The sequence below is a fragment of the Schistocerca gregaria genome, chromosome 2, assembly GCF_023897955.1.
Source record: "Schistocerca gregaria isolate iqSchGreg1 chromosome 2, iqSchGreg1.2, whole genome shotgun sequence".
NCBI classification, from domain to species: Eukaryota; Metazoa; Arthropoda; class Insecta; order Orthoptera; family Acrididae; genus Schistocerca; species Schistocerca gregaria.
Genome location: NC_064921.1, coordinates 528,326,848 through 529,480,280, shown reverse-complemented (window position 1 = coordinate 529,480,280; position 1,153,433 = coordinate 528,326,848). Strand labels below are relative to the sequence as shown.

Here is a 1,153,433-nt window from a genome sequence, read left to right as displayed (position 1 = left end):
GAGATTCCATGCGACGGAGTGTGGATGCATTTATCCTCGCTAACGGAGGACATTTTGAACATTTCCTGTAACAAAGTGTTTGAAGTCACGCTGGTACGTTCTTTGCTGTGTGTTTCCATTCCTTGATTAATGTGATTTGAAGAGAAGTAATAAAATGAGCTATAACATGGAAAGTAAGCGTTTCTGGACACATGTCCACATAACATATCTTCTTTCTTTGTGTGTGAGGAATGTTTCCTGAAAGTTTGGCCGTACCTTTTTGTAACACCCTGTATAAATTATACAGATGCTTAGCTTTACGAACAAATATTTACTTCCTCAGAGCAAAAAATAAACGTGAGCCACGGTACTCCAAATTAATCAAGGATCTACTGAATAGGTCATGTAGAACAGCTTGATACCATCTAATATACGTTATGTCCAACATTCGCCATCGACAAGTAGGTTGCTGGATATGTTAGTGGTGCAATTAAAAAGACGCTACAGTTTACGAGTGTATCACTTTACCCTACTTGACACTCAGTTTACTCAGTGCTTACAACTATATATGACTACCACTGAGCTATTCAGGAAGTTCCTATTTTCAATGTCGCTGTGTTCTGCACTTTCTTGGACAATTACGAGAATACTTCTGGAAAAGAAAATTACTTGGAGTAAAAGAATGTACGTAAATACTGTACTAAAGGACTCGTTAACGCCTAGCTGCATGAAGATTAATCTTTTCCGCAATGAAACTATTCAACAAACTAGCGTCCGACTAAAGGCATTTAACCGCCAAAATTTATGAGGCAATTGTACCGCCCTTCTTCAGGAATTTACGGACGCAATACGGCAGCATTAAGAGGACTTAATTGCTAATTTGCAGCGTCGAGTAAAGTTTTAACATAGTCCTGAGAGTGTTACGAGGAAGTTTGCCTATCTGTAAAGGCAGCACCGCAGGAGTGGGCAAGTCCTCCTCCTGCAGTGGATTTGCGACCGCAGAACACAAATCACGTGTAATCACTTGGTGTCTTGGGCACTTGATGTCGTGTTAGGAGGAGTGGATATCCTTACCACTATCTCCACAAATGGAAAGGAGGAAATAGATTATTCATGCAGAATAGCGAGTAATTAAACTTAGAAGGCGTATTCTGCTGTTTACGATAAGCATATACTTCTATATGAAGGTATTAACGTCTTTAAATGTGCAGTGCGAAAGCGGTGGTCGACAAAAACCGAGCGGCTTTATCCATACGACTGTAAAATTTATCAAAATGCATCTCTTCTGAATAGTGCGTCTATAGTCGCGTGACAGTAGCTGCTCAGCAGTTCAGTCATAAAAGCTGCGCATGATCCAAAGCTGTGTCATAATAGTCACGTTATTCTCTGGCAGGTGTTCAAATCTAAATGGATCATTCACACTGATCGAATTAATAGGAGAAAATCTCAGTTTGAGAAAAGCTGAACAGTATCATTAACATGTTATTAGTAACAGGGATAACTGCTGAGACGTAAAAAGAATACATTATTTATAATGATAATTTCATTACAATAGAATATAACATGCCAACATCAAGAACAATCATATCTTATTCGCTTTCTTGTTGATCTTGATTACGATTTTTTTTAATTTACCGTGATACTGAGCCAGCGCAAAACCTCCTCTTACAGCAAAGACTTCATTGTTTCCAGAGCATCGAGCGAGGTGGCGCAGTGGTTGGCACACTAGACTCGCATTCTGGAGGACGACTGTTCAAACCCGCGTCCGCCCTTTCTGATTTAGGTTTACCGTGATTATCCTAAATGGATTCAGCCAAACGCCGGGATGGTTCCTATGAAAGGAAGTCCTTGCCATCCTTCCCTAATCTGAGCTTGCGCTCTGTCTCTGATCACCTTATTGTCCTCAGTTTCCAGAACCAAGCCTAGTTGCTAAGGACGTCGGAATATGTTTTGGTATTTGTTCTGAGTCCGAAATAGAGAAATAGTGTTTTCATCGTCGATGTATGTGACTCTGACCACTATATGATGGTAGCTGGCAGTCAATATTAAACAAATCTCCACCTTAAGATTCACAGCTATTAGTGTATAAAGTAGTCCAAAAGCTTGACTTAGTAGGAAGGCCTTTCCTAAGACCCTCTTGGATCACGAAAGTAAATAATTCAAAACATTGTTATTTGTGAAAATATAGTACTTTTCAATGTGGTTTCATCATGTGAGTTAAGAGTATGAACGATTCATCTACTATGACATATATTAACAGTAGGTCGTCTTCCACGGGCATTAGAGAGGGTGAAATTGCTCACTTATATTTATCTTTCCTACAGACATAAAAAAAAGTTTTGCTCACCTCGATTCCTAGCACTCCTGAGGACAGACGTTGACTGTGGATGTAGTATCACAGACACAGTCCCTTTGACTGTTCAGAGATGTCACTAAACCAGCCCAAACATATAAACAACCATGTATGACCAGCGCCTTTCAGACGGAGGGGGGTCCGACAGCCGAACACTTCCAGTTATTCCACCAGGAAGGAGGTACACAGTTCATGTTTTCTGTAGTTCAACCATGCCTAGACGGTCAGTACCGCGGTTCAATCGTGTCCGCATTGTTCTTTGTGGCAGGAAGGGCTCTTAAGAAAGGTGTCCAGGCGTCTCAGAGTGAACCAAAGAGGTGTTGTTCGGAAATAAGGGAGATACAGAGAGACAGGAACTGTCGATGACATGCGTCGCTCAGGCCGCCCAAGGGCTACTACTGCAGTGGATGACCGCTACCTACAGACTATGGCTCGGAAGAACTCTGACAGCAGCATCACCATGTTGAATAATGCTTTTTGTGCAGCCACAGGACGTCGTGTTACGACTCAAACTGTGCGCATTTGGCTGCATGATGCGCAATTTCACTCCCGATGTCCATGCCGAGGTACATATTTGCAACGACGACACCATGCAGCGCGATACAGATGGGTCCAACAACATGCCGAATGGACTGCTCAGGATTGGCATCACATTCTCTTCACCGATGAGTGTCGCATATGATTTCAACCAGACAATGTTAGGTGTTTGGAGGCAACCTGGTCAGGCTGAACGCCTTAGACACACTGTCCAGCTAGTGTAGCAAGGTGGAGGTTCTCTGATGCTTTGGGGTGGCACTATGTAGGGCCGACGTAGGCCGCTGGTGGTCGTGTAAGGCGCCGTAACGGCTGTATGATGCGTGAATGCCATCATCCGACCGAAAGTGCAACCATATAGGCAGCATATTGTTCTGGCATTCGCCTTCATGAATGACAATTCGCGCCACCATCGTGCTCATCATGTGAATGACTCCCTTCAAGATAACGACATCGCTGGACTAGAGTGGCCAGCATGGCCTCCAGACGTGAACCCCATCGAACATGCCTGGGATAGATTGAAAAGGGCTGGTTATGAACGACGTAACCCACCAACCATTCTGAGGGATCTACGCCGAATCGCCGTTGAGGAGTGGGGCAGTCTGTACCAACAGCACCTTGATCAACTTGTAGATAGTGTGCCATGACGAATGCAGGCATTCATCAATGCAAGAGAACGTGCTACTGGGTATTACAGGTACCGGTGTGTACAACAATCTTGACCACCATCTCCGAAGGTCTCGCTGTATGGTGGTACAATATCCAATGTGTGATTTTCATGAGCAATAAAAAAAGCAGAAATGATGTTCATGTTGATCTCTGTTCCAGTTTTCAGTACAGGTTGCGCAACTTTCGGAACCAAGGTGCTGCAAAACTGTTAAAATACATCTAAACATGTAAGTTTGTATTGTATATAGTTTTTTTCTCATGTAGTACAAAAATTTTAACTGGTGATAGTGTTTTGTTTGGTGACGGTGGTTATCATGACATAATAACGTAACGCTCTGGAAGAACAAATATGAGCAAAGTAAATTTATCAGTCATGAATAGTGAAAGGGAACTGGAAAATGTACTGGAGATAGAAGTCCGGAATTTGTTTCGCTGAAATATCTATTTATCTCATGAAAAGTAACAGGTTTAGACAATAAATGTGGCTGAGATAGTAAAAGTGGCCCCATTTTTCAGAAAGAAGAAAAGCAATATTGCATAATAAGCATGTATAACGGGCAATCAATGGAAAATGAGACAAATGGAAAGAAGAAATAAAACTGTTTGTCTTTTCAAAAGTAATCCCTAAAATTGTTAATACATTTAACTCCCTGTGAGTCGAGACAGTACATTCATGGAAACATGTTTTCCGCTGCCCACAGAACCATGGTTGTACTCAGGAGTGCACATCTTCACCCAGAGCAATTTCACAGCCACATATGTCTTTCTTAAAGGCTTCACAAATACGGAAATCGCTTGGGGGAGATCGAGGCTGTACGCAGGATGTGTAAGGGCTTACCCGCGGGTTGTCTGCAGCGTAGAAGAAATGCAAAGGCCTTGCCGCAGTGGATACACCAGTTCCCGTGAGACCACCGTAGTTAAGTTGGGGGTGGCCGGCGCTTGGATGGGTGACTATCCGGCCACCATGCGCTGTTGCCATTTTTCGGGGTGCACTCTGCCTTGTGATGCCAATTGAGGAGCTACTCGACCGAATAGTAGCGGATTCAGTCATGAATACCATTTTACGACCGGGAGAACGGTGTGCTGGCCCCACGCCCCCTTATCCGCATCTTTCCCTGAGGATGACACGACGGTCGGATGGACCCGGTAGGCCTCTCGTGGCCTGAAGACGGAGTGTAGAAGAAATGACCATGGCTATATGTGGCCAGGAATTACCCTGCAACAGAATGATGCCGTCTGTCAACATTTCTGGGCATATGAAACTGATGAAACACATCAATTTTTGTGAAGTGTCCACCTACAGCAGTGCGTTAATTGTGGCTCCGTGTTCCAGAAAGTGATTTCGGGTTGACAGACGGCATCTTTCTGTTGCAGCACAATGCCTGCCCACGTGTTACGAAGATTGCTTTGACTACGCTGCAGGCGTTTTGCAGGGAAACGGTTACACATCCTCAATACCGTCTCGATCTCTGCCCATAAGATTTGCATATTTCTGTAGCCGTCGATTTGCTTCGGACGAAGAGGTGTATGCCAGGTTACAATAATGGTGCCGTAGGCAACTGCAAATGATTTTCCATCGAGGCACTGACCTTTTTCTCTCATGATGGTACAAATGAGTCGACAGTTATGGTGATTACTTTTGAAACAATAAACAATTATTTACTTTTTCCATTTGTCTCGTTTCCATTTTGCTGCCACTTATGTGATGGAAAACATAAAAAGAAAAGTATACCTGAAATGGGAGAACTGAGTGAGAGATTTGATGTTGCCTGTAACTAATCATTTACTTCTTCATCTAGGTCCATACTTTGTCGGAGAGAACTGTACACTGAATAAACGTCATAAAGACTGCACGCTGCTTTATAAGCTATACATTAGACTTATGAACCCTTCAGCTAGTGCAAACCAGCCAATGACGTTGAAAGACAATATCTACATCTAAATACATACCCTCGCCTGTACCATTCGAAAATGGTGCGCATAAAAACTACTACGCACTTCCTTACGAGACATGAGTGTTTTTACCTTGTTTCCGTGGTCTTTACACGAGATTTTTCGGGGTGCACTCAGCCTTGTGATGCCAATTGAGGAGCTACTCGACCGAGTAAAGTGGAGCAAGATTCCTCACTTAAGATATAATTAGCAATTCACTGGAGGAAACTTCACATGTTACAGTTATATTTTCTCTGACATTTCGTCAGACTTTTGCTTTTAATGTGCAGTTAGTCAGCGAAAATGCGCCGTCTTACCCGACACTACGCAAGGAGTCAGTTTGTAGTGGGAATAATTTATCCGTTGTCATTTCAATGCGACAAATTTCGAGCTCATTTAATTTTTCTTCTTCATTTAATTTATACATGTACCTGATTTGTCAGCATCTAATAGATTTGATTCCATAAACAATTCTGGAACTTGTGGGGAAAAACCTGCTAAAGTATTACAGTCAGTGTATGCTATGCATCGGAAACCCAGCGATTTGTCGTCTTGTATATGTTCATCTCATCTTGTGCTCTTTTGCCATTTCTGATGGAACGAACTTCCGAGTTCGAAGGTTTTTTCAATATGAGAAAATTCTATTTCGTCACGTGAACTGTCTGCTGTAGTAAAATTTCCCGCAAGGTCATAAATAATTACAACTTCCATTTAGCGAATATTTTCAGAACTGTTTAAGTCTCGTCTTGGCCATTGGATCACATATGTCGGTTTCAGTTTCTTGTTAATACTTGACCAGCAACATTTTTTTTCATATTTCATGAAGCGTTTATTAACAAATCTGCCACACACGCAGTGCATATGTTTGGGGACTAGTTTCGAACCAATCGCTTCATTCTCAAGCAGCCTCAACAGGTCAGGCTCGAAAACGATGCAGTTAGTTAGAAAATAGTCGCCAAACATATTGCGAAGGTTCATTTCGGTCAGCAGTAAGCTCGGACTTGCGTTCATGTTTCAACAAGTCCAGCGTGGAGCGCCCGTCGCTGTAGTAATGCACACGGCGGCCGCAACTGCTGGAAGGGCTCTTCGCGGACTAGACGAACAGCACTGACCACCCGGCACCGGGAGAACTTTTCCTGTGGGCCGACCAGCTTCACCGTATCGCTGAAACGAGGCCACACCTCACTATGCGTCAGGTTCCGACGACGAGTGGTGCCGTGCATTGAAAGAACAGGGAATTTGCTGTTGAGAACAATCGAGACAAAGTTGTTCTTGCATTGCTTGGTAGCAGTTTCACTGTAACCTTTTGACTTACGGATATTGTGTCGAATCAGAAGGTGACTTTATTACTTTCTTATGTTTTGTGATTTGTGAGCAAGTGAAGTTTTTTATCGATCCTTTGTGGTCCACTTCGGAGAGAAAGGTACATGATCGCAATCCACCGCCATCATCATGAAATGAAGTTGCTACAATTTTGCATGAAGAATGGTATAACATTCCGCTGAAAACCATATAGGAGGTGCATTTATCCATTGCGAGATGACGGGAAGCTGGCTTGAATGCCAGCTGTTTTCCTACAACGAACTAGGTATGGTAATGGGCTGCATTTGTGGTGTTTCCATATTTTTGTCCATCCCCTGTATGTTGACTGCAAAGAACACTCCCTCTCCCAGGATGTCTAACTTGTCTTTTCTATATACAATCCATGCCATGTTACATATTTCGGAGCTTTCTGCTTCGTTGCAGACTTTCATTAAAAAGCACACAACGTCAACTTTTCTCTAATCTTATAAAACTGATTGCTGTGACTGTATCCACCACGTGTGGAAAAGTGCTAACAAGAAGCCACACTAACGCCATATTGCACCAGTCTGTCTACAATGATAGACCTTCACTTGCTTCCAAGGCATTGCTCGGTTTCTTTTCTTATTTTGAACTGTATGAAAAGTCTTTTTCCTGGTCTGTCGCAGGGTTCGAGTATGACCCCCACATCAGAAAGGATTAGCTATCGCTATAACTGTATATTAGTTCTATGTTCACAGAAGCACAGACGTCGGGTTTAGTCTGCGAACGCTGCAAGGGAGAGGCGGGGGATTTTTCTCCATACCTTTTCTCATCCCTCCCCCCCCCCCCCTCCCACGGCAGTCTCACTACGCCTTTGTTTGCGAACGCTGCCAACTGCAACATTAATTGTCCACAGTCTACATACAATTAGATCTGTTAAACTTTCATTCTATACCTCTCTCCATTGTTTTCCCTTCTTTCTTCTGTAGCGACTGCAGTAGCACGTAATTTGGTGTTTGTATAGACAATTATAAAATTGTAAAGGACCTCATTTCTTAAAGGCGCTGGAATAGTACAGAAATGGTTCAAATGGCTCTGAACACTATGGCACTTAACATTTGCGTCTATGGGAGTTAACATCTGAGGTCATCAGTCCCCTAGACCTAGAACTACTTAAACCTAACTAACATAAGGACATCACACACATCCATGCCCGAGGCAGGATTCGAACCTGCGACCGTTGCAGCAGCGCGGTTCCGGATTGAAGGGCCTAGAACCACTCGGCCACAGCGGCCGGCGCTGGAATAGTTGCCAGGTTCAACTAAAAAGCAGTAATAACATAAATCAGCCCTGTTCGAGAACGACCATCACTTTCGTTCATACATATTGTTTGTTTACTTTTGTATTTTATTGTTGCATAACATTATATTACGAACGATGCTTAATAACCAATAACGTAAACGTTTTGCTAAAAAACATTCGCAAAGTGCTAAGAACCATTGTGTTTGAAAATGTAATATGTATTTTATTTTTCAGATATTATTATTAATGTAATCATAAGAAAATAACTATATGTTATAAAAGATATGTCTTACAGTTACATTATAATAATTTTTCTTTATTAGAACTGCGCAATTACAGATTTCTCTCTCTCTTCTGACTGCGATGTTAATTGTCGAACTGCATTTGTTACAGTAACCAGGTGTGTTTGTTTGTGTGTGAGTGTGTAAATCTGCTAAATATTGCAATATATGATTACAGACATTTTTTAGTATTATTTAAGTACTGTAAATACCATTCCATGTCAAATTCATTAAGATTTTTTAGCATTTAGCGTTCTTATCTGTTCCAGCTTATTCGCTGATGACCTGCAGCCGCCGTCATTAAGCGGCAAATATGAATTTGAATTAACCGTGCAAAAGGCGCAAGGTCTGCAACGATTTAAATTGTTTACTTTTCAGAACAGTAGAGAAGCCGAGTAGTACAATTTCTAAATGTTTTCTTACTGAATTTTGAATTAAAGCTGATCTTGAGACTTGGTCTGGACTGAAGTGAAATTGTGTGTGGCCAGGGACTCTCATAGGTGATAATAATAATTTTGTAAACAGTAACGTTTTGCTGCATAAAGCCCAAGAAAGCATTAACAAACATAACAGTAAACTATTTCTCTCGCAGTCAATATTACTACAGGTGCCAAGTAAGTTCTATGCAGGCCAACGTGGGACTGTGTATTTGGCTAAGATCATTATTACTCCAAGGTTAATGTAAAATTTTTCCTATCTAAATCAAGTAGCGGCCAAGGAAATGATGCAATACCATGACAGCTAACATTACAAAAGAAAATATAGAAAAATTTGGAAAGGAAATTGAGACAAGTAAATTAGGTGATCGGTGTGAGCTCCAGATGTAAATGACTCAAGCAGCAGACAAAATTTGAGGATTGGTGAAAAAGAAGGCACGGTGGAATGAGGAGTGTGAAGAAGCAGTAATAGAATGAGCTCAAAAATGGAGATGTTTGAAAAAAGAAGAAGACTTTGAACAAATCAGACAACAAAGAAAAGAAACATTGAAAATAATCCGGAAAATTAAAAGAAACTTAGAAAATTCTCACCTTATTGAAATAGAAGAAAATTTCACCAAAAATAATTTAGAAATTTTTACCAAACATTTAAACACATACTTCAAGGATATCAGGTACCAAGTATTTGTTACAAAAATGAAATAAAAAAGAAAATTGTGAAATTTTAGAAAACTATCCACTTCCAACAGATAAATTAGAATTACCGGGGACACCTCAAAATCTAGAGGAAGATCTCCCTCCAACAGAGTTAGAAATTCTCAAAGCCATCTAAACACTCAAAAACATTAAAGCAATGGCAAAGACTCCACTGCAGCAGAATTATTGAAGTGATCAGAACCAAATATCATAAAGTATATACCGCAGCTTTTTGAGAACATTTGGAAAACAGAAAAGATTTCAGTTGAATGGGAAACTGCATTAATCCAACTGCTACATAAAATGGGAGACAAAAAAATGTCAATAATTACAGAGAAGCGTCACTTCTGTTCTGTGGGATACAAAATATTATCAAAAAATTCTCCTGAACAGAGTGATAGATTCTTTAGACAAACAACTGAGAGAATATCAGAGGGGTTTTCGAGAGGGAAGATCCTGTGCAAAACAAATTTTCACTTAAAGTCAATAATTCACATAGAAGGTTAACCAGCAAACCAATAATAGTGTCGTTTATTGATTTCAAGAAAGCCTTTGATTGTATAGACAGAGAAAAAATAGATGATGTCATTAGAGAATGTCGTGTTAAATAAAAATTAGGAAATATAATTCGTGTATCACTAACAGGTACAACATCTAAAGCCAAATTTGTGGGAAACGTATCTCAGCCATTTGAAATAGAAACTGGTGTTAGACAAGGTGATGGTTTATCACCTTTACTGTTTAATTGTGTTCTAGGGAAAAAATGGAAGGATTTGGAATTCAGAGCTAAGAAAATCACAGAATTGAACCAATAACTCAGGGAAGGAAAACAAATGTAATTAAGGTAAACTGGTTGGATTTTACGGATGATTTTGCAATACTTTTAAAAAACCTGACAGAAGCAATTATTCAGATAAGCCCTCTGGAAAAAATAGCATACAGATCTGGTCTCAAAATTTCAGTTAAAAAAATTCATGACAAATATAAAAAATGCACCAAAATTCATAGAAAAACAAATAGGTAAAATAGAGCGAGAAAATAAATTTAAATATCTTGGAGACACTGTACAACAGAATGAACTAGAAAAATCTGCAATAGGTGTAAGCATTAACAAAATGAAAATAACATATGGTTTGACTAAAAATATTTACAACAGGAGAAGTGTATCTAGAAAAACATAACTAAAACACTATACCACAGTGGTACGACCAGAATGTTTATATGAATCTGAATGTCTAACGATGAACTATCAGACAAGCAGAGTAGAGGTACTGGAAAGAAGGATTATTAGAAACATAATGGGAGCAGTAAGAACAGCAGATGGTTGGAAGTAATGAGGACATCTACAAAAATATAGAGAAAATATCTGCAGTAAAGGCCAAACGACGATTAACCTTTTCTGGACAACTCTACCGACTGGATGGGAATAGATTAACAAAACAAATACTCCTATATTTCTGGAAGAAGAAATTGACAACCGCATAGATTACAGAAGTAAGGAAAGATCTAGAAAGAAACAACATCAAAGAATCAGAAATAGCAGAAAGAAACAGTTTTAAAAATAAAATACTAAATTTGGAAGTCTATCAAAGCAGAACAAATAAAAAATCGTGAACAACATGGACAGAAGAAAGGAAGAGACTTCGTGAGGAGAAAATGAGGGAATACTGGAAAAATAAGAAACGACAACAAAGGAAGAAGAGGAACTGAAGTTGTTAACGTGATCCTAGTTGGTCAATACGAATGTAATAAAAAAAACTGAACGATTGTGGTTAAATAAAACTAGAGGGATCTTATTTACTACGATTTTTAAACTCAGTGTGTGACGGCAATTGACAGTTGTCAAATCTTAATATACAAAGTAAAATATAAACGGAGAAATAGTTGCTTAATCCAAGACATACAGTTGGCTGACTATCGATGGTCCAACGGGGCCAAATGAACTCGAAGTGTCGAATTAATAACAAAAGCATGTAGCAAATTGTCAACAGCATATCACTGTCAACAGTGCATCGTACTTCAGTGCCGTTATAGCTGACAGCGTACGTTGTATCGACAGCAGCGATGTTGTGTGGTTATAGGAAAGACTTGTGCTAGCTTTCCCACCTGAGAATATTATTATTCGAACAGGATGAGACACTGACTACCACATTGGCGATTAAAGTCGCTTAGGCGCGTCAGAAACAGATACAGGTTCCAGATACTCAGTGTGATATTTTTGAGCTAAACCCCGTGGCGAGCAGTGTATTGAGCTTCATTCAGAATCTGTGTTCGGTGCTGCATGGTAAAGGAACAAACAAACTAACGTTCGTGACACAACATGCTAATCTTACTTTACATACCTTCCGTACGGAAGTCTTTATGGAAGAGTCACTTATTCGACATGAAGCAGTACGAAGTCATATTGAGGAGCTTATACATTAATAAGGAAAGTCCTATACTGAAGTCACAAGTAGAGTAGTTCAGTGTGGTACGCAGTTGTAGCCTTTCACAAAGGTTCCAATTAGTATAAAATGTAGTGAAATTGTGTATTACAAATCTGGCAGATGTATTCTTAAGCAATAAGCGTTGCTTTTGCAGCTAATTGTCGTATGTAAGTCGCTTATTCCCTTTAATACCTTGCATTAAGAATAATTGGAAATAGTGTATGACACGCAAATATTTTCTTAAGACTGATGGAAGCTTGTAATCAACGAATGTAGCTTATTGTTATCCTATTCAAATTCATTTTAGTGTCACTACGCGTGCATAAGAGCACCATGTTAGCTTTGATGATTTTTTTCGAACCCTACAAATCTGCATTTATCTTTGCGATTAACATTCCACTTTATTCACTGAAAGCATCAGCAGTGACAGTTTTATTCCGTTCCGCTTCGCCGGTAGTTCTCATTTAACAGATCGCTTGAGGCAGATCGTTTGCATACACTCTAAGCCGTATTTGCAGAGTCAATATTTTAGCACGCATGTGTGCGCACTTAGCACGTGTTATTTCGGTACACTGCAAACTGTAGCCCCGTTGCATTCAACATCGTATTTCCGACCGTTGTTCACTGTTTACTGTTTCAGTTCAAATGTTTTCAGTGATTGTGGAAATTTACCTGAGAATGTTCTGTCTACATTCTATCTAACTGACACGGAAGAAAAGGCTGCGAGCTACGTTTTAACTACTAAATGGTACACTGTGTTAACGAAGCAGAGTCTCCACAGCGTTACTTCTACCAGAAATGACCGTGTTAGTATAAGAAATTTAATAATTAGAAATGATAAATCTTTCAAATTGAAGGGAACTTACAGGCAAAAGAAAATATTAAAAGTGCAGGAAACCTAATACTTCTCTAATGAAATGAATACAGGGCATCATGCAGGTAATAATTGAGTAACTAAAACCATACAGTTATAACTGTTGCCAAAAATCACTGAATATTACACTCATTGTGACTGAAACAAAGGTATTCAACAAACAAGCAAGCGGAGTCCCGCAATCGTCCTGTAATACTACACGATGACGAAATCTGTTATCTAAACAATCGCCAAACAATATGCCTCTGTTAGCTATAAAGTTTTCACGTGGTCTAAATGCTTCATTAATAAAAATAGACGTATTCCGTCGTGATTTGATTAATGGCGGACATAATATGATGCACATATTTCTAGCAATAAGGATGAATATACAAGATAACGGAGTAGCAGCCACAAACACTACAAATACATACTCCTCTGTGCTAAATGATGATGAAGACCCACACTCCTTCACAGAGCGTAGGGGAACGTTGTGTGACACGCACCGCCGTACTAGGCAAGGTCCTAGTGGAGGTGGTTTGCGTTTGCCTTCCTCAGACCGTAATGGGGTTGAATGATGATGATGACGACACAACAACGCCCAGTCATCTCGAAGCAGGTGAAAATCTCTGACCCCGCCGGGAATCGAAGCCGGGTCCCGTGTTCGGGTAGCCAGAACGCTACCGCGAGACCACAAGCTGCGGAGAAGCATGGAGAAAAAAATTGGTAAAAATAATCACAATGGAATTTTAAACTACGTTCTTGCGCTGCAGGAAATTAATAATGAATTAACGATGGCTGTCCCTTTTCGCAGATAAACACGTTTCACAACAATTGTGGCATCTGAAGTTGGTTAGTTCCTTTTAGTGTTACTGAATTTATTGTTACCGACATAACTACGTAAAAATTTGTTCTAGGTCAGCAATATTTTGCATTCGATTTTGTTGTTTGTTACTTTACATATATATTTTAGCTTATCTTTATTATTTAATTGGTCTGCCCCATTTGGATGTCAACAAATATCAGCTACATGTCTAAATTAATACACCATGTCATCTGCTATAAAGGGATGTTATTTATTTGCTCGCCAAAGGACATTTTCCTTTTGTTCTTACATTTACGATGACCTATGGACATGGGTAAAAATTTTTGTGGGGCTTTGATATGGGGAACTATTTGGTGTGGTTCGTTATTTATAGATTATAGTGCGTTACATTCACAGCGTTTACTTATGTTTTCTTTTGCTCACTGGTGAATTCTGGACCTCGCTGTTTAAAAACCAGTTTCACTGCACAGTTTGCGTTTCTGCATGAACGTCTGTGCATGTGCGTGCGTGTGTGTGAGAGAGAACTATCAAGGAATATTAACAATATGGTAAACACTTTCAGTTGATCACAGTCATCTTCTGATCGATTATAAAACGTGTGTAGTGTCTGTACTAAAAAGAGACTAAACCACAACGTCTGTATCAAAATGAACGCTCATGTAAGAGACGAACTGCAATACAATAACAGCATATACCTCTGAGGTAAAATATTAGGTTCTCAAGGCCCATTTAACAGTCTGCATTAATATATAATAATTCTTATACCTTATAGTTACACCGCTAACGTATCTACTATACCATATTATGTACAGGAATGCGAACTCTTAAAGTGGATCGCACTGTATCGAGGAATTTCATTGGCTAATGAGTGACCCCACTTAATGATTCCAAAGGGACATGTAAAATTATTAAGAACATCAGATCCACCCTCTCATCAAGCCAAGTAAAAAGATCATCCAAGAATAGCCCCAGAGAACCCAGGATCAGTATTTTACAAAAATTCCCGAACCTGGTATGCTGATCAGTTCTGTGGTAAATTTCAAAACAAGACCAGCATTTTATTTACCTAGATACATGCACTTGTCTCTTGGAAAACACTGCATACATCAACATTGCAGAAGTTTGAGAAAAAGCCAGTGAGCTAAAAGGCAAATTAAATTACATAAATACACCTAAGAAACTTACACTACTCTCAGTTGACATCATATCAGTGTACACCAATATACCAACTGAAGAAACAATTAAGGCAGATGAAAGAAAATTAAGGCAGACAAACTTATACCACATACACAGACACAAGCAGCCTCCTCAAGTTATCACATTGCAAAATACTCCATATTTGAAAATGAATTCTACTTGCAACAGGTACGACCACTATGGTTTCAGACGTAAGTGCCCCACTGCTCAAGGACTTCGTTAGTCAGCCTGAAAATTAAATGTTCGAAAAAATAATTAAACCTACGCAGCAAAAAGGAATAAACTGATATCTCTATGGTGATGACATAACACGCTTGGCACGCAAAACACATAATTGGATACTAGACACCTATACTAACCACCCATAACTCCACTTTCCCTTGAAACTTAAACAGACAAAGAAACACACCTCCAGATATCACAAAGAAAAACAAGTGTATTAGCATCAGATCTCTAAATACAGAAAAACTACATCACTCAATACAGTGAAACACAACAGATCAAACCGTCCCACAGCACAACAGGTGAGCCTCACGTACCTCCTACTCTGAATTATCAGAATTCCATTCGTTAGAGATAGCTAAGGACTTTAACTAAACATTATCAGACAGTCTGTGACAGAAAGTATATTTAATAGGTAGACTGGACTAAAAAAAGGTCAAAGGAACCGGCATCAAACAAATACAACTGCATTACAGCACAACACAGCAATAATGTTCGCACAACAGAGAGTACGAAATGTATTTGAGATTATGAAACCACAAACAACAGGAAAAATGGATAAATGGCACACACTGACATTTGAAAGAAATTACACACTGGATAGGAGACATTATGTGAAGTGAAGGAATACATGTGACATACAGAACACTAGAGGAAAGATTAAAAACACTCTACACTATAGCTAAATACATAGAAGTACGTACATACGAGTGATTCTATATATGGTGGACTGATATGTAGAAGGTACAGAATAAGAAACTCAGAACATTTAAGGGCGTTGAAAACCGGCAGCACACTCTCCGCATTTGCTCACCACATCCTAGAAAGCAACCACCAGGCTAGTGACACAGGTACAGCAATCACTTGTACCATTTATTAACAACAGAAGAAAATTACCAGATACCTTAAAGCTGTGATACAGGGCAACATCGTCATCAATAATCAACACTTTAAGTGAACTGTGAAACAATTCACACCAAATAATGAAAAAAACACCCCCCCCCCCCCACACACACACACATTCGCATACGCTCATGCCAAAATACACAGGCAACTTAATGAAAACACATAAGAGCAAATTTAAAATTTGTCGGCTGCCAATGGAAACCAAACGACTGTCAACCACATAGTGCTCCATACCAAAATCTCAAAAAGAAAAAAGTTAACGATGCCGGTAGGTCACTTTAGATTGAATAACAATGGAAAACAGATTCAACAAGGAAATAAAGCCAAGAATAGCTCAGGACACGCTAAATATAGGAAGGGTAAGCGTAAAAAAATAGAAGTATGTCACAGTAATCCCGAAATGCATAGTTTCAAGGTTATATTCTAAATCAAGTTTTAATTCATACTTTGCCTTAAAACCCCTCTGTTGAGTGTTACACAGTGTATTAATTTAGACCTGTTGGCTGCCACAGCAGACACACAGAGTAAAAATAAAAGAAGCAAAATATATATGTGCTTTAAATAACAACAAAATCTGATCTATGATATTCCTAACCTACTGAAATGTGTGTGTCCACATTTTTAAAAAAAGGAAGGGAAAAACATACTGAGGTTTGCCACAAATGTGATGAAACATGTTTGGGTAAAAAAATCGTATCGTAGAAAATGTTATCTTTACCAGAAAGCAGACTAAGTCAAAAGAGAGACTACAGAGAAAACATTTGCAAAAAGAGCATTTAATGTATTAAATTATTTTCAGTTTAACGTTTTAAATCATTGCGAGTATGATTTGAATCGCCAGGTACTTAAGATATGTGAGATAACTAAGTACAATGAGAAGTCTTACAAGTAACTTAGGGAAAAAGTAGTACGCCTATTACGTAAATCTTTATGGCACAGGTCTACATGGAAAGAGGTCCCTGTCCGATGAAGATACAGAAATGACGTGTATAGAGACATAATTAGCGTAATCTTTACTAGGAATTAACCCTGTATTTATCCTCTTGAAAATGAGAAAACGCATATATTTAGATGTAGTAGAAAGTGTGTTAGGCAGAGGTTTCTCGTTGACTGAAGTAACTGTAGTCGATAATGTAGATCACAAGTGGTTCAAACCGAAAAACCTAATACTGACTGACGTCACTCAGCCTGTCGAACTTTTCCCTTCACTGCCTGAATGTTAGAGTTATTATGTTATTTTCTCAAACATTTGTTTATGGCGAGAAGCATTATAGTGTACTGACATTTCACATTTCGTACTGCACATAGAAAGCCGGTTTCTCTTGATAAACTTGTTACTGCAATGTGCAAATCCGTAACTTCAGATTATTGTTTTGTGAATCATTAGTCCATGACAGGAAACATCGTTATAATTAAACTTCACAGTCAGCGTTGCGCAATGAAACCAGTGAACTCGATAAAACCTCGCTTTACACTAAGCCGAAATTGTATCTTCCACAGTATTACGCATTCATACAATACTTTATAACGAAAATAACTTTATCCATACACGTATTAGTCTCATAGTCCACGCTACACCCCGAAACCTGCCCACTCAGCAAATCGTAATTCAAAATTCCACTTTGTGAGATGATACCACAGCACAAGAATCGCTTTAATATTTTTATCTTTTAATTTCACGGTGCGTAATGTGCATCAAAAGCAGTTCTACAGATGAAAGGTACAGAATCTGCACACCTACAATTTTGTTTGATGTGAAACGAAAAGAAAAATAAGACAAGTGGGACAGCATCTTCACAAATTCTGCAAATCTTACCGTGAGTATGCTGTGGAGCTACTTTATTCGTTAGCTGGCTTTTATCGTCGACTCTCATGATGCATACAATTCCAAGCTACAGAAAATATGTCCAAATGTAAAAATGGGCGAATAGAATACCACAGGGAGAAACCAACAGATAGCAAGTAGTCAAACGAAAGACGAGCAGCAACCACAATGGAACCATGAAATGGTTTCATTCAATGGTAATCACCACATGCATTAAGACATTTATCGCACTAGGAGACACGATCATCATCTCCTGTTTCGGAGAATGCGGTCAGTCTCTGACGGATCGAAAACCACGCTCACTCTTGTAACTCCTTCTCCAACTGAAACCGACGCCCGTGAGCGTCTTTCTTGAGGTTGGCTAAGATGTTAAAATCACACAGTGAAAGATCTGGGGCGTGTGGGTGTTGCTGTCTTTCCCATCCAAATCAGAGTAGCTTTCCTCCGACTGTCAGTGTGGAGGTTAGCGTTATCGTGCAACAGGATGATTTCTGGGCATTTTGACTTTCTGTAAGGTATTTTCATAGTGCTGTGCGTTGATTGTGGTTTTACGATCGAGGAACTTGATGATCAAAGGATCCCTGCATTCAGAAAGCCCATCATAATCTTACTGAAAATTGTGGATTTCTTTGGTGGAGGAGATGTAGGATATTTCCATTATTGGCTTTACCATTTACTCTCAGACTGTAGGAATGCTATTGGACGCAATCATCCTTCTGCATGATAACGTCCTGCCTCACACTGTCAGTTGGACGAAGCCTACGCTTCAGTAAATCGGTTATGAAACACTACAATATCCTCCATGCAATTTCGATCTTTCACATCTTTGGCGACCTGAAGGAAGACATTCGTTCACGACAGCTTCAGTTGGACGAGGAAGTGCAGAAGTTCGTGTGCTTCTGGATCCGTCAGCGGCCACCCACATTCTACGATACAGGAATAGATCGTCTTGTCTCTCGATGGCATAATGCGTATAGTTATTAACTTTTAATGGGACCATTCAATGGTTCCATCGTGTTCGGTGTTCCGTTTCCTTGTGATTGCCCTTCATACAACACACCTACTTGTTCCAGCATCATCGGGAAATGAACACAGAGTTAGGAAGCATTACTCATATGCGTGGCTGCAAATAAGATACATAAAAGTACTACGTCTTCAGGCCACAAGTGGCCCATCGGGACCGTCCGAACGCTGTCTCATCCTCTGCTGAGTATGTGAATAGGAGGGACGTGTGGTCAGCACACCGCTCTCCCGGTCGTTATAATGGTTTTCTTTGACCGGAGCCGCTACTGTACGGTCGAGTAGCTCCTCAGTTGGCTGAGTGCGAACCGAAAAATGGAAACAGCACTTGGTGGCCCAGACGGGCACCTATCCAAGTGCCGGCCGCGCCCAGCAGCTCTTAACTTCTTCAATAAGATACATAAGCTGTAGTTAAATTCCTTCCCTATGGATTAGTGAAAATGGTGACTGTGATGTGGAACCGTTTTCGGGATAAATTGAGTCGAAACTGAAATTGACCAACCTGATTTACGACTTTCGTAAACGAACTTAAACATTTCATGTATGTCTGACATGTACGCCATTCTCAACAGAATCCTTACTGCCATTTCGTGGAACAAAGCTATTAGACAGTCCCCTGTTTCATCCTCATGTGCAACAGAAACTCCATGTTACACGCTCCAGGCACTCGTTACAGTCACCTAAAGCAGACACGTTTGAGCTAGAACACACGCTCTGCAGTAGGAAGACTCGCATTGAGGCGAATGTAGAACACATTCTCCGATTTCCGCAGATGAGTCGCTTAGTCCCATACCGCCGAATGATTCCATGCTCTTTACTTTCTACTCAGCGGAGCAGTGCCGAAGCAGTTTGCCTCGTATCTTTCCATCCTGCGATACGTTAAGATGCAGGTTAGCTACATTTCTGATATAAAAACTTGCGCCGGTCTGATATGAAAATTACTTAAATTTCAGTTAAGTGCAATAGATATCGTGGAGACTGCAGAAAAGCGCGCTGATTTCCTATTATATTGCAATAACTGTGATTACTTTGATGATTTATTCCTCTCCTTTCGTCTCTGCACTTGAAGATGTAGCTTGCAAGTGAACAGGACGAGATTAAAGAAGTTTCCAGAGAGCTGTGCCAGCCTCAAAGCAGACAGGACATTCCAGCAGTAGAATCGTTGTGACCCGCCGCTGGCTTATGTGGTAGGCAAATCAGCGGGCCTCAGTTGTCTCCAGGAGTCAGGTACAGAAGGCTGGACCGCCAGCCACCTGTTGCGTCGCCTGCTTCCACTGGACTTGCGCTATGTTTTGAAAGGCCACAGGTGGCTGAGTCACAGGCCCGAAAGTAATTACACTACTGGCCATTACACCGCGAAGATGACGTGCTACAGACGCGAAATTTAGCGGACACGTAGAAGATGCTGTGATATGCAAATGATTAGCGTTTCAGAGCATTCACACAAAGGTGGCGCCGGTGGCGAAACCTACAACGTGCTGACACGAGGAAAGTTTCCAACTGATTTCTCATACACAAACAGCAGTTGACCGGCGTTGCCTGATGCCTCGTGTAAGAAGGAGAAAGTCGTACCATCACGTTTCCGACTTTGATAAAGGTCGGACTGTAGCCTATCGCAATTACGGTTTATCGTATCGCAACATTGCTGCTCGCGTTGGTCGAGGTCCAATGAGTGTTAGCAGAATATGGAATCGGTGGGTTAAGGAGGGTAATACGGAACGCCGTGCTGGATCCCAACGGCCTCGTATCACTAGCAGTCGAGATGACTGGCATCTTATCCGCATGGCTGTAACGGATCGTGCAGCCATGTCTCAACAGATGAGTCAACAGATGGGGACGTTTGCAAGACCACACCCATCTGCACGAAAAGTTCGACGACGTTTGCAGCAGCATGGACTATCAGCTCGGAGACTATGGCTGCGATTACCCGTGACGCTGCATCACAGACAGGAGCTCCTGCGATGGTGTACTCAACGACCAACCTGGGTGCTCGAATGGCAAAACGTCACGTTTTCGGATGAATCCAGGTTCTGTTCACAGCATCATGATGGTCGCATTCGTGTTTGGCGACACCGCGGCGAACGCACATTGGAAGCGTGTATTCGTCATCGCCATACCGGCGGATCACCCGGCGTGATGGTATGGGGTGCCATTGGGTACACGTCTCGGTCACCTCTTGTTCACATTGACGGCACTTTGAACAGTGGACGTTACATTTCAGATGTGTTACGACCCGTGGCTCTGTCCTTTATTCGATCCCTGCGAAACTGTACATTTCAGCAGGATAATGCACGACCGCATGTTGCAGGTCCTGTACATGCCTTTCTGGATACAGAAAATGTTCGACTGTTGCCCTTGTCACCACATTCTCCACATCTCTCACCAACTGAAAACGTCTGATCAATGATGGCCGAGCAATTGGCTCGTCACAACACGCCAGTCACTACTCTTGATGAACAGTGGTATCGTGTTGAAGCTGCATGGGCAGCTGTATCTGTGCACGCCATCGAAGCTCTGTTTGATTTAATGCCCAGGCGTATCAAGGCCGTTATTACGACCAGAGGTGATTGTTCTGGGGACTGATTTCTCAGGATCTATGCACCCAAATTGCGTTAACATGTAATCACATGTCAGTTCTAGTATAATATATTTTGCCAAAGAATACCCGTTTATCATCTGCATTTCTTCTTGGTGTAGCAATATTAATGGCCAGTAGTGTACTTTAACTAGTAATACTTAATTTGATCACATCTCCTTTGCGTCTGCTAAATCCATTTTTACCTATAATGCATGCTCACTAGAAGGAAGGCAGGTTTGCTCCAAAATAGTGAGAATATTCGAATCTCGTCTCGAATGGATCATGTCAGACTGGTAGGACTGATGACGAGAAAGTTGCGGAGAATTCTCAGTCGTATATAGTATCTGAACTTACGGGTTTGTTGAACTCTTTTTTTCTTATTATGACGAGGTACTTCAGTCAGATAACGAGCGAGAAGGTGAAACCGCACCAGAGCGCCTTGTAGAATCCGCAGGCATGGCAAGAAGAATCGTTAGCAACTGCGGCATGTCAGACTCATGAACAAAACATAGTTGAATGATGGAACCGCGTTCGTCTAGTCCTGGAGGAACTGGCGGAGATCTCAGTTTGAGACCCTCATGCTATTTACGCAGGAAGCGGAGAAGAAGGGACAGGAAACGGAGAAGAAAGGAGGTAGCCACGAAGGAGATGAAATAATTAATCACTAAGGAGACGAACGAGGTGCGAATGGCAGCTGAACACCTTGCTGAAGGTATAGAGCAGGTTAAGAAGGGAGTCGTGGTTGTGAGGGAATATGTAGAAAGCGTCAAGGAAACATTGAGAGATACGCAAACGCCACAAGCGAGGTAAAAGACGATGGCAGGGTAGCAAGGTTAGCAGCCCAAGATTCACGCAACGACCTTTTGTTACCGAAAGAATAAGTGAAACAGGCCAAAACCAAAATGTGCAAAACAAAAAAAGGTTCTCGCAACGCTCCAAATACGTGTAAGAAGGGTCATTCAGGAAACGATAGAAACAATTACAGAGAACTCGATGGGTGTCGAGGAGATTGAGTACGTCAAGGCACAAATATCAGAGGTTAAATAGGAGCGGACTTAGATCACCGCACAACAAAACGAGTTAGCAAAAGACGTCCATCAACCACGTCAGTGGGTTGCGCCATTATAATGACGGTCTCGCACGGTAGCAATCCCACACGATCAGGGAACAAGAGAAGTGCATGCATTACGACATTTTGATGGGCAACGTGCGACTACTTCACTGGCAAGAAGGCGAATGCCTCAGGAGAATACACCAACAGCCATGGGCACACGACAGATCACGCGCAGTCAGAAACACACAGTGTGGCGAAAACCGACCCAGAACACAATTGTGTGCGTCATCGGCGAACAGAAACTTTACTCCATGAATCTGACGACACAATAAGTGGCATTAATAGTGGGAAGTGATCGTTTGGACACCCATTTATAAATACATGTGCTAAAGAAATGAGGAAAAGTTCGTTCGCTGGTAATTTTGAACTATTCGACCACAAACATTTTTTATTAATTCAAAATATCTATTTGTACAAGGAGAATAACAATACATTACATTTAAAAAGTTGGATTGCCCACTACGATAAAGTGCAACTGCAATTGTGGTCACTGGAATACAAAATGAAATTTATCTGTGGATTTAAAGAAGGATCGATCGTGAAGCCTATGCGCAGTGTTGATCAAAGTTATCGCTCGTATAAAGTTCAGGGATGCGTTATTTGACATATATATTGGTCGCAAGAAACGCAGGAAAGAATGGAGCAGGAGATTTCTTTGTTTCACTTCTGCCTTATTCCCGCAGTTTGCGTAGGGCCGGCATTGTTAATCGGATGTGGCATGGTTAATTTGAAGGGGTGGCTGAATGCCCTTCCTGCCAGCCCACGGTACCCCCTGGGATGGAATCAGTGTACCCGAGTTCTCTGCGTCTAGTGCGAATCATGAAATAGTGCGAATGTGTTTCAGAGTCTAGCGAGCTGTGTAACTGAGGCGGAACGTGGGGAACAGCCCAGTATTCGCCTGGTGGGATGTGTGAAACCACCTTAAAACAATATCCAGGATGGCCGACTCACCGACCCTCGTCGTTAATCCGCCGGGTGGATTCGATCCGGGGCCGGCATACCTACCCGAGTTCAAGAAGCAGCATATTATCGCTCTCGGCTAATCTGGTGGGTCAAGAATTAAGGAAGAGATAATGCAGGGCAAGGATCTACAAGCATCAGAAACTGAGAGAAAAGCACATGTAGGAGTGGATACAAACCTGGCTGATGTTCAACTACCAATGGTACAGTGTGGAAGTGAGCTTCCTGGTCGACCCTTCGCCACCAATCGATGTAATATTCAGCATAATTTTCATGAACCAACATCAGCCCGTAATGGACGTGGGACGAGGAGAGCTTAAATTTTAAAAAAGATACTGTTAGGAAAATTACATTTTCTATCACGCAATACGGGCGCAAATTTCTGCCGAATACATCAACCTTAATTACACCAAAAACGGGAAGAAGATATTAATCAATTGTGGAGTAATGAGAGTTGTCGCACTGCGCAAGAAGATGAACAGACTAGTAGTGAGGTGCGCAATGCGACTGATAACGTGTTAGTGAACCTCAAAAAGACTCCAGTGAATGACAAGGAAGATCTGGAAGAAAACTTACTTGGAAACGCGGATAGTTTTCCACCAAAACAAGGACCTATTTGCGATTCTAAATACACATTCTTTGTACCACACTGCCAGATACCCCTGGCCTACTGTCACCAAGCTGTCTTACAGATAGGGAGAATGCTAGAAGATGACATCGTTGAATCAGCAACTTCCACATGCGACAACCCCATCACCATAGTAGGAATGTCCGATAGCTCCGTTTGGTGCTGAATTCATGACAAATTAATATCATTATAGAACCAGAAACTTATCGTACCGAGGCTGGAGGAACTCTTGCACAGTGTCTTGCAAAATGTAGTGTGATACAGAACAGAAGAAATCATTAAATAGTAATGAGATCTGACAGTGATGACATAATTGATTGGGGCGACTTTGCCAACCAAATCCACACATAAAAACGGATGCAAGTTGTGTAGGTGAACACCACTGAGTATAGTATGATTCATGTGAACCCTGGCTTCACATGGAAAATTATTAAGCGGTTAAAGGTTATGCAGAAGGATTTTTTTTGTTCGCACATACAACATCTGAGACCAGAGACAACTAATGTCCCTAATCATATTACAATTCCGCAGATTTTGCATCATTCTCTGCCTCAGTAGTTTACCCCTGTTCAGTCATCGACAAGGTTTAAGCCGTATCTGATATATAAACAAAGAATAATAAATCATTTAAGAAACCCACTCATTTTCAAAATCTAAAATTAAATAAGTGACATCTTTCAGCTACTGTGCTTATTTCCTAGGGCAGTGTATTCTTGTTTCATGTTGTTTCTTCTACCTGCAAGACCTTTGAAAATTACTTCTCTTAAAATTACTTAACAACCATCTGACACAGCATATAAACTAGATCATCTGTAAAAATTAGTTTGACAATAATGTGTATTGGATCATAAGTCTGTCTGAAATGTGAACATTCTATCGCTCCCTTTCAAAGGATCTCTGGGGAGTTATGTTACACTTAACAAAGACACCCAGAAAGAATATGGCACTAAACACATTCAAATGGTTCCTGGACTGCCTGAACCATTAAGGTGCAGCGAGGTCGCGCCAGAGTGTGGGTCGCCATGCACTCAGCAGCTTTTGGCTCAGGTCCCCCAACTGGTACATGGAAACATCAGTGAGGCAGCTGTATGGGAGAAACAGTATGTCTAATGTTTAAATGCCCTGCAAATTCAGTTAAATCTGACTGAGAGAAAGAAAATGGAACTCCACATATTTACAGCACAGCATAGCGCAGCCTTTGTACAACAGTCTTCACAGTATGTGTACGAATGTTTTGTGGTCGGTGCTGTGTGTCCTATCGTGAGGGAGGTATAGATTCAGCACATTGATAGCCGTAAGGGGAATTAAAGATTTTTTTACGTGGAAAATTATATGTGTTATAGATCATGAGATTCGTTCCAGAACCACGGTCAGAAACAGGAGACATATCCAGTATATTGCTCGGTGTTAGACTATGTCAGAAATTCTAATATTTAATTGTAGCTACACTGATAAATATGTGTCTGGTTCCCAATATCCTTGTGAGTCTGGAGATAGCCGTAGACAGCGTGGCAGCAAGCAAGCATATCGAGACCAGAAGCAGTAACGCCTTTGTTCTGAGATGGGGCTGGCCCATCCTTTGTACATCAGTGCAGACAGTTCTAGAAAACTTAAGGCTTATGACGATTCGGCTATCAGCTCCACCTGGGCAAGTCAACAGCGAACTAATACCCAGTTTTCCGAGTTGCCTTCGGGGCTGCATACATTGCATGTGTACTCTGCGGGAATTTGAGAAGATTCAATATGACAAGTGTTTGCGTTGAGAGTATTGATAGCGTTCTCCTTGGAGTGGAATCGTCCACGGCTGGCTGGCCTCTCTCTCTGGTTGACACGCTCTTCCACGGCTGCGGTCACGGACCAGGTTTACGGTGGTAGTTTCCTCTGTCAGTATTGCACAGTGGCACGGTGAATGCGTGGGATGTATTTGATGATCTGTAGATCACATTTGCAGGGTTTAACTGTCAGTGCAATATGGCGATCTGTACAATATAGTTTTTCTCTGCTGATCGTATCGTTGGCAGAAAAGAAAGGCGGAGAGTGCTTCCACACCACGAGCATCTGTAATTTGGTGGGTAAATTCAGTAAGAGCCAATCATAATGCCCCATTCATTGACAAGACATCCTTTGTGCTGGAGCATAGGAGTCTCTAGATAGCGGAGAGAACATTTGTGTTTTGGAAATGTTTGTTTAAACCAGGACTTAACGATTTACACGAAGGGTAACATGTGATGGACGGGGTGCCTCGTTGGGACAATCCGGAAGAACGCAATCTGTGTTATTCTGGGCTATTTTCGTGAACAGGTCTTGCTAGGACATGAATTTCTATTCAGACAAGCTGAGACGTTATGAAAGCTCTTAAAAAAGCGATTGTTAACTATTTCTGCAGCACTTTACAATTTCCGAGAGGTCGACGCGGCTCTTATTTACACAGGCATGTGACGTCTGTATAACATTGAGAACCTTTTTAGATGATTAAGTGACCACATGAATATTTCGGAGCAATCCGTCAGCCACACTTGGTAGGTGAATGCGTTCACGGCTAGGAGCAACTCGTATGTTCCATTAGGATAGCTAGGAACAAAGCACCCTGTGCTATTCTGGGAAGCATTGGATCAGATTTCTATAGCACGACTTATGACATCAGTATCCATAGGGAGAGAGGTTTCGCTCCAGCAATGGTAAACATGTGCATGCAGCCCAGAGAGTGACTTGGCTCACATTAACATAGACATGTGACATCAGTGTAACACTCTAAGAACTCTAACTTGAAACCTCCCCTTACAAAAATTATTGGATTACTGTGCTGATAAACATCTTATGTTATTTGATTTTCAAAGAGCTGAGCAAAACTGAACGTACTCAGACATTTCGTTCTTTACCTATTCTGATCAACACTAAACTGATACACAATATTTTTAAGCGCAACGCCATCTGACTTTCAATAATCCCTACTAAAGAATGGCCCTGACTAACATTAACTTACACCTTTCACAAATCACTTACCTCAAAATAACCTTCGTTACTCAAGCTACTGCAATACAGCGAGCGCCACTACTGCCAGCTAAATAAAAGATTCAAACTACTGAAGGCACTAACTACTGATTGGCATAGTTAGAAAATGAAAGATTTTGATAGAGAACAAACAATGTATTTACCTTAATAGTGTTCTAAAGTCATAATATATATAGCAGTTCATGACATCCATTCTTATAAATGTACTGTTTCTTATGGACACAGGTCCAGATGATCTGCTCTCAAAAATCCGCCATCTCAATTCCCCACATCCACCACTGCTGGCGGCTCACCTCGAACTGCGCAACGCTACGCGCTGTTAACAGCCAACAGCTCAACTTTACAATAGCGAATATTACAATAAAGCCACCCAGCCACAGACTGCACACAGCACAGCCAGTGATTTTCATACACAGCGCTACGTGGCCTTACCAATAAAAAAACCTAAACGTGTAAGGTGTCAGGCAAATCCAACACCTTCCATGAAAACCCTGACATAATACGCAAATCTAGTAGTATGTCACATAGCTCCGAATAAATTGTGACATTAAATTAACCAAAGTAATACGAATAACGATGTCGTACCTTCCCACCGTGAGGCAGACGTAGTTCCGAGAGGAGAAACGAGGACAGAAGCCGAGAGCAGAACCGTGTTAAGCTAGAATGCCCTACGATAAGGGGCGGTCTGGACACCAACGCCACCAGCCTACCTGTACGACTACCACCCGCACGTTTTAGCGTGAGACTTTTTCGCGTCTCAGGTACGCCAAGGACCACCCCCCAGCCCATGTTAAAAGATAGAGCCCTCCAGAAGAACAGTATAGATCTTACGATAACGCTAAAAGGACCACACCAGCTGCAGGTTTTAGCGTGAGACTTTTTAGCGTCTCTGTTACGTTGCCCCATCACGAAAAGTATAACGTTTCTCATTGGATAAACAGAATTTTTGTAGGCGGAGCTTAAGGTTAACATTGACACCCTGATTAGTCAGATGAAAACATAGCCAGATAGTTTTTTTGTAAACTAACTTCGGTAAATTGTAGTAAGGAGAAGTTAGAGGAGAGTTGCTTCCGAGATGGCGATGTGAGCGGAGCTGTGCTGCCCGCCGCTGCCCTGATGCTGCCTAAACACCGAGAAGGTAATGAACGCACGAGATGCCGCATTTTTGAGCGCATAAGGCTTCACTCAGAACTGCAGAAGTCTCATCTGTTACACCCCCTTTTTGCGTAATACTATTGTCGATCGTTAATTAAAACTCATGGTGTTCACATTTGCCACTTGAAGTAAAAATCTGAAACGCGATAATTTTTCTGTTATATAGTTATTGAGAAGCCACATCAGCCACTGTAATTTACGATAAGTTAGATAAGTAATTAAAGATAATTGAGGGTCACTGTAGACCATTTTGATAGTTTGCTCTTTTGTGAAACTTAATTTAAACCTAGATTATAGATGTGATATGGCATAGGTCATCCTTCGATCGATTGTAGAACTTGGAAACCCATTCAGGGAATATTCGTTCAAATTTTTCTTGAACGCAGTTGGTTTTTACCATCCTGTATTAAAACATTTGCTTTTATCAATAGTGCAATTTATAAACGATGTTTTGTGAGTAGAATAAAACTTCCAATGGTAAACTGCTTTTTCGACGTTATTTTACCAGATAACTAAAAATAGGAAAGCCTTGAACCCTTTCCACTAAATTTAGTTAGTATTAAGATTCTTTTACAGGGAATGCACTGGAGTTGACGCTGAGATCATTTAGTATTTGGTTATATCATCGCTAGTCTCACTGAACTCTTCTGAATTCTACATGTCATGTGTGGTCTGCGTCTCCTTACCAGCAACAGGTCCCAGGTTCAAACTAGTCAATTCCCTAAAAAACACGCTCAGAGCGTCACTGCGCGAAAGTGGTAGGGAGACACGATATAGAACAAACAGACACCACCATGAATGTTTAGAAACAGCCTACTTACATAGTCCCCATGCTCCCCACAAAAAATTTACAAATTGTCTTGGGCAATGGCCAATACATATTTGTAAAATTTTATTTAATTACAATAACAAAGAAATCAAATGCACACAATTATTGATACAATGTTGGTCAAGAGATAAAATTCTCTCAGAGTTCTTAAATACAATACTGATCATTCATCACAGTAAAATTGCACTGTTTTTTTTTTCAAAGTCAGAGCAGTAAAAGGAAATGCACACGGAAGTAATTGATTTCCATGCTGTCTTGAAAAAGTAGTGTTGTCTTTCCAACGGAAAGACAGTGCTGACTCTTGACATGCAGACATGTAGTAGGCCACAACAAAGCAAACCCACAGCAGAGTCAGTCGAACTCGAAGAATATTGGTAGGTAGGTCATCACAGAGCAGACCACTGTAGTCTTGTTAGAGATTACGGTATTGGTGGGCCACCAGAGGTGCAGACCCACTGCAGTCCTTGTAGGAATAATGGTATTGGTGGGCCATCAAAGATGCAGACCCACTGTAGTCCTTGTAGAAATAATGGTATTGGTGGGCCATCAAAGATGCAGACCAACTGTAGTCCTTGTAGAGACGGCCAGCAGCCATCTGTTGCGACTGTGCAGGTGCACAATCACCATCTAAGAGTCGTGCAGAGAATATAGCAAGTCCATAAACCACCACTTGTTCTCTCACAAAGTTCTTAGAATTGTCCTGAGAACCCTTGCTGATTTTTCAACACACGCGCAAACACAAACAGTCCCAACTTCTCACATACTGTGCATATATTATGACCAACAGAAACGTGTGCAGTGAAATGATACTTAATTTGAAGAACTGGTGTCTATACAATCATAAATTTACAACATAAGAATACAATTACAAAGGTACAAAATACATCATTAAAGAACATAACACTACAGGTAACATATGCAGTAACACAGGCCTTACAAAAGAAGAGAGATAAACATATACACCAGTGTTACAGGAATTATGACGTAAGTAACTATATAAAATAATGAGAATAGTTTCGAAACATTAATTTCACACATTAGCGTTAAAACAAAACAGAATAAATAATGTCTAAATATCTTTACGAAGTAAATAACATATTATAAATGCAAGTTATATTTGAGGATATCGGTATTCCTCATCATAATGAATGTAGCTGAGTATTAGAAAAATTCTACACCATAAGTCTTATCAGATTAACACATAAAGACAGGAAGAACACAAATACACATGGGTACACAAACACATAGTGAAATAATACAAAAGGAAAGGACAGGGTTTGTTTTACTGCAGTATTTTGCATGGAGATCGCCCTTCGTTCATCATTATTCCCAAAAAGTCCTATCTAAGCCAGCAGTCTATATTCTATTCATCCTCGCTCAAAATCCTTTTTTGGCCAAACCATTTTCTTATAGCTTCTCAATGCATTTCTTCCAATTCATCACAACTCGTTCTCTCGTATAGCCTACCCCATCTTAAGCTAACTTAAATCTACTGAGCTCAGATGCTATACTAAGGGACGAGGCAATGCAACAGTACAAAACAATTAACACAATCAGCAATGACAAAAAATGCAAATTGGCAAAGCAAGCAGCAGTATATCTAAATTAGCAGAGCAAATGCAACATTACAACGAATATGAGCCAATTTGCAGGAAAAAGAAAAATAAATCAGCAGTAAAACTGGCTAAACAGAGTAATACAAAGTGAAATTCAGTAACACTATGCCTGGCACACAGCAGCAGCACATGCAATAACTTATACCTAAACATGACAAAGCTCAAAATTACACTAAAGACAACAATGCAGATAAGGGAAATGTATAATCACATCTTAATGTCTATGTAATTAAAGTGGTGCACCACAACTTATTCTGCAGAAGAAACTACCAAGTACTGTAAAAGAAAATTATTTATGCAATTCCTGTGAAGGGAAATGTCTTTTTGTGCTCCTTCTTTTTTTGAAGTAGATCATATAGTTATTATTTACTGCATCTGTAGGCATAAAATATTTATATTAGTACATATATAAAATTTTATTTTAACCAATGCTGCAGTGCAGCTAGATACTGGATATTAAACAAAATGGGCAAAGCAAGGCGTGAAACGTCATTCACTAGCCATATGGCACTTCATAATGTAGTAAACAATCTTTCAACTAGGAAGACAATAGACGTGAAATATTTCTCATCATTTCATTTCAGTAAATATCATAAATTAAAAACTCTACAGTGTAATCATGTTTTCAAGTTTGAGCGTGTCGTATTTGCGATGATTTCTACAAAGAACTGTCAATAACGAGGTTAATGGCCTGTTTTTTCTCCACCTAATGGCTTTTTCTCCAGGCGACGCACAGGTGGCCGTCAACGACGTATTACGTCGTGGTCACTTAGCCTTCTTACCGAAATTTACAACAGAGGTTTCCGCTACAGTGACTGTTTAATACAAATAAAATTTCACAAGTCGAGGAGTTACAGTAGAAATGTGTAGAATCAAAATCCTATAAATATAACAGGGTCCAAGAAAATTTTCGCCGGCATTGTGATACATTCACGCATTTACACACATATCATTACTCTTAAAGTACTATTCTTGGTTTCCAACATCCTTTTTCCCAAATCAGAGTGCCTAACCACTACTCATTATTGGTTACCTTACTACCTGTATACACATTCGTCGACACTTCAATATTTCATCATAATAAATACACAGCATAATCAAATTCCTCATGTAGCATCAGCTTATTGATCATAAACTTACTTCAACAGTATAATACATATCGTCATCGTAATAATAACACCATAACAGATCAATCACATCACAAAATCGTCGCAGCTTCTTTCAGTAATTTCAAGACATTCAATAAAGTCATCTACCTCAAACGAACTTTAAAAATCATGATGCCATACCAAATACATCATTCAAAGCTCTCATAGTATCACAATGGTTCCGAAAAATATATGAACAGTTCACAAAGTACAGACGAAATACAATTTCATAAGTGTGAAGTTATCCAATGGTGTAATTACGTAAACGTTTGTCACTGACATAGTAAAAAAAATGTTTCTTTCTCTGTTAAATAATCAGATAGCTGTGTAATTCTGTGTTAGAGGAATAAGGTACCGATGTGCAAAGTTGTATAAGCAAATCCATATTAGCTAGGGCTCCTTGTGCTTGCCAAACACATGGTACACATGTGAAATGTGGTGCAATCGTTTACCCTTTCTAGTGCACAGAGTGTCAAGTTCAAAGTAAGTATCATGTTGTACACGTCGGTAGGGAATGCTAAAATGTTCCTCAAGGTTAGCGTCTATGTTATTTTTCGCTGAGCCAGCCGGCGCACGTGGCTGCCTGCAGTGCGAGTCATTGTCTGTCACTTTGTTGGCACGTGTCGTATTGGGATTAGGAGACCTAACTTCTAAAATACACTTTGTCGAGAAGGCCCTGCCCTGTTTGAATGTCGCCAGTTCTGATGAAATTCAGGTCTGTCTTTAGGATAATATCGTCTGTCGTCAGGACGGTAGATTCCACAGTTTCTTTCTTGTCGGTCACGTGGTCGGGAATTTCTTCCTGAATCGTAACTGCGTGCTGAACTGTTGCGTCTGAAAATATTCTGTCTCCGTTAATAATAACTGTTTTGTTTCCCAAATTGTCTTCCGTGGTTATCTCTGTCACTTTCATTATAACGGAAATGCGATCTTTCTCTGTAACTGTTACTCTGCCAGTGGTTGTCATATGGGTGGTGTCTGTTTTGGTCACGGTTTGCGTTGTGAGAATAGCCTTGTCGTGTCCAGTTATTGTTTCGGTCGTCACGGAATTGTGACGGATGTGACCTGTAATTACTGTTTTCCTGTTCTCGCGTCCCGTGATTGTCAGTGTCAGTTTCCAATTCTTGTAACAGTTCCTGGAAAGCTTCAATGTCGTCTTTGCAACTTCCTGCCACAATAAATTGTCGTAAATGTTCAGGCAATTTGATTAAGCAAATGCGGATGAGTTCTGAGGGGCTGTATGGGTTTGAAAGATACTGATTCTTATGTAACATGTCTTCGAAAAATATTTGACAAGACTAGAAAATTCCGATTGTTGGAAATGTTTCATCATTATGATGCTATGTTTTACTCAGTATTGTGTGTCTTGAGACCAATATGCTGAGAGGAGGGCATGGTAAAATTCTCCTTCACTGTGCCAATCGTGAATGACCGATCGCATTCTTACAGCTGGTTCATTCTCTAAGTAGCCACACATAAATTCTAATCTGTGCTCTAATGACCAGTTGGGAGGAAAACAGTTAGAGAATTGATGAAGCCACGCTTGTGGATGAATGTCGTTGGCGGAATTCTTAAATGTTTTGAATTTACAAGTTGTAATAAACAGCTTATAGTCAAAATCATGTCGGCGAGTCGCATGTCGGTCATTGTTACGGCGTTTCGGTGGTTCCATCTCAAAATTCGGTGTACCTCGCCAATTTCTATCATAATTTCCGAAGTTCGCCATTGGAGCCTCTGATTGTTGCAGTTCGCGATAGCTCGAAATAATTTCTTACGTGCAATGAATGTTTGTGCAGTGCATTATTTTTGGCTGTTTAAGCATTGTGAGCATGTGTGCGGTGCCTTTTATATGCATTGTTTTTTGAGAATGTACGAGTTGTTAACAATGTGAGCACATGAGTGTACTGCTTTAATTGAGTGATTTACGAGTAGTTTGGAGGTCTGTTGATGTTCACTGCATTTAGTTGTTTGCGTGTTTGTACATCAGTGCACTACATAATTTCGACAGTTTATGTGTAGTTGGCTGGTCTGTAAACTGTGTAATGTGACCACAAACACGTAAGAGCAAGTGTTTTGATTCAGTGTAATAAATGAACTATGTGAAATTTGTCCCTAAATAAATTGTTCCTTTCTCTCTCCAGCAGCCCAGCGCAGGCTGAGTCATTTTCCCACCATATTCCTACAGACCGTCATCTTGAATTACATCACAGGAGGAACGACATGGCCTCTGGTGGCTGTTCTGTGTACTAGGTCAGTTGGACTCTGGACGTCGTGGTGAACACGTTGGATGAAGGTACTGCCTCAAATTGTTTAAATAAAGACTGCCTGAAAAATAAAGACTTACGCCCATCCTATCCAGCACAGACTTAGCCTTTTCCAAGCCAATTCCTAGGAAGAGGTGGCGGTCGGGAACTTTAGGTTAGTGGAGATAGCACAAGTGACCTATTTTCCGGCCATTTTCTTAGGTTAGTGGAGGTATGGCTAGTGTGTTACATTGTCCAGCTGGAATTTTAACTTCCCACCAGTGTCCCAGGGAGGGGGGAGGGCAGGGTGTTGGGTTAGTGGAAGTACCCCAATTGACCTATCTTCCCACAAAAATTTGAACTTCCCGCGATAACGTCACTGTGACGTTGCCATATCTATCGTCGCCACCTTGGATCCGCTATCTTGAATGAATTTGGGAACAATGGAGTGTGGGGTGGCGCTGCCCTTGTTTCACTGCTCCTTACCTCGATTTCTGACAGGCCTTACACGTCACCAAAAGCTTCGAAATTCGTCTCTGTATTTTTAAAATGGCACAAGGCACGTAATTTCAGGCAGCATTTCGGAGCCTCCAAAATGTACATGTGTCAGATAACCTTTTTAACAAGTTCATCTCGAATACAAACATGTCAGGGCGTTCCTTCTCCTTCAGTGGGAAAAAAGAAAAGATTCTCGTCTGCAGTAGGAGAAATGCTTGAGCTTAGTTTCCATAATGTTCTTTAACCTTTTCTTCAGAGTAAGCAGTGCTAATTCTATGTCTTGTTCCCCTCTGATGTTCTTAAGTCTGGTGGTGACTTACTTCTTTTTAATACACACATAAAAAAGTTTTGCATCACCTCGGTTCCAAGAACTCCTGAAGACAGACGTTAACTGTGGATATTGTATCACAGACACAGTCCCTTCGACTGTGCTGAGGTGTCACTAAACCCGCTCAAAGTTGTAAACAACCATGCGTTAACAGCTCCTACTATACAGAGGGGGTCCAAAAGCTGGTCAGTTCCACTCATTCCACCAGGAAGGAGGTACACGGCTCGTTTTGTCTGTAGTTCAGCCACGCCTAGACTCTCAATACCGCGGTTCTATCACGTCCTCATTTTTACTTTGTCCCAGGACGGGCTCTCAATAAGGGAAGTGCGCAAGTGCCTCGGAGTGAACCAAAGCGATATTGTTCGGACGTGGAGGAGATACAGAGAGACGGGAACTGTCGATGACTTGCCTCACTCAGGTCGCCTAAGGGCTACTATTGCAGTGGATGACCGCTGCCTACGGATTATGGCTCGAAGGAACCTTGACAGCAACGCCACCATGTTGAATAATGTTTTCGTGCAGCCACAGGACGTCGTGTTACGACTCAAACTGTGCGCAATAGGCTGCATGATGCGCAACTTCACTCCCGACGTCCATGGCGAGGTCCCTCTTTGAAACAACGACACCTTACAGTGCATTGCAGATGGGCCCAACAACATGCCGAATGGACCGCTCAGGACTGGCATCACATTCTCTTCACCGATGAGTGTCACATATGCCTTCAACCAGACAATCATCGGAAACGTGTTTGTAGACAACCTGGGCTGGCTGAAAGCCTTAGACACAGTGTCCAGCTAGTGCAGAAACGTGAAGGTTCCCTGCTGCTTTTAGGCGGCATTATGTGGGGCCAACGTACGCCGCTGATGGTCATGGAAGGCACTATAACGGCTGTACGATACGTGAATGCCATCCTACGGCCGATAGTGCAACCATGTGGGCAGCGTATTCGCGAGACATTCGTCTTCATGGACGGCAATTCGCGGCCTCATCGTGCCCATCTTGTGAATGACTTCCTTCAGGATAACGACACCGCTCGACTAGAGTGGCCAGCATGTTCTCCAGACACGAACCCAATCGAACATGCCTGAGATAGATTGAAAGAGAATGTTTATGTACAACGTGACCCACCAACCACTCTACACTGAATCACCGTTGTAGAGTGGGACAATCTGAGCTAACAGTGCCTCGATGAGCTTGTGGATAGTATGCGACGATTAAAACAGGCACGGATCAGTGCAAGTGGACGTGCTATTGAATATTACAGGTACTGGTGTGTACAGTAATCTGGACCACCACCTCTGAAGGTCTCGCTGTATGGTGGTACAACATGCAATGTGTGGTTTTCATGAGCAATAAAAAGTGCGGAAATGATGTTTCCTTGATCTCTATTCCTATTTTCTGTACAGGTCCTGAACTCTCGGAATCGATGTGATGGAAAACGTTCTTTTATCTGTGCATAACTCCAGTGTACTACTATTCTGAACATGACAAGCCGTCACTGTTGTCAAGTCGCGGATGTTGGTCGGTTAATTTTTAATATGTTGGAAAGCTAAATTTACTATCATGTACTTTCCTATCCTAAAATATGCCAATCACAGTTCATTCCAATTTAGTTTTCTTCATGTTATTGTTAGTGCTTGTCACATGAGACGGAAGCTTTTACTGAATTATCTGAAATTTTTTGAAGAAAACAGTTATGGTAAAGAAGCTCAGGGATTTATTTAACCTTTAATTTTCGTTTCTCAGTTGGCCATCCCATTGGATAAATAATGGCAGTTTATCATTATTCCAATCCATTGACCCAATGCTGAGCCGAAAATTGGCGTTTATTAAATCTGTTTTGGTCAATTTGATCATCTCGATTCTTTGGGCAAATATTTAAGTAGATAGCTACAAGGTAGCATCATTAATCATGCTCCAACAGACTGTGGGTTTCAATGTAAGTGCCATGGTTATTCGTTTAAAAAGGACTGTACAATGTCTGGACACTGTCAAGAGTGTCACACTTGCTGTAATCACGTTGGTTGCAACAAATAAATGACATAGCATTTCACCATCGTGACCGTCCACGATATGTTTGTATGGATGTCAGCCTGTGGTGATAACTAAAACCAGGACATTTATGGTGGACTGGGACACAGGGAATACATGACACCGGTTACATTTACATACTAACACACAAACACTTATCAGCTACTTGCCATCCAGACAGCAAGAGGCATCAAACGGAGGACTACTGGGGAGTGGGCTACGGCTGCATGGCCCAGAGAATCATCGTCACCCTATCACCATCTGCTGGTGCAACCATCACCATCCGTCATCCTACGGGATCACACTTGTGTGGATCAGCGTTGGCTCCGGTGGGCCCAAGGTCAAATTTGGAGCCATGTAGCCACTGATCCGCTTGACGTCTACCGTAGCAAGTGGAGCCATGAGCCGTCGCGCCGACCTTAACTCCCTCGATGACATAGCGCTCACCACAAACCACTGTTCAGCACACAGCCGCCGTTAGGTCGGGAACGGCGCGCATACAAAGAAAGCACTTTACCTCCGCAGTGGAAGCCAGCGTGAGTCGGACTGAAGCAAAGACAAAAATATCCCATGTCATGTAATAGGGCAGAACACAGAAGTAGCAGGGTGGCGGCGCTGACAGCAGTGAACACATGGCTGCCTGCTAGCCGGAGCGAATCAGTCATTGTTGTCCTGCTTAAGCACTGCTGGTGGGCGACTTGCTACGTTGTTAGAACGGTGGCGCTGTCATGTTGGCTAATTTGCAGCCTTTCTCCACCGAATTTACGGACACCATTCGGGGGAAACTTCGACTCTCTGATTACTTTCAGTTTCACGTATTTGCTTCGTGATCAACTGCCTATGTCACTGTTAATGGTCATAGTTATTGTGACATGTAAGGATTGCACATCACACCTTACGAAATTCCAAAAGTGGGTAATGATAAATATAAGTCGCTATGAACTAAGAATTGTTGCATATTAGACAGTACGTTGCTGTGTATGAAATGTAGATAAGATACTGAATTTTTCTTTAAACTTTGAAGGCATTCACTATCTAAAACCAGTCCCATAGGAATGGATTCCGTGTAGTATAGTCAGTTCAATCCACACGTGACAGACGTATTCATAAACAACCACTATGTTATTGTTTCATAATGTGAAGTTTGTGAAACAGGTTTTTGGCAAATGGTAGCAGATCTAAAGAAAAGTATTGTGGCACATGGTTAATGTGGAAAACTTTCATATATAGCACAGCATAAGAAATTATAGATTTTTCAATTCAGTAATTTTTTAATGATAATCAGTAGCTGTGGAAAGGAGACATTGAGTTTATATTTATACTGACAGTGAGTTATTTCATAAGTTATTGACCTGCCTTGTGTTCATTTATTTAATTACTAACAGCTTGTGAGCAATATTATGTTGCAAGTACGTCTGTATCAGCGTGTTACTAAAATTAAGTTGTGCAAATACCGCTATGTTTTGGAAAACGAAACAAAATTTATCTTGACAAGAGACAGGTAGTCATTCCTATTGCAAGTGTGGAATAACCCTCTAAACCACGCCGTTTTTACCAGTCAACAGATGGAAATGAAATCTACTAAAAGATTTTCTTTCCACGCCCCAACGATCTGTTTATTTTACGTTCAGAGAACAGTCTTTAGTGGCGAGTTCTGACCTGCATTTCTTTTACTGACAAGTAAAATTTGGTTCCTTTTACCACAACAAAGTAAAAATTGTAGACCTTAACTTTCTTGCTAAGCCAGTTGTAATTGGGAGGATGCTTAAACATAGTCTTTTAGCAAGCAAGTAACTGAGGACAAGGTCGGCCAGTAGGTACTGAAATAGCTCACTGTCAGTAATAAATAAACGTGCAATTCCTTCACTCATGTTGTGGCACATCCACATAATTTCTCCTTTCATTTGTTATTGATAGTCCTTAAAAACACGTTTTCCATTCAAATACCTATATTTACTTCTGTTGTGATGTACCCATATGTGAAAAGTCTGCATGTTATTCACATACCAAAATATTCCTCTTATGTGCCACCATTTAGATAAAAACTTGTTTCACTATCGTGAACCTATTGTGAAGTATGAGGGATATTAAGAGTACTTCACAGTGGACATACCACCATATTTTGAGACTGGACATAGATATGAAGCTCCTCTTCCGGGTCTAACGAAAAAATCTGTGAGTCAGCTAAATTTCGTTAACAGCAATATATGGTCTAGCATTCACCAAAGTCAACCTCATAGTGATCTCTCGTATCACTGTAAACTGTTGGAATTTCATCTTGTGGGTACTTAATTTGGATGTATCAAATTAATTATGATAATTAACGAGAAGACGAGCAGTTCACCAGAAAACTGACACGTGAGGCAAAAAGAAACGCAATAATCAAATCATTCTTGCAAATAATTTCTGTAAAACTGTTTGCGAATGAATACAGAGCACACAGCATGTGTGTGACGCTCTGCTGGTGCTATGGTACTGTTGGACTGACTGGTGGGTTAACCAGCGTTCTCTATGTGATCCTGTAGATTCATATAATTGCGCTGGACAGTGTGGCTAGTCAGTACACAGACCACTGGCTTTCTTTTTGTTCTCACAATAAGGCTGACACCATAGACTGGGGCCAACATTTGCGCCAGTAGTGTTGATCTACTGTGGGGATCGATGAAATATCATTGCAACGAACATTGGTGCCTAATGTTTGTATTACCCCATTGCTTATCAATACTTCGACCAAATGTGAAAGGACGTTGGAGCCACTGTCAATAAATTGACCACACGCTGAAACCAACATCGTTTGTTTTGGTTGTTGTCTCGAAACTCGAGTTTGTTCCTTTTTTTATCACTTGAACTCCTAGGATGTTTTGAAATCACAAAGTCTCAGAACCAGTGAAGTAAAATGTAAGTTCATTAGTATATGGAACTTTACAAGCAAAAATACATTTGTGGAATCCTGCTACGAGGTACTACAAAAATCTTAATGCCGTTGAAGGTAGATGGCAACACTCACACACCCAGAAAAAAATCAGTATGGAATGGACCGTAGCCCAGTAAAAAAGAAAAGTTGTCGTTTATGACTTTACCAAAAGATTTACTCAGTAACTTCGGGGGCATCAACTCAAGAAATATGTCGAAGTATATGGTTTGTCTACGCTCTTATGCATAGTTTCCTTGTAAAGTTGTACAGAAAGAAGGGTTTACACACGGTAAATACCAATGTAACTGAAGAGAATGAAAACTGTATTTATGTTAGACAGCTTTTCATTGTCATGAGCTAATAATCTGTAGTACATATTTTCAAATTTAATATAGTTCTGTCTAAATGTAAGCTGCAAATTTTTCATGTACTTTTTTCGCAGTTTATGTTGTCTGCCTATGATATTAGTTAGAGGTAGTTCTGATTTTTTCTCTTTAAGATAATTTGTACCTCTAACATGTGAATACTATGTGAAGCTTGGAATGTCCCTGTTCGGTCAGTTTACTTTATTGTAATTAGGATGTAATAATTGATTTCTTAATAGTGTGTGGCAATCTCACTAGTAAATTACGGGATGCAGTCACGTGCAGTAGACGCTCAGTTACGTGATTGCTGATCACTCTCTTTTTCTGTGAGGGTTCGCTGTCTACCACAGGAATTAGTGTAAAAGATAGTAAACAGATGTTAAGAGTAAATGATCGTAGAGGAAACAGTAATTTTAATGTTAACTGCCTTTGAGGTGACGATCGTACAGGATGTTAGTTCAACATGACGCACTTAAATTCGCAGGGATGTCTAACATAAATGTGCCTGTACTCACTTATTTGTAATTACTTTAAATAGCACAGCACTTTTCATTAAAGTGAATGAAAGAACTTTTAATGAATAACCTGATAAGTGTAGATAATACTTGTCTACTCTGATGGTAAGATATTTAAAACTGAAATTATAAAAATATTTCGGGCTAGGTATGAAAAAGTTTGCCACCTAGCAATATGTAATCAGAAATTACGCAATGTGTCTCAATTACTATCTATACCTGATTTTAATTAACATAATCTCAGATTTCGTCAGACACCACTGGTTTCGATTTGAAAAGTACACAAGCCACCACAGTTTTCCGAAGAGAAAGAATTACAAGTTTCACTTTACCTTGTGGTGCCTTCTTCTCAACATTAACAGCGACACACAGCACCCATTACGAAATATGGCTGGTTTATAACTTGCGTATGAGATCTCAGTGTTAAGTGGACGAACGATTTTGTATTCAAAGAAATACCAGCTTTTATCACCGGAAGAATCCTCGGTTTGAAACACTGAAAGCAAAAGGATGTTGATTTTTTTAAATACATGAAAAGGCACGAGATAAGCATCTGCTTTATAAATAACCAGTATATTATTACTCTATTAACATGGTTTTCCTACTCGAAGTCCACATTACGAAGTAGCACAGACTGTAACAAGTTGTAGCACTGTCCAAATAAAACTCATGCATGTCAGATGACGAGCTTACGAAATGAGGAACTTTATTCAAACCTGTTTAACAAATGCTGATGAACGCGAAGTGGTAGCTTACTGTTTGTGGCCCGGAATGCTGCAAGATCTTCAGTTGGACGTATAGCCAACTATATGTCTCTAGCAGCTTGCAGAGTTCCCTGATCCACAATACAGCTGGTCTTATATTCCACAATATGTCAGAGCAAACCTGTTCTTCCGTAAGACACAGTTTAGCTGCACTTCTTATAAAATAGTAGCATCGTTCAGCAGTCATCCGAGGCTAATTTGACGAGAAAAACACAATGTTTTGGTGCTATGTCATAGATATTGGCCAGTGTTGGCACCAGTGTGTGGACCAACGATAAGGCTGATGGTGTGACCAGCACTGACTCCTGGTCAGCTGTGTAGTGGCTGCCTAGCAAGCATACCCCACTCCAAGCCATGCTGCACTGTTTACAAAGTGTGGCCAGAATCCAGTTAAGTCACTGATGCGTGTCCAACAATCCCCCTCCCCTTCGCCGTGACGTACGTGGGCGGTGCATCTCCATCGTTTGTTTGACCTACGAAATTAAGCAACCATTTCCAACCCGAGTGTGAGTGGTTTTGCACCTGCTCCCACTAGAGAACCCTGGGGTGAAGGCTTCACCAGCCATCCTGACAAGTCTTCCTCTTCTACTCCCCATCGCCCCATCCCCATTGACCTGAGCTTCAATGTGAGTATACTTGCTGACATGTATTATGTTGTTAAACGTAATAAGCTATGCCTGCCAGTAATTCCGAAACGCCATTTTTTTTATTTATTGCATATTATGCGTTCAGTCAATTTGAAATAATGAAACTAAAATTAGAGGTGTGCTAATTTCCGCTGATGAAGTAAAGTGAAACTACAAATAAATAGTGCATTGAGACATTTAAAACGTACCTGCTGAGGACTAACGCATTGCAACTCAATCATAATAGTGAGTCGTGCGCGTGACTAATACTGATTGTTTCTACACCAGGTATGCCTGTGGCCTGTTGTTAAGAGACGAGAGGAGCTGTGGCTAACTTGGAGGAGTGGCAATTGGAGGACCGGGGTGACTGAGAAGACAGGTGAATGTTTTGCACTGTCAGAACATTTCGGAACTTGACTGTCATCTATCCGACCGCTGAATGAATATAGCCTGGATGGAGAACTTTTGTCTGCCCATTTTGTGGACAGTGGTGAAAGCTTTAGGTAATATGCATTAACTTTATTCTCTGTGGTGGCACCCTGGTTCTCCCTGAACTTGCTTGATACTGCTGTTATTACCCAGTTCTGGTGTTGTGAGCTGTAGGAGCTACTGGTTTTTTGTCTCATGTTGCTAATGTCTTAACGCTAATGGAATTTTGTTAGGCACGTACTTATGATTTACTTGTCTCACATATTATCTAGTGTATTGCATTTTATGAAAACGGTGTCTATTAAATTTCATTTGCCAGTGCTTCCAGTGCTTGTTAAACTTAATTTACGCATTGGTTTTAAAACTGAATAGTGTTCAATACTGTCTCTACGTATACTTGACGCTTTATTGTCAGCAACCTCGCTATACAATAGCCAAATACATTTCTTAATACGTCCGTCAAAAGAGAACTATTCTGATAGTACAGCTGGCCAGATGAGTATATTAAATCAAAATTACTTCCCATCTGCTGGTTTTCAGAACTATTCCTCTGTCTATATTTTTGTCAGTTATATATTTTGTCATGCTGCCTGCTGGACCTCGCCCACTGTTTTACTTGAGCGTCTACTGCTGTTATCTACTACCACCAAAGTTCAGCATTGGTCTTACCAAGAATTTTTCAGTTATTCAATTCATGTATGGTATGTTATAAAAGACGTCCTTAAGCCTTTATGTAAATCTAAGCAAAACAGCCTAAATGCGTCCTTTAGTAAAAGTTCAGGCTGCTATTTTGCTTGGGCACTGTGGCGCAGAAACATGTTATAACTAGGGTTGCTTAAGGACTTCTCATATTTTCACCGAATTGCTGTGGAAATCCTAAAGCATTCTTGCCGATTGTAAGGTTTGTTTATGTAGGTGCAGCAGCCAGACAGCTCAACCATGAGTCTCTTAATGAGTAGCTAGAATGAATGGCTTGACGGAAATCAACCATCCATCTATTGATTGATTAAGCATTGTCTCGTAAATCTCACTATAGCTTTTAATAGATGCTTTGCATTTTGGGGAATTATAGACAAATCTTAAAGTGCCTTTACGAATGTAAACCTACTTGTGTAGCTGCCAGCCATTAGCTAATTCAGATACATGTATTTCGTTTAATGTACTGTTATAGCTCATTGTAAGAGAAATTTTAAAGATTTGGTTCTGTCATTAATTTTAGTTTTAGAATTTATGTTCATAGAAAAAATCTGTAACTGTTCCGCTTATTGTCGCTGAAACCATTTGCATCACTGTGATAAGCTGTTGTCAAGAAAAATTTAGAATTTGCTTACACTGTTTCCTTGTTACCTGTACTGAACTGTACTTAATTACACGTACTTGTAAATTAAAGTTTTTTTGGTTTACTGATAAAATCTGTCTTTATTTGGGCCTTAAGTAAATATAGCAGTTGTTAAGTTAGTCAAATCATTTAGCAGCCACTGTTGAGTAACTGGGGTTTAATTGGACTTGATTTGTAACTCTTTCGTATTGTGGCTGTGGAAATATTTTTTATTTGCCTTTAAACCATGTTCATTTATTTATTTCCTTTGACTACTCTTTCATTACTTAACTGCTAGTTTTCTTCGACTTATTATTTTTTCGTTTCCTGTAATTTCATTATAGATTTTAAGATTTTGTTCTTTTTAAACATGCTTTGGTTAAAATATACTTTATTTTGTAGTCCCAGTACTTTTATTCTCCCCAACCCACTCCTAGCTGCTTCAGTGGTAGCAGAGTGTGGTCACATTTAAGGGACAGGGTGCTGAACCTTTGCAGTGGTAGGGTAGAATAATTTGGCTTTGTACCATTTGTTTGGTTTTGCTATTTTAGAATATACACTCCTGGAAATTGAAATAAGAACACCGTGAATTCATTGTCCCAGGAAGGGGAAACTTTATTGACACATTCCTAGGCTCAGATACATCACATGATCACACTGACAGAACCACAGGCACATAGACACAGGCAACAGAGCATGCACAATGTCGGCACTAGTACAGTGTATATCCACCTTTCGCAGCAATGCAGGCTGCTATTCTCCCATGGAGACGATCGTAGAGATGCTGGATGTAGTCCTGTGGAACGGCTTGCCATGCCATTTCCACCTGGCGCCTCAGTTGGACCATCGCTCGTGCCGGGCGTGCAGACCGCGTGAGACGACGCTTCATCCAGTCCCAAACATGCTCAATGGGGGACAGATCCGGAGATCTTGCTGGCCAGGGTAGTTGACTTACACCTTCTAGAGCACGTTGGCTGGCACGGGATACATGCGGACGTGCATTGTCCTGTTGGAACAGCAAGTTCCCTTGCCGGTCTAGGAATGGTAGAACGATGTGTTCGATGACAGTATGGATGTACCGTGCACTATTCAGTGTCCCCTCGACGATCACCAGAGGTGTACGGCGAGTGTAGGAGATCGCTCCCCACACCATGATGCCGGGTGTTGGCCCTGTGTGCCTCGGTCATATGCAGTCCTGATTGTGGCGCTCACCTGCACGGCACCAAACACGCATACGACCATCATAGGCACCAAGGCAGAAGCGACACTCATCGCTGAAGACGTCTCCATTCGTCCCTCCATTCACGCCTGTCGTGACACCACTGGAGGCGGGCTGCACGATGTTGGGGCGTGAGCGGAAGACGGCCTAACGGTGTGCGGGACCGTAGCCCAGCTTCATGGAGACTGTTGCAAATGGTCGTCGCCGATACCCCAGGGGCAACAGTGTCCCTAATTTGCTGGGAAGTGGCGGTGCGGTCCCCTACGGCACTGCTTAGGATCCTACGGTCTTGGCGTGCATCCGTGCGTCGCTGCGGTCCGGTCCCAGGTCGACAGGCACGTGCACCTTCCGCCGACCACTGGCGACAACATCGATGTACTGTGGAGACGTCACGCCCCACGTGTTGAGCAATTCGGCGGTACGTCCACCCGGCCTCCCGCATGCCCAATATACGCCCTCGCTCAAAGTCCGTCAACTGCACATACGGTTCACGTCCACGCTGTCGCGGCATGCTACCAGTGTTAAAGACTGCGATGGAGCTCCGTATGCCACGGCAAACTGGCTGACACTGACGGCGGCGGTGCACAAATGCTGCGCAGCTAGCGCCATTCGACGGTCAACACCGCGGTTCCTGGTGTGTCCGCTGTGCCGTGCGTGTGATCATTGCTTGTACAGCCCTCTCGCAGTGTCCGGAGCAAGTATGGTGGGTCTGACACACCGGTGTCAATGTGTTCTTTTTTCCATTTCCAGGAGTGTAGTTAGAGGTGATGGAGAGGAGTGAGTGGAATTTTGTACCACGTCAAAAGGAAATTTCAACATTAACTATCTATTCAGGAGAGGGAACAGATTACAGCATTGTGAAGCTTGGTCAACATCTACACTGTGCACTGACCATAGTCTTGTAATTACACCTAACACTGCGGGTGAGGTAAGTGATTCCAGCTTAGTTTCGGGGGGAAAGGGGAGGGGGCAAGCGGTCTCTCTGCTGGTCTGCAAGCCTAAGAGGTAAGTTGTTGCAGGGGACTGTTAATTTATATTTTAGCCTCTCTGGTGCAAGATCTTCCATTAATTGACGCTGACACTAAAGAGACGCCAGCAATTGACGAATTGCATGTTAAGGTCACCCATTTGGAATTCGAAGGTAGCGTACTAGATTTTCTGGATAGCATGGGTCGGGATGTTGGTCCTGTTCCTTAGTAAGTTGATCATCAACTGATACTGGAGTCCACGGGACAGTATCAAGAAGAAGATTGGAAATTATTTAGAAAATTACCCAACCTCCTCTTTATCGTGAAGTGGACTGCCAGTTTCTCCACTGAAAAAGTAGCAGACATACAATGTTTGATTGTCAACATGCAAGTTCAGGCTGCCATCTTGCGCAATGCTATTCAAAAATGTTTCAGGTCACTTACCATTTGACTCATAGGAAGCTGAGTGGATCTGTTTCAGAAGCCCTTGGCGTGAGTGAAACATTAAGTTGATACTGATCGCGGTTGTTAAAACAGAATTTGTCTAGTCAGTATCAATTACCTAGCAAGTAGATACTTTTATCAGATGCAAGAACGTGACTACATTTTTGTGAGGATATTGAATATTTCCAGGTCGCAATGAGATCTTAACTTCTTCATGTTTCTGAATCTTTGTTATCAACATTTTGGAAGAGATGCATCCTGGGGTCAATCTGCGGATTTTATTTCCCAGTGAGCCCCAAAATTGCTCTGAGTTGGTTAGGTTAACGTCCAGCATCGATAGTGTCCACTACGGTGATGAGAAATGCGTTGAGGCACAATCTATTTCCTGAATGACAGAGCAAAAGTCAGTTACCCGATATGATGAACCCAGTGTTAAATATAATAACCGGAACGCTTGTTTTTGTGCTACCAAGTAAGGCCATTGATGCGGCACTGAACAATACCACGAGAAAAGTATGGGCAGAGTCGACGCCATGTAGGAGCTAACTTTTGTGTGATTCTCTGGGGACTGAACAAACATCGCAGTAACTGAAGACTGTTGCACAGGCTCACTTACCTTTCAAGTACACTAGCAACAATCATGAATTGGTTTGTGCGCTGTTAAAATCTGGTATTAATGTGTTGCTGGTGAAATGACAATGATACAGCAAGGTTTCCTGTGTAACATTTTAGTATGTTTTGCCATAGTGAGAGTGGGATTCCGCTGCCAGTGTGGGCAAGGTGTGACTACGTCTTGGAATTCAAGGGTCTCTTCCCCTTTTGAATTAACTGAAGGTTTGAGAACTGAGTTGCTCCTGGGGTACGATTTTCTTGAGTGTTTAGGTACGTATTAAATTACGTGGAAAAATCGTTATGGTCAGATTTGCGTAAGGGAAGAAGTGTTTTTAGTGCAGGCAATAGTACAAGTGTGTAGTTAGTTCTGTAGAGCCAGAGAGATCGCCATTTGGTGTATCCTACCTGACCAAGAGCAGCGACTTGCTTCGTTGTACGTCTTGGTGTGGTTCTCAGAAGTACTCACTGACAGGATGGTGCTCACTTACAAAATCTAGTACAAGATCTTACTGATGGATCACGTGCCAGTTCAGTAGTCACCCTAGCATAAATGATGGATTTAAGGAAAAGTTTTGATCATCATTTGGCGGATGGTGTATGTAATTCAGCCGTCAATCTCGCCATATGCATCATCAATTATTTTGATTCCCAAGCCTATTGGTGAAGCGTACCGTCCAGTTGTGGATTACACGACGCTGAATCAAAACGTGAGCCAGAAATCCGTACTACTGTCAAAACCTCATGATTGTTTTACTTTTTTTCTATGTGCTCAATATTTCACTGTGCTGGACCTTTGTCAGATGTACTACCAGATTCCACTTGCAGAACAATCCAAGCCTCTTACTGCTTTATGCACGAATTAGAACATCTTTGAATATAGTAGAGCTCTCTTTGGCTTGGCTACCGGAATGGCGGTACTACAACATCTGTTAGATGCTGTGTTGGGTGACTTAAAATTGAGGTGTGTGTACGATTATCTGGACGATGTGGTTACCGACAACAAAACCCTTAGTGAGCATTTTAATCATATAGGCCAAATCCTTTACTGCCTCTGATTTTCCGCGCCCTCTGTAAAATCTGCTGTGGTCAATCTAACCAAGAAAGAAATCTGGTTCCTCAGTAATCTTGCGTTGCATAAAGCCCGAGGTGTGGACCTAGATATTACCAAAGCTATTCATCTGTTCTCTAGGCCGAAGGATAAATAGGGTAGAGCTGGGTTTGTAAGCAAGGTGAATTTTTTCCTCAAATTAATTCCCAATTTTGCCCAGCTGGTGGCCCCCCTTAATGTGTGGATGTGCGAAGTGACAAGAAGTAGGCAATATCCATATATTTATCACGATATGTGGCAGGTTATCTATAGCACCGTTACCAGGCCAGAGCAGTTGGTAATGGCCATTACACAGTTGGAGAGGCCACAGCGAGTGAGGCAACGAGAGAACAGGTAGATGTCTAGTTGACCAGTGGGCAGATATTGCTTAGATCTTCCCATGGGAGAGAGAGATGAAACAGAGTCACTGTGTGGCTATGGACGCAAGCAACATAGTGAGTTTCTGACTATGTCTCAAACTAATACTAGATAACTACCCAACCTAATCGATTCCAAAAGACCTTCAGAAAATTTAACACAGTTTCAAATCGAATAAAGAGACAATTCTTAAAAGATATCACCGTGTTCGTACCCTAACAAAGTTATTAAGAATTTTCAGTGAGCACTAGAAATCAGCCACAAAATTAGCATACTTCACTTATAGACTAACGCTTGCTCAGTCCCAAAACAAAGAGTTCTCCACAGTAATTCGAAAGGGTTAGCCATGGCACGAATTGTTTAGACATCTTTTCTAACGTTTATGTTCGTTTAACAAGAAATATGTGGCTTAACGTATATGAGGAAGTTACAGTACGAAATAGTACGAAACCTGCAAGAGATAATGAAATAGGACAGTTGGTTATCAATCACTTTCCGATCCGTGTAGAATATGAAACAGAACTTTATGTTAGTAATTTAACAATGTGTAACCAAAAATAGTTGCTATTCGGTTGTTGGTGCTCAGACACGTATATTGTACATACTCGGAATGTCTAAAAACTAATACAGAATTACATTTAGAATGGTGGTCAGGCATGCAGTACTCTTTTGGCTAAATGGCAGTCAGATTAGGGAGTTTAACAGGGAGCAGAGGGCTTATATTAGGAACTGTTATTGGTCGGGTAAATTGGTAGGACCTTGAGCGGCATACGAGCTGCCTGCTTGTTAAAATGCTAGAGAGGAGGAGCTAGACTGGACATAGTCATTTTCAGTGCAACATTTTGCAGCTTGAAAATGTGTACTGATTGTGAGGTGATAAGACTGTTGATACTGAACTTTTTCGTAGGTGAATTGACATTCAGATAGACTGGAGTTCAGTTTCAAATGTGGGGAATTTGTTCTGTAGTAAGGATGGCTTATGGTAACAAAATTGTAACGTAGAATTAATCGTCAAATGAAGTTACTACAAACCAAGAACAGGATAGCAACCATACGTATAGACTGCTTTAGTGGACTACCTGTCACGGAGAACAGCATTTCTAATCAGTTACACACCGGCCGAATATGTGTAAGTTTACAAGGTTACAATGATATCGGAACATGACATCCAAGTGATGTACTTTTTCGTAGAGCCATGTTTCACTGGAGCTTTTAAGAACCACTATCGATATAACAAATAAAGAAAAAGGAAGGTAATTTAAATGTTATAATATTTGTAACATACGTACGAAACGGCTTTGCCTCAGATGTTAAAGGTTTTATTTTTGTTGTTAAAACAATATTATTAATTCGTTATCAGTGTTTTTGACTAGAATTCTTGCAAATCTGTGTGAGAGTGATGAAATATATTTTTGTGTTCATAACTGAAGATAATCGAAAAGGGAAATTACGTAGAGTCTGCTAGAAGTGTGATTAACGTTAATTTCCAAAGAAGAACGAAGACGGAAGCGCTGGTATTTCTCATCGCTATTTCTTGGATGCAGTGGCAAGAACTTGAGTGAATTCTGTAACGATACCTCAAGGACTTTTCACAGCGTTCAAAGACAAAGGACGACATATTCTTTATGAATAAAAGGTCTCCTGACGTCTGTATTTTCGTTACTTATTTACCTGGACGATTTAGAAGCGGATGTCCCATTACCAGGCCTTGTAATCATTGCAGGCTACTGAGAAGTGTGAATCCTGATGATGGATCGGACGCTCTAAAATTTGTATTTGTAAGGTAAAGCAGAAATAAGAACAGCAAGAAATTTAACACCAGGATTGATGGTCAAGAAGAATTTGAAGTTAACGAATTGTGCTACGTAGGCAGAAAGATAGCCAACGACGGCTGGAGCAAGGAGGACATCAAAAGCAGACTAGCACTGGCAAAAAGGGGATTCGTGGCCAAGAGAAGTCTACTGGTATCAAACACAGGCATTAATTTAGGAAGACATTTCGGAGAATGTACGTTTGCAGCACAGCATTGTATGGTAGTGAAACATGGACTGTTGGAAAACCGGAACAGAAGAGAATCGAGGCATTTCAGATAAACGAATGCGAAAGTTACGTGGTTACGTGGACTGATAAGTTAAGGAATGAGGAGGTTCTGCATGGAATCAGGGAGGAATGGAATATGTAGAAAACACTAGCAAGAAGAAGCGGCAGTATGATTGGACATCTGTTATGATATGAGGGAATGACTTCGATGGTAGCAGAATGAGCTGTAGAAGGCAAAAACTGTATAGGAAGACGGAGATTAGAATACATCCAGCAAATAGTTGGGGACGCAGGTTGCAAGTGCTACTCTAAGATGAAGAGGTTGGCGCAGGAGATGAATTCATGGTAGGCAGTATCAGACTAGTCAGAAGACTGATCAACAGGTAAAGCTGCCTTCAACCTGAATCTCGGTCTGGACCACAGTGCCGCACAAGGCACGGTCCTGTTCTATGTACTACCTGTATGTCCTCTCTTCCTCTTGCCTTAGGACTGCCTTACGCAACCAATTATGGGGGAACCTAAAATTTAACGGCGGGATCCGAACTAGGTGGCATCTTCAATTTGTTAGCAAATACAAATACTGTGGATGTCGGAGATGAAGAAAGCTATGAATGACCGAATAATTTCTTTGACTGGTTTGGCATTGAACCAAAATACTCGTACGAATAGGTAAACAAGAAACCGATATACATACCGTTTATGGCTTTTTCATCTTAAAGAAAGATAACGTGTATTGATTAAACAATTTGAAGTAGCTTGAATCAACAAGGTTCCTGTAGGGATTCGAAATGAGCTCGATTTGCTGCACGAGTCACATAAATTTGATGTAAACTTAAAATCCGTTTTTTCTTTATTCGCACAACTATACAGCCCATACTGTCACAGTGAAATTCCTTGAAAATGATATGATTATATACTTTTTCATCAATGCACATCAATCGTCGTCTGCGAAATTCATCATCGTAAAATCAGTTATTTAATTTTTCAAGTGTAAAAAAGAACTATATTACAGTAGAACGATACTCATTTTCTGAGTGGTTTAGTATAAAAGAAAACACTAATACACTAGGTTGCTCTATACGCCTACGAATTTACCACTGATACAAACAATCCTTACATAACTTTTTTTTCCTGACTCCAAACATTACTGGGCTTAAAGGAGTGAATTTTTTTTATTATCTCACTACAATCACAAAGAGAACAAACTGTATCGATGTTTTCCATCATACGCTAACAACGATTAATATGTACTACGAACTTTATAATGTGGATTACAGCCGTAATACAGAACATCTGAGTACAGATATTACATTAATCCCTTTGCCTTTTGGATTCAGCATTAGCACATCAGCTTCACATCATATTCACGGTATTGTTCATTCCTCAAGTAAGTTATAGGTTACGTTAATAATATTGTTATTTTCAAAATTGCAAACCTCCGCATTGTAACTCTCACTATTAAAGCTCATCATAGCATAAGACTTCTGCTCCTTTGTGACCAAATTGTCATTGCCTTTATTTTACTGCATGTTGGTTCACCCTTCGAACCAAGTGGATCCACTGTTAATCTTTTGATTCTGTGAATAATTTGGTCATATACCAGACAAATTCATTTGCTAGTAGTTCGATACTGTGCCTCTTTAGAACTGACTGGTGTAAAATAACATGAGCTGTAAAGATGTATGACGCTTTCCTAGGAACTACCAAGAATTACAGAGGACAATTTTAATAAAAATGATCAATACAATTGAAAGGCAGGTGGCTTTTACACCAATCTGCTTCTCACACAGTCACAGACTGCCAGTTCTTGACGTCATGGACTGGATTGATCTTTAAGAATAAACGGTCTGCAGCTGCACATTTTCCGTTAGTATTAATCTCTCAGCACTGGGTGAAGTTATTTCAGCAACTAGTATTCAGCAGTGATCTTCACTCGGAATACTGGTTTGATGCATCACTCCAGGCTAGTCTATCTTGTTTAAGCCCCTACACTTTTGCTTAACTGCTGCAACCTACATTCGTTGGAATTTAACTACTATAGTCAAATATTGGTCTCCCTCAGCAGTTTCTTTTGTTTCTACCCTCCCCCTCTCAGCTCCCCCTTCCCTATACACACACCCTTCCAATTCCAAATTAACGATTCCTTGTAGCCTCTGGATGTGTCCTGTAAAGTGGCGGAGTGGCCGAACGGTTTGAGGTGCCGTGTCACGTATAGCCCTTCCAGTCAGACGTTCAAGTCCTCCCTCAAGCATGGGTGTGTGTGTGTTGTTCTTAGCATAAGTTAGTTTAAGTAGTGTGTAAGTCTAGGGACCGATGACCTTGGGAGTTGGGTCCCTTAGGAATTCACGCATTTTTTGACTCCTCCCGGTTCTTAATTTGAACCATAAAATTTCTCCCCGATTACACTGAGTAACTCTTCATTAGTTTCCCAGTTCACCAATTTACTTCTTGGTATCCTTGTGCAGGACTACATTTCAAAACACATAATTCTTGGTATAAAAGTTTGAGTTATAGATTAAAATATTCTTTTTTTCTTTAGGAATTAACCGTTTTATTGCTAACTTTAATTTCAAATACTCTCTCCCGGCAATCTTGAAATATAGTCAGTGTCCTTACAAGGCAATACCCAAAATTCTCAACTCATATTCTTAATGCTTTGTCGTCAGTGACAGAAGTACCATGTCATCGGCATACCTCAATATTTTTACTTACTCTCCTTCAATTTTAATTCCCTTTCGAAATTTCTTCAGGGTTTCCTTTATTGCTTTCCCAATGTACAGAATGAATAACAGTGTCACTCTCTTCTGAACTACCGTTTCCCTTTCACGTCTTTCCAGTCTTACAACTGCGGTCTCGGCTCTGCACGACTTGAAGATGACCTTTTGTTCCCTACATTTTACCCTCTTACCTTCAAATTTTCAAAGAGAGTAGGTGTTCTAGTCAACATTGTCAGACGTTTCCACTAAATCTAGGAATAGAATGAATGTAAGTTTGCCTTTCTTCATATTATAAACAGGGGTTCCTCTGGCAGTACCATTCCTCATATCTCATCTTCACCTTCTTCCTCTCTCCTTTCCACAATATTACCTTCAGGTTCATTTTCTTAGTACAACCAATTTGTATTTTCGTTCCACATTTTAACCTTCCCTTCTTTCCTTAGTTGCTTAGTATGGGCTTGCCATCGGAGATGTTGACATTCTATCGTTTAAAACGTAGTAGATGCTTTCTCATAGAGTACAATGTGCCAGAGAAGCATCCTTTGCATAGTATCTCAACGAATACTGTTATTGGAATTTACCTCAATTAATAGCACAACATCAACAGCGGTTGTTCATAACGAAGGAAACAAGAACTGAAGACTGATCGGCTTCTTTTGTAAAAACAACGCTCGACCGCTTTGTTCAATGTAAGCCTGCATGGTGGTGTAGGAATGGTCCAGCTGTTTCATCTCGCTCTGTCGGATAAAGATGGCATTGCAGCGCTAGGTTTCTCCGCGAGCAAATTTCGAACATTCCCACACAAAGTATTTGAACACTTTTTTGTGTAAAAGAGATGCCAAAATAGGACTGAAAATGAGATTACAGTTTAATTATCGTCGAAGCCTAATTTATTCCAGACGTTGCACCAGCACAGATAGTGCTGCGTCTGATGAGATAAGCATTACGTCATATGCAGGAATTTCAAAATGCATGGTGTAGCACAACAGCTTTATGCCACTTTATGAAACTACTGTGAAGAGACAAAGAAACTGGTACACCTGCCTAATGTCGTGTAGGATCCTCGCGAGAACGCAGAAGTGCCGCAATGCGACGTGGCATGAACTCGACTAATGTCTAAAGTAGTTCTGGAGTGAACTGACGCCATGAATCATCATGTCTGAGGAGTTTGGTCGGCAGAGGAATTGTTTAAACTAAGAAGGGTGTTTAAACACAGGAGGGGAACTCAGAACTCTGCAGCAATTCAGGACTTTGTGGGTGTCGCATTGTCCTTCTGGAAATTTTCAAGTCCGTAGGAATGCACGACTACATGAATGGATGCAGGTGATCAGACAGGATTCTTAAGAATGTGTCACCTGTCAGACTCGTATGTAGACGTATCAGGGATACGTCTATATATCACTCCAACTGTCCACGCTCGACGCTATTACAGAACCACCATCATCTAGAACAGTCCCCCGCTGACATGCAGGGACCATGGATTGATGAGGTTGTCTCTGTACCGATACACCTCCATCCTCTCGACACAATTTGAAACGAGACTCGTCCGACCAGGCAACAGGTTTTCAGTCATCAACAGTCCAATGTCGGTCTTGACGGGCCCAGGCGAGGCGTAAAGTTTTTCCTCGTGCAGTCATCAAGGCTACACGAGTGGACCTTCAGCTCCTAAAGCCCACATCGATGATGTTTCGTTGAATGGTTCGCACGCTGACACATGTTGTTGGCCCAGAATTGAGCACCGAGCGAGGTGGCCCAACGGTTAGACACTGGACTCTCACTCGGGACGACGACGGTTCAATCCCGTGTCCGGCCCTCCTGATTTAGGTTTTCCGTGATTTCCCTAAATCGCTCCAGGCAAATTCCGGGATGGTTCCTTTCAAAGGGCACGGCCGACTTCATTCCCCGTCCTTCCCTAATCCGATGAGACCGGTGACCTCGCTGTCTGGTCTCCTCCCCCCAAAAAAACAACCAACAACAACCCAGAATTGAAATCTGCAGCAGTTTCCGGAATGGTTGCACTTCTGTCACGTTGAACGATTCTCGTCAGTCGTCCTTGGTCCCGTCGTTGCAGGAACTTTTTCCGGCCACGGCGATGTTGGAGTTTTGAAGCTCTAGTACATTCCTTATATTCATGGTACAGTCGTGAAATGGTCGTACGGCAAAGTCCGCAGTTCATCGCTACGTTGGAGATGCTGTGTCCCATCGCGCATGCGCTGATTATAACACCACGTTCAAATTCACTTCAGTCTTCATAACTTGCCATTGCAGAAGCAGTAACCGATCTAACAACGGCGCCAGACACTTGTTGCCTTATATAGGCGTTGCCGACCGCAGAGCCGTATTCTGTACTTGAATACGCATACCTATATCAGTTTCTTTGGCGCTTCAGTGTAGAAAATAGCGCAGTACCCAGTTAATACATGAGGTGATATGTTAACAGTGGGAGGCACACGGCCGGACTGCTGTCACTTCACTTTAAATGAAACTGCGTGTGGCTGATAAATAACTGAGCAGGTACGTTAAGGAGCTGTGGTATCTAAAATTCCAACGGATCTCTTAATTGAGAGACTACCTAGTCGGCGTGATTCTGTCATTCAGTCACTTGTCTTATACACTAGGTATTATAGGTATTACGTTTGTTATGTGCTCATACTTGACGTTCATGCGAGTGACCTTGAGTTAACCACTGACACGGAACGGTGGTGTAACAGCCGTTGTCTCGGGACCTGCAGATACCTGCGGTGACCGTGCCGTCGAGAAAGAGCCTGGTCGATGGACAGCTCTTAGTGCGCTGTTGTCTTCTGTTTTGAAGCAGCAAAGTCTCTTGAGTGCTCTGCGCCATTTTCCAGCAAGTGCTGCCTTCTACTGTCACTCGGAATATCTCCTCTTACGATAACGGCCTATATCTACTCTTCTCCCCTCACGTATGAAGATGTTTTGTAACACTCATAACGGCATTACCATTTACGAACGAAATACCTTCACTAGTTAATTCCCATAGCTTCTGGAGCCATAAGGTGACAACTATGATATGTTTCCCATTTTTTATGTCTTGAAGGCCCGTTGTAGCTCTTTGTTCACCTCAGCTGTAGTAAACAATGAAATGAGACGGAATAAAATTAGAGTAATATTTACCGTTTATATACATATGAGATGATAGAAGTGTACGCACAGAGCAACGAAAGTGAGAGGCATGACACCAGGTAGTGTCCGCCACAACTACGTCAAACTATGACCTCATACGTCTCTACGAAGCAGCAATGACACTTACCAACAAAGGTGAATTGTAGATTCGAATGTAAAAAAAAGTATTATATAGCTGCGAAGGGAACATTACACAGTTCATTTTCGTCTATAATTAAAGTAGGATCCGCACTTTATCAGAATGGAAAAGAATCTTTTACTGGCATTAGGGTAAGCTATAGGAAGTGAAAGCGCTTTCCCTTGCTTAAGTTGAGTACCTACCGTTTGAATTGAGCAGCTCTGAAATGAGGTAAAGCTAACAGGTGAAAGGGATCACTCTTAATTTTATTAGTTAGGAAGAGAACGAGGCAGCGATTTTTTTTTCAGAGAATCGTAAAGGCAAATGTTTTATGTAAGTTGATATTGATCTTTACATCGACTTGGGAGCGAAGAACACTGTGCTGTAATTGTAAGCAATATTCAATAATAAACGTTTTGTTTAGTTTGAAAGAAAATTTTGTGACGCCAGTGTAATGTGATTCCCAGGTAGTCAACACAATTAAGGCTATTTTTGGAATTTGGATTTTAATTGTAAGGCTCCTGCATGAAGTAACTAGGGAGCAAAGTAATAAACAACGTGTACCGTAACGTTGTTCACAAATAGTTGGGAAAGAAAGAACAACATGTAGAAACAAAAGCCTAGGACTTTAAAAATTGATTATACTATAGAAAATGGTGCCGGTGGTAACTTGAGTTAGTTGTAACTGTGATAAATCCCCCAAATTAAAGCTTTTTAGTCGTAAAAGCATATTCAGTGATCAACACAGTTTCACTTATTTTGTATTTGGATGTACTATTTTCAGAGCATGGGGAACGGGATACTCAAATGATTTTAGGTGATAGAGAAAGTGAAGTTTAGGATCACTGGTTTAACATTGCAGGGAGTGTGGGCCATAAGCTCGCTGCACGCACGCTAGTAAATATTCCGTTTGTAATAAATTTATACTGCAGTACCTACGACGAACATTAAGTACACCTACCTAGGACGGTTACTAAGTTAACTAGAACGCAAACAGAAGTAATAGGCGGCGTCAAGATGCCTTGAATATCACTATTAGGCGTGAAGGTAAAAATTCGTATTCCAGCGGTGTTTTGATATAAGTTTACATTTGTTTGCCAACGACCTTTCCGCAGTGGTAACACTGGTTCCCGTCAGATTATTGAAGTTTAGTGCTGTCGGCTGTGGCTAGCACACCGATGGGTGACGGTCCCGGTCTCCCGACAGCTGTTCGCAAGTGGGATGCAGTCAGTTTTTGTGTGAGACCAGTTGGGGAGCTACTTCATTCAGAAGTAGCGCCTCCAGTCACGAAAACTGACAACGGCTAGGAGAACGGTGTGCTGACCACACGGTCCTCCACATCCGCATCCAGTGATGCCTATCGGTTGTGGATGACACAGCGGTCGGTAGGTGCGTTCGGCATTCCGAGACCTGTTTGGACGCAGAGTTTTACATCTGTTTTCATAGTAAACCTACAATGACGTCCTGAGTTTTCTGTGCGCAAATGTAGCCCCACCACATTACTTACTCAGCTACAGAGTTGTTTACTGTAATGAGGACATATTATATGTCAAAAATCTCCAAAAGTCACAGCCAATAAGACTTCAAAGGTAGTGACGTGTTAAGGACAAGAAATTTGGTAGACAAGACAAACTTCTTTTAACAACATGGAATGGAAGAGACACAGGTACTAGAGAGACAGTTCTTTGACAGAAACTTAAAAACAGAGGAGTACAGAATGTTCTATTAGCAGACACTACGAAGAAACTGGCAGGTTGAAAAGAAATACAAGGACACACAAAGATTTACAGGGGAGCACAAAGTGAAAGAAACGCCTACTGTGCTTTAAGTACAGTCCTGGATAGGGAGTTTACCTCATTTTATTCCTTCAAGAAAACGAAGCTGAAGTAAATACGGAAGTCATAGAACTACATGTACCCTATATATGCCCTGTTATGAAACGAGAATGATAAGAGTACTATTGATAACTGAAAACTTTTTCTTTTAGGCTGGTTCAAATGGCTCTGAGCACCATGGGACTTAACTTCTGAGGTCAATAGTCCCCTAGAACGTAGAACTACTTAAACCTAACTAACCTAAGGACATCACACACACATTCCCGAGGCAGGATTCGAACCTGCTACCGTAGGGGTCGCGCAGTTCCAGACTGTAGCGCCTAGAACTGCTCGGCCATTTTATTGTGGCAGCATGGTTTTAAAAAGGGTAGATCACACATAAGCAATTTGCTCATTATGAGAAACTGGCTTAGAAGAGAACACAGTATTGAATTGAAACCCCCTTACGATCTATGGATTACATGAAAGCGTTTGACTGAATGACCAGAAAACTTCTCTGCTGCAAAGCAGGATATTCAACGCGTATCACAACCTTATAAAACTTCAACAATATGGATGAAAGGGCCTCAAACATTTTTGACAAAATCGTAGTAAATAAGAGGCTAGAGTAGGGGGGTAGTTAATCAGCTGAAGATCGGAGTGAAAAGGTTTCGCTCACGCTGGTTCAAAAATTTCTTGCGAAACACAACTATACTTGTATTCATTCGCTGGTGACCTGCAACCTACATATGATAACGAAGAATAACCGCAATCTGCGGCACAGAAACTGACCTCACTGTGCCAAGCATATAATTTATTGATCTATACTGATAAGAGAAAATTAATGGCAAGCAGAGTTCAAACATACTGGAACAAGCAAACAGTTTTAACCATCCTGGACAGCAAAAAAATTATATAAAACATCAAGGTGTTTATAAAATTATTTGTAAAATATAAATATATTTGTGTCACTGTAAACAGATATTTAAAAAGTAAAGCGAAGGAGGAAACTGAAATTAAATTTTGTACAACTATGACAGTGATATCAGCACCCTTAAAAGGCGTGACAGAAGTAAAATTCAGACTCACGAAATGTCAGCCCTAAGAGCTGATAAAAGCTGTAAGAATTGGATAAGAAAAAATGGAAGCTCTTGGATCAGAATTGAATTTTGAACTAACAAACAAAACAAATTGTGTGTGAAATCTTATGGAACTTAACTGCTAAGGTCATCAGTCCCTAAGCTTACACACTACTTAACCTAAATTTTTCTTTGGATAAACACACACACCCATGCCCGAGGGAGGACTCTAACCTCCGCCGAGACCAGCCGCACAGTCCATGACTGCAGCGCCTTAGACCGCTTGGCTGACTAATAAACCATACAGTGAATACATATAGAGAAAATAGGCCATTAGAATGTAACAGAAACGATTACAATTACAAGCTATGAAATACGAACTTCCCGGGAAAAGTCTTGGAAGGAACATGATAAATAAGTCTGACTCACGAAGACAGAGCGGTCCTAATCCCTGAATATTGATATGAGGTGATTCCGGTTTCATCGTCTGAGTTTATGGTGGTACTGGACTTAGTGGTCAATATTATGTACATTCAGTACAGATCTTGCGTATCTAAACTTGTCTCTCTATAAATCTTTACCATTAATTGAGGATCATATGCTCGTGCCAAAAGAGTACCGTAGTGATTGTTTAAGCATCAAAAATTGTTATTGACGATAACAGACATCAAATGTAAACAAGTTCTTACACTACAGTAATATTTAAATGACGTATAAAGGGCATCTCAAAGTGTACCTCCATTTAGAATGTTTGGTTCTGACATACTTCTGAAACTTTTTTGTAATAAATATATATCTAACATTATTACAAAAACTATTAATTTATTTGCGGCTTCTACTTTCTACCTAATTTCAACGATTCGTTGTTCTACGTTTCAATGTTCAGTGTTGTAACTAGTAGGTATTTGACACAGAAAGCGGTATTCATCGTCTGATACCATTTCTCATTCCATTCAGTTCTTTATCCATTCAAATGTAATTGCGAATGTGGACTGCCTGAAAATCTAGCTGTTCTGAACATTGTCGACGTTTGTGGTAGGGAGACGAATACCGAAATCATGTGTGGAGTTACTGCATCTACATCAAAAAAGAATATAATAAAATAGTAATCTCATTTATTTCAGAAGAATACCAAGTTAATTTTAACATAACATTTTTCTTTTAACTTCCACACACACTCATATAACGTCGTTTACAAACACAGAAAGAATATACTAACAGTTTATAGAAGGTTTCTGAATCTGAGGATGATAGTGCTTATCATTATTTTATTACACCTGATACTTCAGTACCACGTAAGGCATTCTTGATACCACATCATTTCGCTGTCACATTCACATTTAAAGCTTTTCTCAAACTTCATCTTTTCTGGCAGCATCCTGTGTTTCCATTCTACAGGCTCCCTTTATTCTCCCCACAGTTCATATATAACATTCTAGGTGCCGATGTAACGAAAATTAGTACTTGTCTATCTTTTAAAGAGCATCAGTTATTGATGACTAAGTCCCACCTAGAAGTTACTCCACTTACAAAATGAATAAGATCCATATTAATATAACGCAGTCTTAGTAGGCACAGTTAAATTTCTAAGTCACCGATACCTAAATACTGGAACGAGAATTACATTTGTTACTTGAAATAATTTAGTTTCCGCCAATGGTTTACTTTCCTTTCACTTAAACAAGAATAAATCTTCTTAATTACGTTCAGATCTTCTATATGTTGAAGATGATCAATATTACTCCAAATTCAAAATACTCCGTTCACAGTACTTATAAAAAATTCATCGCCATGCTGACGCTCAAGAAAGAGATGCCAAAAACGAAAATGAATCTACTGACGGTGATGGTCAAGTTGTCAGCCCGGCAGACATCAGACTTCTCCCACACATCGCGAAACCACCTGGACATAGTCAAATAGGTCAAACATCGCGTTATCGCTCTGCTGCGTTACTAACTTGAACTCCGTAAGTGAAGCCATTGCAAGAATCTAAACAGAAGAAATCAGAGGCTGAGGCTAAGAAAACAACCAGAAAGTGATATGGGGAGAAGAGTGGAAAACCTTCAAATCGTAGACCTAAAGCAGAAGAATCGTCTACTGACTCGGCATCCGATGTCAATCTTGATGGCAATGGGGACTCAGACAGCAGTGATGACGATGACGCAGAGTGTCTGTTCTGTACTGGGCGCTTTTCTGAAGACGAAAACGGGGAGAAATGAGCACAGTGCACAAAATGTTATCGCTGGGCTCATGAAGATTGTGGTGTCACAGAAGACAATTTTGTTTGCCCCGGATGTCGTAAATATAAATGGCTCTGAGCAGTATGGGACTTAACATCTGAGGTCATCAGTCCCCTAGAGCTTAGAATTACTTAAACCTAACTAACCTAAGGACATCATACACATCCATGCCCGAGGCAGGATTTGAACCTGCGACCGTAGCGGTCGAGCGGTTCCAGACTGTAGGGCCTAGAACCGCTCGGGTACCCCGGCCGGCTGTGGTAAATATAAACCTAAGTATTGTGCAATTAGTGAAGGATAACAGAAATAAATGAACATGTAAAAATTGTTTATTCATTTGTCATTATTCTGTAATAAAATAAGTAAAGCAGAATATTATTACTGTCTCATATTAAGAAACCTTGATCTCTACGAAATGCATTGTTTGTGAAGATTTAATAACTACTCTGAAACATTGTTTATTATTTCAAATACGATAATTGTATGATGAAATTAAATAATGCAAGATATTATTACCATCACAAAAAATACAACTGCGCTTACTTTTAGGTCTTTCACAAGGATTTACAAAAATGTGTCTTATATTAGGCACCTTTCCTCTACATAAAAATAATGAAATCTGTGGCCTCACTATGACTGTGATGTAAGAGAAATATATGTGTGTATAAACTATACTGCTGAATAATATAGTAAGTTAACTAAAATCATAGTCCTACTGTCGCCGTGATACAACTGAAACATCCACTGACAATACGTGGAAATAATACAAAAGTATGTAAGTGAATAGTGTAGTAAGTTAACTAAATAATGTGGCCTCACTGCAGCTGTGATGCAAGCCAATAAGCTCGGAATAGAGGACGGCTCCAGTAACTACCTGACAAGTATGTCAGTTTACACACACAGCTTCAGTTATATTACACAAAGTTTCCGAATATTGTCTCCTTAGTACTTGTAAATTAAAAGGAACATGTGAACATACTAAGAATCAGTAAATTATTTCTGAAGCTTCATCAGACTTCAGTCGAAAATTTAGTAAACATTTAAAGTTACTAAGTTGCTGGAGAGCATCTAGATACAAAAGAATCAATAGATCATAGTACTCGTGACATGACTAAAGTTTAATCACCATAAAATGACCATGTAAAATTAGCAAAGTTCAGGTATTTCTGGCCATGAGGGACTGAACAAAAGCGTTACAGAACTGAATAGTAAACCTCTGACATCAATGAATTTACTACAAAGTATTAGAAAATGGCTTTAAATTTCGTTGAATAATACAAATGTTTACCTCAGTTGGTACGTTCAGATTCTTAACAATTGATATATAGGATACGGAGCGTTTTTCTCTCTCTCTTTCTCTCTGTCTCTCTTTTATTTGAAGGTTGAAATGTCTTAGATAAAAGTATCTTCAGTAAGCCACTGCAAGGAGAGGATATGTGAAGTATCTGCGCAAGCAGAATAGAAATGCGGAAAACACAAGTTCTAAAATAATGTGTTGGACTCACCAAAACGAAAGAAAAATACAGTCTCCAAAAGAACAACAGACTCTATCCCGGCTGCGGATCGTCACCAATACACATAACAAATGATAATAAAAAACTTCCTGGCAGATTAAAACTATGTGCCCGACCGAGACTCGAAATCGGGACCTTTGCCTTTCGCGGGCAAGTGCTCTACCATCTGGGCTACCGAAGCACGACTCACGCCCGGCACTCACAGCTTTACTTCTGCCAGTATCCGTCTCCTACCTTCCAAACTTTACAGAAGCTCTCCTGCGAACCTGCAGAACTAGCACTCCTGAAAGAAAGGATATTGCGGAGACATGGCTTAGCCACAGCCTGGGGGATGTTTCCAGAATGAGATATTGACTCTGCAGCGGAGTGTGAACTGATATGAAACTTCCTGGCAGATTAAAACTGTGTGCCCGACCGAGACTCGAACTCGGGAGTGCCGGGCGAGTGCCGGGCGTGAGTCGTGCTTCGGTAGCTCAGATGGTAGAGCACTTGCCCGCGAAAGGCAAAGGTCCCGAGTTCGAGTCTCGGTCCGGCTCACAGTTTTAATCTGCCAGGAACTTTCATATCAGCGTACACTCCGCTGCAGAGTGAAAATCTCATTCTGGAATAATAAAAAAGATCCGACTCTTTCGGGGAGAGTTCACAATCAAGCAATTCTACAATGTGAAGATGAGTGTCTGTTATCCCAAATCCATCTACAGAAGATCGGCCAGCAAGAAAATGTGTATGGCCATGGCTGCCGGGATGGCACCTGTGTAGACTTCAAAGCAGTGCGTCGAAATGCCCTTTGCCGATAGTGCGCCGCCCTATAAAGCCCGTTTGGAGGATGTATCGGCCGGAAATATTAGCGATTACGTGCATGGCGTAGCAAAGTACACTACTTGCCATTAAAATTGCTACACCAAGAAGAAATGCAGATCATAAACGGGTATTCATTGGACAAGTATTTTATACTGGAACTGACATGTGATTACATTTTCACGCAGTTCGGGTGTATTGATCCTGAGAAATCAGTACCCAAAATAACCACCTCTGGCCGTAATAACGGCCTTGATAAACCTTTGCTTTGAGTCAAACAGAGCTTGGATGGCGTGTAGAGATACAGTTGCCCATGCAGCTTCAACACGATACCACAGTTCATGAAAGAGTTGTGACTGGCGTATTGTGAAGAGCTAATTGCTCGGCCGCCATTGACCAGACGTTTTCAATTGGTGAGAGATGTGGAGAATGTGCTGGCCAGTGCAGCAGTCGAACAATTTCTGTATCCAGAAAGGCCCGTACAGGACCTGTAACATGCGGTCGTCCATTATCCTGCTGAAATGTATGGTTTCGCAGGGATCGAATGAAGGGTAGAGCCACAGGTCGTAACACATCTGAAATGTATGTTCCACTGTTCAAAGTGCCGTCAATGCTAGCAAGAGGTGACCGCGACGTGTGTCCAATGAAACCCCATTCCATCAGCAGGGTGATACGCCAATATGGCGACGACGAATACACGCGTCCAATGTGAGTTCCACACGATGTTGATAACACGGATGCGACCATCATGACACTGTAAACAGAACCTGGATTCATCCGAAAAAATGACGTTTTGCCATTTGTGCACCCAGGTTCGTCGTTGAGTACACCATCGCAGGCGCTCCTGTCTGTGATGCAGAATCAAGGGTAACCGCAGCCGTGGTCTCCGAGCTGATAGTCCATGCTGCTGCAAACGTCGTCGAACTGTTCCTGCAGATGGTTGTTGTCTTGCAAACGTCCCCATCTGTTGACTCAGGGATCGAGACGTGGCGGGAAGATCCGTTACAGCCATGCGGATAAGATGCCTGTCATCTCGACTGCTAGTGATACGAGGCCGTTGGGATCCAGCAAGGCGTTCGGTATTACCCTGCTGAACCCATCGATACCATATTCTGCTAACAGTCATTGTATCTCGACCAACGCGAGCAGCAATACACGACAGGATAAATCGCAATCGCAATAGGCTACCACCCGACTTTCATCAAAGTCGGAAACGGGATGGTACGCATTCCTCCTCCTTACTCGAGGCATGACAACAACGTTTCACCAGGCAACGCCGGTCAACTTCCGTTTGTGTATGAGAAATAGGTTGGAAACTTTCGTCATGTCGGCACGTTGTAGGTGTCGCCACAGGCGCCAACCTTGTGTAAATGCTCTGAAAAGCTAATCATTTGCATATCACAGCATCTTCTTCCTGTCGGCTATATTTCGCGTCTGTAGCACGTCATCTTCGTGGTGTAGCAATTTTAATGGCCAGTAGTGTAGTTCCTGGGGTAGATGGGACCTCTGGCTTTATCTAAGCTGGTCAGCAGGCTCCGTGAACAGGTAGCGGTCGGTGGCGGGCGTTGTTGGAAACCTGGTATTGTGTTGTGTTGTGGCTGCCAATAAATATTTGTGTTGGCAACAGAGACGACGTAGGTTTTCCTGGTAAATATACGCCCTGTGATGCAGGCATCCTGTGTTGGTTGGACGTGAAGTGGGATATCCATGCAGTAGGCGCTACGACGTCTGCAATGGGTGACCACAGCAATATGGATCTGAAAAACCAGCTTTTTTTTTTTTTGGAAACGTGGCTCTACGACGAGGAAAAGAAGCCCAAATAATGATGAACCTGATCTAAATGTTTAGATAAAGGTATAAAAGTCGATAAAATTACGGATATTTATTCATCAGCATATAATTCTTGTTCAGTCGAACTATCTCATGGGGCTGGAGATACCAGGCCAATGAAGCGAGTGACGACGTCATACTCGGTGGTAAATGACCGATGAACATAACAACATTCATACGTAAGAAATACACGTAAAAACTGAAGGAAGTGATCGGTATATTGACCTCAGGGTTGTTCCGTTTAGTAATGGTAAACAAACTAGGAAAGAACATATAATGTGTCCTGTTGTTATGACACTGATTAGTTCGCCCTCCATCTATTCTTCACGGCCTCTGAAAAAATGCTGCAGTTCATAAAAAATTATTTTGGTCACGTGGCACTCAAACAGGTCAAATAATTTCAAAAAACAGCGTTATACTCAGATATTACGTTATGTTCCATTTTAGCACAGTGTCAGCACAACGAAACTTACATGCTTATGGCACAGAGATAGGTCGAGAAAGGCGCAAAAGCATGGAAAGAAAAAATTGAAGTACAAACCTTCCTCTGTGGCTGTAACAACAAAACGCTACTCAGTGTTATTCTCGCTTCAAGAAGTTCTGCTTGGTAGCAAGAGCCTTTGGGCATAAAAATTTACTTTACTCGGTGTTATTCTCGCTTCTAGAAGTTCTGTTTGATTGGAAGAGCCTTTGGGCATAAAAATTTGCTTTAATTTCACAACATGAATTATTTTATAGATATAGTGGAAAACAATTTACGTGGCATTACTACACACTGATGAGCGAAAACATTATGGCCACCTGTTTATTAGCTTTTTTGTCTGTTTTGGGAACGAAATACGTCACCGATTTTGCGTATGAGGGATACAACAGTTTGTTGGTAGGTTTGAGGGGATATGTGGCATTGTATGTCTACGAAGAGATCATGTAATTTGCATAAATGACGAGCCGTTAGTTTGCGTATGTTGTAAAGCCGTACGATAGCGACCCAGATGATTCCATCGGATTTACTTCTGGCAGATTTGGTTGCCGAGACATCTACGGGAGTTCACTATAATGCTCCTCAAACCACTTTGCCACGGTTATGTCTCAGAGACGCGGACAGATGCATATTGCTGAAATATGACATCGCCGTCGTGGAAGATGTCAGGCATGAAGGGATGCAGGTGTTTCGCAGCTGTCAGTATGTCTCCGGTTACAACTGGAAGTCCCATGCAAATGCAGAAGAATTTCTCCCAATACATAATACTACTCCCTCCAGACTGTGTCCGTGGCGCTCTGAATATTTCGAGTCGCCACTAACGTCGGTGATGGCGTTTGTGGAGACGACGATCGATCTTTAGTCCCGTGCCCACTGCAATCGTAACTGGCGATGTCGTTGGGTCAACAAGTGAAGACGTAACGGTAGTCTGCCACCGAACTTCAACAACGGTGTGCTCCGAAACGCTTGTACGTGCACCAACATATCCCCTCTACCCTCATTTACAGAGCAGACAAGCCTCTGAATCCAAAGTTGTCTGAAGAGTCGTGAGCGTCTAACCATGTAGCGTCTAGTGATAGTTTCATTGTCGCTCTACCTCTTTCGTTAGATGGTCACGGCAATAGCACGTGAACATTCGACCAGCATCGCTGTTTTGGAGATTCTCGTTCACAGGCTCTGCGTAATGACAATCTGCGTTTCGTCAAAGTTGTTTATCTCAAATGATTTCCTCATTTGCAGCCCATATCTTCTCTGGGATGATCCTCGATCCGTGTCCACTCCGCTTACATACTTTTGTTACCGTGTCACGTGACCGCAACGCCACCAGATGGCATCCAACCTCGCATTTGGCACTGGTGATAATCTTTTGGTTCATCAGTGTAATTAGACAGTTACATAGCCATGCATCGATTTTTCTCTTTATATTTTTTTATAATTTCGTATGTGATGCTTGAGTACTTTTCATGGACAACATCAGGACATGCTGTTATAAGTCACTCACCACGTTACAGTTCACCAGAGTTCCGTGAGAGCCGGCCGGTGTGGCCGAGCGGTTCTAGGCGCTACAGTCTGGAACTGCGCGAACGCTATGGTCGCAGGTTCGAATCCTGCCTCGGGCATGGATGTGTGTGATGTCCTTAGGTTAGTTAGGTTTAAGTAGTTCTAAGTTCTAGAGGACTGATGACCTCAGATGTTAAGTCCCATAGTGCTCAGAACGATTTGAACCAGTTCCGTAAGACATGCTAGTAAACACAGTAGTAGCACTCACTGCATCACAGTTCATCTCGATAGATTGGGCTATTGTCAAATAGAGTCCTTGGGTATTCGTCTGGAACCTTTTTTTAATTTTTTTTTTTTTTTTTTTTTTGCAACCTTCATGAAACTTCTCCACTTTCCAGGGCTTGGCTTAGTCAACACAACATATTCGTTGGTTGGTGGCCACCTCCCTCCTTATTGATAAACGTTTTCTTACGTGCAAAATAAATTAGTAACTATGAAGATAACATTAATTATCATAGCTTAGTTATTATGTTGCGTAATTTCATGATGAGTGCTATGTACAACCCTTATACAATCAAAACGATTATAAATAGGTTCTTATTAATTACACATATTGAAATAGCTCTGAGCACTTATGGGACTTAACAGCTGAGGTCATCAGTCCCCTAGAACTTAGAACTACTTAAACCTAAGTAACCTAAGGACATCACACACATCCATGCCCGAAGCAGGATTCGAACCTGCGACCGCAGTGGTCGCGCGGCTCCAGACTGGAGCGCCTAGAACCGCTCGGCCACTTCGGCCGTTTTTAATCACACATGTTTGACAAACATTATGGATTTTTGTGATTTCTTTCTTCCTAATCTGGCCAGAGTAGTTATTCTCAATGGCACCAAGTTATACCCGAATACTGTACCTGCGATAAACTACACTGTCTACACCACTTCCAAATATCAAATACATGTAACTGTGCTATACCCATCAACAGTGAACTCAGCATATATGTTTGAAATGATGTATACGGACATTGTAAATTTACTGAGAAAATTTCATCGCCCAGCGACCTTTATTTCATATCCATCTGGTTACATGTTTTAACTGAGCTATATAGAATCTTTAACAATAAGGACATCTCATTTTCCATGTCTCATGAACATTTGCACTATGTGATAGAGCACGTTCAATGATGTTATAACAATGATATTGGAAATTTAGCTTTACGTTCTCTGGATAATGAAAGGGGGTTCTTCCTTGGAGTGCAATGGTATATGAAAGACATTATGTAGGGGACTTCTTTTTGAGCTTTGGAACGAGACATACTAATGTGAATGTATTAACGAGTTTGATATGAGTACGGCATTGTATTTTTGGCCGCCATTGCACAAGAAATTGTAACATAGTGAAGTATGCCCAGTGCTGGTGCATCTACGACAACGGTTGCGAAGGTAGTTATTAGAGACTGTGAACTGTTAAATAATAGGATTAATATTCAATATCGGCGTAACGAGTTTTTCGTATACTTACTTGACCCACACTTATGCATAACACATTTTGTCAGCGTAAATTACAGGAATATGTGAAATATGACGGCTTAGTCGAATTCTGCTCCACGGTCGTTGCAATTTTGAGTCATTTTGTAACTAACGTAATTGCATGGTCTGCTGTTGGCAACCTAATACAAGGTTGACAATTATTGAACTACACGAAAGAAAACGTAAATTAGTCAGAAACTGCGGCCTGCACACACTTTATTCAATATGTAAACGTAGGTACAGATAGTCGGGTTTTGGTTATAACGTGTTCGATGTGCCTGTCATTCTTGGCGATGATGTGGCACCGGCGATCAGCAAAATTCTGCAAGAGCCGCTGAACTGTCGGAACATCATTGCTGTCAATGACCTCCAGAATCTCTGAAAGATGAGAGTTCGAACCACTGTCTTAACATTCTCATGTGGTCTAGGTTGTATTTCGAGTAAAGGATTCTAATACATGAGAGTCTGGCCAAAGTATTTCTGTTGCTAAATTGCCAAACGGTTGTTTGTATGGAACCATAGATACAGAATCGTACTGACTGAGTCAAGAAAGTAAATGAGATTGTGAAACGAATTTTATTTCACGTACTGCACGCCATTCTTCAGTGTTCTCTGAATGACTTTGTACAACGAAGGGATCCACAAATTGGATTTAATTATATAGGAGATTCTTTGTTAGACCATATCACATACCGATAATCCACAAGGAAAATTTTGAAATGGAAATAGAGGATATACTCCATCAAAGGGTGATTGAAAATGCTGTTAGCTCCTACAACAATCGTAGGCTATGTTCAATTCCATGAATGTGAATACTTATAGTTGTACCACAAATGGTTATAACTTTGACAATAGAGGTGTTACTGGAATAATACCAAGGCATTACATTCCTATCCTAAGTAAAGTAAGCTACTGGCAGATGGGATGCAGCATTTAGGCCAGAAGTTCATGGAGTACTTATGTAATGGCATTTGCTATGAAACGGCTCTGAGCACTATGGGACTTAACATCTGTGGTCATCAGTCCCCTAGAACTTAGAACTACGTAAACCTAACTAACCTAAGGACATCACACACACACCCATGCCCGAGGCAAGATTCGAACCTACGACCGTAGCAGTCGCGCGGTTCCGGACTGAGCGCCTGAACCGCTAGACCACCGCAGCCGGCATTTGCTATGACTTTTGCTTGTTATACTTGTGAGTTTGGCTGCATTTATCAGAAGTTAGAATAGCGTTGTTTCCCGTAGTTAAAAAAAAAGTTGAACACGTGTGTTGATAAAGCATTAATTGCAGAAGGGATATGGAAGAAATATGATAAGGTTTTCGATGAGCAGCGTAATGTCTTTTCTAGGGTTGATTAATTTTATTTTATAAAAGGTTCATGAATTTTTCTTTTATGACTATACGACATTTGGTAAGAAGACTACTTGGTACTGGGATTCCAGATCCCAAACAGGTTTGGGGAGTATAAAACACATTCTTTTGAAGAGTTGATTTTTATGTAAGCAGAGATAGTTCCAAGAGAGGTCTTGGTGCTGAAGTATTTCTTGGATTTGAAGTACATGGAGTGGGGAAGTTTCATTCTATTTGTCGCCCGCCGCGATAGCTAAATAGGCAGCGTGACGGAGTGCCGTCCTAAGCGGCCCGGATTGTATTCCCGGCTGGGTCGTGGATTTTCTCCGTTCAGGGACTTTGTGTTGTGTTGTCTTCATGATTATTTCATCCCCATCTGGCTCGCAGGTCGCCCAGTGTGGCGTCGAATGTAATAAGACCTGTACCAAGGCGGCCGGACCTGCCCCGTAGGGGGTCTCCCTGCCAACGACGCCAAACGCTCATTTCCATTTCCATACTTTCTAAATGGTAGAACCGTTTTAACCACTGTAGGTTGTCATTTTTATCCCTTTAAGGCACTAAGCATATAAATTACATGTAGTGTAATGAAATGTTATTTATATGTATGATGCATTAAAATGTGGTACAGCCAGAAAAGTCAAATTCATGAACCTTTTATAAAAATTAATCAGCCCTAGAAAAGCCATTACATACGTTTTCAAGTTTTTTTAACTAAGTGGTTCAAATGGTTCAAATGGCTCTGAGCACTATGGGACTTAACTGATGAGGTCATCAGTCCCCTAGAACTTAGAATTACTTAAACCTAACTAAACTAAGGACATCACACACATCCATGCCCGAGGCAGGATTCGAACCTGCGACCTCAGCTAACTAAGTGGAAGAACGTTATTTGTAACTTCTGATAAATGCAGCCAAACTCACATTCCACCAAAAGGATGACACGTAAAAGTCATAGCAAAAGGCATTACATAAGTACATAAGTACCCCATGAACTTCTGCCACAAATGCTGCAGCCCATTCTGGCAGTTGCTTGTTTATTTTGGATAGGAATGCAACACGTTGTTATTTTTGCAGTAACACCTCTAATGTCAATGTTCTGTTCATTTCTGGTACAATTATCGTTTTAAGATGCCTGGAATTGAACACAACCTATGATTGTTTTAGGAGCTACCAGCAGGTTCAATCACCCCTTGCTGGAGCATATCTTCTATTCCCATTTCAAAATTTTTCTTGTGGTTTATGGGTGTGTAATATGATCTGACAAAGAATCTCTTATATTCCTTTATTTCAAACTAATTTGTGGATTTCCTCATTGTACCAGGGCATTCACAGAACACTGAAGAATGGCAATGCAGTACGTCAAATAAAATTCCTTTTACACTCTCATTCACTTACTTGACACTGTCAGTAGAATTCTGTATTTATGGTTCCATAAAAACAACCGTTTGGCAACTTAGCAATAGAAATTCTTTGGCCAGAGTCTCGTTTACTAGAATCCTTGACTCGAAAGACAACCTAGAACTATGGAGAAAGTTAACACAGTGGTTCGAAGTCTCATTTTTAATCGCACTTCCATCAGAAAACAACTTCGAAATAGACACTACTTCACCGCAACTCAAGCCCATCACTGCTTCACACGCAGAAAAAAAAAGCTTCTCTTATTACATGAATCGTTAATCTAGGCAAAGTCACAAAATATGCAAAAAACTTCCTACCCTACCACAAAAGTTCAACACGCACCTGTCTCTTTACTTCAGCACTCTTACACGCTTGCCCCCTTCACCTTAGTATGTTTCAAAAGAAGAATAAGCCAGACACTACACCTTCACACCTCTTAAATGCCATCTCACTCAACACAGACACCTGATTACGCGTATCAAAAGCGCAAGAAAACACAATTCCATTACCTCTATCTAAAGTTATCACCACAGCATTCCGATTTTCCTATCTCTAGTAAAGTGAATTTTTCTTCACATCCGTAATCTAACATGTTTATCTGTTCATTGCAACTGTCCATCATATCCGTAGCAGCCGTATGTTGTCAGTCATGTGGGGAGAGACTCCGTGGACACACATTAACCTGTGGATCTGCTGAGTGATCCCTCCACAGTATGTGGACATGAACCTCAATCATTCCAATGACTGTCCTTATCATTACTTCTACTGCCTCAATAATTACCAAAATGCCTACCATTCCAGTTCTTCTTTCCTCTCCTGTCAATTGGTCGCCATATTCGCCAGATCTGAACACAGGACACTCATTTTTGTAGGGGTATATTAAACACAAGGTGTACGGCAATAATCGCAAAACCATTGTTGAACTGAAAACAGAGTTTCAGGAAGTCATTGACTGCATCGATGTTCCAACAGTTGAGCGGCTCATGCAGAATTTCGCAGTTCGTCTGCGCCGCATCATCACCAAGGATGTCACGCACATCCAACATATCTTAACCTACATCCGAATATCTGTACTGAGCTTTACATGTTGAATATAGCGCGCATCTCGTGGTCGTGTGGTTGCGTTGTCGCTTCCCACGCCCGGGTTCCCGGGTTCGATTCCCGGCGGGGTCAGGCATTTTCTCTGCCTCGTGATGGCTGGGTGTTGTGTGATGTCCTCAGGTTAGTTAGGTTTAAGTAGTTCTAAGTTCTAGGGGACTGATGACCATCGATGTTAAGTCCCATAGTGCTCAGAGCCATTTGAACCATTTTTTGTTGAATATGGCGATTGCATTTTGAAGTTTGTGACTAATTTACGTTTTTTTCATATAGTTCAATAATTATCACCTTGTATTAGGCTGCCAACAGCAGGCTATGTGATCGGCGACCACGTGGACCGGCTGTTGCCCACCTCGGCCTTACCTCAGGTTACTAGGTCACGTGGCGGACCGCTTGGGCAGAGGCCGGCAAATGCTGGAGGCGGTGACGCAAAGGTAGAGCCGTTTGACGGTGGACACGCCCCATTCTGTAAATTCCCGGGATAGGAAATCCTCCGCAATGTCGGCCGCGTGTTTAGCGCTCTTCCGCGTTTACCGCCCGGTGTAGGAATGTTCAACGTTTGCACGCGCCTCACGGGGTGCAGTCTTCAGAGTGCCTTTCCGTTACGCCTGCGCTTTCACTCGACTGTACCACACGGACCTGTATGGGGGAGTCGGCGCTACTGCAGCCTTTCAAAATACCGATTTTTGTACTATGGAATCTGGAGTTTAATCGGGTATGGAGTTGAGACGGGCAGCCCTCATATTTCTTATTACTAGTTGGTGACTTTGGTTTTAGGCCGTTAGACCATGAAGACAGCCGGAACTTCAGTATCTACTTCAGCCTTGGAAGTGTTAGACTCGTTGCTATTGAGGAAAGTAATTGGTTACATTTTTTTGTTTGCGTTATGTGATATTTTGAGTTCAATAAGGAACTAACATCTTCGTATTACATGTTGAAACTATTATTTTTAAAAGGTTTTATGAATATGTGCCATGATAAATGATCCTTAAGGTCCTTACATATGCAGAAGGAACTTTGCAGGTAAGATGCAGCTGGGGTAAAACCGGATAGGAGCAATGAGATAAAGCCGGATCTACCTCATTTACCCCTGACTTCGTTACAAATAACTTGTGTATGTTATATAAGTGGTACATGCTTTTAGTGGTATGATATTTGCGTGTACACGTATTAATAACCGCAATTTAATGGCTACATTATGTGTGTGTACTGCGTATTGAACCGGGGACCTGGATACGACGGAAGGGCTTCGTCCACTGTAGCCCTCAGTGGTTCACAACCGTACAACAAGCCACAGTAGTCCATCCACCCCATAGCCGCCCCGCACCGAACCCAGGGTTATTTTGCGCTATGGCTCCCAGTGGACCCCCGCTCCCTTCCTCCCTCCCTCCCTCCCCCCCCCCCCCCCCCTCCCCTACAGCGAACGTCTCACAGAAGACAAGTGTACCCCAAATGTTTGCGTGGTAGAATAATTATGGTCTACACATACGTGCAGACAGTGTTTGTGCACCATTCCGACTGAGACGGAATAATGGGAACCAGTACGCATTCGCCGATGGAGATGGAAAACCGCTTTAAAAATCGTCTGGCACACTGGACGTCGTCACCAAACCGCCGGGCGGATTCGTGCCGGGGACCGCCACGCCTTCCCGGGAACTCGGGAAGCAGCGCGTTAGACCGCGCTGCTAGCCAGGGGGGGTTTAATAGTTACATACAACCCTAACACTTATTTTCCTCCAATTTTGGGGCTATTTTTCTCACTAATAATATGAAAACAGGCTCTTTTTCACGAATTATATTTTCATTCGAGACGGTGCACTTCGGCGCTTTATACGGTCAGGAAATCAAGACATGGTTTGACAACCAACTGGGAAGAGTGGCAACCACAAAAACAAACAGCTCAGTTATTCGGACTTGCATGTTCTGGAACTGCAACAATTCGAAATGACCTATCTGTGTCTAAAAAGAATAGTATTTTCCCGTTTAATGTCAATAACTCTTGCATGGGGAATCTGCAGAATCAAATACAACACAAAGGATAATTTCAGATTCCCAGAACACAACACATGAGTTACTGATCCTTCTGCGCATCCTCATCAGTCGACCGATGTACAAAAACACTAATAATCGTTCACTGCATCACTGGAGAGTGTAGAGCCAGCTTCTCATTACGAGAGACCATCATCAAATAGTAGAACAGAAAAATGCGCCGTGATCACGGAGTCTCAGTATAACAATGAACTCAATGCAACAAAACAATCTTCCTGGGTGGTTAAAAAAGTTGTTGAAGTACTCCGGATTTAGACCATAAAAAAGAGCCAGAAGAGTATGAAGGCGTGCGAGGCAAACAGCTTTTCTAGAGATGAGAAAGAAACGCCTTATCTCCTGTGCAAAGAGACCTATTTGTCAACAAGAAAATCGTATGTCTAGGTCAGATATTTTAAATGTGAAAAGTGGCTCCAGGAGAATTGTACAGAGCTGACTCAACACGACTTGCGTGACTGGCGCTGTGTCCCATACCACAGACGTAAAATATAGCTTGTCCGTTTGTGCTCCACAGAGTATCTGCTTTTACCCCAAGGTATGGGGTGTAGCCACACATTGCACAGTGCTGAGTTACATTAAACAAAGTTTATACCACCAAAAATAAGTCCCCATATGTCATGTATATTGTTCATACCTTGTTTATCTTCCACTGAAATAAATTTGAAATCCCAAGAATGAAAATTGCCCTTGTTATCTAGCTTTCTCCTTAGCTGCCCCACTGGATCCCAACATGCCCGACAGAAAATGTATCGAATTTAAAGATGACACAACAATAGTGGGGAAAAAAACTCTTAAGTTCAATTATGGTGGAAATTGAGCATGCTCTATGCAATACGAAGTAGAAACGTTCATAGCAGAAGTAATAAAAACTAAATGCTGACGATGAAATTAGGAGCCATTGGTCGACTGGAAATAGTAACGTGAATATAAAAAAGGAGAATTCAGAATGTTGTGACAAAATCATGTGGGGAACACTTAATTTTAAACACCATGATGAAATCGGAGAATAGGCTGAGGTCACTCACGAACGTCTTGGGATTACAGTCTTCAAGGTATTTGAACTAACACATTAAATTTGTACAGGGCAAATCAATTCAGCTATAAAAGCGTATGGGAAAGACTGAAGAAACACTGCAGAATAATGGACAACTTTCCACATATGGTGGCAAACAAATAAAAATATATCTACAAAAGTATATACCGTCTTACGTAAATAAAAAGCCTTCGGAACGGACAGAGACAGTCTGAAACGGTTGTAAGGGTATTGCAGGATAGATTGTGCTGCAAAAGAGTTGTTGAGAAAAAAAAATTATACGTTGCGCCAATCCCGAAATAATTAGTATTGAAGTTAGCCAATCAGGCCGTCGCGCGCTCAAATTAAAGCGCCCCATTTTTTATATCGCTCTCCTCTTCGGTTCTAGAAAACCAAGCGAAAATTACGTTTGGCGGCCTGGTTCGCTTACTTCAATTCTAATTAAACTCAGGAACGGTGCAAAATATCGAATCCTTTACTTAACAATTATTTGTCAACACAGCCTACCCTACGACATCCTTACAAACTTTTCAGACTGTTTCTGACCGCCCTGTGTTTGCGGATGTAGGGCTATAGTAATGTATGATTGAAAACGGTGTGCGTGTTCAGGTTGTGAATTGACACTACATGTATGCTCAGAGAGTATGCAGTAAGGGTGACGCGACTTCTAGAGGAGGCAGCAGTCGTTCCCACGTAGACATCGCCTAGCGGGATTAGCCGAGCTGTCTTGGGTGCTGCAGTCTTGGACTGTGCGGCTGCTGCCGGCGAAGGTTCGAGTCAAAAATGGCTCTGACCACTATGGGACTTATAATCTCAGGTCATCAGTCCCCTAGAACTTAGAACTACTTAAACCTAACTCACCTAAGGACATCACACACATCCATGCCCGAGGCAGGATTCGAACCTGCGATCGTAGGGGTTCTAGGCGCTACAGTCTGGAACCGCGGGACAGCTACGGTCGCTGATTCGAATCCTGCCTCGGGCATGGATGTGTGTGATGTCCTTAGGTGAGTTAGGTTTAAGTAGTTCTAAGTTGTAGGGGACTGATGGCCTGAGAAGTTAAGTCCTATAGTGCTCAGAGCCATTTGAACCATTTTGAACTGATGACCTTCGCAGTTAAGTCCCATAAGATTACACACAGATTGGAACCACATCAAACGCTGCCAGCGACATAAGCAGCGGTAACTCGCACAAACACCGTCACTAAATGAAGTGTTGCGATGAACACAGACGATGAGATAAATGAGAGTGATTATGGGATACTAAATGAAGTCAACAACATAGAAAAAACCAGTCCATCTATCCCCTACAGATCAGAGGAAACAGCGACTCAGAACCTGAGGAACGTAGTTTAGCAGACGTGATGACGCAGACGCTATTCTACAAGACCCAAAAACAACTTCAAAAATCAGGAACTTAAAAAAAGGTGGGCAGTTTTTCTTTAGCTCCTTCGAATGCCTTACGACACTCTGCCTTGTTAGTAGTACGACGGTATCTCTTGGCATGTAGGATGTCATTATGTTTCGTTTGCAGACTAGGGCGCTCGGTCATTCCACAAGCAGTTCGGCTTCCAGGAGCTGCCAGAGCAGTACTTGGACGAATTTTTAGTGTCCGCCAGGGATATCATGCGGCTTAACAATGCTGACGTTAGCTTCCATTCCCTTACACATCACCTGATATCTGTTCATAGTACTCTGGCTGCCAATAAGCTGAGGCTGTTTCGGGGTCCTTTGGTCAGCTAATACATGTTTGTTAGGAGTGACCCGAAGTTGTTCAAATTCGGGTATTTGCCATAGAAAGATAGAGACGAGAAGCATTGCCAAAGGAAGAAAGAAACACCAATTTGTTTTTCAAAAGTTTGCTTAACCTTCAACATCTTCACATGATCACATCACATACCAGGCAACAAAACTTATTTTAAAATCACGTCACTACAACATACTTACATTTAGGTTTGCAGTATGGAGATTTCTAAGAAACTGTTGATTGGGTAAATTCTTAGATGACACTTGCGTTGAATTCACATTGCAGATGCTTCAAGGAATAATCCATATTCCTGATAATAACTGTTAATTAGTTGTAGTTTGTGGTGTTGCGTACACATATACAACCAGAAATTTTCTCCACTCTTGTCCTTCCTTGAGGATATGTAAAATATTGTACTTTCCCTTAACCAGCTGACTAAGCTTTTCCTTAATTTTCGGATAAGGTTCTTCATCTGGATGTAGAAGGCTCGTCGGTGTCATCATGTTGTTGGACGGTGTCCCTTGGATACTTTCTAGCTTTTTTCTGATGGATGACCAGATGTTGTTTGCGTTATCACAAATAAATTATTTTCTTCAGCTTTAATTAGATCGCAGGTGGCATACTGTTGCGAATCTGCAACACGAATGGAGTGTAGTCTTGAGTCGGTCGGGAATTTTCTCTTGGCAACGTAGTACAACTTTGCCCTTAAACTAGTGGGTAACATCCGGTCGTGGTTATTCTCTCAGATTTTGTGCCAGTTGAACGCTTTATACTTTTGTTCTACGACATTCGTAGTTTTATTTTGCGTCAAGTTCTTGTACACTTCTCTCATTTTGGTCATATGTTCTTGAGGAATTCTCATTTTAGATGGTTGTGAGGACTATGGGACTTAACGTCTCGGGTCATCGGTCCCCTAGAACTTAAAACTACTTAAACCTAACTAACCTAAGGACATCACACACATCCATGCCCGAGGCATGGTTCGAACCTGCGTCCGTAGCGGGTGCGCGGCTCCAGACTGTAGCGCCTAGAACCGCTCGGCCACTTCTCATTTTAGTCCAACTGTATTGCATGAGGAGTTGTTTCAGAGAGCGTAATTCATTCGAGTGTGGTGAACATCTACTAAAGGGGGGAGGGGATTTAGGATGGTGGGCACTGTTTGATCTAATAGCGATGCCGCTTTGTTACTAATTGATCTCTTCCACTGTTTGTATTTTTTACACATATATACAGAGCTTGCGCTTAATTGTACACATCTGTAACGTTTAAACAGCCGTTGTCTGTGGTCAGTGTCACCGACTACTTTATTTTAATTATATGTCGGCGGGTGACGAAACGGTGAGAGTGGTTTAAATTGTTTTGGCCTCATCTTTCAGCTGTGGCAGGACCTGAGCCACATAATTTATTTTGGACGTTATGTAGATGTTCATCAAATCCAGCTTTTGTATTTCGTCAGGAATCTTAAGGTTGTTTTGACGTATACTGGTACGTAAATTGGTGAGTACTTTTCTGTAATTTATGTTACTCGTGAATTCTATACCAAGCCTTTTCATACTGGTTATCTGTTTGATTTGTCTTTGGGCGAGATCTTCTAATCCATGACCAATATTCGTTATTCCTGATTTATCTGTTGAGTATCTCTCCTGATGCTTGGTAGCATTTCTTTATTGTTTTTAATGCTTTTATATGTTACAGGCGTCCGTCCTGAATCCAAACGTCACCGTCATAGGCCTTGCGTATGATCCCCTGAGCACCTATTGCTAACCCTTGGTGGTTATTACTTAGGCTAAAGAGGAGAGACTTGGCTGCAGTGACAGAGAGTGCCTTGGATATCGGGCATCGTTGCCTTACTGCGTTACTGATTTCGGTTAGTCTGCTGAGTTGACCATTTACAATAACTCTGGATTAGCTTTCTTGAGGAATTTCTTTTTGATGTCGATAATATGTGAAAATTTCAATGGTCGCATAGTGCGGAAGAGGTACGAGTGGGTTATTGAATCGAAAGCTTTTTCTAAATCCAGTGATAACATATTACAAACCTCAGCAGTCGATATGATATCCGTGTAGTCGGATAGTGTTTCATGGATACTTCTATCTTTGCTAATTCACGATTGATATGGTCCTGTTACAATTCTAATTACCGATTTTCGTCTTTCATTTATACTACGTGCTAATGTTTTATAGTCATAGTTTAGGTGTGTTAGAGGTCTCAAACATGCTGCTGAATTGCCTGATTCGTAATTTAAATTATTATTCATTCCCTTGCTGGGATACCGTCAGTTGCTGGCCACTTATTTTTCTAGCATCTTTCCGTAGCATCCTTTACTTTATCTTCCGCTATCTCCATTAAGAGGTTATTGGATTCTTATGGGTCTGTCAGTTATGTTACAAGGTATTTTGCTCCGTTATGACAGTTACTTTATTAGCAAGTAAATCTTTAGGGTGGTTATGCATTTTTTGCTTGATATCATGCTCCTTTAACAGTAACCTCATGTCAGTTGCGTAGTTTTTAAAGTTCTTCTTTATGGTTAACGTGTCGATTCTCTAGACCTGCAGCGAAGTCGTGATCAGTTGTGAATATCCACTGTTGCAGTTGTATTTGTACGTTCATTGTTGCACTGTGATCACGATGTTGACTCATATTCTTCATTTATTAGAGTTGAACGACGTTTCCTCTTCCATGTTCTCTTCCCGCGGAGCCGATGACATGTCTTTGTCAGATTTGTAGCATGCGTCATCTCTTCGTCTATTGGGGATTCCTCAATGTCATCCACCTAATTTTTTTGCAGGAGTGCGTGTGGACATCTCTTTTTCATTCATACGTTAGCGTTTCGTCCTTTCTGCGTTGTATTTCCTAGTGTGTTTTACTTTCATATTCTCTCCTGGTCAATCACTTCCACGTCGGATCCGGTCATTCCTTGTTATCAGGTGCTTTCTCGCTTATTTGGCCTCATATCAGTTTTGACCTTTCACGCAACGATCAATATTCATGTGCCGAATCAGTAGAAGAGAGCCTCTGAAAGGTGAAGTTGCCAAAGACTGCAGTCAATAGGGGAGCTGACAACGAGGAAAAACCAGGACGCATGATGTCACAGCCGTCACCACCCCAGCAGAGCGCACGGTAACGACAACGTAAACACTCCAGCCGTCTTAACAAATGTCTAACTGCTGGCTGCCCACTGCCCAGTGCTTAGTCTAATCCCCTGTGTCCGTTGCAGCTATCCAATGAGATGGGAGGCTATGGAGACCGGCCTCTGGCACGCCTGGTTGTCTTCGATCGTCTGCAGAAGGATGAGTCCGGCCGGTAGGAGGCTGCTGCTGTCAGCTGCACCACTAGCTTCTGAGGCAACGACGATGGAGCGCGGAGACCGCCGTCACCCTTGAACTCTGCCGTAGCTGTAACTGTGTGACTTGGACGCTGTCCTTCATCTGCATTCAAGAGCGTGGGCGACTGCTGGTGCTCATCCCGTTGCGGTGGCAGACGCCGATGTTGCCGCCTCCTCTCTCCTACATGGGGACTTGACAGCTCTAACAACACCACCACTTTCAAAGTAGGTTAGAAATCAGATTAATAATGTTGCTAACACAGCATATGTTCGCTTTATCGGGCAACAACAAAGTTATTGACTGAATGGAAATAATGAAGTCACTGGAAAAAAGTCATTAATTTTGGCACTTATGGATTCCCATGTAGATTTCGTCTAAGTTGCCATGGCTCATCTTGTTGATTCTAGGGTGATTCCACTTTGACTGCTAGAAGGTCCAGATCTGTATTTTAACAATATTTGAAGACCTAACAAATGCGTTGTTCAGGAAATTCTTCATGATCAAACAATCCCTGATCAGAACAATGGCATGGTACAAATAATTTGGGACTTGCTGTTCACGATCCACATTTTTCTTAATCTTCTTGTAAATCCGCATATACTTCTTCTTAATTGTCACATCATTAAGAAAACAGTCCTGTATCAATCTTCATATACTAAATTTCCACTTTAACCAAACACTAGACTTGACTGTTGTAACGTTCCCTCTTTCTGTTTATTTAGGTTTGATTTGTTTGATTGTTATTCTTTATTTATATTATTCGGAATCTTTTTTTTTATTAAATTGTGCCTGTAACTTACGTAATAAATACTTCGCGTGAAGTACGATTTGCAGCATAAACAAAAATTAATTTCGGAAATGTAATCCACTGAATATTAAAAGTAAAGCTTTTGAACAACGCGCGTGACTGACTAGATACATTCAGAGGGTACGTACATTCGCGTGCGAGTGGTTGTGGTCTGATGAGAAATTTTCATTGTGAAATAATTTCGTCGTAACACACTCGGAGATTGCGAACGTACATTCAGAGTAGAGGCACGTACGTTCTATCATTCCCCGTGGCCTGGGTAAAAGAATGGCAATTATTTAAATCTAAGAGTATTTCTTTTGCATCGGACTAGTATTTTTATAAGAAAAAGAAGATTGCAGGTTCTGAATGTCTCGGCAAAACGAATCGGAAGTAATTTTAGCGGCCATGAAAGGAAAGTAGAGAGCACAATCACGTACCTCTAGTGTTGAGCAGCGCCGTTTTGAAGATCTTCGGTTCCATCTAAAACTCGCCTTCTCTGCTTAACATAAATACTCCATAGGCATGGGAATAAGGCTTGTTGTGCGATGAAAATAATATAAAACACATCTTGCGTCTTTTAACTCATTCATTTACCACACACACACACACACACTAGTAATTAGACAGTACGACATCCCACCAGCCCATCAGAACAAAAAGTAGTCGTTCATACAAGAAATAAAAAACGAAGGGCGAAATTGTTCCTATGTCTCTCAAAGATAAAAAGTTTACCAGATATTTCTCTGGTGTGTCACTGGAACAATTTTTCAGCACCTCTGCGATTAAATCACAATATTTTCAGTTCCTTTACACTGTTCTTTTACGAAGCAAAATAACAACTTATCTTCTGCAAAGTGAAACAAAGACTGCTCTGTGCGCATTCGGGCCAAAACGGTCACAAGTAAGTCAAAGATTATGACAGTTTCACAGAAATAAATACACACAAGAACCATATCACTGTAATATATCGATACATCAGAGTACCTATACATTAATAAAACCAAATGTGAATATTGTCACAAAAATATGTCTGTTACTTCGCAGAAAAGTAGTATGTTTTTACTGGTATCGAGAACTGGGGTTGGAGTGCCGTAATGGTCACGTAAATAAAGACCCATGCGACCCACCGAGTACTTCAGGTGAACTTTGGGGCGTGACTCTTCAGTGCAAATCTTCTGTGAGAGTCCTTTTTCAGATCGATATGTAGAGGCGGTGGCCGCTGGCGTCGACGGTTGACGGGTGTTCCTTGACGGAGGAACCGCTATCCTGCGCTTCACTGCGCTTACAGAAGCGCAATTAGAGCCGTGCCGGTCCTCTTTTGATGATGAGCAGCCGCTCTGCTCGCCCGCTGTGCGACAGAGCTTTGGAACACAATCCCGTATTACTGCCTAATAGTTGTTTCGTTGTCAATAATGCTTTCTTCGCATCCTCGAGTACAGCTAGGTCCTGACCATCTCATTCCACCCAGCTCTCTCCTGACGACTGTAGGAGCCTGGCACTGAGCTCCTATGGTACAGTGGATACACTGGGGGGTGCAGTTTCCAACTGTCACTAGTAATATTCAGCAACTCAACTGTGTCCTTTCGTTGTTCGTAGTACTTGCAGCAGATTATTTATTTAAAATGATGGTGGCTATTTCATGGGGACTGCTTCATCTCTGCTTGGATGTTTTCTCCCAGTTACTCTTATGATATGTGACAAACGGTTGCTAAAATGGATTGTTGACTACATTTGTGAAGGAAAAGGGGATGAATCTGACGGAGCGTGTGTGTGTGGAAGCTTACAATATGACTTGCAATGAAACAGCACTTCTCATTTGAAAGCCCATTAAAAATTAATAACAAGAACATTCGAAAACCAAAACTCAATAGAGTGGCCACCTGCACCCAGTTATTATTTTGCGTCCTTTTTAACGCAATGAATTTTGTAAATGTGCTTAAATATAAGAAAATTAGCATGAATAGGAGTGGAAATCTGGTAGCTTTTGAGATCTGGATGAATTTTCCAGTATAGGTAGCAGTTACTTCCTTTACACGAGTCATGTTTCAAAGCGATATAAAATTAAATCCGAGGAAAGATATTGAGTGGCATAGTCTTATTCAGATGTTTTGGGTGAAATACAGTGCGCCTACAAGCGAGACAAAGTATAAGAGTTGTATATGCGTTATAGTTCACTTCTGATTGCGATTCTCATATGATCGAATTTAAAGAGGGGATAGAGAAATTCGAAAGTTTTCTTCTACATTTGTAATATCCGAGTTCACTCAGTGTGAACTTAGTACGAAAAACAACAGAACTATCTTACATGAGACCCATCATTATCATCTTCTAAAGATTATTACTTATCACTGTAACATTCTATCCTGTTCGTGGTATCTTCTTAACTTCTTGATAATTTTGGCGTTTCCGCTAGACCTTCAACTATTTTGTTACTTGGTCTTCGCTTTGTGTACTTTCCAAAAAATTGTCCTTCGAATATCTTATTTAAAACTGAAATTATCTCGATAAACGTCCATTTCTTTTTCCTGTTGCGATTTTTCTGTCCATTGAACTCTCTCAGAACAGCATCAAGAGTTTATGAATCTATACAGCTTCTTAGCCATATTCGAACCATATTTCCATCACTTCTAAGCTCTTTTTGTGTTTTGCAATAGTATCCTGCTTTCACAAACGTACAGTAGAACAATCTAGATGAACTTCATGACAAGTTACATTGTTTTCTATTCTATGCTAAACCATTTGTTCGCTAGCAGTTATTTTCGTCCATTGAAAGCATGTTAATTTCTGACAATTATTTTTCTGGTTTCCATTTTGCATCTGTCGTCTCCTGCAACTAACGTGCTTAAATAACAATATTTATCAAGTTTTCAGTTTTATTTCTTTCACTTGTATCTGTCAGGTTCTATGCTTATTTATGGTTTACTGGCTCTCATGATTCTAGTTCTCTGAAAGTTGATTTTAAATAATAACTTTTTTATAATTGCTAAAAATGTAGAAAATAAATTTTGTATATGTTTTTCATTAGCAGCTGAAAAAATAACACATCAGAAAATATGCATAAATGGAAATTCCATTCACTTCAAACTCCAGATGTTTGTCCTTTGAAGATCGCAAATCTTTTCGATGGAAAGGTAAACTACTATGGACGTATCGAGCATCCATTGGAAGGAAAATTAATAAAAGCTTTGGGTAATTTCAGAGGATCGCTCTTACTACTGCATCTATCGTTTATCTCATGTAAGCATCGTAAGAACAAGATAATGAACTTTAGATCATTTACAAAGAGAGTTATTTCCGAACTGCCTTTGCCAAATGGAACAAGAAACAGTGAGAACATTTTTTATAGTGCGTCGCACTGCGACGTCGGCATGATTCATGAAGATGTATCCACCAGAAGCCGGTGAATGAAGAGTAAGGTACAAACAAGGAGAAGTAAGACAGTATCGTCGGACGAGAAGTGAAGTTGTTAGATGGAAAGCGAAGTTATGAAATTCTGTTCTTTCTCTTATCTAAAAGCGAAGGGATGTGTCGTAAAAGTTTATGATCGCCTCACACCACGTGCCCTTAGTTAGGAATGGCCTCGTAAAACACAGTTAAATTGCTTATGTTGTCACGTTCTCAAAGTCCCTTGAGGTGATGTAAAAATTTAATGTAGTGCCAGCAATAAAAAAGAAATCTTTACAACTTCCAAGTTGTAGTAAACGATAAAAATGAAAAGATTCTAGCCATGTGAAATATTATTTTTTAAACTTGTTGTTAAATTTTCTTGATATAAATTACTACTCGTAAGGTAGGAATCAAAGTTAGCAATTCCATAATAAAGCGATAAGGCCAATTGTAAATTTATAAATATTCTTTTGTACCTACATCGATTTATTGCGAATTAACTTTTATTAGTATGAATTCCGGCTCGAGATTAGCTAAGGCGTTGATAAATATGTTATGCATCCACTTGTAAAATTCAGAGACATGTTAGAACTGAATTTTGCTGAGTCTTGTAAGTTAATCATCCCAAAGTATATGAGGTAATGTACTACTAACTTTGGTTTATAATACACGTATGTGACTCGTCATTTTGCCAAAGTAGGTGCCGCAGTTCTTCATTAAATATTCGCATCGTCATTCGAGAGTTCTTTTAGTATCCGAGAATTGCCGTCTTCCCATACTGCACCGTCGTCAAACAACAACATTGATGCCGTGTGCTCACTAAGTTTTAAAGTGTCTCTTCACCTGTTCTTCGTATTTGAGCGCCTCTGATTCTGAAAACGAATTGAAAAACGTGTCATTACATCGTGTTATTTCTTCTAGTCCTCAGCGGTTCTGGCGTTGTGACACTTAAATAATTGACGTCACTAATAAAGGGTCTAGGCCCAAGAAATGACATGCCGCTGAGCGTACGTCAGAGCACGTGACATGGCAGTCGTCGCGAGTGCCAGCAGTCGTGTCTGGCAGGGACCAAGTGACTATTCATGACGAGTTTAATAATTCGTAACTGAGAGTTTAAATGTATGCAAGCTTTGGATAGCATACGAGAAAGTTAAGACCTTTAGTTGGTTCTTTTTCATTGACTTACTGATTGGAGTGGAGCGTTTGCGGAGTGTGGTCTGCAGGACAACTTGTGTGACGTTACAAGTTTGTTGCGGAGCCCGTTTTTCTTGTGGGCCCCGTAAAAGGTTTATAGTACTCCAGCACTATAAGAGAGGAGTTCCGAATCTGTTAAGACATCACTGCAGTGCGTTTATGTACATATATTACCCAAGATGATATCCACCAATCCGCTTTCCGTTCAAGCTTTATCATGAGATTTTTCAATTTTAGTTCTCGTACCTGATGATGTTTAACATTGGTTGGTGCAGGACATCTTACATATTAGGATCCCTAGTACATAGAACAAGGTAGCGTTCTACGATGTGGATGCTCCACTTAAAACAGCTCCAGCCACATTCTCCATACACTGTAGACCAGCCTGCCAGACACAAGAGAGTACGGCAGCGTTATAGGGTGCGAATATGTTCACGTACTAATCCTTGGCCTGTTTACTTACGACTGCGTATTAGGTAAATATGTTCGTCTCATCATCATTCTCCTTTTGTTCTAAGATCGTGCTGGACACATGTTCTTCTTCACATTAACAGAATCTCTTCTCACCTCCCTCGTAACAGAGGTTGTCTTTCGGAATGCAACGTTAGCTCCTCCTGCAGCCGTTTGTTTCCACATTTCACTTTTTTGTTAGCCCTGAGTCGTTATACAACCAACGCAGATGTAGCTCATGTCTTATGCTGACGAACAGTCACGCGTGCTACTGCACCTCGGCAAACCTCCTAAGTCACCCGACCGTAAAAGCTCAGAAAATGTCTGAGACTATTTGCAAGAACAGGAGAAACGTAGCAATCAACGTCCTTCCAATTTGGCAGCTCTACGATATATAACCAGCAATGAACAGCTTCATTTAAATGCAGCACATCTGAAGAAATGTGTGGATTATCTTCCCGGCTCATTATCAATACTACACGCGGTGTCACATCGTACAAGCGTGACGTCTCCTGAGAGTGACAGTTTTTTTGTCCTTTGTGCGCACTGCCCCTTGTAATAAGGCTGGCTTTGGAACAATGCACAGAAACTTTGGTTGGTTATGGAACACTGACTTTCAAGACCATACGCCACCGTAGTGTGTTCCTGAAATCGGCTGTGTATAGTCATCGAGGCTGTAATTAAAATGGTAGAACTACACAATCATTCCTTAATTGACTTTCATGCAGCATGTGGGAAATTAATCTTCGATGACACAATGCATTTCTACAAATAATACCTTACAATGATAGTAACTCACAAGTTCCAAGTTAATTTTAAATCTGATCAAACTAAATTCAATGCTTGAAATATATTTCCAGTTTGAACCAACTGAACAGTGCTGTAAACTCTAAGTGCACTAACGGTAACTTGTGCCTAATTACATCTATTCTCAATATTACAAACACAAATTTTCTACATTTATAAGTTACATATTGTGAAAATTCCACTCAGAGCCAGCAGTTATGTGACGTCCAGCGGTGAGATAAGAGACAGGTCTCCCTCATAACGCTGAGGACACCGAAATGTTTATGACTGCCTTCACGCAACCCTCACAAGGCGCCACATCCACCGTAAGTTTGGGTACTCAAACTTCTCATTATACCAAAAACCAGCTTCTTTTAGAAAATTTCACCTATACAAGTTACTTCAAGTTTAAGTGCCCCAAAAAGAGCTCGCACATGGGCAGATCAAATTGTACCACCAGTAAAATTATAAACGTATCAGCAGTAGTAGTTAATTGTTAATTATCAGCTCTCAATTTGTATTCATTAACAGTTATTAGTTTGTGCAACTGGTTTAAAATTAACAATTAAAGACCATAGAACACGTGATTATGGGTATAGCTCTGATTTCTTAAGGTGTACATCATTTGCCTGTAATTAGTGGCATAATGTTTAGCGATGCAGAAATTTATCAGAAACGTGTAAACCTAAAGCTGCAGTTATGTTAAACTTTGGTTGTATCATGCTTTTTCTTCACTGCGTGAGAATTAGTGGCAAAATTCCACTACTTGTTCACGCACGTCTGGCGGGTAATTACGATAGAGTGTTGCAGATAATGTATATCATACGATAGCGCTTGAGCACAGCCGTCCGTTGACACCTTGGAAATAGCTATATGAATTTATCGCTTACGCTAGGAATTCCCTTCCTGATATTTCTATTCCAGAATTGTACTTGGTTTTATCATAGTGGTAGTGGTTATTTCCACGAATTCTATAATTTTTCGATTTTCCTCTCATTTTAGTGCTTAGTATGAGACCCATTACTAAGTTTCCTCCTAGCACTGGGGCCACAAATTTGGTCTTCAAAATCTGTTCATTCCGACTCTCTCAGTGTTACTCAGTGGCTACTCTGCCGCGATCGACTAGAAGCATTCTGTCACGACGGGATGATACACGTTACTAGGTTGATGTTTCCAATTAAATTTCTTAAATATCTTTGCAAGGTATGTAATTACTAGTTACTTTGCAAAAGTCTGACAAGTGTGCCGCATTCAGTGTCGGCCACAGCATATCATTTCAACGCCTTAAGCAATCTAATAGAATTCACGATTATGTCTTATTAGTGCATGGTATTTCAAAGGATCAGTACTCTATTTCTGGATAATCCGAATGTATTCACTCTGAAACCTTTTTTTTTCTACACTTACAATCCACGCATAAAAAAACATCACCGATGAAAGAGGTGATAATGAAATGATATTAAAAAAATTGCTCTGAGCACTATGGGACTTAACTTCTGAGGTCATCAGTCCCCTAAGTAACCTAAGGACGTCAACACATCCATGCACGAGGCAGGATTCGAACCTGTGACCGTAGCGATCGCGCGGTTCCAGACTGAAGCGCCTAGAACAGCTAGGTCACTACGACCTGCGGAATGATATTGCTAGAAGAAGTACAAGAATGAGGAATGACTCTTAATATTAGGTTAAAGCTATGTCCCGAGCCAGGATTGGAACTTGGAAGCTGTATGGACGGTTCGTAAGTCAGTGAGAGCGTTGCCAGTGGAAACCAAGGTTCCATGCTCGAGCCTGGATTCCACACACAGTTTTAGTCTGCCAAAAAAATTCGCAGTAACACATACTCGGCTACAGAGTGAAATATTCATTCTGAGAGATTACGGAATATTGGTCGAAGGTCACAAATTAATGTTCAGGTTTTATAAATGCAGGAAAAACAAAGTAAGTCGAGAAATCGTGGAAGATAAGAATAAGCAGAATTATTGATTACCGTCAGCAAAATCTGATAGTAAACTGCAAGCTGATGTTATTGTCTTTATTTGCTCTATAATCAAGCACGTAATACGAATTAAAAACTGTGTGTGAGATTGCGACAAGTCAGACCGGCGAAATGTCAACCAGTGAAACATTGCACAGTAGGATTGTTAGTAAGCAGAAAAAAGACATTTAACACAATGTCAGAGTGCTTATGGGTCGTCACGGCTAACAATTTCCGGTCACCTGTTGTCTTACATTGTTTACGAGGAAAAACCGGAGCTGAGACAACATCCGCCAATTAACGGTGCCAGTCAATATCCTGCCAGCGTTCTCAACCTTCACTTCAGTAGGAACTGAGCCTTGTCCGTTATATTACTGAGGTTCGTTTTCCCAATTGCTGGCAACATCACCGTACTCAAAAAGTTACCATGTTGTGTAGCGTATATACGAGGGAGTGCTGAAACGTAATGCCTCCGAATCTTCTATCAGAAAACTCTTATAGCTTGTAAAACAACAAGCGTTATTAACATTCTACTTCTTCATCTTCATGTCTACATATCTCCAGCCGTCTGCCGCTAGAGGGCTCCTTAAACTACAAATATAATTCGAATTGTGAGATTCACATTACTTTTTCGGCCAATACGTTTACAATATATGTGTTATTTTTATATAATTAAAGTTTAAAAATCATTAAATTTCAATATCTTTTCACGCGATGGTAAACGCAGGAGTCACAGTGTAGGCGTAAGACGAATCTATACGTCTGTTATAGGAGTGTCAATCTGGGTTACTACTGCTTTTCCGGACATTTTTTGGAAACATTTTAGTTGTTTAGTGACTGGAAATATATTTGCAACTTTGAATTTTGTGAAGACTGATAGAGCAATCCATGCTAAGTTGTCGTATTTATGGTCTCTTCGTTCTTCGAAAACAGTCGAGTTACTTGTCTTACTGAAATAAGAAACGCGAAGATTGTGCTGCGACAAAGTACTGTGACACAACAGTAAGTCGCAGAATTGTCTTAAAATTGTGAGGAAATCTGGATTTGAATTACAAAACCTCGGGCCACGCTGTTGTTGCCAGAACTTCTACCCCTTTTCTCAATTTTCAAATTTTCAGAAAGCGTAGTAGTACTCGTGGAGAATTGCAGACTATTATCGTGTTTGTCTGCAACAGCTTTACAAAATGCTGTTTTTCTGTTCCTCCAGGTCATTAATATAAATTAACGGAAAATTAGATCTATAAAATATGCAGTTGGCGCAGCAGACCTTTAAAGTATCTGTTATTCTAGGCATACTTAACTGTTGCTGAAACACTATGATTTAAATGTAGTCAAGGAGGGCCCTTTTTCATTTTATGGTAATGCCATGGTCTACTTCCTCATAGGTTCTAGGCAATGTTCAGTTTTTCTCTGTGTCAAAATTATACAACTTTACAACAGACTCAATGGAAACACTTAGAAGTGTCAAATTACAGACTTCAAAGACCAATTTAGGAAAACTAATGTCGTCGGAAGTTGTTAGATAGTTTCTCAGATTCCTCAAAATAAGAGCCAGCTTCTTAACACTTCTCACACTGATCAGGTATAAAATGAAGCCAGTGAATAAAAATGCATATGAAAATGTAATACGATATAGAAGTATTACGAATAAAGTAAACTGGAGAATAAGTTCAACTCGAATGCTCACACAGGTAATGTTCTGTGAAAAGCAAATCAAAGATCGCGATTTATTGACAGAAGTCTTAGAAAATGCAATATAGTTACTAAAGAGACTGCTTACATTATGCTCGTCCACTCTTTTCTGCTATGTGGTGTTGGATCCGAACCAGTTGACATTCACGGAGAACATTGAAAAATTCCAAAAGGAGCATTTCGGTTTGTACAATCGCGATATGGTGGATAGAATGCCACGGATATGATATGCGGAATGGATTACAACAATGGCGCTTCTTGTTGCGGGAGGATCTACTCATGATATTTAAATCACCACAAATCCTCAGATGGTGAAAATATTCGTTGGCGCCCACTTACATAGAGAGAAATGACTATCATAATAAAATAAGCTGCTTCAGACTTCGCACAAAAAACATTGAAGTGTTCTATTTTTCCGCGCTGCGATGTAGAAGAAGAGAGAAGTATTCAGCGGGAAGAAGTACAAAAAGAAATTTGCTCCAAATGAGCATCGACCTTGCACACTTTCTATTAGAATTTTAGTATGCTACGTGTTATCCTACAAGTGACAACATGTTCGTGTGGCCTGTTTACTTACATCAAAATGATCCTCACAGATATAAACATACGTAGTAGCCACTATCTCATTGGGATCTTTATGAGCGAGTTACTACCACATTTTACGAATCTTTTCATTCTTTGCAACACTCAAACAAAAATTTTCAGGACGTTTTATTGCTGTATTTGTACAGTGAGATGCCAAACACCATTTGTAACACATTTTTGAAAAGTGCATTACAAAATAAGATGTCGATGTGAATGAGCTTTACCACAGTAGGAGTAGTTGGGTAGCAAGTGACATCAAAAGCTTTACATGAGTCATGTGGGGCGTTTACCCGTTTTTAGTAATCTTCATTTGTGTGGCCATATTGTCAGTAGTTGTCTTAGGCTTTCTGAGGTTATTTTCGTCCTGTCGTTATAACTACAAGAGGATTCGTGGTCTCCTCACCACACGCATTTCTCTTCATTAAAGTAAAGCATCTTCAGTGGTGTGTAGTTAAACGTAATTACATGTTGATGTTTATTCTACATCGAAAAATCAATCACTAACAAATTGTAGGTTTTTGCTTAGGGTCATTATTGCTTGGGTTTTCGACCACATCAGGAAATGCCGTTTGCCAGCACTTGTCTTGTTTCTTTCTTCGTTAGAAGCTGATAATTGTGGTCTAATTTTGCGCTGCTTTGCTGAAATATGCCTTTCTTCACGTTTAACACAGCCCATTCTCGTGCGCAACTGCTTGGCTCTTTATTTGTATACTTATAAATTAGTATCGTGTTTTGTAATGTTTCCGACACTGACGCTAGTTTTCGTTCATCTGTAGTTTCACTTTCTCTGTAGTCCATTATATGTGTGTTATTCTGTTTAATTATATTACTGTTTATTAACATACTATTTAAGAGAACTGAAGGAGTAGTGATAGAGTTTGAATTTTCCGTGGTGAGTGTGTGGAGAAGCAAAGATGAGTGTACGGTAGGTGCATAGTAGTGTGACAGAGAGTTACTTGCTGGTAGAAGATGAGGGGCAAGAAGAGAAAAGAAATCGAGTTTGAGGGGCTGAAAAGGATCTCTTTTAAGTGATTTCTTCGGTTACTTTATACAGTATGTGTTTTCTAATATTCATTTGGTGATTGAGCAACTGTTTTTATTTCTTTTTTTATATAAGTGATTTATGAACATAGCAATTTGCCTTCAGAGGGATGAGGTGTCTTTTTTTACTGATTCTTAAGATGTTCCTATATTTTTTAATAGTGTTTGCCTGTGGTATTCCTGTCTAAGGTGATCTGCAAATGTTAAATGGTTTGTAATGTATTTCAGTGCTCTGATTTCTTCTCTATGTCTTGTGTCAAATGACCTGCTGATCATCCGAATGTATATATTTAAACATTATTCGCAACTGAGTTGATATATATCAGGTTGTTGGTGTCTCTGTGAATCTGATTTCAGTTTTGGGATGTGTTTCTGTACATGGATGACACGGCATGTGTGGTAGATGATCCTAAAATCAAAATTTAACAACTTCACAAAGACATAAATACAATATACAAGAACGTAAAGTATACAATAGACGACGAAGAAGAAAACACTCAACTCTCTAGACATAACCGTAAGAAAAGACAATCACAAACCCACATGTGATACATACAAAAACCCACGACAAATGACTAAATCTTAAATGCCACTTTCAACCATCTGCTGAATCAGAAACAGCCCGCAATAGGTACATATTAAACAGTCTGAACAGTATCCCCCTAAAAACCTCTGATTATCAAAAAAAAAAAAAGCTGGCGAATATCATCAAAAGTTGACAGAAAGAATAACTGGTAGAAAAACTAAACAGGAAAATAAACACTAAAGAAAGAAAAAGCTAACCAAACCACATTAACACATACAACCTGCATGATCACAAAAAATTGCCTACAGTGAACCAAAATAACAAATTCACACATAAAATCGGTAATACAAAACAACGAAGCATAAATATTGCTTACAAAATTAACAGCTCAGTACAAAAGCACTATTTAAAACTATAATCAAACCTAGGCCGATTCCAGTAATCTACTCGGTTCTCTTAGATCCAAACCAAAAATCTGCTATGTTGCTTTCAGAGTAAGCTGATGCAATAGCTCCATTCTTAACAATCATATACAACCGATCGCTCGATGATTGATTCGTACCCAAACACTGGAAAGTTGCTCAGGTCAAACAAATATTCAAGACAGGTATTAGGGGTAATCCACTAAATTGTTGGCCCATATCATTAACGTCGACTAACCGCAGGAGTTTGGAACATATATTGTGTTCGAACATCATCAAATCCCTCGAAGAGAACGGTCTTTTACATGCGGTCAACACGGAATTTAAAAAACATCGTTCCTGCGAAACACTACTAGCTCTTTACTCACAAGAAGTGTTTTTCCAAGGAATTTCTAATTGATTCCGTATTTCTAGATTTCCAGAAGACTTTTACACTGTACCACACAAACGGCCTCTGGTGAAATAGCCTGCTTATGGGGTATCATTTCAGTTATGTGACTGAATTCGTGGTTTCAGAAAGGTCACAGTTCATAGTCACTGACGGAAGTCATCAGTAGAAGAGAAGTGACTTGTGGCTTTCCCCAAGGTAGTGTTATAGGCCATCTGATGTTGCTCATCTATATAAACAATGTAGCAGACGATCTGAGCAACCGTCTTAGATTTTTCGCGGATGATACTGTCGTTCATCATCTACTAAATTCATCAGAAGATCAAAACAAATTCCAAAACGATTTAGAAAACATACCTGTATGGCGCCAAAATTGGAAATTGACCCTAAATAATAAGAAGTGTGAGGTAATCCTCATGTGTGTTAAGAGGAAATCGTTAAACTTCGGTTGCACGATAAAGCAGTCAAATCTTAAGGCCGAACTGTCAACCGAACATCTAAGAACTGCATTTGCGAATAACTGTAATTGGAAATAACACATAGAAAATATTGTGGGGAAGGCAAACCAAATACTGAGCTTTATTGGCAGAACAGATCTACTAAAGAGACTGCCTACACTACGCTTCATCGTCCTCTTTTGGAGTACTGCAGCGCGGTCTGAGATCGTTACCAGGTAGGGTTAAGGGAATGAATCTAGAAAGTTTAAAGGAGAGGAACGGTTTTTGTACTATGGCGAAATAGAGGAGAGAGTGCCACTGACATGATGCAGGATCTTTGGTGGACATCATTAAAACAAACACAATTTCCGATGCTCTTCAATCTTCTCACGAAATTTCAATCACTAATTTTCTTCTCCAAATGATAAAATATTTTTTGACGGCAACCTACAAATGGAGAAACGATTATCATAATACAATAGGGGAAATCAGAGTTCGCACGGAGAGATGTAGGTGTTCCTTTCTTCCACCCGCTGTTCGAGATTGGAGTGATAGAGAATTATTGTGAAGGTGGTTCAATGAACCTTCTGACAAGCACTTAAACGTAATTTGCCGAGTATTCATGTAGAATTTAGATGTATCAGCTCAGTTGCAGACCTTATGGAAAAACACACATTGTGGAAAAAAAGTCGTAACACCAATAAACAATTAATGTAGAGTATCGCAAATACATTTTTCTGGGTAGAATGTGTCAGTGATTAGCATCGCAAAATGACAGGTGAATTTAAGCGTGACATAAGCCATTGCAAATTGAAATGCTGCTGCATTAATAATCGGTGTAACGGGCAGAATGTTGCATGAAACTGTGCAAACCTGAATGCATTGTGTGTTACAGAGGGCGAACGTCAGTTTGTGGGACGACGTTCCGTGCTTGTTTCACTTGGTCCGTCAATACAGGGACCGTTAATGTTGGTTATGGATGAGCCTGGAGCTATCGTCTTATGATGTCCCATATGTACTCGATGGAGACAGTTCTGGCAATCGAGCAGGTCAACGCAACATTTCGACACTCTTTAGAGCCTATTTAGTTACAACAGAGGGATGTTGGCTAATGTTGTCCTATTGGAAAACGCGCCCTGGAATACCATTCACGAATGGCGGCACAACGCGTCGAATTACCAGATTCCTGTATATATTTGTAGCCAGGGGGCGTAGGATAACTAGGAGAGTGCTCCTGATTTCATACAAAATCTCTCCACAGACGTTAACTCCAGGTGTGGGTCTAACACGTCTAGCGTGCAGACAGGTCTTTGCAGGCCCTCAGTTAACCACTTTATAACCAACACATGGTCATACTGACACCGTGGTAGAACCAGCTTTCATTGGAAAACACAACAGTCTTCCACTGTGTCCTCCAATGAGGTGTCGCTTGACATAACTGATGTCGCAAATGGTGGTGGTCTGGGGTCAGTGGAATGAACGGTACAGGTCGTTGTCCTCAGAACTGTCTTTGACGTAGCTAATTTGTAATAGCTCTTAGAGTCATTGTGGTGACAACTGCTGCTCAAATTATTGCAGCAGATGCAGTAAGATGCGTCAGTGCCATACGCCGAAGACGATGGTCTTCCCTCTCGGTAGTGTCATGTGGCCGTCCGGCGCCCGGTCTTCTTCCGATCGTTCAATTTCGTGACAACAGCTGCCAACACTCGTATACAATGGGTACATTCCTGCCAAATCTTTCTGCGATATCGCGAAAGAAAGACCCAGCTCCTCGTAGAGCTATTACACGACCACGTTCAAACACAGTCACGTGTTGACAATGGCGTCATTGTAGCCTTAAAGGCATTTTTGACTGCCGTCAGCTCACCACGTCCAACCTGAAAGATAACTAACACTGACGACCGTTCGAGCGTATATTTAAAACAAACCTGATTTGCGTCACATTGTGGAGCTGCGAGTGTCACTCTTAACCAAGTGGCGCGAAACTGCAGTAGACATCATCTTTCAGAAGTGGAAACAGCCTACCAAGTTCGCTTATGACGCACATTTCGTTCTTGGTGTTGCGATTTTTTTCCGTCAGTGTACATACGGATGACTGGCAGAAGATTTAACACAAAATATAATGAACACGTCACATCATGGGAATACGGATCAAACCACTCAACAGTTGCAGACCATCTTAAACGGGAACACCCAGGTGAAGCTCCATTGAAAAAGATATGAACGTCATACGAATCAGTAAAGACAGACATCTCCATTCTTTCCAAGAAAACTTCCATTTACAAACAGCATTTACACATGACAAACAGTTGCTCAATGACCAAATAGATATTGGAAACGGGACACTATTAAAGTAATTGAAGAAATCACATGAAAGTGGGCCTTTTATATTTTTCAGCCTCTCTCACTCAGTTTCATTTCACTTCTTGCTCCTTACTTTTACGTCCAACTCACTCTCCATCACCCTACTGTTCTCTTACAGTCCACTCACCTCTGCTTCTCCCACATCCCCCACCTACTCACCACACAAAATTTAAACTCCATCACTGCTTCTTCATATCTCTTAAACAGTATATAAACACAATACAACAATTAAGCAGAATAACACACATTGTTACCTCCCCACAAAAATAAATTATATGAATAATACTCTCATTTAGCGTAACTACCCAACAGTGAAAAATATAATACAATGTGACAAACCTATAACCTTTCAATAATTGACAGTCAATTTAACCTGGTAGATTTTGGACGTCGCAATGCTGCGTCATGGCCCTGATACATCATTCTGAATAAACTGAAAAATCTTACCTTAATTAGATCGCCGGATAACGCGTATATAGCTCCTCCTATAAGAAATTTCCTGGAGCAGCTAAGTGCAATGCTGGCCGATAGATTTGCTTATATAAAAGGAAAGAACTGACTTTTCTTTTCAATAATCGGGATTGCCAAGGATTAAGAGAAATTAGTGAATTCATTAAATTGAGATAAATGTCAAAAGTTACTTTTTATGAGAAGGATTATTATTAACAGATTTTTTTAAAACATTTACATGGGACTTGATGTAACAATACTACATATGCGCAAGGCTGCTTTTACCTTATCCTAAAACGCTCAGGCTCTGCCATCGCTGCACACGACCGGCCCAGCCAACACGATACACCAGACCAGACTGCTCGCAAGCAACAACATACTGCTACTGCTACACAGTTCTTACTGCAGTCAATACTGCCCTTTGGTCTCAGATTCTCTTCTAGCTTACATATCGCAGGCAGCGCGTGAGCAATACATCGAAATTACATCAGCTCGATTGCGCTAGCAACAAATTCCTTAATTATGGACCTCTTACATAACCCTCCACAGGGGTGGAGGGGGGGGGGCAAAAATTTAACAGTGATGGTGAGTCAATTGGACTTGCCATGAGCAACAAATTTTTCTATAATCTATGTAGTTTACTAAGACTACAATCACAGAGTATATACATCATTGAAGTGCAGAACATATTAAGAAATTAAACAAAGTGCACATGCACTGAGTCTACAGTCACAGAGTACATACATCATTGATAAGTGCAGAACATATTAAGAAATTAAATAGAGTGCACAGGCACTGTGTACAAAACAAATTCAGAAATGACAAACTACACTCCTGGAAATGGAAAAAAGAACACATTGACACCGGTGTGTCAGACCCACAATACTTGCTCCGGACACTGCGAGAGGGCTGTACAAGCAATGATCACACGCACGGCACAGCGGACGCACCAGGAACCGCGGTGTTGGCCGTCGAATGGCGCTAGCTGCGCAGCATTTGTGCACCGCCGCCGTCAGTGTCAGCCAGTTTGCCGTGGCATACGGAGCTCCATCGCAGTCTTTAACACTGGTAGCATGCCGCGACAGCGTGAACGTGAACCGTATGTGCAGTTGACGGACTTTGAGCGAGGGCGTATAGTGGGCATGCCTGAGGCCGGGTGGACATACCGCCGAATTTCTCAACACGTGGGGCTTGAGGTCTCCACAGTACATCGATGTTGTCGCCAGTGGTCGGCAGAAGGTGCACGTGCCCGTCGACCTGGGACCGGACCGCAGCGACGCACGGATGCACGCCAAGACCGTAGGATCCTACGCAGTGCCGTAGGGGACCGCACCGCCACTTCCCAGCAAATTAGGGACACTGTTGCTCCTGGGGTATCGGCGAGGACCATTCGCAACCGTCTCCATGAAGCTGGGCTACGGTCCCACGCACCGTTAGGCCGTCTTCCGCTCACGCCCCAACATCGTGCAGCCCGCCTCCAGTGGTGTCGCGACAGGCGTGAATGGAGGGACGAATGGAGACGTGTCGTCTTCAGCGATGAGAGTCGCTTCTGCCTTGGTGCCAATGATGGTCGTATGCGTGTTTGGCGCCGTGCAGGTGAGCGCCACAATCAGGACTGCATACGACCGAGGCACACAGGGCCAACACCCGGCATCATGGTGTGGGGAGCGATCTCCTACACTGGCCGTACACCTCTGGTGATCGTCGAGGGGACACTGAATAGTGCACGGTACATCCAAACCGTCATCGAACCCATCGTTCTACCATTCCTAGACCGGCAAGGGAACTTGCTGTTCCAACAGGACAATGCACGTCCGCATGTATCCCGTGCCACACAACGTGCTCTAGAAAGTGTAAGTCAACTACCCTGGCCAGCAAGATCTCCGGATCTGTCCCCCATTGAGCATGTTTGGGACTGGATGAAGCGTCGTCTCACGCGGTCTGCACGTCCAGCACGAACGCTGGTCCAACTGAGGCGCCAGGTGGAAATGGCATCGCAAGCCGTTCCACAGGACTACATCCATCATCTCTACTATCGTCTCCATAGGAGAATAGCAGCCTGCATTGCTGCGAAAGGTGGATATACACTGTACTAGTGCCGACATTGTGCGTGCTCTGTTGCCTGTGTCTATGTGCCTGTGGTTCTGTCAGTGTAATCATGTGATGTATCTGACCCCAGGAATGTGTCAATAAAGTTTCCCCTTCCTGGGACAATGAATTCACGGTGTTCTTATTTCAATTTCCAGGAGTGTATACACGCAATGAGTACAAATTACACTCCTGGAAACGTAAAAAAGAACACATTGACACCGGTGTGTCAGACCCACCATACTTGCTCCGGACACTGCGAGAGGGCTGTACAAGCAATGATCACACACACGGCACAGCGGACACACCAGGAACCGCGGTGTTGGCCGTCGAATGGCGCTAGCTGCGCAGCATTTGTGCACTGCCGCCGTCAGTGTCAGCCAGTTTGCCGTGGCATACGGAGCTCCATCGCAGTCTTTAACACTGGTAGCATGCCGCGACAGCGTGGACGTGAACCGTATGTGCAGTTGACGGACTTTGAGCGAGGGCGTATAGTGGGCATGCGGGAGGCCGGGTGGACGTACAGCCGAATTGCTCAACACGTGGGGCGTGAGGTCTCCACAGTACATCGATGTTGTCGCCAGTGGTCGGCGGAAGGTGCACGTGCCCGTCGACCTGGGACCGTACCGCAGCGACGCACGGATGCACGCCAAGACCGTAGGATCCTACGCAGTGCCGTAGGGGACCGCACCGCCACTTCCCAGCAAATTAGGGACACTGTTGCTCCTGGGGTATCGGCGAGGACCATTCGCAACCGTCTCCATGAAGCTGGGCTACGGTCCCACGCACCGTTAGGCCGTCTTCCGCTCACGCCCCAACATCGTGCAGCCCGCCTCCAGTGGTGTCGCGACAGGCGTGAATGGAGGGACGAATGGAGACGTGTCGTCTTCAGCGATGAGAGTCGCTTCTGCCTTGGTGCCAATGATGGTCGTATGCGAGTTTGGCGCCGTGCAGGTGAGCGCCACAATCAGGACTGCATACGACCGAGGCACACAGGGCCAACACCCGGCATCATGGTGTGGGGAGCGATCTCCTACACTGGCCGTACACCTCTGGTGATCGTAGAGGGGACATTGAATAGTGCAAGGTACATCCAAACCGTCATCGAACCCATCGTTCTACCATTCCTAGACCGGCAAGGGAACTTGCTCTTCCAACAGGACAATGCACGTCCGCATGTATCCTGTGCCACCCAATTTGCTCTAGAAGGTGTAAGTCAACTACCCTGGCCAGCAAGATCTCCGGATCTGTCCCCCATTGAGCATGTTTGGGACTGGATGAAGCGTCGTCTCACGCGGTCTGCACGTCCAGCACGAACGCTGGTCCAACTGAGGCGCCAGGTGGAAATGGCATGGCAAGCCGTTCCACAGGACTACATCCAGCATCTCTACGATCGTCTCCATGGGAGAATAGCAGCCTGCATTGCTGCGAAAGATGGATATACACTGTACTAGTGCCGACATTGTGCATGCTCTGTTGCCTGTGTCTATGTGCCTGTGGTTCTGTCAGTGTGATCATGTGATGTACCTGACCCCAGGAATGTGTCAAAAGGTTTCCCCTTCCTGGGACAATGAATTCATGGTGTTTTTATTTCAATTTCCAGGAATTTATATTAACAAAATAGAGTGCACACGCACTGAGTACAAAACATATTCAGAAATGACAAAGTATATAATCAATGAGTACAAAATATATTAACAAAATAGAGTGCACACGCACGATAAAAGTTTTTATCATTTTACAAGAATTTAAATGCACTGTATAAGACTTTACTATTTTATAGGAACTAGGAAAGTAATGGGAAAGATTGCATCATGGTTGTAGCACAGTAGGTTGCAAGTAGCTGCACTGAAAGTCCATATCTTTCTACAGAAGCACAACACCAAGTGAGCCAATTTGAAGTTCTCTTCCCTGAAGTACTTATCAGTGTAGCCAAGACACTGAAATGTTGTATTTTATTCAATGTTATCATTTTGGTAGTACATTAGGTACACCAAACAGTGGGACCATAATAACATCTCCATCTTTCAAGGTGGTGGACAGCTTGATATGTCAACACCATATTCTTGTAGAATCCATACTCTTACAGCAACGTAGAATTAGTGCAAAAACGAATATAGTGCTCCATGATCATGAGGATGGACAGGATAAACGGATATTGCAGTAATTAGGTCAGAAGGTGAAGGTCACATTAAATCTTATGCTAGTCATCATAGAATTACACTAATGTGTCAACCGATCTGAATAATTATTGGCATTCATTGGCTAGTTACAAAGTATTCATATAGTGTTATAAAACATTATTCAGTGTTATTCACAAGTCATCATTTAAAACAGGAGCTATTGCATTATTGACATTCATTGGCTAGTTACAAAGTATTCATATAGTGTATAGGCACTTATTGGCCACTTACAAAGTATTCATATAGTGTTATAAAACATTATTCAGTGTTATTCACAAGTCATCATTTAAAACAGGAGCTATTGAGTGTAGCATCAAGCTACTGGTGTTCATATATGATATCATGTAAGACATTGGAACTATTACTCAAGGTCGGTAGTCCAATAATACATAGATATAATGGAATCAATACACAGAAAATTTGCATTATCTTTAGGACAAAAAATATGTCTCAAACTGATAGCATTATTTAGTTGTATACTGGTAATAGTTGTGACTCGTAATTTTTTTTTAGCAGTGCATTGCACAGGGATCGATAATTAATTGCTGGGACATGGAAATATTTGCTTTTGACTTATCGCTGGAAATAAGGATTATTAACGTCATTCGTCATGAGTCAGCTGTAGCAGCGTTATGAAACAAGTACAGTATATGTGATCACATTCATAAATGATAGACACAACTGGGTAAAAAAAATGCAAGTACTAGAACAGGTTTAATAACTAACTACTTATAGCATATTATGTCACGAAAAGCTTCTCCTGGAAAAAATACAAAAAGGATTATTGAGCTGAAAGAAGAAATGCATATTATGCTGTAAAACAGTTAACTTCGAATTAACAGATAATGAAATATGTACTTAATATGTATGTACTCTAGCTGTCTTTTCCAAAACATTCAGTCATTATACTATGCGACTTAAGACATACTGTCAAAAGGAACTGCAACAAATACTTAAATAACTACACAGCATTTCTTAACTAACAGTAAATATATAAACTTCATCATTATCATCATCTGCAAAGAAAAACTTCATTATTCATATTAGCATATTCTTCATATAACTATTCATCATCATTTATTATCATCTGCAAAAAATAGACACTTCATTATGCATATTCATATTACCATTTACTTCATACAACTATTCATTATCATTCATTACTTCATATAGTATAGAGTTTCTTACTTCTAGCATATTTCATCACTAAAATTAACATCTGTAGTTCTGTCTGACAGTCTGCATCAATCGCCTTGTATTCTGAAAGAAAAATAATTAGTCAAGACTGCTATCATATGATGTTTATAGTATATTCTGGTTAATGCTTGTTAATTCTGATCCATTTACTCTTCATGACAATATATTGCATTTTCTTTCCTTCATTCTGATGGTAAAATTTCTATTTCATAGTAAACCACTATGGTTGTTTTATTTATTTCCTTTACATGGTATTGTTTTCTGAAAAATGATGAATAAGGATTAATATCTTGTATTTAATTCATATACTCATTAAATAAAAACTTGTTTCTACTAAAATAATTAAGCATACAGCATAGCATGACAGAAAACATATTAGGTCAAAAACATAGACAATTTTCAAGTGCAAAAAATTTATACACAGTATCATAATGTAGTGCCAAAAAAAATCTAGAATAGGCAAAATATAATGACAGAAAACGTATTAGGTTAAAAACGTAGACAGTTTTCAAGTGCAAAAAATGTACACGCAGTATCATAATGTAGTAGCAAAAAATGTAAAATAGTCAAGATGTTGAGATATCATAAGGAAAAATGTCAAAGTCAACTGTTGTTTGTTACATCTTAAAGATTTCATAGTGCAGACAGACAAAAATTCTTCTTTCGATAGGAAAACAATCATAAATACACAAAAAATCGAAAATGTGCACGGTCTGATATATAACGACAAGAAAAGCCACCTACTAACCTTACCTTGCCGGCCACTTGCCAGGAAAAAATATGATAATCATCAGTAAGTGTTCATATCAATAACCGGAAAAGGCATTAAAATGTGATAAATCATAAAGTATGTTAATTCAATAAAGGGTTTAATATTGGAGACATGGTGATTGCCTTTGCTTTTTCAGGTTCTCAAAGTTTCAACATGTACCACATTGGGATGAGGAATGCTGCGAATTCTTTATGGACCTGCGTATAGAAGTTCAAATTTAATGCGTCTACTCTTTCCTCTGTTGGATAAACAGTGTGTGCGTACTAATATCTTCTGTCCAATGCGAAAGTCACGGCGTGTACAAACCTGTTTTTGCTGTCTTCTCCGGCGCTCTGCGGCACGTTTGATGTTGTTGAGCGCAATCTCAATTATTTCATGGTGGCGTAGTCGACGAGATATAGGAAAGGATACTAATTCTTTAATTTTGTTAGGTGGTTCAACATTTTTCAATATAACAGGCGGAGATAGCACAGTAGATTCATTTGGTATGGAGTTAATTACATCCTGGAATGAGAGTATGTGTGTATCCCAATCAATATGTCTTTTATGGCAGTACATTCTACACAGTTAACCAATTTCTTTCATCAGTCGTACACAAGGGTTCGAAGAAGCGTGATACTTGATATATAGATCGGAGAAATGTTTCTAGCTCGTAACATACGTGTCCATATCGCAGATCGAAATTGTGGTCCATTGTCGGAAATTACTTTCAACACATGCCCTACATGAAATAAAAAATGTTTTACAAATGCATTAGAAGTAGATTTAGCAGTAGCTTTGCGCAATGGAGTGAAAGTAACAAATTTCGAAGTGAGTTCAACAGCGACAAAGATGTAGCAAAAACCTCTATTAGTTCTGGGAATCGGTCCAAAAATATCTACCGCGGCCATGTGTCTCAATTTAACAGGTAGAATGGGATGTAACGGAGGAATATGTGATGTCGTGCTTTCTGGCAGATTTTACATGACGCTAAAACTCGTCGAATACGTTTCTCCATGTTGGTAAAATAACAGTTCTGCCTCAGTATAAGAAAACATTTTCTGGCTCCATAATGTGCGTAACACAAATGAGTATACAAAATTAATTTGTTAACAAGTTCGTCAGGAATGCATAATAACCAGTTGTTGCCGTCAGGGTGAGAGCGGCGGAACAGAATGTTATTGCGTATCGTGTAATGGTTTCTAATGGTAATGTTATTCTTATCTTGCCAAAGGTGTTTAATTTCTTTACATACGTTGTCTTTACTCTGCTCTTGTGCTATGTCTCGTAATGACGATGAAATGAAATTTTCAAATGCGACTTGTTGAATAACCATGAGGCTAGAATTTGCTTGGCGGAAGCTGGTTGCGATGTCTTGCTGATTGTTGCAGAGAGAACGGGATAGTGCGTCTGCTACAATATTTTGTGTACCGGGAATGTGAACAATTGTAAAATTAAATACCTGTAAATACAGTTTCCACCTGCTTAATTTGTCATGTGTAAATTTAGCGGAAAGTAAAAACTGGATAGCTCTATGGTCTGTGTAAACGGTAGTATCTCTTCCATAAAGAAAATGCCTAAATCGGGTAAATGCCCATACAACACATAATGTTTCAAGTTCTGTAACAGAACAATTGCGTTCAGCAGATGACAGAATGCGACTTGCAAAGGCGATGTTTTTAATTACTGTATTACCATCTTCTTCAATTTACTGAAAAATGTGTACGCCTAAAGCTGTGTTAGAACTGTCGGTGGCAATGGAAAAATTTCTAGTGAGATCTGGGTGTGATAAAAGCGGTGCATACAACAAAGCTTGTTTCAGATTGACAAATTCAGACTGCGCTTGGCTATCCCAGGACCAAATAGTGTTTTTACCCGTCGGTTGGCACAATCTAGGGGTGTCTAAAGCAGAGTAATGAATAAATTTACTGAAAAAGTTAATTAAACCCAGAAAGCTGCGTAGTTGTTTCTTCGTCGTTGGAAAAGTAATGTCACGTAAAGCTTGAAGTTTTTCCGGGTCAGGTACAATGCCTTCTGCTGAAATTACATGTCCACGAAATTTTATGGAAGTTCTGCCAAAGTGCGATTTGTTAAGATTAACTGTCAGTCCTCGTGCACGAAAAGTTTGCAACAGTTGTTCCAGAATCAAATTGTGTTCAGACTAGTTAGCTTCTGCAATAAGAATGTCGTCTACATACGTTGTGATTCTGTCTTTAAGTTCTGTCGGAAGTATAGCATTCAAACCGCGAATAAATGCTGCTGAAGAAATTGTTAAACCGAACGGTAATTTGCAAAACTGATAACAGTCACCAAAACAGAGAAATGCTGTGTACTTTCTGCAGTTCGGATGGAGCTGAATTTGCCAAAATCCCGATTTTAAATATAATGTGGAATAAACAGCAGTACCATGAAATTTCTGTAGAAGTTCTTCTAGTGTTTGTGGGCGATCTGTTTCATTAATAATAATGTCGTTGATGTGACGTGAATCAAGTACGAGGCGAAGTGAGCCATCCTTTTTCTTCACAATATGGAGCGGGTTTATGTACGGACTAACTGCTGGTTCAATAATACCTTGGTCAAGCATAGTTTGCAATTCTTTCTTAACTTGTTCTCTGTGAATATACGGAATGGGATAATGTTTGGCTTTAAACGTGTCGTGCTGTTTAACTTGAAATTCATACATGAAACCGGACATAGTACCAGGGATGTTGTCAAAAACTGGAGCTTGCTGTAAAAGAATACTGCGAAGTTGCGTACGTTCGTCGTATGTATTTGCGCTGCTTTGTTTAACTTCATCAGAAATTATTTGTATAACGTCATAGTCGGCTTCGTCTGGTATATTATAGTTGTGGAATGACAGTTTACGTTACGTATGCAGAAATGACCTCTGTCCGATTAATTGTTTTTTCTTCTGCAGATAAAGAGTGCTGAAAATCTAATGCCAGTTGTACATTTTCATCCTTTAACATTAAATAGGGAACGTATAACCTGCAATACAAAATGATAAGTGTGTCTGTAATTTTACATCTACTCCTTTACCAGATACTGCTCCTTTTACTTTAGTTTTGCCTAATGGTAACGTAGGATAAGTATTCTCTTCGTTACATTCGTTGAAAGTTTCCTCATTTATAACTGACATAGGTGATCTAGAGTCAATTAATGCTGAAAATGTGGATGATCCGATCTTTACTTCAATGACAGGGTGGTAAATGGTTTTTTGAATAACTGGTTTTTCCTGCAAAAGAGTGTCTCGGATGTCGTCAAAAGTAATAACATTCTCGTGAATAACATTCTGCGTGTCAAAAGCAGTGCTTACGTCGCTGGAAGGTTGAATCTGTCCTGTATCTAGTCAAATCTGACGTGCTGTTATGTGCGGGAGGATGCTGTGGCATTTCCACTATTTGTACTGTTCTGTTATTTCTCCCTGACGTATTACGTTCGGAACGATACCGACTGTCTGGTTCATTCATGATAATCTGTTGTTGCCGATGATTCTGCTGCTGGTAAGACCGACTGTTACGCTGAAAACTGTGCTCATTACTTTTACGTCTGTCATAATAATCGTTGCTATACGGCGCATTGCGATATGAGTTGAAATGGTGTGTTTTCTGTACGTAGTGATTTCCTTGTTGCTGTGCGTTACTATTTGGTGGAGCCGACGCTATACGTGTAGGCGGCGAAACATTAAAGCTTGGTTGACCTTGCAGACTGCATTGTTGGTTAGGTATGCTAACCGGCTGCTTTTGATGCTGTTGCGGAGAAAACCCTCAATTGTTCCCAAAATGTGTTTGCGATTGCTGATAATTTTACACATACTGATGATTAAGATATTATTTGTCATTAAAATTATACTGATATTACTTGTCATTTCGGGAGTGTCTAATGAAAACTGTCACTTTCGGTAAAACTTGTCACATCAGGTTTTCTTTACTCATACCTAATCCTAGATAGATCGATAGTTGAAGAGCTGTTTTGATAGATATAAAGGATAGTAGATGAGAAGGCAGCAGTGCAGAAAACTAAAGATGAAATAGCACTACTACGGCTCAGGGCCCTGTGCACGCTACGGCACATATTCATCGATGTGTAATGAATCCCCTGAGGTCTCTTAACGCGCTGCAAATAAATTTTAGTTTCTGCGTTACAGACAATGCCGGTGAAAATTCGAAAACAAATTGTCGTATCCAGGCCAATTCTAGTTTCTGCATTACAGGACAAGCTGATGAAAATACAAAAGCAAATTGTCGTATCCAGTCCAAAGCGTGAATCTGTGTTCTGTAATTATTAAACACCTCAGATTTTTTCACGGATAAAAATTGCTTATAATCAACGTTATCGTCTCTGAATATGTGAACTGGTTCAGGATTGTACGATAATCCGTTTGTCTGTGTCTGCCCGGAATCCAAGTCACGTACTCTCTGTAAACTACCTAAATTTTACTGGCTGTGTGAGTGTGGCAAATGTTCGGAATGTGGCGCATGCTGTGTCGTGTTAGAGGCTGAAACTTTTTCCATTTCTGTCACTTTAAAACGTTCGTCAATTTGGCTGTTCTGTTTTTCAAATTTCTCATCGACTTTCGCATCCGGAGTTCGTGAAATTTCTGCTGACATAAATTTAAACTCGTCGCGTAAATGTGTTGCGTTTTCTGAACATTGTTTGCTAACCACACTAATTTCATCTCTAAGTGATTCTGTTGTGGCTGCTTGGGTATTACCTAATTCTTGTGCAACAGATCTAATTTCTTCACTACTGTTCCTAGCACAACCCTTAATTTCCTCAAAAATCTGTTCACTAAGTTGTTTGGTCTGTTCATTAAGGTTGTCGTGTTTTTCATTCGACTGTTTGAAACCTTCATTAAATTGTTTGCACGATTCAGTAAGTTGTTTATAATTGTTGTCTAGTTTTTCGTTCCACTGTTTGAAACTTTCATTGTTTGTTCGATTGATTAAGTTGTTTGAAATTGTCGTCTTGTTCTTTCTTCGACTGTTTGAGATTTTCATTAATTTGTATGTTCGATTCCTTAATTTGCTGTTTGAGATTTTCATTACGTTGTAGCAATAATGCCATAACTCGATCCATGCCAAAATTAGCTGCTGTATTCTCTGTGCTGTGTGATGGTGTATCTGCATGTGTCACGTTTTGTATAACCATTTGGTCATTGTCTGATTCACAAAAAGGATTGCTAATCGGATGTGCTCTGTTGGTCACTACAGCGGAATCAAATAAATGTGACGTGCTTTGTGTATATTGGTCACCTTCGTTAGAAACAATTATCTGTTCGCTACGTAAATTTTGCAAATCAGGCGTGTCAAACTGGACAGCGTTCATTGTAACGGAAAGTGCCGCGTCATCAATTGTCGTTAAATTTACAGTGGACACAATTGAATTTGTTTGCTCATCATTTACATTATAATCATTACTGGTGGTCGGTACGCACTGATTGTCTCTAATTAGAGGATTATCATCAAGACACTGAGTGTCGCTAGCATTATCAGTCAAATTATTAAAGTCGGCTTTTTCACTCATTACGACTCGCGATGTACTGTTAGCAGTTTTTCGCGGCATTTTCACAACTCAAAGTTAAGCACTAAATCAAACAAAGACAAAGCAAAAATGGAACAAATACAGTTACAACAAAGAGCAATAAACTGCCGATGATCTGTGAAAGAAAAAGTGACAAATTAGTAAATGCGTTGCGCCAGATGCAAACTACTTTTAATATTAAGTAAATAAGAGCAGATATATAGCTGACCACTTCACAGAAATTCACAAAAATACGATCCTGGCCGGTTGTCGCCAAGTGTAACCTCCCCACAAAAATAAAATAATATGAATAATACTCTCATTTAGCGTAACTACCCAACAGTGAAAAATATAATACAATGTGACAAACCTATAACCTTTCAATAATTGACAGTCAATTTAACCTGGTAAATTTTCGACGTCAGCAATGCTGCGTCATGGCCCTGATACATCATTCTGAATTAACTGAAAAATCTTACCTTAATTAGATCGCCGGATAACGCGTATATATCTGCTCCTAAAAGAAATTTCCTGGCGCAGCTAAGTGCAATGCTGGCCGATAGATTTTCTTATATAAAAGGAAAGAACTGACTTTTCTTTTCAATAATCGGGATTGCCAAGGATTGGAGAAATTAGTGAATTCTTTAAATTGAGATAAATGTCAAAAGTTACTTTTTATGAGATGGATTATTATTAACAGATTTTTTTAAAACATTTACATGGGACTTGATGTAACAATACTACATATGCGCGAGGCTGCTTTTACCTTATCCTACAACGCTCAGGCTCTGCCATCGCTGCACACGACCGGCCCAGCCAACACGATACACCAGACCAGACTGCTCGCAAGCAACAACATACTGCTACTGCTACGCAGTTCTTACTGCAGTCAATACTGCTCTTTGGTCTCAGATTCTCTTCTAGCTTACATATCGTAGGCAGCGCGTGAGCAATACATCGAAATTACATCAGCTCGATTGCGCTAGCAAGAAATTCTTTAATTATGGACCTCTTACAACATATAATGAACTACAGAGAAAGAAAAACTATAGACCAACAAAAAACTAGCGGCAATGTCGGAAGCACCACAAAACACGATACATACTTAGAAGTACACAAATAAACAGTAAGCAGTGGTGTATGAAATTGAGCTGTATTAAACGTCGAAAATGCATACTTCAACGAAGCAGAGTAAAATTGGATTACAATTATGAGTGGCTTACAAAGAAAGGAAGCAAAACCGTGCCAGCAGATAGCGTTTCGTGATGTCCAAATGTCCAGCAGAAATGACTGTAAGTAAAAAAAAAAAAAAAAAATTGTTAACGGTTGATTTTTGAACTAGAAAAGAAATCAAATAGTAAAAACTTTTATTCATAGGGCACTGATGACGCGTTATTTCAATAAAGTGAAATACTTTTAGTGAGAAAAACACGCATTTTCTTGTAGCTGTAACGATTGAACAAAAGTGTCTCCCGTCTTTCAAGTTATTTTAATTTAATTTTTTTAAGAATACTAATATTCAGTAGGAGAAAAGTTTACGATGAATGTAAACTGACGTAATTACCCACTCAGCACTCAGCACATTTTATTGTGTGTAACATGGCGGTGTGTGAGAAAGTGACGAACAGCTTTCTGTAACAGAGTTTCAAATTCGAAGAGTTCTTGCACACATGCATTATCCTCTCAATCAACAACACAACGTCGTAGCACACACGAGCGCTGCGTGCAACAATCCGATTCCTCGGGTTCCCTGCCATCGATCATCTTCCACACAATTCCGACATGATCCAGTCCAATTTTAATCTGTTTCCAAAATTTAAAAAAAGACAAGCATTTTTTAAAGTAATGAAGCCGTGCAACCAGAGGTCAGCAAAGTCGAACATCCTGCAGTGACGATTTTAACAAGCTGGACTCCCCTTGAAAGACATGTGTTCGTTGCCAGGGACAATACGTTGAGAAATAAATAAAAAAGATGTAAAGTCTTCATTACCTTTTTATTTTAGAAGCTTTAAGTACTTTGGCATAACAAATTCGGCGGTGCTGTTTTTCAGCATGCATTCGTAAGACAGCCCATAGGCCTAGTCTTTTACAAGAATGTCATGAATCTTGCCCGACGAAAGATGGTAAAATATATGTATATAATATAATTATGTGTATTCGTTTATTTTTATAATGTGTTTATAATCTGACAACGGCCTTGTCACAGTGGTAACACCGGTTACCGTCAGATCACGGAAGTTAAGCGCTGTTAGGCTTGGCTAGCTCTAAGATGGGTGATGGTGTGAGTCTGTCGAGCGTTGTTGGGGTCGGGATGCACTCAGCCATTGTGGGAGCAATTGAGGAACTACCTGACTGAGAAGCAGCGGCTTCGGTCACGAAAACTCAGACCTCCAGGGAGAGCGGTGTGCTGACCACATGACCTTCCATACCGTGTATAGCGACGCCTATTGGCTGAGGACGACATGGTGGTAGCCTGACGCCGTTGGGCCTTCAGAGGTCTGCTGGGACGGATAGTTTAGCTAGATGAGCAGCACAATAACTTACCAAAGCTGAAGAAGAGAGAACGTAAAATACAGACTGTCAGTGGCAAGGAAAACATTTCTGCTGTAGAAAAATTTGTTAACTTCCGATTTAAAATTAAAAGTTTTCTGAAGTTATTTGTAGCGTGTATAGCTGGATAAAAGTTAAACGTGGACGAAAGGCAGGTGAGAGAAGAAAAGAACAGAGGCTTTTGAAATTTGTTACTGCGGAAAAATGTTGAACATTCAAAGGGTAGATCAAATGACCAATGACGAGGTTCTGAATCTAACTGGAGAAAAAATAAATTTGTGGCCTAACTTCACTAAAAGAAGGACTCGGTTGACAGGACACGTCCAGAGGCATTAAAGAATCGTCACTTTGGTCATGGATGCAAGTGTGGAGTTAAAAGTTATAGAGGGAGACAAGCGCTTGAATACGATCAGCAGTTTCAAACGGATGTAGTTGCAGTGTGTTATGCAGACATGAAGAGACTGGCATGTTAGACTTGAGTGGAGACGAGCATCACAACAGTCACCGGGCTGGGGACCGTAACAGTAATGACGTATCTCCACTACTCTGCAGACGTAGCTACCTCAAGGACAAAGTTGTTTGAAGCAGTACACGTTAGGTTCCTGAAGATACTAGCAATTGTTGGCAGCACTAGTTCGTTTTTAACTGATTTAATCGTATGCTTACAAAATCGTTGTTGGACCGATAACTGAGTACTGTACATCATACTGGGATCCTACGCTTACCAGATAATTATGATAGAGGAAATAGAAAACATCCGAGAATAATAACGCGTTTCGTCACAGGTTCGTTTCGTACAGTAAGTAGAGAACCGCGACTGAGCTGCTCAAACAACTAAGGTGACAGACGCTGCAAGAGGGGCTGTGGGCGTCCCGGTACGATGTACTGGTTCAAATGGTTCTAAGCACTATGGGACTCAAGAACTGAGGTCATCAGTCCCCTAGACTTAGAAACAACATGTACCTAGCTAACCTAAGGACATCACACATATCCATGCCGGAGGCAAGATTCGAACCTGCAACCGTTGCAGCAGCGCGGTTCCAGACTGAAGCGCCTAGAGGCGGCCAGTGTGGGCGAGCGGTTCTAAGCGCTACAGTCTGGAAGCATGCGACCGCTACGGTAGCAGGTTCGAATCCTGGCTCGGGCATGGTTGTGTGTGATGCCCTTAGGTTAGTTAGGTTTAAACAGTTCTCCGTTCGAGGGGACCGATGACCTCAGAAGTTAAGCCCCATAGTGTTCAGAGCCATTTGAACCTTTTTTTTTTTTTTTTTTTTTTTTTTTTTTTTGAAGCGCCTAGAACCACTCTTCCACAACGGCCGGCTACGATGTACTGCTAAATGCCCAATATATTACTGCCTCTTACATACATGGTGTAAAGGGTATAAACTCCCAAAATTGCACAGACGGTACATCTCCGTACGCTCAAGAGAAGATCTATTGATATATCGTTGAGTCGTGTTCTTTATTTTTGCATTCCTAAAAGACAGATATATGTATTGATTAATAGTAGACGAATTTTTGTTTGCATAGCACACTGATTGTTCACGATCTTACTTGCGTATTACCGTCATCGACACGGCGGTCAGAGAAGGCAAACGGACAAAGCAGAGAAACGTAAACATTAGACGTGTACGATGACCCTGTGCGGCGGTCAGGTGCTATCGAACCAAGCAATGTAAGCAGTCAGTGGGCTGTCAAGAACATGTGATTCGTTTTAAGTTAACAATGAAATACATTGGAGCACAAGTTTCCCTTTTACAACATTACCACAACAAAAGTCGTGTTAATTAGAAAAATCTAAAGTCGAATGTAATTTGTTTACAAGTACCACGTAATTCGTTGTACATTAATTGCAAACAACTGTTACCTCTTTTTACAACAATACCATAAAGAAAATTACATTCAGACTATTTTCCTTTCGTACAACAATACCGTAACGAGAATGGAAACCACAGTACTTTGTTTACTCTTTGAACAATACTACAATAAGTGTTCAAAATGCCCACCAGTCGATTCGACACATGCTTCATTAAGGCGAACCCAATTTCGTCGCACTCGTTCATACACATTCACATTTGCCATTGTGGCCAGGCAGCATTCACAATCCTCTGTGTAAGTTGGTCCACATTATTCATTTGCTAAGCACAAATACGTCCCATCATGTGATCCAAAAATTAAAATCCAGTGTATTTAAGCCAGTAATGGCCATGGACGTCGATAAAAACGTCCTATCCGTCGACCTGGAAATAGTGTATTCAAAAATCTTTGTGACCAATGTGGGATGGAGCACCATGGTAGAGGAACCACCCTCCGCCACACACCGTTGGGTGGCTTGCGGAGTATAAATGTAGATAAAATGTAGAGTTATGACGCACGGCTAATATCTTCCAGTAAAGTTGGTAACAATGCTTCCTTAAGGAAGGTTCTGTAATTGTTACCAGCCAATCGTGCAGGTAAAACGTAAGACCCAGTAATGTAATAATCGATTATCCTTTCCTGTCCCAATACATTTACGAAACATGTGTTGCTACTATTTGGCGCGTATTGCATACACTCCATGTGAGCATGATACGGGTATCAGTTATTCCGTCGTGAGTGAAACACACTTCATCAGCGACGAGCATTTTGTTTACAAAATCATGCTGCGCGCTTTCTAATAAAAACCACTCTGCGAGTTCTCGTCGCGAAGGATGTCTTACTCTTCCAACGCTTGTAGGCGTCACATGTGCCATGGTCGCAAGCGCTCTTTCAAAATGCGATGAACGACAGTGTGCAATACACCCACTTGGCGGGCGATCCTGTTAGTACTATGAGTAAGATCTTCGTAGATGCGATCCAGAATTTGCTTCTCAACTTACAACGTACATTCTTCGTGTTGTGAGCCTCATTTGCTAACTGTGCCTATCAGTAGTTAGTGACTTCCGTAGTTTGAATCTTTTATTTAGCTGGCAGTAGTGGCACTCGCTGTATGGCAATAGTTCGAGTAACCAAGATTTTTGGTGAGGTAAGTGATTTGTGAAAGGTATAGGTTAATGTTAGTCAGGGCCATTCTTTTGTAGGGATTATTGAAAGTCAGATTGCGTTGCGCTAAAAATATTTTGTGTCAGTTTAAGCACAGTTATGTATAATTTTTCTAAGGGGACGTTTCATATGTCGATCCTTAGCCTAGGATACCCCACTGAAATCTTCTGATTTTTTTCTTGTAGCTTGTGTAATTAGTGAGGATTTTGTTTATTGCCAGCGCGCAATTGTAGAGAGAATCCCCTTTGTAGTTGTAGTCTTTCATTGTTGTACAGTAAAACAGTTGTGGCATGCATGTAGATTTGCACCAAATATTTCGCAGCTGCGCTTGCTATTAACTAGATATTATTTGCTATGTTAATGTGTTCTCTTATTTTTGCTCTTCAAATTGTGCTTTTCTGTGTTATCGTGTGAAATATTGTGACAATAATGGCGTGTGAAAAACGTAATACTAGGCTCCAAAGTAAACTGAGAAATGACAGTGAAGACAAAAGCAGTGTGTTAGCGCCACCATGTAATGAATTAACTAATGTTCAAAGTAGTAATTTGGTAATTGTGCACAGGGGAATGGAGCAGGTTGCAAATAATGGTGTAGGGAGTGAAACAATTAGTGAACAGGGAAGCATTATCGATCGATCGGTCAGCAACAGCTTGCCTCAGGATTCCGAAATGACAGGACAGTCTTGCAAATACTGTAGATTCAGGTTTTGCGTCCTCACCGTTTTCCCAAATAAGTCAAGACACATTTTCTGTTTTCAAACTGCGAATATTTCCGGTTCAAATGCATTGCCGAAGAGCACTAAGGAACATGTTTCAGACACCAGTGCATTGTTATTACAATGAATGCAACAAATGGGACAAAAGCTTCAAAAGTTAGACACAATGGAACAAAATCAGAGACAATCACAGCAAAAGCTTCAAAAGTTAGACACAATGGAACAAAATCTTCAAACGTTAGACACAATGGAACAAAAGCTTCAAAAGTTAGACACCACGCTTGAACAAACACGTGAAGATTTAACTAATGAGTTACATAACATTGAATCGAAATGTCAAAAAGTCTGTAATGACGTAAAAACGCAAATTTGTGAGCATTTTCAACCTATTTTTTCGCGGCATGAAAATGCATTACAAAATAACGAAGCAGACATAAAAGTATTGCAAACTACTGTTCATGAAAATCATGAGATCTTGGAAGCTAAAATTGACTCAGCTGCATCTACCGATTCGGTTACGCAACTTGCAAAAACTCAGGAAAACTTAAAGGACACAGTACATACGATTTCAACACAAATGGACACTATGAAACTTGGTTCAGAAAAACAAACAGAGGAAATAATTTCACTATCGGATAAAGTAGCCGAACTTTCAGATCAGTTCACTAACTTATCTACAAAGGTAGATGATGATCTGAATGACACAAGACCAGTAGCCTTCACTGACACTGAAGAGTATGAACAAATTAGAAAATTCAAACAGAATCAAAATCAAATCAACACACAGTACAAAAGAGAGATGCGGGAAGTACAAGATCAGTTGGCTCAAGTAATACAAGAATTACATATTTCAGAGGACACTCGCGCTCCATTACGGGAAGAGGAACATAGAAATACAGAACAACCACAAAATAATAACACAGGACACTTCGGAAATTATGAAAGAAATTGGCAAGGTACGCCGAAACAACGTAACAATGACCGACATGCGACTCGCCGACATGATGATTTTGACTATAAGCTGTTCATTACTACACGTAAATTCAAAACATTTAAGAATTCTGGCAACGACATTCATCCACAAGCGTGGCTTCATCAGTTCTCTCATTGTTTTCCTCCCAAATGGTCATTAGAACACAGATTAGAATTTATGTGTGGCTACTTGGAGAGTGAACCAGCTGTAAGAATGCGATCGGTCATCCACGATTGCTACAATAAAGGAGAATTTTATCATGCCTTCCTCTCAGCGTATTGGTCTCAAGCTACACAAGGCCGAGTAAAACATGGCATCATAATGATGAAACATTTCGAACAATCTGAATTTTCCAGTCTTGTGAAATATTTTGAAGACATGTTGCACAAGAATCAGTACCTGTCAAACCCATACAGCCCCTCAGAACTCATCCGCATTTGTTTAATCAAATTACCGGAACATTTACGGCATATTATTTTGGCAGGAGGTTGCAAAGACGGCATTGAAGCTTTCCAGGGAATTAGAAATTGACACTGACAATGGCGGAACGCGAAAACAGGAATACAACAATTACAGGTCACATCCGTCGCAATTCCGCGATGAAAGAAATAATAACTGGACACGACAAGGCTATTCTCACAACACAAATCGTGACCAAAACAGACACCACCCGTATGGCAACCGTTGGCAGAGTAGTAATAATTACAGGGAAAGATCACCTCTCCGCGGTAGTGACTATCACAGAGACATTCAGAGAAACAGACAATATGGGAACCAAAATAATTACTATCAAAGGAGACAGAATAACTTTAGACGCAACGGTCCAGGGCGCAGTTACGATTCAGAGAGAAATTCTCCACCACGTGACCGACAAGAAAGAAACTATGGAATCTACCGACATGACGACAGACGATGTGATCGTAACGACAGACGTGAATTGCAGCAGACCTGGCGGGATTCAGACAGAGCAGGGCCCACTCGACAAGGTGAATTTGTAGAAATTAGGTCTCCAAATCCCAATAACGACGCGCGTCAACAAAGACACAATAGGCAATGACTCATACCGCTGGCAGCCACAAAACGTACTTCTGAAACTGACGACGCAGCTGCCGTAGCTAGTAATTACGTAAAAATTGAAGACATTAGGGACATCTTACTCCAGGAACATGACGTAAAACAAAACAACATTGCATATCCTGTGATTCACATTACAGAAAATGACGTAAAATTTACGGCAGTACTTGACTCTGGCAGTCCCATTTCAGTCATTAGTGAAACAGCCTTTAGCAAATGCAACAAATCGAACGATTGCCCCACACTTCCGTTACGTAATATTAATTTACTAGGTGCAATCTTTGGGAAAAGTGTAGATGTACGCCAACAAACCAACTTAGAATTCTGTTGTCAAAGCCACAGCTTCTCTATGCACTTTCTTATTGTTCCATTGTTGTCGACGGAAATTATATTGGGAGTAGACTTTTTCAATGAATACAAAGCAATCTTAAACTTTCACGATGCTGAAATAAGTTTAGAGAAAGAAGGTAAGTCAATAGCTTTGCAATTTGAAGATTGGCTCTCAAACCATGACGACGAAATTAATCGGCCTTATCTTCAGTTAGACAACAGTTCGGAATTTTCTACATAACTAGACACTAACAATCACTCTGCAAGTACTGACAGGGATGATATCGACGGCATATTTGAAACTAATGAGATCAATGGAAGACAACACTTTTACACCATTAAAATTTTGAATAAGTTCTTCCAACGTTTGCGGCCTGTCTGTTTCAGGAATAATGATAGTATTCATTGGTCTCGAATCTAAGACAAGCCTGATCGATCCATTTTTCTTCTCAACAACATGTAATGGATTGTTGTATGAGCTTACTGCAGGCTCAATAATGCCCTCGTCAAGCATAGATTGTATTTCTGCTCTAACACGGTCTCTATATGTGCTGGAATTACGTATGGTCTAACACAAAATTTAGTATGCTCACGAACACGAAATTGGTACTGAAATCCCTTGATTGTTCCTGTTTTGTGAGTAAAAACTGTGGAATGTGCTTGTAAAATCTCAAAAAGGTCCTGCCTATCAGTGTCATTACAATTCTCAATTGTTTAGGTTCTTATATTGGTAACGCCGCCGCCACGCAGCGCTCTGTATGAAAGTCACTGGCTGTGCCTTGTGCAGTCTGTGGCTGGGTTGCATTGTTGTCTGCCATTGTAGTGATAGGCAGCGGCAGCTGGATGTGAACAGCGCAGTTGGAGGTGAGCCGCCAGCAGTGATGGACTTGGGGAGAGAGATGGCGGAGTTTTGAAATTTCTAAGAATTGATGTCATGAACATATAAATATATGTATATACACTTCTGGAAATTGAAATAAGAACACCGTGAATTCATTGTCCCAGGAAGGGGAAACTTTATTGACACATTCCTGGGGTCAGATACATCACATGATCACACTGACAGAACCACAGGCACATAGACACAGGCAACAGAGCATGCACAATGTCGGCACTAGTACAGTGTATATCCACCTTTCGCAGCAATGCAGGCTGCTGTTCTCCCATGGAGACGATCGTAGAGATGCTGGATGTAGTCCTGTGGAACGGCTTGCCATGCCATTTCCACCTGGCGCCTCAGTTGGACCAGCGTTCGTGCTGGACGTGCAGACCGCGTGAGATGACGCTTCATCCAGTCCCAAACATGCTCAATGGGGGACAGATCCGTAGATCTTGCTGGCCAGGGTAGTTGACTTACACCTTCTAGAGCACATTGGGTGGCACGGGATGCATGCGGACGTGCATTGTCCTGTTGGAACAGCAAGTTCCCTTGCCGGTCTAGGAATGGTAGAACGATGGGTTCGATGACGGTTTGGATGTACCGTGCACTATTCAATGTCCCCTCGACGATCACCAGAGGTGTACGGCCAGTGTAGGAGATCGCTCCCCACACCATGATGCCGGGTGTTGGCCCTGTGTGCCTCGGTCGTATGCAGTCCTGATTGTGGCGCTCACCTGCACGGCGCCAAACACGCATACGACCATCATTGGCACCAAGGCAGAAGCGACTCTCATCGCTGAAGACCACACGTCTCCATTCGTCCCTCCATTCACTCCTGTCGCGACACCACCGGAGGCGGGCTGCACGATGTTGGGGCGTGAGCGGAAGACGGCCTAACGATGTGCGGGACCGTAGCCCAGCTTCATGGAGACGGTTGCGAATGGTCCTCGCCGATACCCCAAGAGCAACAGTGTCCCTAATTTGCTGGGAAGTGGCGGTGCGGTCCCCTACGGCACTGCGTAGGATCCTACGGTCTTGGCGTGCATCCGTGCGTCGCTGCGGTCCGGTCCCAGGTCGACGGGCACGTGCACCTTCCGCCGACCACTGGCGACAACATCGATGTACTGTGGAGACCTCACGCCCCACGTGTTGAGCAATTCGGCGGTACGTCCACCCAGCCTCCCGCATGCCCCCTATACGCCGTCGCTCAAAGTCCGTCAACTGCACATACGGTTCACGTCCACGCTGTCGCGGCATGCTACCAGTGTTAAAGACTGCGATGGAGCTCCGTATGCCACGGCAAACTGGCTGACACTGACGGCGGCGGTGCATAAATGCTGCGCAGCTAGCGCTATTCGACGGCCAACACCGCGGTTCCTGGTGTGTCTGCTGTGCCGTGCGTGTGATCATTGCTTGTACAGCCCTCTCGCAGTGTCCGGAGCAAGTATGGTGGGCCTGACATACCGGTGTCAATGTGTTCTTTTTTCCGTTTCCAGGAGTGTACATTATGACTATTAAGGTAATACATTGTTTGTTCTCTATTAAAATCTTTCATTCGCTAACTGTGCCTATCAGTAGTTAGTGACTTCCGTAATTTTAATCTATTATTTAGCTGGCAGTGGTGGCGCTCGCTGTATTGCAATAGTTCGAGTAACCAAGATTTGTGGTGAGTTAAGTGATTTGTGAAAGGTATAGGTTAATGTTAGTCAGGGCCATTCTTTTGTAGGGATTATTGGAAGTCAGACTGCGTTGCGCTAAAAATATTGTGTGTCAGTTTAAGCACAGTCGTGTATAATTTTTCTAAGGGGACGTTTCAACACGATACTGCGTGAAGAGTTTGACAGAGCACTGAAAGACCAGAGTTGAAACAAGGCCCTGGGAGTAGACATTAGAACTACTGACAGCCTTGGGAGAGCCAGTCATGACAAAACTCTACCAGCTGGTGAGCAAGATGTATGAGACAGGCGAAATACCCTCAGACTTCAAGAAGAATATAATAATTCCAATCCCAAAGAAAGCAAGTGTTGACAGATGTGAAAATTACCGAACTATCAGTTTAATAAGTCACAGCTGCAAAATACTAACACGAATTCTTTACAGACGAATGGAAAAACTGCTTGAAGCCAACCTCGGGGAAGATCAGTTTGGATTCTGTAGAACTGTTGGAACACGTTAGTCAATACTGACCTTACGACTTATCTTAGAAGAAAGATTAAGGTAAGGCAAAACTACGTTTCTAGCATTTGTAGACTTAGAGAACGGTTTTGACAATGTTGACTGGAATACTCTCTTTCACATTCTAAGGTGGCGGGGATAAAATGCAGGGAGAGAAAGGCTACTTACAATTTGTACAGAAACCAGATGGCAGTTATAAGAGTCGAGGGGCATGAAAGGGAAGCAGTGGTTGGGAAGGGAGTGAGAAAGGGTTGTAGCCTGTCCCCGACGTTATTCAATCTGTATATTGAGCAACCAGTAAAGGAAACAAAAGAAAAATTCGGCGTAGGTATTAAAATCCACGGAGAACAAATAAAAACTTTGAGGTTCGCTGATGACATTGTAATTCTGTCACAGGTCTTGGAAGAGCAATTGAATGGAATGGACAGTGTCTTGAAAGGAGGATATAAGATGAACATCAACAAAAGAAAAACAAGGACAATGAAATGAAGTCGAATTAAGTCCGATGATGCTGAGGGAATTAGATTAGGAAATGAGACACTTGAAGTAGTAAAGGAGTTTTGCTATTTGGGGAGCAAAATAACTGATGATGGTCGAAGTAGAGAGGATATAAAATGTAGACTGGCAATGGCAAGGAAAGCGTTTCTGAAGAAGAGAAATTTGTTAACATCGTTTATAGATTTAAGTGTGGGGAAGTTGTTTCTGAAAGTATTTGAATAGAGTGTAGCCATGTATGGAAGTGAAACATCGACAGTAAATAGTTTGGACAAGAAGAGAATAGAAGTTTTCGAAATGTGGTGCTACAGAAGAATATTGAAGATTAGCTGGGTAGATCACGTAGCTAATGAGGAGGTATTGAATAGGAGAGAAGTTTGTGGCACTGCTTGTCTAAAAAAAAGGGATCGGTTGGTAGGGCATGTCCTGAGGCATTAAGGGATCACAAATTTAGCATTGAAGGGCAGCGTGGAGGGTAAAAATCGTAGAGGGAGACCAAGAGATGAGTACACCAAGCAGATTCAGAAGGATGTAGGTTGCAGTAGGTACTGGGAGATGAAGGAGCTTGCACAGGATAAATTAGCATGGAGAGCTGAATCAAACCAGTCTCAGAACTGAAGACCACAATAACAACAATTGTGTAATGACTGAATAATTAAATGTAAGCACATTAGAACAGACAATACGCATTGTACTGTTTGTCCTGGGTGACCTTGGTTTAAAAAAAATGTAAACTAAATATTACGATAAATTTAAAAAAATTCTACATGTACGCCAAACAAGATGAGACAGAACTACAATGGATATGTTATTCCATGGACTCTTGCGCTTATATGCATGAACTATCTTTCCTTTGTCTTTCACTTTTCTTATCTGCTTGGATTCGGACCTAAGAGGACGTTCTTGTGTAAAGCTCATCTTGCTGTACCCTCTGATAGGGTAAGTTGTGGTCAATCAATTGGTAGTCTGATACCTGGATTGTTTTAAGTAGATATTGGCCTTAAGAAAGAATTTTCATTGCTAGGCGCCATATTAGAAAAATCTTTAACATTTTTCTTTTAGCTCATGTGCGAGACGTGCCGTCGGTTAGGACAATTAACCTTATTTCAGATCCTGCGAGACTGGGGGCAGCTACTAATAATTTAACAATTTTACTAACAGATTTTCTTTATATAACGAGATAACATCCGAGGCAGGAAAGGTGTGGTTACAGGATTCCAGCTCCCTTATAGGATTTCATTTGTAGATGCTACTCTTGTTATCTTATATTGGGGAATCGAGACCAAACCACGATCTTACGTTACGTATTGGAGAAGTGTACATCGAAGAGACTTGCCCAATATTCTCTGGTGCAATAAGCACACGACTTCTCACGAGCCTGGAATAATATCTGTAGTGTTGGGTAAATAAGAAAAGGACGATTAATTATCGACGATTAGGTAACTAGCCTCAGAACTGAGCTAGTTTTCTGAGTGCTTACACACGTCGGGCAAAATTAACCAACATATTACACTGTTAACAATATTCCTACATTAGTTATTTCTCTTTTATGCTGATCCATTACATTAAAGTGTGTTTCTCTTTTATATAAGTCACGGCTCATATTCATTATATTACATTATACTGATAGCAAAGACAAAGAGTCAGAAATAATTTTTATTTTATTTCATTACAACATTGTACACAGAATTAAATGCAAAAAGGTTAAGATAACTACCATACTTCGTTACGAATAATCGAGTAGAAGAAGAGAACTATGATAATAAAAATGGTTCAAATGGCTCTGAGCACTATGGAACTTAACATCTGAGGTCATCAGTCCCCTAGGACTTGAAACTACTTAAACCTAACTAACCTAAAGACATCACACACATCGATGCCCGAGGCAGGATTCGAACCTGCGACCGTAGCAGTCGCGCGGTTCCTGACTGACGCGCCTAAAACCGCACGGTCACACAGGCCGCCCAACTATGATAATACAAACATTTTGTGAACAGCAACAAATTTTGATTGTAAAAGAGCTCTTTGTTATTGGAAGCGTTTTCGATAAATTCATACAGGTGCCTTCGTACCATATTTTGCCTCGCAATAAATGAAATGAATATTGCGTAGTCCAAAGATAGTAAATCTCCCTTCCATCCTATCGCTTAACAGAGATGCAATAACGTCTTCACAGGTAACTCGACAACTGTGTGCGATCGACAAATTACGATATCTCAACCACGCAGACCGAAGTAGTGTCTGCGACTCACGCTTGTGAAGACAATATGCGCAGCGATAAATAACACGAACCAGTTGTGACTTCGTAGGCTTTCCCGGCGTAATAAGTCTTGAAAATCTCTTCGGGTTTGCTGCCGGATCCTAAAATCAACTTGACTTGAGTCAAGTTGATTTTAGGATCCGGCAGCAAACCCGAAGAGATTTTCAACACGTACCAGTTGCTTACATAAGTGCATTTGTGTTGACGGAGGGGGCGGAGTGTTTTGATACTGTTCAGTGAATTCTTCTAGTCTACTGCGCATAAAGTATACCCAATTGACGTCTAATCCGGATGCACTGTCCAGTGTCTACTTATCTAAAAACGTTGTTGCGAAATGAGACAACCGTAAGAAATGGACAAACACGTTGTTAGACGTTATAATTACTCGTATTCTACTAAGAGTTTTTTTTTTTTTTTGCATCTTATATCGTTTACACCTTGTATATTTCACGGAACGGCAAAATTACAGACATCCGATCTCTGACACTGGGCCCTACTAATAATAACTCTTTCTCTGTACGATCCACAATTGGCACAGAAAAAAATGTGAACTGATGGAACTTAGCCATCACCCCATCACCATACGCTGTAAGACGGGTTGCCGAGTAAAGGTGCATAAGCAGATGAAAAGTATAGCGTTCTCAGTGCTATATTACGAAAAGACTTAAAAAACAGTATTTATAAAGAAGAGACATTTAAAATATTAATAATAAATGGACACTAGCCGCTCAGGCGAACATACATTTTTCACTATATTATAATAATTTCTCTGTGTAAGTTTTGAGGGCAAAGAAATATAACAAAATGATATAAAGAGACGACAAGATACGCTCTTTTGTTAATGTTTTAGTCGTCTTCACTTCTTCTCTTGTCTTGGTTGCGTGTAGACGGACATCTTGCGAGTGCTGGCAAATGTAAGCCCATTTGTATGAACTCAACAGATAATATATTGATTTAATATTATTGTGCACTTTTAATTTGTAAGATGTGATCCAGATTTAATGTCCGCCTTCCTTGAATTAATCTGCATTCAAGTAATTTACAGTTCAACAATCGCAGCGGCCGATGCAGCCAACGACGCAAGTATGTGGCGATATTAACTTATAAAAATTTAGCGGAAGCGAAAAACTCAACCGCTATTAACATAATATTCATTCTTCTCCACAGCCGCCCGACGTTGCCGAAAATAATTAGCTTTGAGGTTCTTACTTTCAGTACCACAGCCGAGAGCAAGAGCCAGGACTCTGACTATAATACAATGGTTAACGGAGGTAAGAAGAAATACTCTCGCGCGTGTGTGGGCCGCAATTGTAATTAATAACTAAAGTTTTTTTGCTTTAAAATGAACTGACTAGCCGAGGAAATTAATATGAAAATTTTTTACATTGTTCAGCTTATATGCTCATGTTTTAAGATTCATTGAGTCTAACGTTCATTAACGTAATAAATAATTTATTCTGATGATTAATATTGTTAGAAAATAGAACTTCACAAAAGCATTCAATCGTAAATCAAAATTCAATGAAATTTCATTTTTATTAAGGCCCAACACGTAAGTCGGCAACAATCAAAATAATGATAATAATATATTAAATTACGACGGCCGACGGACGCGAGATTGGTGCCGCAACTTTGGGGCCCCATCAAAGAAAATACGAAATTTACTAAATCTGACTCTATTGTAATGAATGCAATTATGTATGTGTCTAATTGTTGTAAAATATTAATGCCTATATGAATTCTTTTACATGTACAAAAACAAAACTACACCCTGAGGAGAGCTGGAGAAGAGAAAGTATAGAAAAGACAAAGGATTACGAGAAAAAAAATAAAGGTAAGACCTATTTTGCAACCATCCTGTGTAGCTCTGTGCGGAATATCGAACCTATATGCACATGAGATACCTTCGGTGAAAAAACAGTAAGTAAAGTGCAAATTAATCTTAGTGTATTTATATGTTTATTTTTTTTTGGGGGGGGGATAAATATTCGTGTGTGTATCAGTGTTACAGATTTGTCAGTGGCTTAAAATGAATTTAGTATGGGTAAGATACGACAACCTAAAGCATCCGTACTAGAAGAACAAAATTCTGTTAATATGGGAAGTGAGGATCATTTGCAAAACGTAAACGAATACGAAGCCACCGCCTCGGGTAACATAATTTCTGGAGCGGGGGGCGAGGATCTGTGGACGGTGATTGACGCTGCACAGCAGAATGGGAATAGAGTAACAACTCCACTGCCGGAGCATGGAGGCCAATCGTGTGCTAGATTAAGCGGGGCACCAGAACGCTCACCGATTGCAGACCCTTTTGCTGAATTTCTGTGTAGGCTCGAAGAAAGAGATAGGGAAAGAGTCGAAAAACTGGCTCAGATGCTACATGAGCAGGAGAAGATATTAACGCAAATGCTACATTACCAAGGTAAAGAATTTACGCAAAAGCTCAGTGAGCAAGAGCAGCGCAGTGAAGCCAAACTAGATCGTATCCAAAGCGAACTTTCCGAGATGCGGCACGCTTGCAAAGAAATACCCGATCTTGTGCAAAGCTTAGCCCGCGAGATCCAAAAACTACAGATATCGCAACTGCGTGGATAATGTGGTGATAGGCGCACGGAAAAGTATTGATACATATTTGGAAGTGCAAGCTCAAAAAGTCGACAAAGAATTTAATGAATGGCTAGAAGTACAGGATTGTGAGATATCTGCTAAGATTGAAAGCGGCGTAAAAACAGCTGCAGAACAAGCGACTGGGGCCGCGAGTGTAAATACTGACGCTTAGCGCTGCCGCACTACACGCCGAATTAACACAGATCAAATCCCGTGTGACAGCGGAGTTTCCAAATTGGCAACAGGAGGCCGCGCGGAGACTGCGTTGGAAAGCAATGTAAGCAGTGGCGGACAGATGAATCCGACTCTTCGTACTGACTGCTGTAATAACGCTGACGGTATGCAGGGTGCGAGTGCGCAACCGCAACTTAATGTGAATTACGGGCACGAACAACATGCGATACCGTGCAGCGCACATCACGAAGTAATGAATGTCACAGAATGTAGCAATCAGATGTGCAAAAAAGAGGACAATGGAATAAAACACAGGACATTCCAACCCTTCAATAGCGAAAAACGAAATGTCCACCCTGTGGTATTCATTAAGAGCTCCAGGAATGTGTTTCCCAGGACATGGACGGAAGCACAAAGAATACAGTTCGTGGTCTCCTTTATTCAAGGTGATGCGGCGCTGTGGGACACCGACGTGTCCGAAAAATGTCTAACGATGCAACAGTTTGAAGGTGCATTCTTGCAAAACCTCTGGTCCGATAGCGTCCAAGAAAGACTACGCAAGGAGTTGTACAGTCCAGAAATGTACAATCCTAAGATGGGAACGTTACGCAAATATTTTGAAAAGTATATAAACAAAACCAAGTACTGGGACGAGCCAATGTCCGATCTTGACAATCAGATTAATAAAAATGAAGTTGCCCAGTGAAATTAAAAGATATTTAATCAATGTGCCGGAATACGATATAGAACAATTCATGCGAATAGTGGATTCTGTTGACTTATTGATTGAAGATACGAAAAGCGAAAACAATTGGAACCATGCAGGCTGTAATCAACACAAAAGCCGATTACAATGGCAGCCACAGTAACGGTAGTAACTTAGTACCAAACGGTAACGGGATATAGCAAGACCACCGGCAACAGAATCGAGGCACAAACAATGGCAATGGTTATAACGGCAACGGTTATAATCGTCAAAATCGAAAGAGACGTCATGATGGAAGTATCACTAATGGATATAATGGTAACGGCAATCCGCAATGGCGGAACAAGCGAAACCAGTGGCTTGGTAGTAATGAACCGACACCACAGTGACAACAAAACACAGCGCCACAATGGAACGCCAACCCAGGTCCATCACAGAACATGTCAGGAAGTTACAACCGACCGCCGCAAAACCAGAGCCATACACAGTATCAAAATACGCCATCGGGGAGGCAGGGCGGCCAACCCAACAGAAACAACAACAACAACCAGAACGACAATGTGAGGTTAGTGGAAGTCACAGACAACTGTCAACCCACTAATGCTCATCCGTTAAACTACAGACAGCCACAATATGCTCTCCGTCGTTGGCTGCAGGATAGTGTAGTGAGGGCACATTCACGGATGAGAGCCATAAACTTTGTATGTTGAGATACAATGAGGGAATAAAAATAGAAAAGGAACTTGTAGACATACCGCAGAAATGTAACCTAACCGACAAAAGTGTTGTGCAGGCTATACTGCAAGCAGATATGTACAGAGCACCAATAAAGGTAATAGTCGATACCGGTGCGTCAACCAACGTCATGAGTGCAAATTTTTATAAGTACTTGAGTCAAAATAATAGAATACCAGTATTGCCAGTGAACAATTGTCGTGTAACAGGTGCAATAGGTGCACAATCCCATATCATAAAGCACCAGGTGCAAGTCGAGTTTACGGTAGGAAGTGAAGCAATGAAAATCTCGTTCCTAGTAGTTAAGGGATTAGGTGTTGCTTGCATCCTGGAGATGGAATTTTTACGCCAGAGGGACGCAAAAATCGATCTCTTCTGCGGGGAAGTAAGCCTTATGAATGAGGGTAGACGTGTAGTTTTGCCATTGTTGAGGACACGGGAAGTGCTCGGTAAATACTGCCGGAACTTTCAGTCTACATTCGAAGGAATGCGCGTAATGAATTTATATTCTGACCTAAGTACAAGACAAGCATATTATAAAGAATTTATTACTGAAGACAAAGAGGAAAAAGGGAAACTGATAGCCATGAAAGTCAGGGAGTCAGACTATTTGACTGAAGCACAACAAAACGAATTGACTCAGCTACTTACAGATTATGAGAATGTGTTTTCGGAAAAACCCTACAACATCGAAGTGGTGCCTCACGATACTTTCTGTCACACAAACTACACCATCCCGTGGTCAAAGAAGGAGGCAGTTACGAAGGAAATAAGAAAAATGTTTGATTTGGGGGGGGGGGGGGGGTAACTGAACCATCTCTAACTCCGTACAACAGTCCGCTCGTGGCAGTAGCGAAAGCGGACGGCAGTATACGTCTCGTGCTTGATGCGCGCGATACTAACAAAATAATTGTGCCTGTCAGAACGCGAGCAGAAAACCTGGCTGAACAGAGACAGAAGTTGTATGGAGTTAAATATCTGACCTCTGTCGATATGCGTTCGTCGTATTGGCAAATCCCACTAACTGAAACATCAACAAAGTACACTGCCTTTGTGTTTGCCGGCAGCAGTTACCAATTTAAAGTTTTACCATTTGGATTAAATGTTAGTGCAGGTGTCTTCATTGCAGCGCTCGATACAGTATTAGGACCAGATTTGTTGGACGGAGTAACGTTGTACGTCGATGACTTATTAATAGCTACTCCCGATTGCGAAAGCCACGCTGAGATGCGTACTAAATGATTTTCTGAGGTAGGCGTAACAGCAAACCTCGCAAAATTGAAATTTGGCTGGAGAGAATAAAATTTCTTCGTCATGTAATATCACCTAGAGGTATTGTGCCCGATCGAAGAAAATGGCAGCAACTGAGAACTTCCCTCCTCCTAGAACCAAGAAACAGTTAAAGGCATTTCTGGATCTAGTGTCATTTTTCAGACGATTCATACCTTACCAGCTTTTAAATGATAATACCCTGTTAAACTTGTTGAGAAAAAATACACCCTGGATATGGAATGAACTGTGCCAGCAGTCATTTGAGCAAATACGACAAGTCCTTCTAAATGCTAATCTACTGTCACATCCTGACATATCAAAGGAATTTTGCCTTGATACAGACGCTTCCACTGTCGGACTAGGCGCTTGTTTGTTCCAAATCGATGAGGAAGGTGGAAACAGGAACGTAAGAACAATCGGTTTCGCAAGCCGAGTGTTGTCAAGTTGTGAACGATCATATACAGTCACCGGACTCGAAACACTAGCAGTAGTATCGGCCATGAAGTTCAGATATTATGTGTACGGAAAAAACGTAAAAACTTTCTGTGATCATCAGGCCTTACGTTTTTCGCTGAGACGCAAGTTAATGCACGACAGGTTGACTAGGTGGGTGCTTGCTCTGCGGCAATATCAATTTCAAATAATGGATATAAAAGGTTGTACCTGATGCTTTGTCACGGTTGCCGCAAGGTCTGCCTGAGCTAACAACAATACTAGAGCAGGCAACAGAATACAAAATTTTAGTTATGAAAGGCCCTACATGTCGGAAAAAGTTCCTGCAGGCGTGCAAGCAACTGCCTGGTTTACAGGACGAAGATCCCGCCTTGGGAAAACTCAAATAAGAACTCCTAGCTTCGGGTCGAAATCAGATAGGTAGCCATTATTCAGTGCAAGAAAGGGTATTATATTACCGGAAGGATGTTAACAAGGACTTGTGGTGTATCTGTGAACCAGAAGTATGTATCAGTGATTTAATCTGGCACGTGCACCTTTCGTGGGGACACATGGGCATTGAAAAATGTAGAGCACTTCTCGCAAGAAAATGTAATTTTAAGAATATGAAAAGAATAATTCAGAATGTTGTAAGGACATGTGTAGTTTGTCAAAGGACGAAACCTAAAAATTTGCCCACTGTAAGTGAATTGCACCCGGTTGTTCCTAACAAACCATTACGACTGGTTTCTGTTGACATTCTAGTGCCACTACCCACTGGCAGAGGTGGTGTGAAATATATATTTGCTGTATATGATGCCTTTTCCACATCTCTAAAATTGTATCCTGTAAAAGCTTCAACGGCCACAACCCTCATTCAGAAATTACCAACAGATTATTTTGTTAATGTTGGCAAACCGCAGATCATATTATCCGATAATGCCACCTATTTTACTGGTCTCAAATGGAAAACGTTTCTACAAGGGCAAGGTATTAAACACATTTCTGTAACTCGATTTCACCCGGAGAGCAGTCTTGTAGAACGTACCTTTCAAGAGTTGAACAGGTTCATTAGAACTTACATTCCGAATCGTCACACCAAGTGGGCAGAATACGCTTCGACGTTTGAGGAACTCCACAATGGATTGCCACATTCAGCCACCGGTTATACTCCACTAGAAGTCATGTTTGGAAAGAATGAAACCGACAGCGGGCTGTCACCATTACTAACTGTACCACGATAAGTTGTACCTCAAGAACAAATTATAGCCGAGACTTTAAATAACTTAACGAGATGCGCGGAGCGCCGAAAGGAGAAGCATAACATGAAAATAAAGAAGGCAACAGTGTATCAACCAGGTGACTTGGTGCTAATAAGGACTCATCCCAAGTCATCTCTGTTAGCGAAAAAGCATAAGAAATGGCAACTGTTGTATGCCGGGCCCTACAAAATCATAGACATACCACATGGATGTAGATATTTGTTGGGTGATGTAGAATCGGAAGAGATCAAAGGACTCTATCCATACAAAGACTTAAAGAAGCAAAGTTTACATATATGAGTAGTAGGTTAAGTTTATAGTGTATTTTTGGCTGTAAGTAAATGTTCAGATTTTAGTGTAACATTTAAAGACAGTGAGGAACACAAGATTAGTGTGATTCAATTTTGTAGATGTTAAGGAATAACAGTATTTTTAAACAATTGCATTTTGAGAGAAAAAATGAACTTAGAGTTAAGAATAATTTACAAATTTCATTTTTAAAAATGCTTCAAAAATATTTTTTTAAAAAAGAAATTCAACCACATGTAATGATGAAGGAAATTTTCATTAGTGTGTCATGAATATTTTTGAACTGTAGTAGTAATGAAACTTATGAAATTCAATATTATAATGTATATGTTGTTGCATGTATTTATGTCTATACCGATCTTGAAATATGCTCAATCATAATTTACTAAACAACATGAGTGCAGGGTGTACATCACCCAAGGTACCTCATGTGTTGTGGACAAGATACAAAGCAAATCAGTATACGCGACTACCGCTAAGCACAGAATACGCTAAGCACAGTTGCCATCTGCTAAGGCAGAGATTTGCACGAATTTATCGTGTAAACAAAAGTCCCAAATCTAACACTAATCTAGGAACTTGCATGATAGGCCTAGATTATAAGATGTGTACAATAATGCGAGAGGCAAAGTTTTGTAAGGTCGAGCCTGGCTCTGGAGGGCTAGTACGCAATGAGTGGGCAGACACGTCATGGGGACTTACCTCAGATGAGACGGAAATACAACTGTATAGTCAAAAAATCTGAAGGCAAGTACGACTCTAAGTGGAAAATGATAAGAGATAATTAGTGCGAGAGACTGGTAAAATCGAGCACGAGCCAAAGTCCAGTTCAAACTGAATGAAATACATTAGTGTTTTTGAACTAATCGAAACAGTTACTTTAAGCAGTGTGAAAAACTGTGAAGGTGAAACTGTGATACGGACAGTGAAGTGCTAGTATTGAACGTTCAACTGCGGTAAGGACGTCAAACGCCAATATTACGCACGAAAAACTTTGAATTTGCTTATAAATGTGAACTGTTAACGTGAAGTGAACCCACAGTCAATATTTTTGCGACGGACTGTAATTTCAGTGAGTACAATAATGCGAGATTGGAATGCGATGCATGGACTGTTGCAAAACAGCGACCGCAGAAACGGCGAATGTTTGTGCAAAGCTCGTACTGGGACACTCACCAGTGCCTGCGAGTGCGGAGAAAACTTAAATAATTCTATCAAGACAAAAACTGACGTGTAATATAAACAGTGGCGCATCAAAACTTCATTCACGGGAGAAGAACCAAGTCATGTATTCTGCAAGACAGTGCTAGCTTGACACTCAGAAACCGGCGAAAACTTAACAACTGCCGCACTAATAAATGCTTCTTTCCCACTAGCGTAACCATCTGCAGCGGCAAACAAATATTACGTTGGCTGTGTGTATGTTTCGTGTACTACGTCGGAGATGCGTAGCAGAGCTGACTCCTGCCAACAAACGCTGGGGGCGAATGTCATCCTACTCCGCCACGCCCGGGAGAGACAGAAGCGCATCGCCAACCGTGCAGCAGATCAGCTGATTCTGACGTTCAACGACGGGGGGTGACACGCTGGCGTCGAGCGGGCATTGACCTCTCCGCAGCCGCCGCGAACGCCGAGCAACGAGCACACCACCCGGCGCCGTCGCGAGCTAAGCGTCGAGGCGTTGACCATCAACGACACCTTATTCAATTACGGCAATATATTGTTATAATTACCTCATTTTTGCATAGTGAAACAAAAATAATTTTTAATGTATGCACATCCTGTTCTCCAATGACATCCCAGAAACAATTAAGTGAAAGTAACCAACGCAGTTAGTCTGTCGCTCCGCCGAGGTTTTCCCCCAGGGTTTCCCTACGGCCGAACCCAAATGGGGAGCGAACAGTTGACACCCCTGGGACTTTTAAGTATTACGGACTAACTCGTGATTGTATACATTTGAACACTGCAAAAGTTGCAACCCTAAAAAGAAGCAGCCAAAATGAGACTAATTCTTTTCTACGTCCTTTTCATTTGTACATGACTATATTCGTAACCAATTGTATATTACATTGTTATGTAAATAACTTCATCTGTATTACACTTTGTGTGCAACAAACATTAAGTACAACGACTAAAACATACGATGTGACAGATGTAAACTGTGAAAGAAAAGTCTGCGTGTGGACACTATGGACATCAAGTAGGAAATATTTATGTCAAAAAACACGAACTTTTTTTTATGACATAAACATTTCGGTGGGCAATATAGCGTCCCCAGTGCTATATTACGATAAGACTTAAAACCAGTATTTATAAAGACGAGACATTTAAAATTTTAATAATAAGTGGACACTAGCCGCTCAGGCGAACATACATCTCTCTCTATATTATAATAATTTCTCTGTGTAAGTGGAAGTGGAAGGCTTAAACCAGAGGCTCAGACGATTCTGCGGAGAGCTGGGGTGCAAATTTCTCGATCTCCGCTATCGGGTGGAGAAATGTAGGGTCCCCCTGAATAGGTCAGGCGTGCACTACACGCCGGAAGCGGCTACGAGGGTAGCGAAGTACGTGTGGAGTGCACATGGGTTTTTTTTAGGTTAGAGAATTCCCTCCCTAGGCCCGACAAGACGCCTCCTGAGACGCGGCAAGGCAGGAGTAGGCAAAATGCAACAGGGAATAACAATATTAATGCGGTAATAGTAAGCTGCAGGAGCGTCTATAGAAAGATCCCAGAACTGCTCTCATTAATAAACGGTCACAGCGCCCATATAGTACTAGGAACAGAAAGTTGGCTGAAACCACATGTAAACAGTAATGAAATCCTAAACTCAGATTGAAATGTATACCGCAGAGACAGGCTGGACAGTGAAGGGGGAGGCGTGTTTATAGCGATAAGAAGTGCAATAGTATCGAAGGAAATTGACGGATATTCGAATTGTGAAATGATTTGGGTGAAGGTCACGGTTAAAGCAGGCTGAGACATGGTAATTGGGTGTCTCTATAGGCCCCCGGGCTCAGCAGCTGTTGTGGGTCAGCACCTGAAGAATAATTTGGAAAATATTTCGAGTAGATTTCCCCACCATGTTATAGTTCTGGGAGGAGATTTTAATTTGCCAGATATAGACTGGGAGACTCAAACGTTCATAACGGGTGGCAGGGACAAAGAATCCAGTGAAATATTTTTAAGTGCTTTATCTGAAAACTACCTTGAGCAGTTTAACAGAGAACTGACTCGTGGCGATAACATATTAGACCTTCTGGTGACAAACAGACCCTATCTATTTGAATCAGTTAATGCAGAACAGGGAATCAGCGATCATAAAGCGGTTACTGCATCGATGATTTCAGCCGTAAATAGAAATATTAAAAAAGGTAGGAAGATTTTTCTGTTTAGCAAAAGTGACCAAAAGCAGATTTCAGAGTACCTGACGGCTCAACACAAAAGTTTTGTTTCAAGTACAGATAGTGTTGAGGATCAGTGGACCAAGTTCAAAACCATCGTACAATATGCATTAGATGAGTATGTGCCAAGCAAGATCGTAAGAGATTGAAAAGGGCCACCGTGGTACAACAACCGAGTTAGAAAACTGCTGCGGAAGCAAAGGGAACTTCACAGCAAACATAAACATAGCCAAAGCCTTGCAGACAAACAAAAATTACGCGAAGCGAAATGTAGTGTGAGCAGGACTATGCGAGAGGCTTTCAATGAATTCGAAAGTAAAGTTCTATGAACTGACTTGGCAGAAAATCCTAAGAAATTTTGGTCCTATGTCAAAGCGGCAGGTGGATCAAAACAAAATGTCCAGACACTCTGTGACCAAAATGGTACTGAAACAGAGGATGACAGACTAAAGGCCGAAATACTAAATGTCTTCTTCCAAAGCTGTTTCACAGAGGAAGACTGCACTGTGCTTCCTTCTCTAGATTGTCGCACAGTTGACAAAATGGTAGGTATCGAAATAGACGACAGAGGGATATAGAAACACTTAAAATCGCTCAAAAGAGGAAAGGCCGCTGGACCTGATGGGATAACAGTTCGATTTTACACAGAGTACGCGAAGGAACTTGCCCCCCTTCTTGCAGCGGTGTACCGCAGGTCTCTAGAAGAGCGTAGTGTTCCAAAAGATTGGAAAAGGGCACAGGTCATACCCGTTTTCAAGAAGGGACGTCGAACAGATGTGCGGAACTATAGACCTATATCTCTAATGTCGATCAGTTGTAGAATTTTGGAACACGTATTATGTTCGAGTATAATGTCTTTTCTGGAGACTAGAAATCTACTCTGTAGGTATCAGCATGGGTTTCGAAAAAGAAGGTCGTGTGAAACCCAGCTCGCGCTATTCGTCCACGAGACTCAGAGGGCCTTAGACACGGGTTCACAGGTAGATGCCGCGTTTCTTGACTTCCGCAAGGTGTTTGACACAGTTCCCCACAGTCGTTTAATGAAGAAAGTAAGAGTATACGGACTATCAGATCAATTGTGTGATTGGATTGAGGAGTTCCTAGATAACAGAACGCAGCATGTTATTCTCAATGGAGAGAAGTCTTCCGAAGTAAGAATGATTTCAGGTGTGCCGCAGGGGAGTGTCATAGGACCCTAATCCGATGCGACAGATGATCTCGCTGTTTGCTCCCCTCCCCGAATCAACCAACGCACTTGATAAGTTGCCTGGTTCTAACTTCTTCCCACTTCATTTCCATGTACTGAAGATCTCTCCATAGAAGTTCGTTTCAAGATCCATTGGATTCCTCAACAGTGCTGTTTGGGGAGTCTTCCGCCTTTCAGCCGTAGAACATATGCTGCAAACTAAAGTCTTTTTTTGGCAACGATTTTACGCTGCCTGCGTATACCGATTCTTCCGAATACTTCATCATGTGAAATGTGTAGTGATAACTTCTCTTCAAAGTTCGTTTCAAACATCGCTGGCGAAAAAATTTGCGCCTGTGTACTGATTTTGGTAAGACTTTCCAGGTCTCACATGCGTACGTCGGTGGAATGATAGAGGAGTCTACATACTTATAGTGTCTACTAGTAGTAGCGCTAAAAAAATACTTGTAGTGGGACTACAAAAGTGTCTGTAAAAAAATAACTACCTGTGCATATTTTCAGTGGAAACGTGATGGCACGGTTTAATAAAATGTATAGTAAGTCTCTATATCCAGTGCAGTTTAACAGTAGAGGCGAGTTGGCACAGTCGGTAGAGCACTGGCAAGAGCAACTCCCCATCGCGCCCCTCTTAGACCGAATGCTAAGATATCTCAGTGGAGAGCCCGCTAATAACTGAACGCATATCAACCCTGAAGACAGGGAGAACTTGCACTGAACTGTAAAGAAATAAGCGAAATCGAAACAGTGAATGGTCCAAGCTCAAGATGCGCAACATCGAGCGAACTGCAATATAACAACTACACAACGGCGTGTTAGTTATGCGGTCATGGACCACAGATTTTCCTCCCCCCCCTCCCCCCCCCCCCCCCCACACACACACTCTTATTTTTCACAAAATTGTGAACTATACTAGCGATCATTGACGTCTATGTTCACTGTATTCAACTTTGTGTCTGTGTCGTGGTGTAACGTCCGTTCGCCAAAACGAGTAGTAAGGAAGGGACCTCCAGACGTACGTACCTCCTATTTTTTCTACACGAGTACCCCAAGTTATGACTCTTGCGTTCCGTTTTGGAAGATATGGCTTTTGAATTCCTTTGTTGTAATACAGTTAACACCACTTTTTTTTTCGTTTCTGGCTGATGTCTACGCTGCATGTTGCCTGCTTACATTAATCATCACATTTAGTTGGGACGGAAATATATTCTTGCCACATGACTCATATGCTATAACCACTGTATATTATGACAGTTACCAAGACTACAGAAGAACAGACACACCACAGACCGGACACGCTAAAAAGGCCAAGACGACATGATTTTTTCCATAAGCTTGATGTTATATATCTTGAGCGTGGACCGTCCACCGTTTCCATTTTGCTTTTTTTCTGCAGTTCTGTACACCTTCTTCCTGCTTTCATCTTTGATCTGTGTTAATTTTTCGACGAGCTATCGACTGGGTCATTTTACCACTAAATGTGAAGGGGTGGCGATGGGGAGTTTCCCTTGTGAGTTATAGACCTCGAAGTGAATGACCTGATTGCGGAACGACGTGTATTTGTTATTATCTATTAATTTTAGTCTCCGCGGTATAGTGTCTGTTGTCTTTGTCGGCACACAGCTATTACTGAATGTCTTGTAAAGTTGCTTGAAATTACTGGATACTATCACGGAACGAGATGTAAGTAGGCTGTTTAGGTTTTTTTATTGGTAACGCCGCCGCCACGTAGGGCTCTGTATGAAAATCACTGGCTGTGCCTTGTGCAGTCTGTGGCTGGTTTGCATTGTTGTCTGCCATTGTAGTGTTGCGCAGCGGCAGCTGGATGCTAACAGCGCGTAGCGTTGCGCAGTTGGAGGTGAGCCGTCAGCAGTGGTGGACGTGGGGAGAGAGATGGCGGAGTTTTGAAATTTGTAAGAATTGGTGTCATGAATTGATATATATATATATATATATATATATATATATATATATATATATATATATATTATGACTATTAACGTAAATACATTGTTTGTTCTCTATTACAATCTTTCATTTGCTAACTATGCCTATCAGTAGTTAGTGGCTTCTGTAGTTTGAATCTTTTATTTAGCTGGCAGTAGTGGCGCTCGCTGTATTGCAGTAGTTCGAGTAACCATGATTTTTTTGAGGTAAGTGATTTGTGAAACGTATAGGTTAATGTTAGTCAGAGCCATTCTTTTGTAGGGCTTATTGAAAGTCAGATTGCGTTTCGCTAAAAATATTGTGTGTCTGTTTAAGCACAGTCATGTATAATTTTTCTAAGGGGACGTTTCATATGTCGACCCTTAGCCGAGGATACCTCACTGGAATCTTCTGATTTTTCTTGTAGTTTGTGTAATTACTGTAGATTTTGTTTATTGCTTGTGCGTAATTGTAGAGAGAATCTACTTTGTAGTTGCAGTCTTTCATTGTTGTACAGTAAAACAGTTGTGGTATGCATGTAGATTTGCACCAAGTATTTCGCAGCTGCGCTTGCAATTAACTAGATATTATTTGCTATGTCAGTCTGTTCTCTTATTTTTGCTCTTCAAATTGTGTTTTTCTGTGTTGTTGTGTGAAATATTGTGACAATTATGGCGTGTGAAAAAAGTAATAGTAGGCTACAAAGTAAACTGAGAAATGACAGTGAAGACGAAAGCGCCACCATGTAATGAATTAACTACTGTCCAAAGTAGTAATTTGGTAACTGTGCATAGGGAAATGGAGCGGGCTGCAAATAATGGTGTGGGCAGTGAAACAATTAGTGAACAGGGAAGCATTATCGATCGATCGGTCGGCCACAGCTCACGTCAAGAACCCGAAATGACAGGACACAATCTTGCAAGTACTGTACATTCAGGTTTTGCGTCCTCACCGTTTTCCCAAATAAGTCAAGACACAATTTCCGCTTGTCAAAACGTGAATGTTGCCGGTGCAAATGCTCTGCCGAAGAGCATAGAGGAACAGATTCCAGACACTAATACATTATTATTGCAGTTAATGCAACAAATGAAACAAAATCAGAGACAAACACAGCAACAGTTAGACACAATGGAACAAAATTAGAGACAAACACAGCAGAAGTTTCAAAAGTTAGACACAATGGAACAAAATCAGAGACAAACACAGCAGAAGCTTCAAAAGTTAGACACAATGGAACAAAAGCTTCAAAAGTTAGACTCAGTGGAACATACGCTTGAACAAACACGTGAAGATTTAACTACTGAGTTGCATATAGTCGATTCGAAATGTCAAAATGTCTGTAATGACGTAAAAAGACAAATTTGTGAGCATTTCCAACCTATTTTTTCGCGGCATGAAAATACATTACAGAATCACGTATCTGCCATAAAAGAACAGCAAACTATTGTTCATGAAAAAACGAGACGTTGCAAGCTAAAATTTACTCAGTTGCATCTACCGATTCGGTTACGCAACTTGCAAAAACTCAGCAAAACTTAAAGGACACAGTAGATACGATTTCAACACAAATGGACACTCTGAAATTTGGTTCAGAAAAACATACTGAGGAAATAAGTACACTATCAGAGAAAGTAGCCGAACTTTCAGATCAGTTCATTAACTCATCTGCAAATGTAGATGATGATCTGAATGACACAGAAATGTGCGAACAAATTAGGAAATTCAAACAAAATCGGAATCAAATTAATACGCAGCACCAAAGAGATATCCGGGAAGTACAAGATCATCTGACACAGTCAATACAAGAATTGCGTATTTCAGAGGACACTCGCGCTCAAACACGAGAAGAGGGACTTAGAAATACGGAAAAGCCACAAAATAATAACACAAGACATTTCGGAAATCATGAAAGAAATTGGCAAGGTGCACCGAATTTTGAGATGGAACCGCCGACACGACGTAACAAAGACCGATATGCTACCCGCCGACACAATGATTTTGACTATAAGCTGTTCATTACTGCACGTAAATTCAAAACATTTAAGAATTCTGACAACGACATTCATCCACAAGCGTGGCTCCATCAATTCTCTCATTGTTTTCCTCCCAACTGGTCATTAGAGCACAGATTAGAATTTATGTGTGGCTACTTGGAGAATGAACCAGCTGTAAGAATGCGATCGGTCATTCACGATTGTCACAGTGAAGGAGAATTTTATCATGCCTTCCTCTCGGCATATTGATCTCAAGCTACACAAGACCGAGTAAAACATGGCATCATAATGATGAAACATTTCGAACAATCTGAATTTTCCAGTCTTGTCAAATATTTTGAAGACATGTTGCATAAGAATCAATATGTTTCAAACCTATACAGCCCTTCAGAACTTATCCGCATTTTCTTAATGAAATTGCCAGAACATTTAAGGAATATTATTTTGGCAGGGTGTTGCAAAGCCGACGTTGAAGCTTTTCAGGGACTCTTACAAGAGTTAGAAATTGACTCAGACAAACGCGGGTTGCGAAAACAGAAAAACAATAACTACAGGTCACATCCGTTGCAATTCCGCGATGAAGGAAACAGTAACTGGACACGACAAGGCTATTCTCACAACACAAATCGTGACCAAAACAGATACCACCCATATGACAACCACTGGCAGAGTAATAGTTACAGAGAAAGATCGCATTTTTGTAGTAATGAATATTACACAGACAGTCATAGAAACAGACAATATGGCAACCAGGACTATTATTATCAGGGGAGACAGAATAATTTCAGACGCAAGGGTCCACCGCGCAGTGATAATTCAGGGAGAAATTCTCCACCACTTAACCGATAAGAAAGAAACTACAGGAACTACCAACATGACGACAGACGATATAGTCATAACGACAGACCGGAATTTCATCAGAACTGGCGGGATTCAAACAGAGCTGGGCCCTCTCGGCAAAGTGAATTTGTAGAAGTTAGGTCTTCTAATCCCAATAACGTCTCACGTCAACAAAGGTATAGCAGACAATGACTCGCACCGCAGGCAGCCACGTGCGCCGGCTGGCACAAAGAAAAATAACATAGGCGCTAACCTTGAGAAAAACTCCAGTATTCTTTACCGACGTTTACCACATGATAATTGCGTTGTAGTTGAAACTCTGCGTACTAGGAAGAGTAAAGGTTTACACCATATTTCACATGTAAAACCGTTTATTGAAAGATAATCTGCCTTTTAACTTAGTCTTTGCCATAAAATTTTTCACTTCACGTTACTAGTATGCTTTGTCAGACTTGTAATCTGTTAACGTGCAACAATGTTTGAAGTTAACTATCCAGTCAAGAACCAAGAGTACTTCTTTAAACAGTAATTACGAATGCATTGTTATAGTGAAAAGACGACACAGTGTTCTTGTGTGTGTGTACATTCTTGCTTGTTAGTGGCACGATTATGTAACAACCGTAAGGTTCACATACTTAGACCATTTACCAGTACTGCTAAAGAGATTTTAATGCAACATTTTGGTTTACTTGAACATACATTCTGGATTTAAAGTACTTTCTGTGAGATACCAGATTACACAGTGGTTAGTTTATGTGACAGCTACACGATTTTATCACGACGCTACTAATGAGTGACTATGTTGCTTTTGCCGTGTTTCTGGTTTATATCTGCACAATTTTTCTGAATTCTTCTGGAAAGTATAACATGTTTTAGTAGTAAGTTTTGTGGTATAGCTACAATGAGACAGCCTTTTCCGTAGCACAACATTACGTTACTTTATAGTACTTTCTTGATCACGATAAGGTACGTAATAACTATGATATCTATAGGCAGAGCATTTCCCTTTTGTTTATCATGAGGTAAGTACGTTGACTTCTGCAGAACATAGCTTTCGAAGGACGATAACTACGACACTTCCACAGAGATTATCTTGCAACACGACGCACAGTTTAGCGCTACAGTACACGTATTTGAGTGACTAATTTTGTACTTAAAACATTTATTTTTAAAGATATTTGAAGTACAATGATACAAAGGTTTTCCTTGATACATTTCATTCCATTGCTGTAATCTGCAACACCTGAGGATATAATTACAATAATCCTCAGGGGGTACACGCTTACTTTGTGTACCATGTGTTTGGCAAGCACAAGGAGCCCTAGCTAATATGGTATTTGCTTATACAACTTTACACATCGGTACCATATTTCTCCAACACAGAATTACAGAGCTATTTGATTATTTTAACAGAGATGCAAACATATTTTTACTACATCAGTGATACATGTTTACGCAGTTACAAGGTTGGATAACTTCACACTTATGAAATTGCATTGTCTGTACCTTGTGAACTGTTCATAATTTTTCGGAACCATTGCGATACTATGAGAGCTTTGAATGATGTATTTGGTAGGGGATCATGATTTTTAAAGTACTTTTGAGGTAGATGACACTTTTGACATGAGCAGAGAATTTTTTTTTTTAGGTTTTGAAATTATTGGAGGAAGCTACGACGATTTTGAGAGTTGACTGAGGTGTTATGATGTTATTATTACGATGACTATGTGTATTATGCTGTTGCGGTATGTTTATGATCAATAAGCTGATGATATATGAGTTATTTGAGTATGCCACGTATCTGTTATGATGAAATATTGAAGAATTGTCGACGAATAAGGTAAGGAATAATAACTAGTGGTTAGGGACTCTGGTTTGTGAAAAAGGATGTTGGAAACCAAGAATCGTACTTCAAGAGTTATGAAATGTGTGTAAATGCGTAATGTATCACAACGCCGAAAATTTTTTGGACTCTGTTATATTTATAGGATCTTGTTTCTACACATTTGTAACGCAAATTCTCAACCTGTGAAATTTTTCATATGAGACTGTGACTGTAGCGGAAACTGCTGTCGTAAATATTGCAGTAAGAAAGGTAAGTGACCTTGACGTAATGCGTTTTGGGCGCCCAGCTGAGAGGTAGTCGTCTGACAAAAGAAAGCCATTAGTTAAAAAAAAGAGGCCATTATCCTCGCTATTGACATTCATTCCTTTGTAGAAAGCATCGCAAATACGACACGCTCAAACCTGAAGACATATCATTATACTTTGGAGCTCATAATTGATGATATTTTTTAAAATGCTTAATGAAACGACGAGAAACATTTCACGTCTATTGTCTTGCTAGTTGAAATATTGTTTACTGCATTATGAAACGCCATATGGATAGTGAATGACGTTTCACACCTTGCTTTGCCTATTTTGTTTAATACCTAGTTTCTAGCTGCACTGCAGCATTGGTTACTATAAAATTTAATGAATGTACTAATATAAATATTTTATGCCTACAGATCCAGTAAATAATAAATTTATGATGTACTTAAAAAAAACGAAGGAGCTCAAAAAGACATTTCCCTTCACAGGAATTGCATACAGAATTTTCTTTTCAAGTACATGGTAATATTTTTTTTTACAATAAGTTTTCGTGGTGCACCACTTTAATTATATAGACATTAAGATGTGAATATACATTTCCCTTATCTGCATTGTTGTCTTTAGTGTAATATTTTTTCTGCTTGAGCTTTGTCATGTTTAGATATAAGTTATTGTATTTGCTGCTGCTGTTTGCCAGGCATATTGCTACTAAATTTCACTTTGTATTACTCTGTTAAGCTAGTTTTACTACTGATTCATTTTTCTTGTTGCTGCACTTTGGCTCATATTAGTTGTAATGTTGCATTCCTTGATAATTTAGATTTACTGTGTCTTGCTTTGACAATTTCCATTTTTTTCATTGCTGTTGGTGTTAATTGTTTTGTACTGCTGCATTGCGTCGTCCCTTAGTTTAGCATCTGAGCTCAGTAGGTTTAAGTTAGCGTAAGAGGGGGTAGACTATATAAGAAACTAACTATGAATTGGAAGAAAAGCATTGAGAAGCTATAAGAAAATGGTTTGCTCAAAAAAGTAGTGTACAGTGGAGAAAAAATATTTTTGAAAGAGAATGGGAACAAAATACAGAAAGCATGCTTGGATAGGATTTTTTGTTTTTTGGCTAGAGCAAATGTTGAAATAAGAGGGATGATCTGTGGAATGAAGTTTTGGGTTGAACTGCAGTACCAAATGTTACACTGAAAACAAACCCTGTCCTTTCCTTTTCTGTTATCCCACTATGTGTTTGTGTACCCTTGTGTATTTGTTTTCTTCCTGTCTGTGTGTACTGTTTCATAGAATTTTTTCTCTTCTAATACTAAGCTACATTCACTATGATGAGGAATACTGTTATCCCCAAATATAATTTGCATTAAGAACATGTTATTTACTTTGTAAATATGTTTACACATTATTTATTCTGTTTTGTTCTAATGCTCATGTGTGAAGTTGATGTTTCAAAAGTTATTCTGATCTTTTATGTATGTACTTATGTCATCATTCCTGTAACACTGATGTATGTGTTATTTTGATTCTTTTGTAAAGCCTGTATTACTGCAAATGTTATCTGTACTAATATGTTCTTTAATGATATATTTTGTTGCTTTGTTACTGTATTCTCATGTTATAATATTGTAATTGACACCAGTTCATCAAATTAAGTAAGTTGTAAATTACATTTAACTGCACACGTTTCTGTTGGTCATAGTATATGGACAATATGTGAGAAGTAGGGACTGATAGTGTTTGCACATGTGTTAATAATTCAGCATGGGACTAGATAACAGCATTTCTGGTTCTAAGGACATTCTTCTTTGTGTTTGTGAGTGGACAAGTGGTGGTTTATGGACTTATTCTATTCTCCGCAAGACTCTTCGATGGTGATTGTGCATCTGCACAGTCGCAACAGATGGCTGCTGGCCATCTCTACAAGGACTGCAGTGGGTCTGCACCTCTGGTGGCCCACCAATAACATAATCTCTACCAGGACTAAAGTGGGTCTGGTCTGTGATGACCAACCTACCAATATTCTTCAAAACGTCGACTGACTCTGCTGTGGGTTTGCTCTGTTGTGGCCCATTACCTGTCAGCATGTCAAGAGTCAGCACTGTCTTTCCGTTTGAAGGACAACACTACTTCTTCGAGACTGCATGTAAATCCACTACTTCCGTGTGCATTTTCTTTTATTGCTCAGACATTGAGCAAAAACACTGCTATTTTACTGTGATGAACAATCAGGAGTGTCTTCATGGACTGTGAGAATATTTTAGCTTTTGACCAACATTGTATCAATAAGTGCGTGCATTTGATTTCTTTGTTATTGTAATCATAATTATGAAAAAAAATTTCAAATCTGTATTGGCCACTGCCCAAAACAATTTGTAAATTTTTTTGGGGGAGCATGGGGGCTATGTAAGTAGGCTGTTTATGTTTTTTTATTGGTAACGCTGCCGCCACGTAGCGCTCTGTATGAAAATCACTGGCTGTGCCTTGTGCAGTCTGTGGCTGGTTTGCATTGTTGTCTGCCATTGTAGTGTTGCGCAGCGGCAGCTGGATGCTAACAGCGCGTAGCGTTGCGCAGTTGGAGGTGAGCCGCCAGCAGTGGTGGATGTGGGGAGAGAGATGGCGGAGTTTTGAAATTTGTAAGAATTGGTGTTATGAATATATATATATATATATATATATATATATATATATATATATATATATATATATATATATATATATATATTATGACTATTAAGGTAAATACATTGTTTGTTCTATATTAAAATCTTTCATTTGCTAACTATGCCTATCAGTATTTAGTGGCTTCCGTAGTTTGAATCTTTTATTTAGCTGGCAGTAGTGGCGCTCGCTGTATTGCAATAGTTCGAGTAAGCAAGATTTTTGTGAGGTAAGTGATTTGTGAAACGTGTAGGTTAATGTTAGTCAGGGCCATTCTTTTGTAGGGATTTTTGAAAGTCAGATTGCGTTGCGCTAAAAATATTGTGTGTCTGTTTAAGCACAGTCATGTATAATTTTTCTAAGGGGTCGTTTCAGAGAGTACAGTGGTTTTCAGTAGTCCACTTTTAAAGATGTATTTTGTCTTCAAGCATTCTGTTCCCTTACCATACACTACCCTTCTTCTTTTCTGGCCTACCCTTGCGCCCCTTATGCTCTACTAATCAATTCACATATGTCCTGAATAGGACGATTTCACCATAAGCATCATATAGACACATAACTTAAATCACTTGTTTTCCACCATTTCGTGAGAATTCGAACTAACATGGAACCCACTGAATGGGAGGTAGCAAGTTCAATCTTTAGTAAGGCTTATTTAAAAGTTTAAAAATTATGACAGGAAAAACATTAGTTGCTAATTAGCTCTCCATCTGCATGAGGAGGACGACAGAAAATGATCGTCCGAGATGCGCAGAGATTAATCTTCTACAGAATGTATGTATTACACTTCACAGAAAAAAACATCTCGATATTCAGGGAATGCTCAGAACAAACCAGTAACCGGCACCATGAGCATCAAAGGAAAAGTAGCTCGTTACAGTGATCACAAACATTCGTTCACCAAGATCTTAGGCTAATTCCTTGAAAGCTACAAACTGTGTAATACGTTCAGCTAGGAATCCACTCTTAAAGAATGTATATCGAATTCTGTTAGTGTAACGGAGTGATGAGAACTGATGGAATGTGATGGCATGCAACCGAATGCGAAACAGTCTGTCGTGGAGCTTATTGTGAAACTTTCTATCCTTTAAGTCATGCTTGCAGGTAGTGCGATAACACGTTTTGTAGGCAAGGAGAAACAAGCATTCACAGAATGAATTTGTCCAATGGTTGCAGACGGTATGAATTACAATGTCACACACTTTTCAGGAGGGATAGTTTGCTCTAAATGAGTATGATTTTTATACGTTGACCAGGAATCAAGTAAAAACAAGTTATTTTGACCAGATAAGGGCAAAAAGCTGTGCTCATACCGCGTTTGTAGTTCTCTTACGCCGGCCAGGGTGGCCGAGCGGTTCTAGGCGCTACAGTCTAGAAACGTACGACCGCAACGGTTGCAGGTTCGAATCCTGCTTCGGACATGGATGTGTGTGATGTCCTTAGGTTGGTTAGGTTTAAGTAGTTCTACGTTCTAGGGGACTAATGACCTCAGAAATTACGTTCCATAGTGCTCAAAGCCATTTTTAGTTCTCTGACGCCATTTTCCCACTGTTGCTTGCTGTGACGTAAATATTCTCTGCAGCCCTTGCAAGACCGCGCACATGACAGGGAATTGTAGAGGATAAAACAACTCCAACTTCTAGAACCACTATCAATAGCTTTCCAGCCCATTTACCATCCAGATTAACAGTCGGCATACTTGTTCACGAATGCGTTAAGGTATTGATGGTAGATGATCTTGATACAAATCTCTTCGTATTTTTAATTTCCAGGATTCCTTTCATAGGAAATTCCTCTGCAAATCCCGGTTGGTCGTAGTTGAAAACAAATTCCTTACTGAACAATTTGATAATTTGTTTATTGTATATAAAAAATTTTGGGCTGATTCTGCAGTTTGTTGTGCATCGTCAAGTTGACGCTTTGTTTGAAATTTCGTTATCTTCCGTCTTCCAACTGTAGCATTGTTTGAAGTTAGGCAACTATCCACTGATTCCCTTCAAATCACTGTAATCTATGTTGCACGAAATTTGATGCAGATAACGAAGTATCTCACTATCACGCACATCATGCAAACGTTATCGAGGATCCTTGAAAAGCTCAATCAATAGTTTTTGTAACAAGTGCGCCTTGTCTTTCCTTGAATATCCGTGGTTTTTCTTACGCACCACACGATCGCATTGCTGCGGGTTTCTTCTAAATCCTTTCATAACCGTGGATGATCTCCGATGTACGAAATTATTTTTAGCACACGGCTCCTTGGTCAAAGTTTATGCTTTACTGCGTTTCACTGGAGACGGAATTTGCGACTCCCCGTCCGACAAGGATGATGAGCAAGCAACATGGCTCGCCACCTGCCTCAGTATCACTTTCACTTGTTAAGCACGTATCGTCATCATTGTACTCCCCATGTACATTGTCCGCACAGTCGAGAGTATACGACACCACACATTCTTCTAACTCGTCTTGCAGAAACGCTAATGTTTCATCTGCCACTTCTGTCCCACTCTGAAAAATACCTTGGATTCATTTCTGACGAAATGTTAAGATCGGCAACTGTTGTAGATGTTGTGTAATGCTTGCTTTGTTTGTAGTTGCCATTTCTCTGCTTTGCATCAGCAACTGTAGCACGGTTATAAGTTACTCATCAGTTAAGCAGTTCAACTACACTTCGTAGCTCACCGTTGAACAAATACAGTACCGCCTTCTGTTCCCATCGTCAGCCAAATTGTGTTTGCATGGTAGACAATATGTGGGGCGTCAAATGCCGTAAACATCATTGGTCTTTTGTGACCTCGCACACAAGGGCTTTCTGGGTTGCTTGCCAGATTGAACTGAAGTGTGTGACTGTAGATATCATACATGAGATAATAGTGCTACCATATTGTCATTCTTTTACGTAAACTTCCTGCCTAAAATATGGCCAAAACGAGATGTTGTTACAGACATTATTTATAGGTAGTATGGAAGCAATCACGCTGTAAAGTCAGAATGCAGGAGTTTTTGATGTGTGCTTCCATCAACAAATAAGCTTTGTATTTAGAATGAGATTTGCACTCTACATTGGAGTGTGCGCTGATATGAAACTTCCTATCAGATTAAAATTATGTGCCTGACCGAGACTCGAACTCGGGACCTTTTCCTTTCGAGGGCAAGGTTCGCAGGAGAGCTTCTGTAAAATTTGGAAGGTAGGAGACGAGGTAATGGCGGAATTAAGGCTATGAGGACGCGGCTTGAGTCGTGCTTGGTAAGCTCAGTTGCTAGAGCACTTGCCCACTTAAGGCAAAGGTCCCGAGTTCGGTTCTCGGGCCGCTTATAGTTTTAATATTCCAGGAAGTTTCAGGTTTGTATATCTTTTTCACACCATTAAGACACGCATATTTGATATCCTCTCCATTCTGTATCTTAGATTCTACAGTCTTTAGAAAGTGATTTATCTAAATAATTACACAATTTATCGGGGGATGAAAAGATAGTATTATTGTTATTACCATTATTAATATTACTGTCGGATAAAACGAACATTTGCGGTTATTTTACTGGATCTTCGACTTAATTTGATCAGTAACCTACAATAGATTTGAAAAGAATTACGTGTACTGCCACCTTGGTGATCATCTTTTTCTCTATCACTTAGTCTGTAGATCTCAGACAGGGAGCTGGTGGCCCTCTTGCAGGATCCGGCTTGCTATTGGTTTCAGTCAGGCCCGTGGATGAAATTCATGGAACAGTAAGTGAGGCGCTCCCGTCATACTGCTTCCGGGATGTATTAGAAAAATGTAAATGTCCAAACTGAAGGTAATTTATAATGAATTGACTGCAAACAGTTGCTTTTATAGGCGTTTATTTTTTGGTGATAATATTTCAAGATGCCTGGCACCCCATCTTCAGATGTTTTCATTTATTTACGCGTAGTGAAAATTGTTTCTTTACTAACGGCGTTTAGTATTTGGCAAATGACATTTTTAAGACAGCAATTGTAATACATCTTAAATAGAGAAACAATGTTCACGACGCGAAAACAAATGTAAATATCTGAAGATGGGATGGGCATAAAATGAATGTACTCTAAGAAAAGCGTATCTTGAGGTAAAGTTTGTGGGCGTGGGGTATCGGGAAATTGCTGCCACTCATATTTTTTGCGTTGGCTGAGGAATACGAGTGTTCTTAGGTATGTAATTATTCACAGCTTAGTTCGGTGTTTAGTGATGAAGCAACTTACCTTTATAATATTCTAATTTCATAGTATGAGTTAAGTTGGGCGCGCATATGATTAATCACATCTGATGAATATCTTCTCCATTGTGAGGGTAGATTTCTTAAATAAGGCTTTTGAAATTAATTTGGGGTTATAGGAAGCTTTTAAGCTACATTTTAAGGACACAATCTAATTTCTCGAGCGCTAACATTCTACGATTTTTGTACGTCTTTGTCTATGTCTGCCCATATGTATCCTATTAAAAAAAAAAGAACTATTGAATAATGTTTTTATGAAATTGTGTTTCCTTCATGTTGATTTATTTCTCAATAGTTACGAATTACTTCTGTATAAACCTTCCAAACGTGGTGTTCATTGTAGTCCCTCTTGAATGTGACAACATGGTTGGAGTACAAACATTACGAATGGCTTTTGTCTAACCTTTCCAAATGTGCAGTTCTATTGTAGTCCGTCTTGAGTGCTCCGCTATGGTTGAAATTCACAGCTATATGCTCCATTAGTGTCACATTTGTTGTGCAATGCAGAGAGTAACGATATTAAATGCTACCTACACCTTACGAGTAATTGCATAAGGACAAACTAATCATTTTCCCCCGTTCTTGCCAATGATAACCCATTGCTTTGATTATATTTATCCATTTCATGAATGGCACCATACAGCAAAGGCGTTTAAAGCATTATGTACGTGTGCAATCTTTCAGAGAGAGAACGTCTTGTGCTTGCGCAGTGTAAGCAGTCTAGAGCCATCTAAAGCTTCCTTGTTATAATATTAATGTATTTAGGTAATTTAAAGAGTAGAAACAGACACTACGTCAATATGCAAGTTATCTTATAAGATTGTAGGCGTAATGTATAGGCAACTCAAGCCTATGCAATTGGGCGTGCAGTCGAAATTCAGTTGGTAGATGCTACGTGTGGTGTAATATACAAATCGTGGTGGGAACTTGAAACTGAACACTCAGTTGGTGTTATATTTTCTTTTTTATTCAATTGTGTTAGTAGTCATGCACGAGGCACAAACATAAAGATCGCACAACATACTCCTGGAAGGAACAACATTATTCTACTACATGTTCTATATTAATTCACTCTATAGACTTACTCACACACTTTATGGCACTTCATGTGGTCCACAAGGATAAAAACCAATATGTTCAATATGTTTGGGGCCACTCCTCCAAGTTCACAAGAAAGCTCGTGTCAAGGCTGAGTCCTTCTCACGTGGAGCAGTTCCTTTTTTCAGAACCTGTTCACAAAATCTTTATTGACAGTAATCTCTCAACTTTTCTCTTCCTGTCGAAGAAACTCAGCGAGATTGAGCCGACATGTAATCAGGCTCCACGAAGATTGATCTCTCATGGACCGAGCTGGGTACCATAGTGTCTGGAGCACAGATTGAACTGTCTTGATGAATGATTGTGTACGCCTGGAGAAGCGGAGACGAAGAGAAAGAAATATCTTGCCCTACATTACATTATAATTATTAAAGAATGCGGATCTCTTCACATATGTATCGAAAAGTTATTGGGAAGCATTTACGCTAGTCTCTCTTCGTTATGAAACTTCTCATTTTATATTTCTTTCTGTTATTGCTTATTCTGTCAAAGTTAGGAAAAACTGTGTTATCAAACCATCACGAATACTCTGCGCCAAAGCGGCAAACGTTGTAGTCTCTTAACTTCGATAAAGCATTTTTCCTAAGAATCAAACAGACACAAAAGTTTTGTGAGAGACACCACTAGGAAAAGAATACGAATACAGACACCATTACCAAATGTAGTATCATACCTTTCAGAGTTAAACTGACTACCAAAAGCAGCGAAGTACCCAGAAGAAACGATCGGATGCCAGTATAATTTCGTATACGTCCACACCATTCGCCTGTATGTACATGACTAGAGATGTAAGTATCTGTGGCAGGTGGAACGCCATCCACAAGTCATTATCGTTGTTCATTTTTATGGTTATTATCAGCCCTGGTATGGTATATAAGTGACACGAACAGTCAGATGTTGTGTGATCAGTGTGAAGGAAGAATGTATGGTGAGTACAGGTGTGAGACAGCCCTATCAGTACCTGACAGAGTCTGAAAGCGGCCTCGTTGTGGGCTCTATTAAGCCGGCTGGTCGAATCTTTCAATAGCCTTAGTTGTGTGGCTGTCGGATTTGACACTGGCCCAATGTTCGACCGCATGAGAACGTGATGACAAGCATACGAGTTTCCTAGTTTCCTGTCGACCGTGCCTGACCTCCACAAAGACGTATCGGCGTATTGTGCACGACAAACGTCGTAATCCTTTCACATATGCCCCTCCCATCCGAAAACATTCCGTGTCAACTCGCAGTATTATTCGGAGATTAGGATCAGCTGGACTAGAAATCACTGACTGTCCCATTCATGGGCTACCGTTATCACCGCAACACAAAGGTGTGGTAGTGCCGTGATCGATAAGTATTGATAGCTGATGAATGGTGTCGCACTGTTGTCATCGATGAATCGCAATCTGCCCTATCCTCATTAACCATCATCAGTTAGTATGTGAACGTCGTATACTTCCAAGTATTTCGAGAGACACGAAATTTGGATTTTTGATTTTTCTTTCGGTAAGCATAAAGTACTCTATCCCCACCCAACAATCTGCCAACATTCTTTCACACTGTGCTTCCGGTATATGACCTATCGGACACTAGATCGATAGCAAACCTAACTGTTGCAGGTTTGCTGACGCTGAACGAGGGCTCTGCACCAGCACCCAGCGCCAGCCGCCGAGCAGTACAAACGCACAACGTCAAGGTATCGACTTCCATGATACCCACTACTAACAAAGCCTATCCTTGCGCAACCTATCGCAGGGAGCAAGACAATCGCTATTGCTCTTACCACCCGACTTAACTATCGCAGAGGTTTTTTTCCCTTGGCTCTTGCCTTGGCACTTTTTTTCCTCTGCCCTTCAAACCGCTACCCTTCGTTCGATGTCGACCAATCTATCTCCAGATGAGCGCATATCAATGGTTAAACCTAAGCAGACGTACGCAAACATCGTAGTACCCACATCCTGCGACACCTCACTTTAGTGAATACTAACCCTTATGCAGAGATGGCAGTAGACCTTTTGTGTTGGCCTTCATGCCGGTGTGGGCATGGAGGGGCTCCACCTCTTGTAAAAAATCCCTGTTGATACTACACTGAAAGTGTTCAGAGTGTGCTAAAATATACTTTATGATTCTGGACCCCTTGGGCCATGTTGTGGGAAGATGTCGGTTATGACTTCAGGTCACGACTGATTGTGATTGTGTGAACTCTCACGGCACAACTGTACGTACCGGCCATCCTGCTTCCCCACGTGCCACTTTGCATGCTGCAGTAGATCAGTGTCACTTCCCTACAGGAGAATACTAGTACACACGTGGCACATGTTTCTATGAACTGTTTGTTTGATTATGAGGGACTCCCACGGCAGCAAGATGAATGGGTCTGTCCGCAACATAACATGTGGTTGCCCAACTAGGAAGTCCATGCCAGTGACAGCATCCAGGATATCAAGGAGCAGCTACAGTAGTTGTTGGCAAGTTTGAATCAGGAGAGGAGAGAACGGCTTTATGACGCACTTTCCAACCTAATCAGTGATTGACTCCAGGACAGAGGGGGTGCAACTTAATAATGAGAAGTTGGCATGTACCGCGAAGGTCTTTGCAAATAACATCACGTACCCTTGCAACCCCAGAACTTTCATTTAATTTCCCCCTCCCCTTACAGAAGCTTCACCTCCTTTGTCAGGCAATGTGTTACACGACACATCGACTGTGAAATGAAATCCGGGCATCTTAGAATGAGAGAGAATTGTAGGTAGAACTAGAATACCGTACAGCAATGCAATGATCAGGCAGTGCCATAAATAGATGTATACGTATCAAAGACGTAGTTTTCTCTATGGATCTCCAGAAAGCGTTCATCTCTTTCGGAAAGCTGCCGTCGAGAAAGTAAAGATCTATAAACAAATGAGCTATGCATTCACGTATGGTGAAATAAATTAAATATCTTTAGCACAGAAAGAAATGATGCCAGGCAAAGTAAATATGCATAATTAGTGTAGCAGGCAATCATCAAATTAATGAAATGTGTTGAAGTAATTCTTTACAGTTCATCTACAAAAACTGACCCTTGATTCTGTAGACATGTGTGTGTCACGAGATAATGAGGTGATGTAATCGATCTCATAGCTGACCTAAGTACTACAATATACATAAACTTATATTTATAAAGTACAACTCCACACAATAATCAATTCTTGTGAAACTATCATAGCACCATTATTGCACGTGAGCTACTCTCGAGACGATGTAAATAATTTTCTCTACATTATCTCAAATATTTCAAACGTTATATCATTTCCATGAGAGTGTACTGAATTCAGGATGAAAAGTAAAGGCAGTTTGGATATTTCCAGGCAGTCCCCATCTAAAATGGGTTCTACTCGTTGCTTTTTTACTAATTCACTGCGTACTTGATGCAAAAATTTCGGTTTATGTGAAAAATGTGGAAGATAGCCAGATAGATAGATACAAAGACAGAGAGAGAGGAGAGAGAGACTTTTCACTTATACCAACAACATATTTTATTAAACACATTCAGATCTACTTCATGCTCACCGAAATTAAAAGTAAAAACGCAAATTTAGTTAATTGTTGTTCATTTTTACTCACAACATAATATTGAAAGAGATATTGATGTGTGACTGAGGTCCTGATCTGTAAATACTTAATACGACATTCATTGGGGAAATAACATCTATTCATAGACTTTAATTATTCTATTTCTGTATCAGCTTTGACTGAAATATTAATAAAAAGCTGTGGAATCCGGTAGGAGCGTTCATTGAAAATAATAAATAATTTCTGATAATTTTAACATATAGAGTAAATATAGTAATTGACTAGATTACAATACTTTCAAATAGTGAGCATTAGATTCCCCCTCCTCCCCTTGGTATTGCAATGGTTAACTGTCTACGCTAAAATGTTCGTTTATTGTGTGCGAGAATTAGCGAGACGCTTTTGATGCTTAACTGACAACATAATGTAAAAGATTCATGGTTAAAAAAAAATAAAAAAAATAAGAAAACGCTACTCTCTATCGAAATATTTTAAGTCACTGTATTTTAGTTCAAGTTTTATTTGTTGTAATTACTGCTATTAGCGAACAGGTTACAGTTAGTTCTCCTAGAAAAAACAGAGAGCATTACTGTTTAGCTGAAGCGCTTAATAACATCTTTATCCAGTGTTTGTGGATTAGTGCTGCACATGTACTAGTTTGTTGTGTGCATATGTCGTACATTTCAAACGAATAAATAGCTGTTGGCTATTAATTGTAAACATGAGATGTATAGATTTTTGTCAAATCCATCAGCTACCAGAGCGCCTGAATTTGGTTCGTTAAATTAATTCGTACAGTTTCTCATCAGCATGTAAATCATAAATGTATAATGGTAAAACTGAAATTTGCCTCTTTTTGCCTAATATAAATTCGGGAGCCGCAAAAAGTGGTAGATCTCATCTCTATTAAAATAATTATAACCTATTTAAAGAGAATAATATAAATGGAATAACAATGATAAAACTTTCAAGTATTGATCCAGTAACGTGCAACTGTCTTTCAGGTAATACAAAAAAGGTGTCTCTTCTTGAATGAAGTAAGTCGTACTAAATGTAAAATCTTTTAGAATCTTTACGTTCTAAAGATTCTATTCCTCTTCATGTGGATAAAATCACGTTCAGTGGAGCTGAGCAAGAAAGCTTGATAGCTTGAATTTAACATTCAATTCAGATATAAGTTTGTAAACTGATATTAACTTCTGAAACTACTTTTCATTGTGATATTACTATTTATTTTAATTTTGTTGTGTTTTAACAAGTACAGACGTTTTGAGTACGATTTACACTTGTGTTTGTATAGCATTTAGCAGTGCATTAGACTGCGTGAATAATATTTTGGAAAAGTGTAACACCAGAAAATGGGCTTTGAACCCTTGTTTAATAAATTCAATCTTCCACTACAAGCTAACAGAGAGGCCAATACAAGTTGATATTTTGTAGCACTATTCCCCTTGAATATTAGAACAACATTACTCTCAGTATGATATAACACATTACGTTCTGCGTAGACTAAACACAGAGCATTGCATGTGTTACATATGTGACCTCTGAGCTCTGAGTTGTAACATACTATTTACACCTTTCAGAACTATCATATCGCTACTCGAAGAGAAGAAATCCTATCCAAAACCTATGTCGATATACAGGGTGCTTATAATTAAAGTTAAACTTTCAAACCGCTGTAGAAATAACACCACTGGTCAGAATGAAGTCAAATCGCAACGGAAGATCATCGGAGAAGGAGGAAATCGTATGTCAGAAGAAAAATAAATAGGTAAAAAATGTAGCAATAGATGGCGTTTTAAGTATCATAATTTAATAGTGGCCGACTACAAATAACGAATGAATCATACAACAACGCCCAACGTGTTCGTTTGATGTTAAACAAACTGTACTACTCAGTGTGCATGGGTGTACAGGTGTGATACTGTTAGTTACGTACGCCAATCCACCACGACAAGGTAATATCAAATCGGATAGGAAAAATCGGTTTTTAATTTTGCTGATGCTAAAAACCGCATAGAAAGCATCCTTCACATCGATTATTAATTGCCCTGAGGCCAAAAAACGCATAAAATCCATGAATCAAAATCGAATTGGATTATTAATTTCCGTGTGACTGGCCCAAAACGTGTTCAATATACTGTCCACCGTTTTCTGCAACAGGTTGAAATCGAGAAACAGCATATTCTACAACTGATCGAAGTGTTTCCGGGGTCACGTTCAGAATGTGTTGCGAAATGCTTAGCTTCAATGCCGCTAAGTTCGCAGACGGAACACTGAACACAATATCTTTCAGATAGCCCCACAGCCAGAAGTCACATGGATTAAGACCAGGTGATCGGGACGGCCAGGCAGTAGGGGAATGGCAGCTGATAATTCCATCATGTCCGAAATGGAGCTTCAGCATCTGATTAACTATATGTACACTGTGCGGATGTGTGCCATCTTGCATAAAAACAATCGCATCCACACATCCACGCTGTTGGAGAGCTGGAATGACGTGGTTGAACAAAAGACACTCATAGCTCCTACCAGTGGTGGTGCAGGTAACAGAGTCGGAAGCACCTGTCTCTTCAAAATAATATGGACCTATGATAAATGATGCCCTAAACCCGCATCATCCGCTGACTTTTTCTGGATGAAGTGGTTCTGGTTGGTTTGCGTGTGGATTTTCCGTGGCCCATATTCGAGAAATCTGTGTATTGACATATCCTGTCAGATGGAAGTGGACTTCGTCTGTCCATAAAATCTTCCACTGCCAACCACTGACCAGTTCCACGCGAGCAAGAAATTGTAAAGCAAAGGTCAACAGGAAGCAACTCGTGCACGTGGGTAATTTTGAATGGATAGCATAGAAGGATGTTTCATAGGACTTTCCGCACGGTGCCACTGATTCCACTGACTTCGAATCAATTCGTTTCCCCCCTCTACCAGATTGCACACCAACAGAATCCGTCTTTTCGAATTTCCAAATCAATTTCTCCAGAACCACGGCAATCATCGGACCAAGGCCTTTTTTTCAAACCCTTCAATGTTTGGGACTTCTACAGAGCGACGTGTGCCCAGTCAATATTCTTGTAATACAGCTTTACAAGCAGAGCGCGATCTTGCATTGAGATAGTCATGACGAACGTCGCAGACGCGAAAGGAGGAAAAGCCGCGTACCCGGTTTGTTTATATCAACTTCAATGGGTCGTGCCCATGACAGGTGTTTTCATTTACATATTCTGACACATTCAGACCCATCTATTGATCAATTTTCACACTATATTTTTTCTTCTGCCATACATTTTACCCACTTCTCCGATAATATTCCGCTTAAAATTTGACGTCATTCTGACCGGTGGTGTCATTCCTACAGAGTTTAACTTTAATTATAACCACCCTGTACATCCTGTCGTGCTGGTCGCTACACGAACTTGGTGGTCGAGTTGGCCACTGTTCTGCAGCTGTACAAAGCATATTCAGACTGCTTGTTTCTTAACTTAGCATAGTATTTTAGCCAACATGTACTTTGCGTAGATAAAGCTTGATCAGAGTCGTTTTGGTACATAGCCCCATTTAGGTCTAAAACATAATGTCAGCTGCTTGCTTTTAATCTTATTTTTAGCCACTTATGGTTTGTAACAATTTAGACATGGAAATACCAAATGGCCATCAATTTGAGAGTCCATAGTCATAATGTAGGCCTTACCCTAAGTGCTTACGTATTTTGACATTGGAATGAGTGTAAGTTAACTATAATGAGATTTTTGTTCGTGTTAATGATTATGCAGTACAGTGGTTATGTAATAACCTTTAAACAGAGAGAAAGAGAAAAACAGAGAGGACGCGGAGAGAAATTTACTGATGAGGCAGAATTTTAGATGTTTACATATTTCTGAAGATGAGGCAGAATTGTAGATTCTTGCATAATTTCGATAAATTATGCAGGTGTGGAAATACAGTAAGTTACACCCATTACGAAGGTTTCTGTTGCTGTGTCCGTGCACATACGAAATGATACGTCGTTATTTGACATAATCAGTTTAGTGGTGCATAAAACAGAGATGCAGATTTTGAAGTGATTACGTATTTTGGACATGAGAAATATCGTGAAATACACTAATGGAATACTGTTGAACATGGTGCAGAAATTAAGATCGTTGAGATGGTGGGTTCATACGCACATGCTGTTACATTTTAATGGATGGTAAAGCCCTGTGATGCGATTGATAGTTTCGTTTTAATGGATTCTAAGTTATTGCGGTGCAGTTAAAACAGCAAAATAAGTGTCTATGTGTTTGTGTGTGTAGGTGGGTGTGTTGCTGACAGGGTAGAATTTTTGCTGATGAGGTAGATATTTCGCAGGTGATGCAAAGTTTTTTCTGACGTAACTGAGAGTTAGATCACTCCTGAGTCAGCTTCTCTGCCGTCATCTAGGAAATCCGCACATTTGACGTAGCTACCTAGCACATGACAAGGTCTTTTAAGTGCAAAGTGGACCTGGAGGTGTCTTGTTATGTTTGTCTTGGAAGAATATTTTGACTTGACATTAACTTGTTCATAGTGATTATAGACTATTTGTGAAACTCTGTAGTAATTTTCCTTGTAAATATTTTCAAGTTCAGGAAATGAGAGGAAGATGGTCACTAGGAATTATTATGAAGGCACATGGAGGAGGGAGAGGGGCAGATGGATCCAGGCTGAAAGATGGGCACCAACTAAGTTGAACCACATCCCTTGACGAGTTGGAAATGAAGCTACGAATAGACCACGCTGAACAACATGGAGAATCTTTTTGTTATACAACACACTCCAACAGAATAGTACCTACGCAGGGCTAATACTAAGACACATTACAGGCAGGATTAGGTATTAGCTGATGGAAGTTCAACTGTACTGTCACTGAAATGTGACTTGCCCAGGTCGCATAGAATTGTCATGGATCGAGAAGATGTCATGTAAGGCTGTATTAGCCGCCACAAGTCTGTCTGATCTCCTCAATCAAAAGTTCTACTCATCACTCAAAACAAACTTTTCTTCGCCCTCCACAAAGTCATTTGTGATCCTTCTGTAAGCAGAGTTGGTAGTATTTTTCGTGACTATAAACGCCCTCCTAAGCCCATCAGAGATTGAGTGTCTTTGTTAATCTGAAAATCAACCATTTGAAGAACAGAACAAGAATTTCCTATCTTTCCCTTAGTAAACTGATGGAAATATTCTGTATAAAGAAATTCCTTTATTAAATGTTACATTCAGGGAGATAGCTACACAAATTCTGCTTCCTAGAATATATTCCTTGTGTGGTTGTAATTTGTGTTCTCTTTCCGGAAAGAATTTAATTCATTTTATTCACATACTCACTGTACGTCTGAGTGTAAGACTAATGTGTCTTTTCCATGACTGCAGCTGTATTAATACTTTGCCTAAAACTTATTTTATGGTAATTATGATAGTTTTTGGGATGTGGACAATTTGAGTCATTTAATATTTCTAGGAGTACAACCCTCATTACGCTGGTGTATTTAAAACTGATTAATCAACAACATTCCTATACCATTTCTATTATGTTTCGAAAATATTGTGTGGTTTAAAAACATCCAGTTACCTTACATAATTATGTAAATTCTTTCGTATTCATACTTGTCTCAGTGACTATCAGTCCAAAACATATTGTCAAATATAGTAGTTCGCAGGTAAATATTATTCTTATGTTGTAAATATACGATGAAGTAGGAAATAATTTCCATACTCTTTCTCCTAATTAATTTGCAAAACTGCAACCTAAATGATCATCTAAAATGAGTGGAGCGATAAGAAAACTATGCATCAAGACATGCCTTTCAAATTATTAATGTTTACGAGAGTTGTGAGTCACTAATGAATTACAAAGATCTTCTGTACCCGGACTCTCCACTGCTAAGCGTAGTACAGTCTTTGGCTGGTAAAATAAATATATATCTATAGTCAGTATTTTTGAAGTATAATTAGCTGACTAATCACGAGCCCGCATGGCAGAGTTGTGCGAAGACAAGCCCCATTGAATTCTAGATAATGGAATTCTATTTCCTGTTTGTGGTCACGCAGAATCTTCACGCTCTTTGAGGGTAGCTTGAGGAAGCTATGCGCACAGACTTGATGCTGTGTTCCAATGGTCATTTCCATTCTGTAGCCTGGAAAATGTATGGCGGGAACATGGTTTTTCTTCCGGAGCTTGGCGTAATATTGTGTGTTGCAGAGCTTTCAGGGCTGTAGATGTACCTTTAACATTGCTAAAACTTAAGATCCGTTGTTCAGAGCAAGAGATCTTGTTCCATTCACACGCACTCAGAAATACCGGTATTTCAAACGCCCATCCATGATATTAGTGTGTGGTATTTAATACGTTCCCAGGATTTTAATATTGCTCCGAGTATTCTGTGATGTACAGACTGTGGTTTTGTTCAGATTGTCGTCTTTTGTGGAATTGCACTCTACATAATTCCTCGCAGGATAAACGATTTTTTGTTGTTGATATTGCTTGTTGAGGTACTTATTTGAAGTCAGTAGTTTCAGTAAGGTATTTTCGATTTATTCACGTCTCACAGTCATTCATATGGTTTGAAAAAATTTTCAACTGTTCACATGCGCTTTTATATTTTGAAGAGAGACAGTAGTGGATCTGAGAAGTTATCATTCGCATTGAGCTATTAGTAGAATTATTATTCAAAAAAAGAGTTGCCACTACCAGAATTACTTTAAATTTTGTATGCATATTACAGCTATTAGGGTAACTTATGGTTGAGGAGACATCGAGACTTTATGTTGTTATATTCCATGTTCTTTTCCCGAATAGCCATTAGGATTATAAGACGAGGTTTCACAGCCTCATTGCACGTGATCTGCCTATGAGAGAAGGTACACTCACACTTCTAAAACGCAGATCACGTTAGGTAGCTTAAGGGTGTAAGCGTAATCTGGCATTCACCTAAGTATTTGTGTAAGCTCTCCTTTTTCTTTTTTCCTTTGCATAATGAAAGCATTTCTTTCTTCTGAATTTTCCAGTTAAATGGAGGTCAGCGGTAATGATTGTTTTTGGGTCAAAATCTTGTGATAAAGAGGATCATTTTCAGCGAATTTTGCTGAAGCTACATCTTTTACGTACTCGATTTATGTCCAAAATTTTAGTACAAGGCACTCCCCTTAGAAAAATTTGAAAGATTGTCCATATAATTACTGATTAAGTACTTTTTACACTATTACAATAGGTAGTTTAAGGACAGCTGTTGAATATTTGTAACTATTAAAGTGATGAGAAAATACTCTTGTTATTCAGTCTTTCTCAAAGATAGTGGCAGGTTTCAATTGCGTATCAGATGGATACTCAAAGCCGGAATCTGACATTTTGTAATCGTTGCAACCCTCTCTCAGGAATTCTGGTAACAACATTTCTCTAGATTTCAGTCTTATTTTCCATCTACCTAGAGGTGTCAGTCGGATATGATATTTACAAATGCTTTGGAATTCTTGTCTGAAATACTTTTGGTACTCTTATTGAATACTAAAGAAATAAAACCGCAAACATTGTTTTCGATAATATCCATCTTGTTTGTCAAGAATCACTGGCTCTCATCAGGTTGTCAGATTTATTTATATGTCTGCAATGTGAGAAGCAACTGATTTGTTAGGTGAGCTGTTTAATGAAATACGTGGTACTCGATCCATATAGCAGTACTCATTTCTAATGAATGAAACGATACACTGCATCTTCTTTATATTGACCTACACTTCTGTACATGGATCTTACTGTCCCACAGATTAATTGTTGTTTAATATCATCTAAGGTAAATTAATGAGCTTCAAATGATAATGTTTACCACCTCATACCCTATACAAAATTCGAAACTTTGTATACATGTACTTCACTTCAGTCGGTATTGTACTTTCAAATCCAGGAAGACCAAAATTAATTTCAGCAGCATTAAACAATAAAAATACACTACAGAAAAACCAAGAATATTTGGTAGAATTTCTCTGTTTTTCATCAGAAAAAATCTCGAAACTTCATAACATTTAGCACTCATTAGTTTAAGGATATTGTGATGAATGAATTTAAAATGTTTCAATGATGGGTAGTTTGTACATGGAGGCAACTCAAAATTAGATTATGTATATGTTGCATTAATAATAAGTTGCTGAATGGGCACAAAAATGTTTTATATGCAATGAATCAATATAATGAAAAATTAATTCCGTCAAATGTTTTGTTTGCCTGCATGGAACATCTTTACATATTATTTTGTAACATTTTGATGTTTAATAGCTGAATAGCCAATTTCACCTTTTTTGGATTTATTCCGATCTTATACTAGTCCGTCTCCTCCATCCCCCTCTTCCTGTCTATTTTCTCCTTCAGCCCCTTTCTGTCCATCTCCTTCAACTACTCTCCCTGTACAATCCTCCACCATCCCCATTCTCGGTCCATCTTCCACAGACACTCTCTCTGCCCATCTACTCCGCCGCCTCTGTTGATCTCCTCCTCCCCCTAAATCCATCTCCTCCGCTCCACTCTATATCCTCCCTCTTCCCTGTCCATTTCCTCCAACCTCTGTCTCCCCAGTGTCCATCTGCCCCTTCCACCTCGCTGTCTATTCATCTCATCCTCCCCTCTTCTCCTTCCACATTATCATGCCCGCCCCACTAGGAGTTTGGAGGCGCCTTCCAACACATTTTTTCCACACCGTAACTACTCGTAATATAGGTAACAAATGTATTTTCAATCGTTGCAGGAACTTAGGATGGCCTTTTTACACAGGTGGCAGCGTACGCACATGTCGGATATGTTTCACATATATTTAAACATATTTCGCACGTATTTGTAAAAATAATTCACCTGAATCTCTATCGAATTTCGCCTGCATGTTCATTTTCACGCACCTAAATATTTATGGCGTCATATTTCCTGAACTATGTGATGCACAGTGATATAATTTTGCACGTACATCCGGACGTATATGTGGCTACTGCATGGGAATTGCATTGTGAATATAATTAGTAGTAACACAGTAATAAATTAAAACGTTTGTTTGATGCGGTAGGTTTCACTCATCTCAGTGTATATGATGTCATATTTGCTGAACTATGTGTCGTACAATGATATATTTTCCTTGATAGAATCAGCGGCATATGTCGATACAGTCTGCGAGACGTGTTGCGACTACAGATGGTAACAGTCAGGTGGTGTATTTAAATGCCTTCCATGATGCGGCAGATTTTCACACATCTATGTGCTTATGTCGCCATGATCTTTGTGTCGTACGGTGACATAATTTGGATGGGACTTTCAGTGGTATGTTCAAATACTGTCTGAAAAATTTATCGCGAGTAAGTATTGGCAGCAAAAATGGAATAAATCAATACTTGTTATATGCGGCAAATTTTCTGCGTGAACATCGAAAGTGTAGAACCTGATAAACTATTTTTTTTCATAATTTTGTGGGGGATTGTCAGCGAGAAGAAAGTTTCCTAATGTCACTAAGTGCTCTCATTCTCAAATACTGAATCAATAAGTTATGGGTATTCGAGTTTTGGTGGTGGTGGTGGATATGGTGTTATGGGCGCTCAGCAGTGTAGTCTCTAGCGCCCGAACTGAAACAACAACGGACGAGTGTCACTAAAATGCAGCAAGTGCATAAATAGGACTAAAATTAAAGGTGAAAGGCTACATAGGCAGTTTGCACGTCAACAGTTGCAAAGTGGAATGCAGCACATAAAGAGGATAACTGCAAGAGAACGTAGGGGAAAGGGTTAAAATGAAACACATAGCACATGTTTGGAACTGGCCTATTACAAGTATAAAAAGGAGTGGTAAGCCACTCGGCAACACCCTAAACATTCCAACCTAAAATTTTAGGCTGAAGCCCAGAAACATCACAGTACCTTAAAACTTCCCTGACACTAGCCTCGTGATCGGCTAAAATCGAGGGCAGATCCCCACTAATTTTAACTTCCTCCCTGACAGAGCGATATAAATCACACTCAACTATAATGTGGCGTACAGTGATTCGTACGCCACAGGCATCCCACAGCGGGGGTTCCTCTCGCTGTATTAAGGAGGCATGCGTAAGAGGACAGTGCCCTATGCGAAGACGTGTAGGGTCACTTCGTCACGCCTAGGTGACCGGAGGAGGAACACCACGGTTTCTACACAGGCAAATGATTCTTGCACCCAGAGCGATTCTTACCACACAGTAAGTGATATGTGTGACACGCAAGGTTGAAATCGGCCCTACGGTTTAGCAGCAGATGTGGAACGCACATATACAGGGTGGTCCATTGATAGTGACCGGGCCTAATAGCTCGCGAAATAAGCGTCAAACGAAAAAACTACAAAGAACGAAACCAGATGGCGCTATGGTTGGCCTGCTAGACGGCGCTGCCATAGGTCAAACGGATATCATTTGTGTTACTACATATTCGTGCAGTACGTAAAGAAATATGAATGTTTTAGTTTGACCACTTGTTTCTCTTTGTGATAGATGGCGCTGAAATAGTCACAAACGTATAAGTACGTGGTATAACGCCACATTCCACCAGTGCAGACTGTATTTGCTTCGTGATACATGACCCTTGTTAAAATGGACCGTTTAGCAATTGCGGAAAAGGTCGATATCGGGTTGACGTATGGCTATTGTGATCAAAATGCCCAACGGGCGTGTGCTACGTATGCTGATCGGTATCCTGGACGACATCATCCAAGTGTCCGAACCGTTCACCGGATAGTTACATTATTTAAGGAGAAGGAAGGGTTCAACCAAATGTGAAACGTCAACCACGATCGCAAGAAATGACGATGCCCAATTAGGTGTTTTAGTTGCTGTTGCGGCTAATCTGCACATCAGTAGCAGACAAACTGCCCTAGAATCGGGAATCTTAAAAACGTCGGTGTTGAGAATGCTACATCAACATAGATTGCACCCTTACCATATTTCTATACACCAGGAATTGCATGGCGACGACTTTGAACGTCGTGTACAGTTCTGACACTGGGCGCAAGAGAAATTACGGGCCGATGACTAATTTTTTGCACGCGCTCTATTTATCTACGAAGCGTCATTCACCAACAGCGGTAACGTAAACCGGCATAATATGCACTATTGGGCAACGGAAAATCCACTATGGCTGCGACAAGTGAAACATCAGCGACCTTGGTGGTTTAATGTATGGTGCGGCATTATGAGAGAAAGGATAAGTGACCCCCATTTTATTCATGGTTATCAAAATGGCGCAATGTATGCTGATTTCATACGTAATGATCTACCGATGATACTACAAGATGTTTCACTGCATGACAGAATGGCGATGTACTTCCAACATGATGGATGACTTGGTACAGTAGTAGAAACAGAGTACGAGGGAAAACATGCGAAACCGTATGTTTTCACAACAGCACAGCACAGCTTTTTCTTTTAAAACATCAAGTTCAACAGAAATCCCTTACGTCGGCGTCTAAAAACTTATACAGTCTATGTTCATCAGAATGTTTACTAGTGGACGAGTAAAAATTTGAAGTCAGCTTCTTAATAACTGTTCGATATTTTTTTTGTAACATTTCCCTTTCGTGTATTACATATGTTTTATGTATTATAAACATACATCAAAAGAATTTCTGCATCACCCTGGTTTCTCAGAAATCCTGAAGACAGACTTTGACCGTGGATAATGTATAACAGTCACAGTCCCTTTGAACGTTCAGAGATGGCACTAACCCGACCAAACATGCAAACATGCAAACAACCTCCTTTTAGACGGAGGGTGCGCGACAGCCGATCAGTTCCACTCATTCCACCAGGAAGGAGGAACACGCCTCGTGTTGTCTGTAGTTCAACCATACCTAAACGGCCAATACCGCGGTTCGATCGCGTGCACATTGTTACTTTGTGCCAGGATGGGCTCTCAACAAGAAAAGTGGCCAGGCGTCTCGGAGTGAACGAAAGCGATGTTGTTCGGACGTGGAGGAGATACAGAGAGACAGGAACTATCGATGACATGCCTCGCTCTGGCCTCCCAAGGGCTACTACTGCAGTGGATGACCGCTACCTACGGATTATGGTCAGATGAACCCCGACAGCGATGCCACCATGTTGAATAATGCTTTTCGTGCAACCACAGAACATGGTGTATTCATTTCAAACTGTGCGCAATAGGCTGCAAGATGCACAACTTCCCTCCCGACGCCCATGGCGAGGTCCATCTTTACAAACTCGACACCGTGCAGCGCGGGACAGATGGGCCCAACAAAATGCAAATAGACCGCTCAGATTCGCATCACATTCTCCTCACCGATGAGTATCGCATATCCCTTCAACCAGGTAATCGTCGGAGACCTGTTTGGAGGCTACCTGGTCTGGCTGAACGCCTTAGACCCACTGTCCAGCGAGTGCAGCAAGGTGGAGGTTCCCCGCTGTTTTGGCGCGGCATTATGTGGGGCAGACGTACGCCACTGGTGGTCATGGAATGCGTCGCAACGACTATGCAATACGTGAATTCCGTCCTCCGACCGATAGCGCAGCTATATCGGCAACATATTGGAGAGGCATTCGTTATTATGGACGACAATTCGCGCCTCCATCACGTGAATGGCTTACATCAGGATAAAGATATCGCTCGACTAGAGTGGCCAGCATGTTCCGCAGGCATGAACCCTGTCGAACATGCCTGGGATAGATAGAAAAGGGCTGTTTATGTACGACGTGGCCCACCAACCAGGTGCTTCAAATCGATATCTACGCCGAATCGTTGTCGAAGAGTGGGACGGTCTGGACCAACAGTGCCTTGATGAACTTGTGGACAGTATGCCACGACGAATACAGGCATGCATCAATGCAAGAGGACATGCTACTGGATATTAGAGGTACCGGTGGGTACAGCAATCTAGTCCACCACCTCTGAATGTCTCGCTGTACGGTGGTCAACGTGCAATGTGTGGTTTTCTTTAGCAATAAAAAGCGTGGAAATATGTTTTTGTTGAATTACATTACAATTTTCTTTACTGGTGCTGGAACTCTCGGAACCGAGGTTATGGAAAACTTTTTTTTATGTGTGTATGTATTAAAAATGCATATGTCTGTATAAATGTTCATTAGAGTATCACGTAACAATTAAAAGTTAATCACTCAAGAACTTTTCCCGATTTTTGGTAATAACGTTAAATAACGACTTGGCTTTCGAATGTAGTATAGATATATATTAGAAACAATGTATTTCAAGAGCATTCCAAAAACGTTGAGTACTAAACAGGAAAAAAAATGGTGCTTGTCGGTTTTGAAGTGGCAGCCCGTACATGCCAACCACCAATGCTCTGACGTAACATTCTGCAATATTACGTATAAGTATTGATTGGGTAGAGGGTGAGGGGAGGGAGATGGGACAGAGGTAGTAGTAGCGAGCGCTGGAACTTAAGAACATGGCGAATTTAAATGAGCTTCTCAGCGTCTATAGCAGTTTCCACGCACCACTGAGACTAGGGTGCTTGTCCATATTAAAGTTACTGTTCCACATTCTCGTCTCTACCATTTCTTTGATGACATAGTTCTATTACCATTATGCATGGGTCAAGATAGTGGTTTCGTCAAACACTAAAATTAAATGTTTTCTCCTTGAGCTGTGCTCCGCACATCACAGTACAAAGTGACAGCTTCATTTCTGACGTTGCAAATTTACATAAAGGGAAAACAAGTCTAGAATTAATAGCAACAGGTGCTTCAGATCGGGAAATTTTGTGGCTGAAGTAATGTGGTGTACAAAACGGAAAGACCAAAGATAAACAGATGCAAGATTAGGCCATCTCTTTTGTAGAAGACCGTGAGATTTACATTATACGATTTCATTACTTCGAAGACAGTTTCCCCAAATTGTGACTCGAAGATGATTGTGATATTTCTAATAATTTAATGACTCTCCATTCAACGAAATATGCAGAAGATTCCACGAGGCTCACAGCGATCTCAGTGGCTGTATCGATAGCATAAAGTATTGGGATATCTCTGTGCCTGCACTAAAGAGACATTATAACGATAGTACATTTTAAAAACTCTAAAATTAATACCTATAAATATTACATCAGAAATGTATAAAAGGCGACTTAAATTTACATTCATTACGTCGAAAGTACTGAAAAAGTGCACGAACGTTGTAAATTAGTTTTCACAACTAAATATTGTAATGAATACTTTATTCGTTTGTCGAAGTGAAGAAATTACTTCTTTGATGAGCGTTTATTGAAAAAACCTTCCAAGTATTTCGTCACACATTGAGTCTGCGTCATTAAAAGGAAGTTTCACGTAGCATGTGTGAACAGAGAGCTTGCGTTTAGACGTTGGATTTTTATTTTTGAAGCAAATGTCCTGAGCCAAGCCGTTAACTTCTTGTCTGTGTGTGTGTGTGTGTGTGTTGCTTCCAGTGATTGATTCAGCATCTGGTTATGTATGTATCATCTCCAAGGAAACATAAAAAAATCTTGAAGAAGTTTTATTATATGACCTCATAGCAACAAATGATCCTGAGTTAATAATGAGCACCAAATCGGATAAAGGGATTTTTTTAAAATTGTGGTAGGCTTCTATGGGACCAAACTGCTGAGGAAAAAGGTCCCTAGACTTGCACAGTACCTAATCTAACTTAAACAAACTTACGTTACGGTCAAAACACACACCCATGCCCGAGGGAGGACTCGAACCTCCGAAGCGGCTACCCGCGCGATACCTGGCAAGACGCTTAGACCGTGCGTCTACCCGGCACGGCAATACTGGGATTGGTGAACACAGGATTGTCGCAGCGAGACTGAATATTGTATTCCCCAAATCCTCCAAAAATAAACGAAAAATATACCCATTCAGAAAATCATATAAAAATTCACTTCCTGAGAGACAATCTCCACTCCTTCCAAATTAATAATTTAAGTGTAGCCCAGGTTTGGCTTCAATTCAAACAAATAGTATAGGCAGCAATTGAGAGGTTTGTACCAAATAAATTAACAAACGACGAAGCTGATCCTCCTTGGTACACAAAACGGATCAGAACACTGTTGCAGAAACAACAACAACAACAAAATCCATGCCATATTTAAACAGACCCAAAATACCCAAGATTGGCGATCTTTTACAGAAGCTCAAACTTCAACACGGACGCCAATGCGAGATGGTTATAATGGTTTTCACAACGAAACTTTGTCTCGAAACCTGGCAGAAAATCCAAAGAGATTCTGGTCGCATGTGAAGTACGCTAGCGGCAAGAGACAATCATTGCCTTCTTTGCGTGGTAGTAATGGAGATACTATCGAAGACAGCGCTGCCAAAGCAGAGTTACTAACCACAGCCTTCCTAAATGGCTTGACAAAAGAAGACGAAGTAAATATTCCAGATTTCGAATCAAGCACAGCTGCCAACATGAGTAACGCAGAAGTAAATACCCTCGGAGTAGTGTAGCAACTTAAATCACTTAATAAGAGAAAGTCTTCTGGTCCTGACTGTATACCATTTACGTTCCTCACAGATTATACTGATGCAATAACTCCATACTTAATAATTATATAGAACCGTTCGCTCGACGAAAGATCCGTACCCAAAGATCGGAAATTTCCACAGGTCACATATCATTAATGTCCATATGCAGCAGGAATTTGGAACATGTATTCTGATCGAACATTAAGAATTATCTCGAGGTAAACGGTCTATTGACACACACTCGGCCGCTGTGCCAAAGCGGTTCTAGGCGCTTCAGTCCGGAACCATGCTGCTACGGTCGCAGATTCGAAATCTGCCTCGGACATGGATGTGTGTGATGCCCATAGGTTGGTTAGGTTTAAGTCTAGGGGACTGATGACCTGAGATGTTTAGTCCGATAGTGCTTAGAGCCATTTTTTGAAACACAGTCAACAGGGATTTAGAAAATATCGTTCTTGTGAAACACAACTAGCTCTTTACTAGCATGAAGTCTTGTCTGCTACTGACAAGAGATTTCAGATTGATTTCGTATTTCTGGATCTCCCGAAGGATTTTGACACTGTACCACACAAGCGGGTTGTAGTGAAATTGCGTGCTTATGGAATATCGTCTCAGTTATGTGACTGGATTCATGATTTCCTGTCACAAATGTCACAGTTCGTAGTAATGGACGGAAAATGATCGAGTAAAACAAAAGTGATTTCGAGCGTTCCCCAAGGTAATGTCATAGGCCATTTGCTGTTCCCTATCTATATAAACGATCTGGGAGACGATCTGAGCAGCCGTCTTAGGCTGTTTGCAGATGACACTGTCATCAGAAGATCAAAACAAATTGCTAAACGATTTAGAAAAGATATCTATACGGTGCGAAAATTGGCAGGTGAAAGTAAATAACAAAAAGTGTGAGGTCATCCTCACAAGTGCTAAAAGGAAATAAGTCAAATCTAAAGGCTGTAAGTTCAACTAAGTACCCAGCAATTACTGTTACGAACAACTTAAACTGGTAGGGACACAAAGAAATGTTGTGGGGAAGGCTAACCAAAGACTGTGTTTTATTGGCAGGACACTGAGAAAATGTAACAGATCCACTAACGAGACTGCCTACACTACGCTTGTCCGTCCTCTTTTAGAACACTACTGCTCAGTATGGGATCGTTACCAGATAGGATTGACGGAGTACATCGAACAAGTTCAAAGAAGGACAGCACATTCTGTATTGTCGTGAAATAGAGGAGAGAGTGACACAGAATTTGGAGTGGACATCATTCGAAGAGATGCATTTTTCTTTGCGGCGGAATCTTCTCACGAAATTCGCATCACCAAGTTTCTCCTCCGAATGCGAAAATATTTTGTTGACACCGCCCTACATAGACAGAAACGATAAAATGGTTCAAATGGCTCTGAGCACTGTAGGACTTAAGATCTGAGGTCATCAGTCTCCTAGTACTTAGAACTACTTAAACCTAACTAACCCAAAGACATCACACACATCCATGCCCGAGGCAGGATTCGAACCTGCGACCGTAGCGGTCGTACGGTTCCAGACTGAAGCACCTAGAGCCGCTCGGTCACACCGGTCCATGATAAAATAAGGGAAATCAGAGCTCGTACGGAGAGATATAAGTGTTTACTCCTTCCGTGCACTATACGAGATTGGGATAATAGAGAATAATTGTGAAGGTGGTTCGATGAACCCCCTGCTGGGCACTTAAACGTGGCTTGCAGAGTGTCCACGTAGATGTGTTGGAGATGCCATTAATTCAAGAAGCAATATTCCGTTGTTCGAGAACTGTCGCGGTGCGATAGAGCCTCTCACCGCGTAATCCAGAGAGGTTACATCCTACCTCTGGAAATATCGGCTGAGAAGGCAGTCTACTGCAGTCAGCGACATTATTAAAATTCTTAAAAGGAATTCTGGCGATGAATATTTGTTCCAATTAATGGTTCCAAATAGTTTTAGCACGGGTAGATAGACAGTACCACTTCAGCGGAACAAGTGTTTGGTTCGAGAGTTGTAAGGAGATAGCTTTGATAAAGATCATAATGGGAGCAAGCTACTGGGTGCAATAAGCCATGTCGACGGTATTTATTGCATCGCATATAACCACAAGATAAATTTAAGGAAGAATGGGTTTCAGTTTTTGTAGTTAACGAAGTTAGTCTTCAGATAACAATTCATATGGTAAAGAGAGATCTTCTGTAACGAATTATTGTTTAACGGGCCTCAGTAATTATATTTGAGGCAGCGAGGAACAAGTGTTAGTGATTGCAATTTTGTCGTGTTTGACTGTGATCCTGGACTGGTATCCGTATTCTTCTATGGAGTTTTGTTAGAGGTGCTCGTATCACACACTAAGGTAATTGAGTTATTATTGCTGTTTTGTGGTTGTGTATAAGTGTGACTTTGGCCTTGAGCGAGTTAAAGTCTCAAGTGCCCTTATTTAAAGTGACAGACTCATACATTGGTAGCGGGAACTTATATTGTCCTTAACGGTGAAAAATCGCCAATGAGTTTGAGAAGATCTCCCATGAAACAGCGAAAGAGAGACCACACTTTTTAAGGATCCATTATTACATGCATTTGTACAAAAGTAATGTTACTTCTGATATACTACTATCAACTGACTTTTTCAATTGGTGACATATAGAGGTCGCTTATCGCCAACACACGAAGAACAATGAATTTTGTTTAAATTATTTAATTGTGCTGAGCGAAGTGTTGGCGGCACTTAGGATTCTTTTTTATAATTTTTGTGTTACAGTCTGATAATGGGTACAAAGATGATTTTCTGGCACTCATACATTTGCGATGTATTAGCTGTACCTGTCATTAAAAATGGAAGGAAAAGAAAAAAGCTTCAGTATTTAAACTAGTATTGGCTTCTCGGCTTAGAACTGAAGTAAGTGGCCCTTCAATGATTTATTTAAATCCAAGAATTAAGATAAAAGAGTAATATAAAATGGGAAGGTTTTTTAAATAAAAGCAAAGATTCTGAATACGGTTTAGGTAGTCGTAATTGTTATATAGAACGCTAGGAGTTCTTCTCTTTGAGGCGGTAACAAATTACACCGATCAAATGAAAGTAGTTAGCACGTGATGGAAATATTATTAATGAACGTTTACGTAAGTAGCTTTTTCTACTGCTGCTGATTTAATGTTATTGACGGAATGCGTTACTGATAATATTTGTTTTTTGATTTTGACAGGTGCAGTTGGAACAGAGTTTTCGATAATAAGATATAACTAGTCTGCGTCATATAGTTCGCTTTCGGTGCTAGGTTTCAAAGCATTTAAGTCACATTTCACAACAGAAAAAAACTACGTAAACTTGTTAAGGAATTTATAGAGCAATAACTCTATTTACGTAAAAACGAGATTTAAATGTGCTTATTACCGAATACTACCATAGGTTTGCAAGCATGTGTTAATATGTATAAGCTATCAGTTAAGAACCAAGTAATCTCTGTGAAATTTTTCAATAAGTCGGATTCGTTGAAACTATAATTGCCTGTACGTATACTAATGATTTTGTACTGGAAAACCTACAGTCTGGTGCGATCGCAACAGGGATCAATTTCATTGTAAGCTGTGCTAACAGGACCGTAAAGTGTCGACCACATATTGAAAATCAGACGAACCGTTCTTGCTTATTTGGAGGCATAGTGCAAAGGACTGGATCGTCTCGTTTGGACCCTATTGTTAGCCGGATTCACATGCTACTACTTCATTTGATAGTACTTTCAAAAGATGTGTTGCAAAGGACTTACATTTTGAATGTTGTCCTTCACAAAGGAAACAAAAATAGTGTGCGAGGTAGTTTTCATTTCGGTCGTCCTGTCAGAATTCCCATCAGAAGTAACATGAATTCAAAGTGGCCATGGCAAGAATATTCGGTGATTCAAAAGCAAGATAAACAGAAGAGAAAGAAAAGGCCAATGCGTTTTGGTCTTTCTTCCTTCAATAAAACCATTTGGTCTCACTGTAGAGACTAAAACTTGATTTCCAGCATCCTATCGACAACCTGCCACGAAGCACGCTCCAGCCCACTCAAAAATTACAGAGATATTAACTTTACAAAAATGACAAGAGCAGGCCTGGCTGAAAAATAAGCGGAGACAGGACATACATCCAGTGACGGCCTTTTCATACGAAGACTGACAAATACTGGTTGTACAACTTTTTTTCATTTACAGTTCTAGTAAATATGGAGTATGTACCCTTTATCTGTCCTTTCTTCTGGTAACACCTTTCTACACAGCTATATTCTTGATTATTAATTTCACTGCATGATTTACCAGTGAGTATAAAGTTTCACATATTTTCTTAGCTCTGCAGTCGTGAGGTTGTAATGTCGATTCACTCTTTGCCCACATTTAATGTCGATATTTTACGATAAATGCACCTTCACTTCTTTGCAACGCCAAAAAAGCGATTAGTAGCGGACAGCTAATAACGAAGAGAAAGTTACGCAGTATCGACTTTAGATACTGATGGTAACATTTTCTCAGGGTGCCCTCTCTAGTAAACCTAACAAATAAATGCACATACTTGATTGTTTCTTACCATTTAATCAATTTTTATTTTATTACAGTAGAATGTTTATTATCTTAAAGTATAGTTTTTGCGTTTTCTGTTTATTTGAAATACATACAAAAGTAAGAATTCAGCTATAGGCAGATATTTTATCCTGTCTTCTTCGATGTCGTTCGTGTTTTTACTTCAGAACACAGTTACGAAAGAAATAACCCGTCTCCCTTGACTGCGCCCTCATGGATACAATGTAAAATGAATAATGACATTCCACTGTAATCTCATGCCAAAATAATGAAATGTTATGTCATATTCATTAACGTTGTTTCCACGATTTGTGTAGGGATATACCTCTATTCTTCTGAAACAATGAGACTAGTGTCCAATTTCTATTAAGTAGCAAGGATGTTTTGCTTACGTTTGCAGTTAAGACCATACTTCCATTGTCGCAGTTAATGGACGTGTTATAGACAGTTTTTCTTGTGTGTGGAAGAATAACTACTGTCACCAGTGCCTCCTATTATTACTATTCTGTCAGCAAAATTTTTAAAAATATAATTTCTTGTATTGTTATCGATGGAAAACATGAAAATCACTTACCCTTAAATCTCATTATTCTAGTTTCTTAGCTTATATTCTTTTTGATAAAACATAGTCGGTTGCCTCACATAGAGTTTTCATTTCTGTTGCACGCATTGTGCATGGTCGCTTTGGAGAAACCATATTCTTTAAGTCAGTTTGCGTCTAGCTGTATCTCTCAGTAACATATACGTATTAGCTTCTCTCCCATTCGTTCTGTGCCATAAACTTTCTAAAACATGCGCAGAACATACAGATTTATGGCAGTAATATACGCTTGCAAAACGCTAACAAGCATTTCAATAATCAGGTTCTCGTGTATTCATTGACCATAACTGCTTTAACGTGTAATTGAATTCCGTTCGTTTCGTTCTGTCCAAGCATAGAAATAATATTCACTGCTAAAATCAAGTAAACAATAGCAATGAAGAGCTAGAAACAAAATGCGTTGTTTCTGGGAATTCATGGTGTGTACCACTCCACAGTTTTAAAAAGGCGGACGTTGTTGCGTAAGCTGGTATGAACTTCTACACTACTGGCCAGTAAAATTGCAACACCACAAAGATGACGTGCTACAGGTGCCAAATTTAACCGACACGAAGAAGGTGCTGTGATATGCATATGATTAGTTTTTCAGAGCATTCACACCAGATTAGCGCCGGTGGCGACACCTACAACGTGCTGACATGAGGAAAGTTTCCAACCGATTTCGCATACACAAACAGCAGTTGACCGGCGTTGCCTGGTGAAACGTTGTTGTCATGCCACGTATATGGAGGAGAAATGCGTACCATCACGTTTCCGACTTTGATAAAGGTCGGATTGTAGCCTATCGCGATTGCGGTTTATCGCATCGCAAGATTGCCTTTCGCTTTGGTCGAGATCCAATGACTGTTAGCAGAATATAGAATCGGTGGGTTCAGGAGGGTAATACAGAACGCCGTACTGGATCTCAACGGCCTGGAATCACTATCAGTCGAGATGACAGGCATCTTATCCGCATGGCTGTAACGGATCGTGCAGCCACGTCTCGATCCCTGACTCAACAGATGGGGACGTTTGCAAGACGACAACCATCTGCACGAACAGTTCGACGACGTTCGTAGAAGCATGGACTATCGGCTCGGAGACCATGGCTGCGGTTACCCTTGACGCTGCATCACAGACAGGAGTGCCTGCGATGGGGTACTCAACGACGAACTTGGGTGCACGAATGGCAAAACGTAATTTTTTCGGATGAATCCAGGTTCTGTTTACAGCATGATGATGGTCGCATCCCTGTTTGGCGACATCGTGGTGAACGCACATTGGAAGCGTGTATTTGTCATCGCCATACTGGCGTATCACCCTGTTTGATAATATGGGGTGCCATCGGTTACACGTAACGGTCACCTCTTATTCGCATTGATGGCACTTTGAACAGTGGACGTTACATTTCAGATGTGCTACGACCCATGGCTCTACCCTTATTCAATCCCTACGAAACTATACATTTCAGCAGGATAATACACGACCGCATGTTGCAAGTCCTATACGGGCCTTTCTAGATACAGAAAATATTCGACTGTTGCCCTGGCCAGCGCATTCTCCAGACCTCTCATCAATTGAAAACGTTTGGTCAATGGTGACCGAGCATCTGGCTCGTCACAATACGCCAGTCACTACTCTTGAGGAACTGTGGTATCGTGTTGAAGCTGCATGGGCAGCTGTACCTGTACACACCATCCAAGGTCTGTTTGACTCAATGCCCAGGCGTATCAAGGCCGGTATTACGGCCAGAGGTGGTTGTTCTGGGTTCTGATTTCTCAGGATGTATGCACCCAAATCGCGTTAAAATTTAATCACATGTCAGTTCTACTGTAATGTATTTGTCCAATGAATACCCGTTTATTATCTGCATTCCTTCTTGGTGTAGCAATTATAATGGCCAATAGTGTACTTACCGGAAGTGTTGATAAGCACACTCGCATCTGATTTAATATTTTATTTAAAGGCTGATGTTCGTCCAAGACCATTGTGGTAGCCGTTAGGCTTCCACAAGTCCCATTCAAATACAACATCGGCCAAATTGAAACTGGTCCGGATAATACAGAATGTAGAGCGAAGGAGTCCTTGATTTAAAAATTAAATATCTCGAAAACTAAGATAGTCGAGTAAAAGAACGGCTATGTTTACCGTGAAAGCTGTAAAAGTTTTACACGGAAATTTTTAAATCGTTGGAAAAGCTGCTAACAGGTGCCGCTGTGCAGCTAGTACTGTATCAGAGAGCGTAATTAAACTCGTCTTCTTCAGGTAGTCTTTGAAATCACACCACAGTCTATTCGGAATGCTCACCACTTGGAGTATGGAGACGACGCTAACGAACAATGCTATTTGTCATCACATCCTGTAGTGTGTCAATGAATTCAGAAGCCATACAGATATACAGATCGCCGATTCAAGATGGTCCAGGGTTATGCAATGGTTCCGGAAGACAGTGTTCAACGTAGCTCTGAGCACTATGGGACTTAACATCTGAGGTCATCAGTCCCCTAGAACTTAGAACTACTTAAACCTAACTAACCTAAGGACATCACACACATCCATGCCCGAGGCAGGATTCGAACCTGCGACCGTAGCTGTCACGCAGTTCCAGACTGTAGCGCCTAGAACCGCACGGCCACTCCGGCCGGCGAAGACACTGTCTTTGTATGTCTTCCACAAAAAGTAGTAACAAGAAGTCAGACCTGGCGAATATAGGCCAATCCATCCATACGCCAATAAACTGGCAATAACCCAACGTAGAGACTCTATTCCGAAAGTATTCAGAAAGCGAAATACCTGTTCTGTGTGATGTGGACTTACCTCATCTTACGTGAACCGCTTGGTGTCTGGTAGGTCCTCCAAAGCTATCGGTGTGGCGACAAATTGCTCCAAAATTGCAAGGTAACGTTCACAAGGCATCATTTGTCACAGGAAAAAAACGGACGCTAATGGCTGCGCTGCATACCGCAGCCCAAAAAGTAACTGGGAAAGTACACTGATTTCGCTTCACACGAATGGGGACTTTCGGAACCCCACATCACTAGTTCTGTATACTTACAACTCCATTCAGTTTCACGTGTGCTTCATCTGTGAACCAAATGCAGCCTACACGAAATCCTTCATCATCAACCAATGTCAGGGTCTGTTCCGAAAGGCAGCCCTCTGTGGCACAGCTCGTTCAAGTAAGGTCTTGTGGCTTTGGATTTTAAATGGAAACTTGTGTAGGCTCCGTTTCCGTATTTTCTGAGTGCTGGAACGCTTGAAACTAGTCACTGAGTTCTGCTGAAGATTTCCTTGGATTTTCTTGAATAAGTTCAGAAACTGTGGTGACATTTACAGGGGTAACTACATATTGATTGGGACCAACATCTCCCGCTAGATCATGAGCCATGCTACCTGGCTGCTGCAATTTGTCGCGGAACTTGCGATTGATTTTCGCATGGGATACTTTTGGAATATTTAGTAGTGTTAGAAAACTGCGTCTTATTGCTGTAGGAGTGTGTTCTAATCTGTGTTATTCCATTACCAGAAAAACACGTTTTTCAATGGAATAAATGACTTCAACGTCATTCGTCGGTAACCTTCTTTCATGTTTGCTCTGAACTGATTGCTCTGAGCTGCGGCACACTGTTTATAGGCACTACGTATTGCGATTAAAGCGCCATCCATTAACAGCTTTCGAGCGATTTCGAATTTTCTGTGTAAGGAAGGGAATCTTATTTGGTGATACAGCTAAGCTTAGGAGTGATTCAAATAATTCGAGATACCGATTATAGATGGTGCAGAATGTGTTGTTAGTGCTGATCACGCAGAGCCACACTTTTTACTCTGACGAGAAAAAAACATTATAACCACCTGGTTTATAACTTGTTGGTGCGTCTCGGGTACGCAATACATCACCCATTCTGCATGCATGGATTCGACTGTTTGTTGATAGGTTTCTGGAGGTATGACCCACCAGATATCCACTCACGAGTAATGTAATTTCCTCAAACAGCGGTCCGTTGGCTTGTGTTCTCGATGATTAGGCCTATAGCTGTCCAAATAGGTCCCACTCGTTCACATGAAGAGAATTTTGTGGTCAAGACATCAACCTGAGTACACTATCGTGCTTCTCAAACCACTGTAGCACGGTTCGGGCTTTGAGACACGGACGACATTGGCGGGGAAGACAACTAGCATGAAGCAGCGCATGTGGTCCACAAGTGTCAACGTGTCTTCGGTTACCACCACAAGTCCGATGCGAGCGCAGCAGAATGCCTCCTATAGCATTATTCTCCTCTCAACAGCATGCGTCTTTGCCGTGGTCCACATTTCGAACCGCCTTACACGTGGATGATGGCGTTTGTGGAGACGAACAACGTCCTGGTGTAGCAAAAACGTGATTCATCCGACGAGGCGACAATTTTCCACTGATCCACGGCGTAATCTCGGCGATCCCGTGGCCACCGCAACCGTAACTGACAATGTCGTTGGGCCGGCATGGGAACACATAAAAATCCTCTGCTGCGCAGCCTCACGTTTATCAATGTAAGATGAACGGCGTGCTTCGAAACACTAATGCGTGCACCAGCTCCGAGCTTTTTCTACAGAGATGCCACATATCGCCACCTGTCTTGCTTTACCGATCGGACAAACCTCCAAATGCCGCTTTCTGTGAAGAACCGTGGACGTCCAACCAATTGCCGCCCAGTGGTAGTTTCACTATCGTTCTAGGACTTTCCATAAATGCTCATTACAATACCACGTGAGTATTAGAACGGATACGACGTTTCCGAGATACTCGCTCAAAGGCTCTGGGTAGCAGTAATATCACCTTTGTCAAAGACGCTCATATCAGCAGATTTCACCATTGCGGTCCGTGTCGTCGCTGGAATGATTCGTCATCCGCCTTTGATCCACTTATATAGTTTCCTTATGGTGTTACGTTTCCCCAACGCCGCCAGGCGACATCCAGCATCGCTGTGAGCAGTGGTGATAATTTTTTGTCTTATCAGTGTGTATTGTTAGTGTAGTGAAGCAGATGTTAAAGAACAGAATATAGAGCTACAGCATGGTGTTGCAGCAATAATTTTGTTTGTATTGAAATTCAAACTTACTTTATTTCTTAGGTACACATTGATGTAAAATGAATAAGTCAAGTGTATTCCACTCAAAAAACCTTACAGAGACTTAAGCGAATTATATTTTGCTGATTACTTCATGATTAATTCACCGCTGACCATTACAATTGCTACACCAAGAAGAAATGCAGATGATAAACGGGTATTCATTGGACAAATATATTATACTACAACTGACATGTGATTACATTTTCACGCAATTTGGGTTCATAGATCCTGAGAAATCAGTACCCAGAACAACCACCTCTGGCCGTAATACCGGCCTTGATACGCCTGGGCATTGCGTCAAACAGAGCTTGGATGGCGTGTACAGGTGCAGCTGTCCGTGCAGCTTGAACACGATACCACAGTTCATCAAGAGTAGTGACTGGCGTATTGTGACAGGCCAGTTGCTCGGCCACCATTGACCAGACGTTTTCAAATGGTGAGAGATCTGGAGAATGTGCTGGCCAGGGCAGCATTCGAACATTTTCTGTATCCAGAAAGGCCCGTAGAGGACCTGCAATATGCGGTCGTGCATTATTCTGCTGAAATGTAGGGTTTCGCAGGGATGGAATGAAGGGTAGAGCGACGGGTCGTAACACATCCGAAACGTAAAGTCCACTGTTCAAAGTTCCCTCAATGCAAACAAGAGATGACCGAGACGTGTAACCAATAGCACCCCATACCATCACGCTGGTGACACGCCAGTATGGCGATGACGAATACACGCTTCCAATGTACGTTCACCGCAATGCCGCCAAATACGGATGCGATCATCATGATGCTGTAAAGAGAACCTGGAATCATCGGAAAAAATGCCTTTTTGCCATTCTTGCACCCAGGTTCGTCGCTGAGTACACCATCACAGGCGCTCCTGTCTGTGATGCAGCCTCAAGGGTAACTGCAGCCATGGTCTCCGAGCTGATAGTCCATGCTGCTGCAAACGTCGTCGAACTATTCGTGCTTATGGTTGTTGTCTAGCAAACGTCCCCATCTGTTGACTCTGTTATCGAGACGTGGCTGCACGATCCGTTGCAGCCATGCGGGTAAGATGCCTGTCATCTCGACTGCTAGTGATACGAGGTCTTTGGGATCCAGCACGGCGTTCCGTATTACCCTTTGGACCCACCGATTCCATATTCTGCTAACAGTCAGTGGATATCGACAAACGCGAGCAGCAATGTCGCTATACGATAAACCGTAATCGCGATAGGCTACAATCCGACCTTTATCAACGTTGGAAACGTTATGGTACGGATTTCTCCTCGTTACACGAGGCATCACAGCAACGTTTCACCAGGCAACGCCGGTCAACTGCTGTTTGTGCGAAATCGGTTGGAAACTTCCCTCATGTCAGCACGTTGTAGGTGTCGCCAGCGGCGCCAACCTTGCGTGAATTCTCTGAAAAACTAATGATACGCATATCACAGAATCTTATTCCTGTCTGTAAAATTTCTCGTCTGTAGCACGTCATCTTAGTGGTTTAATAATTTTAATGGCCGGTACTGTATTTTTATCGTCTTAGGAAGTCTGTGAGAAAGTAAGGTTCGTTACGCATATTTATGAAGTGATGTGCAGGTATACATTCAAAAAATCTTAATTAACGTTTCAATTGTTATCTACTCTTAGTACATGCATAGAACTAAGTGTTTTTAGTAAACATATTTTCAAACAACCTATCACCAAATTGGGTGTTACCACCAACTTAGGTATGACTGATTTACTTTATCTTCAACGTGGAAACATTGGACAGTAAATGTAAAAATGCGGTATCACCGAAAGGATATAGGAACTATTGTATCTACAGCTCTAATGCAGTTCTAGAGTAGGCAAAAATGTTTCAGCACAGTCATGTTAGCGTTTACAAGGCTACAAAAAGAGAACAACGTGCCTTGTAGCCTTTTATAAAGGTTGCTGACAGGAGATCAAGACGCTGCTGGGGCTGAAGAAATTAGGTCGCTCATTCATCTTAGAATCAGAAATACAACAATAACAAATTGAATACATGATTGCAAGCCAAGAGATGGCGTTACTGTCAAACAAATGGTGGTGATTTCATATTGCGAAGTGCAGCTCATTGTGAGAATTTTGTATTCATGGTGTGGGTTACTGTTGTCATGTCCTGGTTAATGGACCACGGGCAACGTATGAGTGGCCAAGTAAGTGGTCCTGACAGTCGGGATAGCAGTTACTTAGGAATAAGGCTGGGCATCTCGGACATATTCTGAGTCGTGGTCACCTTTGTGCTCAGAAGGCAAAGGCTACCAAACCCACCAGTTAGTCCCTCAACCGTTAGGGGTAAAACTCAGTGGGACCCGGGACAAGTAAGGCTAGCAACCTGCTTCCCTGGTACTTTAATATGATGTTGGCAACAATCAGAGAAAAATGGGTAAGGGGTGAGAAAGAAGAGGAAGTGGGAGAATACGAGGTGTACCTGTCAGGACTCAAAGCAGGAATAGCACAATGAGGTGTAGGGCCTTACACCAGGAAAGAAATGGAACCCAGCGTAGTTACAATAAGGTATGTAAACGAACGACTGATGTGGATAGATTTGACAGTGTCTAGCAAGAAAATTAGGATTGTGTCAGTATATTCGCATTGTGAAGGGACAGCTCAAGATAAGATGGATAGTTTTTATGACGCACTCGGTGATGTAGCTGTTAGAGTAAAGGACAAGAACAGTGTTCTGCTCATGGGTGATTTTAATGCCATGATTGGAAATCGAACAGAAAGATATGAAAAGATTATGGGTAAATTTGGAGAGGATATGGAGGCCAACAGTAACGGTAAACAACTCTTGGATCTATGTGCCAGTGTGGGCTTAGTAATCACAAGCTCCTTTTTAAACATAAGAACATTCACCGGTATACTTGGGAAGACAGGGGAACCAGATCTGTCATGGACTATATAATAACAGATCAGGAATTCAGGAAGGCTGTGAGGGACACACGTGTATTCAGGGGATTCTTTGATGACACTGATCACTATTTAATCTCCAGTGAAATTGGCATTGCGAGGCTGAAAGTGCAGGAGGTCAGGTCCATATGTAGGAGGATAAGAGTTGAGAAACTTCAGGATCAGGAAATCAGGCACAAGTACATAACAGTGATCTCAGAAAGGAACCAGTTAGTTGAATGCAGTCAATTACAGTCATTGGAAAATCAATGGACAAGGCACAGGGACACAGTACTAGAAGTGGCTAAAGAATGTCTTGGAACAGTAGTGTGTAAAGGTAGATTGAAGCAAACAGCCTGGTGGGACGACACAGTCAAGGCAGCCTGTAAAAGGAAAAAGAAGGCGTATGAAAAATTGCTACATACTAGAACTCAGGTAGACAGAGGAAGTTATGTCGAAGAATGAAACAAACCCAAACAGATAATAGCTGCATCCAAGAAGAAATCATGGGAAGACTTTGGAAACAGGTTGGAGACTTTGGGTCAAGCTGCTGGAAAACCATTCTGGGGTGCAAGTAGCAGTCTTAGAAAGGGAGGTAAGAAGGAAATGACAAGTATTTTGGACAGGTCAGGAAAACTGCTGGTATATCCTGTTGATGCCTTGGGCAGATGGAGGGAATATTTTGAAGAGTTTCTCAATGTAGGTGAAAATACGATCCTTAATGTTTCAGATTTCGATGTACAATGGGACAGGATTGTTGATGGAAATAGGATCACATTTGAGGAAGTGGAGAAAATGGTCAATAGATTGCAGTGCAATAAACCAGCTTGGGTGGATGAAATTAAGTCGGAGCTCATCAAACACAGTGGAATGTCAGGTCTTAAATAGCTACACAGGATAACAGAAATGGCCTGGGAGTCGGGACAGGTTCCATCAGACTGGATGAAAGCAGTAATCACACCAATCTTTAAACATGGAAACAGAACAGATTGTAACAACTATAGAGGTATTTCTTTAATCAGCTTTGTGGGTAAAATCTTCTCAGCTATTGTTGAAAGGAAAGTGAGAGTATTAGTTGAGGGCAAATTGGATGAAAATCAGTGTGGGTTTAGGCCACTTACAGGTTGTTAGGACCAGATCTTTAGCTTACAGCAAATAATGGAGAAGTGTTACCAGTGGGGCAGGGAATTGTATCTATGCTTTATAGATCTAGAAAAGGCATATGACCGGGTTCCTAGGAGTATGTTATTGTCTGTTCTACGAGATTATGGAATAGGAGGCTAACTTTTGCAAGCAATTAAACGTCTTTACATAGATATTCAGGCAGCAGTTAGAGTTGACGGTAATTTGAGTTCATTGTTCAGAGTAGTTTCAGGGGTAAGACAAGGCTGCAACCTGTCTTCACTGTTGTTCGTATTATTTATGGATCATATGTTGAAAACAATAGACTGGCTGGGTGAGATTAAGATATGTGAACACTAAATAAGCAGTCTCGCATATGCGGATGACTTAGTTGTGATGGTAGATTCGATTGAAAGTTTGCAAAGTAATATTTAAGGGCTAGATCAGAAATGTAAGGACTATGGCATGAAGATTAGCATCTCCAAAAAGAAACTAATGTTAGTGGGAAAGAAATATAAACGGACTGAGTGCCAAATAGGAGGAGCGAAGTTAGAAGAGGTATTTAGGATGCATATTCTCACAGGATGGCAACATAGTGAAAGAACTGGAAGCAAGGTGTAGCAAAGCCAATGCAGTGAGCGCTCAGCTACGATCTACTCTCTTCTGCAAGAAGGAAGTCAGTACCAAGACTAAGTTATCTGTGCACCGTTCACTCTTTCGACCAACTTTGTTGTATGGGAGCGAAATCTGGGTGGATTCAGGTTACCTTATCAATAAAGTTGAGGTTATGGATATGAAAGTAGCTAGGATGATTGCAGGTACTAGTGGATGGGAACAATGGCAGGAGGGTGTCCACAATGAGGAAATCAAAGAAAAGCTGGGAATGAACTCTATAGATGTAGCAGTCAGGACGAACAGGCTTAGATGGTGGGGTCATGTTACACGCATGGGAGAAGCAAGGTTACCCAAGAGACTCATGGCTTCAGCAGTAGAGGGTAGGAGGAGTCGGGGTGGACCAAGGAAAAGGTGCTTGGATTCGGTTAAGAATGATTTTCAAGTTAGGCTTAACATCAGAAGAGACACCAATGTTAGCACTGAATAGGGGATCATGGGGGAATTTTATAAAGGGGGACTATGCTCCAAACTGAACGCTGAAACGCTTAATCAGTCTTAATGATGATAATGACGAAAAGGAAATTGTAAGCGAGAAATTGTAGTTTAGCTTTAAACGTCGATATTGGCTGACTTTTTGAGTGCAGGAAGATTTCTCTGAATACCAGGATTGCGTGGCCTATTCTGTTATGGTCGACGATTGTTGTGACAAACTTTCACATGACATAAAGAAACTTTGGTTGTCTCCTCTAAAGGACTTAGATGATCATTTGTGGATAAAATCGGCTTCATGTTTGCCATCAAATCCAATAAGGTTGTAACTGAGATGGGAAAGAAGTTAATATACACAGGGTGTTACAAAAAAGTACGGACAAACTTTCAAGAAACATTCCTCACTCACAAATAAAGAAAAGATGTTTGTGGACATGTGTCCGCAAACGTTTAATTTCCATGTTAGAGCTCATTTTAGTTTCGTCAGTATGTTCTTCCACCTACGCTCAATGGAGCACGTTATCATGATTTCATACGGGATACTCTACCTGTGCTGCTAGAACATGTACCTTTACAAGTACGACACAACATGTGGTTCATGCACGATTGAGCTCCTGCACAATTCAGTCGAAGTGTACGTACACTTCTCAACAACAGAATCGCTGACCGATGGATTGGTAGAGGCGGACCAATTCCATGGCCTTCACGCTCTCCTGACCTCAACCTCCTCGACTGTCATTTATGGGGGCACTTGAAAGATCTTGTCTACGCAACCCCGGTACCAAATGTAGAGACTCTTAGTGCTCGTATTGTGGACGGCTGTGATACAATACGCCACTCTCCAGGGCTGCATCAGCGCATCAGGGATTCCATGCGACGGAGGGTGGATGCATGTATCCTCCCTAACGGAGGGTATTTTGAACATTTCCTGTAACAAAGTGTTTGAAGTCAAGCTGGTACGTTCTGTTGCCGCGTGTTTCCATTCCATGATTAATCTGACTTGAAGAGAAGTAATAAAATGAGATCTAACATGGAAAGTAAGCGTTTCTGGACACATGTCCACACAACATATTTTCTTTCTTTGTGTGTGAGGAATGTTTCCTGAAAGTTTTGCCGTACCTTTCTATAACACCCTGTATACGTATCTACGCAGAAGCGGGAGAAACTAAGATTTTAGTATATAAAGATTGTAATTTCATCGTGGAGATTTACTCTTCCTAGGGAATGGGCGTTGTGTTGTCTTCATCATTTTAAGTCGGCCCCCGTTAACTGAGTAGTCAGCGCGGCGGTATTCCATACCAAGGGGCCCGGTTTCGATTCCCAGGTGGAGTAGGAGATTTTCTCTGCTCATGGATCGGGTGTTGTGTTGTCCCCCTCATCATTTCATGCCCATCTCCGACACGCAAGTCGCCCAATGTGGTGTCGAATGCAATAAGTACGTGCTCTCGGCGGCCGAACTTCCCCGAATTGGGGACTCTGGGTCTACAATGCGATACGCTCCTTTCCATTTTAAAAGAAAGGTCTTCTGCTTGAATTTTATAGCACCTTTTCTGACCTGATGGGGGAAGTTTGTCGGCAGATATGCTGCGAACTCCTGGATCCGGACTTCCACTTCCTCCTCCCCCCCCCCCCCCCCCCCCTCCGAATTTTTGGAAGGCGTGATCATCCATGTGCCAAAACCAAAAGGGCGTGCAGACGGGAAGACTTCTGGCTGTTGATGTTATTGAATTCGGATTACTAGCTGTTCGCCCGCTATCGTCAAAGATGCCATTCACGCCGACCAAACAAGTCTAGGAGGTGGCAGTAACATACAAATTGTGTTAAGCTGTTATAGAGATGTGGTGGCTATCATGTCGGCATGCCTTTTAGAAGGCGACCTCGTGGCGGTTGACCTAGACCACGCATTTGACCGAGGGGAACACCATTTCTTGTATGGTGTCTTAGAGAAGATGAGACTGTCCCCAATATCGGCAGGTGAGGTTCTCCGTCTCATCCAAGGAGACCCTTCCACAGTTCTGGTCAATAGCTACTCCTCGCCATTGTTAACTATCGAGCACTCACTGCGACAAGGGTGTCTCCTCTCAGTTTTTCTCTTCGCCGTCGCCCTCTAACCTGCACTTCATGGTCTACGGTAGCGTTTGGAGGGCATTCTCCTCCTCGATGTGTATTTTAAATGTTGTGCCTATGCGAACGGTGTAGTATTCTTGGTGAGGTCGGCAGAAGATATACGTACAGCGATCGCGTGGCTTCAGCAATACGGAGAGGTGTCCGGGAGCTGTATCAACCTGCGAAAGTTGCACTAGATGGATGTGGACAGAAGAATGTATTTGAGTACACCAGTGCCCATTAACAAAGTCCCGACGATGAAGTGTTTAGGAGTGACCTTCCATGGGAACGTGCAGCGTACAGCAGCATACACGTATCGCAGACTACTTAATGTGATTCGCACGCAAGTTCGTTTCCATAACTTTCAAAAACATCACTTGATCATCCGGGTACATTTTGGCAACGTCTACCTTGCTCCGAAACTTGGTGGTGGTGGTGGTTAGTGTTAGTGTTTAACGTCCCGTAGACAACGAGGTCATTAGAGACGGAGCGCAAGCTCGGGTTAGGGAAGGATTGGGAAGGAAATCGGCCGTGCCCTTTCAAAGGAACCATCCTGGCATTTGCCTGAAACGATTTAGGGAAATCACGGAAAACTTAAATCAGGATGGCCGGAGACGGGATTGAACCGTTGTCCTCCCGAATGCGAGTCCAGTGTGCTAACCAATGCGCCACCTAACTCATTCCGAAACTTAGTCATTATACACACGTTATCCCAATGGCCGTTACGGTAGCTGCCAAGTTCCAGGCGGCCTTCGGTCATTTCGTCAGCGAGGGTAAAGTGTTCAAGAACCGTTACGTGACGCTAACGTTGCCCGCACATTCAGGTGGCATTACACTGATGAACGTGCACAACAGGTCGCGAGCTTTCTTCCTGCGGACGATGCATCGCCTACGTACTTCGGACAATGACACCCTCCCTGCCGGCCGAAGTGGCCGAGCGGTTCTAGGCGCTACTGTCACGAACCGCGCGACCGCTACGGTCGCAGGTTCGTATCCTGCCTCGGGCATGGATGTGTATGATGTCCTTAGGTTAGTTAGGTTTAAGTAGTTCTAAGTTCTAGGGGACTGATGACAACAGCATTTAAGTCCCATAGTGCTCAGAGCCATTTGAACCATTTGAACACCCTCCCTGGTGCACTGATTCAGGAGCTGGTGCCTCAGTCCCTCCGTCCGCCGATTCCTGTTGAACATATCAATCCAGCACTGCGTCACATTCGCACCAAACTGATCGACATGAGTTATCTGTTGGATGTCTTGCCGAACACGCGGGATCCTAGCACCAAGAACTTCTACCGCTACTTTCGACGGTCGCTACGCTTCTTTACAGTTCTGACGGGAATTTTCTGATACATAGTGGAACATGTTCTGTGAGTGTACATGCCCTAACGCGCTGAATGAGGCGCCTTAGTAGAAATAAAAAGCTGAGGGGCTGAATGCGCTGATTTCACTTCGTCCAGAAATTGAGGGAAGAAGTCAACACGCGACAGTTCGTCTGGACTCCTTAACTTATGAAAAACAGTAAATATGTACATATACAGACGTAGATCCTTTTTGACAGTGTTTTGACACTACTATCTCTGAATTCCCACTTTCATACAACAACAGTGTTGAAGATTTCGTCGCATTTTGTTCTAGGATTTCCTTGATTCCACAGCGTTTCCGGTGTTCCAGTTCTTTTGGGATGGTTACGGTTTTCATTTGCTACAGTGACGATTTTGTGCCATTATACTGCTAGGTTTTATATTTCAGACATTGCTGGAGATTTTACTAAATCACTTCCAGTCTTCAACTCTTGGGCAAACAGTATCACACACGTTTTTCACGAATCGTGCTTCGTATAACACTCGACAATAAAAAAGAGCTCAATTGCTCACAAAGCACGTCTACTCTTTTCAATCATTCAAACGTAATTAATACAGTGGAGTACAGGGGACAGAGCATGCGGGAGTTGTGCATGCGCTAAAATATGACAGCAACTGATTCTTGCATCGAAATCACCATTTCCACAGTTTTCTATAATGGACACTCCTCCTATTCCTTAACAAGTGTTAAGTCTGCATCAGTTTATATAAAGTTTCCTCAGCCCTTCAATTTAGGAACAAAGATAAATGAAAAACACTCCGGAATTTTCGTCGCGATATTGGGAGATAAATGTCATCACCAAGAATTTTAAATTACAGTGTTAATTACAATTGCCAATATGGATAGCACCGACCACAGTACATAACAAACACCATGTACTAAAGAATACAAGTCATATGAATACAATGCAAAACATTTTGAGGGAAAGCAAAACTCGGCCGTTGTGGCGGAGTCCGGAACCGCGCTGCTGCTACGGTCACAGGTTCGAATCCAGCCTTGGGCATGAATGTGTGTGATGTCCTTAGGTTAGTTAGGTTTACGTAGCTCCAAGTCTAGGTCCCATAGTGCTCAGAGCCATTTGAACCCATTTGAAAACAAAGTGAGGTATAAGGCAATTACTGTCTTACAAGTTTGTGGATATGAATTTGATTATTGGGACCGAAGTCTGGGAGCATGTGGTTCGTTGACAGGATCATGTGAAGCTTAACGGTGACGATGTCTCAGCTGTCACTCATCGTTTGGAGCTAAATTCTTAATTACCTAAACTTCTCCTAATACAGAAGATTTCTTTCCTTTTATTGCTTACATGTGTACTTTGTATCTACGACATTCCTTTATGACATGTTCAGCAGAAGTGGAGTCTGGCTTATGTAATCTTCAGCTATGTTCATATCCAGTAAGTCTAGCTGTTATGGCGCTGCCAGTTTCACCAACAAACAAATTGCCACAGTCGATACAAGTGATTTTGGAAATATCTGTATTACTTAATGATCTATTTTACCCTTGCTGTTGAGTGAGATACGAGATGTTGTCTCTTAAATATAAAATTGAGCTACCATTAAAGAAGTGAAGTACTCACAGATATCATATGCATTCATTAATATTTATGTTTCATTTTTCTCGTCAACGTCTCCCTCTGTATGTAGATGTCCTTTCTCTATGGACATCCGGGTAAATTAATTAGCAAGAGTTACTCAGCCTCAATAAACTTTTGTAATAGAGTGAATTTATGTATCGCAAACCAGCTCTTCACTGACGTAAGTAAAACTGCTAGGAGCAAACAAATTTATTCCCGTACTCAGTCATATAAATAACGTATTATATATTTCCTTACTTTGGCTAATCACTTCACTAAATATTAGTCCAACTTCATTTCAATGTTTTTCTTTTATTTTAAAGTTTTGTTCAGAAAGCGTGACTCACTGACCCCTCGCTCTTCTAGAGTATTATGTCCTCGAAATGTCTTGAATGTAGTACTCGAATCTAAGGAAGCATTTATGACAGCTAATTGTCACACCAACGTAACCTACTATGCACAAAATAGTTAGGGCTAGACGTGGTTAGCTTTCGACATTTAATTTAAGATGCTGGCAACAGCTATTCGTGAAATATTTCAATGTGCACTGAAATCACAAAGTTTTCCTTAATTACCCTGATCACTCTAAGGTAATTAAATATTTTTTACATAAATAGACCTTACGCTAGTCAGTATGATATCCTTCTTGCCCATTTGCCACTCTTCGTTTGGCTGATAAAACTCTGATAACTATTTCCATACAAACTTCTAATTACTTTTCTTAAATGCCCTGATTACTTTATAGCACACACACAAATATTTACACACACACACACACACACACACACACACACACACACACACACACACACACATACTCATCAATTTGATGCCTCAATTCCCAGCTTTTTTTTGGCTATGAATATTCGGACGAAAAACAATTCTATATTTAACAGAGAGTCTGGTTTTCACTCGGCTCAGACATTTGACCTGTTGCAACCACTAAATCCACAACTTACATCTATGAAAATTTACAAATTATGGAACATGTACGCAGTAAGTTATGACTTAAGGCCACTTAAAGCAGACTCTAACAAACAACAGGTGGAATTAGATTACTACATGGTTTACATCGTTTACATTTGAATGCATAACGGTTTAGGTATACATATTCATAAAACTGGCAAGTCCTGCTCAACGCTTCTGAAAAAAGAGATTTCGACACATATTACCGAAATGCTGATATAAACCTTTGTTTTACTACATCTGTACCAGATTATGACGAAAGAGTCAAAACGAATTGCTGCAAGCAATGATTCTTAGATGCTCGTTTGTGATGTGCTTGAAAACGTTGCTAGGCGGTAATTTATTCCTGCATTATTTCTAACGCTGTCTACGCTGCTCCCATTAGATCACCATTTCAGTCTTACCTGTTGAGACTGAGCAAAAGCTTCCTCTTATCTCTGTTACCCATTCGCCTGCATGTCCGTTGCGCCAACCTGGATTTAATTTTCGTGCTAAATTCAGATCTGTTCCCTGTTTCATTTGTCTGTTTTCCTGCATCTCTCATTATTCATTTCTAGAGTTACCCTCAGTTTTTAAATTGTTCACGCGTTAAAGCTCTAAAGTTCGCTGCCCTAAGTGGACACAGGTGACTTAGATTGTAGCCTTTCCGCTTCACACGTAATGGAAGCATTGTTTCAGGAAATCTACTAAAAAGTAACGAAGGTGTCTACTGTCTTCGGTCTTTTTCTAGTTCTGTTGTTGTCCTCAAGTAATAAAGTGCCAAATGTCATCTGCTGGTTCAATGTAAAGGATGTTAGGATTAAGAAAACCTTACAGAGTTGGTCCCAAAGTTAAGTTCAGACGTTGACGCCGTGAAATTATTAGTTCCCATGGGCTGACAATTCTGAGGGATCGCTTTAATTTGCTTGAATGTCTTATGTGCTATTCGTCTCTGAGCATTACAGTCTGCGAGCTGAGTCGAGGTGGGCGGCCCTTTGGACAAGGACTGGCTTCCCTCAATGTGAAAATAAATGTTTCTGAATTTGTAAACTTTTTGCCCCTACGAAGATGTGATTTGTTTATTAACTGAAACCAGACCCGCCTCTCATGTCCATGGACACACCGTAATTCACTTAGCATAGAAGTTTCGTGTTTCTTGTTTTATCACTGAAATCTTCCGTCTGTTCTTGGTGGAACAATTGCATATTCAGATATTAAAAGCAAATAAACTGAGTTTCGTTCCCCTAATATTTGTTTATTTCTGATGGACGACGTAACAGTTAATGATAGTATTGTAAAAGTATTAATAATGAACAAATGTCAATTAAACAAAACGCTGTTTATCTGTTCTCACACTTAAAACATCTCATTTACTATTATTTTTCGGGAATAATTAGACTAACACGTAATAATGTACTTCATCACATTTATTTTCCTAAATATAGTTGTTTCGAGAGTGCCGAAAAATGTTTGTTTCACTGCTTAGTTCTTTTTGTGGTGCTAAATAAAACGAGGGCTCCGAAACTGCTGCATATGTGACGAGTACGAAACTCTTTCCTGAAATACAGTTCCAATACGAGAGCATCAGCAGATGTTTAACCTACTTTCCTCCAGGAAAAGAGATTGAGAAACACTTTTCCTACAACTGGCAGAGGGTTCATAAAGCGTTCTGTGAGGCAGGCGCAAGAAAGCAATAACCGCTTCAGGAGCGGCCTTGCAGACTAGAGTAAATACAATAAAGCCCGAGAGGCGGAAGACAGCCAAGAAATGGTTACCCACACTTAAACTGGTCCAGATGGGAGTACCCTGGTGTAAAATATTGTGAGACTAAATGAAATAAAGAAATATCTGTGAAGACACAATGATCACGAAAAACAAAACTTATTGTGGAAAGTTCGCGGGACATTTTTACTAAATTCAACTACATATACCCACAAATTAAATCTCCATCAACCTCTCTACGTAGTCTGAAGGATACTGCAACGGCACCTATCGGTTACTGCTAGTGTGGTTGCTCTTCTGAACAGTATTCAATATGAGCAAACCAGTTGCCTCTTTACCTGTGGTTACTTAGGTATTTTGGCTACGCGGGGCCCTGTTTGAAAAAGAATGACTCGATGTAATCATAGGATGGAGCCGCGCACATCTGCTTTAATACTTCGCCGCTAATATGCTGCAAATAATAACCTGTAGCTGTGGTCCTGCAGTCAAATAGTCTATGCATTGGTTACAACTGTGAGTTAATAAACTACACAGAAATATAAAATAAAAATTAAATGTAGAATTTAATAACAAAGGTTACGTTTTAACGTCTGTAATTGATGTAAGTGACAGAGAATTATGTTCAACATTTACAATATCTCAAATAAACGGAAATTCTTCATACGGTATTCAGTTAAAATACAGGTAGAAAAAACCCTGAGCAGAAGCCGGACAGTTACGTTAAGAGCATTACGAGAATAGTAGCAAAATCCCAAACTAAATAGTCATCAAAAATATGCGAAAACGAAGTCTATTTTGTAATAACAATATACGAAATATTCACCAACTCAAAACAGTTTCGGGTTGAACGTGATGATTCACAAATTAAAACACACTAAATGATAAGTAGAAACCCACACTCTGTCTGCTCTCAGTTCCATAATACAAGCGGAAAATTAGAGAACATACAAATCTGTCTAATAATAAAGTTCTTTGAGAAATTAAAGTTCTGTAGAGGCCATTCACTGCCCAGAATCTATCAGCCACACAACCGAATCAGGGACTATATCACAGACAGGTCTGTCTTCTTAAATCACAAACACAAAACGGTTCCCTGCAAGGTCTAACCAGAAAGTGTTCTCAAAAATAGTGCTCTCATAACGGCAGTCCAACGCCCAGAATTTGTCGCCAGTAATCTGAATCACGCATTTTACAGCAGGAAGGTCTGTCGTCTTGTAGCACAAACATGCAAATGTTTAAATCACAAACGCAAAACGGTTCCCTGCAAGGTCTAACTAGAATCGCTTCCTTGAGCTCTTCACTGACGCAATTTGTTTGCTCTTAGTAGTTTTACTTACGTCACTGAAGAGCTGGTTTTCATTAGCTTGTAGGCCTAGTTTGCAGAATCCATTTAGATTCTTCCAGAGGATATCTTAGCTCTCATTCACCATTTTACACCAGCATAAAACATGTGTCATAATTGCGTAACAACAGGACTTCATCGTTATGTCTTATAGCTATGCTTATCTGCCCGACGACCAGTTTCAGAAACGGTAATGACATGCGGCTCTTTCCAGTTGTCTGGAATTCTTCGCTGTTACAGTATCATGCGATAAACTGTTGCTAGATGAGGAGAAACTGCTTCCGCACCATTTATGTAGAGTCGTGCAGTTGTCATTCTACAAGTTTCAGTAGTCTATTATCCACTGAACGATGTCAATTGATTTACTACTACACAGAGTGTAGAGTGACATCAGCAATTGCGACATTCGCTTGACAATTATTAGTTAGCAATTTAGCACATTGTTCCTTACTGAAAAATTACTAATGGCCTAATTCAGTGTGAGGGGTCTATGTGTGTCATTTCCCGTATCGTTGCCTGTAGGATCATTCATGGAATGAACAGGACCTGAAAGTTGACCGTCACAATTGCAACTTTCACTGCTGATTTATTTCTCGTATTCTAAATCTCATGTACTCGGCAAAAATATGTACTATACCAATCCATGGAATGTGAAGCCATTTTATTACAGTGCGGTATACAAGTCATTCCAAGAATCTCTTCAAAGCCCCATTCGCGTTTCAATGGCTGCATCTAACAGTTAACCACGTAGGTTGACAAAATTAGTTAATCTCCTATCACCTAACAGAGATTGGTAAATGACAACGACGCTCTTAGAAATCAGTAATCTAAAACATTCTACTCTGATTAAGTCAGGTTCAACAAAAAGGAATCAGTGCGACAGCTCTCAGGAGCAGGGACTTCGTTTGATGCTGTAATTGTACACGCATCTTCTCTTCGATTTCTATGTTATTGGCACACTGTGTCTATCAATATCATGATCTTGATGATTTTTTCTTAAATTTAGTATTCGGTGTACATATACGTCGGTTTACTATTTTACTGCTAAGTCAGTTTTGTGGCCTATTTATTTATTAATATTGTGTTTTGGCGTTAGAACAGTGTGTTCATTTCCCCAGTAGATTGTACGTCCATGATTGATTTATCTTTGTTTGTATAATGTTATGCGGTCTATTTTGAGGCTTCTCTGCTGATCTTCCTGCAAAAGACATTTCAAATCTACTCTTACTTGAAGGGAAATCCGATCAAAGTCGTCTGCCGCAAATATAAATTTCAGTTGTGATTTTCTTTCACTTATTATAAAGCACACACGCGCTGCTAATATAAATTCTGTACCGAGCAATCGATTTCTGAAAGCATGACTGTCTCTGACACACGCGTTAGGAGTCTATTAAGAATCACGTTGTCGAAGCAGTTGCAGCAGTCAATAAGAAGCGACAATACGACATTGCATTTCTTGTGTTATTCTGATTACGATGCAAAGCTCCTTTAGACATACATGCATGTCCAAAGGAACAGGCGCTGCGGCGACTGCAGACGTTATGAAACACAGTTCATGTATTTGCAGTTGCGAATATGGACAACCATCAGCTGTAGAATGTAATGACAGTGAATATCTGTGACGGACCGGGACTCGAATCCGAATTTCCTGCTTATCCGCCGAAACCTTGCAAGCGACTTTGATGTAAAATGTCATATCTGTACGGGAAAATGCATGATGGATGTACGAGTACAAATCGTGGACTTGTGGTTGATGACGTCTTGATGTTTGTATCTGGTCTTGAGTCGTGCACCTATACCCAACTGGTAAGGCGACCGCTCGTGATAAGTGGGAAATCAAGGTTCGAGTCCCGGTTCCGGCAGAAGTTTTCCTTGTTGCCATTCAGTTCTAATGCTGACGGTTGTCCATTTTCGCAACTGCGAATACATTTAATGTAGCTTAAATACACACAGAAACGGCTAGGTATGGTCTGGTGTGGCAAGACGCTGTTATGGTTGAGTAAGATTAAAGTGGAACTGAATTCAGAGCCAGATGTTCATTCTCAGATCTCGTGCTATAAATGTGTACCTATGTTCAGATTCATGTCTCTAGATTTGGCATTGTGGTATTTACAAGATTTTCTAAACTTAGCTAAAACGTTGTTTCGTTAGACGGGTAAGTACAGAATCAGGTTGCGATTAGCGCATACTAGTACTAGGTCATTTGAATTCATCACATTCCTGCTTTATGAACTTTTTTCAGTATCTTGTGACCCATATAGAATTATTCGCGTTTAAATATTTCACCTGTGATTCATATCTTTACTGCTGAGTTTCACTTGGCAATCGGCCTCGAGCTTTTTCACGTAACGATGTGGATTTCCTGTCCTCAGCATAGATACCGGTTCTCTGAACTGGTATTACAGTCAACATTAACATTTCAATACCGTAGTGACCCATGAGGGGATAAAATTCTATTACTACCATTTCTCGTAATATAGTCTAAGTACAGCCATTCTAAGATTTTCATTACCTTTGGAGGACTTAAATCTTTCACACTGAACGTATGTTTTAATTTCTTTGCATTACACATTGTATTGTATTGTATGTTAACCGGGGACCTAGAAACGACGGACAGGCTCCGACCCCGCCGCAGCCGCAGTGGTCCACAACCCCGCGACGACTACCGCAGTCCACTTCACCCCTCCGCCGCCCCACACCGAACCCATGGTTATTGCATTAGACATTACTACTTCATTTAACACATAAATGATCTATGCCGAAAGGATAATGTAATTTATATGTGATACTTCGCGAAGTGGAGTTGGAGCTTCCAACAACACCATACTATGTTAGTCAAATAACTGACTACCTGTAATGGCTTGGAAGTTTTTTAATTCTCAATATATAACATATGCAGCCAAAAAGTTGGCTGAAACTTCATATATTGATAGCTTATCCACGGTTGGTGCTGTCACCCATGTGTAAATTGTATTTTTTTAATACGTTTAATACAGCATGAGAACAAGACGATGTATCGACACAATACTTACAAGGTACAGGATAGCATATTTTTTGTGATAGTATCGAATTTCACTTTGAAAATCAATTTTCATAGTTTGGGCAAATGAAACAGTCTGAATAGCTTTTTTTTTACTTCAGTATCGTAAGTGTTGTGCTGAATGCAAATCCTCGTATCACAATGCTTTTCACAAACAAAACAATATCAGCTCACACATGAATTCTGTAGACCGGCAATAGTGCTAGGCTGATAGAGATTTTTGTTACTCTTTTTGTGGAAGAAAAAATAAGTGGTTAGCGTTGAAGCCCCGTAATTGCTGGATCGATGTATCGAGTCCCGTTCGTCGGTTTCTTTTATTTCTAACACAGTCATTTTCTTTACTATTTACATTACAATTGATATAATGGGAAAAATATGTGTAATAGGATGAACTTTTATTAAACTTACAATGTTATTTGGAAGTCTACAAATTTTTATTATCACAAATAATATAATATTCATAACTATAGACCAAACGCATAAAGTGATACTGAAAATGTATGCTTGTCTGTGATTTGAGAAATCCCTTATACTTGGAAGGAGCCCGAAACGTCTTGTTACCTCCAAGTTTTGACCGGCACAGACGGCTTTCGAAAGATGTACAATTAATCTTCTCTTTCGACATTAAGCGTACAAGTTGCAGGAGGGTATTTTTCGTAAAATACATGGAAAACATAAATTTAAACGGCATCAGCTGCATTGAATAAGTGCTATGTTTCCGCATACGCAAGGTCTTTTGAGGTTTTCCGTGGAAAAACCAACGTCGTTAACATTTCCAAGAACCTCTCTTTCAGCCGATAATTTGTAAGCAAGCCATGCGCAACGCAGAATTTGCTTACATATCTACGCTGATAATTGATCATGCAGTATCGACTGTATTTTAATATCGTCTTCACGAGAAGCATTTTCTCGTTCTCTTTCGATTAAATATGAACAATTTTGAAGACAGGGGCAAGCATACATTATCAGTATTACTTTATGTGTTTGGTCGTTTACTAGTCGATAGTTATGAATATTATATTATTTGTGACAGTAAAAATTTTCAGTCTGCCAAATACGATTGTAAATTTTGAAAGTTCATCCGATTACACGTATTTTTCCCATTATATCAATTGCAATATAAATAGTAAAGAAAATTATTGTGTTGAAAATAAAAAAGAAACTGACGAACTGAACTCGAGGTAGGGATTACGGAGCTTGAACGTTGACCACTCGGGTGTCGCCGCTTCCTTGTAAAAATGGCCACTCACAGGTATATCTTCGACCACCGAAATTATCTTGCGATTTTCTCAATAACGTTTGAGAAGTGCGCGCTACTGCTTACAAATTTTGTTGTCCTCATGGAATACTACGAATGTACGAAGTTTGCAGTAAATCCGCGTCCCAAAGGTAGTGGCCTCCACTTGTTAGGGAACGTTGGGAAGCATATGAAGCAGAAGAAACAGAAGAATACGGACTCTCCACACACGCTTTCGGCAACTGATGTTTCTGTACAACAGGTGTGGTTAACGGAGATTTATTCTGAGATATGTTTGACGAGGTCTCGGATAAAGTTGAGGGAGTGAATACAGCTTCCAGAATAATATCCGGACTATATGGATATATCCCTCTTGCTTTAAACTCAGGTGTCAAGTTCATCACAGCCACGGATCTACTTCAATCGGTAAGAACTATATTCCCAAATGTAGCTACATTTAGTTTACGTTCTGGATGAGACAACCAGTACCGGTACTTCTGTACTGCGTCATGCAATACGTCTCAAAGGATTTAAAGAATGATTTATATAGCTTTTGCGATTGATGGGTGATGTTACCCAGGAGACAGCACAGAGTAATGTTTTGTCTCTCCGCTGCAGAAAAATACCAATATTAAGACATGAAGAAGCTCCATCCACGTAAGTAAAGTTTTAGTTACATTTGTTTTGTACTGTGAAAAATGGTTCATCTACTGCTTAAAAATTTGGGGGATCGCGCTCCCCTTCGGCGTCATCACAACTTTTCTGCCGAAGAAAAATCCTCTTCACACACTGGTCGCAATATTTGTCCCTTGAACAAAATTTTGGGAGGAGTATAATGTCCCAAAGCGTTTCCGATTTGATTCATTACTTGTATCAGTTTGACAAAGTAATTAATCAAAACGAACTTTATAATTTCGAATCCGTTCTCGGCTTTAGGTTCAGCGTTTTGTGCTGTTTCTGGGTGGCTTTTGGAAGCACTTCCATCCAACGGCGTCCTATTTGATTTGTATTTCCATTGAGTTGGTCTGACTATTAGGGTCTGGGATTTTGTTCTCTACACAGAAGGTGTGCAAAGAACGTTTAGGAATATTGTTTGTGATAGAAGTTCCTATATCTCTCATACGAAACTTCTACGACGTAATTTCTTTCTAACTCTGTATTTAAGAGTACAATATTGGCCTAATTTTATTTAAGCTATTTCGCAAATAATGTGGTTGCGAAGTGTCGGTCAAGGAATATGAACCTTTCTTGATGCTTTCATCACTGACGTGCCACCTGATCCTTTGTCCGGTGTTATATTATATTCCATCAATTAAGGTCAATTTTCTTACTTAATGAAGATTACAATTTGTCAAGAAAAGCAGTGTTCAGGCTGCCTGGATTCAAACTAGAGACAATTTACCCGGGAGCCAAGAATGGAGGCTCGCTAAGTAATACACAACTCTCGAGTCACATTAAAGCGATCACCTGTCAAAAGCCGAATTAACGACCTATTGCAACACAGACCGCTACAGGAAGCGTATGAACAGAGTCAGTGAGGTTCTGGTAGGTACTGATAGGGATGTGGAGCCTTTCCGACTCCAGTGCAATGAACAGCTAAGCTAGGTTTCTCGACTGACGGCCCCTGGCGTGAACAGCCCTATCGACGTGGTCCCACAGACTGGAGTAGGTTTATATTCGAATAATTTCATGGTCAGGAGAGAACGGTTAACTCATTCTGGTCTCTTCAAACCAAGCACGTACGCTGCGCGCTCTGTGACACATTGCATTGTCCTCGTAGATGTCATCGTGCCGAGGAAAAAAAAAACAACTTCATGTGAGCGTTGACCTGCTCCCCAAGGATAGATGCATAATTGTGTTGATCCACTGTGCCTTCCAGAATGGCGAGATTCCTCAGGGAATGCCACAATAACAGTCCACAGACCATAAGGCTCCCTACTCATGCCTATACCTTTTCTAAGATTGTTGCAGGATGTTTTCTTTCTGTTTCCTGAAACTTAAGAAGCCATTCATCTGAAAAGACTACCTTTGGCCATTCGCTGAACGTCTAGTTGCGGTATTGGTGTGCAGATTTCAGCCTTTGTTACCAATGAACAGCATTCAGCATTGCTGCATGGACCAGGCCGCTGTCTCTGGGGCCCATAGGTAGCAACGTTCGCTGAACGGTCCTTACGTAGACACTGCTGATAGCCCCTTGGTTCATCTGGGCGGCCAGTAGCTCAACAGTTGCAGGTCTATTCACCCGTTCATATTTCGGATGCCGTCGTTCATACTTATCATCTACGGACTATGGTGCACCGCAGTTAAATTAGCACCGGTTTTGGATGGCGCCATTTGGCCATACGTGGTATACTTTAACCACGGCGGCACGCAGACAGTTTACAGTTTACCATCTTAACCCGAAAGCCGATCATCAAACCCTCTCGAATGTCAGATGAATCAGTCTGTTTCCACATTACGACAACGACTGCAGTGTTTTCCGCATACCCCAACACGCTCTATATGCCCTCCACTTCCAGTGCTTCTACCCGCCGTCTGTGTGCGGTTATTGTACGTTGGCGTCGAACATAGACGGCCTATTCATAAGATAACAGCTTAACAACTTTGAAATTGCACACACATGAAAAAAGTTTTGCATCACCTCGGTTCTGACTGTTCCGGAACCTATATAGAACATTGGAATAGACGCCAACATATAACACCATGTCCACCCTTTTTATTGCTCATGAAAACCACACATTGCATGTTGTACCACCAAACAACGAGACCTTCAGAGGTGGTGGTCCAGATTGCTGTACACACCAGTACCTTTGATACCCAACACTACGTCGTACTGCATTGATGCATACATGTATTCGTCGTGGCATGCTATCCACGAGTTCATCAAAGCAATGTTGGTCCAGATTGTCCCACTCCTCAACGGCGATTCGGTGTAGTTCCCTCAGAGTGGTTCGTGGGTCACGTCGTCCATAAACAACCTTTTTGAATCTGTACCAGGCAAGTACCATGGGGTTCATTTCTGGATAACGTGCTGGCCACTCCAGTGGAGCGATGTCATTATCCAGAAGGAAGTCATTCACCAGACGGGGGTGTGAATTGTCGTCCATGAAGACGAATGCCTGACCAATATGCTGCCGAAATGGTTGCACTATCGGTCGGGGGATGGCATTCATGCATAATACAGCCATTAGGGCGCCTTCCATGACCACAGTGGCGTACGTCACCCCCACATAACGCCATCCCAAAACAGCAGCGAACCTCCACCTTTCTGCACGCACTGGATGGTGTGTCTAAGGCTTTCGGCCTGACCGAGTTGCCTCCAACAAGTCTCCAACTACCATCTAGTTGAAGGCATATACGACACTCATCGGCGAAGAGAACGTGATGTCAATCCTGAGCAGTCCATTTGGCATGTTTTTAGCTCCGTCTGTACCGCGTTGCATGGTGTCGTGCTTGCAAAGATGGATCTCGCCATGGTCATTGTGAGTGAAGTTGCGCATCATGCAACTTGTTACGCACAGTTTGAGTGGTCACACAACGTCCTGTGGCAGCACGAAAAACATTATTCAACATTCCAGAATGAGATTTTCACTCTGCAGCGGAGTGTGCGCTGATATGAAACTTCCTGGCAGATTAAAACTGTGTGCCCGACCGAGACTCGAACTCGGGACCTTTGCCTTTCGCGGGCAAGTGCTCTACCAACTGAGCTACCGAAGCACGACTCACGTCCAGTATTCACAGCTTTACTTCTGCCAGTATCCGTCTCCTACCTTCCAAACTTTACAGAAGCTCTTCTGCGAACCTTGCAGAACTAGCACTCCTGAAAGAAAGGATACTGCGGAGACATGGCTTATCCACAGCCTGGGGGATGTTTCCAGAATGAGATTTTCACTCTGCAGCGGAGTGTGCGCTGATATGAAACTTCCTGGCAGATTAAAACTGTGTGCCCGACTGAGACTCGAACTCGGGACCTTTGCCTTTCGCGGGCAAGTGCTCTACCAAGTGCTCTACCAGTTTTAATCTGCCAGGAAGTTTCATTATTCAACATGGTGGCGTTGCTGTCAGGGTTCCTCCGATTCCTAATCCGTAGATAGCGATCATTCACTGCAGTAGTAGCGCTTGGGCGGCCTGAGCGAAGCATATCATCGACAGTTCCTGTCTCTCTGTATCTCCTCCATGTCTGAACAACATCGCTTTCGTTCAGTCCCAGACGTCTGGATAATTCCCCTCTTAAGTGCTCTTCCTGGCACAAAATAACAATGCGGACGCTATCGAACTTCGGTATTGACCGTCTAGGAATGGCTCAACAGCTGTGTACCTTCTTCCTGGTGGAGTGACGGGAACTGGTCGACTGTCAGACCCCCTCCATCTAGTAGGCGCTGCTCATGCATGGTTGTTTACTTCTTTGGGCGGGTTTAGTGACATCAAAGGGACTGTGTCTGTGATACAATATCCATTTAACGTCTATCTTTAGGAGTTCTGGGAACCTGCGTGATTCAAAACATTTTTTGATGTGTGTACAATTCCCACACATACATCGTCAATTAACTTGCGAAGAAGCTGAAATTGACATAAAAATAATGTTTTAGACTACGTATCTAAATGCGTGAATAATAATGCATTACACTAAATACTAAACTAGCATAAAATAAGCTTTGAAATAATACATAAAAATGTAAGGTAGACAACTATTACATGTGCTTGATTCAAAAAACATTGCCATGCAAATTATAACGAACTGCATACCAAACTGGCGAGTCAGCCTGTGGCTGGTAGAAGGAACAAGCTCGTACCAGGTGAACAGGGTTAATTCATAATCAAGTAGGTGATAAGATCTACTAGTTCTCTAGAGTATTTCTTCCACAGATGACCATTGGCCTTATTACGAGTGCGTGTTGAAAAGCAATATCCTCTTTTTTTATGTGAAAATTCTTGAAACTTTCTAAACAAAACAAACTTTATTGACATTCGACTTATTTATTGTTCATGCCCACATATCTGCAGGCAGCTGCCGCTAAAGGGTCTGAATCGTAGCGCTCAATGTGACGGTGTGTAACGTGACAATGTCGACGCGTGAGAATCAGCGTGGTTTGATCCAGTTTCGAATCTGAAGATTTCTTCCATTGATGGGAGCACCCTTTCCTTCTGCATGACCATGTGAAACCATACACGACCGCTGCCACATCTGTAATAATCCGGGTTCACTGCTATCGCTCATACTCCATACATTATCGACTTGAATCCATCCGATTTTCATCTGTTTCCAAAACTTAATGGACAGCTTTGAGGACTTTGCTTTAATAGGGATAAAGCGGTGAAGCTGTGGTAAGTTTCTATCTCTGTCAACAAAGACAAACATTCGACTGTGACAGTATCAACAAACAGGTCTCTCGTTGGAAGAAATGTGTTCGTCACCAGGGTAACTATGTTGAGAAATAAATATACAGACACGGAAGAATAAAGGAGTAGAATGTTAATAAGTATTGTTTCCTTTACTAATCTTGAAGAGATTTCATATAAAAATTTCGGAGGCATTACTTTTTAGCATTCTCTCGTATGTACATGGCTTTATGTGGCCCACCTACCTTACACCACTTTCACTGAATTTGAAAGTGTGTGGCGTTGCAAGCACTAATTTTGACAGGGAGTGTGCTGGCGTAATCTGTCGCCAGCACACTGGTCGGCAAAGGTGTAGCTTAAAGGCTGATAATAGGTGATCGATAAAGGACGGCTATGACGAGAGAGGCCAGAGTCAGACTCGCAAGCAACACACCGCAAACGCCCTGTCGACCGTAAGTATTTAGGCCGCCGCAATCGCTGCTGACCGGAGGCTCTCAGCTATTCAGTCACTGACCCATTAACTCGCACTCCAGTTTCGCGTTTATATGTCATTGCAAGAGCGAGCTTAAGCTAAGACAGTATATGATGGGACCAGATTAGAGTAATAGCAGGATTACCAATATTGTCTGCAAGACGATGATGATTGAAGAGCTTGCACCATAACAAATGGACTCTATTCTAGTCAAGTAAAAAGTTTTACTTAAAGTAAACAAAGAACGTGTTAATCCACATGTGCGTTTGGGTTGTAGAAACGGGATACCGGCCACGTCTACAACATCCTCTCCCTTGATCGTTTTGTACAACACTCTACATGAAGGACATAAAACTAACTTATCTCAAACGATTTACAATTATCCCCATAGTTTTTGAGGTCGATTAATTTGGTACCTAAATGATATACATATATTATGATTGAAGCTACATGATGAATACATCAAGGTTTTCTAATGATGTATGAAATATAGGTAGAAATTATCCACATAATTTTTTGTACATTCCTGTGGTGTTAACACTGAAAATATAAAACCGGGAGTAGAAAAATTTGGAAAGCGTGAGAAAATCATTTTGGATGTCAGAAATGTAACCAACAAATAGTCGAAACTGATGTTCCATTTGAAAAAAAGGGAATAATACTTAAAAGACACTTATTCAACTTTGATGTCGTTTATAACAATTTGTTTGGTTAAGAAACGTCGCATCTGACCACCTTAATGGATTTATTACATTAAATATTGGCCTCCTAAGTTTGGTGTTGACTAGCAGTAGTTAAGTCGAATGTAATGTGTTTTGAAACTTACATTTCTTCATTGGTTGGTACAAGTGTAGCTCAGAAGCCGTATTCGACTGGATGAATTTGGGAAATCTTCCAAAACCACTCTCAAATTGGCTAGTAGAAGTTATTTTTAACAGCTCCTCAATTTGTCACACTATTGTACATTGAGATTGGCTGATAATTGTTGGCAGAAATCTGCGAGAATTACGTACCCAGCTTGCAAAAGGGGCAAGTGCATAGACCTGATTAACCTTGCTATAAGTTCAGGCTAGGGACATATCACTGCTGACTGCGTACTGTAGGAAACAGTAATAGCCATATAGTCAGCAGTTGCTAACGCTGTTTCTGTGTGGGTAGACAACAGGGAAAATGCTGGTATTAAGCCATTCTGACTGCAACGTCCATCACGTGTCCAATGAACGAACCACAACATCTACCTTACTTAAATGTGCGCAGAATAATGAAATTAGCTCCAGTACATGTTGAAGTCAATCAGTAGTATCCAATGAACATGACAGAAATAGGAGTGAAAGTCAGCAGAGAGACTCGCCAGAAACCGAGGTATTGAACGAGGTGAATGAGTTTTGCGGTAAAAGTACAACAGAAATCGTAGCGCTATCCTTAATTCAAAATTCGAAATAGGCAGCCATTATATATCGAAGAGAACAACTCATTCACAACAACCAGAGGTGGTCAACAAGACTAAGAAAACCTGTTTTGTCATCAGATTTGTCCATTAGAGTCAGACTCTTTGTGTTCCTTTGGCATTAATACCTGTAACATTGGACAAGGCGATGCTGTAACATCTAATAGTCGTTGAAAAAGGTAGCTTGGTTTATGGTTCTCAGAAAACTCCATTTACTCGTGTCGTCAGTTACTGCGCTGTATTACAATAGGGCAAGAATATTATGAACTACAGCTGACAGACATGGTACACGGAGATATCCAGTCACTACGTCACGAGAGAAAACGTCTTTTTCGCCTTATTACAATCGTTATCGTTACAGGGCTTTGCAGGATGATGTAAGGATATTCTGCCACCGTGCAAAAGATGCTAGACTCCTGGGATGAGCTCTGCAAAGCGGTGAAATGTCGTCAGCAAATATCCGCAGCTGTTTTAAATTACACTGTAAAATAATGCTGCTGATTTCCTATGCGACAGGTCTGTGATTTACCGTGACAGGAAACCTGGAAATTGATAAGCGACGACCGTTAATAAGCGTAGTGGAGCACAGCCATTGGGAAACAACAACCAGGCGGGGTCCATGTATCAACAACAAGGGAGAGTTTATTGTTCACTGACTGCCTGTGCTGACGAGCTATCCTGGTCAGCCGATCTGTTTCTTATCGCTGTTCATAAAGAGGCCCAGACAAAAGCAACGGCAGTCGTATCTCAGCGCAGTGTGACAGCGACGCTGCTATTTGCGACATACACTGAGGAGACAAGAGTCATGGGTTAGCGATATGCACATATACAGATGGCGGTAATATCGCGCACACGACGTGTTACAGAGTACTGCATTGGCGGAGTTGTCATTTCTGCTCACGTGATTCACGTGAATAGGTTTCCAGTGTAATTGTGTCCGCACGATGCGAATTAGCAGACTTTGAACGTGGAAGGATAGTTGGAGATAGACGCGTTAAGTATTCCGGGATCCACAGTTTCAAGAATTTGCCGAGAATGCCAGATTTCAGACATCACTCACCACGGACAACTCATTAGACGACGGTATTCTCTTAATTACCGGGAAGAGACAAGTAGCATAGAATGAAATAACAGCAGAAATCGTGGTGGGACGTACGACGAACATATCCGTTAGTATAAGTGCGGTGAAATGTGGCGACCACGCGGGATTAGCCGAGCGGTCTCGGGCACTGCTGTCCTGGACTGTGCGGCTGTTCCTGGTGGAGGTTCGAGTCCTCCCTAAGGCATGGGTGTGTGTGTTTGTCCTTAGGATAATGTAGGTTAAATAGTGTGTAAGGTTAGGGACTGATGACCTTAACAGTTAAGTCCCATAAGATTTCACACACATTTTTGAAATGTGGAATTAATGACATATGGCAGCAGACGACCAGCACGAGTGTCTTTGCTAACTGCATGACATAACCTTGATCATAGACAAGTGGAAAACCATGCCCAGTCAGATGGGTCCTGACTTCAGTTTGTAAGAGCTGGTGGTAGGGTTTAAGTGCGGCGCAGACACACAGCGCTATGGACCGAAGTTATCACCAAGGCACTGTGCAGACTGGTGGTAGCTTCATGATGATATGGCCTGTGTTTACATGAATCACCTACTCGAAATTGTTATGTTCAGCTTCTTGGAGACCATTTCCAGGCAATCATGAACTTCATGCTTACAAGCAACGATGGAATTTTTCAGATGAAAGTGCGCCATAATCGGGCCTCTATAGTTCACGCTTGGTTTGACGAAGACAATTCAAGCGAGTGGCCTCGCCGTCCTAATTGCTCGACATTCATCTCTTCGAAAAATTTTGAGATATAATCTAGAGATCAGTTAGTGCATAACATCCTGCACCGGCAACACTTTCGCAGTTATGGACGGCTACAGAGGCAGCATGTCTTAAAGTTTCTTCATGGGACTTCGAACCACTTTTTGAGCCTATGTCAAGTCAAGTAGTACACTACGCCGGGAAAAATGACGCCTGAAATGATACTAGAAGGTAGCCCATGTCACCTCAATGTATAATCTTGGTTCTCACAAATATTTGACAATGTTTTCCCTGAGGATGTCACGATTTCCAAGGTTGAGGTAAAATTGTGATTTCATGGTTTGTTGCTATTCGTGTTCTTGTAGTTAACGTGTGCACTGATATTTTTTTTTAGGATTTTCGTTTTGGGCATCATATCTGCACTATTGTAAATAATGAAAAACCTTGTTATCTACAGCCGACGGCCTTGCAGCAGTGGTAACACCGGTTCCCGTCAGATCACCGAAGTTAAACGCTGTCGGGCTGGGCTAGCATTTGGATTGGTGACCATCCGGTCTACAGAGCGCTGATGGCAAGCGGGGTGCACTCAGCTCTTGTGAGGCAAACTGAGGAGCTGCTTGATTGAGAAGTAGCGGCACCGGTCTCGGAAACTGGCTTACGGCCGGGTGAGCGGTGTGCTGACCACACGACGCTCCATATCCGCATCCCGTGACGCCTGTGGGCTGAGGCTGACACGGCGGTCGGTCGGTACTATTGGGCCTTCATGGCCTGTTCGAGAGGAGTTTTTAATCGGCAAGTAGATTTGAATTTTTGCAGTGCGGGACTGCAGTGCTTTCTCTCAGCATTTCCACCTGTTTTGTGTTGCTGCCTGAACTATTGGGAACAATAACGAAGCAAGCATCAGTAAGCACACTGATCTGCGTATGTCAATTTCAGTTGTCGATTCTGAGGTTTGGGGGTTTATCAATTTTCTGCCGTAGTACAGAGAGCAATATCATATGCGGAAATTTGCAAGGAATGCGCAGCATGTACCTACTGCAACAACTGTAGTACATGAGGCAACACCAAAAATAGAAATCGTATAACAAACAATAGTACACAATTCCGGAGAGACACAGCTAAAATAGAAATGCTACAGCAGACAACTGCACAGAGCTACTGAAAAAACGGTAAAAATAGTTAACTTTGGAAGCAACTACTGGAACTCATCTATATAGGTCATTCTCTTTACCAGTTCCAAGATTTGCTATTTTTCGATTCTTTTGTAGTAGAACTGCATCGTTCATTCTTTCAGAAATTTCGCATGTAGTATGGTTCCAATTGTCGATTCCATGTCCGTTGTTAGGTAAGTTTATGTAGGTGTCGTTCGCTAAATCGTTAAGGATTTGACTGTATTGTATCGCTCACCGTACTGCTGCAAGAACCCGATAACTAACGAACCTTGAAATCGACAAATGGTTACCTATTCCAAATTTGTTATTTATCGCAACACTATTGAAAGCAGCACCATAAATATAAACACATAGATTCGAATAACTGAAGACAGTATCTTAAAAAACGCTGAAAAAATGAAGCACGGAATCGGTAACTGGAATTAATCCATAAAGCTAAATTCTAGTTATTACCTTCAAGATGTGTTATTTATTCTGAATTTTAATTACCTGTGTGGTGACTATTCTGTTAGGATTTCTGTGAAGTTTCTCCTAACTTCCTGTTTGTCCCTTTTAAGTTTTCCGTATGTTACTCTTCATTTGTTCCAAATGGTTCAAATGGCTCTGAGCACTATGGGACTTAACTTCTGAGATCATCAGTCCCCTAGAACTTACAACTACTTAAACCCAACTAACCTAAGGACATCACAGACATCCATGCCCTAAGCAGGATTCGAACCTGTGACCGTAGCGGTCGCGCGGTTCCATATTGAAGCGCCTAGAACCGCTCGGCCACTCCGGCCGGCTTTACTCTTCATTTCATTATGTGGTTGTTGTGTTATATTTTAGTTCGTCCCCGCCCGAAACCCCCACTTCCCGTTTTCTTCAAATATCCCTACTACGTAGAGTTGTTGGTCAAAATCGACATTTAGAATCGGATACTAGAATTTATCCAAGGATCGAGTATGGCCTCCCTTGACAAAACATGAGATGACCTTTAACATTCAACATGACAGTTTTATTCAACGCCTACAGGGCTAAAAATTTCAACCATCGATTTGCCGGATGCTCATCACTGATTAGATCGATTTCTACGTGGCAGCCGCAAGCTTAATCGCCGCAGTAATACATCTACTGTCCTCTCCAAGGCAAAACAGTAACTGCGCAACGTGTTGTGAACATTCCTATGTGATGGATGTGACAGACGGGATTCAAGATTCATGTCGACATGTTCCACTATTGCCAATGAAAGTTACAACCATCGAGGATTCAAGCTACGAGATCCTGATACTTGTCCTGGCTGCGACAAGTGTCGCTCAAGAATGCTTCAGCTACCGTGGGACGACCCACAATGGAACTGGTCAGTGGAAGGATGTCCTAATCATCGCGTTAGCTAGGATTAATGCGAAGACCGTATCCGTTGTGTTTTTGAATGCCTCATTTGCTGGTAAAATATGTCATTGGCAACTTTCTAGCATATAAACTGTGTTATCTTACCGTTTTTATTTACTGCCTTTGAAGTGAATCAACATCTAGCAAGAAATTACTCAAAATGACGCAGTTGTGGGTTAGCTTTTCTTTCTGCCAATGCTTTCAGTAGTAAGACGTGATTATGAACACCGCTTCGGTCACAAAAATTGGTTCAAGCTCCACAAAATTAGGGTTCTAAAACACTGACTTATGTAGATAATTTTTTCAATAACCATTATTTTGGAATTTAAAAGTGATGAAGCATGACATAACTTGGTGATGGAAACAATGTTCTTAAACAGTACTTCTCTAGGAATGAGAATAGAGGTAGGCAGTATAGTTCTTGATCACCGTATAGCGTTCCAAAGCGCCGAGTCACTTTTCACTATTTTACATACGAAAGACATGAGATACTTACTGATCTGTTGTTCTAACGAATCATTAAGATAGGCAGCTCGTTTGATGGCACCGCAGAGGTTGTGTGCCGGCGAGAATTGAGTGTGACTGTTTAAGGTCACACGACGCCGCGTAGCAGTATTTCCACACACCAGGCACAAGATAGGCCCTGCCAAACTCAACTGTGTGGGCCGTGTCGTAACATCGTGTCAGCCTACAGCGAGATGATGGTGAAGATGGTCCGACGAGCTGTTACTCAGGAACATGTCACACTCGACACAAATGCACGCCGTGCGTTGCATGGCAACGTGACGCCGTCGTATCCGAGACAGCTTACCGTCGGTGTTTGTTGACTAAGGCGTGTCGCCTAGCAATGTGACGTCAACATGGCCGCTATAAGTTTGCATCTCCACAGACTACGTCTTAAAATTGGCCGTGATAATGTAGTATATGGCGCCACATGCCAGTCTATTATTTCCCATCTGGTCAAGCGTCCTATCCGATTCCGCCATTCTGCTTGGATCCATGACGTCTGTGTGACGTCATGCGTTTACGTTACGAAGGATGTAAGTGCTCTATTATTAAATATTATCAGCGTTTGTTTTGTTATTAGTGTAACGTTTGATGTTTGTGTACCATGGGAAAATGTTGTTTATCCCAAATGTATAGGGGCGTAGGACGGAGTGATTTGGGTAGAATCTGAGAGCACAGCTTAAATTGTCGGTAAAAAAGCTAATAGCGATTACATTTTTGTTTTTCATTGTCACAAGTATTTGGTTGTTTCTTTCTATGCGGTTAGGCAGGAATTTAGTAAAGTAAGTAAAGTTGTCGGGAGTGAAACGATTAGTGAATATACTTATCACGTTGTTTCGTACAATTATTCGGTTGTTTTTGTAATGTGCAGATTTGTTGAGGATGAGGTTGGTCAGGAGCCTGAGTGCACATCTCAAATGATCGCGTGTGTAACGAACAGTAACGTTATTTTTAATTTTCCGTTTTAGAGATGTCTAGCTGTTTCTTCAAATGTGAGGTCGTTGAGGCACTGCGTATACATGAAATCGGTCTTCCTTATGTGGGTCGAGTAGCTACCGGTGGCACAGACTCTTGTCGGATGTTTCTTTTAGTGTTGTACTTTGTACTAATGGCTTACTGAACGGTATTTGTTGCTTATTTATTCGCTTTCGATTTCCATCTGTTAAATTTCGTTTGTAGTGCGATTCTAATATTTAAATATACTTTTTTTTCTTTTGGTTTATTGTGGAGGAATTTTTTTGTGTTATTTTTCAATTAAGTCGTTGTTTTATGGGGATGTGTCTGATATCTCTATCTTTGTTTGAGCTACACATATAAAGCGTATGCTTGCAATCCGATGTGTGTTGTTTTGCATTTTTTGTTTGGCTTATGTTAAAGGAAACGGTGTGTGCTATTTCTCGATTGTGTGGTTGTTTTTTCGAGGGGTTTCTTGTGTCTCAGACTTCTTTTGAGCTACACAGGTCCAACGTACTGAGATGCCAGTTGAGATTTTTATAGTTTATTACCGTTTATTCTGGAAGCATTTTTGTGTGTTATTTTTCGATCTTGTCGTTGTTTTGTGCGGGAGTGTCTTGTTTAGCTGTTTTCATTTGAGCTATACAGGTCGAGTGAATTATTAGAGTCCAATTTTGTGTATTATGTTTATTTTCGTTCCGTTTATGCAATAAGAATTAGCGTGAGTAGTTTCTCGGTTCTTTGGTTGCTTTGGAATTATTTCAAATTTATTAAAAATTTTTAGTTTGTTTCTACCCAGAACTCCCTCAGTCCGATGGTTGTCCCGTTTATTTAATTTTATTACCTTATTAAAATACTTCTCATATTTCTGTGTTTCTCATATTTCTGTGTTTGTTTTTGACCGTATTGGTCTATCTTGTAGTCACCATCATGAAGAATGTAAACGGCACTTTACTAAGCTTTGTCTGTGTTTGTCTTAATCACTTGTGTAAACTATACTCTTTACTGGAAGTATGACGTCATTGGCCAAAACTGATGGTTTGAATCGGACCTTGCTCTATTCCCTCTTTACCTTACACAGATACTACATTTAAACCTGAATTTTAACTTCTATGTTTACAAATATTTTCGAACAGGTATGTATGATCTTCATAAGTATTTTCTTAATAGTGGTACATGTTTAAGAAAGTTATGGAGAGCATTAAAGCGCCCTTACTCACCTATGTGAAACATAGCATGTAGATGAGCTGATGTGAACCATATAGAACGTGACGTTGTCTAACACTGGAAAAGAGGCTCCTACTTGAGCCGATACACATCAGTCGGTGCAGTCCTACAGTTTTACAGAATGCGACTACATGGCAGTTGGCGATTATCTTTGCTGCCGGATCTCCTTTCAAAACCCGTAATGGACAATCTATTTTTACTGTTTCTTATGTAAGTGATGAATAAGTATTCGTTTGGGTTTTATTATTAGCACCTTACGTTTCATAGTGCAGTAAAATGATGACTGTTTAGAATCACAAAACGGTCGTAGCCGCGCATATGTTGTGTGAGAGTTTCACTGTAACAAACGAAACATTAGTGTAAGTACCTTGCTGTTGCTGGTAGACAACTATGTCTAACGCTATCATGACCATAAATATAGAAGAACGTGAAGCGGAAATGGTGTTCCGTCAGGCTGATAAGCAATTACTTAGCTTTGTGTTGTACTTCCTGTGATCTTGTCAACAGGTATAAACGAAGAAACACACACAAATAATACCATCGAAAAGTGCAGTACTCTATCTATTTACCTTTTAGGGTTTCGTGCATTAAACAGTAACTTTTATTTCGTTTTAAACAGTTGGTATAGCTTTTCACTTCTTAAATATTCAATTCACTGTACTTGCGGATGTCAAAGTTGATAAAGAGACTGTCACTGACAAACGAATGCCATTAACTAATTATACTGAAATTGTTAAACATATTGTAAAACAAAGTCGTAAGTGGATGGTGCTTTGTGTGTTAAACTGTCGGAAGGAAATCACTTCAACGTGAAATAAGCTCGCTATGGCCTTCGAAGGGGAATAGTGAAAGTTGAGATGGATCCGTCAGATACATCTCATATAATCTACTGCTGTGTTCACTCCCTACCTGTAGGCGAAGGCAATAAGCCTTTAGGAAAGAAGTGAATGGTTTTACTCTCAGCTTATGCATTGATATTTGTGTACTTGAGTTCTTCCTGCATCCTTTCCCTATAATTTAATACAGTATGCGTAACAGATGTGAGGGAATGTGAGTTTCATAAGGCTGACCGGAACTGTAGCCTGCATGGTTAACAAATGTCACACAGATAGTGTCTCTGTGTTCCTGGTAATCAGTGTAAACATTAAAGCACCATTAACCATAATTGCAATCAATGTCAACATTTTCCTTGAATATCGGAACGGTGATTAGTATTAGCTACAGAAATTTCAGACTTTTAAAGTGGATGAAACTCGACGACAGGCAGAAATTACATATTTCAATAACAAATGTTACTCATAGAATTTTGCTTGTAATCCGCTTCATTGTCAAAGAGTACCTATATCTATTACTGTGTTTTCTAAGTTGTTGTTAGAAGTGACCTTCTATTTCAGCGCGAATTTTTATATTTAATGTTTACAAGTTTGTGTATGAGGCGTATCAGGCAGGAAGAGTCCATAACATAAATCGCAGACGCTCATATTAATGTTATGGTTTATAGTTATGAGTTTTCTTTGTGTATTCTGTGTATCAATATCAATTTTATGATAGTATCTGATTTCTCCTCTGAATGATTTTGTCAATCAGTCTGTCTTATCCAACTAAAAATCACTGAGAAACCACAGGGAAAGTGCAGTGAGTACCATGATAAGAAAGATGCTAGTGAGTGAGCTCTGTTGGTACTTAAATGAAAATGGCTAGCAGAGCCTGTGCAAATCAGTATAACTGTCGCACTGAGATCTGCCGATAACAAGTTACCATATGTTTTACCGGGAGGCTGTTGTGGTGCAGTCTGTTAAGTCGTGCTATTTCGAAAAGGTGAAATAAAAATGTGATACCTGCAACATACTGCAAGAAAGAAAAAAACTCAATCTTAGTATAAACCACATTTTATTTAAGAAACATTCAATATTTCAGTATCACAAAAGTCAGAGATTCCACGAAAATATCACGTAAATCGATTTTTTGTAAATGTAAATCACAGGTACTTTACTTCATTAAAATTAACTAAATCAAAAGGAATGTGTATTAAGAGAGAATGGTTCATATCTCATAACAATAAAATTGGTATGTGCAAGACGGAATTCGGATGATCTTAATATCTAACGATTGAGCACCCAGACTCCCATTCAGATAGATTTCGCGCGTCTGCTCCGATTATACCACGCACTCTGATTGTTGTCATGAAAGAGTGTTCGCTTTACCACACATGTTAAAAAATGTTCTTGGTCTAACAGAGGTTTACGCGTCTTTGAAAGTCAGCGTCAGATTATATTTACTCCAAGAGACAGCATATTGTGGTATATGGATTAAATAAATTCACTTAAATGGATTAGACATTAGCCAGCTCGCATGGCACTGCATGACGCAACATTAACACGTATTTTACGTCAATTTGAACTTGGAAAGCAACTGATACTGTGTGGGATAGTATCATTCCCATACACTGATTTGTAATTAGGAGCACATCGTATACGCTCGGGAGATATTTACTCCATTTAATTTACACAATTTCTCTTTTTTTGCTGTAAAATTCATGACTCCTTTTACAATTTTCAGCACAAGGTACTCACATCTCAAGAAAATAAATTTCTTCAAGGATGTGTCAAACTATGTGCTGTCTGTATTTCAGTTCTAGCAAATAGTGGAGCTATGTTGTACTTTATGCATTCGGTGGTATGTGTAAACAGCTTTTCGATGGTGACACCGAAGTTATTCCATCACCACTGGTGGGCACGTATAAGAGTGGCGATAAGAACTTCTGCGTGGGTAAACAACGTGCTGCAATTTGCCGTCCTTGTTGAATGCCACCACGTAATGGTCGAGAATGTTTTTCAATCGGTGATAGACTGACCTCTCACTTAGGCAGTTGTTGCAGAAACCCCATTTGCCCTTGACTGAAATCGACATAGACTGCTAGCTAGGTCTGTGATGCTGAAGTCGGATAGACAAGAAAAAAGTTTCATTTCTCCTTCATCACTGGTTATGTGAGTGATGCTTACGTGTTTTTGCAGGAGTCAGAACCAGCTTACGTCGTGCCTCCAACTATGCTCTACCGTCGACTACTTTCCGCTCTGCCCTCTCATACGTTGGCGAATCTAGAGCGTTTTACGCTCTGTCAGCAATGCCACCAACCATCCAGAATTGCAGTAAATGTACTCGTCACCCTAGTTTCGATGAATTGCGACTTCATGATTCTCATTCCTGACAGCTATTACCCCCCGTAGTCTTTTTACGTTAGCACACACACGCCTCAGCACATTTTTCATTGAGAACTCAGTCTCTGTACAGCCAGAAGAAACACTTGCTAAGAATTCCAATAACCACTCCACCCTTATTTGTGCGTTGGTATTCCTGAGTCTTCTACCGATATCAACGTTAGCTTTTTGCTATTTATTGTCTCTGATAGTTGTATTTTGGTCTTTTGTGAACCTAAACGCCGAACTGAAACCTGTTTCATTCAATTATCGTTACATATTCGCTATGTCCACTTTCTCCGTAACACTAGACTACACGTAGGCTTTATTTGAACTTGTATAGAAACCGAAAAAAGTCGTCCTCTCCGAAATTATGACCTTCAGCTTCCCGGACGTAGAGAAAGGAATAGACACGAGTCTGCAGCCCTTATTGCAGAGTGAGCCTATCGCTGCCCGGGAGCTTCCCCCGAACATCGCCTCCAGCATCGCTAGACGGACGGTGCTCTAGAGGCGCGCCTCAGTCGTACAGCTCGCGGAGGCGGCGGCGGCGGGAGTCAGCCGCGGGGGCGGGCCCGGCCACCTGCCGCAGGGGGATGACCTCGCCGCGAGCAGAGACAGCTGTGTCGACCGACGCCAGCGACGGCTGCAGGTGTAGCTGCTGACGGTGGCGCCCCCGCCATCGGCCGGAACGCAAGTCGCCGCTAGCGCGCTGCTGGGATGACCGAGAGCACCAGCGGTGATCGTGTGCCGCCTGCGGCTGGCTGCAAACCACACTGTGCATCTTATCAACGGCTTCTCCAAACACATCAACATGCATGTACACCACTGGCTATTAAATTTTCTACACCACTAAGATGACGTGTTACAGATGCGAAATTTAACCGACAGAAAGAAGGTGCTGTGATATGCAAATGATTAGCTTTTCAGAGCATTCACACAAGATTGGCGCCGGTGGCGACACCTACAATGTGCTACAGCAGGTGACCGGCGTTGCCTGGTGAAACGTTGTTGTGATGCCTCGTGTAAGGAGGGTAAATGCGTACCATCACGTTTCCGACTTTGACAAAGGTCGGATTGTAGCCTATCGCGATTGCGGTTTATCGTATCGCGACATTGCTGCTCGCCTTGGTCGAGATCCAATAACTGTTATCAGAATATGGAGTCAGTGGGTTCGAGATGGTAATACAGAATGACGTGCTGGATCCCAACGGCCCCGTATCACTAGCAGTCCAAAGGACAGGCATCTATCGGCATGTCTGTAACGGAGCGTGCAGCCACGTCTCGATAACAGAGTCAACACATGGGGACGTTTCCAAGACAAAAACCATCTGCACGAACAGTTAGACGACGTTTGCAGCAGCATGGACTATCAGCTCGGAGACCATGGCTGCGGTTACCCTTGACGCTGCGTCACAGGCAGGAGCGCCAGTGATGGTGTACTCAACGACGAACCTGGGTGCACGAATGGCAAAACGGCTTTTTTTCGGTTGAATCTAGGTTCTGCTTATAGCATCATGACGATCGCACCCACGTCTGGCGACATCGCGGTTAACGCACATTGGAAGCGTGTATTCGTCATCGCCATTCTGGCGTCTCTGCCGGCGTGATGGTATGTGATGCCATTGGCTACATGTCTCAGTCACCTCTTGTTCGCATTGACGGCACTTTGAACAGTGAACGTTACATTTCAGACCTGTTACGACCCGTGGCGCTACCCTTCATTCGATCCCTGCGAGACCCTACATTTCAGCAGGATATTGCACGATAGCATGTTGCAGTTCCTGTACGGGAATTTCTGGATATAGAAAATTTTCGTCTGCTGCCCTGGCCAGCATATTCTCCAGATCTCTCACCAATTGAGAACGTCTGTTCAATTGTGGCCGAGCTACTGGCTCGTGACAATACGCCAGTCACTACTCTTGATGAACTGCGATATCGTGTTGAAGCTGCATGAGTAGCTGTACATGTACACGCCAACCAATCTCTGTTTGACTCAATGCCCAGGCGTATCAACACCGTTATTGCGGCCAGAGGTGGTTGTTCTGGGTACTGATTTCTCAGGATCTATGCACCCAAACTGAGTGAAAATGTAATTCCATGTCAGTTCTAGTATAATATATTTATCCAATGAATACCCGTTTATCATCTGCATTTCTTCGTGGTGTAGCAATTTTAATGGTCAGCAGTGTAACAAGAAGAGTAACACCGTCACACTACATAACGAGTCCCTCGTTGACTTTTTACTATGGTGTGCAGAATATAAAAGTGGGAACTAACTTTTCATGTTGTTTTACTAGCAAGGAACATTGCTCTACGAAGCTTGGACTACACGTAGGACGAAGTGTTATACACTCCTGGAAATTGAAATAAGAACACCGTGAATTCATTGTCCCAGGAAAGGGAAACTTTATTGACACATTCCTGGGGTCAGATACATCACATGATCACACTGACAGAACCGCAGGCACATAGACACAGGCAACAGAGCATGCACAATGTCAGCACTAGTACAGTGTATATCCACCTTTCGCAGCAATGCAGGCTGCTATTCTCCCATGGAAACGATCGTAGAGATGCTGGATGTAGTCCTGTGGAACGGCTTGCCATGCCATTTCCACCTGGCGCCTCAATTGCACCAGCGTTTGTGCTGGACGTGCAGACCGCGTGAGACGACGCTTCATCCAGTCCCAAACATGCTCAATGGGGGACAGATCCGGAGATCTTGCTGGCCAGGGTAGTTGACTTACACCTTCTAGAGCACGTTGGGTAACACGGGATACATGCGGACGTGCATTGTCCTGTTGGAACAGCAAGTTCCCTTGCCGGTCTAGGAATGGTAGAACGATGGGTTCGATGACGGTTTGGATGTACCGTGCACTATTCAGTGTCCCCTCGACGATCACCAGAGGTGTACGGCCAGTGTAGGAGATCGCTCCCCACACCATGATGCCGGGTGTTGGCCCTGTGTGCCTCGGTCGTATGCAGTCCTGATTGTGGCGCTCACCTGCACGGAGCCAAACACGCATACGACCATCATTGGCACCAAGGCAGAAGCGACTCTCATCGCTGAAGACGACACGTCTCCATTCGTCCCTCCATTCACGCCTGTCGCGACACCACTGGAGGCGGGCTGCACGATGTTGGGGCGTGAGCGGAAGACGGCCCTACGGTGTGCGGGACCGTAGCCCAGCTTCATGGAGACGGTTGCGAATGGTCCTCGCCGATACCCCAGGAGCAACAGTGTCCCTAACTTGCTGGGAAGTGGCGGTGCGGTCCCCTACGGCACTGCGTAGGATCCTACGGTCTTGGCGTGCATCCGTGCGTCGCTGCGGTCCGGTCCCAGGTCGACGGGCACGTGCACCTTCCGCCGACCACTGGCGACAACATCGATGTACTGTGAAGACCTCACGCCCCACGTGTTGAGCAATGTGGCGGTACGTCCACCCGGCCTCCCGCATGCCCACTATACACCCTCGCTCAAAGTCCGTCAACTGCACATACGGTTCACGTCCACGCTGTCGCGGCATGCTACCAGTGTTAAAGACTGCGATGGAGCTCCGTATGCCACGGCAAACTGGCCGACACTGACGGCGGCGGTGCACAAATGCTGCGCAGCTAGCGACATTCGACGGCCAACACCGCGGTTCCTGGTGTGTCCGCTGTGCCGTGTGTGTGATCATTGCTTGTACAGCCCTCTCGCAGTGTCCGGAGCAAGTATGGTGAGTCTGACACACCGGTGTCAATGTGTTCTTTTTTCCATTTCCAGGAGAGTAGTATAGTACAGAAGAGAGCTGAAAGAAATTCGCAATGAGACGAACAGAAGCGACACTTTCATTCAAAGACAATAATTACACTAAGGTTACCGCGAATTATGATGATGCTGGACACTGAAACGTATCTTGTAAAAGAGTTTTTTGTTTTTGCTTTTTACTTTATGATGTAATAAACCCTCTGCATGAAAACCATGTTGTGGAAAATGAATATTATGGCGTACCTAACAGAGTTAATATTGGTTGGTACTCACAGACTGTGTTCACGAGAAATGTCCAGGGTAATTTTTAAATCGCTTTCAAATTTTTTTCTTAAACAAAAGTTCGGAAGTTCCTCTTCTTGTATGCGCTTCAGTTCTCTTTTGCAAAGTGATATAAAATATGTGTATCACGGTGTACGTGCTTGCGTTAAATGGTTAAATATGGGAGAGATGTAACTGAATTTTAAAAGCGCACGTGTAAAGTCTCATCGTGCATATCAGTAATTTTTTTGTACAGCTGAACACATCAGCTGTCTATGCTATAGAACTAGTTTTTTTATATATCACACTTTTTTATATATCTAACTGGTTGACGGGTTTAGAAAATTGGTTTACTTGTCGATTAAGTTAAAAATATTTTATTTACAGAATTAGAGTACTTATTATGTCAGTATACGGTGGATAAATTTTAAGTTATTGGAAAAACTGAATAATACTGTGCATTAATATTCATGAGGCTGTGTAAACATTCTGAAAATGCATGATAAAACATTTGAACTAAAATACAAACAAAACAGGAATGTTTTCACTTATTTAAAGCTGTTATTTGATTTGTGTGGCAAGTATACCAAACGATAAAATACGCAGCATATGTACAGGATTTTATTGCGGCATGCATCTCCATCAGTAGGAGACAAACGCTACAACTTATAAATTCATGATCTTGATAGCCTAGACGGCCGCACCAGAATCGAAACACGCCTACAGAACTCATAGTGATGCTGAAAAAGGTTTTGAAGGTACATTTCCAGACTTACCTCAGTTTTTCTCCCAGAGCTTATACAAAACTTATTGCATCCACACGTAAACACATTTATTATGGTCTGGCGTCCACGGAGCAACTGCAGAACCGATATTTGCATAAGGTGTCAGTGTTTGCCGAAACTAAGTGGAGTGCGCAGTATACGACAGATGACGCCTCTCCCGTCTTTAAGCTCTTATTTATGGAATAACAACTATTACTTTCGTGCTAAATATGTCTGTAATCCTTGGTACAATTTCTTTGGCGAGAATACATTAATCTTGTTGTACGAGTGTTCGTTTCTGAAAGATATATCAGGATTGTGCACTCATTGTTTCAGAGCAGAATGACCTTTTGCTTATCACGTCGTGTCGTTTGAATAACACGTGCATATAAAATCGAATCTCTGCAGTTTTTCTGCTAAGTTCGATTCAGTACTCATTACCACTTTGCATGTTGAAGTCGTAATAGCATTTTCATGGCTAAGGTGTTTCCCGACAATGGTGATGTGCTATAGTCACCAGGACCTGAGACATCAAGAAGCAAAGGTAAAGAGCGTTCGCACACGACGGATGATGCAGCTGATGAAATACAACGTGATAATAATTCACATTTGATGTTTGTTTAAGCAGTGACAGACTCGTGCCGTCGCATTTGTGATGCGTCCACCTCGACGCAAAGCTTCCTGTATGCATTACATATTCTTACCATACTTAAATATGTCTTTCATTTTTTATTCGGCCAGTAGGAAGGATAGGTTACTTTACAACATTACTAAAGACGATACATGGGTCTAAGCAGGGTGTATGATCACTATTGCCTACAATACATGCTCTGCGACGTGTTTCCACGTTGACCACAAAGTTGATAAGGGGTTCTTATGGTAGGGTGCTCCAGTCATTCACCACCGGTCGTTGGAGAATGTGGATGTGCTGCAATACATCTCTCCAACACATTCCCCACGTTCGCAATGGGATTTCAGTCACAGAGACAGACAGGACAGTCTATTCGTGGAATATTCTCCTGTTCGAGGACCTCCTCCACCTGCTCTGTTCGATTGCGGTCGCATATTTTCCTCCATGTAAATGACCTCAGGGTCGAATGCACTCCTAAAGAGCTGCACATAGGAAAGCCGTACAGTCAATAACGTTGACTGTTGAATGAACTGTGTTCAAACTCTTCGAGGTCAGTACGTCCGTGCAACACGACGCCTCCTCACATCGTAAGTCCCGGACCACCAAAACCAACAAATCAGGCAGAGTTCTTCGGTACATTACGTGTTCCCTCCTCTCACCATGTAAGGATATGTCCATAATAACTACTCTATCGGAATATGATCTCACCTGCGAAGAGAAGATGACCACCACCGCTCGCTGGTCCAGTCCCTATGCTCTTGGCACCATCGCAAACAGTACCGCCAATGTGCAGGTATCAACGCAACATAAATTAACCTGTCGCGCCCAAACATAACTAGGTAGCTTTCATTCTCGCCGTAAGCAGTGGTCATAATGCTTCGGCCATCATTGTTTATGTAAGAACAAATATATGTGCTACGATTTAACTTACACTGAAGAGACAAAGGTCACGGAATAGCGGTATGCACGTAGGCCGATGGCGATAGTATCACATAAACAGGATTGAAAAGAGCAATGCTTTGGTGGAGCTGTCCTTTGTACTCCGGTGATTCACGCAGAAAGGTTGCCGACGTAATTATGGCCGCAAGATGGGAATATACAGACTTTCAACGCGAAATGGTAGTTGTAGCTAGAAGCATGAGACATTCTACTTCGGAAATAGAGAATTCAATATTACGAGATCCTAAGTGTCAAGAGTATGTTGAGAATGTCATATCTAAGGTATTATCTCTCACCATAGCCACTCCTGTGACGAACGTATCCGTTAGCACATTGCAGGGGAATTTGGCGTTAAAAGGCTATGGCAGCAGACGACCGAAGCGAGTGCCTTTGCTAACAGCCGACATCGGCTGCAGAGCCTTTCCTTCGCTCGTAACAATGGCGTTAGGACCCTACACGATGGGAAAACCGTAGCCCGGTCAGATGGGTCACGATTTCTGTTGATAACAGCTTATGGTAGGATTAGAGAGTGGTACAGAGTCTACAAAGCCACCGACCCACGTTGTAAACAAACCACAGTGCAAGTTTTTCGTGGCTATATAGTAGTCTGTTGTGTGCTTACATGGAATGGACTGAGTCCTCCGGTCTAACTGAACCGATCTATGACTAGTAATGGTTACATTTGGCTGCTTGCAGACCATTTTTAGCCAATTATAGACTTTATGTCCTCAAACAAGGATGAATTTTTTATGGATGACAATGCACCAAGTCACCGGGCCACAGTTGTTTCTGACTGATTTGAAGAACATTGTGGACAGTTTGAACTAATGGTTTGGCCACCCAGATCTCCCGACATGAATTCCAGCCTACATTTATGAGACGTAATGGAGAGGTCAGTTCATACGCAACATCCTGTACCGCCAAGTTTCGGAGCTGAACATGTCAGCAGGAGACCTCCAACGACTTTGAGTCCTTGTCACGTCGAATTACTGCACTGCGCCGAGAAAATGGGGGACCGACACTTTATTGCAATGTATCCCACGACCTTTGTCGCCTCAGCGAACTGATTCTCAAATACTTTCAAGACGCTGCCTAGCGAAATCATTCTAGGCAACCTTTCATTTCTACTGTGCATCAGGAATATGAGAAACATGTTCTCGCCAAAAGGTTGAACTGCTTCCTGCACAGAATACTGGTGCATGTTATGCACTCAACAGGAATCTGAAATTTATAGCTCAATTAGTAAACTAACATATAGTAATTTTCATAGTTTGCTTGAATCTAGTTAGGAGATGACAAGTGTTTCATTAGGAGGACCAAAGCTGATAATTACTGGAACGATATTTGAAATTTTCCCTAATATTATAAAAAAAACATAAAAGGGCAAAATTTCGCCAGACCTTACACAAGACCACTGACTCATCAAATACAGTTTACACATGTTTCTTATATCACAATGCTCTCCAACTTGAGCTGTCTTGGGGCGATAAGTTGACGACATACACGCCACATTCCATTGGAAGTGTACATTATTTGATTAAAGTAGCTGAACACCGCTACGTGAAGCTGAACTGACCACCAGACGTCGCGGAAGGCAGACCCACCAGTAGGAAAGGGGACGGAGTGTATTGTATTGCCAATATAGAAGCAATAACAACAGATTGGATAGGCCAGGAGAGTTCAGTCTTTAGCGATTTGATGTCACCTGAGTAAACGATGCATAAGAATCATTTAAACTCGTCAAAAGTTATCCAAGTCGACTGATAGTAACGTGACTGTGAAGTGGAAACGCGAACGAACAACTATAACTAAACTGAGACGACTGATGCCTCATATAATGACGAACAGGGATTGCAGGGCACTGAAGAGTGATAGTAATCGCTTGAAACCAGCTGAAGAAATCACTCATGACTGCTAATGTGTTACTAGTATTTCAGCTAACACGGTGATTGTACGTAAGGAGTTAAAAGGCATGGGGTACCATCGACGAGCATCTCCTCATAAATCTTAAATTTTTGTAGCCAGTGATAAGAGAAGCTCTCAATAGTGTGTAAAGACTCACGCGACTGGCCACCTGGATGACTGGAAAAGAGTGATTTGGAGTGATGAATCACGCTATACCATGTTGCAATACAATGGAACGGAATGTGTGATTCTTTAGTTTCTCCTGGCGTATTTGTTGATCGAACAGTCCACGAGTGTACTGCCAGTTCATAATGTCCAACGGCACGTTGGCCACTATGAACCGACAGTATACGCTTGAACTGTTCTAGCAGAAAGGACTGTGTTTGACGAATGCCTAGGGCATGTCACCTGCTATTATGTGTAGTGAAACGGAGAAAGTATTGTGGTATTTTCCTTTATTAGAGTAGCGCCCACTTAATGCGCTTAAAAACGCTAAATGTGGAAGAATATGAACACATTATAACATTATGTACTGCATATAGTATAAGAAAAGTTCGTAGACGATGATTATTTATATCAACATGACAATTCTCTCTGTTACAACGTCGCATTTATGAGGGGATGGTTTGTGGGCGATAAATTACCAAATTGGACTGGCCTGCCCGGATTCCCTATCTGAACACAACTGCACATCTTTGGGATCAGTTGGAACACCCAGAGCACCGTACAGCATCACTGCCTTTCCTAGTTTTGTCTCTTGGGGAAGAATGGTCTGCCATTCCCCCACGGACATTCACACGCCTAATTAAAAGTGCCCCCAGGAGAGCTGAAGCCGTTACATAGAAGAGTGAACATACCACATACTAAAGTCCACTAACAGGTATCCAGATTCTGTTGATCAGATGGTGTATGAATAAACCACTGCACCTTCGTCGGTTTCGGATTGTAAATTTATTTCAAGGTCGAGTTCTTTTACGAGATACCAGGAAGGTAAAACAACGTCTTTATGGAATGTTTGAGCTATATGTGTGTCTGATGTACGCTCCACATAAAATCTTAGCTGTTGCATTTGATCGGATTCATACGGCCTTCTTCTTGTTACTATGTACCAGATCGGTAGTTTCGTAGTTCACTACTCAGTGTAATGGGAGATAGCTTAGGCTATAACAATTTATGCACTGGTATCAGTTAATTTTTTTAATCATCGAACTGACACTGATCCCAAACATCACAAGTATTACAGATGGCTTCTGGCAAATAAGGCCATCAGCTTCATTTTATTACCAAACGTAGAGATCGTGAGCTACTTGTAAGTGTTATGAGAGTACTGCATGTGGACTACGGAAACGTCTCTGGGCTGTAACAGCCGTACCCCTGTTTCTCTGTATTTCAAGATATGATTTAGCAGATTGGAGTAAAGATAAATTGGTAATGGAGTGACATCAATTAATACGTCATAACGGGCAATATTGTTCGGGGCTCGTGGTCTTGCGGTAGCGTTCTCCCGCACGGGGTCCCGGGTTCGATTCCCGGGAGATTATGGATTTTCTCTAACTCTAGATGACTGGGTGTTGCGTGTCTTTCATCATTCACTCGCAAGTCGCCGTAGTGGCGTTAAAGAACTTGTGGAGCGGCGGCCGAACCGCCCCGAGAGGAGTCTTCCGGGCCACCAACGCCATACGCTCGTTATTATTATTCATTACGGGCAATATTCTGCTGCAATTCGATCTGGATCATATACCCTTTTCGTTCATAAATTTTAAGGTGAGAAGCGTGATCACAGCAATGGAATACGCAAGAACTACGAAATATTGCCTATATATGTAAAACAGCTGTAATTGATTGTACTCTCTATGACTGTCATAAGAACGAGACAGGAGATGGAGCTCAGATCTTTTACCCAACGAAACTATTTCAAAAAGCGCCAAGCTTTGTTATTACTAAAACTACAGATAAACTACAGACAAATTCGCCTCTTTGTACCAGAGCTCTAATTCTACTTTCTAAATGAAGTACGGTGACCCGCAGAGCTAGCGTCGCACTATGTTCAGGAGGCCAGGCACGGAGTTTGGGTGACTGGTCCAGTTTACTTATGCTGAGTTTACATAGTTATAAAGTGTCTTCATGGCGACGGGCGGCAGCGAGACAGGATTTCGCCCCGCAGTTCCGTGACCCACGGTAGTGGCAGCATGGAAACCAATAGGCGTCGCCCGCCCATACGTTCTGCGCCCGTCGCACGCTCAGGTGAGCACAGCTGACTGTGGTCCAGGTCGTTGGGTGTCTTGAAGTTTATGCACTGGTCATCCACTATGGATCAACGAAGACCGCAACAGATCTTTAAGAGTTGGCAGGGGGCTGCGCGAACACACCAGGCATGGTCGCTGTGGAGGTAACAGATTTCAGATTACCTGCGGTGACCTGTAGTGGAGGAAGGGTGGCTACTTGCCAGTCTACTTCTTATCCACGATGTCCCACTTGACAGAAACAACAGACCACGATTGTGATAGTACCGGTTTGGCTGTGTCTCGGTGTCGAAGTAAGCAAGCAGGTAGCAGACAGATCATCATCGATCAGTTTGACGCGGTTTCACTGAAATTCGGTAGACTGTCATTGTCTTTGGTTTTAGCGACACAGATAGAACGGAAGCTCTACTGACTGTATCTTTGAGCTCCGAAACACTTATTATTTAAAGTGCGGAATCTGTGCCTATAACGTGTTAGCTCTGGATTCATGAATGCATTAGCCTTCGTTTATCAGTCAGATCAGCACTACTTTCCCTGCTCTGGCATATCAGTAACTAATATCGGTCACCGAGTTCGTGTCTTTTGCCTACGTGTGACTCTGCGTTGACTCTCTGACGCTGATGTTGCGAGGTATTACTTCACACTACTGTGTTTTGTACCGGTACTGCGTTTATGTCTCCTCTCTCCTGGCTCGGAGGTTGTGTTGTAGTGCTCGCTTCATGCCCTAACGTCCATTTCCTCGGTAGTACATCTTGTTGATACCCGATTTGGCCTATAGGCTGGCCCCATCTTTTTTGAGATCAGCTGGTAGAACTTAAAAAAATTATATCGAGTACATATCGTGCTGCACAACACTCCTCCTTTGTTCCAAAAGATTCGTCCCAAATATTTCCTTTGGTTATCCTCTGCAACAGTCTCTTTCTCTTATATACAGAATTGTAAACTGTGCCCATTGCACTAACTTTTGAGCTCGCGAAAGATGACTAAAGTAATTTTTTTTTGTTTCCTAATACGGTCCTTAATGTCTCGGTTTGCTGAACTCTTTTCGAGTAATGCTACGTTATTCTTAATAAGTTTACTGTTTTCCTTGTCTACGTTTCCTGGATTACGCCATTAACGGTTCGACAGGTATCTAATGAGTTCGTAGGTCTGAAGAACTGAGACAAACCAAAGTATGCAAATTTAGCGTCGGTTCTCTTGATATCACTGAATAAGTTGCAACATTTGTCCAACAGAAAGTTTGCCTCGCTGAGACGCTATTAGTGTGTCTAAACAGCGTATGAGTTCTGATTTACGATTTTATTACGTTAGTTAAATTTAGCGGGTGCATAACTTCCACAGGTCTCTGGCCAAACCAAACCAGAATGGGTTAGTTGGATTACAGGTGTACCCATGAGTGTAGCTGGGAGGCGAAAGTTCATCCCAGCTATCTTACAAGTATTGCCATTTATCAAAACACTACTGCTGCGTAACTCTAGCTTTACTATTCCCTTTGGTTTCCCAGTCTCGTGGGATTCATTATCGCGGTTTCTGGTGCAATATTTGAGTAGATCCAATGTACTCCTCCCTCCTAAAAATGAGGTTGTGGTGGAATTATTTGTTTCTCGCATTCCATTGCCTCTTCGTTCCGAAGAAATAGTTACACTTTGCATGGCTCTTCGTCATTCTGCGCTTTCCGACTGAACAAATGGTGATACTTTCCTTTTACTTGCAGACATTTTCCCGTATTTTGCAAATTGCTGGATAAGACTGAACTCTATAAGATCAATACTGCTTGTTCATTCCTACCACTTTGTACAACTTTACTCTGTTGGCATTCACTTCCATGGTTGCTATATGTTGAACATAGCTACATTATATTCAGATGCCTCTGTCACGTTTCATACCTTGGCAGGAACTTTATGTGCATGGTAGTGGTAGTAATGTTGAACTCAATAGTCTGTTTACCATATGATATACTGTTTTCAGTAGTGATCCCACCCCTGTTCTTGCATTATTGAATCTATCTACTAATGACTGGCTACTGCTAGTATGCTGCCCTCTAAGTTCAGATTATTTGTATTTCCGCCAAATCACTATTCGCTGTTTTTACTGTTTTTCAGGTATAGTGTGGTAGCTCTACAGTTAACACGTGTACCACTTGGGTGTTATTCATAACGGTCTGCTCTGAATTCTGCTATGGTTTTGATGGTCTCTGACATCGTTTGCACTTGCCTAATCATGTTATTCAGCTGCTGTCTAATTGTTCATACTGTATTTACTTCCAGTGGCTGCCTATTACATGGCCCTAAGATATCAAGTCCAGTCATGTGAAAGAGTTTAAATGTCTTTGGCAGTCTTTTCAATAAGATTCTTTCATGACTAAAATCATCCATTTTTGCACAAGTTACACAGTCCTTCACATATTGCTCAACACAACGTTTCATTGCTCTCCACCAGAACCTCTGCGCTGTTCATCTGCCCATTGTTTGGTGTCCTTCATAACCTGGCAACACATGCTCACCCACTCGTCTAAAACTTCATCCTTTAATGCCACCACAACCACTAAGCATCCTCTGCATTTCGTTGTTCTGCAGAGCAAGTCCTCATGTGTTAGGAACTGTGGCTGTGATTTAAATGCCTGACAGTCTTTGTCTACTGCCTGTACTCTCTGCCTACTATTAGACTTTTCCCTAGTGCATTCAACACTGCAACCTTCCTGCTCAGAGTATCTGCATTTGTCTGCTTCCTCCCTGGTTTCTGTATCACCTCATAATCAAACTCATTGAGTTTGAATACTCATCTTGCTACCCTATTCAATGAGCCTTTCAGCCCCAACAGCTATTTTAATGATATGTGGTCATCCATGACTTCTAGATACGGTAGTGTTTACTTCAATGATAATTGTATTTCTTTTTCTGTCCTAGTACGTCAGGTTTTATATACACTCCCGGAAATGGAAAAAAGAACACATTGACACCGGTGTGTCAGACCCACCATACTTGCTCCGGACACTGCGAGAGGGCTGTACAAGCAATGATCACACGCACGGCACAGCGGACACACCAGGAACCGCGGTGTTGGCCGTCGAATGGCGCTAGCTGCGCAGCATTTGTGCACCGCCGCCGTCAGTGTCAGCCAGATTGCCGTGGCATACGGAGCTCCATCGCAGTCTTTAACACTGGTAGCATGCCGCGACAGCGTGGACGTGAACCTTATGTGCAGTTGACGGACTTTGAGCGAGGGCGTATAGTGGGCATGCGGGAGGCCGGGTGGACGTACCGCCGAATTGCTCAACACGTGGGGCGTGAGGTCTCCACAGTACATCGATGTTGTCGCCAGTGGTCGGCGGAAGGTGCACGTGCCCGTCGACCTGGGACCGGACCGCAGCGACGCACGGATGCACGCCAAGACCGTAGGATCCTACGCAGTGCCGTAGGGGACCGCACCGCCACTTCCCAGCAAATTAGGGACACTGTTGCTCCTGGAGTATCGACGAGGACCATTCGCAACCGTCTCCATGAAGCTGGGCTACGGTCTCGCACACCGTAGGGCCGTCTTCCGCTCACGCCCCAACATCGTGCAGCCCGCCTCCAGTGGTGTCGCGACAGGCGTGATTGGAGGGACGAATGGAGACGTGTCGTCTTCAGCGATGAGAGTCGCTTCTGCCTTGGTGCCAATGATGGTCGTATGCGTGTTTGGAGCCGTGCAGGTGAGCGCCACAATCAGGACTGCATACGACCGAGGCACACAGGGCCAACACCCGGCATCATGGTGTGGGGAGCGATCTCCTACACTGGCCGTACACCTCTGGTGATCGTCGAGGGGACACTGAATAGTGCACGGTACATCCAAACCGTCATCGAACCCATCGTTCTACCATTCCTAGACCGGAAAGGGAACTTGCTGTTCCAACAGGACAATGCACGTCCGCATGTATCCCGTGTTACCCAACGTGCTCTAGAAGGTGTAAGTCAACTACCCTGGCCAGCAAGATCTCCGGATCTGTCCCCCATTGAGCATGTTTGGGACTGGATGAAGCGTCGTCTCACGCGGTCTGCACGTCCAGCAAGAACACTGGTCCAACTGAGGCGCCAGGTGGAAATGGCATGGCAAGCCGTTCCACAGGACTACATCCAGCATCTCTAAGATCGTCTCCATGGGAGAATAGCAGCCTGCATTGCTGCGAAAGGTGGATATACACTGTACTAGTGCCGACATTGTGCATGCTCTGTTGCCTGTGTCTATGTGCCTGTGGTTCTGTCAGTGTGATCATGTGATGTATCTGACCCCAGGAATGTGTCAATAAAGTTTCCCATTCCTGGGACAATGAATTCACGGTGTTCTTATTTCAATTTCCAGGAGTGTATGTATACATTAAAAGAGTAAGACAAAACAGTTATCTCTTTTTACATATCAGCACTGTATTTCGCATCTGTGTTCAGAATAACTTTTGCTTAGTGTACAGTATGTAGCTTATTATCACATTCCTTGATTGACTTCTTCACATTACTGCCAATGATTATACAATATCGTTGTGTGTATTGAAGTTGGGAGGAGTTGCTTAGGCCGACAAAGTATTGCTTCAAGTTAATCACTGAACACCAGTTATCTCATCAGTCAGTGGGGGCGAAGATACAACAATTATGTTCTGTTTGTATGAGTGAATAAGTTGAATTTTAGAAGTAAGATGTCTGAAGAAAGAATTGCTTCAACACTTACTTGTATTTAATATCAACTGCTAAATAAGCTTCTTAAGTGATTTTCTGCTGTTTAACATCAACATTCATAAAAACCTTAAGAGGAAATGTCCTAACTATGGCAGAACAGTATTTGTTGAAAGAAATGACAATTAGGAACATACGTTGATATATGTTCTTTTATAAATTGCAACATAGTAGCATGCCAGACTTCTATGATAGTTCATGTAGACTACAGAAATTACATATCTTAGAACATTCTATCACCAGCTTCTAACACATTCATCACATTTTGATGATATTGAAACTGTGTCAAAGATCAGTGTTTAGTCTATACCACTTGATTGTCAACATCATAATTAGGCAAATTAGCAACCGAGATACTTCTGTAGTCTGAGAAATAAAGCAGTATGAGTTCCAATCAACAAACTAACTCATAAATGCTGTCATGAAAAATACATTCAAAGTCACTGGATATCTGAATGGGAATAGTGGAGCAGTGATTTGAACATTATTTCTTCCCAGTAGGAGTAAAATGACGTTCGGTATGTACCAAGAGGACTGACAAATTTCGCCTCTACAATCTATTTTAAAAACAATTTATGGTTTACAGAGGAACACAGACCGTGCAGCAGTTTCTTTTTGTGTGCAATTCATTCTAGAATCCCTTACATGCATGTTTTAAAACTCCATCAGTGTTTTGATTGGTCTGAAATCTTTTTTCTACATAACGACAATACTGGCCATAGTCCATAATTTTGTTTTGGCTTTGTAGTCCTCGACACCTAAATTTGTGTTATACGTTATGGACATGAATTGCCGAGGTACCATTTTAGCCATTTTAAAGGTTCGGTTGTTAACATGTGTGATATGCATTGTTATTATGCAATTAATTTACTTATTTCATGTAATTAATTTGGCTTTAAATATCGTAAAAGACGTAAAAACTTCTTCGCTTTACCTACTTTCTTATTATAGAGCAAAGCTAGGCTGTAAAACTGCCATTTCCTATGACCCAGCTTAAAATAAAAGGCATACTCTCCATCTTCTTACAACAAATTACTATGAAGTACTTTGTTATCCCTTTATTAATCAGTACAGGTTGTTATTCCAACTCCAAAATTCATTCTAGTCAGAAGCTTCTGATGATAGGCTACTAAGGCACCACTTAAATTTCTTCTTACTTTACTAAAATCTCGACAAATCTTTGTTACTAACGCAAAACCCAGTTCCAGAAGTGAACAGATATATTAATTAGTACTATCAATAATTGTGCCTTCTATCATTCGGCACTTAGTTCGTCAGTTTATTCCATAATTTCTGAAAACTTTTGAAACTAGACAGATATTATATGATACGAGCATTTGTGAAGAAGAGAAATGTGTAATCATCGAATGTATCTTGAAGTATTCGGAAATCATTCGTGAAGCAATTTGTCTGAAGAGTAACCTTCCAAGCATGAAACGTCGATGATAAAATCTTCAGGGAAGAATAGAATATACGCTTTAGAAATGTGGTGCTACAGAATGACGTTGAAGATTAGATCGTTGAATGTGATGATTAATGAAGAGGTACTGAATGGAATTATGGAGACATTTATGCCACAATAGTACTAAATAAATGGATAGGTAAACAGGACACATCTCGAGACATCAAGGAGTCGCCCATTTCTTAATGATTGGAACTAGGTGAGGTTAAAATTGTAGATCAGATCAAGGAGATATGTTCCGAACAGATTTAGGCTGCGTTAACTTAGCAGTGATGTATAGGCTTGCACTCGATTGTTTTGCATGGAGACCCACATCACACTCTTCTCTGGACTAAAGATCTCAGGAACGATACTGATGCTAACGATTTTCATTACACAGTAAGTGAATGTCCCACAAATTTTTGGGTCATTCTTTTCGCGCTAATATGCAGTGTCTTCTGGTTCCATAAGTAGCTGTGGCCACATTAGCTACTTCCCCGTCCTTAGCAAGCAGTACCCGGTTGCTGCCAGGGTAACTGCACATTTCAGCACGACAGACAAGTATCGGCAGAGGTAGAACATGCATTGGGAAGTTACCGTCTGGTGAGCGAGAAGAGGGCGAAGTGCTGCGAGTCGTTACTGTCGCCCCCGCCAGCGAGATCGCTACGCTCCGGAGCGGTGGCAACGCCCCCGCCGTTCTCCATGAAGATGTTGACGTCAAGCGGGCAGTTTACGTCGCACAGGTTGCAGTTGTGGACGTGGGTCGAACCTGGGAATGAGGAACGTCGCCAAATATCAGCTGATCCCTCATAGAAATAGCCTCACCTAGGGATAGTTGCAAACATACTAAAATTCAGGAAGCTGCACGAGTAATTCCATAATTGTTTTAAAGGTTAGTAAATGTAAGAATTTTCCTCGATTCTCTCAAGATTTTTCAGTACGTGATTCAACTAACTCAACACAATAAAAGATAGCAGAAGAAAGAGTGAAATCCCTTCTGGCAATGCAATGTAGTTCAAACAGGTGCTTGTTCATTATTGGTCATCATTTCTATTGTGTGGGTGAGGTATTATTCACGAGAATGAAAATAAGATCTGTTTTTCATCTTGAGTCCTGACTTCTTTTAATTTGCAGAAAAATACTACATAAAATTAGTAAATATACCAGAAAATAGGCAAGAAGGAATCGCTTGACTAAAGCTGATCCGAGACAAACAAGATATGTTAATTTTGTGTCGGAGAAGTAACTACAACCGGTAGTAAATCTTATCGACGGTATGCTTGCAGTGAAACTATGCAGGCGGAAAAAGCTGATGACGCTACATTCATGTCGTAAGCTAAGTGGTGTGCAAAAATGAATATCAAATGACAAGATAGATAATTTTTTTTATGCAGCACCAGTTGTTACATATGAACAAAAGGCAGAGAAGTTTCGATTTTTTTCTTTTTTTTGGAATACGAAACCACGATTCTCATAATATATACAGGGAATCACAGGTAAGCTACGAAATTATCCTGTCTCATACGAATACTGATGTCTCAAAACCTGAAGATTTTGAGGTCAGTTTTCTTGCCATTATAATTTATTTCCATGATATTATTGAACATGGTGAAGAAGCCTTTGAACTATTATTTTCTGGTAGTATTACTAAATTTTGCCCTGTTGTACATTACCTTGTCTCCTTTGCTGCATTAATAAATACTGCGGATAGTTTTAGTTCTTCAGGTGCCTGTTTTGCTTCAAACTGAGCACGCATTCCTCGATTTTCTAAGACGGTTGACAGCAACTGCCTATGAAAGATACGAAACTGTACCTTAGCAGTTAACAGATACTCAGTTACTTCTCAGCTTTATACTCGTACTGAAATGAACTAGTGTTGACATATGCAACTACTCAATAAATGGCATTTTTATGGCATTTCGTCAGTACAATGCATAACATTCATTCTTCTCGTGTGCCCATCGCATTAATTACTGTCTTTAACTCTCCAGTACTATATTTCCCACTCTTCTCCGAATTTAGCCTCTAATTTCAAAACTGATAGAAATAAAGGAATAGATGTTTTTAACAAATCCCTAGCAACTTTGCACTTATTTCCTTTGGTAATAAACCTTTAGATACAAATTTTGTGAGTGCACAGTAATTCAGTTTACCCATATTTCTCCGCCGAAATGAAATACACAAGAAATCAATTACTTATGATGGTGGTAGGGGCGGATAGATAGAAATATAATTATACTATGGTAGTGCAACACGCACGATCATCAAACAATGTAATTAATGCCAACGCCACCTCTCTAACGTTTTGAGGTATTTTATCGCGGCATCATACATATGGTACTGTGATGTGTAGCATACATGCTGATTGGAGTGGCTTTAACTGTTTTCTCAATGAAAGAAGGTAAAATGTAGTGCTGAGGGAGTTATTGCACCCCAGGATGATAATTGGAGAGGATGTGAATTTTTTTAATAAAAAATTTTCCTGGCCTTCACAGCGTCTGAGCTGAAGCTAAGGCAGGCTCGTACTCAACGTATTGATTGGAATGCCAGCGAGAAAGAACTCCCTTATTGTATTCAGCATGGCCACAACGCCAATTAATTTCCACACACTGCCCGAGCTGAAGGCCAAAGGTGCCGTCATTCTGTTGACTAATCACAGTGATGGGACAAGGCATAAGTAGTATGCGTAAGTGACTTTACAGCGAACTGGCACTGAAGAAACAACAAAACTGAAATCCTGAAGAGAAGAGTTGTGACACCCCGCCGTAGTGGAGAGAGCTGACAGGTTCAGAAAACCAGGACACACTCGGCAATTCTTCCCACATGATAACGCCATTGGGATACATCGAATGGAAGAAATACTCTGACTTCTAAGGCCCAGCTCTCAGCTTGCAGCTGGTCAGCGCCGAGGTAGCATCTGTGACGCTCCATCGACAGTCCGTCTAGATGAGTTCGATGTAACAACCAGACCGGGCTGAAGGATTTGGCTGCCATGGGGTGCTCTCGCTTCGTCTTTAGAGTTTCTTTAATTTGGTGCGTCCTGCGATCAGGTCCAGGAGACCTAACTGAATATATCTGGTGAAATATCAAACTACAATAACTGGAAACTGCAATAGCTGCCGCCTCTCGACCTACATGTACAAGGAACACTAGTGTCGTTAGCCGCTCTCTCTCTGAGAGATCTGACGCAGCTCTCCACGACTACAGCGACATTGTGCACAGATGTTGGCTGCCTGTCCCGAGGAGTAGTCTACGACATCAGCGAGAGCGCCCTAACAATCTGGTCACCGGAACCATGCTGGCCCCGTTCAAAGCGCGTTCCGTCAGCATCCTCCTGTGAGTAGCTGCCCAAAGCACAGTCGCCGCAAGAGCCGACATTGCGAGGCTCTCAGGCGTCAGTGCATACCGACCTTGCGTGAGCTTCACTTGCTTGCCTGACTGTCAGTAACCTCCGTGTCCATGTGCATTAAATGTATATTCCGTTAGTAAGGAGTTTTACAGACGCCTTCGGGCATCCGACAAATCCTCGACTCTGCACTCCACATCACCATCACGCTATCCTGACAACCGTAGAGGCCACGGTTCCGTCCTCTGTAGAATAGCCTTTCTCATTTTTATTTTTTTATTTTCTATTTTTATTTTATTTATTATTATTATTATTTTTAGATTTCAATGTACTGGCTGGGTTGATGCAACCTGTGAGGTACTCTTTTCCAGTCCCAATCTCCTCTTCTCAAAGCAGCACTTGCAACCTACGTGTTAAATTACTTGCGGTACGTATTTCAATCTACGTCCTTTTTCTTGTCAGAATTTTCCATACATACCTTTCCTCGCCGATTCGATGGAGAATTCCTCAGTCCTAAGCTTATCACTCCACCTAATTTCAACATTATTTTGTAACACCACATCTCAGATGCTTCGTTTGACTACCACTAACGCTGTGCTCCAAACATATTTTCTCAGGAGTTTCTTCCTCAAAGTAAGGCCTATTTTGATACTAGACTCCTCGCCAGGAATACCCTTTCTGCCAGTGCTAGCCTGCTTTTGATGTCCTTCTTCCTCCGTCCGTCATTGGTTATTTTGCTGCCTGGGTAGCAGAATTCCTTAAAATCATCTGCTTTCTGATCATTGGCGCGTCGCAAAAGCCGTCAAGCGCTGACGCCACACGGCAACGCACCGCCGTCGGGCTGGTTGCCAGCTCAGCCCCTGCGAGTACACCAAGTTGTGACTCGGTCATTTGCTGCGTGACCTGCAAAGGGCCTTCACGTACACTGGATGACAGTACAGAGGGCATGAAATCAGCAGAAGAGATCGCTCATATAACGAACCTTCTGCTGCGTCCGCTACTGTTGCGGGATAGCCCTTCAGAAATAATTTATTCCCGCCGTGGGGATATTTCGGACAGCGTCCGCGACTATCATGGTAGTTACGACGTAACCAGCCGAGAGAGGGAGCCTTCTCCGGATCCAACATGGCCGACCGCATGCGCCGTCACCGCCAAGGCAACTCGAATCCGGCTGGCAGGCCTGTTGGTTTTCTGTCAGACTCACTTGGCAAGACTATACAAACCGTGAATTTATACAGACTGTAACTTAAATGTTAATTTGTTCCAGTGTGCTCCGCTCAAGGAGAGCGATAACTTAAAAATTTGATAGTCAAATCAATTGTTACAAGTACTTGCATTTAGTTGTGAATTTTTTCCTGTTAGGAAACATTAATAAAGTTGGTTGCTTGTTTGTTTTTAATGTAAAGGAAGACCATTTATGTTGAATTCGTTGTGTTCATAAATATAGAGGACGAACAACATGCTCGTGTTTCTTGTAGAAGCGTTCAAAGTTCAGGATACTTCAATCACCAATCCTTATATTAAGATTCGTCGCTATTCTCATTTTGCTACTTCTCATTTCCTTCGTCTTCGTTTTACTCTCAGTCTATGTTCTATGCTTATTACACTGTTCATTCCATTCATCAGACCCTGCAACTGCTTTTCACTTTCACTGAGGATAGCGATACCTTCAGCGAATCTTACCATTGCTGTCGTTTCACATTGCACTTTAATTCCACTCTTTGACCTTTCTTTTATCTCCGTTAACTGCTTCTTCGATGTATAGACTGATCATGCGGGCGTGTCGCCCAAATTCTGGAATGCGCTCCGCATCACATAATCGTCGAAGACACATGAATTTAACACTGAACTGAAAGCCCCGACCATTTAGTCGTTCTGGGTGTGGGAACCTGCGCTCTCGTCTATCGTAGCCCGTGAATGATGTAACGTCAGACAGTTTCTCTGCCAAAGTGGCCCCCTGACTGGTCATAATGTTGAGCTGCCTTTGATATCGTGCAATATTAGTGGCCACCTGTGGAAAAGATTGAAAGCTGTGGCAATATACAGAGTGGTTCTTATTAACTTTCAAAAACACCCGAAGCGACGTAGATGACTCTGAGACAAGAAATTTAATACAAGAGTCGTGGGGTCGTAAATACCCTGAGAGTGGGTGACAAAAACTACCTCGTCACACGTGCAGCGGTTGGGTTTGTCACTACTACGCTGACCGGTATGGGGCAGTGCTACACATCGCTCCGCTAGCCTATTCTGTCTTCTTTCTTGCATTATCCGACGGGTCACGACAGACCTCGCGGTACTGGCAATACAGGACTCAAAAGGTTTACATTTAAGGATCTTTTAGACATGCATCTCTCTTATGGTGCTGCTAATTCCTAAGTTCTTGCAGCAAGACGTATTTACGCCAAACGTTTCCCACGGCGTGTTTCACCTTCTAACACATCATTTGCGACTGTGGATCGTCGAATGCGTGAATGAGGGAACCTGTGAGAAAGTCTACATTGAAGGAAAAAAAGGCAATAAGGGAAAGAGACACAGTAGTTTGGAAAGCTGTGTTTTGAAACCAAACGTCATTTACCAAAGAAAACAAAGGTCATTTACTGGCAGCGACGTGTTTCCGTACGTTATACTCATTTAGTTGTGATGCAATATGTTACTGTACATTAGTATGAACCAGCAGAGTTCGCGAGACCGGTAAATAAAATAATAAAACTTACCTCAATGTAAACGCGTAAGGGTTCAACGAAATGCAAAGTAAAATAAAACAAAAATATAAAAAACTATGCCTGTCAGCTGCAAGAATCGTACCCTGAGCTCCACGCGCTCCAGTCGCAGCCTTGCGCCCACAGCCGCACCGGCACGACTCTCGTTGCGATGATGAGGTGTGACAGACCGGCAGGCCGAACAGTTACACCTGCGGAGAGGTATTTCCGACATGTGCGACCACATGTGTCCTATATTAAATCGCTTGTCTCAGAGTCATCTGTGTCGATACGGGGGTATTTAGACGTCAATAAAAATTACACTGTATTACGCAGTATGTTGGCAAATGTGCGGAAATTATATTTTTATTGCGCCTATTGGCTGTAATCAAAACTCTATGATTAACGGCTTATGTCTTCGTCAGGTGAGCCCGCATGTCCAACAGTTTATTTTACCCGATTTTCCTGTATCGTGGAAACAGAACCGGGGAAATGTCATTTAAATTTTCGGAGTGCACATCATTTTAGAAGTTTTCGAAGCCTATAGCGCTTTCCCATCTTTATGGTTTGCGCCGGCCGGAGTGGGCGAGCGGTTCTAGGCGCTACAGTCTGGAACCGCGCGACCCCTACGGTCGCCGGTTCGAATCCAGCCTCGGGCATGGATGTGTGTGATGTCTTTAGCTTAGTTAGATTTAAGTAGTTCTAAGTTCTAGGTGAATTACGACCTCAGAAGTTAGGTCCCATAGTGCTCTGAGCCATTTGAACCATTTTTTTACTGTGTGTAAAATGAAATGAGTAATGTAAGCACCAGAAGAAAACCGAGCAACACTATTGTTGAGGAAATAGAGGAAAATGTCCTACGAAACAGATAACCTACTATTAGTAAAGAAATCAAGTTTATTGCTGACTGATTCTGGTAAGGGCAACGGAAATTGGAGCTGTAGCTAACGAACCACTGGAGCCAGTACTGTAGTATATTCGATTCCATGAACTTTTCGCAACGAAAATAAATATAACCAAATTCTTATATATAAATTCTTCTTCTCTTAAATAATGGTTGAATCATTGTTAATAGCTATGTACGTTTCCACACAATCAGGCTTATTGATATTTGTGATATTGCATTACTGAATGTTAGGTCTTCAAACGAATTTCCTGTATGTAAATAATGTAAGGCAATAGACAGGTGCTGTGCTGCATTAACAGAACGTTGCAAATGACTGTCCTTTTCTTTAACTGTAGATGTAACCAAGTTGCAAATGTACATTAAGTGAGCGACCAGCCATCCTGAGGAAGTTCCACTAATCATGGGGCTCACTTATCCTCAAATGACGCGGTAAATTTTTATTTGTCAGTCCGGCTCTCCTCTTATACCACTCCTTCATCTATCTATGCTTCCTGTTTCCTTTAGTTCAGGTGGCTCTGAGCACTATGGGACTTAACTTCTGAGGTCATCAGTCCTCTAGAATTTAGAACTATTTAAACCTAATTAACCAAAGGACATAATACATATCCATGCCCGAGGCAGGATTCGAACCAGCGACCGTGGCGATCGCATGGTTCCAGACTGTAGAGTCTAGAACCGCTCGTCCACCCCGGCGGGCCGATCTTTTCTTTCCGCGAGCGTAAAGTGAGCTCAATAGCCAAATAACTGCTGGCGACAGTATCCACCATGGTTACACCTCCAAGATTTGACATGAACTTTACGCAACATCATTTCATTGTTTGGATCCAAACATTATTGTCAGTCAAGTGGTCGCGAATAGCAGGAATATACACACATTTCTCTGCGCAAGACATATGGTATGTGACTAAAAGACTACGTACACAGCACTAAAAGCCCTCTCTACAATTTGATGAAATAGAAGTACTGACGTCAGCCGCAAGAGGACATTGAAACAGTTCAATGGCGACAAGTGAAGATTTGTGTCCGACAGAGTCTCGAACCGGATTTCCCACTTCATGCCTTACAGCTTCGGTGTTCTGAGCAGGCTTCCCACCAAACTCAAATTCGTAACGTGTCATACATTACTTGTGTAGCGCCCCCTGACCATTTTCACCATCACTCATAGCATCTCGCAAGATATCCACAAAAGGTCGGACCTAGGGTACATCCACACCGAATTTATCATGAAATGTCGTCAGAGCGTAGATATTACCATTATATGTGTGTGTCCGAAAGAACAGTCACTAATGATTTCCTGTAAAGACAGGCAACACATTAGAACTAAAAAACAGAAGCCACCATGTGTCGCCACTTTTCCATTATTGGAAGATCAAAAGTTTAGTTATTCTTTCATAGAGATTTCATATGTGTAACATATGCCCTGTCTACCGTTATTGATATTATTCTGAGATGGAAACGTTAGGGAAACAATAAATCTAAAGATTAGTTCATTTTGTATAAAGGCGTAGCGCTGTTTTTCCTTCGTTCTCTCGGATCATCAAGGAAAATAGCAATGAATAAACATTATTACATGACTTTTGTGGAACGAATAACAAGTGGTGTTAGAATATATTATAACAAAGAAAATTTATACTTAACTACGATCTCTATCAATTGTACAAATGTCATTAAGAGATAGTGTACCCGCATGTAATTACCAAAAGGGCAGAGAGTCACGAAAGCGCTTTGCTGATTACCTTGTAACACATCTGAGGCTTGTTGCGGAACGGGTGCGGAACTTATAAATTGTTTTCGGAGAAATTTTATTCTACTCTCCGTAAAATACCACACATATTTCAGCTATCGATATCAGCGAAGGAATTCTACCCAAGTTACTAACACTCACCGCTGAGCTTCAAAACTATGCAAGTGGGCCGACTGAGGCATGAGCTTGAATTGCTGTCTTTTAGTTAGTTAGTTTCGTGTTATATGGATAATCTGCACGAAATCGGGAGTAAGCACCAAATATTATTCTTACACCACGTTTTGCCTCATTGAAGACTTTCTTTCTGAAAGATGATTTATCCCTGCACATTATTTCATATGACATTATTTCATGAAAATACACAAAACATGTCAACTTCCTAATTGGTCTCTCGCCAAGATTTGCTGTGATTCTAAGTACAAATGTGGCTGAACTAAGTTACTTTAGGAGATACAAAATTTGATTTTTCCAATTTAAATTCTCGTCAGTATGGTCACCTAAAATGTATTCCACTTATCATTGGTGTAGTACCCCTAGATATGCATAACGGAAGAATTTTGTCTCCTTTCAAAATTGAGATGAGACCATTAGCAGAAAACCATTCAATGAACATTGTTTACTATTTGTTCTGTTCCTATATGTATGCTTGGATTGATTACAATGCTAGTGTCACCTGCCAAAAGAACTAATTCTGCTTGTTGTATATCAGACAGAAGAACGTAAACGTATATGATGAACATTAGTGGACCTAAGACCGAGTATTGGGGACACTTCTATTACATTTCTCTCCAGGAAGAATAATGTCCCCGTGCTATAATGTCCCCGTGCTACACTGGTTAAGCTACTAGGTACAACTTTCTGCACTCTTTTGTTAAGATATGACATTATTCATTGTTTGTCTGTACCATCAATCTCATAAGCATTTTTTTGTAAAACATCAATTTCTCAAGGATAATACTGTGATTTACATTGTAAAATGTCTTAGACAGGTCGCAGGAAATACCAACCGGCGCTATTATTTAATGCATGCCAGATTTGGGGGTTGAACATGTGAAGGGCATTCTCTGTAAAGCAACTCTTCTAAAATGCAAACTGTGATTTGCTGAGGATATTACTGTTGTCCAGGTGAGATACTGTTTTAGAGTACATCACCTTCTAAAAAATTTTGGAAAACAATTTCGACAATGAAATTGGTCGGTTGTTTTTGATATTTATTCTATCACCTTCTTGGAAGACGATGTTTATGGTAGAGAATGTGACTTCTGAAATTTTCCCGGCGTATTTGTTCTTCTAATAATTTCCGGGTATGCAGCCGGATCCCGTCGACATTCTGCCACGATATTTCGGCCCAGAGACGTCCGGCCATCATCAGGTGAGTACACAACTACTGAAGAGCCCAGGTGCAGTCGCGGTATTTATACCGATTCTCGCGCACGTGTTGACATGCGCGGCATAGCCGAGTTGTACGTGCTGCCCTCGGTGGTGAAAGTAAAAGATCATCTAGTCATTGAGTATCGAATGACGCTGTCTATTCCGCTGTGAATGTATAATTTTAATAACAGGATTCCAAGTTTTATCCAGTTGAAAGCCGTTGTCACGATTTATAAGATTATCGGCAAGACGTATTTCCACTGATTCCTTGATTACGGAATCCCAAAATCCGGAAACTGGAGCTAAAATTTTTGTTCCATTGTATTCCATTGAATGTCCCAATGAAATACAGTGCTCTGCTACTGCCGATTTTGACGCTTGCCGCAGACGGGTGTATCTTTCATGTTCTGTACATCGTTCATGGACAGTTCTTGTCGTCTGGCCAATATATGCAGAGCCACATTCACAGGGAATTTTGTAGACGCCTGGTTTCTTCAGTTGTAAATCGTCTTTAACGGATCCAACCAGGGCCCGGTTCTTTGCTGGTGGACGGAAGATAACCTTGATTTTATTCTTCTTCAGTAGTCGGCCTATTTTCGACGACACATTCCCGGCGTATGGAAGAAACGCAGTTGATTTAAAGTCGTCATCAGCGTCCTCAGTGCGCTGCTTCTTGTTATGACAGTTGCGCATGGCCTTTCTTATTTGGCGTGAAGTGTAGCCATTCTCTTTAAAAACCTTCTCCAAGTGTTCTAATTCTGCGTGGAGGTTTTCATCGTCCGATATTACATGCGCTCGATGTATTAAGGTACTGAGAACACCGGCTGTTTGTGCTGGGTGGTGGCAGCTTGACGCCTGGAGATACAGATCTGTGTGAGTCGGTTTCCTGTACACAGAATGTCCTAATGACCCATCATTTTTACGGCATACTAGCACGTCTAGAAATGGTAAAGTGCCATCTTTTTCAATCTCCATCGTGAATTTGATGTTCTCATGTAAAGAGTTTAAATGATGAAGGAATTTCTCCAGTTCCTGTCTGCCATGAGGCCATACAACAAAAGTATCATCTACGTACCGCCAGAAGACCGTAGGCTTTAAGACAGCAGACTCAAGTGCTTTCTCCTCAAAGTCCTCCATAAACAGATTAGCTACCACAGGGGACAAAGGGCTCCCCATGGCGACGCCGTCTGTTTGTTCAAAGAATTCGTCATTGAATAGAAAGTACGTTGAGGAGAGTATATGTTCAAACATCTACATCTACATCTACATGACTACTCTGCAATTCACATTTAAGTGCTTGGCAGAGGGTTCATCGAACCACAATCATACTATCTCTCTACTATTCCACTCCCGAACAGGCCGTCATTTCTGCACTGAATAAGTTACCAATAAGATGTAACGATTCCATTAAAGGCACTTTGGTAAACAGTGAGACCACATCAAAGCTGACTAATAAATCCGAGCTGCTAAGCTTAACTTCCTTCAAGCGACTGACAAAATCCTCGGAATTACGTATATGGTGGCAACACTTACCCACATACGGCTTTAGTAGTGAGGCCAGATATTTTGCTGTAGAATAGGTGGCAGCACCAATATTACTCACTATTAATCGTAGTGGGGCACCATCCTTGTGTATCTTGGGAAGACCGTAGAGTCTTGGTGGTACTGCATTGTGTGGTCTCAATCTCTTGATAATTTGTTCAGGTAGAGAACAGTCCTTCAAAAGGGTAGCAGTTTTCCTTGAAATTCGGCTTGTTGGGTCCTTTTCAATTCTGCGGTACGTGGAATCATTTAGCTGACAATATATCTTCTCGTTGTAGGCTTCCCTTGTCAGAAGAACTGTGGCGTTACCCTTATCCTCAGGTAGTACGACTGTGCTAGTATCTTCTCTGAGGCTGCGGAGAGCAGCTCTTTCAGCTGGCGAGATGTTACTCCGTTGTGGCGCACATTTCAGCAACGTTCGGCAAGATTCACGTCGAATTTCGTCTGCATTATCCGCAGGGAGACGTCTAATGGCTTCCTCAATGGAACTGATGAAATCCGTTAAAGGCAGTGAAACAGGAGTAGGGGCGAAGTTTAAACCTTTCGCAAGCACTGACATCGTCGCATCGTCAAATGATTTCTCCGTAAGGTTCACCACGGATCGTCCAGAGATAGCTTCTTGCGGCTTTCTTGTTACGAGTTGGCTAAACTTCGCACTTTGCCTGTTCGTACTGTTCCTGTGAGCCCAGTCTGCCTTGGCCCAGGATACACCGTAAATCCAGTCCCAGCTAAGGGAAGAACATCTTGCTGCAATCTTCAGATGTAAATAATATAAATTCCTGGCAACAGTGTCTAACTCACGACGCGTATAACGGATTCGTTCTCTTAATAAAGCCAGACTCGCCTTGCGTTTTATATTGTTGGCGGCCACACTATTAATAAAATGAACAACTCTGGCGAAAGTTGGAATCAAGTTATTGTTTCTACATTTCAGTAAAAAATTTAGTGAACACAGCAACCTGGCTCTTTTCTCACGTAATTTATCCAGTACGTGGATATCCTGAACCATCTCCTCCCCGTAAAGGTATTTGATGTGACTTCTGAAATTTTCCCGGCGTATTTGTTCTTCTAATAATTTCCGGGTATGCAGCCGGATCCCGTCGACATTCTGCCACGATATTTCGGCCCAGAGACGTCCGGCCATCATCAGGTGAGTACACAACTACTGAAGAGCCCAGGTGCAGTCGCGGTATTTATACCGATTCTCGCGCACGTGTTGACATGCGCGGCATAGCCGAGTTGTACGTGCTGCCCTCGGTGGTGAAAGTAAAAGATCCATGAACGATGTACAGAACATGAAAGATACACCCGTCTGCGGCAACCGTCAAAATCGGCAGTAGCAGAGCACTGTATTTCATTGGGACATTCAATGGAATACAATGGAACAAAAATTTTAGCTCCGGTTTCCAGATTTTGGGATTCCGTAATCAAGGAATCAGTGGAAATACGTCTTGCCGATAATCTTATAAATCGTGACAACGGCTTTCAACTGGATAAAACTTGGAATCCTGTTATTAAAATTATACATTCACAGCGGAATAGACAGCGTCATTCGATACTCAATGACTAGATGATCTTTTACTTTCACCACCGAGGGCAGCACGTACAACTCGGCTATGCCGCGCATGTCAACACGTGCGCGAGAATCGGTATAAATACCGCGACTGCACCTGGGCTCTTCAGTAGTTGTGTACTCACCTGATGATGGCCGGACGTCTCTGGGCCGAAATATCGTGGCAGAATGTCGACGGGATCCGGCTGCATACCCGGAATTTATTAGAAGAATGGTAGAGAATGTTAGTTAGATGTTTATCGCCTAACACGTTCACACAATTGTTAGCCAAACTATTTCCTCCAGGAATAACAACTACTATAATGAAAAAATGGTTATCTGTGGTCCCTGCCGGTGGCAAGATGAAGCTTCGAGTCGTTGTCTTATGAGTGCTTAATGATTAAACGGTAGCGCTCTACTCATGGAAAAAAAGTATGCACTTACGGGGGCAGTTATAGTTTCTCACATTCGTCCAGCACAGCGCACAATCCACAGAAGGTAGAAGTTTGCTATCTCACGAATACTGTAGATGACAACGACGCGCAAAGCTCATTAGGTCGATTGAGTGCTTAGTGGAAGAAACAAGTAACAACTACAGCACAAATGCCAGAACGTGGTTTTCAGATAAACAGGCAATCAAAAACTGGCGTAATTTTTATTGATCTGTATTGGATGAATGGTAAGAGAATGGACTCACATATCTCCTTTCAGTGATGCAAGTTTAGGTTTCCCGTAGTTTTCCTAAATCGCTAAAGGCAGCTACTGAAATGATTCCTTTGAGAAGGGGACAGTCAATTTCCTTCAAAACACTCCCCAAATCCGACCTTGTCTTCCAACCACAAATACCGCTTTTTGGACGGGTCGTTATACCCTAATCCTTCTTCCTTGTAGATAGTTATTGGCACAACGAAGTAACTGTACTATTTCCCACGGGAATCTCGAGTTTGGTCCATGAAAATATGAAAAAAATACTTTTTCTGGTAATTCTCGCTTCCCTTTACTCCATGCTTTTGCATCCTGTTACATCACTGTATTATCTACCATATTACGACCCATACAAAGGAAAACCAATCTGAAGATTTAATACCTGTCAGCGTTCTTTTGTGTCAAGTGCGGACCACCTGGGTACAACACGAAATTGTCCTTCCTATTAGTCTCAAACGTGTAAGAGACGTTTCAGTAAGATGACGATCAAATTAATTGAGATCTAGGCTGCCACATTTTGAGTGTGAACCTTAACTAAAACATCTACGTGTGTTATCGAGACAGCCGGAAGTTCACGTTTACCACTACTTAATCAATAGCACATATAGTTTATGTGGCGGATTGTGTTGTGCCATCTAGCTTTGACCCCTCATCAAGATTATGCAGAATTTGTTGTTTCGTGCATTAATCGTAATGGTTTTCTGACGATTGTATCCATTTCTCACGTAGCGGGTATTCTATTCATTTCAGAATAATAGGAGCATTGCATACCACAGACCGTCTGCCTTAAATACCCGTATGGAGGCTTCTTCCAATAATAATTTCCTTGCACCGTCCCTTCCACTATAGTTTTTTGCTACTATCACTAGGTATACAGTACCGAAAACAATCTTGTAATGCTACATACAACGAATAAGGGCTACTTTATGGACATTGATGAAAAGATACTAATTTACACTCACCTGAAAAAGCCAAGGGAACTAAGCTTAACGAGCAATGCATATTAAGGAGCATCGCGTTCTTAGCTATCTGCCGCCCAGCTACTGACAACTTTCCTTGAAGATATCCCACTTGGTCGCAGCTGTTACTAGTTGTTCGTGAACAAACTTTCTTAAGCAATCGACGATGATCCAAAGCTATCCTAGAGACTTCAGCAGGTATTGGTGGTTCAAATTTTACTCGTTAGACGTCGTAACTTTACGCTCAGCCTGGACATCTTGTTCATAGCAAGTATTTTACACTTTTATGAATTCCACATAATTACTTTCATCATTTTATTTGAAAAACATGCAGTTGTAACTCTGAAACACGGCAGAATATAACCCTTTTAAACTAAAGCCTATTAGAAATTTTAATGTCTCTGTGCAATTTTTATAATAATAACACACCCATCTTTCTCGTGACGTCACTGGAATCGAAACTTCTTAAATCTACTTAACTTTGGCTATTTTTTATCGTTTACTATTAACAGTTTACCTGAAAAATATGAAAGGTAATTTCTAAACACATTACGTAAATAATTTTTTGCTGAAGAAGTTTTAAGATATATTGAACAAATTTTATAATTAGGATACGCAAATATTTTTAATGATGTCATTGGGTGCGCAAGTTCTTTTAAATCCACTTGACTTTTACTTTTTTTATCGTTTTATGTCGCTTCCATAGAGCATAATGTGAGTTGTATATTCATTCTGCGCTTGTACTGTGCATATATAAGGATTTTCTCTCATCTCCTATTATCAAAAAGAATACCATCGTGTTATATTTGGCAGTGTCAAATATATTTGATAATGGTCTAATATACAGTTGAAACAGAAACCGGCCGTGTGTGCATTTAACGTAGTTCCATTTTTACGCAGCTGGAGTGGCTTTTTATTAACTGAATAACACTTACGAAAAAAGCATCATCCAAACATGAAGAAACCACTAATAAATTTTTCCTTAATATGTGCTCTACGATTCAATAACTTCGATTCATTACGTTCCCTAGACGGAATGTCTTCCCTTTAACTAATTGTGAGAATTTTTCATCCCTAATTCTATCAGTTCATCGGTTCTTTAAGAGTTCCAAGTAACACCAAATTCCAAAGGATCATCGCCATTCCACTGCTGTCTTGACCATTATTCCTGTTTCCCACCCACAAAAATATTTCCTCTTACCACAAGGTTTCTTCAGTGTTTCTCTAGCATGGAGATTTATACATTTGGATGTCAGTGGCTGTTCCGTTTTATAGAATCTTCTAACGCTACTATGCCTTTCTTGTCTTTTCCTTCATATAACCTGCTTCCAACATAGCAAGATACATCACCTCTGGAAGAGTTAAAATTGAGCCATCTCATATGTCCACCTTCAGTGCAACCTGTTTATCAGAATATCAGATTTTACATTCAGAAAGCATGCCTTACAGCTTCAATAATGTAGCAATCTCCGTATGTTGTATACTCTATTCTGCTTGCTTCGAATTATGACAGATTATTCTTTTATCCCCGAACTCGAAACAATACTAGCAAATAATGGAACTCATTTTTTACCAACCAACGTTGTTAAACTCCTTATTCACATCTGTGAATGCAATTTGAAGTTCCTTTATGTACCCAAATCTACCCTCCATTACTTACTACTGTGTAAAATTGATTCTCCAGTGCCCCTGCTTCTTCGATAAACAACACTTCTGAGTATTTTTATGTATGAGATGGCAGACACTGAGCGGTAATTTTCACATCGATCGAATGTTTCTTTTCCAGAAATGTAAAAACTAGTTACGTAATCATAAACTTGCGTAGTTCTTGCTCCCCCCATCGCTCTGATGCATGCACCCCGGAAATGTTCGCTGGTAATTTATCATTACCTGGGCATTCGTTCCATCTGAGTTCCTGCAAAGCATTCTGTTGAGCGACAAATTATGAAGGAAGTGGGAGAATAAGGATTTCTAAAATCCGACATTACTCAATCACATGGAAGTACGAGCAGTTGCCAGCTGGAAAGCGTAAATATTTCGACATCGATACCCGCTCAGGAAGACAGCAACCTCGGCTCTCTTGGGTGCAAGAGTATTATACTGCTGGAATTGCCCAAATTGGCCGGAATACGCAGTGGACATAAATGGATGCAGGTGATCGGATGGGATGTTTACGTACGTGTCGTATCCAGACATATCAGGGGTCCCATATCACTCCCACTGCACACGCGCCACACCATCCAGAGCCCCAACCAGCTTGTACAGTCCCCTGCTGACATGTAGGGCCAATGGATTCATGAGATTGTCTCCCTACCCGTACACGTCCATCCGCTCGATACAATTTTAAAAGACATGCGTCCGACCAGGCAACATGTTTCCAGTAATTAGACGTCCAATGTTGGTGTTGAAGGGCCCGCGCGTGGAGTAAAGCTTGGTGTAGTGCAGTCATCCAAGGGTATGCAAGTGGTCCTTCGGCTCCGAAAGCCCATATCGATGATTTTCGTTGACTGGCTCGCATGCAGACACTTGTTGATGGCGCAGCATTGAAATCTGCAGCAGTTTGCGGAAGGGTTTGACTTCTGTCGCGCTGAACGATTCTCTTCAGTCGTCGTTGGTCCCGTTCTTGCAGGATCTTTTCCCGGCCACGTCCACTGCGTATTCCGGCCGATTTGGGCAATTCCAGCAGTATAATGCGACACCACACACGTCTATAATTGCTACAAAGTGGCTCAAGAAACACTGTTCTCAATTTAAACACTTTCGATATTGTGGATATCTGGGAGGGTCTGCAGCATTCTTTTCAGAAGAGATCTCCACCCCTCTTACTCTTACGGATTGATGGACAGCCCTGCAGGATTCACGGTATCAGTTCCCTAAAGCACTACTTCATACATTAGTCGAGTCCCTGCCACGTCGTGTTGTGGTACTTCCACATGCTCACGAGGACTCTACACGATATTAGGCAGTTGTAACAGTTTGTTTGACACTTCAGTTTGTGTAAGAGGCTCTAGGTAGCAAGCAATATCGCCTAGCAGGAGGATTTAATAAGCAGTAAAGTCACTGTTGTAAATCCTTCAAGCAAATGTAATGTAACTGAAAACCGTTGCCAACTAGAGAAGAGCAGAACTAATAGGTCGTTAAGAATGACGCCGTAGAGCAAAGCCTCTCCTCGACATAAACGCTCGACTCCTGGTAGCTTAGAGTACTCGATCAGGAAAACTGATGGTGTTCACGGCGTTTGCACTCGTTCCCTGGTTATGGTGTGACCCATTCGCTTCTCCTTGTATTAGACTGTTCTAGCGTTGGCCTCACACTTGCAGCCTCATAGGAAGCTCAGGGATCCGTAGCCTTGATAATGATGTCCAGCAACCAGCAATGAAGTTGGGCTGTTGATAAATCGAAACATTTCCAAAAGATATCGATATATACCGGCGATGCTATTGCACGGTATATCGATACTTAAATAGGAATATCGAGTGCTGAAAGTTTTATTTAGCCTTTTTTTTTAGCAATCATCGGTAAATATTCGAAGTTGTTCTTTTGAAATTGTAGTAGAACATAATGTTACTTTCACTATGTGAAGGAGTCGTACTACTGTTTGAGCTGTCATCCCTGGGGGCTGACAGCATGAATGAAACGACAATTTGTCGCAAACGTGAATGTGCATCGTTTTCGTTTCAGATCTTGCTCTGCGAGGACTAGGCAGCCTGCTAGCTTTTTGATGTACAGAATGGCTAACAACAAATCAGTACTTAAATATACACCTCTAATACCGGTAGTATATTTTTCATGTGCCTCCGATAATTTTATAGGCCAGTACGTCGATAATTTTTCCGTCTATATATCGATACGTTTTATCAATATATCCGACGCTCGATGTTTTTAAAAATAGCAACAGTCCTATACTGAAGTCAGCCTACCAACTGGCACTGCTGGGTGGTCCTAAGGCCCTACCATCATGGCTCTGATCCAGGGCAGAAGCTGCCCTAAAACTCCAGCGACACACAGGTGTGATTGCCTCTCATACCGGATGGCCATGTTCAGCATTTAGTGTGACATCGCGGCACCAGACATCGCAGTCCACCTGATGCGCAACACGGACTGTGATCTGAGAGGAACTGGGTACTCCCCGAAACGACGTTTGAATAAAAGAATACGTCATGATCACCACCATCTCCTAGCTGGGCTACCGGCGGAGAGTGCCTACATCGTCAGCGGGGAGCAAACCGCAGCAACAGGGTGTCATCATCGACTTCCGCTCCAAAATGATTCAACGTCCTCGTCAGCTGTAAGTTCACTGGTGAGTTCAGCGGATTCCTCTACGGATTATTTAGTCACCAGCCATCGCAGAAGACACAACAACGACATACATTTGCAGAAATAAATGGAATAATTGCGAATACTGTTTTGTGTCGTCTAACGATATGACCCAGGTCCTCGTTCTGCACCCAGACAAAAAAGTAGGGGTTTCCATCCTAGCAGTGGGCAAGTCCTACAAATGTTTGGTCAGAAATGTTCCAGCTCAGCACCAGTAATAGTTGGGGGCAACGATACGGCAGCAGGCACAGAGAGTGAGTGAAAGAAGAAATATTGTAATTTGATTTCAGGAAAAAATTGTATTCTTTGCTATGTTCGGTTTAGGACTGAAAGACTTTGATGTTATCTTGTTTACACCCAGAAACCCAACAGGTTTATCGCTGTTCAGGGTTAATAGTCAGTAAGAGTATCTTGTTCAGACACTTTGTAATTTAACGGGACATAGTGTATCACGTGAATTTTATGAGGATGCACTTCATGTAGAAAATACACTGAAGAGCCAAAGAAACTGGTACACCCGCCTAATATCGTGTAGGACCCCCGCGAGCACACAGAAGTGCCGCAACATGAAATGGCATGGACTCGCCTAATATATGAAGTAATGCTGGAGGGAATTAACACCTTGAATCTTGCAGGGCTATCCATAAAACAGTAAGAGTAAGAGAGGGTGGAGATCTCTTTTGAACAATACGTTGCAAGCCATCCCAGATATGCTCAATAATGTTCATGTCTGGGGAGTTCGGTGGCCAGCGGTAGCGTATAAAGTCAGAAGAGCGGTCCTGGAGCCACTCTGCAGGAATTCTGGACGTGTGGGGTGTTGCATTGTCCTGCTGGAACTGTCCAAGTCTGTTGAAAGCACAATGGACGTGAATGGACGCAGGTGATCAGACAGGACGCTTACGTACGTGTCACGTATCGGAGTCGTATCTTGACGTTTCAGGGGTCACGCATCACACCATTCCAGAGCGTCCACCAGCTTGAACAATCCCCTTCTGACATGCGCGTCCATGGATTCATGAGATTGTCTCCATACACGTACCGTCATTCGCTCGATACAATTTGAAACGAGACTCGTCCGACCAAGCAACATATTTCCAGTCATTAGCCGTCATTTGTTGGTGTTCACGGGCCCAGGCGAGGCGTAAAGCTTTGTGTCGTGCAGGGAATCAAGAGTACACGACTGAGCCTTCGGCTCCGAGAGCTCATATCGATGATGTTTCGTTGAATGGTTCGCATGCTAACACTTGTTGATGGTCCAGCATTGAAATCTGCACCAATTTGCGGAAACGTTGCACTTCTGTCACGTTGAACGACTCTCTTAAGTCGTCGTTGGCCCTGTTCTTGCAGGATCATTTTCCGGCCGCAGCGTTGTCGGAGATTAATGTTTTACCGGATTCCTGAAATTCACGGTACACTCATGAGTTGGTAGTTTAGGGGAGGAGACCAGACAGCGAGGTCATCGGTCTCATCGTATTAGGAAAGAACGGGAAAGAAAGTCGACCGTACCCTGCAGCGACTGTGGGAAATCGCGGAAAACCTAAATCAGGATGGACAGGTGCGGAATTGAACCGTCGTCCTCCCGAATGCGAGTCCAGTGTGTTAGCCACTGCGCCACCTCTCTCGGTGCAGTTGTGATATGCTCGTACGGGAAAACCCTCACTTCTTCGCTACCTCGGAGGTGCTGTGTCGCATCGCTCGTTCACGGACTATAATACGATTTTCAAACTCACTTAAATCTTGATAATCTGCCATTGTAACAGCAGTAACCGATCTAATAACTGCGCCAGACACTTTTTGTCTTATATAGGCGCTGCCGATCGCTGCCCCGCATTCTGCCTGTTTAGATGTGTCTGCGTCTGAATACGTATACCTACACCAGTTTTTCTGGCGCTTCAGCGTATGATCACAAGGCAGATGATTGCGCGGAATGTTTTTGGTAACCGATTAGGCACAATAATTAGATATAGTTGTTCTATTTCTACAACTGTGGCTATTAACTTATAGTCGGTTGTAGTAATAGTTTGATTCGTGTTTAAGAGAGTTAGGTAAATTGCACGAAAATGGCAGAGTCAGCCGTTCTAACGAGGCGATAGACGCTCTTACAGAGTAAGTTTCCAAATACCTAAAGAATAATGATGAACAACAGAAAACACGTAATGGACAGCTAAGACATCAGTTTCAAGTTTTGTTGGCTGAACAAGAACGAAAACCAGGTTTTAATGAGGTTAAAAGTCCTTCAACCGCGAACCTCGTAACTCCCTTTTCAAGGAAAGCAACATGGGTATTACTGTATTTATAGATAATGTATTTCGCACAGCCGCGTTAAGCAATTGGTCAGATGAAACAAGCTTGCGGATGGCCAAGTTAAGTATAACATGCAAGGCGAAAACCTTTATCACATACCATGACGTAATTAATAAAGTATCCCCATTCAGTGAGTTAGCGGTGTGTTTGCGTCGTAGAAAACAGAACAGTGCACAGTTACTTAGGGAGAAACTCAGTAATTTGACACAGAAGACGAATGAGATAATGAAGCTGTTTTCTTATAGAATACACAAAATTAATGTACAGACTTAATGAGGTGACGTACAAGCCAGATGCGGATAGAGTCTTGCTCAAAGAATTGGAAAATAAAGCGCCGGACGTGTTTTTCAGAGGGAACCTCCCACATTTTTCATGACGGATGAATGGAAATCCCTGAGTATTTAGCTGCAGAACTTTGTGTTGCTACGGATTTACAAGCAGTAGTTACTGCAACTGGAATGCGTAGTAAATGGATGATATTCAGCTCTGGTAAAGAGCCGAGCCGTTGAGGTCAGGAGGGGCACTTGAAAGCGCTGTAACTGCCAGTAGTTCGGACATAGGGCTCCGGGTTTGTGAATCTAGCAAGTGGTACAAGTACAACGCGAATAAAAGTAGTTAAACGTCGACAGTGATGTTACTCCCTTCGGGAAGTGCTCCCAGTATATGGCAAAACGGTTAAAACGTACGCAAAGATGGATGGTTCCTTTATAGTCTCGATATATAAGAAGAAGCATAAGTTTTCAGAAGATACTGGAGCACACATAATGGTTGTGGGTCTGGACATCGCGGACAAGAGGAGATTGAAAACGCCCAGATACAGATTGCCCACAATAGGAAATAACAAAACAGATTCAATGAGGACAACACAGCCCAAGTTCCGCATAGAAATCCATTAGATGCATTCCCAGTTGTGAATACACACAACCATCATATGTACAGTGGAATGATGCCACTGATAATATGTACCGGACAAGAACTCGAACCTGGACTTCCTACTTATCGTGACCGGTCGCGTTACCATTAGGTAATCCGAGCACGACTCACAGTCAAACACAGAATTCCATGTGTCAACAATTTGCCTACAACTTGAACTCCAACTTCATTACGTGTATTCCCGTACAGGGGATACATTTTAACTGAAAGTCGCTTGCACGCTGACGGCGGATAAATACTACACTGCAGCTCGTGCGTTTTTCAGAAGAGCGATGCAGAGTTCGTTTAGACATGCATGCATGTTCGAATGAACATTGTGTCGTACTTCTGAAAAACACTGGCACTGCAATGTCGTTCAAATTACATTTCTTTTGAAGCAAAAGAAAATGTTGCCATCTCTGGGGCAAGGATTTTCTGTAATGCTCAGATATGACTTTCTGGTTGGGCATCATGCTAATATCGACCTTCGGCAACAGTTGAACCCAATGGAGATTCGTTTTAGATTGATACAACAGATACAAATTTTTCTGTATAACACATTACGCCCATTGATAAAGTAGTACCAACTAAACTATGTACAGTAACATTAAAAGCTGTTTCCTATGACCGAGAACCAGCAGCTGCAGAAAGTTAATTTGGTTTATGATAGACGTAGATGATCCACAACAAGCTTTATGTTTAATAGAACCTCCCTTGAGTAGTGACATTTTGCTGATTAGTGTTATTTTAACGAAGAAGTATAACACATGCTGTGGCAGTAAACAGCTAGGTTACGGTGCCAGTAGCCCTGGAAGATTTCGGAATGAAAGTCCTCTGCACTGGTTGGTAGAAGCTACGCTACAGGTACTCAGTGAAACAGATGTGGATGGGTCAGAGGTGGAGCATATTTCAAGCAAACTGTCCGCACGTGTGCGTTACATAACAGTGTCAATCACATCCATAACACAGCATGCTATTCCAGTGGGTAGTCATGCACCAGCGCACTGTAAGAATTATAGGCAACAAAAGCATCTCCAACCATGAATGGAACAGTTCTTAGATCAACAACCTAAGAAGGGAAAACAGAACTCAGAGACAGTCCTTGGTAAGCTAGTATAGCAATAATGCCAAAAAAGTAACCTGACATAACAATAACATACACTCCTGGAAATGGAAAAAAGAACACATTGACACCGGTGTGTCAGACCCACCACACTTGCTCCGGACACTGCGAGAGGGCTGTACAAGCAATGATCACACGCACGGCACAGCGGACACACCAGGAACCGCGGTGTTGGCCGTCGAATGGCGCTAGCTGCGCAGCATTTGTGCACCGCCGCCGTCAGTGTCAGCCAGTTTGCCGTGGCATACGGAGCTCCATCGCAGTCTGTAACACTGGTAGCATGCCGCGACAGCGTGGACGTGAACCGTATGTGCAGTTGACTTTGAGCGAGGGCGTATAGTGGGCATGCGGGAGGCCGGGTGGACGTACCGCCGAATTGCTCAACACGTGGGGCGTGAGGTCTCCACAGTACATCGATGTTGTCGCCAGTAGTCGGCGGAAGGTGCACGTGCCTGTCGACCTGGGACCGGACCGCAGCGACGCACGGATGCACGCCAAGACCGTAGGATCCTATGCAGTGCCGTAGGGGACCGCACCGCCACTTCCCAGCAAATTAGGGACACTGTTGCTCCTGGGGTATCGGCGAGGACCATTCGCAACCGTCTCCATGAAGCTGGGCTACGGTCCCGTACACCGTTAGGCCGTCTTCCGCTCACGCCCCAACATCGTGCAGCCCGCCTCCAGTGGTGTCGCGACAGGCGTGAATGGAGGGACGAATGGAGACGTGTCGTCTTCAGCGATGAGAGTCGCTTCTGCCTTGGTGCCAATGATGGTCGTATGCGTGTTTGGCTCCGTGCAGGTGAGCGCCACAATCAGGACTGCATACGACCGAGGCACACAGGGCCAACACCCGGCATCATGGTGTTGGGAGCGATCTCCTACACTGGCTGTACACCTCTGGTGATCGTCGAGGGGACACTGAATAGTGCACGGTACATCCAAACCGTCATCGAACCCATCGTTCTACCATTCCTAGACCGACAAGGGAACTTGCTGTTCCAACAGGACAATGCACGTCCGCATGTATCCCGTGCCACCCAACGTGCTCTAGAAGGTGTAAGTCAACTACCCTGGCCAGCAAGGTCTCCGGATCTGTCCCCCATTGAGCATGTTTGGGACTTAATCAAGCGTCGTCTCACGCGGTCTGCACGTCCAGCACGAACGCTGGTCCAACTGAGGCGCCAGGTGGAAATGGCATGGCAAGCCGTTCCACAGGACTACATCCAGCATCTCTACGATTGTCTCCATGGGATAATAGCAGCTTGCATTGCGGCGAAAGGTGGATATACACTCTACTAGTGCCGACATTGTGCATGCTCTGTTGCCTGTGTCTATGTGCCTGTGGTTCTGTCAGTGTGATCATGTGATGTATCTGACCCGAGGAATGTGTCAATAAAGTTTCCCCTTCCTGGGACAATGAATTCACGGTGTTCTTATTTCAATTTCCAGGAGTGTATAAATTCTTTTGTGATTATAGGCTTTTAAAAACTGCAGTAATCAACGTACGTCCGATTCTAAATACAGCTGAGACTTTGGTTAACCTGGGACAGTATGAACTATTTTCTACGATAGATTTAACGAGCGGGAGTCACAAGATTGAAGTGTGTGCGGAATATAGTCCGAAAACAGCTTTTGCAACATCATTCCGTCACTGTCACTATCGTACAATGCTTTTCGGGTTAATAAAAGCGACTGCAATATGTCAACACTAGTTAAATGGAGTCCTTTGAGGGTTAAAATCGAAAAAATACATGGTCTTTTTTTCAAAAGATCTGGATGAACACGCAGAGTGCTTAAGCCAAATATTTGATTAATCGAAAACAGATATCATATTAAGCACTGACACTTGCAATTTTATCCAGACTCTATTTCTTTTTTGGGTCATCAATTTTCTGACTCGTTTGATGCAGCCTGCCACGTATTCGTCTCCTGTGGCAAATATTTTCATTTTGGAATAGCACTTGAAACCTACAACCTCAGTTATTTGCTGGATGTATTCCTAGCTCTGCCCTCCTCTACAAATCATGCCCTATACAGCTCCCTCTAGTGCCATATCTTAATAGGTGTCCTGCCATCCGGTCCCTTCTTCTTGTCAGTGTTTCCCATAGATTACTTTCCTCGCCGATTGTGTGGAGAATCTCCTCTTTGTGTACCTATCAAACCACCAAACTTTCAACAATCGTCTGTACCAACACACCTCAAATGATTAGATTCTCTTTGTTCACGTTTCACTACTGTACAATGCTGTGCTCCAGACGTACATTCTTAGAAATTTCTTCTTCGAGTTAAGACCTATTTTTGATATTATTAGATTTCTCTAGGCCAGGACTGTACTTATTTCCAGTATTAGTCAGCTTTATGTGTCCTCCTTAATCCATCTACATCCCATAGAGCTCACTTCTGTTGCTACATTTCACCCGCTGATCGACGTAAATCAAGTCAAGTAAGTAAAGAGCTATACTTTGGGAACAATATCGGGTGATTTAGAAGACAAATCGAAGGTCAATCGGTTGGCTGAGTATTTGCCAAAATAGGTACGTTCACGATCAGCAATCTGAATGCGGCTGTAGTCATGCTGGAAGGCAGATATGCCCACAGCATTGTCATCTTGAAGAAGTAGAGGAAAGGCAATTCTTGGTAACCGAGATTGTTGAAATGAAAGAGTGGATTCGAGTCGAGGTACGAATAACACCACCAAAACGTCACAGAATCATCCCCGGCCTCAAGTACACCTTACACGCACTTTTCTATGCAGCACTGGGAGGACGAACACTCGACGTCTATCGTCATTTCAAGAAGAGAGAAAACTGCGACTCCTCTCACCACGCTACACGCCTCGAGTCAGCAACTGTGCATTACCTACTTTATCTGGCCCACTTACGACAGACCACTGTGTGCTGTTGTTAGTAATGCCCTAAGCGAGGTATCCTGTTCTACTGCATGCACCTTCCTTCGCAATGTTTCATCGGAAATCTGAGATGAACGTTCACCCCCTGGCAACAGCAATTCCTGTTTGGCGCGATATCGACAGTCTTTAACATGGTGTGACACTCATCTCACTGTAGGTTAAGGTCTTTTTATAGCTCCCGTTCTGACGCCTCGTTACCTACATGTTTATGAGTGGCACACCTTTCCTTCGAGGCAAGTTGTATAGCCTTTGCTGATACAGAAACTGGTCAGAATGTACCATACTTACCCGAATCTAATACGTACTTTTTTATCATATGCAACATTCAAGATAGGGGTGTGCATAAGCTTCGGCGATGCATTACATTCGAGTACAAACTTGAATCCGTCTTTAATGAGCAACATTAGTGAAATGTGAGTATTGTTCTGTACGTCACTTTTCTGTAATTCTCAACCTCGTTACATTATTGTTGCCCTATTACTGCGTAGTGTGTTAGAATTAGGTAATGAAGAAATGAAAGGCAAGTGGAGAAGATCATCCAATGATGCTACTTTCAAGCCTAAAGTAATTCTTATTGCTCAAAAATATGGTAACAAGACTGCGGTGCGAGTGTTCAGTGTAGCTGAAACTAACGTTCGCCTACGGTTCAAACAGAAATTTGCGTTATTTCGAACTAACCCTTGTAGAAAGACAAAAAAATCCTGATGTTGAAGTAAAAGTTTTGGACTTCGTCTGTGAAAGGAGGAAGAATGAGTAACCTCTGACAACTGACACCATAAGAAACAAAATAAAAGAGGTGTCTGCAGTTCTTAGTATACCGAGGCACGAACTTAAGGCTAGCTGTAGATTAGTTATTCGGTTTACGAAACGGGCGGGCTTATCTTTACGTCACCGTACAAATCTGTGTCAAAAACGTCCATACGATTTTGAGAAAAAACTTCAAGAGCATCAACGATGTATCAACACACTTCGTAAACAGAAATTGTTCGATGGGCCAAGTAGGCAAAGCTGATGAGATGCAAATTTCAATTGATCACGTAATTGCACGACTGGTGAGAAGGTGACGAAAGAAGTTACCAATAAAACACCAGTGTATAAAAGACTGCGGGTAACTGGAAATCACAGCAGACGGGCACAAACTTCCCCCTTTCTGAATCGTAAATCGGAGAACAAGCCAAAAAACCCCTAAAAATTAAAAAAAAAACTGTTCCCTGAGGACTAGTCCGAAATCAGGAGAAGACATGGATGATAAATTTTAAGGTTTGACTGGCTCCGACTCGTATAGGAAATCCTTCCTGGTGGGCTTTCCAAACTACCATTAATGCTTTGTCTTGCTTCGTTTCATGATCATCTCTCTGACGACGAAGAAAGAAGATACGCAGCCTAGCCAGTGACCTTGTTATTATTTCTGGAGGAATGACTTCTGTTTTACACCTTCGGGTCGTTAGTATAAATAAACCTTTCATAGGGTACGTTCAGGAACAGTAGGAAAAATTATTTTGCGAACCAAACCGTGAACTGATTCCGACAGGAAAAATTAAGCATGCTGCATCCCAAATTATTGCACACTGGGTTTAGGATGACTGGAAAAGCATCGAAACAATAATTATTGTAAAATCATTCATATATACGTCCAATGGTATGTAAAATAAATTTGACCTATCAGTATTCTTGGCCGAGTTGTGGATTTTCTCCGCCAGGGGACTCGGTGTTTGTGTTGTCCTCCTCAACTCATCATCATTCAGTAAAATGGTGAGACTGGGCAGTGCAGATATTGGGAATTTTTACGGTCGCTAGTAACCACACCGCTGAGTGCCCCCGAGAAACCAAAATCATCATCAACCTACCGGTGGTACACTGACAAACATTTTTATGCTTTTCATTTTTAAAACTGGTCTGCCCTTTACCTTTGTTGGTACATTAGATTCAAGTAAATTCGGTAAGGAGGCGTGAACAGTGTTGTATCTTGAGTAATCACTGTGTTGCAGCGTACTCTTGTGTGACAGAGCTATCAGCACCTGATAGAGCTTGAAAGAGGCCTCATTATGGGTACCTGTTTGGCCAGCTGAGGGAATCGTGCATAAAAGGATTTGTGGTGCATGCCACTGTAACAGTGGCCCGATGTTGGACTCAGCGAAACCTGAAGCCAGACATATTCGTCGTCTAACTTTCGGTAGACCAGGCCTGAGGAGCAGAACCGAGGACCACCATATTGTGCACCCAGCTCATGTTAACTCATTCAGATCTGCACCTGCCATCCAGGAACACGAAATGGATTGTGTGAAACATTCTGTGTTATCCCGCACAATTGGTCTCAGACAAGCAGCAGCTGGATTAGGGGATTACAGCCCTGCTCAGGTGGCGGCACTGTTTTCAGCCATGAACCCTAATTCTGAACTAACACAAGTGACCATCCATCATCGGCGAGTATGGCAGCGACCTGGGGAGAGGTCTCATTTTTCGGATGTTTCGGAGGCAGAGAGGTGTCACTCCCGGGATCATGGCATGGGGAGTTATTGAGTATGATTTCAAGCCACGACTGGTAGCGATTAGGGAACTCTTGCGCACACCACAGGCGTGCTGCAGGCTCGTGAGTTTGTTACCTTGTATTCAACAATACGACAGCGCTCTGAACAGGTGCACGCGTGTCTATGAACTTTCCACGTGATGTTGAGGTACTCCCGTGGCCAACAGGAACACATGACGTCAGCTGCTTTCCAGTGCCAGTATGCGGAATGTGAAGGACAGTTTACAAGACTTGTGGACCATTTTGCCTTGGAAAGGGATGCAAGCACTTTATGGTACTCTTCTCAACCGTATCACTGCATGCATTCACGCAGGGACAGTGAAACCTCTTTATAAGTGGGCTCGAACTACAAAGTTCAACGTAAATCTGACTCAAGTTTCTGATCACTGAAATAAAATCACACAGCCTCTCAAGCTGCGAAGTTTCATTTCGTTGCCTTCTCTCCTCATGGTCACTTCACCTTTTATTCAGTAAGCTTACAATTTACCTTTTACTTTAGTTCTCTTTATTGGAAATGTTGCTTGTCATCGACTTGCTGCGTTTTTCATAGCGTTGCAGTCTGTTAGTGAAAAGACAATGAGCAACAGTTCGGTGACTCACCCAGCGAAGAAGAGAAGGTCCTCCTCTGGTCTGCGGTGAGCGACAGCTTCCAGGAGCGCTTGAAGGCTCGCAGGCCGCGCCGGGCCGGCGTCAGGAAGGGCGCCGTCGAGATGGTGTACAGCACCGGGTTGACCGCCGCGTTCAGCGGCAGCACGAAAACCGCCACCCACGCGAACACCTGCCGCCGCCACCAAACACCTCACTCAACCACGACCCAGCACTGCAAAACCTTAACATCTTGATACACACTCCTCATCCCTAGAGCTTATCCCCTTATCGTACACACGACCCGGTACAAAAGCAAGGAAAACTAAGAGGGATCCTATTAACCATTCAAAGGACACATACGGATGTGAACATCAGGTAAAATCATGATTGCGTGCGAGAAAGTAGTACCATTCATGTCAAAAATCCAGAAAATTTATCGAGTAGCATGCGAGATGCCGGGCGGGTGAGGCATGAAAAGGTTCTCTTAGTCAACCAGTATCACACCGGGTGAACAGAACCTACCTGAAAAGGAAACCATGAATGCAACATTAAATAATCACTCTTTCCAAGCTAATGAACTGTGAATGACTAGACATGCCGTATGGACTTAAGAAATTAAAATTAAGCCATAAAAGCCCTAGAATGCCAATTTGTTAAGCTCAAAAGTACATTGAAGCGCCAAAGAAACTGGTACAGGCATAAATATTCAAATACAGAGATATGTAAACAGGCAGAATACGGCGTTGAGGTCGGCAACGTCTGCATAAAACAAAAAGTGTCTGGCGTAGTTGTTAGATCGGTTACTGCTGCTACAATGGAGGTTTGGTTGAAATGGCTCTCAGCACTATGGGACTTGACTGCTGAGATCATCAGTCCCCCCAGAACTTAGAACTACTTAAACCTAACCAACCTAAAGACATAATACATAACCATGCCCGAGACAAAATTCGAACTTGCGACCGTAGCGGTCGCGCGGTTCCAGACTGTAGCGCCTAGAACCGCTCGGCCACTCGTGCTGGCAATGGAGGTTTATCAAGATTTAACTGAGTTCAAGATTTAACGAGCGATGGGACACAGCGTCTCGGAGGTAGCGATCAAGTGATGATTTTACCGTACGACCATATCACGAGCGTATGGTGAATATCCGAAACCCGGTAAAACATCAAATATCTGACATCATTGCGGCCAGAAAAAGAGCCTGCAAGAACAGGGCCAACGACTACTGAAGAGAATCGTTCAGCGTGACAGAAGTGGAACCCTTCCACAGATTGCTGCAGATTTGAATGCTGGGTCATCAACAAGTGTCAGCGTGCGAACCATTCAACAAAACATCATCGATATGTGCTCTCGGAGCCAAAGGCCAGTCGTATATCCCTGACGACTGCACGACGCAAAGCTCTACGCATCGCCTCGGCCCGTCAAAACCGACATCAGACTGTTGATGACTGGAAACATGTTGCCTATTCGGACGAGTCTCGTTTCAAATTGTATCGAACGGATGGACGTATACGGGTATGAAGACAACCTCATAGACCTTGCATGTCGCAGGGGACTGTTCAACCTGGTGCCAAGATTCTGTAATAGTGTGGAATGTGTATGACTGGAGTGATATGCGTCCAGATACGACTCCGACAGGTGAGAGGTATGTATGCATCCTGTCTGATCACATGCATACGTCCATGTACAATGTGCATTCAGACGGCCTTGGTCAATTCCAGCGGAACAACGCGACCCCGAATAGATCTGCAATTGCTACAGAATGGCTCCAGGAACACTGTTCTGAGTTTAAACAATTCCGCTGCCCACCAAACTCCCCAGACATGAATATTATTGAGCATATCTGGGATGCCTTGCAATGTGCCCTTCAAAAGAGATAATCTTACGATTTTATGGACAGCCCTGCAGGTCCTATTAGGTAGTTGTAACAGTTTCTTTGGCTGTTCAGTGTAGCTTCGCTTGTAAGTGCCCGCCGAGCCGCATGTCGTTGAGGTCCAGCAAGACTGGTCAACAAAATGCAGCAGGAAGCGCAGTGAGACGCCTTGTTCACATATACGTCGAAGAGTGGGCGACACTGGCACTAAAACCGAGGGCGGGAGGATCCACAGAAGAAATGTTAGCTAACAACACAGCCGCAATCCGACGTTTACTCCCAGACGCCACCCACTGCTGATAGTGCTAAAACCACCTTACTTAAGCATGGCATCAGATAATACAGGCTTAGTACAGCGCAAACAAAAAAAGCAAGACATGCGACGTATAACGAAGAAATCAAGAAATAAAAATAATAAAAAGGCTTAAATATATCGTCGAGAAATAAAATTATTGAAACTATATCATAAAATATAAAATCAACAAAACTACATTAAAAGATAAAAAGGGCCCAAACCGACATACCACAAATTACACATAATAGTGCAAGAAATGGCAATATCCAGAGTACGTCAATTAAGACTGCAAGGTTAAGAAGTCATAATACTGGAAAACAAGGCGAAGGGTAACAATCACAATGAGGTCGAATAAAATATCCAATAACGGAGAAGACAGCGTGATTAGTAAACTCCAAAAGATACTAAATGTTCAATAGCTGCAGAGATACACATTAGGTTCCGAGATGAGGAACTGTTTATTACCTAAAAAACATTTAAAGAACACTTGATGCTACTTTTGAAAAAATGTTTACTGTTTGTTTTGGTGATAATCTTTCATCTGTAATATCACCAACCTTCAGGGACAAACGGAGGCCGTTTGGGGAAGGGGTAAAGTGAAGAGTGGGGGCAGGTGGGCACATTGAGGAATTAACGCAATATGTCTAGTTTCTTAATAGTAATATCTTTGTACTTCATTTTACTGCTTCAGTGTATAAGGTAACTCTGCTGAGTTTTATTTCTGTAGCCGACTCACAATTCCAATAACAACCCTATTCTCGCACTTCTACCTTTTAAGTGCGTTAAAGGTTTCTAATTTTATGATTTGATGAAACATATGTTAATAGGGTTTGTATGTTACGGTTCCCGTGGTACTTTATATACTTACTGATTTATTTTACATAACTGATGTTAAACAATAAGTAGAGAGGAAAAAGTTAGGAGAAATTCGTTGCGTTCGTAAGAAGATCAATGCGTAAAACATACAGCTCCCACCATCACATCTTAACGAAAGATCTTGTCGAGAACCAGAGAAAATTCTGGTCATACGAAAAATCACCAACCGGTTCGAAGGCTTCAAACCAGTCACTCGTTGCCCAGTCTGCTGAGCTAATTGAAAACAGCAAAAGGAAAAAAAAGTTCTCATTTCCCGTTTAAGATATCATTCATACAAGAGGACCGTAAAAGCATGCCGTCGTTTGCCTGTCGCACAGACCTCGCGCGGAGGACATAAGAAATAGGAACTTCTGGCGTAGAGAAGCATCAAAAAGGGTTGAAAACATATAAGCCGCAAGGTCCTAATGGAATCCCAAATTCGTTTTACAGAGAGCGCAATATGGCCACTGGTCCATTACTTAGGTTGCATTTATCGTGAGCCTGTCGCCCAAGGCAAAGTCTTAAGCAACTAGAAAAGAGCGCCGGTAGCTCCTGTATATAAGAAAAGTAAAAGAACAGACGCGCATAACTACAGACCAGTATGCCTAATATCGGGTTGCTGCAGACTTCTTCAATACATTCTGAGTTCAAACACAATACATTCCCTTGAGCTCTGTCCACAAATGAGCACGGAATCAGAAAACAGTGCTCATGCAGAACTCAGCTTTTCCTTTTGCCACATGATGTCCTACAAACCATGGTTGGAGGGCAAAAGATAGATTTCAAGTTCCTATGTTTCCGGAAGCGTTTTACACGGTGTCTCACAGCAAACTGTTGACCAAAGTCCGAGCATGCAGAGCAGTTTCCCAGATACATGATTGTCTAGAAGTACTAGAACCCAGCACTTTGTCTTCGACACCGAATGTTCACCAGAGACAAGGGTACCAGCAGGAGTGCCCCAGGAAAGTGTGATAGGATCGCTCTTATTCGCTGTATACAAAAATGATGTGGCGGACAGAGTGAACACCAATTTACGGTTGTTTTCTGACGAAGCTGTCGTGTACGGAAAGGTGTCGTACTTGAGTGGCTGTAGAGGAATACAACATGACTTAAACGGAACTTCTAGTTGCGATGAATGGCACCCTGTTCTGAAGGTAGAAAAATATCAGTTAATGCGAATGAGTAGGAATAGGTATATTGTAATGTTCGAACAAAGTATTAATAATGTGCTGCTTGAAACAGTCTCGCCGATTAAATATCTGGGCGTGACGTTGCAAAGCGATGTCAAATAGAGTGAGCATGTCAAGCTGATAGACTGGAAGGCGAATGCTCGACTTCGTTTTGTGGGGAAGAGAAAGTGTGGCTCATCTGTAAAGGAGACGGCGTATGCAACGCTGGGGCGACTCATTATTGAATGCTGCTCGACTGTTTGGGATTCCACACCAAGTCAGGCTAAAGAAGAAAACAGAAGCAATTCAGCGGCATGCTGCTAGATTTGTTTCCGGAAGGGTCGATCAGCACGCAAGTAGTACGGAGACGCTTCGTGAATTCATATGGGAATCTCTGGAGGTAAGACAGCACTCTTTTCGTGAGGAGCTGTTGCGGAAGTTTGCAGAACCATCAGTTGAGGCAGACTGCAGGTCTTCTGCGGCCAACTTTCATTTCGCGTAGGGTCCGCAGAAGTAAGATCAGAGAAGTTAGGGCTCGTATGGAGGCTTACAGACAGTTGTTATTGCAGCGCTCTGTTTGCGTTTGGAAGAGAAAGTGAAGTGTCTAGTAGCGGTACGGGGTATCCCCGGCGTTCACCACATGGTGGATTGGGCAGTATGTATGTAGGTGTAGATGTACTTGTAGTAACTGTTGACATGTCACATATGTATCTACTGCCACAAGCGTTTTGATACTGTGAGCAACGCCGCATAGTGCCAAGATTGTTTACCTTACTACATGTAATACTGCCTGTGACAGTTTTGCTAATGAAGCTGAAATGGAATGACTGTAAATGACAAGATACTATGTATCGATGTTACAGGAATGTTAGTCAGCTTCTCTGCTTCATTCTTGCGCACGCATTCTACATCGTCTTATAATGTATCATTATGCCACAGGTCTGATGATGCGATAACACGAAAGGCGTCATAAAGAGTTAAACTAAAGAAACAAAATTTTTTGTGCCTAAGACAAATGTAGAATCACTGATTACATTTATAATAGGAACTGTTTAAGTATCAAAGAAAACCGTTGATTTTACTACAGTGAAAAACGTAAAAGGTCTTCTTCGTAGCGGTAAAGACGGTCTAGGTGTCCAAAATCCCATGCGACAGTTTCATGTCTTATGAGGTGCTGACAAGTAGAATAATCGAGGAAAAGGGCGAGGAATGTCAGTGACACATTCGACTAAAACGACGAAGCATTTCAGCAGCCGCCCAGAATTGGCTCAGGTATACTCACGAAATTGAATGCGATCAAAGAAGTACTGAAGTCCAAAACGCCAAATTTGGAGGACGGCAGATGTATGCAGTACATGGAAGTAAATACTGAATGTCGGAAAACCTAGTGAGATAGAATGGAAGTCTCACTTTAACCAAGTTGCATTTCATGAGGAACCGTTGTGTTGAGCTACTGTTAAACGTTTATAATCATGGATGAACAAAGCAATCAGTCGCATATAAATCTGTATTTTATTGCAGGTCAAGCTAGATTTCAGCTGCAGTATAGCCGTCATCAGTGCATTACGTAGATAGTCATACAGAACCAGAAAGTTTGCATAAGAACCTGTCGTTAAAACGGCCTTAAACTGTCCATAGCTCAATTCAAGTCGTAGATAGTTAAAGGCTGTTTTAACAAAATTTCCTGATACGTACTTTCTCGGTCTCTCTGACTCACTCCTAAAAGCACTGATGAGGGCTGTACTGTATAGCTGCAATAAAATACGGAATGATACGCCACTGACTGCTGTGCTCATCCCCCATTACACACGTCACAGTGACATTAAGGTGACCACTGCCAATTTTCGACGCCAACGGACAATAACCACTCAGAGACTGCCGATGGTAGCACTTGCAGTGTAGGGTATATAATGCATGTCGGTGGGATGCCGAAAGCAGTGCGGTCGTTGTCGTAACGCAGAAACAGAGCAATTTATCTGACGTGAAAAAGAGTATGATCGTCGTCATTCGCTAAACGGTTAGGTATTTAAACTGTTAGTGTGCCAAAGTCGTTAAAATAAACTGTGTGTGGCAAAACAGCGCTATCCAAAATGGCGCCGAGGCAATTGTTGTGCACCACGGGCCACAAGGACAGAGGTGAACGACGGTTGCGATGATGTGTACGGGCGAAGAGGTGTGCGGCTGTTGAGCAACTGACCAACCAGGAAAAACATGGGGCTATGAACAGTGTCTCCTCAACGACCGTTCAGCGAACGTTTCTGTCTATGAGTCTCCACACCAGGTGTCTTGTTCATGCATTCATGCTACCGCTGTTCATCGCCAACAAAGGCTGGAATTGGCATTTCAGTACCGTAATTGGAAGTCCAGTGAGGGGTGACAGGTCGCCTTTTCAAATCAACTACTGTTTATGCTTCAATGGACTGATGGCGGTTGGCGTGTACCGACCTGCAACAATCTTTGGAAGGGTCTAGGCCAGATGAAGAAGCCTTAGGTTCTGTGGGATGTATTTGTGGTATTTCATGCGTGAATTCGTCACTGTAGAAAGCACAATGGACCAATGAACGTGTGCATGTGTTCACAGGGACCATGCGACCCGCTACATGCAGCTTGAATTTACTCGGGACGATGGTATCTGGCAACAGGTCAGTGCAACGTACCACACAGCTCGGCCGGCCACTGGTGGCCGAGCGGTTCTAGGCACTTCAGTCTGGAACCGCGAGACCGCTACGGACGCAGGTTCGAATCCTGCCTTTGGCATAGATGTGTGTGATGTCATTAGGTTGGTTAGAATTAAGTAGTTCTAAGTTCTAGGGAACTGATGATCTGAGATGTTAAGTCCCCTAGTGCTCAGAGCCATTTCAACCATTTTAACCACACAGTTCGCAGTGTACGCGCGTTGTTCAGAGGACACCAGGCCGACTTTACCGTACTCCCTCGTTCACCAGACTCCCCTGTTTTAACCCAATCGAGAATATGTGGGACCACCTCGATCGAGCTGTTCGTCCCATGGATCCTCTGCCGCTAAAGCTAGCGCAGTCGGCAACGGCACATAGAGTGGGCATGGCTCTGCATCCTCTTCGCTACGTGGCAGAACCTCACTGACTGTCTTTCCGCACGTCCACACTGTAAACTATGGTTATTCAGGATTCTGACAGGTGATCACATTAATGTGACTGGACCGTGTGGTTTCATTTTAATCAAAAGCTGTGAACCTACACACAGTTCACTAAATTCTCACGGGGTATATCGTTCACCAGAGCTGGAGACGTTAGGAAAAAGTTCGTTTCACGCAATAACGAAGCGAGCTCCGCATAAAAAAGAGAGTCATCAGAGCATGAAAGGGCGTAGCGAACGCAGAGATGTAACTCAGCAGTGAAAAGCGGCGCGATTCCACTGATACTTCAAGTGAGTTTGTATTGCAGACAGTGAGCAGCTTCTGAAAAAGACTGTTGTGTCGGGCGTCAAAATACTGTGCCGAAAAATGGAATCAACAATTCTGGTGAGTACAATTACTCCACAATTCCGAGAAAACCTGAGAAAACATAGTTCTGATTTTCAGTTACATTTTGGATCTCTAAGACGTCCAACCCCCCCATGAACCATGGACCTTGCCGTTGGTGGGGAGGCTTGCGTGCCTCAGCGATACAGATAGCCGTACCAGAGGTACAACCACAACGGAGGGGTATCTGTTGAGAGGCCAGACAAACGTGTGGTTCCTGAAGAGGGGCAGCAGCCTTTTCAGTAGTTGCAAGGGCAACAGTCTGGATGATTAACTGACCTGGCCTTGTAACAATAGTCAAAAGGGCCTTGCTGTGCTGGTACTGCGAACTGCTGAAAGCAATGGGAAACTACGGCCGTAATTTTTCCCGAGAGCGTGCAGCTTTACTGTATGATTAAGTGATGATGGCGTCCTCTTGGGTAAAATATTCAGGAGGTAAAATAGTCCCCCATTCGGATCTCCGGGCGGGGACTACTCAGGAGGATGTCGTTATCAGGAGAAAGAAAACTGGCATTCTACGGATCGGAGCGTGGAATGTCAGATCCCTTAATGGGGCAGGTAGGTTAGAAAATTTGAAAAGGGAAATTGATAGGTTAAAGTTAGATATAGTGGGAATTAATGAAGTTCGGTGGCAGGAGGAACAAGACTTCTGATCAGGTGACTATAGGGTTATAAACACAAAATCAAATAGGGTTAATCCAGGAGTAGGTTTAATAATGAATAGGAAAACAGGAATGCGGGTAAGCTACAACAAACAGCATAGTGAACGCATTATTGTGGCCAAGATAGATACGAAGCCCACACCTACTACACTAGTACAAGTTTATATGCCAACTAGCTCTGCAGATGACGAAGAAATTGAAGAAATGTATGCTGAAATAAAAGAAACTATTCAGATAGTGAAGGGAGACGAAAATGTAATAGTCATGGGTGACTGGAATTCGAGTGTAGGAAAAGGGAGAGAAGGAAACGTTGTAGGTGAATATGGATTGGGGCTAAGAAATGAAAGAGGAAGCCGCCTGGTAGAATTTTGCACAGAGCATAACTAAATCATAGGTAACACTTAGTTTAAGAATCATGAAAGACGGTTGTATACATGGAAGAACCCTGGAGATACTAAAAGGTATCAGATAGATTATATAATGGTAAGACAGAGATTTAAGAACCAGGTTTTAAATTGTAAGAAATTTCCAGGGGCAGATGTGGACTCTGACCACAATCTATTGGTTAGGAACTGTAGATTAAAACTGAAGAAACTGCAAAAAGGAAGGAATTTAGCGAGATGGGACCTGGATAAACTGACTAAACCAGAGGTAGTACAGAGTTTCAGGGAGAGCATAAGGGAACAAATGACAGGAATGGGGGAAAGAAATACAGTAGAAGAAGAATGGGTTGCCCTGAGGGATGAAGTAGTGAAGGCAGCAGAGGATAAAGTAGGTAAAAAGACGTGGGCTAGTAGAAATCATTGGGTAACAGAAGAAATATTGAATTTAATTGATGAGAGGAGAAAATATAAAAATCCATTAAATGAAGCAGGCAAAAAGGAATCCAGACGTCTCAAAAATGAGATTCGCAGGAAGTGCAACATAGCTAAGCAGGGATAACTAGAGGACAAATGTAAGGATGTAGAGGCTTATCTCACTAGGGGTAAGATAGAGACTGCCTACAGGAAAATTAAAGAGACCTTGTATGAAAATCGAGACCTCAGATGGAAACCCGGTTCTAAGCAAAGAGGGAAAAGCAGAAAGGTGGAAGGAGTATATAGAGGTTCAATCCAAGGGCAGCGTACTTGCGGTCAATATTCTGGAAATGGAAGAGAATGTAGATGAAGATGAAATGGGAGATACGATACTGCGTGAAGAGTTTCACAGAGCAGTGAAAGACCTGAGTCGAAACAAGGCCCCCGGAGTAGACAACATTCCATTGGAACTATTTACGGCCTTGGGAGAGCCAGTCCTGACAAAACTCTACCATCTGGTGAGCAAGATGTATGAGAGAGGCGAAATACTCTCAGACTTCAAGTAGAATATAATAATTCCAATGCCAAAGAAAGCAGGTGTTGACAGATGTGAAAATTACCGAACTATCTGTTTAATAAGCCACAGCTGCAAAATACTAACACGAATTCTTTACAGACGAATGGAAAAACTAGTGGAAGCCGACCTCGGGGAAGATCAGTTTGGTTCCGTAGAAATAATGGAACACGTGAGGCAATACTGACCTTACGACTTTTCTTAGAATAAAGATTAAGGAAAGGCAAACCTACGTTTCTAGGATTTGTAGACTTAGAGAAAGCTTTTGACAATGTTGCCTGGAGTACTCTCTTTCAAAATCTAAAGATGGCAGGGGTAAAATACAGGGAGCGAAAGGCTATTTACAATTTTTACAGAAACCAGATGGGAGTTATTAGACTCGAGGGACATGAAAGGGAAACAGTGGTTGGGAAGGCAGTAAAGGAAACAAAAGAAAAATTCGGAGTAGGTATTAAAATCCATGGAGAAGAAATAAAAACTTTGAGGTTCGCCGATGACATTGTAATTCTGTCAGAGACAGCAAAGGACCTGGAAGAGCAGTTGAATGAAATGGACAGTGTCTTTAAAGGCGGATATAAGGTGAACATCAACAAAAGCAAAACGAGGATAATGGAATGTAGTCAAATTAAGTCGGGTGATGCTGAGGGAATTAGATTAGGAAATGAGACCCTTAAAGTAGTAAAGGAGTTTTGCTATTTGGGGAGCAAAATAACTGATGATGGTCGAAGTAGAGAGGATATAAAATGTAGACTGGCAATGGCAAGGGCGTTTCTGAAGAAGAGAAATTTGTTAACATCGAGTATAGATTTAAGTGTCAGGAAGTCATTTCTGAAAGTATTTGTATGGAGTGTAGCCATGTATGGAAGTGAAACATGGACAATAAATAGTTTGGACAAGAAGAGAATAGAAGCTTTCGAAATGTGGGGCTACAGAAGAATGCTGAAGATTAGATGGGTAGATCACATAACTAATGAGGAAGTATTGAATATGATTGGGGAGAAGAGAAGTTTATGGTTCAACTTGACCAGAAGAAGGGATCGGTTGGCAGGACATGTTCTGAGGCATCAAGGGATCACCAATTTAGTATTGGAGGACAGCGTGGAGGGTAAAAATCGAAGAGGGAGACCAAGAGATGAATACACTAAGCAGATTCAGAAGGATGTAGGTTGCAGTAGGTACTGGGAGATGAAGAAGCTTGCACAGGATAGAGTAGCATGGAGAGCTGCATCAAACCAGTCTCAGGACTGAAGACCACAACAACAACAACAAGACTTCCAAAGAGGAGAAACTGTGGTACGTATGTCCTGAATGAATTAAAATTTTTAACTTCGAGAAAAAGAGCTTACACCTCTTTTTCAAACATGGTTTCAACCTTTCATGGGGTAATGAAATTCGGACACGATCAGTGATAAGCACTGAGTAAAACTTTCACCTTCTTCGCAAATATAACACATAAAAGATATTCAAAATAGAAATGTGTCGCACATTTTTACAGGAGGTAGTATTGGTCAAAACCAGGAAAAAGCCTTATAAAAATACGCTGATGAGCTAAGAACTTACGATTGCTTCCTTAATAACGTGTTGGTCCGCCTTTGGAACCCAATACATCAGCGATCCTGATTTATGTATCTTAGGCGTACTTCTTACTTAAATGAGAATCATTAATGGTTTATTTTTCGAATTATTAATGACTGTGTAATGATACATCAGTCTTCGTTTTAATACAGTTGCGCAAGTAAACTGAAGTTTTAAGCATTTTTACGTAGGGAATCATTGATGCACGCTGTGTTACCAATGCAATTGATGTCCGATGAAATGTCGAAAGCACTACTTACGAATAGTGAAAAGAATTTTACACTGTACTGATCGGCTGTGAGGATAATTTCTCAACGAGATTGTTCACACTTCTCCGTTTTCGACTTACAAAGCAAAGATGGACTGAATATAAAATTTTTTATTACATGGATCTGTTATACTAAGAATACGGCTTTCTTGTTGATGGGTTTGCATTAGTACATCTATGATGCTGAACTGCAGAAATATGATTTTCATCTGATATACTGCTGTGTTCGCAACTTGCAGCCAAACAAACCTTGAACGATAAACAGTTTAGATAAGAAAAGAACAGAAGCTTTTGAAATGTGGTGCCACAGAAGAATGCTGAAGATTGGGTGATTAGATCAGATAACTATGAGCAGGTAGAGAACATAGCTGTGGAGAAAAGAAATTTGTGGCACAATATGCTACAAGAAGGGATCGGTTAGTGGAAATATTCTGAGACATCGGACATCACAGATTTAGTACTGGAGGGAAGTGTGGGGAGAAAAAATTGTAGAGGGAGACCAAGAGATGAATACAAAGAGGACATTTAGAAGCATGTAAGTAGCAGTAGTTATTCGGATATGAAGACATATGGACAGTTACATCAAACTAGTCTTCGGAGTGAAGACCATTACTATTGTAACAACTAGACAAGCCTTAAGTACAAACGTCAGGTGCTCTAATTACGACTGTGTTGACTTGTTTCCTCTCGTCAGCTACGACAACCGCCACGTTCCGTTATCACTGATTTCTTAGCTGTGATGTTCAGGCTCACAAGGCTGCAGCAAGGACTGTTACGACAGTATCACGTTTCAGTAGAAACGCGATACCGTGTCCACTGCAGTCTTAATTGACGAGGTTGTTGGGTCAGTCGCCGGGCGGAATGGCCTCGCGGTTTGAGGCGCCATGTCACGAATTGCGCGGCCCCTCCCGCCGGAGGTTCGAGTCCTCCCTCGGGCGTGGGTGTGTGTGTGTGTGTTTAGTTCCTAGCATAAGTTAGTGTAAGTAGTGTGTAAGTCTAGGGACCGATGACCTCAGCAGTTTGGGTCCCTAGAAATTCACACATTTTTTGTTGGGTCAGCACTGAAACACGTGAGGGTCGTTTGCTGCGGGACTGCATGTTCAACAACGCGCTCTGAACAGTGTGGTAGGAAACATGTGTGCGGCACCAGCACAGTACTCTAACGTCTGATCTGCCACAAATCACCGCCTATCAATATTTTCAATTCTGTTGCCGTTATTGTAGCCTTGTCGTCTTAACTTATTGGTGTGGTACTGGAAATTTACAATGATGTGCGTTAAATATTAGTTGTTATTTACTGTAATGTTACTTATATGTATGTGTTCAATACGTGGTCAAACATACGGCAGAAAAAATTCTTGTACTGACGCTTGGAGAGTAATTACATCGGTAGCGCACGGCAGGAGTTGTTAGAGCGCCAAAGATGCTACGATAGTCGCAGCCGGACGACAGAAGAATACTCAACAGCCATCTGAAACAATGACTTAATTGTTAAAAATAGTGTTATCACTTTATGTTTTTTGTGTGATTGGTACCAAAATAATTTGACATGGATGCTATAGTCAGTTCAGACAGGGGATTACCGTGGAGAAGTCATGTTGAAAAGTCAACTTCACACTGGAACATCCGCTGACCCGAGTTCCGCCAGTGAAATATTAACTAGCGGGTCCCATGGGTGAATCATTGAATTATTATTGACACAGATAATGTTTATGTTATACTAAAGACAGATATTGAATATTTTGTTGGCTTGGATTCTTTTGGGGGAAGAGACCAAACAGCGAGGTCGTCGATCTCATAGGACTAGGGAAGAACGGGGAAGGAAGTCGGCCGTGCGCTTTCAAAGGAACCATCGCGGCATTTGCCGGGAGCGACTTAGGGAAATCACGGAAAACCTAAATCAGGATGGCCGGACGCGGGATTGAACCGTCGTCCTCCCGAATGCGAGTCCCATGTGCTAACCACTGCGCCACCTCGCTCTGTCGAAGATTTTATTGGCGGGAGTAATATTCTATTGTGGAGGGTGTCCGGTAATCAAGTATTTATTATGGAGTCAGTAATTGAATTTGAGATCGCACGGCGACCTAGGTTATTGTGCAGATTCTAACTAGTGCTCCAGTGCTGCAAAGCCAGAAATGAGTGCTGCAGTGATTGATTTGGTTTATGTGGTTAGTACACTGATATAGAATTGAGCACTCGTTGTGCTAATTTGTGGGATTTCCACGCATTGGGATGATATTGCAATGCATTGTTGGTATAAAGCAGTGGAATGTTATTTCGCTTTGAGCCATAGTGACACAGTTTACGATATTTAATACTGAAGGGTCAATGGAGAGTTTCGGAATGTGACTATTTATTGGTCGTACAGTGGCGATTGACAGTAAACTGTCTAGATCTTTCCCGTAACTATAAATAGTAATCAAATAGCTCTGAGCACTATGGGATTTATCTTCTGAGGCCATCAGTCCCCTAGAACTTAGAACTATTTAAACCTAACTAACCTAAGGACATCACACACTTCCATGCCCGAGACAGGATTCGAACCTTCGACCGTAGCGGTCACGCGGTTCCAAACTGAAGCGCTTAGAAACGCACGGCCACACCGGCCGGCAAATAGTAATCCCTCAGAGCCTTAACATTGGAATATTACTGCACTGTAATGACTTTCGTTTGCTTAAGTGGTAAGTAACCATTCACTTCGGTACAGATAGTGGCTCGTGATGTGCCAACAGCTGGAGAGGTTTAAATTTTGCTTTGATTGTATAACTTCAGGTCTTAAAGTGGAGGTGGCACATAGGTATTTGTAATTTTTGTGAATGTTAAATTGCTTCACCGTGGGATACATTTCTGCTGGCACTCGACCATTACCGTCAACTTATTATGTATGAGAAATCTTAAATGAAGCTACGGTGCGCACAAAGATAATAAAGACGTTCCGACTTTTACTTAAAGAAAAAGAAAGTTTGTTCCCAAACGATACTATTTTAAAGACTAAGGAATGAAAAAGAGATTTATATGAAATTAAATGAAAGTATATTAAACTCTTAAAATAGTTCGCGAGGAGAAAGATATTAAGACAAAGTTATTATTGGTCTGCAAGTAGTTAAGCGAACAGTGCCACAGTAAGATTGAATACGACTAGCTTGTGGTTTTATCTGAGCAGAATTTCAAATGAAAAGGATAAACAAGATTTATGCTAAAATATTTTTGGAAAGAAAAATGAAATACAATCGAAAATAAAATTCTTATTCTACACCGAAATAAAACAGAGCGAAACGTTGTCGAGAAAAATTGCATAGCTGCCTAAGGGTTTTATTATGTTTTAGGTGTGAAATGCCTGGAGTTTGTTAATAATCTGAGGGGACCCTGCTCCATTACGTAATACAATTTACCGTTCAGTGGAAGAAACTGACTAGCGGTAGCTCTGCTTTAATCAATTAACTTTGAGTGGTAAGTGATACCCTCATTTATTAAATATTTGGTTGGGTACACTGGTAGATAATACGCAGTAACTAATCAGTGGGTAGTTCAGATACTATCAGGCGCTGTTGCTAGGCTGAAGTAATTTAAAATAAATATTAATAGATATTCGCTGGAACAAAGTAACATCAAATGCATACAAGGGCATGTATACGTAGTTGCATTTCTTCACATTCATAGGGACGACGCAAGAGTTGTTTACTTATTTAGTACAAGACGTGTGGACCACTGATAGCATCCCCTTATCGCAAGATACTGCAAGTAGTGATAATCCTGAGCTGAGAGTGTGTTCACAGAAGCGACTATTTGTTTACATAACACGAATGTATCTTCTGTGCAAAAAAGTGATTAGCCTGCCAAGTTATTGCTCCTTGTGGGTGAAAGAAGGGCGACCCTGGGTTTCCAGAAAGTGTTAAGCATTTCGTGAAGCTTGAATTATGAATTTGTAATAGAGGATATTTGGTGCAGTTCATAACCCAGTAACGACATAACTTCTCTCCAGCACAATTTCAAGACTTTTGTGTAAAATAAATACCATGCAATGGACTACTGGAACATTGCTCGATTCTCAACAGAAGTACAGTGACCACTAAAGCAACAAGTATTTTTATCTGCACATGTATGTACACACTCCTTTTACTTTTGACAACTATGAATTCCTGTAATAGCACGGGAAACGATTTATTCAGGAAATTGCATGTATCGTGGCGCTGCGATTCGTCATTGGACTACCTTCCCAGCGTTGTCACTAAATATGATGAATCGAAGCCGTATCGAGTGCGGCATATTCGACAGCCGTCTGTCGGGAGAGCATGTCCCTCCCGGGAATTAATGCAATACAGGATGTCTTTTGTAGCAACAAATTTTTTGTACTAGAACAAAAAGCTGTTAATTTTCCCGTCGGAGTGCGTACAGGCACGGTATTATTTTGAAACACTGAAATAGATTTCGCTGTTACGTTTACTAACAGCAAATATAAGATTTACGAATAAAGTGCAACTGCTTGCAGAGGTGGTGTATGTACTGCAGTTATCGTTGGAAGCAAAACATGGAAGATATTGTAATGCGTTAACGCAGAATCGGTTTACCATACAATTATTTTATGACAGCCAAACATGACAGATATTCTAATACGTTAACGCAGAACCGGTTTAGGCTGGAAAAAATTAGTTCCAGTTTTGGCCACCAGGTATAAATCAGGCGTTGTGAAAGTGAGAAAGACGTGTAGAAATGTTTCCATGTGTAATGGATGAAGAACGGGCCGTTAGGAACGGGTCGTGGCCATAAAAGGTCAAACAATTGAGAAAAGCATGATGTTGTGGCTCGGTAAACTTTCCCGGCGCCGTAGTTGATGATACTCATACCGGGTCTCCAGTCGGAACGTAACGTCATCTTGACGAAATATTTCGGCGGTCCATCTGGCCGTAAGCCGTCCCATTAACTCCCCGGATTTGTAATCAAACCGGAACGGCGGCTTTTTGTACACCACCTGTAGGTGCACCGCGCGTGCGCAAACGTAAACTGCCCTCTAGCGCAAAGCACGACAGAGCTCCGGCAGTGAAAACTCGCGGAAACCAAAAGTCGATGTCAAACGCTGTTGACACCTTTTGATGACCGTAACAAAGACCATTGTTTTTTAATGACAAACAAGACAGGGTTCGAAGTTGAACTTAAAGTATTACTCTTTTTCCCCGTCTATAACATAGTCAGAGTCTGATCTAGGAAACAATTCAGAGCATCTCTCCCATGTGGGCACACCATAAACTTATCGTTTCAGTTGTCTGCATCCCAATATCAAGTTCACGATGGAAAACTTTCGTTTTTAAATGTTTTGGTCTACAGGAAGGATGATGGGACGTTAGGGCATAATGTGTATCGTAAACCCACGCACACGGAACGATGTCTACATGCATAAAGTTGTGATCCATCGTTGTCAACGCAAAGGGGTCCTACATAGATTCGTAAGAAGAGCTCATGCTGTCTCCGATGTAGATAGTTTGACACAAGAACAGTATCATCTAAAAGCAGTGTTCAAGCAGAATGCTTGTCGCGCTAATGAGATCCGCCGTGCTCTGCAGACGGGACCTTCGCGGGAAAAAATAGAGGATACAATCTAATCGGTAGCGCTCCTACCTTTCGCTGTAAGTAAATCTTCAAAAATAGGAAGAATTTTAAAGATACACTCCTGGAAATGGAAAAAAGAACACATTGACACCGGTGTGTCAGACCCACCATACTTGCTCCGGACACTGCGAGAGGGCTGTACAAGTGTCAGTGTCAGCCAGTTTGCCGTGGCATACGGAGCTCCATCGCAGTCTTTAACACTGGCAGCATGCCGCTACAGCGTGGACGTGAACCGTATGTGCAGCCCGTCTCCAGTGGTGTCGCGACAGGCGTGAATGGAGGGACGAATGGAGACGTGTCTTCAGCGATGAGAGTCGCTTCTGCCTTGGTACCAATGATGGTCGTATGCGTGTTTGGCGCCGTGCAGGTGAGCGCCACAATCAGGACTGCATATGACCGAGGCACACAGGGCCAACACCCGGCATCATGGTGTGGGGAGCGATCTCCTACACTGGCCGTACACCTCTGGTGATCGTCGAGGGGACACTGAATAGTGCACGGTACATCCAAACTGTCATCGAACCCATCGTTCTACCATTCCTAGACCGGAAAGGGAACTTGCTGTTCCAACAGGACAATGCACGTCCGCATGTATCCTGTGCCACCCAACGCGCTCTAGAAGGTGTAAGTCAACTACCCTGGCCAGCAAGATCTCCGGATCTGTCCCCCATTGAGCATGTTTGGGACTGGATGAAGCGTCGTCTCACGCGGTCTGCACGTCCAGCACGAATGCTGGTCCAACTGAGGCGCCAGGTGGAAATGGCATGGCAAGCCGTTCCACAGGACTACATCCAGCATCTCTACGTTCGTCTCCATGGGAGAATAGCAGCCTGCATTGCTGCGAAAGGTGGATATACACTGTACTAGTGCTGACATTGTGCATGCTCTGTGGCGTGTGTCTATGTGCCTGTGGTTCTGTCAGTGTGATCATGTGAAATATCTGACCCCAGGAATGTGTCAATAAAGTTTCCCCTTCCTGGGACAATGAATTCACGGTGTTCGTATTTCAATTTCCAGGAGTGTATTTGATATTAAAAGTGTATTCCGTCCGTCAGCTGAGACTGGATTGCTGCTTGGTTCGGTGAAGAATGATTTCGATTTGAGGAAGCCCGATGCCTACAAAATTCCCTGCCATTGCGGGAGAGCCTATAGTGAACAGACGATTCGTACGGTCCAATAACGGTGAGTCGGGCACCATGGGCATACGCGTTTATTTCAGCCAGGAAAATCCGCATTTGCGGATCATTGTCTTACTGAAGGCCATAAAATGTTGTATCATGAGACACAAGTGGTTGCCCTGTGTCGCATTGGGTCTGTGTAGTGAAAGAAGCCATTGAAACCCGGCTATCTGAAAATATATAAACGTAGATAAGGGATATCCTTTAAGTAAAAGTAATAATACTCTTTTGTTTGACATTAAAAAACGACGGGCTTTGTTTCGGTCATCAAAAGGGGTCAACAATGTTTGATATCGATTTATCGTTTTTGCGAGTTTTCACCACCGGTGCGCTGCCGTGCTTTGCGCTAGAGTGCAGTTTTCGTTCGTATGCGAACCCTGGACCTGCAGGAGGTGAATTAAAGGGGCCGCCGCCACGGTTTTATTTCCATTCCGACTAGTTAGTGTGACGGCTTACGCACCTGAAGATGGCGGCCAGGTGGACAGCCGAAATATTGTGTCAAGATGATGTTATGTTCCGGCTGAAGACCTGGTATGAATATCACGACATAATGTTGGTTTTATTATTAACCGCAGTTTACACAATTGTTTCAGTAGGAACACCGGAGACGTGGAGGAGATGCTGCATCCATACAATGACGTGATCAACAGTTGCTCACAGTAGTTCCTGTGGCATTTGAGCGACGTGTTCGTAGACATCTGATCACGTAGAGGCTGAACGTCACTTTGGTTAACGCGTTCTTTTAGATATTTGCAGAGCCAAATGTAACATGGATACAGATTGGGCAACCTTACAGGCCATGAATCTGCTAAAACCTCTCGAGATAACATGTTCGTGTATGACTGCATTAAGCAGATCTTCAACTGGGCGAGCGACATGAGGTTTTGCCCTGTCTTGAGTGAAAACAGTCGTTTACATACAGTTTCTTTCATTCACGGCAGCAATTACATTCTATACAGGAAAGTCTCTATAAAGTGCAGACGGCATGGTACACAAGGCAGGCCCTATGGGTGTATTCTCTTGTAAATGAACGGACCAAGAATAGAGATGCTATTTAATGGAAAACACAATCACATACAGTGCGTGCAATCACTCTGTAATGAAAATGAGCCTCGTCACTCTATAGAATATTACACCGCCACGAATTATCAATTTTGACCCATGCCAGAAACAAAACAGAAATTTCAGAATGTTGCTGCGGATGAAGAGGTATCATTTACAGCACCTTCTACATCTTGTACGGTTACCATTGGAATACAGACCGGCAAAATTTTTCGTACTATTGACCATTAAATCGATAGTTCTCTTGGCACTCCGCGAGCACTTGTACTAGTTATAGCAACGTCGTTAAACAATTTCCAACGAGGTAGGGCGCCTTCGTCTTCCAGGGGCCACACCAACTTCATCTGTGTTTTAGAATTTCATTATTATCTTCCTTAATGACAACAGGCCTTCCCTCAGACCTTCCAGTCAGCGATACTCTCTCAGTGCAGCACCATAACTGCTGCCGTTCACATAAAACAGTTTCACTAACAGCGCGCGGCCTCTCTTCTCGATATCCATACTGTTCACTCACGTTATGGCTTGTCCAATGAAAGTGTGAATGCCATACCGTCATACACACACTGTACTGCGCCAGATTTGCGCCAGATGCCCAAAACTGGAATTAATTTGTTTCCAGCGTAAATCGGTTCCGCCTTAACGTATCATCACATCTACCAACTTTCACTGCCATACAATAATTACAACACGCACTGCACCTTAGTGAGTAGCTAGCACCCGGCAATATGAGCATCAGTGAGCAAGAACAAAGCTGTCTCTGACTATTTCAAATAAGCATGAATTGTTAAAAGATGCCAAAGCTCTGATGTGATATTACACGGAATTTTACGAAGGACAGAAAGAGAAAAACGTTTTGCTGATTACACTGCCAGAAAAACATTAGTACACCGATTTAGTGGTTTCCAGTTCACTCACGATTTATTGTTGCAACTGTCCACATGGAGTACATTTCATAATTACACTCACAGATCAATAACACAAGCTGTTCTGAGGTACCAGGTAGCCTACCAAACCATTCTGAAACACCCATATTAGTACGTGATGTAGCCTCGATGCGCAGCAATGCAGGAGCTGACTCGAATCCAGTCGACTGTACAATTGGTGAATACTGTCCTGGGATACGTAATACCACACCTGTTCGACCTGTCCACGTACTTCTGTGAGGGCTGTTGGTTGACGAGTCACACAATCACTTTCCGTCCTATCATATCCCACACATGCTCAACTGAAGGCAAGTCTGGCGATCATCCTGGCCAGAGAACTTGCTGCACGTCTTGCAGAGCACGTTGACTTTCACAGGCAGTATGTGGATGAGCATTATCCTGTTGGAACAACACATCACTGTTGCAAGAAGGGCAAAAGAATGGGTGTAACTACATTCTGCATGTACCGAGCACTGGTTAGCGACCCTTCCAGAAACACTAAAGGTGAACGAGAGTTATAGCTCATAGCACTCCAGACCATAAGGCCTGGGAAGGAGCCAGTGTATCGACGACAAATGAACACTACGATACAGCGCTCACCAGCCCTACGTCGTACGTGAAAGCCAGCATCACTCACGTGCAGGCAGAATCTGCTTTCATTTCTGAAGAACAAGGCGAGTCATTCAATCTTCCAACTGATCCGGGCACGTTGATACTGTGGCGTGAGTGGAAGTCGGGCTACAGGTGTGCGTACCTGCAGTCACACTGCTGAAAACCGGTTCGCAACAGTTCGAGTTGACACATGTGGGCTCACGAGATCTCTTATCCGTGTAGTGGTAGCTGTATGATCTGCCAGTACTGCCCTTACAATACGACGACCCGGGTGGGCGCTATCCATAGACTCGCCAACGGGTATGAGGGTGTTCACTTGAGCACTGATACCAGCACTGCTCCACAACAGACGCAGCACGTCGAATTTGTGTGGAAATTCTTCGAAAGGATCATCCCGCCCACAGTAAGGCCACAATTTCGCCCCTTTCAAACTTGCTCTGTTAGCTGTAGGAAGCGCGAGTGCATCTCCATGGTATGGTCGCCTGCTTACTTCCGACGTTTGTATCACACTGAGCTTCCCCCATTAAAAGGTAGATACAGCTGGCGCTCTGGTAGCTTTGTAACTACGCTATCTGTTTGCGGACGACGTTGAAACCATTATCAGCACATCCACCATCCTCCATATGGCGTGTGCCGTTCAAAAATGGCTGTAAGCACTGCGGGACTTAACATCTGAGGTGATTAGCCCCTAGACGTAGAACTACTTAAACCTAACTAACGTAAGGACATCACACGCATCCATGCCCGAGGCTGGATTCGAACCTGCGACCGCAGCGGTCGCGTGTTTCCGGTCTGAAGCGCCTCGCTCGGTCACAGCGGCCGGCTGCATGTGCCGTCATCTGATAAAAATCGACGTCGTATTTCCTATTACATTAACATTTTTTTCCCGGAAGTGTAGAATTTCGGTTTTCAGGAAACCTGAAGTGGACTGAATAACCAAACTACAACATTCAAGTAAAGGTAACTCCCCTAATAGGTGAGAAAAAGGTATATTAAACCGAACTGTAAACTCATGTGAGACCGGACAAGTTGAAGAGAGAGTGCAGTGCAGTGCGTGGCAGACAGACAAGAGGAGGGCAGAGACTCGCCTGCGGTGGGACGGTGATGCCCGCGAGCGAGAGCAGGCCGAGCAGGATGATGGGCATCCAGCAGGCGGCGTCGGTGGCCACGATGAGCGTCATGCGGCGCGCCATGGTGGCCGAGTCCGGCCGCTTGTGCTGCTGCTGGACGGCGCGCTGCGTGGTGCGCGCCACCGCGTACATCCACACGTAGCCCAGCGCGATCACCGAGAACGACGCCAGGTTCAGGACTGCAACAGCGCCCACACGTCACGCCCTCCTCCAGCACTGCGCCCTCCACTGTGCGTCTGATACCTGCACACACACTGATCAGCCAGAACATGACGACCATCGACCTATTAACGATCCACACCCGCACAAACGATAGCTGCCTCGCCTGGCTGATACATGGTGAAACAACGCTCTGGTCAGCGGTTTGCGGGGTTAAATCTCCTCGCGGTATGACCATGCGGTGCATTTGATCCGCGGTCGTCGCACAGTGGCGCTGGCAGCAGTCCACATACGCAGAGGCGTGTTGGTCCATGTAAGAGTACGGTGCAGCGAGTAAGTGTGCAGACGTTTTCAGACGTGCTAATGGTGACTGTGTCTTCAAAATGGCTCAAAGAAAACAAATTGATAACGTTATGAGGGGTGGAATACTAGGGCGACTGGAGGCTGGTCAAAAACAGTAGGTCGTAGCACGAGCCCTCCGTGTGCCATAAAGTGTGATGTCACGATCATGGTAACGATTTCAGCAGACAGGAAACGTGCCCAGGTGCTACAGTACCTCACGCCCACTGTGTACGTCACCACAAGAAGACCGATATCTCATCATCAGTGCGCACAGACGGCCACAGAGTACTGCAGGTAGTCTTCCTCGGGACCTTACCGCAGCAACTGGAACAGTTGTCTCCAAACACACAGTCGACAGACGACTAAACAAACATGGTTTATTCGCCCAGAGACCTGCAACGTGCGTTCCACTGACCCCTGGTCACAGGAGAGCCCGTAAAGCCTGGTGTCAAGATCATAGTACATAGTAATTGGAACAGCGGTCCCAGGTTATGTTCACGGACGAACCCATGTATAGTCTGAACAGTGATTGTCGCCGGGTTTTCATCTGGGGTTTTCATCTGGCGTGAACCAGGAACCAGATACCGACACTTTAATGTCCTTGAAAGGGACGTGTATGGAGGTCGTGGTTTAATGGTATGGGGTCGAATTATGATTGGTGCACATACACCCCTGCATGTCTTTGGCAGAGTAACCATAACAGGTGAAATGTATCGGGACGTCATTTTGCATCAGTATGTCCGCTTTTCAGGGGTGCAGTGGGTCTCACCTTCCTTCTGATGGATGATAACGCACGGCCACACCGACCTGCCATCATGTGGGAGTACATTGAAACAGAAGATATCAGGCGAATGGAGTGGCCTGCCTGTTCTCCGGACCTAAACCCCATCGAGCACGTCTGGGATGCTCTCTGTCGACGTATCGCTGCATATCTTCCAACCCCTAGGACACTTCAGTAGGTCTGACAGGCACTGGTGCAAGAATGGGAAGCTATACCTCTGCAGCTGCTCGACCACCTGATCCAGAGTACGCCAACCCGTTGTGCGGCCTGTTTAGGTGATCATATCCCAAATTGATGTCGAGGTACATGCGCAGGAAACAGTGGCGTTCTGTAGCACGCGGGACGGTTTCCTCAACTTATCTCCAATACCGTAACATATCTGTGTCGAGTGTGTTCACTATGTGCCTATCCTATTAGCGTCAGTTTTGGGTAGTACCACGTTGTGTGGTACCACATTCTGCACTTATCCTTAATTTATGAGCATGAATGTAGTATCAGTGAGAGTGCTGTCCTTGTGCAGAACGGGGAAGGCGCGAGATGTATCTGAGTCTGACGGAGAGTAGGTTGTGATGGCCTGGAGACTCGAAACAAGCATTTCGGAAACTGCACGACTGGTCGGGTGTTTGAGGAGTGCTGTGGCTTCTGTCAACAACAAGCGGTGAAACCTAGGTGAAACCACGGCAGACGTCATGGTTTTGGGCGCCCATCCCTCATTACAGGTGTCGGACGTCGTAGGCTGAGCAGTCTCGTAAAACAGAGCAGACAGCGGACTGTGGCGGAGCAGACATCAGACTTTAACGCTGGTAGAGTTCAAATGTGTCTGCACACACAGTGCACCGAATACTACTAATGATAGGTACCGACGGCCGACGACCCATGCATTGGCCAATGTTAACACCACATCGGCAACTACGAGTGAAATGGGCCGTGACCATCGGCACTGGACGTTGGCGCAGTGGCAGAGCATTGCATGGTCTGATGATCTCGATATCTTATTCATCATGCCAATGGGAGAGCGGGAATCCGTCGTCTTCCAGGGGAACAGCTCCTTATCACAAGTACTGCGGGACGTAGACAAGCTTATAGCAGCACCATTATGCTCTGGAGACCATTCACGTGGCCATACACAAGTCCAGTAGACCTTGTGCAATGAACCATGACGGCAAAGAAGTTGCAGACCGAGCTACAGGCCTTCATTTCGATCATGTTTCCCGACGGCAGTGGCACTTTTCTCCAAGATAATGAGCCATGTCACAGGGCCAGGAATGTGATGGAATGGTTCGAGGAACACAATGGCTAGATCCAGTTGTCGTTCTGCCACCCCTCCCCCCCGAACTCACCAGATCTGGACCCGATGGAACACACCTGGGATGTGACTGAACGAGCATCAAGCCGCCTCCTTGGAATTTATGGGAATTAGCTGAATTTTGTGCACAGATGTGGTGCCAACTTCCTGCAGCAACCTATCAAGGCCTCATTTCTTCCATGCCAAGACGCATCCCACTGTTGTCTCTCTCTACATTGGACATATCGGCTATTAGGAAGTTGGTCATAATGGTCTGGCTGATCATTGTGCATTACCTCATCAAGACTATTAAGACACTCCTACGTAATGTGGTATTTACTACTACACCTCACACATGGCGGACCCGCCAATATAAAAGGAGATGACGAGTGTTGTGTTTGTGTCGTCAGTGGAGATAAAACAACAGGAAAGTGTGTCACTGACGAAAGATAAGTTACATTAAACATGGCGTAGTCATTTGATGTCACCTGAGTAACAGATCCCTCAGGCTCAATTCCTTCGGTCCAAAGTTGCTGAAGTTGACTGTTGTTGATGTGATTGTGAAGTAGAAACTCGAACGAGCAACTACATCCACATCAAAGGGCATTGCGGACGGTGGTTGTAAAAAAATCGTTTGAAACAATAATTCATCAGTTCCAAATTGTCACCAACATTCCTGCTAGCACAGTCACTATACGTGGAGAGTTAAAAATAATGGGGTACTAAGGTCGACTAGCTCTTCATGAGTCATGCGTTTTAGAAGCTTATGCTAAGTGATACTTGAGCTGATCTAAAGAGTGACGCTACTGAACAGTGGAATAACGGAAACAAGTGCTTTGGGGCGATGAAACACGCTATACCCTGTGGCTATCCGATAGAAGGGTTTTTTGGCATTGCCCACAGAACGTAACCTCCCTTCGTATGTAACACCAACAGTGAGCTACAGAAAAGATGGTGATTCAGTATACGGCTGTTTTTCATGACTAGGAGGTGGGTCCTTATTCCACTCAAGAAAATGTGAAGTGATGATACTTGTGTACTTGTACAGATTTTCTACATTGTGTATGCTAGAGTAACACTTCAGAGTCGATCACTGAATCCTTCAGCATGAGAATGCATCCTGTAATATAGTTGCATCTGTGATGCAATGCTTTGCAGACAATGACATTTCTGAAATAGACTGACCTGCGCATATTCCTGACCTGAACCCATGGAACGCTTTTGGGGTGAGTCAGTGCATCAAGTTCATTTCAGGCCCCAGCATCCAACATTACTACCTCCTCTCATTTCGGTTCTTAAGGTCGAATGCTCTGCCATTCCTCCACAGACGTTCAGGGACCTCATAGAAAGAGGCCTCAGCAGCTTTCATTCCGTCATAAAGACGGGGAGTGGAAACGTTCCATATTAATGTCTACTAAATAGTGTCGGGATACTTTTGATCAGATATCGCGACTACTTTTACATGTATCTCAATTGGCTGTCCACGGCACCATCAAACATTGCCACTTTGCCTTTTAATCAAAACATTTATGCTCTCCAACTTGTGTCCTGTAGATGAGCACCACATACACTGAAACGCCCAATGAAGTGCCAACCACTTCAGACAAACAATCCCTCCATCCATCCTTATCTCTGATTTTGATTGGAGTCATGAGGCCCACCATGAACTCCTCATCTGTGCTAACCTTTTCATCTCAGACTAGCACTGGCATCCTACGTCCTCGATTATTGGCTGGATGTATTCTAATCTCCGTATTACTCAATAGTTTCTTCTTTTGCAGGTCTCTCAACAAGTACCATGAAAGTTATTCGGTGATGTCTTAACAGATGTCCTATCATCCTGTCCCTTTTCTTGTCAGAGATTTCTATACAATCCTTTCCTCGCCGACTCTGCGGAAAACATCCACATTCCTTTCTTTATCAGTCCACGAAATTTTCAACGTTCTTCTACAGCACCGCATCTCAAATGCTTCCTTTCTCTTGTGTTCCGTTTTTCCCGCAGTCCATGTTTCAGTACCCTACAATGCTGTGCTCCAAATGTACGTTCTCAGAAATTTTCTTGCTCAAAATAAGGCTTATGTTAGGTATTCATAAACTTCTCTTGGAAAAGAATACCCTCTTTGCTAGTGCTAGTTTGCTTTTCATCTCCTCCTTGCTCTGTCCATCACGAGTTATTTTGCTGCCTAGGTAGCAGAATTCCTTAATATCGTCTACTTCGTGACAGTCAAATCCGCTATTAAGTTTCTCGCATTTCTCATTTCTACTAATTCTCATTACTTCTTCTTCGATTTACTGTCAATCCATGTTCTGTACTCATTATATCGTTTCTTCCAATCAGCAGATTGTGTAGTTCTTCTTCACTTTCAATGATGATAGCAATGTCATCAACGAATCTCATCATTTATACCCTTTCACTCTGAATTTTTGTCCCACTCTTAAAGCTGTTCTTTATTTTAGTTACTGCTTCTTCAGTTTGTACACTAAATAGCAGTGGCAAAAGACTATGTCCCTACCTTACACACTTTCTAATCTAAGCACTTCGTTCTTGGTCTTCAAGTCTAATTATTCCATCTTGTTTGTTGTACTTACTGTACATTAACCGTCTCTCGCTATAACTTATATTTTTTCTTTCAGAATTTAGAAGATTTTACACCATTTTACATTGTCCACCGTTTTTCCAGGTCGACAGATGCTGTGAACGTATCTTCATTTTTACTTAGTCTTGCTTTCATTATCAACCGCAGCGTCACAACTGTCTCTCTGGTGCCTTTATCTTTTCTAAAGGTACATTGATCATCATCTAACAAATGCTCACTTACCTTTTTCATTCTTTTGTACATTATTCTTGGGTGCATAGGCTGTTAAGCTGATTGTGCGGAAGTTGTCACACTTGTCGACACTTGATATCTTCGTGAATGGGTGGATGATGTTTCTCCGAAAGTCAGATGGTATGTCGCCAGTCTCACACATTCTACATACCGACGTGAACACTCGTTTTTTTTGTCACTTCCCTCAATGATGTTAGAAATTCCGATGGAATGTTATTTATCCCTTCTGCTCTTCTATCACATCATGAGACAAGTACTCCCCCTTACAGACGCTTTCAATATATGCTTTCCACATATCCGCCTTCTCCTCTGCATTTAACAGTTCAATTTCTATTAAACTCTTAACGTTATTACCCTTGCTTTTAGTTTCACGGAAGTTGTTTTGATTTTTACTATATACTGAGTCAGTCTTTCCGACAGTCATTCTTTATGTCTATTTCTTCACATATTTCCTGCAGCTATTTCGACTTAGCTTCCGTGCACTTCCTGTTTATTTCGTTACTAAGAGACTTTTACTTCTGCATTCCTGAATTTCCCTGCACATTTTTGAACTTCATTCTGTTGCCGGTCAGCTGAAGTACTTCTTTCGTTACCCCTAGTATCTTCGCAGTTACCTTCCTTGTATCTATGTTCTTCTTTCCAGTTACAGTGACTGCCTTTTTTAGAGACGTCCATTCGCCTTCAACTGAAGTTCCAACTGAAACTGTTGCGTCGGCTATTGTGGCAGCCGGCACTGACACAAACAGAGGAAAAGAGCTGCGATGTCCAGTGGCGGGAATCCAAAATCATCCTTATAAAACACTTTCTGATAAGAAAATAAACATAACTTATCTTTATGAAGTGGATGCCTGTGCCTCCTATTTGCAGTTATTTATCCTCTATTACCACTCGCAGATCGCAGGCTAAGTATCATCTTCCTGTTACTCAGTACTGATGCTCTCGAAGTAAGTCTGCTACAGAACTGTGCCGACCAGCGATGGGTAGCTAGTTAAATCGTCGTTGACAGGGGGCACTGAATTCTATCTTCCTGGATGTGTATCGCCGACCGCTCTTTCCATTGGCGCGAGGGTCATCTCCTTCTTGATGCCGTTTCGTGGAGCTGCGCTGATCTGAGTGCAGTCGAGCATTAGGACTGCACAGAGGTATTTCTTATCGCAGTATCTACAGCCTTAAAGAACTTCAGGTATGTCTCTTCGCTCCTTAGTAGTTCCGTAACTCAATTCTTGACGCATAGATTGTTATTGGCTTTTCTCTTAACTTGAGCCTACTCTTCATGATTAGTAAATTGTGATCTGCGTCTTTATTCGCCCATGGGTACGTCTTGCAATCCAATATCTCGTTTCGGGATCCCAGCCTGGCCATGATGTAATCTAATTAGAATATTGGTATATTTTCCTGCTTTTTTCGAGTGTATCTCCTCCTCTGATGATTCTTGAACAGAGTGTTCTCTATTAATAACTGATATTTATTGTAGAGCTCAATCAGTCTTAATCTCATCAAGTTCCTACTACCAACCACTCTTCTCCCATAACTCTTTCTTATAATCCCTGCCCAATAATCTCATTCCAATCCCCTACGATCATTAGATTATTACGTACCGAATTACCTTTTGATTACCCTTTACCTCTTCATCCCTTGCTTGCAGCGTTGGCATGTATATCTGAACTATTGTTGTCAGTGCTGATTTTCTATCGATGCTGATGAAAACAACCCCATTACTGAACCGTAAACCGTAACTCATGCTCTACCCTACATTGCTCTTCATAAGGAATCCTACTCCTCTTATAGCATAATCTGCCTTGTTGATATATCCTATACTCGTCTGCAAGAAATCCTTGTCTTCATCCCATTTCATTTCACTGACCCCACTATATCTACACAGGGCCTAAGCATTTCAAATGGTTCAAATGGCTCTGAGCACAATGGGACTTAACATCAATGGTCATCAGTCCCCTAGAACTGAGAAGTACGTAAACCTAATTAGCCTAAGGACACCACACAACACCCAGCCATCACGAGGGAGAGAAAATTCCTTACCCCGCCGGGAATCGAACCCGGGAACCCGAGCGTGGGAAGTGACCTAAGCATTTCCTTTTTCATATTTTCTAGCTTCCATATCTTGTTCAAACTTCTGACGTTCTACGACCCTGTTCGTAGAATGTCACTCTTTTGCTGGTTCTTTAATCTTTTCTCATGGTCCATGCCTAAAGGTTGCCAAATTTTTTCAAACTACCAAGTCCCAAATCGTTACCTGCAGTAACTTCAACCGATTCTTACCTCCTGATCATGAAGTGCACCATCAGCCTCACGTTTCCCACCATCCTTCCCAAATCAGTGGTGTTTTGTCAATCTCCATCAAGTCCAATTTATTCACTGGTTCTGAGTTTCTTGACATTCATAAATAACATAATCATATCCAAATTTCACACATGCATGGTGCATTGCTACCCTGTACACTGCATCTCCACGAAACTATTCAATTTTCCGTCTGTGAAGTTTGGAAGGTAGGGGATGATGTTACGGCGGAAGTAGATTTGTGCAGAGGTGTCGTGAGTCTTACGTTGGTGGCTCAACTGTCAGAGTACTTGTCCGCCAAAGGCAGAGGTACAGACCTCGAGTCTCGATACGGCAGAATGTTTTAAATTTTTTATAACCAAGACATTTTGAGACAATATCTGGTTTCCCAAATTTCAATGATAATTCGAGATATTAAAACACTCTCAGTCCTGTTAAACATCGTTCTTGTGGCTATAGTTTTGCAAAAACTGTCTGTTCTACTAACGAGCTAAAAAAACGCGATTTAAAGTGGCAAGTGCCCTATGAAAACCTACACATTGACGGAGTGTCGCCAGTAATGTCACTGTACGCATGATTCACAAAACGCCGCGTGGAGTGGACGCGCGGTTAGAGGCGACCTGTCACGAATTGCACGGCTCCTTCCGCTGGAGAGTCCTCCCTCGGGCATGGGTGTGTGTTTGTCTTTTCCGTATGTTAGTTTAAGTAATCTAGGGTTCAATGACACATTTGAAATATTTTTTATTCGTTAACGGTTATTTATGTACATGTATCAACTTTGAATGAGACACGGAACTTTATTATTCTGGATCTTGATTTGGATTGAGATCCAGCATCTACAGTCTTAGTCTTTGTTAACTAACTGAAGCTTTCTTGCGTGACAGAAACTCGATAACGACAACGTCCTCGTTGGTGACACGGCACTAAGAGACGTGAAGTATCGAAGTTTCCACCAGCATCAGTAAGCAAATGTAAACTTGAAAATAAATGACGAAACTTTTTATACTGAAAGTCTATCATGACCACTATCCCGTTTGAAGTAGCCACTGAACACGTTTAATACTCGCATGCGGTACTTTAACTCACATGTAACCATGTCTGCATTTGTTTAATCTTGAAATGCCATAATGTAAAGTTTTTTTGACAAGGACTGGTAAAAAAACAAGTAATCGAACTGTTATCTAAGTCTAATCACATGTTACCTATCGATTTTTTTCAGCAGCAGCGAGATGCATGAATCAGAAACGAGGATATATTTTGTTTTTATCCGACCGGGAACCGGACCCAGCACCTATTCTGTCCACGAATAGACATTAGGTATCGATTGTTTGCTCACCAGTGGTGACGTGTATGCATGTTTGACTCGAAATAATGGCACCTACCGTTATTGTTGATATTTTTATGCTGGACCAACATTCTAACCCAGACACTTACCTTTCGTGGAGACAGAGGCATTTTCTATTGCGGGGAGAAGAAATAAATGATCGAACTACATCGTTCCGAAGGGGTCAAATACTGCGACAGAGGAGACTTCATTTCGAAATGCAGTTCCGCAGCAAAATTTTCAGCGTCCCAACATCAAATAGATTAAAATCTCTGTGACCTTAAATAGGCACTGGTTTAGTTAATAAAATGAATTTTTTAGTGAAAGAAAGTCTGCTGTTGATATTATATAATTGGTGTGACGTCCCCTTTTTTATGGTCCAACCTAAACAGAATACCATGGTAGTGAAGGGATATGATGTTTAATACGGGTTACGAATTTTCATTCGAATATCCTCTCGACTTGCTGTCATTCAAGTTAAGTAAGGAAAATTAACAAATACCAGGTGTGCATCTCTTTACAAACTCTGCCAGAAGTGTGTTGTAGCGAAAGATGATTACTTTGAAAGCCAGTAAATGCATTTTGTTAGCATCTCTTGTTTCACCGAACTGTTCAGACGCATCTTCTAATTCACTGCGCTCCGCAAGCCAGCGCTATGCTCTGATGCACGACTAGCAACACCTACGCTGCTACAACGCTTCACGTTTCGCTGAAGAACAAGCAGAGAATGGAACCAAAAACTGCTAACGTTTGACTGCAAACACTTCCGAATCTCCTCTACGTAATATACGAGGCACCTATCTCGTTAGTACCAAGAAGGCACATAGATCATTTTGTGGTTTGTGTAGGTAACACTTAAAAAATATTAACGTCTTCTACGCAACAAGAGTGACAGCCACTACAAACGAACCTTTATGTAGCAATTAGTTAAGTAATCAGCTTGCAGCAGTCTTGTTTCCACTCTTCTGAAATGTACTTAGTATTCGTCAATTGAATATACAGGCGCTACATTCTGATTCTGATTCACATGTATTTGATACGAGTTAACTCCAACACAAAACAAAGACTAAAGGAAGGATGCCATTAAAGTCGCGCCTCGCAGATAGCAAGACAAATGTTCGCGAATTGCACGTATTGTCTCGTAAAACAATAATACACACAATTTCACCTGCAAAAAGTTTGGCAACTCCGATCACAGTCGACGGACGTCCGGGACTGGAGATTAATGATCCTGCGAAATTCACTAGGTATTAATGTGTAAGTTTGATGAAATATTCTGAACAATTCATGCGTAATAGGTGACTCAGATGGAAAATGTAAGTTTTAAGGAAAGTTTCGCGAGTAAATTACAATGTCTTTCATCATTTACTTTGAAGAGACCTGTTTCTATCGGCCTTAGCATCTGCTACAGCAATGAGAGTACGTTCACGATCTCAATGTCTCAACGGTTGCAATTGTAGTCATCGATTCAAATCCCGTCAGAACAGTATATTTAAAGTGAGATGTCTTACTTTATTATCTCCATCCCTATTTTAACTGTAAATGACCGTAACGAAAGTATGTAACGGAATGCTACGAAACCACTGAGTTCGTATAGCAATGCTATTTAGGTTACATTAAAAACAAAGCACGAAAAGTGTAGCAACGCTGTGATCTTCCACTTACTTCCGGGTGTATGCTGAACAGTCCGTCTACGTTAACTTGATACTTTGCCATCATCTCGATGAAATATTCTAAATACATTGCATTTAAGATATGTGACTGATTAAGCAAAAGACGTTATTTGAACTCAGGATTTAAGTTTGGCACCTCTCTTGTTGCACGTTCTCAGAAAACTACCTGAGGCGACAAGGAAGTAGTGTGAGAAGGTACTCTGCAGCAGTGTGTTGGTGGCTTAGTGGTAATGCTCTCCGCTTCCAGTACGCAAGTTGATTTGCATATCGGTCTGGATCTCGACGGAAATACGCTGCGTTTTGTAAGTCTTTTTCTAGTTTCCTTGATTCGATCTGCTAAAGGCCAGAACGAAGTCCGGTAAAGAAATCTTAAGGAAAGCTCCGCATCTCGAGCCATATCACAGACTTGATTCAATACAGTGAAGTAACCAGAAGTATGTGATTTGGAAATACTTAAAAAGTCAGGCTCTGGAAAGACTTTAAGTGACCATTAATGACAGTAATTTTGCGAGTTCTTCATCATTTAGGGAGATACCATCCAAAACAAAAGTTATGGTAGCAATGAACACACTCAGGTAAACCTGGAGATGAGAAACGTATGGAGTAGCAGAGTTACATGCTTGTTCACACTTTTATTTTAGTTTTTGCGTCAGAAGTGTTAAATTTTCCTTATGGGTATATATTTTGATTAGTGTCTAATACACTTGAATTATTTCACAACCGTGACTGACAAAAATAGTTTACAACAACAAACTTTCCTAGTAATACAGATGTGTTAAAGGTATAATTCAGCTGCATTTTGTGATACTGTTGGCACAAAGACTTTCAGGTCGTACGCTGCACGAGAAATTTCCACACGAGTAACTTTGTGATACCTATGTCGAAATTCTGTAACATTTGCGGTAACAGGTGTTAAGTTCCCACGCTCTCCCACACTCGGCATCTCCAAGCAGTTCTGATGAATTCTAGCAGAATACCAACTGTGTCACTTTCAATCACATTATGTTCCTCATAGCTCCAATCACAGAATTCAAAGTCAGATGGCCCGTTCGTGTTTTCATCAAAGACATCGGTTTCACTTTGACTCGGTATATCATATTCTTTTTTCAACTATCAAAAGTGTTGTACTGACCAAAAGGAGGGTATCAGCATTGCCACAGCTCGCAGTCAGTCACCGCGACATGCAGGGGACACGTGGGTGCCTAGGCAGCTGTTGCTCTATTGGGAACGTAGTCCGAAGCACGAAAGCGTTCAGAAATTTGGTACCTCTCTGTCACGACAACATTTTGCAATACACTACCATCAAAAACGAGCCGAAAATGGGGAACTATGTTCTGCTTCCGTTAGACTTATAATTTCAGTATACATCCAAAATGCAATATAATGAATTGACATCAACGCGCTTCTTAGCGCCGTTTACCACGAGACCTCTAGTAGACGTGGCATTGGATGGCTATAGCAGATGAAAAAATTTACTCTTCTAACTTCCCCATCCAGCAATGTGGTCAGTCTTGCAGATTTATAGAATTCGGAGGGTGCCGCCTAACGAATAAGTTCTATCTTAGCCACTGAGGAGATTGCAGACAGCCTTTTGTTTTTGTAAATGACTGAGCTATTCGAAAGCTTCAGATGTGGCATACTTCAAAGGTGAAATTTAGAATAAGATAATCATTCTTATCATGTTGTTTCGCTGTCGTATGTTTTCAGTCAAATATTGCACCAAACAAATATTTCCAAATTTTATTCTTTTGGGAGTCCAGAGCATCATTGTATTTTGAGGATGAAAATATAGATGATCTACGTAGGCTGTGGACATATGAATGGTCTACGTAGGCTGTTATCTGTTTATTACTTGAGCAGTTATCCAATTTAAACCGCGGGTCATTTTCAAGAACATATTTTAAGCTTTACGCTTCATCTCACATTTTACTACATCACAGCTACATGAGGACAGTTATACATAGTATTTCTGTGCGTATGTGGCACAAAAAGAATACAGTAGTGTACATGATTACTTCTATTAGTGGACACATACAGAAAGCTGCCATATGGTAGAACACGCACAGCTGTTACGTTATAACTTTAGTTTAGGAGGTAAACGTTAGTAATAGCGTTTTATAAATACACATCACTTTGAAGATAAACTTAGCCTTCGGTTGATAGTTTCGTATTTTTAGCTTCCGTAGGCATCGATATTTAACTCGTTTCAACTAAAAATTTTCACAGCTGGACGCACACAACTTGTGATACCTCTAAGACAAAACACTTACGCAGAGCTGTTAGGCGAAAACATCGACATGGCCCTCGCTTTGTGGACTTTGTTTTAAAATCGCTTCCTACCTGGACAATGAGCATTTCTTATTCAAGACGTTTTAAGAGGAAACAAAATTCCTCCAACGACGACAAAGTTAAAGCAAATTTTCTTAATCGTAGTAAACAGTTGTTCGTGGAACGATTGCTAACTGTATTTTGTCGTATTTCGCTGGTTGGAAGTGTGGCCTTGTCCTCAGAACGAGGTATCATCCAGAAATTAGTACCTCAAGGAAGCACCAGAAGTAAAGACAGTCGGTGCAACGAATCGCAGATCTAGCCACAGAAACGCCATCTAGTGTTCCGTACGCCGCCGTGGAGGAAAAGTTATTTACATCCGAGAACAGTGCTGCTTACCTCATTCTGTGTTAATCAGCGGTGGAAGGTTATCTTCGCTTTCGACATCAGTATTGTGTAGATCCACCTGCGTGCCACTATAACAGTTATACTGAAAGTTGAGTAATGTTGAAAACAAACTCTGATGTTTAAGTACCATTCCATAACGAAGTACTCAATGTTACAAGTGTCTGCGATTGCATTAGAATCATGTCACATGTGTGAACACTACCTGTTTCGAAAGTTAAGTATTTACCATGTTCAAGTGTTAATGAAATACTGGTCTACTACACAGTACACCACAGGAGGGGAAAAACTGATTGACATGTTGAGAGGTCACGTGACTCTGTATTACAATATCAAGTTAAACTAACAATGAAGTTGGCTTTGCAAGCACAGTACTGGCGTCAGTGTTATTCTTCACTGCCTGGGGCCTGAATTTACACAGCGCCAGCGTAGGTGTGGAATACGTATAACTGGAAACCACGGCACTACTAATTTCTGCAAAACGTATGCAGTGCTTGCACATGAAATTATTGATACTGTAGTTATGGAGCCCAATGACTCAACTGTGTATTTTTATGAGAGAAAGAATACTGGCAAACAGTCTCCGCAACAACAGATGACTGAAACTGGTGTTCCACGGAGGCGAATAAATGGAGGGCAGCGAGACGTATGTGAGTTTTGCAGCTCTGTAATTTTTTCGTACATTTTTGAAGTGGATACTAAATTCACACTATCACCATGAACATTTTATCTTCGAACACGCAGAATGCCACAATTTGAGTTTATTGCATTGAAAATAGTTGATCATCTGCAACATTTCACTTTCTATTTTATTTGAAATTGCCAGCTTCAGAATTTTACATGCGTCGTTGATAGGCGCAAGTAAATGAAGAATGTAAGGCGATTTTTACTGTCAAGTAACGTCTTCATCTATTAACTTAGTTTTAATTTAATACAGAAATAATTGGAGACATCGAACATAAGCCTGAAGAGTGTCCCCAGTGAAGGAAACAAATAAATAATTACTACGTAGTTGGCAACTGCTTCTAAAACTCTCTAGAAACCATGAAAAGCTTCTTTTAAACACATGTGTAGCAGCTGTGAAAATAATGACACTAATAATCGATTTATTTGGTAACTACATAGTCTGCAGCAGTATTTCTAGAACTAAGAAATTTCTTGAAATGGTGAATATTTCAAATGGCTTAGAATCGGGGTTACGATGACTAGAAGCATATTTACATCTGACTGGCTTGAGCTAGCTTAATTTCAATGTCAGAAGCTTCCTGGTAATTTAGCAGTTAATAGACAGTCAGATTTTCCTCGTTGTCGCTAATTTTTAGGCGAAGTGCATCTTCCGTCACAGCGCAGTCCAACTGCGGGATGCAGTGGTTTAGCACATTGATCTTACTTTGCTGGCTAAAACGTATAGATTCGATTCCCACTTCAGGCGGACATTTGCAACACACACGAACAGACCGACTTCACATCTGGTAAAGACAAGTAAAGAATATCGGGTTGCACGGTAGTTTAAAATCCACAATGTAAACATCATATCCATTCGCCATCAATCGAGGAAGAGTTGGTTTAGATTGGCCCATAACAAAGGCGGAATTTGCAAAAAGCAGATACTGTCTCCAGTAACCTTTCTTGCACGAGAAATTTTATTTGAACTTGAGATACTGAAACTTTTGGTGGTTCTGGAATGTGTTTACAATTCGAATCTCCCATACCGCAGTATTTTACCCTCTCTGAATTATATAGTTTGATCTTTTCTTTGTGTTCTCCTTGGTTGCGAAATCCTCTCTGTCTCTGGTCCGAATCCTGGTTCAGCACAAAGGTGTTCACTATTTTATTTCAAGTCCTGGTATGTGCACTACGAACTACTAACGAGAAAGAATTTTCGTTTTCAATGTCTGTTCATGTGTTGTCGACAATAACGATGCTGGTGTTATTTCCACTCAGACATCCAAATATATCGCTACTCGTGAGCAAACAATTGATACTTGACGTCTGTTCGTTGGTAAAAAACAACAACATTGGTTGCTGGGTTCGACTCAAGATCAGGTAAAAAAGAATCGTATCCTCATTTCAGATTCAAAGATTTCGACGACTTGAAGAAATTCTATATCTAACATCTGATGTTTCTTAGTTAACCACCCGAATACATACTGGGTATGAACCAATGAAACATAATTTTCCATCACGGAATTTCAATTTTAGCCACGAGCAGACTAGTTACTCATCAATGGAAGTGCCGGCTATTAAGAGTTCCGTGCTTAGATATCAATGAGATAAAGGTGTTGACAGAATTACTGATTCAGGAAGAAACGTAGCGTCATTTAGTTTCCTTTCAGGTATTCTAATTATTACTGGTGAATACTTCCATATTTCACGTCTGTTTACGCCTAGTTAGCAATGACGATCCTTGCCGTGATCGAGTTCCGGTCAGGCACAAAAAATTACGTTGGTTAGCAACAGCTATAGCTACTTGGTTTCAATCCAGATCCAGAACAAAAGGTTCCGTTTGTCACTTAAATTTGAAACATATGCACAAATAATTCTACATGATTCATGAGTACAGTGACTTTACTGATGATACTCTGTCAATGTTGAAGATTCCATACAGTCATTTCTGCTGTTACGCGCGTTATTTTAACTCGTTAGTTGACAACCAGTTTATTAAAAATCAGTGGCAACAGGAACGATATGTAGTAGAAGAGGAAAAACCTTATACAGGGCTAAAATAGTCCAATTGACATAGAACGTTAGGAGTCCAGATGTTGTCTCAAATCTCTTGTTCATAAAAATATTTAATTTTGCCTTCGGATTACTAACTGATTTATGTGACGGGGTTGTCTCCGATTGTAATGAATGAGGTAATACTTTTGAAACGTCAGATATTGTTCTAAAGCTGAGCTGCTCTTTAATACGAATAACTTTCAAATGTCTCAAGCACATTTCTTATTATTTCCAAAATCACCTTACGTGTTTCGATATTCCGTCATCTTCAAATGCTACAAAATACAACACAAAACTCATATTGCAATGTGTGGAAGTATGTTTCATTTCTCCTTCAATTGGAGACATAGCATAATGAGTTGAATTTGGTTTTATAGCTTACCAATGTTATGTCAATCATTATAAAATAGTTAAATAGATACACTGTATCTCGGCAACATGCTCGTTCACGAGAGAAGTGCGAACTGATACCAAAGAATAAATTTATATTATTGACATAAAACTGTTAAACTCGAAAACCATATTCTACTCAAAAACTATGTCTCTAATTAATTAAGAAATGTAACATATATTCCTATCTTTTGATTCCAGTTTTGTTTTGTATTTTGTAGCCTTTGAAAATCATGGAATGTCGAAACGAGTAAGACGATTTTCAACTGTGCCCCAGACAGCTCGAAGTTATTAAAGTAATAGAGTTGAGTTTACAAGCGTTAAGGATTGTCTCATCTCTAATTATGTTTCCTAGTATTTTCATGGTGTGGTTTTATTTTACATTTAGACTCATTACCATAAATAACAGTGTTTTCTAGTGGTCTCTAGAGGTACCCATTTCTACAGTCAAACGACTCTGCCGCAGAAGGTTTAGAGGATTTGCAGGGAGACTGTGTTATGTGGGCTGTATGCAAATCAGGCGGAACGCAATTCAGGTCGCTCGGACACTTTTGAGCGCGATAGTAGATCCTTGCATGAGCGACATGAAAGTTCATTTAATGTTTTGCGTTAAATTATTGTGTGCAGCTCTTTTAACTGTAAGATCAATACAGAAGTTAATCTACAAATAAAAATGTTTTAGCAATCACGCGTACACAATTACAGACTACTGAGATAATTCTTAAAACAAGACATATGCTTTAGTTAAAATTCAAGTATCCATTACAAAGAAAAAAATATGTTAATGTAACTACATTACGACGTTCTCTCAGCTACAATTTCTTGTTCTATGCTACTTCAGCGTATCACTTTTTATCATCTGACATTAAAAAATGAAGTAGTCTACAAGTTAAACAATGTTGATGACAATTATTAGAGCCCACTACTAATATTATCATAAAATTATGTATAGTTCTGTGAATACTATATACTGGGAAATTTAATTACTTATACAAATCTAGACACTAAATTTGTAGCAGAATGGGATGTATGTTTAAACTGGACCTCTCAGAAGAACTACACGACTACAAAATTGTAGGGTTTTTTGAGTGACTGAGGAACAGGCGTATGTAAACAGAGAGGCGCTCTGCACCGCGGTGTAGCTTGCTCGCCAGGTTTCGAGAGGGTGCGTTTCTGGATGAGGTTTCGAATATACTGCTTCCCCCTACTTATACCTCCCGTGGAGATCACGAATGTAAAATTAGAGAGATTCGAGCGCGCACGGAGGCTTTCAGACAGTCGTTCTTCCCGCGAACCATGCGCGACTGGAACAGGAAAGGGAGGTAATGACAGTGGCACGTAAAGTGCCCTCCGCCACACACCGTTGGGTGGCTTTCGGAATATGAATGTAGATGTAGATGTAGATGAAATGAGACAGAGATTTCAGTCATGACGCATCATTATCTATAACACACAACAGAGACTTGCATGTTGTAGAGACAAAGTCAACTGGAACATCGAGGGGGATCCGAGGTGTTCAGAGACGCGTCTCATTTATGTTTGTGGCGATCAGATCGACGTTAATGTGTCCATAAAAGACCAGTTGAAGGTTCACAGTAAGCAGAGCCTCGAGATCCAAATCTCTCCAGCGCCTTGAATTATAGTGTAGGGAGCTGCTGGTTGTGTCATCAAGACTGAATTGGTAAGTCTTGAATGGATGTTGGATGATTATCAGCAGTTGGTGAGAATAGCAAATGCTCTTGTGATGCGTTTCACGCTGTTTATGCTGCTACTGTGTAAGTGCTAAAGGAGACCAAACAGCGGAGACCATCAGTCTCCTATTCGACTCTTCTCCCCCTCCCTCGGGACGGAATAAGTGTATCCAGTCTGTCTACATATAGAGTAAATTCTGTGTGAAAATGTGAGAAAATATTCTAAACGTGTGCGTACAGTGTATCTCAGGTATTCACATGGAGATATTCGGGAAACCGCCTAAAAGCCACATTCAGATTGGCCAGCACAAGAACCGCTCGTCGTTAACTCGGCGGTCTGATTCGATCCGGGGCGGCTATTACCTCATCCCGTAACCTGTCGCTTTAACGCTCGCGGCTACGTGGGCATGTCTGCCTTTCATGAGTAGGGTTCCAAATAACGTGGACCAGTAGAATGTGAAAGATCTTCACAATGCGATTCGCACCAGGGATGGTTTTAAAAATGTGTGGATCGCTGACTGCCCTGCTCGGCTCCATGGAGCATATCTGAAAAGTGGGAATATTTACTCGCACAGTAACACACAAGCCTCCAACCAGCAAGCTACTGGGTCGGAAACAGCATGTATTTCAGACGTGGCAAGATATTCCTCAACTTGACGCTAAGAGGCTATTCATTTACATGTCACAACAAAATCAACAGTAAATTCGTGGCTATTCGGATAACAACTCGTACTAATTTTTATGATGGGCATCAGTTCCGAATGAAGTGAAGCCGTGATTATGTGACGAAGATCTTGACATAGCTTCATGTATCCTTTCCATTTCACTCATAATATCAGCTATGGTATCTTCAACGTCGAAAACAGAAAAAAAACAACCTTGTAAGGAAGTGAGAAACGAAAGTGTAGCATATAAAGTGAAATGATTATTTATGGCGATCTGTCCAAGACTCCTATATTTTTTATATTCCTACAAATAACTCCTATTTTTCGAGGCAGACTTTTTACAGTACTGGGATCATACTTTTGTGTCTCGAGGACGCTGCTGATTCTCAGTCACAGACAACATTACCAAAATTTGAGAAATTTTGCTTAACAGCAATGATCACCATTTGATTTCCTGCAAGTAAAAGCAGTATTTTATTACAGTATTATTTATAGTCGTAAAATATATGGTTGAAGAAACGTTTACTGTTTTCATGTTGTACAATTAGTTAATTATACATACATAAATTTTTTAATTGTGTACTTACATAGGAATACAAACACGGAGTACTCCCATCCGCTCGGCTTGTCTGGAGTTATGTGCAGGGCTAGGCAAACACCGGATCTCCCGTAGAAATTTCTTGGATAAAGGAGAACAGAATCATTGTTAATATGATAGCAAAGTAAGTCACAGACATTTTAGTGATTTAAACTATCATGAAATGGAAAGAAGTGAACACTGGAAAAATGACTCGTTTAAAAATTAGTCGTACTGAGAGCAACGAGGATGCAGTCTTTACCAGTTGCGTGGCTCTGACAAGGCAGTGCGGTTTTGACGATATCTGTCGCGGACAGCTTGTCTCTGTTAAAACCGGGCTGCCAACCTATCTGACGGGATAATTTCGAGATTGCAACCGTCTGTTTCTATTTTCCGCACTGAAAATGAAGTGTAGCAAGTAAAAATATGTCACTACAAGCTCCGAATTTCATATATCATGTTAGAAGAATATATCTTTAAATGTTTCCCTACAGATTTCTAGTTGAAATTCAGAGTGACGATTTTTTTTTTTAGTTATCATAGTTCTTGACATGAGTAATTTGCTTTAAAAAAAATAGTTATTTCTCACCGCTGCTCAAATATTATTTGTGTCTCCATAAATCTTTGCAGATTTGAAATATGTTTTCGCATGTATCAATTTACAATGAAAAATTAAATAAGTTCCACAGATGAAAATCAATTGATTTTATTACACGCTAAAGTAGTATACTGTAATTGGCGGACAGGTAATGATAAATCGACGGTTTGTTGGACACGGGGTAGCCACTGGAACTTAAAGCAGAAGCCTCAGAGAGACAAAAATCTATCGTGTCCTCCATACATCCATAAAACGCAAGAATTATGGATTACAGGTTACGAGACATAATAAATAAATAACGAAAGTTTAAAATAAAGTATAGCCATGGGATTAGTAACATCGTGGTACATCCAGCGCTATCCTTGAGATGAGCATGTAATTAAAGCCATTTCGCTACATATTATGTATTCTTAGGTCGAATGGAATTAGCTCACAAAATCTTAAGTTAGAATTTAAGTGCACTTATATTTCCTTTCTATGCTAAACATTCTAGTGACAAAACAAAGAAATTAAGTTGCATTGTACCTCTGAAGATATTTTGACAATGAAACACTTTTTCACTGATAGCATAAATTCTTGGTACAAACAACAAAGTAAAGAAATGAATTCTCCCTCTTACTGAAAGGTAAAGATTAACATATTATCTTGGAAGGAACTGCGTCTATCATACTAAAGCCTAGAAACCTTATTGCTGGACAATAATAGAATAAGTTCGTGGTGGCTTTCGCCTAATTTTCCCAGCTGCAACTACATAACGATAACTGAAAATCTTCAGACATTAAGAACCAATGTAAACTGTGCCCTGTTAGCCACTGCTTCTGCAATTTAGCAAAATATTTCAAATTGAGGATTTAGATTCCAGTTAACAATAACTGAACAGTAAACTGACACCTTGTAGTGTAGAAAGAAAAAGTGACGCCAGATCAAGCCTAGAGAGCAATGTGTAGTCGACCGACGCCCGTGCCATCCTCCAACCGATGTCTTTATTTGGGTACGGTACTGAGGGCTACGGGGTCAGCTCACTGCTCTCCGAACAGTGTCAGCTTTCTGAAGTTTAGGCCCGGCACTTCTCATTAAAGTTGCTCCTCAGTTGGCGTAATGAGGAGGAGAGTGCTCCCACCAAGGAAAAGCCCTGGCAGGACCAGCCGGCTGACAGCCCAGTACCTTGTAATTGAGCTAGTGTTGCACACGGTGTTAAGTAAATGGTTTCAAGTGTTGAATAAAAGCATCAAGTAAGTAGTGCCTTTTTTCAGATTGGGGGCCTATATGAGAGATAGTGTGAGTAAATTGACATCAGTGGGTATTGCCTGTGCATATTATCTACGTAAACAGCTTGCAGCGATTTCTCTTACCTGTTGTCATACACTTTCAGTCGTTCCACGTCTCTAAATACTCTCCTGTTCTACGGAATTTATTGAACGCGACTTACGATCGAATGAATGGCTGTATGGCACGTTTACTCGTCATCAGTTCCAGTTGTCCCACTTTTTTATCATTAAGTTATTTTAGTTTGAATTTCATCCTTGTTTTCTAACTGTCATAGAATTCATTAATTATGGTGTAAAGTACGTATTTTAATTCTGCGGTTGGGTACACTTCGTGTTGCTGTAATCGTCATTTACCTCTATGGAGGTAGAGAATACATTCCACCTGTCAGTACGTAAAGCACTCCGTCTTCAGGCCACAAGTGGCCCATCGGGACCATCCGACCTCCGTGTCATCCTCAGTTGAGGATGCGGATAGGAGGGGCGTGTGCGGTCACCACACCACTCCCCCGGTAGTTACGTAAACAGTTTGTCTGTTTCTGCTTTACAGGTTAATACGTATTATTTTTGAGACCTAAACAAAGAATTAGCCCTACGTAAGCATAGACAGCTGTGACAAACTACTTGAAGCATGTACTCACACTGGCATCTTTCGGTATCGGGGCATTAATTTGGTGAGAATATTCTTTTCACTTTATGGTAACCTCCCTATCTCGTGAATTATGGCCTTACACGCTAACCTGTGAATACAGGTAGCTTGTCTCTCTCCTTAATTTTATCTTTCACGAGTGAATCTTCTTTCAACTTTTCTTCGTTATGATGGTGTCCTGCATAAGATCAATAACGTTTTAATAGAGTCCTCTCAGTATGAATTTAACTTCATCTGATGTTATAAATCACTTAAGTTTCTTCCATTCTGCTCACAAACAAGTATTGTAAACCCGCATGTTATTACTTTATTCGTAGACTGTTATTCGTAGTGTGATGGGCATACACGGGTATGACAACTATTAACAGTGGTTTCATTTAAACATGTTGGTTGAATATTTCCTTCGCAATTAACATTTCCTTTTTGTGAGCCGGCAATGTGACCTTTCGGAATTAGCAAAAACTTGTATTTCAACATACTGTATCATGAGGGATACGAGTATGTCTCACTTTTTAACTTGATGTTGTTTGGTATGTAACTCATGAAACTATAAGAACATTCCATTCTATTATTCGATTCATGCTACGGTAAAATTTTGTCTTTTGCTGTCGAGCATCGTTGCTGCATTATTGACTATTTCTTCCGTTCGCATAATAACCTTTCATAGAAATTTTTCGAGTTGCCAAAGAGTTAACTGCTCTCCGTCCCAAATAATTAATTTTCGATGTCATGTATTCTAAGTAACATTTGAACATTGCTTAATATATTAAGTCGGCTTTGTCTCTTTCAATTTATGCATTCATCACTCTACGTTGATAAAAATAGGGAATTATATAAATTAACTATAATAAACATGTTTATGATACGGTTACAACATAAACAACCCCGAGGGAATTAATTACAAAATTACAAGCCTTCAACTCTATAGCGTACTACCCATACCCACTGTTACTTTCGCAGTGTGGTACCTCGTGAGCTGTTACCAAAATTCAATAATCGTGTATGAAGGACGCGCTTTCCCATTTTTAATTCTTGGGCAGCTGAGAGAAACTGATAAGGATTAGAGCCACAAAACGTTGCGGAAGGAGGAAAGTCCTAGGTATTCCGAGAACTAGAAACCGTTCTGGTCTTTAAAAGCGAGGTATCTGTACTTCCCGTCTCTAACCAGTAGAACTTTGGTACTGGATTGTTGATAATGCCATCCCGTCATTGACGAAAAATGATCTCAGATATCACCTTAAATATGAAATAGTGCGAAAGGACGAATAATTAAACACGAGTGTACCAGAATTCGAGCCCGACACCAGGCCTAGCAAGATGCCCATCTTCCAATAAACAGTTACGATGTATTTCGTTGTAATATCGTTTCGACGATGATCGAGTTTTAACAAAACCACCGTATCAGAGTAAATGAAAAGTCAGAAATGCATCGTCTTTGCTAAAGACTGAAAATATTTTAATCGTAACAACGCCATTAGGCTTGCGGTGCCTCGGCGGGCCGCTCTCCTTTGGATCTTCTCTATCTCCTCTGTTAACCCGACCTGGTACGGATCGCACACTGATGAGCAATACTCAAGTATAGGTCGAACGAGTGTTTTCTAAGCCACCTCCTTTGTTGATGGACTACATTTTCTAAGGACTCTCCCAATGAATCTCAACCTGGCACCCGCATTACCAAAAATTAATTTTATATGATCATTGCACTTCAAATCGTTCCGTACGCATACTCGCATATATTTTACACAAGTAACTGCTACCAGTGTTTGTTTCGATATCATGTAACATACAAAAAAGGATGCTTCTTTCTATGTATTCGCAATACATTACATTTGTCTATGCTGTCACTTGCCACTACCTGCTCCAAGTGCCTATCCGATGCAGATCTTCCTGCATTTCTCTTCAATTTTCCAATGCTGCAACTTCTCTGTATACTACAGCATCATCCGCGAAAAGCCGGATGGAACTTCCGACACTATATACTAGGTTATTTACATATCTGGTGAAAAGCAATGGTCCCATAACAGTCCCCTATGGCACGCCAGAGGTTACTTTAACGTCTGTAGCCGTCTCTACATTGAGAACAACATGCTGTGCTCTGTTTGCTAAAAACTGTTCAATCCAGCCACACAGCTGGCTGTTACTTTGTTCGTCAGGCGACAGTGCGGAATTGTATCGAAAGCCTTCCCGAAGTCAAGGAAAATGGCATCTAACTGATAGCCTGTATCTAATATTGTTTGGGTCTCGTGAGTTACACGATCGCTGTTTCGGGAAACCATGTTGGCGATACGTGTGGTAAATACTGTCCTTCAATCCCCTCCCTCTTCTCACCCACTTCCGGCAATACGCTGACGACTCTAAATACGCACCTACTCACCACATCCTCCTACTCTTCCACGGTTCCCTCCAACGTCACATGAATCTTCCGGTCGATGGATGGCACGTATGAGAAATTGTAGCAAATCCACTGAAAAGCCCATTCACCATATGCGGTTGCACCACTTGGCGTTTCCGTTGTCCGGATTTGCACCTCTCCATCTACAATCAACCCATATGTCTGCCTTAGGCTGTTAAGTATTTAGGACTGACACTCGACCTCCTTACCATTCAACACACAGCCCAGGGGCTGCATTGATGGCCTAGCCCTGTCCAGGCACCAAATACTTCGGCGTCTGAAGACATGTTCAAGTATCCAGCTAAGCCACTCTATCAATATCCCACCTACCATGCACCTTTACTCGTTGTCCATCCTCTCCTGCCGCATTTCAACCAACTTCCAGGCCCCAGTGATGAAATCCGTCCTGACACACCCCATTCTCTCCAGCTCTAGATATGACGCTCCATCTCATACCATTATTCCAATTTCCTTTCTCTCCCTCTCACCATTTAACTGACATCACTACCTGCGGCTCCGCGAGGCCCCATAGTCATACTTAGCTTTTTACCTCCATTATGAAATTGTTATCATCATTATCATTAAACCACAGCATCTTTCTCATTGTAATCAGTGGTTATAATGTAACTATAATATAAAATCGTTCAAAACGTTTCAAGGCTGTAAATATTGTCACAGAAGTACTTTTAAGAAAATCATGCATTATATTTTTACGTCTTCCATATAACTGTAACTTTTGGCTGAAGATCGGTTCTATCTGCCACCAGTCCACCACATAGATTGAAAGAGAAATAACAATTATTTTTCAAAAAGAGTGCACCTGTGTGTGAGGCCAGTTCTGAGAAGAAAAACGAAACCACTCGAACGAAGCAGTAGTGGTGTCCAAGAGCTTTTCCACATCGCAGTGGCACTACGCCTACCCCCACACGATGCGCCGCCAGCGCCGTGGACTCACCTGAAGTAGTCTATCCTGAAGAGCGGCAAGCCGGACAGGAACGCTGCAACCGCCCAGCCCGCCGCCATCAGCATGCGGGTCTTGGACATTTCCAGCCTCCGGATCCGGAACGGAAATATTATCACCAGAAAACGGTCCAGCGTGATCACTGTTCCATACAAATTTACATTTTGTTACTGCTTGTCATTCCCCATAACTACAAGTACAGGGGAAAATGTACAAGGTTATTGAAGAACTTCTATTACGTGCATTGTTATTTGGAGATAAGTAATCTATATACAGACGGAGGTAGGAAGTTTTATAATATGAATTTAGATTGTATATTTTCACTGTGGCCTCCTTATTCCGCACGTATAATATCTGAGGCCTAACCGATAGCCGAATACGTCCTACTCATGAAGAGTTCGCTTTTGTGTTACCGACGTTGTCACAACTGTGATATGCTTTCGCAGTCAGCCAGAGCTGTTGGTAGAGGTGCAAAATCAGCTCTCTCTCTCTTACAAAGACCCACAATGAAATGTCACAGGGCTGGAAACAAGGAAATCTGGTTAACCAAGACTTCACTGTGGTCCTCTTGGTATAAAATCTACCCATCGTCGAGGAAATGATTAATTCAAATATGATTTGGCATAAAAATAGAAAAATTCCCCAGGTGTGTATAGGACTCGAGCACTGAAGCTTCTGTACACACTTCATTATGTACAAAGACAGTTTATCCATTCGAGGAAACGGGGATATTTATGTTATTTGCCTTTTGTCGAGCGTGATACTGGCGAGATATTGCTCTCAGGCTGTGCAGAAGTTTCTAGAATATTTTAATTTCAAGTTCGAAGTCGGATAACAAACGACAACAAAATATTTTTTTCGTGTGATATAATTACAAAGTAGCAATTTCGGAGTTTTTCCTTCAGTTTTACTGTGGAAGCTTGCTTCTTGCCAACTTTCATGGTTGTAGGTTAACGGGAATTACCCAAATGACCGTGTTTCTGACTCAATTGACTAATAAGCTTAAAAATTTTACACCGAAAGTATATTTACCTTAGTATGTGGCACAAATTGCAACTGATGTGCCAAACTGTTCCGTGGTAAGAGGGTGTTCACAGACGGACAGATAGACAGGCCGAGAAAAATGACAAAAACATAGTTCTTCGTGTTATATAATCAGAAATTAAAAGTTAACGGATTTTTACCTTTTCTTGTAGTATGAAGCCTTGCTTCTTGCCAAATTTCAACGGGAAGTATACTATACATTTTGATGAGTGAGTTTGCGAATGTCAGGAATGGCAGTGTCTTTTCATTGCATTGACTTAGAAGCTTAAAGTTTTTCCATTAACTTAATATGTGACATAGATTGCAACTTGATATGTTTACTAGTTGATATGTGTACTCGTTACTGAGATATAGGGTGATTAATACTCGGGCAGACAGACAGACAACAAAGCGATCCTATAGTGGTTCCGTTTTTACCGACTGTGGAATGGAACTCTAAAAATTATGTCCACTAAGTTGAGGAAAAAGTCATTGCTCCTGCTCCTGCATGAGGAGGTACGTTACTCCAAGAAATGTTCCCTCCATACAAAAGATGTGGATAAACCTTGTTTGGCGATAAGGCCCAAAACACGTTTAACTGCTCTCAGTCCCTCTCATGTTACACTTGCCCAAATAACAGTGTGTTTTAAAGCACCACTAAGTGCATGCCGGGCAGTGTTACACGGTTCGCGAACATTTAGAAAAGTTCCGCTCACGTTCACATCGATAACACCACACACACAGTTTGGTTACGTATTCCATTCCGGAGGATATGAGGGGGCGGGGGGGGGGGGGGGAGGGGCATCTGACAATCCCTTAAACTAACCACATCACATCAAAACCGTTCATAACCACTCCGATTTAGCGGTACGGAACAAAGGACCAAGCAAAATAAGAAGACTCTTTCATGCTACACGATTTCACAGGGTTTTGGCGGACCTCAATCGAAACTTCGTCTTACTTCCAGAGGTGTTAGGTTATTAATAACACCATTACTGCACATTTCATATCATAAGAGTTAATTAAATTGGATGCACATTTTTGACTAATGTTGCACATAAATATTCACTTCTTACCTGGATAGCTGTGATTATACTCTGTTTCCAGCCTAACGTTTTAGCTACTAGGTCAGTAACAGGAACATTTAGTAAGGGAAAAAAGATATTTAAGTGTATTGTCGTGACAATTTATGGACATATACTTTATACTTTTTCGAAAAATAAATAATTTAAAACTTCAAGCAATGGTTCCAAAGAATGTTTTATCCACGTGATGTACACTGATCAGGCAGAACATTATGACCGACCACCTTATAGCCTGTACGTCCACCAATGGCATCAATAACAGCTGCTACGTGTCGTGTTGTGGAAGCAATGAGACCTTGGTAGGTCAATGGAGGAAGTTGGCACCTCATCTGAACGAACAAGTCACCTAATTCCCGAAAATTCCTGGAAGGAGGCTGATGAGGTCTGACACCAAGTTCAATCACGTGTCAGATGTGTTCGATAGGGTTCAGAAATGGGGATCTGAGGCCCAGCACATTAATTGGAACTCGCCCCAGTGTTCCTCGAACCACTCCTTCACACTCCTGGCCTTGTGACAAGGTGCCGTCAGAACACACAGTCGCCATAAAGTGGTGTACACGGGCTGCAACTAGTTTACGATACTGCTTGTCCGCCATGCTGCCTTGCGCGAGCTCCACTGGATCAGCGGATGGCCATGTGACTGGGAGTGGAGCCACCACCCGCTTGTCTCTGTCCCAAAGTAAAGGTGTCAGGGAGCTGTTCCTCTGGAAGACGATGGATTCCCGCACTGCCCTCCGCATGATGAGGAAGGTGTCGCGATTAATTAGACCATGCAACGCTCTGCCACTACACCAGCGTCCAGTGACGATGGTCAAGTGTCCATTTCGGTCGTAGTTGCTCAGGTCGTGGTGATAGCATAGGCATATGCATCGGTCGTCGGTTGCGGCAGCCCATAGTTAGGAGTGTCCGGCGCACTGTGTCTTCAGACACACTTGTACTCTGTCCAGGAATAAAGTCTTATGTTAATTCCACCACAGTTCGCTGCCTGTCCTGTTTTAACCGTCTTCTCAGACTACGATGTCCGACATCTGTAATGAGGGGTGGCCGCCCAACGCCACGACGGTTGGACACGGTTTCACGTTGGTTTCGCCACGTGTTGAAGACACACTCCACAGTACCTCTCGATCACCCGACAAGTCGTGAAGTTTCCGAAATGCTCGTGCCGAGACTCCACGCCATCACCGTCTACCCTCGGTCAAACTCAGGCAGATCGCGCGCCTTCCCCATTCTACACACGCACAGCACGCTTGCTGATATTGCATGCGTGTGTCTGACTAGCAGCCATTCCTCACCAGGTGATACCTTTATCACCTGGAAGGGTTCATATCAATAGCAGGGCGATGACCATTATATTCTGGCTGATCAGCGTGTGGCCAGCAAAGCGATGGAGAGATGATTTCATACTAATCTAACACTTCCTATCATCCTCTTCACAGGTGTAAGAACTTCAAGGTCTAATTGCCTGCTTCAAAGCGTATGAAACAAGTGACAACCTCTAGTATTAACAAAAATGCCGAAAAATCAAAAATCATTGGTTTTTGCCTATAGTGTGATGGATCTCTTTCTGACTCTTAGCTACAAAAAAACTTTAAAAAATAAAGTTACAAGTAATTCACTAAACGAAATTTTTTCTTATTTCATTCTGTGTACAAAGGTTAAAGAACAAACAGATATGACCTCAAAAGTTTTCATGGAACATTTTCAGTCCATATTTATCGTGGAAACGTAAAGGTCTTTCAAGACAAAAAATGAAGTACTGTGTTACGGTGACTGAATACCGCAGAAGACTCTGCTCTTGAATTTGTCTATCTTGCGGAAACTTCCTGCAAGATAGTCGCTAAGAAAATAATGAAATTAATTTTCGTAACCTCTTATGCAGGAGTATTCTGTAATTCCCCATTGATTCCATGTGCAGTCGTGCTGAGTTGTACTCAGGTAATAATAGAACTATAGGATTTAAGCTCAGAGTTTCATCCTACTTCCATCTGGTGGAATTCCTTAAGGAAAGTTAGGCATTAGTGAAGTCCGAAAGAACATATCTTTCCATCATGTCCCATACATAATAAACGGAAGGGTTGTCTGCTGATTGTGCTAACCATAGCAGCTTACGACCATCTTGCAGAGTTCGTCGGGTAATGCAAGGAATAAATTCATGGGCGTTGGCTTGAATCATCTTGAGGTAATAGGAAGTGGCTCAGAATAGAGTGGATGATATTCTGAATGTATCCTGCACTATTCACTGTTCCCTGAACGAATTCCAGACCACTAGCAATAGCAGATTAGGCTAGTTGCAATATGATACCTACAGATGGTCGTCCGTGCGCAACTGGTACACTCCGAAAGTTGGTGCTGGACTCCGAAATGTCGATCACTGACTGCTAGGCAGAATCTGCTCTGTTCATTAAATACATCACTGTGCCATTGATCCCTACAGCAGCGAACTGCTTGAGACAATCCAAGGCGGGTTGAACACTAACGTGTGGGTATACGTGGCTAGTTACTACCTTCGTAGAATCCCACTCCTCGACGGTCCCCCCTCTGATGACTAAATTCGTTTTAATTTGTGCTGAACTCGCACTGCTACCAGCGAAGACTCCTATGCCACTCCAGTGCAATGGTCCAGACATCAGTCTTCAATTTTCTGGCGTCCTGAACCAGGAAGACTGTCATTAACTTCTTCCTTGGAACACCACAATGGCATAAGAGTGACACCACGGATATCATCTGCGGTCCAACGCACTGGAAAATTCTTCAGCGATAGTTTCTAGGGTTAATGTAGGTTAATTCTTACAAAGATGAAAACAGCAACCAGCCACTATTAATACTGCTATTTATTTAGGTAAGTAGCGCCGTTACCGGTTTCGAACTGGCAAGTTCATCATCAGACGGCTGTTCACATGATTTTCAAGATACACTTTACATTATCGTCCGTTTTCGATTTTTATTATTCCACTGTGGCGAAGTATTTTTGGTGTGTTGTTGCTCTACGGTAGAAAAACAGTGTTAGAAGCACCCTATGTGAAAATAACTAACCTGCAAACGATGAAATACAGCGTAAATAAATATGTGAGGTCAAGTGGTTATGACACTGACGTCGAAAATTCCGCGCTGTTTTGCTGCGAATTTGCAGGACTGTATTTAGGAATATTCGAAAAATACAATCCCGCAATGAGACAGAAACATGAGTGGACTAATAAATGACAAACTGCTTCGAGTATCGAAGTATTTATTGTCTTCAGGACTCCAAGATTTGAACATGCTGCCATTGGCGTGCAAATATGTGGGACGTTAGATCCAATTTTAATACAACGGTACGCAAAAATTATATTAAATTACCTACGTGTAATTTTTTACAGTGGAGTCCACTGTACGCTATCAGCGCATAGAGTACAAAACAGTTCACTCAAGTCCGTGTTCTAATGGTGAATGATCTTTTGGAAAAACGACTATCGTTGGGAACATCTATATAACGTTAAATTTGACAATTTTGATGTCGAATGCATCAGGGAGATGTCTTCTGAAAAATATAATACATTGACACATTTTGGAACACGAGCTGTAGGGGATAAGCTAGGAAAGTACTAACTGTTCACGAATGCGTGTATGGTGCTCTCCTTTCTTGTATGTGACATACCAGTGTCGCTTATTATTTACGATATGTCGACACACTAGAAAAGGTTTGTTTTGAATACATTATTGGTAAAGTAATGAGAACGAAGTTACATTTAACATATAGAACCAATAAATGCAAGTATCTCTAAAATTACTACTAGTACACAAGTTTAGTTGTAATCTTCAAAACGCATTAAGGCTCATTCACAATATTGTGTTATTTGATTTTGTTGTCTTGGAAAAGAAGTAATTGTAGAAATGTACACTACGAGTGTTGTTCGTTAACGAATGATCATAATTTATTGTTAACAGCATTCCCTTACTGATTCTTATAATTATGATGGCCATTCTCTAAACAGTCTCCTTCGGATGCGATGCACTCAGCCTAGCGTCTTCGTCACTCTGCAAAGACATGGCGAAATACATTTAATGAAACGTCCTACAGAATCGCCTCTACAGTCTTCACTACTCCTTCTGTTGATGGAAAATGTCTGCCACGGAAATATTTATCATGTAATGGAATAGAAAAATGTCTCATGGGGTCAAATCCTAACTATAGGGAGAGTGGGGAGTGCACTACAAGTTAATTTTTAGAACATAGTCGGTTAAAACATTTGCAATATGCGGCCGTGTATTATCGTGGGGAAGCATCCAACCTGTTCTATGAATATATGATCTTCTGCGCGAGATATGGAATTGCAAATTTTACAGAGCATCCGTGTTCTATCGTCAGTTACTAGTGCGTATGTATGTAGATAATGCTGATAAAGCATTCGATGAATATACAAACTGAAATAGCCGTAAGTTTCCCGAAAAGCCAGCAGTTATAGATTTTAGGGCAAGGGGCTTTGGTGTTTGCCATAAGGATAAAACCAAAGTAGCCAAGTTTCATCACAAGTAATTGCTCTTTGAAACAATCTCTGCATCTTCCCCTAATATCAACTGCCTGTGGACTTCCACGTGAATGTCTTTTACTCTTCATGAGGGTATTTTTGATGCGTCTTTGAAACTACAAAATTTTTTGATATTTTCACCAGACGCGTTTCGCTTTATTCAGGTAAAGCATCATCAGAGGTCTGCAATTAAGTTTATTTAGATTTTCATTTTCACTTACGGTGATTTTTCGGCTGCTTTCTCGCTTACATCCGGAAATACCGTCTGCTAGCACATCGTTATTTGTGTGTTTTAGAAGCTGATAATTTTCGTCTACTTTTTATATGTTCTACAGCACTATGCATTTCTCACAACACAGTTTTATGCACACCACTGTATTCTCTTTGTTTTAGTACTTCAAGTATATGTCGATGTTTGTGTTTTGTAGTGTTGCCAAAATAATCTTCCCACTACTTTGTCTTTGACCTATAAATATAATTTTTTAAATTAGATTATTGCATGTGTATCATTCTACTTAAGTATGTTTGTGCATATTTAGATACTATATGAGAGTAGAGGAGGAATGATGGTAGAGATTTATTTTTATTTATTTATTTTGGGAGAAGAAACCAAGATGTGTGGACATAAGTACATAACAGTGTGCTGGAGTGTGGGTTAGAGGAGAAGGTGAGGAGCGAGAGGTGAAATGAAATGCGAGGGAGGAGGGAGTTTTGAGAGGGTTGTGAAGGAAGGAAAAGGCTGTTTTCTTTTTCATGTGATTTCATCAATTATTCTATATATTTTCCAATATTTATCTGGTCATTGAGTAACTGTTTATTTTGAGTTAATGCATTTTGTCTGTGGAAATTTTCTTGGAAAGGAGGGAGGTGTCTGTTTTTAGTGATTTTTATGATATTCATATTGTTTTCAATTTTCTTGGAAAGGAGGGAGGTGTCTGTTTTTAGTGATTTTTATGATATTCATATTGTTTTCAATATTGCTTTATCTATGGTGTTCTTCTTTTAGATGACCCACAAATGTTGAATGACTTGTGCATATTTGAATGGTTTGATGTGTTCTTTATATCTGGTGTCAAATGTCCTGCCAGTCATTCCAATGTATATCTTCTCACAATCTCCGCAACTGATCTGATAGATTCCACATTGTTGGTATCTGTCTACTTTTGATGTTAGTTTTGGGATGTGCTTTTGTGTGGAATTGTTTGTTTTGTAAGCAGTGCTTATCCCTTGATTTTTTTAATATGTTTCGTATTTTATGGGTGCGTTTGTTGTGATAGGTCACTGTATGCCAATTTTTTTGTTGTAGTACAAGTTGTACTAATTAGTGTGGTCTGGCTAGTTTTCTCCCATATTTGACCTTTTATGTTTTTGTTTGGTATGTCTACCATTATTTCTTTGTGTCCATTTTTAACGCTATTTGTTTTATAACGGCTAACTCCTTCTGGTAATTAGATGTGTTTAGGGGATCCTGTGCAGCCTGTTTTAAATGTATTTTATTGGTGCTTGCTTGTGGCTCTGTGGGTGGTTTCAAGTTTCATTTAAGATAATGTCACTTTTGAGTTTATTGTATATGTCGAATGTGTGTTTGTTATTGTCTTTTCTTATGGTTCTGTCTAAAAAGTTGAGAGTGTTTTCTTGTTCTTCTTCTACTGTGAACTTTATGTTTTCGTGTACAATATTGATGTCTATGTGTAGTTGATGTATTCTATTTTTATGTTCATCTACCATGTATATTATGTCATCCAAGTATCTGTAACAGTAGATGATGATGTGACTTTTCTTTGTTATTATGTCTTCAAACATTGATAGGTAAACCCACTCTTTGTTATTATCTCCTCAAATTTTAGTTTTCCTGTGTGATTCATGAAAAACGTTGCCTAATGTTCCTGAGACAAGTGAACCAACGGGTAAACCTTCTTCTTGTATGTAGTATTCTTGATTGATGCTATTTCTTTAACTCCCTACTTAAACAGTAGCTTAACTTCATCATATTTCAACCATTTAGCAGATATTCCAGTGATAAACGACTGGTTACACAGATAGCTTAATATGTTACTTAACTCAAAATCACATTCATTAATTAACTTTGTTGATATATCATCATACCCACTAGATGTTTCTGATTTTAAAGATTTTATGATGGTCATTACTTCTGCTGGTATAGTGAAGGTCAAACTCATATTATGGATGTTACTACAAATGTTTGGTCTGAGGTATTCCATAGCAGCATCTACAGAACCTGACAACCCCATCTTTTCAGGAAGAGTTATAAAATGTTTGTTAAAAACTTCTGCAACACTATACACATCTGTCACCAATGTATCATTTACTCTTAATGTTATTTGTCCCTCTTCATGTCTGGTTCTACCAGTCTCCTCCTTTGCTATGTCCCATGTCTCTATTTTGTTATCTCATATGACTATATTTTCCTTGCAATATATTTGCTTTGATGTCTTTCTTGTCTAAAATATTTTTCAGTATTTCCTGTAATGTGCTATACAATCAACATCAGAATTATTTCAGAATGGCAGATACAGTTTTCTTTTTGTTTTACAAGATACCTCTATTCCTTCAGTAATCCATGGCTTCTTTGTAGACTTTGCTCAAACCTTGGTTAGCTTGGGGCGAAAACAGTGTTCTAATAAGGTAAGCTCTTTATATTTTTCATTCATGCCATGAGTACTGTAAACATCATGCCAGTGAATGTCTCTGAAGAGTGTCCTAAGACAATCAATTTTTTGCTTATTGATTATTGATTACCCTCTTGAGCTTAGATTTACCACATTTTATATGCTGTTCTGTGTTAACATTTAACAGAAGGTACTGCATGTCATGGTCTGAGAGGCCATAGACTATGTGTTTTGGAATATAATATTGTTTGTTGGACTTTTCAATAAAGATATTATCAATGGCTGTTTGTAAGCAATTGGCTACCCTAGTGGGGAACTTTATAGTGGGAATTAAGTTGAATGATAGTGTTACTAACTCAAATAAGTTCTTATTGGGAGAGTCTTTAAGGAAACCTACATTGAAGTCACCAGCAACCACTGTTTCTTTGTTTTTGGTTGTTAAATGGACCAGTACAGCTTCAAGGTGATTTATGAACAGATTTAAGTTACCTGCAGAAGCTCCATATGCACTTAATATTATGAAGGATTATTGTGAAATTCTACTTCTGTTGCAAATGCTTCCATAGGCTGTTCTAGGCAAAATTTATGAATGTCTACGTTCTTAAGTTTATGACAGTTCCTGATGAATGTGGCAACTCCTCCTTTCTCCATTTCTGCTCTACAAAAGTGAGATGCTAAACTAAACCCTGTAACGCTTAAAAGTCCTATACCAGTGGTCACATGATGTTCAGAGAGGCAGATTATGTCAGCTGCGTCTGAGGACTCTAATCGTCTATGCAGATAATTAATTCATTAATTTTATTTGCCAGTCCTCGAATACTTTAATGTTATAATGATAGCTGAGATTTCGCTTTGAATGAGTTAAAACTGGGTAGATTTGAAATTTCTGCTGATGGTTGAAAATTGTTAGGCAAAAGCTGTTTATGCTGATGTAATAAGTTACAATTATGTTTTTTTGTTTCTTTCTCAAAAAATGGTTCAAATGGCACTGAGCACTATGGGACTTAACATCTAAGTAACCTAAGGACATCACACAACACCCAGTCATCACGAGGCAGAGGAAATCCCTTTCTTTCTCAAACTGAAGGTTTGTCTCAATCCTAATCTATCTTAAAACTACTAAAATAGACTCTTTTCTGAGCCCTAATACCACTAGTATCTTATCACTCTTGACAGTGCCTCCCCCCTTTACCTTTCCTGCTATTTTGTCTGCCAGTTGACCCTGTTACTCCTGTTGCCTGTTGCCATTTCCCACCTCTCTTTACCCTTCTCACTCCTTCACCTGTCAAGATCTCCCCTGGCCTCGTCTAACTCAGCCTGAAGGCCGCAACCTTCCCCCGCCCCCCCGGTTCTAGTATCTTCCTATTTCTACTACATATCCTACAAAACCGCTGACGAGTCTCATTTACTTCCCCTATTCCTAAGCCACTAGAGTCACCCACATGGAAAAAACTACAGCACCCTTCACACCAAAGACCCAAACTACCAATTCTACGGCAAGTCAAGCACTTTTCCCTCATGATGAACGTAATAGTTTATTAAGGATAAGTCAGTTACATTACAGCTAAAAACGAAAATGGGATTCCAAAAATTTGGCCTATACGCAACTATGAAAACAAAAACAACAGTGGAATGTTTCTGAAACAACGACTTAAACTTTACACTACTTTCTGGAAATGTGAGATAATGAGGAGGTACGCTACAGTTAAATTGCTGGATAGAGCAAAGAACAATTAAATGAAGTTCTATAGATTTGCTGCGGCAAAACGTAAGCAGAAAATACGACAGTAACCCGATTGTACGACCTTTTCGCGTTTTCTGCTATATTACGCAAAGAAAAATGAAACCTTTAACGGGTCGCTTATAAAACATACTAATACACGTAATCAGTACTAAACTAAATGTTTTTGTAATCTAAAATGACTTATGTTGACAAGAACTCGTGCTAGTCGCCTGGTTGCAGGGCTGCAGGGGAATGGATGGACGCACCGAGCTGAAATTTAGGCTACGCTGTTTACGGACCCTTAGCAGTGTAAAAAAGCGTAAAAAATTGAAGCTTCTAAGTCAAAGTAATGAAAAGATGCGGCAATTTGCGTCACTTATTTTTATACTCGCAAATTCACTCAATAAAATTTATAGGGACTTTCCGTTGATCTAGAACGTTGATCTAGAACCATAAAATTCGGTACGAAGCTAGGTTTCACTGTAGAAGTAAAGGAAAAACACGAAGATACTGAATTTGTAGTTATATCACACGAAATTGTTTGTTATCTGACTTAGGTCTGTTCCTCCGTCCGTTGATACCCTTTCTTTACCATAAACGGTTACATATATCATTTTAAAATTCATGCCACATGCTGAAGTGTGGAGTAAAGTGGTGGTGTACAGTGGTTAAGCTTCTACGTCAATGAAATGAAAAGATAACGGTCATTTATTTCACATCTTTGACACTCACACCCGCACTCATTAAAACCCGTATGATAGTTTCAGTTGTCGTACAATCGTGAAATTTTGCACGAAGTGAGCTTTCCCAAGTAAAAACAATATCAGAAAATATCAGAAAATTATATAGATAGTCATTTTTTATCCGGTTACAAACTTGAAACGAAAATATTCTCGAATGTCTTGTAGAGCCTGGGACCGATATCTTACGAGTATCATTGTCGATAAGAGGCAACAAAGTCTTGGAGATTCTCTATTCCTGAAAAAAATGGATGCTCTGTCTACATACATAGTCTAATTTGTACGGAACCTTCAAAGCGGGTGTCCTACTTGTACCTGGCCAGCTATTAAATCCAAATACATTCTAACTACGATATGACATTTCTTGCCATCGTCTGGGATCTCAGTGATTGCCCATCAAGTGTAAATATAGTGCTCCAGATGTAGCTGCTGTTCTAAATGTAAACCGGCGAACATCGGGGTTGGCTTGTTTACTGAATTAGTAATGTTGTGGACATGTTTTAAGTAGCCCAAAGACCAAATACAAAGGGATGGAGCATAACAGAAAGCGCCTGCTTGGATTAGTGCTTCAGGAGCAGTAATTGATAGTCTGGTAACTGTGCAAAGGGAGCGTGGCTGACCTGTGAGCGTGTAGACGGAAAACTCGCTGGAGAAGGTGGAGATGAAGCCGGCGAGGCTGCAGAGGGCGCTGGAGCGCCAGTCGCGGTCGTGCACCGAGTACACGCCCCGGTAGTGTGCGTCGGCCGCCGCGATGATCAGCAGGTACGACCCCATGAACAGGTCGCCGATCGCCAGGTTCGTGATCAGGAACGAGTGCACCTGCCGCACACGCACATGTGGGGGACGCTGTGCTCATCAACCTTTCGTGTGTGCAACAGATGGTGAGTGAGAAAACATGGGGTGATAAGAAGTAAGGATGTGGCGAACAGGGGAATATTAAGCCTCGAAAAACCAAGCCAGAGGGAGGGGGGAATAACGAGGAGATATAGAAGGGCTTAAGTGCGAAAGCACTGCAGAGACATTGTAGACAGTGTCCCATGAGGAATGGTCAATGTGGAGTTATATGACACAAACGATCATCCGTAGCAAATGGCTTAGAAAACAAGTGATCTAAAACGCATACCTTAAGAGCCATGAGCACATCATCACCTTCGATAATGTGAAACAAGTCCCTTTTGCTGAAAGCTTGGTCGGTACTACCTCCCCACTAAATATGGAAAGTAAGAAGCGTATAGCAGAATTGTTTTTCTAAGGGTATAGAAGATGAAGAAGTGCTAATAACATTTGAGGTATGCGTTTTAGAGCCCATGTTTACTGCACATTTTTGCTTCGGATGATCGTTCCCGTCGTACTCCTGAATATTGACCTTTTCTCCTGGGATACCTTGTGTCAGCTAGTTCACAGTAGAACGAGAGCTAAGGCATTCTGGAATGGTTTACAAACGAAGGAAGTCTCCTACTCGTAAGAAAGGTAAATTATAATTTATTTTTAATTTTTTTGGCCATCGTTTATTTCTTTGCTTTATTTATTTACTGCCTATGTAGCCTGGCCGGATTAGGACCATAAGGTCTTCTCTTACATCTGACTAGTAACAACACACACCAGTTACAAGAATAATAACAATAAAATAGTGGAAGTATTAAGAAAGATATTGATTAGTTTGCCGCTTTTGAAGCCTCATTTGGTATTATAAGAAGTGGAAGGTATAATGAAAGACCAGAGTTTGACGCGAAAGTGACAGTGGCTGCTAGAAAAGAAGATAATTTCAATAGAAAACTCTGTAGACAAGTGGAGGAAATAGTGGTGGGGGATGGAGTGTTGATGAGAATGAGCTTCTGAGGTAATGGGCGAGTCGTGGCACCCTGAAAATATTCTAAGTTCTGAGGAAGTAGTGGCTGCACGGGCCGTTGGGCGGGCGAGGACCGTTCGGCAGGCGCACCACGCGGTGCCCGACGTTAGCCGGACTAAAACAGTAGCCCCAGAGCATGGCCCAGCCACGTGTCTGCCAATTCCGCTGTGACGAGGACGGTGCTTTGTATCGATGAAGGAGATGTCTATGCCGGGAGTGCCAAAGATGGCGCCCTTTGTGAAACCTTAATGGTAGATCTAATAGAAATTAATAGTAGCCAGATTAATCATGAAACTTAAAAAAGAAACATGTACATTACTATTATTTGCACGACGATTCTGATGGTGTAATCAGATTTTCAATACCTTTATTAGTTTAAAGTTTAGTATCCGACGGTAAATTATACAAGTAACGCCCACCAACGATATTCCAAAATATAACCGCTTCATCCGATATTGTCGATCGCCATGTCTTTAGAAAGCTATTAGTGTAAACCTAAATTGGTATGAATTACAGGCATGTAACTTAAATAGTACGTGCGTTATTGGAGGCCAAAGTGTCAGATTACTATCTATCGCGTCAGGCCATAAGTACTCCACAGTTACACGAAAAAACGGTAGCAGCATGCTTGTAAATATATTTATTCATCTATGTCTTTGTTTATATCCGATGTAAACTAATCGTGAAGAAATTGGTTAAATATTTACTATGTTTTAGAAAGCACAGAGACATTAGGCTCCTGCCCTTCCTTTTGCTTCTCTTTCGATGTATGTTTATTTAATTGTTTATATATTTAATAATGTGTGTTAGAGCGTGTTTATGGTCCAGCCGTAGGAATATTTATTTAATTTCAAGTATTTAAATGTAGATTCAGTATTTCGTATGTGCTTAAATATGTTTGTGGGTGCGTTAGCTTGACGACATGGCGCGAGCGCTCTAGCCAACCACAGCGCTCGTGAATGGGGAGACTGAATAGAAGCGGGAGAAGAGCATTCTTTCAAGAGAGGACAAGGGAGTTCGGGAGAGTACGGCGCGAGGGACAGTCGCACATGACACCAGAAGTGCTGGGCGCTACGGCGCGACGGACGCACAGTCGCGAGAGGGACTTGGAGAGTGTGGAGCGGTTTACGTGTGATCACGGAAGATAGAAATATTTCGTAGTGCTGACTTGTGCGTTTGTGAGATTTCCGTGGGTTCTACAGTGAAGACGTAGTGTGCGTTTAGAAGTGTATATTTCGCGAGCTATGTTGTTGTTCATGACTGATCATGTGCTGTAGGAATCTATTGTTTCCCTGTTATTCAACTTACATTTTATTTAATTGCTGGACCATATAAATCAATAAGTGTTTTGCTGAAATATGCCACACTCTCAAAAGCACTTCTACTATCGTACTCATAATTCAAAGTCGTTAAGATAGTAACTGCAGATTTTATTTAATTGCAATCTGTCGTTTATAGATTTTTACACTCCTGGAAATTGAAATAAGAACACCGTGAATTCATTGTCCCAGGAAGGGGAAACTTTATTGACACATTCCTGGGGTCAGATACATCACATGATCACACTGACAGAACCACAGGCACATAGACACAGGCAACAGAGCATGCACAATGTCGGCACTAGTACAGTGTATATCCACCATTCGCAGCAATGCAGGCTGCTATTCTCCCATGGAGACGATCGTAGAGATGCTGGATGTAGTCCTGTGGAACGGCTTGCCATACCATTTCCACCTGGCGCCTCAGTTGGATCAGCGTTCGTGCTGGACGTGCAGACCGCGTGAGACGACGCTTCATCCAGTCCCAAACTTGCTCAATGGGGGACAGATCCGGAGATCTTGCTGGCCAGGGTAGTTGACTTACACCTTCTAGAGCACGTTGGGTGGCACGGGATACATGCGGACGTGCATTGTCCTGTTGGAACAGCAAGTTCCCTTGCCGGTCTAGGAATGGTAGAACGATGGTTTCGATGACGGTTTGGATGTACCGTGCACTATTCAGTGTCCCCTCGACGATCACCAGAGGTGTACGGCCAGTGTAGGATTTCGATCCTCACACCATGATGCCGGGTGTTGGCCCTGTGTGCCTCGGTCGTATGCAGTCCTGATTGTGGCGCTCACCTGCACGGCGCCAAACACGCATACGACCATCATTGGCACCAAGGCAGAAGCGACTCTCATCACTGAAGACGACACGTCTCCATTCGTCCCTCCATTCACGCCTGTCGCGACACCACTGGAGGCGGGCTGCACGATGTTGGGGCGTGAGCGGAAGACGGCCTAATGGTGTGCGGGACCGTAGCCCAGCTTCATGGAGACGGTTGCGAATGGTCCTCGCCGATACCCCAGGAGCAACAGTGTCCCTAATTTGCTGGGAAGTGGCGGTGCGGTCCCCTACGGCACTGCGTAGGATCCTACGGTCTTGGCGTGCATCCGTGCGTCGCTGCGGTCCGGTCCCAGGTCGACGGGCACGTGCACCTTCCGCCGACCACTGGCGACAACATCGATGTACTGTGGAGACCTCACGCCCCACGTGTTGAGCAATTCGGCGGTACGTCCACCCGGCCTCCCGCATGCCCACTATACGCCCTCGCTCAAAGTCCGTCAACTGCACATACGGTGCATGTCCACGCTGTCGCGGCATGCTACCAGTGTTAAAGACTGAGATGGAGCTCCGTATGCCACGGCAAACTGACTGACACTGACGGCGGCGGTGCACAAATGCTGCGCAGCTATCGCCATTCGACGGCCAACACCGCGGTTCCTGGTGTGTCCGCTGTGCCGTGCGTGTGATCATTGCTTGTACAGCCCTCTAGCAGTGTCCGGAGCAAGTATGGTGGGTCTGACACACCGGTGTCAATGTGTTCATTTTTCCATTTCCAGGAGTTGTTGTTACTTTCATAATTCGCAAATGCCGAGTGAAAGAAACCTTCCACCATTCGATTCATATGTTCTATTCTTATCGTATACTGTAGACTCAGGAGTATTTGGCCTGTAGTGCGGCAATTACGTATCCCAGTCCCTAGACAACGAAACCAGCCAAAACTTCAATATTTCAACGATCAATCGGAGGGTACGTAGCTGAGGGCCACCACTACACCACTTCATTTTCTTTGAAAGCCCTCAAGCTGCAGGAATACTAGGTGGGCCATTAGCTGTCTTTTGATATCTGAAAGGATTTAGAGACCATGTCAGTGTTGATTAGTGGTGCAGGTAGAATTTTACTGTGTTGAGAACGGGTATTTGCACCATGTTATTCAGGTGGTAGAGTAAGGATAGGAGATAAATTGGAAGGAGTGCAATGATTGAAGAGGCGACACGGTAAACACAAGGTGTGATCATTTCTAGGCTTTTCGGTCCATAGCCATGATAATTGTTCGTAGACCGGAGTGGTATTGTCGAAACAGCGTACATCACGTATGTATCATAAACAAGCATTCATCGTCAGTTTCAGCCGACGTGAGCTCTCATAACAAAGTCCTTGGAGAGCAGGATCGCAGTACTCAAGATTGTTTAGTGTTTGTGAGTCTACGGGTCTCTTTGTATTTCTGTAATGACTCAAGTGTGGTGCCAGCTTTACTTAATAAATTATCTGATTGGCTAATGCTGTTAAGAAAAATAATCTGCAATGTCAATAAGGTCTCTTTTCCTGCAGAACAAGTTGAACAAAAATGCGTATTTGCAAAGGATTTTTGCCCATATTGTACAAAACATTTATGTTGTATCTCCGACCCCTGACAATACCTGACCCAGTACCTGACCGTCATTCAGAAGAATTTCACACTTCCGTACAAAGCGCACAGGACAAAATATTATAGCTCTCTGAACTTCACAACGGCTGCTAGTCAGAGGGTAAGAGAGACCACAGTATCCATCAAGCCGCTCTTTGAAGATCTGATCGCATAGAATTACCAAATTCCGGCAGTGTTGACTAATACATTTTATCTCCTGTTCCAAAAAGTCCCAGACATTTGCTGTGGGAATAAGGTTTATCAATTTAGTGGGTCACTCGGGGCGCGATAATTCGTCTGAATGTTCGCCAAAACCAGAAATTTACATGTGTAGCTCTCTGGACGCAGCTGTTGTTATTTCCGATTGCCCACAGTATTCTCATAACCGATATGTAAAAGAAACGGCAACACTTCGACGTCCAGAATGCTTTAACGAAGCTCCGTGGTCCAAGTTAACGGTAATCCATCTGAGTTGGCCGAAGTCATTTTGCCCCTAAAACAGCCCCAAAACATCACAAAACTGGCTCCGGTTTGAACTCCACCAACGGGCATACAACTTCACCCCATGAACATGGCTGCGTGATATTTCACATGCCCGTCTTTTAACAGTTCTGCACTACCTACAGCCCTCAAACAACTGCACTCCTATGCAATTGACAAATATCTTGCTATATACTTTCAATACACTACGTGAAATACACTGATGGGAAAAAGTCGCAGCACCAGGAAGGAGTTGTGGGACATAAACGAAAGATGGTATGTTTGTTTCTACATGTGAAAGATGATGTATATTAAAATTTCACGGAAGTCCTATAAAACTGGCGCTAATAGCGCCACTATGAAGATGCAAATCACATTTGCTTTAAATACACGCTTTAACGGTCCTGAGCGTTAGTTATCTTTGAGGCTACACGTTGTTAGTTGATGTTAGTCAAGACTGAGTTTAAGGTGACAAAGACGCCGTTATCAACACCTCACTGAATTTGGACTAGATCGTGTTACAGAGTTACGAGGAACAGACGTTCCATTTGCGATACTGCAGGATGACTTGGCAGCAATGTAGCCATCATACATGATTGCTGGCAGCGGTGGTCACAGGTATGTACGGTCACAAGCCGATCGGTCCCCGGAAGACCTTGTGGCATTGCCGAGAGGTAAGACCATCGTGTTTGGCGTGTGGCCCTGGAACATCGTACTGCATCTGCACCATCAGTTCGAGCAGCAGCTGGCACCACAGTGAGACAACGAACTGTCACTAACATGCTACTTCGAGGACAGATCAGAGCAATATGCGCTGTAGCCTGGATTTCACTGATCCCAAACCATCGCCATTTGCGACTTCCGTTATGTCAATCGACAGCTTATTGGACGGCAGGGTCGACGTCTGTTGTATTTTCCGATGTAAGTTCGTTCTGGCTCGGTGCGAGTGATGGCCATGTTTTCATGTGTTGGTCAGAAGGAAGCCTGTTGAGCGCCTGCAATCAATCTATCTGCGTGACAGACACACTGGGTGTACACGTGGAGCTATGGTCTGTGATGCGGTTTCGCATGACAACTGAAACCCTCTCCTGGTTATCCCACGCGCCCTAACTGTAAATCTGTACATCAGCCTGGTGATTCGAGCCGTCGCGGTGCCATTCACGAACAGCATTAAGGAGTGTATTCCAAAAGGATAACGGTCGCTCACATACCGCTGCTGTAGCTCAAGCTACTCTCCAGCATGCCGACATGTTGCCTTGGCCTGTTTGGTCACCAGGTCTGTCTCCAGTCGAGCACATGTGAGACACCATCGGGTGACAACTACAGAGTCATCCACAAACAGCACTAAGCGTACATGTATTGATCGGCAAAGTGCAATAGGCTTGCAACTCCATCCCACAAACTGACATCCGGCACCCGTAAAATAAAATTCATGCACGTTTGCATCCTTGGACTCAAGTTTTTGGCGGTTACACCGGTGATTAATGTACCAACATTAAATATTTACAATAGCTCTTCTCGCTTTTACGTTAGCCTGTGATCTTGCAACATTAATCACTTAAATATGTTACCTAGCAAATGTGCTCACGAAGTTTCATTACACCACATTAATTATTTTTGGGTGCTGCAGTTTTTTCCTTCAGTGTAGTTTCACAGTGATATGTGGCCTGCAGATTTATGAAATGTTTCCTAAGGTAGTTTCCCATAAAGTTCTGTGCATGTTACTTCACATTGGAATGTTTTGCACAGTGTCTCCATTTGGGGCACCTGGTCGTTGGAACAGCTGCGGCTTGTCACCACGTTAACGCGAATACACATAGCAGTGCAATAACATTTAATATACTAAATCAACTTTGGGCTGCAAACTAAAACGACATACTACACGCATGACATAATACGTGCATGACCCCTACATTAAGTTCCGTAACACACTTCGAATTGCACGTTTTCAGTCACCGGCAGTATAAACAGAAAACGGTTAATATTCTTTTTATGCTCGGATCGGAGTTTCATATACAAGATCATCTTTTTTTTCATTACATGCTTTTATTCGAAACAAATATTTTATATCACGAGCGACTGACTGATAACGACATTAGACTACATTACGCAAATGCATGGTACAAGTGGCCGTAAGTCATGGTCAACACATGGTATATAAACCTGTAACTGCATTAATTCGCAGATCATAGGTTCAGCGTCCAGGGAGAATAAGCGCAACCGTAAATGCACGTTAGCATCTGCTGTTTGAAAATGAGGGACAAAAATATGCGGTTGTTTTTCGCTGATACGATGGCGTGCGGTAGGGTGTCGAACTTGAGTGACTGCGACTTACAAGGGGAGGCCGCCAATTGTGAAATTCAGATTCGATTCATACCGCGCATAATAAAAGCTCATGGCCAGAGGTGTAATGTGGCAAAGCACCAAGATGCGCTTCTCATCCGTTGTCGAGAAAATCGACAGTTAAAAAAAACCGTTGCGGTGAAATACTCTCTCCGATTAATAATTTTTTACAGCGTCGAGGCGCAGCGGTAAGCGCTCGGCTTCATAATCTGAAGTTCGCCGGATCGAATCTCGCGCCATGCAACTTTTTTTTAGGATACAGTTGCAACAATTATGCATATTATAAGTTGTTGAAAGTCGTTAATCGTGGAAAAACTGGCGACTTTGAACATCATTATGTTTTCCGCAAACAAAGTTGTATTTCACAAATGTTATTAATTGTCTTCATAATGTTAACCACGTAGACGTAGAAACGATATTCCGAAACGAATACGTACGGCGTAAGTCAAACGTTCGAATTAGAATAGAGACCCTACGAACACAAATTTGCTGTGGCAGGTATTAAATATAAACTCCGTTACTCGTTCGTTACACTTGAAGGACAGATGTTGAATCGGCCGAAACGGGCCGCCGCATAACAGCGTAGTTGCCTCCTAACTTCCAAAGACGGTAGATGCCGTCCCTAGTGCAACTTATAACATCGTCGAAAATCAGTACGGACGTTAGAGCTTTGGTACACCCTGTTAAACAAAGTAAAAATGGAGGCGGTACAATTGGAGAGCGATCCGCCTTCACCAACATGCTTCATTAATAGTTTGTGTGTGTGTTTCAAAAAACTAATAAAAAAGAGACTATTTGACCGCCACGGTTTCTTTTAACTCGTTTTTCCCGACAACGGCTGAGAAGAGCATCTTGGTGCTTTGCCACATTACACCTCTGGCCATGAGATTTTATTATGCGCAGTGTGAATCGAATCTGAATTTCACAATTGGCGGCCGCCCCTTGTTAGACAATATGTCTGGTTGGTATGATGAATGGTACATAAATGCGGATGACTCGGAGAAACAAACCCGCAATACGCGGATGCAGTATTAGTAGTGTTCTTCTCAACAAAGTCAGGTCGCGTATAATGGTTACATATTTTAACGTCCTTCTGTTTACGACCTCTGGATGTCACATATTTTAGCTCTTGCGTCGTAAGAACTTTGCTAATAAACGTCGCGCAACTAGGGTCAGCAATCGTTGTGTGGCTACTACCGAGTTACAAAGCAAGACACTTAAAACAAAGTCATACTCTTTAATTGAAGAAGTTTTGACGAGTTAAATAAGGTTTTAAAGCCTCTCGAGGCGGAAAAGCTGTTCATCTGCAAAGCTCGTAGAAAATTTAGTGGCGGGTGCGAAACTTGAAATATGCAAGTAAATAATAAAGCAGAAAATTGTCTGGCTGAATACTTTTTATTGTTTTTTCTGAGAGCGGCTAGCTCTATGAAACACGACTGGAGTCTCGGTAATGACAAATTATCAAGAGTTGACCCTCACGCTTAGAAGGAACACCAAATTGCAAATAAAGGTCATGGCAGCTATAATACGCAGCTGGCCTATTGGCAAGGACAGAAAGCTGATTCTGACGGTGCGGTTGGTATTGGAAGGAAGACTAAATGAAAATCAATGATTGATCATAGTATTTGACTACCTGGAAAAAGCGTTGCACAGCGTCAAATGGCGCAAGATGTTCGAAATGCTTAGGATAATAGGGGTAAGCTATAGGGAAAGACGGATAATATGCAACATTTACATGAACCAAGAGAGAATAATAAGAATTGAAGACCAAGAACGAAGTGCTAGGATTAAAAACGATTTAAGATAGACGTGTAATCTTTCGCCCAACTGCTCAATCTATACACGGAAGAAGCAACGATGGAAACAAAAGAAAGGTTTGGTAGTGGGCTTACAACTCAAGTTAAAAGAATTTCCGTAGTACAATTCGTTGATGACATTCCTATCGTTATTGAAAGTGAATTATAATTATATGATCTGCTGAACGGAGTGAACAGTCTAAATACAGAACATGGATTGAGACTACATCGAAGAAGGACGAAGTAATGAGAAGTAACAGAAATGAGGACAGCAATAGTCTTAACATTGGGATAGATGGCCACGAAGTAGATGAAGTAAAGGAGTTCTATTACCTAGGCAGCAAAAGAACCAATGACGGACGGAGGAAAACGGACATCAGAAGCAGACCAGCACTGGCAAAAAGGCATTTCTGGCCAAGATAAGTCTACCAATATGAAACATAGATCTAAATTTGAGGAAGTACTTCCTGAGAATGTACGTTTTGAGCACAGCTTTGAATGGTAGCGAAATATGAGTTGTGGGAAAACTGGAACAGAACAGTATCGAAGCATTTGAGATGTGGTACTACAGACGAATGTTGAAAACTGAGTGGACTGATAACGTAAGGTATGAGGTTGTCCTGCGCAGAATCAGCGAGGAAAGGAATATGTGGAAACACCGACAAGGAGAAGGGACAGGATGATAGATCGTCTATTAAGACATCAGGAAATGACTTCCATAGAACTAGTGGGAGCTGTAGAGGCAAAAACTGTAGAGGAAGACAGTGACTGGAATATATGCAGCAAATAATTGAGAACGTAGGTTGCAAGTGTTACTCTGAGATGAAGAGGATGAAAGGCCGCGTCCTACCAGTCAGAAGCCTGATGACTCAAAAATAAACAAGAAATCTATGAGTTTTCTGAAAATTCCCACTGCTGGCTACCAATGCTCTCACAGCCGATTATTACTGTTCACTCCGCTTGTACATTGAGGTACACATGGGATATGTATATGCACATTTACAGTATCGCGTACATAAGCTACAAAAGGCCAGTGCATTGACGGGACTGTCATTTATACTCATGTGAGTCATGTGAAAAAGTGTCCGACGTGATTATGGCGCACGAAGGAATTTAAAAGACTTTGAACGCGGAATGGTACTTGGCGTAAGAGGCATAGGACATTCCGGAAAACTTTAGGCTATTCAATATTCCAAGATCCACAGTGACAAGAGCGTGCCGAAAATGCTAGATTCTGGATATTAAAATCTCACCCCGGATAATGCAGCGCACGGCAGCCTTCACTTACCGACCGAGACCAACGGTGATTGCGTGGAGTTGTCGGTGCTAACTGAATAGCTCCACTGCTTGAAATAACTGCAGGTATCAATGAGGGGACTGCCAAGGGCGTGGTTACCCTGAGGAAAATATTAAATAATCAACGGAAGGATAGCGTTCTACGAGTAGGGGCGTGAAATGTCAGAAGTTTCAACGTGGTAGGAAAGCTAGAAAATCTGAAAATGGAAATGCAAAGGCTCTATCTAGATGTAGTAGGCGTCAGTTCAGTGAATGGAGAGAATACAAGGGTATCTGGTCAGATGAATATAGGGCAATATCAGCAGCAGCAGAAAATGATATAACGGGAGTTGCATTCGTTATGAATAGGAAGGTAGGGCAGAGAGTGTGTTACTGTGAAAAGTCAGTGATAGGGTTTTTCTTATCAGAATCGACAGCAAAGCAACACTGACAGCGATAGTTCAGGTATACACGCCGACGTCGCAAGCTGAAGATAAAGAGATAGAGAAAGTGTATGTGTTTATTGAAAGGGTAATACAGTATGTAAAGGGATATGAAAATGTAATAGTCATGGGCGACTGGAATACAGTTGTTGAGAAAGGAGTAGAAGGAAAGGTTACAGGAGAATATGGGTTTGGGACAAGGATTGAGAGAGGAGAAAGACCAACTGAGTTCTGTAACAAGTTCCAGCTAGTAATAGCGAATACTCTGTTCAAGAATCACAAGAGGAGGGGGTATACTTGGAAAAGGCCGGGAGATACGGGAAGATTTCAATTAGATTACATCATGGTCAGACAGAGATTCCAAAATCAGATACTGGATTGTAAGGCGTACCCAGGAGCAGATATAGACTCAGTTCACAATATAGTAGTGATGAAGAGTAGGCTGAAGTTCAAGACATTAGTCAGGAAGAATCAATACGCAAAGAAGTGGGATACGGAAGTTCTAAGGAATGACGAAATACGTTTGAAGTTCTCTAATGCTATAGATACAGCAATAAGGAATAGCGCAGTAGGCAGCACAGTTGAAGAGGAATGGACATCTCTAAAAAGGGCCAACACAGAAGTTTGGAAGGAAACGATGCGTACGAAGAAGACAACTGCGAAGAAACCATGGGTAACAGAAGAAATACTACAATTGATTGATGAAAGGAGGAAATACAAAAATGTTCCGGGAAACTCAGGAATACAGAAATACTAGTCACTGAGGAATGAAATAAATAGGAAGTGCAGGGAAGCTATGACGAAATGGCTGCAGAAAAAAATGTGAAGACATCGAAAAAGAAATTATTGTCGGAAGGACAGACTCAGTATAAAGGAAAGTCAAAACAACCTTCGGTGACATTAAAGACAAGGGTGATAGTACAACATAAAAGTGCAACGGGAATTCCACTGTTAAATGAAGAGGAGAGAACGGATGAGTGGGAAGAATACATTTAAAGCTTCTACGAGGAGCCATATTTGTCTGATGTGATAGAAGAACAAACAGGAGTCGATTTAGAAGAGATAGAGGATCCAGTATTAGAATCGGAATTTAAAAGAGCTTTCGAGGACTTAAGATCAAATAAAGCCGAATGGGTGGATAACGTTATCTCAGAATTTCTAAAATTATTGGGGGAAGTGGCAACAAAACGACTATTCGAGTTGGTGTGTAGAATGAATGCATCTGGTGACATACCATCTGACTTTCGGAAAAGCATCAGCCACACAATTCCGAAGACTGCAAGAGCTGACATGTGCGAGAATTATCGCACAACCAGCTAATGCATCCAAGTTGCTTACAAGAATTATATACAGAAGAATGGAAAAGAAAATTGAGGATGCTCTAGATGACAATCAGTTTGGCTTTAGGAAAGGTAAAGGAACTAGAGAGGCAATTTTGACGTTGCGGTTTATAATCGAAGCAAGACTAAAGAAAAGTCAAGATACGTTCATAAGATTTGTTGACCAGGACAAAGCATTCGACAATGTAAAATGGGCAAGATGTTCGAAATTCTGAGAAAATTAGGGGTAAGCTGTATGGAGAGACGGGTCATATACAATATGTACAACAGCCAAGACGGAATAATACGAGTAGACCACCAAGAAGGAAGTGCTCGTATTAAAAAAGGTGTAAGACAAGGATATAGCATTTCACCCCTACTGTTCAATCTGTACATCGAAGAAGCAATGATTGCAATAAAAGAAAGGTCCCGGAGTGGAATTAAAGTTCAAGGTGAAAAGATGTCAATGACGTCATGAATCATTAGTGTATTAATATCCCTATTACGAAACTCTGAAAGCTGATATTGCAGGACTGGAGGGCTCGAAAAAGTTACGCGACAAATTCAATTGCCCAGAAAGCACATAATAAAATTCCTGTTCACTACATTTTACAGTCATAAGCGGCAGACCGGACTCGAAAGGTTTAGTAGTTTCGAGTAACGGAGAAGAAAAGGTGATATGTATTTCGTCACAAAGGTCACAGGTAGAGGTTTACAGATAGCTATAAGAAAAATACTTGTAAATATCAAACAAAGGTAACGTTTCCAGAGGCCGAACTGAAACAGAAGAATATGTCGCAAATGTGCCTGTTTCTCTATTTAGCCCTTTATTTTCTAGCGGTCACAGGTCCACTCATTATCTCCGGATGAGTAAATGACAATATGTCAACTCAAATAACAACAGTGGACCACAAATAAAAATGACAGTTAACAAGTAAACCCGTAGCCACGAGAATACCAAACATACGAAACACCCCAATGTAAAAGTGCTGTGTGGCTTTTCGTGTTGACGTCTTTGGTGTGGGTAACGCGTGCCAAGTTGCGGGACTGGGACGGTGTCGTGACGCACCTGGTTGGAGTGCTTGAAGCGCATGCGCCAGGCGATGACGAGCGCGTTGCCGGCGGTGGCGACGACGCCGAGCACCCACACGCAGACGCGCAGCACCAGGTTGGACATGAGGTCCTCGCACGACGAGAACTCGTCGGGCGCCGGCAGGCAGCGCGCCGCGTGCCGCGCCACGCAGCAGAACCGGAACTCGTCCGTCACCCTGCGGGCACACACAGCCGCCGTCAGCGCCCCGGGCCACCGCCTCCTGTGGGAAATCTGCTGCGGTCGCGCCTGCTGGGAACGTTCTGTTGGGACGTCATGCAGTGACGAATTCTATTAATGCAGGTCGAGCAAACACCGAGCTAGGTTGTGCTGTGGTTATACACAGCAGCCGCCCCCAGAAGAGCTGCGGTTCATCTTCCTATTCGGCCATCGAGCTTTATGTTTTACATGCTTTCCCTAATAGCTTAAGGTAAGTTGTTGGAATGATTCCCTTCAAATGGACATCCAGGATTTCCTTCACCATACTTCCTGCACCTTTCCTTGCGTTCCGTCACTAATGAACTAAAGTGCGCGTCATTTACGACAGAGGAGGAGTTTAGGTTCGTTCTGCGCATCTGACGTCACAAAACACAGTCAGCCAATGAACAGAGAACGACGTTGCCAGGGCTCGACTGCAGTGCAGAGCACGGACGAGTGTCTTCAGGTTTAGAAACTTTCAGTCACAAATAAAGTAATTGAACAAAATCAATGTCTTGATACCAGACTTTATTTTATAGAAAGTTCAGAAAAAGCATTCTGTATAGCAATTGCTTCATATTACATTAACTAATGAAACCTAATAAGCAATAATTGAGGCGATGTGCAAGGAAAGGTGTTTGCATCATTCTCACTAACCGCATTTTCGCAATAAAGAATAGTGATAATTGTTTATTTCCTATTGCACTTCGACGAAACGTGAGCAATTTATAGTCATACCAACAGTGTTTGTCGGTATTTTGCGTGAGAGTTTAAAGTCCTCCGGAAGGTCCATTGTATGACGAGCTGCGTTACCGTAATAGTTAAAGTGTCTGTCTCCTAAGCGAAAGGTTCTGAGTTCAAACTCCCGCGCCTGGGTTCCTGGGTTCGATTCCCGGCGGGATCATGGATTTTCTCTGCCTCGTGATGACTGGGTGTTGTGTGATGTCCTTAGGTTAGTTAGGTTTAAGTAGTTCTCAGTTCTAGGGGACTGATGACCATAGATGTTAAGTCCCATAGTGCTCTGAGCCATTTGTTTTTAGTTCAAACCTTGTACCATTCTTAATATTTTCTTTATTTAAAAACAATATCGAAGTGTCTTACTTCATGAATTTTATACGTTTCAATCTAATTTTTTGGAATTTCGGGTGGCAACTAAAATCGACCATACGCAAAATATATGCTATACGCTATGGACTTTTACCTCTGCAATCTCTTTAAAACTTCGTGCAATGGTTTACTACATCTAATGCTGGGTGTTGTGCTGTCATCATCATACTATCATCCTCACCGACTGCAGGTCGCCGAAGTGGCGCCAAATTGAAAGACCGGTACCCGGCGAACGGTCTGCCCTACGGGGGGCCCTAGCCATACGATTAAAAAATAAATAGATAAATGCAATTTTCCTTTGGATATGCTTGCGTTCATGCAAGCCCCAAGGAACCTTACATCGTACTTCTGAACAACACCGGTACTATAATATCGTAAACAGAAATCTACCAGCGATAAGACAAGCAACAGGGTCATTCCGCTGATTATCTCTGTCATTGCGTGTTGAAGGACAGTTTGACTATTTGACGATTATTTTCATGCAGTGACTGCTACTTCATGAGGTAAATTCATTGGGGCATAATTGCCTAAGAATCTCTTAAGAGAAATGTTAAGCCGCCTGTTAGCACGTTCTTTCAATCGGACCTCACTACGGCGACTTGTGCACACTAAAACTATCCCAGTAATCTTACCGGGGAAAGGAGAAATACAATTTAAAGATAACGTAAACTGAGAGCTGAAGCATAGACCAAAGGAAGACCAAAGATTTTAGTGTCTGACCAGGATTCGGTACAACGGCCTTATGGGCTACAGCTTGAATAAGAAAGCAGCACCAACATCAAGATTCACCTACCGACAGTAAAGGCTGGAGGCATTGGCAACATGCTGATCACATGTTCCAGCATCATACAGCGCTTGTAGGCAGGAGTCGGCCAATAGGAACATGCTTAAGGCATAATCCGTGAGTGGTGTTTACTATGTCAGACCACATGGTCTGCAGACTTTATTGCGTAAACTAAGTCTTCATTAAACTGAAGGAGCTTTATGACATTTGGGTTGACGACTTGCATAAAGGGAGAGACGTCTCATGATAACTTCATGCGATTTAAAGTAAACTGGTATATAATCTTGGTTTACAACGATGTGTAGTAAAACACGTTTTAATGCAACATTAATTATGTAAGCTTACGGCAAAAATATAGTCATCGAGGAGGCATTACGGTAATAGCGTGTAACACCGCCTCTGGGTATGATAATGAACTTACTTCGTCGAGAAAGAGTCCACGAGTTTCCTCAGGTATGCCGTCTCGAGCTGAAGCCGCTCACTACCTCAGTGATACCAAACTGGGTGGGGGGCGAGGGGAACGTCGGTTGCTGTGTTTCACCCATTGTTCCAAATAGTCCAAGACATTTTGCACGGAATTCAGGTCAACTGATTTAGCAGGCAACTAGAGTTGCGATAGTGTGTCTCGGTGTTCGTCAACCTAGGAACGTTTGGGTGGAAGATGGGAGTGTTACGAAAACGCAGAAAAAGTGTCGACGCCTGGTACCGAAGATGTTCTACACATCTTGAATCATGTCCACAGTAACTTAAATAAGTTGTTCCTTTATAGAACTACCTGTGTTCTAAACAATCCAAATACTGTTGCATAAACGAATCATCGGACCATTGGTACACTCAACGCCATCCATAATTTATAAAGAGGCAGACTGCGACTTGTCTCCAGTCAGTTACTGCTCAGTCTCTATGTTTCTTGAGTCATTGAATAAATGAAGCTTTTCCTGCCTCTGTGAGAAATGACACTTTTCAATGCATCTGACTCCATTTCGTGCAGTTTCCGTCGCTGTCGTCGCACCGAAATAGGTTGAAATGGACCTAGATTTACTAGTAGCAGCCATTCGTGTGCAGTTCTGAACCGATTATCATTGAGAAGGCTTGATGCGAAAGCCCGTTCCTTCTAGTTTATCATCTCTTTAACGAACACGCTTCTTACTACCGCCCTCCTTGCGTTGTGTTACATGGCTGTGAATGGTACATCGTTCCTTATTGATAGTTTGGACAATCTGCACTCATTGACCTACAAATCGAGCAACTTAATTCACAGTGCAGTGTCGGATACGTTCAAACGCCATGATTCCTTTCTGTCACGTCTCCACTACGACCAGTCTTACTACGTTGTTTCCATATAGCCTACTGGCGCAAATACACAATTTCGCAGCCATGATATACATCAGTGATGGAGCGTCATATGACCGCCTGGTACCAGTTAGACACGATCAACAGTGCACCACACTGATCACTGTGCTCTTTTAAGAGGTGTCTAATTTTTTGACCTGCTAGCTTATTTTCTTTGTTCCTATAGTCCGTCGGACAGAGCATCAGGTTTCTCTTCATGACGATTTTATTAAATAAGTTTTTATGTGCTTGTTTTAAATATGACCTAATTGTATCTGCCATTATCAGGAGCGTCCTAACCGTCGTCTGCTTCACGTCTGCAGTTCAGCGAGCTACCTTAATTTAAGTATTAACTGTATTTTTCTTACTTGTAACTTCTTCTTCCGTGTGTTTTTGCCTTTAGGAAGCTTTAATTGCGAGTGCTATTAATAGTGTTCCATAGATTTCGTGTTTGTTTTGAATACAGTCAGAGAGAGTCCCTTTAGTCAGCCATAGTGCCAGTAGTGCTAGTGTTTGTTTTCAATACAGTCCAGAGACAGGTAGTGCTATTTTCATTGTTTTCTACAAGAAGTGTCTAGTAACCACAGTTTAGACAACTATCAGCCGCCTTTAATGAATTAGCAGTCTAGTTATCTAGTTAAAAGTTGATTAAGTCTCTTCAGTAAATTGATTCCTTAGGATGAATAGGATGTGTGACTGCTGTGTACGGACGCAGGAGGAGCTGGCCACTGTTCGCGAACAGCTGAACGTGTTGATGGCCGCGGTCAGCCGTCTTTAGGCTGCTGCCTCGGAGTGTAGCGGCAGTGGGGAGTCTGGTGCGTTGCAAGGAACACCCCAAGTGTTACATGCTTCACCCACGGTCCCTGCTGTTGAGACATTTTCGCGGGTACCGGACGCGGTTGGACCATGCTCTCCCCAAGGGGAGTGGCGGGTTCAGCGGCGTTCGCGGCGCACGAGGCGGAGGGTAATTGTGGAGGCTGGCCGTGTGGCATCGCCCGCTCTGCCTGTGGGAGGACATGTGGCCGCTCCTTCAGCTCCGAGCAGGCACACGGGGGGAGGGGTTTATTAGTTATTGGGAGCTCCAACGCTAGGCGGGTGAGGGGGCCCCTTAGGGAAATAGCAGAAAGGTCGGGAAAGAAGACCAGTGTTCACTCTGTCTGCTTGCCGGGGGTCTTATCCGAGATGTGGAGGAGGCCCTATCGGCGGCAATAGAGAGCACTGGGTGCACCCGACTGCAAATTGTTGCTCATGTCGGCACCAATGACTCCTGCCGTCTGGGTTCAGAGGTCATCCTCAGTTCGTACAGGTGGTTGGCGGAATAGCTGAAGGCGGAAAGCCTCGCTCGTGGGGTGGAATCAGAGCTAACTATTTGTAGTATCGTTCTCAGAACCGATCGCGGCCCTCTGGTTTGGAGCCGAGTGGAAGGCTTAAACCAGAGGCTCAGACGATTCTGCGGAGATCTGGGGTGCAAATTTCTCTACCTCCGCTATCGGGTGGAGAAATGTAGGGTCCCCCTGAACAGGTCAGGCGTGCACTGCACGCCGGAAGTGGCTAAAGGGTAGCGGAGTACGTCTGGAGTGCACATGTGGGATTTTAGGTTAGAGAATTCCCTCCCTAGGCCCGACAAGACGCCTCCTGAGACGCGGCAAGGTAGGAGTAGGCAAAATGCAACAGGGAATAACAATATTAATGCGCTAATAGTAAACTGCAGGAGCGTCTATAGAAAGGTCCCAGAACTGCTCTCATTAATAAACGGTCACAACGCCCATATAGTACTAGGGACAGAAAGTTGCCTGAAACCAGACGTAAACAGTAATGAAATCCTGAACTCAGATAGGAATGTATACCGCAGAGACAGGCTGGACAGTGAAGGGGGATGCGTGTTTACAGCGATAAGTCGTGCAATATTATCGAAGGAAATTGACGGAGATGCGAAATATGAAATGATTTGGGTGAAGGTCACTGTTAAAGCATGGTAATTGGATGTCTCTATAGGCCCCCTGGCTCAGCAGCTGTTGTGGCTGAGCACCTGAAGGATAATTTGGAAAATATTTCCAGTAGATTTCCCCACCATGTTATAGTTCTGAGTGGAGATTTTAATTTGCCGGATATAGACTGGGAGACTGAAACGTTCATAATGGGTGGCAGGGACAAAGAATCCAGTGAAATTTTTTAAAGTGCTTTATCTGAAAACTACCTTGAGCAGTTAAACAGAGAACCCACTCGTGGCGATAACATATTAGACCTTCTGGTGACAAACAGACCCGAGCTATTTGAAACAGTTAACGCAGAACAGGGAATCAGCGATCATAAAGTGGTTACGGCATCGCTGATTTCAGCCGTAAACAGAAATATTAAAAAAAAGGTAGGAAGATTTTTCTGTTTAGCAAAAGTGACAAAAGGCAGATTACAGAGTACCTGACGGAGCAACAAAAAAGTTTTGTCTCAAGTACAGATAGTGTTGAGGATCAGTGGACCAAGTTCAAAACCATTGTACAATATGCATTAGATGAGTATGTGCCAAGCAAGATCGTAAGAGATGGAAAAGAGCCACCGTGGTACAACAACCGAGTTAGAAAACTGCTGCGGAAGCAAAGGGAACTTCACAGCAAACATAAACATAGCCAAAGCCTTGCAGACAAACAAAAATTAGTCGAAGCGAAATGTTGTGTGAGGAGGGCTATGCGAGAGGCGTTCAATGAATTCGAAAGTAAAGTTCTGTGTACTGACTTGGCAAAAAATCCTAAGAAATTTTGGTCTTATGTCAAAGCGGTAGGTTGATCAAAACAAAATGTCCAGACACTCTGTGACCAAAATGGTACTGAAACAGAGAATGACAGACTAAAGGACGAAATACTAAATGTCTTCTTCCAAAGCTGTTTCACAGAGGAATACTGCACTGTATTTCCTTCTCCAGATTGTCGCACAGATGACAAAATGGTAGATATCGAAATAGACGACAGAGGGATAGAGAAACTATTATAATCGCTCAAAAGAGGAAAGGCCGCTGGACCTGATGGGATACCAGTTCGATTTAACACAGAGTACTCGAAGGAACTTGCCCCCTTTCTTGCAGCGTTGTACCGTAGGTCTCTAGAAGAGCGTAGCGATCCAGAAGATTGGAAAAGGGCACAGGTCATCCCCGTTTTCAAGAAGGGACGTCGAACAAATGTGCAGAACTATAGACCTATATCTCTAACGTCGATCAGTTGTAGAACTTTGGAACACGTATTATGTTCGAGTATAATGACTTTTCTGGAGACTAGAAATCTACTCTGTAGGAATCGGCATGGGTTTCGAAAAAGACGGTCGTGTGAAACCCAGCTCGCGCTATTCGTCCACGAGACTCAGAGGGCCCTAGACACGGGTTCACAGGTAGATGCCGTGTTTCTTGACTTCCGCAAAGCGTTCGATACAGTTCCCCACAGTCGTTTAATGAAGAAAGTAAGAGCATATGGACTATCAGACCAATTGTGTGATTGGATTGAGGAGTTCCTAGATATCAGAACATAGCATGTCATTCTCAATGGAGAGAAGTCTTCCGAAGTAAGAGTGATTTCAGGTGTGCCGCAGGGGAGTGTCATAGGACCGTTGCTATTCACAATATATATAAATGACCTGGTGGATGACATCGGAAGTTCACTGAGGCTTTTTGAAGATGATGCTGTGGTGTATCGAGAGGCTATAACAAAGGAAATTTGTACTGAAATGCAGGAGGATCTGCAGCGAATTGACGCATGGTGCACGGAATGGCAATTGAATCTCAATGTAGACAAGTGTAATGTGCTGCGAATACATAGAAAGATAGATCCCTTATCATTTAGCTACAAAATAGCAGGTCAGCAACTGGAAGCAGTTAATTCCATAAATTATCTGTGAGTACGCATTAGGAGTGATTTAAAATGGAATGATCATATAAAGTTGATCGTCGGTAAAGCAGACGCCAGACTGAGATTCATTGGAAGAATCCTAGGAAATGCAATCCGAAAACAAAGGAAGTAGGTTACAGTAGGCTTGTTCGCCCACTGCTTGAATACTGCTCAGCAGTGTGGGATCCGTACCAGATAGGGTTGATAGAAAAGATAGAGAAGACCCAACGGAGAGCAGCGCCATTCGTTACAGGATCATTTAGTAATCGCGAAAGCATTACGGAGATGATAGATAAACTCCAGTGGAAGACTCTGCAGGAGAGACGCTCAGTAGCTCGGTACGGGCTTTTGTTAAAGTTTCGAGAATATACCTTCACCGAAGAGTCAAGCAGTATATTGCTCCCTCCTACGTATATCTCGCGAAGAGACCATGAGGATAAAATCAGAGAGATTAGAGCCCACACAGAAGCATACCGACAATCCTGCTTTCAACGAACAATGTGAGACTGGAATAGAAGGGAGAACCGATAGAGGTACTCAGGGTACCCCCCGCCACACACCGTCAGGTGGCTTGTGGAGTATGGATGTAGATGTAGATGTAGTGGTGTATAAGACTTGGAACATCTGTCTCGCACCCTCAAGTCTAAAAGCAGGTCGGTAGTGCTGACCATATTGGAAGATGTGTAAGTAAGTACTCGTTGTTAAATGTCATTCCGCGTTTACTTTAGATTTATTTTGCGGGTATCGCACTATCGTCCTGAAGTATGGGAGCTTTGCAATGAGAACACGCTTCTTTACGAAATAAACCTGAGTGTGTGCTTAATTGAAACATGTGCCTCTTTTACCTTACAATTTTTTTAATTGTTCATTTAAAGAATGAGAAATGCCACTTTGAAATAATAACAATAAAATTAAAATTACTCTCTTTTATTGTCCCTTTCCCTAACGAGTCTCGTTTAACAATTATGTTTGTTTCGTATTGACACTAAAGAAGCCGATGCCGATGCTATGTTGCATTTCCACATTAACTAAACAGGTAAGCACAGGTTCCTGAAAGCCTTTTCATTTACATAGTACTTCCCGGTATGACTTGACTGCCTCAGTGATACAGATAGCACAACCGTAGGTGCAACCACAACGGAGGCGAAAGGCAATAAAAACGTATAGAAAAACGAAACAGACAGAAAATGCAAAATGGCTAAAAAGGAATGCTAAAGAGAGATGCCTCCTGCAGGAAAAATGAAGATACTTTTGAAGACAATAGAAGCAATGTATGAATTGCAAGAGATATGATGAAAAACCGGTACTAAGCAAAGAAGGGAAAGTTGGAAGGTGGAAAGAGTATACAGAGGGTCTATACAAGGGAGATGAATGTGAAGGCATTATTATAGAAATGGAAGAGGATAGGAGGTATCATACTGTGAGAAGAATTTGACAAAGTACTGAAGGGCCTAAGTCGAAACAAGGCCCTGGGAACAGACGACTTTCCGTCAGAACTGCTGATTGCCTTCGGGGAGGAAACAATGACAAAACTATTCCATCTGGTGAGCAAGATATATCAGGCAGGGGAAATACTCTCACGCTTCAAGAAGAATGTAATAATTCCAATTCCAAAGAAACCAGTTGCCGACAGGCCTGAAAATTACCGCACTATTCAGTCATCATGGCAAAATACTAACACGAATTCTTTATAGAGGAATAGAAAAACTGGCAAAAGGTCAGGTTGGATTCGAAGAAATGTGGGAACACGTGAGACAATATTGAAAAAATATAAAGAGCGCAAAAGTATTCACAATTTTCATTGATACGAGATGACATTTATGAGTCGATGGACACGAAAGGTAAACAGTAGCTGAGAAGGGAAAGAGTCACGATTATAACCTATTTCATATGTTATTCAATCTGTACAATGAGCAAGTACTAAAGGAAACTAATGAAAAATTTGGAGTTGGAATTAAAGTTCAGGGACAAGAGATGAAATATTTGAGATTTGTTGGTGACACTGCAGTTCTGTCAGAGACAGCAAAGGACTTGGAAGAGCTGCTGAATGGAATGAACAGTGTCCTGAAAGGAGGTTATGCGACACACATCAACGATAGCAAAACAAGGATAATGAAACTTAGTAGAATCAAATCAGGTGACGCTGAGAGTATTGGTTACGAAACGATATACTTAAAGTAGTACATGAGTTTTGGTATTTGGGCAGCAAAAGAACTGATGATAGCTGAAATAGAGAGGATATAAAATGTGGACTGGCAACAGCAAGAAAAGCGTTTCTGAACAAGATAAATTTGTTAACATCGTATATTGCTGTTGTTGTTGTTGTGGTCTTCAGTCAGAGACTAGTCTGATGCAGCTCTCCATGCTACTGTGTCCACTCCAAGCTTCTTCATCTCCCAGTACGGATAGAGACTTAAATGTTAGGAGGTCTTTTCTTAAGGCACTTGTCTGCAGTGTAACCACTTACAGAAGTGAAAAATGGACTGATGAACAGTTTAGACAAGAAGAGAATAGAAGCTTTTGAAATATGGTGCTACAGAAGAATGCTGAAGATTATATTGTTAGATCACGTAACTAGTGAGGAGGTAGTAAACAGAATTGGAGGGACAAGATATTTGCGGCACAACTTGACTAAACGGAGTTATCAGTTAGTTGAACACCTTCTGAGACACCAGAGGATCACTAAGTTAGTTTTGAGGGGAGTATGGGGTGGAGGGGGGGGGGGGGCAAAAAGCGTAGATTGAAAACAAGAGTTGAATACAGCTACTAGACTCAATACGGTGTAGTGTGCAGTGGTTATTTAGAGATGGAGAAGCTTGCACAGGCTAGAGTAACATGGAGAGCTGTATCAAACCTGTCTTCGGACTGAAGACCACAACAACAACAACAACAACAATTACTACCAATACGTTTTGTCCTCTGCAAATTGCTGATTCACGAACATGAGACTGTTTTAACCACAAATATCATAATTAGAGTTGCCCTTACCAAAAGCACTGTTTGGTAGTTTTGGTTTAGCTCATAAATGATGTAGAAAATAGTGGGATTACAGGTAGTTTTGGTAGAAGACAACATATAGGAAAATATGAGAGAGAAACTGGGAACCGATGGCTTCCCCTCGTTTTTGATTTGTTTGTTTCTTCATTTTCCACATAATTAGATCGTTGGGTATTTTATATCCTTGAAAATAAAAGAGTTGCGGTTTCTAACCAATAAAATTTAGTTGATCGCATAACTTCTCCAGTTTTATGCAACCAAAGCAATTACTTTTAATTACTTTTGTTGTAAGCTCAGTTTGCAAGAACAAGCATGAAAGGCTGTATAATTACTATAGTTATTTTGTACTCAATAGTTCTTCATCATGAGCATATCCATGACTTCCTTCTATTTTTGATGAACGCGAATGTTGATTATGAACAACATGTTATATATACAGTAAGTTCAAGGAAGTATTGAAGCTGTGTTTGATATGTTTCTGTTTTTCAGTTTTATCTTTTAACTTTTTTTGGATATTGTATTCTCTTGCGTTATAGGATAAATATATATTCTTTTTTATAACTGTTACTAAAATACAACTGTGTTTCACAGTACAAATCAACAATTTTCGAAGGAAACCACAATGACATATTGACAATATCACTTTCCCAATTTATAAATGCTGTTTGTTTTTACGTAACAGACTGGAGGATAATTATTTAAATAAAAACGTTCCACAGGTTGCGTAGCCCTTTTATAAATCCTCACTTAGTTTTTAAACGGTTCATCGCTGCCGGTTTCTAGGGGAATCGAGTAAGAGGCTGACTGCATTTGAGAACAAAGCGATCAAAATGAGATAACGCCGATAAGTATGCAACACACCTAATGGACAGGTAACGATCTTAACCCTAGGATGCATGGTGCCGAAACCACATATGAGTGCTTATGTAGGGCCTCCAAGGCCCTTCCCTAATTTAAAATTTTCCTCTTTTCATATAATCATTCTTTGGAGTTAAATTTATTTCTGTCAAATTTATTGTCATATTGAAAGATTCCTAAGATAGAGTAACAAGATCTGGTGGGCCTGATTAACATTTTATAAATTTAAAATAAAACTCTAAGTGTGAATTTTTATCAGTTACATCCATTTACATAGAACATACACATACAATTTTATTCACTCTTTCATAAGTTGTAGTTTACATTTTATAACATTTGTTACAACGAATTTTCGTGATTTAAAACATACTCAGTATTCACAATGTTATGTATATAGGCAATACTTGGGCAAAAAGTTATTATTCATTGTTTACATATAATTGCATTTCTCTTAGTTTTCAACATGTGACAAAGAAGACGCACAAAGAACGCCACTATGTTCCTTACAAATGTTGGTTTTACACTTAAAGCATGTCATAGCACTGCTTATGCATTCATGGTACATGGGTAAACGTATTGAATTATACAAAAAACTTAAAAAAGGTATCTCGTTCAGATTTGATAGGAAGAATGTAACAGATTTAATGAAAGAGTACTGGAAAGCAGTTTGAAATCAAACAAAAAATTACAGATTTTTTTTTTTGAAATGAAGACATACAAGGGTCTCGACGGCCCTCTATATGCATCCTAGGGTTAACTGACCAAAGGTACTAGGAAAAGTAACGTGTCTACGCTGATTTACGATAGGCGGCAGTAGTCTACAGTAATTTTAGAACTTTACCCATAATAAATCCTGCTCGCCTTTCCACAAAATTATTCAGTTACTGAAATACTTTTCTTCTACAAACCGATGTAAGAGTTTCAACTACTAGTGCCACATCCCACGAAATTTGTCACACTACTTATCCTCTAAGCGACATCGCGCGATCGCTACGTGCTGGATCCCAACACTGACACTCGTCGCAGGCCAACACGAAGCGTGACCACTATTAAACTTGCATTGTTGTCTTTATACAGCAAGTTAATGCACCCTCAAAGAAAAGGCATGCTCGGCTCCGAAAGTTCCAGAAGAGAGAGATAAGTAAGGAGAACCATATGGACATGTTACAACTCAAAAATAGCAGTTCTGTTTACAGCTGATCACGGTATGATTACTCCATGGGTGCATAATTTCAGTGTAACTGAGGCTTTAAATGATTTTATACATCTCCCCCCGACAAATGAAGGGCTTCATGACAATCTCATTCTGTACGTGAAACTCACGAATAGAACGAGAGCGGCTCCCGTCGAACCACTGATGTCACCTACCGCGGCGTATGGTCCCTAGCGTTCACCACTCGTTCTCTCATCGATTCTTGATTTTCCGCTTCAGAAGCGAGCTAATGGAGTGTAAGGGAAGGGCAGAGAGCGGTACGTCGAAGTTTTTTTTTTTTTTTTTTGCATACTTTCCTGCCTGTAGAGTGCATTTCGTTTCTATCGCTGCAAAACCTCTTGTCCCTTCACTCGCTGAGCAGTTTTAGTTTGAGTTGTCGGGAGAAAATTGTTTTACAGATTGTGGGGTATATCGTACATTGATTATTTATGTTATGTTAAAACTGTGCTTCTGCCCACGATACGTAGGCAGTTTCAGATTGTGCCAAACTTGAAAATCGAAGCTAATTGTATTACTTTCAATCCATATAGTCGCTGGACACAGAATGTCTGCTCGGAAGAACAAATTATGGGCTTGGAGCGCCACTGACCTCTTCAATGAAACATCTTTGCATTAAAACACACATCCCGTCGACGACGAGATCGTTAGGGAAAGGGCACACAGGCTTGTGTAGGGTAGGGATGTGGTAAGAAATCAGCCGCCACCATTTCAAAAGAACCGTCCCGCATTTTGTCATAACCTATAGAAAGCTTCGGAAAGTCAAAATTAGGAGTAGTCTCTCGTTAACGAGTCCACTGCCGCAACGAATATAGCTCCTCAATCGGTGTAGTACGATAAAATCACAGAGAGTCAGAGTCAGAACATCCTGATGGAAGTTTGAATCCCAGTGCATCCTGATGAAATTTGAGGGCCATTACACTGCAACACGCGCCTAAATATAATTAGGCCCACTGCCTTTGCACACACAAACTTGACTGTTTGTAAAGTACTGAGCTCAAAACAGTCTCAAATTCCATGACGTACACAGCTCAGCTGAGATGTTTTGAAGAAGATTTCCTTGAAAACTGATAAACAATAGATATAAGCTAAATGGTGGCCTGCCAAAACAAGACAGAATGATGGAAATATATGTTCGATATCATATGAGTATATTCTGCGAGTAGCAATTTGTGAATCCTTACGCAGATGCTGTATTTCATTTTTAGTAACAGATGAAACAGATTCGTAGTCGATTCGAATAACTATCCCCTATTGTTTAATATTAGATGGAAAAATGTTGTTCCTTTACATTACTCAGCCGGCTTTACGTGAGCTTCCTGCCTGTCTATCTTTCACCAAACCACCAGACCGTATACACTCCTGGAAATGGAAAAAAGAACACATTGACACCGGTGTGTCAGACCCACCATACTTGCTCCGGACACTGCGAGAGGGCTGTACAAGCAATGATCACACGCACGGCACAGCGGACACACCAGGTACCGCGGTGTTGGCCGTCGAATGGCGCTAGCTGCGCAGCATTTGTGCACCGCCGCCGTCACTGTCCGCCAGTTTGCCGTGGCATACGGAGCTCCATCGCAGTCTTTAACACTGGTAGCATGCCGCGACAGCGTGGACGTGAACCGTATGTGCAGTTGACGGACTTTGAGCGAGGGCGTATAGTGGGCATGCGGAAGGCTGGGTGGACGTACCGCCGAATTGCTCAACACGTGGGGCGTGAGGTCTCCACAGTACATCGATGTTGTCGCCAGTGGTCGGTGGAAGGTGTACGTGCCCGTCGACCTGGGACCGGACCGCAGCGACGCACGGATGCACGCCAAGACCGTAGGATCCTACGCAGTGCCGTAGGGGACCGCACCGCCACTTCCCAGCAAATTAGTGACACTGTTGCTCCTGGGGTATCGGCGAGGACCATTCGCAACCGTCTCCATGAAGCTGGGCTACGGTCCCGCACACCGTTAGGCCGTCTTCCGCTCACGCCCCAACATCGTGCAGCCCGCCTCCAGTGGTGTCGCGACAGGCGTGAATGGAGGGACGAATGGAGACGTGTCGTCTTCAGTGATGAGAGTCGCTTCTGCCTTGGTGCCAATGATGGTGGTATGCGTGTTTGGCGCCGTGCAGGTGAGCGCCACAATCAGGACTGCATATGACCGGGGCACACAGGGCCAACACCTGGCATCATGGTGTGGGGAGCGATCTCCTACACTGGCCGTACACCTCTGGTGATCGTCGAGGGGACACTGAATAGTGCACGGTACATCCAAACCTTCATCGAACCCATCGTTCTACCATTCCTAGACCGGCAAGGGAACTTGCTGTTCCAACAGGACAATGCACGTCCGCATGTATCCCGTCCCACCCAACGTGCTCTAGAAGGTGTAAGTCAACTACCCTGGCCAGCAAGATCTCCGGATCTGTCCCCCATTGAGCATGTTTGGGACTGGATGAAGCGTCGTGTCACGCGGTCTGCACGCCCGGCACGAGCGATGTTCCAACTGAGGCGCCAGGTGGAAATGGCATGGCAAGCCGTTCCACAGGAATTACATCCAGCATCTCTACGATCGTCTCCATGGGAGAATAGCAGCCTGCATTGCTGCGAAAGGTGGATATACACTTTACTAGTGCCGACATTGTGCATGCTCTGTTGCCTGTGTCTATGTGCCTGTGGTTCTGTCAGTGTGATCATGTGATGTATCTGACCCCAGGAATGTGTCAATAAAGTTTCCCCTTCCTGGGACAATGAATTCACGATGTTCTTATTTCAATTTCCAGGAGTGTAGAAGGGATGACAGTAATTTACGCTGGTGCGGTGGCAGTCTATTCAAAGGCTGCTGATTCTAACCCTTGTCATGGAGGCTATTTTCATCATCACCACTTTGTCGATAAAGGAAGACACGTAGTTGATATAATGTTGCTGACTGAACGTTGCATCTATGTCTTGTACTAACAAGGGGATCGCGCATACTCGTTATCATCAATTTATCCCTAATTTATGGTGTAGGCAGGGCTTGGCCAGAAATGAAAGTCACAGAAGTCGGAGCTCCAGATGGCCAGACGTGTATAGAAAATAATATTTATGGTGAGTGTCGGCCGAGACATGAGCCTTTTTTGTAGTTAAGTACCCGCCAGAGGTTGGCACAGTAGACAATTTGTAGAATGATAATGTGCGAGTCCTGAGCTGAAGTCTTTCTGCTGAACTTTTCTTATTTCAAATTTTTTACTTTACTTGCGCTACAAAGAAATAGAAATAACGTTGAATACAATGTATTTATTAATATTTTTATAAAAGGCATTAAAAGGGTATGTTAACGAAAATTTAGGATTGGAAATAAATTTCCAGAGCGGGATCGTAAGGTTTTCGCGAGAACTTTGTAAATAAAATTAGATACTTTTGTTATTTTACAGTTGTAACTTAGACGTGCTGAGGTGATAATCACAGTAAATACAGAGGAAGCATCTAGCACACGATATAAAAACTATACTTTTATAATTACATTGTGTAATTAAAGTTTTGATGGAAAACCCTACTTGCTTTACATTTATGATAGGTCCTCTGTCATCGCACAGTGTGTCAGCAAACGATGTGTCCACGTGTGGCGCATCATTTGACACATACATGCAATGGAATGCATTTTGACGCTGTCTTCTCGATATGTGACTTCTTTGTCTCTAGCAATTGAGATAAGAGCAGTTTAGAAACTTTTAATCATATTCCTTACCTGAGAATAAAACTAGGCATCTCAGGGTTATACTGTCACTTGCATTTTGAGACAGGGAATATCAATTTTATACAGCACGATAGCAATCCTCCTTCACCTTTAAAAATCTCGTCTTATAATTGTGATACGCTTTTCCTCTTCAAGAGTCAATTAACGGAAGAAATTTTTTTTTTTTTTTCCTACAGGGTATCTTTGATCACGTCAGTCAATAAATGTTGTGTACGGTTCTTCTTTCCCAGATTTTAACGAAGTAATGACGAAATTCCAGTATTTGATACGTATTCATCCATCAAATTCCCCTATTTTATTCTTTTTCATGCACTTTACGAAAAAATAATAAATACCATACGTTAAGGATTATTTATGTTTATTTGGAGTGAAAGTAACGTAAAAAGCGAGATGAAAAATAAAGACTCCGCACAGCAAGTCGATCCCACGATCCTTGGATTAGCTTCCTACACTATTTGTTTTTGGTGGTCTTTCTTTAGATTTGTTTCTACGTTGGTTTTACGTCAGTAGTTCTCTAGGGGTGTCACGTAACATCTTTCAAAATATGTCGAGAAGAAGTTCACTCATGTTTTTTTGTTATTATTATTATTAATATTATTATCACTGATGGTTGTCAGCCCGCGGTTTAAACGTGCTGAGCTTCAGTGCCAACCGCTGCCTGGAAACAATGCTAACACAAAGCGCTAATGTGTCGCTTGGCCCGCTCCATAACTTTTTTTTTATTCTTGGTCAACGGGAGGTCCAGTTTCTGAGCGTTAATTTTTGGCCTAGCGCTGCATATACCACAAACTGGGACGAAATCGGTGACAACAGGGAGGTCAGGTTCCCTTTTAAGTCAGTGCCATGTGTAAGGGGAGATTTCCACGTTATTGACGATCCGTCCAAATGGTGGAGACACTGGTGTGACGAGGACCTTCGTATTGTTGTAGACTGGTGAATTTAAATGTGACTCCCTGGATTCCTAATCTCCGACAGTTTTCCGTAACATACATGCACAGTACCACATGGCACAAGCACTAAGCGCGATCCTCCACAAGGCACAGGCACAGATTCTGCCCTCTGTGACGAGACGATGGCACACTACGGTGATCCATGATTCCCGAATTGCTGCGAACGCTCGGTTTGTGGGTGGGTGTCTATCTTTGAGTTTGATCCATCGTCGGTGGTTTATCTACGTAATTACCTTCTTTGATGCCGAAACATTGATCTTTATTTGTTCACACGAATACAATAAGGACTAAATGATTCCTAGTTGAATATAAACAAACAAGTGAGCCTGTGATGTTTTAATTTATTTTGATTTCAAATACCCAGCGACTGGTGTAGAGTTGGTGCTAGTCAAATTAATTTTTTTCGCTATCACTACTGTATCAAAATCTTCGCAAAGAAAGAGGTATACTTACAGTGTTTTTAATGCAGTTACGCTTCTAAATACGTTGTTTCCAACGTTCTTGATGAAATTGTTACTCAGGTCTCTGAAACAAGAAAAGAAACTAAAATTAACGCCATTATTTACAGTTAAAAGTAATTATTCCAATTTATAGTGATCACAAGTTATTTGCAACGAGTAATTGATCTAGCGGGGCATTTCATAATATACAATTAATCTCCCATCGGGCGTGGCTCGTCAAACTGATACACGCTCAATGACATTTTCTGTCAGTAATTTGTCAACATTCGACAGTAGTGACACCTTCTCGTTATCAGCTTCCCTTCTCGGAACCCTTTTCCTTTGCATATGCTCCGGTATTGGAGGGACTGCTCTGTTACGAGGGCATGTGGGGCTAACAATGTAAAATGAATATTTTTCTGAAACGCTAATTAAATCGTTTGTCAGTATCAAGTATGAAACTAGTACTTTGCACCTGATTGCATATTTTTATAGGGGCTTTATTCTTTTCGGCGGAGTACATTTTCTGATAGGTGAATACAGTGAGATGTATAATCTCTTCGATCCAAAATGTGTTGAATATATCCTAAAAATGTTGTTCTAAGTGGCAAATAAGTAACTTTAAAACTATCTTGAAGATGAAGTAGTTAGAGACGGTGATGACGAAGTTGGAGTCCACAGGCAGACTCAGAAACAGAGATAGATGACAGTGATGATGGTGAGGAAGTACTTGGAAACAACCATTATTATGAAGTTCCACAGCAGCGAGGATACCTTTGGCATGCTCGAATTGCCTCATAAATGACTTTTCCCTTATTGTAGTTCTGTATACAAATTAGTTTAGTTACTGAAAGCTTCATGTCAACGCCACTACATGTGGCTGAACTGAGAAACTTCGTTTTCAGCTTATGTACATATGAAGTGTAGAGGTTCTTTGGTATCTCATGTGGGCGGTAATTAAAAATTTCGCATCCTAGTGCGGATAAAATTCTTCCCTTGCATCATGCGTTGCCTTAAATTTGACAGTCGTGCCACTATCAATGAAATGAGACAGACCAGGCAATAGCGATCCGGAAGATCCACTACTGGCCATTAAAATTGCTACATCAAGAACAAATGCAGATGATAAACGGGTGATCATTGGACAAACTAGAACTGACATGTGATTACTTTTTCACGCAAATTGAGTGCATAGATTCTGAGAACCCAAGAACCCAGAACAACCACCTCTGGCCGTAATACCGGCCTTGATACGCTTCGGCATTGACTCAAACAGAGCTTGGATGGCGTGTACAGGTACAACTGCCCATGCAGCTTCAACACGATACCACAGTTCATCAAAAGTAGTGACTGGAGTATTGTGACGAGCCAGTTGCTCGGCCACCATTGACCAGACGTTTACAATTGGTGAGAGATCTGGAGAATGTGCTGGTCAGGGCAGCAGTCGAACATTTTCTGTATCCAGAAAGACCCGTACAGGACCTGTAACATGCGGTCATGCATTATCCTGTTGAAATGTAGGGTTTCGCAGGGATCGAATGAAGGGTAGCGCCACGGGTCGTAAAACATCTGAAATGCAACGTCCACAGTTCAAAGTGCCGTCAGTGCGAACAAGAGGTGACCGAGACGTGCAGCCAATGGCACCCCGTACCATTATGCCGGGTGATACGCCAGTACAGCGATGACGAATACATGCTTCCAATGTGCGTTCACCGCAATGTCGCCAAACACGGATGCGACCATTACGATGCTGTAAACAGAACCAGGGTTCATCCGAAAAAATGACGTTTTTCCATTCCTGCTCTCAGGTTCGTCGTTGAGTACACCATCGCAGGCGCTCGTGTCTGTGATGCAGCGTCAAGGGTAACCGCAGCCATGGTCTCCGAGATTATAGTCCATGCTGCTGCAAACGTCGTCTAACTGTTCGTGCAGATGGTTGTCGTCTTGCAAACGTCCCCATCTGTTGACTCAGGGATCGAGACGTGGCTGCACGATCCGTTACAGTCATGGGGATAAGATGCCTGTCATCTCGACTGCTAGTGATACGAGGCCGTTGAGATCCGCCACGGCGTTCCGTATTGCCCTCCTGAACCTACCGACTCCATATTCTGCTAACAGTCATTGGATCTCGACCAACGCGAGCAGCAATGTAGCGATAAGATAAACAGCAATCGCGATAGACTACAATCCGACCTTTATCAAAGTCGGAAACATGATGGTACGCATTTCTCCTTCTTACACGAGGCATCACAACAACATTTCACCAGGCAACGCCGGTCAACTGCTGTTTGTGTATGAGAAATCGGTTGGAAACTTTCCTCATGTCAGCACGTTGTAAGTGGCGCCACCGGCGCCAACCTTGTGTGACTGCTCTGAAAAGCTAATCATTTGCATATCACAGCATCTTCTTCCTGTCGGTTGAATTTCACGTCTGTAGCACGTCATCTTCGTGGTGTAGCAATTTTAATGGCCAGTAGTGTATATTTTAGACTTGTACAGAACTTTCAGTCCTGCATTCTCGAAGGAAATGTACCAGTATATGAGAAGCCGGAAGGATATCATGGAGGTACTGTTTTCTTTTATACACGAGGGCTATTACTTTTGAAATTCCGATCGGTCGCGAAATAGAAACACAGTGAAAAGCAAATATGTTTTATTTACAACATTTAGATACATCTTCCAGCAACTTATCTGTGTAGTCGCCAATCAAACTTACACATTTATCATAGCGTTGTATGGACTTCCCCGTACCCTCGCCACAAAAGGCAGCCGCCCGTACTGACCGCCACTTCTCTACTCTGGTCTGCAGTTCTTTGTCTATGCCAAAATACTGTCCTCATAGGGAGTGGTTGGTTGGTTTCTGGGATTAAAGGGACCAGCTCATAGGGAGTGGTTAATGTGACCCGAGAGATGAAAGTCAGATGTAGTCAAGTCCAGGCTGTATGGCGGGTGATCAAACACCTCCCATCGAACACGTTCCAGGAGCCTCTTTCTTACACTGGAGCGTGCGCCCGACTATTGGCATGAAGAAGGAAACTCATGACCAGGGTTAGAGGTGCAAGTTTCAAATGAAAAAGGGAAGGCAAAAGGTGCTCATATAAGGTAAATAAAGGGACAAAAGATACTGGTATATTCAATTAATTCAACGATTTCTCTTTTTCTATTCCAGTTTGTGGAATTACGGACAAGTACCTAAATTTATCATCCATCAAAAGCAGGAAAAACCGTTAAGCTATTGTACTTCCAGACAAATAACTTCTCTACATTTTTAAAAGTAAAACCGTTTCTATTAAGAGATAGAACGACATTAGAGATGCTAAAGCTTCTTTCGACACCCAAGAAACCAGTGGAGCAAACATTGTATTCACTCGGAGTGGCAGCTCTGCAGATGTGGCGAATTCCTCAATATCTGGATTGTTCTGCAGACTACACTCAAGTTTGTCTTTGGAACTATTCCCTCACGAAAGTAAAAATATTCCATTGTTTATCCTTTTCCAGAAATTTTTCTTCTAATCGTCTAATGACTGCAGTCAGGTATTTGTAGCTATAGACACAATATAGTTCTCTCTGCAACCTATGTGCACTATGTGATCCAAAGTATCCGGACATCCCAAAAAACAAACGTTTTTCATATTCTAGGCATTGTGCTGCCACCTGCTGCCAGGTACTCCATATCAACGACCTCAGTAGTCACTAGATATCGTAAGAGAGCAGAATGAGGCGCTCCGCGGAATTCACGGACTTCGAACGAGGTCAGGTGTTTGGGTATCACTAATATCATACGTCTGTACGCGAGATTTCCACACTCCTAAATATCCCTGGATCCACTGTTCCCGATGGAGTAGTGAAGTGGACACGTGAAGGGACAATTACAGCACCAAACCCTATAGGCAGATCTCGTCTGTTGACTGGGAGAGACCGCGGACTGTTGAAAAGTGTCGTACTGTGTAATAGGCAGACACTTACCCAAACCATCACACAGGAATTGCAAACAGCAACAGGATCCATTGCAAGTAGTATGACAGTTAGGCGGGAGATGAGAAGACTTGGATTTCATGGTAGAGCGGCTGCTCATAAGCCACACATCACGCCGGTAAATGCCAAACGACGTCTCGCTTTGTGTAAGGACCGTAAACATTGGACGACTGTACTGTGTAAAAACGTTGTGCGGATTGACGAATCACGATACACAATGTGGCGATCCGATGGCAGGGTGTAGGTATGGCGAACACTTGGTGAACGTCATCTGCCAGCGTGTGTGTCAGCAATAAATTTCGGAGGCGGTGGTGTTACGGTGTGGTCTTGTTTCTCATTGCCTCCCTTGTTGTTTTAAGTGGCACTATCACAGCACAGGCCTACGTTAATCTTTTAAGCACCTTCTTGCTTCCCCACTGTTGAACAGGAATTCGGGGATGGTGATTGAATATTTCAAGACGATCGAGCATCTGTTCATAATGCACGACCTGGGGCGGAGTGGTTACACGACAATAGCATCCCTGTAACGGACTGGCCTGCACAGAGTCCTGATCTGAATCCTATAGAACACCTTTGGGATGTTTTGGAACGCCGACTCCGTGCCATTCCTCACCGACCGACATCGAGACCTCCCCTCACAGCAGCACTTCGTGAAGAGTGGGCTGCCATTCCCCAAGAAAATTTCCAGCACCTAATTGAACGTATGCCTGCGAGAGTGGTAGCTGTCGTCAAGGCTAAGGGTGGGTCAACACAACACTGAATTCCAGAATTACCTATGGAGATCACCCCGAACTTGTAAGTCATTTTCAGCCGGATACTTTTGATCACACGGTGTATTTTCTCCGGTAACACCGGTAACAGAAGTTGTTCTGCCTTGGAAACTGCTAGGTGCGTCGGCTGGATCCAAAGAAAGCACAAATTCTATAATTTTGTCAGAATTCTCGCACATCATAGCAGCACACTCAAGCCAAGGTCCCCAACGAGTAATGACCGAGAAATTCGGAAGGGGCAGGCCAGTGGTTTCCCTGTAGGCAACAACAATGCTCAGAGCTTTCAGTAGTATCTTCTTCAGGGCAGAGAGGAAATGACTTGCGATGTCATATGAGTTCCTCACGTATTCACAAACCCTGTGAAGGGCATGAACCAAGCGTGGTACGTGCTTCAACTTAGGAAACACAGTTTTAAATTGGTTAACAGCTGAAACCTTATATGGAGCCTGGTGTAACCACAAGAAGAAGTTTTACAATCTCGATAACTGCAAGCTAGAGCTTTTGGCAAAAGTCCATAATTGATTGCATTGTTGTACTGGCATTGGTATTTTGCATCTCATACATTTTTAACGACATGGACTTAACTTTCCCCCCGGCAAAAGAAAAAAACTAAATTGTTGAAAACGTATCGTTCCATTGAGTCTATGGTTTCGTACACAATGATTCCTACATCGCAATCAGACACTTTCTCCTACATTATTTGCATGGTTTCTTGGTAAACAGACTGCATACATTTTTCCTTAAAGTGCTCTCATCTTCGTGAATTTCTCAAGATATCCGTAGAAGGCTGGATGGTTCACCTCATTGAGTGGAATTCCTGCTTGTGTAATGTTCAAAAAATGGTTCAAATGGCTCTGAGCACTATGGGACTTAATATCTATGGTCATCAGTCCCCTAGAACGTAGAACTACTTAAACCTAACTAACCTAAGGACATCACACAACAGATGTGTAAAGGCTGCACACAAATCTATGTTTAATTCCTTCAGATTTCGGTTTTTTGAAGAACCCTTTTGAAACGCATTTCGTAATAGAGGTTGTCGCTATTTGTTTGCTTGAAGAGTCTTCTTCATTTGATGGTAAGAGCTGGAAATGTGTTGTCTGATACGATCCCACTGGTGTTTTTCACCTAACAAAACTCCTGAATCGCAATTAGTACAGTGCATAACATTTCCATCAATGTCTACGAAATGTTGTTTTAATTCCTGAGCCAGAGCAATAAATCTGGCACTGGACACCTTTGACGTGATAAAAATCTAGTAATACACTCATTTAGTAATGTAACAAAGAGCTAACAACACTTCACTTGCTAACTGAATGCGACTCTCACACAACACTCTTGCGCCCACTTGCTCACTTGCCGTCCATAGTCTCCTTTATAGCACTGCGACAATTACCAGGATGTTCTCAGTCATTCTGGAAGTACAGTCTCAGCGATTTCTAGTACACACATCAAAAAAGGTTTTTTATCACCTCGGTTCTGAGAGTTGCATGTTATACCACCATATAGCGAAACCTTCAGAAGTGGTGATCTAGATTGCTGTACACACAGGTATCTCTAATACCCAGTAGCCCGTCCTCTATCTTTCATGCATGCCTGTATCCGTAGTGGCATACTGTCGACAAGTTCATCAAGGCACTGTTGGTCCAGATTGTACTACTCCTCAATGGCGATTCGGAGTAGATCCCTCACAGTGGTAGGTGGGTCACGTCGTCGATAAACAGCCCTTTAAATCTATCCCAGGCATGTTCGACAGGGTTAATGCCTGGAGAACATGCTGGCCACTCTAGTCGAGCGACGTCGTTATAATGAAGGAAATCATTCACAAGATGAGCACGATGGGAGCGCGAATTATCGCCCATGAAGAGGAATGCTTCGCCAATATGCTGTCCAAAAAAAAAAAGTGGTGTGACTAGGGCCTCCCGTCGGGTAGACCGTTCGCCTGGTGCAAGTCTTTCGAGTTGACGCCACTTCGGCGAATTGCGCGTCGAATATGCCGTCGATATGGTTGCACTATCAAAAAAATTCTAATGGCTCTGAGCACTATGGGACTTAACATATGTGGTCATGAGTCCCCTAGAACTTAGAACTACTTAAACCTAACTAACCTAAGGACATCACACACATCCATGCCCGACGCAGGATTCGAACCTGCGACCGTAGCAGTCCAACGATTCCGGACCGAGCGCCTGAACCGCTAGACCACCGCGGCCGGCGGCTGCACTATCGGTCGTAGAATGACATTCACGTATCGTACAGCAGTTACGGCTCCTTCCATGACCACCAGCGGCGTACGTCAGCCCCACATAATGCCACCCGAAAACAGCAGGGATCCTCCAGCATGCTGCAATTGCTGGACAGTGTGTCTAAGGCGTTCAGCCTGACCGGACTGTCTCCAAACACATTTTCGACGATTGTCTGGTTGAAGATATATGCGACACTCATCGGTGAAGAGAACGTGATGCCAATCCTGAGCGGTCCATTCACCATGTTGCTAGGCCCATCTGTACCGCGCTGCGTGGTGTGGTTGTTGCAAAGCTGGACCTCGCCATGGACGTCGGGAGTGAAATTACGCATCATGCAACCTATTTCCCACATTTTTAGTAGTAACATGACGTCCTGTGTCTGGACGGAAAGCATTATTCAGCATGGTGGCGTGACTATCAGGGTTCCTCCGAGCCATAATCCGCAGGTAGTGGTCATACATTACAGTATTAGCCCTTGGACAGCCTGAGCGAGGCACGTCATCGATAGTTCCTGTCTCTCTGGCTCTCCGCCGCGTCCGAACAACATCGCTTTGGTTCACTCCGAGACGCCTGGACACTTCCCCTGTTCAGAGCCCTTCCTGGCACAAAGTAACAATGCGGACGCGATCGAACCGTGGTATTGACCGTCTAGGCATGGTTGAACTACTGACAACACGAGCCGTGTACCTCCTTCCTGGTGGAATGACTGGAACTGATCCGTTGTCGGACCCCTTCCGTCTAATAGATGCTGCTCATGGATGGTTGTTTACATCTTTGGGCGGGTTTAGAGACACCTCTGAACAGTCAAAGGGACTATCTCTGTGATGCAATATCCTTCGTCAACGTCTATCTTCAAGACTTTTGGGGACGGAGGTGATCCAAAACTTTTTATTTGATGTGTGTAGTTTCGAACAGAACCCAGTGTCAGTTCCCGGTGCTACACGGTTGCGATTACTGCGTCTCTGCGTGTCCGGCCTCCGCCCCACGCGAACAGATGACGTCTCCCACAGTAACAAGCTCACATTAACGAACAGCAGGCTACTGATTTTGTTGGGATAGAATCACTCATTTTCAGATGCTTTATTTCGAGCAACTTTATAGATATAAACGGGTTTTGTCCAAGATACAATTATTTGCCATTGTTTTAGGTGTGCTTTCAACACTCGCGCATTTGCTGAAAGAATGAGGCTTGCTGTTCACACGTACACGCCAAGCTGAGGAGGCTTTAATTGAAAGTTAAATATTTTACAATAAATTGGAATGAAAGTTAAAAGAAGAAAGGGGAATAATGGGATTATGACCATGGTTCGGGGAGAAAAGGGGATAAAAGTCACAAAAAAAGGAAAAAAAAGGTGCGTGCAAAAATGCCTCTTTTCGCAACTAGAAACAGAATATCTGTCCAAACAGCTTTAATTTACCCTAAGAAAACAGGGGCGCACGTAAAAATCCTAACCCTGCTCAAGACATTACGTTATCTTGACTGCATGGCAGACCCCCTCAAGCAGGAACTTCACACTTGGCGGGAGACTCTTGATTTTCTAATGATCTTTACATGCTCACTGTGCACTCACAGCTGAAAAATGTGATGAGACGCGATCCATGAGCATTCTAGATACCCTGTGAAACACACCACCAAAAAGCTTTACAGGATTTTCACTGTGGTTTACATTTCGTGAACAATGTGAGCTTGAAAAAAAGAATGCCAAGCAAACCAAACCAATGTTGTATATTATGTGTGCTCTCATGGATTCTCGGGTATCTTATTATTTGGACATATACGTTACGTTACAACCAGAAGGTTGTAGAACATAAGTGAGGAATCTTGGAATGTTATTCTGCGAATGTTTGTACCTACACGTATTTACAATACAGGTGGAAATGCAACGGCAGACAGCCGATTTAGCTGTATCAGCTTGTTAGAAGAGGAAGAAATAACTCTTGACTTCCAGGATCATAAGAAAGTTACGTGTATGTAGCCTCTGGAGTTTATTTCCAGTAAAGACAGGGCGGTCCACTGACCACTTTTGGCTTCATGAAAGGCTGTACTCTTGTTGCCTACGTTTTACTCATTCACATATTATTCATTTACGTTTACGGTTACTGATGTTCCAACACATAGTTAATTATGTGGACCCTGTTTTGCATTAAAATTTTTGCGAGTTTTACGGAAAATATTTTTGTTATGCCCTAGTATGCACATATGATTTTATAACTGAATAAAATCTTTAATACAAAACGTTAGATTGAGAAGTTAGAAGAGCTCAACCTAAGATTATTTGATTAGAAAGGGAATAAAAAGAAGATGGGGTAGTACGCATTAGATTCCACTATCCATGCTATTGCCAATACGAGGATTTCGGTAGTACACATCGAGTCACTCGCCTCTGCGTGGCATACTGATTTCTAAACCTCGAGATTGACTGACTGCATGGAAGCATCTCCAAATGAACATGTGCCTTAAGGCAGCCTTTTGTGCCATTCTATTCTAATTACTATTATATTCTATTTACTATTCTATTCTAATTTAATTTTAGTTCATGTATCATTTTATATGTGTATGTATTGTATTTTATTTACACCTTGTAGTTGTACTACTACAACTACTACTATTAAAATATAGGTACTATTGTTGAAGTAGTACCACTACACGGTGTAAATGAGATACAGTAACCAAACACGTAAAATGATACATGGAATTACATTAAATTAGAATGAAATATTAATTAGAATAGAATGACATGCATGCGTTTTCACCTTTTTATAGGAGCTTTATTCTTTTTGGTAGGATACGTTTGCTGATGTCTGGATACCCATAACATGTCGAAGATCCAAAATAATTTGACTGAATTGGCTTATATCTGTCGATAATCAATCGGTACGCAAACATATCTAGGTACGTGTTTTTTGGTAATATTTGCATTGTGCAGTCTTATGATCAGGTCTCCCTACAGTTTCCCTTTCAGTATACGTAGAGTGTCTTCTCCGAAGCTATAGCAAGCTGGTTTTTCAGGCTACACCTGCCCATACTGTGTAGAATGACACTAGCTTTGGTTTCCAGTTCTCTTCTTGAGTTAGTACACAACAACCAACAGATCATTAACATATGTGGCAAGCCCGTCAGTGTTTGTGTCCCTATCCATTCCTATCAGGATGGGTTCGATGAAAAGATCCCAAACGAGGGGCAGATAAACTTAAACGTGCGGGAACCCCTTTGTGATTACCTTGGACACTTTCAGTTAACCCATTCGCCGTTCAACAATTCTGTCTTATAGTAGTATAGTAGATCATTGTACAGAGTTGCTGGTACCTGCGGTTCCCACAGGTTAGTGAACATCGCAGGCCACCAGAGGATCCCGAATGGCTCAGCGATGTCCCCATGTGTGACCACTGCGTACTGCCGGTTGATATTGTGTGCTAATTCGAGGGACCGGTTAATTGCATCATCACTCGTCTTATTTTCGTAGGACTCATTTGGCGCGAGCTGAACTCCAGGGGCCGCCTGTGATCCTGGACCTTAGCCAAGATTAAGCAAATTAGCCTATACAATTTCACAATGGCTGGATTATTGTCTTCCGTTATCTTGATCTTGATCATCATTGCATTTGCTAAGTTCCAGGGTGCAAGTGTTCCCATTCTTAGAGCTGCATTTATTACCTCAGATAGAGATGGGAAAATCTGTGGCGTTGCTCGTTCAAGGGTCTCTCAGTGATTTACACCTGGGCCTGGCGATTTCTCAAATATTTATTTTGATACAGCTAGCGCTGCCTCTCACTGCACGAATGAGCAATTAACGGTCTTAATCATGTATTCTGTTCGTATTAGAGGTCGATCTCTATTCCGCTTTATAGGGTGATTTGAATTAACTTTTCGCTACTTGACAAGGCCCTCCATTAAAAACGATATATATCATGACATTGAATGTTTGTGGAAACATGTGTAAGGACATGCGGCAAAGATATGGTGAATACACCAGTGTGAGAAACATACTAATTTTCTTGTGAGAGAATAACATTTGTTAAATGCATGCACAGCTACATTCCAGGTTACAACTACATCTCAGTTCGACATCCACGACAGCCTGGAAGCCGAATGTAGATTGCTTTGCTGCTGCCCGAAGCGTCTCAGGTGAGATGTTGACTACCTCCATCGCTATCTTGTACCTCCAACATGTGTTGGTGTCTCGTTGATGAACCCTATCCTTCAGGTAACTCCACAACGAAAACACATGCGTTCTAACCTGGTGACCTTTGTGACGACGTAATTTGGAACAATCGGCCAGTGATTCGCTAAACTGTCACTGAGGAGACATTGTTGGTAATTCCATTGAGGATGTGGGCGGTCACTTACTCAGAAGTTCCACATCTATCCGCAGCCGTCGTTGGGCCGTGACATTTATAGCCGATGGTGCACCATTGTTGCCTCGGAGCCGGTTTTGGATACCACCAGTTTGCCATACACATTGTACTTTAAACTCTGGGACGGAGAACAGTTTGAAAACTTAGCCGTTCAGGAAATGCTTCGACCTTTGTCCGAAAGCCAATGATTATTCCGTTTTGGACGTCAGCTAATCCCCTACGTTTCCGCATTACGACAACGACTGCACTGTTTTCCGCGTCCCTCCGACAGACCTTGTGTACCCACCGTTATTAGTGCTGCCACCCGCCGTCTGTGGGTGGTTATTGCACGTTGACGTCGGACATACGCGGTTGTCACAGTAACGTGACTGGACAAAGTATTTTTCCGTCGAGACTGGATCATGTGGCGAAGGTTTAATTATGACCACCCTGTGCTTCATTCCTGTGTGAAAGCTCCGTCATTCCGCCTATGAGTGGCAACACAAACGATGTTTTTACTCTCTCGGTCATCAGTGTGTACGCTGCTCCTCAAAAGTTTTCGCTTAATTGTCTTTGAACATACTGGTCCGAGTGGCGTTTCTTTGCCTGTATCAGTAGGTCCTTGTATTGACGCTTCATCTCACTGAACTGATCGTCATGTATGGTCTTTCTACCTGTTACTGGTCTCTGGTAGTGGTTCTCGAAACCGTTTTGAGTTCGTTGAGTTCGTTCCACTACGATATTTCACTTTTACTGCTGCTTTCAGTTTGTGAAACACTGTACATCGGTACAAAGTACTATATTATCTGCCCTCTTGCTACATGTGCGGCGTAGACCCTCCTTTTTAACTATGTAAATGAATTTTTCGCTCTGCAGCGGAGTGTGTGCTGATATGAAACATCCTGGCTGATTTGAAGTGTGTGCTGGCTAGCGACACGAACTCGGGACCTTTTATTTTTCTTTCTCCTAGGTAGGACAAGACGTAATGGTGGAAGTAAAGCTCTAAGGACGGGTCGTGAGCCGTGCTTTAGTAGGTCAGTTGGTAGAACACTCGCTCGTGAAAGACAGAGGTCCCAATTTCGTGTCTCGGTTCTGCACACAGTTTAAACCTCTAGGGAGGTTCATATCAGCACAGACTCCTCTGCAGAGTGAAAAATTCAGCATGAAATCTTACTCTAGGCGGTGGCTAAGCCTTGTCTTGAGTGCTAGTCCCGCGAGTTTCACAGGAGAACGTCTGTGAAGTTAGGAATGTAGGAGATGAGGCACTGGTGGAAGTGAAGATGTGAGGACGAGTTGTGAGTCGTGTTTGGGTGGCTCAGTTGGTATAGCACGTGTCCATGAAAGGCAAAGGTCCCGAGTATTTACAGACTTTTTGTATGTATCTTGTCATTAATATAATGTCTTTGTGTATCTGTTCGCGATGGTTGCCGTATTATTGATACATGCTGTGATGATTAACCTTTCATGTCTGGCATCTTCTACAGGTCTGTCTGTCCATTCCCTGTGCAGGAGGACCTCATCAGAGAACTGCACATACGTCGACGCTAATCCCACGCATCATTCAATTTACGTACTTCCACCATAACTACGCAGTCAGAGTAGGACAGTGACATCTTTGTTAGAGTCCACAGCCTGTTGACTAATATTAATGCAGCTTTTGGAGCGGTCCCTCCAGTCATCGCTGTTGCGTTGTTTACAAGACCAACCAGCCATCGGTTCGCTGTGTACGGCTCATGCAAGCACACCAAGTCCAGGCATTCCTCGCCGGCGACCTTTTCTAGCTCTGCATTCACAACAGTACTTATCTTAGCATTTAGCTTTGTTATACTGCAGACAGATGTACTGGGAGAATGTAAAAAGATTTTAGTTTAGCCCAGCCAGTGCCAAGCCGCAGTAAGATGGGCTCATGTGCAGTGTCGCAGTTGGATTGACAAACAGGCGGAAGAGCCGATACCACAGATATCGTGGCACACACAGCCCTCCAGCGAGTTTTCTGAATCGCTAGTTCAGCAGTATGACCTTGCTGTCAAGAGAACATAACATAATAATAACATGTAAGTCTTATACAAGATTGCCTTCCTGGCGGATGGCAGTGCAGAAACCCCACCTGAATAGTTGAAAGCCACAGCTGAGACACCAATGTTGCGGTAAAGAATACTGACAAACCCAGAAAACAAGGCTACACTACATTTAGTCATCCATGCCAAGACATAATATCCATGCTACTGACTTGAATTACGAGCCCTTCTACGTTGAAACTGTAGTAAGCCGATTTCGAGGCAGGACCTGTGATGTGCTGACTGCCATTCGCAAGATGACTACAACCATAGAGATTGCAGCCGGACTGGTCTGCTGGACTTAGCCTTTGTGGCCTGTCGATGTGAATATGGAGCCTTCAACCACTAGCTTAATGGAGAAAAAACTGATAGTGCTTGAATCATTACGAATCACTATCATGCCCTCACTGCTGCATCTTAACTTTTATCTGTGGGGGTACGGCCCTCCTCTGATGGAGAAGCGATGACGTAGCGCTGCCTCACCATCATCAACAGTGCAGAGTTGCTGGAAGCTTACTCGCACAGTCCGTTCGATGTCCAAGCGTGTGCCCTAGTCAAAAGCGTCGTTGCACTTTCGAGAAACACTGACAGACGAATAATGACTACCAGCAGCTGAGACACCTTCCCTGGAAGGCGACGCCCCTCCGGCGTTACTTGCTGCGGCCTCGCCGACGGCATCGAGAGACTGTTGAGCTGGGTTCATCTGCACATTCCACTCCTGCATGCTTCGTCCTCCGCCCTTCTCTCTGCTGTCACGAAGAAGACGATCCAAATATAAAACCATAACTAACAAAATTCACTAACGATATCTCATTAGGACCCAGGGTTCCTGACGGGCCCCTACCCCTGTGTTCAACGTTCCGGCATCCCACATCCGTAAGGATCAAAGCCCACCGGCCCTTACAGTCGGAACAGCTTCACATGTGCTTGGTGGAAACAAGACATTTGATACCCATCCTGATCCTTTTGAAGACTATGCGCCCTTACTCCCTCAGAAGGCTTCTATACACTTGTTCCCCTCTTGAAATCTGCCGAAGGGGTTCAAACAGTAAGCGGGCATCAGTCGGGAGATTTTCAGCCTTTTAGATCATTCAGTCTAAAAGCATTCTGTACCCCCTTTTGAGAGCATTTTGTGTGGTTTGAAACGCTGGATGGTTTAAAAGATGTCTCGTTGTTCCAGTCAGTTAATGTAGTAGTTCTCCCCTACGATCCCGTAATCACAGAAGTAATTTTGTTCGATTTTGTGTCTACTTGTCTACTTTTTCGCCGGCCGGTGTGTCCGAGCGGTTCTAGGCGCTGCAGTCTGGAACCGCGTGACCGCTACATTCGCAGGTTCGAATCCTGCCTCGGGCATGGATGTGTGTGGAGTCCTTAGGTCACTTAGGTTTAAGTAGTTCTACGTTCTAGGGGACTGATGACCTCAGAAGTTAAGTTCCATTGTGCTCAGAGCCATTTTTTTTTGTCTACTTGTTCAGTTTCTTTCTTCTTTGCATTTGGTCGATGTTTGGATTTGTGTATCGCGTCGTTCAAGCTCTGCTATACCTGACTCTCTGCACCTGTTTGGTGCTGTTATCAGCCAATAGTAGCGAATAGTAAAAAATTATTCGGTGCTGGTTCCTAAGGTACATTTCTATTTGTTATAATGTGTTTAAGTGTAGTAGCTGCTGAAGGAGTACATACGTGAAGTAAGGAAAATGAAACTAAATGAAGGCTCTTGTAATACAACGTAGTGAGCAGAAGAAAAATGACTTCCAAAACTTACGCGAAACATTCGTGATTGTATCTCGCATTATACACTCCTGGAAATGGAAAAAAGAACACATTGACACCGGTGTGTCAGACCCACCATACTTGCTCCGGACACTGCGAGAGGGCTGTACAAGCAATGATCACACGCATGGCACAGCGGACACACCAGGAACCGCGGTGTTAGCCGTCGAATGGCGCTAGCTGCGCAGCATTTGTGCACCGCCGCCGCCAGTGTCAGCCAGTTTGCCGTAGGATCCTACGCAGTGCCGTAGGGGACCGCACCGCCACTTCCCAGCAAATTAGGGACACTGTTGCTCCTGGGGTATCGGCGAGGACCATTCGCAACCGTCTCGATGAAGCTGGGCTACGGTCCCGCACACCGTTAGGCCGTCTTCCGCTCACGCCCCAACATCGTGCAGCCCGCCTCCAGTGGTGTCGCGACAGGCGTGAATGGAGGGACGAATGGAGACGTGTCGTCTTCAGCGATGAGAGTCGCTTCTGCCTTGGCGCAGTGCAGGTGAGCGCCACAATCAGGACTGCATACGGCCGAGGCACACAGGGCCAACATCCGGCATCATGGTGTGGGGAGCGATCTCCTACACTGGCCGTACACCTCTGGTGATCGTCGAGGGGACACTGAATAGTGCACGGTACATCCAAACCGTCATCGAACCCATCGTTCTACCATTCCTAGACCGGCAAGGGAACTTGCTGTTCCAACAGGATATTGCACGTCCGCATATATCCCGTGCCACCCAACGTGCTCTAGAAGGTGTAAGTCAACTACCCTGGCCAGCAAGATCTCCGGATCTGTCCCCCATTGAGCATGTTTGGGACTGGATGTAGCGTCGTCTCACGCGGTCTGCACGTCCAGCACGAACGATGGTCCAACTGAGGCGCCAGGTGGAAATGGCATGGCAAGCCGTTCCACAGGACTACATCCAGCATCTCTACGATCGTCTCCATGGGAGAATGGCAGCGTGCACTGCTGCGAAAGGTGGATATACACTGTACTAGTACCGACATTGTGCATGCTCTGTTGCCTGTGTCTGTGTTCCTGTGGTTCTGTCAGTGTGATCATATGATGTATCTGACCCAAGGAACGTGTCAATAAAGTTTCCCCTTCCTGGGACAATGAATTCACGGTGTTCTTATTTCAATTTCCAGGAGTGTACATTCAAATAAAAGGACAGTTACTACTGTTAATCAATTAATCATTCTCTCAGATTGACAACGCAACATTACTTTGCTGTACAATTACAGGGTATGACGTTTGGGGTCACTGAAGGTCGCAGCAATCTGAAAAACAAGAACTGAGACGAAGATTTCAGAATGGTGTCGACTTTTAAGGACCAGTACTTGGAGACCGGTGGCCAACTTGTCGCACCCTTTTTATACATAGTATATTTGGAGGCTCAGGACGTACAAATTTATGTAGGTACGTATGCGGCCCGAGGTGTCGCCCCATAATGCCAGTATAGCATTTTGAGCAAAGAAGCCTGACGACCACCGTTCTACGGTGTCTGTAGTTATTTTTGGAATCTAGCTGCTTTTTATGGTCAGCTGTATTGATGGTTTGCATGTTCGTGCGTGTATCTGGTCCTAGTACTGGTCTGGACGATTTCAGCCTTATGTGCCTTCGACAGAAGTGGCTGGTTTCTTGAGTCTGTTGATGCTCTTCTGCAGCCGATATAGCACAGGATGTGTTTGACAGTGCACGACGTGTTCGTTATTTCCTTAACGTAGAGTCGCACACTTCCTTTTCACTTTTACATTCCGTATTGACGACCTCACACTCTACCTCCTCAAAACGTAAAGCCAATCCAATATGAGTGTCTGTAAATTTATACAGTTCATGCTTTACTTGCCTAAAGCGTCGTAGTCCATGAGACTCTCTATAACAACATTGCCTATGTAGTGTGTCGTACTAAAGTACCTGTCAGCACCTGTAAAACATTTCATTCAAAAGAGTAGGAGTCAACTTCGGCCATTTATCGTCGCCATGCAACCGCGTAGTGCCAGACACGTATTCTGGACCAGGACGATTTGCACTTCTTAGTCCCTGTGTTGGAATCGGACTTTACGACATGCTCGATGCAGCTGTACGTCGTCACTACCGTGCTCATGTGCGATATCTGTGACGTGACGCGGTGAAGTTCAGTGAGTGTGATCTGCCTGCTCTATATATGTTCCGTATCCCAAACACTCCAGACGCCTCGCCTTGTAGCAGTTCTTTCTTCGCCTCATACACACACCCCCTACAATACTTGGCGTAACTTATTTCCCATTCTCTAAATTTCTTTGCTGTGTGACCTATGATACTGCAATTAAAGGACCCTTGAACGTCCACGAAATGTTTGTTTCTCACTGCCTCGAAGTTAATGTATACTCACTCCATTCGGAGGAGAATGTAGCGAACTTTAGGACTGGCTTTAATGGATGTGTGGGAGCCTTTTGTCCCATTTGGCGGAGAATGTAGCGAACTTTAGGACTGGATGTAATGGATGTGTGGGAGCCTTTTGTCCGTTGGCCCTACTTTAAAAGGTAACCAGACTTTTCTCGTGAACTCTTCATCTAGGTCGCCACTGAAATTCATTTCGTACAATTCCTCGTACAAGTCCTCATCAGAAAACGCTGTCGGCATTTGATATACCACTAGGCTAACACATGGAGAAGAAAAGACATCAGAAATGCAGAAAATGGAACTTGTGTCAAGAAATAAGGGTTAAAGAAATAGGGGTTTAACACTCACACAGTAAAAAAAAAAAAAAAATACTGACAATGTATTCTTGCTGATAATATATACTTACAAAGAGTCCATCAGTTTGACGAACAACCTTTTTGCTCTTTCTGCGGTAAAATTTCTCACTTTTTGCCATACTCCAGTTGTGACAATCAGACAATTCATTGATAAATATTTCTATAATCTATTTTTGTTTTTCTCTTATGTCATCTTGGTCTTTCTGTAAAGGTAACTGCCATTTATAATGTGTTTAATTACTAAAATTTAAAAAACAATGTGAATAAGTGATGATCAGCTTGATACACCGCACCCAACGTCGCTGCTGGGAACACCGCGCCAAATGGAGGGTTAAATCGGGACCTTTTGTTTACGGGCTAACGAGACAAAATTGTTTTACATTCAAAACATATAAATTAAACTCTCGAAGATTTTATTGCGTGTTTGATGAAGAGAGCGTGACACTTGGCGATAAATAGTTTTGAAAATGCAAATGAGGCAAACATGAAATGTACTAAAACTATATTTATAATCTTATGGACAATTACTTACAATGTTTCCAGTTTAGGCATTCCATTCAAAGCTCCATCTGCAAGGTAGAATATGTGGTTGAAAGACAGGTCACTGAAACAGTAAATTTCAGATTTATCAAACAACTGCGGTCCTTATTTCCATAGTATCAATCATTATAAGAAATGATAATATTCAAGAAATATTATAAAAAAATAAGATATTTTATGTGCTGGTGTCACTTGTGATCCGTCTGTTCTGTAATCGTGTGTTGTTTGTTGATGATATTACTTAGTTTTCTAGTCATGTGTTGTTTACTGATGATATTACTTACTTTTGATTCCTCTGTGTCATTTAGTTTCAACAAAAAGCAATTGAAGACGGTTTTCTTGATTTGATAGAGAATAATACACCACGACGTGAATATGTGCAGTAGACTCGGAAGCGAGTATATCTCATAAACTGTTGACAGTTTCAGCCGTAGATTATCGAGAATTATACTGTTTGTTAGAAACAAGCCTGCGTCGTCTATACTGAAACTATACTGTAATATCGACAGAGACCAATTTCGGCTTGGAATGTTCTAGAGTACTAACTTATTCTCTGCTTAATATACGTTGAAAATTAATTATCAACCAGAGTAGTGTCAAATTGTAATGCTGCACTTTTTAAGATTCTCTAGTACTGTTGTAACATTTCTCATGTGGCGGGGAGGCTCCTATGTTTTGCGTATATGAAGTTATTTACCAGCTTATTTCCCAGAATTTGCTATTATTATACCTGCCTCGTGCAGTTAACACTTCACCAGCTGTTGTCAGAGCAGCAAGTTTTCGTTATTTTGCTCGAGTGGTCGAATTCAAAACGTGTTCAGCTTATTATAAATATGTCAACAGCGGGCGCCATCCCGGGAAGCAGCTGCAATATTTGCTTCTGGAATTAACCGCTACTTAACTTAGAAAGTCTTTTTATTTTGTTCCGCGTAGGGGTGGATATTTATTAAAAAAGCTTTTGCAGGCAACATGTACACTAATTGCTAGAATTCTAAATTACATTCAAATTAACAAAAAGTGTATGTACACTTACAAAAGTTTCACTATATGTTTCACATTGCTTTGGGTACACAATACAAATCTCCTTTCACGAAACTTGCTGTGGTTGACACTGAAACAGCATGTCTGCTACGGAAATGATGCTTTCATCAAATTATTTATTCTACTAATGCCTTCTAACTCCACACTTGTAGTCTAACTCAGAAACTGACAATGGGTAGCATAAATCAAATTCCAGCGCTGCCTTACTCCTAGACCTAGGTTATTCCTTTTAACATGCTGTTCTCAGTTAAACTCGATGTCATCTACCTCGTGTCCGAATTACATACAGCTAAGTCTTTTGATAACTTCTTGCCTACGACTGTAGAAAACACAGCATGACAATGATTGGCTACTCCTTTCTCTTCCCAGCTGTGGTCTCCGGTAAATTAGGGCGGATAACGCATGTAGCAGAGTTTGATATTAGCTGTAATGGTACACCAGAATCTGAGTGTTCCATCATTCGCTTATTGTGATTCAAGTTCCGTGCTCCATTAATATTACTCCTGTCATACACCTCGCGAGCTTGGCTTTGAAGTGTAATGATGTTCATACTTTCTAGAACATAAGAAGTTTTCTTAGAGTGATGGGTAGAAGCCGAATTGTTTTGCCAAGCATTCCTCCTGGCATTGCTTCCCGTAGAAAACAGTTTCATAACAGTTTTATCTAGAAATTCCACTCACATATCTTCTTTCAAGCCACCGTAATCATCATACCGTAGCAAATAAGCGTAGAGTACCCTTTCTTCTACATTATTAATTTGTAATTATAGTTCATCTATGTTTACTTCAACTAATATCGCTCCCTTTAGGGAGTGTTGCACAATAGAAATGCCATAAGATGTCAAAACGTTTAGATGTGACATGAAGATAACGTTACAGTGACGTTTGCGATGAGAATGAAATTTTTATGGTAGCAGTCCTTACAGAGAACACAAGGTACATTTCTTAATTACCGGACTGTGTATGAATATTTTGTATTACGTGTTTATCTAAGGTATCTTAGAATGAAGTTATGACAAGAAAGGTTTTACTTTATGTTGCAGCTTGTAATATTTTTTCTGGTAGACTTAGGCACAATAAATTACCAGATGATGAACGAAATACTGATACACATAGTCCTGTGTTGTGATATATAAGAAAACACGAGTAAATAATATTGCATCAGTGGTTGCAAATCATAACCGTGTAGCTACATTTTCGTCACAGTCTCGGAGAGACAAGGGGTCGTGGCATTTCTCATTCAGTCTGTTTCAGTTTCTTGTTTTTGTCTAGAAATATCTTTCAACGGAGACACTGAAATACAACGGCACTGATGTCCCATACGGAAAAAGGATTGCTTGTTTCGGCGGTAGATTCCGTCTGTTTCGGGAGAGAATAATGAGGAATTTTTTGTACCGACTATTATTTATGTGTATGGAATACGCTTTATTTCGAAAGTATAAACAGGAATGGTAATCATATTCAGATTCTATGTGTCGTTTCCATTATATGCTTGTTCAGTTGGCAACTAAAACGTAACTGACGTTTAAAGGCAGATGTTTATGCTACATTTAGGGAGAGATACTTACAGGGCGACGAGACTTCTGAGTCCTACGAAGGCGTTGCGAGATATGTTGCGTATCCTCTGGTGTTTCAGATCCCTGCAAAAAAGAAAGTTGAGGTACATAAAAGCGCGAAACTCAGTCTATAGTTGTCCTACGTCCTATGTTTGCGACGTGCAGTATGATTACACATCCGAACCTCAAACACTGATATTCTCGCAAATTTCTCTTACTTTTTCCTGTTTTACGAGTAAAAAGGGCATTAGTGTTGTCGTTACGTTGTTTCCTTGTCAGGACGTCAGCAGAAGGACAGAGGTTCTTTCAGCATCATACTGTTGTGCTCAGCACCGTATTAATGTCAAAATTATTCTTTTTTGCTGTACTTACGAAATGATATTTTGATATCCCATTGTCTTCCACGTAGCAACTTTACTGACATTCAAGTCGTCCGGCGCCAATAATCAGTTACAATCTATACTGACATCCCTTGTCTTAACAGACATCGTTGATAAGTTTTGCTATTGCAGCACCTTAGTTCAGACAAAACAGTTGCAGTCTAGAAGCTAGAAAAACTAATTGCAACAGCAAAACCTAAATTCAACGTAATAAGACCACTGTTACTGAAGTTGATTACTAGAGGAAATGAAAAGAAAATTATCCTATGGTTCATATACGTCATGTTTCAAAAACAGTTTTACAAAATTTGAGGACAGATTCCTCACAAAAAAAAAAAAAGAAAAACAGTTCACATGAATATATGTAGTACAATTCTCCGTTTCGGAGTGGATAATTGGTAACTGACGTTTAATGGTTTTCCAGATACACAGCAACAACTTCACGTATCTACACTCATGCTGATAAATTAAGGATAATGCCGATACATGGTGAAACAACACTCTGGATGGCGCTCTGCTGGTTGAAATCACCTCGGGGTATGACCATGCGGTGCATCTGACCTGCGGTCGTCGCAAGGTGGCGCTGGCAGCAGTCCACATACGCAGAGGTGTGTTGGTGCATGTCAGAGTACGGTGCCTCGACGAGTAAGTGTGCAGACGTTTTCAGACGTGTTAATGGTGACTGTGTGTTGAAAATGGCTCGACACATATTGATGAGATTATGAGCGGTAGAATACTATGGCGACTGGAGGCTGGTCAAACACATCAGGTCGTGGCATGGGCCCTATGCATGCCACAAAGGGTGATCTCAAGATAATGACAACGATTCCCGCAGAAAGAAACAGTGTGCAGGTACTACAGTACGGGACGTCCACAGTATACAACACCACAAGCAGACCGATATCTCACCATCAGTGCCCGCAGATGACCACAGAGTACTGCAGGTACTGCAAGTGGTTTATTCGCCCGGAGACCTGAAAGGTGCATTCCACTGACCCCTGGTCACAGGAGAGTCCGCAAAGCCTGGTGTCAAGAACACAGTACATGGTCAATGGAACAGTGGTTCCAGGTTATGTTAACGGACGAGTCCAGGTATAGTCTGAACAGAGATTCTCGCCGGGTTTTCATCTGGCGTGAACCAGGAAAGAGATACCAACCCCTTAATGTCATTGAAAGAGACCTGTATGGCGGTCGTGATTTGATGGTGTGGGGTGGGATTATGTTTGGTGCACATACACCCCTGCATGTCTTTGACAGAGGAACTGTAACAGGTCAGGTGTATCGGGACGTCATTCTGCACCACTATGTCCGCCTTTTCAGTGGTGCAGTGAGTCCCACCTTCCTCCTGATGTATGATAACGCACGGTACCACCGAGCTGTTATCGTGGAAGAGTACCCTGAAACAGAAGATATCACGGTAATGGAGTGGCCTGCCTGTTCTCCAGACCTAAACCCCATCGAGCACGTCTGGGATGCTCTCGGTAGACGTATCGATGCACGTCTCCAAACCCCTACGACACTTCAGGAGCTCCAACAGGCACTGGTGCAAGAATGGGAGGCAATACCCCAGCAGTTGCTCGACCACCTGATCCAGAGTATGCCATCCCGTTGTGCAGCCTGCGTACGTGTGCGTGGTGATCATATTCCATACTGATGTCGTGGTACATGCGCAGGAAACAGAGGCGTTTTGTAGCACATGTGTTTCGGGACAGTTTTTCGCAACTTATCAGCAATACCGTGGATTTACAGATCTGTGTCGCGCGTGTTCCCTATGTGCCTATGCTATTAGCGCCAGTTTTGCGTAGCGCCACGTTGTGTGGCACCACATTCTGCAATTACCCTTAATTTATGAGCATCAGTGTATGTACCCGATTTAGACAGTGTATCCTAGATCGCATTGTGTTGCCAGGTAGATTTGTTTACATTCGTCATTCGTCTATTTTCAACGTGTTCACTGTGTACATGTACTACAGGCAGTGAGTTAACCGCAAGTGCTCCGTTCAGATACGACATAATATTCATTTTGCGAGCAGGCAGACATGATTTTTATGTACGGTCGTGCGAATAGAAACGGACACGAGGCTCCACAGCCATTTCAGCCTGCGTTTTCAGACCGAAGACAGCCGAGTGTATCGTTGTGTTAACTGCATAGGATCCGTAGCACCACAGATAATTGTCCGAGGAAGAGAGCTTGTTGATCGTACGCCTGAACGGGAGTAATGTATTGTACGGGCTGGCGAAGAAATTGGAGAGAGCAGCTTATGGTAAGTGACCCTGGCATGTGGTACATCTCCAAGCTCAATAAGGAGGATATTTCACGAGCACCTCATGTATACGTATAATTTTCATCGTATGCATAGCTTTACTCCTGCCCGTCACCCTTCAAGGTAGAACTTTGCCGATGGCTTGTTGCACAAACTGCCAGTCCGTTGTCTGTCTCTTCATTTTTTTTTTTACAGACAAGGCAACGTTCTGAAGAGCTGGAATAACAAATTTCTACAACCAACACATATGGGCCAATCGAAATCCTTGTGATACAGTGCAGTCTAGACATCAGCATTAAGATTAAAGTATGCGCCGGAATTGTGGGTGACTGTTTGCTAGAGCCACACGTTCTCCCAGCACGCTACTCAGGTGCTGTCTACAGGGACTTACTTCAGATCAGCCTAGAAAGTGAGCACCCTGCGAATACGAAGATAGATTTATTTTATGTCTGATGGATCTGCAGCATATTTCAGTGTTCTATAAGCACTGGCTGGTATCTATAATGGCAGAGGGGTAGGCATAGGAGGACTAGATCCGTGGTCTGCATTTCCCCCGATCTCAGTTCTTCAGATTACTATTTGTGCAGGTATCTTAAGCAGTTGATCTGTGTATCACATCACACGGGTGCAGGAACTGTTCATCAGCTTGCCATGGAAACCGGCGGAACCATACGAAAGCATCATTTGAAACGTGCGACAATCAGTGACAGGATGACTGCATGAGTGTTTATAAGCAGGATCAGGACATTTCGACCATATATTATGAATTTCTGTGCTAATGAGTTCCAGTCAGTTAAAATGTAAACTTTCATTATTAACTCGAAAACGAAGGATTTTAAGATATCTGTTAACATTAATTTGTTTCCTGTATTGCTCTAAGGAACCTCTCGCTAAAGTTTGTAAAAGTTTTTTCTAGAGTGTGAAAACCCTTAGAAGCGACTTTCGGGGGACACAAAGAAAGTTCGGTGAAGATGTGTTCCAAGAAATCAGATAACGAAGGAACATCAAAGCAACTATATAAGAAAGGAAAGCTGAACGTATTGGACATTCATTTGGACACTATAAAATTTTAGCAAGTATATGGGAAGGAACAACTTATTCAAAAAATGAAATAAGAAAGCTAGAGACACAAAATAATGTAACATCTAACTAAAGATAGAGCTATGTCGACTAGTCATGACTGGACATTCCGATTCGAACCGGACATCGTGAGATCTCCAGCCAATGGCGTCATTTGGATTTGAGGTGGATTGGCACTGGGTCAACACAGAGCTCTCCTCACCGTTGCCCGCTTACCAGACCGCATTCTATCCCTCACACCAAGGCAGTAGCGGGAAGTAAACCAGGGTGTGTTGCATAATAGTGACACACGGTGACCACTTAGCTACGGAGACGGACTAGTACAACATATATATTGGAGGTAAATACTTGCCATAATTACCAAGAAATGATGAAGAAACAACAAAATGGAGAGAAGAGTTTTTGCAGCTGCGAGGCATAGCGTTCAGAAGATGATGATGTTGAGACAGTGAGTTTTGATGCTACAATACTTCTTTATTTGTGGATTCCGAACATTTTCAGCACATCCACTCATACTTCGGACTGCCATAATAATGTTTCCCGTTTATTATCATGTAGATAAACATAATAACCTCCAGTTCCAAAAACAAATGTAAAATATTGTAAACAGAACTGACTACAAACAGAAACTTTAAAATTTCTTTGTACCCCGTACATATATTTCAGAAGAAACTCTTAATCAGATAGTCGGCTCTCTCGCAAACTTTATTTTGTAGGCAACGTATGCATAACCGCTGGGGCAGTGCTGTTGAAGGTACTAACTAAATTTAGATTGTGTCTAACGAACGTATGCAAAGAATTATTATAGTTAGTTTTCTTTTGTTTAATTATCCTTCATTGGAACCAAGAGATTGTGCGAATTGTACTGTTACATTATTCATTTCATATCACGTCACAATGACCGCGATTAGGTGCATGACGTATAAGTAACTCTCTACACATATGCAATTGAAGCACATGTGAGAAATAACAATCCACCAAATTGCGATTTTTAAGGTGCTTTTATGTGAATAAATGTCTCGAAAAGGAAAACCGACTGGTCGAAGATTCTGCTCTAGCAATGAAGTGTATCTCATATCTCGATACTCGTAGTGATTACGCTTGATATTTTTACACAGTTAAGTGCCTGGTAGAAAGTTCGTGAACTACCTTCAAGCTCTCCAACAGCACTCCGGAAAAACGAAAGCTTAAATCTTTCCATGCGAGTTCTGATTTCTCTTGTTTGATTGTGATGATCATTTTGTCTATGTTGGTGTGCGCCAAAAAGTATTTTCACACTATTGAGACAAAGTTGGTGACTGATATTTCATGAGACGCTTCTGCCGCAGCAAAGAACGTCTTTGTTTTAATGATCGTCAGGCAAACGCCGTACCACATACGTGGCCTTTCTGCCCTGTTTCGCGATAATACAAAACTAGGTGACCTGCTTTGAACGTTTTCGATATCCTCCGTCAATCCTGTCAGATTCGGATCCCATGCTGTGCAGCAATATTCCTTCTGACGACGAACAAGCGTGATGTAGGCAGCCTCTTTAGTATATATGTTGCATTTCCTATGTTTCTGCAAATAAATCGCAATCTTTGGTTCACTTTCTCCACAATATTATTACGTGATAGTTCTAATTTAAGCTATTTGTAGCTGTAAGCCTTACGTATTTAACTAACTTCACAGCATTTAGGTTTGTGTGATATATTTTGTATCCGAAATTTAGCGGATTCTTTTACTATTCATGTAGAGGACTTTCCTCTTTTCCTTATTTAGCGTCAATTTCCACTGTTTACAACATACATATATTAGTCTAAATCTTTTGCAATTGCTTTTGATCATATGATGAGTTTACTAAACGGCAAATGATAGCATCATCTGCACACAATCAAGGAGGGCTGCTCAGACTCTCTCCTAAATCGTTGCACTAATCAGGAGCGGCGGACAGTTTATGCACGAAATGTGGCCTTCTGATGGGAAATCACGAATAGAGTTGCACAACTGAGGCAATACTCCGTAGTCACACAATTTGATTGGAGGTCGGGTATGAGGAACAATGACCAAAGCCTTCTCGAAATCTATATATATAGAATCGATTTGAAATCCCCAGTCGACAGCAATCATTAATTCGTGAGAATAAAGAACTACACACAAGAACTATGTGTTCTGAATTCGAGTTAGTTATTCGTCGATAAATAGTTTTCTTCGATGTAATCGGTACGCATACAACAACATGCGGATCTAATATGTTCCAAAGCACCGCGCATGGAAAAGGGATTTTCAGAGGCTCATACCTCGCATACCTAGCGTTCTGTTGGTGACAAAGAGGTAGGTTCAAATGTTTAGCATAACCCTTGGGCTGGTAACCGTTGGCAAATCCAACAGAATATTCGTCTTAGTGTTACTACCCTACGGTATAGAGTCAAAGGATGAATGTTACACATTTCCTCGAGCTTAGGCAGTTACAGAAATTCGATTGGTTTCTTTGCATTCGATGCGGTTGACACTGGGCCGTAGGGGGTTTGTGGAGGCACTGTTAACTTATGCGTGGTCCCTTAGAAAACCAGGAAAAACCATTTCTTCGTACCAAAACTGAGCCGTGGATTCCAAGACGCTGTAATACGTCTCCATTATCATCAGAGAGGTTGTGGGAACCACATTTCGTAGTATTGAAGTAAATGAAAAATCTTTCTGTACGTGAAATCCAGTCTTAGGTGTAAAATTAGTTCTTCCTTATTTCAATTACACATAAGTAAACTATTAAAATTTTGCTGAGCAATAGAATTCTCTTCATAGTAATGAGATGCCCTGCTGCAGGATGGAAAGAAGAAGGCCAGTGAAAAATGCCCCAATCAGTGGAAAAAATGCGAAGGTGTGGCTGTGTATTTAAAATTTTCCCACTGAAAAGTGAGGCATCAGCTGCTTCACTCTGTATTTCATGGCACCTCCAAAAATATTCTCAAAAATTTTGGCATATGAACATATTCCATATTCGCTATTTTTTACTTTGTGAGAGATGGTAACAGTGACAGTGCAAGTAAGACAGAAAGTAGTAAAGCCTTGAAGATAGTAAACAACGGTTGTGGTATAGAAAGAGCGAATGAGACAATGGCATTGTGAGAGATAGAGAGGGACACAGTGGCAGTTGAACATAGTAGACAGTGAAAGAACAGTGCTAGGGAAATAGTGATGGAGACAATTAAAAAGGGAGAGGAATAAAGAGAAGGGAAAGTGGATGTGGTTCAGACTCTCTAGTAATGAGAGACAGAGTCTATGACAGTGACAAGGAGGAGGAGAGAGGTAATGAAAGCGAGAAGACACAGCCGCAGTGGGAATGAATGAATGAGATAGTACCAGTAAATAAGAGCAAGAGGCAGACAGTGGCAATCAAAAGAGACTGTAGTAGTAGTACAGAACGAAGGTGACTGTGGCTGTGAGACAGGAGTTAATGAGAGGGAAACACAAGGAGTTAATGACAATGAGCTGGACTGGATAAGTGATTGAAAATGGGCAAGTGAAAGTGCATGGATGTGAACAACTTTCAGCGATGCACTAATGGTTTTTAGCAAGTTGTAGTTACGAGAGCTTTTGAGAGTTTAATGTGAGTTGAGGGTTAAAATGAGCGCGAATATATTCGCATGCCCAAATTTTTCGCAGAATTTTTGAAAGTGATGAGCTAGGTAGAATTAGACAGCTGGTACCCCCTTTTTTACTCAAAGTCTTTTAAAGGAACAGGAACATATTCGCATCTTTTCTTGCTCCGATAGGAGCATTTTTCCTCTGGTTCATAATATGTTCTTTAATCCTACTGCACATCGGCGTTAATGAAATGGATCTATTTCAATTCTTGAGTACTGGTGGGGCCTCAGCAGCTTCCCAGTCTTTATGTAGGGATGTTTCGACGAACAAGTGGTAGTATATGATTGTTAGCTTGTGCCAGGCACTTAAATGTGAATTGCAGAGTTCTCGTGTAAGTACGGAGCTATTCAACAAGCATACTTCGATAGGAACCTAACTGGTATGCAAAACTGGAATGGCATAAAACCTCTTGCATCTGAATGTTGCATTTTCCCATTATTGTAAAATCGATACTAGAGCATTTCTGCAATTTTGTCGATTCTATGATGTATATGTAACCAAAATAACAAGGATCGTCAACATTTGTGTGAACAATTAGATAGACTCCCATTTCTCCACTTAGTTATTTTTAGCAGCATCACTAAAAATAGTTCAAATGTCTCTGAGCACTATGGGACTTAAAATCTGAGGTCTTCAGTCCCATAGAACTTAGAACTACTTAAACCTAACTAACCTAAGGACATCACACACATCCATGCTTGAGGCAGGATTCGAATCTGCGACGGTAGCAGTCACGCTGTTAAAGACTGAAGCGCCTAGAACCGTGTCGGCCACCGCGAGCAGCATCACAGTCCCAGCCGTTAGCTACACGGGGTCTACAAAATAAATAAGAGTTTCTGTGATTGTCCGCAATCTAATGACTTGCCTCCAGGGGGCCTACATCTCTCTGCCGGAATAATAAATCATGTCTCAAGACTATAAAGTGAGTGGTCGCTATTTCTCCTTAAATTAATCAAAACAATTCGATACTTGGAACATTTAGCGCACTCTGCGCGTAAGTTCGATTTAATAGAAGTTTACAGCCCACGTAACTAAATATTTATGACGTTAAATATTGCCCTTATTAGAAGTGAAAGGGATTTGTGGAATTTTAATGTGACATAATACTTGCGCAAATTTCGTGATACAGCAATCTCGCATGCTAGCTGGATCAATGTCCTCTATATGTTTCGCTGGAGAGTAACTCACAAAAGTGATCTTTTCGTTGCTTATAATAGAAGATATTCACATTTACGAGCGAAAATAAAACGAATTGCGCTTTAATGGAACAGAGATCCATTTCATTCGTAAAACAGTTACAGAATGATAGACGAGGCCATGTTGAAAAGTAATGCTACCAAAGTTTTATGTCAAAATCCTCAAGTCGTTCTAAATAAAACAAATGTTATTAATGTTCTACATCTGTATTCGTCAAGTCTACATTCTTGTAGCCCTGTGCCACTAGACGTCTCCTAATTGTAGCCTATAGCAGGGCGGTGTGTAGCGTAATTATGTAGGCGCGAGAGAAACAGTGTGCTGTAATCGAGTTTCGAAATCGAAGAGTTCGTCCACACATGGAGCACCATATCCATCAGCAGGACAATGCCAGATCACACACGAGCGCTGCGACATCTGCAGCAGTCCGACAGTTTGGTTCCACTGTCATCAATCATCACTCCATACAATGCCGACTCAGCAACAACCGATTTTCAACTGTTTCCAAAACTTAAGGATCACCTTCGAGGACTGCACTTTGATGACGATGAAGAGGTGCCATCAGAGATGAGGTTGTGGCTCCCACAACCATGTCAAAAATTCTACAGTGACGGTATCAACAAATTAGGGTCCCGTTGGGAGAAATGTGTTCGTTGCCAGGATGACTATGTTGAGAAATAAATACGTAGACATGAAGGCTTAAGATGCAGGAAGTTAATAACTTCCAGAGTTTAGGAAAAAAAAAACGATTCGGAGGTACTACTTTTCAGCACACCCTCATATCTTTAACAAGTTACCATTTCATTGATATAGCAACTTGAAACAACACAACGAAAATCAACTGGCAGAAACTTATTTTTCCTAGTTTTTAAATATCTCTGTTTGTATCTTTTGTATTCCGTTATGTCATATGGAAGTCGAAACCCAAAACAGATATCGTTAGATTAAGTGTTAGTGACCTACAAAACCTTATATTGCCTATGAATGTGTAATTAACCAACCTCTAAACAGCCTAATAAAACTATGGTCATATGAACTCGTTTACTTCTGTGCCATTCTGTCTCTAATGATATAATTCTCGACAGCTCAGAAAATATTAGCCTTCCTTCTTTTTGTGTTGAACGACTGATTTTATTTTACAATATATCCCACATAGTTCTGAGTCACTATGTATAACATCAGCGTAATGACTTCTGCATGATAATGTCTTGTCTAAGGTAAATGTTAGTTTGCGACTTCGTTGTACGAAATAATTGGACTGTTGAAAAATTTTACCTTCTCATTTAGCAAGTCTTAAAACAGTTTTAAGATTTCATAACCTGTATGGATTTATTTTATAGTTGTTAGTATGTTATTAGTATGTTACTGTTTATGGACATTGTCTAGTCATTCTTACTTCGTGAAAACGGGAAGACGACTGTCACGGAGATTGTGTTTCCTAAAGTAAAGAAAGGGCAGCATTCCTAACATGTATCAGGAGTAGATAAGCGTTCATTTAAGACTAGAGATATAATCTCACAAAGTGTGTTTTTTAAACGGGGATGTAGGATTAGATATGCTTTTACCATGCGTGCGTATTGGATGCATAATCTGTGCACTGAAATGGTAGTAAGGCTGTAAGAAAACATTTCGTCTGTATTGTTTGAATTGACGAGAGAGAGAGAATGCCAAGTACTACTGATAATAAAGAACAATATTAAATTACCAATACTCACAACGTAGTAATCGACGAGAGTCCGTAAAAAGCCATTGGTTCTAAGACTTCTATTCCGTTACCTTGTAGATGCCTGTAAGGTGGAAGAAACTTCAATAAGTACGAGTAGTTATAATGGGAACATGGCAAACAAGTTGATGGAAAGTTTTTGGAACGAATGTCACTCACAGTGTGCGCAAATCTGGCAACCCGAAGAAGCTACCGTTGTTTATAACGGAGATATGGTTATCTTGTAAGTTGAGAATGTGTAGTCGCCAGAGGTTGCGGAATATCGTGGCGGGAAGTCTAGATATACTATTGTTCCTCAGATCTCTAGAACAGAATGATTCATCAAATTTCGTATTCACATATGAAATCGTATTTATACGTTTAGTCAATAAGTCTGTGAAATATAAACTCCCAGAGATAATGTGAGTCATTGCGTAAAACCAGATGTTATAACTCATTGCCATTTAAAGTAGTTTATTCTGTTACTTACAGATAGACAAGTCGGTCCAGTTTCGAAAATGAATCTTCATTAAGTGTCTCATTCAACAAATTATTTGCCATATAACTGTGAAAATAAAAATTACTCCATTACTTAAGCACAAACAAATAACTGGATTTTAAGTGACATAATAGTGACGTGATGTAGGAAGATTTGCAAATCGCAATCGTTATACTAAATGTTCTTGAGGAACAAGTAATGTTCTGAATAGTACTTACAAGCGATTTATCTGAAATTCAATGACCGCCGGGAGCTCCGTCAGACCAAGGCTGGTGCAGTTGATTTTTGTGTCGTGGCACACGCATCGAGGTTCCGTGGAGCACTGGAACGCTGAAATAAGTACTCATTTGTTTGCTGACCGGCAGAGTGGCAAAATAATATACCTTAAATTGTTTGACTTGTAAACATACTAACTCGCTTGTCGTTTGTTCTGGCGAACCTTTCATTGGTTCTGAAATCTGTGTCGCGAATGATTATGTTTCAGATTGTTTAGAGATGAACGTTTCTCTGTATTACTACAGGGGAAACAATTATTCATTTTTTAGGCTGAATCCCTAGTCTTGTTATCTCATTGTCGTATCTACTACAGAAAAGATCTTTCGCTATGGAGCTGTATGTGCAGTGATACGAAACTTTTGACTGTGTACTGGACAGTAATCCAATACCTTAAGCTACATGACAATGCTCTTACGTACTGTGTTTAGGCGTGATTTACCATCTGTCCTAACAGCATGGGGTCGACTCCAGGGCCCTAATCGCCTTCTCTATTAGTTTGAGAAACATTAAAATTTGTTTTAGCTACGAATCATTTGGTAATACGGGCAACCACAGCTGTAATGATACGTTTCAATTGATAAAAACAGCAGTAGCAGCACCAGGGGGATTTATTAATCACGACTGGTTTTGTGTCGCTTTTGGTCACATTCTCAGGTAACTTTTCAGGTGACCTTTCAATACATAACTTCCTTGAAACTCCGTAAGGGTCAATAGCAGAACGCGTGCTTTGTAACGCCATTGCCACGTAAGAAGAAAGGTGACTCTTTTTATTTTCTCTAATTGAGTTTTAATTTCATTATGAACTGAAAGGTCAACAGTTTTTTATCTGAAGGTGTGACTAAAAGGTGACGAAACTAATAGTACTTCTTAAACCATTTTGACTCAACTGTCATTAATTGAAATATGTTTTAGCTATTATGATGAAGAACCGGATGAACAGCCCGACTCTGAAATGGCTGTTCTCGTGTAACAGAGAATCACTAGATTACTTTCTTTTGTCAGTTTTGTTTCAGCTGTGTAATACAATTCGGAAAATGGAGAATGTTCCAGAAGAATTAAAAGCTGCGCTACCCTTTCTCGTTCCACGAGAAATTCTACGAACCTCTGTTGCAGGGTCTGGATGGACCTGAAGAGTTCCTGGGTAAAAACAAACAGAATATTTGGAGTATAATCTCGCTCCTATGTTGAACACTTTTTACTATATTTTATGGCCTTTACTCTGAAGAGTTGTTTAATGCAGCCTCCACAATGGTCTTTCCAGTGTGAGACTTTTGAAACTTAGCATACATATCAATCTGCTTACTGCAGTCTAGAAGTCGATATTCTAGTATTTGGACAGTAGTGACAGGGAATTTGGAGCGGCAGCAACAGTGTCCCAGAAATTCTGTGATAGTCAGGAACGCCCAACATCGCAGTTAAGAAATAAATCTTTAGAATACTATGCGAATTTTGTTAAAATGGCGGCACTATTAAAAAGTGAGGAAGAATCAACCATAGAAATCAACCTCTTGAAACACAAAGCTCGACAAATAATCCTCAGGTTCTCAGCATAAAACACGGAGCTCATGAGAAAGAATAGATCTGAACTAAAAATTTTCTGAAATTGAGATAGATGTAATTCAATAAGATAAGAAGTCACTTACGTCGGTAGGAATATGCAAGAGACGGGATTATAAGAAAATGTTGGCGAAAATCGAATCGTAGCAACCGAACATGGATTGACAAAAAACGTCTACAATAAGAACTGTATCACCTAGGACGAATGCTTTTATGCCAGTGAATGCTTACGGCGAACTAATGTGGAAGTCTATATATTTCCTAAGAAAAGAATCCTAAGAAGAATCACGGATACGAAACTAAATGAAGACGATTAATAAAATGACATCTGCTTAAGTACTAACAGTGATTTATTCACTCCACGTCCTGTTTCAGGGTGTTAAAATATCATCTTCATAAGCGTAAAAAAACCATAACATACAAAAGGTGAGGAGGGGGGCAATGTAACACATCTGGAAATACCTCGTAACATGTAGAAGGTAGGAATAAGAACCAAAACCCAACAGTGTACTTTATATGTCCGCCATCGTGCAGCCGCACGCTATGGACGCTACCAGAGACTGAACAAAAGGTCCCAAAGAAGGTCTGGAGACGCGGAGTGGCGCAGGCGCAAATGTGTGCGCGAGGGAGAAAACTGACGTCGGTATTAACGAAGAAATTTTAAATGGGGACTGACTCGTCCGAGCGTTAAACTAGTTCAGTTAAAAGAACAATAAAACATAAGCCAGCTGTGGTAGGCCGTCATGATGGAAAACTCACAGTCATGTAATAATACTTGATGTATTAGGGACCAAGGCAATGGCTCGTAGGCAAAATGAATGAACAGGGGATACAGTGTGAGCACAGTGTTTGGTTTTTCTCTCATCCCGCCATACCGGGCGTTAAATTTTTAGGTCTGTTTGGTTATTTGGATCTCTCCTCTTTTTTCTAGTCACACCCAAGATGCAATGACTTGGAGCCTTTGCATTGAGTAGCCCGACCGCTTGTAATGGATAACCAAGTACAATTAGTGAGTCTCCTTGTCTCCTCAGTGTGTTCTTCTGGTTTTTCCACATGCGTTGTATTGTATTTTCCCCGGTTTTACGTACCTGAAAAAGGGATTTTAACTTCCAAAACCGGTAGCGGATAGAATAGATCATTGTTACAGCTGAATTGGATGTCACTCTATTAATCACGCTTTTCAGTTCCGGATGTCCTATAACTCAAATTTTGTGTAAATCAAGATGCATAGTTACTTACGACCAACAGATAAGTACGGGAGATCGTGGAGAAATCAATTGAGTAAGGGCGACTGACGTTTCTGTGCTACTTGTACCAAATCACTGAAATAAACTAAATAAATATGTTACTACGGAAGGAAAAAGACCATCATAAAGACAGAATTCTAGAAACACTAAAGCATCGGATCCACAGACGTTAGAGTGGAGGGATATTTTTAGGGAAAAAATATGTAATTTATTTGTTTATAAGATGAGAGATGCTATAAAAAAAATGTTCGTGCTCGGACAGAAAAACAAGGTAAGCAGGTCAGAGAGGATATGAAAGTGTACTGCAAAAAGAGAAACACCTCCGACACAGAAAATGAATGATTTTGTAGGGTGTTTGCGTTTTAATTTAGAAAACAGGTCTAAACAGAGAAAGAAAATAATTATTACATTATTCTGAAATTGGTGAGCAACAACCAGCAGTTAAGTGACCTATTTTTTCTGCAGATGTGACAACGGATAATGCCGCATCAATACCTAACCGACTTACGCCATTGCTCGTTGTTAACTGGCTGTTGTGAGTCAGCCAGTGTTTACTTACTGCAGCCGTCTTCGTCAACCCAAGTGTCCTTGCAGTCCAGGAAGGCGTTGCAGCGCAGTGACATGTTGAGGCACGGGCCGTTTCTGCATTTAAATGTGTCCTCTGGGCACGTCACATTCTCTGCAAAACGATTACAAAAAAATAATATTTAGTTCGTGAACGGAGCCTACAGAGAAGTTATAACACCGCATCAGTCTTCAGTATGCAATGCCAGTTGTCACACATTTAGCCAAAAATGCATTATCTGACAACAAAAATTGCGATTTAATGCCTCACTGCCTGTATTCGCCCGTTGTATCAACTGAAAACTTGTGTTTCTTACATGTAACAAATAATGTGTGACGGCAATTTTCATCAAGAAGGCGTTTGTGGAATGGCAGGGAAGACAAGATAATGTGTGCCTCTGCTGAGTGATACATTACTGTTGCACCTGATGTGAGGTACCTCCAAACCTGTTCCAACATTCAAGAATTTGATTCCAAAAATAAGTGGCGATAATCAGTCAGAAACATTATTATTAAGCTTTCGGTACACTCTGATCATGTCACAGCCACATGCCAGCAACACCTCATGTCTATATATGCTACTATGGCATATGTACAGCGTGAAAGCTACAGGTCGTTTGTTGCCAACTTAAGGGGCCCTGTTCACTTGATAACAAATTGCACTAATGTAGCCCAGTAAAGGTCTGCCCTCCAATGTTACGTTTGCGTCAGTAAAAGTCTACCTTCCACTTTTACGTTTGTGTTAAAGTAATAACCAACACCATAGAAACAGACCCTGATATTATCCATAGATTCGGTGCTATTACCGTACGTCTTAGTGAGTGATGAAAACGAGTTAAGTATTTGGGTTCAAACACTTCAGAGTCAGTGATCTGGCAAGGGATGACTACTATTTATATATAACTTGTCGGAAGTCTCGAATCAAAATAATTTGCGATGCACTCTAAGTATATTTTTGAAGCTGGTGCATTTAATCTGTTTGTTGGTTATAAATGTTTCAACCAAATGTATTCTTTACCACTGAGATATATAATCGATGTAAAGTGGCTTTTCTCATCGTAGACAAAGTAATAAACACATGAATAGCTTCCCAGTATGGTGGTACCAAATGCTCACTAAAACTGCTGAAGGAGACGTGTTGCTTTTTCGTGTTGATGTAGTTCAGTTCATTAGTCAAACCTTTACGCAAACTAAAAAGATAAAGAACCACCTGAGGATCTTCATGCTGGATTCCATTAACAAGGTTGTTGGTAAGTTGATATGTGAGCAACGTGTTGCTTGAATAAGTAACTTAGCACGTACGAATAAAACCACAGAAGACATTGGGATCATCAGAGGTGGATTTATTGTGGAGAAATATTGCCTTATGTGGTTCAGTATTCCAGTAAAAGCATTTATGGTGCGCCGAACAAAGCACACTGTCTAATGAATGAAAGAGATGTTACGCTGGGGTTGCTGTTGCATTGTTAAAGAAGAAGCACAAACTCATGTCGAACACGGTTTGGTCGGGAACTTGAACTTACCGTTTTCCAGTGTATTCTCCTACCATTAGCCACATATCAGTTAAGCTTAGAATTGGATTTTTTTATTATAGTAGACTGTGTATTAGAAGGTCGCTGCACACAAATTCATGTGCGTTAACGACGAGTCACTGCGGGCTGTAGTTTGAGTTATAGTGATATCTTCCTTTAATTCTCATAAGATGTTACCGGCAGTTGCAACAGCACAAAGTATCCATTACGTCGCTCTTAGCTGATAGAGCTTCGTATGCCTGTAATGAGGGATTCATTGTGAATACGGCAGGCTGTATACTTTCTGGGTACATCAATCCATTTTTCAACCTTCCACGGCAGATATTGGCAACGTAAGAGCCTGACAGGAGACAAATTTGCCTCTGCTGAGCGTCCCTAACAGGGAACCAAATATTTCTTCCTTTTTTAAAACTCAGTTACGTATTTGCCTCGTGTTTCCTGGAACAGCATAATCAAGGAAGCGACTGCAATAACGGATCAGCCGACTGTCATGGCAGCAACGACGAATTGCCGCCACGAAAATGGGGCGGAGCAGACGTCAAATTTTTGCCCGTCGTTCGTTGCTGGATTAAAATCCCCGCCATCGACGGTTACTATTTGTTTTTTTTTCTCATCTGCGGAATTTTCTAGTGTTTCTTTAGCTCTTGTCCTTCTCCGCGTTTGTGGTTATTTTCTTTTCCCTCTTTCCTCTACTTCTCATACGTGTGTGATGGACGTACGAGTGTGACGTACAGCAATCATCGCAGTCTTGCATTCTCAGATTCTATCAGTAGCTGCGCACTACAGGGTTGACAATGTAGCTGATGGTTGGTCGTTTTACTAATGTCATTACTGACAGTAGAAAATTAAAAAGCTTACCACATTTTCGTGGAAAAAGGAACGAGAAAGAGTGTATGTCGTGAAAGGTTGGTAGAATCCTACAATTTGACGTAGTTGGTATATCAAGAAAATTTTGTTGACGTTGACGTCTTTGACAAACTTTATTTCTATAACGACAAACGTATTTCCCGCTACATGAGGTACGTATGCACGATTCAGTGTCGAAACTATCACTCTGAAGAGTGACAAGTCGAAGACTTTGCTATAATACAGCTGTAGTGTTAGATCTAAATAGTCACGAAAAAATAAACAATTTCCAAGTACGACAATGCCTCCACATTACTGTCGGCCTTTCCTTTGTCTGACTTCATTCAGATTTCGTACAATGTAAAGTACTTCCTCTCCACAGTATGAAATGTTGGGATGAGAGGCTGTGAGCCAGAAGACGATTTCCACAAGAGCACTGTTCAGAGGAACTGACGAAAATGGCTCCATGAGTCGCCCAAACATTGTGCGATAAACAGAATCGAACAAACATATAAACACTTCATCTCACCGAGTACAAATCACAAACTGGTTTCATTTTATTCCCCAGAAATTCCCAGTGCTATCTTTTACATCGTTTCATATGTACACACTGAATGGCAGTAGAGAAAATGCAATCCTTTATCATTCGCTTCTTACTTACTGCCGATGACATCACTATTAGGCACAGAATGTATACGATATGAAAAGCCGAGTGAGGTAACCACACACAGTCTGCTAGGATTATAGTCATAAAATAAAACGTACCTACGTAATTGCAGTCCAGTGGCAATGATATAAAATTCATGTATGGGACTCATACACTAAATAGGTCGCACACAATTTAACTGTGAAAACAGATGCCGACATCATGACAGAAACTAATTATATCAGATATCTGGAAAAATTCAAGCGTCGTAAGGAGCAAGACAAGATATGGAACGAGGATACAACTGCTTCCCGCATCTCTTTTACGTAGTCAACCATGCGACATTTGTCAACATAAGCCTTATGTGGTCTTCTTGTTAAGAGGCGTCCTTGTGAATATAAAATAATGATCGAAGATATCCTAATAAATTTGTAAACGTACGTAAAAGTTATGATGAAGTAAGTGGATACAAAAGAAGTCGTAGTGATCATCTCTGCAGTGCATCAGCGAGCGAGGTTCGTCTGAAAGCATGGGGTTATAGACCTGCGAGTACGGGAGGTACCCAGACAAGCTGTTAAGGTAAACACTTCAACGATGTTGATGATGATGATGATGCGTACGCTATTCATACACTGACGGAAGAAATTACAACAGGAAAAAGTAATTAATGTAGAGAAATGACATTTCGGGAATGCATTTGTCTAGGTAACATATTTAAGTGCATAACATCAGGTTGTAAAAACTACGAGAGCAGCCACTGCAAATGTAAAATGCAGCTACATTAGTAACCGGTGTAGCTTGCACAATTTTAAATGCATGGATGCAAAAATACATGTGCTGCCGGATGTCAGTTTGTGGGACGGAGTTCCATGCCAGTGGCACTTAGTCGGTGAATACACGGACGGTTAATGCTGTTTATGGGTAACGCTTGAATTGTTGTCCGATGATATCCCATTTGTGCTGAATTGGCGACAGATCTGGTGATCGAGCAGGCCAAGGCAACATGTCGACATACTGGAGAATAAGTTGGGCTGCAACAGCTGTGTGTTCATGAAAGGCAGCACAACCGACTGACGTACAAATCTGCAGTCCGGGTGCGTGCGTGGGATAAGCACAAGGACGTTTCTGCTGTCATACGGAATCGCACTCCACACGTAGGCCCAGTGTGTGTAGTACCCAGACAGGTTGGCTGCATGCCCTCAACTGGTTTCTTGTGGCTAATGCACGGCCGTATATGGCTCCGAGGCAGGTCCAGCTTTCATCAAAAAACGCAGTAAACCTCCATCCTGCGCTCCAATGAGCTCTCGTTTGACACCAATAAAGTTGCAAGTGGTGGTGGTTTGTGGCCAGTGGAATGCACACGAAGGGCGTCTGGCTCGCATCTGTCCTTGAAGTAATCGATTTTCAAGAGTTCGATTGTCACTGTGGTGCCAAATGCTGCTCAAAATCCTGCAGCAAATCCACCACTATGCGCCCTAACCACACGCCTAACACAATGGTCTTATCTCTCTGTGGTGCCACGTGGCCATCTGGAGCCCGATCTTCTTCGAATATTCACGTGACCACCACTGCCACAAATCGTGTTAAGTGCACTACTGGCCATTGAAATTGATACACCAAGAAGAAATGCAGATGATAAGCGTGTATTCATTGGACAAATATATTATACTAGAACTGACATGTGATTACATTTTCACGCAATTTTGGTGCATAGATCCTGAGAAATCAGTATCCAGGAACATTTGGTATTCCTGTACCTCCTCGAACAATGGCTACGGTAAACCACCCGTTGCCATGACCAAATGAATCATTAATATCTAAACTGAAATTAAGTTTGCAACTGACGAAAACAGCAGGACCGTCCAGCAGGGCTTGGGCTGCGACAGACTTAATTGGAATACGATTCTTCTTGTCTCCAGCTGTTGTAGCGAATTCGATGTTCTCGATGGTCTTGTAGACTGTCTGTTTCGAACGACGGCGATATCTTCTGTACGGCAGCAGGCAGAAATATTCTAAGTCCGACGCAAGGTCACGCGCGTTCGGACTAGTATATAAGCGAGCGAGCGCCGCTCGGCGTCTATGTCGCGGTGTTGCTGCTGCACAGGCAACTGCATTGAACGCTGCCAACATGCCGTACAGAAGATATCGCCGTCGTTCGAAACAGACAGTCTACAAGACCATCGAGAACATCGAATTCGCTACAACAACTGCAGACAAGAAGAATCGTATTCCAGTTAAGTCTGTCGCAGCCCAAGCCCTGCTGCACGGTCCTGCTGTTTACACGTCTCGCTCACCTCTTGTTCGCATTGTCGGCACTTTGAAGAGTGGATATTACATTTCAGATGGGTTACGACACGTGGCTATATCCTTCATTCGATCCCTCCGAAACCCTACATTTCAGCAGGATAATGCACGACCGCTTGGTGCAGGTCCTGTGCGGGCCTTTCTGGATACAGAAAATGTTCGACTGCTGCCCTGGTCAGCACATTCTCCAGATCTCTCACTAACTGAAAACGTCTGGTCAATGGTGGCCGAGCAACAGGCTCATCACAATACACCAGTCACTACTCATGATGAACTGTGGTATCGTGTTGAAGCTGCGTGGGCAGCTGTACCTGTACACGCCACCCAACCTCTGTTTGAGTCAATGCACCAGACCATCACACCGGGTGATACGCCAGTATGGCGATGACGAATTCACGCTTCCAATGTGCGTTCACCGCGATGTCGCCAAACGCGGATAAGACCATCATGATGCTGTAAACAGAACCTGGATTTATCCAAAAAATTGACGTTTTGCCATTCGTGCACCTCGGTTCGACGCAGGCGCTCCTGTCTGTGATGCAGCGTCAAGGGTAACGGCAGCCATGGTCTCCGAGCTGATGGTCCATGCTGCTGCAAACGTCGTCGAACTGTTCGTGCAGATGGTTGTTTTCTTGCAAACGTCCCCATCTGTTGACTCAGGGATCGAGACGTGGCTGCACGGTCCGTTACAGCCATGCCGATAAGATGCCTGTCATCTCGACTGCTAGTGATACCAGGCCGTTGGGATCCAGCACGGCGTTCCGTATTAACCTCCTGAACCCACCGATTCCATATTCTGCTGACAGTCATTAGATCTGAACAAACGCGAGAGCACTGTCGCGATACGATAAACCGCAATCACGATAGGCTACAATCCGACCTTCATCAAAGTCGTGATGGCACGCTTTTTTCCTCCTTACACGAGGCATCACAACAACGTTTCACCAAGCAACGGCGGTAAACTGGTGTTTTTGTATGAAATATCGGTAGGAAACTTTCCTCATCTCAGCACGTTGTAGGTGTCACCACCGGCGCCAACCTTGTATGAATGCTCTGAAAAGTTAATCATTTTCATACTACAGCATCTTCTTCCTATCGGTTAAATTTCGCGTTTGTAGCACATCATCTTCATGGTGTAGGAATTGTAAGGGCCAGAAGTGTAGCTACATTCCTGCCATGTCTCTCTGTAGCATCGCACAAGGAACATCCAACTCCTTGTAACCGTATTATACGACCTCGTTCAAACTCAGTGTCGTCTAAAAGCCAGTCTTGACTAACATCACCTCACCATGTCCATCACAAATTTCACTAACGTTCACCACCGCTACGGCGTATATTTAAAGCAAATTTGATTTGCACCCTCATAATGGTGCTACTAACGCCACTATTATGCGACTGGTGCGAATCCGAGTAGACATCATCTTTCAGTCTAGAAACATGCCTACGAACCTTCGTTTATGTTACCTAACTCGTTCTAGGCGATGCGATTTCTTTCTGTCAGTGAATTTCAGCCTCTACAATTTTTTGGGAAGCACAGAGAATGTTCCTAAAATAGCACTGTAATATTCTGTGAGGGTGATTGTTGTACCCGAGGGCAATTATCGTACTGTACTTTCATCTCTCCTTGTAATAAAAATGTAATATACTTTTTTATTCCATTTGGAAATTGTAGCATTCACTTTAAGTACGTTGCAGTCTTTTCTGATGTACGAAGACCATTATGGAAAATTAAGGTTTTCTCAAATGTGAATAACTATTTAAAGTACAACAGGATCCAGTGCCTAGGAAAAATTATTGTATTCTATTTTAAATGTGTTGCAGTCGACAAAAATCTTGCTAATACTGTCTTCAATATTCTACTTCCTACATTATTACTCTACTGCACACCGATAGCCAGCAGGTGGAAACAAATTACGAATAAGTATGATCGAAATCCAGTTACACGTTAAAAACATTTTGAAACTGTAGCTATTAGCAGCTAACACAAATTATCATCTTAGAAACAGGGAAAATGGTGAGACATTAAAGAAACTCAGTTAATTTGCAAATATCAAGTGTTCTGCTTCAGGGTACAACATGCTGAACGACTGACGAAGTGTTGGTTCACCGTCCACAGTTTTAAATTGGTTTTAAAGTAACTAATTTTAATGTATACAGAATCTTGCTCACCATAAAACATTGTAACTGAATAATTGGCAATGTCCTGAAAATCGCATTTGTATCTTACAGACGACTTATGTATGATGAAGGCGTAACACAGGGCGTCTCAAAAGTAACGCTTATCTGACAGGCGAACGCACAAAGTTTTGTTCGTGTGATTTCCAGGTTTCGTGAGTGTAGCATAATGGGAACCGTTCAAGAAAAGCCTCACGTGTAGAATGATTTATTGACGCCATGTCGGATACCTAGGTTCAAAGGAGCACCCAAACTACAATCGCGCATTTCGATACGCCTATGGTACAGGAATATTCTGCAGACAGGAGCGTGGAAGTGAAGCAACATACTGGACGCCTGGAACAAATGTAGCCAACACGGAACAGATACGGTTGGATCTACATCGTTCACCAGGAGCTGCAGATTAGTAGGGCGGCCATGCACCGCGTCCATGGGGAACGTGTACAGATGTTTCCATACCAGTTGCAATTGCTGCACACGCTGAAGCCATACGACAGGCCACAACGTATGCAATTCGCCGTGGACGTTCTCCACCGTTTAGAAGAGGATAGGAATTTTATAATCAATCTAGCATTGTCTAACGAAGCCACGTAGCATGGGTATGGGGCACGCAATCCGAATACTGTGGTGTGGTGTTCTTTAATGGTTTGTGGGACTATTCCTTTTCTCAGAAGTATCATTCAAATCTAACAGTTACCTTGATATCTTCTATCCGTCTGCTTTACCGCAATTGCCTGACCACCAATACAGAGTCGTTTACAAAAATGATGGTGCACCGTCAGACTGGGTTCAGACTGAGCGAAAAGCTCTACACCAGGTGATTCCGGCTCACTAGGATGGCAGATGTGGTCCAATTCGCTGACCTAGGTCACCTGAAATTTTTCTTTCTAATGGGGATACGTCATAGAAAGAGTCTATCAAACGCCTGTCAGCCACATCAGTGATTTAAAGAACCATAAAGCAGCTGCCATCGCCACAGTTGCGTATATGTTGCGCCGAGAGTGGACACAGCTTGAAAACAGACTGGATGCTGTGCTTGCAACCAAAGAGTCGCGTATTGAAATTGTTGAATAGCTTAAAACTTTGTGAGACAGTGTGTCACAGAAGATAAACATTTTGTGAATATCATCATTAGTTCGAATACCGTCACAAATTAAAGTTTTATTGTACGAGTGGTAGTGCTCAGTACTTACCTGCAATTTATTTTTGTAATCTCACAGAGGGGTTTTTGTAGATGCTTTAGGAGATGTTACTTTAATTTTTCCACTTCAATCGTTTGATTGAAATATTCTTGTCTTGTTTATTGGTAACAAATATAAAATATAATTAATAAAAATTAAGTTTTTTAATTATAATTAGCATAAATTCTGTTTACGAGGTTATTTCACCTCTGGACAAGAAAATTGTGAAATTCTTTGTTACGTGTATAAAGATTTCGGTTTCATCTAGGACGTTATATTATCGATAAACGAAACAGACTGAATATAACAATTACACACATTACCTTAATGACGGAAAACATTACGGACGAACAGATATCTTTGACGAAAAAATACAAAGCTAGTATTGTATAGTACTCTGCCTCATCCACTACACTACGAGGACATACTAGAAACCAGCTAAAAGGTAAAGTAACATTTAAAGTAACTTGCCACAGCATATACACTGATAAGCCGAAAAATTATGCTCACCGCCAACCGCGACGTTGGATACCGCTTCGTAGCATTGCGGGGTTCGTGACGCGGGAGCAAAAGTATGTAAGCAGAGACGGGGATCTCCCTAGCGAAGATATGGACTGCAAACGGGGAAATTCATTAAGGTAAGCGACTTTGACAAAGGGCAGATTATTATTACGCAGAGCCTGTCAACATCTCGATAACAGCGAATCTGGTCGAATGTTCACGTATCACTATCGTGAGCATCAAAGGAAAGAGGTAGAAGGACAGTGAAGCTACGACTGGGCACTAAATGGTTAGACTTCAACGATTCTTCACAAAATGTGGCGTTCGGAAGACTGTCTGCTCGATGAAGTAGGATAGATGGTGATCTGTAGCATCTCTGCTGAAAGAGCACAATGCTGGTGCACGCCCAAGTGTTTCAGAGCACACCATTCATCGTACATTGTCGAACATGGAGCTCAACAGCAGACCACCCCTACGTGTTCACGGTTGCAGTGGCCTCAGTACCATTGGAATTCGAGCGTGGATAAACGTGTCGGCTCCGCAGGTCATCTCCACAAACGCCGTCATCGAGGTGAACGACAGCTCGAAACCAGCAGCGCGACACGGAAGCAGGTTGATAAGTGCAGTATTATGCTGCGGGAGACATTCTCCTGCGCTTGCATCGGGCCCGTTGTAATTGAAGACCCGTTGACAGCTGCGAACCACGTGCATCCCTTCGCTTACCGAGCGAGGTGGCGGAGAGGTTAATGCACTAGACTCACATTCGGAAGGACGACGATTCACACCCGCGTTTGGCCATCATGGTTTAGGTTTTCTGTGATTTCCCTAAAACGCTTCAGGGAATTGCCGGAATGGTTACTTTGAAAGGGCACGGTCGAATTCTTTCCCCTTTCTTCCCTAATCAGAGCTTGCACTTCGTCTCTAATGGTCTCGTTGTCGACAGGACGTTAAACGCTACTCTTCTTCTTCTCCTCCTCCTCCTCCCTCTGTGCTTCATGTCTTTCCCGACGGCGATGTCGTCTTTCAACGGTATAATTGTCCGCGTCTCGGAGCGTGTTCCAGTTATATGAGGAGCGTTATAGTGAACTCACGTTGATGCCCGACGACCAGATTCATCTAACGTAAATCCTATGGAACCCATCTGCATCGCTGTCTGTCGCCGTCACCAAGTACGTAAATCAGAGGCCCGCTATTTACGCGAATGACAAGACCTGTGACTAAACACGTAATGCCACGTAACTCCACAAACTTAACAACAAACTGTCGGTTCCCTGATACGCAGAATCAGTCATGTTTACGTTCCAAAGACAAACTAGTGATGAATCAGGTGGACAAAATATTTTGGCCTACCTGTGCGGCATTGTGTATTGTATTAATGTGTATTTTCTGGAGGACCGCTAAGGATGGTCATGTTGTGTTACACTGGTCTAGTAGAAATAAAAATAAACAAGAAACTGTCGCATTGCACCACGGACTTAGCGCCACGTAGTGAATTATTCCAATTTGTACGAACTTTGATCCCTGAAGTAAGTCTGTGCTTACTTGTGATGAAGCATTGTTTGCTAGAAATTATGAATCCATTTGGACACGATTGGACTGACTTACGCTAATGACATTAGCCACTTAGTAAACGATATTTCTTTCTATATTCTAGCTACATTAAATTGGTGAAAATGTAACATGTATTTCTGCTGTTATTAGTTTCGTCTTTGTATTTTTATAGCCTTTGATGATGACGTAATGTCGAAACGTGTAAGGTGTACTGGAATAATGTAATTGTGGTCAAGACGTCTCAGATGTTATATATATATATATATATATATATATATATATATATATATATATATATATATATATATATATTTGATCTAGATTTATTCTATTTATTCTTATAGTGTATTTTGCTTTAAAGGTCATTTAATATAAATAATATATTACAAATAATTAAATATATATAACAGAGAAAAAGAAACCAGCACAAAAATTATAGGGCATGTCTCATGGAAAAGGGGCAAAAATCGACCCTTTACCAATGGTTGATACGAAACCGTATATAAGTGTCCAATAATATGGAACCGATATCAAGACAAATAACGAGTTAGCAGCCCGCAGCTTAGTGCAGAACTTCTGTCAGAGCATTTGAGCTGGGACGCAGGTGGAGAGTACAGCAGAGTGTCTCGGTAGAGGAGCTAGAGACACAGGCAGGCAGCTTACCGCAGTGCAGCAGGTGGGAGCCGTCGGCGCAGCCGCTGCGCTCGTGGCCGGACTTGAAGCAGACGTCGGTGCGGGGCACGCACTGGCCGCTCAGGCAGCGGAACTCGTCGCGGCCGCATTCCCGCCCGCGGCCCACTGTCGACCCAATCACACACACGTCAGCCACACTACCGCCACAGGCAGCCGGGCACTACAACTGCTACCATTACCTCTACTTAGCCATACACAGTGGTTCAATAAATAGTGACAAAGGCTTAGTGGCGTACTCTGTGAAGCACAGAAAGGGATTTAAGAGTTTACACTGGTATCCATGTTCGCAGACGAGAGCTGAGACTGATTATAATACGACAAAACTGAATAGGACGCCAACATAGAATTTTGTAGCCTGGACTAGAGTCGCATTGGTGAGAGGCAGATCGCGTACGAACTCATCATTTCCGTTGCCTACTGATATCGCACGCAATACAGTGGCCTTTCGGAAAGCGTTATCTCGTGGCTACTCAGACGAGAATAGAGCCACATGAATAGGGTTGTCTCTGCTGCATTTAATGTGGAACATGATTCATTCCTGCACCGTACCGTCTGCAAGGGGCGAACCGACACGAAAGAATGAGCAATCATCACTGCCATCGGGCACTCCTCACATTCCCCATCGGACGAAAGAAGAACACAGTATCATTCTCCTTGAGCACTCTTCGTATCCCCCGTAACAATATGAAAATAATTACTTCCGCGAAGAACCATGACCGGAGTGTTTTGGAGCACTCCGAGCGTGCTGCTGGTTGATTCACACCCTAATGCAAAGACCGCGGATGATGGAACGGCTGTAGAAAGCTGTAATGTCAAATGAAAGGGATGATTTTCGAAAGCAGCTGTACTGTTCCATGATAACGTCCGACGGTATACCGTGACAGTTACGTAAGTTCTATCACGGGTTTCCGATGGACTGCACTGGAACAACGTCCTTGCATTTCGGATCTCGCACCAAACAATTTTCATTCCAGATAGTTAATGAATCGTCTGGCCTGGTACCCACTTCAGATTCGATGCTGACATGTATAAGACCATTTTTAAGTTGCTCCAAGATCTGTATCCTGTACCTTAGTAACTTTGTGTATCTTATTTATCTTTGACGTCCTGAATAAACGTTTCCTCTCTGAGGACTCGTTGCCTTATTTTTTTGAGCAACCTTTGGACATAGTTGGAGATACAAAAAATGTTGTGTAACCAATGAAAGTATGATTAATTCAAAGCTTTATTACCTTTTTATTAAAAGGTCATCAGAATGTTGTAATAGGTTACACAGTTCAACAACGAAATTTTTACACGAGGAAAAATATCCAGTCTTTGTACACGGTCCAGTCACATTAATGTAACCACCGCGTATGTTAGACGTCTGTGTGCAATAATCGCTCACAGACGGAAGGTGGAAGCACCAGCAGTGAAGAGTATACAAAGCGTGCTGGGGGTACGCGAAATACAGCGCAGTCATTTTCGTAATGCGGAAACAGTGCGATTATGTCCAGAAAGCCATGATCATTTCCTTTCGGGCCAAGGTTGGAAGCATTTCCGAAACTGCTACCTTTCTAAACGATATCGTGCTGCCGTGGTTAAAGTATACTGTGCATGGAAAAACGGCGCTATGCAAAACTGGCGCCGACCTAATTGTGGTGCACGGCGGTCGGTAGATGACAGTGGCAAATGACGGCTGCAGAGATGCGTACGGGCGAATATACGTCCAACTGCTGTGTAACTGGCCACCCAAATGAAAGGGCTACTAAGTGTCTGTCTCCTTAAAGACTGTTAACCCGACGTTGCTGCATTTGAGCGTCCACAGAAGGCGCCTCTTTCGTGCACCCGTTCTGACTGCAGTTAATCGGCTATCAAGGCTGGAACTTGGACGCTAATAACGCAACTGGACGTTCACTGAGTGGCATCACGTGACTTTTTCAGATTAACCATGTCGCCATCTAGAAGCAAACATCCAGCAACTTTAGTCGGATGGGTCCAGGCCGGAAGAGGGAGCCTTATGGTCTGTAGAATGCTTTCGTGGCATTTCTTGCGTGATCTCGTCATTCTGGAACGCTCAGTGGATCGACTCAAGTATGGATCTATCCTTGGGAACCACGTCTACCCCTATATGTCTTTTGTTTTTCCTCCGCAAGATGACATCTACAGGCAGCATAAAGCAACGAATCACACTGTTCGCAGCGTATGGGCGTGATTCAAAAATAACCAGGAAGAGTTTACCACTCCCACTTCGCCACCAATCTCCCCAAATTTAAACCAAGACTCTGTGGGACCATCTTATTCGGGCAATTCGCGCCGTGGATCCTCAACAGAGAAACTTGGCACAGCTCTCCAGAACCTCACAGACTCACTTCCTGTACGTCGTCCGCTGCAAAATGTGGTTATTCAGTCTTTTGAGCGGTGGTCATATTAATGCGACTGGACAGTGATGATTTTGCCACTCTAAGTGATAGAATGACAAGAATTTTTCAGATCCCGTTTTCGTGTTATACGGAGATTGTTACGTCCTTATCTCTGTTTTTCAGTTCTCGATTTCTTGTTATATCAGGAATGCCACTGAAATCGTCCTTGAATTCTGTGTTTAACGCAGTTATAAGATAAACATAATCGAAACTGAGTCGACGACCTTGACCTCATCTTCACATATACCGATCGGTGAACACGTGCTACACGTGATATTATACCAGTCTTTTGTCTATAGCTAACAATGAGATTGACGGCCGTCAGGAGCGCTCCATTGTGTATTTGAATTTTACAACAGTTTCTGAGTTATAGCGTGAAATCAAAACTGTTGTTATTCCCTGGAGATGCATTTATAACCCCAAAAATAGATCACTCTGTGCCATTTTTCATTGGTCATAAATTTCAGTGTTAAATGCCATTAAATTTCTATATGACAAAAATAATGTTATACATGGATTCAGAAACCCTTAAATTGTATAAATCCATTTACATATTCGTGACATTATTAAAATTTTTGAATAGAATACGAAAAACTTCTGTATCAACATTTCAGTGCAAATATAGACACCCTGTATCTAAAAGAACTAGAGCCATCCTAGAGAAATGGAGCAATATTTGTGATTAGTGCATCGAATTAACCCCAAAATACAGTCAAAATTTTTATAAGAATATGGATGTCGCGCAGTTCTGCGCTTGTTAAACTATGGCCCGATGTAATATGTCAAGAAGATGAAAGTCTTAATAACTTTCAAACCTGATCTAATCTATATTTTCAAGTGTCATCTTCAGCTTCAACACACTCAAACACAAATAAATCAGCTTTTCTGGCTTTGTAAAAAAACTAAAGTCTCCAATTTGTTGTCTAATGTTGTGTGTAATGAAAGGTTACGCTTCTCGCGTCTATAAGATTCAGAATGCGGTAGGTAACAGCGGTGTCGCTGATGTTACAACTATCGATTAACGAAAGTTATTTAAGTACTATCGAAACTGGTGAATGCATGGTTTGGAGGCTTCCTACGACATAGAACTCAGCATTTACTTCTTGAAGTAAAGAAATTATTAGATGTGAAATGCCGAGAGAGTTTTATAGGGACCGTTATTCCTAGTGATGAAAACAGATCATTTTGCATCACCTATACATCAACGAACACGCATCTGTTGCACTGTAGCACACTTTGGTTCTCCTTGGCTCATATTGCCGACATTGTGGTCGAGACATTACTGCCTGACACCCATCGACATCGGCAGTCCTGAGGTGAGGAGGACACCTGCGGCATTGAGCAAAGCAAACATAAAGTGGTCCCATGCACGCTCAGCAAGGTTGAATGTCAGCATAAGCCGCTGTTAATTTCAGTCGGTAGCTTCCCATCTACTGGAAGAAGGTGTTCACGAGATGTGCGGGTAGCTTTCTAACCTGAACTCATCGCCAAAACGATGACTATCGAACTACATAACAGGTTGAAGGACGCTACACAACCCCAAATTGCTCCCCATAGTGATCAGAGGCGTCTGACATCTATATGGGATACAGGCACAGTTCAAACTGTATACATACACAACTCCCTGCTGAACCCGTCGCACTTAGTGGCTACGGCGTGCATTGATACCTGGCCACCTTAGTAGCGTTAGACAACGATCATCAAGCGTCAAACGAATCCTGCACTCGTCAGCGAAGAGAAACCGGCTTTTTTGACCCAGATGTCCCGTTTTGTCCGTCCTTTAGCGCCACAGTGTAGATTTTGTTTCTACCATTGCATCTCGAGTCAAACGTTTTGGTGTCTAGGAGCCACAGTTAGCAGAAAGCAATCATGATCTGGTGTTACGGACCCGGAATGATCACTACAAGACAGATCTTCAGTGTTGTTTCTCTGATGATAAGAGCTGAATGATCGAATGGAGTCGCTGTGATGTATGGCAGTTCAGCGGGCAACAACCCTTCTTGGCGTCAAGTGATTATATGTCTGCAATTTCAACTTGAAATGACTTCAAGCCGCGTCAACAGACAGAAACGTGTACACAAATCGCATTGTCCCTTCCGCTATCAGAGAAATAATAGTGATTCTCAACAGTGAGAAGAATGCAGAGGAGAAAGGTTTCCACCCATAAGTACACACCATACCCAGGGCCTTCGCCTGCGCCCGTCGCTACCCGCATCACAGACACGGCCGACACTTTGCCCGGGTGCCAGACTGCAGGTGAAGCTACTGTGGCACACCTAGATGTCAACAGTACCGCAAGTGCGAAGTACACATCACAAAAATCTTGGTTGTGTTCAGAGCATGCCCGTCTATTTAGAAGCAGAACTTTAACCGCCATCACGGAAATCTGTGCCACTAGTTTCGCTGGGAGAGGTGCCAACCTCAAGACCACAGGTGCACGCATCTCGGACAACAATACCAGAGATGGGAGCACTACTTTGTCTCCGCCAATCACCCGTTCTCCAGGCATCAAGCAGATCTCACTCTGTCAGACGAGCATTAAGGGAAGCACCCAGCCCCATTCGCCCAGTTCATTTCGCTGAGCCCAAGTTCCAATGCAGAACGGCCTCTTGCCTGCAGAGTACGTGTTTGCAGCAGTAGCCCAATCTCGATGATACCACACTGCAACCACTAGGAGCACCCAGACATCGGTCAATGAACTCTGCGTCTTCCGGCTCGGCCTCCAATGCGGGAGGTGCTCCGAGGTTGGTACTCCTGGTAGACTGTTAACTGAGCCCTGTGATCACCATCAGTATAGACCAAACGAACTTTGACTTCCCATGATTAAGGGCGTAATAGGGCTTAGGATTTATTATCTCGTTCATAATTAGTTCAATGACTCTGATCTCCTTGATCCTATCTGCGCAACGCACCAGCCTTCATGTGTTTGAGTACAGGCATAGACTAGTTATTGGTATATCAATCATTTGTTCATGACGAACTTCATCTGTACTGAATTAGCCAAGAAGGACAGTTTAATTGAGTTTCGCTTACTTGTGTTGAACTGGCAGATAAATGTAAATTGCATACCACCTGGGACACTTAGGGTACAATGACTGAGATGAGATGCTTGTGTTACTCGAATTTCTTGATGTTACTCGAATTTCTTGCCCACTGCACGTAACTTTGGTTCAAATTAGGATACTTAAACGGTATTAATGTTGGGCCAGTCATACATTACAATCTAGCACTAGGATCATTATCATGACGTGAACTATTCCTGTTCTTCTCAAATTCTATTCCTTTAAAGACGTGTAGACAGATACCATTAATATATGATTTCGTGGATGAGAACTTTGTACAGAAGAGTGTATTTTCTTCAGGGTATGTCCTAAGATACATAATTACATGTAATCCGGAACTGAAAAGAAGACAACCTTATAAAACTAAGGATTGACGCAATTATTGAAATTTAAGGAACATAGATAATTATTAATGCAGCGTACATAATTAAGCTGGAGGGCTCATTGCTCCGCAAGACTGGCGATCAGTCGCTGCACAACGGATGCCAAGGAAACTTATCTTGCAGCGTGTCTCCAGCGTGATTTAGCAACATTGAACAACGGATAAGAAAGACTGATGCGAAACTGGGATCAATTGAACGTATTGTACGGAAAGGTAATTTAGTCACGAAGGATGTGGTTTGCAAAATCCGGGATTCATCTTAAGCAAGTTGGAGAAACAACTCAAATGTTGAGTATTGCTCGTTTCGATTTATTGCAAGCGACAGGGATGGTATTAGGAATAGCAGCCTTATTATTCACGGGTTCGTTTATTGAGATGGAGAGTGTCACGGTGATGTTCACCAGGCTCCAGTAACAGACGCTACGAGAGAGGTGTTGTGCATCACTGACAGATCTGACATTAAGATTCTCGGAGCCTGCATTCGAACAACATACATATGCTTCAACGTATAGAGTTTGTAAGCTATTATTTTTTACTGTACCAATATGGTGTAGGAGGAATCGAGACGAAGTGTTTGATGCAATACACTTGTGGTCTATCAAACCTGGAAGTAACATCAAACTGCCATAAGAGGTCGCCTAAGCTACAACGTAATCTCGCCGTGCAACATTTTCAAGACACTCTCGCTCTCTTACGCGATGTGCATAATCGGCCACTTCGTTAACGTATTATTTTACCATGAGGGTAACGAAAAAAAGAAAACAAACTTATATGAAGGTTGAAAATTGGATCTTAACTTAACTTTTGCAATAATATTGATTTGCTAGAAACAATAACAGACAAACAAATAGGCTTATATGTTCATTATATGCCTAAAACTCGTTATACATAAAAGCCAGTTTTACATTATTTAAGTGCAAGAACAAGGGCGTTGTAACATTAGAGTGTCGGTTATAGCCCAAATGTTCAGTGACTGTTGTAGGCCCGTTTGAGGCGGTATCCTGTAATATTTATGGCTTAGTCAGCCATCATATTAGGCTCCAAGAAGCTGTACGCAGAGTAGTGGATGTGCAAGAAGTATGCAGATGACGAAATGGGTGTGAAGTACCTGCGACAGATGTTACATTCGGTACCATTCCCGTGAGAGAGACCGCCTACATTATGCTACTGCTCTATGATTGGCTGCTGTGTCCGGAGCAATGGCGCCAAAACGTTAGAGTATAGTTATTATTATAAGTTAAACTACTCATTGGAATTACTTCACTTTTTAATATAAATATCTCTCAACAGCTGACTATCAGTCAGTCACTTTAGAAGTATTAAAAACAATTTAAATCAAAAACAAAAGACTGACGAAATTGGAGACGAAGCACTTCGGAAGCGTTCGGGTCACACCTTTTCTGGTATGGCGCGCGAAGTGTTTGGGACTGTTCGTCACTCTGTATTAGGCAGTCGAGAAGAACAGACATGTTGTCTGTCGCAGAATGTGTTCGCCAGTATTCAGTATTAAAAGATTCACCCCGGTAGTCATGAGGTACAAACACGTGCCACAAATAGTTTAAAGATAAATTTTCGTTAATATTGTGTTTGAACATGTACTTTGCTGTATCAGAAGGTGCTATATTAAGATTATGTAGTCTTCTCTTGTGGCTATATTAAAATATGCCAGGGGCATCCCCTTTCAGCCTCAAGATACAGAACCTACGACCTGCGTGCTGTTTTCTGCGCTGGGGACACCAACTTGAAGACAGCAGGTTAGTGAACGATAACAGGACCTTCGTATTCCGCACAGTGCAGTGCAAACAACTAGGCGCCTCACGTGTACTGCTTGCACAGAGCAAATGTGCTCTGTGACACGTCATCTGCAGTAATGCACAGGAGGTAAAGGAGGATGATCGTTATTAACACCAACAATCAATTCATTCTTCCTTTCTTGCCGTAATCCGACCTGCGAGAATACAGATTTACTATATCAAATTGTTCATCTCGACCTCTCCTACACCTCTGTGGTACGTTGTAAACACTTATCGTTTAGACGCTGCACGTCACTAAATGACAAGGTCGATTAAATAAGGGAAACGCAAAAGCTTACTGACACTTGTGCTTCGTGCCCTACATCCAATTTTCATATTTTTAAAATTGTACTTTTCTTTTAAATTACCTAGTAGAGGGCCTTCCTATAACGTTACCAACTCATCTGTCACTATCATTTAACACCTTAAGCTGGATCATTGTGATTCTGTTAAGTTCCACTAAATGCCTTCATTAAACATTTAAACCGTAGATCAGTTTTATATGAGGCAAAAATATCATTCACAATTTTAAAAGTTTTTCAAAACTAAGTTTAATTAAAATAAAGCATATAATGAGCAGATGTCAGTGTATAATAGATTGTGTGGTGTGGGAAGAGCGCAATAAAACAAGAATGAAGAAATATAATGAGCAGTCAAATGAAAACGAGAAACGTGAAGAAAAGTAAGTAAACTGTTTCTTATTTCAAGGGTAATCGCAATAACTGTTAATAAGTTTATGCCACTGTGAGGTAAGGTGGTCAATGCCTTCATCGAATAGTGTTTGCGGTTGCCTATGAAACCATATTTGTATCGATGCGTCTACCTCTTCGTTCGAAGCAAACTGACGGACACGAATAACTTTGTACCAAAAGTACGCAGATCGCATTGGGTTGGATAGGAACGGTACGAATGAGGTGTAAGGGTTTCCCAGCGAAACTTTGCAGCGTACTCGACACAATCTTGACAACATAAGGGAAGGCGGACAATCAAAATGGTTCAAATGGCTCTGAGCACTATGGGACTTAACATCTATGGTCATCAGTCCCCTAGAACTACTTAAACCTAACTAACCTAAGGACATCACACAACACCCAGCCATCACGAGGCAGAGAAAAACCCCTGACCCCGCCGGGATTCGAACCCGGGAACTCGGGCGTGGGAAGCGAGAACGCTACCGCACGACCACGATATGCTGTCGATTTGCTTCAGATGAAAAGGTGCGTCCTTAGTTATAATCACTGTGCCATAGACAACCGCAAACATTTTGCCATAAACGCACTGACCGTCTTCTCTCACAGTCAGAAAAGTGTATTAACTGTTATGACAAGTACCTTTAAAATAACCAACATTATACTTACATTTTCCCACCCGTCTCCTTTTCATTGGACTGCCTCTCATAGTAACATTTGAAAAAATAAAGAAACACAACAAAGCCAATGCAACAGCTACATCTAGAAATGTAGTCTCATTAAAACATTTATTACAGCACCGTTAACTTCTCCGTAGATTAAAAAATACCTTGTCCACAGACAGTTTTACGGAATGTTTGTTGTCACAGTTAAGGTCTGAAAACACAATGGTGACCGCAGAGTTACAGCTAGAAACCTGACTGTAGGCACGAGGAGGCCAGAGGGCAGCAGTACTATGGCGCGAGAGCAGGTGTCACTGAGGTGGCGCGGAGCAGGTCGGGTCGGGGGATCACGCACCGCAGCTGAGCTCGTCCGAGCCGTCCGGGCAGTCGAGGTAGAAGTCGCACCACCAGGCCCGCGGCACGCACTGCCCGCTGCCCGCGCACTTGAGCTGGCCCGGCGGGCACGGCGCCTCCTCTGCCAACACGGGAGAGCGCGCAAGGAGCCGGCCGCCTCGTGCTAGCACACACTCTAAAACACAGCAGGCGCACTATGCGTGCTACAGAACTAAGTAAGCACCAAAAGCACTGCCTGATCAGGAGGCACAATTCACCACTAGACGCCCCAGAGGCAGACCCGTTAATCTAAAAGAGGGAGAGAATCACCTAGTTGTCAGCAGAGACGAAGTAACAGCGAAATGCGGTGTTCCGCAGAGCCCACTAACCTTGAATGTAGACCAGTCATTGGATTACACCCGAGCACAAATCCAGCAGGCACGTTTAGACCCTTCTAAACCTGCCCGGCTCGAGAGTTGACGTTGTGACTGTGAAGTGGAAACGCTAAGGGACCACCACAGTTGAACCAAGACCAGGCTGACAGAACATAGTGACGGACAGGATCCGTGGAACTTTGTGGAAGTTTCCAGAATGAGATTTGCACTCGGCAGTGGATTGTGCGCTGATACGAAACTTCGTGGCAGATCAAAACTGTGTGCCGGACCGAGACTCGAACTCTGGACCTTTGCCTTTTGCTGGCAAGTGCTCTACCATCTGAGCCACCCAAGCACGACTCACGCCCCGTCCTCACAGCTTTACTTCCACCAGTACCTCGTCTCCTACTTTCCCAAATTCACAGAAGTTCTCCTGCGAACCTTCTGGAGATAGGTTGAGAAAAATCGCATGAAATCAGCTGGTGCGTCCCAAAGTGCTTCTAGCAAATCCTGATAGAACAATAACTGTGCGTGGGCAGTTAAAAAGAATGGCTACAGTGATCTTAACCCACCCATTTCCGTAGTCAATCCCAAGTAAAATGGTATAAAGAATGACAGCAATTGACAGTAGGCGACGAGTGACTTGGAGAGTTGAATAATACCAAATCCGATGTAGCAGTTCGGGTTTGCCGAATACCCCTTGAACTTTACCTGCCGTCTAGTGTACCACCAAAGGTGAAGTACAGAGGATGGGGTGGTATGGTATGCGGGTATTCCTCACGGTTATGGTGTCTCCCCCTTACATCGCTTAGGAAAACACAAAATGCGGGAGGATATGAAAACATTTTACAGCATTATGAACTGTGTACAGCAGAGGTACAGTTCAGAGTCTATGACTGTATCAGTCTATGCTGTCAATGTGAGACTATGATTTCTGGACAGTAACATTCCTGAAATGCACTGGTCTGCACAGGGCCCTGACCTAGTCCTATGGAACACTTTTGGGATAACCTATAAGGTAGACTTCCTTCCACGCCCCAGCATCCTACACCATTACCTGCTTTAGTTTCGGCTTTTAAGGAATGATAACCATTCGTTGACAGGCATTGAGACCTCACTGAAAGTGTCCCCAACACGCTTAAAGTCGCCATAAAGCCAAATGGGTGGACAAATCCTCTATTAATGCCACCAATAGGTGCCCAGATATTTTTGATCAGACAGTGTTCCCCATCCACAACCAAAATAGAGTAATATCCAGTAACGGTATGACCCATTCCGTAACTGTGAGCGAGGCTTCTTTTGGAATTATGTTTCCTTCTAATATGTTGCAACCAGCTGTGCATTGAGATATTGGAAGTTCACTGTACCAAAGTAAGAACTTTATAGTCGAGGCGGCAGAGAGGTCACTAGAGATACGGAACAAGCTCAGATAGGAAAAGATCGGACCAAGAAATTGATCATATCCACTCCAAAGTAAAGGATGCGGCATTTACTTTAAATGATTTCCGCAAACCGTGGATAACCCACAGCTCGATCGTCCGACATCGATTTCAATTTCTGTTCTTCTTTATTGCGCCCCCATGCTATCCCACGACCTCACTTCCATCGCTGCACGAGTCCGGACCCGACTCATAGCACCAAGCATCAACTTCCTACATGAAAAGCAAAAATAATTGTATTTCGATCATACGTGTTAATAAAATCCCCAGCAGTTATTACCCACATTGCATTCATACCACTAGTCGAAAAGGCATACAAATCTGTCTTACGTACCTCAATATGATTACGTATACGTAGTATTTGCTTGTCCCTCCTACATCAGTCACAATGTAAGTAATGCCGCTTGTGGCAGCTTCAGTCGTATTCGCTCTAGATTTTCGATAAATACGCTTGCCGACGCATAGATAGTAGAGTCTAACATGGATCATCATCGTCAGTTTCAATTCGAAAGAGAAAACCTTTAAATCAGGCATCCGTCTTAGGTTCCATACATTTGCGCCAACATCCTATCTGTCGTCGTCTCTACTCTTGCCAATTTGCAACACAGCTTGCTTCTTGTGATTTAAACCATTACAGTATAACCTGCACTACACAATTAAAAGGTCACTTTTTGAAACCCCTAAACTGTCTCCCATTACGACACAGAAATTCGAAATTTTCAAAGGTCCCTACAATCTTCATCTGCAAAGGTACAAAAGCGTGGCGCATTGCGGCGTCACCTTCGAGCTCGGAAATGCGAGGTACCAACACATGCCAAAAAACGTACTGAGCTCAGAAGCTCACGTGAGGTGCAAGGTACTCTAATGACGTCACATGGGCAACAAATATCATTAAATTTCTGCCTAACGCCACCGTGTACTTATCATACGATGGGAACGTCATTACAACCCCTTTTAACTCCCCCCCCACCACACACACACATGCGCACACACGTTACGTCCATATCTCCAGTAAATTTTGCCCTGCAGCTTCAACTGAATTCTAAGGAAACTTTTAAATGTGCCAGTAACTCAATGTCATTTCGAGGAAAATGACTGTCGCTGGCAACTGTTTCTCCACTGTTGTAAACTATGCGAATCTCGAGAGCGCGCTACATTTAGTATAAGACTTAAATTTGAAAGAGAAGGCTCTTCACACTTTGAAAGTATTCTAAGGAGACTAATTGCATGAAACAAATACCAACAGGTTGTTTCTACAAGTTTCGCCTATTCGTACTCAACACCACCCCTAGTGCTAGTAGAGTCATCTTAGTCCCACAGCGTTTTTATGGAACAGTGAGTCGTGTCCGTACTAAACTTAGTGGAAATTGCTCCACATGTTCTTCAATTATACAATGTGTCACCGCTTTTCTGTCCATACCTTCATCAATAGATACCATAGGGATGTCTTACTGCCAGAGTTCAATTTTTCCGAATATAAACTGATACGTGTGCCAGTTTCGATGGAGATTCCTTCAGGCTTTACAAAGATATGCTGATATGTCACTGTCGTTGCACCACCTCTGGCTCTGTCTGCAGTGATGAAGTGTCATCGTGATTATCCCCAAAAAGTTTGACGGCCCCGAAAACGACGGATTTGAAACTAATAGCGGTGGAATATTTTTAGGGTAAGTCAGGATGATATGGTGAATCGGGTGAAATGGTGAATTTCTTTAATTATTTATTGGTTAAACAGATGTCTCCGTATGTCTGCATACCAACAGTCTCTGATCATCTGCGTAGCGTGCACGTGTTGAAAACCAGCTCCGTTTTAAAAACCATAAGTACTTTGTACAAAACTGCTTTCGATGGTAAATAATTTTTATATGCTGCATGCATTTGTAGATGTTACTTGAGGTAGCGTAGTCCGCGGGGTATTTTTTGATATATTGTGCCTTCTTATGCTGCTTATGTACTACATAACCTTGAAATCGTTGCGTCCAGTGTTTTGAACTTCTTGCCGTGCTATTCACCGTTTCACCCATAGCAAATGGGAGCAATGGTAAACTCGGGCAGGGGTGATACGGTGAAGGACTTTTCTTATGTGTAAAGTGTAAAGCTTTTATTTACGTACATCCCAACCAGGGTTTTTGACAAGTCATGAAATGTTAGCGTTTCCTATCCCACGCAAGAGTTTTAATCTGTTTTATCCCCTCAATACAATCGTAACTTTAAAAATTAGTTTTTATCCTTTTTTGCGAGTACAGTTCGGTTTGTCAGTGATTAAAAAAGTAAATATTCTAACTACTGTCATTGTTCCAGGCAAAGATGCCTACATTTTACAAAAGACAAAAGGATCCAGTCGTGCTGATTGGACAGAGGAGCAACTTAACGATGCCGTAAAAGCGCTGCAAAATGGAATGAGCCCGAATAAAGCCTCAAAGGAGTTTTACGTTCCATGGTCAAGCTGAAGAGACGATTAGCAAACGGGTGCTTTACGAAAAAACCTTCGGGTAGGCAGCCTGTATTAGCACAAGAATGTGAGAAAAAAATGGTAAAACATATCATAAAATTACAAAACTTCGGATTTGCACCGACAAGGACAGAAGTACGTACCACGGCATATAAACTGGCTCAGAAATATAAGCAATATCAAACATTTAACCGAGAAAAGGAAATTGCTGGACTGGACTGGCTACATTTATTCTTAAAAAGAAATCCGGAACTCTCAATCCGCAAATCGGAAGGAGTTTCACAAGCACGGTCAAGCGGTTTAAGTATGAATGGAAAACGTTTCAGACTATTTTTCATTGCTGCAGAACACCTTGGTAGAGCATAACTTCCTTGATAAGCTGGGAAATATATTCTGCGTAGATGAGTCCGGACTTCAGCTGAATAATAGACCAGGTTACGTGTTGGCAGCAAAGGGGTGTAAGAGTGTTCCAGTGATAACATCCGGTGAAAAGGGTGAAACCATATCTGTAATCGCTTCCTGCAATGGAGAGGGCATGTTTTTACCCCCGGCTTGTGTTTTGAAGGGAAACAATGAAAAGTCCGAGTACAAGGACGTATGACGCCGGGTTCCACGATTTTCATGTCACAAAAGTCGGCATACGTAACAACTGATATTTTTCTTCTGTGGCTTAGGAACCAATTTGCACCGAGGAAGCCTGAGGGAACAGTAGTTCTTATTTTGGATGTACATAGCGCTCATTGCAGCAGGATATATACATTAGAGTTTGCAGAAGAAAAAAAAACATAATTTTGCTCTGTCTACAAAGCCACGCCACACACTATCTACAGCCGCTACACAGAGCATTTTTAAAGAAAATCTGAAATCCTATCATTATAATGCTTGCAATTCGTACATTATAATGAATCCTAATAGAAAAATTTAGTGTTTGGAAGACTGCTTACAAAGAGGCATGGGTGAAAGCAGCTACGACACAGAATGCAATATCGGGGTTCAGAAGTACAGGAACCATCACGTTTAATCCTGATGTCACCCCAGAATACGTGTTTTTAACATCAGCTTCAGATTAACATCAGGAAAGCAACGAACGTGAAAACAGACCTATTTCATCTCTACCAAGTTGTTCGCACTGGCAGGAGATACCTAATCCCTCGGAAGAAGCAACTGCAGACGTAGATAATGATCAGGGACTTGAACACATACTGGGCTGTTCGCAACGGGCGGAAAATCCACAGGAAAACATGCAGTCTTCATCAGAAGCAACAGATATGACCTCGACAGTGGCAACAGAAGAATCAAATATAACCCCTAGCAAACTCTTGGACCAGATTTCGCTGATACCTATCCTAGATAAAGTTGCGTCTGCAAGGAAGAAGTCCAGAGCTTTATCTGAGGTTTTGTCTTTTCCAGAAAACATCGACAACCTGCAAAACAGAAAACGACAAAATGAGTCAGGGAAGAGTAGAGCAGATGTTAAAAAGGGGACCAAAGGAGAAACCGTAACCAAAGAGACTAGCAAAGGAATTATCAAAAAGAAGCAGGCTAAGAAACGAAAAGCGTCTACCACTGACACCGAATTCGACTCGTCGCTGGATATCCAATCGAAAGACGATGATGACGACGCCGATGATGAAGAGTGTTGTTATGTAGGGTGCGGTGAACTGTACAGTTACACTAAAAAGCATGTGGATTTGATCAAATGTATTAGCTGCCAACGTTGGCTGCATGAAGCCTGTTCAAAATATGAATCTATGTGTGACTATGTGGCAAAGAGCAAGGGAAATAAGTTCACCATTTCACCCAAAGGGCATTCGCCATTTCACCCATATACATTTGATAAAAATAAGAATAGTTTGTTTTTAACTTTTGTAGTGCCTTAAAGAGGATGAGCTACTGTTAATGTGTTATGTATTTTGTGAAAGGAGAGTGTTTTTATTTTGTTTAAATAAACAATTTCTTGTCTTCTACGAGGCCCAAATTTGACCATATCACCCTGATTTACCCTACATGCGACGTCCTCTCACACCCATCTCCACCACGTAGGGATGATTGGAGTATGTAACCCCCAAAATATTTTAGACAAATTATTATGAAAATGAGTCATGTAGACACAAAATTTTATTGAAACTGCTCGGGACGTTCCTGTGTTGAGCGTCTACGCCACCTACGCATAGGAGATCATCAAACAAATATTCATTTTTATGTATTCGAGATCATAATGTTGCACAGAAGAGCACAGGCATGACTCATTATAGTCTTTGAATAACTGTGGCGAAATCGTTATGTGTGACGCAAATTACTTGTCCTGTTGGTCTTCGTAGTAGTAGGAATAGTCCTAACGGACGTCGCTCGATGATGCCGCATTAGATATTGACAGATACGGCCTCTTTGTTCATACCTCTTCAGGCACGTGTTCCGCTCGATAAATTCTGCTCACCCGCGACATCCTCCTTCGTTAAATACAATTGTTTTATGGAGAAAAAATGGAAGGAACATTAAGGTTCAATGTGCTGTCGACATCGAGATCATTAGAGACGGAGACCAAACTCGGATTTTTTTCAAAGTGTGGAAGAAAGTGGGCCATATCTTTTCAAAGGAACTATTCCGGCTGTGCTGGAGCGGTTTAGGGAAATCAAAAAAAAGCTAAAGAGGGATTGCTGGGCACGGATTTGAACCGTCGTCCTTCCGAATGCAAGAGTCCAACTTGCTAACTACTGCCCCATGTCACTCGGTACACTTCTATATGGAGAGTATATCTCCGGGTCAGATGAAATCTAATCAAGTTGCAGGTAATCTACAAAATGTAGCAATACCATCTACGTTTGTGTCGAAGGGGTAGATACTGTTCCTGCGCAGTGACGACACATCAAAGATTTATAGTTTTTTTTACGTGTAATGCCATGACAGAAATTCATTTCTCTGCCACGCCTGGAATCAAATTCTTCTCGGTATCCGTACTAGAAAGGTTGTTTCCAAAAGATTCACGCGAGTTCACAAGAATTTTTATTTACCTGTCGTAGCTAAAAGTTTAACTCGGGCCATATGTAGGCTGCCTGTCATGTGGTGGCTGTTTGGCGTCTCTCTGGTGCAGCTAGTCTCTCGCTTGATGGTACATTACCCAATGTTTGTATGGTCTAGATGGCCGTAACACAGTAAAAAATGGCGTTTCGCTTCTGCATTTCAACACAGATATTATTCACTTAAAACTGTGAGGTGCTATTTTCGTCGAGAGTACGGCACTGGAGTTCCTCATGCGTAAGCGGCGTACAGATTTGGAATTACGCCATTAGCAACATTGCTTGATCTCAGATTAAGGTTTTTCTTAAACATCTGTACTTGATTGGTTCCTTCTATTTTTTGCTTTAGACTGTGAGAAACGATTATCATCATACCTACATCGTGACATCGGCGTATCACGTGCCGTACAATGTGTCTAAATTCTCAATTTTTTAGCACAAATTTGAATGATTGACTTTTCCTTTATTTCGAAGAGTTAAGACAGGAAAAATAGTACTAATAATATCGATTTTGACTCGCTGCAGCGATGTGATACTAGGAATATATTTGTTATGAATAACTCGCTCCGTATATTGTTCACGCACTCTCCACAGTCGGTATCGATTATATGTTTTTGTTATGCGAGATGGAGGGACTGAGGGAGGCACTGCTGCATTGCACAGTAGTCTTCTTGAGGAAAAAACCAACTTCATCTCGTGCGAGACACCATTGCGTGATACTGCGAAAAGCACAGCATGTGACCATTTGTTATTTCAGGATTGTTGTCATATTGTTAGGTACACCGTCTAATGAATAGGAACTGCCGTGTAACAGCCGAGTGGTTCTAGGTGTTTCAGTATGGAATCGCGCGACTTCTACGGTCGCACGTTCGAATCCTGCCTCGGGAATGGGTGTGTGTGATGTCCTTAGGTCAGTTAGGTTTAAGTAGTTCTAAGTTCTAGGGGACTGATGACCTCAGATGTTAAGTCCCATAGTGCTCAGAGCCATTCGAACCATTTGCCGAGCAACTATTTTATTGTGCTGACGCATTACTTCGTCGAACATTTCCTATGGTAGACACTTAAATCTTTTAAGTTTTACTCAGTTTAGAGGTGACCGTCTCTAGGGACCTTGTAGTCGACGCGACTCTGAACCCTAATGTTCCTTCTTTCCTTCGGTCTATAACTGAGGACTGTATCAAGATCTAAACAACAATCACTAGTTGTATGACATATGCAAAAATAAAGTTGTAGGTTTGAGATGTGCGTAATCAGAAAATAGGAAAATATCTACAGCAGTACCTATAGTACTTATGCGTTTGGACGGACGACTGTGGAACTGAGTGGAGAGTAAAGTAATGAAGTGAATGGTTCACCTCAACGACGATTCTGTCCCGTTGAGCCTGTTGTTAATTACAAAATGCATGAAACATTTGATTCTACTGAAGCACTTTACTGTAGATAAAATACTGACGGAAATTATGTTGCCAAGGGACGTGTACATGCCTGGAGTCTATACGAGCAATAAATATTAGTTTCAGAATTTTACATTGTAATAGAACACGCAACATGATACTTAAAATGTTTTTCAATTATTTAACACTTCAAAGTTACTTAGTGTAAGTAAAACATGTAGCTGAAAGCTTGTTAAATATTTAAACTCTTATACCTGTAATAATGGTAACTGTAACCAATTAATGATGTAAAATCGATGATAGTTAAACTAATTTTAATGACAGGTACTTAACGTCTTTTGATGTCTGAAATAATCGGCATATGGGATTTATAATGTAGTAAAATTCATCTCTATGAGAGTACTTACTGCAGTTAAATTCGTCACTCTTGTCCCAGCAGTCAAATCTCAAATCACATTGGCTTTCTATAGGGATACATTGGCCATTGCTGCACGTGAATTCGTTTTTAGAACACGGGATCCGTTCTGTAAAAAATTCATGTTGTATGTTAGTTTCAACTTTCACGAATTGTCTGTCTAAGGATCAACTAAATAGATTACCAACTAATTACAAGCAAGCATATCTGGGCATCGCTCTCGTTATTTAAGCAACTATAACAAATTGAAAGCAATGGTGGTTACCCTATGCAAACACTCAGTTTGGGAAACCGTATTTAAGCTGTCATCGCAGGAAAATGTTTGGTGGTAGTGGGCGAGTGTGTGCGCGTGTCGGAGGCAGCTCAGCTGACACACACCAAGAGAGAGACTCACTCACCGCAGTCCTGCTCGTCCTCGCCCAGCAGGCAATCCCACTTGAAGTCGCAGCGCAGCTCCTGCGGGATCATGCGGCCCTCGGAGCACGTCAGCCACTTCCCCGTCAGGGCCACAGACGACGACGCTGTGGGCAGTGGCACCGACACGTCAAGGAAGCGCACCACGTGGTTCTCACTACATAGTGATCTTAAAGAACGCTTTTATTGTACTGTATTGTATTGTTTAAGCCGTCAGCACACGGACCGTGCATCCGAACGTTGAGCGTTGAGCGTGCCGAGTTTATGACGTCATAGTGTGGAATAGCACGTTCGGGGGTCCTTGTGACCGTGCAGAGCAATATCTGGCTTGTCAGATATTCTGAGCGTGCGTGTGAGCGTTGACCAATGACATAATACTACGCCACCTATCTCACACGCACGCCGTCTCCCTTCAGTACAGAGTTGTGCGGCGCCATATTGGTATTCATTTCAAGCCTACATGTATATATGCCGTTTCTGAGCGCCAGCAAATTGAGAATCACTGTAAAAACCATTGTTAACCGTGTAATTCGTCCCAATAAAATAATGAGAAACATCACATTCGTGGCAAAAGATTATTGCAACTTGCGTATTATGAGAGCAGGCTATTTGAAGGCAGCGACACACTGAATATCCACCCAAAACGCATTGTTCTTGGTACAATTTGTTATAATTTAAATTTCAATTAGTAACTAACATATCTGCGATGAAGGTTTCCAGCAAGGCGTAACATACCATGAATCGTCACAAATGTTTTGTTGTTGGGTTAGCGTAATGAGTTGCGTCAGAGTCTGCTAGAAATGTTCGTAGGGCCGATGGTTCGCGTCTTAACACTTCCAATTTTTTTTCTTAAGATTCGCGTTTTTATTAGGTTCTGATACTTTATTATTAGTTTAATATAGGTATATACTACTTTATTTGATGTTCTATAAGTATAAGTTAAACTTTTTTGTGGGGTGACTTTGTTCAATTGGCTTAATCTACAGGACAGCTTGCGCTACTTATATAAAGATATTTCTTTTACGCTTCGTAGTTCACATGTTGCAAAGATTCTGCTACTGGGTAGCAACAGTGATCAAGTAACACTGACCTTGGTGTTTCACTAAAATGTTGGAATGATGAAATAATGTTTATCTTAGGCGGAGAAGTATTCCAAATTTGTACCGCACTGTTTGCAATGAACATGGTAATTTCCTTTTCGTGGACGATGGAGGAAACGTACGTTTTAATAGAGCTAACGTGGGAATTTTACGATCGCCCGTTTCGTAAACAGTGTGATTTACGAACTAGAAACATCCCTCAACTGCCGCTGGAGTGCGTTGAAATCGCGTATACCACGTTGGGGCCCACGTACCGTATGCACAAGTCGCATCGTTCCTGAGCGTTCAGCAGCACGTTGAACTTGGCACGTTCAACGTTAACGTTCGACAGCACGGTCTGTGTGCCTACGGCATTACAACAGCCTGTTCTTCGTCACATATTCTACACCTGTGTAGATTTCACTTACAGAAATCTAGCTGGACAGTCAGATTGTAATGTCCCCACAGCAAACACCCTCTACCACACACCAATTAATCATTTTCTATCAAACCATCCACATGCATTCACCTTGTTATCTGATCTGATCTGATTTCCTCGTAATATATGCGGCGACAGCTCGTCGACGCCAAAGTATTTTCTAGTGCATTTATTCCTTGAAATAACAGAGATGCGTATATGCATTCTCCATGGTTGACAGAGTGGTAACTAGGACAGCTGCTGGAGTTCTGTTGAGGGATTGACGTGTTTATGAGAGATAGATATTCTGCTTTTCTTCTCGCTAAAGTGAGCCAGTTAACATTTGTGCCGCTAGCGGTTTGTTTTGAAGAGAACGAGATTGTAAAAGGAAAATAATTAAGGCGTGGAATCACCAGAGATCTTGACATGTAATGGAGATGGATTTAATACACGATTTCCTCCATAAATAAGGTTTGTGACTTTTTTGTTCTGGAGCGAATGAACGAATGAGTTTTTTTCTGAATCATTTGTTGACAACGTAGGCCCTGTAATTAGTGGGAAAGTTTCCGTTGTGTCGAAGAGAGCCTGCAATCACTCTGTGTTAAATCGTCCAAAAAGGCTTTGTACACATCTGGAATTCGCAATCTTTCTTAAAAGGAACAAATTGTCCAAACGATTGATTCTCCCGACTGACTGCAGTGTTTAACAGTAATAATAAATGTAAAGATCTCTTGCAGCAAGCCAGCCGCTGATTACCAAGATGAATGACTCCACCAAAGATTCTATTTGGCTGATTCCTTTTATCACTATATCACGTAATGAAATCTTATATTAAAAACTATACATAGATGAAGGAGAGAAAGAGAGAGAGCGAATGAAAATAGAGATAATTCTAATAATCATCCATTAGGGATCTTAAAGACAGCAGAGACACGTCTATACAGACAAGACATTACACAGAGATAGCGGCTAGCTGCATTGATCATCTATTCTTAGATTAAGGAGTCTTCAACTTATTATCCGAACATTAAGATGTTAAAAGTGCTTCGGCTATCTTCCCCGGCACAGTGTTCATCCGAAACGGTAGCTCCATGTGGACGAGCATTCCTCTCTATAAACAGGACTCTCGCGAACTGTTCTTCTGGACCCTGTCATATGCGTTTCCAGTTTGTCTCCGGTAGGAAGAATAATTTCTGGCTAGCAATGAAGACGTGCGGGTTGAAATGTGCATTTGCAGAAAAACATAATACCCTCCACATCAGGGTTTCACTACCATTAACGTGCGCTCCCTCTTTCTACGAGATCGAGACAGGTGGCGCAGTTTATGATACTGGACTCGCAATTGGAAGGACCAGTGCTAAATTCAGAGTAGTGGACGTGAAGCTTAACTTCTTTTCCTCGTTCTGCGTTTTTCCGGTAATATTTCACTTAACGCTCTCTCTCTCTCTCTCTCTCTCTCTCTCTCTCTCTCGCTTCCACAAACGTGTGATACGAGGAATAACGAAGGAACATTAGTGGTTTTCCGTCCAGTCGACGAAAATGACACCCGATGCATTATAAAAACTGAGACCGCACGAAAATGGCGAATTCCTGCGTAGTCGTGAGCTCGATGTGTGATACACGGACCAACTGCTCTTAGTCTCTGACTGCCAGTAACTCGAGCAAGTGTAAGCATTTCTTATGTTGTTGGAATTCACCTTCAGTTTAACTCTCTCATCGGGACTGTTGCGTGTTTGCCGTTGGCAGATTCTGCGTAGAGCCTATGTCGAATATTATCTGTAGAAAATTATTCATAAGTACCTATGGGGTGTCAAAAGAACACAAACTCCTACAGTTTTATATTTTAAACAGGAATGCTTGTTAATATTTGTAAGCTCATGTATTCTACTTATATGAAAGTAACATCTTACACTAAATCGTAATTTATTATTTACAAAATAAAGGTTGCCCAATAATTGTATTTGGTTCTCCTGTTTCCTGTAGATCTGAAGATGGTGACCACTGACTGAAATCGATAATCTGACGACGACGCTGGCCATCGGGGGCTGCGAAGAGAGAAACAAATTAAACGGAAAGTAGACACATATCATTGTCTGGCGTAGCTTTCCAAACTTTTAACTCAAACTACAAGGGCTAACAGTGATACGACTTGTGTCGCAGAGCAGGTCCATATCTGCGTCACTGACACAAGTTTATAAGAAAAGCACGACAGTGGTTCAGTTTAGAAATCTGGTCATTGCTTTGCAGGTGCGACCTAATAAAAATGTCAAAATAGAGATGCTGAAACAACGTTTACAAAAAGTTGTAGGCAGTGGCTAGATGTTTTCCCATCTGGTTAAAAATTTTACTGTAGAATTTACTGAGCCACGTGCACTTTCTTTAAATAAATAGATATGGTTCGTAATATTACTGACAATCCCACAACGGCAGGTTACCATAATATAATGTTTTTAATGTTTCCTCATAAGCTTTTTCTCAAAGAAGCATAACACAAGATAAGACCAAGCAAGCTGACTAATCAGTGAGTCTCCCTGTCGTATTATGTTCGCAGTTTAAGTGTAATTTCGTTGCCCCTGGAATTCTGGGCTTTGCGTACATTTTTTAAAATTTGTCTCCGCGTGTATTAGCAAGCAACATATTACTGTAATTATCTCTTCCAGAGTTCTAGCATGCATAACAGAGAACTACCTTTATATTCAAATCAAAGAGCAAATTTGTCTTAATAAATCGTTGTAAATTTTGTTGTGTTAATCGCTAACAAAATAATTGCCCTGTGTTAATTACCATTTCTCGAAAAGCTGTTGACGATATTGTGAATGATTCGTGGTATGTTTGAGGTATCCACCCAAGAAAGCACCTACTGTTGTACGGGCATGGAATAAAAGCTGTCTGTCTTCAGGCCACCAGTGGCCCATCGGTACCATCCGACCGCCGTGTCATCCTCAGCTGAGGATGCGGATAGGAGGGGCGTGTGGTCAGCACATTGCTCACAGGCATGGAATACCTGATGTTAATGCATAGGGTTAGCAATACAATTTCTCTAATACTAAGTATATGCTATTTTGTTGTCACTGGCGGTCAGAGGTTGAAACGATTCCGAGGTGTTTACCGCCTGTCACTATCAGTGATGGCACAAAAAAAGTGTCCTCTATCCTATCACCATTTTACATTCTTCCCAAAGCAACAAAATTTTATTTATTTTTCAGTCTCAAATTATTGTTATTTTTTACAGAAGTATTTTTCCATGCCAGATGTCGCAGCTAGAAAAAGAAAACCACACGCACAGAAAATATGACAAACGAAAAGTATAGTATAGACGACCTGTTTTAAAATATCAAGTACCAGTTTCTTTAAATTTCCAGTGAATAAATAAATACCCACGTTACGGAGTGCTCTACGTGTAACACTTATTTTCTCTGTAAATTCGCTATTTTAGCTACACCAATAGGTCCTGCCTTAATTACTTGCAGGGTTGTCATTTCCACTGCTAACCTCTCGCAGTGCTCACGATTTCTGACCGAGCAGTTTCCGCCGTACCTGGAAAAACCTTACTTACAAACTCCTTTCACAGCTAACTGATACGCTAAAACAGCTGCACATGTCATTTGTGTAAGCTCCGCGAGTTCATAATACTTTAAATTGTATTTCTCGCAATTTAAACTGAGGTCTCGAGCGTAATGTTAGTACAGTAATGTTTACGACCGATAAACAGAGAGACAGAGATAGCGTCGGAGTATGTTCGGTAGCAATATAACAGGAGCGCCGTTAAGCGTTTAACTTTTAGGAACAACATTACACCTAACCGCCACTTTTTGCTCGTCGACGTTTCCCCCACTATGTCACCAGCATTTATTAACAGTCAGATATGTATTCTTGCACATCTCCTATATGTAAACTACTACCAGATTACATTCTGATGAACCACTTACCCGTAAAAAACAACGATATGCAGTTTCTTTCCCCTTTATTGCATTTCGCTTCCCCCGCCACTCTCCCCTCCCCAGAGGGGGTGGGGGTTGAGGGGAGGTTGGCAGCGGCGTAATATGCTGCTCTACAGCCTACAGAAAAGTTGAAAATACATAACGAGAATATAAACAAAACACGAAAAAAGGAGATAAAACGGTGACATTATAAAAAACTGTAAAATGGCGGAAAGCTGTGGAATTTAAAATATAAAAACACTGCTGTGACGATGCGGATGAAGACACACAATAAGTACACAGGTAAAATTAGAAAGCAAGGTGACAGTCTGGTTTCTGTTTGCACGAGATAAAAAACACAACTAGCGACAGTATGGCGGCTGTTCGCAATACTGACAGGGGACGCACAACACTGAACACTGACTTATAACAGCACTATACAGGTGACACCACGGCAGATGGGTGGAGGGAGTGGGGGCGTCGATATGCTGCGTCTCCGCAAGTATATGTTGTCGTTTTCTCTGACATCAGTTACAAGTCAGTCACCTAAACAGTCTGTGTATTCTAGGAATTTCTCTGTTGAACTGTACTCTTATCAACAAGAATAGCTCAGAGTTAGTATATCAGTTGCTCTTTATACACTATGTGAACAAAAGTATCTGGACACCCCCAAAAACATATGTTTGTCAGATTATGTGCATCGTGCTACCGCCTACTGCCAGATACCCCATATAAGGGACCTCAGTAGTCATTAGACATCGCGAGAGAGCAGAATGGGGCGCTCCGCGGAACTCAAGGACTTCGAAAGTGGTCAGGTGATTGGGTGTCACTTGTGTTATACATCGGTACTCGAGGTTTCCACACTTCTAAAAATCCCTAGGTTCAAAATGGTTCAAATGGCTCTGAGCACTATGAGACTTAACTTCTGTGGTCATCAGTCCCCTAGAACTTAGAACTACTTAAACCTAACTAACCTAAGGAAGTCATACACATCCATGCCCGAGGCAGGATTCGAACCTGCGACCGTAGCAGTTACGCGGTTCCGGACAGCGCGCCTAGAACCGCTAGACCACCGCGGCCGGCAAATCCCTAGGTGCATTGTTTCCGGTGTGATAGTGAAGTGGAAGGGACGTGTACAGCACGAAAGCGTTCAGGCCGACCTCGTCTGTTGACTGACAGAGACCGCTGACAGTTGAAGAAGGTCGCAATTCGTAACAGGCAGACATCTGTCCAGACCATCACACAGGAATTCCAAACTGTGTCAGGATCCAATGCAAGTCCTATGACACTTAGGTGGAAGGTGGTAAAACTTGGATTTCATGGCAGAGCGGCTGCTCATAAGCTATACATCACGCCAGTAAATGCGAAACGACTCCTCGCTTGGTGTAAGGAGAGTAAACATTTGACGATTGAACAGTGGAAAAACGTTATGTGGAGTGACGAATCACGACACACAATATGGCGATCCGATGGCATGGTTGCGTGTGGCGAATGCCCGATCAACGTCATCTGCCAGCGTGTGTAGTGCCAACGGTAAAATTCGGAGGCGGTGGTGTTACGTTGTGGTCGTGTTATTCATGGAGGGGGCTTGCACCCCTTGTTGCTTTGCGTGGCACTATCACAGCACAGGCCTACAGTGATGTTTTAAGCACCTTATTGCTTCCCACTGTTGGAGAGCAATTCTGGGATGGCGACTGCATCTTTCAACATGATCGAGCACCTGTTCATAACCCACGACCTGTGGCGGAGTGGTTACACGACAATAACATTCCTGTAATGGTCTGGCCAGCACAGAGTCTTGACCTGAATCGTACAGAACATCTTTGGGAGTTTTGGAACTTCAAACACGGGCCAGGCCTCACCGACCGACATTGATACCTCTCTTCAGTGCAGCAGTCCGTGAAGAATCGGCTGCCATTCCCCAAGAAACCTTCCAGCACCTGACTGAACATATACCTGTGAAAGTGGAAAGTCTCATAAAGGCTCAGGTTGGGCGAACACCATATTAAATTCCAGCATTACCGATGGAGGGTTCCACGAACTTGTAAATCATTTTCAGCCAGGTATCCGGATACGTCTGATCAAGTAGTGTAGTTAACAGAAATTGCTATCTAAGAGCACGCTTCATGATTTTTATGTCGTCGAAATCAGCATTGTTGTCGGTTTCTCCTTCCCATAAACAAATTTAGAAAAGATAGCAGCACCTTTTCTGACCTGTGCATCAACACATTTTCGATTACATTCCGCTTGTTCAGCGAGGCAACAGTGCCAATAACACTGATTTATCTCGGAGTCTCCGCTCCTTCATGGACGATGCCTGTCGATGTTAAACAACTATTTTAAGACGCGTAGTAGCTGGCTATGACCGCATTTCTCGTTCTGAGGAACGCAGTTAGTTAAAAGAGTTCTCGCTATATAGAATGAAACTGGATATCACACTTCTCGATTTCGTATTGTTGGCACATAACCGTTCGTTTGCTGGCTTGCAGCGGTTTTGCCTGAGCTACTTGGTGATGTTTTGAGTATCAGAGTTTTCTCATATACTACACTCCTGGAAATGGAAAATAGAACACATTGACACCGGTGTGTTAGACCCACCATACTTGCTCCGGACACTGCGAGAGGGCTGTACAAGCAATTATCACACGCACGGCACAGCGGACACACCAGGAACCGCGGTGTTGGCCGTCGAATGGCGCTAGCTGCGCAGCATTTGTGCACCGCCGCCGTCAGTGTCAGCCAGTTTGCCGTGGCATACGGAGCACCATCGCAGTCTTTAACACTGGTAGCATGCCGCGACAGCGTGGACGTGAACCGTATGTGCAGTTGACGGACTTTGAGCGAGGGCGTATAGTGGGCATGCGGGAGGCCGGGTGGACGTACCGCCGAATTGCTCAACACGTGGGGCGTGAGGTCTCCACAGTACATCGATGTTGTCGCCAGTGGTCGGCGGAAGGTGCACGTGCCAGTCGACCTGGGACCGGACCGCAGCGACGCACGGATACACGCCAAGACCATAGGATCCTACGCAGTGCCGTAGGGGACCGCACCGCCAATTCCCAGCAAATTAGGGACACTGTTGCTCCTTGGGTATCGGCGAGGACCATTCGCAACCGTCACCATGAAGCTGGGCTACGGTCCCGCACACCGTTAGGCCGTCTTCCACTCACGCCCCAACATCGTGCTGCCCGCCTCCAGTGGTGTCGCGACAGGCGTGAATGGAGGGAGAAATGGAGACGTGTCGTCTTCAGCGATGAGAGTCGCTTCTGCCTTGGTGCCAATGATGGTCGTATGCGTGTTTGGCGCCGTGCAGGTGAGCGCCACAATCAGGACTGCATACGACCGAGGCACACAGGGCCAAAACCCGGAATCATGGTGTGGGAAGCGATCTCCTACACTGGCCGTACACCTCTGGTGATCGTCGAGGGGACACTGAATAGTGCACGGTACATCCAAACCGTCATCGAACCCATCGTTCTACCATTCCTAGACCGGCAAGGGAACTTGCTGTTCCAACAGGACAATGCACGTCAGCATGTATCCTGTGCCACCCAACGTGCTCAGAAGGTGTAAGTCAACTACCCTGGCCAGCAAGATCTCCGAATCTGTCCCCCATTGAGCATGTTTGGGACTGGATGAAGCGTCGTCTCACGCGGTCTGCACGTCCAGCACGAATGCTGGTCCAACTGAGGCGCCAGGTGGAAATGGCATGGCAAGCCGTTCCACAGGACTACATCGAACATCTCTACAATCGTCTCCATGGGAGAATAGCAGCCTGCATTGCTGCGAAAGGTGGATATACACTGTACTAGTGCCGACATTGTGCATGCTCTGTTGCCTGTGTCTATGTGCCTGTGGTTCTGTCAGTGTGATCATGTGATGTATCTGACCCCAGGAATGTGTCAATAAAGTTTCCCCTTCCTTGGACAATGAATTCACGGTGTTCTTATTACAATTTCCAGGAGTGTATTTTTATTTTCAAGTAACTATTATCATACGTCATTTTTTTCATACTAAAGAACTTCAGTGAATTAGTTAAGTGAGACAAGTTTATTTATTTCATATTTTTGTTGGTTTAATCTTGGTTAGTGCTGTTAACCATCGCGCAACCAGGCTACAACTAAGTTCAAATGATAATTAGATCGACACCCCAGCTGCAAACAGGCTTTGATATACATCACTCGGGACATGTTGAAAATGTGTGTGCCCTGGCAGGGGACTCGAACCTGGGATCGCCTGCTTACATGGCAGACGCTCTATCCATCTGAGCCACAGAGGGCACACAGGATAGTGCGCCTACAAGGACTTACCCCTTGCACGCTCCCCGTGAGACCCACATTCCCAACATGTCCACATCACTACATTCGTAATCCGCCTAATAGATATTTGCCCATCACACTCATTACTCGTGGCAGGTTAATCTACCAAGTCCCGTACGAGTTCGGGCATAGCGTGTGCGGTAGCACAAGAATGTCAGTGGCCGAGTAGCCATATTTTAACTATATATGAAGGTAGTATATGTTCCCGAAAGAACAGGTACCATCTGTTCTTCGGGAACAGATACTACCTTCATATATAGCTACAAGTAGGTATTACAATTAAGAAAAACTGAAACTGGAAGGAACACATTGAAAATGTTGTGGGGAAGGCTAACCAAACACTGCGTTTTATTAGAAGGACACTTCGAAAATGCAACAGAACTACTACAGAGACTGCCTACACTACGCTTGTCCGTCCTCTTTTAGAATACTGCTGTGCCGTGTGGGAACCTTACCAGATATGACTGATGGAGTACATCGAAAAAGTTCAAAGAAGAGCAGAACGGTTTGTATTATCGCGAAATATGGGATAGAGTGTCACAGAAATGATACAGGATTTTGGCTGGACATCATTAAAAGGAAGGCGTTTTTCGTTGCGCAGAATCTTCTCACGAAATTCCAGTCACCAACTTTCTCCTCCGAGTGAAAAATATTTTGTTGACACCGACCTACATAGGGAGAAACGATCACCACAATAAAGTAAGTGAAACAGAGCTCGTCAGAAAGATATAGGTGTTCGTTCTTTCCGCGCGCTATACGAGATTGGAATAATAGAGAATTGTGAAGGTGGTTCGATGAACCCTCTGCCTGGCACTTAAATGTCATTTGCCGAGTATCCATGAAGATGTAGAACTTGCATTCGTTACCACATGAAAATATTTGGTGAATTTTTCTTAGTAATAAAATGGTAAAATGTGTAACAGTTCAAGTCAATAAGATTGCCACAAAATAGGGGAGTATTGCACCCCAACTACTGAAGATCAGATAAGAGATATTTTAAATATTAATGTATTTATGATTGTCAAAAAATTACCAAGTTATTGAGCTTACCGGTCTTCGTCTCCATATTTAAATTAGTCACATATACGTGAGTTGATGACTGTAAAACGATTCAGTTTTCTCCTGAGTCACGCACATTCAAATGACAATTTGATGATATCTAAAATAGGACAGACCGATCTTGACAAGTTCTATAGAATTAGGCCACCTGTGAAATTTAGATAAAAGATTTGCAAAATGCTATCGACCTTATCAAAAAGTATTAAATGGAGAAATTAAGAACTAGAAGCTCAAAGGCTGAGTAAATGAGTGGAAGGGCTATGAAAGACGGTACGAAATGTGGATGCTGTGTGGTGAATCTGCCTATACTTTAAATTCCTAATTTTTACAGGAAAATTAACGAAAAAAAACTAGAGATGTGAGAGGGAACACGGATAGTGAGAGACTGGTGTGTTCAACATGTAATGTGTCTCTTTGTCTAACAAAAGGCGAAAATTGCTTTTAGACATTTCAGTCTCAATAATAATGTAGCTGTGAGCTGCTTGTGTAAATAATTTCCGAAGAAATCTTTTTCATTTCACCACTCGCACGCTATCAACAAATAAATATTATGGACGCCGGTTAACAGAGGTAACCACAATTTAACTGCTTGTAATTAAAGAAGTGGGCAAAATATTGCAAAAGTACGTCAAAATAAATTGTTCTGTTTCTTAAGAAGTTTTATGATTTTGAAAAATCACATCTTTTCCTTCAAAAAAATAATTCCTGCCCCTCAAAGAGTTTAGGCTGCGCTTTGGCGGACGGACGTCTGCGGCCAATTAAGACCAGATAACGATGCTACTGCCTGTTACGCTGTTGTGTAATGTTCTGTGTGCTGCCCATTAAGGTGCCAATTATCTGGCGACGTATAACGTCATACGCCATTTTTATCTGTTCTACTTGCCATTTAAGTCGAATCTGCGTTCCAAAGGAACACGGTAACCATTCAGAACTATAGCTGTAACGAATGTTCGGTTCTGACTGCGAAATATCTGAACCTCGGATTTTCGTTATTTTGGAAGATAGGTTTTACTGAAGGTGAATTCTCAGAGTTTGAACTTCCTACTTAAAAAAAAAATCTGATAGCAGCGATAAAGGTGTCAGCTGGATGTTCAGATAAGATGCTTTCTCCCAATCTCCCTCAGCCGACGAGAAAGGGCCGGCGCTGTTTGGTAATCGTCTCATGTATGTGCGCTTCTGTGTGGATTAATAAAATTTTCCGTAAGCGCCTTATGTAGAAGAGAAGAATATTTGGGATGGGGGAACTGTAAATAAACAACAAGCACCTTTCACGTGACGACCAGAAGACCGAAAGGTCTTCATAGCTAGTCTTTTATTTCAGTCATTCGTGTACTGTTTAGTTATTCTGTGTGTAAGGCATCGGCATCTATCTGCCGCTCCTGAGTCTTCCAGGTAATAATGACGATGCTTAAGAGAAGTGTGAAGAAGGTATAGTCGGATGTCAGTCTACCTTCGTACAAGTATGTATGTTGTTAGAGTTGTAACTCTCTGTGGTCGGCAGCACGGCAACCAGAGTGCATTAGTCTTGTTCCTGTTTTAGTGCTATTCCCAGTCGTGGTAGGGTATGCAAGAGACGTGACCAGCGTCAGATCTTGAGCGATCAGTACGTAAGAAACAGAGATGCCGCGTACTCGTGTGAGGCAGCGTTGTGAGCACATGACAGTGCTTGAAAGGGGCCTCATTGCGGTTCTCCACTTGACCAGCTGGTCCAACAGTGGATATCCAGATGTGTGGTGCACTCGGATGTGACAGTGGTTCGACTTAAGACTGTAAGGGAAAGTGACGGCCTACGTTTCGGTAGATCGCATCTGACAACTACAATGCAGAATCGCCTTATTGTGCACCAAGGACATCGTAACCTCTTAGAATCTGTGCCACGGCTCCCTGCAACATTCTGTTTGTCTGAGACTAGCAACAATTCACTTAGTGAAATACCGTCTCATGCGTAGCCTGCCGGTAGCACAACAACACAAGAGGCCGAGGTGCCATTAGCAGGAAGCATGGACTATTGATGAATGGCGTCGTATTCGTATTTCGTTTCCCGCGTTCTGGGCGCTTCACTTTCTTTGGCAGGACATTTAAAATCCGTAAATACTGTTGAATATAAAGAACAACACAAAAGTGTTACTACAACATTCTCAACCTCTGTCATACTACATGGACTGAGAAACCGGTAAATTTGAAAAAACTTTTATTGAGAAATACATCTTCATCTGTATCTACGTGATTACTCTGCTATTCACAATAAAGTACCTGGCAGAGGGTTCAATGAACCTCCTTCAAGTTGTCTCTCTAAGGTTCCACTCTCGAAGGGAGCGAGGGATAAACGAGCACTTAGATTTTTCTGTGCAAGCCCTGGTTTCTCTTATTTTATCGTGATTATCATTTCTCCCTATGTAGGTGGGTGCCAACAGAATGTTTTCGCAATCGAGGAGAGAACTGGTGATTGAAATTTCATGAGAAGATCCCGTCGCAACGGAAAACGCCTTTGTTTTAATGATCGCCACTCCAATTCACGTATCGTGTCTGTGACACTATCTCCCCTACTTCGCAATGACACAATGCCCTTCTTTGTACGTTTTCGATGTCACCCGTCAGTCTCACCTGCTGTGGATCCCACACCTTACAGCAATACTCCAGAGTAGGACGTCCAAGCGTGGTGTAAGCAGTCTCTTTGGTAGACCTGTTGCACCTTCTAAGTGTTCTGCCAATAAATCACAGTCTTTGGTTTGCTTTACCCACAGTATTATCTATGTGATCGTTCCAATTTAGGTTATTTGTAATTGTAATCCCTAAGTATTTAGATGAATTTACAATCTTAAGGTATGTATGACTTATCGCGTAATCGAAATTTAGCTGATTTCTTTTAGTACTCATGTGAATAACTTCGCACTTTTATTTATTCAGGGTCAATTGCCACTTTTCGCTCCATACAGATATCTTATCCAAATAATATTGCAATTCGTTTTGGTCTTCTGATGACTTTACAAGGCGGTAAATGAGAGCATCATCTGCAAACAATCCAAGACTGCTACTAAAATTCTCTCCTATGGCGTTAATATAGATCAGGAACAATAGAAGGCCTATAACACTTCCCTGGGGAACGCCGGATGTTACTTCTGTTTTAATCGATGACTTTCCGTCTATTACTACGATCTGTGACCTTTCTGAAAGGAAATCACGAATCCAGTCCCACAACTGAGACGATATTCCATAGGTGCGCAGTTTGGTTAGAAGACGCTTGTGAGGAACGGTGTCAAAAGCCTTCTGGAAATATAGAAATATGGAATCAATTTGACATCCCCTGTCGATAGCACTCATAACTTCATGAGTATAAAGAATTAGTTGTGCTTCGCAAGAACGATATTTTCTAAATCCGTGCTATGTGTCAATAAATCGTTTTCTTCGATGTACTTCATGATGTTCGAATACAATATGTATCAAAATCCTACTGCAAATCGACGTTACTGCTATGGGCCTGCAAATCAGAGGAGTACTGTTACTTCTCTTTTCGGGTATTGGGGCCTGAGCAATTTTCCAATCTTAGGTATGGATCTTTCTGTGAGCGAGCGGTTGTATATAACTGCTAAATATTGTATCAGCAATCTGAGAGGAACCTGACTGGTATACAATGTGGACCGGAGGTCTTGGCTTTATTAACTGATTTAAGCAGCCATGTTACACCGGGGATATCTACTTCTATGTTTCTCATCTTGGCAGTTGTTCTTAACTGGAATTCAGGAATATTTACTTCGTGTTCTTTGCTGAAGGAGCTTCGGAGAACCGTATTTAATAACTCTGCTTTAGTGGCACTGTCATCAGTGAATTCACCGTTGTTGTCGCGCATAGAAGGTATTGTTTGTCCCTTGTCACTGGGTTGCTTTTGTATGATCAGGATCTCTTTGGGTTTTCTGCCAGATTTTCAGACAGAGTTCTGTTTTGGAAAGTATTAAAAACATTTCGCATTGAAGTACACTTTACATTTCGAACTTCTGCAAAACTTTGTCAATATTGGAGATTTTACGTTCTTTTAAATTTGGCATGCTGTTTTGCTGCTTCTGCAAGAGTGATCTGACCCGTTTTGCGTACCATGGCGGATCTGTACCATCACTTGTTAATTTACGTGGTATGTACCTCTCAATTGCTGTCGATACTATCTCTCTGAAATCATTCCAAAACTTTTCTACGCTTACATGCCCAGATCGGAAGGAGTGAAGATTGTCTCTTAAAACGGTGTTAAGAGCATTTTTATCAGCTTTTTAAATAGATATACTTTGCGTTTCTTTTTTATGGTTGTCGGTGTTACGGTGTTCAGCCTAGCAGCAACTGCCTTGTGGTCGCTAATCCCTGTATTGGTCATAAAACTCACGATTTGTCCTGGATTACTTGTTGCTAAGAGGTCAAGTATGCTTTTGCAACTATTTACACTTCGAGTGGTCTCATGAACTAATTGTTCAAAATCATTTTCTGAGGGAGCATTCAGTACTATTTCAGATAACGTTCTATGCCTGCCGCCGGCTTCAAACGTACAATTTTTCCAGCATATCGAGAGTAGATTAAAGTCACGACCAACTATAATTATATGAGCGGCATACCTATTTGAAATGAAACTGAAGTTTTCTTTGAAGTGTTCACACTTACATGCCACGTGGTCTTCTGAGGAGGGGAGGCAGTGGGGGATGTCAGTAAAACTATTCAATCAACTAATAGTTTAGTGCGATTGTCAGGTGTAACTTCTTCCCATACTATTTCGCAGGGACTACCTACTTCAACTTCACTACAAGGCAAACTACTTCTGACAGCAGTAAATACTCCACCACCAACTGTCTTTAATCTACCCTTTCTGAACACTGTTAGTTCGTTTGAAAATACGTGGAATCCTAAATCAAATAAACGTCACTCATTTTTGTTTTCAGTATAGGTACTTCTGTTACATGCTGAACCCTTTAATTAAGGGTAATTACTCTGACAACATCAAATAGTAATTTTATGGAGAGTTCTTGAAATTGAGAAATCATAATTACGTAACTACTGATACCGAATAATTTCGGTTCAGACTTCGGTTCCAATAAAACGACCATCTTTGGATCCATCATTGTGTCCGAAACATCTGCGCAAACGGTCTTTTGCAGGCGTCCTTAGCTGCCTCATACTAACATGTGTCACGTATTTGTTTTTTGTTTTTTTTTTTGTTTTCCCGACACAGTTGAATTTTTACAGCGTCGCAGTGAGGCGGTACTTTCTGTAAATCCCAGTGATCCGTAAGTAATGGACAGTAGTGCATTTGTTTCATTTCCTTTTTCCTCTATTCAACTCAATTCGGGCATGGGTTACAGAAGAAAACGTGGAGAAGGGCATGTATTACTTTCCACAGGGGTACACGGATAGCGAGTGACAAGGAACAAGCTTCTCGTACGCTACGATGGTGTCGCTCCGCTTGCTGCATCACGTGCCCTAGTTATAATTCCTGCGGCTGCTGCGCTGCGGTTTGCTAGGTAATGGCTCTATTGTCGCAGCTAATGCCTTGGAGATCGATCGTGAGCCTGCAAGACCCCGAGGGATGAATTCCCGTCCTCAGGGAGCATAATCTTACTACAAATTTACCTTTCACCACCTACATGCCACGTGGTATGAAAACGGTTTTCTTCTCAACGTGGCATACATTAAAGGTGCATTCTTCAGTTTCACATTCGTGTCCTTTATTTTCGTAACCATGAATCATGAAATGATAACGTTTAGTAAGTTGTGGATGTAAAATAATTATAAGAATTATTTACAGACGAGAAGAAAGATGATCAGTTTGAAATATCAAAAAATGTAGGAACATGGAGACAATACTAACCTTAATCTTGGAAGACAGTTTGAAGAAATGCTAACTTACGTTTATAGTATTTTGAAAAAAGATAACTGCAGACAAATCCTGTGACATTTATGACTGCAATACGTTTCCTGAAATTATGAAGATAGTAGAAATACAACCCACGGAACGAAGCTTTCTACAACCCGTACAGAAAACAGACTGCGGTTATGAGTCAAAGGACACGAAAAGGAAGCGGCAGTTGACAAGGGAGCGAGCCGTGGACTTAGCCGATCCCCAGTCTCATTCAGTCCTTACATTAAGCAAGTAGCTGAGGAGATCAAGGATAAATCGGGATACGAATTAAAGTTCACTGAAGGAGACTAAAACTATGAGATTGAGATGAAACTGTAATGCTTTCAAGACAGCAGAGTATTTGAAAAATCAACTGAACGAAATTTTAGCGTTTTTAAAAGAGATAATATGTTGAGTGACACCAAACTTAAAACAACGGTAATGGGATTTAATCAAATTCATTTAGATGCAGTTTCGGAAATTAGATTAGAAAATGAGACACTAAAGCAGCAGGTGTCACCAAAACCGTTTCTGGCAATGAAAAGTTAGTTAATAGCAAATATAAACTTAACTGTTAAGACGACATTACTAAAGGTATTCGTAGGGAGTGCAGCATTTTCTGGAGGTGGAACGTAGACGCGAAAACAATAATACGACAAGAAAACGGATGTTTGAGAAGTGGTGGATATGTAGCGTATTCGGTCAAAAAATAAGCCAGAGCGGAAGTGAGTTGCAACAGAGCCAGCCGCAGGCAGGTCAGAGTGTTATACGTTGCGAAGCGAAACGTGACCCACTGATGTTGCGGCATGGAGCCAGCTGTGCGCGGTATAGCAACAGCCGACGCTGCAATACGCTAGTGGACGGACGGAAGCTTCTCCTGACTTGCAATGACGGAAATGTTTAGCGTGCTTGCCTTAAGATCTAAACGAACACTGTTTGGAGCGTGCATGTACTAATCATTCGTGTACTAAATGAAACACGTCTCAGTACCACAGCTTAACACTTTCGCTGCGGCATCGGTGCAGGCTCGCAACTCTCCAGTGCGGCCCGGTAACGTGCGAGTGTGGGCCGGTAATGGCAGGTACCGCTCGGAGCCGACGCTCCTAAGCTACAGGCTGACGTCAAGACCTTGTAAGATCTATAGATACTGACTTAATGATGACACCTTAGATGCATTACTTCGAATAAGCTTGGACTGTATTGTGGTCACGTTTTAAAGTCTGTTTGTCGCCTGACACCTATAGGGGTCATAGGCGTCATTCAGTTGTTCGTGATTTGTTGATAATGTAACAAAAATACAAATCAAACAAGGAACAAATCCACTACATTCAGGAAAAATTTGGGTTCAAAAATGGTTCAAATGGCTCTGAGTACTATGGGACACAACATCTGAGGCCATCTGTCCTTTATAACTTAGAACTACTTAATCCTAACTAACTTCAGGACATGACACACATCCATGCCCGAAGCAGGATTCGAACCTGCGACCGTACCAGTCACGCGGTTCCGGACTGAAGCGACTACAACCGTTCCGCCACCGCGACCAGCCCTCTGTTCTCAAGCAGCGGTTCTTTCTTCCAGTAGTCTTGTAAGCGTGGATATTTAACGTTACCCATATGTAACGAAAAATCCAGGAAAACTAGTAACTGGCCTTTACTTAGAGGTGCCGGTCTGTGTGGCCGATCGGTTCTAGGCGCTTCAGTCTGGAACCGCGCTACCGCTGCGGTTGCAGGTTCGAATCCTGCCTTGGGCGTGGATGTGTGTGAAGTCCTTAGGTTAGTTAGGTTTAAGTAGTCTAAGTTCTAGGGGACTGATGACCTCAGATGTTAAGTCCCATAGTGCTCAGAACCATTAGAACCATTTAAACCTATACTTAGAGGTTTCTATTTACAGATCCTAGATCCTTCATTTCCATTTTCGCTCAGCAATATGTTGACTGCGTTATTGTTCGTTTCGTCAACTAGAGGTTGTAACAATTCGTCTGTTACCAATAATCTGAAGAAATCCAAAGGAGAATTGCCAGCAGTATGAAATTGCAAAACTTCTTCCTTCGTAAGTGGGTGATACTGCATATTATGTGGTTCTTTATGCCAGGACTCATCTGGATTATCTCCGTGTGACGGACTCTTTTTCTTCGTCCATTTCCACACAAGTGTCGTCATCCGTATCTTCAGATTCGGGACTGTCACGAAACAGATTCGAAAGCTGTGCTTCAACGCTGTCATCACTCTGAACTTCTTCCGCAGCCTCTAAGAGACAGTCTCCATTAAGAACAATATACGTTCGGTAACTGACCACACAAAACAAAAGTTTACTCCCTTTGATGCTAGCTTAGACGCTGCAACTAGACTGTGTATTCGGACAGTGAGCGTGGACGGTTATAAGCGTCAGCCACACTGCCTCGTGGTTCAAATAGTTCTGAGCAGTATGGGACTTAACAGCTATGGTCATCAGTCCCCTTGAACTTAGCTACTTAAACCTAGCTAACCTAAGGACAGCACACAACACCCAGTCATCACGAGGCAGAGAAAATCCCTGGCCCCACCGGGAATCGAACCCGGGAGCCCGGGCGTGGGAAGCGAGAACGCTACCTACCACACGACCACGAGCTGCGGACCTTGGCTCGTGGCTTGCTTTGACCCTTATAAGCGTCAGCCGCAGCGAAAGTGTTAAACCACGAGCCTTTGACACCCAACAGTCTACAGCTCGTGTTCTAGTGGCTAGCGTTGCTGCCTCTGGATCACTGGGTCCCGGGTTCCATTCCTGGCTGGGTTGCGGATTTTCTCTGCCCAAGGACTGGGTGTTTGTGACGTCCTCATGACACATCATCATTCGTGAATGTGGTCGATTGGACTGTGTAGAAGAGTGGGACTTCGTGTGGGTGCTGATGACTGCGCAGTTGAGCGCCCCACAAACCAAACATCATCATCACCATCATCATCATCATTTTACACCCAGAGTGACATCCTGGAAAGCAGTACTGTGTCCCCTGTTTGAAAAAGAGACAGAGCAGCCTGTCCCGAGTAACGAGGATGCCGCCCGCTCACTGGAAGAAGTTCACGGCCATTGTCAGCTGCGCCACAGCGCTGTGATGACAGTCGCAGCCGGCATTCGAGTGACGCCACGCTCAGCCCACTCTTTGACCTGTCAGAAATGCTATTGTTTTGAATTAGAGGCAGCTGGATGCGTACGCCAAACTGTTCCTGATGCACTACGGCCATTACTGGCGTAAATAATTTAACGGAACAAATCTAGTATCGTCCTGACGTCTCATGTCAATCTCCTCTGGTGACAGTCCAGGGGTCGTTTAAAAGACAGACCGGTTAACTAAAGAAAAGTCGAATTTTGGAGTAAAGAAATTTGAGGAGCAAACTGACAAGCAGATGGGGTCGGTACATGGGACTCATCGCGAGGCATAAAGAAATCGTCCTTTGATAACGGAGGGATCTGTGGAGAGTAACAACTGTAGAGGGACGCCACTGATAGACTACGTCATCACCTTCAAATGAATGCAAGTTCCAGGGATTACGTAGGAAACACCAGCGAGGAGAGCTACATAAAACTAGTCATTGTACCATACACCACAACAATAACGTTTCCTCGAACGCCAACGTTCTACCATGTTACAACAATGGAAAATAGAAATAAAAGGAAAAAGTACGTAATATTAGGCCTTGATATGGCGTCGATGACGACGTCTTCAGAGATGCAGAGCGGGAAAGAATTAGACAAATGTGTACAAGGAAATTAAACTCGGTATAGTGGTGGATAGGAAAGGAGATCAGACGATACATTTCAAAGGCATCGTAACGGAATACACACTGAGCTATTTGTGGAAACAGGGTAAAATACTAGTGTAAATCTGAAAGATCGCATGGCGATTTGACTCACTGTCCTCCAGAATTCGAGGGCAGTCTTGACCAATGTCCCTCCTCTCTAGGCAGATAAAAATGGTCACATCTAAAGGCAAGTAGTAGAAACACACAGACAGAGGAAAGTAACATCAATGTTAGAAAGCACTACGTTGTGGATTGAAAACATTTATTTGCCACGTGTGAAAATCCTGAGAATATAAAAACTGTAATGGTGCTGCTGAAAGACTGGTCTGTAAGCTTTGTAGATTTAATAGTAATCTCATTGGTAAAGCTGTGGGCCGATGAAAGTACGTAGATTGGCATTCTGGCTACAAATACTCCCTTAACAGACTGAAGCTTGCGAACTTTGAGTTTCCCTCGGCTTGGGAATTGTTTAGACAACTTAAGGGGATGCAGGCAGGCAATGTCTTCGACAATCGCCGATACTTTGTCGGTTGAATGCCACATCATTTTAAAGTCGCATATGCAACGAGAAAGCGCTGTGCAAGGAAATGTAAATCCTCAGAAGGGGCGGGGCTACGCCGTCAAAGAACCTCAATACTACATATGCAAGAAAAATACACACACACACACACACACACACACACACACACACAAATGATGTAAATAGCTAGCAACACTACACAACTAAAGATGAACAACGTTAGATCTTTTCGATAGTTAATATTAATTAACAACATTAGATCATGTAGTATTAACTATGTCCCTCTGTTGTGTTACCAAAGAGGGAAGATGGTCCAAAGCAGAACTTAATCAAAAACATCTATTTCTATTTATGAGATCAATTGCTAATTTAATATTAGCTGATTCTTCAAGAACCCTATACCAAAAGCTGAAAGTACCCGCGAGAAATTCTGCGGTGTTACATGTCATAGGATGACCGAGACCAAGGCAATGTTCTGAAATGGATGATTTGGTCGGACACTGTAGTGTGTGTGACGCCACCGCTCTTCACGTCGGTCCTCCAGGTCCTGATGGTATGAACAATGTTTGACAAACCACAACTGCATGGGGTAAGGTAGACATCCAGCACTACCGATGGAGGGTGTCACGAACTTGTAAGTCATTTTCACACAGGTGTCCGAATATGTCTGATTAAATAGTGTAGCTAGCATAAATTGCTATCCAAGACCGCGCTTCACGATTTTTACGTCGTCTAAATCAGCATTGTTGTCTGTTTCTCCTTGCCATAAACAAATTTAGAGAATATGGCAGCAGTTCCTCTGACCAGTGCATCAACACATTTTCGTTTACATTCCGCTTGTTTCGCGAGGCAACAGTGCCCATACTATTGATTTATCTCGGAGTCTCCGCTCTTTCAGTGGAGATTGCTGTAGATGATAACCAACTATTTTAAGACGCGTAGTAGTTGGCTATGATAGCAGTACCGAATGGTAATCGGAAAATACACCTCACACCATGTGTCCGAGTACTATCAATACTATAAGCGGTGCTACTTGCGCTTGACAAATGCACCACAGATAGCTGCCATCTCACTATTTTCATCATTAACCCCGTTCCCCATTCGTCGACAGCGCAACGCACACCTATTCTGTTTTTCACCGTAACCATTATGTCGAAAGGTGACTTCGAGGTTAGCTAAGTCAGTTGATAAACTTTTAGACTTCGAGATGACGCGGGAATTATAGATCAGGGTTGAAGCACACATCATTTTCAGCCAGATGATGATAATTGTTAGTCTGAAGACAATCAATGTGAGTATAGAAAACTATAAATGGGACTACCGAACGTAGCGTCAACCTTCCGCAGACCAACACGTTCAAGGAATGGATGACAAGAACTCTTTCCCACCTTCATAGTGAAGCGAACATTACGGTGGATTGATTTCATATTGTCTAAAACTTTGTACAAATTCTCATATTCATGAGGCAAAACAACTTAAACATCGTCACTATATCTAAAAAAATAAAAAAAAAAGAAGCATGCAAGTTTCCCGCAGATTCCAGGACACTTGCCTCTGAATATTCCATGACAAATTGCCAATTATAGATTTCAAAGAGTGCCACAACGGAATTACATCTGTCTGCTCACAGAACAGTAAATGGAAGTCAGCTCTCGTAGGCCAGTTAATTCTACACCAGACTTAACTTCAATTACAGTAACGAATCAGAGAGAGAAGTGCGAGTGAAAAGAGGGACCATGTCATTACTTACTAAAATATCAGAGTTATTCAAACACAGTCCCTCTAATTTCGTAAGCAATCCACTTATTTCCTAATGTGAAACACACGCCAGTCTACTAATGCGTGCAACAGAATAGCATATATATTACTGACAGTACGCATCAGAGGGACACCTTCATTATGGATTTTCGAAAGGCCAGAAAATCTAAGAGGCACAGTCCTCTAAGTGATTAGATTCATGATAGTCTTTTTTGACAAGGAACTTTTCTTCACGGGGTTTTAGTCGTTCGCTCAGCCCTTTTCGTCGGTTTGCGGTACGCTCGATCAAATAATAAACACTGCATCTTTTGAAAATAATCCTCATTGAACAAAAAAAAGAGGTGGGGACAACCGATAATAATGTTCTGAATATGTCGGTCTTTTCGTTTCCTGTGTGTGGGTGCATCAAATGAATTATATTCAAATGATATATTTTAGCACGTACTGCAGGCGGATTATTACATTTTGTACCACAATTTGATGCTTTTTATTTTCGAAATCGATTGCACTTCATGTGAAAAGCAGTGGTACAGTAGATGATGAAAAAGACTGTTTCAAGGCTTTGACGTAAGTTCACGAAACAACTTATTCCATTGTTTGAAACGCAGCAACGTTTCATCATTTTCTCAGCAAGTAATGTGTTTATGAACAAATGTTGTATGTATATCTGGCAGTAGATCTGCGTGTGCTATTAAATTACGGGTAACTTAGTTTATATTTAAACTGGTATATTCCAAAAGGAAATAGACGTCAAATTTTATCCTTACGATGCATTACAATTTCAGTAAACCAAAGCAAACAATGAAAAACATTTCTCGTTAGTTTTAAAACTAATGAAGTTTCTTATATTTACGTATATTATTTAAAACTAACTACCAGACTGGTTAGCGTAAAGAACAGCATCTAATAGTGCGTTATCGTTATGCCTCGAGATTAACGTATATTGTGCAGCTTACAGAAAGATTGAAAATAATAATAAACGTATCCCATAAATTTTATCCGATTGTTCGATACATGATTTTGGCAAGCGGTTTCTGCCCTATAGTTGTTTTATTCTGTCTGTCTGTCTCTCCTTCCATATTTTTCATTTCGGTATTCCCTACACTTCTCATACGCAACTGACAAGGCAATAAAATATATTAATAATTTATTTAAAATCTCCCGCTACTTATCCGTCTCGAATGACCCTACGGAGAACTACTTTTTGTTTTTACCTGTAGGCTTCAGACAGTATTTTGCTTAGATGATTTAGAAGCTTGTACTGTCTTGCTGACTTCGTTTTTCATCGAAACTATGATAAATATTATACCAGTTGTATAAATTCGAAGGCTTCCCATCCAGTCTTAATTTTAAACGAATCCCTTTTGGTATTAGACCGAATCCTTACTAAACAATAAAAAAACTAGAATATCAATGATTCTACCGTCATTGAAGAGGTCTTTTTCAGGGAAGAGGGTCTCTGCAAAGAGAGTTGTTTCATAACAATGTGGTCTAAAACACAAAATGTTTTCGCCAAATGATTTCAGTCCTTAATTTTAAATAGCCTGTGAGAAGAGTATTGTGATAGTGATGGAGGAAAGGTCATTCACGATAAATGTCAGCGGAATGGAACGGAATGTCACCGTCAAATTCTGGCTTAGTACAACACCTACCGTTGAAAGTGAGATTACAAGGTACCATCCGCACCAGTATAGTCGAAATACAGCATCAGAAGTAAGCCAATATCAGCTAGAAAGTTCGTTATGGGCCAAAGTAATATTCATGATTCCTGTTCTGCCACAGCTTTCTACGCTGCCGACAAGTGGAAGAATAAAAAACTGTCATACATTCATTTTAAAATATGGACATGTTTTAGCTCAAGAAAATGTATACATGTAAACACATCAAATACTGTTAAGATTCTCCTGAGCTTCCAGCCGCGTCTAGTGATTTCAAATCCACTAGTTTTGGGCCGGGTACTCCTCGGCTATTGTCTAGAGGTGACTTTGTCTTTGGCTGCTGCTACCGTCCGTCTATAAGCACGCCTCCTTCTGTGACGTCACTTATGCTGGCTCCAGCGACATATAAAGCAATGTTATCGTTGAGCGCCTTCCGCGCCTGCTCCAGCCTTTCGATGGCTGGATCACAAGCCGGGCTTAGTTGCAGGCCGCCGTCTTCTTTGAGAGTGATGTCACAACTCATTTAGTACGCATCTTTTAGTACACTATCCCAGAAATTATTAGCCCGTGTAATAGCACATTTCTCTTCGAAAGTAATACGATCACCGTTTTCTAGAGTATACTCTACTGCCGCTGATTACTCAGGTAACCGAAGGGAAAAGCATCTCTCGTCTTCTACACAGCGCTGTTCATAAAACCGTCAACAACCAAACGGTATTTTATATACTTATGTTGTTCTGGAGGCCTATGACATTTTTTACTGGCTTCATGAGCTGTAGAATTTTTTTTGTGTCCTCCTCGGGGTCCTTTTGCTTCCGCGTTCCTGGGAAGATGAGTGGCGAAATCTGACCGTTGTTGTAGCCCTTCTCCTTGAATATTTCCCTTCACTGGCTCAGTTCTTTCGGAATGTTTTCAGTGTCTGAGACGACTTCCACTCGGTGAACCAAGGTCCACACAACAAAAGTTTCTGCGACGATTGGTGATAATTGGTGGCGTGCAGATATTGGTCCATGTGGGTGGATTTCCGGTAAACACTGTGATTGAGATGACTATTTGCTTTACGATGGACGAGGACGTTATGGAACCATGCGTCTCTACCTTCGTCGTGAACTTGATATTGTCATGGATATCGTTGACGTGGTACTAGAATTCTCCCAGACTTACACGTAATTGTGGCCAGATAACGAAGGTGTCGTCGACGTAAAGGTAAAAGCAACTATGGTCTGTAGGATTCGTGTTCAGGGCATGTTCTCAAATTACTCCATAAAATGGTCGATTACAACTGAGGCCAAAGGGCATCTTTTGAGGTCTTCACTGGAAGAGAATGTCATCAAAAATCTCCTCCCACGGGTAATTCGACTGTCTACGTAGTATGGCCTTCCAAAGATTCGCAAGGAGAACACGCTCCTACGTCCCACTGAGGGGACCAATGGGTCACCGACTTACAGACTGCTGAAGAGCCTCCTTAAGCCGCACGTTGCTCATTGTGTGCACCACAGCAGAAATACGACCGACTTCATTAGTATAGTTAAATGCCTGCTTCTTGGAGAAGGAGATACTATGGTCATATTGGATATTTCATTAATCACGCGCATCACCCTCAAATATTCTCCGAGTTATTTGACGACACTGCTGTGACTTTATTTATGCACACGCGAACGTCATCGTATTTTTTGTATCTAGAAGAATATTCTAATCACACCGATGGCGTTGTGTTGGGAAGCCCATTAGCTACAGTTATACCAAACCTGTTTATGGAGTACTTTGAAGACATCGCCTGAACATGGGTGCTGCAGAGCCTTATTGGTCTTACCGTTAATTCGACGACTTGTTCTTGGCCTTGTCACATGGACGTGAAATGTTGCGAGAATTCTTGTAGCAATCAACAAAATCCATGGCAACATGAAGTTCATGAGGCCTTGCTGTTCCTTGACGTCCTCCTCCACCGTAACGCAAATGGTTGCCTCAGCCACAGCGCTTACCAGAAACACTTTCACACGGAACAACATGTATCTCAGGGGCTCAGCATTCGTTTGCTGGGTACGGGCTCGGCGCTTCCTGAGCTGGAGAGTGGTAAGCGCCGCCACTCCTCTGACTTCATAAGTTCTGGGCATGCTTCAGCGACTACTTTGCGGCGCGGCGGTGAAACGTTGTGTTTCACAGAGAATAGGGTTCTTGGCTTGACCGACCGGATCGTGGTGATGGAATAAAGCGTTATAAAATACCTTTATACCTCAAGGCGTTATGTCCGCTGGTGAGACGCATGGCAATTGAGGTGGAACAGTCGTTAACGGGTAACCTTTGGGGAACCTGCATCAACTCAGTTGCGTAAGGCTTACCTAGGTACACAGAGATTTGTCAAAGTCGACTTGTATTCCCTTACTGCTCGTGAGACCAAGATGTATCCTTCGAAATCTTTCCTTCCTCCTCCCAGCGGAATGTTCCCTTACTGCTCGTGAGGCCAAGATGGATCCCTCTAAATTTTTCATTCCTTCTGCCAGCGGAATGGGTGTGCCGCTGGATGGTCACAACACCCAGTCCAGCAAGAGGGCTCAGGTACCAGACCACCTGACTCAGTGACTTGCAACACAACAGATGCTGTTTTCTAGAATGTGTTTCTAACAGTTAAAAGAAAAGAGGGCACTTGCGACAAAATTTCACTATTTACTACAGAAAAAGCATTGTAGGGTACTGCTGGAACATTACAATCTGTCAAGCGCTTGTTAAATGGAACGCTGTTGATCGGAACGCCATGTTATCAACAAGTGAAGAACCTCCAAAAAGCTCAATATCTCGGGGAGTAGGTAACTGAATCTGAACTGCACAACACTTTGAACTCCAGCAAAGGTGTTGTGACTTACAGAGATCTGGTTGACATTTCCCAAGAAGAATTGAAAGCACTGTTGATGTGCAAAACATTATGAAAGAGGTTGATGGCAATCTAATGAAATCAGATTCGTTTATACTGGCTTTCATCAGCACGAAACCTTTAGAGTACATTAAGGCGTGCTGCTTTATTTCCCCTACTGTATGCGCTTTTTAAGTGCCAGAGCTTTGGGCACACTACTATCAGATGTAGGGGAGAAGCCACTTGTGGCAAATGTGGAAGAAGTTGGTTCTTCATTTTCTGTTACATGTGTCCACTGCTCTGTGCATCATACCGCCTGGGGTAGGGACTCCATCTGTCTTTCTTGAAGAAAGAAAGATACAAAAAATAAAAGCAACTAAATGTATTTCATATTGAGAGGCCAAAAAGACTGTGCAGCTCCCCGACGTTTGCTACCTCTTTTGAGTCTGTTCTTAAACACCCAGTCTGTAAAACCAATGCCCTTGGGAGACTTTAATGCCCATCATGTCTTGTGGGTCTTGACCTCCACTTGCCCTCAGGGTCAGGTTTTGGAGGGCCTGAGGACATACCAAATGCTGTGCATCTCTAACACTGGTAATCCTACTCATTTTTGGGCTGCTACTGGGTTATTCTCAGCCAACAATATCTGCCCTCCTGTTCCTACAGACTCTGCTCAGTGGGAAGCCATTGATTAACTCCATTCCAGTGACCACTTCCCACTCCATATTAAGCTACTGGATGGAGTATTGCTTCAACATAACCCACCAAACTCGATGATCAGCAGGGATAACTGGACGCTGTTCAGCCAGATTGATGTGTTTGAATATTGCTACAGGATCCAGGAATGGATGGATCACATCTGCATCTACATCTACATGATTATTCTGCAATTCACATTTAAGTGCTTGGCAGAGGGTTCATTGAAACCACAATCATACTATCTCTCTACCATTCCACTCCCGAACGGCACGCGGTAAAAACGAACACCTAAAGCTTTCTGGTCGAGCTCTGATTTCTCTTACTTTATTTTGATGATCATTCCTACCTATGTAGGTTGGGCTCAACAAAATATTATCGCATTCGGAAGAGAAAGTTGGTGACTGAATTTTCGTAAATAGATCTCGCCGCGACGAAAAACGTCTTTGCTTTAATGACTTTCATCCCAACTCAAGTATCATATCTGCCACACCCTCGCCCCTATTACATGATAATACAAAACGAGCTGCCCTTTTTTGCACCCTTTCGATGTCCTCCGTCAATCCCACCTGGTAAGGAGCCCACACATCGCAGCAATATCCTAACACAGGACGAACGAGTGTAATGTAAGCTGTCTCTTTAGTGGACTTGTTGCATCTTCTAAGTGTACTGCCAGTGAAACGCAACCTTAGGCTCGCCTTCCCCAAAATATTATCTGTGTGGTCTTCCCAACTGAAGTCGTTCGTAATTTTAACACCCAGGTACTTAGTTGAATTGACAGCCTTGAGAATTGTACTACTTATCGAGTAATCGAATTCCAGCGCATTTCTTTTGGAACTCATGTGGATCACCTCACACTTTTCGTTATTTAGAGTAAACTGTCACCTGACACACCATACAACAATCTTTTCTAAATCGCTTTGCAACTGATACTGGTCTTCGGATGACCTTACTAGATGGTAATTTACAACATCATCTCCGAACAACCTAAGAGAACTGCTCAGATTGTCACCCAGGTAATTTATATACATCAGGAACAGCAGAGGTGCCAGGACGCTATTACTACGAACTGCGACCTTCCTGACAGGAAATCACGAATCCAGTCGCACAACTGAGACGATACCCCATAGGCACGCAGCTTGATTAGAAGTGGCTTGTGAGGAACGGTGTCAAAAGCTTTCCGGAAATCTAGAAATACGGAATGAACTTGAGATCCCTTGTCGATAGCGGCCATTAGTTCGTGCGAATAAAGAGCTAGCTGCGTTGCACAAGAACGATGTTTTCTGAAACCATGCTGATTACGTATCAATAGAGCGTTCCCTTCGAGGTGATTCATAAGGTTTGAATACAGTATATGCTCCAAAACCCTACTGCAAACCGACGTCAATGATATAGTTCTGTAGTTCGATGGATTACTCCTACTACCCTTCTTAAACTCCGGTGCGACCTGCGCTATTTTCCAATCTGTAGGTACAGGTCTATCGGTGAGCGAGCGGTTGTATATGATTGCTAAGTATGGAGCTATTGTATCAGCGTAATCTGAAAGGAACCTAATCGGTATACAATCTGGACCTGAAGACTTGACCGTATCAAGCGATTTGAGTTTCTTCGCAACCCCTAAGGTGTCTACTTCTAAGAAACTCATGCTAGCAGGTGTTCGTGTTTCAGATTCTGGAATATTCCATTCGTCTTGCCTGGTGATGGAATTTCGTAACCTGCGTTCAGTAACTCCGCTTTAGCGGCACAGTCGTCGGTAACAGTACGATCGGCACTGCGCAGCTAAGGTATTGACTGCGTCTTGCCGCTTGTGTACTTTACATACGACCAGAATTCTTCGGAGTTTCTACCAAATTTCGAGACAATGAGTGATCCATCATGCCGCTGACATAAAGTCCTCATGCCGTCTTAGCAGGCGGCCTGTGCCTTGGTAGACAGACGAGTGCTATTCAGCAATCCAGGACAGCCATGCAGCTCTTCGACGATTTAAATGCCACCCTGCGGGAGACAACCTCATGGCCTTTCGAGTAGTGAAAGCCAAGGATCGACGTGTAGTTAACGAGCGCAAGAAAAGATGTAGGTAAGATCTTCTGAACTCTATAAACCATGCCACTTGTTCTACGAAAGTATGGAAACCGATTTTCGGTAAACACAGTCATTTACCAATAGCAGCAGTACAGGAACATAGGTGTCTCCAAATAAGTATTGAGAAGTGGACAGGATGTGTCTGCTCCAGTTTAATAGGGCTTTCATCGTTCGCGGCTGGGCTACGAGCGCATGGTGTATGGATCGGCGATGCATTTTTGTTTCAAAATCATTGACTCTGTTCAGACGAGGGAATTCGGCTGGCGACGGGTGCTTATAGGACCCGTCCCACGCGTGGTCGCTGAGACTGGGGCGTCGCCACAAGCCATCCGGTGGCAGCTCCTCACGTTGCGTCAGGCATGTAAGTTACCCGTAGCTCCAGCTTCACCGGTATACTATACCGTTGTTCGTCCGCCTCTGGAACGCCTTTTCTCCAACTGGCGACTAGCCCGCAATACCGTTTGAGATCCGTGTGTGCTCGCCGGGATAGCCGCGCGATCTAAGGGCGACTTGCCGCGGTTCGCGCGGCTGCCCCTGTCGAAGTTTCGAGTCCTCCCTCCTACACTGGTGTGTCTGTTGTCCTTAGCGGAAGTTAGTTTAAGTGGTGTGTAGACCTAGGGACCGAAGACATCAGCAGTTTGGTGTCATAGTACCTTACGACAAACTAAAAAAAAATCCGTGCGCAGTCACACAGAATGGAGCAAGCCCGACCCAAATCCAGTGTTTTAACCATCTGCCGCCCTTATTACTACACGGATCCAAGGTAATTGTAGATTTGGTGCAGTACAGTAAAAGTTCCTCTCCTGCTTCTGTTTCTGTACGTTATTTTCTAACATTTAATCTGCGCACCAACTCTATGTAGCTGTATTTACAGATGGGTCGAAATAGGGTGACTCTATTAGCTGCTCTGTTGTTTCCGCGGATCATATCCTCAAGGTCAGACTGCCTTAAGATGGTAATATGTTCGACACCGAATGATGTGCGATCTTTCTGGCAGTAAAGCAGATGGGACGTTTCTCCAGAGCTGAATTTTTGTATGTTCCGTTTCTGTGAGTGCCCTTCACTCTCTGGAATGTTTGTACCATGTAGATAATGTAGTCCACAATATCCAGGATTCCCTCCTCCAGATTCAACGACTGGGGAATGATTTGTCTTGCTGCTGGATTCCAGGGCACATGAGACTTGCTGGGAACGAAAGAGCGGATCCAGCAGCCAAGGATGCGTTTCGCGATGCTCAGGTATTTCAGTGTGCCATCCCCCTGCAAGCTATAAACTCGCTCTTCAGTTCCAGAGTCTTGCGCCGGTGGAAGAATGAGTGGCTGAAGTGGCAGACAACAATCGCCGTCTAATAAAGTCTACAAGACGGCCGTGGCATAACTCCTTCGTGCATCGTCGAAGGGACGAGGTCCTCCTTACTCGTGTTCGCATAGGCCTTAGTCCTATGACCTATGGCTTATTGCTCTGGCGAGAGGAAACTCCAATGTGTAGTGTTTATGACGTACGGATAACCGTGAGCTACATTTTATTGGAATTTGTTTTGTATTCCGACGAACGTGCCGCGGGGTATTTGACGACGGATATGCCGACTCTTTTAAGTAATGTTCAAACGAATGTTGTTCGAGTTTTGAAGTTTTGTGAGTTGTCCTACATTTTTATCAAGATTTTATGGCGATAGTTTTAATATGTTAACAAGGTGACTGGCATACCCATATTTTTGTAAGTGGTCAGTTAGTCACATTTAGCTGTGCCTTCATTTTAATTCCATTGTCGTTTGACTTTAATCTTTTGTATAGCTACTTTTACTCTTTCTCCGTTGTGAGGTAGAGTAATTGTGTGCTCGTTTCGAGTGTATGAGTGGGAAAAATTTTCGACGTTTTAGCCACAATCTTTTGTTTTAATGAGTCTAAGAGCGCTGATGACCTCGCCGTTTAGTGCCCATATGCTCCAAACATCGTCATCATCATCTTTCAAGTATCACCATCTGCCGCAGAAACGTTTTCTATGAGTACCTTGCTGCATCGTGCGGAATGTGTTACAAACGCCGAAAACCTGCCTAAGGAACTGAACCATTAACGAAAAGTATTCAAGGTAAATGGCTACAACAACCGTGAGATTTTGCAAGCTATCTTTCCGGAAAAACGGAAGCAGAAGAACACCGAGAAAGACTCGGGGGAGCTCGATTTTTGGTCGCCCTGTGGCTCAGTAACAGGAAAGATCAGCCGTCTCCTAAAGAGGCATACAGGCGATTCGATCTTCAGGGCCTGAACAAAAATTCGACATCTCATGAGGCCTGTGAAAAACAATTTAACATTCAGAAGGCCAACAGTATGTAAAACATCGTGTGGTTGTGTACACTTTAACGTCAAACAGACTGTGCGTACTGCTGAACAGCGTTGTGTAGAACACAACAGATGCCTTCACCATGGGTAACCTGAGAAAACAGTGGTAGCACAGCATTTCTTTCTAAGAGACGTGTGTTATTACACAGATTAATATTTTCTTTTATAGTGTAATAAAAGAAGCGACCCAGATACAAATTTGTGAAACCACTTTAAATAAAGAAGGCGGTCTGCACTAAGCACCGCTTGGGATACACCCATCTGAAGGTTGGAGACAGCAAGGCGGGAGCTTGACGATTACATTGTTTTTTATGGCGTTGGAATGAGCACCAGTGACGTTACAGACGGCATCGTGGCTGTACAAGGACGGTAGCAGCGATTACAAATACAGTCGCCACTTCACAACAGCCGAGGAACACTTGACTTAAAGCTCGTGGATTTGATGCAGCTGGAAGCTCGAGAGTATTTAATCGGTACAAATTGCTACCAAACTATGCATTCCTATACGTAAATATTGGTTATAATTCACTATACTGGGTTTCTCTCTACCTTATCCACTATGTTTTGTTTTCTAAGTGAAAAATAACATCTAATACAACTATACAGTTAGAGCTCACTATTTCGCTGTTAAAAATGTTTCAATTAAAATTCCTTCATCTGTTCTTTATTCTTATTGTGCCACAATGTAAGCTATTTCTCCTGCAAGTACTGTAAAGCCTAAATCTTCTTCCTGTTTCAGATAGTTCACCTCTTTTGGAATACAACACTCAGGAAAAAGACTCCATACCAATTTTTCAGAGTGTCAGCAAAACCAAAGCAAGCAATAATTAGAGATTGAGAAGGTGCAAGACACAAAATACACAATTACAGCACGAATGTGCGTTGCTAGAGTGGGTTAATTGCCAAGTCAAAATTTATTTGCCTTGCGAGTGTCGTTGATGCTGACGGCCATTCCATTCTGTTGATTCACTTTGTGAATGCCGCCATTTAGAACACATTATGGAATTTTTGTACATTGCTCTCTGTTCCTTGACGTCAAGTGTTAATCAGCCCTAAGTGTAAACTCTGGAAGTCCAGATATATCGACCGAATGTTTTTAACAACTAATCACAGATTTCAAATCTGTTGGAAACATTAATACAGTTACCAGAAAGTTGAGATGTAGAATGTCTGAAGTCCTGTATATCCCTTATGACCAGAAACGTTTTAGGAAAATTGACAGAATTCTTACAAACGTTTTATGTAGGTCAGTGCCTGTCATGTCAGAATGTTATATCTGAGCAAAAACGTGAGTTATTTATGACATCAGTTATGGATATCCCGTGAGCTTTGTCGTGTCACTGCAAAAGAGAATGTGATATACAGAAAGGGAAAATAAACACTCTCATGTTCTGAATCTTTTTGTCGGGACTTGGTACACACATTCTCTCGAGTGGGCGAGCGCTGCGTCCAGCTCAGGGTACTCACGGCAGCCCAGCTCGTCCGAGACGTAGTTCCCGTTGTGGCAGTCGTTGTGGCCGTCGCAGATGTACTCGGGGGCGATGCAGCGATCCTCCCTGCTGCCGGGGTGCGGGATGCAAAGTAAGCTCTTCCCCGGCGTGCACACGCTCATACCTGCAAAGAAGAGCAGGTGTCAGTTGACTGTGCTTCTCCCACAGTTTGGTATCTTCCCCTCGTTAACAGGTGACTGTCAATATATCTTCCAGTTGATTCTACACTGTATGCTATTAACACATTAGAGACGGAACCCAAAGAAGACTCGCGCAACGGCAGTTAGTCAGGTCGACTACGCACGAGTCTTACCCGTGGAATGTGTAGAAATTCGTCCAAATTTGTGGCTGCGATTACGCTTCCGTCTCTTTATGGTTGACAATGTAGATTGCACAACGAAGATAGTGCTACATTGTGTTACTACTTGGGTATCGAATTTAAGCCCATTTGTACTCCAAAGCAGCTCCCAGTAAGTTGCTGCTCTGGGCAGGGTTGATACATCAAACAAAAGTCCTCTCTCAGTTCCTTGGTGTGGTGTGCGTACTGTAAGACCTTCAGTACACACACAATATTATTATTTGACTTGTCGCTCTAATGAAAGTAGGCGAGTGTCAGCAATATGTATCGTGGTCTTATCGTGGCGTCTTTATCTTCTGCCGTTAGGTCAGACGATAGAAATACCACTTGTACGCTTAGACTAGCAGATTGACGGTGACCAACTTTGAACAGAACTTAATTAATTTTCACACACATTTATTAAAATAATAACAAGCATAAAAAATACTTAACTTGGTTCTGGGTGCTATTTACAATTGAAAATCTGAAGTTCCTTCGGTATTGGTACGTTTATCTTACTCTCACATACACTCCTGGAAATTGAAATAAGAACACCGTGAATTCATTGTCCCAGGAAGGGGAAACTTTATTGACACATTCCTGGGGTCAGATACATCACATGATCACACTGACAGAACCACAGGCACATACACACAGGCAACAGAGCATGCACAATGTCGGCACTAGTACAGTGTATATCCACCTTTCGCAGCAATGCAGGCTCCTATTCTCCCATGGAGACGATCGTAGAGATGCTGGATGTAGTCCTGTGGAACGGCTTGCCATGCCATTTCCACCTGGCGCCTCAGTTGGACCAGCGTTCGTGCTGGACGTGCCGACCGCGTGAGACGACGCTTCATCCTGTCCCAAACATGCTCAATGGGGGACAGATCCGGAGATCTTGCTGGCCAGGGTAGTTGACTTACACCTTCTAGAGCACGTTGGGTGGCACGGGATACATGCGGACGTGCATTGTCCTGTTGGAACAGCAAGTTCCCTTGACGGTCTAGGAATGGTAGAACGATGGGTTCGATGACGGTTTGGATGTACCGTGCACTATTCAGTGTCCCCTCGACGATCACCAGAGGTGTACGGCCAGTGTAGGAGATCGCTCCCCACACCATGATTCCGGGTGTTGGCCCTGTGTGCCTCGGTCGTATGCAGTCCTGATTGTGGCGCTCACCTGCACGGCGCCAAACACGCATACGACCATCATTGGCACCAAGGCAGAAGCGACTCTCATCTCTGAAGACGACACGTCTCCATTCGTCCCTCCATTCACGCCTGTCGCGACACCACTGGAGGCGGGCTGCACGATGTTGGGGCGTGAGCGGAAGACGGCCTAACGGTGTGCGGGACCATAGCCCAGCTTCATGGAGACGGTTGCGAATGGTCCTCGCCGCTACCCCAGGAGCAACAGTGTCCCTAATTTGCTGGGAAGTGGCGGTGCGGTCCCCTACGGCACTGCTTAGGATCCTACGGTCTTGGCGTGCATCCGTGCGTCGCTGCGGTCCGGTCCCAGGTCGACGGTCACGTGCACCTTCCGTCGACCACTGGCGACAACATCGATGTTCTGTGGAGACCTCACGCCCCACGTGTTGAGCAATTCGGCGGTACGTCCACCCGGCCTACCGCATGCCCACTATACGCCCTCGCTCAAAGTCCGTCAACTGCACATACGGTTCACGTCCACGCTGTCGCGGCATGCTACCAGTGTTAAAGACTGCGATGGAGCTCCGTATGCCACGGCAAACTGGCTGACACTGACGGCGGCGGTGCAGAAATGCTGCGCAGCTAGCGCCATTCGACGGCCAACACCGCGGTTCCTGGTGTGTCCTCTGTGCCGTGCATGTGATCATTGCTTGTACAGCCGTCTCGCAGTGTCCGGAGCAAGTATGGTGGGTCTGACACACCGGTGTCAATGTGTTCTTTTTTCCATTTCCAGGAGTGTATATGACTGATGTGATAGAAGAAGAAACAGAAATCGATTTAGAAGAGATAGGCGATCCAGCATTAGATTCACAATGTAAGAGAGGATTTGGAGGATTTAAGATCAAATACGGCAGAAGGGATAGATAAAACTCAACCAAAATTTCTAAAATCATTGGCGGAAGTGGCAACAAAACGACTATTCACGTCCTTATGTAGAATGCATGAGTCCGGCGGCGTACCATCTGACTTTCGTCCACACAATTCCGAAGACTGTAAGAGCCGACAAGTGCGACAATTATCGCACAGGCAGCTTAACAGCTCATACATCTAAGTTACTAACATGAATAATATACGGAAGAATGGAAAAGAAAATTGAGACTGTGATAGATGATGATCAGTTCAGCTTTAGGGAAAGTAAAGGCACAAGAGAGACAATTCTGACGTTGCGGTTGATAATAGAGGCAGGACTAAAGAAAAACCGAAACACCTTCTTAGCATTTGTCGACTGGAAAAAGAGTACGACAACGTAAAATGGTGCGAGATATTCGAAATTCTGAGAAAAATAAGGGTGAGCAGTAGAGAGAGAAAGGGGTTATAAACAATATGTACAGTAGCAAAGAGGAAATAATAAGAGTGGAGGAGCAAGAACAAAGTACTCGGATTTAAAAGTGTATGAGACGGGGATGTAGTCTTTCGCCCCTACTGTTCAATCAGTACATCGAAGAAGCAGTGACAGAAAGAAAAGAAAGGGTCACCAGTGCGATTAAAATCAACGTGAAATGATATCAGTGATACTTTTTGCTGATGACATTGCTCTCCTGAATGAAAGTGCTGAGTAGTACTATGAAAGTTCTAGAATGAACTCCTTAAACAGAGCAGAATACACGAGATACGGAGCAGGCCTTAAACGGTGACTTGCAGACAGTGAAAAAAATCGAGTGAACGCATTGAATGGGAGAGTGACCGTAAACAGGGTGCTACAAGCGCAGATAGTCTGAATGCTAGAAAGGTGGAAGCAGCTACGCTACAAGAAGCAGTGCATCACGTTATTCATGGGCAGCTAAGTTCTACATGACTGCCACCACAACAATTCCTTAATCAGCCTACGCAGTAGGCAAAAAGGACTTACAGCAGAATAACGGCGCGTGTTGGAACTTTCAAAAGGAAATTTGACACTAGCCTTTCACACGCCCGTCATTTAAATGATTTAAGATGCTGCAAGGTTACATGTGCTGAAATGGATAAATTTTCGGTAGCCTGTTCCATGTTTGACAAATAAGTGGCATGAAGTTCCACTCTGGATCTAGTAACCTCCACCACTTCAGGTATTCGCCGATCGTGTCGTTCTAATTCCGGATATCTTCGCTGTGATCTGTGCCTGAAACTGTCTTGGTAGTTTCCCACCAACGTCTCATCTACCCCTCCAAGGTTCGTGGTACCTGGTTCATAACCTGCATAAGTTGTTCACTTAGTTTTTCATATGAGAGTTGTAAACGTTGGTATCCCCTTGCATTTCAGTCAAAATTCCCTCTTTCTGTGCTTCTCGATGCACCTCCATAAACACGTCACAATGTATGCATTTCATTTCTAATCTCCCTTGCACTGAATGTAAGTCGAAACACCCTCAGATGGCAGGCTCCAGAGGTCTTGTTTACCCTGTCGAAACTAAACCCCATGTACAACAACTACATTGCGTCGATCGCCCAATAATGAAAAATGAAAAAAGAATACGCCTTAAATCATACTATAAATGGAACAAAATAAAAGTGCACGATTTTTTAATAATCTACACAAGAACAAAGTAACTGTAGTATCGTCAAACAATAATCTCAAATCTTATACATCGACTTGGCCTAAGGGAGTAAGGTATTTTATACGTAATCTGGTCAACAGTCCTCGGTTTCTTTTTCGTTCCTCGAAGCTTTGCATTCTGTACTGCTGGTATCCGTGGCAATGCATCGAGAGCTCCTGTAAAAGGTTTAATATGTCCGACATGAAAAATCGAAGTCTTCATTGGCATTCGTAATTTCACATTGACAGACGATGTCATTTCCACTACTTAGTATGTTCCATGCTATGGGCTAAGGAATGTCTTTGTTTTGCCTTTAGGTGTATATGGATTCATTACCATTGCCCACTGGCCAACCCTGTATTGTGGTAACTACCGTATGTGTTGGCCTATCTGCTCTTGTCTTCTATGTCTTTCGTATTTGCGCGTTTGCTTGTTGCCAAATGTCTCATAATTTCTTAGTAAACTTTTTTCTGTTTCGACGCTGAATCCTAGCTCTGATTTAATCACTTCGAAAGGTGAAGGCTTTCTCCCACGTATTAACTTTTATGGCGAAAGACCGTAGCGAAATGGACTTTAGAATTGTACACAGCAGTTCTAAAATTTAAATACACATCCTAATAGTCATGATTTCTACTAGTGTAATAGCTCAACATCTTCGAAATCGTGCGGTGGACTCTCTCTGTTTTCTCATTGGCTTGCAGGTGGAAGGGGTTTGTCGACAGCTTGCAAATTCGGAGCGACGACACAACTGATTCATAAGATCGGACATGAAATTGGTACTTCGATTTGTAATGAACATTTCTGGAATGTCAAATGCCATCAACCAGTTAATTACTAATGCTTGAGCAACTGTACTCGCTTTTTGGTTAGGGATTGCAACCACTACACATAAGTGACAGACGGTCCCTTAGAGTCAATATTTATATATTTACTGCTGGTATTTTATTAAATGGACCTAAAGTATTCATCCCCAGCATTTCTAAAGCTTCAATCCTTTTGGCAGATGGTTTAATGGAATCGATCGGTGGTTAACACCCAAATCTCAAGACGTCATACGCTCATGTCGGTACCAAACATTGTTTGTGTATAGAGTATCAGCCAAAACCCCGATTTAGTGTGTGATGTGTATTGTCCTCCAGTGGAAGATGTGGAAACGGTAATTAAAAGTAACACCAGAACTACGGAGTGTTGAGAAACCGCATCAATGAGTGGTAAATGTGAAGATTCCTAGTAGGTGAGGTCGTTGTACTAAACGTTCCAAAGTTCGAAACTCACTGATGGTGATTTCTTTTTTAACAGTTTAAGCGTGAAACACATGGGAGAACATTTTTCTGACATGTAAAAGGACGTTTCCGAGCTTGTAGCACTGTTATTTTGGCAATCTGCTTTCGCTATTTCTGGCGTTACTTTTAATTACCATTTACACATGTACTACTAGACGACAGCACACAACATGAACTAAATTCGTGTTTTGGTTGATATCCTCTCGACACACGAAGTTTGGTATCAGTCTGAGAGTCTGGCAACTGGAGGTTTGGGTGTAAGATCAGCCCGTTGAGCACAAGATGTGCACATCCTGACATATGGACTGGCCACGTGCTCTTGACGAGACTCCATTCCAGAAAGCTTCAGGTACCACTACTCGCAATACACTCTTTGTAGTTCTGCACAGAAAGCTATAGTGTGTCACAAACTGAGGTTTCAGTTTCAATTATAGACATTTAGCATCAGCAGTTTGAGTATTTCACCATTCAGCAACGCTCCTGTCCAATGTTTTCTGTATTGCATTTTTTCTACTCAAACTGCCAGCGTTAGCATGCCCTATTCCTGACTTGTTTATTACCTCATAATCAAATTCAATCAAACGGTGCGCCCACATGGTTAATCTGCTGCAAGTGTCCTTGTATTCCAATAATCATTTAAGAGCAGCGTGATCTTACACTGCTTGAAAAAAGAAAGTACATAATGCCATAAATTACTGCTAAAGACTCCTTCTCAGTCGTGGAAACTTTTTTCTCTACTTTGTTCAACTGTCGGAATGCATACGCTTCAGGATGCTCTTTACCATTTATATTCTGCCCTAGGAAAGCACCAAGAGCTGTATTAGTTGAATCACAAAATGAATAAATTCTTTTCGAAAATCAGGGACTATTAAAATTGGGTTCGATATAAGTGCTCGCTTTGGGATGTAAACCACACTGACGTTCAGTACACTACTCAAGTTTTGCTACATTTTGAAATAAATGATTCAAAGGTCCAGCAGTTTCAACAAAATCCCTTACGAATCGATAATAATAATTACAGAGACTTATGAAACTCTGCAACTGTTTAATTATTTCAGTGACGAGAAGTTCTGAACTGCTGAGACCAATCATGGATCTGTTCTCACACATTTCTTGCTAATTTACTTGCCCAACATAATTTACTTCTCTTACTGCAAAACGGCATTTATCATTGCTGAGCGTTAGTCAACTCTTCCATGTCCGTTGAAAACCTGTAATATCATCGAGATACGACATACATTATTATAGTTTCGTTTGTCATACATTATTATACTTTCGTTTCCCTAAATACACCATCCAATAATCTCTGGAAGGTGACAGGTGCATTCTTGAGTCAAAATAACATTCGACGATATTGGAAGTGACCTCCCACAATGGAATAAGCTGTCTTTTGTCGATCCTATGGCACTACTTCTAGTTGATGATATACGCTCTTTAAATCGATTTGGGGGAAATAGTTGCACTGACCAAACTAGCCGCGCGTGATCAGCCGAGCGGTTTTTTTTAGAAATATTTGAAATTACGAATTACTTGCACACAAAAAATTTCTGTTATTAATTACGCAATCCTGTAATGTTTAACATCTTTGTTTCTGGATTCATTAATGAAATAATAATCTAAATGAATAATGTAACGAAAACTAGTAGGAATTCGTTTGTTAAGAAAAATTGTAAACCATTTGGAACGTTAATACTTCGGCAGAGCGTGAGAGTCGCAAGCGTGCCTCTGATGTGATCGGATCTATTTTTGTATAACAGGAGGGAACAATGCAATTTCGGCTTTGTTAATGTGAAAAATCAAAATGCTGTGTGATATACTAAAATGTGAGATATTCAGTGGAAAATATACTAACGTAAAATTCTACAACAACAATTTTCCCATTTATTTAGTTCAAATCAATCCAGAGGACCTGACGTCAGATTTTCAGCTTCAAGAATCAGACACCTAGACAAGAAGATCTGGAGCTTCTTGTAGTCTTGTAGTTCTTGTAGTCTTCGCTACCCTCAAATCTTCATAAAAGACTTTGCTTATTAATTACTTGAACTGGACATTGTTTAACGTGGACAATAGATGGAGGAGGAAAGGAGGGGAGATATGACACCTGCTTCGTACTTTTTTCGTTAGAACCGGCTCCTGTGTTAGCTATCACTGATCGGAAAGCACCGTACCAACACTGCCGTCCTCAGATAATAATTAAGTACGATGTATTTGCCTGTTCTGTTCAGACATCAAAGAACGTGACACCGAGATGCTGCCCATTATCCTTGAGAAAGTACTTTGCTTTCGCTTCAGAAGTGGGAGTATCTAATCGAATTGAATCGCCCCATCATCGTGCTTGGAGGGTAGAATCCGGTCAGCCAGTGAGACGCCCATCCATCCCATTACCAACCTCTTATTGCTTAGGTGCGTTCTGTACGCCAAGAAGGGGAAGTTTCTGCAGCATTCCCCCATTTTCTCATGAAGTAGTCAAATCTCTTGTCTACCATAATAGCAATAGCATTGACCCGTCCATTCCATACCGATTCTTTTTTTTAAGTAGACAATTTTCGAGGGAGATCTATGGATCTATGTTTCGTGATCAGTGATTCGTCATCCTTTCACCATGCGGGCCACTTGTCTTCCGGTCGCAATTCGGTGGTGATCCGCTCACAGTTGGCTGGATTTGGGGAAATGAAAGTATTATAATTTCTGCAGCACGATCGATATTCACACCAGCTCATTTTTTGCTTACTTTTCAACGCAACTTTTTAGTTACTTTGCTTGGTTATCTTTGATTTCACGAGCTGCATAGATGAGCAATCTTGTTGTGCTTTCCCCATTATGTTTTGCAAACAAATTGGCACTTCCCCATAGTCTTAGCACAGTTTTGTAATTTAATTTGTGTTTTAGAGAACATTGTTTTCTGTTTATTGTTATTGTGGTTTTTGTCGGTCACTAAAGCAAATAAATATCTGTTAATCTGTCTTGAGTTACACTGTGAAATCCTTTGCATTAACTTATAAGTTTTCCAGCGTTATGTTACCCACTAATTATAAACATAAGCTGGTGCACGCCTAACTTTGTTGATCTCACAGTGTAGGCATTATCGTTGTGGGCAGTGGTCAAACTCACTGGTGTGTTATAACAAAAATTCTGAGAAAACAACGAGCATTACATTCGCTCGCCTTGTATGATCAAAAATTTCTTTTATAATGAGCACTGCACTTACTCTCCTCGACTCTAATCCAGAATATGGACTAAGCTTTCACTCTTTTATCCAATATCTCTTAATTTTCTTATGGACAGCATGTATCCTTTCCATAGTTTTGCATACTTCCACATCCTTGCGTTCCTCGTCTGGCCATTCCAGCTTTGACATTTCCCACTTCCTGTCAGTCTCATTGCTTAGACTAGGTATTCCCTATTGTCTGCTTCATTTGCTGAATTTTTATTTCTCCTTTCGTTAATGGAATTAAATATCTTTTTACCTGCCTGATCCTCTATTATCCTCACTATTTCACCTGTCACAGCTACTCATTCATCCTTATTGTATCCCTTATCCCCGTTCCGGTCAAACTTTGTATACTGCTCCGTTTGAAAGTGTCAACGAACACTGGTTCTTTCAAATTATGAAGGCGTCAGGTCTAATTTCCTATCTTTTTGTAATATGTTCAGTTCAGATGCAAAGTTTATAAGCAATAAATTAAGGCCTCAGTAAAGATCCGATCCCGCTTCTAATTCATTCGGCATGTTTTAATTTACTGTAGATCATATTTCATTACACGCCACACCTTAAGAACATACGTTATCTATAAAACAGGACAGCACTCATCTTTATGATTAATTTCCCGTTTTGAGCTAATTGGGGCAAACGCTATATGTTTGTAAAGCCCCTACGAACTCTATCGTGAATAACGATTTCTGTGTTATTAGATAGCTGCCCTTCTTTCATCGATGCAAAAAGATACATTTTTGCACTTAATTGCGCACACGCGCAAATTTACATACAGGAAAACGTAATTTAACTTTTGTTAATATCGAAGTGCCACTTAAATAATGTGACAGTTAAGAGGCTTCCTTTACCAGGAAACAGATTAGCTGGCTATTTTTAAAATAGTTCTTTTAGGTGTGGGAGTGTGAGCATGTACGTAAAAAACAGTGTTCCATTTGAGTCCATACATGCATCAAAGCACTGCACTGAACAGGTTTGTTGCGCAGAGGCAGTTGAAGTTAGTGAAACTAAACTTCTAATTGTTACTTATAGGTCCCTTAACTATGACTTCAGATCATTTATCTTCAAGCTCGAGAGAGTTCTTGGTTCACCTTTATACGAAATACCAAAAGATAGTTGTATATGGTGACTGCAGTGTTAATTTGGTGTGTAAATTTTTCAAAATGACAGTCACAATCCCATTATTTATTTTGCCGCCAACCGATTTCAACCCACCATGTGGTCACCTTCAGGGCAATTTAGACCATTTGGTCGCTTGCTGGATAGTTACCAACCGTGCACAGGCAGGGTGCATTGTAATCCATAAAAAATCCTTCGTTGTTTCGGAATAAGTGCACGAATGGCTGCACGTCGTAATATAGCTAGCCGAACACAACCGTTTCTAGTCGAGGTAATAATTGTTCGTGATTAGTTGGAAGAACACTTTGAAAAATAAGAGCAAATGACTGGGCTACCCATCGAACATTTATAGTATATAATCGAGAGGTCATTTCGTGTACAAAATCCTACACTGGCTACAGTTTCGCAACTACGGATGGCTCAGAATTTCGTAAGGCACTTCCAGCGACTTGTTGAGTCCATGCCACGTCGAGCTGCTGCAGAAGGAGGTCCGACACGATATTGGGAAGTATCCCATGATTTTTTTCAGCTCAGTGTAAAATGCTACCGCGACAGATCCTCTAGCGAGCGTGCGGGCGCGTCTGCTGCGTACATGCAGTGTTCGTGTAGGTAGACAGGTGTAGAGGGTACATACCGTGCCTCTGGAGGTAGCTGTGCTGGCAGCCCGCCTCGTCGGCGCACCCCTGGCCGCGTTCGGTCGGCGCGCAGTCGCAGTACGAGTCACACAGGTTGGCGCGACGGATGCAGCGACCGTTCGGACAGCGGAACATGTCGGCGCCGTCGCAGGCTGTACCTGCAACCATCGCCACGACCGTCTCACCACACCGTCTCCTCTTCATTTAACGACGATGTCGACAACGTCGGCTCAGATAATTAGCCATTACGATAATATGACTTAGGCGCTGAGTGAATGGAGAATTACGAACACCATTCCAGTGTGGCTGTAAGACGCCAGTAGCGAATAAAGACATTAATATAATAAGCCACTTAAAGATTAGAAAAGCTGACCTTCCATTGTACGAACTGGAAGTCAATACCCTATTTCATTGTGGTTTCTAGTTTTACTATCAGTTCATCACCTTGTGCCAGGTGCCCCTAACATTCTATAATCAGAACGAAAACTAACTTAACAGGAGTGCACATATTTAACACTCACAGTGCATTATTTGTTTAACGTTGACTGTCATCACTGTTGTGTCCTCAGGCTTAACATCAACTATTGTCCGTAAAACAGAACTTCAGTTGTTTCCAAAAACTGTGTACAGTCTAGAAATAAAATGTACTGACAAAAACAGTAACTGCCAAATATTTTAAACAGAATGACCATTAAAAAAATGCGATGAAACGTCAGTTTATCCACAGGTATAAAAAAGGCAGTTAATTTGGGACATCTCCATTAGAAAATGGCTAACACAGTGCATGGCACATGGTGCACGGCACACGGGGCAGGTCCGTTGCAGGTTGCTATCTAACATTTTCCAGGGTCAAAAAAGTTTGATTTTTCTTTGTCACACAATTACTGAACGAATTTAAAAAGTTAAACTGCTATCACAATCTAGTCGTCAGGATCTATAATGTAATGTCAAAACGTGCAACACGGTAACTTTTATTTGTCTTTAGGTAAAGTAACTCGTAGTACACAAATTACTCAAACTATAATCATCCTGTATTTGATAATGAGAGCACTAGCGACTTCGAACAGACTTCATATATAATTTCAAACCATTACGAAACTCTGTTGCGCTGAAAACCACACAAAATAATGAAAAAATGTATCGCTAAATGCACTCTTGCTTCCATGCGCTAAGACTGCTGCACCTTGCATGACATTTCAATTCGTTACCTCTTCACTGTTAATTCTATTCACAAAACTTTTTGCAGACAGTATCCACATATGTTACTGAATGTATCAATAAAATTGTGTTACTGTTCGGCATATAGTTCGCGAGACATGATGTTCTGTCCATGGAAGTTGTGATCTTCAAGGAATTTGTGATGGAGCTTTAATGAAATGAGCTTTACCGTTTTTTTGTTTTCTTTTCTAATAGCTACAATATCGTTCTGAAACGAGAAGGCACCCTTCATAAGACGTTCATAAGCAGCTTTTATTCTATCCGAGGAACACTTGTTGTCAGTTTTTATGCGTCCTCAGCACTGGGTGCCGAGCTATATTCCCACACTTTTCGTGTAGAATTCATAATCAGAGATATGGTATACAGTCTATACGGTGGGGGTCTACCCAGCGTGAAAATCGACTTATCTCTAAAACCTAGTTCATTGCAGCTGTGAAGTCCACGATTCCTCATTCTATCAACATCTGGAGTAGGTGTCGTAAAATCTGCAATAAACGGGCCAGTCTCTGCACTGCGTACATAAAATCATCCGACGTACTGCGTGCCTTTGACACCTCCGACATACAGTTCGCTGAGGAACTGCATATCTTAAAGTTGGTGATGGCTCACCGAAGAATTACTTTGCAATTTTTTAAAAAATATGCACTCAGACTAAAACAAGAAGACACAGTCCACGAAGGAATTATCGTAATGGGTGGAAACCGGAAGATGGGATGTACAAGTACAGACGAACAAATCATTCCAGTTTCAGAGAAACTAGATGATTTATTCAAGAGAGAGAGCTTCACAAATTGACCAAATCAGTAATGCGTTGCTCTACCTCAGGCCCTTAGGCGAGCAGTTATTCGACTCGGCATTCATTCATAGATTTGGTGGAAACCTTGCTGAGGGGTACCGTGCCACATTCTGCCCACTTGGCCTTGCTCGTAACTTTAACCTTTTGCAAGCAATAAGTAGAAACTCTCGTCGCGTGCGGGAGGGTATTGTCTTGCTGAAATGTAAGCCCAGGCAGGTTTGTCATGAATGGCAACAAAAAGGGGTGTGGAATACCGTCGACGAATTTTCTTTCATATGAAATGGCACGTCGCACCATCATTCTTGGTTCTCAGGCCATATGGCGAGCGAAAGTGAGGTTGGTATGCCCCTGCTGCTCCAGATACGTCTTCGCTGGTCGTTGGGTCTCATTTTGAAGCGGGTCACAGCACTGACGACAGTTCTAACCCAGTCACTGAGATTCCAGCCTGGCGACGTGTCTGGAGGCGCCCCGTATAGCTGACTGTCGCCACCCAAACTGCCCGACATCCGGGAGTTTGTACTGCTTGTTTCCGTCCTTGCCAAAGCCTACTCTGGCCAGCAAGGTCGCCAGACACCTCCCCAATTCAGAACGTTTGGAGCAACAAAGCCAGGGACCTCAACCAAACTCTCGATTTTTTCGATCTAACGTGCCAGTTGCACAGAACTTGGCAAGATACCCCTCAGGAGGACATCGAACAATTCTGTCATTCAGTGTAAAGCCGAATAACTGTCTGCATAAAGGCTAGATGTGCACAAACGCGTTACTAACTTTCTCAATTCTAGAAGCTCTTTCTCGTGAATAAATCATCCAGTTTTTCTGAAATAGTAATCATTTGTTTGTCTGTACATGAATATCAGATTTACCGATTTCCACCCCATTCGGACAATTCCTTCATGGAAAGTCGTCTTTTCTTTTATTTTCCTTTTCTTTAGTCTTAAATTGTATTATTACCATATCGACTTACTAGCTCAGAATCAAATGATTTTAATCTGTTACTTGCGAACTAACGTGTGACTCTGTAACGTAAACAGGTCACTTGATGACGAGCTGGTAACTTGAAACTAGTAATTACAAGATTTTTCTAGCCTGAAGCTGAAATATTCAACAAAAGACCTCTATTAGGTGGTCCCTGTCTCTCCCTAAGACAGTACGTATAGTCTGTTTAAAATTTTCTTACAGATATGTGGTTATACGTCCTCACAGAGACAGCCCCTAAGAAACTGCCATAGGCTTTGTTGCTTGTTCACCAGTAGGTCTGTGCCGGATGCATCGGAATGGGAAGACTTCTGGTTCACATAAAAGCAATCGACAGGAAGCAGATCATCCGTGTTAAGAAGTTCAGAAGAGCCACTGGAGTGACTGGTTAGAATCCTTACCGTATTCCTGTAACGGTTGAAACATTACCAATAAGCACTCCCGCGTGGAGACGTTGTACACCGTTGTATCTCATCATTGAACATCACAGTCTTCAACCATTCCACATCCAGTGCTGGGTACGAGCCCCCTTCATGACTTTTGTGTGCCGCATTGCGTTCAGGTAGATGGATGCATTTTTCTCCTGTATGCTTGTATCATATTCCTTCCTTGTACTAGGTTACCGCCGCGGTCTTTCCTTATCCTTCGGTTTCTACAAATACTTTATCCCTTCTATCATACACTCGAAAGCTTTCATGTCCACCCGACCTCAGTTTAATTTTTACTATAGTCATCCTCTACAATCACTAATCTGAATCAATTCCGTTCATTCGTCTAGCCCATTAATTACCAACATAGATCTACAGTTGGTAGCTACATGAGCTTCTGATTTTGAAATTATTCTCGCTGCTATAAATCAAAACTGGTAATACACACTGTTTATAAATCTTCCGTTTCACAGACAGTTATTTTTAGTTTTGAAAACATCATGGAGGGAGAATCAGTAAGATAGTTGTATGTGAAAATGAGCGTAAATGTGGAAACGCGCAGAACGTAAAGAAATTGCAAGAGTGTTTTATAGAAACACTTGTGAGTTGATAGGGTAAATAAGATAATAAAAAATTACCTTCAATAGATAAATTACATAAGATACGATTAAACTACTTTCCTTAGTATGAAAAACTGACGCGAATCATCCACCTTCTAGATATTCCATGAGGCGAATGCTATGAGAGGAAAACAGTGAGCAGGAAAATAGATTGAATGAGGTGAGGAGTGTTGATGAGGTAGAGAAAGACTATATGCTTCAAAACTAGCAATTCTCATTTCTCGCGTATATTTTATTCTGTATTTACGCTTTGGAAAGGTGAAAGAGGCCTCCCCATGAGTTACCACGGCTTTATAATCTTGGCAGTTGACTCACATAGAGATGAACTCAGAGATTTCGATGCTCTAAACGCATTAGAGACACGATACAAAGTAAGGAAAGCCGACTTCACCCACCTGAACAGAATTTTCCAATGCCCGGACCCGGCGGAAGTAGATGACAAACACTATACAATAGCTCAATAACTCGTGACTTCTATACAAGAGGTACATTAACAGCCATAAGTCAATTGGGCTGGAATTCGCAAGTACTATGGAACGAGTATCTCCAGAGTCTTAGAACAGAAGTCAGAAGAAGAAGACTGTACCAGAAAGGCAAGGCTGTGGGAGAAAGAGGGCGCCGTATGGACAGATACAGAGAACTTGCCGCAATTTTATAGGCGGCCTGCGGCAGACAAGAACAAAGAGCTGAAATCGATTCGTGGCACAGAACCTACATCTTGACCCATCGGTTACGCCGTATAAAATCGTCTGCCGAAAGATAAAATCTCCGGCACTGATAGTAACTCTAAAGTTGGCAGACAGCAGCGTGACAGAAATATGGCGGTAATCTGCACGACTACTGCTGGAGTGTCTCTTTCCAGATGATTCGACAGAAGACGAATTTGATGAACACAGAACGAAAGTGGGGAAATATACATCAGAAATGACAATTTTTCCCATTTTCGAGAGAAGAGGTGAGGGAATAATTCCTGAAAGAGACAAGGTATACCGGCTGACGTTCTACTGACTATTCACATGTACGTAAGTTCACGTTTTTACAACTGTACACAGCGTATATGATGCAGCAATGGCACTAAGTTTATGAAAGAACAGAAATCTGATTATTCTCAAGAAACGTGAAGACATGACTTCTCTCGCTCAAAATTCCTACAGATCGATGAGCCTTCTGGTTGCTTTAGGTACAATGGTTGAGAATCAGCAATACTGTAAACATCAGGAGAATAAATCTTCTTCGTGGAATAAATCTCCCACCCTATGAATTCAGAAGTGAGAAGTCATCAGAAGACTCCGTAAAGAGGCGTAAGACATACTCCTTTAAATATGTTGTAGCCATAATGTGAACATTGCCGGAGCTTTCGATCACTTATGGTAGCTAGCACTTCTTGCTTCTTGACCTCCTGAGGGGCTTCGACTGCCCAGCAGCTTTCTACAACTATTTTAAGAACTATTGTCAAAACAGAGCAGCAACCACGTCGTGCCATAGAAAGACCCTCGCAGAAGAGTTATCTACAGGCTGCCCACAGGGATCCTGTAACTGAACCTGTATTATGGAAGCTGCAGGATAACGAAGAGGTCAAAGGGATAGGGGCAAATACTGACAACCTGACGGTCCCTGTCAAAAGAAGCTCCAGTGAACTGGAAGAGGGATGTGGCAAGTTCCTTCAACAACTACATTGTTAAATTGTCTGGTGCGCTTGATAAACACGGTATATGTTGTTAAATGTGACACTCTCGTGAGATATGATCATGTGATAATGTGGCAGTTCCAGAAGGAGAAAATTCGCCACCAGATGCCAAGGTGTTCTCTTGGACGAGCAACAAAATTACCATATTGGAAAAATAAACAAGAGATGCAGGTACAATGATAACAAAATTATTAATCTAGTCAGTTATGATTATAAACTGTCAATGCAGACAATGAGGACGTATCATAATGCCACCCTAACTGTCATAAAAGCGTTAGGAGATGTTGTGCGGTTGCTTGGGTGCACAAATTCAAATGGTTCAAATCGCTTTGAGCACTATGGGACTTAACGTCTGAGGTCATCAGTCCCCTAGAACTTAGAACTACTTAAACCTAACTAACCTAAGGACATGACACACATCCATGCCCGAGGCAGGATTCGACCCTGCGACCGTAGCGGTCGAGCGGTTCCAGACTGTAGCGCCTAGAACCGCTCGGCCATCCCGGCCGGCTTTGGGTGCACAGGCTTCTACTCACAACAGCAGCACGGATAGTTACGAGGGTGAGCACGGAATACTACTTCGGTTGACAGGCGGCTTTAATAATGTGTCAGTTGACACGCTGCATATAATACTTGGAAAATGTCCACTTAATCTTCATACACTGAAAAAATCGGTCATCTATTGACTGAAGAAAGAACATCATGAAGTCCTGCATATAATAAAAATACGAGCCATAAAGCAGTAAATTAACAATCAAAAACGGAAGGATGATGCCCAGACAGGCGATGCACCTGTGGTTTTCTCCCAGATATAGAATTGAGACTGGGGATGAGGCATCTGATTCCGTCAAGAGACGTGACACACTTCTTGACGCGTCAAGAGTCTTATGTAACCTGCTGGCATTCAACTGGTCGAAGACAGGCCTGCAAATGTGCCAGTGGTAAAGAAGGAACGCCAGAACATACCATTTCTTTTACTTATTTGACCACCAGTAGTACCCAATCTACCATCTAAATAACGTTTCTAAACTGTACGTTGCCGGCCGTGGTGGCCGAGCGGTTCTAGGCACTACAGTCTGGAACCGCGAGACCGCTACCGTCGCAGGTTCGAATCCTACCTCGTGCATGGATGTGTGTGCTGTACTTAGGTTGGTTAGGTTTAAATAGTTCTAAGTCCTAGGGGGCTGATGACCTAAGAAGTTAAGTCTCATAGTGCTCAGAGCCATTTGAACCATTTTTGAAACTGTACGTTGAATTGTATGCAAAGAACACATAAATTCATATTTACTGATTTAAGACCTGAAGCTGTCACAATTTTGCCCACTACAAATGGACAACATTTCACACCAGTACAGAAATTCCATGAAAAGAATGACATGATAAACGCAAACCATTAAGAGCTACAGACTCTCCCCAAGACTTTAAAGGAAATTTACCGTCACTTTATGAAGACGAATCTCTGTAGCAAACGAAAGAGAAATGATCTGATAGAAGGACGTGGTATTTCTCGTACATAACAATTTCTTCAAAAATCTAACCTTTCACGGTGAAATTTGGGACACGAAAACAGGATGTGTGTTACGTGAGTTTCCTATTCAGAACCAAGGTCACATGTAAGGGAACTGTAAATGTTCATACGCTAAGATGGAGAGGAAAAGAGACGTGAGTGAACCAGAGTCGAACGATGGTGGAAATCGTTGACCGGTCGAAATGGGCCTTCGGAAACCACGGTAGGAAATCGATTCTGTAATACCGTGTAGTAACCACCTCCATTTGTTGGGACACGTTCCACAATACTTTCCATTAGGTTTTCCGTGGCTCTTGCCATCACGTAGGTAGCCAGTATACGAAAATGTCATATCATGGACAATGCCACATGGGCACCTAGGTTCATTAATACGTCAACTTCCTCACTATAGCGGATGCCAGCGTGGGACTCCACCCACTGCAAATAAATGGTCTGCCCCCTCCTTCTGTGATTATCTCCAGGGCATACTATCTGGGGTTGTCCGTTGTACGACGATGTTATTGCCGATACTGATCAACAGCAATTGAATCAGCACAGAACGCTCGACTGCGTGGCGAAGCAGGATGTCAGGTCTAGGACAATATTTTTCTAAAAAGAAAACGCGTTGTGCGGTATCTTCGCAACGAACCCCGTCTGTTTCGCTACAGGAGGCTGTGACGCAGAAGACTGAGAGCAACGCATGGAAGACATCTGAGATCAATAGCTGCAGCAGACGAAATGCTAGCTACGCACGCTAGACGATCACAAAAGCAAGACAGATTGGAAGCGCATCCGTGTGCCGTGCCTCTCCATCCACAGAACTGGAACACCAGCAACAGCGAATCTCGATCGGAACAGTGGAGTCATCCTCTGGAACGAGAAGCTGACACACAAGGTAAGAGGCACATGCAACCACACCGCCCTCCAAAGTGCCCAGGAATGGGCAGGGAGTACATATAGTCTGGGGAGTGATGGAGTGCATTACGGAATACGGCAGATTAGAATTGATATCATTACAATTTATAATCTGTTTTAATATTTTATAATGCATACTAGTGACAAAAAGGAGGGAATGACGTTTAGGGCAATAATACAGTCAGGTATATTTAGATGTGGAAGTAGGAGTAGTTTTATTAAAAGGAGAAATAGTTATCTCATGGGATAGAAGTATCGATAGCTGGCGATGTATAGGAAAAAATTTTATTGATAATTTATCAAATGGTTCAAGTGGCTCTGAGCGCTATGGGACTTAACTGCTGAGGTCATCAGTCCCCTAGAACTTAGAACTACTTAAACCTAACTAACCTAAGGACATCACACACATCCATGCCCGGGGCAGGATTCGAACCTGCGACCGTAGCAGTCCCGCGGTTCCGGACTACAGCGCCTAGAACCGCACGGCCACCGCGGCCGGCGATAATTTATCGAAAAATGAACACAGCCTTTGCTTAAGTTATAGACAACTGGCTACAGTGTAACAAATGGATACATAAAGAAATAAATATTTCGCTAACGAATAATTTTTAACCTGTATTTGAATGCTAGACTCTGTGACACCATCGCTAGAAGGTGTCATGTGTTCAAGTCCTATTCCTGTATAGATGCGAATTTTATATATTTTGTTGGTGGGAGTTCGTGTAGACAAGGAAGAAAAATTAACCGAAATGAACATAGAGTCGGACTTTTGATACGTGTTCAGGGTTTGAGTCCCACCACTTCACCAGACAATTTCGAAATCGAGCACACCACGCTGCCAAGTGAAAGGTATATAGCGGAAACAACTCTCTAGGATGCGGTCATACAATTTCTTTATGATATAACCCCTTCCAGGAATACTAGTTCAGCGAGACTTTGAAAATCGGGAGAGAAGCACTAATTTAAAACCTTGACAAATGGTCGCGAGTTGGGCTTTGATAGCTCAATCGGTAAGAGATGGGATTCATAAGCTCTCTTGCCCGAAGGTTATCTCATCTAGCCGTGTAATTGAATCCACTCTGCTTCTGCAATCGCATCGACATTTAACTGAATGGTAAGGCAGAAGGCCACCTAATTTTCTATATACACTCCTAGAAATTGAAATAAGAGCACTGTGAATTCATTGTCCCAGGAAGGGGAAACTTTATTGACACATTCCTGGGGTCAGATACATCACATGATCACACTGACAGAACCACAGCCACATAGACACAGGCAACAGAGCATGCACAATGTCGGCACTAGTACAGTGTATATCCACCTTTCGCAGCAATGCAGGCTGCTATTCTCCCATGGAGAAGATCGTAGAGATGCTGGATGTAGTCCTGTGGAACGGCTTGCCATGCCATTTCCACCTGGCGCCTCAGTTGGACCAGCGTTCGTGCTGGACGTGCCGACCGCGTGAGACGACGTTTCATCCAGTCCCATACATGCTCAATGGAGGACAGATCCGGAGATCTTGCTGGCCAGGGTAGTTGACTTACACCTTCTAGAGCACGTTGGGTGGCACGGGATACATGCGAACGTGCATTGTCCTGTTGGAACAGCAAGTTCCCTTGCCGGTCTAGGAATGGTAGAACGATGGGCTCGATGACGGTTTGGATGTACCGTGCACTATTTAGTGTCCCCTCGACGATCACCAGAGGTGTACGGCCAGTGTAGGAGATCGCTCCCCACACCATGATGCCAGGTGTTGGCCCTGTGTGCCTCGGTCGTATGCAGTCTTGATTGTGGCGCCCATCTGCACGGCGCCAAACACGCATACGACCATCATTGGCAGCAAGGCAGAAGCGACTCTCATCGCTGAAGACGACACGTCTCCATTCGTCCCTCCATTCACGCCTGTCGCGACACCACTGGAGGCGGGCTGCACGATGTTGGGGCGTGAGCGGAAGACGGCCTAACGGTGTGCGGGACCGTAGCCCAGCTTCATGGAGACGGTTGCGATTGGTCCTCGCCGATACCCCAGGAGCAACAGTGTCCCTACGGCACTGCGTAGGATCCTACGGTCTTGGCGTGCATCCGTGCGTCGCTGCGGTCCGGTCCCAGGTCGACGGGCACGTGCACCTTCCGCCGACCACTGGCGACAACATCGATGTACTGTGGAGACCTCACGCCCCACGTGTTGAGCGATTCGGCGGTACGTCCACCCGGCCTCCCGCATGCCCACTATACGCCCTCGCTCAAAGTCCGTCAACTGCACATACGGTTCACGTCCACGCTGTCGCGGCATGCTACCTGTGTTAAAGACTGCGATGGAGCTCCGTATGCCACGGCAAACTGGCTGACACTGACGGCGGGGGTGCACAAATGTTGCACAGCTAGCGCCATTCGACGGCCAACACCGCGGTTCCTGGTGTGTCCGCTGTGCCGTGCGTGTGATCATTGCTTGTACAGCCCTCTCGCTGTATCCGAAGCAAGTATGGTGGGTCTGACACACCGGTGTCAATGTGCTCTTTTTTCCATTTCCAGGAGTGTATTTATAAAGGAAAATAAACAATTTTATGTTTTACTCACTGTACTTTCCCGTGGTCGTCTTTATAACAATTCGGTAAAACAGATTTATGACAATATTGCATTCATTACTCCTTTTGTTTGTTAGAAAATGGACTGCTCAAATATAACTAAAATTTTATTATGAGATCCGTTCCTCAAATGAGGCATGTAAATGAGAATGAGCGTGGAGCTTGAAATGGAGTTGAACAATAAGGGTCTATAAAAGAGGTACATACACTGATGGGCCAAGACGTTAAGACCAGACGGAATGCCAGGCACGTGACACGATAACGAGAGTATAAACACGTGTATACGAATGGAGAATCATATTAGCGACGATACTGGCCGCTGGTAGAGAAGTCCACGGACGTGGGTAACTTTGAGAAAGGGTTGATCATTATGGCTCGGAGAGTGGGAACGAACAACTCGTCAACGGCGGAGCTGGTCGACTGTCCGCGTGACACTGCCGTGAGCGTCCACGTAAGACTGTTGAAGGACGGTGAAACTGCGAGTACCCGATATTGCGTGGGACATCCATATCTCACCACAGAACGTGCAGATTGGTGACTTGTCGTGTCTGTAAAGCAGGATAGGTGGCTATGTGTAGCAGATCTGAAGATGGAATACAGCGCTGGAGCGGCACGAATGTTTCGGAGCCAACCGTTCATTGCACATTCTTGAACCGGAGCACCTCAGTAGACAACCCCAATGTGTTCTTACGTTCACCCAACTACATCATTAATTACGATTGCATTTGGCATGCGATCATCCAAATTGGTCGGTGGATCAATGGAAACATCAGGCAACGTGAGTCACTCCTTGTTACAAAAGGTTGACGGTCGTGTCCAGAACTGGCATCAACCAGGCAAATGGTAGCTCGAAACATGAAATTCGTCACTGTCGCCGTTCTGCGGAGGTGTTATAACACTATCTGTTCACTCATCTGTCCTTCAGCGTGAACTGCGGTAGTAATCGAAGGCACCATGTCTAACACGGACTAAGCGAAGACTGTTGTTGTTGTTGTTGTGGTCTTCAGTCCTGAGACTGTTTTGATGCAGCTCTCCATGCTACTCTATTCTGTGTAAGCTTCTTCATCTCCCAGTAACTACTGCAAACCACATTCTTCTGAATCTGCTTGGTGTATTCATCTCTTGGTCTCCCTCTACAATTTTTACCCTCCACGTTGCCCTCTAATGCTAAATTTCTGATCACTTGATGCCTCAGAACATGTCCTACCAACCGATCCCTTCTTCTAGCCAAGTTGTACCACAAACTCCTCCCCAATCCTATTCAAAACCTCCACATTAATTATAGGATCTACCCACCTAATCTTCAGCATTCTTCAGTAGCACCACATTTCGAAAACTTCTATTCTCTTCTTGTCGAAACTATTTATCGTCCATGTTTCACTTACATACATGTCTACACTCCATACAAATACTTTCAGGAATGACTTCCTGACACTTAAATCTATACTCGATGTTAACAAATTTTTCTTCTTCAGAAACGCTTTCCTTGCCATTACCAGTCTACATTTTATATACTCTCTACTTCGACCATCATCAGTTATTTTCCTCACCAAATAGAAAAACTCCTTTACTACTTTAAGTACCTCATTGCCTAATCTAATGCCCTTTGCATATCCCGACTTAATTCGACTACATTCCATTATATTCGTTTTGCTTTTGTTGATGTTCATCTTATATCCTCCATTCCGTTCAACTGCTCTTCTAAGTCCTTTGCTGTCTCTGACAGAATTACAATGTCATCGGAAAAACTATAGGTTTTTATTTCTTCTCCATGGTTTGTAATAACTACTCCGAATTTTTCTTTTGTTTCTTTCACTGTTCGCTCAATATACAGATGGAATAACATCAGGGAGAGGGTACAACCCTGACTCACTTCCTTCCCAACCACTGCTTCCCTTTCATGCCCCTCAACTCTTATAACTGCCATTTGCTTTCTGTACAAATTGTAAATAGCGTTTCGTTCCCTGTATTTCACCCCTGCCAGCTTAAGAATCTAAAAGAGAGTATTACAGTCAAAATTTCAAAAGTTTTCTCTAAGTCTACAAATGCTAAAACGTAAGTTTGCCTTTCCTTAATCTCGTTCCCCAGATAAGTCGTAGGGTCAGAATTGCCTCACGTGTTCCAATACTTCTACGGAATCCAAACTGATCTTACCTGAGGTGGGCTTTTACTAGTTTTTCCATTCGTCTGTAAAGAATTCGCGGTGGTATTTTGCAACCGTGATTTATTAAACTGATAGTTCGGTAAATTTCACATCTGTCAACACCTGCTTTCTTTGGGATTGGAATTAGTATATTCTTCTTTTAGTCTGAGGGTATTTTGCTCACATCTTGCTCACCTGATGGCAGGGTTTTGTCGGACTGGCTCTTCCAAGGCTGTCAGTAGTTCTAATGGAATGTTGTCTACCATGGGGGCCTTGTTTCGACTTAGATCTTTCAGTGCTCTGTCAAACTCTTCACGCAGTATCATATCTCCCATTTCATCTTCATCTACATTCTCTTCCATTTCCATAATATTTTCCCTTCTTTGCTTAGAACTGGGTTTCCATCTGAGCTCTTGATATTCATACTAGTGGTTCTCTTTTCTCCAAAGGTCACTTTAATTTTCCTGTAGGCAGTATCTATCTTACCCCTAGTGAGATAAGCCTCTACATCCTTACATTTGTCCTCTAGGCATCCCTGCTTAGCCATTTTGCACTTCCTATCGATCTGTTCTTTGAGACGTTTGTATTCCTTTTTGCCTGCTTTATCTACTGCATTTTTATACACTCCTGGAAATGGAAAAAAGAACACATTGACACCGGTGTGTCAGACCCACCATATTTGCTCCCGACACTGCGAGAGGGCTGTACAAGCAATGATCACACGCACGGCACAACGGACACACCAGGAACCGCCGTGTAGGCCGTCGAATGGCGCTAGCTGCGCAGCATTTGTGCACCCCCGCCGTCAGTGTCAGCCAGTTTGCCGTGGCATACGGAGCTCCATCGCAGTCTTTAACACTGGTAGCATGCCGCGACAGTGTGGACGTGAACCGTATGTGCAGTTGACGGACTTTGAGCGAGGGCGTATAGTGGGCATGCGGGAGGCCGGGTGGACGTACCGCCGAATTGCTCAACACGTGGGGCGTGAGGTCTCCACAGTACAACGATGTTGTCGCCAGTGGTCGGCGGAAGGTGCACTTGGCCGTCGACCTGGGACCGGACCGCAGCGACGCACGGATGCACGCCAAGACCGTAGGATCCTACGCAGTGCCGTAGGGGACCGCACCGCCACTTCCCAGCAAATTAGGGACACTGTTGCTCCTGGGGTATCGGCGAGGACCATTCGCAACCGTCTCCATGAAGCTGGGCTACGGTCCCGCACACCGTTAGGCCGTCTTCCGCTCACGCCCCAACATCGTGCAGCCCGCCTCCAGTGGTGTCGCGACAGGCGTGAATGGAGGGACGAATGGAGATGTGTCGTCTTCAGCGATGAGAGTCGCTTCTGCCTTTGTGCCAATGATGGTCGTATGCGTATTTGGCGCCGTGCAGGTGAGCGCCACAATCAGGACTGCATACGACCGAGGCACAAAGGGCCAACCCCCGGCATCATGGTGTGGCGAGCGATCTCCTACACTGGCCGTACACCTCTGGTGATCGTCGAGGGGACACTGAATAGTGCACGGTACATCCAAACCGTCATCGAACCCATCGTTCTACCATTCCTAGACCGGCAAGGGAACTTGCTGTTCCAACAGGACAATGCACGTTCGCATGTATCCCGTGCCACCCAACGTGCTCTAGAAGGTGTAAGTCAACTCCCCTGGCCAGCAAGATCTCCGGATCTGTCCCCCATTGAGCATGTTTGGGACTGGATGAAGCATCGTCTCACGTGGTCTGCACGTCCAGCACGAACGCTGGTACAACTGAGGCGCCAGGTGGAAATGGCATGGCAAGCCGTACCACAGGACTACATCCAGCATCTCTACGATCGTCTCCATGGGAGAATAGCAGCCTGCATTGCTGCGAAAGGTGGATATACACTGTACTTGTGCCGACATTGTGCATGCTCTGTTGCCTGTGTCTATGTGGCTGTGGTTCTGTCAGTGTGATCATGTGATGTATCTGACCCCAGGAATGTGTGAATAAAGTTTCCCTTTCCTGGGACAATGAATTCACGGTGTTCTTATTTCAATTTCCAGGAGTGTATTTTCTCCTTTCATCAATTGAATTCAATGTTTCTTCTGTTACTTAAGGATTTCTACTAGCCCTCGTCTTTTTACCTACTTGATCCTCTGCTGCCTTCACTACTTCATCCCTCAAAGGTACCCATTCTTCTACTACTGTATTTCTTTCCCCCATTCCGGTCAATTGATCCCTTATGCTCTCCCTGAAACTCTGTACAACCTCTGGTTTAGTCAGTTTATCCAGGTCCCATCTCCTTAAATTCCCACCTTTTTGCAGTTTCTTAAGGTTTAATATACAGTTCATAACCAATAGATTGTGGTCAGAGTCCACATCTGCCCCTGTCTTAAAATTTAAAACCTTGTTCCTAAATCTCTCTCTTACCATTATATAATTTATCTAAAACCTGTCAGTTTCTCCAGGCTTCTTCCATGTTTACAACCTTTTTTTATGACTCTTGAACCAAGTGTTAGCTGTGATTAAATTGTGCTCTGTGCAAAATTCTACCAGGCGGCTTCCTCTTGCATTTCTTAGCCCCATATTCACCTACTACGTTTTCTTCTCTTCCTTTTCCTACTGTTGAATTCCATTCACCAATGACTATTAAATTTTCGTCTCCCTTCACTATCTGAATAATTTCTTTTATTTCGTCATACATTTCTTCAATTTCTTCGTTATCTGCAGATCTGCAGTGCTAGTTGGCATATAAACTTGTACTACTGTAGTAGGCGTGGGCTTCGTTTTTATCTTGGCCACAATAATGCGTTCACTATGCTGTTTGTAGTAGCTTACCCGCATTCCTATTTTCCTATTCATTATTAAACCTACTCCTGCATTACCCCTATTTGATTTTGTGTTAATAACCCTGTAGTCACCTGACCAGAAGTCTTGTTCCTCCTGCCACCGAACTTCACTAATGCCCACTATATCTAACTTTAACCTATCCATTTCCCTTTTTATATTTTCTAACCTACCACCCCGATTAAGGGATCTGACATTCCACGCTCCGATCCGTAGAACGCCAGTTTTCTTTCTCCTGATAACGCCGTCCTCTTGAGTAGTCCCCACCCGGAGATCCGAATAGTGGACTATTTTATCTCCGGAATATTTTACCCAAAAGGACGCCATCATCATGAACCATACAGTGGAGCTGCATGCCCTCGGGAAAAATTTGGGCTGTAGTTTCCCCTTGCTTTCAACCGTTCGCAGTACCAGCACAGCAAGGCCGTTTTGGTTAGAGTCAAAAGGCCAGATCAATCAATCATCCAGACTGTTGTCCCTGCAACTACTGAAAAGGCTGCCGCCCCTCTTCAGGAACCACACGTTTGTCTGGCCTCCCAACAGATACCCCTCCGTTGTGGTTGCACCTACGGTACGGCTATCTGTATCGCTGAGGCACGCAAGCCTCTCTACCATCGGTGAGGTCCATGGTTCATGCACCAATACTCTATTAAGCTATTGGTATTAATGTTTTGGCCTATCAATGTATACGAGGAGAATGAATTGAAAAAAACAGAAAGGGGAAGTATAAGAAGGGTTTTACGCAGAGGAAAAGGAGAGTTAGTGAGGCAGGCGAAAGTTACGCATTTTCAAAAACACAAATATAAATGTTTTGTGTTTATGTTAGTGAAATTGTGTTATCGTAACATCTATGGCCAGACGTATCAAAAGAGTGTGTAACACGTAAGTTAAAGTCGATTGTTCAAGTACGCTACATGATGAATGGAGAATATTATTAACATAATTTAGACAAACGTTCTCTGTTTCTCACGCGAAGATTATTGTGCATAAACCGCGTCTCTTCATGGCTGGTGTATCTGATGACATCTTCCAGCAGGGTAAATATCCCTGTAATAAGATCACATTCTTGATACAGTGGTACAGTGCTTTTCAGTAGCGTAAGAAACAAAATTTGCTTGGCGCCCAGAAGCCATGTGCCCGTAATTTACGGGAATTGTGTGGCTCTGTGACCTGGGCTTAGACATAAGGTGTCACATGCCTCCGGAAGCACACACTGAAGAGCCAAAGGAACCGGTACACCTACCTAATGTTGTACAGGGCCCCGCGGGCACGCAGGAGTGCCGCAACACTGCATGGCATGGACTCCACTAACGTCTGAAGTAGTGCTGGAGGGAACTGACACCATGAATCCTACAGGGCTGCCTATGCTTAATAATGTTTGTGCCTGGGTAGTTTGGTGGACAGCGGAAGTGTTTAAAGAGTATTTCTGGGGGCACTCTGTAGCAATTCCGGACATGTGGGGTGTCGCATTGTCCTGCCGCTATTGCGCAAGTTAGTCGGAATGCAGAATGGATGTGATTGGATGCTCGTGATCTGAGGGGACGCTTACGTACGTGTCACCTGTCAGAGTCATATCTTGACGTATAAGGGTCCCATAGTACTCCAATTGCTCAGGCCTCATACCATTATGGGGCCTCCACAAGTATGAACAGTTGTCTGCAGCGTGCATGGATTCATGAGGTTGTCTCCATACCCGTACAAGTCCATCCGTTGGGTACAATTTGAAACAAGACTCATCCTACCAGGCAACGTGTTTCCAGTCATCGACAGTCCAATGTCGGTGTTGACGGGCCCAAGCGACACGTATAGCTTTGTGTAATGCAGTCATCTAGGGTACACGAGTGTGCCCTCGGCTGCGAAAGCCCATATCAGCGGTGTTTCGTTGAACGATTTGCACAGTGACACTTGTTGGCCGTGCACTGAAATCTGCAGCAATTTTTGGAAGGGTTCCACTTCTGTCACGTAGAACGATTCTCTTCCGTCGTCGTTGGTCCCGTTCTTGCAGGATCTCTCTCCGGCCGCAGCGAAGTCGGAGATTTGATGTTTTACCGTATTCCTGATATTCGCTGTATACTCGTGAAATGATCTTACGGGAAAAAACCCATTTCATCGCTACCTCGGAGATTCTCTGTCCCATCGCTCGCGCGCTGACTGTGATAGCACTGTCAAACTAACTTAAATCTTGATAACCTGCCATGGCAGCAGCAGTAACCGATCTAGCAACTGCATCAGGCACTTGTTGTCTGATATAGGGATTGCCGACCACAGCGCCGTATTCTGCCAGTTCACATTTCTCTGAATATGCAGTTTCTTTGGCGCTTCAGTGCATAAGCAAAAACTAGTCTTTGATCATTTTGTTTCATCTTCTTTATGTGATATTGCTGATGAACAGGAGAAGGAGCCAATGTGGAAAGGCATAAAGGAGAAATGGAAAAACAAATCGAATACTGCGATAAGACAGTTCTACCTCGCACGTAACATTTTATTCAGACGTAGATGTCCTGACAGACCTACTTGGATACTGTGAATCTCAGATGAACTCGTTAACAAACTCATTTGGTACTCACGTCTCACTTTGCCGCTAAGAATTGTTTTAAGAAATTACGGGCTACCCATTACTTCAATAAGATGGAAAAGCGAATTCGCCCTGTGTTGGCAAAATATAAACTGTGGCAGAAACCAAACCACCTACCGTTGCGCACTGAACACCACTATTTCCGATCACTCCGGTAAAACTAGGAGAATTAGCAGAATCCATCCCACGCAGAGTAGCTGCTGTATTGCGTTCCAAACATGGACCAACACTCTATTAATTGATTGGTATTAATGTTTTGGCCCATCAATGTATACTAGGAGAGTGAATTGAAAAACAGAAAGGGGAAGTGTAAGAAGGGTTTTACGCAGAGGAAAAGGAGAGTTAGTGAGGAAGACGAAAGTTACGCATTTTCAAAAACAGAAATATAATTTTTTTGTGTTTATGTTAGTGAAATTGTGTTATCGTAACATCTACGGCCAGAGGTATCAAAAAAATGGTTCAAATGGCTCTGAGCACTATGGGACTCAACTGCTGTGGTCATCAGTCCCCTAGAATTTAGAACTACTTAAACCTAACTAACCTAAGGACATCACACACATCCATGCCCGGGGCAGGATTCGAACCTGCGACCGTAGCAGTCCCGCGGTTCCGGACTACAGCGCCTAGAACCGCACGGCCACCGCGGCCGGCGATAATTTATCGAAAAATGAACACAGCCTTTGCTGGGTAACACGTAAGTTAAAGTCGATTGTTCATGTACGCTACATGATGAATGGAGAATATTATTAACATAATTTAGACGAACGTTCTCTGTTTCTCTCGCGAGGGCGACGTATCAGGCTAATAGTGATGCAGTGTACTTGTTTTTGTTAACATAATCCACAGATAAACACATACAAACTGTGGACGAGAACTGAATCCCGGGTGCCGACCTCAGTGACGGCGTCAGACCGGTACTTACAGTTCAGCTCGTCAGACCGGTACTTACAGTTCAGCTCGTCAGACCGGTACTTACAGTTCAGCTCGTCCGCGTGGTTATCAGCACAGTGCGTCCAGTCGTCACACCAGAAGAAGCGGTGAACGCGAGTCCCGTCGCCGCATATCCGGAAGAAATCTGTGCAGGAAACATCCAGCTCAGCTGATTGAATCACTAAGAAACTGTGCAAACGTATTTCTGGTACTTCAGCCTCATTTTATTTTTATTACAACTTTTTGAACAGAACTGAACTGATAAATAATTGCTCACTTCCAACGAAGTGGAGAATCTTGGAAACATATCTAAATCTTAGTTGAAGATTATAGTCTCATGCAGCTCGTTATTGCTATAACCATAATTTTTTTAAGATCTTGAAATAATCACAAAACGTGTTTTAGCAATATCAAACTTTAATCATCGGATTGTAATAAAAGCGAAAATGAAAGTACACATCTATGTAATTTCGTACATGACGTATTAAATGCTTTTAATACACCAGAATTCTCATAACAAAGTGCACATTAATTTAGTTAGTTATTTCAAGTATTGTCACAAAAAGATGTTCTCTTACAACCAAGAGAATAAAACAGAGACATCCGTTAGAAGTTGTGAGGATATGAAAAATATGTTAAAAATAATAAATATCGTAAACTGATAGAGCTCTGTATTCTTTTTCCTGTTTTATTTTCTATGTGAAAACGACCGTTCTACTCGTTGCAACAAGTAAAGCAGAAATTTTAAATTTTCGCTGTTTCATAGCCGTTAAAACAAATTGGGAATGTTTCTTTAAAGTCAGTACCGCCACTAGACTCTTGTTTATTTACAATGTTACATTTACACCCACACAATCATGATTTCGCCCTCAAAGTGTCATTATCAAGTGTTTTAATTGTTATACAGTGCCTAAGATCGCATGCTGTCGTATTTCAAATACACTATTAGACACATTGTCTAAGAGTCGATATTTCTGCAGAGCCTACTGATTTGTTTCATCACTGAGTATACCATCTTGAGTCAAATAGTGTATTTGAAATACGACAGTATGCCATCCCAGGCACTGTATAACACTTACAACATTTTATAATGGCACTTTGAAGCCGAAATCATGATTGTGTAAGTGTAAAAGTAACACTGTAAATAAACAACAGTCTAACGGTGGTACTGACTTTAAAGAAATGTATTACGACTTTAGCCCCGCATTATGAAAAAATTATCAAATTGGGAATGACTTTAATATTTGGGTTATGACCACACATGGACGTAACAGTGTGTGGATTAGCTGACCTGAATTAAGGCCAGCAGGCTTTGTTTGTCTTCGAAGGTTCCCCTTCCAAGGTTCGCCTTCCAAGGTTCGCCTTCCAAGGTTCGCCTTCCAAGGTTCGCCTTCCAAGATCGCTGGTACGTCGGTCCTCGATCCAGAAATACTTGGCACCCGAAGAGACCTTCCTTATCTAGCAAGGGGATTGGAGATTGTGGTCTGCAGTCCTGATTATAAGGCGGTGTACCGATTTCCTGGGTTGTATCTGAAACGTCTGCACAAAATCTCAAGCAGTTGCAGCTACACTTGGCGGTCCTCATGTCGGCGCACCAAAAAGAGTAAACTATATGTATTATTATCCTCTATTTGGTTTCATTTCTACAGTTTTAGGCAGTAATTCAGTGACCATTGTAGACCATAAGAAACTATCGCAGATATCCACTAGATATATTGCACTAAGGGGCAGGTCTTTCACCTCAGTATACCAGTATATGCCTCCCATTACGACACATGTCCCCCTCGATAGCTGAGTGGTCAACGCGACCGAGCGCCAAGCAAAGATACCTTGGTTGGATTCCCGGATGGGTCGGAGATTTTCTCCCCTCAGGGATTGGGTGTTTGTGTTGTCTTCATTATCACATCATCCCCATCGACACACAAGTTGCCGAAATGGCGGCACCTAAAAAGACTTGCACTTGGCGACCGGTCTACATGACGAGAGGTCCTAGCCACACAACATTTCATTACGACAGATAAACTGTCTGCTTCATACAATGACTAGACTGGAAAAAGCACTTTCTATTCCAAACATCTACTGCCAGTTTTCTTATCACTCTAGTGTGACATGTATCGCGGAAATGGGATCAAACTGCAGCAACATATGGTCCGGAATAGACGTCAGCCCATAATTTTCCTACACAGGCAGGAAAAGTCAGTTAAAGACTTAAATTCAAGAACTTCTTTTGATACCAAAAACTCGAACATGTTGAACCCCGATGCACCACTGTTAGGAAATTTTATAGCAACATGTTTCGAATAAATGAGCAAGACAGGGTGGGCGACCGTCTCACTAAAGTTCCACATATGCATCGCTGAAACTCTCTTAGTGGGTTCTTTTTAGTACCGCAGAAAAGGATATACAGGGTGGGCCTGAGGTCTTTGCACATTTATCAATATTTATTTTACAAAAACTATAAAACATACAAATTTTTACTTTATGACAAATGGATGAACAAACCATCGTATTTAATGTCCTCTCAACTTTGCACGTAGAAGTTGACTGGAGAGCACTACACTCGGTATCGTTACAAAATATCTTCACGAGAGAAGAAGTCGCGTTGTGTTCTGTGGTATCACGGGACAAAATCTCCAGTTAATGTGCAGCGTAATTTTCGGAGACAATGAGGAAGAGAAGCTGCTTGAGTATTGCTGCGTGGTACATGAAGGTTAATCAGACCGGTGGTGTGTAGGACTTTTCGCGAACAGGGCGGCCTGCGGTCGGTGAACAAAGGGTCGCAGTTACAACAGGCAACGAAACCTTTCCACATCTACTCTACGCACATCTCGTGAATCAGGGTTTCCTAGGACCACAGGGTTTCCCAATTTCACCTGCTCGCATAAACTATGTGATCAAAAGTATCCGGACACACCCAAAACATGTGTTTTTCATATTAGGTGCATTGCGCTGCCACCTACTGCCAGGTACTCCATATCAGCGACTTCAATAGTCAGTAGACATCGTGAGAGAGTAGAATGGGGCGTTCCGCGGAACTCACGGATTTCGAACACGGTCAGGCGATTGGGTGTCACTTGTGTCATACGTCTGTGCGCGAGTTTTCCACGTTCCAAAACATCCCTAGGTCCACTGCCTCCGATAGGATAGTGAAGTGGAAACCTGAAGGGACACGTACAGTCGACGTCGACTGTTGACTCACACAGACCGCCGGCAATTGAAGCGGGTCCTAATGTGTAATAGGCAGACATCTATCCAGACCATCACACAGGAATTCCAAACGGCATTAGGATCCACAGCAGTTACTATGACAGACAGGAAGTGAGAAAACTTGGACTTCATGGTCAAGCAGCTGCTCATAAGCCACACATCACACCGGTAAATGCCAAACGACGCCTCACTTGCTGTATGGAGCGTAAACATTGGACGACTGAACAGTGGAAAAACGTTGTGTGGAGCGACGGATCACGGTGCACAATGTGACGATCCGATGGCACGGTTTGCGTTTGGCGAATGCCCGATTAACGTCATCTGCCAGCGTGTGTAGTGCCAACAACAAAGTTCTGAGGCGTTGGCGTTATGCTGTGGTCGTGTCTTTCATGGAGGAGACTTGCACCACTTTTTGTTTTGCGTGGCGTTATCACAGCACAAGCATACATTAATATTTCAAGCACCTACTTGGTTCTTACTGTTGGAGAGCAGTTCGGGGATGGCGACTGCATCTTTCACCTCGATCGAGCACCCGCTCATAATTCAGGGTAGTCCAACACCATATATAATTCCAGCGTTACCGATGGTGGGCGCCACGAACTTGTAAGTCATTTTCATCCAGGTGTCCGGATACTTTTGATCACACAGTGTATAAGGTCCACATAAGACACGCGTTGCAACCACTTGAGGGAACTGGTCGAATATTTTTTGCGACAGAGATACAGGCACGAATCGACTCCCGCAACAGGTAACTTCAACGAAATTGTTGTTCAGATTAGGACGCTTTCCACATATCAGGTAAAGTTAACAAGCACTATGTGAGGTTATGCCGTTCTGAAGCCCATGCGTTGCGTCAGATTACTTTAGGATTCCCTTAAAATGAATGTGTAGTTTAATGTACAACAGGGCCATTACCTGTTTCTTTTTTTGTTTAAAAGTCGGTGAGTCTAGCATCTACCGATATATGCTAGAACAGTTTGCTCAACAACAACTGAGATACTTACATCACAGTGTTGGGGATTTCATGTTGGAAATTTTCTTAATGCAACATTTTCTGACAGGTGGATTGTATGTAATCATCCCACTGCCTGACCTGCAAGGTAACCAGACATGATAACGCATTTAGATTTTTACGCGTTTTTAACCACCACCACGGATCCTTGCCGATTCCAACTGCGTCACTACACAAAATTTCCTCACACCTAGCCAGAACCCCATCCTATATACTGTTCCTGAATTCTTGCTTGGCTCAGGGAATGGCCTTCAACCAAATTACCAACCTCCAGCTACCGCCCTTCCTTCCATGATGATCCCCTTCTGTTCAGAATCCTCCAGTCATTAAACATCGCCAACATAGACCTGCATAGTCATATTAACCAGGCCTATGCCTCCAAGCAATAATACTTCCTCTCCACCTGTAAAACTCTGCTGATATACAAACACAAATTTCTGAGTCCCACATCACACACTGAAACCCTTGCCCTGGAGGAGCTAGGGCAACAACCACAAAGCCATTTCAAAATACTCTACACTCTGTCCATTTCCTACTTCCACCTTCAAAACGGTTCAAATGGCTCTGAGAACTATGGGACTTAACATCTGTGGTCATCAGTCCCCTAGAACTTAGAACTACTTAAACCTAACTAACCTAAGGACATCACACACATCCATGCCCGAGGCAGGATCCGAACCTGCGACCGTAGCAGTCACGCGGTTCCGGACTAAGCGCCTTAACCGCGAGACCACCGCGGCCGGCCTACTTCCACCTTCGACTACCACGATCCACCACCCGTACAACTACTTCCAAACCACCCCCCACCTGACCCCATGGCTAAGAAACTGTGCCTTGCAGAACTACTACATGTAACTGATGCTCAAGTGATCCCTCCCTCCAGCACACAGATTCTAAATCCTAAACAGACCCGAAGCTCAGTAATAAACCTTTCCTTCAAAAGCCTTAGCCCCACAGAAGCGTCAATCCATTTATAAAAGCCTCCCCTTTTGCCCTGCTTCCAAATTCAGTTGTATGGGACTTGTCGAAGACCAACTCTCCTTCTGCTGACCCCTACAATGGAAACACTTTTCCGCCACCAACTCTACCACTTGGACTCAACTAAAGCCCAATTTTCAACATTGCCTGACTCAGTTCACCCTTCATTCAACTGTGTTCTACATCCACTGCCCATAAATCACCTTCTACTAATTTTTCTCAATACTTTAACGTCGATCCTTGGCTCACTATCATTTCCAAAATCCCTCAACATGCAAACTAACCTTACATTCACATTAAGATTCACAATCAACCACATAAAAACTGATCCCAACCTTAGAATACTACCTACTGACAAAGGTTCCACCACTGTCGTTTTTAACTGCAAGGATAGGTGGCTGAAGTACTCTGCCAGTTGTTTCAACCACGTACCTATATTGCCACAGTGATCTCATTCCAGAAATCCAGCAGGGTCCCCATTCTCTCCTGAAATTCTTAGCTTCACCCCAGAATTCTCCCAGGAGTCTACCTCTCTGCTCACCACTACCACACCCCTCACTCTTACTTTCTCCATGCTTCCTAATGTCCTTAAGCCCTACCACGCAGCACGCCCAATTGTGGTCACTTACTGTGCAGCCAGTGAGAATATCTCTGCTCTCACAGACCAACACCTTCAGCCAATGGCCCACAGTGTACCCTTCTATACAAAAAATACAACTATTTCATCCACTGACATTCCTTAGTTCCTGTTCCTTCACCACGTGGTGCCCTGCTCGTCACTATTGATGTCATCACCCTTTACACTATCATCCACAATGCCAATGGCCTTACCACTATTCAACACTTCCTTCCCTAGTGGCCAAAATATTCCAAACCTAAAAACTCCTTCCTAATCGCCATGATTAAGTGTATTCTCACCAATGATTACTTCCTTTTCAAGGCATTACCTACAAACCAAAATGCGGCATATCTATGGGTACTGGCATGGCACCATTCTATGCCAACCTATTCATTGGCCATCTAGAGGTTTCTTTCCTCAACACCCAGATCCCACAACCCTTACCTCATTAAGATTCACTGACTGACATCTTCATGATCAGGTTTCAGGGTGATGACTCTCTATCCACATTCCTCCAGAATCTCAATACCTTCTTCCCATTTGCTTCACCTTATCCTCACAACCTTATACAAAAACAGATCTCCCATGCCTCATCTCTCCTGTCACTCACAACCTCCCAAAGTACCACCATCTGGACACAGACGAGCATTCCCCTCATCACTCAGTACCACCCAGACTGGAGCCACTGAATCACATTCTTCACCAAGGTTTCGGCTACCTCTTTTCATGCCCTGAAATGAGAAATGTCCTAAACAATTTCCTTCCCATCACTTCCACAGTATTATTCCACACCCACTGAAGCTACTCAATTCCAAATCCTTCCTTGCACATCTTGAGCTCCCTTGCCTGATGGCTCATATCTCTGTATCAGACGTAGATGCAGGATCTGTCCCATACATCCTTCCACATCGTCTCCTCCAGTCCAGTCACAAGCATCACCTATCCCAGAGCTATGTGTAAAACTAGTCATGTGATCTACAAGCTAAACTGCAATCGCTATGCGGCATTCTACATGGACATGAGAACTAGCTCTTCATGCACATGAAGTGTTGAGTGCTATTGACAAGGGATTTCAGATCGATTCCGTATATCTGGATTTCCGGAAGGATTTTGACACTGTACCGCACAAGCGGCTCGTAATGAATTGTTCAAATGGCTCTGAGCATTATGCGACTTAACTTCTGAGGTCATCAGTCACCTAGAACTTAGAAAGAAATTAAACCTAACTAACCTAAGGACATCACACACATCCATGCCCGAGGTAGGATTCGAACCTGCGACCGTAGCGGTCACGTGGTTCCAGACTGAAGCGCCTAGAACCGCACGGTCACATCGGCCGGGACTCGTAGTGAAATTGCATGCTTATGGAATATCGTCTCAGTTATGTGCCTGAATTTGCGATTTCCTGTCAGAGAGGTAGCACTCATGTGTAGTTCGTAGTAATTGACGGAAAGTCTTCGAGTAAAACATAAGTGATTTCTGGCGTTCCCCAAGGTAGTGTTATAGGCCCTTTGCTGTTCCTTATCTATATAAACGATTTGGGAGACAATCTGAGCAGCCATCTTCTGTTGTTTGCAGATGACGCTGTCGTTCATCGACAAATAAATTCATCATAAGATCAAAACAAACAGCAAAAAGATTTAGAAAAAACATCTGAATGGTGCTAAAAGTAGCAGTTGACCCTAAATAACGAAAAGTGCGAGGTCATCCACATGAGTGCTAAATGGAACTCGTTAAACTTCGATTACACGATAAATCAGTCTAAGCTAAAAGCCGTAAATTCAACTAAATACCTGGGTATTACAGTTACGAACAACTTAAATTGGAAGGAACACATAGAAAATGTTGTGGCGAAGGCTAACCAAAGACTGCGTTTTATTGGCAGGACCCTCAGAAAATGTAACAGACCTACCAAGGAGACTGCCTACACTACGTTTCTCCATCCTCTTTTAGAATACTGCTGAGCAGTACCAGACAGGTTGACGGAGTATATAGAAAAGGCTCAAAGAAGGGTAGCACGTTTTATATTATCGCGAAATATAGGAGAGAGTGTCACAGAAATGATACTGGATTTGGGCTGGAAATCATTAAAACAAAGACATTTTTGTTGCGATGGAATCTTCTCATGAAATTCCAATCACCTACTTTCTCCTCCGAATGCAAAAATAGTTACTTGACACCGACCTACCTAGGGAGGAACGATCACCATTTTAAAGTAAGGGAAATCAGAGCTCACACGGAAAGATATAGGTGTTCATTCGTTCCGCACACTATACGAGATTGGAATAATAGAGAATTGTGAAAGTAGTTCGATGAACCCTCTGCTAGGCACTTAAATGTGATTTACAGAGTATCCATATAGATATAGATGTAGATATGAACACAAACTTTTCTTGTGCAGATTGGAACTCTCACTGCAGTAATCCTGTACACTGCACACTGCTGTAACCCTCCTGGCCTCAACCTTCGTTAGTCTCCGTCCTTAGCCTCTAGCCTCTCCCCTGTTCCCATTTCGGTTCTGTATTACACCAATGCACCCACAGTCCTTTTACCTCTCACCCCATGCCCTCCATTTAACCTCTTGGCTGCCCCCAGCTGTTCTACCCTCGTCCGCCCCCCGCCCCCCCCCCCCCCTTACATAATCCCTGTACCTTGTTCCTGTACACTTCTCTAGTGGCAGTTTACTGTCTCCCACCCCTACCCTGCTATATATCTTCCTCCCAGCCCCAGTCTCCTGCTTACCTCTCTCTCCCCGCATCCACGTGGTTGTGTCTCGTATCATGTGCAGCTGCTCATAGCGTGGCCTCTGCAGCCATAGGGTATTGTCATGTGTGTGGGAGTGGCATTTGCCTGTGTGGTTGTGTGTATATTCAACCTCTTATGAAATTCTTGTTGGCTGAAAGCTCATTTTCTGACAGTCTTTTGTTGTGCTTATCTGCGATTCAGCACCTCAAATGGCTCTGAGCACTATGGGACTTAACATCTGTGGTCATCAGTCCCCTAGAACATAGAACTACTTAAACTTAACTAACCCAAGGACACCACACACATCCATGCCCTAGGCAGGATTCGAACCTGCGGTCGTAGCGGTCATGCTGTTCCAGACTGAAGCGCCTAGAACCTAACGGCCACACCAGCCCGCGCCAGACTCAGCACCTCCGCTATATGGTTAGTAGCAACTATCCTTTTCGTAATATTTAAATTCATATTATACACAAATATACATGTAATATATAAAGTGGAAATGTTGCACCAAAAATTTTGGAAATATTTTCAGTGGTTTGGATAAGATTTTGAAAGTAAGCTCTAAATAGCATTTGGACGGATTAGGGTACATAGTTTTAAACAACCCTGTTCTGGTTTTGTCTTGGCGCCCAATGCAAGAAAAAAGCTGTACTTTTTCTTTCTCGCAGTTAATTCCAACTACGACCGCAGCGCATCTAAACCATTACACAAGATGTTTCTCCCTTACATATTCTCTTTCTTTATAATTCATTCATACTAAAATTCAATACAAAACAATTTCCTCTTTTGTTTTCCTTCTCTTCATCTGTTTTACAGGAAACACAGAGGTGAATTTATGGCTTATCAGCCTATGATTGGGATATTAAAACGTAATCTGAATCGTTCGCGTCTTCGTAATCCTATCCATTTGCAGATTAAAAGTGTGACAAATACTGTCGTTGACGCTATTACCCTCAGAGATCCAGCAGTCGTAAACTTCTTTCTCATACCCCATATACCGATAATGCCAAGCAATCCACTCATTCTTTTTAAGCGATTGCAATTCCCAGTCAAGGTTTCGTTTGCAATAAAAATAGACGTGGATCAAAATCAGAGAGTGGCGGCGCGGTTTGAGGCGTCATGCACGGATTACGAGACCCCTCCCGCCGGAGGTTAGAATCCTCCCTCGGGCATGGGAGTGTGTCTTGTTCTTGGCACAGGTTAGCTTAAGTTACTTGAATTAGTGTGTCAGTCTATGGACCGATGTTCTAAACACTTTGGTCCCTTAGGAATTCACCCACATTTGAAGATCAGACAGATATTTAATTCGACTGAGGGGGGGTGGGGGGGAGGCGGGAGGAGGCGAAGTGATCCAAAAACGGACTGAGGAGGAGGCAAGTAAAGAACAGTTAGGAGGTGTTGATGGATAGAGGGAGAAGCAGAAAGAAATTAGGATTTATATCCAATTCTGATACATATTTGGCAATTTCAAAACAATGCCGGTTTTACTAGTTGCAGATGTAAACACACCTAACAAAATATTGCTCAGCCATAAGAAACATCACGCTAACACCATTAACTCAGCCTCTAGCTGTGATAATGACCTCTATTCAGCGACCGAGAGAGTGTACAATATTTTCCAGGTATACTATATCCGACTGATGCGATCGATGACTAGAGCTACTAAACCGCGGAGAATGTTGCTCGTTACTCTTCACCCACGGTCCCAGACAGTGCCAAATATTTTATATGGGATGTATACTGCGTGATTTAGTAGCACAGTGGAGATGCGACAGGGTGTCTGGGTGCTTCTGAGTTCACACTGTAAACATAGAGCGCTGTGGAAACGGTTTTTTTCATCACGGAAGACGGGAGTGTCCAGAACATACTCCTTATGGAAATAGAAAGTTGGGAAACACTTAGTAACCGAGAATGCTGAAACGAACATCCTGCTTCATATTCTAGTAACTGGAATGTGTGAGCTCTGGTCATGTTACAAAAAGACTCCGACAGCATTACAGAACCACCCCTGGCCAGAACAACACTCTACTCTCTACGAGTTTAACGCCTCATTGGACCATTGCTGCACTTGACGCTACGTCATTTGCAGAAAGGTGTTAACGTGATTCGTTTAACCAGATGATACTCGACGGTTTTACTCTAAAACTGTCCGGTAATGTATATAAAATCAGAACACATGGATTAATTAGATCTGAATTATTAATCGACACCCAGAAAAGAGGTGCATAACAGTACTGGTCATCGTTGTTATGCAGTTATCGAACTTTAACTTTTATTCAATATGCATGCTTTATATAAGTAAGAACGCTGAAAGATTGGGCCGAGGTGACAGTAGTTCTCAGAAGGATGCGGCAGGAGGCCTTCAGGTCAGTGAAATGCAGTCCACCGGACTGTGTTTTGTCATACCTTTCTCAGATACACAGCAGGAAACACTCAAACTATCTCCAATTACATAAGCCTCCAGGAACGACCATTTTGTAGCACAGACGTGGAAGAGAAAGAATGCTGTTTTCAGCAAGGTCAACGAAGACACTGTCGTGCAAAAAACTCTTTAGATAATATCTAGGAAATGGAATGAGAACCCGCAGTTTGAGACTCTTTTGAAAGCGTGAGATGCCGCCCATAGTTGGCTTCACATAAGCTAAATGTCTACGCATCCAAAGAACTGCTGGGATTGGCTAAGATGAATATACTGGAGGTTAGAGAGAGAAACTGGACTGTGCCTCGACGATCCACCTCATTTGCCACAGAGAGAGAGAGAGAGAGAGAGAGAGAGAGAGAGAGAGATACCTTTTTCCTTCACTAAACGATAAGACGTGCGTTACTGGTTAATCATGAGAAAAAAATCTCAGGGAAGGGGCGCCAACATTTTCTAAGGCATATTTTTAAAGATCTGACCTCGCAAAGTCCTTAGTCCAGCGAATCTGAACGGAGTGAAACGCGCAAAATCCAGAAACACGAGTTTCCCTTTTCGTAAGCATTCAGTGCAAAGCTACTTCTTCTCTGTCAGGCTTCAAGTCTTCATCATGAAGTGTCTTTACAGTGGAGAGTCTTTGTTGCTTGGTCTCCGGGAGATTCCAACGTCGCCGTTCTGCGAAGCAGTCAGAGCAGATGAGCTGAGGACCTTAGAAAGATTTCAGGCTTATTTGAATTTCCTGCTGGCGAGCGTCGGCAGTATCCCGCCAATGACTGATTCTTCAGTCGTTTCAGCTTCCAGATATTGTCTGCTATGGTATGATCGAACTACGACAACGAGATAATGGACAGCGACAAGAATGTCATTATTACACGATTTCAATAATTCCAAGATTCTCTTTGAAGACTTGCTTTGATATTCAAATGGCCAATTTGCTTTCAACTCTGGCCACAGATGCAACGCATTTCCTTCCGTACTGCTTTCCTGCACGAAGTTAAATTAGGGGGAAAATTCGTGTAGCAGCTAATTTTTGCACAGCGATAGAATGAATCGCCACGACTATACTATTAACTGACCAGTGAGGCGTAAGTATAAGGGTCGTCACGGGGTGTTCTAAGCCAACTTTTTATGTTTTTCTTTATTAACACGAAAATCGCTGCGTCTAGAGAAAATATTTCCCTGTACAAAATTAAGCTATATAATATTACCTACAAAAATGTTCTGTTCGTTTTTCTCTGGGACTCTCAAATTACTAAAAACACTGTTTTAATAGTATAAAGTTAATTTTTATTCTTTAACAGAAAGGGTTAAGAACAATTGTTACATCTGTCAAAGTGTAGTAGAACCTTATTAACGGATAAACAACAACTACCGTGCAAGAATCAATTCCCCTTTAGCAGTATAGGACAGTATGCGGAGACTTAGGCGGAATCTCTCCATAGGCGTTACTTGCCTCAGAATTATTAATAATCAAATTTAAATTCCTTGTATTGTTAACGTATTTTATTGGAAAAAAATACCCTTCGGGCTTGTCTGTGCATTGCTTCATCAATGATTCATAAGGCATGCTGCAGAAGGACACGTATAACTTTGTCAAACGTCATGTGACGTAGTGGCACAGAGAGTGCGGGGACTTGCCTGCTAGCTCATCAGTTTGCAGACCTGTGGAGGAGGAAAGTGCAGGATCACAATCCAATCACTACCTTCCCCATCACGTCTACCCTACAAAGACAGAACACAATTTATCCCTTAACAGGCTTCTGCTGCACTTAGATATGGTACACAATTAATATTTATTCATGGCCCACTTCAGGTAACAATAAAGATTAATTTGCATTAAAACACATTCCTTAGCAATCTGCATTTTTCTGTCTCTTGCAATTCGGGGAAACTATTAGCCCTACAAATAAAAATGAATAGGAGATTTCGCGTAGGAAATTTTATCTAGTTTAATTTTGCATCGGGAAATATTGCCTTTAAAGCAGTGGCTTTCGAATTGCTCAAGATAAATACAAAACGTGACCGTTAAAAGCCCCACCTCCGGCCCCATATCGCAAAGATTTGCGACTACACGAATTTTCCCCCTACTAGAATAGACGAAGTGTATTATTTGACTCACTGAAGGTGTGCAGTTTTATGTGCCGTAGTGTGGGAAGCAATAATAGCCTTCTCTACCTTAGTCTCCCATATTTACACGTCGTTATGCAATTTTTCAGTGCCGCCTTAGGATTCTGATTACGAGAGCAGGTGTTTCCTAATGCAGTTACCACCTAGAGCAACTGAATGAGGTACAGGTTCTTTTGCAACCATTTGCCATAATAATAACTATATTTTTGTAACTCGTTTCTCATTAAATCATCGTATAGATGAAGAGAAATAACATTTCACTAAATTTATAGAAGTTGGAGGAAGGATTTTAGGAGTAATTCTTTGTTTTAGATGTATTTTATAGGTAGCAGGAAATTTAAAAAGGAAGATCAAACTCGGTATGAACACGTAAACTGATGAAAAACACTCTCTGCTGGTTTACTGTTCTCTGTAAACAATTTAAAAATTTTAATTTAGTAAATTAGGAAAATCTGGTCACACGCATACTACGGTAAAAACTTCTGGATAAATTACCTTTTGATTTAAACTCTCGAAATTGTTCAAATGGCTCTGAGCACTATGGGACTTAACGTCTAAGGTCATCAGTCCCCTAGAACTCAGAACTACTTAAACCTAACTAACCTAAGGGTATAACATGCCCGAGACAGGATTCGAAACTGCGACCGTAGCGGTCGCGCGATTCCAGACTGTAGCGCCTAGAACCGAGGGTTGGAGCTTTAATAATGGTACCTATTTGTTTACAGCTCGTACAAAATAGATACGTGTTCAAAGTTTTACAGACCTTCAGAGAAGTCACCTACATTGTGTATAACTCGTGGCCAGCGATGTGGAAGTCGTAGGACACGTATAGCAGTGCCAGTTATGTTAACAGTTCGAGCTGCACTGTCTATTGCTCGATGAATTTGAAGCAGTCCTGAAGCGAATGCCGCCAACTGTTTCCTTCAGTTTAGAAATCGATTTGAACTCACGAAGGCTTAAGTCAGGGGAGTGCAGTAGGTAGTATAGCGCTTAGCAGCCACGTCAGTCAAACAAATCAGTAGACCGCGGATTTTAGGTAAAAACCTATTTTGTTCCTGAGTTCCTATTTGCATAAACATTTGTACTTATGCGTTTAATGACTATTTACACTTAAAAGCGTTAATTCTATAAGACCTAAAAAAGCCTATTTCGACGTTAGTGCCCATTTTTGCCTATTTCGGCTTTAATATCCTAAAACAGTGCAGAATGAGATTTTCACTCTGCAGCGGAGTGTGCGCTGATATGAAACTTCCTGGCAGATTAAAACTGTGTGCCCGACCGAGACTCGAACTCGGGACCTTCGCCTTTCGCGGGCAAGTGCTCCACCAACTTTTTTTTTTTTTTTTTTTTTTTTTTCTTTCCCACCCATTCGTTACATTCAACCTCTGACGAGACCGACCAAATATAGACTGAGAAACAAGACCACACACTTTGTGCATTCGGAATCGAAGGCAGGGCGTCCCTCGCCGCATTTGCTACGATTGCCATTTGCTACTTCTGCAGAAGCGGCGGCGGCGACGACGGCGACGACGACGACGAATATCGCAAGAGGCTCTGAGATATGTGAGAAATACATCTATAAAATGTAATTCAGACTGCCTCGTCCCACCTTATGCTGTACCGCCTTGGCAAATGCTTTATCTGCGACATTCGCCTTAATCACATCTGAGAGTAATTCTTAAAAAAACGCCTGTCGCTAATTGTTCGTCATCACAGGTACTGTTTGCTATACGGCCACGACGCGCAACTGATTTCCAAAATTCATCTTTCTCCTGTGAGGATGGAACTTACGACCCCTGTTTTATTAGACCAGTGCTCTACCACTTTTTTTTTTTTATTTTTTTTTCCGACGCCTTATTCACTTTTTTTTTTTTGTTTTTTTTGTTAAGGCACTAATTCCATAGCCTCCTTTCCTTCTTGAGATTAATAATAATAATAAAAAAGTATGTTCCCTTCCATGGAAACAAATGAGACTTCCTTCTCAGTCATAAAATGAATGTATAAGAAAACAATTTATCTTTAACCCTGCGATACTGGCTTTCGGCTTCGGCTTCTTCTGTGCAATAAACAAAATAGCCTTCGTTGCCAGCAGAGGATAAGTGATTGTAATATGAAACTGTAAAATTGTACTTCTCCCCAATTGTTTTTGTTTAAGCGTCGTTTCGCTTAAATAAACGATTTTTGTTTATCTCGTTGGCTTGTCAACCAATGCCCAGTCGCTCGAATACAATTTTAAGCATATTGCCGTAGTTTTTCTTGTGGTCTTTATATTTCAGGGCGTTATAAAAAGCACACTTCAAGTACATGTAAAAATCAGTGGAATTGTCATTTCCCAGGTGATTAATTACGTAATTCACATAGTGTCCCATTAACCAATGGACCGAGTTGTTTTTTGCTGCTGGAAAATAGCAAGTCTGAGGCCTGAGGAATGTAACAGGGGGAAAATTTTCCACCGAAGATCTCGTAAGAAAAGCCAGTTGTTCCCTAATCCAATTACAGAGTTGTAGATTGCCACCGCACGTGAATCTGTGCACTAACGTGTCGATCAATTTACATTTGAGACATAGGTTCGTGTCGCTAACGCCGATTGCATGTAACCTTTCATTGGTGCTTACGGTCTCATTCACTGTTTTATACCACGCTGACTTGACGTCCGATGGTAGACCACGCATATTAATATTTTTCCATATGGCGTCCCAATCAGTGTGTGGGTATTTACTTTCCAATTTGTTTCTCCCCTCCATTTTCTTTCGATGGCACAGAATATCGCGGGCCGTGATCCGTCGTGAGTTGATGATGACACCACCGAGATAGCTGAATTCCACAAAATATACACGAACGTACTGGAGCCGGTTATTTATTTTTTGCACATTCACCGGCGCCTGTAAACTGGCAGGCCTGACAACTTCAAATAATTTAGTTGTAATGCTATCAGCGTGGTCGCTAAGGATAGTGGCGGTCCTTTTTATAAAAAGCGCAGACGCCTTATTTCTGATGTCAACTAACCCCAAACCTCCATTCCTGGGATCTAAGGTCGCAGTTTTTGCGTCGACTCTGAATATATCCCCTCTCCAAAGATAGCTGGCAATGGTAGACATTATCTTTTTTCCAATCATTTTCGGTAGTGGGAAGATCTGTGCTATAAAGTAACTCCTGGAGAGAATGCAGTGGTTAATGAAAATCACCCTCTGAACTTGGTTCATGTTACGGTGGAGGTTTTCTCTTGTTGTTCCAAGAAGTTGTCCCGACGTATTTCTCCAATTGATAGCTGCCATTTTTAACGGACAAGGTGTCAGTGTTATTCCTAGTGCTTTGCATTGGGTGACCATTGTGGCCCAGGCTAAGGTGGTATGTTGAAAACCCCGCAGGTTTAGGAGTTTGCTTTTGTTTGCGTTGACACCTGCTCCGGAGACTCTACAGTACTTTTTAATTAGCGTTTCCAATTTCAAAATGTCGTCGGGATTTCGCAGGACGACTCCGACATCATCGGCATAGGCGTTTATGACTGTTCGGTGACCAGATAATGTGATGCCAGTTAGAGTGGCATGAACACTGCGGAGGAAAGGTTCTAATGAAAGCACGAATAGGAACATGGAGAGGGGGCTTCCTTGAGGAACGCCGCGCCTGATCTGAATCTGCTTTGTCCTCTGGCAGTTAACTGATATACAAGCGCTGATGCCTGTTGCAACATTTCTGATCACACTTACGACTCGCTCATTAAAACCTATTTTGTTCAGTGTGGCACTAAGGAATCTATGATCCACACGATCAAATGCTTTCTGGAAGTCAATAAACATGATAGCACATTTTATGGTGGTCACAGCAGTGATTGCAATTATATCTCTATATTCAGCTATGCTTTTGAAAATGCTCTTGGTAGGCACACAGGACTGGTATGGACTTACTATCTTTTTGGCCAACTGTGAGAGTCTGTTGTTTAAAATTCTGCCGATGATTTTATAATCGGAGTTTAACAGGGAGATAGGACGAAAGTTGTTGAGGTTTCTTTTTGCAGCATTTTTTGGGATTAGTACTATTGTGCTCTCTTTAAAAACAGCAGGTAAATGCTTTCCCTGAAGCACCTCGTTCGTCATTCGGGTAAACATGTCACCAATCAGTGGCCAGTATAGTTTATAAAATTCAACAGGCAAACCATCCGGTCCCGGCGATTTCCTCAGAGGAGATTTGCAGATGATTCTGTGGATATCTTCGTTAGTACACTCAACGAGAAGGTCTTCGTTTTCCTCGTCCGAGACCTGTGGAGCTATGGAACTAAGGAACTCATCGAAGGACTCTTCACATACCGGGTTGGCAGTGTATAGGTCTTCGTAATATTTGTGCACTGCATTGACGATGTCTCTCTGAGTCGTGAGTGTCTCGCCAGTTTCAGACTGAAGTCCATCAATGAAGGTGCGTCTCCTGTTTCTTTCGTGCTTCAGTAGATGGTACAAGGAAGCATGTTCATCCTCCACGACTGTCTTAGCCTTGGATTTTAATTTCAGACCCTCCATCTGCTGTCTTTTAAGACTGAGCAATTTGGCCTTAGTTTGCTTGATATCTGCCAGACGGACGTTGGAAGTGTTTGCCTGCTCATATAAATTTCGCAGCATGGTATAATAAAATTCTATGGAATTTTTCAAGTCTTTCGATCGTTGTACACTATACTGGATGAGAACTTTTCTCAGTTTAGGCTTTGCCCTGTTGCACCACCAGTCTAGTACTGAGACGTGTCTATCGGCAGAGCGGAGGCACAATGCCCACGCTTCTGTCAAACTTTCTTCTAATCCGTCGTCCTGCATCAGTGACGTATTAAGGTGCCATGAACTTCTAAAACGGCGAGTGGGTTGCGCAGTAAGGTTGATGGAAGCTAGCACGGAGCTATGATCAGAAAAGTAAACTGGAATCGTCTCTGCTTTAATGAAGGAGCTAACTAGACTTTGCGATATGTAGAGTCTGTCGATCCTGCTACGTGAGTGAGGACCTAGGAATGTAAATGCCACAAATGTGGGATACATTATTTCCCAAGCATCTTTAAGCTGTAAAACAGTAACGAAACGCTTCAGTTCATTGCAGTTATTAAAATTCGGAACCTGGTCTTTCTTATTTATCACACAATTAAAATCACCGCCTATTATAAGATCTTTTGGGTTTTTCCGTAATAAATAAATGATTTCTTCTTTATAGAACTGTGCTCTTTCCATTCTATTGGATGTGCCAGAAGGGGCATACAGATTGATAAGGGTAGAACCAAAGACTTTTATACCTATCGCTCTGCCGGAGTCCAACCTCTCGATATCCGAGACAGGAATCCCCTCCCTGACTAAAATTGCTGTACCGACGTTGGTGTCAAGTGAGACATTTAAAATCGCCAAATATCCAGGCACTGTAAGATTAGTCAGCACTACTTCCTGTAGGAAAGCAATGTCCGTCCCTGACTCATATAAATAATCCTTGAGCGCTGTAACTTTAGTCACGGATGTAATCCTGTTAATATTGATAGTCGTAATTGTATATGCCTGGGACATTTAGTTTGCAGAAAAAGTAAATAAGTGATTAAAAAGATAACAAAATATTAATAAAAAAAAGAGATGTGCAGCTTCTAGAAGGGAGAAACGACTCCGCTTAAACAAACATCTAAAAGAATAGTCAGTATTTGAAGCTCGGTAAACACTTCATCTGGTTCCTCTGAAATATGACTAAGACAGTAGTACAATTAGAAATGAAACTGGTTCAACAAAATCCTTTTTTTTTTCATCTTACAGCCTCATTTTGGTGCAGGATTCCGAACATCTCGGGTTGTAGTTTTACCGAGGGGCTTTGCATCACTAATGTCACTTGAAGGTACCTCCTTAGGTCTTTCCGTGATGATTTCATACAAGACGTTCTTGGCCGTCGCTTCCTCTTGTGCTGGTTGTTGTTTGCTTTGGTTACGGGAAGCTTTGAGATGAGGTTGCGGTTTGAGTCGGCGTCTTCGGACATCTTGGTTCAACGCGCCGTCATTCGGATTGTCTATCTTTACCACCGTTGTGACCGAAGCTGCCTCAACAGCGTCCTTTTTACGAGTGCCATTTCCTGGTTCTTCCGTCACTAGCTCCAGAGCACTGACTGAGTCGGCGGTTTGTGGGTCTGTAAGTTCTTGAGTTGGGTTCCGCTCCGTCACCTCTTGTGCTTCGGAGTGCGCCTCTTCCGTCTCCGCGACAATCGTTACTGCGTCCCCTCCGTGGACCGTTTGTACCTGTTCAGCCGCCGACAGCGGCCGGGTTGCCTCAGCGGCTGTCGTCACGTCAATACATGTACTGTTTGTTTCCTCGAGCACATCCGCATTACACTGCTTCTGCTTGCGGGTGGAAGGCGAATTACGGGCGGACTCGCCGTCCGAGCCGTCATCGGTCGTTTCCAACGGTCGCTTCTTATTCTGGAGATCGCAATCGGGAACAGAAGGGTGTGATGTAATGACGCTCAGGGGAGGGAACTCCGTAGTAGTTATGGCGGGCACTGCAGAAGTACATGCACCACTGTCGTTAACCGAAAGAAGGGAAGTGCTATTTGGTAAGACATCGCTGAGGGTCAGTTTTTGACGCTGTGTTAGATTGTTCCGAAGAACAAAAACACGGCGCGGACAATCTTGTCGGAAATGACCTGTCTCATTGCAAATATTGCACGTGCGCTCCTGACCAGAATACACAACATGTGCTTTATGGCCTGCAACGGATATATGGGACGGAATGTTGGCTTTCACCTCCATTTCAACAGATCTAATGCCATTAAAACACTGTATCTTGTATAGCTTCGACCATCTTTCGTTATAGATAGATTTAACTTCGCCATATTTAGATAGAGCGTCCTTGATCAACTGATTATCAATTTCAATTGGAACATTCAAAATCCTGACATTGGTGTACATGATATCAGCTTTTCGTACAGAGACATTACTTTTTGAACCGTCTCGATGAACAAATTCGACGGAATTACCCCATTTTGCAAGCAACTTATCGACTGTCACTGAGTTCAGAAATTTAACAAAAACACAGTATTTTTCAGCATCTAATTGCGTGGTATGAACAGAGTCAGAATTTATACCGATTACCTCAGTCAGCCAATCGTGGATTTCCAGCGCAGTGGGTTGGACCGGCCGTGTTTCTTTCTCGAACGAGAAGACTAAAGTATTCTTCCTGACGGTGTCAGACATGGTCGTCGGTTCCGACGAAATTCCGGCAACAACCGAAATTGCGGCGAAGCACGAGACGTGGAACGGACGAAAGCACTATAAAAACACTTATCAGAGACACCACTCAAAAAATAACAGCGAAAATGTACAGCTAACTTCACGTAAACACCAAACACCGGCGATAGCGCTAACGTACGCGGAGTAAACAACAAGCACGTCCGACCGCGGCGACGGCTAAAGCCAGAATGCCAACTGAGCTACCGAAGCTCGACTCACGCCCGGTACTCACAGCTTTACTTCTGCCAGTATCCGTCTCCTACCTTCCAAACTTTACAGAAGCTCTTCTGGCAAACATGCAGAACTAGCACTCCTCAAAGAAAGGATATTGTGGAGACATGGCTTAGCCACAGCCTGGGGGATGTTTCCAGAATGAGATTTCCAATCTGCAGCGGAGTGTGCGCTGATATGAAACTTCCTGGCAGATTAGAACTATGTGCCCGACCGAGACTTGAAATCGGGACCTTTGCCTTTCGCGGGCAAGTGCTCTACCAACTTAGCTACCGAAGCACGACTCACGCCCGGTACTCACAGCTTTACTTCTGCCAGTATCCGTCTCCTACCTTCCAAACTTCACAGAAGCTCTTCTGGCAAACATGCAGAACTAGCACTCCTGAAAGAAAGGATACTGTAGAGACATGGCTTAGCCACAGCCTGGGGGATGTTTCCAGAATGAGATTTTCACTCTGCAGCGGAGTGTGCGCTGATATGAAACTTCCTGGCAGATTAAAACTGTGTGCGCGACCGAGACTCGAACTCGGGACCTGGCAGAAGTAAAGCTGTGAGTACCGGGCGTGAGTCGTACTTCGGTAGCTCAGTTGGTAGAGCGCTTGCCCGCGAAAGGCAAAGGCCCCGAGTTCGAGTCTTGGTCGGGCACACAGTTTTAATCTGCCAGGAAGTTTCATATCAGCGCACACTCCGGTGCTGAGTGAAAATCTCATTCTGGAAACATCCCCCAGGCTGTGGCTAAGCCATATCTCCACAGTATCCTTTCTTTCAGGAGTGCTAGTTCTGCATGTTTGCCAGAAGAGCTTCTATAAAGTTTGGAAGGTAGGAGACGGATACTGGCAGAAGTAAAGCTGTGAGTACCGGGCGTGAGTCGTGCTTCGGTAGCTCAGTTGGTAGAGCACTTGTCCGCGAAAGGCAGAGGTCCCGAGTTCGAGTCTCGGTCGGGCGCACAGTTTTAATCTGCCAGGAAGTTTCATATCAGCGCACACTCCGCTGCAGAGGGAAAATCTCATTCTGGAAACATTCCCCAGGCTGTGGCTAAGCCATGTCTCTACATTATCCTTTCTTTCAGGAGTGCTAGTTCTGCATGTTTGCCAGAAGAGCTTCTGTAAAGTTTGGAAGGTAGGAGACGGATACTGGCAGAAGTAAAGCTGTGAGTACCGGGCGTGAGTCGTGCTTCGGTAGCTCAGTTGGTAGAGCACTTGCCCGCGAAAGGCAAAGGTCCCGAGTTCGAGTCTCGGTCGGGCACACAGTTTTAATCTGCCAGGAAGTTTCATATCAGCGCACACTCCGCTGCAGAGTGAAAATCTCATTCTGGAAACATCCCCCAGGCTGTGGCTAAGCCATGTCTCTACAGTATCCTTTCTTTCAGGAGTGCTAGTTCTGCATGTTTGCCAGAAGAGCTTCTGTAAAGTTTGGAAGGTAGGAGACGGATACTGGCACAAGTAAAGCTGTGAGTACCGGGCGTGAGTCGTGCTTCGGTAGCTCAGTTGGTAGAGCACTTGCCCGCGAAAGGAAAAGGTCCCGAGTTCGAGTCTCGGTCGGGCACACAGTTTTAATCTTCCAGGTAGTTTCATATCAGCGCACACTCCGCTGCAGAGTGAAAATCTCATTCTGGAAATATCCCCCAGGCTGTGGCTAAGCCATGTCTCCACAGTAGCCTTTCTTTCAGGAGTTCTATTTCTGCATGTTTGCCAGAAGAGCTTCTGTAAAGATTGGAAGGTAGGAGACGGATACTGGCAGAAGTAAAGCTGTGAGTACCGGGCGTGAGTCGTGCTTCGGTAGCTCAGTTGGTAGAGCACTTGCCCGCGAAAGGAAAAGGTCCCGAGTTCGAGTCTCGGTCGGGCACACAGTTTTAATCTTCCAGGTAGTTTCATATCAGTGCACACTCCGCTGCAGAGTGAAAATCTCATTCTGGAAATATCCCCCAGGCTGTGGCTAAGCCATGTCTCCACAGTAGCCTTTCTTTCAGGAGTTCTAGTTCTGCATGTTTGCCAGAAGAGCTTCTGTAAAGTTTGGAAGGTAGGAGACGGATACTGGTAGAAGTAAAGCTGTGAGGAGCGGGCGTGAGTCGTGCTTCGGTAGCTCAGTTGGTAGAGCACTTGCCCGCGAAAGGCAAAGGCCCCGAGTTCGAGTCTCGGTCGGGCACACAGTTTTAATCTGCCAGGAAGTTTCATCCTAAAAAAGTTCCTATTTCATCATGTAAGACAGTGGCTCCAAGTTTTTCCACACTATACGAAGGATGGAAAAAAATATTTTCTGCCCAGCGTGCAGCAAGGTGGCTAGTTGATATGCGCTCATGCTTCGTATTTGCCTAACACTTCGGTCTTTATTTTGTTATATCGCTGTCCTTGTTAATACCAAATACTCTTTGTAGGTGTATTATTATTTATATGTAAAAAATATAATCACGGATCTTAAGTTGGTACTTATGCGTTTCATGACTAACTAAACTGAATACCGTTAGTTCTATAGGACCTAAAATTGGGTATTTCGACGTTGACGCCTAATTTCGCCTATTTCGGCATCAAAATCATAAAAAGTAACTATTTCGTTAATCTCAAATAGAGTTCTTGCGTTTTCAAAGATTACAAAAACGAAGCAAACTTAGGGCTTTATGTCTCGTCGAAGGCGAAGGTCGTTAGAGACTGTTTACAATTCGTTTGCTTGCCTTACTACCAACAGCACTCGGCACGGTTGAATGGTCATCCATCCAAGTACCCGCCGAGCGCGACAGTGCTTAACTTGGGTGAGAGAATTGGAACCGGTGAAAGATTTGAGTTACCCATTAGAATCGAACGTGGGAGTACTGAATGTTATATTTGAAAATATTTCGTCAGTACCATTCTGGCCAGCTGTGGATTTTCGCAAAGAATCAGTTTCATAGGCCTCAAGCTGAGCACGGATTAAAAAATCACAATGTTAATCGTAAACGCTCTCTATAGCTAAATTACTGCCCTTCGCGCATTTTCTCGCTGCTGTCTATAGGCAGTCCTATCAAACTACTCTGTTTCCTGAAAGTGAGATTTTTTCATCTGAAGCACCAGTAGATTCCATTCGCTTGTTCAGAAGGGGCGGCCACCTGACAGGTGCCATTAAGTCCAGCAACGAGTACTGTACTTCCGCAGTGATTTGTGTCATGCACTTGTGGCAGCAAACATCCCCTTTCGGAAACTAGAAAACACTATTTTCAGAGGTTTTCTTGTGAAGTAGTGCCATCAGTCTATTCCTGCAGAGTCAACTCTACGTAAGAATTATGTGGATTCAGCTTACAACGCTGAATTGCACCCAATCCAAGATGACGTTGGAGAATCTTGTATATGTATTTCTGTGGATGAAACTACAGACAGTCTTGGCCGTTACACTGGAAGCCTGATTATTGACAAGCTAGATCCAGATGCTCCATCCAGGGCTCATTTGACTTACTCAAAACAGATTCCAAAAACTAACCAACAAACAATAGCACAGTTTGTGAGCTATGGGCTTAAGGAGCTATTCCCAAACGGAGTGGATGAGAATAAGGTGCTTCTGGCCGTCACTGATGATGCTGCATATATGATAGCAGCGTTTCAACTATTAAAAGTACTCTACCCATTGATGCTGCACGTAACTTGTATAGTGCATTGGATCAACCGCGTTGCAGACCAAGTAAGGCTACAATTTCCTAAAGTAAATAAAGTAATATCTACGACGAAGAAAATTTTCGTTACGGCACCATCAAGAATACAGGCATTCAAAGAACAGCTTCCAGATGTCCCATTCCGCCAGAGCCTGTTGTCACCCGCTGGGGCACGTGGCTAGTAGCAGCAGAATACTATAGTACGCATCTCTCAGCTGTCCAGGTGGTTGAAAATACACCGGGGGATGCTGCATCCGTAACTGCAGCAATGGAGTTACTCAAAGATTCTTCTTTAAAACGGGACTTATCTTACATTAGGGCCCACTACACATTAATGGCAAGAATAATTTTACAATTAGAAGGCTCAGGGAGACCTATCTGCGACAATATTTCTTTGCTTGACGAAGTCAAAATGAAAATTAATGAACCGCCAGGTGAACTAGGGGAAAAAGTACGGGCAAAAATGCAAATGGTTTTGCAGAAGAACACTGGCCTGAAGGATCTGTATGCAGCTGCTGACATACTAAGTGGAAAATCCAGCACTCCTGACTGCAGCATTCCTGTCCAACATGTGCCGAAAATGAAGTACGCCCCTGTCACATCTGTTGATGTAGAACGTTCTTTTTCAGCGTATAAATTGATTCTGACTGACAAGCGCCACAGTTTTTCACTAGAGAACCTAGAAAAGATTTTGGTTATTTATTGTGAAGCCAACTATGGTCAGAATATGTGAAACTACGAATGTATTAATTAAACCATTGCCACATACTTTTTACGGAGATCTTTATCTTGCAGGAACTCAAAAATCTTTGGAGTTATGTTCAACATTAATGTTGTAGATTGCTGTGGTCTGTAACTGTGTAAATATTCATTCTCCTTGTTTAATGATTAATAAGATGTTTATACTGTCAACACTGTGTATTTTAATTTATTTTTATTTTCTCTGCATCATTTTTATTAGAGCCTATTTTAGGTTTTTATAGCCTAAATGAACTACTGAATGAGCCTATTTTAGGTGCCTAAAACACACTTTTTTACGACCTAAAAATCCGTGGTCTACAAATCAGTAACACCTTGCACTGTACGTGCTTGAGCATTGTCCTGCAACATGATGATAAGGTCCTGCAGTAAGTGTCATGACTTCTGTCTCTAAGCTGGTCGTAGGTTGTATTCCAAAAATGAACAGATTAGAGACAGAAGTGGTGACACTTTCTGCACGACCTGATCATCATTTCTTAGGACAGTGCTCAAGCACGTACAATGCAACGTGTTTCTGATTTGTTTGACTGACGTGGGTGCTAAGCGCAATACCACCTACTACACCCCCCTGACTTAAGCTGTCTTTCCTTCAAATCGATTTCTAAACTGAAGGAAACACTTCACGGCATTCGCTTCAGGACTGCTACAAATTCATCTGGCAATAGCCCGCGCCGCTCGAAATGCAACATAACTGGTACTGCTAAGAGTATCCTACGACTTCCACATCGCCGGCAACGGGCTATACACAATCCTGGTGACTACTTTGAAGGTCAGTAAAACTTTGAAACACGTACCTATTTTGTACGATCTGTAAATAAATAGTTACCACTACTAAAGTTCCAACCCTCGTATGTTGTACAGTCAAGAAATTAACGACACAGTGCTGCTTTTAAACATAGACATTTACCCACACTACACATCTGACACGATCTCTCAGAGCATGCCAGCGTTCGTACCCTGTGCAATATCTTGTTTATCTGGTTAGATCGAGTGACACTCTCTGGAATTTACTCGGTGAAGTATCCACTTTTCAGTAAAACATTACCTGATCACTGAAAACTCTCAAACGGTAATTGAGAGTGTGCATAACTGCTCGGAGCTGTCGCTTTTTTTCTCGACACTCTGTCTCAGATTTGTCATACTTCGATAAGTTTTTTGGACTTTCTTTGTGCGGAACTTTAAAATTAGAGCGATGAAGGAGTTGGTATGTCTTTATAGGCTATATCGTCTGTAATGCCGTCAGTGTTCAATAAAGCGAGGCAAATGGAGTGTTTTATGTGTAATGAACTGAATTAGGCTATTATGGTTGTTTGGTGATCTCCTCTTTGGCTGAGCAAGTTTCATGGTCGAACTTTACCGACAACAGCTACCAATCAACTTACCCACATTTTATAAAAATATACTTTGCAATATCTCAGTGATCACTGTTAGGAAGGAATATTTCTATTTCTTAACTTCTAAACCAATTACAAAGTGTAGAGAATTTGGTTATACTGAATGTAAATTATTAATTCAACAATATAATAATGTAGTTACAAAGAAGTGTTTTGAGGCTATCAGTAAGCAGTAGTATTTCCCTTCCCACTATGAACTTGATTTATAGAAATGCTATGAGGGAGAAGATGGAGCTTTCAGGAAAGACATCTGAAAAGAGCCTAAAGTAAGAAGTCGTACTGGGACACTGTTCTTCAGGTCACTGCTATTCTAGTGTCACAACAGTACATGTTGCCTATAAAGAGCGGGAAGCTAAATCAGTATCGTAGCTGGACACTTAAAAGTCTACAAACATCATTAGGCAAGAGAACAGAACCAAAAACCAATTCCGTAAAGTAAAAGTACGTTTATCATTCAGTCACATCATCTCACTGCATTCCTGCAGCAGCAATATTCTTTTGCAAGACACCGAACTCTAAAACTCCATTCCATGCAGTTCCTTTCGCATTGGTCGCCCGAAAACTGGTATATAAGGACCCGTATTTACTGGACAGAAACAATTTCTGCCGGTCCTGAAGCCGACTGCCTATGACAGGTCGTGACACTCATCTCTAGTCGGTGTCAGTTAAGATACTTTTACCACTGCTGTTCTTAGGTTGTGTAACGCGCCTGCGAATCGCATACCTCTCCGCATAGACACGATGGACAATCAGAATTTACATACGTACTTCACCAACCTCTTTAAGGTGCGAGGCCGATGGTATGTCTAGTACCACTGTAATTTTCTCCCCTTCCTTGTTCTATTCACGAATGGTGCGTGAAAAGAATGATTGTCGGTAAATCTCCGTAGGAAGTGAACTTTTCTGGGATTCCCCTTGAGATGAGCGGACAAGACACTGTATGGTGAAGGAAGTAATATAGTCCCCCACTCATCTCGGTCGCACTATCTCACAATTCAATTACCATGGCTTGAGATATCTGTGAATATTTTCATTTAATTTTTAAATGGTCTGTAAATATCCTTTTCAAAGTTGTGTCACCTTATGTTATATACGGACCTGTCGCACTAAAGCGACCACCGCTCTGTTCGACGCCTATGTGCAACAACCATTCATCGGCGGCAGGTGGCAGCGCAATTAGTGGAGGGTATATAAAACGTGTCGGAGGGAGGCGGGAAGAGGGTATAAAGGGTGTTACAAAAAGGTACAGCCAAACTTTCAGGAAACATTCCTCACACTCAAATAAAGAAAATATGTTAGGTGGACATGCGTCCGGAAAAGCTTAATTTCCATGTTAGAGCTCATTTTAGTTTCGTCAGAATGTACGCTCAATGGAGCACGTTGTCATGATTTCATACGGGACTCTCTACCTGTGCTGCTAGAATGTGTGCCTTTACAAGTACGACACAACATGGGGTTCATGCACGATGGAGCTCCTGCACATTTCAGTCGAAGTGTTCGTACGCTTCTCAACAACAGATTTGGTGACCGATGGATTGGTAGAGGCGGACCAATTCCATGGCCTCCACGCTCTCCTGACCTCAACCCTCTTGACTTTCATTTATAGGGGCATTTGAAAGCTCCTGTCTACGCAACCTCGGTACCAAATGTAGAGACTCTTCGCGCTCGTATTGTGGATGGCTGTGATACAATACGCCATTCTCCAGGGCTGCATCAGCGCATCAGGGATGCGATGGAGTGTGGATGCATGTATCCTTGCTAACGGTGGACATTTTGAACATTTCCTGTAACAAAGTGTGGGAAGTCACGCTGGTACGTTCTGTTGCTGTGTGTTTTCATTCCATGATTAATGTGATTTGAAGAGAAGTAATAAAATAAGCTCTAACATGGAAAGTAAGCGTTTCCGGACACATGTCCACATAACATATTTTCTTTCCTTGTATGTGAGGAATGTTTCCTGAGAGTTTGGCCGTACCTTTTTGTAACACCCTATAAAGAAACAGTGCATACGCTGTCGTAATATGGAAAAGGAGCAATTTATGACGAAGAAAAGAGCATGTCGTTGGCTTTCAGGCCAAGGGTGGAATCATTTTCGGCACGGCTATGTCTATAGATTCCTCGTGTGCCGCCGCGGTTAAAGTATACTGGGCATGAGAGAATGGCGTTATGCAAAATCGGCGCCGAGGGAGCTGTGGTGCACCGCGGGATGTAGATGACAGGGGTGAATGGCAGCTGTGGAGCAACCGACTGCCCAGTTGATCCAAGAGGTTACCAACAATGGCACCACAACGACCGTCCAGCGAACGTGGCTTTGTATGGCCGTCTGGAGCACGTACCAGGTTCATGTACCTATGCTGACTGCTGTTCGTTGGCGATGAAGACTCTACACGCCAATGCCACAACTGTAGGTCATCTGAGTGGCAACAGGTGTTTTTCCAGATGAATCACATTTTTTGCTCCATCGGACAGATGACCTTTGGCGTGTAGGGCCCCGCAAAAATCATCGGAAGTGTCCATTTCGGAGGAAGGATAGTTTTGGTCTGGGGAATGTTTCTATGGGATTCTCCGGATCCTCTCATCATTTTGGAAGGCACATCTGATCAACTTAAGTATGTATCTATCCTTCGGGTATCATTTCGAAAAAACGTACAGTTTGTTTTCCCTCGGCACGATGGCATCTACCAGCGCGACAATACAACGTATCACACAGTGTACGGCTTGCGTGGTTCCAAGAGCGTAAGGAAGAGACTATCGTACTCCCCTGGTCACCAAACATCCTGAATTTAATCTCAATAGAGGATCTGTGGGACCACTTCGATCGATTTTTCGGCGACAGTGGATCCTCACCCTTGAAACCTAGTGCAGCTAGGCACGACGCTGGAGTCAGCAGGATTCTCCATAACAATCGGTATCTTTCAGAACCTCACTGACACCTTTCCTGCACGTCCGCGCTGCAAAAGGTGGTTGTTCAGGCTTCTGACAGCTGGCCAAATTAATGTTACTAGACCGTGTATATGTACTAAACTGTAACATATGTAACTGTTTAATGTTTAGAGAATATAGTACCGTACGTGATACAAAAGATGGTGATTACCACCAACGGAAAGGTTTAGGCGGGAGAGTTGAAGGTGGATAGGCGTGAGGTAAGGCGCCACGTTTTTGTGTGGTTAAGAGTCTGTCGCTAACTTTCGATAAGTAGACATCCCAAGAGCTCAGCGAGGCAAGGATTTCTGGGAAAGTGGATTAAATATGCCGCGGATGTGAATTTCTCCTAATGCTGTATCATGATATTTATTGGGCTGCTCTGGAATTCGCTTTTGCGTTGCCAAGATGAAATGTGGAGAATATTTTTGCATGTGTGCCATAATTCCATCACAAAGCAATGTTCTTTCGCCATAGAAGGTCGCCTCCACTAACTTCGAGACAATGCGATGCTTAGTTTCGCATATACGTGCATAGATCAGTGTCTGCTAAAGTTTTCAGATTGTAAGCACTGAATATTAACTGTGTGTCACAAACTCGATTTATCTTAATCACTCACCGTTTAGGCGCTTACCTTAACACCAAGACTATTCCGAGTGTTGACACATGATAATTGTGTAATTGAAAGTAGTGTGAAGATGCCTGGAGCAATAGTATTTGATTTTGCATGTAGTCTTTTATGTGAAGTATTCCATGTGGTTTTTTAAAATTTGTAATTTCTATTCATAGTGAAAGAACATCTACTTGAGAACCCTATAGAGATAAATTACTTCAAACAATGATTGAAATTATTTCAGACAATGTAAAATTTACTAGTATGACTTGTTAAAATTTACTAGTATAGCCTGTTAGTACCCTACTGATCCTAGACCATGACAGACAGGTGGCCAAAGCACTACCACGTGTTCAATATTTTTGCCAACAGTGCATCTGTATATTTATGCTGATGTATTTTTGTTGGTATTATTAAACGTTAAAAGTGTTAGAGAGAAACGTAGTATGATGTAGAATAATTTCGTATAACATAGTCAGTGAATCATTAAATTAGCAGTGGAAGTTAACCAAATGTTCGTATATTTAGTTTGTTTTCAAATACTTAAATTAATAAGTAATAGATTCACACTATCCTTGTACTCTTACATAACATTATCTGTGCAATGTAAAACCTTAGAAACAATCAATGAAAATAACTGGTGTCCACGTTAGTTGAGGCGACCGCTCGGCAACTATTTCAGAAATTACTGTTTACCAAAAGTGAGTTTGTAAGACTGGTTAGTACTGTTGCCCCATTAAGTAACATAGTGCAAGCAACATTCTCTTTTTACACCTTAAAGACATTAGTATATGTAAGCGTGATGTAGTTGCTGCCATAATTACTTAAACTGAAAACATATCAAGTCATGACTGTTTACATCGCTTGTACATGCTGTCGTCTTCGTGTCCAAAAGCTAAACAAATTTCTTATTGAAGTAAACATTTTTTAATTCAGCAGTTGCTTTAATTCTCGTTATACACTTGGCTGAAATTACTTTGTGCCCAAATTAATGTGGAGACCGTCTATTTTGTTTTACCACACACGTTTACGGCACACCTTATACCCCACGTTTGTACTGAGTTGTAACAGATCGCTGGTTCGATTTTCACTAGAATGACATATTTTGATTTCAGTGCTTAAATCATTCAGGGCACGATACAAAGACCGACCAGCCTCCAATTAGCACACGATAACTTAAATCCTGGTAAAGGGCTAGCATTACAGAGTGGAACTGCTAGTACAGTACTCCCCTAGTGTGTTATATGTGACGAAGCGCGCCGGTATTCATTGAATCTTTTCTATCTGTTCTAATAATCCTATATGGTAAGTGAGGAGGATAAGCAATACATACGAATCTGTAGGACTGTGATTCATAGGACACTTCTTTCACGGGTAATTCATGTTTCCTTCACATTTCTTCAATGAATCTCAGAATGCTTTTCATACAATTTGTGTTATGGGATCATTTCACTTCAAGAATCACCGGGTGACAAGCCCTAGAAATTTTACAGTATTTACAATTACTAGTGATATGTCACCATTAGTGTTATCGTACAGTAGTGGATGTCTTTTCCTGTTTATGCGCAATACGTTACATTAAATTGTGTTCTATTTCATCTGCAGTTCCTGCACCAACCACTACAAGTCTTGTTACTTTTCTTCTGGCACTGCTGCCTACTGTGACATACGCGCCATTTACGAACAACCTCATGGAGCTTCCGACGTAATCATTTACACAGGGTGTAAAAAAGCTACCTATACGAAATTGTAGAGTCTTTAGAGAGGAGAAAAAGGAACACTTTTCTGCGTGACACAAATGTCAAAGGCGCACCATTTATGGGTCCTTGAAGAGTTTGTTGCTGGACATCTCTTTGTTCAACGTTCACCGTTGTTTTGACTGTTTGACTGTTTCGCATGTAACAAGTTGACACTGGAATCTGATTTGCGACTGAGTTACGTCTTACTTCTAGGGAAGATATGTTTTCATCACTGCTGGCACTGTTTCGTTCCGGGGCTGAATACACTATAACCGATTTATCTAAAATTACCAGATATATGTAGAGGAACGATGCAACTGTTGAGTAGCATGGTTCTTGTATGTAGATCGATTTCCAGTGAGAACATTATCAAATCGTTTCACATTTCAAAGACTGGAGGGCCATCTTCGTTAAAGAAGATCCCGTAGACTCGACGACGGTAAAATGGTACACGTCGTAATGTGCGAACTTTTCACTTTGAGGTAGCTGCATTACAGCGATCTGAGGACATCAGCAACACCAGTAAAGATACATATCCCAGGTGCTAAATACCTCCAACCCCAATGTGTGGAGCTTCGTGCATAAGATAAGTATGTATCCATTCAACTGTCAGAAAGTGCAACCTATTATCTGACGACGTTCGCCAGAATATGGAATTCTGCCATTGGAGTCTGCACCGAACAGTAAACATCCATGATTTCCAAACTGATGAAGCTGCGTTCACAATGGAAGAAATATTTAATAGCCACTATAGCTATTTGAGGCAGTTGGAAAATCCTATGGCAATTCTTGTATTCCAGAGTCACCAAAGATTTATCTTAAATTTGATAGCTGGTATTGTTTGCTTTTTCCTATCAGGCTTCACGGAGGAATTTACCATTTTTTTCTCGGTGGCGTATTACAAGAAATGTTGGAGAGTCACGCAACGATTATGGTTCCAGCACGCAAGGGGCTTCATCACACTTTGCCGTTAATGTAAGATAACATTTAGACAATATTGTCCCCAGTCATGGAATATAGAAGGGACTGTCAGTACGGTGTCCACCACTTTTTGCCGAACACGTACTATGGACTTCTTTCTGCGGAAGACATGAAACGTTTGGTGCTCGAGACTCCGACTGACACACCACAAGAGCTGGTTGCCGGTTTGGTTGAAGATGCAGCCAATATTTGTGAAAAATCTGGTTGGCACGCAGATGCCAGATGTGTACAAATGGCAACGGATGATGTTTCCAGCAACATCTCTACAACAATATCAAACACACTCCATCTCTGGACATGAAACCTTCATGGGCCCCTAATGGGTAAACGATGCACCTATGACAGTCTCTTAAAAATGTGTTTCTTTGGTCTCCTCTAAACACACTAAAATATTACCCATGTAGTCATGTTACAACCGATATATGTTTTAAACATATCACAGTTCCTTGGATTACTCCGGAAATTTGTCGATCTTGTTTCCTCAAGAGCGACGTGCTGATACGCTAAGAAATCGGGAAAATCTTTCGACGGTGTGGTCATGGGCGCGTCCGTACATGATAATTCCTTAATGCTACCGGCATGTTCCACGACGACCCATTTCACTGCACTGATACCGTATAACAGAATGGAACATACGCGCATTACTTCGCTGCCACGCTTACGCCATATGACCGTCAGTTACCAACTCTAAACCATCCACCTTATGCCCGTTTTGCGCCATCTACAACGCTACAAACTGACCAGTGTGGCCTTTTGAGAGAGTGTCTAATTTTTTTTCCCTGTGAGCATATTTTTTTGGGACTTACAGCTGCCTCACAGAGCGCAAACGTATTAGTGAGTGTGAAACTTCCTAGTAGAGCAAAACTGTGTGTCGGACCGAGACTCGAACTCGGGACGTTTGCCTTTCGCGGGCAAGTGCTCTACCAACTGAGCTACCCAATCACGACTCACGACCCATCATCAAAGCTTTACGTTTGCCAGTAGCTCGTCTCCTATCTTACTCGGGTAGCTCGTTGGTAGAGCATTTGCCCGCGAAAGGCAAAGGCCCTATTTCGAGTCTCGGTCCAACACACAGTTTTAATCTGTCAGGAAGTTTCAGATCAGCGCACACTCCACTGCAGAGAGATATTCTCATTCTGGTATTAGTGAGTGTTCGTAGTAGATATTCAACAAGTGAGCCAAGCAGGCGTGTTCCGGCGAGTTAGAAGAAAAGCTGGTGTCTGCTACAAATCGCTGGTAGCACGAAAGGAACGTTACGCAGGGTGACTCAAGAGGAAAGATACGTGCTTTGAAGGGGGAGAGCATTGATTACTCCGAACAAAAAACTTCAAACATATGCCCTTTTCCCATCCATATCCGACGGATAGCTCTTTGAAAATCACAGGCGTCACTGTCATGTCCTTCTGCACCAACAGTAAGATTCGCATACGACCAAAGCCGCATTAGGCCTCGTAGTATTGTCTTTACCGTCCATTTCAATACGCACTTCTCTTGGATCGTATTTTAAACGTGTGTGCTCCACTAACGGACCTACGAATGAACTGAGATCACCAATACAACAGCTTCTACTAGAGTTGCAAAACGCTTTGCAATTAACGGTGGACTTCTTGAGCATCTTTCTTGAGGAAATGTACACAATTAAACAAAACATTAGATCACAACGTTTCATTAGTACTCCTGCATTTGTCCTGTCTCCCTTTGTTTTCATTAGTCTCCTCGGAAATTGTTAAGAATAGGACACATTTTAGGAGGATCTTTTTTTATTCAAGGTCATTATCATCCCTCAAAGCACGTTCTTTTCTTCCTGCCTGACACTGTATACAGACTGATTCCTGGATGATGTTACAAACTTTCAGAGGAAATGGAAAAGAGTAAATGTATCAATTTCAGGTAAGGGTCTTGGTCCGGTAACGTCGGAGTGGAAATCTATAAGCGAGAACCGTTCCGGCACTTCTGGCAGTGCAATATATACGGGCTACCGGTACTGTTGTTGCTATAATTGTAAGGCAGGCAACTTTCAGAGGTGGTAGTATGGACCAAAACAAGGGAAAAGGTATGGGCACTAAAATAGATATCTTAAGAGCTATGGGCACTTTCTCAGCAGAAAGGAAGTGTTTCACAGTAGCGAAGAAAAACAAGTGTTCCTAGCTCTTATGGTGTGGATTTTACAGCTCATGTTCACTCATCTTTCTTTCTTGTTTTGGTTCACACTACCACTTTTGAAAGTTATCTATCCTACAACCTTAACATCAACAACGCCGATACATGCATTCCAAGGTCAGAGATATCAATGATTTTCACTTGTAACTTTCGGCTCGTTTGTTTCCGACCAGGGCCCATTACTAGGAATTAACAGATTTACCCTTCTCCGACACCCCTGAAAGACTGTAACATCACCATGGAATCACCCTGAATCTGTCTACATAAACTGAACTTAAATTCCAGTGTTAAGACTTTGAAGGTTGTTTAAGGGTATTTTATGAGTATATATCCGTGATCCGGTGGTTCGCTACAGATTAATTACATTTACGCTGATTTCGTATCCGAATTTACCTTTGTATTTTTGTTCAACTGGAAATAACTGCACAACAGTGGGTATGAACAATTTGTCTCGTTTGCAAATAAATAACGTATTCTGCTTACTCGCTGTACCTGCCGTTGACAACGGTAATTTCCAGTTCACTCTTTACTCTCATGCTTCTATTTAGTACTGGTCCATTCTGCGTCGGGTTTACTTTTCTTCTCAGCGCTTGTAGTTGTCTGATAACAGAGAGACATGGCACATATGTTTAGTGATGAAGAATTGTGAATGTTGCAGACATTAAGGTACGGTGATGTGGACCCATCGCTGTGGTAACAGCTTCGCCTATGCCGTGCCACTCTTTTGCTGCATTCAATCAACTTACGAGTAGCATACCACCCAACTCCCAACGCAGTGATTCCATGACATACTTTCAGGGGTAATGGAGAAGGGTAAGTGTATCAATGTAGGGTAAGGGACCTCTGTCCAGGGACGACAAGGTCGCAATTTATAATCGAAAATCGTTGTGATACCTCTTCTACTGCAAATTCTTTGTTTTCCATATTTTTAGAGGAGGTAGTATTGGTAAAAAATAAGCGAAAGTTGTCTAATATTCCAAAAAGTGATGTATTCAAGAGTAGTCTCACATTTAAGTGAAAATAATTTACTCAGTATGTCACAGTTCGGATTCCGGAAGGATTACTCGACTGAGAATGCTATCTTCACATTTAGCCATCAAATAGTACAAGCCCTAAATAACAAATTATCACCAGCTGGTATTTTTTGTGATCTCTCCAAGGCATTTGACTGTGTTGTTCATGTCACACTCTTAGAAAAACTCTGGTTTTATAGAACTGAAGGCTATATACACAGATAGTTTGAATCATACTTGCCGGCCGGAGTGGCCGTGCGATTCTAGGGGCTACAGTCTGGAACCGAGGGACCGCTACGGTCGCAGGTTCGAATCCTGCCTCGGGCATGGATGTGTGTGATGTCCTTAGGTTAGTTAGGTTTAATTAGTTCTAAGTTCTAAGCGACTGATGACCTCAAAAATTAAGTCGCATAGCGCTCAGAGCCATTTGAACCATTTTTTGAATCGTACTTAATGAACAGAAAACAACAATTTGTGCTGAATAACACAAATAATGTTGGGAGGGTAGTAAATTCTAATGAATGGGGAGTTATCACAAAGGGAGTCCCGCAGGGTTCAATTTTAGGACCTCTACTGTTCCTTATTCATGTGAATGACCTCCCACTTAACGTTCAGCAAGCGGAACTAGTACTTTGTGCAGATGACACGAGTGTTATAATAAATCCTATTCCAGAAAAGGCAGCTGAATATATTGTTAAGGATATCTTTCACACAATTCTTAAGTGTTTCTCAGAAAATGGACTCTCACTTAACTTTGAAAAAACTGACTACATCCAGGTTTGTCACGGAAAAGAGTCATACCGACTATTGAAGTAGCATATGAAAAGGGCTCAGTTAACAGGGTATATTTCTCCAAATTTTTGCGTGGTCACATTGATGACAACTTGAACAGGAAGAAGCATATTACTGAGCTTCTCAAACAACTAAGTTCAGCTTCTTTAGCTCTTCGTATAATCGCTAGTCTTGGTAATAAACAGATCAGCCTCCTAACGCACTTTGCATATTTCCACTCAATAATCTCTTCTGGAATAGTTTTCTGGGGTAACTCACCACTTAGATATGAACTATTGATTGCACAAAAGAGAGCAGTGAGAATAATTAGTGGTGTTCACCCAAGGACGTCATGTAGGCACCGTTTCAAGGACCTAGGTATTTTAACTGCACCATCAGAGTATATAAATTCGCTAATGAAATTCGTTATAAATAATCCATCTGAATTCGAGAAGAACAGTGATGTTCATACGTACAATACTAGAGGGAAAAATGACCTTTCCTATCCGTTATTGAAGCTGTCAGTTGCTCAAAAAGGAGTACATTATTCAGCAACAAAAATCTTTGATCATTTGCCCAACAACATAAAATGTCTGGCAGGTTAGCAGATCAAGTTTTAGATCTAGCTTAAAATCATTCCTTTTGGACAACTCCTTCTACTCCATGGACGAGTTTCTATTTCAGAAATGGTAAAAAAATTCTACCTTTGTACTTCTAATTGTAGTTGCATGTATAGAACTAAAAATTTCAGTAATCTGACTTGTTCCACATCATCCCGGTAATGTAATCGGGAAAATGATCTACGGAACATGACATAACTAAAACTAATAACATGGGTATTAAAATGTATATATTAACTGCTATGAACACTTTACCTCTTCTCGAAATATGGAAAGCAAAGAGATTACAGTAGAACGGGTCCACTATCAGAGGCATCAGAACGATTTTCGCTAATACACAGACGAGCCAAAACATTATGACCACCTGCTTAATAGCTTGTTTGTCGGTCTTTGGAACGAAACGCATCATTGATTCTGAGTGTCCGGCTTCAGACAGCTTATTCGTAGGTTTGTGGAGGTATATGGCATTAGATGTCTTCTCGCAGGCCATGTAATTCGCGTAAATAACGGGCCGCTGATCTGCGTACTCTTACGATGGTGCTCGACAGCGACCCAGATGGGTGCAATATGATTTACATCGGGCGAATATTGCGCAGAAACATCAACGTAAGTTCATTATAATGCTCCTCAAACTACTGTAGAGTGGTTCTGGCTACGAAATGTGGACAGTTATGCTGATGAGAGATGACATTGGCATCAAGGAAGATATCTAGCATGAAGGGGATGCAGGTGGTTCACAGCTACTACTGCGTCTTCGATTATTGTCACATGTCGCTGGAAGCGCAGCAGAGTGCTTCCCATAGAGTAATTCTATCCCACCAGCTTAATTCCGTGGTGTGCTGCACGTTTCGAGCCGCCGTTCACCTCGATAACTGCATTTGTGCCGACGACCACGGACCCAGTGTAGCACAAATGTAATTCACCCGAAGAATCGACGCGTTTCCTTGATCAACGGTCTAATCCCTACGATCCCGTGCCCACTGCAGTCATAACTCACGATATCGAAGGGTCAACATGTGAACGCGTAGGGCTGGACTGCTGCAGAGCTCCATGGTCGACAATGTACGATGAATGGTGCTCTGAAATACTTGTGCGTGCACCAACACTGTGCTCTTTCGGCAGAGATGCCACAAATAACCATGTGTCGTACTTTTCAGAGAACACAAGCCTCCGAACCCAACCTTCTGTGAAGAGTAGTGAAAGTCGAACCATTTAGCGCCTAGTGGTAGTCTCACTTTGCTTTTACCTCTTTCCATAAATGCTCGCCAGAGTAACACGTGAAAATTCGACCAGCTTCGTCGTTTTAGAGATATTCGTTTACAGGCTCTGCGTAATAATAATCTGCACATTGTGAAAGTCGCTTATCTACATCTACATCTACATCTACATGACTACTCTGCAATTCACATTTAAGTGCTTGGCAGAGGGTTCATCGAACCACAATCATACTATCTCTCTACTATTCCACTCCCGAACAGCGAGCGGGAAAAACGGAACACCTAAACCTTTCTGTTCGTGCTCTGATTTCTCTTATATTATTTTGATGATCATTCCTACCTATGTAGGTTGGGCTCAACAAAATATTATCGCATTCGGAAGAGAAAGTTGGTGATTGAATTTTCGTAAATAGATCTCGCCGCGACAAAAAACGTCTATGCTGTAATGACTTCCATCCCAACTCGTGTATCATATCTGCCACACTCTCTCCCCTATAAAGTGATAATACAAAACGAGCTGCCCTTTTTTGCACCCTTTCGATGTCCTCCGTCAATCCCACCTGGTAAGGATCCCACACCGCGCAGCAATATTCTAACAGAGGACGAACGAGTGTAGTGTAAGCTGTCTCTTTAGTGGACTTGTTGCATCTTCTAAGTGTCCTGCCAATGAAACGCAACCTTTGGCTCGCCTTCCCGACAATATTATCTATGTGTTCCTTCCAACTGAAGTTGTTCGTAATTTTAACACCCAGGTACTTAGTTGAATTGACAGCCTTGAGAATTGTACTATTTATCGAGTAATCGAATTCCAACGGATTTCTTTTGGAACTCATGTGGATCATCTCACACTTTTCGTTATTTAGCGTCAACTGCCACCTGACACACCATCCAGCAATCTTTTCTAAATCGCTTTGCAACTGATACTGGTCTTCGGATGACCTAACTAGACGGTAAATTACAGCATCATCTGCGAACAGTCTAAGAGAACTGCTCAGATTGTCACCCAGGTCATTTATATAGATCAGGAACAGTAGAGGTCCCAGGACGCTTCCCTGGGGAACACCTGATATCACTTCAGTTTTACTCGATGATTTGCCGTCTATTACTACGAACTGCGACCTTCCTGACAGGAAATCACGAATCCAGTCGCACAACTGAGACGATACCCCATAGCTCCGCAGCTTGATTAGAAGTCGCTTGTGAGGAACAGTGTCAAAAGCTTTCCGGAAATCTAGAAATACGGAATCAACTTGAGATCCCCTGTCGATAGCGGCCATTACTTCGTGCGAATAAAGAGCTAGCTGCGTTGCACAAGAGCGATGTTTTCTGAAGCCATGCTGATTACGTGTCAATAGATCGTTCCCTTCGAGGTGATTCATAATGTTTGAATACAGTATATGATCCAAAACCCTACTGCAAACCGACGTCAATGATATAGGTCTGTAGTTAAATGGATTACTCCTACTACCCTTCTTGAACACTGGTGCGACCTGCGCAATTTTCCAATCTGTAGGTACAGATCTCTCGGTGAGCGAGCGGATGTATATGAGTGCTAAGTAGGGAGCTATAGTATCAACGTAATCTGAAAGGAACCTCCCCATTTTCAGTTCATGTCTTCGCTAGGGTGATACCCCGTAAATGTCTGCACCGCTTAGATAAGATTTTTTCCCACGTCACATGCCCGCATCGCCACCAGGCGGCATCCAACGCCATAGAGGCCAGTGGTTATAATGTTTTGGCTTATCAGTGTAACTTTCGTCTCACCAGGACAACACAGTCAATGCCATAACCCAATTTCCCAGAAACTTTGGTTAGTGGAAAAGGGGCAAAATAAGCGGACACGAGTCTCGGCTTATCGGTAGATACTCGATCGCCTTTGAAAAAATGATGGTCACAGTTTTACAAATATTTTCCAGTTATTGTCTGTACCTTTTATCCTGCACAATGGTGATTAGCGTCATGACTGCTTAATTTTGCGTTCCCTGTTCGAAACCCCATTGTTAGATTTTTCATTTATATACCTAAGTCTGTATAAGCTCACTACACGAATGTTTTGCATTGTACGTATATTGATATATAATTGTCCTGCCCCGATAGCCGAGCGGTAGCCGGCACGGTAGCTCAGCGTGTTCGGTCAGAGCGCTGCGTGCTCTCTGTAATAAAAAAAAAATGAGTCAAGGAATCAACGATCAAATCGAACGGATGTCTTGTGACGTCCGCCCAGACCAAACGCAACGAACTATATCGAACAAAAAAAAGTGGTCAGCGTGACAGATTGCCGTCGTACGGCCTCGGGTTCGATTCCCGGCTGGGTGTTGTATTCATCATCACTTCATCCCATCCGGCGCGCAGGTCGCCCAATGTGGAGTCGAATGTAACAAGACCTGCACCAAGGCGGCCGGACCTTCCCCGCAAGGGGCCTCCCGGCCAATGACGCCAAACGCTCATTTCCATTTTTCATATAATTATCCTTATCTGTTTACTAATAGTTTGTCGGATGAATGCGTTAAAAATATGAAAATAATGTGTAATAGTTTTTCCTGTAGTGTAGCTTGATTCACAATTAATTGCAAGCGCCAGTGTTTGGAAGAGTGATGCGTTATTAATGGTTTTCCGCTGAATTATTGCCAATGTGCTAAGTCTTGGGCAACGACGTTTCCATCCCGAATGATTCATACAAAGAAATGTTACTGTGGCACACCTGCCCTCACACGTAGCTCGTAATGTCCGGAACAGCTTTGTTTCGCATATTTCTACCATTAGTGTGATCCAGTGGAATGCAGCAAATCTTTCTACACGAACACATATGTATAAAATACAGGAATTAATATAAGGATTGATATAAGAATGAAATATCAGAATATCAGAATTTAAAAATATTGTAACCCCCCAACATATCATACATACATATATTTTGTAATAAGTGTATGACACTTACTCTGAAATCCAGTTGTAATTTTACAGTTAAAATAACATCATTGTATCCCCTAATCTCGCAAGAAACTTTCGTGTAATAATTTCCTATGTATAAGGGTAAATACATGAAGACAGAGAAAATAAAGTATATAAAAACAATAATCGTGTTTGGAAAAGGTGGCACAAAATGTTGAATCCGCGATGCTAACCACTGTGTCACAATTCGCCCGCAGATAGCGGCCGTCAGATGAGGGGCTTATAAAGTACCTAGAAAATTTCGAGCGTCGTTTATTGGGAAAATGTTGAGTATGTACGGATATGTCGAACACGTGTTTGCTTGATTACACATTTCTTCCACCAGGGTGCTGGCACTTGCTGTGTTCTCATCGTTAGTTGTTTCCCGACCACGTTCCCTCACCTCAGACTGATATAATTACTTTCTCCGTCACCACTAAAAGTTTTGAATACCATCACAGAATCGCCCTGTATACTGATACCGTCTGTATTCTGTTTCTGTTCATTCGTCTTGTGACACTGGTCAGTTTGTAAGACTCTTGGATAAATTCTTTTCGTCTAAGGCAATAAACAAACGGATTGCGTGAAAGGAAGACATCGAGGGAGGCAGGTGGAGCCACCAGGCAAGCGGGAGTAGGGGGTGGCCGGTACTGACCTGGCGTGCAGTGCGCCTCGTCGCTGGCGTCCTTGCAGTCGACGACGCCGTCGCAGACGTAGCCGGGCCGGATGCACTCCCCGTTGTCGCACCGGAACTCCGAGTTCCAACATGTCCGGTGCGCTGGAACGACAACGGGCACACCACAGGTTAAGGCACACACGGCTGTAGGTGCAAAACCCACGTTCCTAGTTTAGAGTGTTCTCCCTTATAGTAACATAGAGGGCATTTCGAAAAGTAAAGATACAATGGCTCGCAGTCCTTAAATAGAACATTTATTTAGTAAACGTCAGGTACATCTTATTAACTGGATTATTTCTTATTTTTCGACATAATCACCCCCGTTATCGAAACATTTGTTAAGTCGGTGCACAAGCAATTGTATCCCACAGTCATGGAAGGTTGCCGCCTGTTCTCGGAACCACATTTTAACTTCATCTTTGGTCTCTTCATCGTCGTGGAATAACTTTCCACCAAGATGTGACTTCAGGTAACCGAAGACGTGGAAGTCGGTGGGCGCAAGGTCCGGGCTGTATGGCGGATGGCCCAATACGTCCCATCTGAATTGTTTTTGATTAGTGCTTTGGTTACGAGAGCTGTGTGAGGCCTACCTTTGTTATGAGGCAAGCGGACGCTACTTGTCAGCATTGCCCTGCGTTTGTTTCGAATTGCCCTTCGAAGACGTTTCAAAGTCTGGCAATATGCAGCAGCATTAATTGTTATTCCAGGAGGCATAAATTCCAACAGAAGAATGTGTTGTCTGTCCCAAAATATGGAAGCCATGATTTTCTTCGCTGAAATCGACGTTTTGCATTTCTTGGCTTTTCGTGAATTCGAATGGTACTATTGCATTGATTGTTACTTGGGTTCAGGTGTATGGTGATAAACCCACGTCTCGTCACCTGTCACAATGTGATCAAGGAACTCATCACCTTCTTCAGCATAGCGTGTGAGGAAATCGAGCGCAAAGCCCATCCTTTGCTCTTTGCGCTCTTCCGTTGACAGCTTTGGTTCAGAATGGCTCTGAGTAATATGCGACCTAACTTCTGAGGTCACCAGTCGCCTAGAACTTAGAACTAATTAAACCTAACTAAACTAAGGACGTAACACACATCCATGCCCGAGGCAGGATTCGAACCTGCGACCGTAGCGGTCGCTCGCTTCAAGACTGTAGCGCCCAGAGCCGCACGGCCTCTCCGGCCGGCAACAGTTTTGGAACGCAGCGCGCACACAATTTCCTGTACCATAACTTGACAGTCACAACGTCATAAAGAGTTGTCATTGACACGTCCGGTATGATGTGATGCAATTCTTTTAATGTGAGACCACTATTCGCACGAATTGCTTCCTCCGTTCTCCGAAGAAGGGCATAAGACATCACAGATGGCCGACCTCTTCTTTGATCGTCATGAACATCGGTCCTACCTTTAGAGAAATGACACCATTTCGTTTCATTCTGTCGATTCATAATGTTCCCATAAACAGAAACAATTGTGAATATCCGCTGGTCGCTGACCTTTTGCACGAATAAAACGTATGACGGAGCGCACTTCGCATTTGGCGGGATTCTGAGTCGGCGCACCCATTTTAAACACGATCTACTCCAACCAAAAGCAACGCTCAACTGCCGAACGACCGCGAGGAGAAAGCAAACGGTTCAAGATTTACACAATTGTTGCCAACTTGCTCTGTCCTCTGTTCCTCTGTCGTACGGTGTATCTTTACTTTCCGAAATACCCTCGTATTTTAGACAGAAACAGTGGTAACGTCAGCTTCTTCAAAACGAAGCGCAGACAGTCCTCTCTGGCATCGACATTGTGCGAAACGAGCTGTGTAGACATTATTTTATTAAAAACTCTATGTATAGCTACAAACTGTCGCTTCTGTTGTGTAGTGTTATCTGAGGTTTGCATAGAATGCCGAAAGTCGGTTCATAAGGAACTATAAAATAAATATTGTTCTGGAACGTAATTTGTATTTCAATATTTAATATGTCCATGTTCAACAAAGTACCGACGGAATATTCCATTAACACGAATAATTTATATATGTGTGCGCCTTCCCCCTCCCCCCTCCCCCCATGAACCATGGGCCTTGCCGTTGGTGGGGAGGCTTGCGTGCCTCAGCGATACAGATAGCCGTACCGTAGGTGTAACCACAACGGAGGGTTATCTGTTGAGAGGACAGACAAACGTGTGGTTCCTGAAGAGGGGCAATAGCCTTTTCAGTAGTTGCAGGGGCAACTGTCTGGTTGATTAACTGATCTGGCCTTGTAACACTAACCAAAACGGCATTGCTGTACTGGTACTGCGAACGGCTGAAAACAAGGGGAAACTACAGCCGTAATTTTTTCCCGAGTAGTGACAGTGTGGTTAGGATATCTTGGAGAGGCTCCTACAAGTTGACTGTAGGTGAAACCCGCATCTTGGCAGCTGAGCAACTAACTGGTCATCACCTTTCTGCCGGAAATGTTGGTATTGGTATGGGTTGAGATCAGTCACATTTCGACACTCGTAATCGTCCATGAAATTGTGAACTATCGTAAAGTTTTTAAGCCGTTGGTAACATGTCAGCTCATAGGCAAACATGAAAAGGAACCACCGAGTGAGTTGCAGAGCATAGAGTGCAAACATTCATCTTCAGCTGTAGCACAAATTCCAGAAACCAATCTTCAGCAATGGAGCTGATGTGGAGGGGTTTTGAGATGTATAACGTCCGCTGGTGATTCATTACACGCCGAAATATTAAGCAGCGAATAGTGAAAGCTACTACGGGATCTCATACCCTACATCAAAATGTAGCTTCCAAAACTTAGTTTGCAGCAGGATCATGCCCGCCGTCGTACAGCTGGGACAAGAAACCAATGAATACCTCCTTACGTTAAGAGGATGTGACTGCTCACAATGGTAGTTCGAGACTCGTGTAAGCATATAATAATGGGTTTTTTGCCTATCTGTTCGCAATATGCTACATTATTGTTCAAACTGAGAGTCAGCTCCCTATTCATGCACCAAACAGTTGCAATGGTTAATCTACTAGTCACACATTAAAGAGGGACGAGCATCAAATCCTATATCGACTTCACTTAAGGCGAATATCGTGATGGTTCATTTGTAAAGATCACGTCCAGTTTATTGCCCGGCAGATTCTCACTGTCGGCTTGTGCTCTGTCTGCAGTGATCGCGAACTAAGACCAGAGTGATTCTCCCAACCAGTATCGAGAGCCATGCGTGAGATGGGCAAATATTTACAGGGGGTGGACAAAAATATGGAAATGGAAACACGAGAAACACAACACATTGGCATTCGTATTCCACGGGAAACCCGACGGCATACAAAGCAGCTTCCAGTCGACTTGGAATGGATAGGTAAAGGTCCTGTATGGTTTTCATAAGAATCTGATACCGCAAAATGAGGGCATGTCCAGGTAACGATGATGGAGGTGAATCGTGACTAAGCAATTTTCTCTCCAAAGTACACCACGAAAGCTCAATAATATTGAAGCCTGGTGATTTTGGTGGTGAGGAGAGGTGCAATCGTTCACACTTGTGCTCCCTAAATCAGTCCTGCACGATGCAAGTTGTGTACATGATAACAAAAATTCGCAACAGAAGAACAAACATTGTAACATGGGATGGACCTGATTAGCCAAACTGGACGCGCAGTTCTTGGCAGTAATACAGCCTGGCGGAATAACCATGCGGCACGTGGAAGACCACATTATGGCTTCCCAGATAATCACTCAACCCCTGCCATGTTCCATTTTTTGTTCGTAAATTCGGCCAGTAAATAGTGTACAACGAGACTCACCCGATCAAATGTAATTTTTCCTGTATTTCATGGGCCAGATTTTACGCCCTTGGCACGAAATCTTCCTGTTACGGACATCTGCAACACTAACGAGTGGTTTTGTAATTACAGCTCGTCTTGCATTTCATTGGATATGTAGTTCCGTTCTTGTTATTTTGGTGCTGATAGGGTTCTTGTGTGTAACATTTCGTTCTGCGTCAGTTTTCAGCCGTTGTCCATTTACGTTTCGCCACAATCCTCGTCGCTGCCTGTCTGTCGTGATAACACGCACTTTCGTCTGGGTGGATGATATTTTCCTACCTTCCCTGCATGCGGTATAAACCTTCGATTTCTGTGCACCGTGAAACACCAAACACTTAGCCTATCTTGGTTACGGAAGTACCCACCAAACCCCTGTATTTGAATACTTGGAATGGCCTGCAAGGATAAACCAACTTTGTAATCTCCTGAAAAGTGTTAGTTTCAGTGATGAAAACACAAGTGAAAGTGACACGACCGAGAAATGAAACCTGTTTCTTTCGAATACAAGTTCAATTTCGTTCGCGTCGTATCTTCTCGAACGGCGAATGATCCGTATATTGAAGAAAAATAACAAGGAAAACCCATTGCTATATGACAAACATAGGATTAAAATCTCACAATATTACCACATCTATTCACGATAGTGTAATACTACTGCGGGAATACTTCCTTCTTTTCTTTTTCCTGTGTCCCATTCTTATCTTTTTTGTGATATTGTAAGGTCTATTGACGCGAAGTTGTGATACACTAAACATCCTTGTACCATAACCCCACAATATGTAATTAAGGAATCAGAAAATTGTGAACGTCAACATACTTTAACGTAACCAGAATACTACAGTATTCGTAATTTTATGTTTTAACATCAGCCTGGAACCCATCAGAAGCACATGTTATGAAAAAGTCTGTGTAGTAAAGAACATCTGAAAATTTCGATGCAGAGAAATAATAAACCAATATGTTTTTTGTCCTGGTCGCTTTATTTCTGGTTTGAGAAGTAAAATATACTTCCTTCGGAACTTGTATAAAATTAAGTAATATGCAAAAATAGTTAACACGCATAGAGAATACATTACTATGCTGTATTTGCTGTACTTTCATTATTTCCTTTACTACATTCATGTGTAACAGGACTCATACACAAAATCAGGAATAAAATTCCTACGTTTTAAATTATATGAGGGACAGTTAAATGAAATCTAGACAGATGGGAGAAACTAATTAAAATGTTTGTTATTTCAAACACAATCGCCGTAGCTCTTAATAAATCTACCCCGCGGTCAGACAAGATGTCAATTGCTTCGTGGAAAAATGTTTGTAGCTGTTTACGGAACTTTAATTTTCGCTCCTGCACTCTTTTTTCCTTCACAAATCCAACAACAGTGACTTTTAATTGTTAAAATCCGTGATGAAACCTTCAGCTGTCATTTATTTTGGACAGTTCGCTACTAGATTCGGTCAGTGACCATTATTAACCTTAGCCTAAAAGGAATAGATCAAACCATTAGAAATTACACAGCTTACAAGGAAATATGAGACTAAATGCTATTTCACTTACTGGCATAAACGGCAGGAAAGTTATACCATAATTTGAATAAGCTCTTTAAGCCCACCATAGTACGTAAAAAATTTGCCACAGTTATAACAGCTAGTAACACACCAACAGATGTAACTAGGCCAAACAGCCAAAGATACGGTCAAAGACAATGCGATGTCAGAGACAGACTATACATGTTAGCAATTTACTAAAAGGTATATTATAATCGTTGGTGCCAAGTAAACTCTGTGCATTAGTGAGGTAGATCGTGAAATTCCATATTTACAAATGTAATATTGAAATGACAAACTGCCGACTTTGTAATCTAAAATACATCGTAACTTAAATTAGTAAGCCAAATCACAAGTCAGTCAGCTCTTTGTGTGCAAATGTAAGTATCTTCGATAATATGACATTATTACATAGGGTGAAAAGGACTATATATTGAACGCTCTTGAAGAGATGGAGACTTTTTGTGGCTCCAAATTGCACCCTGATATGATTCAAAACGAACAAAAAGATTTCAAAACCGAAGGCTTCTACAAAAAGTTTGTAACGCGATTCCAGTTTTAATCAAGTGGGTACTTGGTAAACTATATGTTAAGATAGATATGTGCCATCTCTGAGTATTAGGCTTTACTTCACTCTCTCCAGTGGGCTACATTTCGTACTCGGTTCAAGTACAATATTATGAAATACATTTCAGTCATTAAGTGAACTGAAAGGTTGTTTTTTTACACTTCAATAATCGTCTGTTACTTATGTAAAATTATAGGTTGCTTTGTATTTCTTATGACTCTTGTAAATTATTTTATATGAGTTACTCTCTGGTTGTACACGATGTTCCTCCACACCTCCCTCCTCCTTGGCACACTGGTATTAATGACAACTCAAATATAAATGTTAGATATGTCATATTGTAGATTCCTCTACTAACTTTGTAATTTGAGTGCTGTTATAAAATTTTGTGATACGAGTTGATAAGTTTCACTCAAAGTTAATGACCCTATGGAAAATGTATTGTAAATGTGGTTTGTTCGATTTTCTACTGTAATGATGGGAAGTTTGGAGGTTGGTTGGTTAGTTGGTTGATTTGCGGGAGGTGAGTAAACAGCGAGGTCTTCGGTCCCATTGGGTTAGGGAAGGATGAGGAAGGAAGTTGGCATGCCCTTTCAAAGAAACCATCCCGGCATCTGCCTGAAGCAATTTAGGGAAATCATGGAAAACCTAAATCGGGATGGCCAGACGCGGGTTTGAACGGTAGTCCTCCTGAATGCGAGTGCCGTGTGCTAACCATTGCACCACTCCGCTTGGTTGGCTATCGGTGGTCTCCCTATCTGGCGCACCTTAATGAATACAAGTTTTTATATATAGTTCAATGCCTGTTACTTATGGAAATGTCATGTACGATTTACATTTCTAGGTTCTTATAATTATCATTTATTGTCATAAATGTTTCACTTTCCAGATATACAATTATTTTCTTTGCAGATCCAATAGTAATGACAACGCAAAAAAATGGTTCAAATGGATCTGAGCACTATGGGACTCAACTGCTGTGGTCATTAGTCCCCTAGAACTTAGAACTACTTAAACCTAACTAACCTAGGGACATCACACACATCCATCCTCGAGGCAGGATTCGAACCTGCGACAGTAGCAGTCGCACGGTTCCGGACTGCGCGTCTAGAACCGCGAGACCACCGCGGCCGGCAATGACAACGCAAGTATGACATTGTATGTGCTTTTGACTTATTGTAACTTGGTTTTTTGTAGTATACCATTTCAATTCTGATATGATTTTATATGGACTACGCAAGGTGAATTGTATTCTCGGTACGAAGTCTGGTTTTGTGAACATGTTTTCTTTGTTCTGTAAGGATGGAGTGTTTGGAGACTGATGGTCACACTTTTTGAGCACCTTCACTAAACAAATGTTTTTAAGTACGCACAAATACCTGTTAGTTATTTCTGGGAATTATCATGTATATTTTATAATTTCTAAGATCTTATAAATATTTTTCATTATCTTAAATGCATTTCGCTTTAGAGGTGAGCACCCTCCCCCCACCCCTTTTAGTATATCCTAAAGAGTGACAATACAAATATAAAATTCATATATGTCATGCTGTACTTTCTCCTGTAGTACTGTAATAGGGTCTCTAACGTACCAAACCATTCCTGATATGGTTTTACAATATCACTTATACATGAAGTCTGCTATGTCGGATTTTTTCCCAGTAATTATGGAAATGTTTGGAGATCAGGACTCTCTCTTATTGGACCCAACTATTGAACATTAGTTGAAGAAAAGCCGTACGGAGTGGCCGCGGGGTTTGAGGCGCCATGTCACGGACTGCGGCGCCACTCCCGCCGGAGGTTCAAGTCCTGCCTCGGCATGGGTGTGTGTTGTTCTTAGCATAAGTTAGTTTACGTTATTTTAAGTATGTGTAAGACTAGTGACCGATGATCTCAAAAGACTGGTCCCTCAGGAATTCAGAAAAGACTGTTTCCTCCTGCTTTCTCTGAATTGTGTTCCATACTCACATTCATCAAAAAATGTCTTCTGTTTAGGAAGGTTCCTCGTTCCTCCCCTACCCCCCTCCCCCACTACCATCACCACCCCACCCAGATCTTCTGTTTGGTATGTCGAATTAATATTGTAATAAAGTTTTAATCTCTATGCTCACATTCATGATCAAATAATTTCTACTGTTAGAAGCTCCACCCCCCAACTGCCCCTCACCCCCCCCCCCCCCTGCCCCACCCGTTTTCCATTGAGAACGTGGAATTAAAAGTGTAATAAAATGTTATCACTATGTTGAAGAGGAATACATGCTACTGTTATATTTTGTTATAGGATACTGTGTGAAGAAGGGTTTCCTTTTTATAATTGGATCAAATGGCTTTGAGCGCTATGCGACTTAACATCTGACGTCATCAGTCCCCTACAACTGAGAACTACTTAAATCTAACTAACCGAAGGACATCAAATACATACATGCCCGAGGCAGGATTCGAACCTGCGACCGTAGCAACAGGGCGGTTCCGGGCTGAAGCGTCTAGAACAGCTCAGCCTCAACGGCCGGCTCTGCCATAGTATATTCCCATTTCTGCGATAGCAGCTTTACTCTCTACGTTCACTGTATTTAGTTTTAATCGTCAATGATTCTGTTCATTTGATGAACATAATTAAAATACTTTGTTTAGTTATTATTTGGAGATTCCTTGTACATTTCAAATGGTAGGTGTCTATGTTCACTAAGCGATAAGCTGACTTCCTTCAAAGGCTCTCGCCTTGGTGTTTGCAACCCTTTACGAATGGCAGAAAGAATTTTTGGAGCAATTTATTACATGAGAAATTTCTAGTTGTTTCTGTGTAATGCATGGTGACAAAATGTTCACTTGATTCTTAATGATGTCCACTTTTGCCTCAGTAATGTTATTTTGTCCTACCTCTGAAGTGACTTTATGTTAACCACTGACAAAATACCGGACTGAGCACTGTATGAGCTTTCGCCATGTGAATAATGCCACCATTTTTTAAAATTTATGGTTTACTCACAAGGTTGACAGCGAGGTTCCCTTCATTATTTTCGTTTAGGTTATGATGCAACAAGTACAAGTACGTCTCTCATATCTTTCTGGAAGGCAATAACAACCACTCCTTCATTGTTCGTTACGCACGTCACCACCATGAGGATAACGCGGCAGGGCTTAGGTAAAGATATATTACTTGTGGTACGAGGAAAAATGAGAGATATAAGGCTCCATGTATTTTTTTCCTCGCTTCTCCCGGGGCCATAAATTGGGCGGCAGAATGGGGAAATGCGCATTTACTGTAGGTGTAACGGGCGCTGAGGGCCGGGTGTCGGGTAAGAGATTGCCTCTCGCGGGGTGCGGGCGACGGCGGCGGCCATATGTGGAACTGTTCTCCTACGTCAGCCGCGTCGCCACACCCGCTCATACGCAGGGGCGCCACGCCGACAGCCCCACTCTTCACCCACGTCCCAGGAGACGACCTGTTCCTTGTCTTTCTCATTACCATAATCGGTCTACTGGTTTGTTGTGTCCTTACGTTGATTGTATCCTGCCCTATTGTCTTATCAGCTACTACTAGCGTTGCTGCAATCTGAATTACCAGTGTGTTTCCTTCCTCCGCGGTTATTAACTCCCGACTTACTTACTCCTGCTTATCATTTCACGCATTCGCCTAACGAGCACCCTGCTATGTTAAGGACGTTATTCGATCACAAGTTCATTTAAAATTTCGTCACATCTTACTTAATTTGTCCCTTATATTCAGGTTTTTAAAAATATGTTTAGTGGGACATTTCAGGTGCTGTTAGGTATTTGACTCTCACAAGATCTGTAAACTGTAATTTAATGTAAGTTCGAAGCCTGCCACGACCAGTGGCAATTTTGATAAAATAATTCAGTCACTCGTCCTGAAGAGAATCGCTGCAAAGTCGGTCGAAATGTTGGCACTTGAGCTGTTGTAGTGTTTCGTAATGACGCGGTCTACTTCCCAAAATTATTTTATTGCAATTGAATGGTTAATTTCTTATTCACAAACAACGAAACATGACTAAGCAGCGCAGTAGTTGCTGTTGACGCCATTGCCTGAATTCGTATACTCTCGCTTCCGACCCTGTGACGGTAAAAACCAGGCACGCTCGCTCCCTTAGAACATAATTTTAATTACGAGGGGGGTCCTATTTTTCAACGTAATCTCCGTTCAATCCGAGAGCCTCATGCCACCCTACTAGGACGGGAGGGCCCATATGCCCTCTTGGCGCCATTCTAATAGTCGACGTTGCATCATTAACTTCCCCATCATCCACATAGAGCTTCCCACGGAGTGTATCTTTCACTGGGCCAAACAGATGGATATCGAAAGGTGCTGTAGGGTGGATGAGGAAGAACAGTGCAGTGAAGTTTTGGGAGCTCCTCTCGGGTGCGAAGAATTGAGCAGCGAGGTGTTTGATTGAGATCCATCGATCACCTCGAATGAGAGCTTTCCCACGTTCCAACATTGCAAGAGTCACAGCTGTGTGCAGCCGGCTGGCAAGCGGCAGATCGGACTAGTCTGCGAGGCCTTGTTGCAGTTATGAAAGTCGCCTCTGCCAACGACTCACCACGCTTTTGTTCACTGCCAGGTATCCGTAAACATTCTTCAAACTGGTCTGAATATCTACTATTCTCTAGTTTTCTGCCAACGGAAACTCAATGACAGCTCTCCGCTTGGAACGCACCTTCTTTACAGACGACATTTTGAAGGCTACGAATAGCACAGCCACCTATCGGAACTTCATAAAACCATAAGAGCTGAAGGGGGAATATTCGACGATATCCCACAACCATGTCCCCATTTTTTCAAGAGAAACTTGCCGAGAACAAAACCAGTCGTATTATTTATTGAAATACACTCGTATATGAGACAGCTGAGGCCAAAGTGATATATGCTAGGCCCTAAATATTTAATACAGCCTGCACATGTTGCCTTTCATTTGCTTAGGTTAACAGTATTTGTGAAAGTGTCTGACTGAATTTTACAATACGTTCGATTGCGAATTGTTGTCCAGTAATAGTTACATGGTTAACACGTAAACATTACCAGACACTATAGTTAATATCGTACGTGCAACAGGAGCATGTGTACGAAAATGATGGAATGGAAATGTGTGAGTAGGGCCTCCCGTCGGGTAGACCGGTCGCTTGGTGCCAGTCTTTCGAGTTGACGCCACTTCGGCGACTTGCGCGTCGATAGGGATGAAATGATGATGATAAGGACAACACAACACCCAGTCCCTGAGCGGAGAAAATAGACCCAGGACGCAACTGGGAATCGAACCCGGGCCGTTAGCTATGACATTCCGTCGCGCTGACCACTCAGCTACCAGGGGCGGACAGTGGTGGAATATGTCAGCATATTAACCATTAATTGGATGCTATATAGATGTGCACGTGGTTCTCCCAGTCGCTGTCAGTTTTTTATTTTTTCTTGGAACCGCTACTGGTCGGTCTAGTAGCTTCTCAGTTGGCCTTACGACGCTGAGTGCAACCCATACCAATCCTACCACCAAGAGAAAATCCCTGACAGTACCAGAAACCGAACCCGATTCGTCCGCATCGCAGCCAGGCGTGCTGACGACGCAGCATCGGAGGCGGATGATGTCCAGAGCAGCCACAGATGAAACCGTCTGTGAGTCAAGATTGGTATCAGTCACAACATACGAATAACTGTGGCTAATATTGCTTGGGAATGCGAAGCGTTATAATCATACTGGCGCTGTTCGAACTGAGACTAATGCCACTATTCACTGATATGATACTGGGGACGCTGGTGTTGGTATTATGAACGAAGTTCCTACGAATCACTCTTATCGTACTATCATCCTCTACGGGAATTATCCGATATCTATCTCCTTTTCGAAAAGCTTGTCCTCCAAAATAGTTTATGTTCGAACATCTCGAGAAATGTAAAGATATTCATTACATATCGCCGCACAGAGTTTCTGCCTCACATTTACCCTTTAATTCCGATACGTTGCGCAGGAAATGAATTAATCGTTGACTTCCATTGACTTCCAGTGCGGCCCTATTCAGCTGTATTGTATCTGACTTTACCGTAACTCCACATGATCGAGCAAAGCTGGTACATAACGCCAACTCACAGAAATAATATGAAATTGGTATGGACCAGGAAGGCGTGCGAAATTATATCTGAAACAAAATTCCAATTTTACTATAAATTACATGTTCTGTTCCAGCTTTTGACGCGACTTACCTAGATATTATGTGAAAAATTTTCCTGGGAGGGTAACTTGTGAAGCAATCCTATTTTAACTTGCAGGTCGACAAATTTGCTCTTCTTCCATAACGATCCCCGTTGGTCCGAGGAAAGGGAATTGATCCGTTCTCATCTCCACAGCAATGTGTCTCACCAGTAAGACTTAGAAGTTAATGCATATTTAGATAACAAAGAGTTTCACTTGCAACAAAAACTAGAAACATTAAAAAAGTCACTTAGTTCGTCAATGTGAAGACAGCAGTACGACAAATATGTCATATTGCAATATAACTCAAAGGGATGAAGGGTGAGAATAGAATTTTGCTTTGAATAAAACAAGTATATGAGCGGTGCTGTTGGATAGAAACGCATCGTCACCAGTACTCCACAAAGTGACATATAAACTCAATGATACAAAAGTAACGGTATACATTTAATTCGCTGGACACTTAACAATACATTTCTTGTGCATGGTAGGAAGACAGAAAAAGCTAGCTCTCATAATTTCAGTCTGTAGTCCCACTACTTTTAGTGACGTATATTTCGTTTCTCCCCAATTAGATTAGGTGCCTCTTCAACAATTACCCAAACCACCCAACTAATCTTCAGCATTCATATGTAGAACCAGATTTCAAATTTTACTATTCACTTCCCATCTTTACTGGTCATCTTCCACGTTTCACTTACGAACAGTGCTTCACTTCAGGACAATACTTCCTGAAACGTCTTTCAGATGTATATTCGATTTTAATAAGTGTCTCTTTCTCAAAAATGCTTTTCTTTCTACTGACAGTCTGCTTTTTACACTATCCCTACCTAGGCTATCATCAGTTGTTTTGATGCCCAAAGAGTGAATCTCGGCTGCTACTTTTAGTATATCAGTTCCTAATCTACTTCCATCAGTGTCGCGTGATTTATTTCGAATGCATCCATTACTCGTGTTTTACATTTTCTGTTATCCAGTTATTACATGGTTAAAATTGATATTCAGAATTTGTATGTATCAAAGGCTACGTAGTTGTTCCTTAACTAAATAATTTCTTCCATCATATCCATGGTGTTATAAAAAAGTACGGCCAAACTTTCAGGAAACATTCCTCACACACAAATGAAGAAAAGATGTTATGTGGACATGTGTCCGGAAACGCATAATTTCCATTCAGAGCTCCTTTTAGTTTCGTCAGTATGTACTGGACCTCCTCGATTCACCGCCAGTTGGCCCAATTGAAGGTAGGTAATGGTGACTTCGGTGCTTGTGTTGACATGCGACTCATTGCTCTACAGTACTAGCATCAAGAACATCAGTACGTAGCATCAACAGGTTAGTGTTCATCACGAACGTGGTTTTGCAGTCAGTGCAAAGTTTACAAACGTGGAGTTGGCAGACGCCGATTTGATGTATGTATAAGCACGGCCGGCCGGAGTGACCGAGCGGTTATAGGAGCTACAGTCTGGAACCGCGTGACCACTACAGTCGCAAGTTCGAATCCTGCCTCGGGCATGGATGTGTGTAATGTCCTTAGGTTCGTTAGGTTTAAGTAGTTCTACGTTCTAGGGGACTGATGACCTCAGAAGTTAAGTCCCAAAGTGTTCAGAGCGTTTTGAACCATTTTTTTTAGCACGGGGCAGTAGCCGTAGCGCGGTACGTTTGTATCGACACAGATTTCCAGAACGAAGGTGTCCTGACAGGAAGACTTTCGAAGCAATTGAGCGGTGTCTTAGGGAGCACGGAACATTCCAGCCTATGACTCGCGACTGGGGAAGACCTAGAACGACGAGGACACCTGCAATGGAAGAAGCAATTCTTCGTGCATTTGACGATAACCCTAATGTCAGCGTTAGAGAAGTTGCTGCTGTACAAAGTAACGTTGACCACGTCACTGTATGGAGAGTGCGACTGGAGAACCAGTTGTTTCCGTACCATGTACAGCGTGTGCAGGCACTATCAGCAGCGGATTGGCCTCCAAGGGGTTCTGCGAATGGTTCATCCAACAATGTGTCAATCCTCATTTCAGTGCAAATGTTCTCTTTACGGATGAGGCTTCTGTCCAACGTGATCAAATTGTAAAATTTCACAATCAATATGTGTGGGGTGACGAGAATCCGCACGCAGTTGTGCAATCACGTCATCAACATATATTTTCTGTGAACGTTTGGGCAGGCATTGTTGGTTATGTCTTGACTGGGCCTCATGTTCTTCCACCTACGCTCAATGGATCACATTATCATGATTTCATACGGGATACTCTACCAGTGCTGCTAGAACATGTGCCTTTACAAGTACGGCACAACATGTGGTTCATGCACGATGGAGCTCCTGCACATTTCAGTCGAGGTGTTCGTACGCATCTCAACAACAGATTTGGTAACCGATGGATTGGTAGGGGCGGACCAATTCCATGGCCTCCACGCTCTCCTGATCTCAACTCTCTTGACTTTCAGTTATGGGGCATCTGAAAGCTCTTGTCTACGCAACCCCGGTACCAAATGTAGAGACTCTTCGTGCTCGCACTATGGACGGCTGTGATACAATACGCCATTCTGCAGGGCTGCATCAGCGCCTCAGGGATTCCATGCGACGGAGGGTGGATGCATGTATCCTCGCTAACGGAGGACATTTTGAACATTTCCTGTTCAAGAAAATGGCTCTGCGCACTATGAGACTTATCTTCTTAGGTCATAAGTCCCCTAGAACTTAGAACTACTTAAACCTAATTAACCTAAGTACACCACACAACACCCAGCCATCACGAGGCTGAGAAAATCCCTGACCCCGCCGGGAATCGACCCCCGGGAACCCTGGCGTGGAAAGCAAGAACGCTACCGCACGCCCACGAGATGGGGTCAAACATTTCCTCTAACACAATGTTTGAAGTCACGCTGGTACGTTATGTTGCTGTGTGCTTCCATTCCATGATTAATGTGATTTGAAGAGAAGTAATAAAATGAGCTCTAACATGGAAAGTAAGCGTTTCCGGACAAATGTCCACATAACATATTTTCGTTCTTTGTGTGTTGAATGTTTCCTGAAAGTTTGGCCGTACCTTTTTGTAACACCCTGTATAAGTCACAAACATTTGTGTCAATAGGATGAACCAGTGAAATCGGTAGTACGACGGACATATTTACGACAAAGATTTATTTGGAGAATTCCAGAAAAGTTTAGATACTGCCAGCTCAGATTAAAGTAGCCTATGAAAACGCTCTGGTTGATTCGTTAACGGTCAATTCAGTCGAAATGAGAGGTTCATGCAGACGCTTAAGGACTGTACATGGGAATGGTATGACGAAACACGGTGTTCATTTCGTCAAAACCGTCAATATTTTTCTGATGAAATTTTCGTCTACACAATCAGAAAGTTTCAGCGCAGATATCTTAAAATACTTTCTAACTCGTTTCGATAGATCGTGCCCTTCGAAGCGGCATACTAGGGGCCTGAATAAAATTAAATTTTGAGAGAGCTATGACCACAAAATTATAATAATACTATTGTAAAAGTTATCCACATAAAAAGGTTTATTAACCTGGATTAAATAACGTAATGACACCTGCCGTTTACCTATAGTGGTTCAAAGAAAATCTATGAGAAATAGGAAAATCAGGTGTAAAGACTCTGAAGAGTCAACATCTTGATTAAAATATACCTACACCGATCAAAATAAGATATACGATTGATATAAGGAAGCAGTATCAACGAGAAACACAGTGTTCTAAATAAAAAGGTAGCCAAAAGCATCATAGTTCGATTACAGCACAGGCAAAAGTTCTAATTCATTAACGGTCTACTTCCCCACAAATATAGGAAATACTGTACTCACAGCAATTTTGTTCGTCGGATCCATCACCACAGTCGTCCTCAAAGTTGCACACCGCGTCCTCTGGGACGCAGTAGTGATTGGCACACTTGAAGTGCGTCACAGGACACACGAAGGACTCTGAAATAAAAATGTTCGCAAAAATAAATAGTAATTTAACATATATTAGAAACAAACTTCAAGGGCAGGCAATGTCACATTTAACTAATGACAATGGCACACTCTAGAAGCGTCACAGGATGTATGAAAACCCTCAAAAGAGAAAAAGAGAAAATTGTTTTAATATTTATTATAATCAAAGTTAAATAGGAAAGATAAATGGACGTAAAAAAGGATGAGAACAAGAGAAAGGAAAGATAAAAAGGTTAAGGAAAAGTTAGCATAAAGAAATAGAGTAAGAGCTCAGAAATAAAAAGCAGAACCAAAGTAAGACGGAATAAATGAGGAGGAACTGAAGACAACAAAAAGAAAGAGAAACAGAAGAAGGAAGAAAGAAGCGTAGAAGTAACAGCAGAAGATGGAAGAGAATAATGCGGATACCAATGAAAGGGGGAAACTAAAGTAATGAATGTTACGTGGTGAATTGTAATGCGCTATGTTTGTGAAGTCGATTTTTCTGTGTAAGATGTTGAACATTGCATTGACTGTTGTACGCTCAGATGTTAGCGATGTTATCTGCCGGTTGGACCTAAAGTATGAGTAAAACTGTCAAAATGTGTCCGCATGTGCGTCATGGAGACTCTACGATCGATTCAGCTTAAGTTGAACTACTTATTTGTTTTTTCGGCTAGAGAACAGCTTCTTTTCGGAATATGACCACTACACGATAAATCGACTAACATACTCTACTATTTGTGGAAACTATGACGTCACAATGCACGAAAGCAAACCAACACAAGAAACTAAATATAGTGTTTTCGAAGGCGTCCTGGATAAAATTATCCTATATTGATGACCAACATAACTACATACGTCCCCTGAATTACTACAGCGGACAATAGAACTTTTGTAACGTTATTACTACCCTTACTAAAGCTGAAACATACTTACAAAAGTACTGTGTTTAACATCAGTTGGAAAGTGTCTGGGAAAAATCGAAAGATATCTATCAAGAATAAGGTAGCTCTCTACACCAAATAATATGTAAGTAAGCAGAAGTACTAAGTGAAATAAATAACAATAACTTTGTCGTGCTAATAGAGCGTAAAATAGTTAGATGTATGTAGAGAGAAAGAGTAGTCATTCATATTATGTCGATATATCCATGGGTTAATCAAAATATTTGAAAAATTCATAGTTAACTAGCAACTGACTCGCTAATCTCCACACATTTGTGCTAGCAGTTAGGGCGCTACTTGTCTGGTTACATCTTCAGGAGGATTCGAATGTGTACCATCCATGCGGATCAGAGCTTTCTATCGTCATAGATATGCCTACGATAGAGTTACTGCTAGAATTTTCAGTTTCCCACCACTGCGTGCCAATCAAACTACAAATGCTTATAAAAATCTGGCTAGAAACGCCGCTGAACTGATATTACAATTAAAGACGTATATACGCTGGTGCTAAACACATTATGAGCGCTATCCACAGTGGCACTAAATGCCGCCTGCTGGTGTTGGGGGCAGGTGACACGGCCAGGAAACTATACAAGTGGAACTGGGACGAATGGTAAGTCATTCTAACGACGGTACGGGCCCCAAGTGGGGGAACTCCACTGACAGGAGCGGCTTCAACAAAGTGTAGGTCACTATGTTTCGATGCCTGGGAGCAAATATCTCGGAAATTCCGAGGTTGGTCTACTGTTCGCCTGCTACTTTCGTGAGCATCCGTGGAAGGTGGTTGAAGGGCGGTTAAACCACGAGTAGGCGACAAAGCTTTGGACATCTTATCACAGAACGTGGAGGGCTGATGTTTCCCGTCTTTGTAAAGCAGAGGATGCTACGATCTTTAGCAGATCTGAGAATTCCGGTGCAGGCAAAAGTGTTTCGGACCACACTGCTCGGTGCACATTGTTGAATACGAGGCTCTGCCAGAGACGATCCGTACGTGTTCCCATGATGCCCAACAATACCTTCAGTTACGACTGCAATGAGCACGGAATCATCGAGTTGGATGGTGGACCAACGGAAAACCGTCGGATGTACCGCGTTTCTGGCCTTACCAGACGATGGTCGTATCCGCATATGCTGTTATCCAAGCGAACGGCTCCTGGAAACATACAGTGCGCCAGTGACGTAGGCTGGTGCGGCAGCAGTATACTCTATGAGGAAGACCTACCTGGACTTCCTTGTGCCCCGTGGTAGTAATCAAAAGCGCCATGTCTACGTGAAAATACTGCGAACGGCTTGCAACTTGTTGTACCTACTAACGATGTCATTTTCCAGCAGGATCAGGATAAGTGTCGATGGTACATTTGTTTTAAGACCGTGATAGTGAACCCAAAACGGATGTTTTGGCCAACAAATTCGCCTGATCTGGATCCGAGGGAGCATATCTGGGACACGATAGAGCACCAGCTCTACATCCACAAACCACTGGCCCGAAAGTTACGCGAACTGTGCACCTTGTGAGTAGACATCTGGTACAGATACCTTCCGAAACCTGTGAAGGACTTGCTGAATTCATACTACACTTGTTCATTTATCATTTGACATCATACACAGCGTTCAACCAGGGGCCTGCAGATGTTTGACCACATAGTGATAGAAACCACATCTAAAAAAGAACTGACTGTATGTACATCAGCGTCATCATCCTTGTCGTTCTCGCCCTCATTGTCGTCATGGTTCATCGATGGTACTGATATTGACAAACATTAGTGTTTTCGGCGGTACACAACATGCTCCTCCAACTGTTTGTTAATGTCATCTACCCAGCGTCTGTTGCCGGCCGCGGTGGTCTCGCGGTTCTAGGCGCGCAGTCCGGAACCGTGCGACTGCTACGGTCGCAGGTTCGAATCCTGCCTCGGGCATGGATGTGTGTGATGTCCTTAGGTTAGTTAGGTTTAAGTAGTTCTAAGTTCTAGGGGACTAATGACCACAGCAGTTGAGTCCCATAGTGCTCAGAGCCATTTGAACCATTTTGAACCCAGCGTCTGTTAGCTCATGGCCTTGGACTTTCCTTATCTTGTAGAATCCCACAAACTACTTGCATGCACCATGTACAGTACACGGAGTTCTGTCACATGAATGAACCTCCGCCTGTGTTGGACGACAAGGCGCAGCAACCACTCACGGAAGGCAGATGGCAGCACTAGCAGTGGATGGTATATATAGAGTGTCAAGGAAGGACGTGGAAAACAACGCAGCCGTTGTGGGTAATGCGAAGTCGGGATGATTTATCTGACGGCCAATAGAGCATCCTCATTGGTTTTCGAGCAAATGGTGGAAGCATTTCTGAAATGTCTGAGTTTGTAAACAGTTCGTGTGCGGTCGTGGTTAAAGCATACTGTGAATGGAAAAATAGCGCTATCCAAAACTGGGACCGACGCAACTGCGGTGCACCAAGGGCCTCAGACGACAGCGGTCAACGGCGGCTGTGGAGATTTGTACGAGCGAAAATATGTGCAGCTGTAGAGCAATTGACGGCTATATGAAACAAACGTCTACAAAGAGCGTCTCAACCTCCGTTTAGGGAACGTGGTTTTGTATAGGCCTCCGTAGTAAACGCCTGGTTCGTGCACGCATGCTGATTCCTGTTCCTTGGTGATGAAGATGGAACTTGCACGCCAGCACCGTAAATGGAAGTCCACTGAATGGTTACATGAGCTCTTTTCAGATGAATCACGTTTTATGCTCCCGAGGACAGATGACCCTTTGCGTGTACGGCGTGAAACGTCTCAAAGAAGACACCCAGGTAGCACGTGGGAGTATTTTGGTCTATACTCGCTTAATCATCAAACTCCCCTGATTTAAACACAGCTAAAACTCTAAGGGTCCCCCTCGATCAGGCTGTAAGCGCAATGGACCCTCTGCCGAGAAACCTGGCGCAGCTGGCCACTGCAATGGAGTAGGCATGGCTTCAGATCCCTGTCAGTACCTTCCAGAGACCATTCACTCTCTTCCTGCCAGCCCCATTTTGTAAAATGTGATTACTGGGGCTTTTGGCAGATAGTCACATTAATGTGACTGGACAGTGTGGTTCAAATGGTTCAAATGGCTCTTCTGAGGTTATCAGTCCCCTAGAACTTACAACTGCTTAAATCTAAGGACATCACACACATCCATGCCCGAGGCAGGATTCGAACCTGCCACCGCAGCGGTCGCGCGGCTCCAGACTGTAGCGCCTAGAACCGTTCGGCAACTCCGGCCGGCTGGACAGTGTGTTTTAGTAGTTAATATCCCACTCGCCTACATTACATCTTCATTATCGTCATCTTTCACTCGAGTCTGTTCCTTGATAAATTTTCTTATATTCTTGTTCCTCCTAGAAAATATTCATAGATTTTGAAATGCATCCGTATTAAAACTCAGAATCTCATTGTCATAAGCCAGAACTGAAGGTAAACATAACGTCTGCAGTCACATCGAGACGTCATAGTTGAAAACTACTTTTAATTTAATAAAATAACTACGACTTACTTTTATATCGTTTGCTGTCATCGCCTTCAACGGTGATAAAAAGAAACAACCATAAATTCTATATGTAAGTACATTTTCTTGCTTATTTGGTAATTGTGTATTACGAGGGCCATTTGGAAAATAATGTCCGATCTATCGTGAAATCAAAACGACAGTGAAAATCCGATGAAACTTTGCACAGGAATGTTAGGCAGTGTCTCTAACATGTCCGTGAATCGCGCCACGCCGCTCTTTTCAGTTTTAAGCGTACAGTGAGCACGTAAAGATGCCTAGAAAAGAGAGACTCCCGCCATGTGAGAGGGTCTGGTGATAGATTTCGCCTGGAGCTATTCAGCCCACATAACGTGACTGTCATGCATTTCATTCTTCTTGACAATTCTCGTCCGCAGTCTGCAGGGGCAATGAAGATGCTCCCGCAACGATTTCGATGGGAAATGTTTGATTACCAACGGTACACCCAGTAATTGGTTCCCACTGAATTTCACTTCTGCTCACATGGACCGTTGGCTATAAAGACAACACTTGGACACTGACTAGCGTAGAGATTAGGCGGAAGACACAGGCGGTTGCCTTCTATGCCGAGGGCATTGGAAAGTTGGTAGAACGCTATGACAAATGTTTAAGTCTGAGCGGAGGCTATGTAGAGAAATAGATGGAAGATTTAGCTAACAGTTTCAAATAAAACATTTTTGAATTTCACATTGGTTCCTATTTCCCTACCGATCGAACCTTAATTACCGAATAGCCGTCGTATTTTATCCTTACTATAAGACCTACTTTTCAACTTGGTATGATAAGCATTTCCATCAAGTGAAGTTTATTTTTACCATAGGAGGCAGTACCGTGTCCTCAAAAGGTGGTTACGAAACCAGGAATACTTTTGATTTATGCGTTTCTTCATTTAAAAGATCTTAAAACAATTCTTAGCCCATCTAGAGAAAGAGGACTGTGTTAAACTATTATCTGAATCAACTATTCTGGCACTGCCGGGAACAAATGGTTCATGATCTACAAGCAATTTTTTTTGTCTAGAGCAATTACATGTTTGTATGAAACGCAATCGCAGAGTCTTTATAGATGAACAAATACTAAAATAAGACGATTTGCCTTTTAATTTGCACGATTTTTTCAGCAACTGCGACTGATTCATGATGCATCTGTATACAATGCATATTTTTTTTCTTTTATAATTTAATTAAACATGATGATATAAAAAACTGCTAATTATCTATTTGCATGGTGAATAGCATGTTCTTCCTCTGTCTCTCTCTCTCTTTCTCTTTCTCTCCCTCTCTCTCTCTCTCTCTCTCTCTCTCTTTCTCTTTCTCTTTCTCTCCCTCTCTCTCTCTCTCTCTCTCTCTCTCTCTCTCTCTCTCTCTCCCACACACACACCTTATTAATGTATTTCTATCATGACATTTCACATTATGCAGCTCTGACTCATATCTTCTCACGCAGTTAAGCAAAAGGTGTGGCATCCAGTCTATACATAATAAACCCGTTAACAAACTCTATGTAGATGTCTGTATGGTTAGAGAGAGACCTCTGAAGAAAGTTGAAAAATTAAGGTATCTTAATCTTTCCTTATAATGAAAGTCGGAAATTATTGTTGATGTTCTCTGAATTTATTCATTTCAGTAATATATTTCCATTATTATGAAAATAATGGCCCTACAAAGTATCAAATAGACACACCTCTGATAACGTAACTGAAATGAAAAGCTCAGGAGTATCTGCGTTAATCAAACATTAGTTAATGGCCTCTTTTCATACGAATTGGCGTTTATTATTCACTGCTGGTGATCATTGCTTGTTTAGGGCGTTAAACAGCACGGCTAATAGCACATTGACTACTGACGGCCAGCAGAGGAAACTGGGATTAGAGTAGTAATTACATTCAAATCGTCATTCTCTAGCAGGAACGGTGTATTGTCCAAACAGTTAGGGATTAGTTGGAAAAAAACTGACAACGCAAATTAGTTTGCGGCTGTGCATCCAGTGCGAATGAAAAGAAATTCTGGTCTGTAGTTGACAGCGGAATTACGTCAAACGGTGAACAAACAGAAGATTAAACGTTAGTCAGAAGCCTGAAATTTCGCTGATTGCCGGATATTGTGGAACAAGGTAAAATAAAATGCGCGCAGTTAGTTAATACAAAATCACCCTTTTTCAGCCGGGGGAAGCGAAATCGGTCGCATTCCTCTCCAGAAATAATTGCTCAATTTGATAGTCGGAGAGGCACAGTGAACATCGCTTTTTAATTCGTCGCAGATTAATTCTATGCCCCTCTTACTGGTTCTATATACACGTGTATCGAGCGAGGCTGCGCAGCGGTTCATGCACACCGATCCCATAAGTGGGAGGGTTCAAATTCTTTTCTGGCCGCTGCCATTTAGATTTTTCTTGATTTCTCTCTGCCTACCGAGGCAGATGACAAAGTTTCTTTGAAATGGATGTGGGCGATTTACGGCCTCTTCCGTGATACACCACCTTCGTCGTCGGCAGGCCATTAAAACACATATTCCTTCCTTGAAAAGTTCGTGTTGGCTGATACTATCAACAAAGCAGTTATGAAAACCTTCAAGCGATAAAATTTAAGGTCCCGAAACTGTATCTCTGTTACTGATATGTTTTGCAGTTTTCATTTTATGAATATCGCCGAAGGAAGTTTAATACATCCCTTTCCCAGCAACAATTGTTCTCAATTGTAGGTATTGAAGGTCGTACAGATTTCGTAGATGTCACTAAAGGCATGAGTTAATTCTTCGTGTTTACGGAATTTACATATCGTTGTTATTGCAGTATCTTTTATGTAATGACATATTCCTTGATTTACAGCTTGGTATTACACTACTGACCATTAAAATTGCTACACCACGAAGATGACGTGCTACAGACGCCAGATTTAACCGACAGGAAGAAGATGATTGATATGCAAATGATTAGCTTTTCAGAGCATTCACACAAGGTGGCCCCGGTGAGGACAGATACCAACCGACTTCTCATATACAAAAAGCAGCTGACCGGCGTTGCCTGGTGAAACATTGTTGTGATGCCTCGTGTAAGGAGGAGAAATGTATACCATCACGTTTCCGACTTGGATAAAGGTCAGATTGTAGCCTATCGCAATTGCGGTTTATCGTATCGCGACATTTCTACTCGCGTTGGTCTAGATCCAGTGACTGTTAGCAGGATATGGAACGGTGGGTTCAGGAGGGTAATACGGAACGCTGTGCTGAATCCCCACAGTCTCATATCACTAGCAGTCGAGATGAGAGGCATCTTATCCACATGGCTGTAACGGATCGTGCAGCCACGTCTCGATCCCTGAGTCAACAGATGGGGACGTTTGCAAGACAACAACCATCTGCACGAACAGTTCGACGACGTTTGCGGCAGCATGGACTATCAGCTCGGAGACCATGGTTGACGCTGCATCACAGACAGGAGCGCCTGTCATGGTGTACTCATCGACAAACCTGGGTGCACGAATGGGAAAACTTCATTTTTCGGATGAATCCCGGTTCTGTTCACAGCATCATGATGATCGCATCTGTGTTTGGCGACATCGCGGTGAACGCACATTGGAAGCGTGTGTTCGTCATCGGCGTGATGGTATAGAGTGCCATTGGTCACGTCTCGGTCACCTCTTGTTCGCGTGGACGGCACTTTGAACAGTGGATGTTACATTTCAGATGTGTTACGACCCGTGGCTCTACCCTTCATTCGATCCCTGCGAAACTCTACATTTCAGCAGGATAATGCACAACCGCATGTTGCAGGTCCTGTACGGGCCTTTCTGGATGCAGAAAATGTTCGACTGCTGCCATGGCCAGCACATTCTCCAGATCTCTCACCAATTGAAAACGTCTGGTAAATGGTGCCCGAGCAACTGGCTCGTCACAATACGCCAGTCACTACTCTTGATCAACTATGGTATCGTGTTGAAGCTGCATTGGCAGCTGTATCTGTACACGCCATCCAAGCTCTGTTTGACTCAATGCCCAGGCGTATGATGGCCGTTATAATGGCCAGAGGTGGTTGTTCTGGGTACTGATTTCTCCGGATCTATGCACCCAAATTGCTTGAAAATGTAATCACATGTCAGTTCTAGTATAATATATTTGTTCAATGAATACCCGTTTATCATTTGCATTTCTTCTTGGTGTAGCAATTTTAATGGCCAGTAGTGTAAAAGGAATGTTTTACATATGCGTAAATATCAGAGTCTTACAGTAACTGCACGACTGAAGTGCGACGTCAGGTTAAATAATTGTTAATCAGACAATTATATTAGACAATGACAGCAGTACGTCGTACCTGAAAATATGTTGTGTCAGAATTTCATTGGGGTCGCTCATAGTTTCTTTACTGATATATTAATACGTCTCGTACATTCCGCCATCCAACCAATAATATCTTTTCCTCTAACTCTGAGGTAAATAATGACCCGAGCTGTGTGTGAAAGGCCTGAAACTTAATGCGAATAAATATCACATAAAGCGTATTTTGGGCTCCATCCAGAGTGTTGAATGTATAGCTCAAAGAACCCCAGCAATGTAACCCTGACATTTTCAAAACACAATAGAAACGAGAGGCTTTCGGTTTCCTGGTTGGCATTGCGGAAGCTTTAAAAACTCATACACAGTGATCTCTCTTTACACGTGATCCTTGGAATGTACAGAGTTTTCATTTGTGGAAACATAAGGCTTTTGTCGTAGGCGTTGCCCGGCGTCTTACCTCTACATCATTTTAACGAATCAGATACAGTTCGACAACATAGCTCCTGACAGTCTTGTGTAGGTAGTCGAAAAATTGAGGATTTGGTTTGCTGAATATCTTAATTGCCTACCAGAACAAAGGAAAATTTAGATACAAAGAACGAAACATTAATTATGCTTAACGCAGATTTCAGTTATACCTTAACTGACACGACCGTCGACGTACGGAAAAGTAAAAAGTAGAGTAGGAGATAATAAAAGTGACAGCACTGCACGTGTTAAAAGGTATCTGACTGATCCACAGCAGATTTGTAAGCAAAATATTGCTTCTCTTTCTTTTGCTTCTACTCTTCTATTCTCTTTTTGATTTCTACCCATACCATCCTCAGTCATGAATGTACACAAGCCACAATTAAGGTGTGACTATGTGAAAGCGTATTACGGCATGGGCGACTGCTTCGAATGCAGAATATCACGGTATGATACATGTATGTACACGACGAAGTTGCATCCATATCCTTCCATATACAGAGTTAAAAATCATAAAGTGTATCCAACTGCCTGCCGCGGTGGTCTTTACGACATCTTGTGTGTCACGTTTCGTTAAAAAATGTGAATATAACGTATTCAGCGGACACAGATTTTAAAAATAAAACTTGTTTCTAGTCGAAAATGCTTTGATGTACTACTTGTTTACATATTGTTTTGCGTTAAGTCACTCCCACAGATTAATGGAAATTTTGTAATGTTATGAAACAAGTAATAAGTCAAGAATTGAGTATAAATTGTAAGTATGTGTAAAACCTAACACTGCACACAAAGAGTGCACGTTTTGAGAGTATTATCTTATCAATAATCTAAACTCGTATGTATGTCTTTTAATACGATTATCATCAAGCGAAAAACTAGTCAAGTTTGGAGGCAAACCAATGGTAAATAGAGAAGCAGGAGCAATTTCTTTAGGGAGTTGTAGGCACTTATTATTTATTTCCCCATGTCTGTCGCTATGAACGTTATTAAATTATTATTGCTACTGAACACACAATTTTAGTTGGAGGATGGTCTGTAAGTAATTTGATTTGAAACTTTTTGGAAGCTTTAAAATTGCTGATCTTACAGACAGTGAAGCAAAGGTAGTGTAATTCCTTGAAGCTATTACGTCTCAAAACGCAGTCACTATTCTATTAGAATCCTGGCAACCAATCTCGGAACGGAATCATCCCTAGTAAAAAAAAGTCAGAGTGTAAGAAACATTATTATACTAGAAATATGTGTGACACACACTGAGACAATAACCGCAGCAATTCTTGCTGATAAGGGATGCTACTTATACCGAAGACAGCGCCTGTTACATCCACACAGACACGTTCATTGCACGAGAAAGAAGATGAAAGTTATTGTTTTGGTTCGATGGACTTAGATTTCACTTGCTAAAAACTGCCCGTATGATCATACTGTGGTACACATTATATCAAACTATGGACCTTAGTTGTCCAAACCCTCTGTCGAATGTAATGTGCTACCAGTGACAGTACGGGTTTATATTTCGTTACTGCGTCTAGTCTGTCACTGACTTAGGCTTATAAGTAACGACCTACAGTCCATTATTGGCTTCATTTATCGTGCCTGCGGTGGTATAATCACAGACAAAATGCACCAAGTTGCAGTGCCAAGGCTTTTGTGATAGTTCTGTCAGCAAAACTGAAGAGTTTCAGTCAGCAGATTGGCAGCGTAAATCACACCCTCCATTTTTTTCATCGATGAGTGGACACGATATTCACTTTCAAAACTCGCCAGCGGCTATAGTGATGGTGTTATGGGCAAGTATGGACAGGCAGCATAGGACGGGTGGCGGGCCTGTGAACTACGAGCAGCACTGTCGCTTGAGACTCCAAGTTCGCGCGGTTTTGCTGTGTCCGGTGTGTTTGCTATTGTCTGTTCTTATTTTGTAAGTGTATTTATGGTGTTGTGAGTGAACGTTGAAGAGTTGAAGTCTGTGGTAAATAAGTGGTGTTTAGGTGTATAGTTACTGGTATTTGAAGAAGGATAAAAAATGTCGACTTGTTTCGTTCCAGCGTGCAGATCTAGCTACTGCTCAAGTAAAGGTCTCCAAATTCGGAAGTTGTCGAAGTTTTCAAAAACCTCCAAGACTGCCCCGAATCTATCCAAACTAGCTAATAACTGATGTCTACTGAGGTAAGTTAATTATCCATCTACTTTTCATACGGTTACATAAATTTTATGAATGAATAAGTTTGTGTGCAGCGTTTGGTGTACTAACATGTATTTCCGTGGCTCACAAGCGGAGCAACTGTCATCTCGCGGCGGAACCTGTGAACTAGCGGAGGCGGCACACTTTTTCTTCTACTCGCTACGGTGGATGTTGAATCTAATAAGCAATTTCGAGGGCGTTAGCTCCCATGGAATATCACTCTACTATGTAAGTCCTTCAATGATTGTTAGTATGTGTTCCAGAACTTATGACACTTCATTTTACTATAGCTCATTAAACTTTATCACAATAATTAAGAGTAATATTAAATTTTTGTTCAGTGGCCATCAATTTGAATAATATTTGAATATGGTTATCAAGTTCAGGCATGGATTCTTTATTCAATATGTTGTTCTGTATACGAAGGAGAACTTCGTTCGTCATTTCTACAAGCTTAGAAAAAACGTGTTGCGCTACTTCTTGAAAGACCCAGGTAAGCCTGTCTCCAGAAAACAAGTGTTGAATTGTTTCCTGAAAACCTCTCGTAAGCCTGTGTCTCGAATCGCACTCCAAGTCGCTTGTCATCTGACATCTGACGTGCCTACCTTCGTTGTAATATGACTTCCCACAGAGTGCATTCTTCGTTGAGGCAAACAGCCGGAAGTCGGAAGATGTGAAATTCGTGCTGCAGGTTGGATGAGGAACAGCAATCCAGTGAAGGTTGGTGAGCTCCTCTCGGGCGCGCAGACTTGTGTGAAGACATGTGTTGTCTTGGACAAAGAGAAGTTCGTTTGCATTTTTATGGAGACGATCACGCTGAAGTCGTTTCTTGAATTTACTCAGGGTAGAACAATACACTTCCGAGTTTAAAGTTGCTCAATGAGGATGGGCGTCCAACAGAATGACGCCTTCAGAGTTCCACAAGACCGTAGCCATGACGTTGTGGGCTGAAGGTGCGGCTTTGATCTTCTCCATCGGAGGAGAGCTGATATGATGTCACTGCAAGAATTGCCGTTCTGCTTGCCGTCCGAAGTGATGAAGCCTTGCTTCATCCCTTGTGAAGATGTACGACTAAAAATTGTCACGAGCAGCTTGCTAACGCGCAAGCAATTCCGCACAGATGACCCTTCGTTGCTCTTTATAGTCCCAGCTGGCACACACGAGTACCCCAACTGGTGGAAGAATGTGTCAGCTCTACCAACGGAGATGCCCAGTTATGCAGTGAGTTGTTTGTGACCTCGAACAAGAATTTCAGCTCGTTCCAATGTTGCAGGAGTCACAAGTATATGCGGCCAGCCGACACGCTGGTGATCGGACAAGATTGCGCGACTTTGTTCTCCATAATAACAGACACCTCGCCCAACTATTCACCGTGCTTTTGTCCACTATGAGCTTTGCGAAGCTCTGATTTTCCTCCAAAGGAAACTCAACAGCAGCTGCCTGCTTTAAACAGATCTCCGTTACAGATGTCATATTTAAGGTTACTATAACACTGCTGGCCGAGCGGTTCTAGGCGCTTAGTCCGCAACCGCGCGACTGCTACGGTCGCAGGTTCGAATTCTGCCTCGGACATGGATGTGTGTGCTGTCCTTAAGTTAGTTAGGTTTAAATGGTTCTACGTTCTAGGGGACTGATGACCTCAGATGTTAAGTCCCATAGTGCTCAGAGCCATTTGAACCATATAACACTGCCACCTATCGGATCTTCATGAAATTATAGGGGCTGAAGCGAGAATATTCCGTGACGTCACACAGTAATCACCGCATTTTTTTTTCAATTGAAATTGGCGGAGAAAGAATGTGTTGCATTACGTACTGAATTCCCCTCGTAAACCTACATCTACATCTACATCTACATGACTACTCTGCAATTCACATTTAAGTGCTTGGCAGAGGGTTCATGGAACCACATCCTAAAGAAGTTGCGGTTCGATCTGTCAGGTCTTAGGTGCCGTTGGTTAGAGCCAATTGCTACTGGTCGAGTGTACCGCCCAGGAATTGCAGCTGTCAAGAGTGCAGCAGGTATTCTGAAGGACTACTGCCATTCGATTTTCTTCGGGGAATATCCATGTGGAAACAGAGTAAAGGCGTTCCCCGGAGAACCGGGAGCCGCGACTGGTCGCAACTGCTTTCGCGGCTTCGCAGTGGTAGACACCTAACGAGTAGAGACACAGAAGTGTTAATGGTACCTTCCAAAACAGCAAAACAAGAAGAGGAGGCACATACAGAGATTCACTGAGTGTAGTAATTTGTTAATTGGAGGCGTTGAAGGGTTAACTTTCCCTTCCTAGGGAATATAATAATTTGCAAAGTCGTACACCAATAAGGCAGTGTTATCTGAGTAAGCTTGAGCAATGCTAACGATGATATATATATATATATATATATATATATATATATATATATATATATATATATATATATATATAGAAGGGTTGACTTTCCCTTCCTAGGAAAATTAATAATTTTCAAAGCCATACACCAATAAGGCTGTCTTATCTGAGTAAGCTTGAGGAATGCTCACGATGATTGATATATATAATTTCAATAAAAGCCAGAGAATGATACTGATGATTAGCAGCTAATTAAAGTGAACCCGAAGCTGCATTTAAAAATAGCCGGTATCACAGCAGCTTCGGGTAGGATAAGAGAATAGCAATCTTTAGGTATACTATTTGCCTTACATTTAAGTAACTGATTAAGAGACTATAGGTTTTTTTCTGATTGAACCCTTTTATAGACCAATTACTCCCAAATCAAATGCTTCAGCTGGAAACTCACAAGAATACTACAGAAAAACTAGTAAATTTAAATGTGACACATATGGCGGAAAGAATATACAGTGTGTTATTTATTCATGAAAAATTCCGGATGCGACGGACTATAATTTCTGTCACGTAATTCACCGGATATCTTAGTGGAAACGTCACATTTTCAAATATCCTTTGAATCCGCCCGTGGGTGTGTGAGGGCTGCAGATGTCAGAGCCAAATTTTATTATGTGTAAATTTGATGTAATAGATCTTAGAACTTTATGTATGAAACTGTCGACCAATTCTGAGTAATTTGCTCGTTGTCGATCTTCTACTGTAGAATGCAGCTAATTCATGAAAACTGTTTTATAAATTGTGGTTACGGATCACGTATTTTTCTCCAGAGCCGCACGGCCGATAGAAGAGAATCTGCCAGATGCAGCATTCACAGCACTGTTGAATATATAGCACTATTTAGTCTCTGTCTGGCCTCAAGCTCAATTTCCTACAACACTGAATTAAATGGACTCGATTTCTTTGCCTCTTCAGCTGCAGGCTGTTGAAAAGTTTTCGTGCTGGTTCCGGCTGGCGGGGACGGCTGGGAGATTAACGGCCTGCCCTGCTTCCCATGCACGGCACCGCACGACAGTCTTCACACGGCCCACGCAATCGGCACAACACATAGGAGACTGCACATATGGCGGAGATGCCGCTCGATGAAGGAAACGCAACGCTGTAATAGCGGTCGTCCTGCATACAGTGAGACCGAGCGCTAATTGTAGGAGGCACTTCATGGAACGCAATGGTGTGTTACGGGATTTGTTACCTTCATTTTCAACATTTTACTTTTGAATTCACACTAATTTTCTGTACAAAGGAACAGCTTCTGAGTAATGGGTGAAGGACTTCCGTCATGCGGAAACGTATTGCACTGGTTCTCGTGGAAATAATGAAAATATTTTCATCTCTTGATGTACTCTGTCCCATTTTATTTCTTTGCACTGAGTGCAGTTACGTTGATTTCCAAATATAAGAGAATAACAGCAGCTGATCGAGAAAAATGGCACCGAGATAAAGTGAAGAATATACTGTCTATTAGCATAAAAATTTTTTGTTATTTCAATTAATAATTTCTACATGTAATTGTATAATAGCAGTTGAGAGAGAAAGACGGCAACCAAGGTAAATTGAACAATATATTGTCTGTGAGTATCACAAAATTTTATGTATTTTTTGTTGACAAATAACGTTGAAAAATATACAACTAGCAGTCTTCTGGAACGTGTTAGTAGCAAGCCAGTGGCAAGTGTCACATTTTTAATGCAGACAAAATCTATCATAAACTTTGCACATTCAAATATTAAACACAATGACATAAAATAAAAATATTAATCATAATTTCCGTACACTGGATTTCTACGAAGGAAAATTTATTTTGTTATTTAACTATTGCGTAATTCTCGAAATTACTTGGGGAAAATAAACTTAAAATAAGAGGGTGGTTTGATAAGTCTGGTAATTTCCATGAAAGAATGAAACATTATTGTTGCGCCTTCATGGTTGGTAGCACGATTATTCCAAGGATTGTATAAGTAACTCCCTACAATGTGCAGCGTACTGCTCACTGATGACAGCCGTCTTAATTGGTAAGTGTGTCGACCGCGACATAAAATGGAGTAAACTGTGTTTCGTGCTGTTACTAAGCATTTTCGTTTGAAGGATTGGACTGCCGTGAAAATGAAAACAGAATTGGATGATGTTCGTGAGTACTCTGCACCACCATTGAAGAATATTTACTTTTGGAGTAATGCATTTGAACGTGGTCGTGCAAGCACCGCAGACGAAGTGCGCTCCAGTTGCCCAGTTCAGGTCACCATTAAGGAAATCATTGGCAAGATTCATGGTAAGGTATTGCAAAACTGCCGAATAAAAATTTGTGAGATTTCTGAGACTGTAGGCATCTCAACTCAGCGAATGCGTAATATCCTGCTCGGAGAAATGATTATGAAGAAGCCGTGTGCGAGGCAGCTCATGTGGCATAACATTTCAACACAATGTCTCGTGAAGTTTAATCGCAATCTGCTACACCTTTTGAGTCGATTTTGACTGTAAATGAAACCTGGGTCCATGATTACACACCAGAGTGAAAACGGCAGTCAAAACAATGGACAAACGCTAGTGAAGCTGCATCGAAGAAGACAAATACCTTTTGTCGTCTGGTAAGGTAATGGTAATTGTTTTTTAGGATTTCATACCAATAGCGAAATCGCACTAACTGGGCTTTGAACTGATTCCTCAACCACCGCATTCACCAGACTTAGGTCTGACTGACTTCCTCTTGTCGCCTAACTTTTTAGCTTGCTAGAAAGAAACTTTCAGCAAGTGAGGAAGTGGTAGTTGCAGTCAGCCATTATTTTGCAGAGTTTTACAAAGCCCATTTTTTCGATGGGATGGAAAAGCTCGAGGATCGCCGGACCAATTGTATATTCCTCAAAAGAGACTGTCAAACAATAAGGTGAGTTGTTTACGAAATAAACATTTCTTTTTCCTTTTTTACCAAACTTGTCAAATCACCCTCGTACCGTGGAATACAAAGATATCTTTCTTAAGCTGAATATGCAAATCATTGTGACCGTTGTCGACAGTGAGATCGAATGCCAGCTGGTGGCGTTCCGGACATCTGATGCAAAAAGGAGAAGAGAAAGTACGTAGGCAGAACAAATCCGAACAGGGAATAATTTTATCGTCGATACGTGACGTAAGAGAATTTGACAAAGGGCAGATTGTCTCAGCTCAGCGCTTGGGAGTGAACGTCTCGAAAACAGCGAAGATAGCCGGGAGTTCGCGTGCTGTTGTCGTGAGCAGTTACGGAAAGTGATTGAAGGGCTGTGAAACACGAGAAACATCAAAAACTGTAACAGGACGAATCACAGTAATTTCTAGAACATGAGTAAGGTCTTAGAAAAGTGGTATAATATAAAACACAACAACAGGAGACATTCAGACACAAGGCATATAACCACTACCAGTTTAAATTACTTCGTTGTTCCTGTCGGTCGGTTCAGAGGCTTTCGACAATGACTATATTTGTGACCAGTGGGAAATTGAGTGTGATCATAGGTTGAAGTTCAATAAAACTGCACGTACGTCTACCTGAAAAATAAATAAGTTAAGTTCTATAAGAACATGAACGTAACAATGAAATTATAGGAACTTTAGAAAATACGAATATTTATTTGCTGAACCTCCTTCATCAACAAACTGTTTGTTCTTTCCCAGTTGTGCGGAATGAAAGATGTTCTTCTTCATTTTTTGTTCCTTTTTCAAACATCGGCACAGGATCGGCAAGTTCATTAACAGTTTCGTCAGGGGTACTGAAGCCTTTCCTGTCGCGTGACACATACAATCCTGGACGGAGTACGTGTACCGCAACTGCCGGCGCGCAGTGTTATTCATGTTCGTTATTCAATCTTTCTCTCATTATAGTCTCCCCCGTGACAGTCCTCTCCTACAGATACGAATGGGGTACAAATGTGGGATCTTTTTTCAGTGGGATGATAATAATGACACTTTTTCAGTTACAGGCCATATGTTATGTGCGTATCCTCTGTGCGCATTTCATACTGATGTTTCCAGTATCTTCTCTCTACAGGTGCCATTTAATCATTACTGAATCTTTCGCCTTTTAGGGGCAGTTTGGCGCTATCAGGGCATGAGGTTGCCCTGAAACCCCGTCCAATTCAAAGATATTAACTTACCACAAGTTATTCTACTTTCGATATTTCGTTAATGCAGGAATTTTTTTATCATTTTATTGATGCCTTACTTGACTAAGTAATACGCGAATTGAGTTCGTTCACTCATTCATCGTCTCTCCGTGTATAATGCTGATGCAACGTCTCACAGGTGGAAGCAAATCAGTGAATTATTCTGCTATCTAGGATGGTTAATGATTAATGTGTGATTGCGTGTCTTTAGAGCGCAATATTTTTTGAATATGTACTTTTACGAACATCCGTGTGAAACTTAGTTGGTGTCAAGAAGACAAAGTCAGGGAGAATTAAAATTTTGTCTCTGAACTTTCGATAGTTATGAGAAAGCTATCTACATTCTTCTTCTTAATCTTGTTCAATCATGATCCATAGTCTACAATTTATTATTGTTCATTGGTTATCAGTAAGGAGACTGGAGAGCTTAGGTACGGCATAGTATCTTTACAAACTACCTTTCGTGAAGTAATTATCATTGCTTTCTTCCAAGTGGCGTACCTTAGGTAATTTCATTTTTTCTCTTTTGATTGAACATGAAGATTATTCCTGTGGGTTGATCACCTTTTCGGTTCTGGAAGTACAGTTCTGATTTCAGTGATACAATAATATGTTTTTGTTTTTGGGACTTGTCTCCTTTTTCTCTTGGGGTTTTCTGTAACAGTATTGTACAGCGTATTTCAGAGGGGTTATTTATGTTTCTTCTGTGGGTCGATGTGCACCCGATTTCCTTTTCGTGGTATGCAGTAGATCCTACAGCAAAGAATCTAGGAGAGCACTTTGTGTTTTCATTGCCTTGTAACATTGTGCACATCCTCAAAGGATCCCATTCTTTGGCTCTGTTTGAGAATTATGCAGATATGTTATCAGATTTGTCAGGAAGTGCGGCTAGAGTCAGAGATGGACACGGAAATTTTTCTTGGGGATCAGACCACATCGCACCCGTCGTTCGTGTATAAGGACGAGGAAATGAAGTATCAATGGCTAACGTTTAATCCTGAAACGTGACTCCTATTTCGCTTTGTTTACTACTGCGGCCGCAGTTGTTAAGTGAAACGAAATTTCCAAGGCTGCTTGCAAGAGTCAGACATGTGTAGATATCTTCAGATGACACACGGCATGCTGACAGTAATGTCACATGGAGTGCTGTGGAGTGGCGGCTAATCACTATTTGTCCGATGAAATTTTGAAAGAACTGGATTTCATTTTAAGCAGGTGTGTGGAATTCCAGATATAAAAGATGCATGATGCTTTAATGGCGAGGTCACTCGATTCTCTTCCGTGTAGGGAACACGTTACCTTTGTAATTTTCTACGTTAACTTGGATGAAGTCATTGAACATCCGGTTTTGCATTAGTGGGTGATAAATCCATTTATTTTATAGGATGTTTGCTTGACCGGTATCTCAGTATTATGGGAATGGAGTTGTGCTTCATACCCATGTGGGTAAGATTATACATTCATTCGTGATCTCTTTTTGTACAATACCTACGTAGCCTCTCTCAGCTGGAATCAAATCAGTTAATTGCCTGAATATCTTTCTGTCAAGCATTATCATCGAGTGTTGCAAAAATTTGCAGCTGGTGGGTTGTCCTTCATGGGACTGAAGCCCACGTGTATGAAAAGTGGGTGCTACGATTTCCTCACTCTTTGCACAAATGTTTCATGAATTAGCTATGTTATTATCTCTTAATATTTCCGTAGTTTGTGGATTTTCCTAATGTCTTGGTGGATTAATAATTTAGCTGTTACTTAGCTGGTCTACCTTAGATGCCAATTTTGTTTTGGAAATGTAATGATATAAGCCTATAGCCCGCACTGCTATGCATATGACCCTGTTCAGCCGTAATTTCAGCTCCATGTATCTTGCGTTACTAGCAGCATGGCAAATTTTTTTTCATCATCTGTATTTTTCAGAGTCACAAGTTAAGTGACAATGTGCAGAACTGGTGCTTTTTCTTGTGTCTTTGTCTCGTGAAATTTGTATGTTGTAAAACTGAGACGAGTACTGGATAACAGTCCGGTATTCATCTAGTGGGATGTGGGAAACAGCCTAAAAACCACTTCCAGAGTGTCCTGCACACCGACCCCTGCCGTTAATCCGCTGCACGTATTCGATTCGGGGCCTGCGCGCCTCTCCGTCTCGGAAGCGGCGCTGTAGCACGCATGGCTATACAAGCCAGTTAAGTGATCATCGGCAGCACCTTTCTTTCAATTACAATCAAACTGCCTCTCATTAAATGCTGAATCAGAATGCTTATGTCTTGCAGTCATTGGCGTCTTCTCTTTTGTGTGCTTTTCAGTATATATTCATATAGGAAGAAGGAAGGAAGGAAGGAAGGAAGACTTGGTTTAATGTCCCGTCGACATCGAGAGAGCACAAGCTTGGATGGTGTGAAGGATGGGGAAGTCAATCGGCTGTTCCCTTTCTAAGGAACCATCCCGGCCTTTGCCTACTGTGATTTAGGGAAATCACGGCTAACTTAAATTTGGATATGCGGATGCTGGTTTGAAGCGTCGTCCTCGCGTAAACGAGTCCGGTTTGATAACGGCTGCGCCACCTCACTCGGTATGTTCATATAGGATGTCTTGTTATGTAGGTTGTACTTACAGGTGCTTTGTTCTGAAGATTTCTACTAGGGAGAATGTATGTAACAGACTGAGATTAGTTTTATGTTTCTAAAACAAGCAGAGGTAGCTCAGTGAAGGTGTGTTAAGTAAGTGCTCTGGACGCGTGATTCGCCTTATTTTAAACGGGACCACTAACTTGGTGGATTCGATAGGGTCGATAGCTCTTGCTCAAGCTGAACGTGATGGTCAGATACTACCACAGTGCTGAAGAAATATATTACATGTTGAAAAATTTGGTTCCTTCACTGTTGTCTAATTAAATACAAAAAAAGAAAACAAGACGCAGTCAGAGGTTCTGGGTGCTCAACAGCTACAACAAACCTTTAATGACAGAAATTTTGTGCGCATTAATTCTAGGCCTTTTCTAAGTATACCTCCCCGTTTTGTGATTTTTGAACTGTGTATTCGCTATTATCAGCTGAATGTAATGTAGAGCTACGCTACTATTTTCCCCCTCGCACACCTACTATCAAACCGATATTCTGCGTTAAGTTCGTCTATAGAACTTTCCAGTACCATAGCGTTTCAATCAGTCATGGTTGTTAGATTTTGATCTCTATTTACGGAAGACATTATGTTCAATACCCTTACACAGTTTTTCTATCTCTTCATCTTCTGAATGTGACGTCTACATCCACATCTACGTGATTACTCTGGTATTCACAATAAAGTGCCTGGCAGAGGATTCAATGAACCACCTTGAAGCTGTCTGTCTACGGTTCCACTCTCGAACGTGGAAAAACGAGCACTTTAATTTTTCTGTGCGAGCCCTGATTTCTCTTACGTTATCGTGATGATCATTTCTACCTATGTAGATGGGTGCCAACAGAATGTTTTCGCAATCGGAAGAGAAAACAGGTGGTTGATACGTCATGAGAAGGTCCCGTCGAAACGAAAGGCGCCTTTGTTTTAATGATTGCCACTCGAATTCACATATCATGTCTGTGATACTATCTCCCCTATTTCGCGATAATACAGAACGAGCTGCCCTTCTTTGTACTTTTTCGATGTCATCCTTCAGTCCCACCTGATGCGCATCCCACAGCGCACAACAATACTCCAGAATAGAGCGGACAAGCTTGGTGTAAGCAGTCTCTTTAGTAGTCCTGTTGCATCTTCTAAGTGTTCTGCCAATGAATCGTAGTCTTTGGTTTGCTCTACCCAGAATATTATCTACGTGATCGTTCAAATTTAGGTTATTTGTAATTGTAATCCCTAAGTATTTAGTTGAGATTCAGATTTGTGTGACTTATCGCGTAATCGAAATTTAGCTGATTTCTTTTAGTACTCATATGAATAACTTCGCACTTTTTCTTATTCAGGGTCAATTGCCACTTTTCGCACGATACAGATATCCTATCTAAATCATTTTGCATTTTTTGATCATCTTATGACTTTACAAGACAGTAAATGACAGCATCATCTGCAAACAATCTAAAATGGCTACTCAAATTGTCTCCTATATCGTTAATATAGATCAGGAACAATAGAGGGCCTATAACAGTTCCTTGGGGAACGCTGGATATTACTTCTGGCTTACTCGATGACTTTCCGTCTATTACTACGAAGTGTGATCTTTCTGACAGGAAATCACGAATCGAGTCACACAACTGTGGCGATACTCCGAATGCACGCAGTTTGGTTAGAAGACGCTTGTGAGGATCGGTGTCGAAAGACGTAGACATGTATAAGTGATTTATTCCGGTAGGTGTTGTTGATGAGAGCACCCCTGTCACTGAAATGTGCGCAGTTGGTCACTCTCTGGCCTTTTTCCCCATTCATAGCTAATACTGCTCCCTTTATCCAGTTTTCACCTGCCGTTGATATTGCTTTGTGTTCGTCTCGATAGAAATCGTTATTTTCTTTCCATTTCACTTCTCTAGCACTCACTATATATGCAAGGGGCGTTAAAAAGTAATGCATCACCTTTTTTGTCCGCCAGTTTCCGTTGAAAAAATGCGGAATTCGTTGTGGGACAGCGTGGAATATTTTCGCTACAGAACCCATAGTTTCATGTATCATAGATATCTCAGCTATATTTAGCCTTCAAAATGGTGTCTGTAACGGAGATGCGTTCGTAGCAGAGAGCTGTTATTGACTTTCTTTCCGCGAAAAACCAGAGCGTCACAGATATATTCGTAGGCGCTTGCAAAATGACTGCGGAGACCTGACACTGAACAAAAGCATGGTGAGCCGTTGAGAGAGGCGTCCCTCGTCATCTCTACAAGGTCACGCAAACCTGTCCTATCTCCCGCGTCCCGGAAGGTAGCACACAGCTGTGATTCCTGCGATGTTCGAACGTGGGGACACTCTTTCGAGGTGATCGCTGGATCACAATCAAAAACCTCACTGAAGGAGTAGACGCCCCTGTTGGTAGTGCAGACACACTCGTGTAACGGGTTGGGCTACTCAAAGGTGTGAGCGAACTGGGTTCCTCACTGCCTAACAGAAGACAATAAAGAACAACGAAGGACGATCTGTTTGACCCAATGAAGCATATATTCCTCGAGGAACAGGTCGTGAATGATGAGGATGATATTGATGTAGCAAGAGGTTGATTCTGACGTCGACCAGTACAGGGGTACAATGCGGGCATACAGGCCCTTCCAGTAAGGTAGCGTAAGGCGGTAGCATTGGGCAGAGATTTATGTTCGAAAACAGTGCTTTCTAGACAAAGAAATGCTTAAGAGTATGATGTATTGGAATCCTGAATAAAATCGACTTGCTTTAAAAAAAAGTTATGCATTACTTGTTGAATACACCTCATAGATTGATCCATCGCGTATCACTTATCAGTTTTGTTAGCATACCTACCATAGATTTCTTGCATCCCACACATCATCTTACCATATCGTTGGTTATTCAGACTTCATGTCATGCTCAATATCCCTTTGCCAGTCCCCTCGCGGAGATCCGAATAGATATCCAATTCGGAATATTTTGTGAATCAAGGGATCATCATCACAGTTTTCAGGTGTATTCTACACACATCAAAACAAGATTAGCATCACCTCAGTTCCGAGAGTTCCGGAACCTGTACAGAAAATTGGTTTAGAGATCAACATGCTCATGAAAACCACACATTGCATGTTGACCCACCATACAGCGAGATCTTCAGGGGTGTCCAGATTGCTGTACACATCAGTACCTCTAATACCCAGTGGCACGACCTCTTGCATTTATGCATGCCTGTGTTCGTCATGGCATACTATCCACAAGCTCATCAAGGCACTTTTGGTCCAGATTGTCCCACTCCTCAACGGCGACTCGGCGTAGAACCCTCAGAGTGGTTAGTGGGTCACATCGTCCATAAACAGTGCTTTTCAATCTATCCCAGGCATTTTCGATAGGGTTCATGTCTGGAGAACATGCTGGTCACTCTAGTCCAGACATGTCATTATCCTCAAGGATAAAAGATGTGAACGATGGCGGCGCCAATTGTCGTCCATGAGGACGAATGCCTCGTCAATATGCTGCCGGTATGGTTGCGCTATCGATTGGAAGATGCATTCACGTATAGTTCAGCCATTACGGCACCTTCCATGACCACCAGCGGCGTACGTCGGCCCCACATAATGCTCCAAAACAGCAGGGAACCGCCACCTTGCCGCAATCGCTGGGCAATGTGTCTAAGGCGTTGAGCCTGACCGGGTTGCCTCCAAACACGTCTCCGATGATTGTCTTATTGAAGACATATGCGACTCTCGTGAAGAGAAGGTAACCCCAATCCCGAGTGATCATTTCGGGATGTTGTTGGGCCCATATGCGCCACACAGCATGGTGTCGTGGTTGCAAAGATGGACCTCGCCATAGACGTCGGAAGTGAAATTGCGCATCATGCAGCCTATTGCGCACAGTTTGAGTTGTAACACGACGTCCTGTGGCTGCAAGAAAAGCATTATTCAACATGGTGGCGTTTCTGTCAGGGTTCCGGTGAGCTATAATCCGTTGGTACCGGTCACCCATAGCAGTAGTTGCCCTTGGGAAGCCTGAGCGAGGTATGTCATCGACAGTTCCTGTCTCTCTGTATCTCCTCCATGTCATAGTGGTTCACTCCGAGGCGCCTGGACTCTTCCCTTGATACGAGCCCTTCCTGCACAAAGTAACAATGCGGACGCGATCGAAACGCGATAGTAACCGTCTAGGCATGATTGAACTGACAACACGAGCGTGTACCTCCGTCCTGGTGGAATGACTGGAACTGATCGGGTGTCGGATCCCCTCCGTTTAATAGGCGCTGCTCATGCATCGTTGTTTACATCTTTGGATGTGTTTATTGTCATGTCTGAACAGTCAAAGGGACTGTGTCTGTGATATAATGTCAACAGTCAACGTCTATCTGCAGGAGTTTTGAGAACCGAGGTGATACAAAACTTTTTTTGATGTGTGTATACATAAGGAAAGATTTTGTGGCATGTTTCTCATTCTGAAATTATGTTTTTAATGGTTGTTGTGTGTGGGAAAATAGTATGATCCCCTCTGTAAGAAGGGAAAACGTCTAACCGCACCGGATAGCATAGTAGCTTGCGTGATTGCAGTTGTTCATTGGTTGGGACTGTCATTTCAATATGGAATCGATGGGCTCAAGAGAGCCATGACCAACACCATGCAGGATCCTTGTGGCCCCATGTGATCAGCATGCAAAAAGACCGGCTCCGTCACACTCAATCCCAAGCCACTATCACCTGGAAGGACCGACATCACGTTCGCCCGACAGTTCAGGATCACCAAGGAACGTTATGTACACTGTGTTAGACAATGATCCTGTGTGTAGCTTAACTAGTATCCACATGAAAGGCGATATGACGTCTGGTGCATCACATACAGTCAACATGGCGACGATTGTCACTGTAGCACAGATGGGGACGAGGGGAGTGGTGCAGCCAATGATAGCACTACAACCTGGAGTGGCAATACACCGTCTTTTCAGTCAACTTATGGTTTTTCGCACGGCATCGCGATTATCCTGCAAGGTACGCAGAGAATTTCTGATAGGCTTGGAAACTTGGAGAAAGGTATTGGCTGCAGTGAGGTTGTGAGAATGGGTCGTGATTCAAGTGTGGATACCTCAGCTGGTAAGAAACTTGCCAGCGATAACAGTGTTCTTTGTTCGGGTCCCGTTCCAACTTATAGATGAAACCTGTAATTCAACAGTAACGCGAGATCTGACGATAGAATTCAACTGTAAAACAAGTAAATGAATCTAGCTTCTATTGACAACAGCAGTCGACTGTATATGAAAGGTGCAGTATATGGCGAAACAGGCCCTAAGAAGTGATACAAATTTTAATATTATGCAGCTAGCGGATGGTATACCCCGACGGAATAAATAAAATATAGATTTAAAGGCAATAAATATGAGTATCTGGAGAAGAGCCACAAAAGGATTAAAAAAAAGTCGAGTGACTCAGTGTTAAAAAGGAACTGCTGGGAAAGTACTTGTGGTTTGTCATCGGTAAAAGATGACGATAATTTTTGTTAACATTATGAAGATCTGGCTAATAAAAGACATGATCAAAACGGAAAAATTACCGGCAGTCAGCCATCTGATATACACTCCTTGAAATTGAAATAAGAACACCGTGAATTCATTGTCCCAGGAAGGGGAAACTTTATTGACACATTCCTGGGGTCAAATACATCACATGATCACACTGAGAGAACCACAGGCACATAGACACAGGCAACAGAGCATGCACAATGTCGGCACTAGTACAGTGTATCTCCACCTTTCGCAGCAATGCAGGCTGCTATTCTCCCATGGAGACGATCGTAGAGATGCTGGATGTAGTCCTGTGGAACGGCTTGCCATGCCATTTCAACCTGGCGCCTCAGTTGGACCAGCGTTCGTGCTGGACGTGCAGACCGCGTGAGATGACGCTTCATCCAGTCCCAAACATGCTCAATGGGGGACAGATCCGGAGATCTTGCTGGCCAGGGTAGTTGACTTACACCTTCTAGAGCACGTTGGATGGCACGGGATACATGCGGACGTGCATTGTCCTGTTGGAACAGCAAGTTCCCTTGTCGGTCTAGGAATGGTAGAACGATGGGTTCGATCACGGTTTGGATATACCGTGCACTATTCAGTGTCCCCTCGACGATCACCAGAGGTGTACGGCCAGTGTAGGAGATCGCTCCCCACACCATGATGCCGGGTGTTGGCCCTGTGCGCCTCGGTCGTATGCAGTCCTGATTGTGGCGCTCACCTGCACGGCGCCAAACACGCATACGACCATCATTGGCACCAAGGCAGAAGCGACTCTCATCGCTGAAGACGACAAGTCTCCATTCGTCCCTCCATTCACGCCTGTCGCGACACCACTGGAGGCGGGCTGCACGATGTTGGGGCGTGAGCGGAAGACGGCCTAACGGTGTGCGGGACCGTAGCCCAGCTTCATGGAGACGGTTGCGAATGGTCCTCGCCGATACCCCAGGAGCAACAGTGTCCCTAATTTGCTGGGAAGTGGCGGTGCGGTCCCCTAGGGCACTGCGTAGGATCCTACGGTCTTGGCGTGCATCCGTGCGTCGCTGCGGTCCGGTCCCAGGTCGACGGGCACGTGCACCTTCCGCCGACCACTGGCGACAACATCGATGTACTGTGGAGACCTCACGCCCCACGTGTTGAGCAATTCGGCGGTACGTCCACCCGGCCTCCCGCATGCCCACTATACGCCCTCGCTCAAAGTCTGTCAACTGCACATACGGTTCACGTCCACGCTGTCGCGGTATGCTACCAGTGTTAAAGACTGCGATGGAGCTCCGTATGCCACGGCAAACTGGCTGACACTGACGGCGGCGGTGCACAAATGCTGCGCAGCTAGCGCCATTCGACGGCCAACACCGCGGTTCCTGGTGTGTCCGCTGTGCCGTGCGTGTGATCATTGCTTGTACAGCCCTCTCAGCAGTGCCCGGAGCAAGTATGGTGGGTCTGACACACCGGTGTCAATGTGTTCTTTTTTCCATTTCCAGGAGTTTACATTTGAATGAGTTCGGCCCAAATTCAAGTATTCAGCCAAGGATTCTGGGCAGTTAGTAATCTATACGCCGGCCGCTGTGGCCAAGCGGTTCTAGGCGCTTCAGTCTGGAACCGAGCGACCACTACGGTCGCAGGTTCGAATCCTGCCACGGGCATGGATGTGTGTGATGTCCTTAGGTTAGTTAGGTTTAAGTAGTTCTACGTTCTACGGGACTGATGACCTCGCATTATCTATATGTTACAAACTTACATCGTTCCTTGAAAACAACGTAAATATCGGCCTTTCCCAAAGAAAAATCCCTCGCCATAGCGTTGGGTGAACACAGCTCAATACATTAAAAATGAGAAGTTAGAATCAGTGGTACACGATCTAATGAGTCGAAATATTATCATTGTTCTGCTTTGTGAACATGATGTAACAAGAATGTGAATATATTCCAATAAAATATCTAATTTTTGTTGTTTTTCTAGATAAATCGTTAACGGGACGGGCAAAGAAAATATTAAACTCTCATTGCTCCCATGCTGTATGTTGTCATGGAGACCTTTCAGAGAAATCTAGCTATATTATTGATCATCTATGTCCGATACTCAAACGATCATTGTCTCAAGGCGACTGGAAGAATTCGTCCTTCGTAAGACATGCACCTAAAGAAGATGGAGAAAGGATAACGACCGCCGCTAGATTTACCAAGTCTCTGTTAGCTGTGGGGCACCACCTTTTGCGCCTCTGCTCGATACGTCACGCTAGAGATACCCTGAGGGCAGTTCTCTCTGCAGTGGTTTGAAGAGCACGGGCATTGACATTTCCGGGGCGTTGAAACGGCAAGTTACAACCGTAAGCCATGACAAAAGGAAGCAGTTCGAGTTCGTAAATATCACGTTTGCAACGTTCATGGATCTGTGTAATTTACCGCGCTGGCTAATATTGGAATGACGGCTTCTTCCTCTACATGAAGACCCGCTGATCATACAGGTTGACTAATTCATTCGTTTCTACCAGTCAGTAGTACTTCGTTTGCCACCGTCCCATGTACACAAGAGGCAAGTCGCATTGAACTAATAACGGCTGCTGAAAGTTATAGGTAAGTTACGCTAAGCTTACACACACAGCTCCCTTCCTCATTCCAAACAGATTATGCCCGATCTCATTAGGTTTAGCAGTGGTCGAATTCACACACAGTGGGACTGAATATTGCAATGCAATGAAAGACTCAATATATATTAAAAATGGATCTATACGTATACGCGCGTATGTTCCACATCTTCCCCTATGTCTCTGGGCCAATTTCAAGCAAACTTTGTATCGCTTACTGTCTGGAAACAGTTACTGTCGGGGTAAGAACCACCTACCTCTCATGACATAAACAATCCGATGCATGAGAAACTGTCGCATCGTTTATGACGCTTAAATGTATTACTTCTCTGCCACTAATTCTGTGAGAAATAAATTTCGCAGACAGTATCCTGATATTCGTGGGACCTTTATGGTCTGAGGAAGGCTCCACATACCTGTCGATGCCTTCCAGAACATCATCGACGTTCCTCTTGCACCTATCGCAGCTGGCCGCGTTTCAATAGTTGGGTATTCAGGCTTTTGACAGGTGGGCAAATTAAATAAAGTGCACTGTTAGTAGGAATCTAACTTTCGATAAACGGATAGACTATAATGAACACACCGTCCCTTGTATTTTCAGTCACAATATGAGTTGACAAGTTTGTAAATGTTTTGTAGCGAAAGTGTTGGAACTTAGGTATAGCGCAGCATAAGGTAAAGGAGAGTCCACAACTCATCGAATAAAAGTTCACATTTCTACCAGGTTACTCGTTCAACTTTTAATTGGTATCTTCTTTTATCTTCAAACCAAATGGGGGCTCTTTGACTCTAAAACCATATTACTTTCGTTATTAAAGAGGAGAAAACGATTGGAAGTACACCTGTAAATTCTCATTGTTAAACGAGTGACAGGGTGGGATAATTTGAATGGTAGCCCACAGTAAAGCTTTGCTATGTTTACGCCCTCAAATATGATTTAATCGAATAATATTGGACAGGATATTCTCCAGCAATGTGGCAGCGTAACACAACGCTTATCCGGTTCATCAGGGATTTGGCACGATTCCGGCGATAATGCCGGCCGGTGTGGCCGAGCGTTTCTAGGCGCTATAGTCTGGAACCGCGCGACCGATACGGTCGCAGGTTCGAATCCTGCCTCGGGCATGGATGTGTGTGATGTGCTTAGGTTAGTTATGTTTAAGTAGCTTTAAGTTCTAGGGGGCTGATGACCTCAGAAGTCAAGTTCCATAGTGCTCAGAGCCATTTGAACCATTTGAACCGGCGATAATATGAGGACGTAATACGTAATCTCTATGACTGATTGTGAACAAGGGTAATGCATATATTTACTGGAGTCGAAATAACAGTTAAATGAAGCTACTTTGCACATTTAATGAAGAGATACTTTCGACACCATTATTATATGGGTTTAGTGTGAGTACAAATGATTTAGTTTGTTCGTTTACATTATAAACTGGAGAGGAATGGTTAATAAAATATGACCGTGCTTTGTTAATACTTAATTAGTTACGAGGAAACTAAGTCGATTGAGAACAATAGAGCCTCCTTTGAAATACCAAAAGTAAGGCAACAGGTAACTATATCACACTGTTGTTCCAGGAGGATAGCGGCAATGAGGGTTTGACGGCCAGGTGCAGAATTTGTGTGAAGGTCTGGATACTCACCACAGCCGGTTTCGTCCTCCTGATCAGGGCAGTTGGGTTCGCGATCACAGCGTCGTACCAGGTCGATGCAAGAGTTACTGCACCGGAATTCATTTGGGAGGCAACCTGTGAGCAAAGAAGAAGAAACACTTGTTACGGTGCAGTATATTACATCAAACAAGTTACAACTGTTTAAACGAAAAACAACAATTAAACAGAATAAATGCCGCAGTGGCGGAGAAGGCGTCAAGAGTGAAATACAAACAAAATCATCAGAAAATGTGCGGAAGGGCAATGCATTCTGAGAACTACATCGATCGCCCTCTGGTTAACCACTTACTAATGCTACACTATATTGCAGTGTCTGTGTTTCTGATTACGATGCAAGGTTTGTGGTTAGCCACTTATTAAGACTATACGATACTGCAATGGCTATGTTATTCTGATCACGATGCAAGTTTCCTTTGGACATGCATGCGTCTGCCGATGCCATGCAATCGACTTTCAAGTACATCTGACCTGTTCGGGAAAATACAGGATGGTCCATTGATCGTGACCGGGCCATATATCTCACGAAATAAGCGTCAAACGAAAAAACTACAAAGAACGAAACTTGTCCAGCTTGAAGGGGGAAACCAGATGGCGTTAAGGTTGGCCCGCTAGATGGCGCTGCCATAGGTCAAACGGAAATCAACTGTGTTTTTTAAAATATGAATGTTTTAGTTGGACCACTTTCTTCGCTTTTTATTTCGTGAGATATTTGGTCCGGTCACCATCAATGGACCACCCTGTACGTAATGGATGTACGATTACAGGTCGTGCACGGATACCCAACTGGTAAGGCGACCGCTCGCGAAAAGCAAGAAATCCGGGTTCAAGTCCCGGTCCGCCACAAATTTTCTACAGCTGATGTCACTCCTTATTTGCAATTGCGAATTCATTTGATGTATCTACTGAGACATCTTCGAAGCACGTCCGTGTGTGTGTGGGATGGGAGTCGGGCAGTAAAGGGGAAACGGGGACTACATGGTATTAATTTTGAGCGGTGACGTTCCTAAATGACAGGCAAAGAGTTCTCATTGCTTTCATCTCGCCCATATTGCCGAAGATATTCTTCATAGTACATGTGCTCATATGTAAGCCCATCATAGTACAGTAATGAGTGAAAAATGGTATCAAATCATTCGAAAGACAGTAAAAGATTGCATTAACATTGACGATAATAGCATGCGGGAAAGGAAAAAAAATATGCCATTATCGAGAAAACACCTCACAATATAAATATTATCTTCTTGTTTCACTATCTTCATTTGAAATCTTCTGCCGCAAGCGTTACCTTTGAACAGCTTTCCGAGAGAAATGAACTCAGCCTGCTGTTATAGTTGTGTGATTAATAAAAATTTACGCTCGTATACAGGTGTACAAAATCATTCTTATTTCTACGTATATACCTACCGAAATGAAAATTACTTTCTAGTCTTTATGGAAGCGTTTCTCTAAGAAAGCTATGAATAGTAGCGCAAAATACGAGGCATTTTTTTCTTTAATTGTATGGCGAACTTGAGTCATGTTGAATTCAAGGAACTACTTTGCATTACTTCTCCATGGTCATTCTCTACACCTTGTTATCGTTACTGGGAAAGGAGGTTTATTTTCTCGAGGGGAAGTAAGTCTAAGTGTTTCTTTCCCAGAAGCGAAAAGCATCAAAGAGAGATATTGTCGTCTCGGTCGGAAGCCGTTAGAAGGATTCCGGAGCCGGAAACACAAGTCTGGAGATCTGACAACAAGTGAAGCACGATGAGAAGAGATCGCTTCTTAAATGATACCCGGAATAACAAGTTCAGAGAAGAGACGAGACGTCTTACAATCTATAGCCAATGTTGTTATCTCAACATCCACATACTTGGATCTCCACAAACTGTAACTGCTGCATACAGTGATAGAGGAAACTGGGTAATTTTCTGCAGTCGTTAAGTGTGCGTCCGTAATGTATTTGTAATAGCTGTCAATTTGCCTGTTGCTGATGAAGAAACAAACTGTCAATTAGACATGTCAATGTAATACCGAGCGCAGCAGTTGCGACATATTAAGGATATTACCTCCAGTGGCTTGGGGGCGCTCTGTAAACTTAAACCAATATTACTAGGCTGGAATTTTAGTCCTCTTTCTCTCTAAAACACGTTCATTAGCCCTCGTACCATATCGTCAGAGCAGGGAGCAATCCGTTGCGTGTCTGAGAAACGCTGCATCCAATGATAGCGTCCACATTTCGGCACTCGGTCCTAGAACGGTATATCAGTCTCTTAACAGTTAACCTTTTATTGGTATCTGTAGTTTGTTTTTCTCATTTATTAGGATATTTTGTCTAGCAGACCACAATCGGTGTTTTTTACAGTGCTTGAGAACAGTAACCGTATCATGTTTACAGACATTGCGCGGAGTTTGACCTACCCGTATCGAAAAGCTAGAAAGGCGAAAAAGTCCGTCTGAAGGGGCATCTTATATAGGAGTCCTTAGTGAGTAAGACATTTCATGAATTGATTGTTCGATCTCTACGATTCACTGCGCTACATCACCGTATGTCTCAAAATATTAGCTTCCAACATCAGATGAACAACTTAAATATTTCAACTGACGTGTAAGTAACTTCTGTTTGCTGCAAAATCTTTGAACATATTCTCAGTTCGAATATAACAAACTGTCTTGAGACTAAGAAGCGTATGTGCACGAATCGGCATGGTCTTAGAGAGCATCGCTCGTGCGAAACTCAGCTTGCCCTTTTCTCACGATATACTTAGAACTATGTATGAAGGGCGACAGGCTCATACCATATTTCTAGATTTCCGGAAAGCATTTCACACGGTGTTCCATTGTAGGCTGTTAACGAAGGTACGAGCATACGGAATAAGCTCAGAAATACGTGAGTGGCCCGAAGACGTCTTAAGTAATACAAACCAGTATGCTGTCCTCAACGGCGAGTGTTCATTAGAGACAAGGGTAGTGTTAGGGGTGCCCCAGGGGAGTGTGATAGGACCGCTATTGTTCTCTATGTACATAACTGATTTGGCTCACAGGGTGGGTATCAGTCTGCTGTTTGCTGATGACGCCGTGGTATACAGTAGAATGTCGAAGTTGAGTGACTGTAGGAAGATACAAGACAACTTAGACAAAAATTCCTGTTGGTTTGGTATATGGCAGCTAGCTCCCAATGCGTAAAAATGTACGTTAACGCGGACGAACAGGAAGAGCAAAACTGTAAAGTTCGGATGCGGTATTACTACTGTCCTGTTAGATGCAGCCACTTCGTTTAAATATATGTACATAATGTTGCAAAGTGATATAAGGTGGAACGAGCATGGGAAAACTGTGGTAGGGAAGGCGATTGGTCGACTTCGACTTACTGGAAGAATTTTAGGAAAGAGTGGTTCATCTGTACAGGAGACCGCATATAGGACGCTGGTACGACCTATTCTTGAGAACTGCTCGAAGTTTGGGGAGCCATGTCAGGGGGAAGGGATTGATGGAAGACACCGAAGCAATTCAGAGGTGGGCTGCTAGATTTGTTACCGGCAGGTTCGAACAACACGTGAGTGTTCCGCAGATGCTTCGGCAACTCAAATGGGAATCACTGGAGGGAAGGCGACATTATTTTTAGAGAAACACTATTGGTAAAATTTAGAGTAACGGCATTTGAAGCTGACTGCCAAACTATTCTACTGCTGCCAACATACATTGCGTGTAAGGACCACGAAGATAAGATACGAGAAATTAGGGCTCATACGGATACAGACAGTCTTTCCCTCCCTCCATTTGAGAGTGGAATAGGAAAGGAAATGACTAGTAGTGCTTCAGGGTACCGTTCGCCGCGCACTGTACGGTGGCAGTCGGAGTATCTACGTAGATGTAGATGTAAAAGTTGCTAACAAGGGACAATTTTTTGGGGCCTCGCTATGAAACGTAAGGTGAAGCATAGTGCGAGTAGGCCAGATTTTATTCTCTCGATGCACCTAGAAAAATTTACCACACAAAATGTGACAGCACGCGAAATAGACTACTGCAAGTGGCACGTCATAACGTGGCGAGAAGAACAAGGTACCTGTACGTCGTCAGTTAATATTGTAGGTATTTATATTAAGTTAATGAGTGATCCTGCATTATTCACTGACCTGTAGCAATCTTTTGCAGTACACACTTACTGCCCAAGAAACAAGTAACTTGTTTCAGTTGGAAGCTATTTTGTACCAGATTTAAAAGACTAACAGTAAAAACGCATTCCTGTTTGCACAGAATGTGCATCCTGCAAGCTCCAAGCTACAAAATTATTCTAAGGTTCACCATGATCTGAATAATTTACAAATTATAGAAATATTTCACTTCATATGAAAGTTGTCACAGCCACAGCTGACCCTAACACTATACTATAAGTATGTCTACAACCAAATATCGTTTTATTTTGTATTCCCAGCATCATTCATTAAAAGTACAAGAAATCGTAGTCTTGGTGTACGGAGGATTGATGCATATCTCATACACACGTCGTCTGATCTTTTCATTAACGAAGTATCATTAGAGCTAGACGACTGTTCGTAATGAGAATGACTGACTACTTTTTAATACTACAAAATAATAACTTTGAAACGTGAATGTTTGCTTGCTTCACTTCTGCTAAACGGCTTTACATACATAGCTCTGAACTAATATTCAAATAAAATAGAACGGCATTGATTTTAAGAAGATTTTATTAAGTATTACATGCTACTGTTATCTGAAAATACCACAATTAATATCAGCTGAATAAAGTAACAAAACTGAAATAATTCTACTTCTAATATTAATAATACTCTGATACTCCTTCTTCTGCAAAGTTTGTTCATCTACACGTAATATTGCACAACTGTTAATGATAGGAAAATAGGTTGTTTTCTTCGCTTCTGTTTTCGGAGTACATCTCTGGTTTAAGGCTGCAAACATCTTGTAGTACATTGCCCATAGTTCAACACAAAGCTTCCAGGGATGTAGCTATTTCCTGAACCACCACTCACAGTACGTTTGCACTTTCGTTGTACAGTTTCTCGTGCGCATTGCATTATCTGACCCAGCAAAATTAGAGATTGTCGAAAAGTTAAAGTTTGTAATTCATCTTTTAAAATCTAGAAAACAAATTAAATTTTGGTTGTGCAGTCCTTAAACAACCCGTAAATATTTCAGAATATGGTCTACCAATGCGCTCGAATGCAATGACAATGCCACCAACAACGTTCCTAGCGACATCAATAACCAATTTTTTGGTGTTGGGATGCAAATTGAGCGAACTCCGTTGGATGCAATAAACGTGCGATTAAGCATTCCGTTGAAGATCGATACAGAAGGCATGGAATGGAATGAAGATATCTTCAGTCTACGCGACACCAAGCAAGAGCAAGTAATTGAGCCTAGGCATATTCACATGGACTGTACTGCGTCTGCAACCATAGCGGAATGTTTGGAGTCCAACTATAGCGATTTAACACCTTACTGTATCTGATTGTATTTCGCAAGGTGTTTATTTTAATCCTCTTATAACACTACTGCTTCGCTTGTTATACCAGCATGAAGTTTAGCCTAGTGACGACAAGATTTATTTCTGTCACAAGGCAGCCACGTATAACATTACTGCCGTAGTAAATTTGCCAAATATGGCCTAAACTAGCAGTAAATGTTAGTTTAGAAAATTGACCGAGTTTACCTAACGGAAAGATTTGTATTGGACCTTAATTTCGTAATAATAGCTGTAGGTAGACAGAAGAAAGAAACAATTTTGCAAGGAGTAACAGCAACTGATTACTGTTAAATGAAATAGTTATACGGTCGCCAGCCTAATTAGGCATAACAATGTAATAACATTATTTACAAAGAACCTATTTTTACTAATTCAAAACGAACTTCCATTAAATACTGTTCTGAGCAGTGCCATGAACACACCCAATTGGACAAATTACACAGCTTTAACAGTAAAGCAGTCACGATATTCGCAAATCAGCCCTTTCTCTTGTTTACGTTAATCAATGCTTTTGCCTTTGACTAATATAATCGAAACTTGCTATTTACAACCCACACAAGACCAGACAGCACATGATAATAGTCAATTACAATTAATAGATACATATACTATACAAAAGCAATAAGGAGACACAGCATACAAACCTTCTACCTTTGCTTGTCAGTAATGACTTCAAGATTCACTAGCTAGAAACATACTAATCTGATTTATCCTTTTTGTTATAATGGAATAGAAATACGGTCCGCCGGCCGGGGTGACGGAGTGGTTCTAGGCGCTACAGTTTGGAACCGCGCGACCGCTATGGTCTAGGCGACTGATGACCTCAGAAGGTAAGTCCCATACTGCTCAGAGCCACTTGAACCAAATATGGCCCCACAAACTATCCCTTTCATTGTAGCAACAAAACTGTACACACTTCCAGAATTATGTAGCATTAAAGTAGAATTGGGCTACTCTTTCTTCTGAGATCATTAAATTTGTACTAATTTAACTCTCTTTACGCTGAAAATACCCTCTACAAATCAGACGTAATCTCAGTAAAATTTTACTTCAAACAACCTCAAGACAAATTGTTCTGATACCTCTTGCGAAGCGAGTAGTTTTTAAAACAACTTTAAAGCAACAAACATTAGAACACTTTTGTTTTCCAAGTAATACTCTTTCGTAAACTGATATTTAAGTTCAGTTTCTAGTTAAGTTTGAAAATACTCTCTTTTATTTTACCCTGCACATTAAGAGTACTAGCATAACTTTGCCACACATCAAATAAAACGCACTGTAAAACTGTTAATGCTTTTTATCCAAAGGACACTCTCGAATTTCATCACTTAAAGGAGAGGTCCTACCTGGATAAGTGTAAAGGACAGACACATTGTTCAGACACATTTTGAATATTAGGATTAGATTTTCACTGAGCCAAACACAACATTAATTGTTCATATAGCAATACAGTTCTGCACTTTCGTATATGTGACGAAGTGACTGCGCAATCTTGGTGGCGAGCATGTGGCGACTAGGTGGTCTATCCATTGGCAATAATTAGATCTATTTACTCCTTTTTGGCGTTGTTAATACTACTTTTAGAGCTTGCCCCAAATCGAGAGCACACTTTTACAGACGCACATTAAAATACGAGGTATTTCCATTCCATCTGCAATACGCCAAGTCTCACTCGGCAACTGCGCTGTTTACTCGTCAGTTACTTACTACCGACTGACTACTGTGGTCTCTCACCTGCTGCCATGACTGGGCACCACATCCACCTTTTCCTAGCGCGCCAACTCACTTCCGTTGCAGAGAGGAACTATTTTGGGCTTCTCTTTATACAGTACAAAATCCCTGTGTATGAACCAGTTATTATATGAATCTTCCTGGCAAATTAAAACTGTGTGCCAGACAGAGACTCCAGACTGTAGCGTCTAGAACCGCACGGCCACTCGGGCCGGCTGCGATCCAATAATGCACACCGACTCAAAGAGGCCATATCATGAAGTCACCAAACTGGCTCATATATATATTATTTGTGCTTTTACGGCCTCATTAGACCACTTCAGTCAATTTCTTTCCGGTCTTCCTAAGATTCCTCATTGTTTTTTCCTTCATTCTATCCGATCTTTGTTTTCGTTCCTCTTCTGAAAATACCCTTTTAGTTGTTTCTCTTTTATAAATTTTTGGCATGAATCTAATATTTCTATTTTTTAATTTATTTACTTGTTTTGATTTGGTTTTCAAGTCCTCCAGCGTTATGTCTAGTTCTTTCATGCCTTCTTTTATTTCCTTTTCCAGACAGGTTGTTGTTTTTGTTTCCAGAGTTTCTCCAAAATTTTGCGTATTAATCTGTCTTCAGGTGTTCTCAATAGATGGCCAAAAAATGATATTCTCTTCTGTCTCATGGTATCCGTTACTGGTTCTATCTCCTGATATACTACTGCATTTGGGACAATACGCCATTCTCCTGCTTTTTGGTACTTTTTATTGATGCATATATATATATTGGGTGAGTCACTAACTTGTACCACCTAGAATAACTCCGAAAGCATGAGCATGATAATAACTATAAAGTTTGTGGGACAAATGTTGCATGAGACAACGGGGGCCATAATATGGCATTGGCTTTTTGTTGCCAGGTGGTGTCGCTTCAGAGATATAAAGGTCAACTTTGTTTGTCCTTTTTTTATGGGATGCTTTACTTTGGTACTTATTTTCCGACAGCGGCTTTAAAGACCCTTATGTCCTTTAGCGAATCTGCGACCATATTTGCCATTAATAAATTATTCTTGTCTTAGTCATCACTGTTTCTTTTTAGTTTTTATCCTCATGAGACATTTCGCTCTCAGTATCATCAGATCTTTTGCACAAAATGTAACACGAGAAAAGAGGGAAAGTTATTTTTTGTACAGTGACGTAATATACAAATATTATGTAAAACGAGACGGAGAAACAAGTGTCTGTACATGTCGCGATGCGGTGAGTTTCATACATCAGTGGAGACATCCTACCTAGTGAACGAGAAACATTCTTCTTCAACATCGGTGACGGAACTGGCTCTTGCCATTCGGCACTTTATAAAGTAAATGACTTCTGCTACAAGATGGCGTTAGAGACAACGTCTAGACCATATCATAAAATGTCACTGACATGTGAATGCTTAATTACAATTCATGTGTAAGTCGCTATTAATTCTTCTGAAATGATTAAATAGTGGATCACATTTTTCAGGATGTGCGCAGACATGTACTTAGATCCTATACAAACTGCGTAGCTAAGCTTGACATCAGATATTTAAAAATACAGTACTTTGACAAAACGTTAAGATACGCATGGATGGTTATTTTGAATACAAGAGGAAGAAGGAACCTTTGTTACAAAAACCTGCAATGTTAACTAAAGTGTAAGGGAACAGGCACCTTTATTATGACTATCTATTGGGAATATCTTCTATGTCAACACGAGTAATGTGAAACATCTGGTATGCTGTCAGCAAATTAGATGAAATCTCACGCAAATACACCCCATATTCAATGTCAAGTACTCAAACTTTTACACACTAGAACGAAACAAGTTTTAGAGACTAGATACTGTCTAGTCAGTTCTTACTTAAAGGTGTAGTATTTGCTGATGTTTATTTCAGTTGATATCCTCATATAGGATGTGCTGTATGCTGCCGAATTGTAAACAGTATTTGTTACTTCATTGACACTAGTTTTGTAGTTAGAAGACTGAGCAGTGCACATAGATCAGTGGTGTGCTGCTCTGACCGCACGTGGCTCTGTGGAGGTCAATTGCGGTGTATAACTGTCTTTCAGAGCAGTAGTTTTTGTTGCTTAGAGTATTTGGGTTTTTACCATTAGATCATATGTTGGACGAGGATATTGCTTCGAATGCACTTCCCCGCTTGCTTAGTTTGTGATTTTAGAAACGTAGTCTCATGTGCCTCACAGTAAAATACTTTCAAATGCGACGTATCGATAATTTGTGTGTAGATCATACGAGATACACACAACCAAAATTTGTTGTAACGTGAAGGCTTTCACGACAGGATGTCATAGTTGCTGATGAGAGTTCCAGCCTGTATGGCTGTGATCGAAGAAATACTGCCGGCCGGTGTGGCCCAGCGGCTCTAGACCATTCAGTCTGGAATCGCGCGACCGCTACGGTCGCAGGTTCGAATCCTGCCTCGGGCATGGATGTGTGTGATGTCCTTAGGTTAGTTAGATTTAAGAAGTTCTAAGTCTAAGGGACTGATGACCTCAGATGTTAAGACCCATAGTGCTCAGTGCTATTTTGAAGAAGTACTTCAGTCCCTGACGTCTCGTCCAGAGCTGCGCTAGATATCTTCGGAGGTGTTCCTGGCAACGCTGACTCTAGCCAACTGCCGAGTCGGGCGCCGGAAAGCGACATAAATATTAAAACATTTGTTAGTTTTTAATTATTAATTGCACCATTGTCGCTGTTTAACATAAATTATCACGTAGCCTCAGGGTGATTATTTTTTATGCTTAAAGATGCATATTTTCATAATGTTCTATCTAGTTTATTTTGCTGATTAATCGTTAAATGCCCTTCTTTAAAACGTTACATAGGCTGAAATTCTTCGGTATCAGTAAACGGAACCGGATGTGCGTCGTCTGACCTTTTGTCTGAGTCATTATTCGTTTGCGCCACTCTCTCGGATAATTCTTCTACACGTTTAGCAATAGTCATCAACTGATTTTGCGTCTTTGATATTTCAGTGTTAATCTGTAACTGTAATGCCTCAAACTTCTGTGCTAATTCCTCTACTTGCAAGTCTTGTTGTGCAGTCTGTCATCTCAACTGAAGAATATCAACAGCCTGTACGTGATTAATTCTGGCCTCAAGATTTTTAATAATAGACTCGAGTTCCTCGCATACTTGAGTTTTTAACCTTTGTGACATTTCCTAGAATTAACGATTCAGATTGTCATTAATCTTTTCTTAGCTTCTTTGATTTCTCTATGAAGTTAATTATTGGATTTTCTACTCTCACCAAGATGAGATGTTATTATTTGCATAACATTATTATTCAAAGAGAGGAAGACAAAATTATTTTGCTTTGTAAAAGTGGAAGCCATACCTGAATCTCTCATAACAAAATCGGGCTGCGTCACCGCATTTTGATCTCGTGATTTACGTGTAGTTCCCTGCATTCATCGAGCATGACTGGCAAATAATAGCCTGCCCTCTTATTATTCACAATGCTGTTCGAAAGTTCCCTACCTTGATTATTCCTAGAAGAATGTTCTACACCATGTCTCAAATTTTCCGAAACTTCATTTCAAGCTTTCTCCTCCGTCTTATCCATTCCTGCCTTTGCCCTAGTTTTCTTTGCCTTTGCAGCAATAAGGAAAATGACACAAAATGCAAATAACTATCTTAACACAAAGTCGTTAATATCATTATTACAAAATAAATACTGAACTAGAACATTCCTAATATAAAAAGTTTGAAAAAATGCGGAGCAGCGCGCAAGCAACACAAAATACTATGCCGAAGCTACTGATCAAGTGCTAATGAATAAAATTTTGCAACTGCAATAGCAAGACGAAGTATCTCTAACTGGGAAGTGGTCCAACGAAACGAAATCCTGGCAGACACGTCGACAGCTGAACCGTCTTTTTTATTTTAAGTTTCAATATAACTAATTACTGTTTTTTCTGATGAAAGACGTGCGGACAAATATGACGTTGCATCTCTGACAATAATAGAAGTCCGATTCAGAACAAAAGAAACAGGAACGTACGGAAAAATATTACGTTGCATCTCTGAGAATAGTAGAATTCCGATTCAGAACAAAAAGAAACAAAAAGTAATTACACTTTCCACAAACCATAAAGAAATAAGTATCTTACTGAGAGTTTTAAAATGTTTTCTAACAACTTCTAATAACTGTTCCGCTATGCTCCTATAAGCAATGGACAAATTACCTCGTCTTGACAGTATAACTGCGAGATCAGCAACATGCTAAAAATGTTTCGAAAGCAATACTGCTATCGATGCACAATGCAATACATGGTCATATAATTGCACCAGAATTGCCATACTTTCTTAATAAAGAAATTGAATGATCAGGAGGGGTTTGGTCAACTAGCCTTAAACGGTGAAATAATTGAAACAAACCAATAAAGACTTTAATTTACTATATTCGCAAAACAGTTCATTTAAACAGTGACAAACTTTACAAATACTTTAATTATTTCATATAACATGGGTCTGGCCAAAACAAAGATACGAATATTACTCTCAATGTATACTTGAGCAAATCTGACAATATCCCTTCAGTGCGTAAGCAAGCAACAACTAAGTGGAACAAAAAGGCAAATTGCCAAAATTTCTCAATTAATACCAGGTCTCGTCCGACGCTGCTAGCACCAGCACGGCTTGCTGCGACCTCTCAAGTCGCGCTGCTTCTCTCCTCCGTAGGCTACGTAAAACGACTTCGATTCCTCTCAACAACTGTTCACTGGCAGCTACTCGCGATTATAATATCTCAGACTCAGAGTTTGTGTATGCACTTCACAGCAGAATCACTGGTCCACTGTGTAAAGATGCATTGAAGTCCAATTTTCATACTTCCAAATGTATCCCAAAACTAGAAACTTTAGACATATCGCAAATAATCAACATAGACTGCCTGAAATCAGTGATACAAGCCTTAGCTCTGTACTGTGTACAAACCAATGAGAAAAAGTTTGATAGTAACAATTCATTTTACAGATGTAAATATTTTGCACGAAAACTTTCTTTGAAGGTTAACATGTAAAAATTTTGCAGAAGGGAAACAAACAAACCCACTGCAGATGGCACAGAAAGTGCTGAAACACATCTGGGTGACGACAAAACTACAAAGGTGCCCTACATAAGGCGGAATTCCTCTTCAATATTTAGCAAGCACGTAAATAAGAAGTAGAACTGCAACATTGCAACATTCACAAGATCATTATCGTTCAATATTTCTGCAGGGCACTTCCAGGGCCATGTTGTGTCTATGCCATTTCAAGTCGTCTCTCTTTTTCTCGTTGACCCTCTCCCCTGCTTCTGTTCCGCCTTTCTTTCTCTATTTTTCTCTTCCGCCCTGCCTCTACACACACCCTCCATTTCTCTCCCCCCCTCCTCTCTCTCTCTCTCTCTCTCTCTCTCTCTCTCTCTCTCTCTCTCTCTCTCTCTGCTTGTGTCTGTCTCCCTCCCTCTCTTTCTATGCCTGTCGACATGAAAAGCGCCGAAATACACTGTGCTCTCTCTGCCGATATGGAAATAGTTCATCTGTAATCGGTCAGAAAGGAATGTGCAGGTTGTTTCACACAAGAATGCGCAACAGATTCTCAACCGCATATACTACGAGCTCTTTGCCAGATTATCTGGAATATAGAGTGTACTTCTAGAGATGATGGAACTTCCACACCTTTCATGTTGGATATGAAGCCAGTCACTTCTGAGCCGCATCAAGGCTGTCAGCCGGTGGATTGATGTGATAAAGTGCACTCTATGAAGGAGGGCGTTGCAGATTACAGTCCTCTCTAATGTGGACTCTTTTCGACGTCGTATTCGACGTAATCCTGGCTATTAACGTGTGTCGAGCTGGCGTTGAAAGGCCCTTGCAATTCTGCGCTGCGACTGCCAAAATTTTAGGAATGTGGGACAGTTCGATTCACCATCGGGTTTCTCGCTGTCGCCACATTCTGGGAATTTTAATGGTAAACAGAAACAGCGAGGAATCACCGTCATGGCGATATACGAAGTGTTAAAAAACCTCTTAGCTGTAACATATATCAAATACTCTATATAGAAACATCGGTGTCTCCTATACATCAGGTACATGTTGCGGCAATTGCTCGAAAAACGAAAAGTGCGGATCCTGTTAAAAAAAAAAAAAATCGTTCAAATGGCTCTGAGCACTATGGGACTCAATTGCTGTGGTCATCAGTCCCCTAGAACTTAGAACTACTTAAACCTAACTAACCTAAAGACATCACACACATCCATGCCCGAGGCAGGATTCGAACCTGCGACCGTAGCAGTCGCACGGTTCCGGACTGCGCGCCTAGAACCGCGAGACCACCGCGGCCGGCGATCCTGTTTTCTATTATTAAGAATTTAGGGGCTGCGGATCCATACAGAAATAAAATTTTAAGAATCCTATATATCAGAGAGCATTAACCAGTCATTCCACCTTGAGAAATGCTGTTCGTGGTCTTACGGACTTCTCAAAAGGCGATAACAGTATTATATGTACTGAAACCTGTGTCTACATGTACAAATGGCACTAAAGAGGTTCAAATGGCTCTGAGCACTATGGGACTTAACTTCGCAAGTCATCAGTCCCCTAGAACTTAGAACTACTGAAATATAACTAACCTCATTACATCACACACATCCATGCCCGAGGCAGGATTCGAACCTGCGACCATAGCGGTCACGCGGATCCAGACTGTAGCGCCCAGAACTGCTCGGCACACCGACCGGCGCAGTAAACAGGCACATGTTCACTATTGAAAATTTTTATTTCCTTGAAAGATATAACTGGCAACGGCCTTGCCGCAGTGTTTACACCGGCTCCCGTGAGATCACCGAAGTTTAGCGCTGTCGGGCGTTGTCGGCGCTTGAATGGGAGACCATCCAGGCCGCCATGCGCTGCTGCCATTTTCCGGGGTGCACTCAGCCTCGTGATGCCAATTGAGGAGCTACTCGACCGAACAGTAGCAGCTGCGGTCAAGAATACCATCATAACGACCGGGAGAGCGGTGTGCTCACCCAACGCCCTTCCAATCCGCATCCTCTACGGAGGATGACATGGCGGTCAGATGGTCCCGGTAAGCCACTCGTGGCCTGAAGAGGGAGTGCTTTTACTTTTTTTGAAAGATATAATTCGCAAATTACGGTAGAAACGTTGGAGGGCAATGCCCTGTCAACCTCCTACACTTACAGAATTTCCTGTAATTTATTTATGGATGTAGAAATACAAAATATAAATTACACAGGCGTTATTGAATGTAACGATAGCCATTGGCAGAAAAATATTAGTACACCAATTTAGAGCTTTCCAATTCACTCAAGTTTTATTGTTGCAACAGTGCATATGGAGTACATAAAATGATTACATTTACACATTAAGCATAAGCAGATTTGTAATACCGATCACAGCCTCCACGGGCCCTCTGGCATCCAGTCTATCGTACAGATAGCGAATACTGTGCAGGGATACGTTATCCTCTATCTTTTCACGTAGTTCTGTAATAGCCGTTGGCTGCCGGGTAGCAGAAGACACTTCTCGTCCCATCATATCGCACACGTGCCTGATAGGAGACAAGTCCAGAGATAGTGCTGGCCAGCGAAGTTGCTGCGCGTCTTGTAGAGGACTTGAGTTTCACAGCATTATCCCGGTGGAACAGTACATCACGTTCCTCTTGCAAGAACGGCAAAAATACGGGTCTAACATCATTGTGGTAAGCGTCCCCTCCAGGAACACCGAAGGTGAACGAGATCGCACCCTAGACCATAACGACTGGGATGGAGTCATTGTATCTTGGACGAAAGCATTCTGCGAGACAGTAGTCACAAGGTCTATGTCGTACTCAAAAGCGATCATCATCTGCATGCAGTCAGAATCTGGCTTCACCGCTGAAAATCACGGTGCGCCACTCCATCTTCCGACTGATGCTCTGGCGGCAGCAGTCGGGCTCTGCGCGTCGATGGTGTCTGGTGAGTGGAAGAGGGGCTACAGATATACGTACCTGAAGTCCCACTGCTGATAACCAGTTAGTTACAGTTCATGTTGAAACGTCTATGCTAACAAGCCCTCTTATTTATGCTATGCTAGCTGAACAATCTACCACTTCTGCCCTTACAGTACAATGACCTTGGCGGTCGTCTGTGCCGCGTGGTCGTCCGGAACCTCTTCTAGGGGTGTGAGAATGTCCACGTGACTACTTATATCGGTATCCTTGCACAGCTGACGCGGCACTTCCAGTTTGTGTAGCACTTTTCCGTAAGGACCATCCCGCGTCCCGGAAGAACACAACATAACCCCTTTCAAACTCGCTCGGTTGGCTGTTGGAAGCACGATTGCGTCTCCGTGACATTGTTACCTGCTTGCTTCACACTTTTCCGTCAGACTGAGCCTTCTCGCCGTGAGCAATCTCCGTTAAAGGGTACCTACAGATGGCTCACTGGTAGGTATGCCACTACGCTATATGTTGGCGGAAGCCGTTGAAACCATTGTCAGTAGATCTACTATTCCCCAGGTGGTATATGCCACGTGCAGATCAAAATCAACGTCGTCTTTCCAGGTGTACAAAATTTTTCAGGCTGTGTATATTGCCCATAGTAAACTAACGATCTGCTTATGGAATTAAGGAGGAACAGTAAAAATATACTGATGTGCTATAAAATGTAGGGTAGATATCCCGATCGACAGACAATGCACCAGTCGCTTCCGTGACCATAATAGCCTAGCGTGGGCTATGTCTGTAGTTTCGTCAGACATTTTCCTGGTCGACAAAGTGAAGTTCTCGCGCAGACATACCAGAAATCAGGCAGGCGCATGAATTGTCGTTTTCTGGGTCATATAGACATCAGTTAGCTTCCGACGCATCGTTTCTAGGTCATACTCTTGGTACTGTATGTTCTTGAGACCGGCGCTGTTGCTGTCAGTTACAGTAGTACAAAAAATGGCTACACTGCTTCGGAATCAGATTTCTATGATGTGATCGCAGATATTCAGCTCATTCATTAGTTAGTTACTAGACTGCAATGACATTTGAACAGCACGAACATTGCATGAACATTACCTCTTTGCGGAATAGGTGCCACTGTTGCAGTGCATCCGCTTTTAGTGCGCCAATACGTTTCATGAGACGATCCAGATTAAGCTGCCATACTCGATAAAGACGGAAGAAATCTACATAAACGGGGAAATAAATAATATTCTGTGGACCTGAGTGCATGGTTTCTCATTCTTGTTCCTTTATCGCAGTAGTAAACGTAATTAGGCCGATTTCTGAACTATCTTCGATAGTCCCACCAATAGGTTCAAAGTAACTGAGTAGTCTATGTTTGATTCTGTGTTTTGCACACATAGTCTTTGGGCGAACAAGTAGTCAAGGTATTCATTCAGCCGATCAATACGGACAACATAGGGGTCGGCTGCATCGGAGCTCCATCCTCAGCAATGTACGCAGACGGTGTACACCGAAACACGCCTACAGCAACATCGCACTCTATCTGCCACAGATGGCCTCTTACCCTGCTTCGCACAACGAGCAAGCCTCGAGCCTCGAAGTTCTGTCAGGAGGCATAGTCATCCGACACATTGTCAACTGCTCGCCGTTTCACCGTCTTTCAACGAGTTTCCACAGAAGCTGGCGACGTAGAACGCCAACACTTAAACAGTTTAACTATTTCTCAAATTCTCGTTGTCAGACGGCGATCCATAATAAGCTGCCGTTTTCATAGTCGCTACTGTCAACTAAATTCTCCATTTGCGGCTCGTATATTTATAAGACAGACTGACGTGAAATTGGCCCTTCCTAATAAACAGTGTAATTAACCATCAGCGAAAATGCTGTAAACCATAATTTCGGTACACCACACTGTTGCTGACATATGTTTGCCCATGCATATCTCCTGCAAGTTCTGCCTCGATTACTTCACCGTGTCATTACGTCTGAGCGATTGGGAGGAGCATCCATTCGTAACAAGTTGAATACAACACCAAATGGCGCTCTCGATGATAAACGTCGTTTAAATTTTCGAATGTTATGGGAAGCACAACTAGTAGAAAACATTTTAAAAATTGTTTGAACAAGAGCTGAAGAATAGAAGTGTTTTGACAAAACAACCAGCAAAGTCTGCAATGTAAAACTCACTGGCAGCATGGTGCAGAACAGGCTCTGTATCGAATGGAAACTATAACTATCCATAAGGTGTTGGAGCAAGAGAAAATATTTCTCTAATGCAGAAACGCTTTGGAACAAACACCGCCGAAATTTCATCGTCCTTTATCTACACATTTGGTAACTAATAGATTGTCGTTTCTAAACACGATCTAAAACTACTTCAATCTGTACCCTCAGAAAAGTACTATTTTGCAACAGATAATGAGTTCACGTGAAATTTCGCATTTTGAGTTCTGGTTGAGTAAAGTGGACTCGGGACTTTCGTATCCTCAGTTTTTGATTCCCTCGGATGGGGCATTGTCCAACGTATCAGGGCGTATGAACTCACAGAACATGCCCCATTATGCACCATATAATCCCCATCAGCACTTTGTAGAGCCGTTTCATAATCTCGCGGCCGGTGGGTGATGCTCAGTGCCTGCTGTCCAAGTCTTAACATTATTCTTTCAATAAATTGTTAATGCTATTAACGTCTCAACGCAATATTCTGCTAGACGGAGAGACAACACTCTCCTTCTTGACGACCTTGTCACGAGTGTACTCTAATACTCCTGATACAATGGGAGTGCTACAGCTAAAGAATGAAAGCGTGATTACTACCAGCCTTCAGACAGAGTTGCTACGCTTGTGTCACAGTCTGATTAATCAAGCACAGCGCTGCATCGACGTCACCACGTCGTCATTTCTATCACCCTCTGCGATGCTCTTGAAGAAGGGTAAATCCCGCGTCACTCTTCCTGTAAATAATCTCCGATTTCATTTCTACCACCCTATACTTTTCTTAACGCATAGATGTACGCAATGTCCCTGATAGCATTCAGTGGTTGGTTCGTTGATTTGGGGAAGAGGACCATACAGCGAGGTCATTGGTCCCATCGGATTAGGGAAGTATGAGGAAGTAAGTCGGCCGTGCCCTTTCAAAGGAAGAATCCCGGTATTTGCCTGAAGCGATTTAGGGAAATCTCGGGAAATCTGAGTGAGGATGACCGGACGCGGGTTTGAACCGTCGTCCTCACGAATTCGAGTCCAGTGTGCTCTCTCGATAACACTGAGTGTCGAGGCAGGCAGTGGCCATATTCTTTTACCTCAACGATGTAACTATAACTGCGTTTTACAAATCATATAGCAATAGCTACAACTTATTCAGATTCAATAAAACTTTGCATGGGAGGTTGCAGAAAGAAGTGAACTGTCTAAACTGAAATAGCCTAAACCATAAAGTAGTTTTTTTTAATAACTAACCGTCAGAAAACATTAAGCGTGCTAGGATAGATGTAGGTAGCTGAATAAAGCATACAATTTGTTACCAATGGTGGTAATCGTAACGTTCGTTAACATCGGGAACTACGAAAAATAAGCTGCTAAAACATCTGATCTTTGTCATTGGATCTAGTGAAGTAATGAAACTGAACAAATGATCTGACGTTAAGCCAAAGCATCAGTAAATTGACCAGGACCATCAAAGTCTTACTTGCCATCAAATGAAAAGCTGTTGTCATCTAAAATGCTCAAAAAAGAATGGAAAGCATTTAAACGTGCCAAACGAAGCCGAAAAATTAAGCTTTCGTTTATTGTTCTTGAAACCCCTATAAACTAAGAGCAAAGTGCTGTAATTTTTCAGATCGTATGGCTATCAGGCATGGCATTCTAATTATAAGGGGCAGCCAGATGCAAACGGAAAACTAAGGAAACTATTTTTTATTTCAAAAGCAATCGCCGAAATTGTTTATACTATTGTCCCATTGAGAGAGAAGACGGCCAATACCTTTCTGAAAAAAAAGACAGGACCACGATTCTACCCAGCCATCCGAAGCAAATGGATGGCGACAAATCTCTTTTTCGAGAGCTCCAAAATATGGAAATCGCATAGGGAGATACCGGAACAATATGGAGGTTGTGTAAGGACTTCCCAGCGACACTTCCGTAAAAGTGACGATGAATTTTTCCTTTGACTGCAAGGGCCCGTTGCTCAATGACTTTCCACACGTGACGCCCCAATTAACGCGCAGCAATACAGGGACACTTGGCAAAAACTGAAGAGTTCTCTCAAGTCCAGACGCCTCGGAATGTTGAAAGGCGGCATCATTCTGTCGCAGGATTATGTCCGCCCACATGTTTGCCGGTGTTGTTTCGAGTACGCCCAGAAGATTCGTTACGAAGTCCTTACGCATCTTCCAGGCAGTCCCGATGTTTCCTTGCAATTTCCGCAGTTTTGGTACTATGAACTAAAATATTAGTGGCTGTTGATTTACTTGGGACGAAGAGGTACAAGCTTGGGTACAAACATGGTTCCGTAAGAACTTTTTCCATGAAGATATTGGTCGCCTCATCTCAGAGTAGGATAAATGTGTTAACTACTATGACAATCACCTTTGAACTAATAAACACTCTACTTACTTTTCTATCTGTCTCCTTTCTTCGTTTGACTGCCCCTTATACGGTATTTCTATTGGTGACCGAAGACGGTGTAGTAAAAAACATTACATCAGTATTTATTTCATTTGCAAATTAATAATTATAGCTTTTAGGAGCTGTAAGTGTTTAGGTTGGATACTACCTCCAAGTACATATGGCGGGAGGAAGTCATTAATGCTTATTTTCCCCTGCCAAGCAGGTCAGATGTTGAAATGTGAACATGTGGACGCAAAACTGTTACTCAATACTGACAGGCGTAGTCCACTTAGTGGTCCAGCTACGGCCACGCAAAACACATCAGGTCGTAAATCTTGCAGCAGATTTGCGGGAAGACTATTCGATACAGAGAAGAAACAAGATGTACATGTCACGGTACCACATATAAAATACACTACTGGCCATTAAAATTACTACACCAAGAAGACATGCCGATCATAAACGGGTATTCATTGGGCAAATATAGTACACTAGAACTGACATGTGATTACATTTTCACAAAATTTGAGTGCATAGATCCTGAGAAATCAGTACCCAGAACAGCCACCTATGGCCGTAATAACGTCCTTGATACGCCTGGGCATTGAGTCAAACAGAGCGTGGATGACATGCGCATGTACAGCTGGCCATGCAGCTTCAACACGATACCACAGTTAATCAAGAGTAGTGACTGGTGTATTGTAACGAGCCAGTTGCTCGGCTACCATTGACCAGACGTTTTCAGTTGGTGAGAGATCTAGAGAACGTGCTGGCCAGGGCAGCAGTCGAACATTTACTGTATCCAGAAAGGCCCGTACACGACCTGCAACATGCGGTCGTGCGTTATCCTGCTGAAATGTACGGTTTGGCAATGATCGAATGAAGGGTAGAGCCACGGGTCATAACACATCTGAAATGTAACGTCCACTGTTCAAAGTGCCGTCAATGCGAACAAGAGGTGACCGAGACGTGTAACCAATGGCACCCCATAGCACTACGACGGGTAATGTGCCAGTATGGCGATGAATACACGCTTCCAATGTGCTTTCACCGCGATGTCGCCAAACACGGATACGACCATCATGATGCCGTAAACAGAACCGGGATTCATCCGGAAAAAATATGAAGTTTTGCCATTCGTGCACCCAGGTTCGTCGTTGAGTACACCATCGCAGGCGCTCCTGTCTGTGATGCAGCGTCAAGGGTAACCGCAACCATGGTCTCCGAGCTGATAGTCCATGCTGCTCCAAACGTCATCGAACTGTTCGTGCAGGTGGTTGTTGTCTAGCAAACATCCCCATCTGTTGACTCAGGGATCGAGACGTGGCTGCACGATCCGTTACAGCCTTGCGGATAAGATGCCTGTCATCTCGACTGCTAGTGTTACGAGGCCGTTGGGATCCAGCACGGCGTTCCGTATTACCCTCCTGAACCCACCGACTGCGTATTCTGCTAACACTCACTGGATCTCAACAAACGCGAGAGCAATGTCGCGATACGATAACCGAAATCGCGATAGGCTACAATCCGACTTTTATCAAAGTCAGAAAGGTGATGGTACGCGTTTCTCCTCCTTACACTGAGCATCACAACAACGTTTCACCAGGCAGCGCTTGTCAACTGCTGTTTGTCGATGAGAAATCGGTTGGGAACTTTCCTCATGTCATCACGTTGTAGGTGTCGCCACCGGAGCCAATCTTGTGTGAATGATCTGAAAAGCTAATCATTTGCTTATCATAGCATCATCTTCCTGTCCGTTAAATTTCACGTCTGTAGCACGTCATCTTCGTAGTGTAGCAATTTTAATGGCCAGTAGTGTATCTACATAGTTATAACCCTGTATATAGCGAAAATGATTACTTTGGTTCCACTTATGTACCAGAGTGACTCCTGTTAAGGCATTTAATCACGAATAGCTGAATAAAATAGAATACTGTATTGTGAAGCATCGATGGTAGATCTTACGTGAAGTAACTGTAACCAACAGGGAATTACCTATATTGTACACAAAAAGCGAAATATTTTCTCCTCAGTTCTCATAAATTTGTTTCTCCGTACAGTATTTTGTAAGCAATCGGCTACCCTTACTGCCTTTGTCACTTGGTGCTTCACATCCATTGTAAAGCCTTTTTAGTTGGTGATTACAATCCATAGTCACTTGTTCAGTTAACACACCATCTACTTCGAATTTACATCTTACCGTGTTTTTATTATCACCATGCTCTTTGAGCTCTTAGATGAGTTTTCCAGGCTATAATGCTTATCTGTTTCATTGAGTTGGTGAAGTAGCCTTTGTAATTTGTCCACTTTATTTCCTATCAGTGCAGCATCATCTGCATAACGTATAATGTTTAGCATTTTATTTCCCGTTACGCTGGTTTCTTTCTTACGGCATCAATGATAGACTCCATTATCAATTAGAAGAGGAGTGAGGTTAATGAATCTTCCTCTCTAATTCCTTTATGTCTTATAATTTCATCTGTTAGTCAATCATTTCTTTCAACTTTACTTTTATTACCAGTATTTATATCTTCTACGATGTGACTCTACCCATTGGCTCCCTCCTGTCGATTAAGGTTTGAATTACATCATTTCTGTAATCCTATCAAAGGCTTTTGATAAGTCAACAGACCACAAGTAGGCTGGTTTATTAAACTCCATGTATTTCTTCACATCCTGTCGTAGCGCGAAAATACCATGCATTCGCATCCTGTTTTTCCTGAATCCTTGACGTTCTTCAATTTTTTTATATCATTCTGTATTCTTTTCTAATGTCTGATATTAACAATTTTAAGATTTTATAGGGCAGGGTAATTTCCCAGCAGTCTCTTTCTTTATACACTGGAAAGTGATACTTTCGTTCCATTCTCTTGGTCTCCTTCCTTCCTTGATAAAGCTTTTAAATAAAGTACCAAACTGTCGATATAAAACTTGCCCCCACATTTTATTAATTCATTATACGAGGATTGGAACTGAAATGGTGGCAACCATTTTTTCATAACTGATACAAAAGAGTCACGTGTTGGCATCCGTTATTGTCCTTTAAAGTAGTCACCGGCGTTGTGTAGCACCCGTTTCCAGCGATGTGGAAGGCTTAGTATACCGTTGGCGGAACCTGTTCTGTTGATGGTGCAAATGGAGCATTCTACTGCCTGTCGAATCTCAGGAAGAGTTCTGAAGCGAATGTCACGAAGTGGTTCCTTCATCTTCGGAATCAAATCAAAGTCACAATGGCTTAGGTCCGGGGAGGGGTATGGTGGATGGTACAGTACTTCCCAGTCCCATCGAGCGAACAGAGCAGCCTCAGCTTGCGCTGTCCTCGCCCGTGCGTTGTCGTGCCACTGTTCTGTACGGCAATGCCGATTCCCCGCACGTCTCTTGAAGACCTTGATGACACTGACGTGCTGTACGACCTCTGGCACATTCAGTCTTGATCCAAGTTCGTATTTCCTGTTTCGAAAGCACAGTGACACCGTTACGTTAGACCGCTCGCTTACAAGTGACAGTGTTTCCCTCGATTGTGCGTACAGCGGTGACATGGGACGAGCGAGTCCATTTGCTCGGAGGTGAGGTAGGTATGTCAACTACGTGTGCTATAAGTGACAATAGTAGATTCCATTGCATAGTGTCTCCACAGCAGTGTTGCCACTATTTAAATTCGGGCCTACGTATGTACCATCTGGTCCTGGAAAATTTATATTTTTTATAATTTTTATTTCAGTGCATATTTCTGCCACTGGTAAGTGTATTTAGTTGTAATTTTCTGTACTTGGTGTCTAGTTTCCATTTCCACATTTGTTACGTCCTTATATCGCAATTTAAAATAATTTTCACGCTGAATTTTACTTATATTATGTTTGAATGCGTTCATTAACGTCTTTATTTTGCTCTTGGGGCCAATACCATACGTTCTTTTGTGCCCCATAAAGGTTTCGTTCCATATCTACATCTACATCTACATCTACATGACTACTCTGCAATTCACATTTAAGTGCTTGGCAGAGGGTTCATCGAACCACAATCATACTATCTCTCTACTATTCCACTCCCGAACAGCGAGCGGGAAAAACGAACACCTAAACCTTTCTGTTCGAGCTCTGATTTCTCTTATTTTATTTTGATGATCATTCCTACCTATGTAGGTTGGGCTCAACAAAATATTTTCGCATTCGGAAGAGAAAGTTGGTGACTGAAATTTCGTAAGAAGGTCTTGCCGCGACGAAAAACGTCTATGCTGTAATGACTTCCATCCCAACTCGTGTATCATATCTGCCACACTCTCTCCCCTATAACGCGATAATACAAAACGAGCTGCCCTTTTTTGCACCCTTTCGATGTCCTCCGTCAATCCCACCTGGTAAGGATCCCACACCGCGCAGCAGTATTCTAACAGAGGACGAACGAGTGTAGTGCAAGCTGTCTCTTTAGTGGACTTTTTGCATCTTCTAAGTGTCCTGCCAATGAAACGCAACCTTTGGCTCGCCTTCCCGACAATATTATCTATGTGTTCCTTCCAACTGAAGTTGTTCGTAATTTTAACACCCAGGTACTTAGTTGAATTGACAGCCTTGAGAATTGTACTATTTATCGAGTAATCGAATTCCAACGGATTTCTTTTGGAACTCATGTGGATCATCTCACACTTTTCGTTATTTAGCGTCAACTGCCACCTGACACACCATACAGCAATCTTTTCTAAATCGCTTTGCAGCTGATACTGGTCTTCGGATGACCTTACTAGACGGTAAATTACAGCATCATTTGCGAACAGTCTAAGAGAACTGCTCAAATTGTCACCCAGGTCATTTATATAGATCAGGAACAGTAGAGGTCCCAGGATGCTTCCCTGGGGAACACCTGATATCACTTCAGTTTTACTCGATGATTTGCCGTCTATTACTACGAACTGCGACCTTCCTGACAGGAAATCACGCATCCAGTCGCACAACTGAGACGATACCCCATAGCTCAGCACCTTGATTAGAAGTCGCTTGTGAGGAACGGTGTCAAAAGCTTTCCGGAAATCTAGAAATACGGAATCAACTTGAGATCCCCTGTCGATAGCGGCCATTACTTCGTGCGAATAAAGAGCTAGCTGCGTTGCACAAGAGCGATGTTTTCTGAAGCCATGCTGATTACGTGTCAATAGATCGTTCCCTTCGAGGTGGTTCATAATGTTTGAATACAGTATATGCTCCAAAACCCTACTGCAAACCGACGTCAATGATATAGGTCTGTAGTTAAATGGATTACTCCTACTACCCTTCTTGAACACTGGTGCGACCTGCGCAATTTTCCAATCTGTAGGTACAGATCTATCGGTGAGCGAGCGGTTGTATATGAGTGCTAAGTATGGAGCTATAGTATCAGCGTAATCTGAAAGGGACCTAATCGGTATACAATCTGGACCTGAAGACTTGCCCGTATTAAGCGATTTGAGTTGCTTCACAACCCCTAAGGTATCTACTTCTAAGAAACTCATGCTAGCAGATGTTCGTGTTTCAAATTCTGGAATATTCCATTCGTCTTCCCTGGTGAAGGAATTTCGGAAAACTGCGTTCAATAACTCCGCTTTAGCGGCACAGTCGTCGATAACAGTACCATCGGCACTGCGCAGCGAATGTACTGACTGCGTCTTGCTGCTTGTGTACTTTACATACGACCAGAATTTCTTCGGATTTTCTACCAAATTTCGAGACAATGTTTCGTTGTGGAACCTATTAAAGGCATCTCGCATCGAAGTACGTGCCAAATTTCGCGCGTCTGTAAATTTTAGCCCATCTTCGGGATTTCGCGTTCTTCTGAACTTCGCATGCTTTTTCCGTTGCCTCTGCAACAGCGTTCGGACCTTTTTTGTGTACCACGGGGGATCCGTTCCATCTCGTACCAATTTATGAGGTATGAATCTCTCAATTGCTGTTGCTACTATATCTTTGAATTTGAGCCACATCTCGTCTACATTCGCATAGTCAGTTCGGAAGGAATGGAAATTGTCTTTTAGGAAGGCTTATAGTGGCACTTTATCCGCTTTTTTAAATAAAATTATTTTGCGTATATCATTCCAAGTAAGCATTTTTCATTTTTCTAATATCGAATTCAACCTATTACGAATGATCTTACATTCCGTGTAAGTAAGTGTCTTGACTTGGACTGGCTTCGTATTTTAGGAATGCGTACAAAAAGGCGTACTTCTTCTTAATTGCTAATTCTTTAACATATCGGCTAAGACATGGTGATGTGTCTGCAGTCCTGCCTCCTATCACATTCAGTCTTTTGGTACATTAAGCTTCTCCTGCTGTCTCTTTAATGTTCGACCTAAGAGTTGTCCATCAGGGTCCTACGTCTTGTTCGTCTAGACATAGGTTGTTAGGGATTTTTTTTACTTTAATCTATTTTGATGCAGCATCTTAGTACTTCGATTGTAATCGTTTCTTCAGTCAGCGTCTTCTTCTTTCTTTTTTTCGGTTCAAATTTCAGTTTAAATATACGATCCTACATCGTTAGACGTTAACTTTCTCACGTGTAATATTAGACTTGGATGAACATCTCTAATGACATGGCCTCTTGTGTTACTCCAGGTGTATTTAGTCTGCTACTTACTGTCGAAATATGTGTTGTTAATACTTAGTAATGTTCAATGTGCTAAAATGTATAAGGTATTCTCGACTTTCATTATTTCCATTTCATTAAATCTTATGTAGGAACTAATCGAATCGTCAATACGTCCATTGAGGTCTCTCCTTCTGAGAATTCCCCCTTAGAGAGCACTGTTGGTTATAGATAGAAGATTATTATAAAATATTTCTCTTTCTTGATAAGGTCTTCCCACATTAGGTATCTATATAGAAAGTATTTAAATTATAGATTCATCTACCTCCATTATCACCTTGATGATCCTTTCGTTCACATAGCCAATGTCAGTATTCTTAATACCAAATTTTTGGAAAACTAGGATTCCCACTCCAGAAAGTACTCGTGTAGGTTTGTCAGCAGCTCAGTACTATAGCGTGCAACTTCATCTTACTACCGGACACGTCTCCTTATTTTTTTTAATTACCTCTGTAACTATACATGTTTTACGCTCTTCTATGTCAGTAATAATTTACTGAGGTTTATTATTCGGTGACGCTGCGTTCCATGTTACATATCTTTATTAATACATTATTCTCCGATTCTCTGTCTTTTCTGAGGTCTTATTGTCGTAACTGTACTCTTCTGTTTCCAGGCTTACTATTATTTCTGTGAGAAGCCTTAGACCGTCTTCCTGCAGGCAGCATGCTAATCTCATCCGGGAAGGCCCGTCCTGGAGGACCATGCTTTTGTTTATGGGGTCTCCTTCCTTTAGGCGGGCTGTCTTTCCTACGGTTCTCGGAGCCTTGCATTCTCGGAAACCATATAATGAGGAGGATAATGAAACATCCCTATGCAAGACAGCCTGAGGCCACTCTCCTGATATCTTTGGGGTCGAGAAAAAAAAGAGGTGGCTAAGTGAGGCCAATAGGAAAGACAACAGAAGGAGCCTGGCGCAAGAACTGGAAATACGAGTAATTTCAAACTTAGTAGGGGCCCATGTAACGGCCACCAACGAACTCCCAGGCAGGAATCTCACGGCCTGATCAGTCTGGCATGGGTGATCCTAGAAGACGTACTGCTGGCGCAAGCATAGCTCAGTGGATGATTCTGACCTTCTTAACGCGTTAAGCTGGTAGCCCGTGGGGATTCTGAACATACTGGTAAACCAAAATAAAATTATAAAATAAAAATAGAGTAAGACCACACCTTACTTCCAAAACATGTAACGTAGATATATCTATTAAACGAGAGAGTACTGATGTAGCGCAAAGTGGAACCGAAATTAGGGTCATACGGAAGTGGGAAAAGGTTAGAGTTGAACGTCCCGTTGACGTTTTACCGTCACCACATGCCATTTACTCAACACAGAATTTCACTTCCTTTAATGAAAGCGGCGAATCCTAATCTGGACAGAATGATTAAAATGGTAATGAGTGAAGCAGTAAAAGCGCCAACTGAGCTGTTTACTGTGTTGGTGCTATCTTCAGAGTTCATTGTGCAGATACGCCTGTGTGTGCCGAGTCATGCCGTCCAATCAATACGTCCTGCAGGAAAAGAGTAAGAGCGATATGCTCAGCGTGCTCAGCGTTTGGACTAAAGAGCGAGAACTGGTGTAATGATAAAACATAGGATAATTTGTGAGAGCCATATAACAATCCTGTGATTTTTGTTTTCTCAGACAAGGTCATAGAATGTTCAGTCTTGCGTCCTGTTCCAACCAATCTTTTCAGAGTCCCGTCAGTTGATAAACGTCTTTCCTTCGTGTCCTCCTCTAATGTTTTCAACACTTCTGCATGTAACTTATCTGCTTCTTAGAAAATTTGTCGTTTTTACGAGAAGCAATTCCGAAGTGAAAGACTGACATTCCGGACGACAACTGAACTCAAAAGTTCACGTTGAGATTATGCGCCAGTGTGGCATGTGACAGGTAGGTTAGAACAGAAAGTTCCAAAAACTGCAATGTAATATCACAGTGACAACATTAAGACAGTATCGATTGAAAATATAAAAACGAAGGAGGGAAGTAATAAAAGTTAAGGTTTTAATGTCCAGTAGGAAAAGAAATTACAAGAGATGCCCCTTGGGTGGGATGGACAACGAGGGGAGAGGAAATGAACTTGCCAGAGGAAAAATCATAGAATCCGGCTGATGTGATTAACAGTTGGAATTCTGATTTCAAGTAGTTTCACCGTTCGTCCATAAGGGTCCAGGACGGTTTTTATTCATGACTTACAAGTGACGTCAGCGCACTAACAACCGTGGCAGCTTGAACTAATAACGTTACTGTAAACAACAAATGTGCATTCGACCAATTACTTCCAAGCTGACTGTGTTAAGCAGTGGACAAGTGACCATACCGTGTAGGCGTTGATGTGTGAGAAATCACAATGCAACAACATCTCTAAATTAAGAGTTCAAAACATTCTAGAGAATCTTTTGAAGTAGAGTGCAGTGTGTGCAAAGTTTGTCCCTCAAACTCTCACTCCAGAACAAAAACATGGAGATGTGAACGCCTTTCGCGACTTGATTGAAAAGCAAAACTTGGACAGTTCCGTTTAGGCTGACGAGACCTGGAAATATCAATACGAAGCTACCACAAAACAACAACGTGCAGAAATTCACTTGAAAGGTCAACCCTTTGACGACATAACCGACATTCAAGCAATAGACACGCGAACTGAACAGTATCCCAGAGAAGGACGTTTCTGACGGTAAAAGTCTTGAATGTTTGGTGCTCTGCAGCTTTCAGATATTTATTAAAGGACATCTTTTATACACCATGAGCTGCGCTAGATATGTTTTGTTTCCCAAAATCGACTTGTAGCTTTATAACCCACCATCAGTGGGATGTGATACAGAGAAACTAATACCTCTGTGCAAGACGATTTCTACAAAATGACAACTGTACATACAGTATCAGTAATATAAGTGTACACACATTATTTAGGCCTACGTCTGTAGCAGTGACATGAGTGTCAGTTTGTTAGTTAACAGGCAGTGACAATATGTGTGTGTGTGTGTGTGTGTGTGTGTGTGTGTGTGTGTGTGTGTGGCAACAATTCATATATGTAAATTACAATTTTTCAGCAGTCACCTTATGGAAAATGCTAATGTTCCTGTTAAAGTTATCAGTCGAATGCTTGTATTCTCCTAAACGAGCACTGAATTTTGATTTGGAGTCCACCTGCTGCGTGTAAAATTGTCTAATTAGATGTTAAATGTTAGACTATTTTGCAGTCTTACACCTTTCATATATTCTACCTTGATACACGAATTGTTGAAAAACTGAATTTTACATATATGAATGCTTGTCACACATGTGTAAATATGATCTGAGAAATAAGAAAAGCTAGGTAATAAAGACTCATTGACCTGCCAGTTGCATGTTTACATTGCATGACAGTTACGTCATACATTATCAAGAACTGTCACTATTTAAGGTTTGAGAGCAGTAACATACATGACGACCTGTATAGAACATTATAGGACAGATTTTAGATCCTATCGAATTAAACGGCAGGCATGTAACTGCTATGTAGGTAGGCGTACAAAATGTGAGTAGTCTTATGTTACTGCTACTATATATACAGTTGAATGTTTGTAGAAACCGATGTACATACAGTGTTTCTTCCTTTGTATCAGATGCCACTGATGATGGATTATAAACCTGAAAACCAGTTTTGGCAAATAATCGTTTCTATTTAATATCATGGACACAGAAGATGTCCTTTAATAAATTTCTGACCGTTTCACACCGCTGTGTGAACGCTCTGTGCGTTACACTCAAGTGCGTGCAACCACGCAGAACACCTCACGAATTAAAATCATCATTTTAACGTTTCCTTATATTTTATCACTACTGCCTCCAAAGGGTTCGTAAGGCCGAAGTAGCTTCACAGATAGGAAGCAAAGAAATTTTCTTTTTATTATACCCACCTTTCCCATTTACAACCTTGAACGAATCGAAAGCCTTGTTTAGTGAGATGTTCGTATTTCAAATTACTTATTAGCTTTCTTGTGCAGCCCTTGTCTAATGCCGTGCCTCCACGTTCAAGTCTCTACGTTATCAGTTCATTCACTTTTGAAGCAGGTGCCAAATTTAAGTGTTTGCTAGTTCAGAGTTTCCAGAATCTCAAGGAATCTCTCCTATAACCATACGTGCTGCCCTTACCTGTTTAAGTTCTATATCCCTTCATGTCTATCTCGTATGGATCTCACACGTTTCAGTAATATTCTAGTATGGAGTTCTATTTAGATTTTCACAGAATCCAACGAAGGAACCGAAATCAGCCACTTACTTTACCTGTGGTTGCGCACTTGATCATTCCATTTTGTAGCTAACTCCAGTTGTGGCTTATTGATATTGAAGCAATAGGATCCAACTGTTTTTTTACATGTGTCAAGGATAATTTTACATTTATGAACAGTTAAGGTGCGTTGAGGAATGATTGACCCACTTCTAAATCACGTCAAAATCTGCTGAATGATTGTGCCCCGTTTTCCAGACAGCAGTTCATTACAAATAGCATCTTCAGCGAAATTTATGAGGTTACTATTAATATTGTTTACCACATTACTGATGTACAACATGATCAGCAAACATCCGAAAACATCCGACTGCACTTCCCTCGAGTACGCTAAAGCTATTTCCACATCTGTCGATGTCTCTCCGTCCCAGGTAATGTGCCGTGTCCTCCCCACCATCAAACCCTCAGTCCTGTCAAAAATTTGGTTAATACTTCGTATGATGGTAGTTTCGTCAATAAGAATTTGTGCGTATGGTATCAAAACATTTCGGACGTAAAGAATTACTACATGTACCTCACTGTTCTGATTAATGACTTTTAGGACGCAGCGTGAGAAAAGAATAATTTTCAGTTAGTTTTTATCATGATCGATATTTTACGAATCCAAGCGGTTTGGCATAAACGACTAAATTCTGTTCTAGATAACCCTGTAAGTAAGCTGTTTAGCTTTTTTTATTGGTAACGCCACATAGCGCTCTGTATGAAAAATCACTGGCTGTGCTGTGTGCAGTCAGTGGCTGGTTGGCATTGTTGTAATGCTCGCCATTGTAGTTTTGGGCGGCTGGATGTTAACAGCGCGTAGCGTTGCGCAGTTGGAGGTGAGCCGCCAGCAGTGGTGGATGTGGGGACAGAGATGGCGGAGTTTTGAGATTTGTAAGCCTGGATGTCATCAACTGCTATATACATTAAGACTTTTGAACACTATTGAGGTAAATATATTGTTTTTTCTCTATCAAAATCTTTCATTTGCTAACTATGCCTGTCAGTAGTTAGTGCCTTCAGTAGTTTGAATCTTTTATTTTGTTGGCAGTAGTGGCGCTCGCTGTATTGCAGTAGTTGGATTAACCAAGATTTTTGCGAGTTAAGTGATTTTTGAAACGTATGGGTTAATGTTAGTCAGGGCCATTCTTTGTAGGGATTTTTGAAAGTCAGATTGCGTTGCGCTAAAATTATTGTGTGTCAGTTTAAGCACAGTCTTGTATAATTTTTCAAAGGGGACGTTTCAACCCGTTCTGTTTGATTAAGATTATATCCTAAGATTCTACAAGAGATGGATGTCAAAGACATTGGGTGAACATTTTGTGGCTCACCTTTGGTACTCATCTCGTAGAACAGATCATAATAATGACCTGGTCCTTCTGCCAACTATTGCACATAGTATTTTTCGAGGAATAAACCATATACGAGTAATACGGTTAAAAGAGAGGCTGATTCATCTGAACATTCTGCATAAAATTTGATAGTGATTACATAGCACCATCCACCTTAGACTAATCTATTTCGGTTCACATGTTTGTCAACACAGCTGACAATAATATCAATATCAGTAATCTTTGAGACAGTGCGAGAATTAAACTAGGCCAGTAGTTCTGGAATATTCTTTCTGAAGGAACATTTCAAAATGGAGTACATCATGTCTGCTTTCCTTTGCCGCGCTTCAGTTCAGGTCCTATGTTATCCGAGAGTGTCTAGCCTTTACACATGATCAGAACTACTTTGGGTGTTTCGAGAGGTATTTCAGTAAGATTCTGCTACGGCAGTCAAAAAAAAAAAAATGGCTCTGAGCACTATGGGACTCAACTGCTGTGGTCATTAGTCCCCTAGAACTTAGAACTACTTAAACCTAACTAACCTAAGGACATCACACACATCCATGCCCGAGGCAGGATTCGAACCTGCGACCGTAGCAGTCCCACGGTTCCGGACTGCGCGCCTAGAACCGCGAGACCACCGCGGCCGGCTGCTACGGCAGTCGTTGACAACTTAACGCATAGCTTTTTGCCAGCCATCGGCCTTTCATTTAGCATTTCTCGATCTACAGTCCCATGCTTTGTCGAACGTTTGCTATACAGTAGTTACCATTTGTTTGGGAGTTTCTTCACAGAAAATGTGTATACTCACCATAGAAAGCACCTCCCGTCATAAACTGTTCTACCAGGTACCTGTCTAACCAGTGTCTGGTCAACTATTTTTTTAAACTTGAGTATCAGTTCCTTTATATTCCCCTATTCTATGGTAAATGTTTCCTGGTCCTCACTAAAAAATGACACCATTGCCTCATTATCTAGTCTGAAGAATAGTACATCTTTCCGCTTCTTTTGCTTGCCCTTTCTGAGTTGACAATACCTGTTTATCCAGTTGTCTTATAGGTCACTGATGACCAGTTACGACAAGGAAATCTTCTTAGAGATTTGTTACTATTAGAACCCATATAGTTGCATCGTGAGTGGGCTTCTGAGCTACCTGTTCCAGGTAATTTTCAGAGAAGTTATGTGTTATGGCTTCCGTGAGGTTTTATTATCAGCCCTCCAGCAGGAAAACTGCAATTACTCCACTTGATTGCTGGAAGATGGTATTCGTTAAAGCGTACAAACAGTGCAATAAATCTTATCTTCTGGGTTCACTAATTTATGTTATGGTCTAGAAAAGTGGAAGAGATCCATGTCAACAAGGAATTCTTTTCTGTTCATAGCCTTGATCTCCTTCTACTTTCTTAACTGGAAATTCAAATTCCGTTATACTGATGTAGAGTGGGTTCTGATGTTCTAAGAGACTTTATTTATTTATCGGTACTTGCTCTTGCCACATCGTGGAAATCTTCAGGCTTCATGGAGAAAACGTTAAATAATAGTGTGCACTTCGCTTCTCGTAAGATAATTGTAGCAGCTAAAAGCATTATTATCAAACAAGTACCAAAATAATCACGAAGTTCTTGTTTAGTTGTGCACCAAATGAGCAGGTACATCCCGATAAGACAATGACTTTTAACAGACAAGATGTAACCAAGTTACCATCAGGTGCAACTATGCCCTCGTGCCACAAATACTTGAAACGTTTTCCAGTATCAACAAGCACTTTGTGAAATCACGGAAAACATAAATGTGAATGACCAGGCGTGGATTAAACCGCCGTTCTCTCGACTTCAAGGGCTTTCGTGTCTCTCTTTTTTATGTGAAAACTCTTGAAGCTCTTTGTGTAAGACAAACTTTTATTAACTCCCTTTATTCTTCATGTTTACATATTTATTTCTCAACATAGCTACACGCTCGATAAGCACAATTCTCCCAACGAAATGTCAGTTTGCTGATACCATCACGGTGGAATGTTCCACTCCGTTGACGGAGCCACTGCCTCACCTCTACATGCAAAGCTTCATCGCTGTCAAAGCCAACTCCTCGAAGGTATGGAAACAAATGGATATCGGATGAGGCCAAGTCGGGACTGTGTGGAGATCGATGGCCGACGGCGACCCCAAGACGTCGGCTTGTTGCAGATGTCGCAGCGCTCATGTCAGTGTGGTAATGGTAGGCTGAAGGAGAGGATCCTCCATGTATAGACGAACAATCCGAATTTTTGCATTCAGTTTCCTGAGGGATCACAGCAGGCTCTTTCTTACGCAGCAACATAGTTCCTTTAAACACCAACATGTTACGCGCTGCAATTCGGAGCTTCTAGCGGAGGACGGTTGTAACCTGCTTCTGCGAAGCTGGAAAATCAACCGATTAATATGCAGGACGTGGAATATCTCACCCGAAATTAAGAACTCACAAAAATAATTGGAATTACTTTTTAGCAAGCCCTAGTATTTCGTTTTTAGCTTAACACCTCAGGGTAAAAAGAAAATATCATTTATTTTCCAATCCAGTTTGCAACACTCACTATACTGTTTACGTCAGTGGAACAAAGTAAGAGCCTACGGAATATCGGACCAGCTGTGTGGCTGGATTGAACAGTTTTTAGCAAACAGAACACAGCATGTTGTTCTCAATCGAGAAACGTCTAAAGACGTTAAAGTAACCGCTGGCGTGCCACAGGGGAGTGTTATGGGACCATTGCTTTTCACAATATATATAAATGACCTAGTAGACAGTGTCGGAAGTTCCATGCGGCTTTTCGCGGATGGTACTGTAGTATACACAGAAGTTGCGGCATTAGAAAATTGCAGCGAAATGCAGAAAGGTCTGCAGAGGATAGGCACTTGGTGCAGGGCGTGGCAACTGATCCTTAACATAGACATAGACGAAGTAATGGCCGCTATCGACAGGGGATCTCAAGTTGATTCCGTATTTCTAGATTTCCGGAAAGCTTTTGACACCGTTCCTCACAAGCGACTTCTAATCAAGCTGCGGAGCTATGGGGTATCGTCTCAGTTGTGCGAGTGGATTCGTGATTTCCTGTCAGGAAGGTCGCAGTTCGTAGTAATAGACGGCAAATCATCGAGTAAAACTGAAGTGATGTCAGGTGTTCCCCAGGGAAGCGTCCTGGGACCTCTGCTGTTCCTGATCTATATAAATGACCTGAGCAGTTCTCTTAGATTGTTCGCAGATGATGCTGTAATTTACCGTCTAGTAAGGTCATCCGAAGACCAGTATCAGTTGCAAAGCGATTTAGAAAAGATTGCTGTATGGTGTGTCAGGTGGCAGTTGACGCTAAATAACGAAAAGTGTGAGATGATCCACATGAGTTCCAAAAGAAATCCGTTGGAATTCGATTACTCGATAAATAGTACAATTCTCAAGGCTGTCAATTCAACTAAGTACCTGGGTGTTAAAATTACGAACAACTTCAGTTGGAAGGAACACATAGATAATATTGTCGGGAAGGCGAGCCAAAGGTTGCGTTTCATTGGAAGGACACTTAGAAGATGCAACAAGTCCACTAAAGAGACAGCTTACACTACACTCGTTCGTCCTCTGTTAGAATACTGCTGCGCGGTGTAAGATCCTTACCAGGTGGGATTGACGGAGGACATCGAAAGGGTGCAAAAAAGGGCAGCTCGTTTTGTATTATCACGTTACAGGGGAGAGAGTGTGGCAGATATGATACACGCGTTGGGATGGAAGTCATTAAAGCATAGACGTTTTTCGTCGCGGCGAGACCATTTTACGAAATTTCAGTCACCAACTTTCTCTTCCGAATGCGAAAATATCTTGTTGAGCCCAACCTACATAGGTAGGAATGATCATCAAAATAAAATAAGAGAAATCAGAGCTTGAACAATAAGGTTGAGGGGTTCGTTTTCCCCGCTCGCTGTTCGGGAGTGGAATAGTAGAGAGATAGTATGATTGTGGTTCGATAAACCCTCTGCCAAGCACTTAAATGTGAATTGCCGAGTAGTCATGTAGATGTAGATGTAATCTATTGCGAATATATAGCAAGAAGGATCCTTTATGGTATGATTATATGATAGCGGAACAAACACTAGTAGCAGTTACCTCTGTAAAATATCTGGGAGTATGCGTGCGGAACCATTTGAAAATGTAGTCCATCAACAAAGGAGGTGGCTTACAAAACAGGAGTTCGAACTATACTTGAGTATTGCTCATCAGTGTGGGATCCGTACCAGGTCGGGTTGACAGAGGAGATAGAGAAGATCCAAAGAAGTGCGGCGCTTTTCGTCACAGGGTTTTTTGGTAAGCGTGATAGCGTTACGGAGATGTTTAGCAAACTCAAGTGGAAGACTCTGCAAGAGAGGCGCTCTGCATCGCGGTGTAGCTTGCTCGCCAGGTTTCGAGAGGGTGCGTTTCTGGATGAGGTATCGTATATATTGCTTTCTCCTACTTATACCTACCGAGGAGATCACGAATGTAAGAGAGATTCGAGCACGCACGGAGGCTTTCCGGCAGTCGTTCTTCCCACGAACCATAAGCGACTGGAACAGGAAAGGGAGGTAATGACAGTGGCACGTAAAGTGCCCTCCGCCACACACCGTTGAGTGTCTTGCGGAGTATAAATGTAGATGTAGAACTTTTTAATGTCTCGACATGTGTAGTGACATTTATAGACAACCCAACAAAGTGTGACACAGAAATTAAGCCTTACGGTAAAGAGTCTCTCGTTACTAGTTCGAACGGAATCATTTTTACTGATATGTTGTGCACTTAGCCAAATGACTACCTTGGTTACAAAACGGAAACAAACGCTGTTGAGAGTGTGACAACAATAAAAAGTCTAGATATTAAGGTTGGTTTTGTAGCTTTTTTATTTTCGCTATACCCTGGTGGAGTAAGAACATTGCGTAAGAATTTATGGTTATTCATGGAGCACAAGGCGCTCTGAAAAGTGAAGTAGGTGCTGCTTTTATTTAGACTGAATACAAACATAAAAACAATGACGCCCATAGATTTTGCATTTATTGTCATTTTCAAGGCTGTGCCGTAGAAGTAGAAATTGATGGGAAGTTCACGGTAATAGTCACTAAGTACTGAACCCTTTCTCGTTATTTTGATTTACGCGCATAATTACAGATCCTAATTTTTAAACTAAGTGACATAGTATTAAGTGGATATTTTAATTTACAGATTAGAGCATAGGTATGTTACTATCCCGAAATCTGTTCTCATTTCTTGTAACTAACTCACCTTCAGACCATAATTATAACCAGAGTTATGAAAATTATCAGTGCTGCTCCTGGTAACATTTACATTGACACATATATTGTAAAATCGGTGTGTAAATATTTGCTGATAAACTACAACTCTAGCAAATCAAGATGGAATTCAGGACTTTAAAATGTGTTTGAATAAAAATGTCTGGGAAAGTGTACAAAAAACCTTTGGCGTCGATAAAAATGTAATGTATTCTACGATTTAATCTACAGTTCCTAAGAAGAGCGTTTTAAAGCAAATTCAACAACATAATCGTTTTTGAAAAAAATGTTGTTTTGCAAGTATTAGAGAACACACGGGCATCAGCTATCACTGCTGTTAAAAACAGTTGTTCTTTATTCATAGGAGAACTTCGCGACACAGTGGCATTCGAAACAGTGGTTGAAATTCCTTAGCAAATTGCTCAAGCGACCGATTGCAGACGATATCGATGCCATCTTTCAGAGCTGCAGAAACTAAACTACTCCATTTAGCCATTTATTAGCATCACAATGCCACTGGTTGGATCGCTAATTTCAGTTGACCAAAAATTTATTTTGTGTATTTCATGAATTACATACCTCCTATATAAACTACAGTACTAATAAATGTATTATGACATTGCCATGGAATTCATTATCCTTCACCCTGACGTCGTATATGTAATCAATTTCCGGCCAGGGTGGCCGATAGGTTCTAGGCGCTGCAGTCTGGAACCGCGCGACCGCTACGGTCGCAGGTTCGAATCCTGCCTCGGGCATGGATGTGTGTGATGTCCTTAGATTAGTTAAGTTTAAGTAGTTCTAAGTCGAGGGGACTGATGACCTCAGAAGTTAAGTCTCATGGTGCTCAGAGCCGTTTGAATCATTTTCTAATCAATTACAGTGTACCGTTATCCATATTACGCAATGATCCAGTAAACAGTAGTCAACTAGTTCGCACGTCGACCGAATTTAGAGGGCATTCCGCTGCCATGGCACAACATTCCCCACAGGTTATAGCCACAGTAGCATACGGATGGACAAAATCTGTTTCAGATATTCACACAAGTTTTATGTTCGTTATAGGTATGTCACAGTAGTTATTGCAATGCGAATTATGTGCATCTAATTTCATGTGTTAAATGTTCTTCTGTTGGAAACTTGTTCAACAATTTGCTGAATGTTAATCCAAATCAACTCACCCTGTTGCCAACGAATCACCCCAGCCGTATTGCTATGTTTGCTTCACACTGATCTTTCACGATACTAATTATAGTTTCCCACTCTATGCAACAGTATAACAAGCAGAAACATATATAGAATTATTCTTGATCTTGTATCGTTATGAATGTTATATTCCTAACAACTTACTAATTAGTGAATATCGTGTGGTGACACAGTGAAGCCACTTTGTTAGACCTATTCAGTTACCTATCATGGGAGTTTGTTTATTTTTGCGATAAGATGCTGACTGGTTGTTTCATTTTGAGGACGCTTCACGATTGTGGGTTTAATAATAGTAATCGAAATAGACGAATGTGGTACTCCCTCTCTTTCGTTTGCTGACATTGAACATTTCTATGTCCACTATGTTACCTGTGTATGTGAAATATCACAATCTTTTCTCGTGGACAGTGGACTACGTTATGATGCCTATCAACAAAGTGTGATGTACTACTCTGCCAAAAAAGGATCTGTTGACGCGGTAATCACTTTTATTAAAACCTGGCAGCATTGTGTCACAGAGTAGCAGTGAGATAGTCTAATAGCGACGAAAGTCGTTCTGTTTACGTGAGACGAAAGAGAGTGAGCTTTTGTCGTACAATAGACGCTGGAGAACTGGAGATATAATTTCACTCTCGGTGCCACTCTTACAGAGCTGGTGAGTGCATCCAACTGTCCTGCGCTATAGTTTGCTTGTAAATATAACACTCGGCGATCTAGTGATGTTACTTTCTTGTTGATAACATTTTGTGTGGTTATACTGAATCCGATGATATTCGTACGCATGTCTATTCGATTGTAATTAGAACTACTAGTGTATCACCGATTACTCTAGTACGTTAGACCCTAACTGCCAGTATTGTCATTATCTACAGCCCGTGAGGCGAATGACTGGTGGACGCAGCTCACCGACCAATTGGCAATGTTACCGTATGTGATGTACGGTGCCACACTCCCTGTGATTTGCGTGCGCTTGTGCGAAATGAAATACACTACATCAAGCAAATCCTCGTATACATGAACGCAACTTCATTCACAATTACTAATTCTCAAAAACAAACTCGCAAAACTGCGAAAGAACTATTCAGTATGCCAAAATGTGTTAGTTATTTGATGAACTTCTCAATGAAAATACATACCACATTCGTAATGTTGTAAATTATTTACTGATTTTGCGTTCATTAGCAGCTTGTCCAACAACGAGCGACCAAATAATTTGTTAGTATAGTAAAATTTTGAAAAGTGACAAAAGTGATCACAGTGCGATAATCCGTCGATGACACCCTCTCTTTTCACATTACTGACTACCTTGCGTTTATAGTAATGGAAAAACTCCACTCACATCAACGTCACATGTAAATGCGACCGTTTTCTTTTGCACCGCTCAAATAATCACCGCTTCCTACCACACATGTGATTGAATTTTTCACGAAAGCTTTCATAGCTCCATCGATCTTGGCTTCCTAATTTTAAACTCATTGCTCTCCTCTCAATATTAAGTAACGGCTCGCTGTTCTACTTTTGTTTCTCAAAGTACTCCCTCACCAAACCTACTAATTTGAAGGTCTGTGTGTATAGTTCATTTAAGTTTCTTTGTTTCGTTCACGTGTGGGGCTTGTGCAGTTGTCACACTGGGTGAAGCGCGAGACGAAACAGACGTAATAACTAAAAACACTGTGAACAAAATAAACCACGAATTGCTTTACGGTTTAAACAAAGGGAATGGTTAGCGTTGGTTACACAAACGAAGCTCACTTCCGCTTTTACGTTTACTGTACGGGCATTTTTGTTTTGCAGGACGGCAAATTGACTCATAGTACTTGCACGAGCGATCTCCATCATTGCCTGAGTTCCTATGGCTACTAGGCAACAAGACGATGCTACGTACCTGTCATTACCAAAGACTAGTCTCTCAGACTTTAGCAGATCAGGATTGATCTATTTAAAATCTATAATGTGTAATGAAACGATGTTTCAATACACTCCCAAAAGGCAAAACGTAGACTCTTGTCATACAATAGGCGAAACGTACATCCTTTTCACTCCAAGGGCGAATTGTCTCTGGAGTAAAAAATACTAACTTTGCAGCAAGACCGAAGTCTTTAATTGGTAAACATACATTAAAACAATACAAAATTTTCCTATAAATTAATATTTAATACGAATAAAAAGTGTATGAATCGTGGACGGCAACAGAATAGGATATAGATACTCGGAAACTGGGAAAGTAAGCGAAAGAACGTTGTTGTCTCGAAAGTTAGGTTACCCATAACCGTTGGAAGAAATATAATAAAAGCGGTCACAAGCGAGGGAAGAGCTTCGACAGAACAAATCCATCGGAGATAATATTAGATTACGCATCAGGAGAATTCGGAGGATGTATAAACGAATAAAGTGCGCGCTCTCTTCTTTGTCGTTCGAGACATCGCCGTACGCCGTAGATATTTTAGGTCAAACCTCGCCAAGCTAGAAAGCTTACCATTGACAAGGTTACGCTTAATTCAATAACGTATTCTATTTCAAAATTAATTTACAACATTTCTTGGTGTGTAGAGCGAAACCCATGCCAAAAATATGCGTTGTGACGCCACAAAAAGATCAAAATTTCTGTCTGTTCGGTTAATTAAGTCAAAGAAGAGAAAAATTCTGAAAAAGACATTGACATATATTTAAATAAGTACTGTACGCAGCCTAACGAATCCGTCCTCTACAGTAGAGAAGACGATTCAAATCCGCGTCCAGCAATACAGATTTATGATATTAGAGATTTCCCTGAATCCCTTGATGCAAATCCCGGGATGGTTCCTTGGAAAATACATGGCCAATTTCCTTCCGCACCCTTGCCAAATCTGAGCTTTTGCTCCGTTTGTTACGACCTCGCTGTCGACGGGACGTTAAACAATAATCTCTTCCTCCTCCTCCTATTCCGTCCTCGTCGACGATAGCAGTTCTCCAACGTTATTCGATGGTGCACAGAAGTTCGAGTCCTAGTGTTCTAAGAATCATTCCTACGCCGTATTTGTTCTGAAGGAGGATAGTTTCTGGTCACCATACTGTGTGGTAATGCCTTTTGTAAAAAATCTCAAGCAGAGCTACGTCAAGTGACACCATTAAGGGGATACGTTTTGAAGGTTAAGCCTGTGGTCACTCCAGATCCACTGGAGAGAGTGTCATATGACAGTGTAGGCTGTATCCCTTCTCTCATCCTCTGATTTTCAGGAAGACTACATGGCACGAGCACACACGACTTTTACTTACTGTCCCCTCATTTTTGTTAAAGCCATCATTGTGGTATTTAGCCCAGTCAACGAAAACAAAACAGGTCAAAAGTAGTTGAAAATTTTTGTGGTAAGGTCGGAGATAGTGGGGGAGCATCGTTTAAAGGTAATTTTTCATTTTTTTCTGGAACTAATCGGAACCCCCGACCTCCAGCCAAAACGATTCCAAGAAGAAAAGTAAACTATTTTCAAATTGCTACAAAAAAGATCGTGTTTTTTTGTCTAAGACTACTGAATAGGACGATGCAGGGAATTGAAAAATCGCAGATTATTAAAAATAGAATGTAAGTGGTATAAAATTAATGTTTGTTGTTAAATGAAGTGGGTTAGGACCATATATAAAAGCTGTACTACATGTAAGTGCTGTAGAACAACATTAAGGAAAGTTTTCTCTGATAGCAGTTCATGCACATGAGGATAGTAAGACGTAGGAATCTGTCACCTTTTATGACACCTTCTAAGAAAGTTATGGACCAGTACAACCAAAAATGTCAAGTTGTTTTGATTGGTGACCAAAATGTAACGATAGGAAACAATTCAATAACTTATTTTGTTGATATGGGCGGAGAAATAACTTGTAATCAGAATAGGTCGTTGCTGAATAATTTTTCCGCTTTTAATTATTTAAAAGTAACTAACATACTTTTAGGAAAGAAGATAGTCAGAAATATACGTGGACTAGTAGAGGACACAAGTCAGTTACAGATTATGTAACCGTGCATACAAAAATAAAAAATTAAATGAAAATTAATATAGTGTACGGAAGTTCTGATATCGGAACGTTTCATTATATTGTGATGTGTCTAATTGCCAGTTCTGGTAAACGGAAGTTGAAGGTACTATTTGCTACGCAGAATCAGGAAGATGTCTGTAAAGTACTGTGGTGGGGCGGAGTCGGTCGTCTTCGTTCTCTCTTTGAATTATCGAAAGTCCACCTTACCTCGATATTTCTTCCTATCGACGTGCCTTCACTCTGTAGTAACAGATACGTGCTAGGCACTGTAAAGCAGCGTTGATGAAACCACTACCTAATACCTACCACACAGAGGCCGCATAACGCGCATTGAAAGTCAGTTCCTGAAAGTTCATTTCAAAAAAATCGGGCGTTCGGAGGATTCAGTCAACTTGCAGAAAGCATTTAAAATTAGATTGAATCTACTTTTTCTTCATATGGAAACACATTAAATGGCTATCAAGTTCGTATATGTTACGGTAATACTCTGTCATAGAACGTTCACTGTGTGTACAACATAGTTTCACTCGAAAAGCAGCCAGAATTTCTGCAAGTCCGACCAGTCTAATTTTCACGTTTTAACAGTCAGAGAGCCACAACTATTCGCGAGTTAAATATTCGGTCGTTTCAGAGGTCTTCTTAGTAAGAAGTACTCGCCAAAGTAATCCGTACAAAGCACAATACATGCCACGCGGAATTGTTACTACGACCAGAAAGTACACACGCACATAAATCTCCAATTATTTAATTAAGAAACGCCAAACGTCATTAAAATGTTCTTACCTCCATTCGCTTCAGTAACGAGGTATATTAACCGTAATTAACACACTGTTTCTTCATTTTACAGAGTATTTTTACGGAGCTATCTAATATGGTGTTATCCGTAGGCCGAATAGCAAGGGACTATCTCAATCTCCTCTACTTTCTACCCTCACTATATTCGTGTGGGAATAGCTTAATTCTGATTGGCTGTTTATTTAAACGACCAATCAGAATGTTCCTTCTAGATCACTCTCACGGAAAAACTTGCTTATCCAATGATAAACTGATAGTAATTAATGTCATTAAATCTTCAGTTTCTAGTATACTGTTTAAACGAAATGAGTGAAGTTGAAAGTATTCTCCAAACTTATAAATAAACTTATTCAGCCTCTAACTTTCATTCTGGGTGCTCTTATACAAAAGCAATTTCACACCGACGTACGTCATCTGAATCGTAGTTGCACCATAACTTTCCCACGGTACGTTTGTAAAAGATCTTACATAAAATAACATATTAAGTTTTAACGTATGTCCCACATACACTCTCTCAATCAGCCTTATGCACTCACACAGAAAAATTATAAGCAAGTAATAATTTTGAGCGATTTTTGTAATACATAATATAAAGTAACTAAAGTTTTGAAAAGAAAATTCTAATTAATTAATTTATTTTATGCGCTGATAACTTTGTAAAGACTTCAAATGATAATGAAAGTAAATTTGTTAGTTCCTAACTGGGTTTTAAAACATAAACGTCGGTTTTAGGACTTTTAGGTAATTTTCATTATCTCCGGAACTATAATAAATAAAAATCTGAATTTTTGACTGCATCATTCCAATAATAATGGAAGGCTGTGTACCAAATTTGAATGAAATGGAATAATAATTAATATGGATTATTTAGATTCGTAGAAGGTATGAATTTTCGTACTGACTGAATGTTACTCTATGCAGTTCTCACAGGAGGCAGCGTTAGCTGAGCTGTGAGCAAAGCGAAAAAAGAAAAAAAACGTACCCATTCAGCACCCACCGTAACAAACGGCCGCGTGCCTTACAGCAACGAATGTCATCTCGTAATAACTTGCTACGTTACAGTACATTTATTTCAGTATGAAAGTGCTAATTGCCTGTATCAGCCTGTATAAGCTACTTGGGACACTATTGAAGAAGAAGGAACAGATATTGAAAAGCTATAAAAAGTAAAAATGAAGCTTTAGAAACGTAAAGGAAATACCACATGGATCATTTGGTCAACAGAAAGTTTATCGTGTGAAATAAATTAAACTATTAACAAAATAGGAATTACATAGAAATAATGGTGAAGAGAGCCCATGAGCAAGTTTAGGACAGATATATTCGTAATATACACTGGAGTAGAAAAAAATCGCAACATCAAGAAGCAGTTGTGCGTGTTTTTACAACTGAAAGAAGATACATATTCACTTTTCGCTGCTGTCGCATTACGAGTGGCGCCAGTAGAGGCAGTATCAGGATGCAAATCAGGTCTGTTTCAAATACACACTGCAGCAGTCGTGAGCGTTAGTTAACTTTGAGATTGGATGCTTTGAGCTGGTGGTAATCAAGAATGCTTTAAGGCGAAAAAGAGCACATTACCAACAGCTCACTGAGTTTCAAAGAGAGAGTGTAATGGGACCACGAGGAGCTGTTTGTTACTTTTGCAACAATGCAGAAAGAACAGGCAGTAACGAAGCCACTGTAGCTAGCTGCTGGCACTGGTGCTCACTAGGATGTATCATGCAGCGTAACGTGCTGTGACTGTGCGAGAGAGAGACAAAGATATTGTTTATTACTCTGTGGCGGTCAGCGCTCACATAATTATTCTTAGGATATAGAGCTTTTGTTCTTGTTAAGAGTAATTTTACAAGAGGAGAGCCATTCTTGTGATGTAAAAATCGACGCCGTTGCGAGATTTTGATTCACATTGTAAAATATATGTGAATATGGAAGGAAATCAGTTAATAGGACAATAAAATATTGTTCACTTCAAGAAGGTTCGTGTTATTCTACAACCAGCGTATACTTATATTGTGATTTAATAATAAATACGAGCTTGAGAACAGTTCCGACGGGAGCGTTCAGTTCTAGTGAAATAGCTCGATGCTTTCTTCGGAAAAGAAGTCACTTCATGGATGATTCAAATCCACAGTTGTCCCTGGACATTTCTCAGAACTGAAAGCAATCTGACTGCTGTGCAATAGAGCCCCGGAGAATATTTCTCCGTACTTTGGTTACCACTTTCAGCTCAACACGGTATCTGCAGAACTGGAGCAGATTTCTACAACAGCGTAAGCGTGTAATCGCTATCTGTTTCACACATCGCGCTGTGTACGCAGATGTATTTACCCACAACAGCGAACATACAGTTACTCACACACATAGAAAGACAATACAAGGTGGTGTGGGAAATATTTAAGTATAAAGGTCCTGTACAGCTAAACAGTAATTAGCCTAGTAGTAGTATTAGTAGTAAACAAACTTAATTTTTTTCGAAGGAGCCTTTATAGAACGTACGCTGTCAAGAAGACCGGGCTCCGGACGGCCATGTGGCACTACCGAGAGGAAAGACCATGGTTAGCGGCGCATGGCTCTGGCGCATCGTACTGCACCTTCAGAAGCAATTAGACCAGCAGTTGGCACTACAGTCAAACAACGAACTGTTACAAATCGATTAGATCAAGAACAGTTCCGTCCTTTAGTGTGCACTCCACTAATCCCAAACAACCGCCATCTTTGACTTCAGTGTTGTCAAACGAGAGCTCATGTGAGAGCAGCATGGAAGTCTGTTGCATTTTCTCATGAAAGCACCTGAAGTTACGGTGCAGGGTGTAATTTCGTATAACAGCAGGAGCAGTATCGTGGTTATCCCACGCACCCTGACTGCAAATATCTACGTCAGTCTGGTAGGTCGACATGATGTGTGGCATTCATGAACAATATTCCGTGGCATGCTGCCAACAGGGTAACGCCTCAACCACAAACCGCTGTTGTTACTCAGCATGCTCTTTGAGGGTCGACACGATGCCTTGGGCTGCTCGATCACCAGATTGTCTCCAACCGAGCACCTATGAGACATCATCGGACGCCGGCCGGGGTGGCCGAGCGGTTCTAGGCGCTACAGTCTGGAACCGCGTGACCGCTACGGTCGCAGGTTCGAATCCTGCCTCAGGCATGGGTGTGTGTGATGTCCTTAGGTTAGTCAGGTTTACGTAGTTCTAAGTTCTAGAGGACTGATGACCTCAGACGTTAAGCCCCATAGCGCTCATACCCATTTGAACCATTTTTGAACGTCATCGGACGACAAGTCCAGCAGCGTCATCTGCAAACAGCATTAACCGTGAGCCCATTGATCAACCAAGTACACAAGGCACGGAACTTCATCTCAGAAACTGACATCTAACAGTTGTACAACACAATGAACGCACGTTTGCGTGCTTGCGTTCAAAATTTTGGCGATTAGACTGGCTGTTAACGTCCCACCATTATGCATTTGCAATGGCTTATGTCTCGCTTCCATTAATCTGTGATCTTCCAATTTTAATCATTTAAATATGTTGCCTAGACAATTTTAATTACTGTATTTTTTGTTGTTGCGATTTTTTCCACCTGTGTAGAACATGGTATTCATGACTCCCAGCAGGTCGTATATAAGGCTTTGAAAACATTAAATAAAAGAGCAAGGATACAATTCTTTTGACTAATATTACGGAAGGAAAGTGGATTAAATACTGTAATAACCTATGGTATGACCCTCACATAAAAGGAAGAAAGAAAAAGGAAACTGAGAAATACAAACAGAAGGCCTGGAAGACAACCACAAGAAAGAGACCTAAAATCAGCTGAAACTAAGTTGCATTCACTTCCAGGTTAATTTCACACCAGGTTTTAAACAAACTTTTTTCCTATATCTACTGTTCTGGATAAGTTTAGACTAGCAAAATGGATATTAAGTGTTGATAAAAATAAAAACAAACTGTTAATTCAATATTCAAGGTTTTCCTTGAAATTTCAAGACAATTGTATCGACTTGGCATTGTTCAATTTCAATCGCTATCGTCAGACGCTCCTTCTTAGCCTCTTAACTCGTAGGGTGGCAGAATGACAATTAAAATCAACGAGGAACTGAAACTGTTACTTTTAGTACAAAATAATGCAAGTAGGTGGAATAGCACCGATGTGAAACAAAAGCAGTAAGTGGCGCTAAAGTACCGTGACTGCTAAAAGGCTACTCGGAATGTATGCAATATGATATGCGATCAAAAATTCTTACTGATTTTTTTTTCTTTTGCTCACTGCATTATACTGCAACAGCCTTAACTAATTTAATGTTAATTGCTACAAATAAGTGCCACATTTGAAGATGACAAACTCTAAAATTCATTTTCAGGAATCCGTATTATTTCCGTGTCAAAAGTTATACCACAGTAGGTGACTGGTAAGAGACGCGGACGGCCTGATTTGAGAATACTTTTGAAGATCAGCAACTTATACTCCTCATTTATTTGCTGTCAAGAAGCGGCAGCAGAGCAGGTTCTATCCACGATCCGGTCATATCCCTATGAAATCCTCTATTCCCGCAATGATTCTTCTGCACCAGTGGTAAGCGGCTAACTTTACATAGGTCACCGCCAGATTCTCCAACATCAATCGCAATGAAGCTCATCATAAAATATCACTGTCTTTATAAGTCCTTTCGTCTGTTACTGAGCTGGAAAGCCACACTCTTTAAGAATATCTCTATGTTAGTTGACGTTCTTGGGTTCGGCTGTTAGTTGCTACAGAACCGCGGACTACACTATCAAACAAGTGATTGTGTATTTCATCACAACAATAGAGTCACATATTTTTGTGCATATAACACAGGGACTGCTTTCTTCAGCGAACTGTAATTTCAGGTTCTATTGGCATGGTAACTGCTAACATCTGATTTCACTCAGGGGTAATGTCTTAGAAAGTTTCGGAACCACTGACTTAAGTACTATTTGTCTTATCGTAATTGAGCGTAACTGTTCTTATGCTTTCTTGGGTTCCCCAGGAAGCTATAAACGGCAGAGATCCAACACATCATTATGCAAAACGATGTTGTTGTTGTGGTCTTCAGTCCTGGAACTGGTTTGATGCAGCTCTCCATGCTACTCTATCCTATGCAAGCTTCTTCATCTCCAAGTACCTACTGCAACCTACATCCTTCTGAATCTGCTTAGTGTAGTCATCTCTTGGTCTCCCTCTACGATTTTTACCCTCCACGCTGCCCTCCAATAGTAAATTGGCGATCCCTTGATGCCTCAGAACATGTCCTACCAACCGATCCCTTCTTCTGGTCAAGTTGTGCCACAAACTTCTCTTCTCACCAATCCGATTCAATACTTCCTCATTAGTTATGTGAGCTACCCATCTAATCCTTAACCATTCTTCTGTAGCACCACATTTCGAAAGCTTCTATTCTCTTCTTGCCCAAACTATTTATCGGCCATGTTTCACTTCCATACATGGCTACACTCCATACAAATACTTTCAGAAATGACTTCCTGACACTTAAATCTATACTCGATGTTAACAAACTACTCTTCTTCAGAAACGCTTTCCTTGCCATTGCCAGTCTACATTTTATATCCTCTCTACTTCGACCATCATCAGTTATTTTGATCCCCAAATAGCAAAACTCCTTTACTACTTTAAGTGTCTCATTTCCTAATCTAATTCCCTCAGCATCACCCGACTTAATTCGACTACATTCCATTATCCAATTACGATGTCATCGGCGAACCTCAAAGTTTTTATTTCTTCTCCATGGATTTTAATACCTACTCCGAATTTTTCTTTTGTTTCCTTCACTGCTTGCTCAATATACAGATTGAATAACATAGGGGATAGACTACAGCCCTGTCTCACTCCCTTCCCAACCACTGCTTCCCTTTCATGTCCCTCGACTCTCATAACTGCCATGTGGTTTCTGTACAAATTGTAAATAGCCTTTCGCTCCCTGTATTTTACCCCTGCCACCTTCAGAATTTGAAAGAGAGTATTCCAGTCAACATCGTCAAAAGCTTTCTCTAAGTCTACAAATGCTAGAAACGTAGGTTTGCCCTTCCTTAATCTAGCTTCTAAGATACGTCGTAGGGTCAGTATTGCATCAGGTGTTCCAACATTTCTACGGAATCCAAACTGATCTTCCCCGAGGTCGGCTTCTACTGGTTTTTCCATTCGTCTGTAAAGAACTCGCGTTAGTATTTTGTAGCTATGACTTATTAAACTGATAGTTCGGTAATTTTCACATCTGTCAACACCTGCTTTCTTTGGGATTGGAATTATTATATTCTTCTTGAAGTCTGAGGGTATTTCGCCTGTCTCATACATCTTGCTCACCAGATGGTAGAGTTTTGTCAGGACTGGCTCTCCCAAGGCCGTCAGTAGTTCCAATGGAATGTTGTCTACTCCAGGGGCCTTGTTTCGACTCAGGTCTTTCAGTGCTCTGTCAAACTCTTCACGCAGTATCGTATCTCCCATTTCGTCCTCATCTACATCCTCTTCCATTTCCATAATATTGTCCTCAAGTACATCTACCTTGTATAGACCGTCTATATACTCCTTCCACCTTTCTGCCTTCCCTTCTTTGCTTAGAACTGGGTTTCCATCTGAGCTATTGATATTCATACTAGTGGTCCTCTTTTCTCCAAAGGCTTCTTTAATTTTCCTGTAGGCAGTATCTATCTTACCCCTAGTGAGATAAGCCTCTACATCCTTACATTTGTCCTCTAGCCATCACTGCTTAGCCATTTTGCACTTCCTGTCGATGTCATTTTTGAGACGTTTGTATTCCTTTTTGCCTGCTTCATTTACTGCATTTTCTCCTTTCATCAATTAAATTCAATATTTCTTCTGTTACCCAAGGATTTCTACTAGTCCTCGTCTTTTTACCTACTTGATCCTCTGTTGCCTTCACTACTTCATCCATCAAAGCTACCCATTCTTTTTCTATTGTATTTCTTTCCCTCATTCCTGTCAATTGCTCCTTATGCACTCCGTGAAACTCCGTACAACCTCTGGTTCTTTTAGTTTATCCAGGTCCCATCTCCTTAAATTCCCACCTTTTTGCAGTTTCTTCAGTTTTAATCTACAGGTCATAACCAACTGATTGTGGTCAGAGTGCACATCTGGCCCTGGAAATGTCTTACAATTTAAAACCTGGTTCCTAAATCTCTTTCGTACCATTATATAATCTATCTGAAACCTGTCAGTATGTCCAGGCTTCTTCCATGTATACAGCCTTCTTTTATGTTTCTTGAACCAAGTGTTACCTATGATTAAGTTGTGCTGTGTGCAAAATTCTACCAGGCGGCTTCCTCTTTCATTTCTTTGCCCCAGTCCATATTCACCTACTACGTTTCCTTCTCTCCCTTTTCCTACTACCGAATTCCAGGCACCCGTGACTATTAAATTTTCGTCACCCTTCACTATCTGAATAATTTCTTTTATTTGATCATACATTTCTTCAATTTCTTCGTCATCTGCAGAGCTAGTTGGCATATAAACTTGAACTACTGTAGTAGGTGTGGGCTTCGTATCTATCTTGGCCACAATAATGCGTTCACAATGTTGTTTGTAGTAGCTTACCCGCATTCTTATTTTCCTATTCATTATTAAACCTACTCCTGCATTACCCCTATTTGATTTTGTGTTTATAACCCTGTAGTCACCTACCAGAAGTCTTGTTCCTCCTGCCACCGAACTTCACTAATTCCCACTATATCTAACTTTAACCTATCCATTTCCCTTTTTAAATTTTCTAACGTACCTGCCCGATTAAGGGATCTGACATTCCACGCTCCGACCCGTAGAACGCCAGTTTTCTTTCTCCTGATAACGACATCCTCTTGAGTAATCCCCGCCCGGAGATCCGAATGGGGGACTATTTTACCTCCGGAATATTTTACCCAAGAGGACGCCATCATCATTTAATCATACAGTAAAGCGTCATGCCGTCGGGAAAATTACGGCTGTAGTTTCCCCTTGCTTTCAGCCGTTCGCAGTACCAGCACAGCAAGGCTGTTTTGGTTATTGTTACAAGGCCAGATCTGTCAATCATCCAGACTGTTGCCCCTGCAACTACTGAAAAGGCTGCTGCCCCTCTTCAGAAACCACACGTTTGTCTGGCCTCTCAACAGATACCCCTCCGTTGTGGTTGCACCTACGGTACGGCTATCTGTATCGCTGAGGCACGCAAGCCTCCCCACCAACGGCAAGGTCCATAGTTCATGGGGGAGGAGGCAAAACGATATACAGTAATTTTTTGACCAAAGAAAGGTTCGAAGATAAAAATGTACTGCTTCTATCTTTTCCTAACTTAGAGCGTCATTAGCTGAACATACTTGTTAGTGTATAAATTTACTGCGTCAGTCTCTATCCTTTTAGACTACTCTCTCACTAACAATCTCATCGATGGTATTTCAATACATTTTGGGTACACGATAACTTCTATCTGAATGCGAAGCGCGTCTACAGTAAATTGCTTTTCCGCTGCTTCCAATTTGATAAATCATTACGAACTACCACCTAGTCCCAAACCGTTGGGAAAAAGTCTACAGTGCGACAAATAGTTCTTTACTAATGGATAAAGTCATATTTATATGTTTATCAGGCCTGATACATGTTACTATAGATTCTTAGGAGACCCATTGGTGTGGAAGTTGACATGGGTAAGCTGTGCAAGGTTAGACGCAATGATGGCTGCCAGTGTCTGTTGAACATGTGGTTTAGTTCGTCCTAAGAAGGGCATATCAGCAGTGAGCGTATATTTCGTGAATGAGAAGTTTATATTCGTAGTCAGCGACAAATAAGACTACGATACTAATTTTAAAAAAGCGTGTGGTTGAGCAAAATTTTGAAACACTTTGAGTTATTGAAGTTAGAAAACGGATGAAATTTATACAAGGCTCTGAATACTCAGACTTAAACATCTAAAAGTTATTAAAACAGCCCCACTAGAATGTGCAATTGTAGCTTAATAGCGAATGTAGACCCTGTAGTACACGGAGAAAAATATATTGCTATATTGCGTGATGAAATATTCACTTATTCGATAGTATATGAGCGTATTATAACATACGCTGGACACATTCTACATAAGATTCACCGAGAATAAACAGAAGTTAACATTATTTTTGGTTAGAATGCTGACAATCAGGAACAGAGAGCTCATTCTGTTCTCTGACGCCGGAAAAACGAAGTTGCATGTAGCATATAAGATGAACAAGGACTAAGGAGAATATACAGAATGCTTAAGAAATCTGTTCCCTCTTCTTCCAGAAGATACGAGTGTTTAAAGGTACACAGCTCAAAAAAATTACGGAAACATGACTTTGGGTGTCTGCCTTACTCTATTGAGCAACAACTGAGGATTGGGTACGTGCCAAATTATACCTCATCTGTCGCAAATTAAGTACACAACAAAACATCATTATAACAGCCTCGCTCAGTTGCATAACAAGAGTTGCAATGGCTGACAGGTATGGAAAACAAAGTGGATAGGATCATTCATCCCGTCACCCTGGGTTCTTTTGATTGGACCCTGAGAGGTTCAATATTGTCAGTGTCGTGAGCGTTTATCACCACCTGACATCCCCGTAGCATGCTCTGTGTAAGTCTACAGAGGTCAGCCTGTGGTACCCGTTCCCACTCTTCAGTAAGAGACCTTGTGAATTCTTGGAGATCCTGTGGCGGAATAACATGACCACGAACACTTCTGTCAAGCACGTCACACATATGCTAGATGAGGTTCAGGTGGGGACTCATCACCGGCCTTACATTGATGCTATGTCCAGGCTACACAAGACATCCTTACTGACGCCTGTCACACAGGTGCTGACATTATCGCGCATTAGAATGATTTCAGATCCACCACCATATGCAGCAGTCACCACATGGCCCAAGAGGATCTATTCGATGGGAGTTCCTGGCTTTAAAGCGATCACGGACAACGGCAGGATCCCTACGGCTGTCAGCACTGACGTCTTCACCACCATCACAGAACTTGTCAATTTCCTGGACAACATCTGACAGGTACCGCTCACAAAAATGGTTCAAACGGCTCTGAGCACTATGGGACTCAACTTCTGAGGTCATCAGTTCCCTAGAACGTAGAACTACTTAAACCTAACTAACCTAAGGACATCACACACAGCCATGCCCGAGGCAGGATTCGAACCTGCGACCGTTGCGGTAGCGCGGTTCCGGATTGGAGCGCCTAGAACCGTTTGGCCACCGCGGCCGGCGTACCACGCACTATGGAGTAAACACATGTACGGCCTTAACCTTGCATCAGTGTAATTATGGACTCGTTTATAAATGTCATGTTTAACGGGTGATGTAGTTGCCAGTTAAAATTGTAAGTAGGCTGTATAGGTTTTTTTTATTGGTAATGCCACGTAGCGATCTGTATGAAAATCACTGGCTGTCCTGTATGCAGTCTGTGGCTGGTTTGCATTGTTGTTGGCTATTGTAGTGTTCGGCAGTTGGCTGTTAACAGCGCATAGCGTTGCGCAGTTGGAGGTGAGCCGCCAGAAGTGGTGGATGTGGAGAGAGAGATGGTGGAGTTTTGACAGCGAATGATCTGGACGTGTGTCCATCAGAGACAGTAAATTTGTAAGACTGGAGAGCGGATGATCTGGACGTGTGTCCATCAGAGACAGTAAAATTGTAGGACTGGATGTCATGAACTGATATATAATGACTTTTGAACACCTTTAAGGTAAATACATTGTTTTTTATCAAAATCTTTCATTTGCTAAATATGCCTATCAGTAGCTAGTGCCTTCAGTAGTTAGAATCTTTTATGTTGCTGGCAGCAGTGGCGCTCGCTGTATTGCAGTAGTTTGAGGAACGAAGATTTTTGTGAGGTAAGTGATTTGTGAAACGTATAGGTTATTGTTAGTCAGGGCCGTTCTTTTGTAGGGATTTTTGAAAGTCAGATTGCGTTGCGCTAAATGTACTGTGTGTCAGTTTAAGCACAGTCATGTATAATTTTTCTAAGGGGACGTTTCAAAATGAGAACGAAAGCAAGCAGCGAGATGTTTTCGTGTCACGCAGGGTACTCGAGCAGGACGTTTGGGTGGTAAGGTTCGGTCTCCTTATGTGTTCTTTAAAGCAAGATCGGACACGGCGGCTCCAGTAGCCGTTCTGTGATCGTCTTTCAGTGCTCTGGCGGCAGCCGTACGACGCCCCAAGGCAGTGATGGTTTACATGGGGATTTAATGCGTCAACGACATTTTCCGACTCGTCTTTTATACCGACCTGTCTCCCTGTAGCGTGTCCCCAGTCTGTGGAAAATAGATGGAGATACAAAATTTACTGGAAATATAGTGTAAGGCTGTCATATTTGATGAATGTTATATTAAAACAACAAGTAACACACTCAAGCAAACATTTACGGGGCGATTAATCTGCCCCTACCTCAAGGTTTTCTGCAGCTACAACGCCTTCAAAGACTACATGCGATATTGTCATATTCTCGTGCTCCCTTTTCTGAAAGTGTTAGTCCTATAGAAAAAAAGAATAGGACCTTTTTGTGAGAAATTAATTGTAGTTAAATTTTATGCTCGGATGCGTTTTCGCTGGAAACCACGGTTTTCCAGTTATTTACGAACAAAACGTTTGAAAGTCACTTTTGTAGGTTTTTCTCAAACAATTCCAGAGATATAACTACGTTAAATTTCCTACAAAATTGTCCTGCACTTTTTTCTGTATGATTGACAGTGTGAGTGTAACGAGCAAAAGAATATGAAAACCTTGCACCCTTATTTGAAGGCTCTGAATGTTACATGAAACCCATAGGCACAGGCGGATGAATCAGCCTATGTTTCCAAAGCACAGTGATCCACGGATTGTGATAAAATGAGTGCTAATGACCGACGTTAAAACTAAAAATAGTAGATTCTGGTGATGCGGCTGGACGTTACACTTGTCGCTGCCGCCGCCGCTGCCGCAGTGGGACACAGAGACCGCGCCGGATATTGGCGGCCTGTACAGCGGTTATTCACGAGGGCTGTCACATCACGCTTTGTAACTCCAACTCAATCTACACATTCGCTCTCCACCGACATCACACTCTCTCTCCCGTCACGTTGTCTCATTTTCATGAAGTGCAAATGGTGGATTGTTGTTGTTTATAGACATAGCTGTTATTGTTTTCCTCTAGCCTGATATCATTTGTCCTGCCCACGCAAGATGTATCAGAAATAAGAGAAAAAAGACAGAAGCTATCAGCAGTGATCAACGCAATGAGGATGCAGAAAGCAAGATAAACTCTGACGTACACGACGTCTATTTACAGGACATAAAGTCCTCTAATATGGTCTCATTATGGCAAGTTACTCTTTGAAAAATTACAGAGGTAAACTAGTTTTCTGTTCGAGCATATGGGGGGGGGGGGGGGGGGGAGTACTCAAGACTGGACTATCAAAAGGACGAATCGGGTCGTGGAATATGAAACATCTAAATGTTGTAGAGAAACAGAATGAATAGGTGATAGGCTGGCTGAGTTAGGTTGTTACTTATGCGAAATGGAAAAAGGACAGAGAGCTCTGGTCTGATGAGTATAGGAGTATGACAGCAGCATTGGCAAACACTGTACTAAATAGGTAACAGTGGAAGTTACTATGAGCAATGCGATGACAGTATTATTCTTTTAAGTTTTGAAACCAGGTCAAGACCAACCACCACAGTACACGTTTAACAAACCAGTCACCAACTGACAATGAGCAATAGAGGAACTGTAGGGCAAAAGAGAGTAATTTGGTAAAAGAAATAAGAGCAGAAGAAAATTTCTAGTCCTTGGTCATTGGAACGCTTTAGTACAAAAAGAAGCAACATTATGCGAGAATATGGACTGCTGGAACGCCATGACGGGGATGAGAGGTCTCTTTTAGTTCAACCAGAGCTTTAAACTCGCTGTTCCAAAACCGAACATCAGATGATATACTTGGGGTAGATTGCGAAGTGCAGTTAAGTGCCAGCTGAACAACTTCATAGTTAAATTTCTTGGCTGCAGAAATACCCTGGTGCAAATTCATATTCAGTCATAGGCCCGTAATGGTAAATAGTGGGTTTAAATTCATGAGCATGCAGAAAAAGAGCCGGCCACGGTGGCCGAGCGGTTCTAGGCACTACAGTCTGGATCCGCGCGACCGCTACGGTCGCAGGTTCGAATCCTGCATCTGGCATGGATCTGTGTGATATCCTTAGGTTAGTTAGGTTTAAGTAGTTCTTAGTTCTAGGGGACTGATGACCTCAGAAGTTAAGTCCCATAGTGCTCAGAGCCATTTTTGCAGGAAAAGATGTATTTGTTGAAATGGATTATTGGAATTTTAGGATAGAATTGGACGAACTGGAAATTTCCTGACACAATAAAGACTGGCGCAAGTAACAGCAATGACAGTAGTTTAACGGGACTCGAATATTTTATAGAAGAAAATTAATGCAGAGGAAGAAACCATACATCTAGTGGATCAGGAAGCGAAGTAAGTGTTGATAACGCAGGAAATACCAGAGCTAATGCACAGAAGAATAATCCATGATAATTTTAAAACTGGGGTAGGAGAGCAGAAATGAAATTAATAGGAGCTGCAAGCAAGATGAATCAGATGAGATGGATTTGTCAGGATATTCAGAAAGAAATAACTGAAGGAAAAATCGACGAACCTTATAACACAAGTAAGCACGACTGCAGAGAAATAAAATGTGAAGATGTTAACAAACGAGATTTACATTTATAACTTTTATTAAATGTCGAAGAAACGGCACCCTGGGGGCAGGGGCATGGATGTGTGTGATAGAAAAAGTGGAGAGAGTTAATATGGAAGAAATAGATGATCGAGCAATAAGGTTAGAGCTGAAAAGAGCTGTAAATGGACTGAACTTAACAATGGTAGCAGGAGTCGATGATACAGCTTGACTACACGTATCCTCAGTAGCAACTAAACAAAGATCAGGCGACCGAGCTAGCCGTGGGACAGGAAGTCTCACTCTGATCCAATGATTCGGATACCTGTTGTTTAAGTGCTCACCGACATTAACGTGGAAGATCTATGGTACACCTCTATGTTGCAATGGCAGACTCACGCAGAGTTAGATACAGTTCTCTACGAAAACGGGAGCACATCTCGGACGAACATCACGTAAAGTGCTCATTCAAGCGGAGCGGCAGGAAATAAGGTCCTGTTAGTTGATCTGCAGCTCCTTCCCTCAGACTGAGACATAATCTAGTGAGCCTGGAAGAAGTTGGGAGAAGGATTTTCGTCACTCCAGATTCACCTATTGCAGCATCTGAAAACACCGTTACAGTTAATACAAGCACATCTGTAAAACAATTAAACCTCTTTTGAAACTGACGCACTGAACTTGATAAACGACTGCGAAATGAACTCTTGGTTCAGAATTATTTGGCTGCAGTATTTGCGGGCTTTTCGTGAAAAGGGTGTCTCGCCGGTACTCCTCACACTGTATTCTTCGATGTGTGCGTTTCATGCGATGGTTGCCGGCTGACTACTAATGAATCTCTTCCCGCACAATACAGCACCATCACCTCAAATTCCACTATATTATGAAAATTTTCTCCGTAACTAATCTTTGCCGCGGACACGTCGTAAGTGATTGTGTATTGTTTCGTAAGCAAGCGTAGTGAACATCGGTGAAGTTGTTTGTTACGAAACATAATCAGTCTACAGACCTCAGCTCCACACGTACAACTTGTCCAGGTACTCGTTAGTTATCTGAAAATACCTAGTGTCTCTGCTGATTTGACCTAAGGGGTTTGAAACATCCTGTGCAATTGTGGAACTACACTACTGACCGTTAAAATTGCTACACCAAGAAGAAATGCCGATGATAAACGGGTATTCATTGGACAAATATATTATAATGGAACTGACATGTGATTAAATTTTCAAGCAATTTTGGTGCATAGATCCTGAGAAATCAGTACTCAGAACAACCACATCTGGTCGTAATAACGGCCCTGGTATGCCTGGGCATTGGGTCAAACACAGCTTGGATGACGTCTACAGGTACAGCTGCCCATGCAGCTTCAACACGATACCAAAGTTCATCAAGAGTAGTGACTGGCGTTTTGTGACGAGCTAGTTGCTCGGCCACCATTGACCAGATGTTTTCAATTGGTGAGAGATCTGGAGAATGTGCTCGCCAGGGCAACATTCAAACATTTTCTGTATCCAGGAAGACCCGTACAGGACCTGCAAATGCGGTCGTGCATTATCCTGCTGAAATGTAGGGTTTCGCAGGGATCGAATGTAGGGTAGAGCCACGGGTCGTAACACATCTGAAATGTAACGTCCACTGTTCAAAGTGCCGTCAATGCGAACAAGAGGTGACCGAGACGTGACCAATGGCACCCTATACCATCACGCCGGGTGATACGCCAGTATGGCGATGACGAATACACGCTTCCAAAGTGCGTTCACCGCGATGTCGCCAAATGGCACCCCATACCATCACGCCGGGTGATATGCCAGTATGGCGATGAATACACGCTTCCAATGTGCGTTCACCGCGATGTCGCCAAACACGGATGCGACCATCATGATGCTGTAAACAGATTTATACGAAAAAAACACATTTTGCCATTCGTGCACCCAGGTTCGTCGTTGAGTACACCATCGCAGACCCTGCTGTCTGTGATGCAGCGTCAAGGGTAACCGCAACCATGGTCTCCAAGCCGATAGTTCATGTTGCTACAAACGTCGTCGAACGGCTCGTGCAGATGGTTGTTGTCTTGCAAACGTCCCCATCTGTTGACTCAGGGACCGAGACGTGGCTGCACGATCCGTTACAGCCATGCGGATCAGATTCCTGTCACTCGACTGCTAGTGATACGAGGCCGTTGGGATCCAGCACGGCGTTCCGTATTACCCTCCTGAACCCACCGATTCCATATTCTCCTAACAGTCATTGGATCTCGACCAACGCGAGCAGCATTGTCGCGATACGATAAACCGCAATTGCGATAGGCTACAATCCGACCTTTATCACAATCAGATACGTTATGGTACGCATTTCTCCTCCAACACAAGGCATCACAACAACGTTTCACCAGGCAACGCCGGTCAGGTGCTGTTTGTGTATGAGAAATCGGTCGGAAACTTTCCTCATGTCAGCACGTTGTAGATGTCACCACTGGCGCCATCATTGTGTCAATGCTCTGAAAAACTAATCATTTGCATATCAAAGCATCTTCTTCCTGTCGGTTAAATTTCGCATCTGTAGCATGTCATGTTCGCGGTGTAGAAATTTTAATGGCCAGTAGTGTAATAGATGATTCAGGGGAACAAGTGATTCAGACCTTCGATTTAACAGAAGTTGGATTACAGTGTTAAACCGGTACCTTCAGGCTATCCAAGATGGATACTTGTGGTTGACCGATTTGCAAGCGATGTCCGTCTGTGGCCACACCGACCGGTGAATCGCTCCAGGATTCAAATGATACAGTATAATACCTCGATTATTTGTTGAAGAGCAACACATAAGTTGACTGTAGTAATTTGGGGAAACCATGGGATAAACTACATAGGTACTATGTTTTGAAAGTGACCCCTGAAAACTATCTATTAAACCCAAATTACAGTTTCCATAGAATAAAAAGAGATAGAAAAAGAACATTTCCTTTAGACATAGTCCAAAAGATAACACTCGGTTCGTTTGCCAAATCGGATTTAACAATCAGCACGCTACGGTCGCAGATTCGAATCCTGTCTAGGGCATGGATGTGTGTGATGTCCTTAGGTTAGTTAGGTTTAAGTAGTTCTAAGTTCTAGGGGCTGATGACCACAGCAGTTAAGTCCCATAGTGCTCAGAGCCATTTAAACCAACCAACAATCAGTAGAGCAGCCCTTATCTGCAGAAGTACAGAGGAGTGTCGTTGGGCCCTGAGCTTTAAGTGCTCAGCAGGTCGATGCGACCCTCGATGAACCTACAAAAATAGAAAGCGGATGTGTATTTGATTTTTGACTCCGTTTCAATACAGTCTCCAGACGATCAGATATCATATTTTTACATTGGTTCACAAAGAGTTTATAAGACGAGCAATCCATGGTAATAAAACTGAATATCGTCATATCATGACGATCTTCTGCTAAAAATCTGAAATACAATAACCAAAATTCTACCTGTACAAGTTACAAAAACTGATGCTATGTAATACTGCAACTTCATCAAAAACAGTACCATATCGACAGTATTATAGAAAACAGTCGATATAAGAGATCAGGTGTAGAAGCATCTGGTCAATGACCTCTTAATATATAAAACGCCATGAAATCCTGAAAATGTTTAACGAAATACCTATCGAAGAAACTCTGAAACGATGAGAGGAGTTTGAAAAGCACAGCTGACAACCATTCTCCAAGCGCACGTGTTGAAGCAATAAAACAAGAGTGAATGTAGATAGCAATGCTAGTGACAAAAAAGAGTTTAAAAAATGCAAAAATAAGTTAAAGCAATAAACACCAATGCTGTCGTACAACCCACACTGCTTGGGGTCGTAAGTGGAATTAGCCACCATTTAATTATGGTGAGAATAGTGTAATAAGCTCCTCGCATTAACAAATTATAGTCGAGTCATGAAGTTAGAATCCGCTATTTCAGTACATTGCAGATTTCAGTAAATATATGTAGGTAAATATTAACCGAATTTAAGTACAGGCTGTTGAAATTATCAGGGTAGTAAATAACGACCACGAACAATCTGGAGCGATTTCATGGAAAGAAGAATAATTTTGAAGTTTCACACGTTTTTCTGATTTAGTTTACAATGACAGTACGTTAAATATTATGACTTATTTTGAATAAAACGTTGTTAAAAAGCGGACCTTCGACACAGGGAATGTAAGCTCAATACAGAACTGGAGCACGACGAGCAGTCCAGCACGGTCGTCTGCATTACGGTAAGGTGGTGATTAGCACATCCTCCTTCTTTCATTTGTACTTCATAGCAACGCTCGTTGCAGGTGCAGTTAGTAACAGCTGGCTACGGAGCACGGCAGGACCATTTGACTCCACAGTTGTTCAAGAATAGCTCTCTCTGTATAATTCACTGCGGGGAACTACTTTATGCTACGCCTCGCGCGCTTCGAAATACGAACTATGAACTGCAAGCGGGAGAATTATCTAATAACGGTAGTTATATTCAGGTTATGTTCTCACATTGATACAATACATATTTTAGCATCCACACAGGGATTGTATTTAATATCGCTTATATCGATATCTTATATGTTCATGAATTTTGGTTGGATATCAGGTCGATTTCATACTGCATACAGTCGATCTGTTGCGACAAACTCCTAAACTTAAGATATCCTAGCAAATAAAAGCTGTGTACTTGACCGACGATCGAACACGGGAACATTCCTTTTCGCGGGCAACTGCCCTACCAAGTGAGCTGCACAAGCACGTCTCTCAAGCCGTCCTCACAGCTTTACTTACTCCAGAACCTTATCTCCTACCTTCCAAACTTTACAGAAGTTCTCCTGCGAAACTTGAGGACTAGCTCTCCTAGATGAAAGGATATTGTAGAGACGTGGCTTAGCTCCAGTCTGGGGGGGGTATTTCGAGAACCTATTTTCACTTTGCAGCGAATTGTGCGCTGATGTGAAATTTCGTGACAGATGAGGACTGTGTGGCAGAGCGAGGTTCAATCTCGGGACCAACGGCGTAACCAGCATCTGAACTAGGAGGGGAGGGGGGGGGGGGCAGGTCATACTTGTCTCAGGAAACAAGGACTCGAGACAGCATACAGCACTTCTTATTAAATATAACAGTAAACCAGTGAAAAACTGCTTTTAATAAACATTTTAAATGCAACAATACACTTGTACAATCCAAGAAAACATGAAGCATTTATTATTAAATAACACAGTAAACTAGTGAAAAATTGCCCCCCCCCCCCCACCCCCTTGCCCCTCGCTGGGTACGCCAATGCTCGGGATATTATCCTTTCACGTGAACTACCAACTGAGCCGTCCAAGGACAACTCGCAGTCCTTCACACGAGTTCTGCAGCGTGTACTGTTACGTGTTATTAGTAAGCGCTCAGTCAGTAGGTCGTATGAAAAGAAAATCAAGTAGAAACGTGTTGTGCATACAAACTTATATATCAAGCACCATATGATCCACGATAGCTTTAACTAATCCGAACATTTTTATTTCGTTTAGTCAATATTGTTAGCCTCAAACACCTAATACCAAATGAAATCGTAGTTTAACCCTTATGTGTGTGTGTGTGTGTGTGTGTGTGAAAATACTGTCATAGATAACCTTCAATGTTCACACTGAATAACAGAAAAGTAGCAGGTTAAATGACATTATCAGCAGCAACTGATTTAACACTTTAGGGTGTCTTCGATTGGAGTGGGGAGGGAAGGGTGAGTGGGCGGGAAGACGACATACGGATATGTGTCTGCTGTGATATGACACCGGAGAACAAGTACTGACAGATCCTGAGGCGGCGATTTCGCTCTTGTCAAACTAAAGTTTTTTCGTAGCTCATGCGTGTTTGTTTCCTCTCAGAATTTGAAATGTTTCATTGGTAACTAGTTTTGTAGTCTAATTTGTGCAGCAGTTTTTGTAATTTCGAGCAAAGATCAGTTTTTCTGTCTAGGTAGAAATCTGTAGTACTTCTAAAGAATTTTATTTTTGATTCAAACTTCATTCCACATACACAACTATGTTTATAATTTCCTTGTTAAGTGCCTCTTTCGTCTATACTTGCGCTGAAAGATCTTTCTCCACCTAACGAAAATCAACGTGCCAACTTTTCACTATTAATAATTTTCATTATTCTATCGTTTGTTGTATCTATAAGTAATGTGGTAGAAGCAGATCAATCTGTCTGCGCACTTTAACCATACTCGTTACACGACCCATGATACCGACATAGCCTAGAGCCTGCACGTTCTATTAAGGCTGCTGGCGCAGCTCTCCATAAGAGACTAGCTTGAGTGGTTATTAGACTTTGGTTAGTTATGTCATCAATGCTAAATTCCGGGCTAATGGGGCTGTCAACAAGCAGAGCCAACTTCTGCACATTGTCTGCTTGCGGAACATGTACTTTCAAAGGATGGTCAGCGCTGGTCATTGAACAGTACACTGTAGAAGATAGTGTGAATTGTGTGGAAGATTGCATATATCGTTATGTGAGTACTCCTATTAAGATGATAGTGAACTTGCAGATAATAACAAGAGATTTTACGTGCGGTAGTCGAAGTAGCCATAAGTATCAAAATATCAAATTCAATACGGTATCATGAAGCTACTTGATATGTGTGAAATATTTTATGCATAACTTCCACAGTGACACTTGAGTGAAGTACTTAATTACACCACCGGTTTTAATAAATAATGGCCGTACATCCAGACTCGAACGCTTCAGAAATGACAGAACGCGAGAAATTATAAGAGAAATAAAGGCATTACTCTCGATGCAAAATGTTAACTTGGTATGGCCACCCTAACGAATGGATGGTGGACTATGCCCGAAACGAGTTTATGAATGGACACTAACTGAGTTAATAAAACAACGAAGACCATCTAGAAGGTGGGAGCAATAGGGTAAAGTTACAACAAATGAAGATGAGAGCAAGATGGTAAAGATATGATAAATTAAAGGCCACTTCAGGAAGAAGATTGAATGGATGGCAAACTCTGGGTATTAAGAAGAGGACGACAATGACCACACTTCAAAAACGTGTCCTGCTGTCCAGGGAAAAATAAACGTTAATGGCTCGCTCTTGCCACACGAACTTGGACGTACTAATAAATCTAAAAACTTACGACTTTTAATAGCTATAATTATTAATCTGCAAATGACGAAAGCAGTGATCTAATGTTGTTCAGTAGACAATCCTCAGTGACCGATAGAATTATCTGCACTTACACCCGTTGCTCCCTGTATATACAGGCCTTGAGAGGTGTAAGTGTAGATATTGTAAACATTGGCACCTTAATATGTACCTACTTCAGAGTGTTAGTTGATGCTCTCTTCAGTAATCTCACAAACACGCCACAAAAGTAATACCTTATGTGTTCTGCACAGTCGCAACTCCACCACTAAGTGGACTACGACTGTCAGTATAGACTAACCGTTTGTGCCCTCCTGTCCACACTGAAATACCTGGAGGTACAAACTAGCCTAAAAACACACTACTCCGAATGGCAATAATTATTAGTCTGCAAATGAAGTTAATACTGCGTTATGTTGTTCAGGACAATGTCCTCAATCACGAGAAAATATCTGAACTGTACCTCTAACATCTCGTATATACCGGGTGATCGAAAAGTCAGAATAAATTAGAAAACTGAATAAATCACGGAATAATGTAGATAGAGAGATAGTTTATTAGAACAAGAAGAAAAAAAATACAAAAGTTCAAAAAATGTCCTACAGATGGCGCTTCATCTGATCAGAATAGCAATAATTAGCATAACAAAGTAAGACAAAGCAAAAATGATGTTCTTTACAGGAAATGCTCAATATGTCCACCATCACTCCTCAACAATAACTGTAGTCGAGGAATAATGTTATGAACAGCACTGTTAAGCATGTCCGGAGTTATGGTGAGGCATTGGCGTCGGATGTTGTCTTTCAGCATCCCTAGAGATGTCGGTCGATCACGATACACTTGCGATTTCAGGTAACCCCAAAGCCAATAATCGCATAGACTGAGGTCTGGGGAGCTGGGAGGCCAAGCAATACGAAAGTGGCGGCTGAGGACACGATCATCAACAAACGACGCGCGAAAGAGATCTTTCACGCGTCTAGCAGCATGGGGTGGAGCGCCATCCTGCATGAAAATCGTACGTTCCAGCAGGTGTTTATCAGCCAGGCTGGGGATGATGAGATTCTGTAACATATCGGCGCACCTCTCACCCGTCACGGTAGCAGTTACGAAACCAGAATCACGCACTTCCTCGAAGAAAAAAGGCCCGATAACGGTTTTTCCCATGTCATTCCAAGCATGTGTGTCAATTTTTATCTGTCTGTCTACATTATTCCGTGGTTTATTAAGGTTTCAAATTTGTACTGACTTTTTGATCACCCGGTATATTTACAGCACTAGTTTCCGCACATACTAGTAACAGTTGTTTTTGCCTAAGCTATTGTTTGTTATAAGTTTTTTTCTTTTTGTTGTCAGGGGATCCGGTTTCTGTGATGCAGGAAAACCATCTGGGAACTGTAGGAGAGAAAGCCATGAAATATAGAATTAATATTGGCTTGTTATCCCGGAAACAGACTATCGGCTAATAGCCTTGGCCCTTGCACGATGTGCCTAGAGACATGAGATAGGGCAGTGGTGGTACGGCAATATGAGCTTACAAAACGCACTGAGACTCATGTGCGTCGTTTCCGCATAACATTGCAAGCCGCTGCACACGAGGTCACGGTACTGATGAGGCAGCGTTTCCCAATACTAGGGTAGGTACATAAGTAACGCAGACTGCGTTATGCAGTAGTTCAGACACACTTGTAAATTACTGGCGGACTATTTCCTCGCTGTGCAGTGACCTGTAAGAGTAATACTTCGTCTGATGTTAACAGTAACAGTAACAGTTAGCTTAGATAGCTTATGAGTTGACGAATGGCAGGCTCTTTGTGTATCGTTGTCCAAGATATGTCATGTATGTGTGGAACGCCAACGTTCCATACCGACACAGTTTTATCCCCTCCGCCCCCCTACCCTCCGTAAAAACTCTAAAAAGTTAAGATACTCTTATGTAGATGTATAGTACACCAGCTGTTATGAATATAAAGTCATGTTACAATTACGAGATTAGATTATTTAAGAAGCGATCTTCGTAAGAAAGAGAACTAATAATGCGTCAAAATTTTGGGAAGACAAATAATACTAACAACACTTATTCGGTTTTATCTAACGAATAGACGAGAAATCATCGAAATGAAGTTTATATGAAGCTGTATACTCCGATACGAGACACCAATATACTACTCACTCATCCACTGGCTGCAACCAAAATCAATTAGTGAAGGAAGTGGATAGATTTTCAAGAAGGAATTAAAATATATACTTAGGGATAGGATATAATAGAAAGTATAGGCATGTATTAAATCAGAATTGTCCCTTTATATTTGATGAAAAGTGCCTTGCAATACTTCAGTATCGTTGCAGAAAAGAGTTCGTTGTCACGCAGTACGAGGTGACAGCTGGCTGTGCCGAGCGGCTACAGTAACTTAATGAGCCAGTAGGTCTCTACATAACGTATCCCTTCAATAGTTTTAACCCCATTGTACTGTTCCCGTTGTCGTAAATCTTCTCATAAAACATTAAATAATAATAGTAACGCTTAGATAAAACTTCATATCTCGAACTTCAATGATTACCTGAACATTCAATTAAAAGAAATTTTTATCTACTACGTACCTGAGACACACTTTTGGTGATGTAATATAATAATCGAAGCAATTCATAAATGTTGGTGATTTGTTAGTCTAGATCTCTGAAAATTCTTATAATAGTTACAGTTCCTTGGAATGCCTTAATTCCAATATGTAGCTATGTTAATAATGTTATTTTAGTTAGTAAAAATCATTCGTAGAATCAACACAGTGAATGAGAAAGTGAATGGGAAGTTAAAGTAAAGTGTGCGTTTCAACAGTAGATATAGTTCAGTATGCCTTAATGAGTTTCTAATATTTTGCTGTCGTATGAAATGAGTTATTGTACTGCATGGTACGAAAAGGGATTGTAATGCTGTCAGAATTTATATTATGTTAGGAATATCTTTACTCCTTTTCCGATAAAGAGTAAAGACCGAATTGATAAGCTTCCTTGGATTTCTGAAAAGTTCCATTTCCGTGAAAGTTTAATTTTATTTAAGCAAGCGTCTTGGTTGCGCGAGGGAAGTCCCTCATTAAGAGTGAACAGGGACTTAAGCCTATTGATTGCAGATCCGTACTAGTCAATGAGAATCGAGCATAATCCCGCGCTACGTAGTGTCTAAAGGCAAGTGCAGGGGTAGCAGCCATGCACTGTTAACAGCAAGGCGTATTTCTTGCTGTTTCAACTAACTTTTCGAATCACAACCCGAGTAAGTGGTACACGGAGAATCATTTTGTCTCGTGGGAATGGAAATGTGAATTAACAGTGTCATAGCCTTTATTTATAAGTACTTTTTCAAACTAAATGTTTTTATTAATTAGTATTGGTTCCATGTGGCGTGCTTCGTAGAGTTCGTGGAGTTGACTGGAAAACTGTAGCCTTATCAGTTGAGTCCTGATTTCGGTTGGTAAGAGCGGGTGGTAGAGTTAGAGTGTGGCGCAGACCTCAAGAAGCCATGGACAAGCTTCCAATAAGGTCCTGTGCAAGCTGGTGATGGCCCCATAACGGATTGGACTGGTTATAATGGTTCAACTAAACCAATCACCGTCGGCTATCTGGTGACGATCTGCAGCCATTCGCGTATGTCATGTTCCCAAACAACTATGGAATTATTTTGAATAACAATGTTATTGACTTGTTGAGTCAACGATGAGTTGCTGCACTTGTCTGAGTGAAAGGAAATCCGACATGATATTAGGAAGTATCCAGTGACTACGTCACATCAGCGTATATTGGCTGGAAATTACAAGAGAAGAAAAAGATATTCTATCTGCTGAAGGCACACTGTTTCGAGTAATCTGTGGTCATATGCACTACTGATGTGGATAAACGATAAACGAGCACATGAATATCGAACATAGTTTCAGAACGAAAATAATTAAGGGGAGACATGAGATTAATCTTAGTTATTACTCAATGTATAAGCAAGGAGGTTCACAATCAGTAGATACATAAGTTCACCAATGTACCACTTGGAAATACCATACCATATATTTTTAAAAACAAATAACATTATTTCATATGCCTTCAAATCCAATACAAACCGTCCAGTATCTGTAGAGCAGAAGATTCCAAGCATCGCTAAATCAGATAAAGACGTGTACCAGACAAATATCTAACCTTGCTCTTGCTTACAATGTTAAAAAATGTGCACAGCTGGAAAATAATGTAGTATAGGATTAAGGCACTCAACGCTAGTATGCAAGCTTTCTACGAATCAGAATATTGCAGTTTAGAAACGTCTATCTTGACGTTACCTTGAAACAATCAAGCCTACTAAAAGCAGTCAATGTACAAATTGCAGATTTGCTCTACTATGCAATCAATAATGTGACTGCACTAGAAGATAACAGCTGTGAATAGATTGGCTTCGAAGCCCAGGACTGGTTTGAAATTCTTGTATCGATACACAACGTAAAAGACGTCCCTGATGTATGTTTTTTTTAGTATGTAAGTACTGTAAACGTATATTTGCATATATGCAGTTATTTGAATACTGTACTAAGAGATCTGTGAAACATGAGCGGAACAGAAAGCTGAAGGAAAAGAAAAGGACGAAAGGAGGATCGGTACAATACTTACCGGACATTGAATTTATGAAAATGAGATGTTGAATGATTAACACTCAGTGAAATGATGTGTAAAGGTGGAATATTTAAGTGGTTGAGATCAAGCAAGCGAATTCTGAGCATAGGGGAAGTTTTGTGTGCCCCATAAATGATTGAAGTAGTAACTATTTTGTTCTGTATTCGTGTAAAATAAAGAATGACGGCACGCCATCTTACAGAATAACTGCAGACAAGAACTTCAGAATCAGCCGTCCTGAGATAGGAGACGCTTCTTCGCATACGTCTTAGGAGATTGAAAAGTATTGACTGCGAAAGAGAAGAAAATAATCAATCATGTCTATGTACAGTTTAATGACTTGCTTCTTTTCTGGAGCACAACCACAATTTTTTATTTAGTTGCCAAGTAATAGTTTCTATTAACAAAACAGTGAATACATTTATTTGGTTATTTCTGAGTGCAGGCGTTGAAAAAAACCATAGTAAATATTTTGCACGTAGCTTGTAATTATCAGCAAGTTAAAAAATTAAATATTTTAGAATAAATGATTAAGTGAATTAATACTATGCAGTACTACAGTTCAGTTAGTCGAATATACATTTTGTAAAGTTTACAGGTAATCGATATTCTGTATATAGGATATAGTAGCTGTAGCTAGGCGGTTTCTGTCACAGTTTGCATTGTTGCCAAGGTTATCCGAGATGGGAGATCGAAGATGGTGGCCATAGATGCAGCTGTGTCGCACTGATATCACAGCAGGAAGTTCAAATTTCGGTGGGAAATACAGCAATTTGGTTACCTGTACTGACCTAACTTCCCTACCCTTCCCTCCACTCCTATGTTGTCACCCCCTCCCCCACCCCATCTCTTTCTCACTGGTCAGTCACGTAACACAAACAGGTGTGGGCTCACAGGATTGGTAGACAGCGACTATGCCATCTCGAGCTGTCGTATCGATGTTCCTGTTCACCAGTATGTTTCATTTAACCACAAACAGGTCTATGGGCGTTAATGTCAACATAGGAACAGACAATGATCTCAAAGTTATAGTGCAAACTGAGAATATGTAGAGAGGTAGTAAGGTGAGGTTCATTCAGATAGAGTCAGGGAGTCTTGCAGCAAGCTGACTTATATTTCTAGGGACAGTTCACACCTAAGTACAAGACATTCTGTCTGGCATTCCCGTCTTCAACAGTAGGAGTGTTAGTGCAGTAATTATCAACTGTGCCTAGTGGTGCTATGTTAATATTAAAAGCTCAAGAAGCATCACAGGAAGTATTTCTAAAGCAACAAAGTGTGGATCTGTGGTATTGTTTATTGTAAGACAGGGGGAGCATTGAGACAGATGTGCTGCTCATGATTTTGGTAACTCTATCATTCTAGGATCAATGAAACTTCATTGAAGGGTGGTGTACCTACTCCAACAGGTGCTGCAGGCAATAAATGTGGAATTAAAAGCATACAAAAATAGTTACTAGTGAAATGCTGTTGGATAGTTACCAAAAATCAGTCACTGTTATTTAAGTACAGTGATGCTATGAGTGGTACTCCCTCCAACCATTAACAAATGTTCCACTAAAACTAACGTCTTCCATGTCTTATACATGCATATGAACTCCATCCTGATTTTAAAATGTAATCTGTGTATGATGAAAATACAGGCCATTTAGCGAAGCAATGGAATCAGATGCCTGTAACATAGTTACCAAATACCATTCAGGACTATTGAAATAAAGTCATGCTGTGTGTGGTAGTTCCACCCACCATTAACAAATGTGCCGTTATAACTACAGTCTTCCATGCCCTATACATCCATGCAAAATGTAATTTGCTTATGAAAAAAAAAAGAAATATGCCGTATCCCAGAGGTGTAATGGAATGAAATGAATGTAAATTAATCTCCAAACATCTTTCATGAATATTTATATACAGTGATGCTATTTGTGGTACTCCTTCTCACCAATAATAAATGTTCCATTAATACGAAATGATTCCATGTCATATAAATTCATGTAGATTCCATTCTAATTTCGAAATACAATTGCCCACGAAGAAAAAGAAAAAAACGCAGTAATCCTGCGGTGTTTAGGAAACAGCTGCATGTAACACAGTTTCCAAACGACTATCAGGGCTCCTTAAGTACAGCGACACTGTGTAAAGTACTTCCTTCCACAATTAATAAATGTTCCATTAAAGCTACAGTATTCTTCACCATATAGACCATACGTTGGTTTTTGAAATGTACTTCCGTATCGCGAGCATTTAGAATGGATCAAACTTCAAACATTCCATTTCCCTAGTTTTAAATCAGAGCTTAAAAACCAGATTCTTTTTAACGGAGGTATCTTCCTATTACATTCCTACAGAAGTGGGAGGAGTGTGAAACACATCAGTGCCAGGAACGTAGATTTCCAATGAGGTGGTGACTATATGCCCCAATTTCTAAGACAATAAGCTGAACTTATAGCAAAATAATTGTAAGAACTGATAGCAATTGCATTATTGCTGACAGTTGCTCCATCAGAATACCAATTTTGACATCAGCTATTTCCAACAAGTACGGTTTAATCGCGAGTCTTTGGATGCTTACTTCCTACCACATTTGACATGAGGTGGAATTTAACAGTTCAGCTCTTAGTATGGCAGACAGAATTATTACTTTTTATGGCGCGCTTTTACATGCAACTTTCCAAACACTTAGATGAATCATGCTGTCTCTGACGTACATCCACCCCTATAACACTGCCTGGCGGAGCTCTACCATACTATATATATTTCCTGGTATGACTTCTCACAGTTTCTGGCAACATATGATCATTATCAGGTATCTTCCTATTGCAGTCCTCCAAAAATGGGAAGTCTCTGTGACATATTCGCTGTCAGAAGGGTGGATTTCCCATTTCCATCATGAAATTCATGTTAATTCGGCTACGCAACAATTTAGTGCCCCTGTCAGTATTTTCGAAAGTGGTACTGTGAACATCTCCCACATGATACTAGGTTCAACAAACGACAGACTATAAAATTTTATGTCAAGTGTAGGTAAGAAGGTATCAAAACTGAGCAGTATCAAAGAGTAGCTTAGGCTAGTCTAACACACTAGCTGAAGGGATGCAGGGGAATTGTTCTGGAAAAATTAAACACAAAATAACATTCATTTAATGAATAATACTGAATCTGAAGAATGGGAATATGCATGGGAAACCATATTTCAGTGCTAAAAGTTATCAGCAGGTGTAGGTATGGGGAAGGAATAGAGGTATCAGAAGTGATAATCATCAACGAATAGCTCTGCCGAGCCTAATGTTTTTCCTACATGAGCCTGACTTTATTTAGCCATCCGTAACGAGTAACCTGGTACTTCGCTATTGTTCCAGGCGGCCAATCTTTCCAAGTAATTCATTCAAAGATTTGAAGAAAGCCTCCTGTTGTCGACTCATTTGTCCATATGTGACATATTTCTGCAGGCAATACGGGGAAACCTCTCGTTCCACTGTGGGATGATGTGATCAGTGAGGTTATCCATGTTTGTTGGGGGTATACTGAGACAAGTCGTTACAAGTCTCTGTCTCTCCCCATCCAGGAGGTCGGAGAGTACCTGTAGCCTGTTATTTGACTGTGAGGTATATTGCCATTCTATACATTTCCTATCTTTATTTGGTTGAGAGAACATCTGTTAATATTTGCTGGTTCTCTACACTTGAGAAACAAATATGTCTTATGAATATTAAACATTAGTTTTCTCTGTAAATTTCAAGCATTTTCTGAAATCTGTTATGTCGTTGACATCGGCATTCGTTAAAAAATATGAGTGAAACTACCAGCTTCCTCTGTTTTCGAGGTTCCATATGAATATATTCTCAGAAGAGGTAAGTCTCAAGTTATTCGGTTGTTTGCAGGACGCCTCACACTAAAGTTTCGGCTTTCTAAGGATATAGTTTTCATTCTTTATCTTCAGAATTTTAATGTGCAGGTGATCGGTTGCATAATATTATAGGGACGACATCGAGAACAGTCACGTAAATGGTATGAAATTTCGGCACTCCATGTGAAAATACATGCTACTCCATGATTTCAGCATAAAAGCGTCGCAAATATCGTCGTATCTTGGCGTGTAAAATCGGATATTGGAACTGATATCGATTTCGAGACAGGTAAATTAATTCGCAATTTATAAACCATTTCCCATCGACAGTACACAGAAAGGAAATACTCTTGTAATCCCAGAGTCAGAAAATAGTCGCAACACGTTGCACATACCACGGCAGCAAGCAGGCCCGGCTGGAAACAGTACTCTTAGTGGACGCCTTTTTACACCAGTCTGGAGATTTTTCACTGTCCGTGAAGGGCACCGCAATCACATATCAGGCCAGTGCCTGTGCCTTAACATCCCTGACTACAGCAGCAAATATTAACTAATTCAATTCACTATTTCGGAATAGTAATGAACACCACAGTAGTTGTAGGAGTCTGAAATTCTTTTCTCTCTGACAGTGACTCCAAACGAGTTGCCTCGTGACTGTTGGCCGCACTGGATGACCGACGTACCACACGGGCTATATCTACACTCCTGGAAATTGAAATAAGAACACCGTGAATTCATTGTCCCAGGAAGGGGAAACTTTATTGACCCACTCCTGGGGTCAGATACATCACATGATCACACTGACAGAATCACAGGCACATAGACACAGGCAACAGAGCATGCACAATGTCGGCACTAGTACAGTGTATATCCACCTTTCGCCGCAATGCAGGCTGCTATTCTCCCATGGAGACAATCGTAGAGATGCTGGATGTAGTCCTGTGGAACGGCTTGCCATGCCATTTCCACCTGGCGACTCAGTTGGACCAGCGTTCGTGCTGGACGTGCAGACCGCGTGAGACGACGCTTCATTAAGTCCCAAACATGCTCAATGGGGCACAGATCCGGAGACCTTGCTGGCCAGGGTAGTTGACTTACACCTTCTAGAGCACGTTGGGTGGCACGGGATACATGCGGACGTGCATTGTCCTGTTGGGACAGCAAGTTTCCTTGCTGGTCTAGGAATGGTAGAACGATGGGTTCGATGACAGTTTGGATGTACCGTGCACTATTCAGTGTCCCCTCGACGATCACCAGAGGTGTACAGCCAGTGTAGGAGATCACTCCCCACACCATGATGCCGGGTGTTGGCCCTGTGCGCCTCGGTCGTATGCAGTCCTGATTGTGGCGCTCACCTGCACGGCGCCAAACACGCATACGACCATCATTGGCACCAAGGCAGAAGCGACTCTCATCGCTGAAGAAGACACGTCTCCATTCGTCCCTCCATTCACGCCTGTCGCGACACCACTGGAGGCGGGCTGCACGATGTTGGGGCGTGAGCGGAAGACGGCCTAACGGTGTGCGGGACCGTAAACCAGCTACATGGAGACGGTTGCGAATGGTCCTCGCCGATACCCCAGGAGCAACAGTGTCCCTAATTTGCTGGGAAGTGGCGGTGCGGTCCCCTACGGCACTGCATAGGATCCTACGGTCTTGGCGTGCATCCGTGCGTCGCTGCGGTCCGGTCCCAGGTCGACGGGCACGTGCACCTTCCGCCGACCACTGGCGACAACATCGATGTTCTGAAGAGACCTCACGCCCCACGTGTTGAGCAATTCGGCGGTACGTCCACCCGGCCTCCCGCATGCCCACTATACGCCCTCGCTCAAAGTCCGTCAACTGCACATACGGTTCACGTCCACGCTGTCGCGGCATGCTACCAGTGTTAAAGACTGCGATGGAGCTCCGTATGCCACGGCAAACTGGCTGACACTGACGGCGGCGGTGCACAAATGCTGCGCAGCTAGCGCCATTCGACGGCCAACACCGCGGTTCCTGGAGTGTCCGCTGTGCCCTGCGTGTGATCATTGCTTGTGCAGCCCTCTCGCAGTGTCCGGAGCAAGTATGGTGGGTCTGACACACCGGTGTCAATGTGTTCTTTTTTCCATTTCCAGGAGTGTAGCACTGTGACTCGTACAGTGGAAGTGCTTCTGCTTTTTGGATCTGTGTGTCTTCGCATTATATGTTTCAGTGCCTCGTGGTCGATAGCTATACGCAGTATGAGGACATGAAAGTAATGATTGTATGGTGCTCGGTATGAATTGTGTTTGCTATAGTGATGTAGTGATATGGCATGGTGGTACAATCGCTTATGGTGATACAGAATGGATGTAAACGATGTAAAAGATTCAAACTTTCCTCGATAGTTGCAGAGCAGTGGAATTGAATAAGTGTCCACAATAATTTACTTATTTCATGATCTGTAGACCACTTTTGCAAAGTTTTACTGTTAGTACAATATGAGTGTTGTATTTTGTTCCTATCTGTACAAAAATAGCTTTCTGCAGAAATTCTCGTAATTTATCAATCAGTAGGAAGTGACGAAAAGCTCTCCCATGCCAGCAAATGCATTTAGGTGGGTAATGTCAGTAAGAACCAGTAAGGAAGCTTCATTCATAGGCAGATCCATGACTACTAAGAGTCGCAAGATACACTTTGAGGGGGGAACAGGAGTCTCGACAGACTGGTTCAGACATGACAGTGACAGAAAAAGGCATCTATAGGAAGCTCCCTCCGGTCAGTCATGTGATATCTTCTTTGTTCGAATGTTCAGAGATCAGACCGACCAGCCTCCCCTGGTTCAGACAGTTGTCATTGTGACTTTAGAGCATCTCCAGATCACCAGTTGTAGGACATCGAAAATTCACCGAAAATTCCCGCCATTTTTCGAGTTCTAGGAGAATCTTTCAGATCTGAACTGCTACACCTGTGTTGTTTCTTTTTTTTTTTTTTTTTCACGACCTGTTCTGAGTTTTGAAATATCTCATGAACTGTTAGATATGTAACTTTTCCGATTTTTATGTCTCTGCTTAGACACCAGCGTGGGTTTCCCATTGTAGAACTTTGCTGCCAGAAGTGAGGAGAACAAAAAATAAGTGCCTTAATATCCTTGACTACAGCAGCAAACATTAACTAATTCCATTCAGTATTTAGGAATAGTGATGAACAGCACAATAGCCTTAGGAGTCTGAAATTCTTTTCTCTCTGACAGTGCCTCCAAACAAGTAGTTGAAACTTGTAAAGTGGGATCGGGGGTGGACAGAAAGTGGTGGTGGCTGTAGGCTGTTTCGAGAGCCCTCTGGTGGTGATATTGTGGACTACGGCAGTCTGTCTTCAACATTCAAACCAAACATACACATACATGATTTAAAAAAAAAGCGGTGTTAGATGTTAGCAGAAACTGGTGGTGGTCGTGGGTTGGGGGGGGGGGGGGGGGAAGTTAGGGGTGGAAGAATGGGGAGGACTTACTCCTCAGGATAATACCACCAAGCACACATTGAACACCATAAATTAATGAAGTACACTGACCTATCTTCCCTCTACAGCAGGAGGACAGAGACTGATCATTTTACATTATTTCCAGGGGTGGTGTGGTGGCCGATAATAGGTGACGTCATCAGAGTTGGGGGAGGGGTGGGGAAGCTAGGTTAATGTAGATACTCCAATTGCCCTACGCCCCACCAAAAATTGAATTTCCCACAATGACATCAGTAAGACTTTGACACATTTATGGCCACCATCCACTATCTTGGATAAATGAGGCAAAAATTCAAGCTGTACCAGAAACTGCCTAGCCCCACTGCTACCAAATACATCAAGAACTATTAAACATATCGAGGTACACTTTTCGCAGTGTTATAGAGGACAATATAGCCAATTTCCAGGCGTTCGCAAGTAAGTTTTATAATTTGCATTCGCCGAATTACGAGACCGATTTTGTTGTTTACCTAATGAATCTATTTATTTTTTTTGCATGTCAGTTGAAAGAAATTTCCAAGTGAACTTCAGTGACGTAAGACTAATGGGACTTCGCCATATACAAGAAGACAGCTCTGCAGACCACTGTCCCTCAGACAAGAGAAGAGGTTTCACAAACGCCTGTCCTACTGTATCAATTGTAAGCAAACACATAACTCAGATACGATTCGTGTGTTTATTATCACGGCTGTTATACCAAGGGCTCAAAATGTTCACCTTGAGCATTGCTGAGCGCTATAAAGCGACTATGGAGAACCAACGCTGCCCGTTGATTTAATCTGGAATTGACACCAGCATGGGTCCTTGTTGTAAAGCATTTCATGTCTTCGGGAGTCGTTGGCGTTAATAGACCTTCGCTTAAATATTTGTCAAGGACGAATGTATAGAAGTATTGGTGAGTGTGCAGGCCATTTTGCATTTCCTCAACGATCGTTCCAATGGTCTCCAACGGAAGATGAGGAATATCCGTCACAGTACGTTCCGCACTGATGGCCTTATATCCAGTAGGATGTCTTTCAATAACGGCGACAGCAACATACCTTAGGAACTCGAGATTCTTGAATGTGCTGAGATTCCCATCAACAAAAGAAGGACCAATGAAGAGAATTTTGAAAAACACGCACCAAACGTGTGTTGTTTTTATCCACTTCTTAAGTCATCGTGGATTTCCAACAGACGGTTATTAAATATTGTGAAGACTGACTTGCTCATGGTTTGTGAACGATGTTTCTTCTTTAAACAAAATATTGGGTAGATACGCCGCGTCACTCTGCGCTTTTCGTAGATAACATTAGGGGAACTGTAGAGGATGAAATGCGATAGAATGTAATTTCCACTTAACGCTCATTTATTTGATCCCTCTCGTACCTCGAAGAAGCCTATTACAAGGGAGTAGTCCAATCCGACATGTTGAAACCTATCCTGAAATTTTTCACACAGTAAGGGTGCAACGAAAGAAATGCATTCGTAATTTTTTGTCTTCTAAGATGTATTACAAGTGTTCTTAACAAGATATTAAAGTTATCAATTTTTTCTACACGAAAACCCGCTTATAACAGCGACTTGTACAGCCCTTCTTGCATAGCATTCGAATCGGCGAAACAGCAGACGCAGCTGTGACGAGAACGTAGCGCTGCGAATTTTAAGCACTTAAACCATATCTAAAATGCCTTTAATGATAGATTTTTAAATCACTGGCAGTTAATATCGACAGATGAAATGTGTGTAGATTTAATTGTGACACAAATCAGTAGTAGAAGAAAGAAAATCAAGGCAGTAAACGATCTTACATTACAGATGAGTTCCGTGAGTCCGCACTTTAATTTGCTAACATGAAATATTTTATAAGAAGTGCTGAAGCACAGTCTTATTATGATTTCTCAGTTACGTATATGTTTCTAACGATTAAACAGTTCCTGTTTTATTCCCTGTCTTCACAACAAAAGCGCTAATTGACTGACGAAAGATGTTGTTTCCGAGAATCACTGTTGGATAATTTTATCGAACCGATATTCCGAGAGTAGTGTGGGGCCATTCTGAAGCAACTGTGGTATATCTTGCGAAGGGATCACGATGAATAACTTAGGGCTCAGTCTAAGCCAACTGGTCATTATGTTGGCGGTTGGCAGGCTACTGGAACAAGCAGGAAATCGATAATAATACTCCTAGGCAATATTCTCTACCATACACTGTAAAGTAACTTGCAGAGAAAATTAATGAATGTTGACGTAAAAATGCAAAACAGTAATATCTCAGGGCTGTTGCAACGTACATTTCACATTTAAGGGATATTAGCAATCACCGCCGTTGTGGCCACGGACGGGCGAAACACGTCCGCCTGACCGCCGAGTCATCCCCTGCCACTGGTTTCATTTAGATGCGGTATGGAGGGGTGGGAGTCCGCAGACAGCACTAGCGGCCGTTGTGCGTTTAGCAGACAGAGTGCTGCTACTACTCGGGTAAGTAATCCTTCAGTGGGCACTACGAGACTAAGAGCGCCGGTTTACAACCCTCCCACCAAGGAAAACTCTTTGGCAAGAGGGTGCCCTCGTGGCGGACAGCCACGCTCCCCATTCAGCTAAAGGGGCGAACTGTTTAAAGGATGCTGTTTACAATAATCACAACGCTTGGAGTAATCGGTATTTTCAAAAATGGTTCAAATGGCTCTGAGACTTAACATCTAAGGTCATCAGTCAGCTAGAACTTAGAACTACTTAAACCTAACTAACCTAAGGGCATCACACACATCCATGCCCGAGGCAGGATTGGAATCTGCGACCGTGGCGGTTCCAGACTGTAGCGCCCTGAACAGCAAGGCCACTCCGGCCGGCCACAATTTGCTAACTATGCCTATCAGTAGTTAGTGCCTTCAGTAGTTATAATCTTTTATTTACCTGACAGTATTGGCGCTCGCTGTATTGCAATAGTTCGAGTAACGAAGATTTTTGTGAGGTAAGTTATTCGTGAAGGGTATAGATTATTGTTAGTCAGGGCCCTTCTTTTGTAGGGATTATTGAAAGTCAGATTGCGTTGCGCTAAAATATTGTGTGTCAGTTTAGACATGATCAAAATAAGCAAATATAAAAAATTGAAGTTCGTTTAGTTTTGCTCAGCTGTATCAGAATCAAATAACGTTAGATTTTTTCCAGCACTGTAATTCTTAATTTTCCTAAGGGGATGTTACAAGCTATGCAGTATTCCAACATATTTTCATATTTTTATCTTACACAATTGAGTTTGTTTTATTTGGGCAACAACATAACTGAACATGGTGGAGGTAGAAAGGATATAAAATGTAGCTGAAATGACAAACAAAAGTTTTTGAAGAAGATCAATTAGTTAACATCGAATATAAATTTAAGAGCCAGGAAGTCTCTTCTAAAAGTATTTCTATGAAAGTGAAACATGGACGATAAACTGTCTAGATAAGAAGATAGGACACATGCTGAGATAGTAAGGGACCACCAGTTTAGTGCTGGATGGAAGTGTGCGTGTGTGTGTTTGTATGTGGGAATCGTAGATATGAATGCAGTAAGCAGATTCAGAAGGGTTTAGGTTGCAGTAGTTAAGTTATATGGAGATGAAGAGGGCTGCACAGTGTAAAGTAGAATGGAGAGCTCCATCAAAGCAGTGTTCGAACTGAAGACCACAACAACAAAAACATCTTACACAGGGACACCTCACCTTCGTTTTCTATGTATTGGGCTAGAAATTCGTTTTTAAATCTTGGAGTGGGAGCAGTATAGATCAACGATACCACTTGTCACAAACAAAAAATAAAACAGTTACTAACAGGAAACGTTGTCCCTGAAACCAGTGACACATGTATTGCTCCTCCGACTATATCTGATTCTTCCATTACATACCAGCCTCTTGCGCTACAGGGAGAACGCTCTGCGCTCAGTTTCACTTCAACGTGCACCGAGACAAGAGGGACACTTACTCGCTCCCTGTGGTATGCATAAACTGCAGAGCTTGCAGTCTGCCCTACCCGTCCCACTTCCAACCACAAATTCCTCAGATTCCAGGCGCTCGCTATGCGCCACTGCGGGCCCTTACCTTTGTGGAGATGTCAACTGTAGCTGTATTACCCCCTGACGTCGGCGAAAATCATCAACCACGTTCTAGTCCGAACCGAGCACCCACATTGGAATACAAAGAATGAAGGGAACTCGACACTCATGAAAGCTAGTGAAGTGACAGTGTTCGCCTTGTTTTGCATCCAAACTGAAGGCGTCACTAAGCTTTCCGGCAATGCCAGACAATGATTTCTACGCAATGTATTGGGTAGTGTACTGCGGAAGTGGCTCCACTGTTTAGCTGTTTAGCACCGCAGGACGGATGTTAAAACGACCGGAACGCACAAAGCAGTTGGTACCCTATTTGCATGGACAGAGTGTTATCTACGAGTACATGAAAGCAGGATGCAGTTTCCGTTAGCATTCTACCATTGCTTTAATATCAAAGCGAAATACCTTTGTACAGTCTTCACTAACAGTAATTATTATCTCTGAACGCGTTTCGATAACTGATTGTAATATAAAATAACAAACAGCAAGATTTTTTACACTTTAGGGCGATCTTATTTCAAAAGTATTAACTGTTCAAATGGCTCCAAGCACTATAGGACTTAAAATCTGAGGTAATCAATCCCCTAGACTTGGAACTACTTAAACCTAACTAACCAAAGGACATCACACACATCCATGCCCGAGGAAGGATTCGAACCTGCGACCATAGCAACATTGCCGTTCCGGACTGAAGCGCCTAAAACCGCTCAGTCAAAGCGGCCGCAGTTAACTGTCTTCTGTATACAGCACACCACGAAGATAGTAGTTTACGAGTCCGACGTGAAGAAACACAGTAACATTAAGGGAGAGTTCTCAAGATTTTCGTCAGAAAATCTCAGTTTGCTGTAATTTAGTTCTAGCTTGACAATACATGCAGTAACTTTTCTAAGTGGTCGCGTACTTTGCAATATTATCAATAATATTTGAGCGTTGTATATAGGTAAAGTTCCTGAACAAGATTGGAAGACATTTTTCAGTTCACGATTTAAATTTTATGTTTGACATAAAGATTCTTTGTGACCGTCGCCTCTGTTGTAAAGTCTAGATAAAAGAAGAATAAGCTCTGTTACTGTAGTCGCCTTCTAAATTATCCCGATATACCATATCTTTTCATTCCAGTTTGCGTTTCGGTCAATGGTAATTACACCAGTCGTAACAGTCACCGCTCTACAGTGTACTATATCACACTTATAATTTCCCTTCCTTCATTCTGTGATTTCGTGTAGTACTTACCCGATATCCAGACCAATTACACTAGAAAAGCACGTGCCCACAACTAAGTAGCTCCTTTGAAGTCCCTTTGATTGAAAATCCGAAGTTATAGGACACCAGAATCAAGTCTTACATGCAGTAATAATAACACTACCACCGGTATTTACTGGTTTTATTCATTGGCACCCGGTTTTGGTAAGACAATACACTTCCTTTAGGCCCCTCCCTGGCTGTGGGATATCACGTTGTTCGGGCGCATGCATACCTCTTATACTCTCACTGCACCAGAAAACATGAGTGGACATGTCGTGTCTGTCATGCCGTTTTATAAAACACGTTGATTAGGATGCCCAGACACTATTTTCTTCATTAACGACCACAATCTAGAGACCTTGACTCTTTGGTTATCAGGCTAATGATAGTAAGAGACAAGAGACCAGAAGAAGGAGTTGGCTAGACTTTTACGAGCAGTGGCATATTAGTGGCTGGAAACAACGTTAGTAAGAAGTAATTTTCTTACCTTTCACAGAGCTTGAAGTGTAGTGAACTTCGAACAATATTTGTAGTCCAGTCAACGGTGTGGTCTTTAGAATAATTCGTGAAGGTCGGCCACATCACTTTGGCTGTCTCATTGGAGTGTTGTCCACAAGCAGACCTCATACGGCTGCGCTTTTGTTCTGAACAGCAGAGGAAAGAGCAATGTGTACCGCCACAGTTGTAGCATGCCTCAGTGACTCCGTGTCCCAGCTTTCCACTAGCACACAACACTGGACTCGCTTTCCCGCGTCTGGCCATCCTCATTTAGGTTTTCCGTGATTTTCCTAAATTGCCCCAGGAAAATGCCGGGATGGTTCCTTTGAAAGGGCGCGGTTGACTTCCTTCCAGATCCCTCCATAATCCGATGAGACCGATGACCTAGCTGTCTGGTCTCCTCCCCCAAAACATCCCATCCCCCTAGGGAACAGCATTGCTATAATGGAAACATGTAGGCCTGATTAATGGTTCGAAGACAGTGCATCAATCTCGCGGTATCTTTAGAATAGATCTGCATCGGGTCAGAGAGATGCATTACATGAACTATCTCACCAGATCTTTGGATTCCCAATTTCGACGAGTAATTGATTTCTGAATGCGATTTTTCAGTTCAAAACGTGAACTCTAGGTCTTTAGCACCTATATGTCCGCCCCCGGTAGCTGAGTGGTCAGAATGTCATTCCTCAGGGCCCGGGTTCGATTCCCGGCTGCATCGGAGATTTTCACCGCTCAGGGACTGGGTGTAGTGTTGTCCTGCTCATCATTATTTCATCCTCATCGGCGCCGAAGTGGCGTCAAATCAAAAGACTTGTACCAGGCGTACGGTCTACCCGACGGGAGGCCCTAGTCATACGACATTTACTTTTTTAGCACCTACATCTGACGAAATACCGTCAAGCACATGGGGTACAAGAAGATAACTACATGCAGTGCATGCCTTACTACAGATCTTCCACCAGCAGCCGCATGCTTACAGCAAGCCAATGTTAACATAAATATCTAGTGATTCTGGACACATAAACTTACAACAATAAATCGAAAATTTCCACGAAACTCGAGGCGTTCTCATCATTCGGTACCGTCATAGACAAAAAATACACGTTGGAACTATAAATATCTGTATGTTAATGGTTTCTCTTCAAAAGATGTCCTTGCTGTCTGATCATGGAACTTATTCCATTGGAAATAAAGAGTACTGAACATGGTCAAATACTCTATATGTTCAAAAGTATCCGAACTTATGCGTAAGGCGTAATGGATCACTAGATACCACCAGAGGCGCCCCAACTGTATAAAAAGAGGTGGGAAGTATTGAACTGCGGAAAGAGAAGCAATAACATCATAATTGGTCAGTCAGGGGAGCTCAGTGACTTCGAGCATTGACTAGACATTGGATGTCATTAATATTAACAAATCCATCAGGGATATCTCAACAGTTCTAAAGCTGCTCATGTCGACTGTTCTTGCTGTGACTATGAAGATGCGAAATGAACAATGGCAGCTAAACTGAGTCCAGGCAGGCGTCATGCATGTACTCACGGACAGGAACCGTCCAGGTCTGCGGAGATTGTAAGAAAATCGCATGAAAGCAGCCGATGGAATCACTCGTCAGTTCCAAAGTGTCTCCAGCAGTCCAGGTAGAACAATGGCTGTGCTTAGATAATTAAAATACGAGGGTGAGTCAAATGAAAAAGTTAAATTTGTAACAACAAATCGAAATTTCCTGCCGTTATTCTATAAGTTGGTAAGCGTATTACAAACAGCGTGCAGAATGGCCTGTAGGTGGCAGCGTACTGCAGATGAACGCATACCGTCGCAGTATCCGTATAAAGATGGCCGCCACACTTTCGACTTGGACCAGGGAAGAACAGCGCTCTGATATTTGGTTTTTGAGTTGTGAAGCTGTGAAACGTATTGAAATTCATCGATAAATGAAGGTTCAGTACGGTGATGTATGTTTGTCACATCAGCAAGTCTACGAATGGAGTAGGAAGTTCGCAAATGGTGTGACTTTAGTGGAAGATGCTCCTCGTCCAGATCAGGTACAACGAGTTGTGACTCCAAAGAACATTGCAGCAGTTGAAGCCATAGTGGAAGAAAACCGCCGAGTGACACTGAATGACATTGCAGCATGTTTACAGATTAGTCATGGGTCAGCACACCACACTGTGCATGATGTGCTGCAGTTTCAGAAAGTGTCTGCAAGATGGGTGCCACGGCAGCTGACTCCTGAAATGAGAGACGACGTGTTGATGCTTGTGAAGAACTTATTCGGCGCTTTGAACGAGAAGGTGAAGGGTTCCTTGCAACAATCGTTACTGAAGACGAATCCTGGGTTCACATCCACCAACCGGAAACGAAGAGAGCGAACATCCACCATACTCACCGGACCTTGCCCCAATTGATTCCCATATGTGTGAACCACTCAAAGACGCAATGGGGGAAAGAAGTTCCGTTCTGATGAAGAGGACCCCACGCAGTGCATGAGTGGTTGCGCGGACTACAAAAAGAATTTTTTGCTAAAGGAATTTATGCTCTTTGTAAGCGCTGGAGGACTTGCATTGAGCGTGGGGGAGATTATGTTGAATAGTGATACAGTTTTGTACCACTTCTGCACAGTAAATAATATTTAAAAAAATATTTAAGGTATTCATTTGAATCACCCTCGTAGTTACAAAGATTGGGGCACAACAGTGGAGCAACACCCTCAAAGCCACACATTCGTAGTCAATTCTAAGCGACACTTGAGGTGTGTAAAGAGCGCCACTGGAAGGTGGATGACTAGAAACGTGTAGTTCGGAGCGATGAATCACGATGTTCCACACTGCAGTCCGATGAACCGGTTTAGGTTGGACGAATGCCTGGAGATTGTTATCAGATGGTGTATATCATCCTGCAACCGTTTGTAAATATTGTTTTGTGACAGAGCTATATTATCGAATTCAAACCATAAAGCTGAAAGGAAGCACAATTATAAAACAGTGATATCTAAGTAAATGTCAGCATTTTCATGAGAACCAAGGTATGTAAAGTTGTGGTTAATCGTTTGCGATACAGGGAAATGTTAAACTGAGGCCTTCCTTACTCTTGATAGATGAGTAGAGAGGAAAACTGTACAGAAATTTTGAAAAATATTTAAAATCCAAAACCCATAGCAACATTATTTTTCAGGCAGAAACATAGTCGATCATTAACACGCGAACGCTAAGGAGAGACAGGAAATTCATACACGGTTACGTCAACATCATATTCCATCCAGGTTTTCTATTTTAGGTATTCTTATCCTCCTTAAATATGTTGGGAGAAATCAGTGGATGCTATTTAGTCTCATCGTTGTTAAATTTAGCTTGTTTCAAGCGACACTGCTCTACTTTTAGATTAACAGTAATTTATGTGCATTAAGAAGAAAGAAGTTAAAAGCAGATACATCACACTGACGGACATCCCCTTGCAGTACAATCTGAAAAGTTGAAACATTTTAGACTACCGACGGTGATCACAGCGAAGAGTTTTAATGACACTGACACCAACCACAGAAGCCCAAAAATTTTTACTGCCTCTAGCTACTTCGTTAAGTTACATATGTAATTCCCCTTGCCAGTCAGCACAACAGTGTAGTGGTTTCCAGTCTGAAGACTGATTTGATGCAGCTCTACACGCTAATCTAGATCTCCAAGCTAATTTACCTTGTGATAGCCTGTTTCCGTAACTACAACAGCCCACATCCCTTTGAACGTGCTTACTGTATTTGAGACTTGGTCACTCTATAAAATTCTACTCCCAACATCCGTCCACAAAACTGACGATTCCATTATGCCACATTTATCTACATCTACATCTATATGTACATAGATACTGCTCAAGTCACTGCACGATGCGTCGCGGAGGGTACCCCTACCACTACTTGTCATTCCTCCTTCATTTTCACAAGCAAATAGAACGAGGGAAAAACTACTGACTGTAGGCCCCCATATGAACTCTAATTTCTCGTATCTTACCTTCGTGGTCCTCACGCGCTATGTATGTTGGCGGCAGTCATCTTCAAATTCCGGTTCTCTAAATATTCTCATTAGCGTTTCACTAAAAGAACGTTGCCTTCCCTCCACGGATTCCCATTTGAGGTTCTGAAGTATCTCCGTAACACTTACGTGTTCTTCGAACCTACCAGTAACAAATCTACCAGCCCACCTCTGAATTGCTACGATGTCTTCCTTCATTCCGAACTGGTACGCATCCCAAACGCTGGAGCAGTACTCAAGAATAGGTCGCACCAGCGTTCAGTACGCGGTCTCCTTTACAGCTGAGTCACTCTTCCCTAAAAATCTCCCAATGAACCGAGCTCGACCATTCGCTTTCCCTGCCACACAGTTTTCACATGCTCTTTCCGCCTCATATCGTTTTGCAACATTATAACCAGATGTTTAAACGAATTGACTGGGTCAACTACGGTACTAGTAATAATGTTCTTTCTACTTGTATGCATTAAGTTACGTTTTTCCACATTTAGGACTAGCTGCCACTCATCGCATCAACTGGAAATGTTGTCTAAGTCTTCGTGTATATTTCTACAGTCATTCAACTTTGACATCTTACCGTAAACCACGGCATCATCAGCAAACAACTGCAAATTGCTGCCCATCCTATCCGCCAAATTACTTATATGTAGAGAGAACGACAGTGGTTCTGTCACACTTTCCCGTGGAACTCCTGACGATACCCTTGTCTCTAATGAACACTCGCCGCGAGGACAACATGGGGGGTCCTATTACACTCCTGGAAATGGAAAAAAGAACACATTGACACCGGTGTGTCAGACCCACCATACTTGCTCCGGACACTGCGAGAGGGCTGTACAAGCAATGATCACACGCATGGCACAGCGGACACACCAGGAACCGCTGAGTTGGCCGTCAAATGGCGCTAGCTGCGCAGCATTTGTACACCGCCGCCGTCAGTGTCAGCCAGTTTGCCGTCGCATACGGAGCTCCATCGCAGTCTTTAACACTGGTAGCATGCCGCGACAGCGTGGACGTGAACCGTATGTGCAGTTGACGGACTTTGAGCGAGGGCGTATAGTGGGCATGCGGGAGGCCGGGTGGACGTACCGCCGAATTGTTCAACACGTGGGGCGTGAGGTCTCCACAGTACATCGATGTTGTCACCAGTGGTCGGCGGAAGGTGCCCCTGCCCGTCGACCTGGGACCGGACCGCAGCAACGCACGGATGCACATCAAGACCGTAGGATCCTACGCAGTGCCGTAGGGGACCGCACCGCCACTTCCCAGCAAATTAGGACACTGTTGCTCTTGGGGTATCGGCGAGGACCATTCGCAACCGTCTCCATGAAGCTGGGCTAAGGTCCCGCACACCGTTAGGCCGTCTTCCGCTCACGCCCCAACATCGTGCAGCCCGCCTCCAGTGGTGTCGCGAGAGGCGTAAATGGAGGGACGAATGGAGACGTGTCGTCTTCAGCCATGAGAGTCGCTTCTGCCTTGGTGCCAATGATGGTCGTATGCGTGTTTGGCGCCGTGCAGGTGAGCGCCACAATCAGGACTACATACGACCAAGGCACACAGGGCCAACACCCGGCATCATGGTGTGGGGAGCGATCTCCTACACTGGCCGTACACCTCTGGTGATCGTATAGGGGACACTGAATAGTGCACAGTACATCCAAACCGTCATCGAACCCATCGTTCTACCATTCCTAGACCGGCAAGGGAACTTGCTGTTCCAACAGGACAATGTACGTCCGCATGTATCCTGTGCCACCCAACGTGCTCTAGAAGGTGTAAGTCAACTACCCTGGCCAGCAAGATCTCCGGATCTGTCCCCCATTGAGCATGTTTGGGACTGGATGAAGCGTCGTCTCACGCGGTCTGCACGTCCAGCACGAACGCTAGTCCAACTGATGCGCCAGGTGGAAATGGCATGGCAAGCCGATCCACAGGACTACATCCAGCATCTCTACGATCGTCTCCATGGGAGAATAGCAGCCTGCATTGCTGCGAAAGGTGGATATACACTGTACTAGTGCCGACATTGTGCATGCTCTGTTGCCTGTGTCTATGTACCTGTGGTTCTGTCAGTGTGATCATGTGATGTATCTGACCCCAGGAATGTGTCAATAAAGTTTCCCCTTCCTGGGACAATGAATTCACGGTGTTCTTATTTCAATTTCCAGGAGTGTATTTAAGAAGCCTTCGAGCCACCTTATTTCATACGCTCGTACGTTCATTAACAGACTGCAGTGGGTCACTGTGACAAATGCTTTGCGAAAATCTAGAAATATGGGATCTGCCTCTTGCCCTTCATCCATAGGTTTCAATATATCATGTGAGAAAAGGGCATGCTGAGTTTCGCACGAGTGATAATACTTTCTAAAACCGTGCTGTTTCGTGGACATAACCTTCTTAGTCTCAAGAAAGTTTATTATATTCGAACTGAGTATATTTTCAAAGATTTTGCAGCAAAAAGATTTTGGCGTGTAATTTTGCGGGTCCGTTCTTTTACCTTCCTTATATACTGGACCCACCTGCGCTTTCTTTCCAGTCGCTCGGGATTTTGTGCTGGGCAATAGATTCACGATAAATGCAAGCTAGGTAAGGGAACAATGCTGTAGAGTACTCTCTATAAAATCGAACCGGGATTCCATCCAGACTTGGTGATTTATTTGTTTTCAAACCTTTTAGTTGTTTCTTTGGTATGCGTATTTTCATGTCTTCCGTAAGAGAGTCTGTCCGGTGGTCAAATGACGGTATGCTTGTACGGTTCTCCTGTGTGAATGGTTTCTTGAACGTGAAATTTAAAACTCTGGTTTTCGTTTTGCTATCTTCAACTGCCACACCATACTGGTCACCAATGGACTGAATGGAAGTCTTAGACCAGTTTAGCGATTTTACATAGGACCAGTATTTTCTCGGGGTCTCTGCCAAAGAGACTACAAATTGTGAGGGTGGTAGCTGTTGTATGCTTCGTGCATAGATCTTTTCAGGCACACAAGAATCTCTGCTAACCATCGCTTGTCGTCATTTTTTCGCCCCGTCTTGAACCTAGAGTGAAACAGCTTCTGCTACCTCAGCATCGACCAAATTTCAAACCATGGTGGATCTTTCCGATCGTTTATCCACTAAATAGGCACGTAACTCTCCACGATTTACAATCTGCTTAAACTTTGCCCATAATTCTCTACATCCATCTTACTGGAACTAAGTGATGCCAATTCACTGCCTAAGTGAGATACTATCTGCTACCTACGAGAAACTTTCTCCTAGCCTTCTTGACTGATTTATTATCTTTCGTAATGATATTTGCTATAATGACATCATGATCGCTAATCCCCGTTTCTATACTGACAGTGACGATAAGATACGACCTGTTTGTAGCTACAAGGTCTAAGATATTTCCACTGTGTGTGGGCTGCCGAGCTAGCCGTTCAAGACAGTTTTCAGAAAACGTGTTCAAAAGTGTTTCACATGACTGTCTGTCTGTTGCCCCAGCAATGAATCCATAGACATTCCAGTCTATACTCCGTGTGCTAAAGTTTCCTCCTGCTAGTACTGCATGATCTGGGTATTTACGCAGTATTGATCGTAGATTTTCTTTGAATGACTCTAGAGCTATCACAGCGAAATCGGAGGGCCGATAAAAACATCCAACAATTAACTTAGTTTCACCTACACCATTTATATATCACCAGATGGCTTCAATGTCACGCTCAACTTCGACCTCAACAGAGACAGTATTTTTGCCAACAGCAATGAACACTCCTCCTCCTATGGCCTCTATCTTTCCGATATACGTCCCATGAACAAACGCCGCCTTTTAGTGGGGTGTGCCATAAAGCTGATTTTTCCCCAATTCGATTTAGAACCAACCCATTATTTGTACGATCTACGCTTCCTAGATCCAACATTCATCTGTTGAACTACATTTCAAAAGCTTACATTAGTTTCTTGTCTGAACTGCTTATTGGTAACGCTTTACTTCCGTACGAGGCTACAGAAATACCTTTGAGAAAGACTACCTAATATTTCGGTGTCAAAGGTTTCTCTTTCACAATAATGCTTTTCTTGCTATTGGCGGTCTGTATATTATATCACGCTTACTTCGGCCATGCTGCACACAGTAAAACTCATCTACCTGTTTTAGTAGCTCATATTGCCTTCAGTATCCTTTGCGTTCAATTGGTCTTTGTTGATGTTCACCTTATAGACTGTTGTCAAGACGCAATCTATTCCTTTCAGCTCCCTTGCTGACTGTGATAGAAACGTCATCATGTATTTAACTCTTTTCCCTGAATTTCTACTACCTTCCCAATTTTCTCCTTGGTTTCCTTCACAACTTGCGCATTGTTCAGACTGAAAAACACCAGGGATGGATTTCAATACTGTCTCACTCCTGTCTCATCCACTGCCTCCCTTTTATAGTAAGCGACTCTTGCAACTGCAATCAGGTTTCTGCAAGTTGTGAGTAACCTAACACTCCTTCTGTTTTAGGCCTATACCTTTTACCTTTAGTACTGTGAATAGTGTACCAAGTCGATGTTGTTAGAAGCTTTCTCTGAATCTGCTAATGCCATAAAGGTAGGTTACCTTTTCTTTAATCTGCCTTCTAACGCAAGTCGTGGGTAATCTGTTCTTCTACTAGGTTTTCCCATTCTTTTGTAAATAATTCATGACAGTATTTTGCAAACATGACTTTAACTGATGGTCCCACAATATTCACACTTAACAGCACCTGCCTCTCTGTCAACTAGAATTTCACATTCTGCTTGCTATATCAGAGTATTTCACCTGTTGGATTTATCTATCACACTAGATGGAGTGATTTTGACGTGGCTGGCCCTGCCAAGTGTCTCAATAATTTTGTGGGAGCGTCGGCTGCTCCAGAGCTTTTTCCGGATTAAGTCTTTAACCGCTCCGCTAAATCATTCTTACCGCTTAATATCTTCCCTCTCTTCTTCATTTACTTCCTTATATCTTTCTGTAATATCGTATTCATTTTCGTTGTATAGCAGTTTTATAGATATATCCACTTTCCAGATTTCTTTTCGTATCCTTTGTCTGGATATTCAGCTGAACTATTGATATTCATAAATCTGCTTCCTTATTCTTCAAATGACTGTTTCATTCTTCTATAGGCCACATCTGTCTTCACATTAGTTACGCATGTTTCTACAGTCATTAGTTTGCCCCATAGTGATACCTCCTTAGCCGTTTCCTACTTGTTTCTACTTGTCAACCATAATTATGTGACTGAAAAATCTAAAATTTAGTTCTATGTTTACGTGTGATATCTTTAATTTATGTTTAATTGTAGATTTACTGGCTACTTAAAAGAACCCAATAATATAAAACATATATTTCTTCTATGAGAGCAAGACGAAAGACGCATTAAACGCTAGCCATATTACTTCATTTCTCACTGCGTTGGTCTTCCAGTTGCCTTACGATTAGCTTATGTATTTAACACGGTGGTTGGTAACTCAGGAAGAAATAATTCTCGTAGAGGAAAAAAATCTGAAGCCGAGACCACTCGGACCGCGCCATGAAAAAATGTTACGTGTACCGCTGCGTATCCGTTGTGGAAATCGAACCACGCTGCTCTGGCCAATTAGCAAGTAACGCACGGTGTCGGTACATCAAAGGAAACATTAGTTCCTGCGCGCACTATGTGAACGGCGTTGCTCGTTACACATTTTTACTCACCCGCGCGCGTGCACAATGAAACATTGCTGGGCACCTACGAACACTCTGCCCCATTATATGCAATTCTGGCCTGGTCTGTGCCGGTCTGAGCTTCTGTGTACCATGCATTTGTGCGCGGCGCTACACGGCGCAAACCAAGAGCAGGTATTCTGCGCGTCCTGTGTGGACGTCAAACCGCGTCGCTCTGCCCAACGACGTACAAATTCCGCGCTGCGTAGACACACGAAAGAAACGGCGCTCTCGTGAGCGTTCTGTTTGGCGTTGTGTTTCTCGCTACCGAGCCAGAACGAGACCAAAGCGTATGGACAGGAGAGTGCAAATTACCTTATTCATAGATATTATCTCGTAGCCTGTCTGTGACCGTAACTCCTGGGGCAGAGATAAATTAATTAATAATATCCCGTCTTCAGTCACAATATTTTTCATTTTATAATTACTGTCCAACCCGTTTAGGAGCTACAACTCCACTTGCAAGAATATATAGACTTAATTGGCATTATATCTGCTTCAGTTTCTCACCTGCTTAATATTCGTCTTCTGCACTGGTGGAAATCTGTCACCTTTGTACTTATATTTTGAGCAGTTTAGCATATTTATGGCAATATCGTATTTTGAGTCACGTCTTTCAAAATGTATGCGCTACAATGACTGAGATGCTTCGCTACGACGGTGTGAAGAGATGTATTAAATTTGAATACAGATAAAAGAGGAAACAAATTCGATGGTTCGCCATTCCCTCTCACGATCGTACTGTGTTTCTCTAATTAGTGTCGTGTTTCTATTTTGTGGTTCAATCAAACTGATGAATTGTTCGAAGTGTTCTGACGACATACGATAAAAATGTTCAAACTTCCCATAACTTTTCTGGGAATGAACCAACTTCTGACTATTTCTTTGCGGTCTCCAACGAATTGCCGTCCCATATCAACATCTTCACTGTGCCGGAGTAACACTTGCATCAAATCATAGCGTGTAGGCTTTCACGGCCGGCGTCTTTAGTAATTAAAACTTCCGGGCTAAGAGGCCATGGTCCAACACAATAATGTTCTAATAATTATTTTAACAGGAAAGAAGAAGGCTTGAAGTTAGATAAGATATGGCGATCGACTTTTTACCAAAGATGTGACAATCGATTACCTTCGATCGAGAGTAATGACGCCAGCCAGAGATAGTTTTACTGTTGACAACACGTGACGAGTGGTGGTGCCCTCTACGCGCTCTATAGAAACAGGACCTACACGGCCTAGTAGCCAGTCGTAGACCCACCTCAGATGATGTTGCCCGCAGCTGGCAACGAAACGCCAGGGAGAAGTATTTCTACTATTGGACCACTGCCCCTTAGCCCGGAAGTTTTAATTACTGACTTGCATCAAATGTTCTCATTGATTTGTTGGACATATTCCAATCTCGGTCTTACACTACCTTTTTATCCTCTGCAGCTCCATGTTGCACCATAGATGTTACTCCCTCATGTCTTAAAACAAGTCCTATCAACCTGTCCCTTCTTCTTGTCAACGTTTTCCTTCGTTGATTCTGCAGAGAATCTCCACATTCATTATCCCATCGACCCACCTAATTTCAGCAAGCTTCTGTAGCACCACATCACAAACACTTCAATTCTCTTTTCATCTGGTTTTTGTGCGGTCCATAATTAACTTCCATACAATGCTGTCCAGCAAACGTATATCCCGCAAAACAATTTTCCTGAAATTAAAACCAATGTTTGACACTACTAACTTCTTTTGTCCAGGAATGTCTTCTTTGGCTGTGATAGGATATGTTTTATGTCCTCCTTGCTTCGTCCGTCACGTGTTACTTTGCTTCCACGACGTCATCATTTCTCACTTCGTGTACTTTGTGATCCCCATATTTGATAGCAAGCTTCTCACTAACCTCATTTCTCTATTGCACATTACTTCTATTCTTCTTCAGTTTTTTCTCATCTTTAATCCAATCTCAACTGATTGTTTATTCCTTTTAATATCTCAGATCTTCTTCGCTTTCACTGAGGACAAAAATGTCCCCAGCGAAAATTATAATTGATATCCTTCGACTTTTCAGTTGCGGTGTCATCCACTGACGATCTACATCTACATGACTACTCTGCAATTCACATTTAAGTGCTTGGCTGAGGTTTCATCGAACCATAATCATACTATCTCTCTACTATTCCACTCCCGAACAGCGAGCGGGAAAAACGAACACCTAAACCTTTCTGTTCGAGCTCTGATTTCTCTTATTTTATTTTGATGATCATTCCTACCTATGTAGGTTGAGCTCAACAAAATATTTTCGCATTCGGAAGAGGAAGTTGGTGACTGAAATTTCGTAAAAAGGTCTCGCCGCGACGAAAAACGTCTATGCTGTAATGACTTCCATCCCAACTCGTGTATCATATCTGCCACACTCTCTCCCCTATAACGTGATAATACAAAACGAGCTGCCCTTTTTTGCACCCTTTCGATGTCCTCCGTCAATCCGACCTGGTAAGGATCCCACACCGCGCAGCAATATTCTAACAGAGGACGAACGAGTGTAGTGTAAGCTGTCTCTTTAGTGGACTTGTTGCATCTTCTAAGTGTCCTGCCAATGAAACGCAACCTTTCGCTCGCCTTCCCGACAGTATTATCTATGTGGTCCTTCCAACTGAAGTTGTTTCTTCTTACGTCTTTCCCCTTTCAGCTTATGACAAACAAGTATGAAAAGCAACACTTCCAGTTGGTTCTTAGTTTCCTCTTCCAATTCTCGTCAAACGAAACGTCTAAGCATTTGTGGGCCTGTACACGTGAATTACGTTATTTTTCTTTTCCATCGTTCATAGCACCTTTAAAATTTATGGACATATGTGCCTCCTTCGAAACTAAATGGAATTTAGTTTGCTATCTGAAATACTCCTTTTGCTTCTTTTATTTATGAAGCATCTTCACTGCTTGTTGCTTGTTTGTCTATATAAATATTCATTGTGTAGAAGTTGAAAGTAATTACTACGTTACGTTTTCTCTTGTTATTCTCATGTATTTTAGGTTACAAATGACTTTTTCGGCCAATTATCGTTTGGTGTTACTTACGATTTCCTATTTTGTTAATCCATGTGTGTAGACCTGGAGATCTATTTACTCCGACTTCATACTCCAGATGGCAAATTTTCAGCGTTCTTTCGGCGACATTTATTTCAACACTTCACTTGAACGGATCACTGTGTATTCAATATGTGTGGGTTTGCAGTAAGTAGTGTTTCCAACTGTCGCTGTGTGTTTATCTTTCATCTTTAATTTGTGTTGTGTACGTGTGGTTTGATATTCGTCCATTTGTCATGTGTGTGACTGTGTGTGTGTGTGTGTGTGTTGACACAGAAAGAGAAAAAGAGAGAGTGAGAGAGAGAGGGGGGGAGGGAGGGAGAGGACGGACTAAGTAATAATATAGTCTGGCTATGTTTTACATTTCTGTTTGTAATTGTTTCTGTGGTTAACATGATGAGTTAATGCTTATATTGATTTGGTTATTGATTAATTTATTTTTCATTCGAAGGACTCTATATAAGTGAACATTTTCCTATGATGTCAGGAGTTTTTTTTTTGTTATTGTTCACTCTAATGATTTTTAAGCCCAGGTTGATGTTCATGTTTTTTCATGTGTTTGGGAAAGGTAGGATGGTTACTTTCTTACGGCTTGCTTTTTATATGTTCTTTCTACCTGGTCCTTAAAATCCTTTCCGTCAGCCGGTCGGAGTGGCCGAGGGCTACTAGGCACTTCAGTCTGGAACCGCGTGACCGCTACGGTTGCAGGTTCGAATCCTGCCTCGGGCATGGATGTGTGTGATGTCCTTAGGTTAGTTAGGTTTAAGTAGTTCTGTGTTCTAGGGGACTGATGACCTCAGATGTTAAGTCCCATAGTGCTCAGAGCCATTTGAACGATTTGAACCTGTCCGTCATTCCAAAATACACTGTTACAAATTCTTCACATTTTAACGTATATATATATTGATATTCAGCTGGTGTATCTATCGCTGTCTGTAAATGCTTTGTAAATTTTGTTGGAGCTACCTACCGAATTAATTAAGCAGATTGCATTCGAATTGTTCTTATTGCTCAATATATTAGTTTAAGTATTAGTGTCTTGGTGGTTTACAGTTTGTTATGCATTCAAAGTTTACGCAAATAAATTTCTTCAAGTTGCGTTGATATACAACGAGTGCTTAGGATTCCATCAGATTTCATCATCATCGTAAGTCGTTGTGCCCACTGCTGAGCGTCGCGACCCCATGAACCAAGCGTCTCCATCCCAGACGACTGCCAGCTTCTCTTAGTGCCTGCTGAAGAGGTAGACCGGAGATCTTGATTTGATCCATCCATCTGATCGCTGCTCTTCCTTGTCGTTATCCTGAAGAAAGTTATTCACAAGATGTGCATGATGGCGGCGCGAATTGTACTCCATGAAGACGAATGCCTCGCCAATATGCTGCCGGTATGGTTGCCCTATTGGTCGCAGAATGGCATTCACGTATCGTACAGTTGTTACGGCGCCTTCCATGACCGCCAGCGGCATCAGGGAACCTCTACCCTGCTGCACTCGCTGGACAGTGTGTCTCCGACGATTGTCTGGATGAAGACATATGCGATACTCATCGATGAAGAGAATGTGATGCCAATCCTGAGCGGTCCATTCGGCATGTTGTTGGACCCATCTGTACCGCGCTGTATAGTGTCGTGGTTGCCAAGATGGACCTCGCCATGGACGACGGGAAGTTGCTCATCATGCAGCCTATTGCGCACAGTTTGAGTCGTAACACGACTTCCTATGGGTGCACGAAAAGCCTTATTCAACATGGTGGCGTCATTGTCAGGGTTACTCCGAGCCATAGCGGTCATCCACTGCAGTAGTAGGCCTTGGGCGGCCTGAGCGAGGCATGTCGTCGACATGGTTATTTACACAATTGGGCGGGTTTAGTGACATCTCTGAACCGTCAAAGGAACTGTGTCTGTGGTACAATATCCACAGTTAACGTCTATCTTCAGGAGTTCAGGGAACCTGATTTCTGCCATGGAAATATGAAGTGCAGATTAAATGTAAGCAGTTGAGCTATCTGGCCTAGCTTGGTCTCTCTGTCCACACTGGACCTGTGTGGAGGCAGACCAGAGTTTACGTCTCCTTCCAGCCATCCAGATTTTGGTTTTACGTGGGTTCCCTAAAATAACGTTACGGCTCTTTAGAAAGGACATCGACAAATCATTCTTTGTTGTTCTCAATTACGAGGTCGTGCTGCGCCTCTACTGATGACCACATGCCACTCCACATAGCATCCGACATATCCATTGACCGTGGATGACACGGCGATCGGTCGGAACCGATTCGCCCGTCTAGGGTCAGAACGCGGACTTTACTTTTAGTTTCTAGGTACTCGGACACTCTCTATATTCTGGGAATTCTTTCTGTAATTTGGGTTACATCCTCTTTCCTTTGCAGAGTGCAGAATCGGAAAGTCATATATGTCAGCAGCTGTAAAGACCCAGGTTAGCTAACGACAACAATTCCTGGTGTACGCAATAGCAAACGTTGTTTTTTCGTGTATAGCACTGTTCGTTGACAACGGGACCGATACAGCAGCTATCATTGAAATAATAGTAAGGCAAAGTGCCCTTATCACGTGTAGCTACCTAATTCCGGGTAGCCGAATACCTCCCTTACATGGTACTGCACTCCGTAGGTCCCTTCGTCAACAAGCAGCGAAATCTATGCTGATACACCAAGGTGAGTTTCGTGTCGGTGCTGTTAACATTTCGTTCTCCACAGCTATTTTTGCACTGTGTTCGAGATAAACATTTTCTGTAGAGTTGAGTTGGAGGTCCTTCCGTGAGCCTGGTAAGATGTACTTTCAAAATATTTCATTTGAGGGAATAGTGCGAAGCAAGCACTTTCCTTCCTAGAAACAATCCTGTTAATTAATAACACCTGTTGACCACCTGTTGACCTGAACACATATGAGGGATGGCACTGTTCCGAGTGCCCGAAATTTGGCGTCATTTTATGCAAACATATATGCCAAATACTATTCCATATGCCAAGTTGTCAATGTCTGAGAGACAAAGATTTGGGCCATTGATGGATTGGGCGAATTGCAGAGACGCAACTAATGAAGTGGGCAAATTGTTTCAAAAATTGTGACATCTATCTCTGTGATCCGCTAGTTTCTTCATCTATGGACATTCCTCCTCAGTAATCTGCAGCAAACATGGGTAAGGTCTCAGGCGCCATAGCAGGGCAATTGTCAACAACAGTTAATGCAATGCAAGGAACAGCGGTTTATGCTTTTGAAATCAGCCCATCTCCTGTACTTCCACGATCAGACCAAACAACAACATCAAGAAAAGCAGCAGTGTTATCTCCGTTTTGACCCATCATCTGTATATGAAGAGGACGAGGTGTGTTTTTAAAGCGACCAACGGTCGCGAGCTGCTGCCTCAAAATAGACCTGGATTAAATGCATTGGTTACTTCCGCTGGTAAGCGCTTTGTGCAGGTGCCAACGATGATACTTGGAGCGTTTTTAATTGTGACTTCTGTTTCAAGAAGTACAAAGACTGAGCTTTATTCTTATTTTGGCTGAAGTACCTGCAGAGTAACGGGCAGTAATGCAGCACTCTTTACTTTGCAACAATCATTCGATGCTATGTTAGTAATTCAATAAATTTAAGCGTTTATTTACACCAGGAAACCTGAAATTAGCAACCATGTACCCAAGAGGTAAAAATTAGTCTTATTAATTCTTATTTAACGAGAGGGTATACGGAAGATTTTTTGCAAGGATAGTATTTCAACTTTACATGCTAATAGTGTAGCACATTTTCCATAATTCAAAGACTCTTAATTTACTAGTGATTTTATATTTAGAAACAGTACCGGATAATATGGCACTTTCCCCTAACTGCCATTAAAAGAGCATTCAAAACACGTTCGGCTTCAGAATTCTATTCTCTACATTCGTTATAGGCCTCTTGTTGTGAGAGAACTCCTTCCGTTCTCCTAAAACATTTAATTGGAATCGCGTGCCGTCTGCCCACGCTGGTTCCGGCTCACAAGTTGTACCTGTGTTAGATAGAAACGAAATGAAACACCACTTAGCCTTCGACATTAGACGAGAGCTCTCAACCAGTGATTCAGGTGGCGATGGTATTAGGAGGGCAGTATTTCCTCGAGGCAAATGTCCCCCGGCGCAGAGATACGGCGCAGAGCAGAGAGGCGAACCTCGGCTCACGCTTGCAGCTTTAAGACCAGATAAGAGGGCGGGGGTTGGGGGCGGCGCGTCGTGGGTCTCAGGACGCGGCAGACCCTCGCGCCAGCCATAATTTTCTTTCCGTTGTGGGTAACGGTCGTCTGGCGTGGTCGTTAACCAGCATCAGGTAGCGAATCGGGACCGGACGGGGCCGCAGGCTGTTCCGCTAGCGCAAGTGCAGCTTCGAACCGCAGCGGAGGATATCACGTTCCTTTTCCGATGTGAGATCGTAAGACTGTCTTTCAACAAAGCTAACCTGCAAACTAGCACCATTATATTGTCAACTGCAACGGATAACGTCGGATCTTTATAATTTGTTACGTATCTCCGATTGTAATGCATCATTGAAGTTAGATGGTTCGCCCATAAACTGTTTTCTTTCCAGACGCTCACCTACAGTTAACGGAGAACAAGCTACTTTCACTAAACGTTTGACTCGCGGAGTGGCCGCTTTGTTTAATGCGCCATGTCACGGTTTGTGCGGCCGCTCCCACCGGAGGTTCGAGTCCTCCCACGGGCATGTGTGCGTGTGTTATTCTTATCATAAATTAGTTTAAGTAGTGTGTAAGTCTAGGGACCGATGGCCTCAGCAGTTTGGTGCCTTAGGAATTCACACACATTTGAACATTTTGAACTAAACGTTCCGCCGCAGTACTGAATGACGTGGTCGTTCCAGTGGCTAAAGTAGCTGTTTGACGGTCGCCAGGACATGCTATGTCTCATAAGCGTCTATGTCCAGGAACTCGGAATGATAAATCTGCCATCCAAATAATTATATTCTTTTATCGCATTTGTTGTTCTCGATAACGACTCATTCGAAAAGAACACTCCAGGCAATCCCAAAGAAAGCATGTGCTGACAGGTGTGAAAATTACCAAACGATAAGTGTAACAAGTCATGGCTGCAATATACTAACACGAATTCTTTACAGAAGAATCGAAAAATTCATAAGAAGCCTACCTCGGGGAAGATAAGCTTCGCATCCGGAAAAATGTAGGAACACGCGAGGCAATACAGACTTCTAGACAGGTTAAAGGAAGACAACCCTGCTTTTGTAGCATTTGTAGACTTTTGAAGGCTTTTGACAATGTTGATTGGAATACTCGCTTTCAAATTATGGGGTATCAGGGGTAATATACACAGAGCGAAAGTCTATTTACAACTTGTACAGAAACCAGAGGGCAGTTATAACAGTCGGAGGGCACGAAAGGGAAGCAGTGGTTACGAAGTAAGTGAGACAGAGCTGTATCCCATCCCCAATGTTATTCAGTCTGTACCCTGAGCAAGCAGTAAAGGAAACCAAAGAAAAAGAGTAGATATTAAAGTTCAGGGAGAAGAAATAAAAACATTTAGCTTTGCCGATGGCATTGTAATACTATCAGAGACAGCAAAGGACTTGATAGAGCAGTTGAAGGGAATGCACAGCGTTTTGAAAGGAAGCTATCAGATGATCATCAACAAGCTACAGTTGCTGTGGCGACGGTCTCCAGTGACAATGAAAAATTCGATTATCCTCGGATTTTAAAGGCTTTCATCTGGCACACTCCTAGTTTCCACTACAAAAGTTTTTTTGTAGTTTAGGGCAATTTCATGTAATGTTTACTTATGTTCATTATAGATTGTCATTTGATTTCAAGTTTATTTTCTATTCTTTAGACTTTCCAAATTTTATTTAGTATTCTGTGAATTGTACTATGAATCGATCCGTGATTAATAGCTTAAACATTTATGGTCTCACAAAAAAAATTGTAGAACATTATGAAACAGCGAGAGTTGAATTTATGAATGCTGTGCTATGCACAGCGACTTGGTGAAAAACAAATAGCTCAGACAAAAAAGAGAATATTATTGCCAAAATTATTGTCAACCTCTTTGTGGTCTTTAGATGGCTGACGAAGGAAATAAAAAACACGTGGTTCAAATGGATCTGAGCACTATGGGACTTAACATCAGTCCTCTAGAACTTAGAACTACTTAAATCTAACTAACGTAAGGACATCACACACATCCATGCTCAAGGCAGGATTCGAACCTGCGACCGTAGCGGTCGCGCGGTTCCAGACTAAAGTGCCTAGAATCTCGCGGCCACAGCGGCCGGCAATTAATAAACCAAAATATCTCATATAACATAGAAAAATCAATCATCGAGTGACCTGTAATTTGGGGCTGCAAAAAAATCCATCTGGTCTGTGATGCATTTGACTAAGCTCTCTATAAAAATACAATAACTCTGTATCTTATCTCGCACCTAAGACTACCAATCGCGACTCTCAAAAACAAATTGGTCTGTTGTGCGAACATCTCCGCTGGTCTCCTTGTTGCGTTTTTGTTTAGTGCTCCTATTATGACGATATAACGTAATTGTCAATAACTCTATGTTTTGCCGAGTAATTCCTATTCTGCAAGGCTTTCCTTAATTTATGTTATCATTAACTAATATTTACGTCTTCCTTATAAGCAAAAAGACTTTCATAGAGAAGAAGAAATAATAGGTATTTAAATATTCAGCTGATTTCCTTTAGGCTTCAATAAAAAAATTCTGACCTTTTCATAATGCTCGTAACATTTCCAAACAATTCTCAGTTTTTGTCCAGTAGCACGAACATTAGCAGCTTACTTCTTGTGGTGACAAAGACGAATGTAGTTACTTAATTATTGAAAAATTTTTTCTTACTTATTTCATGAGTGTGAAGAAAGGAACAAAGCTAAGAGGTTAACGTCCCATGGACGCCGAGTCCGTCAGGGTCGAAGAGCGAGCACAGTTTGACGACAATGAGTAAGGAAATCAACCACGAGAATATCCTTAAGCCAGCTGCGCTTTGTGGGAAAACTAAGTGGGGACTTCTCAACCGTTGCGCCACTTCGCACAGTTTTCAATACGTTTTTATTAGGTCGGTATCTAGTCTGTGTCTTCGGTACAAACTGTACAATTCACTTTAAACTGTGTTCCTGATGAGGTAGAGACTTAAAATTCTAACCACAGCTCATAACTGTATGACAATGCAACATTAACTTCTCGTTGTTCTGTTCTCTAGTGGTGAGAGGAGGGGGGGGGGGGGGGGGAGGGGGGCGCTAAAGAGACTGGTAACGCTAGAAGTTTCAGGGGTACCGCAGGAAAGACGTGTTGTGAGAGTAATGTGGTAATATGTTGGAGGTGGATTGCGAGCTGAGGGTTCCGTCTGAGCAACGAGAGGGGGAATAAAGGAGGTAGACTAAAAGGAGGAGGATATGTGTGAAACATATGTAACACAGGCGTACGTAAGCGAAGTAAAATCTCATCAAAATATTTATAATCCATCTGCAAGATTAAAAAGCGGAAAATAAGTAATGTGGGGTGCTTGCAACAGATAATATTCAAGTATCAATTATGTATTGTATGCACTCACCGTTTTTCGTTATAAGCCTTACAAGTGTTGTCGTAACTATTAAAAATTCACAACCGCAAATGCTCAGAACTGAGCACGGTTAGGAATCTGTATGGGACTAAGAGAAAATATCTTATACCTTGTAGTTTGATTTAAGAAGCTGTTATGTTGAAAAATTATTTTCATTTATGTAATAATTTTATTAATAAGATTGCAGTATCATTCAGTAACTATCCCGTTGTTGACTGCCTGTCTGTGGCTGCTGGTATGAGATTGTATTATCATTAAAGTTTCAAAATAGATAGATAACTGCCCATTAACAATCGTCTTTGGAATCAATTGGATCATTAAAGCCGAATTTCTTCAAAAAGGCTACGATTGAGCTCCTCATGTAAGACAGTCAGAAGTGGACTACTACTCCTTCATTTAATGATCTACCTGCGTGAAGGGATAACTGTTGCGATAATGGTGCATGCAGCAGGTGACAATTGAAAGTATTGACCCGCCATAGGATTACGAGCCGACGAAACATCGACAGCCAGAGCAAGGCGTTGGCCGCATTCGCGGTAGCCTGCTACAACGACGAGTTGTCATGAGTGACGAAATGGAGTCTAGCAAACATTGCTAAGATAGAGCGGTCGTATTGAATGATTTCCAGTCCACTTCTACTTCTGTCAATAGACGTCCAGCGTGGAGTTGTGCAGTTGGGAGAAGGGGCAAACATCTATGTATCACTCTCGCGCAGCGGACTGCATACAGGTCTTAGAGCCGAAGCGACGATAAGGCTAGGCCAGAAAGATCGCAGACAGCGAGGGGCAGTGCCTCCTCGACCACACCGAAAAAAAAGGCTTCATCAACAGATCTCCTAAATGAGATTTTCACTCTGCAGCGGAGTGTGCGCTGATATGAAACTTCCTGGCAGATTAAAACTGTGTGCCCGACCGAGACTCGAACTCGGGACCTCTGCCTTTCGCGGGCAAGTGCTCTACCAACTGAGCTACCGAAGCACGACTCACGCCCGGTACTCACAGCTTTACTTCTGCCAGTATCCGTCTCCTACCTTCCAAACTTTACAGAAGCTCTTCTGCGAACCTTGCAGAACTAGCACTCCTGAAAGAAAGGATATTGCGAAGACATGGCTTAGCCACAGCCTTGGGGATGTTTCCAGAATGAGATTTTCACTCTGCAGCGGAGTGTGCGCTGATATGAAACACACCTCCCCTCCATCACCATCGCCCCAGAATGGGTCCTGGGATGCTCATGTAGACCACCCCTAGCCGCTGTTACAATCATCATTCCCACAGGCTCTTGGAGATGGTCTGTTGAAGAACATTGTTGAGCACTCTGGCGAAACGGGGACGATAGAAAAAAAAAGATTGCTAACAGTGTATGGGAGACAGGGTACGCAAACTCGCATTGCACCGACCTCGGTGTTTACGGTAGGCAGAACTCCATCAGCCAGCCAGAACAGAATAGCTGACATACAGAAAACGTTTACGTAATCGGCCAGTGATCTCTAAGAGAACTGTAGAACATCACACAACGAACAATTTCGTAACCTGATTAGCACGGTAGAGCACCAAACGCTATTAGGTGGCTAAAAATGCTGGCTGCACAACTGTTTTTTTCTTTTTAAATTAGATTGAAATAAATTCTTTGAATGAGAATAAACCTGACGTTAGCGGTACAGGTGATATACCACTTGCTTGTGACATACGAAAATTTGTGCCGGACTGAGACTTGAACCAGGCTTTTCTGCTTATCCCGAGCTTTCGACTTACCACATGGCTATCAGCACATGCCTCCCAGACCACCGCAAAGGTCCATATATGGTTTAAATGGCTCCAAGCGCTATGGGACTTAACATCTGAGGTCATCAGTCCCCTAGACTTCGAACTACTTAAACCTAACTAACCTAAGGACATCACACACATCCATGCCTGAGGCAGGATTCGAACCTGCGACCGTAGCAGCAGCGCGGTTCCGGACTGAAGCGCTTAGAACCGCTTTGTCACAGGGGCCGGCTCCATATGTGGGTGTAGATGGCGTGACATATGCAAGTTTAGGTTATTCCGGCAGGCATGCACGGATAGCCTAAATGTTATGTCGACCGATCGCCACAATCGGGAAATCCAGGTTCTAGTCCCAATAGGGCACAGCTTTTCACACGTCACCAACAGGTAGCATAACGTCTGCACCCAATACAGCTGACGCCAATTTATTCGCATTAAGCGAATTCATTTCGATATAACAATTTTCTTTCTGTAACACAAAAGAAATATTCTTTTGTGTGTCCAAATCTATACCAGGAAGATCCTCTGAAAAAAAACGCTAATATTGGATCAACGTGAATATCTGAAGGGACAGCCTTCACAGAATACCGGCAGCGAAAGAATGTCACCAAGAATATCTCGCAGTTAGTAGGCAGCCAGGCGGAAGGGAGAGAGCAGTTGGGCAGATAGTTGCAGGTAGTTGATGGTGCCGATAGCTAACGGTGCCAGCCCCTGCCAAGCGAACGGCGCACCCAGTGGCCACCAAAGCTGAATCACATGTATGAGGTACCCCCTAAACTGAAATGGTGAAACTTAGTCTCCCTTTTAAATTATGTGGTGTATTTGTAACTGCAGGATTGCTTTAGGCCAGTGAAAGTAGCAATGAGAACCTTCCTTCATCTCTATCATCTGCAGACGTTGTTCCACACACAAAATCTGACACATAAAACTGCACAAGATGGTCAATGGAATGGGTTGCTGCCGTCCTTGATTGGCTAGCACGAAGGTCGTTGTGCGAGCTTGTCGGTAGGTAACTCTGCTTTTACTCTAAGATATTTGTACTCGTCTGCTGAACGCAGTACAGGTTCATTTCTGATTCAGAAACATATGTACAACGCAGTTCTTGGAAAACTGCTGTGAATGTTGAACGTTACTCTTGTCTTGTTGGTCTTACTACTCTGTAAATAATTCATAATCTAGTGGGTCAGTATGTGGTTTTATATTCCATAGCTCTTAGAGTTTAATTAACAGCATAGAAGTCAACACTAATTTGCTTTTAACTCTGCTTTCTTTATTTTCGGTTGGGAGGGCAGCCATCTTGGCAGTTTTCATACACTAGGTGATCAAAAGTATCCGGACACATGGCTGAAAATGACATACAAGTTCGTGGCGTCCTCCATCGGTAATGTTGGAATTCAGTATGATGTTGGCCCACTCTTAGCCTTGATGAATGCTTCCATTCTCGCAGGCATACGTTCAATCAGGTGCTCGAAGGTTTCTTGGGGAATTCTTCGTGGAGTGCTGCACTGAGGACAGGTACCGATGTCGGTCGGCGAGGCCTGGCATGAGACCTGGCACGGTCGGGGTTCCAAAACATCCCAAAGGTGTTCTATAGGATACAGGTCAGGACTCGTGCAGGCCAATTCATTATAGTGATGTTATTGTCGTGTAAACATTCCGCCACAGGCCGTGCATTATGAACAGGTACTTAATCCAGGTGGTTAAAACATCCATTTAGGCCTGTGCTGTGATGCTGCCAAGCGAAACAACAAGGGGTGCAAACCCCCTCCATGAAAACCACTACCACATCATAACACCACCGCCTCCGTATTTTACTGTTGGCACTAAACGTGCTGGCACATGACGTACACCGGTCATTTGGCATACCCACAGCCTGCCATCGTATCACTACGTTGTGTACCATGATTCGTCGCTCCACACAACGTTTTTGCACTGTTCAATCGTCCAATTATCACGCCCCTTACGCCAACCGAGGCGTCGTTTGGCATTTACCGGCGTGATGTGTGGTTATGACCAGCCGTTCGATCATGAAATCCAAGTTTTTTCACTTCCTGCCTAACTGTCATAATACTTGCAGTGGATCCTGATGGTCTGCCTATTACACATTACGATCCTCTTCAACTGTCGGCCGTCTCTGTCAGTCAACAGACGAGATCAGCCTGTACGCTTTTGTTCTGTACGTGTCCCTTCACTTCACTGTCACATCGGAAACAGTGGACCTAGGGATGCTTAGGAGTGTGGAAATCTCGCGTACAGATATATGACTCAAGGGACACCCAATCAATTGAGTATGTTCGAAGTCCGTGAGTTCCTCGGAGCGACCCAGTCTGCTCTTTTACAATGTCTAATTACTGATATGGAGTACCAGGCAGCAGGTGGCAGCACAATACACCTAATATGAGAAACGCAAGTTTTTGGGGATGTCCGGGTACTTTTGATCACATAGTGTATAAGTTGACGCTGCTTCTCATGTTTCATACTCCATTGTGCCATGGGGCAGAGATATGAAGGTAGTGGTGGGCGTTGTTTCCTCAGTACAACGTAAAGCCAGATGATGCATATTGCGAAATATGCTGAGACAAGCGTAAACATATGCCACGCAGTACACTACTTATCGATACACCTGTTCGTAGAATAGATTACCAAGCCAACTTTTTATACGCTGTGTAAGTTAACGTGATCTTGGTTAACTGATGTGGTTAATGCGTGGATTATTACTCCTGTTACGTACGTGGTGTTATGCGTAATACGGGATCCCATGTTGAATTTGGTACCTCACGACGGAGCTACAAGCTATGGACAGTCGCTGCCAGAGGCAGCTACGAATGGGAGACGTCGGCGAAGACATGCCTTCAAGGCGTTCCGTACGCCGCCACTGCTTCAAACCTTCTTAGCTTGCGCACAAAAAGTAAGCGTGTTACCTACGTAACGGCACCCAACGGGAGACGGCTTCAACCATCGCTGAAAATATCCCCTTGTTATCTAATGAGGCAGCACACAATGGCCGCCGGTTGGCAGCGCCCAACATGCATGAACAGGACATTCTTTGTTCGTTTTCGGCGTGCCGGTTAACGATGCTCTGGGCTGACAAAATAGAGACGCGCGTTGTGGAGCTTGTCTCAAGCGAGTTCACATAAACTAATTGGTAAAGGAAGTTAATTTGTACGTTACCTGTACCTTTATATACCAGCTCCATGGTGGAGAGCCCACCATTTCGTTAATTGCGGAGTTATTATGATATTTCATCTCTATGTAACATATTAGCCAAGATTCGACAATGTTGCTACGAAAAGTAGTGGTACATTTTAGACCATATATCGCTGCATATGAAATGTGGCTAGCATTTTGAATTTTTGTTTAATTTCTATCTCGAATCTCATGAAAATTGGTAACTAATGATGATTCTTCAAATGATAAAGGTTAACGGTTCAGAAAAAAATTAATCAGAAGTTCTGCTGCAGTTTTTGATGGAATCCCATAACCCAACACGTTTTTAATAGTGAACTATTGGAATGATAACTTGACAAAGAATTTTATTCCTGTTCTTCATCTGAGAAATTCGAAAATAATTCGTGGCGAATAGTGCACCATCTTTTTGTTCTTGTCCTTATTCAGAATGAAGTATTGTACTTCTTCACCTTACTTATCTTTTGGCGTGTTAAGGATAGGTTATACATATTTATAACCTATTTTAACCTTCATGAGTACTATCAACTGGTTCGTAGCGTAATGACTGTCATGTTATCGTAAGCTTTTTATCCATCGATAAACAGGAATCAAATCTGTTATTTCGAATACAACAGTGCTGCATTTTTGCTGCAGGGTAGAACTCACCCAATAAAACTCTTTCATAGTTTTGAATCTGTGAATACGGTGAGAACGTGCAGAGATTGCCAGCTATTCCTTAAAATTAATAACACTGATGAATGAAAGGATATCTGTAGTAAGAAGGTTGGGGGTGAAGCTGATTCCTGCACGTGGTGCCCCTGCATAGGTATCTGAAATAGGTACTGAACTGAACATCAGCATTCCAGAAGCACTTACGAGTCCAAACAAGATACGTTTAAACAAACGGTTCTTTTTAGAACCTGTTCTGACAGTTATTTCAGTAAATGTTGAAGGCATGTCACGACCTAAGCAACAGATGCTTCAAGAACTGTGCCGTGAACAGAAGTGTGATGTACTGTGCATACAAGAAACTCACAGAGATACCCAGCAAAGACGACCGAAAATACCTGGTTTGCAGCTAGCTGCAGAAATACCTCATGCTAAATATGGAAGTGCTATTTTCGTCAAGCCTGAAATCCAAGTCTTGAGTGCCTATTGCACACATGACAATAACATCGAGATCATCACCTTGGAACTCAGCAACTGTGCGATAACGTCAGTGTACAAGCCTACTTCCGAAAAATTATCCTTTGATCCTCCTAAAAAGTTTGACTCCCGGAAGATATCTGTGGTAATAGGGGATTTTCATAGCCACACCCATACCTGGGGGTACACCCGAGAAGATGAAAATGGAGAAGCCGTTATATCTTGGGAGGAAACTAACTCCCTCTCCCTCGTTCATGATAGTAAACTTCCTCCATCCTTTGACAGTTGAAGGTGGCAACGAGGGTACAACCCTGACCTCTTAATTGTGAGTGAAAATGCAGCGCAACAGTGCCACAAATCAGTGTGTCATCCCATACCTAACACACAACATAGACCAATAATGTGCGGATTTCTTCCCATCGTAAGACCCCGAGAAATCGGTTTTAGACGAAGGTATAATTTTAAGAAGGCAGATTGGCCAAAACTTTCTAAAATCCTGGACGATAAAGTTCAAACAATTAAGCCTGTGCCTGATGAGTATGAGCACTTTGCTGAGCTTGTTAAATTCTGTTGGCGAGCATGTATCCCAAGAGGCTGCAAGACAAACTACCTACAGGGCGTAACTTCAGAAAAAGCTACACTGCTCGAGGAATATTATACCCAATACTCTGTAAACCAATTCAGTGAGGAAACCTCCCAAATAGCTAGATCTGTCCTCTCCTCAATCTCCGAGGCAAAGAGAAGACAGTGGGAGAAACTGATGAAAGACTGTGATATGAGTAGAAATAGCCAAGAGGCCTGGAGGCTTCTAAAACGCTTGAATAATGTCCCTTCACAGGCGAATATGCATGCGAATTGCACACCAACTCGTACAAAATGAGAAACCACCTTATTCAGGCAGGCCTGGTAAGAAAACATGCGAGAGACGACCTGACCAATAAACCAATACTCTGCTTCAACCTTTTACCCAGACTGAGGTGGATCTCGCTCTAAGTGCAAAAATGGGAAAGCGGCAGGCCTCGATGATATAAGAGTTGAGCAGAGAAAGAACTTTGAGCCGATAACAAAAGCATGGCTGAGAGACCTAATGAACAACTGTGTCCAATCCTGCAAGATTCCTAAAATCTGGAGGAAAGCCAAAGTTGTAGCTATCCGCAAGCCAGGCAAGGACCAAAATGATCCTAAAAGCTACCGCCCTATATCTCTCCTGTCATCTGTATAAACTCCTTGAAAGACTCATACTACACCGACTAACGGAGAAGCTAGAGACAATATACATCCCACAGCAGGCTGGATTTAGACAGGGAAAGAGCTGCACATCTCAAGTGTTGAAACTAACACAGCACATCGAAGATGGTTTTGAAAGGGAAGAGATCACAGGAGCTGTACTTATAGATCTAACAGCAGCTTATGACACAGTTAATCATAGAAGAATTCTAATGAAGCTGTACAATGCCACTAGAGACTACGAGCTAACCTGTTTCATAAGGAATCTCCATGAAAATAGAAGATTTTTTGTTGAATTCCAGGGCAAGAGAAGCAGATGGAGATCACATAAAAACGGATTACCCCAGGGAAGTGTGCTTGCTCCAGCTTTGTTTAACATCTACACAAATGATCAACCACTACCTGAAGGAACACAGAGCTTCATCTATGCAGATGATTGTGCTACCACCGCCCAAGCCCGCTGCTTTGAAACTGTTGAAGAGAATCTGTCCAAAGCATTGAGAGAACTGTCAGCTTACTACAGAGAAAACCAGTTGAGACCAAATCCTGGAAAAACACAGACTTGAGCTTTTCCATCTTAAAAACTGACAGGCAGCTAGAGCCCTTAAAATCACCTGGGAAGAAACATCACTAGAACACTGTACGTATCCCAGATACCTAGGGTTCACCCTTGACCGTGCATTAACATGCAAGAGGCATTGCCTAAATACCAAGCAAAAAGTGGCAGCCAGGAACAATATCATCAGAAAGCTGACAGGCACAACGTGGGGAGCACACGCCAACACTGTGAGAACCTCTTCCCTTGCGTTGTGTTACTCTGCCGGAGAATACGCAAGCCCAGTGTGGTTCAATTCTTGCCATGCCAAAACAGTAGATGTTGCTCTTAATGATACTTGTCGTATCATCACCGGGTTCCTGAAGCCTACTCCTCTGGATAAACTGTACAGCCTCGCGGGAATTGCACCCCCCACCCCCCTCCCCGACATCCGCTGGGAGGTAGCAGCAAAAAGCGAGAAGGAAAAAATCAGAAACTTCTGCAGCTCACCCCCTATATGGCTATCAGCAAGCAAACCCACGACTAAAATCCAGAAAGAGCTTCCTCAGATCTACCGAGGCTCTAGTTGGGGCACCACAGCAATGCCGAATCGAACTATGGCGTGCAAGGCTTAACAGTACTGTGGTGTGGATTACACCAAGCGAAAGACTACCACAGAGTTGGAGTACACGGAGATCCCTCAACAGACTACGCTCGGGTGTCACGAAATGTAAGAGCAATCTGACCAAATGGGGTTTCCTAGAGGAGCCGCCACTCTGCCAGTGTGGAGCAACGCAGACGACCTCCCACCTGCTCCAGTGTACCAGTACTGTGGGATGGATAACACCAAGCGAAAGACTACCACCCGGCTACACAGAGAGTTGGAGTACATGGAGACCCCTCAACAGACTACGCTCGGGTGTCACGAAATGTAAGAGCAATCTGACCAAATGCGGTTTCCTAGAGGAGCCGCCACTCTGCGAGCGTGGAGCAACGCAGACGACCTCCCACCTGCTCCAGTGTACCAGTACTGTGGGATGGATAACACCAAGCGAAAGACTACCACCCGGCTACACAGAGAGTTGGAGTACATGGAGATCCCTCAACAGACTACGCTCGGGTGTCACGAAATGTAAGAGCAATCTGACCAAATAGGGTTTCCTAGAGGACCCACCACTCTGCGAGTGTGGAGCAACGCAGACGACCTTCCACCTGCTCCAGTGTACCAGTACTGTGGGATGGATTACACCTAGCGAAAGACTACCACCCGGCTACACTGAGAGTTGGAGTACATGGAGATCCCTCAACAGACTACGCTCGGGTGTCACGAAATGTAAGAGCAATCTGACCAAATGGGGTTTCCTAGAGGAGCCGCCACTCTGCAAGTGTGGAGCAACGCAGACGACCTTCCACCTGCTCCAGTGTACCAGTACTGTGGGATGGATTACACCAAGCGAAAGACTACCACCCGGCTACACAGAGAGTTGGAGTACATGGAGATCCCTCAACAGACTACGCTCGGGTGTCACGAAATGTAAGAGCAATCTGACCAAATGGGGTTTCCTAGAGGAGCCGCCACTCTGCCAGTGTGTAGCAACGCAGACGACCTCCCACCTGCTCCAGTGTACCAGTACTGTGGGATGGATAACACCAAGCGAAAGACTACCACCCGGCTACACAGAGAGTTGGAGTACACGGAGATCCCTCAACAGACTACGCTCGGGTGTCACGAAATGTAAGAGCAATCTGACCAAATGGGGTTTCCTAGAGGAGCCGCATCTCTGCGAGTGTGGAGCAACGCAGACGACCTCCCACCTGCTCCAGTGTACCAGTGCTGTGGGATGGATTACACCAAGCGAAAGACTACCACCCGGCTACACAGAGAGTTGGAGTACATGGAGACCCCTCAACAGACTACGCTCGGGTGTCACGAAATGTAAGAGCAATCTGACCAAATGGGGTTTCCTAGAGGACCCGCCACTCTGCGAGTGTGGAGCAACGCAGACGACCTCCCACCTGCTCCAGTGTACCAGTACTGTGGGATGGATTACACCTAGCGAAAGACTACCACCCGGCTACACAGAGAGTTGGAGTACATGGAGATCCCTCAACAGACTACGCTCGGGTGTCACGAAATGTAAGAGCAATCTGACCAAATGGGGTTTCCTAGAGGAGCCGCCACTCTGCCAGTGTGGAGCAACGCAGACGACCTCCCACCTGCTCCAGTGTACCAGTACTGTGGGATGGATTACACCAAGCGAAAGACTACCACCCGGCTACACAGAGAGTTGGAGTACATGGAGATCCCTCAACAGACCAAGCTCGGGTGTCACGAAATGTAAGAGCAATCTGACCAAATGGGGTTTCCTAGAGGAGCCGCCACTCTGCGAGTGTGGAGCAATGCAGACGACCTCCCACCTGCTCCAGTGTACCAGTACTGTGGGATGGATTACACCTAGCGAAAGACTACCACCCGGCTACACTGAGAGTTGGAGTACATGGAGATCCCTCAACAGACTACGCTCGGGTGTCACGAAATGTAAGAGCAATCTGACCAAATGGGGTTTCCTAGAGGAGCCGCCACTCTGCAAGTGTGGAGCAACGCAGACGACCTTCCACCTGCTCCAGTGTACCAGTACTGTGGGATGGATTACACCAAGCGAAAGACTACCACCCGGCTACACAGAGAGTTGGAGTACATGGAGATCCCTCAACAGACTACGCTCGGGTGTCACGAAATGTAAGAGCAATCTGACCAAATGGGGTTTCCTAGAGGAGCCGCCACTCTGCGAGTGTGTAGCAACGCAGACGACCTCCCACCTGCCTCAGTGTACCAGTACTGTGGGATGGATAACACCAAGCGAAAGACTACCACCCGGCTACACAGAGAGTTGGAGTACACGGAGATCCCTCAACAGACTACGCTCGGGTGTCACGAAATGTAAGAGCAATCTGACCAAATGGGGTTTCCTAGAGGAGCCGCCACTCTGCGAGTGTGGAGCAACGCAGACGACCTCCCACCTGCTCCAGTGTACCAGTGCTCTGGGATGGATTACACCAAGCGAAAGACTACCACCCGGCTACACAGAGAGTTGGAGTACATGGAGACCCCTCAACAGACTACGCTCGGGTGTCACGAAATGTAAGAGCAATCTGACCAAATGGGGTTTCCTAGAGGACCCGCCACTCTGCGAGCGTGGAGCAACGCAGACGACCTCCCACCTGCTCCAGTGTACCAGTACTGTGGGATGGATAACACCAAGCGAAAGACTACCACCCGGCTACACAGAGAGTTGGAGTACATGGAGATCCCTCAACAGACTACGCTCGGGTGTCACGAAATGTAAGAGCAATCTGACCAAATAGGGTTTCCTAGAGGACCCACCACTCTGCGAGTGTGGAGCAACGCAGACGACCTTCCACCTGCTCCAGTGTACCAGTACTGTGGGATGGATTACACCTAGCGAAAGACTACCACCCGGCTACACTGAGAGTTGGAGTACATGGAGATCCCTCAACAGACTACGCTCGGGTGTCACGAAATGTAAGAGCAATCTGACCAAATGGGGTTTCCTAGAGGAGCCGCCACTCTGCAAGTGTGGAGCAACGCAGACGACCTTCCACCTGCTCCAGTGTACCAGTACTGTGGGATGGATTACACCAAGCGAAAGACTACCACCCGGCTACACAGAGAGTTGGAGTACATGGAGATCCCTCAACAGACTACGCTCGGGTGTCACGAAATGTAAGAGCAATCTGACCAAATGGGGTTTCCTAGAGGAGCCGCCACTCTGCCAGTGTGTAGCAACGCAGACGACCTCCCACCTGCTCCAGTGTACCAGTACTGTGGGATGGATAACATCAAGCGAAAGACTACCACCCGGCTACACAGAGAGTTGGAGTACACGGAGATCCCTCAACAGACTACGCTCGGGTGTCACGAAATGTAAGAGCAATCTGACCAAATGGGGTTTCCTAGAGGAGCCGCATCTCTGCGAGTGTGGAGCAACGCAGACGACCTCCCACCTGCTCCAGTGTACCAGTGCTGTGGGATGGATTACACCAAGCGAAAGACTACCACCCGGCTACACAGAGAGTTGGAGTACATGAAGACCCCTCAACAGACTACGCTCGGGTGTCACGAAATGTAAGAGCAATCTGACCAAATGGGGTTTCCTAGAGGACCCGCCACTCTGCGAGTGTGGAGCAACGCAGACGACCTCCCACCTGCTCCAGTGTACCAGTACTGTGGGATGGATTACACCTAGCGAAAGACTACCACCCGGCTACACAGAGAGTTGGAGTACATGGAGATCCCTCAACAGACTACGCTCGGGTGTCACGAAATGTAAGAGCAATCTGACCAAATGCGGTTTCCTAGAGGAGCCGCCACTCTGCCAGTGTGGAGCAACGCAGACGACCTCCCACCTGCTCCAGTGTACCAGTACTGTGGGATGGATTACACCAAGCGAAAGACTACCACCCGGCTACACAGAGAGTTGGAGTACATGGAGATCCCTCAACAGACCACGCTCGGGTGTCACGAAATGTAAGAGCAATCTGACCAAATGGGGTTTCCTAGAGGAGCCGCCACTCTGCGAGTGTGGAGCAATGCAGACGACCTCCCACCTGCTCCAGTGTACCAGTACTGTGGGATGGATTACACCTAGCGAAAGACTACCACCCGGCTACACTGAGAGTTGGAGTACATGGAGATCCCTCAACAGACTACGCTCGGGTGTCACGAAATGTAAGAGCAATCTGACCAAATGGGGTTTCCTAGAGGAGCCGCCACTCTGCAAGTGTGGAGCAACGCAGACGACCTTCCACCTGCTCCAGTGTACCAGTACTGTGGGATGGATTACACCAAGCGAAAGACTACCACCCGGCTACACAGAGAGTTGGAGTACATGGAGATCCCTCAACAGACTACGCTCGGGTGTCACGAAATGTAAGAGCAATCTGACCAAATGGGGTTTCCTAGAGGAGCCGCCACTCTGCGAGTGTGTAGCAACGCAGACGACCTCCCACCTGCCTCAGTGTACCAGTACTGTGGGATGGATTACACCAAGCGAAAGACTACCACCCGGCTACACAGAGAGTTGGAGTACACGGAGATCCCTCAACAGACTACGCTCGGGTGTCACGAAATGTAAGAGCAATCTGACCAAATGGGGTTTCCTAGAGGAGCCGCCACTCTGCGAGTGTGGAGCAACGCAGACGACCTCCCACCTGCTCCAGTGTACCAGTGCTCTGGGATGGATTACACCAAGCGAAAGACTACCACCCGGCTACACAGAGAGTTGGAGTACATGGAGACCCCTCAACAGACTACGCTCGGGTGTCACGAAATGTAAGAGCAATCTGACCAAATGGGGTTTCCTAGAGGACCCGCCACTCTGCGAGTGTGGAGCAACGCAGACGACCTCCCACCTGCTCCAGTGTACCAGTACTGTGGGATGGATTACACCTAGCGAAAGACTACCACCCGGCTACACAGAGAGTTGGAGTACATGGAGATCCCTCAACAGACTACGCTCGGGTGTCACGAAATGTAAGAGCAATCTGACCAAATGGGGTTTCCTAGAGGAGCCGCCACTCTGCCAGTGTGGAGCAACGCAGATACCTCCCACCTGCTCCAGTGTACCAGTACTGTGGGATGGATTACACCAAGCGAAAGACTACCACCCGGCTACACAGAGAGTTGGAGTACATGGAGATCCCTCAACAGACCACGCTCGGGTGTCACGAAATGTAAGAGCAATCTGACCAAATGGGGTTTCCTAGAGGAGCCGCCACTCTGCGAGTGTGGAGCAACGCAGACGACCTCCCACCTGCTCCAGTGTACCAGTACTGTGGGATGGATTACACCAAGCGAAAGACTACCACCTGGCTACACTGAGAGTTGGAGTACATGGAGATCCCTCAACAGACTACGCTCGGGTGTCACGAAATGTAAGAGCAATCTGACCAAATGGGGTTTCCTAGAGGAGCCGCCACTCTGCAAGTGTGGAGCAACGCAGACGACCTCCCACCCGCTCCAGTGGACCAGTACTGTGGGATGGATTACACCAAGCGAAAGACTACCACCCGGCTACACAAAGAGTTGGAGTACATGGAGATCCCTCAACAGACTACGCTCGGGTGTCACGAAATGTAAGAGCAATCTGACCAAATGGGGTTTCCTAGAGGAGCCGCCACTCTGCCAGTGTGGAGCAACGCAGACGACCTCCCACCTGCTCCAGTGTACCAGTACTGTGGGATGGATTACACCAAGCGAAAGACTACCACCCGGCTACACAGAGAGTTGGAGTACATGGAGATCCCTCAACAGACCACGCTCGGGTGTCACGAAATGTAAGAGCAATCTGACCAAATGGGGTTTCCTAGAGGAGCCGCCACTCTGCGAGTGTGGAGCAACGCAGACGACCTCCCACCTGCTCCAGTGTACCAGTACTGTGGGATGGATTACACCAAGCGAAAGACTACCACCTGGCTACACTGAGAGTTGGAGTACATGGAGATCCCTCAAAGACTACGCTCGGGTGTCACGAAATGTAAGAGCAATCTGACCAAATGGGGTTTCCTAGAGGAGCCGCCACTCTGCAAGTGTGGAGCAACGCAGACGACCTCCCACCTGCTCCAGTGTACCAGTACTGTGGGATGGATTACACCAAGCGAAAGACTACCACCCGGCTACACAAAGAGTTGGAGTACATGGAGATCCCTCAACAGACTACGCTCGGGTGTCACGAAATGTAAGAGCAATCTGACCAAATGGGGTTTCCTAGAGGAGCCGCCACTCTGCGAGTGTGGAGCAACGCAGACGACCTTCCACCTGCTGCAATCTACCCAATGTCCAGCAACATGCACGACAGAAGGCCTGCTACATGCAACGCCAAATGCAATAGAGGTCGCTAACTTCTGGGCGGCAAAAGTGTAAATAATTATCTTGTAAATGTATCTAAAAACAACATGTAAATATTGTACATTATTTTATATATTGTAAATGCTTCTGACACGAATAAATAAATAATAATAAGTAAATAAGTAAGAAGGTGCACTCCCTCTGTACCTTGATAGGAACAGAAAGACGGCATTCTATACTCAAGTATGGAAAGATAATACTTCCTTTCAGTCCCAGCTCCTCATTAATAAAGATACACTGGTATACAGGATTTCCCTGATATTAAAACAGAATTGGCGGCTTATTTTCATCTGACTTGTCAAACATTTTTTCTTCAGGTAGTCTCATCAACGTCGAGCTTTGACTAACACATGCATTTGTCTAGTTGTAAATTTTTCTTCTTTGGCGAAAACGCAACAGAAATTGAAAAGAACGCTTAGTCATTAGAGGCACGAATGGAGAGTTTGTGCTACATAGTGAGGGTGAAAATATTTTTTACTAAAATATTTCTTTAAATCGCTAAAACAAGATGAGCTTTTAGTCAAAAGGCACCATAGATTACTCTTTTCTAAGAAAAGTTGAGAAGTTATGCGAAAGTAAATCGATCCTTTTGTTGCAATTTCAGCTGAATCTTGTAACATAGGCCGTTTTTACTAAGGAACACTGAAATTAGCCAGAGGATTTTCATTCAGGACATTAAACGTCCTCAAAGATAATTTACTGAGTGAGGAAGAGAGGAAAAGCCAGGTCCATAACTTATGAAAAAAACATTTCTTTGGTGTAATAATAAATGTGTATTTTCTTCACTTGTGTTGTTTCAGAGCCACAGCAATACTCATTCAGCAGCTATTGATGCTGCTGAAAAATTACATTATACCACAAACAAAGTCTGTAGTTGCTCGTATACTGCTACAGATTAGAAAATTCTGCATGTTAACCTTTGGCTAAATTCCCTCCTCTTGTGTCCTTCTTCCACAAAGAACTATAATATTTAAGACATGTTATAAACGCATAATTATCTGCGATTAAAGTTTTTGTCAGCACCGCATAACATTAACGAATTAAGGCTGTACATGGAATTTTGTATATTGCATGAAGTTTATTAAAAACATTGCACAAATTGCTGTTCCGCAGCATCGGCTGCACCAGAAAGGCATTCCCTTTGTGTGGTCCGAAGAATATCAGGACAAATTTCAGCAGTTAGATTCATTTTGATCCAGCTAACTCTATTGTGTTGTTGTGGATGCATCTTCTTACGGGACTGAACTTGTGCTGTCCCATAGAATGGGTTCGTCTGATATTCCCATTGAATTTGGCTCAAATACTCTCGACAAAGAGCAATGCAATGACAGTCAGCTTTGAAAAGAGGACTTGTCATTGTCTGTGGTGTTTCCAAGCTCGTCAAATATTTGAACAGCCGGAAGTTATATTTGATTACAGTACATATAACTGTATTGGCTTTATTCAGTTCTTCCATGCAAATGTTAGGCTCTGTTATTGTCTAATTATGAATACAAATTGTTGTACAGGTCCACTGCACAACATTCGAACACCTACTTGTCTCCCTTAGCAGTCGGTAGCAACACATAGTTTAATTTGACTAACGAATCATTTTATCAACTTGACGCTCAAGGTTTAGGAATTCTGCAAAATTATTATCTTGATTTTCGGCGTAATGCTGAAGCAACGATATCTTTAGTTAGTTTTGCAATACGTGGGCCATGGGTGGCCAGGTAGTTTTGAAGAAATTCTCCACCTAGTGACACATCACTACTTTTCGCGTCGTAATGCGCTATCCGCGCCGTCAGGTGATCTGCTGTTACGTACAGAGAATGAGGATTCACGGTTTGTGATTCCTCGAACCTACCAGTAGGCAGTTTGGTCATTGTTGCAGAAAGTTCACTGAGGTGGCGTTTGCGTGAAGTAACTCGCCTCGCATGATTGTACTTGGTAAGGCATAGACGCCCAAAATCAACAAATGAACTCTCTCTGCACAGTTTGTGCGGAGCATCTCTCTGCTCTGCCTCAACAATTTCCTAGTGGCCACGACCGGTCAAGACTGTGGCAGCACATACACATCGATTTCGTGTGCCCATTGTGGAACACGCGATGGTTGTTGGTGGCGGATGCGTACAGTACATTTTCGTCTGTCGTTCCAACGGCGTCCACCAGTACTGCTAGTACTCCTATGGGCTCTGTCCTCTTTTTTGGTCTTGAAGGTCGTCCTGAGTTCATTTTCTCGGACAATGAACAACAATTAACCTCATCTCAATTTCAATAGTCTTGTGATGATAACGTCATACATTGCTCCTTTTCACCCTCAATCTAACAGTGTTGACAAATGGTCCGTTCGAACATTCAAAAGTCACATGAAACTCTGTACCACCCACACACAGGAGCAAGCCTTGAAGGTATTTTTCTGCCCTCCTACCGGTCCTTGCCACGTGGCGGAAACTCGCTGGCAGAATTACTACATGGGTCGTCTGAACCTTCTCTGGCTGCAACGGAAACAATTCGTTCCGCCCCGTCAATCAAACTTTAACTGTAGGACGAAGTTTTCTTCAGTCTTTATGGCAAGAAAGGGCGTTAGGGCATCATACAAGAATATTGTTGTTCGCCTTACGTCGTTGAAGGGCACCCTGGGCTGCACCGGTGTCAACAGAACCAACTGTGGTGCTCTTACGTCAGTGACCCCATAGACCCAGTACGCCACTTGGTCTGAAGATGAAGTTATCTCCACCTACAGCGTGGTGCCGATGGAGATGGACGTCGCACCGCCGTCGCCGTCGCCGCCGCCAACGACGACGTCGCCGCCGGCGAGAACCGATGTCCATGTAGGCGCCTCCCCCCAAACAATCGCAGCGACGCCCCTGGAGTTCTGTCTGCTGTCCACCTGACCACAGCTTCAGTGCCCCTGGAAGGGTGCACACTATGGCCAGTTTTTCGGCCGGTGTTCCCGATCACTCTCAATGTGGATACCGGGTTGTGGACAGCGAACAGCCATCGGCTTTCGCTACATTTCCTGTCTCCTTGTCTACGTCAGCATTCAGGCCTCACACGCCCTCCCGCCCTCTCCATCGCCTCGTGCCTTGCCACTACACGGCAGCAGTGTGGAGATTCGGTTGGGGGTACTGGGGGAGAAATGTGGTGTCCTTCGAAGAGTGATGTCCCATGTTGAAGCTGACGCCTCACGACGCAACTACATGCTAACAGCACAAATGAGAGGCGTCGACGACACGCACTCAAAGACGTTCCGTACGCCGCCTCTGCTGGAAGTATAGTTACATCACAGCGCGGTGCAGCTCGGACCATTCCGTTATAGCCAACTACGATATCAGCGTTATCATAGTTCAGATCTGGCGGAATTGTTTACCAGAGATATAGTTAATTGAATGTGACCTTTGACTGTCAATCAGTATCACTCAAAGTCATATTTGTTGTTTTCTGCGACCGTATCTTAAAAATATATTATCGTTCATGTGGACATGGGTTTCATTCAGGTTGTCTATTTGATATGTGAATCCTGATTGGTAGGTAACCAGAGAGCGCACTGGGTAAGGTTAAGGTTGTGGATGGAGCCGTAAACAGTTACTCTGAGTTGCACAATGAAACACACATCTTTATTTTTCTAAGAACCACTTATTTACACATTGGTTAAAGAAAACTTGAGATGCCTTAGGACTGAAGGCCCGAAATCACACAGAAAACACAAGGAAAGCTGAAGGCCTGGCTTAGAAATCAAAAGCAATTAAAAAGAGAAGGTAAAAAAATTAAAGAAAAACTTGCAATGAAAACAATTTGTGGCTGGAGACCTAGACCACACGTCTGAAGGACAACTTTAATCAAGGCACATTAATAAATATATTTTTAAGCAAGAAAATTTCGTTTTAAACTCACAACAGAATGGCGAATACTGATTAACGTATTGCACGGCTGAAGGCCACAAACAAATTTGAAACTTTGGCTAAAGGCCTTATTAAGGGGTTGACGCAAATCCTTGGCTGAAGATCACACGTAACATATGGAACAACTAACGTTTGCGGTCCTGGATTACAAATAATTTCAGATCGAACAATTCCTAAGAATAATTTTTTTTCTAAAACAATCAATGCTGAAAATTTTAATTTAACACGGCTAAAGGCCTTTGTGCAAAATTTAAAAAACTGAATTAATACATGACAAAAGGCCTAGCACAATACATCATCTAAAATGAAAATCACAATTTAAAAAAATCAGAGCAAGTGATGCTCAGAAGTGTTCCAAGGGTCAGCCTGGGAATGTAGCTCAAACGTAAGGTGAGGTGAGACAGGTAGCCAAGAGATAAAGTTAGGTAATAGGATGGCAACCCAAACTAGGGATGGCCCGAGGACCGACCAACAATTTGACCAATCCCCTTCCGTCTGACCAACGACACGACGATGGAGAATATCGGCGGAGGACCAGAATACGAACAGCACTACGCCTCCAGAAATTGGCGTCTAAAAACAGCCAGGGGAACAATAACCACTCTAAGCAAATAGGAACGAAACAACTTTAAAAGGCTTTCGAACTACACGGCGTGCTGGACAGCAACAACACGTCGAGGAAAACGCACACTGCCTACAAACTACACTATCGATCATGGCAGGAAACTGCAGCGTTAACGGCCACAGGGCAGAAAATACCGCTGATGCACTTCACTGATAAGTAACAGTCAACTTAATAATTAATCACAACGTGGGAAGACAGCTGCAAGATTTCGCAGACTCCACATATCATGCAGTGCTGCTAGCCCAAACGGCCAAGGGCGCAACAACCCGGAAGTGAGCAAAGAGGTGTCACAACAGTTGAGGTTTCACTCAACTTCAGCGTCCTGGTTCAGTGGGCACCTAACTTGTCGCTCTCGCAGCTAGCGCCTCATGATAGGACAGCCCGTGCACGCTGCGAGCGGATCCGGCCCGGCCAAACGCTGTGGAGACTTGCTTGCTGCTCTGTCCCAACCGACTCACTCCATCCAGCTCGCACAGCAGTGCTTAAAACCATACAAGTTACACACAGTTCCGCGAAACTCTTCCACAAACAACTCGAACAATACTAAAACCAGCCACTGTTGAACAACAATGACGAATCACAAGTCGACACACACAGAGAACTCAGAAGCGGTTGGCGACCAAATGCACATTGTCGGATGAGACGACCGACCGAACGACCAACCAAGGTCGTCCACTCTCAAGTCATGTGTGTTGGCAACGATCGGGCGAGTCATGGCAATCCGGACCTCACTGCTACTCCGTGCCGACTCCCTTGATGTCCGTTAGCAACTCGGACACAGGACGACCCGGAGACATTGGCCCGGACCCAACCATGCACAGGGAACACTTGTCATTGGCCACCTGACATCTTTGCACAAAGAAGGAACCGACCACGTCACGCAAGATGACCAATTGAAGGGGCCCAGAAGCGGTCAGAAGACCAAATACTCGTCGCGTGATGAGACGACCGACTGATCGACCAACCAACGGTCGTCCCTGCTCCAGGTCTCCTTCCGTCGGACAGTGCATGTGTGTGTACGGGCTGTGCAGATCTCACTGGAGCTCACCGCACACCACGGCCCAGAAATACCAGTGGTCGCTCCAAAGATAGTACGACCGTGTTCTTATCGATAGCGCTACTGGTGCCACTCATGGGCTGGCAGGCTAGCAACTTAGTGACGCCAGTATATCTAATAAGATATGGGACGGCAGTACCGCAAAGACAAGATATCAAGCAATAAACGGTATGAACACGAGTAGCGGATGGCTCAATATTAATGCGTTCCGCCGGCCGCGGTAGCCGTGCGGTTCTGGCGCTGCAGTCCGGAACCGCGGGACTGCTACGGTCGCAGGTTCGAATCCTGCCTCGGGCATGGGTGTGTGTGATGTCCTTAGGTTAGTTAGGTTTAAGTAGTTCTAAGTTCTAGGGGACTTATGACCTAAGATGTTGAGTCCCATAGTGCTCAGAGCCATTTGAACCATTAATGCGTTCTACTAAAGTGATATAATATTCTTTATGTGCACTGTAGCTCCTGTCGATATTCTCCAGAAGTAAGACGATAGTACTGTCATCTATGTTTGCTACAACTTACATTATAAAATCAGCTTGACTCGCGAGGGCTCTATTGGGACTTTTGTTTCGTATCAGGCACACGTACGTGCAACACACAAGTCATTTATTCCCGAAGAGTTTCGGTCACAAGCTCCTACGTTTGCTGTAAGATAGTCTTTTCAGAGCGTTGTGAGGTATGTATTGGTCGCTTCTAGAACTTTCACCTGTGACGGTCAATGAAGATGCGAAGTGGCAAAGCTGTATCTGCAGAAGGTCATGTGGACGAATAAAACGCTACTCTCGTCCCTGCCTCGGTTGTCTTGTATGTTTCTAGATAGGTGCGTTCACGCGGCCGTTACAAAACATTTTGTGAGATGACAGCTTCCCTAGTGTATTTGCCTTACATCTACACTACCGGGGTTTTTCGTATTCTTTATTACAACGCGAAATCGAGCCCATGCTGCATGTCACATTTTTTTCCAGTTTCTGTCTATATCTCAAACATTTATACTCATTCGATTTCAGCAGGGCACGTGGGCATCGTGGTAACCAGAATCTCTAATAACCAAGATTAGATTCTAGTTCAAACATTTGCGGAAGCAGGTGACTTCTCGTCACTCTCTCTCACTTGCAAAATCATGATATACAATTTCGTTACATTATTTTAGATTTTCTTCTAGTGACAGCGCGAAGACGGAATGCTAGAAGTGTCAGATCTGATCCATTATACGCGCCCTACTTGGGGTATTTAATTCTATGTGTTACTTTGATCATTCTAATACTATCCGTAATTTTGGCATCCGTGAATTTATTGTTTTGCCTATTTCCCTTCATATGAGATTCCAACAGCGTGTTCATCACCAGATCATAAGTATTTTCAGTGATACTTTGAATTATCCACTTGGGTAACAGCATTTAGTTACGTACTGCCCTATCACATGATTGTGTCAGCACTACAACTAAAGCTACTTGATGTAGTATTACGAGGTATGCTGAAACGGTGTTATCGGAATTCGCTTTCTTCGTCACACCAGATCATAGATCAATAGCTTTTTTCAGGCAGTATAGCTCACAAACGGCGAGTACACGTGCTGCACAAGTCGAGCTTATAAAGTACCGCTTAATGCACGATGAACAACCACTAGTAGTCAACACTGAAATTAGTTGCATTTTCGAGAGTTCAGCTTTCCAAAATGGTTCAAATGGTTATGAGCACTATGGGACTTAACATCTGAGGTCATCAGTCCCGTACAACTTAGAACTACTTAAACCTAACTAACTTAAGGACACCACACACATCCATGCCGGAGACAGGATTCGAACCTGAGACCGTAGCGGTCACCCGGTTCTAGACTGAAGCGCCTAGAGCCGCTCGGCCACACCGGCCGGCAGTTCTGCTTTCATCGATATACAAGCAATCCAGTCAGATTGAGTTTCCAATTAGTATGTTCAATATTTTGAGTGCTTCAAGGCAAAAGCACGTTACAATTACTCACGAACACAAACGTCTAATAGGATTTTAAGGTCTTCCAGTAACATTCAGAAAACGTATTCATAGCATACCTCTGATAGTCTTACTACAGCCAGGGCCAGTAAGTCTTCAAGAGCGCCTTTAGGGCAAGTTTTCTGCTGAATAATGAAACGAGCTCCTTTGAGAAGCCATCATCACGTCAGGTACAGTTTGTTTCGCAGTTTCCATCAGAGGAAAGCTAGATAGTCTACGACATGGACTAAGGTCAGAAGAAGCAAAGAAGCGAGGAATAAAACAAAGTCCAAGGCGAGATTAAAAGACTAGATGAGATAAAATAAGAAATTCATGGCAGGGATTTCAACTCAAAGGGAGGAAGAACAAGTTAACACTTTCGTTTGCACTCCTCTTTCGTTTCTACAAATGAGACTTCCTGTAAAAAAAACATAGGGTTGACTTACGTAAGTAAAGCAGGCGTTAAAAAGTGATGAATTTGTTAATTTAGAACAACTCTCACAGAATCGTATTCAATAAGTACTCTCCTTTATCCTCTAGACGTTGAAAGAAATCTACTAAAATCGAAGTTCCTTCAAGGTCACGGAGAGGGCACAGCATAGATTTTCGATCATCTGATTCCATGACGAGATTGGTCAATAATATTTATTAATAAAAGCTTTGTTTCCACATTGTCACTATCTTCAGTGACATGTTGTATGAAATAGTCACTTACGCCCACAATAAGCTGTCTAAAGTCTCTGCGCTACACAAAGTATACTGTGACTCTGTAGTTAGCAACGTGAACCAAGTAAAATAAGCTGTGGACAATCTTGGCCTGATGAACTTCTTCCGGAGCGATATGCATCATTTCCTGTAATCATTAACACTCATATGCAGAACAGGAGGATCATGATTACAATCGTATTCAGGAAATGAAAATAAACTGCCTTAGGCCAAGTGCGATGCGAAAGGTAATTGCACCTTTAAATCTCTAAGACAGGGAATGTAGAGCAACATGATTTATCGCTCAGTACCCGGAATAGAACTAGTTTTGAAACTGCTGTTGGTGTGGCAGACACTGAAGAACAGAACAAGGAAAGGATCGTCGAACTTACACGACTTCCGATGCTCTGACGTCCACTGTAGACAGATGAGCAAATGTTCATGAGTCAGCATTGAATGACGACGTCCCGTACAACTCTGTCTCTGGCTTTTGTAATGAAAATTTTTGTGAGACCACGTCATGGTGTCAAGTACTGGTGGGATACTGTTATTGCATGCGGTAGATGCTACAAATCCAACGGAAACGGCCGTAATAAACTGCTGTAATTGTGCAGCATGATAATTTTCTGGTGTTCTGTATTGTGATAAATATCGCAGTACCTTGAAAGTATTCGGAGAGTCCGCGAATTTTCTGGAACTCAGTTATAAGTTCTGAACTACGTTTCCGCTGACCTGAATTAAACTGATATTCTACCCATAATATTAACTGAATTTTTCAGAGAACTTATGCGTTGTTTGGACTACGTGGCAGACTTCATTATTCTGGTATTGATAGCAATAAATTTCACGGCACGACATACTGAAGACACAGATGCTCGCAGATCGCCTGGATCAAAGACTGTCACTATTTACCAAAGAGGTAGGAGAGATATAGTTTGTTTACTGCAGGGTGCACTGTCACAGCTCATCTCTAACGTACGAAACTGTCTGATCTGTACGTAAGGGAACACTTGGTTCGCAAACGAAATCATTCGCAACTGAACGAGTGTCAGGAGCTTTCCCGGTTATAAAAAGCATAGAAGTAGAATTGATTAAGTTCCAGGGAAATCTATTTCAGTTTCGCTTGAAGTAACATTACGTGGTTTGGTTGGGAAATATAAGTTAAAGATTTCTTAAATCACAGAAAATTTTACAATTATAAGATGCAAAATGAGAAATTGCAACTAAGTAGTTTCAAGATCTTGTCAGTGGAATCCCACAGTGATTACTTCTAATATTAACGTAACAACAAATAGGCAGTATACCTTTATTACGAATACGTTGCGACGAATTGTATCGACTACTGAACCTTGGACTTTACTAATTACCTAGGTGTTTTAGTGATTACGTGTTTCGTAATTAATTTGCTGACAGCGAATTCCTTGCCATCAGCTTTGTGAGGTATAGATCTACTACATAATAGTGGCATATGCAAATTTGTGCGGGACAGGGACTCTAACCTGGATTTCTCACGTATCGCGAGCAGGCGCGTTAACCACTTCAGCTTTTCTTTTCTTCTTCTCTTGCTGGCCTTGAGTGCTCCATTGACGGGCCACACTGTCTACATCCTTACATAGCACTCCTTAAAATTGATCACTGACGGTAGCAAAATTGCTTGGTTACCGCAGTAGGGAGAATGATACAACAAGGAAACAAGATCGATGTTTTTATCATCGTGTGCCTGCTTAGGCTTGAGATACTTACATGCATTACCTTCCAAGAAAAATATTTCAACTTAATTTTTTAAAAATATTTTTTTGCTGATAAACGGCAAATCTAAATTCAATAAGTTTAGTGACATCAAATCTGAAATTTTCTGTTGTTGCTGTGTTGTTTCGAACGACGCTGTACATACTAGTGTATGTAGCATGCAGCGGTAAAATGTTTCTTACGACTAGGAGGAACTTGATAATTTATAGCGGCTGGGAATGTTTTGGTTTTCTTCTTTTGGAAACATGGTCTAGTTCCTTTCACAACGTATTATTAGTAAAAAAATTAAATTCGCCAAATTTTTATTAATTCGCGCACTGAAAGCATTATTGAATTAGAGAATTAGTAATGATTTTCCTCTGAACGTCGTCGATTTCAAATCGTCGTTACATACAACGTCGGAATGCCGTACACAGTTTCACTTCTTGCCCAGATAGATATATTCGCAATAAAAATATTGTGTACAAAGCAGTAGAGGGAGCAATCCATGAAACTGCAGCCGTTCATCGCAGTTATCATCGAACTCAACTGTACATGTCCTCCTGTAACTGGTTTTCGAATTAGTTCTCTGTACATCTGACTGCCTCCAGATGAAAACAATTTACCGATATTTTTACCAAATAAAAAGATGTTTTAAAGAAATTCGCCTGGCTACATCAGCATTTGTAGGTAAACGAATAGATCACAACTGGCATCAAAACTTGTAAATGAAAGTAAGCTCGATACCGACTGCGGCGTTAATCAAAAATAGATTACGAAGAAAGACGTTAGGTCCTATTAATTCTTCATTTCAACAAGGTGCTTGTTTACCGCCTAGATCACAGTATATGAATTTGGCTATTGTTAGAAAAACAATATAGTTAGAAAAACCCCCTTCAGGCCAGAGCACACCCTCAACTACGAAAGAAGTAGGCCCATTCAGTGAGTACGTTGTACGGTATGCTACATCAAACAGTATTACAATTGGGAGTATTTACGAACAAATATTGAGTTATGAACTGATGTTAAGAAATCCTACGGGGGGAGAGAAAGAGAGAGACAGTGGGAGGGAGTGACGTGCTGAGACTTAACAGCAGTAGAGGTATGGATGTCCGACCGCTGCTATAATGCAGATGTCGGTGCCTGAGCAGCAACAACTGTTAAACACAAAAGTTTAGAGACTAGATTAATTGCTCTTAGATCGGCCCTTGGCAGTAGTATAGCGGCACTGTTCCACCTCCACTTGGCCAACATTCATTTTGGCCAATGTGGACTGACATGCAGTAAGCTGCACGTTTGGAAAATCTAACGTTTACACGACAATCTTCTGTTTGTTCGAAAATCTGTTCTTTACACTGTATTAATTAAGAATTAACATAATGAACGAATGTCAATGACGGTACCAACTAGGGCGCAGTTTAGTACAACAACAAAAATCTTTCAAAGAAAAATCACACCGTACGTTCATTAAACATTGGCAGAACTCACTTTTTTTGTGCCTTTTGTCGTTGGCTTATCCCAGAGGCTCTCTCAGTTACTATATATCAACGCAGACACATGGGTGCTGACAACCACCAATCGAATATATAAATGAAAATTCTTCATATGAATGGTGGTATCATTACGTCTTGGAGTAGTTAGATTAATGAAAATGTCGATAATAACATTGCAGGTAAGATACTTCTCAATATAAAGTATTTTGGGATAATTAGTAAAACTAAAAGAATGATTTTCACAATCGTTTTATTTCTTCAGTCATTGAAATACTGATGATTGTAAATTTATATCGAAATAACAGTTCAGTCACAGGCAACAGGTTAATGCCAGCTTTACTGATTAAAATATACTATTAGTTGTTATTGCATTGTGAAACAACAGAGATATCGCATTTAAAAAGTTGTTATCGGGAGAATGACACTGTGTTCGGTCGCACCCGATTGGCTGATCTGGGGACAGAACGGCCGTGATTATTTATAAGGGGCGAACATAACAGTTTCCGTTCTAAGGATGAATCGGTATGACAGTCAGTTAAAACCACTATCACTCTCCGAAGTTGGAGATGTGACTAGGGCCTACCGTCGTGTAGACAGTTCGCCGGGTACAAGTGTTACGATTTGACGCCACTTCGGTGATTTGCGCGTCCATGGGGATGAAATGATGATGATTAGGACAACACAGCACCCAGCCCCTGAGCGGAGAAAATCTGCGACCCAGCCGGGAATCTAACCCAGGCCCTTAGGATTGATATTCAGTCGCGTTGACCACTCAGCTGCTGAGGGCGAACAAGATGGAGGTAACAGTTTGGCACTCGAAAAACATCGTGGCCAGCTGTGTAAAGATGTCCGTAACTGTCTACGGCACTTCCTCGTTCGACAGGAATTGTCGGCCTTTTTGTAATGGACCGAAGACGTGACAATATGTATTGGGAAAGATCATGACTACAAGGTGAGTGGTCGAGTGTCTCCAGTTTGGTACAGCGTTAACTTCTGCGTTACGACATTTGCGATATGGAAACGTGCGTTACCATGTAGCAGCACTACCAATGCCACAATGGTAGTTTTCGACATACAAACTGCTCCATACACATTCTTTAACGTCGATAAATGTCTGGCGGTGTTTGCCGTGTGGTAGCAAACAAATGAATAATGACACTTTCGTCCTATTTGGACGCATTTGGTAATAACGTTTCCACAGTTCACGTTGCCGCATCTACCGTATGCACGTCAAAAAGACACAAATCCACAGTAATCCCTGTTCTAAATGTCGGTACTTACATACCCGCAACCGAGTCATGCTACGTTACATATACGCTCAAACGGAAGCTTCTTGATGCCTCTTACACAGTGTGAGTCATGTAAGACGTAACACCTCTTTCGTTTCGTGAAACGCGGTTTTCGGCATGCATTGGAGCGTCGAGGGGGACGTACATTTTTGTTTGGTTAATGTTTTAAGCACTGATATCACCTGAGTTATTAGCAAGTGCTTTTTTTAATGGAACTGTATTATTTTTATAACTGCATTTGTCGGCTCTTGAGAAGACAGTTATAGTGGTATAGCTTTTGCTGATGTTGACATTGAAACCTGTTGTAAACAAATTCGAGAAATGTCCTAGAATGTTGCCGGAAACGGCATTTGCGGCACAAACAGCGCCAAGCACGCGTCTCGGATCAGGCTGCGTAGTTGTTATCCGTAAGGTAGGCCTGCGCTACAAGATGAAATCTTTATTTCTCCTTGAACAAACTTAATACCTAGACGACGGTCCAACTGTGAATGTTATACGTGGAAATACAACATAGGATGAATCTACAGTGATACAGAGGACTTCGGAAATCTATTTCACATTTGTGTATCCTCCCAGATTTAAGTCAGCTAAACAGGGAAATCAAGTACATTGTTCAGAAATAAAGAGGTTTTATACCTGAAAGAAGCAACTACTTTATTAAGCATCTAAATGTTTGATGAAAAATTTTACCTATTTTACTGTGTTTTTCTTAGAGGTAAAATACATGCTGTAGGACACATATCTCTACCTACACAGCTCTAAATTATATCATATGGGATTCATTTCTTGAACTAAATAGTTTATTAAAAATACTAGGGTGACAATCTGTACACTCCAAAATAAATATTTATCTTGACGAAACGTATTTTCATGCTGAACACATGCGCGCAATGGCAGTATTGCCAGGTACGTGCAGTATACACAGTAGATTTATTTGACATATCTGTGCATTTTCGTACACACGTAATTGAAATTAACAATTTATTAACAATGATTTTGTAAAATGCACATAACATAAATTTTGTTCTCCGAAAAAATAACTTCATCCATTATTTAAGAATGTGTTGGAACTTTTGACTATGGAGTGAAAGCCTTATTTGCAATCACCTCTCGAAATAACGATGAACCGATGTACTTACAGTGGATGCTATGGTAGATCATGCACTGGCGATTTGACGACACATACCGTCGGGAGTAGTTGGGTTTTCGTCATGTGCTGCATCTTTGAGTGCTCCCCAAAGAAAGAAATCAAGCGCAGTCAAATCGCGGCAACTCGCAGGCCATTTGACAACAGAACTTCGTCCTCTCCAACGTCCAGGAAAGTTCTCATTTAGTATTTGCGTTGCAATACAGGAGAAGTGAGCTGGACAGCCATCGTGTTTGCAACCACATATATTTTCGAACAGCCTGTGGTACTTCTTCTAGAAGAACTGCCAGAATGTTCATCAGAAAGTATGCATACGAATGTCCATTTAGAACGACTCACATGAAATAAGATCCCATAATGTAATGCACAATGATCCAACACAATACTTACGCTCCATGACCGTTGATGTTGCAGCTGACGAAGGCAGTCTGGATTTTCGGCTGACCAGTAGCGCATGCTACGCAAATTTAAGTTATCGTGGTTAGTAAACGTTGCCTCATCGGTAAAGTGCACAGCTTGGAAAAACGGAGGGTTGTCTCTCTGTTGCTGAAGGGAGAAGCGACAAAATTCTGTACGACTTTCGAAATAACAGTTGTCCAGAGCCTGATGTAGTGCAGATTATAGGGATGAAAATTCTGTCGGTGCAGGAGGAGAATGGCACTCGTGTGGCTGATTCGACATTCCTCGTAAATATGTTTCGTGCCACTATGGGGATTTATTAACGTCGTAGCCAGAACAGCTTCATCGTGTTCATTGTCAGTTGCAGTGATCTTCCTTGTCCTCTTTTTGAAATTCAAGCTGCATGTCCGCAATAGAGTCTTAATAGTTCGTGCAATTGCCTGAAGTGTCGGACACTGGCGATACGTATAAGTAGTCCTATACCTCTGTATTGATTTTGCAGCGTTTCTTTTACATTCAGTGTATAAAAAAAGTATATCCAACTTCTCCTCATTGATGCACATGGCTGCAGGAAATGAACGATGAAGCAGAAATGAGCGGCACTAAGTGCAGACAATAAGAGGCAAATGTGTTGATATTGTGGCATGCCGTAGCACTAGTGTTCTGCTTGGCCGTGTTTGCTCAACTAAGCCGATTCCGATCACTCTGCTCTCTAATTTTTGTACAAAAGATTACAATGTTCGCTATATCATTGTAACTGACTTCTCAAGAGCTATCGAATGCAATTATAAAAAGTATACGGTTCCATTTAAAGAAAATGTCCTGGCTTCAGTATTTACGTTGATACAAGTCCTAAGAACATTAACCTAACAAAAAAAATTGCTCGTCGGAGCTCTAATATTTGCCGAAAACCTCGGTCCGATATGTGTAAACGTTCACGAAATAAAAGGGGTGTTACGTCTTACGCGACTCGCACTATAGACGAGGGACAGTAAGTAAACAATGGATTAATTTTTTTCTGGAATTAGGATGGTTTTATTCAGAATACACTATATACTTTTCTACTCTTGTATTTTTCAACATAATCTCCGTCCAATACAACTGGCTTACTCCAAATTACTGGGAGGGCCTGCAAGCCCGCGTGCTACCACTCTACTGGTTGAACCACACGAGGAAGAACATCAAACAGAATATCTCCTTCAGAGTTTGTGAAGCCATTGCTAATTACGCACATAAAAATTTTTTCTTGATTTTCTTTAGATTTCTATTCTTTTTCTTTTGTTCATATGGGCATTTCTAATTGTGATTATGTAACATTCTACTGTGGTTTTTAAATGTAAAGATGTAATTGTGATTATTTCGTTTGCCAATGGATAAATATGTTTCTTGCTTTGTACCTGTGGTGAAGTCTGTAAAGTTCTCTTTTGGAATACTATTAATTGTGTAAAATTAAGTCAATAACATTTATAAAGATTTATGTAATTTACGATACGATATAACATCTATAGACAGGGGACAGCGATAGTGCTATCGATAGTCGAAAAGTTGTTGTGTAGAGGAAGGGATGGTGGATGGGGTGCTGCGAAGCGTGCGCAGAAAAATAGTACTGTGATTCATGAAAAGCATACGTAATTGTATGGACAGTGATACCGAACTATCAGAATGTTAATTCTCTTTACCACTGCGGAATGTAATGCCATCGTCACGCGAACTTTAAGAGCAAATAAGCCGGACTGCCTCTAACAATACTTTGTTGTGGCCGGAACGAACAGTGCTTTTATGCGAATGAACTTTGCTGGTATTGATTTTGGGTGGTGGAACTGTTGTCTAACACATTCGATCAAGCAGTGGAAGGTATGACTTTAATTAACTGTGCAATATAAATGACTTTCAGTGACGTTGTCAGAGTTTGAAATGCGAGGAGAGAGTGGACATTGCTTACGGTGTGCTTCACACTCAAGAACAATTCTATGAACTGTGTATTTGTGGCTAAGACTCTATGAATGTGACGAACTGTGTAATTATGGACTATAGCGTCACGGACAGTGCATAAAGTGTAAAAATAAGCGATGTCTATGTAATGTACTTTGAAAGAATGGACATGTCAACAACGGTCGAATACTGGCGTCTTGTGGTTTGTTAATCGCCACGGGGTTAATGATACAGCTGCGCCGGAACTTTATTTGCGTTTCGCCGGAGAAAATTAACCAGCGGAACTGCCTGTATCCTGCTCTCATCATCGTAACCCGCCGACATCGTGCTGGGCAACGCAACGCTTCGTATGCAAGAAAAACTTTCTTTCTCTATTAAAAGTATAAGAATTATAGACTCTATTCAAATCAATTCTTTGTTTAGTTTATGTTTGATTTCTGCTAACGAAAATAAAATTACAATCAGTGAATTTAAAGTAGGCTGGCAGTCATTGTTGAAACACCAGTAAATATAAACGTCTTCCTCTCATTACAAATAATTGTCCTTGCATGTCAAAATTATTGTAGTTATTTTATGTAGTTTTATGTATTGTTATGGGACTAGATATATGACAGTGACTAATAAGAGAATGTTGTCGCAAAATATTGTTTCGCGCGAAATTTACGGCGACCACCATAATTGCTTGCGTTCTGACCAATAACGTAAAAGCTGCTCTATTCCCGTATTGGTGCATTTCCTGACGTGAGCGTCAATTATAAACGTCAGCTGTCAGATCACGTAGGACTGTTTACCTAGTAACAAAAGTTTTTGATATTGTATTGCTACGAGTCGTAGTATTAAGAGACACCGGTTATACTCAAAAGTGGGTAGATGTATGGTGAAACCCCTCCCCCCCCCCCCCCCCCCTGTGATCATGCGATTATTAACAGTATTGTGTGTGATTCACGAAATTTTTTCACTTTTTCTAATTGCTTTCTGATATTGTCTTAGATGTCCGTGAAGTTTCAGAGAATATATACACAATTTTGTCGGTTCAGGTTAATTTCAGAGCAGTTTCACGTGAATATTAGAGTTTTTAGTTCATAAACAAAGTGGGATCGTGACCAATTGAGAAGTATAACAAAGAGTGTGCTTCTCCAACAAGAATTATTGATGACTTCACAGATCAGTTTTTGATAACTATTTTCCCTGTGCGTAGAGCTCATCACAAGTTCCAAAAGACCGTCGCCATGACTTCGTCGGCTGAGAATGCGGCTTTCAGCTTTTTATTCGGAGTAGAGATGGTGTGGCGCCAGTCCCTTTATTACCAATTTGTTTCCAGTTGGAAGCGATGAACTCATGTTACATCGCCTGTGAGTACGTTCAATAAAATCTTGTCAAAGCAAGCCTCGTAACGCGCTAGCAATTGCGCAATTTATGATCTTCTGTTAGGGGCGAGGAACCCAGTGGGCACACACCTTTGAGTATCACAACTGGTGGACAAGTGAGTCAGCACAGCCTCCACAGACGTCCAGCTGTGCAGCGAGTTATCTGATTGTGATCCTTCGAGTGAGAGTGGGTGCACAGTCCAACACTGCAGGAGTCGCAGCTGTGTGCGGCCGTCCGGCATGCGGAGACAGGTTTGCGAGACCTTGCGCTGGTACAGACGTCTCGCCCAATGACTCACCGTGTTTCTGTTCGCTGCAACGTCTTCGTATACATTCTGTAAGCGCCTATGAATATCTGCGAAGCTCTGGCTTTCCACACACACAAAAATGACAGCTCTCTGCTTGGAATGCACCTCCGTTACGGGCGCCATTCTGAACGCTGCGTACAGTTCCATACTTGTGAGTACGACATGAAACTTTAGGGGCTGAAGAGGGAATATTCCACGATGTCCCACTACAATTTACACATATTTTTCAACCGAAATTTACTAAGAAAGAAAAGTGTTGCATTACTCTTACAACGCGCCTAAGAATGTAAATGTCGTGTGACTAGGGCTTCCCGTCGTGTAGGCCGTTCGCCGGGTGCAGTTCTTTCGATTTGACGCCACTTCTGCGTCTTGCACGTCGATGGGGATGAAATGATGATGATTAGGACAACACAACATCCAGTCCCTGAGAGGGAAAAAGACCAGCCAGCTCTCTGACCGCACACGCTGAGCTAATGCACTCAGCTACCCGGGGCGGACTTACAACGGCGCTACAATACACATATGCTTATAAGTCAAAAACTTGTGACGTTGATAAACCAAAATTTCGCCTGAGGTCAGAAAAATGTATAGTCTAATTAAAATGTGCATGACTAAGCTAGGCTGGAAATATGCGATTTGCACAGTGAGCAAACAGCATTGCGGTTCCGCCGATGTTGAGGCGTCCGTTTTATTATCTGTGTACTCGCTCTAAGTGGCTCCTCATGGCTAACTGCTTTCGTTTGTGATTCTCAAATCAGAAGATTCACCCATTTCTTTCCCTATTATCTATGTCTATAGGGACTGGAGGAGTTATCGTTGCTTCTTGTTTAATTCTACAGTATATCTGTTTTACACACGGTTCTCAGAAATAATCTGATACGCGTTTAAGTGTGTTGCAGGTTAGATTGTGCTGAGAAATAACTGCCAAATAAAAAAAGCGGCGACACTTTTCACCGTTTTCGAGTTAATTACCATTACATTTAGCCAGTCAGGCCATTACGCGCGCAAATTCAAGCAATCCGCCAAACACGGTGTCGCCAGACGTGCTCTCCGTGCAACTTCCTAAAACCGATCAAGAGCGCGATACGAAAATTTTACAACGGGTGATAGTAAGGACCGAACTCTAAGCAAGGGCTCAACAGTCTCTGCCGCTGTCATGTACTCCATGAGAACAACAGACTAATTCTATCCGGCGACTCGCTTGAATTTGCAAGCGCAACGGCCTGATTGCCAAGTTAAATGCTAATTAACTCAGAATCGGGGCAGCGTATCGATCGTTTTTCTTAACTCTAATTTCTCATCACAGCCTATCCTGCAACACCCTTGCAAGTTCTTCAGCCTGTTTCTGAGCACCCTGTACACATTTTGTTTGAGGTATAACTACCTCTCGGCTCGCTATATAGCCTAGAATTGTAAGCCCGCTAAATCACGTTTTTTGTGACATGGTTTCCTTCATTTGCGCGTTTTTACACAGTAATATTTACTTTCACTACAGTTCTCTGTCTGTTACTGGTCTATAGTATTCTCCGCGGTTCGAATCATTAATAAAGTTAATTATTTTGGTATAAGAATTCCCCGCCTTAGGTGGAGCAGTTTAATATCCCCGTAGTTCAGGGAACAGAAGACCAGCAGGTGAGAGCGTCATAATCTGCTGATAGGGAAAACAGGGCGAGGCAGTAACTGTCATTTACATCCCGCCAGGCATGTACACTTATGTTAGTCGTGATTGTAACGAGATTCTTGACTTCGTCGCCTTCAGCTCTGTTCTGATTCTCAGGAACTGTTAACATGAGTTTCCGTTGCAGCTACAACAAAAGTATACATCCTTAAAACAGATTTTTGCCATTGGACGGTATAACATTTCAGCTCCTCAACACCAAATTAAAACGTTCTACTTCAATTTGTTTGCACTTATAGCGCTCCCAGCTTCCTCAACCAAATTAAAACGTTGCATTAGGAGGTGTCTGCTTCGTGCAAAAGGTCTTGAGTTCATATTGACGACAACAAGTAATTCTTCATTACAGACTTTTATTTACAAACAGAACTGACAGACTTCACAGACTCAACAACCGACTCTCAGAGCTAACCGCACTGCATATCCGAACTGGTAACTGACAACTCCTAGGTGTATTAATATCTTTCCAAACAGTGAGAGTCTTTGACAATGTTTTGTTTACAATAGGATAGCAATTCATGACTTAAAACTAAATTAGACATTACAGTATTTTAGTACAGATTAAAGTAAGTAAAAGGATCAGTACATATAAATTCTTACAAGCATAATTTCCAAATAAATTTTATAACATTTTTCTACCAGCTTCTGGATAACCTTCACCGGATTGGTACCGATGTTTCCAGAAATATCTTGACATTTGATTCTGGATATTTCTTGAGTGATTTAGAACAACTATTTATATGTAAATTGATTTAAATCGTGTTTCAAAACGTAAATAAATCTTTTTAGCAATATTTCTTGATACAAATCGTCTTTCGAAATTAGGTTATGAAACAGTTTTCACAAGGTTTCGTATTTTTGCGATCATAATATAGAATTTCTCCATAGAAACTTCCAAAAGTGTGCATTAAACGTTCATTTTCAGACTTTCTCTTTAGCTGGTGAGTTTTTAAAAGTATCTTGTCCAAATTATACGAAATAATTTAGCTCAAAAGTGATAATTTATACAATTAATCAGAGCTACAGCAAACAGTGAGTCTTTCTTTTACAAAATGAAATATATATACAAAATTGAATGAAAATAGGTTGTTGTTGTTGTTGTCTGCAGTCCTGAGACTGGTTTGATGCAGCTCTCCATGCTACTCTATCCTGTGCAAGCTGCTTCATCTCCCAGTACCTACTGCAACCTACATCCTTCTGAATCTGCTTAGTGTTTTCATCTCTCGGTCTCCCTCTACGATTTTTACCCTCCACGCTGCCCTCCAATGCTAAATTTGTGATCCCTTGATGCCTCAAAACATGTCCTACCAACCGATCCCTTCTTCTAGTCAAGTTGTGCCACAAACTTCTCTTCTCCCCAATCCTATTCAATACCTCCTCATTAGTTACGTGCTCTATCCACCTTATCTTCAGTATTCTTCTGTAGCACCACATTTCGAAAGCTTCTATTCTCTTCTTGTCCAAACTAGTTATCGTCCATGTTTCACTTCCATACATGGCTACACTCCAAACCAATACTTTCAGAAACGACTTCCTGATACATAAATCTATATTCGATGTTAACAAATTTCTCTTCTTCAGAAACGCTTTCCTTGCCATTGCCAGTCTACATTTTATATCCTCTCTACTTCGACCATCATCAGTTATTTTATTTCCTAAATAGCAAAACTCCTTTACTACTTTAAGTGTCTCATTTCCTAATCTAATTCCCTCAGCATCACCCGATTTAATTTGACTACATTCCATTATCCTCGTTTTGCTTTTGTTAATGTTCATCTTATATCCTCCTTTCAAGATACTGTCCATTCCGTTCAACTGCTCTTCCAAGTCCTTTGCCGTCTCTGACAGAATTACAATGTCATCGGCGAACCTCAAAGTTTTTACTTCGTCTCCATGAATTTTAATACCTACTCCAAATTTTTCTTTTGTTTCCTTTACTGGTTGCTCAATATACAGATTGAATAACATCGGGGAGAGGCTACAACCCTGTCTCACTCCTTTCCCAACCACTGCTTCCCTTTCATGCCCCTCGACTCTTATGACTGCCATCTGGTTTCTGTACAAATTATAAATAGCCTTTCGCTCCCTGTATTTTACCCCTGCCACCTTTAGAATTTGAAAAAGAGTATTCCAGTCAACATTGTCAAAAGCTTTCTCTAAGTCTACAAATGCTAGAAACGTAGGTTTGCCTTTTCTTAATTTTCTTCTAAGATAAGTCGTAAGGTCAGTATTGCCTCACGTGTTCCAACATTTCGACGGAATCCAAACTGATCCTCCCCGAGGTCAGCATCTACCAGTTTTTCCATTCGTCTCTAAAAAAATTCGCATTAGTATTTTGCAGCCGTGGCTTATTAAACTGATAGTTCGGTAATTTTCACATCTGTCAGCACCTGCTTTCTTTGGGATTGGAATTATTATATTCTTCTTGAAGTCTGAGGGTATTTCGCCTGTCTCATACATCTTGCTCACCAGCTGGTAGAGTTTTGTCAGGACTGGTTGTCCCAAGGCCGTCAGTAGTTCTAATGGAATGTTGTCTACTCCGGGGGCCTTGTTTCGACTCAGGTCTTTCAGTGCTCTGTCAAACTCTTCACGCAGTAACGTATCTCCCATTTCATCTTCATCTACATCCTCTTCCATTTCCATAATATTGTCCTCAAGTACATCGCCCTTGTATAAACCTTCTATATACTCCTTCCACCTTTCTGCCTTCCCTTCTTTGCTTAGAACTGGGCTGCCATCTGAGCTCTTGATATTCATACACGTGGTTCTCTTCTCTCCAAAGGTCTCTTTAATTTTCCTGTAGGCAGTATCTATCTTACCACTAGTGAGATAAGCTTCTACATCCTTACATTTGTCCTCTAGCCATCCCTGTTTAGCCATTTTGCACTTCCTGTCGATCTCATTTTTGAGACGTTTGTATTCCTTTTTGCCTGCTTCATTTACTGCATTTTTATATTTTCTCCTTTCATCAATTAAATTCAATATTTCTTCTGTTACCCAAGGATTTCTAGCAGCCCTCGTCTTTGTACCTACTTTATTCTCTGCTGCCTTCACTACTACATCCCTCAGAGCTACCCATTCTTCTTCTACTGTATTTTTTTCCCCTATTCCTGTCAATTGTTCCCTTATGCTCTCCCTGAAACTCTGTACAACCTCTGGTTCTTTCAGTTTATCCAGGTCCCATCTCCTTAATTTCCCACATTTTTGCAGTTTCTTCAGTTTTAATCTACAGGTCATAACCAATAGATTGTGGTCAGAGTCCACATCTGCCCCTGGAAATGTCTTACAACTTAAAACCTGTTTCCTAAATCTCTGTCTTACCATTATATAATCTATCTGATACCTTTTAGTATCTCCAGGGTTCTTCCACGTATACATCCTTCTTTCATGATTCTTAAACCAAGTGTTAGCTATGATTAAGTTGTGCTCTGTGCAAAATTCTACTAGGCGGCTTCCTCTTTCATTTCTTAGCCCCAATCCATATTCACCTACTATGTTTCCTTCTCTCCCTTTTCCTACACTCGAATTCCAGTCACCCATTACTATTAAATTTTCGTCTCCCTTCACTATCTGAATAATTTCTTTTATTTCATCGTACATTTCTTCGTTATCTGCAGATCTGCAGAGCTAGTTGACATATAAACTTGTACTACTGTAGTAGGTGTGGGCTTCGTATCTATCTTGGCGACAATAATGCGTTCACTATGCTGTTTGTAGTAGCTTACCCGCATTCCTATTTTCCTATTCATTATTAAACCTACTCCTGCATTACCCCTATTTGATTTGGTGTTTATAACCCTGTAGTCACCTGACCAGAAGTCTTGTTCCTCCTGCCACCGAACTTCACTAATTCCCACTATATCCAACTTTAACCTATCCATTTTCTAACCTACCTGCCCGATTAAGAGATCTGACATTCAACGCTCCGATCCGTAGAACGCCAGTTTTCTTTCTCCTGATAACGACATCCTCCTGAGTAGTCCCCGCCCGGAGATCCGAATGGTGGACTATTTTACCTCCGGAATATTTTACCCAAGAGGACACCATCATCATTTAATCATACAGTAAAGCTGCATGTCCTCGGGAAAAATTACGGCTGTAGTTTCCCCTTGCTTTCAGCCGTTCGCAGTACCAGCACAGCAAGGCCGTTTTGGTTAATGTTGCAAGGCCAGATCAGTCAATCATCCAGACTGTTGCCCCTGCAACTACTGAAAAGGCTGCTGCCCCTCTTCAGGAACCACACGTTTGTCTGGCCTCTCAACAGATACCCCTCCGTTGTGGTTGCACTTACGGTACGGCCATCTGTATCGCTGAGGCACGCAAGCCTCCCCACCAACGGCAAGGTCCATGGTTTATGGGGGGGGGGGGGGGGGGGAATTGGTTACTAACACTAATATATATTTACATTAATTCTATTTTTGTTCTTTCTGTGCAAAATGTCCTAATATTGACACAGTACAATATTTAAACATCACCAAAGTTTCCCTTTACATTTTGCATATCTGTATCGACATCCCCTAAAAGTCTACAGTATCGAATACTTCAATATGTCCTGTAATGTTACACAACCCCCCCATCAGCACTTCCACGTGAAACACGGAAGGGTTGATGTCCTTACATTACAAAACAGAAAAGTTTTACACATATCTTTGGTGTCTTCTTTCTTGAAGACCGGTGATCTTCTTTCTTGGAGGTCGGTATACCTCAATGCCACACACTGTATTTCAGTCTCATCTTCACAGTCCGTATGGTTTCCATATACACTGCAGGCTATCACAGGCTGCAATAGCACAGTCCACTATGAATATACAGCATACAGTGGTCAAACCCAGTTAAACATTAGCAAAAGCATTTAACAGTCGGTGGACCGGTTTTTAAGGACACAGAAATTTGAATTCTCTAAAGTCTAATTACTCAAGAAAATTTACTCTAAATAATTTCGTAAAGCTAAGAGAGGATAGACTGACAGATGGAGAAAATTGATTATACAGGATCACAGAATAAGTGTAAGATGCAATGCCATAATACGAAAATGAAATATGACAACTGCATGGCTAAGGGGCCTAGTGCTCGCCAAACACTTAGCACACAAAAAATGTATGCTTCCCTGAGGAATCAGATAAATGCAACATAACAAAGTATACAAAAATATCCTGGTAAGATTACATATAAAAGTGTATAAACGTCTATTATCTAAAATACTTTTTTTACATTTTTTTATACAATTTCAGTTCGGTCACGTTTCGTAGGCCAAACAGTCTGCCAGAATTTGGGTAGACTAGACGGTAAGCATTCGGATGAGGATTGTCCTGAATCTTGAAAGGTCCAATGTATTTGTCAAAAAACTTTTTTTAATTCACCACTGATGGCTTTAGACTTCTCTTGTGTTTTAACAAGGACCAAGTCTTCAATTTTAAATTGAGTAGGCTTCAATCTTTTGTCATGTCTACATTTCCTCTTATCACATTGAGATTTCATGGTCTTTCTCACTATTTCCTCTCTCTCTTGAGTACTTAATGGTTTGCAGAATGGAAAATCAATGAAATCACTAATTGGATGTGGTGATTTGCTATTATACTGTATTTCATAAGGCGAAAACCCTGTTGAGGAATGCTGTAGGCTGTTCACAACATCTTCGAATTTCTCAACATAGTCAATCCAACTAGAATGATCAGTATTGCAGTAGGTTTCCCTCATGTATCTCTCCGAAGGGTTTCCTGACGGATGATAAGCTGAAATAAGAATGTGACTTATATTTTCATCTTCAACAAAAGCTTTCCATACTCCAGAAGTAAATTGAGTCCCATTGTCTGATAAGATTTTCTGAGGTTTTCCAACCCTGCCAAAACAGTCTCCTCTGATTTTTGAAATAATGCTCTTACTGTTTGCCTTGCGAAGAGGGTATAACTTAATGAATTTTGAAAAAACATCAACCATAACAAAAATGTAGCAATAGCCTCCTCTGGTCTTCAGTAATGGTCCATATAAGTGGACAGCGACTAACTCGGGTTGTTCTTTTGGTAAGATGTTTTGCATCAATCCTCGACAAGTTTGGTTGGATACTTTTACTCTTTGGCACCTGTCACAACCCGTCAAAATTTTTCTAACCCTCCTGGCTATGTTGTTAAAGTACACATTTTCTTCGATTTTCTGGATACACTTTTGAATCCCACAATGACTAAAACTTTCATGAATGGACTTGATGAGTACATTGATGTACTTTTCAGGCCAACATAATTTCCATACATCGCTATCTACACTGTTTCTCTTGAATAGAATCCCCTTGTAGATTTTGTAATAATCTCCCACTTTTTCATGTCCCTTTTTCCCTAAATAACTTTTGACCAGTTTACAGTTCTCATCGTGGTTCTGATTCCGTCGGATGTCATTACAAATGTCTCTGATTTCTTGTTCATTATCCACCCCTCTTAAATACATAATTTTGAATTCTTTTTCACATTCCCCACTGTCATCTTCAAAGTCGCCCCCCACAGGTAGTCTAGATAAAGCATCAGCAACTACATTATCGGGTCCTCTAAGATATTTTATTGAGTAATTAAATTGTTGTAACAAGAGTGCCCACCTGGTAATCCTTCCATGATGCAACCTACATTCTTGAATATAAATTAATGCCTTATGGTCTGTGTAGACAACTACCTGGTTTCCCAATAAATAATTTCTGAATTTAGAAAATGCCCAGTAAATGGCCAAAAGCTCTTTCTCGGTAACAGTGTATTGCCTCTCATGTTTTTTCAAGGTTCGACTAGCAAAAGCAATAGACCTGTGTTCTATTTTCCCATTCATATTTACTTCTTGGAAAAGGTGAGCACCTAGGCCATAATCACTACTATCTGCCATAATGCAAAAAGGTAAACTTAAATCAGGACGGTACAAAATTTGACTGTTACATAACTGGGTTTTTATTTCTTCAAAAGCAGCTTCACATTCCTGATCCCAAAACCACATTGCGTTTTTCTTCAGCAATCTGTTAAGACTTGGAGCATTTAGAGCTTGGGTACTAATGAACTTTCTGTAGTAACCGCACATCCCGAAAAATGACTTTAGTTGTTTCTTGGTTTTTGGAATTGGGAATTTTGCAATTGCCTCGAGTTTTTTAGGATCTGGCAAAATACCTTCCTCAGAAATACTGTGCCCCAGAAACTTCAATTTTTTCATACCAAACTTACATTTAGATAATTTAAGTGACATTCCCCCTTTCCTTAATCTATTGCAAACATCCCTCAAAGTATTAACATGTTCTTCCCAAGTTTCTCCAGTGATCAAAATGTCATCTACATACACAGTTAATTTTGATAAAAGATCTTTTCCCAAAACAAAGTCAAATGCTCTAATGAATTCGGCTACTGAGACATTCAGCCCAAATGGTACCACACAATACTGGTAACATCTTCCCCCATACAAAAAGGCAGTATAATTTCTGGAATCATTTTCTAATTCTACTTGGTGAAATCCTGATGTGAGATCTAAACTGGTCATGTATTTCATTCTTTCAAATTTATGAAGTAATTCGTCTATATTCTCGGGATGAACGGTCTCTCTTTCCTGATACTTATTTAGGTGTCTTGAATCTAGTAAAAGCCTGACACTGCCATCACGTTTTGCAACCACTACCAAAGGATTATTGTATTGGCTCTTACTTCTCTCAATGATGCCCCACTCTTCCATCTTTTGAAGTTCCTTTTCACATCTTTTCTCTTTGCAATGGGTACACTATAAGGTTTTATAAAGAATGGCTCATGTGGTTTTAATCTGAGCTTACATTGATAATTCTTTACTGTGCCAGGTCTATCATCAAAAACATCACAGTAATTCCACAATAATCTTTCTAACTCTACCTTCTGTTCTTGGTTCAAATTATCTGATTCCCGTAATTTTTCTTGAACTATATCCTCATATTCTCCATCATCATAATCCTCAGTAATTTCCTCTACACAATAACCACTGTCTTTAGAAAATGTAACGTCCCTAATTTCAATTCCCTTATCAGCGCAGTTTTGAACCGACATGTCAGTACTGGAACATACTCTCGTCTTAGGATCAATAAAGGTAAACAAACTCTTTTCCCAATCATATGCTGCATTAGCTTTTAATATCCAGTCCATACCCAACAGTACATTCTCATTTAGGTCACTTATTACAAGACATCCTTGAGTAAACTGTACATCATTTATACTGAAGGACAACAACACCTGTCTATTAACAATTTTGCTCAGTTTGGCGGTAATGCCTCTAACTTTTATTCCAACAACTGTTAATTCAACAAAGTCAGGATCATGCTTAATTATATCTCTTAATTTGCTTGAAATGGCACTAATTGGACTCCCTGTGTCAATCAAACAATACCCTTCCCAACCTGCAGCTTTAATTTTTAGGTATGGACTACCAATAGTGGTGTTTTCCCTTTCTTCCTGTTCTTCATACAAAAGATCTTCTGCTATCTCATCATACCTCTGTTGCATATTTAGGTTTTCTTTATTAGGCAATACTTTCTTCAAACTTCTAGGTCTACTGGAATTTACTGGAATGTCTGGATTACTATTTACCTCACACACATCCTGACTAGTACCCCGTTTGATGATTTCATTAGGCTTAAAAGCAGAAACTGGTTCACAAATTTCCCTTAATTTGATCTTAACATCATTGTCATCACTGTAATCTTTAAATTTGTCCCAAACAGATTTCAAAATAATCTCAGATGCATCAGCACAATCAACCCCCCTGTCTCCTGATGTATTACTAAGCTGAACTGGCACAATCTGATTCTCATGTGGAATGTAGTTAGATTTCCTGGCACAACTATTATCAACACTATTGCTTATAACATCCTCCTTAACTTCAACATAAACTATTCCATCCAATTCACCATCAAAATCTTCTAGTACATAATCACCATTAGCCTTAACATCAACATTATCATCATCATTGCCTGAGCTTACACTACAAACAGTACTAGTATCTTCCAACATTACTCACAACACCATCTTCACCAACCACATCCACATGATTATAAGACTTTCCAGAAACTTCAGTACGAACATCATTATGACAACTTACATCTAAAACATCACCACACATAAGTTTGTACAATCCAAAATTATCAAAGTTATCCTTATCTTTCATTTCAGCATTAGGTGCTTCTTCTTGATTATATAAATGTGCAATTATATCATCTTCTAAGGCTACTTCATCAAAGGTAGCCTGGTTCCTATTACAGTTGTTTCTAGTATTTTCTCTGATGACATTCCAAAATTTCCTGTCAAATTTAATTTTTTCATTACCTCTATCTACAGATCGATCATAAGCATACTGTCTATACTGGTTAGGTCTCTGATTATAGTGCTGTCTGTTCAGGGTGAAATTAGCCTGATTTTGAAAATTCCTTACCCCAAACTGACAGACTCCCAGTAGAGCATTTAGTCGTTTAAAGGCCTATGTCTGTCGTTTCCCTGCCTCGGGTTACCTTCTCTCATGTCATTACCCCAGGACCTGTTTCGATTTTCCCATTCTCTGTTTGAATTAAAGTGCTGATCATTCCTACCAAAATTTCTTCTGTCATTGCTATTATAATTATCCCTGTTGTTGTTAAAGTTTCTTCGTTCAGTATTATTGTTATTATTTCCACGGTTCGGTTCCCACCCTCTGTGTGATGAACCTGCAAAGTCGTTAAATCTGTTGTTTTGTTCAAAGGCTCTATCAAGTTTGTCCACATATTTCAAGAATTGTTCTATGGACTCATCTGGACCATATACTAAAACCCATTGTACTCTTTTCGGAAGTCTCCGTTTTAGTGCATCAATTTGAGTTAGCTCATCAAATGGCTTATCCAGATGCACTAATTTTTGCAACTGTTTCTCACAGAAGGCTTTCATTGACCCATCAGATTCTCTGTAACTAGGACCATTCAAGAATTCACTTTTGATTCAAGCTTGTTCAGTTTCAGACCAAAATTTGGTTAGAAAACATTTTTCGAAATCTTCAAAGGACATTTCCGCGGAACAATTCCGATTGGCCCACGAAAGCGCCTCACCATCAAGTAATTTCTTTACAAATTTTATCTTAACACTATCTGTCATTATGGACGTGAACTGCTGCTTGCAGAATTGCATGAAGTCTGTTGGGTGTATATTCTTGTCACCGGGATAAGTTTTAATGGGAAAATTTCCCCATACCCCATTACAACTATTACTAAAACCTTTTTGCAGCATAGTTTCTTGTATTTCTACATATTTTCTGTCTACAGTTTTTTCGACATTACCTACTCTCCTACAAATTTCTGTGACCTTTTTGTCAGAATTAGATTTGAAAGATTCAATTTCGCTTTCAAAAAATCGTTTTGTCTGGTCAAATTCATTTCTCAATTGAGAATTTTCCTCATTTACAAAATCAACAATTATTTAAGTTTTGACTGGTTATTTGAAATTTCGTTACTTAAATCAGTTTCAAGGACACAAATTTTGCTCTCAACCGTGTCCACACGTCAACTAAGTTTCCTTTTGGTTTGACTCAAAAGTAATTCACCATTCTTCGAGAACCTGATTAGTGTGAGCAATCTGTTCTGTATTTGAATTTATTTCTGATTTTAAATCACACACAGCCTTCGAAATCGACCTGTCCATCTGTTGTTGTGTCTGTTCAATTTGTTGACGTAATTCGGCACGAGAATCGTCCATCTTCGAGTTTGTGTTATCCAACTTCGAGTTTAACTCTGAAAATATTTGTTTTAACATTTCCAACATTCCTACACTGTCAGAAGCACTTTCCCTAATAGGTGTACTCGCTACACCGCTGTCAATACTGAAATCTGCGTCTTTTTCCATTATTTTAGGAAGCAGGTACTTATCTTAGTGTCCGTCGGCGGTCGTTGGTGTCCGTGTTTTGCGAAATTTCTTCAATTCCAATATGGTTTCGCTCGGTTGATTCACTCCTCTTCTTGTGACTCCTCTTCTGAAGAATGACTGGTCCGTCGTATATCCTCTTCTTGTGGTCCCAAAACAGACGTATTTTCTTCTTGTGATCCCAGAAGAGACGTATTTTATTTTGAAGAATCACTGGGTGGTCGTCATATCCTCTGCTTCCTCCACCAAATTATAACATTTCAGCTCCTCAACACCAAATTAAAACGTTCTACTTCAATTTGTTTGCACTTATAGCGATCCCAGCTTCCTCAACGAAATTAAAACGTTGCATTAGGAGGTGTCTGCTTCGTGCAAAAGGTCTTGAGTTCATATGGACGAGAACAAGTAATTCTTCATTACAGACGTTTATTTACAAACAGAACTGACAGACTTCACAGACTCAACAACCGACTCTCAGAGCTAACCGCACTGCATATCCGAACTGGTAACTGACAACTCCTAGGTGTATTAATATCTTTCCAAACAGTGAGAGTCTTTGACAATGTTTTGTTTACAATAGGATAGCAATTCACGACTTAAAACTAAATTAGACATTACAGTATTTTAGTACAGATTAAAGTAAGTAAAAGGATCAGTACATATAAATTCTTACAAGCATAATTTCCAAATAAATTTTATAACATTTTTCTACCAGCTTCTGGATAACCTTCACCGGATTGGTACCGATGTTTCCAGAAATATCTTGACATTTGATTCTGGATATTTCTTGAGTGATTTAGAACAACTATTTATATGTAAATTGATTTAAATCGTGTTTCAAAACGTAAATAAATCTTTTTAGCAATATTTCTTGATACAAATCGTCTTTCGAAATTAGGTAATGAAACAGTTTTCACAAGTTTTCGTATTTTTGCGATCATAATATAGAATTTCTCCATAGAAAGTTCCAGAAGTGTGCATTAAACGTTCATTTTCAGACTTTCTCTTTAGCTGGTGAGTTTTTAAAAGTATCTTGTCCATATTATACGAAATAATTTAGCTCAAAACTGATAATTTATACAATTAATCAGAGCTACAGCAAACAGTGAGTCTTTCTTTTACAAAATGAAATATAATTACAAAATTGAATGAAAATAGGTTACTAACACTAATATATATTTACATTAATTCTATTTTTGTTCTTTCTGTGCAAAATGTCCTAATATTGACACAGTACAATATTTAAACATCACCAAAGTTTCCCTTTACATTTTGCATATCTGTATCGACATCCCCTAAAAGTCTACAGTATCGAATACTTCAATATGTCCCAATATGTCCTGTAATGTTACAACGGTCATTAAATAAGCATGTACATTAAGTTATTGCAAGAACTAATTTAAGAGTTTTTTATGTCTTCTCTAAATACAGATAATAACTTATCTCATAAAATTGCTGTACCTATAGCTGACAGGATCTTCAGAACTTAAATGAACAAAAATAACAATACTGAAAATCAAAGAACATTCTTCTGGAATTTGTGTTTATGTTTCTGTGCATCCGAAATCATTGCATGTCTTCAGTTCCTTGCTCAACCACCCTTACTTTGATAAATGATATTGTGCGAGTATGACGGACAACCACAGCCGTAAGTAGACATCTTGAATAATACTCGCTTGGCTGCTCTCGCAAATAATTTATATAACGATCGGTTTCGTAGCCTAGAAAACACATTATCGTATTACATCTGTTAAATTACTAAACGTGTTCACTACAATTTCGGTCGAATTATAGTTACAACCAATAGTGAGAAATAGAGCAAATTAGTTACCTGGTGAATCATGACATAACAGTCGGAACATGAACGGGACCGAGCATTCCTAGTCTATGAGCAAATTAGGCAGTAAGCTGATCGTAAGGTAAGCAGGAACTATGGGCCAAATATTAAAAACACCTACAATGAATCCAAACGGACGACAGCAGGCTGAAAATAACCGCTTTCATAATACAAGAGATTTTTAGCCAAGATTGTCCTATTTCAGCAATGTGTTGACATTTCTCGTTGAAATGTTCAGTACAATGTTTTGTTTACTTCTCATTCATTTCTTATAATATGCTCAAGTAAGTACGCCTCAGATAGTAATTTGTATGTTTATATTATGATAATGATTTTTACCTGAACTATTTTCAGTAAGTGCTTACTTAACACATGAAAAAACGATTTTTTTCTACTCATGGTTATCTTTGTCACCCGTAATTGTTCTATTGTATTAGACGACCATAACATTTCTTGTCTACGAATCTGACCATGCCACTTGAATTGCACCAATACGCATTATAGACTCTGTTTCCGCCACCGACATGGCTTATCGTTCAGTCCATAGCTGGCCGTTTTCGCGCTTGCATCCGTATGTATTACGATGAGTTATTGTGTATGGCATGTCATTTTCACACACATTTCCCCGTCAGTTATCATCTTTGGGTTCTTGTAGATGCTTCCCACATTTTCATTAACTTTTAGGCACTCTGAATGGATTGTGCCCCTACTTCCGTTGGTTAACCGGTTATTTTCGGCCTACTGTCATGTTTTTGGATTCACTGTAGTGGTCTTTTAATTTTTTTAATTTTTAATTTTTGACTGGCTGTTCTAGCACATTATCAGTCTTTTATTGCATTACGTGGGAGGATATTTCTGAACAGTTCTTATGGTTTTATAAAATAAATTTAGTATCGCGTGTGTGACCGTGGACCTTGCCTAACGATCCGCTGATTTCGTGATTTATTCATAGGGAAGGAATATTCGGTCTTGTCCATGTTCCAGCTTTCACATAAGCACATTCTGTATTTCGCGCTATTGATTGTAACTATAATTCCACCGCAACTGTAGTGAACACTTTTCGTAATTTGTTGCAACTTGAAATCCATGATTAACCACCTTAGGAATCTGATTGTAACTGTTCCAATGGTTCCAATGGCTCTAAGCACTATGGGACTTACCATCTGAGGTTATCAGTCCCCTAGACATAGAACTATTTAAACCTAGCTAACATAAGGACATCACACACATCAATGCCTGAGGCAGGATTCGAACCTGCGACCGTAGCAGCAGCGTGTTTCCGGACTGAAGCGCCTAGAACCGCTCAGTCACAGCGGCCGGCGATTGTAACTGTAATTCGACCACAATTGTAATGAACATTTTTTTTAATTTAAGAGATGACGTGGTTTTCTAAGCCACGAAGCCGGTTGTTAAATAAACCACTCACAAGAGCAGCCACGCGATTATTAAACAAGATATTTCGAAAAAAGGTTCAACATTTTCGAAGCACTGTGCCTTAGAGTTTCAGGCAGTGGATATGTGGCGCAATCTCTTCTGTAAGAAATTTTAGGGGAACATTCCATGTTGTGAACGTCACGCGAGGAAACGTTAGTGTAACATGACTAAGAGAGTTCGGCCTGTTACCCGAATTTAGCAGGTCTCCGAGCGGCTCCGTGGCACTATGCTGGCAGTGGTTTGTTCCCTCGCCGGCAGCTGTTTGTTTGGGGCGCTGTGAGATGTGCTCGCAGCGCAGGCCGCTACCCCGCTGACGAGTCAAATGAAAGTGCTGGCCGGGTGCGGGCATAGGCGCTGACCGTTTACGCGCGCTGCCGATGTTTGACAGGGGCGGGAGGAGGCGCCGCTGGAGAAATACGCCGTGGGACCGCTCGCTGCGTGACGAAGCGCAGACAGTAAGCCACATGCTTAGCGCAGAGCGCGCCGAACATCTGTGCCGCTGCGCGCGAACGTCGGCGTGGTCTCTGCTGAAGTAGGTCAGCCTAGCTGAAAAGCCTGTCTCCCCCTGGCATGCACTCTACATTTATCGTTATCAGACGTATAAATCATGTCGATGAGAATGAAAGAAACATTTTCATCGTTTGGTTCAGAATGGTTCCAATGGCTCTGAGCACTATGGGACTCAACTGCTGTGGTCATCAGTCGCCTAGAACTTAGAACTACTTAAACCTAACTAACCGGAGGACATCACACACACATCCATGCCCGAGGCAGGATTCGAACCTGCGACCGTAGCAGTCGCACGGTTCCGGACTGCGCGCCTAGAACCGCGAGACCACCGCGGCCGGCTCATCGTTTGGTCCTTGATTTTCGATGAACAGATCACATCCATGCGTTCATTCCAAAGGACGATCACCAGTGTGCATCAACAGGTACAGAGATATAACATCCACAATAAAATTACCTTCCCCTTTCGAATGGTTACTGTTGGATTTGTTATAGGGATACTTCCCAATAATTATCTCTGTCTGTTTGCCTCTCTCTCTCTCTCTCTCTCTCTCTCTCTCTCTCTCTCTCTCTCTCTCACCTACTTCATCCAAGTTAATGCACATAGTTAATTGTCTCTCTTATCAGTCTGCTGCGAGAGATACACACTATGGTGATAGAAGTCATGGGGACGTCTGAACATCATGTCGTACCTCCTTATGCCAAACGTAGTCCAGTAATCGACGTGGAACGTACTCAGCAAGTCCTTGGGAAGTCCTCTGCCGGAGTATTGAGCATTTCGCCTCTACAGCCGAAAGTGTTGCCGGTGCAGGATTTTGTGCAGGAACTCGATTGTGTGCCACAAATGTTCGATGCGATTCACTTCAGGTGATCTGGATAGCCAAATGATTCGCTTGTACTGTCCAGTTGTTGTTGTTGTTGTGGTCTTCCATCCAGAGACTGGTTTGATGCAGCTCTCCATGCTACTCCATCCTGTGCAAAGCTCTTGATCTCCCAGTACCTACTGAAACCTACATCCTTCTGAATCTTTTTAGTGTATTCATCTCATGGTCTCCCTCAACAACTTTTTCCTCCACGCTGCCCTCCAATACTAAATTGGTGATTCCTTGATGCCTCAGAATATGCTCTACGAACCGATCCCTTCTTCTAGTCAAGTTGTGCCACAAATTTCTCTTCTCTCCAATTCTGTACAATACCTCCTCATTAGTTATGTGATCTACCCATCAAATCTTCGCCGGCAGTGTGACCGAGCTGTTCTAGGCGCTTCAGTCTGGAACCGCGCGACCACTACGGTCGCAGGTTCGAATCCTGCTTCGGGCATGCATGTGTGTGATGTCCTTAGGTTAGTTAGGTTTAAGCAGTTCTAAGTTCTAGGGGACTGATGACCTCAGATGTTAAGTCTCATAGTGCTGAGAGCCGTTTGAACCATTTGAACCATCTAATCTTCAGCATTTCTCTGTAGCACCACGTTTCCAAAGCTTCTATTCTCTTCTTGTCCAAACTATTTATCGTCCACGTTTCACTTCCATACATGGCTACACTCCATAAAATACTTTCAGAAACGATTTCCTGACACTTAGATCTATACTCGATGTTAACAAATTTCTCGTATTCAGAAACGTTTTCCTTACCCATGCCAGTCTGCAGTTTATATCCTCTCTACTTCGACCATCATCAGTTATTTCACTCCCCAAATAGCAAAACTCATTTACTACTTTAAGCGTCTTATTTCCTAATCTAATTCCCGCAGCATCACCCAATTTAATTCGACTACATTCCATTATTCTCGTTTTGCTTTTGTTGATGTTCATCTTGTATACTCCTTTCAAGACACGGCCCATTCCGTTCAACTGTTCTTCCAAGTCCTTTGCTGTCTCTGAGAGAATTACAATGTCAACGGCAAACCTCAAAGTTTTTATTTCTTCTCCATCGATTTTAATTCCAACTCCGAATTTTTCTTTTGTTTTCTTTACTGCTTGCTGAATATACAGATTGAATAGCATCGGGGAGAGGCTACAACCCTGTCTCACTCTCTTCCAAACCACTGCTTCCCTTTCATGTTCCTCGACTCTTATAACTGCCATCTGGTTTCTGTACAAATTGTAAATAGCCTTACGCTTCCTTTATTTTACCCCTGCCACCTTCAGAATTTGAAAGAGAGTATTTCACTCAACACTGTCAAAAGCTTTCTCTAAGTCTATAAATGATCTCCCTAATTTAATTTCTAAGATAAGTCGTAGGGTCAGTATTGCCTCACGTGTTCCAACATTTCTACGAAATCCAAATTTATCTTCCCTGAGGTCGGCTTCTACCTGTTTTTCCATTCGTCTGTAAGGAATTCGTGTTAGTATTTAATAGCCATGGCTTATGAAACTGATAGTTCGGTAATTTTCACACCTGTCAACACCTGCTTTCTTTGGGATTGGAATTACTGTTCTTTAAACCAATCACGATCAATCGTGGCTCGGTGACATGGCGCATTGTCATCCATAAATATTCCACCGTTGATTGAGTACATGAAGTCCATGAATGGCTGCAAATGGTTTCCAAGCAGCCAAACGTAACTACACTCCTGGAAATGAAAAAAAGAACACATTGACACCGGTGTCTCAGACCCACCATACTTGCTCCGGACGCTGCGAGAGGGCTGTACAAGCAATGATCACACGCACGGCACAGCGGACACACCAGGAACCGCAGTGTTGGCCGTCGAATGGCGCTAGCTGCGCAGCATTTGTGCACCGCTACCGTCAGTGTCAGCCAGTTTGCCGTGGCATACGGAGCTCCATCGCAGTCTTTAACACTGGTAGCATGCCGCGACAGCGTGGACGTGAACCGTATGTGCAGCTGACGGACTTTGAGCGAGGGCGTATAGTGGGCATGCGGGAGGCCGGGTGGACGTACCGCCGAATTGCTCAACACGTGGGGCGTGAGGTCTCCACAGTACATCGATGTTATCGCCAGTGGTCGGCGGAAGGTGCACGTGCCCGTCGACCTGGGACCGGACCGCAGCGACGCACGGATGCACGCCAAGACCGTAGGATCCTACGCAGTGCCGTAGGGGACCGCACCGCCACTTCCCAGCGAATTAGGGACACTGTTGCTCCTGGGGTATCGGCGAGGACCATTCGCAACCGTCTCCATGAAGCTGGGCTACGGTCCCGCACACCGTTAGGCCGTCTTCCGCTCACGCCCCAACATCGTGCAGCCCGCCTCCAGTGGTGTCGCGACAGGCGTGAATGGAAGGACGAATGGAGACGTGTCGTCTTCAGCGATGAGAGTCGCTTCTGCCTTGGTGCCAATGATGGTCGAATGCGTGTTTGGCGCCGTGCAGGTGAGCGCCACAATCAGGACTGCATACGACCGAGGCACACAGGGCCAACACCCGGCATCATGGTGTGGGGAGCCATCTCCTACACTGGCCGTACACCTCTGGTGATCGTCGAGGGGACACTGAATAGTGCACGGTACATCCAAACCGTCATCGAACCCATCGTTCTACCATTTCTAGACCGGCAAGAGAACTTGCTGTTCCAACAGGACAATGCACGTCCGTATGTATCCCGTGCCACCCAACGTGCTCTAGAAGGTGTAAGTCAGCTACCCTGGCCAGCAAGATCTCCGGATCGGTCCCCCATTGAGCATATTTGGGACTGGATGAAGCGTCGTCTCACGCGGTCTGCACGTCCAGCACGAACGCTGGTCCAACTAAGGCGCCCGGTGGAAATGGCATGGCAAGCCGTTCCACAGGACCACATCCAGCAGCTCTACGATCGTCTCCATGGGAGAATAGCAGCCTGCATTGCTGCGAAAGGTGGATATACACTGTACTAGTGCCGACATTGTGCATGCTCTGTTGCCTGTGTCTATGTGCCTGTGGTTCTGTCAGTGTGATCATGTGATGTATCTGACCCCAGGAATGTGTCAATAATGTTTCTTCTTCCTGGGACAATGAATTCACTGTGTTCTTATTTCAATTTCCAGGAGTGTATTTACAGTCAATGTGTGATTCAGCTGGACCAGAGGACGAAGTCTATTCCTTGTAAACACGGCCCACAACAATGTACAGCCACTATCTGACTATGACACGGTTTTCCACTCCTCTAAGGTCCGACCAATACAGTCATGAGCCCAGGGTGCCTATTCTGTACCTTTCCGCTATTGTGTCGATCGTTTCGGTAATCAAGAGCACCGAACGGTCTAGTACTCGAATTAGAGGCCCTGCGTTATTCAGTATGCATTTCGGGAATTATACCGTTCGGTTCTAGAGAACCGAAGCGCTGTGGTCGGTTCGCGTCGCACAAGCCAATCAAAAGCAAGTGGCCACAGATCCGCGAGCATGTCTGTGAATAATGTTCGTTTTAAGAATGTATTACTGAAGAAAATTCGTCAGTGACTTTTTTCGGGCTCGCTTTTTGTGTAAATCCAAAATGGTAATGAATTACTTCAAATTTTAGTAACTTGTAGTTTTTGAGAACAATATTGTTCTCAATAAGCTTTGCAGTTTAGTGTCAACAGCGCGAATAACATCCATAATAACAAAACAACAATTCTGTTCGTGCCTTGAAGCTTTACTTTAAAACCATTGATATGGGGACACATGTACGCTAAGAACATCACTTTTGGAGTCCACATGACGTCCATTAACTGTGAATGCTGGATAATTTTCCCTCATTTAGCAAAAACATTCTCATTTCTTTCTAACGCTCCACAAGTCTTTGTATTAGGTTGCATCCGCCCAATCAGCGAACTTTGTTTTACATCACTAAGCCATTGTACGACGAGTTCACTTCATCTAACAACGCTTCGAACTTTCTTTTATTAGAAGCTTACTATGATGTATGATTCACTATTTTTATTATTACGGCCAAGAGAAATGAAACCCCCTTTGCACATAATGTTTGTTGTTGTACGATGCAGAGGGATTCAAGAATAGAGTTTCCAATGTGTTTTTGTGATAAAAAAAATGAAACCATTACCTTTTCCCGCTGTATTGGGAACACCATCAGTCTTTATCGAAACAATTTTGCTCAGTTCTATTTATTTTTCAGTAATTGAATTTTTAACAGCCGTACAAATATATGTGCTTTTAGTAGTTGCTGGAAACGATATTATCACAATCAATTCTTCTTCGAAGTCTTTTACAACATAAATCACACGATCACGGCTGAACGGGAAGATTTAGTTACTCTCATACAAGGAGAGGAACTGCGGTCAGTTATCTTACCTTTATTTTCCAAATCCTAAAATAAATGATGGGGCACATGGTAACCAGACTTCCTTCAAAAATCTTCAGCCGCCAAAAGATTTACCATGCCGGGCAGTGACATTTGAAACCAAACTTGCGGAAATGGTATAAAAAATCCTTGATAACATACTTAATCATTGATTTCTATTCCGTCTTTTACAGCTCATCCAATGAAATCCTTTAGCTCTGTTTGAATTTTTTGGCAAAGAGATTTGTGATTTGTTTTATAATGTAGGTTTACAAAAGGTATTCTACGTACTACTGACCTGGAATATAAAATACTCACAGCTTTATTGCTTTTAGTAAGCTTCCCATGCTCAAATGGCCAAATGTGTGTGAATTCCTAAGGGACCAAATTGCTGAGGTCATCGGTCCCTAGACTTACACACTACTTAAACTAACTTAAACTAACGTATGCTAAGAACAACACACACACTAATGACCGGAGGAGAACTCGAACTTCCGGCGGGAGAGACCGCGCTAGCCGTGGCATGGCGCTTCAAATCAAGCGGGAATTACGCGTGGCAATCTTTCCATATTTCTCTGTCCACCAATTTTAAACATTCTACATTACACTTATCTTTTTGTTTCTTTGACAAACTAGCCATACTAAATAATACTTACAAATTTAAAAACAGTACTAACTACACTACTGGCCATTAACATTGCTGCACCACGAAGATGACGTGCTTCACACGCGAAATTTAACCGACAGGAAGAAGATGCTGTGATAAGCAAATGATTAGCTTTTCAGATCATTCACACAAGGTTGGCGCCGGTGGCGACACCTACAACGTGCTGAGATGACGAAAGTTTCCAACAGATTTCTCAAACAAAAACAGCAGCGGACCAGCGTTGCCTGGTGAAACGTTGTTGTGATACCTCGTGTAAGGAGGAGAAATGCGTTCCATCACGTTTCCGACTTTGATAAAGGTCGGATTGTAGCCTATCGCAATTGCGGTTTATCGTCCCGCCACGTTTCTGCTCGCGTTGGTCGAGATCCAATGACTAGCAGAATAAGGAATCGGTGGGTTAGGAGGGTAATGCGGAACGCCGTGCTCGGTCCCAACGGCATCGTATCACTAGCAGTCGAGATGACCGGTATCTTATCCGTATGGCTGTAACGGATCCCACGTCTCGACCACTGAGTCAACATATGGGGACGTTTTCAAGACAACAATCATCTGCACGAACAGTTCGACGACGTTTGCAGCAACATGGACTATGAGCTCGGAGACCATGGCTGCGGTTACCCTTGACGCTGCAGCACAGACAGGAGCGCCTGCGATGGTCTACTCAACGACGAACCTGGGTACACGAATGGCAAAAGCGTCATTTTTTCGGATGAATCCTGGCTCTGTTTACAGCATCTTGCTGGTTGCATCCGTGTTTGGCGACATCGCGGTGAACGCACATTGGAAGCGTGTATTCCTCATCGCCATACTGTCGCAACACCCAGCTTGATGGTGTGGGCTGCCATTGGTTACACGTCACGGTCACCTCTTCTTCGCATTGACGGCACTTTGAACAGTGGACGTTACATTTCAGATGTGTTACGACCCGTGGCTCTACCCTTCGTTCGATCCCTGCGAAACCCTACATTTCAGCAGGATAATGCACGACCGCATGTTGCAGGTCTTGTACGGGCCTTTCTGGATACAAAACAATGTTCGATGCTGTCCTGACCAGTAATTATCCAGATCTCTCACAAACTGAAAACGTCTGGTCAATGGTGGCGGAGTAACCGGCTCGTCACAATAGGCCAGTCAATACTCTTGATGAATTGTGTTATCGTGTTCTAACATTCATGGTGGTGTCTGTTTGTTCTATATTGTGTCTCCCTATCACTTTCGCGCAACGACGCTCTGAGCGTGTTTTTTAGGGAATTGACTAGTTTGGACCTCGTACCTGTTGCTGGTAAGGAGCACATGACATGTAGAATTCAGAAGAGTTCAGTGAGACTAGCGATGATATAACCAAATACTTAATGATTTCAGTGTCAGCTCCACTGCTCTCCCTGTAAAAGAATCTTAATACTAACTAAATTTAGTGGAAGGGGTTCGAGGCTTTCCTATTTTTAGTTAGCTGGTAAAATAATGTCGAAAAAGCAGTTAAGTTTACCATTGGAAATTTTATTCTACTCACAAAACATTGTTTATAAATTGCACTATTGGTAAAACGAAGTGTTTCAATACATGATGGAAAAAAACCAACTGCGTTCAACAAAATTGTGAACGAATATTCCCTAAGTGGGTTTCTAAGTTCTACAATGGATCTAAGGATGACCTATGCCATATCACATCTATAATCTAGGTTTAAATTAAGTTTCACAAGAGAGAAAACTATCAAACTGGTCTACAGTGACCCTCAATTATCTTTGATTACCTATCTAACTTGTCGTAAATTACAGTGGCTGATGTGGCTTTTCAATAATTATATAATAGAGAAATCATTGCGTTTCAGGTTTTTACTTCAAGTGGCAAATGTGAACACTATGAGCTTTAATTAGCGATCGACACTAGTATTACGCAAAAAGGAGGTGTAACAGATGAGACTTCCGCAGTTCTGAGTGAAGCTTTATGCGCTGTTATGCGGCATCGCGTGCGTTCATTACCTTGTCGGTGTTCGTCAGGGGGCTGCGGGCAGCGCAGCAGCCATCCAGCTCGCCGTCTCGGAACTAACTAACCTCTCCTAACTTCTCTTTACTACCATTTACCGAAGTTGGTTGAAAAAAAATCTGGCTGTGTTTTCATCTGACCAATCAGGGTCTCAATGTTAACCTTGAGCTCCGCCTACAAAAATTCTGTCTATCCAATGAGAAACGTTATACTATTCATGGTGGGGCAATGTTTTTAAAGTTTGCAACGTAACAGAGACGCGAAAAAGTCTCACGCTAAAACTTGCAGCTGGTGTGGTCCTTTTAGCGTTATCGTAAGATCTATACTGTTGTTCTGGAGGGCTATATCTTTTAACATGGGCTGGGGGGTGGTCCTAACGTAACAGAGACGCGAAAAAGTCTCACGCTAAAACTTGCGGGTGGTGTGGTCTTAGTGGTAGGCTGGCGACGTGGGTGTCCAGTCCGTCCCTTATCGTAGGGCCTTCTAGCTTAACACGGTTCTGCTCTCGGCTTCTCGTTTCTCCCCTCGGAACTGCGTCTGTCTCACCGTGGGAAGGTATGACATGCATTTAGGCATTCTTGTGTTAGTCTGTGGTATTCCATTTGCTCACTCATTACTCTTACTACTTTGGTTAATTTAATGTCACGATTTATTCGGAGCTATGTGACATACTACTGGATTTGCTTATCATGTCAGGGTTTTCATGGAAGGTGTTGGATTTGCCTGACACCTTACAGTGTTGAAGCTGCATGGGCAGCTGTACCTGTACATGCCATCCAAGATCTGTTTGACTCAATGCCCAGACGTATCAAGGTCGTTATTACGGCCAGAGGTGGTTGTTCTAGGTACTGATTTCTCAGGATCTATGCACCCAAATTGCTTGAAAATGTAATGACATGTCAGTTCAAAAAATGTTAAAATGTGTGTGAAATCTTATGGGACTTAATTGCTAAGGCCATCAGTCCCTAAGCGTACACACTAATTAATCTAAATTATCCTAAGGACAAACACACACTCATGCCCGAGGGAGGACTCGAACCTCCGCCGGGACTAGACGCACAGTTCATGACTGCAGCGCCCGAGACCGCTCGGCTAATCCCGCGTGGCACACATGTCAGTTCTGGTATAATATATTTGTCCAATGAATACCCGTTTATCATCTGAATTTCTTCTTGGTGTAGCAATTTTAATGGCCAGTAGTGTAGATTACTCCTTCTGATGCCACCAAAGACAGAGCATTGTCTTCATTCCAAAGTGATTTGGTCTTGCAATGGATTCGATGGTTTGCGTTTTGCCATTCGTGTGCCCAGGTTCGTCGTTGGGTAGAGCAACGAGGCTCTCCTGTCTCCCATGATTTAAGACGCTTAGGATTCTCAAAACATATCCATTTTTCCTCACCTGTCACTATTCCAAGGCGAAACGACTTGGATCTGTATCTGATGAGCAGCATTTCACAAGTGGTCTTTCGATTTCTTTGCCGTCTTTCATTCAGTTCATGCGAAACCCATTTTCCCACTTTCTGCACCCTTCCCATAGCTTTCAAGGGAAGAGAAACGACTTTCTGCGTGACATTCAGTTGTTCTGCGAATTGCTGTTGAGTCTGAGTATCATATTCATCCAATAAGGCCTGCAATTCGCTGTCTTCAAACTTTTTCGGTGGTGTTCCTCGCTCGTCGTTTCTCACAGCAGAGGCACCACTTCTGAATTTTTTGAACTACTCGAAACACTGTGTTTTGCGAAGAGCATTTTCGCCGAAAGCTTCGACAAGCATTCTATGCGATTCTGCAGCAGTTTTCTTCAAATGACAACAGAAAATCAGTGCTGTCCTGAAACCGTTGTTCGTACGCAGAAAATTCGACATTGGTACGGATTTGAAACAGATACCGATGTATCGAAATTAGGTCGCCGTGTGTTGACATTCGTCGTCAGCCGTTACAGAGAGCACATGGCGCTGCAGCCGCGGTCTCACGGACACTACACTGACGGCTAGCGCCATCTATAGGGAAACCCCGATTTCATGCTTCTGCATCTGGTATAAATATTGAAACTTTATTACTTTTCTCAATACTAATTGTGTGATATATGACAGTCAACACACTTAGTAACGGAAGAACATTTCCTTTTCATTTCCTGATATATGGTGATAGCAAGTAGATTTTACTAATTTATGTCTGCTTTATGTTCCTGAGTTTTCTGCTTTTATGTTCATTATATGTCTAGTGCGTTGATTACATCGTTCGCAACTAATGGATGCAGCTTTGCGAAACCTGCAGTTGGTGTCAATACCGAGACACACCAGGGGCCAACTGTGGCGACAAAATTACTTGGCCAACCAATAATCCATATGATACTATAAAATCCTATTCTAAAAATTGGTGGGTACAGCTGTGAATGGCAATATAATTTTGTATGAGATTCAAACTGATCAGAACTCTAATCACATTCGAAAGTTCTTCTTAGAGCAAGGTTCGTCTCGGCGTATAACCATCTGCACATATAATTTTTTTCCTTCACATGAGGGACCTATAGTGTTTTTGAAAACTGCTGCAGAGATAGCATGGTCGCCCAAATAACAGCAGCGATTTACTCAGATGATGATTATATCTAAGAAATTCAACTGCTTTCGCAGGTTACGGTAAAGGTCTCTCCGCAGATTTAATAAACAACGAATCTGTCAGATTACTAGGCCCTTAGTCTTAACCGAGGACTTAAGAGGGCAACAGTACTTCCCTCCGTCATATATTCCTCGACTCAGCGCAACTCGCCGTTAAAGCCTGAGCGTCGTACGAGGCGAAGATTAAGGGCACTCGAATCTTAGCGTCAGCTAAACTGCCCTTCACTTAGTACCTGCTGCCGCATTTAGACCCAGCCTTATCTCTAAAACAGCACGCAAACCTCCTATCCTGAATGCAAATCCAGCCCCCGTATGTCAGCGCAACTGCCTTTCTACATCATTCTTAATTTAAAATAAGATTACACTCAGACAAATTCGTTGATTGTAACATACGTATGTATGGTTTGCGGCCTATACATTAAACTTGAGAATGGGAGAATTGTTAAATAGCCTAAACTACACAGCAGACAATTAAATAAACGGATCGTTTATTCTTGACAATAAGAAGCAGTGTGGTGAATTAATATCACTGAAGAAACGGCAATTTCCACTATATTATCGTGCTGTCAGTATGCAGCATCATAAGACGGTTTGTTCTGTACGTAGAAGTTATTACAGTGCAACGTCGAAGTTCACTAACTGAGTTTTTTCGTCAGATGTACACTCTATCATGTGAAACTTAGAGTAACAAATTTAAGAAATACATAAAGTATAGCCACATAATAGATCTTGGTTACAGTAAGAACGTAGGATATCAGCTATATCCTTTCCGCGCATTTTTACAGAAGTATCTTTGTCTTTTGCTTATTCCAGTTCTGCCAGTTTCCATCATTCAGTTCCGTTTCGTCAGCAAATTATTCGGCACGCCTCCTGAATCAGATGGAAGGCCCTCGGAGATACGGTATTATTCAAATTATTCCGCCAGAACGCTCACCTCCCTTCATTGCTATTCAAATCCTTGTTTTTGAGAAAACTTTCTTTAGGCAATGCGTAAGTGGAGCCCAGTGACATTCTGGGTTTTTTTCCATTCTGCAGATTTTCCTGTTAATTTGATTTCACTGATGTTTGCATGTACTCTTGTAGTCGACATTTATTCCTAAGAAGGCGAAAATTTTTATGTCGAATACGTGTCTTTTCCACCTTGTTCATTCGGAACGGCAGTAAATTCTCAGGATATGGAAACTGTCGTTACACTTATCACTCAATATTCAATCCAAAGACTCTAACAACTACAGAAAGAAGGAACCGATGAAGACAGTGGGCGTATTGCGCGTGATCTAGGTTGATAACTATATACACTGATGTGTAACTTATGGGGTAGGTGTGTTCTATACGTGAAACAGCTTTATCGAATGAATATTACTATTGGTAAACAAAACGCAGACCAGAAAGATAAAATATCTTTTTTTCCCATCCAGTGCACCAGTTTCCATACAAGCTCCGAGCAACGTGGCACAGCGGTTTTCGAGAGCTCAGTTCCTGGTTCAGACATCCAGATTTAACCTTTCCGGAAGATCCTCAAATCTCTTCCGACGACGTTTTTGTGAAAAGATCACAATCGATCTTCTTCTGAACCCTTCTCAAATGCGTATTTGTCACTGATGACATCTTCCTTTCCTTATGAATACCGGGCTAACGAGTCTGGCCGGAAATCAAGCATCGAATACATCTATGGCCACTGCTCTAAATAGCAGTAGAATATGACTGTCTCACTCGTTGAAATATCGTGTGTTAAAATGAAATCGCCAGCTCGTTTTGAATTCCAAAAATGTACTTCAAATCAGTTAAGGTACTCATAACATTGCTGTTCAGCGCCGTCACACACTTACCGTCATCATCATCATCATCATCATCCACCAATGAGTTAGACTGACGAAATCAAGTAAGAAATCAATTAATCATAGAATATACGGGTATGAAACCCGTGACGTCATTCAGAAACTGGTCATATCGCAGTTTCTGAAGTTTTTGTGGGCACCTGAGTGAAATGTAAAAAGACTGCGAATTAAAGAAACTCAAGTGTATGAAAAATTCTAACATCTATGCAAATCGTTCTGTAGACTAAAACAACATAAAAGCTATTGAAAACTACCTCTGAAACTGCTTTATAGCTGCTAACGAGTATTTTTCACTTTGTTTTCTAAAATCAACCCTCAACCGCACATTAACCTGAGAAAATCATGAAGTGTTCAGAGAAATGTAAATACCTATTTAAATTATTAGATTGTTGCATCCATTCGTAGCGTTTTTGTTTAGCATGTTGATATTCCGGTTGTTGTGGGTTTATTTATAAATTTTCATTTTTATTTGTGATTTTTTGTTGCTATTTGTGTTTAAATATTGTCGTTCTGTGATCTGGAGATAGTAAGTGGAACTCTGGACGACAGAAAATGGAGAGCCGAGTAGAGAAATCGTAACATTTCTGTGTTCTTCTGTTGAGTCACTGGATAGAGCATGGCAAGAAAATGGTTTTCTCGTTTTAAGGAGGATCATTGTGATATTGGCGATTCTGCACGTCCAGGAAGGACTTCGGGGTTCGATTAATATCATTTAAACGCATTAATCCACAACGATCCATATCAATAAACTCGAGACCTAGTAAATATTATGAACTGTGACTATTCTCCCATCGCTCGATATGTGCGTGCAAAGGAAAGGTTCAAAAGTCGGATGTAGGGTCTATGGGTACCGCATGCTCTAAGCCAAAATAACAAAAGTAAGTGTGTGGCCATATGTGTATCTCTACATACTTGTCATCAATTGGCTCACGAACAATACCAACCATTCGTATCCTGCATCGATACTGAAGGCGTTAACTGGTGTTTTTATGCTAACATAAGATAAATAAAGGAGTAATGTAGCCCAAACAAAGCAGCAACTCCCCGAAAAAAATACCTGCCCATGTGCAAAAAAGATAATGATGCAAGATGACAGGCCCTCTGGCCTCTTCGTACACTTATTAAGGGCCATCAAACCAGACTACCTTGCATTTCTACAATTTGAATTTGCGCACATGCAAATTAATGTCATTTTGCTACTGTATAGCTCTGTCGTACAAAGTAGGGAATCGCATGCATTGTAACAGCATGTTTATGATCGGGAGTAGGATTCATGAATATTAAGATTCTGTTAATTTCATATAGGAGTGGAGAGGGAACTTTTGGGCTGTGAGGAGACCAAACGCTCACAATAGCAGGAGGTGGGGGGCATCCGGTCTCTGGGAATTGTGGACGGAGTCCCGCTCCATGCCTGGTGACTTTCACATTTGTTGTCAGATCTCAAGGGCCAGAATGACGGACGCTGGCTGTTTTTACAATGGCTGGCGGCAGTGTTCTCGGGAAACCCTCATGTTCTGATCAGGAACGCGCCAGCTCGGTACCTCAGCTGTGTTATTATTCGGGGCGTTTTGGAGGAATCCATGAAAACTGATTCCATTTAAATTTTGTGTGAAATCTACGCCCAACACTTGATCCCTTTATGCCACGCCTTACCTGCGCCCGGACCGTCTAAACTACCTGCTCCCCACATACGCCTGAACTGCGCCCTGGTTTTCTTCCCATTAACAGTTTCTATTTTATATCCTACCCATTTAGACCATCATCAGTTATTTTGCTTCTCAAATAACAAAACTCATATACTACTTTAAGTGTCTCATTTTCTACTCTAGCAGCGCGGGGTAGCCGCTCGGTCTCAGGTGTCTCGTCAGGGTCCGCGCGGCTCCCGCCGTCGGAGGTTCGAGTCCTCCCTGGGACATGGGGTGTGTGTCGTCCTTAAGGAAAGTTACTTTAAGTTACATTAAGTAGTGTGTAATTTATGAACCGATGACCTCAGCAGTTTGGTCCCATAAGACCTTACCACAAATTTCGTAAAAATTTTTCCTACTCTAATTCCTTCAATATAACCTGATTTAATTCGACGGCATTCCATTATCCTAGTTTTGATTTGTTCAACTACTCTTCCAAGTCCTTTGTGTCCTCTGACAGAATTACAACCTCATTGGCAAACATCAAATTTTCTTTTCTTCTCCCTAGACTTTAATTCCTTCTCCAAATGTTCTTTTGTTTTCTTTACTGCTTGCTCAATATACAGATTGAATAGCATCCGGAGTAGGTTACAACCCTGTCTCACTCCCTTCTCAACCACTCCTTCCATTTCGTGCTCATTTGATTACCTACACATCCAATATTATAATCCCGTTCAGTCTGACGTTTCCGCAGTGGCGTAGCTGGGTAGTTTGTTACCCAGTGCAGAATTTTAATTTGTCACCTTCCACCCCTCCCATTCACCCTTCCTCGAAACTGCCACTCACAAAAGCAAAGCATAAAATACAACGTTTGTGCATAGACGTTTTTTCACATGCGTCCTTAAGTAATCAAAGTACAATTTTAACTACTTCGCAAACAGTCTTTTAGGGATGAAGACGAATAAGAAAACACGTTAAAAACAGTTTAACTGATTATTCAGAAAGCAAAACAAATAACCGAAGATCTCAGTGCAGGTGACTAGTACGTAGTACAGAATTTCTTCCTTCTTTTCCGAATTCAGATTTCGAAATTGCCTCATCAATGTCGATATCTTTAGCTAGCTCATTTTTTGTTGAAAATCCCCCTAATTAGGCAGATAATTTTAATTAATATGACCATTTTTAAAAAAGAATTATCTTACGTAACCTTATCGAAACACACAAAGTTCAGAAAAACGTTAGTTCAAAAATAAAGTTGCGAAACGTTTCGGAAAAAGTCCTCTCAGTAGTGAAATTTATGCAAGGAAGATGAACTTCATGATAATAACCAACTAATGTTCGTATAATCGTCGGAAATTTCGTCTCTGAAATTTTAATCAAATGACAAGCACCTAAAACAGCATCTGTTATATGTTCCATGGTTTTGCAACGTGTATCGATTTCTTTTGGAAAACTGTCGATGCCTTCTTAACATTGATATTCTCAGTTCGCAGCGTTCTGCATAGAATAGCTTGAAATTGCGAGCTCGAAACTTCTGGGTACCATCCCTCAGCTCTTCAATCTGCCGGGCAAGGGGATTAGCGAACTCTTCCTAGATCCTTTCTAGGTGAAAATTTCACTGGGCTCAAATTTTAGTGGGTGCGAGTTTTCAGTACACCGTTTCGGAGAAATGGTGGCCTAGCTCCACGGGATAGCCGACAGAACGGCGCCAACTATCATTTTCCGTTGGCGCCCGTCGCCAGAAACCTACCCGCGCAAAGTCCTGGCGGAGGCTCTGATAGCCTGCTCGACTGTTACGTCAGCACAGACTTGCAGTCACCGTTGCAAATGGGCGGTTAGGAATGGTAGTAGCCTCTAGGTTGACGGAGTACGGTAGTAGGAGCTTAGACGAATACACTACTGGCCATTAAAATTGCTACACAACGAAGATGACGTGCTACAGACGCGAAATTTAACCAACAAGAAGAAGATGCTGTGATATGCAAATGATTAGCTTTTTAGAGCAGTCACACAGGGTTGGCGCCGGTGGCGACAATTAAAACGTGCTGAGATGAGGATAGTTTCCAACCGATTTCTCATACACAAACAGCAGTTGACCGCCGTTGCCTGGTGAAACGTTGTTGTGATGCCTCGTGTAAGGAGGAGAAATGCGTACCATCATGTTTCCGACTTTGATAAAGATCGAATTTTAGCCGATCGCGATTGCGGGTTATCGTATCGCGACATTGCTGCTCGCGTTGGTCAATATCCAATGACTGTTAGCAGAATATAGAATCGGTAGGTTCAGGAGGAACGCCGTGCTGGATCCCAACGGTCTCGTATCACTAGCAGTCGAGATGACAGGCATCTTATCCGCATGTCTGTAACGGATCGTGCAGCTACGTCGCGATCCCTGAGTCAACAGATGGAGAAGTTTGCAAGACAACAACAATCTGCACGAACAGTTCGACGAAGTTTGTTCCAACATGGACTAGGAGCTTGGAGACCATGGATGCGGTTACCCTTGACTCTGCATCACAGACAGGAGCGCCTGCGATGGAGTACTCAACGACGAACCTAGGTGCACGAATGGCAAAACGTCATTTTCTTCGGATGAATCCAGCTTCTGTTTACAGCATCATGATGGTCGCATCCGTGTTTGGTGACATCGCGGTGAACACACATTGGAAGCGTGTATTCGACATCGCCGTACTGTCGTATGACCCGGGGTGATGGTATGGAGTGCCATTGGTTACACGTCACGGTCACCTCTTGTCGCCATTGACGGCACTTCGAACAATGGACGTTACATTTCAGATGTGTTACGACCCGTGGCTCTATTCTTCATTCGATCCCTGCGAAACCCTACATTTCAGCAGGATAATGCACGACCGCATGTTGCAGGTCTTGTACGGGCCTTTCTGGATACAGAAAATGTTCGACTGCGGCCCTGGCGAGCACATTCTGCAGATCTCTCCCAATTGAAAACGTCTGGTCAATGGTGGCCGTGCAACTGGCTCGTCACAATACGCCAGTCACTACTCTTGATGAAGTGTGGTATCGTGTTGAAGCTGAATGTTCAGCTGTAGGTGTACATGCCATCCAAGCTCTGATTGACTCAATGCCCAGGCATATCAAGGCCGTTATTACGGCCAGAGGTGGTGGTTCTGGGTATTGATTTCTCAGGATCTATGCACCCAAATTGCGTGAAAATGTAATCACATGTCAGTTCTAGTATAGAAATTTGTCCAATGAATACCCGTTTATCATCTTCATTTCTTCTTGGTGTAGCAATTTTAACTGCTAGTAGTGTATATTGTAAGTCCAAAACTGGTGGAAGTTTTGTTTATAGGCGTCAACTGACCGAGTTATGGCTCAGCGGAGCGGACCCTCTCTCGGCACAGGGCGGAGGAGTTTTTTGAGAGGAGTTGGTTCCTGGTCGCTTCAGGAGTCGGCTGCGCATTTTGCCGCCCTTGGTGCAGAGTAATTCCATTCGCAGTTCACTTGTCCGGCCACACGGGTAAACAGTTCTCTATTTCACGCTTGCGCTTCGATCGGTCTCCTAGGTGGTGCCCATCTCCATGCACCGGAGCCGAACACGAATAGCAGCCGTCGCAGCACGCTGTCTTGCGCCTTATTGTCTAACCTCTAGGGTTTCTGGTGATTGGGCGGATTCCCAGCGGTAGCTTCCACAGAACCACTTTGCGTCCTGAGATATATCGCGGTGTTGCATCCTATGACCCACTTTTTTACCGATATAATACATTTCACCTGTTGTCTTTGCTCCCCCTCCTCGTAGTAGAGAAGCACACCGAATTCCGTGTAGTATCGTTGATATAAAGTTCTTTCCACAACCTCTTCCCGGTGACGATTGTTTAGACGTTTGGTTTACTTTAATATAAATGATGGTTCCTTGTACAAACTTATGGCCAATTTTGTGTTCCATTTAAAGAAAACAAACGTAGTTTTCTATTTTTAAGATGGCACCCACCAGACTGCTTTCTCATAATGATTTTTCAGGGAAACTTAGATTGATTAATGTCATGAATAAATTGTGTGAGAGGTCAGCCACTCTATTTAGGACTGACATCAAGGCCACCATAAATTGCATTACACGCCTTCTGCAGATTCATTATAAACCTACTTAGATGTGATTGGCTTAACGACTTGATTATGCCCCCTAACTTGCATATCAGTTAAGAGTCCTACGGTAGCAAACACGCAGTTAGTTTCCTGTGTTATGCATCTGGTGAAACAGTGACGGTGATGTCTTGTACTGATTGCTTCCCCGAGGTGTAACCACCGCTGCTGAAGTTTATTGTCAACAACTGAGGCGTCCAAGAGCGACAACCAGGTAGACTGCATGAAGTGATGCTGCTCCACGATAAAGCCGGCCCGCATTCTGATAGACTGACAAGAAACACTATACGAGAGTTGGGTTGGGAAATCATTTCGCACCCATCTTATTCAATCGATCTTGCACCATCAGATTGTCATATTCTGCGATCTCTATCGAATAACCTTGAAGAAACTTACTTTCCGGATGAAAATGTGCTCCGAACATGGCTAGACCAGTTCTTTGCCTCAAAACCACGTGATTTCTAAAGGCGCGGATTCGAAAAGTTACCACAGCGTTATCAGACTGTTGTCAGAAGCGCCGGAGAATATATTATTAATGACTATTGTATTATGAAAAAACGCTACGAACCTGTGCACCAACCAAATATACTGTTTTCAAGAGCTATCAATATTTTGAATCCCAGAAGAGCGTTTTGCGATACAAAACCCACACTCCGTAAAAACCGCTGACACTCATCGACTCCTCTACATTTCGTCTGTTTACACCATCATCCAGTTATTTCTGCAACATCCCTTATTTCTTACTATCTCTTCTGTTGAAGATTGTGAGGAATTATACAACTACAGTCATTTGAGGAGCAGGGTATAGATCCGCTTTCCAGATTCACGTTTTTCCGCAATTTAACTACAGTGATCGAGGCGACTGCCAAAACGATTTCGCAAAATTTTATAATACATTAATAGAACTGCATTTGTTATTTTCCATTGTAAGTCTTATTGTTGACATTCCAGAGGCTGACAATATAGAGATCAGTACAGCAGATCAGACCTAAGCCACAGTTATCCCACTTTGATTCTGATAACATGACTGTGGTGTAGTTTAGTTTAGTTTCAGTTATGTCTTGTTTCTACCTCTACATCTACATCAATATTCCGCAAGCCACTTGACGGTGTGTGGCGGAGGATACCCTGAGTACCTCTATCGGTTCTCCCTTCTATTCCAGTCTCGTATTGTTCGTGGAAAGAAGGATTGTCGGTATGCTTCTGTGTGGGCTCTAATCTCTCTGATTTTATCCTCATGGTCTCTTCGCGAGATATACGTAGGAGGGAGCAATATACTGCTTGACTCTTCGGTGAAGGTATGTTCTCGAAACTTTAACAAAAGCCCGTACCGAGGTACTGAGCGTCTCTCCTGCAGAGTCTTCCACTGGAGTTTATCTGTCATCTCCCTAACGCTTTCGCGATTACTAAATGATCCTGTAACGAAGCGCGCTGCTCTCCGTTGGATCTTCTCTATCTCTTCTATCAACCCTATCTGGTACGGATCCCACACTGTTGAGCAGTATTCAAGCAGTGGGCGAACAAGCGTACCCTAACCTACTTCCTTTGTTTTCGGATTGCATTTCCTTAGGATTCTTCCAATGAATCTCAGTCTGGCATCTGCTTTACCGACGGTCAACTTAATATGATCATTCCATTTTAAGTCACTACGAATGCGTACTCCCAGATAATTTATGGAATTAACTGCTTCCAGTTGCTGACTTGCTATTTTGCAGCTAAATGATAAGGGATCTATCTCTCTATGTATTCGCAGCACATTACACTTGTCTACATTGAGATTCAATTGTCATTCCCTGCACCATGCGTCAATTCGCTGCAGATCCTCCTGCATTTCAGTACAATTTTTCATTGTTGCAACCTCTCGATACACCACAGCATCATCTGCAAAAAGCCTCAGTGAACTTTCGATGTCATCCACCAGGTAATTTATGTATATATAGCAACGGTCCTATGACACTCCCCTGCGGCACACCTGAAATCCCTCTTACTTCGGAAGACTTCTCTCCATTGAGAATGACATGCTGCGTTCTGTTATCTAGGAACTGCTCAATCCAATCACACCATTGGTCTGATAGTCCGTATGCTCTTACTTTGTTCATTAAACGACTGTGGGGAACTGTGTCAAACGCCTTGCGGAAGTCAAGAAACACGGCATCTACCTGTGAACCCGTGTCTATGGCCCTCTGAGTCTCGTGGACGCATAGCGCGAGCTGGGTTTCACACGACCGTCTCTTTCGAAACCCATGCTGATTCCTACAGAGTAGATTTCTAGTCTCCAGAAAAGTCATTATTCTCGAACATAATACGTGTTCCAAAATTCTACAATTGATCGACGTTAGAGATATAGGTCTATAGTTCTGCACATCTGTTCGACGTCCCTTACTGAAAAAGGGGATGACCTGTGCCCTTTTCCAATCCTTTGGAACGCTTCGCACTTCTAGAGATCTTCGGTACACCGCTGCAAGAAGGGGGGCAAGTTCCTTCGAGTACTCTGTGTAAAATCGATCTGGTATTCCATCAGGTCCAGCGGCCTTTCCTCTTTTGAGCGATTATAATTGTTTCTCTATCCCTCTGTCGTCTATTTCGATATCTACCATTTTGTCATCTGTGCGTCAGTCTAGAGAAGGAACTACAGTGAGGTCTTCCTCTGTGAAACAGCTTTGGAAGAAGACATTTAGTATTTCGGCCTTTAGTCTGTCATCCTCTGTTTCAGTACCATTTTGGTCACAGAGTGTCTGGACATTTTGTTTTGATCCACCTACCGCTTTGGCATAGGACCAAAATTTCTTAGGATTTTCTGCCAAGTCAGTACAAAGAACTTTACTTTCGAATTCACTGAACGCCTCTCGCATAGCCCTCCTCACACTACATTTCGCTTCGCATAATTTTTGTTTGTCTGCAAGGCTTCGGCTATGTTTATGTTTGCTGTGAAGTACCCTTTGCTTCCGCAGCAGTTTTCTAACTCGGTTGTTGTATCACAGTGGCTCTTTTCCATCTCTTACGATCTTGCTTGGCACATACTCATCTAACGCATATTGTACGATGTTTTTGAACTTCGTCCACTGATCCTCAACACTACCTGTACTTGAGACAAAACTTTTGTGTTGAGCCATCAAGTACTGTGAAATCTACTTTTTGTCACTTTTGCTAAACAGAAAAATCTTCCTACCTTTTTTAATATTTCTATTTACGGCTGAAATCATCGATGCAATAACCGCCTTATGATCGCTGATTCCCTGTTCTGCATTAACTGATTCAAATAGTTCCGGTCTGTTTGTCACCAGAAGGTCTAATATGTTACCGCCACGAGTCGGTTCTCTGTGTAACTGCTCCAGGTAGTTTTCAGATAAAGAGCTTAAAAAATTTCACTGGATTCTTTTTCCCTGCCGCCTGTTATGAACGTTTGAGTCTCCCAGTCTATATTCGGCAAATTAAAATCTCCACCCAGAACTATAACATTGTGGGGAAATCTACTCGAAATATTTTCCAAATTATTCTTCAGGTGCTCAATCACAACAGCTGCTGAGCCCGGGGGCCCATAGAGACATCCAATTACCATGTCTGAGCCTGCTTTAACCGTGACCTTCACCCAAATCATTTCACAATTCGGATCTCCGTCAATTTCCTTCGATACTATTGCACTTCTTATCGCTATGAACACGCCTCCCCCTTCACTGTCCAGCCTATCTCTGCGGTATACATTCCAATCTCAGTTTAGGATTTCATTACTGTTTACGTCTGGTTTCAGCCAACTTTCTGTCCCTAGTACTATATGGGCATTGTGACCGTTTATTAATGAGAGCAGTTCTGGGACCTTTCTATAGACGCTCCTGCAATTTACTATTAGCACATTAATATTGTCATTCCCTGTTCCATTTTGCCTACTCCTACCTTGCCGCGTCTCAGGAGGCGTCTTGTCTGGCCTAGGGAGGGAATTCTCTAACCTAAAAGACCCCCATGTGCACTCCACACGTACTTCGCTCCCTTGTAGCCGCTCCCGGCGTGTAGTGCACGCCTGACCTATTCTGGGGGACCCTACATTTCTCCACCCGATAGCGGAGGTCGAGAAATTTGCACCCCAGCTCTCCCCAGAATCGTCTGAGCCGCTGGTTTAAGCCTTCCACTCGGCTCCAAACCAGAGGACCGCGATCGGTTCTGAGAACGATACTACAAATAGTTAGCTCTGATTCCACCCCGCGAGCGAGGCTTTCCGCCTTCACCAATTCCGACAACCGCCTGTATGAACTGAGGATGACCTCTGAACCCAGACGGCAGGAATCATTGGTGCCAACATGAGCAACAATTTGCAGTCGGGTGCACCCAGTGCCTTCTATCGCCGCCGGTAGGGCCTCCTCCACATCTCGGATGAGACCCCCCAGCAAGCAGACAGAGTGAACACTGGCCTTCTTCCCCGACCTTTCCGCTATTTCCCTAAGGGGCTCCATCACCCGCCTAACGTTGGAGCTCCCAATAACTATTAAACCCCTCCCCCCGTGTGCCTGCTCGGACCTTGCTGAAGGAGCAGCCACATGTCCTCTCACAGGCAGAGCGGGCGATGCCACACGGCCAGCCTCTAGGTTGACCCTCCGCCTCGTGCGCCACGAACGCCGCTGAACCCGCCACTCCCCTTGGGGAGAGGGTGGCCCAACCGCGCCCGGTACCCGCGAAGATGTCTCGACAGCAGGGACAGTGGGTGAAGCATGTAACACCTGGGGTGTACCTTGCGACGCACCAGACTCCCCACTGCCGCTACACTCCGAGGCAGCAGCCTGAAGACGGCTGACCGCGGCCATCAACACGCTCAGCTGTTCACGAAGAGTGGCCAGCGCCTCCTGCGTCCGTACACAGCAGTCACACATCCTATTCATCCTAAGGAATCAGTTTACTGAAGAAACTTAATCAACTTTTAACTCAACTAATTCACTAAAGGCGGCTGATTATTGACTAAACTGTGATTGCTAACCACTTCTTGTAGAAAACAATGAAAATAGCGCTATCTGTCTTTGGACTGTATTGAAAACAAACACTAGCACTACTGGCACTGTGGTTGACTAAAGGGACTCTCTCTGGCTGTATTTCGTAGCTCATTTTCCCGATAACTTTTTCGATATGATGTGGAACAACTCAGACTACAAGATATTAATATTAGCAATATATATATATATATATATATATATATATATATATATATATATATATATATATATATATATATATTGCTAATATTAATATTACTGAAATTTTTAGTTCTACACACCCAACTACATCAACTACATTTATAGGTGCAATTTTTTTTACCAGTTCTGAAACAGAAACTCGTCCATGGAATAGAAGGAGTTGTCCAAATGCAATGATTTTAAGCTAGATTTAAAACTTGATCTGCTACCTGCCAGACACTTTATGTTGTTGGGCAAATGATCAAAATTTTTTCTTGCTGAATAGTGTACTCCTTTTTGAGCAACTGACAGCTTCAATAGGAAAGGTAACTTTTCCCTCTAGTGTTGTACGTATGAACATAACTGTTCTTCGCGAATTGAGATGGATTATTTGTAACGAGTTTTATTAGCGAATATATGTACTCTGATGGTGCAGATAAAATACCTAACCCCTTGAAAAGGTGCCTACATAGCGTCCTTGGGTGAACGCTACTAATTATTCTGACTGCTCTCTTCTGTGCACTCAATACTTTGTCTAAGTGGTGAGTTACCCCAGAAAACTATTCCATAAGACATTATTGAGTTAAAATATGCAAAGTACGTTAGGAGGCTGATCTGTTTATTACTAAGACTAGCGATTATACGAAGAATGAAAGAAGCTGAACTTAGTTGTTTGAGAAGCTCAGTAATATGCTTCTTCCAGTTCAAGTTGTCATTAATGTGTATTCCCAAAAATACCCTGTTAACTGAGCCCTGTTCAAATGCTTCATATGTACCCTATTCGGTGCACAGAACTGGATATAGTTAGTTTTTTCAAAGTTAAGGGAGAGTCCATTTTCTGAGAACCACTTAATAATTCCTTGAAAGATATCCTTAACAATATCTTCAGCAGCTTTTTCTGGAATGGGATTTAGTATAACACTCTTGTCATCTGCAAAAATTACTAGTTCCGCTTGCTGAACGTTAAGTGAGAGGTCATTCACATGAGTAAGGAACAGTGGAGGACCTAAAATTAAACCCTGTAGGGCTCCCTTTGTGCTAACTCCCCATTCACTAAAAATTACCACCCTTCCAATATTATTGGTGCTATTGAGCACAACCTTTTGCTTTCTGTTCATTAAGTGTGATTCAAACCAGCTGTGTGTGTAGCCTTCACTTCCATAAAACCTGAGTTTTTTAAGAGTGTGACATGATCCACACTGTCAAATGCCTTGGAGAGATCGCAAAAGATACCAACTGGCGATAATTTGTTATTTAGGGCTTGTGTTATGTGACGTGTAAATGTGTAGATAGCAACCTCAGTCGGGTAACCCTTCCGAAATCCGAACTGTGACATGCTGAGTAAATTATTTTCACTTAAATGTGATACTAATCTTGAATATATAACTTTTTCCGAATATTTTAGAAAATGAAGTCAGCAGATTGACCTAAAATTATTTAAGTTACTGTTGTCCCCTTTCTTACGAAGAAGTTTGACAATTGCGTATTTCAATCTCCCTGGAAAAATTCCCTGTGCCAGCGAAGCATTACATACATCGCTAAGGACTCCACTTATCAAATTAGAACAACACTTCAAAATTCTGTTAGAGACTCCATCAATACCACATGAGCTCTTGTTTTTCAGTATATTTATAATTCCATTAATTTCAGGGGGGATGTTGGTGCTATTTGTAAAGGCCTAAAGTCCTGGGGAATGACATTTTTAACATATTTTTCTGCTTCTTCAACTTAACTCTTTAACCTTGTTTTGGCTGCTGCATTCAGAAAGTGGTTATTAAAAATACTGACAACTTGTGAATTATCACTCACAACATCATCATTTAGCTTTATTGCTATGGTATGCTGTGCATTGTAAGGCTGTCCTGCCTCACGTTTGACAATATTCCACATAGTTTTAATTTTATTATCTGCACTATTAATTTCTGTCACAAGATATAAGCTTCTCGACTTCTTAATTACTTTCCTTAAAGTATTACAGTATCTTTTGCAGTAAGCAAGTATCGTCTGAACCATGACTTATTCTGGCCACTCCATGTATTTCCCTCTTCCTCTTACACGATATCTTAATTCCCTTAGTAATCCATAGCTTACTTGACTTTGTAATGCCTTTTTTGGATAACGTTTCAGGAAAGCAACTCTCAAATATTGAGACAAATTTACAGTTGGATAAATTGAATTTGGCGTCAGCATCATTTTCTGTGTACATCCCATTCTACCTCTTCTAGGCTGCACTTAAAACTCTACATGCTGTTTGCATTAATAAGCCTCCCTGCCTTGTGTGAACCTGCCTGAATCCTGTAAGATGCCATGTGTGTTATTTCCATTAACTGGGCATCATGATGAGAAAGCCCATTAACAACTGGGTACACATTAATTGTTTCTGCCTGAGCACTGTCTATGAAAATGTTATTGATAAGTGACCTACTATCCTGCTACACACGAGTTGGAAAATTTACAACAGATATTAGATTGAAACAACCAAAGAAAGATTCTAGCTCAATTTTCCTATCCGTATCTTTTAAGAACTCTACATTAAAATCACCACACACCACTAACTGCTTCTTTTTGTCTGACAGGTTGCAATATAAATGAGGCAGTATTCTGTGGTCAGAGTGGAAGGTGAAAAATGTTACTAATAACACAAAATTAATCAAAAGAAGAACACAGAGTTTGGGATTATATGAAATGGGAAGGAAGGTTGACATTATTTAATGAACTGATTAATATGAAGCTACGGAATAACATTTATAGCCCAAAAAGTGGACGAACGCGTTTTGCAAAGAGCGACAGAGCTGCAGATGCCACTATTAAGAAATGTTCTGAAACCACACAGTAACGGAAATGAGAAATGGGCGCTGTAAATTTTTAGGATAAGGATCTCTGAGGTTTTTAACAATTAATGGATAGAGCAGAAATATGGTTCAAAACCAGTCCATGGCTCTTTTCTAACGATAAGAGAAAGAGCTAGATACAAGCGCAAGTTCATTCTCATACGCGCGTTAGTAAATCTTTCATAAGTAGATCGGCGATTATAGAGCTAACAAATTACATCGGTATCCAACGTTATTAGAGAATTTTACGCAGAATCTGTAAGAACTTGGCAAACGGTCCAACTGATCATACCGATATCATTAATGATTGTAATATTGGTATAACATTATAGGTACTTAGGACACTTTAATGCTTTCTTAGAGTCCTCACAGAAATTACTTCTCCTCCTCATTAGCGCGTGAGTTGTCTGTCGATCTTTCATTTCAACGCGCCTTAGTGAATGCAGGTGTAGAGCTACCTCTGTCGTTCAAAGACAACGACCTCGCTAATAAGCCCTCTTGTTACGTCTCTGGCAATTCATAAGGAAGTACTCTACCTGGCACTCTAGTTTGCCCTTGCTCACCATTTCAGTGTCTCTAGGAAGGATAATTAAGTGTTGTCAGCTGATTAGCCTGCACTAATAACATGCCTTTATACGTTTGCATGATTGTGAGTGTTAAGAAATTAATATCACCCTACAATTTGTTTATGAACTTAGTTTACTTGGGAATGTATAAAAAAGGAAGTTTTCCATCTTTAATGATTTCGAAATGTCCACAACTGCCGCTGAAAGTAAGTAATATAAGATGTAATATGAGGCATTAATCAAAAGAGCCTGTAAAAACGTGTCACGCTGTTAGCAGGATAAATTACTTACGTGAAAGCAAAAACTGGAAATATGAGTAGGTCGCCTTCCGCTATTTTAGTGTCAGACAGTGTACGGCACGAAATGGAGGCTATGACGTAATTTGAGTTCGCAAAAGTATCAAGTACAGCAATACAAGGCTGTGGGAAGTTAACCTGGTCGACTGCATCTTTTATACAGTAACCACTTTTCATCCAGTTAACTCGATATAGTTTTAGCAAAAGCAAACAGAATGTACTGTAGTATCCCAATGCGTCAGAACATAGCTGTACTACCGTCTTCCCAAATAGCTTCTATATCACACTCTTAGGGCTCAGACGCAAACGTAAAATCTTTACTTTGAGTGTTCATGGTGCCGAATGCTGTTTTTGTTTCAGTCTGTGAAAAGTTATGATGAGCAGGTGAACGGAGCTCCTTTGCGTATAAAGAACTTTCAGCTGGTGGGGAATGAATTCCTTATAATTATGACCACTGAAGGGCTGACAATATTTTCTTTAGTTTTTAATATTAAATTATGAATATACTTCAGATGAAACTTGTTGATGTGGGCTAAGTACTTGTGAGTGGACATTACGTCCATCCTATCGATTCACAATGAAATTTTCAATTCTGGAGCGGAGCGTGCGCTAGTATGAAACTTCCTGAGAGATTAAAATTGTGTGCCTGATCGAGACTCGAGCTCTGGACCTTGGCTTTTCGCGAGCAAGTGCTCTACAAACTAGGTTACGTCAGCACGTCTCACAGCTTCCACCAGTACTTCTAAACTTCACAAAAGCTCTTCTGCGAAACCGAGACTGGCACTCCTGGAAGAAAGGCAGTTGCGGAGACTGGGCTTAGCCATGACGTAGAGCTTCTGTGAAGTTCGGAAGGTTGGAGACGAGGTCTGCTGTGAGGAGGGGTCAGGAGACACAGTTGGTAGCTCGGTCGCTAGCACTTGCCTGCGAGAGGCAACGATCCCGAGTTCGAGTCTTCGTTGGCACACAGTTTTTATCTGCTAAGTTCCATGTAGCGTAATTATGTACGACTGTGCATGTGTATTTTTGATAATTACCCCTGGGTAACCACTTGTGGACGTTGTAATATCGAAAGTAGATAGTTGCATGATGTTGTTGCGGGGAGGGTGTCCACTGGGGGCCGAACCGCACAATAACCCTGGGTTCGGTGTGGGCCGGCGGTGGGGTGGGTGGACTGCTGTGGCCTATTGTGGGGTTGTGAACCAGTGAGGGCTACGGCAGGACAAAGCTTTTCCGTCGTTTATAGGGCCCCCGGTTCAATACACAATGCAGAAGAGTATCTAGTTCAAATGTGGTGCTGGCCAAAGACGATTAGCGGATGTTAAAAGGACTGGAGCATTCAGAGAATGTGTTGTGTCGTCCAGAACACTCGAACAGCTCACCTCCAGGGATTCCTTTCAAGTAGTGTATGGAGCTCGTGCAGCGAGAGGTCGAACGGGACGGGCCATTTGATGGACCAGAGCGCCACAGCAGCGGAGCTGGGAATAGGCGTGAACGGCGGCACATACTGATACGCAGCGATCGTACCTAACAACGTCTTCTTGGAGCCATCGCCGTGTCTGCGGTCGTTGCCTGCGGCGCGTCATCGGCAGTCAGCACGTGGCATCCAGTGTTGTGACAGCGGATAAGGATGGCGGCTCGGGCTGTATTTGGGGCACAGCATAGGAACTTCACGAGGCAGTGGCATGGTCAGTGCCTTAAGTTACACTAAGCAAAGAGTCTTGGGCAGGGCCATGTTCTAGGCGCCTGACGTGTTGTTTGTTTAGGACACTTGCCGTACGACACGACGGGCAGCGTGGTCGCTGCCACCGTGTGAACCAACAACCGGGGACAGAAGTTGCTGCCTTTACTTCGCCGATCGTACAGCAGTTTAAGAGGACACGAACGAATGGCGTTTGCAGGTCATGGGGAGCACTGCCTGTGTGTTTCCGCAATTGATGATGGTAGTTTGGTTGCTCTGAGACTGAAGCTGTGCAACATCTTATGTGCGAACTTGTTTCGAGTGCAACCACTCATAAAGCAATTTTCTGAACTGAAGAATGAGAGTACAGTGGCTTGTTTGTATTTTTACTATGCGACGCGTGCGGCATTGTGTGAACGCACCCCTGAAGGCATCATTAAATCGTGAAGTGCCTAAATGTCTACCAAGTGAAATTAAGCAGCCAATGGCACAAGCTAAACACTGCACCCAAATGCTGTGAATAAATACGAGAAGTCTGCGAAAGTTGTGTGATGTGATACAAGGCAGGCGTAATTGTATCAGTATACTCCGTGGGTTTATTTAAGCAATTTACAGACGAGCTGGTTGGTTTTTTCTTTCGTGACGAGCGTGACTCAGCTGTTTATTAAACATTGAATTCTTGTAACTGAACATGTGATTCACTGCTGTACATATAGATTTTCTTATGTTATTTCTTTATGAGAATGAGTTGTCGTATATGTAGTGAATTGACATATAATATGCATTGTAGAAGAAGCTATTCAGACATACGACCCGAGAGCTAGGTAATTTTTGTTGATACATGATGTCTTAGTTGTGTGATGACGACAATCATACAAGACCACGGCGTAGTTGTAAGCCGTTGTACTGATCCTAAGAAAGATTAGTATTTTAAGCATTAATTGCTTTTGTTATTTCTGATTGTGGCAAAGTGTCAGACGTTTTTACGTGTTTGTTGTTACATGATGGCCCGTTTTATGGCCAAACTGAATTTGTTCCATATTTAACCTTGTTCATTTGCCGTCAGAAAGGTATTTCGTGATTTATTATTTTAGCCCTACTTCAGTTATTTCTGGATACGGCAAATTGTGTAGATTTTATTTTAGGTTGTTTCTGATCTCTTAATTGAAATTGTTTGTGGTGAATGAAACAACTGTTGAACTGAGTCCCACATCTGCACAACCCCCGTCCAAACCCACTCCATCTAAATACCACGCTACATACCGCGCACGCTGTAACAAACTCAGAAAATGATCAAATATGATCGAAGCAGACTAAATCAATTAAAATTTGTGCCGCGGCTGTTGATTGCTGATGCGATGCGAGAGACAAAGATGTCAAAGGGGTGATTCAAGATCGGTTTGAAAGTTGGTTAATAAGATTGTTGATCACATAAAACAGTTGGAAACGAATTAAGTGATTTCAAATTCATGTAATAATTTTGTAGTGGTGTCTTTAGTGGCTACAGTAATGGAGGCAAATTATGTAGTGATTCAGTGGCCATTTATCTCGTCCAGTTAGCCGCTGGTATAATTGGAGGTCACCAGACTGATAAACAAAAGCGACAACGATCTAATTCATAAAATTGGAAACAAACTGCATGAAGTGAAATGATTAACAACTAAACCACATATTTTGAAACAAAGAAATACATGGTAATAAACAACTGCCTGATGTAAATCATTCTGTGTTACAATTTTAGGCCCGTTATTTTATGAGAGTATCTGAACATAGTTGCGTCAACAGGTTTTCTATTTCACAAGCGCCTATGTGGTGGTGGTGGTAATATCCTGTTAAGAATGTTTACGTGCGATGTTTAAGGGCACCTGAACTCTATGCATTTGTGTTTCATTACAGAACTATACAGGTACCTCGATCAACTAAATTTGTTGTTCGCCTGCAGTACCTATGACTGCAGAAGCACAATGTACCATATCATCACTTTCCAACAGTGTTAGATTGGTCTGAGGAATCAGCTATGATGGTCCTTGGGCAACAGTGGCACTGAGCACAAAGTGTCGTTACTTGAGTTGCGCAGGCTTTGTAATTCAGTTCCATCTGGGTTGCCGTTACCGGTACGTAGCTATTTGATCACGATGCTTACCAAAGAGATTTGGGGTCTCATGGAAGCAACACACAATCAGCATCAGAAATAAATGTGGTGCTATAAGGCTCTAGGTAGGTTTCTCTGGTTCAATTGCTCATGGGCCTATAATGTTTCCAACAGTTTTCAGTTTTCGAGCAGAGTACTCAAAACGTTTACATAAGCCACAAGATGACTAAAACAGACAAATTTTTGATGCTGTCAAACTTTTAACATGAAAGCTATGTGCAAATTCATAAGGAAGAGTGTTGTACCTCGAGGATAGAGTATCGAAAAACACGTGATGAAACTTCCTGGCAGACTAAGACAGTGTGCCGGACCGGAACTCAAAACCGGGACCTTTGCCATTCCCGAGTATGTGATCTATTTTATTTACTTTTTATGATTTTGTTCAGTATTCTTTTCGTTTGATCTGCACGGACCTCACATGACATACGTTCAAGTTGTTCGTTGATTATTTACTCCGTTTTTTTTTATTATTACAGAGGACAATCGGCCCTCTGAACGAACAACTGAGCTATTCAAGTGCGACACACGACACGTCCTCACAGCTTCACTCCCGCCAATACCAACCTCCTATGTTCATTCAGGGAGGTGTTTCAATCTAGTGACTGATTTTTGAATCACATGAAGGAATACGCACTACAAACTGCCATAAACAGTTTTCGGCATCTTCTACTGTTTCTGTTGTGAAGCATAAAGTGTTTTGTGCAGCGTCTGTAAATATTACATGTTCTACATATTTGCGGTTACGTATAGTATATTAAAGTGCTGCATTCTATATTAAAGATATTTGGAGGGTACCGTTAGTTCTTCAGTTATAGAGTTCGATGATCAGTAAAATTACGTAATATTTAAAAAAAATAGTTACATAATATGTGGGCGATTGAGACATACTTCACCAATCATACACCATCTTGTACCTCGAAACGGAAGACGGTCTTGTTCCATGGACAATGTGCTATTTGAAAATGAACTGAGTGTCTTTAATATCTTAATAATTTTTCCTCTCTTGACAGCGAAAATTTCTGTTGGTTGCCATCAGCTACTAATTGAATATTTTTTGTTTTGTTTTAAGCAGTTTTTGATAATACGTCTTCTTATCCAATTTCACTTTTTATCATTGTTGTCTAGAAGAGTAACAATGTAATCACAGACTATTAAATACAAAATTAACGAGATTTTCTCTGCTGTTGCTCTTTTGAATTTGAAAAGAATATATGTTTCTAGGTGCACGACAACGTTGTACGCTAGAATAATTTTTCATATTTGGATGAACCATAATTTTCTGGAGTAATTTTTGTATTTTCAGAAAAAGACTGCGCCACACACAAAGTGAATTGTATCTTTTTAAAATGAAATAAGGAGTTATATTACATTTCTGTTACAGAGCTAGCTACAGGTGAATGTCTGAGAAGTGTTCCAAGGAACAACTCTCTCCCTTATTATTAGTCGATATCATAACAATTTATATCCATTTGTGTTTGGAAAATTAATGTTTTCCTGGTGAAATCTCCTAGGGTTATTAGCCAATCAAGGTGTTGTTCTGCCGCTAAGTTTAAGCAAGTTTCCTACTTGTCATCTTCAGGCGAAGCAAATAACGTTTCCGTCTTTGTTGGCGATTTCATAATGTGCGTCATATACTGTAAAGGACCCTTCTAAGTGAAGAAATGTATTTCCCATTCTAATTACCATAATGTGGTGAAATAAAAGGCAAATGTATAGTATCAAAATGTTAGAAATATGCACGAGCCTGACATTTAATTTCGTCAGTGGACATCAAAGCCACAATATTCGAAACTGCTTTAAAAAATATTTATTTTTATATGCGGTTAGCTGTTTGTTTATTGTAAAAATGCACATGATTTATCATTAATCTCAGATATTTACACCTCTAAAACGCAAAGGGACAATGAAATGAATTTAGAGAAAGTGATGAAATGGGTTATGCTGATGGACAGACGGCAATTAATATTGCGTTCAATTCCACGTCGCGTTGGAGAGATGGATGTTCCCGTAAGTGGATCTCAGCGACGCCATGTACGTACCTCACAGCGGAAGTGGCGATGTGGTTCAAATTTTCCATTGTCGACGGCGACGCCTTGGTGGACACTCACCGGGACCCATCCATCAGGCTGCGTGATCGATGGCCGTCTATCGGTCGTACTGTGGACGCCCCGTCAAGTCCGGGCCGAGGCACAAGAGAAACCACACACCACTTGCCTACATGACACTGGCAACTCGTCACACAAAGGAACTTTGTAGAGCCGCGCTCTTATGTACGGAAGGCTTGTGAATAAATGTTTATTAGAAATACAAATTAAGTATACGTTTTACGTTATTGAATAGGAACGTAGCACTAGTTAAAAGATATCCTCTGAGGACGCTGACCATGAAGAAAATTACTTAATGTTAACGTTATTGATAAAATATAACAATCGCAGCTATTTACTTGAGAATGAATATAGAACCTAGTAGATCACCTTTCATGACTATTTTAGGCTGGCGAACTACTTACAGGCAGGATATCTGCTGGCAATTACGTCATCATACACCAGTTCTGATGCGCTGTAGGCACCTGCACTCATATCTTCTTATTTTTAATTATTCGCCACACATAAGATCGTGTGAGGTATAATATTTTCGCTTTAGTAGTTTGATTCGATGGCCGTACACTGAAGCACCAAAGAAATTGGTATAGGCATGCGTATTCAAATACAGAAATATGTAATCAAGTAGAATACGCTCTGCGGTCGGCAACGAGTATATATGTAAGGCAAGTGTGTGGCGCAGTTGTTAGATCGATTACATCTGCTACAACGGCAGATTGTCAAGATTTAATTGAGTTTCAACGTAGTGTTACAATCGACGCACAAGCGATGGGACACAGCATCTGCGGGGTAGCAATGAAGTGAGGATTTTCCGTACGACCATCAGGTAAAACATCAAATCTCGGACATCGGTGCGGTCGGAAAAAGATCCCGCAAGGACGGAACACCGTCGACTAAAGAGAATCGTTCTACGCGACAGAAATACAACTCTCCCGCAAACTGCTGCAAATTTCAATACTGGGCCATCAACATGTGTCAGCGTGCGAGCCATTCAACGAAACATCATCGATATGAGCTTTCGAATCCAAAAGGCCACTCGTGTATCCTTGATGACTTCATGACACAAAGCTTTTAATCTTACCTTGGCCCTTCAACACCGACATCGGACTGCTAATGACTGGAAACATGTTGCCTGGTCATACGAGTCTCGCTTCAAATAGTATCGAGCGTATGGACGGGTACGGGTATGGAGACAACTTCATGAATCCATGGACTCTGCTTGTTAGATGTCGGCACGGGACTGCTCAAGCAGGTGGAGGCTCTGTAATGGTGTGGGGCGTGTGTAGTTGGAGTGATGCGGAACCCCTGATACGTCTAGATAAGGCTGTGACAGGTGACACGTATGCAAGCATCCTGTCTGGTCACCTGCATCCATTCATGTCCATTGTGCATTTCAATAGACTTGGACAATTCCAGCAGGACAATGCGACACCCCGTCGTCCAGGATTGCTACAGAGTGACTCCAGAAACGCTCTTCTGAGTTTAAACACACCTAACTCCCCAGGCATGAACATTATTGAGCATATCTGAGATGCCTTGCAACGTGCTGTTCAGAAGTGGTATCCAGGCCCTCGTCCTATTATAGATTTATGGAGAGCCCTGAAGGACTCATGGGTTGAATTCCCTCCAGCACTTCTTCAAACATTAGTGGAGTCCATGCCACGCCGTGCCGAGGCACTTCTGCGTGCTCGCTGGGCCCTACACGATATTGGGCAGGTGCACCAGTTTCTTTGGCTCTTCAATGTAGTAAACCACAACTACATAATATTTATTTTTTTGCTCATACTGTTGACCGTCCAGTTACCAGATCGACATTTAATCTATAATGTACTTCAGAATAATTCAGTTCTTCATCTGTGAAACTGTATCCCTCCTAGTTTTACGGTGCAGTCCTGTTTCCTACCGTGTGGACTGACGCATCATGTAACGCTTTATATGACAATTTTTAAAAATATGTTTAGTATTTGAAATTTCCTGAAAGTAATGAACTACTGACATAATTTTATATTAAATCACATAGAATGTAACTTACCAGCAATTATGTGGTTAGGACGCCTAAAATCCCTTTTAGTTATATGTAACCTATGTAAAAATCCCCGTATGTGTTTCATGAAAGTGAACTGAGTAAGTCTTCGTGAAAGTCTTCAAGGTATACAAGCGAAATAGCTGACTTCTAGTGGTTCACAGTGCTCCTGCTTCCCATGACTCTTGCGGTGCCAAAATACCGCGCTACGAAGATATGCCCTGCCACTTGTGCGGAGCCAGTTGTGCGTAGTCAACTGTGGCCAATCAAGGGATGACTGAGGGGAGTACTGCCTGGTAAAATTCAGAAAACAGAGTTGCTTGGTAGCTACATGATCAAGTGTCTGGTTAACAGAATGAGTTCACATAAGCGCATAGACTGAAACTCCGTCCGTATATTAGATAATATCTACTAAACTACCATAACCAAAAAAAATAGTGACGCAATTGCTAGCGCATTCCTCAAATACTAGCAGTTAATTAGACACTGAAGGAGTAGAGAAGGTGGAAACTGTAATGACAGAGCAGCATAGAGATTTTACCGGTTATTGAGGATGTTCAGTAAAGCAGAGATACTCGGGGTACTATAGGTAAATGGTTCTAATTTTGTATACGTATCGATATGACCAAGAACTAGCGTTGCAATTGCTTTAACCGAAAACGGGCCGGCCGGTGTGGCCGTGCGGTTCTAGGCACTTCGGTTGGAACCGCGTGACTGCTACGGTCGCAGGTTCGAATCCTGCCTCGGGCATGGATGTGTGTGATGTCCTTAGGTTAGTTAGGTTTAAGTAGTTCTAAGTTCTAGGGGACTGATGACCACAGATGTTAAGTCCTATAGTGCTCAGAGCCATTTTGAACCATTTCTGAACCCAAAACGTGCCTCGTAAAAAAATTTTGGTCTATTATGAATCAGATTTCGTTATCAGGAGTCTATTCAGCTAAAATCGCAGTGCAAAACGCACAGATTCGTCAGTCTTCCTCTAAGTAGGACTAGTAGTTTATTTGATAGGAATCAGATTGAGCGCGGCTGTGATTGAATTGCCCGCCACAGCTACACCAAAAGAATGAAAGGGTAAAGAGATGTTCATATATTTAGCACTAGACAGCTATGTTTACCCGAAGTAATGGTATGAAACTAATTGATACGTACGTAAATGAAAAAAAAACAATAAGAGGTACACAATGGAGATTCAATACAGTCCCGTAGTCATCGCTATCTTGGAAGCAAAAATTAGAGTAACTTCTTCACTCAGTAACCCGACTGATCACCTACACAGGCAACACCGAAATACATACAGAAGAAACTACGTATGCACTATCAAGAGAGCAACTAGGATTTATGCCAGAGTGACATTTCATCAGCTTAGTAGTGATCAGTGAAACAGTTTTGAGAGTCCTCGTTCTGCTTTTGTTTGCATCTAGTCAGTACCCATTAAAGGTTCCACCTTTCTTCTAGTTGATATTGAATGTCTATGTAGTGGAGCATGATGTGAATTAGGTTTACAAAGATTATTTTCTACTTGGGCAGAGGGGAGTGGACAGCTAAGGCATTGACACAATCCCCTGCTCCTTTTTAGTTATGCCTATGTCTAATATACGACTTGCAAGAAACGCGATGTAGCCACAGTTGCGGATTGTAGCAGCACCAGTTACATTCACGTACCTGCAATTTAGCTACTTATGTGACTCCCCCGTTCCCCCCTTCCCCCTCCCCCCGCCAATCCACTTATGAACCATGGCCATTGGTGGGGAGGCTGCCGGCCTCTGCGATACAAATGGATGTATAGCTATACAGTAAGTGGAGCCACAGAAGAGGGGTATCTGCTGAGAGGCCGAACAGAGGTGTGGTTCCTGAAGAGGGGCAACAGCCTTTTCAGTAGTTGCAGGGGCAACTGGCTGGATGATTGAATGATCTGGTAACACCAACAAAAACGGCCTTGCTTCGCTGGTACTGTGAACGGCTGAAAGCAAGGGGAAACTACAGCTATACTCATTCCCTCGCGCGTTAAACTTTACTGTATGGTTAAATGATGATGGCGTCCTCTTGGGTAAAATACTCCGGAGATAAAATAGTCCCCCATTCGGATCTCCGGGCGGAGACTACTCAGGAGGACGTCGTTATCAGGAGAAACAAAGCTGGCGTTCTACGGATCGGAGCGTGGAATGTCAGATCCCTTAATCGGGCAGTTAGGTTAGAAAATTTAAAAAAGGAAATGGGTAGGTTACAGTTAGATATAGTGAGAATTATTTAAGTTCAGTGGTAGAAGGAACAATACTTTTGGTCAGGTGAATACAGGGTGATAAATACAAAATCAAATGTGGGTAAAGCGGGAGTAAGTTTAATAGGCAATAGGAACGCCTATAAGCTACTATAAACAGCATTGTGATTGCATTATTGTAGGCAAGACAGGCACGAAACCCACGTCTAGCACAAGGGTACAGGTTCATACGCCAACTAGCTCCGCAGATGAGGCTAATAAAATTTATGATGAGATAAAAGTAATTATTTGGGTAGTTAAGGGAGACGAAAATGTAATAGTGCGCGGGACTTGAATTGAACTGCAGGAAAGAGAAAATTAGTAGGTGAATAAGGACTGGGGGTTAAGGAATTAAAGAGGAAGCCGCCTTGTAGAATTTTGCGCAGAGCTTAATTTAATCATAGCTAACCTTAGCTTTAAGAATCATGAAAGAAAGTTGTATACGTGGAAGAGGCCTGGAGACATTGGAAGCTTTTAGATAGATTATGTAATTTTATTTGTTAGACGTTTCCAGTGGTACATGTGCACTCTGACCGCAATTTATTTGTTTTGAACTGTAGATTGTAACTGAAGAAACTGCAAAAAGTGGGAATTTAAGGAGATGGGACCTGGATAAACTGAAAGAACCAGAAGTTGTACAGAGTTTTAGGGAGACCATAAGGAAACAATTCACAGGAATGGGGGGAAAAAAGCAGTAGAAGAAGAACGGATAGTTTTGAGGAATGAAATAGTGAAGGCAGTAGAGGATCAGGTAGGTAAAAAGACGAGGGCTAGTAGATATCCTTGGGTAACAGAAGAATTATTGAACTTATTTGATGAAAGGAGAAAGTACAAAAATGCCGTAAGTCAAGCAGGCAAAAAGGAATTCAAACGTCTCAAAAATGAGATCAATAGGAAGTGCAAAATGGGTAAGCAGGGATGGCTAGAGGATAAATGTAAGGATGTAGAGGCTTATCTCACTAAGGGTAAGATAGATACTGCCTACAGGAAAATTAAAGAGACCTTTGGAGAAAAGAGAACCACTTGCATGATATCAAGAGCTCAGATGGAAACCCAGTTCTAAGCAAAGAAGGTGGAAGGAGTATATAGAGGGTCTATACAAGGGCCATGTACTTGAGGGCAATGTTATGAAAATGGAAGTGGACGTAGGTGAAGATGAAAAGGGAAGTATGATACTCTGTGAAGAATTTGGCAGAGCACTGAAAGACCTAAGTCGAAACAAGGCCCCGGAAGTAGACAACATTCCGTTAGAAATACTGATAGCCTTGTGACTAATATCAAAACCCTTACATATGATGAGCAAGATGTATGAGACAGGCGAAATACCCTCATACTTCAAGAAGAATGTAATAATTCAAATCCCTAAGGAATCACGTGTTGACTGGTGTGAAAATTACTGAACTATCCGTTTAATAAAACACGGTTGCAAAATACTAACACAAATTCCTCAAAGGCGATTGATAGAACTAGTAGAAGCCGACCTCGGGAAAGATCAGTTTGGATTCCGTAGAAATGTTGGAACACGCGAGGCAATACTGACCTGACGCCTTATCTTACAACATAGATTAAACAAAGGCAAATATATGTTTTTAACATTTGTAGACTTAGAGAATGCTTTTGACAATGTTGACTACAAACTTTCAATCTCTGATGGTGGCAGGGGTAAAATACAGGGAGCATAAGGCTATTTACAGTTTGTACAGAAACGAGATGACAGTTATAAGAATCGAGGTAAACAGTGATTCAAAAGGGTTTAAGTCAGGGTTGTAGCCTGTCTCCGATGTTGTTCAGCCTGTCTACTGAGCAAGTAGTAAAGGAAACGAAAGAAAAATTGGAGTAGGAATTGAAGTCCAGGCAGAAGAAATAAATACTCTGAGCTTGGCCGACGACATTGTAATACTCTCAGAGACGGCAAAGGACCCCGAAGAGCAGTGGAACGGTATGGACAGTGTCTTCAAAGGAGGATGTAAGATGAACATAAACAAAAGCAAAAAGGATACTGAAATCTAGTCAAATTAAATCAGGTGATGTTGGAGGAATTACGTGAGGAAGTGAGACACTTAAAGTATTAGATGAGTTTTGCTATTTGGGAAGCAAAATAACTGATGATGGTCGAAGTAGAGAATATATGAAAAGTAGGTGTGGGTATGGCAAGGAATGGGTTTCTCAAGAAGAGAAGTTTTTTTTAATACCGAGTATAGGTTTCAGTGTCAGGAAGTCCTTTCTGGAAGTAATTGTATGGAGTCTTGCCATGCATGGAAATGAAACATGGACGATAAATAGACAAGAATTTGAGCTTTCGAAATGTGGTGCTACAGAAGATTGCTGAAGATAGATGTATAGATCATGTAACTAATGAGGAGGTACTGAAGAGAACTGGGAATAAGAGGAACTTGTGTTACAACTTGAGTAGAAGATGGGACCGGTTAGTAGGAGACGTTCTGAGGCATCAAGGGATCACCAAATTAGTGCTTGGAGGGAAGCGTGGTTAAAAATCGTAGAGGGATACCATGAGATGAATACAATAAGCAGATCCAGAAGGATGCAAGACGCGTTAATTACTAGGAATCTCTCACAGGATATAGTAGCATGGAGAGCTGCTACTAACCAGTCTCTTGACTGAAGGCCGCAGCGACAGGTGTTATGTAACTACAACGTGTGAGTATACGCATCCTTATAGATGTTAGTAAGTACTATAATACTTTGCAGCTTAGCGTTCCGGACAAAAGATACTAGTTAAGGCTCGTCAGATTGTTTTGAGACGTTTCTGAAAGCTATTGAACACGGGTAAGTACGGTTTTCAAGTGTTGTGCTTCGTTCTGAAGGTGATGTCCGGATTAAATGCTGACTGAGACTACACTTGCTGCTGTGTTCCGGGATCCCAAGACGCTTAAGTGGGGTTAAAGGCCTATCTGTTATGAGGAATCTGGATTTTCGTTAAGCTATACCTCCCGTGCCGTCTTAGCAATACTGAGGAACATCTTGAAGCATTAACAGCAGTTTTGTCAATAAAATCCAGCATGCAAGTCTCTAAGGAGCGAGCCACGGACCGTAGCAAGGGTCATGGTGTAAGACGGTTTAGAAAAAGAGTCTGGATTCGTGTGATCCATACCAATTGTCGCTCTGGGAGTATTCGAAACAAGGTAAGAAAGGTTGGCGCTCTCTACCAAGACCGACAGCGACTTTTTGACAGAGTGAGGAACGAAGCACAAAACTGCCGTTAGGGCTGTGTAGAGACCATTGTGAGTTCAATTTCAAACTCATTCTCCCTTTTCGAGATCCCTTTGGAGATCATTCAGAGTCCATGCCGTGAGAAGCTGATTTGGATGAGATTCCAAGACCATTCGAAGACATTTTGGAATTTATTTAGAGGTGCTCAGAGTGCTGTAACCGAAATCTACTCAAGAGATAATAACACGTCATGTGAAGTGATTCAACTGCTGTTTCGCATAATGTGTTCTGATTAGCTTTTGGAGGCATGTCAGCCTATTTCCTACTCGATTTTCAGATTTTGATTCATTCCGATGCATAGTGTCACTGTATGACATTCCATGTCAGACAATCTTTCTAGCGGACTGAAATTTAGGCGTCTGACATTGTACAGCTTGCCTGCCTCTACAGGCCTGTTCCAGCAGACAATAGAATCCACGTATGTGTGCTGGCTCCAGCAAGTGACTGTGTCGTCGAGTACAATAAAACTTGGTCAGCTGCTCGGGTAATGGTTTTACCTGGAGAGTGCTAAGGCTGGAAGGGAGCAAAAAGAGACGATTTAAGATATACTTGGCGTACGAGGAGATAAAAGCTGCTGTGCGCCAATCAGTAGCGGTGCAACGCCGTGAAAGACTTGTCACAACATCGGTATAATGCTCCGACGTGACAGCAGTAGCCCACACCTTCAAGTGTCACCAATTTCATCGGGTGATGAGATAAAGTTGTTGATTCCTCCCTACGTGCCAAATTACATGGTCGTTCCTTGCTCAAAATCGTCCTTTGATTGTTGTGTTAATGATTTGTGCCGGCCGCGGTGACCGAGCGGTTCTAGGTGCTACAGTCTGGAACCGCGCGACCGCTGCTGTCACAGGTTCGAATCCTGCCTTGGGCATGGACGTGTGTGATGTCCTTAGGTTAGTTAGGTTTAAGTAGTTCTAAGTTCTAGGGGACTGATGACCTTAGAAGTTAAGTTCCATAGTGTTCAGGGCCATTTGAACCATTTGATGATTTGCGAACAATAATGTAAATGTTTCCTTGCTTCGTTCATCTGACTTTATAGTACTTGCTGGTCAATGTCCGTATTGCAGGATATGGCAGGGCCTATAACTAATGGAACAATACAGCCTATCTCTAGACTGAGGGGCGAGTAACGATTTTGGAGCTGTACGTGGTTTTTTTTCCGCAAGACCGCTACTTCAAGAGCTGTGCAGGATGTCTGACATTCATTTTACTTCCTTGCAGAGCGGTGCAGCGTGCCGTGATTAACGTTAATTCTGTCGTGTGAGTTCCTTGCGTTAATTATATCAATTATGAATTTAATGATTTCCTGCAATGGTAACGCATTAGGGTATAATAATTTCTGACCAGGAGTGTCTGCACAGTGTGATGCCACTGAATTAAAAGGCGCTACTTCGAAGGGTCGGTGTGACGTCGCGAAACAGTATGTAGTTGCTGCTTCTAGTAGGTTAGGTAGTAGGCACTGGTCGACCTGCTCCTCATTATACGAAGAGACTACAGTCTCAGCACTCAGAACTTGCACTTTGTGGAGGCAAAACGATGTGTTCCGTACGCCCAGCCTGTAATCCTGTGAGATGCGTTCAATGGTTGCACTCTTCCTTCGAGAGTAGGTGGAGAATTTTCAACAGTAACATGTGAAGCAGCAGTAAAGAACTGTGCCGGTGCTGTTTCCTCAGGCACTGGGACAGTCTTCGTAGTCGGCACTGAGCACAGCCACGCTCTCTGAGATACTAAAGACGTGTTCTTTTTCGGAAGATTAATTCAACTGGTTGGCCTTAGCTACACGAAATCAACCCGTCTCGGCAGGGACATCAACTGTACCATCAGTTGCTAGTGACAACGCTGTGCCTCGCTAACTCGAACAAGGCATTTGCTGTACCAGAGATAAAATTAATATAATTACTTGAAAATACAGTTCTTCGGCTGCACAGGTAAAAAATTTTCAACTTTACCTAGGTTTCAACTCCTCTAAGGCAGCCTTCATCAGAAGTAAAGAAAGAAAAATTACATTACTTATAAAAGAGTTTTGGAATAATATAACGACCATTTAATCCTCAATGAGCAATTACAACTACGTGATAAAAATTTCTTTGATGGTGTAAAGCCCTTGCTTAAAATCACTTAACGCGGAATATTGCTATTATGCTTCCTGTACTGTAGCCTTAAATATTGTTCTCTTTCTCCCTGTTTTACAGTATAATATTTTGTTAAACTTTTGATCTGTCACATACTATCTGACATAATGTAATCAGCATATTACGTGCACTCCTGTTCCAATGCTTCTGACAGTTGTTGTCACTGCAAATTACAAGCATTCAATAGTAGATGGCGCGATACAAGGTGCCGACTTGCTAACATCGACGGCGCGCGCGCCTGTCAGTCCGTTGCTGCTTACAGTGCCGGCCGCACACGCGACCCTTAGCGGCGCGTCTTAATCAAGTTGTGCATCCCTAGGAAAATTTTATAATGTATAAATATATTTTTATCTTTAACGTGAGCACTGTTGCTCTAAACCATTTCATAACTATTTACTCTATGTAAGTGTGCTTTCTTTGTCTACTGTACCGTAGCAGTTAGCTATGATGTAATTTTATTACATATATTTAATTTAATAAATTTGATATTATTCTAAAACTCTGTTATAGGTAATGTATATTTTTTTTTTTACTTCTGATGAAGGCTGACTTAGAGCAGTTGAAACTAGGTAGAGTTGAAAATTTTTTACCTGTGCAACGGAAGAGCTGTATTTTCAAGTAATATTATAAATTTTGTCTACGGTTGCTGCATTATCGGCCATGTTCAAAACAGACAGATAAAATTTCAAATTTTTTGGAACTAGCGAAACATATTTAATGACAGTAAGGTAATACTTTCATACAATACAAATACCTCCCCGTTTCACAATTAATAAATTAGTCTACGTTTGTATGAAGTAGGTTAAAAATCTATACGAGAGGTTGTGACAAAGGTTCCCTTATCACCTTGAACAACTAACCTCTTTTGTTTATTTGGTGGTACATATCTACCAAATATGAAATTCCCTTGCGGAAATACTGTAATATGCCAAAACACAATGTCACAGCCGATTGACAGAGTGGAATATGGTGTGGAAATTCGTTTTCTGCATCTGAAGAGGAACAACACTGCAACATATTTAACTTTAGTTGTCACGCCGTCTGTAGTTGCTTGTTATATGATGTGAATTATTTTCGGTTGAGGTGAGCACACTGTATGATAAAACAGTTGCACATAGCCGGACTTAATGTGAAACTTAAGAATATAATAGAACGCAAAACAGTCCTGTTGAAATAGTACAAATACAGCAGAATCTTGACAACACACCCTCTCCCTGCCCCGCCCCCTTTCTCGGACGTCTGCCAACAGCAGGTTATCCAATATGACGAATTATCACGTTCGTTTTGAAAAAAGTGATGTAAGCAAGAGCCGTAGTTTTAACGTACAAAATAAAGTAGCTGCTATTCGTTAAATGCAACAAGAGAGACCACAGCAAAGTTCAGTAGACATAAATAATTTTATTTACTCCAGTTACGAAGTAAAACAAGTGCATTTTATTTGAACAGATCAAGACAAAGCTAATTAATAACAAGTTATTACAAAGAATTTCACTCAGGTTAATTGGAATCACTGTCTTTATGACTAGCACAGATACCTGTTGTCGTCGATCCTATGTAATACGTCTGACTGGTGTCTATCACTGATTTTCTTTTGAGCCCTTTGAAATAATGCAGAAATGTTAACTTGCTTCTGGAATTGAAATCTCTTTTTACAAAAATTATGTTTTATGGTGTGCAGATTGATAAATTCAGAAAGCGTTTTATTATTGGCGATTTTCGCAAAAAAATTTAAGGTTTGTGATTCCTCCGCCCAAAAGATGTGAATAGTAGGTGTTTCTTCTTGGTTACTCTCAGTTTCTGGTGCCTCCTATGGGTTTAAAGCCCAGTAATATCACATCATAAGTTAGTTTTCCTTCGATAGCTAAGCTTCTGTCAATATAGATTAATTCCGAAAGTTGTGCTAGATTTGTGATTGCAGAATTTATCATTGGCACAATTTCACGGCGATGTATTGGCAACTGATCATCATTTGCAGAGCTCTCCATCTCGACTTCTTCGACCAGTGAGGTAGACAACTGCTACTGACGAGGCACTGCACCGAACGTTTCCGACGTTTCTCGAAGGTTTCCGACTGTTGTGCCGTGCAGAGCTAAAAATACGGGGAAATTTCTGATGTCTGCCGGACTATCGGGTCCTCTGGGCTTTCGAGTACCAAATTATGTGGGTATTATTGTACATGGCAACAACCACCTTCGTATGGGACATTGGTTACGTGGCATAACGCTTCGAGTGTAATCAAACAAGTGAGAATGTCAAAGAGCGAAGTGTCAAACTATCTCTCTATGAAAAACTGGCAATCGCAAGAGAAATAGAGGTCTGGCATTTGAAGACTGAGGTATCCCATTCAACATAGTTGTGAAAAAAGTGAAAATCTGGCGTGGATCAGTTTTAAATATCTTGCACGACATTTTAAACATGAGAATGGCTGCCCACTGCTTCCACGACTGCTGAGACCCACTCAAAAATCTCACCGAACTGAGGTAGAAATGGAAAGATTGCATTTGTGTTACGTCGATCCAAATGGTTTCTTTAGCCTCTTAATCAGTATCTAAAGCCTCTATGAGAGGGAGGACTTGACCGATGACATAATAGAAGAGGACACAGGGATGAAATATTGGATTCAGTAGCAGAATTTAAGAGAGTTTTGGATGACTTAAGATCGAATAAGGCAAACGGCATACATAATATTCCAACGGAATTTCTAAACTCACTGGAGGAAATAGGAACAAAACGGGTATCAGCGTTAGTGTGCAGAATGTGTGATACCATCAGAGTTTCTGAAAAACAAAACCCACAAAAGTCTGAAGATTGCAAGAGCCGACAAGTGCGAGAATTATTGCTCAGGTGCCCAAATTCCTCACAAGAATAATATAAAGAAGAATGGAGACGAAAATTGAGGATATGTTAGATGACAACTAATTTAGCTTCAGGGAAGGTAGAGCTACCGAAAAACGACTCATGCTCGGTACTCACAGCTTTACTTCTGCCAGTACCTCGTCTCCCACCTTCCAAACATTACAGAAGCTCTCCTGCGAACGTTGCAGAACTAGCACTCCTGAAAGAAAGGATATTGGGGAGACATGGCTTAGGCACAGCCTGGAGAATGTTTCAAGAATGAGATTTTCACTCTGCAGCGGAGTGTGCGCTGATATGAAACTTCCTGGCAGATTAAAACTGTGTGCCCGAACGAGACTCGAAATCGGGACCTTTGCCTTTCGCGGGCAAGTGCTCTACCATCTGAGCTACCGAAGCACGACTCACGCCCGGTACTCACAGCTTTACTTCTGCCAGTACCCGTCTCCTACCTTCCTAACTTTACAGAAGCTCTCCTGCGAACCTTGCAGAACTAGCACTCCTGAAAGAAAGGATATTGAGGAGACATGGCTTAGGCACAGCCTGGAGAATATTTCAAGAACGAGATTTTCACTCTGCAGCGGAGTGTGCGCTGATATGAAACTTCCTGGCAGATTAAAACTGTGTGCCCGAACGAGACTCGAAATCGGGACCTTTGCCTTTCGTGGGCAAGTGCTCTACCATCTGAGCTACCGGGCCTGAGTCGTGTTTCGGTAGCTCAGATAGTAGAGCACTTGCCCGCGAAAGGCAAAGGTCCCGAGTTCGAGTCTCAGTCGGGCACACAGTTTTAATCTGCCAGAAAGTTTCATATCAGCGAACACTTTTTGGATGCAAATACCTTTTATTGCGAGAATACGTTTTGACAAATAAAACAACCAAGAACATAAAACAGGACTTTTGCTGTTCCTTCTAAGAAGTCGCTATTGTTATTCCAAGCGCTGTTATTCCAGGGTCGCAAAACACCTCCAAACCGCGGCATCCAACAACAGATGGCACGAAACAGGTCGACATGCCCCTTCTTCCAGAGATGCTACGTCTAAGTACCGTAAATTACCTGTAATTAATAATAAACCATTTCGAACCGTCGAATTTCTGCAAGTTATTCGTGTCTTTCTTGCACAATATTTTTACTGTGTGACTCGCTATCTTCTTCAGGTGCTGTCTGATAGCCGGCAGAAGCCCGATTGTTCAGTAACAACCGATATATCCAACATGCTGTCCGAAACTTGAGTAATATTAAAAACGCTCCTTAAATGTCACGGTCACCTATCATGACTACTGGATTATTGGGGAACCTAATAGAAAAACCTGTGATGTGGAAAATCTACATCTATATCTACATCTACATGATTACTCTTCATTTCACTTTTCAGTGCTTGGTAGAGGGTTCATCGAACCACAAGCATACTATCTCTTACTATTCCACTCCCGAAGAGCGAGCGGGAAAAACGAACACCTAAACCTTTCTGCTCGAGCTCTGATTTCTCTTATTTTATTTTGATGATCATTCCTACCTATGTAGGTTGGACTCAAGAAAATATTTTCGCATTCGGAAGAGAAAGTTGGTAACTGAAATTTCGGAAATAGATCTCGCCGCGACGAAAATCGTTTTTGCTTTAATGACTTCCATCCCAATTCGCGTATCATATCTGCCACACCCTCTCCCCTATTACGTGATAATACAAAACGGGCTGCACCCTTCGATGTCCCCCGTCAATCCCACCTGGTAAGAATCCAACACGGCGTAGCAATATTCTAACAGAGGACGAACGAGTGTAGTGTAAACTGTCTCTTTAGTGGGCTTGTTGCATCTTCTAAGTGTCCTGACAATGAAACGCAACCTTTGGCTCGCCTTCCCACAATATTATCTATGTGGTCTTTCCAACTGAATTTGTTCGTAGTTTTAACACCCAGGTACTTAGTTGAATCGAAAGCCTTGAGAATTGTACTATTTATCGAGTAATCAAATTACAACCGGTTTCTTTTGGAACTCATGTGGATCACCTCACACTTTTCGTTATTTCGCGTCAACTGCCACCTGCGACACCATACAGCAATTTATTTATTTATTTATTTATTGTTCCGTGGAACTAAATTAAGGAGAAGTCTCCATGGTCATGGAACGAGTCAATACATGAAATTATAATACGATATTAGAAACAGATAAAATTAAATATAAAAAAACATATTCAGGTGACAAGTCGTATGTTTAAATAAAGAAAATCAACAATGTAACACTGGAAATTGCTTAATTTATTAGCTCTTCCAGGAGCTCCTCTACAGAATAGAAGGAGTGAGCCATGAGGGAACTCTTCAGTTTAGACTTAAAAGAGTTTGGGCTACTGCTAAGATTTTTGAGTTCTTGTGGTAGCTTATTGAAAATGCATGCAGCAGAATACTGCACTCCTTTCTGCACAAGAGTCAAGGAAGTGCATTCCACATGCAGATTGGATTTCTGCCTAGTATTAACTGAGTGAAAGGTGCTAACTCTTGGGAATACGCTAATATTGCTAACAACAAACGACGCTAAAGAAAATATATACTGTGCGGGCAATGTCAGAATTCCCACGCTATTGAATAGGGGTCGACAAGATGTTCTCGAACTTACACCACATATAGCTCGAAGAGCCGTTTTTTGAGCCAAAAATACCCTTTTCGAATCAGAAGAATTACCCCAAAAAATGATAACATATGGCATAAGCGTATGAAAATATGCGAAGTAGACTACTTTTCATGTTGAAGTGTCACTTATTTCAGATATTGTTGTAATGGTAAATAAAGGAGCATTTAGTTTCTGAACAAAATCCTGGACATGGGCTTTCCACAACAGCTTACTATCAAACCGAAGGCCTAGTAACTTGAACTGTTCCGTCTCGCTTATAATATGCCCATTCTGTCTGATCAAAATATCGTTTCTTGTTGAATTGTGAGTTAGAAACTGTAAAAACTGAGTCTTACTATGATTTAGCATCAAATTATTTTCCACAAGCCACGAACTTATTTCATGAACTACATTATTTGTTACTGTTTCAGTATTACACACAAGATCCTTCACTATCAAGCTGGTGTCATCAGCAAAAAGAAATATTTTTGAATCACCTGTAATACTAGAAGGTATATCATTTACATAAATAAGAAACAGCAGTGGCCCCAGCACCGACCCTTGGGGAAAGACCCACTTAACAGTGCCACATTGGGACTGAACATCACTACCACTCTCAATACTGCAGAGAATTACCTTATGCTTTATGTTCTTAAAGTAAGAGGCGAACCAATTGTTAGCTACTCCCCTTACTCCATAATGGTCCAACTTCTGCAGTTATATTTTGTGGTAAACACAGTCAAAAGTCCTCGTTAAATCAAAGAAAACACCTAGCGTTCGCAACCTTTTATTTAATCCGTCGAAAACCTCACAGAGAAAAGAGAATATAGCATTTTTAGTTGTTAAACCATTTCTGAAACCAAACTGAACCTTTTACAGCAAATTATGTGAATTTAAATGCTCCAGTAACCTTGTATATACAACCTTCTCGATAACTTTAGCAAACACCGATGGCATAGAAATAGGTCTAAAATTGTCAACATTATCAATGTCTCCCTTTTTATAAAGTGGCTTCACTACCGAGTACTTCAACCGGTCAAGAAACCGACCACTCCTGAAGGAAAAGTTACAGATATGGCTGAGTACTGGGCTAACATACATAGAACAATATTTCAGCATTCTGCTAGATTCCCCGTCATATCCATGAGAGTTCTTGGTCTTTAGTGATTTAATTATTAACTCAATCTCCCTCTTGTCAGTATCATGGAAGAGCATTTCAGGTAACAATCTCGGAACACTTTTTTCTAAGAGCGCTATATGATTCCCTGCACGGACTAGGTTTATATTTAGTTCACTTGTTATATTCAGAAAGTGATTATTAAATACTATACATATATGCGACTTATCAATAACACGGACATTCCCACTACGCACTGATTCTACATCCTCGACCTGTCTCTGCAGACCAGCCACTTCCTTTACGACTGTCCGTATGGCTTTAACTTTATCCTGAGACTTAGCTTTTCTAAGTCATTTTGCAACTGACACTGGTCTTCGGATGACCTTACTAGACAGTAAATTACAGCATCATCTGCGAACAACCTAAGAGAACTGCTCAGATTGTCACCCAGGTCATTTATATACACTCCTGGAAATTGAAATAAGAACACCGTGAATTCATTGTCACAGGAAGGGGAAACTTTATTGACACATTCCTGGGGTCAGATACATCACATGATCACACTGACAGAACCACAGGCACATAGACACAGGCAACAGAGCATGCACAATGTCGGCACTAGTACAGTGTATATCCACCTTTCGCAGCAATGCAGGCTGCTATTCTCCCATGGAGACGATCGTACAGATGCTGGATGTAGTCCTGTGGAACGGCTTGCCATGCCATTTCCACCTGGCGCCTCAGTTGGACCAGCGTTCGTGCTGGACGTGAAGACCGCGTGAGACGACGCTTCATCCTGTCCTAAACATGCTCAATGGGGGACAGATCCGGAGATCTTGCTGGCCAGGGTAGTTGACTTACAGCTTCTAGAGCACGTTGGGTGGCACGGGATACATGCGGACGTGCATTGTCCTGTTGGAACAGAAAGTTCCCTTGCCGGTCTAGGAATGGTAGAACGATGGGTTCGATGACGGTTTGGATGTACCGTGCACTATTCAGTGTCCCCTCGACGATCACCAGAGGTGTTCGGCCAGTGTAGGAGATCGCTCCCCACACCATGATGCCGGGTGTTGGCCCTGTGTGCCTCGGTCGTATGCAGTCCTGATTGTGGTGTTCACCTGCACGGCTCAAACACTCATACGACCATCATTGGCACCAAGGCAGAAGCGACTCTTATCGCTGAAGACGACACGTCTCCATTCGTCCCTCCATTCACGCCTGTCGCGACACCAATGGAGGCGGGTTGCACGATGTTGGGGCGTGAGCGGAAGATGGCCTAACGGTGTGCGGGACCGTAGCCCAGCTTCATGGAGACGGTTGCGAATGGTCCTCGCCGATACCCCAGGAGCAACAGTGTCCCTAATTTGCTGGGAAGTGGCGGTGCGGTCCCCTACGGCACTGCGTAGTATCCTACGGTCTTGGCGTGAATCCGTGCGTCGCTGCGGTCCGGTCCCAGGTCGACGGGCACGTGCACCTTCCTCCGACCACTGGCGACAACATCGATGTACTGTGGAGACCTCACGCCCCACGTGTTGAGCAATTCGGCGGTACGTCCACCCGGCCTCCCGCATGCCCACTATACGCCCTCGCTCAAAGTCCATCAGCTGCACATACGGTTCACGTCCACGCTGTCGCGGCATGCTACCAGTGTTAAAGACTGCGATGGAGCTCCGTATGCCACGGCAAACTGGCTGACACTGACGGCGGCGGTGCACAAATGCTGCGCAGCTAGCGCCATTCGACGGCCAACACCGCGGTTCCAGGTGTGTCCGCTGTGCCGTGCGTGTGATCATTGCTTGTACAGCCCTCTCGCAGTGTCCGGAGCAAGTATGGTGGGTCTGACACACCGGTGTCAATGTGTTCTTTTTTCCATTTCCAGGAGTGTAGATCAGGATCAGCAGAGCTCCAAGGACGCTTCCCTGGGGAACATCTGATATCACTTCAGTTTTACTCGATGATTTGCCCTTTATTACTACGAACTGCGACCTTCCTGACAGGAAATCACGAATCCAGTCGCACAACTGAGATGATACCCCATAGGCCCGCAGCTTGATTAGGAGTCGCTTGTGAGGAACGGTGTCAAAAGGTTTCCGGAAATCTAGAAATACGGAATCAACTTGAGCTCCCCTGTCGATAGCGGCCATTGCTTCGTGCGAATAAAGTGCTAGCTGCGTTGCAGAAGAACGATGTTTTTTGAAACCATGCTGATTACGTATCAACAGACCGGAAGACCACGTGGCAACAGTTTGCATCCTCTGGTCTCTTTCTTTTCTGTTCATGACAGCTAGCCAGCTACAGATCATAACGTGGAAGACTTTAAAGGAGTCGTTTGACGAAATGGCAGCAATGAAGTGTAATTGGTGGCCCACAGTCATGATATCAGAGCAACGGACTGGAAATAGCTGTCATTCAGACTAAGAAAGATCAGCTTCAGATAACAGAAGCAACTAAGTCGAAGGTCTTCTCGTGCTCTGGTATGTTTGTGTCAGAGAGTTCGGCTGAAGCGTTTCTCCTGTGGGTGTCGGGCGATTCTGGCCAAATCGTGTAAGGAAGTGTAACGTGGGCTGCGGCAGCGGGAATGGTACCGGCGGGATGGTGGCGAGCGCGCCGAAAAGCGGCGCTGTCCGCCCGCGGTTTATGGGGCGCCGGCGTTTATTTGGGCTGCGGCGTTTACTGCCGCCCCACCCAGCGCGCCCTACCCCGCCCTGCGCTGTCCCAGCCGCCAAGTATTTCTGCCGACACGCCGGCCCTCTGCGAAGAGCGACGATCCACGGCGCGGGGCTCCTCTCCGCCAAGCGCAGGCCGCGTTATTGCGTTTCCCCTCAAACAGTTGGCTGCCATCTGTTCTCTGATACGCGATCTTATCTCTGGAGAGGTTTTCTTGACCGAGATCTGGATTAACGCTCTGTATTTCTGTGCTCATCCGAGCTGGGCCTGGGCATTCAATTTGTGCTATCACACGTCATTAAGTGAGAACTAAGTTATGAAGGGAGTCCAGTGGTAATGTAAGACTTTTTTTTCTTCTGAAAGATGATTGGCTTTATCCAGGATCCGTATGTACCATATCATTCCCAAGTCTTTGGGCTACAAAACGCTATTCTTCAACAAAATCTCTGCTGAATTCAAAGACCTTACGCCATCTTATTGGGAGGGTCTGTATGTATGCTCGCTTGGGACCACTGTACTGCTCGACATCAATAACCTCCCCATCATCCACGTACTGCTTTCCAGACAGTGCAGCCTACATGTGGCCAAACATGTGAAAGTTGGAAGGTGCGAGAGATCGGCTGTTGGCTGTATGAGGAAGGAAACAACCAGAGATATTTTATTAGCTCCTCTCGCGTGTACAGACTTTTGTGAGTAGTCACATTGTCATGGAAAAGGAGAAAATAGTTCGCATTTTTGTGGCGACAAATCCAGTTCCCTGTATTTCATTGTTGTTGTTGTTGTGGTCTTCAGTCCTGAGACTGGTTTGATGGAGCTCTCCATGCTACTCTATCCTGTGCAAGCTTCTTCATCTCTCAATACCTACTGCAGCCTACATCCTTCAGAATCTGTTTAGTGTATTCATCTCTTTGTCTCCCTCTACGATTTTTACTCTCCACGCTGTCCTCCAATACTAAATTGGTGATCCCTTGATGCCTCAGAACATGTCCTACACAACCGATCCCTTCTTCTTGTCAAGTTGTGCCACGAACTCTTCTTCTCCCCAATCCTATTCAATATTTCTTCAATAGTTATGTGATCTACCCATCTAATCTTCAGCATTCTTATGTAGCACCACGTTTCAAAGGATTCTATTCTCGTCTTGTCCAAACTATTTATCGGCCATGTTTCACTCCCATACATGGCTACACTCCATATAAATACTTTCAGAAACGAATCCTGACATTTAAATCTATACTCGATGTTAACAAATTTCTCTTCTTCACAAACGCTTTCCTTGCCATTGCCAGTCTACATTTTATATCCTCTCTACTTCGAACATCATCAGTTATTTTGCTCCCCAAATAGCAAAACTCCTTTTCTACTTTAAGTGTCTCATTTCCTAATCTAATTCCTTCAGCATCGCCCGACTTAATTCGACAACATTCCATTATTCTCGTTTTGCTTTTGTTGATGTTCATCTTATATCCTCCCTTCAAGACACTGTCTATTCCGTTCAGGAGTCATAACTTTGTACGGCCTGCAGAGAGGTGGAAGATCGGATAGGTTCGCGTGACCTTGTTGCGGTGGTGAGAGACGCCTCGCCCAACGACTCACCGTCCTTTGGTTCATTGCCAGGTCTCCGTAGACATGTTGCAAGCGACTGTTAATATCTGCGATGCTCTGGTTTTCCGCCAAAAGATGCAAAAATGCAGTTTACTGCCTACAACGCACCCATGTTAAAGACGCCACTTTTTTACGCTACACATAGCGCCGTGACCTATGGGAACCTCATGAAACTATAGAGTCTGAGACAGAAATATTCCACGATGTTCCAAAACAAAATTCGCATTTTTTCCAACCAAAATTAACGGCGAAAAAATAATGTTGCATTACTTATTCGACACCCGTCGTACTAACTATTACCCTTTCACCAAAACAGTCTTTATTTACTTAGCAATTTCTTTGAGCTTTACTAACGTATTGACATAAATCTTGTTTTTCATGACTTACACTCTCTTCACCTGCCACATTCCATCCTAGAATAACAGCACTCCATATTTTCTAAGAGAGCACTCGAAAATGTATACACTGTTATGGTTGTCCAATTTAATTTTATTAAATTCTGCACTAATTTTGAATATGACAAAGATCTATGACATTATATTTCAACTTGGGCACCAACTCTCTCTAAACCACGGTCAGAACAGTCTAGCAGTCGTTCAATTCTTCGATCATTTAAAGCAGCTCCTCGCTCTCGGAACCCTACGAGAAAGCGAGGAAAAAAAAAAATGCAAGGAAAAAAAATGCAAGGGATCAAGATGATTGTTGTTCATTTTGCTTCATTACACAGATCCCCTTCCCTTTTCGGAAGGCATTTTGAGACTGCAAGTACATCTGTCCCAGCCACCGTTCTAGCCATACTTTAACAATCCCTTCCAAAATTTTCTTGACGCATGAGCTATGTGCTATTGGCTTATCTGGGCTTTCTTCCTTGCACTATGACTTGGGCTACCCACATCTTTAGGAAGGAATCGAGAGTTCATTTTTTCATTGACGATGTGTAGCAGATGTTGTATTGCTTCTGATGTTTAATATCCGAATATCATATAACAAATATGACGTTCCTTGGGGCCGTTTTAAAATGTTTACTTGATGACACTTGATGATTTTTCATAGCAATGTGGGTGTATATGAAGCTATTTTCCTCCTTCAGATCTAATGGAATAGTTGGAGTTTTGATGGATGGTGTTGCGAGAGCATCTGCTAAGTCTATCATGTACTGCACGAGTATATGTCTGATGTTGCAAGCATATTTTCTGTTTGTAAACTACGTAACTACTCTCACACGTCCGTTATATTAGCAACGTAGATCAGCGACAGACAGATCAACCTTCAGACGCAACCTCTGCGTTATTTCAACCATCATGTTGCCTTAATATTTACATTTTAAAAATATTTTCAGCATTGGTTTCTATGTAAAGATGCGTAATCCTTCCCTTCTTCAAGTAATATCCCGAGAATACTACAACTTTAGTAGTATCAAAGGCCTTTATTGAAGATACTGTCAATAAAATCCCTCGGAAAGATGTGTTATAAGCTTTTCCTTCCACCACGATCATGAATGAGTCGTATGACACCCAGGAAACGGCCAACGGCCGTCGCAGTAGTAACAGCGGTTCCCGTCAGATCACCGAAGGTAAGAGCTGTCCGGTTGGTTTAGCACTAGGATGAGTGACCATCCGGTCTCTCGAGCGCTGCTGGCAAGCATTTGCTTTTGCTATTTGAAGCTATTCTTTCTTAGTGTAAACGACACCTATTTCCAGTCTGTTGCTCTGAGATCACGACTGTGGGCCATCAGTTACATTTCATTGCTGCCATGTCGTCAAACGACGCTGTTCAAGTCTTCCACGTTATGATCTGTTGCTGGCTAGCTGTCATGAACGGAAAAGAAAGAGACCAGAGGATGCAAACTACTGCTACGTGGTCTTCCGATTGTATTTTCCACATCACAGGTTTTTCTATTAGGTTCCCCAATAATCCAATAGTCATGATAGGTGATCGTGACATTTAATGAGCGTTTTTAATTCTGCTCAAGTTTCGGACACCATGTTGTTGGATAAATCGGTGAGGCAAACTGAGGAGCTACTTTATTGAGAAGTAGTGGCTCCAGTCTCGTCAACTGACATACAGCTGGCAGAGCGTTGAGCTGACCATATGGCCCTCCGTAACCGCATCCAGTGGATGCTGTGGGCTGAGGATGACACGGCGGCCGGTCGGTACCGTTGCGCACTCATGACATGTTCCGGCAGAGTTTAGTTTTAGTGTTTTTTGCAGTCAACGACATTAGGACTGAAGTTATTAATTTCGTCTTTTGCCCATTCCGAGTACACTTCCGAGTTTGTTTTGCCTTTCCTAGCTATCTGGAACGGAGAAGACAAATATGGATTCAACGCTATCAGAAGGAAGTAATGATACAACCTCAGCGGTCACATATGAGGGCGAGGGGAGAAAAAAGGAGGGAGCTGAACGTACTCCAATGGGGGAAAGGTTGTTGTAAAGGCTTTACGTTTACTGTTATTGAAAGACTTTTGGGCAAATTCAGCTGTTGCTGTAGAATGGACTATGACATCGTCAGAATTTAAGTAGGGTGGCAAAATCCATGAAAGCGAAAACACTACCAAACACCGTCTGTGACTGGTGTCACTAAAGGATACATTTATGCCTTGTTATGAGTTGGAGTGGTAATCGTTCAATATGCAGTAGTGTTAATTACTGGGGTACTGTGGTTCGATAGGTGCTTAATGTGTGGGCGTCCTATTTGTAAATCCAGCCTTGTACCATTAAATTGTAACTGGATAATCGAATCTGAGTTTTAGTCGTTCTTGTCACTGCAGTCACCAGCAGTGATAGGTAAATGGTGAGCATCGTATACAATACGCACCACTGATCACGATCTCCATCACAGGGTTTCATCCGATTTATTAACTTAAGCTGCCGTACAGATGATTCTATCCAAAATGAATGGTGTAGCAATCGCATCCATTCGACCATGGGGAGCCTGATACATTAATACTATAATATAATAATACACTTCATAATTCAGGTCTTGAGTGTTAGCCGTAGCATTGTTTCTAATGTGCGCCGAACTGGACCCATATTTTCACAACACATATAAATGGTAACTTGAATAATAGAAGTTCAGTGAGGCACTCCATGGATGATGTTAAAGAGAGAGAAGTTGCAACGCCGACAAACTGCAGGAAGACGTGCAGAGGATCAGCGGGTCAACGGTTTGTGCAAGAATAGAAATTGACCTTCAACAACAAAAAATAAAAATAAAAAAGTGAAGAATGTCATGATTTACAGCCAAGAACTGCTGGTAAAATTTCGTTATTGAGTAGCCAGTTTCGGTCCACAAATCATCACCAGTTTCATAAAATCGTTTACAATATTTCTGTCTGATACACTCTCACTGTCTGTCGCATTTTCTAACTGACGATGTAATTTTTATTTGCAACAGAGACGAACTGATGCCTTTTATTATCTGACACCATTGGTCTTGCTACTATGACGATGTAGATGTTTTTATGATCCTGATGATGGTCCATCAAAACTAGTTGCTCACTAAAGAAATTTTATAAGCTATTCTCGTCTGTATATAACATTTGCGAGCTGTGGGGCACCAGCTTCTAAAAACAGACAATTGTAGCATGTCGTGCATAATACTGAATGACCGAACGCTTGCAGAAGAATTGCTGTAAGCAGTAACACCCACTGAATACGTGTCACACCAGTTCGATATAAAGCAAACGTAGTGAAGATAGAAGCCATATAACGGATCTTAAATGAATAAACTTTCATTTTCATATGCAATTCTTGTCACTCATTAACTGTATGAGGACTCACCCTCACGAGCACTAATACATCTTCTATTCGATGTGACAGTGAAGCAAAATGGCCTCCTGATCTCATATTGTGCCATGCCTGAAAACCACATTATATCAGATGATGAAGATTATCAATTGGAGGCTTGTGTGGCTGCGTGCGCCTTCCCATCACATTCCAGATCCGCTCTGTGAGCGACATATCGTGGAACTGCTTAGACCAGTAAAGGATCGGTATGTGCCTCAAAGCATTTGTGTTATGGAGTGCAGTGCGAGGACTTTGATTATCCTCATGGAACATATTGAAAGGAGTCAACTTGGGTACACTTATACGTGGCACGCGAATATTGTAATGATACTAATGTGAACCAAAATCAAACTATTATATTGTAAACGATGTGTGTCTCTGATGGGCTTATAGAGTGGATCTGACTTCGCACGACCGCAGAGCGAAAGATACTGCTTCTGGTCTGAGACTGTAGTGATGGAGTAAGAGCGCGTTTGACGCACAGAAATTAGTGTGTGTCAGTCTGTGACCCAAAGAGGATGCCGTAGGCAGTTTTGTGTTGTGCTCTGTAAAGTCCCCAAATGTTTGATCATTTTGTAGGAATTTTCTCATACCAATATTTTGTGTTACACAACACGTAAAATAGGTAGTTAAGACGATGAATGATTTTATAATGGAATGTAAAGTGACATGACAAAATGTAAATTTAATTGTGACAAGAAAGGGTTACTGGTTACTGGACTGATATTACAAAGAAGCTTTATGAGTGCATGTATTATTGGAAATATAATTGTGGAAGTAGAAACCTTCTCGCAGTTAAGGTAAAGAAGTTAATTTTTTATTATTTTCATTTTGTCAGCGAGTTTGTGTAAATGAGTTGTTTGATAATCAGCAACAGTAAATTCTATGTTGAGTTACCCCAGAAAGTACATAAACAGATTTGATGTGTAGCCTGGTTAGACATTTCCCTTTCATAATGTTTCTAAGATTTGTTTACAAAGGTATACGTAATTTTAAGATTTGTCTTTATGCTTTTTAGTGATGTTAGGTAATACTTAACATATAAATCTAATTTCTTCTGACTACGTCAGCAAAGAAAGTTTTCATTTATTAAAAAAGGGCGTAATTTTTTTGAGTAATGTAATGGTAATTTTAAGATGTTTTGAAACGACAAACTTAACTTCGAATACAACCTCATTATTGAATAAGCCAGTGTTAGTGATTCAACCAAATCACTACCGTCTCCATGTCCAACTCATATGTTTTTTAAAGACATTGAATTTTTACTTAAATATTTTCATTTATCCGCTAAAAGAATTTCATGTATATTTCAAAGTATTAGGACAGCATCGCACACCACTGAGCCTGTAGCTAATATATTTTATTTTTCTTCATGACAGAGCAGAATATAAACCGATCCACCATTGTTGCTTTAAAGGTATGACTATTTAATTTATTTGTTATGTCCAGAAGGACTAAAGTTATGAGTTTTGGACAGGGCCAGATGATTCAGTACTTAAGGGGCTGAATGTATTTTGCAGTGACTGTATTTCCGTATTGGCATTAGGAGTCGCATTGCCCAATCAGTTCGTATAAAGCTTTTCTAACAATAACACAGGGTAAGCACACCAGGTACAGTTACAGCAGGCCACACGATTACCACTGTTTTGTGTGCGTTCCCAGTTCAGGCATTCATTTAAGTAGTTCGGTACATACAATTTTAAAGAAAGTTATAATTTCAATTTGTAGCCTGGTCTTCAGGCCTACGACAGTTGCGTTTACCATTCTTCCTACATGCTGGTGAGCAAAATTACTTCCAAATTTGCCGTTCTTTGATGGGGAAGATAGATCCGCAGTAACAAACTGGCCCTGTTCAGAATACTTTAAATTCAAATTCAGCAGCTCCCACCCTACAAACATCACAAATAAAACTGCCATAGTACAAGAAAAATGCATTTTATAATTGGAATTATTTCACGAAATTTGTCGTGCTACCAATAGACAGGGAAAACCGTGGCTGGCAATAGCAAATTCTAATTTATTACAAACGAAACCATTGTTTTATAGCGGCAGCCACTCAGCTACCATCTTAAGATGAGTAAAATAAAACTGCTGCAATTAATTTTGATTTCTTTCTATATGAGCCGCATCTAATCTATTTAGGATTGTCCTAAGCGTTCCTATGCTTGCCCAGGTGCATACCCTCTTTATTATCACCGGTTATCCCAGTACGTTTCTTCTTTGTTAATTTATGTAATTTTTACGGATGGAAGGCAAATACGGTAAATTTTAAATTGGCGCTATTCTAAGGAATTGAATCTTAGGTTCTTCGTGTGGTACTTGTTACACAATTTTCGTGCATCATTATCTAGATTATTTTTAGAATACGGTATCAATCCATAAAGCAATAATATTACTTTCTGGAAACTTTCGTTACTGTTCGCGATGTGGTTTCGAAATCCTTTTTCGCAGATGAATAATCAAGCTAAGAGCTTTTTCCTTGCCATCTAAGAGATTCCCTTTGCTGTCTACTTTTGCAAGAACTTTTCAGATATTGAAATTAAAACTCCTCTACAAAGACTACAACTACACTTACTCACTAATTTTATACAAGAAAAATCATGAAACTCTGCAGTCTAAATTTACTTCATGACGTCGGATCTGTACTATTGCACGTAATACCAAACCATTTGTTGTGTCATGTTTAATATAAGCACGGTCCACAGTCACCCATCTTATCTGCTTACCAATAATGATTCGGCACCCGGTTACCAGCGCAACCGATAAACGAATCAAACAAAATAGACCATTCCAAGAAGAAAATGTAACGTTGCATTTTTACTTGATTTAGCTCTGCTTTACGTACTTGATTCCTGTGGTGATCACTGCGACTCGATCGCTATTTCCGAATAATCAAGATGGGGAAGACAGCAGATTTCTCAATTTCAGAGTCTCTGTCTACTTTTTTTTTTAATTGCGGATGAGTTACGTGTAGTAAAAATTAGCACAGAGAGATACTATAACGCCATTATAGTGAACATTATGTACATATAGCGTGAGGCAACTAAGAGACGCCGGCCGCGGTGGTCGTGCGGTTCTAGGCGCTCCAGTCCGGAGCCGCGCTACTGCTACGGTCGCAGGTTCGAATCCTGCCTCGGGCATAGATGTGTGTGATGTCCTTAGGTTGGTTAGGTTTAATTAGTTCTAAGTTCTAGGGGACTGATGACCATAGCAGTTGAGTCCCATAGTGCTCAGAGCCATTTGAACCATTTTTGAACTAAGAGACGCAACACCGAACACATCTACAATATATAAAAATAATGAGGCGCGATTCTCACGAAGTCATAGCGGACAATATGGCGACTTCCCAGACTTCAAAAACTAATAATTATCGTTTATAGTCACCGAACTAGGACACTATCTTTTTTTTTTTTTTTGTAATGGAACAATATACTTTTTCAGTGGCTTTCTAAGAGAACTTCGACGACATAACATGTATAACACTTGATCAAATAGTATCAAGTTAATGCCGCAAGCCATGGCCCCTCCTTCATGAGAAGAGGTTACACAAATATCTTCCCTGCTATCTCAAATGTAATCAAACACGTAATTCCGTTACGTTTCCTGCGTTTATTTTGACGGCTGTCGTACCAACTGCTCAAAATCTTGACCTTGTGCATTGCTACAAGCTATACAGCGATACTGGGAAAACCACACTGCACACTGAATTTAAACTGGAGCTAAGATCAAAACAGACCCGTGTTATAAGGCATTTCATGCTTTGGGAGGAGAGGATATTTCTCAATAGACCTTTTGTTTTAATTTTCGCCACTAATACAAGTACAGAGTTAAGTTTGGTGGGTGCACAGACTATTCAGCGTTTTCTGAACGACAGTTCCATTGCCCTTCACATATTCTCTTAAGAGCACTGGTTCGAATTCTGCTTCGGGCATGAATGTCTGTGATGTCCTTAGCCTTAGGTTATTAGTTAGGTTTAAGTAGTTCTAAGTCTAGGGGACTGATGACCTCAGATGTTAAGTTCCATTGTGCTAAAGCCATTTGAACATATTCTCTTAACAGGATCTGCCATTACATATGAAGAATGGGAGGGACTGTTGGTCCCACAGTTGCTGCCATATGTCCGGTCTGTTGTCTTCCAACAACTGCGGTAGGAGCCTGTCTTACGAAGTCCTACCTTACAATGTCGTGTGAATATAGATCCCCACCTATAAAACAGGCATCAATGGTGTGGGCCGTGTAAAACACGGAAGTAATGTTGATGGACCAAGAGCGTTGTTTTTATCCGCTGCTTCGGATCAGCATGGATTTTCGACTAACGATTTGTGGATTTTGCTCAGATTGACTTGCCCATGTTCTGTAAACGGGAAATAGATTTTCCGCATCACATTCCACGTTTTGTAGATAACATTCAGAGAAGTGTAGCGAAGTTTGGAAGTCATTGTTATGAAGCTGTGTATACACCGAAATGTGAAGCGGATGTAAGGCGATGGAATGTAGCGTTTCCAGAACACTCGTTTAGTTTATCTCTTTCGTACCTCCGAGACGCTCCTTACTGACCTTTGCATTGCGTGTTACTGTTGCTGTAAATTTTATTTCTTCACCAGCTGCTCTTTTCTTTCTGCAACGTGTTTTATTCACCACACTTCCAAGTTTCTAGAACTTTTTTTTCTAACGTTTGCAAAGACAGATCTTGAGTTCTTAGATACTTTCCACCATACAACCGCACTTGCTGCTCTAATAGTTTGGTTACATTTGCCATAAGCGATATTCTCGTTTCAGATTATCGAATGCGCTTACAACAATCAACGGCAAGACACAGTCTGATGGGCTTGAAGCTATACACAAGAAAGATACCTAAATTACACGTTACGTCTTAAGTTTTCTGTATCAGTCTAGTGGCTGGTTTGATGCGGCCCGCCTCGAACTGCTCCCTGGTGCCATTCTCTTCACCTCAGAGTAGCACTTGCAACCTACGTCCTCTATTATTTGCTGGATGCATACCAACCTCTGTTTTTCTCTATAGTTTCTACCTTCTACATCTCGATCTAGAACGATGGAAGCTATTCCCTGATGTCTTGACAGATCTCCCATCATCCTGTCCCTACTTCTTGTTATTTTTTCCGTATACTACTTTCTTAGACGATTCTGCGGCGAACATCCCCGTATTTTATCAGTCCACCCAATTTTCAGTATTGCTCTTTGCTTACATCTGGAACAATACAGCGGACGTTTGTGGAACCTCTTCTCTTGACGATGAAAAAGTGGTTTGCAGGAGCTGTTGTCTTGAAACTATTTAATCAATATCTATATATACTACGCTGGTGAATTTCTCTTAGAAGTTTCTTTAAGATGCCACAGACAAACGTTCCAGTCTACAGTTCGTACAGAAAAAAAAATCGATGTCGTAATTCGGCGACTACAAGCGATAAATTTTTTTTATGAATGTCAGGAGGTGCACCTTATTGTCCTCCATAATTTGGCGGAAACAGCACATCGATATAATCATTTATTGTGCTTATATTTGCGTTGGCCTGTCTTAGCTGCGTCACCCTGTGTGGAAGTCGATGACGCAAAACGTATCATTCTGTTACAAGGTAAGACTGCCGCAGCATCTTACATGACACCACAGTAACTTTTTCTTCTTTATTTACAGCATGGTCATTAGCTGCCTGTATTGATGTCTTAGGCTTACGAACTGTAGTTGAAACGAGAATCACACGAAGGGACGCTGATCAATATTCCTTTGCAATCACCGTTCCCGTCAACATGCCTTCTCCATTTTGCCACCTTACACAATTTTATCTTTGGGTTGTTGACTGTTTCGTTATGTGGATGTAGAATCACCCACAAAAAGGTTAAATGTATTGATTTCTGATACTTTCTCAGACAAGTTGTCTGATGCTACCTACTGGTTGAAAAATTCCGAGAATGAATCGCCTCCCCACATAGTACACTTTTCCTAAAGAAGTAACGAAGTACACTATGTTATTATATCAGCAACAGTGTCTGACTTTAAAAACGATACATTGGGAAACCGATTTATTTTAGTGCAAGTCCTCATTTTCTTGTTATTTGAGCACAAGCAGTAGCCAAATCGATTACGAATTCAAACCGCTAGCATAATTGCAGAACAGAGGCCAAAGTCATATCAGTCACTAAAGGCTGAGTAAGTGATAACGTGATGGATCAGTTAAACTTTATCTGCACCCACGTCTACATCTACATATATACTCCTAAAGGCTCAGTATGGCGCCAGTACTAGTGATTTCCTTTTCTGTTCCACTCGCAAACAGAGCGATATGCCATCGTACGAGCGTAATCTGTCTAACCGTATCTTGATGGCGGTTTTATGAGGTGTGCGTTGGCGCCAGGAGAACCGTTGTGCAGGCAGCCTCAAACGCCTGTTCTCTAAAATTTGTCAACAGTGTTCCTCCAAAAAGAAAGTCGCTTTCCCACCAATGATTCCCATTTGAGATCCCGAAGTATCTCCGTAATACCTTCGTGTAGTTCGAACTCAACGGTAGGTAACGAACCTAGCAGCCCGTCTCTGAATCGCTTCGATGTCTTCCATTAATCCTATCTGGTTCTAATCACAGTCATTCGAACAGTAGTCAACACGCACTAGTGCCCTAGACGCGGTCTCCTTTACAGCTCACCCACACTCATCTGTGATGTACTCATCTGACACTCATCAGACCAACCAGAAATTTGTTTCCTCCTAGTCACTCAACGAGAACGCCTACAAACACACCACAGCATCATCAGCAAAGAGCCGCAGACGCATACCTACCCTGTCCACCAGATCATTTGTGTATACAGAAAATAACAGCGGTCCTATCAGACTTCCCTGGAGCGCTCCTGACGATACCCTTGCCTCTAATGGACACTCCAAGTATAAAAAAACATGTTAGGTCCTGTTACTTAAGAAGTCTTCGAGTCATTCACATACCTGGAAGCCGTTTTGCAGGCAGCCTCAAACGCCGGTTCTCTAAATTTTGTCTACAGTGTTCCTCCAAAAAGGAAGTCGTTTTCCCACCAGTGATTCCCACCAGTGATGCCCCTACCTCCGTTAACAATCTCCAGTGTGGCACCGTGTCAAATGCTTCACGGAAATCTAGGAATATGGAATCCGCCTGTTTCCCTTCATTCATGGCCCGCTGGATCTCTAGTGGGGAAAGGGCAAGATGCTTTTCGCACTAGCGATGATTTCTAAAACCGTGCTGATTTGTGGACGGACGCTTTTCTCTCTGAAGGAGATTTATTGTATTTGAACTGAAAATATGTTCAAAGATTCTGCAGCAAACAAATGTTAAAATAATTTTTTTGTGATTCTGCCAGTCCGTTCTTCTATCGGTCTTAGCTAAAGGAGTCATCTGCGCGTTCTTCCAGTCGCTTGGGACTTCGCGTTGGACGAGAGATTCAATGAACGACACTAAATCTTTCTCTGACCAACATTGACGTTATGCGTTAAAAAAGGAAGACGAACGAAAATATTACTTTACTGTGCGAAACTCAGGAGACAAATTCTGTCTCGCGACAATGTTATGCACTGCTTAGATGCTCATGCTCGACAGCAGGCTTCTCCCCATGTCCCACGAGACTCGTTTCGTGCTGGCAGCTCTCGAGCTGCACTCCACCCTAATGACGTGACGCTAGACTTCCTGTTTGAGCTGCACAGTGGCTTATGTTCTTGGAACGTTCTCGGCTTAAAAAAGGGTAGCGCCTCACTTCAATTTTTGAAGCCATTTATCGGCATTTCACATACTGCAACAAGGGACAGATCGAATTATCAGTTTACTTATCGATCTGAAAGAGAACTGACACCCATCTAGACTTTGGAGCTGCATTTTTCTCATCTAGCTAGAACCCTGTCTTCGATTACCCACGTAGTATAATGGTCAGTCTACCGGTTTATATTAGCAGCTGCGCTAGCTGGCAGCTTTTGGAGAACTGTAAAATAGGGCTCTTAGCTTATGTCATATTCCTACCTAACCACAGTAAGAAACGTACTGGCAACCGACGAGGATGTTACAGAACTACCCCCTTGAGAAGTAGGAAATAAAAGGCAAAAATAGGTGCAGTTTCTGTTATTACCAGAGGCCGGCCGGAGTGGCCGTGCGGTTCTAGGCGCTACAGTCTGGAGCCGAGCGACCACTACGGTCGCAGGTTCGAATCCTGCCTCGGGCATGAATGTGTGTGATGTCCCTAAGTTAGTTAGGTTTAAATAGTTCTAAGTTCTAGGCGACTGATGACCTCAGAAGTTATGTCACATCGTGCTCAAAGCCATTTGAACCATTTTATTACGAGAGACGTTTATTGTTAAATAATAAATATCTGAAAGAGTTTATAATACCTAATGTTCAAATTAAAGGAATAATCAGGAGGGTTACAATCATGAGTACATTAACCGTAATCTGTATAACACCTCAGCTCTCCCAGAATGTACCTTAGCTGTACACTGCACCTCGAGAATACGAAAAAGTAACAGAAAATAAAAGTCGGATCTTACCAGTACCTCAGAGAAGGTATAAGAATTGTCATGTACGCCATTAAGTTAGTAACTCTTATCACTTTTATACTATAATGAGCCAGAATGTATAGCGAACTCTTTTCTGGGAGTAACGATATTCAAATTCCGGCAAGCCAATCTAAATTGTTTTCTTACATACATCACTGAAGATCAAAACCGGGATGTTTCCTTAAAAACGCCACTGTCACTTCTATGTATCCTTCGAATGACTTGATGTTCGGTCTCTAGTGGCATTGATGATGACGACACCCGAAATCTAGGTTCATTTTCTCTTTCCCTTTATCTTCAGCAAAAAATTGGGAGTGGAGGAATGTGAAACGTTTGACACCAACTTGTTCATCAAATTGTGGAGGGGGAGTGTATCCTAAGTAGTCCTTTGGTGTTATTAGTGAGAAGTGGAGTACGTTGAATTTCACAACGAACGAACGATAGCCAGAGTATACCAACCAGAACCAGAATTTCCAGTAGCGACGTCCAGAGTAAAATTAACTCTGCAGCGACGGAAGAATATAGGTCCATTTAATATAACTGCTTGAGCTGTTCAATTTCCTCCAACATTATTTTCGAGGCTAATATGTTTGTAGACAGGGATGCGGTGGCGGCATGTGCATGCCTTCACATTTTTTATTTTTTAGTGTCAATTGCCACTTTTAGCACGAAACAGATATCACTTATAAATCATTTTGCAATTGATTTTGATCTTCTGGTGATTTCAGAAGACGGTAAACTGCAGCATCATCTGCAAACATTCAAAGAGGACTATTCAGATTGTCTTCTAAATCGTTTACATACATCAGGAACAGCAATATACTTACGCAGCTCATTGATTTACAGTCTCTGTGAAAGATAGGAACGAAATACCAAAAGCAGTTGTTGTTAGACATTAAACACCTGCAGAGCATCTGATGTTTGACGTATGGAAGCTTCGTAACATCTCCAGAGGCGCAGCGTGTTCTTAAAGAAAAATGCTTATTCCATCCTTAAAAGCACTATTTTTCTGTGTATTGTCTGAGAAATTACAAATGCTATAACATGTATGTGAGTGGAATGTGCTTTCAAATTGCTCTGTTGAATGGGAACAAATTACAAACTATACTATATTTCTCATGGTGACCAACGTCAGCGGCAGCTAGAAAGAGAAGCCTTCTCCTCCGTTTCGCTAAACCTGCTAATACTCAATACAGAAAATCGTCTTCGAGACAAGTACGTACGTTGGATTTAATTAACGGCTAAGTCTTGCTTGTCTCCCAGCATCACTAGTCGTTTCAAGTGAGAGCGAAGAGTTGGAAGTGGTAGAATCTTATTCATTATGCTGTGTAAGTAATTTCAAACATTTGGTTAAAGCACTGTTAAAGGAGACCATGCTTTACCGATTTAAAATATTTTTAAAAATTAATGCTTCAGAAAGGAGACCTCAGCAGGAGTAAAAGAAACCTGATGATGGTCTGTCGTTTGACTGAAAGGTAGTTTTACTAAATGACACAATACTATTTCGGTAAATCAAGATTTTTAAAGGTTAGTTTAAAGAATAATGAAAGAAAGTTACGTGTGTCGATGAGACCTGGATAAATTCGAAGTTCTCATACAGATTAAGGAGTGATCAGGTAGCGATGTAGAAACACAGTTTTATACTGTAAACCATTTCCACACTCTTACAATATCTTTTTAGTTATCAAATGTGAGTAGCGGAGTGCGAGAAGCTGACAAAAATTGCAGAAAGGTAGGAAATGAAGGAGATGGGATCTGGATTGACTGAAAGTTTCAGAGGGAGTAATAGGCAACGACAAGAGGAAACAGGAGAATGTAATAGAATAGAAGATGAATGTCTAGGTTGGAGAGAAGACATATTAAAGGTAGAGAGAAAAACCGGGACAAGAAGTCAAGAGCCAGAGAAATTATTGGATAAAAGTAATTATTGGATAAAACACGAGATACTAAATTTGATTGATGAAAGGAAATATGGGAATTTAATAAGGGAATCAGGGAAAAAGTAATACAGACACCTAAGGAGTGACAGAAAGCGCAAGGCGGCAGAGCGGAAATGGCAAAAGAACAAGTGTGAAATTGTGGAGGCATGCGTGGTGGTGTAATTGTAAAGGCGTAAGCACCTAATCGTCCTACCTCCCGTTCAAGTCTCGTCGACAAATTTTCAGTCTGCTGGTACTAGTTTGGTTTGTACATTTGCTCTTATGTCAACGTGTAATTCAGGATTAAGAAGGATCTAGTATTAACAAATGAGTCGAGTCGAGTGACAGGAGACTACCAGGGAGCAAGAGCCGTGCGACGGGACTCACCGCACTGGTGGACGCTCTCGTCCTCGCCCGCGGGGCAGTCGGGGACGCCGTTGCAGAGAGCTCGCTCCGCCACGCACCAACCGCCGCCGCAGCTGAACACGGCCGCCGCCTCCGTGGCGCGCCCCTCCTCGCCGGGCGACGTCGCGTTGCACGACCACCACGTCGGCCCTCCGCCGCCAGCGCTGTCGTTGCCGTGGTCACCCCCTGCGGGCACACATTGCGGACACTGGCGGTACTGAGCACTTACGGTGATCGAACGTCTAAAGGAACTGCAGTTCAAGCGAACATCGAAGATAATGTCCAGCTTCATACCAAAAAACATGAACTTACAACACATCACTAACAGAGCAACAGGAAACCGATCTGGAAGAAAAAGCATTAATTGTGGGAGCTCACACTATGGAAAAAGAAAAAAAAGAGACGTACTGGAAACAAAAGAAAAATCTGATAGTTCCGAGTAGGACTCACGCTCTGAGGGTACCGCACACACTTTATTGCGCACAACGACGCGCTGAACCGAGACGCAACCGAATTTTTTATGGGAAAACTCTTAGAGTTTTTAAATAAAACACTCTTCATAAATATTCTACATCTCCTAACGAGAGTCCAGTTTGTTGATACCGTCACTGTAGAACGGTTCAAATGGCTCTGAGCACTATGGGACTTAACATATATGGTCATCACTCCCTTAGAACTTGTTGTTGTTGTTGTTGTTGTTGTCTTCAGTTCTAAGACTGGTTTGATGCAGCTCTCCATGCTACTCTATCCTGTGCAAGCTGCTTCATCTCCCAGTACCTACTGCAACCTACATCCTTCTGAATCTGCTTAGTGTACTCATCTCTCGGTCTCCCTCTACGATTTTTACCCTCCACGCTGCCCTCCAATGCTAAATTTGTGATCCCTTGATGCCTCAAAACATGTCCTACCAACCGATCCCTTCTTCTAGTCAAGTTGTGCCACAAACTTCTCTTCTCGCCAATCCTATTCAATACTTCCTCATTAGTTATGTGATCTACCCATTTAATCTTCAGCATTCTTCTGTAGCACCACATTTCGAAAGCTTCTATTCTCTTCTTGTCCAAACTATTTATCGTTCATCTTTCACTTCCATACATGGCTACACTCCAAACAAATACTTTCAGAAACGACTTCCTGATACATAAATCTATATTCGATGTTAACAAATTTCTCTTCTTCAGAAACGCTTTCCTTGCCATTGCCAGTCTACATTTTATATCCTCTCTACTTCGACCATTATCAGTTATTTTACTTCCTAAATAGCAAAACTCCTTTACTACTTTAAGTGTCTCATTTCCTAATCTAATTCCCTCAGCGTCACCCGATTTAATTTGACTACATTCCATTATCCTCGTTTTGCTTTTGTTGATGTTCATCTTATATCCTCCTTTCAAGACACTGTCCATTCCGTTCAACTGCTCTTCCAAGTCCTTTGCCGTCTCTGACAGAATTACAATGTCATCGGCGAACCTCAAAGTTTTTACTTCGTCTCCATGAATTTTAATACCAACTCCAAATTTTTCTTTTGTTTCCTTTACTGCTTGCTCAATATACAGATTGAATAACATCGGGGAGAGGCTACAACCCTGTCTCACTCCTTTCCCAACCACTGCTTCCCTTTCATGCCCCTCGACTCTTATGACTGCCATCTGGTTTCTGTACAAATTGTAAATAGCCTTTCGGTCCCTGTATTTTACCCCTGCCACCTTTAGAATTTGAAATAGAGTATTCCAGTCAACATTGTCAAAAGCTTTCTCTAAGTCTACAAATGCTAGAAACGTAGGTTTGTCTTTTCTTAATCTTTCTTCTAAGATAAGTTGAAGGTCAGTATTGCCACACGTGTTCCAACATTTCGACGGAATCCAAACTGATCCTCCCCGAGGTCCGCATCTACCGGGTTTTCCATTCGTCTGTAAAGAATTCGCGGTAGTATTTTGCAGCCGTGGCTTATTAAACTGATAGTTCGGTAATTTTCACATCTGTCAGCACCTGCTTTCTTTGGGATTGGAATTATTATATTCTTCTTGAAGTCTGAGGGTATTTCGCCTGTCTCATACATCTTGCTCACCAGCTGGTAGAGTCTTGTCATGACTGGCTCTCCCAAGGCCGTCAGTAGTTCTAATGGAATGTTGTCTACTCCGGGAGCCTTGTTTCGACTCAGGTCTTTCAGTGCTCTGTCAAACACTTCACGCAGTATCTTATCTCCCATTTCGTCTTCATCTACATCCTCTTGCATTTCCATAATATTGTCCTCAAGTACATCGCCCTTGTATAATCCTTCTACATACTCCTTCCACCTTTCTGCCTTCCCTTCTTTGCTTAGAACTGGGTTGCCATCTGAGCTCTTGATATTCATACACGTGGTTCTCTTCTCTCCAAAGGTCTCTTTAATTTTCCTGTAGGCAGTATCTATCTTACCCCTAGTGAGATAAGCTTCTTCATCCTTACATTTGTCCTCTAGCCATCCCTGTTTAGCCATTTTGCACTTCCTGTCGATCTCATTTTTGAGACGTTTGTATTCCTTTTTGCCTGCTTCATTTAGTGCATTTTTATATTTTCTCCTTTCATCAATTAAATTCAATATTTCTTCTGTTACCCAAGGATTTCTAGCAGCCCTCGTCTTTGTACCTACTTTATCCTCTGCTGCCTTCACTACTTCATCCCTCAGAGCTACCGATTCTTCTTCTACTGTATTTCTTTCCCCTATTCCTGTCAATTGTTCCCTTATGCTCTCCCTGAAACTCTGTACAACCTCTGGTCCTTTCAGTTTATCCAGGTCCCATCTCCTTAATTTCCCACATTTTTGCAGTTTCTTCAGTTTTAATCTGCAGGTCATAACCAATAGATTGTGGTCAGAGTTCACATCTGCCCCTGGAAATGTCTTACAACTTAAAACCTGGTTCCTAAATCTCTGTCTTACCATTATATAATCTATCTGATACCTTTTAGTATCTCCAGGGTTCTTCCACGTATACAACCTTCTTTCATGATTCTTAAACCAAGTGTTAGCTATGATTAAATTGTGCTCTGTGAAAAATTCTACTAGGCGGCTTCCTCTTTCATTTCTTAGCCCCAATCCATATTCACCTACTATGTTTCCTTCTCTCCCTTTTCCTACACTCGAATTCAAGTCACCCATTACTATTAAATTTTCGTCTCCCTTCACTATCTGAATAATTTCTTTTATTTCATCGTACATTTCTTCAATTTCTTCATCATCTGCAGAGCTAGTTGGCATATAAACTTGTACTACTGTAGTGGGTGTGGGCTTCGTATCTATCTTGGCCACAATAATGCGTTCACTATGCTGTTTGTAGTAGCTTACCCGCATTCCTATTTTCCTATTCATTATTAAACCTACTCCTGCATTACCCCTATTTGATTTTGTGTTTATAACCCTGTAGTCGCCTGACCAGAAGTCTTGTTCCTCCTGCAACCGAACTTCACTAATTCCCACTATATCTAACTTTAACCTATCCATTTCCCTTTTTAAATTTTCTAACCTACCTGCCCGATTAAGGGATCTGACATTCAACGCTCCGATCCGTAGAACGCCAGTTTTCTTTCTCCTGATAACGACATCCTCCTGAGTAGTCCCCGCCCGGAGATCCGAATGGGGGACTATTTTACCTCCGGAATATTTTACCCAAGAGGATGCCATCATCATTTAATCATACAGTACAGCTGCATGTCCTCGGGAAAAGTTACGGCTGTAGTTTCCCCTTGCTTTCAGCCGTTCGCAGTACCAGCACAGCAAGGCCGTTTTGGTTAAAGTTGCAAGGCCAGATCAGTCAATCATCCAGACTGTTGCCCCTGCAACTAATGAAAAGGCTGCTGCCCATCTTCAGGAACCACACGTTTGTCTGGCCTCTCAACAGATACCCCTCCGTTGTGGTTGCACATACGGTACGGCCATCTGTATCGCTGAGGCACGCAAGCCTCCCCACCAACGGCAAGGTCCATGGTTCATGGGGGGTGCCTAGAACTTAGAACTACGTAAACCTAACTAACGGACGTAAGGACATCACACAACACCCAGCACCCAGTCATCACGAGGCAGAGAAAATCCCTGACCCCGCCGGGAATCGAACCCGGGAACGGAAACACTGTAGAATGTTTTACTCTATTGAAGGAGGCATAACCTCACCTCTGAAAGATAAGTCCTCGAAGGTTTTCTATAAATTTGGAAGACAAGTAAGTCGGATGAGGACAAGTTGGGTCTGTACGGAGGATGATCAAAACCAAGGCGTCGGATTGTTGCAGATACAGCAGAGCTCATGTGTGGTCTGGAATTGTCACACTGAAGGAGAAGCTGCTCCATGGGCGGACGACCTATTCGAATTCGAAACTGCACTACAGCACGCTGTTTCTCAGAAACCGACATAGTTACGTTACACACCGCCACGTTACACGCGACCTTTCTGAGCCCTCTAGCGGCAGGGGGCTGAAACGTCCTTCAGCGAAGCGTAAAAGTCGACCATGTAATACATCAACAAACATTGAGAACAGAATGTACTTCCCAGCACGCCCTTGTACATAGACAGTTCATCTACAAGTTTCGGCGAATGATTTTTCGTTTTCGAGTCTTAAACGATGGTCGTATCTTTTGATCTCAATGCCTTAGAACAGGGGTCTCCAAACTTTTTAGTCCGCGGGCCACATTGACTCCTCCACGAAGACATAAGGGCCAAGATCTACGTAGACGGATTAAAGCACTCTAGCACTCCATGATCACCGTAAAGTAAGGCTAAAGAAAAGATGAAATCGCAATAATCTAAGATTGTGGGAATAGCTAGCACTGAAACGAGCTACGATTTTTATTTAAATACATAATTTTGATTGGTGGACGTACCTGACCCAAATTTTGGCGTATTTTATGCCGGTGAATTTCACCGACAAAAAAGTATGTCACTGCACATTCTTCACGAAAGCGTTCTGCAAAGTTAACGAAATCTCAAAGTCATTGTTAGCAACACTATTGCTGCAAGACGAAACAGAGGTAGAGTATGTCAACGCATTGTTATTTCAAGCGGCGCAACAATAAGTTTAGTTATGTAGTCTTGTAGCGAGTAGCAGAGCTAATGTCGCGGTGTTAATGGTCGCGATAGGCCTCGAAACTCAATTGTTGGCAGTAAAGGTACCACCTCAAATATTTGGAGGGCCGGATGCCGGGGATGTCCGGCTAGCTAACGCGGGCCGGTTTGCCGGCCCTCGCGTGCCGCTTTCGGCCCGCGGGCCGTAGTTTGGAGACCCCTGCCTTAGAAGCTTCAATTTTTTACAGCGCCAAGGGACTGTACACTTCAATATTCGGCATAAATGTCAACTTCATATCTCTAGCAGCTCCTGAGTAAAAGGGATCTTTACAGATGGACACAAACCGATACTGTAAGGATCCCGTTTTGACCGAATGAAGTACGGAACCGTACAAAAATATGGAAGAAGAGAAAGAAAATGTGAACATTTAAGTTCTGGGTGATAACTGATTTCAACGTTTCTTCATGGACCAAGGAATGCTTTTCTACTTGACTTTTAGTCTCCTATTGCTGGAATTAGTCTTGAAGACTATGACGACAGTTTTTTGTTTATCCTACGTTAAACGCTCGAAAACGGCCACTAAAATTAACTCATTATAAGGCCATACTGCAGCAATAATATAATTTGTTCTGCGTATTCTAGCAAGACTTTATTTACTGCGGGAGGGGGTCGAGCAGTTGCTACAAGACTATTTCTACTTGAAGTTGCTGCTGTAGTCTTAATCGACAATCACAGAGTGGGGCGAGTAGCGCTGTGTTCTGACGTTAAGTGGACTTCCAGCAGTGGCGATCTACGGAAAATGTCGAGGGGTGCATTCGCCGATAACGCTGCTGATGGCACCGAGTTTCGGTGGCTTGCGCTGCCGTGGTCAGGTAGCAGCTGTAACCTTGGATTTCTCTCTTCCTACGAAACCATAATTTCTGTCACGTGATTAACGTTTGTCTTGAAGAAACGGATACTTCAGAATTCCCCGTTGGATAGTAATTTATTAGCTTTTTTTGCTCCCACATTCGAGCAGAAACATTTGTTAGTAAACAGTAAGGTCAATTAGTAAACATTAGTGAAAACTCTTAGCATCTACATGGACGAGCACATTTTTCCTTCGTAGACGGTATTTCTTAATTGAATTTCGCAATGCAACTATCTAATTTCAATCTCAATGGCCACTATAAACAAATATCACCAAAAATAATCATACGTAGTCCTTTACGAGCGCAGAGAATTAATATACATCTGGGAAAGACGAAGAAACACCAAATTATGCTTATCGTTTTTCTGTTGTGATAACAAATCCTACATCATTGTAAGAGGACCCTTCAATGAATAGATAAATAATTAATTAATAAGAGCCCACTGCATATCAATTTTCTGTATTGTGCAAAGGACGATATAATATGAAATATAACACCAGTCAAACATATTCCAAATAGTAGCTATGCAGGAGAATCTAACGCTGTAATATCAGACTACATATTTTCGATACTCATCCAACACATCAGCCACAAACATTACGATATACATAAACACAGCCGGCCAGAGTGGCCGTGCGGTTCTAGGCACTACAGTCTGGAACCGAGCTACCGCTACGGTCGTAGGTTCGAATCCTGCCTCGGGCATGGATGTGTGTGATGTCCTTAGGTTAGTTAGGTTTAATTAGTTCTACGTTCTAGGCGACTGATGACCTCAGAAGTTAAGTCACATAGTGCTCAGAGCCATTTGAACCATTTTTGAACATAAACATAGTGGCATCCACTGTCCGTAGCCCTGCTCGTTCTACGCAACTGATAATGTGACCCTTAAAAAATTCTTCGATTGTGGGATCATATGTTGAAGTATTGCAGTCAAGATGTGTCGACAAGACGCGCCGAAAAATTTGTTGTGGAACGGACACTTTAAGAGGCCTCTGGAAATTACACAAATAGCCAACGTACACTTTTATTTGATGCTGGTTAATTCAGTTGTATTCACCATTTTCTCAACATTAACCAAGTTAGTGTAAAACTCTTAGTTGCAATGTAAAAACTGTATATCCTTTACATCTTAAAATAGATTAGTTTCATGTACCAAGCACTACGTGTCGGCAGAAGGGGGCAATCTCCTATCGGGATACGCGAAAGAATCCTTTCGTTTGTTGGCTATTAATTTGTTTCACTGTTACCGCAGTAGAAATTTCTAATCAACGCTGATATCATTTTCCTTCATTTTATGTTTAAAAACTCTAATTAGAGTAAAATAAACCCTCCCACGAACCTATGCTTCACTAAATTTACGCCAGGATCGCTGACTTAAACGACGAGAAAGTGGACAATGATAAGTGAGAGATGGCGAACGTGAATGTATTAATACCACCGTATGGCATATAAACGACATCAATCTAGAAAGGTCCGCAGGGCGCAAAACCTGTATTTCAAACTAAATTTGAAGAAGTGAAAAGTGGTTTTACTTTCCCACAAAACAAAAAAGTCGTTAGAATTCCACAAAAAATTCGTCCTATTCTTGTGAATGAAGTATGGTACTTGCATAATCAGGCACTGGTGTAGTCAAATAGACAAATATTCAGATGTAACACAGACAAGCATTCTTGAGTAGCTACAGTCAACCGTCTAGAATTTTCGTTTTTGTGGGGAGTTTTATTACATCACAATAAGGGGGCTTAGCGGGACGAATAGGGCAGATGGAAGATTAGCTCAGATTACGAATAGGAGGGAGGGAGGGAGGGAGAACATCGGCGGTTCTCTTTTCAAAGAAATTCACTCAGCATTTACCTGAAGCTATTTAGGGAGATCATGGAAAACCTAAATTAGGGTGACCGGATGGGAAATGGTTTGAAGGGTATAGACGCAAACGGAGTTCTGCGCCCAGCGTCGGAATTATCTGCCAACTTGAAGGCCTCGTACAAGTTAACCCAGGTTTTTCACCATTTTCTGTTACGGTATCCGGATGCCGTCGAAAAGAATAGGAGGCAATTTTTTTGGTGAACTGTGATATAATTACTTTCTGACGGGATACTGAAATCACTTCGCACTTCTCCGCAGTTATTTTAGGTACTAGTGTTTTATGCCAGTCTGGGTACTGAAGGTTGTTATTAATCTGGGCGACAGGAGTATCGATATCTTCAGGTCTGTCAATTACATAGGTGTGAAGGTCGTCGGCATTGATATATTGCATAGAAGGAGACTGAACCGATGAAATGATATTGACATACAAGGAGAACAACGATTTCGTAAACACAGTAGCAGAAATAACGCACGAATTAGGATGTTAATTCTGTTAGGTCTTTTGAGACACGCTACCAGGAGGACTTCTTATTCCCAGGGGCAACACGCTGCTGCTGCTTCTCAAGTAGCCTGAAAATCATTTAAGTGTACTATGAGAAAATTGTTTGAACATTACGTCAAAGTTGACCGTATCAAAGGCTTTGCTGATGTCTAGTAGTGCCAATATTGTGACTTCATCGTTGTGTGTGGCATAGTTCGAGTCAACAATTTCTTTATAATCATATTGGCAGACTATTTTTGTATGACTTTGCTATAATGAAGGATGTGCTTGTGTGCTCTGGTACATACATATATTGCGGTAAGGTGTTGATAGTAATCGCAAGATGATTGCAGGTTTCCGTTCTTCAGGAGAGGTAGGCGAATGTTAGTGTAAATGGAAGAAAGATGTAGTACAGCGGTTATATAAACAGAGTAAATTAGTACTTTTTAACAAATACTAGGATGTGGAGTGAGATTCAGCTTTGAGACATATTGTTTACAATAGCTAATGTTGTAACTTTATTTTCTGACAACATTTAATTTTTCAGGCATTTTATGTGTTTCCTCTACTGTATTAACCAGGACAAAAAATTTCTCAAGTGATCGAAAAAAAGATGCAAAATTTGAATATATGTTGCTCTTTGCCTCTTTTCTTTTAACGTATTTATGAAATTTCCACCAGGAAATTGTAGCTAAGGATGAACACAGCTGTGAACTGTAAGAACAAACTTTACCACTTTGACGGTATTCACCTTGATAACGCATTATTATCGACCTCTCTCTCGCACAGTATCGCGCCATTACTGTAAAAAAGTATGTAAATATTCTACAATAAATCTGCCTTGCGGCTTACTGCAATTATGAAGACTATCCGAAATACTAAATACGCCGTAAGAAAAGAATTAGTTACTCTTTAATTTATTTTTGGTGTTAGTATATACTCTATTTAGTGTAAAATATAACTGATTTTACATCTATCGAATGGAATAATGTTTGAACCATCGTCAAAGTTCTCATTTCGTACTTGTATGTTTCCTGATTATGTTCGATATTTTGCGATAAATGTGCGTAGAGTCATTAAATACTCCTACGCATTTTTCGAGGACTTCAATAGCGCTATGTTTCAAAAATTAATGTCATACTTAAGTTTCGGCTGCTGCTGCAACTGCCGTTCATCAGGATTCGTAACAAAACTGGGTCAGCCAAACTTGATAACAGTTGCGAAAGGCTGTACATTTACAGTTGTAGAATATTTCACATTATTCTGTATTACGTTATTCTTACACTTAACACTAATGGAATTACTGTATCTGTCGTCGGCTTATCCTGCTCGCAGGGCGTTCCAAAATGTTGCTTCCTTACCGCTAAATGTTTACCTACAAGGACTTAGAAGTGTACGTAGGACGGACGTTCTTTTCTAGAACAACCCTACGAATATTAGTAGTTTCATTTCACTGTAGATCAATTTTGCAGGAATGTTGATTTGTCATGGTGGTACAATTTGAGTAAAAATAAATATATGTGGAGGGTGAACCAGAAGTCTACCGGCAATCTTTCAGAGGTTGTTCAGGGATACTTCGTGATTATTTTGGGATAAAGGACCCACGGTATGCAGCAGTTTGTTATAGAGCTATTGCAGCATTTCGTTTGGTTTTTCGTCGCAGCTTTCTGTCTGTATTGCACGGGAGATAGTGCACAACCACGCAAATGTCGACGGTGTACACTGAGTGTCTTGTTTCAGTTCACTCATGGTACCTGTACTCATTAATTTCTTGCCCTCAGATCTGTATTCACTACTGTATTTGTTTTCTGGCGCTCTAAGTTATGCGTTAACAGTGACACACAACAGTAACTGCGCACAAGCTTTTCTGAAGAAGAGTTGACCGACACCAGATACTGTATGGTTTGTCTGAATGCAATGGAAGAGCGGCACAACAACTTATAGTGTTATTGCTTGTACTACGAAGAAATAGATGTTGGTGGTGTGACACATTTATCATGTGTTGTTGTCACCATATGCTCATTTTTCATAGTACAACTTTTGACTGATAGAATAATAGAATGATTGAAATGTTCATACATTCTTAGAATGGGCGCTCCGTTTAGTTACCGTTTATGGTTAATCAGTTTCACACTCCTCGGAATTTTTATTTGAGGCCAGTTATGTTAACTATTGGATTAGGAATGTTCGTACTTTCTATATATATGTTTGCTGCAGTAAGTAATATACATAAGATGGACTTAAGACTGAATTATATTCTGATGAATGCTGGAATGCTAGTTGATATCGTTAAAGGTTGCAATTTTGACGCCAGTTTGAACACTAGGTGCTAAAATGATTCAACTAATGAGGCTTTAGATAATGATGACTGAAATTTTCCCGTACTATTGGAATGCACGTTGTGTGGGTATATTTTTTATACAGTAAGATCTCAGCTGACACATACGTCTTTATATGGTACATACATACATATGAATTCGGACAGACAGTAATCACCATATATTTTTAAAATACACTCCTGGAAATTGAAATAAGAACACCGTGAATTCATTGTCCCAGGAAGGGGAAACTTTATTGACACATTCCTGGGGTCAGATACATCACATGATCACACTGACAGAACCACAGGCACATAGACACAGGCAACAGAGAATGCACAATGTCGGCACTAGTACAGTGTATATCCACCTTTCGCAGCAATGCAGGCTGCTATTCTCCCATGGAGACGATCGTACAGATGCTGGATGTAGTCCTGTGGAACGGCTTGCCATGCCATTTCCACCTGGCGCCTCACTTGGACCAGCGTTCGTGCTGGACGTGCAGACCGCGTGAGACGACGCTTCATCCAGTCCTAAACATGCTCAATGGGGGACAGATCCGGAGATCTTGCTGGCCTGGGTAGTTGACTTACACCTTCCAGAGAACGTTGGGTGGCACGGGATACATGCGGAAGTGCATTGTCCTGTTGGAACAGCAAGTTCCCTTGCCGGTCTAGGAATGGTAGAACGATGGGTTCGATGACGGTTTGGATGTACCGTGCACTATTCAGTGGCCCCTCGACGATCACCAGAGGTGTACGGCCAGTGTAGGAGATCGCTCTCCACACCCTGTATGCAGTCCTGATTGTGGCGCTCACCTGCACGGCGCCAAACACGCATACGACCATCATTGGCACCAAGGCAGAAGCGACTCTCATCGCTGAAGACGACACGACTCCATTCGTCCCTCCATTCACGACTGTCACGACACCACTGGAGGCGGGCTGCACGATGTTGGGGCGTGAGCGGAAGACGGCCTAACGGTGTGCGGAACCGTAGCCCAGCTTCATGGAGACGGTTGCGAATGGTCCTCGCCGATACCTCAGGAGCAACAGTGTCCCTAATTTGCTGGGAAGTGGCGGTGCGGTCCCCTATGGCACTGCATAGGATCCTACGGTCTCGGCGTGCATCCGTCCGTCGCTGCGGTCCGGTCCCAGGTCGACGGGCACGTGCACCTTCCGCCGACCACTGGCGACAACATCGATGTACTGTGGAGACCTCACGCCCCACGTGTTGAGCAATTCGGCGGTACGTCCACCCGGCCTCCCGCATGCCCACTACACGCTCTCGCTCAAAGTCCGTCAACTGCACATACGGTTCACGTCCACGCTGTCGCGGCATGCTACCAGTGTTAAAGACTGCGATGGAGCTCCGTATGCCACGGCAAACTGGCTGACACTGACGGCGGCGGTGCACGAATGCTGCGCAGCTAGCGCCATTCGACGGCCAACACCGCGGTTCCTGGTGTGTCCGCTGTGCCGTGCGTGTGATCATTGCTTGTACAGCCCTCTCGCAGTGTCCGGAGCAAGTATGGTGGGTCTGACACACCGGTGTCAATGTGTTCTTTTTTCCATTTCCAGGAGTGTATTTACTGGTGTTACGTAACGTAAGAAAAAGACAGTTCTGATGATGGCACCAAGAATAGTATTGGTCTATTGTCCTTATTTTCTAGGACTTTTGGGAATTTCGTATTTCACATGATAATTGAATGAAATATTTTTGTAAGGTGTTTAACAAAGTTTGTTAGTAGTTTGATTAGAAGGCGTGTCCATTCTTCCTAAACATTTTTAATACGTACAATGATGTAATCTACTATGGCAGTATACCATAATGAATTATTTATATGATTTGACAAAATTATTTTACTCTCACTTTGTAGCTATAGCGATGTCTTCATGCTTTCACCTGCTCTGTTTCCTTTTGTGATCGAGTAAGCCGGCCGTTGTGGCCGAGAGGCTCAAGACACTTCAGTCTGGAACCGACCGTCCGCTACGGTCGCAGGTTCGAATCCTGCCTTGGGCATGGATGTGTGTGACTTCCTTAGGTTAGTTCGGTTTAAGTAGTTCTTAGTTCTAGGGAACTGATCATCTGAGGTGTTAAGTCCCATAGTGCTCACAGCCATTTGAACCATTTGATTGAGTCAAAGATAGAAAGATACCGTACGTGAAGTTGGTAACTGAAATATTAATTATAGGGTGCTCTCTGGCCCTGTGTTGTATCTTTCGTCACCAGTCTTTCGTCTTTGACGATACGTTCACGACTGAAGACCACACGTCACCTCAAAGTTTGCGTGTGCTACGCCACGGATTTGTTCTGGGCTATACGTGCTCATTATTTATAGTTAAATCGACAAGTTGGTTTGCGACATGATGTCTGATGTTCGATAGAAATTGTTATACATCGGATTATGATGTCACAATGTATGTAGTCAATTGACTTTGAATGGCGATTACCATATTACAATAGTTTTAGCTATCAGTAATTGTGACTTCCTTCGGTCTTTTCCTTGTATGTGGATACCTGAAGATGAAATATCTAATAAAATGACAAATGCAGCTGTGAGATAACCATTATTTTTCGAAAATCTTTCGTTTCTTATATTTGTCATTTATACATTTCAGTGAAAACTCTTACTGATTTCATAACTTTACATTTTTACTTCATTTTACAAAGGAGTATTTGATTGATGGGGTCGTCATTTTAGACCTGCGCACCAGTTTTGGTGTCGCATGTCTTCAATAGCCCAGGTGTTACCAAGGGACGCAACTTCCCATATGCTTTATCTGGACGACTCGAAACAGAACGTGGTCCTAATGTGATAATACTGCTTGGAAGCAGGATTGTATTCATCGTCGCATTACACTCCCGAGCCATTTTGTGTAAACACAATCTTGGATTGAGCCAGATCCTGCTAGAGCATTTGAAACATCTCAATTGTTATGCAAATAGTAATATAACTTCGAACTATTAGTTTCTTTCAGCTACAAAGGAGGTTCGCATAGGACTTTAAGTTATCTATATTACAGAGATCCTGGAGCCTCGAATTAAAATGGGTATAACCAACAAAGTGACTGCTACACCGATTTCTTTCAGCTCCGCTGTCATACCGAATTTTGAAGAGCGTCATAAACTTTCTAGTACAAGCAAATGATTGTCGGAACTTGTTTATGTGTTTATAAAATTAATATACGGCCTAGAGTTGGTACAGTAAAAGTCGTGAAGGCAAACGAGTGCAAGACAGAGTTTAATGTTACACAATGGCCAAAAATCTTATTTTAGCCAAATGGGAAACAAGTAATGTCCTCTGGCAAGTTTACATCTAAGCTATTCACAATTTCAGGATCTGTTCACGTACGGAGAACAGTGGCCTAAGTTCAAAATCCAACTGAGGAATGTAGTGGAAGTTCCGTAAAGCTTGTGCTGCCATATTGTGCTGTTCAGATTATATTGTGACACACGTATAAACCCGTTTGTGAATGTTGCTGGCAGTTTTCACAGTAACAAACTTCATTTTTGGAGATAATAATGGCTCACATGGTTGAAAATATTCAATGCTCATTGATTAACATGTCATAGTTAGCTACTAAAACTGCTAGATTTGAATGTTATCTAACTGTTGTAGCCTATATTACAGAAGCAATGAAAGGCCAAGAAAATGAAATTTTCTTCGCGGGGAACGCTATAAAACCTAATTGACTACCATTCGGTATTTGTGTTCTTCGATCCTAATGGGGCATTAAGCTGTCTTGAAGACATAGGTGCCGGCCTGTGTGGCCGAGCGGTTCTTGGCGCTTCAGTCGGGAATCGCGCGACAGCTAAGATCGCAGGTTCGAATCCTGCCTCGGATATGGCTGTGTGTGATGTCCTTAAGTTAGTTAGGTTTAAGTAGTTCTAAGTTCTAGGGGACTGATGACCTCAGATGTTAAGTCCCATAGTGCTCAGAGCCATTTGAACCATTTTTGAAGACATAGGTGACGTCATACTGCATAAGTTGGTGTTCATATTCCTGTCTTCCACCCATGAATTATTTCTCCTCTTCAGAATTTGGTGGCAATGTAAAGCTCTCTCTAATTACTCATCTATCATCCACATGTCAACTGGCTTTAACAATACGTCAAAGCTCAACAACACAAACCTCACACGTTCCTTCAATGAAAACAATAACACATATAGAAGCTCTCGAAAACAGAGATGAAAAAAGCCTACATGTATCGTGGTTTTTCTGTATTTTTCGATGGGGTTTTCATAAAATAGGGGCTCTCAATGCGGTCTGCATTGTCTGACGCCGAGCGCCACTCTGGGATCGTATAGATGGCGGTTTGGAACCTGAGCCGCGTAAACACTGGCCAGCGTTAATCTCTGGCCGTGTGCCCCGCCGAGCGACGTCACACGGCAGGGGCGTAATCCACAGCCACTGACGCTGTTACGGTCGACAGCTCATTTGTCGCAAACGGTGGTTAAGCACAATCGACTGACAAAAAAGGCAAGAGGGAAAACATAATAGCGTGGCGGCAGGGTGATTATCTAGTTTTATTTGCCGTGGCAAGTTGTTCATTACGGACGAGCATCACGTGCGCAGATGTATTGTTTCGCCGGACACTTAAGCACCTGCTGCTATTAGAGAAACGCTGCTCCCAGTAGTTTCTGTGATGCTGTACCAGAGAAAACACTAATCCTTATGCACAAATTTAGTTCATCATTGTATGCGCAATTACTGCTTCGTCATGCAGTCTGTTCCAGGACTAGCGAACGCAATGGCGACGTGAGGTAGCACAGAGCATTCGCACAATGGACTCGCTGTCGAGAGGATAGCCGTTGAAAGCGTAGTCTATCCAACCAGACACGCTTTTCTGTAGTTTCCTGACGAGCCAAAACATTACTTAATACCTTGTTTGTCCGTATTTGGAGCGAAATACATCACTGATTCTGCACGTCAGGGATCCAACAGTTTGTTGGTAGGATTTTGGGTGTATGTGGCATTCGATGTCTACGCACATGTAATTCGCTTAGATAACGAGGCGCGGTGATGGCGCCCCATAGCGGCCCAGATGGGTTCTAACGGATTTGGTAGTCGCGAAATCAACGTGTATTTACTGTAATGCTCCTCAAGCCAGTGTACCACGGACTTGACACCGAGACACGAGCAATTATTCTGCTGAAGGATTATATCGCAGTCGGGGAAGGCCTAAAGCATGAAGGGATGCAGGTGGTTCGCAGCTGTCATCGTGTCTTCGATTACTACCACAAGTCCCATGCGAGAGCAAGAGAATATCTCATATAGCGTAACATTGCTCCCTCCAGCCAGCTCCAGCGCGTTTTGACTCGCCGTTCACCTCTATGACGGCGTTTGTGGAGACGACCGTTGACCTAGTGTAGCGAAAATGTGATTTACCCGAAGAGCCGACACGTTTGCATTGATGGAAGGTCGCATACACATTCCGATCGTAATTGACGATACCATTGAGACAAGATGTGAACTCGTGAGAGTGCAAAATGTTCAAATGTGTATGAATTCCTAAGGGACCAAACTGCGGAGGTCATCGGTCCCTTCACTTACGCATTACTTAAACTAACTTATGCCAAGAACTACACAGACATACTCCTGTGCCCGAGGAAGGATTCGAATCTCCAGCGGGAGGGGCCGCGCAATCCGTGACATGGTCGTAGGAGTGCAGTGGAGTTCGATTTTAAACAATATACGTTGAAAGGGAATTAGATTAGGAAATGAGACATTTAAAGTAGTAAAGGAGTTTTGCTATTTGGGAAGAAAAATAACTGATAATGGTCGGAGTAGAGAGGATATAAAATGTAGACTGGCAATGGCAAGGAAAGCGTTTCTGAAGAAGAGAAATTTGTTAACATCGAGTACAGATTTAAGTGTCAGGAAGTCGTTTCTGAAAGTATTTGTATGGACTGTAGCCACGTATGGAAGTGAAAAATGGACCATGGATAGTTTAGACAAGAAGAGAGTAGAAGCTGAAGGTTAGATGGGTACTTCACATAACTAATGAGGAGGTATTGAATATAATTGGGGAGAAGATGAGTTTGTGACACAAATTGTCTAGAAGAAGGGATCGGTTGGTAGGACATGTTCTGAGGCATCAAGGGATCACCAATTTGGTACTGGAAGGTAGCGTGGAGGGTAAAAATCGTAGAGAGAGACCAAGAGGTGAATACACTAAGCAGATTCAGAAGGACGTAGGCTGCAGTAGAAACTGGGAGATGAAGAAGCTTGCACAGGATAGAGTAGCATGGAGAGCTGCATCAAACCAGTCGCAGGACTGAAGGCCACAACAACAACAACTTTGAAAAATGTACTCTAAAACAATATTGCCTGCAACATCAACGTGCTCATTTGGCAAAGATACCACAGATCACGATCTATCCCACTTTACAGACAAGCCTCCAAACCCCATATTCTGTGATGAGTCGTGGACGTCCAACCATTTAGCGCCTAGTGGTAATTTCACTATCCTTCACCTCTTTCCGAAGATGCTCACGACAGTAGTACGTGAACATTCGACCAGCTTCGGCGTTTTCTAGATACTAGTTCACACTCACTGCGTACCAATTATCTACCCTATATCACTTATCTCAATGGATTTTCTCATGTGCAGTCCATATCTCTGCTGAGTTGATACTCCATCTGTGTGTGCTTCGTGCGTCACATGCCCTCAAGCCACCCCCCATGTGGCATCCGCCGTCAAGGGGGGAAGGGGGGGGGACTGGTCATAATGTTTTGGTTAATGAGTGTAAGTCGCTAAAAGTATACACTGAAATGGTACTTTTCAAACAGACATGGCCCAATACCTTCCCATCCACACCCTATCCGAGTTAGCTCCGTTTCTAAAGATACAGACCTCAACTAAATGCCAAACCACAGTCATCTATCCTTTCTTTCTTCAAGTAGACAATTATTTTTCTGTTGGAGACGTGCCAGTTTTTCTTACCTAACACACACAGGACTGTGGGATTCGCTCACCAATGGTTCTCATTCCGGCAATCGAGAATTTCGACGATTCCTGCTTGTTATCGATATGGACACTCGCATGGTTTCAAAGAACGTGACAAAAATTGCTGTATCTTTTGATTGCAATGATGTGGAAACTTTTTTACACTTCCAGAGGAAGAGAGGGTTGACAGATATTTAAATTTGAAACGTGTACCCACTCTCGAGAGAAAGGGGTCTTAACACGTGGACAGACAATTACTCAGATAACGTGGCAAAAAACTGTGTGATATGATTACAAATGAATAATTTTAGTATTTTTTTTTTCTTTTACTTGTACTAAAAGACCTTATTTCTTCCAAACTTCATGATTCTTTTGATTGTACTGACTTGGGAAGCTCAAATGGTTTAGACCACCAAGAGACCATTGATCTTATTACGTGACAAATTTTTCATTGATACGTCCACTCGAAACAGGATAATTGGCCTGTCTGCTGTTAGTTAGTCAGTTAGTTGTTTGTTCCATAGATCATTTGATCGACTCTCTTATCGAAAACGTGTGGGACGAGTCAGTTTACAAGGTATGTATGCATGGTTAGCGTCAACATTATTATTATCATCCTACTCACGCAAGTGCACTTAATAATAAGCTTCTTTTCTTGTGTGCAGCCTTTATATTTACCACGGTACTAGGAGGTTCAAATGGTTCAAATGGCTCTGAGCACTATGGGCCATAACTTCTGAGGTCATCAGTCCCCTACAACATAGAACTACTTAAACCTAACTAACCTAAGGACATCACACACATCCATGCCCGAGGCAGGATTCGAATCTGCGACTGTAGCGGTCGCGCGGTACTAGACTGTAGCGCCTAGAACCGCTCGGCTACTCCAGCCGGCCAGGTACCAGGAAGGAGAGGCGTAGTGTGACCCTCAGCCGGGGCACCTATACCCCTAGGAAAGATCGGCGGTAGTCATTTTGATAGCAGGCTCAGTGGATCTGGGTCGTTCCTGGAAGGGCTGTAACGAGGAGGACTGGCCATCCCTCTTCAGAGTAGCACCCGGGACCTCCAGCGCCTAATCGTATTACTGTACGCACTAGATCATCGTGGTCTCATAAACTCATTAACAAGTACAAATTCTGAAGCTGTGAACGGGTTGGGATCGCGGTCATTTACTGCCGAAGAAAGCCATTGACAGAAAACAACAGTCGCAGTCACAGTCCATAGAAGGTTCTGGGAGAAATCTGCAATGTGAGTGGATCGCCAAGAAGACGAATAGGCTGTGGAGGGTGTGAAGTATTCAGAAATCAGAAAGACAACAACATACGGATGATGTTAGATCCTGGTCGGTTTTCTAAACTGGACTGTGTAACATCCACGAGATAAATTTTAGCTACAGTGCGACGAGAGGAAGTTATGCCTCTAACAGTTGTAAACATTATCTATCCGACATATGAAAAAACAGTGAAATAAGTATTAATTATTTATATAATATTTTATGATGTAACTGGACATATCGATGTGTGATATCATACAAAGACAATGATAATTGTAAATTCCTTTTAAGATCTGCGTTTGCCTTCCTTTGTTTTTACCTTTTGTTGGTTGGCTTCTGTAGGTTGCGGACGAAAGACGTATACGAAAGTGAGGTCTGTTAAGAAATTGTAATTGTTTGTTAATTATTACTTGAGAATAAGAGTCCATTATTATTATGAGTTAATAATTATTTGTAACTTTAATTCCTCTTTCAATAAATGTGTGTACGCTGTACAGCTCTTATCAACATACATAAGTGAAATAATCGTATGAAAACAATCTTTGCAAACAATCACATCACAATGTTTTCAAAATGTTCGCCATTGGCACTACAGAGGTGGCACAAACGAAGAATAAAATTAATTATTTCCTTCCGCTGCAAGGAGCGCAGCCATTGATGATAGCGATTTGTATCGCGTTTTTATCTGTTTTTCTTACAAAAATGTCAAAGGTTTTCTTGATGAAAATTAGTCCAAATAGTGCACAATATGAAAGTAAAGTTTAATAAGCATTTCAAATACTTATCCTATTAAAAAGAAGTCTCTATCAATTGTCTGCCTCCATCTTAACAAGTATCTCAGCGGCACATTCAAATTACGCAACTCTGCAGACATAAATGGCGCCGGCCGGAGTGGACGAGCGGTTCTAGGCGCTTCAGTTCGGAACCGCGCGACTGCTACGGTCGCAGGTTCGAATCCTCGCTTGGGCATGGATGTGTGTGATGTGCTTAGGTTAGTTAGGTTTAAGTAGTTCTAAGTTCTAGGGAACTGATGACCTCAGATGTTAAGTCCCATAGTGCTCAGACCCATTTTGGACATAAATGCCGAACGCAATAAAAATGTGTAAAAATAAATGTGCACCGGTGGTCCCGAACTCATTTTAATGAAAATAGTTAGAATCAGATTGGTTCTTTAAAAACAGTGCTCATAGCACGATCCGTATAACAAACTTTTGTAGCTGATGTATGGAGCCGAAATTAATTACGCAAAAGTTGCGAAGAATATTGTTTCAGGTAACATACGTCAGTGTTGAGCGCGTCTGATATTCAGTGGTTTTAATGATCATTTTGCTGAAGATAACTGTTTCCATCATAACCAACAGTTGTGTAGAATCTGTTGTGATTTATTGACACTTACACAACTTACAGACAACACTTTAACACAACGTTAACTTGGAGTTGTTTAGCAACTTGACCAATTCTTTGGCCGGAAGAAAAATCATTTAGTAATTACTCATTGTAATAAAGTAAGATTATCATTTTCATTTACAGGGTGTTCAGAAAAGGACTCCCTGATTTCAAAGTTAAATATCTCAAAAACGAATATCGATAGAGGATTGCAATAAACGGTATGTTTATTGTGAAAGCTGTAAGAAGTTAATACATCAGTTTGAAATAATAATTACAAAAGCCGCTAACAGATGGCACTGTACGCCGTACAGCTCTTATCAGCATACATAAATGAAATAATCGTATGAAAACAATCTTTGCAAACAATCACATCACAATGTTTTCAAAATGTTCACCATTGCCACTACAGAGGTGACGCAAACGAAGAATGAAATTCACCATCACATTTCGTAGTGTCTCAACCGAAATGGATTCACATGCCACAAAGATCGCTGATTCAAGCTCGTCCAGCGTGGCGGGATGCTTCGGGTAGACCTAGTCTTTCACTGTGTCCCACAAAAGAAAGTCACAGTGAGTCAAATCCGTCGAATATGGAGGTCAATCCATCCCTGCACCAGTAAATTTGGGATATTCCAAAGCAATGACTCGATTCCCGAAGTATTCCTCAAGAAGGCGAAACACTTGTTCGGTCCGATGTGGTCGGGCTCCATCTTGCATAAACCATTCAGTACCTGGTCGATCCTCTAACGCTTGCTGTGTGGCGACAAATTGTTCCAGAATTGCAACGTAACATGCACCAGTGACCGTTTCTCGAATGAAAAAAAGGGCCAATAATGCCTCTGCTGCATGCTGCAGCCCACACAGCATCTTTAGGAGAATACAGGAGTTTCGCTTCACACCAATATGGCTTTTCTGAACCCCAAAATCGCCAGTTCTGCTTATTCAGGTATCCATTCAGGTGGAAGTGTGCTTCATCTGTAAACCAGATGCAGCCAACATCAAATCCTTCACTATCAATCATTGTGAGCATCTGATTAGCAAAGGCAACCCTTTGTTGCACAGCTCGCCCGGGTATGGCCTGGTGCGTTTGAAGTTTGAATGGAAACATGTGTAGGCTCTTTCTCAGTATTTTTTGCGTGCTGGAACGCTTCAAACCAGTCTCAGATGCAATTCTACGGACGGATGACATTGGATTTCGCTGAATAATTCCAAAAACTGTGGCAATATTTTCAGACGTAACTGCGGTTTGCTTGCGGCCTACATGCCCCACTAGATCATCAGTTACGCTGCCTTTCGTTGAAATTTTGCATTTCGCATCGGGTCCTTTTGGAAAATTAAATCGTGCTTCAAAACTTCGCCTTGTTGCCTTAGGATTCTCTTCTAACTTGTACTACTCTAGCTCCAGAAAAACGCGTTGTTCAACGGAATACATGGTTTTAATCTCTTCTTTCGGTACGCTGACCTCCTTTCACGTTTCAATAGTGGAACTGATCGCTCTTGGCTTCTGATTACTATTTATACTAGGCATTACGTATGGTGATTACAGCGACATCTGTTAGCAGCTTTTGTAACTATTATTTCAAACTGCTGTATAAACTTCTTACAGCTTTCACAATAAACATACCGTTTACTGCATTCCTCTATCGATCTTTGTTTTCGAGATATTTAATTTTTAAATCAGGGAGTCCTTTTCTGGACACCCTGTACGAATTAGTTAAATACCAAACCACCGAATAACACAGCGACCGCCACATCTGCTACTTTATCTACGTACTCAATTGTTTGAAAGAAAAACAGCGGATCACGTGCGGTGCCAGGGATCGATCCAAGGAGCACCATGTGCCGGTCAGTCACAAGGACGCATTTTACGGACGAGTACAACTTTGCTCATACAACTCCTAAAACAATAACCACATACAAGTATCTCTCTAATAGTAGAAATAGACATTATAACGATAGTGTTAATAGATATCGAAATAATGTAATGATTATTCCAGCCCACCTCAATTGTTATGTGTGATGATTACCAGTTATGGTGTACCACATACCTTGGAATTAGTTATTGTTACTGCTAAGAAGATAGGAAGACGGGGGAGGCTCAGCTATAAACGAAAGTATTCACGAAAGAAGAAGGATACTTGGAAATAGGAGTATCTTCTATTGTCAGTTTTTATTTAATTATTAGTCACCGGTCTCGCCACGTTCGTAACACCCGTTCCCATCCGCTCACCGAAGATAAGCAACGTTGGGCCCTGCTGGCACTTGGATGATGGACCGTCCAGGGGAAACTGGGTGCAGTTGATTCTAAGGACGAACTAGACGCCGAAATGGCGTCCGATTTAAAGACTTCCACCAGGCCATGTTGTCACACCTCATTTATTTATTTAATTGGTGATTGAGAATGCTTGGATGTTTCAAGAAGTCATATTTACGGTTACATTAGAAATAACAATCCATAGCCCATTTCCTTAAAGCTTAAGTAATGGCTCAAATGGGTCTGAGCACCATGGGGCTTGACTTCTAGGGTCATCAGTCGCCTAGAACATAGAGCTACTTAAACCTAACTAACCTAAGGACGTCACAGACGTCCATGCCTGAGGCAGGATTCGAATCTGCTACCGTAGCGGTCGCGCGGTTCCAGATTGAAGCGGCTAGAACCGCTCGGCCACAACGGCCGGCTAGGTGATTTAGCTGGTGTCGCGGCAAATCCGCACATCAGTAGCAGACAAATTGCGCGAGAATCGGGAATCTCAAAAACGTCGTTGTTGAGCATGCTAGATCAGCATCGATTGCACCCGTACCATATTTCAATGGACGAGGAATTGCATGGCAACGACTCTGAAAGTCGTGTACAGTTCTGCCACTGGGCACAAGAGAAATTACGGGACGATGACAGATTTTTTGCACGCGTTCTATTTAGCGACGAGGCGTCATTCACCAACAACGGTAACGTAAACCAGCATAACATGCACCTTTTTCGCTTTGTGATAGATGAGGCTGTAATAGTCAGAAACGTTTAAGTACGTGGTATCACGTAACATTCCGCCAGTGCGGACGATATTTGCTTCGTGATACATTACCCGTGTTAAAACGGACCGTTCACCAATTGAGGAAAAGGTTGATATCGTGTTGTTGTATAGCTATTGTGATCAAAATGCCCAACGGACGTGTGCTATGTATGCTGCTCGGTATCCTGGACGATATCATGAAAGTGTCCGGACCGCTCACCGGATAGTTACGTTATTTAAGGAAACAGGAAGTGTTCAGAAGCATGTGAAACGTGAGCCACGACCTGTAACCAATGATGACGCACAAGTAGGTGTTTTAGTTAGGTTCAAATGGCTCTGAGCACTATGGGAGTTAACGTCTGAGATCATCAGTCCCCTAGAACTTAGAACTACTTAGACCTAACTAACCTAAGGACATCACACACATCCATGCCCAAGGCTGGATTCGAACCTGCGACCGTAGCAGTTGCGCGGTTCCAAACTGAAGCGCCTAGAACGGATTGGCCACCGCGGCCGGCTAAGTAATATTGGGCTAGATTCTTACAAGTGTTTTGCTAGTGTGTAAACATATTACTGCTATATGGCGAATGATGCATTGCCGGATATTTAATATGATACGGCTATGAAGTACGGTTATGAAGTTACATGGTCCAGTCACATTAATGTCACCACCGCCTCTCTGCGAGTCTACTTGCAATAGCCACTCACAGGTTGCCTGTGGCAGCACTAGCAGTGGAGGGTATGAAGAGGCTGTTATGGGTACGCGAAATACAGTGCGGTCGTTGCCGTATTACGGAAACGAAGCTATCTGTCGGACGTCCAAAGGGGCATGATCATTGGCTTTCAGGTCAAGGAAGAAAGCATTTCTGAAACGGATATGTTTGTAAATTGTGCGGGTGACGCCTTGGTTGAAGTATACCGTGCACGGCAAAACGGCGCTGTCCAGGTGCGGCGCCGAGGCTACCGCGATGCACGATGTGTGCTGGCGAACAGCCGTGCGTCTGATGAGTAAGTGATCTCCCAGATGAACGAAGAGGCTATCAAAAACGTCTCCTCAACGACCCTTCAGCGAACGTTGCTGCATAGGGGCCTCAGCAGCAGGTGCCTGGTTCATGCATCCATGCTCACTGTTAACTTCCTGGCAGATTAAAACTGTGTGCCGCACCGAGACTCGAACTCGGGACCTTTGCCTTTCGCGAGCAAGTGCTCTTCCAACTGAGCTACCCAAGCACGACTCATGCCCCCTCCTCACAGCTTTACTTCTGCCAGTACCTCGTCTCCTACCTTCCACACTTAACAGCAGTTCTCCTGCGAACCTTGCAGAACTAGCACTCCTGAAAGAAAGGATACTGCGGAGACATGGCTTAGCCACAGCCCGGGAGAAGTCTTCATAATGAGGTTTTCACTCTGCAGCGGAGTGCTAGTTCTGCAAGGTTCGCAGAAGAGCTTCTGTTAAGTTTGGAAGGTAGGAGGCGAGGTACTGGCAGGAGTAAAGCTGTGAGGAGGGGGCGTGAGTCGTGATTGGGTAGCTCAGTTGGTAGAGTACTTGCACGCGAAAGGCAAAGATCCCGAGTTCGAGTCTCGGTCCGGCACACAGTGTTAATCTGCCAGGAAGTTTCATATCAGCGCACACTACGCTACCGAGTGAAAATCTCATTCATGCTCACTGTTGTTCATCAGCGACGAAGCTTGGAATCTACACGCTAGTACCGCAACTATACGGTCACAGAATAACTACAGGCCCCCTTGTCAGATGCATCCCGTTCCACGAGCCATTTGACTGAAAGCAAACATCTTGCAACACTCATTGGAAGGGTCAAGGACAGAGGAGGGAGCGTTGTGGTCTGGGGAATATTTTCGTCGCATTTCCCAGATCATTTCGTCTTTCTGGAAGGCACAGTGGAACAACACAAATATGGACCATGTCTGACTCTACATGCAGTTCATTTTTTCATGACGAGATGACATCTACCAGCAGAAAATGTAGCGTCTCACACAGACAGCAGTGTTCGTGCGTGGACCGAAGAGCGACAGTTTGAGTTTACAGTGCTCCCCTGGCCACCAAACTCCCCAGATTAAAACCCAATCGAGAATATTCGGGTTAGCCGAGCGGTCTGGGACGCTGCAGTCAGGGACTGTGCGGCTGGTCCCGGCGGAGGTTCGAGTCCTCGCTCGGGCATGGGTGCGTGTGTTTGTCCTTAGGATAATTCAGATTACTTAGCTTGTAAGCTTAGGGACTGATGACCTTACCAGTTAAGTCCCATAAGATTTCACACACATTTGAATATTTTAGGGGAATCTGCGGGACCACCTCGATCGGGCTTGTTCGTGCCAAACATCCTCCACCGAGATATCTGCTGTTGCTGGCGACGACACTGGAGTCCACAGGGCTCCACACCCCTGTCAGCCCCTTCCAGAACCTCATTGACTCTCATCCTACACGTCTCGCAAGTGTCCACACGGCAAAATGTGGTCACTCAAGCAATGATAAGTGATCACACTAATGTGACTAAATAATGTAAAAGCTATTAAGCACGTAAGCGTATTTCTGCTGCTCATGTTAGTAGGCTGTTTATGTAAGTAGGCTGTTTAGGTTTCTATATTGGTAACGCCACGTAGCGCTCTGTATGAAAATCACTGACTGTGCTGTGTGGAGTCTGTGGCTGGTTGGTATTGTTGAAATATTGTCTATTGTAGTGGGCAGTTGGATGTTAACAGCGCGTAGCGTTGCGCAGTTGGAGGTGAGCCGCCAGCGGTGGTGGATGTGGGGAGAGAGATGGCGGAGTTTTGAGAGTGGATGATCTGGACTTGTGTCCATCAGAGACAGTAAATTTGTAAGACTGGATGTCACGAAATGCGTAACGTAAATACATTGTTTGTTCTCTATCAAAATCTTTCATTTGCCAACTATGCCTATCAGTAGTCAGTGCCTTCAGTAGTTAGAATCTTTTATTTAGCTGGCGGTATTGCTGCTAGCTGTATTGCAGTAGTTTGAGTAGTTTGAGTAAGGAAGATTTATGTGAGGTAAGTGATTCATGAAAGGTATAGGTTATTGTTAGTCAGGGCCATTCTTTTGTATGGATTATTGAAAGGCAGACTGCATTGCTCTAAAAGAGTGTTGTGTGTCAGTTTAGTGATGATCAGAATAAGTAAAGAGAGAAGTATGTGAGTACGTTCAGTTTTGCTCAGCTGTCTCAAAATCAAATAACGTAAGATGTTTATCAGCACCATCATTCATTAATTTTTCTAAGGGGACGTTTCACTCTTTGATCTGTTAATTAATAAATAGTTCATTTCGCCAGGTTATTTTTATTCGTTCTGTATTATCTAAATAATTTATCTATTGTCAGACACCGATAGAAACGGAAATGTGAAACATCACGAACTCCTTGATCGAATGCTATCAAACTGATTTCCCAGTACTTCTGTGCCTGTTGTATCTTAATGGGAGCTTTCTTTTTTGTATGGAAAAGTTATTCCTAAAGATGTGAGTACGTGATGGCTGTTAAGAGTGCCTAATGTTAGGTGGAATTCGAAACACTACTTGTCTTCATCTTTTTGTGAGAAAGGCCGAATAATTAACATCAGTGAAATGCGGGGTGAGGGGCATCACACCAATAGTCAACACAGACTCTTGGCTGTAGTATAGTGACTGCAGTAAGAATGGTGTCACATTGACGTCAACAATGTACCAACAGTGTATCGGCTGTGTACACACCGATCCTTCCAGAAAGACTGCATTACGAGAAGGTTGGTACAATTCTTCGAATGACTCTGAGAAACAGACGGATTATAACAGGTGATATGCAGCCAAAGTCTTCACGAACAGCCGGGAACAGATTACTGGAATCTGGGTTCTGCTCTAGAGGTGACACATGTCATTTATCACTGACACCATGACGCAGACAACGGGCATGTGCGTGGTGCAGAGCAGACTCTAAAGGGACATTGAGTACTCGACATTAATAACAGTGAGTCTGCTAAGCACATGTAATTTTTTTAAAAAATTAACTTGTTGAGCGATAAGTGGCTGTCAAGGCACCATGTAGTGGCTGGCTGGCCAGTAGGTGCTGGGAATCGATTTGGCTGGTCTCAGAGGCCTAGCGACTTGGAAAACCATTGTGTGGTAAGAGCCATCGCGTGCTTAATGAAGCTATCAGAAGCTATGTTCAAAATAAAACTTAGACTTTTCACTGAAAAATTAAATCTTCTTCCACACATGCTACAGAAAAACTAAAGAGAAAATAGAACTCATGATTGTGAGACAAACTACTAATACTATAGCCATGTGTATAAAGCTATTATTAACAAAGTCAATACCCACTATACCGAAAATTGTTTATAAAAACAATGAACAGTGATGCAGACACACAATGTATTCTTGTGACACATAGTCAGAAAGATCTTGATGTCAGTCAGAAAACAGCCATTTTCTTTTTTCATGAAGGAAAAACTCAAATTGCAATAGACAATTAATTGAATCTATACTTACTAGGGCTGCCCAGAACGTACTATACGCATTTTTTTCCTAAAGAATTATTTATTGAAAATAATCAGAAGTACATACACGAAAGAATCGTGCACAATGTTTTTACCTGACCTACCCCTCCCTTGCTGTGGTGGTGCGTGTGTCTTTAGAAAAGGGCTACGGCCACTTAACGCCCCAACAATGACCCTCTCTCCTCTGTTCTGTTGGCCTCTGCTCATCAAGCAGTCAAGAGAATTCGACAATTTAAACCATCCTCCAGAATAAGACATTAGTGTGAAATTTTAATAGATATGGGATCACTGACAACTTTAACCGTTCTTGTACTCTCATTTTTAGTTGGGAATGAATGTTGATTAGACGGATGTATCGATCTGATGGAGTCTGATTGCGATGCTTACCAGTTTTGACAAAAATGGTCAGTTAAGACATGTTTCTGTGGAGGCATAAAACAGCACATGACCGAATCTCTATTGTTCAGATGAGCCATTTTCAAATATAAGTTCGTGTGCCTACCCTGTGGTCATGAGGTGACAACCAACTGATCCCGACTGCCAATTAATTTTTATTGTTTGTTACAAAAGCACCCAGTATATTGGCAATTTTTTGGCCTCGTCCGTGATTGATCAGTAGTAGCTACCTGCAAGTTACACTGTGTGATGTTTAGTGATGAGACTCGCTTCAGTTTGTAATCATAAAATTAACTTCAAATTCCCATAGCCAACTCGGTCAGAGGTCCCAGAAAGCAGTAATTGTCGATGCCCACCCCTACCAATTCATGGATTGGTCATATGGCTAGCAATTAGAAATGACGATAGTAAAGATTTATTAACTGTTGAACGGTGGGTGAGTGTTCAACAGAATGTGATGAGAAGGGTAAGCCATTTTCTCTCAGTCTTCTTAACCAGGGTACCAAACTGCATGTTTCAGGAGGATAATGTAGCACCACATACTTCACAGCAAAAACGCTTTGAGGAACGTATCGATTCTTAAATAGCCTTCCCATCCTGCTAATTTGTTATCCACAAAGCAAGTCTGGATTACGATTGGACGAAGTTGAGCCAATAACGTTCATGAACAGATACATCGTGTGTTTCAAGCATGCCGAGAAATTTCACAATATGACATTTGAAAGCTGTCTGTTTCAACGCTTAAATGAATACAATAGTGTATTCGTGCCCTAGGGAACCAAGTGTCTTATTTATGTTAATGACAGATCTGCTCTGAATAGTATGAAGGTTTAAACATTCAATGCCCATTATGTGATACGCTTTCCTCAATTTCAATAAACATTGGCCAGGTACTTCATGATGTAATACTTTACATTTCCAGCGCTGTACTGTTGATACTCAAAGTTTTGCAAGGTCTATGTCTCCCATGTACTTGTACTATTCTCTAACTCTCCCCTCATTGTCTAATGATAAGGAAGAAATTAAACCATTCATTGCACATATTTTGATATTATTCAGAAGGAGTAGAGTACGTGTGAGGCACGAAAATGGCTTCAACTTCAACCTTATTTCATCAATTACACCGTACTCTACGCTCTTCATACCTATTAAAACTCAACACATGTAGGTAGCGAAAAAGCGAAGCTAATGCGGTTTCAGCTGACGTTTCCAGCTAGTCTGCTGACAACCTTGTCTATTTTACTGCCAAATAGTGTGTGATGTTAATACGAATTGTCTCTGACCGGTCTCCATGGTCTCTGTGAAGCAGCCAATGTGGAGAGCATTGGTTCAAGTCCCAACATAGCCATATGCATAACTTTTTAAATGTTTGATTATCATCTGTTGTGACATTCCAGTTGCAAAAGCTTTTAATTCCCTCTAAAATATTATAATGGTTTTAAGCAAATAGGAAGAAAAAAATTATAATTGTTGTTACATTGTGGGTGAAGGACAATTAGGAGTATGAATGACAGCTGGAATAATTTGTTTCATGTAATATGCATAGAATGTCTGTGGTGTCAGTCACATTCAACATTGCAGGGTATGCAGTACCCAGAGAAGATATACATTCCCGGAAATTGAAATAAGAACACCGTGAATTCATTGTCCCAGGAAGGGGAAACTTTATTAACACATTCCTGGGGTCAGATACATCACATGATCACACTGACAGAACCACACGCACATAGACACAGGCAACAGAGCATGCACAATGTCGGCACTAGTACAGTGTATATCCACCTTTCGCAGCAATGCAGGCTGCTATTCTCCCATGGAGACGATCGTAGAGATGCTGGATGTAGTCCTGTGGAACGGCTTGCCATGGCATTTCCACCTGGCGTCTCAGTTGGACCAGCGTTCGTGCTGGACGTGCAGACCGCGTGAGACGACGCTTCATCCAGTCCCAAACATGCTCAATGGGGGACAGATCCGGAGATCTTGCTGGCCAGGGTAGTTGACTTACACCTTCTAGAGCACGTTGGGTGGCACGGGATATATGCGGACGTGCATTGTCCTGTTGGAACAGCAAGTTCCCTTGCCGGTCTAGGAATGGTAGAACGATGGGTTCGATGACGGTTTGGATGTACCGTGCACTATTCGGTATCCCCTCGACGATCACCAGAGGTGTACGGCCAGTGTAAGAGATCGCTCCTCACACCATGATGCCGGTTGTTGGCCCTGTGTGCCTCGGTCGTATGCAGTCCTGATTGTGGCGCTCACCTGCACGGCGCCAAACACTCATTCGACCATCATTGGCACCAAGGCAGAAGCGACTCTCGTCGCTGAAGACGACACGTCTCCAGTCGTCCCTCCATTCACGCCTGTCGCGACACCACTGGAGGCGGGCTGCACGATGTTGCGGCGTGAGCGGAAGACGGCCTAACGGTGTGCGGGACCGTAGCCCAGCTTCATGGAGACGGTTGCGAATGGTTCTCGCCGATACCCCAGGAGCAACAGTGTCCCTAATTTGCTGGGAAGTGGCGGTGCGGTCCCCTACGGCACTGCGTAGGATCCTACGGTCTTGGCGTGCATCCGTGCGTCGCTGCGGTCCGGTCCCAGGTCGACGGGCACGTGCACCTTCTGCCGACCACTGGCGACAACATCGATGTACTGTGGAGACCTCACGCCCCACATGTTGAGCAATTCGGCGGTATGTCCACCCGGCCTCCCGCATGCCCACTATACGCCCTCGCTCAAGGTCCGTCAACTGCACATACGGTTCACGTCCACGCTGTCGCGGCATGCTACCAGTGTTAAAGACTGCGATGGAGCTCCGTATGCCACGGCAAACTGGCTGACACTGACGGCGGCGGTGCACAAATGCTGCGCAGCTAGCGCCATTCGACGGCCAACACCGCGGTTCCTGGTGTGTCCGCTGTGCCGTGCGTGTGATCATTGCTTGTACAGCCCTCTCGCAGTGTCCGGAGCAAGTATGGTGGGTCTGACACACCGGTGTCAATGTGTTCTTTTTTCCATTTCCAGGAGTGTATGTATGCCATGAAGGAAAGGAATGGTGGACATAGATGCACAGAACTCGCAACCTGCCTTTGTACCGCATAAACAAGAAAGTAAAGAAATAATTTAGTTATTATTTGTATGGTGTCCATTTTGAGTTAATGTGTTTATAGTTGCACCAGGGACACTGAAGCTAAACGTTCATATTTTAAAGCTCTGTTGGAAAGTTTAAGTGTACGCATTTAATATTATTTGAATAAAATATTTTATTTTGTTCTTAACAGTCCGTCGTGAACTGGTTTGAAAAATGAACTGGTTTGAAAATATTCTAATTTGTTTCTAGTAATTTAATGCGGTGTTCAGATTTTTTTATTAATATCTGCGCCGTGCTTAGACAATTATTCCTTCTTTGTTTTGTGATTTATTAGTCTTTTGTAGTTGGCGGCACCTAGAACGGTAAAACTTTACCGGAAACAATCAGGTGCGAATACTGGGGGCTCTGTTACGATTTTTACCCTGCCAAATAAATTTTTCGGGGAGATTTGTATTTTACGCCCATTACTGCGGTGATTCATCCCAGGAAAAATGACATAACGTAAATTATATGAACGTAATTGCTTGATATCTAATCCTCAAATTTATGAAAAGTGTGTTGCCGCACTGTCGACCGTTTCTGCCAGGACTGAACTTGAATAAAAGGAGAATTTTCTGATTTAGCAAAAGCGATGTTTAGTTGAAGAAGGTTCTAGATTTGTAGTTGACGCTGTGGGTATGAGCTGCGCGAGAGATATAGCATCACTGCTTTCCTTTCGCTGCATCTTTTGCAGTACCTGGCAAATTTCGAGAAGTACGTGGCGCTATCTACCCAGATGGAGTCCAGTGATCGATTACACATACTTCGATTTGGGCGTGGGGTCCACGTACACTACATGTTTAGAGCTGGCAGTGGGGGTATTTACTTGCTCACAGTGCTGTAGTGATGCAAGAGTGGGCTTTTAACCGACTAGGAAGGGGCACTAGACTGCTTCTCCCACTGATCGCATCGAACCACTGGCAACTAGCCGCAGACAGCAGCGCTGCAACTGGAGGGTTACGCTCTAAATAGCGCTCAAGACCATGCAGTGTATTGGCGGCTTTGCACCTGGAAAACGTGGCTTCTGCATCTGCAACTTGTAGGTCTCCAACAGACGCTTTCAGCTTCTTGTCCATAAATCACCAGTACAGTGACTGCACGAATGCGTCATAGGACAACATAATGAGTTGAGTAATATTAACTGAAGTGTAACTGGTAGATATCAAGGAAGAAGAGGAAGGATCAGAAGTAAATACATCAGAGTATACAGTATTGTCATAAGAGTAACAGTGATGAATTTGAAGCTGACTAAACATAAATGGAAAACAAGAAGAAGAACTCCAGTAGGAGTGTTTGTAATGATTGAGAGGGGAGAAGATTTGTCACTGGTTGCAAGAAATGTTTAAGGGGATGAGGTCCAAGGTGAGTACTCAAATGCTGGGATGGTTCCTTTGAAACGGCACGGCCGATTTCCTTCCCAATCTTTCCCCAACCCGAGCTTGCGCTCCGTCTCTAATGACCTCGTTGTCGACGGGACGTTAAACACTAACCACCACCACCACCACCACCAAGGTGAGTACTAGATACGGAGAACTGAGTAGAATGTAACCTTCATGAATCAAGAAGTGATCCTGAAAAGTTTAGGAACTACATAATATGAAAATTTTATTCAGTTTCAGAATGGAGTATCTACAGATTTAGTAGTAATACATTTATAAATTAACAGCGTAAGAATTAAAACATAAACCACAGAACCTGAAATAAAAAGCTAGACGTTTGAAGTTATTTTTTCAGTTATGGGAGAAATTTTAAGTTAAAAGCCACTTGTGCTACTGTATAAAAAAGTCAGTGTGTAGAAATCCTGTTTAGAAACAAAATATATAAGACTAAAGAAGTAGAATATGTACAGAATGACAGAGCAGACGTAATGGAGCATAATGTAGATACGTCATATAATATTGTATCTCAAATCCACCGATGAGTAACTGAAGAGAACGCTTTAGTGGTGTGGGACATATTTTCATTGGATGTGTGAGTGCCTGATCCATCTTACGGGAACACTGCAAACAGATTCTCCTCATTTGTTAATTGTGCACATAAAGAGTCCACGAGCTCTAGGTATATGGCGCTGTTTAAGGGGTAATTGAAAAACATGGGAACAATAGTGTGTATTCTGGACAACGCAGACCAACCATCTATCTTCTCTGAGAGGAGAGGTTCTTCATGAAGAATATGTGAGCTACCCTGCGACCAGTATCTGCAATTCTGGAAGTTTACACAACTTGACAAATGAAACGAGACCTCATCTGACACGAAAATCAAGAGACTCAAGTACACGTTAGCAGTTGATGTTAACATCCAGTTACGGAAACAATTCTTTTTTTCCTGATCCTCATATTTCAACTCTTGCACCACAATAACACGATAGGCTTCTAATTTCATATCTTTTCACATGGGCATCCGATGTCCTAGGTACACAGCCCTGCAGTGATAACCACCTCCCATACTTGCGGGGACTTCTAGTAATTGCCACGCACTTACTGTCTACAGCTTCAGGGGTCTCACTGTCGGTCGCCTGTTTCTCTCCACATTATCAACGAATCGTACAGCCCTCTATTTCTTTTACAGATTTGCTAGTCGTGGGGAATCTCCTACCAGGATACTTCAGATTCCGTGATGAATCCTGACTTTACGTAACACTTCACAATATCAATTCGTTATTTCAGAGCAAACTGACCCATTTTTGTAACAACTCAACAATGCCAGCTTCTAACAACAAATGCCGGACGAATACACAGCTGCACTCACCTTTCTGATAAAACACGCTTAGTCAGCTTTCGAGATAGTGTTGCCAATTCACAAGCAATTCGATTAGGCGTATTTATTCAAAGTCCATTTGTGTTAACTAAACTTTTACTTGCCTGTTCAAATTCTCACGACCACAGGTCTCTTTGGCCACATTTACAACCATCTACCATTAGCATCGGGGACATAACATTTAGCTCCTCGGAACATAGCGGCTGCCGGCTCGCTTCATTACAGAGCCCTGTGTTTTCGCCACTGATGTTTGCAATTTATATCCGCTGCCACAAAATTTGGCTTTATCTATAGTGTTGTTGTAACGGGTTGGGTAGTGTTAGACATCATCTAACCACCAGAATGCCGTCAGGTGCGATACTTTGAGTACTGCCTGCTGTACGTCAAAGTGCCAGCTCATCTTTGCTGACAAAGAGAAGGCCTAGAGACAGGTATTGGCCCTTAAAATTTCTGCGTGACGTCGTTGGGTGAAATATCTAGCCTCTTGTTCCAACTCTAATTTTTTTTTTCTTAAAACCGTCTCTGAAACGTCACAAAGTGTTTCGATATTATTTTGCTACACCATGTAGGTGGTTAGAAAGGAGTTGTCTCTTATAAGAGTTCTTCGAGGGAACGAGCATAGAGAAATAATGAAAAATGCTTAATGTTATTATAGTTTAGCAGTACATTTATTGCACTGTTTTGCATATTCACTTTGTGACAGTGTCCTTTACGAGCATAGTTCTATATATTAACATTCGCTTATTTGGTTATACAGTTTACACTCGCACGTTGTATTTGGATATTGATGACTTGTTGCTGGTAAGGTGTCGGAAACCATGAGCTGACATTGTAATAAACACGTCTTCATCTCTAAGTTCTCCTTTGTCGAGGCACGGTCAGCCATCGCCACTATGCCGTTAATTCTAGAGTTATGTCTCCCCGTTTTTCCTTCAGTGATTTTAATAGTCTTTTCTAAGTGCTGGTGTTGTTCAGTATTAGGATTTTCCATAGGTCGCCACTGAGGAAGGAATGCCATGTCAGCAGATATAGGAGTCTGGTTAGAGTATTTTTGGACAGTCCGATCGTTTTCCTTACATAGGTCGCCTTTACTCTGTATAGTGTTGTAAGGTTGTTCACTATGAAATGTAGTCCTATGACAGTAATGACAATATTTTGGCTTCGAGTAACGCCGTTACTGACTATACGCTTAGAAATCTGACGTGTACTGTTTCGTGAAGTACCTGCTCTGTTACAAGTATACTGTTTAATAGACTAACAGCTACAGCTACGTGGTTAATTTTGACCACAATTAGGTCTCAGCTATTACTGAGAGGAATACGGTTTTCTCTCCCACGTGTCTCTCTGAAAAACGCGAGGTTGTGTGCTGTTAACGTCGCTACATCCGTGAATGATGTCCGTTGTCGCGTTTCACGTCATCCCTCTTCTTCACTGCATCCAAAGCCATTGCCTCTTCTGGACGCAAGGACGGTGTGACCAGCTTGTGCAAGTGAAGTGACAAAAGACCAAAGCAAACAGAAACCTCTCCTATTTGTTTGCTACCTGTCATCAACTACAACGTGTTAACGTCAACCATTTCTACTGTCAGCAGTTTGCGTTTCGTACTTAGATTCACGCTCTGCCAAAAGTATTCAGTATGAAAATGATATGAAACCATGTGTAATTTCGGACAACAACCACCTGTCATAATCAAAATGAGTGTTATGTGCTACATAACAGACCCGATTTCTTAAACGTGATCGGCGAAAAACAAAAGAAACTATAAATGGTGGTTTCAGTACTGCCTGACATAAGAAGGAGCAAACATACTGCCTTAAAAGCTGAAAAAAAATCGGTAGAAAACTACGGTAAGGTATCAAAACGTGATGTTTCCTGTCTTTCCGACTGAAGTGAACATAAATAAATTTCCACGGATATTTATTTCAGTTTTCTGTCATGCACCTAGGCTTTTTGCATTTCACATTGTCCCTCTGCTATCTGTTAACACTTCTTTTCAAGTTTCTCTATATGCTGCTAATAAATTCCTAATATTATGGTACGGTTGTGCTGCAGAGAGCCGTGATATTGTAACGTGACGGTGGAAGATTCATATCTTTCAGAGGCTCGGCAAGCCTCCACACATAGGGCGGTTACACAAATAACGGATCGGAAGCAACCAGAGCTGCGTAGCATGTGATAAGAGGTAAGCTTCCTTACCCAGGGACTACGTGATCGAATAAAGGTCGGAAGGCGTCCAGGGCAATAGGAGTTTCCCAGAGGTTGAGGAAACGTCACACGAGCGTATATATACGACAGCTTAACCGAGGAGAGGGAATTCGTTTTAGACTCCGCCTTCGACGTCGTTTCTGCGCTACTCTGCCCTCGGGCGCGACATATTTTCGCAGCACCTAGGCTTCAGTTTTATCAGTGCCTCAATTATATTCTTAGTACTTCTCAAGCTTGCAGAACATTGTAGACTTTCCTTCGTCGTTCCTGTTTAGAGACATATTTGCTATCCACACCGAGTTCCCTAGTCTGAAACCTTCTCAACTTGCAACTCAAACTCCAGAGAACTGCGAGTTGGAAGAGCCCACTCTCCTTCTGGATACTTAACATCGAGCTCCCTCATTCCTGATCCGCTCCCAGGAATTCACAGACGGGACATGATGCATCTGTTATTCACGCTTGACATCGTTTGGCATATGGTTGCCACAAATTAATTACAAGCCCACAGGCCTGGCGAATGGGTACAGATCCTAGTATTTCGGAGGAAACTCAGCGCGAAGTCTAGACAAACTGATGGCTTAGACGAGGCGGGGAAAAGAAGTTTAGACGAGTTGGACGCCGGGAGGCAAGGTGAGCGGAAGAAGAAGGCTGGACGGACTAAAGGGGTCCGCAAACCGAACGAGCTCGACCACACGATGGACTAGTTGACCACGGGCACGGGGGCAGCCTCTGAAAGAAAGAAGACAGGACAACTGAACAGAGGCAGCACTACACAGCGACGAGTTACGACGCACCACAGTAGAAGGTGAGGAAAAGGTTATTCAGAAATGTGCAACCTCAAGAGCAGCAGGTACTTCGTAGTCAGCAGGGAATATCCTCGGCACCGCAAAGACATTACATTAGTTTCAGTTGCTGCAACATCTTTATGGTGTCAATAAGTTCTTGACAACTGCGATAGTGCTTCCGACGGTTATTCCAGAGCAGCACGAGGCGTTATTAAAACTTCTGAAGTCACTAATAGTAGTATCAGCACGATGTAAATTGTCAGTGAGAGATTTGATTGCTGCCTGGCCTTCAGCACGTCCTACAAAATTACGACTATAAAAGAACTCTTGACTACTACAGTTGCAAAATGTTAGCAAATAGATAGGAACCATTGGAAAGCACAGCCCAATGGTATTCTAGATTAGATTAACTTCACCGTCAGTTCAGGAAGGCGATTAAGGGAGTTATGACGGAATCAGAACTTGTAGGTAGCCTTGCGTTAATTTTCAAATTGAACAGAGCCGTCTTCATCGAAGGATTATACGACAGTGAAATCGAGACATTGGTAAAAGCAAGAGGAGAGTCAATAACTCCATCCGGAGCTGTAAATATTGCCTCTATACAGGAAAATTCTGTAGCTTCTGCAAAAGGAAAGTCTTTCGAAAGACGCACCACCGGAAGAGCACAGTATAAAAGCCAGAACAGCTGTTACAACTGTGGAAAAATGGGGCACATATCGAAAATTTCTACTAACAGTGGCAAAATACGCAGTGTAGAGACAGTAACAGTCAGAATGACCTCGCAAAATGGAGATAAAGAAAGCAAAGAGCATTTAGCAAACGTTCACTGCGATTTTAAGAAAGGTGTATGGTCCCACTCTTCGATGATGAATGTTACTTGTTCCCGTTGAAATCAGAAAGGGCACTGTGCTCGGCAATGTCGTAATAGGCCGTTAAGACGAAAGAAAGATAGAGAACAGGGAAACTAAAAGAGATACAGAATGAAGCAGTCATATTGCGTCTAAAGCGGAAAAATATTTAAAGTGGACTGCACAAATAGGAATGAATATATTAACATACTGTGTAAATGGTGTGTTAGACTTCTCATGAGACAGCTGTTAGGTACTGATGCTCACATAAGTCTTACAAAGAAGGACAGTGTACGAGGAGCAGTAAAGTGTGTTTCTGCTGACAGCATTATAATGCATGTAATTAGCAAGAAAATTGTTAAAACAGAAGGCTCCCTAAAGATAGAAGTAAAGGTTGAAAAGAGACCTAGCTATGGAGCACAAGTTTTATGTAATCGGGGCAGACATAGATTTGCCATTTGGTGAGCTTCTCGATAGAGATTTGCTTGTGAAGCATAGAGCCGTTATAAATTACTATTCGAGAAATGTTGTGATTTGTGGTAAATGCTTTTTGTTGACAACGGCTCGTGAGTCACTTCGAAAGGACGTTCTTAAGGAGGTGATAAGTAACGGGAAGAGTGTCACAAATGTCGTAACGACTGAGTCAAAGACAGAAGTGATAATGCAGAATCGGTAGGAACCGATGAGGTGACAGTTGGATATGCAAAAGGGTGTAAACGTAGTTATTCAGAAGTGGTACAAAATAAGAAATTGACCAGCGATACTGGTGCTATCGGAGCCACAGAAATTGGAGTTCATTACGAGAATAGTCACGTCGAGAAAGAAGTAAAACAGAATTGTAGGTTAAGTATAGGAACCAGGGAAGAGAAAATTGCAAAAGCGTGAATTGGTTTCAAGAATGTACCAGAAGTGATAGTTCCAACACACGAGTTGAAACCAACTGTACCTGAAGCATCAGTCGCAGTGAAAGACGGCATGTGTATAATAAGTGTTTCAAATACTACTGAAGAAAAGGTTGAAATCGACGATCTACAGTTGAGAGCACAAGAATTACCTTTAATAGAAGAGGCAACAGTAAGACAAGTAAAAATGATAAGTACGGAAATGACATCAAGAACTAGTAAACTGAAAGAAAGCCGCCGAGTTGAACACTGTAATAATAGGAGAGAAAAATTAATTTAGAATTATGTCTTGCTTTTACCGATGTATTACATCTGCTGGGAGACACCCTAACGTGTGTCGACATTGTCAAACACGAAATTTCGTTGATTTGAGAAACCTAAGGAAAGGTAATTAATTTAAGATCATATAGAAAATCACAGGCAGAAAAGGAGATTTTACAAGCTGAAATAGAAAAAATGTTGCGAAATAATATTGTGGAAGCAGGTAACAGTGCGTGGAACTCGGCCTTCCTTTTAATACCGAAAAAGATGGACGCCAGTGGAAAGCAAGAGTGACTTGCAGTACTGAATTGTAGGAGTCTAAATGAAATAATAGTAAATAATGAATATTCCTTGTCTAGAATAGATGGGTACTTAGATGGATAGCCAAACGAAATATTGCACCACTCTTGATCTAGCTAATGGTTATTATCAGTGAGCCGTGCGTGGCTCATGTTCGTGCCATGTTTATTTAACATCTTGTTTTTGCCATATTTTAACATTCATGGTGGTGTCTGTTTATTCTATATCGTGTCTCCCTACCACTTTCGCGCAACGACGCTCTGAGCGTGTTTGTTTTTTAGGGAATTGACTAGTTTGAACCTGGGACCTGTTGCTGGTAAGGAGACGCCAGACCACACATGACATGTAGAATTCAGAAGAGTTCAGTGAGACTAGCGATGATATAACCAAATACTTAATGATTTCAGCGTCAACTCCACTACACTCCCTGTAAAAGAATCTTAATACTAACTAAATTTAGTGGAAGGGGTTCAAGGCTTTCCTATATTTAGTTAGCTGGTAAAATAACGTAGAAAAAGCAGTTAAGTTTACCACTGGAAATTTTATTCTACTCACAAAACATTGTTTATAAATTGCACTATTGATAAAAGGAAGTGTTTTAATACAGGATGGTAAAAACCAACTGCGTTCAACAAAAATATGAACGAATATTCCCTGATTGAGTTTCCGAGTTCTACGATGGGTCGAAGGATGACCTATGCCATATCACATCTACAATCTAGGTTTAAATTAAGTTTCACAAGAGAGAAAACTATCAAAATGGTCAACAGTGACCCTCAATTATCTTTAATTACTTATCTAACTTGTCGGAAATTAAACTGGCTGATGTGGCTTCTCAATAATTATATAACAGAGAAATCATCGCGTTTCAGATTTTTACTTCAAGTGGCAAATGTGAACACCATGAGCTTTAATTTACGATCGACACTAGTATTACGCAAAAAGGGCGTGTAACAGATGAGACTTCTGCAGTTCTGAATGAAGTTTTATGCGCTGTTATGCGGCATCGCGTGCGTTCATTACCTTGTTAGTGTTCGTCAGGGGGCCGCGGGCAGCGCAGCAGCCATCCAGCTCGCCGTCTCGGAACTAACTAACCTCTCGTAACTTCTCCTTACTACCATTTACCGAAGTTGGTTAAAAAAAATCTGGCTGTGATTTCATCTGACCAATCAGGGTCTCAATGTTAACCTTGAGCTCCGCCTACAAAAATTCTGTCTATCCAATGAGAAACTTTATACTTTTCGTGTTGAGGCAATGTTTTTAAAGTTTGCAACGTAACAGAGACGCGAAAAAGTCTCATGCTAAAACTTGCGGGTGGTGTGGGCCTTTTAGCGTTATCGTGAGATCTATACAGTTCTTCTGGAGGGCTCTCTCTTTTAACATGGGCTGGGGGGTGGTCCTAACATAACAGAGACGCGAAAAAGTCTCACGCTAAAACTTGTAGCTGGCGTTGTCCTAGTGGTTAGCTGGCGACGTGGGTGTCCAGTCCGTCCCTTATTGTAGGGCCTTCTAGCTTAACAGGGTTCTGCTCTCGGCTACTGTTCTCGTTTGTCCCCTCGGAATTGCGTCTGTCACGGTGGGAAGGTATGACATGCATTTAGGCATTCTTGTGTTAGACTGTGGTATTCCATTTGCTCACTCGTTACTCGTATTACTTTGGTTAATTTAATGTCATGATTTATTCGGAGCTATGTGACATACTACTGGATTTGCTTATCATGTCAGGGTTTTCATGGAAGGTGTTGGATTTGCCTGACACCTTACAATATGGCCGCCTCGTCATTTTTATTTCTATTATTGGTGTCACTGAATTGCTGTCTTGCCTGCCCGTGAGCAGCACATATCGGTAAGTACGCTGTCGTACTATCTCTGGGCGAGCGATAGTATTTACAGGTCGTCGTGTGTCTGGGAGTAGACTGGAGAAGAACCAGCTGGGTCACGATGCACCACGAGTGCAGTCGTGCACGGAGCCCCAGTGAGGTCCGCACAGCCACTACCAGTCGGGACGACCGTTGGTTGGTCGTTCGGTCGGTCGTCTCATTGACGACGTGCATTTGGGTCAGTTCCTTCCTGTGCAGAGATGTCGGTTGTGTTCCCGAGCCAGTGTCTCTAGGACTTTGTCCATCCGAAGGAAGTCAGTGAGTGGGAGATGCACCAGCAGTGCAATCGCGACGGAGCAGCACTGGCGGACGGACCAGCAGTCCAATCGGTCGATTGGCGTCGAGCAGCAAGCAAGACCCCGTCACGGGGGGCCTGGAGCCGCTGGAGGTGTGCACGCGCGGTTGGAGTGTGAGGTGCTGCTTGCGAGTGCTACGAAATCCGTCGCCCACGGATCTTGGACATGAAAGTTGAGCCCTCGCTTAACTTACTATCGAGCCTCAATTGTCTACATTTATTCGTTTGATCCTGGTTGTAGCCTTTGAGACATTCCCGCGAGCAACAACATGTGTGTATTTAAGTCGGCTAAGATTCCAGCCACCTTTCAGTGAAATTTAACTTAATTTATTCCCTGTCACTGCACTTCACCAGCGGTATCTTCTGCCTTGTGGCCGTTGACGTTCCTGTTACCTGCCCTGGTCATTGAGGTAATTTTAGGCAGTGTATTTTCCTCGTTGTGTTGTTGCTGTCCAGCGTGGCGTGTAGTTCGACAGCTGCGGTGTTGTTGCTCGTTGTTGGTGCCAATATTCTGTGTGTCATGTATTAAAATCTTGTGGTCGTTTTGCTGGTTGCGTGGATCGGAACTGATTTGGTTGATTGGTCGGTCGGCTGTCTGTCGCTTGGGTTGCTTTGCGTTTAACAGATTGTTGGCCAGGATATCTGTCTCGCCTAAACGGGCATTACTGTTACAATCACAGGCCGACTCTTGGAAACTACTGAGCGCCGTTCCTTGTGTGTGATGTAGTAATTTCCCTGTTTGGATTTTAGTTATTTGTTTGATGTGTGACTTTCAGCCGAGTATCAATAGCTCTTAAATTAATGTTCTTGTCTTGCCCTTAAGGCACGACATTATTATATTTTTATATGGGGCCTTCAGCAGAGACGTTTTAAGATAAGTCCTTCTGCCTTTTAGATTGAAAATCTTTCTAGGCCTTAATCCACTAAACATATTTGTCGATATGTGGCCTTCAGCCGAGTATTAATAGCTCTTCTCTAGCCCTTAAAGCATAAGATTTTTATTCTTTTGAAGAAGGCCTTCAGCCCAATTTTCATGAAATGTTTTAAGATAAGGCCTTCTGCCTTTTGATTGAAACACCTCTTATTGCTTAACATGCGACCTCCAGTCTAGTTCCATGAAACTTAAATTCTTAAGGCCTTCAGCCGATTAGATTGAAGATTTAGAAAATATTCTTTGGTGAAACCGCCAGAAGAACATTGTATTTTAATTATGCGTAAGCCTTGTGTCTTGGATTTCGAATGTGGTCTTCAGGCGATCTAAAGTTATTCAACGAAGATCGATTAAAGTTTTGAGTGTTTGTATCCTTGTTGTGATATTGTGTGTTGATAAATAAAGTTTGTATGTTGAGTGCAACTGACAGGAACTCATTTTGGTCCCTTTCCACAACCTAATCCGCTCTGTCCTGCCAGCCCAGGCATTTCAATCAGGTCTTATTAGAGACGTATATCTTCTGCATTCCGCGTTCCCTTGTCTGAAACCTCTTCAACGTAATGCTTTAAGTGCAGGGAACTACTCTGTTTCTGGAAACTTAACATCAAAATCTCTCATTCCAGATCAGCTGGTAGGAATTCACAGTCGCGACATATCTCTACAGGGGCCGTCATTCGGTCTCGGCCTCCAAATAGGTTTATGGCTTCTGCGAGCTGGCTTAAGTTCTCGTTTGCCAGGAAACTGCAATTTGCCCTTAATTATTTATACTTTAGTGCAGTCAGCTCACAATGCAAAATAATCGGCGCTTAGAAAGACATCGGAACAAGAGCGACAAACTTAGATAACATTGTTGACTTCTTTTTGACCGAGAAAACTTAACAAGAACTCTGTTTTCGCTACTGAAGCGGCAGAAGTAATATTCCCACTAAGGAAAGCATTATTGGTCAAAAGAACCATCGTTAAACTCTAAGACTACAAAAGTACTTAAAAAATAACTTTACAGTGGCTTAAAAACAGAATAATTGGAAATACTCGGGTAGCACTGGTATCTTCGTCATGGCATGGCATACCAGGGAAATCTATTTGCGTTTAATCTGTATACCTCTTCTATCAGATTTGGATCGATAATATCTCTCATGATTTTGCGTTTTCTTTCAGTATGCTTTCCATGTCGCTTTTCGCATGAAGTTTTAGTGTCCCACTAGCATACTCTATTACCGGCCTGATTGCTGTGTTATAATGTTTGATCCCTATTTGAATGGACATGTATTTCCTATTATATATGTCTTGCGTTCTCATATACATGAAATAAGTGGAGTTTATAAAGTGGCAATCCTATAATACAGGTGCGTATGGTATAAGTCGTACCATGTGATTTCAACATATGTCTACGGTTGTTTGGTTTTTATATTAAAGAAACAATAAAGGGCGGGTAAGGATGTAAGTTTAAGAAGAGTACACAGCAAAGCTGGAGGTGGGAAAGGTGTTCCACCGTAATATAAAGGAAGCCTTAATCTGTCGTTAAGAACAGAGAAAACAGTGACGATTGTGACTTGGAGACTGAGAAGGAGAACAGCAATTAGCCTGACAGAAAACTCCAACCGGACACGGTAAGTGAAGTGAAAGAATCTGTTAACTGCAATATGGATGGCGCAATGAATAGAATATAGAGCAGTTAGGCGCAAAACCTCGTTACCTCTTGTACAAAGCTTTTCACCTTCTACAGCCTAGATATTATATACATGGAGATGGTATCTGTCCTTTCAGACATGTCCGAAATAACAGATACCATGTCCATATATAGTTCAGGGTAACCATATTCTTCTGTGCGGATGCACACGCATTGAGCGAACTCTTACGGGACTCGGTAAGATTGTCTGCCACGAGTAATGAGTGTAGTGGGCAGGGGCACTACGAATATAGTGTGTGGACATTAAGTTGGGTATGGGGGTCTCATGGGGAGCGTGCAAGGGATAAAACCATGCAGTCCCTGCATCCCTCACTGGCTCAGATGGATAGAGCGTCTGCCATGTGAGCAGGAGAGCCCGGGTTCGAGTCCCGGTAGGGGCCCACATTTTCAACTGTCCCCGCAGATTTTTATCAACGCGTGTCGACAGCGTAGGGTCATGATTTAATTATCATTTCTAGTTAACCTATGATACACGTACTGAACAATCTTTGATCTCACGGTTTCTTCCGCTCGATTGCCACTTACAGGAACTGGCTGACTATCATACTTTGACTTGTGAGCTGTTCTAACGGCGAGTTCGTTTCCCTGTCTTCTCTGACTTATACTTGCTCGTTCCTTATTAAATTGATCCAAACTTTTTGAACATATCAGTGGAGAACAATATTTCAATTCCTTTTAATTTCATTTTCTTATTCTCCTACTTTAAGTCATCCTATGTTTCATATCCGTACACTTTCATGTTCGAAAATTACAATTTTGAAAAATAAATTCCTCAGTGCCACATGAATAACTGAAATACTGTATGCTAATGGGACACTAAAACTTCATACGAAAAGTGACATGGAAAGCATACTGAAAGAAAACGATACATCATGAGAATAATTATCGATCCAAAGCTGACAGAAGAGGGATACAGATTAAACTCTACGGAAACTACAGAAAAGATGTCAAACCTAGCAACAGATGTCAGAAAAAGATTGAACTTCTATTGGTAGATCAGCAGGGTACACCAGAAAGGCTAACGAACAGAATTCTAGGGTTCAAGTGAACAATACCACGAATCAAACAAGTTAAGCTTAACTTAGAGAAAGTTCAAGACAGAATATTATACAGAGACAAGAGATACAAGTGGAATGTTAGAGAATGATGTCCCAAAGAGACGAGGGACAAAGTGGACTGAGGATAGAAAGAAACTCCATGCAGAAAAATGAGAGAATCGTGACAAATCACAAATAATACTCAAATGAGGCAGAATACTTGGCGCGATCCTACAGGATTTCGACGCAAATAATATATACCACCTCTGGGTCTTCTAATTCCATGGTAGCATCATGGAGTGATTTTATATTTCCTCCCATTTGCAAAGACTAAACGATCGTCGTCCAGTAGCATCAAGTGAGCGTGTGGAGGATCTGAGTTCATATTTCCATGTGACTTCTGAAATTTTCCCGGCGTATTTGTTCTTCTAATAATTTCCGGGTATGCAGCCGGATCCCGTCGACATTCTGCCACGATATTTCGGCCCAGAGACGTCCGGCCATCATCAGGTGAGTACACAACTACTGAAGAGCCCAGGTGCAGTCGCGACTGCACCTGGGCTCTTCAGTAGTTGTGTACTCACCTGATGATGGCCGGACGTCTCTGGGCCGAAATATCGTGGCAGAATGTCGACGGGATCCGGCTGCATACCCGGAAATTATTAGAAGTTCATATTTCCACTCGATCATTTTGGTTTATGACTGTCTAAGCTCTTAAGCGAAAGCCAGTGTTCGTTGTTTCAACGGGGAAAAGGACACCACCCCCAGCTACCAACATCGACCCATACGTAAGACTTCTACTTTGTTCTCGTAACATAATTCAAAATATAGTTTCGTTCTGTTTTATTTTTCTGTTACGATTGCCTATTTGAATAGGTCTTTTTTAAAAGGTGTAAATCAAGAAAACCGGCTTATTGGAAAATTAAGAAAAAGAACTCTTTGAGAAGAGAAATACCAGGAAACAAGAAAGTTTACCTGTTTGAATTAACAGTATAGTTGCCCGTTGATTGGTGAATACATTAATTGTTACTGGAATATGAATACAGACAATGCTAAGAACATTTAAAATATGAAACTTCCTCCAAAAAAAAGATCGTTATGTTAAGAGTAAAAAAAATTGATCTTAGGCACCATATGTGACATAAATCTTACAAAAACGAATCCTAGCCACAAAAAATAAACGTAATACTTCGAACTCTCAAAAGAAAAATTTAGAAATATTTGAAAAGGGATATAAAAATTAACGATTTTCACTGGTGATCCTCAGTGATCATGTGTTGTACTGCTGTCAGTAGTCCAACTCCAGAGTTCCGATTAGATCTGTAATTGCTCAGTTGGAATGTATTGTGCATCTTTTCAAAGTCTTGAATTTTATTTATTTTAATCGGAACCCTTCCTGCTGGGAAGGCGGGGTTTGTTGGTGCCGAACAACTCGCAGACGTGCAATGAAGAATGTATGACTCACTAACCCGTTGATACTCGGCGAACCTCTGGTGAACCCAAGTCTGACTGCAAAATTATGTCTGTCACATATTGGCTTGTTTCTTTTCCTTCAGAAACAGTTGTCTTCTTGTAACATTTTGCTCAGAAGCCTAAAAAGTCCAGAATATCATGTAAGTCACCTTCCTGAACTATATATTTTGCAGATTTTGCACTACTTTAAAGAGTGTGCTGTGTTATTTGACAAAAAGTGAATATCCAGTTATTCTGAGGAAGTTTCATTGAAAAGGTACCAAAGTCTCCATTTCTCGGTGCTCTCATTGGGTAATACTGTTGAATAAGTTTTAAAGGTCCAGAATTTGACAGAACAGTTGAAATTTTTTGATAATTTCCGGGAGAGACTTCAGATAATCAAATAAAAAGGAACAAACTTCGTTGGCACCCCTCACAACTGGTTCCTTTGTGGTAAACATACAAAGTGGTTGACCCATTTTATACGTCCTGAATGCAAAAAACATTGAGCGAGATGTGTCTGAGATAAAATAGATCCTGTACCGACACTTGTGGATGGCTAATATTTTGCATATAATCAATAATATCACACGTCTCTCCTTTGGCTTCACCTTATTTTTCGTAGGTGGGAGCAGAGTAAAGTTTTATACTTCACCGGTGGTAATTATAAGTTCTGCAGCAGCTGCGCTTTTTGCTTTATCGTTGAGATGTGGTGGTCTAAGCCTCACTTTCAAATACTCTCACGTACATCAGGTGTATACCTGAGGCCACCCAAATAGAGAGTTAAAATTGTCCCTGAAATAATTCCAGTAGAAATAGTAACTTATTTTGCTACCAGGATGCTTCTCTAGGGACAACATCCACATCGTTTTCACACATAAATCTGCACTAAAGTTAAACACATTTGTTGAACAGTAGTGTGATTCCTGCAATGGAGGGACTGAATATGCTCCCTTTCTTGATCGATGACAGAGGGCGGAAGACTATGACTCACCTCCTGTACCCCTCTTGTCTTCTCGGGTTTTGCCAGCAGCCTGCCTTATTCTCTGAACTCACTTTTCGCTGATGTCAAACGCTCCGAGGAAAGCTTTCATACATACCTCTTCTCGCGATGTGCCTACTAAAACGTGGTAAATGTAGCTAGAAGAACGTACTACCACAAATTCTTCATTTTTTATGGAGGCCTCTGCTTGATTGGTTGAACAATCTATTAGCCCTTGAAGGAACTTTTCTTGCTAATGCTTAGCTGAATTATCACACAACGATTGTGAAGATATCTATGCGGATGTCTTCTACAAGTTGTTCTAAGCATTTTTTTCTAACATTTGGGTAAATACAAAGGAATACGTTTGGGAAAACATGCAAGCAAGTATGTAAGAAACGAAACTGTTCATGATGCTAACATATTGCGTACGTTAATTTGATACGATAACGAGTGTCAGTTGAAACGTACATCTGTACAGACGATGCATAAGCCAATTACCAGCTTACCGGCATGGTAACCCAGGTCGTTTAGACTGAACTGGATTCCCACTATGATTTACTTAGGCTTCGCCTTTCAACCGAGATACTTTTATTTTCGCGCTCTTGTGACGAAGTGGATTTATTCCTATCCTTCTATTTATGTCTCATCTTCTGCATTACTATAAACACATTCATCATCAGATATTTTGCTTCTAGTAGATACACCACAAACGCGGAAGACACGAGGCACGTGGCAGCCAGCACTTCAACTGTTTGCACTCACCGGACCACTTCCAACTGCTCAGTTTTAAAAGGGTGCATATTAGTGACTTATGTCAATTTAAAACAAAATGTGATTTTCTGCTCCATGTTACAAGGCAACCTAACGTGTTGCAGAAGCCCTTTCAAACAAAAGTGATAGATGTACCCTCATAATACACGAACCGCTATAAAACTCGATGTAGCCAAAGTAGTGACTTACGCTCTTTTAAAAAAGACCGTTTCATCTGTGTGTCTCAGATCTTGTAAAATGAAAGTTACGGTCTTCGGACTCGAATTGTGGTGCAAGGACGTACGGAAACGCTGCATAAATACACAAGGGCTGTTGCGCACGAGTTCTTAAATAAACCGGCTTTGTTTCTAGTTAGCTATATTCAGCTACTTCCTTGTTGTGTTCCACTCAGCTTTCTCTTTAAGCGAAAAGGAAAGTTAAAATTAACGGTAGAACCTAATATCCCAGCTACAATGTAGGAATTTGAGACGCAGCACTAACTCAACTAGAGGAAAATCGGGAATGAAATCATCGTTATCCCCGTAATGGAACCATAACAGTTCAAGCAATAATTAATGCTTAACATTTATGGCCGCTAATTTTTCTTGTTTAATTAACCCTAACATAATGTCACAGATGTCATTAAAGACTGTGACTAAAACGTTTTCAACAATATCAGGGCAACTGTCAACTATTGGCGCTGACACAGCTATTACTGAATGATGTACGATTTTTAAAACGGGATACAATAAAGGGGAATCAAAGCTATCAGCATTATGTACGAGTTACAAAGACTGTCCAAAAACTTAATCGATGTCATTGAAGAGTTGCATGATAATGTCAGTGTTTCATTGTCATTTACCTACTTTTATTCTTTTACTAGCGAACCAGCCAAAGCTTCCCAGTTGTTTAACTGTATGGAAACTGGATATATGTTCTAATCTTGGGAATCCACGCGAATTGTGTCAGTATGCATATTTTGGCCCCGCGCTGCAACTTTGGCCACTTTTAAGGTACAGAACTCGAAATTGCAATAATTAATTTATAATGTAAAAAATAATCCATTGTATCCTTTAGTTGTTTTTATTTTTGTTGGGGAGAGAGAGCCTCTGACAGGTATGTAATACATACCGTCATCTGTACAACTCGATTGTATATGATATCTGATCATGAGTTATCCCGAAACGTGTTTTACTAAGTGACCTATTCAGCATTTGTGCAGCACTGTTGTAATTATATAACGTGGTCGCACGGTTCCTGTACGTTTTGTTGTCACGTCTCCAGTCTCCAGAAACAGTCTCACTCACACTGCTTTCTCTTCCATCATGTTTCCCTCTCCAAAACCATAGCTCGGTCCGCTTCCTGTTTACTAGAAATCTCATGCTTCCTACCACCCATACTCTCGAACTACATGCTTGCATACTAATCTACAAAATCTATTGTTACCTCACTCTTGCAAGTTTTTTAATCCTTATACTCTTAACGTAATTTGGAAAATATTTCGAGTAGATTTCCCCCACCCTGTTATAGTTATGGGCCGAGATTTTAATTTGCCGGATATAGACTGAGAGACTCAAACGTTTATAACGGGTGGCAGGGACAAAGAATCCAGTGAATTTTTTAAAGTCCATTATCTATCAATTACCTTGAGCAGTTAAACAGAGGACCGACTCGTGGAGATAACATATTAGACGTTCTGATGTAAATAGCTCAGATCTATTTGACATAGTTAACGCAGAACAGGGAATCAGCGATCATAAAGGGATTACTGCATCGATGATATCACCCGTAAATAGAAATATTAAAAAAGGGTAGGAAGATTTTTCTGTTTAGCAAAAGTGACAAAATGCAGATTTCAGAGTACTTGACGGGTCAGCTCAAAAGTATTGTCAGAAGTACAGATAATGTTGAGGATCAGCGGACTAAGTTCAAAACGATCGTACAATATGCATTAGAGGAGTATGTGCCTAGCAAGATCGTAAGAGATGGAAAAGAGCCACCGTGGTACAACAACCGAGTTTGAAAACTGCTGCGGAAGCAAAGGGATCTTCACAGCAAACATGAATATAGCCAAAGCCTTGCAGACAAAGAAAAATTAAGCGAAGCGAAAGGTAGTGTGAGGAGGGCCATGCGAAAGGCGTTCAATGAATTCGAAAGAAAAGTTCTATGTACTGACTTGGCATAAAATCCTAAGAAATTTTGGTCTTATGTCAAAGCGGTAGGTGGATCAAAACAAAATGTCCAGACAATCTGTGACCAAAATGGTAATTAAACAGAGGATGACAGACTAAAGGCCGAAATACTAAATGTCTTTTTCCAAAGCTGTTCCACAGAGGAAGACCTCACTGTAGTTCCTTCTCTAGATTGTCGAACAGATGGCAAAATGGTAGATATCGAAATAGACGACAGAGGGATAGAGAAATAATGAAAATCGCTCAAAGAGGAAAGGCCGCTGGACCTGATGAAATACCAGTTCGATTTTACACAGAGTACGTGAAGGAACTTGCCCCCCTTCTTACAGCGGTGTACCGTAGTTCTCTAGAAGAGCATCGCGTTCCAAAGGATTGGAAAAGGGCACAGGTCATCCCCGTTTTCAAGCAGAGACGCCAAACAGATGTGCAGAACAATATACCTATATCTCTAACGTTGATCAGTTGCAGAATTTTGGTGGAATACGTATTATTTCGAGTATTATGACTTTTCTGGAGACTAGAAATCTACTCTCTACTCTGTAGGAATCAGCATGGACTATCAGACCAGTTGTGTGATTGGATTGAAGAGTTACTAGATAACAGAACACAGCATGTCTTTCTCAATGGAAAGAAGTCTTCCGAATTAAGGTGTGCCGCAGTGGAATGTCGTATGACCGTTGCTATTCACAATATACATATATGACCTTGTGGATAACATCGGAAGTTCACTGAAGCTTTTTGCGGATGATACTGTAGTATATCAAGAGGTTATAACAATGGAATATTGCACTGAAATGCAGAAGGATCTGCAACGAATTGATTCATGTTGCAGGGAATGGCAATTGAATCTCAATGTAGACAAGTGTAACGTGCTGCGAATACATAGAAAGAGAGATCCCTTATTATTTAACTACAATATAGCAGGTCAGCAACTGGAAGCACTTAATTCCATAAATTATCTGGGAATAGGCATTAGGATTGAAATAAAATGCCTTCTACACTCTGCGAGACATATGTACAGGGGGAAATGTATTCGTTAACTCTTCTAAGAACGTCTACCCCTGCATTTTAGCAGGGAGCGCTACCGTAATGCACTACGCCTATCTTGCAGAGTCTGCCACTGGTGTTGGACAAGCTGTGATATCAGCCATTTCTCAGGGTTGTCTACATCTACATCTACGTCTACATCCATACTCCGCAAACCACCTGTGGGTGTGTGGCTTAGGGTACCTTGAGTACCTCTATCGGTTCTCCCTTCTATTCCAGTCTCGTATTGTTCGTGGAAAGAAAGATTGCCAGTATGCCTCTGTGTGGGCTCTAATCTCTCCGATTTCACCCTCACGGTCTCTTCGCGAGATATACGTAGGAGGGAGCAATATACTGCTTGACTCCTCTGTGAAGGTATGTTCCCGAAACTTCAACGAAAGCCCGTACCGAGCTACTGAGCGTCTCTCCTGCAGATTCTTCCATTGGCGATTTTCTATCATCTCCGTCACGCTTTTACGATTACTAAATGATCCTGTAACGAAGCGCGCTGCTCTCCGTTGGATCTTCTCTATCTCTTCTATTATCCCTGTCTGGTACGGATCCCACACTGGTGAGCAATATTCAAGCAGTGGGCGAACAAGTGTACTGTAACCTACTTCCTTTGTTTTCGGATTGCATTTCATTAGGATTCTTCCAATGAATCTCAGTCTGGCATCTGCTTTACCGACGATCAACTTTATATGATCATTCCATTTTAAATCACTCCTAATTCCTACTCCCAGATAATTTATGGAATTAACTGCTTCCAGTTGCTAACCTGCTATTTTGTAGCTAAATGATAAGGGATCTATCTTTCTGTGTATTCGCAGCACACTACGCTTGTCTACATTGAGATTCAATTGCCATTCCCTGCACGATGCGTATATTCGCTGCAGATCGTCCTACATTTCACTACAATTTTCCATTGTTACAACCTCTCGATACACCACAGCATCATCTGCAAAAAGCCTCAGTGAACTTCCGATGTCATCCATCAGGTCATTTATGTATATTGTGAAGAGCAACTGCGGCACACCTGAAATCACTCTTACTTCGGAAGACTTCTCTCCATTGAGAATGATATGCTGCGTTCTGTTATCTAGGAACACCTCAATCCAATCACACAATTGGTCTGATAGTCCATATGCTCTTACTTTGATCATTAAACGACTGTGTGGAACTGTATGGAATGCCTTGCGGAAGTCGAGAAACACGGCATCTACCTGGGAACCCGTGTCTATGGCCCTCTGAGACACGTGGACGAATAGCGCGAGCTGGATTTCACACGATCGTCTTTTTCGAAACCCATGCTGATTCCTACAGAGTAGATTTCTAGTATCCATACTCGAACATAATGCGTGTTCCAAAATTCTGCACCTGATAGACGTTAGAGATATAGGTCTATAGTTCTGCACATCTGTTCGACGTCCCTTCTTGAAAACGGGGATGACCTGTGCCCTTTTCCAATCCTTTGGAACGCTTCGCTCTTCTAGAAACCTACGGTACACCGCTGCAAGAAGGGGGGCAAATTCCTTCGCGTACTCTGTGTAAAATCGAACTGGTATCCCTTCAGGTCCAGCGGCCTTTCCTCTTTTGAGCGATTTTAATTATTTTTCTTTCCCTCTGTCGTCTATTTCGATATCTACCAATTTGTCATCTGTGCGACAATGTAGAGAAGGAACTACAGTGAGGTCTTCCTCTGTGGAATAGCTTTGTAAAAAGACATTTAGTATTTCGGCCTTTCGTCTGTCATCCTCTGTTTCATTACCATTTTGGTCACAGAGTGTCTGGCCATTTTGTTTTGATCCACCTACCGCTTTGACATAAGACCAAAATTTCTTAGGATTTTATGCCAAGTCAGTACATAGAACTTTACTTTCGAATTCATTGAACGCCTCTCGCATAGCCCTCTTCACACTACATTTCACTTCGCGTAATTTTTGTTTGTCTGCAAGGCTTTGGCTATGTTTATGTTTGCTGTGAAGTTCCCTTTGCTTCCGCAGCAGTTTTCTAACTCGGTTGTTGTACCACGGTGGCTCTTTCCCATCTCTTACGATCTTGCTTGGCACATACTCATCTAACGCATATTGTACCATGGTTTTGAACTTGGTCCACTGATCGTCAACACTGTCTGTACTTGAGACAAAACTTTTGTGTTGAGCCACCAAGTACTCTGAAATCTGCTTTTTGTCACTTTTGCTAAACAGAAAAATCTTCCTACCTTTTTTAATATTTCTATTTACGGCTGAAATCATCGATGCAGTAACCGCTTTATGATCGCTGATTCCCTGTTCTGCATTAACTGATTCAAATATTTCGGGTCTGTTTGTCACCAGAAGGTCTAATATGTTATCGCCACGAGTCGGTTTTCTGTTTAACAGCTCAAGGTAGTTTTCAGATGAAGCACTTAAAAAAATTTCACTGGATTCTTTGTCCCTGCCACCCGTTATAAACATTTGAGTCTCCCAGTCTATATCCGACAAATTAAAATCTCCACCCAGAACTATAACATGATGGGGAAATCTACTCAAAATATTTTCCAAATTATCCTTCAGGTGCTCAGTCACAACAGCTGCTGAGCCCGGAGGCCTATAGAGACATCCAATTACCATGTCTGAGCCTGCTTTAACAGTGACCTTCACCCATATTATTTCACATTTCGGATCTCCGTCCTAGTAATGGTTACTGATACACGTCACTCACTGAAGTAAAATGGACTCAACAACTTTTTTTTTGTGACATCGTACAGAATACACTAATCTTCGATCAGTAACGCGGCTGTCGCGAACGCCATATTGGAAAGTTATGCCGGTTCCCCATATTGGAATTCTGTGCTGGGTATCATTGTCACATAAGTAGAAGGTTGCCTCATTGCTGAAATTGAAACATGCAGGAAATGTTTCGTGTTTTCCGCTGTCAGCATTGTCGTAGCATAAGGCGCACGTTTGACGATGTATTCCCGTTTCAATTCCTGTAAAATATGAATTAGGGACCGTCTGAGTTTCATCTTCGTTTTGAGAACAGGCCGAAACATTATTTGTAGCATCTATAGCTTCCCACTGGCTTCGTAATGCGATTTCCGTGGACGACGTTAAAACGAAAAAGAATTCTTTAGCGTCTGGGTGTTGTTACACATGGCCGACCGATACCTTGCCCATTGCACAAATACCCTGTTTCCTCAAATTACCGATTCCGTCTGAAAAAGTTGTTGGTGATTATGTGTACCACTGACGAAGTCTCCTTCGCACTGTCGTAACAGAACGACATTGTTATTAAATTCCAACAAACATAATTCGGCTGTAACCGTTTGCGGGCCGCTATATTTATTTTCAGTTTTCCTGTTTATATTGTGGACAGAAATGGGTCTACATCTATGTACACACCCGAAGTTACTTTTACGTCTTCAGACTTCTCTTCATGTGAAGCAGAGAACAGTACCAGAATACACGCAGGAAACCGATCTTACCACAGCCTAGCACAACTGCTTCGGTGCAGATATCACTCCAGACAGTTCAAGATTCGACTGTACAAAACCCTGATCCAGTCTGTTGTTCGCCGGCCGATGTGGCCGAGCCTTTCTAGGCGCTACAATCTGGAGCCGCGTGTCCGCTACGGTCGCAGGTTCGAATCTTGCCTCGGGCATGGATGTGTGTGATGTCCTTAGGTTATTTATGTTTAAGTAGTTCTAAGTTCTAGGGGACTGATGACCACAGCAGTTAAGTCCCATAGTGCTCAGAGCCATTTGAACCAGTCTGTTGTTATATGTGGCTGTGAGACATGGGCTATCCGGAAACAGGACTTCCATAAACTCCTTGTTTTTTACAGAAAAGTCCTTCGGAAGATGTTCGGTCTGGTTCTGGATGCAGACACAGGTGAATGGATGATCAGATACAACCAAGAGCTTGAGGAACTATACCAGCAGCCCAACATAGCAGGAACTGTAAAAGCTAAACGAATGCAGTGGGCCGCCATGTGGCCCGGATGGAGGATCACAGATGGCCTCACGAGCTCCTGGATTTCACACCTACAGGAAAGAAACCGCCAGGGAGACCCAGGAAGCGCTGAAGGGATGGACTCCATGAAGATTTAAACCAAGTGTCAATAGATGTGACCGGATGGCGGATAGCAGCAATGGACAGAATACAGTGGAGGAAGAAACTTGTAGATACGTGCGGTCCACTGGGCCTGATCACGTAGTAGTAGTAGTAGTAGTAGACTTCCCTCCTTTAAAAACGACTTCATGTATTCTGTTTGCTAGGAACTCTTCATTTCAACTACAGAGCTGCTCTGATACCCTACAACGCTCTAATTTTGTTCACTAGGATCAATACGAAAATTTTCTCTCCGAAAGGCCACGAACGTCATCAGTCTGTCTGGTTGGTTGGTTTGGGGGAAGGCGGCCAAACAGCGACGTCATCGGTTCCATCGGATTGGAGAAGGACGGGGAAGGAAGTCGCCCATACCGTTTCAAATGACCATCTCGGAATTTGCTTGGAGTGACGGAAAACCTAAATCTGGATGGTCTAACGCGGTTTTGAACCGCCGTCCTCCCGATTGCGAGTCCAGTGTGCAAAATACTGCTCCTACTCGCTCGGTCATCAATCTGGGCACCGTTATCTACTGCCTTATGGGTTTCGTGAACGAACAGCGCGAGCTGCACTCCACACGATTGTGGGTTCTGGAATTCAAAATGGTTCCTCGAAATGAGATTTTCGGTGTACAGAAAGGTCATAATCCGTACATCTACATCTACATCATACTCCACAAACCACATTAATGGTGTGTGGTGGAAAGTACTTCAAGGATGACGAACAGTTGCAAACGTCTCAAAAATGAGATGGACAGCAAGTGAAAAATGGGTAAGCAGGGATGGCTAGAGGATAAATATAAGGATGTATAAGCATGCATCACTAAGGGTAAAATAAATACTGCCTACAGCAAAATTAAAGAGACCTTCGGAGAAAAGAGAAACACCGATATGAATATCAATAACTTTGACGGAAAACCCGTCCTAAGCAAAGAAGGGAAGGTAGAAAGATGGAAGGAGTATATAGAAGGTCTATTCAAGGCCACTGTACCTGGGGGCAATATTATGTAAATGGAAGAGGACGTAGATGAAGACGAAATAGAGGACTGAAAGACCGAAGTAAATCAAAACTACGGGACTAGACAACATTTCATTAGAACTACTGATAGTCTTGGGAGAACCTGTCATGACAAAACTCTTCCATCTGTCGAGCAAGATGTATGAGACAGGCAAAATACCCTCAGACTTCAAGAAGGATATAATAATTCCAATCCCAAAGAATGCATGTGTTTACAGATGTGGAAATTGCGGTACTATCAGCTTAATAAGTGACGGTTGCAAAATGCTATCACGAATTCTTTACAAACGAAAGGAAACACTGGTAGAAGCCACCTCGGGGAAGATTAGTTTGGATTTCGCAGAAATGTTGAAACATGCGGGGCAATACTGACCCTACGGATCATCTTAGAAGATAGACTGAGGAAAAGCAAACCTACGTTTCTAGCATTTATATGTTTAGAGAAAGCTTTTGACAATGTTGACTGGAATACCCTCTTTCAGATTTTTCAAAGTGGCAGCCATAAAATACAGGGAGCGGAAGGCTATTTACAATTTGTACAGAACACAGATGGCAGTTATAAGAGTCGACGGGATGAAGGGAAGCAGTGGTTGAGAAGGGAAAGAGACAGGGTTGCAGCCTATCCCCGATGTTATTCAATCTGTAAATTGAGCAAGCAGTAAAGGAAACAAAAGAAAAATTCGAAGTAGGAATTAAAATCCATGGAGACGAAATAAAACTTTTGAGGTGTTCCGATGACATTGTAATTCTGTCGGAGGCAGCAAAGGACCTGGGAAAGCAGCTGAACGGAATGGACAGTGTCTTCAAAGAAGGATATAAGATGAACATCATCAAAAGCAAAACGAGGGTAATGGAATGCAGTCGAATTAAATCAGGTAATGCTGAGTATGTTACATTAGGAAATGAGATACGTACAATAGTAAATCAGTTTTGTTATTTGGGGAGCAAAACAACTGATGATGGTCGGAGCAGAGAGGATTATAAGATGTAGACAGGCTTTGGCAATGAATACTTTTCTGATGAAGAGAAATTTGTTAACATCGAGTATAGATTTAAGTGTTAGGAAGTCTTTTGTGAAAATGTTTGTGTGTAGGGCAGCAATGTATGGAAGTGAAACACCGACGATAAACAGTTCGGATAAGAAGAGAATAGAAGCTTTCGAAATGTGGTGCTACAGAAGAATGCTGAAGATTAGATGGGTAGATCACATAACTAATGAGGAAGTATTGAATAGGACTGGGGAGAAGAGAAGTTTGTGGCACAACTTGACCAGAAGAAGGGATCGGTTGGTAGGACATGTTCTGAGGCATCAAGGGATCACCAAATTACTACTGGAGGGCAGCGTGGAGGGTAAAAATCGTAGAGGGAGACCAAGAGATGAATACACTAAGCAGATCCAGAAGAATGTAGATTGTAGTATTTACTTGGAAATGAAGAAGCTTGTGCGGAATAGAGTAGAATGGAGAGTTGCATCGAACCAGTGTCTGGACTGCAGACTACAACAACAACAATAGTTACCCCGGCCGTCTCTTCTACTCGCGAATGATGCGTGGGAAGAATGATTATCCTCAAGCTTCTCTATTGGCTGAATTTCGGGAATTTTTCATCGCGATCAATACGCGATATGCATGTGGATGAAAATAATGCATTGATGGAAAAAAATCTCAACACCAAGAAGTAGCTGTGTGACATAAACGAAAGTGATTGGCGTGTTTCTACATCTGAAAGATAATCTCTATTCAAATTCTGAACCAGTCGGATAGGAGTAGCGCTGGTATTGTCCCTATAAGAATGCATACCAGGTTTCCTTTAAATACACGCTGTGACGGTCATCAGCGTTAGTTGCCTTTGAGATTGAAAGTGACGAGTCGATATTTGTCGAGAATGCCTTTAAGGCGACAGACGCCATTATCGACATCTCACTGAGTTCGAACGAAGTCCCGTAACAGGGCTAGGAGGAGCTGGATGTTCCTTGTGCTTTACTGCAGAAAGACTTGGCAGGAATGGAGCCACTGTACATGATCACTAGCGGCGGTGGTCATGAGAATTTACTGTCGCTACATGACAAGGCTACGGACGACCACGTGGCGCTACCGAGAGGAAAGCCATCATGTTCCGAGTATGGTTATGGGGCATGTACTTCAACTGCAACAGCAGTATCAGCAGCAATTAGCACCACAGTAACGTAACGAAATGTTACAAACCGGTTGCCTCTATTACAGCTCCGAGCCAGTCGCACACTGGCGGGTATTCGACCGATCTCAAACCACGGCCATTTGCGACTTCAATGGTATCAAGCGAGAGCTTATTCATGGGCAGGGTGGAGGTCTGCCGTATTTTCTAACGAAAGCTGTTTCTGCCTCCGTGCCAGAGATGGCCGTGTGTTAGAAGGAGGCTAGTTGAGGAGCTGCACCCACCCTGTCTGTGTGATAAACAGACTGGACCTACACCTGGATTTACGGTTTGGGGGGCGATTTCCTATGACAACAGAGCAGTCTCGAGGTTATGCCATTCACCCTATGCACCCTGACTGCAAATGTGGATGCCAGTCTGGTCATTCGACCTGTTGTGCCGCCATTTATGAACAGCATTCCAGTGGCTGTTATCCAATAACGTAGCACTCGGCCACATACCGCTGTTGTAACCCAACATGCCCTACAGAGTGTCGACATGTTGCCTTGGCCTGCTCGATCATCCGATTTGTCTCTAGAGATGCGCATATGCGCCATCATTGTACGACAACTCCGGCAGCAGTCGCCGTCCGCGTATCGAACGGCCAAGGGCAGCAGACACTGACACCTGTACAACGCAATGTATGCACATGTGAATCCTCGCATTCAACATTCTGGGGTTACACCAGTTATTAATGTACCAGGATTTCACATTTGCAATGGCTTATCTTGGTCTTTGTAGTTTTTCATCCTTAGGACGTGCCACAGCCAGTCTATTCTTTTAATTAGTTTCACAATATCAGCTCACTTTGTGAGGGGATCTAACTGATAATTGCTCTTTTCTCTCCAAGTACCATCATTACTTCGAGTCCCTCCATAGATTTTTCTTATTTTTCGTTCTGATATTCTGAGTTGTTGTTCCTCAGTGTTGGTTAGCATACATAATTCACGTCAATACATAATCACCAGCCAATTAATGCCTTACATAAAGTTATTGTATGGATCCTGGATGTCCCCAACTCTTTAAATGTCTTAGCTACTTACGACCACTTAAACTACGGAATTTTATTGCAGTGGAAGTGGAATTTACTTTGCAAATATTAGACCCTAGGTATGCAAAATTCTCTACCTTCTCAGAATTAAAACCTCCTACTGACCAGTTATTCGGGTTATTGTTCCCTTTAATAAGCGAGCAAAACTGTGTTGCAAGCTTTTACAACATACTGACGTCAGCAATATAGGCCAATAAATATGTGCTTCTGATCCAGGACGCTACACGAAAATCGTAGTGGGCATCCTTAAATCACATGGAACTCATTGTTCCTACAGCGATCTTTGGGAGACTACTACTGGAAAGTGAAAAAATTCTTTTTTATGATGTGTGTAGAATCGTAGACGTATCCATCAGGTCCTGTTGCCTTTCCCACTGATATCCTATCCGCGGGCTTGTATTTCAATATTTCTCATTTTGGTGTCCTTGGATCAATTGAAATAAAGGAACTCAGTACAATTTTCATCAGAGAAGCAGTTTTGGAAACAGGAATTAAGTATTTCTACCTTCTCTCTGTCATTATATGTGGCCACTTAGTGTCTGGATGGAAGACATTGATCACTTAGTGTCTGGACAAAAGAATTTGATTCATTTGCTCGTTTAGCACAAAACAAAGACTTACAATTTCTGCATGGAGACTTTTCACACCTTTAAAATGTTTAGTGAAAGACGTATTCATATACACCATCAGCTGCATTATAAACTCTATTGAAATGTGCCACTGGTGCTTCAGAATGCAAAATGCTAAAAGGCCGTTTTATCCAGAGTCGAAAGACTTTTCCTCAACGAAACATTGTTAGAACACTGGTGTTTTGGTGGAACATCTTATTTATTTTGATGGTTAGTGAAATTTGTTTTATCTAGTGATTACTTCAGTCTTAGATCATAACTAATAACGCAGAAATCATAATAAAATTTTAAGAAAATAATTAGTGTCGTCAAAATTTCGATAAAAAAGATGCCACGTTATTCATATCTTTTCGCCGATCACTTATTCACTTCCTGCGGAACGTTACTATTCCACGTATCAGAAACTGGTTAACCCTCATGTAGACGGAAATTATTATCACATTTCAATACTGCAGCTGACGGTGGGCGTAAATACGTGTTTCATTGAAAACTTGTTTAGATTTTCTTTAAGATCTGCTAACAAGACATTACTTTCAAATTTGTTGAACCCTTGTCGTATGGTTCTCCTGAGGCTAACACTGGTGCTGCGCTCAGTGGCCGATCGGTTTGAGGCGCCATGTCACGGACGGCGCAGCCGTCCCGCCGGAGGTTCGAGTCCTCCCTCGGGCATCAGTGTGTGTGTTATTCTTAGCAGAGGTTAGTTTAATTTAGTTTAAGTAGTGTGTAAGACTAGGGACCTATGACCTAAGCAGTTTGGTCCCTTCGGAATTCACACACATTTTTTTTTAATACTGGCTTTTCAGTTTTTGTTCCTCTGCGATGTTTTGCTTACGTTCAAATTTTGTGTAAAGTTCTCTTTGCTTTCGGAGCAGTTAACGCGACAGTTGAACCACAGCGGATCCGTTCCATCCTCCCGCAATTTTTTCTTTACTGTGTTTAAGGCTTAGTGTACAACGTTGTTGACTTTTGTTCGTTTTTACTTTTTAGTCTCGGAGAAGAATGTTTGATTTTGACTGCTCAGGTAATTTGAAATCTGGTTCTAGTCGCTCTTACTAAGCAGAAACATACTGTTAGTCTTCCTCACATTCATAGTAACACAGAACATCAGTGATGCCACGACGGACTCACGATCATTCCCTGCTCTTTGTTAACCGAAACCAAAACGTCGCGCCTGTTTGTAACCAGGAAAGCAATTATGTTACCCTCACAGTTCTCCGATTAACTGCTAAAGGATATTTTCTTATAAGTCATTTAAAACAAATTCACTCCTTTCTTTGGCCTCACCATCCGCTCTAATTACTCGAGCCTCGTAGCTTGCAGCTGATATGTTGAAATCTTTCGCTAATACAATAACACGACAAGAAAATTTATACCAAGTTTGCCCTTAAATTCCGACCTGCACGGTTTGTTCCCAGGTGCACCCAGTACGCTCTGCAGCTATCGATAATATCTCCTCCACATCTCGGACAAGAACCATATGCAATATACAGAATGGATCTGCCTTCTTTTTTCCTGAAGAGCACTATCATGAGGAGCTTCCAACGACCAGTAGACCCACGCTCTATGCTTTCCCAGACTTTTCAGGGACATAAATGCTACACACCTCATGCTAGTATTCAAAGAGCTAAGAAGAGAAGTGTTGGCGAAGTTAAGTCTGAATTCGTAGGAAGCGGTACCATCAGGTCCTAAAAACCACGCGATAGTCGACCAACTGCGGTGTCAGCAACCGTCATTCACAATCGGATGAGGTGTGGAGGGGCATGGGATCAGCCCACCACACTCCGGGTGTACCCCGATCCATTCCTCCCAGCAAGGTAAAATCACTAGTACTGCCTAGGATCGAACCCGGATTCCCGTATGAGTGTCTACCACGCTGACCACTCGGTTGCGGAAGTTTACCAGTCTTAATTCCTAGCTATTCTAATCTCCTAAACTGCGCTAAGCTTGTCTTTGACTTAAGATTGTTGGGTGATTTGTTAATCATGCTGTTGTTTCCAAAACCGTGAAGAGAAACATGTTACGAAATGAAACACTATAGAATTGGGGGTCCGAAGGCTGATAGAGATCAGAGTGGCGATAAGCGATCTCATTGGTCTAAGACCTTATTAAGGCTTTCCTCATAATGATTTCTCCAGAGGTCTTTGACTACGTATTCCGCTCTGCTTCCCTTCTTAACCAAGTTGCACTACAAATTTCACACATTAGCAAGCATTGTTCATTGTTGCTCTCTTCAAGAACTGGTTTACAGCTATAAAAGTTCAATCACATAGCAGATTTGACTATAACTACCTCATATTCGGTAGGGGAGGGAAATGAGCAAAAAAACTAGATAATCCTATTAACATATCTTATGAAACAAAAACCGGGCGAAAATTGGACAACTATATCGTGAGACAGCCCTTTGTCTGTAGTGGATAAATGCAGTGATCTCGATGTTTGAGGCATAGAAGAATTCTTTCAAGTGTTAGCTTATCCAGAAACGAAAAAGATCAAAGAAAAATGGACTGGGCCCTCCAGTTGTAATTGCTGCGCCTTGCATCAGCGCCATAATCAGTGTGAGAATCACGGACAAAAACTTCTACAGGAAATCTGCTTCCATCGCTAACACTTGAATGTTTAGGGTTCAAGTAAATTAGTAATCTTTGATCCTGCCCCTCCCAGGCGGGCACTACTGCGCTGCTGTCGCTCCTGCGCTTGTAGGGAGAGCGCTTTTGGAGACGGTTTTGCGACAGCTAGCGGTGCTCCGAATTGACCTTGGGTCACACTGGATGCTGGCTAGTCCCTCACCCTTTCCGCTTTCAGCACGGACATGGACGGTGCATTCGAACGTTGAGCGTTGAGCATGTCCAATATATGACGTCATAGGGTGCAAAGACCGTGTTGGGGAGTCTTTCCGAACGTACAGAGAAACACCTAGCATGCACAGATATTATGAAGGTGCGTTTGAACGTAGACCAATGAGGCAGAAGGACGCCATCTACGACTGGTGACGCCATCTGTATTCAGTATCGGTCTTCTGTATAGGGTGCCATTTTGACTTTTAGTTGAACCTCATATGCATACATGACGATTCTAAGCAACAGAAAATTGAGGGTATCTCGAAAACCTGTCATTAAAACGTAGCAGTAGTTGTAACAAAACAAATGGAAACGACGTATTAGTTGTTAAACGATTATCGTAATTTACGTATTAGGTGGCAACAGAAAATTGAGGATCCATCAAAAACGTATTGTTCTTGCTACGTTATAATTAAATGTCAGTTAATAACATATCTGCGATTAAACTTTCAGTTGATGGTAACATGCAAAATTTCGTCGTGAGCCGTAACAAATGATGTGTCACTGGTTCGCATTCCACTGGTCCAGATGTATTTTTTATCGAACTTCGCATTTTCTTATAGGATGTGATACTTTCTTATTAGTTTAATAGAAGAGTATATTGTATTATTCGATGATACGCAAATGTAAGTACACTGTTTCTGATGACTAAATTTCTTTGATTGGCTTTATCTAGAAGAAAACTTGCAGTAAGATATTTTGCAGTTTCTTCATCTACATCCACACGATTTCTCTGCCATTCACAATTAAGTGCCTAGCAGAGGGTTCATCGAACAATCTTTAAGCTACTTCTCTACTGTTCACTCTCGAACAGCGCGCGCGAAAACGAACACTTAAATCTTTGCACGCGAGATCTGATTATTCTTACTTTATTATGATGATGGTCATTTCTCCCTACGTATGTGGGCGTCAGTAGAATATTTTCCCACACTGAGGAGGGAATTGATGATCTAAATCTCGTGAGAGGCCTCTGTCGCAACGAAAAACGCCTTTGTTTTAATGATTGCCACTACAACTCGTGTATCGCATCCATGGCATTCTCCCTCTTATTTCCCGACAGTAAAAACAAGCCGGCCTTCCTCGAACCTTTTTGATGTCCTCCGTGAATTCCATCTGACGAGGATCCCACACCACACAGTAATACTCTTGAAGAGTGCACACAAGAGTAGTGCAAGCAGTCTCTTTAGTAGGCGTGTTACATTTTCTCAGCATTCTGCGAATAAATCGCAGTCTTTGGCTTGCCTTCTCACAGCATTATCTATGTGACAGTCTCAGTTTAAGTTATTCGTAATTCTAATCCCTAACTATTTAGTTGAGTTTACAGCTGCTAGCTTTGTGTGATTTATCATGTAACTGAAATTTAGTGGTTTCTTTTTAGTGTTCATGTGGATGACTTCAAACTTTTCGCAGTTAGTCAGTTGCCATTTTTTGCACCATACAGATATCTTGCCTAATCATTCTGCAATTGCCGCGCGGAGGTGCCGCGTGGTTTCAGGCACTATGTTACGGATTGTGTGGCCCCTCCCGCCGGAGTTTCAAGTCCTCCCTCGGGCATGGGTGTGTGTGTTATTCTTAGCATAAGTTAAAGTAGTGTGTAAGTCTAGCGACCGATGACCTCAGCAGTTTGGTCCCTTATGAGTTCACACACATTTGAACATTTTTACATTCTGCAATTCGTTTTCATCACCTGACGACTTTACATAACGGTAAATGATGACATCACCTGCACACAATCTAAGACCGCTGCTCAGATTTTCTCCTGTGTCGTGTATGTAGGAAAAGTAGGGGGCCTTTAATACTTCCTTGGGGCACGCCAGATTTTACTTCTGTTATATTCCATCAGTTATTGCGATCTGTGACCTTTCTGACGGAAAAACACGAATCCAGTCACATAATTGAGGCGGTGCCTCCTAGGCACGCAATTTACTTGGAAGTTGCTTGTCAGGAACGCTGAGAAAAGCCTTCTCGAATCGAATTAAAAAAAAAAGGAATCAGTTTGATTTCGATAGCACTCATTACTTATAAATATAAAGTGCTACTTGTGTTTCAGCAGAACGATGTTTTCTGAATCGGTGTTGATTTTTTGTCAATAAAGCTTAGAGATGATTCATAGCGCTCGAGCACGATATATGTTCCAGAATCCTACTGCAAATCGATGTAAGTAACATGTGTGTGTAATTCAGTGGATTACTCCTATTACCTTTCTTGGGTATTGGTGTGACTAGTGTCACTATCCAGTTTTTGGATACGGATCTTTCTACGAATGATCGGTTGACTTTATTGGCTAAGAAAGCAGCTATTGTATCAGCATACTCTGAAAGGAAGATGACTGGTATACAGCCAGGACTGGACGAGATGTTTTTCTCAAGTGTTCTAAGCTGCTTCGCTACACCGGGGAGGTCTACTTTTAAGTTAGTCGTGTTGGCAGTTGTACACCTTCGAATTCTGGAATATTTACTTCGTCTTCTTTGGTGAGGGAATTTGGGAAACCCGTGTTTAGTAACTTTGTTTGAGTGGCACGCCATCAATAACATCACCATTGTTACCGCGCAGTGAAGCTACTGATTGTGCCAGATTTCGGGAGAAAGTTTCGTTGTGGAAACTATTAAAACTATCACACTTTGGAGTTCTAGCTACATTTCGAGCTTCTGTAAATTGTGCCAGTGTCGTTTCAAGTTTTGTGTCTCACATGTTGTAATGATTCTGCTACTGAGTGAGACCAAGGATCAAGTAAAAATGAAGTTAGGATTTTACAAAAAACTAAGAATGATGAAACAATTTTTATCTTATGTGGAGAACTATTGTAGACACATATACTACTATTTGTGACGCTATTCTTATAAGCCGATGTCATTATTGACCGGACAAGGTAGGCACTAATTTCCTTTTTTCCCCTTGTATACCATGGTCATGGAAATTGAAATTTTTATTTGTGTATACTACAGATAGAGCATCATGACTATCTTTTGGATAAGGGAGGAAATGTCCATTTGAGTAGAGCTGACGCAGGAATTGTATGTCCGTCAACTTCGAAATACGATGTGATGTGCGAGCCAGTTACAGCCTACAACTGCCGTAGGAGCGCACTGCGTACGCACAAGTCGCATCGGTTTTGATCGTTGCGCAACACATTGAACTCGGGACGCTCAACGTTGACATTAGAAAGCAAGGTTCGTGTGCCGATGCCTAAAGCGTGTAGCCTGACACCAGTGTAATAGAAGTCTGCGGCAGCACCAATGGTCACAGCGGGATGTTGCCCAAGCTGGGGCAGTGGCCAAGATTGCTGTAGCGGATTGGCTGACAGGTGCGAACAGCAGAGCGGTAGATGTGACTAAGACATCGAAAGCCTGCGCTGACAGCCATGGTACGTTCGGCTGACTAGTCATAGCGAGATATTGCGCCAAAAGGGGACGGTGGGGAGGGAGGGGGGGGGACGTCTCAGTCAGCATACGAGTACCACTAGCAGGCCGAACGTGTCACAGTGGACGGTTGCTCGTCGGGGCGAAGAAGAGGTGGACTGTCAACAATGAGAGGCCTTCCTCAGAGCTGGTGCGCTGAAGAGCGTAGGTCGTCACTTCACTAATGGACAGCGCGGGTCGTGGCAGGTATGTACGGGCACAAACAACATGAGAGTGAGGGAGATTTGCTCTCTTTTCCCAGGTGAGAGACCAGTGATCCCATAGGAGACGCAGACAGCGTCTTTCAGATTACAAAAGGAGCATTAACACTGTGCATTAACGACCAACAGTGGTATTTTGGTCGACTGATTGATGCACATCAGAATACAGTGAAGGGCACAGCTTTACATTTAGTGTCACGAATTGTCGCCGGCCGGTATGGCCGAGCAGGTTCTAGGCGCTACGGTCGCAGGTTCGAATCCTGCCTCGGTCATTGATGTGTGTGATGTCCTTAGGTTAGTTGCGTTTAAGTGGTTCTAAGTTCTAGGGCACTGATGACCTCAGATGTTAAGTCTCATAGAGCTTAGAGCTATTTGAGCCATTTGACGAATTGTGAGTAATATTCCAAATGGAAGGGCCTTGTGTACAGCATGCTGCGGTGAGGTTATTGTGTTTATGAGAATGATGGGATGTGGTTGTCTTTTTCAGAGCGTAAGTAGTTTTGATATTGATATTATTATTATTATTATTATTACTATCGTTATTATGCCGTGAGTGTCACTGACATTCCAAGTGTCATCGTTCAGAGAACAATAAATCTGCGTAGTTCGTATTTTGGTGGGTTGATAGTAGCGTTGTGCCCGGCGGACTAATGATGAAGGCCGGTGTGCCGGTCATCCTGGATGAGGTTTTTAGGCGGGTTCTCACTGCCCTCGAGGTGAATACCGAGCTGATAACCACGTCTAGTCTCAGTTAAACGACTCTTAGGCATTAGAAAACTTTCGCTCACTTACACATAAATCACGCTACTCACAGACATTTGGTGTACACGCATACCACCCCGGGGGGGAACGAAGTGGCTTCGGGAAGAACATCCGGCAACCCATCAAATTAATCATACTGTCTCTGCAGGACGAAGACAGGAAGAAGACGTATGATTATTTTTGGATGCTAATTTCAGCTGCGCTCCAGATGAACGGTCACAGAAATGTCTTTCTCAATTAAGGTCTTTAACAAATTAAGGCACTAAGTACGGAAAAGTTGATGGACCCCCTTATCATACAGTAATGGCTATTTAACTACAAACTCATTATCAGGATGATCCATATTTACGAACTCGACATTGATTTCAGAAAAGAAATGAGCGACTCAGTTTGAGCGAATGAATAACATACCAATGTCAATGTAAAGAAGATTTTTATCCACGCATCAAATATAAAAGTATCGTTTCGTTAATGTGATCACGGCCCAATTAACCACAAACCTTTCTCAAAGAAACTTAAAATCTGTTTAAAATATTCAGTTCTTTACATTGTGTTATCTCAAGTATTATCTTAATTTTAGGAAAATGGAAAAAGGAGATTATTTTATCACTATGACAAACGAAGCAGTCGCAAAGTTTCGTTTACTTTTAAAAGCCGCTCCCAACTAAAACAGTGGCTTCGGCGTTTAATTAGCGGAATCTATTTGTGCAGGGTCACAAACTGGTTCTAAATGAAATATTCATGACCGATTTGCTACGGACTGGAAAGTTTCCATCGTGAAACAAAAGCCGCTGAGCTGCCTGCCGTTAGCCTGCGCTAACTTCGCGCGACGCCAGTGCCCATTCAAACGAAACACGAACTGCCGTAGTGCTACCAGCCGCTGATCCCTTTGACCGCATGTCGTTGTAATTGCAGTGTGGATCCGGTCTGCTGTGTTGCGCACACAGTTGCGGTAACACCTTCTCCTCAGTCGCTAGCTGGTTATTCTACGTAATAAAACACTTTGATATTAAACAAGGCTAAAATTATTCACATTTTCCTTACTTTGGTCATTCCTTTTGTAAATAATTTCCACATATACATGTGATATCATAAAACAGTGAAAGAAACTTTTCTTTTTCTACTGCCATAGAACATGCCACTGTAATCAAGTCGACGGCCGCGGTGGCCGTGCGGTTCTGGCGCTGCAGTCCGGAACCGCGGGGCTGTTACGGTCGCAGGCATGGGTGTGTGTGATGTCCTTAGGTTAGTTAGGTTTAAGTAGTTCTAAGTTCTAGAGGACTTATGACCTAAGATGTTGAGTGCCATAGTGCTCAGAGCCATTTGAACCATTTTTTTTTTTTTTTTTTTTTTTTTTTTGTAATCAAGTCCATGTGTTTCAACAATTTCATGTTTCATTACAGTTTCTCAGATCCTCTTCATAACGATCGACTAATAAGTTCAAAGCATATATGTGCTAAATAGATATTTCCTCTCTGTTTGCCCCATACTGCATTAAAGAAGGCTAAGCATCGATCACAAGCTAAAAATTTGAGATCTACCTAGCCTCCAATTCAGATAGCAACTTGTTCTATAGATTCTGTCAGCAACAGTACGATTTGTAGTAAAAAGTCTAACATGAGTTTTTCTAATTCGATTTCCTTTCTCGGGTACTTTTTGCAGCTCTGGAGAATGGTTCAATTTTTTAAAAATTTTACTCTCCTGCTTATTATGCGAAAATTTGTAGAGAATCGAGCGAGATTTCTTAATTCTTAAGGAATTGGGTTTGCATTAGGCAGAAGTAGTTGTTAAAATCCCAGTCCACCAATATGTATTTACGCTAGCTATTATTTAGCTTCATTGCTTCAAGTGACTGCCGAGACCGTTCCCTTAAATGAAAACGCCCGATGCCCAATATGCATCTCTCTCCCACCCCAAAACCCCTCCCCTCCCGCATCCCCTCTCTGTAAAATCTTCGTCGCCACTGTTGAGTGTTGTGCCGTAAGGAAGCAAGGGAGAAGATGTTGTTATGGGTGGCCGGTATCCTCTTTCTAAAAGACGAATGGACACGTGTATTAATACTGTTCTTTATTTGCATGAACTTCAAGTATTTACTTATGGCTCTGAGCACTATGGGACTTGACATCTATGGCCATCAGTCCCCTAGAACTTAGAACTACTTTAACCTAACTTACGTAAGGACATCACACAACACCCAGTCATCACGAGGCAGAGAAAACCCCTGACCTCGCCGGGAATCGAATCCCGGAACCCGGCCACGGGAAGCGAGAACGCTACCTCACGACCACGAAATGCGGACTAGGTATTTACTTACCTTGAATAGAGTCCATGTGTTGTGGTACAATCTCATCAATAATAGTTCTCTTGTAGACAATATCGTTAATTTTGCTATAGTCACAATTTGGTTGCTGTGCACTATCGTAGCCTGAGGCGTGAACAGAGCCCACACTGCAACTAACTGACAGACGCCAAACAGGAGTGTCAGTTAGTGGATCAGTGAGGCCCTGCGGTCGCCGGCGGTTTTAACAGGGTGTTGGCGGCCTGTTGCTTGCGAGACTGTCTCTGGCCTCCCTCGTCATAGATGCACTTGATCTTTGCCGACTGGTGTACTGGCGACGGCTTACGCCAGCACACTCTCTTTATTGATCAATTAGAGATTTGGCTTCATCACTAAAGACGAAGGTCCTTCGCATCGATTGGGTATTAAAACCATAATAGTTCTCCCTTCGTGATATGGCGAGAACTAACATGCTCTTTTTCTCATACCTACTTAGAATATTAGAGTTTTAAGAGAGTTATACTGCCTTTCCGTTGTTGTGTCTGTGACTAGAGTTAGTTGAAGAATCTTACGACGCTCTTGCGATGTATACACAAATCTCGAGCTAGTGCAATGGATGTGTCAAGGAATTTGCACACAAGACGCTAATACGATCAATTGTAGAGTCCTGTTGCAGTCTGCGGGGTTCTTGTCGAGTAGTCATCAGTAAATTCATCGGACGCATTGAGAGACTTGTTGCTAGGGTCGTTACCAATCCGTATTGCCGATACGAAAGTCTAAAAGAAATGCTCGAGGAACTAGAATGAGAATTCTTGCAAAAAAGGTGACAGGCTTTCCAAGAAATCTTGTTGGATAAATATAGCCGACATGAACTCAAAGAAGACGGTACGACAGTTCTGCTGCTTTTATTGTCGTACATCTCCAATAGAGTTCATAAGAATAAGATGTTCTACATCACGGTTGGTACAGACATTGTTTTGCACAACTTAAGTAGGGGTTTTCTTTTTTACTTTAGGACTCAGGGTGTCATAGATGCTTCTGTCTACGTACTCAACTATATCATTCCTTTGTATGTACATCTACATCATAAATAAGAGATTATTTGCTAAAATTTGAATGGGTTTTCTATTTGTATTTTCTGATAATTGTCTATTATTGTTCTCTAAATTGATTGCTGACCCTGGAAAGTCTTAAATTTCATTTCTTTATGAGATATTAAGGGACTGTAAAGGGTGATTTTTTCCACCGTGTACAAACTTTAGAGATTGGTCGATGAGAGGATGAAGAACAAAAAAAGTTTAATGAACTTACGTCCTGAAATGCATGGTTTCCACGCTAGAGACCATTTACTCAAACATACATAGTTACAGAGACGGTGGTCTAACATGCACTGTACCATGCAGCCATTGTTACAGTATGTGTTGTAAATGGTTTCGATGTGCCTCAACGCATGCGTGTATGCACCGTAACATATTCCGTCTCACACGTTAGCATCGGCCAATCTGCATCCGAACAGTGTCAAAGGCAACAAGAATACGTTGCTCCAGCGTCTCCACATCTGGAATCGTCTCTGCATACACGATGCTTTTGAGATGGGCCCATAACCATAAATCTCACGGATTGAGATCCGGTGAACGTGGAGGCTATGCAACTGGATCCCCTCGTCAGAACCACTGACCAGGGAAGACATGACTGAAATGCGTCCGGACGTTTAACGGAAAAATGGGCTGGAGCATGTAGGAGCCACATAACCTTTAGAATCATCAATGGAACTTCTTCCAGCAGGGGAGGCAAAGTCACCCAAAGACTCCAATAGTTCCGGCCTGTTAAGTGAAGTGAAAAACTGGTCCCGAAATAGGTCGCCAATCGTGTCGGCCAATACATTTCGACTGCACCGATGCTGATATTTCGCTGTCACCATACCATAGGGGTTCTGCATACTATCTCAAGAATGACTGTTATGAAAGTGGAGATACCACTTCGTGTAAAGTTGGCCTCATCTGTGAGTAGGATGGACGGTGCAAATCCCAGAATCGTGGTTTCCTGGTGAAGGAACCAGTGACGAAACTGCTCCCGGTGTGGAACGTCTGTCGCTAGTAAGCCCTGCACACGCTGTGAGTGATAAGGGAAGTAACATTTGTTATGAAGAATGTTTCACACGGTCATCTGGCTTATCATGTACTGGTGGGCGAAATGCCTGGCACTGACATGGTGGTTCAAATGGCTCTGAGCACTATGGGACTTAACATCAGTGGTCATCAGTCCCCTAGAACTTAGAACTACTTAAACCTAACTAACCTAAGGACATCACACACATCCATGACCGAGGCAGGATTCGAACGTGCGACCGTAGCAGTCCCGCGGTTCCGGACTGAGCGCCTAGAACCGCGAAACCACCGCGGCCGGCGAGATGGTGGTAGCCTTGTACAGAGTTAATCACATTTTCGTCCAAGTCTGGTGTCCAAACATTTCGGATGCGTCCTTCTTGATTACTTGCTTCCTGAAACGACCCTGTCTCAGACAAACGGCGAAACACTGTTGCAAACATTGAATGCTGTGGTTGTTGTCGGCGAGGATAGATCTTCTGATGCAACCTCGCTGCCCGCCACCCCTTTCTATTTGCATTTCCGAAAATGGACACCATGTCGGCAAGCTTTCGGTTCGTACAGCGCTGTATCACACCCACTACAAGATGACCCAGCAAGAGAAGTTAATCGCAGAAAACATTACCAATTACTGTGGCAAGAGAGGGCGATAGGCCATGACGTATGAGGGATAGTACCGTCCGGCAGGAGGAAACCATGCATATTGTAACTACGACTGCATGGTACAGCGCGTACTAGACCGCAGTCTCTGTAACAAAGTATGATTGAATAAATGGTCTCTGGCATGAAAAGGTGCATAAGTGCATTAGACCTTTTTATTTCGTATCCTCTCATCGATCAATGAGCAGAGCTAGTACACAGTGGAAAAATTCACCCTGTATAACTTAGCTGTTGTGGGTAAGATAAGAGCAGCTGATTGGAATGTTTTCTCTATCAACAGCTGCAATAGCATCATCAACGACGAGTAATATTATAAAATAATTCATTTCGTTTAAGTTATTAGTTCAAAATCTTAATATACTTAATCATTACCTGAACGTACCGTGAAAGCAAAAAAAGAAAGACTCAGGGACCAAATGCAGCCTTGAATTTGTTCCTGATCTTAAATATTCAATTTCCTGAAATCACGATTTCTCATCGATTGTACATGCTTTCTACTATTGTTATGAGAAAAGCTATTTCTCTTCTGTTAATTGTATCCCACAACTTGCCCTTATTTACTTTATCCAAACTTACAAATTGTCTATGAGTAGTGAATGTGTCTTTCTATTGAACTCTCTGTGTTTCTCGATGATGTCCAACAGCGAACGTACTGTCAGTGCACGATCTGCACTGATCAGTCAGGACATTATGACCACCGACCTTCTAAAAGCACATAAACCCGTCCAGGCAACAGCAGCGTCACCTGTCGAGCAGTGACTGCTAGTCAAAGACAGGCACGGTGCGTGTAGTATCAGTGAACGTGATTACCGTCTGTAGAATGGGGTAGGAGTGAGATCTTTCTGAGTTTGACCGAGGGTAGATTGTGTTGGCTCGAAGGCTCGGCACGAGCATTTCGGAAATTGCATGACTTGTCGCGTTTTCGAGAAGTGCTGTGGTGAGTGCCCTCAACACGTGGAGAAACCAAGGTGGAACCACATCCATACGTGGTGGGTTCGACAGTTACCCCTCATTACAGACTTAGTGCGCTGGACAGACTTGTAAAATAGGACAGGCGGTGAACTGTAGCGAAACTAACGTCAGACTTTAATAATTGGCAGAGCACACAGTGCACCGAACACTCCTAGCGATATACCTCCGCAGCCGATGACAGGTGCGTTTGCCGCGCGGGGTAGCCGTGCGTTCAAAGGCGCCTTGTCACGGTTCGCACCGCCCCCTCGGAGGTTCGAGTCCTCCCCTGGGCAAGGATGTGTGTGTTGTCCTTAGCGTAAGTTAGTTTAAGTTAGATTAAGTAGTGTGTAAGAATATAGACCGATGACCTCAGAGGTTTGGTCCCACAGAACTTACCACAAATTCCGAATTTCCGATTTACAGGTGCATTTCTCAACGTTAACACCTCGACATCGGCAATTACGACTGAAATGGGCAAGTGACCATCGGGACTGGACTTTAGTGCAGTAGGAGCGTTGCGTGGTCTGATGAATCCCGACGTATTTTCCATCATGCCGATGGATGCGTGCGTATCCGTCGTCTTCCATGTGAACAGCTCTTTGACACCTGTACTTCGGGCCGGAGAGAAGACGGTGGCGGCTCCATTACATTCTGCAGAGCATTCAAGTTTGCGTCCATGGGTCAAGAGCATTTCGTGCAAGGCACCATGATGGCCAAGGAGTATCGTACACTGATTACAGACCACATACACCCCTTCACTATGATCATGTTTCCCGACGGCAGTGGCAACTTTTACCAAGATAATGCCTCACGTAACAAGACCAGAAATGTGATGGAGTATTTTGAGGAACACAATGGTGAGTTCCAATTTATGTGGTGGTCCTCCAACTCGCCAGCTGTGGACCCGACTGAAGACATCTGGGATGTGATTGAACGTGGCGCCAGAGCTCATCGCCCCCCTCCCCAGAATTTGCGTGACTTTGGTGTGCAGATGTGGTGCCAACGTCCTTCAGCGACGTACCACTACCTCATTGCTTCCATGTCACGACGCATTGACACTGTTATCCGTACCAAAGGGGCTCATTCCCGATAGTATGTAGTGGTCATAATGTGCTGTCTGATCATTGTACCTTTCCCAAAGTCCACTTGCGTTTCTAGGAGAATATTGCAGTAATTACTGCTATCATATGTGTTACTCCTTTAAAACATACATGGTGTATTAAACAGAATCGCCCGATTTGGCACGTATATGTTTCTGAAACTAATAAACATATACAATGAATTTCATTTTTTGATGCACGGGAAACTCAATAATTTTTTTTCATACGTTTTCCTTGGGGTTCAGTATGCGCTTCTTGAGACGTACGGAATACGTCAGTGCGGAATTCAAATTGTTCCCAGACTGCTACGAGCATGCCTTGGTTACAGCTTCCACAGCCGCTGTTATGAGATGACTCAGAGTTTATTCACTGTTGTTGGTAACGGACGCATATAAACAGAGACTTTTATAAACCTCCAAAAGAAATAATCATATACGTCAGGTGCAGTGACCAAGCGGGCCAGTAATGTAAGACTGAAACATTTAGTCCAGTGTGACCGATTCAGCAGTCTGTAATTCTTTGATTTAAAAATTCCCTCACTTCCAGATGCCATTGTGGCGGAGCTCCATCCTGTTGGTAAATGAAGTCTTCGAATCAGTCTCCAACTGTGGGAAAAGAAAGTTTTTAAGCATATCGAGATATGTGCTTCCTGTAACAGTGTTCTCAACAAAGAAAAATGGACCATACACCTTTCCCCGTGAAACTACACGAAACACATTAAATTTTGGCGAGTCCCTCGCATATTGTGCAACTTCATGTAGTTGTTCTGTACCCTATATTCTTACATTATGACGGTTCACCTTTGCATTTAAATGGAATGTTGCCTCCTCACTAGACACTAAGCGTGGAAGAGAACTGTCATACCCCATCTTACCAAGAACGATGTTGCAGAAATCCACTTTCCTGAAGAGCTTGCAGTAGCTGAATTTTGTATGGTTTCATGTGTAAACATAGTTGCAACAAACGTCAGACGGACAGCGGGGTCAGATTGAGCTGTCGAGCTGCATAGCGAAAGGATTTCTGCGTCAGACACTCGGGGACGGCTCGGCGATTTGCTTTTACACAAATAACCCTTTTCTCGGAATTGTTTATGCCACAGTCTAAAGCTCTGTGCTGTAGGACGATCCACACCATGTCTAGTACGAAAGTCACGCTGAACAATTGTTACTGATGCGAACTGAGAAAAACGTAGAACACAAAACTTTTTCTGTTGTTCCGACACCATTCTTACTCGAAGTGAAGTGGGCGCACACTGTTGCTACCTAGCGGAAACCATGTAAAACTCATGATTTGCTGTTTCCAAAATGCTTTGTTCAAGAAGATATCTCAAATAACCTAATCATCATCATTTTTAAAATGAATGATTCTTTTTGGTACACTCTGCATTTTATGCTGACTAAGGAAACAAAACTCTCACCTGTTTTAAAAGCTTGTAAGTGATAATGCCGTCGATGAGTTGAAGGCTGCAACAGACCGGAAATACCTTCAGTTGATACGAAACGCGAAAATTAGGTTTCAAACGACGTGTGTTATTAACCTTGGTGTCTAAACGTGTTAGAGAGTAGGCATAAATGTTATTTCAAAATGAGTCTCCTCTTCGCTTTTCTATGACGGTAATTATAAGCTTATTCGTTGAATGAAGCAATTTTATTTCCTTTCTACGCAAACAACATATGTTTATTTCCTTCTAGTAGATCTATTTTTGTTTATACTTCGTAACTATCATTGTTACTAATAAATGTAAGGTTACGATAAGAAATTTATTTGAGGACAACAATAAAATGCATACAGAGAAAAATCAGTTTCGTTTTCCGATGCGTTGTTCAACAGTCATTGCTTTTCACCTAGACAGACAAGATTTAAAAATGATTACACAAAATGTAAGTACTTCTGTGTTTTTATTGAGTTATATTATTTTCCGAAAAATCTTAAAATTGATAATTAATGGCAGAGATAAAAAATTCAGAGAAAACAATGGAAAAATTGAGTTACATTTTGAAAGAAGTTATATTGCTTATTACTTTTTCTGGCTGGAATAAATGATTGAGAGAGCTCTGCAAAGTTCAGTCTTGAGAAATATTATTGTATTTTACACACTTGTATGACTGTGTTTAATACGTTATAAGCAGCTGTTAATTATTTTTGGAGCTGGGATGGGTATTACAATAAATCCCAAGGCATTTACAGAAAAAGAGGGATTGTGAACGAAGTATTTTCTGCTAGTGGTCTCCGTGTCAAAATGAAAAGGGAAAGGAGGTTCAGAGTATTCAATTCTAGAAGCTGAATGGTACAACTCAGTACGTATCGTATTTTTACGATTTTTGGAATGTATGAGTAGTAAGTTACGATACATGAGACATAAACATTTTGTACACAAGTGACGAGGACTAAGCGTATTGTCCATAGCACAACAGTACCTGCATTCTCTTACGTAATTCATTTTGTGAATCCTTTAAAATCGAATGTAATAACATTAAGCACAATTACAGCATCTGAAGAAATGTCATCCCTCTTCGTTCTTCTTGAAAACATATTTCATCTCAGAGATTGCTAAATAACGTTGCTATGAAAATATTTCATCTGTTTACTGGTGATTTATGATGTCTCACAGACACTATATGTGAATTTGATACCAAGCTGAGAAAGTTTCTCGTTTCGCACTTTTTTTATTGTGTTCAGTGGAATAATTGTAGTTCCGTGCTTGTAGTTCTTTGCTTCTAGTCAATGTTGCAAAAAACAATTACATACTTCGTTCCTTTGTTAAAGTAAAATGTTTCACCTCACCTGCTTAGGTCCAGCATTTTTAAATATGAAATCTCCTTCACCATCATTACAAGACATATAGAAAATGGTTTAATAACATAACTAAACGGAAAAGAGCATTTTCCGCTAATGCTGCTGTATTGCCTCGATCAGTTCGTTGCGTGTAGCTGATGAATGTCTCCCTATAAACCGTCCAACATTCAACTGTAAGGCGAATGTGAAGATCGAGAGCTTGCGGTGCATTACAACTACGTATGCTCCCTCGACTTTGTGTCACAAAGACAGTGTAAACACTACAGTATTTCTCATAAATTAATACCTTAGCCGGCCAGTAATCAACTTGTAATTACTGAAAAAGCTGACACCGCAAGCAAGTCAGTGAAGAAGGCCCTACAGAAGAATGTGAGTGACAACTTCTCGAAATTTAATACAGAAAATAATTTTGAATTAAAAGGTATGGGATTACGACATTACATAGCATAAACACAACTTACGAATTATTAGCAGCACTGTGGGACCCATTGCGCTATTTATTTATTTACTGTTTTGTTCGGAGTTAAATTAGCGCCTTTTAAAACCATGACATCCCTTCTACCACTGGATGTCAAACAGTCTGGGTGCAATCAATGATTCCAAGGCAACGACAGCAACGCAAAACAAGACACGAAGAAAGGTGGAGGAGGACAGCATGTTTCAGATACCTCAACCGATTTCTCTAGCACCGACTGTCCACAGACAATAGTTGCATCTATGGCACTACAACATAATAGAATTTATTAGCAAAGACATTGCACGTTACTGTAATTAATACACGTTTACGACACTATTGTTTTAATTTTTATGTTTATGCCGAAGTATTGCGATCTCAGACAGTATCACATTTTACACTTACACCTAAACTGAACTATTATTCCGTAATTTAATGTTATCTACTCCAACAAAACGGAATACAACAGTAACTAAGTAGCATATGATGATCTGGAATGGAATACGGACTAAATTTATTTGAACAAAACGTATAAATTTTAAGGATATTTTACTTGGTTCGTGTCTTATTTACTGTAGAAAATTGTCGCGTGTTTATCTACAATGTGCTACTTTAGTGATGGTTCAAATGGCTCTGAGCACTATGGGACTCAACTGCTGTGGTCATCAGTCCCCTAGAACTTACAACTACTTAAATCTAACTAACCTAAGGACATCACACACATCCATGCCCGAGGCAGGATTTTACTTGGTTCGTGTCTTATTTTCTGTAGAAAATTGTCGTGTGTTTATCTACAATGTGCTACTTCAGTGATGGTTCAAATGGCTCTGAGCACTATAGGACTCAACTGCTGTGGTCATCAGTTCCCTAGAACTTAGAACTACTTAAACCTAACTAACCTAAGGACATCACACACATCCATGCCCGAGGCAGGATTCGAACCTGCGACCGTAGCATTCGCACGCTTCCGGACTGCGCGCCTACTTTAGTGAGTGTGAGTCCTTTTTTCAGGTTGCCTGTTAGATAATACCTGAGCAGTTATGAAAACAAAGCCTCGTTTTACCTCATTTTCTCACTTTCATCTTGCTTGTTGCGGTGTATTGTAATTTCATGTAACAAAACATAATCGCTGTTGAAAATATTTTAATCGCAACCTGATATGTGGACCATGCTATGTTACTGTATTTTTAGGTATGAAAAACAATAACTTCCATCGCTGTATCCGTATAGGTAAATGTATCATCATGAACAATCAAATACACAGTACATGTGTAAAATCCAATATGCATTGTTCTGGTATATGGTGAATATTGTATATCTGGAAAGCAGTGAAACAAGAAAATCGACCATGATATGTGGCCTCTTAAATAATGCTCTTCGAAACTGGCCATATTTCTGACCTTCATATTATGTGCCTATTGGTAAACTGTCTTGAATTTTTAAGACTTGTACTGTATACCAAAAAGGATTTCGACTGTAGTTCTTCGAAACTAATTTTACCGATTGCATAATTACTTTAAACTTGGAATGTCATGAGCACAAATAGTTGGAAAAAGCATGATGCGATTTACTCGATGTATGAAAATAACTGCCGAAGGTACATATGTTGTAAAATTATGACCGTACAGCTTAGTACATCAGACAGGAATATTATGTTAATGAGATCTACTTTCTGCAACTAATGTGCCATTTTTCATATTAAGAATCGACTATTAAAGATAACGCATATGGTTTATGTGTACCGAATATCTGCAAATTTAATATACTATGGCAAAAAACTAATGAAGTATTCAGTGCTGCCTTTAAATTTTGGGGAAAGTCGGATTCACATAGAGAGGTGCACCTGACCCACCGGAGCAGGTGACGGACTTTGAGGATAGCCACTCCTTCCTCACCGCACGTCTTCTTCACATGAATGAACCCTGAACGACCACCCGAGTCGTAACGAGCAGAGAGCATGTTGACAAATGAGATTAAACACATGGCGAAAAGATCGTGCCTTGTAATGAAAATCCGTGCCATACAGCTAATGAACGCGCTTGTTCTCAGACGCAGTCCCTTTAATTCTGTTACTCTGCAGCAACATTTTTCAGTATATACAATTCCACCACAAAGTACGATAGGAGGTCTAAGTAATCACTTCATTAGACTGAAAATCATTACAGATTTCTTCAGATGTGCAAGTAGGAGTAAGCAACAACGGCATATCTGTTAAATAGTATGTCATTTGCAACAGTTCGTCTTATAACCCTCGCAATTTGAAGCGTCAATGCACAGGTATGGGCAGTTGCGGATTTATTTTTTTCAGTTCATTCCTTCACTAATTTTTGTAACCAGGTACTCCATAAGCTTCCAAGCTTCGCAAAAAATGTCGCTTTTGCTGCCTCAGAAACGACTAGTGGCATACTTTCCAGCAGAGTGTACCCATTTTGTTTTCTTTGGTGCAGAACCCGTACATTTATATCGTCGTTTTGACTGCTGCTACTTCTTTGTCATGAAGCAGTGCACCCACGTCTCTCTTTTAGCATCAAACAGGCTACTTAGATTGGGGTTGCAGCGGTACCTACATCTGTGAAAACTATTTTACTTTTATTTCTCAGCAATCCAGAAATGTGGTGCTAAAAATGTGCCAAACATTCCTACACTTAAATCTCGATGTAAGATGCACCATACCCTTCCTGCTGCTATTTTTTTGTTGTTTACTTATTAACGTACCTTCGGCAACTAATCGTCTAATATCGGGTTGTGCACTGTCTGCATGATTTTACCTGTGGCTATGTTTGATAATGAATGGACGTAAGCCTAGACTTTAATTCCATTGCTATCTTCTTAATGATTAAAAATGAAGAAATTAACTTTTAAAATTGCACTTTCTTATGTAGATAATCGTTGACATTTAAGTTTCTAAAATAATGGGCATTATATAGTGCTTAGAGCAATTTGAACCTTTTTTAACGTTTGGTACCGATCTGACTGTCTGACATCTTGAGGTTTGGTGTCAGAACCCATAAATTCAAGTAAGAATTAGGTTAAACACACAGAAAAAAAACAGAAGAAATGAAATGACCGTGTGGCACTGATGACTGGAAAGTCCCATCCGGGTAAGTTCGGCCGGAGGGTTGCAAATGTTATTTCAGGCAACGCGACATTGGGCGACTTGGGAGTGGGCGATGATGCAATGACGATAAGGCCAACCGAACACCCATTCCACGAGCGAATAAAATCTCCAACCTGCTCAGGAATCGAACACGGGCCGGCTGCAGACTACGTAACCACGTTACCACGCAGCTAACTGGGCGAACTGAGTTTATATAAGAAACACATCATACCAAAATGAGATTTTCACTCTGCAGCGGAGTGTGCGCTGATATGAAACTTCCTGGCAAATTAAAACTGTGAGCCAGACCGAGACTCCAACTCGGGACTTCTGCCTTTCGTGGGCAAGTGCTCTACCATCTGAGGAAGTTTCATATTTTGGGTAGCTCAAATGGTAGAGCACTTGCCAGCAAAAGGCAAAGGTCCTGAGTTCGAGTCTAGGTATGGCACACAGTTTTAACTTGCAAGGAAGTTTCAAACACATGATAGGTTGACTGTACTCTAATAATATTCATAAAAATCATACTTTAACATGGAATTCCATTTTACAGTGCTTCCTTTGTGCATCTATACTTAAATAAATAGATTATTATTGTAAAATAATTTACTAATTTATTTTACAATAGAAATTTTACCTGATTTTTGACGTTGTTAGGTGATAATTTTTATGTTCTTCTGTAGTTTCTTGTAAATTTCTGATCATAACCGCACATTTTTCTGCGTATTACGGTGCTTTTTAGAAAACAAAAATCGTAGCCCTTTTAATAATGTAACTGTTTTGTGTGTCTTTCATTTGACTCTATAAAATGGAATATCTTTCCGCTATAATGACCATTGGAAACCCAGTTCTAAGCAAAGAAGGGAAAGCAGAAAGGTGGAAGGAGTACATAGAGGGTCTATACAAGGGCGTTGTACTTGAGGACAATATTATGGAAATGGAAGAGTGTCTAGATGAAGATGAAATGGGAGATATGATACTGCGTGAAGAGTTTGACAGAGCACTGAAAGACCTGAGTCGAAACAAGGCCCCGGGAATAGATAATATTCCATTAGAACTACTGATGGCCTTGGAAGAGCCAGTCCTGACAAAACTCTACCATCTGGTGAGCAAGATGTATGAAACAGGCGAAATACCCTCATCCTTCAAGAAGAATATAATAATTCCAATCCCAAAGTAAGCATGTGTTGACAGATGTGAAAATTAACGAACTATCAGTTTAATAAGTCACAGCTGCAAAATACTAACGCGAATTCTTTACAGACGAATGGGAAAACTAGTCGAAGCTGACCTCGGGGAAGATCAGTTTGGATTCCATAGAAATATTGGAACACGTGAGGCAATACTGACCCTAAGACTTATCATAGAAGCTAGATTAAGGAAAGGCAAATCAACGTTTCTAGAATTTGTAGACTTAGATAAAGCTTTTGACAATGTTGACTGGAATACTCTCTTTCAAATTCTAAAGGTGGCAGGGGTAAAATATAGGGAGCGAAAGTCTATTTACAATTTGTATAGAAACCAAATGGCAGTTATAAGAGTTGAGGGGCATGAAAGGAAAGCAGTTGTTGGGAAGGGAGTAAGACAGGGTTGCAGACCCTCCTCGATGTTTTCAATCTACACTCCTGGAAATTGAAATAAGAACACCGTGAATTCATTGTCCCAGGAAGGGGAAACTTTATTGACACATTCCTGGGGTCAGATTCATCACATGATCACACTGACAGAACCACAGGCACATAGACACAGGCAACAGAGCATGCACAATGTCGGCACTAGTACAGTGTATATCCACCTTTCGCAGCAATGCAGGCTGCTATTCTCCCATGGAGACGATCGTACAGATGCTGGATGTAGTCCTGTGGAACGGCTTGCCATGCCATTTCCACCTGGCGCCTCAGTTGGACCAGCGTTCGTGCTGGACGTGCAGACCGCGTGAGACGACGCTTCATCCAGTCCCAAACATGCTCAATGGGGGACAGATCCGGAGATCTTGCTGGCCAGGGTAGTTGACTTACACCTTCTAGAGCGTGTTGGGTGGCACGGGATACATGCGGACGTGCATTGTCCTGTTGGAACAGCAAGTTCCCTTGCCGGTCTAGGAATGGTAGAACGATGGGTTCGATGAGGGTTTGGATGTACCGTACACTATTCAGTGTCCCCTCGATGATCACCAGAGGTGTACGGCCAGTGTAGGAGATCGCTCCCCACACCATGATGCCGGGTGTTGGCCCTGTGTGCCTCGGTCGTATGCAGTCCTGTTTGTGGCGCTCACCTGCACGGCGCCAAACACGCATACGACCATCATTGGCACCAAGGCAGAAGCGACTCTCATCGCTGAAGACGACACGTCTCCATTCGTCCCTCCATTCACGCCTGTCGCGACACCACTGGAGGCGGGCTGCACGATGTTGGGGCGTGAGCGGAAGACGGCGTAACGGTGTGCGGGACCGTAGCCCAGCTTCATGGAGACGGTTGCGAATGGTCCTCGCCGATACCCCAGGAGCAACAGTGTCCCAAATTTGCTGGGAAGTGGAGGTGCGGTACCCTAAGGCACTGCGTAGGATCCTACGATCTTGGCGTGCATCCGTGCGTCGCTGCGGTCCGGTCCCAGGTCGACGGGCACGTGCACCTTCCGCCGACCACTGGCGACAACATCGATGTACTGTGGATACCTCACGCCCCACGTGTTGAGCAATTCGGCGGTACGTCCACCCGGCCTCCCGCATGCCCACTATACGCCCTCGCTCAAAGTCCGTCAACTGCACATACGGTTCACGTCCACGCTGTCGCGGCATGCTACCAGTGTTATAGACTGCGATGGAGCTCCGTATGCCACGGCAAACTGGCTGACACTGACGGCGGCGGTGCACAAATGCTGCGCAGCTAGCGCCATTCGACGGCCAACACCGCGGTTCCCGGTGTGTCCGCTGTGCCGTGAGTGTGATCATTGCTCGTACAGCCCTCTCGCAGTGTCCGGAGCAAGTATGATGGGTCCGACACACCGGTGTCAATGTGTTCTTTTTTCCATTTCCAGGAGTGTATATATTGAGCAAGCAGTGAAGGAAACAAAAGAAAAATTCGGAGTAAGTATTAAAATCCGTGGAGAAGAAATAAAAACATTGAGATTTGCAGATGGACTTGGAAGAGCAGTTGAACGAAATGAATAGTGTCTTGAGAGGAGGATATAAGATGAACATCAACAAAAGCAAAACGAGGATAATGGAATGTACTCGAATTAAATCGACTGATGCTGAGGGCATTAGATTAGGAAACGATACATTTAAAGTAGTAAAGGAGTTTTGCTATTTGGGGAGCAAAATAACTGCTGATATTCAAAGTAGAGAGGATATAAAATGTTGACTGGCAATGGGAAGGAAAGCGTTTCTGAAGAAGAGAAATTTGTTAACATCTAGTATAGATTTAAGTGTCAGGAAGTCATTTCTGAAAGTATTCGTATGGAGTGTAGCCATGTATGGAAGTGAAACATGGACGATAAATAGTTTGGACAAGTAGAGAATAGAAGCTTTCGAAATGTGGTGCTACAGAAGAATGCTGAAGATTAGATGGGTATACCACATAACTAATGAGGAAGTATTGAACAGGATTGGGGAGAAGAGAAGTTTGTGGCACAACTTGACCAGAAAAAGGGATCGGTTGGTAGGACATGTTCTGAGGCATCAAGGGATCACAAATTTAGTATTGAAGGGCAGCATGGAGGGTAAAAATCGTAGAGGGAGACCAAGAGATGCATACACCAACAGATTCAGAAGGATGCATGTTGCAGTAGGTATTGGGAAATGAAGCAACTTGCACAGGATATAGTAGCATGGAGAGCTGCATGAAACCAGTCTCAAGACTGAAGACCACAACAACAACAATAGGAAGTATTATTCTTATTATTATTGATATTATTATTACCTTTAATACGCACGTGTGCTGCAGTTGTTTCCTTATCCGTTCCTTTTCGAGTATTTATGTTTATTCTGGGGAACATACGAACGTACTCTATAGATTTTGCTGTTTTCAGATAAACGAATCGAAAGTGGACTGGCAATAGAACATTTCTAGAAACACCTAGCAGTCATTTTACATGTCAAGAACATGTTATCCCATACAACAGTTTCACACGTACTACTCAGGACCCTTGGTAGGACAAACTAACGTCCTACTTTTATTCTTCACGGGAGCTCCACACGAATGATGCTCACAGTTATTCTTTTCCTGTGTTGCATAAAATCAGGTGTTACTTTTTACTTACCAATTACTGACGTTCTCCTGAGTGACATCACATAGCACTAACTACATCGCAGCCGTAGTTGATATTCCGTCAGTATAAAACGTTTGGTGCCGGCAGCTCTGGCCGAGCGGTTCTAGGCGCTTGAGTTTGGAACCGCGCTGCTGCTACGGTCGCAGGATCGAATCCTGCCTCGGGCGTGGATGTGTGTGATGTCCTTAGGTTAGTTAGGTTTCACTTCCATACATGGCTACACTCCATACAAATACTTTCAGAAATGACTTCCTGACACTTAAATCTATACTCGATGTTAACAAATTTCTCTTCTTCAGAAACGCTTTCCTTGCCATTGCCAGTCTACATTTTATATCCTCTCTGCTTCGACCATCATCAGTCAATTTACTCCCCAAATAGCAAAACTCCTTTACTACGTTAAGTGTCTCATTTCCTAATCTAATTCCCTCAGCGTCACCCGACTTAATTCGACTACTCTCCATTATCCTCGTTTTGCTTTTGTTGATGTTCCTCTTATATCCTCCTTTCAAGACACTGTCCATTCCGTTCAACTGCTCTTTCAAGTCCTTTGCTGTCTCTGACAGAATTACGATGTCATCGGCGAACCTCAACATTTTGATTTCTGCTCCATGGATTTTAATACCTACTCCGAATTTTTCTTTTGTTTCCTTCACTGCTTGCTCAATATACAGATTGAATAACATCGGGGAGAGACTACAACCCTGTCTCACTCCCTTCCCAACCACTGCTTCCCTTTCATGTCCCTCGACTCTTATAACTACCATCTGGCTTCTGTACAAATTGTAAATAGCATTTCGCTCCCTGTATTTTACCCCTGCTACCTTCAGAATTTGAAAGAGAATATTCCAATCAACATTGTCAAAAGTTTCTCTAAGTCTACAAATGCTAAAAACGTAGGTTTGCTTTTTCTTATTATTATTGTTACTATTAGTACTTCCACACTTGTGATACAAGTGTTTGTTTACTCTTTCTGTTTCTATTGTTTATGATTACAAATTTCCAAATGTACACTATTATTTACATTGCTTTCAAATAAACGAAGCGAATGAGGACTGCCAATATAACATTGCTGTAAACTCCAAACAGTCTTCTCACTTGCCAGGAATATATTGTGCCACACAACAGTTCCGCACGTACTCCAGTAGGTACAGAAAATGGTACTACCAGGGCTTGAACTCGTGACCCTATGCCGGCCGGTGTGGCCGTGCTGTTCTAGGCGCTTCAGTCTGGAACCGCGTGACCGCTACGATCGTAGGTTCCAGGTTCGAATCTTGCCTCGGGCATGGATGTGTGTGATGTCCTTAGGTTAGTTAGGTTTAAGTAGTTCTAGGTTCTAGGGGACTGATGACCACAGATGTCCCATAGTGCTCAGAGCCATTTTTCGTGACCCTACGTATGACAAACTAACGCTCTACCGACTTCCCGGGGCAGCTATATAGTAGAGACGCTCACAGTTATGCTTTTGTTGTGCTCCGTAAGCCATGTGTTATTTATTACTTACCGTTTACCGATGTTCTTCTGACGACAGCACATAGCACAAAGTACATCGGAGTTTTGGTTGATGCTGTGTCGATATACAACGTTTGGTACCGATATGACTGACATTTGGAGGTTTGGGTGTGAGTTGCAATTGCAAATTGATACCCATAACATTTTATTTGCAACTAGTTGTCTGGTTTGTTCTATTGCTTTGTCGTAGCTTCGGCCTACGTAGTGATTTCTTAATCTGGGAGTACCAGGACGAGATCTGCCTACATATTTTTATTCCTAAGAATTTACGAAATTTTGGATTATTCACATTCCTTTAGTCAATGTCAGCCTAAAAGAAATCTGTGCAAGGTTCTTCGCAGAATTATAAGCAAGATTGGGAGATTCCCTGAGGACCATCTGCTGTAGTGTTTTTTTTTTCCATTTTCAGTCCGTTGTACTCTACAGTTTTGTTGCCACATGCTCCTGAACGTTAAATGACTTCTATGCAGCTATTCTTACATCGCACAGCTTACAATACAGTATTTTACCGTCTGTCGGAAATACTTTCGCATCATATTGATAAACGAATTGTTGTAATTTTATATGAATCATTTGCTTCATTTAAGGAATTTCTTGTGAACTATTCTGCACACACTTCAGCAAGACTGAATAACACACTGATACACTTATCTGCAGTTTAACACAATGACACCTTGTCTGCTGTCCAGTGTCCAGTATGGCGTAAGCAGCTATCTGCTCATAGATTAACAATTGAGTACACAAATTCACTGTTGCGTGAGAGTGATGTCCATATTTTGAATTCCTACGAAAGAGGGGGCGATGGAAGATACTTGCCATTTTCCGGGAAACGAAATGAAATGTGCAATTCTGAGATACGCAACACGGAGAAAGAAGTTGATTGAGAATAATTATTTACTTCTGAAAGAGTCAAAATTTATCGAAATAACTATTCGCTAACGAAAATATGCTCTATTAGACATAAATGGCCATACATGCATAAATATGACTTAACAAAACACCGTAGTTCATTAATCTCTTTCTTAAAAAGCATTTACATCTTAAAAATCTTCACGGGCTTGACAATACCACGGAATTGTTACTATCGTCACGAATGTAACTATACTAGCCGACGGGTGGGAAACTGTCAGCCGTGGGGATAGAGGAGGGGGGATGGAGGTTGAGTGGCAGCTCAATTCCGTAAGAATCACAGTAAAAAAATGGCTCTGAGCACGATGGGACTTAACATCTGAGGTCATCAGTCCCCTAGAACTTAGAACTAATTAAACCTAACTAACCTAAGGACACCACACACATCCATGACCGAGGCAGGAGTCGAACCTGCGACCGTAGCGGTCGCTCGGTTCGAGACTGAAGCGCGTAGAACCGCTCGGCTACATCGGCCGGCAGAGTCACAGTAGGCTGAAAAGTTATAAATAGGAATGACAGATTATTGTGTGGAGAATACACTTTGGGTGCTGGATGTAACAGGATTGCGTTAAATGGCACTTCCGCAGTTGCACAATAAGCTTTGTAATTGTTCATTTTATGTTGACAAAGTCTGAAGGTGTTCAGTCGCGTAGGCGACGCTTGTAATTGTCGGGGAGTTGAACTCCGAAAGGAGTTGTGCGACATAAACGAAAACTGCTAAGCGCGTTTCTACATCTCGTAGATGATGTCTATTCAATTTTGTGCCAGCCGCATAAGAGTGCCACTAGTGGCGCCACTATGAGCATGTGAATCAGTTTTGCTGTACACACACACTGTAACGGCTGTGAACGTTAGTTACCTTTGAGACTGGATATGGTGAGCTGATGTCGGTCAAGAATGCCTTTAAGGCGACAAAGACGCCAATATCAATACCTCACTGAATCTGAACGAGGTCGTGTGATAGGGCTACGAGAAGGTGGATGTTCCTTCTGCGATATTGCAGAAAGACTTCGCAGGAAGGTTCCCTTTCAATAAGTGCTGGCAGCGGTGCTCACGAGAACATACGGTCGCAAAAATAACGGGCTCTTGTCGGGGCGGCGCGGTCATTTTCTCCAAGAGCCTCAACACTATTTTGTGGTCAGCCAATAAGCATTGCAGTTTCTAGTCTGCAAGTCCACAGTCTTCAGTCGGCCGGAGTGGCCGAGCAGTTCTAGCCCCTACAGTCTGGAACTGCGTGACGGCTACAGTCGCAGGTTCGTATCTTGCCTCGGGCATGGTTGTGTGTAAGGTCCGTAGGTTAGTTAGGTTTAAGTAGTTCTAAGTTCTAGGGGACTGGTGGCCTTAGAAGTTAAGTCCCATAGTGCTCAGAGCCATTTGAGCCATTTTCCACATTCCTCTCCACCCCACTGAAAGAAATATTTCTATTCTGTGTTAACGCAGCGGGTTCAGGAACGGTGATTATAAATGAATATTTTGAGTTCTAGTTGATAGATATATTTGATCAACTTTCACACGCACAACATATTAATCTTCATGACGATAATACTAGTAATAAAATGACGTCTCTACCCTAAACAGCACTATGAGCAGTTCAGAGGCGACCTCGGCGGTAAGTTCCCTTTAAATGGCTTATCTCCCTCACTTCTAATAATCAAAGTTAATTGCTCGCCACAAAAGTGGAAGTAATCTCACCACTGCCCGCCCGGCTGGCCGCGCCTAACGCTCTACTTCCTAAGCGGGAAGGCGTGCCGGTCCCCGGCACGAATCCGTCCGGCGGATTAGTGTCGAGGTCCGGTGTGCTGGCCAGCCTGTGGATGGTTTTCAAGACGGTTTTCCATCTGCCTCGGCGAATGCGGGCTGCTTCCCGTTATTCTGCCTAGTTACACTATGTCGGCGATCGCTGCGCAAACACTGTCTCCATGTATGCGTACACCATTATTACACTACCACTCAGACATTTGCGGTTACACTCATCTGGTATGAGACGTTCGTGGGGAGCGTCCCACTGGGGGCCAAACCGCACAATAACCCTGGATTCGGTGCGGGGTAGGGTGAGGTCAGTGGACTACTGTAGCTGGCTGTGGGGTTGTGAACCACTGAGAGCTATGGCGGGGCCGAAGCCTCTCCGTCGTTTCTAGGTTCCCGGTTCGATACAGAATACACACAAGACACAAATTCACCACTTGCCACACGGTTTTGGTATCATTACGGGCGGCACACAAACACTACTGCGAAACCCAAGCATTCCAGGACGGTGTACAGGCTTCGCGAGTTCACTTCCTATTTGTACCGAAAACATGGGTTTAGTTGCAGTCTGGCAGTGACATCACCCGAGGCAGCGCATAAACCGGCGTTTAACTGACGCTTACCGTATCGTAGCTGTGTGCGAAGTGAAGTCTTTTCAAAAACCTAAATGATCCAGGACGGTGTACAGTCCTCGTGAGTTTACTTTCTTTATTACTGGGTTGGATACGCCTACATAAGGCACGCGATCTCCACACGATGTGCTTACTTCATCGATTTCTTAGCCACTGGTGCCCTCAATACTTATCTTCTCACATTAAACATCTATCATCATTCCACAATCGCAATACCAGATCGGATACGTCTATCATCTTGGCTGTACCTTTACATAACACAAAATCTTTCTCCGTGTCATTCTCCATCTCAGCCATACGACTATGGAACGCACTCCCCTGTGATCTGCGTCTTATCCAGAACTACTCAACATTCAAGAGGGAACTCAAAACTTACATATTAGGGACGGTATAGCCACCATTGTTGTGCCCCTAACATCTCTTTCTTTCTTCTCTCCATCACAGCTTCGAATTTTACCATTCTTTTTCTCTTCCTCAAACCTATCTACCTCTTATATATCTCTTTCACCCCATTCTATCGTCTTATGTCTCTGCTCGATGAGAATAACTCACAAGCTGCAAAAATATAACGAGAAAATTCCCAACTAACTGACATTCACAAAAGAAATGTATGTTTACTTTCATATACTTAGTCACTATTATTATTATTATTATTATTATTACTATTATCATTATTATTATCACTATTATCGTTGATTGTTATAATTATTTTTATTGTTATAACTATCATTGTACTACTGTTATAATCTCAAATTTTTTTCGTTTGACATCAATACTGCATAATACGTTAAATGTTCTTAATGTTATTTAGTAACTGTAACTCGTTCAATCTGAGTATGCCTGGTTAGGTGTAAGAGAGGGCCTGAAGGCCCTAATCTTGCCAGGTAAAATAAATGCATAAATAAATAAAATATGCGTTTAGTAACAGCCCGTCTGGGACGTCATTAAAAGCAGCGCCTACTCCGGCGGTTGACTGAAGCAGACTGTACGGTAGCTGGGTGCGAAGTGAAGTTACTGCGTCTCAGGACATATTTATATATGAGCGTAGCGGACGGCCAAGAGAACACATGCTGTCACCTGCTCTATGCCCCGTGAGTAGTGTCTAAATAGCCGCTTTCACGGACACATAATATGTTATAACACTGTTGTGTATCAATTTAGAAGTTTCGTAATTTTTGTATGAATGTAATAAAGGTGGCTATAATCACAGAAAAAGAATTGGCATTTAAACTTCGTCACCTAGAATTTTTAGAACAGAACTGACAGTAGAACAAGACCTCTGAACTGCATCTTAAAGAGTCTTTATATAGATTGTTATCTGCATCAGACACTTAAAACTTGTTATAGCTCTATTATATAATGGGTTTAATCACGTGCTATAATCATAACTATCTAGCATTAATATAACTCATACGTAATCTTCTAAAAATAAGGACGTTTCTGTTGCAAATTTAATTCTCAGTAAATTGCTCGTAAACTATTAAAGGTAACTTAATGGGGTCACATATTTCAGGTTTTCACATCAAACTGATGCTTCACACGAATTTTCATCTTTCTAAGTCTAATATTTAGCCTCTTCAATTTTTCTTAAAAGCGTGAATTCTCACCAAAACATTTCTCTAATGAAGCTGAGACTTGTACCAGTTAATTTTGACATAGATTTGCACATTATGACCGATTTTTGACTTCGTAGTTTTATTATTTAGAGCCATTTTTTATAAACCTTGTGTTTAGGGAAAGATATTCATCCAATCACTCTGAGATTTGACAATTTAAACATTAATATACTTGAGCATATGCTAACGAAGTTTGGAAAAGCAACTTTAATTTTTAATTTCATTCTTATGTTATACTGCAATACTTGTATGCTACGCACAGACGCGTTATAGTGACCTGGCGCTAGTAGCAGTGAACTGGTAAGTTCCGGCACACTCGCTCGCCTCTGTATCTCTCAAATGATACAGCACTTGTTTCGCTGTACTCCGAACGGCCAAGTGGCACTACCGAGGAGGACGACCTCGTGTTCAGCGTTTGAAAATGGTTCAATTGGCTCTGAGCACTATGGCACTTAACATCAGAGGTCATCAGTCCCCTAGACTTAGAACTACTTAAACCTAAGTACCCTAAGGACATCACACACATCCATGCCCGACCTGCGATCGTAGCAGCAACACAGTTCCGGACTGAAGCGCCTAGAATCGCTCAGTCACAGCGGCCGGCACTGCTGTTGTAACTCAACTTCTACAGAGTGTCGACATGTTGCCTTGGCATGCTCGATCACTAGGTCTGTCCTGAGTCGAGAACATATGTGAAATCATCGGACGATAACTCAAACGTCATCCACCAACAGCATTAGCCGTCCCTGTAGTGACCGATCAAGTAAAACACGAGTGGAACTTCACTGACATCCGGTACCTGTACAAAACCATGCACGCACGTTTGCACGCTTGACTTCAACGTTGTCATGGTTACACCGGTTATTAACCTACCAGCATTTCACATTTGCAACAGCTTACCTCCCTCTTACAATTACCTCTCATCTTGCAATAATAATCACTTAAATACACTCCTGGAAATTGAAATAAGAACACCGTGAATTCATTGTCCCAGGAAGGGGAAACTTTATTGACACATTCCTGGGGTCAGATACATCACATGATCACACTGACAGAACCATAGGCACATGGACACAGGCAACAGAGCATGCACAATGTCGGCACTAGTACAGTGTATATCCACCTTTCGCAGCAATGCAGGCTCCTATTCTCCCATGGAGACGATCGTAGAGATGCTGGATGTAGTCCTGTGGAACGGCTTGCCATGCCATTTCCACCTGGCGCCTCAGTTGGACCAGCGTTCGTGCTGGACGTGCAGACCGCGTGAGACGACGCTTCATCCAGTCCCAAACATGCTCAATGGGGGACAGATCCGGAGATCTTGCTGGCCAGGGTAGTTGACTTACACCTTCTAGAGCGTGTTGGGTGGCACGGGATACATGCGGACGTGCATTGTCCTGTTGGAACAGCAAGTTCCCTTGCCGGTCTAGGAATGGTAGAACGATGGGTTCGATGAGGGTTTGGATGTACCGTACACTATTCAGTGTCCCCTCGATGATCACCAGAGGTGTACGGCCAGTGTAGGAGATCGCTCCCCACACCATGATGCCGGGTGTTGGCCCTGTGTGCCTCGGTCGTATGCAGTCCTGATTGTGGCGCTCACCTGCACGGCGCCAAACACGCATACGACCATCATTGGCACCAAGGCAGAAGCGACTCTCATCGCTGAAGACGACACGTCTCCATTCACGCCTGTCGCGACACCACTGGAGGCGGGCTCTACGATGTTGGGGCGTGACCGGAAGACGGCCTAACGGTGTGCGGGACCGTAGCCCAGCTTCATGGAGACGGTTGCGAATGGTCCTCGCCGATACCCCAGGAGCAACAGTGTCCCTAAATTGCTGGGAAGTGGCGGTGTGGTCCCCTACGGCACTGCGTAGGATCCTACGGTCTTGGCGTGCATCCGTGCGTCGCTGCGGTCCGGTCCCAGGTCGACGGGCACGTGCACCTTCAGCCGACCACTGGCGACAACATCGATGTACTGTGGAGACCTCACGCCCCACGTGTTGAGCAATTCGGCGGTACGTCCACCCGGCCTCCCACATGCCCACTATACGCCCTCGCTCAAAGTCCGTCAACTACACATACGGTTCACGTCCACGCTGTCGCGGCATGCTACCAGTGTTAAAGACTGCGATGGAGCTCCGTATGCCACGGCAAACTGGCTGACACTGACGGCGGCGGTGCACAAATGCTGCGCAGCGAGCGCCATTCGACGGCCAACACCGCGGTTCCTGGTGTGTCCGCTGTGCCGTGAGTGTGATCATTGCTTGTACAGCCCTCTCGCAGTGTCCGGAGCAAGTATGGTGGGTCTGACACACCGGTGTCAATGTGTTCTTTTTTCCATTTCCAGGAGTGTATGTTACCTAGACGAATGCATTAGTAAAATTTGATTACTTTACATTAATATTTTTTTTGGTGTTGCGATTTTCCGTCAGTGTAGTTGCTATTTGGGGTCATGACCCGAAGACAGTGAATTGAAAGCCCCAGAAGGGATCCTAATGCCGTTTCCTACGGAACAAGGTATGGTCCCTTTGTGTGCGCTGGGGGGTGCAGTGGAATTTCCGACAACAGAAGTGGATTGAACAGAAATCAGTCGAAGAACGGAACAAATGTTAGAAAAGCAATGTATTTCTCTTGCAGGCTGAGGGTATGCCACAAGCAATTCAATTAGTGGCTTATGTCTTTAGCCGAGGGACGCGATCTGGAACGCATCAGCACATTACTGATTCCATTCTGTAGCAGATGGATGCCCTCATTATTTAAGACCGGTGAGTTACGGTGGCGGCCATTGCACTAGAGGTCTGATTGAGCGGCGGAATTTGAACGGACATGCAATGATCTGCGTACATTTCTACCATTCATCGATTAATTTCTGTCCACTGCACTCCTTCAGCCGTAAGGAAACGCACTATGCCTCTCTGCTCTTCCTTTGAAGCCTCCATTTCTGTGTTTTATCACTACTGAGTGCAGTCGACGCTTGCACGTGCTCGCTCTGTCGTGACATATGTGTGCGTGAACGTACTAAGGATGGCGGATGTAGCCGAAACAACCTGTTTTCGGATACCCCTTTTTTTTCATCTCCAGTTTAATATGACTGTTAAAACCTCTAAAAATTACCGGTTTCTGAAATAACCGATTTTCGGTTTTTTTATTCCCATTATTTCCATTAATAAACATAGCTTAAAGAACTGTAATGAGGTTGAGATAGAAGGAGACTTCAATTGATATGAAGTTGAGGCTCTGGCAGAAATCGGCCTTAATGATTCCCGTAAAGACGGCGAAGATAAAGGAGAGGGTCATAGGCGACGGCGAAAGCGAAAAGTCACAAGCTGATGTCATCCCTGCATTGCCACTAGCATCAATGGTTCATCCTACAGCAACCATAAAATTAACAGTTCAGTTACTCTCCCAGGTTTACAGCTTGCCAATACAATTATAGGTGTATCAATCAAATTTACCTCATCTTTAAAGACACGTTGTTTTCTGTTTACTTGATGTCACGACTATGTTGTGCGTCCTCCCACTTTCAATCCGGTGTCACAAATATGTTGTGCGTCCTCCCAGTGTCAATCTGGTGTCACAAATATGTTATGCGTCCTCCCACTTTTAATATTTTAAACCAAACTGAGCGTTGTACTTCATCGCTGCCGCACTTCTCAAAATACTTACAAACTAAGGACGGTCCCATTCTGATATATAACCTTCTGAAGGCGACAACGACAAACTACCGTATAACCCAGGTCGGAGCACGTCGTGTAGGCTGAAATGGCTCTGAGCACTATGGGACTTAACTTCTGAGGTCATCAGTCCCCTAGAACTTAGAACTACTTAAACCTAACTAACCTAAGGACATCGCACACATCCAAGCCCGAGGCAGGATTCGAATCTTCGACCGTAGCAGTCGCGCGGTTCCAGACTGTAGCGCCTAGAACCGCTCGGACACTCAAGGGCGTCGTCGTGTAGGTCTACACTGCGCGTACACGCGTAATGTGTAATAGGCCGCTTCACACGGCAACAGGTGCAATACTGTCTCAGCAATGTTGTAACGATTCTTATGTCACGAGTCTGTTTTTAGTTTCCAACTCTTAGCGTTGTTGCTAAAATACCATTGATCGCATTTTCCATTTTCGAAAACAACGCAAGATTTCAAAGTAATGAAAATTTTAAGAATATACACCATTCATTTGTAAAAGAAAATTTTATTTTAATTATTTCACTTAAAAATGATAAAAAATTGCACTTGTTCTATGGAAAACTGATATCCTAGTTTTTTTCCCGGTTTTTAGTAAAAAAATTAGGAAACCTGTTTCAACAGAGACCATAAAAGTACCGAAAAATACTGGTTATTCATTACTAGAGTACAGGTATCGGTTTCAACGGGCCTGTTTTTCCCATCCCTACCACGTCCCTCGAGCAGCGAGTTTGGGGCCTGAGCGGTCTTATACGTACCAGACCTTGTTCCGTAGGCAACAGCATTACGATTCATACTACGGTTTTAATTTTGCAGTGTCCGGCGCATTTCTTGTTCAATCACCGCAATTCGTTATTGCGTTACACTTTGGAACGCAACGGAAACATTTCACTGATAAGGAAAACAGTCTATTACAAATCCTAATGGTGTACGATATCTAATTGAACTATTTCTAATTATAAATTAATTTTCACAGAATGTAAAAGAAAAACAATTCAAACACAACAAAAATTCAGTTTTGAAAGGAACGTTACGATTTTGTAGATAAGAACTGTTGCATAATTGGGCGCTGTGCAGAGAACTTAACTCTTTGCACTGCCGGCACTGCTTCCAAAGAATACACCGCACACCCGGTGTGACTACTTCTGGAAAAGTTCCAGAGTCCGCACCAGATGCGCAGTATACTTCGCTGTTTACAGCTGAAACAGTTCCTGGCAAGTCTCCAGAATGAGTCTCAGCAAGTGTTTTGTACGTCCTCTAATCCTCTAAAGGTGTTCTTCGTTACAGTGGGCGCTATGTAGGATATTTCATGTACATTACACAACGGTTATAAATCACATACGTCTCGCCAGTCTGTTCAGTGGCTGCACAAGTCTTCATTATATGAACCTACTAATACGTTTCCAAGGAGCAACGTCGGACTGAAATTGCACTGTCTGAGCATCGACTTCCTAATCCACGTTGCTACAACAAATTAGACTAACAAAATTGAAGAGGAACACGTACTGTACGATTTATAAAAGTTTTGTAAACTTTCTCATAGACTGTGTTGGAGGGTATTCACTTTTTTCGGAGCATACGGTTTGTTTTGCAGCTAGGTGCTGTAGAGGTAGTTAGCGTTAATTAGACGTCTGATTACGACTGAACATAATGACGGGACATGCAGCAAACAAAAAATTTGTATCAAGTGTACTACATGCTGTGATACGCCAATGATTAGCATTTCAGCACAACCGAACAAAGTAGGTGGGAGTGATGTCTATGTTCTGCATGTAATCAAAAAATTTTGCAGTGGGTTTCTCATTCAGCACTGTGGTTGCTTGTGTGAGGATGGTGTTGCGCCTTGTGTGGGAAAGAGAAACGCCTTCCCGCACGGGGTGTCGGAATTCCACAAGGGTGAGGTCGCAGTCTGTCGTCATTGCGCATCATCATTTTACAACACTGCTGCTAGCGTTAGTCTCGATCCCATGATGTCACGCAAATACTAAATCTATGGGATGACGGCTATCAATGGCGCCACAGAACTACCGGTCGAGAGAGCAGACATACGAGTTCTGTTCGCTCGGCTGTGCAGGATCGTGCAGCCGAGTCCCGTTCTCTGAACAGGAAATGGGCCGGTATGCAGTAAGGCAAACATCCACACGGTCAGTGCTACGACGCCTGGAACACAACGGATTATCGAAACGGTGACACAGCTTCCCCTGCCGCGGCATAGAGAGGAACACGCAGACAGTGGCGCGCTCAACGGAAACGTTGGAGACAGCAGTTTTAGCGAACCGCCTACTCTAACAAGTCCCGGTTCTTTATACACCATCAAGATGAGCGTATGCGTGTGTGGAGGCGCCGAGGAAAACGAACGTTGTCAGACTGCATTCGCCATCACAGTATGGGCCGTGCACTTGCGGTGACAGTATTAGATGGTAATTTGGACAGCATGAGTTACATTTCTGACTTGTTAAGACTGGTCACTGTGCCGTATATCCGAGTTCTCCGTAACGTTATCATTCAACAAGGTAACGCAAGACCGCATGTACCCCGTACTATGCTAGCCTTCCTTGATACAGAGGCTTCTAGACTGTTGCCTCAACCAGCCATTCTCCAGATCTCTGAACCACTGTAAGCACCAAACACGATTTGCCGAAAGAGTGATAGGACAACACTGGCCAGCCACTACAACTTAAGATTTCTGGCATAAAATTGAAGCATGACGGACTGCCCCAATCTTCATTGAAGTTCAGTTCGACCTGATGGCCAGCCTCGTTAGAGATCTCGCTCTTATCAGAGGTGGCAGTTCCGTAACCACGTATACGCTGAAATAACCTACAAATTTAATCATGTATTCTTTTCATTATACTCTACTCTCACAACAAGTGAATAGTCATTTCTTGATCGTGTCGTGATTCTGCAATTTTAATAGTCAGCCGGGTAAAGCATCGCAAAAGGTTTGCTCCTGGTAGAAGGATTCGATGTGTCTCCACATCTAATATTTATTAGTTCTAGTTCTTCAATATTGTATCATATCTGTTCCTAAATTAACTGGTAACAGAGATCTTCTCTTTAAAAGACATTGACATAATATTTAAAAGTGTGAGGACCATAATCAAGGATCATGGAGATTTCAGACCTTAGGTCGGAGAGGTGTTGCGTTAACAGTACGGCATCTTTGCATATTTTTCATATCTGCTGATAGTTTGAACTAGATGAAGTTCATTTCCCACCGTATTTACAAACGGCATGATACATTTTTCGCTAGTAAGATTTATCCTAAATTCTCATACGACGAATAAGTCGTAAAATACACATTTCTCAGATTTAGCTGTGTCAACTATCTTGTAGATTAAATGACTAACTTATTTTATGGTTTGTACCTTATTTTCTTTTTTTTTACTACGCTCTCACATGAGCATATCACAATGCTGTAACCGGTTTCGACTAGGTACTGGTCTACTTCATACGAAAAGTATCATAAATAAGCTACAAAATTTACCAAGTAACTACATAATGATAGAAGGATAAAATCATACCTAAAGGCACATGCTACAAATGTTTTCCGTAGCGTTACTATGTTAAGAATACTGAAGTCAATAGGAGGTAGAGTTCGAGGTTGAGGATAATGTAGGCGGAGTGAAATACTCATGTGATTACGTGGAGAAAATTAAGAAAAAGCTATCTGTAAACTTTTGCTTCAATTCTGTCTTTTTAAAACCTTTGTTCACAGCTGATGTTAGCGTAGAATTAATGAAAATGCGTAGGATTTAACACTGATTGTGCTTCACACTAGCGGGAAAATTCAAGTTCAAGTAGAAACACAAATTCATGATGTTAGTGAAATTTAACTTATCGATAGATACGCCGATCTGACTTTTAGATTGTACAGTACATGGACGAACTAAGAACTCGGAAAAACAACTTATTTATCAACTTACGGGTGCTTTTCAATAACATTAGTGGACATAAAACATAACGAGGAATGTTATAGGAGAACCACGTACATTTCTTTCTTTTTGTTCTTTTTGCTCTGAAATAGTTGAACACTACACTTGGGGGCGAATGCCTAATGCTACACTGACGTACTACATCATCCCTACTGGTTACCTTAAACATGTCACATCTATTGAGTAATACAACAAATTTAAAAACTTAAATTGCCAACTGACAACTGAAATGAAGTGATGTAGAAACAGGTACTTTTGTATGCATCTTACAATAGACACTGCCGTTGTCAGTACCATCTAGCTACAGAAGCGTCCATTGAATCTGGTGGTGCATGGAAATCGCAGCTGTGAGCTGCCCTTCTTTCTGCTCAAATTTACCAATAAACGAGATCCTCGTAACTGTCATTTTCTAAAACACTGTAGCGAGAGATACCCTGAAGTATTACAAGTGAATTTCGTCAAATGGCTCAAATGGCTCTGAGCACTACGGGACTTAACTGCTGAGGTCATCAGTCCCCTAGATCTTTACTTTAATCTAACTAACCGAAGGACATCACACACATCCATGGCCGAGCCAGGTTTCGAACCTGCGACCGTAGCGGTTGCGCGGTGCCAGACTGTAGCGCCTAGAACCGCTCGGCCACTCCGGCAGGCGAATTTCGTCAATGGCTACGTAAATACCAGGAAAAGAGTAATGTGAAGGAGTTCTTTTCGTACCATACTTTGACTTGCCTTTGGTCACATGTCTGCGTGTTGGGAATCAGCTGTCGCGTCAGCCGAAGTAAATGGCGTCTCAGAGGCAACGGGAAAAATTATTTATAGGAATACATCAATAGGTCAATGAAGGTCTTCGTATTTTCCAAAAATCGCGTCTGTCTAAAGCAACTTCTATGGGCCAAGATTAAGTCCTTTTACGCGTCAACAATAGAGGTTCGCAGAAACTTCGATTATTCAATTATTGCTATTACTGTCCATCGATTCCTTAACGCTGCTACTTTCCACCAAGAGAGGCTGCACGAAAACAAGCTATTAAATTTCACTTTTGTCTCTAGTGCCTGAACTCTGGCAAAGACTTTTGGAAGTCTATGGAATGCTGCGACGAAAATGTTTTTCTTTCGGACGGTAATGGTACACGGACGTTTAGTAGATCTAGTAACACATTATTACGGCGTAATGTTCAATTACGCAATCTAGGAAATTTCAAAACATTTAGTTACATTTGTACATGTACTTAGAAGTGCAATGCGTTGACCCTGCATTTTTCATCATGAAATACTATAATTACTTTTATGAATACACCGTTATGCGCACTAGGCACAAGTTTGAAATGTAATGGAAAATCAACTGAAAGCAAAGGAAACTGTACCCCTGCCTAATACCACTAGGGCCGCCGCGAGAACACACAAATGCCGCACCACATTGTGGCATGGACTCGAATAATGTCTGAAGCAGTGCTGGAGGGAAGTGACACCATTAACCCTGCAGGGCTATCCATAAATGCGTAAAAGGGGTAGAGATCTCTTCTGACCAGCACGTTGCAATGCATCCCAGCTATGAAGAATAATGATCATGTCTGGGGAGTTTGGTGGCCAACGGAGGTGTTTAAACGCAAATGAGTGTTGTCTGTAACCACTCTGTAGCCATTCTGGACGTGTGGGATTTCGCATTGCCCTGCTGAAATTGCCCAAGTGCGTCGGAATGCACTATGGACATGAATGGAAGCAGGTGATCAGACATGATGCTTACGTATGCGTCACCTGCCACAGTCGTATCTAGACGTAGCAGGGGTCCCATATCACTCCAACGGCACGCGTCCCACATTCCAGAACCTCCACCAGCTTGAAGAGTCCCTTACTCTCATGCAGGATCCATGGATTCATGAGGTCGTCCCCAGGCCCGTACACGTCCATCCGCTCGCTACAATTTGAAACGAGACTCGTCTGACCGGGCAGAATGTTTCCAGTCATCAACAGTCCAATGTCGGTGTTGATGGGCCCAGGCGATGGGTAAAGCTTTATGTCGTGCAGTCATCAACTGTACACGAGTGGGTCTTCGGCTCCGAAAGTCCATATCGATGAAGTTCCGTTGAATGTTTCGCACGCTGCACTTGTTTATGGCCCAACATTGCAATCTACAGCCATGTACGGAAGGGTTGCACTTGTGTCACGTTAAACGATTCTCTCCAGCCGTCGTTGGTCTCGTTCTTGCAGGATCATTTTACGGCCGCGGCGATGTCGGAGATTTGATGTTTTACCGGATTCCTGATATTCACGGTACACTCGTGAAATGGTCGTACGGGAAATTCACCATTTCATCGCTGTCTCAGAGATGCTGTATGTCATATCTCGTGCATCGACTATAATACCACGTTCAAACTCACTGAAATCTTGATAACCTGGCATTTCAGCAGCAGTAACCCATCTAACAATTGCGCCAGACACTTGCTGACTTATATAGGCGTTACCCATCGCAGCGAGATGTTCTGTTTATATATCTATGTATTGGAATACGCATACCTATACCACTTTCTTTGGCGCTTCAGGGTGTTATGGCTTATAACAAAAATCACATCTCAGTCGTTTGTACGGGAAGAATATGTTAGTAATCGTTCAAGTGGTAATATTGGAAGGTTAAAGACGAAAGAAGGAGAAGAAAATAACGTTTCCCTACGAGTTGTATTTGCAAAATATAAGTTTTATTCACTATTTCGTTGTTTTTTCTTTCATGGATGTATGGAAGAACATCCAGTAGGATACTACTTCTGTAGTTCTTTTTTTCCTTCTTCCTTTTCGCTTTTTTTTAATTAAGTGCGTTATCACCCCACGAGATAAGAGATCTCGTGCTTCGGCCATTTGAGCATAAGAAGGGACTTCTATTAGTTGCTGTTGTGCGTAGGGAACTTGCATGATGTATTATAAATGTGACATGCTAGTGTATCGAAAAGATATCCTGTCATTTGTTGAAATAAAGCTGTTCAGCTAGGAAGAGACAGAACTTTATCTGATATACTGACTATTGTCATTACTGAACTGGTCGCAGAATAGTTTTTTTCCTTCAAACAATACTTAACTGCAATTGAAAAATGTATGATTAAAACGAATATCTTCAACTGATGGCTAATATATACTGAGTCCATGTCACATTACCTTGGGGAAAATCTGATTTAACCAATCTAGATGAAGATAACGTACCACCTAAGATAATCTCTGTTCAACCCGTCAGTAAGTTCTTCGTTTACCTCTATGACTTAAGAATGTACTTTCTTTAACAGACACCTCTGCGTAAGAGAAGCAGATTTGGACGTCTAGAAACAGCTAATCTACCTTGTTACCTTTATATATGATTGTAGGTGTTTCATGATCACACGTGGGAGTGATCCGCTACTTCATTAACCATGCTCATTTCCGATTTCTCAAGTTCTGCGATCAAGACGGTAGAATAAGGTAAGACAGGAATGAGGAAGACAACAGGCATGTGCGGCTTTCTGGATCACGAGATATTTCAATATTAACTGAGTATTGGAATCAAAATTCGCTGATGCACATGCTGGCCAAATGTGATCGTTGTCACGCGGTGGCCATATCAACGGCCATTATCTTCCAGGTCACCATGCAGGGAGCTCGGAGCGCGACGCCTTACAGTAACTCGATCTCGAGTCTTGGCGCAACGATACGGCCGGCAAGAACTAAGAGTTTGACGCCGTTTGCGAGGCCGCACATCCCTTAGCAACAGTCAGGTGGACTCGTCTCAAGCCCTGAAGCCATGGAAAAGAAAAATTCGTTTTTAACGAGTCTGCATGATAGTAAGATTACTTCAAGAATTGTTTTGAAAGAGTATCCCGTGAAGGAAATAGTGTGGGACCAAATATTATGAATATTGTAAGTATAAAAGAATTGACATCGTCAGATGAAGTAGTTAGCAAACTCATAAAGATATACATCATTTTAAAGATATTAAGAGTGTTTGCGAATTATACACTCCTGGAAATGGAAAAAAGAACACATTGACACCTGTGTGTCAGACCCACCAGACTTGCTCCGGACACTGCGAGAGGGCTGTACAAGCAATGATCACACGCACGGCACAGCGGACACACCAGGAACCGCGGTGTTGGCCGTCGAATGGCGCTAGCTGCGCAGCATTTGTGCACCGCCGCCGTCAGTGTCAGCCAGTTTGCCGTGGCATACGGAGCTCCATCGGAGTCTTTAACACTGGTAGCATACCGCGACAGCGTGGACGTGAACTTTATGTGCAGTTGACGGACTTTGAACGAGGCCGTATAGTGGGCATGCGGGAGGCCGGGTGGACGTACCGCCGAATTGCTCAACACGTGGGGCGTGAGGTCTCCACAGTACACCGATGTTGTCGCCAGTGGTCGGCGGAAGGTGCATGTGCCCGTCGACCTGGGACCGGACCGCAGCGACGCACGGATGCACGCCAAGACCGTAGGATCCTACAAAGTGCCGTAGGGGACCGCACCGCCACTTCCCAGCAAATTTGGGACACTGTTGCTCCTGGGGTATCGGCGAGGACCATTCGCAACCGTCTCCATGAAGCTGGGCTACGATCCCGCACACCGTTAGGCCGTCTTCCGCTCACGCCCCAACATCGTGCAGCCCGCCTCCAGTGGTGTCGCGACAGGCGTGAATGGAGGGACGAATGGAGACGTGTCGTCTTCAGCGATGAGAGTCGCTTCTGCCTTGGTGCCAATGATGGTCGTACGCGTGTTTGGCGCCGTGCAGGTGAGCGCCACAATCAGGACTGCATACGACCGAGGCACACAGGGCCAACACCCGGCATCATGGTGTGGGGAGCGATCTCCTACACTGGCCGTACACCTCTGGTGATCGTCGAGGGGACACTGAATAGTGCACGGTACATCCAAACCGTCATCGAACCCATCGTTCTACCATTCCTAGACCGGCAAGGGAACTTGGTGTTCCAACAGGACGATGCACGTCCGCATGTATCCCGTGCCACCCAACGTGCTCTAGAAGGTGTAAGTCAACTACCCTGGCCAGCAAGATCTCCGGATCTGTCCCCCATCGAGCATGTTTGGGACTGGATGAAGCGTCGTCTCACGCGGTCTGCACGTCCAGCACGAACGCTGGTCCAACTGAGGCGCCAGGTGTAAATGGCATGGCAAGCCGTTCCACAGGACTACATCCAGCATCTCTACGATCGCCTCCATGGAAGAATAGCAGCCTGCATTGCTGCGAAAGGTGGATATACACTGTACTAGTGCCGACATTGTGCATGCTGTGTTGCCTGTGTCTATGTGCCTGTGGTTCTGTCAGTGTGATCATATGATGTATCTGACCCCAGGAATGTGTCAATAAAGTTTCCCCTTCCTGGGACAATGAATTCACGGTGTTCTTATTTCAATTTCCAGGAGTGTATGTTTTGGCGCTGAGCACTATGGGACTCAACTGCTGTGGTCATCAGTCCCCTAGAACTTAGAAATACTTAAACCTAACTAACCTAAGGACATCACACACATCCATGCCCGAGGCAGGATTAGAACCTGCGACCGTAGCGATCGCGCGGTTCCCGACTGAAGCGCCTAGAACCTCTTGGCCACTCCGGCCGGCAACTGTCATGGAATTCAGTTTCTAAGTCAGTAATAGCATTACTGTAATTTCTTACGGAAGTCGCTATGTAGGTATAGGTAGAATGGTCTTGTCAATCATAATTAGCGTCTGTCGTATAAAATACTTGTACTCTGATGAATCTAGCTTTTAGTTTTGGACTCTCATTGTAACTAATGAACACCAAAGAAAGTGGAGGGCATAGGACCTCAATAATATATAACGAAAATTTTTCATTTCTTTGACGGGGCACCAACTTCTCCCAGAGTTCTGTCATCCTAATGTAAAGCTTAACCAGGCCACACAAATGGGAGCACAGTACACAAACAGCTGCTTAACAGGTGAGATAGGATAAGATTAAGAGGTCAAGTTTGTGCAGATGGGCAACTACTTAACGTTACAAGTAGGTGGTTTGTGTAAACAATCAGTTACGCCCTCTTGTTAGCCCTGCCAGGCAGTGCATTCTATCCTCGCAAGACCAGTTTATGTGGATTTCACTTTCATTCTGGGTAAACTGGTGTACTAACGTTTCGTAGATGGTTCTTCTGCAAAGTGTTTATCATGCATGTTGTACCTGAGCAGCGTGTATAAATACTAGCAAATTAACGGAAGCTTAAAATGCTGTAATGTTAGTTAGTTATGTGTTCCATTGATTACTCTCCCACGGTAATCATTATGTTGTGGAATGTGACAAGCGCTCAAGAAATGCACACTTGAATCAAGGTTTTTTTTTCTTTTTTAATGAAAAGTTTAGAATTTTTATTACCTACCCCATTCCGTTAATGACATAAAATGCATATATATTATACCTACACATTTATTTATTACTATTCAGCATCTATGGTACAAAGTGTTGTGAAGAAGATATGATTTCAATTTATTTTTGAAACTACGACTGCTATCTGCCAGACATTTTATTTCATCTAGTAATTTACCGAAACGGTTTACACCAGCATATTTTACCCCTTACTGTGCCAAAGATAGATTAAGTAAAGGATAGTGTAAGTCTTTCTTTCTTCTGGTATTTTAGTCATGAATGTCACTGTTGTTTCTAAATTGGTCCATGTTGTTGAGAACAAATTTCATTACTGGGTAAATGTACTGCGAGGCTGTTGTAAGAATCCTAACCTTTTCAACAGATGCCTACACGATGTGCGACTATGAACGCCATATTCTTTCGACCGGTGAATACTTTTTGCCTAAGTGTTACCCCAAAATATTATTCCTTATGAGACCAGAGAATAAAAGTATGTTAGCTTACTAATTTCTATATCCTCAAAATCGGCAATATTCTGATTGCAAAATATACTGAACATAGTCGCTTTAGAAGTTCCAAGATATGAATTTTCCAATTAAAATTCTCTTCAATATGTACACCCAAAAACGTATTATGCTCTCTCTGGCTACTGACTTCTGTTGATGTGTTATATTTATTGAAGGAACTGTACTCCTTGCAGTAGAAAATTGGATGTACTGAGCTTTTTCAAGTTCAGAGCACTCCCATTCGCAGAAAACCAATCAATAACATCTCCAAAGACATTATTTGTAGCTTTTTTTTATAGGAGTTTCTTTTACTGGATTGATAATGATTCTTGTATCATCAGCAGACAGTGTCAGTTTACATTCTTGTTTCAGACAAGAAGGGAGGTCATTCGCAAATATCAAGAACAGAAGGGGACCCATAATAAAACACTGTGGAACGTCTAATGTAATTTCACTCCAGTTAGATGAAGTGAGAAACGTTTTTAAATCAGCTAAACCATACATACAAAAGTTTTGCTTCCTGTTCTTAAACCACTCATATGATGTACCATTTATACCACAGGATTGTAATTTCTATAACATAATGTCATGGTTCACACAATCAAATGCTCTGGATAAGTCAGAGTAAATTCCTATTGGTGACATTTTATTAAAGACGCACTTATGTGGCCAAAGAAACTGTATATTGCTGTCTCAGTGGAACAACATTTTTGAAATCCGAACTGTGATTTACTACATATCCCATTTCTGCTGAGATGAATATCACTCTTCACTACATTACTTTCAAGACGATTTTTGAAAATGCTGTAAGTAAGGATACTGGCCGGTAATTATTGACATCTGTCGTGTCCCTTTTATTATAGGGAAGCTTGACAGTGGCATATTTTAACCCTTCTGCAAAAATACCTTGCGGTAGTGATGCATTACATATACGACACAGAACATCAGCTGTAGCTGTTCCTCATTGTTTTAGTACCTTGTTAAAGATGTAATCTTCTCCAACGGAACATTTATTTTTCAAATATTTAATGATTTCCGTTATTTCGCAAGAGGTTGTTAGGTGAAAATTAATCTGACTAGGAGCTGTCAAAGCTGACTCTTCCGTGTACTGCTTGCCTATTCCTTCTGAACTGTTCTCGCCATTTTTTCATCTACATTTAAGAAATGATTGTTCAGTACATTAGCTACTTGTGTACTGTTGTTTAAGATGGTCTCAATCTCTTTGGTAGTTAAACTGCCTACACCAGTGGTTACTTTTCCTGTCTCCCTTCTAACAACATTCCACATTGGTCTGATTTTATTGCCTGAGTTGTTAATTTCATCTCTAATATACATATTTCTTGATTTTTTGACAGCTTTTCTCAGCATGTTACAATAATTTTCATAATGTAAAATTACTTCTGGGTCTTTACTATTTCTTGCTGTCTCATACAGTTTTCTTTATCTTTCTGAAGACACTTTAATACCTAATTGGTACCTGTACACTGTTGCTCATTTCAACACTACACTATCTAGATGTAGTAGACATGTGCAAACTTCAAAATGTTGATTGACACAAAAGTTCCCTACTTCTACAGGTTTGTATTCATACGATTGTTTCGTGTAAATTACAGCTCCTCCTTACCCATACTAGATATACAAGTGTAAGGTTCTGAATTATACCCATTTATACTGAGACTTTCCATTTACGTGGTGTTCAGACAGACTAACTATATCAATCTCATTGTTATTTTTGAGATCACCAAAACACGCTAACTATTCATCTACTTTCTTTTTTATGCTCCTGATATTTTGATGAGGTAAATTGATATTACCCGTATTTACTGTACATTAAGCTTCATTTTTCCTGATTTTTGTCTGTCTGGTCTTTGGCTTTAACCTAAAACACCTGTCTGCTGATTCCATTAACCACAGGGATCATCCCTTGTATGAGTGTGGCCACCGTTGCAGTATCTGCTAATAGAGACCCTAACGTATCTTTCTCTTTCCTACTAAGGTGCATTCCATGTGTAGTGTATCCACACATAGCAATAGCACCATCTGGAACAACAGTTATGTGAGATTTTGTCAGTTTCTGCCATACAGCAGTATTTACCCAGGGCCGATCATGGCGCTGAAAGACCTTCACAAGCCCCACATTGGTTTGCCCAGTTTCTGCTCCTATTTTATCCAGGTCACTCCCAATACTATATATTGGATTCATAGCCAGACTGTTTTTGGTCCACCAACTACAATTACCTGATCTTCCTTCTCAAAGGCCCTGCATAGCTAACCTAAGTTTTTTGTCACGTGCCTAAGTGTAGCACTTCGTTTCACAACACTTGTACCTGGTGAACCGCTGGCCTACACCCTTTCCATGACTGCTATCAAGAAGCAGAATTCTTCTTTTCCTATTATGATTTGATCCCGACGTGTCTATTTTTCTTTAAGCTAATATTCTGTTTCAACTTACATTTAACTATATATGGTTGAAACCTTTCTTCCACTACTTCAGATGGCAAGCCAGTCTGATTTACTAACTGAATTTCGAAAGTTTTTTCAACAGTTTCCACCTTTTCCTGCATCCCGTCTATTTTTCCTCCCTTAGCCTACATAATTCCAAATTCAGCCTTATGAGCACAAAGTTTTGCCTCCTGTTCAGCGATTTTACTGTCGTAATTTCTACATAACCAGCACTCCCCTAGCAGAGCCTTGTTATCTACCCCCGTTTCCTCGCCGCTACATTCACCCCAATAAAACCGTAACCTACACTCTTCTCAGAATACCCCTTCCTTCAGATTTCTTCGGCAACCACCACATTTCCCGCACATGGTTTAATAGAAGAATTTACACAAAAGCAAATATTAACTTGGCACAAGAGTACTGAAGTTTCGTAACCTGGACTAATATACAACTAAATCCTAATGTACAGGGTGTTACAGAAAGGTACGGCCAAACTTTCAGGAAACGTTCCTCACACAGAAAGAAAGAAAACGTGTTATGTGGACATGTGTCCGGAAACGCCTACTTTCCATGTTAGAGCTCATTTTATTACTTCTCTTCAAATCACATTAATCATGGAATGGAAACACACAGCAACACTGAAATAAGGATTGACACATTGTTGGATGAACCATTCGCAGAAGTGTACCCGTGGAGCCCAATCAGCTGCTGATAGTGCCTGCACACGCTGTACATGGTACGGAAACAACTGGTTCTCCCGTAGCACTCTCCATACAATGACGTGGTCAACATGACCTTTTACAGCAGCAGCTTCTCTGACGCTGACATTAGGGTTATCGTCAATTGCACGAAGAATTTCCTCGTACATTTCAGGTGTCCTCGTCGTTCTAGGTCTTCCCCAGTCGCGAGTCATAGGCTGAAATGTTCCGTGCTCCCTAAGACGCCGATCAATTGCTTCGAACGTCTTCCTGTCGGGACACCTTCGTTCTGGATATTTGTCTCGATACAAATGTACCGCGCCACTGCTCTTGCCCCGTGCTAATCCATACATCAAATGGGCATCTGCCAACTCCGCATTTGTAAACATTGCACTGACTGCAAAACGACGTTAGTGATGAACAATAACCTGTTGATGCTACGTACTGATGTGCTTGATGCTAGTACTGTAGAGCAATGAGTCGCATGTCAACACAAGCACCGAAGTTAACATTACCTTCCTTCAATTGGGCCAACTGGCGGTGAATCGAGGAAGTACAGTACATATTGACGAAACTAAAATGAGCTCTAACATGGAAATTAAGCGTTTCCGGACACATGTCCACATAACATCTTTTCTTTATTTGTGTGTGAGGAATGTTTCCTGAAAGTTTGGCCGAACCTATTTGTAACATCCTGTATACAAACTTATAAACTTACGTTTGAAAGTTTTAACTAACTATGTAAACTCTGTATGGCAGACACGAATTAATTAAACTTTGAACCGCTAAGTATATCCAGAAAATAAAGATCTATATCTGCACGAGATATGCAAAAACTTATGACTACCAGCCTTCTCAAAATATTTTCTTATCTGTTTAATTTCTCTCAGAAAAGCGAAATTTTCAGTATATAGCCCCCACAAAGACGTAAATGTACCAGTCTAAAATGTAATACCAAGTAAATTACCTCTTATGAGCTTAGTGGACATGCGTCTGCCAGGGACTCTTCTGACTCTATGTAAAAAATAAATAAATAAATAAATAAATAAATAAATGTGCTTCACATTATCTTCATTTTCCCTCCTCACACTGATTTTGATGGATAAACCAATGTTTTCGATGTATGATTTTACTGTACTGCTGTAAATCTTTTTTCTGTCTTTCTTAGTGAGTAATCTTATGTTTTAGAGATATTCGTAATCTCACTTCAAAGTTGAGTCAGTTGTCTTAAATACTGCCAATACAATGTAATATGTATACATGTGACTCTTGGAATTGTAGCAAATTAACCAGATCCTTCAAAGTTTCCATTTCCTAAAAAGGGGTTTCCTTCGACTACTTGCAATAATTTGTGCCACAAATTTAATAAGATAGACAGAATCGGCCGAAACCCTGCTACTAAGTGAGAGAAAAATACTTACGTGGCTTATTGTATCTGTACCCTCTTTGGAATGTCAGATTTCGATTGCCACATACTCTCAGTATGGACCATAGTCAGTACTTCGACATCGACTGTCGTAAAGATGGACTGGAAACCGCTATCTAGTTGTGCTCGAAGCTGATATGGTTCTGTTGGCTCTGTTGTTACTGTAACAACATTTCTAAGTTCCATCCAGTTAACTGCCTGCACTATAGCCTATGTCTCCTCCATCATATATTAGAGGCTTTTATTTGTTTCCTCGAGTACGCTCTCATTGGTGTTAGCTTTTTGAATTGCTTTTGGTAACTCATTCATATTAATTTCCATTCCTAAACATTGCGTCAGTTTCCTGAAGTTATATATTGCACTGAGAGAACCTCATGCATAAGTAATAAGGCAACATATAAACTGCAAAACACCCTGCTCGCGGGACATCATTTCATCCTTCGGATTACCTGATATTAAAATGAAATACACCCGCTGGTACGCATAGGAACAAGAGAGAAACTAATTAGGTGCTAGAAGCGAGTAATTGCGTGGCAACATAGAAGGCATACATTCCACAGACACCGACGCCAATGCAACGGCATCGCACTCACCTACAGCAGGCGCAGTATGAGAAAGCTTCCTACCTGTGGACCACTCGCTGGCTAATATAAAGATCTCTTGGCACCTTCTGGCAAATGTGGACCCTTGCGTCTTTTAGTGCACAGGACAGTTACATCGCATTATATAGCACATAGAGGAAAGGTGGACAGTGGGTGTGTATTATTTCCGGTTTAAGAAACATTACACATTTTGGCAGATCTCTGATTACAAACTGTGAAGAATGTCATAGAAAAAGACGTTTTATTATTTCATTACTTTCACAAGGAAACCGTCAACCTGTAAGAAACTCCTATATCACAAAATGTGTATGTAATATCAATTATGGAAGAATATATGTTAATTTTTATCTCGCATTCAGTATGCACAAGGCATAATGAATGACCTCTGTAACTCAATTCATTTTTTTCAGAAACAACTAGTCACTTTCTTTTCAGATCTCAATGCAGTGGGGGGTACGTGTTGTCATTCGTCTGTAATATCTGTTTTATCGAATAATAATAATTGTATTCATAAATAATGGTGTCGGGAGTTATTGTATAAACATTTTCCTACTACCAGATTAATTTTATTTGAACTTGTTACACTTTACACCTAGATGTAATAGGAAACTGTGTTCACAATGTTGTCACTATATATTTGCACTGTCAACGAGCATTCAAAGAATAATGATGCTCAGCAGCCGAAGGAGTCTGATACATCGGAAGGTCATGACGTGCAATGGCTTAAGAATTTAAATGATGGTAGCTGAGTAAGGCAGACAGTTTGATTGAATTTCGAGGCAAACCTTCATTTATGCACTGCATAACTTTGTGAAAATATAAATATTTCTCTCAAGTTTATCTGCTAGAAATGAAAGATAAGTTACAAATAGCGATACGTGACTGGATGGTTCCTATGAGAAAATTTAACTTTCTATATACACATACATTACAAATAATCTATTTGTTGCATCTAAGACACTGGTGCAGCACCTAATAAGAGGAAAAGGAAAGAAATGAATACAAGGAGAAGAAAGATTTTTAAGAAAAGCATAGCCACTGGTATTAATTTCTAAATAAGAAAATGTCCCATCATAATTTTTTTAGTTTGCGGTTTTAAGTATTTTAATTATACTTATTGTTTGGTTCTCAGGGGTCGCAACATTAAGATTGTTGCTGTTGCACTCCGCTTTGTCAAGATGACGGCACGATCTTGCCTTCTCCATTTTTAGACGTAATGGCTTATAAAAAAAAAAAAAAAAAAAAAAAAAACAGTTGGAACTTTGGGACACAGTGTTCACCGAAAGCCGACACAAGCAGATTGGTATCTGCATCCTAAGAGTTGTCATCCACCACACCAACGTAGTGGCGTCCTTAGGACTTTGGTATGGAGAGCATATGCCATTTCCGATGCAGACAGCTTAACCCAAGAACTTGAGCATTTGATGACTGTTTTTAAGGAAAATGGATACACTGAGAAGCAGATTCGTCGGTCTATGGAGTTTGGACCATTTCCGGAGGTGTACGAAGAGGAACATAGATCGGTGGCCTTTCTTCCTTATGCTGGAGGCTTATCGTTTAAGACTGGACGAATTTTAAGGAATTTTAACATTAAGAGTGTTTTCCGTCCACCTTCTAAGATTAGGGCTCTGCTCGGCTCTGTGAAGGATGATTTGGGGCTTAGGAAACTCGGGGTGTACAAAATTCCATGTCAATGTGGGAAAGCTTACGTTGGCCGTTCTATTCTCACAGTGCAGGGTAGGTGTGTGGAACATCGCCGACATACGAGGCTACAACAGCCGGAAAAATCGGCGGTAGCAGAACACTGCCTAAATGAGGGACACAAAATGAAATTTGAGGAAAGTGTTGTGGTTGCCAACATTTCCGGGTTTTGGAACAGTGTGTATAAAGAGGCGATTGAAATTAGGTTGACTGATAATTTAATCAACAGAGATAATGGGTTTCCTCTTAGCAAAACGTGGAATCCGGTATTATCTCGTATCAAAACTGAACGTTCTTCGGTGCAGCCTTGACTGTGACATATCGTTTGCCAGCAGTGTTTCAGTAAGGACGGCGCGACCTCCCTGTTGTGGAAGGCACAATCTGTGATGGGTGGCGCATGCGCCGTGTACTGAACGGTGGGCTATATAGGACGTCGATTTGCAACCTGGCGTCAGTTCTCAGCGGGACTCATCAGCATAAGCAGCATTTTCCTGAAGATGGCGATCAGTTGGATCGCCGAAATATCGAGTCACGTTGATTTTAGGATCCGGCAGCAAACCCGAAGAGACGTTCAAGACGTATTACGCCGGGAAAGCCTACGGAATCACACTCATGTGGACAACCTCACAGTTTTGCTTATTTGGGGTCAACTTCCAGTTTTCGCACCATTCAGATGTCTTATCTAAATCGTTTTGCAGTTTGTTTTGGCCTTCTGATGACGACATCGTCATCTGCAAACAACGAGTGCTCATATTGCCTCCAAAATCGTTAATATAGATAAGGAACAGCAAAGGGCCTATAACAATACCTGGGGGAACGCCAAAAATCACTTTTATTTTACTCGATGACTTTCCGTCAGTTACTAAAAACTGTGACCTCTCTGACAGGAAATCGCAAATCCAGTCACAAAACTGAGACGATATTCCATAAGCACGCAATTTCACTACAAGCTGCTTGTGTGGTACAGTGTCAAAAGTCTTCCGGAATTCCAGAAATACGGAATCGATCTGAAATACCTTGTCAATAGCACTCAACACTTCATGTGAATAAGAACTAGTTGTGTTTCACAGGAACGATGTTTTCTAAACCCATGTTGACTGTGTACCAATAAACCGTTTTCTTCGAGGTAATTCATAATGTTTGAACACAATATATGTTCTAAAATCCCGCTGCATATCGACGTTAACGATGTGGGCCTATAGTTTAGTGGATCATTCATTGGGTACGTATCTTTCGTCGAGCGAACGGTTGTACATGATTGTTAAGTATGGAGCTACTGCATCAGCATATTCCGAAAGGAACCTAATTGGTATACAGTCTGGACCAGAAGACTTGCTTTTATTAAGTGATTTAAGTTGCTTCAATACTCCGAGGATATTTACTTCTACGTTTCTCATGTTGGCAGCTATTCTCGATTCGAATTCTGGAATATTTACTTTGTCTTCTTTTGTGAAGGCATTTCGGAAGGCTGTGTTTAGTAACCTTGCTTTGGCTATATCTGGTATCCAAAGAACAATGAGACTAGTATGTAAAGAACAATCAGATCAAACAAAAACGACAATTGGTTAGTTCATCAAGGAATAATGCAATCACATCAATGCGAATTTCGAGGGAGTACGTTTCACAACAACGGCAGTAAAAGACGAACTGGTTTCAACCAAGCAATCAAAACTGGTCGCCACAACATATCTAATCCATTAGAATAGTGCAGGTGTCAGAAGGTCACGCTCCGCCGACCTCAAGTGGGTCTACAAACTGAACGCGACTGTACTCATCTCTCTGGTGCACACCGTAGGGTGGACTGAGATCAGTAGATGTAATTACGGAATAGATATGGTAAGATACAGCGATGATATGGACATTAGTGGGGAGTTATGCAATGACATTCATGCATGCATGGAACAGATGGAGGATTTGGTCCAGGTGGCCTTTAGTGCGATCGTGTAAGGAGTTCCCACTACTACTGTGATAGGCACAGGAGCCATGGTAAATGTTGTGATGTGCAGTTTTTCAATAAAATCATAAGGATCTTCGGGTACCCACCCTGCCGGTGCAGATCTGCAACATTTTGGAAGTTATTGGTGCGGAATCACTATTGTCTAATGGACAGCATAGGGTAAATTGAATATACGTAACAGAGTGAGGAAATGCACATTCCTAATCGTCAAAGGCTGAACTGGGAGCTGCGAAATTGGGCTATAATTTATGCATGAGCGGAACAGTGTCATCCATCTTTCATGTGTTATATAGTATATGGATTTGACAGTTGAAGGCGAGGAAGTCATTGTGGCTTATTTGAAAACTGAAGCACGGTAAGGCAGATACCGACACTGGGACAGGGTGGAGATTATACAGAAGAAATTACCGTATATCAGTGACATGCAGTCTCACTGTTTTGACAAATCAAAATGATACACAAGCAACATTTATGTGGAATCTAACTTGAACTACATACAGACGAAAGTAGCACAACCACAATGCCTCGTTGCTTTACCGAAAAACGAATGGCCAGTCTAATGAAAGACATTAGTGTCTTTTCCGACAAACCCAGGAGCATTAAAGGCAATAATATAACGTGGAACAGCCCCCAACTAAATCGTCTAGTCATCTATTTACTGCACGCCATGAGCAAAACGCCAATATGTAAAGAAAGAGATCAGATAGGTGTACACGGGAGGGCCAAAATAAAGGCAGTATATGAATAAAAAGTAACAGAAAACACAAGAGTTCAAAGCAAAAGACAAGGTGCTCCTTAGAACCTACCCAAAGCCTTCACTAACGACAAATGGTTCAAATAGCTCTGAGAACTATGTGACTTAATTGCCGAGGTCATCAGTCCCCTAGAACTCAGAACTACTTAAACCTAACTAACCTAAGGACATCACACACATCCATGCCCGAGGCAGGTTTCGAACTTGCGACTGTAGCGGTCGCGCGGTTCCAGACTGTAGTGCCTAGAACCGCTCGGCCACACTGGCCCACCACTAACGACAATTAACAATAATAAATGACTACTGATATTGAATAATCCATTTACAGGGTAAAAATCCCTGATGCAGGACGTTACCTGATATCATAAATATTATGTATATTATACACAATCAGAAAAAAAGGATCGTACCTCGCAAAGGTCTAATGAGTTATATACAGCAAGGATAAGAAATAATATTTTATTTGTTTTGCGTCATGTGGTTTGTTTGTAATTCAAAATACAATGTGAGATGCTGACTCTGGCATCCAGTCGATTGTGTGGATGGCAAATAGTGTTCTGGGACACATTATCCCACGCTTGCTCGACCTGTTCGCCGGCCGCGGTGGTCTAGCGGTTCTACGCTCTCAGTCCGGAACCGCGCGACTGCTACGGCCGCAGGTTCAAATCCTGCCTCGGGTATCGATGTGTGTGATGTCCTTAGGTTATTTAGGTTTAAGTAGTTCTAGGTTCTAGGGGACTGATGACCACAGATGCTAATTCCCATAGTGCTCAGAGCCATTTGAACCATTCGACCTGTTCATGTAGTTTGTAAGAGTTGTTGGTAGACAGGTTGCACGAGTTTCCTCTTGTCCCATCATATCCCACACGTTCTCAATTGGAGACAAGTTTGGTGATCGTGATGGCCAGGGAATTTTCCGGACATCTTGAAGAATACGTTGAGTTCCACGGGCAGTGTGTGGTTGAGCATTATCCAGTTGGAACAAATCATAACCTTCCTGTTGCAATAATGACAAAAGAACAGCCAAACAACATTATGCAAATACCAAATGCTAATTGGGGTCCCCTCCAGAAACACGAGACTTGTAGCTTATTGTATCCTAAAGAATGGTGCAGGGGATGGGGCCTTGGACGAATGTATTCTATGAGACAACAGTCACCAGGTCTACGTCGTACGCGCACACAACCACAACTTGCATGCAGGCAGAATCTGCTTCACCAGTGAAGAAGTGCATTTTCCAAGTGACACTCTGATGTCACGAGTCGACCCATGCACGGCAATTCTGCGGCTTGAGTGGAAAATGGGCTACACTTGTACGCACTGCTAATAACCGGTTGGCAGCATCATGTTGACGCTTCTGGACTCACAAGCCCTCTTATCTGTGCTGGGACAGTTGTACACTCTGTCACTGCTGTCCTTACAATACGACGATTCTGGTGTGCGTATGTGCAGCGTGGACGTCGAGAATCTCGTCTACAGATCTGAGAATGTTCACGTGACCACTGATAGTAGCATTTTTGTACAACTGACGCAGAACGTCCAACTTGTGTGGCAATTTTCTGAAAGGACCATTCTACCACACGAAGGTCACCAATTCATCCCTTGAAAACTCGCTCATTGGGACAAACGCAGACGGCTCTCGGGTAGTTATGCCACTATGCTGTGTGTAGGCGGACAACATTGTAACAAATATCAGCACATCAACTATTTGCCAGGGTACACATGGCGTGATTGAATCAAAATGGACATCGTCTGTCCACGTTGAGCCATGCTACGACGTATCCATAGACCGTTGCAGGTCATTTCGGCAAAGATTCTGGTCCACGGAATGGGTCAGCCACAATATGCGCGTGTGCCGCAAAAGAGGGACTGGACAGTAAGGCGCGTGGCAATACGGAAGGGGCTGACTGACGGCTGAGAACTGAAGCGGTGTCGTGTTAGCCCACGTCGTTCTGTCTACCAAGGCGCCTGGGCCCGATGGAGGATTTCGTGGTCGTACAAGTTACAGGGCGTGGACACTGTGATGATGGTTAGGACGCCGGCCGGTGTGGCCGAACGGTTCTAGGCGCTACAGTCTGGAATCACGCGACAGCTACGGTCGTATGTTCGGATCCTGCCTCGGGCAAGGATGTGTATGATGTCCTTAGCTTAGTTAGTTTTAAGTAGTTCTACGTTCTAGGGGACTGATGACCTCCGTAGTTAAGTCCCATAGTGCTCAGAGTCATTTGAACCATTTTTGATGGTTAGGACGACTGGATGGAACGAAACAGAGCAGTTTGGTTTACTTGCAGTAGGATCGGCTGTTGGAGCTGTGACCTGTCAGAATTACATCCGCTGACCTTCCCGTCACCGCCAGCCAGATCAGCTCTCTTCAACGACGAAGAAGAATCCGGTGAGGATAATTTGAAGTACGGTTCCGTTCCTGTGCTGCATTTACGTGGTGATCAATGTCGATTAATCGACGGCTATATCACGACTCTGCAGTAATGGTCCCCGCCAGAATCAGAACAATTGCTAGTTGCACTGTCGGTAGACGATATTTGCCCACATTGTATGGAGCGATTCTGCTCAACCTTACTGTATTGTACGGCGGACCGCAAAATGAGACGCAGGCCCGTGACGTGACGCAGGGGGGCTCACGCCAAATTCCTCACGGCAGCGTGAGTCACAGTGACAATCACCGCAAATTGGATCGCAGTTTGCTGAGGCACTTCGGCTCTGGCAGAGATGGCGACTACTTCTGCTATGATTGAGTTTGAGTTCGAAACGTTGTGTTACATCGCTTTGATGAAACAAAAGGCAGAAAAAAGTGCATACATGAAAAGAAGACTAAGTCACTGGGAGTTGGCTATAACGAAGGAATTTGATGATGAAAAATTCACGAACTATTTTAGATTAAACCGTGATCAATTCCAAGAAGTGCATGGTCTCATCAAGAATGAAATGGACAGACAGGGATGCAACGCTAGAAGGCCGATTGGAACAAAGAAGAAACTATCTGTGTTTTTAAGGTTCGGCTTCGTTTTCAAGTAATCTTCATGGCTTGTATCATACAGAACTTTGCGAACACGTACGGCTTCAATTAGCTTTTCCTCCATTTCGAACTACCAACAGCTAGTGCCGCCGTGAGCGTCGCAGCAAACTGCGTACAGGAGACTGCGGTCCGCAGTGTCGCCAAGCGCAGGAACCGCGTCACGTCACGCTGCGCTCTTACGTACGCGGGACCATTCAGTTGTGAGGTTCGCAAAAACTCACCGTGAGTCACCCTGTGTCACGTCACGGACCTGCGTCTCATCTTGCGGCCAGCCTAAGTGTTCCCCGATTACCGATAGTTGTTGAGCCGTGACTCCCTGCGATGCTCTCGGCAGGATAGTTCCTCTGTCGAAGTTACCCGCTTTGCGGCGTCCTGGTTGGCTAGCGCTCTCTATTAAAGACGTCCGCGGCTTGGCGAGGATGAAGACTCGGTCGGGTGCAGCGACCGAGACTCGGTTGGCGGCAGTGACAGAGGGAGGACGGCGTACGGAGCATCGCAAGAAGTCGGTCGTCGGTTGGTGTAGTGCAAGGACGCACGGTGTTGACATTCTAGCGCCTGGGTCTGGCGACGAGCGGGATTAGACTGCGGAGCCAGTCACCGGTCTACATAGGCTCTCTTTAAGCGTCCTGTCTGCCTCGAATCCTGAGGAGAGGGCGGGAGTTTACACTGGCATGCACGTTTACAAAGGGCTCCTGACTAACTTTATATGGTGAGCCATTGTGTGGTGGAACTTTTGGATGCGATTGCTCTGTGTAGCCACTCTGATTTTCTCTAGTCATTCCTTAAAACATTTGGACATGGGTCCGTGATACTTGGTATTGCAATTCCACCTAACTACGCTGTGCCCTGGTTCCGTTGCATTTATCTTGGATTACAAGTGTGGCCGATATTCGGCAATTCCTTTATTTTGTTTTTGTCAATGTGTTACGTGGTTAATTTTATAAATCAAAATTTATCCTCTATATAAAACTTCAGCCGCGAATTTAAATTGGAATTACAAATTTCTTCCTTGTTGGCGACTATAATACTCGTAGGAACAATTTTGCAGCGTCAAACGGTGCTTTGGTATTTAAGGTTGGGTGCCAGTTGTCTGGTCATTATCACCTGGAGCTAGTTGTGGTTCGTAAACTTATCAAGTGAAATTTCGCCTCATTGGAGATTATTCAGTGGACTGTTGCTTTAATAGTAATTGCGGTTGTCACACTATTACGTTTAACATCTCTTCCCGCATTTGACGCTACCAACTTTTTGGTTGTTGGTTGTAGTATTTTAGTGAACTGTGTATTAATACTGGGTCTGTGTGTTTTAGGAGCCGTCATTGTTGTGCGCAGGCCATCCTGCCTGTTGTTGTCACTTGAGCTCTCGGGCGCGGAATTCAGACGGGCGGCCGATGTGAACGCCAAACGCCGAGAATGTGCTAATTGTTGTGTAGATCTTTCAGGTTATCATATAGCCGGATGTTTTCGCCAGTAGTTAATTCGCGTATTTATGAGCTCTTGCTATTCGTGTATTTTTGAAACCTAATAGTTTTTACAAATTGTTATTATTCATATTCACAAGACCTGATAATTGATTTAATTTCATAACTAGTAAGCTCAGGTCTGCAGTTATGTTAATTTACATTTATGTAAAGATTTTTTATTAAGGTTGAGGCTATAAGGTTGTTCCTCTTTTAAAATTATATCAATTGTTCTCATTTCTTTTATACAATAGAATAATCGGTGTAGATCACTGCAGTTTGCGGATGCTAATAAATCATTGTGTTGTTACCAGTGCTCTGTTTCAATTAACGTGGTGAAAATCAATTTCTGCATCCTCAAAAGAGGTCAACATTCCACTCCAGCAACCCATATGCCCTGTTTACCAATTCTAGACCTTAACACTTGAGTCCACTCCGAGGTAATCCATACGTGATATGTGATGCCAGTGCCTACCGCGCCGTCAAGCTGCGATCGCCGTCGTATTAACGCCACTGATTATTTTCTGTGTACGACATTAGTGCTGTAGGTAATACTTCTGCAGTTGTAATTGTGCATTTTAAGCTGTGAAACCGAGCGGGCCTACTTGTTTGAGGCCGGTTTGTTGTGTAACTTGTTTCCTTTTCGCTGGAAGATTAAGTTGCAAATTGGCCGGAGTAAATCATTCGTACTGGGAGGTACTTTTTCAATTTTAAAAGTAGTGTGATCGAGCCTAATTAGATTTAGTGAAACTTTTTGATTCTTTCGTGCGCTCCCTTCTCTGACGTTAAATTTTGTCATTCTTCTTAGTTCACATTTTTCTGGAGCCGTTTGCTATTCCGGGGGAAGAGGAGACAGATAACATCTTACCACTCATTTTACGTTACGTTCTTATCTCTTTTATCTGAAGATTTTGTTTCATCATTCCATACTGTCGTCGGAGCGTCGAATTGTATTCAATTATTATGTGTATTTCTAAGAGCGTATTTGGTGTGTTATAGACATGTTCTGATCTCGTAATTAGCCTAAAGGTAGGAACGGCAGATCGTTTGGCCGGTCGAAGCCGGACGTCATAGTATACTTCCGCCTGAGCGGCCAACGTGGCTTGAACTTATTCTGATGTTACAACGATACCGCTGTTGTTCTGTAATTGCTCTATTTGCTAAATTTTATTTTAACTTTGGTACATCAGTTGATTTTTCGACTTTTGTGTTTCTGATAAGTAAAGTTAATTATCATTTCTGTGTCAGTTGTTGTTTCAAGGCTCTAACGAAGCCTAAACGCTCTTGTTCGTATTAACGGAAATATTATTATTACTAGAAGAGTTGTTTAAAATATTATCTGAAGATAACATTTCAATATTGTGTAGTTTTGTCCAGCCCTTCCAGCGTTCGAGCTATCTATAAATCGCAAAAGCGTCCCATTTTGGAAGTTAGCGCGTGGGTGCTCTAGGTGGAAGGCACGGCAGTTCTTAATTAAGCACCATCCGTAACAAGTAATAATTCTAAGAGGCAACTGCTTCTTGTTTGTTTTTTTGTTATATTATATCCATTTTGGGAATATGACAGGAGATGTGCTGGGGCTGGGATGTCACAAGAAGAAAGACATCCAGTATGAACTCTGAATTCGCGGGGAATCTGAGGGATTTAGCGCCGCGGAGCTGCGCTGGGCCGTGGTAAATGTCATCCAGGTGACAGCAGCCCACAGTGGGGAGGAGAGTGCTGCGATGCGTCCCTGTCGATTACACAGCAGAACATTAGCTTTCTCCCTTGGGTGGCTAGTCTCCTAATTCTGTACCCGCTGTTTCGGGAATCATTAACAAGAATGATTCAAGATGTCTTACCTGAACAGTGAACGTTACGTGCATTGCGCAAAAGGTGTCAGGTAGATCACCTAAGGCAGGTCTTATAACGTCTGAGGGAAGCCGGTATCAATGTAAAACCTACTCAGGTCACCCTTGCACGTCGGAAAATTTCATTCCTGGGTCATCTACTGTCTGCAGAGGGGGTCGAAATCGACCACTCTCGAACCAGAGCTATCCATGCTTTATACCCACAACAAACAAAGAAGGTCATAGCTTGTTTTGTAGGTATTACAAATTTCTTTCGAAAACTCGTTCCTTGTTTCTCCGAATCAGCGCCTCTGTTAACCAGCTGAGGAGAAAATTTGGAAATTTGTGGTACGTTCCTATGGGACGAAAGTGCTGAGTTTATCAGTCTCTAGCCTTACACATGATCTAACTTAAACTGACTTAAGCTAAGGAGAACACACACATCCATGCACGAGTGAGGACTCGAAACTCCGAAGGGGGAGCCGCGTGGACCGTGGCAAGGCGCCCAACACTGCGCGGCTACCTCGAGCGGTGCTGAGGAGAAAAGAGAAAGTTGTAAAAGTTATAGACCGACAGAGAGCCAAAAAAACCGCAGTTGATGCCTTAAAAACGGCATAAAGCAACACTCCGGTTTCTGGTGCGCCTATTTTCGATAGCTTTTGCTGTACAGGTTGGCGCCTCGAATTCGGGAGTGACAGCCGTTCTGTTACAAGAACAGGATAGGAAGCGCCGACCAATATCGAACGCATCGCGATCCTTGTCTCCAGCAGAGGAGATGGAAGCCTTATCCGTTTAGATTCTCTGGAAAAGTTCAGATTTTATCTAGGGAATCGCGAGTTCGTTAAAGGAACGCATAACAGGGTGCTCAACCGGGTGCTAGACCGTCCGAGGAAGAGCGGCTGCATAGAGCGTTGAGCTGTTAGAATATTAGCATTCCGGTTTTCGGTAAAACATGTCAAGAGGCAGAAAAACATTGTGACAGATGCCATTACTCAGATGTCCATAGAGAAAGATAATAAAAAGGAAGCGTTCTCTGCTGACGGAGCCGGATAGATAAGGGAGATCTGCTCTATGCTTGAGGAAGTGTTCGCACTCTTTGGGGATTTCTAAGGGAAGCAGGAACATGATCCGGAACTAAGAGAGATCAGGAAGAGCGTTGCTGGTGGAGAAGCGATGCCGCGATTTGAGATGTAGAGAGTTTTGCTATGCTATCGTAATTGTGGTGATAGAAAGCTAGAAATCTGTCAACCTCAGTAACGGTTTTGAGTATTAGCACGACTCTGCTATAGGAAGTCACCTGGGAATCTGTAAGACCGTTTTTAAGATAAAGGAAACCTTAACCTAACCCTTTTTGTGGAAAGATGTAAGGCGTTTGGTAAACCAGTGCAAAGCACGCAAAATAGCCAAGCCATACCGAAATGGTCGGAGGATGTTGCTCCAGGCTACCCATGCGGAGTACGAAATGGATGGATTATTCATTGATAATTTGTCCTCCGCCGCGTACTAAGGGGTAATATGGGCATGTGCGTGCGGCTGTAGACGGATTCACCCTGTTTAACTGGCTTTTTCCTAGAAGGAAAATGAAGACAGGTATCAGCATTTGGCATATGACCCAGATTATCGCTCTTTTTTGCCAAGCAAAAGTTCTTTTGAGTAACAATTCTTACATCGTGAGTATTCACAGATTTTATTTTCGAAAAGCAGCTAGGCACACACCCATCAGACCATGCTATCCTTAGCCGTGGTTCACCGAATGGGTAAACCGCAATCTGATGTCGGCTCGTATTCTAGTTCATGTGAATGCACAAACGATGTAGGACCAATCGTTACTGTGGTTTAATATAGAATTTAACAGTGTTCACCATGAGGCACATAAAACACACCAGCAGGTCTAATGTCCGCTTACACAGTGAACTCGCCACTGTGCAGTCTGTGAGTGTTAACGATCCCTCTACTGATCATGTCATCCCAGAGACCGTAAAAGAGAATTGGAAGAGGCGAAAGAGAAACATCGAAAACGCTTACCAAAGAGAAGCAACGCAATATAACTGTTAACCCCATCCGAGGGGATTCAAGATTGGAGAAAACGTTTTGATTAAAGCTTCGTGGGAATTTACCGAGTCCTAAAAGTGCCGACACCAGATAAGCTCCTGGTCAAAGACTAGACTACAGAGCGCGAGCATTGAGTGCACCTAAGTCAGGTGAAACCAGGTGGTTTTGGCGAAGTGTCAGTCTTTTGCGGTCTTGAAACGCAGGCCCAGGGGATTTTGGTTTATGGGGGGTGAGGCCGAGCCGTGTTACGACATATCGATAAGTCGTGGTAAATCTCTGAGGCAAAGATTCTGGTGCATGGAATGGGTCAGAGAGAGGGCGTGCGCGGGATGAAAAAGGGAGACTGGACAGCACGGTGCGAGGCGAGGCGGAGGGATCTGAGGGTCGGTTTCGGACTGAAGCGGAGAGACGTTAGCCAGCGGTCTTCTGTCTCCTAGGACTCCTGAGTTCGATATAAGACGTCGTGGTCGCACAGGACGGCGGTGAGGACAGTGTGACGCTGACGCTGACTGGAACGTCTGACCAGAGCGGTCCAAGGGCTGCAGGATTGCGTGTTGGAGGTGAGACCTGTTGGAATTACGTCCTCTGACCATCCTACGCTGTCACCCATATCAGCTGTCTTCAACGCTGCCTAAGGATCCAGTGAGGACATACATGAAGTGAAATTACTCGGTTCCGGTTCTGTGCTGTATTTAAGTAGTGGTCGATGCAGGTTAATTCGACGGCTACCTCATGTTTCCACACTAATGGTTCCCGCCAGAACCATAACGGTCGCTAGTTGTACTGCCGCTATCCACTATTGGACTAAGTTCGGTAGAGTGGTTCTGCTCAGCCTCCCTGTATTATAAGTGTTCGAGGATTAGCGATAATTGTGAATACTCTGAGGTATCCTATGTATGATAGGTCCATAATGCTCGCACCTACATGGCCGTCAACTGTGGGTCCAGATTGCAGTATAGTAAACGATTATTTTCTGTATAAGACATGAGTGCTATGGATATTAATTTTAATGATGTATTTGTGCATTTTAAACTGCGAAACCGAGCGCGCCTATTTGCCTCGGACCGTTATGTTGTGTAAAACGCTTAATTTTCGTGGCAATATTAAAGTGCAAAGTAGCCGAACAGTAACGCCTTCGTCCTGGAATGTGCTTGTTCGATTTTAAAAGCAGATTGAGTAGGCCTAATTAAATTTTCTGATACTTTTGCGCGATCCCTTCTCCCGTGTTAAATTTTGTCATAATTCTAACTTCACCTGTCTCTGAAGCTGTTCGCATATCGTTTACTATTCCAAGGGAAGGAGAGGCAGATAACATCTTAACACTAATTATTCGTCGGATTCTTAGCTCTCTCAGCAGAAGATTTTGTTTCATCGATCTGTCCTAAGTCGAACTCACACCGGGGCGGCTAAGGCGGCTTGCATTAATTGTAATGCTGTTGTATGTGCGATACCACTGTTGTTCTGTGACTGCCCATGTTGCTAAAATTTTAATAAGGGCGCAGTTCTTGGAGCACTTGACTTTTCCCCTTTTTTGATTTCTGATTAGTAAAGTTAAGTATTACTCCTTTTAAATTCTGAAAACTGCTTAACAAACCTTGTCAAATTACATTTACTACGGGTGTTAGTTTGCCACTAACACTTTAGAATAATTGTTCAGACGTTATTTCAAAGCTTTAACGAAGCCTAAAGGCTCTGTTATGTATTAATCGAAACTTTGTTATCACTACGAAAATTGTTTTACATATTCTCTAAATAAAAATTTTAATCTTTTTATGTAGTTTTAGATAAATTGTCTTATGTATCTTACGAACTGCTCCTAATCTACATTTGGGTCCAACGCTTGAGCAAATTAGTAAACCGCAGGAAATGTAAGGCATGTATACTAATTATTTTCCGGTAGTGTTATTACAAGGATTAGATATGAAACATTATACTGTATAGTAGTTTAATTTGTCAGAATTTCAGTGTAAATGACCCTCACCCAAAAATATGGATATTAATATCGACGAAAGTTACCAGAAAATAACAAGTATCTTTTTCTAACATAGTGATTTGCGGTTTAAATTCATATGAAAATTGAGGGCGATTGTTAACCTAACGATATTAAGTAATTAATGTTATAAATGTATGAATGAAAAGTTAAAATTTCTTTATTTAATAGTCTTGTGTAATTTTATATAGAAGTGTGTCTTAGAACGTAAACATACGAGAGATTATAGACTCATTGCATCAAGCACTGTACCCAGAAGTACAAATAATATTGCTTGCACTAGTTTTGTATGCCCCCCCCCCCATCTCCCCCCACGAGCCAAGGACCTTGCCGTTGGTGGGGAGGCTTGCGTGCCTCAGTGATACAGATAGCCGAACCGGAGGTGCAACCACAACGGAAAGGTGTCTGTTGAGAGGCCAGACAAACGTGTGGTTCCTAAAGCGGGGCAGCTGCCATTTCAGTAGTTACACAGGCAACAGCCTAGATGACTGACTGATCTGGTCTTGTAACATCAACCAAATACGCCTTGCTGTGAGGATACTGCAAACGGCTGAAAGCAAGTGGGAACTACAGCTGTAATTGTTCCAGAGGGCATGCAGCTTTACTGCATGGTGAAATTATGATGCCGCCCCTAGGGTAAAATATTCCGGAGGTAAAATAGTCCCCCATTCGGATCTCCGGGCGGGGACTACGCAGGTGGACGTCGTCATCAGGACAAACAAAACTGGCGTTCTACGCATTGGAGCGTGGAATGTCAGATCCGTTAGTTGAGCAGATAGGTTACAAAATTTACAAATGGAGCTGGATAGATTAAAGTTACACTTCGTGGGAATTAGTCAAGTTCGGTGGCAGGAGGAACAGGACCTCTGGTACCGTGGATGTAGGTTTATAAATACAAAATGAAATAGGAATAATACAGGAGTAGGTTCAATGTCGTTGTTGTGGTCTTCATTCCTGAGACTGGTTTGATGCAGCTCTCCATGCTACTCTATCCTGTGCAATTTTCTTCATCTCCCAGTACCTACTGCAACCTACATTCTTCTGAATCTGCTTACTGTATTCATCTCTTGGTGTCCCTTTACGATTTTTACACTCCACGCTACCCTCCAATACTAAATTGGTGATCCCTTGATGTCCCAGAACATGTCCTACCAACCGATCCCTTCTTCTGGTCAAGTTGTGCCACAAACTTCTCACCAATCTTATTCAGTACCTCCTCATTAGTTATGTGATCTACCCATCTAATCTTCAGCATTCTTCTGTAGCACCACATTTCGAAAGCTTCTATCCTCTTCTGGTCCAAACCATTTATCGTCCATGTTTCACTTCCATACATGGCACATTCCATACAAATACTTTCAGAAATGACTTCCTGGCACTTAAATCTATACTCGATGTTAACAAACTTCTCTTCTTCAGAAACGCTTTCCTTGCCATTGCCAGTCTACATTTTATATCCTCTCTACTTCGACCATCATCAGCTATTTTGCTCCCCAAAGAGCAAAACTCCTTTACTGCTTTAAGTGTCTCATTTCCTAATCTAATTCCCTCAGCATCACCCGATTTAATTCGACTACATTCCATTATCCTCACTTTGCTTTTGTTGGTGTTCATATTATATTCTCCTTTCAATACACTGTCCATTCCATTCAACTTCTCTTCCAAGTCCTTTGCTGTCTCTGACAGAATTATAATGTCATCGGCGAACCTCAGAGTTTTTATTTCTTCTCCATGGATTTTAATACCTACTCCGAATTTTTCTCTTGTTTCCTTTACTGCTTGCTCAATATACAGATTGAATAACATCGGGGAGAGGCTGCAACCCTGTCTTACTCCCTTCCCAACCACTGCTTCCTTTTCATGTCCCTCGACTCTTATAACTGCCATCTGGTTTCTGTACAAATTGTAAATAGCCTTTCGCTCCCTGTATTTTACCCCTGCTACTTTTAGAATTTGAAAAAGAGTATTCCAGTCAACATTGTCAAATGTCTATGTCTACAAATGCTAGAAACGTGGGTTTGCCTTTCCTTAATCTTTCTTCTAAGATAAGTCGTAAGGTCCATATTGCCTCACGTGTTCCAGTATTTCTACGGAATCCAAACTGATATTCCTCGAGGTCGGCTTCTACCAGTGTTTCCATTCGTCTGTAAAGCATTCGTGTTAGTATTTTGCAGCTGTGGCTTGTTAAACTGATTGTTCGGTAATTTTCACATCTGTCAACGCCTGCTTTCTTTCGGATTGGAGTTATTATATTCTTCTTGAAGTCTGAGGGTGTTTCGCCTGTTTCATACATCTTGCTCACCAGATGATAACGTTTTGTCAGGACTGGCTCTCCCAAGGCCGTAATTAGATCCAATGGAATGTTGTCTACTCCGGGGGCTTTGTTCCGACTCAGGTCTTTCAGTGCTCTGTCAAACTCTTCACGCAGTATCGTATCTCCCATTTCATTTTCATCTACATCCTCTTCCATTTCCATAATATTGACCTCAAGTACATGGCTCTTGTATAGACCCTCTATATTCTCCTTCCACCTTTCTGCTTTCCCTTCTTTGCTTAGAACTGGGTTTCCATCTGAGCTCTTGATATTCATACAAGTGGCTCTCTTTTCTCCAAAGGTCTCTTTAATTTTCCTGTAGGCAGTATCTATCATACCCCTAGTGAGATAAGCCACTACATCCTTACATTTGTCCTCTAGCCATCCCTGCTTAGCCATTTTGCACTTCCTGTAGATATCATTTTTGAGAAGTTTGTATTCCTTTTTGCCTGCTTCATTTACTGCATTTTTACTTTTTCTCCTTTCATCAATTAAATTCAATATTTCTTCTGTTACCCAAAGATTTCTAGTAGCGCTCGTCTTTTTACCTACTTGATGCTCTGCTGCCTTCACTACTTCATCCCTCAAAGCTACCCATTCTTCTTCTACTGTATTTCTTTCACCCATACCTGTCAATTGTTCCCTTATGCTCTCCCTGAAACTCTGTAGAACCTCTTGTTCTTTCAGTTTATCCAGGTCCCATCTCCTTAAATTCCCACCTTTTTGCAGTTTCTTCTGTTTTAATCTACAGGACATAACCAATAGATTGTGGTCAGAGTCCACATCTGCCCCTGGAAATGTCTTACAATTTAAAACCTGGTTCCTAAACCTCTGTCTTACCATTATATAATCTATCTGATAACTTTTAGTATCTCCAGGGCTCTTCCATGTATACAACGTTCTTTCATGATTCTTAAACCAAGTGTTAGCTATGGTTAAGTTGTGCTCTGTGCAAAATTTTACCAGGCGGCTTTCATTTCTTAGCCCCAATCCATATTCACCTACTACGTTTCCTTCTCTCCCTTTTCCTACACTCGAATTCCATTCACCCATGACTATTAAATTTTCGTCTCACTTCACTATCTGAATAATTTCTTTTATTTCATCGTACATTTCTTCAATTTCTTCGTCATCTGCAGAGCTAGTTGGCATATAAACATGTACTACTGTAGTAGGTGTGGGCTTCATATCTATCTTGGCCACAATTATGCGTTCACTATGCTGTTTGTAGTAGCTTACCCGCATTCCTATTTTCCTATTCATTATTAAACCTACTCCTGCATTACCCCTATTTGAGTTTGTGTTTATAACCCAGTAGTCACCTGACCACAAGTCTTGTTCCTCCTGCCACCGGACTTCACTAATTCCCACTATGTCTAACTTTAACCTATCCATTTCCGTTTTTAAATTTTCCAGCCTATCTGCCCGATTAAGGGATCTGACATTCCACGCTCCAATCCGTAGAACGCCAGTTTTCTTTCTCCTGATAACGACATCCTCTTGAGTAGTCCCCGCCCGGAGATCCGAACGGGGGACTTTTTTACCTCCGGAATATTTTACCGAAGAGGACGCCATCATCATTTAATCATACAGTAAAGCTGCATGCCCTCGGGAAAATTACGGCCGTAGTTTCCCATTGCTTTCAGCCGTTCGCAGTACCAACACAGCAAGGCCTTTTTGTTTAATGTTACAAAGCTAGATCAGTCAATCATCCAGACTGTTGCCCTTGCAACTGCTGAAAAGGCTGCTGCCCCTCTTCAGGAATCACACGTTTGTCTGGCATCTCAACAGATACCTTTCCGTTGTGGTTGTACCTACGGTACGGCTATCTGTATCGCTGAGGCACGCAAGCCTCCCCACCAACGGCAAGGTCCGTGGTTAATGGGAGGGGGGGGGGGGTAGGTTTAATAATAAATAAAAAAAGTAGGAGCACGGATGAGCTACTACGTACAGCATAGTGAACGCATTATTGTAGCCAAGATAGATACGAAGACCACCCCTTCCACAGCAGTATAAGTTTGTATGCCAACTAGCACCGCAGATGATGAAGAGATTAAAGGAACGTATGACGAGATAAACGAAACAATTCAGATGGTTAAGTGAGACAAGTATTTAATAGTCATGGGGAATTGGAATTCGATAGTAGGGAAAGGAAGAGAAGGAAAATAAGAAGGTGAATATGAGCAGGGGATAAGGAATGAAAGAGAAACTCGCCTGGTAGAATTTTACACAGAGCATAACTTAATCATAGATAACACTTGGTTTAAGAATCATGTAAGAAGGCTGTATTCTTGGAAGAGGCCTGGAGTCACTGAAAGACTTCAGATAGATTATATAATGGTAAGACAAAGACTTAGGAACCGGGATTTAAATTGTAAGACATTTCCATCGGCAGATGTGGACTCTGACCACAAAATGTTGGTTATGAACCGTTGATTGAAACGGAAGGCTCTACAAAAACGTATGAATTTAAGAAGACAGGACCTGGATAAACTGCAAGAACCAGAGATTTTATAATGTTTCAGGGGGAGCATTAGAGTACGATTGACAAGAACAGGGGAAAGACATACAATAGAAGAAGACTGGATGGCTTTGAGAGATTAAATTATAAAGGCAGCAGAGGATCAAGTAGATAAAAAGAATGGATAGCACTATTAGAAATCCTAGAATAACAGAAGAGATTTTGAATTTAACTGAAAGGAGAAAATATGAAAATGCAGTAAATGAAGCAGACTAAAAGAAATACAAGCGTCTCAAAACTGAGATCGACAAGAAGTGCAAAATGGCTAGACAGGGATGGCTAGAGGACAGATGAAAGGATGTAGAAGCATATAGAAGCAGATAGGTACTGCCTACAGGAAAATTAGAGACCATTGGAGGAAAAGGGCCGACCGTGGTGGTCTAGCAGTTATAGGCGCTTCAGTCCGGAACCGCGCAACTGCTACGGTCGCAGGTTCGAATCCTGCCTCGGGCATGGATGTGTGTGATGTCCTTGGGTCAGTTAGGTTTAAGTAGTTGTAAGTTCTAGGGGACTGATGACCTCAGATGTTAAGTCCCATAGTGCTCAGAGCCATTTGAACCATATTTTTTGGAGGAAAAGGAATCACCTGTATGAATAACAAAAGCTCAGATGCAAAGAAGGGAAAGCCGAAACGTGAAAGGAGCATACAGAGGGCCTATACAAGGGCGACGCACTTTAGGTCAATATTATGGAAAGGAAAGAGGGCGCATATGAAATTCGAGATGTGATACTGTATGAAGAGTTTGATACTTTTGTGCCAAAATCAGGAAATGAGATGATATGATGAATATTTTCGAACAGCTGGTTCAGAATTAAGGCTTGCATGAAAGATGGAAGAATCTAATCATCACTTACTGAGCCACGGAGTAGCATGTAACAACTGTCATCACACGAGTTTGTTGACTGTAGAAACTGTTCAGAAATGTTCCTGAGTCAATTTCAGTTAATAAATCACTTTTTCGCTGAGTAACGTAACATCCTATTCACACACATATTGCTTGTGGGAAGAAGTTAGTAGACTGTTTTCACAAAACTTTCACAAGGCATCTTTCCATTTTAACCTGATTTTAATAAGGCAAAATATCCACTTGCATCACAACATGCTGCTGATATGAAACACAGTCACGAACTGCCTGGGAGTTTGTCCTCGACTGCATGATGAGCTACACTGACTACTTTGCCCCTGCCCACCCAGTTTGTACCCATGACTGTTCGGTTGATTCCACCAACGATACAATGAATAAAATCTTTGATTAAGTTTAGCTTGGAGTTCTTGAAATCATAATTATATATCCGTGAGTGTAGATAACGTTATCAGTCTAGCTCGGATTCTGCACAAGCCTTTGAAGAATAATCAAAGTTATACGCTTATCGCCAGCGCTCTCAGGTGAGTAAAGGCATTCTACGAGCTCTTCAGCACGACCAGGCTTCTTTCTCATGCTCTCCTGCCGTCTGCTGTTTGTAGGGTGTTGAATTCTAGGGTGATCTTGCCTACTCCCTAACTTGTACCAACGTGAGCCTTCATACATTATGCGCGGCTTCTTCCTCGGGCATGGGTGTGTGTTGTGTGCATAGTGTAAGTTAGTTTAATTTAGATTAAGTAGTGTGTAGGTTTAGGAACCGATGATCTCGGCAGTTTAATCGCACAAGACCTTACCACAAATTTCCAATTTTTCATACATTCTATGATGAGATAAAACGGGGTCTTAGATGGGGGTAAGTGCCACACCTGCCCTCAAGTTCTCGGTATCTCCGATTCCTTCCCAGTAATCACTCAACTGCTGTACCTGTTCACGCCCTTATGTAAGGCACCATGCCTGGTAAGAACAGTAACAACACTAATGCATTCAGGAGGCCAGAGGAAATTGTAGCTCCAGTCATTTACACACCTACCGAGGGCGTTTATGAGTACAAAGCTACACTGACATAGGACCATGTTTTCTAGGAGTTTCACTATGTTGTCACGTACTTTATCTGTTACTGTCGATTTTCATATCCCGCAATCCTTGTTCGAATGTTGATCCAGCAACATCCATGTCTTTGGTGGGAATCGTCTGCTTGCGAAATACTCAGGCATTGCATTGGTGGTATGAAGCTTGTTTCATGTAGTTTGTAATATGTAGTCAGACTGATTAATATGGGAGCGATTCACATGTCTCACTACAAGTCTCCTTCTTTGCAATTGGTGCTGAACACTATTGAAAATTTGCGTTTAAAGTAATGCCGTGGATTGCGGTTAAGATGCCACTGTTGAAAATTTTGGATGTTATTGTAGCAGATGTAGCAATTGCTTTTATTATTCTTACTCTAGTACTGTTGCTCTTCGGCCCTTATCCTGCTTTTCAGTTGTTGTTAATGAAAAACTGTTCGTAATTTTTGTTGTTGTCCTAGATTTTAGCTAGGACTGGACACTTTTCTTTGATATGCAGTTTTCTATCCACTCCGATAGTAACACATAATACATGCCGGCCGCTGTGGTCTCGCGGTTCTAGGTGCGCAGTCCGGAACCGTGCGACTGCTACGGTCGCAGGTTCGAATCCTGCCTCGGGCATGGATGTGTGTGATGTCCTTAGGTTAGTTAGGTTTAAGTAGTTCTAAGTTCTAGGGGACTAATGACCACAGCAGTTGAGTCCCATAGTGCTCAGAGCCATTTGAACCATAATACATGAACAAAGCCCAGTTCGTCAACAGCTGAACACCGAATGAAAGCCAGGAATGAGAACAAGAATGTCCAGGTACAAAGCACGACCTAAATCCAATAAGCAGGACCGCGTGACTGACAGTAGCCAATGCAATGAACTGTACTGGCCCGTCATGACTGCCTCTCTGCTCCCGTTGCTGAGAGCACCTCGGCCCATTAGAGAGATGCCGTGCACACCGAGGCGCCAACCGTCAATCGCGATTTATAGTTCCTCTCTGCCGCTATCAATATCTGTCATTGGCAGAGGTATTAAATACACTACAGTGGATGTCGCTTCGTGTATCACCCCTTCTCTGTCGGTGGGTGGCCTACGTTTATTAACACATACATCTGCACACTTTGAAGCGAGAAATCGCAGTGCAGTAACAGTTCGGGTAATACGACCATATGCTGATGACAGCGAGACTCGTACACTGGCACTGTGTCCGGGCTAGGGTCGTCTTCTCATTGATAATAACCACCAGACCTAATTCCATATACACTCCTGGAAATTGAAATAAGAACACCGTGAATTCATTGTCCAAGGAAGGGGAAACTTTATCGACACATTCCTGGGGTCAGATACATCACATGATCACACTGACAGAACCACAGGCACATAGACACAGGCAACAGAGCATGCACAATGTCGGCAATAGCACAGTGTATATCCACCTTTCGCAGCAATGCAGGCTGCTATTCTTCCATGGAGACGATCGTAGAGATGCTGTATATAGTCCTGTGGAACGGCTTGCCATGCCATTTCAACCTGGGGCCTCAGTTGGACCAGCGTTCGTGCTGGACGTGCAGACCGCGTGAGACGACGCTTCATCCAGTCCCAAACATGCTCAATGGGGGACAGATCCGGAGATCTTGCTGGCCAGGGTAGTTGACTTACACCTTCTAGAGCACGTTGGGTGGCACGGGATACATGCGGACGTGCATTGTCCTGTTGGAACAGCAAGTTCCCTTGCCGGTCTAGGAATGGTAGAACGATGGGTTCGATGACGGTTTGGATGTACCGTGCACTATTCAGTGTCCCCTCGACGATCACCAGAGGTGTACGGCCAGTGTAGGACATCGCTCCCCACACCATGATGCCGCGTGTTGGCCCTGTGTGCCTTGGTCGTATGCAGTCCTGATTGTGGCGCTCGCTTGCACGGCGCCAAACACGCATACGACCATCATTGGCACCAAGGCAGAAGCGACTCTCATCGCTGAAGACGACACGTCTCCATTCGTCCCTCCATTCACGCCTGTCGCGACACCACTGGAGGCGGGCTCTACGATGTTGGGGCGTGAGCGGAAGACGGCGTAACGGTGTGCGGGGCCGTAGCCCAGCTTCATGGAGACGGTTGCGAATGGTTCTCGCCGATACCCCAGGAGCAACAGTGTCCCTAATTTGCTGGGAAGTGGCGGTGCGGTCCCCTACGGCACTGCGTAGGATCCTACGGTCTTGGCGTGCATCCGTGCGTCGCTGCGGTCCGGTCCCAGGTCGACGGGCACGTGCACCTTCCGCCGACCACTGGCGACAACATCGATGTACTGTGGAGACCTCACGCCCCACGTGTTGAGCAATTCGGCGGTACGTCCACCCGGCCTCCCGCATGCCCACTATACGCCCTCGCTCAAAGTCCGTCAACTGCACATACGGTTCACGTCCAGGCTGTCGCGGCATGCTACCAGTGTTAAAGACTGCGATGGAGCTCCGTATGCCACGGCAAACTGGCTGACACTGACAGCGGCGGTGCACAAATGCTGCGCAGCTAGCGCCATTAGACGGCCAACACCGCGGTTCCTGGTGTGTCCTCTGTGCCGTGCGTGTGATCATTGCGTGTACAGCCCTCTCGCAGTGTCCGGAGCGAGTATGGAGGGTCTGACACACCGGTGTCAATGTGTTCTTTTTTCCATTTCCAGGAGTGTATGATTCACGTCTGTTACTGGTAGTCTTTGTGGACACCAAAGTACTGGAGCTGGTCTTTTGAAACTGGCTTCAGGTAAACAGCTGCATGTGCAGTAAATCGGAATTTGGGAGCAGATGGAAGGTTCGTCGTTCGAAATGTCAGCACAGCGATGTTTGTGGTAATGGAGCAGATGTCGGCTGTACTTGTGGTGGACAGTGGGTACAGTAGGATGTAAGATGATGTTCAGAATTGGATGATGGTGGTGTTAAAGAAGGATATGTTGATGGGAGAAAGTGAGATGTATGTGGCTGACTTACTGGAGCATGTGAGACCTCCTAAAGAGTATGGTATTAGGCGAACAGTGGAGACAGAATGGCTTCTATCTTCATCGTGATAGAATATTAATATCTTCGGTAGTTGTTTGGATGGTGTTTCAGTACGATGAATAGGGCCGGTTAGTGCAGTTTTGTCGGAAGAAAGCTCTATTTTCATACGATTAAGTGGGGAATGATATTTCGCAGTTATTACGAACGTACAGCGTCCAACGATCAGGACATTAAGTGATTTGCTTTGCAGTGAGGGCCAGTCGAAAGTTATTTTCAATATGGGGTCAGATGGTCATCATTTTAGGCACTGTGTGTTTTATCTAGGGCTCAGGAGAGTCCAACGGAGAGTTTGTGTTGATAAATGAGGGTAGCGTTGATAATCAATAACTGAAGAGGTCGCCAAAAACACAAAGGCAAGGAACCTCAGTTGTTACAGACATAGACGACTTTCTGGGTCCGAAATTATGAGTTGGAGCTAAGTCGCCGCTGAACCTCCTGCAGCATGATTTCAGGATCAACTGTCTTGATTATATCAACGAGGAGTGAATGACAACTGATTGGTTGAGATATTTTTCGGATTCAAGGAACTGACTGGGACAGGGTTACGTAGAGACCAGCAACGCGAAATATGTACAGCAGCAGGGATTGGGGACAAAGATTTTAGGGTATGTTGATGTAATCGAGGTGCTCCGTTACTTCAAAGGACACGATAGTTTCTCATCATACTGAGTTACAACGAAGTATTGGCAGCCCTGGCGCAGATCGCACACGCTTGGATATTTACCTCTTGAAGAAAAGTAATTAATTCTATAATAACTGTCAATTAAGTTAATATTACACCATAAGCAGTTATTTATAGTCTATTTTATATCATCTAATGAAGGTTTCACTGGTTTCAAAGTATTCAAAGTATATCTCGGAAATAAAACATAACTCAAGGGCCGGTTTCCGCGTACCTTAGACGAATACGAATTTAAGACATTTCTTTAAGTATGAAGTGACGAATATAGGTTGTTTGTATTACACATATATTTAGTAATGCTATACCTACTCGGGGAAATAAAGGTTTTAAATTCTATCTTTTACTTTCTTTCAAAACGCGTAAAGTACGTATTACGCATGCACAACCTTAGGCCAAATTTTTTGGGTATACAAGTTTTGATTTTTAACGTTAGTTCAAGTGCATTACGTTACTATAGGTATTAATAGTATACACGTATATCAGTGTTCCTCATAACTTTACTGATTCTTGCGACTGTGGTTAATATAATATAACTGTTATTACCTAGATAAATTTTTAAAAAATATTGTAAAGAACCATGAGCAAGAAGTGTTTAGCTGTTGTAGGAAAGTCAATTCTGCGGTTCTGTATAGCTGTTGTGGCAGATAGTTAAATAGGGGTGAATGCAGTGGCATGGGAATCGGGAAAGAAAGTTGGTCTCTTCCACAGTACTGCTGGGTATGTTCAAGGGATAGGAAAAAAGCAGAATAGGAAAGGAAGACCAGAGCCCTTAAGGCTGAACTGGATTGTTATAGGGATGAACTGATGAGGTTAAGGGGGGAGATGGGTGAAGACAGTTGGGAAATGATAGCAAGGAACATAGGCCACAGAAAGAGAACTGTATCCGACAGTTTCATCATTGTCACAAACAATCGATTTGCCATGCTATCTCAGTCAACTAAGGAAGAGGCTCGGGTACTTGTAAGTATAGTCGGTGCTCAATAGACTTTCACGAGGAAACCAACCGTTTAAAAAAAACTAGAAAGCTCTGTTGTTAGGTAGTAGCCATGGAAGAGTTGTGGGCCTGATCTTGCAGGAAAAATTAGGTGACTGGTACCAGGTAAAGAGTATTTTCAAGCCCAGTGAATGTCTTAGCCCAGTAATAGAAGATGTAGGATCACTGTGAAAGAGCTTTACAGAGCCGGATCATGTTGTGGTAGTGGGTGGAGTGGGAAACACTATTGATAGGGAGCAGAGCTACAATATTGAGTTGTGATCTGATAAAAATTCCATCTGTAACGAACCTTACAACTGTTGGCTTGGTTCCTGCTTTCAGGCGGTATAATCGGTCCTTATATGAACACGTCTGTCAGGAGGGTAAATATGGAGCTATGTCAGCTGCATTGGGCGGTTATTTTGTCAAGCATAGGTTTGGTTCCTGTTGGTGGTATAGATAGGTGGGAATTCACAAGACATGGCCTGCATCACAGGAGGAAAGGGAAGGGTGAACTGGCTGGTATGACGGCAAATTCTTTAGGGGGGGGGGGGGCACTGAAACTCATAGTATTACTGCTTTTTAGTCTAAGAATAATTTTCAACCAACCAACATTGATTGAAATTGAGCTTAACAGGCACGTACTAGAGATGTTAAAATATCACAAAACTCTCATAAAAGCAAAGTGAAAAATTATGTTAGTATATTGTATCAGAATATCAGTGGATTAAATAAGAAAGTACCGGTAGATGAGCTTCTTGTTTGCTTAGAAGAGTTAGAAACTCAGGGTGGAATAGATGTACTGTGCCTGTCTGAAGATCATATAGTCACAAGTATGGAAATGGTAAATGTAGGTGAATTAACCGTGCAGCCACGGAAGAACATGGGTCCATTTCATATAACAGCGTGGGCTGTTTCATATCCACCAAGTTTATTCTCAAGGCTGATAATGTGTTCGTAGATGGTCATGCGACAGCGGCGTTGACGATACACACGTCGACGAGGTATAGTGATTCAATGCTGTTGCAGATAGAGCTCACAGCGGAATGGTTCCGCTGATATGCACTGCCCGCTTATATAGAACACGAATGACCTTGATTACGTAACGCCCCACACCATAAACCACTCACCGTGCCACTATGTAATACATCATGCTGTTGCTAAATCAGTGTCATGGCACAGTATAGTAAATTTTTATCCATTTGTTGCCTCCTTGACCCCCGTTTCGCGCCGGCCGCGGTGGTCTCGCGGTTCTAGGCGCGCAGTCCGGAACCGTGGGACTGCTACGGTCGCAGGTTCGAATCCTGCCTCGGGCGTGGGTGTGTGTGATGTCCTTAGGTTAGTTAGGTTTACGTAGTTCTAAGTTCTAGGGGACTTATGACCTATGATGTTGAGTCCCATAGTGCTCAGAGCCATTTGAACCATTTTGAACCCCGTTTCGCGATGTACATCTAGCGGTTGATGACGTCAGCGGTCGGAGATTAAGGCACGAAATTTAAAGTTCTTATAAATTGCAGCATAGGAGATACAAAGTAAAGGATGACCTTTTGGGGTAATAATTACCAATTTAGAGCAGAAATACTAGTATGACGCTAATGAGCATTAAAAGTAGATTTTTGGAAGTCGTTTCCGAGTGATGGCTGGTCAGAGGTATCAGACTTGTTACAGTAGCACTTTCCTCACCCGGCGAAGCGACTCAGATGAGATCAAATTGGAACAATGAAATTAAGAAAATTGTACATGTAAAGGGTAATGCATATGACAGCTCATATTCTGTCTCGGGTAAGGCCTCAGAATTTACAGAGGTAGCTACATACTGTAAGCCTGTTCTTGTCTGCACTAACAGTCTCACTCATGAAATATTCAGTGCCTGGTTCTATTCACATACTGTCGAGCAAATGGCATTAGTTGTAGCGAATAATGGATGTGAAATTGCAGTTCCATATCGAAATAAGCAAAGCACACTGCCCTTTGAATGTCACAAACTTAAGGACACAATTATGGCAAAAGGGTTCTAGTCTGCCACAAACTTGTTTAAAAGAAGAAGAAAACTATCAGCAATAAGAAACAGAGATGCAACGACTAATTATTTTGCAGCTAAGACTGTCATAGTGCCTTGGCTGAATAGACAAATCTGAAGTGAGCTGTCATATGCGTTTCCCTTTATACAGGTATATACAGTTTTGATAAAGTTGTGAGGTTTTTTTTTTTTTTTTGTTTTTGCTCATTCTTCAATCGAGAACAACTGTGTGCGGTGAAATGACAAGTTTAATGTCGCAATATTTCTCACCAAATTACAGCTTTTCACACAGTTTTCAACTCGCCAACATATAAACAGCGCAATGGATAACGCATCTTGCCAACACCAAAAAGTGAAATAAGTTTATATCAACAATGTTAAATATGAACTATCTGAAAGTACATTAATCTTAAGTTTAATATTATGAAAATTTAATTGGAAGTTACTTTATATTAATCCTAAGCACAATAATATGAAAGTTTAATTGGACCTTTCTTTACAAAATTGCTCCTACACGTAGTTATGATGTCGGTCAGTACTACGAAAATCGTCCCATTCCGGTTCAAAGTACGGTACTATTTAGGATGACAATCAAGTCTACGGTGGATGGATAGTCAAGTGACAAATTTGGGTACAAGATTACCCAAGGCCGCACGAGTTTACAGTGGACACAAGCTGGTGAACCAACAAATTGTATGCAGTATTTACCTTAAGCTGCGAGGTGCTGCTGTGCGCAAGGCCGCTCTCTCTCACTAAAATTCCTACAAAACTAATCTGGCCTTTGCTGAACTTTCCAGCAGAAACTCTCCCTATGTTTCTCGTTATGTGAGAAAATATGTACTCAGCCCCAGTCTTATTATGTGGCGATATGCACGTGCATGGTTGGAGCAGCATGCATATTACAGTACCTCCTCAGTCCTCACAAGAACCATTAACTAATTTGGCTGGTTCGTTTCTCCACTGTTGTAGCTAAACGTTGCAACAGCTAATTTTAGCTGGAGTGCAGCCGCTGTGAATGCAGTGTCCACACCAATTTCTTCTCTGCACGGTACAGAGCGTTAAGCACTCCGTTCTACACTTGACGCCAGTTCAGAGAACAGTTCACACAAAATTTCTCTGTTGTCCTACTCATGGCACAACTGCCTCCCTCCACTTGGGTTTCTTTTTCACATCACGGCTTTTTTCGACCAATAGAAGCGTTCCTCTTATTTTGTAGAAACACCCTCTACCAATCCCAACGTCCCTACTATCAAACTAGACGCCTAAAGTACATGGACATTTCCGTGTGTCGCACTCGCTGGACGAAAATGCGTCACTTGCTTTTGTTCCCATCCTATTGGAATTTCTAAACGCACTTTCTAAAGCTTCTTCTCTGCCCTTGTACCGATGCCCTTTCTACAGACAGCCCTCAAGCTTGAATCACCTGGCCCAGGGTCACTGTAATTGTTTAATACAAACCATAAAAAAATGCATGGAAGTATGTTTTTTAACACAAACCTAGGTTTTTTTAAATGGAACCACGTTAGTTTTGTTAGCACAATTGAACATATAAACAAATACGTAATCGATGTCGTTTGTTGCATTGTAATATGTTAATTACATCCGGAGATATTGGAACTTAAAGTTGACGCTTGAAACCTCCGATGTTCAGTTGCGTGTTGTAAAAAACACGGGCCACGGTCGGCGAGCAGCATCTGCAGGGACGTGTTTACAATGACGACCGTGTTTACGAGTGTGGCTGTAGTGCACTGTTGTGGTTTGGTCTAGCTGTCGCAGTGTCCGCATGTAGTGCTTGCTGCTATTGTTATTCTCCATTCGTCTCCGCACGCAGACCAACTGATGTACACCGTGTTACCAGACGTCTGTGATAGTGTAGTGTTGTAGGAGCTGTGACCATGGTGTATTCGAACTCTGAAAAGGCGGAGATGATACTCATCTAAGGCGAGTGTCGACGAAATGCAGCTGAAGCCTGCAGGGTGTATGAAGAACGGTACCAGGACAGAGAGCATCCAACGTGCCGCACATTGCAAAACATCTACCGCCAACTGTATGCAACAGGTATGGTCGTAGCACGCAAACGGGTCCGTAACAGGCCCGTCACAGGAGAAGCGGGTGCAATTGCTGTGTTAGCTGCTGTTGCCATGAAACCACACATGAGTGCACGGGAGAGCCGGTGGACTGAGTCAAAGTAGTGTCATGCGCATACTGCATCGTCACCGTTTCACCCGTTTCATGTCTCGCTACATCAGCAATTACATGGTGATGACTTTAATCATCGAGTGCAATTCTATCAATGGGCATTAACAGAGAATCCGTTGCAGTTCTGCCTGTTTACCAATGAAGCGGGTTTCACAAACCACGGGGCAGTGAATCTACGGAACATGCATTACTGGTCCGTGGACAATCCTCGCTGGCTCAGACAGGTAGAGCGACAGCGATCGTGGACTGTAAATGTATGGTGCTAATCATTGGCGACCACCTCATTGGTCCTCACTTCATTGCAGGGGCCCAAACAGCTGCAACATACATCGCATTTCTACAGAATGATCTGCCTACGTTGCTCGAAAATGTCCCTCTGGAAACGCATCGACGTATGTGGTATCAGCATGATGGTGCACCTTTACATTCCGCAATTAACACTAGGCTGACCCTTGACAGGATGTTCGACGGGCGTTTCATAGGACGTGGAGGACGCATAAATTGGCCAGCCCGTTCTCCTGATCTTACACCTCTGGACTTCTTTCTGTGGGGTACGTTAAAGGAGAATGTGTACCGTGATGTGCCTACAACCCCAGAGAATATGAAACATCGTATTGTGGCAGCCTGAGGCGACATTACACCAGATGTACTGCGGCGTGTACGACATTCATTACGCCAGAGATTGCAATTGTGTGCAGCAAATGATGGCCACTACACTGAACATCTATTCGCCTGACATGTCGGGACACACTCTATTCCACTCCGTAATTGAAAACGGAAACCACGTGTGTACGTGTACATCATCCCTCATGGTAATGTACATGTGCGTCAGTGAAAAAGACCAATAAAAAGTGTTGGCATGTGGAAGTAATGTGCTGTTCCAGTCACTTCTGTCCATCACCGTTTCCTTTGGATCACTACGTAATTCGGTGCTCTCCGATACACACGATCGAACAACGGAGGAGTGGTACTCAAAGCGTCAACTTTAGGTTACAATATCTCCGGATGTAATTAACATTTTACAATGCAACAAACGGCACTGATTACGTATTTGTTTATATGTTCAGATGTGCTAACATAACTAACGGGGTTCCATTTAAAAAAACATAGGTTTGGGTTAAAAAACATACTTCCGTGATTTTTGTATGGTTTGTATGAAACAATTACACTAGCCCCTCTCCTCACGTTCGGTCTGTGGAATCGATTCGTCAGTATTTGATGTGGTTTACGAAATATATCCAGCGGTAATATTACGTGACTCACCCTGTATATATGTATTGGTGAGTTAATTACTGTCGACTGACTGTCATCCCTTTTTGCATTACGTATTGATAGCCAATTGTTCTCATAACTGTCGATTTCGTTAAGTGTCATCTTCACCTTCTCATTGCGATTTGTAAAGGTCTTATGTAAGGTGTGAATCTGACCATTTATTCTGCCACCTTACAATCACTTGATTATTTTTGGTAATTGTATTTATAAAATCTTCAGAAACATAACAAAAGAAAAAACTAATCAGCTACTGCTTGCATTTCCTCATTCTGCTCAAATTTAGGGCAGTGATTATCCAATGTTGTTTGCTTGTTGTTCTATCTTTATTTATATAAGTATCAGTATTTCCAATTATGTAATTGTATGAGGGTATAATGTAGCGTAATTCATGTTGTGCAAAGGAGTCGATGCAATTGTGCTGGCTTACAATAAAATAACAAGTTACATATTTATCCGTACACCAACAATAAGTATATTCCCTGTATCCAATGGTCAATAAATCCCGCCGGGAATAGTTTAGCCATCATATCATTTCGAATTAAATCGATGTGATACTTTAACCTATTTGTTTGTTTCAGATCCACATACAGATTCTTGGTGGCGTATATGCAGAAATTGTTGACCAGCCTACTGAGCACTCACATCAAAAGCCACAAAATCAACACCGACCCTCAAACAATGTGATGCTGTTGAGTAAAGCACTCTGTACGTTTTGGTTTAGTCCAAGAGGAGGATTGGTTTTCCAGGACGAAATATTTGTGTAGCTACACACCGCAAAGATGTGACATTAGATTAGATCCAGAAATATTTGCAAACATATTTATATCTAGTTCTGTGCCTTAATTCTCTTCCGTGAACTATTTAAAGAGTTAAAAGTAGTCTATCTGCCTATGGTGTTTCAGTAGCAAACCTTTTCCACAGTTTATTTTGACCGTTGCTTTTGCTGTATTCAGTATTGCTGTGATCGTAAATAAAAAAGATGGTTCAAATGGCTCTGAGCACCATGGGACTCAACTGCTGTGGTCATTAGTCCCCTAGAACTTAGAAAAACTGAAACCTAAGCAACCTAAGGACATCACACACATCCATGCCCGAGGCAGGATTCGAACCTGCGACCGTAGAAGTCGCACGGTTCCGGACTGCGCGCCTAGAACCGCGAACCACCGCGGCCGGCTGATCGTAAATACATGGATATTTTTCCACTAGACCAACAAAGTGGATAGTGAACTCAGGACCTTTTCTCATTTTTCTAGGTGTAGGGACGATTGCACAACCAATACAGAAACGTTCTGAAACTATAAACAGGCGAGACGTGGCGCATGGGAAAAGTGGAGCTCGTAGCGTTCATTTGGTAGTACCGCGGCTGGCCATGTGACTCTTAAAGTCCGGTAGTCACTGATCCATTAGGCTGCATGTGTTCCAATTGAAGTTGCAAGCTATATGCCTGCCTTGTGCCACGCCATACGAAACACCACTTTGCGTTGGGTGTACTGACGTAAGACAGGACACAAACTGACACTGAAACATGGGTGCGGAAGAAAATCGACTATGGAAATAACAGAAAACGCAAATCTCAATGTCTGGACGGGTATTTGGAATCCTCGCTTCCCGAATGCGAGTGCAGCTTATAATACCCCGTAAGCAATAAGTTACTCCGTGAGAATCAGAGCAGCAATTGCGTAGACTGTAGACGGTATTAGTAGGACACGTTGTGCGTTCGTATTGTTATCACTGCTGCACTGCAGTTATTACGTAGCTTCTTCTCGAAATTACTAAATTTATTGGATACTCTTGTCCTGTCGCTTTTGGAAAGAAGACATAGTAGCCTTAAATTGGAAAATTGTAATAGACGTGCCGCATCAATATGGTTCAATCTCAGATGATCGGATAAGTAATAACTCTTGGTGAGAAGTCTGAACATTTATTAATTATCTGACACACTGAACCAAACTGTCATATTATTGTTTCTGTTACATGTGTGAGATTTTATCCGTAGTATGATTACTGTTAGAGAGATAATAGTAAATTAAAATACGCCTTTCAATCAGACGTCGAAGTTTATTACTTTATTTATAACTTTCAAATAAAAATCTCGTTGCTATCTACACGTTAAGCAGCACACCCTTTGCAGTCAGCGTGATACATCATCATCCGCGGAGACTATATTATTTGTCTCAGTTGCTGGTGACATCTCATTGACTGCAAGGGGTGTAATATATATATATATATATATATATATATATATATATATATATATATAACATTATAACTATGGCCTCGCATTGTTAAGTGGAAGCATAGGGCCAATTTTAAATTCACTCCTGTTGGTCACAATGAATGGCAAAATGAACCCAGTTAAAAATGTTGAATTACGATGGTGTTATCAAATTTATGCGACCAACAACGCATAAGTCAATGATGTGCCTGTCATCTTCGCGACATGCATTCTTACTTTAGTGTCACGTCGGCATGCGCCGCGTAGCGCTTCAGTGTGATCATGAGATGCAGCGAGAATGTGACGCTCGGTAAATTCTTAGGTCACTCAAGTTGGGGTCCCGGACTCGATTTCCGGCCGCGTTAGGGATTTTCTCTGGCCGGGGACTGGGAGTTCGTGTTGTCCTCTTCAATTCATCGTCATCATTCGTGGCAGGTACTAGATCGAACAGTGAAAAAAAAAATAGAATGTGTAAAAATTGAGATTTTGTACGGGCGCTGATGAGCGCGCAGTTGAGCGCCCCACAAACCAATCATCATCATCATCACGTAAGATGTCATGCCTCTTGATCCCCCATCCCTTAATCTCCTTAATCTATATGCGGCCGGGTAGGTGTCCTGTCTGAAATCATTCTAGTTTCCATCAGAGAGTGGGGATTCCGAATGTCGTGTGAACATTTGCTCGTTCACCTACGTGAAGTAAGGGAACGAACCGGGAAAGCTACTTCCCACCAGTATTAAATTGCTATTCATGGGTACACTCGTAAAAGTACCTTACCTACTATTTGATAATATGAAAAACGGAAAAGGATCTGCAAAATTTTTAATGTTTCAAAGCTGTTTAGAACTGTTGAGAAATGCCGGTATAATTTAGAGTACGGCTGTATGACAATAATGGATGTCTTAATGAAACTCCCAATCCATGTAAGGAAGTTTACCTCCAGCTATCCACCACCCCGTTCAGTAAGCACACTTACTTAAAAGTAAAATCATATTACGCTATCTTTCGCTGGAAGTATTAAGAAAAAAGCCATGGAGTGGATTACATTAAGTCTGACAATGGCTTCTGTTTCGCATAATGTGAACGATCTTTACGGTTGTATCGAACCAAGTAATAAGTACCCAGAGAGTTTAGTATGACGCAACATAAGCATACCATGCTTAGATAGCAGTAAGAGAAAATTCCGTGAGGACAGTGGTAGTGAGGAAGACATAATTTGTGTAATGTAAAAATAACACTGGAAATACCAAACATAACTTCCAGATAAAGCTGAAAATGAAGTTAAGGCACTCTAGAATAGCAAAGAAACTCATTAAAAATATCTCATGCCCGAGAGAGTTGCATCAGTAATTGTTACAGGACTTCTAGTACTTTAATGTTTGCACAAAACATCGAATAAACAAAACCCAATCTGTGAAACAATTTCTGAGTTTCTGGTACCAGTTAACTGAATGCCTGTCGTAATTATGTGATTATTATTGTTTCATACTGCCGTTAATTATATTTCCCCTTTAGAGTTGAGTCTATGAATTAGAAAAAAAAAAGTCGTTCAAATGGCTCTAACCATTATGGGACACACACACATCCATGCCCAAGACAGGATTCGAACCTGCGTCCGTAGCAGCTGCGCGGTTCCGGACTGAAGTGCACAGAACCGCTCGGTCACATCGTCCGGCTCTGTGAAGTTACGGATTATCACAGTAAGTCAAGTAATTTTAAATGATTGCTGCGCTATGCTTCAAAGCGGAACGTGTACTTCTCGAGCATTTTCAAGTTTCTGTAAACAACAGCTGGAGCATTCTACCAACTATTCAGTTCCTCGACGACAGGAAGCCACTCTTTGGTCACCGTACCTATGAGAGCATCCTCATTGTTGGGAAATCTCTTTTCCCATAGATGTTCCATCATCTTGCCGAACAGATGGAAATCCATTAACACCATTCATGTCCGAGCGGTCTTGATCTGGTTTTTGGCACCATATCATTATGGCTGGACACAACATTTCATTTCATCTTACTTTCTTTTTTCTCGTGTATATTTAAGTCTTCAGTCTTTTTCTTCTCACATTAACACTTGCAGCCTATTTACTCAATTATTTGCTGGATGTATTCCAGTCCCTCGCTTCCCCTACAGTTTTTACCGTTTACAGCTCCATTACCTTATTTTCCACATTCGTGTGTAGGGCCACATCTCAGATGCTTCGTTTCTCTTGTGTTCCGGTTTTCCCACAGTCCATGTTTCACTATCATACAATGACTGTGTGCAGTTCAGTGATAGGATGGTTCTTATCGGAATCGAGAGTAAACCAATACCGATAATGATACTTCAGGTATGAAGAGATAAAGTATATGAGGATATCGAATGGTTAATTCAGTAAGGAGATGAAAATCTAATAGTCATGGAGGACTGGAATGCAGTTGTAGGGGAAGGAGTAGAAGAGAAGGTTACGGGAGAATATGGGCTTGGGACAAGGAATGAGGGCGGAAAAAGACTGTGTTCTGTAATAAATTTCAGCTAGTAGTAGCGAACACTCTGTTCAAGAACGACGAAAGGAGGACGTATACTTGGAAAAGGCTGGATGATACGGGAAGATATCACTTATATTACTTCATGGGCAGACAGAGATTCCAAAATCAGGTATTGGATTGTAAGGCGTACGAAGCAGCAGATGCAGACTAACATAATAATGCAGTAGTGATGAAGAGTAGGCTGAAGCTGAAGAGGTCGGTCAGGAAGAATCACTACGCACAGAAGTGGTCAACAGAAGTACTAAAGAATGACGAGACATGCTCGAAGTTCTCGAAGGCTATTGCTACATCAATAAGAAGTAGCTCAGTAGATAGTACAGTTGAAGAGGAATGGACATCTTTAACAATGCCAATCAAAGAAGTTGGAAAAAGTGCGTACACAGAAAGTAACAGAGAAGATATTCCTCAGTTGATCGACGAAAAACGGATGTATAAAAATGTTCAGGGAAATTCAGGAACAAAGAAATACAAGTCGCTGAGGAATGAAATAAATAGGAAGTGCAGGGAAGCTAAGACGAAATGGCTGCAAGAAAGATGTGAATAAATCGAAAGAGAAATGATTCTTGCAAGGTCTGACTCAGCATATAGAAATGTCAAGGCAACCTCCGTGAAATTAAAAGCAAGGGTGGTAACATTAAGAGTGTAATGGTAATTACTATTAAAATGCAGAGGAGAGAGCTGATACGTGGGAAGATTACATTGAACGACTCTGCGAGGGGGACGATTTGTCTGATGTGATGGAAGAAGAAACAGAAGCCGATTTAGAAGAGATAGGGGATTCAATATTAGAATCATAATTCAAGAGATCTTTGGAGGACTTCAAATGAAATAAGGCAGAATGAATAGATAACATTCCATCAGAATTCCTGAAATCACTGGGTGGAATGGCGACTAAACGACTATTCACGTTGGTCTGTTCAGTGTATAAGTCTAGCGACGTACCATTTGACTTTCGGAAAAATATCATCCACACAATTCCGGAGATTGCAAAAGCTGAACAGAGCGAGAATTATCGTTCAATAAGCTTAACAGCTAACGCATCAAAGTTACCTACAAGAATAATATACAGAGGAATTGAAAACAAAATTGAAGATCTGTTACATGACGATCATTTCGGCTTTAGTGAAGGTAAAGGCACTAGAGAGTCTGTTCTGACGTTATGATTGATAATGAGAGCACACTAAAGGAAAATAAAGACAAGTTCATAGGATTTGTCGACCAGGGAAAAGTGTTCGACAGTGAAAAATTCTGTAAGACGTTCGAAATTCTGAGAAAAATATGGGTAATCTAAAGCAAGAGACGGGTAATATATAAAATGTACAAGGGCCAAGAGATAATAATAAGTGTGGACGACCAAGAACGATGTGCTCGGATTAAAATAGTGTAAGACAGGGCTGTAGTCTTCCGCGCCTTCTGCAATCTTTACTTCGAAGAAGCAATAATGAAAATAAAAGAAAGGTTCAGGAGTGGAATCAAAATTCTAGGTGAAAGCATATCATTGATACGATTCACTGATGACATTGCTACCCTAAGTGAAAGTGAAGAAGAACTATATGATTTGCGAAATGGAATAAACAATCTAATGATCACGGAATACAAATTCAGAGTAAATCGAAGAAACACGAAACTAATGAGAAGCAGTAGAAATGAGATCAGCGAGAAACTTAATATCAGGTTTGATGGTCACAAAGTAGATGAAGTTAAGAAATTCTACTACGTCTGCAGCAAAATAACCAATGACGGACGGAGCAAGGAGGACATCAAAAGAAGAGTAGCACTGGCGAAAATGGCATTCCTGGCCAGTAGAAGTCTACTAGTAAGCAGCACAAGCCTTAATTTGAGGAAGAAATTTCTGAGAATGTATATTTGAAGCACTGCATTGTTTGGTAGTGAAAATAAACTGTGGGAAAACCGGAGCAGATGGGAATCGAAGCATTTGAGATATGGTGCTACAGACTGCTACAGACGAATGTTTGATAAGGTAAGAAATGAGGAGGCTCTGCTCAGAGTCGGAAGGGAATCTGAGTAAAACACTGACAAGGAGAGGGGACAGGATGATAAGACATCTGATAAGCACATTATGCAATGACCTCCATGGTACTAGACGGAGTTGCAGAGGACAAAACTGTAGACGAAGACAGAGATTAGAATACATCTAGCATATAACTGAGAACGTAGGTTGCAAGTGCTACTCTGAGACGAACTGTTTGGCACAGGAGAGGAGTTCGTAGCAGGCTGTATAATACCAGTCAGAAAACTAATGACCCAAAAAAAAAAAATGTACGTGGCAGCATTCCGTAACTTCATCTCCTTCGTAATCACCGAGTCCAGTGTTAAGTTCCTCGCTTTGCAAATGAAATACAAATTAAATACAGAACAGGTTACTCAGAAGCTGTCGGTGGTGTTGCAGATACCGCCGGTGACGTAAGCAGAGCCTGCAACAGTGTGAGCGCGCGGGGGCAGCCCGTGATTTATTGTCAATTCATATTCTGTACTCGTTAGATTGGTCATTCCATTCAATAGATCATGTAATTCTTCTTCACATTCACAATGGATAGCAATGTCAACAGTGAATCTTATCACTGATAGCATCTTCAATTTTATTCCCAGTCTTGCAACTTTGTCTTATCTCCTCATTGCTGTTTCCTTATATACATCCACCAGTAGGAGCGAAAGACTGCAGTGCTGTTTCACACCTTTTCAGTCCGGGCACTTCGTTCTCGGTCTTCCACTCTAATTGTTCACTCTTCTTTCCTGTACAGTTTGTACGTTGCCAGTTTTTCCCTATAGTGTATCCCAGTTTTTCTCAAACTCTTGCACCATTTTGCACTGTCAAATGATTTATCCTGACACTGGAAGTTCCTACGTGTATGAATGGAGGCCAAATAACCAAGATGTTAAGAAGCGAATACCAAACACTGTGTTCCTGCAACCATCTTCATAAACATTCTTCCCCCACCCCGCCCCTCTAAACATACAGGAAGTAATGGCACATATAGGTTGTTCATTACAGTCTGATGGCATTTATTGTGGAAGAAAGGGGAGTGTAATGATCAATTTTTATACATACGAAACACATATGTTTATACATACGAAACACATGTGTTTATCAGTTACTTAAAAGTTTAGCAAAATGGTTCAAATGGCTCTGAGCACTATGGGACTCAACTGCTGTGGTCATTAGTCCCCTAGAACTTAGAACTACTTAAACCCTACTAACCTAAGGACATCACACGCATCCATGCCCGAGGCAGGATTCGAACCTGTGACCGTAGCAGTCGCACGGTTCCGGACTGCGCACCTAGAACCGCGAGACCACCGCGGCCGGCTAAAAGTTTAGCAAGCTGCGACATAGTCGAAGATTAAAACAGTGATCCAGGAACTGTAGAGTAAATTTATTTTATTTCCGTCAGTTATCACAAAACGTTTTAGTTCTTAGACAGCAGCGGCCATCTTCCGATCTGTTTTACAACACGACTTAATTGTATTAGCACATGCTGTAAAACATACCTGGAGATGGTCATCGCCGACCGAAGCCGGTAAAAGCCAAACAGTTTTGTGATCATTCGCAGAAATAAAAGTTTATTCTGCTTGGAACGTTGAGTTTTAACTTTTGGTAACTGGAGAACTTGAAGGTCCAACTTTAACTCTGAAATACATATAGATTAAAAACACGAAGTTCACTGTATCATAGATGCTGATGAATTCTTTTCCCGAAATACACGCTATCGTCTTAATATCTCAAAACCTGATATGAAACTTCCTTGCACATTAAAACTTAAAACTGTGTGCCGGACCAAGACTCGAAGCTGTGAGAACGCGTCGTGAGTCGTGCTTGGGTAGCTCAGCTGATAGAGCTCTTGACCGCGAAAGGCAAAGATCCCGAGTTTGAATCTCAGTCTGGCACACAGTTTTAATCTGCCAGGTAGTTTAATATCAGTGCACCCTCCGCTGCGTAGTGGAAATCTCATTCTGGATCTCAAAACCTTTTACAAGAAAATCTCAAGAAAATTTTTACAGTATTTTTAAACAGTTCCTTATTGAGGATTTCTGCTAGATTTAAACTGTGTGGCCGGGCGAGACTCGAAACTGGGATCTTTGCCTTTCACAGACTAGTTCTCTACAAGCTTAACTACTCGCGCAGGACTCACGACCCGTCCTCATAGCTGTACTTCCACCAGTACCTCATCTTCCACCTCCCAAACTTTAGAGGAGTTCTGCGTAGCTTGCAGGACCACTATCCTGGAAGAAAGGATGATGAGGTATTGCGAAGACATGGCCTAGTCACGGCCTGGAGGGTTGTTTCCAGAATGAATTTTAATTATGCAGCGAAGAGTCTTCTGATACGATATTTCCTGGCAGATTAATGCTGTGCGCCCTACCGAAATTGGAATCTGGGTCGTGTTCTCGGGTAGCTCAGTCGTCAGAGAACTTGCAGAAAGCTTCATATCAACGCACACTTTGCTGTAGAGTGACAGCTCATTCCGGCAGTTCCTTATTGTTCAGGGTACACCTAGTTGTAGCGGTTTTAAATTACGTTGGAAAAGAAATAGGGACTCATTATGGCGTTTACTTCAGGCATGCGGTGGTGAACAGTTATCATCTACGTCCCTCTCCCTCATCTGGTCATACAATCTGTAAACAAATAGGGAACCTGTGGAGGATCAAGAAGTAAAGCAGGAAAGCGTGCAGGAGAAGTGGAGGCTTACCACTGGCGGTGAGCGCAGCCGCTCTCGTGGCCAAAGTCAGCAGCAGCAGGCGCCACATGGCCGGTGGTGGCTGCCCCAGGGCGCTCACACTGCTGCAGGCTCTGCTTACGTCACGGGCAGTATCTGCAACACCACCGACAGCTTCTGAGTGACCTGTTCTGTATTTAATCAGCCAGACTTCAAACTATATACCTACTGAAATTTGTCCTGCTTAAAATTTTCCTTGGTAAAGTTGTACAATAACGCTATCTCACCTAACCACGCCGCTTGGTGTAGCCGCGCGGTTTAGGGCGCCCTGCCACGGTTCGCGCGGCTCACCCCGTCGTAGTTTCGAGTCCTCCCTCGCGCATGGGTGTGTGTGTGTTGTTGTCCTCAGTATAGATTGAAATCAGATTAAGTAGTATGTAAGCCTAGGGACCGAGGACCTCAGCAGTTTGGTCCCATAGGAACTTAACAAAAATCACCTAACAGCATGAGTAACGCTGTGTGTTTGTTAAATTACTTTTAAAGACTTTGGTAGCATGTCCCTTACAGCAAAACAGGAAAAAAGTACATAAACGTAGGTTCTAAAATGCATACCTGGGGAGCTATGAGCATTTTTTATCTGTGATACTGTGAACCTCAGCTCTTCTACTGAAACCTCTTTGCATTCTATGTTTTGGGAGGAGATTGTGTGGACTGAAATAAGAAAAAACTACCCAGTAAACACAGGCTCTGAAATGTATACTTTAAGAGCTATGAGCACTTGTTAAGCAGAAGAGATGTGTTCGACGGTATGGAAGATAAGCAAGTGCTCATAGCTGTAAAGTTAATAATTTTAGAGACAATGAATACTACTTTTCCTCTTCTTTATTGGTGTAAGGAATCTTCCTCCAAAGTCTCTAAAAATACCTTTGAAATACCCCACATAACACAGCAGCACTTACTTCACGCTACGGCTAATTTGTGTATAGAGAATGGTGAGTTCCCTTTAGCGATCGAGCTTCCTAAAAAAAAGAATTAGTGTTTCACCACGGAAAATATTAATACACTGTCGGGAAAATAATCGCAACACCATAAAATAATAAATGTGGAGTAAAGAAATTTTGGGAATAGATTTGTCTATGTAACACTTGTAAGTGATTAAAATTTTAAAATCACAGGTTAATGCAAGCGTGATGTAAGCCTTGGCAAATGTGACATACTAGTACATTAATAACAAGTATAAAGACAAGAATAGTGAATGCAGCAATGTAAATGTGTATCTACTGTGTTAGACGGGTGCCGAGGTCAGTCTGTGGGATGGAGTTCCACGCCTGTTACACTTGGTCGGTCAATGTAGGGACGATTAATACTGGTGTTGATCAGGATGGTGCTGTCATTAGATGATGTCCCGTATGTGCTCGCCTGGAGACAATTCTGGTGTTTGAGCAGGCAGGAGAAACATGTCGACACTCAGAAGAGCATGCTGGGATACGACAGCGCTATGTGCGCGAGCGTTATCCTCTAGAAAAGCTCCCCCTGGAACGGTGTTCATAAATGGCAGCACAACAGGTCGAATCACAAGACTGGCATACAAGTATACAGAAGGGTTGCGTGGGTAAACCACGAGAGTGCTCATATTGTCATATCAAATCCCACCCTAGATCATAACTCCACGTGCAGGTCCAATGTGTCTAGCACACAGACAGGTTGGTTGCAGGCCCTCAACGGGCCTCCTCCTAACCAACACACGGCCATCACTGGCACCGAGCCAGAACAAGCTTTCATCAGGAAACACAACAGACTTCCACCCTGCCCCATTGAACTCTCGCTTGACACCACTGAAATCGAAAATGGCCGTGGTTTGCGGTCAGTGGAATGCACGCTAAAGGACTATGCTTGCAGTAAGCAGTTTGTAAGAGTTGGTTGTGTCACATTGGTGCCAACTGCTGCTCAGATTGATGCTGCAGCTGCAGTACGATGCGCAAGCGCCAGTCCGAAGCTGTGTCGTCTTGCGACCGTGCTTTCTTGTGACTTCCGCTGCAGACAACCACGTACAGTGCTAGGTTTCTGCCAAGTTTTTATGCAATATTGAAGAACATTCATCTTCTCTTAACCTTGTTACACGACCTCGTTCAAACTCAGTGAGGTGCTGACAATGGCTTCTTTGTCGCCTTAAAGGCAATCTTGACTAATGTCAGCTCACCACGTTCGCGAATGTTACAAGGTTCATTAATAGCAGACCTTGTTTGAATCCTCACTCGTGCGCGACCTGCTCAGAATCTGAATAGAAATCGTCCTTCAGATGTAAAAACACGTCTACCAACTTCCGTTTACGTCGCACAACCCCTTCTCGGTGTCGCGATGTCTTTATCCGTCAGTTTCTATGTGATCCTAAATATCTTTCTATAACCTCAAAATATTTAACAGTCGAAGAATATCGTCTAGAATGTAACAGAGGATGTTATGATAAAAAGGTTTCGTCGGGAACTGACCGTCAGGAACCTGTAATCATGTTACTAAAAATTCTGTCAGTAATCTCACGCTGTTGGTAAAATCCTATGGGACCAAACTGCTGAGGTCGTCGGTCCCTGGGACTACAAGCTACTTAATCCTACTTAAATCAACTTCGGCTAAGGACAACACACACATACCCATGCCCGAGAGAAGACTCGAACCTCGACGGGGTAGCCGCGGGAACAAGGCGATTGAGACCGCGTGATTACCCTGTCCGGTGATATCGCTCTGATCGCATGCATGTTCCACATGGAAGATTACTATTATTGACAAAGTAACCTGCTAAAGGCAAATGATCGCACCTGGGCCCTCCTTGATGGATAATTTATGAGGTCAAGGTCGTATAGGTCCTTCAAGAGGACTGTTGTACGTTTATGTAGTTTCAGTTTAGTCATGGGAAGATGAGTGAATAAATATGGAACAGTCTCATGTTAATAATTATTTGATAATTATTGGAACAAAAAAGTACACTTGTTTCTTATGATTATGCAAAATGAGTGTTATAAGAACTACGTGTGGCCTATACCATGGGAAGACAAAGACCTCGTTCACAAAATATTAACAAAGTCCACAAAAATCTAATACATCGTATGGTGAATGAGGAACACGTATAGTTTAAATTCAGCTACGAACGAAATAGAATTTATGGAAGAACTGACTGCAACCCACATTACTGCACACTGTGTCCCATTATACTACGCAGAATGGTTCAAGCGGCTCTGACCACTATAGGACTTAACATCTGTGGTCATCAGTCCCCTAGAACTTAGAACTAGTTAAACCTAACTAACCTAAGGATATCACACACACCCATACCCGAGGCAGGATTCGAACCTGCGACCGTAGCAGTCGCGCGGTTCCGGACTGAGTGCCTGAAGAATGGTTCTATACAGAAACTACCTCTGCAGCAAGTATTACCTCGTCTTCTGATACACGTGCACACATATGTCCAGACTGTAATACTCATTATAAGCTTTCACGTACAAACCCTGGTAGTATTTATGAATCTTCCCCTTCTCTCTCGATATAAATCAGAGCAGCCTCACTTCCGAATTACTACCATACGTCACTCAGACAAGAACGGAATAGAGCTCACTGGAACCATTTGTTCGCCTTCAAAGTATAGGCTATGCTGCGCACTCTTACATACATAAAACTCCAGTTGGCCGAGCCACCGCCCGCAACAAAGAACGGAGTATACTGATGAAATTGCTACGTTTTTAGCAGTCATTTACAAACGTTCGCTCGACGAAGCATCCATAAAGCCGGAGGTGACTCGGGTCACACCAAAAAGAAAGAATATAGTAGTTCACCGGTTTACAGAGGCATATCATTGACATAATTGTTCGTAGTAGTCTGGAGCATGTACTGTGTTCGAATACTTCAAAGCCAACGATCTTTTGGCTCAATTATTTCACATTTCTATACTTCCAGAATTCTTTGAGCTCATTCCTCACAAACGTCTTATAATCAAATTGTACGCCTATGGTCGTGCGACAAGATTCACAATTTCGTGTAACAATATTTCGTAATACTTGATGGGAAGCCTTAGAGTGGAACAGAAGTAATGTCTGAGGCTCCCCAAAAAAGTGATATAGACCCCATGATGTTCCTAATCGAGAGAACCGATTTAGGGGACGGTCTGAGATTCCTTCTGAGATTATTGTCAGATGACGCTGTCGTTTACCGTCTAGTAAATTCGTCAGAAGTTCAAGATGAATTAAGAATGATTCACATAGTTATATGCATGTGCGAAAAGTGTCAATTGACACTGAACAATAAAAAGTTTGATGTCCACTACATGAGTACTACAAAAATTCCACTAATTTTTTCTTGCAGTATAAATCAGACAAATTAAAGTTTGTCCATTCGACTAAATACCAAGTAATCACAATTACGAACAACTTAAAAAGGAACCATCTCAATGATAATGTTACGATGGTGTCAGTAATCAAAATACTGCTTTTAACTAGCCGGACATCCAGTAATAGAAAATCTAATATAGAGATTGCCTACAACAAGCTTGTCCTTCCTCTTCTGCAGTATTGCTGCGTGGTACCATATTCTTGCCATTTAGGATTGACTGAGGCAATTCAGAAAGTTCTAAGAAAGACAGTTCGTTTTGTATTGTTGTGAAATAGGGCAGATAGCGCTGCAGATATGACAAAAGAATTCAGGTAGCAATCACTTAAACAACCTCATGAATCCATGGACCCTGCATGTTAGCAGATGAGTGATATGAGGCTCTTGATACGTCCAGATACGACTATGACAGATGTTACATAAGTAATCATACTGTCTGATTAACTGCATCCATTCATGTCCATTGTGCCTTCCGACGGACTTGGGACATTCCAGCAGGATAATGCGACACCACACATGTCCAAAATAGCTACAGAGCGGCTACAGGAAAACTCTTGTGAGTTTAAACACTTCCGCTGACCACCAAACTCCCGTGATATGAACATTATTGAGCAGATCTGGGATGTCTTGCAACGTACTATTCAGAAGAGGTCTCCACCTCCTCGTACTCTCACGGATTTATGGACAACCCTGCAGGATTCATAGTGTCTTTTCCTTCCAGTACGACTTCAGACATTAGTCGTCGTTTCTACGTCATGTTGCTGCACTTGTGCTTGCTCGAGGGGGCCCTAACGATATTAGGCAGGTGTACCAGTTTTTTTGGCTCTTCGTTGTAGGTTATTTCGTATTCATTTAATTAGACAATGTCGTAGTATGTCGCTGTTAGTGGCAAGGCAGGCATCCTGAACGGCGAATCCCTCGAGTGAACGGCACTGCCTCTCGAGGCCGTCGCGTGTTGGTATCCCTGCAGGCCATCAGCACAACTGTCTCCGGTAATGGTCGGCAGTTTGCCGGCGAATTACTGCGCTGGAATTGTCCGTCATTTCCAGGCCGCACACACAGCCGTAGGGCTGACCTCGGTCAACATGCCACGTCATAACAATTTCATCACTACTCGTCACCCGAACCACTTCTCGTAAATGGAAAATTCTGCGCGCTGACGGTTCTAGGCGCTTCAGTCCGGAACTGCGAGACTGGTACGGTCGCAGGTTCGAATCTTGTATCGGGCATGGATGTATGTGGTGTCCTTAGGTTAGTTAGGTTCAAGTAGTTCTAAGTTCCATGGGACTGATGACCTCATAAGTCCCATAGTGCTCAGAGCCATTTGAACCATTTTGGGCAATGTTCTTGCCGTTACTCCAGTCTTTCTTAAACCTCTCCACGCTGAAAATGGAACACACACATTTCCTTCCTCGTGGAATTTCTATTTCACTCTTATAGTTCATGTGTTTGATATTGACTGAATTGGAATTAGACACTAAGATACTCCTTATAGTAATATGGGGTACCATATAAGACAGCCTATATTTCTTCAGTACAGATGCACACCAAGCTCGAATTCTTACGGGAATAGGTCAATTTCCACGAGTAATGAGTATAATTGGCAAAGGGCATACATTAGTAAAGCATGGATTTAACCTCCTGGAACCCCTGTTACCGTACACTGTATGTCAAGCTTAAAAAATTCTCCGCTAGATGGCAGCATGACATAGTCCTTCTCTCCTTGCTGCTGACATCTAGGAAGTATTTTGTGTACTTCAACCTGAGCTTCTGTTCACAGTGTCTCTCTAAAGAATAATTTTAAAAAATGGCAGCAACCAGTTCGCGCCGTGAAAGGTAACTGTAAATCACTAGTTATAGCTTTAGTTTTAGCACACATAACAAAGCAAGACTTATTTATAAATTTCTGAGGATTACGTTAAGAAGAAAAGAATGATTTTGTGTTAAGTTTTACTTCAGGTAATGAATGACTTTCACAATCGAGAGGTTCAGTATCCTGTGTTTGGGACTCTGCTTAACTAGCTTCATTAGTAGAATTTTACATTACAGTTTCATATGGAAAATCTGTTTTTTTAATTTATGAAACAGTATGTTCATTAATAATATGTTACTAATATTGTTAATAGTCACAAGTGGCCATTACATTAAAACATTTAAATATAACAGTGGTAATTACTTTTATTTCAGATGATGAAATTTTACCATATCTGGAGGAATTGCTAGAATGCTCCAATGAGGCTGAAGGAGATATTTCTGACGATGATGATGTTTCAGAAAATGATAGCACCAGTGACTCCGCCACTGCTACAGTATATAAATGAATGCGAATCTGACAGTGAAGATTCAGAAGTAGAATCTGAGATGAGATATTTGTAGAACAGCAATTAAACAATAATTTTACTGTCCCAAAACCTCTCAGAGATTTTCTCCTTTCGGTTGTAAGTGCTAATTTATGACCATATAACAAAGAATCAACATGTATTCAAGTAAGTTAAATTAATCTATTTTAAATTGTAGGTTCCTCTTCCGATTGCACTGAGGAGCCACTGGCGAGGAAGACCTTTCAACCAAATTTCAGTAACAATTTCCCAACCAACACTGCCTCCAACAGACACTAGCAACTACCAATACGTTGATTACTTTATACAGTGCCTGGACGATGACATGTTGCAACTCAGAGTTGAGAAAACCTGTCACACTTATGCTAAAGTGGATGGCTGGCGTCAAGTTTTAGATTTCACTGAACTGAAGATGTTTTGTGGCACATGCCTGATCATGAGCTGTCCGTATGTATTGGGATAACAGATTGAGAATACCTGTGATAAGTGATAACAGGACTAGAAACAGATTATTCGTAATTAGGGCCAGTTTGAAAGTTGTGTTTGATGATGATGTCAAAGAAGAAGAAATAAAAAATGTCAGGCAATGGAAATTACGCCCTCTGACCACAAAAATTACAGAAGTGCGTTTGGAGCAAGAAACAAAGGCAGATGTGGCAGTAGACGAGATGATGGAACCATTTTCCAATGTGAGTAACCTGAAGTAGTGCCTACTGCCCAAACAAATCCCGATGGACTTTGCTTGGGGGCTTAATTAAATAAAATGCAAATAATTTTAGTTTTAGTAGCTGTGTGTCGGGTTACGAAGTCTCGTAACCGGTTGGCCCTGAGCAGTATTACTGCGCTATCTGACTGCATAAAATAATAACAAAGAATGAAAGGAAATTTCCGTTAACACAATTAATTAATTAAGTCCCCAGCTACTATAAAAGCTACGAAACAACAGAGCACAAGTGTAACTGTTCTGTGTGTGGCAGTGTGATTCAACGTACTCAACTGGCACGGTTCTTCCTCAATACGACAAGATGTTTTAAACACCATGTACAATGAAGTAATTAAGAAACCAGAAATACTATAACTGCATATAGAAACCAGAATTACAGTCTAATACATAAACACACAGCCAAATACTTTGTTCACTGAACCTGTAACCAAGAAGCATTGTTATTTAGGAAATTAGAAACAAAAAAATTTTTGTTGCCTTCATATATATTGATGAAAAATACACTGCGATCATTGAAACATTCCCAATCAAAAAGCATCTGCTGTCTCGTGCAACAGAACAACTGCACACGACATACCCGCAGCTAGTACTGCCCACGACATCCTCTCAACAAGCACTGCCCACGGCAACCTCTGCATTACTACTGCCAGTGGAGGCGGCTGAATAATACTCTTTGGCGCATTCTCTGGCGCTTTTACTCAGTGTAGCCACCTTTCATATGCTCCTCCTCCACGGGCTACAATTTGATGGTATTTTTGCCAGCATTGGTGGTGAAAATACCACCAAATTCGTCCAAAAAATACAGACAAAAATAAAAGATAATATTAATAAGTAAATATCACATAAGTAAATAAATTTTAGCTTTCCACTGACCCTTCAATAACCTAATATATAAAATACAGTAAGGAATACAAATGCTTGCATACACGTGATTTACATAATAATCTACACAAGTATCATTCAATCAATGGCACTAGCAATGACAAATACGTGTAGGTAAGAGTCTCATTACATTTCATAAACAGTAAATGCACGAAAAATCAGTTTATACAAATATTCACATAAAATCTTTTCATTAGTTCAATAAACAGGACGTACCCCTCAGAGTAGTTGACAGTTCCAACAGTAGCACCCTGAAATTATCAACAGGTGCAAATAACAGTCTCATAACATTTTATAAACAGCATTTAAACAGCTCCAACAGTGGCACCCAGAAATGGCGAGCAGGCGCAGAGACTAACAAGTGACATTATCTCAGTAGCAGCAGTTCCGTCAATGGCACCCATCAATGTTGAACAGGTGCAGACAGCAACAAGTAACATTATCTCAGTAGAAGCAGTTTCATCAGTGGCACCCAGCAATGTTGAACAGGTGCAGAAAGCAACAAGTGACATTATTTCAGTAGAAGCAGTTCCATCGATGGCACCCAGTAATGTTGAACAGGTGCAGGTAACAGTCCATAATATTCAGTATCATTAATCAAACAGTTCATCAGAGTTTATCAGCTGAAATTAAACATTTTCAAGTGGGGCCCATCAATGATGATAGGTGCAAACACGAACAACAGTTTTAATGCACACACAATTGCTTTTACAAAGTTATTATCGATGCTTTCACACTAAACATACAAATTATAATAAACACGCAAATGATTTCAGATAATTGTCATATTAACTATTACAAATACCCAAAAATCATAAACACACAAATGATATCAAATAATTGTCATATTAACTATTACAAATACACGAAAATCAGTGAACCTATAATATTTTTGGGTGTCAGTGCAAGCCACAACAAACAAGTAAAATAATATTTAGGAGGTAGGCCAGTACCAATTATTTGGGATTAGGAAAGGAAAACACACAAAACACACTCACTCATCTTTCTAATTGAATAGTGTTAACTCTGTAAATGCAATTATGTCAAAAATTTGATGTTCAACATGTGTATCAAGTAGTAGTGGCAACAGTGTACAACAGTCAATAATAGTTAGTCAACCTCATAGTTATCATGTCAAGACCAATGTTTGCCACGCTAAATCAAATGTATGGTTGCTGAAGAACTGTCAGTGTGCCAAAAAATGCAAATACTTCCTCTCCCAAAAAAGTATATGCTGCTCACTGATTTAACAAAGTGTGCGTGTAGACAATCTTCCTTCCACTTGAGTGTTCTAGTCTGCCATCTTCATGCTCCTTGTTTCATATAAACCAACAAAAAAAATATGCTCCTCACTTACTGTACCTCTTATCCACCAAAACTCCAATAATCATTAGCGTCACATAATCTTAATACTTCAATAATACCTCTTACGTCGATACACATAAACCTTATCATCAACATCATTTACCTTACCTCTTGTCCACCAAAACTCCAATAATCATCAACTTCACACAATCTCAATACCTCAATAATACCTCTTCAATGCGTCGATACATATAAACCTTATCACCAACATCATTTCACTTCCATAACAACTCTTTCCTCTAGTCAGTACAGATAAAATCCTAATGCAAACTTCAATTCATCATCCCATACAATCTGGAGATACAATGTCCACACACAACCTCTGTGTAATCCATCTGACCCAAATCTTCTACTCATTATGAATTATAAAATATATTTTGGTTACCTTGTCCATCATTAAATAAAAGAAATGCATACATGACCTCTAACAGCCTTCAGTTTTAATAACTTTCAGTAAATAAGTAAGAGTACGGAGTGTGAATGGTCGTAATATTTCACAGTGTGTACACCACTTCAAGAATCATGGCAAAACAGAAGCAAACTTGTGGAGTATTTCTTGTGTAAAGTGTCACTTGCTATTTCAATTGCTCACGAAGAATGCAGTGTAATAACTGTCAACGGTCTAAACCTAGTGTTGGTATGTCATGTCATAGGTTCCTTCCTATTAGCATAAACTTATACAGCTTCCATAAAACTTCCAGCTCATGTGACTTCAAAGAAGTTCCTTGTACCAATGTCATTCGTAGAATTATAGCAGTTCATTTTCTTATCTTAAAATATAAGGCATTGAGGGTAAGCAGAACATGCAATAGCGAATAAATATATCAGTAGAGATCAGAATGTTAACAAGTGGATGTAGCACAATCCCTATAACGAGGCTCTGCCAAGCGAACAATTTATAATTAATACCATAGTGTTACCTAGACTTCATGTTCGTACACCATGTATCATCATTTCTATTTGCCAAATTAAAGAGTAGTTATGACAACAAAACAGAAATGTGGAAATATGCAATCCATACGCAAGCAGCAAATATATATCTTACATAATAAACAGGTCATTAGCATCATATCATCATAAGCAAATAAATGTTCATATGTAATCTTAATAAGTAAACATGAAGGCACCAGCAGATAAATTAGAAATTATAACCTACATACATAACCATATGTGTATAACAACCCTGTTCATTAATCAATCATTGTCAAAATGAGTTAACACAAAGTATAAATCACGTAACCGCGAGCAGCAAATTACGTCTAAAGTACGTATCTAAGTGGAAATATGTTTCCTGAAAAATAAACTCAATTAATAGTTACCTTCTTACTTTATTACTTTCTTCTTCAAAATTACATTCTTCCTGAATTTCTCTCGATAGCAAGTCCTCTTAACGTCGGACACACACAGAATTTACCTGGAGTTCTTAAATATTTTATACAACTGTATCCTGAAAAAAAACTGAAAGTTAATAACATAATTTATCAAGTCACTAAATGTTTATACTGAATTTAATCAGAGAAATTAGACTGTGTATTTGTTTACGGCTGTCAGTGCATTCGCACTGAGCGCTCGATCAGCTGTAGGTACACGTGACGTAGGAAGTAATTGTTTGCGGTCAACGACTGCCTTGTGCGGAGCACAGCCTTCACTGTTGCTTTGAGTATGTGCCGCCGCCAGAACACGGCGCGGTATCCTTGCATTCTCTGCGTGTTTACGTATAACTGTTAGTTTCTCAAAAGTATGTCATTCCACAAAAATTTTAGCGTTCGATATATGATGTATTCCCTTAGAGCGCCGAGATTTAAGAGTTTCTACTTCGACAGTGTTATCATGAATAATTTTGCGAACTCTATATGGACCGTTATAAAGCAGAAAAAAATTTGCGACACAAGCCTTTTCCTTTGTGAGACAATCGGTGGGACTTAATTAACACCTGTTGACCAACTGACAAGGTTTTTAAACGACCAGGATGTTAAGCTGATTTCTCTCTTCTAGCAGCCGCAGATGTAATATTTTGTAGAGCCAGGTTGACTTCAGAATGCCGCAGTTTCCGTGAAGGCGGAAAAGGAACGATTTCAGAAATGCGATTTGTCGGTGCTTTATTTTTTAATATCAATATAGGCGGTAAAGAATTTGAAGCATAAGGGAGTTCACTCAGAATGTTTTGAAAAATATGAAGATACTGATCCCAAGTTCTGTGATTCTGATGACAATAAAGTCGACACAGTTTATTGATTTCCTTCATCCACCTCTCTGAAGCGTTAGGTTGAGGGTGAAAAACTGAAATGAAAATTGGTTTAATCTTACGACGCCGTAGAGTATGAAGCCAAACTGTGATCCATTATCTGATATAACCTTATCAACATGACCCACTTCTTTAAGAAAATGTTTCACGAATGCATTAAATATTGAACGAGCTGTTGCTTTGCGTAAAGGTGTAAAACACACGTATTTTGATGTCAATTCCACTGCTACCAAAATGTACGCAAAACCATTAGTAGAATGAACCACTGCACCGAACAAATAGACTTGTAGCTATCTCCTTTAATTTCGCTGGAGTGATAGGAAACATCGGTGCTCTGTGAGAAATATTTGGCGGCTTAGCCTTTTGACATAATTTGCATTTGGCAAGAACAGATCGAATACGTTTATCCATACTAATGAAGTAGCAATTATCTCGTAATTTATGAAAGCATTTTCTGGGACCAAAGTGTGCATAACTGAAATGTGAATACAAAATCAATTTATTAACCCACTCATCAGGAATTCAAACTAACCAAACAGAGTTGTCGACCGATTTTCGTTTAAAAGGAATATCATTGCGAACTTAATAATACTGTCTAATCGCTACGCTTTCCTTTCTCCTCCACTTCTCCTTAATGTCCTTCGAGATTGGATCCTTAGTTTGCTCCTTAGCGATGTCCTGGAGCGAAGACGAATAAAATTTTCAAACGCAAAACCTTGAATATACATCAAACAATAATTGTTTTCTTTGCAGTCCTCCTCAGCACTTTGTTTCAAACCTATAGGTGCTCGTGATAAAGCATCAGCAATAATATTCGAAGAACCCTGTATGTAAACAATACTAAAGTCAAATTCCTGTAGATACAGCACCCATCGTGACAATCTTCCATGAGTTAATTTTGTTGACATGAGAAATTCCAGAGCTCGATGATCAGTGTCAACCTTAGTTTGTCTGCCATACAAAAAGATGCGAAATTTTGTGAAAGCCCAAACAACAGCCAAGGCTTCAAGTTCCGTAATCGAATAATTCTTTTCTGATTTAGAAAGAACACGACTTCCAAATGCAATAGTTTTCTGTACTACAACGCCATTTTCTTCTATCTCTTGAAATAAGTGTGCACCTAGGCCTTTGTATGATGAGTCCGTCGCCAAACAAAAATCTTTATAGATAAATCCGGACGTGAAAGAAGTGGAGCAGCAACTAAAGCATCACGAAGTTTTTTAAATTCTGATTGAGCTTCCTCATCCCAACACCAATTAGAATTCTTTCCAGACAGTTCACATAAACGAGGTGTGGCCAAATTGTCCAATCTAACAAAACGTCTAAGAAAATTACAGACTCCAAGGAAACTACGAACATCACTTTTTGTAGTAGGAACAGCATAACTACGAATAGTTTCTAGTTTCTCTGGATCAGGAAGAACACCTTCTGTAGAAATAATACGACCAAGAAATTTCACCTGAGAACGACCAAATTCAGATTTTTCCAAGTTCACTGTAACGCCAACTCTTGCAAAAATGCGTAATAATGAATCCAAAATTTTGTTATGCTCTCTCCAAGAACGTTTAGCAATAAGAATATCGTCAACATATGAAGTAATATCGTCACGAAGATAAACAGGTAAAATTTCGTTTAAACTACGAATGAATGCTGCATAAGATACAGTAAATCCAAACGGTAATTTCCGAAATCACTTTTGGGTAAAATAGTCATACCCGGTTATTCTTTACCAACGCTCAAGATAGATTGATAGTTGAAGAGTTGTCTTGATAGATACATAGAATAGTAAAAGAGTAGGCAGCGGTGCAGAAACCTAAAAGGGAAATAGCACCACTACAGCTCGGGGCCCTGTGCACGCTACGGCACATATTCACTTAGTGTAGCGAATCCCATGAGGACTTAAATAGCCGCACATAAATTCCAGTTTGTAACTTAGTGGCCAATTTGGTGGAAGTGCGTACATAAATTTATCTAACCATGAAAATGGATGTATGTCATTCTTAGAATTGCGAACGATCTTAAATTTCGGAACAGTTAGAAAGCGTTTATAGTCAAAGTTTTCGCCTCGTGGCGACAAAGACCTACCGCGTCTGTCCCAGTCCCAATGTCGACTATTGTCATGTTCCCGCGCCTGGCGCTCTCTTGTTGCATCTCGTAAATAGAATAAATTATTTTCTTCAAAACCCGCTGCTTTCGGTGATTCCAAATTTCTTCTACTGTCCTTTCCTGCTATTTCAATTTGTTTAACTTGCTTTCGTAACGCCTCAAATTCCCTTTTAACGCGTTCATTAAATTTTCCCTGATTTTCTACATGTTTATCTCCTCAACTCTTTCCGATAAGTCACCTATTTGTTCTTTCTGTTTATTTACGTCTTCCGTAAGTGCCGCGATTCGGATTTCAGTATTGACACATTTAATAGTTAACTGTTCATATTGTTTTGTTAGGTCATTTATTCTGTCATTTGGTACTGATTACTCGATTCTTTCAAATATTTCTTCCTTACCGTGTGCATGTTGTAAATTTAACTTCGAAAATTTTTGTACTATCAGGCGATCTCTCTCTACCTGTTCTCAATCCTGTTCCTTTTGTTTAGTTTCCATTGAAATTAATCTATTATTGTGAGCATTCAAAAACGGTTGTACTTCTTTTCTAATTTCTTTCTTTAATTGATCTTTCATTTTAAAAAAAAAAAAACATGCCGTTGTTCATGAGTCTAACCATGTTTCCTTTGTTCCCATATCCGTTTTAATTGTTCCTATTTGTGATCCTACTGTTTTCAGTTCAGATCTTAGCTCTGTCTCCATTGTGCCCATACCAGTTTCAATTGTTTCTATTTGTGAGTCTAGCCATGTTGCCCATGTTCCCCTATCAGTTTCTAACCGTGATCCCAAATTTAATATGGCACTCATCAACTGCTCAATATTAACTGGTTCGAAATTCTTTTCACCCTAACATTTCCCATAAAACTAACTTCCATCGTCATAGCACTAAAGCTATCTGTGTTAGATACTATTTCAAAATCTTCTATCATTAATCTCGTATTCTGTGAATTTTTTGATTGTGAAAAATTTTGAACTTGTTCCGGACTATTTTCCCGGCTTATTAAATTGTTTTCTACTTCAATATTCATCCTACTGTTCTCCTGTGTTGGCGAGTTCGCCATGTTAACAATTTCGTCATTCTGACTATCCATCATTTTTGCCTTTTTCATCGATCACGTAATCATTTACAAAACATACAAAACTTGTCACTATACGAAAATTACACACAATATAACACTTTATCACCAACAATACCATTCACACGAAATACTTCCCGACAAACACGATTAACGAACAATTGAAATCTTTATAATTGCACAAAATTGTCAAACCCGTATACAAGACATAAAAAATTAAATGCTTCAAAAATACCGTCAGAAGAATGACAAGACAACTATATGCAATATAGACTGCAATTACTAAACTACACATTACCACAACAATACTACTGTCTGCTATTTTTACTATCAAAAGAATTCCAAGGGATGATCCTGGCAGGATCGCCACGTGCATGGGGACTTAATTAAATAAAATGCAAATAATTTTAGTTTTAGTAGCTGTGTGACCGGTTATGAAGTCTCGTAATCGGTTGGCCCTGAGTAGTATTACTACCCAATCTGACTGCACAGAATAACAACGAAGAATGAAAGGAAATTTCCGTTAACACAATTAATTAATTAAGTCCCCAGCAACTAGAAAAGATACGAAACAAGAAAGCACAAGTGAAACTGTTCTGTGTGTGGCAGTGTGATTCAAAGTACACACCTGACACGGTTCTCCCTCAATACGACAAGATATTTTAAACACCATATACAATGAAGTAATTAAAAAATCAGAAATGCTATAATTGCATATAGAAACCAGAATTACAGTGTAATACATGAACACAAGCCAAATACTTTGTTTACTGAACCTGTAACCAAGAGGCATTGTTATTTAGGAAATTTGAAATAAAATTTTTTTGTTACCTTCATATATATTGACGAAAAATACACTGCGATCATTGAAACATTCCCAATCAAAAAGCATCTGCTGTCTCGTGCAACAGAACAACTGCACACGACGTACCCGCAGCTAGTACTGCCCACGACATCCTCTCAACAAGCACTGCCCACAGCAACCTCAGTACAACTACTGTCCACGGCAACCTCTGCACTACTACTGCCAGTGGAGGCGGCTGAATAATACTCTTTGGTGCAATCTCTGGCGCTGTGACTCAGTGTAGCCACCTTTCAACTTTAAATTTTATCAGGGGAATACCACACACCCTGATTCTACTTACGAACGACTTGGCTTAGATGAATTGAGTGTAATTCAGTTGACTGAAAGTCCTACGCCTGAACATTCAATCCATCATGACAGATTTTTCACCAGTGTGAAGCTGGTACGTGAGCTTCTGAAAAAAGGTTTCACTTCAACTGGCACTATCCAGAAAACAGGATACCCAAGGAGTCAAGACTGGAAACTGACAAGGAACTTACTATGGAAGACAGAGTGTCATCAGATATGCTGAAACGTCCCCTTAGAACAATTTATACACGACTGGTCTATGTGAAACGTCCTCTTCGAACAATTATACACGACTGTGCTTAAACTGACACACAATAGTTTTTAGCGCAACGCAATCTGACTTTCAATAATCCCCACAAGAGAATGGCCCTGACTAACATTAACCTATATGTTTCACAAATCACTTACCTCACAAAAATCTTCGTTACTCGAACTACTGCAATACAGCGAGCGCCACTACTCCCAGCTAACTACAAGATTCAAACTACGGGAGTCACTAACTACTGATAGGCACAGTTAGCCAATGAAAGATTTTAATACAGAACAAACAATGTATTTAGCTTTATAGTCATAATATATATATCAGTTCATGACACCAAGTCTTACAAATTTCAAAACTCCGCCATCTCTCTCCCCACGTCCACCACCGCGGGCGGCTCACCTCCAAATGCGCAACGCTACGCGCTGTTAACATCCAGCTGCCCAACACTACGATAGCGAGTATTACAACAATGCCAACCAGCCACAGACTGCACACTGCACAGCCAGTGATTTTCATACAGAGCGCTACGTGGCGGCTGTGTTACCAATAAAAAAACCTAAACAGCGTACTTACAATGCTTGTCCATTATGATGGAATGACTGAAAGAGTGTAATGGTAATGTCGTCTGTCCAAGGTGTGAACTCAACAGACAAGTGCTTACGGTACGGTAAAAAGGATAAGACTCAGATTGAAGTCACTATCCTGCAACACGTACTGGCGCAGCATTTTGAACATGTATAACTGCATATCGGTCGGACTGTGTGGTACCGACATTATGGCCTACTTTTCACGTGACGTCCATCAGCTCCTTCGGCAAACAGGTGGATAGGTGGCGTTAGACCTATTCGTTGGACAGCATGATCAACAGTTCTGGACCTTTTCCTGTAGGGATATATGAAGAGTAACCATTTACGACACAGCTGCGCGGTGTGGGCGTGTGGTCTAGGGCGCCTTGTCACGGTTCGCGCGGCTTTCCACGCAGGAGGCTCGAGTCCTTAGCGTAAGTTAGTTTAAGTTAGATTAAATAGCGTGTAAGTTTAGGGTCCGATGACCTCAGCAGTTTGGTCCCATAGAAACTTACCACAAATTTCCAGATTTACGAGACTCCTGTGGAGTCGTAGGACGATTTCCTCGCCCTTGTCACTGAGGGCATTCCAAAAACATTATTCGCACTTGCAGCGGCACTCGTGGTCGCCAGCTCGAGCATATGTTTTAGTTCACGTGCAGCGTATCTGCTGACGATCTTTCAATGTCGTTTACCTTCCAAGCGGCGCATTGCTGGACAAGGAGTTTATCACCAGATATTGCTCTCCTGAGTCCCCTCCACGACTGCTATATTTGTGGAATGGGGATTCTGACCCACACTATCTACAGTTAAATTTTAGTGACGAAGAACTGTCTATTAATCGATTACGTAACGTTCCTCTGCATTCCTCCCGCCCACGTCCTCCGATAAAGGAGCGGAAGCGTGACGTCACATCTGGGGAGAGCTGTCGTCCGGCGGTGCTTGAGTTTAGTGTTGTTGTTTACGGGTGAGCCTGCTGGCCGATAGTCGGCCACGCCTCGGGCTGCGCCAGGCCGCGGCGCTGCGGCTCGAGTCGTAAACGGGCGCGCGGCACTTAACCGGCAGCCGGCCGCCGCCAAACAAACAGACGCGTCTGGGAGCGCGACCAGCGCCGGGTAGCGACGGCGACTGCTGCACTACGCGCGCCGCTCTGGCCACCTACGTACATCTGTGGTCGCCGATGTAGTTCACACTAAAAGATTTGCAAGGGTTGTAAAAAGTCAGCGGGCACCCCTAAGTGCAGCACACTGGTCGCTTTGGAGCGCTGTAGGTGGCCTTCTCGCACCCCACCACTGACGTAAGTGACGCCAGTTAACTAGTCTGTATGGCCCCGTGAGTTATTTGGCATCGGTTCCTTGAGATGGGTCGACGTGCTGACGTGACAGAATGATAGGAAACGTCTATAGTGTTTCGCACGCGCCACGATCACACCGTGAATGGAGCTACCCCGATTTGATGGTGTTACAGCGCAGACTCTCGCCGCGCGTTTAGAGGCGCCATGTCACGCACTGCGCGGCCGCTTCTGCCGGAGTTTCGTGTTCCCCTCGGACATGTGTGTGTGTGTGTGTGTGTGTGTGTGTGTGTGTGTGTGTGTGTGTGTGTGTGTGTGTGAGTGTGTGTGTGTTGTTCTTAGTTAAGTTAGTTTAAGTTAGTTTACGTAGTGTGTAAGCCTAGTGACCGATGACAACAGCAGTTTGGTCCCTTAGGAATTCACACAATTTCGGAGACTCAACAGTGTCTGCAAAGAATATTGTGTCACTTGTAGCCAAGTGATACGATGTAACAACAGTGATCGTAAATAGATCTTTACAGACAAGGACCATAGACGAGTGTCACACTTTATCAATGAGTCGGTTGCAAACATGACAGATATTTCTGCTGTTGGTGTATGCAGACCCATCTCAACCAGTGAACATTGCGAAGAGGCTCGCATGCTAGCGACATTGTGTTTAAAAAGCAAAAGGGTACTCATCACAGTAGCAATAATGCAGCACGGCCTCAATGGGCTGTATAAGTGACGAGTAGCTGACTGAAGGTGTTTAGTCTGGTCCAACGCGTCGCTGATTTGCTTATTTTCGAACGATGTAAGAAGTCGAGTAGTCTGCCGTCGAGGAGAATCTGTACTGGTTTGGTGGTGTGGGCACCACCTTGCACAGGCCATCAGAAGGTGTTCTTTCTGCTGTATGCTTGGACCTCTATGTCTGGCGTCCGATGGCCTTCCTTTGTGACAGCCGCCTGTTCATCCGTGGACTGTTTCGTAATGAGGTACAACGGGAAAAGTTGAAGCAACACATTACATTCCTCCACAGTCAGGAGTTGTGTTGCAGCATGGAAAGGCTTGATAAGCTGTGCCAGTGGAGGAGCCGTTTCCTGAGTGCTTTGCATTCCTTATGAGATGCCGTGAAGAACGTGCGGTTCCGAAATTTGCCGAAATTCGACCAGGTTGTAGTCAGAAACCTCAAGACACGTGCCAGCCGAAGCACGTTACAGGAGGTGACCACAACTCTCGTATGTTACGGGATCATCCCTCATTTAGCTTAAGTGCCTCATTGCCCCGATAAAGTACATACGGAACGCATATTGTGCCGTTTTTCATTAACCGTCCTGTATATTTTCAAATAGCTTGTGTTAAGTAACGAAATGGACAAAAAATGTTTTCGCATGCAAAGAATAAAGAAAATACACTCTTTGACCAAACCATACTGTAGGAGGCACTATTTTTGAAGTGCTTTGATTGATACTACGTAATGCTTTCAAATGGCGAGCAGTTTGTCACTTCGCTTTCTTTTCGAATTGCGTATTTCTCCATGCTGTCACGTTTATAAATATAATTATAGACGCTTAGAATCACAATTTACGTTATCTGGTGTGATGCATTGCATAATTTTGACCGGAATACCGAAACGAAAGTGTGCATCAACTGATGAGATTAAAGCTGATTTTCCATTTCTGAAATTATAACTGCAAAATGTGAAATTGTTTTGTACGTTGTGTGGAAGTACTTTTTCATTTTACAAACGTAGTCGATCTGATGTTATGCATTGTAAGCAGCCTGTTTAAGTGTTTGTATGTTGGCAGCGCGACAGACTGCATTAATAACTCTGACAGCGTTGTGTATCCTCTGTAAGAGACTCTGTGGCTGGTCGGACTTGCAGTTGGAGGTGAATAGCAAGCAGTGATGGAGGTTGTAAGTTAATAGTTAGCATTGATGGATGTTAGAGGTCTGAAGTGTTAGCGCGAGCAGACGGTCTGGACGTAGCCGTCATGGAGATTTAATATTATTGAAGATTATATAATCTTTTGGAACTAGATGTCACGGACGATTATATAATTTTTTGAACTGGATATCGTATTATTGCGGCAACATTTGCTAAATACATTGTTTGCTCTGCAACAAAGTCTTTCCTTTGCTTACCTCATTCCTATTAGAACTTAGAGCCTACAGTAGTTAGGATCTTTTATGTAGCTGGCTGTATTGGTGCTTGCTGTATCCCTGCAGTTCGTGTAATGAAGATTTTCTGTGAGGTAAGTGACTTATGAAATGTATGGGTTATTGTTAGGATTTCTTCTATTTCAGGGCCATTCTTTTGTGTTAATTATTTGAACAGTCAGACTGTATTTGTGTTGTACTTGTCAGGAATATTTCTGTAGTCATAAATGAAATGATAAAGACAATCAAAATGACAGTTAGTTCAGTTTGACTCAGCAATTTAAGCAGGTTCACTTGCATTCTGTTTTCCTCAGCAGTTTCAGAATAAAATTAAGCAGTTTCATTTTCTCAGTTATTGCAGTTTAAGTAAAAACATTATTAAATTTAGAAGATTCAGCATTACATTAATGTGGATAAACGAACTAACTGATTCAAGCAAAACGTCGTCCCAAAGTATGATGTGTTTCGTTACAAAGCTTGAAAAAGAGCCATTATGAATCATAATGAAGAGCGTCTTACTGCTCAAGAACGTTTGTTAGCTTTCCATAACCGTTCCTTCAAGTCAGTGGACTGTACTGCTCAGTCGTCATCAAGCTCTCTGAGAAGAAATTCGGGAATAAACTATGTATTTATAAAAGCAAATGTGTCAGTTCCCAATTCATTGCATCAAGTTTACGAGGAACTCAAAGATGCTAAATGTATTTTAGTTATGATGGACACTTCTAATCACGAAAGTGTAAAATTGATACCAGTGCTAGTTAGATGGTTTGTGCCAAGTAAGAGCATTCGAGTAAAGGTGTTAGACTTTCAGGATATAACACATGAAACAGTTGATTTTAGAATAAATTATGCTACCGACACTCTTAATAAATTTCGTCTGAAATATAAAATTGTTGCGTTATATGCTGACAACTGCAACACAAACTTCTGAGGTGCAGGAAGAAAGGAACAAAACAATGTTTTTGCAAGGTTTAAGTTTTTACTGACAAGAAACAGTCGTGATGTAGGTCGTGCAGCGCAAGTAGTGCATAATACAAACCAGTGCTGATATTCTCCCAGTACATATAGAAACAATTGTAAACAAAGTTTTTCAGTATTTTCACGTTTGAACAACTCGTGTTGAAGAACTGAAAGAATTTCTAGAGACTTCTGAATAGGTATATTAACAGGTGCTTTATAATGTTAAAAGCGAACAGAAGGCTTGCCTTGCCTGCTGTTAATAGAATTATTGATATTTAAGACTCAAGTCCTAGTTTTTGTATTTCGAAAAATGTCCTAACTTAAAATGAATCTTTATGGATCCTCAGTTACAACCTAGGCTTTATTTTATTCAGATCCAGATGAAATATTTTCACCAACAATAACAAATGTTAATGTAGGAGAAACGTCAGCAAGCACCTAACTAGGTTCAGCTTGACTATCATTTTCTTTCGAAGTCGGTTCAGCAAAACCTTATAACCTCATCTACATTTGATGAAAATATTTTGAAAGAAGTGAAGATGAAGATTATAAGGAAGTGAATCACGTTAAAATAAATGCGACATGGAAAACTATTAATTAAGAACTGGTAAGTGAGTTGACGGAAAAGATCAATTTTCTTGCTTCTTAAGACACCTGAGGTAAAAATTTGCAGCTCATTACTGGCATCGCCGGCCGGGGTGGCCGTGCGGTTTTAGGCGCTACAGTCTGGAGCCGAGCGACCGCTACGGTCGCAGGTTCGAATTCTGCTTCGGGCATGGATGTGTGTGATGTCCTTATGTTAGTTAGATTTAATTAGTCCTACGTTCTAGGTGACTGCGTCGGTTCTACCTCTACCTTCCACCAATGCAGCTGCAGAAAAAGTGTTTTCTTATGACAGAAGCTTTATGGGTTGATGAAAAGGCTAGGTTTATTGTGGAAACTGTTAAAGAAATAATCATAGCTAAGACTCATTTTAGGATACTTCATGCGTTGATTTTTATAAAATTCTATTTCTAAACTCCTGAATGACATACATTCTTCTGCGGAACATACAAAAAAATAAATAAATTCTGAAGCTACCCATGGACATACTTACAAGCCAACTGAGAGTGAGGAATAAATAACAAATGTAAATAATAATCAGTATTGACTCTCGTTAAGGACCTCATTATATTAAAGTGATATAGTGTGTTTGGACAAGACAACAACCAAACAATAACTCTATTGAAAATCCATGATATTTCTGTTTTCTTAGTAGGCCTACAGTTACCTATCTAGTTGTAGCATAAACCAAGTAATTTAACACAAGCTTATGTGTAGACACAATATTTACAAAAGTTTTTCAGAAAGTGTCGACTCACGTGAACTTCTCATTAGTGTCTCATATCTAGATTTTCGAAATGTGGTCATTCTGCTTTACTCGCTCGTGCCAAGTGGTCAAATAATTCAGCTGCTGGACGTTGGAATGCATTGACGGTGTCACGAGGGCCTTCACAAAGTCACTGGGCTTCAAAAAACCAAACTGTAGGGTTTATCAACATCTTTTGATCCTCCCTGCAAGACTGTCATCAATCTGATTGCCAAGTTGCTGGATGAGGACAAGGTTCAGTTCTCAGCAAAGGACTCAGTTTTGGACCCACTAATAAATCCGCAGTTATCACGCAATTATAAGCTGAGTTGAACAGGCAGCTGCATGAATTGCACCTGAAGCAGATGAAGAAGTATGTCGAGAAAAATGTCGTACTCTCGAGCGAACTAATCAAATGAAACCATCTGGGAGAGAGCCAATTATTATTTACCTCAACAGGATTACACGATGAGATGCGAGGCCTACTAGAACACACTGCATACTGGAAAAACGACACTGATCCTAGCAGCAAACTGGTGCTCCTCAAAATGTCCAGTTTGACAGGCAATGTTATTAAGAAGCTGCGACAGAGAGCACAAATAACACTGAGAATTTATGGTAATGAGAAACCTGCTTCGTGATCTTCCCTTACACACAGAATGTAGTGTTACAGGAACTTACAATGTGCGATTATTCTGAAATGCTAGTCATTTTCATATCCAAACGTGGAAAACACTTCACGCCAATTTGAAGTTTGCTACATACAGTCCTCTATCGACAGTGACTGGTAGTGTGCTCTTAAATTGAAAATTCAAGAACTTTCGGTACATAAAAAATAAAACAAAATAATATGCGTTCTATGTGATGAAATTTTCCGACTTTGTACCTGACACAGCGGTAATATGTTGTTTTTGTTCAGGCTTACAATGTAGACATAATTAGGTCCTACATTGGGCACCATTTACAACTGGCATTAGTTTTAATTAAGGTCATGCTGCTATTGAACCACGTGTTGATAAGAAAATTTTTCTCCATAGCATTTATTAATTGTTAAAATATGCGGTTGAATGCAACGTTGGTAATCATTAAAAAACAAAAGGATAATATTTGGAAGATGAGGAAATGTAAATATCATTTCATGCTCATCTTATTCCTACTCAATTTTTATGTTTTGGACTAAGTTAGACTGATTGCAGGCCTGTTACCGGGTGCCGCAGAGGTTAAATCCCCTCTCCCCCCCCCCCCCCCCCCCCATAGAGGAGATGGTCCTCGATAGCCGGTAGAGGACACCACGACCGCGTTGCTCTTGTACGGCGAGCGCGCAACTGCCTCGCCACGTGAGAGCGCAGGCCACGCGGCCGGTATTTAGACAGTTGCACAGACCACTGCAATGCAGTTCAGAGCTCGCACTTGGTACCTACGGGACAATCTTCTCTGTACCAGAACTGTTGGATAACTACGTTGCATCTCACCCGGTTATTCTCTCTGGCTGCGTCTTGGACTTTTCTCTCCGCTGCTCTTGATCTTGTTGTCATCGTTGTTGCGATTGCTTTGCGTGGCGCCTCGTTGTCGTAAGGTTATTTGTGTTTGTGCTGGCTTCTTGTCTTGTCCGTAGTCTGTAGCGCTTTGTTCTCCATGCCGTTGGTTTCGGTTACTCTTCCGTACGCGGTTCTTCTGCCTGGCGGCCTCCTCCGGTCCTGCATTCACCGGCTGCCGTGGACATAGCATTGGCGACATGGGTAAAGGAAACTATTTCGTAGCATGGAACGCACTATTGACTAGCTTGCTGGAACAACAGCAGCAGTTACTGCAGCAACAGCAACTCCAGCTAGATTTGTTACAACAATCGCTTCAGATTCACGTAGACAATCCCACAGCACACGAGGGCCAGTTGCACCAGGCTTCAGTTCCTCCCACTACTGACGGCTCTACACATCCTCCGTCGTCCTCATACCACAATGACACTAAGAAGGACTCGTACACATAAAGGCATCGTCTCAAAACAGATATCCTCGGCCTTTCAAGTCGCTGATCATTCATTGCAGTGATCGTTTTGTCTTAGGCTTGACCTGAAACGTTGCTTCTGCTCCGAAAGTTGGCCCCTGTGTCAGACACTGTCGCGCTCTCGTTTCAGGAGATTTGCGTTCTGTTGGTTCATTCAAATTCATTCCCAGTGACACCTTGCGGTTGCCTCCAGGCTCAAGTTCTATAGATACCACAAACAGCCGGAACAGTCATTAACTTACAAAGTCTCAGCCGAAAATGTGATTTCACTTACGCCACTCAAAGCTGAAGGCTTCATATACAGTGATATTGATTCGTGAAGTAGTGGTCCAGCTTTTGCCAGATCCGGAGGTCTGCGCTGCGGCGTTAAAACTAGACGGCCCCTGGTGGAGGATATTTATCAGATCCAACACTCGTTCGAAATCGCACTGGCGGCTGATGAACTATTAATGGCGAGAGTACAAGTTGTGGCTGGCCGTCCACGCAACTCCACTCTCGCTCCCTAGGTATAGAGCAGCTCCCAAACAGCAACGTTGTGATTCGTCCTTGTCCGACATCTGTGTGGGATTTGGGCCTTCGATCACGCCTCGTCGTACATGACGATCGCCAGTCCCTTAGTACCCACAGTGCTTCTCCACCCAATTCCCGGTGGTCTGTCTATATCGCAGATGGTCCAGCACGCTTTGTGCAAAGGAGGGCACCTTCGATCAGTGTGACGCAGCCGTGCTTCCCCACAGGAACACTGTCCATGCATTGCAGTCTGTGGTTGCAGTGGACGACCCTTACATGCGCAAGTTATTTCTCACAATCCGCATATTTCAGGAGATCGTGCGTTTTCAGGTTGGCACTGGGGCCACTGATTCTCTGATTAGTTAGGCAACGTATGAACGACTAGGCTCACCTGAGTTGTCTCATCCCTCACAGCGTTAATGGAGAACGGAAATAACCTCTCGCCTTTCATGGGCAGTTCTTGGCCATAGCTGTCTAGAAACATGTTACTTGGCTCATTACGCTTTTCGTTGTCGACTTCCCACTGGCTACTAAAATGTTTGGCCTCGACGCCTTTACACTATTTGGGTTTTCTATCGCCGATGGAGTTACAGAGTTGTATCCACTGCAGTTTCTTTCTAGGAAATGGTTCACCTCTGCTTGGCATTTGCATTACTAATTTAGCCGGATTTCGGGTGCGCCAAGTGTTCTCAGAAATATATCACCATTCGGCCTCACGCCTTGCCTCACTTTCACCAAGTGACGCCCATTCCTGTGGTTTTACATATTACAGTGAAGCAGGAGCTGGATCGTCTCCAGACTGCTGGAGATATCGATCCTGTGAAATGAAGCGTATGGGCCATCCCCCTCGTCATATTCAATAAGCCCAATTGTTCTCTTCGATGATGTGGGAATTTCATGGCTACTATCAATGATCAATCGCTGGTTGAAAGTTATACTACACTCTGGACAGAAGACGCCTTAACAAACTTGATAGTGGGGAATAATACTCAAAGATCGACCTTGCTGAAGCCTACCTTCAGTTGCTTTCAACTGATGAATCTCATAACACTGTTGTCGTCAACATGTCCTTTGAATTATATAAGTGACTCCCATTTGGTATTGCCTTTACATCATCATTTTTCCGAAGGTTTCTAGAGCTCTTGTAGTGCATTCCACCTTTTGCGAATTGCATGGATAATCTCATAGTTATGGTACCCTCCCATCAGAAGTACTTGCAAAATCTCTACACTGTCTTTACACTCTGTAGGATGAAGATCTGCGTTGTTGTTTGGAGAAGTGTCGGTCTTTTCAACTCAAAGTAGAGTATTTGGGGCATTGTCTCACCAAAGAGAGAATCATGTCTGTGGTCAGAATGCTGCCATCATCAATTCTCTTCCCTGCCAAAGAACCTATACAAACTGCATTTGTTTTTGGCCAAAGTCAACTAGTACTCCAAGTTTCTACCCCTGGAAGACCACGTTACGCAGTTCAATCGTGCCCTACCGCGGTATCCCTGCCTGTGACCAGGCTTTTAGTCAATTAAAAACCATGCTGAAATCCGTCCCTTGTCTCAGGCCTTTTTCTACCAGAAGTCTATTGGTTGTGGCAGCTTGCATATCTACTTATAGGTTCTGGTGCACAGGAATAAGGGTAGCTACAAACAGCCAATTGCTTATACGCCCGATACATTGACACCCGCACAACGCAACTACTAAGAGATCGAAAGGAGGCATTGTTGGTAGTGTTTCCCATTAACAATATTCATGTCTCATTCCATGTTCATTCTCATTACGGATCAAAATCCCTTGATTACCTTATATGGGCCTTGTTCAAACCTCCCAGAGTGAATGGTTCAGTGATTACCGTGCTGAGCACTGATCTTGGGCGCTTACAATAACGCCATCTTGTTTAAACCCACGGCGTAACATTCTAACACCAAGGCTTTGTCACGTCTACCCACCGGACTGGGCACTGATTTCGAACAACGGTAGGTGCTTCCACAATGATACTGCACAGCAACATCCTTTGGATGGTTCCCTCATTGAGTCCACATGTGTCTCCGCTGCCACGTGCCGCAACCCCACCCTGCCGCTTGTCCTCCAATGTGTGACCCACGGCTGGAGAACCTACCTCACCGGCCAGTTGACGACCGAGCTCAAACCCTGGAAACTACTTTCTTACAGACTCTCGATTATCGGTGATGTTTTCGATACGGAAACTGACAAGCATGGACTGGTGGTTTCTGCCGAAATGAAGCAATGAGTCCTGTACTTTCTCCATTGGAGACATTGGGGGATGTCCTGCAAGAATGCTTTGGCTTGCTGACACGTGTATTGCTGGGTATCAATTACGATACCAAACAAATGGTCCATGTTTGCATGGTGCCTGCCCAGCACCAAGCAGCACCCTCACAAATCTTTTCACCGTGGCCTACAACCTGGCATCTAAGGAACCCAATCTACGTCGATTTTGTGAGCCTTTCTTGGGGTTGATTTGGTTCTTCATTGTGGATGCCTACTCGAAACACCCAAATGTGGTAAGCATGGCGTCCACCAGACCCAGTGCCACCCACTCTGCCTTGGCCCAGGTTACGGCAACTGAAGGGTTACCTTTCGCTTTGAGTTCAGATAATGGACCCAAATGAAATGGCAACTCGTTTCAAAGAGTTCTGTGTGCGAATGACATAAGCGTATTCTCAGTCTTCTGCCCCATCCTTCCTTGAGTGGGAAAGCATAACGTCTCGTTTGGACCTTTAAGCAACAGATTAGGGAGGATGCTGAATCCTGTGCCACGAGCTCTGCCCCCACTCTGTTTTAGACCACCTATCGCACCGTGTCAATTGATGGTAATAGACCTTCCTAGCCGCTCCATGGATGGCAACCACGAATGCTTCTTCATCTTCTGACACTGTCTCGTCCCTCACCACAGTCTTGGCTGTCACAGCATTGTGTACCTAAGCATGGCTGTGTGGCCCCTCTCCTGCAGGAGTCCAGCGGCCTGAACGCTGGCAATGCTTACATGTCTCCAAACATGGAAGGGGATCGTGTGCTGTACCACCACAACCTACTGCGACCTCAAGCACAGACTGGGTGCCCGTCACTGCCACCTGCCCCTCCCTCTCTGCCTTCCGATGACTGATAAACGAAGAGCAGTAAATAAAAAGGCAGATAATCAGTGTATGTGGACATTGAACGAAGATTTGGTAATTTAGACGATCCTCCTAGCCGATGGTGCATCTTTGGAAATGATAATAATATCGATAGACTCGATTACAGAGTTAATGAACTATTGCTGCGAATGTTTATACGTAACGTGGTGACTGCCTATAGAAGTAATAACACTGCAGCTAATAACAGAAGAAGGGTGTGATTCAGAAATTTTTATGAAAATATAAAAATTAAATTGTAAGTAGATCAAAAGCAGTTCAAGGAGACGAATAAGAACTTGGTATGTGTGTGTGCACTCAAGGATAACACTAGAGAATTTCATCAGAAAAATTCACTTTGTAAAAATAAACGGTGGGTATTTTATATTGTTGTTTATTTTATGTCACATGAACTTGATATCAACAAATAGTTCCCGTTTGTGACCGCTTGCAAAACCTGATACCAATTCACAAAACTCTCTTACTGTATGATCATTCCGGCTATGAGAGTGAAAATGTGCGCCATATACTCAACTGAAATATGTGATTAATAAAACTGACTATTGGACTTAGTGGAGCTATTAGCTTTTACTTTAGCAGGTGTTTGTGGAGAATACAACAAATTTATGTTGATGGCACTCAAAACTTAAGTCATTTCAAGGAATGCATCTAGTTAGGACACGAAAATGTAGATTCACATAGGAGATTGGAAGTAGCTGAACTGCACAGATCTTTAATTAACTGTGTTACTGTACTGTGTATTATTACTGTATGCTATAGGCTCCACTTCCGGACCATGTGTTGCTGATGTTTGCGGTTTATGTATAACTTGATGAACTTCTGGCCTGCGTGACTGGCAGGGACAATAGTTCCAGCTTACGGAAGAATTCAAGATTTCTTTTATTACAGACATAAGCTACGCAATATTTAGAGCTTAACGTCCCTTCGGCAACGAGGTCACTAGAGACGGAGGACACGCTCGAGTTGTCATTTTGTTAAGGATGGGGTAGAAAATCAGCCGTGGCCTGTCGAAAGAACCGTCCCGTTATTTTCGTGGAGCGGTTTAGGGAGATCACGGAAAACCTAAATTTGAACCGTCGAGCTCATGAATGCGAGTCCAGTGTGCTAACCACTGCGGTGTCTCTCTCCATGATATATTGAAACAGAGAGCAGTGTCGGTAACTGAATTCTGTAACGATATTCAATTAAAGTTCACCTTTCTTCCCACGCTAAAAGACAAGCATAATTGCCAGTTATTTACATCTGTGAAAGCGTACATGCATTACCTCGATTAACCACGGATTTGACGTTATCGGAAAAGCTCAGTGTCCTCTGGGGTTATCAGTTTCTTAAGTGCATTCGGCACCAGCATGCACTTGCTACATTGACCACACTGCGATGTTTCCTAAGGCACAATCTTCACGCCATGTAAGTAGGAGTTTAGAAATTGTTCCAACTGAACAGTGAGAGAGGGAATGTTAAACAGCCGGCGTATATGGTCTCGTTTGCAACATCTCTTTTTTCATATGCCCCTTATTGGGTTTGGCCTCGGTTTCGTTTTACATACTTTTCGGTAGTACAAACTCTGGCGAACAGTCACTAACAGCTTATAAAGTAGCGACCATAGTTAACCACCATGATGCAAATATTAAGTTCCTTCTGTTTTTAAATGATATTAATTAGGCTGCGTTTAGGTTCAAGATTTGTTCTGCTGCCTTTCTTCCAGTCTCCACAAGTTAATTCATTCTTATCTAAATTTTAATTAATAAAAGCTCATTTTAAACTTAAGAGGATACACGAGGTAATAAGTCCATGACAAGCTTTCATGAGCAGTGTATATTAAGTGGACTTTAGCATAAGTCCGACTACGTCTGGTCTACACATGCTTGGATTACGGAGTACTTCATTCATATCGTCATGACAGCACGCAGGATTGGCCTTGTTATCTCCTGTCTCGCCGGAGCATTTTACTGTCGACAGAAGTATCAAATTCCGTTGGAATCTATCTCACAACCATAACCCCAGGAAAACTTTATTTTAAATACGTTGTTTACTGCACAATTTCTTCCCAGGTCCACGAAACTATTATCGCTGAATTGCACACATAGATACTGACACAGATTAAATAACTTCTTCCCGTGTTGGAAAATTTATGACACACTTGTACACAATTATCTTCAGGAACTTTCATGTACATCTTTTCCTTTTTGCGCGTTAAAACATTATTTTTTGGCCCACCACCATCATAGTCCACGTTTTAAACGATTACAGAAGCTAGACGTTCCGACACCGCTGATTTAGGACCACCGACACAGGTTTCAGAGAGTTGGATTTTTTAAAAAAACCTGCCACATATCCGACGTTCGCGCTCAATCTGTAGGCCACAAGTGGCCCGTCAGGACCATCCGACCGCCGTGTCATCATCAGCTGAGGATGCAGGTAAGAGGGGCGTGTGGTCAACACGCCGCTCTCCTGGTCGTTATGATGGGTTTCTTTGACCAGAGCCGCTACTAGTCGGTCGAGTAGCTCCTCAATTGGCATCACGAGGCTGAGTGCACCCCGAAAAATGCCAACAGTGCATGGCGGCCCGAACAGTCACCCAACCAAGTACAGGTTACGACCGACAGTGCTTAACTTCGGCGATCTGACGGGAACCGGTGTATTCACTGCGGCAAGGCCGTTGCCATCCGATCTTCGACAGGTGTAAAATAAAATTTTCAGATTACAAATATTATAGTGTTCTCAGATAAAGAGCTTTTGCGAGACGAATTACTATATATAAAAGGTTTCCAGGAAGGACATCAAGGGTACTGGAACACACAGCGTCAGTGTTTGTCTACTGGCTCTAACAGCCTCATAGGTTTCCTCGTCACCATTTGTGATAACACTGCAGATAACCGAAGAATGCGCACTAATCGTAAACTCTGACGCTGTTCACAGTTAGCCAGACCCAACCGACAACTATTACTTCGCTCAGTTAACCGTGCCCTCCAACTGTTTCGATTGCTGTTCGACCCCTTCGGTAATAACTGACATATCCGTAAGAATCTCACTACTCGAAAGTCTGATTTCCTCGCTGTTTAGCCATCAGCTCTAGTGTACCTGCCGCGTGAAGTGTACCTTCCCTGTCTGTTACGCCATGTGGCTTGTTACGCCCAATGGCCGACGCATCATGAAATGTTGCCTACTTTTAAGCACCGTGTTCTAATACGTAATAAACTCCTTCTCCACGTTAAAGCTCTTATCGACTTTAACGTAATTACTAACAAGACCTTGGTAATCATTACCGTAGGTACATAATTCATCAACTCAATGTCCTTACTCCTACTTATCCTATATACTTTGGTACTACTGCTACTTAAGCAAAGTGGCCTCTGAAACTTCAGTTCCTTCTCAAAATTAGTATTTGATACGTTTCACTAACCGCATAACATAAATTTTACGGTTTAGATACACTCCTGGAAATTGAAATAAGAACACCGTGAATTCATTGTCCCAGGAAGGGGAAACTTTATTGACACATTCCTGGGGTCAGATACATCACATGATCACACTGACAGAACCACAGGCACATAGACACAGGCAACAGAGCATGCACAATGTCGGCACTAGTACAGCGTATATCCACCTTTCGCAGCAATGCAGGCTGCTATTCTCCCATGGAGACGATCGTAGAGATGCTGGATGTAGTCCTGTGGAACGGCTTGCCATGCCATTTCCACCTGGCGCCTCAGTTGGACCAGCGTTCGTGCTGGACGTGCAGACCGCGTGAGACGACGCTTCATCCAGTCCCAAACATGCTCAATGGGGGACAGATCCGGAGATCTTGCTGGCCAGGGTAGTTGACCTACACCTTCTAGAGCACGTTGGGTGGCACGGGATACATGCGGACGTGCATTGTCCTGTTGGAACAGCAAGTTCCCTTGCCGGTCTAGGAATGGTAGAACCAGAGGTGTACGGCCAGTGTAGGAGATCGCTCCCCACACCATGATGCCGGGTGTTGGCCCTGTGTGCCTCGGTCGTATGCAGTCCTGACTGTGGCGCTCACCTGCACGGGCCAAACACGCATACGACCATCATTGGCACCAAGGCAGAAGCGACTCTCATCGCTGAAGACGACACGTCTCCATTCGTCACTCCATTCACGCCTGTCGCGACACCACTGGAGGCGGGCTGCACGATGTTGGGGCGTGAGCGGAAGACGGCCTAACGGTGTGCGGGACCGTAGCCCAGCTACATGGAGACGGTTGCCAATGGTCCTCGCCGATACCCCAGGAGCAACAGTGTCCCTAATTTGCTGGGAAGTGGCGGTGCGGTCCCCTACGGCACTGCGTAGGATCCTACGGTCTTGGCGTGCATCCGTGCGTCGCTGCGGTCCGGTCCCAGGTCGACGGGCACGTGCACCTTCCGCCGACCACTGGCGACAACATCGATGTACTGTGGAGACCTCACGCCCCACGTGTTGAGCAATTCGGCGGTACGTCCACCCGGCCTCCCGCATGCCCACTATACGCCCTCACTCAAAGTCCGTCAACTGCACATACGGTTCACGTCCACGCTGTCGCGGCATGCTACCAGTGTTAAAGACTGCGATGGAGCTCCGTATGCCACGGCAAACTGGCTGACACTGACGGCGGTGGTGCACAAATGCTGCGCAGCTAGCACCATTCGACGGCCTACACCGCGGTTCCTGGTGTGTCCGCTGTGCCGTGCGTGTGATCATTGCTTGTACAGCCCTTTCTCTGTGTCCGGAGCAAGTATGGTGGGTGTGACACACCGGTGTCAATGTGTTCTTTTTTCCATTTCCAGGAGTGTATATCATGTTCCGGAACAATGGACGTAACATTCTTAAGAGTTTCTTCCATTGTTATGAAGCTCATAAAGATACTGATCATCCTTTACCGCACTGGATGTTTCGTAATTAATACTTTTAACGAATGCGAACACAGTGTAAATAACCATCAGAATAAGCTTCAGATCTAAGTGATTAGTAGCAGGGATATGCATGTCCTAAATTCTTTAAGTACATCGACAATATACTTGAGATGACGAACATAACGACGTTCTGTTAGGTTATAACCGTCTGGGTATTCGCTTTCTCTGGCACGTGGGATCTTACTTCTCGCTGGTGTTATTTCTGGGAAGATAGGTCGCGCTAGTGTGACTGCAGCGTCTAGGAACATATATAAGACGAGCTCCAAATAGAGTGTCACGCAGCCATAATCAAACGACGGCTGGGCACGCAACTAGTACTTTATGAGGGTCATCATTCCTCTTCACATGCTGCATGCGACATAGACCTAGGGATTCGACAAGATTTACAACGAGTTTCAGAGTCGTGGATATTACTGGTTCCACAATGAACCGATGCTTTGTGGAGCTGTATGTCAATGCGGAGCTATTATGGAGTCCACATCTCACTATCGGCGAGGGCATTTGAAGGGAAACAATAAACGTTTCATAAATTTCTAGTAAAGAAAAAATATACTAAAAGCTGCCCAACACTTTCATTAAGTATGGGTACTGCTGCTGCTCTTCAGAAGGTACAATCAGGTGAATGGGAGTCTGTTGCTCATACAGTTCGTTATATAAGCAGTTGTCTTCGCGATGGATTTAACCAAATAATTTTGATCAAATGTTTCAGCTAGAAATTAGGCAATGGATTTCAGTCCGAATTTTCATTGCCAAGCGACGTGTGGGAAGTGGACAAATGTAGTATCAAACTGACCAAATTTAAGTCTAGTTTTGCAAGGAAAGATTTAACTGATTAATTGAAAATAAAATCTGTGGAATTATGGAAAACTTAATTATTGATTTTACGGAAAATTTCTATCCTTATTTTCGTAGCGAAACGAGGAGTGGAAAATGGACAAACGTGGTATTAAATTGCTCAGCGTGAATTCTGTTTGCGGGAAAACAAGATTTAAGTGCTTGAAAGTAACCAGGGTGATTAAGAAAAACTGAATTAGTTATTTGAGTAGAAATTTTTATTATCCAAAAATGTATTAGTGATAACAGGAGAACGTGAAATATCTCATAAACAGCTGATGCTAGTTATCTAAAGCAAGTGCCCAAAAGTTCACCTCTTCAAGACCTCGCGATTTTGTGCATATAAAGTTACATATTTAATTCTCAAATAAGAAATTTTAAAATTAAAAAGAAATTGAAATGAAAACAATCAATCGCTGCGGAAAATAGTTTGTCCAAAATTAACAAATACAATAGATTAGAGAAATATTTTGCGCGCCTTTGAATGACGATCTGATTCATGCACACCATATGAGATACCAATTGCGAATACTGTATACAGTTCAACGAGAAGCTCAGAGTTCCAGACTTTTAACAAGTAGGGATGAGTGTTTACCTTGGAACAATTTTCAGATCTGTCTCTACGCCCCCATAAGCCTTCTTCCATTGGGAATGATACCATTCATTTTTGAGTGCTGTATTTTTTTCTTAAATGACAAAAAGTTCTGATGAAATCTAAGATGTCTCCAGATGTGAAAGTACGTCCAACGAACAACATGTTCACGTACCTAGGAACAAAAATTGTATTAAAATTTAATCATGTTGGGAGTGGGAAAATATTGTCAGTACTGTGTTTAATAATCTACCTGATTCGTTATCACTCTTTAACATGTTGTTGTTGTTGTTGTGGTCTTCAGTCTTGAGACTGGTTTGATGCAGCTCTCCATGCTACTCTATTCTGTGCAAGCTTCTTCATCTCCCAGTACCTACTGCAACCCACATCAAACTGAATCTACTTGGTGTAGTCATCTCTTGGTCTCCCTCTACGATTTTTACCCTTTACGCTGCCCTCCAATACTAAATTGGTGATCCCTTGATGCCTCAGAACATGTCCTACCAACCGATCCCTTCTTCTGGTCAAGTTGTGCCACAAACTTCTCTTCTCCCAATGCTATCCAATATTTCCTCATTAGTTATGTGATCTACCCATCTAATATTCAGCATTCTTCTGTAGCACCACATTTCGAGAGCTTCTATTCTCTTCTTGTCCAAACTATTTATCGTCCATATTACACTTCCATACATGGCTACACTCCATACAAATACTTTCAGAAATGTCTTCCTGACACTTAAATCTATACTCGATGTTAACAAATTTCTCTTCTTCAGAAACGCTTTCCTTGCCATTGCCAGTCTACATTTTATATCCCCTCTACTTCGACCATCATCAGTTATTTTGCTCCCCAAATAGCAAAACTCCTTTACTACTTTAAGTGTCTCATTTCCTAATCTAATTGCTTCAGCATCACCCGAATTAATTCGACTACATTCCATTATCCTCGTTTTGCTTTTGTTGATGTTCATTTTATATCCTCCTTTCAAGACACTATCCATTCCGTTCAACTGCTCTTCCAAGTCCTTTGCTGTCTCTGACAGAATTACGATGTCATCGGCGAACCTCAAAGTTTTTATTTCTTCTCCATGGATTTTAATACCTACTGCAAATTTTTCTTTTGTTTCCTTTACTGCTTTCTCAATATACAGATTGAATAACATCGGGGAGAGCCTACAACCCTGTCTCATTCCTTTCCCAACCACTGCTTCCCTTTCATGTCCCTCGACTCTTCTAACTGCCATCTGGTTTCTGTACAAATTGTAAATAGCCATTCGCTCCCTGTATTTTACCCACGCCACCTTCAGAATTTGAAAGAGAGTATTTCAGTCAACACTGTCAAAAGCTTTCTCTAAGTCTACAAATGCTAGAAACGCAGGTTTGCCCTTCCTTAATCTAGCTTCTAAGATAAGTCGTAGGGGCAGTATTGCCTCACGTGTTCTAACATTTCTACGGAATCCCAACTGATCTTCCCCGAGGTCGGCTTCTATTAGTTTTTCCATTCGTCTGTAAAGAATTCGCGTTAGTATTTTGCAGCTGTGACTTATTAAACTGATAGTTCGGTAATTTTGACATCTGTCAACACCTGCTTTCTTTGGGATTGGAATTATTATATTCTTCTTGAAGTCTGAGGGTATTTCGCCTGTCTCATACATCTTGCTCACCAGATGGTAGAGTTTTGTCAGGACTGGCTCTCCCAGGGCCGTCAGTAGTTCCAATCGAATGTTGTCTACTCCCGGGGCCTTCTTTCGACTCAGGTCTTTCAGTGCTCTGTCAAATTCTACACGCAGTATCCTATCTCCCATTTCATCTTCATCTACATCATCTTCCAATTCAATCGGGCAGGTAGGTTAGAAAATTTAAAAAGGGAAATGGATAGGTTAAAGTTAGATATAGTGGGAATTAGTGAAGGTCGGTGGCAGGAGGAACTAGACTTCTGGTCAGATGACTACAGGGTTGTAAACACAAAATCAAATTGGGTTATGCAGGAGTAGGTTTAATAATGAATAGGAAAATAGGAATGCAGGTAACCTACTACAAACAGCATAGTGAACGCATTATTGTGGCCAAGATTGATACGAAGCCCACACCTACTACAGTAGTACAAGTTTATATGCCTACTAGCTCAGCAGATGACGAAGAAATTGAAGAAATGTATTATCAAATAAAAGAAATTATTCAGATAGTGAAGGGAGATGAAAGTTTAATAGTCATGGGTGACTGGAATTCGGGAGTAGCAAAAGGGAGAGAAGGAAACGTAGTAGGTGAATATGGACTGGGTCAAAGAAATGAAAGAGGAAGCCGCCTAATAGAATTTTGCACAGAGCACAACTTAATCATAGGTAACACTTGGTTCAAGAATCATAAAAGAAGACTGTATACATGGAAGTAGCCTGGAGATACTAAAAGGTATCAGATAGATTATATAATGGTAAGACAGCGATTTAGGAAGCAGGTTTTAAATTGTAAGACATTTCCAGGGGCATATGTGGACCCTGACCACAATCTATTGGTTATGTCCTCTAGATTAAAACTAAAGAAACTGCAAAAAGATGGAAATTTAAGGAGATGGAACATGGATAAACTAAAAGAACAAGAGGTTGTACAGAGTTTCAGGTAGAGCATAAGGGAGCAATTGACAGGAATGGGGGAAAGAAATACAGTAGAAGAAGAATGGGTAGCTTTGAGGGATGAAGTAGTGAAGGCAGCAGAGGATCAAGTAGGTAAAAAGACGAGGGCTAGTAGAACTCCTTGGGTAACAGAAGAAATATTGAACTGATGAAAGGAGAAAATATAAAAATGCAGTAAATGAAGCAGGCAAAAAGGAATACAGACGTCTCAAAAATGAGATCGACAGGAAGTGCAAAATGGGTAAGGAGGGATGGACAAATGTATGGATGTAGAGGGTTATCTCACTAGGGGTAAGATAGATACTGCCTACAGGAAAATTAAAGAGACCTTTGGAGATAAGAGAACCACTTGTATGAACATCAAGAGCTGAGATGGAAACCCAGTTCTAAGCAAAGAAGAGAAAGCAGGAAGGTGGATGGAGTGTATAGAGAGTCTATACAAGGGCTATGAACTTGAGGACTCTTTAACATATAAGTAATATTTATGATATAAGTGATATAAAATTAAGCAGAACTATTATCAAAAACAAGTTGCCATTTTAATAAACTTTGAAAAGTAGCTACTGCATTCTATCACAAATTTCCAATTTCAAGCCAGGTAGTTAATACATTACAAAAACTCAATTACTTGTGTTCCACGATAGATGGTCTTCCATTTCAAACAGAACATGGTGCACGAGCGCAAAATTAAAAATATTTTTCAAAAAGCTTCAATATATTACATAGAACTTAAATATGAAGAAATCAATATATTCAGAAATACAGCACAAGACAAACTCTTCGTCCCACCAAAACCAAATGGCAGTAGAAAATGCCAGAAACTCCTCATGGTGGTTTCTACTGCACATATCTTCATATGATTGTAAGATCAGTCACCAGATTGAAACACAAACCACGAAACATTTCGTGTTGCTAGGTACACTACTCTAGAGGTATAACACTTTCCCCCACTAGAGGGTATTTGTCTCGCGAATTATCTACACCGTGGATATTCATTTGCTATAGTTAATTACGAGCATCATTCAAAAGTGCGTTAAATGTTGGTCTAACTTGTTTAACTTTTTATTTTAGACGTGCCATTTTATAAAACATTTCATTACGTTTTCCTTCTTTTTCTATTCTTCATTGATGCCCCGCTAAAAGTACAGTAACATTCATATGGCTCATAATATACTCCGCCACTTTTTAAGTATGTGTGGTACAGTGTATTAAATAAATATTTTAACATTTGTAAATATTTACAAATGTCCTTATAAAGCACAGTGTTTACTTCCGCTATTATTTTAATATCATACATTTGGCCTCTAAGGTAAGCTTCATCTCTTGTTATGAGGCAACTCTGTGACGGTTTTAGGTTGGGTGTCATAGCTTCCGCGTGATTAGGTGTGGTTGATATATCATTAATGCACACAACACAGATATACCTTTTACAGTTCCCACGAATGGGGAACACTTAGGAATGCCAAAATACATTGTTCTATACGACATTTGGTGTCGATACCAAAACTATAATTGTATCGATACCACGATAATATCAGAATAAAAGTATGAATAAAGACAGTTGCACAAAAGTGTTAGATTTTTAATGTGTTTTAAGGATTCCACAACAACAGATTTTGCGTTGAACAAACTGCTCGGTATCGATCTGTACTACGTTCCACAACAATAGATTTTGCGTTGAACGAACTGCTCGGTATCGACCTGTAATACGTTTGCATGAACCAGATTGAGTGAAGAATCAAATACAAACAAGCTAGAAAGAACAACTTTTCCGCTCCTTAGATGCACAGAACAGCAAACAGTTCACTTGCACTCAGTCCTGTCTGTATCCCAGGTCCAGTACTTGTGACAATTATTGTGAAGTTCTTTGAATCCCAGCCGGCCGGGGTGGCCGTGCGGTTCTAGGCGCTACAGTCTGGAACCGCGCTACCGCTACGATCGCAGGTTCGAATCGTGCCTCGGGCATGGATGTGTGTGATATCCTTAGGTTAGTTAGTTTTAAGTAGTTCTAAGTTTTAGGTGACTGATGACCTCAGAAGTTAAGTTCCATAGTGCTGAGAGCCATTTGAACAATTTCTAGGATCCCTTTCCAGCTGAGACGTCGTCTGGTCGATATTAGTAAAAAGGGATTTCCCTAGAGCTGCTGCACATATAAACAGGGTTCCCAGATCCCAAACTCTGCAGTAACTCCTTTCTGATACAGTGCTGTTAAGGCACATTCACACGAATACTCGAGTAACTTTTTCAACGTACTGTGAACATATTTTATGGTATTATGTTATGCTGAAGAAACCTGCTATGTTCATTATAGACTACCCATTACTGGAATTTTCTTACCTGCATACTACACAGACTATAGCTCACATTAAACTGCCACTGTGAGGTCACTATTTTCCCACAAGACATTTGATACACTCAACAGATTCTGTGACATTTGTTACGAAACTGCGAAACCGTCAAATACGTGGTATCGATGGAGATACCATAGGAACCAAGACAGTACTACAGGTATCTATTTAATTCATTGTTATAGAAATCTTTTTAGGAATACAACAGTCACTGTAGGTAGGAATAAGCAGTTCAAAAGATTGCATTAGAATAACACAGTTTAAGTCTCTGACAGAAGCCACATATCGGCAACTTTCAGAAAAATGATCGTCTAAACATCATAAAGAATTCTTCACAAGACAAATACAAGCAGCAGGTCGATACAGGATAGGCACGGAACAGAGAAGGGAGTACGCGAACACTGCAGAGTCAACTGCTTCTGCTGTCCAATATTTATGCGCTGCTACTGGCCGTGGATTTGCTCTAGACGATATTTTCCCCTCTCTATGGTGGTAAGGTGCAGTCCGGCTGTTGCAGAGTTGGCGACCATCGTATCTAACACCTAACCGTACCTGTCATATTCACCATTTCATGTTCGGATTAGGACCGTGATACAACGATCTCATGTAGTGGTCACCTCACAATATCCGCTGATGCTAACGCGTTAAAAATTATAGGCACAAACGATCAGTAGCAGAAATTCTGGAAGCGTCAACTGTAGGGCTCCAATCCTTACAAATATAAATATATATGTATGTACATTCAACATCTCCTCCTAAACCACTTGACCGATTTCAACCAAACTTGTTACACATGTCAGTTACTGTCTGGAAAGCTCCACTGTGGGGGTAAGAATCGTCCACCTATCAAAGGAGCGTTGCTCACGATTCAAGAATATCCATACCTCAATTATCCAGTATTTGAGAATGAGGGCACTTAGAGACCTGTAATAAGCTTTCCACGTAATTTCAAACTTTTATGAAACTTGTTCTCGGTGATAACCCCCACAATATGATGAAAGGAGAAAAGTTTAGCGCTTTCTACACTTTCGCTGTTCGTGCAGCAAAACTTTCGCTCAAAACATGACGTTTTAATTTATTACTCCTTTACTACTGACTGTATTAGTGTCACATTGTCTAGACAGTATTCACGCGCACCGTTGAATGTACCATAAAAATTACATCATTTTACTACAATTAGTAAATGAAATGCGACGTCATAAAAACTGAATGCATGAAAAACTACCGCATCGTATACAGCGTTTCAACATATTACTTCTTTGGTACAAATTCTATTCGTAACACTTTTCGCAGACGGTAGCCACATTTGCTGCTGAATGTATGTACAAAAATATATATTTATACGACACATAGTTCAGAAGATATAACGTAAAATACTGAAATGCGTGAAAAACTACCACATTATGGCTGGATGTTTTTAATTTATTACTCTTTTACTACTAAATCTATTCGCAATATATTTTGCAGACGGTAGGCGTATATACCACTGGATATACCTGAAAAATTATATCATTGTACAGCACATAGTTCAGGAGATATGTAATCATAAAAATTAAACTGCTTGAAAATGAAAGTGCAGTGCGAGATTCGTTAGACATACAGGTGAAATATGTAGAAATACTCGTGAAATGTGTGAAATTTGTGTGACATACATTTGACACATGCGAATAAATCCACGTGTGAAAACCTCCTTCTAAGCCACTGGAACGATTTCAATCTAATTGGTTACACGTATTAGTTACACTCTGGAAATAAACGGAAACAGTGGCTTCCTATTTGGGTGAGTGTGATAAAGTGAACAGAGAGAAGAGGGAGAGTAGATGGACAGGCAGTGTGGCGGAAGGAGGAGATAGGCACAGATAAAAGGAGGAGGAGATGCACAGAGTTTGGGAATGGCAAGTGGACAGATAGAGAGGTGGGAGGAGGTGGATAGAGAAAGGGAAGAGGAGGAGACAGAACAGAGACAGGCAGAGAAAGAGACACATAGGGAGATGGAGGGGGAAGATATGAGCAGACAGAAGAGGAGAAGGCAGAGAAATGGAAGGGAAAATGAACAGGGAGAGGGGGAGGAGGAGATGGACAGAGGGAGACGATATGAATGGAAAGAGTAGGAGGAGGAGACTGACAAAGAGAGAGGGAAGAGAAAATGGAACTGGGGGGGGGGGGGGGAAGAACAGATGGATGGAGGAATAGGAAGCAGACTGACAGAGAGAGAGAGGGCAGTAGGAGATGGACAAAGAGTTAGGGGGGAGATTGGAGGAGGTGGGGGGAGATTGGAGGAGGTGGGCAGAGAGAGTGAGGGGAGGAAGTGAAAGACAAGGACACAGTGGATGAGTAGAGAGAGAAGGGAGGAGGGGTGGATGAAGAGACAGGGATGGGCAGAGAGATGTGAAAGAAGGAGATGGACAGATAAAAGTGGAAGCAGGATATGGACAGAGAATGGGGAGAGGAGGGGATGGACAGAGAAAGGAGGGAGGAGGAGATGGACTATTAGAAGATTACAATAAATAAATACATAGGCATCGCCGGATTTTTCTCAGGTAATACAATAAACTAGTCGTATTAACATGTAGGTGTACTGTAGTTCTGCCCGCCGGAAAAATACACCGCTTGCCTTAAGACAGAAAAAAATATATTTATTGTACATTACAGTAGAGTAGGAATACGGAATAATTAAATTTAAATATGACTTAGGACTATGCAGGGTACGAATTACGTACACAGAGCAGCCACTTCAGGCAGCAACAACAGCTCTATCTCAGTGGGTCGAAGTGGGCTTCGACGACAGATACAGATACGTCACGTCATGCTGCTTCAACTCAGTGCCAGAGTTCATCATTCGTAGTGGTTGATGGGAGGAAAACGCAAGTCTCTGGAACCCACGACCAGATGTTATCAGTTGATGTGACATTTGGGAATTTGCTGCCCAGGCCAACAGTCGAAATCGTTTTTTATCTAGGTACAGCGAAACAGCAGGGGCAACTCTGTTCTTGCTTTGTTGAAAGGCAATGTCATGGAGACCTTAAGAATATAGAACAACTGCCGGCTTTAACACGTCAGAGATGTAATTATTGCTGTTCAAATCAATGGTCATGCAAAACACAAGTGATCAAGTTGTGTACCTAATGCCGCCCCATGCCATCTCTCCCGATTCTGGAGAGCGGTATCTGGCTCATCGGGGAATCCACACACAGATGCGTCCGCCGTGGTGCAATACTCAGAAATGAGACTCGTCTGACAAGAGGTACCGCTGTCGGCGCGCCTCTCACTCCTGCCACGTCACCGTATGCCGAAACAGTCATCGCCGTGCTGGCAGTCCGTGGTGCTCCAGACACTGTCGCACTGCTGCAAACAAGCGCATTTCCTGACGCAAGCTGCGTGACGTGACCCTACGGCCCTCCACGCCGACCAGTCAGTACGTCTGTCCTCTCGGGCATTATTTGGGTGGAACTGGTGAAATGTTCCAGGTACCAGGTTTATCGCACACTCCTCACAATCAACTATCATACAAGAGCAATTTCTGGATGAGAGCTGCTGCGTCATCTTTCATTATATACAGAACGTAGATGTGTGTGCTTCCACTGAGATAAAGAGGTTTCACTTATTCAAGCGGTTAGTACTCTTTAAGCGGCTCAGACGTTTGTTGCATGCCGTCGCCACGGTGTTACGATTTTAATTGTCAATATTACATTACCAAACTGTTGCAACAAGGAACTTCCAAATAACAATTTCATCTGAATTTTCAAATATAAAAATGGGTCTTCTAGTCCGATATGAATGATAATTTATCTGCTAGAAAATCGAGAGTGGAGAGAAACTGACAACGTTACAAAGTGTCTCTCTGTTGAGCAGACATATGGGTGCCCCTAATCAAACTCGGTCTCTCAGTAACTCTAAGTCACGGAGCCACCACTTTGCTGACACTACTATGAAAAATATGTACAAGGAATATGAACGCAAATGAATATAAAACGTGGCCCTGCGTAGTGTCACTGAACATGACAAATCGTATTTCTCACTACCAGACAACCACATAAATAAATGAAATAATTACAGGCGATCAAGAGATCTTGTGAACTCCAATGAAAGAAAGAATTATTTATAAAAGAAATGTAAAATGTGGAATGTGGGTAAACATTACATCTTAATTAATCACTATCCAATCATAAAATAGAATAATCTGGTTGGTTGTTGACAAAGCTTAACTGAGGATGGTGAGCTAACCTTAATTGCGACTTTGGAGGGATAACGCTATCTGGCTATGCACTCAAAGACAAACTACCATAATGCGCTTGGATGAGACAGCAAATGCTGCTTCCGTGGGGGAGCAGTAAAGAAAGAGAATTTTCTCTCAAGATTCCTGCTGACACTGCATCGCAGTGGTCATCATACGTGGGAAACTCGAGATACGACGAGTAGTGAACCTCGGCGTTCGGTCAGACTGTGGACCTTTCGTCTGCACCCTTCCTCGGAGCAAGATCTAATCTTCCGCAGATCCCAAACGAATACTCTCTTCTACACACTGTCTCCTCGCTCGAGGAATGCTACGCGTCGAGTTTTCACTCACAAACTAAAACCACCAATCGAAAGCTCGGAAAACACTCGTGCGTCAGTTGCACATCACTTCGAGTCCTGCCGGCCGATGTGGCCGAGCGGTTCTAGGCGCTTCAGTCCGGAATCCCACTGCTGCTACGGTCGCAGGTTCGAATCCTGCCTCGGACATGGATGTGTGTGATGTCCTTAGGTTAGTTAGGTTTAAGTAGTTCTAACTCTAGGGGACTGATGACCTCAGATGTTAAGTCCCATAGTGCTTAGAGCCATTTGATCCATTTGTATTTCGAGTTCTATGCTGTCTCCCTCCGTAAGATGGGGATAAACTGTTTCCTCAATCTAGTAAGTGGACGATTTCTTACGTCATGGACTGCCATCATATCAACACATTGTTATTTTTCTCACACGGGAAACTGAGAAGGACCAAAATGTCTAGATGACCGGGAAAAAACGCCCCAGTCTTCCCGACCATCCGGTTTCCGGCCACCAGCGATGTTACCGAGAAATGTTTCCGCCAAAAACCAGACACCAATCTTAGCGGAAGCAGGAGACAATATGAGACCCACTGCTGGAACGTGGACAGCGCCTCGCTTTGCCTGGGAACAACTACTGCTCTCACATTCCTACACAAATTCTGTGAAAGAAGCTGTGTGTTCCTACTCTGGCTTCAGGAACAATAGAGCCGAGCCCCTGCTGCTGGCTCTCCACTTGTGTGTGGACGATGGCTCCCTGTGGCTGGGGCTGCGTTCTCTTGTGGCGGCCACTGCCGTGTCAAAGCGCCGGCCGGACGCCCTTTGCGTACCTGCGGCCTGTTCTCAGAACTCGCCCCATTCAGCTTCGCCTGCCTCTGTGGTGGTTTCCGGACGGGAAACACGCTCTCGTCTCCTCCACCGCATCTAGATACGATTGTATTCTCAACCCTCTCTAATAATCTCGATGGGCGTAGAACATGACCAAATAAAGTGCAAGAAACGTGGGTCGAAAAGAGTCGCCATCTTCCAACAGGAGTAAATTAGAAGTAGATATACTCTGTGTGACAAACCAGTTTAAAGTGCTTATTAAAAGCAAGTCTCCTGATCCAGACGGCATACCAACAAGATTACTTTCTGAGTGTTCTGATATGGCAGCCTAACATTTAGCAGTGACATACAATCGCTCACTCGACGAAACATCTGTACCAAAAGACTGGACAGTTGCATGGGTCACCAATACTCAAGAAGGGAAATAAGAGTAATCCGCTGAACCACAGATCCATATCATTAAAATCGATTTGGAGAGAGATTTTGGAACATATAATGCGTTCGAACATTATGAACTACACTATGGGATCAAAAGTATCCGGACAACCCCCAAAACATAGGTTTTTCATATTAGGTGCATTGCCCTGCTACCTACTGCCATGTCCTCTATATCAGAGACCTGAGTGGTCATTAGACATCGTGAGAGAGCAGAATGGAGCGCTCCCCCGAACTTACGGACTTTGAACGTGGTCAGGTTCAAAAATGGTTCAAATGGCTCTGAGCACTATGGGACTTAACATCTATGGTCATCAGTCCCCAAGAACTTAGAACTACTTGAACCTAACTAACCTAAGGACAGCACACAACACCCAGCCATCACGAGGCAGAGAAAATACCTGGCCCCGCCGGGAATCGAACACAGGAACCCGGGCGTGGGAAGCGAGAACTCTACCATGTGCGTGGTCAGGTGATTGGGTGTCGAATCATTCGTCTGTACGCGAGATTTCTGCACTCCTAAGCATTCATAGGTCCACTGTTTCAGATGTAATAGTGAAGTGGAAGCTTGAAGATACACGTACAGCACGAAAGCGTACAGGCCGACCTCGTCTGTTGACTGACAGAGACCGCCGACAGTTGAAGAAAGTCGTAATGTGTAACAGGCAGACATCTATCCAGATCGTCACACAGGAATTCCAAACTGCGTTAGGATCCACTGCCAGTACTATGACAGTTAGGCAGGAGGTGAAAAAACTTGGATTTCATGATCGACCGGTTGCTCATAAGCCACACATCACGCTGGTCAATGCCAAACGATGCCTGCTTGGTGTAAGGAATTGTGTGGAGTAACGAATCACGGTACACAATGTGGCGATCCGATGGCAGGGTGCGGGTACGGCGAATGTACGGTGAGCGTCCTCTCCCAGCGCGTGTAGTGCCAACAGTGAAAATACGAGGCGGTGAAGTTATGCCGAGGTCGTGTTTTTCACTTGGGGAGAGGGACCTTGCACTCTTTGTTTCTTCCGTGGCACCATCACAGCACAGCCCTACACCGATGTTTTAAGCACATTCTTGCTTCCCACTGTTGAAGAGCAATTCAGGGATGGCGATTTCATCTTCCGACACGGTCGACAGCCTGTTCATAATGCACGGCCCGTGGCGGAGTGGTTACACGACAATAACATCCCTGTAATGGACTGCCCTGCACAGATTCCTGACCTGAATCCTCTAGAACACGTTTCGGATGTTTTGAAACGGCGACATGGGTACCTCTCCTCAGTGCAGCACTTCGTGAAGAATGGGCTGCCATTCCCCAAGAAAGATTCCAGCACTTGATTGAACGTATGCCTGCGAGAATGGAATCTGTTATCAGAGGTAAGGGTGGGCCAACACCATGCTGAATTCCAACATTACCGATGGAGGGCGCCACGACCCTCTCTGTCATTTTCATCCACACGTCGGGATACTTTTGATCACATAGTGCACCTCGAAGATAAAGGTCTATCGACAAAAAGTCAGCACGAACTAAAAACATATCGTTCTTGTGAAACAATTATCCCTCTATTCACAGAAAAAATGAGTGCTGTTGACTAGGGATCTCAGATTTGTTCCATATTTCTAGATTTTTGGAAGCCTTCTGACACCATTCATCACAAGACACTTCTTATCAAACCGCGTTCCAGTGGAGTATCACTTCAGTTGTGCGACTGGCTCCGTGAGTTCCTCTCATAAAAGTCACAGTACATAGTAATGGCCGGCCGGAGTGGCCGTGCGGTTCTAGGCGCTACAGTCTGGAGCCGAGGGACCGCTACGGTCGCAGGTTCGAATCCTGCCTAGGGCATGGATGTGTGTGATATCCTTAGGTTAGTTAGGTTTAATTAGTTCTAAGTTCTAGGCGACTGATGACCTCAGAAGTTAAGTCGCATAGTGCTCAGAGCCATTTGAACCATTTGAACATAGTAATGAACGGGAGACCATTGATTAAAACGGAAGTAATATCGGATGTTCCCCCAGGAGGTGTTATAGGCCCTTTGCTGTTCATAATCTACATAAACGATTTAGGAGGTAATCTGAGCAGCTCTCCTACAGTGTTTGGAGAAGATGCTGCTATTTTCCGTCAATTAAAGTCATAAGAAGATCATTTACAATTGCAAAATGACTTATTAGATCGGATTTCTGAATGGTGCAAGAAGTGGCAATTGTGTCTCCATAAGGAAAACTACTTGAATACAAAAGGAAATAAGCTAAATTTCGGTTACATGATGAATCACAAAAAATTTCAGGCAGTCAGTTGGACTTAATAACCAGGAATTACAGCAGCGAATAACTTAAGTTGGAAAGATCACTCAGACAATGTTGTGAGGAAGGCAAACAAAATACTTCGATTTATTGGCAGAACACTTACAAGACGCAACAGGTCTACAGAGGCTATCTGCACTACGCTTGTTCATTCTCTGCTAGAGCATTTCTGTGCCATATTGGATCCTTTACAGATAGGATTCACGGAGAACATCGAAAAAGTTCGAAGAAATGGCAGTCGGTTTGTTTTATCGCGAACCAGGGGGCAGGGTGTGACGGATGTGATAAGCGAGTTAGGATGCCAGTCATTAAAACAAACTCGTATATCGTTGTGGCGAGACCTTTTCATGAAATTGCACTCACCAGCCTTCTCCTCTGAATGTGAAAACGTTTTACTGTCATCAACCTACATGGTGAGAAACGATCATCATAATAAAATAAGAGAAATCAGAGCCCACACAGAAGGAATTAAGTGTTCGTCTTCCCCACGTTTTTTAGAGAGTGGAACGGTAGAGAAATAGTCGATGGCAGTTCGAAGAACCCCCTGCCAGGCACGTATATGTGAACTTTAGAGTAGTCATGCAGACGTAGATATTGAAGAAGATGTAGATGTATCTTGTAATTGTAATGTATCTTTCACCCATAATAATCAAGCAACTGTCACTTTTCCCTGTTCAAATCAGGATGCATACTTTCAGGAATGAGTTCACTGCGACGGTGTCCATACATCCTGAAGTTCGAGTCGATTTACTAAGCTGTATAAAATTTACATATTGTTAATACATTAATTCAGAATTTCACATTATTTTGTTCATATAAGTTTGGGGCCTTATCAGGCCAGGTAATTAATCGTTTTAAATGAGAAAATCAAATCAGTGTACCTTAAATGAGGAGCGTCCTTCGTTTTCCGTTACATCTAGCATGTGTCACTTTCTAGGTTTTGCAGACGTATCAAGGTCGACTAAGCTTAACATTTTTGTTAGTGTTGAAGTACTGTGGAGTGTTGTGGTAATTACATAAAACGTAACTACTGAAATGTGAATTTCTCAGTTTCATTACATTGAAATAACGTGGAACACTAACTCAAAGAATTTAAGAGTACTTGACATACTGGGCTGCACCATTTCATGAAGATGCAGTTATTTAACATTTCGATGAAACATTGCTTTATGAATTTAGAGTATAAAAAGGTCTTCTGCTACTAACTCAAGACACACGCTGATAGAAGAAAAAAACCGTAAAAAACTATAATGAGATTGTGGCTGTTTTGTGTGCTCACACTACTTCTTTCAACATTCAATATTAATTGCTAATTTTCTGTGATTGTTATACAACCTCTGAATTTATTATTTAGGTTTTATTTTCTAGTTTTGCATTTCATTTACATGAATGCCGTTTATTTCCTTTATCTCCAATGTTAGATAATTGCATCTTCGCTAACTGAAAAAATACTTCGATTTCATTTGCTTTCTTTGTCTGGAGTCAAATGGTTTTGCCTGTGATTACATAGTTCCTGTCAGTACGTAAAAGGTTTTCACCACATGTTCAACACCATCCAGAAAATTGTTAATGTACACTACTGGCCACACCAAGAAAAAAATGCAGATGATAAACGGGTATTCATTGGACAAATATATTATACTAGAACTGACATGTGATTACATTTTCACGCAATTTGGGTGCATAGATCCTGAGAAATCAGTACCCAGAACAACCACCTCTGACCGTAATAACGGCCTTGACACGCCTGCGCATTGAGTCAAACAGAGCTTGGATGGCGTGTACAGGTACAGCTGTGCATGAACACGATACCACAGTTCATCACGAGTAGTGACTGACGTATTGTGACGAGGCAGTTGCTCGGCCACCATTGACCAGACGTTTTCAGTTGGTGAGAGATCTGTAAACTGTGATGGCCAGGGCAGCAGTCGAACACTTTCTGTATCCAGAAAGGCCCTGCAACATGCGGTCGTGCATTATCCTGCTGAAATGTAGGGTTTCGCAGGGATCGAATGGAGGGTAGAGCCACGGGTCGTAACACATCTGAAATGTAACGTCCACTGTTCAAAGTGCCCTCAATGCGAACAAGAGATGACTGAGACGTGTAACCAATGGCACCGCATGTCATCACGCCGGGTGATAAGCCAGTATGGCGATGACGAATACACGTTTCCAATGTGCGTTCACAGAGATGTCGCCAAACACGGATGTGACCATCATGATGCTGTAAACAGAACCTGGATTCATCCGGAAAAATGACGTTTTGCCATTTGTGCACCAAGTTTCATCGTCGAGTGCACCATCGCAAGCGCTCCTGTCTGTGATGCAGCGTCGATGATAACCGACCGCAGCCACGGTCTCCGAGCTGATAGTCCATGCTGCTGCAAACGTCGCAGTGGTTGTTGTCTTGCAAACGTTCCCATCTGTTGACTCAGGGATCGAGACGTGGCTTCACCCTCCGTTACAGCCATGTGGATAAGATGCCTGTCATCTCGACTGCTAGTGATACGAGGCCGTTGGGATCCAGCACGGCGTTCCGTATTATCCTCCTGAACCCACTGATCCCATATTCTGCTAACAGTCATTGGATCTAGACCAACGCGAGCAGCAATGTCGCAAAACGATAAACCGCAGTCGGGATAGGCTACAATCCGACCTTTATCAAGGTCGGAAACGTGATGGTACGTATTTCTCCTCTTTACACGAGGAATCACAACAACGTTTCACCAGGCAACGCCGGTCAACTGCTGTTTGTGTATGAGAAATCGGTTGGAAACTTTCCTCATGTCAGCACGTTGTAGGTGTCGCCACCAGCGCCAACCTTGTGCGAGTGCTCTGAAAAACTAATTATTTGCATATCAAAACATCTTCTTCCTGTCGGCTAAATTTCGCGTCTGCAGCACGTCATCTTCGTGGTGTAGCAATTTTAATGGCCAGTAGTGTATGTAAAGATCATTAGTAAATCTAATGTACCACACAATGTCTCATATTAATGCAGTTTAGTTATGTAAGTGTTTCATGAAAAAGAAAGCCTGCCGTTGTGGCACAGCGGTTCTAGGTGCTTCAGACCGGAACCGCGCTGCTGCTACGGCCGCAGGTTCGAATCCTACCTCGGGCATAGATGTGTTTGATGTCCTTAAGTTAATTAGGTTTACGTAGGCCAGGGGACTGATGACCTCAGATGTTTTGTTAAGTCCCATAGTGCTCAAAGCCATTTGAAACTTCTTTTTTTTTAAAATAAGGTTCATTCGAGGTATATGCTCTGTTTACTCTCTGTGGCCTGTTTCCTAGAAATGATCAGAAGCAGTCGATTGTTGCTCATCTCATTCTAAATGATTCTATACTTGAAAGTTATCATCGATAGGGACATGCCTTGATTAGAACAAGAAACGCATCTGTGACGAAGTAACCTAATCTAGTGTATAATGTCTACTTATGGTTTATTCCCTTTAAGTGCTTCTGACATTATCCAATACTTAAAAAAAAGGTGGTTACATTAGTTGAAGTATTTCTTTAGTCTGTCTTCTACAGCTAGTTATAATACTCGTTTTTTGTAGAGTGATGTCCATCAGAGAGAAAGGACTTTCATTTTCTGTACTCTCGTCATTACCTTTCCTTAGCAGAGATCCAATTTGGTCCTTATTCAGCTAGTGTAGATAATACCTGAAGCCAAGTGCCTGTTTATTAGTTCGTATGCTGTTCGTGCCGCCTTTCATACTGATTCCTGATCTATGCTCGTTGACATTTATTCGTTGTTTTCAAAATCGTTTCGTGATCTGTAGTATGTAACATCAAGTCACTAGTTCCGTTCATTTTGTAACTTCTGGAATAATGTTCAATCGTGAAGCGTTGCTGGTCTAAGAGCATCATGTATCAATTTAGACTTTTCGCTAAGCCTTGTCTCTCTGTTTTATGGTTAAAAAGAAAACTAACTTCGTTTTTGTTCTGTTAATATCTGTTTATTTCGAACAACATTTTAGCTTAGTAGGGCACCGTCAAAACCTGAATACAATCCAGAATTGACTCTTCGTGTGTGGGTAACCTCACCCTGGTCAAAACGTTCTTGACTAGGGAGTAATAAGCCGAAAGCCGAGTCGAATGTATATAAATTTTAGTAAAATAAAAACGCAGTTAATTTATTTTTCAACTTTAAATACACCGGTGTGCAAAACTTAAGGAACGACAGTAACTTTCGCATAGTGTGTGATACTGCCAAGTAGCGGAGATTGGCTGAACCTGTTACTTAGATACAAAGAAAGGCTACAGTGTAGTATAGAAAGTAACTTAACGGAAATGCGCTATGAGATGAACTGAAATGAGAATTTCTACATCTTCATCTACATCTATACTCCGCAAACCACCTGACGGTGTGTGGCGGAGGGTACCTTGAGTACCTCTAAAAGTTCTACCTTCTATTCCAGTCTCGTATTGTTTGTGGAAAGAAAGACTGTCGGTATGCCTCTGTGTGGGCTCTGATCTCTCTGATTTTATCCTCATGGTCTCTTCGCGAGATATACGTAGGAGGGAGCAATACACTGCTTGACTCCTCGGTGAAGGTATATTCTCGAAACTTCAACAAAAACCCGTACCGAGCTACTGAACGTCTCTCCTGCAGAGTCTTTCACTGGAGTCTATCTATCATCTCAGTAACGCTTTCGCGATTACTAAATGATCCGGTAACGAAGCGCATTGCTCTCCGTTGGATCTACTCTATTTCTTCTATCAACCCTATCTGGTACGGATCACACACCGGTGAGCAGTATTCAGTGGACGAACTAGTGTACTGTAACCTACTTCCTTTGTTTCGGACTTCATTTCCTTAGGTTTCTTCCAATGAATCTCAGTCTGGCATCTGCGTCACCGACGATTAATTTTATATGGTCATTCCGTTTTAGATCACTCCTAATGCCTACTTCCAGATAATTTATGGAATTAATTGCTTCAAATTGCTGACCTGCTATATTGTAGCTAAATGATAAAGGATCTTTCTCTCTATGTATGCGAAACACATTACACTTGTCTACATTGAGGTTCAATTCCAATTCTCTGTACCATGCGTCAATTCGTTGCAGATCCTCTTGCATTTTAAAACAATTACCCATTGTAATAACCTCTCAATATACTGCAGCATCATACGCAAAAAGCCTCAGTGAACTTCTGATGTTATCGGCTAGATCTTTTATTCAAAAATGAAGGCTACATTCAAGTCACCGCGATTTATGATGGATCCCTGGCGGGACGTGGGTCTTAAAATTGACTCCAATATGTACTCTACAAGTGCTCCCACGTTGGCACAATGTTGGTAAGGAACACTTGTAGTAGGCAGTTCGATTCCTCACCAACACGGTTGACAACTGATGAATTATCGTTAGTGAGCTGTGGATTTGTTGAAATACGTCTCTTGAATAATGAGCGGGGTTTAAGTTGGGGGAGAGGGTAGGCCATTCCATAAGCCGAATATCCTCTGGTTGCAAAAGCGCCTTCACCTGTGCCGTTCGAAGCGGTCGCGTAAGTACAGCCATACAAATGAAGTAGGACGGAGTGCACCACTGACACGACTTACATGGGGAAGGAGTACAGCGTCACCACAGCGGTGAGTGTACCGTGTGCAAAGATTTGTAGATCAGTACGTCCATGCTGCATTACGCCTCCTCAAACCAGGACAACTGGACCACCAAACGATCAAGCTTGACAATCCTGTTTGATCTCATGTGACGAGAAATGGGAACACGTAAGGCACCTAGGAAAATTGTCCAGCATGACCTTTACCACGCTTGAAGTGTGATTGTCTGGAAAGACATAGAGGTGCATGGACGTATTGAGCTCAAAAAAAAAATAAAAAAAAAATGGCTCTGAGCACTATAGGACTTAACTTCTAATGTCATCAGTCCCCTAGAACTTAGAACTACTTAAACCTAACTAGCCTAAGGACATCATACACATCCATGCCCAAGGCAGGATTCTAACCTGCGACCTTAGCGGTCGCGCGTTCCAGTCTGTAGCGCCTAGAACCGCTCGGCCACCGCGGCCAGCTATTGAGCTCCTATCTATCTTATTGTGACACTGCACTCCTTCCCACACGCGTCGTTTCAAGGGTGCATTCGACCTTGGCTTCATTTTTGTAAATGAGAACGTGCGACCGCATCGAACTGTGGATGTGAAGGACCCCTTGGAACTAGGGTTACAATCGGCGAATGGACTGTTCTGTCCATTCCCCCGACTTGGCATTCCGTGAAGCATGTTTCCTAAACATGTCGAGGACACGGTTTGCTGTACATCCACATGCAACAACGAACCATTCAACAGTTGCCACTATCCCTTGTTGAGGTACAGAATTTCCTACCAGAACAACTTCTTACAAATCTTGTGGCGGGCAAGGGAGTAAGTTAAAGAACACACATCCCCCTTTGGTGATCACACACGCTATTAACAACTAAGACCCCCTTTGTGTAGTGTACAGGGGGCCATCATAAATCGCGATGACTTCAGTGCAGTTATTTTCTTTGAATAACTGTGTCACTTCCCTTCGTTTCATTGCGTATTTCTTTTAGTTACCTCCTGCAGTCTACTGTAGCAGACCTTTCCGTGTATGGCTCAGGTTTCATCGAGCTGTGTTACTTGGCAGTACACATAACGTGAAAGTTACCTTCATTCTTTAGTTTTGCACATCAGTGTGCTAACTTGTTCTACAGGGAAGTGCTATAAGAAACCATAAATATGTTATTCATTTTGTTTTATACTGTATTCTGTTCTACGAACCACCAGAATGATTTGCTTACATTTTGTTTGTATTATGTATAATTTTTTTAGTCGAAGGTTTTTTCTATGGAGCAATTTTTACCTGAAAATCTTTCTGTACCAGTAGCACAATCCCTGTGACATTTTTATGCAGCTGAGATATTTAAGTCACAAAAAAGACCTTTCAATATCTTAAGTCAGCTATTTCCTCGTATTAGACACCGCTATTGGAAATATCTGTTGAAAATGAAATTTATGTTGTGTAAAGATCCTGGAAAATTATGTATCTACACCTTTAATTCCATCTTCGGTATAACAATACCTACGCAGGGTTTCACGTAATTTTAAAGTATTTCATAGGCTTGCAGCTTCATGTTAGTTTTCGAATTTACTTTGCATCTGATTGTGTAAGTGAAATGATTAATGAATCCAAGATAAAATACGTAAAACGTAAGTCGCTTCGTTGTCTATATTTCTACCAACATGACCATTTCATTGTAAGCTTTGAGTTACGTTTGCTGTTGGTCGAGTGTCTGTGAAATACCAAAATGGTGATACTTACGAGTTTGTTACTGTGTTCGTTTATGATATTTAGTGATTATTGTGTTTCTATCTATGTCTCTACATTTTGCTCCTTTATTTACGGGAGCTGGGACTTTATGCAGAACTTCAGTGACGAACATTTGTCAAATGAATTCTTGATGTATTGTAGTAATGATTATAGTTGTGGAAGGGTCGTGTCTGAATTTCAGTTCTTTCTTTCTTGAGATAAATGCATCTATTGACATTCTTAAAAAAGCCTTTGATATAATTTATAAGAGGGAAAAAATCTATAGTAAAAAATTTAACTCCATGTACAAATTACAGCTTAAGGTTTTTATATTTCTTTTGACGGGAAACAGTTACACACACCTGATTACGACTATTGATAATGCAAGGCTGGCGATTGTTAATAATGAAAGCACGCTATACGTCTCACAACACACTGCAGTCCTGAATTTAGTTAGGCGCTATGTTCTAGCGGATTCTTTATATAAATTACATTTATTAATTGCGAGATCGTTGCACTACCATTTGCTGTTGATAATAAAGAGTTTACGTGCACCAGCTGTAGAAATATAAGTACATCACATTAAATCTTTATATTTTCCGAAAATGTGTGTTTGCTTCATATACTGACTGCAGCTAGCCTTTGCAATACCTGTTCTGGCACAAATAATATCATTTCATCATACGCTATGGTCCACAATTAAAAAAGGTATTCATATTCACATCAATTTAACAATATCTAGTGATCGCTTTCCCGGATTTAAGTTATTTATTTTAGATAATCATAATACAGGGGGGTTGACATTTCATCGAATGCTTTATTACTTATAGTGACCAGACGTTGAGTCATGATGACCTGGACATGTGTTCGTGCTGAACGACTGCAGACGTAATGTATTTCAGATAACAACAAGGGTGACCCCTCCATCTAGCTCTTCAACCATTTCTGAGTGTGTAGAGGTGTATAAAAAGATTTGACCTTGTAAATTCTCGACTTGATAGGTAATCTCCATTATCGAAATCAGATGGATTACTCGTACAATCGCTAGGTCGGTGCGTTGTAGCCTGAAGTCTGCAATCAAAACTGGTAGCACGATGTAAAGATTCGCTGAGCAACTGTCTGTGTGTTTGGCAGCAAGACTCACAACATGAAACAAGGGTCATTCACAAATGTGGGGAACTGAACAAGTCCAGTGTATTCTGTAACCTGTTTTTGCTATAACTAGCCGTTTTAATCTGAAAGCTGCAAAACGGCACCCACAGTATCCTTCTCTCCAATTTTGGTACAGAGAGACGATTTATTTACTTTATCATCATAGAAGGTAACCTAATTATGTAAACAACAAAACATTTCTTGATAAGACCCATAAAAGCTATCACGCAAATGTTGTTTAGGTACCAGGGGGACATTAACCACCATTATTGTAAATTTGTTAAGAAGATATGAACAGTAGTCCACATTTTTAAAGAACACCCGGTATTTTTTATTCGATGATATATATCGTCTCCCAAAAATATTTTCGTAAGCGTATCATAGTCTACCACGCATGGAAACGTGGTTAGAAACATAACGCGAAACTGAATACATCCCTCCTGTACTGACACGCAACTGGTCGACTTGTCGGAGTTGACAGTAAGCAAACTGAAACACAAGGAAAACGTACACCAGTCAACTGCCATCAGCTGAATGTCGGTATGACTACATTGTACCACCGTGTGTTGAGCTGTATGTGAATAATAAAACGTTATTGCAGTTACTCTTCTGCTGACTTACATTCTCCATAGATGAGTAGCATTTCTACCTTCTCTTCTTTGTTGCACACTGTGCTCAAGCAAACCTTCTACTTTAGGTGATCCACTGAATGACCGGTAAGCGAACTTACGTTTTTGAATAGGTTCCGAGAAGAGGAAAGAGATTGGAGAGTAAACAGCATATAGGATGCATTTCATAAAAGATGTACGGCTGCTCATGTTATCCTAACGAACAAACTTACAAGACAACCAACAATACTGGTTTATGCCCCGCTACGAGCTAACCAACATTTGATTGATACATTTTTCTATTTTGCTTATGCACAAAAATATACGTAGGGTGGTCGGTATAACTGGGACACCATTGACAACCGTACAACTGACAATAGACGAGAAGAACCATTAATGAAGTTTCGGTAACTGGGTCCTGTGAATCGTCTTATGCAAGATTTGATTCGTACGATATCCACAAGAGAGAGGCATTATAATTACTTTAGAGAGATCCACTTCAGCTGTAGTAATATTTATTTAAAGAACGATAGTTTTCGAGATTTGAAAATCCCATCTTCAGGTCTATGAAACTGTAGCATTTGGTAACACCTAACGTGCTCCCGGTCCAGTCAGAACGAGAGCAGCGCAGTAATGGTTGGTGTTCCTATCATTCGGCTGCCCATCGGGGGACAGTTTCGCTATCATGCAGTGATTGGAACTCTTGTACTGACTGGCCCGACCGCCCGTTATGTATTACCAAATGCTATAGTTTCATAGACCTAAAGATGAAACTTTAAAATTTCGAAATCGGTCGTGGTTTAAATAAATATTAGTACAACTGAAGCGAATCTCTCTAAATTAATTAAAATCATGTTATAGCTATCGAGTCTTCCGTGCGCAGAAAGTGCATTTACTCCAAAAGGAATACAGTTCTGCTTTACCCATATTCTTAAGACGCCCCTTTTCCATCAATTTAATAACAGCCTAACTTATCTGTTTATTGGCCGCAGATGTTGGAGTTCTACTCCTCACACATCTCTAGCCATTTTTAATAGACGGTTCCTTTTAGCGATCCAGCAAGCGCATCTAATATCGCTGTGCAGTCCTTGCCTAGATATTATTCTGCCCCAGTGTCTTTCTTAAGAGTACATTTGATCTCTCGTCATCATCTCTACCGGCTATGATTCTCGTCTGATATTAAGAGAAGGTTATGACGCCTTGTAGTTGATTGTACTTCCAGACATTTATTAACTCTGTGACGTTATAAGATGGTTAACCACATAAGACCGTGTGGACTAATAAAGTTGGCTAATAGAACGGTTTCATTGGTCACAGGATTTCGAGATGCACCTCCCCCACATTTCCACCATTGTCACAAGCGCGAGTAAGAAACCACAAAATGCAGTTTTCTGTCAAAAGTTCTTTTTCTTACTCAGATTAATCGTGTGGAAAACGTTAGGGATGACGGTTGTTGCTGGAACAACCAGGTTCCGTTTACACCATTTTTTTTACTTTAAACCGACTGTTAAAACAGCTCAAAACAACCGGTGTCTTTCAGTTACTTATTGCTGTTATTTTCATTAATATACGTAGATATCGAACAAAGATTCAAAAATTCTGTGCCTCCTCAGACAATTGCATTATATGTTTCAAGACACGTACAATCAGAAAATGAAATAAAATAGTCTTGCACGCTGTACATTTCCCTTTCCCGACTACACAAAGTTATAATTTCACCCCTTTGTCGGACCTGACGACGCTAGAGTGTAGCGTATCTGCTCTGACTTACAATCACTACAGCTACGGAAACAAAATTCGGAAGAATGGAAAACGTCGAAGAAATTCAGAGTCAACATCAGTGATTTCATTGGTGAAATCATTTATTTTATTTCCAAAATCGTTAGTTTTGTCCTAAAATTGGTGAATAATTTACGGACGGAAATCAACTAGCACAGCTCTGACTCTGAGTGACACGAGTTGTTAATAGGTTTATGGAGATATGTGACATCAGTTTTGTATTAAATTAACGTTCGATTCTGGATCTGCTGTTACGATTTCTTCAGTCATACTCACGGAGAGTACACTGCTGCAAAAAAAATTAGTACAACCTTTTAGAGGTTTCCAATCCACTCAAGATGTATTGTTGCAACAATGCATATGGAGTGCATGAAATGATTGCATTTACATATCAGTAGCACAAGCGGTTCTGAGGTACCAAGTATCGACCCATGCTTAAACACTAATATTAGTACGTGCTGTAGCCGCCATCAGCGGCAGTGCAGTAGCCGACTCTGACATGTAGTCGTGCCTTGGGATATGTTATGCCACGCCTGCTCGACCTATTCACGTAGCTCTCTTAAGAGTTGTTGGTTGACGAATCGCACAAGTCACCTTTCATCCTGTCATGTCCCACATGTGCTCGATTGAAGACAAGTCTGAATATCACGCTGGCCAGAGAAGTTGCTGCACGTCTTGCAGAACATATTGAGTTTCAAAGGCAGCGTGTAGGCGTGCATTATCCTGTTGGAAGAACACGTCACCTTTGTGCTGCAAGAACGGCAGAAAAACGGGTCTGAGAACATTCTGCACTTACCGATTGCTGGTTAGCGTCCGCTCCAGAAACAAGAACAAGAACTGTAGCTTATCGACCCCAGATCAGAAAGCCTGGTATGGGGCCAGTATGTCTTGGATCACGGCAGATCAGTTACCAAGAGAACTGCTCCTGTAGCTACTGAATAGACTGCAATCCCTCTTCAGGAACAACACGCTTTTCTTGCATCCCAACACATACCTTTCTATCGAGTTGCACCTACGATACGGCTAACAGTACCGCTGAGGTATGCATGCCTCCCCACCAACGAGAAGGTCTATAGTTCATGAGTGTATATATGGTTATAAATCTGAGTACAGCAAAAAAAAAAAAAAAAAAAAAAAAAAAAAAAATCAATCCGGCGTCCAAAAATAAGAATGGCTGGTAAGCTGGCAAATGACAATAGGTACATTCTTGTACAGAAACCTTTATTAACCATTGCATTTTCATGTTGGGATACTAGCAGAAAAAAATGATGGATTCAAGAGTTTCATTAGGGAATAAATTAAAAACATGTTTATAAATCGCCATTCAACAAGTCTTCAGATAAAGATCTTTAAACTCTTACTGGTTCCTGAAGTGCTGTTATGCCAAGTGTCTGAAGGAAAAGAAGCGGTGTATCAAACAGATATATCAGACAAATTACTCCTTTAAGTCTGTTTAATGTGAGGAAACTTGAAAAGACTAGTTTCATCCATAATTATTCAATAGTTATATATGGTTCCTGAAGCTCTGAAATTATGGAAATCATTTCATTCCAAAGGGTTGTATTCTCTGAAGTGGTGATGATGTGAGCAGACGTAACTATTAAATTATTTCGTTGGTGTCGTTGTCAAAGTAGTTGTACTTTGGTGGTTGGTTGCTAATTATCTTATTCAGAATGTCTACAATGTTGTTGTCAAGTCCACCCTCTAACACTGGTTTCATTTGTGCTTTGCAATGACACCCTTATCTCACTAGTCGTAATTATCATCTTTATTTCTTCTCTAATATCTCTATATTCCCATTTCATAGATGCATTGTTTCCGTTGGCGTTAAGATCGTCATCTTGTTCATCTTATCGTCTTTTTCTGTCACCCTCCTCTGATTTTCCTTTGTGAATACATATCCTTCTAGTATTAAACTGTGTAGAGGTTGAGGAATAGCTTCAATTCTTTCGTTCAGCACAGGTTAAGCTTCAACTTGACTTTTTTGCAGCAACGACTGCCTCATGTTAATACTTCGACGTTATTTCGCCAAGACATGGTGAGAAATTTTGCAAACAATAGGAATAGCTTGATTATCTTTGTCAGCAGAATCAGTTCTGCTTGTGCGACAAAATCGTTGTACTAACGAAATTGCTGCCAGATTGGTTTGTAGTGTTTCTCAATGAAGAATCCGCTGTTACTCCTTTAAGTGCTTTGATACACGTCTATTTAGATGCCATACGTGTGTCTTCTATACGTAATTTCTCATGCGGTCGCATGAAGATATTACTCTGTGTACATCCTCATCGTTGCATATTTCCGATGTTCCGGCGTGGCCTCCCCCCCCCCCCCCCCCCCCCCGCCCACGTTGCATCCTTATCCAGTAGGGCTGTCGGCATTTGAGAGTGGCACACATTTCAGCCACACATATTGACAATGGTCTCTTTTGAGACTTCACTATGTAAAGCTATACAACAGTTATATTTACGATTTGGACTGTGTTAAAATTTGGCTGTAGCATTGGGTATCGCTGAAAAATGTGGCACTTTGTTGCAGTTTGGCAGCCAGTTTGTTACAGCTTCAGGCACTCACTGCAGTTTAAACGGAATTTGTTACAAACTCTTTAGTAATATGTGCCAAATATCTGCCGGCCTGAGTGGCCGTGCGGTTCTAGGCGCTACAGTCTGGAGCCACACGACCGCTACGGTCGCAGGTTCGAATCCTGCCTCGGGCATGGATGTGTATGATGCCCTTAGGTTAGTTAGGTTTAAGTAGTTCTAAGTTCTAGGGGACTGATGACCTCAGAAGTTAAGTCCCGTTGTGCTCAGAGCCATTTGAACCAATTTTTGCCAAATATCTACAATATTTGGCATAACATGGGAGCAATTTGCAACAGTTTGGAGGCAACTTGTTAGAGTTTGTGGTAATTTGTTATAGTTTTTAAGCGATTCATTATGGTTTGTAGGAAATTTGTTACAGAATATGGGGAAATTGTGTTATTGTGTTATAGTTTTGAGATGCAATTATTGAAAATGATAAAGCTGCGTTTGACAGGGATAGCAAAGCCATTTTACAGATGTCATAAGGGGTTAAGGAACGCACTCACAGCTGAACTACCAAGGAAGTCTTCGTGCAGCACTGTAGGCAGAATAGCTCAAAATCTTTCAGGGGCAGATGTGTAGTTGATCGCAGAGACGGAATGAGTCAGTAGTAAGTTTTGTCGTCAAAATAAGAAAAATTAAAGCGGATATATATGAGCTGATCAAGAATGGGGAGTCAAAAGGTTGTTGAAAGTTGATTCCAGGTGGCGGAACACGGGACATTAGCTGTCTCCTAAGGAGAGTGCTATGCTACCTGCGTCGTTTATCTGGCATATCGATAATAAGAATAACCTGGTAGACGTTTGGGTACATACAGAGGTATAAGAATAAAAAATAAATTCGCTGATTTCGACTCTGGATAGTACCGATGTCGTTAGTTTCATAGCTGTGGCAATTCTGAATAGGGACAGGATGTGCTTGACTTCTTCATCATCACGTCTGAACAGAGAGACGAAATTGGGATCTCATGAGCTTGTCAAACATTACTAAAAATTTTACATATGTGTCTGGTATGTAAACTTGTCAAAAACGTGACTTGTCATCAAAGAGGAGTAACACATGCAGTCAAACAATAATGATCACGAATCCCATTCTCAGAAACCGTTAATAGTTCCTTTATTTCGAAGAGAATAACTCTAACTGGAAACTGAAATGCATTACAGGATGTATTTTGTATTGTGTGTCAAATTCTGAATGTATCAGTTCCACAGAAAAATACTTGTATTGTGTAGTACAGACTCGACGCTCCAATGAACTCAGACACGATATCAAGCAGTCATTCTTATTTTTGAAGAAGAGACAGTAAATGTAATATAATTTCCTATTTGAGTAGTAACGATTAAGTGTTCTGAAAGATGGTCTTAGCAACCAAGTAACGATACTTCAGTGAGGAGAGAACGAGTGTATATTTCTGCTCGAGTTCTTATTTCTCACGTCCTTTAACTCCACGGATCTGTGGTCATGGCTGCAAAATCGTCCTACAGTCAATAATGTGTTGCAAGAAGTACACTTGCACTCCATCGAATAGTTTCGATGCCCTCCTGAACTTACGTGAAGTGGGGCATGTTTCTTGTCAGTCAAATGAGGTTGAATTCATTGAAGATACAAAGATGACCCAATACACGTGATCATTACATAGATTAACAGTAGACTCTAATGTCAGTCGCTATAAGAGAGGCATTGTACATCACAGAAAAGCTTACTGTTGAAAAAATCCGAGAGATCACGAGATCTTTGTGTCTGTCCAATTAATGGTAGGAGAAAGAATTAGATGATTCGGATGTAGGTTTAAAGTGTAAGTTAAAAACTGAACTGGATATCATTAAAACTACATCAAGAAAACTAAAAGAAATAGTAGTTTCTGTATTTAAATGTATATACAAAATTAATAAAAGCATATAGCAGAATTTCTTTTCTTTTTCTATATCCGCCCAAAAAATCACCTTTTTTTTATTTATGTGTGATTTTTGGATGATGGCGATACAAAGTAGTGAATGTCAGTTACAAAAGTCAAGTGAAGGTGTACTGGATGCCCACTTTCGTCTCTGTAGAACATGACATCAGAGTGAAAATACAATGTCTCCTACATGCGAAGGATAATATGTGTGACCGGGAGAAAAACTGTAAAGTACTGAAAAGCTTTCTAGGAATCATAGACATCTTATTACAGTCAAAATATTCGTATGCTTTGGTGGCCTGTAAAACGAAGTGGGATCACTAGTTTAAATATTTAAGCTTTTGCATTAAGTGCTATAGCCGAACAAGAGTATGAGTAATATTGTAATGATTCATATATATAGTTAGAAGAGCAGTACAGACTGGAAACCATCACAGTTTTCAACCAGGAAAACGACATTATATAGAAATACTTTAATAGAAGTTCAAGTGCATTTGTCTGCAACAATAGTCTCCCATCCCATGGTAAAGCTTTCTCGAAAAATATCACAGTGAAATTTTTGAAGCATGTTCGTGGGAAGGAAGGATGAGCCGCAGCCCATGACATTGCCTTCCAAAAGACTATCCATTTACCTATGCAAATAAATTACTCTGGCATGACAACTCCAACCCAATATTTTAGCCAAGTTTCGCTATCTTTGGCAGAGCCTAGTTAACAGTCTGTAATGGTAATGCCACAGTCAGACTCCAGTTAGTCGAAAATATTAATTAACAATTATTTGTTGTTATTAATGTGACAGAGATTTTTCAGAAGTTACAGAGAACAATATACGACTTGTTGACAGGACGCACTTTCATGGTGAATAATGAGCAAGAACGGTCTGTTCCCGTAAAATAAAAGGTTTTGCGTCCTTGTAATCGCCTGACGGAGGCGCTTCTAATCGATGGGAACCAGCGATTTTGACGAGCTTACATTATAGAAATTATAGAAATACTTATAAAACTATCAGGACTCCTTGATGATCTCACAAGATCCTAATTTTTACTCTTAGTAGGTCAGCCTACGAAGAAAATGAGGGTTGTGAAGAACTTTACAGCATCAGAGGCATACAAGATGCTTCAGGAGAGAGGCTCCCCTTGCGCATGCCACCCCTGTGCAGAGTACAGTAAGGTGCTATACCATAAGTGTTACCCGATAAGTACAGTACAGTGCTATACCATGATGTAATGTCCTCATTAAGGTACATGCTGTGGGATACACAAGACATGTTCCTGGATTGTGAAACATACTGTACTACAAGCTGGACGCATTATGCTGACTATGCAGCACGCGTTGTAGTGCCCAGACGTGTTATCGAACGTTCAATGGAACGGAATGACAACCGCAGGAACAACCTCTCTCCACAAACATCTTGTAAGCTTGTCCTCCTCTAGAGCGCTTAATATCCCTCATCCTCTTTCTACAATAAGTTCAGCTGACAGACCCTCTGGTTTGATAATATGAGAACGGACTGTTTACCTTACTATAAAGCAAATATGTATTGTACATTTAACAACTATACATTCAGTAGATTCTCCAAGTTCACCTCTGTAAGAGACAGCATCAAGGCAGAAAAATCATTTCTCCCACATGGGAATGACAGTGTGAGAGTTTGCAATGAATTGCAGTACATTTTTCTTTCCAACCACTAGTGGTGCGTCTTCAAATTGATCCGTCGGTGGAATACTGTGGTGCGTGTTCAAACTGATATAGCGGTGGAATATGGGAGAGATCACGAGCAGAGCAGGGCAAGCGCTTGTAACACAACCAGCAGTGGGCGACAGGAAGCTGGAACGGAACGGAGGGAATTGGTAAGCGACTGGAATATTACTAGTAGCGAGGATGACGAAGATCTGCTGGAGAGACAGAGCAGGAAGCATGTGGTGCCACACAGAGGCACCAGTCAGCCTGATGGATGGATGGACGTGGCTGGTTGGCTTTTTCTGTCAACAAGAGGCATCGTTTTGTAAGGAGCAGCGGACAGCGATAGGCTTCACAAATCCAGAGAATAAAGTGCATCCAAGAGTGATGACATGGTTGCTGCGGCATGTTTCCAGGCGTGACAATTAAAAGAGTATGTGTCTGCGGAGATAAGTGCAGTGCAGTCCGCCTGCTTAACTGAATGGTAACGTGACTGCCTCGCATGCAGCGAGCTCGGTTTCGTTTCCCGGCCGGGTTGATTTCTCCGTTCGTGGACTATGTTTTGTTGTCCTCATCATCGGCACGCAGGTCGCCCAATGTGGTGTCGCCTGAAATAAGACTTGCACGTGGGGGCCGAACCCGAATGGGGCCTTCCGGCCAACAATGCCATACGATCATTTCATTGTTCAGTGTAATGCATATAGATGAGGCAGGGCAGGCCTGCTTGAGTGGTCAAACACAAGGAGGCTGATGCTCCACCTAGTATTTTCAACTGCAAGAGTGCGAGAGTAATAGCATAACTAAGAGTGCCTAGTGAAAATTAAATTGTCATTGCTATTACATTTAACTGCTTACCGCTCTGCAATGTGGTCGCTGCAGAATGTTTAAATCAATGGCCCAAACGCGAGTTTTGTCTGTCTCGTTTGTCTACGTAGCATTAATTAGGGCGTTGCTTTTGGTTAGGTATATTCAGAATTTAGTTTTAGAATGTTTTCTACTACGGAGTGTCTCGTATGCTTTTACTGTGTGTTGTTATTTGTGTATCTTAATTCATGCCCTTTTGCGTAGCCTGAGAAGTCAGAGGGTCAGATTTATTAATGTTCTTTCTATTGTATAAGGCAAAACTGTCTTGTTACATTGTATGTTCAAGTATGTCCACTTATTTGAACGCTGATTGCTCCTACTGGGGCAAGTTACTTAACACTCCGTTTCTCGTATTAGTTGTAAGCCACATTTTGGTTTTCTCAGCGCTGAGTTGTTTCGGTGTTGCTTATTCTACATACGTTCTGGATTGTGGTTAATAATTTGATTTCGACATTCTCAACGCTTAGTTCCATGCTCGTTACTTATTCCGTTTGCGCTCTGGATTGTTTATAACTTTTAATAAACTGAATTACCTTTGTTTAAAAGTAACGCGAACATAACTCCCAGCCACATTAGTCTCAGAATGTTGGTCCCCACAGAACAGAAATCGAAAAAAATTTATGTGATGTTAGTAAACTACGGGATCAGCCATGGTGAGGTCCCCGAATTAGTATCGTTCACTGAAGTTATAAAGCCCAGAAACTATTACGAGTAGAATGTTGGTTGAATCCAAATAGAAAAAAATCCTAAATTCGGATTAGAATATTACAGTAAGGACAGGTTGGTCGCCAATGGTGGCGGAGTATTTATTGCAGCATATAATTCGATAATATCTAGCGAGATTATTACTGACTCCAAGTATGAATTAATCTCTGTGATATTAAGCATCGAAGGTGAGTCAAAAATGGCAATCAAAAGCTTTTATAGATCACCTGAGTCAGCAGGTATAGTGGCAGAGCGCTTCAGAGAGAACTTTCGTAATTTCATACATACGTTTCCTGATGAAGCTGTTGTAATAGAGGCTTACTTCAGCTGGCCAGGTATAAAATGAGACAGTTATGCTAGCTAAACTGGTGCCAGAGAGGTGGATTCGTGTAGCACTATTCTGAACGTCTTGTTACAAAATTATTTCGAGCAAAGAGACAACCAACTCGTGAAGATAACGTCTTAGGTCTACTAGCAACAAATAGACAGGAAGTTATCGAGCCGGTCGGTGTGACCGAGTGGTTCTAGGCGCTTCAGTTCGGAACCGCGCTGCTGCAACGGTCGCAGGTTAGAATTCTACTTCGGGCATGGTTGTATGTGATGTCCTTAGGTTAGTTGGGTTTACGTAGTTGTCAGTCTAGGGGACTGATGACCTCAGATATTAAGTTCCATAGTGCTTAGAGCCATTTTTTATTTTATCGAAACAGTCGATATAAAGGAGGGTATCACTGACCAAAGGCTACGGTAGCATCTATGACTGTAGGCGTTACAAGAACTGGACGCGATGGGAGAAGAACCCCATGGTTTAATAGCCATGTTAGAAAGTTGCTACGTAAGCAAAGAGACCATCATCAGAGTTCCAAAAAGAGAAATCAAAACGTAGCCGAGAAACAAAGGTGAACAGAGAGAATAATGAGAAAAGCGTCCAGTGAGTCCGAAAGAAAATTTGCCAACCGATATGACTAAAACTGATAAGTGGTTTTGGTCTTACGTACAATCAGAAATCAGTTCGAAACTTCAAAGTGGCAGATAATGAGAGAAGTGTTCGTGCAACAAAAAAGACCGATCGATTTGTGAAGGCAAGGCATCAGGACCAGATGAGCCCCACTGCAGACTCTTAGCGGTGGTACAGATGCATGGAATAGCTTCCCAGATATGTGAGTGGCTCGAAGACTTCTTAAGTAATAAAAACCTGTATGTTATCCTCGACGGTGAGTGTTCATCAAAGTGTATCATGAGGAGCGATCCAGAGAAGTGTGATAAGACTGCTACTATTTTCTCTATACGTTAATTATCTGCGGACAGAGTATGCACTAATCTGTGGCAGTTTGCTGCTGATGCTGTGATACATGAGGAGGTGTCGAAGCTGCATGACAAAAAAAGGCTCTGAGCACTATGGGACTCAACATCTTAGGTCACAAGTCCCCTAGAACTTAGAACTACTTAAACCTAAGTAACCTAAGGACATCACACACACCCATTCCCGCGGCAGGATTCGAACCTGCGACCGTAGCAACCCCGCGAATCCGGACTGCAGCGCCAGAACCGCACGGCCACCGCGACCGGCAGCTGCAAGACAGTTAGAGGATACAAGATGACTTATACAAAATTTATAGTTGATGAGATGAATGAGAGCTAGCTCTAAATGTAGAAAAATGTAAGTTAATATGGATGAACAAGCAAAGCAAAACCGAAATTTTCAGCTACAGGATTCGTAGTGTCCTGGTTCATACAGTTACGTCGTTTAAAAATCTGTGGGTAGCGTTCCAAAGCGATGTGAAGTGGAAAGAGCATGTGAGGATTGTGGTAGGGAAAGTGAATTGTCGACTTTGATTTGTAGGAAGAATTCTAGGAAAGTGTGGTTCATCTGTAAGGGGACCGCGTGTAGGACAACACTGTGGCCTATTATTGAGTACCGCCAGAGTATTTGGGATCTGCACCAAGTCAGAATAAAGGAGGACACCGATATAATTCAGAGGTGGGCTGCTAGATTTGTTACCGGTAGTTTCAAACAACACGCAAGTGTTACGGAGGCGCTTCGGGAACTCAAATGAGTATCCCTGGAGGGAAGGAAACATTCTTTTCGAGAACGACTGTTCAGAAAATTAAGGAAACCGGCAGGTCAGGCGTGCACTACACGCCGGAAGCGGCTACAAGGGTAGTGGAGTACGTGTGGAGTGCACATGTGGGTTTTTAGGTTAGAGAATTCCCCCCCCCCCCCCTCCCCGCCCCATAGGCCCGACAAGACGCCTCCTGAGCCGCGGCAAAGTAGGAGTAGGCAAAATTCAACAGGGATTAACAATATTAATGTGATAATAGTAAACTGAAGGAGCGTCTATAGAAAGGTCCCAGAACTGCTCTCATTAATAAACGGTCACAATGCCCATATAGTACTAGGGACAGAAAGTAGGCTGAAACCAGACGTATACAGTAATGAAATCCTAAACTCAGATTGGAATGTATACCGCAGAGACAGGCTGGACATTGAAAGGGGGGGGGGGGGGAGGCGTGTTTATAGCGATAAGAAGTGCAATAGTATCGAAGGAAATTGACGGAGATCCGAAATGTGAAATAATTTGTGTGAAGGTCACGGTTAAAGCAGGCTTAGACATGGTAATTGCATGAATCTATAGGCCCCCTGGCTTAGCAGCTGTTGTGGCTAAGCACCTGAAGGATAATTTGGAAAATTTTTCGTGTAGATTTCCCAACCATTATACAGTTCAGGGTGGAGATTTTAATTTGCCGGATATAGACTGGGAGACTCCAACATTCATAACGTGAGGCATTGTCAAAGAATCTAGTAATTTTTTTAAAGTGCTTTATCTGAAAACTACCTTCAGCAGCTAAACAAACAACGGACTCCTGGCGATAACACATTAGACCTTCTGGTGACAAACAGACCCGAACTATTTTAAACAGTTAACGCAGAACAGGGAATCAGCGATCATAAAGCGGTTACTGCATCGATGATATCAGCCGTAAATAGAAACACTAAAAAAGGTAGAAAGATTTTTCTGTTTAGCAAAAGTGACAAAAAGCAGATTACATAGTACCTGACGGCTCAACACAAAAGTGTTGTCTCAACTACAGATAGTGTTGAGGATCAGTGGACAAAGTTCAAACCCATCATACAATATGCGTTAGATGAGTATGTGCCAAGTAAGATCGTAAGAGATGGAAAAGAGCCACTGTGGTACAACAACCGTGTTAGAAAACTGCTGCGGAAGCAAAGAGAACTTCACAGCAAACATAAACATAGCCAAAGCCTTCCAGGCAAACAAAAATTACGCGAAGCGAAACGTAGTGTGAGGAGGGCTATGCGAGAAGCGTTCAATGAATTCGAAAGTAAAGTTCTATCTTCTGACTTGGCAGAAAATCGTAAGAAATTTTGGTCTTATGTCAAAGCGGTAGGTGGATCAAAACAAAATGTCCAGACACTATGTGACCACAATGGTACTGAAACAGAGGATGACAGACTAAAGGCTGAAATACTAAATATGTTTTTCCAAAGCTGTTTCACAGATGAAGACTGCACTGTAGTTTCTTCTCTAGATTGTCGCGCAGATGACAAAATGGTGGATATCGAAATAGACGACAGAGGGATAGAGAAACAATTAAGATCGCTCAAAAGAGGATAGGCTGCTGGACCTGATGGGATACCAGTTCGATTTTACACAGAGTACGCGTAGGAACTTGCCCCCCTTCTTGCAGCGGTGTACCGCAGATCTCTAGAAGTGCGAAGCGTTCCAAAGGGTTGGAAAAGGGCACAGGTCATCCCCGTTTTCAGTAAGGGACGTCGAACAGATGTGCAGAACTATAGACCTATATCTCTAACGTCGATCAGTTGTAGAATTTTGGAACACGTATTATGTTCGAGAATAATGACTTTTCTGCAGACTAGAAATCTACTCTGTAGGAATCAGCATGGGTCTCGAAAACGACGGTCGTGTGAAACCCAGCTCGCGCTATTCTTCCACGAGACTCAGAGGGCCACTGACACGGGTTCACAGGTAGATGCCGTGTTTCTTGACTTCCGCAAGGCGTTCGATACAGTTCCCCACAGTCGTTTAATGAACAAAGTAAGAGCAAATAGACTATCAGACCAATTGTGTGATTGGATTGAAGAGTTCCTAGATAACATAACGCAGCATGTCATTCTCAATGGAGAGAAGTCTTCCGAAGTAAGAGTTATTTCAGGTGTGCCGCAGGGCAGTGTCGTAGGACCGTTGCTATTCACAATATACATAAACGACCTTGTGGATGACATCGGAAGTTCACTGAGGCTTTTTTCAGAAGATGCTGTGGTGTATCGAGAGGTTGTAATTATGGAAAATTGTACTGAAATGCAGGAGGATCTGCATCGAATTGACGCATGGTGCAGGGAATGGCAATTGAACCTCAATGTAGAAAAGTGTAATGTGCTGCGAATACATAGAAAGATAGATTCCTTATCATTTAGCTACAGAATAGCAGGTCAGCAACTGGAAGCAGTTAATTCCATAAACTATCTGGGAGTAGGCATTCGGAGTGATTTAAAATGGAATGATCATATAAAGTTGATCGTCGGTAAAGCAGATGCCAGACTGAGATTCATTGGAAGAATCCTAAGGAAATGCAATCCGAAAACTAAGGAAGTAGGTTACAGTTCGCTTGTTCGCCCACTGCTTGAATACTGCTCATCAGTGTGGGATCCGTACCAGATAGGTTTGATAGAAGAGATAGAGAAGATCCAACGGAGACCAGCGCGCTTCGTTACAGGATCATTTAGTAATCGCTAAAGCGTTACGGAGATGATAGATAAACTCCAGTGGATGACTCTGCAGGAGAGACGCTCAGTAGCTCGGCACGTGCTTTTGTTAAAGTTTCGAGAACATGAGGATAAAATGAGAGAGATTAGAGCCCACACAGGAGCATACCGACAATCCTTCTTTCCACGAACAATACGAGACTGGAATAGAAGGGAGAACCGATAGAGGTACTCAAGGTACCCCCCGCCACACACCGTCATGTGGCTCGCGGAGTATGGATGTAGACGTAGATGTAGATTTGAAACTGACACCACGAGGATTCCACTGCCACCAATAGACTTTGCGTATAAGGACCACAATGACAGGATAAGAGAAATAAGGGATCTTACGGAGGCATATTGCCATTAGTTTTTCCTTCCTTCTGGTTGTGAGTGGATTAAAAAAATAACTAGTATTAATATAGGCTATCATCCCCTGAGCGCTATGGGATATTTGAGGTGGCTCAAATGGCTCTGAGCACTATGGGACTTAACATCTTAGGTCATTAGTGCCCTAGAACGTAGAACTACTTAAACCTAACTAACCTACGGACATCACACACATCCATGCCCGAGGCAGGATTCGAACCTGAGACCGTAGCAGTCCCGCGGTTCCGGACTGCAGCGCCTAGAACCGCACGGCCACCGCGGCCGGCGATATTTGAGGTCATCAGTCCCCTAGAACCTAGAACTACTTAAACATAACTAGCCTAAGGACATAACACACATCCATAGCCGAGGCAGGATTTTAACCTGTTGACCCTTAACGTAAATAAATGTAACATACTGAACATACATAAGAAAATAAATCCATACTGTACAACTACACTACGGATGAGAGATTGATGGAACAGTAAAAGCTGTAAAATATCTAACAGTATCTATCCGAAACTGACTAAAATATAATAACCACATAAACCAAATAATAGACAAAGAAAATGGCAGACTGAGATTCATGGAAGAGTCTCAAGAAAACGTGATTAATCCAAAAAATAAATGGCTGAGAACGTCCTTGTTCGACCAATTCATTCAATCTGGGACCCTCACCATGTAGGACTGATAGGGCAGAGAGAGAGAAAGAGAGAGAAAAAGGGAGAAGTTTGAACCAAGAGCGACGTGCTCGTCACTTGGTCGTTTAATTCGCGCGCGAGCGTTACTGTGATGCTCAACAGACTCCACTGTTAGACGCTACAAGAGGGGAGTTATGAATCACGCAGAGGTTTACTACTGAAATCGTGGGAGAGTATTTTCCCGTTAGAGCTGCACAAATTTTAACTTCATCCCAGAACAGCACGCGAAATCACCACTACGAGAAAATTCGACAAATTAGAGGATTGCCGACTATCATTCTTGCAACGTCCCATTTGCTAATGGAACAGAGAAATGGGGGATCAGTTAACGGTTGAATACCCGAAGTACCTTCCTCCACACATCTCTTCCGGTGGCTTGCGGAGTATTGATGTAGAAGTAGATTTGTAACGTATTGACCTTGCGCTCAGCGGTCCCGTGTACCTTTCCTAAAGGACTGAGGAGAAATAGATCGCTGACGTCAGGCAGTTAGCTTGGACCTTGGTCAACATAACCTCATTCAAACATTAGTTTAACTGTGTCTGCATCATGAAGTTGTTCTTGATTGAAAATGCCAGTTTAAGAGCCTAATGTTTTGCTTCAATATGAAGGGAACAGCGGCTGAGTCTCATCGAATGCTCTCAAGTACGTATGGTGAGGTCGCTATTAATGAAAGAACGTGTCGTGGGTGGTTTCAACGCTTCAAGAACGGTGATTTTAACGTCGTAGGCCAGCATATTGGTGGAAGAGAGTATGTTTTCTAGGATGCAGAATTGGAGACATTTCTGAGTTAACACTCACGTCAAACTCAAGAACTGGCACGATTAGTGGGAGCGACACAGCAAACCGTTTTAAAACGTCTCAAGGCTGTATTCATGATTCACAAAGAAGGAACTTGGGTCTCGTGTGAGCTGAAACCAAGAGACGTTGAACGGCGTTTGTGTGTTTGTGAACAGTTACTTCAGATGCAAAAACGGGAGGGATCTATACATCGCATTGTGAAGAGGGAAGAAAAATGGGTTCATTACGATAAACGTAAACGCAAAAGATCATGGGGATATCCAGGCCATGCTTCCACGTCGACGGCCAAACCGAATATTCACGGCTCCAAGATCATGCTCTGCATTTGGTGGGAATCCAGCTCGGTATCGAGTACCATGAGATGTTAAAACCAAGTGAAACAATCACAGGTGCTCGTTACGAGCAGAGCATTAAAAGACAAACGGCCGCAATACAGCGAGAGGCAAGATAAAGTGATTTTGCAGCACGACAATGCTCGACCCCACGTTGCAAAAAGAGGTCAAATCATACTTGGAAACGTTGAAATGGAAAGTCCTACTCCACCTGCCGTATTCTCCAGACATTGCTTCCTCTGACTATCACCTGTTTAGATCAATGACGCATGGCCTGGCTGACCAACACTTCCAATCTCATGAAGAAGTCACAAATTTGATCGATTCGTGGCTCGCTTCAAAACATGAACAATTTTTTCGACGCGGGATTTGTACACTGCTCGAAAGATAGGAGAAAGTAGTGGCCAGCGATGGAAAATACTTTGAATGTAACATGTGTAACCCGCTTGTTTCATTAAAGCCTAAAATGTTGGGGAAAAAACGGCGAAAGCAAAGTTGCACACCTTGTATATATCTACTCAATATATGATCGTTATTTTATAAAAATCAGATGATTCAAAAATCAGTTACGTGCCACACTGTGAAAGTATGGCAACTTCCCCTTCTCAAAAATCAGTATTTGTGAGCGGCACACAGAAGTCTGTTGGTAATTCGACATTCAGTTTGTCGTATATATAATACTGCACTGTCTTCTACATAAAAACGGCACGTTCTCGTCTGCTTAGAAACTGTAATGCGATAGCATAAACAGTAAGTCACATAATCCTTGGACTTCATGTAAACTATTTTGTGGTAGAAGAACATGAGCCTAACTTTAAACAAAACAGCGTCTTCTTTCCGAGCGGGAAACACAAAACATGAAAATACCACCAGCCGCTTCAATTGACGATCGCTTTCTGCTAAATAAGATAGCGTACAGCACTTAGTTATTAAATCGTGGTAAAAAGAAAAAATGCCTGTATCACAAAATGCAATAATCGTTCTTTCAAGACACGTTGTATAGACTCGTTCAGTATTTACTTTACAAAACACAATGCAGCTACCTGTCAACAAGACTGTTACGCGAAACCGTCTAGGGCAGGATAATTGGTTTTAGAGAAATATCTGACTTTCAGCAATGGAAGATATTTCGATATAACTGCAAACAAAGGTAAATAGTTGCGATGAGTCAGTAGAGCAGCAAAGTAATTTTCTTGCTTAGTACCACACATTTCCTACTAAAATGAGGTTTATCCAGTGATGTACAAAAAGCACAGTGTTACAGGTATGGAAATAATTTCACTGCGATTTTATTCTGCTTATTCGTTTTCCACATGTACGAGCAGAAGTCACAACATTCTAGACATCACTTCAAAAGAATAAGCGATGTCAGTTTCCTTTTTCTTTTTACCTTTTTTTTCTTTTTTTGCAAGTCCGCGTCTGCGGTCCTGGTTCATACCGAACTCCGTCCACCACAGAGCTGCGTAATGCTGCTAGGGAAAATGAAACAAAATGGCGCTGACCACTGATTAAGTAGAGTACCGTGAGGTAATGCGGTTCTCAGCGCAAGGGTAGCAGTTGCATCAGGCCAATCTATCTACATCTCTATCTACCTATAAAAGTTGTCCCAGAAAAGTTGCGACAAACTTCTACGTGCGTTAAAGGCTGTCTAGACGAGCAAATCGATGGTAGTAACACGTGTTCGGAAATGTCATCCAGAGGTGCTACACAACGTCTAAGTCACAGGCGCCGGCGTCTGAAGTTAGGTCACCCATTCCACAACAAACGTGACTTGTACGCTGACTGACTTTAGCCGAAACATCTCGCAATGGTTTTTGTTATTCAGTGATCCTTACTGATTGCCAGAGTCGCCTGTGGAGCAGACGCAGCTATCTGCTAGGTAGATGTGCCTTGATTGAATTAGATGCTCTGTTATCTCGTATATGCTGAAAAACAATGGATATTTTAGAGGGTTCAAGGAGAAAAATATAATGTTGATGGAAACCCATGTCCGAAACTGTCATCCACAGGGGCAACAGAGCGTCGCATTCATCGGAAACAAGGCGTTTCTGTGCAGCAGCTACCTTTATCTTCTATACTGGAGTCCTGGCAATCAGTAGCGGTCACTGAGTAATAAACAACAACGTGAGACGTTCCACCTTTGATCGGTCAGCATTCAAAGCTACTTTTGCTGCCGAAAGGGCGACCTAGTGACACGTTCTGTAGCGTCGTTGGATCATATTTCTGGAGACGGATTCCTGGCAGCGATTTGTTCATCAAGATACCCTCCACAGCCCCTCGAAGTCTGTCAACATTTCTGGGACACCGTTTATAACATACAACTGCTCTGCAGCTCACACTTAGCTGCCTGCAAAGGATTCATCGAAGCATTTTCAGGCTGTTCCTCTGACGTTCCACCCACATACAGCGAGTGGGAAGAATGAGCACTTAAATATTTCTGTACGATTTCTGATTTCTCTTATTTTATTGCGAATTCTCATGTCTCCCTATGCAGGTTAGCGTCATAAAAATATTTTCGCATTCGGAGTGGAAATTTAGTGATATAGATATAATAAGAGATCTCGCCACAACGAGACATGCTTTGTTCTAATGATTGCCACAAAAATTCACATATTTTATCTATGACACTCTCTCCCCTGTTTTGGGATAATACAAAACGAGTTGCGCTTCTTTGAGCTTTTTCGATCTGCTCCACCAAGTTAGTCTCATCTGGTCACGGGCACGATACCATGCAACAATATTCCAGAACAAGACAGACAAGCGTAGTTCAGGTATTCTCTTTGGTAAACATGGCGTATCTCCTGTGCGGTCCAGTCACATCTGTGTGACTACTGCCTACGTTTGAGTGAGCGAGGGTGCACAATTGTTAGCTCACTGGATTCGCATTTGGGAGAACGACGGTTCAGATCCCCGTGCGGGCATCCAAATTTAGGTTTCCTGCGATTTTTCTAAGTCGCTCCAGGCAAATGCCGAGATACTTCCTTCGGAAGGGCACAGCCTAATTGCTTCCCCATCCTTGACATAATCTGAGCTTATGCTCCATTTTCCAGTGATCTCGATGTCGGCGAGACGTTTTCCTTCCTTCCTGTGTTTGACGTAAACGTGCAATAACCACTAACAGACGGCAGATGTCAGCACTAGCAGTGAAGGATATATAAAGCATGTAGAGGGAAAACAGTGCAGTCGTTGTATTACGAGGTAACGACACGATTTATCTGACGTCCAAAAGGGCATGGTCACTGGCTTTCGGATCAAGGCTGGAAGCATTTCTGAAACGGCTAAGATTCTGAACTGTTCGCCAGTCACCATGGTACAAGTATACAGTGCCTGGCAGGATTAACGAAGGCTTCGTAAATGCGTACGGGTGAATAGACGTTCGACTATTGAGCAGCTGACTGCCCAGCATAACCAAGGGGCTACCAACAGTGTCTCCTCAACTACCGTGCACTGAACGTTGCTGTGTGTGCGTCTCCGCAGCAGATTCCTGGTTCATGCAGCCATGATGAGTGCTGTTCATCGGTGACGAAGGCTGGAATTTGCCCACCAGAGCAGCAACTGCACGAGCACTGACTGGTGAGTGACAGCTGACCTTTTCAAATGAATCACGTTTTATGCCGTAACAGACAGATTTGCCAATGAATGGCGTGTTCCGGGTGACACGTCTCAAAGCGATGGATCCAGGCTGAAAGAGGGAGCGTTGTGGTCTGGGGAAAGTTTCGTGGCGTTTCCTGTGTGATCTAGTCATTTTGGAAGATTGACACTCAAGAATATATATATATATATATATATATATATATATATATATATATATATATATATATATATATATATATAAGATGTGAGCAAAATTCAAATTCGGTGCTAAACTCACAGGTGAACAAATGAACACTGACTGAGCTGCAACACACAACAACCACGATTACAGTGTGTTTTGGTGTAGTGTAAAGTGCTTTTTACGACGAAATTTCTAAAAATATGTTTTATATTTATGCGTGCTTCACAACGCCTGATCAGGATATGTTTAATATTTATGCGTGCTTCACGACGCCTGATCAGGATGCTGCGATAAAAGTGATTGCCATACAAAAACTTAAGTAAGACGAATATATGTGCGAAATATCGCAACGAACTAAAATTACGTTTAAAGCATAAAATGATATATTAGCTCACAACAGAATTTCTCATCAGCATCGTTTGGTTACAGATGCTAAGCTACCAGTGCGAAATAATACACAAGTGGTACTGCAAATCCATGCAAAACGAATGTAAAAGTATTAACTAACAGAAATAAATAGTTGCTTTAACTAAATATTTACGTAATTTTGTAATTATTTAGCAAAACTGTTTACATTACTGATTCAATAAAACAGAAACACATTGATCATGGCACAGAGGTGCTGAAGCATGTTTGGGAACTTCGAAAAAACGGTCTTTTTCATAACTCGCGAACCTTACATCCAAGAAGGATCTACACAAGTATACATCCTTGGGGACCACGTTCACCCCTGTATGCAATTTGTTTTTCCTCGGTTCGACGTCAGCTACCAGCAAGACAATGTATCATGTTACATGTACGTGCATATTTTAAAGTGCATCAGGATATGCCTGCCGTGCTACCCTGACCACCAAACTCTGCGAATTTAAACCCGTTCGTGAATCTATAGAACCACCTCTATTGGGCTGTTCGCACCATGGGTCCTCAGCTGAGAAACCTGGCGCAGCTGGAGTTTGCTTGGCTCCACATCCCTCTCGGTATCTTCGAGAACCTCAGTGACTCCTTCCTTCACGTACCGCAGCAGTCCGTGCTGCAAAACATGGTTTAAAGAGGTGGTCTCATTAATGTAACCTGACAGTGTATATTCACAGGGCTGATTTGACGGGGAGGAGACACGACCTTATTAATTGTGTAAGTATGGTAGGGGAAGAGGTGGGGGGAGGGGGGGGGGGGGAGGAAACGAACCATTTCATCTCACAGATTGACGGCGGGCGTTGCTTTGTTAGTATCAGCTAACACAGCGATTATTGTCTGTGGTGATTATCTCAGCGAGTCCCTATCAATGTGATAATTGGATGCTGAAGTCAGAAGAGGAAACACAGTCACAGGGTTAAAGATTGAAGCATCAGACCCTCTGAAACTTCATGTGACACGTCATGAAAAACAAGCGTATCGCAATGTGATGACAGGCATCTGAATGAATACAGGGATCTGACTCAAAGTCTGAGAACTCAGTCGACAATAAGGTGACATGTCTCTTTAAGCCAAGATTTTACCGTTTGTTCAAAAACACACGAAATATCACCTTTCCTCAGGCACCTCCTTTCATCAATCACTCGCTACCCGTTATGACTAAATTTCTAAGCTTGCTGATACTATCGGGTAAATAGGGAACTCTTGTGTTGCTCTCACGCTGGTTCCTTGTTGTGGTACTTCTCAGCGTTCGCTGCTGGCTCCCTAGCGATTTGCATACCGCTGGTGTCTGCATTCCTCACTTGTCAAAAGGCAGCAACAAAAGCGCTTGTCTCTAACAGGAATGCCTGTGCTCCTCTCAAGTAGCTCCAGGCATTTCTAATACAACCTCACACGCAGCGACAGTACAGCCCACCGGTCATAAAAACACCTGGTGGTCAATTAATGGATACCTCCCTGACATGTACAAAACGTTGAGAGTCATGTTAATGTGGCCCATCTATGATCACTTAACCTGTCCTTATTTGCCAATAAAAAATATTTCACTTCACTTGAAAACTTGAGGGGCATGATGAAGGTTCTGCGTCCAAAGTCTATCAAGCCCAGCCAAAGATTAACATACAGAATTCCCTTAATTCGGCATTAATAACCGTGATATACACATATAAAAAACACAAAATTAATAAAAAAATTAAATAGCACACTATGAAGATATATTACATCGTGCAATGTCACCATGTTAGAAGTAAAACTGCGGCAAATACACACAAAACACACAGAATTAAAACATGAGCAACTCTTACAAAAGAGAAGTACACACAAATCTGTATTCATGAACGAACTATAAAAAATTCAAAGTGAGTACAAACACAAAGAGTTGACGATGAAAATTAGTAAATATTCATGACACACATTCATAGATTGACCGAGACAAATGTTCTTGGTCCTAAATACCGTCGGGTCCTCTCAGTCTCGCGCCGCGCGGCCCATGTGTGTGCAGACCAGATTCACTCCCTCATACGCACAACGTTCCATTTTCCGCATCCACACCAACATATTGCAGTCCTCACACACAAAAGTCTATGTTTAACCTCAGTAAATGCGCATCAATTAAAATTGAACTGTAACAGATAAACGAAACAAGGAGAGTTTACCATAAATACAATGCATAGGCGTCCAAGTGAGTTTGATGCGAGGGAGAGGTCGCCATCTTCCGAAAACCGCCTGACTTTGACAACTCCTGCTTCCGTGAACGCAACCATGTAGTCTCCTACTACTGGTGGACGAGCATGTCCTACACTTTCCTGGTGCAACTTCAAGTATATTTCTTCCTCACTCGCATTTATGTCGGATTTTCTGCTCCATGTAAGCGTCTCTGTTACTACGGGTGCTTGGCTTCCCACATTTATAGCTGTCTTGACGCGGTTACCGCTATTTTCGTCATCTCGTGGTTTGGTTGCAGCTTCGTAAAGCGCGTAACCTACGTAATAGCATGGAAGGCGTAACGTTTCAAGGGACCAAACTCATTAACAGCTTCTGGCCTATTAATCCTAGTAAATACATGTGTGAGGTTCTCTGATCCACGAGCAATAGCAACATGTCTGTCAAATTCCCCTTCGTTGGCTACGGAACCATTACAACAAGGTGAGAAATTCATGAGCTACCTCCTAATATCGTATCAGATCTTCTTTAGCATGATATGAAATGCTCTAAACTCTCCACATTATTTAAACTGAACTTTGAAAAGGCATTTCCAAAAGTATGCATGTCTGTACCAACATCTCACAAAAACAGATGAATAACAGCAGGTATTAAGAAGTCCTCTCAAACACTTAAATACCTCATTTCCACGAAAAAGAGTCGCAATGATCCAGAATTCTTAAATTTCTATCATAGATACAAAAATATCTATAGGAAGGTGCTGACTGCTCCAAAAAGTCATTTAATGACAAAATAATATATAATGCAGAGAACAAACGCAAAGCAGTCTGGGGTGTTATAAAAAAAGAAACGGGAGAGGCAAAAAAACGCAGAATAAGATACTATTAAGGGAGGGGGATAAAAAAAAGAAAGCACTCGGTCTTCAGGCCACGAGTGGCCTACCGGGACCATCCAATCGCCGTGCCATCCTCGTTGGAGGATTCGGATGGGAGGGGCGTGGGGTCAGCACACCGCTCTCCCGGTCGTAAGATGGTATTCTTGACCGAAGCCGCTACTATTCGGTCGAGTAGCTCCTCAATTGGCATCACGAGGCTGAGTGCACCAGAAAACATGAATTTCAGTTTGAAGAGAGAGAATGGCAATGTTACATTAAATATAGATGGCACCTCTATGGACTGTGTAACAAATGCAAAATTTCAGGGAATGAATATTGATTCTCAGTTGAAGTGGTGGGAACATATAAAGGTACTTGCAAACTGAATGTCATCAGCATGGTATGCCCTTATAATCCTGTCATCAGTGTGTAACATGCAGTGTCTCTTAGTTACATATTATTCACATGTACACTCAGTCTATGGAATTCTTTTTTGGTGAACAAATGCACAAAATATGAAGACAATTTTCAAAGAATTGAAAAGATCCAGAAGAATAATAACCAAAAATTGTAGTAGAGCTTATTGTAAAGATCTGTTCAAAACACTGGGATATATTAACTGCTCTGTGTAAATACATTTACAAGACAGTTGCACACATCAAAAATAACATTGGTAGTTACTGCACAAACAGCTCTGTCCATGACCATGGAACAAGAGCTAGACTCAACTTACATTTGCCAAGAAAAAATAAACATAAGACTCAAAACAGAATTTTCTACCAAATAATAAAACGGTGTAATAAATTACCAAAAGAGATTAAAGAAATTGCTAAAATACACTTATTTAAAAAAGGGGCTGAAAACTACATGTTATGCAATACATTGAAGGATTACTTAGATGAGACAGAGTAGGGGTTTGGAAAAAGAAAGAAATGTTATACAAATAAGTAATAATTATAAAACATCCAACATTCCACGTAACACCTGCACACAATGGTTTTTCCTTTTTTTTCCTTTTCTAGAAAAACGTACCGTCCAAGATATGCACAGCACAATACTAACACCTCTTCGTCTTTCTGAACTCAACATCTCACTCATTGCAGAGGGATGCTAACTCAGTTTTTCAGGATAGCAAATAGGAAGTTGTACAGAAAATGGCTCAGAGATCACCAGCTTGTGGGTGTTTGTATGTGTAGTGAGGGACGTGTTATGAAACAATGTGTGTATAGTGTGTGCAGTGACTGATAGTGAGATATAGTGAGCACTGTGGCATCACATTATTTAATAAGTTATTTGTAAAAGAAGTATTGAGTACCAGGAGTAAATATAATGACTGTCTCTAACTAGAAGTCTGTAAATCTATGTGTACACGAATTAGTATATTTTAAATTGGCCTGAACTTCTAAGTACTTTGACATGTCTTATATCCTTATAAAAAGAGATCTACGGATGAATAAAGCTACTACTATTAGTACTATTACGGCGTAGTGCAGCCCCTCGGCGTGGTATGCTCTCAGCAAGTTGTTAAACGTCCCCCGCAAATATATTGAGGCACGCTGCGTCATTATTGCCGGTGCACGATTTTGTGCATCAGCTGATCTCTCGATTATTTTACAAAAATTTCCAGGACAGAAACCATGTCTGGTGATGTGGGTCTCTACAGTTACGAAACTGAGCGACTAGGCTCATGTCCAAACAGCCTGCAAGAGTACCAGATGCGATGGGGAAGATCATTTAAGAACTTAGGATTCTGATGCTGTTTCCGCAGTTGGTCATTCCCTGCATAACTGAAACACCCTAAACCGAAAAAAATTCAGTTACGGTGAACTACATACGCCCTCAAATCAAAGTAGCATAATTGGGCCCTTGTACTTCAAAATCACATCCTCATGAAAAGCAAAATGAAGTTTTGTATACTGGACTGCACGTCTCATTATTCATAACATGTATATCTACACTAGACAACGCACTTAACAGCGTGTGGCAGAGGATAATTTGTGTACTAGTCTCACTTCCCCTCTCCTGTTCCAGTCACGTACAGTTCGCAAGAAGAACGATTGTTGGTAAGCCGCTGTGTGGGTTTGAATCCCTCTAATTTTCTCATGATGGGCTTTTCGTGAGAAATACAGAGGAGGAAGCAATATATTGTTTGACTCTTCTAGGAAAGTACGCTCTCATAAATTCAACAGTAGACCACACTGTGATGCATAATGCCTCTCCTGCAGTGTCTGCCACTGGAGTTGGTTGAGCATTTCCGTGACACTTTCTCGTGTAGTACTGGAACGTGTAACCAAACGTGGTGGTCTCCTTTGGATCTTCTCTATTTCCTCTATCACTAATATAGTCTGTCTGTAAACTGAAGAGCGAGCAGCGCTTTTGGTGGGGGAAGTGTCCTTTCTCGGAAGAACCCTGCCACTGGCCTACAGGGCAACCCAAAATCAGTTGCCCGTTACCTATCTAGCGGTGTAGTTCGGCGTGCAGTGATATACGTCGTTTCTGTTCGTGGGATCTTAGTTGCCAATCTTAGTCAGTTGACTTTGAGTACTCACTGATATACTTCAGTATCCGGAAGTGATGGATAATCGCCCTGCATTGCAAGAAAATGTGCAGAATACGAAGGAGATAAATGCGCAGAACGAGCGTTCGATCGTCTCTGACGTTATTACAGCTTATGTTAAGGAGGCTACATAAAAAGAGCGGTTGGCTAATATTACCTGTCCCAATCAAAGGGCTGCAGTTTATGCAAACTTCAGCCTCGCCAAAACAGGACGCAGCCGGCCGCGGTGGTCTCGCGGTTCTAGGCGCGCAGTCCGGAACCGTGCGACTGCTACGGTCACAGGTTCGAATCCTGCCTCGGGCATGGATGTGTGTGATGTCCTTAGGTTAGTTAGGTTTAAGTAGTTCTAAGTTCTAGGGGACTGATGGCCACAGCAGTTGAGTCCCATAGTGCTCAGAGCCATTTTTTGAAAATAGGACGCATAAGGAAGGAGCGCGAAAACAAGGCGCATGGTTTACTGGAATCGCCGCGAGGGTAGGGAACCCATCGTTAGACAGTTTCACAAAATCGGTCATTCGACAAAGTATGGAGGACTTTTACATAAACCAAAAAATAATGCCCACGTTACGGAAATTACTCACTGCCGTGAAACAAAAAATACATTTTCGTTGAAGAAAGATGTTTTACACAAGACATTGCGTGAAATGGGATTTACCTGGAAATACTTTTCACACATGTTTACGAAGGCAATGACAAAAAAAGCAGTGCGAATCGAACTAATACAACACACGCAATCATAAATTTCTGATTAATTTTTCAACACTCTTCGTGTTGCTAGAATTGTTAAGTTTTAATGCAACTCTTCAAAGAAAACTTCTATCTCTTAGTAGAAACAAGAACAAGCCTTAAATTTTACAGACTGATTGCACTATATCTGGTTCGTCTTACGAATAGAGGAAGATACATTCATATGATTATGCATTCGGTTCTATGTTTGTAGTAGAATCCTGACTTCCGTTCTTATGTTAATATTACCCTATAATGTTTTGTTTCGAAGAAGCTATCGTCTTTTGTTTTCCTTATACTCTTAACGCATTTGTCTAAAAATAAACGCAGCCGGGAAGTATCTGTACACGACGTCGCCACAGATTTAAAGCGCGCGCCGCGGCAGGGCCGGTACTACGTTGTGAAACAGCCTGTAGAAGCGCCCTGTGACGTAGCAGGGTAGGCAGAGTGGCGACTCGCGCGCTTGCTCCTCAGTTTACCGACAGACTATATTTAGTAGGGATCCCACACTGACAAGCAATATACAAGTATCTGTCGATCAACTGTTACGTAAGCTGCTTTCTTTGTTGATGAACTACATTTCTTGGGGATTCTTCCAATAAACCTCAGCCTGACATGGGCATTACTAGGCATTAATTTTATGTGATCGTTCCGTTTTGCATCGCTCCGTATGCATATTTCTAGATATTTTCATGGAAGTAACATCTTCAAGTGATAGTTCTACGATTTTGTAATCATAAAATGCAGAGTCTTCCTGTTAATGTACTCCCACTATGTTACATTTATTTATGGTGGTGGTCAGTCGCCCCTCCCTGCAGCAGGAGTCGATCCTCTGCAGATCTTCCTGCATTTCGCTGCAATTTCCTAGCCTCGCGACTTCTCTGTACACAGCATCATTGTCTACGAAAAGCCTCATAGAATTTCCTACGTTATCTACTATATACATATACATATATATATATATATATATATATATATATATATATATATATATATATATATATATATATATGTCCTGAATAGTAATGGTACTATGTCACCTGCCTGGGGCACATCCAAAGTTACCTCTCCTTTCAGAAGGACGTGCTGTCTTTGCTATGAACTCTTCAATAAAATCACACATATCTTCTGATTAACAGTACTCACGTATTTTGTTCACTAGGAGGAAATGCATCTAATGCCGTTTGGGAGTCAGGGTTGGTTGGTTGGTTGGTTGTTTGGGGAAGGAGACCAGACAGAGTGGTCATTGGTCTCATCGGATTAGGGAAGGATGGGGGAAAGGAAGTCAGCCGTGCCCTATCAGAGGAACCATACCGGCATTTGCCTGAAATGATTTAGGGAAATCACGGAGAACCTAAATCAGGATGGCCGGACGCGGGATTGAACCGTCGTCCTCCCGAATGCGAGTCCAGTGTCTAACCACTGCGCCACCTCGCTCGGTTTGGGGAGTCAAGGGGACACGGTATCTGCCTGAGTGTCAGTATTTACTGCTCTTGTATCTACTGCTTTCTGGGTGCCCTGGACGAACAGAGAGAGCTGGGACTCGCGTTATCGTTGTTTCTGGAAACCAAGTTGGTTCCTACAGAAGAGATTTTCAGTTGCCAGAAATGTCATATTACGTGAGCACAAAACGAGTTCCAGAATTCTACAACAGAACGACGTCAGAGATACAGATCTATACTTTTGTGCATGTGGTCGACCACCCGGGAATGATCTCTGCTTCTTTTAGAAACATTAGGAACGCTTCGCCAGTATAGACACCTGCGACACACTGCAAGTGGGGCATGTTCTTTCACATATTCTGTGTAGAAACCAATTAGTGTCTCGTATGACAGGCAGAAAACATTGCCACGGGATTTCTGAACCATTTCTTACAATAATCGTCGTATGTTGCATTGGTCTTTCGTTCACGTTAGATAACAGCTCGCTTGTGATTGATTATTACATAAGTCCACAACGAAAGCTTGTTTGTGATTTATTTCTTACCTCGTCACCTCGTCAAAAGACACTTACACCATCTCATTCCTATACCACAGTCATTTATACTGGCAGTTGTGCGACAAAAGGCGCTGTAACAATTCATAAAGATGTGTGGTCCAAGTGGCGCAGTTGATAAAATACTAGCTGTTGTTGTAGTACTACATTCATCCTGTAGGTTTAAACTGCAGGACCTATGGTGAATTTAGTAAGGTAGTAGCAGTAGATTCGTACAATAGATTCAAATAAGTTTCCCAGCTAGCTGTCGTAGTAGTAATAGTAGTAGTTGATTGAAACCATAGATTCTCAGCAAACAATACCGCAAAGACCTAACTTCTGATAGATGACACTTTTATTCCTTAACTAACAGGCTTCAGTTCAAAGAAATAGTGTCGGCAACAATTGAGAGATTTATACCAAATAAATTAACAAACAGCGGAGCTGATCCTCCTTGGTACACATAACGAGTTAGACCACTGTTGCAGAAACAAAGAAATAAACATGCCAAATTTAAACAGACGCAATATCCCCAAGATTGGCGATCTTTTACAGAAGCTCGAAATTTAGCGCGGACTTCAATCCGAGATGCCTGTAACAGTTTCCACAACGAAAAATTGTCTCGAAACCCGGCAGAAAATCGAAAGAGATTCTGGTCGTAAGTGAAGTATGTTAGCGGCAAGAAACGATCAATGCCTTCTCTGCACAATAACAATGGAGATACTATCGAAGACAGTGTTGCCAAATCAGAGTTACTAATCACAGCCAACCGAAATGCCTTCACAAAAGAAGACGAAGTAAATATTCCAGAATTCGAATCGAGAACAGCTGCCAGGATGAATAACGTAGAAGTAAATAAAAGCAAGTCTTCTGGTCCAGACTGTATACCAATTACGTTCCGTTCAGAGTATGCTGATGCATTAGCTCCGTAGTTAACAATCATATACAATCGTTCGCTAGACGAAAGATCCGTACTCAAAGACTGGAAAGTTGCACAGGTCACACGAATATTTAAGAAAGGTAGTAGGAGTAACCCACTTAATTATAGGCCCATATCGTTAACGTCGATATGAAGCAAGATTTTAGAACATACATTGTGTTCGAATATTATGAAGTACCTCGAAGAAAACGGTCTATTGACACACAGTCAACATGGGTTTTGAAAACATCGTCCCTGTGAAACACAATTAGCTCTTTATTCACATGAAGTGTTGAGTGCCATTGACAAAGGATTTCAGATCTATTCCGTATTTTTGGACTTCCGGAAGTCTTTTGACACTGAACCACACCAGCGGCTCGTAGTGAAATTGCTTGCTTATCGAATATCGTCTCACTTATGTGACTGGATTTGTGATTTCCTGTCAAGGAGGTCAAAGTTCCTAGCAATTGACAGAAAGTCATCGAGTAAAAGAGAAGTTATTTCTGGCGTTCCCCAAGGCAGTTTTATAGGCCCTTTGCTGTTCCTTATCTATATAAACGGTTTGGAAGACGATCTGACAAGCTGTCTTCGGTTGTTAGCAGATGACACTGTCGTTTATCGACTAATAAAGTCATAAGAAGATCAAAACAAACTGCAAAATGATTTAGAAGAAATATTGGAACGGTGCGAAAACCGGCAGTTGACCCTAAATAACGAAAAGTGTGAGATAATCCACATGAGTGCTAAAAGGAACTCGTTAAACTTCGGTTACACATTAAATCAGTCTAATCTAAAACCAGTAAATTCAGCTAAATACCTAGGTATTACAATTACGAACAACTTAAATTTGAAGGAACACACAGAAAATGTGAGGAAGGCTGAAAATGTAACAGACCTACTAAGGAGACGGCCTACGCTACGCTTGTCCGTCGTCTTTTAGAATACTGTTGCGCTGTGTGGGATCCTTACCACACAGGATTGACTGAGTACATCGAAAAAGTTCAAAGAAAGGCAGCACGTTTTGTATTATCATGAAATATGGGAGAGAGTGTCACAGAAATGATACAGGATTTGAACTGGACACCATTAAAAAGAAAGGCGTTTTTCTTTGCGACGGAATCTTCTCACGAAATTCCAATCATCAACTTTCTCCTCCGAATTCGAAAATATTTTGTTGGCACCGGCCTACATACGGAGTTACGATCACCAAGATAAAATATGGGAAGTCAGAGCTCGTGCGGAAAGATATAAGTGTTCATTCTTTCCGCGCGCTATACGAGATTGGAATAACAGAGAACTGTGAAGGTGGTTCGATTATCCCTCTGCAACGCACTTAAATGTGTTTTGCAGAGTATCCATGCAGATGTAGATGTAGAAACACCAACTTTTACTGTAAGCATATCATGGTGTGAATGAAATTTCAAAATCGATGTGGGTGAAAATGGAGATCTCTTGCGGAGAGATCGGGAGTGGATAGAGGAGGATATGTAAGGGCTCTCTATAAAAACGTCTGCAGCGTAGCTGGGGTAACAAGTGGGCGTTTACGCTGTATATGTTGCGTTGTAAAGCGCCTACAATACTCCGCACAGCCCAGATCCCGATCTCGCCCAATGCGATATTCATATTTTTTTGGAGCACTGAAGAAAGATTTTCTAAGCTATAGTTCTGATTTCGAAGAAGAGGTGCAAGGCTAGGTACATTTATGATTCTACAGGCAAACATAAATATTTTTCACTGAAGGTAATGCTCGTCTTGTCTCACAGTGGGATACTGTACTACAGTTACGTTGATTTCTTTTGAAATAAAAACCATATAACCTACTTCTCTTCCATTTGTCTCGCTTGAATTTGACTGTCCCTTATAGTTCGTACACTTGCAACGTCAAAGAGATTTTACAGTTCAGCCGTCGCTCTGCCAAAGGGATCTAGCACATTTTTAGATAAGATGCAACTTATCAGTTCAGCTACTGCAATATTAGATGGTGATGCATAGCACTTCATACATTTTTCGATTCATTATTAGAAGAGCAAAGTGACGAATGAAAATAACGCAGTGAAACGTTTTATACGGGACACCTATTGGTTGATACTCAATTTATTGCGACAAAAAAGCTTCTTCTCTATCTGAAAAAGGATTCCAAGACACAGTACGCGGCGAAACGGAAGGTACACATTTAACACAACAGCGATGTGTCTGCATGGAAAGAGCTGCACTCAAACCTCTTCAGGAAAACAAATTTTCAATCTGAGTCTTGTTAATAGCCCTTATAGTCATACGCTGTTCAGATGACAATGCACTAGTTGCTTTATTAGCTGCATCCGTTACTGTAGTTAATAGAGCTTTGTTCCGGTATATCTTATCTATAATTTTTTAAATAAAATTTCCTCCATATTTGACTTCAGTGCCTTTCATCCAGTAAAACTGACAAAATTCTGCACAGGCCTTCAGGACGTCTATGGAAGTGACTAAGATCACAAGTCACCTGTTCCCACAGACCAGTCAGAACGTCTGGCGAGATGGCAACGCTGAGCGTCGCCAGTCTAAACTCCATTGCCAAGCCGTCAAATGAAGGGGGTTGATTGTGGGTAACACGCGATGTGTGACACGCCGACGGTAGCATTGAGAAGGTAGTTGTGACAATTGATCACAGTGTGGCATTAACCCACCTTACGCCTGATTAATCCACCTTACGCCTCACACGAACTGAGCTGCGGCCTTTTCTTCGCGTGCGTCGACACAATTTTATTTGAAGCGTCAACGGGCCCGGGGGTGATATCGCAGCGTACCACCCTTTTGCGCCGTTACAGAGGAATGTTGTACACGTGTTTGAGACAAATTTCAAACTTATACGTACCAATGGAAGACATTTACGGGTTTCGAAGAAGTTTTTTTAAAATTATTTTGTACAGTATACTTTAGAATATTCTTGTAAGAAGATGTAATCGAGTGACTCAGAAAATTCCATACATATTTCCATTTGGTCTTATGTCAAAGCGGTAGGTGGATCAAAACAAAATGTCCAGACATTCTGTGACCAAAATGGTACTGAAACAGAGGGTGACAGACTAAATGCTGAAATAATAAATGTGTTTTTCCAAAGCTGTTTCACAGAGGATGACTGCACTGTAGTTCCTGCTCTACATTGTCGCACAGGTGGCAAAATGGTAGATATCGAAATAGACGACAGAGGGATACAGAAACAATTAAGATCGCTCAAAAGAAGAAAGACCGCTGGACCTGATGGGATACCAGTTGGATTTTACACAGAGTACGCGAAGGAACTTGCCCTCCTTCTTACAGCGCTGTACCGTAGGTCTCTGGAAAAGCGTAGCGTTCCAAAGGATTGGAAAAGGGCACAGGTCATCACCGTTTTCAAGAAGGGACGTCGAACAGATGTGCAGAACTAAAGACCTATATCTCTAACGTCGATCAGTTGTAGAATTTTGGAACACGTATTCTGTTCGAGTCTGGAGACTAGAAATCTACTCTGTGGAAATCAGCATGGGTTTCAGAAAAGACGGTCGTGTGAAACCCAGCTCGCGCTATTCGTCCACGAGACTCAGAGGGCCATAGACACGGGTTCACATATAGATGCCGTGTTTCTTGACTTCCGCAAGGCGTTCGATACCGTTCCACACAGTCGTTTAATGAACAAAGTAAGAGCATATGGACTATCAGACCAATTGTGTGATTGGATTGAAGAGTTCCTAAATAACAGAACGCAGCATGTGATTCTCAATGGAGAGAAGTCTTCCGAAGTAAGAGTGATTTCAGGTGTGCCGCAGGGGAGCATCGTAGGACCATTGCTATTCACAATATACACTCCTGGATATTGAAATAAGAACACCGTGAATTCATTGTCTCATGAAGGGGAAACTTTATTGACAAATTCCTGGGGTCAGATACATCACATGATCACACTGACAGAACCACAGGCACATAGACACAGGCAACAGAGCATGCACAATGTCGGCACTAGTACAGTGTATATCCACCTTTCGCTGCAATGTAGGCTCCTATTCTCCCATGGAGACGATCGTAGAGATGCTGGATGTAGTCCTGTGGAACGGCTTGCCATGCCATTTCCACCTGGCGCCTCAGTTGGACCAGCGTTCGTGCTGGACGTGCAGACCGCGTGAGACGACGCTTCATCCAGTCCCAAACATGCTCAATGGGGGACAGATCCGGAGATCTTGCTGGCCAGGGTAGTTGACTTACACCTTCTAGAGCACGTTGGGTGGCACGGGATACATGCGGACGTGCATTGTCCTGTTGGAACAGCAAGTTCCCTTGCCGGTCTAGGAATGGTAGAACGATGGGTTCGATGACGGTTTGGATGTACCTTTCACTATTCAGTGTCCCCTCGACGATCACCAGAGGTGTACGGCCAGTGTAGGAAATCGCTCCCCACACCATGATGCCGCGTGTTGGCCCTGTGTGCCTCGGTCGTATGCAGTCCTGATTGTGGCGCTCACCTGCACGGCGCCAAACACGCATACGACCATCATTGGCACCAAGGCAGAATCGACTCTCATCGCTGAAGACGACACTTCTCCATTCGTCCCTCCATTCACGCCTGTCGCGACACCACTGGAGGCGGGCTGCACGATGTTGTGGCGTGAGCGGAAGACGGCCTAACGGTGTGCGGGACCGTAACCCAGCTTCATGGAGACGGTTGCGAATGGTCCTCGCCGATACCCCAGGAGCAACAGTGTCCCTAATTTGCTGGGAAGTGGCGGTGCGGTCCCCTACGGCACTGCGTAGGATCCTACGGTCTTGGCGTGCATCCGTGCGTCGCTGCGGTCCGGTCCCAGGTCGACGTGCACGTGCACCTTCCGCCGACCACTGGCGACAACCTCGATGTACTGTGGAGACCTCACGCCCCACGTGTTGAGCAATTCGGCGGTACGTCCACCCGGCCTCCCGCATGCCCACTATACGCCCTCGCTCAAAGTCCGTCAACTGCACATACGGTTCACGTCCACGCTGTCGCGGCATGCTACCAGTGTTAAAGACTGCGATGGAGCTCCGTATGCCACGGCAAAGTGGCTGACACTGACGGCGGCGGTGCACAAATGCTGCGCAGCTAGCGCCATTCGACGTCCAACACTGCGGTTCCTGGTGTGTCCGCTATGCCGTGCGTGTGATCATTGCTTGTACAGCCCTCTCGCAGTGTCCGGAGCAAGTATGGTGGGTCTCACACACCGGTGTCAATGTGTTCTTTTTTCCATTTCCAAGAGTGTACATAAATGACGTTGGGGATGACATCGGAAGTTCACTGAGGCTTTTTGCGGATGATGCAGTGGTACATCGAGAGGTTGCAACAATGAATAATTGTACTGAAATGCAGGAGGATCTGCAGCGAATTGACGCATGCTGCAGGGAATGGCAATGGAACCTCAATGTAGGCAAGTGTAATGTGCTGCGAATACATAGAAAGATAGATCCCTTATCATTTAGCTACAGAATAGCAGGTCAGCAACTGGAAGCAGTTAATTCCATAAATTATCTGGGAGTACGCATTCGGAGTGATTTAAAATGGAATGATCATATTAAGTTGATCTTCGGTAAAGCAGATGCTAGACTGAGATTCATTGGAAGAATCCTAAGGAAATGCAATCCGAAAACAAAGGAAATAGGTTACAGTATGCTTGTTCGCCCACTGCTTGAATACTGCTCCACAGTGTGGGATCCGTACCAGATAGGGTTGATAGAAGAGATAGAGAAGATCCAACGGAGAGCAGCGCGCTTCGTTACAGGATCATTTAGTAATCACGAAAGCGTTACGGAGACGATAGATAAACTCCAGTGGAAGACTCTGCAGGAGAGACGCCCAGTAGCTCGGTACAGGCTTTTGTTAAAGTTTCGAGAACATACCTTCACCGAAGAGTCAAGCAGTATATTGCTCCCTCCTACGTTTATGTCGCGAAGAGACCATGAGGATAAAATCAGGGAGATTAGAGCCCACACAGAAGCATACCGACAATCCTTCTTTCCACGAACAATACGAGACTGGAATAGAAGGGAGAACCGATAGAGGTACTCAAGGTACCCTCCGCCACACGCCGTCAGGTGGCTTGCGGAGTACGGATGTAGATGTAGATGTAGATATTTGATACCAGGAATAACTCCTCTTTTATTATAATTTATGATAAAACTGAGTCCTGGTTTATATGACATCAGCAGTAATTTGTTAACGGGTACCAACAAACATATCGTCCACGCTTCCTCTGTTCCCACTGAAAACTAAAAAATAAAATTAAAAAATATATATGTTACAAGATGCAATCCACTAGACAACAAAGGAAATTAAAATGAATCACGATATTTACCCAACAGATTCACTCAAATTGGGAGATATACACGTTGTTGAGTGGTACAATGTTTTCTCATTTGAGAAAGATACTTTTGATTTCAAGTTGAAACCAGTCCTGTGATATATTATATTGCTTTAAAACAATCTTTCTTTGGAGTCATAGCATTCTGTTGGTGGCTCACTGGCGATTTACAGTAAGTAATACAAATATCAAAATTATCATCATCCTCTCAAGGATTAGATTACTGCCTGTTCCGAACTCATAAACAAAATCCTTGTCATCTTTTCCGAGGTCTTCCAATATCTCATATCACAGTCGTCTTGTAGTTCAGAATGTTCTGGGGAATTCTGCAACCAGGTAGGTCTCCTCTTAAATTTTCACTATTATTTTGAATTTTGTGAATCATCCTGAAAATATTTGAATCTGTTTTGGGATCAGCATAAACATAAAAGGAGATATATAAAAATCACGAAAAGTTATCAACAAAAATTTACGTACCTGATTTTCAGATCACAAAGAAATAAATTATTGCAATATTTGCTAGTCGTACTGTTTTCAAAATTAGTGTCGTAAATGATGGCGTTGTAGAACAAAAGAAAAGTTTGAAAGACAGATGAAAAAGGCACGTCAAACTAGTGGATTTATTAAATTAAGAAGAGACAACTCTTATATTCCACAAAAGTAAGCTGAATCTCACACTAAAAAATTCCATAGATTTGTGAGAGAAAGCAGCCATCCCATTACTGGAACAATTTCATATTGTGCCAACCAGGAATCTAATGGAAAATAGCTCCTGCAGTTTTCGTGAGTACGAATCGCATCGTTACACTTCTGACTTCAAAGGGACTGTAACTAATTGTGTCATTAAGTTCATGTCTTCATCTAGGTAGCCATTACATTTAAGTCAGGCGGAAGTTTCTCATACGGAAGCCATTAAGCCGCGTACCATATGGCCAGAGCCACCACAGCTGGTGCGATATGGTGCGAACCTACATGGTCCATAAAACGGAGAGGATGCTCCTCTGGTGTTCCCCTGTGGAATTCAGGTAAACTTTCATTATTAAGTTTTGGAAGCTATTCTCAAAATGGTTATGTGGCAGAGTTTCCCGACTACTTGAACACTTTTTCCATGCATTTATGCAAGGTGTAGAAACTGAAATATAGCGCAGCGAAAACAGCAGCAGCCCAATTTCCTCAAACGAGCCGCAACTTGCCACACGTTGACCTTTCGAGACAGTTTACGAGTCCCATCGGACTGGTGGCCTTAAAGACCCTTTTACGTGAGTGACTCCTTGAATCAATCCACTGCTCGTGGGAAGTGTGTCTACTGTAATGGCCCCAGCATATCGTTCTTTTGCTAAAAGACACCTGTCAAGAGCGGTCGTCTTTGTTTGCACGTCCACGGCAAAATGACGTCTTTATTATTAGTGCTGTCTACTGTGCGGTTTAGCATTTGAACGGTGGAAGTGATGTTATGAGGGACCGTCTATCGCACAAAAACTACCGCAACGGAACAAAATTTACTAACTAGCATTGCTAATAAAACTTGGTAATCTTCAAACGAACATTGATTGTGAATTTTCCAACCGAAGTTTGTATGGTAAATGTTTCAAACAGCCAACAACTGAAAGAAATGTGTTGTCCAAACGTTTCCAAACGAAAACGTTCGTTTGCTCAATTAAATATTTACATACAAAGACCTTGAACTGTAAGGGAAAGAAAAATAAAAACGAGACAGATGGAAGGATGGTAAAGTAAGTAAACTGTTTATTATTTCAAAAGTCACTGCCATAACTGTTAATAAATTTATGCCACTGTGATACAAGACGGTCAGGGCCTTCATGGGAAAATGTTTGGGTCCCTCACAGGTTGCAAAGGTTGTTTCGACCATGCTACTGAAGTTCCGCTGGGACAGCCTTACACATTCTATATACAGTTCCGATGTCTATCTATGCGATTTCCTTATTTATTAAAAGAAACGTTAATTGTCGTCAATTTACTTCGGATGCAGAAGCGCACGACTTGGCGGAGTAATGTTTTGTGGGCACCCGCACACACATTTAAGTGAAGGCATTGATCGTCTTTTCTCAAAGCAAGATAAATTTATTAAGTTATGGCGATTAATTTTCAAATAGTACACATTTTAGTTATTTTTCCAGTCTGTCTCATTTTCATTTGACTGCCCCATATATATTTATAAGGCAGTATGAGAAGCCTTCGCAGCTTTTTGTTTTCTAAGAAGGCTTGCAAGTAACATCAAAAAATAGTTTTTATCCTTCAATATAGCTGACTTTCTCGCTGTTGCAGCAATATTCCTCAAAACCCTATTTTCATCTCTTTGCGTTGCTATACACCTACAGTGTAGGCTCTTTTTCTTCCAGTTACTATAAAACTGACATATACTTTTCTTTCAATTTTTTTGGTCTCACTTGTGGCAGATCATGCGTACGGAAAACATCAAGACTCCATGTAACTATCAAAATCTCATGGATACGAAGCAACCAAGAAAAATTTAAGAGGAAATAAAAGCTTGAAATCCTCTACTATAATATGACTGAGCGTGATGAAACTTTCTCATTTCCCGTGTCAGCAGAAGACATCACCATGCTCCACAAACAACAGTGCTCTGTCGTTTCTACGAATGTGCAACTTTCAACACCTTCGAGAAGTCTGAGCTCTGTACTCGGTACAGTCAATTGTTCACTGACGTTCCTGACGCACTCACGATGTGAAAGCCGGCTGATTTATGCTCTAGAACGTGAAACATACCAGTACCGGTTATTTGCGACTGCAAAACAGGCTAAACGCAGTACAAATTGTAACTTTAGCAATAATATTTGTTCATAATGTAGATAAACTTCTCAGCAATGTTGAACAATATTATGCACTTCATTTATGTATTTACCTTCCCTATCAATAGTAGTCCACGTGTGGTCGCTATAGGCTTGATAAAAATTTACTGTTAGTACGAAAAACTACACTCCTGTAAATGGAAAAAAGAACACATTGACACCGGTGTGTGAGACCCACCATACTTGCTCCGGACACTGCGAGAGGGCTGTACAAGCAATGATCACACGCACGGCACAGCGGACACACCAGGAACCGCGGTGTTGGCCGTCGAATGGCGCTAGCTGCGCAGCATTTGTGCACCACCGCCGTCAGTGTCAGCCACTTTGCCGTGGCATACGGAGCTCCATCGCAGTCTTTAACACTGGTAGCACGCCGCGACAGCGTGGACGTGAACCGTATGTGCAGTTGACGGACTTTGAGCGAGGGCGTATAGTGGGCATGCGGGAGGCCGGGTGGACGTACCGCCGAATTGCTCAACACGTGGGGCGTGAGCTCTCTACAGTACATCGATGTTGTCGCCAGTGGTCGGCGGAAGGTGCACGTGCCCGTCGACCTGGGACCGGACCGCAGCGACGCACGGATGCACGCCAAGACCGTAGGATCCTACGCAGTGCCATAGGGCACCGCACCGCCACTTCCCAGCAAATTAGGGACACTGTTGCTCCTGGGGTATCGGCGAGGACCATTCGCAACCGTCTCCATGAGGCTGGGCTACGGTCCCGCACACCGTTACGCCGTCTTCCGCTCACGCCCCAACATCGTGCAGCCCGCCTCCAGTGCTGTCGCGACAGGCGTGAATGGAGGGACGAATGGAGACGTGTCGTCTTCAGCGATGAGAGTCGCTTCTGCCTTGGTGCCAATGATGGTCGTATGCGTGTTTGGCGCCGTGCAGGTGAGCGCCACAATCAGGACTGCATACGACCGAGGCACACAGGGCCAACACCCGGCATCATGGTGTGGGGAGCGATCTCCTACACTGGCCGTACACCTCTGGTGATCGTCGAGGGGACACTGAATAGTGCACGGTACATCCAAACCGTCATCGAACCCATTCCTAGACCAGCAAGGGAACTTGCTGTTCCAACAAGACAATGCACGTCCGCATGTATCCCGAGCCACCCAACGTGCTCTAGAAGGTGTAAGTCAACTACCCTGGCCAGCAAGATCTCCGGATCTGTCCCCCATTGAGCATGTTTGGGACTGGATGAAGCGTCGTCTCACGCGGTCTGCACGTCCAGCACGAACGCTGGTCCAACTGACGCGCCAGGTGGAAATGGCATGGCAAGCCGTTCCACAGGACTACATCCAGCATCTCTACGATCGTCTCCATGGGAGAATAGGAGCCTGCATTGCTGCGAAAGGTGGATATACACTGTACTAGTGCCGACATTGTGCATGCTCTGTTGCCTGTGTCTATGTGCCTGTGGTTCTGTCAGTGTGATCATGTGATGTATCTGACCCCAGGAATGTGTCAATAAAGTTTCCCCTTCCTGGGACAATGAATTCACGGTGTTCTTATTTCAATTTCCAGGAGTGTATTTTACTTAAAAACTATGTAACTGCTACATTTTGCATTATTTTCATGAATCATGTTTCATTTCCACTTGTGACGAGCGCTGTTCAGCAAGAATGGGCACAGGTGATAGAGTTTTATCAGAAATTGCGCTCATTAGAGAAGGGTGCCCACTGGAATACATCAGTTCACTATAACATCTTCCGTGGAGCACCAATTTTGGTTACCCGCTCAGGAACTATCACACGCCCATCCGTAAGGCTGTGTGTTGTTATGGCCTCTTAACCTGTTCGTTATGCTGCTCTCGGCAATAACAGCTACGTCTCGCATCTAAAACTGTGAATACGGCCGTACAGGTGAAACGACCGTTTACATGAGAATTATCTAATACCACAGGCATAAGATTGTTTCGGTACGTTACAGGTTTTAAGCCACATTAATGGACTGCATAAGATCATTTCCGTGAATGTGATATTTAAAAAACACATCTAACTAAATCGATTTACTCCTTGTACTTTCATTACTAAATATGACTTGCCACTCAATGAGACTGAACTAATTCTTGTACAGAACTGTGTTACTTAACTAATGAGATGCCGAGTAGTGACGACAGAAAGAGATCTAAGAAACATTAGGGCAAAATTGAAAACCCTTCACCGGCAAGAAATAGTGTAAAATGTCAAGACATAACAGGAAATAACAGATACTGGCCAAACAGCTGAAAAATTATTGCATATATCAGTTAGAAAGCCGTTGTGAAACAATGTTCGTTCATGATTCTACAGGTAACCCATCGTCTAGATAGGACAAATATTTTTTTCATCCTTCTCTATTGCGATCTATTAAATTTGCAAAGGAATCAGCCCATGGTTTTATGTGTGTTATACACACATCCGTTAAGATTCTGTCCTTATTTGAAACTCCAGCGGAAGTTAGAAGAACACGAAGCTAGAAGAAACGTTCGTTATCTGACGCTTCTGAGACTCCTGCAGAATGGAAGCGATGAAAAAGCAGTTTTCTGCTACTCGCATATGGAAATTGCTTCTCGGCAGTACGCAGATACGTATTGACACAGTAATATCTATAGCCTCACGCGTCACAGCTTTGATTGCACACCTCTATTTCTTTGTGAATTGGTTCATTCTCTCTCTCTCTCTCCCTCCCTCTTTGTGTGTGTGTGTGTGTGTGTGTGTGTGTGTGTGTGTGTGTGTGTGTGTGCGTGTGAGTGTGCAGGACCACGCTGTAGAAAGTACTTCCAAGCTAGTCAAAGGTACATATTAGATGTAATTGTATGCCGGCCAAAATGGCCGAGCGGTTTCTAGGCGATTCAGTCTGGAACCGCGCGACCGCTACGGTCGCAGGTTCGAATCCCGCCTCGGGCATGGATGTGTGTGATGTCCTTCTAGGGGACTGATAACCTTAGAAGTTAAGTCCCATTGTGCTCAGAGCCATTTGAACCATTTTTTTTGTAATTGTATTATTATACATGTCTGAATCGATTTACAACACTGTAAGTATATCTATCGACCTATATCGTTACAACGAGCTGACAGACCGATATCAACTTCAGATGCTTCTATCAAAAGGCTATGAAACTTTTAAAAGGTGGTGTCAAGGAATGGTAATAAGTCTTCACCAGTTAAATAAAAATTTCTTATAGACTCAGCTGGAAATCCGAATTCATTCCCAAATAAGTCAATTCATCCATGTAATTCTGGAGTGCAATGAATAATACACTAAAAATCCTGACCGACGAGGCGTAAGCGCGGGGGAGGGGGGGGGGGGGGGGCGAGGGTTGATGGCGGACCGTCTAGGTGAGGCAGACGCATAAAATCCTATTCGGTGAGATGTGACGACGGGGGGGGGGGGGGGGGGGGGGAGGGGGGGGGGAAGTGAAGGAGGTTTCTCTAGAATATCTTATAAACTGCGGCTACTAATGAACATAGTTCTCAGCCAAAATTAAATTAAATTTTTTACAAAAAGGTTCCAATCCTTTTTTATTTTGGACTAGTAGATTCCGCGTTGTAGGGGATAGAAATATTGAATGTTATCGAAGATATTGTTTTAATGGGATACAATTAATGTGTAACGTTAAATAACGTGAACTACGAACAAATATCACGTGTGTGAACCTTATTTAAGTGTAGTACAACCGCATTAAGGAGTAAAGTTTACTCTGGGGCTCGAAAGGGGGGAGGGCGATTAGAGGTGTGAGGTAAGATAGATCGCCGAGTTGGTGTCATGCACTTCACTTTTTCATATGCCTCGAAAACGAAGACCGAGGAGGCAATTCCCCAACCTCCCCAGTGCACTACGTCACATTAAACAGTTGGAGGGTGTTTCACAAAATATAGCGATACTTCCGCAGCTCTCCGTATAAATCACTGGCAACAATTTGTGAGGATATGCCCGGAGGTCTTTACTTTGCACAAAGTGCGTTAGAAGTACATGAAACACAGCTTTACAGGGTGTTTGACTAAAAGTGTTTGCCTCTGTAAGTTACTGGAGCTATGAACATAGTTTATTGTGTTATTATCCAACGAGTTACAGCAAAATATACCAATTTTAAAGAGAACGATAGTTGCTTCTATCATGCACTGGGATCAGTAACAGCGGCTGTCTATACATCAATTTAAATTACACTCCTATCACTTTCAGTTTGGGAGCTACAACCCTTCAAAGTCTCAGAGGCAGACATCACACACAGTACATAATACATGGCTGTGTGTCGGTGACTGATGTTCTTGCGGTGGGAAGTTGATTTAAATGAGATGCTCAAATGTGTGCTCATGTTCCTGAATGCACAATCCAATGCGCCTTCTGAAGAATCTGCGGACGAGATGTAACATCGCCGGTATCACGGAGCAAAATGCGTCCTCGATGCGCCGTTTTAGATCATCTGTGGGTGTGGGCTCCGTGACATGAACACGATCCTTTAGATATCCCCACAAAAAGAAATCTAATGGTGTTAAATCGGGAGACCTTGCGGGCCATGAATGAGGACCATGGCGCCCGAACCACCTTCCTGCCAACCTGTTGTTTGGTTCCTCCCCAACAGCACGCACAGATTGGGTTGGGTGACCATCGTGCTTCATCCACATATGGACTGTGTAGACACACAAGTTCAAGGAGACCACTCAAACTTTCGACTATAAACGCGCAATATAACTCACCTGTTAGTGTACCTGGAAAGTAGTGTGGATCGATGATTCCATCCTCAAGGATTCCACGCTATACGTTATTAGACCACCTACGTTGACGGTCGACAGGTCGTACCCGCCGAGGATTGTCTGCGGTCCAGTAATGCACGTTAATGCGACTCACTGCACCATAATTTGTGAACGTGGACTCATCAGAGAACATAACAGCTTGTAAAGACTCCAGCGTCAAATTACGCATGGCCCATTCGCAGAATGTAACTCTCGCACGGAAATCGTTCCCATGCAGCTCCCGGGTCAGTGCAGGCGGTAAGGGTGAAACCTGTGGCCGTGTACTATACGCCACACAGATGTGAGACTGACGCCAGCCATTGCAGCAACGGCTGGTAAGCTGACATGAGGATCGTGGTGTACTGCAGCTAAAGCAAACAACTCTGTCTCCTCTTTTCTTACAGTTCTTCGTCTGTTACCGAGGCACGTTACCAAGTTGCCTGTCTCCCGAAGTCGTTGTTCAGCACGTAAGAACATAATGGCTGCCGCAGTTCTTCGCCTAGGATATTTCACGGTGTACACCATGGCTGCTTCTGTGGCATCGTGTCGGCACTCGCCGAGCATCAGCAACATGTCAACGTACTAGTTGTTCGTGTCTGCCATCTTCATCCGATGTCAGTGACTGTGGTATATTGTGCCCCGTTTGTTTGTGTGGCTCGAACTGTCGGGTATACGGCCGTGTGCGGCGACTGTCGGCAGTCTAACAGCGCATCGGGGGAGCTTCTCGCTCCGTGACATAAGGCGACGTTACAACGCGGTCGCACCACAATTAGAAGTCGCATTGTTTTAGGCGCAGTGTGTGTGGTATCTCTCCCTGAAGCTTTGAAGGGTTGTAGCTACCAAACTAAAAGTGATAGGAATGTAATTTAAACTGATGTACACACAGCTGGTGTTACTGATTCCAGTGCATGATAGAAACAACTATTGTTCTATTTAAAAAATTGCATTGTTTTGCTGTAAATCTTTGGATAATAACACAATAAACAATGTTCATAGCTCCGCAGACAGTGTGACGTTTCTTATGGTTACCTACCGCAATAAATATTTCCGTCGCCTATAACTTTGAAACTTACAGAGGCAAACACATTTAGTGAAACACCCTGTATATAACTAATAATACACGCACAAGAATCGCATATGGACAGAATCTAAGCAAATCTCTGCACACTGCACTTCAGTTGGTAGAGGAAACTGATTGTTATCCTGTACGGTAGTCGTAGTGTTATTCCGGGAAATAAATATTCCCCCACCACAAGTGCTGCATGATTTTCAATTTACACACAGACTGTACCTCCAGAGTATTTCATGTCCAGTTCTTTCATGTGAACAGACAAAATAATTTCACTGAGCTCGTGTTTCTGTGATGGAGTTATTTTCAGTTCATTAAGTGAGTATTTATTTGTAGTTGTAAATGAGCTATTGTGTAAAAACGCTCAACGGATGGAGCTGTCAGCTGTCTACCACACTGAAGAGGCTGCCCCAACTATAACAGAGTGTCAATATATATTCCATTATTTCCACTAGCACTGACTGGAGTGCTTCTCGCAGGTTAAGAGCATCAAATGCGGCACCCCATCCTCAGATTTCCCAACATCTGAAGAGGATAAGGGACCTAAGTTGGTTACCTCTGTAACAGAAGTAGGTCACATACATTTCTGAAAAAAGATTGCTTCGTGTGCTTAATGTCCAATAAGATTTTGCTAGATGGTTACTGAGGTGTAGTGTCTTGTCAAATGTCATGCCAATATAATTAGGGTGACACTGTAGGGAAGCATTGTGTGGTTTACATGGTCCTCCAGTTTGTAATCTGCCGATTTGTTGTTTAAGAAGAAACTAGTAAAAAGAGAGAAGGAATAGTGGGGTTTAACGTCCAGTCAACATCGAGGCTATTTGAGACGCAGCATAACCTCGGATTTATTCAATAATGGGCGAGGAAAAGCGCCAATGACATTTTGGAGGAGCCATACCAGCATTTTCCTGGTACCATTTTGGGAAATCACCAATAACCCAAATTGGGATGACCGTACGTGGGTTGAGGAAACAAATGACTTGGTTTTTAGAAGGACTAGGTATCTGTCTGCACTAAGACGATACAGACGACACACCATGAAGTAATCAGCCAAATGAGACGGAAATTTGTATATGTGATGCACATGTACAGAATTAATTGAGAAGAAATGGGTGATTTATTCAAGAGAAAGAGCTTCATAAATAGGCTGTCGGGGATCAGTTCGAAGCGGAATTCATCACTGGCCGAAGGCGTGTCAGGAACCGCCCTGGACAGACGTTGGGTTACCAACCTGACTGTCGCCATCCGCGCGGTCCGAAAGCCATGTGAGACGGTCTTGGGTGCCATTACTTTTCATAGCAGGACCCGTTTGGTTGTCACTCGCGGTACCCTTACAGCACAGCGGTGAGTCGACGATATTCTAAGTCTCGTTCTGCTGTCCTTCGTGGCAAGCCATCCTGGACTTACATTTAAGATGGATAATGCCTGCCCGCATACGGTGAGACTTCCTATTGGTTTTCTACACGCTTGCCAAACCATTCGTAGGCCTGCAAAGTCACCAGATATCTCCCCAGCTGAGAATTTTTGCAACATTATGGGGATTTCCCTCCAATCAGCCAGGGATTTTGACACTCTAAGGCGCCAACTGGACAAAATTTGGGACGGTAACCATCAGGGAACGTCCAACAACTCTGTCAATCAATGCCAAGCCAAATAACTGCATAAGGGCCAATGGTGGACCAACAACTTATTGATTTGTCCAATTTGTGAAGCTCTTTCTCTTGAATAATCACCCAATTTGTCTTAAAAGGTGGTCATTTGCTGCCTGTACATGTACGTCACATTTGTATAGTTTCTTCGTGGTGCGTCTTTTTCTGTTCTTCCCTTTTTTTATTTCTTTGTATTTAAATGTATTGTAGTATTAATAAATATGGAATAGATTCAGTACTCTTCAACTACACGGCTGCCGATAAATCACTGTAAACAGTAATAACCGTAAAATAAGCAGGAATAGCAGCCCGCAGAGACTTTAGGTGGCGTGACCACATGAAAGTAACTGTAGGGAAACCATATGCCAGGCTGACTGGAAGAATCTTCAGGAAAATTCAATTCAACCACGAAAGAAGTCGCTTACAGAACACTTGTAACACCGATCCTGTTGTACTGCCCATTACCCAAGATTCTTACAAGGATTGATTAAAAGAAGAGATAGACGAGATACAGCTAAAAGTGGTAATATTCGTCACGTGATCTGTAAATAAGCGCAAGAGGGTTACAAAGATGCTCAACAAACAGGCGTCGGTTACAAAAGAGTCGGATAACATACACTATGTGATCAAAAATATCCCAGTACCCACATGTAATGTGTAATTGACTGCTAGATTTCACGAGAGGCGGAGAGCAGAGAAGCAGTAACAACGGACTGGGTCGTTCAGCAGATCTCATTGTCTTCGAACATTGACTAGTTGTAAGTAGGCTGTTTAAGTTTTTTTATTGGTAACGCCGCCGCCACGTAGCGCTCTGTATAAAAATCACTGGCTGTGCCGTGTGCAGTCTATGGCTGGTTTGCATTGTTGTCTGCCAGTGTTGGGCAGCGGCAGCTGGATGCTAACAGTGCGTAGCGTTGTGCAGTTGGAGGTGAGCCGCCAGCTGTGGTGGACGTGGGGAGAGACATGGCGGAGTTTTGAAATTTGTAAGAATTGGTGTCATGAACTGATATATATATTATGACTATTAAGGTAAATACATTGTTTGTTGTCTATTAAAATCTTTCATTTGCTAACTGTGCCTCAGTAGTTAGTGACTTCCGTAGTTTGAATCTTTTATTTAGTTGGCAGTAGTGGCGCTCGCTGTATTGCAATAGTTCGAGTAACCAAGATTTTTGTGAGGTAAGTGATTTGTGAAACATATAGGTTAATGTTAGTCAGGGCCATTCTTTTGTAGGGATTTTTGGATGTCAGATTGCGTTGCGCTAAAAATATTGTGTGTCAGTTTAAGCACATTCGTGTATAATTGTACAAAGAGGACGTTTCACATAGACCAGTCTTGTATAATTTTTCTAAGGGGACGTTTCATAGTCACTGAGTAACACACATATCAGAGATATTTTAGCGGCGCGGGATTAGCTGAGCGGTCTGGGGCACTGCAGTCCATGGACTGTGCGGCTACTCCCAGCGGAGGTCCGAGTCCTCTCTCGGGCATGGATGTTTGTGTTTGTCCTTACGATGATTTATGTTCAGTAGTATGTAAGCTTAGGGACGGATGACAGCAGTTGAGTCCCATAAGATTTCACACACACATTTGAACATTTGAGAGACATTTTAGCCCTTCGAAAGCTGCCCACGCCGACTGTTAGTGGTGTAAATGAGGAGTGGAAACGCGATGTAACAGCTGTAAAGCAGGACGAAGCAGACCTCGTGTACTGACCGATATGTACCGTCAAGCATTACAGAGGATGGTTCCAGGTAAACGCGTGTAGTCAGCAGAAGCCATCACTCTTAGTTCAAAAGTGCTATCATCAGCTAGTGCGATGACCGTAGGGAGTTTAAACGAATGGGATCCTCATAAGAGACATATTTCTGGTATCAGGGTCATGCGCCGTTTGAGGTGGGGTACAGAGCGACGTCAGTGGTTCACTCGAAACGAATGATGTGGAGCGATGAATGGCATTGTACCCTCTGACGATCCAAAGGAAGGGTTGGACGTGGCGAATGCCTGCAGAACATTACCTCGTGTCACGCATTACGGGGAGCAGGTGGTGTTATAGTGTGGGAGTGTTTTTCATGGTTAGATTGTAGTCCCTTTATTATCCATAAGAAAATGCTAAATTAAGATGGAAATGAATGCACTTTACACCATTGTGTTCTACGTACAGAGGAACAGTTCGGAGACGATGATTGTTTACGCAATAAAGAGCATCCATGAGGCAAAGGTATGTGGACTGTAGCAATTATAGAATAGACTTGCCTGCCCAGACTCCCGACCTCAACCCAAAGGAACACTTTTAGGATGGTTCAGAAAGTGGACTGCACTCTGGATAAGAGCATTCGACATAACGACCTTCTCTGGTTTTAGTTCTTGGGGAAGGACGTGTTGCAGTTCCTCCACAGACGTTCAGACACCTCCAAACCAATTGCAAGCTGTCACATAGGTGAAGCGTTGACACTCTCCGTATTAATGTAATCTAATAGGTGTCGGGGTACTTTTTATCGGATACTGTATTACGTCCTTCCGTATACACCTCGCGAAATGACAGCTACTGTAATCTCAGGGAAATTAGAGGTCACACGGAGCTTTAAGGGCAATCTTCTTTCCACGTGCCGATCGCGAATTGGAGGCGTAATATGGGAAACGATAATGGTGCCAGAAGTACCTACCGCTAACCACCCTAAGATAGCTTAGGTGGGAAGGTGGGGGGGGGGGGGATTGATGTAGATAAAGGTCGGCTGGACTGACGGATCCCGATAAACGACAATAGCGGGGAATATGTTGAAGACTATGTGAGAAGATACATCTCGCTTTCCAGCTGAGTGTTTGAGGTATTCTCGCGCGGGGCGTTTTTATATGGGATACAATATGTTCTTAGATATTACTACACCTTTCTGTCACCATGGGACAAAAAGAAATCGACTGTGCTATCATATACGCCCATTTGCTAGCTTACAGCAACCGGCTGATAACTTGTACTTTCAGCAAGACAACACACCCCATAACTCCCGAATTATGTCAGAATGGTCTGACGAACACTTCACGGGCATGGTACCCCTCTCCGTTGCCCGCGTATCCACCTGCTACCACCACCACTAATGAGAAATGGGCTCAGTCCTCTTGAGTCCACTTGGGACATCATCGTGAGGTGCAGGGGTTGGACAAAAATTTGGAAACAGCGTGATTTTAAGATAAATGCAGATGCTAGCCATGCCTACCTTTGGCACTGTAGTAACTGGTCACTAATGATACCTGACTAAAGCACTCAATACGTTGACAGCATCAGTCGTCGCCAGAACAGTGTTCTCTGTAGCTGTGGATGCGTTTCTGTCGGGGTTAGTGTGTTAGAAAGTGGGCAGAACGTCGTGCTCGTGTAGCGAGTGTTGCAATAGTCAATGGAGCTCAAGTGGTTACTGTTTTCAGACGCATTGTATAGGAGATTTATACCACATACAGGGAAAGAGGAAAAACATCATCCGCTGAGTTTCAGCGCGGGCGAAAGTGAATATTGAGTGATCCTGGCCGACAGTCTATGAAGAATATTGTTTGGCTTTCCAGCACGCTGCGTTAATGAGAGGAAAACAACTTCAGTTAACTAGTTTGAAGTAGGAACCAGCCAGAGTTGCGAAATTCGAATCAAATGGCTCTAAGCACTATGGGACTGAACATCTGAGGTCATCAGTCCATCAGTCCCCTAGACTTACAACTACTTAAAGCTAACTAACCTAAGGACATAACACACATCCATGTCCAAGGACATAAAATACATACATGCCCGAGGCAGGATTCGAACCTGCGACCGTAGCATCAGCGCGGTTCCAGGCTGAAGCTCCTAGAACCGCTGGGGCACAGAAGCCGGCTGCAAAATTCAGTTCTTCTTATTTAAATTTATTTTATTTAAATTAAGGATATCAGAACCCAATGTCAAATCATCCATACGGGAAAACTGTATATTCCGTGCTAACACGCAAACCATGTTAATGTTGTATGTACAATATATAAAACGTAGACACAAGTATTTACAATATTAAAACGGACTGCGTGCTATCAAGGAATATACCATTTTTTCTGTTCGGATGACTTAAGAATGGTTCTGGCACCCGAATCTGGTCATACATTTAAAAAAATTAATTTCTAAGCTTTGGAAAGTTGCACTTTTATACATCAAAATGAACAGGATTGTGATCACAATAAGAGGACGACAGTTACAAATGTCACTGCACAAGTCAGTGCCACATTCACGATCTCTGTCAGCGCTAAAACAGCACGAAATGAACTCCACAAGCAGTAAACTGCGAGCTGAAATTCCAAAACCACTCATCACTGACGCAACTGCTCGTTACAGGAAAACGTGGTGCCAAAACCATAAAGTCTGGATTCTGGAGCAGAGGGAGGAAGTCTATTTATCGGAAAAGTTTTGTTTCACATTGTTTCCAACTCCTGGCCGACTTTATGTCACAAGAGTGAAACAGGGCGGGGTTCGGTGATGGTTTAGGCAGCCATACCGAAGTACTCCACGGGATCCGTGATTACTCTGCCAGTTCGTATTACTGCAAAGGATTAAGAGACAATTTTGACTGATCAGGTCCACCCCACGGTACAATTTTTGTTCCTCAACGACGATGTTGTGTTCCAAGACGACATGGTCCCTGTTAACAGAGCTCGAATCGTCCAGATCTGGTTTTATGAGTACGAGGATGATTTGTCACATCTGCTCCGAAAACTACAGCCACCAGATGTCAATATTTTTGAGTCTTTGTAGTTTACTTTGGAGAGAAATATGTGTGATCGCTTTCCTCCTCCATCAACGATATCTGAACTTTCCACTATTTTACAGGTGGAACTGGACAAGATGCCCATGGAAACCGTACAGGACCTGTCTTTACCACTTCCGAGGAGGCTGGGTTCTGCTTTGAATTACAATTACACTGAAGCGCCAAAGAATCTTGTATAGACATGCGTATTCAAATAGAGAGATATGTAAATAGGCAAAATATGGTGCTGCGGTTAGCAACGAGTACATAAGATAACATGCGTCTCGCGCAGTTGTTAAATCGATTACTGCTGCTACAAAGCCAGGTTATCAAGATTTAAGAAAGCTTGAACGTGGTTTTGTAGTCGGCGCATGAGTGGTAGAACACAGCGTCTCCGAGGCAGCGATGAAATAGAGGTTTTCCAGTATGACCATTTAACGAGTGTACCGCAAATATCACGAATTTGGTAAACATCAAAACTTGGATATCGCTGTGGTCGGAAAAAGATCCTGCAAGAACGGAAACGACGACGACTGAAGAGAATCGTTCAACGTGACACAAGTGCAACGCTTCGCAAATTGCTGCAGATTCCAACGTTGAGCCATCAACAAGTGTCAGTGTGCGAACCATTCAACGAAACGTCATAGATATGGGCTTTCGGAGCCGAAGGGCTACTCGTGTAAACTTGATAACTGCACGACATTGGGCTGTTGATGACTGGAAAATATGTCGCCTGGTCGGACGCGTCTCGATTCAAATTGTATCGAGTCGATGGACGTATGGAGACAATCTCATGAATCCATAAACTCTGCATTTCATCAGGGGACTGTTCGAGCTGATAGAGGCTCTGTCATGGTGCGGGCAGAATGCAGTTGAAGTGATATGGGACCCCTGATACGTCTAGATACGACCCCGACGGGTAACTAGTACGTAAGCATCCGGTCTGAACGCCTACATCTATTCATATCCATTGTGCATCCCTAAGAACTTGGGCAATTCCAACAGGACAATGCGACATCGCACACGTCGAGAACTGCTACACAGCTTTTCCAGGAACACTCTTCTAAGGCCGGACGTTGTGACCGACCGGTTGTAGGCGCTTCAGCCCGGAACCGCACGCCTGCTACTGTCGCAGGTTCGAATCATGCCTCGGTCATGGATGTGTGTGATGTCCTTAGGTTTAAGTTGTTTCTAAGTCTGGGGGACTGATGACCTCAGATTTTAAGTCCCATAGTGTTTAGAGCCAGTTGAAGCATTTGAACTCTTCTAAGTTTAAACACTTCCATTGGCCACCAAAATCCCCAGACATGAACATTATTGAGCATATCTGGGGTCACTTGGAATGTGCTGTTCAGAAGAGATCTCTGCTTCCTCATACCCTTACGGATTTAAGGTCAGCCCTGCAGGATACATGGATTCAGTTCCCTCCTGCCCATGCCAGATCGTGGTATGGCATTTCTGCGTGCTCAAGGGCCCCCTACACGATGTTAGGCAGGTGTACCACTTTATTTGGCTCTTCAGTCGTTGTTTCCTACACCTTATTAGGAATGCTAATGCTTTGTCCCTGTTACATGGCGGGTGAGCAGTCATGGATCGTTAAGATTCTCCAGCACTTTCTGTGTCTGCAACGACGTTATGCATCCATCGTAATAGCAGACAGAACTACTACATGTTACTACACAGTAGCTATCTAATTTAATTGTGCATTAACGTAATTATTGGGAAACAGATTTCTTAAATTAGAGGAGAGATACGTCTTTCGTGGCGTTGTAATATTAAGTTGTACACTGTTATTATCGCCTCGGTATTTACCAAAGAGTGTATGAAATTAAATAAGCGAGTTCAAAGTGCCAGTTTGCGGGTGATGGTTAATATTTGAAATTTTACAAATGGTTAATTTATTCGTAAAATGCACAGATCTTTTCGTTAAACATGGAATAAAAGATAAATTCTAACAACGTGTAATTTAGTTATCGTGTGCTGTGTGACTAGTACTTTTTATATGCTACAGAAATTCAAAATATACACTCCTGGAAATGGAAAAAAGAACACATTGACACCGGTGTGTCAGACCCACCATACTTGCTCCGGACACTGCGAGAGGGCTGTACAAGCAATGATCACACGCACGGCACAGCGGACACACCAGGAACTGCGGTGTTGGCCGTCGAATGGCGCTAGCTGCGCAGCATTTGTGCACCGCCGCCGTCAGTGTCAGCCAGTTTGCCGTGGCATACGGAGTTCCATCGCAGTCTTTAACACTGGTAGCATGCCGCGACAGCGTGGACGTGAACCGTATGTGCAGCTGACGGTCTTTGAGCGAGGGCGTATAGTGGGCATGCGGGAGGCCGGGTGGACGTACCACCGAATTGCTCAACACGTGGGGCGTGAGGTCTCCACAGTACATCGATGTTGTCGCCAGTGGTCGGCGGAAGGTGCACGTGCCCGTCGACCTGGGACCGGACCGCAGCGACGCACGGATGCACGCCAAGACCGTAGGATCCTACGCAGTGCCGTAGGGGACCGCACCGTCACTTCCCAGCAAATTAGGGACACTGTTGCTCCTGGGGTATCGACGAGGACCATTCGCAACCGTCTCCATGAAGCTGGGCTACGGCCCCGCACACCGTTAGGCCGTCTTCCGCTCACGCCCCAACATCGTGCAGCCCGCCTCCAGTGGTGTCGCGACAGGCGTGAATGGAGGGACGAATGCAGACGTGTCGTATTCAGCGATGACAGTCGCTTCTGCCTTGGTGCCAATGATGGTCGTATGCGTGTTTGGCGCCGTGCAGGTGAGCACCACATCAGGACTGCATACGACCGAGGCACATAGGGCCAACACCCGGCATCATGGTGTGGGGAGCGATCTCCTACACTGGCCGTACACCTCTGATGATCGTCGAGGGGACACTGAATAGTGCAAGGTACATCCAAACCGTCATCGAACCCATCGTTCTACCATTCCTAGACCGGCAAGGGAACTTGCTGTTCCAACAGGACAATGCACGTCCGCATGTTTCCCGTGCCACCCAACGTGCTCTAGAAGGTGTAAGTCAACTACCCTGGCCGGCAAGATCTCCGGATCTGTCCCCCATTGAGCATGTTTGGGACTGGATGAAGCGTCGTCTCACGCGGTCTGCACGTCCAGCACGAACGCTGGTCCAACTGAGGCGCCAGGTGTAAATGGCATGGAAGCCGTTCCACAGGACTACATCCAGCATCTCTACGATCGTCTCCATGGGAGAATAGCAGCCTGCATTGCTGCGAAAGGTGGATATACACTGTACTAGTGCCGACATTGTGCCTGCTCTGTTGCCTGTGTCTATGTGCCTGTGGTTCTGTCAGTGTGATCATGTGATGTATCTCACCCCAGGAATGTGTCAATAAAGTTTCCCCTTCCTGGGACAATGAATTCACGGTGTTCTTGTTTCAATTTCCAGGAGTGTATTTCATTAGTGTTTTACAGAGCTATAATGTGTTGTGTGAAATGACATAAATGATGATTGGAAACAGTCTGAAAAGTTAGTAAAGTTGCTGCAGTGGAGGTTGTGTTACGAAATATTTCTTAAGAAAAAATTTTGATAAGTTGTACCGTTTCCGTGTTATTTAGCATTGAAGGTAGCCAAATAGGTCGTTGCACCCGCAAACTGAAGCGACCCGTTGCATACAATAAGTTTTCGTTGATCTCACAGCGTTGATGCTAGCGCACGGAAAATAGTGCAGTCGTTGTAATGTGGAAATAGAGCGATTAATCGGACGTCGAAAAGGGCATCATCATTGCCTTCATGCCGAGGGTGGAACTATTGTCGAAATGGCAAGTTTGTAAACTTCTCGCATGCGTCTGTGTTTGAAGAATACCGTACATGGCAAAATGGCACAACCCAAAACCGAGGCGGTGGCAAGTGTGGCGCACTACAGGCCACTGGTGACACGGAAGAACGGCGGTTGCGGAGGCGTGTACGGGTGACCACTGATCACTCAGATGGACCAAAGGGGGCCGGCCGCGGTGGTCCCGCGGTTCCAGGCGCGCAGTTCGGAACCGTGCTACTGCTACGGTCGCAGGTTCGAATCCTGCCTCGGGCACGGATGTGTGTGATGTCCTTAGGTTAGTTAGGTCTAAGTAGTTCCAAGTTCTAGGGGACTGATGACCACAGCAGTTGAGTCCTATAGTTCTCAGAGCCATTATAACCATTTTAGACCAAGGGGCAACCAGCAGCGTTTCATCGAGGACCGTTAAGCGAGCGTTGCTGCGTATAGGCATCGGCAAAAGGCGCTTTGTACATGAACCCATGCTCACTGCTCTTCACTGGCGCAGAAGACTGGAGTCTGCACGCCAATACCACAACTGCACGTCCAAGGAGTGGCGGCAGATGGCCTTTTAAGACGGATCGCGTTTTGAGTTGCATCAGACAGATCGCCATTGGCATGAACGAAGTGAAACATTTGAAAGGAAACGCCCTGCCACAGTCATCGTAAGAGTTCTGGAGCAGGAGTGAGCATTATGGTGTGGAATGTTTTCTTGGCGTTCCCTGGGTGGTCTCGTAGCTGTGGGAGGCACAGTGGATCAACACAAGTATGTATCTATCCATGGGGACCATATCCTCACCTACATGCAGTTTGTTTTTCCTCTCCACGATGGCATCTACCAGCAGGATAAAGCAGCGTATCACACAGCTCACAGTGTACGTGCATGGTTCGAAGAGCAGCAAGATGAGTTTGCCGTACTACCCTGGCCACCGAGCTCCGTTTCTTTAAACCACAACAGAGGATCTGTGGGACCACATCGATCGGGCTCTTTTTCCGCCCTGACTTCTCAGCCGAGAAACATAACGCAGCTGGCCACGGCACTGGAGTCAACATGGCTCCAAATCCTTGTCGGTACCTTCCAGAATCGCACTGAATCTTCGTGCACGTCTCGCGGTGATCCGGACTGGAATAGGTTGTTATTCAGGCCTCTGACAAGTGGTCACATTAATGCGACTGAACAGCGTAATTTTAAATCTATTTTTAAATGCTATCAAAGTCTTGCTGCTCGCCGAATAGTATTTGGGATCCTTAGCCCAACAAAGGGATGAATGATTCCCTGCGAACCTAAATCGCGAAACATACTACATCGATCATAACGACTCTGAATGTCTGAAGAATCAACTACGATTTCGTAACTAGGAAAACGACGACTTAGATGCTCCAAGTTAGGAATAATATACATTATTGCTATGCAAAATTTGTTTGGGAAAAAAAGTATTCAGGTGAATACCCACAGGCGTGACACAAATACAGAAACAAGGAACCTAAAACCGGAATAGAATTAAATGATAATTAATGCCTGTCGACAGGCATTGATATGTATTAACGAGGGCAGTTGAAAAAGTCCCTCCCCCCCCCTCCCCGTGAGACCCACATTCCCAACTTACTGTCCACACACTACATTCATAGTGACCCTGCCCACTACACTCATTACTCGGGGCAGACAATCTTACCGAGTCCCGTAAGAGTTCGGGCAATGCGTGTGCATCCAGCACAGAAGAAGGAGGTCAATAGCCGGTTAGCCTTAACTATTTGAAGATGGTATCTGTTCTTTCGGACATGTCCGAAAGAACAGATACCATCTTCAAATGAAATAGAATTGTTCATCATAACAACGTATCAAAAAAAACGTTCAAAATGTTATGGGACTTAACTACTAAGATCTTCAGTCTCTAAGTTTACACACTACTTAACCTAAATTATCCTAAGGACAAACACACACACCCATGCCTGAGGGAGGACTCGAATCCCCGCTGGGACCAGCCGCACTGTCCATGACTGCAGCGGCTGACTGCTCGGCTTATCCCGCGCGGCAACAATGTATCCTTTTTGTAAAATATTCAGTCAGTGTGCTAAGTCAAAAGAAACTAGGCACTAATTGCTTATTTAGTTATAAACAACATACGAGTACTTCACTGATATGCATTTTATTCGAAGAACGACGCTGGCACTCTATTTTTCAGTACAGAGGTTGCTGGTTGGAATGTTGGCTGTGAGTGACATTATCCTCACAGGGATTCGGAGTGATTTGGGAGAAGAGGTGGTGACAAGAAGTACGTCATTCTCAGAATGTTATCGAATGCTTTAGATTGCATGTCAATTTTCCTGCCTATCGACTGAGAAAGTTAAGATTTAGCGGTCTCCTTGATCCCTCTAGCAACTCAGCACTTGTTGCGTCACCAAGTTTGAACTTTCTCTTCTTTATTTAATCGTCATAAATGACAGAAACACAATACTCCGTGTCATAAACACTTATCATCCAACAGAACCCAAACACGGCGGGCTTAAGACATAACATTCGATCTTCGCGAAAGCAATATATTAAAGTTTACAAAGAATGGACAGCTTTCTAGATGAGGCAACATTAGTCAATCCAGTTCGCACTTCGTTTTAATTTCGTGATTGGTGTCGGTTTTACATTCCCTAGATCCATTGAAACTATAGAACCAGAGGAGGAATATCCAGCGACACATGTAAAAAATTAACGCAGCTGACGCAATGTTTTATAAAGTTCGATCTGCTCTGTATAATATTAAGTTTGTAGTTGGTCGCGGTTATTCCTGTACACCTTTTGTCAAAAATTATAAAACCATACCATGTAGGTGGCTGAATGTAATAACGTCCTTAAAGTCAAATCCCATACCACTGTACTTTACTCACGAACAAAATAAAGTCATAACTGTGAAGGATGTATGGTCAATAAGATGTTCTGGTGATGTATTCATAAACTTCAGAAAAGCTAAAACATTCTCAAGGGCACCTAGCCATTCATTTACCTTTCAGGCAGCAAAACACTGCGTTCTAAATCTAAATGTGAAATTACCTTAGGAGAGCTAAGTAGAAAATGGTATTTTTGTGATAAATCCTCCCGTGTTAAACCTCTGTCCCCACTTTAACTTTCAGAAACTGCCATTTTAGCGGACTACCCACTATTGAGCCAACGTTTTATTCTAACGACGCTTACCTACGCGATGTCCTTGTGAAGTGCTTTACAGCTCTATTACGCTATTGTGTGCACCTGAAGCGACCATGCACAAGAGCTGTTACATATTCATTTATTAATCTGTCTTTTGTAATCGTGATGTTTCATGTCCAAACAGATACATTTTTTGGAACACTGATCCTGGAGACAGCGATCTAATAATATCATAATTTAGTTCTCAGAGCCAGCACTAACGGGCCTTCTCCACGCCAATGATTCCTACTGTCACCAAGGAATGTAGATCTGATGATCATCTCTCTAGTAAAGCGATTCCCAACCTTTCTTAGACCCTTACCTCTGAGTGCAATCAGGTAAAAACTAGTACCCCCTTTGCCTCCCCCCGTCACACTCCCCTTCCCTAACCCCCTGTCACCAACATTGGTGACTAAACTTTAAAAAGAGAAAGAATTTCCATTCAGTAATTTTATTTGTAAGATGACGACTTATATCTAAGAAACCTTTTATTTTTTTATTTTTTCTCAGTTAATCCACATCATTAATCATACTCGAATCCCATTACTTACTTGTTTTTATTTGGATTGCAGTCGTAGCCAAAAATCCACTTTCCCGTATAAAGAGTGAACCAGAACTCCAACGGCAAACTTTCAGACGTGGTAGTATGGACCAAAACAAGATGAAAATGTATGGTAAACGTGGGCTCTAAAACGCATACCTTATGAGCTATGAGCACCTGTTCATCTTCGCTAGAGTGACACACACCTATTTTTTTCCCACATTTTGAGAGGTGGTAGTATCGCCCACAGTAATAAAAAAATTTTTAATGCCAAATTCCTTTTCCACCTTCTGTGATACGACAGAGCTTCCGTGCTCCTGGTGAGTTTGTGTAAATGTGTGAATGTGTGTGTGTGTGTGTGTGTGTGTGTGTGTGTGTGTGTGTGTGTGTGAGTGAGAGAGAGAGAGAGAGAGAGAGAGAGAGAGAGAGAGAGAGAGAGAGCACTCTCAAACGCGTAGAATAAATAATGGAATATCTAAATACCAGGGCATCGTTAGTGGTAACTGGAACCCCTTCTCAGAAATGAAAGTTGACTGTCGACGGTGAGGGTAGACACTTGTTACAAATCACATTTCCCCTGCACCACTGTTTTCCTTAACGACACGTGTTTCACCCGATCCCTGCACCCCTACTGATAATTAACGAGGTTAAAATGTGTGCACTGTGCTTACTGTTTGTAAATCACTTGATTTCTGGACTACTTAGCTCTGAACTGGAACAGTTCATGCTGCCAACGCTTTGTGTCTGACCGCGACTATTAGGAGTAATAATAATAATAATAATAATAATAATAATAACAATAGTAGTAATAATAGTAATAGTAGTCATGTGTAAGCACTGTAGTGCTGTAGTGCTCTTACGCGGTTATTGTTGTGACGTACTGCCACTTAATTCTTTCATCTGTTTCGGAGAGAGTAATGGAACAATTTCTGGCCCAATGCAAGAACTCTCTACAACTTGTAGAAAACATTTTCGTGAGATCTATCACCTTTACTGTCATTGATTTATAGTGCAAAGCTCGGAGTGTTTCTGTAATCGGTGGACTGCGTGAGGAAGATGATGTTCACACATTTGTTTCAAAAGCTGTAACCTCCCCAGCTTCATGTCACATATTAGCGCTAGTAATAGAGAAAAAAGCGTTCTTGTAAATTTTGAAAGTAATATTAACTTATTTCCTTTTCGCTTTTTACCTCTCAGAAACTTTCATTTTACTCCCCTCCCCCTCCACCCCCCCCCCCCCCCCCCCCCCTCAGCGAGCCATTAGCCCATGTTGGGGACCAGTGCTATAGTAGATCGGTCATCCACAAAGAAAAAGACATCTGTTTACTAAATAAATTATAAACAGATATATATTCGAGAAAACAATAACACTACGAACGTCATCCACGTTGGCCGCAGTTCTATGTTTAACCATTATTTGTTCTGAATTAGTAAATGCCAAGAAACGAACTTACATACTCGTGTTAAAAAAGACACTTGTGAAAGGTCGAAGGTTTATTGGTCTGTAAGGTAAATGTACCTGACAAACTACCATCAGGGTAGTCCAAGTCTCTTGAATTGTTATCTGCAGGGTTAAACAGAGAACACGGTTCCTCTTCGCTATATCTGACGTCAGGAACACATTCTGCTTCGTGATAAGGAGATACAGCTATAAATCATCCCGTATAAGTACTTCGATATCGTATCTGCAGATATATGTCCGATAGGGCGTCAGGTGCGTTCGTTTGCCGCTTTTCTCTGAGTAGGCCCGAGGGTGACGTCTGCGAACGCGTGTGGTGGAGCATCGCGGAGGGGCTGATGGCTGCCAAGAGTACACCCAGTAAACATTGGCGGTCAGTCTCTGCCCTACACTTTTTAAATATAGAGCTTCAAGTGGTGGCGCCTCTCACGATCGCTGGAGGGCTACGGAATGTACACACATATTTTATCTGCCCCTATCACAAACGGACATACACACACACACACACACACACACACACACACACACACACACACACACACACAATATAGACATCGAAACCACAGGCCACGTGTCCAGTAACAGTATCACAGGATGACCAAAATTCCGACTGGAGCAGTTGCCATTACAAGTAAATCTTAAGGCAGCCTGCAGCTGATACAGCGAACAGTGACTGCAACATTATAATTAATGCAACTGACAGCAGCAGAATATCTCTAAGTCGTCAGATATTACTGAACAACATATAAAAGTTTATGGCTAACGTAAAGTCGAACTTTTGCGAGTGTGAAGTTTATCTGATTTTTTTAATTTATATGATTTTGATTAATACAGACAGAACGTGAAGAACAGAAACTGCTGAAAGTATACTAGATACCTTCTGGATCCTGTAATTTGTAGTTCACTATCAGGAAGGACGATAGAGTGAAGGAAGTAATTTACTGGGGCTTGTTGAAGGAACCGTTCCGGATCTCATGGAAAACTTAAACGATAACCACTCGATTCGAAAATGACTCCGGTGTCGTGCTCGTAATGCCACCTTGATCGGTAAGCAGTCAGGAGTGGTTCTGAGTGTACACATTTTTATTGCCATTCCATTACTAGTTCTTTCATGCACCAAGTACTTTCACTAACAGTAAGGAAAATATTCTGTTGATAGAAACACGATATATATTACTTCATTCCCTTTTGATAGAACCACGGCATGTATTACTTTAGTAGTTACAGAGTAAAAATGGATCTAAAATTTTGAGTAACACGATCCTGAATCTGTATTTATAGTCTGTTTTTTGCTGTATGGTGGACGGTTAAATGATGTCATTACTGCTTATTTCTCATACGACTGTATTTTTGAATGTTATGTCTGCACCAATGTTTTATATGGAAGTCAAATTTAATGGATATCATAACTATCCGGTATGGAACAACTGAATGTACCTAACACTCTGGGAAAAGCCTGAAGAACGTACAAAGTACGCATTTAGGTAACCACGGGGTGTTCCTACCCTTCCAACACTCAACAAGGCGTAAGGCTGTCACTTTTCCTGAAGACGATATTACCTTCCTCTGATAGTTTTCACTAAACCAGTGTCAAACTGACACGAAAATTCAACACTGTAACTGAAAACAACGGCTTTGAAAATCCCTTTTTTTATTCTTCGTATTTACTTTGTTTTGTTTTCTTTAATAAGTAATTTCCTGACAATGATAATTTTTCTGATTGGTTATAATATTCCTCACACACGTTAACTCTTACATAAGATCAAGACTCATTCGCTATCACTTTTATTCTGTCTTCTTTTCCAAGACCACCCTTTTTAACCAATCTTCGAGTTATAGAAACGTAATATTATACATCAAACTTATTCGTTGAAAAAGAATGGATCTGTAGGGTCACATGCGGATGTGAAGAAAAGTTACTAATTTAGAGCATTCAAAACAAAGCATTTTTTTGATTTTGTTAACGTTGAAGCATATCACGCCATTTGTAGAGTTCACTTTTAGATTATCTATCGCAATTTGCTTTCGAAAATGAATGCTTGTTTTTCCTATGACAACAGTATCTTGATGAAATTATAGAATATTAACATATATAAATTAAATAGAAAAACAGAGCGATGCAAATAGAATGTTCTCATTGAGAAAACCAAATTGCGTAACGAGCGTATCCAATTTCCGACCAACACTTCGATAGTTTTCAGTTACATGAAACCACGTATATTGCGATATGTTTAGCCATGTTCTAAACCACACGCTTCCCGTACTCAAAAACCTTTACACGTTTCATGATTATGGGGAACATACGCCCAGTGTAGAAAAACTAGGAGTCACAAACCTATTTCGAATTTCTATGTTATCAAATGCTGTTAGCCGAAAGTTTCTGTTACATAAAAGTGTCATCAGATTACACTGTAGCTCTATAGGCGCGTTGTTTGTATTTTGGCAAGATGTAACGTAGTAATCCTGCAGAAATTGTAATGTGGAAAACTACAAATCTTATACATACACGTTACTGCCTATTTTCTCCACTTCGTTTGTGAGCTTTGAGCTTTATTCAAAAGAACTTTTGACCCATAGCGCCGAATACACATAGCAGAATGGCCATCGACATTTAGAAAACAGTAGAATTAAATTACCTTATGAAGAAGATGGTCATAACGAAACAAAGTTTTCTTACGAATAATCGAAAAAAAGTTTCTTAACATCAAAATATTTCATTGTATGTTTCTAGCGGCGTTTAGAAACTGTAGTCATATTAATGAGGCGAAAGACATTTTGATCCTACTGAGGAGAAAACTGCCAAATTGTAATAGGATGAAGAACATATTAGCAATGAGTGTCAAGGGGATGAAATGTCTACGAGTATAGACTAAGCCCCATTTAAAGTTTCACTGCACCTAAAAGAAACACATTAGCGTTTCAAATAACTGACAAAAATTACTGTACGTGAACGACACAAGGATTATAACTAGACGGTAACATCACAGCATGTGGCGAACGCAGTACGTAGTGTACTGAATGAAAAGCTGTAAACTACGGTAACTTTTATTTTGCGTATCTCAGAACAAAGCTCACCCAGTATTTTTACTTATTTCTCGTTTTTCAGTGTTCACTTCCCCCTAACTGTTAAGTTGACAATTTTTTTCTGTAAGAAAGTAAGCTCAAATGAAGCTAGAAAAAATAGAACTGTAGATGAGGAACAGTATACGCTAACGCTAATACACGATTCCCTGGGAGTTGCCATTTTCCAAAACTATCACCCCTCACGGGTCACGTTTGTTCTATAAGCTTTGTTTCACATATGTAATTAACATTACTAATTTCTGGACGGTTCTAAATTTAATATAGATGTTTAAGTTCCATAATTTTGTGATTATAATATTATATTACTCTCAATTAAAATAAACTATTTGTCACATGTGCTTATATTTTCCTTATTTTTTGTTGTTGTTGATTTCGAAGCACTTGTGATCGCTAATCATCTGATTATAATATTATATTAGTATTACCTAGAACAAAAACCATCTGCTTGCTGTTTCTCTCTTGCTCCTTATTCCGAAGCACTGTGTGACGCGTATCTTTACGCGAAGGAACGCTATTGATTTAGGAGAATCGAAAGAAAGATCTCTTTAAGTAACGTAACTGATTCAGTGGTACATTGGCCGACTACAGATGTAAACACCTGTGGTTCGATATTCGGTGACGCACAGGTTTATTGTCAATTAATTCACCTCTGGCAGTCATTGTTAACGTGAAAAATAACAGTTTGCGACATACTATGGACTCCCCATTAAAATTTAAGTTTCCTTAAAAACTGGCTACCTACGGCCATTTCTAGTAAAACACTGTGGTGTTCAAACCAGTTTTCGGGATTATGAATTATCACAGCTCCCCCCCCCCCCTCCCCCCCCCCCCCCTCACCCACGGCCCTCACGACTTTTTGACAATGATGCATCTTAAACGTTCTCACTATCTTAATCTGTTTTAAAATATCAGTGCTTGTTTTTATTATGACAGCAGCATCTTGAGAAAAACACAGTTTGTAGCATTTACTTTTGTTCTTATTATCTTCTTCTCATTTAACTGGTGTTGGTAGTGACCTAAAGACGTATGAAGTACCACTAAATATATCTGGTACAATGTGTCATTATCTATGAACCAGTGAACACTTTTGTAATTGCCATGGCCATTTACACTGTGAGAATCATCCAGAACTGTAACATAACTTAAAGCAACATCGGTGGAAAAAAAAGGTAGAATTTCACTTGTCGAGACACTCTGATTTCGGCTTTTCTTGATGGCAACTAGTGGGGAACAGATATTGAATTGAGTGTAATTTTTCTGGCTTAATGGTTATCTGTCTCACCGTAACTGGCAGAGTTCATTATTTCAGAAGGATAATCATCCTGTCTCCATACCAATTATTCAGTTTACATAGCACCTTTTAAAAGTGTTTCAGTTATAAAGAAGGAGAGGCAGACATATTGTTCGGAGGCGAACGACGTAACACTGTCCACGGTCTTTCGTGAGGCCTTACAAAAGAAAGTAAGAAATCCCTTGATATATTTCATCTAATCATTTCCCTTGCCGCACGTAACACTATATAGTGAGGACTGCTTGGGTCCGATCGGTTAACGCTTTCAAACAATGACGCTGCGAAGCCTGGTCACTGGCCTCATGCAGACACAAGTAAAAGAAAATTTCCGATGATAGACCACAGTGAGGTGTCAGTTAAACCAAGAGAAGTGTTAATGAGCTGCACTGCACTGTGATGTGTAAAAATATTATGTATTAACAGTTTGCGTGGCCTCCTTGTCGCAACTGTGGAGTATGGAAAATCACATGTCTTGTTAAAAACTAATTAATTTCGCCTTTATGAGAAAAGTACCCAGTGAATATCCCATTTGGAGATAGGAGGGAACGGGAAGAGTTCACATATCTAATCCAATAGCACAGCGTAATTCCTTTCGAAACCCGAGATGATGTCCCAAGTTTCCAGTACAATGGGAGTAAGACCATTATCTTATATATATATATCCTGTTAGTTGCACTATTTATTACTAAAAAACGGCTGGACCGATTTGGCTGAAAATTGGTGGAGAGGTAGGTTAGAACTAGGAGACGGACATAGGATACTTTTTATCCAGTTCGACCGCTATAAAACGTGGTATAAGAAAAAAGCATCTGGCATGGAATAACGAAACTCAAATGTCAGCTAAACGTGACTATAAGACGTGGTACAACAAAAACTCATCTGATATGGAATAACAAAACGCAAATGACACCGAAACGTCTATGTTTAAGTATCAGTACATATCATTACTTAAAAATTTAATGAAATAATTTGTATTTTCTTTGAATCACCATTAATCATGCTGCGACCAAGACGATCGAATATTTCTCGACAAAGCCGTAATGCAAGAAGGATACAAAATATTGCGAATGAGAGGACTGAAGAAGAACAACAAATTGCCCGTGAAGGGCGCCGCGTTAGTATGTCTCGACTTCGTGCTTCTCTATCACAAGAGCAAAGTGAGGCAGCCCGTGAAAGGGCTCGGCTGGCAATGCCTAATCGTCGAGCGAACAACAGAGATCAACAATTTCCTAACAAAAAATTGAACTTAACATCGAAAATCTGGTTATTTATTGGCTTTAAGGCGGAATAGAGTTGTCCGTGTCAGCTAGTCTGATTATAATGACCGCAGGTGAAAAGTAATAACACTAAAAAATGTTGTTTTTTTTGGTTGAGCTGATGAAATAATTCTTTTGTTCAAACGTGTCACTTGCTGTTGAGCACGCAGATGCGCACGGTCCTACCTACCTGCTGCCTCGTCCTGCGCGAGCTCCCCCGCCCCCACCAGGAGAGCCGCCCGCCTCGGCGCCCGCCGGCGACCACAGCAGCGCAGCAGCGGCGCCTCAGCACCTCAGCTCAGCACCAGGGCTCCAGGAGCGACCGAGAGGCGGCGCCGCCAACGCACTGAGCGCCGCGACGCCGGCCGGCCGCCGCCAGCCGGCAGCCGCCGCTCGCACCCCTGCACGCCTGCGCACGCGCGCCGCCTCCGCCGGCGCTAGCGGGGGCGGGTGGACGCCGCGCTCCGCTCCGCGAGGCACCCGCCGAAGCGCCGCCGACGGTCCTCGTCACCGGCGCCATCTCGCACTTTTACACCGTGTACTGCGATGACATTCCACGCAGATCGTTCGTTCGCGTGGGAATACATACGAATCTCCACTTGGTTTCAGACACGGAAAGAAATTCATTACTGTGCAAGTACACACTGATGACAAAATGGTTCAAATGGCTCTGAGCACTACGGGACTTACCATCTGATGTCATCAGTCCCATAGACTTAGAACTACTTAAACATAACTGGCCTAAAGACATCACACACATCCATGCCCCAGGCAGGATACGAACCCGCGACCGTAGCAGCAGCGCGGGTTCCGGACTGAAGTGCCCACAACCGCTCGGCCACAGACGGCGGCTCACTGATGACAAATTGCGGGAAACTGTCACTACCGTAAAATACCTGGAAGAATCTATCTGGAGCTACCTTAACCCTTGAAAATATCGAGCCTTCGTGGTCGGCGTTGGATGCTGGCTTATACAATGTTCCACTAACTTACAGGAATGGAGCCCGGTGATGTCATCGTCAACCGCCGATATTTCGAAAGGAGAACACCCTGCCATTTTCATGGCAAAACTGCAGCAAGTACGAAGGTTGCCCAGAATTTAATGCACCACATTTTTTTTTTGTTCAACAATTCTTTATTGACCATAATGACAAACGAAAGAACGGTGTTTTATCCACACACCCTATTTTACCACTTAATTTCCACCCCGTTCAATGGTTTTCCTCCTGCGCGAAATAAGGGCGTGTATGCCCAGTCGTCCGCAAAATGTCTTCCACGAATGGTATCCTTTAATGGACTAAACAAATGGAAGTCCGAGGGAGCTAGGTCAGGGCGGAAGTGTAGATAGGGTAACATTGTCCAGCCCTGTTTTTGCAATGTGTTCAGCAGTCCTCAGAATAGAGTGCGGCCGAGAGTTATCGTGTTGCAGAAAAACACCTCCTGGGTTGCTGTGGCGCCAAAGTCGCCCGAAGCGCCTGTTGAGTTTAGTTAATTTGTTGACACATGCTTTTGAATTACAAACAATCCTGTCCGAGGAACATCTGCAACTGAGCATTATACGAGAGGCTGAAAATACTGCTACAGTTGTAATGTTGTTTTATTTACACACTACATGTTTCGGCCTCTTATACGTCCATCTTCAGGTGTCGTAACTTGGTGCTGTGAACCCGAGCGCCACGGAGGATGTGTACAAAACGCGGTGTGCTACCAACGAGTGCAGTGTCTCTTGGCATCACATCAATGAGAATCACGCATTCACAGTCCCTGAACACGGTGGTCATTTCCCTACCAGCGGAAGCTGTTTGCTTTGCAATTTTTCTTCGGTAGGGAGTGGGAATGGCGCCATTCCATCGACTTTCGTTTTGTGTTGGGATAAAAACCCAGGTTTCATCACCTGTCACAATCCGGGACAAGAAGGCATCCCCTTCTGCTTCAAAAGAAATAAGGACATTTTTTTTCTGGGCGATTTGTGATCCACCGTTAGACACCGCTGGACCCACTTTGCACATACTTTTGAATAACCAAGAGTGAGGATAATTGCATCTATACTTCCTTTGTTGACTGACAGATGTAGTGCCAACTGCCGAGTCGTAATGCGTCTGTCATGAACGACTACATCAGCTTGTTGCAACAAATCAGGTGTGACAACTGTGAATGATCTTCACGAGCCGGCCGCTGTGATCGAGCGGTTCTAGGCGCTTCAGTTCGGAACCGCGCTGCTGCTACGGTCGCAGGTTCGAATCCTGCCTCGGGCATGGTTGTGTGTGATGTCCTTCGGTTAGTTACGTTTAAGTAGTTCTAAGTCTCGGGAACTGATGACCTCAAATGTTAAGTCCCATAGTGCTTGTAGTCATAGCAACCATTTTTGATCTTCCCGACCGCTGCAAATCGTGGAGCTCCGCCGAACCGCCTTCTGATGACCTCACCTTCCGTGCCAAGCGACTAACTGTACTTCTGTCGACAGCAGATGCTCCATACATTTTACACGAGCATATGTGTATATTCACCACAGTTTTTTTGTCTGTAGTGAGAAATTCAATGACGCCACGTTGTTTGTAACGTACATCACTTATAGACACCATTTGGAAACTGTCCTGCAGCTACGTTATCTATCGGAAGTGAAGGAAACGTGCTCCCAGGATCTGGCGTGCCCGCACTACGGCTATAATGTCAAAGTATCCAGACGGCGATGTGAATGTAATTGGTACCCCCTATGGAAGTCTAAACAGGTGACATGACGTGAAGCAGGTTCGGCTATATACGGGTAGCTAATAGTGAATATCTTCATGTCGTAGTTGAGGATTGTTAATGTGTGGTAATTCTGCACTCGAGCCCCACATGTCAGAATGTGATCTGGTATAATATTTCCTTCAGCGAAGGCTGCGGGTAGCTGCACCGCGCGGTAACATAAGTTCGGGCCAGATGTCAGTCCACTTAGGAGCCAGTTAATACTGGAAAGTCCTATGAAACTCCACAGGGAGTCCGTCGGGATCAAAAGAAATGTTCGACGCTCTTTCTTACCTTTGGCTCCGGTAACTTCGTCTTCCATAATTTCGTCCAATAATTCAGTTTGTAAGTCCTGTAGAACAGTCCCATAAACCAATCGTGAGACTTCCGTCACCTTCATCGGATTGGAACAGTGAGAAGAAGGAAGTCCTGCGTAATGTTCGAAGAAGTTTGCACCAACACCGGGCTGCATAGTGGGGCGACGGTCGTCCGCCGTACTGATGGCATGTATCAGCTACCTTCGTCGTAGCTTACGTTCTCCTTTAACGTGGTACATGGTGGGTCGTTCCGTTGCTATTCCGCCACGCGTACGTGCTCGGACGATCGAGATGTCGGCGCATGTAGAATACTATCTGCGCCTTCACACGGTGTTATGGCGTCTGCCGTTCCAGAGTGTGTGGCAAAGAGGCACATTCGCGATACACGATGAAATAAAATTCCAGGGTGTGGTGCCTCCAGGCAGCTGTCTCGTATCTGAATGTCATCAAGGTTCTTTGTAGTGCCCGTTTCGTTCCATTTAACCATCAACTGATCGATGTAGAATACATTTTATGGTATTCTACTGTACGTGAACCGGGGGCTTAGAAACGACGGAGAGGCTCCATCACCCCTGCAGCTGCAGTGGTCCACAACCCCACGACGACTATCGCAGTCCACTTCACCTCTCCAGCGCCACACGCTCCACACCGAACCTCTCCTTCAGGGATTATTGTGTGGTTCGGTCCCTGGTGTACACCCCCCCCCCCCCCCCCGCCCCCCCCCCATTCCAAGGGAATGTCTTACACCAGACGAGTGTAGCCCCTACGTTTGCTTCGTAGAATAATGATGGTGTAAGCGTACGAGGAGAACTTGTTTGCGCGGCAATCGCCGATATAGTGTAGCTGAGGCGGAATGAGGGGAACCAGCCTGCATTCGCCGAGCCAGACGGAAAACCTCCTAAAAACCATCCACTGACTGTCCACCTCACCGGACCTCGACACAAGTCCGCCGGGTGGATTCGTGCCGGGGACCAGGCGCTCCTTCCCAATCCGGAAAGCCGTACGTTAGACCGCACGGCTAACCGGGCGAGCTAGAATGCGTTAGGAGGCGGCGGCCGCACGAGCTCCATGAGTCCTCGATGCACGCCAAAATTCCGGAGCAGTGAGACGACCGAGTTTCCAGGTACGTCATCTGCGGCAAACTCGTTGTCGATGAAGAATGATGGCCCATATATGTGATTCGTATTCAAAAAGGCTACAGGCCACACCTATTCTTCACCCAAAGTTGTCGCGAGAGAAAGGGAGACGTAAATCCTAGAAATGTGATTAGACGAGTGATTAAATTCCAAGGTCGACACGACCCACGATATACCCCGTGCCTGGAATTACGAATGTTCATGAAGAGAATGCATCTGGTTCAAACCTGGGACATGTTCATGGCGTCCGTCCTGGATACACCCATAGAACGAGTCATTCTGCTAGCCGTCTCGACCGAATGTATGTAATATGCAATCTTAACGATGAAGTTTTGGAAGCAGAGCTGTGGCCTACAGCCTATACCGACCATGCATCACTAATATTTACAATATCCCTCCGGCGGCAGCAAATGTGGCGGAGCCGCGGTACTTGGGAAATGAAGGTCGCCCAACTGCGGGACCAAGCTTTTCAAGACGTCATTGAAGATGTTTCAAATTTTGCGAACGACGCCTTAAGTTGGTGGATCGGTTGCACCAAACCGGCGCTGCGCCGTCCAATGATGACTTATGGCCATGAGCAAGCAGTGTTGCGACGTTAGACGATGTTACGGGAATACGCCGAACAAATCCCTTTTCCGGTGCGGCAAGAGGCGGTACAATGAGCAAATGCCAAAATTATATCCATCATGCGACGCGCCAGCCGCGGTGGCCGAGTCGTTCTAGGCGCTTTAGTCCGGAACAGCGCTGCTGCTACGGCCGCAGGTTCGAATCCTGCCTCGGGCATGAATGTGTCTGATGTGCTTAGGTTATTTAGGTTTAAGTAGTTTTAAGGTCTAGGGGACCGGTGACCTCAGATGTTAAGTCCCATAGTGCTCAGAGTCATTTGTACCATGCGACGCAACCTCTAGGGTACGGTGATCAGGGCGAAGACACTAGATCGGGTTGCAGGAGAACTCCTATCAATTTATCACATCATCAACGAAAACAAAAGACGACGAAGAGCCCTAGTACATACTGTGGACACGGATGATGGCAGAAACCTAACATAGCTACAAGAAATAGACAGTGCCTTTGTAGAACACTGCATTTTACTTTACACCGCAGTAGATACCGATATGATGGCCATTGACGAAGTTACGCATATGATTTTCGGCAACATCGATCCAGAGGCCGAAGCACAACTGATGGAGGAGATCACAGAGCAGGAAGTGGCGGAGCCATTAGTAGAGAGCAGTGAACAGATCGCCGGGACCAGATGGGCTGCATATCGAATTCTACAGGAACTTTAGCTATGTGGACAACGGCCTGGCCGTAGTGGACACACCGGTTTCCATCAGAGTCCGTTAAGCGCTGTCGGGCGTGGCCGGCACTTGGATGGGTGACCACCTTGGCCGCCATGAGCTGTTACCATTTTTCGGGGTGCACTCAGCAACGTGATGGCGATTGTGGAGCTACTCGACCGAACAGTAGCGATTCAGGTCGAAGAAAACCATCCTTACGACCGGGAGAGCGGTGTGCTTACCACACGCCCCTCCTATCCGCACCCTCAGGTGAGGATGACACGGCGGTCGGATGGTCCTGATAGGCCACTTGTGGCCTAAGACGGAGTGATTTAGCTGTGTGATCGCAGCACGATGGCCTACTATCTGCTGTGAATTAATGTCTCTTGACGTGCTCTTACCGCTGGCTTTTGTGGAGAGGCTGATTATCTCGATTAACAAAGCCTCGGGTGGTACAGGGATACGGGACTATCGACCACTGACGCTCCTTAACTGCGACTTTAAAATATTCACTAGATTATTAGTAGCACGTGTCCGAAGAGTAATGCGCCTAGTCACTTGATCAAACTTCGCTAGGAGGAGATAGCAGCATTCAGACGGCACTTGTTGAATATCGCGATTTGATCGCCCTAGCAAAGACGTGCCGCCTCCGTGCAGCACTAGCGTCAATATATTTTTATCAAGCTTTTCATAGAGTTAGCCACAACTGTATTGCAGAAGTCTTGACACACATGCGATTTCCACGAACATTTATAGCTGTCGTAATGCGGCCACTCAGCAATGTCTCCTCCAAAGTGTTCGTCAATTCTGCTCAGCAATGCCTCATCTAAAGTGCTTGACAAAATATCTAGTCGTAGCGAGATCGGTCAGACAAGGACGTCCCTTATCAATGGCATTAAGTGCTATGGCTATCGACCCGTTATTTGGAGGCCTACGACACCGCCTGACAGGTCTGACTTTGCGAGAATACACATTTACGTGCAAGTCATATGCGGATGACCTGATGCTGATAGTACGGAATGAAATCGATATGAGTGTGACTTTATATTGGGTATTCAAATATGGAACAGGCACTGGCAGCTGTATAAATATTGATAAGTCTGTAGCGAGGACTATTGGAGTTGGACTAACGGAACAATGTGTAGCACCCTTACGGCTCATGGATACCTTGAAATGTCTAGGTATTGTTTTTACCAGCGACATATGTCGCACAGCAGAGTACAACTATAGTATACTACTACAGCCAGGCTGGACGGTCGTTAGTGGGATCATCACACGGGCATTAGACATGATCCAATGGGGCACGTATGTTAACACCTACCTGGCGTCACGAATTCCTCATTTTGATCACGTACTCCCACTGCCGGTAATCATACCATGACGAATACTGGCGGCGTTCGCTTCCTCTATGAGTGCACGTCTACTGTTTGAAGTAAGATACCACGCCCTTACCCTAGAGGGTGTACTTGGCCTTAGTCTGTTCGTGGCACTGTATATCTGCACAATGTTAAAACTGTGGAGATGACATCAGACTTGTCTGACTGGAATCTTAATAGAAGAACTGGCACCCGTTTCTCGAATGGCACCAGTGGCGGTCCACCACAATTCCCAATCACTCCACTATATACGCACTTTTTTGTATAGAGCACAGCTACGTTCAGACGGCTGTGTCTACAACCAGACCTGCAACGGCCCGTGACACATAACGGATACTAATGACCGGACGACACTGAAGTCCTATGGAGAGGAAGCTTCCACATATCGATTGTTAAGTAGCATGGCGGTCGATACACCATGTTTCCCTAGAGACGTGCAACGTGGTACCTAATAGTTAATGGTAAAAATGTCACTCGATCCAGACTCCACCAATTCATTTGACAGATTCACCATTGTGCCCTCAGTGCTAAACTCTGGACAACGATGAACACTGCCTCATATGCGGCCCCTCGGCACAAGTGTGTCATTTGGCGACACAAATGATCGCTTTGTTTCTTCGAGTGGAATAACACAACATTGAACCACTGATTACATTCTTTCCGGACGGGAAGCGCTACCCACGTACCAAAACGAATGCCGTAACGTGGCTTCGAGGCCGGACGTTGCTCTATTTGTTCATAGATGGCCCACAGAAGGTAATGGATTTTGGGACTTTTTTACAGGAACGACATCTAAAGATCATGAAAAATTCGAAATACCGACAGCATTTCTTTAACCTCCTATGGAGTGCGTTTCAAGAGCCCACGCATAGCTGGAAAGTCCACGATAGGAGAAGTTAAATGCGAAGAAAGAATGAACGGCAGATAAGGATCGGTGGGGACATTATACTTACGAAAAGACATGTCTGCATTACACAACAGCGGGGGATGGAAGATTGGGAATACGATTCTCCATTGTAATGTGTGTTTCTTTCTTTACGTAATGTGAGAATAATGTTGAGTTTCCCAGCTTGCAAGCAATACAAAAATATTGTTTGTGGTAGGAGATTGCAGTGGTTGTTACCGACATTTAACTTTACCTAATATTTTATGTGACCCAAGATTAGCTTTAATTTGTGAAAGTATTCACTCAGATTTGAAGCATGGTTAGAGAAGTATTTCTCTTTAACGTAATTTCTGACGTATGATTACCTTTCCAAATGTTACTTACCAGAAAGTTGATTTTACGTCACTCGGGTTTATAGTTATTGAGCTGTATTACCGCTCAAGTTACGTGCTAGAGAAACCAAAATTGCAAGTTAACCACAGCTACTCAAAGGAGATAGGAAACTTGGGATCTTTGGTGATGGACAAACTTGTGGTTGGTACAAAAGTTTAGTTTCAACTAAAGACCAAATTTCATTATTACAGAATTACAGAAGCCACGCGGGTTTAGCAGACCGGTGAAAGGCGCTGCAGTCATGGACTGTGCGGCTGATCCCGGCGGAGGTTCGAGTCCTCACTCGGGTATGGGTGTGTAAGTTTGTCCTTAGAATAATTTAGGTTAAGTAGTGTGTAAGCTTAGGAACTGATGACCTTAGCAGTTAAGTCCCATAAGATTTCACACACATTTGAACATTATTGAATTACAGAAACAGAATATAAAAATTTAATTCGGATCTTTGTCCTCTTAAGAAAATATACAGCTGACTTTAACCGTCTGCCCCCAACATTTTTTAAAAAAGAAAAATAGTATACAAGTGGAATTATCAAAGATAAAGTCTTTCAATTACGGAAGCTTGTCCTTCACCAAAATCAGAAAAACTATGTCATTAGATCATGAATTAATATAACAAATAGTATTTTAAAGATAATAATTAGATCTGATTGCAAACTGATCACAGTCACCACCATAAACACACGATTATGTTCATTGCTTACGTAACCAAAATTTACACAACACTAATGCTTCACCTTGACTTACTTATGAAAAGATCTCATCCCTTCCGGTGGACAGGCCGGATATTTAACAAAAGGATGGAAGCGCGGCTTTTAAACGGTGGTACTCGGAACAAACGAGTAGATAGCAAGCGGCAAGCAATTTGGAAGATGAGCAGGCTGCAAGCCAGGGCAGAAAACACGCCGAACACACACACGATTTCAGCCTGCCCGCCAAGGCGACAAACCCCATCTGCCCCGCATACCAGACCATTTCTGCAACACCAAATAATTCAAGCGGCAGACAAATTCAACTCGTGATTCGGCTTATTCAAGACCATGCAACGCTTACTAACTACGTGACTATCTGTAACATAACTGTAAACCAAATTGAGACATTTACCGAACAAAATAACAATTAAAATTACACTGACTTAACAAAAGCTTCATACTAAAAGAAAGTCTAAAATCAAAACTGGGCGAAGAGCACACTAATTAACACACAAAATCAAACTAACACTGCAAGGAACCTTTAAAACAAGCAGTAAAACTATTTCCTTTTGCATATGCCGAAATAATTAGACTCCGCTCCGCTTAAACAACACTTCGAAGCCTTAGACTTCGTAAGTTTCGTATAAGACTCTCCTGTTCAGAACCATCCTTAACTGATCTCCGGTATACAGGGTGTTACAAAAAGTACGGCCAAACTTTCAGGAAGCATTCCTCACACACAAAGAAAGAAAATACGTTATGTGGACGTGTGTCCGGAAACGCTTACTTTCCATGTTAGGGCTCATTTTATTACTTCACTTCAAATCACATTAATCATGGAATGGAAACACACAGGAACAGAACATTGCAGCGTGACTTCAGACACTTTGTCGTAGGAAATGTTCAAAATGTTGTCCGTTAGCGAGGATACATGCATCCACCGTTCGTCGCATGGAATCCCTGATGCGCTGATGCAACCCTGGAGAATGGCGTATTGTATCACAGCCGTCCACAATACGAACACGAAGAGTCTCTACATTTGGTACCGGGGTTGCGTAGACAAGAGCTTTCAATTGCCCCCATAAATGAAAGAGGGTTGAGGCCAGGAGAGCGTGGAGGCCATGGAACTGGTCCGCTTCTGCCAATCCATCGGTCACCGGATCTGTTGTTGAGAAGCGTACGAACACTTCGACTGAAATGTGCAGGAGCTCCATCGTGCATGAACCAGATGTTGTGTCGTACTTGTAAAGGCACATGTTCTAGCAGCACAGGTAGAGTATCACGTATGAAATCATGATAACGTGCTCCATTGAGCGTAGGTGGACGAAAATAAAATGAGCTCTAACATGGAAATTAAGCGTTTCCGGACACATGTCCACATAACAACTTTTCATTAATTGTGCGTGAGGAACGTTTCCTGAAAGTTTGTCTGTACCTTTTTGTAGCCCCCTATATACAACATGCCACCATAAGTTTCACAAATCTTCACAGGTTAGCAGCAGAATATTAATCATACGTAACTTTATGCTTGTAGTTGCGCGGTGAGAAGATGTTCAGAATGAGATGACGGACCCGCCACCGTTTCGGATACAAATGCGTCGACTAAGCAGCACCTTACACCCGGCGCGAGGAAAACGGCGAGAACGGCGAGGCCCAGGCGCAGCGGATGGAGACGAGGGCCTGCCTTCAAAACATGTTGCCTAATTCAACGCCGACCGGAGAGAGCCCCGACCACACGCCAAGCCTGAAAACCAAAAGTGGAACAGTCAGAGATAAAAAACCAGGCGAGTGTCGATATCAGAGACGCAAGTGGGGCCTAACCAGCGCCAGTCGCCACGGCTCAATTATCCTTTCACCTTATATATATATATATTTTAAATTTTGTTTAGGACTTTGTTTTCTTTTTATTTTTGTTTTGTATGGAGTCAAGTTCTCTACCGCCTTTTCTTACATTGAATGTAAGAAAAGGCGGTAGAGCACTTGCCTCCATACAAAACAAAAATAAAAAGAAAACAAAAAAGTCCTAAACAAAATTTAAAAAAGGCAGTTAAGGCAACGATTCTAGAGAAACAGAGCATCCGGGTTCGAGTCCGGCTCCAAGACTAATTTTAAACCTTCATATATCATATATTGTAATGCCTATAGGTGGCTGAGTTTGATATCTGTTAATATAAACTCCATTAACATTCAATATCTTTATTCTGCTTTTCTACATATTTATTTCTCAACATCGTCATCCTGGTGACGAAGTCATTTCTACCAACTGGAGACGAGTTTGTTGATACCCTCACTGTAGAAGATTTGACCGTGTTGAGGGAGCTACAACCTCATCGCTTCATCACTATGAAGTTTATTTACCCGCTACAGAGATGACCGATGAAGCCGCGTGTGAAAAAACCATCGCCACTACTCAAAGAGGATTTAAATTTCGATACTCTGATGGCTATATCAGCGATGTAACAGGAGCTCCTTTAGGCTTGGATGTGAGGGTCATTCGGTACTTTGAATTACCGTTTGAGGCACCAGAATCGATCGTTATTGAATGCGTGCGATCATATGGAACGGTACTCAGACATACGTCTGAACGTTGGGCGTTCCCGCTGAGAGATTGCCGAGTTCGGAGCGTAACACGGACTTGTTGTGCAAGAGCAGACCGAGTTACAGCCTGTTGGCCGGCACCCCCCTGAGCACGAATAGTGGACTAAAGCCTTTGGGGTTCCCAGTGACATGATACGAACATGGCAACGACAACAGAGCAAGCATATAAGGTGGGAACAGTGAACATTAGCACCGGATGATACCGTGCAAAGATGCAACCTTTCCGGGACATGACTAAACCACAGACGTGGTTATTCTGCTGGTGCAGGAAACTTTGCAATGCTGCCATTCCCGACGTGCGTAGTTAAAAGACTTACCTGGCGCCGACTCCAGACGGAGGACGTGGCACGCCGACATTAGTTCGGGAAGGGATTCCGGTCTGTGACCTCGATTACCTCCCTTCGGCTCGTGGTTTGGTGATGAAGGGGACATAATTCGTATAGTCAACGTCTTTGCACCCTCCAGATATGACAATCGAAGGGCGAGTGCGCAATTCTACTCGGAGCAGACTGTGGCCCTATTCCATCCGAGATATGATCACGTCTTGGTAGGAGGAGATTTTAACTGCGTTCTCACACCGAAGGATCAAACCCCTAATTTCAGCTCCTGCTACGCATTGCACACGATCTGCCGAGACACGGCACTAATGGACATGTGGGAAAATATCCATGGACAGCGTGAGAACTACACATTTTATATAGCCACTCTGCGAGCAGGCTGGATCCGATTTATGTTTCTGACGGAATAAGAAATCACGTGTTGGCTGCTGAACGTTGGCCCACAGCTTTTACGGATCACGTTAAGCCTCCCACGGCAGCAGGTCTGGTGGAGCCGTAGTTTGTGGAAACTTAATTCATCAGTATCGGTGGATCCAGAATGTCGCCAGCGGATCGAAGAAACATGGCAGACATACTCTCACCATCTGCCGATGCAACTTACGGTTCTTTTATGGTGGCTGCAATGTGCAAACCCGGCCATATGGAGAGCTCTCATAACGTATGGCAATGAAAAAGCGAGATGGCTCCGAGATACACTTGATTATTACTACATGGTGCCCTGTCACCTGTCCTCCAGGGCCCAATCGCCCGAGCGTCAAGCCGAAGTCCACCACATTCAGGCGTGCATTTTATCGATAACGAGACGTCGATTGGAGGAACTTTCGACCAGTGCTCGATGCTTGCACAACATCGAAGGAGAAAGTATTTGCATGCATCATGTGTCTAGGGAACATGCGCGTTGTCGTCTATTCTTGATCACAGTGCTTTATGATGTTGATGATCGGCCCTTGTCACAGCAGGACATTTTTACGGGATTTCTGGAGCATTACCGCCTCCTTTTCACGGGAACGCCGACGGACAAAAGGATAGGAGAAGAACTTTTGCGACAGATGCAAACGGGGGTGGATGGTGCGGATGCAGGGGCGTTACTGGAACCCCTACGGAAGATGACATCCGGAGGGCACTCATGAAGGGTGTGGTGAATACATTTACTGGGCTAGATGCGTTGACACTCCAATTTTGTCCCGAATTTTCAGATTTAATTATGTCCCAATGGGTGATGATGTATAATGACTTATTGAGCCCTGACACGGACGTCCCATCGCAATTCATTGCGGGGCTGCTTATACCAACTCCGAAATCCGCATGGAGTGTCAGCGCCCATCAATTTCGACCGCTCACGATGCTCAATAATGATTATAAGATCTTTGTGTGAATGTTGGCGGCGAGGCTTAACACTGTAACTTCCAAGACATTACCACCAGACCAGGCATGTCTAGGGGTTCGGGAGAGCGTCCATTCTATCCTAGGGGAATACCGTGACATCATTTCCCTGATGGAAGCTTGTCGCATGCGAGAGGCATTCGCATCAGTCGATTTTGTCGTGCCATTGACGGGATCAACCACGATTTCCTTGACTAGACCATGCGACGCAGGGCGGTACCTCAGGATTTTATTAGTCCTCATGCACCTCCTTCACGGCGCTCCTTCGACGGTGAGAATCAGTGGCAGGGAGGTAGGAACGATTCCTGCTTGCAGCTCAATTAGGCAAGGATGTCCCTTGTCGATGGTGCTGTTTGCAATAGTGCTGCAACCATTGACGCAGACTTTTAGACGGACTCTTACAGGCGGCCGACTCCGTGCGAGTTCCATCACGTGTCGTGCATATATCATCGGTTCGATGAGACTCGTCCGGTCGGGGAACGAAGTTAGTAAGGTGGTTGCCCTTCTTACTACGTATGGAGTAGCGGCGGGTAGCAGGGACAACATGAATAAAATTAAGATTATGCACATAGGACGGGGGCTGGACGCTATGCACATTACCTTTTCGACGGTGGACATCTTGCGATGCTTAGGAGTATTGCTCGCCCGATCGCTACGGCACTCAGCGGCGGCAAGCTACCGACGTCTGCTCCAGCACGTGCGACTACACATGCGTAACCATTCCCTCCGACCCACGACCTGTTCCAAAGGGTGGAATACACTAACTCTGACCTCGCGAGTGCCGCACATCACACAGGTGCTGCCAATGCCCCATGTTATTACTGACAGATTAATGGCGGCCTTTGGATACTATGTCAGTCAAGGGATGTTGTTTAAGGTCAAATATGAGACTTTAACTCTTCCACTCCATTCTGGAGGACTTAATCTCACAAATTCGCCATACAAGGCTCGAGTTCTATACCTACAAGAGACGCTACGGACATGGAACCAACGGCAACACGGCAACACGCCAGGACTTAATCTCACAAATTCGCGGTACAAGGCTCTGGTTCTATACCTGCAAGAGACGCTACGGACATGGAACCAACGGCAACACGCCATCACGTCGTCAATCCTCGACGTGCGTCTTCCCCTTTCCTTTGAACGGCCGGTGGCGATAGGCTCGATACCGCCTTCTTTTTCTCACGTCGCACGATCCTTTGTTGATTTTAGTTATGTTCAGTTACAGGTACCTTCTACAAGGATCCACACTACCCGTGAGATATATCGATACTTGAGGCGTCATCATGGCAGCAATGTCATCGAACTGAATTACCCAAGGTGCGAGATCGTGTTGGTATACGTTAATCAACCGCAACGATTGTACGACGTTCGCATGGTGCATTCCCCGCTCTGCCTTATATGTGGCATGCAGGACACCGACGAACATTCTCTGCAGTGCGATGTGGCAAAGGATATTTGGCGGCTGACGCAACGCATATTGGCACTCCTCCAACGCACCGATTACCCCACGATTAGGATAGACTTTTGGTTTTTCCCAGACTCTCCCCTCACAGAAAAGTCGGCAATCCGCTGGATTGTAGGACACGCATAGCACTACGTGCTCTCGGGGACCCTGATATCAGGCATGGACTATTGGCATTATCTACTAAAACATCACGAAATCATCCGACGTCAGCCTAAGTAGAAATCGCACATTTTTAACTTTCTAAGTAGCATGTTTCATGACCCCCGAAGCGGTGGAGAGTCCCAAGTTTACGTAATTTCGCGGGATAGGATATTATTCCCAGTGAAGTGACGAGGACGTCACTACGGCCAGATATTTCTATCCTTTTTTTTTTTCATAAGTGATTATTTTATATAAGCGATCACGGGTCCTATTCCCGGGAGTGACAGAGTTTTTCATGCGTGTAAGTGTTATATGTGGCGTTTATGACCTTTAAAAGGGCTGTTCGGAGTATGCAGCAATGTCCTCTTGACAGTCTGCTTTACCTTTGTTTCTTTGAAAGTAGTGAATCTATAGAATACATTTAAGAAAAAAAGAAAAAGGCAGTTAAGGCAACCATTCTAGAGAAACAGAATATCTGGGTTCGAGTCCTGCTCCAACACAAATTTTAAACCTTCGCCATTCATTCATTTCATTACCTATAAGAGGCTGGGTTTGATTCCTGTTAATATAAATTTCATTAACATTCAACATCGCTATTCTTCGTTTCTACATATTTATTTCTCAACATCATCATCCTGGTGACGAAGACATTACTATCAACTGGAGACGAGTTTGTTCATACTGTCAATGTAGAAAGTTTGACCTTGTTGACGGAGCCACAACCTCATCGCTTCGTAACTATGAAAGGGAAGTCCTCAAAGACCTTTATGTTTTCCAAACAGATGAAAATCAGATGAGCCCAAGTATGGAGAATAATCGAGGACTGTTACCTAAAGGCGTCGGATTGTTGAAGATGCCGCAGCCGTCGTGTGGGGTTTGGCATTGTCAAGAATGGTTCAAATGGCTATGAGCACTACAGGACTTAACATCTGTGGTCATCAGTCCACTAGAACTTAGAACTACTTAAACCTAACTAACCTAAGGACATCACACACATCCATGCCCGAGGCAGGATTCGAACCTGCGACCGTAGCAGTCACGCGGTTCCGGACTGAGCGCCTAGAACCGCACGGCCACCGAGGCCGGCTTGCATTGTCATTGTGGAGGAGAAACTGCTGCATAAGTGGACGAAGTCTTCGAATTCGTACTTTCAGAAATTCAATTACAGCCTGCTGTTTCCCACAAACTGACGCACCACCATGGTACATGCTACAATTCGGAGTCCTCTAGCGTCATATGGTTCGAACTTGGGTAAGTGAAACAGGAAATTCGGACGAGTAATGTGCATGACATGTAATACCTCAAAAGATGTTGAGAAGAAAATTAAAATTTCGTAGGTATTACTGTTCAGCACACCCTCCTTCGATCTAAAGCTGGTAGCTTGCGAAAGGACATTACTCGGAGTAGCACATAATACTGCATATCTCTAGTAGGTCACATAACACAGAAAATGGTGAGTAGCTGATTAAAGGCAAGTAATGTGGTCCGACAAGTCGCGATTCCACCTCTTATCCCGCATCGAAGGCTTAGACGGCACCGCCGGTCCAATGAGACGATTCGCCTGTTGAGTGTGGAGTAATTCGTTCATCCCAAAAGTGATTCTGCGATGTTTTTGAGGTATTACTACTGGCTAGAAAGATACCCGTGAACCGTGAATTTACTTTCAAATTCTTTTTTTCTTAAAGAATTTACTTTATTTACTGGCGGTTCATCGAGAACATTGACACATTTAATCACACTAGGTGAGCGTGGAAGTAGTTGCCAGGAAGTAACTGATTGAAAATTACTTTTAACAAATGTGAATTTTATTCCTAAAAGCTTTTTCAAAACAGATTAAAAATATAAGCAGAAAAGCACCCTCTAGATATCAAGTCACTATTTAACAAATGTGAATTTTATTCCTAAAAGTCTTTTCAAAACAGATTAAAATTATAAGCAGAAAAGCACCCTCGAAATATCAAGTTACAGTTTTATTTAGATTACTTTACACAAAAAATTTTAACAACTCACACAAACATGAAAACTATGCACCCCGTAAGAAGAATGGAAATGGTACAACCCTCAAATTATTTGCCACCGAAAGTGCAACTTGTTTTGTTTTATTTAAATTTTTTATTTAAAGGCCTCTTACGGTGGAAGGGTGGCCAGCTTATAACCTAAAATTACTATTTAAATAAAACACACAAAATGCAGACTTACATAAAATGTACAACATGCTATTACACATATACCACCTCGCAAGACGATGGGCAAGATAAAAACATATGTCAAGAATTCGGCCTTTAAGCAATAAATTCGTTAGCAGCGAAACCGACAAACATGACAGAGGCAGCTATTAACGTATGGCAGATTGACAGGTGGTGGGGGGTTACTAAACAACCCGAACCGCAAATTGCTCTAAGCCTCCCCAATTCCACAAAGGAAAAACGGACCACCCAATTCACAATAACGATCTTCCCGCGAGTGGACATACGGAGAAGAATGGTGGTACGACCCTAAACAAGCAGCTGGTGACCTCACCAAGGCAAAAAGTAGAATTTAACAAGTAAATGAAACCACGTATCTCCAATCACTTACCTTCTAATAATAATTTCTAATAATTTCTGGTGAAGACGTGGCGGAGCACCCCCAATGCTTTCCCGAACCATCCACTGCCAGCCGCTTCAACGGACGCAAGAAGGCGCGCCGATCCCCCGTCGCACGGCGTCGTAGCTTGCCGCACCCAGCCCGATGTCGTGGTTTCGCTCCTGTTGCTCTCTTGGGAACCGCGAAACCACTACCCCTTTCTATACGGCGCTGCCCACTGGTCTCACGCGAGGATCTCACATGCGCCGACGCTCAAGGCGGATAAGTCATCTCGTGTCTCAGTGCGCGACCAACCAACCGACCAATCCAACCGCCAATGACCGTTGCCCGAGCAACTCGAAGAGACTCGTGGCCTAACGCGCAGACTCAGATGCAGGAACTCAGCCCCGACGGGGTGACCACTAGCTCTGTTACTTTTGGAGTGGCAAGACTCATTTTCTGGCTTTAAGGTATGATCCAAATGACTGACATACTAGCACACTAACGACAGACAGACAATAACTGCCGCTCAAATGCAAACGAGAGACAGGACAGCCACTGGTGACGCGAGACTGACCCAGCCTCACTCCGGCTGACCCCTAGATGAGCTGATAGCGCCCCTTAAATGCACGTGAACAGGCAACCTTTCCGCTTTCAAACCAGAGGGAGACACCAAAGCTGCGATTACCACAGTGGCGCCAACGCCAGAAACGGAGGGCGACTGCTTCACACAACCCGCTGCGGCGCGCTCTTCAAAACAGCAATTTTTTACCATGGCTCAACCCGCTCATTCAGATTACTGTGAATATGAACCAGGATATTGATTTCAACAGTCTTAGAGACCATGCGTAGCCCTTTCTTCTACATTCTCATGATAAGTATTTTGTGGACGCTCTCATCTTCCAAGACGGCAATAGTCATGATGACAGGGATGCATGGAAACATTTCTGGTTTGACAAACGCTTATGCATCCTATCGCCTCTTGACTGGCCCGCTTAATCACTCGATCTTAATCGTACAGAAGAGGTCTGGGACTACTTCAAACAGCAGGTGAAATATAATTATCAGTATCTGTGCGATCTGGTCACCAACGATTGGCGCCGGTTGCTGAGATCCTGCTATACCCGCAGGGTAGGACAGATTGTTTAATTTGTGGAAAGGGGCCAGCCGGCCGGGGTGGCCGAGCTGTTTTAGGCGCTACAGTCTGGAACCGCGCAACCGCTAGGGTCGCAGGTTCGAATCCTGCCTCGGGCATGGATGTTTGTGATGCCCTTAGGCTTAAGTAGTTCTAAGTTCTAGAGGACTGATGACCTTAGAAATTAAGTCCCATAGTGCTCAGAGCCATTTGAACCATTTTTGAAAGGGTCCAAGATAAGTGGCTGTCAGTTGCACTCGAACATACTACTTTATTCATTTGACAAACATTACAAGACTAAACAAAACATTAAAAACAAAGCAAAGCAAACATTAATTTTAGAACATAATTCCTGGCTAAATGCGCCATTCAATCTCATGCATCAGCGGCAAAACAACTTTAATTTAAAATCATCTGAAGGCCAATCACTTGAGACTGAAAAACAAGAATTTGAATTTTAAGAGGCAGAAGGCCTCATCTTAAAACATCTCTCAAAATTAGGGTGAAGGCCCAAACAACCTCACGCCTTAAGGGCAAAACAACTTTAATTTCAAATCGGTTGAAGGCCAATAACTTAAGACTGAAAACAGGAATTTGAAGTTAAAAGTCAGACGGACTTATCCTAAAATTTCTTTACCAGGCAGTCAGCCTAACAAGTCTCAATCCGGCGGCAACCCAATCGACAGACAGTCAAGGGACCAAGCGACAGGATAACTTCCACTCCACCCGATCAGCACACGACAGGGAGTTCAATGCAACAACGCAGAAAGTATCGGCGCCCACCACGAATTACACATTCAGCTGTCAAACTACATGCCGTGCAGGACAGCCACAACACGACGAGGAAAATACACTGCCTGAATTTACGTCAACAGCCAGGGCAGGTAACCGGAATGTTAACTGCCACAAGGCAGAAGATTCCGCTGGTGCACTTCAATTCAAAAATAATCAAGCACGTTTAACTCCACAGCAGGGCGGCTAGAATTTCGCCAAGTTGAAAATCCACATTGTTGCTCGCGGGAATGTCGCAACAGCCCTCAATGAAATTCAAACGACACAATGTGAGCAGTTGGGGCTGGCTGGTACATTAAGTAGAGACTCAACTTTCGTGTCCGGGATCGGTGAGCCACGTACCTCGTAGCAATGGGAACAGCAACTCACACTCCGACCGCGCGTGGACGCCTGCAGCGGCCCGGCCAAACTAAGCGCAACGGAGACTTCCCTACTGCTCCACGCCAACCGACCAACTGCCCGCACACGGCACAGCCAGAAACTATAAGGGCGAGGCCAAAGATAGTACCAGGGTGCCAATATCGATACACATTGCTGCTGCCACTCACAGAGAGAGAGAGAGGATAACTGCATAATCGCGATAGCCGCGGGAGACTAAACAGAGAGTAGCAGCCAAGGTTTAATGCAAAGCATAACACGAGCCAGGCACTTCTCAGTAGCATATATGATACCTGAAGAGGTTTAATGCAAGGCATAACACGAGCCAGGCACTGCTCAGTAGCATATATGATACCTGAAGACCCTTACGGATTCGTTTCCTCTCGGAACTGAGGCGGCTATCGAATCTAGAGGTTGCTACATGGTACTGGCGACATGTCTCCTGAGACTGAGAATGTTTGTGTACATTGTGCTTAATTTGCATGAAATACACTGACTAGTCATCTTAACATGACGACTTGTCAGTAGCCTCAGTAAATTCGTTCTGTAGCGCGGACAGCTGTGAGAGGTGCAGGGAGACCGTCAGTGAGGTTTATGAAGGTACCGACATGGATTTGTAACCATGCCGACTGCTGTGGTGCGGTCAGCTGCGCAAGGTTTCTTGGTTGAGGATCAGTAGAGTGAACAGCCTGAGCGAGGTGGTCGCACGATTCTCTGTTGAGGTTCAATACAGGGACTTTGGTGGCCAGGAGAGTACGGTAAGCTCATCCTGGTGCTGCTCGAGCCACGCGTGTGAGTTATGCGACAAGTTGCATTGTCCTACTGGTAGATACCATCGTGCCGAGGAGAAACAGTCTGTATGTAGGAGGGAACTAGCTCCCCAGGGATATACGCATGCTTGTGTCGATTCATTATGCCTTCCAGAATGACGAAATCCTCTAGGGAATCCATGAAAACACGGAAACATTTCCCAGAATATAATGCTCCCTCCTCCAGCCTGTACTCGTCCGACATGTGTTGCAGGACCATAGACGACAGGAGCCTCCTGTTCAACGGTGCATAAAATTTGATTCAACTGGAAAGACCACCTGTCGCCACGTTTTGGGCGTCCTGTTCCGGTATTGGCATGCAAGTGTTAGCCTTCATCGCTAATGAATAACAATCAGAGTGTCTGCATGAATCAGGCGCCTGACTCATAGGTCCATACGCAGCAAAGTTCGGGGTGAAAGGTGGTCGAGAAGACACTCTAGGTAGCACCTTGGTTCATCTGGGCTCTCAGTCGCTCAACAGTTGCACTTCTATTCCCCAGTACACACCTCTATATCTATAGCACTTCTGGCACCACAGTTGTCTCGGCCCAAGTTGTGTGTACCCCAGACTGCCTGTGTGCAGCGTTATTCACGTGAAAGTGTGCGTAGATTTTCTAAATGTTTGCGAACTGTGTAAATGAGGTGAGATGAGTCGGGTATTCATATACTCAGATGTTTGAAACCGCCTAAAAACCACATCCAGGTTGGCCTGCACACCGACCCTTGTCGTTAACCCACAAGGCGGATTCAATCTGGAGCCGGCGCAGCTCCTCGTCCGGTAATCGGAGCTTCGACACTACACTCAAAATGAGACGTATTATTCCCTTCTTTTCTTGTCTCTCCTGTTATGACAAATGTATTCGCGTCATTACACTACTGGCCATTAAAATTGTTACATCACGAAGATGACGTGCTACAGACGTGAAATTTAACCGACAGGAAGAAGATGCTGAGATATGCAAATGATTAGTTTTTCAGAGCATTCACAAAAGGTAGGTGCCGGTGGCGACACCTACAACGTGCTGACATAAGGAAAGTTTCCAACTGATTTCTCATACACAAACAGCAGTTGACCAGCGTTGCCCGGTGGAACGTTACTGTGACGCCTCGTGTAAGGAGGTGAAATGCGTACCATCACGTTTCCGACTTTTATAAAGGTCGGATTGTAGCCTATCGCGATTGCGGTTTATCGTATCGCGACATTGCTGCTCGCGTTGGTCGAGATCCAATGACTGTTTGCAGAATATGGAATCGGTGGGTAATACCGAACGCCGTACTGGATCCAAACGGCCTCTTACCACTAGTAGTCGAGATGACAGGCATCTTATCCGCTTGGCTGTAACGGATCGTGCACCCACTTCTCGATCCCTGAGTCAACAGATGGGGACGTTAGCAAGACAGCAACCATCTGCACGAACAGCACGGACTTTCAGCTCGGAGACCATGGCTGCGGTTACCCTTGACGCTGCAATACAGACAGGAGCGTCTGCGATGGTGTACTCAGCGACGAACCTGGGTGCACGAATGGTAAAATGTCATTTTTTCGGATGAATCCAGGTTCTGTTTACAGCATCGTGATGGTCACATCCGTGTTAGGCGACATCGCGGTGAACGCACATTGGAAGCGTGTATTCGTCATCGCCATACTGGCGTATCACCCGGCGTGATGGTATGGGGTGCCATTGGTTACACGTTTCGGTCACCTCTTGCTCGCATTGACGGCATTTTGAACAGTGGACGTTACATTTCAGATATGTTACGACCCGTGACTGTACCCTTCATTCGATCCCTGCGAAACCCTATATTTCAGCAGGATAATGCACGACCGCATGCTGCAGGTCGTGTACAGGCCTTTATGGATAGAGAAAATGTTCGACTGCTGCCCTAGCCAGACCATTCTCCTGATCTCTTACCAACTGAAAACATCTAGTCAATAGTGGCCGACCAACTGTCTCGTCACTACTCTTTATGAACTGCATGGGCAGCAGTACCTGTACACGCCATCCAAGCTCTGTTTGACTCACTAACCAGGTGTATCAAGGCCGTTATCATGGCCAGAGGTGGTTGTTCTGGGTACTGATTTCTCAGGATCTATGCACCCAAATTGCGTGAAAATGTAATCACATATCAGTTCTGTAGAGACACTGTACTACGTTTGTTGCAGTACTGGGATCAGATGCACCGATGAGGCTATGATGTTTCTATAAATATACCATCTGCGACGACAATACGACAGCGGAATTATCGTGAATAGGGGAGTTGGCAGGATGCACTTAGTGAGCGAAGCAAGCGAATAGAGTTGGAGACTGCTGCGAGCAGAAAAAAAAGGGCAGAGACAGAAGACATGGCTTCAAATGCAATGAGGTTTTGCAGATTTGTATTAACGTTCCCCAAGTAATCCCCAATGCCCTTTGTGAATAAATTGGCTTAACTGGTACCGCTCTAATATTCCTCCACTGCAGACTGTGAGGCAGAACGAAGTGCGAGCGATCTGTATCACGTTACGAGTTGACTTCAGTACCAGCGCCTGCTCACTATGTCCTGCAGGTCATTACCTTCACCTTCAGGCAAAGTAGACATTTCCTGTAGTACTATATTGGAACACGGACCAGTGAAATTGTTGTGTTAATAATAAGTGTAACTGTGAATTGTATCATAATGATTTTTTTTTATTTTACTCAGAAACCGGAATCTAATAGGACCTTGAACCTGCTCCTTAAGCGTGCCCATTTCGCATCCCAAAGACTATTAACTTCATTACAGTAATTTGTGTACTACGATTTCAATTCATTAGTGCCCTGATACGTATCGATTTCAACCTGAACACTAGCAACTGTGATTATGGGAGCTAGCAACTATGGCTGTGGGTATTACACGTAATGTTAAGAAAGGTAGGAAAATATGCTTGTTTAGCTAAAATGAAAGGATACAGATTGCAGAGTATCTGCGTAGTCTGCTTCAAATATTCAGAAAAAAATTATAAGCATCATTCAAACGCCTTAGACAAGTATGTTTCGAGCAAGTTATTAAAGGAATTTTAGAAAACTGCTAAGCAAGAGAGCTTCATCACAGACGCAAGTGAAATTAAGACCTAGCGGACACACAAAAGCTGAACGAAGCGTAAGGAAAGCAGTGAGAAAAGCGTTCAATAGCCGGACGAAGTGGCCGAGCTGAGCGGTTCTAGGCGCTACAGTCAGGAACCACGCGACCGCTGCGGTCGCATGTTCGAATCCTGCCTCGGGCATGGATGTGTGTGATGTCCTTAGGTTAGTTAGATTTAAGTAGTTCTAAGTCCTAGGGGACTGATGACCTCAGAAGTTAAGTCCCATAGTGCTCAGAGCCATTTGAACCATTTGAAATGTTCAGTGACACTGAAAGTAAAAATTTGTCAACCGACCAGAGTAGAAACACTTAAGGGCTTTCGTCTTAACGCAGAATCAATAAGCGGTTTGAAATCCGCTCTTCATTCGCTGAGTGAGCATACTGGCACCGAAACGGACGATAACAGACAAAAGGCTGAATACCTTCAAAACACTGATATGCCAAACGACTGACCAAAGGTCAGCTTTAGGTTTTAAGTGGAAATATTTCAAAGGGTACTTCACAGTGGCCAATTAAATTTCGAAAGCGAAACGATGCTTTAAAGTTGCGGTCGGCACAGAGGCCCATCGGTTGAATAGCAAATTACAGCAAATTAAAATTGAAACAAGCAATGGTTTCAGACTCTGAGGACATTAACGCATCTGTATGTTAAACCGAGTATCTACCATATGTACAAGAAGCCACGGGGAACATTATGAGATGCAAGAGGTAATAATGAGACTGGAAGACCAAGAACGAAGTGCTCAGTTTAAAAAGGGTGTAGTCCTAGCCCCTGCTGCTCAACCTGTATTTAGAAGAAGTTACGACGAAAATTAAACGGAAGTTCAGGAGCGGGATTAAAATTAAGTGTGGAAGGTTACCAATGACAAGATTCGCTGCTGACATTGCTATACTCAGTGAATGTGGAGAACAGTTACACAATCTGTTGAATGGAATGAACAGTCTACTGAGTTCGAAAAACTGACGGCGGCTAAATCGAAGAACGATGAAAGTAATGAGAAGTAGCAGAAATGGGAACAGCGAAAGCCATAGCATCAAAACTGGTGATCAAGGTGTGTTCCAAGGTAAGGAATTCTGCTACCTAGTCAGCAAATAAGGAATTCTCCTACCTAGTCCGCAAAATAATCAATGACGGGCAGAGCAAGGATGACATAAAAAGCAGACTACCACCAGCAAACTCTGCTAGTATCAAACATAGGCCTTAATCTGAGGAAGAAATTTCTGAGAATGTACGCTTGGGAGCACAGCATCGTATGGTAGTGAAACATAGACTGTGTGATAAATGCAAGAAAAGGAAATCGAAACATTTGAGATGTAGTGCTACAGAAGAATGTTGAAAATTAGGGGGACTGATAAGTTAAGTAAGGAGGAGGTTCTCCGCAGACTCGGCGAGGAAAGAAAGGACAAGAAGAAAGTACAGGTTGTTAGGACACTTGTTAAGACATCGGGCAATAATTTTGTGGTATTATAGCGAACAGTAGTGGGTAAAAACCATAAAGGATGACAGATACTGGAATACATCAAGCAAATAATTTGAGTTGAAATATTTGAAAATTTGGCACAGGAGAGTAATTTAAAGCGGACCACCTCAACCAAATAAGTATGTGCGAATTGGGTAAAATAATCCGGTGATGATGGATTTTGCTTTGAGGGGAACTCAAATTGCGGTTATCAGCGTCCGTACAAGGTCCCAGTTTTTTCACTGTGCAGTCTCGCCATTTACTGAACGGTAAGGACAACACAGACACCCAGTCCCCGGCCGGGAATCGAACCCGGGGCTCCGTGATTCAAGGGCAGCAACGGTAACCACTAGACGACTTGCTGATCAAGTGGTAATTGCAAAATACTTTTACAAACATTTTATTACACGTCTCTCCCAATATCAAAGGGGAAATGCATTAATAACTTGTCTACGTTGTTGACAACGCATTACGAGAAAGAAAATGTAATGCTATTCCGTTACAAGTTCATGAATTATAGTGGCATGGTAATTCCTCAGAAACCTACGACGAGATTTTTCAGGGGTTGTAGGATATGGAGAATGTGCTGGCCACGAAAATAGTAGAACACACTCTGTATCGCCAGCCGGTTCTAGACGCTTCGATCTGGAGCAGCGCGACCGCTATGGTCGCAGATTCGAGTCTTGCCTCGGGCATGGATGTGTGTAATGTACTTAGGTTGGTTAGGTTTTAGTAGTTCTAAGTTCTAGGGGACTGATGACCTCAGATGTTAAGTCCCATAGTGCTCAGGGCCATTTGAACTCTCTGTATCGACGTAGGTCAGGAGAGCAAGAGCACCATATGATCTTGCATTATACTCTTAAATAGGGCAGAGTCTCCGATCTGAGTAGATCAGAAAGATAGCAAATTATGTGAACTGTAGATGTTACTGTTTAATATCTAATGGCACCCAATGCCATCGCCGGCCGCGGTGGCCGTGCGGTTCTGGCGCTGCAGTCCGGAACCGCGGAGCTGCTACGGGCGCAGGTTCGAATCCTACCTCGGGCATGGGTGCATGGGTGTGTGTGATGTCCTTAGGTTAGTTAGGTTTAAATAGTTCTAAGTTCTAGGGGACTTATGACCTAAGATGTTGAGTCCCATAGTGCTCAGAGCCATTTGAACCATTTTGAACCCAATGCCATCATACCACGTACTGGGTTTGTATGAGGCCGAATTCAGTCTGACAACGTTCTTTCTGCTAGAACACACACGGGAATGCGCCCATCCTGTTGCTGCACTCAGGACCCGTACTCGGCCGAAAAGACGACGTGCTGTAACTCTTTTGTCCAGCGTTGTCGTTGGTCGCAGCACGGTCGGTGCCTCTCTCCGTCTATAGTGCCGCCTCAGGGTAAGCCATAATAATGGTCACTTTAATGTCAGGCAGTGGTGTCGCACCATCTGTGTAGGTGCTTGTCTTGCTGCACACACACCCATTCCCTCACTCAAGGAGTGTGACGCGAGCGTGCGATCCCGCACGGCCGAGCTCAAAGTATGTTTGTACTCTTGGACAAGGGTCGCGCACGGCTGCTGAGATCGTACCTGAACCCGTCGATTCCCGTATGACATTCGTGGCATCCCAAGCGACGCCAGCATCAGTATCGCGCAATAGGGACACCACAGTTTCGTATCCTATTATTCTCTAGCTGTTGAGTGCGAGCACACGTTGGTAATACAGGCTCTTCGCAAGTAGCCAGTATGCAGTGCATAGCCGATTTCCGAATGAGAGGCCATTTCCGAATGGGAGGCCCGTTACATGATGTCTTGTAACGCGGCAGTAGCGCGCTCAGGCGTGCTGTACACTTCACGTAGGCATTTAATGTCACCGTGGATTCTATAGCTGTTGAGTGCGAGCACGCATTGGTAATACATGCTCTTCATAAATAGCCAGCGTACAGTGCTTGACCGATTTCCGAATGGGAGGCCCGTTCATTTCTCGTCACCGTTCTACTGAGGGACAGTTGTTGTTGTGGTCTTCAGTCTTGAGACTGGTTTGATGCAGCTCTCCATGCTACTCTACCCTGTACAGGCCTCTTCATCCCCCAGTACCTACCGCAATCTACATCCTCCTGAATCTGATTAGTGTATTCATCTCTTGGTCTCCCTCTACGATTTTTACCCTCCACGCTGCCCTCCAATACTAAATTGGTGATCCCTTGATACCTCAGAACATGTCCTACCAACCGATCCCTTCTTCTATTCAAGTTACTCCACAAACTTCTCTTCTTCCCAATCCTATTCAATACTTCCACATTACTTACGTGATCTACCCACTTAATCGTCAGCATTCTACTGTATCACCACATTTCAAAAGCTTCTATGGACGGTGCTTGACCGATTTCCGAATGGAATGCCCGTTCATTCCTCGTCACCACATTTCAAAAGCTTCTGTGGACACTGCTTGACCGATTTCCGAATAGAGGCCCGTTCATTTATCGTCACCGTCCATTAGAAAGATCAACCCTAGCCAACATTTGCCAGAGAAATTTATTTCTATGGTTCAGTGACTGCTTGCGGCTGCGAGAGACAGATTATCTGTGACTCATAGAAACTCTGCGGATGCAATTTGGAATATCACGTGTACAATGGACTGACCACTTCTGATTTAGAATTGCGAAGAGTAGGTTCGCAGTGGAACTGTAACTAGCGTCATTGCTGCCATCTTGAATACCGGTGGTAATTTAGTGAATTGTGGTAACATTTCATCTCATGCAAGAGGATGATGTATACTGGAATGTAGCTAGACAAATCGTTTAAGGAAAACCATAATTTCACGAATGGACAAGGTAGGTTCAATTCTCTGGTTACTTTAACTTCTCCCTTGTTTGTAGCTCTGAACATTATTTGGTCTGTCGTAACTAGTAGGGAGCCTTGTATCCTTGGAAATCAGTAGAGCCTGCACCACAGTCGTTTATGCTCTATTTTAAGAGACTAAATTCTGGACTTTATCGAAACCGATACACAACTTGGACACTGATTCCCATTCTGCAGAGTGAGTACGTCAAAGCACCCAAGACGGCTTCCCCAGGGTTCACGATTGTGCCTCTAATTATCTTAAGAATTTTCAGAGTCGACGATCGCAAGAATTGTGCAGATCCACAGGGTTTTATTCCAGGTGGAGTAACCTGGAAAAGCGGGAGATAATTGTGAGAAATATTGGAGAAGCAACTTCTCTCGCCCAGAAGTTTCCATTAATTGCATGTTACACAGTCATAATAATTTAACTTCAAATTTCAGAGGAGGATAGAAGCTAAAGTGTTGCAATTTAAATGGTCAATAGTGAAAAAGATCTCTGTTCCAGATGGTAGCCAGAAACTCTTGGCAGAATCCGGTATATGAATCGTTTATACAGTAACTGTTCAGTTTGTTCTATTTAGTATACTGGTCTCCTACACTTAAAACTCGTGCACGAGTGCGTTCCGTCAACTGAGCGTTGCAAGTGGTGTGCTTATCTGAGAGTTGCCAAATCCATCGAAATTGTGCAGCTGCATTCCAATTCACTTTTACTATAAAGAATTAGGAAACATAAAACTCTATATTAAAAAAGTCATCCTGTGAAATGGGACAGTGCAGTAAACAATGCTACAACACCTGGCGTCACAGTATATGTCTGGTAGTTCCGATACACGTAAGTAACAGAGCGAAACTCCTGCATAAAATCACAAAGTAAATAACAACTGTGCAAAATGCTTCTGCGTAAATGCCTCGGAAATTTACCTACCAAATCTGACAAAGTATGATTTCCGAACACAGAATAACACACACGTAAACGTTACACCACACTGTAAAGGGCAAAATTCTCTTACACAAGAAGTGAGGCTTGAAATAACTTTAGCTGAATTCACCCTGATGTTAATTTGAAATGAAATTCTTGACTGTAAAATGATCTTACTGCGTCCTAACAATGAAGTTAAACTTTCCCTACCGAACTTCCCTGAGTTACCTTGTGGCAACGGTAACTCGATACTACTCGAAAGTGGTGAATGTTGCGATGCAGCGTAGCAGCAAACTGGCTAAAGCAAAATCTTGTCCAAGTGCAATGCGAGGAGAAGCAACTATGCAAAGTACATCATACTTTAAGCTATGGGCAACTGTGATCCGCTAAGTGCAATGCAGTAACACAAGATTACAAAATAAACTTTAGTAAGGGAACTGCGGAAGAAATTGAGTTTGCTGAATAATTTCGAAGAAACTAATCTTTAAGTACTTTGTTATGAAACTGACTTTTATCGGTTACAACACTCTCTAGAAAATTCACTTATTACATAAAAAATATAACTCTGTCATTTAATTCGTTAAGTGGTAAAAATGTGGAGAATATATAACTCTCTGAGTCCAAGTCATGTGAGTAGATGATTTTTCTTATCTTGTCTCGACAATCGATCTAACCGATCCGAATCAAGAAAGGAAGGTCCTACTGAAAATTTGCCTTTGTGAAACTCATCTTAAATTACGCCCGAGCAAGTAATGCAGTGACAACATTGCCTCAATATCTTCACACTTCTAAAATCTATCTTTACAAAACCGTATCTGCAAAAATCAACATCCTCTGCCTTTATTCCTCTATATCCTGCTAGTGACGCCCAGACAGTACGGTTGCGTGACCAACACCATACTCTCTCACAACACTCACGAATGCTACTGGCAACTACAACGCTACTGACAACGTTACTTGTACTCAGAACCTCTGGCGTAACGAACCGACTCTGGAAGACTTCTGTTGAAAAATATCCAATGTACAAGTATGAAGAATAAATAACAAATAAATAGAGAAGTCACGTCTCTCTCATTAAATACCAAATACAAAGGTAGAAACCTGAAAGTATGATTAAACTGTTGTCAGCTGATAATAAGAAATATTTATTTGTTCAAAAAATGGTTCAAATAGCTCTGAGCAGTATGGGACTTAACATCTATGCTCATCAATCCCCTAGAACTTAGAACTACTTAAACCTAACTAACGTAAGGATATCACACAACACCCTATCATCACGAGGCAGAGAAAATCCCTGACACCGCCGGGAATCAAACCCGGGAACCCGGGCGCGCGAAGCTAGAACGCTACCGCACGACCACATTTATTTGTATTAATCGATTTCAGATAGCAGTTAACATGAAAAAGTTTTGCCTAGCCCTATACAATACAAGGTTTTATAAGTGCGACAATTCAAAGCTGTCCTAATCTTGGTGAACTATTGGTGCACGCATACGGGATGCGCTGGACTGGTAGCATCAATGCCGCATTTGCAGATACCGTACCGCAGAAGAACTCGTTGCACCATCCGAGTGGAGCCTGTGCGACTAAATAAGCACGGCCGGCATCGGGAAGGGGAATTCAACTCGGCCTTACGGCTATGAACTCGTTCCCTTCGTGACCCATGCACACCCGACACCACGTCGATTCTTTGGGAAGCTAGTTTCGTGTACTGTCCATCGGTCGGTCAAGCATTTTCTCTCGTGCGAGGCACGTCGCATACTCTGTGGCTATTTCCGCTTCTCAGGAGTTTGCTGGTGGCCGAGTAATGGATTTCCTGGCGTAGTGCTAGTCGACAGTCCCTTAGATTTCCACAGCACCACGCAGCTTCTGCCTTTCAAGCCAAGGCTGCTGTTGTGTGAACGGACGTGTCAGCTGCTTCGTAAGGTCTCAAATTCTCGTTGAAACACTACTGGGGAAGGCATCTTGGCAGTGGCGTGTTTGGTATAAACTGAAACATTATTTGGTTAATATTACAGTTACGTGCACTCAGTGCATTTCGATGTAGCACGTTTGCTAGGCAGCTGAGAACTGCGTAGGTCTGCATACAGATGAGAGAAGGGAATCTGGATCAATGGTTACCAGGTGCCATCACATAATTAACTCTATCAGTAAGCCTCAACGGAAAGATAAACGAAATTTTTGAATTATGCTGGTTTTTGATTGTGTGAAAATTAAATTACACACACACACACACACAAACACAAAATGGTTCAAATGGCTCTGAGCACTATGGGACTTAACATCTGTGGTCATTAGTCCCCTAGAACCTAGAATTAATTAAACCTAACTAACCTAAGGACGTCACACACATTCATGCCCGAGGCAGGATTCGAACCGGCGACCGTAGCGGTCACGCGGTTCCAAACTGAAGCGCCTAGAACCGCACGGCCACACACACACACACAAAGAGAGATATATATCTGTAAGTCCACGGTATTGGTGATAAGTTGAGAAAACCGTCCCGAAACACATGTACAACAAAACGCCACTGTTTCCTGTGCATGTGCCCCGACATCAATATGGGATATGATTACCACGCACACGTACACAGGCCTCACAACGGGTTGGCACACTGTGGATCAGGTGGTCGAGCCGCTATTGGAGTATAGTCTCCCGTTCTTGAACCAGTGCCTGTCGAAGCTCCTGAAGTGTCCGAGGGGTTTGAAGACGTGCAGCGATAAGTCGATCGACAGCATCCCAGACGTGCTCGATGGGGTTTAGATCTGGAGAACAGGCAGGCCACTCCATTCGCCTGATATCTTCTGTTTCAAGGTACTCCTCCATGATGGCAGCTCGGTGGGTCCATGCGTTATCATCCATCAGGAGGAAGGTGGGACCAGCTGCATCCATGAAAAGGCGGACATACTGGTGTAAAATGACGTCCCGATACACCTGACCTATCATAGTTCCTCTGTCAAAGACATACAGGGGGGTACGTGCACCAACCATAAACCCACGCACACCGTCTACATATACATATATACTCTCCTAGCTACCAAGCGGTGTGTGGCTGAGGGCACAATTCGCGCCAAAGTCATATTTCCCCCTCTGTTCCACTCGCGGATCTCACAAGGGAACGCCTCAGTACGAGCTCTTATTTCCCTTATCTTTGAATGGTGACCATTGCGCGATTTGAAAGTTGGTGGTAATAATATATGCTCTACATCCTCGGTGAAGATCGGATTTCGGAATTTAGTGAGGAGACCCTTCTGTTCAGCGCGCCGTCTATCTGCAAGAGTGTCCCACTTCAAACTTTCTATGGGATTTGTAACGCTTTCGCGATGGTTAAATGTACCAGTCACCAATCTTCCCGCTCTTCTTTTGATCTTCTCGGTCTCTTGAATCAGACCCAACTGGTAAGCGTCCCATACAGACGAACAATACTCCAAGACTGGACGAACTAACGTATTGTAAGCTATTTCCTTCGTTGATGGACTGCATTGCATCAGGATTCTACCAATAAATCTAGAGTTCGTCTTACCCGTTACTTGTGTAATTTGATCATTCCATTTGAGATCATTTCGAATAATCACACCCAGATACTTGACGGACGTTACCACATCCAAAGACTGGGCATTTATTTTGTACTCGTACATTAATGGGGACTTTCGCCTTGTTATACGCAGTAGGTTACACTTACTAATGTTGAGAGATAACTGCCAGTCATTACACCACGTTTTTATTTTCTGTAAATCCTCATTGATTTGTTCACAACTTTCGTGTGATACTACTTTCCTGTAGAATACAGCATCATCGGCAAACAGTCTAAGGCTACTGTCAATACCATCAACCAGATTGTTTATGTAGATCGTAAGACATACTGCTTCCTGTCTGTTAGCAAACTTCCTATCCAACCGCATATGTCATCCGATAGACCGTAAGTGCGTACATTTTGTAGCAAGTGACAGTGCGGGAGTCGAACGCCTTTCGAAAGTCGAGAAATATGGCATCAACCTGGAAGCCGGTATCTAGAGCCTGTTGTATATCGTGCACAAAGAGGTATCTCGCATGAAAGCTGTTTCCTAAAACCGTGCTGGTTTCTGCAGATGAGCTTCTGAGAGTCCACAAAGGTCATTATGTCTGAACACAAAATATGTACCATGATTCTACAACAAATCGAAGTCATTGAAATTGGCGAATAATTACGTGCATCCGATTTTCTACCCTTCCTATAGATTGCTATGACCTGGACCTTCTTCCAGTCCCGTGGAACTTTCCGCTGTTCTAATGATCTGTGATAGATGATGGATAAGAATGGTGCTATATTTGTAGAATTGTCAACATAAAACCTTACGGGGATACTGTCTGGGCCAGATGCCTTCCTGGCGTCCTAGGATCTTAACTGTCTTACAGTCCCGATACAGTAAACACTATATCAGGCACCCTATCGTTTGTTCTGTGATTGAAAGGGGGAATGGTGCTGCAGTCCTCCACCGTAAACGAGTTTTGAGAGGTGGGTTTAGAATGTCGGCCTTCTGTTTATCATCATCAGTTACATTACCCGTACTGTCAGCATGAAAAGGTATTGAATTATTTGTAGCGTTCATAGATTTTACGTACAACCAAATTTTTTTTTTGCGTTATTTTTAGAATCTGCTAATAAAATATTGCTTTCAAATTCGTTACAACAATCTCTCATTGTTCTTCTCACAGTTGCTTTCATTTCGCATAATTTCTGTTAGCGGGGCAGTGACTACGTTTAAAACGACTGTGCAAAGTTCTCTGCTTTTTCAGCAACTTCCCAATATGCTTTTGTACCAAGGTGGGTCCTTTCCCTCCCCTATACTTTTGCTAGGCGCATACTTCTCTAGTATATGGTGGACAATACCTTTAAATTCCGACCAAAGATGCTCAATACCTCTGTGTCCCGCGGTGAATGCTTGGAGCTGACTATGAAGATATTCATTAATGACACTTTTATTTGCTTTCCAAAACAAGAAAACTCTATACTGTTTCTTTGGTTTTTTTCCAGCTTCAACTGATGCAGAAGCCACAACGACATTATGGTCGCTAATACCTTCTTCTAGATTAACTTCCTCAAAATGATCAGGTCTGTTTGTCGCCAAGATATCTAATATGTTCCCATCTCGAGTTGGGTTTCTAACCAATTGCTCAAGGTTGTATGTTGAGAGCGCTTCTAGAATAACTTCACACGAATCTTTGTCTGACTGACAGCTTTATCCAGACTATTTCACAGTCCGACCCAGTATCGATCTCAACTGCGTTTAAACAGGTTTTAATTGCAATGAACACACCACTTCCCATAGCATCAGTCCTATCCTTCATAAACATTGTCCAATCCGAGTTCAAAGTTTCACTGCTTTTTATGTCCGGTTTCAACAAGCTTTCGGTACCATCAAACCTTGACATATATACAGCTCCCTTTCAAGGACATTAAGGGATTGGTATCTGGTTCCTGGTTCAAGCCTGAAGAAAACCCCGCGAGAATTACTGTTCACACTATACATAGACTTCTCCATGAACATAACCTGGGGCCACTGTTCCAATGACCACGTACTGTGTTCTAGAAACCAGGCTTTACGGGCTCTCCTGTGACCAGGGCTCAGTGGAATGCACCTTTCAGGTCTCCAGGCGAATAAACCATATCTGTTCAGTCGTCTGTAGACTGTGTGTCTGGAGACAACTGTTCTAGTGGCTGCGGTAAGGTCCCGAGCAAGGCTACCTGCAGTACTCCGTGGCCGTCTGTGGGCACTGATGGTAAGATATCGGTCTTCTTGTGGTGTTGTACACTGTGGACGTCCCATACTGTTGCACCTGGACACGTTTTCTGTTTGCTGAAATAGCTGCCATAATCTTGAGGTCACACTTTGTGGTATACGGAGGGCCCATGCTACGACCTGCTGTGTTTGTCCAGCCTCTGGTCACCCTAGTATTCTGCCCCTCATAACGTCATCAATATGTGTTCTTTGAGCCATTTTCAACACACAGTCATCATTAGCACGTCTGAAAACGTATGCACACTTACTCGCTACACCGTACTCTGACATGCACCAACACACCTCTGGGTATGTGGACTGCTGCCAGGCCCACCGTGCGACGGCCGCAGATCAAATGCAACGCATGGTCGTACCCCGAGGTGATTTAAACTCGCAAATCGCCCACCAGAGCGTTTTTTCACCATGTATCAGCATTATCCCTAATTTATGGGCATGAGTGTATATATAGTGTGTGTGACAAAAGAGCACCAAAAAACTGAAAATTTAGAACAGAATATTCAGAAGTTCTGGTTGTGTATATCGGTACCGTCATGAATTATAAATCTCATACGTCCTGCCAGTTGCTTAAATTCTGCAACTTTTGCTCTGTGTTTCATTGCTCGTGTAAGCCATGAATAATCAGCAAGCTGAATTCCTATTTCCATTCGTTAATTTCACACAGACCAATATTCTGAATAATTCCACTTACCGAAACAAATTATTCATTACGAAGAAGTGTGTTGTAATAACTTGCAAACCTATCATATGGAGTGTATCTGGGAGCATCGTGCAAGAAACTGCTTGAAATGTCTTGGAACGCTAAATTTCTTGTTACTCAAAATGTTTCTCCTTTTCAAACGTCATTTTTAAGAATTCCTTGGCTGTATAGTTACTGCTCTTTAACCTGTATACCTTTAAATACAAAAGAATGTCTTTTTCGAAATAATGATAATATACGGTACTACTGATTACACAACACCAGCTATCTTTTACGTGGTGTCAATAGAAGCCATCTTTTCATCCTCTTCATGAGACACTCAGCAGATTCAGTAGTTTACCTCATGTCGTGCAGAGAGCACTGACACACACTCAAACTCTGAGCTCGGATCGGATACATGTGGCTTACATAATGATACAAACCGGAATTTCTGTCACTGATATCAGAGCGGCGACGATGAACGGAATAGTTGCTATATACAGCCCACAATAAGCCAACTAAGCGCCAGTACTATTGTTAATAACCCTAGCAACATTTACGCATTTCCCATAACAGATAACATCGAGAGGGGGAAGGGAGAACTTTATGCTCACCACAAAAGACCACAAATTTCGTTAATTGTTAACTTTTATTAACGACATACTTTTTGTGTAAATACTGCTGTATAAGTAGGTCACAGAAGCAGAAACATTTTTTGCGCACTCTTAGCAATACCAACACATTTTCCGTAACGCGCACAGCATGTGGTGATAACTTTATGACTACCGCAAATATTAAAGAAACAACAATTTTCGTAAAATGTCGTAGACATTTATTCAACAACATATTTTTAAAGAAATATAGGTGTGTATTTAAGGACCTGAATCTGAAAATGTTAATATCATATTAGTTGCAAAAATAACATTCACTGCTAACATGTAAGACTTAAATCATTGGGTTAAGTTCTAGTGAGAGATTTAAAACAATTACAGAATATCGTGTAAGAAATCATTAAAGGCAACAAAAATATTTTTTTTTCAGAATTTTAAAATATAAAATATTTTCAGAAGGTGGGCATACAGAATCCTCCCCTCTGGTATTGCGAGGGCTAATCTATCGGAACCATCAACAGCACTGCGATTAATATTTCATGAGTCATTTAAAACTAATAAGTAACGACAAATTCAAGCGGTATCCTGTTTCAGACATAAACGAGAGAGTTACAATGGACTGCGCCGCACTAATATAAGTAACTGATATAAAGTCTTATCGGGATACCAGCACACGTCATAGACGACAGGAGTATGGAAGTGTTGCTACCTGTGTCGCCACACTTCCTTAAAGGCTTGCAACGTCATGGAAATCCCAGCTTTATGTTGTTTCTTTGCGTCTAGTAGCACAAATATGAAGCTGGGAAGAAATTTCCGTTTGGTTCAGCTACGGGCTTTTATGACTGCGAGATCCATCGGTGTTCCTTGAATTTTATCCACCTCTCGACTCGGACAGTGTCTTCTTCCTGAAGTCAGCAGTAGGTCTAACAGAACTGGTCATGGATTTTGGTTTTGGAACGGGTGACTGTATGCAACGAGGCGGATGATGTGTTTAAGTAGATAGTCTGCCTCCCATCTTGGAATCTGAAACTTCCATTCTGTTTAGGATAACTAACTGTTCTTTTGAGGTCGGCTGTAGGAAGCTTTCCATTGGAACACCATTGACCTTCCTGGGACATTCTGATGTATACATCAATGGGTTAACATACTCGCCAGTTAATACCCACCTTGATAAGGCTTTAATTTCCAAGGGTGCCATTTTGGCTCTCCAAGTGGGGTTGGTTTATTTTTAGCATCTTCAGCTTTTCGTTAGAACAGTGTTTCTGGATAGTGAGAACAGTATCTAGTCAATTCCTAAATAAGTGACATTGACACAGTTCTCCAACATTGTACTTTACTATGACATTCTCAGTTATCTTGAGACTTGCTTTTTGCGGAGATGAAAGGCTACAACTTCTGCGTTACTAGGATTTATGTTAACTTGGTTTTCTTCAGAGTACTAATAAAAGTTTTCGAGTACTTCTGTCTAGCAGTGTAGTGATGTAAAATATCTCCCTGCACCATTCGCAAGATAGAAAGCGTAGAGCTGAGCTTCCACGGGCGTCTCGTATTGGTTGCATCTGTGCGCCGACAGTCTGTTTGCGTGAGGAGGCGCCGTTATTTCTTTTCATTAGCTGATTGTCACCGGGTTAATAGGCGCCATTAGCAGCTATGAATCGTTTCATTTTATAATCACCAACGGTCTTTTTCTACCGCTACCCTATGACTGCCTACATCAATTCAGGGAACACGAACGCCGGTTAATCATTACGTGGTTCCTGTTCTGTTCGCTGGATTACAGTACGTAAACAATGAAATGAAAATGTCTCATCTGGCTAGTGTGTACAATGTCGTTAATTACAGGATAAACTTAGCACCAATTTAACAAAATAAAATCCTTGACAAGCGTTTCTTCGTGTTGACTGTTACAATAGCATTACAAATATTGAAAGGAATAGCTTATTGCAGCAAGTGTGATAACTAAAATACAGAAAGGAATAGCTTATTGCAGAAGACGTGGTAACTAGAGTACCTGGGGGCACAAAATAGAGATCTTTATCGCCGATACTATAATCTTAATGATACAAGAGTCGTTAAAAGGAAGAAAACTTCTCTTGCAAAATGTAAGCCTGCAAACACACACACACACACACACTCTCTCTCTCTCTCTCTCTCTCTATCACACACACACACACACACACAGAGAGAGAGAGAGAGAGAGAGAGAGAGAGAGAGAGAGAGAGCGGAAATATTATAGTATTAAAGCTTATATGATACATGTGGAAAGCCAAGTGGCACATCAAAGAGTTTCACATTTAAGTTGTCGTCTACACAATTAACAAAAATTTCAAAGTGCTTACAACACTCGTTTCGGCTTCGGTTGCCATATAACGTAATCTCAAAATTAAATTTCTTGCTATCCTCTCGCCGGAATACAAAACACGTCATATTAAACATGGCTTTTGAAACTCATGCATCGTCTTCTCTTTTCTGAATTGTTCTCAGTATTCGAGATTTAATGCACATCAAATTGCGTATCCGGTACCGATAATTTTGGTGAGTATTGAGGTCACTGTTCATCATTCTCAAGAGCTTTTTCGATAGTTAAAATTGTGTAATGTGTCAGATTCTAACACTACGTCAATTTTCGTTTCTGGGTCTGTGGCGCTGAGTTTCTTTTAATTGCTCATTCGCTCTAAAAGAGTCGGATTGTCAAATTTTGTAACTTCCTCAGGATGCATTCTGTTTTCTGTTCGCGATTGTTCAATGTGACCTACACATTTTGTTAGTAAAATGCCCATTTAGTAAATTTATGTTTCAAATTGGATTCGCAACGTGAAATCAGTCGTATTTAACTTATGCCTAAAATGTATTTGTATCGTTTCATGGGTTTCAACGGATGATAAGTTTCCAGGTGCGAGTGTATACACCCGTCAAATTCCAAGATATAACCACCATTTGCAGCACCTAGGGAAAATGTAAGTTATCCTTACGTCAGGAGTTTAAAGAAAGACAAAACGGAACAAAGTGAAATAGAATGACGTTCCTTCACTCTTCCAAAATCATACGACAATACATATAGATGTCCAGGGGTAACGCCCTACTCGTTTTCGGCTATCATTCCAGAATATTATAATAAATCAGTTTTCTTTATCTTTCCAGTTCTTATAGTAATGCAGAAATGTTTACTCGAAAATGTTTATCTATAAATAAAGGACATGTGACTTAATCCTTCGTTTATATTTATTTTTAGTAAAAATATTTCTGTAGCTTCTGATTGAAACATGAATAATGATAAAACAATCGCGTATATATGTTATCAACGTTTATTGTGTTCCTGCTTGGAAACAGATTCTTCAGTGCGTAGCAAGAGGTTCAACGGAGGAGTGAAGTTTCGATATTCATCATACAGATGTACGTTTAGAGGTTCCGCTACTTGATGTGTTGATGTTTTCCAGTTGTCAGCGCGTTCTCGAAGCTCACGATTGACTGTTTGAAAGCAGAATTCAAGAACGAACGTTATTGAAGCATAAACAAAAACGGCGTCCTTTGACCTTGTAACTTGGTAGGTATACTAAAGTACGAACGAATGAGAGAAAATTTTCCTTTAACAATAGTAATTACTTTATTACTGCATATAATGTGAAGTGTGAATAACACCATCACGTCACTGGCGCTAAGAATATGCACTCTGTGTTAACGGATGCAACAGAGACAAGCTTTGAACTTCTTTTTGGTCTAGTAAATTTCCTCCTCTCTCGAAGCATATTAGACAGTTTCAAAATCTTCGAGGAAAATTATTTGAGAAGTGCAGTATTATATGAAATTATTCATTATGATGAAAGTTGACATCGGAAAGATGTTATCTACGTCCACAGTCAGCGCGTCGTAAGATGTACAGTTGGGTAGAAAACGAATGTCAAGTTGGTCACCTGAACCAGCGTATCGGAACTGCGCACAATCAGAACATGTGACCTGGACGTCGACAGATGAGAACTGAAATTCACAACGAAGAGAAACAAAAGAAAAGGAAAGAGCGGATAGAAGACAAGGAGCTTTCAGTTTGAATTTGTAAGCCACACCGACAAACATTGCCTTATGCATTTATTTTCATTTATTTATTTTTTTATTTAATTTTATTTGACCAATCCCTCTGTTATAATGGAGCAGACATGTTGCATTTTACACAGGTGACACTGATAGATGACTATTGAAGACGTTAATGGGGCCATGTATTTATATTTTTCGTTATAACCACTGTAAAATAATCCTCGAAAGTACAACAGAAAATAAGAGATCAAAGAGAGCGAAACGCAGAAAAAAGTGACTAGCAACTAAGACGAACTCAGGCCTAGTGAGTGTGTATTGTTGCAATATCGACTTGTATTCTTGAAGGATGGGCCATCATATTTAAATTTTCTGGGTTTTCCGTGTCTGAATTGAAGCGAGAATCAAGCTCGTGCTTTAATAAGGTAATCACCGGTTAATTCTCTCGTACTTTCGCAATCTGAACCAGTAGCGATGGCGATGGTACGTTAAACACTGCCTAACGTTCCCTCCATCTTAAAATTCTGTGTCACTAGAATAAGTTTGGTCTTAGCCAGATAGATGTACTTGAGCTAGAGCTAGAGTATTTAATGCAGAAGCATTGAAGTACGTAAAGGTTCTTCTGTCTTATAAATCGATTTTTTAACGCAACAGATGGTATAAGGTCGTCTATTTGATGATGTTTTTTCATTATTGTTGGGTTTGCAGAAGAGCCACCACCGTGTTACTAGAGGAGACCGAAAGGCACTCGTTTTACCTCACGCAGGCTGGCGTGAGGAGGGAAGAACTATACTGACCTGAGCTCTGGAACATGAGAAGGAATTACAATTCAGAAAGCGGACGTAATTCCTTTAATACTTATCTTTAATCCATTAATGATGAACGTCGCTCTTGACGGTACATGAGTCACAACATTATCTGTTCAGAAGACATAGTAACTGAATAAAGGCGCCTTGCTAGGTTGTAGCAAATGACGTAGCTGAAGGCTGGCGTCTCTGCAAATGAGAACGCTTTCACTGATCAAATATTAAATGCTCTGAATAACCGGACATCACCCATTGGTATTTTTTGTGATCTCTCAAAGGCCTTTGATTGTATAAATCATGGAATTCATTTAGATAAGCTAAATCATTAAAGTTTGAGGGGGGGGGGGGGGGCAGTGCACAAATGGTTTAATTCATGCTTAACTGGAAGAATGTAGAAAGTGGAAATAAGTGATTCATGTAATGTTAAAACAACAGCTGATTCCTCAAACTGGGGTGCTATCAAGCACGGGGTCCCACAGGGTTCGGTCTTAGGTCCTTTACTGTTCTTGATATACATTAATGACTTACCATTCCATGTTGATGAAGATGCAAAGTTAGTTCTTTTTGCTGATGATACAAGTATAGTAATGACATCCAAAAACCAAGAACTAAGTGATGTAATTGTAAATGATGTTTACAAAATTATTAAGTGTTTCTCAGCAAACGGACTCTCTTTAAATTTTGATAAAGGACAGTATATACAGTTCCGTACAGTAAATATGCTTTGAACAGAAGTCTGTAGCTAAGGTAGAATTTTCAAAATTTTTAGGTGTGTCCATTGATGAGAGGTTAAACTAGAAGCAACACATTGATGGTCTGCTGAAACGTCTGAGTTCAGCTACGTATGCTATTAGGGTTATTGCAAATTTTGGTGATAATAATCTCAGTAAATTAGCTTACTATGCCTACTTTCATTCACTGCTTTCGTATGGCATCATATTCTGGGGTAATTCATCGTTGAGTAGAAAAGTATTCATTCCTCAAAAACGTGTAATCATAATAACTGCTGGATCTTGCAGACATCTATTTAAGGATCTAGGGATCCTCACAGTAACCTCACAGTATATATATTCACTTATGAAATTTGTTGTTAATAATTCAACCCAGTTCAAAAGTAATAGCAGTGTGCATAGCTATAAGACCAGGAGAAAGGATGATCTTCACTATGCAGGGTTAAATCTGACTTTGGCACAAAAAGGGTAAATTATGCTGCCACAAAAGTCTTTGGTCGCCTACCAAACAGCATCAAAAGCCTGACAGACAGTCAACCAACATTTAAAAATAAATTAAAAGAATTCCTAGATGACAACTCCTTCTACTCATTGGCTGAATTTTTAGATATAAATTAAGGGATGGAAAAAAAACCAACTTACACATTAGTGTCATGCAATATTATATCGTGTACAGACATCTTCATTAACCTGACACGTTCAACATCATTACGAAGTGTCGTATTCATGATCCATGGGACAAGTATTAATCTAATGTAATCTAATCTAAAGTGAACCATCGTTAACAAAGTCGGCTGTACAACTGGGGCGAGTGCTAGGGAGTCACTCTAGACTAGACCTGCCGTGTGGCGGCGCTCGGTCTGCAATCACTGATAGTGGCGACACGCGGGTCCGACGTATACTAACGGACCGCGGCCGATTTAAAGGCTACCACCTAGCAAGTGTGGTGTCTGTCGGTGACACCACAATTATAATACTTTCTTCAGCCTCTGTATCTATTCATATGATGTCGAGAGAAGGATAAGAGTTGCTCACGCAGATTATTGCACAGAAAGCTATAATTAACGAAGTACGCAGGAAAAATACGGTATATAAGCCTGCTGTAATGCTCTGTGACTCTGATATTTATAATATTCCTACAGACATGCATGATCGTATACACCACTAACTTATGTACATCTGCTGTAATGCTCTGTGACTCTGATATTTATAATATTCCTACAGACATGCATGATCGTATACACCACTAACTTATGTACATCTAATCTACATGATTACTCCACAATTCAAAATTAAGTGCCTGGCAGAGTTCATCGAACCACCTTCAATCTATTTCTCTACGGTTCTAATCGCGAAAGGAGCGCGGGAAAAACGAGCACTTAAGTCTTAACTCTTTGTGTGTCAGCTCAGATCTCTCTTATTTTATGATGATGATCACTCCTTTCTACACAGGAGGGAGTCAACAGAATATTTTCGCAATTGGAGGTGAAAGTTGGTGACTGAAATTTCACGAGGAGATGCCGCTTCATTGGAATCGCTTTTGGTTTAGTGATGCCACTGTAATTCGCGTACCATGTCTGTGGCACTCTCTCCCCCGGTTCTTGGTAATACAAAATAAGTTGCCCTTTATGAACCTTTCCGATGTTCTCCGCCAGTCCCAGCCGATGCGGATCCCACACCACACAGCAGACTCCGGAAGAGGGCTGACATGCTTGGTATAAAAAGTCTCTGAAGTAGATCAACAGCATTTTATACGTGATCTGCTAATAAAACGCAGTATTTTGTTTTCTTTACTCAGAACGTTATCTATGAGATCGTTCCAGTTTCTGTTGTTCGTAACTTTAATCCCTAGGTATTTAGTGGAATTTACAATTTTAGATTTGTGTGATTTATCACTTAATTCTTTTGGTACTGATGAAAATGACTTCACGCTTTTCATTATTTTGGCACCATAATATATCTTATCTAAACCATTTTGCGATTGGTTTAGATCATCTGATGACTTTACAAGACGGTAAATGACGGCATCATCTGCAAACAATCTGGGAGGGCTGCTCAGGTCGTCGTTTATGTAGATCAGGAATAACAGAGTGCCTGTAACCCTTCCTATGGGTACGCCAGATATTAATTCTGCTTTACTCAATGGTTTCTGGCAGTTACAACTAAAAGTAATCTTTCTGGCCGTACCTCTTGAATCCAGTCGCACAAGTGAGACAATACTCCATAGAAACGCAATTTGGTCAGAAGTCTCTTGTGAGGAACAGTGTTAAAGCCTTCTGGAAATTTAAAAATGTGGAATCAGTTAGACATCCCCTGTCGACAGCACTCATTCCTTCGTGAAAATAAAGAGATACTTCTGTTTCATAAGAACAATATGAAGCCATGCTATTTGCCAAAAAATCGTTTTCTTCGACCTAATTCTTACCGTTAGAACACAGTATATGGTCCAAAATCCTACTGCAAATCGACGTTAGTTATATGGGATTGTAATTCAGTGGATTATTCCTATTTTCTTTCGTGGCTATTGGTGTCACTTATGAAACTTTTCAGTTTTTGGGTATGAATCTTTCGACGAGCCTCCGTCCGTATATGATTGCTAATTATGGAGCTCACGTATCAGCGTACTCTGAAAGGAACTTGACTGGTATACAATTTGGACCGTAGGCTTTGCATTTGTTAAGTGATTTAAGTTGATTAGATACACCGAGGACGTCTACTTCTAAGTTACTGATGTTGGCAGTTGTTCTCGATTAGAATTCTGGAGTATTTCTTTCGTCTTCTTTGGTGAAGGAGTTTCGTAAAACCATATTTAAACTCTCCTTTAGTGGCATTGTCTTCAGTGACATGACCATTATTATTGTGCAGTGCAGGTTTTGATTTCATCTAGCCGATGGTGTACTTTACATATGACCAGAATCTGTTTGGGTGTTCTGCGACATTTCGAGATAGAGTTTCGTTGTGGAGTCTCTTAAAAGCATCTCGCACTGAAGTTCCGCACTAAATTCTGAGGTTCTGTAAAACTTCGTTAACTTAGTGGATTTTGCGTTTTTTGAAAAATTTGGTATGATTTTTCGTTGCTTCTGTGTTGTCACCCGTTTTGTGTAACTTGGGATATCAGTAATATCGCTTATTAATTTATTTGGCATAAATCTCGCAATTACCGTCGACCCTATTTCTTTGAAATCAAATCACATCTTGTGTATGCTTGCGTAGTCGTAACGGAAGGACTGGAGACTGTGTCTTAGAAAGGTCTTAAGTGAATTTTTATCAGCATTTTTTAAATGGCCATTTACTTTTCGTGTCTTCATATGTTACAGTATTCAGTCACATAGCGATAGCCTTGTGGACACAAATTCGTATATCAGTCATTATGTTCCCTATTTGCTTGGATTGATGTTGCTAAGGGGTAATGCACGTTTTCAAAACATTTCCATTTCGAATGTGTTCCTGACTAGCTGCTAGGAATAATTTTTTGAGAATGTATTTAGGACAATTTCAGACGTCGTTTCATGCTAGCTTTAAAATTGTGTTTTCATCAACACAGCGAGGTTAATTTGAAGTCTCCACCAACTATATTTATATGAGTGGAGTACCTATTTGAAATAAGATTAAAATTTACTTCGAACTGCTCAGAAACTCTGAGTTAGAGGGGCAGTAGAACGAACCAATTATTAATTTATTATGATTGTCAACTGTAACCTCTTCCCATACTTACTCAAAGTAACTACCTGCTTCAGTTTCACTACACGTTAAACTCTTTCTGACAGCAATAAGCACTCAGTAACCAGATGCATTTAGAGCATCGCTTCTGTGCTCGGTTAAGTCTTTGTTAAAAATTTCCAGTGAACCTATATCCGGTTTCAGACATCTTTCCTCACTTCTAACTGTTTGACATTTAGTGCTTCCTGTTAGCGACTGGAGCTCACGCTGTTACAGCCCCATGGGACGACATGTGGGGCGTGCTGGACGTCCTTCGCAACTCACCACAGCAATCACAATCCCGGTCTGTACTGAGGCCTGCAAAAATACACTCTGGACAGTTAATAAACGCAGAACTGTGCGTGCTGGGTAAACAATCACGCACGAAATTAACGAGTGATATGCTGCTGCAGTAACAAAAGCCTGAGTCTTGTAACTACTGCAGTGGCTGTTCAGACACCAAAAAAAAAAAATGCCTTATGCGGTGCAAACAGCGTTCTATGCATTACACAGTAAATAAAACGTGAAACTGTGCCTGATAAATAAACAAATGCGCATGAGATTAACGACTTCAAACTAAAATTGTACATTAAATAAATGTACATTATGGAGATCAACTGAAACGACAATAACGTCAGACCCTTAAACAGTTGCGCAGTTACTGCAGTACCAATTGTAACGTATTGAAATGGTAAACGTAAAGCACTAAGTTACCAATCCCCAGTGTACGTCATAGCTTAGAAGCAGTCACTACTGGTCCTCAGTCGTTGTTCAGACATGTTGAGCGTGTGAGTGATATCCAACTTCCTACTCATTCCTACTTAACCAGGTGTTATATGTCTGATGGAACAAGATTCTTCCTTCCCATGTAAAATGGCAGAATGCCCAACCCAACTGTAGTAATTCAATATGTGTGAGAGAAAGATCAACCTGATGACTTATTACCTGTACAAACTAAATCTTCTGCAGTCAGATCATTCGACAAATGAGAAGGGAGAAGTGTCGCTACACACTCTTCGGGTGACCTTTTTTTACCTTTGTGGCTTCACACGAGCACGTTAGACCCTTCCAATGAAAAATCACATTATACCTTGAAAGAGTCCTAGTCAATAATACAAAACAGCCAATTACATCCCAGTACTTTACAGATCGTTAAAATTTATCAGCCAGTCGTAGTGAATCGCCAGATCAGCCATCTTGGTTGTGCTCAAGTATCTGGACGATCACGGTTTTATGTTTGGCGTCATCTTAAAAAGTATTTATCCAAAAACTTACCTAAAGGGCGTGACGTTCAGTATTTCATCATCTAAAACACGTCAGCAGTAGATACACATAGACACACACAATGTTTATTTCATGGGCTTAGAGGTATAGTAACAATTGTGTACGTCCAAAGTTTGCTTAATGTAATACATTTGTTGTAAGACAGACCAACATTCAGATTAAATGTTTTCCAAAGTAAATAGTTCTACGATGCTTGTCAACTGCTACAGTCTAAAATACAGTAGTGCGCTACACTTTAGGACAAAAGTAACTTCTTCGTGGTGTGTCACTTTCAAGTAACATAGTTCGATAGAATTTGGGCCATACAAACGCCAAAGAAACAAATACACTTGCCTAATATCGTGTAGGGTCCCCGCGAGCACGCAGAACTGTTGCAACACGACGTGGAATGGACTTGACTAATGTCTGATGTTGTACTGGAGGGAACTGACAGCATGAATCCTGCAGGGCTGTCCATAAGTCTATAAGAGGATGAGGGGGTGGAGATCTCTTTCGAACAGCACGTAACAACGCATCCCAGATATGCTCAATAACGTTCATGTCTGGGGAGTTTGGCGGCCAGCGAAAGTGCTTAGACTCAAAAGAGTGTTCCTGGAGCCACACTGTACTAATTCTGGACGTGCGGGGTGTTGCATTTTCCTGCTGGAATTGCACAAATCTGTCAGGCTGCACAATGTACCATGTGTGTCTCTGTTGTCCTTAGGGTATCTTAATTTAAATAGTGTGTAAGTTTAGGGACCAATGACCTCAGCAGTTTGGTCGCTTAGGAATTCACACACATTTGAACGTATTTTGCACAATGAGCATGAATGGATGCAGGTGATCAGACAGGATGCTAATATACGTGTCACCTTTCAGAGTTGTATCTAGACGCATCAGCGGTCCCATATCACTCCAACTACACACGTCCCACGGATTACAGTGCCTCCACCAGGTTCAACAGTCCCCTGCTGACATGCAGAGTCCATGGATTCATGAGGATATCTCCATACCCGTGCACTTCCATCCGCTCGTTATAATTTGAAACGAGACTTGTCCGACCAGGCAACATGTTTCCAGTCATCAATAGCACAATATCGGTGTTGATGTGCCAAGGCGAGGTGTAAAATTTTGTGTTGTGTTGTCATCAAGGGTACACGAGTGAACCTTCGGCTCCGAAAGCCCATATCGATAATGTTTCGTTGAATGTTTCGCACGTTGACACTTGTTGCTGCCCCAGCATTGAAATCTGCAGCAAATTGCGGAAGGGTTGCACTTGTGTCACGTTAAACGATTCTCTTCAGCCGTCGTTGGTCCCGTTCTTGCAGGAGCCTTTTCAGGCCGCGGCGATGTCGGAGATCTGATGTTTTACCGGATTCCTGATATTCACAGTACACTTGTGAAGTGGTGGTACGGGAAATTCCCCCTTTCATCGCTATCTCGGAGATACTGTATCCCATCGCTCGTGCACCGACTATAATACCACGTTCAAACTCACTTAAATCTTGATAAGCTGGCATTTCAGCAGCAGTAACCGATCTAAGAACTGCGCCACACACTTGTTATCTTATATAGGCGTTGCTAACCGCAGCGCCGTATTCTCCCTACTTACATATCTCTGTATCTGAACACTATACCAGTTTCTTTGGCGCTTCAATGTAGAAATAACTACTATGACTAATAAAAATCACACCTCTATTCAAAAACAAAAATTGACTCAAGTCACCTCGTTTCATGATGGTCCGATGGTCATTACAAACGGTGGGACATGAATTTTAACCGAGTGAGTAATGGTCACGGACAGCGATTTGTACTCTGCAGCGAGCACCCAGGGTTAGAACGAAGTTTTCGTGGTGGGACGTTCCCTTTATCCACCACGTGATTGTCAAATGTAGGATGGTGGCTGGTGCATGTGGACATATTGCAATAAGTCTCCCTGACCCATCCACACATACTCTATTTGATTTTGTACTCTGCGGTGAGCTCCCGGAGTTAGAACGAAGTTTTCGTGGTGGCACGTTCCCTTTGTCCACCACGTGATTGACAAATGCAGGGTGGTGGCTGGTGCATGTGGACATATTGCAATAAGTCTCCCTGACCCATCCACACATTGTCGATGGGATGTAAGTCAGGGGAATGGTCAGGACAGTCCATTCGGTTCTCTCTACATTGGTGTCCAAAGTTAAAGCAACAAACCACTATTTCCCCACCTTGTGTCTAATTCACGAAATAATCACAAACACTGTCAACAAATGTCCGTATGATGGTGTTCTGCACGGAATACGGCATTCCAATCAACGGACAACCACGCCAATGATGACGTGAGGGAACCTACCAAAGGGGATGGGTGATCCCGTGTAGTCCAACGTCTACCATCGCTGCGTTCACAGTCACAGACGATGCAGTTTAACACTGAGAAGACGCCTACCCGACTGCTTGCGGGAGGGCCATAGGAAGAATGGAAGCAGAACAGTCGCAAGCAGATGTCGTGGGATGGCTTAATGTGAATCGTTCTGTTGTTTCTCGGATGTTGTGACTGTTTATAGACACCGAAACTGTATCCTGAAGACAAGGGCAGCGTCGACCATGCATGATATCAGAGAAAGACTACCGCTTTTATTTTGCTGTAAGGGCACGACTATACAACCACTGTACTGCATGGCAGCTGGCATTTAACCTCGCAGCATACACTGGAAGTGTTCTGTCGAGGCAAACAGCGTACAGAAGGCTTCGGCAGAGTGGCCTTTATTGTCGGAGACCTGCTGTGTGTGTACCTCTGACGCGTCTTTACAGAAGGGAACGTCTAGAGTGGACGGTCGAACAATGGGCCAATGTTCTTTCCACAGATGAGTCCAGATTTGGTCTGAGAGTGATTCTTGAATGATTTTCAACTGTAGGGAAGGTGGAACACGATTTCAGAACTCAAATAGTTTGGAAAAAGATCAATATCGATGAGGAACCCTAAATGGTTTGGGTACGGATTACGGTGACCACTCGAACAGCTCTTCGTGAAACTGTACAGGTGAATAGGCAAGGTTTATCTAGTATCGAGACAAGCTCCTGGGACATCACGTGCGGTTGTTGCGAGATGCTGTGAGCCTAGACTTCGTACTGATGGGCAGTGATGGGGAAATTATCGAGCACGGGTTGCTGATATTTTCTTGGCAACGAAACAGATTGTACGCACGGCGTGGCATGTTCACTCTCCCGATTTGAATCCCATAGAGCATGTCTGCAATGCACTAGGGAGACGAGTTGAATCACGTCAGCATCCAGCAACCACTCTCCAAGATTCGTGAGTAGCTCTGCAGGAGGCATGGGCTTTATTACCTCAACGTGAGACTGACGACATCATCCACAGCGTTCCCCGACGTAGTCAGGCCTCCGTACTAAAGCCACAGATGGTCATACTCCATACTGAGCACATTAAGCAGTTGTCGGAATAAGTGTGGAAGTCCGATAAGCAGGAAAAAACGAGGAACATATTTGTCTACCGTTATGTATGTTGCAGTTGTTTACGTTCTGTATTCATTACTTTGTTTCTACGATACTATCACCTGTTGAAACTTATTTTGGCATAATAGATGCGACCTTGTAAATTTCCCGTTTGTTGCTTCAACTTTGGACACAAGTGTATGTATGGTCCATGTTTTATCAAGCTATATCACTTGGCACTGACGTAACGAGCGAAAGTTTCTTTCGTCCTTAGCTTTTGCACAGCAGTCTACAGCTAGCGTATTGGCGTTTCAATCTGGACTACATTATTAGGGATTCTTGGTATGAATTGTCATTCCCTGAAATTTTTAATAGTTTTTTTAGCAGTGTGTCACCTTAGCAAACACCAATTCAGAAGGGAAGAAAATAATAGATCGTGTTTTACACTAAAAGATATTACCAATGACACTGGTCAACAGTGACTGCTATTTTTACAAATGATTCAGGACGCCTCCATATGATCTAATAAAATAATTTTGAGTAAAGCTGCAATATTTACCAATCGGAACTCTGATGTGAAGGCTATCTAAAATGTTTACAGACTGTAGTTTCCATAACCAACTACTAAATAATACCATAAAATTATTTGTATTACTCAGAATTACGGCACAGAAAAGGTACAACACAGCCACCGACAAACCATCTAATCGAACACTATTTTACAAACGAATGAAGAAGATTTTTGACAAGGTCTTCATTGTTATGTAACCCTTGAATTGCACATTGTCTTCATACATAATAAAAACTTTATTAAACTAAATGTGTACATACTATATAACATGACCAAATATGATGGTGTAACACAATAAAGATAAAGCGTGGCCATAGATAAGAGTGAAATAAGAGAGAAATAAAAGGTATATATCTGGAAAATGCAATCTTTGCTACTGAAATAAAATGATTCATCATAATATGTAATGACTTCGTGTAAACACAAACAGCCACACTGCTTATCGTAAAATGCAAGTGTAGTTACATATCTATGATCTTAAAAAAATTTATTATATTATTTCTCAAAATACATAATGTTTGCATTACAAAACACATGTGTCACTACTGTCATAAATTATTTGTTCCATTAAATTTAAAAGAATATACATGCCTTGCATGATGGCACTACTCATAAAACTTGTTGGTGAAGCAGCTCTTAAGGATGACCATACTCCGAATGTTGAACCACACTTTGAAAGCACCAATTCATTATCAAATTAAATTTTGCTTCGCCTACATTGCCTGTATTACTTATTAAAACACATGTGCCACACTTATAGCCTAGGCTCCACTCCTCTTCCTGGTTACGTGAGTGTCCCACAATCACCCACAACTTAACATTTAATAAGCAGAACTTCCACCTTCTGAAAAATACACTCCTGGAAATTGAAATAAGAACACCGTGAATGCATTGTCCCAGGAAGGGGAAACTTTATTGACACATTGCTGGGGTCAGATACATCACATGATCACACTGACAGAACCACAGGCACATACACACAGGCAACAGAGCATGCACAATGTCGGCACTAGTACAGTGTATATCCACATTTCGCAGCAATGCAGGCTGCTATTCTCCCATGGAGACGATCGTAGAGATGCTGGATGTAGTCCTGTGGAACGGCTTGCCATGCCATTTCCACCTGGCGCCTCAGTTGGACCAGCGTTCGTGCTGGACGTGCAGACCGCGTGAGACGACGCTTCATCCAGTCCCAAACATGCTCAATGGGGGACAGATCCGGAGATCTTGCTGGCCACGGTAGTTGACTTACACCTTCTAGAGCACGTTGGGTGGCACGGGATACATGCAGACGTGCATTGTCCTGTTGGAACAGCAAGTTCCCTTGCCAGTCTAGGAATGGTAGAACGATGGGTTCGATGACGGTTTGGATGTACCGTGCACTATTCAGTGTCCCCTCGACGATCACCAGAGGTGTACGGCCAGTGTAGGAGATCGCTCCCCACACCATGATGCCGGGTGTTGGCCCTGTGTGCCTCGGTCGTATGCAGTCCTGATTGTGGCGCTCACCTGCACGGCGCCAAACACGCATACGACCATCATTGGCACCAAGGCAGAAGCGACTCTCATCGCTGAAGACGACACGTCTCCATTCGTCCCTCTATTCACGCCTGTCGCGACACCACTGGAGGCGGGCTGCACGATGTTGGGGCGTGAGCGGAAGACGGCCTAACGGTGTGCGGGACCGTAGCCCAGCTTCATGGAGACGGTTGCGAATGGTCCTCGCCGATACCCCAGGACTAACAGTGTCCCTAATTTGCTGGGAAGTGGCGGTGCGGTCCCCTACGGCACTCCATAGGATCCTACGGTCTTGGCATGCATCTGTGCGTCGCTGCGGTCCGGTCCCAGGTCGACGGGCACGTGCACCATTCGCCGACCACTGGCGACAACATCGATGTACTGTGGAGACCTCACGCCCAACGTGTTGAGCAATTCGGAGGTACGTCCACCCGGCCTCCCGCATGCCCACTATACGCCCTCGCTCAAAGTCCGTCAACTGCACATACGGTTCACGTCCACGCTGTCGCGGCGTGCTACCAGTGTTAAAGACTGCGATGGAGCTCCGTATGCCACGGCAAACTGGCTGACACTGACGGCGGCGGTGCACAAATGCTGCGCAGCTAGCGCCATTCGACGGCCAACACCGCGGTTCCTGGTGTGTCCGCTCTGCCGTGCGTGTGATCATTGCTTGTACAGCACTCTCGCAGTGTCCGGAGCAAGTATGGTGAGTCTGACACACCGGTGTCAATGTGTTTTTTTTCCATTTCCAGGAGTGTATATTATTGTTATATCAATTCCCTTTAGACACAAAGCAACAGAACAGATTGTTAATTATGTTTTTTGAAGATTTTTTAGGTTGTTCTATGAAAATGGAATCTTCCAGAATTCTGAAAAAACAGACTAAATAGAATTGTGTGCAACAATAGAGTCATACCACCAACTGATGTAGCACACGAAAAAGAGTAAAATTTTTGGGTCTACATCTTGATGAAAACTTGAATTGGAAGAATCATATTACAGAGCTTCCCATACTAGTCCAACTGCTTTTGCTCGCCAAGAATTGTTAGTCTTGAAAAGAAACGAATCAACCTCCAGACGAATTTTGTATATTTATATTTAACAATGTCTCAGCGAATAACTTTCTGGCGTAACTCATCAGTTAGAGAGAAGTATTGATTGCAAAAAAAGCGAGCAGTAAAATTAGTACGTGGTGTTAACCTTTGCACAAAATGTAGGTACCTTTTCGAAGAATTAGGCATTATAACATATGGAATATATATATTCACTAACGAAACCCGTCCAACAGACTACAGGGCATAATATGGAATAAAATACAAACATTCAGAAACGAGCAATGGGGACAGAAACTCGCTGGCCTGGATACCACACGTCCTGGAGTGTGGCAATTGGCCAGACACTTCACCAGGGAGAAACATTACATTCCCACGTTACAAGGACCATACGGCCCATCCTACTCCCTGCGACGGAGAAGGCAGAGCTTATGGCCACAACACTTGCAGCGCCTTTCATGCCGAATCTGGTTCCTTCATACCCAGCATCCACACTTCAAACGGACCAGGAGGTTACACAACTTGTGAAACGTCCCCTTTGAAAAATTTATACAAGACTGTGCTTAAACTGACACACAATAGTTTTTAGCGCAACGCAATCTGACTTTCAAAAATCCCTACGAAAGAATGGCCCTGACTAACATTAACCTATACCTTTCACAAATCACTTACCTCACAAAAATCTTCGTTACTCGAGCTACTGCAATACAGTGAGCACCACTACTGCCAGCTAAATAAAATATTCAAACTACTCAAGGCACTAACTACTGACAGGCATAGTTAGCAAATGAAAGATTTTAATACAGAACAGACAGTGTATTTACCTTAATAGTCATAATATATATATCAGTTCGTGACACCAATTCTTACAAATTTCAAAACTCCGCCATCTCTCTCCCCACGTCCACCACTGCTGGCGGCTCACCTCCAACTGCGCAACGCTACGCGCTGTTAGCATCCAGCTGCCGCTGCTCAACACTACAATGGCAGACAACAATGCAAACTAAACACAGACTGCACACAGCACACCCAGTGATTTTTCATACCGAGCGCTAAGCGGCGTTACCAATGTTGTTGTTGTTGTCATCAGTCCTGAGACTGGTTTGATGCAGCTCTCCATGCTACTCTATCCTGTGCAAGCTGCTTCATCTCCCAGTACCTACTGCAACCTACATCCTTCTGAATCTGCTTAGTGTACTCATCTCTCGGTCTCCCTTTACGATTTTTACCCTCCACGCTGCCCTCCAATGCTAAATTTGTGATCCCTTGATGCCTCAAAACATGTCCTACCAACCGATCCCTTCTTCTAGTCAAGTTGTGCCACAAACTTCTCTTCTCCCCAATCCTATTCAATACCTCCTCATTAGTTACGTGATCTATCCACCTTATCTTCAGTATTCTTCTGTAGCACCACATTTCGAAAGCTTCTATTCTCTTCTTGTCCAAACTAGTTATCGTCCATGTTTCACTTCCATACATGGCTACACTCCAAACAAATACTTTCAGAAACGACTTCCTGATACATAAATCTATATTCGATGTTAACAAATTTCTCTTCTTCAGAAACGCTTTCCTTGCCATTGCCAGTCTACATTTTATATCCTCTCTACTTCGACCATCATCAGTTATTTTACTTCCTAAATAGCAAAACTCCTTTACTACTTGAAGTGTCTCATTTCCTAATCTAATTCCCTCAGCATCACCCGATTTAATTTGACTACATTCCATTATCCTCGTTTTGCTTTTGTTAATGTTCATCTTATATCCTCCTTTCAAGACACTGTCCATTCCGTTCAACTGCTCTTCCAAGTCCTTTGCCGTCTCTGACAGAATTACAATGTCATCGGCGAACCTCAAAGTTTTTACTTCGTCTCCATGAATTTTAATACCTACTCCAAATTTTTCTTTTGTTTCCTTTACTGCTTGCTCAATATACAGATTGAATAACATCGGGGAGAGGCTACAACCCTGTCTCACTCCTTTCCCAACCACTGCTTCCCTTTCATGCCCCTCGACTCTTATGACTGCCATCTGGTTTCTGTACAAATTATAAATAGCCTTTCGCGTTACCAATAAGAAAACCTAAACAGCCTACTTACATAGCCCCATGCTCCCCACAAAAAAATTTTTAAAAATTGTTTTGGGCAGTGGCCAATAATGATTTGATAAAATTTTTCATAATTACTATAACAAAGATATCAAATGCACACACTTATTGATACAATATTGGTCAGAGGCTAAAATTCTCTCACAGTCCATAAAGACAGTCCTGATCGTTCATCACAATAAAACTGCAGTGTTTTTTTCAAAGTCTGAGCAATAAAATAAATTGCACTTGGAAGTAGTGGATTTCTAAGCAGTCTTGAAGAAGTAGTGTTGTCCTTCCAACGAAAGACAGTGCTGACTCTTGACATGCAGACAGGTAATGGGCCACAGCAGAGTCAGTCGACGTTGAAGACTATCAGTAGGTAGGTCATCACAGAGCAGACCCACTGTAGTCCTAGTAGAGATTACTGTTGGTGGGCCACCAGAGGTGCAGACCCATTGCAGTCCTTGTAGAAATAATGGTATTGGTGGGTCATCAAAGGTGTAGACCCACTGTAGTCCTTGTAGAGATGGCCAGCAGCCATCTGTTTGACTGTGCAGGCGCACATTCACCATTGAAGAGTCTTGCGGATAATATAACAAGTCCATAACCACCACTTGTGCACTCAGAAAAATTGTTTTTGAAATGTCCTTAGAACCAGCAGTGCTGTTATCCAGTCCCTTACTGAGTTATTAACACACGTGCAAACACTATCAGTCCCTACTTCTCACATATTGTCCATATACTATGACCAGCAGAAACGTGTGCAGTGAAATGTAATTTACAAGTTACTTAATTTGATGAACTGGTGTCAATTTCAATTTTATAACATGAGAATACAATAACAAAGGCACAAAATATATCATTAAAGAACATAATAGTACAGATAACATTTGCAGTAATACAAGCTTTACAAAAGGATCGAAGTAACAAATACATCAGCGTTACAAAAATTATGTTATAAGTACATACATAAAAGATCAGAATAACTTTTGAAACATCAACTTCACACATGAGCATTAGAACAAAACAGAATAAATAATATGTAAACATCTTTACAAAGTAAATAACATGTTACTAATGCAAATTATATTTGAGGATAACAGTATTCCTCATCATAGTTCATGTAGCTGAGTATTAGAAAAATTCTGCAACATAAGTCTTATCAGATAAACATATAAAGACAGGAAAAAGACAAATACACAAGGGTACATAAACACATAGAGGGATAATACGAAAAGGAAGGACAGGGTTTGTTTTACTGCAGTATTTTGCATAGAGATCTCCCTTAATTCATCATTATTCCCAAAAAGTCCTGTCTAAGCCTGCTTTCTGTATTCTGTTCACATCCTCTTTCAAAATAGTTTTTCTCCACTGTACACTACTTTTTTTGGCCAAACCATTTTCTTAAAGCTTCTCAATGCTTTTCTTCCAATTCATCATAGTTAGTTTCTTATATAGTCTACCCCCTCTTAAGCTAACTTAAATCTACTGAGCTCAGATGCTAAACTAAGAGACGAGGCAATGCAGCAGCACAAAACAATTAACACAAACAGCAATGATAAAAAAATGGAAATTGGCAAAAAAAAAAGGGCAGCAATATTACAACTAATATAAGGAAATGCGCAGCAAAACAAGAAAAAATAAATCCGTAGTAAAACTGGCTTAACAGAGTAATACAAAGTGAAATTCAGTAGCACTATGCCTGGCACACAGGAGAAGCCAATGCAACAGCTTATAACTAAACATGACATTGCTCAAGCAGAAAAAATATTACAGTAAAGACAACAATGCAGATAAGGGAGATGTCGATTCACATCTTAATGTCTATATAATTAAAGTGGTGCACCACACTTATTCTACCATAAAAATTACCAAGTACTTGAAAAGAAAATTATGTATGCAGTTCCTGTGAAGGGAAGTCTTTTTGTGCTCCTTCGTTTTTTTAAGTACATCATAATTATTTACTGGATCTGTAGGCATAAAATATCTATATTAGTACATCCATTAAATTTTATTGTAACCAATGCTGCAGTGCAGCTACAAACTAGATATTAAACAAAATAGGCAAAGCAAGGCATGAAACATCATTCGCTAGCCATAAGTCATTTCATAATGCAGTAAACAATCTTCCAACTAGCAAGACAATAGACATGAAATGTTTCTCATCATTTCATTTCAGTAAATATCATAAATTACGAACTCCATAGTGGAATCATATGTTTTCAAGTTTGGGCGTGTCGTATTTGCGACGCTTTCTACAAAGAAATGTCAATAGCGAGGATAATGACCCCCCTTTTTTTTACCTGTGCCTCTGAAAGGCACACACTAATGGATTTTTTCCTAGGCAACTGTCGCACAGCTGGGTGCCCACGACGCATTACGTGAAGGTGGGCACTTACCTTTCTTACTGAAAAATTTACGACAGTAGTTTCCGCTACAGTGACATTCTCATATAAAAAAAATTTACAGGTCAAGAATTTTCGTTACAAATATGTAGAAACAAAATCCTTTAAATAGAATAGTGTCAAAAAATTTTCGCCAGCATAGTGATACATTCACCCATATACACACATTTCATAACTCTTAAAGTACGATTCTCGGTTTCCAACATCCTTTTTCACAAACCAGAGTCCCTAACCACTACTCATGGTTCCTTACCTTATTCGTCGACACTTCTTCAATATTTCATCATAACAGATACATAGCATAAACAAATAACTCATATAGCATCAGCTTAAACATACTTCAGCAGCATAATTCACTTAGTCATCGTAATAATAACATCATAACACCTCAATTAAATTCTCAAAATCGTCGTAGCTACCTCCAATAATTTCAAAACCTAAAAAAAATTCTCTGCTCATGTCAAAAGTGTCATCTACCTCAAACGTACTTTAAAAATCATGATCCCATACCAAATACGTCATTCAAAGCTCTCATAGTATCACAATGGTACTGGAAAAATATGAACAGTTCACAAAGTACAGAAAAGAATACAATTTCGTAAGTGTGAAGTTATCCAACTGTGTAATTACGTAAACATCTGTCACTGATGTAGTATAATAAATGTTTGTTTCTCTCAGTTAAATGATCAGATAGCTGTGTAATTATGTATTAGAGAAATATGGTACCGATGTGTAAAGTTGTATAATCAAATACCATATTAGCTAGGGCTCCTTGTGCTTGCCATACACATGGTACACAAAGGAAGCGTGTACCCCCCTGAGGATTAATGTGATTATATCCTCAGGTGTTACAGATTACAGCAATGGAATGAAATGTATCACGGAAAACCTTTGTATCATTGTATTTCAAATATCTTTAAAAATAAATGTTGTAAGTACAAAATTAATCACTCAAATACGTGTACTGTAGCGCTAAACTCTGCGTCTTGTTGTAAGATAATCTCTGTGGAAGTGTCGTAGTTATCGTCCTCTGTAAGCAAAGTTCTGCTGAAGTCAATGTACTTACCTCGTAATAAACGAAGTGAATTGCTTTGCGTATAAATATCTTAGTTATTACGCTTATTGCCGTGATGAAGAAAGTACTGTGCTGTAACGTATTGCTGTGCAATGGAAAAGGCTGTCTAATTGTAGCTATACCAAAAAGTTACCACTAAAACATGTTTTACTTTCCAGAATAATTCAGAAAAACTGTGCAGATATAAAACAGATACACCGCAAAAGCACAATGTAAATTGTGTCACACATTAGTAGCGTCGTGATATAATCGTGTAGCTATCAAAGAAACCAAACGCCAAGTCATCTTTAATATCACAGACAGTACTGCAAATAAAGAATGTCTTTTAAACTGAACCAAAATGTTGCATTAAAACCTCATTAACAGTATATGTTCTAAGGATGTAAGCCCTATAGTCGTTACGTAATCGTGCAACTAACAAGCAAGAATGTACAAATAACAACACTGTGTCGTCTGTTCACTATAACTATGCATTCGTAATTTCTGTTTAAAAATGTTCCCTAGGTTCTAGACTAAATAGTTAACTTCAAAACATTGTTGCATGTTAACAGTTTCTCAGTGTGACAAAGCATACTAGAAATGTGAAGTGAAATGTTTTATGGCAAAGACAAAGTTAAAAAGAGATTATATTTCAATAAACGGTTTTACATGTGAAATGTGGCGTAAACCTTTACTCTTCCTCAGTATGCAGCAAATCAACTTGAAGTCAAACATCATCTGGTATACGGCAGTAAAGAACACTGGAATTTTGCTCAAGGTTAGCTTATGTTATTTTTCTCCTAGCCAGCCGGCGCACGTGGCTGCCTGCGGTGCGAGTCATTGTCTGTTACCTCTTTGTTGGCGCGCGTCGTTATTGGGATTAGGAGACCTAACTTCTACAAATTCACCTTGCCGAGAGGGCCCTGCTCTGTTTGAATCCCGCCAGTTCTGATGCAATTCAGGTCTGTCGTTAAGATCATATCGTCTGTCGTCATGTCGGTAATTTCTGTAATTAATTTCTTGTCGGTCACGTGGTGGAGAATTTCTCCCTGAATCGTAACTGCGCGCTGGACCGTTGCGTCTGAAGTTATTCCGTCTCCCGTGATGATAATAGTTCTGGTTGCCATATTGTCTGTTTCTATGATTGTCTCTGTCATATTCATTACTACGGAAATGCGATCTTTCTCTGTAATTATTATTACTCCGCCAGTGGTTGTCATATGGGTGGTGTCTGTTTTGGTCACGATTTGCGTTGTAAGAATAGACCTGTCGTGTCCAGTTCTTGTTTCTGTCGTCACGGAATTGTGACGGATGTGAACTGTAGTGATTGTTTTCCTGTTTTCGCATTCCGCGACTGTCTGTGTCAATTTCTAATTCTTGTAAGAGTCCCTGAAAAGCTTCAATGTCGTCTTTGCATCGTCCTACTAAAATAATCTGTCGTAAATGTTTAGGTAATTTGATTAAGCAAATGCGGATGAGTTCTGAGGGGCTGTATGGGTTTGAAAGATACTGATTCTTATGTAACATGTCTTCAAAATATTTCACAAGAGTAGAAAATTCAGATTGTTCGAAATGTTTCATCATTATGATGCTATGTTTTACTCGGTCTTGTGTAGCTTGAGACCAATATGCTGAGAGGAAGGCATGATAAAATTCTCCTTCACTATGACAATCGTGAATGACCGATCGCATTCTTACAGCTGGTTCATTCTCCAAGTAGTCACACATAAATTCTAATCTGTGTTCTAATGACCAGTTGGGAGGAAAACAATGAGAGAATTGATGAAGCCACGCTTGTGGATGAATGTCATTGCCAGAATTCTTAAATGTTTTGAATTTACGTGTAGTAATGAACAGCTTATAGTCAAAATCATCATGTCGGCGAGTCGCATGTCGGTCATTGTTACGTCGTATCGGCGGTTCCATCTCAAAATTCGGTGTACCTTGCCAATTTCTTTCATAATTTCCTAAGTGCCCTGTGTTATTATTTTGTGGCTGTTCCGTATTTCTATGGCTCTCTTCCCGTATTGGAGCGCGAGTGTCCTCTGAAATACGTATTTGTTGTATTACCTGTGTCAGCTGATCTTGTCCTTCCCGGATTTCTCTTTGGTGTTGCGTACTAAGTTGATTCAGACTTTGTTTGAATTTCCTAATTTGTTCGCACTCTTCTGTGTCATTAAAGACTACCGGTTTAGTGTCATTCAGATTATCATCTACCTTCGTAGATAAATTAGTGAACTGATCCGAAAGTTCGGCTACTTTCTCCGATAGTGAACACATTTCCTCAGTGTGTTTTTCTGAACCAAGTTTCAGAGTGTCCATTTATGTTGAAATCGAATCTACTGTGTCCTTTAAGTTTTCCTGAGTTCTTGCAAGTTGCGTAACCGAATCGGTGGATGCAACTGAGTCCATTTTAGCTTGCAAGGTGTCGTGATTTTCACGAACAATAGTTTGCAGTTCTTTTATGGCTGCTTCATGATTCTGTAATGCATTTTCATGCCGCGAAAACATAGGTTGAAAATGCTCACAAATTTGTGTTTTTACGTCATTACAAATTTTTTGGCATTTCGATTCAATGTTATGTAACTCAGTAGTTAAATCTTCACGTGTTTGATCTAGTGTGGTGTCTAACTTCCGAAGATTTTGTTCCATTATGTCTAACTTTTGAAGCTTTTCTGTGTTTGTCTCTGATTTTGTTCCATTGTGTCTAACTTTTGAAGATTATGTTCCATTGTGTCTAACTTTTGAAGCTTTTGCTGTGTTTGTCTCTGATTTTGTTTCATTTGTTGCATTAATTGCAATAATAATGTATTAGTGTCTGGAATCTGATCCTCTATGCTTTTCGGCAGTGCATTTGCACCGGCAACATTCACAGTTTGACAAGCAGAAAATGTGTCTCGACTTATTTGAGAAAACGGTGAGGACGCAAAACCTGAATGTACAGTATTTGCAAGATTGTGTCCTGTCATATCGGATTCCTGACGCGAGCTGTTGCCGACCAATCGATCGATAATGCTTCCCTGTTCACTAACTGTTTCACTTCCTACACCATTATTTGCAGCCCGCTCCATTTCCCTATGCACTATTACCAAATTACTACTTTGAACATTTGTGAATTCATTACATGGTGGCGCTAACACATTGCTTTCGTCTTCACTGTCATTTCTCAGTTTACTTTGTAGCCTAGTATTACGTTTTTCACACGCCATTATTGTCACAATATTTCACACTATAACACAGAAAAGCACAATTTGAAGAGCAAAAATAAGAGAACACATTAACATAGCACTGAAAATAATATCTAGTTAATTGCAAGCGAAGCTGCGAAATACTTGGTATATGCGTGCCACAACTGTTTTACTGTACAACAATGAAAGACTGCAACTACAAAGGAAATTCTCTCTATGATTACGCGCTAGCAATAAACAAAGGCTACACTAACTACACAAACTACAAGAAAAAATCAGAACATTCCAGTGAGGTATCCTTGGCTAAGGGTCGACATATGAAACGTCCCCTTTGAAAAATTTATACAAGACTGTGCTTAAGCTGACACACAATAGTTTTTAGCGCAACGCAATCTGACTTTCAAAAATCCCTACGAAAGAATGGCCCTGACTAACATAACCTATACTTTTCACAAATCACTTACCTCACAAAAATCTTCGTTACTCAAGCTACTGCAATACAGTGAGCACCACTACTGCCAGCTAAATAAAATATTCAAACTACTCAAGGCACTAACTACTGACAGGCATAGTTAGCAAATGAAAGATTTTAATACAGAACAGACAGTGTATTTACCTTAATAGTCATAATATATATATCAGTTCGTGACACCAATTCTTACAAATTTCAAAACTCCGCCATCTCTCTCCCCACGTCCACCACTGCTGGCGGCTCACCTCCAACTGCGCAACGCTACGCGCTGTTAGCATCCAGCTGCCGCTGCTCAACACTACAATGGCAGACAACAATGCAAACTAAACACAGACTGCGCACAGCACAGCCAGTGATTTTTCATACCGAGTGCTAAGCGGCGTTACCAATAAGAAAACCTAAACAGCCTACTTACACTTGTAGTCCAGCCCTCGCGCAACGAAATAAGATGTACTAGCACAAATGAAATTACATGGGCTATCAAGCACACCAACGCTAGAAAAGCCCCTGGGCCTGATGGCATTCAAAACCGTGTCCTCCAGGAGTTCACGGATAAAGCCATAGAATACCTCACACACTTAACGAATGCCATCCTGGCACACCAACACTTCCCTGACTTTTGGAAGGCGGCCAAGGTCCTGATGTTCAGGAAGCCAGGGAAAGACCACTCCCTCCCACAAAATTACCGACCCATCAGTCTGCTGTGCTCACTCAGCAAGATTGTTGTTAAGGTAATATTAAAACGCATCACTAGGCATTGCATCGCCAACGACACCCTAAGGTCGGAGCAATTCGGCTTCAGGACTCACCACTCGACAACACAACAACTCCTTCGCGTTGTCGAACATATAACACACGGCTACAACAAGAACAAAGCCACAGGGGCCGTGTTCCTAGACATCGAAAAGGCTTTCGACCGTCTCTGGCACAATGGACTCATACGCAAAGTAAGCGAAGCTGGTTTCCCGGACGGACTCGTACGTCTCATACACTCATATCTCACGAACATGTGTTTCAACACTAACGTGCAGGACAAACAATCAACACAACACGGTAAACAAGCTGGAGTACCCCAAGGAAGCATTCTAGGGTCCATCTTGTTTAACCTGTACATTAATGACTTCCCAGCGACACAAAACACGACGTTAGCAGTCTACGCGGATGACACAGCCATCCTAGCGCAAGACTGGAAACCGTCGAACATCAATTCACGAATACAGACAGCACTCAGAACAGCTGAGTCTTGGTTGGAGAGATGGGGTATTAAAGTAAACGTCGACAAGTGCGAAGCAGTTTTGTTCACACGCAGACCGAAACTACTGCGCAAACACCAACACTGTAGACCAATAACACTACATACACGCCCAATACGTTTCCGAGAGAAAGTCAGGTACCTTGGTGTCTGGCTGGACCGGAAACTTACATGGGGGGACCACATTAAATACGTTGCCAACCGAGCGCACGCGAGGCTCAAACCTCTCTACCCAATGCTCAACAGGGAAAGCACACTGAATAGGAGGGTGTCGAGGTCCATATACATGACACTGATTAGACTTCTGATAACGTATGCAGCTCCCGTCTGGGGATATGCAGCTCCTACACGACTGCGCCACCTGCAGATCATTCAGAACAAGGTGCTACGAATCATTAACAACGCTCCACGCTACACACGCACCGTGGATCTTCACCATGAATACCGCCTTGATACTCTCAAGGAAGTATTCAAAAACCACGCCACACGACTATACAGTAACTCGATCACACGAACAATCCCTTCATCCTCACTCTGGGAAACTACGATCACAACCACAGGTGGAAACACAAGCGGCCAAAGACACTGCTAGCTAGGGCATAGCCACCTGTGGTAAACTAACATACGCAAACAGCGACAAACGTCGGTAAGCCCCTGCACATCACCAACACTGACTGGCAACTACCAGCTGCTACTAGAGCCGATCAACAGGCCACAGCAGGGTCACCGACGAGCTCGCCCACAGGCGCACAAACAAACTGCCAACATTCCCTCACACTGTGTCCCCGGTATATGACCTATCAGACACAAGATCGATAACAAACCTAACTGTTGCAGGTTGCTGACGCTAAACGAGGACTCCGTACCAGCACCCAGCGCCAGCCGCCGAGCAGCACAACGCACAACGCCAAGGTATCGACAAGCATACCCACTACTAACAAAGCCTATCCTTGCACAACCTATCGCAGGCAGCAAGAAAACCGCTACTGCTGTTACCACCCGACCTAACTATCGCAGAGGTTTTTTTCCCTTGGCTCTTGCCCTGGCACTTTTTTCCCTCTGCCCTTAAAACCGCTACCCTTCGTCAGATTTCGACCAATCTATCTCCAGATGAGCGCGTATTAATGGTTAATCCTAACCAGACGTACGAAAAGATCGCAGTACCCACATCCTGCTACACCTCACTCTAGTGAATACTAACCCTTATGCAGAGATGGTAGTAGACCTTTTGTATTAGCCATCATGCCGGTGTAGGCGTGGAGGGGCTCCACCTCTTTAACACCGTCCAATATAATTTGAGAAGAATAGTGATGGCCATACTGGCCAATACTAACAAAGCCTATCCTTGCACAACCTATCGCAGGTAGCAAGAAAACCGCTACTGCTCTTACCACCCGATCTAACTATCGCAGAGGTTTTTTTCCCTTGGCTCTTGCCCTGGCACTTTTTTCCCTCTGCCCTTAAAACCGCTACCCTTCGTCAGATTTCGACCAATCTATCTCCAGATGAGCGCGTATTAATGGTTAAACCTAACCAGACGTACGAAAACATCGCAGTACCCACACCCTGCGACACCTCACTCTAGTGAATACTAACCCTTATGCAGAGATAGCAGTAGACCTTTTGTGTGAGCTATCATGCCGGTGTATGCGTGGAGGGACTCCACCTCTTTAACACCGTCCAATATAATTTGAGAAGAATAGTGATGGCCATACTTGCAACACTAAAGAAACGTGTTACCTTTATTGCCCACTACTAAAGCTGATACACGCTCACGAAATGGTTCAGTATACTCAAAGAAACATTTTTGGTCATTTTCACATTAACATAAAATGTCTGATGGGTGCAAAGCTAGTTTCAAATGTAGCTTAAAATCATTTCTACTGGGCAACTCAGGCTATGCCATGGACGAATTTTTATTAAATAATGATATCCTTTAAAGAAAATTACTATTCTTTAAGCGTAAGTATTGCATAAGTGGGTCTCAAAAATGTTATATATTCATTAATGTTAGCACTAATCATGTACACATCATGTAACAAATCCAGTGAACTGCTTCTTTCTACAATATTTCAATGAAGGAATTGTACTTATGATTTATGGCACATCTAACTAACTAACTACTGAAATAAATTATAAGTTAGTAGACGAGCATAATTATTTGTAGCACTAAATGCATCAAAACATAAAAGTTGTCTGCATATCGTTACAAACCACAGATGAACACTACTGCTGGCCTAACGTGGTTTTTAATGCACACTTGTAGACGAATATTACCAAAGTAAACAATGGTATTCCCAATTCTAAATTCGTCCAGAACTCGTTTCTGAGACCGATGTCAATGTCAGTCAAACATTATAACTACCCCAGGCTAGGGTACTAACGTCATCTTGCAAATCAAAACGTTGTAATCTTCTGTTGTCACCACAAGACACTTGAGTCAGCTCTCACTGCCTTGTATGCTTAATATTATTAGCAGATGATGCTTTAGCTTGCAGTCGCTACGGCGTTTGGGTGATTTTGAAAGCATAGCAACCCTTGTTTCATACCTACACAAACGTAATAATGTACTGTTCAGTATATTACTCCATCAAAGTGCGATTCATTTTGCTCTGTGTGGCAGCAGATGACAACATTTTGAATTGAATTTAAAGTTAATATCCCATCAAGGAGTCTCCAGAATATTTGTCCGATTTTGATAACGATATTAGTGACGAGTTTCTGACAAATTTAGACGTGGGGATAACATTGTTTACTGTTGTAATTTTCGTCGGCATGAGAGCTTTAATCTGTAAGTTAGATCATCAGTGGTACTCATGTCCTTTTTGTAGTATTCGAGAGCCAATTTTCATGTGTTCTGATGTGTTTAATACATCGTACAAAAATCAAACTACACTTGTCTACTAACCTATACTTTATTTGAATAGCGCCAATAAGTGAGTCGCATGTGTTTTAATGAGAAATACAGATAATTCAGAAGAAGAAAAATTTAGTGTGAACTTGAATTAGTGGCTCCAAAGTGTGATACAACAGCCGAACTTTGGACAGCCACAGGTGCTGCTTAATCTATAAACCTTATCAAGAGTATTAATACGCATGGCATGTATATATTCTTAATTTTTTGGAACAATTTTACGACAATTGTGCCACGTATGTTTTGTGCTGCAAATGTTATGTATTTTGACAAGTAAAGTAACAAATTTTGATGCAAAGTTAGAATCTTTGTTCCCAATCAGAGATAGCATTTTACAATAAGGAACTGTGGATGTGTGTTTGACTCGAACTTAGCATCGTAATTATGAATAACACAAGCACTGCAATACCGCAAATTTCATCATACAGTTAAAGCACGATGACTATTTTCGGTTGCGTTCTACAGCCACCTTCTGATCTGTAAACAAACAGAGGAAACGTAGCCTCAAAAAAATTTTATACAATAAATTACTATCTCAAACAATGTAGATCAGCTGAACAAAATACACCGATGTCCAAAATTAAAGCAACAAACCGCTATCTCCCCTGTATGTGTCTAATTCACGATACAATCATACAAAATGTCAATCTAATGTTCGTACGATCGTGTTCTGCATGTGAGATGGCATTCCATTCAACGGATAGCCATGCCAAAGATTACGCCAGGGCATTTATGAAACGACGTAGTGTTTGCCGGGTAGACCTACATTCACAATTGCTACTGGTATGTACATAGTCATAGACAGCGCAGTGATGAGAGAAGATGCCCACGAGACTCTGCAGTGGGGGGAAAAAGAAAGAAAGGTACCAGGGAAGTCGAAAACTGATCGTCACACCCCATGTTGATCACATTTACCACTTGTCGGAATGTGTGTGTGCAGATCCGGTAAGTTTGAAAAAAGAATTAGGAACATTTTTGTCGACCGTTATGCGTGTTGCAGCGGCTTACGTTCTGTATTATTTACAATTATTTCTGTTTTACTATCACCTGTTGATACTTTTTTGTGGCAAAAAAAGCAATCTTCCAAAATTTCCGTTTGTTGCTTTCATTTTGGACACCAGTGTATATAAGGAGAGTCACCTCCAATAGTAAAGTGAACATGTAACAAATCCACTTAATAGTGTAACACACTGAACAGCCAGAACATTATGACCACCGACCTACTACCGATATGAGCCTATCCAGGCGATAGCAGCGCCTCCTGGGGAGGAATGACGGCTAGTCAAACACACACGTGTTGTATGCAGTATCAATGAGGGTGCTGCAAGTGTATAGAATGGGGAAGGCGTTCAACGTATCTGCGTTAGACTCAGGGCAGATCGTGATGGTCCGGAGGCTCGGTTCGAGCTTTTCGGAAGCTGCGCGACTTTTCGGGTGTTCGAGGAGTGCTGTGGTGAGTTTCTTCAAGACGTGGTGAAACCCAGGTGAAACCATGTCCTGGTTACAGAATACGTACACCCCTTCATGACGATCATGTTTCTCGGTGGCGGTGGCAGTTTTCAGCACGATAAGACGCTATGTCACCAAGCCAAGAGTCTAATAGTGTGGTTCGAGGAACACAATGTTAACTTCCAATAAGTAACGTCCAGAATGAGATTTTCACTCTGCAGTGGCGTGTGCGCTGATATGAAACTTCCTGGCAGATTAAAACTTTGTGCCAGACCGAGACTCCAACTCGGGACCTTTGCCCTTCGCGGGCAAGTGCCCCAACTACTGAGCTACCAAAGCACGACTCACGCCCCGTCCTCACAGCTTTAGTCCTGCCAGTACTTCGTCTCCTACTTTCCAAACTTCACAGAAGCTCTCCTGCGAACCTTGCGCAACTAGCACTGCTGGTAGAAAGGATATTGCGGGTTTCAATAATTAACGTGCTGGATCCAGCTCGCCAGACCTGAAACCGATCGATCACATTTGGGACGTGACTGAATGTGGCATCAACGCTCATTGCCCTCCCCGGCCCCGTCCGAAATTTACAGGAATTAGATGACTTTCGTGTGCAGAGGTGGTGCCAACTCCCTCCAGCGAACTACTAAGGGCTCACTGGTTCCATGCCACGATGTGTCGCTGCTGTTATCTGAGCTCAAGATGGACACACTGGCTTTTTGGTAGGTGTTGATAATGTTCTAACTGATCAGTGTGTAAATAATATGTTACTGCTTTCAAAATTACCTAAAATTCAAATCGTAAAAAAAGTTTAATACCCACTGAAAAACATCATCATTAGCTATAGTCATGTAATGACATGCATTCGTATTATGGGCCAACGAGACTATGACAACACGCAGTTAAAAGATTCATTGAGAGCGAGCCGCTCGTCAGGTCTTCCTTCCCTTCAAGTTCTCTCCACACACTTTATAAGTGTTTGTTCGGAACCTCATCCCTCTCCACTTTTCCCCCATCCCTTCTCCAACATCCATCTGCAATTCTACTCCTACGCACTGTCTTTAAATGTTCTGTTCCCTAATTCACTTCTTCCTGGCAGCATATTTCCACTCATCTCTCCATTCATTCATGTACCGGTATCTCTTTTCATTAGTCACACATTGGTATTCCCATTTTACTTTACGCAAGTGCTATTTGTTTTTACATCTTCTTGTGCGGCACTCATTTTCCTTTTATATGTCTCTCTATTTTAATTACTCACTGAATCAACCTTTTATGATTTGCCTTATACAGCTGACGATCAGTCTTTTTATCATACAAAATGTTTACTTTTCTCTAACGTCATGTGCAGTTTTTAATATTACTTTCTTTTCTTAAAGATTCTTGGTATGTGGCTGAAGAGAGGCAGATTGTATCTGCTCACAGTACAGGGGGATGAAATAACAACAAAGAAAAATATTTATTCTTCATACTGAAACGTCCCCTTTGAATAATTTATACACGACTGTGCTTAAACTGACACACAATAATTTTTAGCGCAACGCAATCTGACTTTCAATAATCCCTACAAGAGAATGGCCCTGACTAACATTAACCTATACCTTTCACAAATCACTTACCTCACAAAAATCTTCGTTACTCGAACTACTGCAATACAGCGAGCGCCACTACTGCCAGCTAACTAAAAGATTCAAACTACGGAAGTCACTAACTACTGATAGGCACAGTTAGCAAATGAAAGATTTTAATAGAGAACAAACAATGTATTTACCTTTATAGTCATAATATATATATATATATATATCAGTTCATGACACCAATTCTTACAAATTTCAAAACTCCGCCATCTCTCTCCCCACGTCCACCACTGCTGGCGGCTCACCTCCAACTGCGCAACGCTACGCGCTGTTAGCATCCAGCTGCCGCTGCCCGACACTGCAATGGCAGACAACAATGCAAACTAGTCACAGACTGCGCACAGCACAGCCAGTGATTTTTCATACAGAGCGCTATGTGGCGTTACCAATAAGAAAACCTAAACAGCCTACTTACAATACAACTTTAGAATGAGCAGTCAAAATATTGGTTGAGATGAGGCCACAGCTGGTGACGACGGGCGCTACCTCTCGTGAAGCAAGACGAGTTCTGTGACTAGAGTTGCAGGCAGGCGCAGCTAGATGGTGGGCGGGGTCACGTACCCACAGTCCAGGCCGGAAGATGCGTGGTCGCAAATTAATAACGAATAAATTCCCTACAACATTTTGTCATAAATACTGCAGAAAAAGTTCAGGCTGAACTCCTTCTGTTCATTTAAAACCATACCAGCCGTGTTCTTCATACTGAAATAAAGCTCTGATTCTTTGAGCAAATCAAGTTTTCTTCCCTTTGGAGCATAATGGAATATTTATAGACTGACCAGTTTCGTACACCATATGTATTTCTCTGGCAATGTGTGTGCCTTTATTTTGAGAACAGCTATGCTTCCTAAAACTCATATGAAAAGCGCAGCCTCTCTGTGCAACATAATAACCGTCTCAGTCCTTGCAATTAGTCTTGTAAACGTCCAGTTTATGGAGCTTACTGGTGTTTGGAGCTATCCATTGTCGTATGGGTATTGTGGTGTATGCGTTATAAGTTCGTTACATCAAAAACTTTTCAATTAGTAATTACGCTAAGGCTTCACTTTCTTATCTTGTTAGTAAAATTCATTTTCGCTTCCTTCAGTAATACCACCTTTTCAAATGCCTCGATTCTTTTCTTTTTCCTTTCAATTTCCGCCAGTCGGTTCGAAGAATGTTTGAGAAAGACAACACCGTTGCCTTACACCCTTTTAAATCTCAATACTTATCTCTTCGTCTTAGCATTATTGTTCCCGCATTGTTCTTCAAAATCTTGTGTTTTAGGGAACCGTACAATGCTTCGCAATTTCTGAATATGTATGGGAATTGAATGAAAATCCTGAACTCCTTCCCTGTTCCCTTTCTTTTTCCATTTTCTCCTGTCCATCTCATATTTCGCCTACCTCCTTCTCCCCCTTTCCTATCTCTCTGTGCATTGACTCCTCTCCCTCTTTCTGCACTTGACTCGCATTCGGGAGGACGACGGTTCAATCCAGCGTCCGGCCATCCTGATTTAGGTTTTCCGTGATTTCCCTGAATCTCTCCAGGCAAATGCCGGGATGGTTCCTTTCAAAGGGCACGGCCGTCTTCCTTCCCCGTCCTTCCCTAATCCGATGCGACCGATGACCTCGCTGTCTAGTCTCCTTCCCCAAACAACCCAACACAACCTCTTTCTGCCTATCTGCACCTTACCTCTCTCTTTGTCCACCTCCTCCTTACCCCATTCAATATCGATTCTTCCTCTTCTCTGTCCATTTCCTCTTCTCCCCTTTTCCTGACCTGGAGCAACATTTACTGCTCTTGCAAACGAAACATTAATTAGGAAATGAGGTTCAATGCTCAGGCCGTAGGACTCATGAAATCGCTCATGACACATCAGAATATGCCTTTGTTCCTGGTAATTCAGGTCGACAATGTTGACAACCGGAAAATCTTCCAGGTTACCAAGGCAGTAGTCATTACAGAGGAGGTTGAACCGCACCAAGCTAAACGAGAGCAGGCACAGTGTTGGTCGTGATAGTGCCTCGAACATGTGTCGAGGTACTGCACAACGCCGTCCCGTTGCGTCAACTGCGCCAGCTCCCTTCTGAGCCGCGAATGCACGGAACGAACATCCACAATGCTTCAGTTTCAGTGACCGACATGTGGCCAGCTACCGTGGCTGCGCTGCCTTCAAGTGCTGCGCCCGTGGCAACAGGACAGTGCGGAAGGTGCAGCTTGGTGCCAGTTTTACGGACATTGTCAGGGGACACGAATCTGCCGCCTTCCCCCAACCCACAACTGGTGCCTTATGCCGCCAAACCCGTACCGCAGTCCCAATCGCCAGGGCTAAACCACTAGTCGAGGTGGCCGCTGACCAGCCGTCCACCACCAGAGCTGCATCCTGCAGGCGTGGGCGATGGCCAGACCGCTGCCCAGACACCACTGCCACCACCATGCCTCAGCCTGCCAAGGGGGCCACCTGTCAGTCAGCAGCTGGTGCCAAAGTGCAGCCTGCTCCCGTATCTTGACAGATACCACCGGCAGCCACCATCGTGACTGAGAGGATCAATCGTGACGACATGCAGACATTTCTGTACTCCCTGAACGCCGCTTCTCTCACTAATTCTGGTGCTTGTCACCCACCATCAGGATGGTCCTCCAGGCTGCCTTTGTCCTGCACATTAAGACCTTGGCTGATTACCTCATTCACAGTCTTACTCTCTGCACCTTTAATACCAACAGTCTCTGGCAACAGCAGGGTGAGTTTCGCCAGTTTCTTTAAGACGAACCAGTCCCTTGCCTGCAAGGCTCGCGTGCATCAGTATGTGCAGCTAATTACAGCTAATTACTACTGCTACCGCACTGACAAACAGACAATGGGCAGCAGGACAGCTGTTTATGTAAAGGTATCGCTGTCCCTCTATCAGTACACTTACTCCTTCATCACCTTCATCACAGCCTATCAGATCCCCAGAGATGTGCTCAGTGTAGCAGTTTTCGACGTCCTACAATACAATAGGGTGGGGTGGGGGAGGAGTTCCACTGCAGGCGACTTCAAATCAAAATGCATGAGGCGGAACTCTCGTCTCACCGGTACCAGAGAGTGTTGCCTCCTCTCCCATTATTCTGGGACCCTTTGACACAAATATCTATTCTGTGAGGAGACAACCATATGTACTAGATGTACCATTCCGAAGGACATCAGGCAACACACATCTGTCACCACCATTAGTATCATGTCTTCCAACCACCACCCAGTGATTTTCGGGGTGGACATGGTCAGAGGAGATATGCCGCCAGGTTGTCCCTCCTACCAATGTCTTTATGGCAAGTACTTACAGGCCAAAATTCTTGGCCAGGTTATTGATGCACTTGCTCCAAACATTGTTGGTGTCGATGCAACCTGGCCTTCCTCAACAGATTGATACTTTGGGTCATGGATGCTGGCTCTCCTGGCCAGCTGCAACGACCACCATACTGCTCTTGCTACCTCCTTCCACATCTTCTCGATTCCGTCAGGGGGAAGAATCGTCTATTCCACAAGTGACAGCTCACTTGTGAGCCACCCACCAAAAACAGCTAAATAGAATGTGCCTTGAGATTAAGGCCGCCTTTGAAGAACACAACAGGGAATGGGTGCACCTCATCTCAATTCTTGACCCTGATGATGGCAGTGCATGGCTCTTTCTCTGCAAGTTATTGTGTCGATGGCAGCACATCTCTTTCCTCCAGAATGGCCACGACATTATATGTGATCCTGATGGGAAGTCCCGCATACTAGCTTATGTTTTTGAAGACAATTTCATGCTTGTGAACAAGTTGTCAACAATGCCCAGGTCCAACTCGTTGAAGTCATTGCCTGTGGTGATATAGATGTCATTCGCCCTCCAACCTTGATCCCTTGGCTCTGAGTGGATGGGAGTTGCTGATGGGATCACTAATGTTCTCCTAAATAGCCTCCCATTAGGGCTCTATCAGCTCCATAAGATAATTGTGAGATCCTCCTCTTGAGGCCTACCCTTCTGCATGGAAGCATGTGGAAGCAGTAGCCATCCTGAAGGTCGATAAGGACATCCCAGTTGACATCTAGCAAATATCCCATCGAACTTCCCCTGTCTTTGACTGGATATATTTATGGCATCGCATGGCATATGTCACTGATGAGCACCTTCTGCCAGATGAGCAGCTTGGCTCTTTAGGGGCCACTCCACCTCCCACCAACTGCTACATCTGGTGGAACTCGCCATGAGGAGACTTGGGAGTGCCTTGGGAATGGTACTCCTGGATGTGTCTTTTACTGCCTGCGGCATGACATCCTCATGTAGAAACTCTTTTTGCCTGGGGTCCTGATGTTACACAGGGTCCTCCTCCAGTCTGACCCACTGGGGTCAGTCCTTAGTCCCATTTATACCACCAATGCCATGTGGGTGGCGTGCGTGGGTTGACTCTCTATGCTGATGACACTAAGCTGTTCACTTACAGCATGAATGCTGACAACATTGGCTGCTGGCTTCAGGAGGGCAGTGATGCACTGTGTGCTTGGGCCACCAAATGGCGTCTCACGTTCAACTCTGCCAAGTACCAGCTGTTGTTTCCACCAGCTCTCCCTCTCGTCACCATTGTGGGAGGCCTACCCTGTGGACCAACACCACCATTTACCTTCGGGTCAAACCTGACAAGAGGCTTATGGGGCTATCACACATCTGTGAGATTCGAAATAATACCGTGGTGTGCCTACAGGTGCTCTACCCCTTTTTAACATAGAGTTGACACTTTCCCCTCCACCACGACATTGCACTCTACCTGACACTGGTCTGACCAGTGCTGTAGTAAGTGGCTGTGATGTGGGAGAAAGCTATTGCCACCTTCCAAAAGGTGCAAAACTGGGCACTGAAACTGGTCCTGCACCTCCCCAGAATGTACCGCTCCTTTCAAATCCACAAGGATGCCGGCCTCCTACTGCTGCAGGACAGGTTCCACAAAACTAATCATACCTTTTACCAGAAAGCATGCAGCTCCCGCAGATCGTTCATCAGTAGTTTCTGCCACCAACATCACCACCGACCAACTATGCCTTGGCTGGAACTGTTGTCTGAGGGACACTCAGCAATTCACGAGGATCACCCTGGACATAAAAACCCAAGGCCAGCTCACCACATTAGGTTCCACCCCACCATCCCATCAGCAAGTGTAGGAATATAACTTCGGTGCTTAGACTGCCAAAGGATAGACTCAGTTTACTCGCCCAAGCAAATGAAGCAAAGTGAATTAATTATTTCCTGCATGCATCTCGAGCAGCATGCATCGTTCCACCAATGTGGACCTGACCGACATGGTCTTCGTGTAGGGCTGCACAAGGAAACAGATTAGCTGCTCAAAGGATGTACAGAGAGCGATTCCCGGACAGGAATCACCGAACATTGGAATGTCCTCATCGGGAGTTACGCATGAGTGGAACTGTCATTGGAAGATATCACAGAGAGCTTACAGTGGATGAAAGAATACTAAACACAGTAAAGGATAATCCTTCGACAAGCTTGAGAGCTGTAGGGCATGTGTTGAGTGTGAGCCATCAAAGTGTTCTGACGAGTTTATATGAAGGCAGGATGCATCTGTACCATTTACAGAGTGTGGAAACCATGACACCCTAGGATTATCTTCTATGTCTCAAATTTGCTCGTTGGTACCTACAACCAATGAAACCTCCCCTTCAGATGTGTTATTTACTGATGACGCTACCTTTACGCGGTCGAGTATGTTGAACATCCACAATTCTCACCCATGGGCTCATGGTAACCCATATGTCACAACAGTAAACGCCTACCAGGAAAGGTTTTCTACTAATGTTTGAGCAGGCATTGTGCACAATAATTTAGGATGACCAGACATTGTATCTAATCGTTTAATTGGCCACACATACATAACCTTCCTACAGGAATTCTTACCTGAACTTTTCGACGAAGTTCCTCTAGCTGTCTGCAGACAAATGTGGCTTCAGCACGATGGAGCCCCAGCTCACTTCAGTCTAAACGTCAGGATCACCTGGACGCTGTATATGGCCAGCAGTGAATAGCACGGGGCAGCCCATGTTCCTGGCCACCGCGTTCTCCCCATTTAACCTGCGCAGATCTTTTTTTGGTGGGGTCATATGAAAAGCCTGGTGTATGAGAGTCTCATCACATCAGAAGGAGATCTAGTTGCTCGAGTATCTGCTGCTTCTGGACATGTGATCGACAAGCCTGGCGTCTTTTCTAATGTACTCCGATCCAGACGCCGTCGATGTGAATTGCGTATCGTTGTTGATGGCTGCTCTTTCGAGCACCGTTTGTAAGCTATTAATAAATTATACGTCTGTACAAGTTATCGCTGTAATGTGTCATTACTGCACACACACATTCGTACACGAAATCTGCTTATTTACATTTTTGACTATAGTTTAGGACCTCTCTGTATACATGAGAAAAGTTATTTGTGTGATGATTTACATGCCCTGTTACCGTCCCTAAAATTGACTGCGAGGAAGGAAACGAAACCACATATTTTCACAGCATAGCATTTTGTTTCCTGCAGCCGATTTTAACAGAAAACTTGTACGTTGTCGTTTAAAAAATTAGTGGCTTATGTCTGTATAGTGTGCAAACATTAGTAGTAAATCGGGCTAGAACGTTTGAAGAATTTTGCTACCAATGTTTCAACGTAACATATTATTTAGTGTCTCGTTTTCTTAGTGTGTTCACTGGTGCCACTGCGTTTGTTGGACTTGTCTGTCCGTGAGTGGCAACAGAAGCGCTTATCGATAGCGCGTGCCCTGGTATTATCTTTGGAGCGGCCTCTAGTATTTCCGGGTCGTCGTGTGTCGAGCGAGGATGAGTTGGGACGGAGCAGCGGGGAGGGCCGGACAGACAATACTCACTCGACCGCTGGCGACACGCGTGCACTGTCTGACGGAAGGATGTGGTCGCGATAGGCACGAACACGCCAAGGACTCAGTTCAGGGAGTTTTAGTTGTATCGACCGTGATATTCGAGTAGTGCAATTTACTCTTGTGTGTGTGTGTGTGTGTATGTGTGTGTGTGTGTGTGTGTGTGTGTGTGTGTGTCCACCAATCAAAGTGACCTCATGGCAATAAGTGGTTAGTCGACGATTTAAACTGTGATCTTTAGCGTGCCTGACTTGAGTGGGGACGACCATTGGTTGGTCGTTCGGTCGGTCGTCGCCCCGGACGACGCGCATTTGGTCTTCCGACCGCTTCTGGCTTCTGTCTGTACCGACTTATAATTCGTCCGTGTTGTTTCACAGTGACAGGTTTTAGTATTGTGAGTCGTTGGTGGAATTGTTTCCCCAGATCCGTGTGTATCTTGTAGTTTTGAATGAGTAGTTGTGTGGTGTGCTCACTGTAGGACCTTCGGTACACACACCATCACATTATTTCACTTGTCGCTCTAACGAACTAGGCGACTGTCAGCAATCTGTCTCTTGGTCTTATCGTGGCGTGTTTATCTTCTGCCGTTAGGTCAGACGATAGAAATGCCACTTGCACTCTTAGAGTAGCAGATTGACGGTGACCAACTTTAAACAGAACTTGGTTAATTTTCACACACATTTGTTAAAATAATAAAAAGCATAGACATTAATTAACTTGATTCTGGATGCTGTTTACAATTGACAATCTGAAGTTCCTTTGGTCTTGGTACGTTAATCTTATTCTCACATATCTCTGATACTTGACAAAGTGTCTATTCATTTATCTTCATGGCTATGTACCGGAATATGCTAATTTTACTAGGCACAGACTGAAACTTGACTATAGACTGGTACTGACTAGTGTAGACAAATGCAGACTGATAAATCGGAGGTCTGTACACTCGTTATAATACCTCGCGTGTCAGGTATCACTGCACGAGTGTGGTAAGCGAGGAGAAAAGGTTCTACGTTAGCAGCAATCTCATTGGCTGCGTTACGTATTAATACGCGCATAGGCGGAAGCTGAATTTGGTCTGTCTCTAAGGCAGCGCTATCTCGTAGTGCGGAGACGGACGAGCGCTGCGCCTGCGCTGTTGTGCTTGGCGGGGCGCGCTCTAGTGGGAAAGTTGTGTACGCGCTGACTACGCAGAACTATGTACATAACAAGTTGTTTTAATGCTGTCTGCCTACTGGATTTAGTGAGGAGAGTGGCGAACGGATATGAGTTCGGTTGGGTTGCGCAGCAGCGAGGAGGTCCGTGAAACGTGAGGGCAAGTCAGGGCCGCTGGTGGCGAGCTGCCATTGCCGGACTAAGGAGGGGTAGCTGCGAGAGCGACGACTTCGTTACACACCGAACCCTGGACGTTTATGTTGAGTGAAGAGTAAACTGCTAATGCAACCCCGATTATTCTGAGATCTCGCCTTTGGTGGGCGGTTAGTTGCTTCCAAGGCCGCTGAGCCTGGCGGCAGCGAGTGAAGTGTTTTGTGGCGGTGAAATATAGCAGCCGCCTTTCTCTATTTGTTATTCAATATTGAATTTAGTACTACTCTTATTAGTGAAGTGCAACCAGCGATATTTTTGACTTCTGCCCGCTATCGCTCCAGTTGCCTGCCCTTTTAGCGTACTTTCCCGGCAGTGTACCTTTCCCAGTCGTGTTGATGCTGTCCGACAAGGGGTGTAGTTCGACAGACTCTTGTATTGTGCTGTGCATACTTTTTGGGAGGTTTACCTTGGTTCTAGTGTTTCCTTTGGCCTTGGGTGTTTTCTGAAGACGTGGTGCTGTCTGTATCTTCTCCCTTGCCTAAAAATATTCCATCGTTGTACCGGCGATCAGACCTTAGGCGGATTGGTTAGTCGGTTGGTTGGTGCTTAAGTTGCCCCTAGTTTGAGTTGTCATCCTGTTACGTTGGCTGCGTGTCTCAGCTTACTTTATGTTTGAGTTACCTTCCCAGGCCGACCCTTGGAACACTTGGTGAGAACCACGTGTCCTGATTCCTTAGATTGTGATGTTTGTTTTAAGGACATTTGTAATTCTCTAATTAATGTTGGTGTGACCTTCAGCCGAGCAATAATTTCACTTCTTTCATAGTAAGGCCTTCAGCCATGTTACAATAAGTTTTTTTAAAGCAAACTGGTTTTAAAGGCAAAGTATTTCTTGAAATGTGTGCTATTGGGAACTGTACTTCTGGCTTCTAATTCAGGCCTTCAGCCGTTAGTTGTTTGAGTTTATTGTTGGTGGAATTTTTCCTGTGATAAGGCCTTCAGTCGTCATACAGTCAACAGTGTCTTTTTTTAAGAGGTTGTTTTAAAATTTTAATTTCTTTAAATAAAGTTTACGTATTTATTGTGTAACCGAAAGTAACTCATTATGGCCCCGTCGACGATCGTAACCTCATCCTGCCCCATCCTGAGAAACCAACTCTCAATTATATAATTATATCATAGCCTGTGCCCGTCCAAATGCTTATTAGAACATTGTGTGAAAATCTGAAGTAAACTGGTCAGAACTACTTAAACATAACTAACCTAAGAACACCACACACATCGATACCTGAGGCAGGATTCGAGCCAGCGACCGTAGCGGTCGCGCGGTTCCTGACTGAGGCTCCTAGAACCACTCGTCCACTACGGCAGGCTGTATTTTGTATGTTTGTGTGCTAAGAGATGCAGCCTATGTTTGTTAATGGCAGTAGTCAATAATTTTGCTTCATATAGTAGTATAGCTACTGTGTAGATTAACCGTCTTTCTACGTCACGTATAGCGAGCGTGGTGGCGCGGAGATTACCACACTGGACTCGCCTTCGGGAAGACAACAGTTCAGATTTGAATCCTATCATCCAGATTTAGTTTTTCCGTGATTTCCTTAAATCGCCCCAGGCAAATGTCGAGATGATTCCTGTGAAAGGACAAGACCATTATCCTTCCACATCCCTGAAACAATAGGACTTTGTGCTCTGTTTATAATAAAGCCTTAGTCGACAGGACATAAAACTCCAACTTTCCTTCCTTCTTTCTCATGTAGCGAATGTTTATTCTTCTCGGAATTCCAAACGTCTAACAAAATCTTAAGTTGTCAAACGTTGCAGCTAGGCGACAAATAATTTGAGGCTGTCGATTTTTCTTAGCTCTTGTCGCCATTATCAAGCAAAACGTCAGACCTAGAAACATTCCAAAGCTGGTTGAGCAATAGTGAATGAGCCTACTCTCGTGCCGCAAACTCTGTTATAGGGTATCGCGTACAGTAACGGCGGAGAAGCTTTCCACCGGCAGGAAATTCCTCCATGAATTCCGTTTCCGACAGCGAAGCGCCACCTTATCGCTGGACCAATAGGCGGTTCCCGGTGCGTCGCAGTCCTCCAGTCCGGAAGCCGCGACCTCGCTGGCAGAGAGTGACACGCGGGGCTTCGGATTTCGCTCGCCCTGTCGCCGTGCTGTTGGTTCCGATGATCGATAGCGCGCCCTGTGTGTGGCGCACGGCCACGGCGACCACGCCTCACCTGGCCCTTCGCCGCTCGCCGCTTCCGGCGCTCCTTTCATACCAGCCGCCGGCCAGGGCCTGGGGCCGCCCACTGGCTACGTGACCCCCGCTGACAGCTCTCTACGGCGTTGCGGCATCAACCACCGCTCCCCTTCCCTTGTAACTTGTCCCCATACTGACGTCACCAACATTGCTCCAAGGAATCAGAAAATAAACCGCTTCAGTTTCCAAAGACATATTTGTTCAATGGAGCCCGGTTTCTGGCAGTTGTATGCCCATCTTCAGGTGAAGCAAGAACGGTGAGGCACGTGGCCGACGCACGCTGGACACCAGTGTGTGGGCTGACGACTGCCTTCACGTGCGATTGTCACCAGCCTCCATCCTGCAGTCCAGTGTGCGGCGGCAACGTGCTTCATCGCTCATGACTCGCCTGAAGATGGGCCCTATTCCCTCGACATCAAAAGACTAAATCCTTTATGTCTAGATTCTACGATGATCATTTTCGGATGTCGTGAGAACCAAATTTCATTACTATAAGGGTTGGAACAATTAAACGAGGCCAAACCGTCACGCGATGGGCCGCGCTGTTATTTCGGTACGAACGCATTCTCTGGTGTGGTCCTCCAGTGTACCATAATGATGAAACCAAGACTTCCGTTCTTCTTCTTACCGCCAATTATTTAAAGGGGGACGTACGACAGAATCCACAGATACATAAGCTACTGCAACATTCACTATTTGGGAGGTAATTGAAGCAAATTTTGCACATATTGTAATTACGATCCTGGCTATAATTTGGATTTTTTTTTTCAAATTCTTTATCAGAAAATCTGATCAGTATGTTGCCAGCTACTTTCCAAAAATGGCTCTCAGCACTATGACGCTTATCCTCTGAGGTCATCAGTCCCCTACAACTTACAACTACTTAAACCTAACGAACCCAAGGACATCACACACATCCATGCCCGAGGCAAGATTCGTAGCGGTCGCTCGGTTCCAGACTGTAGCGCCTAGAACAGATCGGCCACTCCGGCCGGCGCCCGCTACTTTCAGAAGACAGACTGTCACTCGAGGAAAAATTTCTTAAACGTTACTGTACTAATCACTCTCAGAATTTGGTTGGATATCCTCGGTAGTTCGATAAACAAATCTGCGCACTATTTCTTTAAAAGCTGTATTACATCACTAGAAACATATTTTTTAATATGTGTCTCTGCCACATAATAACATTGACTTCACAAAAATTTAAATAAATTTGACATGATGCTCCTTGAAAACTTTTACCACAGGACTCTGTGTTACAGTATTTACAAAGTCTGTAGGTAGTTTCATCTTTCTAACTGTAATGGTTCAGCAGAAAATGTTCCTCATACACTTAAAACTGAACGTATTGGGGAATGCAGGAATAAGGTTTTATTAGCATTAATGTCAGAAATAGTACATTAATATTTGCCTTAATCATAAATTCGGTATTCATGTAGCTCATTTCTTCTAGTCTCACCCTTCTGATATCTGAGATCTAGGAGTATACGCATAACCAACCTTCTTCAATAGGTTTTCAGTCAAGCAACATGCATCATATCCTAGTCTTAAAAAGATTTTGATTCTTCCTTTGTTACCATCAATGAACACCAGAAGACCGCCATATGAGTAAATTTTAAGAATAGTAGATAAACAAAATGTTGACTTTGGGCGTCTCTTCTAAATGACGATACTATAGCTTTCGTTCGAGTTTTGTTTTCCAACCTGTGTGCATTTCTTTAATAAATCGTAATTAACTGCATCGTAAGTGAACTCACAGCCTCCCATATTCTACAGACGTCTGCACCGATGGCTGGAAACAAAATTTGGAGACAAAGATTCTAACAAGCTACACAATTATCTGGTGGCAAAACATTTCACCATCTTTGAACACTTTTCCATAAATCCCATTTTAAACTTGGTTCTCCACCATAAGGGAACGCTTTCCTTTGTGCCGATCACGTTGCTGTACACATCAAAAAAGTTTTGCATCACCTCGCTTCCGAAAGTTCCGGAACCTATACAGAAAACTGGAATACAGATCAACGTGGAAACCAAACATAGTATGTCGTAGCATCAAACAGCGAGACCTTCAGAGGTGGTTGTCCAAATTGTTGTGGACACCGGTATCTCTAACACCCAATAGCGCGTCCTGTAGCATTTATGCACGTCTGTATTCGTGGTGGCATACTAGCCACAAATTCATCAAGGCACTGTTGGTCCACTTGGTCCCACTCCTCAACCGCGATACTGAGTAGATTTCTCAGAGCGGTTGGTGGGTCACGTCGTCTATAAACAGCCCTTATCAAACTATCCCAGGCATGCTCGATAGGTTTATTGTCTCCAGAACATGCTGGCCGCTCTAGTCTAGCGATGTCGTTATCCTGATGTACACGATGGGGACGCGAGTTGTCGTCCACAAAGACGAATGCCTCGCCAGTATTCTGCCGATATGGTTGCACTATCGGTCGGAGGATGGCATTCACGTATCGTGCAGCAGTTACGGCGCCTTCCATGACCACCAGCGGCGTACGTCGGCCTCGTAAAATGCCACGCCAAAACAGCAGGGATCCTCCACCTTGCTGTACTCGCTGGACAGCGCTTCTAAGGCGTTCACCGTGACCGGTTTGCCTGCAAACACGTGTCCGACGATTGTCTGGTTGAAAGCGTATGCGACACTCATCGGTGAAGAGAACGTGATGGCAGTCCTGAACGGTCCATTCGGCATGATGTTAGGCCCATCTGTACCGCGCTGCATGGTGTCTTGGGAATGTTTTTGTGGCTTTCAAATGGTTCAAAAGGCTATAAGCACTATGAGACTTAACATCTGAGGTCACCAGTCCCCTCGACATAGAACTGCCTAAACCTAACTAACCTAAGGACATCACACACATCCATGCCTGAGGCAGGGTTCGAACCAGCGACCGTAGCAGCCGCGTGGTTCCGGACTGAAGCGCCAAGAACCGCTCGGCCACAACGGTCGGCTTTCGCGGCTTTCATAGGATGACCTCGTCATTGTGGAAGTCACAATGGATCAATGCAATGATGCATATGTCTTTGGAGTATATGTCCACCCATACATGCAGTTTGATTTAGGATTCCAGAACTGACATTGTTTTGCTAATTACTTCTCATCCAAAATAAGTGAAACTACACACGACATCAAACTTACATAAGGATTTTTCTATGAATTGGGTTTCGCAAGGATAACCTTTCTTACTTACAAGCATATACCTCGTTTTCCTTTCATTTATTTGTAGTCCCATCTTTCTAGCAGCTGTTTCAAGACTTGTAAAAGCTTCTTTCATTGCTCCTGACGATATTGCAATTGTTCGTCTACATAGGTAAGTCGTCAGCACGGCAGAATGGCATGCGAGGGGCCTGGCTTCGATTTCCGGCTGGATTTGACATTTTTCTCCTCTCGAGGACTGGGTGGTGTCTTCAATATTGTGTGGTGTTTTCAACATTGTTTCATCCTCATCAAGAAGCAAGAGTCCCAAGTGGCGTCAACTAAATGGAATTGCACCAGGCTACCGGTCTATCAGACGCACATTTCATTTACATGTCACCTTCCAGTCGTATCAGTGTAATCTGCGTATGCCAGCAGTTAAACTGATCTGTACAGCATACTCCCTCTTATATTGATGTCACCATCACTCATCATCCCTCATAAGACTGTGTTAAAATAAGTCAGGGTAATGGAGCTCCCTGTCTTACGCCATTCTTTGTGGTCACATCACATGATAACATGTTCTGTACCTTAACCTGCCTTTGGGTGTTTTGCATAGCAGCTTTCACTAGTGTTATTTTCTTTGTAACATCTAACTATTTTGTTGCTACACGCGGCTCTCCTAAAATGATCTAATGTTTTTAAATAGATTATGTGTACCAACGCCAAATTCGTTACGTTTTCTTAGTATTTGCCGTGCCGCAAATATCTGATCAACAGTAAATCTTCCTTGAAGAAGTTGTATTGTTATTCATCATTGTAATTTTCAACGTAAGTGTAAATTCTACTGAAGAGGACGTTGGAGAATGTTTAATGTGCAACAGGTAATAGGAAAATTCCCCTACAGCGTGAGCACACCCTGAGATTGCTTTTCTTGTGTATTTGCAATGATACCTGTGATCCATTCATCAGGAATAATTTAATCTATCCAAATCTTGATTAAACCTTGTGTAAATGTTTACAAACACCTTCCCAGCATTTGTAACGAGTTCTGCTTGTATTATATCCATTGCTGGGGCTCTCTGATTCTTCAGCTTCTCCCACTTTCACAGTAGCCTGTGCCAGTGCCTCCGATTCTGAGTATCTTGTGTTTTAAGGAGGCGGCGGCCTTAACTGTTATCTAAGCCCTTATTCAAAAGTTCGCCAGCGTGTTGAGCCCTTCTTTCAAGTCATGTTGCTTCGTCATTTCTATACTAACTGAGCCATCTGTATTACTACATAAATTCGTCGTAGGCTAGAAACCGTCCCGGGTCTTGTTTAACTTGTGATATGTGTCTGTTCCGTCATTCATCCTCCTCAACTCTTCCTGTCCCATTTCTTCCTGTACTTTCCTTTTATGTTCTCTCTTTCCATATCTTCTTGCTATCTCTCATCTTCTACGGACTTTCGGGTATGATTTATTTGTTGTATTCTCTTGCAGGCCTCCTTCTTAGTGCCTGTAACGTGTATAAACAAACCACCCATTGCGTACAGTTCTATCTGTTCTTCCTAACTCTTCATCAGCCGCTGTTGTTTGGCTGTATTTTAGGTTCTTCCGTATATCCGTAATTATTTCACAGTCGAAGAAGTGCGACAGGTTTTCCGTGATTATGTCAGGAAATCTTTGAGCAGTCTCGGGATCCTCGAACTTATCAATACTGAATTTGTAGCTTGGTATCCATGTACACTTGAATGCAACCAAATTAACGTAGCTCTGTCACAGGTCATCCAAAATCCGAAAACCTGTAGGGTACAGTCGTTTGACAATACTCAATGGTTACCAGAAGAGACCACTAAAGAACACTGCTCATTATGGGAGTAAGTCCAAATTTAAACTAATAATGCAATACAAGAAATATTCGCAAACACGTTTTGAGAGATGAGACAATCTCAAACGCCTTTAGATTAAACTTCAGAAGAGACACTTCAGAAGTCTTACCATACTCACTGAAAGACATGAAGAGATTTTGTTCATGATGTGAATTTGAAACGATTGCTAACCAGACAAGACTTGCACGTCTGATGGAGACTCGATTAGAGATAAAGAGACGTCAAATATTGAAGTTTTCATCAGTATCAATTTACAAGGCCGAACGTCCGAACCTGAAAATAAATGACGATATGTTTGGCGCAGGACCAGAAACCCTATTAAGCTCATATCGCCCTGAGAAGTAACCACAGAAGGTATGCAACGCATAGGTGTGAAACGCGAAGAATTAAAATTTTGGTAATGGACGGAGAGTACCTACATAAATTATTAACTAAGCACTATCAGGTGCCGGATTTTAAATATGTTCATAAATAGCGTGATATTGTAGCCTGAAACGACAAGACAAACGATTCTTGCCTGGCAGGGTTTCGAACCAGGCACCTTTCGCTATTGTCTTATGTCTACGCATAGAGATGGAATATTTATTGTTTCTTCACGAGGAACATCATGTGCACATATTCGGCTAGAGTTAAGACAACGAATAATTCTGTGCTGCCTCGGACTCCAACCCCGTGCACAGTCTCATTGTTGACTCGACACATAGAGGTGTCAGCTGTCAAATTGCCTTTCACTATTATCTACGATTCCGCCATTTGTGGAGACTTGAAGGAGTCTCGCATCGTCAGTAAACAACGAACTTATGGAACAGTATCATCTCAAACGGTTCAAATCAAGAAGTAAATTGGAACCAGAGCTCAAATTCCATTCCAGTGCCACTATTTTCAGAATCTCAAGGTCACTTAAAATAAGAAACGAAGGCTTATGACCTTTGGTAACGATTTGTTCGTGAAATAAAATAACATTACTAGTGTAAGAAAGCAGAGTTTCTGCGTCAACGACTTCTGCCTCTAACGGCCAAAACGAATCCAGCTCTGTTCCAGTTAGTTGCGAATGGACATATTTAATATTGATTTAGAGCCATGGCATGGTTCTGCGTTCTTTCGTCGCGCTACTGGAGCTAAAGAGGGTATGTCTGTGGCTGTAAAATCTGGTACACTCAGCGAGAACGGGGCCCATACCTTAGCCATTCCAACCAATCAACGAATTTCACATGTGTTAATAGCATGTTGCTGTCATAATGGGGTAGGCAGCACGCGGTGCAAGAAGTGTTAACTTCCACATGAGCTGCTATTGTGAATAATGTATTCGTGTCTCGTAGTCAACGACATGCAATGCGAACGCAAAACCGTGATTCCAAACCCATCCTTTTCCAAGCTGTATTCCATCCATATGCTAAGGGCATCACACTGACAGAAGGTCAGAGACAGTTTAGTTCGTTTTCTAACCACCGATTAACAGAAAAATCTTGAAGAAAGGTGTTGGTGCCCGTCAACGTTAAGACCAATTTCAGCGTTCAGCGCCAATAGCGCTTGATACCGACCGGCGCCCACCCAACTGATCACGTTGCATCTGGCATGCAGCTTATGGTCTCCAGCGAACTTCTCTGCGCTCAAAGTAGCAAGTATAAGATTATGTAACACTTTGTATGTCATAGTAACTTTCAGCACGCTCCGTGGCGATTTTGTATGGCATGTTGCTATAAGCGTATTTAACTGTGGTCTTATTTTGTTCAATTTTTTAGCATGGCCCTTGCCATGACGACATCAATATTTCTCATTTTTGACGTTATGAGGAGCGTCGTTTGTCCATTAGCAAATAGAGTAAAGTCTAATGTTTGTAACATTTTGTTCTGTATGTGTTTAATAAAACGGTGAAAGCAAAGGAAGCAAGTCGAAATATCTGTGCCCTGTAGAGAATGACTGCTATCGAGAAAGTCAAGTTGTGTCGTTTCAGGTACGATGGTTTTGAGATAAGTTAATCATCACGTTCCGGAAGACAAACAGACGTTGATGCAGGACATTTCTGCAATTTACTGCAGTGGCCAGTGAAAGTGTATCTGGTAATTGGTATGTCTGGCAACCAATTAACCTTGATGCAACATTTGCCTTCTGTAGTCATACTGAGGTTCAAAGAATGGAAGAAGGATTGTAGTACGTCTAGCCGAAACCGAAATTAGATGTGAAGCATAATTTAGAACTGGGAAGGATGGGGAATGAAGGGCGCTGTGCCTCTTCAAGGGACTGATCCCGGCAGTTGCATTAATAGGTTTAAGGAGGTCACTCTAAACCTAAATCGCCGGACGGAGTAGCCGAGCGGTTCTACGCGCTTCAGTCTGGAGCCCCACGACCGCTACGGACGCAGGTTTGAATCCTGCCTCGGGTATGGATGTGTGTGATGTCCTTAGGTTAGTTAGGTTTCAGTAGGTCTAAGTTCTAGGGGACTGATGACCTGAGAAGTTAAGTCCCATAGTGCTCAGAGCCATTTGAACCATCTAAACCTAAATCACGGTGCTAATAGCGGTTTGGAGTACCGTATGATAATTTTATAGGGAGAAAATAGTGGGTAAGCTATAACAAACATTACCTCAAACGATGATTTGTATATATCCACAAAATGTATTGTTATTGATGTACGGGGTGATTATAATTAAACTTTTAAAACGCTGTAGAAATAACACTACATGTCAGAATGTCATCACACTGCAACAGAATATTATCGGAGAATGGGGAAACGTATGATAGAAGAAAAAATAATGCGAAAATTGATTAGTAGATGGCACTGTATGTGTCAGAATACGTAAAAGAAAACACCTTTCATGCGCACGATCCATTGAAGTTGGTATAAACAAACCAGGTACACGGATTTTCCTCCTTTAGCAACGTTCGCCATGGCTGTCTCAACGCAGGATCAGGCTCTGTTTGTGAAGCTGTATTACAAGAATGATGACTGCACACGTAGTTCTGCAGAAGTTGCAGGTACTGAAGGGTTTGAAAAAAGGTGTTGGTCCAATGACTGCCGTGGGTCTGGAAAAAATGATTCGGAAATTTGAAAAGATGGGTTCTCCTGTTGTGCAACCTGCTACAGGTAGGCAACGAATTGATTCGACGTCAGTGGAAGCAGTGGCCACAGCAGTGCAGCAGGAGACGAGTGGCGGTGTACAAACGTGTAGTGGACCGAGAACTGCCCGAACATTGGGTATACCTGTGAGCACGGTGCGTAATATACTACGAAACATCCTTCTTTGATATCCATTCAAAATTACTCATGAGCACGAGTTCCTTCTTGTTGACCTGCCAGCAAGAGAGACCTTTGCTTTAGAATTTCTTGTTCAAATAGAAGTGGACGATGATTGGCCGTGGAGGATTTTGTGGACAGACGAAGCCCACTTCCGTCTGAAAGGATATGTCAGTACACAGAACTGTCGAATATGGGCCACAGAAAATCCACACGC

At 42.3% G+C, this 1,153,433-nt stretch overlaps 1 protein-coding gene and 1 non-coding gene across 2 annotated transcripts; one reads left to right on the top strand and one right to left on the bottom strand.

Annotated features, from left to right (window-relative positions):
* Positions 1-262,249: 262,249 nt before the first annotated feature.
* LOC126335869 (G-protein coupled receptor GRL101-like) lies at positions 262,250-959,472 on the bottom strand. Its single transcript, XM_049999341.1, has 28 exons — positions 959,460-959,472; positions 942,397-942,519; positions 789,699-789,902; positions 570,497-570,601; positions 540,113-540,229; positions 524,133-524,255; positions 482,228-482,326; positions 462,979-463,137; positions 452,648-452,794; positions 418,818-418,940; positions 418,412-418,528; positions 409,351-409,470; positions 399,976-400,110; positions 388,572-388,691; positions 385,151-385,262; positions 384,924-384,998; positions 384,614-384,757; positions 384,447-384,518; positions 374,202-374,273; positions 371,586-371,657; positions 353,176-353,247; positions 335,666-335,864; positions 321,982-322,180; positions 309,650-309,797; positions 303,801-303,892; positions 284,345-284,565; positions 262,326-262,503; positions 262,250-262,284 (listed from the first exon to the last, which is right to left on the bottom strand). Exons 1-28 carry the CDS (start codon positions 959,470-959,472, stop codon positions 262,250-262,252), a joined length of 3,396 nt encoding a protein of 1,131 aa, XP_049855298.1.
* Positions 503,614-503,688, top strand: Trnas-cga (transfer RNA serine (anticodon CGA)). Its single transcript has one exon. It is a non-coding gene; the product is annotated as a tRNA-Ser (tRNA).
* Positions 959,473-1,153,433: the final 193,961 nt, after the last annotated feature.

Coding starts and splice junctions, on each gene's coding strand:
- LOC126335869 (XM_049999341.1), bottom strand. Junction 482,327..524,132: donor CGAGGCGCACTGCACGCCAG/GTCAGTACCGGC, acceptor TTTCCTGCACAG/ATTTCTTCCGGATATGCGGC. Junction 353,248..371,585: donor ATGCCTAAACTGGAAACATT/GTAAGTAATTGT, acceptor TTCTTGTTTCAG/AGACCTGAGTAACAATTTCA.